At 36.7% G+C, this 1,153,433-nt stretch overlaps 6 protein-coding genes, 1 long non-coding RNA gene and 1 other non-coding gene across 10 annotated transcripts; 6 read left to right on the top strand and 2 right to left on the bottom strand.

The window, feature by feature from the left end:
- The first annotated feature begins 68,834 nt into the window (after window positions 1-68,834).
- Window positions 68,835-82,860, top strand: ARRDC3 (arrestin domain containing 3). 2 transcript variants are annotated; one of them, XM_045565696.1, is made up of 8 exons: window positions 68,835-69,376; window positions 73,121-73,202; window positions 75,130-75,277; window positions 76,280-76,382; window positions 76,740-76,996; window positions 77,316-77,478; window positions 77,752-77,906; window positions 80,132-82,860. In XM_045565696.1, exons 1-8 carry the CDS (start codon window positions 69,097-69,099, stop codon window positions 80,186-80,188), a joined length of 1,245 nt encoding a protein of 414 aa, XP_045421652.1. In that variant the 5' UTR covers window positions 68,835-69,096; the 3' UTR covers window positions 80,189-82,860. The 2 variants fall into 2 exon arrangements, with proteins under 2 accessions (XP_045421652.1, XP_045421653.1); XM_045565697.1 differs by lacking the exons at window positions 68,835-69,376; window positions 75,130-75,277 and having other exon boundaries at window positions 73,117-73,202.
- Window positions 82,861-155,530: 72,670 nt separating this feature from the next.
- Window positions 155,531-157,349, top strand: LOC123648249. The gene is made up of 3 exons (XR_006738539.1): window positions 155,531-155,602; window positions 155,891-155,941; window positions 156,135-157,349. It is a non-coding gene; the product is annotated as an uncharacterized LOC123648249 (long non-coding RNA).
- Window positions 157,350-238,769: 81,420 nt separating this feature from the next.
- Window positions 238,770-737,413, bottom strand: ADGRV1 (adhesion G protein-coupled receptor V1). Its single transcript, XM_045565724.1, has 90 exons — window positions 737,295-737,413; window positions 698,190-698,374; window positions 695,157-695,306; window positions 694,026-694,121; window positions 692,059-692,163; window positions 689,781-689,894; window positions 687,572-688,137; window positions 685,923-686,193; window positions 685,070-685,399; window positions 681,857-682,033; window positions 679,501-679,724; window positions 674,378-674,504; window positions 674,099-674,284; window positions 673,166-673,346; window positions 672,278-672,441; window positions 671,063-671,186; window positions 669,781-670,047; window positions 668,263-668,389; window positions 667,401-667,618; window positions 666,035-666,778; window positions 662,103-662,476; window positions 652,146-652,322; window positions 648,725-648,905; window positions 647,522-647,724; window positions 643,743-643,872; window positions 640,589-640,669; window positions 639,077-639,216; window positions 636,831-637,440; window positions 632,556-632,771; window positions 630,913-631,128; window positions 629,953-630,197; window positions 628,520-628,701; window positions 626,641-627,452; window positions 624,218-624,427; window positions 617,586-617,716; window positions 616,900-616,999; window positions 616,092-616,271; window positions 615,299-615,462; window positions 612,933-613,026; window positions 610,888-610,966; window positions 610,640-610,778; window positions 609,842-609,983; window positions 605,879-606,141; window positions 603,841-604,016; window positions 602,914-603,038; window positions 600,024-600,181; window positions 599,784-599,927; window positions 599,367-599,474; window positions 596,790-597,054; window positions 595,955-596,077; window positions 587,153-587,375; window positions 586,609-586,813; window positions 581,523-581,669; window positions 578,957-579,212; window positions 577,331-577,533; window positions 575,881-576,057; window positions 575,321-575,503; window positions 572,224-572,403; window positions 568,714-568,878; window positions 560,441-560,558; window positions 558,453-558,576; window positions 557,381-557,519; window positions 557,015-557,197; window positions 556,412-556,644; window positions 554,196-554,344; window positions 552,424-552,625; window positions 551,682-551,901; window positions 549,377-549,616; window positions 547,813-547,962; window positions 546,300-546,773; window positions 541,436-541,579; window positions 540,345-540,519; window positions 538,108-538,243; window positions 535,957-537,062; window positions 534,719-534,836; window positions 533,643-533,814; window positions 525,216-525,458; window positions 521,829-522,236; window positions 515,930-516,114; window positions 511,233-511,482; window positions 510,566-510,705; window positions 508,873-509,033; window positions 501,092-501,192; window positions 401,342-401,458; window positions 391,885-392,063; window positions 315,706-315,863; window positions 288,682-288,803; window positions 253,786-253,977; window positions 250,852-251,029; window positions 238,770-239,206 (listed from the first exon to the last, which is right to left on the bottom strand). The coding sequence occupies exons 1-90, from the start codon at window positions 737,314-737,316 to the stop codon at window positions 239,088-239,090; spliced, it is 18,921 nt and encodes a 6,306-aa protein (XP_045421680.1). The 5' UTR covers window positions 737,317-737,413; the 3' UTR covers window positions 238,770-239,087.
- A 25,049-nt stretch (window positions 737,414-762,462) lies between these two features.
- LYSMD3 (LysM domain containing 3) lies at window positions 762,463-774,035 on the top strand. 2 transcript variants are annotated; one of them, XM_045566028.1, is made up of 4 exons: window positions 762,463-762,654; window positions 763,353-763,432; window positions 764,980-765,245; window positions 770,127-774,035. In XM_045566028.1, exons 3-4 carry the CDS (start codon window positions 764,991-764,993, stop codon window positions 770,790-770,792), a joined length of 921 nt encoding a protein of 306 aa, XP_045421984.1. In that variant the 5' UTR covers window positions 762,463-762,654; window positions 763,353-763,432; window positions 764,980-764,990; the 3' UTR covers window positions 770,793-774,035. The 2 variants fall into 2 exon arrangements, with proteins under 2 accessions (XP_045421984.1, XP_045421983.1); XM_045566027.1 differs by lacking the exon at window positions 763,353-763,432.
- Window positions 774,036-775,271: 1,236 nt separating this feature from the next.
- POLR3G (RNA polymerase III subunit G) lies at window positions 775,272-795,415 on the bottom strand. Its single transcript, XM_045566133.1, has 7 exons — window positions 795,270-795,415; window positions 792,877-793,006; window positions 790,066-790,122; window positions 788,421-788,471; window positions 784,852-784,934; window positions 780,824-780,970; window positions 775,272-777,601 (listed from the first exon to the last, which is right to left on the bottom strand). The coding sequence occupies exons 1-7, from the start codon at window positions 795,384-795,386 to the stop codon at window positions 777,515-777,517; spliced, it is 672 nt and encodes a 223-aa protein (XP_045422089.1). The 5' UTR covers window positions 795,387-795,415; the 3' UTR covers window positions 775,272-777,514.
- Window positions 795,416-804,015: 8,600 nt separating this feature from the next.
- Window positions 804,016-818,615, top strand: MBLAC2 (metallo-beta-lactamase domain containing 2). Its single transcript, XM_045566037.1, has 2 exons — window positions 804,016-804,830; window positions 815,255-818,615. Exons 1-2 carry the CDS (start codon window positions 804,377-804,379, stop codon window positions 815,638-815,640), a joined length of 840 nt encoding a protein of 279 aa, XP_045421993.1. The 5' UTR covers window positions 804,016-804,376; the 3' UTR covers window positions 815,641-818,615.
- A 28,222-nt stretch (window positions 818,616-846,837) lies between these two features.
- Window positions 846,838-861,691, top strand: CETN3 (centrin 3). The gene is made up of 5 exons (XM_045565822.1): window positions 846,838-846,980; window positions 848,818-848,953; window positions 850,726-850,840; window positions 856,172-856,363; window positions 861,300-861,691. The coding sequence occupies exons 1-5, from the start codon at window positions 846,964-846,966 to the stop codon at window positions 861,341-861,343; spliced, it is 504 nt and encodes a 167-aa protein (XP_045421778.1). The 5' UTR covers window positions 846,838-846,963; the 3' UTR covers window positions 861,344-861,691.
- A 25,242-nt stretch (window positions 861,692-886,933) lies between these two features.
- On the top strand, window positions 886,934-887,040 carry LOC123648676. Its single transcript, XR_006738704.1, has one exon. It is a non-coding gene; the product is annotated as a U6 spliceosomal RNA (small nuclear RNA).
- Window positions 887,041-1,153,433: the final 266,393 nt, after the last annotated feature.

The following is a 1,153,433-nucleotide window of genomic DNA, read 5'->3' as shown; positions in this document are numbered from 1 at the left end:
TCCATTAAAATAACATAAGCTACCCATTGGCTATATATTGTATTTTATATCACAAATTCCAGGAACAGGAAGATAATGGATGAAGCAGCTAGTCAGAAACAAAATACCTGTAAACAATTGCCACAGTCATGGAGGGAGGGTGACTAAAGTCCCATACTCATGTCTCTCAGGGCCTGATAAATTTTGCAGAGCTCAGACTGCTATGAGCTATTTTTTTTGTCAGTGTATAGGGACTGGTATGGTTTACCATGGTTCAACTTTACTTTTTGAAAATCTCTCCAACTCAACTGATAGAGAGTTAATGACTTATTTCAATGGATTCATAATATATAAGCCCTTACTATTATTGGAATTTATATCTCGTACATGATAAAAGCAATGAAAGGTCCATTCTTACTTTCTTCCAAATGAATAACGAGTTGTGTTAACACTATTTATTAAATAAAAAGTTTGTTCCCATACAATTGCCATATATTAAATCCCTTGTACACTGACTTGAGTGCTCTATTTTATTCTTCCAATATATATTTTTGATACTTTACTAATACCATATTATTTATTAATAATTAATTTTTAATGTCTATAAAGACAAACTTATTCCCATTGTTCATCTTTTCCTAATTCTTTGGCTACACTTTCAGAATTGGCTTTGTTATTATGGTTTTGAATCTCTCCCAATGCTGGTTTTTCTCCCCTCCCGTGGGGTGGGGCCACAGCCCTTGCTGATGAAGACAACATTCCACATTTACCCCTACCAACATGAAGTACAGTAGCACTATCACCTCTCTCTTTCTTTATACCATATCTTTAAAGCAGTTACAAATTATACTAGCATTTTTAGCAGCCTCTTCATGCTGTTGACTTATGAGTTATCTTTCTGTAAATAATCTTTTAATATTTATTACATTCAAAGCTTATCAAAATACTTAATTTAAAAAAAAAGGCATCTACTTGGTGACTCTAAGAATGAACCCACCAAAATCATTTTTCCTCTACCCCAGAATACATGAATCAGAACATCCTGAAGAGTAACTATATATCTATTTTAACTGCTTCAATTAAAAGTTGTTCCAAAAAAAGCATTTTTATACTTCCCAATTTAATTAACATGTACATGACTGTGAGAAGCATCTTTTATACCAATGTTTAATTCACACATCAGTAAGCACTAATGATAAGTGTATTACCCTATCATCTTCTAGCAGTTAGGTATATCAGTGACATGCATCAGAGAATTAAATAGATAACTAATATTCAAAGGTACTGCAATAAGAAATTACTGTGGTAATTACCAATGTCGAAAGTAAAGAGTTGTAATCAAATCACTTTCTTGGGTTCCTATATTTTCATCTAAAAACAACTTTGAGAAATCACAGAGAAGGTTGCTGCTTTCAACATCGAATACAAGTCTAATTAGTGCCTTTTTACTATGATTAATAACTGTTACATTCAGCTGATTTTTTAAATCAGTATAAATATACTTTCCATTGCTTCTCTCTCCTCACCTCACTCCTAGACTCCTGTGTTTCTTACTAATGTTTGGCAACAGAAAAGAGTGTTTACTTTGCTTGGAGAAAATAAGTGCCATTACTAGTGTCCAGGAGACACGCTCATGGCTAGACAGAGCAGATATTTAAAGAGACTTCCAATTCGCCTACTGCTTATGCTGTGGCTTTTAACCAATTCTGAAAGATGCCATCAGTTTTATAGGATAGTATCTCAAAGTGTAAGCACAAATTCTGCTCTCCTTCAGTCCTCTATTTATTTAATAATATAAATTTCCTTTTGGCCTCCAATTGAAATTGGATTTTCAGAAACAAATGGTTTTCTCTGAATGGTACTTCACAATTTTCTGGCTGCATTTATATCTTCTGGTATTTGCTAAGGGTGATAATTCAATATTACATGAGTGTTAAATCAACATGCACTTAATTAACCAAGATGATAAAGAAGAACTGTTACTCAAGTCCTAATACCTCAAAATAGTATAGTGGTAAAATAGAAACAGCAGTGGACTAGAAATCAGAAAAATTGAGTTTGAATTTTGATGTTTCCATTTATTTTACCAGCTGTGGGATCTTGTACACATTACTTGAACTCTCTAAGCCTCAGTTTCTTTGTTTACAAAATGGCGGTGAGTCATTATAAAAGAATGATATGAGGATTTGAAGAAATAATATATTAAAACCCACCTTTAAAATGATTCATTCTAAGATCTCAATAACATTATCTTGATAGTAGAAGATCTTGTTACTATGAAATAAAAAAACATAGATAATTTCACAATGAATACATCTTTTAAAATGTGTTCTACTATGATTAATTCTTTGCTTATATACTTAAGTCTTTGCAAATATAATTGGTTTCTTAAAAGTAATGTTATTTCTGAGGTTTTCTCTTTTTGCTCAAGTTTTATGAAAATTTATCTCTTTTTGGTATAAATCAAATAAATGTAGGCTATACTTACAAACCCTCTTATAATCTTTTTTAAACCAATTTTTGGAATAAGGGGAAGGGTGGAAAGAGCCTTATGGCTCTTATGAGGAAATAAAAAAGTTTTTAAACTCTTATAAGGAAATAAAAATGAATAGTCATTAAAAGCTTTTTGCTTTATGATAAGAGAAGCTTCCTGTGTGCAGAGGCATGATCCGACCTATATACAGACAAAAGTTTAGTGGCGTTGAATTTTGCTAAGTCCTCTTGTGGTTGTAAAAACTCACAGTATCTAGTCCATCAAAAATATTCGACCATGGAAAGGTTTTCACAACATAAGAAAGATATCCTGTAAAAGAACTCGGAAAAAGCAACAGACTGTAGGAATTGACATACTCTCTACAACTTGTTATGTCTATTAAGTGAGCTCCTCAATATACGATAGAGATCAAGTATAAAATGGTGTTATTAGTGGGAACTTGCCATCAAAGTAGACCATGAACAAGGTCCAGGAGTATGCTATTTCAGTGCCTCTTTTGTTAAGATGAAATTCCATAAAGATCCTGGCCTGGAACCATCTGGCCAACCTAGCACCATGGACCCCTTCTCTGACTCGCTCCAAAATGTGCCTATAGAAAATCCTTCAAAGTAAATCCTCCAGCTTGGGTTGCAAAGTAGGGGATGGCTGAGACTGCTACAGGTACCTTTAAGATGTTAAGACAAGCCATTAAATCATTTATTTATACAACACACATATATGCTTTGTGCCTGGCACATTCTAGATCCTGTAAGCTGAAAGAGTGAACATGACAAAATCCGTTACCTATTGGAGTTACAGTTCTAGTAAAGGGGACTGACAGTAAGCAAGTAAAAATATAAATGTAAATTATATTATCAGGTAATGGAAAGTTCCACAGTGAAAATTTAAGCAAGCAGGATAAAGTATCAGGGAAAATCAAGAGGAAAGGACTCCCTTAAGGTAACATTTACATAGCCAAGAAATGAGATGATAAAGAAAGATCTGGGGGTCCGGGCGCAGTGGCTCACGCCTATAATCCTAGCACTCTGAGAGGCCAAGACCGGAGGATCACTCGAGGTCAGGAGTTTGAGACCAGCCTGAGCAAGAGCGAGACCTCATCTCTACTAAAAAATAGAAAGAAATTAGCTGGACAACTAAAAATATATAGAAAAAATTAGCCAGGCATGGTGGCGCATCCCTGTAGTCCCAGCTACTCGGGAGGCTGAGGCAGGAGGATTGCTTGAGCCCAGGAGTTGGAGGTTGCTGTGAGCTAGGCTGATGCCATGGCACTCTAGCCTGGGCAACAGAGTGAGATTCTGTCTCAAAAAAAAAAAAAGAGAAAAACAAAAGAAAGATCTGAGGGAAGAGGGCCCAGGGCAGAGGGAATAAATGGAAAATCTCTGAGGCCAGATAAGTTTGACATGTTCTAGCATGTAGTAAGGACGGGATGTGTAGAACAACGTGAAGAAGGGGAAGAGTTGGAGAAGATGGGCTCAAAGAGGGAGCACCTCATGGGCCACTGTGAGAGCTCTGGCTTTTCCCAAGCATGAGGGCGGAGCCGTTGGATGGTAGGAGTGGCGTGGCTTATTCTGCCTGCCACGCAGGAAGGAGACAATAGCAGCGGTTCTCCAACATTTTAATCTCAGGGTCACTTTACACTTAAGAATTATTGAGGACCCCAAAGAGCTTTTATTTAAGTGGGTTATATCTCAGGATTTTTACTATCTAATAATTCATTTTAAAATTATAATGGCCCATTACAAAATAATATAAATAACATTCTTTGAAAAATAAGTATATTTTCAAGCTAGAAAAATGTGGTAGAAGAGTAGCATTGCATTACACTTTTGCAAATTTTAATAATGTCAGGCCTAATAGAAGACAACTGAAGTTTCATATCTTCTACATTTAATTTGTTGCTATATGATATTTTGGTTAAAGTACATTTAAGAAAATCCAGCCTTGCACAAGAATTTAATTGGAAAAGGAAAGGGTGTTTTACTAATTCAGACAATTTTGTATATTCTTCTTTGATATTACACCAAAACTTAACAAGTAGTAGTTTCTTAAAGGTTATTTTCAATGTGGAATTAGAAACCATGTTAATAAACTTTGCCTACTCTTTTACAAAAAGATTTATTGGTCTATTCTGTACTTTGTTTTCTTTTGTTTGGTTAATTGTTTTGAGACAGGGTCTCTCTGTGTTGCCCAGGCTGGTCTCAAGCTCCTGAGTTTAAGCGATCCTCCCACCTTGGCCTCCCAAATAGCTGGTACTACAGCCACACACCACTGTGCCCAGCAGTGCTGTACATTGAATGGATATTTTACCAATATATAATTTCTTAACATGATGCATTGGCCATTTGAAAAAATCTTGATTCACTGAATTATGCACATCCTCCAAATTTCATACATTTCATTATATAATATCAAAAATCACATTCATTAATAGTACTTTTTTTTTTGAGACAGAGTCTTGCTATGTCACCCTAAGTAGAGTGCCATGGCATCATCATAGCTCACTGCAGCCTCATACTCCTGGACTGAAGTGATCCTCCTGCCTCAGCTTCCCGAGTAGCTGGGACTACAGGTGCACACCATGTCACCTGGCTAATTTTTCTATTTTTAGTAAAGACAGGGTCTTGCTCTTGCTCAAGCTGGTCATTAATAGCACTTTTAATGTCAATTTAAAAAGTTCTTAGGCATTGAAACTCTCAAGCTCACAGTAGCCCATACAAGTTTTCCAAAATTCTAATTTTCATTTAAAAACTTTATCATTAGCAACAATAACTATCGATTGTTTTCCATAAACGATAAGGCTTGAAAAGTTGTATTCTCAAGAGTAAAGAGAACAAATCACAGTATAACAGTTTTTGCTACTTTATCGAGGACATTTAATAGTTTTTGCTAATTTATAAAAGTCATTCTTAAGTGAAATTGCCTTTTTTTGGTGCATTGCTAATGTGTATATTTTGACTACTAGTAGTTTGGTGCCATTGCCTTAATTCATGATAGTGTACTAGCAATTTACCCACCATTGCTTCTGCATCAATACTACAACAGCATAACAGTGAAAAGCACCAATATATCCTCACATAATTAAGTAATTAGTTTTGACCTCATGAACCCCCCGAAGAAGTCTTGGAGGCCTCCAGAGATCCATGGGCCACATTGTGAGAGCCACTGAACTATAAGGAGCACAGTAGAGTGTAGGGAGCCAAGTTAGAAGGCCACTGCCATTATCCAGGCAAGGAATGTGAGAGGACTTAGCCTAGGTGATAGCAGTGAAATGAATAAGAAGTGGTCAGATTTTGGAGCCAGAAGGAATTTCAGCTACATTGAATACAGCATGTCAGGGAAAACAGGGGACCATGAATGATTAAGAGATTTAAGGCCTAAGCAAATTAAAGGATAATTTTGCTATTTACTGAGATGAGAAAGATGGCAGGTAAATAAGTATTTTTGTTTTCCTGCAGGAAAAAAACTGAGGATTTGTTTTTTGGACATGTTAAATTTGAAATATCTATAATATATTCAAGCAAAGATAACAAACAGGCAGTTGAATATACAAGTCTAGAGTTCAAAGAAAATGTCTTAACTAAAGATAGGACGATGCTAGGTGCATAAGTTGACCACAGAACATTCTAACCTGAAGACTGTTGCGTGTCCTGACTGTAGAAAATCTTCTGCTCCAGTCCTTTATGAAGATTGCTTGTGCAGTTTAGTGGGCACCACAGTCATCAAGCAGACTTCAAAACATCTTATCATGTGTAATGCAGCAATCTCCTAAGATGATTTGTGTATTCTTCTTGCTTCTTTACATACCCAAAGGAATGAGAGATACTGGCCTCTTCTTGCCACAAGAGAGCAAACTAACCTTAAAGTCCTGGAGGCCTGGGGGCTGTATTGCCAAAGTTAACAGGGCTCCATTTGAAAAGGCCTCAGCTTCCAGAAGCCATAGAGTCCAGAGAGGAGCAGAGGGTTGATGGATGGAGAGTGGCCCTACCTGGGAGAAAGAGGGTAACTTCCATGAGACTAAATGAGGGAGATGGTTTTGGAGTAGGCCTTGGGAGAGGAGTCAGTGGGGTCTTCACTCTGGCTAGAATGCTCTTCCCCTAAATATCCACATGGTTAGTTTCACAGTTCATCTAAGCCTCCGTTCACATGTCACAAGCTCCTAGAGGCCTTTCCTGACCACTGTGTCTCAAATACCCACCTCGAACCCTCCACCATCACTTTCTATATCCTTTCATTTTTATTATTTCCTAATTCATTTTTCTGATGTGGTTGATCATGTCTTCATAAGATAATTGGCTATTCATGTGGTTTCATAAAAATTTTTCACCATACCAGAGAAGGGGTGATAAAGTGATTCCAGGCTGTTCAAAGTTTCCTGTCCTGACTTGGCTTAGAATGAATGGAGCCCTAAACCTCCCAAAGGGGCCATCAAGGTTTGTATCATGAGCATTATCATGACGGCAAAAGTAGTAAACTGATGACCAAAATCCCTTCCCTAATTTTTTCCAAGTGTTTAGGCCAGCTGGGCTTCCTGTATCACACCAAAAAAGAGGGGAACAACAAACAAATTATAACTAATATTGACTAGCTAGACAAACTAAGGTCGATAATGAATACATCCATTTTATTTGATTTAGAAATATACAACAATATTCTATTGCTTTCACAGGATAATTTGTGCCCAAAATATGTGTGGTAAGTAGTTTGGTCTTGAAAGGTAAAGCAAATCTAGAGGCAGTTAGAGACTGAAAATGAAGTGCCATAGCTGGCCCTCTCATCCTTTGAAGCTGCTGTAATTATGTCTTGGAAAAGGGGTTGGGCTCTATGAGGATAATGACAAAGTCTCCATGAAATTGCTGCATCAGCTGTGTGATCTCTTAAAACAGTGACATTTCACTAATGCAAGAACCTTCTGCCAAAGTACCATGACTGACAGGAATAAGACATGATTTTAACCTTGATCAATGTTTCTGTGGCTTTTACATTCTATTAAATCATTCATTCAAGATCTTTCTACAACTTTGGCATATAATAACAATTTTTGTTGCTTGCTTTCATGATGCCCTGTTTGTAAGAAGAATTTCTCTAGCACTGTTTACAGTGCATTATTCATAAATATTTTGGTATCTAAGTAATGAAGGTGGGACCAGGCAGGGTGGCTAACACCTGTAATCCTAGCACTCTGGGAGGCTGAGGCGGGAGGATTGCCTGAGCTCAGGAGTTCAAGAACAGCCTGAGCAAGAGGGAGACCCCATCTCTACTAAAAAATAAATTTTAAAAAATTTTTAAAGTTTTTAAAAAAGTAATGAAGGTAGAGCCAGTGGGGGAGCTGGAGTAGGAGAATAAAAGGAACTTGGCAATTAGATCTGTTATTTTTTAAATCATAGAATCTCTCCATTCAATATGATTTACAAAAAATGAATAATGATATATAAATTATTGTCAGAAACTTGAAAACAGTTTTGTAGCTATCTTTTTTTATATTTGTTGAATAACTAAATATAGTAACTACAAATATGATAAATATGCTGGGGCTATATAGCTTAGTAATTAAGAGCTCAATAGCTGAGAGCACAGTTTCTGAAACTAGAAACTTTGAAATCCAAGCCTGTCATAGGATTATCCTATACAGGAAGATTTATAGTCAGAGGTTCTAGAAATATTTATGTCAAAGTCTTTCAAAAAGTCTCTCAGCATTGACTGCCATAACCGGGCTTGCACAAACCACTCAGAATGAGCTTGCTCTTGGATAAAATATAATTTAAGTGACTTGGGGAAAAAAACATCCAGTTCCAAAATATTTCCTAACTCCTTGTTGCAATTCCTGAAATTCCACCATTAGACCCTATATATATATAAGGCCTTGAAATTTTTCAACAAGTGGACGCTACATATTTATCTTTTAAAAGCAATTTTTTTCAGAATATGTGACTCAAAAATAATATAATGGATGAGAAAGCAATAAAGGGAAAAAGCCACATCATCTAACAGAGGGGTAAGTTCATATAATTACACCCTTACACCCCTGCCAAATTGATTGAGGAAGTATGAAGAAATCAAAGGCAAGATGTACCTTCTTTGTAGCCCACCCTGCTTATTACTACTACGGAGTCATATCCCCAGCAGCCCTTCTTCCACGTGCATAGCCAAGTGGTGGATGGTTTGCTCTCCACTGCTGCATCTTAAGACTCCTAGTGGAGCCCAGCCAACATCTGACCATTCATTCCCCAAACCATGAAGTTGGAGTATCTGGCCTGTGTGTTCTAGTTTGCAGGAAATCTTATGCTGTTTCACTTACTGAATACAGCAAATGTTTTTTGTCTAGTATTTTGCTATTTTAAAAATATAAACAATTTATAAATGGAAAATGAAATCTGAAGAACTAGTTAAGAATTAGAAAAACGGCCAGGCGCAGTGGCTCATCTCTGCAATCTTAGCACTCTGGGAGGCCAAGGCAGGAGGATCACTTGAGGTCAGGAGTTGGAGACCAGCAGGAGCAAAAGCAAGACCCCGTCTCTATAAAAATAGAAAAAATTAGCCAGGTATGGTGGCACATACCTGTAGTCCCAGCTACTAGGCTGAGGCAGGAGGATCGCTTGAGCCCAGGAGTTAGAGGTTACTGTGAGCTAGGCTGACACCAGGACTCAATAGAGCAAGACTCTGTCTCAAAAAAAAAAAAAAAAAAAAAAGAATTAGAAAACCGTTTTTGTGCTTAAAACCTAAATTACTATTAATGCTGAAAATCTTGGGAATTTTAATGAATAATATACACAGAATGTATTATTTTGTAGTTTTTATATGCAGCAAATATATTTAAATTTAAAGAGATAAATCCAAAGTCACATAAAGCAATAGGCAAACATAAGGACAAGTGGCAAATCTCTATGAACACAGAATCTTAGAAACCTATGCCTGGAAAGGAAACCCATTTCTCTTAAGATGGGCTTCATACAAATCAGTCCTCAATAACGTTGTGTGGAAGAAATATTCATGTTATACAAGGCAGGAGGATTGTGAAGCTATTATTATCTGTAGTTATACGTACAGAGATGTGTGCACACACATAGAAAAATAAATGTCCCCTTATGGAGGGAAAAGATAAATTAAACAATTTGTATTTTAAAAAACTGAAAGAACCAACAAAATAACATACATAGGATGAACACTAAAAAAAAAAGAAAAAAGGATTTGTCATAAATCTAACAAGCCATACAGCAGAGAGAGGTCTGGGTTGGTTTTAGTAAACACAGGGTGGTTTTTCAGTGGAAAGTAAATAAGTGAACTGAGGTACTGTACTAATCACATTTGTTCTAACATTGACCTTATAATAATTAAAAATTGATGCTTGCAACATAATACAGCTGTGCAATCATATTTAAACCTAATCATTTCATAGAGAGAGGAAAGTTGTACAAAAAGGTCAAAAACACTTTAATTTCATGACAGTAAATTTACTCTTTATTCCCAAAGTGAAAATGTCTCATTTCTAAAAGAGCAAACCAATAATTACTTATTATAAAGCTATTTTAGTCAATACTTAATTTTGCTATATTGATTAGTGTTTAGACATTTAAAATGTACCCTACAGCAAGAATATGTGTTTACAATACTATTCTCCCTACTGATGTTTGTAAGTATTACAGGCATTGATTTAAGACATGTCTCAAAAATGCCAAACTTAATAGTAATCATATAAAAAAAACTTGATTCTTAAAACTGGAATTAAATTTAAAATATTTGAATATTTGCTTCCTTAAAGATCTCTTTGTATCATGATCACTATTTCTGCCATTAAATACTTAAATGATGAGCACTCAGTTAAACCGCTTTATAAATTCTACCCCATCCCAAATGTAACAAAGAAAGAAAATATAAAAATGATCAAGTCTACCACTCACAACTGGAACAAAATGTTTTCTCTTTATTTTATGTACTTCTGATTGTAAAATAAAGACTGGGATGTTATTCCCCCCTTAACTTGCATTCTGTGTAACATAGAGCTCTTTGCAATAAAACGAAATGATGCTTCATCAGGATGTTACTGGGAGTACCAAAGCAATTTATAAACTTTCTATCATTAAGTCTGAGAACATCACTGTGAGGCAAGTATTAATATAACACTTCTCTCTTGAGGAGTTCAATGCACTTTACATAACGTTACTTTATTAACTCCTCCTTGAGCTGGGCAAAAAGGCTAAGCTATCTAATCATGTAGCTCATTCACATGCATGCATAAAAAGAATAGAAAAGACGATTCTATACCACATATTTTCATTCACTTTAACTTCCAATCTGAAAATTATGACTTAAGATAAGGCCAATTGGGTCCCTCCATATATTTGGTTTCTATTAATATTGATCTTTTAAATAGGTTCCAATTTTATAAATATGAGATTTAAAATGTAATTAATCCCAGTAATTCTTAAGTAATAATTGTTTTTGAAGGTGGAAGACATTTGAGAGTAACGATTTTCCTTTTATTATAATATACTATTAGAAAAACTCGAAAACCAGATTATGATCCCGTGGAGAAGAATCACAACATCCTTAAGTAAATCTATGCATTTCTTAGCAAGAGTACAACTATGCACACATGGGGACAGCCAGAAGAGATGTATAATGTGAAGGACATAGAAATACTAATAATATCAAATGGTGCTTACCAAGTGTCGGCCACTCTACCACTGTTTTAAGGAATCTACATGTATTAGCTCATTTAATCTTCAAAACAATTCTATAAGATGGATAATATTACCATCATTGTATAGAATCATTGTATAGATGAGGAAATCGAGGCTCAGAAAGTTGAGCAAGCCCTATGTCACAGAGTTACTAAGTGGGATACAAATATAGGAAATATGTTCCAGAGTTCATGCACTTAATCAATGTCCTAGAAAGGAAGAGAAAGCTGTTCCCAGATGTCCTTGATCCAAGATATATCCCATTGTGTAATTTCAAATCCATAATTATAATTTTTTCCACCCCAAGTGCAACGTTTTCCACCTCTCAGTCATTATAGAATAACTACTTGAATTTATGTGTTATACTTTCAAAATGTGACACCTGTATTTAGAAGATGGTCACAGGGAGGCAGCATACTGTAGTTAGGAGCACAGACCTCAGCCTCAGACAGACCCAACAGGCTATCACTAGCCAAGTTGTTCTATTTCTACCCAACCTGTATAAAATAGAGATAGTACAACCTATTATATCTCCTGATGCTATAGTGAGAATTAAACAGTAAACATTAAGTGTTTCACATAGTGCCTTATACAAAGTAAGAACTTAATAAGGAGTTGCTCTTAATATTATAATAAATTAGTATAAAATTATTCAAGCCATTCTCAAAACTCTGAAATTCAGAATTAGCACTGAATGTAGCACATCTCAATGCTGGTGTCAAATGGAACCAAACTGATATTTTCATCAAAGATATGTTCTGGGCGCTATGCATGATCTCACTGAATCCTCAGAACACACCTATAATTTGTGTTGTTATCCCCAGTTTTAAATAGCAAAATAAGCTTTGAGACTGTAAGTAACTCATCCATAATCATGCCAGTAGTAATTAGATGATTAATCAATTAACTAGATGGATCCCACAAAGCAGGATAAAAAGTAACAAACAAGCAAGGAAATTACTAGAAAAACTCTTCTCTAACCCTCATAAAATTATGCAACTGAAAAGTTCCTAGATCGAAGTTCACCTTGTTTAGCCTTTGCTATAATTAGAGCAAAGCTGCATCCAGAGAAAGCAGTTAGAACAGAGATGATAAAGAGAACAAATGTCACCCGAAAATATACCCACCATGTCCAGCACATGCCAAGTGCTTCTGTTACTTCCACCTTCAGAGACACCAAGAAAACAGCAAGGGTCAGGGGCAGTGTTAGAGGGGAAGCTGCACTCAGGTACTAGGGCTTCAGCCAGAGTGAGGTACGGGATTGTGGTTCTATAAAGCAGACTTGCCTCAAATCATCTCACCCAAACAACCTGTAGAGGTCTTCTTCTGGTCTATTTGTAGAAAATCTACAGAAAAAGAAAAAATACATCACATTAGTCTTTTAAGTGACTTCTTCCTTGACCCTCGAATGACTGCCATTCCCTAAATTGGAAATGTCTTACTTATGCAAAACAAGCATATCTCCTGCGGAATTAGGACACTGTTTCATCTTTCTATTTAATGCAAAAGAAACATTTTTGTCCTTTGCATAATAGTTTGTTGCATGTAAGATGACACTTATTTATTATTCTCACTTAAAAATTAATTTGGAACTGATTATGATACATAATAATCATGTGGAAACATTACTGCAAATACATTCTAAGTGAAAGAATGGAATTTCCATTTTCATTAGCCCACATACAAGCTTATATGGAGGAGGTGGCAGATGAAAGATAATCCTATATAAAGAAGGACACAAGCTCAATGGGAAGGGTTCTGCTTACACAGGTGTGGAAAGTAGTGGAAAATAATTTTTAGCTCATATATCATAAGGCATATAATTGAAAATATATTCATAGTACCCTAAGAACATATAAGATCTTGTGTTCCATTATCAATTGGCAGGCAGGACCCAACCTAATCATTTCTTCCATGTTTAGAACCTACAGTCTCTCTCAATAACTCATCCAACTTTTAATAATTGTCATATAAAGGTAAGCCTTGCTTTTATCTAACTTTGATTGCTTATATTATATAATGTGATTGAAACATCTAGAATAATGCTCCACACATACAAGGCACTCCATAAACCCTCGTTGATGGAATGGTGATCTCAGTTTATTTCCCTTTTCTCTGACCTCAGTGGAGACAAGAGAAATGCTTAGACAGAAGTGTTGGTGAAATGGTTAGAGATAAGAGGAAGTTGATTAGGGACAAACAGAACAGAACTGAGGAAGACAACAACGTGGAATGACTCACTAGGACAGTATGATCTGTTTTAGAAGACACAGCCAGCCACCAACAAAATGTAAATTATAAAACAGAACATGCCAGAGCATAACTCAGAAGATCTACTGCTTTTACTGCTTTTCCACTCACTTTCACACACAGAATTCCCGAATCAATCAACCCGTCTCTCTCTCTGACCCTGATCTCTGTCCAGAGTCCCAGGTTTACTTACACAGATGTAAACTTGTGTGGGTGGATAGGACATTCTTTCCCATAACTCACACTGTCCTTCCTCCACAGCCTTACTGCTGGTATGGAAAGCATCTTGGATAAGACCTAGTGGAGAGAACCATAATGACCCATTGACATTTTAGTGTGAAAAGCAATCAATATTAACAAGGGAAAACAGATTCTCCAGTGTCTTAAATCCAAAAGTATACAGAAAAAAACCTGATACTACCCATCCAAGAAGGAAACAGAGAACCCTGGGGGAGAGGGTAGGAAACCCACTGGGAAAATTAAGATAGGTTGATTGGTCAGCTGCCGAACTCTTTCTGGTAATAGAATGGACTTGCCTCTTATCCTCCACAATAAGACTCAATAAAGGGATTAAATTTGGATATCCTGGCAGCAACTCAAACTTAAAATTTCTAAAATTAAACTTCCCCAAGAACCAGTTTCTGCTGACTTCCTTGTTTGTTAAGGGTACACTTGTTCTCTCTGGCTCCAAATATGAGTCATCTTGCTTTATTCCTCACCCACCCCCACCATATCTAATTAAACACCATGTTGCATCTATTTTTTTCTTCAGCACTTTTTTGCAACTCTCTGCTGCTTTCTTTTCCCATTGCTTCATCTCTATTTTGGTTGTGACCTCACGCTGGGCTCCCTGACTGTAGCCCCGTAATTCTTACAAACAATCCATCTGGCAGGTAGTTTCCATTTTGAGTTTGAGTCTGCCTTGATTGGGTCACTCCTTACCAAAAAGATTCTGTGATTTCCTCTTGTCTGCTGAACAAAGATGTTCCAAGCCAATTCCAAATGCACCCCAGACTGGCTTTCAGTCTTACCTTCTCCTATCTCCCTGGGCATCAGCCAAGCTAGCTATAATCCTACTCCCCACTGCACTGTACTGCCTTAATTCCTACCATTTCCTTCTCCTGTAACACGATCTTTGCACCCCCAGAAATACTAAGCATGCTCCTACGTGCACATCTTCCATATTTTGTCATCAGCTCAGATGTCCTTTAAGTCTCATGTCACCATCACACAGATCCCCCAGCAGAAGTGTTTCCTACTCTCTCATAGAGCCTTCATTTTACAGCAAGACATTGCTTTGTGTCATAGTCATCATTTTCATTCAAGGCTCTTACTTTCCCTACTAGGCCCTATGCCCTGGAAAGGAACAACTAGGTCTTATTTATCTTTTTATGCCAATCAGTGCCAGGCACATGCCCCTCACAGACTGAGTGCTATTTTGTGTGAACAAAGGCAGAAAGCAACATAACTCTTCCACATATACTGTTTTCAAAACAGGGCTTTTCAAGTTTGAGAATGCCGCAAATTCACCTGTGATTCTTGTTCAGATATTCTGACTCAAAAGGTCTGGTCTGAGACCCAAGAATATGTATTTTAAATGCTTTTCAAACTAAGACTCCATGAGTTTCCATGAAAAAAAGGGTGTTACGAACACCAGCTCATAGTCTGAGATATTGAAATACGTTCTGAGAAATGTGTCGTTAGGTGATCTCACCATTGTGTGAACATCATCGAGTGTACTTACAGAAACCTAGGTGGTATAGCCTACTGCACACCTAGGCCGTATGGTATTGCCTTTTGCTCCTAGGCTACAAACCTGTACAGCATGTTACTGTACTGAATACTAGAGGCAGTTGTAACACAATGGTAAGTATTTGCATATCTAAACATAGAAAAGATACAGTAAAAATATGATAGTATAGTCTTAAGGGCCACCATTATATTAATACATGCAGTCTCTCATTGATCAAAACATTATGTGGTGCATGACTATGTAGTATACTTGTAATATTTTACAACACGCATCTAATCAAGGAAAATAAACACTAGAAAGATATTCACCAAAATGTTAATCATGGTTGTTTATGGCTTTGAGGATATTGTGGATTTTTTATTTTATCTTTAATACTTTATTTTAAACATTATCTATAATGAACATAAATATTTTAGCAACCAAAACAAAAAGAAAAAAATGCCTGGATTCTAGTGATAGCTAGGTCACTTTGAGCAAGTTGCTTAAGCTCACTCAGCCATAGGTATTTCATCTAAAAATGTGGGGCAGTAATTGTACCAACCTTATAGAGTTGAATAATAATTAAACTAAGTGACATAATTCACATAAAATTCTAAGCACTGGTACATGAGCAAATGGAAGTTTGAAAAGAACAGCTATAGGAGCTGTACAGGAATTTCAAGTTTTCCCTTCTTCTTTTATTCTTCCTCATTTTAACCACCTACAATTTAGCTAGTCTACCCTTGAGTTCAATCTGTGCTAAATCAAATCATTGTTTCACTAACTCATGAAGATTTGTTGAGCCAAAGAATGCAACTATGGCTATGGCCCAAGTTGATATTTCCACCAGCTGTACTACATATTGGTGGTTTCAATAAATGACCATAATGGCTAACAGGGGGAAAAAAAGAATGATCTTCTTAATCTACACTCTTTGGGAATTCTAAAAAGGAAACACATAATTGCTAGAATTTGGCTGCCATATTGAACCTGGCATGTGAAGAAAAGTAGTGGGACTTTTAATGATGGAAAATGGCCCAGACCTCAGATTTGTGTGTCATCAAACAAAAATCAATCCTTTAAGCAAAGTACTCAAATCAAGAAATGTTTTACTTCTGGGTATATTTCAGTCATTTTAATTGGAAAAATAAATTGTTATTCTGCATAATTTTTATATTTTCAATTTTCTTGGATGTATATGTCAGTGTTAATCAGGTAAACATCTGATTGAAGACATTCACAAGTTCAGAGATCTACTTATCCCTTCCTCCATTCGTGCACCCAACAAATATTTATTGATCACTTAACATGTGCCATTCACTGTGTAGGACTGAGGGTACAAGGAAGGTGTCTTCTCATGAGGCATAGGGCATAGTGGGAAAATTACTCAAATGAGAACACAAATAAAACACAATTGATGCTACAAAGGGGAGGTAGTACAGTACTAGGTGAGGAGTGGAGGGTGTGGAATTACAAGCATAAAGCTTTTAAAATGCCGAGAGTTTGCCATTATGAGATAGTGCATTCTCTCTCTCTCCCCCCCCTTCTTCTCCCCGCAACGTGTGTGTGTGTGTATGTGTGTGTGTGAGAGAGAGAGAGAAAGAGAGAATACATGCATGTGTTTTTGCTTGTGAATGCCCATCATGGCATATCCACACCCATGTTTGATTCTAGTGAGTTGGAAACGTTAGGAGTGTGCACTAGTTTGCTAGGGCTGCCATAACAAAATAGCACAGACTGAGTGGCTTAAGCAGCAGAAATTTATTTTCTCACAGTTCTAGAGACTGGAAGTCCAAGACCGAGATGCAGCAGCACTGATTTCATCTCAGGCCTCTCCTTGACTTGCAGACGGCCACCTCCTCCTGCCACTTCACACAGCCCGTGGTCATCCTGCCATGCACATGTGCCCCTGGCCTATCTTCCTATTCGTATAAAGACACCGGTCATATTGGATTAGGGTTCCACCCTAATGGCTTCATTTTAACTTAATCACCTCTTTTAAAATGTTATCTCAAAACTTGGTTACATTCTGAGGTATTGGAGGTTGGGACTTTGACACGTGAACTTGTAGGGGGACACAATTCTGCCCGTAACAGGTTGCTAAGGATTAAGGATGTTAGAGGGCAGAGTTACCACATGTGGTTGTATCGGTTATACATTGCACATGCTACAGAATGTGTCACTCACATCACAGTTAGGATCAATTTTTGTGTTTTTTAATGAAAATTTTCCTGCAGAAAGTGTCCGGAGGAAGGTTTGCTTTTTCTGATTTTCCCAAGGGACCATTTGGGGTAGCAGTGTCCCTTTATGGTAGGAAACACTTCTCCCTAATCTGATATTTCCTTCCATATGGAAGGAGCTCCCCTAGAGTAACACTACTGGCCTCTCTTTGCCCCTCCCCCCACCCAACTTGCCCTTGAAGAGTGATTTCTTCTGAATGACTAATTTGGAAGGAGCTCCCTGAAGGTCCTACGTCCACACCCACACACTGACACAACAGAGGCAGAGTGGGGTAGGGTTAAACACATAGCTTCTGGAATCAGATGAGCTGGGCTTAAATCCAGTTCTACCACTATGTGACCATAGGCCTTATTTAACACCTGCATGCCTAAGATTTCTGGCCTATAAAATAGAAATGATTAATATCACTACCTTTTAGTGTTGTAAGAATTCAAAAAGATTATAGAGGGCTACACTAATTATTATTTAAATGCAGCTCCTTGAGGGCTGTGAAAACACTTCACTACATACATACCAAATACCTGGCAGAGCTCTTGCCATGGAGAAGATATTCTAGACTTGCTGAATGAGTGAGTTTACTAAAGGAATTAAGGCCAGACTGCAGAATTCCAGTCGACACTTGAGAGTGGAGTTTTTTTATCTCATGAGTCTGTATGTTCTCTAAACTGCCTAGTAGGATATCTTGTTGCCAGTAGGCACCAAAATATTTATTGAGTCACTATCAGGTTAAATAAACATAAAATATACTAATATAATTTTTACCATTGCTCTGTCTTTCCTGGCTGATTTTCCTTGAGAGACAAAGGGCTCCTTGATTTTTGAGAAGTGTTACATGATTTTTTTTTTTTTTGGAGACAGAGTCTTGTTCTGTTGCCCGGGCTAGAATGCCATCACATCGGTCTAGCTCACAACAACCTCAAACTCCCAGGCTCAAGCGATCTTCCTGCATCAGCCTCCCAAGGATCTGGGACTATAGGCATGTGCCACACACCCGGCTAATTATTTTTCTGTTTTTCGTTGCCTGGTTAATTTCTCTCCATTTTTCTTTCTTTCTTTTTTTGGTAGAGATGGGGTCTTCCCCTCGCTCAGGCTGGTCTCGAACTCCTGACCTCAAGGGATCCTCCCTCCTCAGCCTCCCAGACTGCTAGGATTACAGGCATGAGCCACCATGCCCAGCCATGTTGCATGATTTTAAATGCCCCTTCTGGAGTTCTGGAAACAGATGATGGTGATGGTTATATGACAGTGAGGGTATACTTAATGCAGCCCACTGAACTGTATATTTAATAATTAAATGGCTGTATATTAATAATTAAAATGGTTAATTTCATATTGTGTATATTTTACTACAATAAAAAAATTGTCTTCTGAGGGGCTATGGTGAGAAGAAAGGGGAGTTGTGCTGATTGTTTGGAAAATCGAGTAAGACACCCAAGTGCCTGACACATATCAGAAGCTCAAAAAAAATTAGTTCCCTTTCCAATAGTTCTAGATCACCACTGCCCTGACGGTGACAAGTCATGAAGCATGATCCCTGTAGTTCCTATTGCCAGATAAAGAGTTTCCTCTGAGGGAGAAAAAAATCTTCAACCTTTGTAATGCTTCATGTCCAGATACTGTGGATGGCAGCAATAACGCCCCTGGAAGAAATTTTAAATCTTGGTCTCTATTATAATCAATTCTAATATCATGACTTACAAAGTATCAAAGGAAATGCTTGAAACTATTAAAAGAAGACATGCCATCTACTATCCATTTTGGATAGGCATCTGTAACATTTGTTTCAAGATAACATAGTTTTTTTTTTTTTCAATTAGAGAGCTCCACTGAATTTATGTGCCTCATTATAAAGTAATTCTGGAGGAGTGGAGGGATTAGAAAGTAGAGCCATTAACTCTTTCTTCGGAGGAAAACCACAATAATCTACAAAGGAAGAATGAAAGATATAAATTATCATCTTGTATTTTATACCCAGTCAACATTTTAGTGTAAAAGATATGTTCCTATTCTACTCATCAATCTCCTTGAATTTGACTGTTTTTTAAAAATCAAGGCTTTCTTGATTGTCTGAGTTTAAATAAATCATGACATGATCCTGAGAACTTGGCAAGAACATCAATGATTTTACATCTGGCATCACACACCAGCTGCATGTTGAGGGAATGGAAAGCTTTTCTGTTTCTTTACCTTGCTTCATTAGTGAGTATGTGGGGATGCATGCATTACCGCGCGCAGGCTCAGCACCCCATATGGAGAGGCAGCCAGCAATGTCACAGAATCCATGCATCATTTACTGTGAAGCTGAATCTTCAAAAAATAATAAGATGATATTTTTACTAAAATATTTTATCTGCAAATGGATATATGGGAAGGTTTTTTTTTCAGTCAGTAGAGCTATATGTTTAATGTATATAGGTAGAACCTGTTGCAAAAGTCTCTAATGGAGAAATAAGTTTAGTTGTCACAGCTGAACATATGCACAGTATGGTATCCATCTTCAAGTCATCATACGGTAAAAAAAAAAAAAAAACAATGATTTCCTTGCCAAATCTATGTCCAACACATTTTCTACTTAGTTCTTGACAACTATACTACTTAGTTCTTGACAACTATACTGCTTACTGGGAAAATATCTGTGCTGTGAGCTTTACAGTTATCTAATTAAAGAAATCTCTATGGTATCCACAGTCTCATCGTAGTTATTTGCCTTATATTTGAATTTTGTAAGTTTAGCAAATATCTCTTTATGCTAACTCTCTGTCGTTGTGTAACAAATTACCCCAAAATTTAGCAGCTGAAAATAATAATAATAATTTATTATCGCATGGCTTCTGGGAGTCAGGAAATCAGGAGTGACTTGGCTGGGCAGTTATGGCTCAGGATCTCTCATGAGGTCACAGCTTAGGTGCCAGGGCTGCAGTCACCTTAAGATTTAACTGTGGCTGCAAGATCTGCTTCCAAGATGGCTCACTCACGTTACTGGTATACTGTTTCTGAAAGAGGTCTCAGCCCTTTTCCTGGGAAACTCTCTAGACAGCTCCTTGAATGTCCATATGACATGGCAGCTTAATTCCCCCAGGGTGTTTGATCCAAGACAGCAAAGTAGAGGAGGCACTGCACCGCCTTTTAGGACCCAGCCACGGAAGTCACACACCATCACTGTCACCATAATCTATTGGTCACACAGACCAACCCTGGTACACTGTGGAAGCGGACTACAAAAAGAGCTTGAAAATTGGAGGTGAGGATCATTGAGGGACTTCTTTAGGGCTGGCTACCACACTCTAAAATAAATTTATTTTCGAATGTACAGGCTTCCATTGTACATATACTTTTATTTGCCTGAATTCTGATTTTTGCACATCACTTTTCTGTCATGGCTGAGCATTAAAATAGCAGCATAAAAGTAAAAATAGAGGTTCTCAACATAATAATTTAATCAATCTAAAAATTACAAACATGTCCACACTCAACTAAAGAAAAAAATGTATCTGATCTAATAGCAACAGCTACTTGTAATCCATCAGAAGCACTTAACTAATAATGGAAACTAAAATCACCTTAAGTTACTGGTTAAAATTACAGATTGGGAAACTAATTATTTGGAAATATTTTATCGTTTCATCTTATTCAATATTCTGAGGTAATAGCAATCATTAATCTCAAACTATTTTTAAATAAAGAAATAAAGCCCGGGCATGGTGGCTCATGCCTGTAACCTAGCACTTGAGAGGCCAAGGCAGGCGGATTGTTTGAGCTCAGGAGTTCGAGACCAGCCGGAGTAAAAGCAAGACCTCGTCTCTACTAAAAAAAAAATAATAAAAAAAAAAATAGAAAGAAATTATCCGGACGACTAAAAATATATAGAAAAAATTAGCCGGGCATAGTGGCGCATGTCTGCAGTCCCAGCTACTCGGGAGGCTGAGACAGAAGGATCACTTGAGCCCAGGAGTTTGAGGTTGCTGTGAGCTAGGCTGACGCCACAGCACTCTAGCCCAGGCAACAGAGTGAGACTCTGTCTCAAAAAAAGAGAAATAAAAGCTTCATCATCTGTTTGATCTTCTGAAAGCTTTTATTAATGATATGTGAAGAGAAAAGAATAATATTTATGGGTTTTTTTGAGCAATGAAAAGAAATATTCATGTAGAGCTTACCACTAAACTATTCATAGAATCTGTAACTGCATACTCAACCATATTCATCTGACAAATATGTCTGAGCACCTGTTGCTTTGAGATACTCTAGGGAAATAAAGAAAACTAAGCCAAGAACTTGTGCTCAAGGAACTTATACCTGGTTGGCTTGATGAGGCAGGTTAACACATGCTTAAGTACGAACCGTTGTGCAATAAGTTTCTAAGAGAAGGGAGAAGTGCAATATGAGTTAAAGAAGAAAGAAATCAATTCTAATTGACAAACCCAGCAAAGCATTATGGAATATTGGCATTTGAGCTGACTCTTTAAGGATGAGTAGATTTGAACAGTGGGAGATGATAGAGTGGTTATTACAATAAAAGAATCAGCAAAAGCTGAGTGTGAATTCAGGAAATCACAAGGTTATTTAGACACATCATGCTTTCCTCAGTGTAGGCACATTTTCCCACCACCTCCATATTTCAGGGTGAGAAGCCAGATAGATTCTGCTTCTCTGACAATTCTCCTCTTCCATCCTCCCACCAGTCCCACGTTGTCATTATCTTCTACTGGCTTTTTGGTTTGCATTTTTGGAGGCTAATTTTCCTGCCATTCCATCAGTTCTATAGTTACACAGTATGTTTCCAGTCAGTTCTCTCTTTTTGTTGTTCATAATTCAATGAACCGGTGAAGGTTTCTATATAGGATTTTAAATTTACTTTTTTAATTTTTTTAATTGACACAGTAATTATACACATTCATGGGGTACATAGTGATGTTTCAATGCATACAGTGTACAGTGATCAGATCAGGGTAATTCCACATATCCATTATCTCAAACATTTATCATTTCTTTGTGTTGGGAATGTTCAATGCCCTCTCTTTGAGCCATTTGAAAATACATATAATATATCATTGTTAACTATAGACGTCCTACAGTGCTATAATTTAAACTATTCTGATAAAGCTGTTGTACCAGATTGTATTTTCCAACATGGCCACTCTCACCGTACATTTTCTTCTTACAATGTGACCCTTCCCCCATCCTGAGATGTGGTCCACATTCTCTTTCTTTGAATCTGGGTGAGACTATGACTAAGCCAAAAGTAACACTATATGACTTCAGAGGCTGGGTTATAGATGGTGAGAGAGCTTCTTTTAGGACCACCGAGATGCTCTCTTGGAACCCAGTCATCATGCCATGAGGAAGCAGAGAGACCACCCCAAGACAGAGGGTCCATGGGTAGCAAGTGTCATAGCCAATAGCCAGAGCTGAAGTCCCAGCCCCAGGCACCATCTGACTGCCACCACTGATCTCAAATGAGAAATGCCTAGCTGAGCCCAAGCAATGCCAGAACCGTGAGAGGTAATCATGAACTGACTGCTGTGTTAAGCTGTAATGCCTTGGAGGCTGTTCTGACATGTCAGATTTCATGGTTAGTAGTATTCATTTCCTTGCTGTCAGACAGAGACCACCCTTACTTCCCTGCCGCATGGCCCTTTCTATGTGGCAGCTCACGACATGGCAGCTGGCTTCTTCAAAGCCAGCAAGAGAGAGAGTGTTTTAGCAAGATGGACATTATAATCTTAAGTAATGTAATCACGTACATGTAGTTATGTGCATCCCATCACCTGTATCTTATTCAATTGGTTAGAAGCAAGTCACAGGTCTTGCCCATACTAAAGGTGAAGGGATGATGCAAGGGTGTGAATACCAGGAAACAGAAATCATGGGACCATCTTAGAGTCTGTGTGCCAAAACTAGGCATAAATCTCCAGGGGACATACCCAAGGAACCACATTCAAGGAGCCTCACCTGTACCTGGGCCTGATATCAGTGACAAAATCCTGGACTTTGAGCAAATGAAATGAGATTTGACAGAAGGGGAAAGAATAAGTATATTTTGCGCATAAGAGGGATGTGAATGTAAATTGTTAGAGACAAAGGGTGGACTGTGACAGATACAGCTTTCCAACATGACCGCAAGAAGAGCTCCCATTCTAGATTGTTTTTGGCAATGCAACCTTGACACTTCTCCTACAGACCCCTCCCTGGTCCAGAAGCTCCAATTCTCTCCTGAAGAATTTCTACCTCTTCTCAAATAAGTCCCATACCACTGTCCTTTTTTGCATATTCTGAACTTTGATGCCTCAAGTCTCAGCTGATTTTATTTTTTTTCTTTCAGTCTGATTTTAATGCTCATTTTTCTGCTCCAGTTTCTGCCTTCTCCAAAAGGGAAGGAGTGGACTTTAATCCCATGAGATCAAGAAATAAAGTAGGTGCCAAGATTCCATATCAATCTTTCTACCAACAATAGTTGCAATACAATCCCTTTTAAATTGTCTAAAGGCAAACACACCACCCCCCAACACCAAGTATATTAGTTTCCCAGGGTTCTCAAACAACAGAAATTTATTATTTCACTGTTCTTAAGGCTAAAAGTCTAAATTTAAGATGTCAGTAGGGCCATGCTCTTTCTGAAACCTGTAGGAGAGAATCCTCTGCTTCTTTCTAGGTTCCTGTGGTTTCAATCCTTGGCATTCCTTGGCTTGTAGATGTATCACTCCAATTTCTGCCTCCACAGTCACATGGCATTCTGCTTGTGTCTGCCTGTGTCCCAATTTCACTCTTATAAGGAAACCAGTCACTAACTTAGATCCCACCTAATCCAGTATGACCTCATCTTAACTCGATTATGCCTGCATAGACCTGACTTCCAAATAAAGTCACATTCACAGGTCCTGGGTTAGGACTTGAACATATCTTTTGGGGGCACATGATTCAACCCACATACTACCAATTATTAATTTTCTGCCACAGGAAATACAATATAGTTTACCTGAGGAGAGTATATGCCTATCAGTATGACTTGGACCCAACACTCAACAAAATAATAATCCTGATTAATGATGCTACAAAAAGTATCCCTTTTACAGGCTCTGAAGTATCTTTTTAGGCTGGGTGAGATGGTTCACCCTGTAATCCTAGCACTCTGGGAGATTGAGGCAGGAACATCGCTTGAGATTAGGAGTTCAAGACCAGCCTGAGCAAGAGTGAAACTCTCATCTCTACTAAAAATAGAAAAAGTTAGCTGGGCATAGTGGCATGCGCCTGTAATCCCAGCTACTGGGGAGGCTGAGGCAGGAAGAATGCTTGAGCCCAGGAGTTTGAGGTTGGTGTGAGCTAGGCTGACACAAGGGCACTCTAGCTCAGGCAACAGAGCAAGACTCTGTCTCCAAAAAAAAAAAAAAAAAGGTATTTTTTTATTTGTTTGTTTGTAACTATCTAGCTGTCTATAGCATCTGAGTTTGCAACTTCTTGGATAGAGTACAGTTTTGTAGGCCTGGAGAAACTTACACTTGTAAGGTGAGTATGTACCTATCTGCAATGTCCCAGTACAGTGGCAAGGTCACGATAGCTGACTGTAACCTCAAACTACTCCTGGGATATCCTCCTGTCTCAGGCTCCCAAGAAGCTGGGACTACAGGCACACACCACCATGCCTGGCTAATTTTTCTATGTTTGTAGAGACAGGATCTCGCTTTTGCTTAGGCTAGTCTCAAACTCCTGGCCTCGTGCAATCCTCCTGCCTCAGCCACCCAAAGTGCTAGGATTACCAGCTTGAGCCACCGCACCTAGCCCTCTGCTCTTTTTTGATTAGATCTCATGAAGAAAAGCGGCCACATGGCTAGATCAGAGGGAATTTTACCTTCACTGAGCTCCATCCTTGAGAACAAAAGCCAAGAGCAAACCCACTGAGACATCCAACTACCATTTTAAAGGGAGTTCCAAACTATGGATCAGAGGTCACTGCTGGGAGAACTTGCAAATATTACAACCTTCTTAAGCGTATTTATCTTGTTATTCTCTTTTTTCCAAAATGGTTACTTGAAACCCCATAAAGAGAAAAGAACCTGGGTGCTTGCCTTTGGGCACAGTAAAGAAAAAGGAAGTTACTCTTTTTAACAACCTGGCTTCGTGGGGAGAATCACGAGGCCCTTTAATTGCAATGGTTTAGTGGCCAAGCCCTGTAGCAAAAAAAGAAAGAACTTCAGGTGACTGGGAGCTGCTTAGGGCTTTTCTCAATAAGCAGTATAACGTTTCACTGCCTCCCCTGGGACACAGAGATGACTGATTATTGTCCACAAGACAGGCACTCAGAGCTATACTATAAAAGTGGTTCTCAAAATGTGGATTCCAGCCCAGTAACATCATCGTGACCTGAAAACTCATTTGATATGCAAATTATCCAGCCCCACTCCTGACCTCCTGAATCAAAACCTCTAGGGACAAGGCCCAGCAATCTGTATTTTATTAATAACAAGCCTCCAGGTGATGCTGATGTACACTAAAGATCACAAACTATTGCACTAGGGAATAGAATCTGGCTCATTGTAGCACTTCGCCTCAGGAGGCACTATTCCCCTATAAAAAGGTGAAAACAAAAACAAGTTGATTAGAAAGTAACTACATTGGGAAAGCTAGAGAAAATTATTCATTTCTTCAATATTTGCCAACAAAAAAAAAGGCACAAAAGAAGCAAGGCAAACAATCCATTGAATGATCATGAGTCACCACTCTCAGTAGTATCTATCTTCTATGTATAATGCTGTATAATCCACATTTGTTTGCCAACAGTTATACTTGTTAACCTAAACCAAGAATACTCACTTTAAATGATACAACAACAGGGCTTAAAATAAGTGAAACTTCCCATATCAGATAGTAACGAATTTGGCTGAAAACAACAAATGTCTAAGATAAACACATATTCATTCTAGTCAAGCACTTTAAAGAAAAAATTAAATTAAAAAAAAATCCAGATTCTTGTTATCAATGAAATATAAGGCACTGATGTCCTAAAATGAAAAATTTATTATTCAAATATATTCACTAACATGTTTAAAATATGACAAGTCCTACTATCCTTAATACATTGGTAAATGTTTACACATTCTCATGAGTTGCAAAAATGAAGAAAAAGAATATACAACATGACCAAACCCATCTGAAGCCAGGATGTTTTGTTTCCCAGATTTCAATACATTACTTTCTAAATTTGTATTTTCTCCTAACAAACAACCAATGTCTTTATCATCATACCATATAAAATCTATTTTCGATGTTGTTTCTTCTCTTCAAAGATTGAGTATATCAAAACAGAAACATTTTTAAACCAACACCTTTGCTGAAGAAAAAGAAACTCAAGGCCTCTCCCCATTAGCAGAAGATAATCCCACAGCGTGGCACGAAGCAAGGTAGCTAAGCCACAGATGAAAGCAGACTCCCTGCTACGGAACATTATACAAACACCGATGATGATAGAGTGATACCAAAACCCCTCAGTGCAAGAGGCTGGGAACATGAGTCAGAAAGGCTTACACAGTGAAAGGGAAGAAAAAGCAGTCCTGGAATTCTATCCACCATAGCTATGGTAGGTGACAGCAGAGGTTTCTAATCTTCAAGTGCTTAGATTTTTCTTTATTAAAACAATGATAACCAGAGAAGATAACTGACGTATGAACACTACAGCAGAAAATCATTTCAATTTAGTTCAGAGAGTTCTCTTTTCAACCTTGCTATGTTCAGAGACACCTAATAATATCACCATATGCTTTGAAAAGAACATTTCTTCACTGCATTTAAACAAGCATATGGTGAAATATTTTTTAGTGTGATCTTTTAAACGAAGTGAAGAAGAACGGATAGAGTCTATAATACTTTTAATATACATAGAAGGAGCTTAAAGACCTTTGAGATACATCAGAATAGGTGGATTAATAATTTTCTTGACATATTTTTACATGTTTGATTAATTAATCGGTGTCTTGAGACTATGTCATTTTATATCAAGATTTGAGTGTACATGGGTTAATTTAGTAATGGATATCATTTTAATTGGATTCAAAATTAGGGTACATGTCCCCAGGGATCTTTAACTGGTCAGGGTAGTCAAAAGTATTAATTAATGCACTTCAGAATATTAACTTATTTTCTGAGTGCCTTATGGTCCACTTGAGTTCATAGAGTTGTGAAAGTTTTCCTCTTAGCACTAACTTGTGCCCACCCATTTGAGTTTTATAAAAGATGAGTCAAATGTAAAATTATCAAAAAAAACTTTAAAAATCTTATCACAGGCCTTCTGTTACTGATTTTTAAATTAGTTTACTGAAAATATGCGTGTAGTGTCTAGGAAAATTTCTGTTTTGTGTTTCTTGACAGCCTACAGGTACTTTCTATCAAATAGAAACGTATTGGCTAGTGTTATCATATTAAGTCATTTAAACAAAGAATTTTTGTCAATCTGTTTTGGAAATAATGTGGGTCAAAATACTTATTAAGTAGGTTGAAGGTCAGAAAACATGAGAATTAGTTATGGCTCTTCCATTAACTGTGCAACCCTGGCCCAGTTAACCTGTCTTTTGTGTTTGGTGCCCTTATTTGTAAAATGATGCTATACTCTAACAATGCCATGGTTCGTTGAAGTCTGGGTTTCTGAAGGCTGCAGAGAGAAGAGAGGGTATCTATTTGCTAACGGTGCTGTGTTTATTGAGTTACCTACCAATCACTCAAGGACACCAGATATAAGGTATTGCACATTCTGTAGCTTACAGACATGATTTTTTGAGAAATTCTTAAGCAACCTTAGGCCTAACAAGAAGAACCTGACTCCATAGTGCTCCAGTGCACATCATGTGGATCCCAATATATTCCCCAAAATCTCTTGAGGTAAGACATGTGGCCTAGGAGTACCTTCCAGAAATCACCTACATAAGAGATCCTGTACTCATTACCTTCCCATCATGAGTCCTGGCCCAAGAGAAAACAAAGCCAAGGACTACATAAATTGTCCCGTCTTTTATTCTCAAGTGCCATCTAGAGCCAGAGAAAGGCAAAGCCTCATGAGTACCTGACATGGCCTCCAAGGCCCTGCATGATTTGGTCACCTGCCTACCTCCGTAGCATCATCTACCTTGGCTAGCAGTGGGGCCCCTCTTTACCATCCACACTCTGGTTAGAGTAGGCATCTTGCCTCCTGCCTGTGGGTCTTGTCACCTGCAGATTCCTTCAGAAGACTCCAGTTGCATCCCCCATAGGCCCACACACATTCTCAACCTACTTCAGTCATTCGTATCACTGTCAATGTGTCACTTTCTCTGGGAAACTTTCAGTGAAACACACCCCGCCACCCGTCTACGTCAGGTTCCTTTCTGACGAACTCTAAAGGATTGTGATCTGTTCCTTCACTTACCTACATTTGCAATTATACATTCATTGATGGGATTATTTGAATAATATCTGTCTCCCCAACTCAATAATAAAGTCCATAATTATGTATTTTGAGTCTTTTTGATCATTAATTCTATCATTCAACTTCACAGTTATGAGCAACAGAAACCAATTCTTACAAGCCAGGGTAGATGGTGGTTAAACACCTAGGTTTGGTATCAAGCTGCCTGGGTTTGGATCCTGACTCTGCCACTTATTAGTTCTGCCACCTTGGACAGGTTCCTTAACCTCTCTGTGCCTTAGCTTCTCATATATAACATGGGGATTATTAGAGGATCTACCTGTTAGAACTGTAATGAGGATTAAGTGAGTTTATTCATGTGAAGTACTTAGTAAGAAACGAATAAAGCAAATATTATACATCCAATAAATCTTAGCTATTATTATTTAAGCAGAAAATAATTGTAATAATATTTGTTTAAAATACTATTGATATTATAATAATAAAATATTATTAAGAGGTTCTTAGATAATATTCTATGATTCTGGAAAATGGAAAACTACAGAGATAGAAAACAGATCTATCTTGGGGTTGGGGACAGGTGAGAGTGGACCACCAAGGAGAAGCGTGAGGGAATTTGAGGCATATTGGGACTGTTCTATATCATGACTGTGGTAGGTACATGACTTTACATATTATCAAAATCCATAGAGCTGCACATCACATGGAGAGAATTTATTGTATGTACATTTTTTTAATTAAAGCTTGAGAGCTCATAGAATCACTGATATCTGGAGAACTAGGCCTAGAAACTGAGCAGGGGTAAAGAAGGCTAGTCAACAGCCAAGGCCACAGCCCACATCAGTTCAGTGGGGACCAAGCATCACAACTGCCGGGTGCCGGAGACTGCACCCCGCCCCCACCACCCCCCCACGGCACGGAACGTGAGAAGCTGCCCTTTAAGGGCTTCACTGCCACCGTTGTCCCTACTGCCCCTGGAGACTGGATGTGGACCCTTTTATGGCAACCACCTGCTACCAGAGAGGATTTTCTGCCCCTACTTCTTGGGCCACTAGCTACCAATCCAAAGCCTCTGGTGGGTGCAAACGATTAGCCAACCTAGATCACGTACGTACATCTTAACTGCAAAGGAACCTGGAAAGGTAAGTGTCTGTTTCAGCTTGACAATGTTAGGCAATTGCTGGCCCCAATAACATTAATAAGGGAGGGAATTATCTTTTCTAATTTTGTATTTTTTATTATTACGGGTACATAATTGTATATATTTATACAACACATGTGATGTTTTAATACAGGCATACAATGTGTAATAATCAAGTCAGGGTAATTGGAGTATCCATCACCTCAAGCACTTATTATTTCTTTACATTAGGGACCTTCCAATTATATCTTAAATATAGGGATGGGTTCAGATGCTAGGAATCAAAATATAAAATAAACATGTCAAAAATAGTTTTCAACAAATTACTGAATCAGATTTACATCAGAGAGCTAAAATAAGGACTTTCAGAAAAAGAGTTTTTATTAACAAGTGACATTAACAGGAGCTAACTATTCGTGTTTAATGTAAATATAAACTGCATTTAACAGAAGCAGTTATGTTATCATGAAAAGAAAACTGAACCAGGCGCCCAGAGATCTTGAATTCATAGACAAATCTCTTGTCCCCCTTAAGGCTTTACTCTCATATCTATGAAACAAGACCTATACAAAGTTGTCGTGAGACTGAAAGGAGGTGAAAATTATGACAGAGTTTTTAGAACTCTAAAATCCTACATAAATGTAAGTTATGGAATAAGAGAACACTTTTAAATCATTTAGATTACTATGTACTGAAATGGTAAGATCTCCAAGATATGTTTTCTGGAGAAGAAATTTCTATGCTTCTGCCTTATATTTCCATGTCAGCTCATTGGGAGGCCATAATACCACCTATACTCCCAGGCCAGCTCTCCATCCACTTTCCAGCTACTCTTCTGCCTCCTATGAGAGGAAGAATTGCTAATGTCAGCCTCATTTTTGGATCAATTTTACTAGCAGCAGAGGTTTACTTAAGAACAGGTAGTATGCCCCAGTGGAATTGTAACGGCTACCTGCTACTTTTCTTGTCCTACAGCCCTTTCACTTTATTCTTGCAACAGTACCGTACTCTTCCAGTGGGCTTCTACTCCATGGAGCCCTGATGGGTTTGCCAACCAGAGGGTAACCACGTGATCAAGACCATGAAGATTCCTACATTTGATCTAGGGGAGATAAGATTGTAAGCTAGCCCAAACTTACAGTCAGCCTCTTTCTCTTAGAATCTGAAACCTGAGTAGAATCACACAGGATAGAAGGAATTTGGAACTAAGGCACTTCAAGCCTGGTGTCCCATAAAGGATTCTCCTTGAGTGATCACCATAGAGATCCCTGGACCCACCCTGGGTGTTGACCATTCCAAAGGCTTTGAATTTTCAACTCTTCCTCTGCTTCTCAACCTGTGAAGTATACTTCCAATTCATTCCCTTTTTTCGGCCTGAACACCCTAGACACAGTGTCTATTCCTTGCAGCCAAAAACACCTAAGTGACACACATTTTATTTTGGATTAGCCAAGTTCCTCCCAGGATTATGTCTTAATAAATGAGTTAATTGTATATTCTTGGGCCCTGTAAGGAAAAAAAATGTCTGAAATTGCCTTGCAAAATAAAATGCTACATGACACCTAACTAGTGGAGGTAGGTGACAATACCGTTTCACCGATGAAAAAGGTCGAAGAACAGATGCTAACATATAAACAGATTTTGCAACACATCTAATAGAACTTACTAGGAAAATTAGGGGCAAGAGAAAACAGGACATAGAAAATTTGACTTGCAGAAGTATAGGATTTGTTCAACAACCAGGTTGGAGTTTGTACCTGCAGTGCACCATAGCATGCAGCTAACATGGAGCTAAAGAGTGACTAAGTGCAGGGATTTTGCAATCATGCCTTTGCCCTACTGAACTATCACACGGCAAAATCAGATGGTTGCTACAAAGAAAATCTACCTTATTACCAATGTGACTTCACATCATAACTTGGTGAAAGAATTTTAAAATCATTTTCAATGTAATGGTTTCTCATTTTCCTGCAAGTCATATGCAAAGTTCTGTCTGTGCCAAAACAGTGATTTCCCACAATGGAAATTACTTATTCTGTATCTATTATTTATATCACTGGCACATTGCTGGTATCAAATTTATAAAAATATATTTTCCCATTCCCTTATCAGTCACAATTTTAAAAATCACCTAGAGCCAGAATTAAATCTCAGAATTAACATAACCTTTTTCTGCTTAAATTTTAAAACAATACAGCTTACATTTATTATTCCATCCTTCTTCAATCTTTTTTTTTATTTTGTATTTAATTTCTTTTTTTTTTCTTTTTCTTTTTTTTTATTTCAGCTCCTTATGGGGGCACAAAAGTTCAGGTTCTATATATTGCCCATGCCCCCCATCCCCCCCCCCCCCGAGTCTGAGCTTCAAGCGTGTCCATTCCCCAGACAGTGTGCATCGAATTCATCATGTAGGTATACACCCACCCACCCCCACCCCCCACCTCAGTCTGATACCCAATTGGTGTCATTCCCAAATGTGCACTTAGGTGATGATCAGGGAAACCAATTTGCTGGTGAGTACATGTGGTGCTTATTTTTCCATTCTTGGGATACTTCACTTAATAGAATGGGTTCCAACTCTCTCCAGGAGAACAAAAGAGATGCCATATCACCGTTATTTCTTATAGCTGAGTAATACTCCATGGTATACCAATCAATTCTATTAACTTTTTTCTAATATCTGGGAGCTTTTTACTTGTGGTTTCTGCTTTTTCTTTTTTAACCCATGAAAAAACTGCTCCAACAGTTTTCAAAAGCTTTATCCGCCACAATCTAAACTGATTTGATCATTCATAAAACTGGCATCATTCACGCTGCCAGCTGCTACCTTAATTAGTAAGTGTTAGGATTGACCTTTTACATCCCAGTGAAGTAAATCACCTCCTGAAACAGGTTAACCAATGAGGATCAGCAGGGAAGCCTTATTATCACCTCCAAAACCTAAGGAAGTTCGCAAGTGTCCCCATTACCAGCCATAAAGCTAATACTTATTTTACCCAACTATATATCTAGAAATCAAAATCTCCCCTTTTCACTCCTGTTCCCTTCCACTTGCCTCTCCTCCTGCCTCTCCATCTGTTTCTGAATATTTCCATTTCGGTGTTCGATATCAATTAATGCCAACTCAACAAATTAGCTCCCAAATAGAAACAAACAAAAAGAGAAGATAATTGTGACTTAGGAGATGCTAAAAACTTTCATGGTGCTTTTGTAACAGTTAACATTGCTCCAAAATTTCCATCACTGATAACCACAAGAGAAGTTAAGTCCTCTAGTGTCTCTAGAACAACTCTTAAAATGCAACAGCCGTGGTAATAGCCATTCACATGTTAGGGGTTCATGTGCTAGCAATGAAAAACCCAGGCAGTAAGTATCTCTGATATGATCAGTCATTAGTAGAATTAGTAGATTTAAAGGCAAAAATGAAGAGATGAGATGACATAAAAAGTTATGATCTAGAAGGTGAAAAGGAAAAGTCTGTACAGTAAAGTGAATTTCTTCAATGATAATGTGGGTTGCAGACCCCTGTTTGTGTTCAATGTGAAGTTACAAATTTAAAAATTGGGGATAAAAGTGAATATTTATTTAGAATGAGAAAAAATATAATGAATTGCTAAAGTATGTTTATAACAGCACAATTAACAATTACAAAGATATGGAAACAACCCAAGTGCCCATCAATACATGAGTGGAATAATAAAATGTGGTATGTGTATACCATGTAGTTCTACTCAGCCACAAAAAACAATGGTGATCTAGAACCTCTTATATTGTCCTGATTAGAGCTGGAGCCCATTTTACCAAGTGAAGTATCGCCAGAATGGAAAAACAAGCACCACATGTACTCACCATCAAATTGGTATTAACCGATCAACACTTATGTGTGCGTATAGTAGTAACATTCATCAGGTGTCAGGCAGGTGAGAGGAGGGAGGGGATGGGGATATTCATATTTAATGGATGCAGTGTGCACCGTCTGGGGGATGGCCATGCTTGAAGCTCTGACTCAGGTGGGGCAAAGGCAATATATGTAACTTAAACTTTTGTACCCCTGTAATATGCTGAAATAAGAAAAATAAAATATTAAAAAAGAGAGTATCAGGCAAATCTATACTCACTTTTAATTGTATATTAAATAGTGTAACCCACATGAATTTGCCAATAATTTGCTCCTTAACAGGGCAGTTGCTTCTTGTGATTTGGCTTTCTTCCAGGCCTTTTTAGATAACTGTGCTGACCAAATTATCTGGTTATTCAGAAAACTCAGTGAAACATTGATCATGTTTATTTTTTATAATTAAATTCATATCCAGGTGCTGAACAAGAAAAGTATTCCGTCTTACACAGACCAAAATCAGTTTTAAAAAGACATTGCTCAGAAAAAGTGAACATAATGAGCCAGTATATTCTACATTTTAAATTACACATAGCAACGTAGGCAGCTGAGGATGTATTCATTTGCAGGATATAGGGGGAAGTTTTACCATTCATATTATTCTATTCTTATAAAATGTTATGTTCCACCAGAAACTACACAGTGCACTAAAGAACTGATAATAGTTCCCAAAGTGTGTAATATAGAAGCTAGATTTTAAAACCACAAAATAAAAACAATATTTCCATTGCGTTAATTGAAAGCATCTATTCACACTATTCTTACAATGGCTATAAAGTTTCTGATTTGTGTCCCAATGATTTTATAAAATTAAAAAGCTCCATAGGCATTCTTCACTCTGAATTTAACAGCTTACTAAAAACTGTTACATGAAGACCTAAAAAATACTTCTTTATCACTCATTTGGTCCTTTAGAAAATTCCTTTGGAAAATAATGTTTAGAAGTTGAAGACAAAATAAATATGTGTTAAAAAACTGATTACAAACAATAGTAAAATATGACTTAAAGGCAGCTGTTCTCAATCCTGGATGCATATTAGAATCACCTGGGGAGCATTTACAAGCCCTACTGTCCACATCACACCTCAAACAAATTAGTAAGAAATCCTGTGTTTAAGACCAGGCATGAGTGTTTTTAAAGGTCCCAAGTGATTCCAATGTGTGTTCGAATCTAGGAACAATTGTTTTACAGTGTATTTGCAATCAGCCGCAGGCAAGAGCAGACAAGAATACATTTGAGAAAGTACAGAAGAAAGCACTTTAATTTGATATGATTTAATTCAGAGGGAAAAGCTATACAAAGTTCCAAAGTTGGGGAAAGGGGTCATTCTAGAAATAAGGAATGGTCTGATTTGACTACAGTAAGGAAGCTTGCAAGGGAGGCGAGGCCCAAATACTATGAAGAGTGTCCTAAAGTGGGAACCCTCATACTGATGGGGCAGGTGGGGTTGGTGAGAAAGAGATTCAATTCTTTCACTTTTCTGTTCACAATGAGATGACAGTGCCAGTGTCCTTTCAGAACCTCCCTTCAACTTCCTGCTTTTGAACAATAAGAGAGCCAGCCTTGGGCTCAGAGTATCAAATGCAAATTTAATAATTTTTGTTATATATTTTAGCAGGTGTTTTATAATCATGGAAAGTGTTGGTTTTCCATTTATGGAAAGGGTGTACATTTTTCTTCTCTAATAAAATTGTTTTAAGTTTTTTAATGAGTCTTTTTTTAATACAGGAAGTAAGTGTACAAGTAGAGTACATATAGAATTTTAAGTCATAAAAATGGGAAATAATTGTTTGAAAATTGAGGTCCAAGCTGTCTGAAAGTTATGGCCACAAAAGTCATGTTCACTAATCTTTAGACCCAGTCCCAACATTACCCATTTATGAATGGCCATATGTAAAGATGCAATATGGATTTATATAGTTAACATTGAAAAACTTGTTTATATCAATTTTTAATAAACTGCAGTTATGACTTGCTGGAGGGCCATGAAGACAAGGTAGTAGGTCTTACCAGTATACAGTTTTTAAATAGAATATATTTAAAAATATCAAAGTGTATTATTATCATACTTAACGAGTATAAGTATTATTTTGTGATACTTTTGTTTCAATCAGTGTATACATATACTATAAAATACATTTCTTACTGTGAGTCAGATATTTGAAGAACACTGCTTTGTGTATATTAACTGTTTGAACTGTTCAGGTAATCCTATAAGGGTATTCTTATTATTCTCTGCAGACAAGATTGAATTGAGGCTTAAAAAAAAAAAAAAAAAAAGTAGTGCATTTGCCCCAGGTCACATGAGAAAATGGAACAGCCAGATAGGGACTCAGGCAGAGTGACTCTGATAGTTCCTGCACTTATGACTGTTCTCTAATTCCATGAGCGTCTTTGCTTCCTTCTCATACCTTTGCTAATTCAGAGTTCCGTAGCAGGAGGCCCGCCCTCAACCATCTATGAAGGAATATCCAAAAAAAATTTGTTTTGTTTGATGACATGACTCAAATCAATCTAGTTCTTTATAAGAGGCTTAAGGACTTCTTAGCATTATAATCACACTTCAAAAACATTGAAAAGCATAATAGTTTGTAGTATAATAAAGATAACTATCAATTCTTTGCTACTCCTGTCTCTGAGAGATAGAGTCAACATCCCCTCTACTTGAATCTGGGAAGGCTATGACTGACTGCTTTAACCAAAAGAGTATGGCATAAGTGATGCTATGTGGCACCCAAGGATGGGTTACACAAGGCCACACAGCTTCTTTAATCATTGGAACACTTGTTCTTGAAGCCCTGAACCTCCATGTAAGTTCTACTACCCTGGGGCTTCCACGCAGAAGGGAGGTACACTCACTCAGGTAGACAACACCAGCTATGTACTGCCTCCCAGCCACCCCAGCTAAGACCCCAGACATGTGTGTGAAGTTAAGTGTGGACCCCGAAGACCAGCTCATTTACTGGATACCATCAAGAGACTTCTAGCAATGCCATGTAAAATGGAATAATGGTCCAATTAAGCCCTGTCCAAGATTTGGATCCTCAGAATGTGAGCTATGAAAGTTTCAAGCCACTGAGGTTTGGGGTGGTTGGTTATGCAGCAACAGCTAACTGGACCAGAACTTGGTACTTGGGAGTGGGGGTGCTTTTCACAGAAACCTAAAATATAGTGTTGACTTTGGGACTGGATGGGGCCAGGAACTGATAGGGCCTTAAGCAAAAGCTGGAAGGCCCTTGAGGAAACCATTAGTAAATACTGGACAGGCCTCAAAAAGTTTGGTCCAGTTTGGAATTCAGGGAATTGTTATTGGAAGCTGGGAAAAGGTGAGTTTTTTAATGCAGTAGCAGCAAGTTTGGCAACACTGTTACCTATGAGGAACAGGTAGATCTGACCAACAAGATTTTTCAGGCAGAGTGTTGAAAGTACCAAGTAGTTTCTTTTAGCCATGTATGATAAGATATGAATACAGAAAGATGAACTGAGAAAGAACTATTCAGTCCTTAAGCAAAATCTAGAGGAAATACAAAGAAACCAGGCCTTGCTAGGTTTGAAAATATAGTTCTTTCTCATTCCCAGCTTCTCCAGAGGATGAAAGGCTCTCAAAGTTAGAAGCAGCTCCAGAGTTAAGATTATTTTAAGGATGTGGCTAAATGACTTTTTATTGACCCCCTCCAGCAGACAGACAGGCTTCCACATCTAATAGGGTCTTTGTCTCAGAGTACCTTGACCATCAGCCCCAGCCGGAGAGGGACCTCTATTGAAAAGATTTGAGGGTGTGGCTTTTGTCTAATGGAGTAAAATCCCAACAAGATTCATAAAAAGCCCACAAGGCTTTTAAGAAAATGTACTAACAGAAGCACCATTGGCTTAGACTGAAGGGAACAAGGAAGTTAAAAAGAAGAGACCAATGTTCTACGGAGGGTGGAAAGTAGCTTGAGAAACCTGCTCCACTGACAACGTGGAGCACAGCAAAGCGTGGCATCTGCTACCATAACAGATTTCCACACACTTAGTGGATTCAAACAACATAGATTTTTGACCTTATAATTCTCTAGATTAGAAGTCATATACCTGTTTCACCAGACTAAAACAAAGACATAGGGAGGGCTGCATTCCTTTCTGGAGTCTCTAAGGGAGAAACCATTTCCTACTCATTCTGGTGGTTGGTAGAATTCAGTACCTTGAGATTATAGGATCAAGTTCCCCATTTTCTTGCTGGCTGTAAAATGAGGGCCATTTCTAGCTTCCAGAGGTTATCACATCCCCTTGGCTCACAGCCTTTTTTCTCTGTCTTCAAAGTCAGCAGCAGCCTCTGTCTGACTCACTGTCCTGCTTCCTCTACTGTTACAGAGCCAGGTGACTAGATTTGGCCCACTTGGGCAATCCAGAACACCCAATCTCAGGTTTTTAACCTTAATCACATCGCAAAGCCCCTTTTGCCATGTAAGGTAACAGAGTCCCGGGTTCTAGTGATTGGGACCTGGACATCTTTCAGAAGCCTTTCTCTCCCTGCCGTAATTCCTGCATAGTTACCTGCCATCTACATCACCTACATAAGAACCTACCCTCTACAAAAGTCAGGGCAGAGGATTACTTTAAATATTAACCATTTTACATGACCATATGACCATTTATTGGAGAACTATTATATGCCAGGCAGATGCTAAGTGCTTTTATATATGTACCATAATTGTATTTTATAACTATTATATGAAATAAATACTACTAACTCTGCTTTATAGATGAGAATAGAAAGCTTAAGTCATGTGAGCATAATAACCACATAGCTAGTAAGTGGCATAGCCGGTGTTCAAATCTGCGTCCCTCTAACACCAGTAGTCTTCCCACTTGCTTTCTTCCTTCTTCTGTTTATTTCTTTTTAACTTCCTTCATATGACTAGTCATAAGACAAACACAAATAGTGCAAAAGACTCTACCGTCAAAAGTGCAGTTCCCAGTTCCCCTCCTCAAAGAAAAGCACTGCTATGAGTTTCCTGTGCTTCGTGCTAAATATATCCTGTGTATGTGGGTGTATATATGGGTATATCCTGTTTTACACAAATGGTAGTATTTTAAACAGTTATTCAACTTTTTTTCACATAACTAGATGTCCCTAAAGTTTTTAAACAATATATACTACTTGTCCATAAGCTCCCCCCCAAAAAAGGAGTTTAAAAACTTGAAAATCTGATAGTAATTTGAGGCAGTCTATTTGTTTAAACAATAAACATTAATGTGACCAAAACAAATCAAATATTTTATTTCCCCAGAATTTTTTTCAATTAAATCTCTTAAATATCCGTTCTACTTCTTATAATAGTTAAAGGACATTGAGACTAGGTTCATTAAGCAGATGGAAAAAAATGTATGATGTAACTTAAGTAGTAATATATTAAAGTTGTATTCAGGGTGTAGACACCTATAGACCCTTGAACAAAGGATAAATGACAAAGGTGTAGGTCTGATACTATTTAACTGATTTTTAACAAATCACTGTGGAAAAAAACTATGTGGGGTACAAAAAGAAGAAATATGGACATTTTTCCACAGAGTTCTGAAATACTTCTTTTTAAACATTCTGAATGTATAGCTAATTATCATAAAAAATTACTTAGGCTACCTCTTATATAGGCTTGCTTCCATCTATTATTGATGCAAAATAAAATTTGAGCAAGAGTTTTCTGAAGAGGTGGCAGAAAAGTTTTATTAGTATAAAACAAGAAAATACAAATTTTACAAAGGATGAAAGGAATATTTTGCAATATGAAAGATTAATTCAATACTTCAAGAATTGCTCTTTCGGAATAGGCATTTATGTTCAAAAATATGAGAAATTATCAAACTGCATCTTTCAGGATAAATTTGGCCAATAAATGTCATAAAAAATAAAACTAGCAATTAATAAAACCTGTCTTTCCTTCGGTAGTAAGAAAAAGATGGCCCAAATGTTTGGTTATAAATTTTTCATCACACCTGGGTAGATTATACATCAAAGTAACACCATAAATAAAATATATGCGAATAACTCACATTTGTCTTGGTTGAGATTTCCCCCAGCAGCCTACTCTGCAGCCGGGATTCTAGTGCAAGGAGTTGATTTGGGAGATCCCAGGAGACACTGTCGTGGAGCCGGAAGTCAGTGAAGGATGTTTTATCAACTGTGGGCAATCAGACTTGTGTCAAAGGGGGTCTCTGACAGTTGATGTAGAATATGCCCAACCTGGGGTCAAGACAGCTGGGGTTTATATCCACCAGCTCTCATTGGCCGAGAGCTGCTTCCCAAACATGTTCATTTGTGGACGCTTTCAACACGCTGGGAACACAGGCAGAGAGAAAGCCCTCAGGTAGTGGCCAAGATCTTTGCACTATAGGGGTAGGACCTGAGGAGACATGGACAGTCTCTAACATAATATTTTAGACCATAGGTAGGCAAATATTTTCTGTAAAGGACCAGAGAGTAAATATTTCAGGCTTTGCAAGCCTGTCACAGCTACTCAACTGTGGAGTTGTACCACAAAAGCAGCCATAGACAATACATAAAAATAAATGTGGTTATATCTCAATAACACTTTATTTATGGACACTAAAATTTGAATTTCATATAATTTTCATGTGTTATGAAATGTTATTCTTCCGATTTTTTTTTCCATCGTTTAAAAATGCAGAGGCTCTTCTTAGTTTGCAGCCATACAAAAACAGGTGGGAGGTCTTCAGGCCATAGTTTCCCAACCCTTGTTTTAGACTATGAAGATGGTTACCAAACATTTATAAAATCTCATGGGAGATAGCATTCAATTTGCAAGAATATCACATGATAACATTTAACAGCCAATTGAACACAAAAATGGCCCTAGTCTTTTGAAAACTAATTTGTTTCCATGTTAGTCTATTGCTCTATGCTGGAGTTACTAATGAGTTATTAAATGAAGTGAACATATATATGAAAATCCAAGTGATAAAAATTATCTCAGACTTGTTTAAAAGCTATTAGCGTTCATCTCATTAACCTGTTCTTTTAAGTCAGAGTAATTTTGTATCTAATGACTACTAAAAAAAATGAATTATTGTATCACAGTTTTTCGAGTGCATTGTGCTAATTTGCATATTGGAATTAACTGTGAAGTCTTAGTAATGCAATCTGAAAAGGCAAGTACGGAATGTCATTTTATAAAGCGATATAGGTCAACTGGTTGGAAGGTGGGATTTTTGTCTTGGGCTATTTGCATAACAAGCACTTTTCTTCAGATTGTAAATTTACTTGGAATTGTTTTATAGGATGAAAGGAAGAATTGTTGTAGATTATAGAAGGGCATAAAGTCTCCTCCTTAAAGCATCCCTTTATGCCAACACTACAGCAGGCAAAAGAGTCAGAGAACCAGAGAATCTAAGCTCAAATCTTCCACAAAGAGGCATGTTACCATGGGAGGACCTGCCTGACCTCTCCAACCATCATTTGTTTTCATTACTAAAATAGTCATTGAACATCAACTATGCAAAAAGCGCCTTTCTAGATGCTAGAGATAGTAACACAAAAAAATTTTCCTGATTGTAAAATGGATGTTATTGTGCATCTTAGAGCAAGCATTCTGAATACACAGATAGACTTTAAGACATTCTGCTGAAAATTAATTTCTCGATTAAACCAATATTTATCAAATACTTTCTACATACCAAGCCCTGTGCCAGGTCATAAGTTTGCAGCAAAGAACCAAATATACAAATCTGATGGACTTGTAGAACTTGCAGTCTCTGGAGGGGACAGACATTTAATGAATAAACAAAGAAGTAAAACAAATACAGACTTTTCTAAGTACTAAGAAGAGAATGAATAGACTGCTATGATGAGAATAACATGGGATCTACTTAGAAAATTGGGTTTTTTTTGTTTTTTATTATTTTTTAGTTATAATTTGATAGGAACAAATTTTTCTGAGGAGGTTTCCTTTAAGCGGAGATCTGAGAGAAAAGACAGAGGAAGGGTTCCAAAAAAATGATAGCAAGTGCAAAATCCCTTTGTGAGAAAGAGCTAGATCTGCTTTCACAACTGCGGGATGTCTGCATGACCAACCAGCAGATACAAAGCAAGACAGAAATGCAGGTGGAGATGGAAGCAGGGCCCAGATCATGTGAATCCTTGAAAAGTGAACATAGAATTTGAGAGTTAAAAGAAAGGAGTTGAGACTGACCCCCAATTTTCTTATTTCAATTGGATTGATGGGTTGTAATTTGCAGAGAAAATGGGTACTAGGAAAAGGACAAATTTGGAGCTAAAATCTACAATTTTATTTGTATATATAAGGTTCAGATATGTACAGATCCCTCAATCAGGAATGTCAAAAAGACATGTAAAAGGTCAGCACAGTGGCCCACACTTGTAATCCCAACATTTTGGGAGGCCAAGGTGAAAAGATTGCTTTAGGCCAGGAATTGAGACCAACCTGGACAACATAGCAAGACCCTGTCTCTACAAAAAATTGTTTTTAATTAGCTGGACATAGTGGTGTCTGCCCTATAGTTCAGCTACTCAGGAGGGTGGAACAGGAGGATTGCTTGAGCCCAGGAGTTTGAGGTTACATTCAGCTATGATCACACAACTGCGCTCCAGCCCATGCAACAGAGTGCAACCCTATCTCAAAAAAAAAGACGTGTAGGTATATGAAATATGAATCTAGAGTTCAGAGGAGAGGTTTTGACTGAAAAATACTCTGGGTGATTAATTAGTCTATAGCAATAATTTGGGAGACTATCTTGCCTATGACATTGTAAAGTCTGAGAGAAAATTAGATTGTCTGAAAAAGGTGCTACAGTGTTCAATGACTGATTTTTTTTAACTCTCTTTTATTATTATTTCAAAACATTATGGGGTTACAAATGGTCACATGGATCATTTTTGTTATGCTTCAGTCAGGATTAAAAGTGTGCCCATCACTCAGATAGTGTTCATTGTACCCATTAGGTAGGTTTTCACCCATCTTCTTCTTCTCCCCTCCCCCTGCTTGATTCCCACTGAGTTTTACTTCCCTGTGTGCACATGTGTGCTCATCAGTTCCAATGTAATAGTGGTGTTTGTTTTCCCATTCTTTAGACACTAGACTTAGGATAATGGTCTCCAATTCCATCCAAATTGTTGCAAAAAGACTTAATTCATCCTTTTTCATAGCTGCATAGTGTTCCATAGTATACATATACCACATTGTGTTAATCCATTCATAAATTGATGGGCACTTGGGTTGATTCCACATCTTTACAATTGTGAATTGCACTGCAGTAAATTAATTAGAGTGCAGGTGTCTTTTTGATGAAATGACTTCTTTTACTTTGTGTAAATACCCAGTAGTAAGATTGCTAGATCGAATGGTAGGTCTACTTTTAGTTCTTTGAGGAATCTCCATACTGTTTCCATAGAGGTTGTACTAATTTGTAGTGCTACTAACAGTGTATAAGCATTCCTTTCTCTCTGAATCCACACCAACATCTATTGTTTTTGGACTTTTAATAAAAGCCGTTCTAACTGGGGTAAGGTGATATCTCTTTGTGGTTTTAATTTGCATTTCCCTGATGATTAGTGACTAGATGTATAGCTTGCGAATATCTTCTCCCATTCTGTAGGTTATCTATTTGTTCTGTTGATTATTTCCTTACCTGTGTAGAATCTTTTTAAATTAATTAAGTCCCATTTATTTGTTTTTGTTGTTGCTGTGATTACCATTGGGGACTTCCTCATAAATTCAAATACAAATATCAAAGAACTCACCCAAGATTGAAACTCCATCACATAATTACAGGTAGCTTATATTACACGGAAATCTTTGGTTTTTTGTTCACAAGTTCCTGAAATTAACATTTTAAATAATTTTACTTATTTACTTAATGGTGTTTATTAGAAAGTGTAGTCATTCATATTATTTCTTGAAAAAAGTCCTTAAAGGGACTCGAAAAAGTTGACATTTGGCCAGCAGATGGCGCCAAGTTTCCAAAAATTTTTGTGCCAGGCATACAAAACAGCATTCAAAAGTGACTTTACAGCTAGAGGTTAGTCATTTGTTTATTGGCTTTTATGCTTATATGCACAACCATCTTGAAGAATCATAGGAAAGTATTTTATTATTAAAGGATCAAGACTCTTTTACATATTCCTACCAGATTCCCAGATTCTTGCTTTGCTGTTTATATCTTAATCTATCCAGTTGAAAAAGTACTTTTCACCACCAGACCCTTACCACATAAGCTCATTGAATAATTTGTTCATTAAATGTTAAACCATGAATGACGAAAAAGTGTTAAATAAAATTTCTCCCAGCCCTCAAATTTTAGTTATTTTTAAATCCAAAGTAACACTGTAAAAACTGATTCAAGCCAACTTTCTCAGGATTAAGGTTTGGAATAGAAAGCAGAAATATTTCAGAGGTATTAATGAGAAATTTCACTCTTAAGGACTGTACATAGCTGCTTCTTTTCAAAGGAGTTTAGCCTTCAAATGTGTTTCCTTTTCAACTTGCCAATTTCAGTATTGTGTATTTTTAAATCTGTTCTACATGTTTTTGGATGATACTATAAGATTTTGAGTCTTCATTGATCTCATTCTAATGATTCAGTTTTCAACATTCTATTCTTTATTTTTAAATATAAGAAATAGAATATATTGAAATTATAGATATTTGACATTTTAAATGAATGACATTAAAAATGATCAAAAAGGAAAATTAGAAATATTATCATTTGTTAAGAATTAAAGTTTATATCTGTATCAATAAGTTACATTATTATAATCTAACCTCCAAAATCTCAGCGAATTCAGAAACAAAGGTTTATTTCTCGCTCACACTCAAAGTCCACTGCAGGTTGTAAAGGGCTCTCCACCACATCCTACTCATTCTAGGGACCAAACTAAGGGGTCAAACACCAACTGGAATATTCCTAGTCTCCACTGCACATGGGGCAAGATGTATTAAATATACACTTGCCCAAAAAACTTCCATCAGGAAGTGATACATCACTTTCACTCACATTTCATTGGCCCAAACCAGTCATATGGATACAGCAAACACCACATGACATGGAAAGCCAAAAGCTGAAAACATGTGATGAAGAGTCATTATAACTCATAAATATTAAATCACTGGCTGGGTGCAGGGGCTCATGACTGTAATCCTAGCACTCTAGGAGGCCAAGGTGGGAAGGTGGCTTGAAGTCTGGAGTTCAAGACCACACTGAGAAAGAGCGACGATGCCCCACCCACAATCTCTACTAAAAATAGAAAAAATTAGCCAGGCATCGTGGTAGGTGCCTGTAGTCCCAGCTACTCAGGAGGATGAGGCAGGAAAATCGCTTGAGCCTGGGAGTTTGAGGTTGCTGTGAGCTAGGCTGACACCATGGCACTCTAGCCCAGGTAACAGAGTGAGACTCTGTCTCTAAATAAATAAATCATTACACCCATATATAACACAGTTTGAGGGCTACCATAATACAAAACAATTTATACAAGTTTTTGTGTCCTTACCAAATCTTTGTATTTCCAATCTACGTAGGGTAAAAGATTAGAGAAAATGCAAAAATTCTTTCTTTTATGGGCATTAAAACTGGTTGGAGAGAAAAGACACACTTGAAAAATAAAATTCTTATGACAACCAATGCTGGAGTTTTGATAAATATGCTCATAAGTGCTAAGGAGAATGGATGAGGAGGCATAAGGTTTTAAACAAGAAAGAAATTTAAAAGAGGAGAGGAGATCTGATCTGGGTGTTAGAGGAAGTGTAGAATTGGTATTAAAGTAGCAGAAAGATTGGAAACAACAGGAATAACTATAAGAAAAGATAGAGAGGTGGGAATAAACAAGATCATTGGGTGTGAAATTTGCAAGATGTCTGACTGAGATCATTAAGTTTTCCTGACCAGCAAGCAATGAGAGAGAGAGAGAAGGGGGGAGAAGAAGGAGGGGTGGTATGATGGGGAGAAGGCAACCCTCAAAGTTGCCAACTCATATTTTTCCCAAAAAAGATCTTTTTTGAATTCTGCCATCAGCTATCATCACCATTTTATGAATAAAGAACATTTTATCACAAAAAAAATTCAAAAAACAATCTCAGAATTTTAAATTTAAATAAATGTACCTTTATACAACTGTAAATACATATCCATGCTTTTATCATTTTACTGGAGGCCAGTGAAAATTTTGTCCCAAGCCAGCTTTTGTGCGTAATTGAGCTGAAGTGGAGAGTCCAAATGGAGATTAATGAGAAAGTTAGAAAGTCTTCAAAACAAAGCTGAGTAATTTCATCCGGATGGCAAGCAATAGCTACTATACATTTTTACGTAAAGAGCTGACTGGAATAGGGGGGTGGAGGTGGAAGAAGGAACCTAAAAAAGAACAGAACTTCCAGAATGACCCTGTAGCCACCTAGAAAGTTATGAGGACCTAGATGAGGATCCAGACAAGAGGAAAAGGAGAGAGGCATTTTAGACAAAAAACCAAATAGAGACCTTAAAAATAACCCTGTTTTTCCACTGGAGGAAAGGTTTGTTTTTGGTTTGGTTTTAATGGTTTGTATAACAAACAGAGTTCTTAAATGTCTAACACATAAAAATGTTCCATAGATCTTGAAAAAAATGCTACATAAACAAAGCTATAATCCAGCAATGAGAAAGAAGAGTATTTCGACATCCTCCCTTGGTTGGGGGCTATCGCTTAAACCTTCTTCTGGTAGACTTGACCCCTGGGGAATGCAGCAACGGATCTTGTGTATGTAACTCTAATCTCACTTGTGTTTTTACTTTTATCGTGACCCATTCAACCACACAGTTATTTGAAAAAGATACTACTACTTAAGCACTAAATGATTAGTTATTTGTAACTCTAACTCTGGAGAAGGAAAGCATTACTTAGATTAGACTACAAGTATTTGTCAAGAGTTACTGAAACTAAGAGCATAGTTTATCTCCAAGTAGCATTAACCTAACTAAATCACAGTGCTTTTCTTTGACGTAAAATATACTTTATTTTCCTGGGGGAAAGGAAAAGCCCCTTGCATTAACTTTTAAACATATTTCTTTATACAGGGCGTTTTTCTCCACTGCAAATAAATCAACAGATGGCATCATTTTTTTAAGATGACTTAAAATCCAACATCCAATCAAGTTCATTATAATGTTATACATCCTTTTGAAAAATGCCTACCACCATATGTTTTTGAACAATAACAATAGTAAATTTTCCCCATGTTTTAAGTGGAAAATATTTCAGGCTTACCAAAACATACAGAAAATATGGAACTATCTAAGTACCCACCATGAGCTTAAAACAGAAAACAGAAAATGAAACAGCCTGTACACCTCCACACACACACTAATCTCATCCTCCTTTTGCCCATCCTGGAGAAAAACACGATCTCAGTTCAATGTTTATCATTATTATTTGCATGTTGCTGTATCTTTATCCATATGTAAGAATCCATATGTCTAATATACAATATTGTTTGGCACATTTTAAAACTTTATATACATGATATGCTGATGGGTGTGAAATTGTGTTTCATAGACGTTTTAATTTAATTTTTCCTGATTACACGTGAGGGTAAGCCTCTTTGCTTGTGTTCATAATGGCCATTCAGTTCTTCTCTTCTGTGAAATGCCTCTTCATATCTTTGCCTGTTTCTCTATAGGATTGTTAATTTCTTTCTTTCTGATTTTGTAGGTGTCTTTGTGTATTTGGAATGTCATTCCTTTAAAAGTCAGTAATAAGCACTGTAAATATCTTCTCTCAATCTGTGGCTCATAGATTCAGTTTTCAATGCTTGTTTCTAATGCACATGAAGTAACATTAGGAATGCCCATGTACGTACCCAATATGCGGCTTTATCTCTTGCTTTACAGTTTGTGTTTTTATTATCTTGTGTCTTATTTTTTTAAAAAAATATCACTATTCTGAGGGCATAAAGATATTATTTCTTTATGTTTTCTTCTAGAAATTTTAAAGTTTTTCTTTTACGTTAAAGTCTATAATGCACCAAAACTATATTTTTGAGTATGATGTTAGGTAAGAATCTAATTTTATTTCTTTTCCATGTGGGTGAAGAATTGTCCTGGCATCATTTATTGAATAAAGCATCCTTTTTTTTCCCTTGATTTTTATAACACCTGTGTCATAGGTCACATTTCTAATATGTGTGGATCAGTTTCTAAGCTATCTATTCTTTTATAGCAGCAGGGAATTTAAAAAAGAGCAAAGCTTTATCTCATCCTTATCACTCATTATCTGAATTTTTTTCTACAGGTGAAATCTAAATCACAAGAAACTTTACATCGGTAAAAAGATTGAGAAATAAGCTTGATAAATCAGTCTTGCTTTATCTTCACCAACTTGGCGGCATAAGTTTCAATACAAAGTTCTGACTCCCTAAGAAATGTTTCACATTCTTACGATCATTTGAGGTTAAAACAATCGATTCAAGATTTTGCCTTTTCCCTCTCCACCTGGGGTGTCAGTCCTTGAGATGAACCGCTGTCCAGGATGGTAAAGACAGGAGGGGGAAGAGCACACAAGCACACCACGGTTCCAGTCCGTTGTCCACCTTCCTTTCTTCTCTCTTCTGGTTCTTCTGTTGTTTGTTAGACTTTCCCCCCACGTGTCTTCCTCAGCTGCGATACCCTATGTGAGAGGCTGACTGAGTGATGATAAAATGTGGCGCCTCTGGAGCCAGATCAGTTTTGTCAAGTCCTGACTGTCACTGTCTAGCTGTGAGACCTTGGGCTTATTACTTAACCTTTCTGTACCTCAGTCTCCTCACTGGTAAAAATGCAGATAAAAATGCTACCTACCTTATAGGGGTGTTGTGAGGAATGAATGAACATAGCAGATATATCTAAGGCACTGAGAAGTACCGTAAGTGCCAATAGATGCCACTCCACTGTCTTCTGGCTGCCGGTGTGGTAAAAGAAGGGCTCTGATACTCATCTGAGACTGTTTCCTTTTGTAAGACCCGTTCTTTCTGCCTGAAGTCTTATAACATTTCCTATTAATGGTTGGAGCTCAGGGATTTTACCATGATATACTAAATATGTTTTTCTTCATCTCTCCAGCCTGGAATTTGGTGAGCTATTACAATCTGCAAGCTCATTTTTTTTTCTTCATCTTATGGAAACTGTCTTGCATATTTGTTTAATTATTGTCTGGTTTCCTTTTTCCTCTTGTGGAACTACCATTACTCACATGTTAGGCCTCCTGGACATATTTCCTAAGTAACCACTTCCCCTGATTTCCATCTTTTTATATTTTTACTCTGTACTTCAACCAATGTCTTGGCCCTGATTTCCAGACAATTATTTCAGACTTCAACAGTAATCATAGCATCCCCTCCCTCAGTTCCTCTATTAAATTATGTGGAATTTTTTTTTCACTTCAGAAAGCCTCTTTTGTGCTACATTTTTATTTCCTTGGGTGCTTTTATTATTTTTGAATTCAGAATTTCCTTTTTCTCCTCCCAAAAGCTCTATTTCAGTGCTTGTTCTGCCAGATCATCCCCTCTCTGGCTTCTGGGCCCTTTTGGATAGGATGTTATTTTTCTTTTGGCTCACCGGATTCAATTCTGGTTTCTAGAGAACGCTTTGAGGCAGCAGTCCTGCAGGATGCAAGGCGACCAGGTGGAGTAGGCACACTGCCATTGCCCTACTGTGGGACCTGAACGAAGTCTCTTCAAGGGCAAGGAAGATTCAGCCAACCCAGTCAACTCCTTCTTGACCTTCTGGAAGCAAAGGTGACTGGGTTTACCCATGCTGAGACTGTGCTGACCTTCTCCCTCAGGCGGCCAAAGTCTCCCTGGATCCAGGGCTTTCTCCTTCTCCTCTGCCTTTTCAGCCAAATGGTCTCTCGCCTCACGCCTTGCCTGTACTCCACTTTCTGAATTCAGTTCAAGAGAACCATACTCCACGTAAGCTGGAATTGGGAATGGAAGTGAATGAGAAAATCTTCTGGTCACCATCTTCCCAGTAGTACCCCTTATGCAATTTTAAAAAAATGAAAGGAAAAATAACTAAAAGAAAATGTATTTACAAAGTCAGATGCAGTGGTACACACCTGTAGTCCCAGCTACTTGAGAAGCTGAGGCAGGAGGATCACTTGAGCTTAAGAGTTTAAGACCAGCCTGGGCAACATAAGGAGACCCTATTCCTAAACAAAAACAGGGCGGGGAGAGGTTGGTGGCTCACGCCTCTAATCCTAGTACTCTGGGAGGCCGAGGTGGGAGGATTGCTTGAGCTCAGGAATTGGAGATCAGCCTGAGCAAGATCTGTCTCTACTAAAAATAGAAAAAAAAAAAATTAGCCAGGCATTGTGGCACGCGCCTATAGCCCACCAGCTATTTGGAAGGGTGAGGCAAGAAGATCACTTGAGCCTAGGTGTTTGAGGTTGCAGTGAGCTATGATGAAGGCCCTGCACTCTAGCCACAGTGATAGAGTGAGACTTTGTATAAAAATATATATATAAACAAAAACAAAAAACAAAAATACTACTCACGGAAGTGAGGCATGGGTGGGGCATTTTTATTATTTTTACTATTTTATTATTATTTCAAAATATTCTAAAATATATATAATTTTAATACATAAAAAAGTAATGTGATATTATTCAATTTAAAGCCAACAGTTGTCTGTTCTTACACCGTTTTAAAAGCCTAAGCTTAATATTGGCCAAAACATGTCACATGCTTTAAATTATAAATGCTACTATTATGATATATTTTCATTTAGTGAGAATAAATTTCTAATCGAAATTCCTAAATTAAACATTAGGATTAAAAGGAAATTCAACAAATATTTCTTCACAATATGATACGTTAAATTGTTATAAATCATGATTGATTACAGATAATTTTACATATATTCCGGGTTCAGTCATACATACTGAAATTGCTAAAAATTCTGTTAGCAATAGCTCACTTCTGTAATTTACTAAGGGAAATTTCCTATTTCGATAGGTGAAACACTACTGTGGAAAAATGTCTAACCTAAATGGATATTAACGTCTATATATTCTTAACTTTGAACTCACTCTTTTCAATCATAAAATACATATGCATGATTTAAAAATTCAGACAGTACAAAAAGGTACACAATGAAAAATAGGCTTATCTCCCACCCACACTCTCAGGCTCCCTCGCAGACAGCAACAGTTTCTTGAGTATCACTCCATATATGCATTTAAATATCCTTTGTAAAAGTGCAAATATACAGTACACACTGTTCTGCACCTTGCTTTTTTTAAAGTAAAATGTATCTTAGATATTGTTCCATATTTTTGAATGGCTGTATAGTGTTCCATTTCTGCAAAATCATTAAATGGGTTTTACATGTCCCTGACCACCCACAAAGTTAATTTTTTTTAAATAACCAGATCTAACGCTTGCATAGCACTTACTATATACCAGGGAGCTTCCATAGGTAAGGATTGTTATTAATATTTTTATTACCCCCATTTTCCCTTTCTTCCCCATATAAAGGGTCCAGCAACCTAGTCCCTAACTCTTCTTCCTGGTGTTCCACAGAATCTCACATTCCATTCTCCTCATAGAATACCCAACAACACAGCCCTGTGCTATGAACAAAACAAAAGCCCCTACTTGAAAGGCAATTTGCCCAGATTGGTTGGGGACTGTTGGGGAAACAACCCCCAAGCAGTTTAGCAAAGTATTTGTTTCTAAATACAATACATACAGTCTTTACCCAAGAGAAATTCTGATGAATGAGATTTGTTCCACCTCAATGAAACACTCATTTACTCATGGGTGGTGCCCCTCTGTCCACACACAGCATTATCCACCCCGACGTCCCCTCCTGCCTTTCATTCTGATAGGTCCTGGTACATACGTACCCCCAGCCCGCTTATCTAATGCTCAACTGAGCTGCATCTAAGTCTTCTAAATAGGCCAAAGGCTCTGCCCAAATTTGGAGAAACATTTAAGAACTAGTCAAAACTGAGGATTTTTGGCTCAAACTCAAGATGAGAAGGATAAACAAACCCTGCCCAAATGGAATCTAGTTTGATATATTTTCCTGCCTGTCTAATTAAAGCCAAATGTCTGAATATTTCCCATATTACCTCTGATGAAATTTGCTGTACCATTTTGTCTTATAAAAGCAAACAAACTTATATTTACACTGTTAATATATTTATTTTAATGCATGCTAGTTTTTCCGTTTATTTACCATGGGGCGTCAGGAATCTCCACCATGTGCTAACTAATACATCTGCTCCCTGGGCCACCCATGTACCAGAGAATTGGTACATGGAAGTCAGAAGTGGTCGGAATACAATCTCTCACAATTTGTTGCCATTATTTTTCTCCCTGCCAAGAATACAGAGGAGCCAGGGAAAAGGATCCAGGATATTAGGGATCAGTTAACATCCAAAGTGGAAAGTGAAGTCTTCTGACTTGATCATATTTGAAAATAATGGTAATACTGACGATCCTAAACATTTAACAGTACATTTCAGAATCCACTGTAGGTTTTATCCCATTTGATTTCCACAATTTGAGATGGGTATAATTATCCTCATTCCATAAGTCAAGAAATGAAGAATCAGAGATGATAACTGAATTTCTCCAAATCACACAATGAAGAAGCAGCAAGCCTGCATGGTGCCTAAATTACGCTTATCTTCAATGATCTAAGTAAATCTTTGTGATTATTAAGTTTAATAATTCTATTAGTAATGGATATTTCCAAGTTCAAATGAGTTTAAAATTTTATAAGGCTATCTAATGCCTGGAGAACATTGTCTGTGGAGGCTGGGAATTCCAGAAAATGGGAGCTAAAAAGGTTAATTTATTCTGACAGAAGGATGATTAACACTAGGTAAGATTACCTATCTCTAATTAACCTAGTCCATTATTGAGTTCTTAACAAGAAGGATATGGATAGCAAAAACGTCACTCAGAAAAAATTCAGATGAGACAGTTTGAAGACAGTACTGCCCTGGGAATGATAATCACTATATTTATTAGCCATTGGGAATGCTTAAAGTCATCTTCCTATTTAAGCCAGAACCTAAAATACTTCTTTGGTCAAACCTCTGTTAAGGGAACTATGAGGCTTAAGATTAACATGTACATTTTAGCATTCACTTAAATTTTAAATGTCTTTCAATGCTCTGGTTTCTTTCTCTTCAGATCATATAAATCTTTTGCCTTTTAAAAAGTCTTTCAAAAGTCTTAAAGGAAATCTGTTTATGTTTTTAAATTAACCCCAAATCTACTTATATACAAAGGCCTTCTAGCAAAAAAGTTACACATTTTTACTGAGTTATGTTCTTGACCAGTGATTTAATGACAGGTCTCACTCCCCTTCCTCATTCTGACACCTTGTACCCACCATGTTCCAACAGGAACTCAAACTAAACAACTATATTATTCATAAGTAGTACTTCTGATGACCTTGAAAAGTTAATGCTGCTTTAAAGTTGCCTAACTTAAAATCTTAGGCATTGAAAGGACCTGGTTTATCATATACTGTGAGTTAGAGTTTGTTTTTTTCCTTTCATTGTAGACTGCAATATCAAATAAGAATGCAGGGTATCATTTAGTTTAGTTTTATGCTATAATAATAGAATGTTGAATGGAATTTTTCCTGTTGTCTTGGAATTGCTATTATGACTAGAAAAATGATGAAAAAAAGGCATAAGGATTCCATGCTTTTAAAAGTCTCTCCAACCATGGGGCCAAAAGCCTCCCTGAGGACTTATTCAGAGGCAGAGGAACCATCTCTGCTATTCCTGATCAACATCTCAGCCCTGGGTGGGCAGGAAAATATTTCCCCTCCACCCACTAGAAGCCAAGTGAAGGGGTAGTTTGAAGGGAATACAGTATAGAATGGCGGCAAAGAGGAAAGAGTGACCAACCATAACCTAGATGAACACTGTTTACAGAGTCCGGAACCTGGGGTCTAAGCCCAAGCCTGCCTTCAAAGTTCACTGAGCCAAATCAGAGAATCTGTAGGAGAAACTGACTTGTGTCTTTTGGAATTTAGGAGCATATCTGAACCCCAAGAATTTTGCCTGCTTCTTTCCTGGAGATTTTGGAGAAGGCAGACTTGCTGGCAGATCCCAGGAAAGTGGGATAAAAAGAGACCACATTGAGGAGACCTTAAAACGAAGGTAGAGGAAATCTCCAACCCATTCTAGGTTTCCTCATTGTTATGGACTGGATGTTTGTATCGCCCCCACAAAGTCCCTATGTTGAAATCCTAATCCCTGAGGTGATGGTACTAGGAGGTGGAGCTTCTGGGAGGTAATTAGGTCTTGAGAGCAGAACCCTCATGAATGGCATTAGTGCTCTTACTGTCTCTGCTCTCCAACATGGGAAAACACAGCAAGAAGACAACCATCTGCACACGAAGAAGAGTACTCCCACCAGACACCAGATCTGCAGACATCTTGATCTCAGAAGTCTCAGCCTCCAGACCTGTGAGAAATAAAATTTACTGTTTAAACCACCTAGTTGAAGGTTTTCTGTTATTGCAGCCTAAACTACAACACTCATCTATCATCGGGTACAGAGGAGGGCTTTGATGTTTAACTCAATATGAAGAAATACAGGGAAGAGAGGAGAAAAGCTAAAGCCAGGGGTTATCTAAAAGCTGCTTCTTAAGGGGGTTGGGATGGGGACCAAAGACAAAACTAGAGACATGGTGCCCCTCTCTGCAGGCATCCTCAGTGACATAGTGAACTAAGATGAAGCTAAATCATCTGAAAATTGCACAAAGTTATATAGAGACCATTAGCAGCAATAAAATCATGCAAAGTCTTGGGGGAAAGGACATTTCCTCATCTCCAATAAGCAACCCCACCATCTGTAATATTCCTCCTCCTTGACAAAGGAGTTAGATCCTCATAGAGGGGGTTGAGGGGATTATTTAAATCAAATTTGAGATTGGATTTTTACACTGGAGTAAAACTAGTTTGGTTTTGCTTTGTGTGTTTAATAACTGCAAGTGATGAGAAAGTTGTGGAATGTGACCAAGAAATTGGTTTGGGAGATTCTGCAAAACACTATTGGGAATTGTGATTGGAGAAAAATAAACATTATTGTGTTACTATCCACCAAGTAGAGTCTACTCCATAAAACTGGTTACAATAAAATGTTGATTTTCTAAAGTAGGTTGGGAGGGGTGGTTTGGGAGGATAGGAGTTACACATTATCTTGATAATAGTCAATGAAAAAAACAACAACAAATAAATGAATTCTTAAACGTAGAGATTATGGAAGGAGATTTTAAAAGAATAAAAATTAATAATATTTGATTTTATTATATAAGTTGAAGACACATAATTATCTATGTCTATTCTAAAAGGAGACATTTTTAGAAATATAAACCTTGAATGTGTCTACAATCTTACTTTTCAATGCACTGTTTTATACTTTAATTTACAAGCAAGAGAACAAACTCTCATCATTCACTTTCATATCCACACTGCACATGACATAATCTGGACCACAGAAAATGTTCAAACAGTGATTTTCAAATCAATCTATCACATTCTATCTACTTTTCCCTTTTACTGTCATCTATAGCAACATTTTGATCATTAATCCACATCCATTGAAGATTGAGAGGAGGAGGATAGTTTTAATTATTTTTACAATGTACGTGTATTATTTTTGAAATTAAGAAAAATTAAACTAAAAAGGATTAGCGTTTTATTCACTGTCTTCCTCTTCAGACCAATTTGGGCTTTAATTTGCATAAATTCAATACCCGCACACAAAATCTACCAATGCTGAACATCTGTTGGTTTTGCCAGCATTGCTTCAATTTCCCTTCTCCTATGAAAAGCACCTCTATTTTCCTTTAAGGAACTACCAAACTCCATTTCACACAGTCACGGTAGAACCTTAAGTCAATCTCCTGGCCAAGGGGGTGTGCAGAAGACCCAAGCAAGGCCATTTAAACTTTAACCTTTCTTTTCAGTATTTGAGTCCAAGCAGTAATACAAGAATGGGCAATAGTAGAACTAATGTTTCCAGACAGTGATAATCTGAAGAAGGTGCCCATTAGTTTCTAATAACTTGGACACCAAAGCTGCAATAATTTCTGTATTTCTGAGGCATGATTGTTCAGCCTTTTAAATCTATGAACTACCCAATATACTTACAATAAATTCTCTCCCTTACCCCTCACTGGCCCCCCTCACCCTTAAGTTAGGCAGTTAAGATTTTTGATTGTTTGGGACCAAACCACACAAGGACCTTGGGATAGGCCATGATCCATCTACTGTCCTTCCAGATTCCTCCTTTCTTCCTTTACTTTTCTAATAGTTTAAAGAACTATTTATGTCAACATTTCAACATTCATTTTCTTCATTTCAACCTCTCTCTAGTCAATATCTTCAACTCACTTGTCCCACGTCTTTCTACCTGTTTGCCTGATGAAAACCACCTATTCCTGCTGGGGGCTGAAAACTCTACAATCATTTGGGATGGTGTCTCAATTCATTTCCAGTTTCTATTCTCAGGTCTTCCATATTGATCAGAAATCTCTCTGGGTTTTGCTCCTTTCACTTTCTCGTTCTCCACACTGATTTCAGAACTTTCTCTACTCTCCTCAAATCTCCAACAAGATCACTCCTTCCCAGCAATGTCTGCACAGAGCAAATAAAAGCCAGAGGGTGGAAATTTACTCTTCCGTCCAGGAAACTCTCACATCAACTTGTATTCAACCGCTTCTTTACTCCCCCTCTCATTTAAGCAGGAATGTGGTCTTCCCTGGCGCTTAAGACCAATCAGGATTGTGCTCTAGATCCTATCCCTTTCCACCTCCTGAGAGAAGTGACTTTAACAATTACTTCTGTCTCTTTTATATCTTTAACCTCACCCTCTAGATTGGCTCCAAGGTGATTGCAGGTAAACATGCTGAAGGCTATCCTTTTCCATCAAAAACAATGCTTTCTGGAAGGAGTCTCCTTTTAGCTCTGGCCTTACCTTTCTCTTCTCATTCACAACTAAATTAAAACATTAATAGTTGTATATCTGCCCTGCTTGTAGAGGGTAAGGGATAGAAGGAGGAGGAGTGGGAGCAGGCTGTGAGTCAGAGCCCATCTGATACAGGGTTCAGAGGCATCACACAAAGATCAGTCCAGCAGGGAGAGGTCGAGCCTCAGTAGGGTGGGGATACATCCCTGTAGTGGGGCAGTCTGAAGCAGGGTGGCAAAGCCTGAGCAAAGGAAGAGGGCATCTCCATAGGAGAGTGGATGGCAGTGCAGAGGGGAGAATGATTACATGCAGAGGAATTGAGCAAATAAGTAAATGTCACAAGCCCAACTGGAGCCAGGTTTCTGAAAAAAGGTGTTGACATATACGGAAAGGGAGAAAAATCAGAACAAACTCTGAGGTACTAGATTAAAATTGATGGTACCAGTATACACTGATGGTTTTATAGATAGATAGGTAGATAATAGATAAATAGATATAGAAATACATACAGATGCAACTGTGTGCATATATATTCACATGTACATACATATATATCATAGTTCTCTCCACTGGGACATCCTTAAAGTACCATACTCCAACAGCAAGAAGCATACCTAGTGCTCCTAAAAAGATTCAGGGCTAACTTGAAGAAATGGCTTATTCCAGGGCTGGGGCAGGAAAAGTACCAGAAGAGCTTGTTATTATCATGTGCCAGGGAAAAAGAAAGTCATCAAAATATGGAGACATGTCAAAAGCCACCTCGAAAAGGCCTCCACTAGCTAAACTGGGGATAGTTGAAGATCGAGATAGATAGTGACAGTAATAAATTGAGGCCCATATTAATCAATGGTACTATAAACAAACAAAAAATTAAATAGATTGAAAGTCTGATGAGGAATGGGATACTTGCAGAGTCTCAAAAAACTTCCCCACAAAATACTTACTAATTACCAAAGGAGAAAAAAACTAAATTAATAATTGAGAATTCTGACAGACACATTCTTAATCAAACAGCCATCAGTAATGGGACAAATCAAAATTGTGTATCCTATGATAGGAATCAGTGGGAAGAAAATAGCATCACTTTTGAAGTGTTCCTGTGAAAATCAAATCATTCCTCCTTTCTTAACTGAACCAAGGACACAAGAACTATTTTCTCAAGTCTTTCAAGAATGGTACATGATTAATGCCATTCTAGGTGTATTAAGTTAATGTTTTCATCTAATAGATGCCATGATAGTCACTTTTATGTGTCAACTGGACTGGGCCACAGGATGCCCATATATCTAATTAAACATTACTTCTGGTTGTGTCTATAAGGGTGCTCCTGAAAGAGATTAGCTTTTTTTTTTTTCTGAGACAGGGTCTTGCTCTGTCACCCCAGCTAGAGTGCAGTGGCATCATCATAGCTCACTGCAACCTCAAACTCCTGGGCTTAAGCCATCCTCCTGCCTCAGTGTCCTGAGTAGCTGGGGCTACAGGCATGCACCACCATGCTCAGCTAATTTTTCTATTTTTTGTAGAGACAGGGTTTCGCTCTTGCCAAGGCTGGTCTGTAACGCCTGCCTTCCAGGAATCCTCCAGCCTCCGCCTCCCAGAGTACTAGGATTACAGGTGTGAGCCACAGCACTTGGCCTAGATTAGGATTTCAATTGGTGGACCAGGTAAAGCAGATAGGCCTCCCCAGTGTGGGTGGGAATAACTCAATCTGGTGAGGGCCTAATGGAACAAAAAGATGGAGGAAGGTTCCATTCATTCTCTGCCTGACTGTTTGCACTGGTCCATGAGTCTCCTCCTGCCCTCAGCATTCCTGGATCTCAGGACTTATTCTGAATTCCAACTTGTACTGAATTATATCACCAGCTCTTCTGGGTCTTCAACTTGAAGAGAGCAGAGCATGGGATTTCTCAGTCTCCATAATGTTGTGAGCCAATATCTTATAATAAATAAATACAAACAATAAATATATAATATGTAATATATAATACATAATCATTATAACACATATATGTATTATAGATTATTTGTGTGTGTGTGTGTGTGTGTATATATATATATATAAACACACAGATATAAACACACTTTCTGTTTTTCTTGGAAACTCGTGACTAAAACAAATTTCTTAAGGTGTTAGAGCTTAATTCTCCCCCAGAACCCTGGTGGACAAAGGCCCAGAGGCACATTCTGCAAAATAACTGATCTGGACCCTTTGAAAGCATCAAGGTCAGTAAAGTCCAGGAAAGACCTTATCTCAACAAAGGGAGATTTAAAAGGCATGAAAACTATATGCAACAGTTGATTCTGAATTGGATCTTTTTGTTCTAAAGGAGAGTATTGAGACAACTGACAAAACTCAATTGGGATTTGAGTATTAGATGGTAGTAATGTCTCATGTCAATGATTTTATTTTCCTGGTTGTATTATGGCTGTGAAGGCAAATGTTCTAATTTGTAGGAAATACACAGTAAAGTACTTGGGATTGATGGGTATCATACTGGCAAATTATTTTCAGATGGTCCAGGAAAAAAGTCTATGTACTATGCCTGCAAACTTTCTGTATATTTTTTATTATTTCAAAATTGTTAAAATTAAAAAAATGAAAAATGAACAAAACTGAAATTCATCATCTTCCTTACTCCTTCCATGTTCCTCATCTCAGTGAGGAACTCCATCATTCATCAAGTTGCCTAAGCCAGAAATCCAGTGTCATCCTTGATTCTCCTTCCCTCCGCTACAATATGCACCCAATTACCATGTCTCCCTCGATGCCCATATGCAATCACACACCAAGATCTGGTGATTCTACCTAATTCCTTCTTTTTTTTTTTTTTTTTTTGAGATGAGGGCTGGTCTGAAACTCCTCAGCTCAAGTTATCCTCCTGCCTCAGCCTTGCAAGTAGCTGGGATTGTAGGCACACACCATCGTGCCCCGCTCATTTTAAAATTTTTAATTAATTAATTAATTTTGAACATCATGTACAATTTAGACTTCATAGTATATTTCAATAATAGCAAATACAAATATTTTGTGTGTATATATATATACACATATATGAGCGTGTGTGGGTATATATCACATTTTTTTCTTTTTGAGACAGTCTTGCTCTGTCACCAAGGCTGGCCTGATCATAGCTCACTGTAATCTTGAACTCCTGGGCTCAAGCAAGCCTCCAGCCTCAGCCTTCCAAGTAGCTAGGAGTACAGGCATGCACCACTACACCCGGCTTATTTTTATATTTTTTTGTAGAGATAGGGGTCTGGCTATGTTTCCCAGGCTGGTCTCAAAATGGCCTCAAACTGGCCTCAAATGATCCTTTAGCCTCAGTTTCCCAAAGTGCTGGAATTATAGGTGTGAGCAACCCTGCCCAGCCCACACTACAATTTAAAACTATCTCTTAAAACTTTCTTCATGGTAGTGTTGACCTAAAAGGAAGAAACTGGGGCAAAATTAATACAGAGTTTATTTGGTCCATGGTTGAGGACTACAGCCCAGTACATTTCCAAGTTGCCTTGAGGAATACTCCCTATTTCATTATTTTTAAAAATAATTTTAAAAATTAAAAAATAGGCTAGGCATGGTGGCTCACTCCTATAATCGTAGCACTCTGGGAGATCAAGGCAGGAGGATCACTTGAGGTCAGGAGTTTGAGACCAGCCTGAACAAGAGCAAGATCCCATCTCTACAAAAACTAGAAAAGTTAGCCAGGTGTGGTGGTGCGTGCCTATAGTCCCAGCTACTAAGGAGGCTGAGGCAGGAGGATGGCTTGAGTCCAGGAGCCTGAGGTTGCAGTGAGCTATGATGACACTGCAGTCTAGCCAGGGTGACAGAGCAAGACCCTGTCTCAAAAAACAAACAAAAATAATTTAATATATGTAAAATCATTTTTAAATAATATATATTTTTAATGACTAGGGTTTTGCATACCCAATCATTGAATTTACCAAACCTGTGAATAAAGAAGAGCCTCTACACAGAAATGTTTTTAGAGATTTTAATTTCTAAGAGGACATTACATATATATAATCTCAATATATACAACAAATAAAATATCATATAATCAAGACTTTTGAAATAAACCTTTCTATTATCTACTTGCAAATCTGTTCAGAATATTTGAAATGCCAGCTATGTTCTATGTTAAAAATACAGATAAACAATATTACAAGTTTTGGCTGGCTTCCCTGCAGATACTTTGCTCTTTGCCACGGCACACAATTGCATTTTTCATAAGGTCCAATTAACAGCAGGCTGAAAGACTCCTTATTCATCAGTTTTAAATAATATACCAAGTGTAATACAAGGACAAAAATACTAAAAGAGAATGTATGTATTTTTAACATTGCTTTTTAACCATAAAACTTTACTTTAGCAAAGGCCAGTGATCCTTATTTCCTTTAACTGGAATTGGATACATCATGATGGTGACCCTGTGGCATTCAGCATACATTTATAAAAATGCCGGTTTGAACTTCAAGTCTTTTTTTTTTTTTTTTTTTTGAGGCAGGGTCTCGCTGTGTCACTGGGGCTAGAGTGCAGTGGCGTCATCATAACTCACTCTAACCTCAAACTCCTGGGCTCAAGTGATCCTCCTGCCTCAGCCTCCTGAGTAGCTGGGACTACAGGTGTGAGCCACAACACCCAGCTTTAAGACTTATTTTTAATTCGTCAGTCTCATGTGATTTCGTGTGATTATTTGGAAAAACTTCCCATAAGATTCTACAATCTTACAATGAAAAATTGCTTAAAGATAACTTTCCATTATCAATCTATCGCACATCAATAAACATTTATTGAATGTGTATTATGTGCCAGGCACTATGCTAAGTAGTGCAGATATAAAATAATTAACATTTGGGCACTAGATAAGACAAGGAAAGTGCCCTTGAGAGGCTTGGAATATGGAAGAGATAATAAATGTACAAACTACACATGAAATTGTTAAGGAATAGGGTTTGACAAGGTGCTGTGCACAAAGAACAGAAACACATAATCCAAACTAAGAGAGGAAGGGATAGTTACAGAAGCCTTGTGGAAGAGGTAACATTTTATTGATAAATAATCCTACTGTACGTGTTTGCAGTATAGGCTAAGAATCAAGAACACAAGTTCAAATCCTAGCACCACCATTTACTAGCTATTTGAATTTGCACAATTTACTTAATCTTTCTAAGCCTGTTTCTTTGTCTATAGGATGAACATAATAGTATTTACCTCATAGAATTGTTAAGAGGACCAAATCAGATAATGAGTAAAAACGCAGTGCCTGACATAAAATATGTTATTATTGCGGATGTTACAATGAACACAATCTCTTTATCTCTCTCTCACATTCACACCCCAGTCAGCATACAACCTCATGGTTTTGGATTTCTTGGCCAATGTATCCATGTCCTATATGTCTATAAACGAAAAAAACTTTTTCATTCCACCACCCCCACCCTCCCCTCCTTCTCCTACCATCTTCTATTGTCAGCCAAGCTTTCTAATCCCCTGAAAAGTTTTCTTGACTTCCTGTTATTACAAGACGTGCCTGCCCCATGCACACTCTTTGACATGAGTCTAACCACCTGAGGAGTCTCTAGACTGTCTACCACAAATTTCTTCTCATTCTTTTCTGTCCCTACACCCACCAAGGGACATATCTCTTCACCCTCATACTACTCCCCTGTTGGGTCTTCCTTAATGATGTTTTGGTGGTTTTTACCAGCTCACTTAACCAGCGTTGCCATTTATTGGCCACCATGGTCTCCTAGCCAGTGGCCAACATTTCATTTCATTTGGGGTGAACAGCAAATTTTTAATAACCTGAATTACATAAAAAATGAACACATGACAAGAAAAACATTTACAAAATAAACTCAAGGATCACTGCAGAGACAGGCCCAGAAAAAAAGTAATATAATTAAAACACAAAATCATTGAGGTTTGTGAAGATGAGAAAGGACAGTGCTAGGAGCAGAAAAACAGTATGGCCTTCTGTCTGTTCTTGCCCATACTATCCTCGTAAGGATCATGAATGTAGTTTGCCATCAGTCTTTGCCCTACAACTGTCTCCCATTGGCCACTTGTCTGTGAAGTGACTCTTTCTTAAAGGTTCTTCCCTCCTTCTTCATTCATTTGCAGGAAGACCCAATAGAGGAGCCAAACTCATTTTCTTACGCATTCACCTTTCTGAAGGCTTCTACCAAGTTTTACCAAAACAGACCCAAATAATAGCAAAACAATAAGAAATGAAAAATTAAGTTAAAGCTAAAAGACTTCTCTCTATTCAAGTGGCCTACTGGCAGAAATAAAGTATCCCTTATTTCTAAGTGTAAAAGATATGATTTGAGCACTAGAACTATTAGGTAAAATGATATCTACTCTAGCTTTCAAATTTTGTTTTTAACCACACCTTACAAAAAAATTTTGGCTTTATCAAAGCATTGCTCCTACTTTCTGAGGACCAGGACTGAATACATTATTTTCATTTGTAAATTATTCATGGTTTAATTCTGTTCCTCACTTTGGATACTTTGTTATGTGCATCTTTACAAGAGCATATGTATTCCCATCACCATAAAATCCTTAATACATGTTTCAAAGCCCAAAATAATAAAGCATTAAATTCCTTTCTGTCAGATTCTCTGTAGCAAAATAATTTAAAATTCATACCTGACTACAAAATGTTCTGTCAATTTTGAGCAGAAAATTTCAACTGCCTGATGTTTCCACTAAAATGTATTGATTTAAGTACTTTATACAAGAACCAAAAAGATATTTATGTTACAAAAACAATACATATAAAACCAACTGCTGATTATCCATGGGCTATCACTAGGTCATAGATTAAATGTGTGATTTTAAGATTTAGCTATCACCTAACCTGTCTCCCCACCCTGAAACAAAAGGTCATTTGAAACACTTAGAATTCTGAAGGCAGTGAGTCCTCGGCCAATGCCCAACATTTAAACTTAAATTTCCCTTCTTCCTCACAGCTTTGCCCTGGCAAACACTTCCTTTATCATAGCTACTTCTTCGAGTAAAATTCCCCAACAACAGGAAAGATAGTAACATTAAGAGTGAGTTGATTAAGGATGAATAAAATTATAATTCTCTTATAATTTTTAAATTATGATAACACAAAGATAATAATTAACAACAGTACATAGTCTTAGGTGGAAGACTCTTGGAAAATGCTTCCATTAAACAGTACTGAGAAGACAGTGGCAGTAAATAACAAGTTTTGGGGTTTTTTAACCATTTATAATAATGATCCCCTTCATCAACAGAGAAAATGTAGATGACTGGAAGAGCAACATTACCGAAGTAAGATATAGAATATGAAATTCCAGTTAGCCATATATGAATTTGATATTAAAAAACAAGGAACTGGTTCCCTTCAATTGTACTTTGTCACTAAAACTCAATATCTATCAAGAAAATATTTTATTATAATAAAAAAAATTTTACCCTCATTATATAAAGTTGTGCCTGGTCAAAATTCATAAAATAGTTCAAAAAAGAAAGTCAGCATTCCTAATTCTTCTCGTAGACTAGATGCCATTTGAGCCTGGATGAATAAATTTTACCAACTCATCTTCTACATGATAATATGCATTGTCATAGCTTCATTGACAATACTTTTTTTAGTTGTAGATCTAGATGGAAATGTACCAAAATGTTAACAGTGTTGTCTCTGGATGGATAGTAGAACTACGGATGATTTTCTTTTAATCAAGAAATCAAAAAAAAAAAAATTAAATGGTGTTCATATAACACAAATTACACTCTTTCTTAATGAGGGAGAACAGAAACCAAATTTGATACTGAATTTTATCACAAAATTCATATCATATTTAAAAATATGTTTAATATGAAGAACATAACAAACATAACATGAAATTAACTCTCAAATATATATATTAAAAAAACTTACTCATTTTGCTAACAATATAGCACATCTTCCCTCTAGTCTCCATACCACACCAAAGTCAAATTTGCTACATTTTGAGGATGTTGAAGGGTTAAGTTGGAGTTATGAAATTTTGAAATACAGAATTAAGACTTAAAAAAAAAATCCAAAATCCCCCTTCCTCATACATCATTTAAGCCTAGCAGGTGCTACTTAAAATTAAGAAATTAAGATAAATTGTGGATTTCCTTTTTGTTTGTTTGTTTGAGACAAGGTCTTTCTCTCTCAGCCACGCTAGAGTGCAGTGGCAGCATCATAGTTCACTGCAACCTCAAACACCTGGGATCAATTAATCCTCCTGCCTCAGCTTCCAGAGTAACTGGGACTACACGTGCAGTCCATCACACCTGGGTAATTTTTTGTAGACCTTGGCTAATTTTTTAAGTTTTTTGGAGACAGGGTCTCACTATGTTGTCCAGGCTGGCCTTGAACTCCTGGCCTCAAGCAATCCTTCCACCTCAGCACTGTGCCTGGACTAAGCACGGATTTAATATTTTTCTTTTTGAAACAAATTCTCACTACTGGTATGGTTTTTCCAACAACCAAACACCAAAACTTTCAGTTGAGCTGGCTTGCTTTTTTAATGTAATAATATTGAGCCTTTTGAATTAATATGTAAAAAAACTCCAGACTCGGCAGTAATTTTGACATATCTCCTCAATATCATATAAGTTGATAGCAATTATCATTTGTCAGTTTGTGACAGAGTTCTTGACTTGGGTTTCAAACTTTTATACATTAAGGCAGAACAGCCCTTTGATTCAAAATCCAAGAAACAAATACCATGAAAAGAGATTCCTACTTAATCTCTGAAGAAGCTATGAAAGGGGGAAGGGGAGCCAGTCATTCTGCCTAGCAGGAATTTTATTCAGTCATGCAAGCTGATCCAGTGGAGGGGTTAGAAGAAGGGAAAGGAGATAACATAGTAGTGGGATGTTGTCCTGGACACAGACAGCGGCGTGTAACTGCACATTGGCAACACTGAGACAAGCTATCAAAGGGGACAGAAGATGTACTTGACAGGAGTATAGAGAGTCAGTGGATGAGTAGGAGGAGATGGCATATGAGACGTAGGCTGGGGTGCAGTAGGCAAGAGCCTTGGTGGTAAAGATGAATAGTCTAAATTTAACACAAAATACAATAAGGGCCCAGTGAAGCAAGCCAAGAAGCCCAAGATAATGGCTACTGTACAGCATTTCAAACTGTCTAAATGGTAGATATTTAGACAGGGAGTCTGGAAAAGGGGAGGTTATGAAAGTTATAAGAGAAAATATTCAAAATTTGGTACAAGGGTTTTTTTTATTTGTTTTGTGTTTTGGCTTTTTTTTTAAGAAATTAAATGATTAAGATAGGCCGGGCTCGGTGGCTCATGCCTGTAACCCTAGCACTCTAGGAGGCTGAGGTGGGAGGATTGCTCAAGGTCAAGAGTTTGAGACCAGCCTGAGCAAGAGTGAGACCCTGTCTCTACTAAAAATATAAAGAAATTAGCCAAACAACTAGAAATAGAAAAAATTAGCTGGGCATGGTGGCACATGCCTGTAGTCCCAGCTACTTGGGAGGCTGAGGCAGAATGATTGCTTGAGCCCAGGAGTTTGAGGTTGCTGCGAGCTAGGCTAACACCACGGCACTCTAGCCCGGGCAACAGACCGAGAGTCTGTCTCCAAAAAAAAAAAAAGAGAAAAAATCTTTTATTTAAAAAAAAAAAAGAAAAGAAATTAAAAGATAAAGAGAGATTTAGAGGTATCAGTTATTTCTAGTGTTTTCATTGTTTGAATAAATAATAGGAGGAAAACAAAATGTAGCAAATAAACTCAAGTTTAGACACTTGAGAAATAGTCATGTAATCAAATCTAAAGAGAAGAAAGGGAATAACAAGGGTAAGTGAATAAAATCTATAATAAAAATAATAGCAAATAAGAATTTCTTGGAAACTTACCAGTTAATAGAGTATTTAGGAAGACACAGCAAAAAGAAAATAAAGAAAAATTGCACAATAAATAATAAAGACAATTCAAAAGATCCTAAAGCTTCAAACACAAGCAACAGTGTACTATGCAATGACAGAAATAAAACATTTAATGTCTTAAAACAATTTTCTAAACCACAAACAAATTTCCTAGCATTCTTTTTTATTAAATGCAATTCTGATGTATTTAAATGGCTAATTCTTATTTTTTCAGAAACAATTTATATCCCAATTGGAGAAATTTTACTAAAAATTCCAAAAACTTCAGCTGTTGTTAAATAGCCTATAAATATTTTAAACATAAATTTATAATGAATTTATGTATTTATTGTGTACTGCACTTTTAAATCTGTTCCTTGCTAAATGTTTTTTTAAAATGATTAATAAATATCATTGACCTTATGTTGAGGAAGTTTGACATTCTAGCAAATTCACCACTTTTACCACTAGGTGGAGAAAAAACACAAGTAGTATCTGTTACCAACGCCAGTACAAGGTCTCAGGTACTTTACCTAAAATTTCCACCAGGTGTCAACCAAGAGGGAGGGGAAAAAACAGGAATATTTTTCCCACTCAAATACACAAATTCATAATTTTAAGAATAACAATCTAAATTCTGAGATAAATGTCCTGCCCATTAATTGTTCAAATAGTTTGCATATATATTCATACTCTCTTTATATTGCTGTTGAGTCCAAGATACTGCCTTATCAACCAAAATCCAACTAAATAAAATTTAGTTTCTTCCAAAATAAAGAAAACAGCAAGATCAATGAGTTTAGCTTCTTGTGACTCACAGGCTCAATCTATCCAAATACACTATGCAAAAGAACCTAAAGTGTTTAGACATGGGCAGCCAAAAATCTTCCGAAGTATTTTTGTTCATGCACATATAGTTCCAGATTCCTATTTTTTTCTCTCTGTATTTCTCTTATAAGCAGTTCTGTTGATTGCCAATAATCTAGATGAGTTTATGCTATTATGCTCTGAATCCCAGTGTATATGCCGAAAGCACTGCTATTTTTTACCAAAACATTCAAAATAAAGAGAAATGTACCTACTATGTTGAATGGTCCAAGGCTCTCAGCCAAAAATTAAAATTAAAGCTTCACAGAATTAAGCCTTTTTTATGTACCAAATCATGCTTTTCAAAAAAATCATCTTACGTGCTTCACTAATTTCTAACAAAGATACTCAACCCTGTTGTAAACAAAATGTCAGCTAAACCACCATGTCATACTGCCCTTTATAAGATGGTACTTTTTTAGGCCGAACTCTATTCTTACTTCTCTGGACACAGGAGTTGTGATCATGTCATACCCTGCAAATCTAGCCGTAGGTGGTGTCTTTAAAAAGGGCTTTATCATCCTTCGAGGAAGTGGTCAAGCCCCCCCCAGACACACACACCCCGTGTCATCATGGAAACAACTTGGTTGGTCTTCGGTGCCATCTAATTAAGACATGGAGGAAAAAGCAAAGTCTACTGATTAAATTACGCTTGCTTCTCTTGCTTGCTCTTTAGAGTGTCTCTTTTAAGGTTCCTTTGACCTCGATAGAGTTCATTTCCACCCTGCCTACAAAGTACTGGTTTAAAAAAAAAAAATCCACACCAAGCACGCTCTTGTCTATGAACGATATTTCTTGTCCGGTTTTTATTACGTTTTCTTTTGAAATTCGTTAGATTATGCTCAGCAACCAGCCGCTTGCCCAACCGGTTTCTCCCCTTCCCCCATCTCTCTCCACACTTTTTCCTCCTTCCATCCAGGCAGTTGGCAAAACCCCGCAGGGCTCGGGACGCACGCTTCGGGCCGGCCCTCGGCAGTTCACCCTTACTGGGCTTTGCAAACAGCCCCCCACCCAGCCCTTGCCCCCTCGCGGCCCCCTGCCATTATCTTTCTAATAGAGTGTGCTCGGTAAGGGGCTCCAGATAGCTCGTCGAGGGTTTACGGTAGCCTGCCTACCAATAGGAACCCACAATGAAGAGAAGTCAGGCTCAGCCTCCCGGCCGCGCCGGAGCCTTGCTCCCCTCGCTCTACACCTACTGTACCCGCGAGCGGGCGAGCCAGGGAGCGAGCCGGGCGCGGGAGGGGGCGCGCCGGGAGGGCGGACCGCAGCCGCGGCGTGCGCGTGCGCACTGGGGTTGTTTTTCACAAAGCTGCTCTTAAAGTGAGCTGGCAGGCTCCAGCCGCCCGTCTTTGTAAGGAGACCACTGAGACGAGCAGGAGCGCGGAGCGGCTGCCTCTGCTGCCCTGACTTCTTAAGAAATCTCAATGAACTGTTTGTAGAGAATCACTGATCCTGCCTGCAAGCGTTTTGCACGGCAAAAACATCGATCAGTGTTCAGTGAAGATCACATTTTATATGCGATCTTGACTTTTTTTGTCTTACATTATATTTTTATAGATTTTGTTATAAACATGGTGCTGGGAAAGGTGAAGAGTTTGACAATAAGCTTTGACTGTCTTAATGACAGCAATGTCCCTGTGTATTCTAGTGGGGATACCGTCTCAGGAAGGGTGAATTTAGAAGTTACTGGGGAAATCAGAGTAAAATCTCTTAAAATTCATGCAAGAGGACATGCGAAAGTACGCTGGACTGAATCTCGAAACGCCGGCTCCAATACTGCCTATACACAGAATTACACTGAAGAAGTAGAATATTTCAACCATAAAGACATCTTAATTGGGCATGAAAGAGGTAAGTTTTCATATTATTCAGAAGTCATTAGACTCATTTTCTTTGGAAAAGTACCTTTTCAGTTTTCTGAATTAACTTCATTGTACTCCTAGCATAATGCAGCAGATGATAAAGGTTAGCAAAGTTAGAAGATTTGGATTCTCCTTGACGTTCGTTGTGGGTTAAGTCGTAGTGCATGCAGGCATCTGCAAAGTGTCTGCAAACTGCACTTAGTCAACTACCTCTATACCCAGCTTGATCTGTGCCTCACGCACTTGTAATTTGCACCTTACTTATAAATTCTGCTGAAATCCAATAATTTTACTAATATATTTTCAGATTTATTGCTAAAAGCTGCAATCTCGTGTTAGATTTTTTTTCCTTTTACTTTGCAACCTTAGATCCAAAAACTGAGCTGAATGAAGAAATGAAATAACATTTTTAAGAGGCTTAATGGGTGTATTGCATTTTTAATACTGAAACGCAAAAGACTTCTAAAGAACTGATCATTGTTCTTTGATAAAGGGTTTCCGTGGCTTATTTTGACATATGGTATCAACACCCCACGTGTTTTTCCCTATTCTTCCCAATTCCTTTAGAAATTTACATCAAGCATTCTTTATTTTAAAGGACAGTATCTATCATTATGGTATATATCAAGTCAGTTTTAGAAGCCATGTGGGGCCAGTAATTTTCTTTTCCGAGCATCATGTCTAACTTTGGAACGTGCATTCAATGAAACCCATGCCAGTCAAATGGAATTGAAAAGTATACGGCACACTGGATTTGATTTTTGGTTAGAAAAGGGAGGCAAAGGATTGTCAAAAGGAGAAGGGGTCTTGAGATTTTCAATCCATTGTTTAATGGTTACATTGTGAAAATATAGGAGACTCTAAGCTTGTTTTTCTAAGTTTCCACCCTTTGTTAGAAGCGGTTCAATCCTGTTTCGGACCAGTTCTGGGGGGTGGTGAGGAGGGGCGCTTGTTCTGCTCTCAGCAGATTGGTTACACGCGTCAGGTGGTGGCGATGACTTAATTCCTAGCCCAAGAAGAATATAATGTTAAAACTGGTTATGTAATTTTTGTGCTTCTCCTTTTTAATGCAGTATTTAGTTCAGATGTTGGCGATTTTTCAGAAAGAATAGAGGCATAATTTTACCTTCTTTTTAATATTAAAAATATACATCCTGGGGAAGTGCTAATTGAACTAAGGCAAATGAGAAATGAAGGATGCTTTGAGGTACGGTACAGTATTAATGCATTATTTTTGAAAATATTAAGGCGAAATCAGTTCTTTAGTAGGGTTTTCACAGTTACACACAGGTACTTTGCATTCTGAAATAATTTCTGATTAACCCCTACAAGCGTTAACACTGATAGAAAATGCAAATACCTAATGACAGTCCTGGTATTTGTTGAAAAGCAGACACATGACTGTGTACCTTTCTGGACATTGCAACCTTTTATAAAATGGGTGAGAAGAAACAAAAGGTTTTTCTTTAAGGAGTTGAGACTTGCAATGGAGGAAAAGTGAAACAATGAGTTGTAGGGACAAACATAATTTCATTAGTTGCACTATGATTTCATGGTAGAGAAAACTAAGTGCCCCACACCCCACGAGATGCCCCCCAGCCCCTGCAACGCGTGGACAATCTTTTAGCCTGGAAGAGTTTCAATGACTTAAAACTGAGAGCTCTCAAACTAGCCTGGTAACCGAGGCCCCGCCCCGGGCGGCTGGCGATAGGCGGAGCCGGGTTTGTTAGCCTGTTGCTAAGGCGATGGCAGGCGCTGATTGGATTGGGCGCGGGCGGATGGGGAGAGTGGGCTCGCGCCGGCTGGGGCGAGGCTTAGGAACCGGCGTGCGCCGGTAAAGGTCCCTCCAGAGCGGCCGCCCCCGCCCCTACTCGCGTCGGTTCCCGAGCTTCCGCGGGCGTTCTGTCGCCCCTCACTTTCGGCCTGCTAGGGGCCACCAAAAGAAACGACTTGAGATTTTAACTGAGTAGAGGGCAAAAGCTCCTGCCGGCCTTACAGGTGCCGAATGGGCGCAACTTTAGCTAAAACCTTATGGAGAGGGAACCTGGGTGAGGACGGTTAGCAGGACCTCAGTTTTCCTGTTTTCCGGGTGGAGGGTATCCGGGGACTCCCGCAAACGCTTGTTTTCCACTTAGCTGAAACAAAGCGTGTTTCCCTACCTGTCCAGTCGCCAAACTGGCTACCTTGATTTGACCTGAGGGGCGAGACGGCAGGGACTAGCCCGGAGAAGTAAAAGTGATTCTACTATCGAGATCTGGGTGGGGGCCTCCGCAAGTATTCCCTGCCCCCTCCCCCATTGTTTCCTGTAGTCTGCGAGCCCGCCCCACCCGCCTTCTTTGCCCCAGTTTCCCTCGCCGCAACTGTAAAGGTGTCTGGGTGGCCCGAGCCAGATCGAACCGGTCACCGGCTGGGGCGTGTATAGCGGAAGCGCAGCGGCGCGCTGGCCCCGCCCCCTGGGCAGCAGGCTAGGCTGCGCGGGCGCGGGCGCGAGCTCCGCGCGACGTATGCCGTATGTATAGCCGGGCGCGCGGGCGGCGGCGGCGCGCGGGCGGGCCGGCTGGGATCTGCTCGCGCCGGTTTAGGCCGGTCCTCTCCTGCTCCGGTCTAGTTCTTGATTGACAGCCCGGCACTTGTTTACCACGGCGCGGCCGCCGCCGCTGCTCGCCTGAATGAGACTGCTGAGCTGGCACAAAAAGGGAGCGAGAAAGGAAGAAAGGGAGAGGAAGGCAAACTTTGGGCGCCTTCGAGGGGAGTGGATTTAAATGGCCCCCGACTCACCAGCTAACAGTTTCAGCTGCTGACATCCGTCCAGGGGGGTTGCCCAAGGGACAGGGAAAGCAATGTTGAGACATAGACGAGTCACCCCTTTTAGAAATAAAAGTATGGCCATGTAGGGGCTTTTTAAAAATCTTGTTTGCTGTAAGGGAAGAAGCATCACGTTTCTGGTGTATATTCAATACTTTTGTAAGGGAAAGTTAAATGGCAATATCGGTTTTTGTTAGTGGTGGCTAATTGTGAAGGTTTCTACACCGAGCAAACCGAGTAGGACATTTGGGTAGTTACGTTATCTAGTCAGAACGCTAAATAAACCATTTTAATAATCTAGAAACCCTCCCACATTTCCGATAATATTTTTCTTTATTTTCATGCCGCTTACAAAAGTAATGTATTTGGCCGAAAGAAATGGGTTATTCAGTTTTCCATGAGGATTTTTTTTTTAAGCTATGAAATTGACATTAAAGTCAATGTTGCTTTTTTTTTTTTTTTTTTTAACTCCATCTATTTGACAGGAAGTTTCCTAGTGGTTTTGGAATTGTAACATGTCTATTCCGTTCACATTTTCAGTATTCCCCTCAAAACTGACATTTTTTAAAACGTTTACATGACCAGTTTTTGTGTTATAAGTTACAGTCTTAAAGTCTTGACCCTTTTGTTGAGTATATACTATGTTAGACACAGATGGCTTTACAGTTTGGGTCATTTGCCATTAAAGAAAAAAAAAACATGGTTTAAAAGTATTCATTGTCCCCATTTTACAGATAAGGCAGCAGAGGACTCTGGATTTTTACTTATAAAGAGGAAATGATGAAGTTAAAATTAGAACTCTGCTCTCTGAGACTCCAAAGCTTGAGGCCTTAAATTATTATACAAACATCTTTAAAGTTATGCCATCATGAGGAGTATGTAAATGTTTAATAACAAGTGTTTTGTTTTCTTTTTCTGTTTGTTTTAGATGATGATAATTCCGAAGAAGGCTTCAACACTATTCATTCAGGAAGGCATGAATATGCATTCAGCTTCGAGCTTCCACAGACGTAAGTATTACAAGTAATGGACATTTTTCATAGATACCTATAATCAAAGCATTGTTTTAAAAATCAAACATTTTAAATTTAAATATTTTTCAGTTTAAAAAAAAACCCTTTCATTACTGAAACTTGCTAGAGGAAAACAATATATTAAACACAAGAAGCTATTTTTTGTTCTCTTGTGGCAAAATTATAGAAAGCAAGCTCAATTTCTAGTATTCTGTCCTAAAGTAGATGGGGTTTTTATCAAATACTGTTCCATTTAACATGAGTGAATTGGAGAGTGCTAGTCAAATAGTAAGCGCTTTATAAATACTTAGTTTATTATCAGTTATTATTATCAGAAAAGATAGAACTTATCAATCGTCTCAGTAGTTTTAGTTCAGTTTATAAAAGTTCCATGTTCTGCTTTTCTGCTAATACTAACAATAGCAGTAAGCTTAGAAAGTAAAAATAATTAGGAATATCCTAATGATATTCTTCTGATATCAATTTAATAGCTTCTGTGCAAAGAGCTATTGGGAAAGTCACACAAGGTATTAATTACCTGGACTTAAAGGGAAATGTCTATCAGGATACCTCAGTATAAACTTTGGAATCTAATATGAAAGGAAGAAAGAAAATGGCATATTCTTAAGCTAATAACAGATTGTTGGGAGAGATTATACAAACTTTACTTTAAAAATAATGCTTTTTAACAGGTATTAAAACTTGCAAAATGGCCCTTTTGCTGATTGGTCTGGAGGATGAACTTAGGTTACGCAAGAATTTATCAAGTGCCAAATGTAGACAATTCTGTATTTGTTCATTGTAGCACTTGAGATGTTCTATGTACATAAAGATCATAAATAGTATTTTTCAGAATATTTTATTTACTGTAGCAATTGAGAACTTCATTTTGAATATAATGCCCTAGTACTTTCTAAGAAAAATAATAAAGTCTGTGGATAGAATAAGGCTAATATTGGGCCTGAATATTTTCAAGGGTCATTTAATATTTTTTTAAGTTATATCTATAAACAAAAGTCATTTAAGGTAAACTGTAGAAGACTAGTATAAAACTTAAGATTTTGTTTCTCTGTGCTAATAAACAAGTTAATGTGGACATCTAAATGCAAAAAATATTTATTAAAAAGTGCTTCTCATACTACTCTAAGCTAGCACTCGATGAATGAACAATGAGTATTTTTCTAATGAAATTATGAAAAAGACTAAACTCGCTGAGTTTAGACAAGTAAAATCTGACAAGAGTTCAAAAATAGTTCTGATTCTCTTGACATAGATCAAGAGGAAGATTTCTTTTTCTCTTTAAGCCTGTAAAGTTAGAAAACATAGCCAAAAAAAAAAGAATTAAACCATGAGTAAACTGGAAAGTGTAAAAGCAGTTTTCCAGAGGTTCGGTGGACTTTATGAAATATGAAATTTTTGAAACCACAATGACTATTCTAGGCCTTTTCTAGACCTTAATTAGTTGCTATAAAAAGAGATAATAATTCCTAACTAATGAGAAGTGGAACACTGTAGGGAATTTAGTCTGAATGTTTAACCAGTGTCTAGAATTTCTCAATAGAAATTGTTAAATCATTCTTAACTTTGTTTTTAAATTAAATTCTTGACCTTTTCAAAAATTGTTCATTAAACTTTCATAATTTTGCCACCAGCATTAAAAGTAGCCTCTTCTTAGTTTAAAGGGATTGTATTCTTCTGGCTTGTTAAAGCAAAATTTTTATGATATTTAACTATTGTCTGTTGTTATTTGGAAAAGAAGGTTTTTTTTCCCCAATGACTTATCCCTTTGGAAGTTTTTTAAATTATATACTTGATACCTCTCTGGTATATAAAGAGCAAAATATATCAAAACTTATTCTGCCCTACTGTATAATTCTTAGAAAGAGGTATAAGATTAATATATTGACCTTTATATTCTGCGCAGACCACTTGCTACCTCATTCGAAGGCCGACATGGCAGTGTGCGCTATTGGGTGAAAGCCGAATTGCACAGGCCTTGGCTTCTACCAGTAAAATTAAAGAAGGAATTTACAGTCTTTGAGCATATAGATATCAACACTCCTTCATTACTGGTAAGAATTGACTGAATTCTTCATTCTTTGTTTTTGGCATATAAATACTAAAGAGTAATCACCTAAATTATGCAATCTTCATAATTTTAAAATAGTGGTTTTAACATTTAATAAATACATATATTTTAATACAGTTAAGAGCACACAAATTAATGAAGAATATGCTCACACTTTTGATACTGTAGTGACTTTAAGTAATTTAAAAGACCAGTGTGTGGTATGAAATATCTCTTACTCAGAATATGACAGCAATAACAAAAAAATAGATCTGGTCCCTAATGATTTGAGTGGAAGAGGAACAATTGTATCATTTGTTATAAGACAACATCACTTAACTTGAAAATATCATAATCTAAGATTCGTATTACATTTCATTATTCCAATATAGGGATAGTTGTCAAATAATGGGGAATCATTAGTTTCATGAAAAAACTTAATTCCTTTTTTAAAGGAATTTTTTTAATTGCTTTTTTTAATAAGAGTAATTGAAATTTGACTTCAAAACTTTGGTTTAAACAAATGATAACATCTTTAAATAAGAATTAACCTTAAAAATGAGCAGTTTTCCTGTCTTGTATACTGATTTTTACATTCTCAAAGAAAGATGTTAACATTTGGGATTATATAACCAAGTTGCTTTCTGTGCTGCCCTTTTTTAAGGCAGTGAAAATGTAATGTGGAAAGGGTTTTTTTGTTTGTTTGGTTTGTTTTTAATTACTGTATTTGTAAGTAATGTGGGCCAAAAAACTATGGTATAGGGTATTAAGCCCTTTACCCTTTTTTCTTTAACTATATGGAAATTTATATGAAGACAAAAGTAATGGTATAATTCAGAAACCATTGGTTAGTTTTTTTAAAAAAAGTATATTTGGGTACAGAAAAAAAAATGCAGCACTACGTTTAATTTAAATTCTCCTAGAATTTAGGATTATATTTTGAAATATTCTGGTATTGTACCAGTTCTTATGCATTGATCTTTTTCTCTAAATTTTTTTTTTACAGTCACCCCAAGCAGGCACAAAAGAAAAGACACTCTGTTGCTGGTTCTGTACCTCAGGCCCAATATCCTTAAGTGCCAAAATTGAGAGGAAGGGCTATACCCCAGGTATGTATGAGGTGGATTCTCATAAAATACAAATTTTCTTTAGTTAGCTTTTATGTATAAATTTAAAATATTGCTGCTAAATATAAACCTAGTATAGTAGTCTTTGGTAAAAAATAACGTAAATGGTGCTTATCCAGTTTCTTGTCACAAACTGGAATGTAGTCTCCTTTTTTAAATAGCTACTATAAATGAAGTAGTTCATTTTTGTGACACTTAAGTTACTTGCGGCTCCTAAGGCAGCTTTTTATCCATGTAGTTAGTTGAACTTTCTAACTTTAGTTTTAAGAATCTACAATTTGTTTGGTTGTTGTTCTCAACAGTAGATATATGTATCTACATGTTTTTCCCCCTCTCTAGGTGAATCAATTCAGATATTTGCTGAGATTGAGAACTGCTCTTCCCGAATGGTGGTGCCAAAGGCAGCCATTTACCAAACACAGGCCTTCTATGCCAAAGGGAAAATGAAGGAAGTAAAACAGCTTGTGGCTAATTTGCGTGGGGAATCCTTATCATCTGGAAAGACAGAGACGTGGAATGGCAAGTTGCTGAAAATTCCACCAGTTTCTCCCTCTATCCTCGACTGTAGTATAATCCGTGTGGAATATTCACTAATGGTATGTATAGGTTTAAGAGTTTTTTGTAAAGTATTAAAGTTTTGAGGGTATCATTTTGTCTTACATTCAAGGTCTGATTTTTATATTCCATATATAATGAAATATACAAATACACATAAACATTTATATAGTTTGAGTTGTAATGTCCCCTTATGTAAATGCACTGTGCAGTATTGAAAATAAGAAAGAAACTTTTCATGTATATAAGTAAAAATTAAAGTAAATGGGGGCCTCAGATAACATTTAAATTGGGGTATTAGTTTTTCAAAAGGAAATCATACTTGACATTCTAAACTTAGTATCTCTTCTTAATGTTTAGGTATATGTGGATATTCCTGGAGCTATGGATTTATTTCTTAATTTGCCACTCGTCATTGGTACCATTCCTCTACATCCATTTGGTAGCAGAACCTCAAGTGTAAGCAGTCAGTGTAGCATGAATATGAACTGGCTTGGTTTACCCCTTCCTGAAAGACCTGAAGGTAATTTGATAGTGCATATCTTAGCTTAATTCTTCATTATTATTAAGAACAGTATTTTGTTTTTGATATTTTATGGCACTAGATAAACTTTTATCTTTCTCTAAAGAAAGTAGATATGTCCCTAATGTTAAATTTTGATTGTATGTCTTCTTAATTTTAATCACCAAATAATTATTATTTTACTTTGACATTCCTTTTTAATACCTACTATTCTGTGTATTTTGACATGCATAAGAACATGCTGTTCGAATTGCGTGTATCTTTTTCCTTCAGCACCACCCAGCTATGCAGAAGTGGTAACAGAGGAACAAAGGCGGAACAATCTTGCACCGGTGAGTGCTTGTGATGACTTTGAAAGAGCGCTTCAAGGACCACTGTTTGCATATATCCAGGAGTTTCGGTTCTTGCCTCCACCTCTTTATTCAGAGGTAAGCACCAGCTCCTCAAGTATGAAATGAGCCGGCTTTCTTGGGAAACAGCTTTGCAAACTTATTTTGTAAAATACAATTAGATCTCTATTATCACGATAATAACAAAAGAACAAATAACTTAGAACAACAGATTAAAAGTTAAGATTATGGTTGTCAATATTTACCAAGTTTGAAACAGAGCTAGGACTGTTTACTTATTATTGGAGAATTAAGATAGTGATCTAACACCTCATGTTGAATTATTTACATTTTTTGAAGGAAGAATTTTATATATTCAAGCATCTATAGGAAGAGCTGGCATTTCGCCTACTTCGGTGGCTCATGCCTATGATCCCAGTGTAAGGACTGGTTGAGGCCAGGAGTTGAAGTCTGCAGTGAGCCACTGTACTCCAATCTAGGAAATAGAGGGATACCCAGTCTCTGAAAGGAAAAAAAAAAAAAAGAACTAGCATTTATTTTGCAAGCACTGATTAAATAGCTAGAATTTTATTTTATTCATGATTCTTTTCCAATGCTTATATATTTTAACATTCTCTGTCATGGGGAAATAGCATATTTGCAATAACATCTTAAACAATATTCCTGCATTGTTAAGACCATCCTATTGATGACAGCTAAGCACTTAATGTGAATAAAGCATGGCTCTTACTTAGGGGAAGCTCACAGACTAGTGAGAAAAACAAACTAAAGCAAAATATTACATAACAGTGTGATGGGCATGCTCAGCTCATTTGAGGAATGGTTTATTGGACCTTAGGAATCAGGTGGGGTTTCTTGAAAAAGTAATTAAGCTGAATCTTAAAGAATGAGTAGTCCTCAAAAGGCAGGAATAATATGTAAAGATAGAGAGTTGTGGGGGAGGGATCCAGCAATGTCAGAGTATTTCAGAGTGACTTGAGCCTATAGTACACATTTTTGAGGGGTTTTGAAGTTGGCCTTGATACCAAAATAATACCAAAATAATTTTGAAATTAATAGAATCAGCTTTTTCTTAATACCATAACTAGGAAAGGCAGTTTTCCTTTGGATGTGATACGAGATCCTCTTCATTCATTGATTATAGAATATTCAGAAACTGTTCTTGCAAATTCTTGATTAGACATAATTTTTCCTATCTCATTTTCTAATTCATAAAAATTTCTATTAGATGCTAAACATTTTTTGTTCTGCCACTTGTTACAGATTTTGTTATTACATTTTTATTTGGACATTTCTGTCTTGCTTATTCAGTCAGTCGTTCCTGGCTTAATTTGAGGCCATTTTCTGGCTGTCCAAAGAAGGCATTTTAAAAGAATAGCAACCTAAGTATAATTCACTTTTAAGCAATTTGTCATGAAATTCTGCCTTCTTTTAAAATGAACTAAAGATGATTAAGATAACTTAAAATTTTTAAAACCCTAAAACAGGTTCAGGGTGTACTAACTAAAAATTTTTCGGCTTTTTTCCTTCAAAAATGTGTTTTACCCTAAAGCTTCTGGGGCAATTTGGGTTGATCCACATTTAAATACAAGTGGATGGATCTTATCCAAAAGATCTTTCAGTAAAAGAAATATATTAAACCCAACAATTTGTCTTTCTGCATCCATTTCTCTGTGTACCTGAGAAGCAACTCTCATTAATGTATGTGCATAGGAAAGTCACTCCAGAGGTAAAGAAGGTGGTACGAAGTCTTGGTTGAGTGTTTTGGGTTCAGCATTGCCATTTCCTGATACATGCTGTATTTTAGGCCTTGTCTGGGGTTTTATACCCGTAAGTTATTACTTCACGTAAATAGCAAGAGCATTGTTTACACAATTTCATTCTTCTCAGAGCCTAGGGAAGAGATGAGTTAGCTTTTTTGTAGAAGGATGAAAGGGATACTTTCCAAACAGAGATTATTACTATAAAGATGTTCTCCACTGTGCATTTGAGTCTTAAGTACTACTAATTACTGAGTAAAAATCTGTACCATTAACTTTTTTGAAAAAGGGGACTATTCAGGCATATCTTTAAAAATCTTATTGTTAATCTAGTAATTGGATATCAGGTACTTTATATAATAACCAGCACCCTTTCCTCCCTAACAGCATTTCAGATATGAAAAGGGAATAATTGGATATAGTTTGCTAACAAGCTGTGTATGTTCTTTCTGATTGCATTTTTGACTAGCATTCAAAATCATAGTCATTTGTTGCATTGTAGGATGTCATCAAATAACTTTGTAAATTTTTATTTCTTTCTAGATTGATCCAAATCCTGATCAGTCATCAGATGATAGACCATCCTGCCCCTCTCGTTGAAGGAAGAGTTGGTTGAATCAAGTTGATTGGGTTCCGAACTGTATCTCTTCCGGCTGAGGACAGAGAAGTATCTTGGAGACACGTTTTCAGAGGAAGTGGAATTGCTTTTGCCCAGAAAAATGGCAGATACATGAAACAACCAGTGATCATGCTTTAGAAGCCTATAGCAACATTCTGGGACTGCTCCAACATGCTTGAAGATCTAAGCTTTTCTCCTTTAAAACTGGCACATACTAAGAGCAGTCTTCTTAGCCTATGGTCATACGTGTCAGGACACCACGTTGTAAAGAAGGATAATTTCCTTCTTTTGATTTGAAAATTTTGCACATGCTCAATGCTTACATTGTGCGATTTCGATGTCACTACAGCTTTTTTTTTTTTTTCCATTTATGCCAGACTCTTGATACTCTTTTAAAACTTGTTTGTGGTCAGCACAACAAGGAACAAAAGAAAGCTTTGAAAAACTTTAACGTGAAAAAAACGCACTGACTTTTTTTTTAATTTAATATAGCCTGGACTTTACCTGCATATGCACATGCTCAAAATTGTCCTACTAGGCTGACCATGTATCACCTCTTCAGCTTGGATCCTATTGTGGATTTATTTACAAACATCAAATGCCTTCAAGCCAATCCTTTTTGCTGTATGTTTTGCAGCCTACTGTAGTAGATACGCAACAGATAATGTGGGGAAAAAAGAGATAAGAGGAGGAAGCTAATAAGAGACTTGGTCAAGATTGTATACCTTCTTGGTTTCTTTTAAGAATTTGTTGCCTTTCTACTATTACAGCAAAGCAGCATTTTGTTACTGACTGCCTAAAATCACTTAATCTCAGGTGAACGCATCACTTGCCAAACTGTTGGAATGCTATTTGTGTTTTGTTGCACTGTTGAGTTACTTTTTTGTTTATTTGGTTGGCTTTTTGGAGAGGGAAATTTGGAAATGGGACATACACAAAAGTGATAACCCACCCACATTCCCTTTTTATCATTACATACAAGAAGATACTAGCAGAACTAAGAATGAAGTAAAAGAAAGGCAGTATGGCAGGCACCAGCAAAGAGTTAAGGGCTGTTGCTCTTGAAAGTTATTTTTATTATTATTTTAAAAGTATGGAATTTTTCCAGTCACTGGGGAAAGGAGGGGAAAGTGCATTTATTTTTATACAGAGTTACTTAATTACCTCCAAAACACATATGTTGGAAATCGTTTTTGCTGGTGCAAAGTATTTTAATGGGCAGGAGTGCATATATTGAGGTTATGACTAAAGAGCTCAACTTACACATTTGCTATCTTGCGAAAGCTTGACGTAGCATGAAAACCCAAGTTTAATCCAAAAGTGTGTAACTTCAAAATTGCAAATACTAGAAAGTTTGCTGTGATAATTGTTTTGTATTTTGTGGGGGTTTTTTAAATGAAAATATTTTTTCCATTACCTGAAACACAATTTACTAAACATGAGAAATCGCTTACTTTTAGTATAGCTAAGATAGGAAGAATGATCACATCAGTAAATTATAGTTTATATTGAAGATAATTTACAGTTGGTTCATAACAAATATACCAGCATTCATTATAACATCTCAGCATTTTCCAAGGTACCAAGTGTACTGATTTTTTTTTCTTAATTTTAGGAGGAATTTAGCTGATGTTTTTAATGAAAACCAGCATCTCTGATGTTGCAACATACGTGTGAAATGGGTGTTACATCTATCCTGCCATTTAACCCCGCAGTTTAATAAAGTGGCTGAAAATAATAGTAACTCTGGCTTGGTGCTTGACCTGGTTACATACTGTCTTAAAGTTTCATACAGAACAAATAGGCTTTTCCATAAGTGGCCTTTAAGAAAACATGGAAGACAATTCATGTTTGAAAAATGCTGACAGGGTGAAGAAAGCCCAGTGTAAAAATGAATCACGTTTTAAGTGATTCAGTTAAAGGGTTTGGGCTCCCGTAGCAAACTAATACTAGATAATAAGGAAATGGGGGTGAAATATTTTTTTATTGTTGTTAAATCATTTTGTGAATGTCCCCCTCAAAAGAAGCTAATGGAGTATTTGGCATAAAGGGCATTTGGTGGTTTTATTTTTGTTTGGGGGGGATTGTCAGAAAATCCCTTTTCTTTTCTCTCTTCTTACGTCTAACTGACTAGGGAACAATTGTTGATATGCATAGCATTGGAATACTTATCTCCATATACTCTTACAAATAACATGAAGCGAGAATGACCAATATTCTGATAATTGGCACTGGGTCACAAAATGTGATAAAACTTCAAATTTATAAAACTTTATCTAATAAAGTTTTATTTTCCCCATTAAAGTATTTCTTTACTCTCTTATTTAGAGGCATTATTTTTCTTAAATATTGGTCAATTCCTGACATAAGATGTGAGGTTCACAGTTGTATTCCAGTATTCAAGATAGATTCCTGATTTTTCAATTAGGAAAAGTAAAATCCAAAATGTTAGCAAAACAAAGTGCAATATTAAATGTTTGCTTTATAGATTATATTCTATGGCTGTTTGTAATTTCTTTTTTTTTTTTTCCTGTTTTATTTGGTGCTGAATATGTCTTTGTAGGCTCTGTTTTAAGAAAACAATATGTGGGAAATGATTTAATTTTTCCTATTGCTCTTCCTTGTGGAAAATAAAGTGTTTGTTTTTTTTTTTCTTTTTTGTATAATTGTTTGGAGATTTATTTGAATCTTGATCATGTTAGCAACTCAACATAGATGCAAACACTATTAACACTACAGCTCAACTCTAAGCCATTCTGGATAAGAATTGTTTCTAGATCTGTGCTAAGGAAAATTACTGAAGACTTAAAGGAATTTTTTATACTAATTATTTTTCTTAATAATTTGCTATTATGGCCAGCCTGAGAAAGAGTGAGACCCTATCTCTATTAAAAATAGAAAAAATTAGAGCAGCACAGTGGTGGTCAGCGAGGTAGCTATAGTCCCGGCTACTCAAGAGGCTAAGGCAGAAGAATCACTTGAGCCCAGAAGTTGGAGGTTGCAGTGAGCTATGAGGACGCCACTGCACTCTAGCTGGGGTAACAGCGAGACCTTGTCTTAAAAAAATAATCATTTACTGTTAATATTATGGATTCTTTTTATGAAACTTCTAAGTTAGATGCATTAATAAATTTTAGTTGTAAGTATAAACCATCTTAACCAGGTAGAATAATTTCACTTTCAGGTACCAATTCACTCTCATTGTGATGTGTGTTACCAGTATTTCAAGAGGGCGTGAAAGTTATCTCTTATTCATTATTCTAATCTTAGAAAAACACGCATTAATTTTTCTAAATTTAAAAAACAATGTTTTTCTTTAAAGAATCTCTGAATATTATAGTGATTAATAACTTTAGAAGTACTTCTGGAATCACATTTAGAATTCTTCTTTCAGTGCTTACATATTAATGCATGAGTTATCAAGTTGTATGTGCCTTATTATATGATTCTCCAGTATTTATTCCCAAATATGTATTCACATATAATGTATGTTACAAAGAGACATATTTTGTATACATTTATAATTAGTTTTACAGAGTTAACTGTCATCCTTTTCACCCAACTAAGAGTCAGCAATACATTAGAGAATAAAAATGACTGTGGAAGAAGGAATTATAGGATCGGAAGGGAAGACCTAGGTTCTGGGTTCTGTAACTTTAGCTGTGGCATTGGACAAGATGTGCAAGTTGATTTCCTCATCTGTAAAGTGGAAAAGTAGCTTTCCAAGGTCCTTTTCACCAGTGAAGGTGTGAGTTTATGCATCTTTTAAGTTAGGAAATAATATTCTAAATCAATTACATTGGATATCTATCACTTGCTTTTAAGTTTATATTAGAATACTTGTAGACCTTGAGTTCAGTAGATATTTCTTAGGTTACATAAGTTATCTTGTTCCACTTTTTGCATTAACTCAACTATACTTATCAAATTCCCCCATCATTAATTATATTTTATTGAATGCCTGAACTTGATATATTTATCAGGACTTTTGATTGTAGGACAGTGAGATACTCAGACTACCTTAAGTAAAAAATTGAATGTATTAACTAGTAAGTCCAGGGATGAAATATATTAAATACATCTGGATCTAGGAATACAAATAATGCCCCAAGGACATATTCATTTTTTATGGTAGATGGACCGGGAAAGATGACCCCAGCTTTTATTTCTCACAGATGGAATACCGTCTGGAGTCCCCAAACCACTTCGTAAGTGATTTTGTGCTTGACCAATACCTGGGTCATGTTTCACACCACACAAAATGGGGTGGTGGATTCCCAACAGAAAGAGTTCTGTTTCCAGAAAGGAGAAAAAGGTCACTACATTCTTGCCATTTCAAGTGGTGTTCAAACTAGCAGCAATAGCATCATATGGAAGCCCATTTAAAAAGTAGAATATCAAGATCTGCCCCAGAATATTGACCCAGAATCTACCTGTTCACATGGTTCCCAGGGATATTTTTGAGGTAAAACTTTGTAACTGCTGAGATAGTTGGCAAGTAAATGTTTGGAATTTCTAAGTCAACAATTAACATTTCTCAAAATTTCCATGACTGAATGATGACATGTTTTGCGTTTTCATTTCTTGATTTCAAAACCAATACAGAAGGGAGACAAATGTTTCCAACTCAAGGAAAATGTTACTGATATAGTTTATTTTGACTTTTGAGGAATGTAACGTGCAATTTTTTTTAACAACAACAACAAAAAAAAAAGATGAGGAAAATAACAAGGAAATGTAGTAAATGAGTGAACATGGAAGGGTTATTCAAGGGTCATTGAAATCCAAGACAGCTAGTGGTTTGAAAATCCAAAAGCATGCCTAACTGGGAATGGAACCAGTATCACTGAATTTGACTGTTGGACAGCATAAAGTTAAACTTAAGAAAAAAATATTTTTTTTTTTTCAAACCAGCTTCATAGATACCAACTTAGACAAATGATCTCAATATAGTATATAGAGCAAAAAAGCAGTAAAACTGCTTTGGAATAGTTTCTAGCACTTATATGTTAAAAGTATATAGCCTAATGTTATTCAGGGAAATAAATGGTTATAACATTTATATTAAAAACTTCTGATACAGCATGACTAACTCCAACTGGAAATGGATTTCTGCTATTTCTAAATTCCCAAGATTTACATAAGCTATCACGTAAATTTCCTATCCAAACAGAATTATTATTTCTGGCATTGGTAGGGCTCTGGGAACATTAATAAAGTTAAAACAGTGAGTTAGAACATCACTTTGTGTAACTTAGAGTCTACTTACTAGTTACGCAAAACAGTCTTACCAATGAACAGAAGGATGTGAGAGATCCAAATACACTATCTTAATTTTTAACTTTATAAAATGACATTAACTTCACCAACTCATAGATCTAACAGTGATGATACAACTAATGAAAGCCAAAGTATTGACTATTTTAGATAATATGAATTTTTGTCAAAGGATAAGCTGTCTGATCTTTTTTGAATATAGCAATTTGTACTTAGGTAAATTTTGTCAAATGAATTAACAACTTAAATAGTAATAGAAATGCAAATTGTTAGAATAAGCAGTCTATTTCTGGTTTATTTGCTTTTTTTTTTTTTTTTTTTTTTTTAAGAAAATCAACCTTATAGGTTTCTAGTTGACTTTCCATCTTCTAGTTCAAGACACAACACACTGTTATAATCTAGACAGCTTGCCAGGTCTGAATCCCAAGGAATAGTATTCAAGATGTTTAGAAAAATAGGAAAATAACAGGAAACTAAGAAACAGCACATGTATTATGCAAGTTAATAGTATGCTGGTAGTTTATAAAAGCATACCCAGAACATACAACAACAAAATCACACGTGCTTTCTTCTCTAGTTTGTTAACACCGAAATGACAAGAGCAGACGAGAAAAATGTTCTCTCTTTCATTATTCTTCCTCCCATTTGAAGCCAATTCTAAAAAACCTTTGTGAGGGAACAGCCATAGGAATACATGCTATGTAGGCAAGCTGGGGACAAATGCCTCAGGCTGAGCAGCTTTCATAAGCCTTGAGCAGACTGATCAGGAGAATCCCAATAAATTCTCTCATTCCATCGCCCCCTATATTAGTTTCCTGTGGCTGCTGTAAAAAAGTACCACAAACTGGGTGGTTAAAAATAACAGAAATTTATTCTCCCACAGTTCTGGAGACTAGAGGTGCAAAATCAAGGTGTTGGCAAGGCCATAATGTCTCTGAAGAACAGAGGGGGAAAACCTCTGCTTGCCTCTTCTAGCTTCTGGTTGTGGCTGGCAATCTTTGGCATTCCTTGGTTTGTAGATGCATCACTTCAATGTCCGCTCCCATTGTCTTGTGGCCATCTTCTGATATACTGGGGTTTAGGGCTTCACTGTATCTTTTTGGAGGACACAATTCAATCCATAACCCACCCGTCTCTGTCCCTCCCCAAGAGAAAACGTGATAACAGTGTAGTACCCATAAGGAAAAGCTACCTATTTTAAGGTAAATACAGTTAGCTATCCCTCACTTTATAGAGCAGATTCAATCCTCAACTGCAAAATCAATAGAAGGAAACTTGTGTCCTGATGCAGGTACCATGGTGGGTGAGCATTTAAAATGAGAGATAAGAAAACTAAGTTCTGGTCCACATCCACTCAGAGGCTCAGTGAACTTGAACAAGTCATTTAAGTTCTCTGGGGCCCCAATTCCTGTTTCTTCATCTATAAAACAAAGGTCTTTGGGGGCTCTTTCAACAATACCTTTCTACTTACAGTGCCTGATATAGTTGGGTTAAAATACCACAGCCCTGTGTACAGGCTCTGGTCTTTAAGATTTCATATTATTGTAGAAGTTATAATTTTTCTATATTTTAACCAATACTTAGCTTAAATTTTATACAATTTAATTTCACTCTAGGAAGGAGTTTATAATATTATGTAGGCCACTACCTTATTTCAAAGCAGTTGAAATTCACCCTGTTCTTTTAAAATGAGCCACAAGGCTGGGTGTGGTGGCTCACATCTCTAATCCCAGCACTGTGTGAGGCCAAAGTGGGAGGATCTCTTGAGGCCAGGCGTTGGAGACCAGCCTGGGAAACATATCCCCTAGTACCCTACTACAAAAACATTTTTAAAAAATTAGCCAGGATGTGGCCCATGCCAGCTACTTGGGAGGCTGAGGTAGGAGGAACCCTTGAGCCCAGGAGGTTGAGGCTGCAGTGACCTATGATCTTGATACTGTACTCTAGCCTAGATGACAGAGTGAGACCCTGTCTCAAATTAAAAACAAACAAACAAACAAAAAACCAGCCTGGGATGAGTGGCTCATGCCTGTAATCCTAGCACTTTGGGAGGCTGAGGTGGCAGAATTGCTTGAGGCCAGGAGTTGGTGAACAGCCTGAGCAAGAGTGAGACCCCACCTCTACAAAAAAAATAATAATAATAATAGAAAAATTAGCCAGGCCTGGTGGCACACACCTACTCCCAGCTACTCAGGAGGCTGAGGCAGGAGGATAGCTTGAGCCCAGGAGTTTGAGGTTGCAGTGAGCTATGATGATGCCACTGCACTCTAGCCCAGGCGACAGATCAAGACCCTGTCTCCAAAAATAATAAATAAATAAAGTGAAACTTTGCCATGACTTTTGAAAATTTTTCTAGCTAAGTATTCTAATTGTTTTCAATGGAAATGAAATTCAGAAAGGACCCTTCTTTCAGAATGCCACCAACTATGTAATTTGTGGTTAGTTTGGTTACTTAGGTATAATTCCCCTTACTTAAAGTAATAAAAATCTTCCTAATTCTAACATGAAGATATGTATTTTTACAAGGTATTAAGCAATTTTAATATATACTCTTAAAGCCAACATATAGATTATAAAACTTCCAGGACATGACTAGCATATAGGGAATATATTTGGTTTTATAAAATTTGTGACAGGAAATATTAATTCATAGAAAGAGCATTTGAGTTTTAGTTGGTATAAGAGTCAGGAGAGACTAAAACTTCTGGAGATGAGCTGGCTAGTACTCAGGAGCCACTGCAAAGTCACTTGCCTGCTTCTTTATGATAAGGGTAGTAGTGACTCTGGGTTACAGAAATGGAGGAAGGGAAACAGGGAGGAAGACAGTCACGTGAATTGAAATGGTCCTTGAAAAGGAGTTTGAATATTTCTTTGTTCATCTTACTGTCACTCACTTCCATGATAATCTCCAATTTAGTGTTAATGTTAGATTCTTACAAGAGGAAAAAGAGAGCCTGGGATGTCTTCATTTGGGACAATGCTACTAAAGTACAGAGAAGAAAAAACTGAAGACAAATCACAGCATAACATCTCTGCTACCAATCCCTCCTTATTACAGAGTGAGATTTCCTTCCAACACACCCTTGGCTCAGTTCTAATGGAATACAACATAATAGAGTTTTGTTACTTTGGGATATTACCTACACCATTCTATGTCTCTTTGACAGCTTTTTTGAGTCAAGAAATTGGAGAAAAAAATTGCTCCAATTTATGGAAAACCTATTAACTCGTTTAGTTCTCTAAGGTACTATTCTTTAGTACACTGAAGCACTAGCTTACAAAATATCATAGAAATCAAAAAGCTCTGACCAGGTAGCACTTGGAATATATATTCTTAAATTAGAGAAAAGATTGTATGTCTGTCTTTCTTAATCTCTTTCCTAAGTACATGTACAGTGATTTGGGAAGTGTAAAAATGGCACACATATTTTTCTCAGCCAGTTATATAAATACTGATCTATCAATCTCCTACAATATGTCAGGTACTGTACAAGATCTCTTTATGTACATTATCTTATTGTTCTTTACAATAACTTTCAAAGATTGGTATTAGATCTATTTTTTTTTATTTAGGTCATTAAATATGAAATGTCTGATATAGAATAAAAAGTATAGTTAGTTATATCTCAAACAAGAAGCAGTACAATTAATCAAAGTATGAGCCTAAACTGTCAACACAGTTTTGCCACCTTAATGGTAGCTTGTTTATACCAGCAGCGAAGAAGCCTGGAGACACAATGGCAATGAAATCACAAAAGGCATTTTCCACAACTTGTTGAGAATGGAATATTTTTCCTTGCAAGAAGTGGTCCAAAGCCTGGAAGAAGTGGTACTCAGTTCATGCAAGGTCTGGTGAATATGGTGGATGACAGAGAATTTCCAAGTCCAACTTTTGTAGTTTAAGCAGCATTGTTTGCGCTACATGTGATCAAGCATTGTCTTGCAAGAGGATTGGCCTATCTCTATGGACCAATCTTGGCCGCTTAATCGCAAGCATCCTCATCATTTCGTCCAACTGGTTGCAGTAGACATCCACTGTAATCAATTGACGAGGTTTCATGAAGCTGCAGTGGATAATACCAGAGCTGGACCACCAATTAGACATCATTAACTTCTTTTGATGAAAATTCAGTTTTGGACTGTGTTTTGGCACTTTATTCAACCATTGTGCTAAACACTTGCTAGTGTCAAAAAGAATCCATTTTTTATCACACGTAACAATATGGCATAGAAATGATTTGCCTTTGTGTCATGACAGCAAAGAAAGGCAAGCTTGGAGACAATTTCTCTTCTGATGATCATTTATTTCACGCAGTACCCAACTATCCAGCTTCCTTACCTTGCCGATTTGTTTCAAACGGTCCAATATTGTTGGAACAGTAATGTCAAACCTTGCTGCTAATTCACATATAGGTTGAGTTGGATTCGCTTCCACTACAGCTTTCAGCTCATCATTATCCACCTTGGTCTCAGATTGCCCATGTGGCTCAGTTTCAAGACTAAAATCACCAGAACGAAACTACTCAAACCATCAGTGTACTGTGTGTTCCTTAGCCATATCCTTCCTAAACATTGCATTGGTTCCATGATGGAATTCATACTCAAAAATAACAAGAATTTTTGACTTATCCATAGTTTCACAAAAATTGTTCTAAAAAAATTTGAAAGATAATAACAAGCCAAATCATGTGTATGAAAGAATGACGATGTACCTTCACAATAAAAATAAAACAAGAAGTGTCAAAGTGAAATGTCAGAGATATCAACTGTCAAACTTAGTACTTAAGGAAATTGAACATTTCATACTTAAAACCTTAACAGCTGGGGAAACCATGTTCAAAAAAAGTTGAGCAACTGTCTCAAATCACTCACCTGTCTGATTAAAAGTGATTCACATCCAGGAGTGTCTGAATTTAAAGTTCTTGCATTTTACTATAACAGTACATATATTATTAATTAACCTCTTAGCTGACCCAAGGCTTTATCTTCAGAAAGCCCCCTGTTAGCATAACAGTCATGCACAAGCAAGACCCCACAAGAACTAGACACCAGAATGGTAAATATTGCCAGTTGGAGAGGAGAGAATGTTGGAGGATCTAAAATACTGGGTTCAAATATGAGCAGCCCTGAACAACTAAGGGAGGTCCAAATGGGAGTGGAAAATTTAAAGGCAGACGACTACACATTGTTTTCAAAGAGGTAACTAAGGCTAGACTGGCAGCAGCAGCTGCTGGTACAGAGATAAAGGTCAGTGAGAGTGGACCTCCCAAGAGGTAGGAGCAGCCAAGGTAGACCTAGGAGACAGGACTGGATTCCAAGGGGAAACTAGGTCGCGGCGCAGCTCTTTCCCAGGCTCCTTGCCCACTGGAAATGCCTCAGTGAATGTACCTGGACTGTCTGACAGTCAGATGACGCTTCTGAAAAGTATACTAGTTAACCCGATCCTGAGATGGGAGAATCACTTCAACTCATTTCTTTCTTCAGTGTATGAGTAATAAATAATGCTCAAAATACTCAATTAAATGGAAGTGGGAAAGCTAGTTTGAATTCAAAACATCCCTCTTGCACAGTAGGCATTTTGGATTTTTAATTCTAACCTTTCTCCATTCAGTAATCAAGCCAACCAATAAACATTCATTCTGCATAACATTCAATGCTGTGTATACACCGAGGAACTCAGAACTGAATCCATTACCTTTATTTTTCTCTTCTTGCACAATTTTCCTACATTACATTTTCAATAGTCTTACACTGTTACGACATTAGATATTGCTGGTTCCTTCAGGGTGATTGTGATCCATACTAAGCCCTTTTCTTCTGTATATCACTCCTCATATTTTCTCAAAAAGACCCTTGATTCCTTCAGCTTCAATCATTTTCTTCAGTTCTTTTTCTCATCTCTTTACTCTTATTATCAATGACGTTGCATATATTTTACTTGATCAATTCTCCAGTATCTCAAAACAAATGTTTCTAAAATGAACTCCTTTTCCCTCTTTGTGTACCTAACCACACTCTCACACCTTCCCTTCTGGAATTTCTGATTTCTGTCAAAGGAACGTCTCTCCTCACCCACTCACTCAATTGTCTCTGTTAGGAAGGTCTCCTGTTCTCTGTCACAGCACTGTGGTACCTGGCCCTTCCCCTCCACTCCCACTGCCGCCCTCTGGGCTAGGTTTCTGTCCCGTCGCACACTCCTTACTCCCTTCCACCCACTCTACAATCGCAACTGAAGTGTCAACTCCTCCACATAAAGTTTTTGGACCATTCCAACCCTCATTGATCCCTGTCCCTCTGGATTTCCCTCAGCTTTTACTCCACCTCACAGCATTTGTTCTAATTTACGATCTATTGGTCTTGCCTCCCCAGTGAGATCATAAGCTTCTGAAGGCAGGGACTGAATTTGTCACTTCTTTTGTATTTTGTCCCACCCCACCCACCCCCAACTTTCACAATGCATGGTCCAAGCTGAGTACAAACACATGCTCAAAAAATGCTTGGGCAATTATTAACATTTGGGCATGGCTATGGACTGAATTGTGTGCCCCCAAAATTCGTATGTTGAAGCCTTAACCCCTAATGTGACAGTATCTGCAGGTAGAGTCTTTAGGAGGTAATTATATTTAAGTGAGGTCATGAGAGTGAGACCCTAATCTAATAGGACTGTGGACTTACTAGAAGAGGAACAGAGGGAAAGAGATCTCTCTCTCCTGTCTGTCATATGAGGACACAGCAAGAAGCGGTCATCTGCAAGCCAGGAAGAGGACCCTCACTAGGGAACTGAGTCAGCCAGCACCTTGAACTGTAAGAAAATGAATTTCTGCTGTTTAAGCCATCTAGTCTATGGCATTTTGTTAATAGCAGCCCAAGCTGATTAAGATAGGCACTTAGAGGCCACACATAGTAGCTCATGCCTGTAATCCTAGTACTTTGGGAGGCCAAGGAGGGAGGATTGCATGAGGTCAGGAGTTCGAGACCAGCTTAAGCAAGAGCAAGACCCCATCTCTACAAAAAATAGAAAAATTAGTTGGATGTAGTGGCACATGGCTGTAGTCCCAGCTACTTTGTAGGCTGAGGCAGGAGGGTCACTGGAGTCCAGGAGTTTGAGATTGCAGTGATCTATGGTGACACTACTGAGCTCTAGCTGGGGCAACAGAGTGAGACTCTGTCTCAAAAAAAAAAAAAAAAGACAGGCACTTAAAGAAGTTGGTATCACCGATACTGCTTTTCTTATCCTTTTATTAATACTATTAAGGTTTCATCCTTATGAAGAAGAGAGAAGGACTCCAAAGTATTTTTTTCTATATATGAAATAGCAACTAAGAGGATTACCATATTAATGAAGGTTCTTCTTGGCTATAGAAATTGTAAAGAAGGTGTCTCTGTCCAGTTTTACACCCCTCCTTCATGATAATAGATAATAGTTTTCCCTACCCCACAACTTTTAGCCATGAAGTGTCTATGAGCTAATAGTGAGCCTTGATTAGCTTAATCTTGTTACTTTGACCACAGTGAATCGTTCAAGGATGGGCAAATGACCCAGTGCTGACCAGAGGGATATAAGAAGAATTTGGTAAGGACTTCTGGGAAACTTCCTTGCTCTTGCCAAAGAGTTGTCAGGACAGATGTTCTCTCTTCCTCTGGAAGTTGTTGTGTGTGGAACTACTTTAGCTGTTATTTATTGTAAAGGAAGCCAGGCTAAAAGTGAAACAGACACAGACAGGAGCAGAGCTGAGAGACTTCAGAGAGAAGTAGAACTGAACCCTTGATCTGATTATACCTGAAACCTGACCTCCTCTGCACTTTTTAGTTCTCTGAGCTATTCTAGTAAACTTCCTTCATTGCCTAAATCAGTTTGAGTCTGGCCTTCGATGACTTGCAGCCAACAACATCCTCCTTGTAGAAGGGAAGGCTGAGCCCATCACAATGAGAAAACTCAGACCTCCTCACTCTTTGTGTCTCCACCTGACCCAATTCGACCCCAAATACTTTGTCAGGACATTCGTACATACTCTCCAGTACTATGTGTCTGCTAATCACTGTCCATCTCAAAGCCTGAGGCACTTTACCTTGAACTACGTTAAATTGAAATGTACATTAACTTGTCCTCTCCAATCAACAAATCTGAGACTAAAGTTTCTCACAGACAGACTAAATGGAACAACAGGATGAAGGTGTGAAGAGGCAATGCAAGGAAGTATACTCAGGAAGACCAAAACTCCCCTAAGGGCCGGCGCAGTGGTGACTCACGCCTGTAATCCTAGCACTCTGAGAGGCTGAGGTAGGAGGATCGCTTGAGGTCAGGAGTTTGAGACCAGCCTGAGTGAGAGTGAGACCCCGTCTCTACTAAAAGAGAAAAATTAGCCAGGTGCGGTGGTGTGTGCATGTAGTCCCAGCTACTCGGGAGGCTGAAGCAGGAGGATTGCTTGAGCCCATGAGTTTGAAGTTGCTGTGAGCTATGATCATACCACTGTTCTCATATTCTCAGGCAACAAAGCGAGACCTTATGTCCAAGAAAAAAAGGAAATTGAACCCTGCCTCCTCACACATCTCCCTTCATAAACAAATAAACAAGCAAACAAAATCCCCAAAACTGTAATAAGAGGAGTTGAGGAGTAAAAAGTCCTTAGAAGCAGAATGGGAACTAGCAATATAATAACTGGAAGTCAATTACAAGCAGCAGGAAGCCCAGAGCGATGTATTTTTTTTAGCTGAACTCTTGCTGAGTCAGGGGTCAGGAGACTTTTTGTTTTTAAGAGATGCCATCTGTGCTGCCCCGGCTGGAGTGCAGCGGCCATTCACACGTGCGAACAGAGCACCGTAAAGCCTCCTGCCTCAGCCTCCCAAGCAGCTGACAATACAGAAAAGCCTATTTTAAAAAAAAAAAAAAAATCATTTTGAGTGGGAAAGTCTAAAGAGGATCTAATGACTGCCGATTAAGATCTATGAGGAAAAGTTTAAAACCAGGATGATGTAGCCCAGAGGTCATAAACACAAGTGCCTTCAGTGACCAGGCAGGTTCCCTGAGTGACCTGTGTGCACTGGGAAGTGGAGAGAACAGGGATTTGTGCTCTGTCCGAAGTGCACAGGGGCTGCTCCACCCCAGCTGATGAGTGCTCTCTGCAAACATCAGCTAGATTTTTTGATTTTTGTCAAAAGAAGCTGGAAAGGTTCCAGCTCTTAGGGAAATTGGTTAAAAAAAAAAAAAGCTGGAAATGTGTGTGTGTGGTGATGTGAGATTTTGGGGTCTGTAATGTCGGTTCTTGGTGCACTCATTGCTGCAGAATGACCAGACTCACCAAAGTAAGGCAAGCATGACAATGAGAATTGAGGCTTACTGAGGAGAAAAAGATAGGATTATAGAGCAAGAGTGAGATATAGGTTTACAGAGCATGATACAAATGCCACAGATGACGACCGGACCCACTGTCGTAGCAAAAGGGAGATAGCAAAAAAAAAAAAAAAAAAGGGCTTGGTTATAGTCTCGGTCCTGTTTTATAGTATCCAGATTGGGACCTCCCTCGTGGCTCAGATGTCACCCTGGAAACACTTTGATTGGACAGCTGGGAGTTATATGACCTGAGTTTTAGTATGCATGAGGATCTCCCATGAACCTCTCTGGAAGCTGGTTGTTCTAGGTCAGTTTCCAGACTCTATGTATCTATGCTGCTTGGGCTATGGGGTAGAGAGTCCTCTGCATTCTTTTGCAGCTGGCACGGTAAGTTCTGATTGGCAGATTCATAGGGTATTCCCTCCTCCCCCAGGTATGGCAGTCACTCACTCAGGACAGGATTAAGGTGGGGTGGCACCAGGATGGGGGCCCACTTTCATCCCTGGGAGACTCGGAATCCCTCGCTATCTAGCTATCTACCTACTAGTGGGGCGGGGGGTAGGGGATGGAAATAGTGTAAAGGTAGGAGAGAGAAATCAACTAATCAGGGGGAAAAAGTCATTGTTCAGGACAAAAAAGGAAAGAAGGATAAAGGAAGTCAGTGAGCCAGTGAGCCATGTTCCTCAAGTTAGCCTTTAGAAAAGTTATCTTAAAGATGCTGAGGATCGGATAGATCACCTGAACATCATTTTCTACCTACATTCACTTCTTCTTCTCTGCTCCCAGAACCATGAGAACACCCTGTGCAGGGCATATGGAATGCAACAGACAATGACAGTCCTAGAGCACAATTTCTCTACCTTCATCGTGCAAAGGAAAACCACCTGAGGATCTTGTTAAAATGCAGACTCTGACTCAAACAGATCTCAGGGAGAGCCTGAGATTTGCATTTCTAATGAGCTCCCATGTCTAATACTGCTGGTTCACATTTTGAGCAGCAAGATTTTAGAACAGGTTCCTTAAATTTTTGACCACAACTGCATTTTACGTGGCAATGTAGAATACATGGAAACAGAAATTTCACAAGACAAAACTTATCTTTCTTATATGGGATGTACCTTCATATTTTTATTCCATTTGTCAACCTGAAATAATCATAGAGTCAGAATGTAATTTAAACAGAGTTTACTGAAGTGCAAAGGTTGAGGACTGCATCCCTGGACACGCTTCCGAGTCGCCTTGGGCAGTGCTCCGGAGAACAGGAGAGAGGCTCGAGGATTTTTAAAGAAAAAAGGAAGAATTAGGAGAAGGGGGAGATGACAAAAGTTGTTTGTCAGGAATTCTCATTAGTTTATGGAATTACCACTGTTAGTGATTGGCTATACATTGTTGAACTATAGGATGCATGGCATTTTATGGCCACTTGGTCTCAGCAAGTGGCTTCAAGAGGTGATTAGGTCAGGAGAAAGTGACTGCTATTATATTTTAAATGCTTCTCTTGGCCTGATCATTTGAAGGGGCTCACATTCTTCAGATAAAAGTGTAAGGCTGGTGGCCGGCACCTCTCCCCTCCCTAATGAAAAACAGAAGAAGCCCACAGCTAAGTTAAAGAATAGCCACACCTGGATGGATTACCCTGATGAGCGTCTCAGTTCCTGAAATCCATACATACCACCAGCCCCTCCTAGTTCTCAATACCCACCCTAAAACCGTAACGGAACCGAAAGACCGCCATCCCCCAGCTCTAAAACATATATAAGCCCACACAAGACTTCTGGGCGGTGCGACTTCTCAGGCCCCTCTCCCCTGGGACCTCAGAACCTCACCCGGGTCCCTCTCTTGGGACTCGTTACCCTCACCCAGGAGTGCTCCAATAAAGCCTCGTTGCTTACCCCTTTCTACTCTGCTCGTCTTTCTTTCTCTGGCACCGACCATCCAAAAACCTTACAAAAAGGTGTTTTTCTTTCCCACATTCCACTGTTTTATTCTATTTGTTATGCTGTACTTTATTTTTAAAACACTGGTCATGACTCACTACATTTCATGGCCCACTAATAAGCTTATGATATACATTTTGCAAAACATTTTTATTAATGTTTGTCATCAATAAACAGTTTGTCTTGTGCTGCTGTAACAGGATACCCCAGACTAGATAATTTATAAAGAACAGAAACTTACTTTCTCACAGTTCCGGGATCTGGGAAATACAAGATAAAGGCATTGGCAGATTCAGTCGTCTGGTGAGGGCTGCTTTCTGCTTCTGAGATGGCGCCTGGTGCTGTATTCTCTGGAGGGGGGAATGTCGTGCCCTCACTGGCGTCCTGCGAAAGGACAGGCGAGAGCTGTGTGCAGCCGTATTCCCATTCAGGAGGGAGGCGCTCTCATGGCCTAATCACCCCTTAAAGGCTTCACCTCTTAGTACCGTCACATTGGCCATTAGGTTTCAACATCTGAATTTTTGAGGGGACACTTTCAAACCATACAATTAGGAGTGTGGTTAAGCACGTTTGTTCCAGGACCAGAACATGGGTTAAGTGCGTAGCTCCCAGAGACAGATTATCTGGGTTCTAATCCCAGTTTAGTCACTTACAAACTGCAAATACTTGGACAAGTTACTTAACCTGCCTGTGTCCCAGTTTCCACATCTGCAAAACTGAGATAACAGTAACACACACACAGCCAACAGGGCTTTTGTAAGGACTGCTGTATGCGTAAAGCTGTATATGTTCAGGACAATGTATTGCACACAGCAGAGGCCATTGTCGTTATTATAGTGCTAGCTACTTCATAGAATGTGTGTCATTCAGTTTTCTAACAACCTACGAGATAGGATAGCAGAACAATCGAGTGGCCCAGTTTACAATCATTTTTACCTGCTTCTCTACCGATGGAATTCCTATTTTATTCAGAGCATCCATCCCTCACGAGTGACTTCAGGGTGAATCCTGGTTAATAAGGAGATCACAATAAACCTCTCCCCTTGCCAGTGACTGCTTAGGGAAGGGCATATGAACTGGTCTGGCCAATGAGGCATCTGGAAAACGTTTCCTCTCCCTTTAAGTAAAACAGAAGGAAAAAACAGCCTATCTTCTTGTACTGGATGTTGCTTTGTCTACATGTGATGCCAGAAACTGCAGCAGACATTCGGCATAAGGGAGGCCAGTGGAGAGCAAAGTGACTCCCCGACACGGGTAGGTGGAATTACCATCTTCACTACAGAGGGAAAGGTAAGGCCTAAACAGGTACAGCAAATTTCCCAAAGTCACACTCCGGGAGTCGCCTATTCTTTATCCACTATGCTATAATAGCTATGTTTTTTAAAGAACAGATAATCACTCCCTAAAATGCCCTGAGGATATGAATTGATAGACATGGAAAACATTCCAGAACCAGTTGTCCATTTCAAGACCATTCACGTCAGTTCCAATAGTCATTTGTTGGAGGTAGGTAGATTGTGATCCTGTTAGCATGTACAGCATTGATGTATTTAATTTGTGCCATACTCTGTCACTAGTACATGTCCATTACTTTGTAATTATTATCTTATTACATGTGTATGGATTAGTTTCTCTCTACCTAGGCTGTAGATTCCATAATTATTCCAATAACCTTAATCAAAGGTGTTACTGACTAGCCAAAGATTAACACATTCCTTTTTCCAGACTATCTATGTTTTTAACATACATCTTACCTCAAAGAATTTAAATAGGATGAAATTTCAGAGACTCTGGCAGGGATATAAGAAATACTTGAGGGCAAGGTGACCACTTTAACACCCCTAAAAATAACACCCCTTTAAAGAGCTGCCTTAGACTTTGGAGTCTGACATTTTTCTTCAAAAACATACAAGGCACAATATTCTCCATGGCAACCCCTCTTATTATTCCAGTGAACAAAGGAATAGCTAAATTAAAAAGTGTTATATATGTATTATGTTTAAAATTAACAAAGTTACTTTAAAAACTCACAACCCCATTTAATTTTTTAATCAATGTTTTGATTCTAAGAAACACACTTTTATTTCACATTTTAGCACCTATGAAATCAGATAGTATCTTGCAGTATTTTTTAGCCAGGCAGCAATCATGATGCAGTTGCTGTTGACTGTATATACACAATTTTTTAGTTATTTCTGGTGGCAAGAGTGAAAACTATACCCCCTGCCATGTTAGGACTACTCGAGTTATGGTTGTTGTCTAAACACCTTTTGTTGATACTTTTTGATAAAATGAAGAAAACTGTAACATCAGAACTTGTGAGTAGATGTCAGAAACTCCAGGAGAAAATGTAATGATAGCAGCAAAGCAGTCTTTTTGAAATGCTGCAACAGCATCCAAAGGCATTGCTAAATCTGATTCAAAAAGTGAGTCTGAAAAGCTAGACTCCCAAGAAATTTTAGGAATACCTCAACTAATTATTTTGCTTCTTTTTTCTTTTTTCTATATACAAGTGCAATATGAAAGAAGTCTATGTCTAAGTTAAAAAGAACTCTCAACTAGCAAAAGAAAAAGAAAGAAAGTTCTCAGTATTAAAAAGTATTGTGTCCTAATCCAATCATCATCATTTCTTTTTTCTTTCTTAATGGTACCTAAAATAATGGTGCATCTTCCAGTCAATGGCGTCTTGAGGATTATGGAATATGGTATTATTTATAACAGAGCAAACAGGATCAGAAATGCTAAAATGACTTACATATACACTTTCCGTAGGACTAGAAGAGAGATCTTTGCACTGCAATATTTTGCCTTTCTTTTGGTGAGTATCAGCATGAACCAGTTTCCCAGGAGTCCCTCTATTATGGATTCCATTTGGAGATAGTATTTGCCATCCATGGAAAGTTATATATATATATTTTTCTTTAAAACACAGTACATATGAAATATAAAATGATATGGCAAGGATAAGTGTTTTCACTTAATATATTAATAAGTCACCGTGAAGGAAAAAGTTGACGGTCCAGATTTTAGGCAGGGACTGCAGTCATGTAAGACGCAGATTGTACATATTAGAGGAAAAGACACACTGTGCATATGTGCTCTGTCTGCTTATGACAGCTACGTTCCATCAGAGCCTGTCAGCCCCTGGAAGGAGTCGTGTGCATTGGCTAGGCGGACCTGCAAACACACCGTGCCAAATGTTCTAAATCATCATAGTTCTTGTTTTTTTGCTCCTGTAGTCTACACTCAGAATGCAACACTTTAATTTAAAAACAAAAGCTGCTTTAAACTCCAGTTATCTGTCAATAATGATCTGGAAACTAAAGCACAGATCATCCAGATGATCAGGGCTATGGAAGGGAAAGGATAAAATCCAAGAGAACTTTTCCTGCCACGAGGCCTTTGAGAGCAGTCTGCCAAACTGACGGTTTCTGGGTGGTACTGACTAGGGCTTGTGAGGAGGGGTTGGGGTTGAGGATGGAAGTTGGGGGGCAGAGACAAGAAAAAGTCTTCTGTGCTATCAAAATGCTAAGAGAACTGCTCTTGGTCAGACCAAAGATATTAAAATCCTTATACTGATTTAATTCTCCCTTTTCCTTTTTAAAAGCAAGTTATGACTACTTAGAAAACTAATTTAAGGCCAGATTTTTTTCCCCAATGTGATCTGAACAGTGAGTCAAATTTAGAGATTTTCACACAGTAATTTCTTCAACACAATTTTTTGCTAGTCCTAAATAATAAAGTATTAAGTAAAGTCTGTAATGGCCTTAAACCTGAATTATTTTTTGTGTAAATCTAAAATATCCAGGCCCTATGTTCAAGAAGAGGAAAAAACAATCATCAGCCAGAGCTCTTCTGAGTTATTCTCCATGTCTGTGCTTGCCATGTGGCCGCTTCCTCTTAAGGACGTGTTATGTAAATAATCAGGAGTACATCTTGGTCATTCTGGGAGATCATGTTGGAGTTAAAAGAAGAAAACCTTGAGGAATATCGTTTTATAAAGGTTTAGGCCAAAAAAGCGGTTTTTTTATCTGGTATATTTTTTTCTTAAAATGATAGAAGGCTTGCAGAAAACCTACTTTGAAATAATAAAACATAAAATGTGATAAATGGACAAAAACTCCCTTTTCCAAATCAGTTTTCTTTTTTTCTTATTACCCATACTCATTAAAATTTTATTCTAGAATGCTTCCAAAAATATTCCATCTTGCTGTCATTTTCATCTGAATTATTTTCAGAGAAGCCAGTTTGGAAATTTTTCAGATTTCTCTGATTACTTCCAACAAATGAAGATCTGTATTCCAATAGAACAGTTATTCTCAAGAGGGACAGTTTTGCTCTCCCCACCCCCTGACCCCCAGCCCCAAGGAACATTTGGCAATGTCTGGGTACATTTTCAGTTGTCACAACTGAAGGGGACAGGGTGTGCTGTGGGCATCTTATGGGCAGAGGTCAGGGAAGCTGCTAAACATCCTATAGTACACAACACAGCACCCTAAGGCGGAGAATTATCTTATCCAAAATGTCAATAATACCAAGGTTAAAAAACCTTGATATAGAAATATCTTTATTTCTCTATAATTTGAAATGTGCGATGTGCCCCAAAGGCCCTTGGGTCATAATTTAGTGCAGAGAGAGAGAAAACAATTTTGCACGAACCCTTTCTGCCATGAGCACAACTAGCTCCCTCAACCCTGAGGCGGTGAATTCTTGCCTGGACTTCTCCAATAGCTTTTCCACGAGTCTCCCTGTTTGTACTTCTGCGCCCTCTATTCTCCCCTGGAACAGCTAGAGTGGTGGTTTCCCATAGCTGTAGGTCATGTGAAGGTTCCTGTCCTTTGAGACCTACAGGATTTCCCCTGTGCCTCCCTCTGGAGCCTCCCACCGCACAGCCTGGAGCCACACTGGCTTTCTCTGGGTTGCTCCTAAGGCTTTGCCGGCCCCTCTCTATTGCTGCTTATCTTTCACATCTAACCTCAGTTCCAGGAAGGCTTCTTCAACCCATCTTCACCAGGTGAGGTCAATCTTCTATGAGCTCTCATAGCTCCTGTATTTTTCTCTTCATACTCTTTACAGTTTTCATTAATTATACACTTGTGTATTTTTTTTTATAACATCTCTCTCTCTGCCAGCTCACCATAAATTTTATGAGGGCAGGGTCCCTACCTAAATTGCTTATTGTTGCCTCTCCAAGACCCAGCACAGTACCTGGTATAGTAGCTCAATTGATGGTATTGAATGAATGGATCCATATTTTGCCTTCTAGGATAAGTTAACGCAACTGATAAGGTCTGGGATAAATGCCTTACGTGTATCAATTTGCCTTAATAAATCTGCTTGCTACGAAAGGGGAAATACTGAAAAGCATGGGTTAGGTAGGAAGAATTTAAAGTGTTAAACTGCTTTGCATAATGAAATAAGAATTAAAGGCTTGAGAATGGGAGGTGACTGGGGGAAGAGAGACCTGAGGCCTCAAAATTATAACAGGAAGCCATATATTAAGGAGTTATAAAATTCTCTATGACAAAGACTAGATTCTAGGACAGCCATGCTAATGACTTCAAAGTTGTTTCCTGTACTGTGCAGCTCCCTAACCCTTTATTGTTCATATAAATTCCCATAAAACTTGCACACTCTACCTCATATTAGTAATGTTTTATGAAATGGGAGTAACCCAGGTTGTGTCCAATGTTGGGAACAGGATGGAAAAAAGACATCAAGGAGGGGCAGAGCCTGAGATATCAACAGGTAACAGCAAATTGGAGTAGAATGACTAGAAATATAAGCCCCTGGAGAATTACTAAGATGCTAGGTTTTCATTACATTATAAAAAGGGCTTGAGTCAAATCTTATTTAAATAGCTAAAAGTCTAATTGCTCCCAAGTAGGTGACAGGCGCTAGCATCTAGATTACATAACAATGTAAAATGAGTAAAGGAAGGGTTAAGTGACATGACATCTAAGGTCTCTTTTTTGCAATTTCCCTCCTTTATTCATTCTAACACCATTAAAAGCTGAAGCACGAATCTGAGAATAATTGCTTTTAATTTTTTAATATTTCGATGGTGTACATTTCCTCTGGTTTGCCCAAGTGTTTTTTCTTTTGTTCCTTTCACACTCATCTGACAGATAGGGAAAACTGTACTTACCTTTTATTCTGAAGTTCCCAGAAGGGTTTACAACTTCCTAACCAAAAGTTACCAAGTGACTCATTATGGAACATGAGAAAAGGGAAATATCAACTCTAATAGGATACAGGTAAAAGAGTTTTAACCTCTTCACGGCTACTATTTAAATCGCACTGTTAGCTAACATATTAATATGTAAGGTTCTGTTTTTAAGTGCTTTCACATATCAGTTCTCTGAATCTTACCAACTCCATGAGGTAGGTAATATCATTATCACCATTTCAAAGAAATGCACAGAGAGGTTAAATAACTTGCTCGAGGTCACACAGCTAATAAGTAGTGAGCCAGGACTAAAACCCAGGCAATCTTTCTCTGGAGGCTACCTACTCCGGAGGCTAACAGATGTTCGTTCATGCCTCAATTTGATTACGTTCCTACTTTCTGGTTGGCTTTGGAATACGGTGCAGTGGTAGGTAAAAAACAGGATGACCTCTCAGCTAATGCCACCTCTCCACTTTGTTTGCTCAATCCAGAGAAACATCCTTGAATTCTGTCTTTCTCTTACATCTCACATTCAACTTGTCAGGAAGCTTCCATCGTTCTGCTTTCAGAATATACCCAGAGCCCAACCATTTCTCACCATCTTCGCTACCACCATCCTGGTCTAAGTCACTGTCACCTCACTGCTGGGCTATTGCACTGACTCCCAAACACTTTCTCTGCTTCCACCCTTGCCCCTTCAACAATTTACTCAAACAGCAGCCAGAGAGATCCTTTAAAATGAAAAGCCAGATCAAGTCATTTGCTTTCCGAAAGCCATTCAGAGTGAAAGCCAAATTTGTTACAGTGATCTACAAAGCCCTCTACTCTCTGGGCCTTGTCCCCTGTCATTATCACTGTGGTGACCTCCTCTCCTAACACTCTCTCACACACACAGCGTTCTACCCACACCTGACTACTGGCCCTTTTTCGAATATTCCACACATGTTTTCTGCCTTAGAGCAATGTACTGGGCATTGCCTCTGCTTGAAATTCTGCATGGCAATCTCCTCAGTGCTTACGAATCTTCATTCAAATCACAGGCCTATCCTAAAGCCTTATTTTAAATTATAAACTGCTACTACCCCAGTCCATCTGAAACTCATTTCTTTCTTCTCTCTCTCTCTCTCTCTCCCATAGCACTTAACACTTTCTAATATGCTATTTAATTTACTACTTATTTATTATATTTAGTGTCTGTCTTTCGTTAGAATTTAAGCTTGTGAACACTAACGTATATCAGGTGCCATGCATATTTATTGAATACATGCAAGAAAGTATAAAGGGTCATAGTGACCCGAAGGAATGAGTGCAGCAGGTTTTTTAAGTCAGGAAATTCTTCATAAAATTAAATGGACTCTATTACTATTGGGCACCTCCATTCTTTGGTATGCAGATATAAGCATTTGGAATTTTAAGGACTTAATTGTTTTTCTCTGCAAATCACTAAAATTAAAATATAAATTTAGAAGCAATGATTATCACCACATTAATTGTGGAAAGTCTCATCCCAGCACAATACCTACATACCACCTTTACATTCACCTCTAGGCCCCCAAAAGGAACAGGAACAGGGAAAATTTATACATGGATGAATTTTGTTTTCAGGACCTGTTATCCTTTCAGTGTGCTTAGCACATCCTTGTAAGTCTTTTTCTCTCAGAGAATCACTCCATTTATGCATTATATCCTCAAAATAATGCCTAGGAATGGAGGGACCCCATTAGCAGGTGCCCCAGATCCTGGGAGTTGGCTGCTCATCCCATCAGGGCCTCGAAGTGTGGTCCAGAGTCTTCAAAGTGTGTGCATCAGGGTTCCCTGGGCACTTGTAAAAGTGCAGATTTCTGGAACTCTAGCTATTCCTATTGAGTGAGAATGCCTGAAGATGGGGCTGGTCATTGGCATTTTAGCTTGATCTTGGTATGATTTTTAAATCCCACTGACATTTAAGAACTACTGTTCCAGTCCAGACTTTTTCTCACAGATCCAAATTCACCTAATTCTCACATCCTTGGACCCAATTCTCTGCCAAGGTTAATCTTTCAAGAGATGTTTAGGCAATAATTATGGATAGTGTTTTCATGTCTTTGCTCCCAAGATCTCCTCTCCATAATGGCACTCAATAGCTTTACACAAACTGATAACCAATGGCAGGAACTACCCACGTACGTGCAGGCTCATAGGAAGAGAATTTGGGAAAGACTCTCTCCCTTTGAAGACAATTCTTCCTCTGTAATGTCCTGTGCTGGCGGTGAGTTTGACTCAGGGGAAAAATGCTTCTCTTTAAGGAACAAAATTCCTTCTTTCCAAAATATCTTCCTCTTTCAAGTGATATATTTGGAAATGAAAACTATGTTCTTGTACATTAAGTTTACATTTTATTTCACTGCCTAGCAGGCTGACCTAGACAAAGCCAAGAGCACCTTAGTTAGAGTAGCATAAATTAGACTTGTCCTTGAACCTTAATATTTGCTGGGTTATAGGTCAAATATTAACATAAGCAGGAATTTCTGATACTAATAAGAATAAAATTATTCTGAGAATTCCAATGTTCTTGCTTGTATAAAATTCCACTACAGAGCAAATGTTTTTAAAGCAAGGCTCCAATGTAAATTTAGCTAATTGTCATTATTTGTGGCAGTTATGTTCTACAAAGTCTCCATGAACATTCAGTTAGTGAATACTGAACCACTGCTGCTAGGGAAAATACAGGATTAGGTTCCTACAAACCTCTGGCACAACATTTACTCAACTGATCAGGACATAACCTTGTTTTATGTGTTTTTATGTGCAAAGACAACTTAATATACATGTAGCAAGAGCACTATAATTTATGCCTGAATGAAGCTTATCTAAGGCATGTATTTTTCTGTAAGATACATCACAGGCCTCTTGCATTTAGGTACACTACACAGCACTCAGGCACTGCACTCGAAATCATTTTAAAAAGTGAAATAAATCCCCAACGAAAAGCTCAAAAATGCAAAAAAACATGGCACTGAACAGACTGTGAAAAGGACATTTGTTTACAGTATGAGAACTGAAACAAGAAGACAGAGCATGGCTTTGTTCAACCTCAGCTGGCAACGTGTGCGTGTCTGTGAAGTGCAAAGTATTGAGTCTGGGGTTACAAATAAATTTTTACAAGTAGGCAAATTCACAAATACAGAATCCTGGAATAATGGGGATAAACTTTATTCAACATTAATAATAATACAGTAATAATAAGAATAATATAGCTACCATTTATTGCAGGCTAATATGCACAGCATGTTCAATAGCTCACTTAAAATAATCCTAGAGATAAATACATTACCCCACATTGGTGGCTGAAGAAATTAAAATTTAGCAAAGTTATTAATTTGCTCAAGATCACAGAACTCCAAATGTTAAAACGGGGATTCAAGGATTCAAGATTTAAGACAACTTAAATACCCTCCTAAGACATGCAAAGGGTTTGTTTTGGTTTTTCTGTTAAAACTTTAACTCACATAACATTAACTAGAAGTTAACAGCAGGAATTTCTCTGATATTTCTTTCTATCAATGGGAAAACCAAAGCACAACACATTAAATTACTATCCACTCTCACAAATTCAATTTGTAAAGACCAGGAGTTTCAACATCCAATGGTATGGCCCAGGCACAAAGACAATCATTCTCTAGAGGCAAACAGAATATTACTTCTGCTAAAAAAAGAAGGGTCATGTCATTTAAATTTGAGCTTACCAAACTCTAACATCTTATTAGATTGGTAATTCTTTTCTTAGGATATTTGAAGGAGTATTGTAATCACAGCAGAACATAAGCTTCACAATTTAGCAATTTTACTATATTAAAATATTATATAATATATAATTGAGTATTAACTCAATAGTTCATTAAATGTCTCAGAACCAATTCCTTTCTCCATGTTGTTCCCATAGCAATTTGCCCCAATCTCGATTTTACCACATACTACATGATACCATAATTATATGCTCTTACATCTTACTGTCCCACCAGAATATGAGCACCTCAAGGGCTAGGATTCTATTTTACCCATTTTTATATTGTCTAGTATAGTGCCCGACTATGTACTCGGTAAAAGTTGTTGAATGAATTTATGAATGAATGCATGGATGATGATGGATAGATGGATGGATGGATGGATCAATGATTGACTAAAAGAAGCTTGCCTATCATATTAACATTTGAGGACTTCAAGAGCAAGAGTGAGTCAAATGTTTCTAATTTCCACTTTGTTCATTATTTAAAACATATTTCTTGAACACTTGCTATGTGCCAGGCACCTCGCTAGGCACAGGAGATAAGACAGTGCAAAAGATAAAAAAAAAAAGGTCCTTGTTTTATCAAACTTAATATTTTTAGTGGGGGAAAGGGTAAATAAACACATGTATGACTCCAAATGCTATGGAGGAGGGGAAAGAGGGTCACGTAGGTAAAGTGACTGGGCTGGAGGTGAGGGGGATCCTTGAATAAGTCACATTTGACCCAAGGCATGAATGGTGATGGAGAATGAGTCATGCAAACATCAGAGGGGCCAGTGTCTCAGCCCAGAAGTGACATACCTTACTCAGGCTCACATTTCATTGGCTAGCACGGGTCACATGGCCTTGACCTACTACAAGCTGGCTAGGAAGCAGTCTCCTGTATGCCCAAGAAACAGAGGAAAACAGATCGTGATCAGCAGCAATATCTCCCCAATAGCTCAAAGAAAAGGGGATGACAAAACAATAACTTTCCTGTTTGATAATACTATTTGTATTTACACAATAATAAATTTAGCATAGATGAAAAAATAAAAATCAGAGAAGCGATTGTTCCAGGCAGAGAGAGCAGCAAGTTTTGGCACATCAAAGAAATAAGACCAGGACCAATTCATGGCTGGGATACAGTAAATGAAAAACAATGTAGCAGGAGAGGAGGAGCCAGAGGGTGTATCACACTTGGGCCACGCCAAGGAGTAAGGATGTTACTCTCAGCGCGAAGGGATGCCTTCGTGAGGATTCAACGAGGGGGGTCAGATGATTTGGTTAAAATTTCAAAATACCTCTTCGCCTATTGTGTGCACAATAGAATAACAGAGAAAAGAGTAAAGGTGGGAGGATAGTCAGGAAGCTCCAGTCCAGGTGAGAGAGAATTGAAACTGGTCTGAGAGGCAGCACAAGGGGGATGAAAGGTAGATCTTTAATGTAGAATAGATAGGAGTTCATGGTAGATTTCATGTGAGAGCGTGGAAAATAGAGAAATCACCTCACCCATAAATCATGCTGGCCACTTGTTTTTCTTTCGGGTCCTTATCTTCAGCCATAAACTTGAGGATACTAGCATATATGATACACTGCACAAAATTTTTATGAACTGGATTAATAAAGTTGATGAGACGTAATGAAGACAACAGCAACTAATCTTAAGCTTTAAAAGTGAAATAGACTTAGTGATTTTCTGGCCAAGCTCACTCTTGTCTTTTAAAAAATTTTGAGACTATTCTTGAGTTTAGAACTGAAAATACACCTTATCATTGAGATTTGGTGTGCACAAGTGCAAACTGTGAATTTGTATTAAAAGTTCTGTAGAGGTTAGTTTATGACAGCGTGATGTGGTCAGAGTATTGGAGTAGCAACTGAATTTTATAAACCTCTGCATTTATTGTCAGTGCCAATTATATGCTGCAAATGCAATTTCCTAACTTGCTACAATCCTTTGTAGCTTTTAATTACATTGCAAGTTGGATGTTCCTAATTTTATTTTTAGAAATGTTAAGTACAGTTTTTTATTCTTTTACATTCTGTATAGAAACATAGAGATGATTTTTACATAATGTTTTTTAAACATTCACAGCTTTTAATGAATGGAGATATAGGAAAAATGAAATACAAGGATTAGCTCTTCAGGTATATTGAGGTTTACATTTGTGTTACATTCTAGGCAGGGTTGATGCACCAGAAAATGGGCTATTTGGCAAATGAAACGAAAATTTACAAGACAACTGAAATACAGACATTGGGAATATCTATTTATTTTGCCGTGTGAGGTGACCAGATGTGTTTAAAATGCAACAGAAGCTGAGTCATGCCTTACGTAAGGCTGGGCACTAGTGAGAAGCATCTGTATCTTGTGATCACAATATGAGGCTGCTCACGATATTTTATCTATTAATCCATATTTTAAACAGGGAGTCCTCCAGCTCCACTCTGTTGTATGCTTTTTCTGAAGCATAGCATGCACAACTTTCTTATCAGATGTGGAAACTGTTCCAGGAAGATAGAGCAGGTCTCCGACTGATCTATAGACCTAGTGACCTGTCTTTTGCTGCTTGCTTGTAAGAGGGAATCATTCTGTTAGAGGGACAGATTACTCCCATGGCTGCCTAGCTCATGTGGGTGAGACTAGACTGGTTTCAGTAACATAGCCTAAGGAAGAAACTTTTAATTTTTTTAATCTAAGGGTATTTACCAGCATGAAAGAAGCCCTGGAGAGAGCTATGGAATGCCAACATTGAAGAGGAAAGGAAGGCTAGGGAAAAGGGACATTCCAAGTTTGAGGGGTTTTTTCTGCTGTTTGATTTTTGGTTTTTTGAGAAGTGATATTTTGGGGGAAATTTCATGTCTTCCTCTTTTTTAGGTTTGGGATGTATCTTTCTGGGAGGGAAGAAGGAGTTACTGTAAATGCATAAGTCTATTTCACTTCTTTTTGCTAAGAAAATTACCATTAAACATGCTGCTGCTGCTCCCTTATTTTGTACCAAGTGAATGTTTAAATATTTTAAATAAACATGTTTCAGCTGACTGCTAGGGAGATTCATTACGGCCAAGAGGAACTCAGTGCAACTGTTCAAGGAGATCTGGTTAATATCCCCATGATTTATGCTTGCGGTAGAAACTACACTAATATTTACACGAAGGGCATGGTTTAGGGGCAATGGCAAAGCTCGATTGAAGTGGGAATTTGCACAGTCAATGCCCACTAATGAAAATAGCTACAGTTCAGTGCCCTTTCCAAAAGTATAATTAGGCCCTTCAAATGACATGTTATTTTCACATTTTTACTCTTAAGTTGCAAACTTTTCTTGCCATCCAGTGCCTGCATTGAGGTGATTGCTTTGCAAAAATAATTAAGCAAGATAATACTAGGCTCCTGGGTAACGTCTAAAAAAATGTATGTTAGCTGTTCTTTTATAGGCTTTATTAATTAAAAACCAAAAAAGTCATGATTTTCTTGACGGTTATATTGAAAAAATTAATGCTCTACGACTTATCGTTATAGTGTCTGAGAAACATTGTAGAACTGCCGTTCTTGGCACTCTAAACATTTGAATGAGTTCCACTTGGGTGGAGAAGAAACTTTAGACCAAAAGTTGCACTGCAAATACAGCTCTACTGAAGCCCTTGTGGGAAGGCATTTAAGTGATGAAGGAGCCAGTGGGAAATCTCTAATACTTGGTTTGCCAGGTTTTTACTTTTTCTTTGTTTTTGCTTTCCTAATTCAATAGTTCTCTAACTTGTTCAGGAAGCAGAACATCCTGGAATTGAAGGTGCTCTTTGTGTCAGACAATAAAATATAGATGTATTTATTTCAATCCAAAACACTCTGAATTAGTAAAAAAAGACATATATATGTATCTAAATCTAGATGCAGATATCTAGATAGATAAACAAATATTTATGCATTTATTTAATTGATATTCCAAGAGTATTCAGTGTTGGTGTTATAAATTACACTCCCTTGATCTTATATTTATAAATAAAACATGGCTGCTTCCTGATTTCCAACTAGGGCTGTTTCCATCTTTTCCTGTTAGTATTTGCTACTTGGTCACTCACTCACTTTTGTACCCAGCAGATAAGATGCAGTAGCTGATGTTTTAAGAAAAATACATGGGAGAAAAACCTAAAATTAAAAAAAAAATATTTATCCACTTGTTTGATATTTTTTTCTGAAAGTTGGGAAAGTTCCATTATTTAATTTTAGCACTGAATGCATTACTCCTGCTCAGAGTCCAGCAATCGTACATTTGATAGATTTGAGCATAGCTTGAGAACTACTCTTCAAATTTAAAGTTGAGAACCTATTACAACATCTAATTGCTGTTCAGAAGATAAAGAGAGAGGGTATTAATACAGCCCAAGGTTAACTGGAAGGCAGGTATGGACAGGTTTGCCAACCCCACTCTACCCCCACTGCCCTGCACCTTTATTTTTTTAAACTTTTATTGAGCACCGACTATGTGCCAGGCACTAACTTAAACCCATTTACATGTATTACTATTTTTCATCTTGAAAATAACTCTAAGAAGCAGATAATATTCTTCCATTTATTAATTCATTGATACTAAGTGTCAGGCACTATTCTATGCCCTTGGGGGTAGAACATAAACAAGACAAAGTCCTTGTTTTGCCACAGTTTATAATTCTCATCAGGGGTACAATCTGTCTGTGTTTAAATCTCTGCTCCACCCCTTACCAGCTCTGTGACCTTGGGTATATTACGTAACCTCTATGTGCCTCAGCTTCTTTATCTGTAAAGTACGGATGATAACAGTTCCTACCTTAGAAGGTTGATATGAAGTGATATGATATGATGTTAATGAGTTAATCATTGTAAAATACTTAGAACAGTGCCTGGCAGACACTAAGCATGATACAAGTATGTATTCATCATCCTGATCATTGTCAGCATAGCAAACACGCAAAGCTCTTCCCTTGTGTTAGGCACAGAGGAACACGGAACACATACACGTGGATGTGGTGGTGATAATTGATACGAAAAAAATAAAAATGAGGAAGAGAAATAGAGAGAGACTAGAGATGGGTATAGGGGGGTCATTTTACATAGGTGGATGGGAAACGCCGTGCTGTGACACTGACGTTTGAACAGATACGCGACAGGAGTGAGGCACCGTGTGGCTCTGCAGAGGAAGAGGGACCCAGGCAGAGGTAACAGCATGTGTTAAAGACACAGGAGGGTGTGCGTACGTTTGGCGTGTTCCCAGAGCAGCAAGGAGGCCAACATGACCGAGAAAGGCAGCATGGTGGGAGATGAGGACAGACGGAGCAGGGACATTGTATCAGGAAGAGCTTTGTAGGCTATGAGAACTTTCTATTAATATTTCAATCAGAATGTTACTGTGAACAAAGTTGAAGGTCTCAGAAGACATCGCCAATAAATTGTGCCCCCTTTCCCCACCCAGATTTTAAATAATTGGTAAAATAAAGCAAAGGACTTTTATCTGTTTTTCTTTTTCTTCCCCTCACTGATGTACCCAGAAGCAGCAGAATAGTACCTGGCACATAGTAGGCTCTCGAAAAGTGCTTGGTGACTGAATGAAAGAAGTTCTGTTTCAAAGTAAAGATGGAAGCCAACATACTAGCTTTGTGACAGATAGAGGCTCAGTTGTTAGATGCTGCTTTAGGCTTGTTAGCCAAGCAGACTAGCCCCCAATACCAACCCCCCAATATCAGACAGAAAGAAGCACTGATCAGACAGGGACCCAGGCACCCCGAGGAAGGCTTGCCTGAAGGCAGAGCAGAGGGGAGCGGCTGCTTTCTGCTGGCTACCTCTCCCCCAAGAGGGTGAAGAACCGTGCCTGGTTTTCCACCCCATATTTATCAATCGGTTAAGTCTATCCGTCTTCCCAGAAGCCCAGAGTGTCTGGAGACAAAGAGGCCAGCAGTGTGCTTAGGAATAATCCCTCTTTAGGAAAACTAAAGAGGAGAACCCCTGTAACCACCGAGAAGGGCACACATCTAGAAAAGGAAAGGCATTTCTCTGTGCCCCCGGGTGAGGGGGAGAGGGGTTTGTACTGTAAGAAGGAAATCAAAGCGCTGGGATCTGTGGTCTGGGTGTTCCCAGCCTGGATTCCCTCAACCACTTGCTATGCTCTGTGTATTTCGTATTCCTATTCCTTGTGTATTTCCCTCAAACCTGTCCTTACCTTTGTAAATTGTGCCTTTATTAACCTCTCTTCAAATTACCCGGGTTGTGTATACCCTCTCTTTCGTGCCCACACCCTAACTGAGAAATATAGTTGATTTAGTGTTTTGGGGGGAAAAGATTACGGGGGGGGGGGGAGGAGTGTGTGCGGGGTGGGGGCAGGGGGGTGGGAAAGGAGGCTAGTACAAAAGCAGGCCAGTGGGAATGGACTGCAGCCACCCAGGTGAGGATGATGGCGCTGTGCACCCCAGGGGTACCCACAGAGGCGGCAGAGAAGGCTGGAGTCGGGGTTCAATGGAAGGTAGAGCCAACAGGACTTGCTGATGCATTGGATATGGGTTACAAGAGAGAAGAGTGTCAGAAACACTTCTCGTTTTGCAAATCTGGAACGGAAAGGTGCTGTTTAGAGGTCTGACAGAGACAGACGGAATTGACTGTGGCTTTTTTTCAGAGGCGGCAGGATATCCTCCAAGAATTCGCAATATTGCTTTAGCAAGTTTTTTTCTTATAGGTAGTGTTCATCTCCACACTGTAATTCCTAGCGCCTATGCTGTGGTCTCATGTGGTTTCTCCAGTGATTTCTAGAATGTTGCAAATATTTCCACCCAAGGGGATGAATTTTAACCTACTTTAATTAAAAAACAAACCCCCTACATATGCCACACAGCCTTTTTAGGAGGAGGGAAAAGGAATAGTTTACACCAAATTATGGAGAAATGTTGCAAGTGCTACACTTTTGGTAACTAACTACTGGTCCACAAAATAAAACCCTACATTTGTGAGCCCTTGTTACAGCAAGTGTTACAGCGCCTGGTCCTGAGTTCAAACTGAGCCGCACACGGAGAGTCGGAGAGTTGGAGAATCAAGGTTTGTTCGCCAGCGGGCTCAGAGGGGTCTCACCACCAAATTCTGAGCTCCATCTAAACAATTTTTCCCACTTTTATTAAGTTGGGGTGGTCCAAGGGATGGGGTCTCAGGTGACTAACGCCCGACAGGTAATAGGTTAGTTGATGTCAGGTAATAGGTTAGTATTATGTTGATGCACCAGGTAACAGGTTTAGTGTTATGCTGATGCCCAAGGTAATAGATTAGTTGATGGGCCAGGTGTTAGGTTAGTATTATGCTGATGCAGGTCTTCCATGAGGGGTGGGGGTCTCAGGTGGCTGCTGTGCCAAGTAATAGATGGGGGTTTTCCTTATCACCCTGAGTCTCCTCACTGGATCCACTGGCCATACAAATTGTTGATGGTCACTGCTGTGTGCGTGTGCTGATCGAGTTTGCATGGTATGTTCAGTAGTGTAAATGTGTGTGTGCAATGAAACAAAACCTGAAAAGATAAAAAGATAAAAGAAATAAAATAACTAGGATTAACAAAGGATTAATAAACGTTCATTGTCTCTTTAAACTTGTCCACATATAGAGTTTTCTGAAATAAATATTAATAGGTATTAGTTTTAGAAACACTTTTCATCCTCACACTGGGCTTCCCTGACCATCTATCTAAAATAACAATACCCCACCCCCACGTCAGTTTCACAGAAATGTAGACACATACTGCTTTACTCTTCTCCACTGCATGTCACATCACTGCAGATATCACAGCCTGAAATATAATTTGTTCATTGCACAATTCCATCCATAAGATTTAAGTTCTCTGAAACAGGGTCCTTGCTCACCTTGTTCACTCTTCCAGTGCCTAGAACAGTGCCTGGCACTTTGGGGTGCTCAATAAATGTTTGCTAATTCACACACACACACACACACACACACACACGGACGCACACACGCACGCATACACACTCTATTTTGAAGGTATTTGCCAACAGAGACAGATTATCATGGTGATTCTTAAAACTCTACATCACTCATAGGAGTACAAAGTGATACAAATTTTTCTGAGGAGAAATTTTACCATCTATTATTACAACAAAAAAAGCTTCAGACAAATTATGAGCTTCAATTCAGAAAGTTTACCTGTAGGGGCTGAATACAAGATTCAGACAAATTTTTACAAAGGGGTCCTTGTAGCATTATATAATAGCTGGAAAAATAAGATTTGGTTAAAAATATTGGGAAGAAGCCATAAAATAATAAATCATTATAACCATTACATTGCTGTAGAAAGAGATGTATCATTTATTATTACATTTAAAAAGTAGGTAACAAACTAGCATGTTCAGCGTAATTCCTTATACAGGGTAAAACTCTGTGAAGCGTGTACTCCAGAACATTAACCATAGTAATTTCGGGGTTCTGAGATTGTGGATATTTCCGAGTTTCTTCTGTGTGCTTATCTACATAGTTTTAAATACCTATAATAAATGAATGAAACAAGGTGTTCTTTTATTTGTTTCATTTTTAAATAGGGTTAAAAATTATTATAAGCAATCCAAAGTGGATTTTCTAAGGATTCACAACTACTGAATATCTCAAAGAAGTAGTTTGCAAGTGAATTAGAGTCACACACACACAAAAATCTGAATATTTTCTCTCTTTATTTCTGTTACACAAACATTTGTCTCAAGTGGAAACAGCATTTCTCTCTGAGCTTCAAAAGGGATTTGTAAAATTACCACTGTCTGCCAAAAGAAATTAATATTGCAAATAATAATTAGCTTAACAATGAAAACCCTGGGGGGTAAATAAAAAAGCCACAATTCACCATTATCCTTGAGTAGAATCTGCAGAGGTTGGAGGCAAGTGGAGAGGTCCTCTTTCAAAGTCAAATGAAATCAATGGTGTTAAGCACCACTTCCTGTGCAGGACCCACTGAACTAAGCTCTGATGAAACACAAAGTGTGTGACCCAAGGTCCTTGCCCACCAGAACTGATGCAGCCGAGGAAATTCTCATTAGGAGAACGGTTTGGAGTGAATAGGGAAGATGGTATTAGAGGTGAAAAGTGGGGTTGTGGATGGTGTGTGTGAGTTGTTCCTCCCTTAATCAGAAGGGGAACAAAGGATTACAGAAATGTAATTTGAAAGTTGAATCAGCCCTGTGGGCATGTTAAGCACTTACAGTGCTTAAAAATATGTTGGAAACCTTATTTAGTTCATTTCAGGTATAGCACTGAACAGCTAGTCCGATTCACAAATTTAAGCTATCTGTTCCTGCAGGTATAGTTTTGGATCCTTGTATCTGAGCTGTCCTTGGATCCCTACTCGAAAGTTGACCAGCATTTGTCAAATAAAAAAATCCAGAGAATGCTGCTCTTTAATGACTGATATGAAAGTGTTGGGATACTAAATTTTAATAATGGTAACTTCCGTAATTCTCAGGCAGTCGCTACTAGATAGGATTTCCTCCCAGGCCTCTTTCTTAAAGCTTTGTCTTGCTACCATTTATCAGCCAGGGACAAAAACAAAGACGTGAACAGAAGCAAGCTTCTATCAAGGGAAAACAACAAAACAAAACAAGTTTGAGTCTATGATGCTGGGAAGGTAGGTGTAGATCAGCTCCTGCAGAACCCTAATTGCCAGCATATTGAATTTGCACCTTATCCTGAAGATAATCAGGAGTCCTTGATATGGAGATAGACTAGAAACTTAAAATCAGCCTCTAAACTTTAGAAACAAAATCTATTGATAAGAGTTCACTTTAAAGATGAATCTCAGTTGGCACCGTGGCTCAGGCCTGTAATCCTAGCACTCTGGGAGGCCGGGGCAGAAGAATCTCTTGAGCTCAAGAGCTCGAGACCAGCCTGAGCAACAGCAAGACCCCTCTCTACAAAAAACAGAAAAATTAGCCAGGCATGGTGGCGTGTGCCTGTAGTCCCAACTACTCAGGAGGCTGAGGCAGGAGGATTGCTTGAGCCCAGGAATTTGGCTTGCAGTGAGTTATGACGATGCAACTGCACTCTAGCCCAGAGCAATAGAGTGAGACTCTGTCTCAAAAAAAAAAAAAAAAGGTGAATCTCCACACTTAGAGCATGAGATCATGCCTGTCAAGCCATGTCTGTCAGTCTCCAGATTAGTAATGGGTGACTTGCCATCCTGGCTGATGGGCTGACAAGAAAGGAGCGTGTTTCATATCAGAGAATGCCACAGACACCAGGGGCAATGTGATTTGTCACTTAATGAGGAAGGCAGCCCAAGAGCATCCCATCCTCCAGCTGCTGAGTCATCCTGCTCTGGTAGCTATTTAAACAGAAGCCTTCGGGAGACACACAGTCAACACTCCACTCAGACAATGCCCAGACCTTCAGAAATCATGTATCCAGCTTGAATCGCCCAAGACAAATGCAATTTTAAAACAATTTGCATTCTCTTCTTCCCATATTGTCCCACTATGAGTTCTGACTTCTGGCTTCTTTTCTCAAAACAAGCCCGTCCAGCCAGCACTCCTATGGGACCTTAATGCCATAGCCACCAATTTCTCTTTCAAGTTTTCTCACAGCAACGATGGGTCTTTCTGACCTGATGTTCTTGTATTTCTCTAATGTCAGCAAACATTGCTTGAGCACCTACTGTGGGCTATGCATTAAGCTACAGGTAAGTAAGTGTTGGTTAAAGGACGAATAAGACACTTCCCTTGTCTTTAGGAGCTCACTGTCTTGCAGAAGGAAGAAGCTCTCAGGTCATCAGACATCCACATCTACAATGTGATGGTTTTAAGACAGGTAAGTATAAGCTGATGTTATGGACCTTAATTTTTTTTGGGGGGGGAGGAGGTACCAATATTCTTGTGTAAAAGCCATCACCCTCTGCATATGGTATCTGGGAGGAAGGGAAGGGATGTCGGAGGCATCAACGGGATATGGGAGGGTGGACTTCTTAGAAGGGCTTTTCAAACCTGATGATCTATTCGCATTTCTGCCTGTCTACCAGCCCTTGCCCGGTCTGACCTGGGGCCTCACTGCTGGTCTGTCTGGCTGTGAGTGCTGTTGATGGCTGATGGCCCTTTTCCCTGCCCGTCCTCTAGGTGCTCTCAATATGTCAGATGAGGACTCCCTTTCACATTTGGCTGTCATCTATTAGCCACAACTGTCCTGCCCAGAAGAGCTGGCACTGGCTTTACAGCCTGCGTCCTGGCTGGCCTTCTTTGCCACTCCATTAAGGAACCCGCCTTGCCATTTGGAATCACATGTGCTGCAGGTGCTGTTGATGAAACTGCTAAAGCAGCCGAATGGGACTGACGTCTTTGGGAAGGACGAGACCTGGCGTGCCCATGCAGCTGTGTCAAATACTGTTCTTATCTCCCAATGGAAAGGTATTGTAAATAAAGAGAAAGGTCAGTAGCTTATTTTAAACCCCAAATATGACCTAGGTGCCGCCCTAGATAGTATGTAAAAGCTTTATTTAGTTCTCACAGTAATATTGTCCTTATGTTAGACTTCTGTTTTATAGACTGAAGAATTATGGCTCAGAGAGGTTAAGAGACTTACCCAAGGTCACACAGCTATACCAATTTTTGTTTAGCTGGAATCTCAAAATAGGTCTATATGACTTTGAATTTTGTATTCTTTAAACTATTGGAATATTTCAAAGAAGGAGCAATGGAATGTTAACATGGCAATACAATTTCTGGTTCCAGTCTGATTACCAGTCTTCCAAGAGTGATATAAATATACGACATATAGCCTGAGTTTCTGAAGCTTTGTTTGGAAACATGCCACCAACCTGAACAAACTGGTGTGGAAGGCAGCAATAAACAAACTAAACTCTAGTTCATCAGATGCAAATACGGTTCAATATATTTACATTATCAGAAATTTTAATAATAAAGAAGAAGAAAACAAATTGGGAGAAAGATGAGGAGAAAATATGCCTGTTTTTATGACTTGTTGACATCTACGGGGTTTTTCCTTAAGCCACAAAACAATTCACGGCATTGCCAGCAGCATTCAGTACATTCAGAACAGGATCGGTTCACCCACAGCTGAAGCAGGGCCATGCCGGGGACAGCGCTGAGAACGGCCTTCCGGCAGACACGCGGAGAGCAAGCCAGGGCCAGGGAGCGAAGAGAAACACGGTTTATGTAAGTGTGATCTAATTGCTTCCACTGGAAATGGGTCAGATTGGAGCCGAGAGAACCCGGGGCCTGCGTGACCCCAGCAAAATCAAGACTCTGGCTTTTCTTTCAGTCTCCTCTGAGAATATGGCCCTGTGACAAAATAATGACGTTTGGATTTATTTCAATCTGCCGTGTTTCCCACTCCCTTTTTGCTTCCTCGTAGTTGATTAGTATGGTTTTTTTTTTTTCCATTTTGGTTAAACACGCTAAACTAAACAGGATACATTAGATGACCGACTGTGATAAATTTACTACTGGGAATAGGGAAAAAGTATGGGATAAAGAAATAGGTCTTTTTCACCTCTCACAGCTGTGATTCAGTTCTGACTCAAAAGGAAGTGTGCCACCTACTGAATCATGGAAACCACTTCCTGTGGCTGTGTGGTTTACTCTGGAGGAGCAGCAAGCCAAGGGACTGCCTTGCCCTGACCCTGCCTGTGGCTCTTCAGAGCCAAGGCGCTCCCAGCTTGAGGTGGTTTGGCCTCCGATTCTTGAGAACACTACATATTAAATTACAAGTGTTTCGTTTCCCTGGCAAGGAGTCTTTAGCAACATGAAAACGAACATGTGTTATTTGCAAACCCAGTGTATCATTACTCAACCTGAATATCCTTACTTTCTCATAAGGTATGTATTCCGGTCGGCCACGCTTAAGATCTGAATGTACACTGGTTCTGTTTTTCCTGAGGGCAACTTGGGCAGTCTGTAGGGTGGCATTAGATGAGGCTTCAAGTGTACCCTTTAATCAGTGAAGCAACTAGACTTGTATTCATGCATTCGACATATTTTTTGAGCATGTACTTATTGTCAGGTACTGTGCTAGGCAGGGGTATTGGATACTGTGGCAAATAAGACCCTGCAGCTGCTGACCTCATGGTGCTTACGCTCTATACTGGGTGGGAATTACACTCTGTCCCCCTGGAGGTAGGGGCCCTCCTTTGTTCACCATGCCGTGCCAGCATCTAGCACCCCGCCTTGTATAAAGGAGCCTCTAAGTACTTGTTTGCTGAATAGACACAGGAAGGGAGAAAAGGAAGGAAGGAAGGAAGGAAGGAGGGAAGGAAGGAAGGAAGGAAGGAAGGAAGGAAGGAAGGAAGGAAGGAAGGAAGGAAGGAAGGAAGGAGCGAGCAACGGCTGGGAAAGAAGTTAACTCACCATGATTTTTTGTTGTGTTTGCCAGTGAAGATGAAAGCAACAAGGTTTTTGGGTTTTTTTGGAATGAAATTTCCAAATAGATTAAAGGTTTCTGCACTTAGGTGGGTCTGGAGATTCTACAGCGTCTCAGGACAACTGTGGTCTCTCAACCACCACAGCTCCAGAACTAAGGAGGCCCATTCTGTGACCAGGTCAACAGTAGAAGTCCTGAGTATTGCTTCTGAGAGTAAAAGATTCTTTGTTCTCCTGAGAATGGATCAGAACCCCTAATGATAGAGCATCTATTTCCTCTAGTGGTCCATGCCCAACCAAGGTGTCAAAGAATGGCTGCAAATCTGTGTAACATTGAGCAAGTAATTTATCCACCTCATAGGAGAGTTGTGAGAATTCAATGACGCATTGTCTATAATAGAATGATACTTGGCACGCAGTAGGCTTCCTATAAGTCATCACTACTCCTATTTCTTTTATTATCATTACCATTACTACTTCCACTACTGTAACTTATAACTGCACCTGATAAGGCCAGGAGTTTTCCCAAGGTGTGACCATATGTTTAATGATAGAATTCTACACCTCAGTGTGTCTCAACCTTTCTAAACCCATGTCCTTCTTTTGACAATCTTAAAAATCTTAAATTGACCTCAGTTGAAATCCCTTGTCAAGGAGATATTGTCTAGGTTCCTAAAATGTGCTTACAAAGTGCATCACAAATTTAATTTAAGAGAACAATATGTTTTTCCTAAACATAAAATTATATCATAAATTGAAGGTTGTTAAAAATGATATATAATTCAAATATGATGAGGTTGTCTTGCCCCTGCCCTAAGACTATTCTCTACACATCTGACATAAAGAAGAAGAAAAAAAAGACAAGAGGAGGAGTTAGAGGAGGATGAGGAATAGGTAGGGAAGCAAAAAGGAAAAAAGATCCCCACCAAAAATCTGAAGAGTGTTAAAGGTTTTATTGGAATTTTTTTAAAGTACTGCATAGGCATTTACACTGTACCTCACAGTGTAAGGTACAGTGTAAATATTTAGGTACAAATATAACTTAATATCATGTTTAAACCTTGATCACTTGCCCTCAGAGTTCCACTTTCTGTAGAAATTCCAATATTTCTCTTCACATAGATTCTTCCTCACTTGAATGACACTTTTCTTCCCCTGTATCCTCCAAGTCACCCCAGAGTCAGCTCCTCTGTGTTCTTTCTTTTCTTTTCTTTTCCTTTTTTTTTTTTTTTTATTTTGGAGACAGCATCTCTGTAGCACAGGCTAGAGTGCAGTGGCATCATCATAGCTCACTGCAGCCTCAAACTCCTGGGCTCAAGTGATCCTCCTGCCTCAGCCTCCCAAGTAGCTGAGACTACAGGTGCACACCACCATGCCTGGCTAATTTTTCTGCTTTTTGTAGAGATGGGGGTCTCACCATTTCCCAGGCTGGTCTCGAAGTTCTGGCCTCCAGTGATCCTCCTCCCTGGGGTTCCCAAAGTGCTGGGATTACAGGCCGGAGCCACCATCCCAGCCATCCCCCTGTTTTCATAAAGATCAATGTGAACCCCTTCTAAGTTCTCCCAGTTCTCTTCACCTGTCATATCATTTGGCCAAACAAAGGACAGGAAACTAGATCCTAACTGACGTTTTCAAAACTGAGGCATTATAACAGCTGTTTAGCCAACAATTATGATAGCAAAAACAGCAAGAAAATAAATTGGTTCACAACAGTCTCAGAAGCCCAACAATATTTTAAATCCTCATCTGCATGTATAAGTTTGTTACTGGTTTTGTTTTGCTCATTATTGTATCTCAAGCATCTATACCTGGCATATAGTACCAGGCATAGAGTAGATGCTTAATAAATATTTATTGAATAAATAAATTAGTTTAAGAGTTAACATTTCAACTAAGCCAAAATACCATTAAATTAATTCTCTTTTTTTTAATTTTTTTCTTTTCATTATTCTATGTGAGGCAAATAGTCACACATACATCAACAGAAGAGGACAGAATTTTCCATCATTAATTTTTTATTATGTTACTTTAGGGCAAATGTCACAGAAAATTATATTGAACTCTTGACCAATCTATCTATTTTTTCCATTGGAATATTGGCCCAAATAAGAAATAACATCAAGGAAAAATTATTTTTTGGCAGAAAAATGTTCTGTCTTAAATTCTTGTGTGTTTTGTTTTGATTTTGCCTTAGTGACTGGAGACTAGTTTCAATCCACTGAAGCACAGATTCCAAATTTTCAATCTGGTTTTCTTGAGTACTGACTGAGTGCCAGGTGTGAGGCAATGACACAACATTGTCACCACCAAGACACTCCCCCTCACAAACACACACACACACACACACACACACACACATACCAGAGTCCAGGCCATATTCTGGTGACTTGAAAGTTTCTCCCCCTCTAATATTTACTCTTAAAATCATGGTTGGTGTTTGTTTTTTTTTTTAATTTCAAATGAATCCATTCCCTATATCATAAACTTTTTGACTAATATATTGGTCAGTGTGTTCCAGACCCTTAGAGATACCATGATGAAAGTATCTTTTGACTAAATATAATCAGTATCCTCTACTTATCCTTTCTTTCTTTTAAACTTTAATTTTGATATGTTTGGGAGTGAAGCATGACTCTAAATGCAAAGTAATTATTGAAGAAACAATAATTTCCTGTTAGCCTAGTGGAACAAAAAAGGAACTCAATATTTTTTGGCAGCCCCAAATGCATCACATGTTCAATGTAGTAGAAGAGCAGTGCCCTGAAGGAAAGGTGGCCTGCCGGACAGCCAAAAGAACAGACGTCCACTGCAAGTAACATGAGCACTAGGTTTGGATGACACCCATCTCTGCTGTGAGACTTGGAGCAATTCACTTAATCTTAGCCTTAGTTTCTTCCACTGCGGACTAGCAATATCAATACCTGCTACTTATTTTGTGAATTGCTTTTCTAAAGTTAACTCTATCTCTTGTTCCATGATTCCATAAATCCCAGAACAATCTTTTCCTGTTATAGCCAAGTTGTCCATCATTGACAGCGATATTCACCTGCTTGTTCTGGCTTCGTTAATCCTGCTGGTGAGAACACCTCCAAGGGAACTTTCGGTCGGGAGCTCACAATGGCATTTAAGGTCACTTGTGCTCTTGGGCCCAGTTGGGCCTAGGCACTTCCCTGATAGTGATATTAGCTCACATTTGGTAAGTCCATATTACGTGCCATGAGCTCTTTAGGCATTACCTCATTTACTTTGTATACTAATCCTTTGTGATAGGGTATCAGTTAGAGTGTTTGACTATAAATTACAGGAAGAAAACTCCAACTGACTTAAACAATAGGGGCATTTGTTGGTTCACATAACTAGGAGTCTAGAGGGAGGGTAGTTTCAGCATTGGTCAGTGAATCCAGTGTCTCCACACTGTCCCCAGCTCCACACATTCCGTCTCTGTCCTGACACCCACTATTGTAGTCCTCCTAATACCAATTCCCCTCTGGCCGTCAGCAGGAAAACTGCTTCCTTATTTATATCTAGCAAAGGGGAGAGAGTGCCTCTACGAATAATCAAAAATGTGAAAAGATTCCTTTTCCTACTTATAATTTAGTTAGGCTACCTTTAGTCAGTTGCTTATATATAAAACGTAAGTACTGGAAGATGGGAAGACATACTATTGTTTAATTAACTAAGGCTCATGTTTCCGAATCCAGAGGATCAGGATTATCTTGATTGATTTGGATGAACTGGAATTTACTCCTGGAGCTGGGGCAATTCCCTGAACCACATGGCCTGCTATACATTCAATTTTGGAGAGCCAACTACGCTATGTACTACATGTAAATACTACTTACTGATTCCCAATTTATTGGTGAGAAAATTGAGGCATGAGGTGGAGAGGGTTAAGTAATGTCCTCAAGATCACAATTGAATCTAGGCCTATCTCCAGTCTAACAATTTAACGATCTCCTACATACATTTCTTGAGAACTTATGATATATAAGAGGAACTCCAAGACAAGGAGCGGGTTTGCTAAGGGAAAGAACATAGCACTAGGCATCGAGAGATGGAGATTTCAATCTTGTCTGTTCCACTTACTAGCTTTGTGACTTCTTCAAAAATAGGAATAATAAAACCTACTTACTGGAGTTGTAGCAAATATTAAAATTTAAACCATGTAGAAGACTTTTTCAAAATGGCATCACCTGGGAACTTATTAGAAATGCAAATGATTGTTTCCATCCCTGACCTGCTGACTCTGGGTGTGGGACCCAGCAATCTGTAGGTTAATAACCCCCCAGGGAATTCTAATGCTTGCTAAAGTTTGAGAACCAGTGGTCTAACACATTGCCAGGTACACAAGCTTTTATTTGTTATTGTTCTGAGGAGTTCGCAACCAGAACTAGGTAAAGAAAGACAAAAGTTCTTTAATACAAGACCATACTGATTGTTAAGTGCCCCAGTATAGGTTAAATGTGCTTTGAAAATTTATAAGGGGTGAATTTATTTCCAACAAGATGACTCTTAGAAGGCTTTATAAATTAGACAAGAAATGGAAGGGGAAAAATTGTTATGAACTATTAAGCAGTACAAACTTTCAGGAGTTACCACCAAGTTATGTGTGTGTGTATATATATAAAGTTACCTTAAAATATATCAATACAAACTAATAAATTAGAGACCTAATATTGTACAGGAACAAAAAACCCATCAGAATATGTCAGAAGATAAAAATTTTAGTCATGATGCTGCACTTACCAGCTGGCCCGCCATGTTGTATTTCATAAAGAAGGAAAGAGGTTGGTCTTGATCCCTGGTTCTTAACCAGGGGGAAACAAGGTGGCCCAGGGCACGTGTAGACTTAGAGATCCCACAGGAGAGTGTATGCACACCCTGCTTAAGGAACACTGGACTGAATGGCCTTTGATCTGTGACTATAGACTGAAGAATAATCAAATGTAAACACATTAAGGAAGCATGTAAATGATATTAAAATCTATGTGGCTATCTCTGGTTTTTTTGGTTTTTTTTTTTTGCTCCACATATCAAAGTACTCTATTAACTGAACACCTGATTAATGAAAGGGAAACATCTGTAATATGTAGCAACTAAAATGTCACCTTCTCTGTGTGGATCACAAAGTGCTTGGCAATCCCTTCCAGAGCAGACTAGCGAGTATTGTTCTCCTTTTCCAGATGGATAAACAGAGACAACCCGAGGATAAAGGCCTTGCTCAGTACCACACAGTTCAGTCACTGAAAGAGACACAATGGATGCCAGTCTCCTCATCCCTTCCACAGAGCTCTTGAAGTCAACAAGAATTTTGGAACCATTACATTGGCTGAAAAGGCATAAATACACATAATAGACGCCATCCACAAACAGGAGGAAAATTAACTGAAGCTGAGAGTCACCTCACTGACTCAAAGCAGCAGAGATAGAAGAAAAGGAAAGTTTTAGCAAAAAAGAGTCTGAAAGAAAATAAATTAAATATGGCTAGTTATCAGGTGCTGTTTTTACCCAGTAAAACAAGGGCAAAATTACTCTCCTCTCAGTAGTAATTCTTATCTCTTGATTAATTGATTAAGTCATTCATTCATTCATTTAATAAATACTGATTGTCTTCTAGTAATATGTATCAAGCACTAATTTCTGTACTGGAAATATATTAATGACTAAAGTTATAAAAATAATAATAGCTAATATAGCAGGTACTAATCATTATTTGTGGTGTACAATGTCAGAACTCACTGTGAACTAGCATTCCTTTTGCGGCTGCATCCATTGATTACAACACAGCTAATCTACCTGAAATTCTCCAGCTTTGGGGCTCTCTAACAGAAGACGCTGTCGTTGAGCCCATTTCTGGTTGGTGATGCATCCACCAGTGAGAATGGATTTATGCTCACTGTTCCTGTAAAAGCAACCAGAACTGGCAGCAATGTGACTTTTTTTTTTTTTTTTACTGTAGTAATTATAAGTTACTAGAACCAACTCTTCTAACTTTACTTCCTTGTTTCCCACTTACTCAAATACTGGAACCAATATGTAAACTAAAAGAAATGCCATCTAAATTTTTTTTTTTTTTTTTTTGAGACAGGGTCTCACTCTGTTGTACTGGGTAGGATGCATAATAGCTCACTGCAACCTCAAACTTCCGGGCTCAAGCGATCCTACTGCCTCAGCCTCCTGAGTAGCTGGGAAATACAGGCACGCACCACCACACCTGGCGAATTTTTCTAATTTTTTTGTAGAGACGGGGTCTCACTCTTGCTCAGGCTGGTTAATATTGCTTTAATGACAAAACAACAGTGTTCCTTTCCCTTGTGCTTGAAGTGGAACAAGACGCAAATGTATTTGAGATTAACTTTCAGCGGTAAATTCATTTTATATATGATTTTTAAAGGTAAATGCTTTGAGGGCTTTAAAAAAACATTTCAGTCTTTTTAAATGTAGCTTACACTGACAGTGCTCTCAGAAGTTAGGAAATCTGGCTGGGCACGGTAGCTCGCACCTGTAATCCTAGCACTCTGGGAGGCTGAGGTGGGAGCATCCCTTGAGCCTCAGGAGTTCAAAACCAGCCTGAGCAAGAGCAAGCCCAGGAATTTGAGGTTGCTGTGAGCGAGGCTGACACCATGGCACTCTAGCCCGGCAACAGAGTGAAACTCTGTCTTAAAAAAAATAAAGAAGTTAGGAAATCTTCTGAAATGCAAAGCAGGAGGTGGGTGTGGAGGCAGGGAGTACAGTGAGGCAATATTTCTAAGTGTCGTCGTGGTGTGATTTCACAATTTGTTTTTCAGTCTACTTGGACTTCCAGAAAGGAAGACTCTCATATGTCAATAAGCACATGAACTGAAGCTTAAGATATGAGAAACAAAACAGTAGAGTTTCAAATATATGTACATATATGTTGTCATATTCTTTGATGGGATGCTAGTGGGCATTAATGTTCGATCTCGTGAGAAAGGTAAATTTTTCTCTGACAGATTTACTAGCTTGCTTTACCTGAACACATGAGCATAAACAATGCCTAATAAGAAAACTTTATGTCTTCTCCAAAGTTAAATTTGGAACACATGAAGGGCAATTCAGTTTTCTTTACCCAACAGTGCTCATCATTCCCCGTAGTTAGTATGCTCATGAAGATCGCAAACCTCTTATAGCTGGTAAAAAGATGCAGCAAATTTGCAGAACTAAAAGATAAACTGACTAGATTGGAAAGATGTAAAATTAAAATTATTAACCTCTTTCAGTCCAAGATTAAAAGTTTATACTCTATGCTCTCATGTTATGAAAAGGTCAATATAATTATGAACACTAAAACAGATTCCTGTTCTTTTATGTTCCACCAGCCAGAGCACCAATGAGAGTCTCTGCCGGTACTTGCCAGTTAACCCATTCATTGTTTCCAAGATTCTGTGTGTTTTCCATCCTCTGTTGAGCATTTTTGGTATAGTGTAGACATCTCATGATAATAGGTAAGGAAAAAAGAAAAAAATTAAAGCTCTGAAATGGCATTAAAAATAGCATCAATAAAATCTAATTGTCTGGAAATGACTGCCTTGGAGGTAGATTGTTCAAATAAAATGTGTACTTGGTTTAGTGTTAGGAGATGGTTAGAATTTGTCTCTCTTGGGCATTTATTTGGTAAATATTAGCGAGTTAACTTTCCTGTGACTCTTGATTTTGTTGGTCAATGAGTACAAAACTACAGTTAGATGAGAGGAATAAGGTCTGGTGTTCTATTGCACGGTAGAGGGACAATAGTTAATAAGAATGTATTACATATTTCAAAATAGCTAAAACAGAAAATTTTAAGTGTTCTCATCATAAAAAAATGACAAATATATGAGGTGATAGATATGCTAATTAGCCATATTTCATCATTCCACAATGTATACATGTTTGAAAACGTCACATTGTACTCCATAAATATACACCTGTACAATTATTATTTTGTCAGTTAGAAATAAAACGATCTTAAAAGTAAATTTGTCAATTAAATACAAAGTAGCCTGAGTAGATTATATGGAAATAAAACCCAAATTAAGTGTTTTATTGCCAGTTCCAGAAGCAAGGCTTTGAGATAGTCGTCATTATCGAAGAACTCTTCACTATATACTCTCTCAGTATTCTTAGATTTTTCTCATCTTTTCTATACGATGTTGTGTTAATGAGTACCACAAATAGGTTTATGTACTTCAAATCATAGTCAACTTTTCCATATGGATTAAGAATTATTCTATCATTCAGCTGTGGCCTTATCGCAGCATATTAAATCCTGTGTGCCTAACACTGCTGTGTAGAAAAAGAACACCACCACACTAGAACTGCGATGATGTTATGATGAATCACATGTCACTAGCAACTTATATGAAGTTTGAAACTTGTTAGAGCAGATATAGTACTAAAAATAAAATTCCACCTCCCCTAAAGCTCTTCTAGTCCCCAAGGCCGTTATTTTTTCATAAATACTGCATATATTTCTTCCATATCTTGCTAGTCTAAAAGTATTAATACACTTTGCAAAGTGCACAGCTCATTGCCAGGTAGTAACTTAAGCAAAGGAAGAAATCTGGCTGGATCAGTGATTTGTCAGCAAGCTCTGAATCACAGGAGGTTGGTCTCTGGTATATCCTCTTGGTCCAGAAAGTAGGAGGCGGGGGTCCAGTGAGCCAGGAATTGCCTGGCGGCATCAGCATCCTGGCTGTTGCTCTGGATAGGTTGCATTTTTTGGCTTTTGCTCTTGAACCAAAAGTTCAAGTGTGAAAACCAGGACTGAAGTCTCTCCTCTGCTGGAGCCAGGATACCCCCAGTTCAGCCAGAAGTTAGTTTGAGGGTGGAGTGGCCCAGCATTCCAGGAGTGGCACATGTCAGCAGGAGCTATGCCAGGGCTGTGTCCCAACCGCAGAGCTGGGCTTGCCACACATCCTTCACTTCGTTAATATACTGGATTTCTGGGCGAATGGGCAGAGACACTGTTGAGACAGAATCAAGATGTGACTTACATGCTGAATCTATTATCTCAGCTTTGGGAGGCACATACTGGATAAAAGTCAGGCTGTGGCCTGTGGATTTCAGACCTCCCTCTCCACAGCGTACCTGAAAGTGTCTCCTGTACCCTTTTGTTTCATCTTTCTTAACACATTGACTGACTGCCACACTAGAAAAACAAATTTTTTTCCTTGGGGCCACCGTGTTTTATTATAAAAATAGAATAAAAACTTCTAAAACAAAATGATCCTTTCTAATTTAATGAAACATGAAATTTATTGATTTCTATTCATTTAATCCACGTTTTTAGAATTAATTTGTCAATATTAATTGCAACAACAAGAACATCAACAAGTTAAGATTTTCACGAACCAACTGCAAGGTTTTGCCAAAGTTTTGCTTCAGGAGGCCCGGGGCTCAAAAGGAGCTTGAGCCAAATACAACTCACATGGCAGTTAATGTGTTAAGAATAAAGAGCTCATGTTTCTCCTTTTGCTTCTTTTGCATAACCGAATGTTTCTCCTGTTACGGCAAGTGTTACAGCGAGTGGTCCCGAGGACAAACCGAGCGGCACACGGAGAGTCGGAGAATCAAGGTTTATTCACCGGCGAGCTCAGAGGGGTCTCGCCACCAAATTCTGAGCCCCATCCACCTAATTTTTCCCATTTTTATTACGTTGGAGTGATCCAAGGAGAGGGGGTCTCAGGTGACAATGCCCGACAAGTAATAAGTTTAGTGTCTGCACTAGGCAATAGGATTAGTGTTATGCTGATGTGCCAGGTGTTAGGTTAGTGATATGTTAATGTACTAGGTGTTAGGTTAGTGTCTTGCACCAGGTAATTAGGTTTAGTGTTATGCTGATGTGCTAGATGTTAGGTTAGTGGTATGCTAATGTGCCAAGTGTTAGGTTAGTAATATGTTAATGTGGGTCTTCCGTGAGGGGTAGGGGTCTCAGGTGGCCGCTGTGCCAAGTAATAGATGGGGGTTTTCCTTATCACTACAGGAGGGGTTCCCAAACCGAATCTGCCCTTCTCACATATCCCCTTATATTGCTGGCATTTAATAAAAATAGATGCTGTTTTTCCTTTTAAAAACCACTCTCTACTCTCACACTCCACACAGAGCATTTGTGTGACCAGATGTGTGGGTTTTTCCCACACACACCAAGCAATTCTCCAGCGCATACCAACTGAATGTCCTGTCATTCAATGCAATTATGACACTATCTACCTGGAGATTGTGTTGGATCCCACAGTTTAAGGTCTCTGTCTCACAAGGCTGCCCCCCATTTCAGATGCTAATCACAAGTCCCGGGATGTGACCCGTGCTTCTGACCTACTGGCTATAAATCGGGGTTCCCAGAACTCCTCTCTTTGGGTTGACTAATTAGCAAGGATGACTCAGAAAACTCAGGGAAAGACTTCACTTAAGTTTTCCAGTTTACTATAAAGGCCTTTACAAAGGATATAGATGAATAGCCAGATGAGGAAGTGGGTAGGTCGAGGTACGGAGTTTCCATGCCCTCTCTGCACACATCACTATCCCAGCACCTCCACGTGCTCAGCAACCCAGACGCTCATCAAATCTTCTTCAACAATTATTATAGAACTTTATCTCTAGTCCCTCCCCACTTTCCCAAAGGTATGTGGGTGGGGCTAGAAGTTCCAAGCCGCTAATCACTTGGCCCTTCAGGTGACTGGCTGCATCCTGAGGCTATGTAGGTGATAGAGTTTGGATATCTGACCCCTTCAAATCTCAGGTTGCAATTTGACCCCCTGTGCTGGAGGTGGGGCCCGGTGGGAGGTGTTTAGATTGTGGGGGTGGATTCCTCATGAATGGCTTGGTGCCCTTCTCTGGGGAGTAAGTTCTCACTCTCAGTTCCCCTGAGAACTGCTTGTCGAAAAGAGCCTGGCACCTCCTGCGCTTTCTCGTTTGCTTCCTTCCTCTTGCCATGTAATGCTGCTCTCCTTCCCCTCCTACCGTGGGGGAAACTTCCTGAGGCCCCCACCAGAAGCAGACGCTGGCCCCAGGGTCTTGTACAGCCTGTGGGACTGTGAGCCAGCCAATTAAACCTCTTTTCAAGTTACCCAGCCTCAGGGATTCCTTTATAGCAACACAAACAGAATTAAGGGCCCCACCTAAGTCACCGCATTAGCCTAAACTCAGGTGTTATCAAAGCTGTGAACTATCAAAGCTGTGAACTATGACTAACAAAAAGACACTGCTATCACTCAGGAAATTCCCAGTGTTGGAGGAGATTTGTGACAGGAACCAGGGACAAAGACCAGATATATTTCATATTATATCACAGTAGACCATACTCATGGGGGGAAAAAAATCAGAACAGCACCTAGTCGTAAAAATTGAAGGCAAAGTCCACCTCACCAACTGTCCTCACCCTCACTGTCTTGAGGTAATTACTGTGAACATTATGATGTGTTTTTCTGGATCTTTTCTAAATACATGTAAATATTATATATGTAGTTGTGTCTGTGAGGCTTGTGGGGGGGGGTTTGGTTTTGTTTTGATTTTACAAAAATGGGATTTCAATTTCATCTGTCAGCATGTGTGTGCAGATGGCAGTTGCAGGAGGTCCCTGATGTCATCTGCCTCCCTCCCCTCCCTGTAAAGCCTGCCCCGAGCTCTGGCTCCCTGTAACGTCATGACAGAGGAGAGCTTTCTCCTGTGGCATTCAGAACCCAGGCCATGCAGCGAGGGTGTGCCCATGGACACAAAGAACTTCTGGTTTTCAAATACAAATCATACAGCCAAGACTCGGGTGCTTGTGTTTCAGGGCCTAGCATAGTCCAACGTCAGACTGATTTTTAACCAGCTAGTGGGAACGAGTGGATAAATTTGTGATACATGATTCAGCTGAAGATTTCAATGATTTAACTGCAATGAAATTGGAATGAAACTTACCAGTGGCTAAAATTTTATGGTTCATATTTGCACTGGTGTTAGCATAAAAGGCAATTATAATGTGTGTGAGAAATGGTAGCCTGGTTCGTAGTTCCCACACACACAAGAGTGCTTTTCACACATCTTAATTGCTTTTCTGCTCAAGGAAATGGTAACTGCAAATCATAAAAGTATAATGTCCTCCTACATATTAATTCTTTTTTTTCTTGAGAATTTTATGTGTATAATTGAAAAGACCTTTATAAGTATAAAATAAAACAGAAGAGTCATTTAGGATAAAAATGATATGTTTGAAATGTGTTACTTTTTCAGAAAGGTTAAACAGAAACAAAGTCAAAATCAATTAGAGACTAAATAATGAATTAAAATTAATTTTATAAGAGGATAATTGATTTTAAAGAATACTCCAACAAAGCAAAACTCACAAAAATGGCCAAATTATTTAAAACAGAAACAAATATTGACTAAAACTAAAAGTTATTAAACCCATTTATAATCTAAAATTTGTGATGAGATATGGATTACAAGTCCATTTAGGCAATTTCACTAATGAATGTGCAGTAAAAATCTTCCTAATATATTTGTGAGGGTGTCGATGTGAAAGAGAATTTTTAAAATTTTATTTTTCTTTTTAATTTTTTTATTTCAGAATATTATGGGGGTACAAATGTTTTAGTTACATGGATTGCTTTTGTACTGCTTGAGTCAAAGTTGTAAGTGTGCCCATCACCCAAATAGTATTAATTCCATTTCATCAGCAGATGATATGTCCTGAATATTGGTGAAAAGTGATTAAAAGACTCATACTGATGGGGAAAGTTGGGGTTAAGACACTGCTCTCATAGAAGACGATTATAAAAAATTACAGTTCACGCAAATACCCACATCTCTGTATAGAAATATTGCAAATTACTATTTTGAGATAATGTCTGAGGTTTTCCTTTCTTACATTTCTCGTTTACCCACAGTGACCAGTAGGTTAGTGGATGTGGCCTTAGAAAGAGGAAGGATACAGACTAAAGAAGTATATTACCTAATAGCTTTTCTGAAGGCTAAAATAGAGAAAATCATCTTGAAAGCCAACGTTTACAAAACGAAGAAAGGGTTTTTAAGCTGCATAAGACTAAGAACCTGAAGCAGCCAGAACACTAGAGTTTCTGTCATAAAAAAAAGAGTGGGTAAAATGGTTAGTTTTTCCTCCACTAACGAGGGAGAGAATCAATGAGACCTGATTAGTGCCTACATGCTGCCTGGGCCCCTGAGCGGGGACGATAGAAATCCCCCAGAGCTTTAAGGAGACTGGAGATGGAGAATGGCAGGAATGTTGCCTCGGTTCTCAGAGTGTCGTCAGAGGGACCTCAGAGTGTAGTCAGAGAAGTGCCTTGTCCAGCAGGGCACCAGAGCACAGCAGATGAAGAAGGATCCGAGTGGGTGGGTGGGTCTGAGAGGAGCCTCACCCCTGTGCAGGAGGGCAGCCATCAGATCCCACTGTTCTTAAGAGAAGCATCAGGGTAGCTGAGAGTAGCTAAAGGACCCCAGGAGGAAGATGCAGAGTGCCTGGACCGGACACCTGTGTCTGCAGTGTGTGGTCTCTGAGTATGAGCACCAGAGAGGCAAAGAGTGTTGGGAGCGGTCTCTGATTACGGGTGAGCACATAGCCAATAGAATCATTGCTGGGAGCCTTGTCAGGGCCCTCTACCAATCACTTCCCGCCACGACTACCTGCAATGGTATATAAGCCCACGGTCCTTCGTGTTCGGGGTCTCTCGCCATGTAACTAGACTAGATGCCTCATTAAACTGCTGTTGGAAGAACTCCAGTTTGTTGCGTCGTCCTTGCAGGCGAGTGCGGCGCGACAAGTGGTGCCGAAACCCGGGAACTTCTCGCACCGGCGGAGACGACCTCTTTGGAGGTGAGTTCAGAACCACAGCAGCTGGGGCGGCTTTATTTTGGACCCCTGCCCTCTTCTGACGCCGGCACCGGGTGCTTGTGACCTACCCCATGGGGAACTCTCCTAGTTGTCACCTGTTGCGGGCCCTGCGGGGTCTTCTGGCCGCCCGGGAGCTTCGTATCCCTGACCGTGTCCTGCGCCATTTTGTGCAGGACGTGGACCGGGTGGCCCCATGGTTTCTCCACTCGGGGTCTTTAACGATTCCGAGTTGGGATAAGCTAGAGCAGGACCTTCGCCGTGCCCGAGAGTCTGGTCCCCTTTGGGAGTGTGTTCTCCCTGTGTGGGCACTGGTGCGCTCCTGTTTAGAGGACGACCGTTGCAGCGGTCCGGTCCGGGAAGGTCAGCAAGTACTCAGTGATTATCAAGATAGTATGTCTGAGAGAGGCAAAGTGGGTCCGGCTCGGCCGGGGCGGCCGAGGAAAAGGCCGGAAAGGAAACGTAAGTCCGCGGGTAAACAGGAACGGCGGGGACGCCCGCCGCCTGAAAGGGACATGGAGGAGGTGGCTCTCAAAATGGCCTCCCTCCACATGTCGGTTTCCTCTTCTTCCTCTCGTCCTTCTTCTTCCTGTTCTTCTTCATTGTCTCGCTCTTCTTCCCGTTCGCGTTCTCGCGAGGCGGAGGAGGGGCTGTCTCCGCAGGAGAAGGCAGAGCTGGAGGAGGCGGCGGCTAGATATGAGGCGGAGCGTAATCGCCCGCCCCCCGTACGCTACTGTCCCTCCTTTTCCCGTTGCGGGATCCGCCCCTCTAAATATGGAGGGCGGAACCTCGTTTGTGCCTCCCCGAGCTAGAAAGAAGATACAGAGGGAGTTTGCTTTCCCTGTCTTTGAGGACGCTAATCAACATCGCTTTCACGAACACCTAGATTACAAGCAACTAAAAGCTTTGGCTGAAGCTGTCAAGGCTTATGGGTGCAATGCCGCTTACACCCGTGGCCTACTGGAACGGCTAAGTGCACATGCCATGACCCCCAGTGATTGGGCTGGTACCGCGCGGGCCTGTCTATCCATGGGGCAATATTTAGATTGGAAATCCATATATCAAGAAGCCTGTATTAATCAAGCTCGGCAGAACGCGCAGCAGGGCCAGCCTGCCTGGGATGCCGATATGCTCTTAGGACAGGGTCGTTGGCAGAATAATCAGCTTAATTTTCCCATTCAGGTCTATGGCCAGATTAATCAATTGGCTATAAGAGCCTGGCAACAACTGCCTAATCGCGGGGAAGTTGCAGGTAATTTAACCAAGGTCATCCAAGGCCCTGCAGAACCGTTTTCTGACTTTGTGGCTCGGATGGTGGAATGCGCTGCAAGGATTTTCGGCGATGCCGACTCGGCTATGCCATTAGTGGAACAGTTGGTTTTCGAGCAGTGCACGAGAGAGTGTCGTCATGCTATAGCCCCTTGGAAGGGAAAGGGCCTCAGTGCATGGTTAAAAGCTTGCAGAGAAATTGGAGGCCCTCCCACCAATGCGGGCTTGGCGGCTGCCATCCTCGCCGCTAAGGACACTTCCGAAGTGACTTGTTTTAAGTGTGGCCAACAAGGACACATTCGGAGACAGTGCAAAAGCCAAAATATCTGCCATCGGTGTGGTAAGGGCCGTCATCGAGCCTCCGAGTGTCGGTCAGTCAAGGGCCTTCATGGACGCTGGCTGCAGCCTTTAACCTCCACACCTGGTGCTCGTTCTAAAACATTTAACCAGCCAAAAAACGGGAGGAGGGGCCCTCGACCCCAGGGCCCACGAATGTATGGGGGTCTTCCAGCAGCCACCGGTCCAACAGCCACTGGTGCCCCCGCAGATGCAGCTGCCGTCCCTGGTGCCCCCAGGGTCCGGAGAGCCACTGCGGGTTCCGCAGGACTGGACCTCTGTGCCACCACCCACTCAGTATTAACCCCCGGGATGGGATGTCAGCCCATCCCTTCTGATTTTCGCGGTCCTCTCCCGTCGGGATCGGTGGGGTTAGTGCTAGGTCGTTCCTCCTCTACACTGCGAGGCTTAGTTATTTACCCAGGAGTTATAGATTCAGATTTCACAGGCACTGTTCAGATTTTAGCCTCGGCCCACAGAGGTGTAGTATCTATCTGCCCTGGTGACAGGATTGCTCAGCTGTTAGTATTACCCAGTCTTCATTCTCATTTTCCCAGTGCTCCCTGTCCTCGGGGGGAGGGGAGCTTTGGTTCCTCGGGGGGTGTAGGGGCATATGTAACCCTTGACAGGTGAAAAGGTAAGTCATGTCATCACCCACTGCTTAGAGGCTTGGGCTGCCTGGGGTAAACCTCAGGTTATCAAAACTGACAATGGCCCTGCCTATACCTCACAAGCTTTTCGTCAATTCTGCACATGCCTAGGCGTGGAGCACCGCACGGGCCTTCCCTACAACCCCCAGGCCCAGGGTATCATAGAGCGTGCCCATAGCACCTTAAAGGCCTATCTCAAAAAACAAAAGGGGGAGACGGGGACGAGCCCTTTGGGCTTACGTACCCCTAAGCCTGTGCTCTCTCTCACCTTGTTCACTTTAAATTTTCTTTTGCTGGATGATCAGGGGCGCTCTGCTGCGGACCGCCACGCCAACCCCGGTTCCCCTTTATCAGAGCAGGTCTTGTGGAAGGATGTCCTGCTTAACAAATGGAAAGGCCCGGATCCAGTTGTGAGCCGGTCCAGGGGAGCTGTCTGTGTTTTCCCGCAGGACACTCCTGATCCAGTGAGGGTCCCGGCACGCTTAACGCGGCGAGTGCAGCGGTTGGCGGATGTGGAGGATGCAGATGATGGGGCGTCTGCTGCCGGGGATGCTGCTGCTCCTGACCTTTCTGCTGCTGGCCGCATTGGTGACGACGGACCGGCGCTGGGCCATCCTGTCGGTGTTCCCGAGACCGATGCCGGTGACCCATGATGCCCAGATCTTCCCCCGGCTGTTCGCTACTAATGCCTCTTTGGGCCTTGCCAATCTTACATGGAACTCCTCCTCAACATTTGAGACGTCGGTCCACGCTATTCAGCAGCGTAATCTGTCTTTCCCCTCCACACCTGTTTGCCTCTGGCCCCCTTTTATCTGGATCACTGCTACTTCCTCTGGTCCTGGTGTTCTCAATTGCTCCACGGCAAACTGCTCCTATGCCCGTTGCTGGAATGCCTCCAGCCAGTCCATGGCAATTGTTGCCCGTATGCCTCGGCATATTCCTTGGCCGGTGGAGGCTCCTAGCTTCTTGACCCTTTTCCGACAGCGAAGAGATTTTGGCGTTACTGCAGCTGTAATTTCCACATTGGCAGTGACTGCCGCACTGGCAGCCGCTACGGCTGCAGCGGTAGGCTCTGTTCAGACAGCACAGATGCTGAACAACCTATCGGCATCTGTGGCTACAGCTCTGGACACACAATCCGCCGTCAACGCGCACCTGAAGGGTGGTATCATGATACTGAACCAACGTGTGGACTTGGTCCAGGAGCAAATAGATGCCTTATGGCAGCTGGCACAGCTGGGCTGCGAATGGCGTTTCACAGGACTATGCATTACCGCGGTACCGTTTGATAATGCTTCCGCCGCGGCCAACAAGTCTCGTCAATTATCTGCTATGTTGACAGGACACTGGTCTAGTTAATTTACCGCCTTGACCCGGCAGTTGCAATTGGAGATCACCCACATTAACTCCACACGCCTGGACTTGACAGTGACCAATGGTCTCTTTCCTACATTTCAGTCAATAGTCCGAGGACTTCGGGACTGGGCTGGCCTGGGGTCCCTAGGGTTCATGGGGATCCTGGGAGCAGGTTTCGTGATCTGGGGGTTCCTGCGCGTTCGTGCACAGCGCCGCAGGGACCGAGTGGTGGTTACCCAAGCCCTAGCCGCCCTCGAGTGTGGTCAATCCCCTGGCATCTGGCTACAAATGTTACGCTCCGAAGGTCAAGACCGCCTCCCCTCTCGCACAGCGTGACATGGCCCATGCACTCTGAGGGGTTTCCCCATTGCACCAGATTGTGGCGTGTGACCCCCTTACCAGCCGTTGCACCTCCCAGAGTCTCTGCTCATTGCACGGGAGACGGTGGCCTTTGCACCTGCTTCAGGGACTCCACCCCCTGGATCCGGACCTTGAGGTTGGAGTCCCCAAAGCTTGTGTTGCAAAACAAAAGGGGGAGCTGTTGGGAGCGGTCTCTGATTACGGGTGAGCACATAGCCAATAGAATCATTGCTGGGAGCCTTGTCAGGGCCCTCTACCAATCACTTCCCGCCACGACTACCTGCAATGGTGTATAAGCCCACGGTCCTTCCTGTTCGGGGTCTCTCGCCATGTAACTAGACTAGATGCCTCATTAAACTGCTGTTGGAAGAACTCCAGTTTGTTGCGTCGTCCTTGCAGGCGAGTGCGGCGCGACAAAAGAGGGCCAGGTGGGTTTGGTTCTACTCCAACAGAGACCAGCAGGGATGGAGAAGGATGGGAGACCACGGGCCCCATTCCCACCTCACATCGGGATGATAGAGACACACACACACACACACACACACACACACACACACACACACACGCCTGCTTTCCTCTTCCCCTGCCATCCCATCCCCCAGAAAGGGGATGGGAGAAAGCAGAGAAAGAGTAATCCTGAGTTAAGTGAGAATTGTCCAAAAAAGATTGACTTTTGAATCAATAAAATGCAGTTTTTCACTGGCAGGAAAAATTGGGCTCTTGGGCTAGGCTAAGGACAGTGATAGAGAAACAAAGCTACATGCTAGCATACCTGAGTCTGTGTCTGGAATTTTCATGCCGATTGTGTATGTGCGTACAGGTATATGTACAACTAAGTGTTTATGTCTGTGTCTTTTTTAATAATATCATAAGCCCTGAAGGTAAACAGACCTGGGCTTGAATCTTAGTTCAGCCACTTAATTGCTGGATGACTTTGGGCAAATTTCTTGATCCAAGATTCTGCTTTTGTAAACTGGTAATGAGAATAGTGCCTCGCAGGACTGTTGCAAGGATCAAATGAGATACAGAGCTTACTCTAAGACCTGGCACATAGGAAGCACTTGTCGTGATCATAATCATCATAATTATAATTATAATTGTATAATACTAAATAATTATTATTATCATTATGTAGTTGCTTATTTTGACTGGCAGGATATAATTACCTGTTGTGCCTATAGCATGTCACACATATCCAGCTACCAATATTGTATGTGTTTAGAGGCTAAGGGGACATTCACACACAGGGTTTAAGGTGTATTTCCTTTTATATATTTTTTTATTGTTGTTTTAATTTTCATTTTGGTATTATTCATGAGTTTAACACATTAACTGCCATGTGAGTTGTACTTAAGTCACGCTAGTTTTGAGCCTCCTTTTATATTTTTATTTATGTATTTGTTTATTTTTGAGAATTTGCTCTCAGGGAGGGGTACACACTTCTAGATTTGGGGAAATTTGAGGTAAAATTTCTTTTGAGCCAAGATAGAAATTTAAATTTTAAGTGAGGAAAGTCTGTCCCCACCAGCCTCGCCCCTCAGCACTGCGAGGGAAGTATGATGGGTGGCCTAAAGGAGGTTTCTACTTTGCCAAGCTCTTCCCACTCGAGCCCTAGCCTGGTACTCACTGAAGAGCACTACTTCTTCCAGGGCTTCCAGCCAAAGCTCTGGTAGGAGATTCAGTCATGAGGTGAGTTTATTAATGCAACAGCCCTTGTAGAGTAACCAAGTATTTATTATATCTCAACATTTCTGATATGGGAGCAATGTCTACAGCAAGGTCTCTGGGGCAGCCTTCTGATTGGAGAAATTCACTAGACAAAGCACCCAAGATACTTCTGGCCTAAGCATCCTACATCACATCTCTTATCCAAGGGTGGTTGGGCAATCCTGGTTCCACCCTGTATACTTTCAAAGTGCAAAGCCTGCAAGAATCCCTGTCCCCAGGTAATAAAACTCAGTCATAGGCTCCAGTGGTCTGTGCTGTATTTGGGAGAAGAGGCATAAGGTCTACCTGATCTCTGGGTGGCTTCAAAGAAGCATTTAATATTTTGACTCAGTTAATTTATCTGTAAAAGGGGGATAATGATATTGTGCCAGTTTGCCTCAACCAGGTATTATGTAAAGCTAGAGATTACATGTTGAATCTTTATGCAAATGATGTGATTATCATTAATGGTTAACTGATAATGGTAAACTGATTCACCATATGAATAAACCATTAGCTGGTTTGTTTATTGTTTACTACAGCCATTTCCTATATTAATGTCAAGCGTAGATAGCAGCATTTTAACAATGGGCTTCTAGATTTTTTTTTTAATTTCAAAATATTAAGGAGCTACAAACATTTTAGTTACATGGGTACCTTTTATAATGCTTAAGTTGGGGCTTTTAGTGCATCCATCACCAGAATAGTGTTCATTGTACCCAGTAGGTAGGCTTTTACCCCTTCCCTCCTTTCCCCTCTCCCCTTCTTTATTTCCTATGACCTTTATATCTTTTTGTGCTCATGTGTGCCCACTGATTAACTCCCAATTATTACAAAGTACATGTGGTGTTTGTTTTTCCAATCCTGAGATACTTCACTTAGGATAATGGTCTCCAATTCCATCCACGTTGCTGCAAAAGGCATTATTTCATTCCTTTTTATGGCTGAATAGTACTCCATGGTGTATATATTACCACACTTTGTTAACTCATTCATGAATTGATGGGCACTCAGGTTGATTCCACATCTTTGCAATTGTGAATTCTGCTGCAATAAACATTGGAGTGCAGGTGTCTTTTTTATAAAATTACTTCTTTTCTTTTGGATAGATGAGGGTCACTATGCTCAGGGTCACTAATCATCAGGGAAATGAAAATTAAAACTACAATGAGATATATCACCTTACCCCTGTCAGAATGGCCATTATTAAAAAGTCAAAAAACAATGGATGCTGGAGTGGATACAGAAAGAAAGGAACGTTTATACACTGTTGGTGGGACTGCAAATTAATACAACCTCTATGGAAAACAGTATGAAGAATCCTCAAAGAAATAGATGTAGACTTACCATTTGACCTGGGCTGCTAGATTTTTTCTTTTCTTTTTCTTTTCTTTTATGTTGCCCAGGCTGGAATGCAGTGGCTGTTCACAGATGCAATCCCACTACTCATCAGCATGGGAAGTTTGACCTGCCTGCACCCAACCTGGGCCGGTTCTTCCCTCCTTAGGCAACCTGGCGGTCCCCCTGTTCCCGGGAGGTCACCATACTGAAGCCAAATTTAGTGTGACACCCAATTGGCATAGCACACTATAGCCCAGAACTCTTGGCCTCACAGGGTCCTTCTGCCTCAGCTTCCGGAGTAGTAACTGGGACTATAGGCATGTGCCAGAGGCCCAGTAGCTTCTAGATTCTATTCAAAATAGATCTTTAACTCATTTGGGTCTCTAAGTATTTCACCACTAGATCCTGAAAAAAAAATCCTCGTTTTCCATTAGAAAGGACGTTCTCTCCTACAAGGTATGCAGTTTAGAGGCAGGTATAGACTTGGCCAGATGAAAAAGGACAGATGGACATGGCCAGATGTCGGCTGAATTAGGCTTGCCCCAATTCACACAGATCTTTCACTTCATCTGATTATCTTGTTGAAAAGAAAAGCTGTATGTAGATCAACATTTGGCAAGTATTTTAATAAGCAGAACAATGTTATCTTATAATTATCAATAAGAATAAAAGTCCCTTGGCATACATATATGGTATTAAGCGTACCCACAAGTTCCTGTATTCCTCAGAACTCCTCTAGAAATGTTAGTGAATCACTCTCTAGTCACACTTACCAAAACATTATGTACACTTGTTGAGTAAATACATACAAGGTTGTAAATGTAAATGGTCACTTTTAACTTTAAGGTCAACTCTCTGACATTTGAAGCCATGGGAAAGAGTCTGGGTTTTGTTTCTTGTTTGTTTGTTTTTGCTATTACTGAAATTTCCTCAGGGTCCCTGGAATTGCTCAGGAGACTGGAAACACATTTTCATCTACTGTGATGAATGCCAGCTTTATAGTTTGGTCTGGCTGTGGAAAATCCAGAGTAGATCTAGGAATATCTTGATTGGGGGACAAGTGATGAGATCATCAGCATCATCATCCTACCATATCATTTATTTCCCACAGAGGGCTACTGGGAAGGCCCTCATCACCTAATGGGTCAAGGGTTGCCTGGCTCCACAAGGCACCCACCAAGGACATTTCCTGGGGCTTATTCAAGGATAGAGCATAGTCTGAGATTGTCCTGCTGGGCCCTAGAATTCCTCTCTTGACTTTGCTTCTTAAAGCAGAAAACTTACTCCTGTAGGTAGGAGTTCATGGCTATTCTTTTATGTATTTCATAGCCTATACCTTCAGAGATTCTCATTCTCTGAGGAAAAGTGGGTTCTGAGAAGATTTGAGTCATAATTTGAACTCAGGGCAGGGAGCCCTATTTATTCTTCCTTGGAGATAGTGATGATGTGGATCATGTCATTATTTCTTATTGATTTGACTAAGAAGGAGTATATTTTATAGTTTTCTGTTTTTCAATAAACTGCCTACAAAGGCTGGATCATAAAAAAAAAGTCAATTATATCTTTAAACTAAATTTGTTGGCTAGGCATGCTGGCTCACACCTGTAATCCTAGCACTTTGGGAGGCTGAGGTGGGAGGATCACTTGAGGTCAAGAGTTTGAGACCAACCTGAGCAACATAGCAAGACCCCATCTCTACAAAAAATAGAAAAATTATCTGGGTGTAGTGGTGCATGCCTATAGTCTCAGCTACTGGGGAGGCTGAGACAGAAGGATTGCTTGAGCTCAGGAGTTTGAGGTTGTGGCGAGCTGGCCACTGGCCTCATGCCTGGGCAACTAAGTAAGACCCTGTCTCCCCCCCAAAAAATCACTTAAATATGTTGTAATTTTATCTTTTAACCACCCACAAAATTCATATGATGAAGCCCTAACACCCAGCCCTACCACCCTGCATATGCACAAAGAAGAGGTCATTTGAGCACACTGCAAGACAGAAGCCACTTCCAAGCCAAGAGAAGAGGCTTCAGAATGAAACCTACCTTGCTGACACTTTGATCTTGGCCTTCCCAGCCTCCTGAACTGTGAGAAGTAAATTTCTGTTGTTTAAGCCACATAGTCTGTGGTATTCTGTTATTGTAGCCTGAGCTGACTAAGTCAAATACTTATTATTTCAAAAGAATGACTGTTGTCCCTTATGAGCTACTTGGAGGAGTTGATGGGAGATTGGTCACTAACCTCCATCAGTAGCTAAGCTCATCAGCCCTACACCTGGAAAGAACCAAATTTCTGTCTCAGCAAAATAATGAATTACTGTATATCAAGGGAATTGATCTATAATTTAAATGGCAAAGCTTATATCCTCTTTACCAAGTGACTGCTATGCTACTCTGTCAAGGAGCTCTCCCTCAGCATGAGAGAAAAGGGCTCTTGCCTGGCTGTTTTGCATCACTTAGCACTTTTCTGGCCAAATGATGATTGTAGGGGGACAGTCTCTTGATTTAGACTTCCCTTATTTCTTTCAGCTCTCCTCTCGTAATCAAAGAACATTAAATACTCACCCAGGTGTTTCGGAATCTTGTTCAAGGATCTTGCCCAAGGTCACTGAACCACCATGTTTGTAATGTACATTCCCAAAGCTTTTACTAGTTCTATGATCTGGACGAAGTATCTGTACTTCCTCTTTGTGACCTAATTAATAGTTGAATCAAGTTCAATAATAATGACATCACGACACAAGCTTCATTTACTGAGTTTTTTTTTTTTTAATGTGCCTGGCATTGTTCTAAACCTTTTATAGGCATCATCTCATTTAATCTTGCCTACAAACTGGTGAAATGGTGATTATAATCTCCTTTTTACAGAGAGGAAAACAGGCTTAGAGAACCTAAAGAACTAGCCCAAGTTCACACTGTTATAAAGTGAACTTGGGTTTCAAAGTGAAGTTTTGGTCCGACTCTGTAAGTACAGGCAGTATTAATATAGATAAGCTAAGAATAGTGAGTCAGAATCAGGCACAGTTTTTAAACATCAAATGATGTACATATACTTACTTAAATTTTAAAATATTTTACGCAAGAATAGCTTTTTTTTTAAAAGGCTAGCACATTAAGTACACTTCCTGTTACAAACAGTTCAAGTAGATGAGATTTGTGTCTGGTCCATACTATTCATTTTGCTTTTCTGGGCTCTTATCATCTCCCATGTTTTTATGTTTCCTTATTTTCTCTCAGTTTGGTAGCTTTTCCCTCCTTTAAAAAATTGGGTAGTCACGCTTCTCTATAACCTTGGTGAGTCATTTCAGTCTCTAATTACTTCAGTCTCCTTCCCTGCAAGAAAAGCATTCAAATTACAAGAACACTCATGTTTTGCATCATCTCACACGCACACAGGGATAAGGAGGGATATAATTCTCCCAAAGAAGCAGAACAACCGGCAACAGCTGGCACAACTTCTAAAGACCCAGTCTGACTGTCTTGAAAACAGCCTCAAAACTGACCCTGAATTATAATGACCCCACCTGTATCAGGGCTGGCTCACTGACACTTAACGACATAATACGTGCTATCGACTTTCAGCAGACATGTAAACATGCCATATTATTTTTAAAGACCACACAGTATCATTTGTACATTAGGACAACAGGATGTTAGTTAAGGTACAGAGCACACAAAGGCATGACTACCCTGTTCTTTGGTAACTCCACATCAAATTATTATCAAGTATGTCTCCAGTCTTTAGAATAATTTAGTTATTATAAAGGTGATTGGACAAACAGCAAAGATTTGCTTTTCATTAACAAACAGCAAATCAGAACAGAGTTAATAACTCCCCCCCCAGTTACCCAACACTCAAAGCTCCGCCTGTAGCCACATTACAGTAATTTTAGACCCCAAAGCAGTGTGACGATTTGATGCATAACTTTCAACACGTTTTATTAATTCAATCTGCTTGGGCTTCATTTAAAATATTGGAAACTATAAAAAGATCAGCGTGTTAATCCCTTGCCAGGAAAAAGAAAAAAACAAAAAAACACACAAAAAGAACAAGTTAGAAACCAAACGACACGAAAAAAGCAAGAGCCATTGGAATCTCGGTTTTCAGGAAACACATGGGATGAAAGCATCCGCCCGAGCTCTAACCAAGTTGTCACATGTGACTCTTCCCCCTCAGCGGTGGTGAATCCTGCATGTCGCCGGGCTGGAGCGAGAAGGCCGTGCGTGCAGGCGAGTGTGTGACAGCGGGGGCCTCGGCGGGGCCGGGAGGCGACGCCGCCCCCCCGGCGCGAGGAGGGAGGGGGTCTTCCAGGAAGCCGCGGACCTCGGCTGACTTAGCGGCCGCCGCCTGGGGCCGCGGCCGCGGGGGCCGGCACGTAGCGCCGGGCGTGACTCAGCGCCGAGTCACCGGCCCCGCTGCCCGCGGGTTTCCCCGGCCGGCGGCTCCGAGGCTGCGCAGGCGCACGCGGCCCGAGTCCCCTCCCGCGCCGCCGACGGGCCCGGTGGCTCTGAACAGAGCAGGACGGATTTTAGTGCTTTTGAATCCCGCCCAGGCAGGGAATTGCCCTGCTTTGTTTTCTTTGCCTTTTGAGAGCCGAACGGTCCCCAAATCAAAGTCTTTCATCAAAAGCTTGTTGGGACAAATCCCTGACATCGTCCTTCCGTAGTGACTTAGAGATGACCTCCGGCCAGTTTTTACTTCTGTCGTACCAAGCGCTCGACTTATTTTTGTCCCACAGTTGGCGGAGTTATCTTTTTCGTACCTTTGATAACTAACCTTGGCCCCCACCCGCAACAGCGGTGACGCAGATCACGTTGGAACTTGGCACCGTGCGCGGGCGTTGAGGGACTTACTGTAAAAACTGGGGCCTTCATAAAGACGTTATTATCTGCCATCGAAGTCGCTGATTAGATGCCACGCCCATTTGCAGTCTGTCACTACCCTTGAAAGTTCCTGAGATGGGTTTAGGCTGACTTCTAAGATCTGTATTCATGGGTGGTCATGCCCATTTCATCCTCCCCAGGGTTCAATATGGACCACAGCAGTGGGGCAGCATTTCTCCCCCTGGAGCCCGCGGACCACCTGCATCGGGAAGTGCTGTGGATATTAGGCAAAAATACAGATTGTTAGACCCCACTTCAAACTACAGACTCGAAATGTCCTGGGATGGGGCCCAGAAATCTATCTTATTAACCAACCTGTTGGTGATTCCTAGGTACACTTAGGTTTGAAAACTACTAGCAAGAGGATGAGGATGTGAGACATTATACTGTGTAGACTCTAGGGGAAAGCCTTACGCTCTAGAACACTTTGTTCTAAAGTTGGTTTTGAAGTTCTGATGGGAAGAAAACATTTCTAAATTTGGTTTTAGGAATTATATTGTGTTGCTTTAACTGTATATCAGTATAGGCAGATTTCTTTCTTTTTAATTAGAACTTTGTGTATCAAATCAAATCAAGGGCCTTCCTATAGAGTAAATTTTCTTTATTTCAGAGTAATATTTCCCAAACCTGACTTTGAATCAGAATTACCCACAGAGCTTTAGAAAAACTCTAATTCCTGGGCCAGACCCCAGGCCTCATGAAACATTATCTCTGAAGGTGAAGCCCCAAAATAGACATTTTTGAAAAGCTTCCAGAGTTAGTCTATGAACCTTTTCTAACCACAACTATGTCCAAGCATAATAGTACCTTGATTAACTCCAGGGTAGGTGGCCTTTATCGGTCCATTATGGTGCTCACTCATCTCTCAGTCTGCAGTGTTTCTTTTTGAAGTCACCACTTAAAAAATAACATTAAAAGTGGCCATGTAAAATAATCAACTTACTATTAGACTCATAAACTCACTTCTTTAGAAAGCAAGTTTGAAATCTTTGTATTCTAAATCTTTTTGTGTACGTGTGGAGGGATGGTGTTTGGAGAGTAATCTGTGAGTCTGTTTTGAAATTTTCCTTATTTTTTCCCCCTTGAATAGTTTGTTTAATCATTTTCTTTTCATCTCACTGGATAAGTTTTTCCACTTCATCTCTGCTAGTGTTGTGGCAAAAAGCCTAGATCTGACATATTCCTAACAAAGGCATCTCCTTGCTGACTCTCTTAGACCCTTGCTTCTCCAAGTGTGGCCCTTGGTCCAGCAGCATGGGCATCACCTGGGAGCTTGTGAGAAATGCAGCCTCTCAGACCCTGAACATAACTATCAAATCAGAATCTGCACTTTGGCAAGATGCTGGGTGATCCATGTGTGTATTAAAATTTGGGAACCAGTGTCTTATAGTAATGGTAAGAGTTATTATATGTGTGTGTGCGTGTATATATATATATTTTTTTCTTTTTTTTTTGAGACAGTCTCTCACTCTGTCACCTGGGATAGAGTGCCGTGGCATCAGCTTAGCTCACAGCAACCTCAAACTCCTGAGTCCAAGTGATCCTCCTGCCTCAGCCTCTCAAGTAGCTAGGACTACAGGAGTGTGCCACCACAGCTGGCTAATTTTTCTATTTTTAGTAGAGACGGGGTCTCGCTCTTGCTCAGGCTGGTCTCAAACTCCTGACCTCAAGCAATCCTCCTGCCTCAGCTTCCCAGAGTGCTTATGAGATATCATGCCCAGCTGTTAAGAGTTACTATACTTATTCCATGTGGGACTGGTAGTGGAGGAAAAGAGAAAAAATCGGATCCAGTGGGGCGTGTATTAGTTTCCTAGAGCTGCTATAACAAAATACCCCAAACTGATTAGAATAATGGAAATTTATTCTCTCACAGTTCTGGAGACTAGAAGTCCAAAATCAAGGTATCAACAAGGCAATTCTCCCTCTGTGACTCTGGGAGGAATCCTGCCTTGCTTCTTCCTAGCTTTCAGGGGTGGACAGGATCCTTGGAGTTCCTTGGTTTGTAGCTATGTTACTCCAATCTTTGCCTCTGTGGTCACATGGCATTCTCCCTGTGTGTCTGTCTTTACATGGCCTTTGTTAAGGATACCATTCATGACAGGTAGCTAAGAAAAAAATAAAAATAAGAAAGTGAGGACACCAGACATACTGGATTAGGGTTCACCATAATGAACTCAAATTGATTATATCTGCAAAGACCCTATTTCCAAATAAGATCACATTCATAGGTCCTAGGGGGTAGGATTTCAACATATCTCTTTGGGGGACACAATTCAACCCATAATAGGGAAATCTGGAGATTTATCAATAAGTAGAAATGCATGATGTAAAAAATAATATTAAAAATAAGCATTATTAGCCAGGCATGGTGGCTCACACCTATAATCCTAGCACTCTGGGAGGCTGACGCAGGAGGATTGCTTGAACTCAGGAGTTTGAGACCAGTCTGAGACCCCATCTCCAGTAAAAATAGAAAAAATTAGCCAGGCATGGTGGCATGCACCTGTAGTCCCAGCTACTTGGGAGGCTGAGGCAGGAGGATTGCTTGAGCCTAGGAGTTTGAGGTTGCTGGGAGCTAGGCTAATGTCATGGCATTCTAGCCTGTGTGACAGAGCAAGACTGTCTCAAAAAACAAAACAAAACAAAACAAAACCAAAAAAAGCATTATTTTAAAATAACTTGATTTTATTTTATAAAATAATCATATATCATTCTCTTTCATTGAGTGTTATTTCACAGTTTTTATCTTGTATTCTCTCAGGCTAGATAGTGAACTCTTTCCAAAGGCAATTTACATCCCTTATAATATGATGCTAAGTTGATAGGAAGAACTCGACAGCTATTAATGATGATAATGAAAGCTATGGCATACTACTGGACATGTATTCAAAAATCTCACATGTTTAGGTAGTGTACAGGGCAAGACAGAACTCTACCACAGTGAAATTAGTTTGACCGTAAAAAGTAAGCTCTAAAAATAAAGGAAAAAACATAATTATAGCTAAAACCATAACCACATTGACAGACAAACTGGAAATATCTTAGGATCAGGATGAGAAAGTAAAGGGAATCCTTATAACGTCAGGAAAGGGTAAGAATAGGACCAGAGAGGCAGCTGCAAGGTAGTGATGTGTTTTTAAAAGCCCTTGACAATCTGTAGTGGGCATCTGTTTTTGTCTGCCCAGCATTCATTCTTCCTCTTTCCTTTGAGAAGCCTCCAGGCGTCCTGGCCGAGGTTTCCGTGTTGGCCAGCCACAGCGCTCCCCTTCCTCTCGCCCCTCCCCTCAAGGGTGAAACACAGGGCTCTTTATTTTTTCTCCCGGGCATCTAAATATGGAGCAGAGTCTCAAAAATGCAGAAGGTGGTTGAAGCTGAGTCATTTCACCAGTCATGCTCAAAGACATCAACCAGGTGTTTTGTTTGTTTTACCACTGGGAATCCCAGAGCAACCCTAGTTACTGTCCTCCCCAAGTCCTGATTGTTTCACTCTTCCTTTTGTTCTAAAACCTTCCTAGGATCTTAACAAATATTATCTTATTTAAAAATTTTGAATTTCAGTGTTTATTTTTAACTTATTTTTATGTTGTTATTTTAAATTCATTATAAGTTATGTTTAGTTGTTTTTAATGGGGCCAAGAGTTAGCCTCAGTTGCTTTCTATTGCTTACAAAGAAACCTAACCACTATAAAAATATTGATGGGGAGAACACATAATGCCTACAGCCATCCCACTAAGACAACCTGAACTAGTAGTCTGTATTCAGGATAAGTAAAATATGTACTCCTGAAATATAACAAAGCTCTTTTCAATTTATTTCTACTGATTTACCAGCTATCATTATTGCCATACATATGTATGTGTGTGTATATATATATTTTTCTTTTCTTTTCTTTTTTTTAATGAGACAGGGTCTTGCTCTGCTGCCCTGGGTAGAATGCAGTGGCGTCATCATAACTCACTGCAACCTCAGACTCCTGGGCTCAAGCGATTTTCCTGCCTCAACCTCCCGAGTATCTGGACTACAGGCAAGGGCCTTAATGCCCAGCTAATTTTTCTATTTTTAGTAGAGATGGGGTCTCACTCTTGCTCAGGGTGGTCTCAAACTCCTGGACTCAAGCGATCCTCCTGCCTCGGCTTCTGAGAATGCTAGGATTACAGGTATGAGCCACCACACCCGGCTTCCTTATATATTTTTAAAAATTTTTATTTATTTATTTATTTATTTTAGAAACAAGGTCTCCCTATGTTGCCCAGGCTGGAGTGCAATACTATTCACAGGTGCAATCATAATACACTACAGTCTTGACCTCCTGCACTCAAGCAATTTTCCCACCTCAGCCTGTCCAGTAGCTGGGACTATAGGTGCACACCCTAGCCCTATATTTCAAGCTGAGTCATTCTTTCCTTTCTAAAACCCAAATTGCCAGGGGGTGCAAATGAGGCAATCTCTCTTATTATACTACTTGTAGACACCACTAATCTTCTTTACGTTGTCTTCAATTCCTCATTGAGGTTTTCATGGTATTTGTAATATTAAGGAGATTAAAGGAAAGTGCTCCAAAGTTTCTCATTAGAGCTATTTTACCAAGGAGCTAATTGACATAATACAAGAAACAGAGTCATTGTATGTGATCTCTTCTCTTCAAGCAAAAAAAATATTAGCCTAAAGCTTTCATATTGGCCAACACTAAATTTGTGTCTTTTGAGTTTTCCTGATACAATTTAATTTGACCACGGTATATATCAGCTTCTCAAAACTCCTTACTCTTATTTTTTTTACTTAAAAAATTTTTTTTACCTAGACACATTTCTCAGAATTTATAAAAATCCTTACTCTTTACTCTTATAAATCTGCCTCTCTTCACATGCTTGTGCTGATGGTTGCATGGTGGCTATGGTTTCATTTGACTGGAGTGTAGGGGGGCACAGGGAACATGAATCCAAAATGCTAACTGTTTTGAAATAACAGTGATTCTTGGATATCATGGTAAGGATTCTGTACTGAAACATAATTCTTTAATGGATTTTGATCAAAATAAAGGAATGGCATTTTCGAGGGCATATCATGTGCTCGGAACTACATTATTCATTGATATCCTGCTTATGATAGGTGAGGATTTAGGTCTCTTACATCACCTATGACATTAAGCCTAAAAAGATTTTTTATCAGTGACAGACAATATGAATACCTACTTTGTTAGAAGAGGGTATATGGATCGCATCTTTCTCTCTTCTCTTTGTACCTGTTAAGTTCTGTCCTTTTACCTTATTGTGATTGATAACATTTACGTAATTAACTGTTCTGGGGTTTGTCTATAGGTTGACAGTGAAAGTAAAAAAATCTTAAACAACATTTGCATTGTTAAGACTATATGAATATTCTTCATAGCAGAGAAAATAGTGTAGTATTGTGTGGAAAAAGCACACACTATTTCTTCTTTGCTGTCACACCACAACAATCAACACTGAAGACTTCCGTGACCAAATGTGTGTGAGGGTGGGGGATTTCCCCATATACCCAACAAGCAATCCGATCTGCAGTGGGCGCCAGCTGGGTGTCCTCTAATTCAATTCCAGCACTATCTGCCTGGAGATAGCATCAGATCCCACAGTGAGGGGACTGCTCCTCTCCCACTTCTGATGCCAATCGCAAGCCTGAGGTGGTTTTACCTGTGCTTCTGACTGGCTATAAATCGAGGATCCCTTGACCCCCTCTATGGGTTCAATTCATTTCCTAGAGCAACTCATAGAACTCAGGGAAACACTTGTTTACATTGTTTACGGTTTATTATAAAGGATATTACAAAGGCTACAGATGAAGAGATGCACAGGGCAAGGCATTTGAGAAGGGGCAAGGAGCTTCCATGCCCTCCCCAAGCCACCACCCTCTGGGAACCTCCACATGTTCAACTCTCCAGAAGCTCTCGAAACCCCGTCCTCTTGGGCCTTTTGTGGAAAATTCATTGGATAGGCATGATTGACAACTATGTCGAAATGGGATGAGACAAAAAGGGTATGATCTGCTACTAATAGACTGAGTGGGGAAACCCAGCCAGGCCTGTCTGTTCAGATTCTTCTCCCCCTCTCTGTGCATTTCTTCCTCCAGGGTATGGGCAGGACCCCTTCTGAAAGGCAGAGCAAGATTAGAGTCCTGTCTTGGGGAGAAAAAGAAGAGCAGGAGAACAGAAAGAGAGATTCTGTTTTCTGAGGCCTGCAGCACCCCGAATTATAACAGAAGACTGTAACAAGAGCTGTGGGAGTTATAAGCCAGGAACCATGGAAGAAAACCAGTATATGCATATCGTAATATCACAAGTGTGATTACATGTCCTTTTCTACAATCTATTGTTTTTCCTAGAGTTTTTAATTAAAATTTTTTTTTGCATTATTTCCCATAATTTCTTTTAAAATTCTCAAAGGTACTGCTTGGTTTTATAAAAACTTCTTTTTCTAGGAGACCTCCAGCCTCTGGTATCCCTCAGCTCTTCGAATTGATTGCTTTCCAGGTCTGTTGCACACACGTCCGTGCATTGCAATACGAGGTTGGAGCCGCTGTTTTCTACATACCGTATCTTTGTTCCTTGACTCATTCTCTCCACTCTCAAGTTTCTTTAAGGAGATAAACTGGGAGATAAACTTATTAATAATTCTTGCATATCTAGAAATGTTTTTCTCCTATCTTTACATTTAATTGATATTTAAACTGTATAGAATTCTTGGTTGAAAAATCATATTCTTTCAAAAACTTTGACTGTATTGCTCCATTGTCTGTTAACAGTATTGCAGATGAGAGATCAGATGAAAGCCTGAATTTCAATCCTTTATTCTTTCCACTCCAACCTTTGAATCTCTTCTTTTATTCTTTATTCTTAGCTTTCTGTCATTTCATGGTGTTGTCTCTACTTATGGGCATTTTCCCATTTATTCTGCTCACCACTTAGCAGAAATTTTCAGTTTGAAAACTTAAGGCTTCCTTTAGCTCTTTAATACTTCCTGTTTCCATTTTCTGTCTTCTCTTTCTGGAACTACCATTAATTAGATCTTGGGTATATAGGTCAATTCTCTATTTTTCTTATAATTTTTCTTATTTTTTTTTTGATTTGTTGTTACATATATTTGGAGGAATTTCCTTGATTTTGTCTTCTAATCTTACTTATATTTTCATTCTGGCAATTATATTTTTAATTTACCAGAATTCTTACTTACTGTCTGATTGCTCTTTTATTATTACATCTTATTTGCTTGAATTTCTTTGATAAACTTATTAGAGTTTGTTTTTTTTTTAAGTTTTTTGTTCTCTGAATTATTTCTTGTGCCAGGTTTTCTATTAATACATTTCTTTGATTTGGCAGGTTTTCTTCAAATGTCTAGGGATACTTGGTTTTGTTTTTGTATTTAAAAAGAGGGAACAGAGAGGCATCAATTTAGGATAAATAAGCCCCTAAATTTTGAAATTCCAGAATGATTTCACTATAGGGCATCAACACCCAGAGTGCTACCAGCTGCCATAGTTTCCTCCAGACAGTGTTTTCAATGCCTCTAGATGAGAATATTCAGGTTTTTTGGGATTGAGACAAATGCTCAGTATTCAAACATTTTAAACTGGGTAGCTGGAAGTAGGGGGAATGAGGAACATGGTTTGTTGCTGCTCTCTTTAACACCTCCACTTCTATTTATTTTTTATTTTCTGTTTTAGAGACAGGATCTTACTCTATTGCCTGGGCTGAAGTGCAGTGGTGTGATCACAGCTCGCTGTAGTCTCGAACTCCTGGGTTCAAGTCATCCTCCTGCCTCAGCCTCCCAAGTAGCTGGGACTAAAGGTGAGCACTACCCAGCCTGGCTAATTTCTTATTTTATTTTTTTGTAGAGACAGAGTCTTGCAATGTTGCTCAGGAACTCCTGGGTTCAAGTGATCCTCCTGCCTCAGCCTCCCAAAGTGCTGGGGTTACAGGCATGCACCACTGCACCTGGCTAAAACTTTCCATTTATGTGGATGATCTTGTTCCACTTCTCACTGAACATCTCTCAGTCTCCGAGAAGGGAGGCTCTTTGGGCACTACAAACTGGCAGCCTTTTACATTTTCCTAGGAAGCTCTCAAAAAGTGCAGATTCCTATGCCCTCCCTAAAGATCCTGATTCAGCACCTCTGGGATGGGGCCTAGATATCTCGATATATTTTTACTACCTCCTCTGGCTCATACATGCATCCAGGTTTGGGCACCACCAAAACATCATCAGTGCCTTGGGGAAGAGGTGATTCTACCAGACAAAGCAGAGGTAGGAGCTTCATGTCTTGGCAAATGATTTGATATGGGGAGAAGGAGGAGGAATGAATCAAAAATGTCTACCAAGTTTCAAGCTGGAGTGACTCCAAGAATGGTAGTGCCATTAGCATAAATAGGAAAGTGATAGGGAGAAATAGGTTTTACTTCTTTCTCGATTTTTTCTACCAGATACTGTACTAAATGCCATCCCTATGAAATATTGCTAAAATTCTCCTTTTGTAGAAAGATCTCCAGTAAGCATGAGGTTAGATTACAATAAAGTGAGGAATAGATGTATAAATATATTTTCAGGTTGGAAAACTGGAATTAATAAGGTGCAAACTAAATAATCTATCTACTTTTAACAATTTATAAAGGTAATTAAAAGCCATGCATAAGGTATTCCAAAACTAAATGTGGTAATCTACTGGTGAAAAATTTTTGGTTTTCTTTCAATCAAATGTCCTAATTTCTTAAATGTGTCAGAGTAAACTTTCAGATATATAACTCTCATTCTTACTGCATCTGAGCACAGATGTAAAAAAAGACAATGGTATCAACAATTCTTCATAAGGTTTATACCCTTAATAAAATATTGTGGTTCATGCAGTTCACTTTCTATTAATAGAACATTCTGATGACTCATTTTGTACATTTAGAGTCTAATGAGGATTTCCAGATCTGCCATACCCATAGTGAACATTAATATCTCCTTCACATTAAAACACATTTTTTGGGGGAAATAGTTCTCTGAAATGTTAATTTTTTTTTAAAAAGGTATAATTTATATGCAGTCATTTTTACCCTTTTTAGTGAGTGCACAGTTCTAGAAGTTTTGCCCAATGCATGCAGTCATGTAACCGTGTACCACAATCAAAGTACAGAGCAATTCCTTCACTCCTCAAAGTACCTCCTGTGCTCAACCCCAGACTCTTTTGAAGTTAAACCCTTCTGTCCCCCGCAGCATGTAGAAATCACTCATCTCTTTTTTTTTTCATTTTTTTTTTCATTTTTGGAAATGACTCATCTATTTTCTTTCTATACAGTTTTGCCTCTTGTAGAATGCCATGTAAATATTATCAGACAGTATGTAACCTTTTGAATTTGGCTTCTTTCATTTCGAGTAATATATTTGAGTTTCATCCATTTTCCTGCATGTGTCAGTAGTTTGTTTCTTTTTATTGTTGGTGATATTGGATTGTGTGAATATGCCACAGTTAGTTTATCCAAATATTGATATTTAACCATTTACCAACGACTATATAGGCAAGGTTAGTTTCATGACTATGAAATTATGCATTTACTAAGAAGGAAAAAAAATAAGGTAAGTTCCCTTTATGACTTGAATTCTTGAGTTACTTTAGATTTATTTGACAATATATTAGGTATAACTATTTCAAAAAATGTATTTTTCATATAACATGGAAAACAATATATATTTATTCAACTCTCTAATTGTGGGTATGCATTTGAAATGTGTGTCATGATTCAAAAAGTTTTCTCTACCTAGAAGGGGAGTACAACACATAGGACCATTATTGCTGATGACACCAGATACTCTTTTGCTTGAATTTCTGAAGGTAAGTGTTCTGTGAAGACCCCACTCAACCCAGACCTTTGAAATGGCTCACTTCCCATTTAAACCTTATTAATCTTTTACCCCATGCAGGCAACAGGTGGTTTAAGAAAATAGCCAATAGAAAGATAATTCTTGTCCTTCAGGATCTGTGCCAATGGAAAAAAGTGACCTGAAATACAGATCTCAGGCCTGACATGATGAAAATCTAATGCCACAGCTGTTGTCTCTCTGAACTGTCACTCATCATGTTTTAATTTCACAGTTTTGATTTAATCTCTTCTAAATACAGCACTGGATAAATGCAGCACAAGATAACAAGAGTTCCCAGCAAAGGAGGCAGGTTGGTATTCACACCATCCCCCTTTGACCTCCTCCCCAGCCTTTTGGGTTTTATTTTCTGTGATGATTGCATCTCCAGACACTACTTTTTATGTTCCTGAGGGCCAGGGCTTCTTTGCTAGCTCACAAGCCTAATAAGAATCTTAGTGGTTTGACTTCAGTGACTTATTTACCTTTCTTATCCTGCCAACCAGGATGCCTTCACCAGCCATTTTAACTTGCAACACACAGTGGAGAGTTGGATTTGAAGAAAAGAAAAAAATCAGGTTTTTCGATGATGTACCTTAAGAACCTCTCTTTTCTAAGATCTATAGTTAAAAACACCATTGTCAGCCATGGATCAGTTCTTTTTCTCATGAAGCCACCTTTTAAAAAAACTACATTAAGTTATAATTTACATGCAATAAAATGCACCCATTATAAGTAGGACTGTGAGGAATGTGTATACTTGAGTGAACAACCACTACAAGATCTAGAGCACCCTCCTCCTCCCCAGAAAACATGGCTAAGGCCCCTTTTTAGTCAGTCCTGCCTCCACCCCAACCACAGGCCACTGCTTTGCTTTCTATCGTGATAGATTAATTTTGCTTTTCCAGATCATTCCATAAACAGTATGTATTGTTTTTGGCCTGGATTTTTAACTTAGCATAAACTTTTTGAGATTCATCAGTGTTGTTGCTTGTATCTGTAACTTGTTTTTTTTCTTTTTTTCCCCTTCTGAGTTTTATTGCATTTTATGAATATACCACAATTTGTTTATCCATTTGCCTGTTGGTGGATGGTTGGATTGTATTCACTTAGGGCTATTATGAGTATGGCTGCTATGGACATTTGTGTATAGGTCTTCGTGTAGTATTCATTTCTCTTGGGCAAATATTAATATCTAGGAGGAAATGGCTGGGTTGTATGATTAAGTGTGTGCGTAACCTTTTAAGAAACTGCCAAGGTGTTTTCCAGAGTGTTTCTGTCATTTTAAATTCCCACCAGTGACGGATGAGCATTCAAGTGGCTCCACATTCCCAGCACCACTTGGGTTTGTCAGCTTTTTAAAATAATTTTAGTCATTCTAGAGGTTTGTAGAGGTATATCATTGTGATTTTAATTTGCAGTTTCCTGAAGACTAAGGACAATGAGCAGTTTTTTTATGTGTTTTTTGGCCATTTGGATAGCTTTTTTATTTTTTGTAAAATGTCTGTTTAAATCTTTTGCCAGTATTGTTTTAGGTTGTTATCTCCTAATTACTGAGTTGTAAGAGTTCCTTATATATTTGGAATACTAGTCCTTTAGCAGATGTATATGTATTACAAATATTTTCTCCCACCTTGTGGCTTGCCATGTCATTTTCTTATTGGTGTCTTTCAAAGAGCAAAAGTTTTTAATTTTGAGAGTCCAATTTATCAATTTATTTTATAATTTGTATTTCTTTTTAATTTGTATGCTTTGTGCCCTAAGAAATCATTGCCTATCCTAAAGTTGCAATGATTTTCTTTTCTTTCTTTCTTTCTTTTTTTTTTTCTTTTAAGAAACTTATGGTTTCAGCTCTAAATTTAGGTCTCTAGTCAATATCCAATTATTTTTGTTTACAGTGGGGTTGAGGTTTATATAGAGGTTGAGGTTTTTTTTTTTTTTTTTCCATTTTAATATGCAGTTCTAGTAGCAGTTGGTTAAATAACAAACTTTGTTGAAAATCAGCTGAAGATATGTTATATTTTTGATTTATTGTTCTATTCTATTGGTCTATATGTGTACATTGATGTAAATAACAGACTATCTGAATCACTCCAGCTCTATAATAAACCTTGAAATCAGTCAATAGAAGTCTTAAAGTGTTTTCTAGCTCATTTGCAATCTCATGGAAATTTTATAATTGATTTGTCAATTTCTACAAAAGCCTGCTCAGGTATTGACTGAGATTGCATTGAATCAATTTGGGAAGAATTTCCATCTTAACAATATGTAAACCATCAATCTATGAATCTAATATATCTCTCTGTTTATTTAAACCTTTTTAAACTTCTCTCATTAGCATTTTGAAATTTTTAGTGTGTAGGTATTACAGATATTTTGTTAATTTAGCCCTAATTATCTCATATTTTTTGGTGCTGTTGTAAATGTAATTGTTTCTTTAATTTCATTACCAATGCATCATGGCTAGTATAAATACAATTGATGTTTTAATATTAACGTTGTATTCTATAACTTTGCTAAGCTCACTTATTTGTCCCAATAGTTTATTTGTGTATTCCTTAAAATATTATATGTATAATCATGCTGTTTTTGAGTAAATACAGTTTTACTTCTTCCTTTCCAACCTTGCTTTTTATTTTTTTCTTGTCTTATTTCAATGCTTAAGATCTCCAGCACAATGTTGAATATATGTAATAAAAGCAGACTGTCTCTTGGTCTTTGGGGAGGAAATACTCAATATTTCAATATTAAGTAGATGTTAGCTATAGGTTTTTCATAATCACCCTTTATCAGATTGAGAATGCTCCTTTCTATCCTGTTTGCTGGGAGTTTTATCATGAATTGGTGCTGAATTTCTGTATGTATTGAAATGATCATATGGTTTTTCTCATTTATTCTATTAATATGGTGAGTTACATTGACTGATTTTGAATATTAAATCAACCTTGAAATCTTGGGATTAATAGTACGTGGTCCTGGTTATGATTTATTATGTCATATTTTCATGTATTGCAGGATTGATTCACTAATAGTTGAAGGATTTTTTTTCCTTTGGTCTATATTCATGAGAGATCAATCTGCAATTTTCTTTCTCATAATGTCTTTGTCTGGTTTCAGTACTGATATAATACTGGTTTTGTTAAATGAGTTAAAAATTGTTCACCTCCTCTTTTATTTTCTCATGTAGTTTGTATAGAATTGGTATTATTTCTTTATTGAATGCTTGATACAATTCACTAGTAAAACTATGCCTAGAGTTTTGTGTGTGTGTGTGTGTGTGTGTGTGGCACACACACACATGTATGTAGGAAAGTTTTTAATTTTGAATTTAATTTCTCTAATACATATTTGACTATTCAGATTTTTTATTTTTCTTTTAACATTTGGTAATTTGTGTCTTTCGATGAATTTTTATTTCATCTAACTATTGAATTCATTGGCATAAGGATGTTTTAAATATTCCCTTATTATCATTTTAATGTTTATGGGACCTGTAGTGCTGTTCTTTTCTTTCTCATATTAGTAAAAAAGTGTCGTAATATTTGCATTAAGCTATTTATGTGTCTTTTAAATAAATTAAGTGAAAAAATATATGTGTGTACAATATATTATGTATCTATTTACCCATATATTTACCATTTTCAGCATTTTTCCTTCCTACCTATAGATTGCAGTTATGATCAGTGTAGTTTAGTGGTTTGCCAAAGACTTGGATGAAATTTTTAATCAAATTTGGGGCTCACACTGTCTGTAGTTCCCTTGATTTCAGAGCTACCCCCTCTCAGTCTCCCCCAATTTTCAGCTACTCCTCTGACATCTCAGGCCAATAAGCCTTCAGTGTTCTGCTTCCTGAACTGTGTTCAGATTGAGAATGCATTCAGGCCAGGCATGGTGGCTCACGCCTATAACCTTAGCACTTTGGGATGAGAGGCCAAGGCGGGTGGATTGCTTGAGCTCAGGAGTTCAAGACTAGTCTGAGCAAGAGCGAGACCCTGTCTCTACTAAAATTAGAAAAAATTAGCCAGGTGTGGTGGCGCATGCCTGTAGTCCCAGCTACTTGGGAGGCTGAGGCAAGAGAATAGCTTGAGCCCAGGAGTTTGAGGTTGCTGTGAGCTGGGCTGATGCCGTGGCACTCTAGCTTGGGCAACAAAGCAAGACTCTGTATCATTAAAAAAAAAAAAAAGAGGGAGAGAGAGAGAATAAATTCAGTCAAAGAGCAGCAAAGTCACAGATCTTGCCTAATATAGTTCTATGAAAGGTCAATTATTCTCTCTTTTTCACCTACCTTTTGCTGTCCCCATGTGGTCTTTTCTGCTTATCCCTAGTTTAGCAATCAGCTAGGAATTTGGGTGGAGTTTGTATTTAGAGTTTGGGTCTCACCCTATTTCTGATTCTCTTGCTTCCAGGATTTCCTCCTAAAATTCCAGCTGCTTTGGCAGCTTTGTACTCTGTCTTCTGCCACCAGTAAGCCTGCAGTTTTCTGTCACAGGGGCTTTGCGTGTTGCAAACTCTCCTCAGGCAAAGAAGCCATGAATTGTGATTTTTACCTGCTGCTGTTTTAATCTTCTCAGAATAAACTATGTGTAGTTTCTGGTCTCTTTCCAGAGTCTTCAAAGTATTGTTTTTTAAAATAAATATTTTATCCAGTTTGTGTTATGATTGTCTGCAGAAGAGTTCACCTGACCACGTCATACAGCCATAACCAGAAGCCTGACCCTTGACTTTTTGCCTTTGGCTTTATAATCACATACTAAAATTGTTTCCCATATGTGTGTTTTCCACAGATTGTTTAGACCATTTTTTTCCTAAAGGGATTAGGAATAATACTTTTCTTTCTGAGTGCTTCAAATGCTTAATTTCATTCCACATACATTTATTGAATATTTGCTTGAGTTGCATACAAAAGTAAGTAAAGCATGGCTTTAAGGGCTTGCATAATGAGGGAAAATGATAAATAATGGAGTAAGTATAATGAATTATGATTGGTATTATGCTAGAAGTCGTTCCCGGGGACCATGAACTACAATGGATACCAGGACAAGACTCTCAGAGGGCTAGAGAGAGTCTTTCCAAGAATATGCAATACTTCAGCCAAGTTTTAGAAAATGATTAGATGTTGGCCTACCTTTTTGAGATTTTGGTGAAATTTCTTTTCTTATCATAAATTTCTCCATAAATATAGTCTCTGAGTTAAGTAGCCATTTTCAGAGTTTGTATTACAGAATAAATCATGGTGAATTGAAAGGAAGTAATTATTTATTAAATGCTATGACATAAGAATTGTGCTGTAAAGATTTTACATATTTAATTTTATTAATATTTAAGTATCTCAATAATTGTGTGTTATGAATTATTAGCCCCACTGGAGAGGTAAGAAAAAACTGATTTTCAATTTGCCCAGTGTCAAGCAACTAGTGAGTTATTTGTATGCATTAATTCGTTCACCAGATATTTTTTGAGCACTTATTATGTGCCAGGCAGACACTGTTTTAGGTGCTGAGTATACATACACAGGTCATGCTAACATGCAACAAAGTCCTTGGCCTTATGGAATTTAGAAATCACATTACAAACTAATAAACAAATAAATATATAATGTTTTCATTGGAAGTAAGTGCTACAGAGAACATTTAAAAAGGCAAGGAAGTGGTATGTTACTATTAATATTTGTAGAGAATGTTCAGAAAAGGCTTCCTAGATAAGGAGACAATTGAGGCAAGACCTGGAGGAAGTAAGGAGAATGCCATGAAAATATCCGGGGGGACAGCATTCAGAAGGCAAAAAGGACAGCATGTGCAAAAGTGTATTCCTTGGTGTGTTTGAGGACTATCAAAAAGACCAATGGGTCTGCAGTGGAGTAAGAGAGAGGGACAATGGTAGGAGATGAGGTCAGAAAGGCAGGAGAGCCCAGCTCATGTAGGGCTTTGTAGGTCAATGAACTTTGGAATAGATTAAATGAATGAAGTGGGAGTCATGTTTTGAACATTGGAGAGACATATTGGGTCTTGTATTTTAGAAGGATCACTCTGGTGTGGGAAATAGACTACAGCAGGGACCAGGGTGGAAGCATGTAGACCAGTTAGGAGGTTATCACAATTGCTTAGGTGGGAGATTGGACCAGTATGGTAGCAGTGAGGCTGGAGAGAAATATTGAGACTCTGGACAAATTCATACTCTGAAGGTAAAGCTGACAATATTCCTAGGGGATTAAAAGTGTCCTGTAAAAGAGGAGTCAAACTCAGGTCAGTCTAATCCCAAACCCACACTTCCTCTAAGTCCAGGGAGAAAAAAATCTATTTAAATAAGAAAAGCAGAGGAAAAATGAACAATTTGTGTGGTTAAATTGGAAAGAAACTAAGATAAAACCTGTCATTGGCAAATCCAAACCATTTTCATCACCCAAAATGTCTTCAAACTAAATTGCTCGATGTGTCAGCCTGAAGTAAATTCAGTGTTATGAAAACACGTAATATACAGATTGTATGCCAATCGGTGAACACGTTGGAACTTTGAGCACAAAAAAATGCTTCACTCTAAGTTTGGAAAATAACTAAAAGTAAAATGAGAATCATGGCCATCCTATGAAATATGAGATGAACAACTATTAGTCCTAATATTCCATAGATTATAAACTTAAAGTCCAGACAACTGTATGGATCCTTTGGTCAAATCCAGTGAACCAGGACTAGGATTGGGGGTCTACGGATTCTAAATCTGGCTCAGATATACCCTTTGACCAATTGTTAACTCTTACTGAAAGTTGCCTACCTTTTCAGCCTATTTTAATTAAAAGCATCAAGTATTAACACTTTTGATACCAAAGACAAACATTTCAAGACACCCATAGGTGACTGTAAGAAGATCCTACACAATGTTAGCAGATTTAGTAAGCTAATAGAATTTCTATTTTTATCATTAAAAATAGAATGGGGAATGTATGGAAAATATAGTTTTTAGGGTTTGCTATAATGCCACAACAAACCAATTTAATAGATACAGAAAAATATTTTGGTGACAAATAGATGAATGAATATATTAGCCCATGTTACTGAAACAATCTCCTATTGAATTCAAAATGTGAAGGAAATTATGTGTAGAACAAGTCAGTTTTAGGACCTAGAGAATGGGAGAGAAGCTTTTTCTGAGTCAATTTAATCAGCAATTCATAAATTGCTATAAAAGTTAATAATAGCTTAGTAAAATTTTGAGAACCAAATAGGAGTTTTCATGGTTTGCCTCAATCTGCTTAATCTAAATATTAGTAAGTTTGAAAGATATCTACCTTTGGGCATTTCATATAATTCTAATACCTACAGCTTCTAGGGTGCTTGGTGTAATTGCTAAAATAATGAAAAATAGAGTAGACTTCTAGGTAAAGATAAAGGATCAAATACATGTATTTGTGTTTCCTTTCTCTCTACAATCTCATGGAAATGACAGGAAAGTGATTTAAAAAGAGGAACAAACCCATAAAGAGGACAGAAGAGCAGTCAATACAAAAAAATTTTTGGAAACTGAAAAGCAAACACAGAAGCAGTAACTACCTTTAAAATTTTAGAAAGCAACTGTAGGGAAAGTTGAGAAGCAAATTCATTTTATTTCAGATTTCCTAAAGGCTCAAAATTGTTGGCACTGGGTGCTTTTGGACTGTGGTAAATGTGAAGCTGTGGTGAGTAGGAGAACAAGCTGAAGGTATTTCTAAGATGCAGCTGATGTCTCCCCGCCCCAGAGCTCTTCCCCTACTCTGTACAATGGGTCCATGGTGCATCCCCAACTAGGACAGAGGATTGCAGGATTATTCTAGAGAGGGCATTGGGAATGGAAGACACTAAGGAAAATTGAATCTAAGGGTTCCACACTAAGAACGGTGGAATGAAGTGAGCTTTAACATACATTGTAAGAATAATCATCTTGCCTTCCTACCTTCGGTTGCCAGAATGCTCACTTCCCAGCTCACTTCCCATACCCTCTAGGCTGAGGAGCGGAAAAGTCACCACTGAGGAATCTGATCAGCCAAGAAGACCTACAGATCCTGATATCAGGGTTCTTTCAATGAAATGGGCCTCCCAGATCACCCACAAAAAGCAACCTCCCAATATACTGCTCCTAAAAGATGCTCTGAGCTCGCATCAGCTTTCTAGTCCCCCACTCTTAGAAAATCCAAGGTCATTCAACATCTGAGAGGATTCTTTGCTGTGAAAGATAGAGATGGAAACAAGCAGATTAAAGCAACATTAAAGATATGGATATAGGCAGGGGAAGAAAATGGAAATACTAGTCAGGTGCAGTGGCTCATGCCTAAAATCCCAGCACTTTGGGAGGCCAAGGGGGGAGGATCGCTCGAGGCCAGGAGTTTGAGACCTGCCTGAGCAACAGCCTGGGAGATTGAAATTCCATCTGTACAAAAATAGAAAAATCAGTGGGGCATGGTGGTGTGCTCCTGTAGTCCCTGCTACTCGGGAGGCTGAGGCAGGAGGATTGCTTGAGCCCAGGAGTTTGAGGTTGCAGTGAGCTATCATGACACCACTGCATTCTAGCCCAGGCAATAGAGCAAGCCCCTGTCTGGAAAAAAAAAAAAGAAAGAAAAAAAAAGAGGAAATACTTTCACATAGCTGATAGATTAGAGAGAATATTATATTCTTTTTTTTTTTTTTTTTGAGACAGAGTGTCACTTTGTTACCCTGGCTAGAGTGAGTGCTGTGGCGTCAGCCTAGCTCACAGCAACCTCAAACTCCTGGGCTTAAGTGATCCTCCTGCCTCAGCCTCCCGAGTAGCTGGGACTACAGGCATGCACCACCATGCCCAGCTATATATTTTAGTTGGCCAGATAATTTCTTTCTATTGGTAGTAGAGACGGGGTCCCGCTCTTGCTCAGGCTGGTCTTGAACTCCTGACCTCGAGCAATCCACCCGCCTCGGCCTCCCAGAGTGCTAGGATTACAGGTGTGAGCCACCGCACCCGGCCATATCACAATTCTTTATGGAATAGGGAGGTCTTCTCAGTGACTTTCTTCAAAGCTGCGACTTGGTATCCTGGGCTCCTACATTGCAGAGCTCGACCACCTAGAACACTTGGCTCTCAAAGCTATCCCAGAAATGCCTATAGGAAGGGTCATAAGATCAAGAAGGATGTTTTCAAGACCATACTGCTACTCATGTTTCATTGCCAGATTGTAGTCCCAAGTTAAATTCATAGGAAGCCAAGAATTACAGTCTTCCTATGTCCAAGGAAAAGGAATTGGTGAATACATAGCATTATCTATTGTCACTGAGAAGCACTGTGGGACTCTATTGAATCTAAAAAATATAAATTTGTGAAATGAAATGAAAAATATTGAAATCACTTTCATTCATGAAATAATTTCATTAGTGAAAAAATTTGTAACCCATCTAATGCATTTGAGTTTAGAATATGTCAAATATGATTCAAACCAAGAAAGTTGGTGCCCAGGTCCCCTGAGCTTCCCTGCTCCAAGGCTGTTTTATGTTAACGACATGAAGTGAGCTAGGGAACCAGTGCGGTCATGCTTTAAGAATTATCAGGACAGGAATAAGATGAATTTTCTGGATTTACATTTCTGGGAGCTGTCAACAGATGTGGTTAAGCATTAAAACTCTGTCCCCTACTATTCTTCTATGCTTTTTCAGGGAACCTATTAGCCTGACCCCCAAACATATGGTGCTCAATCTCTCACCTTTTAATCTGTACATTGCTTGTTCTCCATACTTAGAATTCCTTAGTATTGTTTCCCCTCTGATAAACTTGTAATCACTGTAAGTTTACATGTGTTATCTTTTCTCAAAAGTCTTCTTGAAGCCCCCTAAAAAGAATTGCTTGTGTTTCATCTCTATTTCAAATATTTTTGTTGGTGTTACTTGTTTATATAGTTGTGGTCCTCATCACATCCCCTTTTCTCTAAAACACAAACATACTCATAATTAGGGTGTGAACATATTGAAAGTAAAGATTGTATCTTGTTGTGCTCAATATCCATAATTTAGGACAGTCCCAGACACATAGAAGGTGCTCAATAAATGTGTGTGGCTAAGTCCTAACTCTAGCTTAACAGAGTTCTCCACGCACATGGTAAAATCATTCGGTTCAGCCAGCTGAGGAGATGAACCAACTCCTGGTTCTGCATCACAGCTTTGCTGCATAGCCCACATTATTGTGAGTCAGATCACTTAAGTTCTAAGGGAAGAAGAGGATATGATCTCTATTCTTACCAACTTCATCTCTAAAAAGAGATACAAAGTACATCCAAATACACACACAGATATACAAAGAAGTTACAATTAAGTTTAAATATATGAGTGCTTATTAAGCAGAAAGAAGAGAAAGATGGAGCTGATTGGAGGAAAAAGAAGACCTATGATGTGAGGTGAACATGCACAGGCAACTGTGGCAGAGAAGCCAGCCTGGCTGTCCTCATTCACCCCTCAGCTGCATGCTGAGGAAACATTCACTCCCTCTGTTTGGCAGCTAAAATATTTTTAGCTGGCTTGGAGTGCAGACATAAACACATTTGGCTTCTCAATGCTGCTTCTGATTGACAGTCCCTATGATGGAAGTCTCTGGAAATTTGATCATATATGACTGTGGTCTCCAACCCCTCGTCAGTGGCCTATTAGGAACCCAGCGACACTGCAGGAGGTGAGCAGTGGGTGAGTGAGCAAAACTTCATTTATTTACGTTCACTCCCCATCTCTGGCATCACCACATAAGCTCGCCTCCTGTCAGATCAGCCGCGGCATTAGATTCTCATAGGAGCTCAAACCCTACTGGTAAACTATATACACGAGGGATCTAGGTTGTGTGCCCCGTGAGAGAATCTAATACCTCATGCTCTAAGGTGGAGCTGGGGCAGTGATGCTAGCTCTGGGGAGTGGCTGCAAATACAGATTATCATTAACCAAGAGGTTTGACTGCAGCAATAAATGTAATGTGCTTCAATCATCCTGAAACCATCTCTCCCCAGCCCTCCACCCAAGATACATGGAAAATTTGTCTTCCATGAAACCAGTCCCTAGCACCAAAAAGGTTGGGGACCACTAATGAGTCTAATGTCTCATCAGAAAGAATTAAAAAAACAAAGTGTATTGGTCCTTTTTCCCACCAGTATCATTAGTTGCATTCCTCTATCATTGCATGGTACTAAGCATGGATTTTTCCTCTGAATGAGGAAATCCTAACTCTAACATTAGTCTCTTTCTCATGACCCCAAATGATAAGTAACAGCATCACCATCTTTGGAGACATAGTGGTGGAGTTAGCTACTACAGTGAAACAACTTTATCTATAGAGGACTTGAACTTGGAGAAAAAAAGGGCATCTATTTTTTGTTTTTCTTCCTTTTTCCTGATACAACTTAGCAGAGTTAGTAGCACAAGTTTGTAGGTGTGGATCAACCACTGAACCTGACACATATCCCACAAAATTCCCCAATCTCTCTTTCCATTCTTCTTCACCAGGCACCTCTTTCCACCTCCATTCCAATCCTGTCAGTTTCAACCAACTCTTTTACTGCTAATCTCTGGGGTCTTCTGCTGAATGCCTTGGCTAGAATCCTGAAGAGTAATCATACCAGTTGTTGCTGTTGTAGTGGTAGTCGTATGTGCATGTGGCTTGGGTAGTGGGGCAAGTAATGTAACATGGCAGCTTGTCTCCACTCCATGTTCTTCAATGATTACTAGACATCAGAATTTGGTATCTGGAGATTTAAGGAAAAAAAAATGAGTAATATGGATGTCCATTTCCAGTAGTGGCATACTACTGAGTTTTAATAGAAAAAATGGTGGGGGGTGGGGGGGGATCTTCTTGAAAGTATCTGAAAGCTAAAGAATTAGTCCAAGATTTGGAAAAAAATAAAAATCCAGAGACTTGTCCCCTATGCTTGAGGCTGCTTTTCTCCTAGAGGAATTTGAAAACTCTAGAAAAAGAATCTAGGGTATAAGTCCTTCCCAAGTGAAGGCTTATTAAACACTTTGCATATAAGGTTGGAAATCCAGAGAGAAATGGCCAGAAACAAGGGTGAAGTAGAAGCCAAATGGGTCTGTCAAAGACTGTAGCCAGTTCCAAATTATTTTTATCACTGAAATTGTATTAAGTGTTTCCAGATTATTAGATATTTCAAATTCCCCAAATGCCAACTTTTTCTGGAGAAAGTTAACATTATATTAGACCTCAAATTATATGAACACATTATTTTTAAAATACAAAGTGAGATGCATAATAGAAAGTAACCAAGACAAAACTTCATGAAAAATAAATAAAAACTCTCACAAGGACTTCAGAAATTGGGGTCATCAAATGTATATTTTACAGTCTATGATTTCTACATTCAAAGAGATAAAGGACAAGATTTAGAATTACAGCTGAGAATTGAAAACTATTAAACCATGGCGTGTTAAAAAAGGAGCAGATAAAAAAGCTAATGTTAGAAAATGCAGTAACTGAAATTAAGAACTCAATGGATAGATTTAACAGCAGACTAAACACAATTGAAGAGAATCTATGATCTGAATAAGAGAACAAAATAAAATATGCAGACTAAATCATAAATCAGAATAAATGCCAGACAAAAGGAAGAACAAAAATGCAGATATTTCAGTGAGAAAGTATGGTATACATATGGAATCTAGGAAGCAGAGGAGAGTGAAATGGGACAGAAACAATATTTGAGGAAATACTGGTTGAGAATCTTCCAAAGTTTATAAAGAACAATAACCCTAGATCCAGTAATTCCTAAAGATAAATAAAAAGAAATCTATACCCAGTCTAATCATAGTAAAACTGATGTAAATAATAATAATAAGGCAAACCTTAAAAGCAGCTAAAGGAAAAAAGACAGATTACTTTCAAGGAAAACAATTAAATTGACATATTACTTTTCAAAAGAAACAATGAAAGCCAGAAAACAATGGAATGACATCTTCAAAGTACCAACAATAAAATAAAATAAACCCTATCATTTATACCCAGTGAAAATATCTTTCAAGAATGAAAATGAAATAATGATATTTGTTTTTCAAACCAAAAATTGTAGAATTCATCTCCAGAAGACCTACAATAAAGAAAATATTTCTTCAGGCAGAAGGAAAATCATTCCTGATGAAAGACCAAATAAGAAAGAAAGAAAGAACAATGAGAAAGGTAAATATGTGGGTATATCTAAATGAATGTTGAGTAAATAAAATAATAGTGATCACATCTTGTGAAGTTTAGATATTGTTGGGAGACAATTCTACATGGAGTCTCTCACATTTCTGCACGTTTTGTGAACAGAGGCAAAGACAGTTTTGTTTCAGACTATCTTTAATGAATGTGTAGCAAGGAGCCTTAGGATAGATATAGTGCCTCCTTCCAAAAAAGAGGCAGATTTGTTTACTGTCCAATAAAATAAAGAAAAATTTGCCCTCTGGGACAATGGCCAGGCAGGTTTTTGTGCTCAGGATTTCTCAGTTATGATGCAGCTCCACTGTGTGCCCAGTATCTATCTGGGTCATGCAATGTCACTCCAATAAGGTTGGGGCAGGGGAAGGAGAATTGACATGACCATAAAGTTCATGCTTCTTCCTGTGCCATGAGTAATAATGTTACTTGTCTCTGACTCAGGAATGTTGTATCTTCTACCTATATCCCTGAAATTGTGGTAGGCTAACTTGTTAGCTTGCAAGTAGAGTAAAATCTCAGATCTTTTACGGTTCTGGACGAATATGTATGTAGAATTACAATATACAACAACGGTGTGTAAGCATATATATTACATCCAAATGGGGTTAAGTAAAAATTAATGCAAGGTGACTTAACTTTTGAGAATCAAGCAATGTAATTCACCATATTTGCAGAATAAAAGAGAAAAATGATACGATAATCTCAAACAATGCAGAAATATCATTTAATAATTTCAGCACCCATATAGGATGTAAGTGCAACTTTTAGCAAATCAGAAATAGATAGGAACTTTCCTAATCTGAAAAAGGTATAGAAAATGACCCAGACCAAACATCAATTGTGTTTATGTATCAGCAACAGTTAGGAAATAAAAGTTTAGAAATACACAATTTGCAACAGCATGAAAACTTGAACATGAAATGCCTAGAAACAAACAAGATGTGTAAGATCCTATGCATAAATCTACAAAACCTCATGGAAAGAAATTTTTATAGGTCTAAATTAATAGAGTGATATGCCATACCCATGAACTGAAAGACTCAATACTGTAAAAATATTGTTTTCTCCACATTGATTTATAGATTTCATAAAATCTTCATCAAAATCCCAGAAGCCCTTGTGTGTGTGTGTATGTGTGCATATGTATGTAACTTACCAAGTTATGTGTGGTCAAAGGCCACTGTCAACTATATACTCTCTCCCAGGCTTATACAGGAACTGCAATTAAAAGGTCATAGATAGTATACCTGTGCAATGGCAAAAAATTGTTTATATGATTTCATGTGTAATTCACAATCATGAGATGGAATTTAATGTAATGTGTAATATTTTGGAGGTTTAAAATGTTGCTATTTCCAAACTTTGTTGGGATTGTTTAAAAACCTGTTGGGGGTTTTGTGTAAAATTTCAAAATAGTTCATTTTGTGTCATCTTCAAGAAAAAGACAATTTTCTCTTTTAACAATAAAAATAATCCAAAGTCATTATAGTTAAACATTGCTATGTTTATATTACTTTTATATGAATCATATGCTGGCCAGCTAATAGCAAACTGGCTAGTATTTCTATATAGAAATGCCAAGAATAAAATTTCATAAGGCTTTTATTTTTCAATGAAAAATAATAGTTTATTATCAATTTAGAATGTATTTGGGGGAATTTAAATATTAAGAATTATAATTTAAGTAAAACTAGTTCTTTCCTTTGAGGTATAAAATTATCATCAATAATCATTATAGGCCGGGCGCGGTGGCTCACGCCTGTAATCCTAGCTCTGGGAGGCCGAGGCGGGTGGATCGCTCGAGGTCAGGAGTTCGAGACCAGCCTGAGCAAGAGTGAGACCCCGTCTCTACTAAAAAATAGAAAGAAATTATCTGGCCAACCAAAAATATATAAACAAAAAAATTAGCCGGGCATGGTGGCTCATGCCTGTAGTCCCGGCTACTCGGGAGGCTGAGGCAGTAGGATCGCTTAAGCCCAGGAGTCTGAGGTTGCTGTGAGCTAGGCTGATGCCACGGCACTCACTCTAGCCCGGGCAACAAAGTGAGACTCTGTCTCAAAAAAAAAAAAAAAAAAAAAAAAAAAATAATCATTATAATTAACATTAAATTTAGAAGACTTGGCAGTTGTCTTGTTTATAAACTAGATTCCAGATCCAATTATTTTTATGTCCAATGTTCTCAACTACAACCCAAAAAGCTGTCTTAAACAGTTAAAGAAAACTTTTTCACAAGTTTTTGTTTCTAGGTCAAATTCTGCGTGCGTTGCAGTGGGATGCAAAGAGGTATGTGACATCAATGTTGTAACCAATTGTGAGCATGTCTTTCCAACTCCACATACAGTGACATTATATTGATAGTTTGAAATCAGCCATAGTGGAAGTAGTTATACCACAGAAATCAGCAAAAACTGTAAATCAGTCTTTTTATCCTAGAGAGCTGGCTATTAAACATTTACCAGCATGCCACTAGGTTAGGTGAAGAAAAAAAGAAAAGGAAACATAAACATGGATGTGGTTTTAGTTATAGCAAGGCTATTGAATTGGAAAAAACAGAGTTCAAAATGACTAGATTTAGGATTGGAAAATATTCAAAGTCTCATGTATTTAAATAATATTTTCCTCATTTGGGGGCTCAATTAGTTTTGGAAAGTTTGGAAGCAGCCTACAAGGAATTTTAAGTTCTGTGAAGTCCTCAGGAATCTAGTGTGTTTATCAAAGGGACATGCAATGTGATCAAATGAGTATTTAACCAAGTATTTTGGTTGTCGTCTTTTCCAGCTTAATTTGAAACAAGAACAGCCTTCCCTAGAACCTCAGCAAAACCTAATATGAAGGGTCAAAAGATCCTCCAATGTAGGGTGTAGGCTGGTGTACTCTGGGAAGTAAACACATACACATAGACAGGGACGAGTTTATGATATTCTCTACTTTACTGGCAACAAAAGCCAGCTTTTACCCAGGAACAATGAAAACAGACAAGCTTCTAAGACATTATTTGACTCCACATGAGTTCTACAATGGAACTTTACAAAGAAAAATTCATTCTTACTGTTACTATGGTTTATCTGCAATATGTCATTTGATTGATCATATACAAAATATAGAATGCTCGTTTACAATTACTAAGGATTAAAAATTCTAGTTAACATATGCATTTAAAACTACTAGAAATAAGGGAAATTTTGTACACTAGGTTATAAGAAAAAGATGAAGATTATTTTTGAAGAAAATAATTTTGTCTAGTTTGGAGGTTATTTGAGGGTTGTTTCAAAATACAGATTTAGGAAGGAAATATAAACAAGGCAGGAAAGTATAATAGGAGAAAGATAGCTTTCTTGTTTTATCAAGATAATTTTCTGTGGCTCATGCTATCTTTTTTAGGTCTTTGATTACTTAAAAAACCTAGGTAAAGAGTTAAGGATTTTTTTTTCACAAATATGTAACTTCTTTTGAAGTCTTTTAATTATCACTTTGATTAAATGAATGACTATTATTTCCATGGTAACCTATGATCTTATTTTTGATCAAGTATTTTAAAACTTTATTTTTACAAACTTCCCAAAATCAAATATCAAATTCTAAAGTTAAGTCTTTTTAATCTTGAACTAACATTGAGATGTTCCAGAGCAATCCAGATCTTCTCAAAAGATACATAAAAGAGAGGTATTAAACCAAAGTAGGTTTATTTTCTATGTTAAATTACATGATAAATATTGTCAAATAGGAAATGATGTTTAACCTTCTTTGAGTTATATTTTTATTGATATGTTACTATGGATAAGTTACTAATATGCTCCAAAATTATATGATATTCCTAAAAATCTCCTGGGTTATCAGTCATAACTTTGGTTATTACATTAAAATGTTGTATGCTGCAGAAATAATCAAATTTCCTCCTTGTGAATTGTGTCATTATGGACTCACATTAGATTTTTAACCATGGCCATTTTAAATCTTGTTGTGCACAGTTAATTGCTTATTCCAATGTCTTTCTGAAAGCTTTTTGCAAGCAAATACAATCCTAAAGCATTGTGTTTTCAAGGAAGCTTGATGAAAAGGATGGAAAGAATTCTGACAAGTTCAGATTTCTGATAACTTTGAGATATCACTGGACTGGGTAAGAATTTCTAAAACTCTTGGGAAGAAACTGATGGGTTTGTGAAACTGCTAACCAAGATCAAACAGAGCAAGAATTAATTACTTGAGACTGAATAAAATAATGAAGAAAAATGGGATTTCATGACTTTTAAAAATTTGTACCGCCGCTGGTTCTTTTAATGTTTGGTTTTCAGATTTAAGAAAACTTTTTTTTTTCTTTTAAGCTATCCAAAGGTTTCAGTAATTTGTTATTCTTTTCTAAACAAAAATTAAAACATTAGCTTTTCCTCCTTACCTGATCCCTCCAAAATTCAGAAACTATTCATAAGTGTTGTTGTTCTTATGACAATATGATTATTTGCATAAGTTCAATAAGAATCTATTCTCTTTAACAGGATACAATTGAAACATTGGTTATATTACCAAGGCTTTGACTGAAATGCCATATTTGAAAATGTGCATAGAATACCTGGCTTTTGGGGTTCCCAGCCTTACAGAGAGTGAGTTAAAAGTTGTCACTTCCTGGCAGGCCCGGGGAACCTCAAGATATTAGATACTGCAGGCAAAGTCTGATGCCTGCCTTGGTTTGACTTCCTAGTGCCAAGAGGTTTTTAAAAGTCCAATCTGAGATTCCTTGTTAAAATTTCCAGTAAAGCACATTTAAAAGGAGCAAGCCTATGTGGTTATTTTTGCTGCACTTATGTAAGTAATCGGGCCAACTTTGAAGCTAAACTTATTTTACAAACAAATTGGTCTTACAGTGATTATCTTAGGTAGAAACGGGGGTGACTGTAGAGAGAAACATTATGTTTCAGAAAAAAAGTGCAGTACGTCTGTTACTAGATTGTAGGCCTGTTTATTGCTTTTGAATTTTTATGACCTATCTGTAGAATGGACTGAATTCTGAATTCTTCTAGTTTTCTATAAAATCTGGCTACGACTCTCCAACTGAGCATGAGAATTGTTCTGTTCCTGAAGCCCTATCTGCAAGGCCAGACAACTCGATGTGCATTTCAAGTGAAAAGTCTCATGCCCGATGTGTGAGCCACACAGAGGGTTTGTCTGTTGCCACCACCAGAGACATTCAAACTGCAAACCAGGAAGAGAAGTTGCGGACTTCATGTTACGGGCAGCTTTTCCTAAAAACCATAGGACTTCTTAATTCATAACCCTTCTTAATTTTTCCTTACTTATGCCTACCTCTTTCACTTGGCAAGATAATGCTGTTGTTAGGATTTCACAATCGGTAGTTATTGTAACTTGATGAAGCATTGGATCTGTCATGTCAAGCCAAATCTTTACAGGACCTAAGAGATCCTTTAGTCTCTTACTAATAGGTAACTTTAGCAACATCCCTAATGCAATTGTTTTTTCAAATTGTACTAGTGGTCTCTTTTAATGAGTTAGCACTCTCTGTTTTAATTTAACCTGTTTCTGGGATGCTAGATGATAGAATTGCTACCTACTAACTGAACAGGCAGGAATCTGTACAGTTGATAACACTTGTTGCATGTAGATAAACACATCAGGTATTGCACAATCTCAGTTGCAAAATGTTAAGAGACTACTTCGTTAAAATGAGCAGATTCCTCATCTGACTCATTCTTTGATCTACGCAATTTTAGTTAGTTCCACTCATGGAGACACTGGCTAAGAAACATACTTCAAACTCTTGGTAATATCCTCCTGATAATTATAATAGTAGTCTCCCTGGTGTACTTTATCCTCTCAAAAAGTTTTAACTGTTTTCATACAGCCATCTATCAAATGTCAAATAGTTTTTCCTCAGCTCAAAAACATGCATGATCATGAGGACACTATAATCTACCCATGTTGTGTTAAGACTGGAAACCCAGAGTGATGGTAACTGAGAGTAGCGCTAACACTGTTAGTTTTGATCACACTCTCATCTGGGTGAGAACCTCACCAAAAGGAGGCAATTGTTAAACAAGTTATAGGAGACCATGTTTTGGACTAAACTGCTGCACTAGACCTCAACAAACTGAATTAAAAACCCCAAACAGAGTCACCCATGCTCACCAGACAAAATCTGAGTTGTTATCTGGTCTTCCAAGAAATCAAGAGAGATAACAGTCTAATTTCCCAAACAGAAGCTGAGATTATAGTGGTTTATGCCTGTAATCCCAGCACACTGGGATGTCAAGAAGGGAGAATAGCTTGAGGGCAGAGGTTTGAGGCTGCAGTGAGCAATAATGGAGCCACTGCACTCCAGCCTGGGCAACAGAGCGAGACCCTGTCTCTAACAGAGAAACCCAAACAATGAAAACAAACAATTTCCCAAACACATCAGTTTCAATCTTCAATATGAAAATGAAGTTCCTTCTGTTTTTATCTTTACAACAAAGAGTGACCTAAAGAAATAACTTAATGTCAATCAGTCATCTATTATTCTATTTACCTGTCCCCACCTTAGAAGGAAAGTAACTTTGAAATGACCAATCTGCTTTTGTTCTCTGTTCCTGCTTTTTTCGGCCCTTTTTCTGTCCATAAAGCCAAGTTTCTCATTGGAACATTTATTCTATTTTATGGAATAAAGTATTTCCTGATTCTAGAATCATAATAAAGCCAATTGATATCTTGAAGCCAAATTTGTTGTAATTTTGCCTTTTGACACTACTTATTATTCCGTTTATAGGCACACTGATTTCATGAATGTTTTCTGTATGTGATTACTTATTTGCTTATTGCTATGTCTAGCATATAGATATTATCTCTACGCAAGTAGTTTCAGGAATTTTAGTTTTTTCACTCATATAGTCCCGTCAGGAAGTTTATTTCCAGTGTGTTCTCCATTTCTCTTCTTCATTGATCTTCCTTTGGTCTTTGTTTGCTCTTGAGAGGAATGTAGACTCTGGAGCCAGCAAAGGAAATAGAAATGTACAAATAGTATTTCTAATACAAGAGTCCATGTGACCTTTAAGACGAGTCCAAGCTCAATTGGCTGAAAAGTTTTCTGTGGGAAAAGCATTTTCCCAAGGTCAGGAGAGTTCAAAGAACACAGTAAACTTTGTGGAGCATGCCAATGAATTTTGTAAAAGTTGTTTTTGTGTGTGTGCAAAGACATGGGGCTTGGCTGGTCATTCTGGTCTCCAGATGGTCACAGGATGCAGCCAGTAATGATCATGGAACATCCTGAAACAGATTATTAATTTAATCAAATGACATAGTCTCATTTGTTTGCTTGTAAGAGAGAATTTGTCAAAAATTTTGACTATGTTCTCCCTCATCTCTACTACTACCCCAGGCTACGTGACTATTATTTTAAGGCTGGATTATTATAATGACTTCCCCACTAGTCATCACTTTAACAATCTTGTTTCTCTGGAATCTATTCACTCTGCAGCTGGAGAGATTATTTTAAAACCTAAATTGGATTTTGTCACTCCCAGCCTTAGAAATGTCCTTGGCTTCCCATTGTAGTTAGAACAGAATGCAAAAATCCTTAGCATGGCCTACAAAACCCTGCCTGATTGGGACCACCTCCCTTCTCCAGTTGTTTCATAAGCCACTGTGCCTTGGACCCAGTGCCCCAGCCACAGAGCTTCTTGTGGTCCCTCAAAAGCCCCAAACTCCTTCTTATCATAGGGTTTTCCCTATGTTCTTCACTCTCCCTAGAACATGTTTCTCCTTCATAATTCAGTGCTTCATATACTGTTTTAGATATACTTTAAGGGTATTAGCAGGCAGCCAGCAGTGATTACTTTTACCTGGCCAGGATGGTAATGCTTCATGAAAGGGGTGATTCTCGAATTTGAAGCTGAGTAAGCATTCATAGGCAGACAAAAGTATAATCTCAGCAGAGGAAAAGAACAAATAAAAATACAGAAGGCCAGAAACCATTTGGTATAAAAATGTGATGACATTTGTTAAAATAAGGAAAATAGACTAAGGAGGAAGTATTGAGAGAAAGATGAACTCTGCTTAGAACCTGTTGAGTCTGATTTATCTGGGACTGCAAGAGGGAGGCAGAGAATAGGGAACTGGATATGTGGGGAGGGATATAGGCTGGGCATATAAAAGGCAAGGAAGGATATATTGATCAAAAAGTTATTAGCACAGTTTCTCAGGAAAACATTTTAGAGTAATAAAAAGAAACACCTACATTTAAATAGCAGGCATCATTAAAGATGACAAAGAAGGAACTGTCAGAGAAGTAGATGTCTGGAAAAAAAGAAAACAAGAGCTTCAAGAAGGAAGTTGTCCACAGCAAAAACGTAGCAGGTAATTAACTAAGGTGAGAGCTAAAAGGACCTTAAGGGATTTGGCAATAGAAAAGTCTTGGAGGGATTTTGTCAGGGAAATGTGAGAAACTGTGATGTAAGGAAAGTAGCTGGAGATTGAGGAGAAACTGGGATGTAAGGAAATGTAGCTAGAGATTGAAGACCATTCTTTTGTCAAGCTTGACTGTGAAAGAGAGGAGAGGGGCAGAGGGTTGGCTATGAAGTAGGTGCAGAGTTGAGGAAGAGTGTTTTGTTTATATATTTTATAGTAGATGAAGCTAAATCTGTTTTATAGGGAGGAGGAAGGGAAGATTGAATTACAGTATTTGAGGAAACAATTTATGGAACAAAATATTGCAAGAGAGAGTAGGGGATCTGCTTTTGTACCAAGAAGAATTTGACTTTCAGTAGAGGAGCAAACCCTGAGATCGGAAGAAAATAGAAAGGCGTCATGGCTTGGTTATACATCTGTTGATGACAGTTTTCCTCTCTGAGGTGATTGCTAAGAGGCTAGAAGACGTGTCTCCCTCATCTCAGTAACTTAGTTCAGATATCTGATGGTGTCAAACCACAGTGGTTTTATATGTCAAGGGTTCATGGTGATGAGGACTGGGCTCAAACATAAACTATTTAAGCTGTGACATTTCCTCAGATATGTGCATGTGGCCTGGATCTGGTCTCTCCTGGCCCAGGAACAGGGATGCAAGGCCAAAGGAGAAGATTTGAAAATCAAGGATGTAAAAGTAGCTGAGAGCCTCTCTGAGTGTAAATGTCAGACCCCCAGTGACTTACTTTTTTGTCACAGGCCTTGACACCACCTTCTTCTTGCCAGTAGCATTTAGGAATCAGCCACAGTTCTAGGAACTATCTGATAACGCTTGACTGGACCTCATATTTGAGCTATTAAACAATTTCAAATAACTTTTTTGAGAGGAGTAAGAACTTTTTTTGTGGGGAGTGGTGTATTTAATTTTCTCTTGTTATAATAAATGGCCGTGCGGTCCCTATAGTTCTCACTGGGAAATAACAATTAAAGCATGAGTTTTAAAAAATATTTACCCAATGTACTTAGCATATATTTAATTAGTATATTTTGTTTAAATAAATAGATTTTATTTAGATGGAGATGACTGTTCACTTCATATATCTGTGAACATATAATTATCTCTTCCTTGCAGTGGTACTAAGACTCTCTTCAGTGTGGCATAGTTTTTAATCTCAGTTTTTGTTACTTTGCCTTTTTTCCTTTGCCTCTAACTTTTTGCCTTTGCTTGTATTATCCTCCTGAGTTTAGCAGTGTTCCAGACACAAAGTAAGCACTAGATAAATACCTGTTGATTGACTGACCCGAATCCCAAAGCAGGATGCTCTAGTCACAGAGTCAAATTGGGACAATGATGTTGCCAATTTAAACCTGCCTTCCTGGTTGCTTCAAGCCACCCATTCATGACTAAGTCGCATGTGTGACAACCGCCTTACGGCATTGCTCAAAGCGGGCATGCTGTTGTGTTAGGAGAGTAGGAGGGAAAATTTACTAAAGTATAGAAATCTCTAGGCTGGGTTTTCTTTGTCTCCAGCTGCTAATCATAATTAGACTGCCAACCTAAAGGATCACAGGTACATACCATTTTTATTTTATTTTTTAACTGTAGATTCATTATCAGTAACAAAAATCCTTGGGACGACGCCAGTGGATTAAAGGTATAACATAGGAAGAGAAATTGTTCAGGGAAACTATATTTAAACATCTATTTTTTATAGCCCATTAAAAAGAATTTTGTAGGTGTTTTTATTATTAGTAGTGAGCTGAGGTCTTTCTCTTTCTACGTGTTTCTCACAAAGCCATGCTAGCTAGTACTCTGCCATATTGTATTTTGAGCACTGTTTGATTTACAATTTCATAGATTTTGCCTAAAAATTTTTATTATTTTGTTTAATATGTAATTTTAAAACCTTTTCCTACTGTTTCATGTGAAAAGGTTTTTTGAACCAAGTTTGGCTTTTTAAAAAAAATATCTGGAGGACCATAATTTTCCGTAGGAGTTTGTCTATAATACAATGGCACACAGGACAGAGGAGGTCCTTGTCCTCAGGGAATTTATCTTCCAGTGGAAAATATATTTTTAAAAAACCAAGTAAAATGGTAAATATAAGATAATTTTAGGTGGGGATAAGAAGAAGAAACAGAATAAGAGGACAGAGTGAGGGGGGCATGAGCAAGGGTGGGAGTTACTGTTTTAGACAAGGTTCTCAGGGAAGACCTTTGTCAAGAGAGGATTTTATGCAGAGATCAGAGCGAAGTGGGGCCGAGGCATGAGAAGACCTGGTGAAGCACACCCAACAGAGGGGAAAGCAAGTTCACAGCCCTTGAGGTGAGAACGCACTGGGCACAGAGCGCTGAAGGACCATCAAGAGGGCCAGTGTGCCTGGTGCTAAGTGAGTGAGGGAAAGGATGGTCACAGGGAAGTTAGGACCATATTGGGCCCTTTAGGCAACAGTGAGAATTCTGGATTTTATTCTACGTATGAAAGTGAGGAGTTGTATTAGTCTGTGCAGGCTGCCATAACAAAATACCACAGAGTAGGTGGCTTAAATAACAGAAAATTATTTTCCTTACTGTTCTGGAGATTGGAAGTTGGGGATCAGGGTGCCAGCCTGGCTGGTTTCTGGTGAGGGCTCCTTTCCTTGCTGGCAGACGGTTGCCTTCTTGTTACGTTCATATCGCCTTTCCTCAACCCCTATGCAAGGAGAGAGTAAATTTTGTGGTATGTCTGATAATGTCTTCTCATGAGGACACTAATCCTATTGGATCAGGGCTCCCTCCCTTATGCCCTCATTTAACTTTAATTACTTCCTTAGAGGCCTCATCCCCTAATACTGTCACTCTGAGGTTAACATTTTAACAAATGAATTTTTTGGGGGGGAGCCCAAAACTTCAGTCCATAACATTAGTAGTATGATATGACTTAAGTTTTTAAAAGATTATCTTGATCACTGTGTGCTGAATACACCATATGGGAGAAGGAGTGAAAACAGGGAGATTCATTATAAGTCTAAAGTAATGGTCCAGGAGAGAGATGATAAAGGCTCTGAATAGGGTGACAGAGGTGGAAATCAAGATGATACATGGGTTTGGGTCACATTTTGAAAGCACAGTGGCAAGGATTTCCTAGATGTGGGTGGATAAAGGAATGATAGGAAGTTAGGAAGAAAAGAACAAGGGTTTTTTGTTTTTTGTTTTTTTTTTTGAGACAGAGTCTCGCTCTGTTGCCCAGGCTAGAGTGAGTGCCGTGGCATCAGCCTAGCTCACAGCAACCTCAAACTCCTGGGCTAAAGCGATCCTACTGCCTCAGCCTCCCGAGTAGCTGGGACTACAGGCATGTGCCACCATGCCCGGCTAATTTTTTCTATATATATTTTTAGTTGTCCAGATAATTTTTTTTTCATTTGTACTTTTTAGTAGAGACGAGGTCTCACTCAGGCTGGTCTCAAACTCCTGACCTCGAGCTATCCACCCGCCTCGGCCTCCCAGAGTGCTAGGATTACAGGTGTGAGCCACTGCACCCGGCCAAGAACAAGGTTTTGAATCTGAGCAACAGGGTGCATGGTGACATAAACCAAGAGAGAGGACGGGGGAAGAAAGGGATCTGGTGGGAAAGTCAAGAGTTGTATTTTGGACATGTGAAGATCAAGATGCTTGTTAGACAGGCATGTGTTGAGTGGAATAAATAGTTAGATGAATACTCAATTTATGGAATGTTGATTCACAACCAACTTTTATAAAAGCATCTATTTCAGGAAGGTTACTTATTACTTAGTTGTAAGCACTTGAAATTAATTTCAGTATGGTAGCACCACATTGGGTAGCTCACAGAATCATTGGGAGAACTGAATGAACCAGAATTCGGGCTAAGTAATCAAGGAAATCTCCCCCAAAACATCCCAAACCAGAACTGACTCTAAGGAGAAAACTGCTAAATAAATTTTCGGATGATATTGTCCCCAGCTGGGCTTGAACTACCCAACAATTTAGTTTCCATACTGTCTGGAGATCAGCCACCTGTTAATTATGTTGGACTCCTTCCATTATGGGAAGTGCAATTATTTGGAAATAGATGGTTATTTTAGTCAGGGTTCTCCAGAGAGACAAAACTGATGTGTGTGTGTGTGTGTGCGTGTGTGTGTGTGTGTGTCCTATCTATCTATTTATGTCTATGGGGGGGGAAGGGGGGAAGAGAGAGAGAGATAGGAGAGATGACAAGGGATTTATTAATTGAATTGGATCATTCAATTATGAAGGCTGAGAAGTCTCATGATAGGCTGTCTTCAAGCTGGGGAACCAACAAAGCTAGCTGGTAGGGTGACTCAGTCCAAGTCCAAAGGCCTTAGAACCAAGGAAGGTTATGGTGTAACTCTTACTCTGAAGCATAAGGTTTGAGAGCTTCAAGGGTACTAGTCTCAAGTTTGCAAATCTCAGAGTCCAAAGGCTGGAGAATCTGGAGTTCCAATGTCCAAGAGCAGAAGAAGAAAGGAAACCTGGCTCTGAAAGAGAGAGCCTGAGCTCTCCTTTCCTCTGCATTTTTGTTCCATCCAGGCGCCTAGCTGATTGGATGGTGCCTACTCCAATTGAAGGTGAATGTTCTCCACTCAGTCCACTGACTCAAACATCAGTCTCCTTTGGGAACACCCTCACAGACACACCTGGGGCAGCCCAAACATTCTAACCAAATGCTAAACACCTGTATTTCCCTTTTAGTAGAAGAGGAACCGGATCAGTGCCTACTGAAGCATTGAGAATAGTCAATACTCTACCAGCTATCTGGATATCTCTTAATCAAGTTGACTCTCAAAATCAACCATCATAGTAATTAGATGATTATTCTGTATTTGCACAGTAGTGCATCCTTATCTAAAGGGGATACATTCCAAGACCCCCAGTGGATGTCTGAAGTGGCAGATAGTGCTGAACTCTTTATCCAATATGTTTTTTCCTACGGAGTAACAGGCAGCTAGCATATACAGCATAGACACACTGGACAAAGGGATGATTCACGTCCCAGGCAGGACAGAGCAGGATGATGCAAGATTTCATCACACTATCAGAATGGCATGAAATTTAAAACCTGTGAATTGTTTATTTCTAGAATTTTCCACTTAATAATTTTGGACCATGGTTGACTGGGAATAACTGAACCTGTGGAAAGCAAAACTACAGGTAAAGGGAGACTACTGTATTTGCTTTTTCTGCTGCCATGTTTTTGCCAGCATCACCATTCATATACTTACCAAACGTATTCTCCATCACAAAGTACCATACAATATATTAATAACTTCTGATCGAGAAACTTATTTTATGGTGAAAGAAATAAGAAAATGGATTAATGTTCATGGGATCACTGGCTGTACCATGTATGCAATTCTCCAGTAGCAGTCTGCCTTACAAAATTTTGAAATGGCACAACAGATATTCAATTTTGCTTCCTGCCAGGAGACAACACTTTGTGAAGTTGGGGTGCTAGGCTGTAAGCTATGGTAGGTGCTCTGAAGCAGTGACCAGTTTATGTTCCTGATACTTCCATACGCTGAATGCATGAATCTGGTAATTATGGGGCAGAACTGAAGAGACACCTTTCATGAAGTCACCTAATGGCTCACTCACAAAAATTTTGCATCCCACTTCAGCCCCCTTAGGCTCCACTGGTTTAGAAGTCTTAGGAGGCAAAGGAGGCCTGATTCCACAGGATATCTAGTAAAAACTGACTTAATTGGCTGGAAGCCCAGGTTGCTACTTCTCCATTTCCGATTCTGAAACCACAGGATGAATAGTCAAAACAAAGATTATGTTAGGACAGGAATGATTGATCCTAGCTATCAAGGGAAATAGTGCTGCTGTTACACAATGGGATCAGGATGTGTTGATGGAACCCCAGTGATCCTCTAGGGTGCCTCTTATACTGCCACGTCCAGCGTGTCAAAAGTTAAAGGAAATTCAAAGCAACCCAAGATGGAAAGGATGGTCCAGGGGCAGCTTTCTCAGGATAAAGGTGTGGGTAAACCTTTGGCTGAGGGCAAAAGAAACTTGAAATTGACTGTAGAGACACAAGTCATCCATACAAATATAGCACCGAGATGAATTGCAGAAATATGGCTGTAGCATCTACCCATATTTTCTTTCGTGTATATATCCTAACAGGTTTTCCTACATTTTATCTCCATTTGTTCTCTTATTCATACAGTGTACTTTAGCAGTGGCTAATTTTACATCTTAGTCCATAGTTTATAGTATATTGAGACAAGAGCATGGCACAATTCCAGGAGAAGTGGACATCTTCCAGAAAGCCTGAATTTCAGTCTGGTTAAGACTTCAGCTTGTTCCTTTTACATGAGGAGGAACAGTTACTTTAGGTTAAGTGGGAGCATTTTTTCTTTTCTGGAACTTTAAGCATGGGGAGAAGACTTGTAAATTGATGTTGGGCTGCCAAAGATTTGGGTTATAGTGAACATTTGTGATTCATTTTGGCTACATAGCAACAAAGTCCCTCTCTATATTGTGTTTGGGGAATTCCCACTTATGAGTCTTGTTGTGGGGTAAAGAGAGTTTATAGTTATAGAAGCTTTCTAAGACTATTAGCAGTTTCCTTTGAAGACGGAACACTCTCTTGAGACTTAGGTTCAGAGCTGAACTTTGACCAAGGGTTAGTGATGCAAGAAACCAGGAACAGGGGTCTTTTCCCTTGTGACTACGGCAAAGACAATTATTTCTTTATGAAAAATGAGGCTGAGACTTAGTTTGAAACTTTTTCTTTGGATTCGTAGCCTGAAATTAGGCTTTCCAGCCCTCCCAATGAGTCTACAAACTATTCAATACCCTTTTGATAAACTCCTTTTCTACTTAACTCTAGCTGGAGTTGCTAGAAAACCATGAAGCCCAACTTATATAGCATTTGTTGAGGTAATTAATTTCTAACATGTTACCACTGCTCTGAATTCCTTTTTAAATATTTCCTTTGAAACAACCTCTTTTTAAAAATTTGTTTGTAAAAGTCAGCCATGACCTCCTATTTTAAAATATTTTAATATTAAGCAGAATGCATTTATTAATATCACTACTTCTAGGAGCTCCAAGTTGAGGAGCACCAGGATGAGAAAAACAAATGAGGTTTTATTAAACCTCATTTATTCAAATGAAATGGGAAGAAGGACTGTCTAGATCAATGTAAAATACTAACTTTTAAAGCAACAAAGTTTTATTATCTCCAAGTACTTATAGCAAGTAACTGCATCTAAATACCATCAAAGAATTACTAGGAATGCTAGAAACCTACTGGAAATGACTAGAAATCTGTCAAGTTAGATATATAGACTACATGTTAATACCATCAAGTTTCATTTTGTTGGAAGGGACCTATATTATTCAGGATTCTTTCTGTCTTAAATAATAAACACTCAATTCAAACTGGCTTAAATATAAAATAGAATGTGTTGACAGACAGAATTTTAAAATCCAAGGTTAATCTGGCTTCAGACATTGCTAGATGTATGGGCTAAAAAAAAGTGCCAGGACCCCGTCCACCTCTCCCCACTGCTTGGCCATGCTTTCCTCTGTGTTGGTTTCATTCTCAAGCAAGCTCTCCTCTATTGTTAGCAAGCTGGCTGCCAAAAGTTCTGGGCCTACATCTAATCCTTTCAGCAGTCCTGTGATGAAAAGGATTTCTTTTCTCCCAAAATTTCTAAAAAGAAAAGTCTTAGGACTGACTCAAGTTTTCCCCACATGGACCATGTGCCCTTTCTTGGCCAATGAGATAGAAACCACTGAAGGGATCACATGTCCACTGCTGGAACCTGAGGATGACTTTAGCTCTACCAAACCTCATAACAGTGAGGGAGAGGTGGTTCAACAAAGAACATTGGGATGCTATTACTGGAAGAAGGAGGAATAAGATGCTGGCCGGGTAGAAACACTCATTTCGCTAGAGAACCTTAAGTTCCCAACACTGCTTGGTACGTCCAAACTCCTCTGTAATACCACTGATTGCTACTGAGCTTCTACTTGTATGCTTCTGCGTCAATATATTTTCTGTCCTACTTGGCAACCTATTCTGCTGCCAATAAGTGTTAAAGTTCTTCTTATGTTGAATTAAAATTTGCTTCCTTGGATTTTAAAAACATCTATCTGTCTATGCTCTGCTCTTTCTGGAGTACAGCATCTGCCCCTTCCCACTTAAAAATGATACTCCTTACAGTGTTTGCACTCAGATATTATGCAAATCGTGTTTCCCATCTAGTATTCTTGTTTTTTTAGGCATTTATCAGATGACATTTTTTTTCAGAACCTTCACTGTCTTGGACATTTTTCCTCAAGCCATTTTCTTACTCATCTATGTTGCCCATCTAGGGTGGCATAAAATATACTTCTATAAAAGAATGCCTTTGGAAGATAAATAAAACAACAAGGAAACAAGGTTTTACCATGAAATGCAGACTATCATTTTGTTAACTGTGAACTATCTTTCTACGAGCAGTCCAGTTTGGTTAGAATACCAATCCTTGGATTTAGAGGTAAATAAAATGCAATGAGCTGTTGTTATTATTACTATTATTATTTTAGTCATGGATAGAGTGACTACAGTCTGGTTTGCCTAGCACAGTCTCAAATTGTGCCTTTTGGGCTAGTGTATTATGGTACGTTCAAAATCTTATTTTGGTCATGCTAGTCTTGAACCACTATGTGCATAAGTATGTCCATAATTTGAAATAAATTGCAATACAAATTTTGGCTATGTGCCAGATGAAACAAAACATATAGCCTGTCCATTTGGATTTCACTCAGGTGGAATGTGCTGGTTGAGCCAAATTGATTCCCTGTTGGACGAATACGTCCTTTTGGTTGTTCAATGCTAGGTAGTAAAGCTCCCAAACTTTTTCTATCTATTCTAGTTATTCAGAGCACAGTGTAACATTTGTAACATTGCCAAATGGAACAAGTTCAAGGGAAAAGATAACTATGAAGCCACAATAAACACACACTATTACCTTGTGCCTGAAGGACCTGAGGGATTCTATTTTGTCATCATGTTGTTAATCCATTGGCCATACAATTACTGTAGTTCATTTATGCCCAGGGTAGTTATTGATATATTTAGGTTTATGTCTAACAGTTTACTATTTGCTTTCTATTTATTTGAGCTGTTCTATGTTTCTTTACATGTCCTTTCTTGCCTTCTTTTAGATTGATTTTTTTAAAAATTTAAGTCTTCTATTAGTTTGATAAGCATACATTCTTTTACTATTATTTCGGTAGTTTCTCTAGAGGTTGCAACATATGCATCCTTGACTTATCAAACTTTAATATAAATTAGCACTGTTATCACTTCCTAGATGATAAAAGGAACTTAAAATATTAGGAATACATTTAACCCTTTCCAATTTACAGCTTATTTTATACACACACACACACACACACACACACACACACAAGTGTATCTTCCCAAGAGATATTACTATTTAATATGGTCAGTGGTCAATGTCGGTATCAGTGGTGAAGTTAGATTTCACCTCATATTTAGCATTTACCATTTCTGGTGTTATCCATTTCTTTCTGCATCTTCTAGCCTTCATCTGGGATCATTTTCCTTCAAGGGTTAATTTGAATTAGCTGGTCCACCTTTCCTGGAAGCAGGAGTCTCTCTACACAATGGCTTAACTTCACGAGTCCATTTCACTGCTGCCTCTGGACTCAAGCTCCTCCCCATCCCCTCTTCCCCACTCTCTCCGCCCTCCCCCGCCCCCCGAAAGAAATGTAGAAATGCTCAAATTGCACTTTTGTCATTTTTCTGAATATTGTAATTAACCTAAGTGATATGAAGTCTACAGTATAAAATATAAGTAGGGTTATGCATCTTGACAGACACCTAGGTGATTTTTAAACATATTGATTTGCAATTCAACTTTCTCATTGAAAATTTGTGGTTGGTGCCCAGTAGGATGAGCACAGTATTTCCCTGGGGCTCTGCCCAGAATTCAGTGAGATATCTATGCTTTTATTCTCACTTCTGAATACTGAACTTTTATTTAGCATTTTATAATAATATTTTACCTTTTCAGTTATTATATTCATGGTTGGCTACTATAAACCTCAAACTTAACTAACATCCACAGGCCTTTTTTCACTTATCTCCTGGTGTGCCAGGTATCTCACAGGTATACAGGTGCACTAGGGTGTGAACTACTTGAGAGACTTTGTTTCATTTGACTTTGTATTCTTGGAGCTTATCACAGTTCCGAGTACATAGAGGATATTTTAAAACATATTTATTGAGTAATAGGGTGGATAAATCCAATCACTTTTTATTTTAAATTTAAACAGAATTTTGCACTTGTACTTAAAAAGTACACCTATAACTGGCAGATAGATGCTTTAAAACAAGCAATATGTTTCCATGCTCAAAAATAATTCTCTAAGTATTTTTCAGAATAACTCTAATGTTTTCTAGACAGTGCTACTGACAATGCAAAATGGCTAAATAAGTGCAATTTAACTGCAAAAAGTCACCCAATAGAGTATCCATGTGCCTACCACAGAGTTGTGCAGATGGTAAGTATTTTTAAAAATTGGTAGAATCAAGACTATTTAAAAAATATTTAATTATCACATGCATAGATTACGATGGTAAAGTAGATGCTGAATACAGTGAATTCAACAAATTTGGTCTTAGTTTATCTATGAGCTTAGTTTAATACAGACAGTGCAGAAGTATAGAATCAGCAAGTAGCAATCCAGACTTCAAAAAGATGATAGTGACCACTTAGTTCAATTCACTCTTTGCATAGGAGAAAACTTGGATCAGAAAGCATAAACTTCTTGGCCAAGGTCAGGTAGCTGGTCATTAGCAGAAACGAATAAAGAACGCAGGTGTTCAGTCAGGAAGTGCAGGGCTTCTTACTTTTGGGTAATAGAATTTTCTATCTTAATGAAGTTCATCAGAAAAACATTTTTTAAATCTTTGTCATTGCATTTGCAAAGAAGACTTGATAACTGATTTTAGGTTACTAAGGATGAAATGTCCGATCTCCTTAAGTACTAAGTTTGATAGTTGGTATCTCTGACATTTCACTTTGACACTTCTTGTTTTATTTTTATTGTGAAGGTACATTCTTAGTCTTTCAAACACAGGTTTTGGCTTCTGATTATCTTTCAAATATTTTTAGAGCAATTTTTGTGAAACCATGGATAAGTAAAAAATTCATGTTATTTTCAAATATGCGTTCCATCTTGGAAGCTATGCAGCGAGCGCAGACTTCAATATCAATGAAGTGTTTGGGAAGGCCGTGGCTAATGAATGCACAGTATGTCAATGGTTTGAGAAGTTCCATTCTGGTGAGTTTAATCTTGAAAATGAGCCACGTGGGCAACCTGAGACCAAAGTGGATAATGATGAGCTGAAAGCTGTAGTGGAAGCGAATCCATCTCAACCTATGTGTGAATTAGCAGCAAGGGTTGTCGTTACTATTTCAACAATTTTGGACCATTTAAAACAAATGGGCAAGGTAAAGAGGCTGGATAGATGGGTTCTGCATGAATTAAAGGAGCATCAGAAGAGAAATCATCTTGAAACTTGCCTTTCTTTGCTGTCACAACATAAAGGCCATTTTGTTGGCCGTATTGTTACATGTGATGAAAATGGATTCTTTTTGACAATTGCAAGAATTCAGCACAATGGTTTGATAAAGATGAAATGCAGAAATACAGTCCAAAACCGAATATTCATCAAAAAAAGCTAATGGTGGCTGTTTGGTGGTCCAGCACTGATTTTATCCACTGCAGCAACATGAAACCCGGTCACTAGATTACAGCAGATGTCTACTGCAACCAGTTGGATGAAATGATGAGGATCGCTGTGATTAAGCAGCTGAGATTGGTCCATAGAGATAGGCCAATCCTTTTGCAAGACAACACTCAACCACACGTTGCACAAACAACACTGCTCAAACTACAGAAGCTGTACTTGTAAACTCCCATCATCCACGTATTCACCAGACCTTGCACCAACTAACTACCACTTCTTCCAGGCTTTGAACCACTTTTTGCAAGGAAAAATATTCAATTCTCAACAAGCTGTGGAAAATGCCTTTCGTGATTTCATCATCATTGGCTCTCCAGGCTTCTTCACTACTGGCAGAAACAAGCTACCATTAAGATGGCAAAACTGTGTCTATAGTTTAGGCTTATGCTTTCATTAATTGTACTGCTTCTTGTTTGAGAGATAACAAGCTAAACTTTTGATTAGATATCGGACATTTCATATCTAATGACCTTAATGTATTTCTATGGCCTGATTTTCCTGAATAATTACAGCAATTTTCTAAATATAAAGAGACCACAATCTAATCATGGTGTATCCCTATGGTAGTTGCAGAGGAAAGGCAGATTGAGTGAGCTATGTGTGAGGGTGACAAGATAATTTATAACCCAAGTGGAAACATTTTTGAGAGAGGGTGCTATTAATAATTAATAATTATAGGAGTAAATGAGGACTGGGCAATTGAGGATGTATAGTGACTCTAGACAAATGTGTACTTGTTTTGTAAATTGTTTTCTATTAGGGAGCTGTGAGCAAGAACTCTGATAATGGAAGTTGGGGGTGGGGCCTTGTTGAATTTGCTGTTTTAAGCATGTAGCTTTAATAATAAACATGCCCCATGATTTGGATTTAGTCCGAGCACATCAAACCTCTAGAATTTACACATCCAGAAATTATACCTCTACTATATTTTGGGGGCATCAGCATTAGTAACTATAACATGAATCAGGTCTCAAATAGTTTGGGAAAAGTACTAGTTGTTTTGAGACACCTCAACCCCTTTCTAGTCCCATTACTAATCATGAAAGCAATGCAAATGTTTTCTGTTTTCTTCTTGACTTGGGTCACATTCCATTGTGGGGTGATGTAAGAATTTTAACCAAGCATAGAATAGTAATGAGCAATTTGGGAGATCCAGTTCTAAAACCTTGCCTTTGGTCAGATACATCCAGTACTTAGACTCTAAGAACATGGGACCATTTGATTTGCAAGGTTAATTGTACACCTGTTTACTTTCGGCATATTTTCTAAAAGGTTAAACTGGAAAAGCCAAGAGTAGGTCATGGTCCACTTATTCAAGGAAAAAAATATAAGCCCATGAGTCTTCTAGTATTTTTCCTATCACAGTGGAAATAACAAGTTGGCCACCAAAGAGCTGAGGCCTCTTGACTTCTGTTTCGAGCCAGTAGTTTCCAGCTCGGATGCACATTGGAATCATCTGAAGGGACTTTTAAAAATCCTGATGCATAGGCCACACCTCAGCTTAATTAAATTATTTCTGGTGGCAGAACCTGAGTGTCAATATTTTTAAACACTGCAGATAATTCCAATGTGCAGGGAAGGCTGAGAACCATTATTGTGGTTTTAGCTCCAGCCCCAACTCTGGAGTCATTTAAGAGCTGATTTGAGGAGTTCTAGCCTAGTGCTCCAAGATGTCTGAAGAATTCAAAATCAAGTTACCAGTTCAAGTAACTGAGCTTTTGAGACTTGCAGGCTGAAGTAAAAAAAAAAGAAAAAAAAAAAAAAAAGGCCAGATAATTAGCTTTGGATTTAGGTAGATTTTATTTTTCAACCAGGATCTGGAATTTAAATTAACCAGTATGGCCTTTATTTTCACTGAGCCTCAGCTTTCTGATCTGTAAAATGGACAAAGAACACTTGCTGTATTGCTATTGTTGTTTGCCTTGTTAATGAAACCTAACTTCCTCTCCCATTTAACCTAGTTTTGGAAGCTCCCACTTCTAGAAGTATCTGTATTCATATCTTGGTAATTTTATATTCTAGAACTTGGCCTCTGCCCTGTTCATGTGGATGACTTCTCAACGACTATAATCTTTTTCTGAAATCCATCCAATGGTTGGGATTCTGCTACCTGCTGACAGATTTTCCTAATCTTATCTTTCCATGCATACGTACATTTGTGTGTTGTCCCTTCTGGATCTCCTGTTTTGGGGCTCCTGCCTCCTGACCAATGGCATGCTCCAGAACTTCCTTCTGAATATCACTGACACGCGTTGCCTGGAAGCACACATACTGTGCACCACGTTCCATCAGCTTGGCTAGACTTCCTCCTATCACCTCTAATTGTACTATAACTCGAATTCTGCCCTAATCGTAGGAAATGCATTTGTTATATTCCTTCAACCAATGTTTATTGAGCATTTATCGAACCCAAGCACTTTGGTTCTGCCACACAGAAAATTTATACTACGGTGGAGGAAGACAAACAACAAAAGGTATAATAAATACAGTGACAGGGACAGTTCTGCACCTTGATCTTCCCTATATCCTCTTTTCTTATCGAAACTTAATACTTTTATATTTGTTTACTTCAGAACATGGGATCGTTGTTAAAGAAAAATTATTATTACTTTTTTTAGAGATAGGATCTCACTGTGTTGCCCACGCTGGCCTCAAACTCTTGGGCTCAAGTGATCCTCCCACCTCAGCCTCCTGAGTAGCTGGGACTACAGAGGCACAGCACCACACCTGCTAGAAAAGTTATTTTAATGTTTTTTAGGGGAGAATCATCAAGCAAAATGGTTATTGGCTATATAAGTTATATTGGATACTCATGTTTTGCTCTACGTAATCATTGATTGTTAATTTTGTTTTGATACTTTTTCAAAGCTCATTTCCTACTCCTTAGCATACAGCAAGCACACCCTCAAGTCTGTTTTGGGGTCATTTTTGTGTACCTAGAGTAAACTCTGTGCTTCTCCTCAGGAACAATTTAATATGCTCTGTGGATGAGGTGTCCTCTGGCTCTCTACGAGCGAACTGATTTGGCTCCCTCTGTCAATTTTTATAAATATTTTACAGGTATGCGAACAAACCAGTGTCAGAGAGAAAAGGAATTCAGTGTCCATTCCAGCAATCTGCATTATGGAAATCAGTGAGGATGTTATCTTAGCTGCCTTTTTACCACCACCCTAGGCTTCTGCTTATCAGTCCCACTCCTCTCTGTGCCTTTCTAATAACCTTTCTCTGTGCTTTCTGTGGCCGCCAGCTCCTCTATGTTACCTGCTGGAGGGATGAAAGCGATTGATTCTACCAGAGGCAATTGAGAGTTGTTTATGACTCTTTGGGGTGATGGTGATTATGACGATGATGATAATGATTGTTTGGGCACTTTGAGAATTCGGAGTCATTTGCTGCCTCCTGGGCACTCTACTCATGATCAGTTAACCTTAATGTTGTCCAGTTTGATCTGTGGTGATCGGGGCTGGCATAGTAAAAATTATAAAGGAGAAAAGGTCTAAATTTAGTAAATCTGTCTCTATTTTATACTAGTCTCCTCCTGCTGGTTTCCTAGGGTGCCCTCTGCTGGGCCCAGCCAGGTCTTCTGGTTCTGGGCAGTAGCCCAAGAAACTCGTGCATCAATTCATAAAAACTTACCATTTTATGTCACATGCCAATCGAAATCCTAGTATCCACTTCCCAGGGTGGCAGTTAATCCAGGTTGACTAATTCATGTCAGTGTGTTAATGTTTGACTGCAAAAGTGGGGAGAAAGCCCAGGACCCCCTCCTAGATCATCTAAGTGTACATTTGCACAGTGACTTTGTGGACAGACTACTTCTACTTAGTATCTAACTCCTTTGTGACTAATGGTGGGAATGGAGGCCAGGAATCTGGGGAAGGCTAAATTCTGAGAAATCAAAGGGGAAAATATTTGCCAACAGGCAGGACCTTGTGGCTCCCCCCAAATTACGCTGTGTGGGCAGCTGTCTACTCTAGCTATCTATACAGCCAACCCCCACAGAGGTAATTTTCACCCTGCCAGCCAAAAAAGAATGAACATCATTGTTTAGTTTTAAGTTTTTATGAAGAATGCCTTGAGCTCTTTGGATTGTATTATCTGAATCTTAATAATAAGTGTGTGGCATTGTTTTAGGGATTAGTTTATCCATGAAGATGTGTATAGAGTGTGCAGTCCTTGGCATGACCTCCGCTGGCCTGTGTACTTTCTTGTCTACTGAAATCAGTTGGGCAATTCCTGTCTGTAAGCACATTTCCCAAGAACTGGTTAGAGCCAGTCTTCAGAGGAGGAACCTATTATGAAACCAGCTCCAGAGGATATTTACTTTGCTGAAGATCTGCTGAAAGATACATTGACTTGAAAATAAAATTGCGTTCTTTTGGCTCCCCCCAGCCCCTTGAAAATCAGAGACCCCTGAGGCTCTGTTAGAATCAGATAGAAAGGGGAGATGCTATGCTAGGCCCTATCTGCATTTTTGTGTAAGCTTTTCTCACAGTTTAAATGGTATTTGCATAGCTGTTGAATGTGTGTGTTTCAAGCAGATCAGCTAAACTTGATATTATAAGTAAACAGTGTGCCCAAGATTGGGAACTTGAAGGACATAGCACAAATTTTTGGAAGGTGTACCCTTTTTCTTAAAATTTAATGTGAATTTTGTATCTTTCTCTTTAATATATCCATGTTTAAGACAAAAATAACTTTTTTAATAGCTTTCCAGTTAAGTTATGAAATCTCCCCTATCTAAATTCTCAGTTAAATAAATGCTTCAGTCAGAAACATTATCTTTATCTTATAGCTCCTGATCTAAAATTGTGTATCCCTAGGGGACTTATGTATCCAGATTTGAGAAGCACAAGCTGGGAGGAATAGAGAGGGAGAGGCTGTAGTCAGAGACAAGGAGTGTGCATTAGTGATCAATCAGTAGTTAAGGAGGACTAGCATGCGTTTTGTCATGACTTTCACAGGCGACCAGGAGTGGCATTTGATGATGAGATCTAGGGCATAGTTGTATTGAGATAGGGATGTTAAGATTATCTAGATAGGGCTGGAAATGAAGAAAAAATGAACTCCGAATACAGAGTCATCAAGATGGATACAAAGGAAGTAGTAATGTGATTAAAAACTAATGCCGATTTCTTGGGTGCCATAGAGACATACAGTAATAGTGGATACGCAAAGTAAATGGTAAGGCATATAAATAAAGAGAATTTTGTATATTAATTTTTGCATGATAGCATCTTCTCTTTCCTTTTGGGAATTTTTAAATGAATACACTTTTAATCTTGAGAATGCTATATACTTTTTATCATTAGGTTTTTATAATTATTATCTGGAATATATTTATTTCAGAAGTTAGTTGGTCGAAAGTTTATTTAAAACTCAGGGGAAGTTTTCCAATAGACAAAGTCTTCTTAGCACTAAGTTTTTCAAGCCAGTCCTCAAAATGTCTTTAACACAGAAAGTGTCTGGAATAGGTCTGCAGTAAGGGCCTAGGTCTCTGAATTTTTTTCATAAACACACTTTGATGCAAGTGATCTGAACAACGCTGTGAGAAACACTATTATGAGGGGTCAAAGATTGTTGTGATTAGGGCTGGGGACTGAGCACCCCAGTCGAGAGCTCAGGACAGGGTTACAAGGCGGTGTGTAGAAATACATTAAGTTTCTTGTGAAGCCCACGATTCCCCTCTCTGTGACCTGGTACCTCTCCCCACTCCCCAGTAAGAGTAGTTACCTTGGCGATTAGATAGAACTAATTGACCAGAAGTAATGGAACCATGGTGGCCACCTGACCTAAGCTAGGCTAGCTACCTATTTTAACTTGAGAGTTTGGAACTGGGAACAGGCACACTAGTTAACCACTGCTGGCTGTTTGAAAGGAAGAGATTCCCAGGAGCCACAGAAAGCTTGGTCTGCCGAGTGAATGGACAAGCAGAGGGCAGTATAGAAAAAGGGTGGAAAGCACACAGAGAGGAGAAGAAATGAGGAATCAAGCGTGGGAGGTGGGAGGGACGGGGAGAAACAGCAGGAGGAGGAGGAAGAAATGGAGAAAGACAAGAAAACCAGAGGCTTCCCTGGAGCCTATCAATTTGCTGCTACAGATGCCAGTCCCTCCTGTGGTCTGACTGTGCTTTCTGCAAGATATTTTTGTATCCTTCCAATAAATTCCTTTTTTTCACTGAAGCATGTTTGGATGTGTTCTTGGGTGGGAGGGTAACCAAGAGTTTGGGAGACGCAAAGACATAGTGAGCTGCATCTTGTTCTCTTTACTGCCTCTGCCCTCTAGTCTGTCTTCTCTGTTCTCTGCTTCTCCCTTTCCCTTTTCTGTTTCTTTCCATGTGGGTTGCCTTGACCCAGGATTATTAGGGGAGTGAAGAAATGGTTTTCTTTCTCTCCAATTCTTTGATCCTCTTACTTTTCTATTTTTAACTCGCTCCTCTCCCTGCTTCTCTCTTCGTCCCCACCATCTCTGCCCTAAGACGAGTGGCCGGAGTGCAGGGGAAAGGACAGGGACATTCCCAGGACCACCCGGACACATACAAGAAAACAATTGCTTATATTAAAATATAACATGGTGAGTATATTTATTTAAAATAGCCCATTTGTTAAATACAGTGAATTTTAAGAAGTAGCTTCAGGCTGGCTCGAGAGCATTCGTATATGGCAAATGTTTATTACTCCCTTTGAAATTTAGCCATATGTAGTATTTTACTTGATAAAACACTTCTCGAGTTTGATCAGCTTCAGTTGTGCTAACCGGACCTTTAAAAATAAAGAGCTCATCACTGAACTGAGAGAAAAGAATTGCAGGTGAGGAATAAAGGTCTAGATTTATTATTCACTTGAAATATCATAGGCCATACATAAGAGTGACATCTTTTTTTTTTTTTTTTTTTTGAGACAGAGTCTCACTCTGTTGCTGGGGCTACAGTGCCATGGCGTCAGCCTAGCTCACAGCAACCTCAAACTCCTGGGCTCAAGCAATCCTCCTGCCTCAGCCTCCCGAGTAGCTGGGACTACAGGCATGTGCCACCATGCCCGGCTAATTTTTTCTATATATTTTTAGCTGTCCAGATCATGTCTTTCTATTTTTAGTAGAGATGGGGTCTCACTCTTGCTCAGGCTGGTCTCGAACTCCTGACCTCGAGCGATCCACCCACCTCGGCCTCCCAGAGTGCTAGGATTACAGGCGTGAGCCACCGTGCCCAGCCAAGAGTGACATCTTTATGTCATAAATATCTTTGTTATGTTGAGAGGGCTGAGAGTTAAAAATGCTCCAATGAAGGCTTGGGTTATTTTTACGAAGACATGCATTGAGTCACGGTAAACTCACCAGATCAAGGTAGACAACACAGTTGCCTTAAAAGGACGTTTGGTGGGTTTTCCTTCTTGCATTTGTATGAGAATCAGAGAAACGTAGCTTAATAGGAACTGACAGACGAAGACAACTTGGATTCTAGCTCAGCTCTGCTGCTCACTTGGCTAGCTATGTAAGTTTCAATAAGTCATGATTTCTCTGGGTCTAAATTTTCTGTCTTACAAAACGTGAAATCCTTTAGATGCAAGGAGACTGCACAGATCCGGTTGGGCTGGGGGTGAGCCGACAGAATCCCTCTGCTCCTGCTCCCCTTCCCATCGCCCCACTCCTCTGCCCACCCCACCCTCCCCGCCCCACCTGCCTCCACCCCTTGGGACTTCCAAGAACTCTCAGGGCTTTGCTGAGCACACCTGGATATCCCTAGACCGGACAATCTCCACAACTGCTTCAAGCTCATTAATTCTATGAGGTTTGTAATGCAAACGCTACAGAAGAAGAAAAAATATGTCATTTGCTCTACTTAATGTTTACCAAGGCTCTCTGATGACTATGATTTTTATGACTGAAGGGGCAGATGATGAGGGAAATCAGATTATTTTTGAAGCTGCCATTGTAATTGCTAGAAACCACTTCATATATCTGTTTGTTCAAGTGAGAAGATCTTACATTTCCCACATGTCTATATTTGCATTTTGATGGAACTTCAGGGAAGAGGAATATACTCATAAAAAAACAGTTGAAACTGACTTTTTAGTTAAAGCATTCTAACTTGGTTTACAAATATGTCTCTTCTTCTAAGAGTTCAGTGTCAGGAAGACAAATTCTTACTGTCACTGTTGTTTTAAGCGGGGCCGTGCACTGGGCACCAGGGCTGCCTTCCCCCCCATCCTTCCTCCTCAGGTACCAACAGCCGTGGGAGTCAGAATTCTGCTCTTTAACAGAAAAGAATCTGATCAGGATGGCGAGATCCTTTTTAAACTTTGCCTCAGAGTAAGGACAAATGGGGAGGCTAACACATCTGAACATCATAAATCCCACTGTTGTAGGTTGAATTGTGTCCCTCAAAAATTCGTACATTGATGTCCTAGTCCCCAGTACCTCAGAATGTGGCCTTATTTGGAAATAGGGTCGTTGCAGATGTAATTAGTTAAGATGAGGTCATACCGGAGTAGGGTTGGCCCTGATCCAACGTGACTTCTGTCCTTATAAAAGGGAGAAATTTAGACGCAGACGCACACTTAGGGAGAACACTGTGTGACGATGAAGGTAGAGATGAGGGTGATGCCAAAGGAATGCCAAGGACTGCCAGCAAGCCCTGGTCCCCCCAGACCAAGTTTGTCTCTTGATTATATTCTTAGTTCTCTGTACTTCTCCCTAGCGTTTGTCATAATTCCAATTAAACAACGGAGGATCTAGTTTCATAAACATCTCTCCTGCTCGAATTTAAGCTCCATGAAGGGAGGTACTGTAGCTGCCTTGTTTTCTACGTTATTCCCTGTACTGAGCATGGTATATGCCATAAGTACTTAAAGATATGTTTCAGGAATGATCTATATGTACATGTGGCTAGAATTTATAGTGATTTTCTTTACTTCAGCCCTTTTATTCCTCCCATTATTGTGTTATAAGGTAAAATTTTCTTTAAATAAAGCAAATATTTTAAAAGCAATATCAGTCTGTTACAAGTTTCCTTTTAGCCTTTCCTATAAAGCATATACAGTATAAAGAAGTTTTAATCCACATTCCCCTGACAAACTTTTATCAGTCTACTGCAATTTGAAAGAAATAGCCAGGAATATAATTGAAAAGATATTAGCATATAAAAAATTCCTTTGATTTACCTGAGTAACAATTTCTTGGCAATATACTTCTAATTGTTGCAAGGCACTGATTATTTTTAAGGTTTTGCTTAAATTAATGAGTGAACATCAGTAGAAATAAACAAGTAAATTTAATTACTTAGGTTTTTCTCTGGCCAGTGGTTGATATAATTAATTTTACATTATAACTAAAGCAAGTACGTGGCTGTAATTGAAATGTTTGATTTTTGCATTGTAAGTAAATTGCATGTGTGACCAGCTCCCCAGTCTAGCACAGCCTGACTTACTGAAGATTTACTTGCCTGTAGTTCTTTTAACAATTCAGATATAAAATTTCAGATCTTTAAAACTGGAGACAATGGAAGAAACAATGGTATAGAAAACAAGAAATTTTTACAAAAAAATGTAAAAAGTAAGTGTGTAAAGTTAGCTTTGGAATGAGATAATAGTTTATTTCATTCCAAAGCAACTTTGGAATGAACAACTCTACCTCATGCAAGAGACATTCTTTAGCACACAAAGAACCCATTTTCTCAATGTAATAGTTTTTTCTTTGTGAAAGTGAGAATCAAGTCAAACATGCTATGTAATATTCTTATGGTTATTTTATGATTCTGTTTACAAGATCAGCATTCATGGGGACTATTTTTCTCATGCTAAGTATTTTACCCACAAATTAGCTTGGGCGACCAGATTAATGCAAATTTTTAAAAATGCATATGATAATAATCTGTAAGTGTATAAGACAGTCAAATAAGGGCCCTGGACCCGTGCCAAGAACTTTGTATAAATGATTCATCTTACTCTCCAACCAACCATTTACAATGCAGTGGGTCAGTATATGTGAAGTTGCCTTATTACACCTTCATTATCCTCATTTCCTGAAATTTAGAGAGATTAAATAACTTTCCTGAAGCCACACATTTATTATGTTAGGATCAGGAAGCAAACTCAATTTTATCTGATTTCAAAACCTTGTTTGTAACCACAATGCTGTAATGCTCATATATGAAATTCTTTTGTTGCTTAGAATTTAGGTACATAGGATTTACAAACATGATACCTTTGGATTTACTCAGTTTTATACTTGTTAGGATTACATAGCTTGTGCCAGAACTGGCAGAAGAACCAGGTGTCCTGATTTCCATCCCAATGTTTTTCTCATTGTACTATGCTCCTTCCAAGTACAGAGTTTATTCACATATATTTTATTTGTGAGATAAACTAAAACAATATTATTGGACTCTATGTTTAAAGAGGGTATATATACCAGAAATTTTGAAAAATATGTCCAAAGTTAAAGTTTGGTGTCTTTCTCTTGCATATTTACTTGTCGTTAACATGGTTAACATGTGGCCAATTTTAAAAAGAGTGCTTCTTTCTAAAACCCTGACCGTGATCATGGAAGACACCTTCTGGGACTAACATCCCAACCTCACAATTTTAGACCAACCAAGTATCAAGTACTCTTAATTTTATTATTATTATTGTTCTCCAACTCTTTCATATCAGAGAGTGAACTGCTAGGGAGAATAGAATCACACAAAAATTCTACCCTCGCTCCATATGCCTAACTCCCCTGTTCTTCATTGCACGTGGTAAAAGTAAGCAGGAAAAGACATCATTACATAGCATCTAGAGTGAATTCCTCTATCACATTTTATTTTTTTATCTTAAAAGTTAACTTCCTTTTCTACAACTGAAAAAAAGATAAATCTCTTCCTGCCTGGCATTTTCACAGATCCAGAGACCAGGTGTCACTTGAGATTTACTTATCATGGTCTCATTGAGCAAATCTCATTTTTTAAAAATTTAAATTAAAAAAATCAAGTTATCACAGGCACTATTTCCTGTTAGAAATTTTAGTTGTACCGAAAGAAAAAAAACTTAACAACCAATAAGTAAAATTTAGTGGTAAAGTATAATATTTGAAGTATTTTTATTAGAATTTGATAACTTTTAAAAGCATGAGTTTTTTCCTCAAGCTATTTTATTCTGTGAAGAACAATCTAGAATTTTTAACCATTCCACAGACAGAGACCTAATTTCCAATTCCTTAATAATCTCTTCTGGTTCTCCTCTGAATCTGTCTAGGTTCTTCACGGGCTTCCATTTTATGAGTTATCCTGCTAGTCTGCTCAGTGCTGAGAATTATAAAATCCATTGCTTTCCATTCACTCATTCATTCAACAGTTATGGGTCAGATCCGTGATAGGCTTTGGTGACAGAGAAAAGGCAGAGCCTAGTTCTAGCAGAGTCCAGATGATTGTACACTGAACCATTTCCTCTTCTTCCTAGGTGCACAGCTTGTCTACTTTTCCCGTCCCTTTTATAATTGGGTGTGGCCATGTGCCTGAGGCCAGTGACTTGTGGGCAGAGGTCATGTGTGGCACCAGCAGGCTTGGCCTGTAAAACGTCCTTCTTTTTCAAAATGAACATGTATTGTAACTGGCTGAGCCACAGGATGGAATTTAGGACCCTGACTCATGCTTGGAGTTGAGCCACTTGACAATTAGGAACATCTGTTTTGTACTTCTTTTGGGAAAGAAAGAAATCTCTATTGTACTGAGCTCCTCAGATGCAGGAGTTTATCTCCTACAGTAGGCAACATTGCCTTAAATAATACTGCACTCAAAATCAAATAGCAAAATAGATTTTTAAAAACCACTGTACAGTACAGTGCTCTGAAAGTGGTCAGGCATACTCTGATATAAGAATAGAAGAGGTGATATCTAAACTGAATTTTGAGGGTTAGGTGAGTGTCAAGGCAAACTAAGCAGGGAGGGACTGTTCAAGACAGAGAGAATTGTGTGCACAAAGGCCCCTAGGCAAGAAAGAGCAATTTCAAAGGATTAAAAGAAGTTTGGGAAGGGTTCCATGCTGACTTACTTTGAGGACAATGGTAAGACATGATCCTAGAGAGATGAGGAGGAGCTAAATAATAAAGGATGAATAGACATCTGACAACCAAAGAATGGGTAGGGAGAGGGCATTCTGGGCAGAAAAAAATTGAATGCACAAAGCCCAGAGTTATTAAAGAGTATAGTGATCTCTGGAAATTAAACAAACCTAAATTAGCATAGCTGGAATGAGGCAGGAGTAGAAGATAAGGTAGGTAGGAAGATGAGGCTGAGTGGAAGACCCTTGTTCTCCTTGTCTTGATTCTGAACACAACAAAGGGCTATTAAGAAGTTTTAAGCAGGGGAGTAATGGAACGTTTTTTTTCACCTTGGAAATATTCCTCTGGCTAGAAGTCACCATATAGATGACAGATTAGGGTTTATGTAGTCTCGACATATAAGTGTTTGTTTTTTTCCTTCCATACCATGTTAGTTATGTAATGTTTTCCATTGAAGTCTACCTTATCACTGATAAGAGATAACAGTTCTCTGGATAACAAGGATGTATTTGATTAGGAAAGATGGGAAATGGGGGGACATGTTAGTTGCTACCAGTATTGTCCAGAACATTGATGGTGCTAGTCTGAGCTAGGGCAGAGTCAGAGGAAAGAGAGAAGAGGGGATGAATCTTAGAAACAGACTAAACAACTCAAAGAGGGGGCTTAGGAGGGAGCAAACATCAGAGATGGCTTAAATTCTTTGTTTTGGCTGAATAAGGAGATGGTGATGCTATGTACCCAAGAAGGGCCTAACACATAGGAGGAAGGAAAATTTACAGAAAACAGAAAAGTTTGGTTTTTGAAATGCTAATTCTGAGGCATATCCTAGTGCAAATATTGAGCTTTCCTTTGGGAAAACATGCAGGCTCAGGCTCTCAAAGATTAGAAAAGGGGAGGAGAAATTGTGTAATGTCATCAGTATAGAGAGGTCCCAGGAGAAGCCTGAATGAAAGCCAAGAGAGATTACCCAGGTTGAGTATAAGAAGAAGAGCATCTAGTGTGGAAGCTTGGGGGCCACTTATATTTCAGCACCCAACCAAATAAAAGGAGAGACTAAAGTAGGAGGAAAATAACACCGAAGCAAGGCTCTGAATCCAGAGCAGTGCAGTCATGGCATGCACTTTAAATGCTGCAATGGTGAGGACCCAAAGAAGCTTCCATACTTGCTGATATAGAAGTCCTTGGAGACCTTTTTGGAAAAGTCTAGCAGAGGAAGAGAGTGGAAGCCAGATTATGGTGAATGAGAGAAGGTGCAGATATGGAAACATCAAATGTTACTCTTCTTTCTAAATGGCTGGAGATTCTCTTAGGAAGAAGAAACATTTGAGAATGTCTATCAGGATTGGGGATGGGTACAATTAAGGGGAAGGCATTTGAGATGGAAAAGCCTGGGGATAATGGTGAGGCAAACTCATTAATAAGCCATGAAGTCCAAATGAGGACTCTTTTTCCATTGCTCAGAATCATTTTGGCAGCTTCCAGTCCTTTGGCTCCGAAGTGCATCCATTTCTAACCGAGGGTTCCACAGAGAAAGTCGCTTCTGTGCTAATCATTCTGTGAGTTTGGAGCCAATAGGACCACTGTCATAAAACAGAGAGGAAGCACTTTGAGCAAGAAACGAGTAGACTTGACACATGCATTTAAAATTGATTTGTTGAATACACTCTACTCATCTGACGAGGAACACAATTTCAAAAATTCAAAGTTAAAAGAGCTTAATGTGGGGAAATTAATGTCAAAAGGACTGTTCTAGAAGCCAAAAATCACATTTTCTTTAACTCTATGACAATCCTCAAAGATATGTGTCTGAGGTATAAACCAAGTATATTTTTATTTGCTTCTTTGTTTTGTAAATTAATGGTGAAGAAAGTAAAGCATTTCTTATGGGAAAAAACAATTCTTTTTAGACTATTTGTGAATATGTTACTTCATGCCTACTTGTTAACTGGTTCTCTAACAACTTTTTGTTTTTAAAATTCAAAATTTAAAGAAAATAAAATATTTTGTCCTTTAATACCACTATTTTTTGTGTGTCATTTTAGTTAAGTCAATAAAAATCTATTTTTTTTTTTTCTGTTTTGTCTCTACTTCTTTATTTTTAAAATAGGTTATCTGGGGGTGGAGAAGGGAAATTTTTTTTAAATTAAAAAAAAAAAGATAAAATAGGTTATCTACTACCTACTTGCTTTCCTGGAGTAGACACTCAATAAGATGAGTTTATTCTAGTTTTAAATGTTTCAAAGAAGCAAGAGGCAACAAGAGATCTAGAGTAAGAAAACTCAAGTGTGTGTCCCAGCTTTATCTTATACTAGAATATAGTTTCCCTATTTGTATCATAGGAATAATAACTATACCTCCTTACTGGACTCTTATAAGAAAATATCTGTAAAAAAGGCCTGTGCAAATATTAGTTAATTTAGATTTCTACAGTCCTAAAAAAAAGGAATGGGATAATAGCCTTAATTGACCTCAAATAATCTCATTTTTGCAGACAACATATACAGTCATCCACCACATAATGACGTTTCAGTCAGCGATGCACTGCACTTACAACAGTGGTCCCCCAAGATTATAATAGACCTGAAAAATTACCGTCACCTAGTGCTGTCATAGCCATCATAAGTTGCAGCACAACACATTACTCATGTGTTTGTGGCAATGCTGGTGTAAACAAACCTACTGTGCTGCTGTCATGTAAAAGTATAGCACATACAGTTACGTACAGTACATGATACTTGATAATAATTAATGACTATGTTACTGGTTTAGGTATTTACTATACCATACCTTTATCATTATTTTAGAGTATACTCATACTTACCAAAAAACAATGTTAACTGTAAAACAGCGTCAGGCAGGTAGGTATTGGCACACCTCTTTTTATTGTGCTTTGCTTTATTGTGCTTCAAAGATATTGCATTTTTTTACAAATTGAAAGTCTGTGGCAACCCTACATCAAGCAAGTCTATTGGTACCACTTTTCCAACAGCATGTGTTCATTTCATGTCTCTTTGTCACATTTTGGTAATACTTGCAATATTTCAAACTTTTTATTATTATTATATTTCTTATGGTGATCTGTGATCAATGATCTTTGATGTTACTATTGTCATTGTTTTGGAGTGCCATGAACTGTGCCCACAGGAGATGGTGAACTTAACTGATAAATGTGTGTGTTCTGACGGCTCCATCAACCAGCCATTCTCCCACCTGTCTCCATCTCGTGGGGCCTCCCTATTTCCTGAGACACAGCAATATTGAAATTAGGCAAACTAATAACCCTACAATGGCCTCTAAGTGTTCAAGTGAAAGGAAGAGTCTCCTGGCTCTCACTCTAAACTGAAGCTAGAAATGATTAAACTTAGTGAGAAAGGCATTTGGAAAGCTGATATAGGCCTCTTGTGCCAAACAGCCAAGGAATGAATACAAAGGAAAAGTTCTTGAAGGAAATTAAAAATGCTACTCTAGTGAATACATGAATAATAAGAAAGAAAAACAGCCTTATTACTGATGTGGAGAAAGTTTTAGTGGCCTGCATAGAAAATCAAACCAGCCACAACATTTCCTTAAACCAAGATCTAAGCCAGAGCAAGGTCCTACCTCTCTTCAATTCTACCAAGTCTGAGAGAGGTGAGGAAGCTGCAGAAGAAAAGCTGGAAGCTAGCAGAGGTTGGTTCATGAGGTTTAAGGAAAGAGGCCATCTCCATTACATAAAAGTGCAAGGTGAAGGAGCAAGTGCTGCAGAAGCTGCAGCAAGTTATCGAGCAGATCTAGCTAAGATCATTGATGAATGTGGCTACACTAAACATCAGATTTTCAATGTAGACAAAACAGCCTCCTACCGGAAGAAGATGCCCTCTGGGACATTCATAGCTAGAGAGGAGATGTCAAAGGCCCGACTTCAAAGCTTCAAAAGACAGGCTGATTCTCCTGTTAGGGGTAATGCAGCTGGTGACTTTAAGTTGAAGCCAATACTCACTAACCATTCTGAAAATCCTGGGGCCCCTAAGAATTATCTACAGATCTACTCTGCCTGTGCTCTATAAATGGAAAAACAAAGCCTGGATGACAGCACATCTGTTTATAGCACGTTTCATAGAATATTTTCAGCCCACTATTGAAAGCTACTGCTCAGAAAAAAAAAGATTCTTTTCAAAGTATTACTGCTTATTGACAATGCACCTGGCCACCCAAGGTCTCTGATGAAGATATACAAGGAGATTAATGTTGTTTTCATGCCTATTAACAAAATATCCATTCTGAAGCCTATGGATCAAGGAGCAGTTTCAAATTTCAAATCTTCTTATTTAACAAATACATTTCATAAGACTATAGCTGCCATAGATAGTGATTTCTAAGATGGATCTGGGCAAAGTAAACTGAAAACCTTCTGGAAATGATTCACCATTCTAGATGCCATTAAGGACATTCAGGATTCATGGGAAAAGGTCAAAATATCACCATCGCAGGAGTTTGGAAGAAGTTGATTCCAACCCTCAGGGCTGACTTTGAGGGGTTTCAGACTTCAGTGGAGGAAGTAACTGCCGATGTGGTGAAAACAGGAAGAGAACTAGAATTAGAAGTGGAGCCTGAAGGTGTAACTGAATTGCTGCAATCTCATGCTAAAACTTGAACGGGTGAGAACTTGCTTCTTACGGATGAGCAAAGAAAGTGGTTTCTTGAGATAGAATCTACTCCTGGTGAAAAGACTGTGAACATTGTTGTGTTGATAATAAAGGATTTAGACTTTTATATAAATTTAGCTGATAAAACAGTGGTTTTGAGAGGATTGACTCTAAATTTGAAAGAAGTTCTACTGTGGTTTATCTAATAACATCACACATTACAGAGAAATCTTTTGTGAAAGGAAGAGTCAATTGATGTGGCAAACTTCATTGTTGTCTTCAATTTGAAGAAATTGCCACAGCCACCCCAGCCTTCAGCAACCAGCACCCTGATCAGTCAGCAGCCATCAACTGCCACCAAGGCAAGACCCTCCACCAGCAAAAAGATACAACTCACTAAAGGCTGATAATGATTAGCATTTTTTAGCAATAAAAATTTTTTAAATTAAGGTATGTACATTGGGTTTTTTTTTTTTTTTAGACATGATGCTATTGCACACTTAGTAGACTACAGTATAGTGTAAACATAAGTTTTACATGCACTGGGGAACACAAAAATGTGGCTCATTTTCTTGTGATATTGGTTTTATTGTGATACTGGCTTTATTGCAGTGGTCTGGAACTGAACCTGCAATATCTCTGATGTAGTCTGTATTCCAGAAGAAGGCATTGTCATCGTAGGAGATGACAGTTCCAGGTGTGTTATTGCCCCTGAAGATCTTCCAGTGGGACAACATGTGGAGATAGAAGACAGTAATATTGGTGATCCTAACCCTGTGTAGGTTTAGGCTAAAGTGAATATTTGTGTCTTATTTTTTAACAAAAAAGTTTAAAAAGTAAAAAAAAAAAAAAAATTTAATAGCAAAAAATCTTATAGATTAACGATATAAAGAAAGAAAATATTTGTGTACAGCTGTACAATGTGTTTATATTTTAAGTAAAAAGTTATGAGTCAAAAATTTTTAAAAATTAAAAAGTTTATAAAGTAAAAAAGTTACAGTAAGCTAAGGTTAATTTATTATTAATCAAAGAAAAATGTTTTCATAAATTTAGTGCAGCTTAAGTGTACAGTGTTTATAAAATCTACAGTAATGTCCTAAGCCTTCACATTTGCTCACCACTCACTCACTGACTCACCCAGAGCAACTTCCACTCCTGCAAGCTCCCTTCATGGTTAGTACCCCGTACAGGTGTACCATTTTTTTTTATCTTTTATACCATATTTTCCTGTACCTTTTCTATGTTTGGATATGTTTAGATACACACATACTTACCATTGTGTTACCCCTGCCTGCAGTATTCAGTACAGGAACACGCTGTACAGGTTTGCAGCCTAGGTGTGTAGTAGGCTCTATGCTCTCGGTTTGTGTAAGTTCATGCCATAATGCTTGCACAATCATGAGATTGCCTAATGATGCATTTCTCAGAATGTATGCCTGCTGTTAGGTGACACATGAACACATTTCACTAGCTAAACAACAAAAATCAACCAGCAAAGGTAAGTGAGTTTCAAGAAAACGTCTTCTGATGTTCACTGTGGGGAACTGACTTATTAAAAAAAGTATAATTTGGGCAAACTTCTGTCCTTCAGGGTGAAATATTGACTCCGATGAGGATTTAAAACATAAAGATAAAAACAAGACACCTTGATCCAAAGAAATTAAGCATCTTTGTGGATTGGCTTTTTATATTTTTATGTAAATATTTTTTACATAAATGATCATTTAACTTTCATCCTACTTTTTTTTTTCATCCTACTTTTATTCCTTATTTTATCCCCACATAAACCCAACACTTGGCTCTTACAAGTTCACTTAAACTTTAATCTTTGAACCATGTGTGTGCCTAATCTCACCTAATTATCACCTGCTTATTGTCTATTTATTCTTTTCACTGCCGATAGTGTTTTTATTTTCTCAGAGGGCAAGGCAACATCTGTGTCTTAAGCAGTGTGACATGTATTATAGAGCCTTAAAAAACACCTTGTGATCAATTTTATTTGCTCTTTTAGAAAAGTTTACATTCACTGCTCAGTTTATGATGATTCTGATTATTACTATAAAATTAGAACAGTACATAAGCAGCTCTTCAGGTTTACATGTTTTGGAACAATCTATTCTTAAACTAAAATGAGCTCATACTGACACACATTCCTGATATGGGGCTTTCCTACACTTTTGATGTACTTACTCGATTTTTTTTTTAAACAGACCTGTATTTATTCCAAAAGCTTGCTCAAGTTTCCCTGGAAACCTGGATTTTTATTGGAGTAATCATTAGTGTACTTCACCTTTTCCAATCCGTACCACACATTATAGTCATATTCATCTTCCTGAACTGGTCTGCCTGTGAGCTTTTCCAAAGGGGTCTCTCATACAGTGTTTGTGTGATAAGGAAAACTCCCATCTATTACTTGGCACAGCAGCCGCCTGAGACCCCCACCCCCCACGGAGGACCCACATTAGCATATCACTAACCTAACACCTGGTACATTAACATATCACTAAGCTAACATTTGGCACATCAGCATAACACTAATCCTATTGCCTAGTGCAGACACTAAACTTATTACTTGGCGGGCATTGTCACCTGAGGCCCCTCTCCCCTTGGATCACCCCAACTTAATAAAAATGGGAAAAATTAGGTAGACGGGGCTCAGAATTTGGTGGCGAGACCCCTCTGAGCCCGCCGGCGAATAAACCTTGATTCTCCGACTCTCCGTGCGCCTCGGTTTGTCCTCGGGACCACTCGCTGTAACACTTGCCGTAACATGTGTTTCTTCTGACTTATTGTTAGTATTATGCTCTTTTTAAGTTAAAAGTTACGTGCTGTTTGTGCATTTTTATCCTCGAGAACTTGTGTTATGAAGTAAGGCTGTTTGATTGAGGGGTAGGCTTTTGATTTTTAAAACAACTATAAGCCACTCTAAGACCTCAAAGCCATGTGGGAAGATGATGAGCCTTATGGTTATCAGCTTTGAAAATGTGCCCAATACGACTTGATACAAACAGAAACACCTTCTTTTTAATCACTTGGCTATTTACTGTTTTCATTGTTTTGTTTTGTTTGGGACTATGCCTTTGGCTAGTTACTTGGACTTGAATTTGAAATAGGCAATAAATCTTTTCTGGAGTATTTTTTTTTCTTTTCTTTAAACTGTGATAAAATATATATAACATAAAACTAACTGCTTCAACCATTGTACGTGTACAGCTGTCATTCCCGATACCTGCAGGGAAGGTATTCTCCCTACTCTCTTGCAAATGTTTAATGCTCATTCTCCCCATGTGCTTTAGTTCAATCAGATAATATCACATAGACTGTTGTCTCTCTTTTCTGTGCTTGGAGAAATTTTTTGCCTGCATTAGTTTGCTAGGGCTACCATAACAAAGCCCTACAGACTGGGTGGCAGGGTTAGTTTTTTCTGAGGCCTCTCAGCTTGGCTTTTTTTTTTGGAAGGAGCCATCTTCTCCCTATGTTTTCACATGATCTTCTCTCTGTGTGTGTCTATGTCCTAATTCCTTCTTCTTATAAGGACATCGGTCATATTGGATTAATGACCTAATTTAAACTAAATACCTTTTTAAATGTCCTATTTCCAAATACAGTCACAGTTGGAGGTACTGGAGGGGAGGCCTTCAACATAGGAATTTGTAGGGGTCAATTCTGCCTGTCAAGTTGCCTGACCCCCAAAGCCCTCCCTCTATACCTGAAGAATCCTCAGATAAGTCCAGCCCACATTGGTCTTCCCATATTTTGAATTTCTTTATACCAACGATTATGTAACTGCTTTAATCTGAAAATGCTCCTTGCCTCTCACAGCATCTCCTTGAATATAGTACTTTTTTGGTGCTTCCCATAATTTTCAGCTCACTGCTTTATACATATAGTCAGTAATACATAATGCATTTAACTCTAAGCATTTAACTGAGTTTTCCCTGCTATTAGTCCAAGCCTTGAGATTATTACTACTTGAACATGTTAAAGATGGTTGCTTCTGGGACTTTAACATCATTGATCCAATTGGCCAAACTACAAGGCATGGCGCCTGATGACCAATTCAGTGAGGCCGCCAGAAGACAGTCTATATTAATCAGGATTGTCAGTGCTGGCGGGGACAACACACAGACTCCTAGAGTCTCAGTGGTTTCATACAACAAAGTTACATATGCTTCTCCCTCTCATTCCAGACTGGTACAGATCTGGTGGCTTCCACCATCGTGGAGCTACACAATCAGACCAGTTGTCTCCAAGCGGGAAGGCAGGGGAAGATTTGGCGGGTGGGGTGTCCCGAGGGGCCAGACCTGGGCGTAACCGTGCTCCTTCTGCCCTTATCCTAGTTGCAGAACTAGTCACGTGGCCCTGATACCGCCCTACAAGAGGCTGCGAATGTGGAAAGCACGTGGATATTTGCTGGGCACTAATAGTCTCTGTCCTTTAATTCAAATCACATCCTGTTTTTAAAAAAACTAGTATTTGGGAAAACCTTAGCAACTTTCCCACGATAGCTCCTGTGAGACTGAGCAGCATTAGGAAAGGCCACTTTCCCTCCCAGTGGGTTCCCTGAGCAACAGGTATGAGAGACAATAGCGACAGCGTGGCGTGAGGGTACAATCATGGGTTCGGGACTGCACAGGTCCCCTCTGGGGCTGCGAGTTTTAAGCCTCGAGGTGTTGGGGAGATTGTGCTAGGACTGCCAAGGCTGAGATAGAATCCTAGATTTAGGGGCTACTTGTCGGCTTCTCAGCAATCCCAGAGCGAGCATCAGTTGGCCAAGGAGTCTGGGCTGCAGGTTTGATAACCTCTCCCTTCTGAGGTCAAAGGGGACACTTTGACTCAGCCCTGGGAAAGTTATTAGAAATCGGTGTCATTCACTTAAGGTGGTGAGGGGAGGGCACTGTTCTGTAGGGACTTGGGTTGTGAGATAAGACTGGACAGGTACAAGGAGCCAGAAAAAAGCAAGATGTTTTTCAGGCTTGTTCATTTCTCAGAAGGAAAACTAGATACTGCATGCACTGCTGTGAAACAGGTGCCCTAGGAATAGTCTAGAATATTAATATATATCTATGCCTCACTGCAGCTTCATTTCAGCCAGTCCCCTAAAGTACGGTCACAAAATTAAACCGGGTAAGTCAGCCTACTTCCAATTCCGCTTGGTTGGAAAATTTAAATAATTTAAAATTAACCAATTTCATTTTCAGATTGATTTGGACTCACTCTGCTACGTAGTCCAGCACAGGACAGGCAGTTGGCACGTGTCTGTGTAATCGCTCCCCAAGCAGTAATAATTGTCACATTATTACCTTTCATTCACAGCAGGTGTCTCGGAGGAGCTCCAGTGCCAGACTCACTGGGCGGGTGGAATCCGGGCCTTTAATGCGCTCAGTGCATTGAGGAACAGTTGAAACATAACCTTGATGAGGGGGAACCGTTTTATGACATGGCTATCACATTATCTATTGTCGCGATGCTTATCATCAGCTACCACTCAGCAATAGGTTTTTATGGCACAGACTGGGCTAATAAATAGCAGCAGATGGAGTTTGAGTCTCTGGAGAACTGACAAATCCTACAACCTGTGGAACTGCTCTCTTTAGGTTTTTGCCTTGGCCTTTTTTCAGAGACAGCAAACGCATCTGACAGGGAAACTGACAGGAAGGAAGCAGGCTGCCAGGGCTCAGCAGCTATTCTTATGCTTGTGCTGTTCAGGAGCTGAATCGTCTTCGATTCCATAGTCGTCTTTTTTTTCTCCTTGCCAAGCAGAGTCACTACTTTTGCTCACATTGGCAGTTAGAACCCTGCACAGTGCTCAGACGAGCTAATGAAGTAAGGGGGTATTTCTGGTCCCTACCACACTCCACGGATCTTTTTTTTGAGACAGAGTCTCACTCTGTTGCCCGGGCTAGAGTGCCATGGTGTCAGCCTAGCTCACAGCAACCTCAAACTCCTGGGCTCAAGCAATCCTCCTGCCTCAGCCTCCCGAGTAGCTGGGACTACAGGCATGCGCCACCATGCCCCGCTAATTTTTCCTATTTTTAGTTGTTTGGCTAATTTCCTTCTCTTTTTAGTAGAGACGGGGTCTCGCTCTTGCTCAGGCTGGTCTCGAACTCCTGAGCTCAAGCCATCCTCCCACCTCAGCCTCCCAGAGTGCTAGGATTACAGGCGTGAGCCACCGCGCCCGGCCCACAGATCTTTTTTATTCTTTCTTTCTAATTGTATTGGTCTGCTCAGGCCACCATCATAAAATACCATAACTGGGTGGCTTAAACAAGAGAGATTTATTTTCTCAGAGTTTTGGAGACCTGAAGTTTGAGATCAGAGTGCCAGCATAGGCAGGTTCTGGTGAGGACTTTTCTTCCTGGCTTGCAGATAGATTTTTAAAAATATATAAAGCAGATGACATCATTCCCATGTTCAAAATCTTCCAATGACTTCCCATCACACCATGAAAATATACCAGAAACTGCAAGGACCCATGTGATTCAGACTTTCCTCCTGGGTCCCTGCACTCCTGCCACGCCTGCCCTCTGCTATTCCTCAGGCACAGCAAGGGCACCTCACCCTTAGGGCCTTTGCCACTCCCACCCCCTTGATCTGGAGCACGCTTTTCTGGATCTTAATGGCTCGCTCTCTGAGTCCATTTTCACGTTCTTAATTGTCAAATTCTGGAGATGTTCCTTTTCCACAAATCCTTTCTAAAATCTAACCATATGTTCTGATTAATGTAACAATCTTGAAAGGACTTCATATATCAAACATCATTGCTTTTTTTTCTCTCTATATTCCTAGTGACTGGAACAGTGACTGATACATGGTATGTACAAAATTAGTATTTATTACACACAAAAATGAAGTACTGTAGACATGCCATGACTCTCACATTTGTATTTCTATCCTACTCCTCTCTTCCGATGTCCAGGTCTGTGTACTCCACTGTCTGCTTGGCTGTCCCCAGTTTACTATTTCATAGACATCTCAGACAAAAAGTTTTCAGAATTGATTAATCTATCCCATGAAACCTGTATTTTCTCTCATGTTCCCATTCACATAGCAGTTTAAGTGAAATCTGGGAATCACTTTTAATTTTTCCCTCTTCCACTTCTTTACAATAGCCAAATCCTATTTTCTTTTTTCTTTTCTTTTCTCTCTTTTTTTTTTTTCTGAGACAGGATCTCGCTGTGTTAACTGGGCTAGAGTGCAGTGGCGTCATCATAGCTCACTGCAAGCTCAGACTCCCGGGCTAAAGCGATCCTCCTGCCTCAGCCTCCTGAGTAGCTGGCACATGACACTATGCCTGCTAATTTTTCTAATTTTTGTATTTGTAGTAGAGATGGGGTCTTGCTCTTGCTCAAGCTGATCTCAAATTCCTGGCCTCAAGCGATCCTCCTGCCTTAGCCTCCCAAAGTGCTAGGATTATAAGCATGGGCCACTGGGCCTAGCCAAATCCTATTAATTCTGTCTCTAAAATACATCATGACTGTCTTCTTCGCCCCATCTCTACCACCACTCTTGTCTGAAATACCACCCTCTCTTGCCTGGAGCACAGCAACATCTTCCAACAGGTCTTCCTACTTTCATTCTTTGCTTGCCTGTTTTCTACGCAGTAGCCAGAGTGATACTAGGTATTTATTTTAATAGCAATAGTGAATGTTATTGGGTTCTACTATGTGCCAGTACTCTGTTGGTACTTGAACATGACCAAACCAAATGTGAGTTTTGATCTCCTTAGAGATTAAAAGTGCAAATCTGTTCATGTAACTACCCTATAAAAAATCCGTAAAAATTAGTTCTCATTGCCCTTAAAATAAAACCCAACCTCCTTCACCTGGTCACCAGGCCCAGGTCATATGGACGTGGCCTACTTCTTTGGTCTCAGCTTGTGCCGCTCTCCTCCCACCTCTCGAGTGCTGGTTGCAATGGTTCAGTCTGGGAAGATACTTCCTCCACTCTTGTCCTGAGTAATTCCTGCTTCTTTTAGGCCTTAGCTGAAATGTTACTCCTCAAAGATGACTCTCATGAAACACCTAGTTAAAAACCGAGTCCCCCAGTACGCTCTTCATCGCACTCACATTTGATTTTATCACAGTTGGTAATTACTGATTTATCTGTAACTGCCTAACAGCTGCCTCTGCTGTTATCTGCTTACAATCTTGTAAGTACTGTAAGTTCAGAAGTCGTGGTTTGTATTTTTTTTTTTGAGACTGTCTTGCTCTGTGGCCCAGGCTAAAGTGCCGTGGCGTCAACCTAGCTCACAACAACTTCAAACTCCTGGACTGAATCGATCCTCCTGCCTCAGCCTCCCTACCAACACGCCCAGCTAATTTTTTTTCTTTTTAGTAAAGACCCAGTCTCCTAATGCCTGAGCACAAGCAATCCTCCTGCCTCCGCTTCTCAGAGTGCTAGTATTACAGGCATGAGCCACCGGCCCAGCCCACGGCCGGGCCCCTGGTTTGTGTATTCAGTATATGTGCTGCCGAAGTTAGCACAATGGTTTGTATTTTTAACTGCCGTATCTTCAAGGGCTGAGCCAGTACTAGGTATACAGTAGATACTAAATAAATATTTATTTATTATTATAGCCCAAATGAGTGGAACACTCTCCCCTACCCCAAAAAAGTTACCCAATAGGATTTTAACTCTGGTCCCTTGAGCAGCTTAAAATAGAAAGCTCCAACCAACATGTTACTACAAAATGTACAATATGCCAAGTAGCTGAGAAAAGGGAGGCTTGTTTTAACCATGGCTTTCCTTGAAATTGTTTAGTTTTCTGTTCAGGAACAAGTCTGTAAATAACAAGAAAGAATCATGTTTTCCTCTGAGGAATTTATCTTCATTTGATAATTATTTGTCATCAGTTGTTCATTTGCAAAGCACATCTTTTAAAAATGTATTCCTTGGGATAAACTTACTTTATTAATGGAACTATTGAGATTTCATTATCAAAGTGAAATGCTGCTACATAAAGAGGTGTGAAGGTATAAATGTTCTATCCTGTTATTTGGTTATTATCAGCCAAAACTACTTTGCCGTATTTAACCAGGACCTTGACATAGATTTTTAAAGCCCCCAATACTGTTTTGTTTTAACAACAGTTATTATTACCAACAATCACAGAAGGCCTTGGCTTTAAATCCAGGTATTTTTAATCAAAATACAAACAATGAAGTAGCCAATCATAATAGGGTCTATTTTGGAACCAAGCCTGAGGCAGTTGGTTATAGTTGATCAACCAAGTTGAGGGTCAAAACAAAGAATTTATCAGTTTAGATGGGAGAGGGGTCAGCAATCTAAACAGGCCCCCAAAGGCCAAACTGGCCAGTCTGCTGTTTTGTTGTAGAGACCATGAGCTAAGAATAGTTTTACATTTTTAAATGGCTGAGAAGCAATGAATAGAAAATATTTTGTGATGTGTAAAAATCATAGGAAGTACAAATTTCACACAGCCAAGCCCACTCATTTACATATTGTCTGTGTCTATTTTTGTACAATAGCACAGTTAAGTGGTTGCAATAGACTTTCAAAGTTTTTTGACTGGAATCCTCAGTATATAGTTTACATTGAGAGCTTTCTATCCCGCAGATACGGAACTGAAATGTTTCACAAAACAACACTCACTTATGCTATTATAATGTGCTCTGCTGCCTTCTGCTCTATTTTATTTCATTTAAACAATATTTTAAATGTTATTTCTGATGCTGATCCACTAATGATTGCTGCTCACGGTCTGAAAAACATTCATCTGGATTTGTTTTCTTAATCCTGGTTGCATAATAAATCACCCAGGAACTTCTTTAAAAATATGAGGCCCCACTCCAGACCAATCAAATCAAAATGTCTGGACACCTGGGTATTAGTCTTAAAAAACAAAACAAACAATCAGCCTCTCAGGGTGATTTTACTGAGCAGCCGAAGTTGAAAACTCATCCCCTGACTGCTCAAAGCCTGGTCCTCGGAGCAGCAGGACCTACCTCATTTGGGAGTTGGTTAGACCCAGGATCCCAGGCCCCAGTGCAGACCTGCGGGTATCAGACCCTGCTTCTCAGTAAGATCTCCAGGGTTATTTATATGTACATCCATTAAAGTGGCACTGATCTAAACCAAATAAAAGTTTGATTAGGTACTGTAGCCTTAGGTATGCCTCTTTGTTGGGGAAAGGAACATTCACATACTTGCCTCTGGTTAGAATTGGCTTTGGACCTGCAAGGGCAAAATGTCAACGGGCAAAGGATAAAATGCATCCAGAGCTGAAAGCTTCCGTCTGTCAGTTTCTACCTGTAGGAGTCCGTCCAACTCTAAAAAGGGGGAATCTGACGGAACTGGATTTTGGGAACGAAGCAGGCGTGACTTTCCAGCGCCAAGCCATCCCGGACGTCTGAGCGGGCTCTAAGGGCCTGCGAGCCTTTCCTCCCTCTCTCCCACTGCTCCAGTGGGACCCATTACACAGCCTTTGCTAATCGCGACCTTCCCACCTGCGCCAGGACCAGACTGACTTCTAGGAATCTGAGTATGGGCTCTCAACTGTCTATTCGATCAGAAACATCCGTGTTTTAGAAAACTCTCTGGAGCTTTTTCATCCTGGCGAGACCAAAGGCAGAGTTTCTGAGTTTTCTTTGGTGGCCGAGCCGGAGGCTTCTCGGGGACACAGTGAGTCACAGAGTGGAGCCACTGAGGGGCGAGATCTCCAGCAACCTACACAAACTCCTTGGCAACTGGAACCTTGGATGGAAAGTTTTCCCTCTGTAATTTCCTTCAACCTCTTCTAGAGTTGAAACAATATTTGAGTTCTCACAGCATTTCCAAAGGCTGTTTTTACCCTCTACTGACTTGAGCGATTCTATTTGACGCTGTTAGCTTTTGAAGTGCTGGTAAGAGACCACAACGTTAAGTTTAGATTTTTGCTTTGTTTTGTTTTTGTTTTTGGCAGTGGGAAAGGATTCCAGAGTAGAGGTACTGGATTTAGAAGCAGGCACTGATAGAAATTTAAATGAATGACACTAGATCTAGACAACAATGTTAGAAGCCATCTCTCTTTTTTTCTTCACAGCCTCCCTCCAAACCAATAAACAAATGATAAGAAAATAAGAAAACCAGATCTAACTTTAAATCACCACATCTTAACCTGTCTAGAGAAGTTTCCACAACTTCTCTTGGATGTTATTGTTCTGGAAATCTCACTGGTTGAGAAAGCATGCGTCCTAGAGCAGTGGTTCTCAAAGTGTGGTACCCTGGCTAGGAGAATCTCTTTCACCTGGAAACTTGTTAGAAATGCACATTCTCAGAGTCCATCTCAGATCTACGAAATCAGAAACTCTGGGGACGGGACCCAGCTCTCTAGGTGATTCTGAGTTACACTAAAATTTGAAGACCTTTGTTCTAGTCACACCAGGTATGATTTAAACTGGTCTCAAAGACAATTGACTCATGGGGTGGGGGCTGGAGATTAAGTCAGTTTATGACATCTGATAATAAACAGATAAAAATGGCTAATATATGTGGATATTCGAAGCTTTTCTAAAAGGTGAATCTATTGTTCTACTAAAACTTGGGGAATTTTTGGGAAAAACTGACACTTCCAAAATAAACTTCAAAGTTGTTCAAAATAAAACTACATGTGTTTGAATAAATGTTGAAAAAGTGGGAAGGACCGTAGGTATTTTAAAATAATCTTCTGGAGGATTCACAGGAATTTAGATATGTGGAGATATACCTCAATTTCACAGAAATAAAATATATGTTGAGGTTTGAAACAGATTAGCTGAGACTTGGAATATAGAATTATTTTTCAAGAAAATGGAACAAATTTACTTCTCAGTATAAAAAAGAAAGTGAAAAATATCCTTGCTATACTCTGATGTAATTTCAAAAACTATGAAAAACAGAGAAAAACTGTTTCAAATATTCACTTATGGGTGAGTTGGCCACATGTCCCTGGAATGTCCATGTTACAAGTGTTGTCCTGGTGAGATTGTTTCTAGTGCGCTCTTTTGCTCTTAAAGTGCTTTGGTTTAAATGATAAATTATATGTATGTATGTAAAATTAGATGAAAATTCTACATGTTCACTGATTAAAATTGTCTGATTTGCAAAATTAGAGCTCTAACAGAAACTACCTGCTTCAGTTGGAAATAAGCCAAATTATTTTGCTAAATGGGTATTGCTTCTAGGAGGTGGGAGGGCTTCTCAACCTTCTTTTACGTATAATGATCAAAATGCTGCCTGGATCAGAAATTCCAGTGTTTGGTAGGAATTATCATTTCATTCTTTCCATTTGACAAACCACCTCTCAATGACCTCCAGGAAGGGCTAGGACTTCTGGCAGGAACACAGGGCAGCTCAGAGCAGAAGCTAAACAAAATTCTATGAGGAGTCAGGATTAAACAGAGTGTATTAATCTCATGCAAGTTCTCTTGACAAAGCCTGGAGAGACCAATATAATCATAGGTCACAAACCAACTGTGAAGATTCATGAAATCCTTAGGTTAATTCTCCCAATTCACTTCCCCAATTTTCCATAAAAGGAAAAGTCATTCCCAGTCCTTGTAACTTTAAGCTCTTTCCCATTCAGCTCTCTAGAAAAGCAATAGAGACTTCTGGGATGTTCCAGGAAGCCAATAGAGTTCAAGACTTCAGTGGAGTATCGCCAACTTACAAATATTAAGAGGAAACTACCCATGACTCTTTAGACAGATGTCTCCAGAGATAGCTTTGGTTCGCACCACCAAGTTTCCCTGTGGTTTTTTTCCCATGAAACTGCATTAGAAAACTATTAAAATGGACAATGATGGGTTTTTTGTTCCTTTTTTTGTTTGTTTGTTTTTTGAGACAGAGTCTTGCTCTGTCCAGCTCCAGTTAGAGTACAGTGGCGTCATCACAGCTCACTGCAACCTCCAGCTCCTGGGCTCAAGTGATCCACCTGCCTCAGCCTTCCAGGTAGCTGGGACTGCAGGTGCATGCCACAATACCCGGCTAATTTTTTCTATCTTCAGGAGAGACTGGGTCTCACACTTGCTCAGGCTGGTCTGGAACTCCTCACTTCAAGCGATCCTCCCACCCTGGCCTCCCAGTGTGCTAGGATTACAGGAGTGAGCCACTGAACCCAGCTTGATGGTATGATTTTTTTTAACTCACAGTCTCAAGGTAATTTAGGGGAACATCATCCTCACTTTTATGTTAGACCTCACATACATTTTAATGAATGAGATAAATGATTATATGAGATGACACATGAGAACATTCTTTGTAAAAGGGTTATACAAATGGAAGGCATTATTATTACGGTTAAAATTTCACAGGTCTGAATCCTCCGGATTGCGCGGGGTGGTTGGATAGTACAGTGCTGAGAGCTGAATTGCAACTAGACCATTTGGAGTACCAGCGTTGAAGCTTACTAACCTCCTCTACAAGTAAGTGGGTGGGAGGTGGGGTGAATGTTGTTGCAAGGCTGATGTGTTCATTTCTTCTTCCTTCTCAAACTTGTTTTGGCAGTCAGGTGAGCCAGCCAACTGTTCTGAAACAGTAGGTGGGTAGAGGGGTTGGGTCAGGAGTAAATCCTTGTTCTGGCTTTTTTTCCCTCTACGAACAGCAATTTCAAGTTGACTCAGGTTGTACTTGTCTTTTCTTGAGTTCAACATTTATGCTACTAAGACTTTGAACTTCTTGTTCGTGAGGCTCAAGGAGGCAAATGAAAGAGAAAGAAAAATAAAGGAAAAAAAAGTAGAGAAAAATGAAGGTGGACCAGAAAGCAAGCTAGAAAAGAAGCAAGAGGAAAGAGAGGAAAAGATTAAAGTGTAAATTGTTATTGGGCAAAGATCTTATCTTTTTCTTGGTTTTAGTTTCCCTTTCTGTAACACAGGGATAATCATAGTAAATACTTTTAGGAAAGTTAGTGGGATGATTCTGTAATACAAAGTGTGTAAAAGGACATGAAACAGTGCTTGACATATTATTAGTGATTAAAAATTACATTATTAGCCAGATGCAGTGGCCTGATCTTGCTTGGGAGGCTGAGGCAGGAGTATCACTTAAGCCCAGGGGTTCAAGTCCAGCCTGGGCAACATAGCAAGATCCTATCTCTAAAAAAAAAAAATTATTATTATTGTTATTATATCATGTTATTGTAACAAGAGACTAAACAGGGCAATAGGTGTATAAGGAATATTTTTTAAAAGTCATAATTGCATCAACTTTTAACCAAAGATAGCTCCAATTTTTAATTTTTTTTTTTTTTAAATGAGAAACAAACTATAATCCCTGCTCTTTCTTGGAGGGTCACTTCCGAAGACCCAAGTATGCAGTGACTATGTACGTACTTGCTTCCTCTAGATCCCAATTATAAACCTGTGATTCTTGCATGTGTGGCCACACATCTGTTGTCACCCTTGGTTTACTTTTCAATAAAAATGACATGATTCATCAAATAACTCAGTACCTTTTGCAATGGAAATAATTAGAAAGTAGCCAGAGATGTCTCACACGTTAGGCCTGAGCTCACTGAGGGTCACGCCCTGAGTCCCACGGTTGTCTGGTTGGTGCCAAGCCTGAGCAGCTGCTACCTGGGTTCTGGATTCAGCTGGTTTGATTTTGGATAGCGTAAGCAGCAAGAAACAGAAAAAGATAGATCATAAAAGCCTTAAGAAATCCTTTTCAATTATAGGTGCGGTGTTTTCAAAATTACCCTGTTTTTCACTGAGCTGGGCTCCGCCCAGAGGCCAGAGAAGTTGGTAGCCAGCTGCAGAGAAATGACTTTGGTGAAGGAAGCTCCGCATATGGAAATGAGGAAGAAGGCAGCTGGGGGAGGAAGCTGATACTTCTATCTTTACCCTGGGGTGGGGTGTTTGTAGGAAGCAGGCAACCAGCTACTCTTAAGCTCAGCTAGCAAACTCGAAGAAAGCTTGTATCCCAGGCGTACCGGGTCCCAACTTTTGACAAATCTCTGAGAAGTCCTCTCTTGTCTGTTGAATTCCTTTTCCCACCCTAGCTGAAACTCTATGTCCCATTTCCTTACAATCTTAGCCACAATCTAGCTATAGAAGCAGATAGAAGTGGTATCCAGGGCATTCTCTCTGTCAGTCACGGAAAAGAGTTAGCAATTGGGAATACAATTTCCATATACACAAACATCTAAACATACACCGTGTGCCAGGGAATCAAGAAACACATAGTTTTTTTCCTAGACTGTCTCCTGGACCTTTTTGGGTACAAGATACATCTATTATTGTGTAGGTCCTGCATAGGGGAACCACTGTATGTCAGAAGACCATCATGGAAGAGAACAAGTCATGGAAAAGACATCCAAAATTCAGAATTCAGAAGTCGGTGATTCTTGTCACTTGCTCTGTATTAGAATCATCTGCAGAATTGTACAAAATACCAGTATCAAGCCCTACTCTCCAAGAGATTCAGATTTAATTGGGGTTGAGCAAAAACATTTAAAAACTTTCTCTGGGGTGATTCGAATGTATAATAAGAACAGAGACTGTATTAATTTATTTGTGCCCCTTTACTATTTAAACAGCATCTAACATATAATAAAGCTCAAATAATGATTATTAGAGGAAAGGATAAAAGTATTAATTAATTGATTAATATGTACATTAAACCCTTTTCTAGAAAGTTGGAAACAAAAGCAAATATTTTGAGGTAGGAGCTTTATTTGCTCCTATACTTCACTTTGGTGAAATTTTTCAGTATTGTACAATGTAATGAATCAAAAAAATAAAAATTGAGTACTGGCTCACAGGCTCAAAGACTCTGAAGATGTCATTAAAAAGATGTGGTAGTTTTAAAAACACATCCACAAATTTTTTGATATTCCTCTGCTCGAGAGGTAGAGTCTAATTTCCCTTACTCTGAGTGACGGTTGGATTTAATGACTTGCTTCTAATCCATAGAATAAAGTAGAAGCTGTGGTATGTGACTTTGAAGACTAAGTCATAAAAAGGCACTGTGGTGCACGCTCTCTTTCTCTGATCACTTGCTCTGGGAAAAGCAGCTGACAAACTGTGAGGACACTCAGGTAGCCCATCTTGGGGTGAACGGAGGCTTCCTGCCAAGAGCAATCTGATGAGCCGTCTTGGAAGTGGATCCTGTAGGTGGGGTCAAGCCGTCGGATGACTTCTCACAAAACTATGGCTCTGGCTGACAGCTTGATCCAGCCAAGCTACTCCCAGATTCCTGACACTCAGAAGTTGTGTGACATAATAAACATTTGTTTGAAATTGTGTGAAGTAATAAATGTGTGTTCTAAGCTGCTAAATTTTGGTGTAATTTGTTATGCAGCAATAGGTAATTTATACAGTATTCCATCCTCCCTGGCCTCCGCAAATTTGCAATGTAGTTGGAGAAGTGGGTTACATGCGCAAAAAAAATAAGAAATTTTGAAAGGCTCTAAATGTTTTATCACTACAGTTCCCAATCCCTGGGAAGCAGACTGGTACCACTCTGGGGCCTGTTAGGAACCAGGCGCAGAGTTCCACTGAGCTCCCTCCTCGTCTGTGGAAAAATTATCTTCCGTGAGCAAGCAAAACTTCATCTGTATTTACGGCCGCTCCCCATCACTCGCATCACTGCCTGAACTCCATCTCCACCCTGCCCCCACTCCCACCCCCCTGCCCCCCAGCCATGGAAAAATTGTGTTCCATGAAACCAGTCCCTGGTGTCAAAAAGGTTGGGGACCACTGTCTATCAGATGAACAGGATGGTGGGTAGTAGAACTCCAGGGATGACAGCCATACCATGGTCTTTATGAATTGAATGCCCTGAAGCTGAGCAACTTACAGCCTGTGTGGCAGTGCAGAATGGTGGATGATTTATATATATACACCGCTCCCCCTGCCAAGAAAAAAAAAAATAGCACTTTGGATTTGGTAACAAGTAGTAATTTAAAGGAAGAAATCAGTTATAAAAGCTTGAAGAATGGATAAGATTTGGGTAGGTAGAAACAGAAGACTATACAAGTCTTAAGATATGTCTTTGGAAATCTTCCTCATAGTTGTGAGATGTCCGCGGAAGGCAGTGCTGGAACTAGTCCATTAACCTGGATCTTTAAGTAGCTCATCGAGAGTGCACGTAACATGCTACCAAAGTGGGCAGTTAATCCGCTAGATCAATAAAAAGTTGTAGTTGGTTAATCATTGTGCAAGCTTACTGTTCTTGGCTTTAATGTCAACATTGTTCTTGCTATTTTTTATTGCTGAATGTTGTGTTTTCTTTGAACTGTACCAGCAGTGAGCCTCCAATCACCATTTGTATGAAATGACCCAGCACTGTCAAAGTTGATTGGATTAGAGGTTGAAAGCCTGATTCAGTCTGGAACAACCTGAGATTCATTTGCAGGAATTTATGTACTTAGATGGAGTACTCTCTTAAATGGAGGGTATGTTGGTATATGTTGTCAGCCATTTTCTTCCATATCAACTGGGACAGAGAGAGAGACAGAGAGAGAGAAAGAGAGAAAAGAAGGAGAGATTTCTATAGCTTCCATAAATATTCCTGGAATTTTATAATAAAATTTTAATTGCCCCTTATTACTGAAGCTGATTAAATTTGGATCTTCCTGCAACCAAAAGACTCCAACTATAACACCATTCATGATTTCACAGCTTGGACTATTAACATTAAAATGATTTGAACTTTGTCCTTTGCATATTATAATAAGGTCCTAATGGCAAAGCATTGTTTCTTTTGCACTTTAAATGGTTTTCTTTTTCCTAACTTCCCAAAGAAATGACACAAAAGAATTTATAAACAACATCTGTTAGCTGATGTTATTGGTTATTTGTGTGAAAATTTATCTTATTACTCACACAAGATTTTACTTACCCTTTGGAAAAGAATAATCTATGATTTTCTAAAAGTAAAAACAAAGGGGACATTTTTTATTCTGGTTTAAGTTGCTTCTTTGCTTTTAATTATTACACCTACGATTACCCCATGCAGCCAGAAAAATCTGGCCTGCTATAAAGCTTTAGAATAATTTTGATTAAAAAAAAGTTTCAATAGTAACAATAGGGTAATTTAAATCAAAGGTACTATCATACTCCCAAAAGAGATATAGATGAAGGAGTTATATAAACCTTTAAAAAGTTTGAAAAACTATAACATACTCTATAAACATAATGTATCATTATTATTATTATTAAGTCAAATAGGAACAGCTAATTTTACTGTATATGATTAATTGGACAGGTACAAGCAAAGACTAAGAAATCCAGCAACACTTCCCTTTATTTTTGCCCCCAGCAGTGTTTTGGATGATTCTGAATTCCAGAAGAAGCAGTGAGATCTTTTCACTGTGGGTTTTCCTTTTATTTCTGGGGAAGGATAATATCTGGTTTAGTGATGTCTAGTATAAGAGGTTGTTTTTAAGAACATTTTAATTCATCTTTTGGGGTCACTGATCTCAGGTCTGAAAATGCAAGACGTTTCCCCACGCAGCTTGTTCTTTGGAGCACTCTTCTTTCATAATTCTAGTTACGAAACCAGTAACTCAGGCTATCTGTCCCGGTGCAGAGGATTTATCTTCTTATCTCAGGGAATTTTGAAGGATTTTGAACATGTGTCAGAGTATCAAAAATTATTGTATTACTCTTTTATGAAAAAAATGTAAGTTCTTTTTTCTGCTTCTATCTCCACTGGAATTTTCTTTATCACAGCCGTTTGTATTGTTTCTTACACGTGGTATGAGTGGTTTCTTATGAGAGCTAGTGATGATTCTATCGGCTTGTTTCCCCCTCCATCTTTAGTCATCACAAGGATTGAGGGATGAACATAATCTGAGGCAAGGATTTAGCTTTAGAAGCATTTGATTCCTACCTGGAACTCTAGGTAAGAGTAAGGGGAGTTAGCAGGGACTGTGGGAAGGACAGCTCTCGGTGAGTTGAAATGACGATGCTATTAGATGCCAGAGAGGGGAGGCAGAGAGGGCGGCAGGGTGGCCGGGGTGGTAAGAGGAGTGTGTGCGTGAAAACATGCACTGGATCAGGGGGGTTCACCTGGATGCTGTGATTGTGGAAAGAATTGAGAGAGGCTCTCTGTATGGCAGAGGGTTGGTATCCACCTGCATCTGCTCTGTCCCGACACACAGGGCCATAATACATTTCCTAGCCCTCCAGCATCTATTACAGACAGAGTCATGAGACTCAGTGCTGGCCAAGGAACTTCTAGTTCTGATCACAACATATTCCACGAAAGCATAAATTCTCTCACGCCTTCCCAGTCCATCGTGCTAGAAATAAAGGATCCTGAGGGCCTAAAGGATGCGCCAGCACAGATGAAAGGAACAGCGATTGCTGAGCCTTTGCTTGGAGAAGGGGAATATAGGACGTGGCATAAGTAAGAAATAACTTGATATTATGTTAAGCCGCTGAAAATTGGTTTTGTTTATGACAATAGCTAGTATTGAGTATCCTGACTAACACAGTATCTCTTTGGCTCTGCTGCGGTCTTTGACATTGTCGCAGGAAAAGGATAAAGAAAGGAATACAGAAACACTCCTGCGGGAGAGGGCACAGGGGTGGGGGCCAGAGAAGGCAGCTGGCAGTGGGCATGGACCGCCTCATGAGGCACGAAACATTCTGTGGACATGCGGGCATAATTTTAGAACTGAGCAGGGTGCCTCTAAATGTGCCTTGATTCATGTAAAAGCACAGTGACATATTTTGACAACTACTATTAAAAGGATATGGTAGCCTCTATTTTACACAAGTATACATGGAGGCACAATAAATTAAGTTTATTGGAGAATATAAAATAGGAAAAATCAGATATCAAATATCAAGTTCATATATAGAGAGACTTTTTTTAAAATGCTGAACTACGCTATATGGGGAGAAATAGGAAAGGCCTAATGCCCTGAGCGGGCTGGGGAGGGGACTGCTGTGAGTGGGGCGCTGGCTGTGGGGAATGTTTGGATTGTGTGCAATTAAATACGGAGCATGCTGGGCCCGGGAGCCCAGAGAAAGTGGCAGGAGAGGACCAGACTTTCCCTCTGCCTTTTAGTACTTAAATAGAGTGACTTAAGTCTCTACTCAACAAAAGAAAAATTTAGTGATTGGATTCAGGACAGTTATTTGAAATTACAGAATATTTGAAGGGTAAAAATTTGAAGCTAAACTTTCCTTTGAAATACAGCCTAGTTTTTTTCTTCTGCAACATGGAACAAATCCAAAAATCTAAAATATTAGTAATACCCAACTCTTCCATAAATGATTGTTTGTGACCACCAAATACATGTCATTATCTCTTAAATATGCTAACATTGTGGCACCCGTTGATTAGGATAAAAGCACTCCTTTGTTCTTTCTATAAGCTGTCAGTGACAGACATTTCCTTTGGCTTAGAGTTTCCCTTTCTTTTCCTATGTTCAATACCCAAATCAGGTATTTCCCTGGACTGAGAAGACGTCTACGAGTTTATGAATAGAGGCCCCACAGACTCTAGTACCCACGGCTCCAGTGGTTCTGAGGTTCACGACGCACAGATTGTTATGGCCTCCTAATATCACCTACGAAGCCCATTATACAAGTGTGTCATTTCTACCGGAAACAGGAAGCCCATGGTCATCAGACTTTGAAAAAAGCTCACCTGCTATAATAGAGACTAGATGTCTTAAACACACCACTTTTGCTAAACCCAGGCCCTAAATAATTTCCAAGAAACAATATATACTTTTTCATGATTTCAAAGATAACGCACATTCTATGTAGAAAACCTCAAAAATACAGAAAAGCCAAAGATGAAATTGAAAATCTCTGTAATTACACTATTAACAACTTGTCATATACATGTATGTGTGTATCTGTGTGTGTGGTGAGTATAAATATAATCTTAAATGTAATATTTAAATGTAAATGGTATATATTTCTATAAATGTGTACTTTTTATATTCACATTATATATTTATGTATTAATGTATAATGTATATATAATTAGAATTTTATTATATACTTTTTTTAGCTATATACTTTGGGTGGTATTATAAAAGTTATCTCATTTAATTGCTAATATGTTTTAAAACCTCTAAAAATATTCTTTTCCAAGTGATTATATGAGAGCTTTCTTCCTACATTTATTTCATTCTCCAAAAAACTGATACCATGGACAAGTGTGTGTATTGCATAATCTTATCTTACCACTGCTACAATTTCCTTTTTCCTTTTTTTGCTATCCCTATTATTTTTAATACATTTTTCTTTAAAACATACGATAGTCTCTCCTTTGAAATAAAGTTTCAGCGTTATTAAGGAGAACTGCAAACTATAACTCATCGACATCATCAAAAGGAGGCTTATTAAATCTAAAACACTTGGATCGTACATACTTCTTTGCATGCCATGAACATATGTACAGCCATTGAGGGTGACTGTAGAAACTATATTTTAAAAAGTCTCCCCAGTTTGGTAATGAATTTAATAGTTTTGGGCATTGTCTATGATTTTTTTTTGCAGTCCTTGAAGGGTCAGTTACTGCTTGAGGTGAATCAGTGGTCTTTCTGTTTTTCCCAAAATGACAAATGAGAAACCATTTTAACGGTTTGCTATTTCATTGGAAACCTTGGCACTCTCCAAATCTATTTATAAGGAACACTCACATAAGTCACTTGTAGGTATGTGATGGCGTGCTGAGCTTAATTTTTACTTTGCCTTGAGGCAGGCAGTGTGAGCAATTCTTCTCTGCGTCATTTTACACAGTTTAGATCTAAACCAGAAAGCAACTATTGTTTATTCCAAGAGCCTTGGGTTCCACACATTTTGCCACAAGACACCAGGAACCAAGTTGATGAAGTGCAGTATATTTCTTATTGGTATCTATCTACTTTGAAGGCCTGGGTGTTCAGCAGCCATACTTAGGAGAAGGTGTGATGCCAAGAGAAGTACAAATCACTGAAGTTAAAAGTCTTGTCATCTTTTAAATAGTTTCTAAATTGTGGTCACAGTTTTATTTATTACAATCTAAATCCTGTGAAGAATGGTTGTTCTCCAAATAGAAGAAAACTGGTCAAATAATTAAAATGCTGAAAAAATGAAAGAATCTTACAATTCCAAATGGACAACCTTGCACTGTATAGATAGTATTTGAACTAAATATAAAATCCACCGTAGAAATCTACAGGCAAAGTTAGATGTAGTTTGGATGAAATAGAACCATATAATCACCAGTATCCAGAAACCAAGAAAAGTATATAGTAGTATGCATTTTGTTAATAGACAACATAAGGTACTCTCTTCGTAGCAATGGAGCAATATTTTAGCTTGCTTACATAGAATCATGGCATGCAAAATTTAATGTATTTTTAGAAAAATGTTGGGTGCTTGCAAAGGAAGCCTTCCAGAGTAATCATTTAGTGAATAATTCTGTCTCTCAGTAAAAATCACCTCTCAATAAACTAGGTAGACATTAATCTAGAGTTGTATTACAATTTTCTAATCTCTTAGTAATTCTTTTGTGTTCCAAGTTTGTCAAGTATTTTATAATGCTTGTGTCCTTCCCTCCTTGACTTAAATATTTGTATTACCAAACAAGTCCAATTTATCTTTTGTTTTTAAGGCTTATCCAATTCCTGCTTTTTTTCTAATAACAGCATGTACCTATAACACTTCAAAAAAGAATTTCTCAACCCAGCTGGGTGCAGGGGCTTGGGCCTATAATTCCACACTTTGGGAGGCTGAAGCAGGGAGATTGCTTGAGGCCAGGAGTTCAAGACCAGCCTGGGCAACATAGTGAGACCTCATCTCTCCAGAAATTTTTAAAAATTAGCTGGGCAGGATGGCATACACCTGTAGTCTCAACTACTCAAGAGGCTGAGGCAGGAAGATCGCTTGAGCCCAGGGGTTTGAGGTTGCTGTGAGCTATGATGATGTCACTGTACTCTAGCCCAGGAACCAGATGCTGTCTCAAAAAAAAAAAAAAAAAAAAAGTTTGTCAACCTGAATAGTTTTATTTCTTTTATTATTTGCTGTTATTAGACCCATTATAAAAATCTGTTATATGTTTTATACATTTTTCTTTAGTTGTGGAGTACAGAATTGGTCATATCTATTTGTATAAGTTCCTTTGTTTCATATCCAGGAAAGTAATTCACGTTATAAAATTTCCTAGCTATAGCAGGCATAGTCCACTCATCTGAATTTCAAAGGAAATTGAGCATATGTAAATAAAATGAATTATTATTAAGCCTATCATGGATCATTGTTTGCACTTGTTAACTCCTAACAACTACTTCAGACTGCTTAACGTTTTTATGAGAGAGAGGGAGAGATCCCACAATCCTCCTGAGCTGAGGAAACAGGAAAAAGATTCATCTCATCCTGCTTCTGCCTCTGTCTTACATCAAAATAATTCACCTGTGTACAGAAAACAGCCTTCCCCTGCCTCTGCCACAAATACAATTGTTTTGAGAACACTTACAGGTGAGTGTCTTTCTATAATCACACATCTATGATGAAAATGTATTTACTTTTTTGGTGAAAATCCTAGAAGGCAGAGAATGCCAACTGCTCTCCATCTCTCTTAAGTCAGGAACAGAGCTGGTGTTTATTAAATGATTTTCTAAAAATCCACCATTGAATATATATCCCATGTCTGAAACACTTAATAAAGATGATATAGGAGGAAAGTGCATGAGAAAAAAAATAATCTGGTATTTTCAGCTCAAAAGTGGAAGGGTTGCATTTAATAACTACGTCTACGAGGTGAGAAGAATATGCTAATCATTGTGGTTTTTTACTAATATTCTGATCAGGGTCAGGACTCTGAAGTGAGACTTCCGAACCCCCAAGAGCCTGAGGCAGAAATGCAGGTGGGGGTGGGGGCGGGGCTGGAGCCAGGAGCGAGGTCCTAGTTCTCTGTGGTGGATCTGCAAACCCAGAGTGGTCTCTGGGGACAGAGGACCATACCCTTCATGAATATTTTATTGCTACTGAACACGGTAACAGTGCCTCCACTCCAGTGGCTAATCCAATCTCGGTGTCAACATCTCTGGGTTAAAGAGTAACTAAAACATTTTACAACTGCTATCAGTCTTAGAGACAAACCCTGGGTAATGAGATTAAAAATAGAAAAAGAAACTTTTTTCGTTGCTCGGCTTGCCCTTCCCCCTCGTCTAGTCACTAACCCACGCCTTGGCACCTGAGTTTACATGTCATCGCCAGCAGCTAAATCATTATTGGGGGTGGGGGGGGTGACTTAGGCCCTAGGGAGAACTGGCTAAAACATCATTCATCTCAATTTTTTTAAATTTCCTTTTTTTCCCTCTGATGAGCAGACAGATGCACTTCATCTTCATATAAATCAATCTTTCATTAGGATCCTTATTTATAATGTTACATAAAATTTATGGGAGGCCATTATTTTGAACAAAGCTTCTGCACTAGGCCCCAACAGAACAAACCAAAATGGAGTCACGTGTGTTAGGTGCCACGTAATCAAACTGAAATTTTGAAAAGCAGGAAAATCCCTCAGTGACCCAGTTTTTCTAAAAAAACAGGAAATTCACAGCAACCAGTGAAAAAGAGCCCAGACAAACTGAGCTGGCATGCTATGCCCCTTTGCTTTAACACTTACGAAGAAAGTAACCTGATGGGAACCAATCTGCTTTTTCGCATTATGCTGCTTCCTTGTTCCTGCTCAAGCTTCCTTACAAAAACCAAGGGCTCTGCCATGCTCAATGGACCTTCCTTTGTTTTGTAGATGGAATGCTGTCCAATTCATGAATCGCTAATAAAAGCCAATTGTTGAAATTTTGCTTTTTTTAAAACAATAATCAGATGTCCTCTCATGTTGTAAAAAATATAATATACTTTATTTTAAAATATAATTTTAATATATTTTTCAAAAATTCTTTCCTCTATAAAATAAGTATGCTTGCCTGAGAAAAAGAGGAAAGGGTAAGTAGGAAGATAAAGAGCAAAGATCCAAAACTTTGTTTATTATGTGAATAGTCTTCCCAAGGAAATTTTGTAGGATAAAAAAATACTTTTTCTGTCTTTCAAAATAGCCTGTACTGTTCTAGTGTACAGAGGCTTTGAAAACCTGGATTGAAGACAAATTCAAATAAAGTTTGTTCATTTTTTTGTTCATTCGTTCTATTTTTGAATTCTGTTGTACTTGCTATAGAGTCTACATTGGTAAATTGTGATTTTTGTGCATTTGATCAAAACAATTTTTTGATTGCTTTAAAATTTTTATTCTTTAGAAAATTATTTTCTTTTTCAAATATATTTTTTATGCTCTGACAGAAAAAAGATCTACTTTTCACAGTTTAGTCTTTAGCTTGGTGATGGGGAAGAAGCAATGCCTTTTGACTCATAATCCTTTGGGTTGTCTTGAGAAATCAGGATGTGGCTGGATATGGGAAGGTCTTGACTCTCACCAGTAGTTAGTTGCTAACAGCATGGAATAGTAATTGATCAGTTATGAAGATAGTAGTGTGTTCTTCTGAACCTTGGACAATAATAATCTGATAACGTTTCTTACATTCAGAGTACACGTAGTCTTATTCCCTTAGTTTACTAAGATTTGAAGTTACATGTTATATTGGGTTGAGTATCACAGTGCAGACTGTTATTTCAAACATATTTAGCACAGGCACAATGAATCAACCATGCAGTGACAAACACACAGTCCTTTGACTTCCTACTGTGGAACCGGGTGAGCAGGAGAGAAAGATTATAGATTATAACCATTTGGTTACAAAATATTCATGCATATATATTTTCCAAATTAAGTCCTATGACTAACATGTCTTGAAACAGGAATGAGATATGAAGAATATATATTACCTTTTCTTGTCCATTTACTCTCAGTTTGGCCTCCGCCCTACCCCTTAAAAAACTACTCTAGGCTGGTCCGAAGGTAGTGAGTTATCTCACTTGATTGTTAACAGTCAGTTACAGATTGAACTCCTCGTTCTACTGCTTTCCCCCTCCTCACTACTACACTTGACTAGTCTTAAAAAATAAATAAATAAAAATAAAAAACTACTCTAGTTTGAAGCCTGTTATATAGATTATGGCTAAAATGAAAATAACAAGTTTTTCTTAGGTCCTTAGTGGTTTTAAGACTCCTTGGATAACTAGGAAGCAGAATGAATTATAGATATAATTCAACAAATTATAGCTTTGAAAATGAAAGCTGTTTGGTAACATGAAGATGACATGGCATCTCATTTGTTCAATAATTGCTATCTGTTTGGGTTTTTTAAGGCAAAACATCTGTAACTAAATCTATAAAAAAATCAAGAAAAATGATGCTCTAATTTAGTTATTAGGATAAAGATGACTTTTTGCAGTTCGACAAATATTTATTTGGCATCAGTTCTGTTCCAGGCACTGTGCTAGGTGCTTAGAATATCAAAACAAAGGAGACATAGACATATCAGAGTGGGAACACTCTTAAGGAGCTTACAGTCTAGCGCAGGTTGCTTAATTGGGGATCTGCACATGTCATTAGGAATTCTGTGAGAGGTTACTAGCGGTTCCAGAAGAGATTGGAAAACATTTTAGGCTGAAGCAGGAGGATTGCTTGAGCCCAGGAGTTTGAGGTTGCAATGAGCTATGATGACACCACTGTACTCTAGCCTACATGACAGAGTCAGTCATTGTCTCAAGAAAAAAAAAAGAGAGAGAGAGAGATTGGAAAACATTATAAAAAAAATTTGAACTTCCTTCTCCATGCAGTGCCAGTATGGTGATTAATAGTGATCAGGCTGCTCTGTTAGCAATTAAAAAAAAATATTTTATTGTGGTAAAAACAATTAACATGGGCTCTACACTCTTAAAATTTTAAACATACAATACATTATTGTTGACTATAGGTACTCTACTGTATAACAAATGTATACAACTTCTTCCTCTTGCTTAATTGAAACTTTATGCCTGTTGATTAGTAACTCTTAATTTTCCCTCCCTCATCCCCTGGCAACCACTATTTCACTCTGTTTCTATGAATTTGACTATTTTAGATACTGCATATAAGTGGAATTATGTCACATTTGTCTTTCTGTAATTGGCTTATTTCACTTATCAACAGAGTGAAAAGGCAACCTATGGAATGGGAGAAAATATTTGCAAACCATGTCTGATAAAGGGTTAATCTCCAAAATATATAAGGAACTCCTACAACTCAATTGCAGAAACCCCAACTAATAACCCAATTAAAAATGGGCTAAGGACTTGACATTTTTCCAAAGAAGACATACATATGGCCAACAGGTAAAAAAATACTCAACATCACTAATCATCAGGGAAATGCAAATCAAAACCACAATAAGATATCACCTTACACTTGTCAGGATGGCTATTATCAACAAAACAAAAGACAAGTGTTTGTGAGGGTGTGGAAAACTGGAACCCTTGCACATTGGTGGTGGGAATGCAAAATGGTGTGGCCACTATGGAAAACAGTGTGGAGGTTCCTCAAAAAATTAAAAATAGAACTACCATAAGATCCAGCAATCCTACTTCTGGGTATGTATCTAAAAGAATTCAAATCAGAATCTCAAAGAGGTATTAGTATTCCTATATTCATTATATTAATAGCACTATCACAATAGCCAAGATGTGGAAATAACCCAAATGTCCATTGACTTATGAATAAAGAAAATGTGTTATATACATACAATGGAATACAATTCAGCCTTAGAAAAAGAGAAAATTCTGCAGTATGTGACAGCACAGATGAAACTTGAGAACAAAAGATGACCTTTTTAAAGGGGAAACCATCCATTTACTGCATGATACCTGTGCGTCATTTGATAGAACATTCAGGAAAAGAATCATGGTGACCTAGATAGTTTGTGAGCACTTTTCTAGTTTGTGTTAGTTTTCTTATACGCTCTTTTGCTTCTTTCATTAAATGACTACTACCTCCCTCCTGTAAGGTACAAACATCTTCAGAATGATTTTGATGACTGTTCAGGGTAAGGATATATAATACGGGGCAGGCTGACGGACAGGTTCATACACTTCGCAAATCAGCTTTTCAAAAATATCTTTTAATGATGTATTACAAACTGTAATGGAAATTATTATTATCATGATTTTCCTTGCTTTTCTTGCTCTGAATTTCCAGAACTACTTTTTTCAGTCTCTCTCTCTCTCTCTCTCTCTCTCTCTCTCTCTCTCTCACACACACACACACACACACACACACACACACACACACGCGCACCCCTTTGAAATATACTCATTCTCCAAACCCAAAATGTGTGATGTTGAAATGATTTGCATTGTCTCTTTCCATCATTACTGTTCCAAAACAAATGGTAGCAGTACAATCCTAAATTAAAAAAAAAAATCAAAGTTGTATTTTCTCATAAACTCATAACAGTTTATCATGGGCAAAAAGTATAGTTTAACCCTGCTGAAATTTAAATTATTTGATCTATTAGAAAATAGTGATTACTTATGTTTTCTCATGGAACTAAAATACTACTTCAAGTACTAAAATTGTTCATAATTTTCTTGAGCTGTGTCATTTTTAGGGACTTTAGCTGCAACCTAGTTTTGCATAGCTAGAACCAGCAACGGAGTCCCCTGCAGGGGCTAGGCTGGGAACAGAACCGAGGCATCCCATAGCATGCTCAGAAACCACAACAACATGATAATGGCATCCCATTGTCATAAATGATAGGAAACACAGTTATTATCCATTTACTTTTTCTCATGAAACCATATGATTTACTTTGGTAGAAGATAAATCAAATCAACGATACTGAAGCACTAGTAAATATCTGGGTTGTTTCTGAATACATCCTTTGTGAAAGCCTTTTATCTCCAGTGTAGTAAATTCCTAGTTAAGGTAGTTGCCTAATTTGTCAAGGTAATTTGAACAGTTACAGGCCACAATGAAAATAATATTTTTTTCCTTAGGAATATTCTGCATGTATTCACTGTGCTAGCTAGTATGTGCTATAGTTTAATAAAACATCTGGGGTTTTCTAATTTTTTGTGAAGGTAAGTGTGTTTTTCTACTACAGGGTTGAAAATTTTATGGGGTAAAAATTTGGGTAGGGGAAAAAAGAATAAAATCAATATATAGGTCATTAAATATGAAATGTCTGATTTCAAATCAAAAGTATAGTTTATTATATCTCAAACAAGAAGCAGTACAAATAATGAAAGTATGTGCCTAAAATATTGAGACAGTTTTGCCATCTTAACAGTAGCTGGTTTATGCCAGCAGCGAAGAAGCCTGGAGAGCGATGGGTGATGAAATCACTAAAGGCATTTTCCACAGCTTGTTGAGAATCGAATATTTTTCCTAGCAAGACGTGATCCAAAGCCTGGAAGAAGTGGCAGTTAGTTGTTTCAAGGTCTGCTGAATATAGTGGATGACAGAGAGTTTCTAAGTCCAGTTTCTGTAGTGTGAGCAGCATTGTTTGTGCAACATGTGATCGAGCATTGTCTTGCAAGAGGATTGGCCTTTTCTCTATTGACCAATCTCGGCCACTTAATTGAAAGTATCCTCATCATTTCATCCAATTGGTTGCAGTACACATCTGCTGTAATTGATTGACCAGGTTTCATGAAGCTGTAGTGGATAATACCAGCGCTGGACCACCAAACAGACACCATTAGCTTTTTTTGATGAATATTCAGTTTTGGACTGTATTTCTTCACTTCATCTTTATCCAACCATTGTGCCGAATGCTTGCAATTGTCAAAAATAATCCGTTTTTCATCACACGTAACAATACAGGGCTGAAATTGTTCTCCTTTATGTCGTGATAGCAAAGAAAGGCAAACTTTGAGATGATTTCTCTTTTTCATGCTCATTTAATTCATGCAGAACCCATCTATCCAGCTTCTTTACCTTGCCCATTTGTTTCAAATGGTCCAATATTGTTGGAATAGTAATGTCAAACCTTGCTGCTAATTCACATACAGGTTGAGTTGGATTCGCTTCCACTACAGCTGTCAGCTCATCATTATCCACCTTGGTGTCAGGTCGCCCATGTGGCTCTTTCTCAAGATGCAAATCACCAGAATGGAACTTCCCAAACCATTGGCTTACTGTGCATTCATTAGCCACATCCTTCCCAAACACTTTGTTGATATTTCAAGCTGTCTGTGCTGCATTGGTTCCGTGACAGAACTCATATTTGAAAATATATGACTTATCCATGGTATCACAAAAATTGTTCTAAAAAAAAAATTTGAAAGATAATCACAAGTCACAATGTGCGTTTGAAAGACTAAGGATGTACCTTCACAATAAAAATAAAATAAGACATGTCAAAGTGAAATGTCAGAGATATCAACTATCAAACTTAATACTTATGGAAATTAGACATTCTATACTTACTATATTTTACCAATAAGAATATTACTCATCTGAGTTGTAGTTTATTTCACTAGTCAGTCAAGAAGCCTAGAAGAGATTCAAGATAAGGGAAGAGTTTCCTAGCCTCAGTCATTTGGTCCATTCTCTAAATTATACTCCTAGACGATGTGGTCCTTTGATTTGCATCCTGCAAGAGAAGCATTGGGAACACTGAGTCTATGACATTAACAATTAAATTTTGTTCCTGCCAAGGTCAGAGTGTGTAGAGGAGATCCTTTCTGGCATCCAGCCACTTTGGGAAGGTCAGCACCTCTTACTTATCTGACTGAGATTTACCTTCAACAGATCTACCCAGAAGCCTTAAGGCTGAGCTCCAGGAGGACTTAAGAACTGGTAAACACAAAGTGAAGTTGTTTGGGAGCTCCCTTTCTGAATGCATTTTTCCCCCCAGTCATACCTGTGTTTACGAATTTAAACTTCTCTGATCAGATTTGGGAGGCATGGGAAATATTGATTAAATCTTACAATGCCTCAAGAGATTGAACACCAACTCAAAGCTAAAGTTCCAGAATGAAATGCTTTTTGGGTTTTGCTTACTGAGATTTTCAATTGCCTGGTATTTCCTGTCTTGTTAGTAGGAATTCCACTGGTTGTATCACCATTCCATCCCTCATTTGCATATCCCTGTGCACTTGAGTCCAAATTACAAAAAAGTTTTTTCTTCCATTTTTAACACCCTAAAATTAAAAAGTTAGAAAAAATTAAAACATAAAATAAAAACAAATACAAGAAGGAAATCATACAAATACAGAAGCATAGACATTGCCAAGCAAATGTTAGGTGACTCATGACAAAGAAAGAAAATGTGGCGGAGATTGGGAATACAGAGTGTCTATTTGGGGGGCTGAAACATTTTGGAAATGGATAGAGGTGATGGTTACACAACATTGTCAATGCAATTAATCCCACTGAATTGTACTCTTAAAAATGGTTAAAATGGCAATGGCAAATTTTATATGTATTTTACCACAATTAAAAAACTCTAATAATATAATATATCAAATACCATTGAATTGTACATTTTAAATGGGTGAATGTGAATTATATCTCCATAAAGCTGTTAAAGAAATGTCATAGAGAAGAAGAGGATGAAGTCTACTGAAAGAGAAAGACCACAGGCAACGTGTTAGAGTCCTAGATTTTCAGTTTTCATTTTTGAGAATTTGATTTGATTTGCTTCTTCCTACATAGTCCTATACTTCCCTGGCAGCTGTCTCATTTTAATTTATATTGGGAGAAAACAGGATGGCTAACTATTGTTGCTGTTGGCACATGAATCTTACTTGCTTTTAGCTTTGTGGCTTCTAGACACTTTGACTTTTCCTTCCAATATTTACAAGAATCGTGCTGATCAGCGGCAGGTGATCCTTTTGATTCCTTATGAAGATGGCAATTTGGACAGCATTAGAAATCCAGTAAGAAAGGTGCCCCGGATTGGTCATGTTTTTTACCAGGTTTTCCCAAATCCTGACAACATGTAGAAAAGAAAACAGCTATTGACGATTAATTGCCTTTGTTAGAGAATTAGATGTCCAGTTATCTGCTAAAAATGTTACCAGTGATTATGACTTATGAATCCCACACAATCAAATCTCATATTTCTGCAATCATTACCTAAGCTTCAAATTCATTAAAATCCATTAACAATTATAGAATGCTTACCAATTTCAAAATTTCCACCTCCCATTTTATATATTATAACCAATTTCATCAATTGCTTCTACCCTATCCTAGAACAAACTATAGTTAAAGCCATAGGCTAGAAGAGACAACTTGTCACTTAAGGTAAATTCAATCTTATTAAATCTCTGAAGTTCCTAAAAAGAGGATTGTGACTCCACCAAAGATGAAGGCTTTGTTTTTTATGCTGTTTGTTTTGCAGCTTTTGTTTTCTACTTACGACAATCTACTAATCAAAACTCAATGTTATAAGAGGGAAGAGATGGAGGAGGAGAGAACTCACAGGAAGAGGAGAAGAGAGTCATATTATAATTTATCAAGATAAATAATACCACCTCAGGTTTTATAACAAATAAAACCATGCTTAATAGTAATGATAGAGCACTTGGATTTGTTATTGTTGCTGTTGTAAAGAGCTTAGAAGCACTTGGATGTTTTAATTATGGCTCCAGAGGAAATTATTAACAGAACAAAATTTTCTCTTGATTTTTAATTTTAATTTTTCCTGAGATGACACTGATTTTCTCAGAAATACTTAAGAATTCTAAAATAAAAGGTCAAAATGCCTTCCTCAGGACAAGCCCATTCTCTTCCTAATGATTCTTCTGGATCCCCAGTCAATGAAATCATCAGAACACAACAGTGTTTGTTCTGGGATAGACTTTTTGATTTCTCATTCCAAGACAAAGAAAGACTGAAAAGTCCAAACCAAGAAATTTTTCTCCAAAACAAATTCTGTATTGTTTGAATGATCCTCTTAGCTGCGTGAAAATGCTTGATGGAGTTACTTTTAACTGGGGACAGAACATTCATTCTGAAAAGTGTTCAGATCCTAATTTTATAATGAGTAGAAATATGTACTGTTGATGAAAGACTATGCCAACCTCAGTATCCCTGTCAACACTTAGGTGCAGGATCATCAGCACACAATCAATTTTATGGTTTTCAGGAATTAAAGTCTTCTAGTTGCAGTGAAGTCTCGACTGTGGATCACCTATACCAATGCTACATGACTCAAGGTGCTTGACAACATTTAGATATAGATACTTTTTGCCCATGTCCAATGTTTCTTTATAAATAATGAGCCTGGATGATACTAAATGGATTCTATTGCTTTTATTGATTATTACTTTTATTAAACAATGTTAGCCATGTAGAATGATTAAAAAACAACTAATAATCTTTGAATATGTACATCCTATTAACTGATATAAACTGATCCAGTATTTCATTATAGCAGTGAGTTTTCAGGTTGCACAAGATAAGTAATTTATATTCCAAATACAACAATCACTTCTGTGTTTATCATCCAGTTCAATTCACAGATTGCTACTACATAGCTGCATGTACTTATAGAATTTTAGCCAACACAAAAACCAATACAAATAGGAGGTATGCTCAGTCTAAGGGTTAGTGGGGCACTAGAGGTGGGTGTCGGCGATGGGTATTCTCCGGAGCTCTACGATCTGGGAGTCGGTCAAGGTGCCTCCCTCCTGGCTGCCTTGGCCAGATTCATTGTCACTGACACTGAGACCAGCACCTGCAGCAGAAACAGAATAAACACAAGACCCCAAAGTATTAGTGCAGTGAATTCTTAAGGATCAAGTTACAGTATTCCAAACATGTTTGTCTATTATATTAGTGAAATATGAGCTATACATTTAGAATAGATATTATCAATACCTAACAATTATGGAACGATATTTTACATTTCCTTTGGTAGTTTTTTTAAAGTAGAAATTAATTTCTAAAGACATACATTTTGGGTTCTCACTCTTTGTTGGTTAGTTTCCACATGTTGGACAGGTGTAACCTACTACCAAAAACAGCATTTGTCAATCGAGGGCTTATCAAAACAGAAAATCAGGCAGGTTATTAGACTTTTTCAGCAAGGGGGTAGGATTTGCTGTTACAAAACATATAACCTCCTACCCCACGTGTACTGAGTCTAGTAGGTCCGTCACTGAGATTCAGTGTTAGGCAGTGATCTGAGAACACCTGGAGTCGTATCAGATGACACTGGCTCTGAATGATTCAGGTCTGATCTCAAGATAAAATTAATTGCGTAACACAGTGTCAAACCGGATCCATACAGGGATCCCACGATGCTCACTGCTGTTAACTGCAGACAGCGCCCAGAATCTCTGTTTTGAGGAAGCTTCACTGTTCGTTACTTTTTCACAACTCAGAATTCAGAAAACTTAAAACTATGCTAGAGTGACATCTTGTTTTCTTCTGCAGTAATGTGCAGAGGAACACATAAACTCTTATGCTCACTCCTGTTGTGTGTGTGTGTGTGTGTGTGTGAGAGAGAGAGAGAGAGAGAGAGAACGTGGATGTGGTCACAGGGCCCGCAAGATGAATCACCAGAGGTTACAGCTCCCAGCTCCTCCCACTCTGCCGGCCACTAGACTCTACAAACAGGAGGAAAATGAAAAACCCGTTGCCTGGGCAGCTGAGACTTCCCTTTCTGTCTGAGCCTGAGAAAGGGCGATTCTGCAGAGTTGGCAGCTATGGGAAGATGCTGAATTAGTTTCATTTTAGCCTATTTGGAGATGCAAGCTGGAGCCCACTAACGACCTCCTTCTAGCCAAGCCCTCCCTCTTCTGGGCCACTGCCCTTCAACATCCTCTCTGTTAAAGGCTGCTGTTGCAAATCCATTTTTTCCCTTTGCTTCTGTGACACAAAACTTGCCCATCTCAACCTCTGATCTGCTGGCTCTTTCCAGAGCTCTTCGGCTTTTTCTTGCATCTCCTCCTGCTGTCTCGCCCCTGGGAGCCTTGTCTTCAGCCCTGCCTCAAGGCCTACAGAATCTGTTCCACCCTTGACTGAGCTCCAGCCTAAAATCTCACTAGTATTTATTTCCAAGCTCAGGACACAGAGCCACTGGTCACTCCCTTTTCACACCACATAACACCATCCCTGGCGCCTCTGCTTGGGATTCCCCTCTCATTTCTCAACCCTTTAATCTGTCTGTCCCCATTCTTCCTACAAATATCTACTCAGATACCACCTCTCCTACCCATGGAAACATGGTCATTCTCTTTTAACAACTCCAACTGCCCCAGTGGATTGTCTTTCCTGTCTTCCTATTTCCCAGCTCACAGGACAGTGCCCAGTACACTGTGGGTGTTCAGTAAATGTTTGTTGAATGTATTAACAAACTATGCTCTGTATCCTAGTGTGTGAAAATGCCTCTTCCATCCTGGCACTCATTTTGTTCCTCTGGTCCATTGTGCATGCCACTGCCCTTTCCTTCTCAAGAGCAAATATCAGTTCCTATTGCCAGTTGCATCAAAACACCCCGTGATCTGGCTCTACCCTACCGAATAGATGTATTCCAACCTGTGCCCATTGGAGAGATTTCTCTGACACTGATCAGGTCTCCTGACTGGTCCTGGATGTACCATGTTAATTCCAGCCTGCGTGTCTTCCTGTCAATCCATCAAGGCCCATCTCCACACCCTTTTACAGACACTTCTTTTACCATTTCTTCAAAACAGGGAGCTGGAGGATGTAGTATTTGAAAAGAAAAGTCCTTATATCTGACAAAATTATTAATTGCATCCCTTTTACTCTCTCAAATGGCCCTGGTTTGGATGATAAATTTAATCATACTCCTATATAAAATATAGTATTTGTGAAGTTGTGAAGCAAAGGTTTAACAAACACCTGTGAACTCTTTCCTCAGGTTAAGAACTAGAATATTTCCAATGACAATGTTTTTCTAAAAACTTAGTAAGTTGCTAAAATTTAAAAATTAAATGCATTTAACATTTAAAAAAAATCAGATTTCTGGTTTCTCTTGAAAAACAAGCAAACAAACAAAACCAGGCAACACTGGGCCTGCATTTCTGCATTGTAAAAACAAAAAAAGAGCAAAAACTTGGACCAGGTGCTCCCCTCCGGTTTTCACCCAGCCCTCTTGAATCTCTACGATATTTGCCTGGTCCCTGAAGGTAATGTTTGCATCTACCTCTAGGCCTTAAAAGGACAACGGGCCTATGGTCTCTGCCAGGAGAACAGGGGAACAATACAATTTGCAAGAACCTCAGTGAATAGGTAAGATAGTGGCCGCTCCATAAGGAGAAGGCGAGTGAGGCCCCGAGCCCTGTAGTAGCAGATCCAGGCAGGGACGGGCTCAAGGGCTAAGTAACAGAGTTGTCTGATATGGAGCAACTAGGGAGAAACAGAGAGGACCCCACCATCAGCCCTGGGGCAGAGTGGGGTTGACTGATTTAACTAGTACCAACTCCCCATGAGTTCAGCCTCTGCCAGCTCTACATCTCACTAGGGATGCCATAATAAAGCATTTGGTGACCATGGAGACAAAGCGCACTAGAAAGACAAGTTCTGTACTGAGAGCATGCTGAGCTTGCGTAGCAGCCCAAGGCTCTGAGAGATGCAAGCAAGTCCTAGACCCAGCCCCCTCTTGAGTCACTGCATCTGCCTGACCTGCCTCATCCTCCTTCCCAATTTCTTCCCTGTTCAAAGAAACGCACAAATACCCAAATGCTGAGACTCGGAAAGGGCAGATACTACACATAAGTATCACATTGCACGCAAGTATAACATGGTGGAACGGGGAGCACAGACCAGGGCTCCCATCTCTTTGCAATTCTTTATATGGTCTCAAAGGGTACTTTGCAGTGAGTATCCTGACTTTCTGAAAGGTATTTTCATGCTTGAATTTTAAGCCAGAAATTCAAGAAAATTCAAGCCAAAAATTCAACCGTGATAACGGTGACTCTTTCCTTTTGGGCAGAATACGCAATCGCAAAGGAACTAAAAGTAATAATTTATTAATACATTCATCATGGGCCTCCCCTTTTCTCCACATTTTAACATGCTTTGGTTAGGAAAAGGGTGCTTATTAGTCCTGTTTCACAGGTGCAGGGACTGCAAGAGAATCAGAGGTGTTCCTCGAGTTGCCCACATCACACGGCAGGGAAGTTCAAAGAAAGAAGATACCAACTTGGCTCTGATCCCAAATGTAGGGTGTTTTCTTCTACATCATATTGCTTCTTTGCTGGCAGTTCTAATCCTGTTACTTCCTTATCCTCAAGGTTTCAAGTGTTCAACTTTGTCTACAGAATAAGTTTTCAGCTCTTCCCAACTCCCACTAGCCCCGGCACCATCCTACCTCCCTCAACAGCCACGGCACAGCGAACACCATGTGTTACAGAACATATGATGAACATTTAAAATTGTTTTTAAGCATAGCCATGCATTGAACCCAACAAATAATTCATACCATGTACTGAACCTAAACTCTGCTATATACTATGATAGATAGATGCTTTCTGTAGACAATCTGCGAGCCTCATGAACGCTTACAAGCTGATTATAATAAGCCTTATTTGGTAGGTGAGGAAATGGAAAGGCGGAGTCCCATGGTGAAGTCACCCAGTCAGTAGGTTGCAGGACTGGGACACCAGTGCAGGGATACTCTGACCCTCTGGTCCGTTCTTAGTTTATGGCCTTTTACAACGTGACAATGACATAAGGGTCATACTCCTTCTTTTTCTTAGAAAAAAAATTCAAAGTTCCACTTTTCCACTTTGATTCCTTCCTAGCTTTGTTTAGCACACTGGGCTTCAGAAGTTCTTGAAGTTAAACAAGTCATCGTGTTTGCTGTGATGTCTCTCAAAGAGAAATTTATGGATGAGTTCTTTGAAGAGTTTGAGTATTCGGGGCCTTGATTCTGAATGTTTTCATTTGTGTCCAAGGACTTCTAATTTATTTTCTTCTAACTGAAAAATAAATCATTTCTAGGTTTCTGATAGGGAAATGTTCACCATGACATTTGTGTCATTGGCCTGAGGTAAAACCAGGAAGCCAAGGGACAGGGGGTGGTGGGGAATCAGGTTGTCACTCTGGGAGAAGCGCCTGTGAAGAAAGACCCTGTTTCTGAGCCCAGTATGCTCCAAGCTGGACATTTTGAGGAATCTTGTCAGCTTTGGATCAACATTTTAATAAAAATGCCAATATCAAGACACTTCTTGTTAGGAATGTATTTAGCAAATAAGAGTGCATTCCCTTCATCCTGCCCTCATCCTCCGTGTAGACTGAGTCTCTGTTCTAGTTAGCTGGGTACCTTCTTTTCCCTAAAACAGAGGCTGTCCCAGGATGACTGTTCTCATTCTCCTAAAGTCCTGGTTGGAGACACTGACAATACATTAGACAGTTCTATTAAAAAAAAACAAAACAAAACTAATAATAGCCATGACACCACTAGTCTAGAACTGAGTGTCTCATTTGCCTGTGGAAAGGCTAATGCACTTCAGGAACAATTAATTTAAGGGCATTATGTCCTCTTTTTTTCATAGTGAAATGTGGATTTCTCATAGAAAGACAAATTATTGGGCCAGGCGCGGTGGCTCACACCTGTAATCCTAGCACTCTGGGAGGCCGAGGCGGGTGGATTGCTCAAGGCCAGGAGTTTGAGACCAGCCTGAGCAAGAGCGAGACCCTGTCTCTACTAAAAATAGAAAGAAATTATCTGGCCAACTAAAATATATACAGAAAAAATTAGCCGGGCATGGTGGCGCATGCCTGTAGTCCCAGCTACTCGGGAGGCTGAGGCAGTAGGATTGCTTAAGCCCAGGAGTTTGAGGTTGCTGTGAGCTAGGCTGATGCCACGGCACTCACTCTAGCCAGGGCAACAAAGTGACACTCTGTCTCAAAAGAAAAAAAAAAAAAAAGACAAATTATTTTTAAAAAATTAAAAATATCAATAGTGTTTTCATTTTCTTTTTAAAAACAATTCAATATGGTTAAAGCTCAGATGGAAAAAGAAGTCCATGACGGGCTTTGAGGCCAGGGCTTCTATTTAAAGTCAAACTATTTTAATATATTTGCCTTTAAGATAATTTGAAAGTATGCAAAAAAGGGTACACTAACACATGGGTCTCAACAACATTGTCTTGCTCACTTCAGAATTCAATTGTAGCTGCTAAACATGAACTTGGAGCCTGCTGACACCTTTGTTTTCTAATTTGGAAAGTGGGTACCTGAGCTTTCCCTCTTAGAGGCCTAGTCTTTCTCACAGTTAACGTAAGAAAGAGAATGTCTTTGCTAGTTAGTGTGTTAGGTCTCCTGCTTGGTTCTTAGAGCAATGGCATTCTGACGCTAAATTCCCTCTGCTACATCCAGTAAAGGCATCCTACCTACTGACTTAATGTGAGTATTCTAGCGTGTGCTTGCAGATCTCAACAGTATTCCTAGTTGAAAGACGATGTGTTCTAAGAGAGATTCACAGGGCACAGGAAATGGTATCAAGGCTATTGAAAAGGCCTACTTAAGTCAGTCCCCCTTCCTGAAACCAATCCATCCATCCATCTATCCATCTATCCTACATGGAGCATTAACTGAGATAGCCAGCACTGTTACATCTCCAGAGTTACTGAGATGAATCCTAATCTCATAAGCTTTGGCCCAGGACTGTGCCTAATTCTTATTTCAACATATGCATCTGGCCACCCTTTCTGCTGCTAAGAGAAATTTGTGCTTAGATGGATCACACTTCCTACTCTTGTAACCTACCTGCTTACTTGTGACTTAGTAACCTCTGTCTTGACTATTATATATATTCTCTGACACATATTTTAGTACAGGAATTAGGGGAAGGGAAGTACATAGGACAAACTTGATTAACAGGTGGTATAATTCAAAAAGGACAAACAAATCTCTTCCCATCTGATCCTACTATAGTGCCTGAAGTCCCAAATAAAGGATGCATTTTTTTTCCCACCTTGAACATTTTGGTCCTTAAGAGTTTTCTATTAAAATATAAAAAGCACAGTAAAAGCTTTTATCTTGCATCTGTGTTTATAGAATACTTTATTATGAACCATTCTAAAGCTAAGAAAGGAGAAGGTTAAAAAGAATGGCTGTTGAAGGCTAAAGGCCCATTTTTGCCTTAAATGTTCAATGTTCTCTGAGGTCAGACGCAGATCTAAGGAAAGGCTGGGAGGCCTGCCAGAAAGCCCGGAACACAGGGAGACATCGATGGCAGACTAGTAATCTCAAGTGGAAAGTTCTCAGGTATCCTATTGAAACTGTTAATTGAGAATAAGAAAATCTTTGCAATGTAGGATTTTTGAGGTAGAAGGGAAAATAGGAGTTTGTTAACCCAGTTATTATAGGTGAGAAAATGTGGTTAATGATTTGGCTATAGTCAGTGCTAAATCTGGGAGCTGCCTGTCCCACCTCATATTCTTACCTTACACGTTGTTCCAGGTCAGTGCCTCCGGGGTACCAAAAGCACCGGAAGCAGAAGGCTGCAAGCTGGGTTTCCTTTAACCTGTGGTACATGATGCCTTTTCAAGGAGCACAGGGTATGACGGGGAGGCTAGCTTTAAGGGAATACCTTCCTAGATCTTTAACTTCCATATGCATTCTTCTGATGAGAGTCATTTTCCTTTTTGATAATCATTTATCAAAACACTTAATGTTTTTGTTATTCATGTTGATTTGTTGAACCATAGAGTAATAATAATTGTAATAACAGTATAAAAGAAATTTTGGACTCTTTAGAGTCTCATGGTCACAGAAAATATTTAAGTTTAAATTTATAAACATGTTTTGTTGGAGACAAGTATGAGTAGGTGAAGATTAAATGAATTTCAAGCATAAAATATTTTACAGGAGGATAAAATTCTGTAGAGAAAGTGGAATGGAAATATAAGTTCAAGGAGAAAAGAGAACAATGTAAAATTTCCAACTGTAAAAGAAAAGCCTGTTCATATATTTTTAAAATGAATAACAGTGGTTATCAAATTGCTAAAGTATTGAGTTTAGTTTAAGGATTAGTTTAAAAGAATAACATTTTTATTTAAAAATATCAAAATTTATAATATAGTGAAAATGACACTATTTGAGACTATTTAAATTTATTATGAAAAACTTGAGATTTTTATTTAAATACATGCAAAGGACTACTACATAGCTTTTGAAAATTGTTTAGGGGTTCAAATAAAAAAGACTTGGAAGACCCACTGTTCTTAGTACATGACTTGGAGAGGCCCATAGTGAAGGTGGCTCTCAGAGCAAGGTTTGCAAGCTCAAATGGCACAGAGGCCAGGGAGGCTTGGATGAACCAGTGACATGGGTCTAGTCAGGGTATTGGACAAACTGAACAACTCATGTCTGAAGGGCAGCCGGTACTCTGTTCCAAACAAATCAAGTCTGCTGTGCTAGGCTTCAAGTGCTTTGTTGTTAGATTTTTCTAGAAATTCTAGATTTTTATGGGATATCTCTAAATTTTCAATATTGGCTCCAAAATGTAAAAATGTTATGTGCGTCAAACAAAGCACCTTATTGGGCTGCATCTGGCCTGTGGGTCAACTGTAAGTGCTATGGATGGAATGGCATGTGGACTGCTCCTTTATTTGACCACATTCTATGATGGAAAATGTCCAGGGGGTGGTGCTTGATTATTATAGTACTTTTTCTAAAAATATAGGGAGCCAATGTTAGAGATTGTTATTTTGGTCTTTTAAAGTATTTATTTCCTAATGAGTTTAGGGAACTCTAAAGAATGCTAAACTAAATCTATAAGTAAGCAAGTCATTCCACACATTCCTAAACTGAATGCATTTAATAGTTGTTATATATATACTATACAGATCTAATTTAATTATCCTCCAACAATTCATTTTATGTTTCCAGTGCTATAACATCAACAACCGATGACACTAGTACTGAGAACATAAAATACCCTGAGAATTATTTGCAGTCTGAAAGCCCCTTTCCAGCTCTGGCTCTAAGGAGTGTTTTATGCAGCTGATCATTCCCCCCTGACTGAAACTCTCTACCCTGTTTAGTTTTCTTTCTGAACTTACTACAGTTTCTCTGTGGGACCCTCTTCTAATACCCTCTTGAAACATAGCCATTATCTAGGATGTTCTTGTTTCCCTTCCCTCTGCTCCCCTCCCTTCCTTCTCTCTTTTCTCTTCTTCTCTTCTCTCTCCCTTCATTTTCCCGGATCAAACATACTCATCCCCGTGGCTTCAATTACCATCTCTGTGCTGACGCATTTCAAATCGTTACCTCCCACCTTAGTCCCTCACCCAAGATCCAAACCTGAATATTTAGGAGCTACCAGGCCTAATGTCCAAATCTGAACTCATCAATTCCCCCTGCAAACAAATAAACAAACGCATGTTCTATACACTATTCCTTCCTTCCGTCATCCTGGTGAGCAGCAGGAGCTTTTGCCAATTGTCCTCTTGCTCTCGATTCTTCCTCAGCGTTGCTCCTATGTTTACCTTCTCATTTTTATTTCCACTCTCCATATTTGAGGCCTTACCCTCAATCTTTCAAACCACTGTAATAACCTCCCAGCCTTTCTGATCTTGCTTCTAAATTTCTTCTTCACACTTCCGTAAGAATTATCTTGCCTCAAAAATCAATGGGACATATCCTCTCTTCAGAAACCTCCATGGTTCACTCTGTAAAAATCCCACTCCTTACCATGACATCCAAACAACATTTTAATATCATGCAAAATATCAGCAAATGTTCTGCTCTCCCACAATGCATCTATCGCTGTTCCGGAAACAGCAGGTTAAATTAAAGAAAGTGGATTTCCTTGCTCTGAGACTTTTTAGAGCTGCTAAAATGCCAATATGAATAGTGAATCTCTGTAATTTTCCGAATATATTTGGTCAGGGGATCCTCCCCTTGAGGAATGACTGGGAACCACCGATTACTGACGATGCAGGTAAACTACCTGTCAGGCCTTCCTCCTGCTGCCCCAGCAAGACTGCAGTGCTGGTTCTCCCCAAACAGGCCATACACCGTTAAGCCTCTGGGCTTGGGCTAATTCTATTCCCTCAGTCTATAATGTCCTTTCCTTCATTCTTTACCTGTTGAAAACCTATACATTCTTCAAGAATCAACAGAGAGGTTTTTTTCCTCCCTTGATCTCCTCAGTAATTTATTATAACTCTTCCCATTACTTATTTTATTCATATGTCATGTTTGTGTGAATGTCTGTTCCTCCCAGCAAACTCAAGTTTCATTGTTTCCTCCATCCATGCATTAATTCATTATTCAACAATATCTACCAAAGGTTTATTAAACACTAAGCATTATTCTGAATGTAAGATTGAGTTCATATTCATTTCAGCAGATTTGCCATACCTAATAAAGTACTTGCGAGGCTGTATGGCATATTGGCTGAGAGCACAGACTCAGGAGCCAGGAGGCCTTGAGTTGCTTCGTGCCACCACCATTTCTTCACAATGTGATCTTGGGCAAGTGGTAAAACATGAAATATGAAAGTGTGACTTTATTCCTAGAAATTTTGGAGTAATCCTTAAGATACAACATAAAGTGTTTACTTTATAATGATCGAAAATTGTTTTAGCAAAGCAATATGCTTTATAGCCAGACAAGCTGTGATACAGTAAAATGCACTTTTGAATAAATATTTCAATAACTTCATTTGGGCATGGACATATCTTCTTGTGTAGATATCTAGAAATGAAAAGCTCTCCGGAATTTTTATAACAGTGATAGTTCAAAGTCCTTCTGAGGAAAAAAAAATTTTTTAAACTGCATATTTGACTTGAAAACAAGTAAAATTACTTTGTGGTTATCTTTTTTTTTTTCCAGCATATTACAGGGGTACAAATGTTTACGTTACATATGTTGCCTTTGCCTCACCCGAGTCAGAGCTTCACGCGTGTCCATCCCCCAGACAGTGCACACCGCATCCATAGGTGTGTATATACCCATCACCTCCACCCCCTTCCCACCTGCCCAACACCTGATGAATGTTACTACTATATGTGCACTTAAGTGTCGATCAGTCAATACCAATTTGATGGTGAGTACATGTTGTGCTTGTTTTTCCATTCTCCTGATTACTTAGTAGAATGGGCTCCAGCTCTATCCAGGATAATACAGGAGGTGCTAGATCACCATTGTTTTTTGTGGCTAAGTAGAATTCCATGTTCTGCCACGAGCCTACTGGAATTGATAAACAAATGCAGCAAAGTCTCAGGTTACAAAATCAATGTACAGAAATCAGTAGCATTCTTATGTGCCAACAGTCAAACTGAGAACCAAATCAAAGACTAAATACCCTTCATGATAGCAACAAAGAAATAAAACACCTAGGAATATATTTATTTAACTAAGGAGGTAAAAGACCTCTACAGGGAGAACTACAAAACACTGAGGAAGGAAATAGCAGAGGACATAAACAGGTTGAAAAGCATATCATGCACATGGGTCGGTAGACTCAACATTATTAAAATGTCCATACTACCCAAAGTGATCTATAGACTCAAAGAAATCCCTATTAAAATAATATCATTTTTTTACAGATCTAGAAAAAAAAATTCTGCACTTTATATGGAACCAGAGAAGACCCCATAGAGCAAAAGCAATCTTAAGCAAAAAGAACAAATTGGGAGATATCAATTTACCAGACTTCAAGCTGTGGTTATCTTTTAATGTTCAAAATAGCATTTATGACAAATAAAATATGCACTGTATACTATGAATGTAGATATCATTTACACACACTAGAAAGAATGATATCCATTAACTGTTTCCCCCGGGGGTATGTGACCTTCAATCAGGGAGTTACATGGTTTTTTATGTGCCTTAGCATATTTCCAGCATCATATGCTGCTGAACTAAGGCCTTTAGGACTGTATTCCTCTCATTTTGGGTCACAAATTGAGTGAGACTAAATATAGAGGAAGGGTCAGTGAAATATTGTATGTGATGGCACTTTGGAAATTATAAAACTGTACAATGTTCATTATGTTGCCTTTGAAAGTTTTTGCTTCAAAGATACTCCATTTGAAGGGCCCTTTGGCAGGTCAGAGGCAAAACTCCCTCAGTGATATCCCTACCAACTCTCTTGTAATGAACTGGTCTTAATAGTATCTCGGTGTTCTAGCAAGATTCCAGGACAGGAATATTTACATTTGGTTAGATTGTGCCTTCTTATTAAAAGCAAATTGTAAATTATTTTTAGGTTGTGTTATATTTGGTGCCAAGAACAAAATATCCTTGAGTTTGGCTGAGATTGGGAATGGGTCATAAGAATTAGGATGTGTTAAGGGCGACTGATTGTACTTCTGCAACTTCATGGGAAGAAGATATAAACTGTAGCACAGCAAGAGTGCCTACTTGTAATGTGGACTGTGGGTGCATACGTACCAGTTTTTAATGCAAATATCAAGTCATCAAACTCCTGGGACTCCTCATCAGCTATCAGCGACCCCTGGCCGTATCCACCAGAGGAAGGGAAGGTGGCGCCATTTTGTGGACTTGGCTTCAAATCAGGGCTGGCCTGACTGGCTTGTTGGAAGGATGCTCGCTCCCAGTCAGGTGGCACCTTTTTGGGTTGGGGTAGGAGGAAAAGGAAATCATAGTATGAATGCATACACATGCATGATGAAATCCATATGAATAATTTATCTTCACATTTCATTACAAAGACTAGGAAATGAATGTTGAATTGTTTTTAAATTAAGACCTTTAATTTTATCTTTGTTTCTTCGAAAATTATGTCGCTCTCTGAGCCAATCTAATCTGGTGATTCTAAAGAATTTATTTATTATAATTACTGTAGATTTCTATGCTGTCATGTGTGGGGATGGAAAACTATTCTTTTTTTAACCCAGTGAATACATTTTATTGTTTGGTAAGATGTGTGCAAATAAAACTGTTACAAAAAAATATAAGAACTGAAGAAGAATCCTCCTAATCCTTAATCTAAAATACTACCTGGAATTTTAAATATAGTAGGTATGTATAACGACATACTAAATTGAAAAAATACTTTCATAGCATTGTAAATCCCTCCTTATTTTTGATTGATTAAAAAGATAGTTCTTGCCTGAAACAATTGTATGTATTCACTTCCCTCTGAGTTGCTGGTAAACAACTCCTTAATCCTTCCTTTCCTATGCCTTTCCTTCTCCGCATGGTTTTTAAGAATGTGTCTGACAGTCCTCACTGACAGCTGAATCAAGGCCAATTCCAAGCCTCTGAGGAATGCAGAGCACACTTTAGGCTTTGGCATTGTGCAACGCCCCAAATGAACACTCAAGTAGGGGCTCAGGCCCAGTAATTGAACCGTTACAGCTGCTGTCTACCACTATAAGGTTTTCTGAGAGGGAGCAAAGACATCTCACACTGAGAAAAGTGACCTAAGGGCTTTGGAAATAAACTTGAGAGGAGAAGATGAAACCTGAAGAAATTTCACTAAGTAGAATATCTAGACCACCACTGTCCAATACAACTTTCTGTGATGATACAAATGTTTTATATCTGTGTTCTACCAAACACATGTGGCTGCTGAGTACTTAAAATGTAGCCAGGGTGAGTGATAAACCGAATCTTTAATGTTACTTAAGTTCAGTTAGTTTAAATTTAAATAGCCACATGTAGCTAATGGTTATTGCATTGGACCTAAACAAATGCTAGATTAGGTAGAAATTCAAAACACAATTTTTTAAAGATTCATTTCTGAATTGATGATCCTAAAAATATCCCTGTTTCTACAGGTAACTTTTGTGATAAAATAATTCAGTTTTAAGAACTTTTGGGATATAGAAATGTTATTTCCGAACATTTAAGGGCACTAAAGAAATATCCCAATTTTTAAATATTGTACTTGAATTTATTTGTCTTATAACTGAAATTTTGTACGTTTGACCAAAATTCCTCAGCCCCTGACAACCACCTTTCTACTCTCTTTTGCCCATTATCAGTTAATAAACCATTATATTAAATTGTACCTCTCCAAATAAAAAATACCTATAGTACTTGATTTGTGATCTTTTACCTTAATTTTAATCTGACATAAATAAAGTTACTTTCTATATTCTCAGGAAGGACAAGGAAATCTCTTTGGGCAGGTAGGTTATCTATCTGTCTGTTGTCTACCTATCTATAAACTATTGCCTTTTCATACAAATGTACCTTGATTTCCTGCCATTTTTCAGGATGCAAACACAAATATCGTTCCCCTTGGTTTCTTAATACAGAGAGGGGCAATATAAGCTCATAAAAAATGGTAGTCAAGCACATCTCAGGCACTGCAGAAATTGTCAGGGTCCTCAGTTACCATCTCTTTCTGGCCAAATGTATTCAGGGATGTTTAAAAATCTCAGCCATGGCCCCAGTGCTAGGGGCAGCATTACTGACAAGTTGGTGGCAATGTGATTCATACACAGGAAATCAAAATGATGTGGACAGAATGTAGAGAGCAGTGGGAGGTCGATTTTACAGAGGAAATCCTGGCTAGATTTTCCAGTAGTGCTGCAGAAACACTCTTCTGAACTTTTGTTCTAAAATATTTGCTGGTATTTAAATTGAAAGGAGTTTCAACTTATTTTCTTTTCACTGAGTGTTTGCTGGGATTGAAGTAGTGAGTTGGGATGGGTGAAGGAGAAAGCTGTGAAAGTATTTTTAGGAGGAATAGTATTTTAAAAACCATTTCTTAGGCAGATCCAGCCACTGCCATGTCAAATTAGGAAGATTTTGAAAAAAGAGATGTCAAATTATACTCTCTGATTTCTCAATACAAACAGCTGGTAAGTATAGCTCACAGTGCAGGGAAGAAAAAGAGTTAGAAACAGGTATGATACTACTCAGTAAGGAGATCAGTTATGATAAATCAGAAGATGTCAGTGTGTAAAGTCACCTAATGTCATGTATCTTGCACTTTTTTTTTTTTTTTTTTTGAGACAGAGTCCTGCTTTGTTGCCCAGGCTAGAGTGAGTGCTGTGGCGTTAGCCTAGCTCACAGCAACCACAAACTCCTGGGCTCAAGCAATCCTCCTGCCTCAGCCTCCCAAGTAGCTGGGACTACAGGCGTGTGCCACCATGCCCGGCTAATATTTTCTATATATTTTTAGTTATCCAGCTAATTTCTTTCTATTTTTAGTAGAGACAGGGGTCTCACTCCTGCTCAGGCTGGTCTCGAACTCCTGACCTCAAGTGATCCTCCTGCCTCAGCCTCCCAGAGTGCTAGGATTACAGGTGTGAGCCACCGTGCCTGGCCGATCTTGCACTCTTTATGAGATGGAGAGGCTGTCAATGAGAGAGAGACAGAGACAGAGAGAGGCAGGGCAAAGGCAGGTACCTCCTCCATAGCACTGATAAGATTCTGGGTGGACTTGCTGATTTCCCCTCCAGCAGGAGGCATTCCGCTCCCGGGCGTGAAAAAGGCTGTGCTGGGTCCTGGATGTCCATTCATTTCCACTGTGTAGCTGGCCTTCATAGGGCAGCACATCTGGTTGTGCAAAATGAAATAAACCACAAAAACGTAAAGTCCCTGCAAAAGAAGAACACCAGCACGTCAAAGGAAGTCCTGCTACCGTAGTCGAAGATAAACATGGTTGTAACCGTAGCTGATTTTCTACAAGTGTTCTCCAAATTCTACAGACAGCTGAGAATTACAGAACATGTTAGGAGTCTAGCAAGAGACCAAGGCAAATTTCAAATGTCATATAAAATTTGTTGGTCAATGTCATTTAGGAAAACTGACCTCTCAGTAGCAAATCATTTTTTTTCTTGGTTAAATCTTAAGTAACTCTGAAATCTAGGCTTACTAAAACATGAATACAGAATTGCAGAAGTATATCTGATTAGCTGCGTATATTTTGTTTTAGAAAGCAAACCTCTTGCTTTCAATTACTATCTCATTTATTCTCATTTTTTTTTCCTTAGCAAAATGGTTGAAGTGAGGCACTAATGCTCCATTCATGGTGTAAATTTCTGGAAGGGCAGCATTAACCAAGCCACTTGATTTCATTTATGTATCTCCCCTACTTGTCTCTTTTGGAAATAGAATCACTGGGTAGGGCCTCAGAGGAATTCTGTGGATTGCTTAATATTTGGCATGCCTTGCTTCTCAGTAAATGTTACATAAGAACAATAAAGCTATCTTGTGTATTCTTAAAAGTGCTGCTGGCCCTTTAAATTCCTTTGCAACCTAGTCAAACTCTTGACAATTGCTCTGCTTCCATCACAGATAGCAACTCAAAATCTGCATTTGTGTTTTGGACATTGCCTACACTGGCTCTCATTTATGATTTCTACAAGGGATCTACTGTATACTTCTTCTGGTGCTTCTATAAAGCTTGGTAATTTTGACCTTTCTACTCAGCCAATAAACCATGTTAAATTGTGCCTTTTGTATCTGTTTATCCTGGTGTTTAAGTTTTGGTAGAAAATAAGAATCTCAATTAAATACTTACAAAAATTCTTAATCCACAAAAATAAAAGACACTTAGCTTATTAAAAAAGAAACACAACTAAGTATCTTCATTTTGGGAAATTTGTATTCTCCCACAGTTCCTAACATTTCTAGGAGAATAGAAGCAATAATATATTTGTGGGCCTGAAACTTATATCTGCTGATATAATTGTAAAAAGTCTACTAGAAAATACCCAAGGTCTAAGAATTACAAGCAGCTTTTATATAAAATGAAATTAGAAGGCAGTATGCAAGGTATGTATGCTAGCATTTGATCTCTGCTGCCATTTCTGGTATACTGTTATAATTTAGGTCTTTCTCCTCTTTCTGCTAGAATGATCCCTTATCTATTCTGTGTAATTAAAAAATGTGTTTTAAAATCAGTGGTTTACCTGCTAAAAATATTTTTAAATGTAATTGGTCTAGCCCTAATATAAAAGTAAACAGAAAAATCTATTTCCTTTTGAATTAGAGTTGTTTGTTTTTTCGGAAACAATGTAAAATTCTAAATTGTGTCGGGTAAGTGAATTAGTTTGATGTGCAAATGATATTGTGAACACTAGCAGAAACAAATCTCATCCAAAATTTTTCTTGTATCACTAACTTTTCACATGAGTATGACCTAATTACATTGGCCACAGCAATAGACAAAACAGGAAAAAAATAAAACTGTCAACCTTAAAAATTGTGTAAATGTCACTGATTTATTTCAGGATTTCTCTAAGTGTTGTGAAGTGATAGGATAAAAGCTCGATCAGGAAACAAAACCCACGCTTTAAAATCCATCTCCGAGGACCCATTTGTTAAAACAGCACATTCTCTCTCTTGTTTGTTTTTATATCTAGCCTTTTGTGCTTCAGGAAAGGAACTGCCTGCTGAAAATAACTTGCATGTGAAAATTGCATGTTTTTTTTTTTTCTTAAAAGCATAGAAATATACAGTAAATATTGTGAATCTTTTAGATGTGCCCTAGGACATATGAACACTGTTAAAATGGAAAGGAAAGAATGTTTAAACGCAGATTGTATGACATTTGCCTGTGTCCAACCCAGGCTGGCAAATATAGAAAAGGGACCTTCATTATCCAAAGTACTCAGCTGTGGAGGTTTCTGACCTCAGAGTAAAAACAAGTCCCCATTCCAAACACTGCATGCTAAATCGCAGGCTCCCTTTTGTACGCCAGTCTGTAACAGAAATTTAAGACAGACTCCGGATTCTCAATTATTCAAGCCAATATTGCTGATCGCCCACTATGTGCGTGGCCAGGCACTGAGATGCAGGGATAAAACATTCAGCTCCTACTCTCAAGTTGCTCACAAGTACAACAATAATCTAATACAAAATAACAGGTTAGTTGTTTTAGAAGCAGGACATATATAATCCATCTGTTCTTCCTATTCTTTACCTAGCAAAGGCTTACAGGGACATGACTCCTTTCGGCGCGTTGCTATTTGTGATTATTTTGTTAGATCTACTCCAATCCTGAAAAATGCTTTCAAAAGTCTTTAGTTCGATTATGTCTGGATTGACCATACCCACTATGACCAATTCTGTATTCCTTTTGATTCAGGAATTTAAACTTATTAGCAAACATTCAGTGAGACAGAAATGAAATCATAATAGTCTAAAGGAGTTAGCCTGCTATCCTCTTAACATCACCAGAGAGTAAAGTAAGGACAGGAGATTTTGGTTGCTTCCTGCCAACATTTCTATCAGTTCCATATGAGATAGCAAAGCATATTAGCATTTCACAAACTTAACTAAGAAGGAGTGGCAGGAGACGTGGTTAAAACAAAAGGTGATAAGCTGGGTTTTACACTCTCCTGAGATCTTTTGACAAGTTCTCCAAGGCTTAACAGCTCCTAGTTGAGGGACACCCTCAGGTTTCAGATGAGTTTTCCAAATCAATGTGAAACCCTGAGGCTTCACTTCCTTCAGAGAGTGCAGGGAATGAAATCTCTGTTAAAATTAGGGTTTCTTCATCTCAAAAATTACAAATTTAGGATTAAAAAAAAAATAACTTCCATTAAGCAATAACTTCCTAGAAAGAGACAAGGACTTTTTGCTTATAGTGTGGTCCCTGGCATGCACGGGGAGCTTCAGAAATATTTGTTAAATAAGAGACTATGGTTTTTAAATTTCACCAGAGGGAGATGGGAGCAGACTTGAGTCTGAGGCCTGTGTTGGTTTTAGTTCTCTAACTCTCACAACTAGAGGGAGGTACTTCAGTAGATATTCAACACAATTTTGTCTCAGCTTAGTTTTTCTGTTTCACAGGTCACATGTGCCAAGACTCTTAATGGGAGAATGAAGCATCCACTCCAGGCTGGGTCTCTGCTCTTCTGGGTGGGTGTTTCCTGGCAGAGGTGGCTTTTTGCTGGGCTCCTAGGTGACTTCCCGGATATTGCCGGCTTGTCTTTTGGTCTGGCTCTGCCTACTACTGCTGCAGCTCCTTCTTGTGAAAGATCTTCTCCTTAAAGGTCTTTCTGCTTTGCTCGCCCCTTGGCAGACACCCCTGGGAAGTCTCCCTGCTCTTTTGTTTCTGGCTTCAAACTGCTCTTGGGCTGCTGACCTGCTTTTTTGCATCACCAGTGACTTAGCAGCAAAGACATTGGATTTCATGCCAATGACAGAATTGGAAAGACAAATATGCACAGTATTTCTGCATTTGTGTTATTTTTTTTCAGATGTGAGAAAAGTAGGAATTTCATCTTTAATGACTTCATTTTTTTAAGCTGTTCTTATTTTTTACATTTGAAGTTGCTTTTGTTAATGATTTTATTTATAGTAAGAATCCATCGTCTACCTGTGCACTAAATATACAGAGAAAGGAAACAAGTGAGTACATCTTGATAGCTATAGGTTAGTCAGCACAATTGAAATATTTAGAAATTATTTTGAGTAATTATTGTTCAAATGTTTTTTAAACTATTTGGATTGAATAAGGAATAACCTAGTATTCACCATGGGTTTGTTCAGTTCTCCTAAAATTTCTTACTAATTTAAGGGACATAGTTTTTGTAGCATCCTTTGTTCAAAACTAGTAGAGTCAATAAAAGCAGTCTGTTAGCTTCAGACATGTCTGTGACTAAATATCTGGGTAGCAGCAAGCCTTCAGTTTTCATGTTTAGGCAGATGTCCATTCTAAATTTTGTAATTCCTAGGAACAACAATTTTATAATTTTTTAAATCATAAATATCCAGCGTACAGACAAGTATTCTTCCTTTACACAGCCAAGGTTTCTATCTGCAATTGAAGGACATATTTCCCTGTAAGTCACTTACAGACATAAGAAACATTAGGTCGGAGTCTCTTTGTGATAAACACTCAAAAGATAATTATTGGGACGTGCTTCAGCAATCTCATCTCCAGATGGTATAATCCCCATTTAGACTTTCCCTTTGAGCCTTATTTTACAGCCTTTCGTCTCGGAGACTGTCGATGCCCTTCACGTTTCTGCTCAGTTTCAAAGCGTGGACCACTAATCAGTCATGATATACTTATCAGGAGCCAGACTATCTCTGACAAGGTAAAACGAACTGCAAAGTAAGTTTGTTTGTTTTTTTTAATTACAAGATTACAAACCCCTTGACCCCACTAATCCTGCTTTGGGAGTTTCTAGATTAAAACATTTTCCAAAGTACAAATCAAGTTGGGTAGTAGGATCGAGGCGTAGAGAAGATTGGAGGTGGTCAAACAGTACTGAGATGGGATGAAATAAAATAGGTTTGGAATATGAGGATAATTTTTCAAGGTATTAATAAAATAAGGGAGAGAAGAATTGAGTTGGTGTGAGCTTTGAATGAGAAGAATATTTATTTATTTAAAACTTATTAAAATACCAAATTGTACTGCGATTATTTAAATCTTGTTGTAAGTAGTTTTAAACATGGTTTTCGTCAGCATCTTTTAAATTGCTTTTTTGAAAACAAGGCCTTAAAAATTTAGCATTCAGATATCTTACTCAATCATTCTATGGACTGAGCTTAATTGTGTGGGCAGTGATAGGTGACCGAAGCACAGTGTTGATGATGAAGAAAGGGGAAAATTGGATGACTCAGTGCCAATTGAAATAAGGGAGGAGAAGGAATCACTTTGCAGTGGAAGTTAAATTAAATTTCATACAAGTTTGAAGTAAAAATATGTGAGATATTTTAAGTATCAGACTGGCGAGGAGGAGAGAAGGCAAGGTCAGAGATACAAGTTACTATAGCTGTGTAGTGGTGAAAGCTGAAGCCATATGGGTGCATGAGCTTTTTAAGGAAGACACAGTATAGAGAAAAAAGCTGAGTGCCCAGGATTAAACACAGCTGGGGGACAGGAACAGGACGAAGAACAGTGAAGTAAACAAGGAACAACTGACCAGTCAGGCAAGTCAGACAAAAGGTCAGCACAACTGTCTCAGGGAAGCCAAGAGAAGATTCTAATCCAGAAGCATGAGGTGGTCCCCACTGTCAAAAACAGACATCAAGGAGAAAGAGAAAGAGGCATTTGTTCATTTCATATGTAACTGATGTCTTTGGGGGGGGAAAAAAAAAACCACAATTATGAATACAATAGAGAGAGTGGGGAGAATAGACTGAACCCTGTTATCTATAGTGGTGTCAACACAAAGGTATCCTTAGGTTAGGGGATTAATCTGACTCATTCCGTGAGCTCAGCCAGTTTGATAACTGTATGTTAACACTGAATGGGAGTATTTTACTCCTACGACCCCACCCACTTCAATCATTATTTTTCTTATTCAGAGCAAAAGACTATATAGCACAGAGTTAAATTCCTTTAAACTACAAAGTGAACCAGGTGTTCCATCTGAAGACAAATACTGAACTCACGTTGCACATTTCACGTTCTCTGCAATACCAAACTAGTGTGGTTGTGCCTTCCTCTAACTGAGACGTCTTACCTGACACTAGCGTCCCTTCTGGAGATGCCCAATTTTTGTATTCCTGATTTATTCCTGCCCCATAAGTTGTTGAAGGGAGTCAGTCAGCTAAAGACACATATATACTGGGCTTCTAAATCGTTTATATTACTTTCAAAAAGAAAAATATCTTATAAACTTTAAGAAACTATTGATTTCATCATAATGTAGTTATTAATAATTAAATACCAAAGGTGACATAAATGGCCTTGTTTTAGAAATATTCTCACATGACTCAATTCCAAAACAACAATACAGTCCACATAGACTTTTATGGAAATGTGGAACCCCACATAGTATGTTTTGCTCTCCTTAAATAAACAGGTATAAATTATACCATGAGGAGATAAGAAGTTTATCAATACAACTGGCAAAACTAGTAAATTCTGGGAAGTCTCATCAGCAGATAAATAATTCCTTGAGGTATCATACTTCATGGAATTTTTGCATTTATAGATTTGAGATAATATAGCATCTAAACAGAAATAAATATTGTAATAATTCAAGATATTAAGAATCAGAATATATTAATATATTGTCAAAATATTTGTCATTCTGTTCTTTGTTTATACTTTTTATTGTATTTTTTAATTCACACATAATAATTATACCTATTTAGGGGGTACATAGTGAAGTTTTGATACATATAATGCATAGTGATCAGACTGGGTTAATTGGCATATCTATCATCTCAAACATTTATCATTTCTTTGTGTTGGGACATTCAACATCCCCCTTCTAGTTATTTGAAACTATACAACATATTGTTGTTAACCATAGTCATCCTACAGTGCTATAGAATACTGGTACTTATTCCTCCTATCAAGTTGTTATTATTTTCAAATACTCTTTTCTGATGACTAAACATCTATTTAGTAGGAATAGGTCCTTTAATATCTTTCTGTTGCAATTTCCTTATCAGTGAAACAAGGATACCAGTACTTCTCTGGGGATGCTCTATGGAATGATTAATGTACCAGCAAAACTCTAAAAATCTACAGATATTTTAATTTTAAAAAGTAAAAATTTAAAAGCAAACCGAGTTCATATTTATTACAGAAGGCGAAAAAAGAAAGAAAACACAGAGAAGTCCTACCAAAATTTATACCAAATCTTAACACTCAGAAGTAAGCACTCAGTTTTGGATATAAACTTTCTTAAAACTACAATTTCTCGAGCAGTTTTTTTTCTCCCAACCCGTTAATTATGTAAGGACATGTTTTCCTATGTAAGCACTTTTTTGGAATAAGAGCTGAAGGTTGGATTTAGAGTTGGGCAACCGCTAGGGTAACCTCAGACCTTGATTTGCCTGTAACAGTCCTGGTTTGCTTGGGATTTTTGGTTTAGCCTGTTGTCTCAGCGTTTTTATTAACATCACGTGCTTTCACTCAACTGGCAATGACAGTGAATTATTCGGCAAACTAGGAATTGTTCGCCAAAGGCCCAGCATCATGGAGGCCATCTTTCTTATTCGATACAGCAGAGCTATCAACTTTATCCTTATAAAAATCCGGATTGTAACCAGCCCTCTTAACATGACGATTGTCTGCAATTTAATTTCTCTCCTAACCATCTTGGATTCACTGAGTTAATTCATAATAGCTGAGTGTCCACCTGGTCGTGCACGGTAGGCTCCACACAGGCAGTGACAGAAAAGGCTTGGTCCTAACATGGTCTAATGCTTTGAGTTCTGCCAATTCTTCTGCTCCCCGAATCTCAGACCACTGCTTAAAGGGAAAAATCAGCAAAGTGGAGGATGGGTCCAGTGAAGGCCTTACCTAAATTTAGTGAAGCCCTTCCAAATATTTTATCTTTCTTCAAGAAAATAATGTTGTATATTATCCTTTAGAAAGTCTTCAAGTGTCTACTACGTGGGAAACTCTGTGACTCAAAAAATGATGTAAAAGATATGATACCTGCTTCAAAGAGCTTACACTGAAGTTAAAAACACGAGGCATATGAATACAATTAATTCCTGTGGCTTAGAATGCCTACCATGATGTGGGTCTGCACTTTCAAATTACTTCTCATCAGAAATTTTCAATTTTGCCAAGATGGGTAGATTTCATGTGGGCTTGTATCACCCATGTTGTGACGGAAGTCAAAAGGAAAACAAGATTTAATTTTATGTGTGTATTTATTACATTGCCAATTTTTCAGAACTCAATTTTTCTATATATTATACTGGTAGTGAATGATATTTAATAAAATTTCTGGTAGTGCCACTTTTAATTACCATGAACTCAAATCAATTGTTTTCCCTTTTTTTTTTTAAAAAAAAGTTTTTTTAAGTAGAGCACTTCTTTTCCTTAGACTAAAACAAACATAAAATCAGCAACATGGCCATTCTATTATTTTATATTTGGAGTCCAAAGACACTACTCATTATCTTCTATTCTTTAAAGAAATGTAATGATCAATTCTTATAATTGATAATTTAACAAAAATCTAAATAAGGATTTTAGTCTATCCCTAAACTTAATTTTCTTCATTGAAAATAGCCAGTATCTAATAAAGAATAGTATTTAAATATTATTATGTTGAGCTATACTTTATTTATATGAACCTCAGGTTTTTGGTCAATGGGAATTTCAATATCAATTAATGGATTTTTACGAGGCTCAAAGAAAATAAATGTACTATATATATTTGTAAGCTGTAGATCTGTTTTATAAAGATAAGGTGATATTGTTTCTACTGCTAAAGGAATTTGCACAAGGCTGATCTCATCCTTAACCTGGCTGATTTATTCCTTTGTATAGACAGCACATTCCTACCAGCTGAGGTGGCCTGCCACAAGGTTGTCTTCCGAGAAATAATGTAACATCACAAGGCCAAGCAAGATCCTCATGGTTGAATATTTTACATGGCTGAGGACCACTTCCTTCCCAGAACTGGTAGAGAATGCAAACCAAGGTGCTGTTCTGCCTTAAGTGTGAGTGTACATGCAATTCTTGATCATTTTCCTTCAGGCATTGGCAGCTCTTTTGCTTCATCAGTAGAGTTTATTTTTTATTGAGTCATTTCACCAAATGATGGGGGACAGGGAGGGAGGCATTAGTGCCTCAGTGGTTCCCTAATATCTTCAGAGTAGAGAACGCAGTTCTGTAAGCCTTCTGTGGTTTGGTTCTCATCAGTCACCACTCCCTGCTTCAGACTCGACCAGGCAGCTTGAAGTGCCCCACACTCTCAATTCCTCAAAATGTGCTGTGGCTTTTTCTCGGGTTTGTCCTGTGGGCTTGCTGTGCCCTCTGCTGTTCTTCCTCCCTAGCCCAGCTAGACCTACACACTAGTTAGGTATCAGCTTCCTCCAGGATGTGGAAATAGTTCTTGGGCCACCCCACCACCCCAGACTGGACAGTCTGCCACCCCATAGTATGCCCCACACAGCCCCCTTTACAGCACTTACCATGCTCTATCCTAACTGCCAGTGTTCTAGTTGGAAAACTGCGTTTCTGCACTGTCATAGCCCAGCAGAGTGCTCTTCAAATAGCAAGCTCTTCATAAATAATTGTTGGGTAGATGGGTGAATATCCAAAAAAGCCCATATTACCTGGGGCCTAGAAAACTAAGGGCAAGAAAAACCAAGTTCCTTATATGAACAGCTTCTATGCCTTGAAAGCTCACTTTTAACTATGAAATGGGGTCAAGTTGTATCATATATGCCATTTCTCTAATATATCTTCCTAGAAATTTTGGAAGACTTAAATTGGGGTGTTCTCTTTGTAAGCTGCTCCCATGACTCAGATCCCAAGTAAGTAAGGGTATGAAGTATGTAATCACAGATTCTTATAGGCTGTTAAGTTGAACCAAAAAACACCTATAGTTGGAGGCATGTTATAGGAAAGGCAATAAAAGCTGAACTTTCTGTGTATGTGTGTGTCTGTGTATACGTGTATGTGTACATGTTTAAAGCCCTTGGGAGTATATGCAAAAGCATGCCACATTTTACTATTTTATTTGTTTAAAAACAATTTTAATTTTAGTATATGGGGAAATATCTATGTCTAAAAAGAAAATTTTCTATTATAAAATTAAGGAACTAAACCCCAAGCCCCCAATTTTGCTTTTTTTTTTAAAGGTAGTTTTGCAACTCTTTCCGAGAGTGATTTATACCTTGACTTTAGCTTTTATCACCCTTATAAAAGAATGCATATTTTACAAAATGATTCTCATGTAGGTTGTAAATTTTAGAACAAATAAAAATGTGGGATTTATAAGACAAAGAAACAAAATTCCCGTATTCCTTAAAAAAAGTACTCTTAAAAATGTAAGAAAACATTCTAGGTTTCTATGAGGAAATGTTTGTATATTAATAATTAAAACAATATATTCATATTATATATATTATTCGTGAAAATGGTGAATGTATATATTCTGCCCCATGGCAAAAGGACGATTGTAATCCTTTATATGATTTGTCAATAATAGCAAAGTGTGGACACAAAGAAATAGCAAGGCATTCCTTTAAGATATGTGGCACAGAGAAAAACAGATTCTCTGTGATCCTACTTTATCCCCCCTGAAGAATCGCAGACACTTATCTTTCTAGTTTACGTACTGTTTCCTCTTCCCTACAGATTTTATGCATGTATGAAATTAGTAGGCTTGAAATATTATTAGTTGGGTTTTTTCATTTTATTAAGTCATTAATATATGAAGCTGAAGTCAGTGGCGCACTGAGCAGATACCTTTTTTTTTAAGGGTAGCTACACTTTTGGAAAGGGGAACCCTCTTGGCACTACAAGCGGAGTTATTGCTTAATCGACTATAGGCAAATACCTTTAACATGCTGTGTGACTGAGTAACCTCTGTACAGAAACCTGACAAATCGAGTGCCAAAAGAAAACCATACTCACTTATTGTAGTAATGAATCAAAGTCAGTCCTAAAAGTTTAAGATACAAGAAACGGCACATGGAAGACGAAAGGTAATTTTTATCTCATTGCATTTCTCTATGTGCCATACACTATTAATACATCAGGGTCTTTGAAAATATTGCTGTTCAAATCTTCCAAAGAGCCTATGAAATAGGTATTATAATCCTTCATCCTATGAGCCTTCAGAGGGGGTCAGTAATTTCCTCAACTACAAGGTTCACCTAAGCAGGCTCAGAAACCTGGCCGAGAAGTGGCTGGAAGCACAGAGACGTTTGTGCTTTCCTTCTAGTAGGTCAGTGAAGTAGTTTAGGGTAATGGCAAAGTCCAGGGTGGGACCAGGGGTGTGGGTGGCATTAGTGGAGCTGAGGAGCAACAAGATGGATCACCTACACATACTGATGTCACCAGTATGGCCTAGGACACCTGGGATGATCCCTTCTATGTCTTCCTCCAGCCTCAAGTCCAACCCATCAATTTCACCTCCAAAATACCTCTCGAACCTTCAACTTCTTTTCAAATCCACTGTTAACTAGTCAAAATCATCACAATCTCATACCCTCACCCAGACAAAAATCTCCCTAACTGCTCACTCCCTATTTGCTTCCCCTCCTCTCCTGCAATAATTCTCCATAACAGAAGATGTAACGTCACTACTTATAACTCTTTGATGGTTACTACTACTTTTAAGATAAAGGCCAACATCTGAACCTGTCTTACAGGCCTGTGCATGACCTGGATTCTGTGCACTTTCTCAAGGTGATCACTGTCACTCTTTATCCACTGTCCACATCCAGTTAATCTAACTTCAAGTCCCCCACCTCAACACCTTTGCACACTCATTTACTCAACTATTCCACAAATGTTTATCACGCAGGCAAGATGGCCAGGCACAGGTCTAGGTGCTGCTCCCTCTGGCTGGAACATTCTTCTAGAACAGGTAATCCTTCCCAGGCCTGGTGCCACTCAGTCAACCTTCTAATTTCACTTCCTCAGGAATCTCCCCGACTAGATGGCATTCTTCTGTTTACTTGTCCACAGTACCCCACGTTGTTCTCTTGTAGAACTTATCACAGTTTCTGACAATATTTGTATGATTGTTTTATTTTATTAAAATCTGTCCTCCCACAGGAGAATGTAGCCTCTGTGATTTTATACACTCTGTTTGGGACCATTCCTGCTTGGTTCTCCACTGTGCCCTCAGGACCTAAAGTGATTACCTACTTAACGAATACCTTTGGATGGAAAAATCATGAGAAAAGCTACCTGTTGAAATCTTTTCAGAAATCACCTAAGATATGATTTGTAAATGTATTACGGATGCAGGTAACAACAAAACTCAAATTTATCAGAAATTCCAAAGGGCCTTGTAATTAAAGCCACATTGATTTTCAATGTAAATACTTAAATTCAACAATTTGTTCTACAAAGAAAAAAAATCTAGAAAACAATGGCAAAAATGATCATTTAGGTAGCCAGTGAGCATCAAGAATCTGAGATTCTCCTTCACTAACCAGTGATCCAGATGCTTTATCTCTTGATGTCCAATTCCGATTTTAATTTGGAAATACACCTGTCTCCCCTCCCCCACGTGGAGAGAAAGGGGCTTTATCATATGAATTCAGCTTAATGGAAATATTCCTTTTGAGCATTTTTTCCCTGTTTAATTTTATGGTCACTAAAGAATCTGGATCATCTCTAGTTCCAACTTCTAACCACCAATCCCCCTCCAAGACCAGGGAGGAAGCAGGGGTTGGGAAGGGCATATAGATCTTCATCCAGGAGACCTGGATTCTAGTCTCAGCTCTGCCACCAAACAGTGCTGAAAACTTAGGGTCCCAATTTCCTCACTTGCAAAACCAAGGTGTGTTGTAGACTGGATCATATCAAGAAAAGTCTTCTAGAATTAAAGTTTGTTTTTTTAATAGCTGAAGAACATAACAGATTTGCAGAACTTACATTTTGTCTTCTCTTGGGGCTTATCACAAAGAAGGTTATGCCTATGAATTTTACTTTCTGTAGACAACTGGTTCATTTCCTCAGCCACGTACAAATCCCATTGTAAATTAACACATCATGAATACCTAAATAGTGAATCAGCTTTCTGGAGCCTTGTCAAAATTGAGTTGTTTTTGAGCCTGCAAAGCTAAGGATCAAACTTTGATCTATGATGTCCCCAAAGATAAAGGCAACCTGTAAAGTATACTTGAAAGAAAACAAACAGCACCATAGCCTACCCCTCAATAAAATAGTGGCGAATACAACAAGGACAAGTAATTACAGAACTCATAGGCAGGAGAGAATGCTATCTTTTCCAAAATGCTTTCTAATTCAGCCTGGCTCATGGCCTGCATGACAGAGAAGAGTAGTGGGGAGAAAATTAAGAAATAGACCTTTAATGATTTTTGCTCTGCTTGCTATAAACCTCAAGATTATATGTGTTAGAGAAGAACAAGCACCTCTCATTAATGTCAACCATATTTGTTTACAAAGAAAGGAAATGAATTTCAGAGATAGTTCTAACCCATAAATGCAACATCAAAACATTCTAAATCATTTTGATCTTAAAACACCCACAACAGTCTGCATCAATTTCTTAGTCCAGAGAAAATTAAGTATTTTAAGCCCAGGCTTTCCTATTTCAGGCTGATTTTCCCTTGTCTATACCATGGCTTCTCGTTTTGATTACAGAAGTCTTGTTTTGTTCTTCCAACATTAAAGAATCCTTGCCTCACTGTTTTTATAATAATCCTCCAAGAACTTAAAGAGAACATCTATTTGCCAGTGAATCCTGTCCTTTCCTATTTGCCTGAAACTGAACAGTGATAATGATTCAAGTGCTAAATATTACAAACACAGGTTACACCACTCTAGAATCAGTGTGGCCATTATTAGCCTGCTGCAAGAACGGTAGAATTAGCCTCCATGTTTTGACTATTTTTTCTGGGGTAGGTGTGGGGGTGTGGTGGTGGTGATGAACAAGAGCCATTTGAATTTAGGATATGCCAACATAAGTCAACACGTTGGAAAGGTACAATAAGCCTTTCTTTATTCTTAGCATTCATTCAAGTATTTATTCATTCATGGATCCATACATTCATTCAACATTTACCGAGAATAGGCATTGTTCGGGTTTGGAACACAGAGATAAAACACCTAGCACCTGTCTTCAAATGGCTAGCAGGTCAGTGAGAGAAAGACAAAAATAATCATATTACAGTACAGATGCTCTTCGACTTACAATGAGTCTGAATCCCAGTAAACCCATTATAAAGTTGTAAGTTGAACCATCATAAGTTGGGGACTGTCTATATATAAACGCCATGATAAGGAGAAAAATCATATTGCCAGAGCTCAGAGAAAATAGATTTAAGTGTGGTTGGGGCCTGACAGAAAAGACCCCTTGAAAGATTTGACTTCTAGGTGAGCTCTAAAAAGAGGAATAAAAAGCCAGGTTGTAGGGAGGAGGAGGGAGGAAAGGGCAGCGGAGAAGGTTTTCAAGTGGACCAACATGTCCAAAGACTTATTTTCTTTCATTTATTTTTTGTCGGAAATCCTGTTGATTGTTCAAATTTATTATACTAAGCAGTGTGATTAGATTTCAGATAAAGTTGCACAGTAATACCCAGGGAGCATAAGGAACTATGAAGACTTATAAAGCTAGCATACTTCTACTCAGTTCAAGAATCAGAGTAACTTTAGGAAAGAGTGAATAAGGTCACGTAGGTTGTGAATCAATAGCACTGTTGGTCTTCTGAATTTGACAGCATCCCAAATTTGTATTATGAAAACAGAAGAGAATCAAAATGGTTCAGGGCAAGTTACTGGTGTCTCCTATGAAGTCAGCTTCCTAATTTCTTACCCTGGATTCAAGCTGTCAATTAAGATCTTGGTTTTGCTTTGTCTACGAAGTGACTGTATGGACTGTTTATCCAGCTGAAGAGATATTTTTCTAAGACATAAAGTCTTTCAGTGATCCTTGTTGCAGTAACTCAAATCTCTCATAAGATTTTTATCATTTAAAAAACACGAAGTCTCAACTGTTTTACACAATGCCTGCAGAGTATTCACAGGATAATAAATAGCCCCGACTGGGGATGAGCTTCCATGCTGGTCATGGCTAGGTTTTCTTTGACCTGAGAGAGTTTACACAAAGAGTCCAACTACCGCACCTACAGGTAAGAGCAAAGGTGCCCTTTGTTCAGGTTATTGGTACATGCAATCAGGTGATCTGTATTATCTGGTTACTGTAATTCTGGAAACAAGGAACTGTAATCTATAGAACAGACACCTGGCTGTTCTGCAAGGTTGGATGCCTGCCTTCAGATATTAGGACATCAAAAAAAATTATAATATGGGCATTCTGCTTGCTGCCTTGGAGAGAGGCACATCCATTCAAACACCAGGCATTTTTGCTGTGGCTTCCACCCTCCTTCCACCCCACAGCCTCCCTCCAGAAGTGGTCCAGAAATGACAGAGCCAAGTCACAGAACAAATCCTGTTTCCAGTTCAATGCTGCAAACATAGATTAAGTCATATCTTGGAATTCTTCCACCAGAGAAAACTTACAAGAAGCAAAGCAACTTTTCAAAGCATAGCAAAATAAACATTTGCTCCATGACTTACTGAGTTTGGCACATGGAAAATATGTGCTTCCAGTAAAATTAGTGAGTTAACTGAGGCACCGACTTCACCTTCCTGGTTGCTCAAGGCCACCAGACTGCTCTGGGGGACTGACCTCATTTCTACTCCTAACCCCACCACTAAGTCTATTATTTGAGGCAAAGCATGTAACCTTTAGCTATTTTAGCTCCTCTAAGTGGGACAATGCTGCTGGCTTTCACCACAGTTCTTAGGAAAAATGTTGGATAATGTTCTTTTAATATAAACATTGTTTTGGTAGTACACACTGGAAAACTATGAAGCATCTCAATAATTTGAAAATGTCCATTTGGGATGAGGTGCTAACACTTGTTAGTCATTTTAAGAGATTTCCCTAAATTGAGGGGATTTGTGAGAGAGGAGAGTGGAGGCATTGGAAATTTCAAATAAGAGATTTAATTCTACAAGAATTTACCGAGGAGCTTGTGCCAGCCCTATAATTAAGCTTTACGGGCAGTACAAAAGAACCCAGAGAGTGGTTCTTCAGGGAACTGGTAAGGGAATAGCCCCAGGCTGCATAGGACGAGGTGCCAAATGAGGGAAAACAGGGACTACGAGATGGGGGGGCCGGCGCAGAAGAGATTACCGTAAACTAGTGAGGGCACAGAGGCTTCAAGGAAGTTGTACCTTAAAGCTGGATTCTCAAGAAAGGTAAGGTTTGGAAACATTTTTAAAAGGGAAACAGAATTGTAGATGGACCTAACAGCATGGTAGAAGGGAAATGGGAATGAAACAACATCCCTCTGTATTGTACATGAGCGCATCACTGTATGTGTTCATTCCAGCCAATGTACCCACCCCCCAATATTGCTTTGCACGCTTTGCTGATCTGGTTGCCACACAAAGCTCTGGCATAAAATGCACCCACTCAAAATAAATTTGGAGAATTATTTAAGGCTATGCAGCTCTTCTTTTCTTTCTTCTTTTTTTTTTTTTAAGTAACAAAGCTACCCCTTATTGAGTGTTTACTCTGTAAGCTCTGGGCTAAGTATGTTATGCGTTATGTCATTTACTGGGATTTAAGTAAGGATGGCGCTGTACCTGGAATTCAAACTTAGGTCTGTCTGATTCCAAATCTTTAACTTTCCGACGTGATTTACCAAGACTAGTGTTGCCTGGATTGTCTCTGGGCCTTAGGGATTTTCAATGCATTCTTGTGGATCAGGCAATCACCCCACTAGCTGTGCTGTAATGCACCGTATCTTCTAACTGAACTCCTGGTCCCCTCAAGGAGGTATATTAACAGCTACTTTTTGGGCAAATGGTATTATAATGCATGACTCGCCCAAAGTGAAGACCAGTGTTTTTGTATGTCAGCAGCCCATAGTTTAAAAGACTCTCCTACAAGTCTACGGGACATCAAGGGCTGTGCTTCTCTACATGGGGGAGATGAGTCCTGAGTGTTGAGGATACACACAAAAGGAAGTAGAAAGAAAAGTAGCGTGTGACTTCCCCCTTGTCTACTCTGCTGGTTTTATTCTAGATAGTTCTGTAGACCTCGGACTGAACCTGGCCACTCGGAGGTCTGCCCTGGCCACCGGCACAGCTGCTGAAACCCCATGTCCCCGAGGGGCTGTTTCCAGCTCTCTCTCTCCTCCCTTCTCCTCTGTCTCTCACACATAGGGACAGAAGAGTCCTAGAGATTGGTAAACCTCACTTTTGAAGTGATAGCTCATTCTAGTATTAAATAATTAAAATATGTCTTTAGAAACTATTAAATAATTAGAAAACCTTGTACAAACTCAAATGTAAGACAGCATTACAGAAAATTTTACAGTTACATATTTTCATGTAATTTCTCCGAACTAAACCAATCTAAAATTTTTCTTCCTGACCCTGTAACTCAAAAATGCCAAAGTTTGTTATGAATGGGTTTTTTGAGGAATACTTCCACAGTTTGCCATGAAGGTTGTTTTTGTCCCCTCTGTCATCTTTCCTAGCCTTCATTAAATTAATTCGGGTATCTTCACTAGAGGGTTGAAAGTTTTTTCCACAGTCATGATAAAGTCACCACCAGGACTCTCCAATCTCCAGATCATGTATTTTTATCCTATTTTGGCTCACATGACACCTCCTTTGGTAAGAAATGTTAGGCAAGTAAATTTTAACTTCCTTTTGACACACCAATACCAGACTGGGGAAAATTTAAAATGAAACCTTACCCAATGAACTTAATATTAACCCCATTTAACTGTGAGAGAAAAACAAGACAGACTTTTAAAATTTAATTTTGTGGTGATTTTGGGAGAGGTAAACTCAGAATATACTAGAAAATAAATGCAAGAGAAAATGTTAGGATAAAGGCTAAAAACAGACCAAAAGATCTAGTCTAAGAGATGTTATCTTTGGGATACTAATAATGTAATGGAACTCACTGACAGTTATTCAGAAATAACACATACAAAAAATTCTACTCAGGAAAAAAATTTAAAAAATAAATATGTGAATCAGGGAAGTAAAAGCAACTGCCCCTCATGCTCCTGAACTCGGCACTTAGGACCTTCTAACACACCACATACTGTGCTTATGTTTATTTGTATTATCTATCTATTCTCTTCACCTCACCCACCTCCCACTCCTTGATAGGATATAAGTTTCTTGAGGGCAGGCATTTTTGTATGTTTTGTAAACAGACAAATATTTTGTCTGCTTCATGATTTATCTGAAGCATATACAACAGTTCCCAGAAGAGTAGGTTAATAAATTAATTAATTAAAATTAAGCATCTTCTGGCTCTAACTACAGTAAATATATAGCTCAGGGAATGGAGGAGTTAATTCAGAAAATGAGATTTATTAAACAGGGATAGTAACATTGGGGATTGCCATGGTCTGAGTGTTTGTGCCCCCTCCAAATTCATGTTGAAACCTAATCCTCATTGTGGTAGTGTTAAGAGATGGAGCCTTTAGGAGAAGATTAGGTTATGAGGTCTCCACACTTCTAAGTGGGATTAGTGCCCTTATAAAAGATACCTGAGGGAGCCTGTTATCCCCCTTTCCCTTTGCCCTTCTGCCATCTGAGGACACATAGAAGGCACCATCTTTGCGGAACAGGCTCTCACTAGATACCAAATTTGCTGGCACTTTGATCTTGGACCTCCCAGCCTCCAGAACTGTGAGCAATAAATTTCTGTTGTTTATAAATCACTCAGTCTAAGATACTTTTGTTATAGTAGCCTGAATGGATTAAGACAAAAATAACAGTGTGTTACTTTGTTTCATGTTGCTATAAAGCAATACCTGAGACTGGGTAACTTATTAAAAAAAAGAGGTTTATTTGGCTTATGGAGCAAGAGAGAGCAGGGACGCCCACGCTCTTTCAAACAACCAGCTCTCACGTGAACTAATAGAGCAAGAACTCACTCATTACCGCAGGGAGGGGACCAACCCGTGCATGAGGGATCTGTCCCCATGACCAAAACACCTCCCACTCAGCCCCAGCTCCAACATTGGAGATTGATTATCAAGATGAGATTTGGAGGGGACAAACATCCAACCTATATCAAACAGTAATAATTAACATTTATTGAGTGCTCATTATATATAGCCAGCTGTTTACATGGTTTTCATGTATTGTCTCATTCAGTTCCAAACAACCCTGTGAGATAGATAATCATTATCTTTCTCACTTTACAGATGAGGAAACTGAGGCACAGGGAGGTTAAGTAACTCATCCACCATCACAGGACTAGCAAGTGGCAGAGCCAGGATTTGAACTCAGGAAGTGTGGGGCAGATCTTGTGCTTGCCATTCCCAGAACCCGGAAGGTGGATGACCAAGGAAAATGGGTTATGGCACGTTCACTTTCTCTCTAGGAGTAGGAGAAACAGGCAGACAGTCTGGGAGTCCCTCTTTAAAATGCCAATAGTTTGGCAAGAGGCATATCTGAAACTAGCACTGTGAAATCTTTAGCAGGGATTAACTGAGCGTGAGCCAAGCTCAGCAAAAGAACACAGTTAGGGAGCAGTGGGGAGGGGGCAAGAGAAGGAAAAAGACACGAGTAGCTGGGTGTGAGCTCTAAAGATAAACTTCTGCATATTCTATTTTGAAAATGTCACTAGTATGTGTTCTGTCAGTGACAATAATCATCGTTTCCTAGCCTGCATTTTGCCAGACTGCTCTCAGCCTTTGTAGCAGGATTAGAGGATGCAGTTCAATAGAAATTTATGGTTTCACACTGTTAAATAATGCTATTTTATTATTTTCACTTTTTTTTTTTTTTAGAAAAGAGGCATAAGATAGTAATGTGCTATAACTAGAGCAAACAGTGATAAAAATCACAATGGTTATTAGGAAATAACTTTGAACAAACAGGACTTTCTGCTTTGCTTACTCTGTGTGTGTGTGTGTGTGTGCACGTTCATCATCAGTTATAAAAAGGAGATGACTTTTGTGCTGGAAGAGTAAGTCCCTGGTTACCATGTGGTAAACGCCACTGTGAAATGTATTCATTAAAGGAATTTTATTCCCACAGCTATATTCTGTTCAAGAACATATACGAGCAGAAAAGCATAAGGGAAAGATTATGACAGCCCACCCATTGAACATGGCAATTCATACTCCACATATATGTACACATATAGAGTAACTGTAAGTAACTTTCGCTGTCAAACTAGTTTTCTCCGTTTTGTTTTTTACTAAAAGGCCCAGAAAGAAGAGGAAAGTAACAGAAAGTCACTAATTTTTTTGCAATCTAGCCTATCTTGTTTCAGAGCCACCAAAACATTTTTAGATTTAATTTTACTGGTGAATAAAACACTTCTGAAGTTGAATAACAAGTTAATGGTCCAAGTTTGGGTCTTTTTTTTTTTTCCTTTTTAGACTATTCTGACCTTTATACACGCAAAAGAACAACATTTGACATTTCGCAGAAAATAAAGAAACATAATTTAGCAATTTTTAACCAGTTGCCGCACGCTACAGCTTTAGAGTTGCTCAACTCTTTCCAGACACAAATGTCTCCCAAGCATGCTTCATATTCTTTTTAAAATTACAAGCAAATAAACAAAAAATTTAATTAGTTGAGCCTGTATCTCATATTTGACTGATGTCATACTCTCCTCTCTGGAAAAAAAGATATTCATTAGAAAAAGAAAGAAAGGAAAAAAAAAAAAACAACACAAGACCCAGATGACACTGGACATGCAGAAGTCGTCATTGTTCCAAATGTTGCACACATCCCTGAACTGCAGTTTGGATCAAGCCCAAACTGCAGGTCCTAACTTGGTTATTCAGGCTTCTGGCCCGACTCTCACACCATAAAGAAGAAACACACCCATCAGCTCGGCGCTGACATTTCTTTTGACTTGGCCCTTGTGTTTATCTGCTCTAGTCTTCCTCTTGGAACAAAAGCAGTCTGTTGTCTCCGTCCCAGCCACTGGACCACTGGCATTGCCTCTATTTTTGGCGAAGGTTTCTAATAGCCTAGTGTAGGGATGGGCACGTTCATTGAACAAGTTAGAAAGGAACACTGAGCATCTCCTGCGGTCTGGTTATTTGGCGCCTCTACTTTGGATTTCCATGGCTTTCTCTTACTTAGAACTGAGGAACAGTAATAAATAGTGTTCCCTGCTGTCCTCCCCATTCTATGGTTCCTTTATCTCCTCTGTCTCCCACAGCATCTCATTCCTTTCTGCACAGACACCCCGCACATGGCCAAGCACAGCTGAAGAGGTTCTGGCTGGACTTAGGCCTGGCATGTTCCTTTGCTCCACGTACCAAGGATCAGTGGATTTGCGCCTGCTCTGGGGCTGTGGCTCTGAGTGAGGTGGAGCCCCGTGTTTTGCACTAGTCCAGAACAGGCCCACAGTGTCCGGCCTCTCCTTCCTCTCCCCTCAGACCCATGGATTTGAGGTCACTTGAGGGGATGGATCATTCTGAGGCCACCCCGGGTGCCGGGGTTTGTTCCAGACTACGTTCAGAAAAGGGGTCCAAAAGCTCTAAACACAACTCTGATTTTTTTTTTTAAGAAAATGTTCAGTGCAGAAAATTTGTAAAAGACAGACAAAGCTGGAAAAGTTTCCTTTCCCTGGTCCACACGGACTATGAGGGAATGCCTGCTAGGTGAGCCAGGGGCTACAAACTGGCAGCTTGAATACTGCCTGCCAACAGGTTTTGATTGGCCCATGCGGTGTTTAAAGGTTGTCTTTCAATACTTGCCAACATTCACAAATTAGGAGCTTTCACATAAAAATCTTGTTTCTGGCTTCTCTAGAAAAATCAGAAGGTCTGGCTGACACTGAATCTGCTTCCTGTCTAGCAAATGTTTAATCGGAGCCAAGTAGCTGCTGCCCCCCTTAGTCGAGGCACACTCGCCCTCGCCCCCAGGCCCCAGGCCCGTGGGCTTCCAGCCCCTGCAGACAGGGGAGTTTGCAGCTTCTGGGGTCATCACCCTAAGTACCTAGGTGAGTACCTGGGGTAAGCACCGTGTTCTTGTCAGTAGCTGCTTGGCAGGATTTGGTTCTTGCCATTCACTCACCTTTTCTCCCCTCTTTCTGCTTGTCTCTGAGCTGCCCTGGGGCTGGATAGGCACTCACTAGTAAGAACCATATTTCTTTGCCAAAAGGGTCAGAAAGGCCAAGCAAAGCCGAAGTGTCACAGCTCTCTGCTGTCCTTGTGTCTGTGAATCCAAGTGCTGCCTTGGCTGGAAAAGACTTTTGTTAGTGAGGAAGATATATAACTCATATAATCGAGCCAAGTATGTGCCACTAAAAAGATATAAAGTCATCCCAATGAAGAGAGTTCCAAGGGCTAAAGGAGAAGTGGGTGTGTGTGGTTTTATTTTACTGTTAACGCCAGCCTAAAAGTCGGCGGCAAAGTTGACAAAGACGAGGCACGATGCCCGAAGTCAGGAAAACAAGAGTTCTAAAACATTTTCTTTGCTTCCATCTGAAACTGTGGAGATCACCTTTCGTCTCCATCTTCAGGACAGTTGCCAGCTCGCTGCTTACAAAACAGCAGAGGCCAGCTTTTGGTGACACGCAGCATGAAGGCCACTGCAGGGCGAGGCGATAAGTTGGGAACACAGAGGCAAAAGACAATTAGGGAGGATTTTCAAAGAGCTTCGGGGCCTGCAGCTGTAAGACTCCCGTGGACTGCACAGCAGTGGTGTGCCTACATTTCTCTTCTTCACACCGCTCTAAAAATACAAGCAATCAACTCTTGGATGACTTCAGGAATCCAATTGCCTATCTCTGCTTCCTCACAGCACCTGGCATTGTTAACGGCGACGAGGAGCGAGCACCGGCGTTCTGAAATGGCACAAAGCTGGATGTGCTATTATTTCTTTTTGCCCTTACTGAATTGGAAAATTCACCATGTCTTCTAAAACAAAAAAAATTCCCTGCTGAACACTATGAGGTGCCTTTTTTGGTTTGGTTTGATTTTCTTTAATGTCGAGGTGCGTCCTTGTGTGTTGAAGGCTTGCTCTCTCAGAGAACAAGTCATATGTAGCTGCCTTTAGGATTACGAACAGAGTTGCAAATGTGTGAGAACGATCAAGATAGATAAAAAATGAAAACAATGGAATGCAATAGAAAACAGATGTTGAAAGGAAAAGAAAATGATAAGAAATTCCAGCTGATGAAATAGAGGTGGAGATGGGAAAAGAAAGAAGAAAATTGCCTGTGATTTTAGACAGATAAGAACGGAGCCACATGCAGAGGGCCCCTCACGGGTACCATTCGCCATGTCTTAAGGATTAGATAAGGTTCTTTCACTTCAATGACGATTTGTGCAGCGTCCTCAACTGCAAATGCTCCATGAATTCAATTCAGTAGGCTCTCGGCACTGTGCACGGTGCTATGATCATGAGGTGTGTGGCCCCTGGCTTCTCCATATGTAAAATGGCAAGAATAATAGTCCCTACCTTGCAGGGTTGTTGCAAGGATTAAATGAAATAAATACAATTCCACATAATAAACACTTCATATAACATTAGAGTTCTTGTTATGATTTTTATTGCAATATTTAGTGAGGACACACATTCTGGATAGATTGCTGTTCTTGAATACTGAATAAATGAACAGGAGACTGCCAGTGTTATGATGTTGGCTCAAACAATAAACTATATATAATCTACTTCATATTTTTTATATTACACATTTTCTAAATAAAATTTTTATTATAAAATTTTATAATAAATTATACAATGAGGAATATTCTAATTAACTCAAATTCTTTTTTTCCCTTAAATGCCCAGATATAAGATTTTTTTCTTGCAAACTTTTTCAAATGACCACCTTAATATCCTACTTTACACATTTTACCTACTGTTGTTTAGAATCTTAGCAGTTATTTTTATTCCTGCAATAGATGATACTATATAGTACTCTCCCTCTCTGTGAATGCCCTATTCTAACAATCAACATGGAAACAAAAATCTCCTGAAAAATATTTATGAAGGTAATGAGCTGCTCATGATTTTATCAATTATCTTTCTAAGTTTCACATGTCAAATTAAATATTATCTACCTAGGGAAGTGGCCCCCTTTTCAAAATGCTCGACTATACTATCAACTTATACTTAGAGTTTCCAATACTGAGGCTGTGATATTGCCCCCAAATATTCCAAAACATTATTTATAGGACAAAGGACAAAATATAACTGATATATTTTATGTCTACATCACATTTACATAGTGTCTATATATTGAGGTCATGTTGCCAAATAAGATAATTGAGTTGGTAGCTCGGTGAATGCAGCCTGTGACATCATTTGGCTTCTGAACAGATTGAATAATTAGCGATTACAGAAACACTGCTAACTGATTTCAGTGATATACTATGAAGATCTAAAGCTATTTGTGTGAAATAACCTTAAATTACATGCATATGCAATTATGGTTTGTTTTGTTTTGTTTATTTGACAGGGTCTCTCTCTGTTGCCCGGGGTAGAGTGCAGTGGTGTCATCATAGCTCCATGTAACCTCAAACTCCTCGGCTCAAGGGATCCTCATGCCTCAGCCTCGAAGTAGTTGGGACTATAGGTGTGTGCCACCATGTCTGGCTAATTTTCCTTAGTTTTTATATAGATGGGGTCTTGCTATGTTGCTCAGGCGGGTCACAAACACTTGGGCGCAAGTGATCCTCCAGCCTTGGCCTCCCAAAGTGCTTGGATTACAGGCATGAGCTACCATGCCAGGCCAATTATGGTATCATTCCAGGGGAAGACCCGTGGTGCAAGAGAAGATTCAAAGACTAAGTTTACAATCTCATCTCTTTGGCCTCCTGTTTTTCTTTATATAGCTTCCGAGACAAAAATTTCTTTTTGTTCATTTATTCATTTATAATACTTTGCATTTGTAAAACATTGCATAGGTTACAAATTTTATTTATATACATATATTTTTATATAATCCTTAGGACAAAATTTAGGGCCAGAATTAGCACCTCTGTAAAATAGAGAACTCCAATTGCTTGGCAGAATAGAGGTTGTTGGACACTTAACTGCATGCTCATTCTACTGAACCTGACAGCCCAACATTAAAGAATGTTACTGTAAAATATGTATATAAAAGTATTTATAAAAAATGTATTCTTCCCCCCACCCCCAACATTTGAGTAAATGCAAGAGATAAGAATAAACTTTGACCCTTGCAAAAATGATAAATTAACATTAAGGCAAAGAATCTACATGATCAGGTAAAAACAAGTCTCAAATGTTACTGTTTACCTTGCTCTCCCAAAACTGTTTTGAAAAGGAGGTAGGCATCTTGCTTACTTTAAATCTTATAGGCTTCCTATTTCAAGTGTCTATTGCTATGTTTTTTCTCAGATACAGTAAAGGCCCACAGAGCCTAAAGTAAAGGCACAGTACATGGTTAAAAATGCAATAAATGTGGTCATAGAGGGCCCAGGAAAAAACTCTGAAATGGCAAACAAACAAACAAACAAACAAAAAAACGGGAAGAAACTAAAAGACAGGATAGATCACGGCAGGAGAAATGGAGGCACCTGTTTTGGAAGGATGGCGCCAGAGGCAAAAAGGACTACTGTGCAAGACCCCCATTACTAAAACTGTATTCATGGAAGATGTTTACTGGCAGATCAGATCCTGACACTTTTAATTACAGAACCCAGATCAAACAAAAGTGAAAATCCTGTGGTCAGTCTGAGGAGGCAATATTAGACACTGCCACTCATTGTCAAATGGAGTTAAGAAGTTTATTGCTCAAAAACACAGAGATGCTTCACTAGCCCAGATGCTACCGAACAGGGTAGAGTGGCATGACCTGATCAAGAAAATTTAAGTACACCTTCTTGTCTCAGCTTCTGTATATTTATTTGTGAAGTTATAGAAATTTTCCAGGAATGTTTTGAAGAGCACATGAGGCATTCATTAGTCTCTCTTGAGTCTCACTCTACAAAACAAATGTAGTGATTTTTTTTTCACTAAACTTGACATGGCTCTGGGACGAATCAGTGATAGAGTCCCAACCTCCCCTGGCTTCTACATGTTTATTCCAGGGTTTTCTGGGAAGATTGCTTTTCCACTCTTCATGAATAGTTCATGTGCTAGTCTCCAGTGGAAACAAAGTGACATTTCTTATTACTGTTGGCTGTTGGAAAGCAATTGCAAAGGGAGTGCCTTGAAACAATTAGTCCTCTGTAACTGATTATTTAACAATGTGTATTTCCCAAGAGCTGTTTATCCTCAAAAGGAAGCAGCCAAGACTAAATATACACCGTATCTAAGCAGACACCCGCACTGAACCCCTCTGGGTGCTGAGTGGGAGTGCTCACACAAGAAAATTAAAGAAGGATTATTAATTTGCTTCTATATTCCATTTGGGAGGGGATCTGTATTTTTTTCATGAGCAAAAGAGCAAAGAAATATGTTCCATTTCTTATGATACCTCAAAGACTATTTTTATTTGGGAAGATCTCTTCATAAAAGATGGCTTTAGTTTTAAAGCTGAAATTTAACATATACCCACAAGAAATACATGGAAAGCAAGGAAAAAGAGAGTAAAAGGGAGGGAGGAAGCAACAGAGAGAGAGAGCCAGAGAGAGAAAGAGAGAAAGAAAACACTATGTTTTTGTAGAAAAATGCTTTATGTGTTCAAGGCACTCTAATGGCCACCAAGGAACAATAAAAAAATAAGTAGAAGACACTGTTCCCACCTTTGAGTCAGTTATTGACCAGCCATTTAGCAGTTTAAGATACGGGGCTAGAACTGAAAATGATTTTAACCAACTGATACTTAAGTCTGAATATGGGCTATATATTTTTAGCTACAAATTCCATGTTGTAACTCCCTTCTCTGAAATAGGGGATGATTCAAAAACTGCCAGGGAATAGCTCAAGACCAGATGCTTGCACAAATGAACATGTATAAGTCAGTTACAGAGAGACAGTCAGAAAGGACTCCGGAGAATGCAGTCTCATCACATACTGAGATGTATCATATCCCAACACTATGCGAAGTTCTGCTTCCTTGCCAGCTTATGCATTCCAAGAAGAATGCATTTCAGCTTTTGGAAAGCTGCTTCTATGTACATGAGCGTTCTCCAAAAACGTAATTTCTAGCAGCTCCAGTAAGCTCATGCCTGTTATCTTACATGGGATTCTCTACATGTAGGAAAATTGTCAGTCAGTTAAATTCTGACATAGTAAATGTGAGAAACTCCTAAAAGAAAACCTGAAATAAATGCTATATGTCAGTCTGAATCTGACTGGTTCAGGTTAAAAATAGAGAAATATTTTATCACATAATTACAGCTAGGAGTGATATGCAAAATATTTAATAATGAGTGTGGTGTAGGCATTGCCCAATCAGAGTGGCTGCAGATCTAGCGTTGGAGTAGCATCCTGGAGGCCCCCCATCTGGCCAAGTGTGAGACTTTTAGCTGCTGGAAGTCTGGGAATGCTTCTAACTTTAATGGCTGGAAGCCTGGGACACATGCAAGGGATTTGACAGTAGCAATTTTCAATATTTTAACAATTGATAGGGTTCTACCAGTGTTTACCAGCTGAGTATCAGCCTAGCAATTACTCTCATATGAATTTATATAAGTTCAAACAGTTTAAGAAACTTGGATAAACCGTTTAAGAAACTTATGATCTATAGGTATTAGCATGGATACACTTAGAAATAACAAACTAAACCCTTTTTTTTATAAATAGAGGTGAATGGATTAATGGAACAGGGAATTAAGAAAACATTAAACAAAGTGTCTTATGAATTTCTTGTGGGCAACATATAGACATTTGGTTATATGATGGCTCACAAGTATGCACATAATAAACTAATGTCAACTGATGATGTTTCCCAGTTTTTCGACAATAGCTGTTTTTGCCTTGTCCAATGAATGAAAAAATTTAGAAAGTACGTACAGTGGACAGCTGTTACTTTGGCCTGCCTGACACTGTTGCCCTCCTCTGCTGGGAAAGAAGTCCTTTCTTCTGGTGGGAATTCCATTCCATGTGGTTTTTATGAGATCAACTCCACTCCTTCAGCTACTGGGCTCTATTTATGACCCAGACCTGGCTAGAGTACCTGTCACCAAGTAATTGGTTCCTGGATGAAATGTGACCCAGGGTGGGGCCATTCAGTCTTTCATAGGACTTTCTGATTGAGAAATAAGGTCTTTCCTGCTGAAGCTGGAAAACTGGGAGGAGGTGAGTCTTGCACTGTGGCAGCCACCATGCTCTGTGCACTCAAAGCCCATTTAACCAAAAAGAAAGACAGAGCCCTGTGGCCTTTGCTTTGGGAATTTAGGCTCACTAGCCAAGTCAATATAAAACAACATCCGTCTTTCTTTTTTGAAGTTCAGACTCCCTCTTTTGATATGAAATAAAGCATGATGAAAATTAGGACTTCTTCACCTTACATCAAACATATCGTGGGGAAGTAGCAAAAACATAATTACCATGATCATGCTGTCATGTTATTAATATCTAGTAGCTACTAGAATTAAGAAAGAATTCTCAGGGAATAACTTAAAGAGGATTTTCACCTTCATTCTCCATGTTCTGCTCACCCTCAATATCCATAGTTTAATTTTTTAAAAAACAATCAAGAAGATGTTAATAATAAGGATAGACCAATAAGAATTTGAGGGAAAGTTCAGTTCCTGGGAGGAAAAAGTCTTTAGGGTTCAAGGAAAATTATTAAACAATAAAATTAATGGTAAACATTTAGAATGATGATATTTTTACTTAATTTTTGCATCTGTATCCATCATGGTTTACAAAATACTTTATACACATTTTCTTAAATGCTCAAATGTACTAGAAGTTTGGTAGCTCAACCCTGATCTTTCAGGAAGTAATAAATAAATTTCAGGTAGTGATAAATAAATATAAAATATTTCAAGTGATCAAGATTTCCAAAGTGCACCAAATACTAAATATCAAAAAGTCAGAATACTATAGAAATATGCCTTGCATTCATCAATCTCAGAACATCTGTGACATTATAACAATCTGGATAAAAAGTGAGTCAGTAATCTCCTCTGAGCAAAATATAATAGGCAAGCATAAAACACATCATATTCTTTTGTGGTCACAGATGTTGACAAAAGCAAGTCAAGGAATACAAAGGCCAGTGGAAAAAAAATACAACCAAGCCTGCATGGAACATACTTTCAAATCTTACGATTCTAGAGCCATATTTCATGGAAATACCTAAATTGAAGACCTGAGGCAATCTATAAATTGTTAACCCAAATGAACCCTAGAGAAATGATATTGTCCAAGCCTCTGTTAATAGGCATTACATTTAGGACTGATTCACTGAGCACTAGAACCAGGAACGTGCCCGTGTGCTAGGTTCTAAGCCACAGTGATACAAACAGTCACGGCTGCTTCCATTCCTCATAGGAAGGGATCAAATTTCTTTTGTATCTCCCAATAAAATATAACATAATACTCAACAGTCTCCCTTTATTTTCAAACCTCCATAATAAATTTTTCCCGTGTATGTGGTTTGATAGGTTACCCAAGCTACCATTATAATCTTAGGGCTTACATTTATTTAATCACTGCTGACTGGGTCAATTACAGATTTAAGTTGTCCAACCTCCATTGAGTCCCACTGATTTCTCTCTAAGCAATGTGTTTCTTGACCATCTTCCAGCATAGTTTATTTACTTTCTGCCCAGAAACTGCTCCATACCTTTTATAATTTTTACATCAAGCTTTCAACCCGTTACTCTGAATAAATGACCTTGCTTCCTGCCTTTAAGAGAAAAGAGAGGGCATTGCTAACTTGCAAGCGTGCAAATGCCAACTTCCCACACTTCCAGCTCCAGAGTAGTTTTTCATATCCACCAATCATTCCTTCTTTCCCCAGCCTCAGAAAAAGAAACATCGCTACTCTTCCCTCAGAGAAGCCCTTTCTTCCTGCCTCATCCATGATCTTGCCACGACAATGAATCTTTCCTCCATTTGTCAGTTTCTCCTTTTTTGGTTCTTGTCACAAGAAAAGAAAACAAAAGCAAAAAAAATGTACTTTGAACCAACCAACCTCCTTTCCTAAGCTATTTCTTTCTTTCTCTTTGCATTCTCCATTTCACTTCTTTTTTCTCAAACTGTGGTCCCTAGACCAGCTAACTCTGCATTAGCTGGAAACTTGTTAGAAATGCAAATTATCAGATTCCACCCAGACTTGCTGTATCAGAAACTCTGGGTGTGGGGCCTAACAATCTATGTTTTAATAAGCCCTCTATGGAATTCTGATGTACCCTACGGTTTGGGAACTACTGCATTAGACCTCATTGCTCCTCAGTTCTCATCCTTTTGACTATTCTAGTACACTTGACAGAGTTAGGCATTGCTTCCTTTTGAAGCTTTCTTTTCTACATGCAACTGCGAACACTATTCTGGTTGTCTTCCTAGCTCTCTGATCACTCATTAATAATCTCTTTCACTAGCCCTATCCCTATATCCAGTTACTAAAACATTGGTATACAGTATTTACCAATGTCCCCCAAATCTCACCAACTTCATTGCATATTAAGACCTTGCTGTTTATGTGATCTCTATTTTGACTAAAGTTATCAGTGTCGAGCCATTCACTCAAGCCAGAAATTTCTAAGTGATGTTCCTCTCTTGTACAATTCCTACATTTAATTGGCTAACCAAATTTCATTAATATTAATCTCATGCTCATGGATAGAAAGAATTAATATTATTAAGATGACAATATTACCCAAAGCAATCTACCGGTTCAAAGCAATTCCTATCAAAATACCAATGATGTTTTTCACAGAAATGGAAAAAAAAATCATAAAATTTGTATGGAATCATAAAAAACTTTGAATGGCTAAAGCAATCCTGAGCAAAAAGAACAAATCTGGGAGCCAGGCATATGCCTATAGTCCCAGCTACTTGGGAGGCTAAGGTGGGAGAATCGCTTGAGCCTAGGAGTTTGAGGACAGGCTGGGCAACATAGGATACTCTGTCTGAAGGAAAAAAAAAAAAAAGAAAAGAAAAAGAAAGAAAAGAACAAAGCTCAAAGCACACACTACCAGACTTCAAAATATACTGCAAAGCTATGGTAGTATAGTACCACCAAAACAGCATGGTACTGGCATAAAAACAGAAACACAGATCAGCGGAACAGAACAGAGAACCCAGAAATTAATCCAAATATCTGCAGCCAAATGATTTTTGACAAAGACACCAAGAACACTCATTGGGGAAAGGGCAATCTCTTCAATAAATGGTGCTGGGAAATCTGTATATCCATATGCAGAAGAATGAAACCAGACCCCCACCTCTTACCTATACAAAAATCAACTCAAAATGGATCAAAGACCTAAATGTAATACTCAAAACTGTAAAACTACTATAAACAAACATAGCTGAAATGCTTCAGGACATTGGCCTAAGAAAAAATTTTATGAATAAGACCTCAAAAGTATAGGCAACAAAAGCAAAAATAAACAAATGGGATTATGTCAAACTAAAAAGCTTCTGCACAGCAAGGGAAACAATCAACAGAGAGAAAAGGACAACTTACAGAATGGGAGAAAATATTTTCAAACTATTTATCCAACAGGTGATTAAAATCCACAATATACAAGAAACTCAAATATCTGAACAGCAAAAAATAATTTGATTAAAAAATGGACAAATGGTCTGGACAGACATTTCTCTAAAGAAGATACACAAATGGCTAAAAAAATATTTTAAAAATGCTCCATATATCACTAATCATCAAGGAAATGCAAATCAAACACACAATGAGCTATCATCTCACCCCAGTTAGGATGCTTTTTATCAAAAAGATAAAACAAATCCTGGCAAGGATGCACATAAAAGGGAACTCATACACTGTTGGTGGAAATGTAAACTGGTAAAGCCACTGTTGAGAACAGTATGGAGGTTCCTCAAAAAACTACAAATAGCACTCCCATGTGATCTGGCAATGCCACTACTGGGCATTTATCCAAGGAAAGAAAATTAGTCTATTGAGGAGACATCTGCACCCCCGTTTATTGCAGCACTATTGACAATAGCCAACATATGGAATCAACATAGGTTTCCAACAACAGATGAATAGGTAAAGGAAATGTGGTATATATACACAATGGAATACTATTCAGTCACAAAAAGAATAAAATCCTGTCATTCATGGCAACATAGATGGAACTGGAGGACATTATGTTAAGTGATATAAGCAAGGGACAGAAAGTTAAACACTGTATGTGCTCACTCATGCATGAAAACCAAAAAAAAATTCATCTCACACAAGTAAAAGTAGAACAGAAGCTACTAGAGGCTGGGAAGGCTAGCGAGGATAGGGAAAGATTTGTTAAAGGATACAAAAGTATAGCTAGAAAGAATAAGTTCTAGTGTGCTATAGGATGTCTATAGCTAACAATAATATACTACAAAGTTTCAAATAGATAGGAGGAAAATATTGAATGCTCCCAACACAAAGAAATGATAAATGTTTGAGATGATAGATATGCTAATTACCTTGATCAGATCACTACACAATATATGTATCAAAACATCACTGTGTACCCCACAAATACGTGTCAATTAAAACAAAAAAAAATTTATCTCTATAACAACTATCAAACCTGTCATGTGCTCTTTATTTCCAGGCACATTGCCAGAATACCTATAGTCTAGAATAGGATAACAGACTACCCTCCCAGAGCTGCTCTCTTTTTTTTTTTCCAATATCCCCTCCTAAACATTTCCAGTTATCCTTCTAGAGAGTAGATACAAGCATGTCATCCTAATTCAAGATAAAAAAATTAAAAATTGACAAAATTTTAAAAAACAAATCAGAACAAAACAAACAAGAAGCACAGCTTTGATGGCTTTCCATTGCTTAAAGGCTGAAGTTTAGCATTCTGAGCATGGAAAGTTGGCATTTAAGCCAAACTACCCTCTCTGTCTCCTTTCCTACCACTTCTTTTCTAATTGCAAAACCTTTCTCCTTCCCTCCCAAGCCTTTGCTTAATCTAGGCAAGGTCAATCACTTTCCCTTTTTGCAGCCTTGGCTAACTGAAATACCCATCTCTACACAAAATACCCATCTGTAACTGTACACTCATTTATTTAATAAACATGGAAGGTCACAAACTCAGGGGCAGGTAAAATGAATGAACTAAGCATATCAGGTCTGCTCAGGGCTTGAAAATTGCTGCCATGCAAGTATTGCCTTCAAAGAAAAGTCAGAAATTCAGGTTTTTAATGTGAACTTTTTCAATTTTAAAAGTCTGCAGCAACTATTTGGAAATCTAAAACCCTCTTTTGTGTACCATTGTGTGTCTGCCAAATAAAATACACTTGTAGGCTGTCTGTCTGAACCTTGATCTTAGTTCCACTAAAGCCCTAGGGATCCAAAGGTGACCAAGATGGGGCTTATGGCCTGATGGCTCACCTCTGGGCTCAGCTCAAATGCTGGGCTCAGCTCAAATGCAGGAGTAAACAGGCCCTTACTCACTCTCATAATGCTTTGTTTACATGGCACCTGCCATAGAGCTAATTGTTTACTCTTTAAATCATCAGATTCTAGAGGGGCAGGGCTGTCTTCTTCACTCTGGTATCGGCAGTGCTAGCATACTGCCAGTAGGTGCTCAGTTATAACCATATCCATAGAGAGATGTCTATATATCAGTTTGTATCAACTTGATTCTAAACCTTTAGCTATTTTGTATTTTTCCCTTCCTAAATTGATAATGTGCTTTGATTAGGCACCATCATGTAATCTATGATTTAACTAAAGAACGTCTTCTAAAATAATGGTCTCCAACCTTTTAGGCACCAGGGAGCGGTTTCATGGAAGACAATGTTTCCACCACAGATAGGGGGCAGGCAAGGATAGCTTTCAAATGGTTCCGCAGTGATTTGAGTGATGGGGCGTGGCTGTAAATACAGATGAAGCTTCGCTCACCTCCTGCTGTGTGGCCCGGTGCCTAACAGGCCACACACTGGTATTCGTCTGTGGCCCACGGGTGGAAGACTGCAGTTCTAAAATGTAAACCTAAAAATGCTGTGGGTCATACTTCAATTGTATGTTACAATCCTAAATATATGTATGTATGTATTAATATACACACACATACATACACACATGTGTATGTTTTATACACATGCTCCTTGTAAGATGATAGTCAAAATAAGGACTATTTATCGATACTTTTGGTAAACTTAAGAAATTATTGTAGTCTAGGGCAGATCTTTTCACTTTTGAAAATAAGGAAAATGTGTTCATTTGTTCCATTTGTTAATTTCAGGGTGCAACGTTTTTCCATTTAACAAAAGCACTAAAAAAGTCAGCTTTAATTTTTGCTACAGTTATATAATTTCTAGTTATGCTCTCCAACCATGCTCACAAAACTAATTTAAGCTGGGCACTGCTGGACTTGGGAGATGTCAATCATTTTCAGTGAATCAAACACTCTCATTTCACTAAGCATCAGGCTTAAGAGGGGATTGCTTGAACACTGATATCTATTTCACTCCTCAATTGATCTCATTTCTAGATACAGCCATGGCCCAAATATGTGCATAGATCGCACATGTCTGCTTTCTGAAAATTTTGTAAACATCAATCCTGCTGAAAAAAATTATGGTTTTGTAGTTACGTGGATATTTGTTGTCAAAATGAAGGTGAGTAAACATTTTGTCTTCCCTATCCGTATAATGAGCAAGTCCGAATCTCAGCCATATTTCAAGTGTTAAAGATTTAGCCCCCTGTCATTTTATTTTACAACTCTGCATGATGTGATATTATTTTGTGCACGAATGCACCTATGTGCGGATGCTTGACTCTTTAATATTGAAATTCCGTGCTTTGTACTCATTAGGATAAATGTGCATTGTCATAACCAAACTGTCAGGCTTACCTGCAGACTGTTGAAAATGACAAAGAGAACCAGCATCCAGAAGTGTCTGTATGCCATGTGCAGTCCTCCCCAAAGCCATGTCATAGAAATCAGGGCAAAGAGATATAAAATCAGTGGAATTTCTAGAAATTAAAAAAAAAAAGAAAAAATTTTGAGCTTCAGAATACTGCATAGTCACAAATTATTTTTGGCTCCTTTCTGTGATACTCTATATGCCTAAGTACCCATTTTGAGAGAACAACCTTGGAAATTACATTCTTATGCCAGCGAAGAGAAGGCACATTGCTGAGTCCATATTCTTTCTGTTTTGCAAATGGAGCTGCTGATAGGCCTGGGATGGGGACGGATAACTGTTCCTCTCCTAGACTGCCACCTGCTGGACTGTTCAGAGAGTTCCACAAACAATTATGGAGTTGCATAAATCTTGAGAAAATGGTAGGCAGCAGTGTGCTCCAGATATTAGTGTATTTTGACCAGGCACTTAAAAATAGAAATTGTATAAAATTTGTGTGTGATGGAAAAGCATGCACTCACCTCCCTTTTCTGACTAAGACACCAAAATTTATTGCTAAGGTTAAGAGCAAAGAGGAAGTGAGTGACTGACTTCCATCAACCAAGCTTATTCTATCCATAATGTTCTCATGTGATTTGTTTTCAACAGATTTCTTTAGGGTCAAGGGACTTCATTACCCTTTTCGCTTGTCTATTTTGAATTTTCTTTGCTATTAGGGTTTCAGAATAATAACCTTATAGAAAGGATTTTAATACTTAAATGACAAGTTACATAAGATTTAGAAAGTGAATCAGATCTTCACAGCTACAAATTTTCAAGCTATTGAAAGACATCAGGATAGAATTCAATTGTCCCATTAGTGAAGATGCTCAGTTTGGTCACTTGATTAAGATAGTAGCTGCACAGATCCTGCTTGTAAAGTTAGCCTTTTTCCTTTTGTCATTATTAAGTATCTTGTGTGGCATTACTTTGAAACTATGTAACTATGTAAATATGTTTTCCTTAACAAATAGTTGATTTATCCATTTGTTTTCTTTTATAATATGGACTTATAGATTCCTACTTTATCTAGTGGATTATTATCCATTCCTATCATTATTTATTTAGATGCCCAAATTGTCCCCAGTGGGAGCCCCTTCAAGATGGTTTCTGTGCCTTTGTTATGTCCTCATTGTTCTGTTAGCACTTGCTTGCTTTTTGGCTCAAGATATTTCAAACTTTCCCCGCCTCAGTCCTGGTTTCTTTTAGAGCAGACTGATATTAAGAAAGCAGATCTGGGGCTAGGTACAGGCATTGCTCTTGCTGCTCCTAAGCTCTCCCCATAGGTAGAGCTAGAGGATATAAGTGTTTGTGCACACACACATGCACACACAAACACACATCCATTTTTCTATATCTCTCTCTATAAAATGAGATCACTAGTTCACACCAATACTTCTAATTCTACCCCAACACCACAGGGTTAGTTCTAGTTTTTTCCCTTTCCATATGTGTAACCCTTCTCTGTTGGTGAGAAATCTATTTCTCATTATTCCTAACGTACTTACCTATGTAATCACATCCCATTGCTGTCATCCGTTCCCTCACCCAGATGGCTGCCCAAACTCACTCAGCTCTGACACCTCATGCTGGGCTGCAGCCCACTCCCCACAGCGCCTGGGTTCAGACAGCCCATGCTTGGACACCTTCCCGCGGTAGCCTACATGGCCCTGTACCAACTAATGGCTTTAGGATGGAATTGTTTGGGAAGGGAAAGGAAAAGAAAAAAGAGAAAGGAAAGAGGGAGAAAGAAAAAGGGGAAGGAAAACTGGGAACCTGAACATTTTTTTGAGAAGAAAGAAGGCTTTAGAAGGGGATTGTGTTGATATTTTGCTCAGATATACCCTTCATCGCAATATATACAAATTGTCTGACTTGTTATTATGATCACATGGGGAAAATAATAATAATATAAGAAATAATAATCTTATAAATAATATAAGAAAAGGTTTATATAGATGAATAATTCCTTTGTCATTAATGCCCTGCAGTAGGACAGGAGAGAATGTATTAAAATTCATTTAGTTGCTATAAAATTTCATTTTTGTTTAATGAAATCATACAATTAGATAAAGGGCCAAGAGGCTAATTTTTACTTGTGATAAGACACCCTAATATTTAGGAAACTGCCTCAGCTATGTTCAAAAATTTTTCAAAGATTAGGTATCAACTCTGGCAATTGCGTTCTTTGCTTCTACTGCGTAAGAACAAAATTCTATTTATGGCTCTGTGCAGAGTACAAAGGGACCTGCACATTTCCTATGAATAACTAGGAACCGAATTTTCAAAACTTGGCCTGCATGTTCCTCTAAGTGCCTAGAGCAAAGCAAATGCTATGTGGACAGAGCTTAGTGGAGAAGCCAAAGGAACATACCAGGGCTGACTAGAAACACCCATGGCCCATGTTTTTCTGAAATTATGCAGAAAAGTGTGGTAGCTTGGCACCCCAGACCAGAAACTCTGCAAGGAAAAAAGCTAGTCATAAATAACTAAGTGTACTTAACAATAGATCCCAGGCTCGTTTTCCAGCAGTGGAGCGATTAACATGATTTCAGATGGAAGAAACATATCCAGAGACACATCCGGATTTTATGGGCCTGAAGCTTATAAAACTTGGAGAGGTTTCTTTACAAAACACAAATCGCAAAACCATAATCAGGTACAGGATCTTGGAAGGGAGCCATGCAGGTGAGAGGCCTGAAACTTATGCTTCATCAGCTTTATGGCTAATCTACCTCTGAGGAAGCACCTTTCACCCCCTTTGGGTCCTGAGCAAAAAGAGAAGGAGAGGATGATGATGATGAGAGTTGGTTGGGGCAGCATGCTGTTGTTAAACAGCTACTATGAATATCATTTGGCAAATCAAAAATCAATGTTCGTTTAATGAAAATCACTTTAGTTTTATATTTCCTAAGCTGTCATTTCACATTTGGTGAACTACTACTAACTTCTCTGTTGTCTATAATTGAATATTGACTGAAGAAGGCATTTATAATTGGTAATGTTGGAAATGACTTATGTTTAGGGGTGAATTAGTTAACATAAAAGAGTCAATTCAATGTTTTCACAGTATTGGGCCTAAGGAATAAGGGTATCTCCATAAAAGACTGTGCTGTCCAGAATAAACAAAGAACTCTTACAACTCAACAACCCAAAATCCAAACAATCTGGTTCAAAAATAGGCAAAGGACTTGGAATGCCATTTCTCTAAAAAAGATATACAAATGGCCAATAAGCACATGAAAAGATGCTCTACATCACTGGTCATCAGGGAAATGAAAATCAAAACCACAATGAGATACCACTTCATACCCGTTACAATGGCTATTATCAAAAAAACAGGAAATAGTAAATACTGGTAAGGATGTGGAGAAAGCGGACCCCTTGTGCATTACTGGTGGGGATGTAAAATGGCACACCTGCTGTGGAAAACAGTTTGGTGGAACCTCAAAAAGTTAAGCATAGAATCACTATATGATGCAACAATTCTATTCTTAAGTATATATCCCAAACCACTGAAAGCAGGGACTCAAACAGATAGTGCACATCAATGTTCACAGCACCATTTTTCACACTAGCCAAAAGGTGTAAACAACTCAAATGTTCATCAACAGATGAATGGATAAATAAAATATGGTATTCACATACAATGTGATATGACTCAGTGCTATGTTCTGAATGTTTGTGTCCCCCCAGACTTCATATGTTGAAACCTAATCACCAATGCAATAGTAGTAGGAGGTGGGGCAAGGTGATTAGGTACGAGAGCAAAGCCCTCATGAATGTCTTATCGACCTTATACAAGGGGCCCCAGAGAGCTGTCTTGCCCCTTCCACCATTTGAGGACACAGTGAGAAGGTATCATCTATGAACCAGAAAGCAGGGCCTTCACCAGACACTGAATCTGCTGGCACCTTGATCTTGGACTTCTCAGCCTCCCTAACCGTGAGAAATAAATTCCTGTTGTTTATAAGTTAGCCAGTCTGGGATATTTTGTTATAGCAGCCTGAATGGACTGAGACACTCAGGCTTAAAAAAGAATGAAATTCTGATATAAGTGCCAACATAGATGACCTTTGAAAACATTGTTACATGAAATACGTCAGGCATGAAAAGCACAAATATTGTATAATTCCACTAGAATAGTGCCTAGAATAGTCAAATTCAGAGACAGAAAGCAGAATAGAAGGTACCAGGGGCTGGGAGGAAGAGAGAATAGTGAATTATTATTGTTTAGTGGATATAGAGTTTCCATTTGAGATGAGGAAAAAGTTCTGGAAATATTGAGAGTGGTGATGGTTGTCCATTGTGAATGTACTTAATGACATTGAACTGTACACTTAAAAGGGTCAGAATGTTAAATTTTATGTTGTATCTATTTTACTACAATTAAGAAAAAAGAGAAGAGATTGCTAAGTCAGTCAGGCTTGTGTCAAGATGAAGTTCCACTATAGGGAGGGAAAAAAATCAAATTGAAGTACTTAATTTACATGCTTAAATTAACAAGGAGTCACTAATGTGAAAAACAAAGTAGTTTGAAAAGGTTTTAGTGAAAGAAATTACTTGTGTAAAGGAAAAAGAAACATCAACTTGATACATCAGTTAGTACTAGTATCATTAAGAAAGTCGACTCATGGGAGTTAGATTCTGCTGTGAATATACCACATCTCTTTATTTTTTAGTGGAAAATATGATTTCAATGGATTTAACTGCTATTTTTAAGAAAGTTGACTGCTGTATTATCTGTTTTCTTTGTAATTGCAGCCTTGGCTTTATTGCTATGCACCAGTGACAACAATAATGGCTTTATTATGGAAATCACACCCCATTTACATGACACTGAAATGTATTCTGTGTTTACAATCTTCTAAAGTACTTGTTTTAATTTTACCTCACTGACCTTCTGATTCTAACAATTTGGGATTCGCTACTAAAACAAACTCATCAATGTAAACCAAGGAACATGACTGTGAAATAATGTGCATTTAAGATATCTATGGGTTTATTTCCAACAGTAGGCACACATTATTTTTAAATCAGAAAAAAGATAAATTGAAAAAAAAAAGGAATAAAAAGGTCTTATTTCTAAAACATGGGCCTGTATTCTGAAGTTGACAGACACCCAGAGAGGCAAAGAGATTTCAGCGATCTGAATATTTTCTTGGTGAGAAAACATTGATGTGTTTTTGAGCTTTCTTAACAAGAGTTAACACTAATTCCACCATGCATGGTCACCCACAGTGTTCTCGGCAAATATACCTAGAGTCATATGATAAGACAACAAGGCTCATATCTTAGAGAACTGCCAAATCAGTGTTAGGCTACTGTGGGTGGAACAGGTAATGACAAGGCTTAAGGATTGGGTTTCCAAATTGTTCAGCGAAACACTCTACCCCTCATTTGGGCACCTGCATTCCTAACCTTAGGTCACTATTTTCATACTTGGATCCTATTTTGGAATTTCCTTTTCTCTTTGGTACTTCTTCAACACATTCCCTACAGAGCTCTTGAAATTCAGAGAACAGGGCATTCATTCTTAGTCCTGCGGCTGCTGTCTCCAGATATAGTTACAAATGTTTGTTGCAGCAAGTGAGACTGAGTCTATAATACACTTGATTATGTCCTGGGTTTTTCATTTTATTTACACATCCTTCCTAAATTCATAATCTCTATTGTCACCTTCTTTCAAGCACTTTAGGGCTAACAGTTTCCAAATCTGTATCTCCAACTCTCCTGAGCTCCAGGCCTCGAGATTCCCAAAGATTCTGAAACTCAGTTTGTCCAAAGTTGAATTTAGTATCCTTTCTCTAAAACTTTCTTTTCCTTCTGACTACTATTAACAGTACCACCATCCACACAGATTTACCCTGATACGCAACACCAAATAGGTCAACAAACCTTGACTACTTTATCTTCTAAATTGCTATCAGATTTGTTCTCTACAATCCTTCCCAGGATACTGCCTTCGTTGAGGACTCCACCTCTTTTGGTGAGCCTATTTTGACATCTTCGTAGGTAGAGAGCTCTCTGCTCCAATTCATCCCCTACTCTAGCCAGAGATATATTTTAAAAATATTTGTGTACATGTATATATGTGTGTGTATATACACATATGTGTGTTGATATGTATTTTCATATATAATCATGACATTTAAGGGCTAAAAATCCTTCAACTGGCTTCCATACGGTATAAGTTAACTTCACCACCTGTCCTCTGCCCACCTTCCAGCAAATGCTCTCTATGCTTCCAGGCACCCTGAACACACTGTATTCCTTCATGCATTTGGATCTTCGTTACTACTTGCAATATGCCTATCACTTTCATTAGAGGGTATTAAGTGCACTGACTCCAATCTATCTTTATCTTTATATCCCCAGTGCCTAGCACATGGTCTGGCATAAGTAAGGCCATTAATTAATGTTTGTTCAATAAAAGAATTGTTGATGCGACCAGTAGCCCCTTGCTTTTACTGCTGCTCTTTTTGTCTGAAGGTTTGGATTTCTCTTTAAAGAAGCCCTCGGCATGGAAAATCCACAAGTGAAGAGAATGCATTTCAGGAAAAAGATAATTTGCCTTATAGCGGTCTGTCTAAGGTATGCTAGTTCTTTAAGATATGATCCCTGGAGGAAAATAAGTGCCATGTGGCAATATTCTGAATGAGGCTGAGCTTGAGCATTAGATCTGTGCCCAGCTTCCAGTTCCATCACTTTTGAGCCTTGTGGGTGACCTTAGCTAAACTCCTTACCCTCTGTGGGCTGTAATTCCTGATAAAAGTGAAGAATAATTGTGGAAACTTAATAAGATAATTCATGCATCAATTTGACAAGTATTACTTGATGTTGGTGGGACAAAGGCTGTGTTCCTATTGAACACCTACTGGGTGGAAGTAAAGAGGTGAGCCACAGCACAGGGACTTTCACTCATGGAGATCTGCAGTCCAGGGAGGGAAACCAGCACACAACGCACCTGGCACAGAGCCTGGCACAATACACATGCTCAGTAGGCATTAACTGCCATCATCCGCATCCTCATCACCATCATGAGTTTTACCCTCATTAGGAAAAGAGCACATGGCTATCGATAACCAACCCCACACATATCTGAAGTTCTAAAATATCACATAGTAAAGAAATATGTTTAAGTTGTTTTTTAAATACCAGAATCTCCCAAACTTATTCGGCTATAGAACCTGTCTTTTATCCTGATGTAATGTGCAGATCACTGTCTGAGGGGGATTGCTTTCAACGTGCAGACTCAAAATTCTATCACATTCAAACTATCACTGAAAGTGTCCTGACCAACCCACTTAAAATGGACCTCTCAGCATCTTCTATTTCCCTCCTCCTCCCTCTTTTCTGTCTTAGTTTCTTCACAGCACTTATCAGCATCTAACTTACTGTATAATTTATGGGGTAGTTAATTTCACATGTCAACTTAACTGGCCTAAGGGATGCCCAGATATCTGATTAAACCTTATTTCCAAATGTGTTTATGAGGGTATTTCCCAAAGGGATTAGCATTTGAGTTGGTGGACTGAGTAAAGCAGATGGGCCTCCCCACTGTGGGTGGGTATCACCCAACCCCTTGAGGAGGTGAATGGAACAAAAATGTGGAGGAAGGTTGGCTTCACCTTCCCTCTGCCTGACTGCCTGGGCTGGAACATGAATATTCTCCTGCCCTCAGCATTCCTGGTTTTCAGGCCATCAGAGCTGTACTGGAATCTACACCTTTCATCCTCTGGCTCTCCAGCCTTTGCACTATGCCACCAACCTTCCTGGGTCTCCAGTCTGGAGGTAGCAGATCATGGGACTTCTCAGCCTCCCTAATCATATGAGCCAATAACTTATAGTAAGTCTCTCTCTCTTACCTTCCTCTCTCAATTTCTCTCTCTTTCTCTCTGTACTCCCTCTATATCTATATCTGTATCTATCTCTATCATCTATATCTATATCTATAGATACATCTCCTACTGGTTGTGTTTCTCTGGAAAACCCTCATACAGTTTACATGTTTGTTCATTGTTTGATACTCTGCTAGAATGTGAGCACAGGAAAGCATTATCCCAAGCACACAGAATCAAGCTTTGCCATCATAGTACAGGCTCAATAAATTAGTTGAATGAATAAATAAAAGGCAAATTCTTGTTCATGTCCTTAGGGGACTGGCTAAGAGCATATGCTACAGTTAAAAGTAAAATTAAAAGGAAAGTGTACCCCTATTATCTCCTTTACTCTCTAAAGAGCAAGGAAGTTGTAGGGAGAGATGTGGATTTCACAGCGGGGAGAGAATGGTTGCTAGGCTACAAGGACTTGATAAAAAATTTAGGTTTGTGGCTTATAAGCAAAGCTGCCTATGAGCGACATTCCCACAAAGATACTTCATTGGGATTGTTTTTTAATGAGGGAAAAAAGGAGAGGGAGAAAAAGTGTAATGGAAGTACTGAGCATTTCCCAGAAACAACCCACTAAGATTTCCACCGCCAAATGTCAATTCCAGGGCTACTGAGGAGTCAGGTCTACTGTAGAATACTGACTTTCAATCCCTCTGACAACAAACGACAGTAAGAAATGCATTTTACATGTGAACTACAGTATCTTAAAAAAAGTTTTACAAAATTTAATATACAACACATTTTGATGTATTCTATTCTATCCACTCTATCCCATCCCATTCCACTTAAAATATGTTGGCAATGGGACTCAATAATGTACTGTGGTCCACAATTTCTAAACTTCTGCTCTGGAAGGTAATTTAAGTGGCTTGTAGTGTATCTTAGATGTAAAGGTAGGCACAGCAAACGTATCCACAGTGGAGGCCTACACCTACCACCTTCTGACATGGATGTATCCTGACCTTTACTAATACATATATGAAAGATGCAAGCCTAATGATCTCTGCAGGTGACATACCAGATCTGCAGGCAGAGAAGAGGGTCAATGTTGGCTTAAAGTATATTTTCCAGGGATAACGAGGAAGAATTTGAGCAAATTCTCAGTGGACTCTCAAGGTCTGCTGAGAATCCAGATAGCAACACTTAGTTGATGGCTGGCTTAGGGCTCTCCCAGAAGCTAAAGGACAGTCCAGTGTCAGACCTACTTTGAGTGTGATTTATTGGGATTGAAAAAAAAAAATAGTGCGAGCCTAGAATTATGGTCTTGCCTTGCAAAAGCTATATATAATTTTCAATTTGCAGGCTATAATTTTGAATCTAAGGAGAATAACCAAGTTAGATGAGACATACCCACATGGACCTTGCAAGAACTATTATTAGAGTAATTCTATTTGAACCATGTACTTCAAAGTTGCCAGATAATATTCTGCCGATGGGGGTTAGATAGGTTTGTGATTCTTAAGGAAAAAGTTAAATGTTCTGTTTGCTTTTTGTTAGTAAAAAAATGCCTTGAAACTAAGGGAAGGGGAATCATCATTTGGGTTCACAGCCATCATAGTAATTTTCTATACACTTCATAAATATTTCATAAGTTGAAATTATGAGAAAAGTTTCTGGAAGATTAGAGTTATAAAACAAACATGAAGTCAGCTAACTACTGAAGACTGGCTTAACTTAGTTTTCTAACTATATACCAGTTACTCAACCATTAAAGAGCTCAAAACTCATCTATAGGCATGCTCAGGCACCCAACAGCAATTTTCCACCAAACTTAACTTTTGTAATACAATGAAAATGCACGAAACATCCTTAAACCTGCCTCCATCTGTATTTTGAATCTTACCAGATTTAAAATGGACTGATAATTTTTGGAAATTAGCTTACTTTGTATTCGGCCATGAATAGCCAGTTATGTTTTATAGATAGTTTGATAGGACATCATAGAGTACTCATTAAGATTTATTAGGTTCAAATTCAATGTCGAAGTCTTGAGTCAAACCTGACACAATGTCTTGGAAAAACTAACCCTAAAGAGAACTCTAATTGTGCAAGAATATATTTTATGGTGTGTCATATATGTCAGCTCTCAGAACTGTTTTCTGGGAGACACTAGATCTGAATAAATGCCAGTTTACTTCAAAGCTGACTTCCTTTCTTTAATTTGGTTTTCTAACCAGCACAACATGAAACTGTAACACAAATTTTAAGACATTTTATTTTATTTTATTTTATTTTACTTCCTTTGCCATGTCACTATTCTATAAGGTCTACTTGAGTTAAATCCTTTGGTTCTCTGTCAATGTGATTAATTGCATCTCTTCTCCTAAAAGCTATCAGATTATCAGGGCATTGTCTGGTCTTAGAAATAATTACACTTCCGAAAACCTTGGGGCATATTACATACTCTCTATTGTTAACTAACTATATTTTTAAATCAAGAAAATGAATACCAAACCCACACACAGAGCTGTTTTCAGGTATATACAGCAAGAACTGACCACAAAGCAGTATGATATCTGTGTTACATAAAGGCTTGTCATTATCCATTTAAATAATGGCACAGTACCCACAGGTGTGGCAGGGATTTTTATGCGAATGGGAGTGAACTAATATCTTATTGCTCATTCTTACTAACAACTTTGGACCAAGCCCTTACAAAGAAAAGAAAGGAAAATAAGAAAGAAAGAAAGTCAGATTGAATGCCATGTGTATAATCTAGGAAGAGGGAGGCTGTCCAAAAAAAATTAAAAACCACCTATTTGACAATACTTGTATATTAGTGTAATTTGATCAAAGTGATTTGTATACAATGATAGACCATTAAAATTTTCTTTCTGTATTTGTTTGTCAATTTGTATGTAGACCTTAATTTTTGTGAGATTTTAATTCCATCTTTTTTTCTCTTTTTCTCCTTTTTCATGTGGAATTCAAATTGTTAAGGGTTAAACTGGTGCACAGGTTCCTGCTGTTATTAGCATATGTAAGGTAGATGCTACAACTTTTGCCCTTGGCTCAAAATTTTATGTTTGTACTTTTTTTGGTCATTTTTTTTTTAAGAGTGGGAACATTAAGATTTTATTTAACTCTAGGTACTATGGGCTTGACATTAATAGATTAAGACTAATGAATGAACAGTCATACAATTTTTTGGTCACTGTGCTTCCTAAGCTCCCCAAATGGAGCTATTTTAACTGTTACATTCCATCGTTAATAAGCTAGACAGATCCTGCTGCATTTTTTTTTGTTTCCATCCACTTTTTTTTTTTTTACTTGGTGGAGTTTATCCAGTTATAAAATTTGTGAAACATAATTGTAACAAACAATTTTTTTTTCATGGTGCCAAAGCAGCTTTAATATAACCACAGATTAAGAATTTATTTGCAAATACTCTGGCATTAGGGGGAAAAAAGATGGGAAGAGAGAAACCACACTTCTTGGTGATTGTATAATTAAATGAATGTATCAAATATTGTTACTTATTAATTTATAACCATACTGATTTACATTGTCTTTATAAAACTGTACAACAGAGCTTTAAACAACTGTACAACACCTTTAGTCTTTCCTATAAGCCAATTTATACTTCTTTCTTGAAGTTGATGCATCTTAATTGCAAATCACAGTGTTTCATTTCGTGAAGGTTATTTTTACTAAAGCTTATAATTTGCTTCTGTCAAATTCAATTAAAAGAAAAAGATATCTTTGAATATGAGCCCTCAAACAATTAAATTTTAAAAAACAAACATGCATTGAAGTTGAAAAATATGAATGGGTAGAATTTATTCATAAAAAAGGCAGAATAGTAGAGTGGTTACAAGCATATACTCTGGAATCAGATTACTCAAGGGCCTTTACTAGCCGTGTGGCCTTAAGTCACTTCACTGCTCTGAGACTCAATTTCCTAATCTGTAAATTGAATATAATATTAATTCCTCCTAAATAAAGTTTTGTGGATTGTGAGAATTTAGTGGTTGAAAAGCAGAACACTTAGAACAGTTCCAGATAAACTATGGCTATTGTTTGTTATTCAAGAAATATATTCTTTTAACATCAGTATGTATTAGATAAAATGTGATACATAAAAGGTTGAATTACATATGGATCCACTTTCAAGGATTATGTATATTAACATATAGTTGTATATATTATACCGTGTGTATATATATATCTAATATATATATCCTATAAGAAAAGGTAGGAGATAAGTATTAGGAGAGACGAGGTTATATATAAGTTCAAGGAAAGAAGAAAGTTCTTCTTGTTGATAGCACCAGGGATGTCTTTGTGAACAAGAAGGAATTTCAGCTGGGCCTTGAAGATGAGCCATATTTGAACATGCAGATATTGAGGTAAAGGTAGTGAGAATAGCATAAAGAGGCAAAAAGGCAAAAGCATAAGTAATGTAAATTGTTCCTTTTGGCTGGGGTTAAAGGTCCATGAAAGTGAGTAATGAGAAAATGCTTATAGCACTAGGTCAAACATGGATCTTGAGGGCCAATTTAAACAATACAGAATTATTCAATAGAAAATAGAAAGCCATTTAAAATCTCTAAGAAGAAGTGTGGCATGATTCAAAAAGAGATTGAGCCCGTAGGAAAGAAAACAGATTGACAGAGAGAATGCTGGAAGCAGGCACACTGGGCAGGTAAGTACTGCAGTGGTCTAAGTGCATGATAATGAAGGCCTGAGGCCAGGGGATGGCAATATGAACAAGGGGATGGGCAGAGCCATGTTATAGAGATAAAATCCATAGTACCCTCAAATCAGAAGGCAATGAGCACCTTTAAAAATATACAGATGGTGGGAATTCATCACCAGAGATTCTAATTCACTAAGTCTGTACGGAGATTCATTAAACCCCAATTTTTGAAAGCATAAGTGATTTTGGTGATAGTTTTGACACTCAGTGATCTGGAAAATCCTATGACTACGGAGTCAAAAAATCATATTGGGATGTGAAGGTGATCTGGCTGCAACATCTGTCACTCCGTTGATCGCCAGGGTTGATTCGGCTGATGTGGGCTGATGTGGCTGGGTAGGCAGGTGTCCCCTTCCTCCCTCACTGCTCCATGTGCGTCCCTCTCGAAGCTGCGTGCCATGTTGAAGAGGATGACCTTCCCCGATAGAGGAGGACCATTCTTTGGCCAAGGGTATACAAGTAGCTGCACTCCCTTATTAGAACCTCCAAACAAGCTCTCAAGAAATCACACTGGCTTCTAGGTTTGCAACATAAGAAAAAGATTAAGAGGAAGAAGGGAAGGAAGGGGGTGAAAGAACAACACTGAAATCAGAGCAATTAGGGCACGGCAGACGAGCAAAATTGATGGCAATTTTTGTACTTCTTGAGGGCAAGGTATCAGAAAGAAACCCAAGTGGTTGTGTCCAAAAGGCATTTGAAAATCTGAGCCTATATGTGGAGAGAGAAGTTGGGCTCAAGTTGATAGTTTGACAGTTATCACCATGACATAAGAAAGGCAAAGGTAATCCCTGGGAAAATACATACACTTCAGAGTTATGAGTCACAAGAGGAAAGAGCCGGAAATTAGCAGCAAAATACCTGTAAAAGAAAGAGTATTATGAAAACCAAGGGAGATGGACTTTTCAAGAAAGAGTGGTCCTCAGTACCGATTTATACAGAAAAATTTTAAGGATAAGCACATGAGAAGAGTGGTCAGTGGATTTGGTGTCCAAGGTTATGGATGATGAATGAAAGCGAATAAGCAATGTACTCTGGAGGCTTAGCAGTGAAGAGAAGGCAATGAGTATAGACAGCTCATACGAACTACTCTTTAAGAAGTTTGTTGGTGAAAGAAAGGAGAGAGGCAGGGCAGAAACTTGATAAAGCAGCAACATTATGAGCAAGCTCTTTTAGGCAGTGTAAAGTGATGCGTGTCATCCAGGGATCTTAAGGGCCAGGTTAAACAATACAGAATTATTTCACAGAAAATGGAGAGCCATTTAAAACTCATTATAGATGGAGTGGAAAGACTCAGAGGAGAAAGAAATACTTAAGATATGAAGCAATTGTGGAAAATTCAATGAAACAATTTCCAAGAGAAGGAAAAATAGATGAAAGGCACAATTGGGATGGTTGGCTTTGATGAGAATGAGCTACTCACTTTCTCATCTGAGATGAAAGACATAGTGGCAAAGAAGAGAGGCAACAAAGAGAGATGATCAGATGAAGATTAGGAAAGTTGAGTGAGATAACATCACGTTTCCGTGTCATCTATAGAGTGAGAATAGTTTGTCTAAAACGCAAGACTTCAGGGATATGGGATCTGTCTTAAAGGTTACTTAGGAATCAATTAAAGATAATCCAGAGGATTTCTGAGAAGAAGAGATGGTTCAGTTAAGGGCACTTAGAATAAATTAGTATTCATTAAGAGTGGCACTAATTGGCTGATAAAAGAAGAGAACTGTGTGGCACAGATTGGACTGGTGATTGGCAACATCACTTGAAGAGGAAGCCAAGCTGGTGAGGAAATCAAGGAAGCAAGGGAAAAAATTCTTAAAATCTCCAATCTGAGCTTCCAGATTGGATTCTGTAAGAACAATGAAGGGTTGAGGGAAGGGAGGTCACCACAAGGAGAGATAACAAGTAGGAGTAAGAACTGGAGGAAGAGGACAGAGAGAGGTGTTCAGAGGGATATGGAGAGGACCGTGGTGACCTGGGAAAGGGAGAATATCATGAAAAATTGTAGCCACAGTAACATGATTAGGAAAATGGTGGTATAAGCAGAAAGCAGAGATTTATTTAATAAAAATAAAAAAATATTATTTTTAACAAGTATTTATTTATTTATTTTGGAGATAGGGTCTCACTGTGTTGCCCAGTCTGGCGTGCAGTGGCTATTCACAGGTGCTATAATTGAGCACCACAGCCTGGAATGGTTGTATTCCAGAAGTGATCTTCTCCCCTCAGCCTCCTGAGTAGCTGGAACTATAGGTGTGTGCTATCATGCCTGGCAGGAAAAATTATTAAGCAGGGACATAGTGGCCTTGAAGTACAGGAAAGAACAAATATATTTTTAATATCCTATTAGTTGGAAGGAGTGCCCTTTCGCAATTGGTTTCAAGGGAAGTGATATTTTATGAGGAGAACTATTTGAGTTATGATAAAGCAACTGATAGAGTACTTTTGTGAGGATGAAAGTTTATTACTGCCTTTTGGCCCAATGCCATTCACACTTCACCTTTAATATGGTATACTTTTCTTCTGAAAGAAAACAACATATTGTAAATGCCATTTCCCTCTATTTGCCTTTCTGAGTTTTACAATATGTAGTCTATTAAGTATGACATTATCATCATAGGTATTGTGCCAACCATACTTTTTTAATATATACATATTTTTAATTTCAGAATATTACGGGGGTACAAATGTTTAGATTACATGTATTGTCTTTGTCCCGCCTGAGTCAGAGCTACAAGCGTGTCCATCCCCCAGACGGTGTACACCACACTCATGAGGTGTGAATATACCCATCCCCTCCTCCCTCTTCTCACTTGAAATTTATGATTCAATTGCTAATTCCCCAGATTACCTGTCTCCACTTCTTGTTTCTCTAGTACAAGCAACTCTATTTTCCTTTATTTCTGGATCTTCTCTTTAATACTGTATCGGCTGATTAATTCAATTAAAGTGTGATCATACAAGCTATTATTTTGTAGCCTATCTGTTTCTTTAAAGAACTGTGTACTCATTGAATCATAAATTGGAAATACCTTTAAGTAATGAAAATGGCAATAAATAATATATGGCCAGAGTTGCAAACCAAAAATGGAATTTACACCTAAGAACCTGGGGTTTGGCAGACCAGAGAGAGCCATGGTGTATGTTTTAGGATCATCAAGTTGATGCCAACTGATGTGGCTCATAGAACAGGTCAAGGGGGAAACATAGTGTTTTCAACGACATAAATATTCCAAAATAAAATGGTCTTAAAAAACTGATTTTTCTACTCTTAATTGAGTTTTATATATACTCTTTGGCAATGGTCTGAATACAAATTCTAGACAGACACATTAAAAAAAATCAGAAACTGCATTTTCATTAGCCAAGAGTTGAATGGAAGACTTCAATCATCCATTAAAAAGAAGTGCTCTTAAATCAAAGCAATAAACATGAATAATTGTTTTATGTAGCTTTCAAAGGAGCAGAAAGTAATGACTAATTGGTAATTTTTTCAGGATAAATAAAGAAGGACTTGAGGGTAAGTTCCTTAAAAAAGTGGGTTATGCTAGGAGAATTAAAATCTAAACTTTTTATTAATTTGGAGAAAAATGGCAAAGAAATATATGGGAAAATCACTTAGCCTAGGTACAAAAATTATAAACAATTAGAATGTTTTCATTAATAGCTGGGTCAAACATGGTGTGACATGGCAATAATATGCATGTATTTACAAGAGATGGAAACTACATTAAGGGTGAAAGAGTGTTTAACGTGCCTGAACAACAATGCCACTTTTTAGATATCGGCTTTAAATGTATATCACATGGAGCATATCTTCCACTAATACCTGCCTGAAGCCTATTTATGATGGGGATCAAGTTGGAAATTAGTTTCAATTCCACCTTCTCTCTTCTCCAACCACCATAAATGATGAACTCAGAAAGTGAGAGTGAATTCAGTTGTGTTACGTCCAGACTTAGAAGTCGTGTCATTTTTAGGCAGTAGTGCTAGTTAAGTATGGCTAGGGCACATAGAGATTTTATGTGGGGAAGTAGTGGAATTTTACTTTTATTCTATAGCCTAACTATAATTGGATGACTTTAATGACATAATCAATTTTATCTTTTAGGATGCTTCAGTGTAGAATGGGGATAGATAGATAAGAATCAGGAAATATCAGTCTCCAGACAGTTGTAATAGTCTGAGATGAGGAATATAACCCAGGTGCTATGGAGTGAATTGCATCTCCCATCCCTCAAGGTCATGTGTTGAAGCCCTAACTCCCAATGCAATGGTATTTGGAAATGGAGCCTTCAGGAGGTAATTAGGTCATGAGGGTGGAGCCCTTATGATGGGATTAGTGCCCTTATAAGAAGAGACACAAGAGGAATCTTTCTCTCTCTCTCAAAAAGAAAGCCATGCAAGCCAGCAAAAGGCCCCTTACCAGGACCCAAACCAGCTAACACCTTGATCTTGGACTTGTAACCTCCAGAACTATGAGAAATAAATGTCTGTCATTTAGGACACCCAGTCTATGGTATTTTGTATGGCAGCCTGAGCTGACTTAATGCACCAGGAGAAATCATGAAGAAAGGGAGAGGGATATTTGAGAGACATTAAGGAAGTATACAGAAGTAAGAAGTTATTTATCTGCCTGTATTCTGCACCAATTACATAGTGAAAGGGTTGTTAGGCTAATAAAAATACCAGCACTTATTGAATTGTTATTAATAGTATGTTCCAGGGAGTATACTAACTACTTTATGTGAACTAACATTTCATCCTTTAAGCAACCCTATAAAGTTAAGTAGTATTAGCATACCTGCATTGCATACGAGAATAGCGAGGAAAACTAGGGATGTTTCAGTACCATGGGGGTAGAGGGGTGTGTGTGTGGGGTAGTCTTTCTTGGAAATCAGAAGATGAAGTAGAAGACAAAGGAGTAATTTTCTGATCATTTCAGCCCTGATCGCTTCAAATTCCTTTCAGAGAATGACGTCTAATAATTATTTTTATGGAATTAGAGTTCTCTAAGTTTAATTATTTAATGTTTACATGTTATTATTATCAATGAGAGTTTATGGTAACAAAATGGTAAGGGTTGAATTATTGTTGCTAGCAGCAGTGGAAGCTACGGAGAGCTGTGTTTCATCTGCAGCTCTACTCCCAACTCCACATGTAACAGCTTTGTAAACAGGGACACTTTTCTAAGCCTCTCATTTCCTTGATTTTCTTGTCTGATGATAGGCATAATAATACCTGCTTCATAGACTTCATGTAAAAATTGAGATGAAATGTTCAATAGCAGAGTAGGGTGACTATAGTGAACAACAATGTGTTGTATATTTCAAAATAGCCAGAAGACAGGACTTGAAATGATCCTGACACATGGAAATGATAAATACTTGAGGTGATGGACACCCCAAATATCCCGACTTGATCATTACACAGTCTATCCGTGTAACAAAATATCACATGTACCCCACAAATGTGTACAGATATTATGTATCAATAAAAAAATTTAAAAATCAAGATAAAAATATACAAAATTCTTAATATAATGCCTGAAGTACTGTAAATTTTAATGGGTAATGGTGATAATGATGATGACAATGACGTGGAACACCAAGGCCCAAGGCAACTCACACCTGCCACTTACATGCAATTTCAGCCCTTTCCTCTTTCAATCCTACTGTGTCCGTGCTCTATGCCCTCTGCCCACCTAGAAGACAAATGTAAATTAAACTTAATGTTTACTATTGCAATAGCCTGAATAGGGAACTACCTTTGTCTTCACTAGTATCCAACTGAGACCTGGGAAAGGGCGGCTCACTCAAGTAAGAGATCCAGGAAACCTGTGGTCTATAAAGACCCAGGTCTTCTGCAAATGATCAGCCCCTTTCCTTCTTTGGTTACATGTACAAATCAGGGGTGTTTCAACAGAAATTTAAACTTTCTCTTAGACGTACAATTTTATTTTTTACTTTTCATGTGGATGTTCAAAGCCTTAGAAAACTCCCGATGTTATTGTTCTAGGAGTTTTTAGTGAGCAATATTAAATCCCAAATGTTTCTAAAAACAATAATGAAGAAAATAAACAAACATTGAATGATTACACATCATCCTTCAGGCTCAAAGATTTCTGATCTGCATCTTTGAAGATTGAAGTGACAGATACAAATCTAAGCAGAGGATGAGCATGCGTAATTTTTTTTTTTTATATTTGAGACTTTCCACACCACTATTGGCAAAATGTGGGAAGACTGAACTGTGCTCACAAAGATTTTTCAAGCTTGAGTGGAAGAATCTGTTCACCGTATAGTGAGAAGCTCTGAAGTTTTCCTTAGGTCCCTAGGCATTTTTTTTTATTTTCTTTTCAGTGATGCGACTGGGAGTAGAGTGCAAACAAGCAGCTTACTGCCAAGGACATGTGAAACCTGTTATGTTGGTCATTCTGGATCCTATTCAAGCACATACTGTTACTGAGTAAGATCACTTTTACTTTCCTTTAGCAGAATCCCTAATTTGTTTTAGGAAAAAAATATCATATCATATTTTTCCATTTTTATTTATAAATCATGAAGGTCTCTGCAGGCAATAACGTTTAAAATGACAATGATGTACTTATAATTTCAATGTGAGAATAATGAGAACACTTGAACCAGAGTGCTTCAGCTATTGATTGCTATGTGATAATCTAGCACAAAACTTAGTGGCTTAAAATAATTTATTATTTCTCACAATTCTGCAATCTGGGATAGGCAGTTTTTCGATGCTGTGTGATGTCTACTGGGGCTGGAACCTATAAGAAGGCTGCTTCACTTACATGTCTGAAATCAAAGATGGGATGCCTGAAACAATAGGAAGCTGGCTGAGCTCATCCCTCCTCATGTCCACTCCACGTGACTAGCTTGGGCTTTCTACCACCAGGGTGGTCACACGGTACCTGGACTTAACATGGTGGCTGGCTTCCAAGAGAAAGGAAGCTGAAACTGCTAGTCCTCTTAAAGGCTAGATCCATTATGGGAAAGCATCATTTCCATCACATTATATTGATCTAAGCAAGTCCAAAGTCAACCTAGAAGTAAAAAAAAAAGGGAAGTAGAATTCCTGCCTTGATGTGAGGAGTAGCAGCCACATAAAAGGAGAAAAGTAATGGACGGCAGCCATCTTTGGAGACTACAACACAGAATGTATTTCATTTACCAGGAGTTCTTTCTTTTTCCTCTTTATCCTTTGGATTTCGTTGAATTGCTTTGAACTCTACTTGAAATTTTTTAAATTTCAGGAGTAAAAATGTCACTCAACTTTAGGATGTAAGGGATGAAACTCTGTAATGTTCATTATAACAAGATTTTAACAATTTTCATAATAACCATGGAATCCTGATTTATATTACTATTGTTGTTCACTCTAAGGATGAGGAAATGGAGCCTCACAAGAAATGAGAGCATTCCTTCTCAAATAATGCTCCCAGGTAAGAGAAGTGGCCATCACAGTACCAAGAGATTCCAAATCCCTCAGGTTCACATTACATGGCTAGCTGGATCAAGCTACCTTTCCATTTTTATATTGAAATCAATGTGTGGGATTTTTATAAGAAAGGGATTTGTAATTGTCTATTTCCTTTTTTTATTCAAATTAATTTTCTCCTGGTCCATGAATCATGCCTCATACAAGAACTGGATGATGAATCAGAAAGGAGTCAGTAAATTCTAATGAGTCTAAAAGGAGAGACAAGCTTATCATTGCCAGAGATCAACACCAAACCTGAAAATTACAGGCTTTGTTTAAAATGCTGTTTGAGAAACTGAAATTTAGTTGAGGGGCATACCTTTATCATGACTCATTCTCACAGCACCCCCACCACACGGAATGGAGGAGGAGGCTAGTGGATTGCATTAGGAGCCACTGACCTTTGAAAGTTTGGTTCAGAGTAGTTAAAGAGCCACAAAAGGCAAGTGGCCATTCTGCCCAGGCCATGCTCAGGGAGGGAAGGGGTTGACAGTGGCCATCTATGGCACTGAGTGTATTTCATTTGCTAGGAGTTCTTTCTTTGTTCTCTCCTTTTCTTTGGGTTTCATTGAGTTTGTTTGAACTCTGTTTGAAATTAAGGGATGTCACGAGCAAAAAAGTCACTCAAAATGTAGGGTGTAAAGCATTGACAGTTGTATTCATTATAACCAACAAACAAATGTTGATGTAAAGTTGCTCCTGTTGTCAGGCACACTTAATCTGCAAAGAGAATGACCGGTTCTATAGAAATCACGGAAGACTGTGGGCCTAATGAAATGATTGATGCAAGCTCCTCAGTTATTCAAACATGTCTGATGCTGGTGTTAACTAATTGTATCTGCTCACCAAATCTAAAACTCTAAGGTAAATAAATAATCACAATCATCCTGTTTTTTTTTTTTAAAAGCCCAGCTTGGCTATAAAGAGACTAAAAGTTGAACTTTCCTTCTCCTAATGCATCTTATTTATCCTTAAAAGTGATTTATAAGCAAATAAAATCCTTGACAATATTTAAACATACTCAAAATTTAGCATAATTTGTAACCAGGAAATTGCATTTTTGTAGAAAAGGAGATTTATTTTCTACTCTTGATTTAATTTATTACTTCAGAATATATTTCTCATAATGCTATCTAATATTCTAAAAATGCTCATCTAGTTAAAAAATGCAGGGAAAATATAAGTAAAGTATAAACCATCTAAGGTGCCTTAGGAGAAAGAGCTGCTTTTGCATGTTTGGAACTGCACAGAGCTAAGCCGGATCTTCTTGAGAATAGTTAGAACCACGTTCCTTCTCAGGAATTAAGGGTACATGGGAGTGTAAAAAGGTCAGCTTTCTCAGAGGAATGAGGTGAAGAGGCTGGGAACCAGCCCGTGTGTTGCCTTTGAGGCTTGGGTTTTCCGAGAACGTAGCTGCATCTACTTGCATGGTGGAATCTGAACACTTGGCGTGGGGCTTGTGCAACTTACAGTAAAAATCTAGGCTATTAGAAGCAAAGTAAAGTTGCTCACTATCCAGGTTTTCAGAAATACAGACATAGGAACTTTCAAAACATACTTAATATTTTCTTAATGTACTATACTTTTCAGCACCTGCCCCTTTTAAAAATGTAGATATTTATTTTATGTGTAGGTATTTTATTTTTTCTTTAATTCTGGAAAATTTTCAACCATTACCTCTTCAAATCTTACTTTTCGTCCATTCCTCCCTTTTTCTTCTTCTGGCAACCAATCTGTTCTCATACGTCTTAGGTTTGTTTTCATGTTTTCTTTCTTTTTTTTCTACGGTTCCTTTGTGAATTCCTCAATCCTAGCTTCAGAATCTAATTCATTAATTCTTCCTCCTCTGTGCTTATTTCAGGGTTTATCTCAAATATTGAGGTATTTAAAAATTTCAACTAGCATATTTTTCATTGTATAATTTATGAAATTATTTCACATTCATATTTGCCTTTATTTTATTTGCTTATATTTATTTTTTATGTTTAAGCGCTTTTAATGGCTATATCATCTTTTATAGCAGGGGTCGGTTGTCAAACTTTTTCTGCAAAGGTTCCGATACTAGATATGTCAGGCTTTGCAGGCCACATGGTCTCTTGTGGCTACGTGCACTCAAGTCTGCATTGTGAAACAGCCATAGACAATATGTAAACAAATGGGTGTGGCTGGTTTCCAAAATAACTCAATTTACAAAAAAAGGCCACTGCAGCCACTTTGGAAAAACAGTTTGGCAGTTCTTCAAAACATAAAACATAGAGTTACTATATGTCCCAGCAATTCTCCTCCTAGACACATACCCAAAAGACATGAAAATATATGTCAGTACAAAAACTTGTACATAAATATCCATAGCAGCATCATTCATAATGGCCAAAAGATGAAAACAACCCAAATGCCCACCAACCAATGAATGGATAAGCAAAGTGAAATGTATCCATCCATACGGTGCACTATCATTTGGCAATAAAAAGGAACTATGTTACAATACGGAAGAACCTTGAAAACATTTGCCAAGTGAAACAAGCCAGACACAAAAGTCCCCATAGTTTATTACTCTATTATATGAAATTTCCAGAATAGACAAATCTACAGAGACAGAAAGTTGATTCGTGGTTACCTGGGGCTCAAGGGAGTGATTGCCAGTGAGTTCCAGGCTTCTTTTTGGGATGATGAAAATGTTGTAAATTTAGATTCTGATGATAGTTACACAACTATATAAATATAATAAAAACCATTGAACTGTACAGTTTAAATAGACAAACTTTATGGTATTTATATTATATCTCCATAAAGCTGTTAAAAAATAAATAGATAAAATGGAGAAACAAACAGGTGAGTGGTCTGTGGGGCCATAGTTTATTCTTTCCTTTATATTTTCCAGGTTCCTATCATATTTGTTCAAAGTTATTAACAATCACTCTATTTTTTAAAAAATTTCCAGATTAAATTTCTTTTTTTAATTGTGGGTTTTAAAGTCTGTCTTTGTTAGTTTTCTTTCTGCTTTTGGTACGTATATATTGCAACTCATCTTGAGTAGAAAGCATTTATTTCTTTGCTTGTTCTCTTTGTCTATCTCTCTCTGGCTACTTTTTCCTTTAAAATGGCTTTGTACTCAGCTCCCCTGTGGCTCTCAATCCAAAAAGAGGACTATTTTGATGTCTTAGGTCTTCCGTCCCCATGGTGACATATGGTAGAGACGGTCTGCGAACTCTAAAGAGCTTGGCCCAGGTACTTAATGAGATGTACTGTTTGCCTTCCCCTTGGGCTCCCAGATGGCTTAAGCCAAAGCCCGAGCTACTATAACAGCTCTTTTTCAGACTCCTCTCATGCAGGGCTGATCACTCTAGTCTACCTGCCTTGGGTTAGGACCGTTTAGTTCCCAATTCACCACAACAGCTGAGATACTCCTACAACCACCTGCTTCTGGACCTAGGAAACATCGGGTCCATGGCTTCGGCCCAGCTTACCCATTTTGTGTTTCTGCTCTATTTATGATCTACAGAGATATTCATTGTCTTTTTAATATTCTTTTGTTATATATTCTCCTTAACTGCTCTGTATATGGAGTACAGCAGAGGACAAAATATGAATTTGCAGTGCCATCTTGACTGGATATTTTACAGGGCAGTGTAATGGAATCTTAGCAGAAAGATTCAAATAAAGTGTCAAATGGTCCTTGGTAGAGTAAATAAAATTTTTTTTTCTAGCAATGTTGAATTTGAGGTAAATGGGGCATATTCAAGAGGAGGTGAGTTACAATAGGTTGCAAATATAACTATAAAAGATTAGGGCAAGGTCAAAGCTGAACATGTAGCTTTAAGAATTATAGAAATCAAGGAAAAAGAAAAAATATACTCCTAATAATAATAACTTTCAAAGGGACACCTACAAACAGAAACAAAGTAAATCATTTAACTTCTACTTTTGATAATTTTACAGTTCCGTTCTTCTTAATGCTATATTTAGCTTGGGTATCCATTTCTACAATTACAGGACTTTGTGGTACATTGATGATTATTAATTTATTCAACAAATATTAATTATGCTCCTGCTATCCACTGAGCACTTTACAAAGCCCTGGGGATATAGAGATGAATATTAAATGGTTCTTGTCCCCAAGGAATTAACAATGTAGTAAGGAAATCAACCAGCCACACAGACCAAAAAAGTCATTCTAAGATAAGTACTACAATGACTATAGGGACAGTGCTTTAAAGGCATAGATGAGGGAAGATGAGTAATTCTTATTTGGTGTGATTATGTAAAGAGGCAACTCCAAAGGCTTTACAGAAGGGGTAGAATATTGGGAGCTTCCAGAATTTCTGTGAAGGAGTAAAGTGAGGTCTAGAGAAATTAACTTGTGTTTATCAAGCGCATCATTTTTACTTAGATTAGGGCATTATTTTGGACAGCTTTGGGGGGCTGATGAAGATTATGGGAGAGTCACAGGCCCCTTCCACCTCTTTCTCACTCACCCACATTTTCCCACATCATTTACTGAGCACATGGGTTTTATCGACTAATGATGAGGAACTCAAAGTTGAGGTTTCCTTACATGAGCAAGGGTGGCAGTATCAGGCGATTTTAGGGAAGTGTAAATAAATTGGCATGGTCAGAATGCAAGACAAATAATAACTTACTTGGGAATGGACAGAAAGCCCAGGGTGGACTGTGGGGACTCTTGTAATCTATAGACACTGGATTTTTCTTTTGGACAATGAGAGAGAACTTGAACAACTATAACGCTGTAGAATGAGGGAATCCACTTTACATTTTTGAAATAGAGACATCTGAGATAATGAAAAGGAGAAGAAAAAACTAGAACCAGAGAGATTAATCAGGAAGATGCTGCAAGAGTCCAAGTATGAGATAATAACTGAATTGTCATGGGAATAGGGGAATTAGAAATACCATAAATATATTTTTTATTTGAAAAGCTACAATAGAGCAATGCTTCTATTAATATTTTGTTGCACAAGAGAGCTCCCTAGTTGAGATACAACTGTGCTGGAACTTTTGCATTACATTCTGCTTGAGGGCTATGTTTTTCAGATAATTGGAGTACTGTTTTATCTACTGTATCAGTGATGGAAAATATCCAAGAGGTATACAGGGTGATTTAGGCATTCAAAAGAATACCTCACTATGTTAGACCCTAATGTTATCCCTACTGAAAATATGCAAACACTGATACTTTTACATAATATATGAAACAAACAAACAAAAAAACAGTTAGGGAAAGAAACAAACTTTCCTCCAAAAAAGAATATGCATTTTGATAAAATGAATCCCAAGCTGATTAAAAGCATAGCTTCTGGATAAATTTTATGTCCCATGAAAAAGCAGGATTTCTACATTGAATATTATTGTTTTATTAAAGAATTTAAGATTAATCATAGTTTTTAAATAATATTTTTTCCAATGCAATAATTGCATGCTACATGAAAGAGAATAGAGAAGAGCTGGCTAGATACTGCCATCCTATAAACCAGGATACTGCTATCCTATCCTACAAAAGAGGCTCTTCTCTTTTACTTTTTTAATTTTTTTAAATGTAGAGTTATTTCATTAGTTTTATTCATAGGTTTTTTTTTTTTTTTTTTTTGAGACAGAGTCTCACTCTGTTGCCCGGGCTAGAGTGCCGTGGAGTCAGCCTAGCTCACAGCAACCTCAGACTCCTGGGCTCAAGCAATCTTTCTGCCTCAGCCTCCCAAGTAGCTGGGACTACAGGCATGCACCACCACGCCCGGCTGATTTTTTCTTTTTAGTAGAGACAGGGTCTCTTGCTCAGGCTAGTCTCAAACTCCTGAGCTCAAGCAATCCTCCTGCCTCAGCCTCCCAGAGTGCTGGGATTACAGGCATGAGCCACCGTGCCCGGCCAGTTTCTTCTCTATTTGGGTCTTCCCTGATAAAGTCCAGGAACTAGAAGGCTTTTATTACATTAGAGTGTCATTTTTTAAATGACAATATCTATTGCACCCCTAATAATGTATTAGAAACTATTCTAGGAATGTCATATATATATTATCTTGCTTAAACTCTGACAGACACTATAAATGTGCAGAATTCCTCTAAGACTGACATTCATTTTATTTTAGATTTGTAAAAGGTTAGGGAAGAGAAGACTTCTCTTCTTCATTGGCTTAAAGGGGATCCTCCACCCCAGCTCGTAGGATTCTCCCTAATATCCCAGACACTCACACAACATTTTAGAGAGAGTTTTCTGTATGTAGGTATGTGGTTATTGCTCCAAGTTAAGAAAATTCCTAAGAGACTCTAATCTAACAACAATAATAAAAAGAATCAGATCACAAAAACCTGTGCTGAGTATGATTCAAAGGGAAAAAATGAGCTGTAGTCAAAGCCAACTTGAGCTGGAAAGACTTGCACTCTTAAGTAACCAGACATGTGTAGCCACTTATGAAGCTGTCTGATTACACGTTTTTCAACATCTGTCAGCACAATCAGAACACCACATGCAAAATATAGCACTCATGAGCATTGTGGAGGTTGGTTTGACTGTGAAGAGGTCTCCAAAGCAGAGAGAAATGAACCGATTTCACAGGTTGAACACAGATTATTGTTGCTTGAGTTGGTGAAAGCTTGGGAGGCGGCTCCCAAAGGCTGTGACTCATTTACTTGGACATCAATATCTTAAGGAAAAAACTTGAATCAGCAATAAAACCTACAGAGCCCCGAAGAAAGATAGATGTCAGAAAGAACCAAGAAGCAGGAAAAACTGGAGAGCTACAGCTTCCCTTATTGCTTCAGAACTAAAAGCCGAGCCTAACTTCATCCTGGATTTTTTTTTGATAAAAAATTCAGTGACATTTTCCCACCATTAAAAAGTTCCCATCTCCCAAGGGCAAATAGAGTTCCTTTCAAACCTGCAGCATTTGTTCTTCCTCTGAAGACGTCATCATAGGCTTTCCACTGTGGCTTCACCTGGTAGGCGTGGATGAACACCACAAACACCACCACGAGGCACATCAAGGGAACAAGAGCTGCGGTGAACAAAGCTGCATAGATGTTTGGGATGAAGCATCTGAAAGAGAGAAGAGAAGAGAGAACTCAGATAACTTCAATACAAATATTTCTAAATTTAGACTATATCACATCGCCACTTTATGCTAGCTCTTTGTATCTAGCTGCTGACAAAAGCAGATTTTTGGTTGGCCAAATGGAAGCTTTGTTTGAGTAGAGGCTATATGACTAAATCGAGCCCACTGCTTCACCAAGCAGGTTCCCTGGAACATCCATCTCTTGGGAAGTTCAGAAAACTTCAAAGAAGGCTGTGACCAAGAAATCCAAGAAATTAACACCATATGCATCTCTTAGAGATTCAGGGTACTTATCTGTCGTTTAAAAAGGTGACAGAAAGTCATGGAGTCAATAAATCTGGGCTCTGGAATCAGACTGGCATTGAATCTCAGAAGCACATCTTAAAAATTAGTGACTTTAGGTATATTTCTTAACCTCTCTGAACCTTCCTTCATCTTTAAAGTAAGTATTAATTATAATAGTATCAGCAACAAAAGTTAGTTGTGAAGGTTAATTGAAATAATTCACATAAAGCACCTCAAAAATTTTGTTTGACCCACCATTTCCAGACTTAAATCACAATTGGACCCCTCTCCTTTTTCACATACACACACAGACACACAGACACAGGGTCATGTTATAGGGCTAATGTTCTCTAGAACATATTTTAGGAATCACCAATCTAGTCATGTCCAGCATATGTTTCAAACTAGTTGGTGGATTCCAGGGTGAGTCCAAGGCTTCTTTCTATTTCATTCCTCTTTTTAACCTCAAAAGAAGGAGAATGCCATCAAGGTTTATGGTCATGAGGCTGACGGTGGAGTCACTGTGTCCTGTCAATGATTGCTCACACCTGCATGGACCTCTCCTGAGCTCTCTGGATCCTCAACGTGAAGGGTAACAAGGGCTGTTGTGCTACTGCATAGAAGGAGGCCAAGCCAGCCCCCTCCCCTTCGCTCCCTCTCCTCTCTCTCCCTCCCTCTCTCTCCATCTGGAGTTTTCTTGCTGGGATGAGCCTAACAGAGGAAATATAGGATGAGGGATCATGTAACAATTATGGAGCTAATAACAGAGCATGACTTTGCCTTGCTTTTCCAGCTCTATCTTCTTGGCCTAAACATTCCTTGGGGACCACATGAAAGGAGGTATTGCTTCAAGGCAAATCTAAGGATTCTCAGGGCTCCATTCTGTCATCTCTGCAATCTTGTTTTTTGAGTGGATGACAATTTTCATTCCTAAACTATACATGTCTCTTGAAAATGCAGATAATTTTCCACTTAGAAGCTATGCTGTACAATTGTATATATTTTTACTGGAGTTTATAACGATCAATGGGGTCCAAGATAAACTCACTTTTTGTATGTATCTGTATATGTACGTATGTAACACTGAAGTTACTAGGAAAATGGTTTTAGAGATATAACTGGAAATTTTTACTCATTGTTCATAATGTCCACTTGTTCTCTACATAAAATCTTCCACAAAAATCTCAAAATGTCCTTTGCCTACTTTTTGATAGCGTTGTTTGATTTTTTCTTGCTGATAGATTCTAGTTATCAGCCCTTAATTAGATGTGTAGCATGCTAATATTTTCTACCATTCTGTAGGTTGTCTGTTTGCTCTTGTGATAGTTTCCTTGGCTGTGCAGAAGCTTTTTAATTTGATCAGGTCCCATTTACTTATTTTTGTTGCTGCTGTGATTGCCTTTGGGGGTCTTCTTCATAAATTCTTTGCCTAGGCCAATGTCTATAAGAGTTTTTCCAACATTTTCTTCTAGGATTCTTATAGTTTCATGCTACAGAAACTTTTCAAAAGAAGATAGACTAATGTTCAAGAAACATATGAAAAATGCTCAACATCTCTAATCATCAGGGACATGCAAATCAAAACCACAATGAGATATCACTTATCTCTAGTGAGAATAGCCTTTATCAAAAAGTCCCAAAACAACAAATGTTGGCGTGGATGTGGAGAGATAGGAACACTCATACATTGCTGGTGGGACTGCAAACTAGTACAACCTCTGTGGAAAGTAATACAGAGATATCTCAAAGAGCTACAAGTAGAACTACCATTTGATCCAGCAATCCCATTACTGGGCATCTACCCAAAAGAATAAAAGGGATTTTATTAAAAAGACATCTGCACTCGAATGTTTATAGCAGCACAATTCACAATTGCAAAGATGTGGAAACAACCCAAGTGCCTATCAATACATGAGTGGATTAATAAAATGTGGTGTATGTATACCATAGAGTTCCACTCAGCCCCCCAAAACAATGGTGATCTAGCATCTCTTGTATTATCCTGTATAGAACTGGAGCCCATTCTACTAAGTGAAGTATCACAAGAGTGGAAAAACAAGCACCACATGTACTCACCATCAAATTGGTATTAACAGATCAACACTTAAGTGCACATATAGTAGTAACATTCATTGGGTGTCGGGCAGGTGGGAGGGCGGAGGAGGGGATGGGTATGTACACACCTAATGGGTGTGGTGCACACTGTCTGGGGGATGGACACATTTGAAGCTCTGACTCAGGTGGGGCAAAGGCAATATATGTAACCTAAACATTTGTACCCCCATAATATGCAGAAACTTAAAAAATTAAAAAAGAAAAGAAAAAAAAATTCAAAATGGAGGGCTGTTAAATAGGTTCTCAGTATCTAAAACTATGCTTTTGAAGTATTCTTATAAAGGACATACCTTCTACAAGTTATAAGACTACTTTTAATTACAAGAACTCTAAATAGTAAGAAGTGTCTTTTTTCAAATATTTTTCCCAACTTCTCTATTTTTTAAAATATAATATCTGTAAGTTTAGATTAATAATACCACCATAAATAGTGGACTTTGAAGAAAACTCAAGGGAAAAAGCATATAAGCTGTTTACAAGGAAACTTTAAAATTCACAATATAGGTATTCAGGGAAAACACTCTTGGAATTTGGGAAAATAGCGCCTCAATTTTATGTTAAAGACAGATACATTATTAAAGGCCTTACTCAGATAGTATTTCTAATTAACATGACCTGCAAAATGTATTCCTCATGTAAACAAGACACTTTTCAAGAGATATTTCAACACACACTCTGCATCTGCAAAGGGATGTCAGAATGATGAATTTCCTGGCTTTTAGAATTTAATTTGGATAGTGCAAAGCCTGACTCCTTCCCTGGACACTCATCTGTATGCAATAAGACCTGTTTCTTCCAGGTAAAAGAAATATGATTAAATAAAACAGGCAAACACTAATGGCCTTGATATTGAATATATTTCTGCACTAAAAATAGTGGTCATGTTGGCTACTCATTATTATGTACATTGGCTTCAAATGGTTACTTAATTTTTTCGTCTAACTTATGGGTCCACTGATACAAAGTGGCCTAAAGGTGCTTAGACAAATTCAGATACTGATGAAGGAACAGAAATAGGTTTCACAGCCTTATTTTTGTGTTGAAAAAGGTAATCACAGTTCAATTTGGAGCTGTAAAATAGGGATAATTACTGAATCTGTTGTGAGTTGCTCTAGGAGTAAAAGAGTATGACTGTCCAACACCCACACTCTCCTGTGGCTATCTTTGGTGCTCACCCCTTAATTTGAAGAACTTTCCTAAATCTCTCCTTTACTTAACAGTCTTTGCAAGCTGACCCCCAGCTAATGGTGCACCATCTCCGCTAAAGAATAAAACAGCCAAAGTGAAACTCCCTGAGGTTAGAAGTACCCAGCCATGTCCACAGTGCCTCTCAGGAAGAAAAGGGAATTCTCTAAGTGCTATTGCTCTTAAAAATCTCCTTTGCAATTCCCCCTACTTGTGTGAAGACTTGGCCATGATGGCTCACTCTTTCAGAAGAAGGGGCAAGAAAATTACCCAATCCTGAAGCTACTCCCTTTTCTCCTTTTCTTCAGAGGCCCACAAGTCATGATCTCTCTTAAGTACTGGGTCCCCCCGAGAGGACCTACCCTACATTTACCCTCCACATGGTCAATGCGGAGCCAGATCTTTAAGGAGCAGGACCTGCTCCCATAGCAGAGTTGTTAGTATTGACAGTTCATCCCGCCTGCTTCTGTACCTAAGGCATTGCAGCACTGAAGGGTCCTCCTCTTGCCCATTTCTGTCTAGCCGTGCCTTCATCCCAGTCTCCCTTGCACAAAAACTGCCTGCCTATGTATTACCTCTTCACGATACAGAGTGAGACAACACTTTTGAAACACTCGCATTTGCAAATGAGGTAGGGCTCCAAGAGTAACCCACCGTGCAGATCACAGACAGGGCTCCCACTGCTGTTTTTGTCCATGGAGAGTAGGTGGGACAGGCTATGTCATTTCACATCCCCAAATTATGCCTCATATACTTAACCCCTTCTAGTTTTAAATCCTCATTTAACTTTTCCTTTAAAGCTAATAGATATTCTAATTTTCTGAGCAATATTGTCTGAATGGGACTTTTACTGGTATATAGTAAAATTACCCCTATCTCTTTAAAAGTGCCCAAGATAAATGAATTATATTCTACCCATGAAAGGAAAAAAAAAAAAAAGAAAGAAGCCTCACAAACCAGAATTTCCTCCAGTCCAACCAAGTAAGAGGTACAGTAAGTACCTCCAGGTAGTTTGAGGATTAGATCACATGAAAGTGATGTGGGGTGTTAGGAAACTGTGACTATCATGTTAGAATAGTTTCTGAAATAAGGCTGGGAACAAATTCTTGGAAAAACTGAATATAACGTAAGAAATGAGCAGACAGAAGGTTCTGCACACACCAGGGCTGTGGAAATAGTTGATTAACGTGCCGGCAGCTATTACTTCAAGAACAGATCTGGCAGATACCAAAAGGCCACGCGGATTTGCTTCCTTAAAAAGGGTGAGGAAAGTGTGTTCCTTGTAATTACCAGCTCATGCAGCTGCAAGGGTCTCTGGCGACCTTTCTCACTTTGGATGCTGAATACCCTTTTGGGTTCTTGCAATCATATGACTAACTTTTACTGTTCCCCTTTAAACTTTCGTGGGTAAATTTTTTTTATTATAAACCACAGACATCCTAATTTATTTCAAAATCTTGTCAGGACTTCATTCTTTTCTCTATTTTTAGCCAGATGAAACAAGTAGATGCTGTTTCATTACCTTCAGTTTTTCCTCTTCCAAGTCTATCCTTGGAGCATTCACAGTGCCTTATGTCACTTTCTAATTTAGTAAGATTATTACCTCTCCTGGGTAGCACTTTATACTTATTGAAATGTTTTCACTTGAATTACCTAACTTGATTTCAAAAAAATTTGTGTGGGTGGCATGGGGTATTTCAGTCTCCTTATTCCTGTCTGAAATCTGCATAAGAAGGAGCTCAGAAGCAGAGAGTTCTGGGAGAGACAGAAATTCCAGTTACAAACACTGAAAATACTGGTGTGGATGCTGGGAACTCCCTGTGCATGAGATTGTGATTTGAGTCCATTTAAATTAGATCTTAAGGAACGAGTTGACCCTGGCAAGCTGGAAGACCTGAAGAAATCCAAGCAACTGACATCTGGGTTACATCTGGGTTACACAGGTAATGAAAAGGGACTTAGATAAAAGCAATAAAATTTTGTTTCCAAGGTCGTCTTTGTAAGTACTTCTCAATAAGACAATGATGTTAGTTGTGATTCACAGGCTCATGTGCAAATCTTCCCTGGGTAGGTCTCCTGAGTATTTCTGTTTTTTTCCTTTTTTTTCTTTCAGCATATTATGGGGCACAAATGTTTAGGTTACATATATTGCCCCACCCAAGCCACTAGCATCTATATAGAATTAAGGAAAATCAGCAAGAAAAAATGAAACAACCCCATTAAAAAGTGGACAAAGGACATGAAATGGGTATTTTTTTAATGATGCCATCTACATCAAAAGCTACATTTGCTGCATCAACCAACTTTTTCTTCTCCACGTGGAAATTCATACTGATGCTCTAGTATATCTGGGGAGGAAAGAAGATGGTCTGTGTATGATCCATCAAGAGTTGTTCATCATTTATTGCAAATTGGTTTCTACTTTGTATAGACAGTAAAATATATCTGTTATATCTGTTTATTGACTTAAGTAGTTGAAATACAGATGTTATTCATTATGTAGATGCTTATCATTTATAAGTAAGATCTAAGCCAATACTTATGATTTCAATATTCCTTTCCTGTGTGTCCAATTTAGTTTCTTTCCAAAGATGATGCTCTTATTTAACACATATTTTTATTCACCTGTGAATTTATATATGTATGTTTGCATGTATTGTGTGCATATGTATGTATTTCCTAGTTTATCCAAAATGGATGGAGACATTTAGGGAAACATGTTAAGCACGTTAATTTTTTTTTAAAGAAATGAATTTATGAAGACGTTGGAGAAAAGGGGAAATACAGTTTGAGTTTAACCAGCTGCAAGGTAGGAAAATATATTCCTCTTTCTGTCTTTCTGTTGTAGAGCATACAGCAGTTTTCATGCCAAGGGGAATCAAATAAATTCTAAAATGCATTTTTTCTTTAAGTTTACACTTTAAACAGAAATAATATTCACATCAAATTGCAGATAAGCCCTACAAAGTGAAATGGAGCATTAATATAGTAGTAACATATGGACTTGGAGAGTGGAACAAAATATTTTTTTAAACTGAATTAACTGATAATTAAGACTATTTTCAATATTACTACTACCACTACTGCTACTACGTCTGGCAATCATTTACCATGTGCCAGGCATGAAACTCAATCCTTTTATGCATTATCACACATAAATAACAATAATCCCATTGGCTTTATTGTATATATGGGGACAATGACATAAATTATAGAAGACCAAATTGCTAGTATCATAAAAAAGCTAATTTGCCTTCACTGCTACCTCTACACTTCTAAATAATTTCCATAATTCCAGTAAGGGCATATGAGTGGTAAACAGGCCAGTGTTCTCTTTGAGGACAGGGACCGTTACCCGTTTTCTTTGTATTTCTTCAAGAGCTTACACAATCAGAGCTTTAAGAAATGTTTATTGATTTAACTTGCTTTTAGCAGTTTTTGAAAACTGCTCACTTTAAAAAAAATGGCATAGAAAATCCTGTATTTCATGTGTGCTCAACTCAATCAGAATCCAGCCAACATTTAAATATCAATCACTTACCAGGTGCAATGCTGAACACGGAAGGGCATATAAAGATGCCTAAGGCATGTTCCCTCCCATCGAGGAGATCATATTTACACTAAGTACACAGTAGTTCTGAATGTGTCTTCTACTGGAATTTGTGTTGTTCATCCCTCAGCACCACGTGGGAGCTTGTTAAACATGCAGAAGCTCATACCTCACCACAGAGTTCCTGAACCTGCATTTTCACAAGACCCCCAGGTGTTTCAAATGCACATTAAAAGTTTGAGAAACACTCTTCTAGCACTCTCTTTACACATAAAGTACCTTAATGTAATTAACAAATTAATTTATCTTTATAGCTCTTTGGCAGTAAAGCCAAGTGGCTGTGTAGCCCCAAGGAGAATCAGACCCCGGATTTCACAGCATGCTGTGGTCACAGCAGCCTACAGAACCAGGGAGAAAGAAAAACATCAGGAAGCAAAAGGGATAGAGAAAGAGAATCTGCGATATTTAGAACCCTGGGATAAGCAATCTGAGCATTCTGATTGCAGAAAAGGACAGCTAGTAATAGAGTGAGGACACCAGAGATCACAGACTGGTGGAAAGAAACCAGAAGGGGACTGCTAGGGTGTGGTGGGTGCGGTTAGGAGGTAAATATTCAGTTCTGCCGCATCTAAACAATACTTGAAGAAATAAGGTTTCTGTGAGTGTGTGTGCAAGAGACATGTTCCACAATTACCTGTATTGCTCAACGTTTCTGGAAAGGGTGATCCCTCATGCCATGTACCTCTGTCCCCACACCCCAGCCACAGATGACTAGCACTGAGATGGGTACCTGACACAAAGACAGCTATTATTCTCGCTTGCCTCTGACTTAGAACTTGGTGACTCTGCTCCAAAAGTTGAGCTGAGCCAGTTTTCTGCTTTTGAGAATTTGACCTGGATAGCTGCAAGTTAGCGGTGGGCACTAGAGCTGATGTCAGGGCAAATGGCCATGTTGGAGTAAATAGCTACACAGAAGAAATAGACAGAGAAAGCAGGGGGTGGGGTCGAGGAGAGGCGGGGAGAGGAGGAGAATACTCACAGCAGAGGCTCACTACACACAGAAATGAGAGACTCCGTGGTTCCTGAGGGACAAAGGGTGTGGCATTGGTTTCCAGCAGGCGAATTCCAGGTCCTCTGAGGTCCAACTGTACCTGATGTCCTGCTTTTGAACACCCATGCGAATATCTGTAGTATACTTCTATAACTACCATCATCTTCCCTTTACTGGAAGTAACTTTGGTGTGTTTTTACACGCAACTATAATGGGGATAGTTACAACGTAGCTAGTGAGCAAATAATAAAGAGAGAAAAAGGGAGTGAACATTCAACTCTTACTTTAAAAAACATTGCTCTTGAAAATGCAGTAGGATATCACGACCGTGTCTCCCTGCTTTAGAGCACACTCTACACGGTGGTTAGTGTTGCTAACTCTGTGGACTGACAAATGCCCCAGAAAGAAGCCAAAGGACCAAAGAAAAAGAATCAGGTTCATTTTTAAATACTTAAAATGTACTCATATGTTTATATATATATATTTTTTTAATTTTTTGTTTTTACTTGTCACTGACCTGAAGCTCAGTCAAATGCTTATAGTCCTTGAGAAGACTGAGGAAAGAAAAACGGAAATATCAGAGCAATATTGTTTCATCTATTTCAAAAAGATCAGATATTTTAATTCATTTAATATTCAATTGTCTAAAATTTTGAAGTAGTCAGATATACTGTATACATTAAAATACCACCTTATAGTGTATATAATCAGCTGTTGGTGAATAAGACAGTTGACTACATCCTGTCTCATTAAAAAAGTAAAATATTTTTGCAGATAATTCCAAATATAAATAATGGACTCAAAGTATGAATAGGTTAGAGATAGTCAGTGAAAACAGTTTGACAATCATGGGACTACAAATGACACGTTTCTGTTGCTTTTTCCAAGAAACTAAAGTCTGAGCAGTCTGTTCCCTGAACAACTTGGTGATACTGTTAGAATCAATCTATTGGGTAGTGCTTGCCAACTTCACTACAAGTAGGTTCCAGTGAATCAAGCCCTGCCCAAGTATCATCAGATTAAGGTCAAGCTGACTTGTTATTTTTTGTACGTTCTTGTGTTCTATGTTCTCTCATAAAGCAAAATTGTTTGGTACTGGAAAATGTCACTGTCCCGGAGCATTCACAAGTGTCCTGCCCTTACTTCTTGCTAACCAAACCTATGAATGGATGGCTAGAAAGTTTTTTCTGACTAGTCTTATCACCTTCTTGTACCTGAGAATAATACAATTGAAAGTCTTTCTAATTTTATACAAAATAGGTTTACAGAGGTGGCCACAGGAATAAAAGATTAATGTTCAAAAATATATTGATGTCCAAAAAAAAAAAAAAAAACCTCAAAACATTTAGTAATAGCTTAGAAGAAACTGCAGACCATGCAACATGTTAGTAAAAATTTAAGTTTGTAGGCTTTGAAGTGTTCATTTCCGAGGACTCTTATAATACCTTTGTATATGTTTCATTTATAGCCCATGTAAAATGAGAGAAAGGAAGTGTAGGTCTATGCCTACGAGAGTGTCACTCCTGGCCACTCTATTAATGATGTAGATATCTGAGTGGCAAAAAATCCTCACAGCAATGGTGACAATTTCTCCAAGGGGCAAAAATCATTTTGTAGAAGGATAATTCCACTTTTAATTATCTACCACCTTTTACCAGAACAATGGCCACATTACAACGACCTGGAAATTAGGCCCATATGTGGCTTTATGTGATAGTTGCAAATGCTCCAGGAAAAAACTCACAGAGCATTCCCTACAGAAGCGAACACTCAGTCACACCTTTACCTTATGCCACCTATAGTCGTGTTAACATTTACAGCACATTGCAGTAACTACTGGTGATTCTACGTGATGACTTAACTTATTAAGAAATCATTGACTGAAGTTAGTCATACTCTTTAAAATATACTTTATACTTTCTCGTACTACTATTAAAATTTTGATGGTAACATTCTGGAAATAATGGTAATATTTAACTACTAAGAAAACAGTGATACTGTGCATATATGGGGTTATATGTCCATCACTTTAAGATCATTATCTCAAGTTGCAGATAATATAGTTATGTCTCAACTCGAACACTCAGCTTTGTTGCAGAGCCTATTTCAATCCTGACATCCTAAATTTCTTATTGAACAAGTATGTAAGGATGTTGGTCTTCACTGAATAATAGGTTAGCACACCAAAAATGTGTTCTAAGATGTCTAAAAACTTGTAATATGCTCATATTAAGTGTTTGCTACAGTTGATCTGATACTACTATTAATTAATATTTATCATTTTTACATGCCCTGCAATGTTGCAGTTAAAGCTGGAAACTTAAGAAATATAAAAGGTGTAACCACTTCCTTGAAGGATCTTGGAGAAAGAAAAGTACATTGTAACAGTAAGAGAACATTATAAAATCCCATAATACACTGCCAACATATGAGGAAAGCTAATAAATGTTAAAAAGGTTAACAAATGTGGGCCACAAAATCTGGAGTAAATTTGAGATAGAGGTCATGGATTAACTTCAAAAGAGGAAAGGAAAACTAGAAGTAAAGGAGACAGAGGCCAACATTCTACCCTCTTCATTGGAAATTCCCAATATTGAGGGAGAAATGACCCTTTCATTTTGCCTGAAGCTTTGAAATCCTAAGGATTGGATCATACAGACATAGAAGCAACTTCTTTTTTCTCTTCACTTTTTTCCACTTTTTACAATTCTCATAGATTTAGGGGGTACAAGTTGAATTCTGTTACATGTATATATAGTGGTGGAGTCTGGGTTTTTGGTATACCCCTCACCTGAGTTGTGTCCACTGTATTCCATAGGTAATTTTTCACCCCTCACCCCTAGAAGCAACATTTTATAAGTTCCAAGTTGGACAGCCCTAATCTAGACACCAGATAGATAGATAGATATCAAGTGATCTCGTTTATGATTTATGCAAAGAAGTTTCTTAAAAGAGGGTATAATATGGAGGGAGGGACAGAATGGAGAGAAGGCTTTTAATGATGGAGTTGGATACTTCTGCTTACCAAAAAATACTGCTATGAATGAAGGCTCCGGGGCCAGACTATTTGGAATAATCCCAGGTACACCTCTTATTGACTTTGTGACTTTGGCCAGTATTTAGCTTGTCTATACCTCAGTCTCCCCCAAAATAAAGTGGGGTGTACAATAACATCTACCTCATGGGAGTGCAGTTAGAACCAAATGAGTCAATATTTGTAGAGATCTTGGACCAGAGTCTGGCATGCTCTAGGTAATAAAAGATAACTATGCTGATTATTATCATCTATAACTAAACCCCTTACGTATACAGAATACAAGACAATAAGTATTCAAAGAAAAAGAAGATACCAAGTAGTACAGAAGGAAGTGTGAACATTCATCACATTTCTTTATGTGTCAGGGAAAAGTGCTAAGCAGTATAAGCTCAATGAAAGAAAAAAAATCTTTCAACAGGGGTAAGTCAGGAAAGACTGTGGAAGAGGTGAGTGAAACCAGGTTTTCCCCTCTTGAATTCCTTAACAATCAGCAGATGTTTAAGGTGACTCATTCACGCAATTATGATTATCTGCCTGTGTCCACACACCTCTGCATGCGGGGAAGGAGGAAAACTTTCCCTTTGCTGCTTTTCCCCATGACTCATATGTGTTTCTGAAAAACCAGTGTTGAAATCTGGCTCCAGTTTGAAAAGCCAAGGTAATTATGGGCCATTCACAAAGAGGCAGGTAATGCTCAAGGAAGTCCAGCATGGCATGATCACACCACCCATGGCTGGAAAGCCTGTCTGGCCCAAGGGTGTCAGCAGGAAGGGACTGGGCCGTCAGTTTAGGGGCTGCTCCAGTGATCGGAACTTAGAGTTTCTCAACTGCCATACTCCTGTCCCTCCTCTCTTCCCCCGAACTCCAAAACCTCCTAAAAGGCGGGCAGAGGGTGTCTGCAAGGAAGAGGCTGATTACCTAATGGTTTTCTAGAAGAGGGAGTGTTTCTAGCCTTTCAGAACCTGCATTCTGGATGGGGTGACTGCTGTCTGTTAGAAAGCCAGCCACTGTGAATATCCCTACCGTTCTGAGCTGCCCGCTAGAAAGATGACAGCACTTTCTCCTTTCATTGAGAAAAAAATTTCTTCATAGAATCTTAGAATCAGAAGGAATAGCAGAAGTCATCTCCTCTTCCCTCCAGCTTTATGGGTGAAAAAGCCTAGTAAAGCGCCTGGCTTTCTAAGCTTCTTGGTCAGGGTTCTAATGGGACTCTGAACCATAAGTCAGACAATGGGAAAATAACCTAAAACGTTTTCAGGGACCACATTCTGCTAATAATCTAAAATTTCTTTTTAAGTAAGTGTCCCAAGTGTTTTATTTTACTTTGCACATGCATCCCCAGGGGTTAGGGACTATTGAATAAATCAAGTGTTTAGTGACTATAACACTCAATATGCACAATTCTGAGTATAATACTCACTAGTAATACCCAGGCAGCTTAAACATACTTATTTCTTCCATGAAGCGGTTTTTAGAGCCAGGAGTGGTAGCCCATGCTTATAATCCCAGGGCTTTGGGAAGCTAAGGTGGGAGGATCTCTTGAGACCAGGAGTTTGAGAACAGCCTGGACAACATAGTGAAACCCTGTCTCTACAAAAAATTTAAAAAATTAACCAGGTGCAGTGGCCCATGCCTCTAGTCCTAGCTATTCAGGAGGCTGAGGGGGGAGGATCACTTCAGTCCAGGAATTTGAGCTTACAGTGAGCTATGATTGTATCTCTGCACACTCTAGCCTGGGTGACAGAGTGAGACCCTGTCGAAAGAGAAAGAAAAGAAAGAAAGAGAGAGAGAGAGAGAGAGAGAGAGAGAGAGAGAGAGAGAGAGAGAGAGAGAGAGAAAGGGAGAAAGAAAGGAAAGAAGGAAAGAAGGAAAGAAAGAAAAGAAAGTTTTTAATGATACCACATATTAACATACAAAATAATAGAATTCATTCACTTAGAGATACAGCAAAGATAAAAGGTACAAGCAATGAATCCAAACTGACATTCTGTCACTCATAAACCCCTCACCCACGGAGGCCCTTCCCGCCTCCAAAAAAAATTGGCTTCAGTTGAACAATATTTTATCGTGAGAAATTTATTTTTGTCAACAGGATGTTCCTGTTATTTTTCAGTCCTGTAGTTTCAACAACAGGATTTCAGGGCAGTGAAATAAAATGGGAACAGTAGAGCAATACTAATTTCTGAGCATACTCATGAATGTATAAGAAAAATCCAAGTAGTCCAAAATTTGCTTTAAAAAATTAAGACTGTCTCTTTCTGAACTTTCTAAATTTCTTCTCACTAAAAAAAAATCATGCTCTAATAGTCAGTAAATACTTTTGACTGATATTCTTAATTTCTTAATTGTAAGCTAATTTAATTGAAGCTAATGTCTTCAGAAACTTCCCTTTATGATGGTATACTAGTATGTTCTTTTCTTTATTTCCTTTTCTCTCTTTCTTCAAATAAAGGTTGCATGTGCCACAAAAGGGAAATAATTTCTAAAACCTGCTGGAAATTCAAGAGTGTGATATGTAAGCCATCTGGAAAGTATCATGTATTTCTAAATGACAAAAATTTTTCCAAATGTTAGGCTGCTCTTCCTGACTCATATGGGGGCCTAGTAGCTAGGTGTAAGCAGAGGAGTCAGGAGAAATTATCTCTAAATCAAAGACTTGCTTGGAGATTCTGCTGCCTGCTCTCCCCAAGATAGAGACTAATCTAACAGGGTTTGATTATGTGTGGAAATACACCAAAACCCACCACTGTCTGGGACATTCTGAATTGAAGACAGGAAGAACATGATGATTTCACAAAACAGTGAGAAAGTGAAGTGCTTACAGATGTGGGCTCTGAATCAGATAGCCCTGGCTTTGAACATTGGCACTATTAATTAACAGCTGTGTGACTATGGGTGAATGAAGTCACCTCTCTGAGCCTCAGTAGACTTGTTTGTAAACTATGAATAAAATCTGTTTTTTTCCCATAAATTTGTTGTGAGGGATAAATGAGGTAATTAAATGAAAGTGCTTACTCAGCACAGCGCCTAGCATGTGGTAAGGGCTCAATAAAGGACAGCCATTATTAACAATAACTTTAGCATGTGAATCAGTTCACTTTGCTGAAACCCTGTAATGTTTACTCCTGTACAGAAATCATACATGGCATTTTACTGTATTCATATTCCAGTTCATATGACACTCAAATATTTGGTTAATATCTTCTTTTTTACAACAGCAAGCTTATCAGAGGTTTTAATCACAAAGTCATCATCACCACTAACCCAGTGTCTAATACCATCTCTCAGAAGAGCAAACACACAATCTTTATAAAATATAAATCTCTATTTGGTTTTGCCAAGGTAATTCAAAATTGTCTACAGTAAACTGTAGACTTAAAATCACAGACAGGTGATGTGGTGAGTGGCTCTTCATGTTGGGATCTAGATTACTCAGCTACCGAGAGGCGCGTTCTCTCTGGTTGCTGCTTTGAAGGCCAGGGAGCACACACAGTCTCAGTGGCCTCCTCTACTGCGACCAAGCTGATATTCTCACAGCTGTGTTGCTCTACTTGGAATTCTGAAGGCCTTTCCTTTGGAGATGAGGCAGCTTTGTTAAAGGTTCTGCTATGGTCTGAATGTTTGTATCTTCCCAAAATTCAAACATTGAAATCCTAACCCACAAGGTGACGATGGAGTATTAGGAGGAGGGACTTTGGGGAGGTGACTGGGTCATGAAGAGAGAGCCCTCATGAATGGGATTAGAGGCCTTAGAAAAGAGGCCCCAGAGAGACCCTCGCTCTTTCTGCCACGTGAGGTTATAGCAAGAAGACAGCTGTCTATAAACTAAGAAAGAGGCCTTCACCAGACAACTAATCTGCTCGTACCTTGATCTGGGACTTTCCAGACTCCAGAACTGTGAGAAATAAGTTCCTGTTGTTTATAAACTACCCGGGCTCTGGCATTTTGTTATAGCAGCCCAAATGGACTAAGACAGGTTCCTACCATGTTACTCCAATATCTGCAGTAAATAGCATCCTCATGATTTTCCCCCATACTTTCCTCCATAGCGAAAAGGTACTGCATCTTTCTTGTGCTTCTTTATTATTTTTGTAAAGTACTGAAATTAAACTTATGTTCCTAAATGGTTTTAAGTTGCTTATAAAAACATATACTTAACATAACACAATAAATTAAAAATGAGAGAAACAAGGCAAAGAAAAAATAAGCTAAGATTGCACTAGGAGTGTGGTAGCAAAATACTATTTGCTAATAACAGGCTATACATTCATCCCAGTTTGTTCTGTTTAACAGCTGTTACAGAGTTTCTGTTTCGGTCTCTGTCTCTCAGATACACACACATACAAACACATAGCAGTTCAAGAGAAGCACAACTCTTTCCAATATGAGAGCAGAACGGTTATTGTGTCATGTAATAGACGTAGTTCTTAATCTTATAGTAATGGAAAACCCAGTGCTGACTTTCACATGACTGCCATTCATTCATTTTACACGCATTTATTAAGCAACAACTATGTGGCATGCTATTGCTATGCTCTGGACATACAGTGATGCATAAGATACAGCTGCTGACCTGGAGAAAATCAGAGTCTAGTATGGAGGAGAAGCTCACGCTATGTAGTAAACTTAGTGCAGTGTGTTAAACGTGATAGCAAAACCACCTGGAGTGTGGCGGGAGCACAAGAGAAGTGAGTTTTTATGTGCAGGGAAGTTAGATGGTGAAATAATGTTTGCCAAGAACAAAATGAGATTAGAACAAAGAAGGACATTTGTTACTTTAACAACCTGATGTGAAAATGAATTGGACAGTTTCAGGAGAGTCATATTCCCTTTCCTGGGCAATGGCAAAGAAAAGCAATGCTCAAAAATTTTTCAACTTTGTTTCCTGTTGGTTCAGGAATCATCTGTGCACTTAAAAAGGGAAGCAGGGCTTGAGATTTTCAGGAAGATAACATAATTATGATTAATCTTTGTTCCTCTGGGGCCATAAAACTGTCAAGGCCAAGGATTTGTGTATGGGCCCTCATTTTGGGGGGCAGGGACAAGAATTAATAAACACATAGAATTAAAATGCAGGCTTGATTGGTTCAAGGATACAAGGACTGTGTATTTTACTAATATTAGAAAAAGGGCCTAGACACACACACACACACACACACACACACACACACACACATCACTTTATAACCCCTCCAATATAGACTGTGTGAAGGATTATGGTAGAGGAAAGCCCAAGAGAGCTACCATATAAGAATTTCAAAAGAACACCAGACAATCTAGAAATCAGAGCTACAGCAGGAATGAAGCAGTTACTAAACCAGTGTTCCCTTCTCAGGACCCTTCAACCCAATGAAATGTACAAGATATGAACCATAAGATCAAAGCTGAGTGGAGGGGCGTTGGTATGTACAGTAGAGGTAAAATAATTCACCACCCCCTAAAAAGTTCCACCTTCCTTTCTTAGCCTGTAATCAACCAAAACTTAATAACTTAAGAAAGCACTAATATTGGATATAGGAGTAAACTGAAGAATATTGAAGAAAAATATTTCTGGGGGGAGAAGAGGCCTTTGATACTGCTTTTGCCTGTCTTTTCCATCTAAATTTGTCCTTTCTTGATGAATAAAAGTTTCTGTTAAACCATAACTGGAGTCTGACATAGACATCTTTAACAAGACACAATATACTTACAATGCTAGGTCTAAAAGCCGGATCCCCTGACAGCCCTACAGCAGTGTAGCCATCAGCACGTAGATATCTTGTAAGGAATTATGGCAAAGTTTCTCTTTTTTTTTTCAATGCTATCAACAAAACGGACCACAAAACACTACAACCCATTCAATAAAAAAATGCATCGTATTTAGGAGAAATGTTCAAGAAAATATAGAGGCCATCAGGCTAAAGTCAGATGTGTTATGCTTTGTAACTTCCTTTCTTCAATCCTTATAAATACTTACTGCAGAGATATTGATGTTAACATTTGTATTTGTTTCAAGTTCTAAGCAGAGCACTGCCTCTGGCCTTCCTGGAGATTAATTTTAAAGAAGAAAAGCCAGTAAGTTCATTCTATAGTTTGGGTATAATTATTATCAAATAAATAATGCCAAGGTACTGATAAAATAAAGTCACTAGTAGTCTTCAGGCTATGATTAGGTAAAATGTTTAGGATATTCTTCCATCTTTTAAATGAAAGAAGTTTTTATAAACCAAACATAAGGCCAATTGTTAATGAAATCAAAATAAGGTTCTCATCATTGTAAAAAAGTTCACTTGTAAAAACAAAGATGGTGGATACAGATGCTTACTGAGATATAACTCTATGATAAGTAGAAAATATCATAAGTTCAAATGCATTTAATACATCTAACCTACCAAACATCATAGCTTGGCCTACCCTACCTTAAATGTGCTCAGAACACTTACATTAGCCTACAGCTGGGCAAAATCATCTAATACAAAGCCTATTTAAAAAAAAAGGTGTTTAATATCTCATGTAATTTATTGAATACTATACTGAAAGTGAAAGACAGAATGGCTATATGGGTATTCAATGTATAGTTTCTACAGAATATATATCGCTTTTGCACCATCGTAAAATCTAAAACTTGTAAGTTTAACCATTATAAGTCGGAGACCATTTGTATAATTTTTAGAAGTTGACTATATTTAAAACATCCATGTAATCACTATCTCTCAGTTTATGGGTTGGAGTTCATATATTTAAAAGTCAAGTTTGGCACTTCAGTTGCCCCATGGGGCCTTTCAGGGTTTTGGGATTCTATATCTCATGCTGGATCTTGTGTTAGGTTTGCATGCAATCTTTAGTTTAATCCTCATGATAAATCCATAGGACAAGCATTATAATCTTCATTCTTTCATTTAATGAATACTTCTTGAGCACCTTTACAGGCCAGGGGGTGTTCAAGGGTTAGGGCAGTGAAAAACCACAGCAACAAAAAGTCCTTGCCCTCCTGGAGTTTACATTCTAGTGGATACTACTTTTTAAAAATTCTTTTTAATCTAACTTTGTCCTGAGCCAAGTTATTATGGAGACTTTAAAAAATAAAAATTTCCTTTTAAGGAACAGCTGGACTCTGACACAGATACCTGAGAGACAGAAAATATGAAAAAGCATACGAATAAATACACACTACACCTGATGTTGATGATGCCATGATGGAAAACAAAATAGGATAGGTTATTACAAAGTGCTGGGAATTGCTGATGTTATGTGAGAGGGTCAGAGAGGTATAAAGTCCCCTATTTAGAAGCCAAACACATTTGAGATTTTCTACTACTGAGTCAGTGAACTAGATTACAGATGTCTCTTTCAGCACAACAGAAAAAGATATACCAAATTAATATTCCAGTGTTCTTAGCAACATGCCTTTGTTCCAAACAAATTACTGCTAGTTCTCAAAAGGCAGCACAACACCCAAGGAATACCTCACCCAACGGGGAAAAAAGCCCTATCACTTTATTTCTAAAACATATAGAGCCTCATTGTCAACACAACTACCCAAATTGGTATGGTTAATTATTTTTATAATTCTTTATCTGCAGGATCTGGAGGAGGACATCTAGAATTCTCCTCATGTCAGAGGAATAGTTACATCAAATAACTGATAACTCTGCAAAATTTTATAAGGTATGTCTAAACTTCATATACAGTTGTCTTTATGTGTCCGTGGGAGATTGGTTCTAGGACTCCACACAGATACCAAAATCCAAAATGCTCAAATTCCAAAGTCAGCCCTGTGGAACTCGCTATACTGTACTGTTATTCTAACTTACATCCAGTTTGTTTCTTTTACCTAAAGCACCCTCCCTTCAAAAATAATCAAGAGATATTTGTGATTTGAACTTTAAATTTGCCTAAGGTTGACTTTTTCCTTATTAAAATCCATTTCATTTGATTATAGTCATCCCTTAAATCCTAGTGTTTTCCTAAACACAAGCTATCCAGTAATTATGTTGAATGATAATATTTGTTTCAATTCTTTATTAATGTACAGTGCAACAAGTGTCCATGTGTGGCCATTTAGTGTAGTATGCATGTATTTACTTAAGTATTCATTTTACTAATCCAAATGGGCTACATTGTTCGAAGTACACCACCATAAGGAAAGTTTAAAAATAAGAGTTTTAAAAAAATGCTGGAATAATTTGCTGTCATCCTAAGTGTGAAAAGTCCACTCAGCCTAGACTTCATAATTTTTTCAAAAGAATGGCGGAAACATCCTGGATCATTGGACAATGCCTTTAAATAGAGAGTTGGCCTCACAAATCCATAAATAAACACATCAATTTTGAGTCACACTCACGAAACACTGAGCATGTGGAAATATATCAGTTGGAAGAAAATTTTAAGTCCTAAGCACTTCACTTCCTAGAAAAATCCAACTTTCATCTCCACTGCCATTATAAGTGATGGATCACCATCATCTCAAAAAGTCATCTTGGTGGAGCAGAGGTGCATGTCTATAGTTCCAGCTACTTGGAAGGCTGACGCAGGAGGATTGCTTGATCTCAGGAGTTTGAAACCAGCCTGGGCAACATAGTGAGACCCCACCACCAAAAAAAAAAAAAAAAAAGTCATCTTGGGATAAATAATAAATAGAAATTAACTACACACTATCCATTATTACTAATTTTGAAATCACAACAAATCATTAATCTTTCCTTTATTTAGAATGCCATCTGAATTATTTTATAAATATTAAAAATAAAAAAACTTCTTACAAGATCTTTTAAAGATCAGCTTATGCTTTTCCAACCCAGTTTGCCTCTTACATTCTTCAACATTTCACTGCCAATTATTCTAATAGTTTGGTAAAGGGAGTTGCAGTATTATCACGTGCTTTCAAATAGACAGAAAGTTGAGAATAACCTAATTACTAGGTGACCAGTGTTGTGTCATGTAAACTCTATGGTAAGGGAAAAAGGTTTAATGGTCTACCTAGAAATTATTCCTAAATCTTTAAACCATGTCACTTTTTAAAATGTATTTGTTAACATGGATAATTATCAATTGATTCAGCTCAGTGGACTTGGTCTACTATTAATTTTTTTTAATGGACAAACAGAATGTACTGCAAGTATAGGCTGGAATTTGAAAGCTGCACCAACAAACCTGGATTTTCAAATGACTTGGTCAAAATACAGTTACAATTTTCCATCTGCAGTGGTTTCATGGAATTGCAGGCAAAATAACTAGAGTAAAATAAACTTCTGTTAGTCTTGGCTAACCACTGAAGACACAAAGAAGCTCTAATTTTTTGGGTGATTTTCACTTTTTAAAATCATTTTAACAAAAGTAGATAGAACTTGCTGAAATGGAAGTTTTGGTCAAGACCCTAAGGTATCAGATATCAAAGTAAGTCGGAAGACAGAAAGCACTGTAGAAACTTGTGAAACTACATGGTGGAGAACAGGCTTATCTCTTAAAGCCTTCATGTGTCAAGGGTATTAAACAGAGAAAGAGAGAAACGAAGAAGTTTAGAAAAGGGACAGTATTTATTTATCTATTTATTTGTTTGTTTGTTTGTTTTTGCATGCACATGCACAAGAAAGAGAAAGAGAGAGAGAGCTCTACAGCTGTGCTGTGTAGGGCTAACTATGTGCCCCCTAGAGCTGGAAGGCAGGGATGAAGTGTTCTGGTGCTGACCCACATTTGGAAAATCTAAAAGGTGCAACACAAGCTGGCTTGCTACTCTAGCAGCAGGCTAGAAGAAGAGGTGGTTAGTTTGGGTAAACTTGAGCTTCAAAAATTTCTGGGTCAATGCACATATGTTTCTGGTGCATCGTGCAAGAGAGAACTGGAATGAGATGATTCTAGCTCTTGTCCGATGGAACTTCCTAGAAGGGCCAGTAGGCTTTAGCAGAGAGAGGCTGAAGGTATGGAGCTGCTAGAAACTGTGAAAATAATAAGCAACTGTCTAGGGGATAGCAGCCAACTTCTGACAGTACCGATTAAATAAATATGTCAATATTTTCCTGCCTCCCTTCCCTATTCTCCCTCCCCATGTTCCAACCCTGGAGAGGTACAAATAAAGATTAGTTAGCAGAAGTGAAAAGAGGCAGAGAAACAGAAGCTAACCATACCCTTTTCCTTATCGGCAAGCTTTATGTCTTAATAAGTCCCTGCTGTTGGAAGGACAGTAGTCCTAACTGAGTAAAATTAGCAACATGGACAATTCCATGGGACTAGACTTTTAAATAATTGAATCAAGATAGTCTTTGTGACTGACTTTCTATTTACCAAGAATGATTAGAAGTTTCAAAAGGGTTGCCAAGGTTTTATCCAGGGGCAGAAGTCATCATCTTCTTCTTCTTTTTTTTTTTTGAGACAGGGTTTTACTTTGTTGCCCAGGCATGAGGGCAGTGGCATGACCATATCTCACTGCAACCTCAAACTCCTGAGCTCAAGTGATCCTCCTGCCTCAGTCTCCCAAGTAGCTCAGACTACAGGCGTGTGCCAGGCAAATTTTTCTACTTTTTGTAGAGACAGGTTCTCACTATGTTTCTCAGGCTGGTCTTGAACTCCTGACTTCAAGCAATCCTCCCACCTTGCCCTCCCAAAGTGGTAGCATTACAAGCATAAGCCACTGCACCCACCTGAAAACTTCTCGTATTGAATGATTTATAAAGAAACAATGAGTGGCAAAATAGTATTGCTGTATGATTAGACAGCATGAATCTTAACACATTAGTTGCATGTAAAGAGTGAAAAAAAAGATCTTGATTGCAGATATTATTATTCCTTTTATAACAACAGGGAGCTGTTTGGCTAAGGAATTTGCTCACAGTTAGTAGGTGTGGAAATCAGAGCTGAAATCCAGATCTCTGAACTCCCAGATCAGTACTATTTTGCTCTCTGGTCACCAAATTTTGACTGATGAGGTCTAATATGGGTTTTTCTCATGCTGAATTTTACTAAAAGTGATTTGGCCACAGACCTATCTGTATTTTGATTGATTGCCTTTGATTTCCATGAGACCCTTGGTGCATCTTTTACAAGAGTAACTCTTTTTACAAATTTAGCTTGGATGGATTTCTTTTATTTCTGATCAAAAGACCCCTAACTAAATATGACTAGAAATATACTGTATTTTTCAAAAATTAAATATTTTCCAACTTACTAAAGTGCATATCTAGTATTCATCAGAAAACTTCAATAGACAGGTATAGGGATCCAGTCAGAGAAAGGTGGTACTTACATTTGTAAGGTTATCAATAACCTGGCACAATATGTTCTGGTCATTGGATGATCCCTACTTCAAACCACCTGCTCTGGCTTTTGGGTCATGCTAATTTGCCAATTTTATCTTTGTTCAGGTTGTATTTCATGAATGCAATGTCCTTCCCTCCTTCCAGACTACCTAGTATAATAAAATGCTTTTCATCCTTTAACGCTTGGCTAAAGCATCCCTCTCTCCTCAAGCTCTTCTTTGACTTTAGCCACCTACAATGATCTTTCCTTCATCTGAATCTCTTTAGAAACTAATGATTTACTGATACATATTGATCTCTTATGATTTTTGTGTCTTGTTGCTCCAAACAGACTATAAGCCTTTCAAAAACAGGACTTTAGCTTATGCATTTTTGTATCCTGCTCAATGCTAGACATATTGGTACATGATAAAGGTTCAAGAAAGAAGAAACATTTGTTCTTTTATCTTTAAGGTACTGCCAGCCTGTATTTAGATAAAATTTCAAAAGCCAAAGTCAATTTATTTTTCTTTGACAATACCAAAATCACAATATCAAAGCAAGTGCAATTCTGATGTGGGTTAGGAGGTCTTCCATTTTTCTGACATTCTGCATTTTTGCTTAACCTGCTTAGATTAAAGAGTCTTTGGCTAGTTTACCCTGTGATATGTTCCAAAGCAAAACAACAGCTCTAACAACAGTTCATTGCTGAATGACTCAAAATTGAAAATGAGAAAGTAATTTTTAATAGTAATACTGAAAAAATGCATACTAAGTTATTACTACTTAAAAAACTGACTTTTTCTTTACCAGTGATAGAAAGTATTACCATCTTTGTGAAGAAATGTCTTACATCTTTTAAATTTATACCATTTTCTTTTCTGGTTTCAAGTGTATATTTAATTTCATTTATATTGAAAACAAAACTGACTTTGAGAAGTCAAACTAAAAGATGAGGCTTATGTTATGAATCACTATAGACACTCATAAGTGGTACATAAGAGCTTGGTGTTCTTCAGCACACTGTAAACATAGTTTAACCCAGGATCTAATTCATTTTGGAGTAACTGTGATTATTTTGTGCTCTACAGAGTTCTAATAGGAAGATCCATGCATCTATAGAAATGCATTCAAATGTAAATACTTCTTGAGCAACCTATGATGTATTTATATACCAGACACTGCTCTAGACTTGGGGATTCAGTCCTACACAAAAGACCTCACTAAGACTACATTATTTTTCAAGAAATAAAGTGTTAGAAATATGAAATAGATATAAAATATAATATTGGGTAGTGATCAGGGCTTAACAGAAAATAAAACCGCAAATAGGACTAGAGAGTGAAAAAGAAGGCCTCTCTGAGGAGTGACATTTGGAGAGGGCATGCCACGTGAATATCTGAAAGAACATTCCAGATAGAAGAGACAGCAAATGCAAAACCTTGAGATAGGAACAGCTATAAAATATCTAACATGTAAGTACTGCTTACTAAGTACTCTTCTCAGTAATCACTTAGAATAACTCATTTAATCCTCATCATAATCCTAAGTGATAATTACTAATATTATCATCCCCATTTTACAATTGGGTGAACCGAGGGAAAGAGAGGTTATTTAACCTCTCATGGTTAAATCCTAGGAGGAAGCAGAAACAGAGTTTGAACCCACACAGCCCGTTTGGCTCCAGAGTCCCTTCTGAAACCACTGCACACATTTCCTCTCTAAACAAGGAGGCTGCTGGGGCTGGGCTCTGAGCAATGCCTCCTTACAAAAGTTGTAGCAAGAACTTCTACAGCCTCAAAGAGTACCACCATCAAGCTATAAGGATATTAGCTTTTAAAAAAATTAAGGTTAATCAGCTTGAACCAATGTAATACTTAATAGAACTACATCTGGAATAAAAATTCCTCTAGAAGAAATTGAACACAAATGGATGTGTCCAGACAATGGACACCTCTACTGTATTACAGCCAATAACATGCTATAGATTTACTTCTTTGATTACATCTGAAATAATGAAGTAGGAGATGGAACTTTGGTGCCTCTTCTCATAAGAGCTACATCTGGCTTTCCCAGATGGTGAACAGGAAATTGCAGATACACACTGAGCTGTGGACAAAGCAACTGTACAAAGCTCAGACTGTTGCTGAGCAAACATTAATAAAAAGGCTTGGGGTAACTGTTGACTCAAACTATAGCTTGTTTGTTCTCTTGGGAAGGAAAAATCCCCCAGAAATCAAGTTTTAAGGATCTCAATAAAGAGTTGGAGCAAAACAGTGAGCCCTTTCAGCACTTGAATCCCATGTAAAACTGTCATGGGGGCTGCTGTCTACGGTGCCTCCCACTTATGGGTCTACAAGCACAAGTTTGTTAAAGCCCTGACATACATAATTTTACAGCTACATAGAGGAAACAGGACAGAGATTGTTTGCTAATGTGTAAGGTATTATTTTTTAAAGACTGCTATATTTTCTAATGCTGAAATTTTTTTCAGATTAAACTATCCTGATTTAATATTTAAAGGTGGCTCTCTGCAATGTGATTGGCTAAAACTCAGAATTTATCCTGCTTAAGCAATGTAACATTTCTTTGAATATCCAAGGAGGTAGGCATGTTTCCTCATGTCAAAGTGGACAGTTCGGGCCCTAATGTGAGGGGTAGCTATAAGAAACGCATGATTTTTAATATGTTGACCACACTGTGATACTTACTATAATTCATTATCATTATGGTGACTCCCAACAGTATGACTTCTTGATTATTTTTATTATTTAAAATAAAAAAATATTCTCTGTAGTAAAGCACAATCCTTTCATAATACTTTGACTACTTGACTGATTTCAGAGAAGTTCAGGCTGGGCTTGGGAGATCTTTTAACTGAATGAGCATATGTCTTCCTGGGTCAGTGGTGTATGGATTAGAGTAAGTAGATCACAGGCAAATCAGTAAAATTAAGAGCCTCAATCTTAAAACATATGTAAAGAAGTTAAAAAACTTCCAAATTTCTTCAGCCTTAAAACTAATTCCAAATGGAGACCTCATTTTTGTCACATTGCCTAAGTTTTCCTCAAATCGAATACTTTCCTTACATATAAAGACAAGGGAAAGCAAACATACTAAGCATGTGTTTAATGTCATGTTGAATTTGTTCTCAGAACATCATGAAAATGACTAATCAATTGAGTCTCACAATGGAATGAAGGTAGAGATTACACTGATCAATCAAACTTCATATTTATGTTAAGATATGACCTCGGAAAACTTTCCTCTATCTTCAGGAAGTTTTCTTCTTTCAAGTAGCTTCTAGTCTGGTTTCTGCCGTACAGACGCTATTTCACATTGGGCAAATCACTTAACATAGATAGGCCTCAGCCTCATTATCACTTAAATAATGAAATGACTCGAGAAGAGAATATTGGGTAGAAGATGGGACTTAAATGTCTTTGCTGAACCCAAATCTTATTGCTCAGTTTCATTTTGACCTGGATTCAATATTGAGTCTATTCATAAATGTGCTATGACAATGTGCTTTATATTCAGTATAACTTATAATATTAATAAACCCTATCTTTCATAATTATTGCTAAAATGAACTCTTGGTTAATGAAAATAGATGGAGACAATGGATCAGACAATCCAAAATTGCAGATAACTTAAAACTATGCCAGTATCAAATTGTCATTGTCTTTTACTTAGATTCATAGCACACCTAGCTTCTATTCAATGAAACACAGTAGCTAGAAAGTCCGGGCATCTGCTACATGTATGATGACAACACCAGTATACATATAATATTTGTTTGGTAGATCCACAAAACAGGTTCCATACACAGATAATTAACAACTGAGTGAATTATTTTAGAGTCTATTATGCTTTAGCCCCTAGGATGCAAATTTGCACAACATGTGATTATTGCCCTCATGAAGCTGATATTCACCTAACTGGTTACCTGCCTTTGAGCAGTACGGCGTCCCACAGCTAAACATATGAGAAGGAACTTTATTTTAAAAGATCCCAGAGAAGGTCTGAAATTTATTTCAAACTCATTAACTCCTAGTTAAGAAAAAATTTCTTTATCTCTGATATAAATGATTCATGTGTCATCCTGAACTTCTTTTATTCTGTTTTATCTTGAGTATAAATGCAAAAAGAAAAATAGCCACTTTTTTTTCCAGAATTAGAACCATATATGTAAAAGCATTATATTTTTCTTTTACTACTGCAATAATTTTATATCTTTTATCCTCCTTAAAAGGCTTTATTTTGCATAGACAAAGCACCCCATACATATTTAACAATTTTTAAATTTTATTTTCTACCCATTACTCATGTTCATAGAACTCTTCTGGATCCTTTCAAGTTGTTTTCAGTCTTTTTCTTTAGTTGAGGAGTCCCACTTTAGATACAACGATCTAATTTAAGGATAGTAAATTAGCAAAATTAAATCATCATTCCCATAGTCTATACACAGTTTTTATTCATCCTTGTATTTCCTTATTTTTAAAACTTTGACACCTACTGATTCACAAAAAAAAATACTACAGTCTTTCCATCTTTTCATGTGTATTATTTTTAAATTATCTTTTATTTATCTTATACTTGTATACCTTGTTTTAATCTTCCAGGTCTGCAATTCTATATTTGCCCTTATTGAAATCATTCTGATATAAAGTTTCAGCACTTGCCCAATTTATTTATCTGAAGTGGACATTTACTGTTTGTTTGTTAGGTTGCATATCCACCTATCTTTCCTTCCCCCTATTCTGGCACAATATCCTCTCTAGGGGAGAACAGAGTAGAGCCAGAACCAAATATGTTTGGGTTAAACTGGTAAAGGCAAACAGGTGACCCAGGTTGGACAATCATAGCTTCAACTTCCTGGCCATGGTTCAGCGATGAGTACATGACTCAAAGAGTCTTCTCATTTTCATGGTGGGAAAGCAACACACTTCTCCACTGGGAAATCAGATGAACCATGTAGGCCCAGAGCTACCAATGGCTTCTTTTTTTGCTCCCTGGAGAAAGTCTATCCCAAAATGAAAGTAACAAAGGACTCCAAAAGGGAGTCATGGAGCAAGACAGCACCCTGATGACACCTTTTGTATCCAGAGCTGCCTGAATCCTACCCTGCTCTGAAGGTTTTTACCTGCATGAGGTATACATTTTCTTCTGCTAGCCTGAGTTAGATTTCTGTCCACTGCATTTTAAATACTCCAAGAAGATGCTTCTAATAGCTCCTTAATCCTAAGGAATAACTTACATATTGGAAACATCAGGCTCAATATTTGATATGGTTGAATATCAATTAAAATTCAGAATGTCTGTAGGCAGAAAGACAGTATGAGTAAAGGACATAAAGCTCACTGGAATCAACAGATGGAGCATCAATGATGACTTTATCCCCTACTTTCTTTTTTTTTGAGACAGAGTCTCACTCTGTTGCCCTGGCTAGAGTGAGTGCCATGGTGTCAGCCTAGCTCACAGCAACCTCAAACTCCTGGGCTTAAGCGATCCTACTGCCTTAGCCTCCCGAGTAGCTGGGACTACAGGCATGCGCCACCATGCCCGGCTAATTTTTTCTATATATATATATTTTAGTTGGCCAGATAATTTCTTTCTATTTTTAGTAGAGACGGGGTCTCGCTCTTGCTCAGGCTGGTCGCGAACTCCTGACCTCGAGCGATCCACCCGCCTCGGCCTCCCAGAGTGCTAGGATTACAGGCGTGAACCACCGCGCCCGGCCGTATCCCCTACTTTCAATTATACAGTTTGAAACGGATCATACTGGTAGGAAAATGAGAGGTGTAATTTTTAACAAACTGATAGCACAAAAACATTCTTTCTTTTGTGAATTCAAGCAAAAAAGACCCCTGTATATTTGAGGCTAGAAGGTACGTGTGACATCTTAATTCCCTACAGCTCATCTTTCATCTGCACCAAGTTAGTTCTTAGGGCTCTGGAGAGAATCAGGTTCCCTATGTGTGTATATCTAAAATGCTTGCTGGCACTGAAATAGAAGTGAATTTATGGTATAAATCCCCAAGAGGATAGTTAATTCTTTCTAGGCACTCTGCCTGCACAGTTGCCCATGCCAGAAATCTGAGTATCATCCACCACTTTCTTTTTCTCCCTCTAAATCAAATCAATCACCCAGGTCTGACAACTATGCTTTATAAAAATATTTTTTGAATCCATTCATTTCTCTTCGTCTACAATGCCACTGTTTATAGCCCAATCACTATCACCTCTTGCCTAGTTTAGAGCAATAAGCTCTCTACTGTCTGCACTTTTACCCATTCCCCTATAACCTATCCCTTACACAACAATGGGGAGAGGTGTTTAAAAATGCAAATATATTGAGGTCATTCTCTTTCTTAACCCTTCAGTGTGTTTGCATTGCCATCACATGATCAAATCACCAATGCAATCTGGCTCCTGCTTATCTTACTCTGCTCTAGGAATCCTGGCCTTCTTATAGCGCCTTCAACAATACAGGGTTCCTTCATTCAATCGGGTCATCCTCCTACCCAGAAAATTGAATTACCTATTTTAACCTGATAATTCCAACTACAGGTTGAGTATCCCTTAGGCAAAATGCTTTGAATGTTTCAGATTTTGGATTTTTGCGAATTTTGGAATATTGCATATACATAAATGAAATATCTTGGGGATGGGACCCAAGTCTAAACATGAGATACATCTATGTTTCTCATATATACTTTATTACATATAACCTGAAGGTGATTTTATACAATATTTTAAGTAATTTTGTGCATGAAACAAAGTTTGACTGTATTCGACTGTGACCTGTCACATAAGATCAGGTGTGGAATTTTCTTCTTATGGAAGTTTCAAATTTTGGAGCATTTCAGATTTTGGATTTTCAGATTAGTGATGTTTAGCCTGTACTCTGATAGGCCTTGTTTTCAATGTCACTTCCTTAGGTATGCTGTCTTTGACATCAAAACCTAGATCAAGTCTCCTAATACATAGTAATAATTTCATAAATCGGTTTCATCTCCTTTGGTAGAATTTATCCAAATTGCATTTCATCGTTTTAACGCTTATCTGTTTAAAGCCTGTCACTATCACTAGACTGTAAGCTTTCTGATGGCAAGTTCTATGTATATCTTATTCCTTTCTTTTTCCTTTGATTATAGTGAAGAGATCATTAATTATCTATCCATCCACACAACTAACTTTATCTCCCCTGCACCAACTAAGATATGAAAATATTTTTCTTCCCTGACCTGGTGGGGCAAATGTTGAGAGACAACTCTCCATGAGTCTCTTTTGTTTCTGAATGGCTTGGAAAGCAGAGGTACGGGCAGCTTTTGTTCTGGACTATCTTTTCAAGACTATATAAATCACTTTGGAAGATAGAGACAGTGCTTCCTTTTAGAGCAGAGGGCAGATTTGTTTACTCTCTAGTATAAAAAACAGGTGTCCTTCCAGTGCAAAGATCAAGCTGGTTTGCTTGTACCTGTTATAAAAGACTGGGGATTCTGAGCTGTGATGTAAATCACTGTGTGCGCAGTATTCACCAGGGCCGCTTTGTGCTGCTCCCTCTGGGTCTTGGGGACAAGGAGAACTGATGTGAACATGGAGCTGTGCTGCTTGCTGTGCCATGAGTAATATAATCAATCGCTTTGTCTCTGACCCTGTATTCTCATATCTGCCAGTCTCCATGAAACTGTGCTCACTCGTTAGCCAGCAAGTAGGGTAAAATTTCAGATCCGTCAGAGTCCCTGACAACAAGGAGGTCATCTATGGTTTGTAGTCCTTAACATTTAGAAATATTTTAATTTTTCTCACCTAATTTCCTACCAGAAACTCTTAAAACAGGGATTCTTAATCTGAGGTACAAGGATGGGCTTCATAGGCATTGTGAATCCCCCACAGAAGCACTATTTTAACACCATTCTCGAAATGAGTAAATTGCTTTCATCAGATTTTCAAGGAGTCAGGAAAAAAATACTAAGAGCCATCTAAGGGTACACACCTCACCTCCTTACAAATATTGCAAATTTATGTAAGGTATATTAGAGTATGTTTAAACACAGTGATTCCTTCATTAAGTATATTTTAATGTCAGATATCTACAATACTTAATCTAAAATCCTAATCTGTCAGCCTCCTTTATCTCATATTTTTGCTCTAACTCTTCAAGATAATGTGTGTGGTGTAAGTATGTGAATCTTAGCTCACTCACCTCACCCTCCCACACACATACATAGTGCCTATTAGCTGCCAAGCATTGTTCTAAGAGTTTCACATGTATTAACTCATTTATTACTTACAGCATCCATATGATGTAGGAATTATTATTAGTTATTATTATTATTGAATGTTACAGATGAGAAAATTGAAGAACAGAGATATTAAATAACTTGTGTAAGGTCACAGAGCTAGTAAGTGAAGGAGGAGGATTTAAAACTAGGCAGGCAAGTAATGAACTATGATACGATATTGATGTTGATATAACATCTATGATATTGATGCCCAAGCTATTATTGGCTTCTCAAGTGGATTAAAAATTCAAGGTTGTTTTGAGATTCCTTTTACAGTTACACATTGGCCTAGGTGTGCTACTTGATTTGATTTAACTAAATTGGGCTAGTAAATAATATAAAATAACAATATAATTATAAATATAAAATAATATAAATAATATAAATATAAATTAGCTGGGTGTGGTGGCATGCATCTGTAGTCCCAGCTACTCTGGAGGCTGAGGTAGGAAGATCCTTCAGCCCAGGAGTCTGAGGCTCCAGTGAGCTATGATGACACCACTGCATTCTGGTCCAGGCAACAGAAAGTGACACTTTCTCAAAAAAAAAAAAAAGAAAGAAAGAAAGAAAGAAAAAGAAAAAGAGAAAGATAGCCTCAAAATATATAAAGCAAGCATTGATATAAAGTAACATTTACAAATCCACAAATCCACAATCATAATGGGAGATTTTGCCTCTTTCAGAAACTGATAGATCAAATTGACAAAAACAAATACTTAGTAAGACAATGAAAGAATAAACTACCTAATTGAAAGATTTAATCAACTACATTTAATTATCATTAATAGGACAAAAAAGATAAGCAAAGTGATTAACTATTCAAGTACAGAAAGTAGGAAGAAGACAATAATAAAGATACAAGCCAACATTGGTGAAACAAAAACAAATAAACAAAAACAGCAGAGATAGATGACTCTAAGTTCACCTATACCCCTTTACTTTCACCTTGATCCAAGCGACTATCATTTTTGCCTCCACTATTGCAATATCCTCCTGACTTTTCTACCCTGCTTCCATTGACATTTGAAACTATAAATCAGATTATGTCTTTCCTCCCATAGTCCTCTAAGTGTAAACTCAGAGTTATTATACTAAACTACTTTTTTGAGTTCTCCTTTCTTTTCCTCTCACTCACCCTACTTGGGCCACACTGGCATCTTTGCAATCCCCAGACATGCCCGGAGTGCTCCTGCCTTACGGCCTCTGCACTGGCTTTTCCCCTTGCCAAGAACATTACTTCCTGAATACTCACATGGCTAACTTCCCTGCCTTCTTTAAATCTTTGCTCAAATCTCATCTTCTCAATGATATTTCTCCCGTCCACCTTCTTTAAAATTGCAACCCACATGCCCCTCCCACCTTGCAGCGCTTCTAATCCTACTCACCCTGCTCTACTTTCTTTATAGCTTATTAATATCTCATATAATTATTTTTGTTTGTTTTTTAAATTTATCTCTGCCTCATAAACTCCACAAAATCAAGGATCTAAGATCTGTTTATTTTTCACTGTTTTGTGCGGTTTTTTTTTTTTTTTCCTAAAATCTCAATCAGTTAAAACTGAGTCTGGTATATAGCAGACTCAGTAATAAATGAGTAAAATTTGTTGATTATATAAATGAAATATAATTGTTCAAATAGCTACTTCTTTGAAAAGATGCTAACAATCTTTAGCATTATTATTATTTTTAAGTCAGAGTCTTGCTCTGTCGTCTGGGCTAGAGTGCCACGATGTCAGCCTAGCTTACAGCAACCTCAAACCCCTAGGCTCAAGTGATCCTCCTGCCTCAGCCTCCTGAATAGCTGGGACTATAGGTGTGTATACCCTCCTGGCTAATTTTTCTATTTTTTTTTTTTTTTTTTTTTTCAGTAGAGACCAGGTCTCACTCTTGCTCAGGCTGGTCTCAAACTCCTGACCTCAAACAATCCTCCCAGCTCAGCCTCCCATGGTGCTAGGATTATAGGCATGAGCCACCAAGCCCAGCCAATCTTTGGCATTATTGATCATTAAAAAGAAAGAATCCCTTCCTGAAGGCAGAGCCCTCATGATCCAGTTACCTCTTAAAGAGTCCACTTCTCAATACTGCCACATTGGGGATTAAGTTTTAACATGAGTTTTAGAGGGGACAAATGTTCAAACCATAGTACTGCCTATCTAAAAGAGCCCACCATGTCCTAGTCAAACTTGATCCTATTATTTGACTTGATTTTCTTCATATAACCTATCCCTATCTGATAAGAACCTATCCCTACCTGATAATTTTGCGTTTGTCTGTCTTCCCCTAATCAGTATCTTGTTCACTGTTGTCTCCCTAACAATTAGAACAGTGGCCAGTAAACACTTCCTAAGTGAGTAAATAAGCTTAATAAACAACAACAAAAGAATGAAAGCAAGCAAGCAACCAAGAAAGGGCACAAAAACAACAGTAAGAACAAAAAGGGGAAAATAACCTTAGATATAAGGAAATATGAATCATTTTATGTCAATACATTTCAGCACTTAGATAAAATAAACTATTTTCTAGAAAAAAATCTCAAAAGTGACTCCAAGGTCGATAAGGTTTTGCAGGCCAATGTTACATCTTTATGCGATTGCTAACCCAATCTGATACAAATTGTACTAGTTCTCACCATCTCATTTTTTGATGCTACTATAATTTGGATATCAAAAGACCAAAAATATATGAGAAAAAAATCACTACACATCAGTCTTGCTTAAGAATATAAATTCAAAAAATCTGAATTAAATATTAATTATTTGAATCCAAGAGTGGACTAAAATAAAGAAGAGTTTATCCAAGGATTTCAAAGGTTATTTAACATTTGGATATCTATCAATATAATCTCATCATTAAAAGATTAAAGGAGAAATAACATACAGCCATTAAAAGAGTATGGTGTTGGTGCGGGATAAGCAACTGGAACAGAGAGAGCCTACCCACACATGAATGGGAATTTTAGTACATGACAAATAAATAGGGAAAGAAAATATTACCCAATAAATGCTATTGAGACAATTGGTTGTCATTAAAAAAAATAGATCCTCATTGACACCATTCACAAAATACATTCCAGATGCATATAATATCTAAGTGAAAAAGTAAAACTTTAAATATTTTAAATATTTAAGAGATTATGATATTGAAGTGCTGCAGATGATTTCTTAATCAAGGGTTAAAGGAAAATATTGGTTAATATGACTGTATCAAACTTGAATACTTTATTTGATACACAGAATTTAAAAGACAAGGAAGACTAAAAGTAGATATTTATAACATATTTAATTAATAAATGATTATATTCATGAAAAAAGTTGTAAAAAACTACAAATCAATAAGAAAAAATAAACAATCTATTAGAGAAATGGCAACTATTTGAAAAGGCAAGGCAATGTGTGTTGGTAAAGCTGTGGGGACGTGCTCCAACATGGCCGGTGGGGTCTATACTGTTGCAAAAATTTTTAGAGTAATTTGTTAATGTCTACTAATATTTAAGATATATCTACATGAGGTATAGATATATCTTACTTCTAGTAAGTACAAATTACTTACTAGAAGTGAAGTAATTTCATTTCTAGGTACATGTTCCTGAGAAACTTTTGCATACATGCATATGGAAATATATGCACTGAACCACTGTTTATAACAACAAAAAATTCAGGAAAATCTACATGTCTATCTATTGACAAATTGGAGAAACAAATTATATTATATTCACACCTTGGCATAAAGAAGAACAGTTTAAGTGAGTGAACTAAAGGTATGTGTATCATTTGGAATAACCTCTAAAACATTATATAGATTAAACAAGCAAATTGCAGAAGGATAGGTACATTTATATAAATTAATACTCTGTACAGTTCATGAAGAATATAAAAATAGGAATGGAAAGACTGTATTCCAGTTTTTATAAAGGAAGGATTAGAATGGGGAGTTGAATTGTACGTATAGTATATTTCTTTTAAAAAAAACTAAAGAAAAAAAGTCTAATTTTTTCACTTGTTCGACTTTGGCTCAGTTATGTTTGGTGACACAGTGAGTCCTCCCAGAACAGGTTGTGTTTAAAGAGGCTGGTCCTTGAAGGTAGAGATATCTTAAACTGGACCAGGGCAAGACATCACAGGATGATTAAGGTAGATCTAGTGTGTTAGATAAGTCTGGTCATATATAAATAGGCGCCATTACTGGGAAAATAAGCTTAGAGGCAGGGTGTCCATTGAGCCAGCCAGACAAAGAGCAAAATGAAAGGATACCAAGACCAACTTTAAGGATATCCAATATAGCCATGAGTAAATAAGAAATCAATCAAGAAGGAACTGTGAAGCAGACAAATATAATTTTCTTGCACAAACCAGGGCCACCCTTGGTTCTATGGAGTCAGGTCCTCTATCTGGGTTTACGCAGATAGCTGGATATGAGAGAGAGAAGGGAAGAGTGGAATTGGTTCACAGTTTCAGGGATTTGGGTAGCAATCTTTCCCTAAATCATTACCTAGGTGGCCTCATAGGAGATTCAGAAGCAGGGATGTATAGCTCTATTCTTTACTCACAAATCTATCTTCTCTACTTCTTTTGCAAGAAACAAAAGCAGAGAAAAATGGAAATTCAGCCATTCATTGGTTTAAAGAACTAAAAGTAAAAACAGAACAAAACAAAGCTGGACCTAAGTAGCCAGTGGGTCACTTGTGTCCTCCAGCATTCAAAGCCTGCTATTAAAAAAACCCTGATTTAGAAAACAAATTCCATTAGCAACAAAACAAAGTCTGCTGGTTGGCTTGGTAAAGCTTAGAAGCCAGCAAACCCTTTTAAAAAAGTTCATTGTAAGATTCAGTGTTTACACCACCAACGATATTGTCAATAAATTATACTTACTATTGTACAACACAGGAAAAAGCAACGTTCCTTGTTTATCTTTGGCTGCTGTTTACTTTTAGTTGTGCTGTGGGAAAGAGAACTCAAACAATGCTAAGCTCTTCCTTAATGAGATCCTGATTAGACAGGCTGGACCAATGCATAGAACACAGAATGCTGAAGCTGGAGAGCAAAATTAAACTCTTCATCATCCCCTCCCCTGCAAGCAAACTTGTCAACTCAATCCAGTTTTTTCAGTGCAGAGCAGAACCTTCTCTTCAATGACTTCCCTCTTTCCACTGAGTGCCTGTGCTAACTAGCCCAATAGTCTCCTCGATCCTCTGTCTCATGCTGTTCCCACATCTTTCAATGTTCTGTGCTGGCCTTGCCATGCTCCCAAAGAAGAAAACGGACCCACCGTATCTCAACTTCTCAGCATTACAAATGAACAGAATTACCAGAGTAGGTATTGCAAAGAATTCCAGGGATTTTATCTACAGGTTTTTAACCTGGGTTCTATGATGAGGTTTAGAGGTCTAAGAACTAACTCCATGGAATTTATGCCTGCATATTTATCAAGGGAAAGATTTTGAGCTTTTCTTAGATTATCAAAGGGATTAGCAGCCGTTATTTATTCCATTAACTGTTTTATTGATTGGAAAATAAAGAACTGAGAGATCGTTCCTTTCCTCCAGTTAGACAGCTCATTAATGGCAGAGCGAGAACTAGTTTCTGGTTCTGTGGGCTTCTGGTCGCATCCTCACCACACTAAAAGAGCTGAGGTTAGCTTGTCTTTATGAAGCATTAATTTTTACTTATATCGTACATATCCTGAGACTTTCAGTTTGACCTTCTTTCTTATCTGCCAGGTCCTTTTCACACTCCTCCAAAATCCACTCACAGCACAAATGGCTGTGTCGCCTATGAGTTCAGGAATGCTCCTGTTCAAAGTGCTATTAAGCCTCCCTAAAAGCTTCCACATTGAACATTTTCCTTCCATAACTGAACTCCAAAGAGGTACAATCCAAAGTCATGCCTAGTTAATAGTGTGAACTTATTTCCCTCTATTCCTCAAGATCAAGAACAGAGGTTTAATTTTGAATTTTTCCATTTTTCAGGACTTGTGTTGGAATGAGGGAAAAGAGAATTGTATCAAGATAGAAAAATATATATCATTTCAAAATTAAATGATAGTATTTTAAAATAGATGTTTAATTAATATTTACAAAGCAACAAAGCAATCCAAATGATCTTTGACTGATTTATTTTTTTAAAAGGATTATTTTATACCCTGCACAAATGAAATATTTCATTTGTTGGCATTACACTATTCTGCTTTAAATAATTTGCAAATATTTAATCTTGTTTGTAAGGCACAGAAGTTTCATAAAGGTTAACGGAACCATAGGCTAATGGTTTAAAGCACTGGCCCTGGAGCAAGTTCAAATCCCAGCTAAGCCACTTACCAGCTGTGCGACTTTGCACAAATTTTATGTAATTACTTTATACCTCAGTTTTCTCACTTCTAAAATGGAGGTGGTGATAACAATAGTACTATCTACTTCACGGTAGCACTTAGCAAGTGCTTAAGTATTATTGCTATTATTATTAGATGGCGTTTTCTTGGTTATTATCTCATCAATATATTGTGCTTAACTCTTCAAATTTGTCACCTCTGCCTTGTCGAGAATTGAAGTCCTTTTACCTGTTGAAGCTAACCTGCCAAGCTTTTCTATGTACTGTGCCTTATTCTTAACAGCACGTCCATAGTTTCTGGACTGATAACAGTGGAAAAACAATAATTGCTTTGTTTTAACTTCCTGATTGAGTTATCAGTGAAGGAAACTAGAATAGATGCAAGGCAAATGAACATCTGTAGGTTTTGTGGTCTCTTTTCACTGTTGCTGATTGGTAATGCTCCTGGTTCCCAGGTTGCAATTTTGAACGTGTAGCAGAAAGGTAGGGGAGAGAGTACACTACGGGCTATGTCTTTTGCCTGTGGCAGCCTATGGAGACATCAGCTGAAACAAACCACCTTATCTGACAGCTTGCCCTTCCTCAATGTCTCTCACAACAGAAAAAAAGAGATCCTACATATTACAAAGTAATTATATCCACTGTTTCAACTCTATGTCCACAAAGGTCACAGATTTTTACACTAAATCCCATATTCTTTTTGTCATCTATACATCCATTTTCATAATTTGTATTTAACTGCTTAACTATCTGGCCTAGGTAAGACACGGTCTAAAAATCTTCTGCCTCTAGGAAATATTATTGCTTCTGTAATTCGTTGTCTCCTGACTTTGCCCCTAATTGTGTGATTTTTATGCAAGTTATTTTCTGCATGGGGGAGGTAATAGGAAAACTATGAATGGGAGAATGGGTAAATGGAAAAAGAGAACAGAGAGAAAAGCAGAGCAATGTTAAAGAGAGAGGGAATTATGCAGAATAGGAGTTACATTAATGTGTAATAGGACTTCTACAGTGATGGCTCAGGAATTGTCTCAAGGCTGCCAGTGTTGGTTAGAAAAGCTTGCTATAGGCAATCAAATTTCCTAGTCTAATGAAAGCTCAAAAAGCTGCAGTTTATAACCAAGAAGTAGCAATGGAAACTCTAAGCCTTTTATCTTGGCACAATTCCCAGGGAAGTGGATGGGGAGACCCACTGGCTATGAACACCATTCTGCGCAATTTGATGCTTTTCATTTGGTAGAATTTCGTTGCCAAGGCTATTGCATCCAGTTACAGAAATCTTAGTGGATGTAAATTGTCTCATCTGTCACTTAGTCTGGCAAGAAATTGAAAGGGCATGTCTACTACTGAAAGGAAAGATTTAACATATTATGCAATAACCAGCATTCTAAACCTATGGAAAATGCTCCTGTTGTAGTCTGTGTCTGGGAGAACAACTCAATTATTTTTTTTAACCAAAGAGGAAAAGTTTTGGTGGAGTCTATTACCCTTCATTATGAAACACGCACACATTCAGAGGCATTTTCTAGGGATTAGGATTTTTACTTTATATCTTTTAATCATTTTGTGTAGTTTAGGTTTTTAAAATATGTGTGCAAATCAGCACTGCTTTTAGCTAAATCCCAGGGGATAAACAAATCAATGCTGATTTATAGAGGATATAAACAAGGGTTTAATGTTTTCAAATCCTAAATGTTGGCAGAATAAGGAGAACAGTTAATAGAGCAATACCTTGGGGTTTATTAACCTACTGAAATAATTCAGGAACATAACGGTTACTTCCCTTTCTAAAACAGGACATTATTAACATGCACTTCCTTTCTTCCTTCAGCCTGAGAATGCTCAAATCTTCAATTTTTTTGCCATTCTTCTCTGTCTTAAAATTGTCCAACACTAGGCAAGGCAGCTATACAATGAAAGAAATGGCTAAGATCACTAAGATATTAATAATCGACTGAGGCAGAGAGATGTTACAGGCCTGAGTATCTAGAAAGGCGGAACGCAGTCCTGCTGCACAATAGGGTCAGCTGGGGAGTTATAAGAACTACTCATGCCTGACCCTTAGGCCCCAGGTACACAAATTGGTTTAGGGTTGGGCATCAGTACTAGTTTTAAAAAGCTTTCCAAGCGATTCTAATATGTAGTCAAGGTTGAGTACTGGCTATACGAGACGAAAAACATGAAGAGATAAACTTGAATTTGCAAAGTTCTGTTATGGGTAGTTATTAGTGACTATATATTATTACATTTAGGTCCTAAAAATAAACAAAATAATATTTTTAATGCATTTTTGTGATCTTGCTTGTTTTTACATTCTATCTCTGTCAGCACAGCCATTTGAATCTTCAGGAAAGGAAATGTAGCTCTTACAGCCTTGCTCATGGCTTCAGGAGAAAGCACTGCTAGGATCCTGGGTCTCCTGCCCATCAAGCCAACCATGGAGCATGGGGTGGCCCAGGATCCTTTTGGCATTATGAGGTAGAAACCATGGTTGGGCATATGACTTATATTTCTAAACCAGATACCAAGTGTCTTTTACCCAGTATTTTGGCAACTAAATCTGAAACAATTCAGTAAAATTATCCCTAACTCAAAAACCAAACAAAAGACAGAATAGAGGACACATATGCTTTTTAATTACATAATATAGGGGCAATAGCTGTCTCTCTGGTATCAGGTCTTTGCTTTCCATTCCATTTCCACTTTATCACCTCCCCTTTATCCCTTTCTTACATTGTCACAAGGATTTCCTTTCTTTTCACCTGAGCTCTGGTATCTCACTCCCAATTCAGCTTGTGAACAGTTAGAGATTAATCTTCAGGATCAGAGTACATAGTGCTTGTATTAAACTCATTGTTTAGCCACATATTATGATGTTTATTAACTGCAATACTTCAATGTAAGTTTGATTATAAAGAAAGATTTCTGGGGCCAGCTGTGGTGGCACACCTCTATAGTCCCAGCTACTTGGGAGGCTGAGGCAGGAGGATCGCTTGGGCCCAGGAGTTCGAGGTTGCAGTGAGCTATGATTGCACCACTGCACTCCAGCCTGGAGGACAGAGTGAGACCCTGTCTCAAATAAATAAATAAATAAATAAATAAATAAATAAATAAATAAATAAATAAATAAATAAATAAAAATTAAAATCGTTAGTTCTTAAGTTTATCTGGAAGATCTTAAATAGGGAAATATTGATCATTTCTGTTTTAACCCACCAAAAAAAGGAAGTAAGACTGGAGACAACTGGGGGCTTAAAAATTATAGAAATATCCGTAGGATCCCCAATTTCCTTTCACAGCTAAATTTACTTATTTTTAGCTCTTGTGTCTCCTTTAAATGTGACATTTTAAGATAGCAACACGGAAAGTTGTAGGCTAAAACTATAACCTGCAAACTTGTTGGAACAAATTCATCCCTCACATTAAGGCAAACTAAATTACTGTATTCATCTCCCAAAAACTGTTTCCCCACAAGTAATCAAGCTTATCTGTGACCCAATTTTAGCTGCTCCTGAGTGGGGGTGGGGTTCCACAAACCCACACAGTAGAAACACTTGAAGGATTTATGAACCTGTAAATGGCTGTTAGCCATTTCAAGTAAATACAGGCCAAGCCAAACTCTTAGCTGTCTGTAGTTAGCCTTGATTACAGGCGTTATGCAAATAAGAATACAAATGTCTCTAGGACTTAGAAAATTGCTTAGAGGCTTTTTTCCTCATAAATGTTAATCACAGGGGTAACCTATATTGAGCCTCTGAATCAAATCTTCAAGTCAAATATTTTTTACTGCCTATTTTCGTGGTAGCAAAAAGCCATAGAGAATTTTTGTAGCTCAGTTATTTAACTCTTCCTGATGGTAAATTTAGTGATTTCCCCGCCTGGGCCCTGGGGACACTATGAGCAGCTGGATGTACCTGAGCCTAAATTCAGATTGAGCACAAATATTATGTTTATTTGGTTATACATTCTACTCATAAAGATCTGTCATCATAGAGCCAAGATTGCATTGATATATATATATATATACTGGATAGCATCTGCTATGATTGAATCAGGCAGATAAGGCTAGAAAAAAGATAATGATTAGGCTACTTTAGTTCAAAATGGAATTGTTTTGAGGGCTGTGATTACTGTATCAACTATTCCAGTGCTTTTTTTCAATTTCAAAAAGTTTTTGAGTTGCATGCCATATCGGCTGTTTGCATGATTTTAGAATTCCTGTCACTATAAGTACACTAATAATGGTGCTGACCCATTCTTACAGGTGAGCGATCATTTAAAAATTGAGCTTCACTGGCTGTTACATGGATGGACAATATCTCTGCTCCAATGAAACGGCTAAATCTGAATTCCAAAGGTTTCAGCTATTTCAGATGCAGATACTATTATCTCTTCTACTCAGACACTATTCTTCTTTTAAAATAAAATTCATATCTGCTTGGGTATGTTCTGAGAAGCCAGGATCACCATCGGTCTGTGTACACCAGATTCAATGACTTGGGGGTGCAACCACACTGTACCTATCTGCTGCCATCCTTTCAGGAGAGCCAGAGTGATTTACTTCTATTTGCACCTCCTTGGTAAAGATTCACATGAAAGCTGATGAGATAGGACAGGACTATTTCACTCAGGAAACGTGGAAGATAAGCAGTCTCTAACTTGGTTCTCTTTGTGGGCTTAATTAGGTCTCATTCTTTTATGGGCACAAAAATTATTAGTCTCAGCTTTGATTTCTCCACCTAATATAAATAAAGCTGAGTTCATTAAACCATTTGATCTGCTTCCAGTCTCTCAAATTGGATTTTTTATACTTAACTTTGTAAATACAACATGGTGAGGAAACAGAGAAAAATAATACCACCAAGGGAAAAATATTAATAGTAGGTCTCAGAATTCAAGTCATATCTTACTTGTTGATAAGTGAAACTGACGTTATGCCATTTTACATTATAGCTCTTCAAAAATATCAGTTGTGACAGTTGTTATTGACATTCTTGAAAGAAGACAAAAATAAAGTTAGATAAAATATTTTCCTCTTGCAATTCAAAGTCCCAACAATAAGTTAACTTATTTTTAATAATTGCTCTTAGTGATCTAAACCATTGATTTGTATCTGTTTCTGATATGGAAATATATGCTTTAAGTTTCCATTGAAATTTAAAAAAGTATAAAAAGGGTTTAAAAGAAAAAGCAAACTCTCCTCTACATACTAGTAAACTGGGGATAAATAAGCTTCAAAGTATTCTAAGATAAGCATATTTCAAAGGACGTGACATTCAATGAAAATATTTCTTTTATTTGAATTGTGATAGAAGTAATGCAAGAACTTATAAAGTCAGTATGTCTTAAATAATATTTCAGAGATTTAGATGTCAAGGCAGTAGCATTTGGTAGTTTAATATCCTTTAAAATGTCTCCTACTGGTTCATTCCCCTTCTCAGTGTCTTCCCAGTATCTCAATTTCTGTCAAGCTCCCATGCCTTCCATCTGAGACGCTCGCACATTCCTCAGCCTTACAGCCTTCGTGATGGACGTGCATGATGGCAATGATCTTTCACATTTGCTTAGCTCTGTCTCACAGTCTGCAAATGCTGGAATGGATTCCAAGCAATGGTGTGATGGAAAGAACACAGACTCAGTCCAGAGTTGAAGACCTGACTCTGTCATTTCTTAGTTATATAACCTGGTAGAAGTCATTAAGGCCCCCAAGCTCTATTCTTTACCTGCAAATTTGGGATAATAAAACTTCATCTATTGAGAGAATCAAGTGGTATAATGTACATGAAAGTACTATCTAAAATGGAAAGTCACATACAAATAGAAGCTCTCTAGAAAGTTCTTTTTTTCTGTGATCAGCTGATTAAATAATGCAGGCCAGTGAGTATGTCAGTACTAAGAAAGTTACACAGTTTAGAGGGCTGAGAAAGGGAACTGGACACATATTAGGATCAAGGCCAGCTTACAAAAGCATACACCAGTGGTAGCCTGACAAGAACAATTACTGGGAGTTTCCCAGAAACAATGTAAACCAGACAACTTTACATAGACAGGAACATTATTTGCCATCTTTGGGGAAGAAATCATAGCCATCCTGCCATAACTATAAGCCATAAAAATTACAGTTAGAAACATTATCATATTTCTTCTAAAACTTTCTTGAACATGACTCACTTTGATCACCAAGGCTTAGACAGGCTCAATTATTTGGTGAGAATTTTAATGTTCCAGCTGCTCAAATGATAATTACACAGGGAGAAAGCATCAGAGAACTGGGGGTGGAAGAGGGACGAAGAGTAGGAAATAGCTAGACAAATGAAGAATGCTCAGTGCCAGAAGAACTGGATTTCTCCCTGCACATATTTAAAAAGTCAGCGAATCTAAAGAGTTTATAATATGTGAAGAACTAAAAAATGTTCATTTTTTAAGGGCTATGTGCTTAGATAACATTATTTTCACCAACAACCAATTTGTTTGAATGACATCTATCACTGGCAATCCCAGAATATAATGATTAAAAAATAATCATAAAATAGTTTCCTAATCCTAAGACTCCTTTAAAACAAGAAGGAACCAAATGGCGCCATATGCAATTTTCCCCCACAGAAGAGAATGACATAGGTAAATTAATGGTATAGTGATGCTCAAGCTACTATACTTGTTACTGTTAGTCAAGGGCATAGAAAAGCTGTCTTAATATTGGTGTTATTTTGCACTAAAATGTAACACACTTATCAAATAGTATAAGGCAAGAAGAGGTGGTTAAAAGTGTTCTAGCTAATAGTGGTCATCCATATCAGAACAAAGTAGATAGCAACTGGAAGGGTGGATGCCAAAAAACCCACTGCTACTTTCCTTACTATTTTCTTATTATGGTGTTTCTGTGTAACAGGCAGAGATGCTAGTTGCCTGTGCAGAATTTGTTCCCTCTTCTGGTAACAGGACTTCAGACTCTCCTTTGAGATCCATGTGATTTGACCTAAGCTGACCTTGTTCTTCCTTGCTCTTGCTCTAGGGATGGGCATATGACCTGGAAAATCAATGTTATCTGCTCTCCTATCCAGAGCAATAAATTTAAGGATGAATATTGACTCCAAGAAGCCAATGAGACTACTATTTAGAACTTTTGTTGGAACTCTTGAAAAGAGAAAATCCCTTTCATCTGGACTGGCAGGCTGAAAGGATGATAGTTTGAAGCCACCAAGCATCGTGTTGCCACCTTGAAGAAAGTATCTTGCAGTGATAAAATGATTGATTTCTATGACATTGGCTCAACATCTGGATGGTGAAAGTAAGAATGCTGTGACATCTTGAACCTCTGAATTCAGCAATGGCTGAAGCTGGACAATCGTCATTCACAGACAATTAACTTTAAGGCTTAAGCTATGTCAGTCTGCATTGAATTTCTGTCATGTGCATTAGCATGAATTCTCAGTAATATAATTTTGCTTCATAAAATGTGGGAATATGTATCGAAGCAGCATACATGTGTTTTAGTAGACTGCTTTGTAAGGGAAGCTCAATGTGACAATTTCATAAAAAGATTTAAAATTAACTTTATTTGTATGAATGTGCAGTTGCATTTTCCCTGTTAGCTGATTTAGAGCAAATATGATGTGCAAGACTTATTTCTTCTTTTGTACAAGGGCAAAAGTTGCCTTTCACACCTACGAATCCAAAGCAAACACTACTTGAGGTCAAGACTGTGAGTAACATAAATCTCAACTTTTATTTCAACACCTTTCTTGAAGAGACTGCCAAAAACTCTGTCCTACTCTGCTGCTATGTAAACCTCCCATATCCATTTTACTGATGGCATCTCCCATGGAATCTCTGGCCAGATCCTGGGACAGCAGAGGGACTGTTTGAGAAACTCAGCTGGAGCTGAGCTGTCTGGAGGTTCAGTTAACTCCAAGTATTTAAGGGCAAAGAGAATTGCATTCCAGGGAGCCCACCTGGGACCTCTTCCAGGATATGCAGCTGTCGGAACAGACAAGGTCAGAAAAGAAAGGAGATGCTCAGAGGCTTGCAGAAAAGGTTTTCCTTTCCCTTTCAGACAGACTCTTTATTAGGTCTTTATTTAGTGTTTTCTTTTTCTAAGTGGATATGAAAGACCCAGTATGTACTTGGTAAAAACTTGGTAGGGCAGATTATGAATACTCTTGATATAATACATTGGTTTTACGTTGTCTTTCAGTGTATCATACATATTCTGTACTTTTGAACATGTAATAGTTATAGTTTTAATTCTATTAAAAATTTAGTTAGATTGACGGAGAGAAGATTTTTTTCTTTCTAGGTCCATAGGTTTAAACTCCAATCTGGATTAGAATTGTCTGAGGATTTGTTCAAAGCACTGACACCCAGGGCCCACCCCAGACCTGAGAAATCAGAATCTCTGTAGGAGGAGCCTAGAAGTCAGAATTTTCAGGTGATACAAGTCACCTGAAAACTACAAACTGCTAAAAATTATCCTGGGGGTAAATTCATATCCTAGGGCACACATCCATTTGTACTTCATAACAACAATTCACATCACTGGTGACATGTCTATATCTTGATGCTTTTGTCATAAAATCCTATTTATCAAGAGCCACAGAGTTAAAAAGAATATGTAATAATTGCTCTGACTGTTTGTTTTGTCTGCAATCATCTTCTGTATTCATGCCATGGGAGGATAAACTGTTCCTGACTCACTGCTGAAGCGGCAGCACAATATAAACAAACGGCTTGAGCTCTCCTTCAGATAGCAGACCCATAGACTCCTATGCCCACTGACACATTTTAATTTGAAAATTTATCATGTTTTTGGGGGGTGCTTATTTTTTACTCTAATTTTAAGCATGGAATGATCTGATGTATTTATCCTTTATATTAGAACACAATCTGCCAATTGTGCTCTCAGTGCATTCACATGGTTTGGTAGCTGGTCAACCAGCATTGCAAGGGAGAACACTTCTCAATGGGAAAAAATATATGTGTCAAAATTGGAAGTTTAGTGACGGCAGATACAACAAGGCTTTTCATGAGTCACCTATCCATCTTGAAAGTCATACTTGTAGTACATATGTTTCATGTTTGAAATGCATATCAATTTTTGCAGTACTGTTGAGTGCAATGGAACAATAATTTCATAAATGGTTCTCCTATTGGAACTCCTCAACTCACATCCTGAATAGCCTTAGGTTTTACAATCATATTACAGTCTAGATTAACGTCAAACTTCTCATCTCTGCTCCTATCTTCTCTCATTAGCTTTCCCTTTTCATCCCTGTACTTTCTCTTTTTACTATCACTGGGAATTAATGCCTGGGATAACTTTTTTTTTAAATTAAAATTAAAATTTTTTTAGAGATGGGATCTCGCTCTGTCGGCTCTGTCGCCTAGGCTGGGGTGCAGTGGTGTGATCATAGCTCACTGCAGCCTCAAACTCCTGGCCTCAAGCAATTCTCCTACTTCAGCCTTGGAGTGGTTGGGAGCAGGAGGGTGAGCCACCGTGCAGGGCTCAGTATTACTTTTATTAGCCTATCTCCAGTGTCTGCTAGGGAGCCTGGCATACAGAAAGCACTTAATAAATATTTATGAATGAACGAATGAATAAATGAACTAAGTGGTTTTTTTTTTCTTTGGTCACATTATTTTTTATTCCATTTTAACTTTGTTCAGTCTATCTACTCAAGCTCAAGTGGGTAAGAGCAATCTCTCATTTTCACTATTTGCCACAGGATACCTAAAATTCATCAACCTGGCCTTTGGAAGGTTTATTGAATTACAGGTCTTTTTCTTCTACTAATGATCCAGAGGACTAACAATGGTTTTTCTTGAATATTGGCTTGCATTTCCTTTCCCTCCAAAGCCCAGAGGTTTTCTTTTCTTTAATCAATGATCAAATTAAGAGAATTAAGATAGAAAAAGAGACCAAGAAAAAGACCTGAGTCACAAACGTGGTGATTTTTCTCTGTGCTTATGCGTGTAGGTGTATGTGAAGCTTGCAGCGGCTGGGAGCTAGGGTGGGGGCTGGAGTGTATAAGAACAAGGGCCCTCCAGGGTCTGGTAATTTCTGAAGAACTTCCCATCACACAATGCCTGAAACAGGATAGATAATCAATAAATCTCAGAATAAATAAAAGATTTTTGTTGTTATTGGCAAGGCATGGCCCAAATCAGCCAATTAAAGGCTAATTAAGAATTCTTATGAATTTAAAAAAATTAAAACCATATATAATTATGTATTTTAAACATCTATGAATATACATTACCACAGACCCTGTCTCAATCTGAAGCCAATTGCTTGTTTTCCATTATTACCTCAGCACTGAGCACACTATATGACATATAGGAAGTGAATACAGTGATAAGGAGAGAAAAGCTACATAAATGATGATATAAGGAAATACGCAGTAACTATTGTAAGAGTGTTTAAATAAATAGGTGTTCACAGGGGAGAGAGCCCACCTATGAGGAAAATGAAGCAAAGTTTCTAGAAGGTCATGGGATTTAACCCCAAAGAATACGTAAGATTTTAATAGACAAGTGGAAGAAAGGAGGACTTAAGGCAATTTATTCAAACAAATGGTATAAACAAATGGGTAGAGAAAGGAAAGTGTAAGTTGCTCAAAGGGGGATAGTAATAAGTATTCCAACTAGGCTGGAACAAATGGAATGTCTAACAGTTATAGACCAAGCTGAAAGGTATCCAGGGACCTTGAAAGTTAGTTTAAGGGAAATCAAATTTTATTTCAGAGTAAGTAGCAAACCAGTTACCGGGTGGAATGGTAACAGGGGAAGGCAGACCAACCTGGCCCCAGTGTAAAGAACAATTGAGGGGGGTTAGAAAGCTATTGAAGTTGTTTGTATTCCAATATTCAGGTCCTAGATTTAAGTGGCAGTAGTGGGAATGGAAAGTAAAGGTCAGATGTAAGATATATTGTGATGGAAGAATCAAAAAGAAGGGAGCATTTTATTAGATGTGAAGAATGGAGGGTGGGGAATGGAGTCCAGGTAAGTTTAGACCCCTGGGAGAAGTCTCAGTGCTGAAGGAGATTGTGGCTCATTTCCCAGGAAGGAAAGTGTTTTAGTGGAAATGGATAAATCAGCTAATTGCTACTACTATCAATGAAGTGCAATTCCAAGCTAATAAAGTAGCTTTACTAACTACAAAACCATTTCTGTTAGCACTGCCTTTGATTCTTCTAGTCTTACCAAATCTAAACAGGAAAAGCCTTTGTGAATGAAAAGCATAAGCCATGTTGTAAACAGATAATAAGAATGAGGCTAGTGAGAGAAGAATAGAGAAATTTTAAATTCACCATTTTCTACTTTTACAGATTAAGAATATAAATATATGGACAATATACTAAAATGCCAGTACATACAGCAGTACAGATAGAAGGTCTTCAAAAGTAAATATTCTCAACATAATAGTGTTCTAAATGGATGAGGTAAACTGTGGAATGACATTTCCTAGAATCTACGCAGTAGTGTTTTTTTTTTTGTCACTTATTACGGTGATGACGACTAAATAAGGAGACTGATAACTCTGGAAGAAAGAGAAACAGGCACAGAACTGTGAAGAGAAGATGAATTAAAAAAATCAGAAAAGAACCAGAAATGACACGTTCTTAATGATAAAAATATTCAAATCCCATTTATCTTCCTCAGAAAACAGGATAAGTGGTAATATTTAGTGAAGACTTCATCATAAATGTAACTAAAAGTTAGATATTTGCCAAATTATACCACACTTTAAGGTGCCATTTTGGGGGGCCTTAAACATTTTTATTATGAGAGTAGTAAAGTTTGTGAACACAATCCAAAGAATCCAAAGCAGAAAGTAAAATCCTCTTGACATACCTTCCTCATCTCATTCCCTAAAGAAAATTAGTTAGCAGTTTGATGTATTAATATATTGTTCCAGATTTTTCCTATGCATATTAATATTTCTAACATAAATTGAATTCAGTAAAACATGCTGTTATCTCTAAAAAATCATTCATTCATTCATCAAATAGTGAGTATAAGTACCCTATGCTGAAAATCCAAAGTCAAATAATGTCTGACTCTTATTTTCAGGGAACTTATAGTCTAGCAGGAAAGAGAAAGAAGTAAATCAATTATTACAGTACAGCACATAGCACTATGAGAGTCATTCCTCTAATGATTATTAAATGATTTTAAAATTTTCAGAAATTAAGACTATTGTAGTATAACTAAATGAAAAGAATTCCTAGGATGCAAATATCAATTGACTTATAGAAGATTTATAGAAGGTTTCCAATACCAGTAGGACATGAGTTAACCAGGCATTTTCAGATGTCAGACAAAGTTTCTTTGTATTATGAGTGACCATCATTTAAAGTATTCATTTTCCAGTGTTTTAATATCTGAAAATATCTTTGGCCTAAAATCTTTCATTTTATTTTTAGCATGCCAAAAATCCATTTGAACAAATGTGAACTAGATAGCTCTATTTCAAATAATTTAGGACTGAGAGAAAAACTAAGCTTCTCCTACATTCATAAACATATCTGCACAGGCTAAACAAGAGTCAATCAAAAATGCCTCAAAAATCATCTGATTTCTGGGAACAACACTGGTGTTTCAACGCAGCCTTTGTGTACAGTCAAGCATTTCCCCTCCTTTCAGAAGATGGATAGTTGAGTGTTCTTATTTAGGTGGTTCTTTTGATCTACCCCAGGAACTACGTATGAAACTACCGCTTCTCAGAAATGGTGAATGAGATCATTATTCATTACTTAGGAAGCCGGTGTGTCATGTTGTACTTAGCTTTTATGCATCTCCATTCATTTTGCTCCCCTGCTAACACTGCCTTCCTAACCCAGCTAGTTTTCAGTAACTCACATTTAAAGACTATTTTGTTTGTGATCTACCATAGGCCAATCTTTATGAATGAGATGCTAAGATGATGACAGTATTACTAGGGTGACCCCAATCTAGTCAACATTCTTTTGTTTCTGCAATTCCTTAATGGAACTTAGAAATTAAAGCAACTTGTATTTTAGAAACACATGAAATATGTACTTATAATTTTTATAACTATCCTTAGTTTACAGAAACATATTTAAATGTATGTTCTTGATTTTCTGATGCTTTTAGTCTCTCTTCCTCCTTGACTCTAAATACCTGAAGGGCTGGGATAAAGTGTTTTGATATCCACCCAATTTAGTGTGGTATGGACTGTAGCACAATTTTACAAACACATATTATATAATTTTGGTTCATGAGATGACTAATTAGCCTCTCTTCTGCAATTGCAAAATGGAAAAAAAAGCTTAAATGGAAATCTTTTATTAAAATTATACTCAAAAGGTAGCTTTTACAAAAGAAAATTTCCAATTATTTTTTATTATCTGGTTCTAATTATCTGTCACAGACAAATATTTATTGTATGACAGAGCAAACATTAGAGGTATGAACATTTAGAGTAGAAAATAAAATTCATTCTGAAACCTCTCGGGAATATCTAATTCCATGTCAGGGGAATGATAACAGTAAGTCATCCTTGGGACATACCGGAACTGTATGATTTGCCTTATTTTATTTCAGTTCTGTCCAATAAGACCAGGAAGTATAATCTGAGAACTTGTGGCAGAATTGCAATGATGGACTAGTAAAAACCTTATCAGAGGAAATCCTGACAGTTCTGGATACTACATCTCTCCTCTTCAACATCTCCTTGAGGAAAGATCATTTTTGCAGAGATTCTGGGAGTGGAAATTCATGGTTGCTCCTTTTCACCTCGTATCTATACAAGGAGAAAAGTCACGTTTGAAGGGAACTCCGGGAATGGTCAGTAGTCTTTGTGTTACTCTGTGATTTGCTCCTATGGAGTACACATTTTGAGGATTTTTACAAATTGAAGAGATAGCGAGTTGCATACAAATGCAACAAATTATCTGAGGGTAGCATCACTATCAATTTAAGGGTATTAGTGTCCCTACTCCACTACAAGTACAACTTTTTCCCCTAGAATCCCCTGAAAATGACTGTTACGATCTGGAATATTCACTTCCAAGGAGCCACAAACAATGCTGTGCTGTGGCTCATGTGAAATAACTGTTAAATTTGCAAGAACTTGGTTAACCAGTTGTTAAGCACAGCCATTATTAAACAGGAAATTATACAGACTTATAATTAGGTTAATTATATTAAAAGCAAAGGTAATAAATACTCAGAATTCACTACTTCTTAATTATTTTACATTTTATTATTACCCATGCATCTACTGTATCTCTCTGGTGGAAAAGCCCTAGAATGGTGTGCTGTTATGCATGTCTTTCCAATTCTGTGTTCAGTGATTCCACATTGGTAGCCTGAAACTGGCCATGGTGAGAGCTTTTACAAGATGGAAATTAACTAATGCTACAAATCAGTTGTCTCCTGTCCCCAGGAATCAGCTTTTAAACATTTACCAGCACAACACTGGCAGGGTAGGTTCTGGAATTACAAAGAAAAATAAGACATTGCTGTTACAAAAATTATGATCTAATTGGGAGACAGGTAAATATTTGACTATAGGACATCATATAAAAGATAAAGTAGGGGTTAAAAGTGTTACAAAAGAAGAGACACAATTAATTTTGCCTGAAGTATTCTGAAGTCTCTTAGAATAAATGACCTTTGAACTAGACTTTGAAAGTTGAGTAACAATTCATTTGGCAGAGAAGGGAAATGCTCTTCTAAAAAAGAGCAAAGGATGAAGTATAAAATAATACTAATTGTTATTAGTATAATTGAATATGTCTAAAGCAGTGTTTCTCAAACTCTTCCACTTAGAAAAGTGGCAAAGAATGAATTCTGGTGATATGAAGTTGCAGCTTGAAAAGGCTCACTGCTAAGATGGAATTTCTTTAATTTATTCTATTTCATCCTAAAAATTTATTGGAATTTTCCATTATCCTTGTTATGTATTTTCACCTGGAATAAGGTCTCATTCTCTTGTTCATCTCAACCTCTCCCTAAGGCGGGTGGGAAAGGTCTTCCACCACGTCAAAGTATTTAAAGCTATGAGGGAAAATCAATATTATCAAGAAAAATATTTGTATTTCTTATATATGCTCTGCAGATAGAGGGATCCATCAGTAACCTTCTAGATGCACAGAGAAACGGGCATCTTTGGTCACTACCACAAGAGGCAGTAGCAGGATGGAGCAGGGCCAGGAAGTGGATAGGGAGGTCAAGGGAGGAAAAACTTGAAATGACTCTATGTACTGAAGGCTACATTATGGGTATAGATTAAAAAACGTTTTGTATTCATGACCAGGTACCAGTGAAGTGTGGTCTTTCTCATAAGTAACTAGAGGTAGATGTACCATGAAGCTAATGTAGCTTATGCTTCAGGACCACTCACTTGCGTAGCCCCATCCAAGGCCCTGGGAATAGCCCCACAATATATTCCACTGGTCACAAGTTTTTGTTAAATTTATAAAACTAAGATATTTTAATTACAACCAATTAAGGCCACTGTCTTTTCAATCCCAACTTCCCTTCTGTCACACTTTCTTTTGCATTAGGTGTTGCTGGAATGACAGGTATTAATAATTTGGGATGTGGTTAAGAGGAAGTTCAGACAGGGATTAATTTTGCTGGAGTGTCTGGGACATACGCATTTGGCATACAGTCACTCCTGTCTATTGTGATGTCATTGTTAGCCATCACTCATTGTACCACCTCCCGAGGACAGGCAGGGTCAGAGGTTATACAGCAATATCAAAGTGTCCAACTGAGTCCAGCCACAAAACAACACGGAGGAAAAACAAGGTTTAAAGTGTACATAGCCAGAAGCTGATCTGTGAAAAAGGCTCCCAGTTATCAGATCACTATTTCTCTTCTGTCAGGAAAGTATCCAATGTATAAAAGTATAAATGTTTAATATATTTATTTTTAACAAAAAATTACATGAAGTAGAATTTATAATAATTCTGTCTTTGTTGTGCAAAAATCTATAGCAATACTAAAAACCGTGAGAACATGTATGGGAACAAATTTCAATTGACTGTGCTGGAGAAAATGGTCATCTATCATTCAAGTTTCCCTAAAGAACATATTGCTAACTGATACCATGTGAAGAGCTGATCAAAAAGTATAGAGATAAAAATTATGTGAAAAATTATAGATCTATGCCTGACAACTAATTATAAAGTTGTATTATTTCTGGATTTTGTATGTTTATGATATTTGTTGGATTTTTAAATACAAAATGTGTTGTGATTTTTTTCTCTTTACAAATAAATATTCACTTTTGTACCTAATTTTGGATTTGCAATTTTGTATACTTTTTCTTATGATTGGTCCTCCAAATCATAGGAGCTTCAGTCCCCTTAAAACTTAGATCTGCCCCTGTAAGGCTCTATAGATGTATTCCCATTCAAGTGTCATAGGGCATAATATTATGGATTTAGTATAAAGAATAACATTTCAACTTATTTACTAGCTAAACTATAATACTTTTTAAAAATCTTAGATATTTAAATACAGCGAAACTTCCAGGAAGATGAGCAATGTCTATCCTGTGTCTATCCAATGTCTATCCTGTAGCCTCTATCTTAGTTTGAAAAGTATAGACCCAGGGCTTGGCAGGCATGAGTGGCTCTTAAGGGCTGGAAAAATATAGGTTGGGGCCAATGAATGAAGGCATTGCCTACTTTGTACAGAGTTTGGATTTTTTTCAGGGATTTTAAAATCCCTGAAGGGTTTTAAGTAGATGTATGTTTTAGAAAGAACTTTAGTGATTGTATGGGGAAAGATTACAATGCCTATTATAGTCCCCTATGTTGGTGTACCCCTTATACAGGAAATTGGTCTAATAGCATATGTGATCTTTTAGTTTATCACCATTTTCTTTTTTTAAGTGCTTTTAAGGAATCAACTTAGTAAGATACCTTAGGAATTTCTTTTCAGGACCAGGACAATTCAGAATCCAATTTATGAAACTGGGGACAATATTTGCTTATTTTTCATTTTTCTGTATTACCAAACTGTCCTCTATTCCACATTCCTTAATATCATTTTATCAATTTCTCTCGTATTTGAATATTATCATTCATGCAGAGAGAGAAATATAGTTATTTAGAATACCTACATACTTTCTCCATTAGTTCACTTCTCTGAGATTTCAAGTCTTATACAGGTAGCCTTCCGCCTGCCCCCCAAAGATTCTTTCTGTTTGACAGAGAAGATTAAAGCAAAATAGGACAAAGCATCATTTCTTTTTCTAATACTATAATGCCTTCTTCTAGTAGAAATTTTCTCCCCTGTTGTGTGCATTTTTAATCCAAACATAAATTTTAAATGACCTCCTCTTTCTTCCAGTTATCATTTTATCACTTTCAGCAAGTCTCTCTTCATTTTAGGTTTAGGCTTCCCTTTTCTTACATTTGCTGTTCTTTTCAAATTAATTATATTTTTCTACTTTCTTTCATTATACCTGTCCTTCTTATATCTGAGTCCACCAGAAAGAACACATGCACCAAGCCATATGGATTTTGATGACTGCTGCCCCTTTTCTTTCTCTTTAAAATCATTTCCAACCATTCCATTTGAATTTAATTTTTGAAACGTTCATCCCTCTGGTACTTTTTCCTTTCAGAGCCTCTGTTCATGAAATATTGTCCATTTTTTTTCTGAGTGGTTCCAAACTGATCTTCCTAAATTTTAATGTGCACACATATCTAATTATGTACGGGATTTTCCTCCCTGTTTCTGAAGGACTCCATGTGGTGAGGGCTGTCTTCTCCTGGGACTTGTCATTTCTATTTCTAGAATTGAACAGAATTATGTCAAGTAGTTTGACTTACTGCTTCCTCTACCTTATGAAAAACTGTCAGATATTCACATAAAATATCATCAGTTACTCTGTTTTAAGGAGAACACGATTTCCAGTGTGTGTCTGAGAACAGCTATGGATCTGTGGAAAAGTCGGACACACTGGGTTTAATTCTAGCTGTGCTGCCTATGATTATTCTGTGTACCTCTTTACACCTTAATTTTCCATGAAGAAACAAGCTACCTAATGCTTTACTTAGTGTTCACTCGATTAAAAGGGCCAGGATCTTTATCAACTAGAAAGCCGGGCAGCTCAAAGAATTCCTTTGTGAGACAGCCAGAGCACTTTTCCCTCTGCTAGCAGTCTATCCCTTCCAATTACCTTTATACTTTGTTTTAGAGGCTGTAGCTTGCCAAATCCATAGGAGTGGCAGGAATAAAAAGGACTGCGTTAGGGTGTGGTTCCCTGGGAGGTATGGTCACAAGGAAAGATATAATACATAGGCACAGCGATGGGAAAAATGCTGGTAGCAGTGTCTATTGGGGGCTGATGTTTTTCATGTATTCCACTGGGTTTTAAAGTATCAGACAATGAGGCTGTGTAGGTAATGGTAGGTAAAGGCTACTTCTGTCCTATAGATCTGCAGCAGATGAATACTTACTAATTACTGTAAATTGGACTGTTATGAGGTATGTCTTAAATCACGCTCTATATTTGAAAATGGAGATTCTAACCAAGAACAAAGTGAGCAGAGCCAATATAACTTCATGTATTGGACAACACAAGGTTCTGTAAAGATCCCATTCTAGAATGAGTAAATAAATTTAACAAGAAGTACAATATGAATACATGAAAAGAAAAAGTGAAGCCCCCCAAAATTCAGGGAAAAAAATAATAATTTTGAAAATTATTACAGGGTCCAGAAAAAATTTAGAAAACTGCTTAGAACTTTAGGATATAAGAAGACAAAGCCTAACAAAAAGAAGCAAAATTAGGCCCAGATAAAAGTTATCTGAGAGACCTAACAACCGAGCAAAAGGAATGGGGAAGAACACAACAACAGCTGATATCTGTGCGGGAAGCAGTAATGAGCAGAACAGCAATGCAGAAACCCAAATGACTGACGTGGCAGTCAAATCAGAGAAGCTGTGACAGAAGCATGGGAAAAAATCAAAAGGTTGAAAACTGATTTAAAAAGCCTGATTATTATGAACATGAAAGACAAAGTACTCACAATACTTTGGTGGTAAGTATTCACAATACTTGGGTATCTCTGATTCCAGAACAATGGGAAGATAGCAAATAAAATGTGGAAGATGAGAAAACTGAAATGAGCAGAACCTATCCTGTCTGTGGACTTATGAGCCTACCATGAACTAGACAAGTTTAAAGAAAAAAATAGCTATAATTACATACATACAGCCCAAGTATTTACATTATAGAAATAAAATTTTAAAGATCTACAAGCACCCAAGAAGGTAAAGGAAAAATTCACCTAAATGGAAGAATAGTATCAGGCTAATCTCTGTAACACAAAATGCCATATTTCTTGAGTTCTGATGTGGAAAATAATCTCAAGCAAAAATAATTAATTATTTAATATCATAAGAAATAAAATAAACATAGCTTGCAATGGAATTAGCAACAATAGAGAGAAAAAAACCACAAGTGGAAAAGAAATTAGGGAGAATATAATGCAAATGTGGAAGATGGTAAGAAGACAGAATAAGTTAATGGGTATTTGAAATAAAGTATCCTCCAAAATGAAAAGGCATAAAAAGGCATTTAAAGACATAATTAAAGAAAAAATTTCTAAAATATACAAATAATATAAATATAAGAAAAATAAGGGAAAAGATGGATAGATTTTACTACAGTTTAAAAATGTAAATCACAAATCATGGGAAATATTTTAATCAAATACTACAACAGTATCTTTAATAGGAACAAAGCTCTGACAAATCAATAACCAAACAAAAAAATGAACAAAGAATATGAATAATTTATAAGAGAAGTACAAATGGCCAATATATAAAAGTACGTTCAAACTCCCTGGTCTCATTAAAGAAATAGCAACAAGACAACAAATAACAGTAATTAAAGATGTGATGATAAATTTTATGTGTCAACTTGAAATATGACATAGCACATTCACTGCAGAAAATTAAAAATAGGGGCAAGGGAGAACCTAACTGGACAGATATTAGGTTAAATATTATTCCAAGTGTTTCTGTGAGCATGTTTCTGGGTGAAATTAACATCTGAATTGGCAGACTGAGTAAAGCAGATTGTTCTACCTAATGTGGGTGGGCCTCATCCAATCAGGTGAAGGCCTAATTAGACCAAAAAGGCTGATCCTTCCCTAAGTTAGAGAGAATTTTTCCTGCTTGATGGCCTTTGAACTGGGACATCATTTTTTTTTCCTGCCTTTGGATTTAAACTGAAATATTTGCTCTCCTGGATCTACAGCTTGCTGAGACCTGCAGATCTTGAGAATTGCTGGCCTCCATAATTGTATGAGCCAATTCCTTACAATAAATCTTTATACACACATACACACACACACACACACACACACACACACACCCCTACCTTGTAAGTTCTGTTTCTTTGGAGAACCTTGATTAATATACCACATTTACTATCAAAATCATAAAACTAATTAAACTACCAATCAAGACTGGCTCTGGTGCTTTCAAAACATGTTGCTAAGACTGCTTTTTACTCTTTCTAGAGGACAGTTTGACAATTTCAGTATTTCTAAAAATTTCATATCTTTAATCCAGTAATTTCATTTCAAGGTATTTGTGAAGTAGAAATATGACATAGCACATTCACTGCAGACTTTTCAAATATTAAAAATGAAGGCAGGGAAGAACCTAAATGTTCAATGCTGGGGAATGGTAAACATGTTTGATAAATTCTATCATGAGATAGACATTGTGAATCCATTTAAAAACGCTGAGGAATACTTAATGACATAAGAAATTCTAATGCTATAAAGTGAAATAAGCAGGAGATAAAACTGTGATAATTTCATATTAGAAAGACAAAAATTTATAAATCTAGACATAAACAGAAACACAAGTGCTTTTGTTGAATGAGAATATCTCTGATTTTATTTTTAAAATTATGTTTGCTCTCCACAATTTTTAAAATAAATATTGATTAATTCATTTCATAAGAAAGAAAATAATATTGTTTAAGGAAAAAGAAATAGCAGGCAGATCCTTGCTGCTAAGAAGCTACAAAGTAAACAATACAACTGCAAAATCAACTACCAGAAAATCTTTTGGGGCCAAAAATGGTTTTCTTAAGTAGTACTAAGAATACCGTTTGACAAACTGTTTATATTTGTGGGTATTTTTTTTTCATTAGATATGTTTACAATAGAACTTTCTCTAAATAACTGATTTCTTTCCTGAATAATACACAATTGATTGTCTGCAGTTGTATGAGCTTTTTCAGTTTCTAAATGGAAGTCTTTCAGAGACGGCAAAATACTTTGTAAAATAGGGCTTCCAAAAATGAAAGGTGCTTAAGTTTTTCATTTTATCCCTAAAATTTTTAAAGAAAATAAGTGAAATGAAATGCAATCTTGCAAACATCTCTATCATTATAATTCCACCACCTGCAGTTTTATAATTACCAATTTCCTAATACTTTATTCCGTTTGATATTTCAAATGCCTAAATTCTTAGCATTTTGCATTAAAAAGTAATCACTAATCTTCCTGATTCTGCCTCTAGTTAATAAATTAGGATGAACATAGACTGAAGTTCTTGTGGCAACATATGTTTTGACCATTTTGACCCTGAATAAATCATTTTAAATGTTTTCAACATGTTAACTGTACTATCATTGTAGTTGAAAATTTTAATTGGCACACAAAATACTTAAAATAATTATCTGAAATTATTTAATATCACACATAAGCTCATCTCATATATTAAAATGCAAATTTTCTTAAAATAGATAGGAAAAAGATGAGTTAATAGAGAAATAAAAATTCAAGAGAGACAAAAGTTAATAACCTTGATATAGCCCACCTTACATCCAAAAGAAGGAAAAGAGAAAAGAAAAGAACAAAGAACTCTACAGATCATTGAAAAACATGAGAAAGCAAACAATCATATAAATTAATGCAGGGAGATGAACAAGTAATTTAAAAAAGAAACAAAAAATGCTAAATAAATCTATGCAAAGATATTCCAACTCATAGGGTTGCATAAGAATAACTGAGACAATGCATTTAGTATAGTGTCTAGTACATGATAAATAAATCTATTAAGACCTTTATCAAAAAGTCCCAAAGCAATAAATGTTGGCATGGATGTGGAGAGACAGAAACACACTCATACACTCCTGGTGGGACTGCAAACTAGAACAACCTCTGTGCAAAGGCATATGCAGATACATCAAAGAGCTACAAGTAGAACTACCATGGGATCCAGCAATCCCATTACTGGGCATCTACTCAAAGGAAAAAAAGACATTCTATAAAAAAGATATCTGCACTAGAATGTTTATAGCAGCACAATTCACAATTGCAAAGATGTGGAATCAACCCAAGTGTCCATCAATACATGAGTAGATTAATAAAATGTGGTATATGTATACCATAGAGTTCTACTCAGCCACAAGAAACGATGGTGACCTCTTGTATTATCCTGGATAGAGCTGGAGCCCATTCTACTAAGTGAAGCATCACAAGAGTGGAAAAACAAGTAACAAGTACCACATGTACTCACCATCAAATTGGTATTAACTGATCAACACTTAAGTGCACATATAGTAGTAACATTCATCGGGTGTTGGGCAGGTGGGAGGGCGGAGGAGGGGATGGATATATACACACCTAATGTGTGCGGTGTGCACCACCTGGGGGATGGACATGCTTGAAACTCTGACTCAGGTGGGGCAAAGGCAATATATGTAATGTAAACATTTGTATACCTGTAATATGCTGAAATAAAAAAAAATAACTAATAATTAAAGAAACACAAATTTAATTATATATATGTATATATACAAACACATATATACATATATCCAGACTAACAAAAATTTAAAAAATTTTATGATGCCCAGAGTTGGCAAGAATGTGGTGAAACAAGTTCTGTCAGAATTTGTAGCTTGAGTGTAAAAGATGTGTCCTTTCTGGAAAACCTTTGACAATATCTTCTAAAGTAAAAAATTACATATATATCTTTGAGCCATTCCACTGACCAAAATTTTCCCTGTAGACAATTAACACACGTGTACAAAGATACCTATATATGAATACTCATTACAACTATGCTATAAAGAAAAACTGGAAATAGTCCAGTTGATTAAATAAGCACAATAGAATAATAGAAAATGTGATGAATATGCACACTGATACAGAAAACTTTCTAGTAAATAAAAAGCAAATTTTAAAATAGTGCAAATGGCATCTCATTTTTGTTGTGATTGTGTGTAAAAAAATACACATTTGTTGTTTAAGGCATGTAGTCTATGGTACTCTGTTACAACAGCCTAACTGATTATACCATAGAAGATTACAAGCTTTAGAAGCATCTTTTTTCATTTACGATGACTACAAAAGAAGCTCCTAAATTAGGTTGATAGAAGCTTCTGAGTTTCAGAAATATTAAAAAGTGTATTGTTTGCAATCCTAATGTCAAAGATGAGTGCAAAAGAAAACGATAGAAATGATTGAAATAAAAGTTTCAGAACAACTGGAGGTAGTAAACTGGTGAGTGACTTCAGGATTTATAGGGTCAATAATGCTTAACTGGGCTTGTCTGATAGGTTACATGTAACTAGTACTTCACACGAGACACACATTCACAGACTGACACATGTGCTCTCACTTACTGTTCCCTCCTCTGTGCCGTGCACTGTACGTGCACCTTCCCTACATGCATCATCTTGCTTAAACCACATCACAATCCTATGACACAGGTTCCACGACGCTCCTTCCACAGATGGGGAACTTCAAGCTGACAGAGGGTAAGTAACTTGCTCAGAGTCAACTATCAAGAACATGGCTGGGCCAGTATTAGACTCCTTGTCTATCTACCGTCAAAGCCCCTGATCTTCCACTGTATTCCAATCAAGGACAATTTTAGAGGCACATCTCAAGATATATTTTTGCTAAAGTATACTTTTAGGACTCTGTATTTCATACCTGGGTGTTCTAAATACATGAAGCACATTTACTTAAGAGTGGGAGCTTTTGTGTACTAGAAATTAGAGGGAGTTGCAGGCTTACATCTGGCCATGGGTGCTTATTTACAAATGTCATCTGGCTAGGACGATTGAATAAATATTCATTCTATTAAATGATGCTACTTGATGATGCTTTCTCTTTTACATAGAAAGATATATGAGGTGGAGTTTGAATGAGTGTTAAATAATGTATAATTTTTACCCAAGTAAAGGACATTGTGGTATTGGTTTATCTGACATCCCATATAAAAAGTGTTCAATGAATGCTTTATGGAGAGAACAGCCAGGGAAGTTATATCTAGGAATTTCTTTAGTAATTATGGCAGGTAAAATGACCCTAGAGCTTCCTCCCCCGCCCCCCAAGACAAGGAAGGTCTCACTCTGTTGCCCAGGCTAGAGTGCACGCCACCACACATGGCTAATTTTTCTATTTTTTGTAGAGACAGAGTTTCCGTCTTGCTCAAGCTGATTTCATCCTGGCCTTAAGCGATCCTCCTGCTTCTGCCTCCCAAAGTGCTAGGATCACAGGCGTGAGCCACTGTTCCTGGCCTGACCCAAGACTCTTGTAGTGGTCCCCAACTTTTTTGACACCAGGGACCGGTTTCGTGGAAGACAGTTTTCCCTCCATGCCAGATCATCAGAGTTTGGATTCTTATGGGGAGCAGCAACCCTCGCATGCGCAGTTTGCAGGGATTCGTGCTCCAGTGAGGGTCTGATGCCCCAGCTGATGTGCCAGGGCGGGGGCGGGGACTAAGGCGGTGATGCGAGCGATGGGGAGCGGCTGCGGGTGCAGATGGGCTTCATTCCTTCGCTGGCCGCTCACCTCCTGCTGTGGGGGCCAGTTCCTGGTGGCCACGGACGGCTGTGGGTCAGGGTCGGGGATTGGGGACCGCAGCCCTAGAGCTTTTTAAACCTAGAATGAGCTGCCTGTAGTCTTAGCTACTGAGACCGCTGAGACAGGGGGATCGCTTGAGGCCAGGAGTTTGAGATCAGGCTGGGTGACAGAGTGAGACCTCCATCTCTCAATCAATCAATCAATCAATAAAATTGAAAAAAATTAGCTGGGCCTGGCGGCATGCACTGTATTCCCAGCTACTCAGGAGGCTGAGGTGGAATGACCATTTGGGCCCAGGAGTTTGAGGTTGCAGTGAGCTGATGGTGCCACTGCACTCCAGCTTGGGTGACAGAGTGAGACCCCCATCTCTTAAAACAAAAACAAAAAAACCCCTACAAAACCTAGAATGTTAAATTGATCACAGAAAGTTTGCATCTTTCTCTTAAGTTGAATGTTTTGCTAGTGTGTTTTAAGTATTACACTACCATGAGAACATGGCTACGGAATACAAAGAGCCTTATAATTATTAAAACTGAATACTGACAAATATATAATTTTGAGGCTATTACATCCTTCAATTCATTATTCACAGCTACAAGCGGCTAATAAGGAACATTGTCATGCTGTTTTGACATTGGTCAAACCAGGTCACTCTGGTGAGATCACTTGTGGAGAACAGAATTTCCTGTTTGTGGGTATGTCATAAAGAAATGACAATTTTTAGCCCTCTGTGCAAATGAATTTGAAAACCTTTGTGACACAGATAAATTCCTGGGTAAATACAGACTAACAAAATTGTTTCTATTCAATTTAGAAAGCTTGAACAAACCAATTCTCATAGAAGAAGTAGAGAAAGTTATTAAGAAACCACTCCACAAAAAAAGCAGCAGGCCCAGATGGTTTCACAGGGGAATTCTGTAAAAGTTTCAAAGATCAAATTGTCTGATGCTCTATAAAAGGGAAGAAAAACTTCCTAATTAATTTTGTAAAGCAAGTAAACACTGCTTCTTAAACTAAATAAAGACAATACAAAGAAAGAAAACTATGGACCAACATAATTCATAAATACTGATGCAATAATACTAAATGAAATATAAATAAAGAGAATCCAACTTCATGCTAAGAAAATAATACAATGATGAAGAAGAATTTCTTCCAGGAATGCCATGTTGGTTCCATTCAATAATATCATCTACTCTAATAATATATCAGAAAAATCATATGATTGCCTTCAAAGATGCTGAAAAGGCTTTGACAAAATTCAATACCCATTCACAATAAAAACACTCAAGGAAATAGGAATGAAGAGGTATTTTTTAATTGCATTAAAATATGTATATCTTAATCCTAAGGCCAGTATCTTATTTAATAGGCAAGCAATAAAGAGATATCCACTAACTCAGATATAAGGTAAGGATGCCCACTATCTCCACTACTATTCAATATTGTACTAGAGGTATTAGCCAATGAAATTATATAAGAGAAATGGCATAAGAATAGGTTAAAAAAAGTAAAGCTATGTCTATATGAAGAGAATATTATAGCACCACTGGAAATTCCCAGAAAAATCAATGATAAAACTAACCCAATAAAATAACTCAGTAAAGTAGAAGGAGAAATAATTTGCATATAAAAATCAATAGCCTTTTTCTTACAATAAACAGAGGATATAATAGTTAGAAAAATCCTACTTATAATAACAACAAAGAAGACTAAATAAGTAATTAATAAGAAATGTTCAAAATCTATACAATGAAAATTGTAAAACACTCCTAAAAGATAAAAAATTAGGCTTGAACAAATGAAAATATATCCCTTATTCTTGGATAGAGTGTCCTAACATTATACAGATGGTAGTTCTAAATTAAATTATAAATTTAATGCAAGCTCAATAAAAATACTAAGAACTATTTTATGGAGTTAGAAAACTTAGACATAACATTTATTTTAAAAAGGTCAGCATACAAGAATATCCAGGAAAACACTGAAATGAAAACAATGCCATAAGGGTGAAGGGAAACTAGCCTTACTAGACATTAAAATATACTAAAAAGCCTCAATAATTAAAACCATGAAACTGATACATTAATGGACAAAAAGATGTGTAAAATAAAGTAGAAAGTCCAGCTGTTGATCCAAGTACATTTGGAAATTTAGTATATGATAATCACTGGTGTAAAGGTGAGCTTTTAAATAAATGTTTTAAATAAATGGTAACAGTCAAGTAGGTAGCCACTTGAAAAAAAATAAAATATTCATGTATCATACCAGAGACAAGAATAAACTCTAAATACATTAGAGATTTCAATTCAAAAAAAATTAAACCTTACAAGTACTAGAAGAAAGCATGGATGAATTCCTCTTTAGCTTTTGTGTTATGAAAGGTTCTTTAACTATGACTAAAAATCTAGAGGAAATAAAAGAGAAATTAATAAATTTGACTACATTAAAAAAGTTGCCTGGCATAAAACAACATAAATAAAGTATTATAAAAATATTTTTAACTTATACCATGGATAAAGCATGATATCTATACTAAATATAAAGAACTCTTAAACATTGAGGGACAGGGTTAACAGTTGAAAACAGCAAAATTAGGACCTCTGAAAATTCTCTGCTCCATATATGCAATGAGAAGGCTGGCAAAATTTTTTAGAATCAAATTTTTCAGAACTCTGGCAATTAATCAACAGTTTGCCACAAGCTTAGGAACATATATTTTTAAAAAAGAAAGAAAGAAAAAGAAAAAGAGGCTTAATATTGTATAAGAACAGTAAGCTTTGTGGCGGTTTAACTTGCCCTAGTCTCATACCCTGTTCTCCAGATTCACGTAGCCACCCACCAGGGAGGGGGATTGTGGGAAGCGAAGGGAGCTGGAGCTCTTTCAAAGTTTCATTCCCAAAGAAAACTCCAACTTGCAAGGCCTTCTGGATTTGACCTGTCTCAGAGTTCAGCCAGTGTAAAAATGTCCCCAAATGCACACAGAGCCCCTTGTCAAAGACTGGAAGATTTCTTGGTTCTAGGCATTTAAGGAATTCTCTGTCCAATTATTAGCTGACCATTAAGCTAACAGAATAGAGACTTCAATGGCCATACATGACAAAGCATACAGATTTACAGAATTAAACCTGTAAATTTACAAAAGTCAATAAACAAATAACTGCTATAGTAAACAGAAACAACAAATCCTGAGAGAAAGAAACTTATGATTTCAAAGTTTTCTACATTATTTAGAATGTCCAGTTTTCAACAAAAAAATCACAAGACATGCAAAGAAACAAGAAAGCATGACCCATAGATAAGAAGAGAAAAGCAATAGACAGAAACTATCCCTGAGGAAACCCAGATGTTAGACTTACTGAATAGACTTTAAATTAGCTTTCTAAATTATGTTTAAAACATAAGTGAAACCATGCCTAAAGAACTAAATGAATGTATGAGAATGCTGTCTAACTAAATAGAGAATACCCATAAAAGAGATAGAACTCATAAAAAAGAAATTCTTGAAATGAAAAGTACAATAACTAAAATAAAAATTTCACTAAAGGAGGTGAACAGCAGTTTTGAGCAGTAAAAAGAAAAAATCAGTAAATGTGAAGACAGGTCAATCGAGATGATCAAATCTGAGGAAAAGAAAGAAAAAAGAATGAAGAAAAATGAACAGATCCTTAGAGCTTTGTGGGACACCATCAAGTATACTAATATACATATAATAAAAGTTCCAGAAGGAGAGGAGGGAAAGATTCAGAAACAATATTCAATGAAACAAGGGCCCAAAACTTGTCAAATTGATGAAAAACATTAATCTGCACATCTAAGAAGCTTAACAAACTTCAGTTAAGATAAACTCAGACAGATAACACACCTAGACATGTAATTGTTGAAAGACAAAAACAGAGACAATCTTGAAAGCAAGTTAACTCAACAACTCTATTAGACATATACTCAAGAGAATCGAAAACATATGTTCATATGAAAAAACTTGTAATTTAACACTCTGTGTCATTCTAGCCCAAAATGTATAACCTCTGTCTAATCATGAGAAAACTTTTTAAAAACCCAAGTTTGGAGACGTTCTATAAAATAATTGCCCATTACTTATCAAAAGTAAAAAACAAGGGAAAACAGAGAAATTGTCAGATTAAAGGAAACCAAGAACACACAAACACTGAAAGCAATGTGACACACTGCATTGGATTTCAGAATAGAAAAAGGACATCAGGGGAAAAACTGGTAAAATTTGAACAAGGTCTGTAGTTTAGTTAATAGTATTTTATCATTGTTAATTTCCTCGTCTTGATCATTGTACTATTGTCATATTAAGTATGATGTACTCTGAATAAAGCATATTTGTGAACTCTCTGTATAATTTTTGCAACTTTCCTATATGCTTAAAATTCTTTTAAAATAAAATGTAAAAAAAAGAAGAAGAATTGACATAGAACAAGTTTAGATGAGAGCTACCAAAATCATGGAAAGATTAACCATATGAGAAATTATTTGAACAAATCAGAAGTGTTTAGCTTGGAAAAAAGAATTAGAACAAATACTTAAAGGATTATCATGTAGAAAATATTATGTTGTTTTGTTTGTTGCTATGAACCTAGCAATTAGATATTAAGCAAGAACCTAAAAGAGATAGCTTTCTACTCTGTATGATGAAGTCGTAGTAGGAAATATGTTCTTTCTCATGGAGGAGTTCAAACATAAAGGGGATGAACATTTGTCAGCAATGCCGTGAAGGTTACTCAAGGGCTGTATGAAGACTGAATTCAACACTTGATAAAGTTCTCCTTTTGTCTAGATTACACCTTGTGTGCGAAGAGGAGGATCCTGGAACTAAGAGAAGCTATGAGGGATGTAACTCAAAATGCTAGTTGGAATTTTTCTCAGAGAGATACAGCAGTAGTCAGAAAAGCTGAGGTTGTTGCTAAGAAAGATGATACCGTAAACCAAGATAAGGGAAAAAGGTGAATGTTTGCAAAAGGAGTTGTGTAATCAGTAGGCATAAAAAGTCACATAAACTGAGTATGTTTAGAATAAGAAGTTCAAGAAGCTAACAAGGCTTTGAACAGGAATTTGAATCATGATAAGCTTTTGAGGATGTGCCTGAAACTTTATTAAAGAAAGCTAGAAATTTTCCAACCCTTAGATTTCAGCCCTTAGATTCTATAAGATTCTAAGACCTTATGGGGAAGCATGCTTTCGAGATTTTTTTTTTTTTTTTTTTGAGACAGAGTCTTGCTCTGTTGCCCAGGCTAGAGTGCCGTGGCATCAGCCTAGCTCACAGCAACCTCAAACTCCTGGGCTCAAGCCATCCTTCTGCCTCAGTCTCCCAAGTAGCTGGGACTACAGGCATGCGCCACCAAGCCTGGCTAATTTTTTTCTATATATTTTTTTAGTTGTCCAGCTAATTTCTTTCTATTTTTTCAGTAGAGACAGAGTCTTGCTCTTGCTCAGGCTGGTCTTGAACTTCTGAGCTCAAACAATCCGCCTGCCTCGGCCTCCCAGAGTGTTAGGATTACAGGCGTGAGCCACCGCGCCCGGCCTTCAAGGTTTCTTTATGTGAGGTCTGAATAGATGGAAAATGGTAGTCTAAAGTTGCTATTTATGTATGCATGTATTTCTCTCCCTGTGTGCCCATGCATACCCACAAGCAATAATACGCTCCCCAACCGAGCAAATCCATGAAGAGATCCTGGCAACATTCCTCTTCCATAGATGTATGGCAACTTTCTTCACCTCTCAGACAATGGCTGAGCAAGCACTCTGTACTCATAAACATTTTTTTTATGATTCTCTTTTAAAGTAATTTAATGAAAATAACGATTCTCTCATGTATCATATTTCCCATATAGTACAATAACTTCCACTTAGTTCCAATTTAGAATACAGAGATTTGTCCTCCATATTAATAACATTTCTCCTAATATAGCTTGCAAAATTAGATTGTTTTTAGAGGACTTGGAAAAATTGATAATTCATTTCAGGAGCAGGATAATCAGAGTAGGTTATATAATAAAGATTTGTTCAGAGTATCTAAAGTAAAACATGACGCTGAAATCCTAAGAAACTGAAATACTGAAAAACTAATCAATTTTAAAATTAATTTAAGAAGTTATGCAATTTTTTCATTATGATCAAACAAATTTTAGGCTTAAATAGACAAAAGAGAATTCACTTTGTCCTTTGCATGTAGTCATTCTCCAATAAGTGTTGATTTTTCTTAAGTTTAAATTCATATGAACTAGCAAGAAAGAGAAAAAAGCAAGCATTTTGGAAGTGCAAAACAACCTATCATCATTATATCATTTTTACTGTTATTGACATTTATTAATGTGTTGGCTTCTCGCTGCTTAGAAGTAAGAATATTGAGATCCAGATAAGTCATGTCTTTACTGTCCTCACCTCCACATGGCATGGCTCTGACACTTACTCCAATTACTCTATCAATATTCACAAAATGGGGTCCCAGATTAATGACATATTCTCTATTTAGGTCCTCAGGACCACATTCTCTTTACTTTTACCCTGGCTCTTGACTCAGTACTATATTTTCTTTCCCCTGTACTTTTCATGATAAGGTCTCTCTTAGCTTGTTTTCTTACCTAAAGCAGCCAAGAAGCCAACCCAGGAAAAATAGGTGTCTACTTCCAAAGACATGCAATATAAACTACTCAACAGAGACTACTTCTGGGTACTCTCAATAGAGTTACTTCTGGTAATGAATGGCAATCACTCAAAGCAATCACTCATTTACTTTTGCCTTTATTTTATTACAGCTAAGCACTGTTCAATTATAAGATAAAAAGAAAGTTGGAAGCATTTCTAGTGCTAATTTCAAAAGCTGATGAATATATCTTTTAGAAAAGTTTGAAGGTATAGGGGCCTTCTTTTATCAACTTTGAGTAGAGTATGATTCCTCATAGGATCATAGGATCCTCATAGGATCCTCTGGCTCAGTGAAAAGGAAACAATAATAAGTCTACATCAAGTTTTCTACTTTAAGAAAAAAGTACATTTTTAAATTTTATAGGCTCTTTAGGACTTTCTTCAAATCAGATTGTGTAATTTAAATCTAGATGCAAAGATCCATTGGTGTTGGTAAATTAGAATTTGATCTTTTATGTATATATAAGAAAATTTATTTCTTATATGATTTGGCATGCCTCATGTGGTATTTAAAATAGTGAAGCATTTATTATTATTTGGTGACCCCTAGGTACATTAGATTTTTTTTATAATCATATTATTGTATGAAATCTTTATTTATGTGTGTGTGTATATGTGTGTATTGTATGTATGTCATTGGATAGAGAAAATATGAAAGTATTCCCTAAACTCTCATTTGTGTAAGCTTATACTCGATTAGCAAGGCCTTCCTTTTTTCTACTTCAGATATTTCTACTAAGGGATAAATTAAGCCCCACATCCTTCATAAACTTATTAATTCTCACCATATAATCTGTAATTAATCACCGATCTCCAGTCCGAATTTCAAGTTATATGGTTGACATAAACAAATATTTTCAATAAAGTATAACTGGTACAATCATAGGCTTTATGAAAGTTTACGAATTTTCCAAGGCTATATACAAGAGGTAGTATTTTAATCTGAAAATAGCTATTTTACAAAGCTGACATTTAGCTTGATACTTAGAGGAAAAATAGGGATTTTCTCGGCAGAGATAATGAAAGAAAGGCATTTGGGACCTAAACGATATATTCAAAGGGATAGGCATAAGAGACCACAGAAACGTCAAGCAATTCAGTTACAGGGGGTAACATGAAAGGATGGGTGAGAGGAATGATAAAAGAAGCTGGTTCAGCACTTCAGCATCAAACCATGGATGTCCCATTCAGCCATGACCTTGAAGGTAATTAAGAAGCAACAGTTGGGTTTCAAGCAACAGAGTGATATGTCCATTTCCATATTTCAGAATTGAATGGATGGATTATAAAATGAAGAAATTAGAGATAGGGACATAAGTTAGGAGGCAACCCAAAAGACCAAAACTGACAGAGACTGAACTGAAGAGATGCTGATGAAATAATAGATGAAGATTAAAATGAGAAAGTGTAGGAAGATGTTTAGGAGTTAGACTAGAAAATAATTTGTGATTATAGGATGCTAAGTGTAAGGGAAAGAAGAGGAAAATAACTCTCCAGTTTACAGCTTGTGTACTTGGGTGGCTGGTGGACCTTTCACAGGTTAAAGCTTTTTAGGAGATCAATTTTAAATGTGCTAAATATGAGATAGCTGCATCATTCTGGTAAAGATGTTTATTAGACATCTGAATATATGACATAGGTAAGGAGCTCAGAAAAGGGTTTTACGCTAGAGACAATTTCGGGGGTTACAGTGCAGAAAATGGTAACCCACGATAGACAAAAACATAGGGAAGAGAAGTAGACCAAAGTCAGCATTTAGAGAACACCAATATGTATTTTCACTGCTATTCACTGTTATTATTTTCCATAAAAAATTTAACCCCAGATAATATAAATTATTTGGTAAAATTTTTGACTTTGTACTTAATCGTTACACTAATCCAGTATGCTACTATTCATACAGATATGCACACTATCTATAAAATCCATCTTAAAAATGCTGAAATAGATTTAATCAAATAGCTTGTGCAAAAGGTACGTTCCCAACTAGAATAGCTAGAAACAACAAATAAAATTAAAGCAAAAACAAACAAACAAAAGTATTTATCTGAAGGCACTGGGAAGCTGTGGAGGCAGTCAAAGTTTGAGAGACCACGCTTGGAAAGAAGAGAAGCTCATTGAGATAAGCCGTACGTTTTGCCCACCGCTTTTCCCTCCAGGGTATTTGCCAATTCTTGGAGAAGAAATAGAGACTGAAACTCCAGGAAGAGGAGAGATGCTGAGAGTCAGAGAAACAAGCAGAGTGTTTGGCAATCTCAAAGAGCTAAGGAGACAAAAATTAGACTTCAGGGCTGCCAGGGAAGGGAACTTGAGAGAACACATTCCAGGAAAAAGTAAACAAGATACTTAGAGATTTTCCTCTTGAGGCATTTTCTGATTCTTAGCTTCATAGAAGAGCCTAACAAGACAAACAAAACAAATCTAAAAAGAAATATGGTTTTGGCATCCAAACAGGAGGAGAGGTCCTAGTTAACACCTCAGTTCTCATTTTGGGTCCTGGGTGGTATAAACCCTATGAGTGATGGCGAAACAGAAATAGACAAAGCCATACAAAGGTGTAACCCAGTCAGCTCAAGTAAGCTTATTCAATTAATTCCCCTTGCCGGAGGATATAACATCATCCAATGCCACTCTAATTTCTTACATATACAATGTTCACCATTCACTACACAAGTACTACACATATCAATAAATAGGAAACAGAGAAAATCATATGGTACAAATAAACCCCAAAATGAGTCATACATGGAGATCAAGATAATCATGACTAATATTTTCAATAAAATCGATGACTACATGACTTTTACCAGAGAACTGATTAAAAAAACAAACAATTAGAATTCTACAATTTAAAAATATAATACTTGAATTTAAAAAGTCAAGAGAGAGGTTTATGAGGACTCTGGGAAAGGTTGAAAAAAAGATTAGTATACTGGAGAATAAGTCAATAGGGAAAAAAATCTAGATTATATAATGGAGAGGAAAATATGGTTGAGAGGATTAAAAAACCTATTAAGACATATATAAAATGGTGAAATTATCATTTAAACAGAATTATAAAAAGGGAGGAAAGAAGGTTGAGGTAGTATTTAGAAATAATCACTAAGAATTTTCTAAAACTAATGAAAGACATCAAGCCACAAATTCATGAAGCTCTATAAATCTTCAGTATGACACAGGAAACTGTATCATGTAGACTGTGTGAAATCAAAAACAAAGAAAATACCTTGATAGCAGCCAGGATAAAAGAGGATACATTACTTTCAAAGGAGTAACAATGACAGCTAAAAGGAACAGTGAAAACCGGAAGACAAGAATAATATATTTTTAAATGAAACAATCTACTGTCAAATACAATTCTAAATCCAGCAAAAATACCTTTCATAAGTGAAAGAGGGGAGGAGCAAGATGGCCAAATATAACCCTGCAGTGATCAGCCCCCAGCAGGAACATCAAACTGAACTACTTATCCAAGAAAGTATCTTCATAAGAACTAAAAAATCAGGTAAGAGATCACAGTACCTGGTTTTAGCATAATAAGAAGAAAAGTGAAGGCAAAATAAAGATATTTCTAGACGAACAAAAATTGAAAGAATTTGTCATAAGGAGATTCACATTAAAAGGGAATATTTCAGAAAGAAAAAATATGGTCTCATATAAAAACAAAAATACTGGATGAAATAGAGGGACAAAATAGTGTAAATCTAAATGAATATTTATGGTACAAAAAGTAATAACAATACTTTGTGGTATTTAAAATACATGCAGAATAAATGCATGATAATAGAAAGAAAGGGAGTAATTAAAGCATTTTAGGTTCTTATCATTGTTTGGGAACTAAGAAAAGTACTATAAGTCATAAATATATTCAAATGAAGAAAAGAATATGGGAAAATAAAATATATAGCAAGAACACAGAGAAAACAAATAGAAAGCTGTAACTATACACCCAAATATACTAACAATTTAGTAATTTCATTGAACTGTAAATTGGCTCAATGCTCCAATTAAAGTCTAAGATTATCTGACTAGATTTTAAAAAAACAACTACAATTATATGCTTTTTACAAGAAACCCCACTTCAATGTATAGAATGTCTGAAAATACAGAGATGGCAAATATATCATACAAACACTAACCAAAAGAAAGATGGTGTAGCTATATCAATATCAGACAAAATAGACTTTAAGGCAAGAGGAATTACTAGAGATTAAAAAAGTACCCTTTTATAATAACTAGTTCAACCAATAAGGAAGATACATCAATTCTAAATTTGTATGTTCTAAAAAGATAGCTTCAAAATACGTAATGAGGCCCTTTTGTTACGATAGAGGGGTCCCTTCGTTGTCCTGTGGCCAATGTATCTTGCTCTTACTCTGTAAACCTATATCTTGCTCTTGTTCTGTAAATCTATCTTGTCTTTTCTCAGTAAACTTCGTTTCATGCTTAAAAAAATACATAATGAAAAAAGAAGTAATAGAAATCCACATGCACACCTCTCAGTAACTGATAGAACAAATGATACAAAGCACTGGAGTTACAAAAGCTCTAAGCAGCAGTCAATAAACTTGACCAACATATACAGACTACTGAATAGAACAAGTGCAGAAGTTTTTAAATGAGCACGGAACGTATGCCAATATTAACCATATGCTGGGCCAAAAAGCAAGTCTTAACAAATTTCAAAGGCTGAAATCATACAGACAATGTGCTCTGACAATTTTACTAAACTAAAATTAATCAGAATTAATAACAAAAGAGAAATTAAAAATTCAAAAATATTTGAAAATTAAATAATATATTTCTACATAACCCATGAGTCAAAGAAGAAATCACAATGAAAATTAAAAAAATATTTTTAACAGAATAATCATGAAAATATTGTATTTCAAAACTTGCAAGATATAGCTGAAGGAGTAATTATAGGCTGCTACATATTAGAAAAGGCCGGAAATCAATTATTTAAGTCTCTATTTCAAAAAATTAGAAAAATAAATGAAACTCAGACAGTGAAAGCAATAATTAAAAAGCTAAATGTAGAAACTGATGAAATTGAAACAAAAATGACAATAGAGAACATCAATAAGTATAAAGTTAGTTCTGGGAAAAAATGATAAGCCCCCAGCAAGACTGATCAAGAGACAGAAAAAAAGTGAGAGAACACACATATTATCAATATTAAGAATGAAAAAGGAAACATCACTATTGATCTTACAAACATTAAAAAATCTGAATAGATAAAATGAAAAAATTCACAGAAAAAAACTTATAAAATTGACAAAGAACGAGAAACAGAAAATATGAATAGTTTTATATGTTTTAAAGAAAATGAACTTGTAATTAAAAGCCGTCTTGCAAAGAAACCTCCTTACACCTACCTAGCTTCATGTGCAGTCTTCCAAAATACTAAGGAAAAAAATAACTTGCAAATGTTTTCAGCTAATAGAAAAAGAGGGATCACGACCTAACTCTTTTTATGAAATTAGCATAACCTTGGTTCCAAATTTGACAAAAACATTTTAAACATAACAATTTGTGTATATTAATGCATTTGAGATCTACTTAGAGAAAACTCTTCACTGAAACGAAATATAACTTAAGAAGTAACCACTGCACAACAGGTGAGCTATTATTTCATACAACCATAAATCCTATCATCATCTCTAGAGAAATGGCATGTTTTAAAATGATGATATAGGTATACAATATTTTAATGTAAATAACACATCAATCTATATCCTTATATTGAGATTGAAATGATATAAAAACAGAATTTTTAAAAACTGGAATTAATTCTCATGGGGATGATTTAGGAGTATTCTATGTGAATTAAGGAGAGAAGTCACCTACAATACAAAGGTTAGTCATTCTGGTCTAATAATTCCATCATATTAAAACCAGGTAGAAGTGAATATAATATATTTTACATTTTGCTTATTATAATTTAGCTGGTCATAGAGAATGTTTTGCAAAAGCTTAAGAAGTTCATTTGGACATTCTTTTGTAACAGTTTATTTCTCCCTTTAAAAATCCTTTTAGAAGCATCAATAGAGAATTTCTTCTAAGTAACATTACTTTCATCAGGTACCACTTATTAAGGCTAGACAGGTGTACATGTAATGCTCAAACTGCCACCAAATAAATCCTATCTTACCAGGGGGAAAGAATGGGATGTTGGCTACCAGGGCTTGCTTCATGGTTACTTTGTATTTAACAAAGAACAGCGCAGAATTTTCTGAAATTAATCCTGGCAGTCCAGGATTTAAATTAATGCTAGGGGTAGTAAAATGTGAAAAGCCATAATATAATTCTGAAGAGACACAATAGTTCCTTTCTAGAAGATTATAGTATGTTAGGATTTTATATGTACAAACTATATTACAATACTATAATCAGTATGAGGGAATCTTCTTGAATCTCAATAAAAAGAGAAAATGATTATACATAGTATATGTGTGTGTGTTCACATGTTTGAGCATGTGTGTCACATAGCTGGTCTTTGGGTGAATGTGGTGCAAGTTATGTGTCTGTGATTGTCCATGTGTGAAATACATTTGTATACATCAATAACAAATATTTTTTAAGTATATAATTGATCAGAAGCAATAATGCCATTAAAATGACTTCTGTTTATATAGTACTTTCAAAGATTTTTCTTGTCTATTAACTAGTTTTTATCTTCACAATAGCCTGTGAGATAATTAGGTTAATATTATCCTCATAATACCATGAAGACTGTGAAGAGGCTATTCTTTCTTATTTAGAATTTTACTTGTTCTCTTATCTTCATTTTGACTAAGGGAGCTGGTTAAGCTTTATTATAACAAAGGGTTTTTTTCCTCCCCCTGCATGGGGTGTTAATTAAAGGGGCTGAATGGTCCTCAAAGCTACAACCTATTAGATTTAGGATTAAATCATGTATCTATGTGTGTGTATTTAACAAGAATATCTAAGAAGGACAAAGTTCACCTTGTTTCATTCCCATGCACTTTTGTAGACACTGTTTATTCACTCTGATACAATCTTTTGGTATTTTGGGATCTTATGGGTGATGGTACCCGCCACCTCCTACTCCTACCAAAAATATACTCCTTAGATAATGTGCCACACTCCAATTTGTTTCACTTTTTCTTTGTTAATGCCCTTATTTCACTAGACATAATAATTTGTCTTTATCTAATAAACTAAATTATGCTAAGGTACAAACTACTGTGAATTGTTTGATATACCTACTTGAGAAAATTGCATCTATCAGAGGAACTTGAGAGGCAATAGTTTGTTATTTAAAGGCATAATTAGAGGAAGTAGAGCTTCACACAGTCTGGTAGGAAAGCTAAGACCTTCCTGTCACTCCTTCAATCATATCTCTTAGGCACCTGCTTCCACTGTCTACTAATATAACTGCTTAGGGACAAGAAAGCTAAGAAGGCAACATGTTGCCTGGATGTACTTACAGGTCACCGTGAATGAGTCCGTATATCTGTGGCATGCTCTGATGATAGATTCCTCTCAAAATAACTATGAGGAGAATCACCACAAAAGCTGGAAGTCCCCAACTCAGAAGGAAAAATAGCAGATATCGCCTCTCTGTGTGTTCATCATTCATCACCAGCACGTACCAGAAATTCACAGACTAAGGAAGGAAACAACCACATAAAATGAACAGGTTCTGGTTTAATGGCAAAGAATACAAATTCACCTGGCTTAAGCATTCAGAGTTACTGACCAACAAAGGGCTAGGATCTACTTAATAATTACAAAATTTTGATTAGATTTTTTAGTTGATTCACACATCTGAGAAATTCAGGATACCTCAAAAGTCTGGGAACACAGGGAAATATTTAGTTTATCGTATTTTTTATTTTCCTTAATTTGCTCTGATTTAATCTCAGTTATAATCTTCTGTGATTGTTCTGTAAATGACTTTTTGAAGAAACATACACCGATATTCAAACTTACTTCCCGCATGAACAACTTCCAGATGATAATCAAGTCAATAGCCCTAAGTTTTCAGATTTTCTGACAATTTTTATTTATTAAGAGTCTATCATATGGCAGGACTAGATATTGTTCCAGTGAGGGGGGATATAATTGTGATAACAACTCCAGTCTCAGTCCCCAGTGGGAGATACAGACAAATAAACAGAAAATGACTGCACAAAGGGAAAACTACCATAATGGGGTAGGTCTTCTGGCCCCTTTTTCTTTTTCAGGTTATACTCTCTCCTTTTTGTTCATTCACTTCACAGATGTTTATTGAGTGCTTTTGAAATTTCAGAGACTAGTCTAGGCATTGGGGGTACAGCAGAGATGAAGGAGGGGGGTATTTAGTTTCTTGATCATAATGGGGGAGGAAGGAGGTATTTATTTTCTTGAATGTTAGTTTCCAAACAAATGGGAAATAAATAAGGGCAATATTTATTTTATATTGTATTTGTATCATATCTTACATCTGTTATTTCTTATCTTATATATTAAGGTAAAAATAAAAGGGACAAGTGTATAGAGAGTGAGTGGGGACAAGAGGGCACGTTAGATAAATGGAGTAAGAAAACTGAAGCCAGTAAATATTATTGTCAGCAAATCCCACACCTAGCTTGTATCTAAGCCAAATCTAGAAATTATATGTTCTTCTAGTGTTCTCTTTCCATGATCAATGCTAATATTTAATTATCATTTAGTACAGTAACAACATTGAATGTCACATCATACATACTTCAAACAACAATACCTATTGACTGGATAAGTCCCCCTTGTCAATTTCATATGGGAGAAAGAGTGTGAGTATAAATAAATTTTACATATATAATTTTATACATTAGGGGATAATCTTGGGAAGAACATTTTCAGAGCGTCAGTTTGCCCATGTATACAATGAAGGTTCTTATAAAGATTAAATGAGATATTACATGTAAAGTGCTGAGCACACACATAGTCACCACTGGAAAATGTGACCACCTCCCTTTAATCTCCTATTAGGATGTCAGACAGTGTGAAAGACAAAAGATAAATAGCTTCACTTTTCTATGTGAAAAATAAGCATGCCTAATATTCGTGGGAAGGCTTTCAGATCCTGTTTACTGAGCCTTCTGAGTAAGACTGTATCTGGACCAAATTAGCCTTGAGGGATTAGTATTAGACTAAACCAGGGAAAGACAAAAATGTTTGGTTACTTAGAGATTTTTGTCTCTGAATTTTATTGCCTGTCAGCACTCTGTATCTTTATATACATCTGCTTATATCTGTAATTATGAAGCATGTTTAGAGTTGTAGCTTATGTAAATTTGTTCTAACTCTTAAAAAATTATTAGGTTAAAAAGTTTTTTTCCTCTTTCTATAATTAGTCTAGGGATGTGGACTCAAATAAATGCGGTTGTGTCAAGTGTCTGATGCTTGACAAGATAGAAAGTGGATTTAGAAAAAAAAAATTTCTGATGCTGAGGTAATCAACATGGCCTTTTACAGAACAAAATTCACACAAGGTATGGATCTTTGATTAATCCATCTTAAAATAATAGTAATTATTTCTATTAAATGGATGTCTGTATGCAGCCATGTATCATGGTAACTCAGTGGTACAGTCGGTAGAAGAGTCAGGAAGGAGAGTGCAGATTGGTAAATGACTTCTAGGCTGATTCATCACGACGAAGATGGGGACATTTTCAAAATGTCTGCTTTTACACAGATGGACATTAGTTCCATCAGTTAGAGTCACGGAACCTTTCGAAACTGTCTGACCATTACCACAGACTCAGATAAGACCGAGACAAGTGTAATCATTACATTTATACATGCAAGGCTTCTGCTCCAAAGAGCTCAAGACACAGTGTTGCTGAATTCTAATTCTTGAATACTTAGTTAAGCAAAATGAGCTCCAAATATTGTAAACTTTGGTTGATTTAAATTTTTTTTAAAAAATTCTAATTCCTTCTTAAAAGAATCCAATCACTGAAAGACACTCTAAGGACAGTACTTCCCAGTATATATAATTTTTAAAGCTATGGAATGGAAAGACTATATCATGAAACAACATTTAATTATTCTAGAAAGAAACAACAGCATGTGGGCCAAGAATAATATTCATGTTGACTAGCTCGTTTCAAGTTTTACTTGAATTTTATTTTAATATAGTACAGGAGGCACACTTTGGGATACATGCCCAGCTCACGTGCTTCGCTTTTCTAAACACCGCCCCTCCAACCTTCCCCTCCACATGCAGAGTGGGCTCAGCTGCAGCTCTGTGTGGTCCAGGACCCTGCGCCCCTGGCCACAGCTGCCCCGATGCAGGGACGCCTGGCCTGGGCTGAGCCAATCATCTATCACTGAATTCCTTGAAATTCCATGATAGGCTAAGCCAGTCAACCAAAATAAGAGGGCATAGGAATTTTAGCGGTGGGGATAGCCACGAGCACAGTGAGGAAAGTGTTATTTGTAGAGAAGAGGAATGGCCGATGCCTTCCATTCTTGCTCATAGTCTTTGCAAGGTCCAACTGTACTGACAGCTCTCAGGTTCAATGAGTTATATCGTATATGCTTATTATTCCTTTTATGATTTCAATGTTTGTTTAAATTAGCTCCACTTAGCTTTTCCTTTCTTGTTGCAAAAAATAATTGACTGAGATATATATAGCTACCCTGAAGCAGTGGAGTGAAAGTCTCCAGTTACTGCCATTCTTTCAACAAAAAGATAACAGCGGAGCATTTGACTGTAGGGTAAGTCCTCACTTAACCTTGTTGAAAGGTTCTTGGAAACTGGTACTATAAGCAAAACATGTATAACAAAACCAATCTTACCATAAATGAATTGAAATAAAAAAAGTTAAGTTCCTACGGCTTATTTCTGGTTATAAAAACATCACCAAACTTCTAAATAAAAACTCAAACACTTCTAATATTAAACACTGAAATAAGTGTGGGCTATGCATATGTTTAAGAATGATAAAAACAAGTAAGAGAATTATTTACCCAAATTTTGGTAAATCTGTGAGTGACAGTGGTTGTCACAGTGGTGGGATAAATCGAGGAATAAACGTTTGAAAACCAAACATTGTCAGCTGCACCTTCTGCCACCATGCAGTTCAAAAACTAACAGTAACAAACATGGCATGCTCGCTGAGCACTTTCTCACAGCATCGCGTATTGTCGTGCACTTGTATGATTATTGTAGACTTTATGAATGTTTATTTTACAATAATTTTATTCACACATTCATTTATTTTCCAACCCACTTATTCCAGTTCAGGGTCGTGGGTGGCCAGAGCCCATCCTGGCAGATCAGGGTGCCAGTCAGGAACTCACCTTGGCCAGGACACCATCCCATTGCTGGGCACCCCCACCCCCCCGCCCCACACTCACTCACACTAGGACAATCTAGACACACCAGTTCACCTAACATGCACATCTTTGGCATGTGGGGGGAAACCGGAGTTCCCAGAGGAAACCCACACAGACATGAGAGAATGTGCTATTTGAAATCCATAAACTTTCATGGTATGTGAAATAAAGATTGGTATCCAGGCTGTTGTTTAATATTTGATTATTAATTGTGTCACCAGAATCCTTGAACTGATTTATGGCATCAAGTTTAATCAGAGATCACGGATGCTATTAATTCTGTCCATTATGTTCTTAATTATTTATTTCAGATGAGAGTTTAAGAAATGTTAGCACATGTCCTTGTCCCAGTTCTCCTGCCCTCTTTCTTAACATTTATTGCATGAAATAACTTGCAAGACTTTTTGAGGACTGGAGAATTTGGTATTTCCTGGGTATGTCATTTTTATCTTGGTAATTACCAGTCTGTTGTCCTTAATACTTTTGATGTCCCCCCAAATTAAATCAATGATGAAGGGAAAACAGGGCTAATTTTAGCATTTCTCTTCCTGTTTTGATATGCTCTGGCACTAAGTAGCCTTTCTACCAAGGAATAAATACGTACATTTGCTTCTTTATAACTTGGTTATATGGAGAAATTAAGGCACAAGATGTGAATGCTCAAGTACAATTGTAAATTAATTTCTAACCTATTCTACCATTTAAAAATATGTTCTTAAATAAGTTTTAGTTTCAAAATAAAATATTATATTTCAAATTAAGCTGTGTCTCTAGGCATGTGATGAATAGACTGCAAGAACAATCCAAGGTTTGGGTATTTTTCACAATTGAAGCAGATTTCTGTGCAATGATTTAATTTGGTGACAGAAAGTGATCATAAAACTGGGCCAAATGAATATACAGGCAAAAATTATGTTTATGTTTACCTATATTGTATACTAATATCTGAAATAATTTACTTGGGATTTATTTTCCTACTTGGATTAACTCATGGTCTGGTAATCCAATGGGGAGAGTGTTTCCTGTAGACATTAATAGCAAAGACATAACTTCTAGGAATTTATTCTATGGTTATGCCATAAGTAAACAAATATTTACATAGTGCAAGGATGTTCAAGGACACATTGCTTTCAATAGGAAAAAATAACTGGCAATAACCAGAATTTAATCAACTGGAAACCAGAAAAATAAACTATGAAATAACCACATTACGGAATAGAAAAACAACAAAGTTATCTATACATGGTAAGCTTAAAGATGTCTAAATTTCTATATAAAAATATATACATACATATATAGAAATATATATACTATATATACATATACAAGAACACATATGTGTGTTTGTTTATATGTTTATAAATATTTGTCTATTCATAGAATATTTTGGGAGGGATACACAGGAAACCATTAGCAGTGGTTACCTTTGGGGGTTGAGGGTAGAGCAGAGAAAGGAGAGTGTGTGAAATAGTGAGGAGGAGATATACTTTTCATTTTATATTTCTCTGTAGTATTTGATTATGTTTCACACCATTGATAAATGCTATCTCTAAAATGAAAGCAAATCAAAACAGAAATTGGAAATGAAAATAGAACAACTAGCAAAATAAAGATATTACAAGATTCTAAATTCTCCCTGTCAATCTTTCTTAAAGTAGACATGACCCTGCTGTCTTTAGGAAGTGAGAGATGATTTCAGTAATTCCACTGATTGATTTTACATGAAGCACAAACAGAAGGATAATTCAATATCCATGGCCGAAAAGAGAATTTGTGAGTTGTCTGCTTTAAAAAAATAAGCAAAATAATTTGTTACTATATTACCACCTTGCGCTATATGACTTCCCTGTCAAACAAAAGGGAAGCCTGAAGGCACAGAGTCAAGGCTATCAGTTAGGGAGCCTGCTTTGAGCCATGCATCTACTTTAATAAAGAGGTTAGTTAGAGGTGATCCAGCTTGTTAAGGCTTTGCAGCTAGTTAGTGTCCACCTCACTCAAGTCAGCCCTCTCTTTCCACAATATCAAGTTCCTTTGGTTAAAAAAAAAGGTGTAAATTATATTGGAAAAGCAGAGTATTCAAAATGTTTTGAAATCAATGAAGTTTTAGGCACAACACATTAACTTAACAAGTAATATGGGTAAATATGTACAGAATGTACAGTTTGTGCCAGACACTATTCCAAGCTCTTTCCATATATTAATCTATTTTATTTTTCCACAGTCCACAAAGAAAGGTACTGTTATTACAACCTGATTTTTCAGATAAGAAAACCTATGCTCAGAGAGGTTGTGTAACTTGTTCATCAATAAAAATTTTCTTTAGCTTTACTTTAAAACATAATCCAACTTTATTATAATGTATTAAAAGTATATGATGTAAAAATAAAATAACTTTTCAAAATATAGTCATTTAAATGCATTTATTCTACGATCGAAGATATGCAGATCAAAATAAACATTAACAATGCTAACATGCTTAGTTCAATGATTACAAATTAATGATTAATTTATTGTCATTATAAGCTATGCACATACCATAGTATCACGTTCACCTGTACTGCTAAAAAATAGGGAGTAGAATTGTTAAAATGAAAAATTATTTCAGTTTTTCAACCCAGTTTGACTAACATGGTTGAACAAACAGTAGTCTTGCCTTCTACATAATGTCTTAAAAATGGATTCTAGTTTAAAAAAAAGATTTTAGCAGACAGTATTTTATAAATAGGAAAACGTAGGTTGGTGAAGTGACCACCTCTGACCACAAAGTAACACATTAGAAGTAACCTACCTAGAATTTAGAAGTTATTGAATTTTTCCCTTGTGGTCACACCACAAACCATGAAAAATGTGTGGTGTACCATCTGAAATACATTAAACTTCACTAGTACTTAAAATAGTTTTCCTAAACCATCAGCCATACACAAATCTAATTAGTTTACTAAATGTGCACTGGCCACAATCATATTTACTTAAGACTCGAAGAAAAGTACAGAATACACTGAACTCCATTAAATTGGGTGAAATCTTATACGCCATCTTGTCTAATGCTCCTTCGAAGCAGGAAATCCATCTAAAACATATCATAAAGTTGGTCATTTCCCTCCGAGTATATTTCAGTGATTGGATTCACTCTACTTTTAGAAATAGCCTTTTCATCTTTGACAGTTTTACTGACTATGGAAATTCTTAACCTGAATCAAAATTTGCTTCTTAATTTTTTACCCATTTGTTTTGGTTTTGCCAAATGGAGCTATATGGTCCACCTTTATTTTTTTTTTTCTCTATAGTAGCCTTTCCTTTATTTGTAGACAGCCATCACATCTCCCTAAATTCTTTCCAGATTAGTTGTCTCCAATTGCCTCAAAGTTTCTTATAGGACTGTTTTTCGCCTTTTTGTTGTATGGTTAATGTTTCTGCTGTAACATAATCCATGAAAGTGGTTACTGTGTCCCAAAACAGTCTGAACATTGTAGATTTCAATGTAACCACGGCTGCCTCCATACTGTTATTAATGCAATAGGTCTGTGTTGTTTTTGTAGTTTCTATACACGTTTAATTGCTACTGAATTTATGTTAAATTACAATTTCAAATTGTTTACATTAACTTCCATTGGATTATGTCTTTCACTCTAGTTTTCAATCTATCACAGTGAATTTTCTCTACATTGGCTCTACACATAATCTTAATGCAGGCAGGTGGCTGTTGTAGCTATCCTTTCAGCTCCGTATCATGTGCATATCTAATAAATGGTTTCCTGTGTTTTCATTGAAGTCATGAATCAAAAACTCTGAATAGGTCAGGGACATGGACAAAGACCTTCAGCACACCACTGGAGACTTCAGTCCAGGCAAGAAGATACTAATATACATAGGGTAAATACTAAAAAGTTCAGCTTAAACTGCTAAAGAATTTTTTAACCAGAAAATCTAGCAAATGTCATTCTAATTTCAGCAGATGTTTATGTTTTATGTTATATGGTTTAGATTTACTTTTAATTTTTAATTGCTTTTTGGGGGGAGGGAGTTTGAAAACATAAATTTTCCATGATTAGAGCTGCTCAAAGAACTACAAAATAATAATTCTATCATTAGGGATTATTATCCCCATATGCAGATTTAGAAACAAATCTTAGAGAGTCAATAACTTGATTATACCTACACAGATATTAGCAGAGCCAAAATTCAAACCCAGACCCATGAATACACTTGTTTTAAATAGGTCTGTTAACTAAATTCAGTTCTCTTCTTCATCCTCCATCACTATCATATCATACCAGGGAAAATATTCCTTCCTTGAGCCTGTGTGGTATTCTATCATAATACTACCATCTCAGTTTCTTTCTGCTTTTACTATCATTTCAACATTGTTACACAATCAAGTCCCACATCCTTCTCATTCAACAAGAAAAAAGATACTCAAGTGTCTGAATGCACATTTACATAAAACAGCTCACAACATTCTTAGAGACACATATGAAACTATTTCTATCACATGAAAAATTTAACAATATTATTGTGTAGAATGCATTATCAAAAGCAGCATTTTAGTTGAGTCATTTAATTAGTGACATTAACACTGTTGACAGTACAACTCTCACTTTAGCCTCTTTATCAAGCAAATAAGCATAGGATAATCGAGAGAATTTGGAATTTTAGTCAGAAAAAAAAGAGTTAAAATTTATCCCCCAACATTTACTAGTTTCTTAGGAGAGTATGCTAGGACTTTCTGGTCTCACCCTATACTTTCTCCCCAAGTGATCTCTTCCAAAGCAATGGATCCATTTTCCAAATCCAAGTCAATAACTTTCTAATGCATTTCTCAGGCTTCCCTGTTGACCTTCAGTTCTGTGTACCCCACTTCCCTAAAAATTGCCACTGGAGTTCTCTCACAAGCATGTCCCATTTGGCATGTCCCAAACTAAACTTGCCATCTTTCCCCCCAGTTCTCCAGTGACCACAGTTTTGGTCAACACTGTCCACCAGATACCCACACCAGAAACCTGGGAAATGTCCTGGGTTCGACCTGCTGCACTCCTTACAACCAATCTCAGCAGCCTGTGGTTCTACTTAAAAATAAATCTCCAAAGCTGTCCACTTCCCTTTTGCTTCCACTGCTACCTCTCTAGTTCACACTACCTTGTTTTTCCCCTGAATACAGCTAACATTACTTAATTGGCATTTCCATCCACTCTTTCCTATCTTTGATTCACTATAAACAGGGAGATATTTCTAAAATCCAAACTTATCATGTCACTCTCTTGCTTAAATTCATTCTATTACTTCCCCTAGAAAAAAATTTCAAATTTCTTATTGTGCTTTATAAGGCCCACATTGCAAGCCTTATCTCCAACCACTCTCTTATTTCCAACTCTTCTAGATTTCTCTCATTTCTTCAAACTCACCATGCTCTCTAATGTCGTACAGTTTATAGAGTCTTTCTGACATTTATATCCAGAATGCAGTGATGGATATATGGAATTACTTCCACTTAGTTTAAAGAACATCAGATACTGAGACCACTCCATCCAGATTCATTAAAGGGTTGAAGGGGCCAGGGGAAGGGAATGAGATACCAACCTGAATGAGCATCCAACTAAACTGGCAAAGATACAGGTAATGTGTGACAGCAGCCACGGCTGAACAGCTCTCCTCAGCAAGTTGAGGACTTACATATGCAGATGCCAGAAACACAATCTGTAAGAAACAGATAATTCCATTTTTAAAGCATGCTCAAATCAATGAAGAATATTAAGAAAATAAACTGCTTTCTTATCTAAATCTATAATTCAAAGGGAAAATAAGTTGATTTGTTGCCCAAACTGATACACTGAGTCATTCTAAAATAGCAATATGTGGATTTTTATATTTCTAAGAAACAATGAATGACATGAAATTATGCTGCATGTTGCTCTAGGCTCTTAAGAGGAAATTCTCAAAGTAAACCTTGTTCTTATCACTGATAGACAAAAATCCTAAGAAATACATTTACTTTAGCTGAGTAGAAAAGAGAAAATACAGTGGAAACACCATTCCTTATGTAACTCAAAGATAATGAGAGAGAAGTAACGTTTTTGATTTTACGAAAATGGACTTAAGATTAAGTTTAAAATTTCAAATCCTATGATTATACTAATCTTTGGATTCCTTTTCAACTGCCTTCAAGTCTTTGTTCAAAAATGCAGCACCTTTTACAATAGCCTCAAAGAAAATTAAATATCTAGGAATATATTTAACAAAAGAGGTGAGAGACATGTACAAGAAAAACTATGAAACACTAACACAAGTCACCTTTATAATAAGGCCTCTCTTGACTACATTATTTAAAATTTCACCCTCCTCTTTTCTTTCCTTCCCATAAATGTGATTCCTCTGACTCTACTTTTCTTTTTTTAACCAGCACACATCACCTTCTAACATGCTTTGTCATTCACATATTTATTATGTTTTTTGGTTACTGTTAGTCTTACCCACTAGAATGTAATCCCTACCGAGACAATATCATTGACTGTTTTATACACTATTGTATCCCAGGCACCTAGCTCACTGTCTGGCACATGCAGGTACTCAAAAAGTACTTGTTGAATAAATGAGCAAATGAAGTGAAATACTCTTTGTGATTTCTACCTATCATTTTATATTTTCTCTAATAAATGACTACTGTGTCAAATATCTCACTGAAGAGTGTAGATGGCAAGGGAAAATTTGGAATAATAATATGGTACTATAACCTCTCAATGAATTCTCTCTCTCCTCCTTAAATACAGGAATCAAGTTTTTTACTATATTTCAGAGGCTACCCACTGCACCTGGAATATAGAGGTGATCAGTAAATGTTTATTAAAAGCATGAATGAACGATTCTAAAAAGACATAGGGGTGTTACAAGGAGAAAACTAGCTGACTTATGCCTCAACCCCCCCTCAACTTTTTTTAAAACAAAACACGGGCTGGGCCTAGTGGCTCATGTCTATGATCCTAGTACTTTAGGGGGCTGAGGCAGAAGGATCGCTTGAGGCTCGGAGTTCAAGGTTACAGTGAGCTATGGTTGTGCCACTGCACTCCAGCACAGGTGACAGACTGTGATCCTATCTCTAAATAAATAAAAAAATAAACAAATTAATTAATTAATACATGAATGCCTTTGATGCTGTTTGAATTTCTTTTAAGAAAAGAATAATGTACTCAAAACCAAATCAGATCAATGGCATAAAATATTGTTTTAATTTTTAAATGAAATATATCCCTCTCCAATCCTCTTGTGCCAAGAGTGTGTCCATCAACTCCCCTTTAACATTTCTGCTGGGGGGGAGTCCTCCAGGGCAGCATCCTTGTGGTGACTTTGTCAGGATCTGTGGTGAGGCCTTGCATGTTCCTAACATCTCAATTTCACAATGAAAGACACACCTTAACCCACACCTTAGTCAATTATATAAGTCCCAACATGCTAATTAATAATAAATTTACAATTTACTAGGAATTATAATTACTCATAATTTATTATTAATTATTTATTAGAAATTAATAAATTTACAATGATATGCATTTCATTCTATGCTGAAGTGACTCTTACTTCTTGGGAATTATTTATTGAGTACTTCCTGCACCTGATCAGGTATAGAAGAAGAAAAAAGATCCTTTTTTTTTTTTAAGAAGCTTTGGACACTGAACAAGTCAGTTTACATTTCTGGGCCTAATTCCCTCATAAGCAGTAGCAGGAAGTAGGAAAAGATAAATTCCAAAGTCCCTTTCTACTCCAACTCTAAGATTCCAAAATTATTTTTATAATAGAAGTATTTTTGATTCAACTTTCTGTTTATTTAGTCCTGGATTTGGAGCATTTGTAATAAAATTAAAAAGGACAAGTGTCAGAGTTTGAAGCAGAAACTAGAAATTTATGTCTCTGTTTCCTAACAATCTGGTATAAATAAGTTCCTTAAAAAAATAAAGTCAACAGATTCACCTTTCTAGAACACACCACAAAATAGCTCTTGAATTATTACAGCTTATTTTTAAAACATGCTTAGATTTCTTAGACTTTAGCATCTAAGTTTATTATTTATTCTGACCTTTATTATAGCTCACAAATTTAACCTTCCTAAATCTCTACAATTATTCCTTGAACACCTTGTATGGACTAAGCACTGAAACTATGACCTAAAAGACCTTAGAAGCATAGAACTATGTGGTTCAGCCAAAAAAAAAAAAATTAATCATTTTAACATTTTATGTTCTTTTTTTTTACAAAGTGGCATCTATTTCTATCAAGTCTCTATAGATGTACTTATAATAAATTCAAGCCTCTGTAATTCAGATTCAATGATATGGATTCTGTTGAAATTTATTTGCTAGTTTTGTTCTAGTCAACCTAAACAGTTTATGTAAAATAATAGCATAATACAAATTGTAATTGAATACATTGAGATTTTTTTAAATTTGTGAATTCAATCATTTGTCTCTGTATGAATACATTTAGCTTTAAGCAGTCTATGAAACTATATATAAATTATATGCTAACTTAATGCTTTTTTTCAATATTTTTTTCTTTGAAACAATTAAATCAGTATTGGTTATTGTTTAAAATTGTATTTACTTTACTTTCAGAAAACTTTACAGTTTTAACACCCAAAATTCCATTCTTAAGGTATGACTTCATATTCTATTATAGTCTAATCTCCTTTTTGAAATTTAAAGACCAGTTACAAATCTACTTTTGTAAACCATAAATGTTGTTCCAGAATATTGTCTGAGTTATGAGAATTACTTTATCTGGATGGGAGAAGATTAGTCAGCAAGAGGAGGCTGAGCTGTCACAGAGCATGCTGCTATAAAAGGGATGAGATCAGAATACTTGAACAACCAGGTATTACGTGTGACCAGGCCTATCCAAAATTAAATTAATTTAAATTAAGACAGATATAAAACGAAATGAAATGAAATCAAGTGAAACAAAATAAAATCTCCTGGCATACTTAGCTCACTTATTTTTAAAGTTACTAACCTAAAAATGGATGGAATTTTACTATTGTTCTTTTACTCAAATACATACATATTGTCAGGAAAAAGGTTATTTTCACAGTCAGTTCTCTGAGAGCATTAATTTGAATACCACAACAGAAAAAAAGGAATTTTTCAAAGGTTCTCACTTGCTCATATGTTGAGTCATTCATTCAGTGTTTGAGTGCCTACTATTTACAAAGCATTATGCTAGGCAAGATGAAGTATATGATGGGAGAAAACTATTGCGTCCCAGCAAGGTGCTACTTGCCTTCCGTGTGTGTGTGTGTGTGTGTGTGTGTGTGTGTGTGTGTGTGTGTGTGTGTGTGTGTGTGTTTAACTCAATTTTAATGATTTGAAGCCTTACTGTTTTTATCCCAATTTAACAAATAATGAAAAGGGTTCTGATAGGGTAGATAACATGTTTAAAGGTCATTAATTAAGTTTTAAGTTTTAAATTGGGATTCAGATTCTGGTGTTCTGATTTGTAAGACGAGCATTCTTTCTAGAACACCATGCTGCTGCCTACAAAGTTAAATCAAGCACAAGTCCTCTCTCAAAGTGCTGAAATTCTAGTTCGCTGGTTCTCGATCCTTTTTAATCCGTACCCCTCACATGTTCAAAATGGCGATAGAATATAATGCTAATAGCAAATATAATACTATTCTTAATTCCATATTGATATAACATTCATACATCTTAACTAAATATTAATAGAAAACATATGTATATATTTCCCCCCAAAAGAGTATTTGAGATATTCTCTTTTTTTCAAATGTAGTAACTTATAAAATTCTCTGCTTCTCTTGTTGCTTAGAGTTCTACTATGCCGGCCAATGAAGAAATGTAGAGTAAATACCCCTTTTTTTTTTTTTTTTTCACTTTAAATATATAGCATATGTCTCTGCTTGCTGGGGCTAAATAATAACTATTAATAATAATAAAGATTGTTTTTCCTATATACTCCTTAACATATGCTCCTTCCTCCCCTACTTTATTATGGACACTCTCACTCCTCTCTCTTTAAACTTATTTTTGGAAATGACCTTCTCTGTACTCTCCATCTTATCCAAAACCTACTCAGCTTTTACAGGACCAGTCCAAATTCCACCTGCCTACTCTAATCATGGCTGATTCCTAGACTTTCCTATTTTTTAAAGTGGGACATCTCCTGTTTCTGAGCATTTATAATGGGCCAAATCCTGTCCTTTCTAATAGAAGGGTGCCTAACGGTGAAGCCAGACACATACATGATGTAATAAAATATGACAAGTGTTCTAACAGGGTATGGAGTAAAACAGGGGAATGCAGAGTTGAAAGTGCTTAGCTCTGCTTGTGGGAGTCAAAGGAATTTTCAGAGGAAACAACAGTTCCATCTGCTACAGCTTCTTTTCCTAAGTTTATTTTCCACAAGACTCTTTGTAAGCTAAACATTACTCCAAATGCATTATTGCTGTTCATCATCTCTCATTGTTGCCTGTGTTCTTCCTCTTCCTTTTATCTAGAATTTCTCTTTCTCATCTTCCTAGTTTGAAATTATGTCCATCTTTCAAAACATAGTTGAAATGTCACCTCTGTCAGGAATACGTTGCTATTTCTTTCAACCATAAACAACCTTTTCCTCCTCTGAATTTTTAGAACAGGATTTTATTAAGATAAAGATTCATTTTCCTACAAATCTCAGTTCTCTCAATTCTTAGATAAAATCAATCTTAATCTCTTAGAAAACTGTCAACTTCTTAAAGGCAACAATTTGATCTTATTAACTGTTATAATTATTTTGAAATACATTTTTTTTTTAAAAAAGAGAACATGGTATTTACTGTCATGCACAGACCCTATCATGGGTTTATCATAGGTGTTTTTTTAATCAGCTCTATTGAGGTATGATTGAAAGACAGTATAAGGCACACATTTAAAGTGCGTGCTCTAATAAGTTTTGTACCTGTGAAACCATCATCACAATAAAAATAATGAACATATGTGAATACATTATCCCCGGAGTTTCCTCATGCCCTTCATGGTACCTCCCCACATCACCTCCTGTCACTGCATCCCCAGGCATACATCAATCTGTTTTTCATCACTATATGTTAGTTTGAGTTTACTAAATTTTATGTAAATAGAATCATATGTACCCTTTTGTGTTTAGTCTATTTCATTCAGCATAATTATTTTGAGATTTACCCAAAATAATGTATCAATATTTCATTTTCTTTTTATAGCCAAGTCATTTTCTATTTACCTATCCATTAACCTGCTGAAAAATATTTGGATTTTTTCTAGTTTTTGGCTGTTACAAATAAAGGTACTATGAACATCTGTGTAGAAGCATCTGTATGGTTTCAGAGGTATACACTCCCATTTCTCTTGAGTAAATACAAATTCCTAGGAGCATAATGGCTGGATCATATGATAATTATGCACTTAGCATTTTGGGAAATTGCTAAATTATTTTCCAAAGTGATTTTACATTACCAGAAATGTTATGAGAGTTTAAAAATATTTGCCATTCTAATATATACATATTAGTTTCTCACTGTGGTTTTAATCTGCATTTTCCTAGTCACTAATGATGTTGATCATCTTTTCATAAGCTTATTTGCAATCCATATCTTTTATTTGGAAAAGTGCCTGTTTAACTGTTTTGACTATTTAAAAAAATTAGATTATTTTTTTCTGTCTTGCAGAGGCAAGACATTTCTGTGTACTGTACCCAATTGCTTATGAATCTCAAGGTTTTTCATTCTAACGGTTATGAACAGGCACTACTCTCAGTGTTGTATAAACACCTAACACTGTTCCTTCTCACCCTTTTGGGTGATTCCTTCTCCAGCCTTGGGTAGTTTCCCCACACACTTGCTAATCAATACCCAGCTGAATGCTGGGGATCCTCTGATGATCTATGGGGCTTTTTGTGCGAGCAGCTCTTTCTTTCCTTCCTCAGGCTCTCACCTTGTCTCCTCAATTTCGTGGGTCTGTAAGGCTCCACCTGGGTTCCTCCTCCTTGTGCCACGTCTTTGACAATCTTACAAGGCACTATTCCAGGGAAGTTGTTAAGCGTACCTTGTTTATTTCCCATTGTACCTCAGGAATCACTATCCTTCATTTCTTGATGTCTAATGTCATATATTTTTCCATTTTGTGTTTCAAGTCACAAGCCAAATCTAGTCCCTTGTGTATCATCTAGGTTTCAAGCAGAAATCTCATAGATGTTTGATATGTTTTGGACCTTGTTACTATCACTCTATATTTTTCTTTAATTAAAAAATTTACTGGTTCAGCGCGGTGGCTCACACCTGTAATCCTAGCACTCTGGAGGCCGACGCAGGCGGATTGTTTGAGCTCAGGAGTTCGAGACCAGCCTGAGCAAGAGCGAGACCCCTCTCTACTAAAAATAGAAATAAATTATATGGACAGCTAAAAATATATATAGAAAAAATTAGCTGGGCATGGTGGCACATGCCTGTAGTCCCAGCTATTCGGGAGGCTGAGGCAGGAGGATTGCTTGAGCCCAGGAGTTTGAGGTTGCTGTGAGCTAGGATGATGCCATGGCACTCACTCTAGCCTGGGCAACAGAGTGAGACTCTGTCTCAAAAAAAAAAAAAAAAAAAAAAAAATTTACCATTGTCATGGTGCTCTGTTTGAGAAAAAAAAAATCACTCAAATCTAGATTATCTATATACTCACTAATTATTTTGTGAATTTTTGTAGCTTACATTTTCTAAAGCACTTGGCTTCTCTTGACTGCAAAAGGTTTTATATTCTCTTCTTTCAAATAGTTGATGAGTAAGTTATTTAGGTATTTGTAGCAATGATAAAAACAAGATATTTTAAGTTTAAATAAATCACAAACTGCTGAGCTCTAAATTATCTTTGCTACTTGTAAATCATTTATGTCTGCAATATCCCTTTCAGTAGAAAATTGTGTGCAACTTTAATCTGATGCTAAAGACAAAAAGACCTTTACATGCTGATGATTCATTGGCCAATGTCACATTGCCAGTGATCATGGTATTCACAAGCGTAATGACATTTCCATGACACTAATGTATTCCATGGTGACAGATTCCCTCTTGTTTAACTTTTTAATCAGCATTTTATGTGTGCAACTTTTAAAACCATTTGACGAAACATCACACACTATCTAAAGACCTTTAACAAAATATTAAACATAAAACATCAATAGCACTAAGTGACAATCTTTAATTCTCCATGTAATAGGGTAGAAGCTAGAAATGGAAAAGTAAGGAAAGGCTACTAATTTTTTTTTGGCTTAACTGTGCTCAGTATAGATACCCTGGAACATGTTCCACTTGGAATAATGTACTTAATTTCTTGTATAATGTATCTTGTATCTTTTCTTCATTATCTTATGATCACATAGGATGTTTACTACCATTTTTTTTTTCTGGGCTACCATCTTTTTCATTAATGTTATCTACTTCATCCTCTAAAAGAATATTTAAGTATCAGGAATAGTCTGTCAACACAAAATCTTAACTTTCACTATTGTTGATAGATCTTCCTTAACAATATAGCTATTTCCACCGATTTCACACAGCTATTTATTTTTTCCCACATTGGCTAGAAGACTTTAAATTGGCTAGTCCTACTATGGTCTTCACGTCAGGGAGTATAAAATCTTTTGTGCTCATTTTAATTTCCTTCCTTCCTTCCTTCTCAATCAAATCCCAACTTCCTATATTTTATACTTGGGCTGTTATGTAAAATGTAGGGAATCAAAGGGAAAGACCTTTGAATGGTAAGTTTAAAATGTCTCTGAATATCTTAGGTGTGTCAAGGAGCTGTTTTATGCAAAGCAGTAGTTATTGGCAACTACTAAATGGCAGAAACTCATCTGAACAGGTTTTTATAATTTTTTAAATAATTGCCATGTGAAAATACAGTACAAAAATCAAGCAGCATATTTGTAGTTTTCAAATGGCACATCCTATACATGTCCTGTCCTTAGTGTATCCTTGTCCCTACTGTTGTAAATAACATAAGGCACAGATCTTCTCATGCTAAACATTACTGTTACATCATTAGGAATGTTACTTGTTTTCTTACTACATATAATGGTTAAAATATGCAAACACACACTATTAAGTAAATCAGTGGCTATAACTCAGAGCCAGAGGCAGGTAGGGATTGCGAATGTTCCCTAAGATAGTACATGCACACAGTCAGATTAAGGTATTGGTTTTAGTATATGCCTTAAAATGAGTCACTTGATCAAATGTTGTCATTTATCATTAAAAACAAAACACAACAACACTATGGCTTGTTTATACACATCTAAATTTCTTCATAGCTCATTTTTGGTAAGGTAGAGTATTTGGGATATCTATCACCCACAGATAAAGACATTTTAAAAGGCTATTTTGTAAAAGACAGCATTTGAATTTACCAAAAGAACCAAAAAAAAAAAAAAACCCAAAACAAAACAAAAAATGGTCTTAGCCCCTACTTCAGAATTTTTACAAAGGTTATTTTATTATGTTTTTATTTTCTCTCTTTTCTTTAAAAAGTCATTTTCTGAGAAACAGATCGTTATGAGTCATTCATTAACACTCACTAGTCTCTTTCATCTAGTACATAGGCAAAGAAGTACGAATTTATTTACTTTTCTAAGAAATAATAACAACAGTAACAATAATTACCATTTAATGAATGATTATTTGTGCCAGGTACTGTGCTGAAGGCCCTATAGACATTATTTCATCTTATCCTTAAATAACTTAAGCAATTTAGAGATCAATGCTTCCATTTATAGAGGAGGAAACTGAGGCTTAATAAAAGTAAATACATTTTCTAAGGTCACAGACCTAAGATAACAGCAGACCAAGGACTTGAGCCAAGTCTGTTGACTCCAGAGCCTATGTTCCTAACTATTTACAACACTTAAAACAACCACTTAAAATAATGCTAGCATATACCCTAAAAATCACTATGACCACATACTTTCTGTTTATATAGGAGGTTATCTAGAAGTGCATTAAATCCCTTCATTTGAAGGAAGAACAACAAATGCAAAGGCTGGCTGAAATATCAAGCTGAAATGTAAAGATCATTTGAATATCACAAAGGTTGAATTAAATGTTTAGAGTTTAGACTTAGATTTTTGAAGTCACATTTCTTAGTTCTTTAATAATGGTTTAGAAATTCTGTGGAAACAAAAAATTTTCTATATCTAGAGTGAACATAATACATTTTTTACATAGACAAAGTACACTGAAGTTTGCATTCTATTATTTTCCTGATGGTATTAATACCAGGTCATTATTTAGAAAATTCAGACTATGGATGATTTTTTTTTGTTATTGTTGCTGAATGACTGATTTGGAATAAAACCAGTCTCATTTTTTCATTTTATTTTGGCAGTGAATACATGACCAGAATCTGGTGTATAATCAACACGATTCAGACAGCTAGCACTTCAGAATTTTTGTACAAGTTTATTTAAAATATATAGTGAGGAATTGCTGTTTTTGCTTCATAAGTTATCAGTTGAAAATATTTTGATTCAACTTCTCATCGAATTCCTTGGACATAAAATAAGCATGGATATAAGCTGGAAAGGCAATCTTATTGGATGGAATTTAAGAGAAACTGGGCAATTCTAATAAAATTCTACACAAATCTAACTATATTGTTCATTAACTCAAACATCAGAGCTTAAACTTGCTGTAAAACTTCAAAGTTTATACTTTCTCTGCCTGACAACATAAAAGAAATCAGTATGTTTTCTCCAAGTGGAGTGATATTAGATGTTATAAATTAAAAAAAAATTGTTGGATGGGCGCAGTGGCTCACGCCTGTAATCCTAGCACTGTGGGAGGCCAAGGCGGGTGGATCGTTTGAGCTCAGGAGTTCGAGACCAGCCTGAGCAAGAGCGAGACCCCGTCTCAATTTAAAAAAAAAAAAAAATTGTTACTCCTTCACATTTTACATTAAAGATATGATTGTTTGTCTTTAATTATTGAGAGAGTTTCCATTTCCTTTCTATGTATGCCCATATCTCTAATTACAATATAGAATTCCCAACTATTTTATCCAACGTAGAGCTGACAGAGAAGGCAACATCAAAGACAACTTTCATAGTACAATTGCTTTAGTTAGAATGTGTTCCCAAGTACAAAAGTGTTGCAGTGATCTATAAAAAGATAAAAAAGAAGGGGAAAGTATTTGAATATAAGAGCATTTTAAAATCAGAATCTCATTTTCATTCCTTCATTTAATAATTAATTTATTCAGTCAACAGATACATTCTATGTGCCTGCCACATGCCTGATTCCAGAGCCAAGCTTCTGTTTTCAGGTTAGAGGTTATTTTGAGAAGGCCTGGGAGGTGTGAATAAACAAACATATACAGGTCTCTCTGCTTTGGGGCAGCAGGCAACAACTATAAACAATAAAACATATAGGTCTTTGGAACATAAAATAGAGAAATGCACTGTTTCCAGATAGAAAGCACAAAAAATATCCTTTCAGTTAGTTTATTTACTCTTGAATTGGGAAGAAATGTTTCTGAGTCAGTTCAGGCTGCTATAATAAATATACCATAGACTGGGTAGCTTAAACAACAAACATTTATTTATCACAGTTCTAGAAGCTGGGAAGTCTAAGATCAAAATGCCAGCAGATCTGGTGTATAGTAAGGACCCCCTTCCTGGTTTGCAGATGGCCATCTTCTCGTCGTTGTATCCTCACATGGTAGAGAACAGAGAGAGCAATCTCTCTCAGGTTTCTTCTCTTTTTTTGAGACAGAGTCTCATTCTGTCACCTGGGCTAGAGTGCCGTGGGGTCAGCCTAGCTCACAGCAACCTCAAACTCCTTGGCTCAAGCGATCCTCCTGCCTCAGCCTCCCAAGTAGCTGGGACTATAGGCATGCACCATCATGCCTGGCTAATTTTTTCTGTTTTTAGTTGTCTGGCTAATTTCTTTCTATTTTTAGTAAAGACAGGGTCTCGCTCTTGCTGAGGCTGGTCTCGAACTCCGACCTCAATCGATCCTCCCATCTCGGCCTCCCAGAGTGCTAGGATTAGGCATGAGCCACCACGCCCGGCCTCAGGTTTCTTCTTATCAGGGCACAAATCTTATACTTGAGAGCTTCACCCTCATGACCTAATTAACTCCTAAACAAAGGCCCCACCTCCAAATACCATCACATTGGGGATTAGGCTTCAACATATGAAAGTTGGCAACTACTGAAAGGCAGAAACAATGTTTGGGAGACACAGGCATTCAGTCCACAGCAAAGTGGAACATAGAGCAGCCACTGTGTGGCATGAATTAACTGTAATTACTCTATCTCCCAAGCCACAAAGCTACATTAAGTAAATATGCTAGTAGGTAAAGCATTATACATCACATAAATAATACACTTGCTTACAAGTCTCAAGACGATTTATGGAAATATATAATCGTGATTAAACTTTATACTTTGGCCTAAATTAAATTATATAAAAATAGAAATGACCATATAAACAATGCCTCAAATGTTTATAATTTTTAAACTTTTAAATATGTTTAAATGTAGTGCATCATATTCATGATTTGGGCAGTATGAAAAAGAAGGTGAAAATATAAAAAAGCAGTTATATTTCTCATAAACTGATTTCTTTTACATATATCTTTAGGATTTTGTTTGCATGTTTTCATGTATAATGTTCAGCTTGATCTTCTGTCTTGGTTTAATAACATAACATGTCTAAAATGAAGCAATTACTAAGTCACCAGTTCTGTCTTTTCATATCTCTTTCAACTATTAAAAAAGGTGAATTAGTATTTTCTCATCCTTAATAGCAGAATATTCTGCTAATTTACATAGACCCAACATTAATTGTGCACATACATACAAATCAAGGCATTAGGCAAGTTGCTTTAAGGGATACTATATTTTTAATCCTCTCTCTCACCCACAGGCTTTTTATCTTTATAAATAGGACATAAAAAAAAAGAGGCCAGAAAAAGAAGCCCTATGTTTGACATAGGGTTTTAAATAATATGTGGATATTTAGTATATTCTGTTATCACTAAAAAGCCATTTTAGCTTCACTACCTCTTATTACTTCTTGTTTATTTAAATACAAAAGTACTTTTTAATTATCATTGGTAATTATTTGATCAGTCCATTGGCATGGTTTAAAATTAAAGGAGTATAGCAGAAATATGAGTCACAATTAGAAAAACAAAACACAAGTCTATAGGTTTTTAAAGAAAAAAGTTTTTATCTTTTATCTATATTTTTAAGGAATAAAAAATGAAATAAATTTGCTACAACTAGTACCATACTTTCTCTCTTATGTTACTCTTTGTACTATTTGCCCTTTAAGAATTATGTAAAAAATTGTAACAATTATTATGAAGGAATACCACACATTAGTTTCATGGTTAATTATTTTGAATTCATACTTTTATTTTAAATTAAATCAAATAACTACATTTTTATAGACTTTTTACTTTTCATTTGAAATATTTTTCTTCAAGAGTTGGGCAAGTTGCACTGACTTTATAATTTCACACAAGTCATTAGACTCATCAGTAGCAAAACAGATGCATCTTGAAGGCTAAGAGAAACAGTAGTGTATCTGGAAAGTTATAAAATTGAATCAATTCTGGTAAGACAGCTAAAATAAATGAAGTATGCTACACATATAGAAGCATCTAGCATGTTTCTTTCCCTGGAAGAAATTGGGCACATATGATCTTGAGTGGAGGCCCACAAGAACTAAAGTAATTAGTTGCCCATATGGAACTTAAGAAGTTTAATATAATATCAACAAGCTGAGCTATTTTGTCAGACATTATAAATCTATGATGGAAATAAAAACCAAGATAAGACATTTTACTTAAATCAAGAGAGAAAGTGGGTGTACCTAGATTTCGCTGTGTCACCCATCCAACAAGGCCGTGCTCTGGATACTGAAAGCAAAGCTTATTGCATGATGGAATGAAGGAAAGGGCCAGAGATGTAGAATTTAGGCTAGCATATTTTACCATTTCCAGGTGACAAGACCTTTGGAAGAAACTGAAGTCACAAAAGCCGATTTCATCTCAGTGTTGTCAGATGCCTAGATCATGAGAACTGCTAGAGACATTTATTATTTGAAATTAAAGGGCTCTGAGTCTCAGCTTTTCAAATTCCCTAGTCACTTCACCCAACTTCCCCAATAAAAAACAAAAAACAATATGGTATAGTGATTAAGATCATAAGCTCTGGAGCCAGAATGCTTAATTAATTAATTTATTTATTAATTTTTGAGATGGGGTCTTGCTATATGGCCCAGGCTGGTCTCAAACTCGTAGACTGAAGCCATCTTCCAGTCTCAGCCTCACAAGTAGCTGGGACTACAGGCAGAATGCTTAATTTAGATCTTGGCTCCATTATTTATTAGTTGTATGAACTTTAGAAAATTACTTAATCTCTCTGTGCCTCTCCTTCCTCAGTCATAAAATATAGATGACAATTATAGTGTATATCTCACAGAGTTATTGTGAAGATTAAAGGTATTAATAAGTGTAAATTTTTAGGTCAGTGTCTGTCATAAAGTAAGCATGGATAATTTGTTGAAATAGGTGCTATTATTTACATGGAACTGTATAGGTGAATGAACAGCTGTCAACTGAAGATTACACTTGTTTCCAACTGGTAAATAACTTGGAGGTCAATAAAAATCACATTTTAAAGGAATAGAGGCTTCTATGGTATGAATGAAGTCACTGTTTCCTGTAAGCTTCTCACATTTTGATCAGTTAGAGTTGTGTTTTAATTTTATGTAACTGTTCTTGGAGAAGAAACATCAGGACATTTATGAATTGTTGAAAGAAACAAACAAAAAACCCCAAAACTGCACTAAAAATAAACTAGGTCCTTCTAGAACTAGGATATAAATAAACTAGGAAAATCCAATATTCCTGGAATTGGAGAAATAAGTATATGAATTTCAGAAATGTCCTAAAATATTGAGTATTGTGGGCACATCAGGCAATATTTGGACTCAGCTAAATGGGGAGGCAAGTAATCAACATTTATGGGGTTTCTTACAGTGTGGTAGGCTTTCTTTCTGTGGTTTCTATAGATAGGTAGTTTCATTTTAGTCCTCAAAATAGTCCTAATGGTTATTATCCCTAAGTGATAGCTGAGAAAACAGAAACTCAAAGGTCTTAAAGCTAACCAATGACATAGCTTGGATTGGGGTTAACTAACCCCAACTTGATCTCTTTTTGCTATTCTTTGCTTCTTTTATGCTATTTTATGAAAACTACTGAACATCAGGCAAGGGATGCCAATAGATCTTTGAATGCAAATACAGAATTTAGATTCTTCACATGGCTTTCAGAAACATTTCTGTTAATACCAGTGTTCCCACATACTTGGTCAAAGCTAACTCATGACCCTCAGTAGTGATTAAAACTGTGCTCTTTTCAATGAATAAATGCTATTAAATTGGTTTTCAATTTCTTTTAGGTGAACACTAAAATTTATATTCTTGAACTGATAAAATAGGTAACACAATAATTATCAATAGAAAATTCAAGTGGATCTTTTAAAAAAATAAATAATAAAAAATTCTGCTACAGACAATTTACCAGCATATAGGAAACAAAATAAAGGAGAGCTGTGTACAAGAAAATAAGGCAAGTCAACAAAAACAGGTCAAAATCCACTCCTGAATCCAAATAGTAGAAATTTTAGGGGATATTTGGGCACTTTCCCCTTATTACTATCTATATAGAGAGCTCCCCTGAGTTCATATCCCAAAGGTCAAAATTTGATTCTCTTAAGTCATAAATACTGTCTGGAGTAAGACAAAAACTTGTGGAAGCTCAACTGTACTTTGATCATATTACATACCTTGAATGTCTACAGATACAGAATGTTCTGGACCTCAAAGTAGCCCATCCTTTCACACACCCCAATCTTTATCATGGCTCCTCCCTCCCTCACAAATGTGTTTTAACACAAAGGTACCACCCTTGAACAGCAAGTAGTAATGAAAACAAAAGGGCGCAAAGATAACAAAGGGTATTCCCATCATTGGCTGATCGTAACGTCCATAAACAATCAGTTATTTTGAACGACAGTGAAGATTCTCTGGAGAAGTGGCAGAAATCAAAGGAAAGTCAGAAAGAAAATATGGAGGTGGAGGTGGTAGCAGCAAGGAACAGAGATTACAAATGGAGGCACCATCTTGGCAATGGTGACAGCCAGTACTAAGGAGAGAGACATGATTTTTAACAGTTCAACACAGACTATAGGCAGACAGGAATTATTAGTATAATAGAGTTTTGCATAGCCACATACAATGTTCATTAATTTTAAATTTGTGTAGAAATTTCAATCTTCAATCTTTAGAGAAAATTTCTACTTCAATATTTACAAATAGCTGAGCTTTATCAGTATGGCCATTGATTTCCATGAGAATATTACAGCAATTTAGCTATTGTCTAGAAAAATTAACATAGCTTCATATACAATTTATATTCTTAAAAATAGCTCCAACTCCATGTAACTTGTATGTCATAAATTCTAAGTTCAGATTTTAAACACTTTGAAGATAGGGATCCTGTCTTATTTATGGACATATCCCTTATACTTAGTATATTGGCTAAGATCTAGAGAGAATTTAATAAATAGCTGTTGAACAAACATTTGTTATAGGCAGGATACCAACTCATTTGGACATGTTTACAAATCTATGATTTAAGTTTGGAGATTTTGGAGACCTGTTCACTTTATTGCTAGTCACATTAAAAGCTATTTTCTTTTAAAAATACATTATTAACTATAGTATATGTCAATTACTCATAGATTTAGCTTCTAATAAAATAGAAATTTCATTAACTGAAATGCTAATTTTTATGAGTCAACAGTGACAAACATAAAATAAAATTTTAGATTCTAGGTCCTAGGTTCTATTTCAGATAAGTAATGATCAGATGGTATGAAATTTAAACCTTAATATTGCAAGGAAATGATTAAAATCTTATTGTCTATTTTCAAGGATCCACAATAATTATAGGAATCTTATTATTTCCTCAATAAAGCAAGAGGTATAAATGTTTATCAAAACTTTTTGTCACTTTAAAAATAATCCAGAATTCTGACTTTTCCCCAATTCAATGTTAGAAAACAAGCTTTCTCATTACCTCTTTACAATCTGATTAAACTAGTTCTTATCTAGTAGGCAGAGACTACCTACCACTAAGGTGGGCTCTGTGGAAGACATTAAGGAGCAGAAGAAATGTTTCCTACTTGGGAATAGTGGACCATTTAGATGCAAAGATGAGTAGATACCATATCAAGGTATGAGTTACACACCAGCTTCCTTCTCTCCTATTGTTTTTATATTTTAATCACAAACTTTACAACGTGATTATTGCTTTTTCTGCAAGTTGAGCATGAGGATATAAAAGAAGAGTGAGGCCTGTCTCTGTTTATGTCAGAAATGTGAAATATTCAGCATTAATTTTTTTTTCAATTAGCCATATCATTTATAGGAAGAAAGAGAGATACAGCTAACAGAAGAACATTATTCATAACATAATTAATTATTTATGATTATGTGAATTGATAGGAGATACATACTCAAGCATAAACACTCCCTACAAGTCTCCAAGCTGAAATTTTGTTCTCTTCATCTAAAGTACTCCCAATATTCCAGTGCTCTTTGAATCATTCAATGTCTCAAGTTGCTCAAGCTCTTGACTCCTTTTTTTCATTTTATGCAATTAGTTCTCAAATTTTATCGGGTATACTTTTTAAATATCTTCGGATTATGTCAATTTCTCTCCCCTTTGCACTATAATCTCTCACCTGGACTACTTCCTCTCCATGGTGAACAGTGTGGAGTAATTATCTTAATATACAGATTATATATATATATATCTCCACATTTTATATATGTATATATACACATACATACACACACACATACACACACACAAAGAGATATATTACTAATATATCTTAAAGGTAGGAATGATAAGATGTTCCTTTTGATGTGGGAGATAAACACAGTTTAAAATGCAGCACAGGACTCTTTAATCTATTCATTACAGCATTTTTCATTGAAATGGCTACCACACTTTAATGAATATATCACCAGATCTCCTACGTTCAGAAACATTCAACTGTTAACATGTTGATAGGGATCATGGACTGATCATTGTACAAAATTCGCGTTTAACAATGCATTATTCTGGAAATGATTAATGACACTTCAGCAAAGGCATCCCTCCTTTGTCAAAGAAACTCCACATCAGAGCACCCTGTACTCTACTGAGTCACTTCCAAACAGTCAGTGGAATTCAATCCATTTTAAAATGAGAGGGCTGGGCTGGATGAAAGGTAGTGTACCTTACCATACAGCTCTCAAATTCTATGATGATTTTGCTTCCTTCTGGCTTATCATTCAAAAGTATCTCAGAACACTTGGGTCAGACTCTCATCAAATCCAGCCATTATATGCAAGGGAACCCTGCTGTGCAGAGAACCCCTAGAGAGTTTCCCTGTAACAGGGGAAGTGATGTCCTCTCTCTTTTTTCCACCACGTGTGCTCATGACTTCATCATCCCTATTCTGGTAATCTATACTGGAACTCTGCTGTCCCATTTAGTATCTCTGCATCTGTGTCTATAATGCTTCTTACTAATTTCCCATTCATTTTTTATTTGATTTTTATATTCATCAAAAGGAATATATGCACTAGATGGCTTTTAAGATCAAGTGGTTTTATAAGGTTGTAACAGACCGATTTCTAAAGCCAGCTGCGCAGTTGTCATCTGGGATTTCCCTTCACCATTATCTTAAGGATTTGTTGTGTCTCTCTCCTAGGCTGTCCATATCCATATGTTTCCTGGTTTCCACATCTTTCCCTACCATTCACCCTTCTTTTAGTGAAGCACATGTATTTTAGCTATCTCAGATAAGAGTTCAGGGGAGGTAATCTTTTGAGGCCTTGCATGACTGAAAATGTTTTACCAGGAAAAAGAATTCTGGGATAGAAATAATTTATGGTCAGAATTCTGAAGTCAGTATTTTATTGACCTCCAGTATAGCTGTTAAGAAGCCTGACACTCTTCTGATTCCTGAAATGTGACATTTTGGTGTATGTGGGGGGAGGTCCTCTGGAAACTCTTAGATCTTCTTTTTATTCAGAGTGTTCCAAAATGTCATGGCAACAATGTGCCTTGTTTTGTTTTGTTAAGCATTTGACGGGCTTTTATGAGTCATATCCTTTAATCCCGGGAAATTTTATGGTATTATTTCTATAATAATTTCTTCCCTTCTAGTTTCTATTTTTTCTTTTCTTACATTCTATATCTTCTATTATCCAAATGTTGCATCTCCTGGGCTTGATTCTTTCATTTTAAAACTATATCTCCTTTTTTATTTATTATCTCCTAGTTCTTCATCCTAGGATACCTAAGAAAATGTTAATTTTAAATTTTTTAAATTGAAGTCTAACATACCTACAGGTGCAATAATCTTAAATTATAGTTAGAATTTTGCATACATATGGACCTATGTAACCATGACCAAGATCAAGGTATAGAACATTTCTAACACCTTATAAGGTTCACTTGTGAGCTTTCCCAGTCAGTAACCTGTAGCATAAAGTAATTATCATATATACTTGTATCACCATCAGTTAGTTTTGTCTGTTCTTAAACTTTACATAAATGGAAACATATAGTATGTACTATTTCGTGTCTGGTTTATGTCTCTTAATAAGTATCTGTGAGATTCACCTATGTTGTTGCAGGTAGCAATATTTCACTCTTTTTTCATTGTTTTGCAGTATTACATTAAACAAATATATAAAAATGTATTCATTTTACTTCTGATGGACATTTGGGTAATCTATTGGGGCTAGTATTTAAAAAGCTGCAATAAATAGTTCATGTACAGATGGTCCCTGACTTACAATTTTTTGACTTCATGATGGTGCGAAAGCAATGCACATTCAGTAGAAACTGTAATTTGAATACTCAAACAACCATTTTGCTTTTCACTTTCAGTACAATATTCAATAAATTACATGAGATAGTCAACACTGTATTATAAAACAGGCTTTGTATTAGATGATTTTGCCCAACTGTAGGCTAATGTAAATGTTCTGAACTTGTTTAAGGAAGGCGAGGCTAAGCTATGATGTTCAATAGGTTAAGTATATTAAATGCATTTTAAACTTACAATGGGTTTATTGGGACATAATCCAATTGGAAGCTGAGGACCATCTCTACTTGTCTTCTATGGGACACTTCTCTTGGGTATATATCTAGGAATAAAACCGATGGGTCATAGGACAGCATGTGTTTATGTGTTCAGCAAATGTTCCCACTGGCAACACTTGGTATTATATGTTGCTTGTTTTTCCTAATTTTAGTCATTCTGTTTGGTGAACAGTTGTATATAATGGTGGCTGAGATTCATATTTCAATGTTCTTTAATTTTGGTTCCATGGTCACCAAAGGCCACATGCCAACATTACAGTCCTCATCCTACTTGCACTGTTTGACATTTTATATTATTAAGCATGTCCTCTGTCTTTACACTTACTTGCTCCTAGCTTATTGCCTTATAAAATATAAAGATTCCAGCCTTTGGAACCAAAGAGTCGTGGATTCAAATTCTAATATCATCCAGTAACTAACAGAATGACGTCAGGGAAATTACTTAACTTTCTGAACTTGAGTATCTATGGCTTTAAAATCAAGCTAATCATATTTACCTCTGTCATAGCATCATCTAAATCACACTCTGCCCGTTATTCACTCTGCTGCAGCCCTGTAGTCTCTTTTCCGTTTCTTGAGTAAACCAAGCCTTTTCTTGTTTTAGGTCCTTTGCACATGTTATTACCTTTTTCTGAAATATTCTCCTTCTGGGTGGCTCTTTTCCATCTTCTATGTCTCAGTTCAAATGTCATCTTCTCAGGAAGACCATCCTTGACTATACTCCTAGTATCGCTTTATATTGTACCAGTCTACTAGTTTCCCTCTTGGCCTTTGCCATAATCTGAAGCTATCGTATTTGTTTATGGTGACCTCAGTACCTAGCACAACAACTGCATCAGAATAGTTGCTCAATAAATATCTGTGGGATGAAAGTGTTAAATATCACCCACTGCCTTCTTTCTCATCTAGCACCCTTCCTAGGAGGGGTTTAATTTTTGTCTTTTGGACCCAAGCCTAGTATCTGCTATGCTGAAAGCCAGCCACGGGTTGGCCAGTGCCCTCCCATGGAGGTCTCTCACCAATGCCTCAGTGTTGGCCAGGTCCATGTGATGGAGCAATGCTTAGAAAGCCAGGGCCCCTGCTGGCTCTGAAGCCCAGCCTTGAACTGTATAGTCCACTTGATTGGAAAGGTGGGAAATAAATGGTCATGAGGCTGACATCCAGCTCTGATCCTGGCTCCTAGCTGCTGGGGGCTCAATCTTCCTGTCTCCTTACTGGAGTGATCAGTTTAGAATATTAAAGAGAAAAAAAAAGAAAAACATGTTTTGAGACTGGTAAGAAATTCAGTTTATTGGCCAGGAAGTGCCCTGTACTGTTTTGCTTTTTTAGCCTCAGCATTTAAACAGAGCCTGGATCTAAAAATATTTGTTGAATTGAACTGAAGGCATCTGATTTTTAATCAACACTATAACCATGTCTGCGTTGGTGATATTTCTAGCAAGATAACAGATGTTTATGAACAAGTTTTATGCTTACCAAGAGCAATAGTCTAGAAAATATTAATAGGCAGTTATTCCTCATTTTGAACACAGAGTCATCTTTCCCTTTTAATAAGTGCTTAAGAATTTTGAAATTTCATCTTAAAAATAAACATGCTTGAATTTAATGCAAACAAAATCATGTTTTAATTAAATGGACTGTCCATGTTCTCAGTAGTAGAATTTAATGGATTTTTTTTTTCTTGGCAGCATTTAAAGGCCCTAAAGAGGATGCTTCAGAAACATTGCATAGTTAAAAGTGTCAAAACTGATGACAAATTTCCAACAGTTTGTCAGTGAAATCATTCAAGCTGATAAATTAACTTCCATGAGAAATAATTGTCCCACATCTTCTTAAATTAAAAAGAAATGAGTTATATGCCAATGAAAAAAGTTGTTCATAATAAAAAAGGGGCATCAGTCACTTCTTGGGCATCAGTCACTCTGAACATAAAAGTAAAAACTACTTGAGGTACATGTAGGTTTGGAGTCCAGTTTTCATAATACCTAGTGCATTTACTGTACAAAATGAGTGTTATTACATTAAAGCAATCAGAATCTTTGAATTCGGTTCTTTTTTTTTTTAACAAATCTTTCTTCAACATCAGGCAAACTAATTGTTATTTCAGTGTCATGTGTTCGCTTTTTTTTCCTTTTTCTTGAAGCAGAACAGTACAATCAAAATTTTTTAAAAAACACCTTACACATGCAAATGCCTCCTGCATTGATTCATAGACCAACCTGGGGTCACTGAGCATCCAGAGAAAACACAGAATCACATATTATTATTAGCAGAACTGTGAAATACCTTAAAGACCAGTGATTCCAACCTCATTATTTCACCAACGAAGAAAATTAGCCCAGAAGAAAAAAATGATTATTCAATGCACTGAATACTTTTTGATTTGTTTCTAGATATCAAAAACTATCCAGGCATTGACTACATAGAAATAAATAAAATAGACTTAAAGCTTAACTTCATAGAATTTCCATGTTAAAAAGATAAACCAACAATTTAATATATAACCACAAATACAGTAAATACAATGAAGAATAGAATTAAATATGGAGTTTATACTGGGTTGAATAGTGTCCCCTTATAATTCACGTCCACCTGGAACCTCAGAAGTTAACTTTATTGGGATATAGAATCTTTGCAGATGTCATTAGTTAAGATGAGGTCACACTGGATTAGGGTGGGCTCTAAATCCAATAACTGGTGTCCTTGGATAAGATGGTCATGTGAAGAGGCACAGACACACACACACAGGGAAGAAGGCCATGTGATGACAAAGGCAGAGATTGGAGTGCTACAGCTGCCAGCAAGGGACACTAAAGATTGCCGGTAACCACCAGAAGCTAGAAAGAGGCAAGGAAGGCTTCTTCCCTAGTCTTTAGAGGGAGGATGGCTCTGGAATCATCTTGAATTTGGACATTTAGCCACCCAGGTTGTGGTTATTTGTTACAGCACCCTTAGGAACCGATAAAGCCTCCATTTTAGATAAGAAGTTCCATTTTCTGGGCAATCAAAAGTGAAGTGTGTCTAGAGGCAGGTGATACAGATATTGCTGATAAGAAAGACAGGAGGAAGCTAGCTCGAAAGAGCTATCTTCTGTATCCCTAGCCAAAGCACGCTAAAGAAACACACATGAGGGCGAGTTTAATAAGTTGCCAAGTCTTACTGATTATTTATTTGAACATTTCCCCAGCTCCTAATTGAAGAAGGGGCAGGGAAGTCTTCCTGGACTCCGTCGGTTGGGTCTATAGGTCTTTCCCATTCAAAATCACCCATATGCAATCATTGTGACAATCTTCCTAAAATATTCTCATGGTCTGACTAAAAAGCTCCAAGGCTTCCTTTTCTTACACAATTGTAGCAATAGTGTCATGGGCTAAAAATCAGCCTCAGACAGGCTTTGTTTGATCTGTTTGGTGTTTTAAAAATCCAGGTATTTTATACTACAGTTCAGATGAGCAACTCTCTTGAAAACTAAGAAGTCCTTGCCATAGGGAACGACCAGTTGGCATTGAATATTGGCTTCTTCTTAGAAAGGGCACATATTCATTCACCTGCTACCACCACTCCTACCAGTCCCTAGAGACTCAGTGAAATAGCTTGTCTGGCCTCTTGCACGCATTTGGGTTTCTGAGACCTGACCTATAAGAGATTAACTTTACAATCTTCAACCTAACCTTACTGTGTCTGTCCCCTCAAACTTCTCAGTAGTCTCAAACTCAGAACTCACTGTTGAGCCCAAGAAACTCCTCAGTCTTCCATAAATATTTCATATTATTCCCTCTTCTCTCCCCTTTTAGCCAATTCTACCCCTTCTCTAGGGAACAACTGGCCCACTATTTTTCTAAAACTCATTCCCTTTACCAAATATACCTGGTCCACTATTTTTCCAGAACTTGCTGCTTATTGTGTCTGCTGCTTAAGAGTTGTCTTAATTGAATACCGTCTGGCATTGTTAGTTGATTATCTAGTACATACACTTCACCAAAGATTATAGGATCACCATAAACTTATTTGCTATCATCACACATGATTAACTTTCATAAAATCCCCAATGAATGTTGTCAAAGAGTCATCACCAAAGGAAAAGTGGCTAGTGTATAATTCTAATTATTCACTTTTGGATTAGATTAGGTAGGCTTTTTGCTTCACCCTTTTATTTCTCGGCAGTTCCTTACTTGAGAGGTATCTACCAAAGAATGGGGAGAATAAGGAAGGATATGGTTTTCTTGTGAATTACTCTAATATAAGGCTTCACAAGAAGAAAGTTTGAAGCCAACAGTTAAAATAAGATTATTATATTATTCAGACTTTTTGTGATCACAATTACCATGGAAAATCTAAAATCAATTGCATCATCACATTTTGACTTCTAATGTCATTATAATATTTTCAGTTAAGTCTAGATGGCTTCTACTAAATGAAATGTCAAGATACAATATGCTAAGTTAGCTACTGGCTTTATTTCATGTGCACCTGAATTTAAATTACCCCTGTTCTGGATAGAGTCTCACCCAAAGTTGCTGAATCTTTAAATTCCTAAGGATATCTGTATGGCAGTGTTTGGGTTAGACATTTCTCCAAATTTTGTCTCTAATCCCTGTATTTTTAATTGGAGGACTGGGTTGGCAGTGACTCCTAGAGTGGAAACCACCTAGCAGGTTTTAAATGGTTTTGGATTGCTTCCTAGCAGTAGTAAAACCCAAAGTGAATGAGACAGAACTGACTTGAGAACAATGAGTTTGAGGCATACCAGAAGCTCTTGCCCACTCAATTTAACTCATCCCTGAAAGTCATTCTCAGTTTTAAAAATGGCTAATTGTATTGTAAATTTTCCCAAGACTGATCATATAATGTCAACCAATTCATTTCCTTGAGAAAACCTTTTGTAACTTTAATCCTTACAAAGGGTTATAAGCAAAGTCCTGTCTCTGTTGATTTAGAGCAGTTTCCTTCATGCACATTCTATGATATTGCAACAAGACATCATTCTGAAGTAAAGTTTTATTTGCTTTTGACAGTGATGTCTTCTTAGACTATTTAAGAGATGTGCTTTTACTTGGCATGATCTTATTAGGAATTCTCTAGAAGCAGATTTTGTTATTTTTTCTTAGAAAATGTCCAAAACGAAGGATGCTGTTTTATCAGGATCCACATTCTATTCTAAAGGGGAAGGAAAAGGAGGCAAATCCCAGGGGGGAAAATGCAGAAAGCCCTGCTGGAGCACAAACAGCTCTTTCTGTGTCTCTTTCATAGAAGAATAAGAAGTTTGTGAGAACATTAGGCCCGTAACCATGCATTCAAATGAGAGCCTCTAAACGGCCTTTACAGTGAACCTTGGAAACGAGGCACTGGTTGAATGTAATTCTCGTCTCAATCTGAGTGCTCCTCCTTTCTGCTGGTCCCACCTCTCCTCTCCCTGTCATTACTAACTAGTGCCGGTTGAAACTGGCTGGCTCCGGTCTTTGCAGCATCCTTCCTCTCTTTCCCTGGGCTTTTGTTCTTGTTAGAACAGAACACGGCTTTTTTGCTTCCATGCAGCTTGTGCAAAATTAATCCCTAAACTGAAAAACATCACAGCATTATCATTCAATCACCTATTATTGACCTAGTTCTCTGGAAGGATAATATTAATCTAAAGCAAATATAACTGCATCTTTACTATTTATTATCATATATATTTGTATTTCATCTATTCTCCTAGTTCTGCTAGTTCAATAGCTTTTATCCTTTGGCTAACTGTAAGTCATTCTGTATCAAAGTTCTGCTTGCTGTTTATGAGGTCCTACAGAAATAATTATATACATAAAGAATGTGAAAAGACTCCAAGGAAAGTTCATTCAAATATCCTAACTTTTTATGTTTTTTTCCACTGGACAGACAGGAAGAGTAAACAGAATAGTCTTTAGTCATCCAACAAAAGGAAAACTGGAGAGTGTCACTGATAAAGTGGCATTAAAGTAATACATTTGTTTTAGAATTATTTCAAGCACTGAATATGCCCCTTCTGTGACAGTACCTGCGGGAAGGGAAACTATTCCAAAGCAGCTTTTGTTTTCAGAATAGGCATATGTTATTTATTACCAAAGTACAAAGGAAATGAAATTAATTTAAATCATAGTAATATTATATTCTGATGAAATAAAAGTGATTTAGTCAAACCAAACTGCCTATCATATTAACTGCAGTTTGCCTTCTAGTATTAGAGACTAAAATGACAACCTGTTGTGAGTAGAGTTTTGGCCTCTGATTTCTGTATGTCTAGGCATGCAGAGAGAGACAGAGAGAGAGACAGAGAGATTATTTGTGTATGTCGGAGAAGGTAAAAGAGGAACAGACAAAAGATAAGAGCAATGTGATAGGGTAGGTGACACTTTTTTAGTCAAGGATTTAGAACCCTCTTATACGCTGACAAACAGCTAACAGATCTAATGGGCCCTACCAAACTAAACCAGCTGAGAGAACTGGACTTGGCCTAACAGTAGGTGTCATATCCTGGAAAGTGAACTTTTGCCTATGCATGTGTTTTGTTTGGTCAGTACAGTGTTTGTAATAATTTAACTGTGAATGCCCTTAGGTAGGGCATTCACACCTCATGTTGCCACCATCACCACTCCCCACTGTCTCACACTTGTCTTCATTTATGGTGTGACTAGTCCCTGAAGGCCTTTGAGTTTGCCACTCCCACTTCAGAGCCTCAAGTGAGTCCTGGGACCCAACACCTCAACTGGCTACATCCTAAAGCCTGCTTCCAAGCTCTTGATACATGTTTTCCTCTCTATTTTAGGAATTCTGTCTTAGAAACAAATTTACTGTGGCCATAAACATGGCAGTGTATATAAAATACCAACCTATCTTTACCCAGTATGAATGTGTTTACAATTAAACAGAGCATTATACTGAAACACAGCCAACTCACCTGTGTATTGTCCCTTTGCCAGCGATCCCCAAGCTTGCAATAAAAAGTAGCATCATCAAAATCATCGATGACTCATAAATTCAAAGTAAATGCCAACTACACCCTGTCTTTTGACTTAGTTTGGATTCTTGAAGAAACTAGAAAATGACACAGATAATGCCAGATGATGCATTTTCTCTTTGTGGAATAGTTTGAACACTGAGTGTGTTCTTGTATTTCAAAAATCAAAGCAATTCATATTTTGGATAAGACAGAATCAGATTTACATCTAAGTCCTTAAAAGACAGTCAGTGAGAGGTGGTAGATTCTTAGCCTATTTACATTCCTTCCCTGAAACAATTGCAGTTCCCTTAAGGTTCTGCTAGTCTACAGCAAGAAATGCTAGGAGCTATTTACAGGAACAGGTCTTAAGGAGAAAACAAGCAAACAATGGCACTTTGAAGGCCTAAGGAAAATAAGAACACCAAGTTGTATGGCTGGGAAACATTATTTCTGAATTGCGTGAAGAGGTGAGGTGAGGTGAGAATGACAGGATCTCCTGCTTGCATGGAGGACTCTAAAATGGCATCAGCTTTGAAGAATAAGACAAATGTGTCTAATATCTCTTAAGCTCTCTAGGAAAAGATTATTGTCTGCTTTTCGTGAGGCCATACAGAAATGGTCCAATGACTTCTGGGGCTTTTGTAAGGTTCACATGACTAGAATGAAAAAGTGCTTAAAAATCTGGAAACCACTATTCAAGTGTCAGGTATTAATGCTATTGTTTTAAAATCAAGTGAAAGAAAAGGCAATTCTGCCACCTGCACAGTAGCTGCATTTCCACTGAAAAGTTATTTATGAATTCTAAATATTATTCCCAGGCGAACAAGAGAATTTTCTCCCTAAATTATCATTTCTTCCCACATTTACTTTCATAGTAATTTATATCCTTGTCATTTAGAGCATTTCATTCACAATAACACTAATCCACAAATATCCCCACAATGCAGAATTCCAATCGCATGGAAAGTAAGCAGTAAACCTAGAATGGGATCCACATTTTCTGACCTTCAGTTTAGTGTTCCATCTGTTAGGCCTTGGTATTTGAATAATGAACTCAAATTAACCTAATCGTCATTGCTCAAAAATTCATTAATCACAGCAACAGATCAGAACAAAATGAGTAAGTCAATGAAAATGAATACCCTAAAACTGCTTTTAAGATTCATTCCTCACACAGCTACCTAATTAATGAGAGAAACTCTAATCTACATCTTGTACCTGATTAAAAATGGGCCCTTTATTATGTTTTAAAATGTAATTCTGAGGTTCAAATTCTGACAGTATGCTTTTCTTTTATTACTTTAGTTTGATTTTGTTTTCCAGGCCAAAAGATTTGAATGGATTTGCTAAAACTGGCACTTTTGATAGATAAAACAGGTTATCAAACTTCTTCTGGATTTATTTTATTTTTAATTTCATAACTATAGCCTTCTACCAGTGTAGATTTAGTACAGAGAATAGAGAGAGAAACACTAGCAAATACATATATGGTTAGTATTATATTTCTTGTGACAGTTTTCTAGGCATGTGACAAGAATAATAAAAGTGAGTTCCTCTGGGTACAGTTCCTGGGTTGAAAGAAAACAAAAGTGGATCCTAGAATCACCACTTCACTTCTCCTACTGATACTATGCATAGTAAACAATCCCAGAATTATAACTTACTTCTGTGTTTCAATTATTAATAAAACCCTATCTTATCAAAGGTATTATTAACAATAAAATGGAATGTAGGCCCCAAGAGAGTAGAGATTTGATGCGATTTGTCTGCTATCATTATATCCTGTGCACCAAATGTGCCTGGCATATAATAGGTGTTTAATAAAATATTTGTTGAGTGACAGGGAGTGGGAAATTAAGCAGAGGCTTTGGCTAAGAGAGCAAGGTGGTATCCAGAGTAAATCACAGAAAGCTTTAAAAGAAGTATCCAGTGGGGAAGTCTTTAATTAATATCTCTTTTAACACTAAAACATAATCACCCACACTATTATATTTTCCCTCCAAAAAGTATACTCTTCAGTACTTATGGTAGTGTATTGCATCAGGAAATAAATGACAAGTCAAACTCAAACAATTCTAAAGTTGGGGCAATCTAAATAAGAATAATTTCAAGTTAATCAATGTGAATTTTTCAGGGTAATTAAGTACCTCAATTGGAACGGATATAAGGAAAGAAAAAGTTGCTTTGCCCTAATTGACATTAAAAAGTATTGAATGACAGCTCCAATAAAATTATTTTTTATTTCTCACTCTTACTCAACCAAGCTGTTTGAGACTCTCAGTTGAAGATGCACAATGGGTTCACACAGGAAAGTCCACTCTAAATACATACCAATGATGGATGTAAAAAAAAAAAAAAAGGGTTGGGGAGTAAAAATGACAGCCAAGGTAAAATACAATGAAACATTTTTGTAAAGCAGAAATGGAACAAAAATCAAGACACTTGGCAGGTACAAATAAAAGGCAATCAATAAAATCAACAATTTGAACATAAAGGCACTCAGGATGAAATTAATTTCATGAAATAATCTGGCAAAGATATTAAAAATAAAATATTCTAACAATGGCCAGAGATAAATGTAGACAAAATTGTCAATAAAAAGGATGAGTCTATAAAATATACACAGTCAGAAGGTAAATATTGGTGGATGTGGAAGATGGCTGACTAGAGACATCACTTGTCAGACTGGCCTGGCTGGAAGGTGGGAAATCAGACTGAGGAGAGTGGAGAAGAGTGGCTGCTCAGGAGTGGAGCACAGAGAGAGATGGCAGAGACGACTGGGGACCCCATGGAGAAAAGCTGTGAAGCTGAGAAGGAAGAGGATAAAGAGGAAAAGGTACCAGCAAGGATCAAACCCAGAGAGGCTGGGAGCCCAGTGAAAGGGTAAGGAGGGATTCCCCTCCCCCTCGTCCATGCCTTCAGTAAACACTGGGACACTAGTTTATTGCAGGCTTTTCCACCCTCCACGAGCCAGGCATGGTGGCTAATAAGGAATAGGCGGGTGAATTAGCGAGGCCCCAGGTGTTTGGGAAGCCCGTGAGGGGTTCCCTCCGGGAAAGTGCCACAAGAGGCTGGAGTGCCAGCTTTCTTCCATCTAAATACTTCTTCCCCTGCACCTCCCATAACCACAGCAACCAAGAAAGCAGTCTGAACTCAGGCTGACTGGGGGCTGCAGCCCCTCCCCGACAACCCATTACAGCTGCGAGAGAAGTCTGAGCCAAGAAGCTCATGAACGGCCGCTTCTACCCGGCAGGTGCGCACTAGAGGCTGAAGTCTCCACTGAAAGCGGGGCCCACCCCTCTTCCCTTGAGGGCTTGTGGTGGAACAGGGGGGCACAATTTGGGATCATCCTGCCCACCGGCATTTCCTGGGATCAGACGCCGGTGGCTCAGATAAGCAAGCTGGTCCTGGACATGATACGGGTGCAGGGAGATGCAGGGCAAGTCCGGGAGCGGGACTTGGGTGGCAAGGAAGCCCGTGCGGACATATCCGATGGGAGAGTGTGGTGGGGTGCTGAGAAATGGGGATCTGGGAGCACGCCCACCCCTCTGGTCAACCTGCACATTGGATAAGGGTGCAGCATTCAGCATTTGGAGAGGAATAGCCTAGCCGCTGGTTCCATGACAACCAAATGCCTCCCACTCAGGCTCACCGGCTGACTGGGCGCTGAGGCCCCTTCCCTGACTCATTAAAACACGGAGAGCAGTTTGAGCAGAGAAGTTCATGAGTGGCTTCTTCTCTCCAGTGGGAGCATGCTCCTGGCTGAGGTCCCACGGATGGAGGAGCCCACTCCTCTTCATTTGAGAACTTGTAGTGAAACAGGAATGTACAATTTGGGCACTCCCTGCCCACCAGCATTGCCTGGAGATGCATGCTAGTGGGTCAGACACACAGGTGGGGGGGTGGAGGGGGAGTTTTGAGAGATGGACTTGGGTGGTGAGGGAACATACATGGACTGAACTGACAGGAGTGTGCTGTGGGGGTCCATGGAGTGGTGATTTGGGAGAGTGCTAACCCCTCCCTACAGAAAAACTGGGCTACTGGACAAGGTCTCAGGCCAGGACCTTAGCACTCAAGCATATAGGCCCGTCCCCTGTGAACAGTCTTTCCGGTTTGGAGAGCTTGTCCTGAACCTCCCATCAGCTACTCCCACTAGTGGCAGGAAATGCCCACTGAGGCTTTGCAAAGACTTTCAGGCTCCTGCAACCTAGCCATGAACTGCCTTGCTCCTCCCCTCACCTCAGTAGGAATAGAGATCAAGCAACACCCTGGGAGCTACAGGGTCCCTCCTAAAGCTTGGGGCACTAAAGTTCCCCACTCAGGGGACCAGAGCTTACCAAAGGCACAAAAGAACATCTTGGCAGCTGGTTCTTTCACACAAACATTAACCAATGATAGGGAGAACAATTCTATACCTCATCATAGCACCTTTCAACTCAAGCAAACAGGGCATGGCTGATTTCTACTCACAAATGCTACCTGCTATCTCAGAGATTAAGCTGGGGCACCCAACACAATTCACACTGCTAGGAAGAGGCAAAGACAGCAAGTCAGAGGCAACCTAAGAGAATCATCAAACCTTCTTGAACACCCGATAGGCAACTCAGGACCAGCACTCCTCTCCCAGGCACAATGAAGGACTGATTTTCAGGGACCCAGAGACAGGCCCGCAAGCCAGGCCTCACACACACACAGGACTTGATTGAGAGACCAGATGGGAAGGAATCAGTGAAAGAACTCTGGAAATTTGAAAAATCAGAGCAAAAGGATATCCCTAAAAGAAAACAAAAACTCTTTACCAATGGATATCAACCAAAACGAAAAGACTGAAATGACAGATAAAGAATTTCAAATATGGATTATAAGGAAGCTCAATGAAATACAAGAGAAAATGGAAAACCAACACAAAAAAACCACGAACACAATATAGTAAATGAATCAAAAATTCACTAAAGAGGTCAAATTATTAAAAAACATCAAATAGAACTTCTGGACATAAAAAAATTCATTCAAGGAAATACAAAACACAGTAGAAAATTTTAAGAACAGACTACACCAGGCAGAAGGAAGAATCCCAGACAACACCTTCGAATTAAACAAGTCAAAGATAAAGAACAGAGAAATAAGCGGAATGAACAAAGCCTACAAGAAATATGGGATTATATAATGTAAAGAAGCCAAACATAAGAATCGTAGGCATCCCTGAGGGTGAAGAAGAAAACAGACAAGGGCTGGAAAACCTAACTGAGGTAATAATTGAGAAAAACTTCCTGGTTTTGATAGATATTTAGATATTCAGGTACAAGAAGTCAACAAATACCTGAGAGATTCATCACAAAGAGGCAATTACCATGATACACAGTCATCAGACTAGCCAAAGTTAACATGAAGGAGGAACTCCTGCAAGCCTCAAGATGAAAACATCAGGTAACTTACAAAGGAAAACCTATTGGACTAACTGCAAACTTCTCAACTGAGACCACACAAACCAGAAGGGATTGGGGCCTCATTATCAGACTTCTTAAACAGAATAGTGGCCAGCCTAGAATTCTGTATCCTGCAAAACTAAATTTCTTATATCAGGGAGAAATAAAGACTTTCTCAGACAAGCAAACACTGAGGGAATTTATCAAGACCAGACTTGCCCTGTAGGAAGTACTCAGAACTGCATTATGCATTGATCAGCACAATAGACACCACCGGTGTAAAATCACCCAAAAGCTAAAGTTTAGAGCCCATATGTCATAATGGCTCAAGAAATAAAACAAAGCAATAAGGTCTACCCAACAGGATGAACAGAAATGCATTCCACTTATCAATTTTTTCAATAAACGTTAACAGATTAAATTTCTCACTCAAGAGACTAATGGATAAAAAAATACAAGCCAAGTATCTGCTTGGCATCTAACACACAAGGACTCACTCAGACTCAAAGAGAAGGGATGGAAAACAATATTCCATGCAAATGGAAACCAAAAAATATAAGCCAAGTATCTGCTTGTGCATCTAACCCACAAGGACTCACTCAGACTCAAAGAGAAGCGATGGAAAACAATATTCCATGCAAATGGAAACCAAAAGAAAGCTGGTGTAGCCATTCTCATATCAGATAACATAGACTTCAAATCAACAATAGTGAAGAAAGACAATGATGATCATTATATAATGGTAAAAGGAGCAATTCAACAAGAAGATATAATAATGCTAGATATTTATGCACCTAATATATGTGCACTGAGATTCATAAAGCAAACCCTACTAGATCTAAACAAAGTGATAAGAAGCAACATTCTAATAGCCAGGGACTTCAGCACCCCACTTACAGAATGGGACAGATCCTCCAAACAGAAAATGAACAAAGAAACACTAGACTTAAACAAGAATCTAGAACAAATGGGCCCAACGGACATTCACAGAACATTATACTGTAAAACCACTTAATATACATTCTCTTCAGCACATGGAACATTCTCTAAGACTGATCAGATCATAGGCCACCAATCACGTTTCAACAAATTCAAAAAAACAGAAATTATACCATGTATCTTTTCAGACCACAGAATAAAATTGGAAATCAACTTCAACAGAAACACTCAATTCTACACAAAGTCCTGGAAATTAAACAACCTACTGCTGAATGATTAATGAGTCAAGGAGGAAATTAAGATGGGAATCAAAAGATTCCTCAAACTAAATGACAAAGGGGACACAAGTAATCAAAATCTGTGGGATTCAGCAAAAGTAGTCCCAAGGGGAAATTTCATAGACTTAACTGCCTACATCCCAAAGACAGAAAGATCACAAATCAACAATCTAATCAATCATGTCAAGGAATTAGGAAAGGAAGAGCAAACCAAACCCAAACCCAGCAGAAGAAAAGAAATAATGAAGGTCAGAAGGCAACTAACGAAATCAAAAACAAAAGAATTATACAGAAGATTAATGAAACAATAAGTTTGTTCTTTGAAAAGATAAACAAAATTGATAGACCTCTCACTAAATTAACCAGAAATAGAAAAGGAAGGACCCTAATAGCTCAATCAGAAGTGAAAAAGGAGATATTACAGTTGATATCACAGAAATATAAAAAATATTATCTGAATACTATAAAATTTCTTCACACATAAACTTGAAAATGGTGAGGAAGAGGACAATTCCTGGAAACACACAACTCTCAAGGCTCAATCAAGATGAACTAGAACTCCTAAACAGACCAATTATGAGCAATGAAATTGAAACAATAAAAAAATCTTCCAACAAAAAATATGCCCTGGATCAGATAGTTTTGCAGCTGAGTTTTATCTGACCTACAAAGAACTGGTACCTGTACTGCAGAAAATATTTCATAACATCAAGAAAGAAGGAATCCTCCCCAACTTGTTCTAAGAAGCCAGTATCACCTTGATACTGAAGCCAGGAAAGGACACAACAAAAAAAATTATAGACCAATAGCCCTTATGAATATATATGTAAAAATTCTCAATAATAAAATTCTAGCAAACCAAATTCAGGAGCACATCAAAAAAATAATCTATCACAACCAAGTGGGATTCATCCCAGGGATACAAGGATAGTTCAACATATGTTAAGTCCATAAATGTGATTCACCACAGAAACAGAAGCAAAAACAAAGATCATATGATCATCTCAATAGATGCAGAAAAAGCATTCAACAAAATTCTGCACCCTTTTATGATAAGAACTCTTAAGAAAATAGGCATAGATGGAACATACCATAAAATTGTAAAAGCCATATATATCAAGCCCACAGCCAATATCACACTGAATGGGGAAAAGTTGAAAGCATTTCCATTTAGAACTGGAACAAGACAAGGATGCTCACTGTCACCACTTTTATTCAACATAGTGCTGGAAGTCCTAGCCAGAACAATAAGGCAAGAGAAGGCAATCAAGAATATCCAAATGGGGAAAGAGGTCAAACTATCACTCTTTGCTGATGATATGGTCTTTTATCTAGAAAACCCCAAAGATTCTGCCAGGAGACTCCTAGAATTGATAAATAATTCCGCAAAGTTTCAGGTTACAAAATCAAGGATAGGTAAATATTAAAAAACCCCCACAACTTTAAAACTTAAAAATATATTTATTGCAAGTAAAAAATGCAATAAATGTGATAACTGTAAACTGCGATCAAAGAGTAAATTAATGTAAGGGTAGTGAATACTGAGGAACTCACTCAGAATGTAGAACAGAAAGAAAAGGCTAAAAATTAAATATAATATTCATGATAAAGGAAAGTATCCCAAGAAACCTTCCAGAAAAAGAGAATGGAGGAAATGGTAAAAAAAATATGAAAAGTAATTGATGAGAATTTTCTAGAATAAAAGAAAAATATTGCTTTAGGTTGAAAGTACAATCAAACTTCTAAGGAGAAAAAATAAGGATAGAATATATAAGGATAAATCTAGGTCTAGATATATTATAATGAAACCAGAGAACCTTAAAAACTACCAAAGGGAAAAAATACAAATTATCTACATTAGAATGATAGCTATACTGACAATAGACTTCTCACTGGCTACAACAGATGACAAGAAATAATGAAGTGTATTTTCAAAGTGCTGAGGAAATGTAAATATTCACCCATAATTTTATATCCTGCCAAACTACTATGCAAGATTGAAGGCAAAATAAAGACATTTAAAAACATTTTTTTTTATTCTCAAGGTTTGCTTACAAAGGTTTTTTTTTCACTTGTGCAATTTAAGCGGTACACGTGCAATTCTTTTCCATGTATATATTGTATAGTGGTAAAGTCTGAGCTTTTAGTGTAATCATTACCTGACTGATGTACATTGTACCCATTAAGTAATTTCTCATCCCTCAGTTCCTTGTCACTCTCCCACTCTTCCAAGTCTCCAATGTGTTATTATTCCACACTCTATGTTCATGTGTTCACAAGAGCAAAGACATTTTAGATATACAAAGACTATGATAGCTAGCACCAATGTGCACATCAAAACCCATTAAAGTAAATTCTTCTGGAGAAAGAAAATTAAATCCAGCAGGAAGAAATAATATATAAGAAATTACATTAAGCTATGTACATCAACACTTTTATCTATTTATTAATAAGGGTAATAAATTTTCATTGAAAAAATCTATAAACAACAAAAACAAAATTGGCAAGATCCTTGTTACAGTTAGGAGGAAGATAAAAATAATGAATAAATACAGAGTTTTTTAAAAATTTGAATATATATATTAAAGTTCATGAGTAAACATCAATATATTCCACAATTTCCAGGCTATCATAGAAAAATAAGAAGCTAAAACAATTATCAGTTCAACAGAGCATAGGGAAGGAGAAAAATGAAGAAAAAGAAAAAGATGATCAACAGAAAACACAAAATAATGTAGACATCCATCAGTTATCACAATAAATGTCCACAGATTTAACTCACTTATAAAAAGATAGAGAGGAAACCTGATTAAATAAGGTTTCCAAAAGCAAAAACAAAATTAAGCTATAAATTGCTTATAAGAGAGTCATATCTAAAACAAAAACATACGGAGGCTGAAAATAAAGTATGAAAAAGATATACCATACAAATATACTAAAAACAGCAACAAAAGGATGCCTTAGCAATAAGAATATCAGGCCAAATATAATTTAAAAGAAAAAAGCATTAAAAGGATATAAAAGATACTTTATAATAGAAAAAAATCTATCAAAAATATATGAAAAATATCAGTGTAACATTAAAACATATTTGGCAAAATCTTACAGAAGTAAAAGGAGATAGTGACAAATACCTAATGAAAACAGAAGATTTGACACACCCCCATCACATACTCATTGATCAAGAAGATAACGCATATAGTAAGGATATAAATGGTCTGAACAAACAAGTTTGAGAAATTGCAGGAAATATTTATAGAAATTTCCTATGCACTAGACCCCTCCTAAAATTCCAATATTTAAAAAGCTGACATCAGGCACACTATTTTTTTTACGCATGCATACTTAAGTCACATGAGTGTGCATGGGAGAGTCTGTGGTGCTCCCAGACTTAATAACCAAACAACACAACAAAAGTACTGTTAGAAAATTATCTGCTCATTTTGCAGACTTTTTTCCCCTGTTGAATGACTATGAATTTCCATAAGTTTCAAGAGCATAATCAATTTCTCCTCTCTATATCAGAGAGCAAAACTTACCCAAATAGGTTATAGCTATTCCCCTCAACCAGCTGCTACCAGTCAGGATCCGGGGGGTGCAGAAGTTGGGACTGAGGGCAGCAGGGAGATACAAAGCCCCAGAACTACTCACCCCTCACCCTGAGCAGCCTCATGGCCAACAAATATCATTTTCTGGATTTCTTACGACATAAAAAAGGCTGAAAAGCAAAACTATGGAGTGTGTGAAATCATTAATTTCTGATTTGATAAGAATTAGAGATGAAATGTCTAATTTCTGGTTGGAGGGCCTTGAACCTATTGACAAGAATAGGAAAGCTTTCTTGTCCAGGTAAATATGCTTAATGTTTTCACTGGCTGAGTATTTATTGCTCTCCAATATAACTGACATAATCATAAACTCCAGAGATTAAAACAAAGGAAAACAAAATTGTTATTGATTGAACGTTTATGTTCCCCCAAAATGCATATGTTGAAGTCCTGACCTCCCATGTGATGATGTTTGGAGATGGGGCCTTTGAGAGGTAATTAAAGTTAGACGAGGTCGTAAGGGTGGTGTCCTCACGGTGGGATTAGTGCCCTTATAAGACAACACACCAGCGAGCTTGCTCTTTCTCCATCTCTAAGTGCACATACATGTGAGCATGTAGTGAGATGGCAGCCGCCTATAAGCCAATAGAGGAGGCATCAGAATGAAACCTACCTTGCATGCACCCTGATCTTGAACTTCCAAGCCTCCAGAATTGCGAGAAATAAATTTCTGTTGTTTAATCTACACAGTCTGGTATTTTGTTATGGCAGCCCAAACAGACTACGATAAAACAAAACGAAACTAAACTAAACACCCCTATACAAGTAGTGGTCCCTGTGATCTCAAAGACCCAACAATCAAAAGACTGGAATGATTCCAACTGATAAGAGTCAGATTAGAGGATGCATACAAAATGCCCCACGGGCGGGCGCACCAGAGGAAGCACTTATCTCATGTGATATGAGACACAAGGAGCTGTGGACAGGCTGCTAAGAAGAGTTGATATACGAGATGGGCCTGAATAGACAAGTAGGATTTTTATCAGATTTAGAAGGGTATGTGGCAGAATAGTGTTCTGAAATAACCAAGGTTTTTTCCCCTCTGAATTTCCTTGTCAGCTCCTCTCATCCCCAAGCATTCAAGCAATAGCAAGATTGAACAGCATTAACTGCCCAGAGAAGGCATTGATCATAATGTAGAATGGAGGTAAGAGATCCAAGGAATGGAGCAATATTGAATGAGAGAAAAACCTCACATCTAGACTGGATCAGATCTACAGACCTGTAGAGTGGGCAGGGGAGAGATGGAGAGGAAGCAAAGAGAGTGAAGAAATGAGGAGAGGCTATGCCAGCTCCCAGGGGGAAGAACAGACAAAAATTACCAACAGGTTTGGGGATCTAAGGTCAGTGGGAACCAATTGCAATGCAATGGCTACTTTTTTGGATATACTTTCTGGAGTGGAAAAGGCTACAGTCTTTGTGTAGGCAGTTCAGTTGTGCCTGTGACAGGTCCCCTGCCTACCTCATCCAGATGGCTCACTATTGTAAGAGTCCCCAAGAACCTAAATGCAGCCACAGGAAAAGGCCAAAGGAGACCAGAGTTGAGAGGTTGTTTCTGTCACCCAGCAGAACGGGGCTCAATTCAGCTCTGATCAAATAGAGTCATACTCCCTACATATCTGTATGCATGGACTGAGATCCACACCCTCTGCAAGAAAGGGGGCATTCCAGGCAACAAGGACCGAAATAAAACAAAACAGGATTGGAGATCAGGGCATTTTCAGGGAGAAACAAACAGAGGCCTAACAGTGAAGGCTTTCAAATACCACATTCAAAAGTTCTGACTTTAAGCCAAAGGGAACCATCACAGGTTTGTAAACTGGGGTCAGGTGTGCAGGCAAAGAAATACATACTCATAAATGTGTGGAGAAAAATAACTAATGTGGAAAATATATTTGACAGAGAAGACAGGAGACTCAGAGAATAGTTAAGTAGACTGACTCTTGCAATAATCAAAGCCATGATTTTGACTGAGTGAAATATATCATATATATGATCTTCTGAATGAATTAGCTCCACAAAGCTTTGGCCAAATGGACCCGGCATGTTCTGTCATTTAATCCTCAAAACAAGTTCATATACAGACCTCATTATCCCCACATTAAGACGAAGAAACACCCTCCACAAAGGAAGTCCCTCAGGTCTATGCAGAACCATCAACTCTTGCTTAGACAATTGCAAAACTACTTAAACTGGTCTTTCTACTTTCATCCCAGCCTCATACAGTCTAGAGTTAACTCAGAAATTACAGTGATGCTCTGAGAAGTTAAGTCCAGTTAGCCTACTCTTCTGCACAAAGCACACCGCTGACTTCCTATCTCGTTTGGAGAGAAATCCTACTAGGTCCTCGCACATCTCACCAACTTCACCTCCCACAACTCTCCCTCACGTTCCAGAAGACTGCCTTACTGATCCTAGAATAAACCTCAAGACTGCACTTGCTTTTCCGCTTATCTGAAATATTCTCCTCCAGTTATATGCATAGCCTTCTTATTTTCTTCAGATCTCTGCTAAAATAATACCTTCTCAGAGAGATTTTCCTTGGCCTCTCTATCTATATCGAATAGCTCTGCTTCTGACACTCTTAATCCTTTTACAACATTAACCCTTTTTCATTGCGTTTAATCCTAACCTGGTGTGCACCCTTGCCCTGCCACCACCAGCACCAAATAGAAACACCACAAGTAAAGGAATTTTGTTTGTATGTTCACTGCCATAGACAAAATATGGAACAGTGCCGGACACATGGCAGGCACTCAACGAGTGAACGAACTGATGGGGCTAGGTCTCAAACATTGATAAAAAATCACGTTTTTTTAAGTAAATAACCAACCAATTTCAACTGAAGTGCATTTTAGATGCTCAGAGTGTGATTATTTCTGGTATATTAAACAAATAACTCTAGCTTAATTTAATATTCATAATAATATACATGAGGTCTGTATATCACCATGTGACCAGCAATGATGAGACTGACTTTCACATGCCACTGAGCAAGTGTCCTCTTTGTAGCCCTGTCATCGCCATCTCTGTGTGTGTTTGTATGTATGTGTATATATATACCCCCCCCCCCCAAAACACAGAGCAGTCCTGCAGCCTCTACTTTTTTAACCTGAAAGCTCTTCCTGACACAAATCACTTTTTTTTGCATTCTATTGTGACTTAATAGTCTCAGCTGCTCACAACTGAGATATACTTAGGGATCTATATGTTTTTACATATGAGATAAAAAAAATATCAGGGAGAAAATTAGTATTTTAAAAGTAATAGAACTTTTAGTGAGTATTGATATCAAATACATGTGCTTTTCTAACAATTAAAACATCTCTCCACAAAATAGTACATTAAAAAGTTAAGTACCAATCAAACCACTTGGAAGTTGTTTTTGTTTGCTTGTTTCCAAACAACAAAAAAAAGTCATCTCCGCTAGCAAATAGAGAATGGGCACAAAAACCTTTAGCTTAGAAACAAAAACACAAAAGATGAATAAATGTTCGCAAGATTTATTGAGGACAGTCATCTGGGCCCACTGGGAAAGAGCTTGGAAAGAGTGCCTCCTAGTGGGCAGACTTACTCAGTGTAGACATGACGAGATGGAAAAGTACCTTTGAAACGAAAATGACATGGGATATTTGGGAAATCATACCACTAATGAAAAAAAATTCACAGCCTTGCAAACTCATTTCCTAGCAAGTTACCATTTCCTTGAATTCTCTCACCTGTTAAAATGATTACATACGGATTTATCCACGAGGAAAATAAGCTAAACTGTCCTGCAATGCTTGAGAAATCTCTTCTAGCAAGTGGAAAATTTATAACAATTTATGTGGGGAAGGAAAATAAAACAAAGTGAGTAAAAACCTAAAGCTAGATTTCTTCATGATTCCCTTTGTTGTTTCAATTTTGTGCCTCTGTTCCTACATAACATTTCTTTTATGTCCACTAAATAATTAAGTTTTAAGATTTTAGGTGCCCAAATTTATATAAGCAGCAAGTTGACATTAATTTTTCTCTGAGTCAAGATACAGCAAGGGATTTTTAAGCATCTGTCTGTGCAGAGAGAGTGATTTTATTTCTGTCCATCAACTAGGAAACATGCCTAATTATGGACTAATAGGTGAAGACCAAATGAACAATTACTAAAACATTTCACTTAAGAAAATGTTGTCAATTTTAATTGTATGTTCGTTGAATCATACTCTACTTTCCATACTTCAGTCTAACTGTTTACATAAAACTTAGCACGCGAGCAAAAAGTTATTTTTTCTTACAATTTGTGATTTTAAAAAAATTGCCAATTTCTAAGTAGAATTATATTACTTTGAAAAAAAGCAAACATTTTTTTCCTAGTGAAATTTATCAATTTAGGGAACAATGGAAGAAGTGAGCTAAGAAAAGAAATAGGATTTAGAGAAACTATATCTAGCTGGATATATTCTTGGATAAGTGACTAACTATTTGGATAACTGATCCCTTCCATATCACTCTTCTGCTCTAATTGTCACTGTCTCCCCAGCAATGATAAAACTGCAAGCTTCTTTGATGCCTGGACCTTGCTCATGTAGCTCCTGCTTACCGGTCCAACCTCATCTCCCAGTACTGGCCAATTTTGCTTTACCCTCCAGTCACCTGAAACTGCTGTTGGATTCTTTTTCTCTATCCACACATGACTTTCTACCAGAGCTGCCTTCCTTTACCAATGCTACTTGCTGTACCTTCCAGCAAGGACCTCCTCTCCCCTCCTTTCTCTCTTACCTTCCAAAAACCTATGAATCAATCCTTCAGTATTCAGCTTGAGTGTCATCTATTCCAAGTCACCTTGGGATGAACAAAGTGGCCTCTTCTCTGAGCTCTCATAGCAAAACTTCTTAAGTTTTGTCTTAGCTTTGACACCCCGTAGTAAAATGTTCTGTTTAGGTTTCTCCTTTTCAAAGTCAGACACTGGTCATCTTTAGCTCTCAGCGCAGACAGGGGATCCTCTGCAAGTGTTTACTGAGTTGCTTAGTCTATATTGTACATGTTCTCAGATTGTGAGAGCTATTTCATTAAAACCCAGGTAAAATTATTGTTACTAGACTTGAAACCACAATATTTCCTCATTTTCACTAAATACAGTAATTTATAACACTGCAAGATCAAGTTGATTAGGGCAATAAAAAATTATCATGTAAGCAAAGGAGAATTATATTTCCTACTTAGAAATCTGGACTTCTAAATGTAAATTTAGAAATAATTTTCTAATATTTAAAAATTAAAATTTTGGCTAACATCAACATTTGGTCCCTTTTTATTTGGTTAAAAAAAACTTAAAACATTTGGATACAAAACAATACTATTTCATTTATAAGAATTCATACATTGAATAGTGAATTATGAGACTCTATGTAGAAAACTGCCCAGGCAATAAAAGGGCATTACCATTTGGTCATTAGGAACTTTAGAAGATGTATAGAAATGTTCCTGGCCAATTAAGTCCATAATGAAAATAATTTTTTAAAAGTTGGTGTTCTCATTCACTATATCTGTTCATTTTTATTCAGAGTTTGCCAAAAGGACCCATGACATGCCACTGGCAACATATTCATTTTGTTAGACTAGACTGAAAGTAAATATTGGCATCAGTACTTTTAATGAGAAAGTTGAACATCTGACCTTATAGCTCAGGAAGCTGTTGCAGCAAAAATCATACTATGATCTGTCCTTAAAATAGTACTGTTAAGATACACATTTCTTTACCAAAGATTTGCTAGAGAAACCATATTTTTTTAAAAAACAAACAAACAAAATAAGATGTTTACTGGTTAGGCCATTCAAATGGAAAGCTAACACCCCTAGCTAAAATTAACGCATATTTTAGATTGGCCTTTTTAAATTCACCTGTTATAAAACAGAATATGGATGAACAAATAAACTAAAATATAAACAAAAATACTAAATTCCTTGAAAATAATTTACAGTTCTTGTAGTCCACAGTCATCAACTTATTTTCCTTAACACTGTACAGAAAAAAAATACACATATATCTATATATTAGTCAGCAAATATATTCAATGTAGTATAATCCATATTGGACCAACAAAAGATCAAAAGTTATTTAGAGAAGATCTGCCTAATCATAAATAGCAACACAAAAAGAACAGCACTAACAGCTTTTAACTTCTAAGCTATTTTATGTATACATTCTGGTATTTATTTATTTATTTCAGAATATTAGAGGGGTACAAATGTTTAGGTTACATATATTGCCTTTACCCCACCAGAGTCAGAGCTTCAAGCATGTCCACACATATATTTAAAATTTAGGTTTATATTCTATTACATATTTAAATCTTTACATACTCTTTTTAAAAAATAATTATTTTAAAATTGATTTCATAGAAAATCCCTAAATTTTGATAGAATTTTATAATACATATTGAAAATTAGAAGCAGTTTCTGTAGTTAAAAAGATACATTATCCCTTACATACAATAGGTTAGACCTTACCATAACATTTGTTTATGAAAATATCCTTTTAGCTAATGATTCCTTCATAGGCATAACAAAAACTTAGATCATAAATTGCAATAATTCTATACAACTTATGTGACACATGCATGTAATGCTTACAAGTTTAAAAGGACATGGTCTGGAAAGGACAAAAATGCTTCTATTTGTCATAAATAATTTGGTTGGTTAGTGCTAAAAACATCCCAATTCCAAGCATGACTTCTTTTAAGACCGTTTATGTCCAGAGAAGACAAGACAAAATGTAAATCAGGTCACTCAGTATAAATGTATCGAGAGCCACTATGTAGCAGATACTCTGTGGACTGTTTTGAGGACTCCAAATTGAACAAGATAACAGTTCCTGCATGAGAAACTTAAGGACTACAAGACACAATGCATTCAGAACCAACTATTGTTAACATGATAAATGCTATTTCTAAAGCCTGGGCATCGGCAGTGTCAGATCACATGGGAACTACCTACAAATGCAGAGGCTGATTCAGTAGGTCAGGCTGGGCCCAGTATTCTGTATTTCTAACATATTCCAAGTGAGGCCAGTGCTGCTGGTCTACAGATCACATTCTGAGCAGTGAAAGTTTAAATAAGTGGCAACACAGGTAAAGCAGCAATTAATTCTGTTTTTGTGGAAGGTTGTCTAGGAAAGCTACTGATAGGTGACAATGGTAGCTGGTAGGGGGAGAAATAGCTCTCCAGAAACGGGAAACTCCAGAAGTAAAGACGTACAGCTATGAAAATACATGACATGGTGAAGTGGCAGTGAGCTAACAAATGTGTTCAAAGTATAGAGTTTGTGGAATGAGTGACAGAAGTCAAGGCCAGATAAGTAATCTGAGGCCAGGTTCTGACTGTTCTATGTATCTATTGTATGTCATAGTTTATCCCATCAACACTTCAGAGACCCTAGAGAGATACTAGACTTTTTAAAAATTTTCCTAAAGGGAAATAACAGAACACTGATATTTTAGAAAAATAATTCTGACATTAGTAAGGTGACTAGATTGGAAGAAGTAAATGTAACCAGGCCAAAGGTTATTTGAAATAGTTTAAGCAAGAGATGTTGACACTGTGACCTACAGCTGTGACAGTTAAATGAGATAAGGAAGGAAAGGCCCCGAAAGACATATACAAAGTGACGTGTGGCACAGACATGAACTTTCCACCAAAGTCCCTTCTCCTGTCCTTTCATGATACAGAGTTTGGATAGGCGGTGGCTGCTCACTTAGGGACTGTGTTTCTCTGACCCCTTGCACCCAGTAGAATGTGAATGAATTGATTCGAACAACTTAGGCCTTGTTTACGAGTCCATTTTTGACCCTGGACTCACACTCTCCCCTCTCCCACCGGCTAGAAGGATGATGTGGGGAGTTATATTTTGAAGATAGAAGAGCTGTGATGTAGTCTGAGTCATTAACGTGTTGCATGGAGTAGAGCTGTCCCTTGACCTGGGGCACTCATCTCAGGCTCTTGTAGGAGAAAAAACAGAACAAGACAAAGCTTCACTGGTTTAAGTCTTAATTATTATATGTATAATTATACACATACATGATTATTATATATATGAATTATTATATGTCTTGTTCCAGCAGCTTAGTTTTTACTTTTAGCCTCTAGAGGATTTAGTATTTAAGTAGCTGTGAAGGGTAAAGAACGCTGGGGATTTCAGAATGACTAAATTTAACAGCATAGACTGCAGAGTTGATGGTGTTGCCATTATTTGAGTTAAAGAAAAAGCAAAAGAAATTGCAGGTCTGGGAGACTAATGAAGTCACATTTTGAAGGAGGAAGTTTATGATACTTACAGGATATTCTCCTGGAGATAGTAGGTTTTTAGACAAACAGGTCTGGATTTTAGGAGAATATGAAAAGTTTGTAGAAGCCACAGGAGGTGGGGAATGCACAGAGAGAGGTTGTACAATTAGAAGAGAAGGCTGTCAATTACAGGATCCCAAAGAACCAAGAAAAAAGAAAAAGGGTAGGGGGAGGAAGAAGTTCATAAAACAAAATCTAATGAAAAAGGCCGGGCACGGTGGCTCACGCTTATAATCCTAGCACTCTGGGAGGCCGAGGCGGGTGGATCGCTTGAGGTCAGGAGTTCAAGACCAGCCTCAGCAAGAGTGAGATCCCGTCTCTACTAAAAACAGAAAGAAATTATCTGGCCAACTAAAATATATATATAGAAAAAAATTAGCCGGGCATGGTCGCGCATGCCTGTAGTCCCAGCTACTCAGGAGGCTGAGGCAGTAGGATCGCTTAAGCCCAGGAGTTTGAGGTTGCTGTGAGCTAGGCTGATGCCACGGCACTCACTCTAGCCCAGGCAACAAAGCGAGACTCTGTCTCAAAAAAAAAAAAAAGACAAAAATAGGTACTAAAAAACACACACATTCATACACAATGATATCATTTACATAAAGGTTAAAAGCATACAAAATATGACATATAATATACAACCTAGGGGTATACATATATTTAGTAAAGGTATATTTAAAAATATACAGGAATTATAATTACCCAATTTTGAATGGTGGATACACTTCCAGTTGGGCAGGAAGGAACATACGAGCAGGAGGAACACATAGGAAGCTTGAACTCTGTTGACAGTGTTTTACTTATTGAAGTGAAAGGGGCACAAGAGTGCTCACTTTTTAAATAGTCTACATAGTTTCATAATAAAAAGTTGAAACTAATTAAAATGCTAAAAAGAAAGAGAGAAAGTTTCACAAAGTAGGATGCGGTAAATAATATCAAATGGAGATGAGGAATAGGAAATGACAATTGGATTTGGCAGCCAGCAGTTTATTAATAACATTTATAAGAGAAATTTTAGTAAGTACAGGGGAACTTGAGTTAGGTTTTTAAAAAATTGAAGGTGTAAAATTCCACATTTACATTCTAAACATTACACTATTTTTGTTGAGCTATTCACTCTCTAGGAAATTGCTTTATAATGAAGAAAAATAAATAAATTCTGTATTCTGTAGTAATTAAAGATCCTAATGAGATTATAAGTGCTCTAATTCATATAATAAAATATATATTTCTTGATTGATTTAGGAATAAACTATAATATGTTAATCATTCCCCACTAGCATATTAAAAATAAATCTGATAAATTTATATCAATTTGAGTGGGTACCTGAATTTAGAATAATGAAACTTAAAAGCTGACTTTGAAGAGAAAAAAGACATTTTTTTAATTTAAGTAGCCAACAAACCATTTCAAAAGAATATTTGCTATGATCTGAATTTATGTTTGTTGAAACCCTCACCCCCAAGTGATAGTATTAGGAGGTGGAGTTTGGGGAGGGTGATTAGATCATGAGGGCTCCTCCTTCGTGAAGGGGATTAGTACCCTTATCAAAGAGCCTGAGAGAGCTCCCTTGCTCCCTGAGCCATGTGAAGACACAGTGAAAAGACGTTTATAAACCAGGAAGTGGGCCCTGACAAGACACTGAATCTGTTGGCAATTTTATCTAGGACTTCGCAGTCTCCAAAACTGAGAGAAATAAATGTTCATTGTTTATAAGACACACAGTCTATGTTATTTTGTTATAGAAATACCTGAATAGACTAAGACAATATTGCAAAATATTCCTCTTTCAAAATATTGTTCTTATTTATTCTAGCAATGAAAAACCTAATGAGATCTCAAGCTATTGTCTACATTTCCATTAATGGAACTACACTCAAAGCTTAAACTAAACCTCACCTGAATTGCAGATAAATACATTAAATAGCTACAGTATATTTTAGCAAGAAAAGATATTACTATAAGGAACAATTTTAACTTTTCAAACTCCACTTGTTTTTCTTTTTATTTAAAATAATAATCATCACTGCAAGATCCCAGTAAAATAAATCTGAATTTGTAGTATTTGAAGAAAACCCTTGTGGCTGGTGTATATTTGTTCCACTAACTAAGAAGTGAAGAGAGGGAGGCCTTGACTGTATTTCCATTTGTAATTTGTAATTTCCATTTGTAATTTAAATGGAATTTCAATAATCATTGGTTTAAATAATGGTTTAAATAATCATTGTGGAGTGAAAAATACCAGGGGTGAGAGCCTACCATATGCCACATACTGTATAAAATATTTATATACAGATATCTGATTTACTCTCCATACCATCCCTCAAACGTGTTATTATTATATACATTCTAAAGACAAGAAAACTGAGGCACACAGACATTAAGAAACTTAGCATCTAAAGTTATAACAATAACAACTAGTGTGGTTGGGTTTCAAACTCAGATATATCTACGTTCAAAAATCTATAATTGTTCCACTAATCTTTGCTACCTACCTCTCATACCAAACGCGGTGACTCATGGATATGGAAAATGCAAGAAATAAATTCATTGAAAATAGCCTGAAGATTGAAACCTAATGATGTTATTAATAAAATAAATCTGGCTACTGGGAAATAGATGGTTAGATCATTTCTCTCAGGATCTGGGCTTTCACTTAGTCTAGCAGATGTGGCCTATCATAAAACAAGTGCAGGCTTCCCGAAAGTCAAGGAAGGCTTCCTGTGAGATCATCACAACCAGAGCTGGTCTCAACACTGAGACCACTTCCTACAAGAATGAGCACCTTCCACAGCCACCAAATTGGACTGATCCAGGACTCCGAACTGATCAGAACTGTGAGAGCCAAACAGCCTTAGCAAGCCTACTCACCCTGGGATCTGACAGGCCTCAGCCAAATTTCAGCTTCTGCTCTTATTGGCTGTGTAAACTTGAATTAGGTATTTATCTCCTCCAAGCTCAGTTTCCTCATTTGGAAAATGGAATAGTGAAATATATCTCCCTATGAGGTATTATCAATAAAGATTAAATAAGGCAGGTAAAATACTCAGCAAAATCAGCACTTTACAAATGCTTCTTTTACAGAAATGATGGTGGCGATGATGATGATGGTGATACAAATGAAAAAGGAAGAGGAGGAGGAAGAGAAGAAAGAATGCAATTTTAAAACTCAGAGAGATTCTTTGAACACTGGATTTCTTGGTATTTGTTAGCTAATAGCCTGCTTTCTGCTTGGTAGCATGCTTTTTATAGTAAGAGAAAATAAACAACACAAAATGAGACTCTCTGGCTGGTTTATTCTTTGAAGGAAAGAAGTTGGTTCTCTCAATAATAGAGCTTATTTCTCAATTATGGAGGAAAAATATCCTCAGAAGTATGTCAGATTCAAAGCTTTATATACACTTGAAGAATGTGAAGCAGGTTACATCTGTTGATTTTGTTTTGATTCACTGAATTTTTGTTGGCTTATTTTGAGTATTCTAACTACTAGCACATCAGGCACAGGTGATAGTAGTTAATTTTTATCCATTCTTGGTTTTTATAGGTAATTTGCATTTTAAAAAATTTTGTAGGTAATGATTTAGAAAGTCACTTAAATTAGAATAACCTACTTGGGTGTAATTATAGGCACAATGCTATATACATCTCTCTGCTTCCAGGGAATTGCCCAAGGCTCCATTTATAAATGGAGCTATTTGTAGCATTTCCCCTCACTTCTTATTTTTGCAGTCTGGAAAATAATGAAGACTTAAAATTTGTTTAATAAATGATAATTCCCAATTCCAGGAAAGTTGTGGTGAAATAAGCACTCATAGCTGATAGTATTGTGATTGCTACATCCCTTATGAAAGCAATGTGGCAACTAGGAATAGCAAGATTTGTTCATTCTCTTTGATTTAGTCTGAAAATGATTCAGGAGAAATTCAATGACATTATACCAGTGTTTTCTACTGACTTACAAATGAAATGTTGAACATTATATGAAGGATTTAATAAATTAGGATACACAAATACACAGATGTTCCAATGAAAAATTTATGAATTATGAGAAAATGTTGAAAATATTTGCTATGCAATTAAGTAAAATAGAATATATAAGTTTAACATAAAATACTATGTACACTGTGGTTGAAAGCATATAAAACACTGGTTCTTTACCTAGGGTGCACACAAGATCACCAGCAGAGCTTCCTAAAAATTCAAATGCTCAGGCCTCACCAAAAAAGAGACCTAATCAATTGATCTGCAAATGTCTCTCAGTATTGGTGATGGAATTGTTGAAAAGTTAAATTTCTTTCATATTTTAAAAATGTTTCAATGATGTTACCAATTAAAAACTATCTTAATATACTTAAGTGTTAAGTCACATAGTTATTAAAGTGCCATCTCAAATGAAATGAAAATTGCTATATTAAATCCATGTTTTTAAAAACTGCCATTGCCTTACTAAATATAATCCTTCTTCCAAATAACTCACTGGAATGGGGGTCTAGAAAAAATACCATAAAAATATAATTAAGGCTAGATTATAGCTACACTGAATACTCAGTGGGAGGCCAATGGCTTCCTGCATCCAAATGTCCCTTCCATATCTCTCCAACTCCCCAAGCCCTGGCACTAGTCCACACCCAAAGAAAACCTCCCAGAAGTGCTATAGAGAGTCCAAGATTCTCTGCCCACACCCATCTAAACCAAAACCTGTCATCCCTAATATAAGAGGATCAAAAACTTCCAAGGGCTTGAAAGTATGAACAAATAATTCTGTTAAGTATGGCCAGAGGCCTTACTATTAGACTCTAAATGTTTACACATATGAATTATGAAATGCTGAACTATTAAATATGTGCATATTTATAAGGAAAACCAATCAACCTGCCCTTTTGAAGTTATTCATCTTGGCACTTTGTCTAAGAATAAAGCATGCCCACTTAGTACACTACATAAGGGCAGAGCCTGTGATGGGAGGCTGGACTCCTCCTCCCCAGAGGATGCCCGGTGGGGGAGGAGTAGGGGGAGGCAGGGTCCTCGCAACACAGACGGGCCAACAGCCCCCACTTAGCAGCACTTTGATCACAGTGGTTAATTTTAGAACTCGATGTGTATTTTTTAGTTTGTTCCCACCCCCTTTTCTACCAATCTCACAGTCAACCTTAACTTTGGCAGAATGCTTTAGCATTTTTAAAAGGGTTTACCCTTCAGTCACAATGGAAAAACAAACAAACAAGTCTGTGGACCTAGTCATGCTCAGTTCATGTGACTCTTCCCAAATTCCTGACCAAAGGGCACAGAGATTAATAAGTAATACTAAAGTCAGGGGGATTAAACAGCCACTGAATTCTGAAGCCAAAATCCATAGTCACTCCACACAGCAAATCTCAAAATAATTATTTCAGCATCAAGGTCCTCTAAACTAGATACTTGATTATTTTCAATTTTTTACTTGCTATTTTAAAATGATAAATTATGCCCTATACAAATGATAATTTAGAATAAGTTATCCTAAACTACATTTGAATATACTACCTTTTCTATGATTACTTTGAAAATGCTGTTTTGACAAGTTTGCATTTTCTAAGTAATAACTGCCACAAATTAATAATAATGACTATTACAAAGAAATTTCTGTTTGCAATATTTTGTCAGCAAAACAATTGAAAGAAAATACAACAACGAAAATATTTTATTCTGGAGATATTTGTTATATTCTTTGTAATTTTCTATAACTGTTAAATTTCTCAAAGTTATAAAAAAGAAAAAGAAAAAAGTTATGAACATCATAAATCATTTGGTTTTGAGGGGAGTACATAGGCAGAGACTATAAAATCTTTTTGTTCATAAATATTCCAATGATTACTTAAAGAATTAGCCTTTTAAGAGATCTTGACAGTAACTAAAATATATTCCACTGTGATCATATAACAATTGTTAATTAGAAAAGGATTCTTGAAAAACAGGTTGTTTTTGTTTTTGTTGTTGTTAATAAATAAACTTACCTGGTAGATTTAAACTTATGTTCAAAGATTATTAACTACTTGAACTTCATGAAAAGTATGTTGTAGCTGCTGGTAAGGGAAAATCAATCAGAAATGGGAGAAACATTTCTGTTATTAAAGGTTGTTAGATAAAATAATAATATCTATAAAATTTTGACTTACATAGTTTTTAGTAACACACTTGTCATATGGTTACATTTTACTCAGTATAATATTCAAACTTTGGTCTGCTGGTAAGGACAAAGCAATTTATCTCCACTTAACAGTTCTGTGATCTTAGAAACTTAAACTCTCAGTTTTATTTAAACCCAGTTTTATCATTTTTTAAATAGGGACAATAAGAATATCTCATTTGAAGATTTGGTTGTGAGGTTTAAACGAGCCAGTCTCCAGGAAAGGTTTAGCACCATGGCTCACACAAAGTAAAGCTTCGATTGAAAATAGTTTTGGGTTGAGTATTCCTAATCAAAAAATCTGCAATCCGATATGCTCCAAAAATCCAAAACTTTTTGAGCACCTACATCTCAAAGGAAATGCTCATTGGAGCATTTCAAATTTTCAGATTAGAGATACTCAACGCATAAGTACAATGCAAATATTCCAAAATCTGAAAAAAATCCCAAATTTGAAACGCTTCTGGTCCCAAGCATTTCAGATAAGGGATACTCAATCTATATTATTCAGCTAAACCTGGATTCATTATGTTAGTCCCACTTATGACCTCACATATTGAATCAAGGATTCCATTTTAACTGTTAAAGTAACCATACTAAGAAGGTCTTATTAAATATTGAAATTTCATGGCATGGTGACAAAACACTAAAGCATGATAGTCACGTGCAAAGGTTTATGATGCCAAGGCAGGACAAAAATATCATGTATCTATGAGTAATTAATTATAAATATTTTCAAAGAAAATGAACATATGCCTCTTGAAAGTGCCTTTTGGTTGGCTTGGTTTTCCCTATAAACACTCACATGGAACTCATTCCAAAATGAGGTTTTATAGAAAGGAAGCTCATACTTTGTGATTATATTTAGAAAACCACTCTGCAATGGGAAGAGATGCATGAGCTGTGATAAATGGGGCTCATAACTTTAAATGGAAGATCCCTTGATTTCCTCATCAAATTTAAACTTTGTGCAATCAAGAAAAAATAAAAATGCAAAAACATTTCTTAAAGTTTTATTTAATTTTACTATACTCTTAATGTAATTGCAAAAGCCATTTTACAATTCCATATATTTATCAATCATTAAATCTAAAATTATTTTTATGCTACTACTTTTAAAAGTAAAACTTCTACTAAAACTAATTGGTTAGATAACTTCTACTAAATCATCAAAATAAGACTTCTCACTAAGAAAATGGGAGATATTTATATAACAGGATAATTATAGGAAAAAGTCTGGGCTTATACTTTCGGCCAGGAGTGAAATTCACAAAAGTATTGATTTCCTAATTGTTGGTCTGATTGCTGCTACTGTAAGTAAGAGGTGACACTTGAAAAGTTGTACTGGAATAAATACACAGCACTGCTTCCACCCTGCCCACAGTACTAATGAATTGCTGAGAAGGCACTGGCTACATTTCTGCAATCTATAATGCACATAATTTGGCTGGGGCCTGGAATTACCCATGGGAACACAAAACTTCTGGCTAAGCATGGCATAAGCATTTATACATTGAGCCTTTTGATGATTAGAAACATATCTGTATTTTATTAACATAGAATAGAGGTGAAGAGAGGTTGACATGAGATAGCAGTTTAGGCATGGGGTCCGGGGCAGAACTACCTGGTTAGCAGCTTATCAGGTATTTGAGTTTAGGAAAATTATTAAGTATGAAATGTCCTATTTCCTTAACTACTAAGTTGGACAGCTGCTCTCTCTGACATTTCACTTTGACACTTCTTGTTTTATTGTGAAGGTACATCCTCATTCTTTCAAACACATGGTTTGGCTTGTGAATATCTTTCAAATTTTTTTTTCTAGAGCAATTTTTGTGAAACCATAGAGAAGTCAAAAATTCCTGTTATTTTCAAACATGAGTTCTATCATGGAACCAATGCAGTGCACACAGCTTGAAATATCAATGAAGTGTTTGGGAAGGATGTGGCTAATGAACACACAGTACGTCTATGGTTTGAAAAGTTCCCTACTGGTGATTTTAGTCTTGAAAATAAGCCACGTGGGTGACCTGAGACCAAGGTGGAAAATGATGAGTTGACAGCTGTAGTGGAAGCGAATCCATTTCAACCTAGGTGTGATTTAGCAGCAAAGTTTGACATTACTATTCCAACAATACTGGACCATTTGAAACAAACGGGCAAGGTAAAGAAGCTGGATAGGTGGATTCTGCATGAATTAAACAGGTGTCAGAAGAGAAATTGTCTGGAAGCTTGCCTTTCTTTGCTGTCACGACATAGAGAACCGTTTCTACATAGTGTTGTTACATGTGACAAAAAGGGGAATCTTTTTGACAATTGCAAGTGTTCAGCACAACGGTTGGATAAAGATGAAGTGCTGAAACACAGTCCAAAACAGAATATTCATCAAAAAAACCTAATGGTGTCTGTTTCATGGTCCATCGCTGGTATTATCCACTACAGCTTCATGAAACCTGGTCTATCAATTACAGTGGATGTCTACTGCAACCAAATGGGTGAAATGACGAGGATGCTTGCAATTAAAGCAGCCAAGATTGGTCAGTAGAGACAGGCCAATCCTCTTACAAGACCACATGTTGCATAAACGACGCTGCTCAAACTACAGAGGCTGGACTTGGAAACTCTCTGTCACCCACCCATATTCACCATACCTTGCACCAACTGACTATCACTTCTTCCAGGCTTTGGAACACTTCTTGCAAAGCAAAATATTCAATTCTCAACAAGCTGTGGAAAATGCCTTTTGAGATTTTATCGCCACTTGCTCTTCAGGCTTCTTTGCTGCTAGCATAAGCAAGCTACCATTGAGATGGCAAAACTGTGTTGACAGTTTAGGCACATACTTTGCTTAATTGTACTGCTTCTTGTTTGAGATATAATAAACTACACTTTTGATTCAAAATGGGACATTTCATATTTAATGACCTAAATATTTGTTGTGCCTCGTGTCTTCATCTATAAAAGTGCCACAATAACTAGTTACTTATAAGGGTAGCTGTGAGAATTAAAATAAGTTAATATACAGTACATATAAAGGGCTTTGAACAGTGCCTTATTAATAAACTATTAAAATGTGCTTCTAATGATACATTGGTGAATATTCTGATTTTTTCCAGCAAATGTAAGAATGGCCCCCTTTGATTTTAGGGTTTGCTTCTGAATATTTATTCTCATTCAGTTCAATCTAGAAAATAGTTATTAAAGACTTACAATGTTTATCTAGTCTTGTTTTTTATGTGGCATATACCAGAAGGAGAATGAAAATAAATTTCAAGTGCCAACATCAAAATCCAAAATCTCTATGACAGAGAAATAAAGGTGGAAAATAGAGGTTTGAGAAGTGGACTTAATTAACTTTGAGCCAAAGGTGATGCTGGCAGGGGGTCAACAGAACTGTTTAGGACTGACATTTAAGCCGACTCAGGTCCTCCTATCCAGCAGCTTCTTGTCTCCTTTTCCCTCCCGTTTCCCTCATTCCAAGGGGACTTGGCATCCACACTGCAGCAGGCTTTCTGCTTTCACCACTGGTCTTTTCCAAGAAGTTACTTATCTCCTTCAACACCCCTGTTAACAAGGTTCTCCATGTAATCATAATGACAATAATAACAGCTTGTATTTGTGAAGTACCTACCACGCATCAGGCACCTCGTTAGGAAACTTACATGCTTTTTCACATTTTATGCTCATGACAACTCCAGGAGATTGACTCATTAAGTCAACTGCCCACACCATAAAACTTAGAATTGGTGGGGCCAAGATTTGAACCCGGGTCTGCAAACTCGACATGCTGATTATGATGCTGCTGCTGATCATGTCCTCTATATAATCTGTCCTCAGTCTGAGCTGCGGGAAGAAACTGTGGGACCGAGACAGTTCCCATTTTAATTAACTTCCTGGGAGGACAAAGGAAAAAAGTCTGTGACATTGTTTCTGATTCCAAAAGCTTATAATTTTTTTAAAGATTCAGGAAGATAAGATAGCAGAGGCCAACATCAACATATAAATAAAGGAGGAATGAATAAATTTAAAAAATCCAAAATTACATGTTTAAAGTTTAAAATTCCTTATTTTAAATTCAACTGCAATAGTATTAAAACACCCATGTGAAGAAATGAGAAATTTCAAGGTCAACTTTTGTGTGACTCATTTTATATGTTTTACATTAATAAAAATTACCATAAACTAAAATAAACTTTATTTTCCTTTCAGGTAAACCAGTATGTAATACAATATTGTAGACTGACTTTTTTAGTTTCCATGGAAACATTAAGAGAATAAATCTAAATCACATCCTTAGCAAACTTTGAACTTTTAATGAAAGTAAATGAACATGTGAGGTCTGGATAAGTGTTTGGATAACGAGACACATTGGTGCTTCCTAATGTTTGCAGAATAAGAAAGAGTTCAAAAGTTAACATGCCTACTTGTCTAAAAAAGTCACAGCACTGTCAATACATGAAAAGCTGACCTAAGTTAAAAATAGAATTCTCATTATGCTGCTTATCCGCTTTTCCTGAAGAACTTCACTTGAAAGTAGAGCCACACTGATTTTACAGCCATAATTACTTTCCTTGGTAAACCTAGCAAATGTGTTTAAGATGTTAACGTTCTCTGTACTAGGTTTATTTGTAGAATGGACAGAAAACACATTAATTAAGCTCATTTTTCAGTATTAGATATGGCCACTACTTAGCTAATATAAGAACCATTTCAGACTAGGTTAATGTCATCTTCCTTTTTCTTTTGAGTTGCAAAGTTCAAATATAATAAGCAAAATTGTAATAGGAATAGATAGGAACACTGATAAAGGAACTTGTCATCACCACTGGCAAAAAAGATTTAGTTGCATGTACCAGGTTGGTAAGAAGTAATACCTCTGAAAATCTCTAAGAATAAATTCCCATAAAAGATTAGATTTTCAGTCAGTAGTTTCCTGTTATTAAAGAAACCACCCCTCACTGGGAGGACCTGTGATCTCCAAAAATTTTCAATCATATGACCACAGAAAACCCCAACCACCAAAAACTTTTTGATAATGTGCCCCAAATATAAATATTTATGTATAAAATATATAGACTTATTCTCAAAATTAAATATGTACATGCGTGGGGGGTATATATTTAATTAAACATGAGCAAAAGTGAAAATTTTAAAGGCTGAGCATAAAAATGAAATAAACACTATTTTTAAATGGCTAATCATAAAAGTACCATATACATAGTGCTTATTATCTCAAAGTAGAATATACCTTAGGGTGAGGTTCTTTCTCAAAGACATTTGTAGGCATTCACTTTTTTTTTTTTTTTTTTTTGAGACAGAGTCTTCGCTCTGCCCGGGCTAGAGTGAGTGCCGTGGCGTCAGCCTAGCTCACAGCAACCTCAAACTCCTGGGCTTAAGCGATCCTACTGCCTCAGCCTCCCGAGTAGCTGGGACTACAGCTATGTGCCATCATGCCTGGCTAATTTTTTCTATATTTTTTTAGTTGGCCAGATAATTTCTTTCTATTTTTAGTAGAGATAGGGTCTCGCTCTTGCTCAGGCTGGTCTCAAACTCCTGAGCTCAAACGATCCCCCGCCTCGGCCTCCCAGAGGGCTAGGATTACAGGCGTGAGCCACCGCGCCCGGCCAGACATTCACTTTTCTAATAGTCTTCTTAGAAATTATCAGGTTTTGGTGGTAGAATTTAAGTTACATCTGATTAAAACACAACTGATTTTTGCTCCAAGGGTGGTTGAGAAAGAGCTGGTGTTAGGAGCAGAAGGAGTGGAAGCATCAGCTCTACCATGTGATTGCATTGTGCGTAGGAGCTTCAGTGTGCATCTTCTTGGCAGGGATCTTTTAAAGGCACTTGACCACTTTGTGAGTATTATATTGGTTAAAGCTAGAAACACAGTCTGCAAATCTAGGCACACACAAACTGCAATACCTCAAACATGCTGAAAGTGAATAAATAAGGTCCACTGTCAACCCCTCCAGGCTGCTGAGTTCATATTCCTCCCTCCAGAAGTCTGCTGCCAAAGTTGATATGTGACCATCTGGCATATGGAGTGACCTGGGTCATTCCGTAATTTAAACATTTGTGTTTTTGATTTATTTTGTATTTTAAATGCTTTTTCATTTCTTTTGTATTTTAAATAAGTATATTTCTTTAAATTTTTTTAAAGATAGAAACACATTGGACCAGTTAGTATAATAATTTCTTTCCACACCCTATGGATCATCCTACCTACTTCTGAGGTGCAAACCTCCTACTTTGAAGATCACTGGCCTAGGGAATGAAATATGAACTTCAGCCTGTCTTGCAAATCCTTTCACAGCCAAGCTTTATGCCCCACCTTTTTTTGTATTCCCACAATTTTTCAGTATTCCCACAAGTGAACTCTTCGTACCAAGCAAGCTGATTGTTGTGATAGAGCAAGAAGCTGGGCAGGAGACTGGGCCTCCAATATTCTCTGGTTGGAAATGTCACCTACGCAGTAGGTCAGAAGACAGGTAGTAGGCCAGCTATGCTAACAAGCCAAGAGTCTGAGTGGACCAGCAAGTTTGGAACCTCGGCCAGGCAGAAATTAGAACATATGGGTCATATGAGTTCAGACACCAAACGTAGAAGAGAAATCAAGCAGGCAGAGGAGAGCCCTAAGATGTGATGGCAAGGTTTTTGGGAATGGTCAAAAGGTCAAGGAGTCAGGAATCAGGAGATCCACTTTAACTAGAACAGGGGTTGGTAAAAGGACGAGGAAACAGATGTGAGGCCCAAGCAACAAAGCAATTTGATACTACAGCAATTTTGTGTTATGGCCAGGAAGTTTCTTACACGTTTCCTACTGGATCCTTTCCCAGAACTGGCTAGTGTGACCCTGTGCGAGGTAGCAGGCAAATGGCAGTGTCTGGAGAAAAGGCAAAGTGAGAAGGGATCAGGGAAATATTCCTTACTCTGAAGAACAAGGCTCTCTCATAGCCTGTACCTCTGCTGTGATGCTCTCATCCTCCTGGAGTATCCTCCTCTTCTATTCATCCTTAAAATAACGCTCAAATCCTACCTCTTCCCCCCGTTCTTAACAATCTCAACACACCATTCTCTGAATCCTATAGTGATTATTTTGTCCCCTGAGCATTTTCACACAACTGTGTACGGGCTTGCATTTTTGTTTGTTTCATGCGTCAGCTTCCCCAAAGAGATTCCAAACACCTGGAGAGCCGTGAATTTATGTTACATTTTGTTTTTTCAGTAGTCAATGCTTCTTAAATGTTCCTGAGTCCCTTGAGTAATATGATATCTATCACTCCTTACCCAGAAAAATGCACAGAAGGGCATGTACACAGTATTTAGTATATAATTATATAAGATCAGGTAGTTTACCTTAGATTATTGTAATAAAATTCTACACTGAATTCAAAGTAAAAATGAGCAAATAAAAGGCTTCTGTACCAAAATACAATAGGTAGAGATTTCTTTATTTGTGTGACATATGAAGACTTTAAATAGGCAATATTAGACACTAGGCATTAAGACTAATTATTATATATCCATGGATGGATTGCCATAACATTCATTTATTGATTTACTGAAAAATTCCATAAATACCCATAACATGCCTACTATAGAACACCTAGCAGACACTGTGGTGGTACTAGATGAAGTGAGGGATGCAGATATGAATAACGCACCATCTCTGCCTTAGAAAACTTCAGCGGATATAAAATACTTCAGTACTACCTAATCAAGCCCAGGAAGGCTGCTCAGCTGTTTGAGGTTGGGCATGAAAGATGAATAATAATCCAGCAGGTAAAGACAGAGGAGAAGTTGCAGCTGGCAGAGGGGGCAAAATTTGGATTGTAGAATCCACAGGGCAGAAGACATGAGACAATTTCAGTATGGAGATGGGGCAGCAGGGAGGTCTAAGAAAGGGAAGGATGGAAGGCAGAGCTGAAATGCAGCCTGGTGCCAAAGCGCACCTCGTGTTAAGGAGTTTAGATTTCATCATGGAGGCACTGGTGAGCCATGGCCAATTTTTAAGAAGCAAATTGGTAGATTTTCCCTGGGTTGATGGACAAAAATTAATATTTATTAATTTAAGTGGTTATTTAATTGTAGAATGTTATTAAGACAATATGTGAATCCAACCAAAGTGATACATAACATTTCCAAACTATCTTTGAGAATAATACAAAATATGCACACCATTAGGTTGAAAAGAGAAATGTCAACAATGGCACCATTTAATATATTAATGGTGCACAAGATAACTAATATGCTGGCTAATTTAATTTAGACTATTCCCTAGTTATATTTTACAAATGTATCTAAACTTTGAAAAAGTTGGCCATTAAGTGCTAGGTTTATTATCTTCTGGGAATCATGGCCCACAAGCAGAAGTCACTTTCTGAGAGGCGTGGCAGGTCTAGATGTGCATATCCAAACTATTTATGAGGATATATATTACTTATATCATTGTTCAAGTTATTCATGTCCCCATGGATCATAAGTCTACCAGTTCTGCCTTTTCTTATATTAAAACAATGGAAAAAAAAAAATCCTGAAGCCTGATCTGCTTGCCTGTTGGTTAAGATCCATTCTAATGTCTTTCTAAACTATATCTGAGAAATAAATAATCCATAGTCCATAGTACGTTCCAAACAAAATATTACTGTTCCAAAAATAATAGTGAAAGTTACTCAAATAAAAGAAAATACTGCTATCATTTAAACTTGTAGAGAACTAGTATAATTGTCCCATTTTAAAGAGATAAACATTGCTCAATATTTAAAAAAAATGAACTTTGGTGTGTATTATAAAACAAACATAAGGAATTTATCTCCATCTGAAATTATGATATTATAATTTCATGGAAATATTTTAGAGTAACAACTTTCAAATGAATACAGGAAGAATGTTATTAAAAAGAACAAAGATTAGGAAATATACTGTCGTGCATGATCCTGCAGTGGGGAGGGGAACAGTCTCTTATGATCTAATAGGATTTTTCCATTCTTAAGTTGGTTAATCTTAGACACAAAGCAAATAAATCATTCTTAGTTTCTAAAAGGCCATGGTGATACTCAAAGGAAATTAATTCCCTTTACTACACATGGGACATAAAAACATATTATTGAAGTCAACTCAATGAAAATTCTAGATTTATTCCTACAATAGGATGTCAATTTTTCTTAAAATAAGGGATTTTTCCATCCTTTTCCAAACAATTTTGAATGCAAAAGTGACTTTCCAGTATTGGGAAATATGTGGTTCATGTGAGAATGGCCAAGGTCTGATGCTGGCATGATGGAGAGGTGGTAAACTCAATGTGGTAAAGAGGCTAACACTTGAAAACCCAAACCAGAGTGCTTCCTTCTGAAAAACCCAGGTGTATTAAAAGATACCATATCATCATGTTGAATATGAGCGGGAAAGAGCCTGATTACCGGTGAAAATGTGATTGAAACTCTTATGAAATATAGCCTCTGCACTGGAATAAAAATATTATCATTATTTTAAAAATATTTACTTAGAACCTATTAATAATTGCATAGGTAAGGCACAATTGCCCTGTAGGTGCTAAAAGTCAAAGACAGGCACTTAGATAAATGCACAGATATTGAAACATAGAATTAAGACTTGCAGAGCAAATATATGAATGGAAACTGAGGCATTATTATTTCTTGAATAAAAGGTTAAGTGCACTGTAGCAAGAAAGCAACATATGCAACTGGGTTGAGGACAGAACAGCTATGGAAACTCATCTTTCCAACTGAATAAACTATGTGGAAATAGTCTGGTCTTTGATCAATCAGAGGCTTTTGATGAAAAAGCCAGGATTTCAAAATCTGTTAGAAAGTTCAGGAAACAGGTATAAATTGTAAACTTCCAGAGGTGGGTGGTGACAAAAAAGACAGGAATGGCAAGCGACTGAGTAATGGAGAATGGTTCAAAGTTGATGTCTTAAAGGTATAAATAATTTGGATAATTGGTTTATTGAGGGAAAGGGATCAATACAGATTGAATGACTCAAACCAGGGCTCTTCCATGACTCTTCCCTTTCCCTTACACACAGCATGCAATCCATGCAATCAAAGCAGCAAATCCCGTTAGCTTTATAGGGCGAAGCTGAAACCTCTTCTCCTTACTACTAATCCCCTAGGTCAAACTACCACCATCTTTTACCTGGACTTCTGCAAAGACTCTTAATTAACTGTTCTCTCTGCTTCTACTATTCCCAGCATCCACTATTCACTCCAGTCTATCCTTCTCCCAGCAGCCAAAATTTTATAATGACTTATCGCCCTTAGAATAAAACCCAAACTGGTTATCACAAGCTAATGGGCCTTGCGCTATCTGGCCCCCACTTCTCTAAATTCATTTCCTGTAGGCGAATACATTCCTTCTGAAGTGTGAGATGTGTTCACCAACACTGCATATGTGGGGGAAAAATAGGAGAGAATGGTAGGAAAGGAGACACAGGGAGAGAGATATGTTATAGTGGCCAAAATGTGCCAAATGTACCACGTGGAGGTGTGGTTCACAGAGAGCTCGAGCCTGAATCCTGGGGTGTGAACAGGGTCCCACTGGCATGAATGATTGCCACATACACCCTTACCACCATGCCCAGGGGTATACCTAGCAACTTTGCATTCTTTCCTAACATGTATATATATCACAGAGTACACTTTCAAAAAAAACATGATATAAAATAGATTGTAAGGCTTCCAGAATAGGCCACAGAATCCTATTTAATACATGATATCGCTGGGATAATGCATTTTTTTTAATTTAAAAAGATGATTGGGTATACAACCTATTTCCATGACTCCGAACTGGAAATCTGGGATAAATTTTTAATTAATTTTATTTTATTTATTTGTTCTGTAGAGATAGTGTCTCACTATGTTGCCCAGACTGGACTTGAACTCCTGGGCTTAAGTGATCCTCCCACCTCAGCCTCCTGAATAGCTGAGACCACAGGTGCATGCCACTGTGTCCAGCTTATAGTACACATTTTTAGTAAGGAAGAAACTGACATCAATTGAACACCAATTATTAATATACACCAAACTGCTGAGCTCTATGTTTTATCTTGTTGAATAATAACTTTTTTATATATATGTATATGTCATGGCTGTACTATGGATTAAATTCTTTTGGCAGCAAAGGAGCCTAAATGCTAATTAAAAAAAAATTATTTGCACCTGAGTATGACTGAACTGGTAGCATGTGCAGCAATTATAAACCAGAAGTTGATAATTATGTAAGTAGTCTGAGCAAAAGTCAAATGGATTCACACTCAATCCTAAGGGGAGGGCTCTTGAGTGCAAAGGTCTGGGGGCAACAGAGGTGACCTGGGACTGGGGATATACCAAACAAGAGGGCAGCTGAATTTCCCAACTTTGGTCCAAATGAATCCTTGATTGTATTCACTTCTCACTTCCATTGGCTTGAAGCTGGCCTCAGACACCTCCCTAACCAAGTAAGTTCAAGACTAAGATGAATCCAACTGCCTTGAAATGCTCCCCATTTATGAATAGCTACAAATCAACCTGCGAAAGGACTTAGAGCTGAGTCTTTGACCCATTTAAACTACTATGAAATCAACTGACAAGCAGTTTTTTACTCGGGCCTGGTGGCCAGAGAGAAGCCTGACTGGAACCATGAGAGTCCATGATTTGGGGAAAGTCTAATGCCCTAGTCACAAAGTGACTGGAATTCACAAAATTGGGATTATTACGTCTCCTGAGGAAAAAGGTAGTAAGATCTTTAAGACTAGGGGGGACTTATTGAGGAGAAATTAACTCCTGAATATACAAATAAAATTCTACAGTATAAAAAGTGATATTAGTCAGGGGGGAAAAGTCCTGAAAGCCAATATGCCAAAATATTAACATCGATTTATTCTGGTGGTGGTAATGTGGAAGACTGTTATTTTATTCTTTCTATTTTGCAGAGGAATGCTTTAATTTCTTTTAAAAGAAAAATGTTGTTGGGTGGAAATCTATGCCTTTACCTTTTTGGTTCCAACCATTCCTCTCTTTTTAAGACAAATTACAAACTCAAATGCCTTTGAAGCCCAGGCAGCTAATGTAAGTGAGCGATGAACTGTGTCAAACCAGCAAGCACATTCCTATGTCAAGAGACAGCTGCTCCTCAGCACAGAATATAGTTGCTGCAAAGAAATGCAAGTAGCATTGTTGCCAGATCTTAAAAATTTTTGACACTGGAAATCTGTTTGAAATTTTCTGATTTTTAAATCGTGGCAAATGATTTAAAGTTTAAAAAAAAGTAAAAAAACAAAACAAACAAAAAAGCACTGTGAGGTGCCAAACAAAATGTAAGTGATTTTCAAGGGTGCTTTTGCCCATAAAGTACAAGGTACATTATTTTTTTACTTGTTTTGCTATACAAGCCCATATACACATAAACATTTCAGAAACACAGATCTAGATGATAACAATAATAATAATACTTATAGTCCATATGCAGAAGTCTGGGCATCTAAATAACACCTTTAAGAGAACTATTAACTCCCTATCTAAATGAAGAATGGGTAAAAATTCTAAAATATTACTTTTTGCTAGTAAAATTTATTCCATTCTATTAAGTCTCTATTGCATGTTAACATATTTAGAAAGATAGTGGAGTGACATCTAAAACAGGGTATAATTAATATAACTTTACTAAAGTAGTAAATAAAATAAGTATGTGCTTTTTTCCTATATTGTATATCCAACATGAAATTTTTGGTGAGAAAAAAATATAAAGACTAAGTGAGTCAAAGAAAGGAAATCAGAGGGATCAGTTGGGACAAATCTATAGTGAGACAGTAGAGAATTCTCTCTCCTAAAGAACTAGAGGCCTGGGGCGTCTCATCCCAGGTGGACAGGAGACAAGGCTGCCCAGGCCTGGCAGTTGGTGGAGAAATGTTAACTCTAAAACCCCATCAGGCTCAGGTGGAAGATATTTGCTCTTGCTATCCGAGTGTTGAGCTGAGGTAGAACAAATTGCGGCGGCGGGGGCGGGGAATAGTGGGGAGCGAGAGTCTGGAAGGTGTAGTAGGTTGGCAAGCAAGGCCTAGGGAAAACCAACAAGCACATTTCAGCAAAGGTGAAAAACAAAAGTGTCTGGAGAATAAAGGTTAGTGGTAGGATACAAAGAAGGTGGGATGAGGCAGAGAGAGGAAAGTCCAAATTCATTTATTAGACAGGTGCTGAGGTCAAGGCCAACAAAGGATGGTGGCCTGAAGTCAGACCCCGGGAAACAAGCTGGAACGCAGGCTCTAAGTCAGGAAGAGGCAGACTAACCAGGTTTCCAGATTTGGCCAAGTTTTCCAACTTTGTTGATTTTGGTCAGGTAGGGGATGTTTACCTATTAAGGGCCAGATAGGGTAAAGAACATAACCCCGGAGAGGTATGTAGACTGATCTGTTCCCTGAGTAGACTGGAGGCCACAAATACTGTCCCTTAGGTCTGAGACTGAACTGAGACCCAGGAATATATCTTCATTTCAGGTGGGCAAAGCTGTGATTCATCTGCCAGTGAGTTTGCTATCTGATATATTTCTACTGAAACTAATCATCCAGGAAGTTCAACTGTTTCATTTATTTTGCCAACAGTATATGGTTATGAAACCATTTAAAGAAAGACTTTTTTTAAAGTTTTGCAGAAGCTAAGTCATTTTGTTTTCTATGTTATGTGTGGCCCTTGGACTTCATGTTTACATAAGAAAGACAGGCAGCAGCAGTCTGTTTTAATCTTTAACCATAACTGATTTCCAAGAATCAGTCACACTATCTTCAGTTCCTCCTGTTCGGTTACTTTCAACCAGTCCCTAGCACTTAAACTTATTCAAGCATGCTTGAAAATCAACCATGTTGAAAAACTAACCTATATTAAGCTGTGAAACTTCTTATTCAGAAAGAAAGTATGACAGTATAACAAATCCCAATAATCATGCCTGCTATCAAAGTGAGGATAGAGCAATGACTCAAGACTGAATAAGGAATTCAGCCTGAAACTTTCTGCTTATCAAGCCTCAAAAACTAATCTCTACGACCAAATTTAAAATGTAGGAGCTACACTAAAATATGTTAACTGTGTAAGGCAATGGTGTGATCACTGAAGACAAAAAAAAAAAAAAAATTAGATGATTGAATTGCCAAGATCCTCTACTTTTTGGCCTAAACGTAGTAATTAAAGTCATTGGAGACTCATGTGCTGGTTCTGCACAGAAAGTGTTATCCATTATGTTTTCTTTCTGTGCAAAACATCTTGAGCACTAAAGAGTCAAACATGATAGAAAGAAATGAACTTGAAATTCACATTACACTTTACAATGTCTTCAGGGATTAATACATATAAATGTACCTAGGTGAGAATGAAACTTGAAACACTTTCAAGAGTAGTACTACACAGGCTTACCCAAAGGAAGAGTGCTTCTTAGGGGATACATCAAGCAATTCTGTTCACTAGAAAATCTCTACCTTACTTTTAAGACCCTTCTGGGCCTTGAGGGAACTGGATAAGGCCAAAGGCAATCAAACCTGGAAAAGTGAGGTTAAAGTCAGCAAGGTCTAGGTGGATAGGGCATGATACCCTCTAACCTTATCTACCTGCTACTGTTACAGGGCTTGGTAAGTTATGGGGAGTCACTGAATCTGCGATTCCCTCTTCTATGCTGTGAGGCTACATAAGCATTTTGTTCCCACCTACACCTACTTTAAAGGAACAGCAAAAGGGAAACATTTTCTTTCCTTCTTACTTTAAACAAACACAAGCCAAAGAAGGCCTCACAGGCAAAACAATAGCCCTCATAAAAGGAATATATGGGCATACAGATGTAAACACTTATTTTCAAGTTGATTTAGTTGATATCAAAATACTAAAATGCAAAATGTCCAACAGCTTTTGGAGGACACAAAAAAAGTGAAAACCTTATTATTAATGATATTAATATTTATTGACTGCTGCTGTTTTGTTAGGCACTGTGCTAAAGCTTGTAGTACTTCATGGACTCCTCATATAATAAATTTAATTCTATAATATATGTACATTATATAATATATATACCTATATCTACACTTTACTATTCCAAATACTTAACACTATATTTTTTAACATTTTTAATTTATATTTATTTATTTATTTTTGAGACAGGATCTTGCTCTGTTGCCCTGGGTAGAGTGCAGTGGCATCATCATAGCTCACTGCAATCTCAAACTCCTGGGCTCAAGCGATCCTCCTGCCCCAGCCTCCCAAGTAGCTGGGACTACAGGCACATGCTACCATGTCTGGCCAATTTTTTCTATTTTTGGTAGAGACGGGGTCTCTCTCTTGCTCAGGCTGGTTTTTCAAATTTTATAGCTGGCGAAACAAGCACAAAATTAACCAGTGGCAGGTAAGGGTATAAAATCTAGAGTGCCTGAATTCCATATAAATATTGACTATGTATCATTATCCTGCCTTCCTTCAAGAAGTTAGTTTTTATTTGGACTAAATTAGTTTACAAAATTAAAATTTAATTAATATATATTATAAATGTTTATATATTTATATATAAGTATGTAGTCAATGTGTTACACTTTGTGCTAGCTCAATGAGCTCAACTCTACTTCTCTAAGGTAAGACATTTTTCTCTTTAAAACATGTACAAACCACAAACAGTAAGGAATCTTAATAATAAGTGATTATTTCAGAGCAAATACATATGAAAGAACTCCTTAAAGAAAATTTCGTAGTCTGTCCATACGTTAGGTCAGTGCTTGGTGGGACTTCACAGTCCACACTCCGTGTTGGTCAGCTCGCCACCAAGATCCTGCCATCAGGAGCACCTCATCTGGCCACGGTGGGCTCCTCTGTGCCCATTTAAGGCTGTTTCGTGCAGGTGGAGTAACAAGGAGTTCATGACAAGGCTGCATTTTTAATAGTTTTTTTCCATGAGAAATCACTGTGCTTACTTTTTCACTTACATGAAATATTTATTTTCCTATGTTAGTTTCACTTCCAATACACATATATTTAAACTGTGACTAAAACACAGCAGTCAGGGACCATACCCATTGAATGGTGTCTACTTGTCTGATGCATTACCTACAGCAATGCAAACTGTTATCTACTCAATCCTTAGGAAAGAACCCCAATACTTATATAATGCATAACAAATGATTCACTGCAATATCAGATCTATTTATTTTTAAATTGGATCACTTCAGGCTAAATTTACAAGACCAATAAACATAAAGAGATATAACTTTCTTTCTTTAGATTTTGAAATTTCTGAGAAAGGAACTTCAGATCTATTGCATTTAAACTAATTTATCATAGTTAAAAAAAATAACCGTTATATGGTCCAACAATTTACATTTTCAACTGCAGTAAAATCCAGTCAGTTTGATCATTTTGATAGTCAACCACCTCTGAGACTAGAGTTCAAGGACTTATCTGCACTCCCATTGGCACTGCTAAGCTTAGACAGAAGAGAGCACATCTTATTCTAACAAATGACACAAACTTACTGACAAAACAACTTTCAGTTCAACTATTCATACAAAATTAACAGATGCAATTTTCAATTAAAACAAAGCGTGGAGACTATATTTTTTTGATAGGCTACTCCTGACTACTTCCTTACAAATGTCATGTAAGATCTTGGCTACACTCTCCCTGTTACTGTACGTATCCCAAACTGAAAACATCAACAAATTAAAAGTTATTTCCACTCTTCAGTAGCCAAAATAATGGTATTCTCAACAGCTAGCTTTCTATCTTGAAATTTTCTATCTGAAAAAGAGGCAATATTCTATGTATTTACTAAACTGAGAAAAAGAGAAAAGGAATATTAAGTTTTAAATATATGCCATGCCAAGACCTATCCACTTCCAGACCCCATTTTCTAAGACTCCTCATCTTGTTCCCTAAGCTCCAGCTACAATGTCCATCATGCTGCTCAAGCATGCCAAGCTTTTTCTAGCCTGTAGGCCTTTGCACTTGCGGTTTTCCCAGCCTATACTGTTCTTATTTCAGATCTTTGCATTTCCTCCCATTTCACGTCACCTCCATAGTGATGCCTTCTCTGACTCCACATCCCTCCAATTACTCTTCAATTTTCACTGTTACGCTTACTACTGTCTGAAGTATGTTTGTTTACCCCTTCATGTCTGTCTCAAATGCTGGGTATATATTCCCAGACAGTAGAGACCTTGCCCCTTTTTCTTTACCTCTGTGAACATGGTTGCCTGGCCCATATTAGAAACTCAATACATACTGGTTAATTCAAAGAATGACTGAAATTGACTTGACAAGAGCATTTTGACTTAGGGACCAGACTTAGAAAATAAGACATTGTTCCTTCATATTGACATTCCTCATTGAATCAAAATTTACCAGATTGCACATTCATTCCTAGAAATAGATACACAATGCCCTATGCACTGCTATTTGTTGTGTACATGCTTGGGTTTATCTGTGCCAGTCAATCTCAGGGAACCCACCGGAATCTGGGAAGACACTTTGCAGAGGCAGTCACTGCTGTGCTCTTAACAAGGTCATGAAATATCAGCTGAATAAAGAGTTATCTTAGGAGCAAAACAGTCAAAATTTTACCAAGCTGCTCAGTTTTTCTAGCTAGCAGACAAATTCAGCCTCTACCCCCGTGCCCCCCGCCCCTCCACCAGCCATCCCCACAGCTCACTAAGCAAAGGCAAGCTATTAATATTTCACCTACTCATTTTATATGCTGCTCTGGTTTTGGGTGCAATTAAAATTACATCAAATTATACAGGTAGTCCTAATGTTTCATAAAGTGATCAGTAAGAGCCAGCAGATGAGAAAGCAGGGTATGGGTATAAAAATCATAATGAAATTGAATACAGATCTGGAAGTTTGAAGGAGGTTTGAGAATGATGAAAACCTTTGCCAAAACTTCAGCTTTAGAACTTGCTGCTCTACCCTGGGAACAGCATGTGCTACAGGGAGGGGCACAATGATTTTACTGCCAGGTTTTTTTGATGCTGTGCTCAATTTAGTTTTCATTGTCTGCATTTGGGGGCTTATTTTGAGTCACTTACTTTATTAATGTTAATATGTGAGAACATCTATTAATATTTTGAGTCTTTATTAGAGTTTAGTTACAAGCTATAATTTAGTTTTAGATGATTTTTTAAAAGCACATTGAATGTCTAAGTGGGATTTAATTTTCAACCAAATCCTTCTCTTTATGCCTCCCATGCAAGTTTTTAAAGCAACATTAATTTAAAAAAATACATTTACACCTAAAATATTGGAAATACACTGAACAGTGTGAACAAAATAATAGCAGCCTTCAAAATGAACAACTTTTTGCTGTAGTAGGGCTTGGGAAAAATAAATATTGAATTAGCTAATCTTTCTTAATTTAATGTTTGTTATTAATTCTTATGAGTAACCCTTATGAGTAAATCATAGAATAAGATTCCGTTTATAATGTTGAAGGTTTAACCAATAAAGATGGTTCTCTTTTGTTCTGAAAGTCTCATAAGTATTTAAATAGATACTAAAAAGAAAGTACAGAGGGATGAGGTACAACAGATTTAACAAAAACATTCTTGAAATATAGAGTACAGTTAAAGGAAATGCAATAAGGTCATTTTCAGTTGCTGGCAGGAAGGTATTAAATAAATGTGTGCTTTTAAAAATTATTATTAAATAAGTTATAAAATGGTTGTGTAATCAGCCTATAAATTATACACAAATGGATTCTGGTAAAGTGGATTTTATGAGCTAATTACACAAGAGTCTTAAAACTTGTTGACTAGTTTGACTTTATATAGCTAAACAGATTTGTGGTAGCCAGCTTTCACGATGACCCCAGCAAGCCCACCTTCTGGTACACTCCTGTGTGGTCCTCTCCCTCAGTGGACTAGGGTTGTTCTGTGCGACCAGTAGAACATGGGAGAAGAGATGGTATGTGACTTCTAAGACTAGGGTATCAAACAAAATGTGGCTTTTATCTTGGCCATGCTCATTCTCTCTCTTGTAGAATTCACTCTGGGAAAAGCTTGATACTATGTTGAACAGTCTTATAAAAAGGCCACAGGGAGACAAGCTGAGGCCTTCTGACAGTAGGGCCAGCGAGGAGCTGGAGCCTTCAGCCAATGGTCATACGAATAATCCATTTTGGAAACAGAATTTTGATCCTTAGTCGAGCATTCAGGTAACTGCAGCCCTTACCGATAGCGTGACTGCAACCTCATGAGACCACATAGGCCCAAATCACCCAGCTAAGATACTCCTAGATTCCTGACTCTCAGAAATTTCATGAAATAATAAATATTTGTTGTTTAAGCTGCTAAGTTTTGGTATAATTGTTATGCAGCGATAAATAACTAATATACACACCCTCTTGCAAGCCACCTGCCCCTGTTACCCCATCTTGGGCAGAGCCAAAGTCAATTAGGTAAGGCTAGTCTCAAGGACATTATTTAGAATTAGTATATCACGTTTTACAAACTGAGTTTGAGTTTGCCTTTACAGTATTAAATGAATATACTTAATAAACAACAACTATACACACACACACACACACACACACACACACATTTCTAGAAAATAAAATCTTTTTTTTTTTTTTTTTTTTTTTTTGAGACAGAGTCTCGCTTTGTTGCCTGGGCTAGAGTGAGAGTGAGTGCTGTGGCGTCAGCCTAGCTCACAGCAAGCTCAAACTCCTGGGCTCAAGTGATCCTCTTGCCTCAGCCTCCCGAGCAGCTGGGACTACAGGCATGTGCCACCATGCCTGGCTAATTTTTTCTATATATTTCTATTTGGCCAGATAATTTCTTTCTAGTTTTAGTAGAGACGAGGTCTTGCTCTTGCTCAGGCTGGTCTTGAACTCGTGAGCTCAAACAATCCGCCCGCCTCGGCCTCCCAGAGTGCTAGGATTACAGGCATGAGCCACTGCGCCCAGCCAAAAACTCATCTTTTGTGAGAGAAAGCAGATCACTGGTTGACTGGAGATGGGGGAGTGGGGTGTGAAGGATTACAAAGGGGTGAGAGAAGACTTCTGGGGGTGATGGGTATGTTCATTACCTTGATAATGCTAATGATTTCTACAGGCATATACATATGTCAAAACTTATCAAATTGTATACTTTCAATGTGTCTACTTTGTTTTCTATTATACTTCAATAAAGCCGTTTTTAAAAATATAACTGATGACTACATCCATAATTTACCTAATTTTCAAATTGCTATGACTTTCAAATTACCAGGTTTGAATGATGTTAGACTTTGTCACTTTGTGATCTGGGAAATTAAAAGAACAATACTTTTATAAAATATTATTCTTTCTTTATATCACTGAAACAGTCTCATAAACTAACTTCAACACTGTATTGGAAAATTTGAATCAAAAAATACTAGAACAGTCAAATTACAAATCTTCTCAAAATAAAAAAATTTTATTATATGAAACATGCTAAGAAATATGATGGAAAGGTGATTTCACATTCACATGGAGTCTTGTAATATTGACAGACGTGAGTAATTCAAAGCAAAAGAAGTAGACAAATCTATGACTAATGAATTTTTAAGTCTACCAAAGATTCCATGACACTCCCCCTCAAAACTACAAACTAGAGTTTCTAGAGAAACTCACTTTTTCAGGAGAATTCACACTTTAGCGTTTAAATCTCAATGGATAAAATTTAAGTTGCATTTTCTACTCTGAACTCATAACTTTTCAATATAGACTAAGGAAAAATTACCTTGAGGAACGTCCCATATATAATTTGTCCATGTTAGCATCAAAGTTTCCATATTAATTACATTAATTAAATATTACAAATATATTACTGCTTGCCCAAATTAAATATTACATATATACATAGATAAGCAAGTAAGTTAATATTTGCTTCCTTTCACTGCAAATAACATTTAATCTATTTTAATATTACCTAAAACAGAAATCATTCTAAAAGTAAAAGCAACATACTTTTATACTAAATCCATATAAAGTTTTATTCATATAACTAATTTTAGTAACGTATTTAGTAAACTATTTTAAATATAATATTTTAGAGAATATTTTATTGTTTTATCACACCACAATCAACTTCTATTGTCAGTAAACTGGTGAATTTTCTCTTTTGTTGCTTCTTCTATTGCTCTCTTAAATATACTTCCCATGTTTTTTCTCGTAAATTATCACTATTATTATTTTTTCATTTTATCATTTATACTTTTATAATTAAGATTTTACCATGATTTGTTTCTCTGCACATACTAATTTTCTTAATCAATGATATTTAGAATATTGCTGTCACTTATCAGTTATCCATAGGAAGGTGATATCATACAAAAGGCTATTCTAAGATATTATCTTTCAGTTTATGTTACACAACACGGTATGGCTGCCCCATACATGCATCCATTGCTAACTACTCTTGAAATGCTAAGAAAACCAATGCAAACAAAAAATAAAAAAACTGAGAAATCTAACCAAAGTCTAGGCTAGGTGTGGTGGCTCACACCTGTAATCCCAGCACTCTGGAAGGCCGAGGAGGAAAGATCACTTGAGACCAGTTTTTGAGACCAGCCTGAACAACAAAGGGAGACCCTATCTCTACAAAACACAGAAAAATTAGCAGGGCATGGTCATGGGCATCTGTAGTTCCAGCTACACGGGAGGCTGAGGCAGGAGGATTGCTTGAGCCCCGGAGTTTGAGGCTGCAGCAAGAGATGAAGACACCACTGCACTCCAGCCCGGATGACAGAGTTAAGACTCTGTCTCAAAAAAAAAAAAATTAAAAAAAATAAAAATAAAAAAAGTCGTATAAATCTTGGCTTAATGATAAAACCTAAATTGATTTCTTCTTTAAAATTATGAAATATTGAAAATACTATGAAAAGGATAAAATAATACAAAATATAACCAGCTACTCATCACCCAGATTTAACCAATGAAAAATTTCCAAATTTTCTTCAAATTTTTGCTGTTTAAAGAAACAAAATGTTACAGATACAGACAAGCCCTGTTCTCCCATTCCATTCTTGTGCCTTTCTCCTAGAGGTAAAAAGTGAGTTTATCCACATTTTAATTTCATATGTTCATATCCAGTATTATACATTTTATTTTGAGCAAAGTACATTAATTGGTAACTCCAAGAAAGGCCAATTAAAAAAAAATTTTCAACTTCACTGTTTATCAGGGAATGCAAATTAAAATAACACAGAGATACCTATTACCAAACAGACTGAAGAAAAAATTAAAAGTCTGAAAACACAAAGTGTTGGTGAAGATGAGGATGAACAGTAATTTATACGCCACTGGCAGAAGTGTAAGTCAGTGCAATGTCTTTAGAGAACAATTTAACAATTGCATGGTAAAACTGAAGAAATCCCTATGCTGTGGCCCAGAAATTACTGCTCTAGGAATTTATTCATGAAAATGTGTCACATTTATATAAGAAGAGGCATGTAAAAGAGTCATGTCAATACATGGAATAATTAACACACAGTGCTTCTTACATGACAGGTACCATTTAAGTCCTTCATGTTTTTACTTGTAATAGAGTAAAAACATAACATGCCTGCCTCATAGGAAACACATCCCATTTTACAGGTGGGTAAACTGAGGCACATGGCACATGTACGCAGTCTCGCAAATAAGAGAATAAATCTGTTTACGTACAAGAAAGGAACATGGTCTCCATCGTCTGTCTCTTTGTCCATAGGCTTCCTATCAAGTATGTTGGCACGCACTTATGAAAGGGCTTATCTTTTTGGCTTAGGACAATTGTCTCCACATGAAACATTAACAAATAGTATTACAACTTAACTTTATGTACATTAGATAGGGTTTTCTCAAGTACATGAAAGGGTATTAATACCAAATTATGCACAAACAAATGTTCACAGAAAACTATGTCAGAATTTAGAAATCTGGCTATTTTTACCTGATCAAGAAAAGGTCAACAAACAATGAAAAAATAAAATTGCATAGTTTTTATACTGTACTGTCTTAGATGATAGGTCTACCAAGAAAGTTCCCTCCTATTGAAATACAGTATCAACAAAAATGTACAGTATTCTGTTTAAAAATACATACTTAAGTGGATGTTCTAGTACCGAAAACAAGGTTCTGTGCAAGGTAATACCATTGAGCTCTTCCTCATTCCCCACATAAGCCTTCTCACCACAGTGCTGGTATCGGTTCATCTAGATCAGTGGCCTCCACAGAGTAGGATTACTTTTTACCGAAAATCAGTTAATATTAAAAAAAAAAGTCTCCGTTGAGAAAAGACAACTCTAATAAAGACAAATCTTTGACAGATCAAGAGGTTAAAATGAGACTGACACACATGGCTAAAATGTTAGTTTTCATGGAAACATAAAAGACAAATAGGTGAGGGTATATTAAATGTTAATTACTCTTAATCTTAGCTGTTGAAAAAAGTGCTTTAGTTTGGGTGTGGCAACTCCTTTTCAAAAACTTGTTGGCACTCCAGTGTAGACCTTGCTATGATTTCTTTCCAACATTGGACACACCTTGCTCAAAAGACAAATGACTCATAGGAGGCCACAATCCAAGATGCGATAGTCAGCATTTAATGTACTAATGATATCCCAAACGTAGCCACAGCTTCTACCATGAGAAAAATAGTAGACAGAGGATTAAATACTATGGCTCCTATATTTCACTAGAGTCAGTTTTGCAGGAATAGTAAAAATACAATGAAAGGAATGTCAGATAAGGTAATGAGAAAGGCCACAGAGTGGTTTTGAAAAGTGTGCCAACATCAACAGATGTTACTCAATATTTGTACCTCTTAACCAAAATAAGCCAAGCATGGAAGGTGAAATGGCTCGATAAGAAAGGAGAAAACAAAGGCAACTAATATAAAGGTTGACTGAGCAAATCTGTACTGCAATGATAAAAACACCAACTGATACATGATATCCAACATCAAATACCTTATTCATTTGCAAAGAACAAAGGCCAGCTAGAGCCACTTCTTCCCCAAAGTCCATAAGCACATTTATGCATGTGGCAATGTATCATTCCAGTTTTTGCCAAGAATATATTATTTTGTTTTTTAACACTTTCACCAGCCATAAGACACTGCTATACTATTCTATATTTGATTTAGTTGCCCATTTTTTCAATATATTTTATGAATACCTGTGATTTTATGTGTTAATGATGCAAATGTAAGAGGAACTTTTTTGCTCTTTAAGAGCTCACAGTACAGTAATGAGGCAGAAATCTACACAAATATTTCTGTTTAACAATGAAATTATGCTATCACAGAGATATATGGGGGTCGCTTTTCACTTGAAGTTCACTCTTCCTTTCAGAGAGAATAAAATGATTATAATGCTATCCAGTTCCACTAGTCAATATAAACGTGACACAACAGATCTCATGCACATTATAGCTTGATAATGTAATGACATTTTCATGCAAATATGATGTTAACAGAACTCCAGGGAGAGGACGATACTCAAAATGGTGAAATTTTGGGCACAAAAATCAGGAGTTAAAGCATACTTTTTAGCTTTATTTGCTTTTATAACCTCCCTCAAGTCAGATTATGTAGGGAAATGCCTACTTTATCTCTGCATCTAAGGTCAACTCTGTGTTGTTCTTTTTCCACATTATAAAAAAAATTATTTACAGTGTCTGGAATGCTGAATTTTTTTTAAAAAATTGTGGTACAAAAATCGTATGGTGACTTATACAACTAAAGGAAGTAAGCATTGGCTAGCCAATGTTGTTAAAGATAGATAATCTACAAAAGCATGATAGAGGAAGGATGAGAATCCCATGTGAGGTTTTAGTTTTTAAGTTTACACTTCCAATATCAAATTTGCTATTTTTTAAAATCTCACCCAAATTCTATTTTCCCATCTAATGCTTCTTGGCCCTACATTAAAGGCAAACAAAACCTAAACCTTAATGAATTCATTCAGTAAATACGCACTTGGTGCTCACCACCAGCCAGGCACTTGGTGTTCAGTGAGTGTACAGCAGTGATGAAAACAGCCATGGTTCCTGCCCTTGTGGAGTGTATCATGTCATGAGGGAGGCAGAAATGAACTAACCACAGCATGCTGAGTACTACAGAGGACAGGGAAAATGGACTGAGAGAATACTGTGTGCTGGGGAGAAGGAAGGACTAAACAGAGTGATGAAGAAGGCCTCTCTAAAATGGTGACATTTAATCTGATCCTTGAAGTGACAGAAGGAATCTGCAAGGGACCTTCAGGGAACCAAGGCGAGGCCAGAGTGGCTCAGTGAGCAAGGGTGGGCAAGGGTAGAGTGTTTTTGTAGCGGGTGGTAGATTGGTGAGGAGACTGGAGCTGGCTATGCACAATCTTACCAGCCATATTGCGGTATGAAATTGAATTCGAGGGGCAGTGGGAAGCTATTACAGGGTTTCAATAGAGGACATGCATAGCATTTTTAAAAGATGACACTGGCTCCTAAATAGAGAATAAATTGGTAGGAAGAAAAGGTGAAGCAAGCAGATCAATTAGAAGACTATTGGTAGGTTTAGCAAAAGATAGTAGATAGATTTGGATAAAAGTAGATGAAGTCATGGCATAATCTTGAGGTAGAATCAATAGAACTTGCTGGTAGACTTGATAAAGTCTTGCTGGTAGACTGGACATACACAGAGGAAGGAAAGAATAATGCTTGAAAAACTCCATGAATGATGGTCCCAACTACTGAGATACAAGAAACTTGGGGGAATGGGTTTCAAGGGGATATTCAACATTTTGTTTGGACGTGTTAAGTCTGATACCAGTGAGACATCCAAGAGAAGTTATCAAGCGGCAGCAAAGTATGTAAGAGCAGAGCTTCAAAGAGTGGCTTATAGTGAAGATATAAATTTGTGAGTCATGAAACATACAAAAATAGTTAAAGCTTGAAGCTATGGCTAATGATGAGATCACTTATGGAGAGAGTATGGAGTAACGTTTCTATAATTTTAGTATGCAGAGAATTTTCCTGGGGAGATTCTGATTCAGTAAGTTTGGGGTAGAGACTTTGTGCATTTTTATTAAACTCTCCAGGCAAGTCTCATCCCAGTACCATTTTGCTAAATACTTTCATAGAGACAGAAAATAAGTGAGCCCAGTAGTGAGCTGACAACCTCTGGCAGTTGGTAGCTGGCCAAAAGAGGAAGAGTTTGAGAAGCTGAAGCCAGAGACTAACCAGGGGAGAGTGATCTATGCAACTTGAACTATCTTCAAAGGGAAAATAAAGGTACCTGACTATTAGGCATTAATAGTAAGAATTGGATCAGAGTTCCTTTGAGCAAGTCCCTATAAAACAGTGCCAAGAACAGACCTTCAGAAAAATAGTTTGGTGCAAGTGCTCGATGACGTTCAATGAATTTGTGCATTGTCACTAGACGAAAAAATATGCAGAATACCAGCAACGAGATTGTTGGTGCCTTCTAAGTACAACTACTTATATTGTGATACTAAAATCAGGAGCAAGCATGATGATATTAGTACTGGCTATGTTAGAGTCAGTAGAGAGTACATTTTGATCAACCCACTTCAGTATTACTGAGGATGGGGAATGAGCAACACCACCACTTTTTCTCCCTTTTTCCTTCATGTTATATGCAGCAGCCTCAACACCTGAGTATTAAGTAGCTCCTTAAAACCATAGGCTAAGAAAAGAAGGGACAAATTAGGAGGCAGATTCATTTCTATCTTTTCTTTAAACTTACTAATATATTTTGCTATTGCCCTTTCCCAGTATTCCTTATCTCCATTCTATTCTAACTGCTTAGAACTGTCACCATTCAGTCCTCACACTGTGCCACACAAATCAAGCTTCAGAGTCCCTTCCGTCTCCTCTCAAAGCTTGTCACAGTTCACCTAGGCTTAGGCTTGTGTAATAACGATTTGTCCATAAAGTTACTATCTCCCACAGATTTGCATTTTATTAGGAGTTTTTGTAGAGACAAACTTTAATTTGAAGGCATTAAGGTAATGTTAGAACATCCCTCCACCTTCATGAAGAAGATATACTAAGTATGGAGAAGATAATTTTGACAATCCTTAATCAACGCCCCAGAGATTGCTATCTATTTTAACCTGTAAAGTCCCAACAGACAGTTTAAGAAGACTTTGAATGAATCACCTGGAAGCACGCAAACCTTTAAACATGACTGCCAAGAGATTATTAGCTGCTTCAGAAAGCTGATTTCATGTTATGGTGATACTCGAAGGAAATCTTGAGCAACCGGTACATCTATGAGTCTGCCTTGTGAAAAATCTATACAGAGCTACAGATTTTCTTCACCCACCAAATAAAGCTGGAAGTAGTTCTTAAATGAAGGGTTGCAAATCAAGGACCATGAGGAACAAGGCAATTAACATAAATGTGTGGAGGGGCCAGATATAAAACAACATAGGGTTGGGAGGCCCACAGTAAGCATTCAAATTCAGGTTTTGGAAAATACTGTGAGACCACACATATCACAACTGTGGGCCCTACTCAACCCACAGGACTTCAGTGCCCCTGCCCTAAATTCCCCATGCCATCGTAGAACCGAACTTAGAGCAGGCCTAAGTTGCTCTGATTGCCAAGGAAACAAAGAATATATCACTTAGGGTTTTCAACTGTCTGGGATTGTCCAAGACTGAAGGATTACTGGGATGTGGAACTTTCAATGCTTAAACCAGGACAGACCTGGAAAAATAGGGCCAACTTGTTATCTCAAATCAAGACAATTATTGTGCTGTGCTTCGGGTTAGGGGAACAAAATATATTAAGTGGGTTCTAGTTTTAACAAAAACTTGAAATTCATAGTTTGGTTTGAGAAAAATAGTCAGGAAGCACATAAGGAATAAGGGAGAGTGATTACCAACATAGTCTTCAAAGAGTAGTTAGAGTGATAAGGAAATTAATTGTTCATAGGCATCCAGTATATACTACTAACACTATCTTTTCAATCTCTCACGCAAAAACAATACTGCAAAAATGTATTAGCTGCTTTTGAAGAGACCATGATATGAAACAAAAGGAGTCAGAGGCAATTTAATGACCCAGTTGTGTTAAAATCAAAGGAGATAACTGTCTCCTTTAAAAATTAAAATTAAAAACAACAGGATACATGTCATAAAGTGTGCAGGAAAAAAAATGATGAAAAGAATAGATTGCTTGTCTAGAGTAGTGGTTCTTGCCTGGAGGTGATTTTGGCCCCTAGGAGACATTTGATAACATATGGAGACATTTTTAGTTTTCATAATTGGGGGAAATGTGCTACTGGCATTTAAAGGGTATTAGGCTAGGGATGCTGCTAACATTCTCCAATGCCCAGGACAGCGACCCACAACAAGTTATCTGACCCAAAACGTCAACAGTGCTGAAGTTGAAAAACCCTAGTCTAGGGCCATAAGACTTTTTATAAAAACCGCATGGCTAAGGCCAGTGAGGTTAAAGTGCATGAAAGTAATTTCATTCTATGGGTGTGATTCCTAGGTTGACATAGGACAAGAAAAAGAGACAAGGAAGGGAGCAATAAGGAATCAGCATGCTAAGGACGATGCACAAAATAAGGGCTCCACACAAGGAGGAGAAGGGGCTCCCCTAGCACACCACAACCTTCCAGCTCATTATGGCCTGACCCCCACCAACACCTGCAGAAGCCTGGAACTCAGTCCATGCAGGAGTGCAGCATTCCAGTCACTACAACTCACCTCCCCATGCCATAGCCCTGTGAGTGGAAGGATAAAGTGCACAAGGACATATCTTATAGCTACCCAATGTGGGATAAAAGTGATGGCCTTGAGGTGGGGAGTTTTGAAATGGGGTGTGAGATGGTGAAATGCTACAGGGAAGTAGCAGTTAGGAGGTATATTCTGCATATATGGAGATACATTTGGGACCTGGGAGAGAAAGCTAGCATTGAACCAGTATTTTTCCCAGTCACATTCAGCAGCTGTGAAAGAGAAATATGTATCACAGGAATGACCACCTTGTAAGGAGATTATTTAAAAAGAAAATATTCAAAGTACTAACTAGGGGTCTGAAGACCAGCATTGTCTGCATACCTCAATACTGGACTTCATAGCTATCAAAATAATAGGAAGGAGAGAAAAAATTAGATAGTTATTTAAGAATCAATAAATATTTGCTGCCTCTCCAGCATAGAATCCTCTTCAACAGCCTGAAATACCATGTAGGTATCCTAGAGTCTTTGTTCTGATTCCCAAAGATGAATGTGTAACTTTTAGTATATCTCTACATGAAAGATCTGTTATGGTCCATCTGAAAATATATGAGAAAGAATGATGATTCTTCACAATCATATATTTGGACAAACAAAATCAATTAAGAAATAATTGAGGCCAAGTTCTATAGATAAATCCACTAAGATTATGTTCAAAGCCTAAACTTGCAAGCTAGAGATTGAGTTTATTTTTCCTTACTGCACTGCAATTTTGATAGAAATATTACTACCAAAAAAATCTATCTTAATTTAGAAATCTCTAATTACTAAGAGCATAATAGATAATATGGTCACAGATATTTTGTAAAGTGAGACTTTTTAATCCAACACTATTTTAAAGACATTTCTATAATTTTTGGAATTTTGAAATCAATTCATGCTAAAAATTCATGTTTAAAATCATTTATTTATATATCAAGTATAGACTTTTCAATTGATTAATAATTTCCTTAAAATATCTGTGAATTTTTGGATGTTGTCACTCATCTTCTACAACCTTAATTCATATAGCCAAGTTCTTTTAGAAAAAGAAAAGGCCTTCATTTTCTAGATGTGAAAAACAAACACAACAAGCACTTTATCATGTTTAAGCAGGGAAGAAGTGAGTGCACCCAAAGGCCTGTCAGGGCACAAGATGGAGCTTCTCCAACAAGAACAACTGTTTTCTTGAAATTTTTAAATAGGAACTATCACAGAGAAGAGTATTTAAAAGTCTGTAAGAAAAAAATATAGGCATCATACAGTAGAAAAAAGAGGCTTTGAAATAATCTGGATGTAGGTTATATTTACAGCTCCATCAATTACTAGGCAGGAAACTGTGGGAAAGTTTATTTGTCACCACATCCATAAAATGGGGATTAAAAAGGTGAAATACATGTTTCTCAACAGAGTATTCAATAATATTTCTTTTCTTTCTCTCCAAAGTTAATGAAAAAGATACAAAAAGAAGCACTGAAAATCTTTTTGACAACTACTTTCAGAAAGGAGAAAAGTCTGTCTTTTAAAATAATTATACTAAAGCAAAATATCAAATTCAATCTTCAAATCTATACATAATTTTTTATTTGAAGGTGAGTATATTAATGTAAAAGGCAATCTCTTTACATAGTGAGGATATTTTCAGTTTTCCACCATACATGAAATTTAGAAGTTTTTCCATTGGGTTAGTCCTTAGAATAAAAGTTGGTTTATCTACAAAAGTTAAAGATGAAAATAACCCACATTTTATACTCGATGCCTCTTCTTTCCAATCTCTAATCATTTTTCTAAATTTATTTTCCAATATTTACATTAGTGCTGCAGAGACAGCTGGGAACTATTATAAATTCTGAGCATCCCTCACAGACAGCACCCAAGGTTCATCCTTTGCTGTGACCCACTGGCCAAAGTCCACCTCTCCTGAGTTACTCAATAGTATGAACTCATGGAAAAATACCAGATTAAAAAAAAATAAGAAAGACACCTTTCTAAGACTTTTAATGAAGATTTGTGATCAGACAAGCCTATTAGATTGTAGCACATTTAATGAGTACTTAACTGATATTATTAGCAGCTCAATAATTAGACCCCTTTACCACACACACAAAAAAATGTCAAACTAACAGGGTCATCATTTCTGGTAACACTGGTTACAGGTGCTCTGGTCTTAGTTGTTTTTCATTCTTCCCCTTTTAACTCGATTAAGCCAAAAATAATGAGCAAATGTGAACCCTTCCTGGAAGGCATCATTTAATTTCTTTTCAAAAATTGCACAGGTGGAATCCAGCAGTTTCTTGGCAATGTACTGAGGTAGGATCGAAGAATACAAAATATTCCATCAATTATCAACTAAGGATGAGATGCACAATGAAGCTTCTCACATTGGTATTTACCCTCATGGTCTGATTTTGTTAAAATGCAGCCCAAAACATTGTCCAGCTATTTAGCTATGAAGAAAAGGATGCATCACTGATCAGACAGAGGCTGAATTTCTCCAAAGAGTGAAAGCAGAGGTGTTACAACACTAAGGATACCAGACAGAACCGTGGAGCCTGTAAAGCAGTCATTGATCAGAAATGGACTGAATAGGAAAGGGCATAGCTAAAATCTGTACCCTACTTAGTGCACGCTTCCTTATAAGGGTGAGAGAGTACTAAGGACTGAGAAATTTGAGATTATTAACATATCCTGACATATAGAAGATCGTCTCTAGAAAACTGACATATTGGATGGTGGCTGTTGATAAAACGAGTTAACAAATTATGCACGTTACTAATTCCACAATGTTTAGAGAAGCTGAGCTGAGAAATGGTTCCAGGATGAACCTTCTGATGTTACTTCTCTGATACAAACCTTCTAAAGCCCCAACTTCTAAATCAAGCTTTCCCGGTTGCCCATAAGCTGATCTGAATCTGCTTTTTCAAGCTTTTCTTCCAACTTCTCATTCAAAGACAAGGCATGTCAGTCACAATGTCCTGCTCTGGGGTATTTTTAAACGTGTCCTGTACTTGCCTAAACCCAAAGTGTATTGCTGACAATATTTTCTTTGCTCAAAATGCTTTCTCCCCACTAACAGGCACCCTCCAACTGTGATTACTCAAATTCAATCTATCTTATTAAAATCTCTGTCATTTCCAGGAAAGGGAAACCGTAGATGTTCTACATGACACCCATCCAAGTACATCTGATGTGCATATGCACACACACATTTATACATACAGGAATCCTTGTAATTTAGAGGTCAAGAGAGAGTCAGACACACATGGGTTCAAATCTTAGTCCTGCTTCCTCATTACAGGACTTTGGACAGATTTAATCATTACAGGACCTTGAGCAGATTTAATATGTTCTGTCAGACTCAGTTTACTCAACTATAAAATGAAGATGATTTACGTACGTAGAACCATCCTTGCATCCCTGGTAGGAAGCCCACTTGGTCATGGTGGATTTTTTTTTTTTTTTGATATGTTGCTGAATTTGGTTTGTTAGTATTTTATTGAAGATTTTTGCATCTATAAGAGATATTGGTCTGTAGTTTTCTTTTTTTGTTGTGTCCTTTCCTAGCTTTGGTATCAAGGTGATACTGGCTTCATAAAATGAGTTGGGGAGGATTCCCTCCTTCTTGTTGTTATGGAATAATTTCTGCAGAATGGGTACCAACTCTTCTTTGTAGGTCTGATAAAATTCAGCTGTGAATCCATCTGATCTGGGGCTTTTTTTTCTTTGGAAGATTTTTTTATTGCTGCTTTAATCTCTTTGTTTATTATTGGTCTATTCAGGAGTTCTGTTTCTTCCTGATTGAATCTAGGGAGGTTGTGTGTTTCCAGAAATCTGTTCATTTCCTCTACATTTTTGAGTTTATGTGCATAGAGATTTTCATAGTATTTACAGATGATACTCTGTATTTCTGTTATCAGTTGTAATATCTCCTTTTTCATTTCTGATTGAGCTTATTTTAGTCCTTTCTCTTCTAGTCCTGGTTAATCTAAAAAGAGGTCTATCAATTTGGTTTATCTTTTCACAGATGATAATGCCTGTCAATGGCACTATTATGAGAATAAAATGAAGCAGCATACTTAAAGTCTCTGGACTATAAAAGGAGCTCAAAAAGAATATTATTAATAATACCACTACCTCTCTGAGAATTATAGAAATAAAATTAAAAAATTAAAAAACCTGAAAATAACTTCATAAAAGAATTAAAATTTAAAATTAAATATATGCCCCTTACCATTTGGAAAAATGAAAGGATAAAATCAAACAAATCAGAGCAGCATAATTAAGAAGAAAATTGAAATTCTGAGAAACTCAGAAGGAACTTGGAAAAGGCCAGTCTTGCTTTGATGACAGGAATCAGTGCTTCCCATAATCAAAATAACTTTATATCCCAAATTTTAAAAGTTAAAAGAATATTTTTAAACCTAAACAAACAAAATATCTTAACTGATTTACTCCCATAACATCCTTTCTTTGTTTTTGTGAATGAATACCATTCCTTCTTTTCTTTTCAAATCTCCTTTCAAGTTTATATCTCATCTTTTTTATTGATACTTTGTTTTCAAAATGTGCACATGGCTCACTTTTCAAATGGATATGATTACTGGGTTTACTTGTGAGTTTAAAGACCTTTCTCTTCCATGTATCTCAAAATAATTTCTGGAAACATGGTGTTAGGTGGGAATCTTGGGTTCTATTCCTGTGTAGAGGACCATGGAAGTGAGGTTGAAGTCATCATCCAGTTTTGATAGTAGATGCTTCCCTCCCTTCCTTTTGCATGCAGACCCAGAGAACAGGAACAAAAGCCTTGTTTCAAATATGTCTGAGACTCTGGGACCTTACTTCCACAACACCTTCCTCAAGCCATTCTCCACTTAAAAGCTCAAGTAGCCATATCCTAGAGAAAGAATGACTCATGTGTAGCTGGTCAATGGTTTCTCCTCCCATTTGTTCCAGTCTGTCTATAGAAGGAGATTTAATAAACAAATATGGTTAAAGCTCTTACCGTCAAGTAAATTATAATCTGTAATTGGGAAAGAGTATAAATGTACAACAACAACGACAGTATGATAACTATACTACACTATATAGCCAATGTCATACTTCCCTTACTTGCTCTCAGTTCATATCTATATAAATCTCCCCAGCACTCCTTAGATTATAATCTCATTGAGGACCCCATCATGACTACATTGGGATTTGTTAGTCAGTTTGTTTATTTGTTTAATCTCACATGGAATTTACAAATGATTGTGAATATAGAGGTATTTTTAAAAATCAACATCTTTGACTTTGTGTAATTATCTTAGAAGAAGTGATAAGGAAGATGCCCTTCTGAATGATCTTAATTAACATTTAGGACTAGATGGTAAGTAACTCTTTTGGGAATCATGAGCTCATACAAAACAACATTCCAATGGTGTTCTAAACCTTTTTACTTTAGCCTTCTAATTTCATGTTAAACTTAAGTGGTAAACAGTCTTTTCTTCAAGTTGCTTCCTCTCTCATGGCCACCACTGACGCAGACATCAGCTGCAAAGGAGGCCTCCAAGGATTAGGCAGTGTGCGTTATATGTAACTTGGCAGCCACTCGTAAACTCCTAAGAAAGTAAATCAAATATCAGTGACCGATTGTGAAGCTGAATTGCTTCCTCTTTTCCAGTTTCTCACAAAACTGGTTGAATTCAGCTTCCCCTCTCCCTAACAGCAGCCAATTCTGACGGAAGTCTATTCTCTCAAACTTGCTTCTATTTAGGAGAAATTGCTTATATTGTTTTTCCCAAGCCTATTAATAACTAAGAAAAGAGTTACACATGCTCAATTTTAAACAACACAAATATTTTCCTGTGTTTCCTATTTTCCCTGTATTTTCCTATGGTCTGAATTCTATCTTTACATCAAGAATATGAATTCAATAGTAAATTCACAAAGGATAATATCATGGAAAATGTACATGGAATACATTTTTGACAGTTATACAGTGGGAGTTTTCACAATTTCATTGTATTTTTTTCCTTGAATTTCAGCCTTAGGGCTTACATAAAGAGCATATAAAAAATAGCATCAAATTAATATTTTTATATAAATTTAAATATTACAATAGATTAAATTTTATTGATTTATGCCTTTATGGGTCTTTCACATATGATCTTAATAACAGTAGATTGTATTTTAAGTAACATTGAAAAAATATACTTTATACCTGATAAGCTTTTTTTTTCCTATTTTTTTTTTTTCACTTGAACTTATAGAAAAGGGTTCATTGGGGCTACTGTGAGGAATTAATGAAGCAGCTTTTTATCGCAATGCTTAATGAATGGTTCTATTTCAGAGAATCATTACCTCAGTGCATCAATTAAAAAAAAAACAAAAATTCTGCCTGGTGAAGACATCTTATCTTTCAAGACAGCTAAGCATTTTCATCTCTATAAAGATTTTCCTGACCCAGCCTTCAACCTGGAGAGAATTAATAACTCTCCCTTTTTTTCTCTTCCCACTGTGTACTGTACAGACTGCTATCGTATGCTCATACCATCTATTGTATTCATCTATTTACTTGTTTATTGCCTTGCTAGTAGACTATATATTACTTGAGGATCTAAACTATGTCTTCTTACTATGTCATTACTATATATTACATAATATGATGTTACTGTGTCATATTACATATGACACTAAATATCTGGAGAATGGGAATAATGAATGACTATTGTATACATGAGATAAATTTAAATTGTGCTTCCACAAAAATTTCAGAAAAGGTCTTCTTTTTGTTAACTAGAGAATAAATAGATTTTTCTGCTACTCTGACTAAGACCCAAACAGGAGGTGGTAGGCAGACTGGCTTGACCTCATCTGACTTTTCTATGTTCACACAACAGTCTTCAATAATTAACCCTGACAAAGGTTCTGAAAAAAGCAATTCCTAATCCATGGAGTGAAAGGTAGCTCAAGTGTGGATTGTTTGGATGATATAAGGTCATTTTTTAATGGGGTCTCACGAGTATTTGGTAAGTTAACAGTAATGATAACCACAACTTGAGTTAAAAAACAAGCATTTCAGCTACTCTGACTCTCTGGGGTTAATTTCTTAGACTCCCACAGCCTTTGTACCGCTGTGGACTGAAGAAACTGTTTGCAGTGCCTACACGCCTATATTTATATAATTGTAAATGCTTATATTACCCTTCTAAAATAAATATCTATTGAACGCTTCTCAAGGAAGATTCAAAGTAGCAAAAAAAAAAATTAAACTAATATTTTTACTTTTTATCTAAAGGTTTCCAAGGTACAAAACCACATTCCTTAAATGCAAAGATTTTAATTTTAAAAAATATTTTTTGGTAGGAGAGTGGGGATTTGTGATTGTTGTACCTTATTAACCCATTTGTTTTCAAACTACCAGGCATTTTAAAGAATGCTCTCAGCTACTCATAGGTTAAAAGGTTTTCGGAGTGTGGTATTAGATACAATAAACTAAGATTATAAACATGAACTAAGCATGACAGGATTGCTCATTATGTCTAGACATATTGCAGTATGTTGGAGTATTTCATCTCAGTTCCAATTCCAACATACTACAAATGTGACAACCCTGTTACTTATACCCTTATTTTAATGGCTCATATTAATTACTTTAGCACTATAGACATTTACTAGTTAACTATTTTTTAGAATTAGCTACTACAATTAGTTTTTATTTATCTTGCAGCATCTATACTCAATCTTAACACAAAATTGTATTCCTATGGAATATAGAAGATCTCACTTAGGAAAACCTTTTCTGTATAGTTCAATAGTTCTCTTGTCTCTAATCTTACTTCTCAATAAGAAGCTGCTATAAGAGCCAAATCTCTATGCACACTCTATGTCCACAAGCTTCAGAAACCTTAACATTTGCTGTCCAGCGCCCTTGCAAAAGCACCTACCTGAACCCAGGCAGCTGATTTCCCGAAGTCTGCCTCTGACCCTTCCATCTCACTTCCCCCTCCCACTACCCTGTGTGCTTCTGCTTCCATGGACTTTTGAAGGACAAAGAGCCATATAGCAGAGGTTCTGGGAGCAGTAAGCGTTTTCTTAAAGTTCCCAATCAGAAAGCAGAATGTGTTTTAACATGAAGAAAAGTTACAAAGTACAATTAGGATCCACAATAGTCAGAAAAACTGAGTTAAATAAGCTTTGGTGGTTGGCTTGGGTTCTTAATTTCTTATTATAAACTATTTTTTTTTCCTGGAAAAACTAATTATGAATAATTGAACACATTTAATTTATAAACCAAGATTTACAATACAATTTGTTTATGAGATGTAGATCACTACAACATTAAACATAAGAATATGAATAATCTCTTTTTAAAACAATTCTGGTTTTGTTTTGCTTTAAGGAACTGAAAATATAGGAAGTGCTTGTTTTCATGAAAATGTAGTGACAGGTTAGCTTCAGATTGCCAAAGAATGTTCTTTAGGAGAAAGCCTACAATTTACCTTAGTCTCATTTTTTTTCTCATTTATTTAACCGGTTTTTATCAAAAATCTAGTATGTTCCAAAAAGCTTTTCATGGGTGCTAGAAACAGCAATGAACAAGACAGGCAACTGCTGATCTAATGAGTTGACGTTCTAGGAGGTGGGAAGCAGGGAAATGGAAAGGGGTTAGAACACAATGCATGAAGAAGAAAATTCAGACATTCATAGTGATATTAGTGACCAAGACAATAATGTGACATGGTGCAGTTGGGGAGCTACTCAGGGAGTTCACTCTGAAGTGGTAACATATGTGCTGAGGGTGAATGAAGGATGTATGAATGGAAATGAGAATGATTGAAACACTGGGACAGACTCTCCAGGCTTTGGTGTTAACTATAATAGAACACAGGACCTCGGACAAGAAGGAGCTGGGCGTATTCAAGGAACTGTGTCCGCTGTGACTGGTGCTGGGTGAATGGGGGAGGTGGTAGAAGAGGAGATCCAAGAATAGGCAGAGACTGAACTTGCATTGGATGGAGGTCACAGTTCCTCTGTTATGTGCAATAGGAAGTCACTGAATGATTTGAGTCGATTTATTCTTTAAATAAACCATTCCAGCTACTGAGAAGAGAACAGATTATAACGAAAGGGGCCAGAGTAAAACCATGGGGAATCATTCAGAGGTTATAATAGAAGAGAGGTGGTTTAGGTGAGCATAATAATGGTGAAGATTGAGAGAAAGGGCCACAAACCTGTATACTCTGGAAGCAGAGACAAAAAAATATGTGTTTAATTTCCAAATATGGTTAACTCTCCTCTGAGTACTTTTTTAAAAAAGAAATCCATGCTAAAAAGTTTTAAACTATGAAGAAATTGAGAATTTGTACTCAGACTTTCATTCAACCTTTCATTCAACCTTGATCTTTAACATGGAGGAGGGGTGAGAAAATAAATGAAGGAGAGGCCTAAAGGTGAGCTCTGTGGTTGCTGTAGAATTTCTCACAGTTTCCATGCCAAACCCTACAAAAATCACTTGTACACACCATCTTTTGCAGATGAAATTTGACTACAAAACCCACTTGGTTGTTGATATGTGACATGTAAATGTTTTAGTCTGGCAATAACAACCACCCTTACAACCAAAACGCAATGTCTGAAACCAAGTTCCTTTCCACCCCTGGCAGAACACGGAGTGTATGTTCCTAGAAGATGGTGTTCAAATGGGGCTCTGCCAGAAAGGCAGTTCTAGACGGCACACGATTATCGAGCCTATAGGAAAGGCTGCTTTATTTTTGTGATGGTTGTTATTTTGGTCTCTTCCCTTAGGAACTTAAAGATCAGCTGGACAGATAGGCAACTGCGTATAAGACACTCTGTTGGTAAAGCAAGCAGCTCAGAAAACACAACCTCCTAGGGCTCAGACCAATGTAAATCTAAAAACCAATTTTGCAAGATTGGAAAAGCTTCAAAAAAGGAAGCAAGATTTCAGAGTTAAGAAGGAGATTAAAGAGAAGCCTACTAACATGATTAGCATAGGAGGAAATATCTGCAAGAAGATCATGCTATTAAGCTCCACGGAAGTGGAGGAAAAAGCAATGCTGAAGGCTCTGAGGGCTCCTCTGCAGAGCAGTGGTGAGAGAGGTGTGGAAAAGGGCTTTGGAGTTGATAGACTTACTTGATTTGGGACCTAGGGCAAGTAACATAACCTTTTAGTGTGTCACATTTCTCACATGCAATGAAGAGCCAATAACACTAATACTGACCACTGATTACCTCATAGAGTGTTATATAGATTCTATGGAATTATGCATATCAAGTGCTTATCATATTCCTTCCCAGTACTGTTTCATTAGATAAATGTCTCTGTATTTTTCAAATATATGCCTATTTCAAATTTCAAATGTATGTACATATACACAAGCTCACACCATATATATATATACATACTTTTTTTCAAATAAGCATGTATATCATATATAACTAATTTTAGTTTCTAACAATTCTATATAGGCAGTAAAAACACAAATACTTGGAGAATATTCAGATTAGGGAAAAAAAATCTCACTGAAAAATATAAACACAGCAAAATTACTGATAGTGTCTACTATAGATAATATAAACAAACAGAAAAGCCTTCATGGGACAGTATAGCAAGAGGTGTGGTAACAAGCTTGGTAAAGCCGACTATTTAAAAAGGGTGGGGCTCTAAAATTGTCCCCTCCCTTGCGGTTGATTTAAGAAAACCTCAAGCACAGAAAACAAGGCTCAGGTTCTCCAGAGGGATTCAGAGTGTTCAATTCAGGGCAGAACCTAAAGGGCCTGTGTGTGTTGTGTGGCCTGAGTCATCATCCTTGTCCCCATCCTTTGAGCTCTCCTTGCCCAGGCCTTTCATGCCTTTTGAGCATGATCTGTTATCTACTTTCTCCACAACACTTCAAGGCAGGCCTTATTATTATTTTTCCAGTGAGTTTTTCCAATGTAGCTCAGGATGTTACCCCACTTGTTTTTCTTATTCCAAAACTGGGACTCTTCTCCATATACTCCATAGTTGTTAAAGTTCTTTAGAGCTATCATTAAATATTCATAAAAACAATTTTTCTCAGACGCCGATTTTCCCTAGTTGGAGACATCAAAGGAAGTCTTTTAAAAGTCAAGGATAGTTTATGATTCTGAGGCTGTCATAGAAGATTCCAAACTGGTATTTTCTGGTAAAGTCTGCATTTGCCTCACAAATTTTCCTAGTAACAAAAGCCATGTTGCAAACATGATAATGTCACTGTAGCCTCATTCAGAATATTACTCACTCTTTCTGTTGCTTTGCTACTTCAGCACTTGGGAAAGTTTGAATTTCCCAGCAGTGTGACCGTGATACTATTTTTGTATCATCAGTGTCCACTTATTTTCATTTTAGTAAGAACAGTCTATTTGAGCTGAATTTTGAAAGCTTGCTGAGGAAAAAAAGCTGGAGTATATTATTAAAATAATTTAGGAAAGACAAATTTGATATATAAAGCAAAATGTACACTCAAGAAGCAATATATATTTTTTTTACTTTTTTACTTTTTTTTTTTTTTCTTGAGACAGAGTCTCACTTTGTTGCCCGGGCTAGAGTGAGTGCCGTGGCGTCAGCCTAGCTCACAGCAACCTCAAACTCCTGGGCTTAAGCGATCCTACTGCCTCAGCCTCCCGAGTAGCTGGGACTACAGGCATGTGCCACCATGCCCAGCTAATTTTTTCTATATATATTTTTAGTTGTCCAGATAATTTATTTCTATTTTTTTTAGTAGAGACGGGGTCTCGCTCAGGCTGGTCTCGAACTCCTGACCTCAAGTGATCCACCTGCCTCGGCCTCCCAGAGGGCTAGGATTACAGGCGTGAGCCACCGCGCCCGGCCAAGAAGCAATATAAAATACATTTTTTATGGAATGCAATACTTTGACCAACAGTAAAGTTTCACACCACTTTCCATACCAAAATCATCTTAATATCCCAAAGCACATACTTGTGAATAGCATAATATTAATATTTTTGGTTGTAGAAGGAATTATAAAATTATTTGAAAATTACTAGTTACAAATTTGTTTCATGATTGATTGCAAGTTCACATGAAGTTCAATAATAATAATAATAATAATACCAAAAATATAAGGCCACAGAAATTTGGATTTAAGAAATGGGGAGGGAGAAGCTCAAACTAGAGCTCTAGTTTTCTCCTAGATATTAATGTAACATGATTAGTTTAGGCACACTGGGGGGTGGGAATCATTTGCATTAGACATAAAAAATTTCAAAGTAATCAAAATGTATTGACAACATGTACTGAAGAAAAATTTACTAATTCCTATTACCCTTTGATTGAACTTCTATAGGAAGGAAAATACTAATGGAGGAGAATGGGGACTGGAGGGCTGCCCTTTTGGGGGCAGCCCCAGGGGCCGGCCTCCCTCCAGCAAACCTTCTGTGACCAGAGCCAGGAGAGCTGCACCGTCTTCTGTGTCCCAATTGCCTTCTTCTTTCACTGCCAGATTTCTCACCCATGTGGTTTGAGAGCCTCTTCCATTTTCTTCCTACCCATTTACTCTTTAACCTTTCTTAATTTTCATCATCTCTCTCCAAGTTTCCCGGGACCTTGTTCTTGCTGAATTTGAGGTCTTTATGAATTTGAGGACTCATCTCCCACTAATGCCAAATCCTTCCATTTGAAACATTTTTTCCTTCCTTGGCTTCAAAAACTTTAACCTGCTTTAATTCTCTTCTAATGATCCTTCTCATTCCACAAAGCACAGTGTTTAAATACATGGGTTTTGGAGTCACACAGACTTAGCTTAGACTCCTTCTTCCCTCAATGTTCTACCTATGAGGGTTAGGGCAGGTAACTGCATCTCTCTTAGTCTCATTGTTTTTTTCTCCATCAATGAAATAGGGATGATCACAGTACCCACCTCATCTGGTTGTTATAAGGAGCAAGTAAGAAAATAACACATGTAAATCACTTAGTTCAGGGCCATGAAGACCAGCCCATAATGCCATTAGCTATGTGTAATCTATATTCACAGGTTCTCTACACAATCTATCTCAGAGAACCTATTTTACAGTGTCAAGAGCTCTACCTTTGAGGAGACAACATTTAAATCACTAGCTTAAATGTGCTATGGAAACTTTAAGCTCCTCATGCCCAGAATTGGATGTATCCCTCTCCAGCTATTAAATCTTTCAGCCTTTCCTATTTAAGTCAAAGGAAAACATCAGTTTCACAATCACCTTAAAATCTTCTACCTCCTTTGGTGATAGAGTAATTTCATAATTCCTCATTTATGAGACAATATAACACAGTGGTTTAAAGCAAGGACTGGAGGTCAGCTGTGTTCAAATACCAGTTCTGTTGCCACTACGTGACCTAAGGCAGGTAATTAAACTCTTTATGTCGCAATTTCTTCATTTGTAAAAAAGGAATAATATTTCTAACTACCTCATATAATATTTAGCATTACATTAATGTTTATTAAATAAAATTTGTAATGTGGCCTTTTCATTGATTTAAAGACAAGAAACATAAAACTGCAAAATTTTCATAAAGCAAAATAGGATATTTTTATTAGTTCTTATTCCTTCCTTTGAATTCTCATTGCCTTTACCATTGTCCACAACCCATCATAAACTATGGTGAAAGCAGTCCACCCTACCTCTCTAAACTAATCTCCCTGAGTCTAGCCTCTCACCTGTCTTAATTCATTTTTCAGTTAATTGCTCATTGCCGGATTAATCCTTAAAAACACTCCTTTCATATTGTGTCTTTTTGGACTGACTCCATCGATGACTCTGTAACTCCCCACGGTTCTCAGACAACATAGAACTGGCTCACCTGTAGTCAAGATTTATCTGTTGTTCCGTGGGATCTGCAAGCCTTACCCAAGTGAAACCAGCCAGGTTCACTATAACCTCCATGCCTTTATTCTTGTTCTCTTCCCTGTCTAGAATGTGCCACATTCTAAATCTCCAAATCTCATACATCCTTCAACAACCAGGTCAGATTCCATTTCCTTCACAGAGTCTTTTCAAGCTGAGGCCCATTATCCTAAGCCTATGTAACACTTCATAGTACACGATAGAAGAAGCAATATTCTCCTCTGTATAGACTTGGATCTTACCATGAGGTCACTGTTTGAGATTATTATTTATATGCTTCGTGTATGCATATCTTGGTATTTCTCATTGCACAATCTTAATACTATGCATGAGGTTGATGACATGGAAGTGGTCAAGTTGATGGATGAATGACAATACTGACTTGGAATAAGGGTTTGCTCAATTGTTTAAGTTTTAATTTCACTACTGGATGATTGAATGGGCACTCATAGTAATGAATGTGATTACTATTTTCTACATACTGACGAGTATACCTACATTAAGAGCCAAATAGTTCAATAAATTCAACTTAAATGTATATTGATATCTGTGTGCCGAAAGCTCTGTATTGATGTTCACCAAACTAATCTCTACATGAATAAAAGATATAGTTAAATACCTCAGAAATGCTTTGTACAAAAAACAAAAGGCTTATACTCAATACTACTAAAATGGGGGCGGGCACATGAAGCTCTTTATAGGAAGCTCTTCATAGGAAAGAACTTGGGAGTGGGTAACTACTGGTTATACGTTCTTTCTACTGGCTTATTTTATGTCCAAAAAATAATACTGAGAAGTTCTGCAAAGTGTGAAAATGCTATGAGAAAGACCAAAATAAAACCCTGTTTATACTCTGAATTGTACATTAGCTTGCTAAAGACTTCTCCCTTTCTTAGCCTAGGGGGAGGAAAAAAAAGAAAGAAAACCATAAGGAAGTAGCAGTAGCAGTCTTTCCCTAAGGAGGGAAAGATAAATGTCTGTAAGTAGTTTTAAAGGCAATGACATTTTAAATGAAAGTAAAAAATTAATTAATGGGATTTCTTAAACAAAAAAATTTGGGGTTTAGTAATAATAACATTAACAGCAACAGCAGCGGCAACAATAACCAGAGATATTCTTGAGTCATAAGATAGTCTAATCTCTCAATAAGCAGGATCTGAAAACTCACCCCAGACTTGCTGATCCAGGACCTGAATTTTAACAAGATGCCTACATTGAAGTTTAGGAAACACCTTCCTGATCCATTTGCTTATGCATCAACATATAATCATAAATGTTCTACTGAATAATGACCCTGTGTGCGTCTCAAGGTTCCAAATATTCAAAGCAAGGTCCAATTTTGATCCTTGTACCTAAAGTCCTAAATACTTTTCTTTTTTAACAAAAGTAGAACCAACAAAGGATACTCTGGTTAATAAGTGATTAACCCAAACTTCCAACTAAGGAAAATTTTGTTCTGATTAATGAACATTTTACAATGTTTATCTCAGTCTGCTTCAAATGGTAAAAATATGCTTGTTAGATATGTTTTCAGGTCGTAATCACACAAGGACCTGAACTGGTAGTCTCAACAAAACAGCATAGGCCAGGTGTGGTGGCTCATGTCTGTAATCCTAGCACTCTGGGAGGCTGAGGCAGGAAGATCGCTTGAGCTCAGGAGTTCAAGAACAGCCTGAGCAAGAGTGAGACCCGTCTGTACTAAAAATAGAAAAATTAGCTGGCTGTCGTGGTGCAGGCCTGTAGTCCCAGCTACTTGGGAAGCTGAGGCAGGAGGATTGCTTGAACCCAGGAGTTTGAGGCTGCAGTGAGCTAGGCTGACGCCAAGGCACTCTACTCTGAGCAACAGAGTGAGACTTTGCCTCAAATAAAAACAAAAGAAACAGCACAAGCTGCTGGAACAGAAACCAGGGCCTATAGTATCTAGATGGAGCAGGCCTTTGGGAGGTCACACGCAGCTTCTGGCTTCAGTCATGTAGTCAATGATCCTCAAAGATTCCCAAAGGTGCTAGATACTCAAAGCTAGAATGACATAAACTCCAGATTAAAGCAGAATCTTTCAGCAGGGGTCTCCGAGCAGGATCCCCTCCGGGAAACAAGAACTTGCAAAATGACATCCCAAAATGCTGCAGAGTGAGAAAATGGACAAAAGACACTGAGGGTCCACCTTTAAAAGTCAAATTCCAGAGAGCAGTCCTCTGAATTTTAATGCAATTCCCTTCTTGAGGAGAGAAACTATGTAGCTAAAATCCCTGCACACCTAAATTCTCCAATATTCACATTGTCATCTGAGTTCAGACAATGTATATGTACATGTATTTTTTTAGACAAATTTGCTCTTCAGTTTCAGAAAATGTGTTTAAGTCATATGAACAAAAAAGCAGAGATAAAAACAAGTATTTCCCCTTTGTTAAGTATTATTAGTCAGAATAAATGCAGTTCTATCTTATCATCATGTTTTCTATGAGGAAACTTCTTTTTTTAGATTTGGAGAATTGTTTTTCCTGACAGAACCCCCAAAACTGAGAACCCTGAACTGCAAACTTGTCCTTTGTCCTAGTTGTTTACCAGCCTTATCAGGGCACACATGGGTTGGCAATGTGATTCTAAGATAAAAATCCTGAAGATATAATTAGATGTTTTCCCAGAAATATAACCCAATGTCATGAAAATGTGTTTGATGTTTTTCACATTACACTTGAAGGGAATGGTCCCACGCTTTCTTGCCATTTAACCATTTTCTTTTAGATAACTGAGAAAAAATTACTTTGGCATTAGAGAAAAATACATACTTTTGGATAAACTGAAAATACAGACCTTATTTCAAAACTTCTGTGACATTCCAACAAACACATTTTTTTAATCAATGACACACTTCTTAATGTTCATAAACACAATGATTAAAATCAATTGTATACCCCTAAATTTAAATCTAAATAATAAATGGCAGGAAGAAAAATCAAAAGCCAGTGATGTACAAGCTTTCTTATGGTATCTTACTAATGCATTTAATTAAATTCTGAATGAAGGGCATAAAAAGACAAAGATAGGAAACCACAAACATGTATTTGTTATGTTGCAGACAAACACTCTCTAGGTCAGTCAAAGAAATACTAGGAAAGCATCTCTCAAGGTTTTTGCTGAACTCCACTACTAAAGAGAGACTGACGAATTTTGCAAGAAAACAAAATAAAATTAATAAAATTAAAAAAAAGCTTCTACTGCCACCTGCTGGTATGTCATAATCAATGACTGTCAAAGGTGCTAGAATGACAAACTCCAGATTAAAGCAGAATCTTTTGACTTTTAAAGCAGAAGTAATCTTTGGATTCTGATCTATCTTTCTCCAGTTATGGAGATATATATATACACACACACACAATAAATTATATAATACATTATGTATATAATATTCCATATATTTCTGGAAGTAGCAAGTAGAGCGAGACGAGCATATTTTCCTCACTGTCTGATTCATGGACCTATTATACCACATTGCTCCAAAAGGAAGTAAAGAACTATCACATTTCCATGTTTTCCTTCCCCATAAAAGCCATTGTACTTATTCCTAGTTCAGTAATAAAGAATTGAATCTGATTGGTCTTGGCAGACCTGTCTGCAAAGTATTTACAACAGCTCAAACACTCTAGGTCAGCTATAGAAGTTTCACTCTCTTGGCCAAAGAACCATAGGCCAAGCCTGTATTTTAAAAGACTTCTCTTTAGTAAATTTAAACTCCAAGGATGTCAACATAACATTGATGTAGGATCCCAAATGAGATATCCAAGGCTAGAACTGTAATAACACCCATTGGCAAGATTCTGTAGCTGAAGCTATAAACATGACTTTAAAATTTAGAAAGGGTGGGGGCCCAAGTTCCTGCAGTCAGTTTCATTTCTTGTTTTGGAGGGTCTAAGAGTTTTAAAAAGCCTTAGCTAAATGGCTTTAAGGGATATAATTCTCTTGAACTTAGGAGGTATTTTAAAAATCAAAGTAAAGAAATAAACCATTTTGAGAAAACAGCACTTTTTATCAATAATATACCAATTCTTACTGCTATGAAAATAATTTTTTAGTTATTTCATGTCTCCAGTCATACACTATACTGTTTTTCATGCTACATTGCTTCATCTATTCTAAACAAATACTGAAAAACATGAATTTGACTAACCTTTTTTTCCAAAATCAATGTTAAGTACAATATGAATCAAAAGGCAATGCCCCAACATATAAATCCTGGGTCTTTCCTTTACTCCCTAGACATGAGCAAATTTGTCTGCTAGGACACTGAAGAGTTGTCTGTAATTCTACAGTGCTATAATTAAGTCTTGTACAAATTCTGCTGCCAAAAAATCACCAGAGTGGGTGGTGAATAGAGCCAAGTAAACTCTAATTATGGAAGGCGGGTTTTCTAAGATCTTACATACAAGAAGCAAAGGCAAGATCAGACAGCTAAGGCTGGTTACGAAGGCAATATAAATAGCCTTGTCAAATTCAAGGTAAGCCCCCTTTTAGTAACCACTGCTGCTTCTCATTGTTCATAAATACTTTAAAAACACAATCTGGGACCCTCTGCTTAAAATATAGCACTTAATTGTTCCTTGAAAAATAGAGTTATGAAATTTACAGGTCATTTTCACTCTTGGGACAAAAGATTTCAATTTCCCAGATAATTTTCCATTTTATATTTTAGCTACTCCACTAATGCTATTTTTTCAAGTTCTGTTCAGTGTTCAATACAATTCACTTAAGCATTCTAAAAAACAGTGTGTAAATCATAATACAGCACAATAAATTTCACAAATTGAATTTGTACATATAACCAGCAACAATCAAGAAACAGAGAACTGCCTGCATTCTACAAGTGTTTCCCCCACATTCAGAAAAGCAGGATTTTTTATTTTATAAAATAATGTTAAAAAGTTCTCTCTCAATAAGAACATTAAATAGCATATTCTTACTATCTGGATCTGTAATTTCAGCCTTAATGTAGAAGTCATTATGCTTTTTAATCTTTTGCCTAAAAAAAGGTCTAAGCCCTTCTTACTCCTTATTAAAAAACTGCACAAACTTTTACTCACACGAATGTCAGCTCAAATATCACCTCCTCTAGGAAGACTTCCTTGATCTTCACAGAAAAATGAATTAAGTTCTCATCTATATTCACAGAGTAGTTTGCAAATAGTCCATGTTCGCACATCACACTGAATTGTAGTTACTTCTATGTATATCTACTTATCTAGACTGTGAGCACCTCATGGATAGAAAAGGCATTTAATTTCATCTTTTAACTTCTGTGCTTTATACTGTGCTTTAAATTGCATGCTAATGAATAATTCAATGGTCTTTACACTATTTCTTCCACCATAGACAACTGAACAATTTTTTAAAAGAGAATGTTCTACCAAATTGTATTCTATTACATTAAATGAAACATGATTATTATCCAGATGTTTTAAAGTGCATATCATCTTAGTACCATCCACATAAAAGAATTTATAATATACCATATTTTATTCAGATTAAATAAAATATATTAATTTTAATATACATGTAAATGAATAATATATTTAACATATATTAGTTGACAATAGGATGCTTTGTGATAAGAAGCTATTTTCTTATAAGTGGTAATATTATGATACTTTTCTGTAAAAAGAAGTTCACAAAGTATGCATTTTAGGCCTCATACTCTCATTTCCTTACAACACTCATTCTCCCCCACTACAAAACTAAACAAGCTTATTTCAACTAAGGTGAGATTAAACTTCACTCACACACTCAGTTCAAGGAAGAAGAAACATGAACATCTCATTATAAATCAGAAACGCCAGACCTCTCCTACCTGTGTACCTAAGCTGGCTGCCATCATGTGAGTCAGAAGTTTAGCTGCAAACATGGAGTACCTGGCACAGAAGATGTGGGAAAGTACAGCCAAGCAAAGACCTGTAAGAATAAAAAGGTCCATATATGGTTTTATAATCCATGAAGAGACAAACAGTACTGTAGCGAAAATCTTTGGACAGTTAAGTACACAAAGCCTGTTGCCTGTGTATGCACAATACTTCTGGAAATGATTACTTTGCAATTTTAATCTGCTACATTTTGCACAATATATAGAATCTTCATTCACACTTATCAATTAAGCCCAAAGGGTAACTTCAATTTTGAAATATCTATATGTTCACTTCTCTGCTAAAAAGATCACAAATTGAGCAGAATAATAATTTTATTAAGCAGTTGGTTTTCTATGTTTACATTAATCAAGTTTTACTGTTTAGGAGAGAATCAAATTCCAATTTAATTTTCTAAAAACAGGTGGCTTGGCAAAATAGAGATGCTAGAGAAGTGAAAAGGATTTTTCAGGCATAAAATTGTGAATGGTACTACCAAAATTCAGGTTTGGTAATTACCCCTTTTTATCTACTAAAAATAGTTATGCAATTACAACAGTGGTAATTATGAATTTTAGAGGCAACCTTATGCTACTGGGTGCCAAAACCAGGAACAAAATATGTTCTTTCCCCCACAGTGACTTTTAACCTAAATTTATAAATCCCTAAATGGTGTGAACAAAATTATTCTTATTATCTTTAAGTCTATTTGAATTCACCTATTTACACTACAAGGAGACGGTTAGACCCTCAGCACTAATCCAACAAATCTCTATCTTGCAAATTTTCTTTTGATGCTAGATTCTAAAGGCAGAATATATACATATTTCAAAAGTATTTTCTGCCTTTTAAAATTTAAATGTGCTGCATATGATAACTCATTTGCATTTTCAGTTAAGCCTTTTACTCCACTCTTATCCTCAGTAGGGCTATTTTGTCTAACAATTGGCATGTGTATACTGCTTTGCCATGTATTTGCACACATTACTTCATTTAATTATATCAATGCCTCCTTGACAAACAGGAGACACTGTACCCAATTAACATTTTGTTTTCTTCTGAAGCTATGGAACAAACTTAGAGTGTACCACATGCTGGCATAAATAAACTGGGCGTTGGCAAAATGCCCAGTGGGGTCTTATGACTCATTTTCTGTTCAGAAATGACTCTCCTAATTTGGGGGGAAAGTTTTTAATTATATTTTTACATTTTAATAAGGTAAACAAAGCTCCCCACAATAAGGGAGGTTTTGCATTAGTCAAGGGTTTCAGCTTAGAAATTTGGCCAAGAAATCTGGAGCAATCTGTTTTTAGGAAGGCTGCCATGGGGTGTTCTAGAACAGGTGTGCAGGTCCTGGGGCTGCCTCCAAAATCCACCCACATAGGTACACAGTGTATCTTTAGAAACTGCAGAGTTGTGCCTGATATTGCACCTTTACTTAGGTAGTCTTTACTATTGGAGCCGATGCTCAGAACTCAATTAATATATACTTTGAATCCCCTAGGATGATCAAAACCAGCTTAAATTCAAGGTTTAAGTTGAGTGTGTGAATATGTGTGCATGTGTATGTGCATGTGTGATATACTGACTTTAAAGCAGGCCCTTGCAAGTTGTTTTTCATTATAAGCCACATGATCACAAATGTGTGCTTTACTGTAAATTTATTGTGGTCGATTACAATGTGAGGTGAGGGGATTAGTGCTGAGCAAGGGAGAAATATACAAGCCAACTGTTTTTTCTTGTTCACAAGAAGAGCTTATTCATACCCTTTCCCTTTAACTTGGTAATGCCCCATTATACTCCTGTTTAATGGTATAAATTTGACCAGCTTAGAAATATTTAATTAAATACATTAAACCTCAATTAAAATGCCAGTATGACACCTGGTGGCAGCCCAAGATTCAAAGCTTGTGGCAGGAAAATGGCTAGATTCTATTAACCTGTAACTATAATGTGTCATGGTTATCTGGATGTATTTTTTTTATTTATGGGAGAAGAATGTTGCTAACAACCTCAAGCAGGCTAAGTCCTAGCCGAGGGAAACTCATCTGCTTTGGTCAGGATGTTGAATACCTAAGATTTAAAGAAATAAATACTTCAGTTACCAGGTTTCTCAAACACTGTATACTATTTATCTTTTATTTCTTTCTCTGAAATTAAATAGTTGTATTTAGCATATATGCTTTAAATTTACAAGTCAGTTTTTAAAAAAAAATTGTAGAAATTTTTTGGTCTAAATTTCTTAATATAAATATGCACAAAGCATAAAATGTTATAACTATAAATAAAATGATTTAAAAAAATAAAGCATAACAATTCCAGGTATTACCTCAAGGTGTACTCTAAATAGTGTTTTGAAACTTGACTTCTTGGCAGTTATATAGACAAAACAAGCAGCTAATTGAATAATTTTCCTTCACTTTTTTTTCTAGCACTATGTGGATTAAAGTTAGAAAAGTTCATTTAATTACTTCATTGATACAAATCACTTTTCCACATGATTCAAAAGGGAGGAGGAAGATAAGTAACCCTCAACAAAATGATAACATTGATAATGTTTGATGTGGATATGAAAAACTCTAAAGAACAGTTTAATTCTTTGTTGTTTTCACACTTGACTAATGAGCCTATCTACAATATTTGAATGTTTGCATGCATACAAACATATATAATGTTTGTATATGAATATGAATATCCAGTAAACATCTATGTTATTTGGCATCACTTAAGAATGAGGTATACTTTCCAAATAATTGAAGTTTACCCCTTCATAGGTCAAGTATTACTACATTTTCCCATGAAATTTTCTTTAAAATATTTATAAATTGTGTATCTATCACTTATCTATTTGCCTTCTCTACAGATAAATCCAAATAAGAGCAAATTATCATTATGTCATTATTAAATCAGCTATTAGCTTTGTAGCTTAGTTTGTTTTTCTATTTTCCCACCTAATGTTAGCTGTACTTGTCACTTTTTCTACTTTTTGTTGCTCTTCTCTCTTGATTCCCTTGTTCCTGAAACTCTCTCCTCAGCACAATGCCTTTTGGTTACTGCTCCTAATAAACCAAGGGCAGAAAAAGAAACTGGCCAACCCTGAAAAGATTTCTAGTATGAACAAAAAGTCAGTATGAAGCATCTTTGAGTGCACAAGTTCTGTGTATTAGGGGAAAAGATTTATTCTAGAGGGATGAGGTTGCCAGGAGACCAGCCTCCAGATAAACAGGGTGTTAAAGCTATTCAGTACAACAGCCACTGGTCACAGTGGCTATTTAAATTTAAATTTTCATTAATTAAAAGGAAATAGAATTAAAAATTCAGTTCTCAGTTGTATCAGCCATATTTCAAGGGCTGAAGAACCACCTGTGGCTAGAGGCTACCATACTGGACCATGCAAAACATTTCCATTATCACAGAAAGCTCTATTGGAGAGAGCTATGTTAAAATAATCTGAGAGAAAGCAAGAAAGAGTATGTCATATTTCAAAAGAATTTTTATTAAAAATAGCTAAAATGATATGATTTGGCACTGGAAGGTATGAATTTGACACACAGCCAAAAAATACATCTCATTATTGGAGGATATCAGATCAACACTGTACATTCATTTATTTATCCATTTAACAAATAGCTGTTAAAACTATGATATGTCTGTTTTGGGCAATGTTCAAAAAGATACATACTGCTCTCTCGTCTCTGTTTCTATCTGGCTGCTCTCCCACACAGACTAGTTTATGAAAGGTCACAGAACACAGTTCTGGTCAAAAAGATGTGAGGAGAAACATTCTGGGTGGCTTTCAGGAAAGTTCTCATTGTGCTTAAAACTGGACCCAAATAAGTGCTTTTCCTTGGCAAGCCTGGACATCATTAGTGCTATGCTTACAGCTGCTGCAGCCAACTCAAGACCATGTACGGACAAGACTGAGGGAAAAACAATCTTTGAGGATAAAATGAGAAGAGGCTGAGCTTCTGCTGACACCATTAAGGTGCTGAATTAATCAGCCTGGAAACTAAATCTGTTTGTTTAAGATATCTTTGAGTGGTCTTCTGTTACTTGCAGCCAATTTCTTCCTAAATAATACACCTCTATATACATATCTAGAGAAATCAACATCTTTGTGCCAAGTCGGAATTAAAACTAAGCTCTCTGACTTCATTATCATCTGCAGTTATCCCTTTACATGTTCTTTTTAAAGCTCTAAACACGTTTTTTTCCTATTCTTCTTAGGAAGAACTCCCCATTTGATAGAACGAAGCTGCTTTGATATATCCACTTCAACAATCATAATGGCTATCTTAAGACAACAATTACAGTGAATATGAACTTTGACATTTTTGGAAGAACTGGACACAAAATTTTAGAAAATATCTTATTTTTGAAAGTAATTTTGAAATGAGTGGTTAGCATCTGACAAAGTTAATTGTTTTTCTGGAAAACTATCAGAATCTCAGCTTGTGAAACGCAAAAGGTACAACTTGTATATTCTTCCAGTTTAATAAACACTGAACAAAAACTGATCATGCTTCAAAGGACTCTAGATTGTATTAATTTACTTAACCTGTAAGCCTTATGATTTAGCAATTTATAAACAATTATTTACGGTTACTTATTTTTAAACTGACAATATTTTGGCCTTTATACACTTAGCAATCTATAAAAAGTAAATAAAACTATTAGTCATTTAAAACGGAAAGCTTTAGTTTGATTAATGCATTAAAGGATTTCTCTACCATAAAAGAACAAAAAATAAGTGAAACAGATGTGGGTTCTGTGGCCCAGCTCTAACCTCAGCTTAAACCCACTCCAGAAAGAGGAGACTCACCTACAAGTGCCCATCACACATAATCTAATTCATTTATTGATGCTAAAACTAAAATGGAATATGGACAGTTATTGGGTCTCATTCAGATTACAAGACTCTAGGACTTGTATTCAGAGTCAAACTCAGGATAAATGCAATCCAATAGTCTATCTTTGATGTATAATATCAAAAGAGTTATAAGCAGAGTAGGCTTCTTTTACATCCTCCAAATAGTAATGTGTACCTCAAACCATGCTGAAAGTCCTTAATAATTATACTACAAAATTATGGCATTATCACCTAAAGTGATTTTAAGTTATATTTCTCCCAAGTCATCATTGGAGTGAGTTCTATAATGCCATATTCTGGTGCATACAGCAACGTTTTACCTGTCGTCTCTTTTTATCTTTTTAAGCTCAATGAATGACCTTAGTTTAATTTTATAGACTTGGGTAAACTGGTTTACAATTTTAAGCCAGAGGTATAAACGCTCTTCTTTTATATATATATATTTGTTGTTGTTGTTGTTTGTTTGTTTGTTTTGTTTTTTTGAGACAGAGTCTCACTTTGTTGCCCGGGCTAGAGTGAGTGCCATGGCGTCAGCCTAGCTCACAGCAACTTTAAACTCCTGGGCTTAAGCGATCCTACTGCCTCAGCCTCCCGAGTAGCTGGGACTACAGGCATGCGCCATCATGCCCGGCTTATTTTTTCTATATATATTTTTAGTTGTCCAGATAATTTTTATTTCTATTTTTAGTAGAGACGGGATCTCGCTCTTGCTCAGGCTGGTCTCGAACTCCTGACCTCGAGCGATCCACCCGCCTCGGCCTCCCAGAGGGCTAGGATTACATCTTCTTTTATATTTTTAAGCTAAGAATTAGTAAACTTTTTTGGCCTCTATACCTACCTCACACACTTTGATAATTTTGGTTGCTCTGCTCTAGTATAGTAAACAGAACTGCAGACTAGAAAATTGATACAGATATATTGTGATCTACTCTAATAAAAAATTAAATTCCTGTCTAATTGTATATTATCACATTTTATGAAAAGAGCTAGGCAACTGCTCTCAAATTCAGAGGGATATTCTGTGTGACCTGATCTAAATTCTAGCACATGTATGGAGGATACATAAAACTCTCTTTTCTGGTTCCTGGGGTTCCATGAGAGGGATAAGCATTCATCTAGCTCTGAGGGACAGGCTGAAACTGAGGTACAAAGGTAGGACTTTATGTCTCCTTATCAACAGAACATGCAATTACATAACAGTGACATGGGCAGAGGGGGAAAAAACCATTATTAATTTCAAATATGACTCCAAGTCAAAAGTAATGCAAGCAGATACTGACATTTAGGTGTCAATTCTCAAATACATGAGCAAATCTATGTAGCCTTTTATAGAGTAAGTTACAAAAAAAGATATACAGGCATTTATTAATGATTCTCCCAGGGAACACTTTATAGTCCTGTTAGTTTTTTATAAAATCAGGATAACATTCTCTCTTTAGTTCTTAAAACTCTTTGTTTTTATATTCAGTATTTGGAACAAGCAAGGGATTTTCTGTGGGTCTCAGCAACACTCAAATTTATGTCCGTATGGAAACATACAAAATGACGTCTAGATTTTATTTCAATGTTGTACCTTTTGGCTTTATTTCATCATTCTGTGAAATTTATTTGCTCTTTAAATATATTAGAATTAAAGTAAAATAGCATGTCTGCATCTGATTTTGGAACTATATGAACCTAGAATATTCTATTAAGAAATGTCATCCCTTATGAAAGATAGATTACTAAGAATAAGTAATTTTTAACTGTTGCTATTGAATCTAAGCTGGGTTCAGAATTAAGATATATTAAGAAATATTTATATCTGTATAAAATAAAGTTATATTGGAAAGATTTTAGCAACCAGAACAAAGAACAGTAATTAATTACTTGCTTCTATCTCCAGAAAAACTTCCTAACAGATAGGGGACTGTTTTCATACCAAATAAAAAAGATATACCTTCAATGATAATCATATTTACAGAGAAAACATCCTATTAAAGCAGAATATTAGAAATGTCTGAGTTGATATATCTACTACCCTGTTAGGTAGATACAATTTATAATCATATATTATGAATGGGGAAAATGAGATATCGAGAAACTAAGTAATTTGATCCAGGTCCCACAACTAGCTAGTGGCAGAACCAGGATTTGAACTCAGTAGTCTGGCTCCAGACCTTGTGTTTTTAACCATTACCCTATACCAAGTTCTCTGTATAACACCTTGTTCATAGAAATAGTTGTGGGGCTGTAAAAGGTGAATCGTGGCACAGAATGGGTAGAGATCGGGGATAGAAATATAGTTTAAGGAATTCTCAGATACTCAACCATATAATTAATACAGCAAATGAGAATAATTCTATAGTTAAGTTGTAGGTAAATAGTTTGACAGACATTAGTACAATTTAAGTTCCTATTATTGCCAAAGATGGAACCTACATGAGGAATGTGACAGATGATTTTTTTTAACACGGCGGTTGGCATATTTAAAACTCCTAAGTTGTAGAAAATACAAAATTCTTTGTATGTGTTATCTCACACAGTCCTGACATTCTAACTGCAGAACCTGTTCTCCAAACCACAGCACTGTAAACTTATAGCCTTTCCTTTCCTGTTACAGCTTCTATCATACACTGTACTACGTGTTCCTTATGGGCTAGAACCATGTCTTGTTCTTTACTGTCATCTCAGTACAGATTTGGCCCTCCATTAATATCTGTTGTATGAATTAATGATTAAGAGAATGGGAAAGTTTATTTTCTCCTAGTGCTGATGAATTACAGTATATTTACATCTTACATATACAAAAGGATTATGGAAAAACAGACTTTCATTCTCATAAATATTTAAAGTTATTGACTCAAAAATACTGTCACTGACCTGAGATACACATAAATCCAGAAGAGAAAAACGCTTCATTGTATGAAGACAAGTTGTCAGTCTGGGCATAGACAGCATACACGGACATGTGTGAACAGGCACATTCCACATAGTCTGAAGTGTCCTCGACCACTTTGCAAAACTGACTGTCAGACAACCAGCTAGGACAAAAACACAGTAGTCACTATCCCTCTTTCATAGATACTTACGGTGTTGAGATGACTTTTGAAGAAAAAGAATAACTTGATGAACTTAAGGGGTCTTTACTCAAGACTTAAGTAGACCACATTTTCAAGAAGAAATACAGAAGGGAACATGTTGTCCAGGCCATGGTATAACAGATTCCACAAGACATCTTAAGAAGCAGTCTAAATACCAACCAAACCTGCCAAAGCATCCCCAGTACTAAAGAAGCTGGTCCTCTCAACAGAGCAGCACCTAAAGTCCCTACCTAACCTAAAAGGTTTCACCCAAGGTTTTCAATGGAAGGCACACTTCTCTAGCATTCAAAACTCCCAAAAGATCAACATAGCCATGATATATGTAGTGTTCACTCTTCACTTTTTTTCCTAAGTCCTTGTGTTTTGAACCATGGAACTTACTTGTTTGCTTTTCTGAGATTCCCTCCTCATCTTTTTTCTACTTTGGAGTCACTTATATATATGTTTTCCAAGATTATTTCAAGTGTTTCCATCTATAAAGTCTGGCTAATTTAGCACCAAAACTTTGTCATGATTTTAGCAAATGCAGTGTCACATGCCAAGCCTTCTGAGTATTCCTCAGTGACAACTGGTTGTGCCTCTTCTCATTTAGTGCCTCTTGATTTCTTTACTTTTCTGAGGACATTAAAACTTCCTAACCCAAAATGCATATTCAAGCTTGAAACATTGATTATTAATTATACCTTGAGGATTACAGAGTATCTATGTATTAGGTTTAAGATTTGTCATTAGGCATTAGGAATTCAATTGAATTTTTTTTCACAGAGAAAGAGACTAATCAGAATTTTAGTGTTTTGGATGACAGCTGATTACCCAACTAAGCTATTAAACCTATTTCAAATTTTAGCTTATGCAGCTGAAAGTCAGTAATAAATGACTATCATGGACCCTAGACCCTCTCAGCCAGCACAGCCTGACCCTGCAGCATTGATTGAGCTCTGAGTGACAGCAGCTGCCCAGAAACTTGAGGTCTTAGGCTGAGGAGCTTCAAAGAAATAATCACTCTCTTCCTCTCATTCCCATGCGTGGCTTTAGTCCCAAAATGTACTCCAAGTCATTTGTGAACCAGAATTAAAAATCTCTGTTGATCTCTTTAAACACAAAGCATCAGCTCCAGACCACAAACCTAGATGGAAGGGGAAAAAAGGAGGAATTTCCTTTCCTACCCCACAGATTAAGTGACAACCTCAGGAAGGTTATTTGAATTGAGCAGAACTCATGCTACATCCCACGAAAGTCTTAATAATAAAGATGTAAATAATGTGCTACACACATATTTAAACTGTCGGTGCATTTGCCATCTGTGAAACGCTGGACCATTTTCTATGCTGCTTCATCTTATTCATTGCAGAGGTTATTCTCCAGACTAACATCTCACCTGAGGCCACCAGTGATGCTCAGTATAAACCAGCAGGCTCAGTGATACTGGAATGGGGAAGGACCAAATTCTGACTTTAAAAATTAGTATGTACCTTGAAGCAGCCTGATTCCAAAGGAGACACAGAGATGTCTGAGGAACAATTCTAGACTCGGTAGAATAAATCCTGTAGCGAACCTCATTGTTGTTAGTCAGGAGTTGTGAACTCTGACCTTTCACACTCAAAGATAATACCTATAAGGTCAAAAGGAACAGAAAATTCAATGACATTTTCCAATAGTATAATAGCTGAGTCTCCCATTCTGAATTTGACTTCATTTTTCTGGTAACTGTAGCCACTTGTTTTCTCCCACTGTTAGTTGTGAGCTTACTTATGAATGCAGGGCGTCTGATTGGTTTTCCATTGTGCACTTTCTACCTCCATGTTAGCCACTCAGCAGTCTTCAGCTGATAACTCACTTTAACTATACTTGGCTGACTTCCTCAGGAGTTGAGCATATAATAAGACACTGTATTAGTGAAAGCTATGTTTTTTCACTTTCCCCACATTTATATATATTTTACTCAATAAAACATGAAGAAAATATTTCCAACTCCTTTTGAAACTAAATTCTCTATAAATAGCTCATAAAGATGGAACCCATTTCATATTAGTTCACCATGTGTAGCACTTACCAAAAATCTGATCAAGCAAATGCACTGAGTGTGTCTGCTAAAGAAAAAATCAGATTCCAACCACAAATTTTTAAATGGTAGATTACCTTATTTTTCAGTGCAGGAAGATTGTTTCCAGTTATAAACCACTGCTGGCTGCTATACTCTGTGAACTGGACTAATTTACATGTACTTTTCTCAGCCATTATTTCTGCATCTGGGACATCCAATAATCTCTCTGGAACTCGAATATAATCTCCTTCCTTTCCTTCAAACTTGTGCCCGTTGATTTGCTGAGGATACCAGTGAAGAGCCAGTATTGACAAATATGGGCAACTGTCAAGGATGGTTTTGCTTCTGCAACAGAAAAGCAGAGGGTCTGCTAAAATGGCATGTGTTTGCACACGTTTATCCATGTATATTTGTTAAAATGCATTATACTGGGACTTCATTCTTTATGTACAACAATGACTCTACCAACACAGAAGCAGTAAATAAAATGTGCCTTCAGTTCCTTTATGGTTAACTGTCAGGATTTTTTGCATAGAACTTTCTGCATCTTCTTGCCTAATCCTCCTTGTAGCATAAAACATGGGCTTTTGAAAGCTGTTTTATGGATCTCAACATACAATCTATAGCTATAAGATGTACTTTTCTGTGTTAGTCACATATGCATTGGAGGAACAGGTTGAGGAAAGGGTGTCCTCACTGAACTGAAACCTTGTGTTTTACTTAATAACACTGTAAGCCTATGTATCCAGAGCCGTGTTTTCATCCAGAGTTACCTTACGTCTTTCTAACCCATCAGAGCACTGCTAACCATTTAATGTAACAAAAACAGCCCTGAATAGTGATCTTTATTCATTTAACAATTCTGTTTTGAAGCTCTCCTAGGCATAATAAGTCCCTGTGCTCAGTGAAATTGCTTCCAAACTTAACTGTGTGTGTGTTGAAATCACTTGGAAGCCGTTTTAAAGTATGTATTTCTAGATCATACCCCAGACTGACTAAATCAGATTCCTTACCCAGGGAGGGGGCTGGAGGTCCTAGGAATTTATATTTGTAACCAGTCTCCCAGAGAATCTGATGCAACCTTTTTATGGACTCATCATGTTTGCAAACGATGAGGCCAGACATAGATAAATTGGATCTGAAACCTGCCTGGAAAAGTGTAGAGAATATTAAATTACCAGGATAAGGTGTATGCACTAAATGTTAAAAGTTATATGGGCCACAATAGATGTAGAGTATATATAATTAGATCATGGATCTAAATGATGCCTTGTCAAGAGCCCCCAACCTAGGAAATGGAGTAGAGAATTTTAATTTGAGCAAGGAAAAGAAAGGGTAATGGCCAACTTTTTCCTCTATCTATATGTCCTAAAAAATATATCTTCTGTAACTTTAACTACCACATTTGAATTGATGCCTTCAAAGATCTATTTTTAATCTATCCACTCCCCCAGGGCTCAAGGTCCCTGTGTTCAAGCCTCCTGTTGAATCATTTCAATTTATATTGGCCGCACACATCTCCGTAACAGCTTGTCAAAACTCATCTTTTAATCTCCCCCTTCCCGCCAGACTCCCAGGTCTTCACTAAAAGCTGCCACTGCAGAGCTCCTGGCCAGGCAAAATCTGCTGACACCAGTGACCCTCGGCCACATGGCTCCACACCCCTTTTCCATCCTGCCACCCGGAATCTACTGAGATTCAGTCCATTCAGTGCCATCACAGACTCCGCTGTCTTGGCAAACTGAGACCAATACCACATGCACAGTGACTCTACCCATCCTTGACATGAGTGTGCCAAGTTCCTGGTCCTTCTTTCTTGCTGATAACCACACTTTCCTTGACACCTTAACCTCCTATATGTATGTCCTTCAAATGCACTCACCGGGATCAATCCCACAATCTGCTTTCCATCTAGTCTGAAGTGAGGGGAGAGAAAACCCCCACATTAACATATAGACCGGCACCACAACAAATCCACAGTGACCAACCTCAGTTGGACCCTCAATGACACTTGGCATTGTTTTTGCTTGACTTCCAAGCGACTTTTCTAGATTCCATCATTCTCCTCAGTATCCTTGCTCAATTCTCAGACACTTCACTTTTAGCAGATGTCCTTGGTACTGCTTAAGACAATGTATAAATAATGCATATCAGAATGCTCAACATCTTTAGAGTTTCCTCAGTAGACAAACTAGTCTTGATCTCGTTCTTATTTTCTATGTTCAATTTGTCACTGCCATGTTAATTCTACCACCTAATTATCTTCAAGGTGCCAGCCTTCTATGTCTCTGCCTCAGTTTCAGCCTTCATCTTCTCTTACCCGAGCAATTATCCCCTATATAGTCTTCTTACTTCTTGCTTTACTCTATTCTTTGAACTTTCATACTTTCCTCAATGTCTCTAAAATCCTAAGTCTGATTCTTTCCCAAACACACATATACACACACCGTACCTAGTTTACTCTATGTTCAACCTTTGAAAAACTGATCATCTCCCCAAACACATCATGCTTTTTCTTGCCTGATTGCCATCATACATGCTTTCCTTTTCCTGGACAACTCAAAGGTAAATGACAACCATTTAAAGGAAGCACAAGACAGAAAACATACTGATTCATTTATTCATTCTATCCATGCATTATAGTGTAACTACTGAGAATCTACCATGTACCAGACACTGTTCCAGGCCCTGGGAACACATTAGGAAACAAGACAGAAAAGGCCTCTCTTTTTGTGCATCTTATACACTCTTGAGTTTTCACTGGGCCTTTGAGGGCACAGATATGGGACTCAACACACACAGTGGGGTAGATCGTTCACCTCTAAGACAACCTTGATACACTGGCAATCTTGCAGAAATATGGGGAAAACAAATGAAAAAGAATGGGATTATGGGAAATGCAGTGCTATCAAACAACATAGTTGAACACAGTTCAAGAGAGAAAAATAACAACAGGTATTAAATACACACACACACACACACACACACACTGTGGCTTCAGTGCAAAACTTACTTGAAGTAAAGAAATGACTCATTTCAAAAGTTTCAGAAAACGACATTAGAGACATTTATAAAAGGCATTCAGGAGCTGAACTGCTAATTATTGGTCTCAGATGGACATTAGAAGCCGTGGTGAGGATCAGAGAAGGGGCCTCCTGAAAGGGGGTTCCTGCGAGGCTCTTCTGATGCTTTGCTGATTTTCCACACTAAGAAAACTTCAATTCCCAGGACTCACTTATCAGGGTTAAAGGAAGAGTACGGTGTAAGGAGATGTTGATTCTGTACCTTAACCTCAAGTCACACCCTAGCACTGAGCTGGGCTGAAAGTCTGGGGCACTTTGGAGCCACAGGGCTGGAGGGGGAGGTTTTGAGACAAAGCAGGCGGTCACAATCTATTCTGACCACACAGTGTGGTGGCCAGCAGGGGCTATGGAGTCAAGTAGGCCTGGATTGAGGCCAGCCAGGCCTCACCGTGCACTGTGTGATCCTTGGCTAGCTGTGTAAGGCTCCTAGCCTCAGTTTCTACATCTGTAACAGAAATACTAACAGCCCTAACTCTAACCTTGAATAGCTACTTAAAATGGTCTTTTGTAAGGACAAAATAATATGTACAACTTTTAGCAAGGATTAGGTTGAATCATATGAAATTTTCAATGTTATACTGTTTTTACCTAGAAAAAAGGCAATTCATGTTATTCAATTTAATACAACGTTAGGACTACAGCAGAGGTATAGTTAATTTCATTTATATTATTATTATTATTATTTTATCCCTTGTTCTCTCTTGTTACCCCTCTAGATCTCTTTAAACTTCACGTGTCTTGTGACCTAAGAACTAACATTAAAAGTTTCACACAGCTAACTGATTTTTTTTAATGAACCTGTCAGAGTTCATAAAAAGCCCCATATAAAGAGATGATTTAAATTATTATACAAGATTTTTTTAAATGTAATCTTTAAAATGTTCCTGAATTTCAGTGCTATTTTATGAATACTGATGACAGCATTCATGGAAAATAAATAATAAAACTTATAGTTTTATATAATAGTCTTAACTAGACATAACCCATTAAATAATAGTCATTGTTTTTATGATAACATACAGTATTTTGTGAGAATTGAAAGAGATCTCAATTTCAATGTTCCATTATCAGCCATTTTTATGTTAAATCAAATAGAAATAAAATATTTATAGATCTTTGTACTACCATGATCCAATTTACATTATGAATATAATTTATAATACCATAGCATCTAAAGCATGTTAACATATTATAAAATTAATTATATAATTAATAATGAGCCACATTTTATTTTTCCCTTTTCCTCTTGCTAGCTTTCCTCCATAAAACTCCAGCCATGAAACAAAGAATCTGAAGCTCAACAACATTCTGCAAACTGTCACCAAATGGATGAAAACCATCTTAACTCTAGGAGAAGCACAACTAACAGCACATCAAGACTCACCCAAAGATTGGAATCATCTTCGTTTTTTTTTTTCTATTTGGAATATATCGTCAACTCATTAAATAAATAAAAGAGGGAAGTAAGACTTTTAATATTTTACAACACTTCAAAATACCAGAAATGTATTGTTGACAGTGTAAATTTATTTTTCTTGATGTAGCCACTATGTTTTCTTCAAATAACTTCATTTGCCCAATAGGCACAATGCATTGAACATATAATTCTTAGTTACATCACCTATATATCCATTTGCATTACATATTGCTTTGTAAACAGCAGGAAAAAATACACAAAAGTTTCTGCTAATATATTAAAAGATACTTACTTTTCACCAGGAGAGCCACAGGCAACATCAGTCAGCAGAGAAAAGGCAAAATTCTCAGTCACTTCTGTAAAGTGACTGAATCCCCTAGTGTCCTTGCGTTTTGGGTTAATAAGAGCACAAAGAATCTCATAGAAAAGAGTTCGGCTTTCAACACTGAAAGCTTGATTTTTTCCTTTAGCAGTTATCTGGAAAAAATATCCAAGTATGAAAATATGTCTTCAAAATAAACTTCTTCAAATATATGTAATTTATATATAACATATGTTCTTTATTAATAGTTATTTACATTAATAAGATAAGGATGAACCTATTGAGAATTTAAGAAAAATAGATATCAAAATTACATTTCAAATACATCCATTTGCACTTTAAAAGGCATAAATAAGCATTTATAAAGAAAAGATATAATCACCAAAATATTGTCTATCTAATCATTATATAAAGCCCCAAATGGCTGCATGGATCACTCAGTTTTAACTATGATAATTAACATCATGAGTTAAAATCAATCCCACTTTTACATGTACCCCGGGGAGTCTTATTCATTTGATCAACAAATAAGGAAATAAATACCTCAAGAATATTTGTTTATAACAGAAGCAAGATTATTCTTAATTATCTGTTTTTCAGTGAATAGAAGCTACCATATATCACTAAATGTCTAAAGCACCAAACGAGAAAATCCTTTCCAAGAGTAGTTAAGAGCTCCCGGCACTCTTGTCTTTTACAGTAAGTGTGACCCTTCCTACTTTAAAAAACTGGGTTATTTGTTGTTTGAGAGACCAGGAAACAAAATAGGAGGAAAAATAGTCTTCATGATTTTTCCTTGCCAGAATGAAGGGGCCCACATCTTTACTGTCTGACTAAGCATGGGTGTGAAGCCATTGACTTATTAATCCCTTACATTCTAATATATTTGATAAGTCCCTATTACTTCTTCAAACTTTAACTCATCACTTTCTATACGATTCTTACAATGTGCCCCACTTGCCACCATACATTATCACTCTCTTTGTAACTTGCATGTCTCTTTATTAATGAACTTATGACAACCTTGAAATGGTTTGTCTGTTTCTCCCACTAAATGAGCTCATTGTATAAGTGGTTCATGTTCTCCATTTTTTTCATAATTTGGTAATCTAGCAGAGATCCAAGTTCATAGAAGAACTCAAAATCTGAATTAATAAGATTCACTATCTCAAAGAGAGTAAGGCAGAATGGAGAATAATACACAGGGAAAATATGGTAAAAGGTATAGAATACAAATTTAAGAATGCAAAAATTGCAAACTGAGGCAGAGAACAGCCCACTTGATACTGAAACAAGCAAACTGAATGTGATAAATGAAAAATAAACTCAAAAAAATCCCAGAACTCAGATAAAAAATAACAGACAGGTAGGACAAATCTTAGTACAAATTTCTAAGATATAAGCATATAAAAAAGCAGGTAGGAAAAAAATAACACAATTCCTTAATAAGTTAAAGAAATATTCATGTCTAAAAATGCAGAGATTGCTTTATATAGGGAAAGTTAGAAAAAGAGACAATATCACATGTGTCTGGGTGATTTTTTTAAAAAGATTATTTCAAGAATTTAAAAAATTATGCCAGAAACCTAGGGAAAAAATTACTAACAGAAAAACAAAACTTCAGTTTGACATCAGAGTTTTCTGAAAATGAAATGCCAGAAGCCAGCAGAGCAGCATGTGCAGAATTTTAAGAATTAATGGTTGTGATCCAAGAATTCTGGTGTTACCAAACTTTCATTCATATTCAAGGAAAATAGAAAGTTTCTCTCAGTAAAGTGCGCAAAAATGAAAGAAAAAGACCATTTCTATAACACTTAGTATGGGCACTTTGTAGTGTTCAGCAGTTTCCACTGACTTCTTTAATTTTCACACAATCTAGGAGAAAGGTCCTATTGTTATCTCTGTTTTGTTTCCAGTTAAGGAAACTGAGGCAGGAAGAGGATGACTAATTTGTCCTAGAGCACAAAATTGGTGACTGGCCAAGCCCAGGAGGTGCTCCTGACAGCCATCTCGCACTGAGTCGCAACATTCCCCACTTCCTTGTTCAAAAATAACAACACAGATTGACTCAGTTCACAGACAAGTCAGTCAAAACTATTGCAAGAATGAAATATAAAACCAGCCAGTAAAACATAGAGTTAAGTCTACATCCTTGTTAGTATGGTTATAAGATGAATCAAATATAAAAAATAATTCTTAAAATATGAGACATGTAATATTAAAAAGCATATAATAAAAAGAAATAGTCTGGCTCTAAAGGATCATTTACACAAACAACAACAAAAGAACCCCCCAAATTATCAAAATTGGCTTCCAAACAAGTAGAAGACCTGAATCAACCATGGGGAAAAAAATTAAAAGCTGTCAGTATAGAAAACCAAAACAGAGACCTTTGGAGGTGGGGGATAGTCTAGGAAACTTCCACAGACAAATCATTCCTGTGCTCTTTCAGTGTTGCAGAACACAGATTGAGAGGCAACACCTCCACCTGCTGACTCGTGTTTGACTAAACTTCAGTAACCAGGAACCCCAAAACCTGACAAAATTAAGAAGTAATGTATCAAATTCAGCAGGGTTTTAAAAGACTGCTATTGTTATTTAAGCAGCTGATAGCTTTTAAAATAATTTTTATTGCACCATACCTGGGAAAATCAGGGGATAGAATATTATGTCATGGCAAAAATTTATAGTGAGTCATTTAAAGCTGTTGCTCTTTTTAGTACAATATTTGTATCATCTGAACATAAATAAGTAGTTAGTGTGTGTAACAACAATTATCGAAGATTTATTGAGATCTTACTAAAAAGAAATATATCCTATAGAGCAGATTCTGTTTCAAAGAACTTAGAATGTAGAGGCAAATAAAACTTACAAGTACGAAACAATTTCACTTAAAATACAAGACCCTATAGAATGAAGTTCTATCTATTACTTGGAAGTTCCAGTCTGTATTTTTAATATTTGAGGTTATTTTAGAGTGTATAGCAAATTCGTATGGTATATACGAATGGTTGCTAGATAAAGTACAGGTGACTCAATTTGTATTTCAGATAATCAGACAATGACTTTTTGGTAAAACTACGTCCCAAATAAGTATTTGTGATATACTAAAAAACTTATTTGCTGTTTATCTGAAATTCAAACTTAATTGGGCATCTTTTATTTTTATTTGCTAATTTTTGCAACCTTATCTATACATGATAATCTACATTTTAAGTCCTTGTTCCATTATTCTCTTATTCTCATTGTTATATGTCTAAAACATGAAATATGTATTTTTGGCATTTTATAGATATACCTGAATTTATTTAACCAAGCCTCCCTTAATGGCTATTATTTTTACCAGTTTTTGTTATTATAGTAAGTAATGCTAAAATAAACACTGTTGTCATATTTGCAAAAATGTTCCCCACACCCATTAGTTGTCTTTTGACTTTTCTTGTGGTATTAATATATACAAAGAGAAATTTCATTTAAAGTGTATGTGGTCAAATTATCAATCATTTCCTTTATGGCTTCCGGGTTTTGTCAGATTCTTTATAAAAACCTTCTTCATTCTAAACTAAAACGATAAAGTGATTCATTCATGTTTTCTACTACTTTCATGGTTTCAATCTTAAAATCTTTGAAATCTTTGATCTGTCTAGAATTTATTTGGCGGTAGAGTTTAGGATAGGGATCAGCTCCATTTCACTTTCAAATGGTTAAGTCATCTGTTTCAACACCATTTACTGAATAATAATTTTTGACCCATTGATTTAAAATGTCACCTTTGTCATATAGAAAATTTTCATATGTGCTTGGGTTTATTTTTGCACTCTTTATTCTATTTCATTGATCTGAACGTCTATGCCTGCACCAGTGCCACTCAATATTTTAATAACTGTAACTTCATAATATATTTCAAGTATATTTTCTTATCTGGTGGGGCAAGGCCCCTCTCATTTTTCTTCTTTTTCAGAAAATTTTTGCCTATTCTCACATGTTTAATCTTCTAGATAAATTTTAGTATCATTTTGTCAAGGTAAAAAAACCTCCAAAATAATTTATTGATATTTTGATAGGGATTAAATTGCATTTATTAATACAAATTAATTTATAGAAAACTATTGTTTCCATAATATTGAGTCTTCTTATTGCAGAACAAGGTGTGGATTTCTGTTTTATTCAAGTCTTTTACACTATTCAGTAGAATTTTGAAGTTTTCTTTACATATTTTCTATATACACACATATATATTACTATTATTATTAAATAAGTCAGTTATTGAAATCACCAAATTTCTGTGTTAATGTACATAAAAAAGGTGTACCATATTTTTTTTAATGTTAGTGACAATAACCTGATTTTAAAATAATCAGAGCAAAGAGGATTTCAGCTGGAATAAAATGCTAATCATTTTCCTTTAAGAATTCAAATGATATTTTTCTATTTGATTTTATAATATTTTTATAACATTTCAAATATATTTTATTCCCCTAATTATTCCCAGGTTATTTATGTCATATGTTACCTTAATATATGAGAAAATTGTACTGTGTGTTAATGGTTAGTCAAAAAAAGTTAATTACATTTTTCCATAGTAGCTGTTTTCATAATTCAGTTTTATTATTCATGACAAAACTAGTAAATAATCAAGATATACTACCTGACAAACTTACCGAAGTATTGATTCTTGATCAATAATATATAGCTTTCTTATATAACTTAATGAGGAAAAGAAGTAGCAGAATTTCCATATATCTTCTCTAATTCATATGAAATGAGGTTTTCTTTTCTTTTCTTTTACTATACATTCTTTCTTTCCTTCTGGACAAAAAAACCTTGCCATTGCCCTATCCCATTTTGTCATTAGAAAATTTAAATAACAATATTTCTTAGAGTGAATTCTTATTTCTAGAACTTTCTCTGCATGAAATAGAAGTCACTTCTCTTTGCTTTACAAGCTGGTAAGCATGGTGTCCTCTTCTCACCTCTGCACTTTATCATTTTATTTTCTACCATTCAAGCCTTGTATTTTAAGAGATACCACAGGAAACAAAATGGGTGTGATAATCTAAAAGCCCACTATAGACATTTAAGCATTTAAAGATCACTATGTAAGAAATATAGTATCTATAAATTAATATGTATATGCTCAAAACTTTTAATTCTTGTACATAAATATGTTGATAAAAATATCTTGATAAGAAAGTCCAAAATAAATCCCCACAGGAGTCTTTTCCTTTAGTAATAATTCTTTTTAGATATCTTTTTTCATTTATATTCTTGGGATATTACATTTCCATTTAATTCCATCATTGGCAGAAGTATAAATAAATAAATAGTTTTAAAATAAAATCTAGTTGGTCCAAGTCCATACCAAATTAAATGCCTAAAATCATCTGTTCATTCTTTAGTTCTCCTATTCTGTGAAAGTTTTCAGGGCCCAGGAGCAACAGAGAACAAGCAGAGGGCAATAGTTCCTGCTCCACGGCATTTAAAGTGGAAGAACTATGTAGATAATCTAGTCCAAGTCCTCCTTTTAGGGACTCAAAAAACTGAGGCTCAAACTTCCAAGATAATTGGCCAGTTTCTGGAGAATCACTGAGTGCCTGTAGCTTTTGATCTCTGGAGCCTCTTTTCTGACATTGGGCTGCCCTTACTACTTAACTAGATTACTTGCCATTCTCCAAGCCTAAGACTGAGGTTTGCCAACAGGTATCAGTCACATCCAAGCCAAAGGACGAAATCAGGCATGATGCATTCCATTCTCATTTTCAGAAATTTAACTTTATCATTATTTCATGCTAACTGATGTTAGAATGTGATTTTTGTCTTGTTTGGGTTTTTTGATTTATGAAATTTTACTCAACCAAGTGCTTCTTACCTTTTCTACTAAATGCATCACGGCACTGAGCTGTTCATCTGTGTTCTCTGTGGCCACTTTCATGTTGATGTTGTGGAGCACCCTGTTGAGAATGTCGTCACCCAGGGGCTGGTGCAGCTGATCCGCAAGCCCCCAAATGGCCTGCGACTCTGCGTCTGAGACAAGGGTGATGTTTGCCGTCCCATATACTTTATCAATTCTGGCTCCACCTTTTGGGTCAAAAAGCACAATCTGGAAGCGTTTAGGAAATGGATTTAAAGACCCTGTCTCTGGTGTTAGGACGACATCCAATATAGTGTTTCTTTGGCCAGGTTCAAAGACCAATGTGCCTTCAGTTCTCACAAAATCCTTCCCAGAAATAGCTGGAGATATAAGAGTGCGACCAATTGTTTCAGCACTCCTCAACTCCTGGAAATTAAACAATACAATTTAAGTGAAGCTATAACACCTCTGATCTTGTCCTAAACAAATTCTTATTTCTTGAACAAATTCTACTTCTCTTAAACAAACTTGAGGGCAATGACTGCAAGAGTACTACTAAAACATAGGGTTTTATACTTTTTCTAATCTTCTAAGATAAGTTAGAGCAATAAGTACACGTCATACAGTAATGAGGCTAGAAAAGAGATATCTTAGAATGGATCGAAGAAGAGAAGTAGGACAGAAAAGTCACTATTGCCTCACAGAATTTCTCCAATTGTGAACACAATGAAAATTGCACTTTAAATAACACATGCTGCAAAATGTAAGTATGGAAGAAAAGAGGAAATATTTACATTTTCATTCTCACCTAGAATTTCTGGGGTGCTGGTGGGGAGAGTACAGAGGTAGAAGGGAGGAAAGAGGAAGAAGAAATTGGTTTCATGTTAGATATGGAAATATCCTAAGGAATAAGGTCCTGGACATATATATCTCTGATTTTCTTTGAATTATGGTTATTAAAAAGATTTTTTTGGAAAACATATTTTGGAAAAGGAAGTATTAACACTTAGTCAAGGAAGAATCAATGGAATGTGCATTGATTTACTGCTGAACCAACAGCTATTAAACTCCCAGTATGTGCCAAGTGGCATACCACGGATGCAGATTTGAACAGCAGAATACCTGCACTCATGGAACTACTATTCTAGCAGTTATAGATTGTATGAGGGCCATGGAGTTAACGAAGGCACTGCCACAAATACTCTTTACTAAGTCTATAATAGCAAACTATTAATAGTATGGGTATTAGTCAGAACTGATAGGATGTGTGTGTGCATATATATGTATGTGTATATATACGTGTGTGTGTGTGTATATATATCCGTGTTTGTGTATATACATAGAGAGAGATTTATTATAAGATAAGGAATTAGCTCATGCAGTTATGGAGGCTGAGAAGTCTTAAGATCTGCAGGGTGAGTTGTCAAGCTGGAGACCAAAGAAAGTCAAAGATTTAGTTCTAATCCAAGTCTGAAGGCCTGAGAACCAGGAGAGCCGATGGTGTAGTTCCAGTCTGAAGACTAGCAGGCTTAAAACCCAGGAAAAGCCAATATTTTGGCTCGAGTCCAAAGGCAAGAAGAAGCCAGTGTCCCAATTCAAAAGCCACCATGCAGGAAGAATTCTCTCTTACTTGAGGGAGGGTTGCTCCTTTTGTTCTACTCAGGCCTTCAACTGATTGGATGAGCCCCACTCACATTAGGAGGGCCATCTGCTTCATTTCATCTACTGATTTATAAGTTAATCCCATCCAAAAACATCCTCACAGAATCACTCAGAATAATGTTTGATCAGATACATGAGTATCCCATGGTCCAATCAAGTTGACAAATAAAACTTACCATCATAGTAGGGAAAACTAGAAATTCATAAAAATATATTGTTTCATCAGTAAATGTCCCTTATGAGTTACACAATAGTGATAGCATGTGCTTTGGAAAGAATCACTTATAAAGAATCTAGAAAAAATGTAAATGAATAACATAGAGATGGTGGCATTAAGATTCATCTTTTGGCAACTTTAATTCCTCTCTCATCAGAGTATATGGATTGGTTTAAAATGTGTCTCAAATCTCTTTATCAGCTGTTCTTTATCTCCAGTTCCCCTTCTTCCACTCTACAAAGTAGTGAGCATGTGATGATATATATTTCACGGGAGAAGAGAAAGAATGAAGCACATACTTTTTCTCATTTCTCTTCCTATCTTACACCCTCTCAACAAAAATGCTAAAATCTCCTTGCCCTGAATCAAAGTACTTCTAAACTTTGTGTTCATACCACTTTAAGACTATTTAGAATGCAGTTTATTTTTGGGTTTCATATAATAGAGTTTTGTCTTCTTGTTTGCTGCTGTGGACTCTGTCATTAAGATTAAGTTTTTCTGCCTGGCCAACTTCCAGGACAACTTGTTACCCACAGCTCTAGACTTACTGTCATATCTCTGATTCACATGATTGCTACAACATACTGGCCATACATATATTGTATTTTGTGCACAGAATGTTCTATTTTTTTAGCCACCCAGTAGTGACACAACTAAGCACATACTAAACTGGACTTATTTAATAACACTTTGTAAACTTGAGGCTTAAAGAGTCACAAGGTTTGGAATCGTGAAACAGCGGAAATGGCAGCACTGTCCAGAATGGTGGTTTTCAAACTGTGAGTTTCCCGAAGTTATATGAGTTGAGGGGGAAAAAAGAGAGGTCTAAGGTGGGCAAGCTACAATCTTCACAACTGTGCTTTAAACAGAGACACATTGTTTTACTATACTAGAGTTTCACTGCCAAAGCAAAGTAAAAAATAATACTGAAAAGGTATATGGTGGTGTTTGGGCCAAGCCCAGTATCTGGCCACTTAGTGTTATGTAGCATTGCACTTCTGAGTCCCCACACACCCACCTGCTCCCTGTCTTTTATGTGATGTCACCTAACAGGATGGATGTGAAAAAGTGGCAGTAAGGCCTGATGAACTCATAGATTTGAGGGAACATAAAGATCAGTTAGTGTTAGAGGTTCTGAAGAAGAAAATTTTCAACTAGTTCAGATAGATGTAAACCAAAACTAGACCCTTACTTTTTTTGCTTCTGGTCTTATACAGCTACATTCTGAAGACATTTTAATTCCCTAAAGATTTCATAGGACAGATTTATGTGAGATTATATAATCAACCTGTTAAAAGAAAGAAAAATAGAAAAGTCTATCATTTTAAAACATGATCTACCCATTACTGATGAGTGAAAAACTGAGCTATTTGAAGGATAAAGATTAATGTAATAAATAAGATGTGAATTATGATGGTATCCTCCGAAAATAATGTATGGATTATTCTCTGTTTCATTACACTCACGTGTAATGTATACGTGTATGTATACATCTTAACGTGTATGTATACGTATTCCATACTGACCTGGGTACTAAAGTTAACAGACATCATTAGTCCTGTCCCAGAATCTCTGGCCACCTCCAAACTGATTAAAGTGGCCTTCTTATGAGCCACTGCCAGCCGAGAGCCCACAGAGAAATACATGAGGCTTTGAGGTTCATCACGCTGCGAGATTTTAATCTGTGCAAATCTGGCACTATTGTTTATTGCTGCTCCAGCAGTTACTTCATATAGTTCCACAAAAAAAGGCATTTCAACTTGAGGTATCTGACAATGAGAAAAACAAAAAAAAAAGTTACTACTAGTATATTTCTATTTTTAGATAGTCTGATATTAAATAGTATAATTCATATACATCATTACAGAAATAAATATACATCTATAGACACATTCTGTATAATTACAGAATTAAATTCTTATGTGAGATTACCATAGGATTTATTTTTTGGTCTTTCTTTAAAAATACATACACTTTCTCTGCGTGAATTAATTTCTGGAACATCAATGTCAGAAGACAACCTATGTATACTTCAATAAACAAAAGGATAAATAAAATGTATTCATATAGTGAAATATTATAAAGGGGTTAAAAGTAATGAACTAGTTCAATATTTCTTAACATAGGTGGATCTCGAAATGTGATAATGAGTGAAAATATCAAGTTGCACAATGATATGTATAGCATGATACCATAAATGTAAAGCTAAAAATTACAGAAATATTGTTAATGGATACATATTTATGTAAAGATTTAAAAAAACCCACCACACCATGACAGCAGTTGCCTTGGGTAGAGGGGTTGGATGAGGGACAGAACAGGGTGTAGAGCTCGAGAATAACACTGGACAGAAGGAAAAAGGGGAGTTTCAACATTGCCTGGAAGGTTTCAATTTTATTTCTTTTATTTTTAAAGGGTTTTAAATAAATATTGATAATAGTTCTGTAAATTTGTACATTTTTCAAAATTTCCCAAAATTCAGTATCAAGTGGATCTAAATTTAGTCTGCTGGTTACAGTTTGCTCAGGTTTCCCCTTGGTTCTTTCTCAACAATCTCAAATAATTTATTTTCTAAAGCCTGAATTCAATTTTATAACATGCTGTCAGTCATCTGTTTTTACTAATGATTCACTCTTACACAATAATCTAAAAATCTTAACAATAGGGTTAGTTTCTTGGCATAGCCCAAAGGAGCTAAGCTGACGCATTTTTCAACTTCATGTGTCATTCTCTAATTTGATATAATACATCATTTTTATTTATCAGTAAGAGTCTTATTCATCATGTGTTTTGTGATCATTTTAATGATAATCATTATTTTATGACACGATACAACAGACTTTTTCATATTATTCAAAAATAAGCCATAGCTTAGTAACACAATAAATAAACAATCTTCTTGTGTTGTCAGAAGAAATATGTTTAGCTTTCCTAAGGCCCATATCGTTCTTTACTTTTGCTGATCAACTGTCAGTAAATACTGAAATATGGAAATAACTGTACTCTCACTTTTGAGAAAGTAAATTTGGCAAATGCAGTAAACTAAAGCACTAGTATGGGTAACTGTAGTCAAGAGCTATTATTCCCTAGTGGCCAAGTGAACTTGAATTCACAATAGTTTCTTTGAACTAAGAATTTCAGCATATTACATTCCACCAGAGACTCTTATCTTTATTTTCCAGTAAAATATTCTTTTTCATTTGTGATGATGATTAGAACATTACTTGCAACCACTTACAAGTGAAAGAATATGTTTTAATCTAAGTGAAGAACCATCTAAAACTGAACAGTGTACAGATGAGTGCCGACACATCATTGGACTAGAGATAAAAGGAATCTTCTAGACTTACAAAGAAATATTCCAGTCCAACATATTCCTCAAGTCTGTTAAGAAACCAAGATGCACAGATCAAATCTGAATCTCTCTAAGCTCCTAACCATGACAGGAGACCTCACAAGAACCCATTCCATGGTGTAGCTGCCAGCAGGTTCCTTTCCTAGATAGGTCAGAAGCATTCCAGGAAGATCTTTTGCCCCAACTGGTATAAAATGACCTTTTCTGGGCCCAGAACTGCTCAGAAACAGAAAACTAAAGTAATAATTACACAATATCATACTCACTTAAATATTTTTTCAAACATTTACAACAAATGTTTAAATGCTGATTAAACAGATTTTGTGGGTTAAGAGTATGCTTCCTAAGGCAATTATTACCTTATACATTTTGCTAATATAGAACCATAAGATAAATTGTCAGGTAAAGGGGAAGTGGACTGCAACTCCAGAGACAGGTTCTAATCTTGTCCCAGTAATTGAATGAGCAGGTTACTTAAATTCTTCATAACTTGAAAATGAAAGTATCAAATAGCTATGGAGATGATAATTAGAAATAAGATAAAGTAGAAAAATGTTAAGTTGAGGGGCAGGAGACTGGACTGAGGTGAGGAGACAGCACTATTAATCAATGGTGTAATTTCTGTGGATGCCTTTGTCGTGTTTGCGGCATCTGTAAGCCCTCTACCACTAGTGTTGGTGTAATTACTACTCGAGTCACTGAATTCCCTAGATCTCCATTCCCATAGATTCTGAATAACAGCAATACCAGCTCTTACTTAGGAAGAGCCAACTCCTTACCAAGAGCTATGCTAAGAATCTCTCATGCATTATCTCATTTAATCCATCTCACAGCCCTATTATTAACCCCATTAAATCTAGGAGGCTGAGGAAGGCAAAGCAACTTGTTCAATGTCACCTGGAAAATTAGTAAAATAGCTGAGATTTGAATCAAGGTCTTCCATCACCAGAGCCCAAACTCTTAAGCCTTATCATGACTCCAAAATAAATTCAGTATAACTGATGCTCTTCCTTTGATAAAAAATGAAGATGGTTCTTAGATCAAAAGTCTAGTAATAATTGTGTTGTTCTGCTACCACCTCCAAATAATCTCTTAAGGCCCACTAGAGAATAAGGTCACAGAACCGTGTATCAAACATATCAGTTTATCAGACATAAAAAGAAGAGTTTGAACTAGATGAGCACTAAGATCCCTTCTAGTCATAAAATATAAGATGTTAAAATATCTATTAGGAGTTAATAGTATTTTTTAAAAAACATTTTTTCATTTTTGTAAAAACATAATCTTTTTCCTTCTCTCTTTTTAAATTTCCTCTTAATGAAGCTAGAATGTATATTATCCTTGCTATACCTTGCCTTTCAACAGCTGGAAAGACAATGAGAGCAAAATGCCTTGAAAATTAGCTGCTTCTCCATACTACTCAAAGTGATTTACAGATTCAATGCAATCCCCATCAAAATACCAACATCATATTTCACAGATCTAGAAAGTATAATTCTATGCTTCATTTGGAACCAGAAAAGAGCCAGAATAGCCAAAGCAATCTTAAGCAAAAGGAGCAAATCTGGAGGCATCACATTACCAGAGTTCAAACTATACTACAAGGCTATCATAACCAAAACAGCATGTTTGTTATTAGCACAAAAACAGAGACAAAGACCAATGGAACAGAAAAGAAAACCATCCACATATAGCCAACTGATCTTTGACAAAGCAGACAACAATATACACTGGAGAAAAGAAACCCTATTCAATAAATGGTGCTGGGAAAACTGGACAGCCACACGCAGCAGAATGAAACAGAATTGGTATCTCTCACCACTTACAAAAATTAATTCAAGATGGATAAAATACTTAAATGTAAGATATGAAACCATAAGAACTCTAGAAGATAATGTTGGAAAAATTCTTCTACATATTGGCCTAGGCAAAGAATTTACGACTAAGATGCCAACAACAATCACAGCAAAAATAAAAATAAATAAATGGAATTTGATTAAACTAAAAAGCTTCTATACAGCTAAGGAAATAATCACCAGAGCAAACAGACAACCTACAGAATGGGAGAAAATATCGACAAGCTATACATCTGATAAAGGGCTAAAATATAGAATCTACAAAGAACTCAAGCAAATCAGCAATAAAAAAAAACATTAAAAAGTGGGCAAAAGACATGAATAGAAGCTTTTCAAAAGAAGATAGACAAATGGCTAATAAATATATGAAAAAATGCACAATGTCACTAATCATCAGGGAAATGTAAATTAAAACCACAAAGAGATATCACCTCACCCCTGTTGGAATGGCTTTTATTAAAAAGTTCAAAAATAGTAGATGCTGGTGTGGATGCAGAGAGAAAGGAAAACTTATACACTGTTGGTGGGATTGCAACCTCTATGGAAAACAGTATGGAGATTCCTCAAAGAACTAAAAGTAGACCTACCATTTGATCCAGCAATCCCACTACTGGGTATTTAGCCAAAGGAAAAGAAGTCATTTCATCAAAAAGACGCTTACACTTGAGTGTTTATTGCAGCAAAATTCACAATTACAAAGATGTGGAATCAACCAAAATGCCCATCAATTCATGGGCTGATTAACAAAATGTGTTATATGTATACCATGAAGTACTAATCAGCCAGGAAGAAGGATACCTTTTGCAACAATATGGATGAAACTGGAGACCATTATCCTAAGTGAAGTATCTAAAGAATGGAAAAACAAACAATACATGTACTCACTAATCGATGAGCACACACGTGCACTCAATGGAAATCAATCAGTGGGGGGGCAGAGAAGGAGGGAGTTGGCAAAAACCTACTTAATGGGTACAATGCACACTATCTGGGTAAGCGCATGCTTATAACTCTAACTCACACATTTCAAAAGTGATTCTTGTATCCAAAAATATTCGTACCCCTGTAATACTTTGAAATTAAAAAAAGAAGAAAATTAGCTGCTTCTCAGAATGTAGAAGAAAACTCAACTCCATGATTTGAACATTACATTTGAAAGAGAAATTAAAGGTGAAACTAAATTCTTTCTCTTATCTAAAGAAACTATTTGATGATAGGCTCCGTAGCATTTCTCTAGCTAGGAAAAAGTATTTATACAGTTAGCATCCTATGTATTGGCTACAACATTCTCTTACACCTTAATTATAACATCTCTAGTATCTAGGAATTAATTCCCTTAGTGCTGTCTTGCAGGAGGGCAAACATAGAGGAAGCATTCTCTTCCCAACCCCATCTATACTCTAACTTTCCTACTTCCCTTCCTTTCAGCTTGCCCAAGACCATTCCTGTTGAATCTTCTCTCTCTGCTGCAGGTAGCATTCCCTTCAATCTCTATTAAAGCACAACTTCTCCATATTTCAGAATCTCTAGCTACTTTGCCTGGCTGCTGTCACCAACAAGGTAGTTTCCACTCTGTGAAAATTGTTTTCATTTCTTTTAACAAACAAGTCTCACTTTACCAGAATCAAATCAGCTAAAGACTGATAAAGACATTTATCCCAATAACAATGTACACGTGAACTGACTGATCTCACGTACTCTACTTACAATTATAAGGTTAACATCTATTGCATGAGACACATATTTAAAGTCTAGTGAGATCTTTCCAGGATTCTAATTCACCAAAAATCCTATTCAAGATAAAATGCATGATAGAATTTTTAGTAACTCATGTATGCAACACATATTTATGGAGGATGGTGGGAAGGATGCAAAGAAGAAAAAAAACCATGTTCTAATTTTTGAGCAGCTAAGAGTCTAATAATCTAGATAAAATATGTATAATAATGTATAAGTGTGCACATAACTGATAACTTCCATAAGTTCCATAAGTTCTTTTCCATAAGAAAGGTACAGATAATGTTTTGTAAATTTAGAAGATTAAGAATTCTATTATAAATGGAGATTTCATAGGAGGAATCATGGAGGGAGTGGTATTTTGATTAATTGTTAAGGGACAGCAACAGTTAGGAAATGCAGGATTGAGAAGGTATAAAAATATTTGGAACATATGCATAGAGAAGGATTTAAATGTGTTCAAGTAGAATACAGTAAATCCTCGCTTAACATCATCATGGACAGGTTCTTGGAAACTGTGACTTTCAGCAAAACGATACACTGTGTTATAGAAACTTAATGCTTGTTTACATCAATCAGACTATGGTAAAATTGGGTTAGTTATAAGCATGTCATTTTGCTTAAAGTTGCAGTTTCCCAGAACTTATGGGCGATGTTAAGAGAGAATTTACTGTGATATAATCTAATATTTTGAATATTGAAGTATCAGTTCCTCACTGTCAGTATGATGAAAAATTTTAGTAGCAGATGAAAACTCCATGCAAGAAAAGCAAAATACAATAATATGATATATTAAACTAAAAAAAAATGGGGATTTAAAACTTTAAAGAAAAAAACATATTTTCTATCTCTAGCAATATGGAGGCAGCCACAACAGCAGCACATTTGCCTACTATCAATTCTTATACACCTCTAATACATAGACACCGATATCTAAAACACTCTCTGACCAAAGAAATCAAGTCCTTTGACAGGAGTTGATTAGATGTCTCAGATTAGGAAAAATCACAACAGCTCCAGAATATGTTACTGCTATAAAGCAAACACACTTCCAGAGATCTTTAAAAGCAATACTGAAAAGACAAAGACCAGCTTAGTGAGACTGTCAGTGGCCTTGATATATGACTATGTGAGTACCAAAAAGAAAATAATTTAGTAAGTGATTAAAATTAGTTGAATTTGAATCCCTAATGACACTAAAAGGAGAAAAGTTATTTTAGTATAAAAAAACAGTAGTAATAATGCAATATATGTGTGAATATAATAGTGTACACTTAATATTTTATTAATTTTAATGTGTAGGAGAGTGTTAACATATCAAGACACTTGTATCTTTTATTAAGCATGTGTTCATTTATTAAGTAATAATAAACATTTTTCTGTGTGTGTGTAAGAAAGAAGGAGTTAATAAAAAGAATTGTGAATAAGACAAAGATTTCTAGAAAAAGTAAAAATTGTACCAAGAATAGGAATAAACAATTTGTAGCTGGGAAACACATACAAACAAAGCAGAAAGCACGTCTGGGAGTTAAAGAGCACTGGTGCTCACACACAAGGTGAAAGATGATTCAGTTGTACTTTTTTTCAAATGTGATAGAACAAACGGGCTGAAGAGGCCCACAAAAGGTACAGATTTAATCTCATCTCTTAGGAGATGAAGCCTCTAGGTTGCCCTCATAACTAGGACAAGACGTTAACAAAGCAGGCATATATTTCCAGTAGCCCTAGCAGACTGGCTCAACGTTCAATAGTGATAGGGAAACAGTTAATGTAAAGCTGGCATTGCAAAATTTAAAGAACAAGTCATTCTGCGGAAAACACATGGTATTTAAAAAATTAACCTGAAAAGTAAGAATTTACAAAGCATATTGATCTAACAAGTGAAGTCATAAAATGGATTCCAATCAGATATCCAGCACTTCTTTGCAACAGCTTGGACAAGAACCGGAACCCATGGCCACAACGAAGAACAAAGAGGTGATAACTAAGATCCTGTAATCTTTGGTGATCTGAGACAAGTATTCTTTCTCTTTTAAAAGCAGAAAAATTATTAAAATCCCAGGGAGATATGAAAATATATATTACTATAACCTTAGAAAAGATCAATGTAACTATTACAGTAATTCTCAGAAAGTGAAAAACAAGTAAAGAAAAAAAGAAAAACAGTTAACCCTACCGGGTTGTTATTTTAGAATAGGTTTAGGTATAGTTATATGTTTTGAAGTAATTGTATTTGTGCATGCTTTCTCTGCTGTTTACAAAGAATCCTTTATACTTTTGAACAGTCATAATATGGTGGCTAGTTTTGTATTAAATATTTGAGTTTAATATATAAATAAGTAGCAGACACAGAACAAATACTATTGAGTGCTCCTTGGGCATTAAAGTATTAAAGCATCACAGATAGTCATTTTTAAAAAGTCAGACATAACTATTAAATGCTCTGCAAAGCTCTGTTAGGTCATCAGTGATCAATACTATTTGAATAATACAGATTCCTTGAAGACAGGGAATTCCTAGTGCCATGTGCAATGTGAACCAATAGAAATTTATCCAAAGGCTCACCAAGCAAGGCCTACGTGCCTTTTTGATAATCAAAACTGAACTCCCTAACTATACATGAACAGAGAATAAAAGATCTTTCAAATTCATGGGTATAATAAAAACAAAAAACTAAACATTCAGAGTAATCAGAGGCTCTAATCTGGCTGAAAATGACTCAAGGGGTCATTCACACAGTGGGCAGCTGAGCCAGGAGGAATCTTGAAAAGGGCAAGAAACAAAAAAGAAGAAAACCAACAAGCTTATTTACAAAAATTCATAATATAATAAATTCTAAGTCTAAAGTCTATTGTCCAGTAAAGAGATTTAGACATTATAGCTAGGCAAGACACAAAGAATCGCCACATAAATAATGTATAAGTTTAAATAAAGTGGCTTTAAAATGATTAATTCCAAAGAAATATAATTAGAAGTTAACAATATTGTGCCTCTTCATTTCTTACCTTCTCTGGTTTGAGTTCAATGCTGATAAAGCATTTTGTCTGACCCGTTGTACATGTCGTGGTCCCTGACACAGACAGGAGTTCATCCATCAGGTTTACCCCATCTTTCTGGAGCACAGTAGCTGTTTTATTCAGTGTGACTCGCCAAAAGACCTGGACATCCTCAAAGGCCCTGTGAACAAAGAAAACCCATGTAAACGCAGTAACAGAGGGTGTTATTCTTCCTTGTCTCCAATAGAGTATGTTCTCACTGTGTCTAATTGTACCTCTTCATCCAAAGAATAGCTCTTACTTAACCACTGCTAATGCTGAAATGACCAATTCTCCTCATTATAGATAAGAAACTTAAGGCTCAGGGTTTACACAGTATCATTCTTTGACTACACTCTATTCAATAATGAATAAGGATTTATTGAACTACTATATATCAGGAATGTGAAAACAAATAATAATTTTCTGCCTACTACATACCAAAAAAATGTGAAAATAAAAGTTATAGATGACCCCTGCCTTCAAGTAAATGCTCCTCATTTGTCTTTTAACAAGAATTGTTCTAAAGGAAAAACACTTGGACTAAAAACAGTTGTTATCATAAAAATAAAGGGCAAAAGGTGACCTACATTTTCACAGAATATTTAGGCCCCAGATGGAAAATGTAATATATATAAATGAGCATGTGTGCATACTAAGTACACATATGTAATGAGTATTCAAAAGATGGTACTATAAGTTACAAGCAAAATTCTGGTACTCCAGATCTCCCTCACAGTAAAATGGCTATACATGTAGAGTGAGCAGATAATAGTAAATGTGATAAAGTGATGACCTATATAATCTGTCTTCTGTATGATACTTTATGATGCATAAATGTTCAAAGTATCCCTAAGTTATAATAATAAACCAAGTGTGTTAAATCATAAATTAAGAACTAGAACATCTGAACAGACATATCAAATTCCACATTTTCTTCTATCAACATTTCATCCCGCCTCTATCACTGTATGACTTCAGATTAGACACTGTACAGACATCCAGGATGTTACGTCTCCCACATACTGTTATATTTGTACATGTACCTGTTGGGCTGCCTTGTAACAGTCAGACTCAGTCTTCTCATATCAGCTCCTTCCCAGAGTTCTAGTCTACTCTGGGACTCCTCACTGAATCCTATGATGCCATTGTGAAGATCACTCCCTGAAAATAAAAATGAAGGGCTATAATATATTTAATAATTTAAAAAGATCTCCAATGCTTCACTAATCTTGCCAGCTCAGATGGCATACAAGTGAGCAATTTACAAGTGAGTGGGAGGGGGAGCCCAAATTTTTAAAGATCTTTACAAAAAATAGACTAAAAATGATAACATCCAGGTGGCTGACGGACAACAGAAGAGCAGAAGAAAGAAAACGTCAAACTCACTCCCTACCCTGACACACACATACTCATCTCTCTCTGTTGAGATACTACTTTATATTTGATAGCACTTGATAGTTTATACGTGTTTATCTGTTTAGAGTCTGTATATCCCCACAGAATGTAAGTTCTACCAGAGCAGCAACTGTTTTATTTACTGCTGTACCCACAGTATGAAAAACAGTGCTGAGCATATGGTATTTATTAACAATAAGTAGTTCCTGAATAAATGAACTTCATTTAACTAATTTATCTTCATATAAGAGGGTTGACCAAAAGACCGTTTATGTTATGCATGCAGTTATTTGCCCCAGATTATAATGGAACTATTAAGGAATTCCTGGGCATTTCGCAATATCAGAATCTCCTGTGAACAACACTTGAGATTACAGATACCATCACACTAAAAATATCTGTTTAAACTGGAACAAACCAGTACAATGGATAGATCAACTGCACTGGGTCAAAAGCAAAACAAAAGGAAATAGTTTTAATCTATTTCACAACAGACACGGTATTTCCTGACAATGAGATCTTTGACTTTAGGATAGATTATTGAAACCAGTTGGCAAATTTAGAATGAGGTTTCCAAACAGAATAGGCAATCATGTATCCGGATGATTAAATTAAGTATGTTCCCTATACTGTGAAAGTATAGATTTATAGATTGTCTATCTGGCTCTGATCTAAGGGACATTTACAGTCCGTTAAATTGAAGCCTGGCACTTCAGAACAACACCATGAGTTCATGTCATGGGTCCGTGCTATGGAAACACAATGTTTTAACGAATTACCATCAGTGACTTCAATAATCTGCCCTCTTAAATTAAGCTAAATTGATGTTAATACAAATTCTGTATCACAAAAATACATGTTTGTCTCCATCACTTCAAAGATATACCTGCAATTACGACCGTGGCAAAAGCTGCAAATCCAGTGTCATCCTTTCCCTTCACAATCTGTGCTCCCCCTCGAGGGTCTGTGAGAAGCACGTAGAAGAATTCCTGCCCCTCAGGCTCATCATCATCCAAAATCTGAACTGATACTCTCTGTTCTCTTTCTCCATCTAGAAATGTAAGGATAAGAGTTTGTTCTTCAAAGTCTTCTTCTTCAACTGCCCACGTTAGGTTGGAAATTTCATAGGTATCACGAAAGAGCAATGCATTTGGCTCCTTCTGAGCACATCTTTCACCAAAAGTTTTAACTGTTATGCTGACATTGCCAGTAAACCCACCAGTTCTTCGGATAAGAACTTCTGCTGTATTGAATGTGCCATTCTTTGTCTCCTCTTCAACATAAACAATTGGTGGCCCGAGACTAAACGTTCCATGAACGGAAACATTGGCAGGTACAGTGGCCGCATCAGGCTTTTCAGACGTGGCAGGTGTACCATGAAGGGTGACAAGTTTCTCAGGGACAGCAGATACACCAACTTCCTCAGTAACAGTGGTAACCATATCAGTTGGCTGTAGAATGGCAGTCGTCTTGCTTGTGCCAGGGTGTGTGGTGGAGTCAGTTTCTACAGAAAGGAGAGTTGTGTCAACTGCTATGTGCATAGTTGTCACTGGGAAAGAAACATCCATTCCTGCCGGGTCATCACTATCCAATATTTTGATCACTGCAACACTGAAATCTAGATTCAGGCGTGGTCTCCAGGTAGCATCAAGCTCTTGTAATCCTCTGCTTTCTACTGAAGTAAGGTTAATGTAGAAAATTTCTTCTGTCTCGGGAAGGTGATCATTAATAATGATTATTTCAAAATCAACCTCAGCTTGGAATTTCTGAAAATAAAGTTCCCCATTCTGAACAGGCTCAAAGTCTTCCAGTGGCTCCGCGCTGCCTGCAGTTGTCTGATAGGAAACTCTGATAAGATCGCTGTGGAACCCAAACAGTCTTTGCACATGTAATTTGATCATCTGTGTATCCTCTGACACGATGATATTTCTTGAACTAGGTGAAAACTGGAAGACTCCCATTGGTTCAATTTCAGCAATGGTGAAACCTGGTCTGGAAAAAAATATTAAACTATGAGGGAATTGGTAAGAAATAGAAATACCACTGTAGACATTCATCTTTCACGGATTTAAGATGCTGCTCATGGAAGCAGCATCTTAACAATGACAGGCCCTTTGGAATTCCATAAAACCCTACCTACTGCTTAGTAAGTGAGAGCACAAGAAATGTCAGAAGAAGAGCTGCAATAGCAGGGACGAGACCTAACGAGCTTGAGCTAAAGGAAGAGCTCAGAGGTCTCAGGCCATGACCTCTAACTTGAGAGTGGTGGCCTGGGGCAGCATGCTTGGTCAGAACCATGGTGGCAGTTCACCTATTTTTAAAGGGAGCTGTCTTCTGAGAAGCAGCTGAAAATACCTGATTTGCCCAGGAGATTAAGAGTAAGGCATTACAGTGGGTAATGTTACGTGTTTACATCAGTGGCTCTTTTGAGTTTAATTTTATTTAATTTTGGTATTTATCTATAACAATTGTTTATATGCACCCAGCATATTTGTTGATAAATAGGTTCTAGCCACAAGCGATTTACTTTCCCCCCACCTGGGATGGCCTTGACCAGAGCAGCAGAGGGTGGACTTGAGAGCCAGACTTAGGGATTTAGTCCTGGCTCTGCCACTTACCTGCTCTGCCACTTTGGGAAAGTTGCTGGATATTTTTGTTCTTTAGTTTACTTTTTTATAAAATGAGGAAAACGTGTGGGCCAAAGTAGTGTGTGTTCAGGTATGTTTATGTGTTGGGATATCTGTCGGCACAACCAAATATGGCTTTAGATTATACGTATGCCACTTGAAAAATGTTTGTCCGGAGAACATATTTCAGAGTTACAAATTCAAACATGATGAACTCCCTTCAAGGCGAGCAGTGGGAGAGGACTCTCCTGAAAGTCAGCCTCCCTCGTGGTACCGTTACACGTAAGCCACGTGCTCACCGTCTGCATCTGCTTCAAGGAGGGCAATTCTTACGGCTTTTTGTGTTTAGACTGATAAATTCCAAATTATTCCTCAGAGAACTTCCTGGCTGAGAGCCAGTTTGGTCTTACCGAAGCTGAGCCCCCCCAGGAGCACTGCTCTGCACTCCTGAAAGGTGAATAACGAAGGCCTCCAGCCGACCAGGGCTGGGAAATGTCCGCAGTAAAACTTCTTTCCTTTGTTCACCATGGGAGAATGAAAGGCTCCCTGAAAGGAAACATGAAAAGGATAGTAGGGTATCATTTCTTAGTTCTTAAATTGGGATTTGACTCTTAAAGATGTAGTAAAATATTTTCTTTTCCAAAATTTGATTACAGTCCACAAAAAGTAAAATATTTTAAAAAGCAGGGAGGCACTGGGTGTGGCGGCTCGTGCCTATAATCCTAGCATTTTGGGAGGCTGAGGCAGCAGGATCATTTGAGGCCAGGAGTTTGGGACCAACCTGGCCAATCTAGTAAGACCCTATCTCTAAAAATATCTTTTAAAAAATTAGCCGTGTGTGGTGGTGTACATGTGTAGACCCAGCTACCAGCTACTAGGGAGGGAGGTTCAGGTGGGAGAATTGTTTGTGCCTAGGGGTTCCAGGGTACAGTGAACTATCATCGTGCCACTGGACTCCAGCCTGGGCAACAGAGCAAGACCTTGTCTCTTAGAAAAAGGTGGGGGAGAAAGATAAATTAATTTATAAGAAACTCCCTAGATCACATAAACCTTGCTTTCAATCCCTGTCTACTCTTCTCGTTTATCTCTTTTTCTTTCCTGGCTCAATTACAAAATCTAGCAGTGAAAAGAGAATGGTGTTAGGCAGGCTTCGATGTGTATTTGGTGTTAGGCTTTGGTTTGAATTCTGACCCCAGCATATTTTCAGAGTTGCATATTGAAGTATTTTGGAATTAAATGACATAATCTATGTATTTTACTTTAAATCCCTTCAGAAATGTCACAAACACAGTGGAATGTAACAACCACTAAATCTAGTCAGTGAGTTTATGAGTGTTCGTCGTACTTTACTTTTTCATTGTGTTTGAAAATTTATTATAAAAGATCAAAAATTTAAACAAACCTGTTTGGCAATATAGATCTATTATCTGAGAACTGGTTTTTTAGCTTAATCATGTTATGATAAATTCACAAAAGCTTTTGAGGATTAATTTTATATGTAAGCACAAAGTCATACACACACCCTCAATAAACAATATTGCTACACATAACATCTTTTTGTACCTAGTAAGTCGTTACTCATACAAAAAGCAAAAAGAAACCCACTAAAGTATATGGAGCTGTGCATTATCACCCAAAATGAAGGAAGGGAAGTAAAGGATAAGGGTTTCTGCCAGAAAAAAAAGGGCTAGAAAATAAACAAGAAATACAATTAAATATCTTTCACTTAGGGCACACGCCAAAAGGAAATAAAGAGGAGTCAGTATTTGATACGTTAGATCAGGGGTACCTACTCAGTGGCTAAAGAAACTCCAGTACCCAAGGCAGTTCTCGTGCTATGGTAGCTCTCAATCAAGCATCTGAATTCTCTCTTCGTATTTACTGGGACTGCTATTGGAGCAGAAGCTGGCATGACAATGTTGTCACTTTCACTGTCCCTAGCCCCTCACCCCCATCTTCTAAAGGAGTTTGGTTTACAGTCCTTCTTATCTCCCAGTGATGCCAAGACCTTGGGCAAATGAAAACCATTCCATCCTCACTGAGAGACGGAGGATCTCAGTCCATATGCAGCATTCATTAGATTTATTACTGAGGGTAAATGGTATTTGTCTGGTGACCAGCAGGATACTGTGAATAAAGGAGGGGGAGTCACAAAGATTCTGAGCCCTCTGGTGAGTCCTTTATCCACTGTCATCATGTAAATTTGCAACGAGCTTTCTAACATTTGCATCTCACTCTCAAAGAACTAACGGTATAATTAAAAAAATTAAATTTTTGAAGTAACAACTACCTACTGTCAGAAATATTCAGGTGAACATGTAAATGGGCACAAAGTTATATCCTTTTTAGTACCGTATGTGCCAAAGTAGGTTTTTAGAAGTACTTTTAACAAATTCCTAATGTATGGACAGATTAGTCTGCTTAGTGACCACTATTTTGGAGTGAGGTAAGAAGCCTTTAGTTTGACTGAAAAAAGTTTCTCTTTTCTCACCAAGCAGCCTGAACAACTCTGATCATTTAAATATGGAAGCACTATATTAGAAAACTAAGAATTTAGTGTTCAGAGTAAGGATGACCCAAGAAAATTAGTGGCCAATTACACACCTTCATGTTCTACAGGGCTGATCTCAGAAAAACTACAACTCACCCAGTGTTGGGGTCATGTTGCCAACAACAATGAATTCAGGGATTTCTGACCCAGGAGCATATCCAGTAGTCCAGGCAACCGAGAGAGACCCGTACGTGCCTCTCCTAGAGATCATGACGTGGCTTGTGCCAGCAGAGATGTCCGTGAGTTGAAAAGCAGTGGATTCAAATCCAACCTGAGGAAAACATGCTTATTTTATTTCTTTTTAAAGTGTCCTGTTTTCTGAAGAGTGGGTTAAATGTCACCTTTCCCTTTGTTTATACAATATATTTCCTTGTCTTATATTCAATTAAAAATAAGTGCTTAAGAAATGACATCTCAGATTCGAAAATTTATTCTACTTTATAATTCAGATTATAGTCTGTGACTTTCTCTTTTTATCAAAATATAATCCTTTGAAAGATAGAATTATATCTCATAATGGCTTCAAAAATGCACACGTTACCACAGTTGTAGACAATAGCCTTGTCTCTTTCTTTTACTGGTAGAATCAGCCTAAAAGTAGATATAAAGCCCTCAAGTTGTTCTTTGTTCTCATGTGAATTTATGAAGTGACTGGGAAACGATCTTTCCTACAGTGAACTCAGATAGACCTGCAACCATGTCATAGGACCTGACCACTAGCATTTATCTACGTACGTCACCACAAGCTTGCCGCAGCGAACCAAAGTCCAAATACGAAAGACAAATATTCACAATATTAGTAAATGAAAAAATATGCAATATTAATTAGTGTTTCATTATGATTTTAATTAGTTAGCATAAATACCTCAATATTAAATGTTCAATATCCAGAAAAGACTTGAAAATTTTGACTTCAAGTGACTGTCATTTTAAAAATCCTTACACTTAAATTCCACAAGATAAAAGCTTGCTAAAACTCCAAAAAGGAACCATATCTTTCTAACTAATGTTGAAAATCGACAAATTATTTTAACGTAATGCATTCATTATGTCTCCTTTGTTATTCAGGGGATGAGATTAAAGAAAATAGTTAATCTTAAAAAATTCTATCTGGAAGAATGTCAGTCATTTCTAGAAAATCTGCCCTCTAGTGGTTCGCTGAGAGTACCACACCCAAGGCCAATTACCTCAGAATTGGCAGCTTTCTCAGGAACAGGAAGGACAGCCGATTTTGCTTCCTGGAGAATTGTTGGCATTCCATAGAAACGTCCACCAACAAGCATCACAGTCACTAGTTGCAAGGTGAAATTGGAGCCCAGTGACAGGAAGACCTATAAACAAACAATATCAATGATTTAGAGATAATTTCCCAAGAAAAATACTGACCTTTGACCTGAGCCATTAGCACACTGCCTCAGGCTCCTTTTGTGGCAAACAGTTTCATCAATATATGCCCTTTCCTCCTTGTCATAAAACAAGCCACCAGTATTTAGAGTGTGGGGTGAGGAGTGGTAGCTGCAGAGTACAAAAAATACATACTTGCAAAGTGTTCATGTGTGTCCAAATGGCCTCAAGAGTGACAGGAGTCACAGAAGCAGCATTCGTGATGGAATCGTGTGTCAAGAGCACGCTGGCACAAGCGTCAGCTCCTAAAAACCGGCAAAACTTACTTTCTTCCTCATCATTGAGTAATAACTAATAACTCTAATGATACTTACTCAAAGTGGATAACTATTTCAGTGTACTGATTATTTGAATATTTTGGATAAATAAGAATTACTAATACCATGTATTAAAGATTTTCAATATTTTAGAGTCTAATAAAATAGGGGAAATCCTGAACTTATAATTAGTGTTAGGCTAAAGCTATTTTTGAAAGTTACAATACATTTTCCCACAGGAATACTGGTATTGGTAATAATACCAGTATTAACCCCCAAGTTATCCCATAACTTGGACTATTCCTAAAAACTCTGTACAACTTTATTGAATGTAGAAAGCAACCATTTCTGCGGCATCTCCATTTAAATATAATGAATTTAAACATATATCACACCCTCATATGTAGAAAAAATATGCCATAGTGATTTCAAATGTTGGGCAACATGAGGGTAACAGATGTTTTATTCATTCAAAATTACATTTACTGAAAATTAATCATAGGCCAAGTGCTAAGGAAACAAATAAATCATAGTATCATAACTCCAATTGTGTGCATCCCGTCTCTCCTGTAAGAGTGCACCCCTTACCCATGCAGGCCACTGGCTGGGCAGCTAATGATTTTTTATCCCTATTTCCTAAAGAATGAAGGGCCAGATGTCAGCTTAAAGCACCCAGTCGTCTGTGCCTTCCCACCCAGTTCCTGTGCTGATGGGCCCATCCCGTACACAGACTTGGGTATTGCAACAGATCCTCAGGGTGCAGAAATTAAACAGTAAAGTTGAACGTGAGTAATAGTGGATTTGAGGAAAAGCTGGTTTACCTATAGAAGAAAAGTGGTTAGATTAATTTGAAAAGAAATTGAAAAGTTTTTAGCAGTTGATCATGTTCTCCAGCATGCCCTTCTATTTCCTTGATCCAGGACTGCCTCACCAATACTGTGTTATATATTGCTCATCATTCTTGATGGCATTTGGGCACAAATAGAATTTATGGTCCCACAATATCCCGTGCACATCTCCAACATTGTTTGTCCATATGCTTTTATAACTGGCAGTTAATGGGTTTCTCCTAACCAGGGAGCAACATAATGACAGGAATCATGTCTCAGTCATCCTTGTATCTGCTGAGCTTTTCACAATAATTGGCACATAGTAAATACACAATAAATAACCCAACCACAAATGTAAAATTCTCTTTGCATTCTGACTTACACTCCCTAAACTTAGATTTGTTCCTTTAATGTGTCAATGATTCTTATTGTCAGTGTATGCCTCATAAAAGAAGTCAGTTGTTAACCAGGCGTTAACTTACCAGGTGTTAACAGTTTACATTCCAAAGTCCTAGTGTTAAACAAACAAGAGTCTATTATTTTTAGAGCCCAATGGAAAGTTACCCTCTTCAGAGACCCACTTGAAAGCTAGAAGGCACAGCACAGGTGGTTGGGTACATTGCGGCCTTTGGTGTTCTTCTCTGGAGCTGACCTGTCCAAAGTCCTAATTTTACCCAGGAGGGTGGAGCAGAGAAAACTGTAAACACTTGTAACTAATATTTCAAACTTCAAAGAGCAATGTATTACATCCAGGATGAGAGGGAAGAAGGGACCAGTGAAAAAATCGTAACGTTGCTTTATGTGCATGTCACATCTTGCCCCAAAGAGTGACCTTGGAAGACTAACTGACCAATAGCTACTAATTTATGTGACTATGTGTAGTCTTATACCATACTTAATGTATCCTTAATGGAATGTGAGAGAGAGCAGGAAGCCATTCAGTTTGAAATTGGTTACTGAAAGACCTTAAGGTAAGCAAAAAAAGAGGACGCTTTTATGCATGCATAAGCTAACAAACTGTTGATATCTTTATTGAAAACAGAAATCATAAAAATAATTTAAATGGGCTCAAAGAAGATAGTAAGAAATTCGTAGATGATAATTCATTTATAGCATTAGAAAAGATAAGTATTTTTATAAACTATACTGCTAAGCTTTCAAAGTGAAATGAAAAGTGAACTATTATCCTTCAAAATGTTCCCGTCGCCAAGAGAAACAACCTAAGAGCTAGTCTAGGATCTGAGTCCATGAAATATATATCACATATTTTGGCTTTCCCATCCACAGTCTGAGAGCAATTTTGTATTGCACACACTGCTTAATAAAATAATAGCATAATCTAATCTTCTTTGTGGCAAGTCTTATTGTCAAATGAAATATTATTATAAAATGATACAAAGTTATTCCTAGAAAAGTTAGAGGAATGCTCCCTAGTGTTCATTAGCCGATTATAACTTGAATATGTTCAGAGAGTAATGCTATGAATGTATGGGAAAATATTTCAAGTTACATAATTTAAGCACACTGTATTTTTTAAAACTTTCTATCTCATAAATAAAACTGAATATGATATTCTTATATCGTATATCATGGTTAACTTAATCCATCTCTCATTTTCCCAGCTTTGTGCTTTTTATTCCAGGCTTGAGAATTTCTGGATATAGGAAATGGAGGTTAGAAATTGATAAGGCAAGGCCATGACACTGAATCAGTTTCCCAAAGAACTACAGCAGGTCCTCCAATAATGTCATTTCGTTTTACGTCATTTCGTTATAATGTCGATAAGAATAAAGAGCAACTCTCGGCCCGGGCCACTGTCTGTGTGGAGTTTGCACGTTCTCCCCAGGTCTGCCTGGGTTTTCTCTGGGTACTCCGGTTTCCCCCTACATCTCCAAGGTGTGCACATTAGGGGAGCGGGTGTGTCTACAAGGTCCCGGTGTGAGTGAGCGTGGCTGTGTGTGAGTGTGCCCTGCGATGGAATGGTGCCCTGTCCAGAGCTGTTCCCACCCTGCACCCTGAGCTGCCGGGATGGGCTCCGGCCACCCACAACCCTGAACTGGAATAAGAGGGTAAATAATTATCTTACTTGTTTTTATTAATCTTTCTTAAAATGTATGTATAGCTCACATTTATTTCAATGTTTAATACTTAAGTGTTTGGTCTTTATTTAGAAGTCTGGTGATGTGTCTGTAACTAGATATATACCACAGCAACTTAACTCTTGTCTATATCAATTAGCTTATGGTAAAATTGGTTTTGTTATAAGTCCTTTTGCTTAAAGTTGCAGTTTTCAAGAACCTGTGAATGATGTTAAGTGAGGACTTATTGTACTGGAATGTAAGAATAACTATGAAATCTATGTCTCGTTACTCTGCCTCTATTTTTTCCTTTATTAACAACAAAAGTAAAGACCCAGGTACATAAAGACCAAAAGGTTGCATAGTGAGTATAACTTAGTGTAATAAGCTTTTGGCTTATTCTGAATGATAGCCTATTTTCTACTCATCATAAGTTTATATGAAACTAAGATAAAACAAATAGAAAACTGCTTTATTTTTTTCCTGTTGGTGTTTTGTCAGGTTTCTTTCCACTACTGTTTAACAATGACGTGGGTGGATCTCAAAGCTTTTTGTCACTTCCAGGAATGTAAAAGCCCAGACCTATATAAATCAAAACTTCAACTTGGCATTCAGTTAAAGCTTCCCTATTTATCCTAGTTCTTGCTTGATCTATGGCTGCGGATCTATAGTGGGAAAGGGGTTATGCTATGATTTTTCAATAGTCCTTCAATCCCCTCTTGGACCTTTCCATCAATTTTCTGGCACTTCCAGGTTTGGGGCAATGGATACCATACACATTCAACATAAACTGATGAAATAAATTAACTTCTCTCCTACGTACAGAGGATATACCATCCTTGGGAGGATTAAGAATAGTCACTCAAATCACTTTCTGTGGTTCAGATTGAGAAAGACTGCTGAGATGTCTACTTGACTCATAGGAATCCATGCATTCTTAGCACTCACCCCAAATGTTGGCAGAGCAGTCTGCTACCCTTTCTCCTCGTTACCATCGCAGAAAATCATAGCCAATTTCCTAAGTTCCAAATTTGTAAAGAGAGAAGCAGGTCCCAGTCTCTGTATTCACGTAGCCCTTCAAGCCCCAAGGAGCAGACATCTGCCTCTCTCACTGCTCTTCCCTTTGGTGGGAGCACAAGGAGGCCTACAAATGTCTCCCCCATAAGAGTGTGTGTGTGCATGTGTGCATAGGTGAGTGTGTGAGTGTATATATGCACCACTCGGAACAATTCCTAGAACTTTATGGGTACTAAATAAGTGTCTGCTACAATCTAGACGAAAATACGTTATTCCCAAATAGGAATATACTTATTTATTTATAATCTATAAACGTATTATCCAATAATTATGCATTCTCTAAGGCATTTTTCATGGTTACCTTTAAATATCTGAATAACTCTTTAAACTGATCATGACGTACGCAAGGGCTCTCCCGAAGGAGTTTTGCTGGAATGATGAGGAAACTGAAGAAACCCCACAAACCTGATTCTTTATTGGCACTGTGTCCACTTTATATCTGGCACCATCTTTGATCACCAGCTGCCTCGCCGCATTCTCAGCAACAATCGGCTGCTCTTTATGATCAGACGAAATTCGAAAGCCAACAGCCACATCTCCAAATGTTCCAGCAAGCCGGGTTATGTTAATTTGTATGGATCTAATTAGGTTCTGCCCAATAAGTATTGACTGGTGATCTGAATACAGGGCAAATACTCCATGAGGGTCATCATTTGCATAAACAGAGAACCATGCGATGCATTTCTCCGGATCGAGTTCTGCTCCCCCCTCTGCAGACACAAGCTGGATGAAATAGTCTTCCTCTACCTCAGGCATATCATCTGGGAGCAAATGGACATCAAAGCTAGCTTCACTCTCTCCATCAGCAATGGTGAAAAATCCAGTTGTGGAAGAAAAGTCATCAGTAATATCAAACTCACTATTTAATTCCCAGTAAACCTGTAAAACCCAGTAAAAATAAAAGGGAAAAAATCCAACAAAATTATATAATTGAGTATATTGAACCAAAATCCTTTAAATTATGTTTTCCTCTATAATGCGCAAAAAAGAAATTTTAACTGTGCATCATTATATCCAAAGCCAAACTCTCCAATATATGTTAGTGTGGAAAGGATATTAACTCTTTCAGGCTGTCATATGAAATTTGCAGGACAAGATTATAAAATCTCATGATTTCACCTGCTTCTAAAATAATAGCATAATTTGAAGATATAAAGAGAAGGAACTGAACTTTAAACTGACAGTTCCACAAATACATTACTAAACCATACGCAATATTTGAAGGTAAAAAGTAGGTAGGTAATTTAAAAATTCACATCAGAATTTGTTATTGTTTTTTATTAAAAGCGAGTATCTAGAAGATATCAAGAATTTATCATTATTTTCCAAGAATTCTTGGCCTCCAAACCATGAATTTCAACTGAAGAAGTACCAATGAATCTCCAATATAGGAGGAGGAAAGGTAAGTATGCAGAGAAATTAAAAAAAAAAAAAAGTTTTTCTAGCACACAAATTACCTTGATCTGTTAGCCAAATATCATGAGGATTATAAGGGCATCCCCAACATCTTCTATCAATGCACACACACAAATGCAACCTCTTAAAAAACAGTGGCTAAATGGAAAAAATTACATTGAGAAATAAAGCCCCGAAGAATATTATTAAGAATTCATAAAAATCATTAAGAGGCTTAAGTGGGAAAGACTTCCTATTAGAGCAAATGATAAAATATAAAATATTTCAGTCCTTCATGATGAAGTGTGAGGAAGATCTTTCTAAACTAATCGTCACCAAATTTAATTCAGGGAGATAGCTAGAGGTTGATGCTGGCTGGAGAGCTTCAATGAAGCCTCTCAGTTTCTCTGAAAACTCACGTAACTTCAGTTTCTCAAAAACTTTAACAGTTTCTCTGTCCCTCTTAACAATATTTGTTAGGCAAATTGGTACTCTACTTGGAAAATTAAATGAAATCTGATACCGTAATCTCTCCAAAGGTGCCCTTGACTCTACTGACAAAGAAAGTGATGAGGAGGGGCCCTTCCAAAGCTGGTGGCTCTGAGTAAGTCTTCTTAGATAGAGATTCAGGAGCAAACTGGACAACTCCATTTGGATCACCAAACTTTTGTATCTAAAAAACATACACAGAGAGCAGAGTAATTCATATACAGTATGGAAGAAATTATAGTATCCAACATGTTAATACATGGATAAAGTGAAGAAAGAAACATAGAAATGACACTTGAATATAACCTACCTAACTACCTCATTTTTTAAAAACTTCTTTACCACACTGACTGGTGTCTAGAATAAGTAGGTTCTTATTCCCCAAATATAATGGGAATAAGTATCCAGACGTCTACAATTTGTAGAATCCAAAAGGATAGTAATTTGATGCCTGAGTTTTGCCTTATTCATCTCATATTTACTACATTTAACCAGTTAATTTTAGCTAATTCCCGACTACTAGCTATGATATAACATGGAGAGAGGCAAAAAAGCCCTGTGATGGTTAATTAGATGCAAACTGGCAAGGCTATGGTGCCCAGTTGTTTGGTCAAACACTAGTCTAGGTGTTGCTGTGAAGGTATTTTGTAGACATGATTAACATTTATCATCAGTTGACTCTAAGTAAAGGAGATTACGCCCGACAATGTGGTGGGCCTCATCTAAACAGTTGTAGGCCTTAAGAGCTAAAACAGAGGCTTCCTGGAGAAAAAGGAATTTTACCTCAACACTGTAACTTAGGAATCCTGCTTGAGTTTCTAGCCTATTTGACAGCTCCACAAAATTCAAACTCAAGACCACAACTTCAACTCCCCTGAGTTTCCTTCTTGATAGCCTACACCGTGGATTTGGACTTGCCAGGCCCCACAATCATGTGAGTCAATTTCTTAAATTCTTTCTTTCTCTTAAATTCTGTTCTCTCTCTCTGTGTGTCTGTATCCTATTAATTCTGTTTCTCTGGAAAACTCTGACTGCCATAGACTCCAAACAAGAGTATTTTCCAAACGTAAAAATGCTGTGTCATCCCTCTGCTTTGTCTTCAGTAGCCTTGGTCCCCAAAACTTTCTGCCCCAATGGACTGGGTAGTTCATGTCAAATACACTGAATTCAGGTCTGATCCACCCACATCATCGTGCTATTTGAACAAATAATAATTTTCCTTCAAATAATCTGACTTACAACTAGTTAGTAATTTTTATGTGTTTTGATGACAAAGACACCCAGTGGTTAGGATGATGTAACAATTACCTCCCCTCTCAAAGTGCCAAATAGTCTAAAAACACCAAGTCTTCTCAAAGATTGTAAAATAAATATTTTTCACTATATTAAAAATTTTTTTTAAATATTACCAATAATCAGGCCATGTAATGAACTAACAGAAAAACAAGAAAGTTTGGTCTATCAGAATTATTATGACTTCATTTGGCTTTATAATTTTCAATTCATCATGAGCACATAGAATTTCGGCAAATGTAAATGTATTTTCTGATAAATCCACTAAATCTAAAATTTTGTGAGAAACATAAAGCCAGACTTACTGTTAATGTAACATCTTTAGCTCTGGAGTCTAATTTAGCTTCTCCTTTCACAAGTTTAAGTTTAATAATGAAAGTCTCTTCAACTTCAATTTCTTCATGAGGATAGATTGTCAGAATAATAGTTCTTACTCCACCTTCTCCTTCTCCAAAATAAAAGAACCCACTCACTGGGTCTGCAATGTCTCTGTTCTGTGGTGCTAAGGCTTCCTGAGAATTGGGTCCTACTATCTCCCAGCTCACCTGCAAGGTAAAGGTGTTTTTGTTTTTTATCTTTTTTTAATAGAAATGATCAGTTTTAAGCAAACAATCATGCAGAGCATGTAGTATTAAGAATATATATATATGAAAACTATTCTAGATATCTCCAGCAAATCCTTGTTTGATAAACTCATTTTTAAAAAAAAAACAATATTTACAAATATAAACTACATTCCCATAGACTGTCAGTTTCAATAGATAAAATTGTCTAACAAGAGAAGAAAAATATTAATACCTAGTCATTTGTTAATACCTCACAGGACAATAAAAATGTAAAAATATATCCTAAAAATAAATAGAGAAATATAAACATTTTAAAATATGAGTACAACACTGTCCTGCTGTATACACAGGTTCTGCCAATCAAACATTATATAAACAAGACAACAAAACCATGTGAAACTCTGCTCGGTGTGCAGGCTCTTCTAAATATACTTAAATGCCTGGTGTAAAACGAACAGAAATCTTTATAAGTTGTTATAAGAAAGAAATTTTAGTATTTTAATATTATATAGGTATTTTAAGTCTCTCTAATTTAAAATTGTATCCCTCTTGTATCGTCACTCTTATATCACCATGAAGAAAGAAAACTGAGCACTTTATTTAGCTTCTTACTTGATTTTTCATCCGCATTGGACCCAGCTGACCACTTCCGTCTTGAAACACTGTCCTGTCTTTCTTGGCTTACATAATACTTATATGATATATGCTTTCCCAGTTTTCCTCCTCCTTTACTTCTCTGTCTTCTTTACTGGCTTCCCCTCCTCTGATCCCCAAATGCCGGGAGCCCTCAGCTCTGCATCCTCACATCTCTATCCATACTCCTTGGGTCCCACAGTTTCAGAGGCTTTCCCACATGACAACACCTTCCCTATCTGTGTCTGCAACCCTGGCCACCCCACAACACGCACTCGCACATTCCCCTGCCTACTTGACTCCTCCACTGGGATGTCTAGCAGTACCTCAAATGCACGTGGCCAAAACAGAACTCTTGAATTCCCCCCAAGCTTCTGCATCTCAGCAAAATAGCCCTACAATTTATCCAGCTGCTCAAATAATTCTATGAGTTACCTTTGATTCCTCTTTTCCTTAGTCTCCACTTAGCCTGGTTAATTTTTCCTCCAAAACACACTCAGTGTCTGCCCACTTCTCACCATCTCTATCTCCACCACCCTGCCTGAGTCACCGTCAGCTTTGACCCGCACGGCAGAAGGCAGCAGCCTCCTAACCATCCTCCCTGCGCCCATGCTGCTGGCAGTGGATTCTCCACAATCCATTTTCTTCAAAGCAGACACAAATGAGCTGCTTTAAATGACAATCTGGTGACATTATTCCCCAGCTTACAACTCTCTAATAGCATCCTATTTGAACTTAGAATGAAATCTTTAAACTGGCTTAGGAGGTTCTATGTGGTCAAACCCCTATTGAGCCCTCTGCTCTGTCCCATACTGTCATCCCCTCACCTCAAGGCCCTGACCACACGGGCCTCTCCACACCTCGACCATGACATTCTTAATGCTAACCCCTCTAACCGCTTTCTCAAAAGTCAGCTTCCAGCTTAAAGCTCACACCCTCAACACCCACCAGACCACTCGCAATTGTGTCTCCCAATTTTACAAGCAGAGCCCTTGTTATCAGATAATTTTCTCTGTACTTATTTAACTGTTTATTGTTCAACTCTGCTCACTAAAATGAAAACTCTATGAAAACAGAGATGAGGTCTGTCTAGTACCCCAGTGCGTCCTCAGTATTTAGAACAGGGTCTGGCACATAGGAAGCACTCAACAAATACTTCTTGAATTGATGAATTTTATCAGAATCATTCACCTGATTTATAACATGCCCTTAAGAGTTCCCTGAAGTCATATGTATGCCTTGCACATTTTGATGTACTTCACTGGACTCAGAAGCTGCTTTACACTTACAAAGTAATTAATAAATATTTATCGATTGTGAAGAAATAAACATATTTGGGGACTAAGAAAATCCAACACCATACTCAGTCTATCAAAAATTATTTTTAAAATCATGGGAAAAATAACTCTACCTGAATGTCTCCCAAGAGTCCTCCAGTCCGCTCCAGCACCAAGGGTAAAATCATTGTGGAATTGGGGTTAGGGACAGAAATTTTGCTTTGATTGAGAAATCTTACAACTCCAAAAGGAGAGTCATTCTTGGCAATCGTGATTATGCTCACTAGGTGGCGCCCAAGGACCGCTCCTCCAGTAGCGCCAGTGAGCAGAATTTCAATGGGCTCCTCAAATTCACTGCATAGCAAGAAGGAGCAATTCTGTTAGTCTAAACATATTAAAGTGCTTGTAAAATCCAAATAACTAGTCATTTTCCAAATTGGTCATACATATTCAAGGCACAGTAGTCACACACCAAGTGGTAAGAAGAGGGTGCTCAGCTAAAAGCATGAATGATCAACGTCAATATTATATAACCTAGGGCAGTTATTAGACTTTCCTGCCCTCTTTCTAACTGCTTAGAGCATTTAAGGAAATGAATTGAAGGATGATTCCACATTCTGGTTAGAATTTTTAAGTCTAGAGAAACAGAAACTATTATTTCCTCTATTTGAAATGAAGTGACATATACAACCACCATGGTCTCCCAGCCCTTTTCCCTACCCCACTACCCCCAACCGTCTCTCATCCATTGTTTCTCAGTGGGCACATGTATTACCTAGAGTTCTGTTGTCAGTGCAAAACACATGTAAGGTCAAAACACAAGAACATAATATTCATGATTTTTGTATGCCCACATTATTTTCCTATATTACTAACCTTTCATTGTCATCAATGATGGAGATATTTATAAAACTTAAGTTCTGTCCATGCTGAAAGGTGACTGAACTGCCGTGTAGTATATAATCGACACCTCCAGGAAGGGCAGAGGAGCTCTGGGAGATGAAATCAGCTGTCACGTGGCCATAAGTTCCATGGAGCCTCACTACTGGAATCATGATCATCCCAACATCTTCCTCCACTGTAATGAGAATTTAGAATTAACTGGTAAACCACATAAAGCAACTAACTTTTATAAGATTCAGCCAAATTAAATCTGGCAATTAAATATAATGGTACAATGTAAGGACTCAATTTTTTCATTATTCATTTATCATTTTAAAAAGTGGTTAGTGAAAAGCTTATGACATTTTTTAAGGAGGAATATAGTTTATCAGATGTTGAAAGTTATAGTCAACTGTAAAAGTTACAATTTAAGTAATCTATTTAATCATTAGCATAAGCATTCTTCCTCTGTGTGCTACATACAAATAAATGACCCTTGCTTTCTAAGACAATGTTAGATGAATACACACACACACACACAAAAAAAAAAAACCCACTTAAAATATTGTACTAAAAGGAAACCATTCTGGATTGCTTCTACACATTTAGTTGAAGTATAAATACAGTAATATAAGTAAATGAGGTTTATGTTATTTTTATCATACAAATGTTTTAAAAGTCAAGATATAAATACAATTCTATTACATTTTTAGTTCCTGTGAAATCTCCTTGAGAATCTGAAAATGGATCCTCAATGTTTAATTTCAACTTAATTCTTTTCAAAAATAACTTTATTTCTTCTTAAGCTATGCTAACTTCTGCATATTAAAATATCATTTAATAGGGTTTACATTAGCTATAGCTAAATAACATTGAACTTACATTCTAACAGTAAATATGCACTGATCAAAATTCCCCAAAGATAGTGAATCAGAACAGTAAACAAAAGAAATTCAAAGTCTCATTTATTTCTTGATGCAAAAATGCAACAGGACTTTTACTAGCTATAGATTGAAGTTCACAAACTAGAGAGTGATGTCTTCCTGATAAAGTCATTATACATCAACTCCTAAAGGAATTTTTGATAAACTTTAAAAATAGCTAGATAATTAGAGAATTTTGATAGAGGCAATGAAGCCAACAAGTTAATTGTAGCAACAAGATATTAATAACATGTTTATTTTTAAGTTTTATTCATATTCTGCCTTGAATAAAGTCATTTCCTAGAAACGAAGCCCTGTCTTCCTACCCAAGAAGGAATAAAACCATGTATTCTGTATTTTGCTTCTATGGGAGGGGAGAATTGGCAATATTAACTAAGCTCCTACTAGGAACTGTTTTGAGAAAGCAAGATCAAAGATTCAGACACAACCTGCATCATTCCAAAGATGATTATTCATCAGAAAGTAAATGTTCACTGATTTCTAATCATATAGGATATTAAATATGCATAAATTAGAAAGATTTTCATTAAAATGCTTGAAACAGAAAGATTTTGATAATCTTAAAGTTAAACAAAATTTTTCTAGATTGCTTTGACCCTAAATCATTTAGCTTTGCCATACACAGCAGGTTCAAGACTACCTAAAGGTAACCAAAAATATATTTTCAAAATAAGTAAATTAATAAATATAAAGGTATATATGTGTGTAAACACACACACATCACAAACCAAGAAAATTTACATATGAGAATTCAAACTGAATGTCATGCTCAGGTACTTTGTAATTCATAAACTTACTTAGAAGTAGGCTAATTGAACATACCTTCAAAGGCAGTATACTTTGGGTCAAATTCAATGATGCCCTCTGCATTATCATTTTTCATTATTACGATTCGAACAATGGAGATGTTCCCTATTTCAGGAGGTTGATCTATCTGAAGTCCATTTTCTCGGATGGTAAAATCATACCCTCTTGCAAAGTCATACAAAATAAAATAAAATAAAATACAACAAAGAAATACATAATTGCTTAGCATGAATTGAAAGGTCCTCTTAGCTCCTATAACTTAGTTCTATTAAGCATTTAATACTTTTAAAGATCCCCAACACTAAAATACTCTTTTTTTTCCCAGAAATGATGTTTTGAAACAGATTTCTGTGCTGCTCTTAATTATCAGGACTTGCATGAAACCAAAACTAATACAAAGTTACTAAACTCGGACAATGGGATAGGAAATTGGGAAGAAGCTACCATAAAAGGAGCTTTTGGGGATGACAGCTGAACAAATACTCAGTACTGGGCCTAGTGCACTCAGAGATAGTAAATCAGCTGGGCTTTAGATTTACAGTGTTAGGTTAAGAGGGTTACTCTAAGGAAATAGCGAGTGTCATGCCACTAAAATTTCAAGCTAAATCATCTAGATTCAAGAAAATATTTTAATTTTCTGTGGAAACCAATTATAAGCAATGCCTCTATTTTTAGTCGATTGCAGTTTATATTTGTAATGACACATTTATGCACAAGCAGTTTTTGTAGATTAATATTATTCCCGTCAAACAAAAATTTTGACTTCCAGGGCTTTAAATGACTTTTAATTCCTGACGCTAAAAAGTGACATTGCACCATTTTAGTCTTTCCTTCAATTCCCAAATTACATGGACCTGGTATTTATATCCCACCTAGTGTTGAAAGATAGAAATCTGGTTAATTATGTATAAGACAAAATTAGAAAGTTGAGGATTGATATATTAAATGATGAGAGTAACTGTTTTCAGTAGTCTGAGATAGGTTGTAGATCAGCTGGTCACCATAACTGAACACCAGAACAGTATGTTTTCTAGCAACTAGGGAAAAAGGGAACCACATTGAGTTATACTACTTCCCTTTGCAGATCAAAAGAAGCCTAGAAATTTATCTGGAAGGCAAAATTTGTTTTCTCAGAATTAAACTTAAATAGAAACTTGTTTTGTTTTTTTTTTTAAAGTAGCTAAGAGGCAAAATCTCCAAGCGCTAGTTAGTCAATAACACATATATGATCTCACATTTAATGAGCTACTTTTACCAAATTGCACTTATTTAATTAAAATAGTCAGTGACCAGCCCAAATATTAACATATTTACTATGAGTGCAAATTCATTACCATCACCAGCCACAGGAGCATTTTTGAGAATTTTAAAATTTGAAGTGTATGTGAGCCCACAATATTTTTTTCCTAGACAGGATGATATACACACTATCTAAGTCACTGAGTGAAATATTTTACTTTTAAAAAGTTTTTAAAGCATGATATTTATAATACAAATGCAAAAATATTTTCATGCACCAGAAAAAAATGTAAGATTCTATAAATGCAAACTTTATTCTAGTTGAAAGTCCCACCTATCTGCTATTTGTGCAGAGGTACCTGTACAGCTGTTCCACCTGTGGGTATTTAAGCATGCTAAAGGTGTTTTCCACCTCATCAAATCTGACCCACTAAATCAGGGAATAAAAGGGACTCACTATGGTTAATTCCTGATCTTCATTGAAAGCATGGTGCACATTAATGGCCAAATATCTTTGACTCAACTTTCTCCCCCACTTTAAAACTGCTATTGGGCAAGTATCCACCTCATTTACCCAGAGAAGACAATACATACAGCCTTCAGATACACCAAGGAAAGGAATCCTTTGTTCCAGCCCTTTCACAGGTATAGAAAAAAGGAGAAGCAAACTCTGCCACACCAGCTGGGAGAACAGTTAGGCTATTGCCTCACCGAATTATTAGAAACCCATATCATGTGCCCTGGGGGCCCAGAGTGAATCCACACAACAGCAAGATGCTTTCAACTTTCAGGAGAAGAACTTATATTTTAGAAAATTGCAAAAAATAACAGTCTTTGTCATAATTTCCCTTCTATGCCCTGTCTTAATGTCACCCAAATCAGGAGGAAAGCAGGGAAAGAACTTTTACAGCTTGGTATTAATGTCTACACAATGTAGTTCGTTCTCTCTCTCTCTCTCATTTTCTTTTTCCTAATTTCCTTTTTTCCTTTACCTTCCCTGGAGTTCCACCTTTGTAATTGTGACAGAAAATTCCTCAGGGCCTTCAGGACGGTCATCATTAAGGATTTCAACATGCAGACTCTTCCCCATCTCCCCTGCTTCAAAGAGGAGCTCCCCGGCGGCAGAAACAAAATCCAAGCCTGCTTCTGCTGTTCCGCTCACAGTCTCGTACCACAGTCTCACCAGGCCAAAATAGCCACCGGAACGGATGATTGTGATGTTAACCTATGCAAAGAAAAGTATCTTCTTACTTGATCTTGAACTCCTGGCCTCAAGCGATCCTCCCGCCTCAGCCTCCCCAAATGCTGCATTACAGGTATGAGCCACCATGCCCAGACAACAAGTTTTCTCATTCGATTTAGATGTTTAATCTATTAGACTATACTGTCTCTAATTAAAGATCCTATATACCAGGATTATGTTCAAATTATATATAAATTTAAAAATTATATGGATTATATGTTAAAATAATGATGCTAGAAGCAAATTAATCAGTTTGTGAAAAGCTGAAATAGAAACAAGGAAACATTTTAAAGATCACTCATAATATCAAAAACAAAAATGATATTAAAATTTTAAGTATTTCACACTATACCCTCTGTGCTTCCTCTGACACTCGAATTTGCTCATGTGAAAAGGCAAACTGGCCATAAGGAGAATCACTGGCCACCATGGTGATGTTGGCACTGCTGGACTCACTCAGAACCCCTCCCTCGCTGACTGCGGTGAGCTGAAACACGTAGAAACACCTTTCTTCAGGGACATCATCATTCAAAGCCTAGAAAAAGACAAAAAGAGCCATTAAAAGTAGAATCTGTAAAATCTAAAGAAAAACACCTATCACCTAACCAACAACAACAAACTCTGTAATATTAACCTCCACCCCACCCCGCTCCCCACCCCCCAACCCCCCCCCACACACACAGCAAGGGGCACAATAGAACCCAGCCAACAGCGATACCTGTATTACTACAATGGCTGCAGACTGTCCATCTCGCATTGTCAGTTTTCCTGATGTTTCAGCAAATTCCCCCACGGAAGGAGGGAATATTTCCCAGAACACTGTGATCTCCCCCAAAATCCCTGGGCCACGAACAAGGCTACAACAACACAAATGTATATTCAATACATTTTCACTGAAGGTACTTTTCCTAAACAATTGTTGTGTTTTTCCATAATAACCATTAATTTTTCATTATTTTCATTCATTTCAAGAATATTATGCTTTTAAATAACCTCATCTACCAACTATAAACTGAAAGAAAGTCTTAAAACCCTAAGATAGTAACTGGAAGTACTGAGCTAGTATAAATCTATCTTGGTAAGAATACTGGCGAAAACTGATCACTAAAAGCATAAGGTTTAAAGGAATAAAAATAAGTATTTGTAGGTTTTTCACTTAACACATAAGGTACAAAGTATAAACAGCCTAACAAAGTTTCTTAAAGAACAGAAAACATTTCATACATGCACATGCTAATGGAAAAGGATAAAGTATTACTTTTGGGTAAAGGATAAAGTATTAATTAAGTCAAATCCAGCTACTTCATTGACAGCTGCTTCCCATTCCTCATAAGAAAATTTGAGAAAAACAAATTTGTATGTGATCATACTAATTTAGTTATATGATGGGCCCTGATTTTAGAACACTTAGAAGCAAAATGTTTGACCTTGATGATTTTCTAAGGAACGGTTTTATAGCTAAGGCACACGAGCTTACAGAGAAGAAGTAACTCTCTCAAATCACATGTTTAGTGACAAAACAGGGTTGAAAACATGGATCTTCTGATCTCAACCCCCTGTGCTTTCCTCGGCACAGGTTGTGCAAATCACCTAAGAATCAGAAACCTCCTCATCATCTAACTTCAAGATACGAAGAGATTATCAGTTTCCATACTCCACCAGGATGTTAGTACATAAAATGATAATGCTTGCAGACTATATATGTATTGAGAATGATGTATTTAAGACTAATTATTTAAATAAAACTTCATAACCCCCACATAGGCAAAGAAAAATCATGAAGCCCTTACCTGATGATAGCAGTACCATTATATTTTGCTGAGGGTTCCCCAATGAGGACATGCCTAGATGATGGAGCGACCCCAACTTCTCCTGACGCTCCCTTGTCTCCTCGAATGATTATTGATGCACTACCTAAGTTGAAGACGATACACACCACTTTGTAGCAAACACGTGTAGGCACTTAGTACATGCCTGGCAACGTTCTATGTGCTTCACACATACTAACCTAGTTAATTCCCATGTAAGTTAGATACTAATATTCTTATTTTACGTACGAGGACACTGAAGCACATTGAGGTGTTGAAGACATTGAGGCAAATAACTTGCCCAATGTCACACTTTAATGAAAGGGGCAGGAGGAAGTGGGCAATAATTTCACTATCACTCCGATGATAAGCAGTGGTCCTCTACCATTTGCATTAATTTGCTGCTACAATAACCGTTTTGCAGCTCACTGCAATTGGCTATGTGGCTATGTCAACTGGCTATATGGCAAAAGCAAGTATTCTTGGGGGCACTTATTATTTTTAATTTTCTGACTACCACTTGATTATAAGTACTTACAAAACTGTATTGAATATTTCTAAAAAAAAGGGAGTTAAAAACTATATCAAGCAACTTGAGTATCCATATTATAATTTAAAAGTAACTTGAAGAAAATTGTTTCCAGAAGCACACATTAGGGTTTCATGAAACAAAGAACTAGATTGCTACACTCTCACTTTCTTTGGCAATGGATTAATGGAGCCAAGCGTGGTTTGTCATATGCAACTATGTCACAGTTAGACAGAAATATTAACATTTTTATACTGATAAATGATTTACCCTGATACAATGATATATTCTCCGTGTGTCTAGGTAGCCTATGTCACATCAACCCTGTCATTTTAATGTGATGCAGACAACTGAGCTAATACAAGACTTCTGGAAGAATATGCTGCAATGATATGATTCATTGACAGCCTTGTTGGAAAATACTCTAGATAATTATGCAGAAAGCATAACTATTCTAAGTACATTCAGTGATTCTGTCTACAATGTTGAGAATTTCCTTGACCATGGAAACTGCTGTTAGCCACAGACGCTTGCATGAGATCAAATTCTTGATGGAAAAAAAAGAAATGTAACAACCACCAAGCTTTCATACCAAAGTTTCTGAACCACTTTTACGGTTATTATTGTTTATAGCACAATAAAAGCATTTTAAAATCTTTATTCTTTTCTCTATAGACCCAAGAAATAAATCATCATATGGACCTTAAGCAAATGAGAATTATGATGCTTGTTTCTGAAATGTGAAAATATCTAAATAACTACTTTCAGATGAAAATAGGTATAGATAGGCTGTAATATCAAATGTAATAATATGTTAAGTTTTAAAACAATGTTTTTTAAAAAATGTAATATGTGATCATTGTAAATATTAATATGTTTAGAAAATATGGGTAATCAAAAACCACTATTAGCATTACATGTAAATAATTCCAAACTCATGTAAGACTTATAATGACAAAAATGGGATTATATTGAGCATATTGTTGTGAAGCCTGTTATATTAACATAACAATTATCCATGTAATTAAATATTCCTAATTTTTAATGTAACTAAGGATTTTTCTGCTACATCATTTAGAAGGGTTACATAGTATTCTTGTCATTCTTAAACAGTCTCCTACTGTTGGACCATTTAGGAAGCTTCTATACTTTATATTTTATAAACATTGCTACAATGAACATCTTTGTTTAAAAAAAAATCACAGCTTAGTAGCAGGGAATCTTTAACCTATGACCTTATTAATATTGGGTATTAAAATCTTAATTTTAAAGATTTATTACCTTTAACACAGGTGGAAAATGATATCTTTATGTTTTAGCAAACATTTTAGGAATGATATTAATAAATCCTAACATTGTCTATCTTTGTAACTATTGACTATTCAGTTGCATTTTGGTAAGGACCTACTTTTTAAATTCCAAAGACATTAATTTTTCTTACCTTTTACTGGAGATATTTCTACCTCATCAATTGATATCAGCTGAATGGTGAAACTCCTGTCCTCCTCCAACAGGGTGTCTTGAAGTGCATGCAATACAATGGTCTTCTGGGATTCAGTCTACATCAAATGAGAGGAACAATAAATTTTCCAGATTTGGCCAAAACCAAATTTTGAATTATCTCATTTGCAGAATAATGTCCATAAGCATTTTTTAAGCATGTCCTTTTTTGTTGCCTAGAATTTTGGGTTGCATCTACGGAGAATAACAATATAAAAATCACATGACTATAAGTTCCATGTAGGGTCTTTATGGGAAAAATGAAAAGAAAATTTAATACAACCCCTAAATTTACTACAAAATTTTAATCATTGAAAAGAGAATCTTTTAAAGAGAGCTAAATGGTCACACCATGATGTAAACAGACAAAGATCACAGGTTTAATCCTTGTAAGGACCAGTTAGCTCCATTTAAAGGAGAAAACAAAGTATGGATGACACTGAATCACAGTTGTAGGTGCAATCAACAGTCCTGAGATGCCTGGTGCTGTTTATCATCACTGTACATCTAACTCATGGCATGTTTTGCCAATATTAAGTTAGCAATGGCACCTTCTAGGTAACAAAAGTATCTGAAGGCAGCAATTCATAAGAAAATTTAGTGTTTCCATCCAGGAACCTGTTTTGTTGTATATACATTTCAGTTTTCTATTACGTTCACCTTTAAGATGAACCTTTGTTTTCGTTGTTTTCATATAGGCCCAACTTATTTCTTGCTGAATTTATTTCTAGTTATTTTATATTTTTTTCCCATTGTGTATTTTTCCTCATTACTGCTAAAACAAAGAAATGTTATTGATTTTATTTTTCATTAAAATTTTTTTTCTTGGATCTCAAGTGCATAGTTTGAATTGATCTTACTCCTGAATGTGGCAATGTCTCCATTGGACAATAGATGGTCTTCTATTTTTATTTACTCTTTTTGTTCCCTTTATCTGCCCATTTCTTCTTTTTAAATTTTTCTTCTTTTTTTAATTTTTAAAAAATTTTTCTTAGTCCATCAGTAAGCTGGAATATCTGCCTATTTCAATCCCATTATTCAAAAGTCTTTCCTTCTTGTCTTTCACTCTTAAATGCATTGTGTCTGCTTCTTAATTTTTCCTTTAATAAACACTATTGAGGTTATCCATGTTTCTGTATGAAGATTGAATTTATTTTTTTCAATGCTGTGGGGATTCCATGGTTTGCATTTATACTATTTGCAATATTTGTCTAACAATGGTTATTAACTATTACAAATAATATTGTCATAAACATTTTGTACATACTTCTTTGTATATACAGTAATCTCTCCAAGGTGCTATTGATTTTACATATACTTGATTCTCATTATTCTTGGATTCCCTATTTGTGAATTTGTCTACCTACCAAAATTTAACTGTAACCCCAAAATCAATACTCAGGTACTTTTGTGGTCATTTGTAGAGTTGTGCATACTGGCAAAAACTTGGAATCTAACATGTTTTTCATGTTATATAACCACTATAACTCATGCCTGAATGAAGCTTATCTAACATACAGATTTTCTCCTTATGGTACATCATAGCTTTCTTGAGCTTAAGAATATGAGATTTTAGTGTTATACTTGGGGGCCATTTTAAATAGTGAAATCACCAGCAAAAAGCACAAAAATGAAAAAACTAACACTAAATAGACTCTAAAAAGTATGTTTGTTTACAGTATGAGAGCCGAAACAAAATGTCAAGGTGTTGCCTGGTTCACTCTCAGCTGGGAATGTTCAAATTCGGTGAATCAAATTTTTCACCACTCTTCATATATCCCTGAGTGACCATGAAAATACCGGGAATATTTTTGTTTTTGTTTTTGAAACAGGGTCTTGCTCTGTCACCCAGGCTGGAATGCAGTGGTGCGATTGTAGCGCACTGTAACCTCAAATTCCTGGGCTCAAGCCATCCTTCCTGCCTCAACCCCCCAAGTAGCTAAGACTACAGGCACATGTCACTATGCCTGGTTAATTTTTTAATTTTTATTTCTTGTAGAGACAGATCTTTCTAGGGTGCCCAGGCTGGTCTTGAACTCCTGGCCTCAAGTAATCCTCCTGCCTCGACCTCCCAAAGTGTTAGGATTACAAGTGTGAGTCACCCCTCCTGGCCAAGGAATATTGAGTTTTAGAGGTTACAAATACATTTTAGTGAGTAGGCAAATTGACAAATGTGGAATCGAGAATGATAAGGATTGACTGTACCATGAATCACAAGAATCAACTGCATTTTATATATTTATATTGTCCTCTTACTACTGTATGTAAGATAGCAGTTCATATCATATGATCTCCATTTCTAAAAGAAATCTACTACCCGTAATGGGGGAAAAAGGGGTGATTACAGGTGGAAATTCCTTGTTAATGCTTACAAAAGATAGTAATAAATGATCTGGGATTAAAAGGTGATGGGAAAGTTTCATGGGAGAATAAATTCAGAAAATTTCTTCTGTTAGAGATTCAAAATGGACTTAAATATATTAAAGTTTCTAAAAAATTCCTCTACAGTAAGAGCCTATTTAGTTCAATGAAGGTTTTACCGAATCTATTTGAACATGGAATCCTTTTTTCTTTAAAATTAGAACAATTATTAGTATTCTGCTGAATAGCACTTCAGAGCAGCAATTTAGGAAATGTCACTACAGGCTATCTCAGGAAAACAGAACTACAAACTGTTTCTTAGCTTTTTGAAATTCAAAGCCCTTAAGTTTTTAATCATACAATGTAGAGAAGGAGTTGAGTTTCACTGTCTTAAGTTAAGGTAGCAACCTGCTATTTCATTAGAGTTTTTCTAAACGATAGCTACTGTATAATGCACTTTCTAAGTGACAGGATGTCTATTAGTTTCTTCACAAACATCATTTCATGTAATCTTCAAAGCCCTTGATCAGGTTAAGCAATATTATCCTCATTTTGCAACTAGGAAACCAAATGTGAGACAAATTAATTAATTTTCCTAAAGTCACACAGCATGAAATGGCAGAGTGAAGATGTGAATTAAGGTCTAGCTAGCTATAAAATCTATATCCTTTTTATTTTTCAGTGGCTACTTCCAGTATCACCAGAGAAGCATTACTGGGAAGAAAGTAAAGTAGATAAAAAATGATGCAAATATAGGTGACAGCAGTCTGCAACAGTGTATAAACACTCCAGAAAGAGTGTTCTGGAGCTATAGAGAACGGTTCATTAAGCAAAAAATGTGAACCCCAGAAACAGAGATAAGAAATGTCAGAACTATAAAAACCATATTGAAACAGGGTGCTTAGGAAGAAATGAAGATGGTATCAAACACCGAGGAGAATCTTTGCAATGGAAAATATGTAACCAATTTTTTAATGCAGTGGATTTGGGCTAGTATGAAAAATAAATGTTTAAGATAAATTGTAAAGTAAAATGAGCAAGTTACTGAACAGATTGCAGAGTAAAATTCCACTTGTGTAAGAATAAGATACATATACTTGAATATGCATAGGAAATTTTTGGAAAGATGTAAAATAAACTGTCAATTGTGGTTACCTCTAGGAAGTAGAAATACAGGATCCAGGGGAATTTTACTTATTTTTTTTACATCTCTTTGTATTGTCTGAATTTTTTGTTTTATTTACCCTGAACACATATATGTTTATAGTAAATTAACACATAAAGATGGAGGCAGAGACTTCTGAGTTAAATTAGCAGTCGACTAGTTGTATGGATTTTGCCTTCTTGAAATGCACATGTAGACACCACAAAGGGCCTGGACCGACAACAAAAGAAACTAAAGATAAAAAAAAAGTTCCTAAAATTTAGGCAGAATTTTCACTAGTGGAAGAATCACGTTGCATAGACTATATAACACATACCCATTCCACACCATGAACCAAAATAACAGGGAGAACCACAGAGTGGGTGAGACCCACTTCCTCACTTCTCTGAACTCCAGAGAACACACTGACCAGGAATAACCGGCTGCCACTCAACACAGAGCCATTGCGTTCCCACTGTCATCAGCTCTTCCCTCTTTATATCCATTCTGAGCCTCTAATTCACAATATGCAGAGAGAAAAAGGAATGGGAGTGAGGCATTACAGAATTATAGATTTTTCATGAGTACATTTAATAAGGTCTCAGGCAGGAAGTACACATTTTCCTAGAAGCCCTTACAAATTTTTTTTTTTAATGCAGATATTGTAAAATAGCAATAGGGAACTACGAAAAGAGAATAGCTTGAGTGAAGAGTTTAAAATAACACTATTTAATAAGAAAAATCTCAAAGAAAAAATGCACTTGGAAAGCTATTGTTTTATGAGAAACAATAAACAGCAGAAACCAAACTGTAGAAAATTTAATCAGTGATACATAGAACAAATTGGAGTTGCCTCAGAATGCAGAAGAAAAGGTAGAGATAAAAATGATATGTGTCATGATTATGTCTTAAAGTATGAATGTAGCTGTTCTTTGTATATTTCCTTCTCTCTATTTTTTCTCTCCCTAAGGGCCATTTCACTTCTACCAGCCTACCCTGGAAACTTAGTTTCTAAGAAATTCCTGAGCTAAGGGAAAGGTGAGACAAGAAAGAAATAATAATAAATACTCTTGGGATCAACATCTGTGGATAGGATAGGAAAGAAAGTAGGAATGGGTAGAGGGCAAGGAGTCAAAGTGGGTAGTAGAAAGATAATGTTTAATCAGGAAAAATCAACAGAAAGAATGGAAGAGACTCTCAGAGCAAGGTTGTCTTGTGCATGGCCCTGCCCTAGATTTCTGTGGTAGATCCTCTGATGTTCACTAAGATCCCTCTTCAGGAAAGGACACATTACCCTGTCTCATTGGCATGTTTCCAGCTTACAGCTCTCATCTGCCAGGCCCCTTTTGAAATTGCCTTATCTGAAGAAAGTCCCTTCCTGTAGGGTCAAATGCTCTTTCTGGAATGGTCCACATCCAGTGAATTCTTAACACGTGATTATAAAAGTCACCCTTACTCCAATTCAGACAGCTCTGAAGAGTTAGTCTCTCTCCAAAACAAACTGTAGAGTACTATAGTGTCAGTTTAAACTGCATCATGGCTTGCCTGCATCCCTGCCAGTCCTGCTTCTTTCACTTCCACACTGTTGATCTCACCGGCACTCCCTAAAAAGCCTTTGGACACTAATCTCCATCTTATAATCTTCTCCACAAGGAAGATAAATAGCAACATTTCCACTGATTTATCACCGATAGACTATTCCACAGGTCCAGGAGACTTGCACATCTCTATAAGAGAGAGTATGAAGCTTAGATGTCCTGCATGCAAATAGAAATACAAAAAGAACTTCAGCTTCAAGGTAGGATTGAACAGAACTATTGTGAGAATTTCCCTGTGAGTGGGGCAATGGTAACCCCTCACTCACTGTCCTATTTTGAGGCAGGCCAGAAACTATTATACAGTAAATCTTGGTACAACCTGTGATGTATCCTATATATAGTAACTTCTGTAGACTAGTAACTCAATAGAGCACTAAGTTGCTATAGAATAATTTGCGGGAGCAGAGATCCCCCTGTGCAGCATTGCTAGAAAGGCTACCACTAGCCATGAGCAAGACTGGGAGAAGACTAAAGGCATCACGAAAACCAAATTAGAAACTGTGGAGATGTGGGTACTTCAGACCTGGATATACAAAAACAGTGGAACTGTGATTCAGTTGTACATGAAATATATTAGGTTCATGACCAAACACATAGATGGAAAGGGTGGGATCCAGAGACAAACCCATCCCTCCTGATGCAGTACACTAAAGAAGTATGACCTTATTTGCTGGGGGGAAAATATCAGACTATTTGCCATTTTGGTGTAGATTTTGTATACTCAAGACCAGAAAATCTTTCTAATTACCTGGCAAGTGGATCTAGCAATGAGAATCTGGTAATTCGGAAATTATTACTCACAATTAATGAGAAACATCTTTATTGAAATTTAAGACTAATTTCTAAGTTCAAAATTCTTCTCATGCCAGCTGAGAGGTTTTCATATCATGGCTAGGGCATACAAACTAGATGTTTCTTCAGTTATCATGTATCAGAATCTGAGAAATAAGTGGATGGTACATCTACAATATCTGGCTTAAGATTTAATGCCATCAGAGTAACCAACACTTCAAGAATGGTGGCAGAATGACTAAGTAAGCAAACAGATTGCCAGAGGGCATCACTAATTAATTTCTTAAGCACATATTGAAAAACTTAAAGAAAAAAAAATTATTTCCTTTTGTACTGTCCAGTCTTGAAAGCTCTGAAGAAAGGTCAATAGGCTTCCCCCTCCCCCGCCCAAAATAGACGTGGACCATGTAGCATTATGATTAGCTGATCTTTAAATGTTTGGTAGAATTCCTTTGGAAAATCACCTAGGGAGCTTCTACTCCTTATTCAGTTTGTTTTCCATTCATTTGTGGAAATTCTTATGTTTACACTTCCTATATCTGCTACATATCTACTAGAGCCAATTTCAAATAGGTTTTTAAATGTATTTGCTTAGATCTGTATAAAGTAGTCTCATAATTTTCAATATTTTCTCTCTTTTAACTGTTATTTCCTTCTTGTCAATTCTTATTTTGTAAGGTTATTTTTTGTTGTTTTTTAAAACTTATTCATCAGTTCTACTTTTTTGTTTTTTAACTAATTACCTTCTGCTTTCATCTTTATTAATTTAGGAAAGATGTTTAGAATTAAACATGATTCTAAAAGCAAAAACTATAAAAAAATTGACAAATCTGGACTCTCTATTTTCTTCTCTTTGGTCCATTTGTCTATCCCAGAGCCAATATTATACTGTCTTGTTTACCTCAGATGCATATTATCTTACATACTGGTTACATACTTACTTACATACTGGTTAAGTAAGACCACCCTCCATGTTCTTTGTGAGTTTCTGGCTATCCTTGGCCTTTTGCATTTCTATGTATATTTTAGAATGTTTGTTAGTTCTCTTTACCTCCTTATGCTCTTCCCTTCCAGAAAAAGAGTTGGGAGTTTGATTGGTAAATATTGCTTTGCTGTGGTTAGATTGGAATTATTCATAATAAACCTATGTGTTCAACTTAATTGGGGATCAGATGCTGCTTTCCCTGACTCCTTTCGGTCATTAAAGCTGGCCAAAGAAGGGAAAGAAGAGAAAGAAACTGAGTGAACATAGGAAAACAGCAAAATCACATCCTGGAAAGGGCTAACTGCTTCTCTAACCAAGGTTCTCATGGCCAGTGTTTATAAGGACATAAACTAATATAGCATCTGCAAATGCTCTACAGGACTTTGGAAAGAGGCGTCATTCTCAGAAGCTGTAGAAACCAATTACACGGGCAAAGACATCTTGGTCCTCCCTCAAAGTAGAGAGGAACTTTTGCCCTCACTTGTTATCACTGTGGGAGGCTGGGGCACATACAGGTAGATTTTAATGTGCTTGCCATTCTTAAATTATTTATTGTGATTCTGTTTTTTGATTGGCTGAAATACTTCCTCAATTATTTCTTTTCAAAGATTACATGTGTGTTAAGAATTATGAGTCTGTAAGTTTGAGATTGTATTTATGTTACTATGGTTCACAATCAATATTTTCAATCAGTATGGAAGTTCTATATAGTCAGAATAGTCAAAAAACGTATTTAAAAGGGAAAATTGACCAGACTTGGAGATCGAATACATGTAAGGGTTACAAAAAGAGTGGGGCTGCAGATGACACCCAGACATCCAGCCTCATTGGCTGACTTTTCCCTCAGTCAGAAGAGAAAATGTGAGAGAAGGATAATTTTGATGGTGAAATGGAGCAGAGTCTGAATTAAAGAATCAGACTATAGTTAGAATTAATGTATTGGAGATTTCAAATAGCTGGCAAAGAATAATTCAAATGTTCCTAGTATAAAGAAAAGATAAATATTTAAGCTGATGAATATTCCAATTGCCCTAATTTGATTATGGTTGCATTAATTTATTATTTGTGCCCCCAAAATACATACATCTATAACATATAAATTTTAAAAGTTTTAAGAAAGAAACATTTCAAAAAAATAAAAAGAATTTGATTTCAGATATCTCATGTTTTGTGTGGGGGCGGATGTGTATGATTTTTTTCCCACAATGCATATGGATTTCTCAAAAATTCCAGGCATATTAAATACTATCACATGAATTTATAAGTAATACTTTGCAAAAGAAAATCAAAGACAACTTAGAGAAAAATCACAGCTGTCTTGATGCTGACTATACCTCATCAAAATGAAGTGTCCCATTCAGAGGACTGAGTTGATGTTTAGCCTTCTCATCTACAGCCCACTGAAGTCGAACAGCTCCTTTTCCTCCTGGAGACCGGACAACTGTCAACGTCACATAAGAATCAGGGTCATCAGACAAAAGGGATTCATCAACCATTACCTGAAAGAAAGAAAATTCAGTAAGGCACACACACGCACACACACAATGAGCAGGATAAGCTAACATAATCTTATTTCTGTTTACAATGACTGCAGCTTTTGAATTTAGAATTCTATTCATACCATGTTACAATCATGTGGCAGAAAAAAATGTTTTATCAAACCCCATTTTTTCTTTTTCCTGGATATGCAACTACTTAGCATTTCCTATCCTCTCTTTCAATGAAGTGGAACATGGGCCTGAATTCTGGCCAATAGAATAGAAGCAGAGGTGATAAATGCTGCTAATACTCTGGACATAAATTTCCATAATATCCCACATTCTCTCTTTTCCCATTTATCAGGTGAATAGAGAACAGAGAGGATGCCCAGGACCTAGAAGAGGAGAGAGCCACAGATGGAAGAAGTCTGGAAGGAGTCTTCAACCAGTTGAAGAAGAGGTATCCATAAGAGTCAGCCAGCTAGGAACTCTGGTGCAGTATTCTTGCATGAAGAAGAAATAAACACTATGTGAAGGAACTGAGATTTGGGGGTTCTTTGTTATAGCAATCAGGCTCCTCACATAATACAGAGCTAAATTGTCTCTGAATTAACTGCAGTTTACCAACTTTAGTGAGTCTAAGTTTAAAAGAGGTTTTATTAACCTGATATTAAGAGAGAAGGAGATTCAATATGTTAATGTACCAGTACTATTTATTTTTTATACAAGTCCTTATTAAACTACCTGGTTCACGCAAATTACATATGTTGACTCTGTGAAGCAACGTCCAAATTGAACCTATATCATCCATCTGTTATGGAAATACAAAATATAACACAATGCTTTCCATTTTCAAGACAGATAGAAGCTTAACAAACATGCAATACAATGTTGTTTTCTTTTTTTCATGAGATTGTGCATATACCACGAGCAGAGATTTGGAGTCAACAGACATTTATTGAGCTTCTATTATGTGTCAGTTCTTACATATACTTTATCTTATTGAAACCTCAAAGAAATTCTTAGAAATCTGAGGACCAGATAGTTACATATATTTGGAGATGAGGAGCCTGGAATCTAATTCAAATGTTTTGACTTGATGCCCAGTGCTATTCATACCACTCCTCAGAGAACAAGAGATATTTAATAAGAAAGAAAAATTTAAAAAAAATCCATTATAAACAAACTGCACATATAATTATTTTTTATTCCATAGATATAGCATTTTAGTTTAGGCTTCATAAGTACATTTCTATGGGTCTCTGCTATTTCCAGTACTTTGATACACCCACCACGTTGCCTTTGTGAGCAGCTTATTACTTTCAACATATTTATAGTAACCATCTTTTCTCAATGTTCTTCAGTTCTGAGTCTAAATCTGTATCACCAAATAATTCTAATAGAATGTTCACTCTGTGCACAATATTGTATATCTTATATACATGTTAAAAGATAAACTCCATGCTATCAAGACACTGTTGTGGTAAGACAGGATATAAGGAAAGCAGCCACAAAGGGCTGAGCAAAAGCTACTGCTAATACTACAGACAATAAAAATAGCAATTGATACCTAGTGAGTGTAAAGCCTAGGTATTAGTGCTTAACATTTATCAATGTGTTTACTGCTCATAACATGGATTATGAGGATTAACACACTAGGAATTGGGCACCCTACTTCTTACTTTTACACTCTTGAGACAAATCAGAAATTTGAGGCTATTACAATAAGACATTATTTCCCAGACCAAGCATGCTTAAACTAGCATTAGAGCACTAAAGTTTATGGCAGCAGGTAAGATAAAATGAATAAACATAAATTGTTTATGAATAGAAGTGTAGCTCTTCCTTTTCCTTAACAGTAGGAGAAACTTGTAAACACATTTTCCAATGCTCAAGTTCAAAAGTGTGATGAAGTTAAAAGCAAAAGCACTATTATGAAGTTTCATCAATGGAAGATTTAAACACTAAACCCTGAACTTTTCATCTAAACTCAGAAGCTAATAGAGAAATTTTACAAAAATTAAATTACATTTTCATATGTATTAAAATTTTTCTTTGCATATACACAAAGAAAGAAAGCCTGGTTGGAAACATAACAAAAGGTTAACTGATGTCTATCTCAGAGTACTAATATCATGGATACTTTTATTCTCCTTTCATACATTTTTTTGCATTTCCCAGACTTTTTATGCTGCCTGGGAGATATTCACAGCTAGTCTTTTGCCAATCCACCACTCCATACAAAATCTTCTGCTAATTTCTTTCCCAAGGAAGAAAAATAGTCTCATTGGGGTACAGCAAACATATGTTGTCTCTCTTATAGTTCTTATTTTCTTATGATATAGAAATTTCAATGACCAAATAAATAGGCAATTACTAGGTTATATTTAAATTTTGGAGCAGGGAAGGAAAGCCCAGCCCTGATAGTCAAGTTGTAGGTCTAGCCCTGCATCATAGGTCAGAAGACAATGGGCATTACAGCAATTGGTTTATTAATTAAAAATGATTTATGGTGAATTACTGATTTTCTATAAGTGATTAAATAAAGGATAGGGTGACAAGGGGAGCCAGAAAAGTTGCTGAGTATATGGGAATTATCTAAATATTTTTGTGATTATTTCATCTTGGAATTTCCTTCGAAAGGGAAAGTCATAATAATTATGATATAATCACCATGTGATAATTATGATAGAATTTATAGTGCTTTATATTTAATATATTATGATAATTGAGTACTAATCACCAAACCTAGCTGTACAAATATTTCATTCTCATGATTAATTAAGGTTTTTTTTCCTCCCTCAGTTGTTGAACCAATAATAATTGGGTTCCCTCCTTCAGGCTTTGGAAGTAAACATTCAATGAAAATTCAGAGGGAAGAAATAAAGAGAAACACATAAATTTCAGGTGACTGTAGTGTTTTGTTCAATATAGGTCATCATAGAGTACCATAGCAGAAAGTGATATAAATCCCTCACCAACAAAACCCATTCTGAGAAGTAACACCCAGACCCAAGACAGAATCCTGCCTGTGACCAGGATGGTGGTCTGGCAATAGGGCAGGCAGAGAATAGAAGATATGGACAAAAAGTACATGCTGGGCTTCCACACCCAATAAATAGGAATCTCTTCCTCTTTGTATTAATAACTGCCCAATGTTAAGAGCTCTTTCATTACTATCAAATTGTGCGCATCGGTTGGAGGATTGGCCTGATTCAATAACCCGCTCAAAAGATCCTTGAGAAGAGATTCCTAAGTGAAGGGCAATGAAGAGTTTCAAAACAAAAATGAAAGACATCTTTCTACTCAAAATTACATGAAAAATTAGCCTTGGGGCAAGGCACTCCCCTGATATATTTAACTTACATTCTTTTTTTCAAATCCAAATACTCCAAATGGAGAATCATTTTGTGGAACAACAACAGTTACCACAACATCATCACCAAGTCTGCCACCTCCAGCCACACTGACTAAGGAAATATTGAATGTCTCCATGGCTTCAAATTCAGCATCATCAGTTATGGTGATTTCTATCACTGCAGTAACCTGTGAAAGAAAAGAAGAAAGGAAGGAAGAGAGGGAGGGATGGAGGGAGAGAGGGAAAGGGAAATAAATAATGTAATAATAATTTTTGCTTGTATATATTTTACTTTTTTGGTTGAAATTTAGAAACATGGTTCCAAAAAAAGTAGACTTTTGCCTGTTACATTCATAATACAGATAGTCCCTGGGTTTACAGATGAGATACGTTCCTGAGAATGTCTTTAGGTCGGATTTGTCTGTAACTCGGATCCCTGATGAACAGCTCATATATGATAATAATAACAATACTATAATAACTCATATGTGGTCATAATAATACAGTATAATACTGTAATAACAACCCTGTACTATAGTAAGTTACAGAAACTGTTGTGCTCTTTCTTTTAATTCAAGCAAATAGAACATAAAAACAAATTCAGACAAAAAGTTTAGATAGGAGATAGGAGACATTTCAAAAAAGAACATTAAAGGTTAACACTCCCTAATGTTGTATCAACACTAGGCTAATAGGAATGTCACACTTATTTTGATCTTCTAAACAAATCAATAATAACCTTTCCATTTGAATAATTAATCCACTCTGCTAGTTAGTAATAATTGATGCTTTCATTGAAGCACTGGCTTTCACATGTTCTATTATTCTCACTTTATCCTTTATAACTATTCCAATAATGGAGCAACTAAAGCCTAATGCTTTCTCAATGAATGATGGCATCTGACCTTTCTTTGAATGCTTAATTATTCCTACTTTTGTTTCCATTGTAATCACCTTTCTCTTCACTGCAGACTCACCTGGACTTGCAGTGGACTTTCATTTTGAGGGCACAGTCATAAAGGTAAACATAAACTCACAAAATCAAATAAAAAAGTTAAGATGAAACTGATGCTGTGCGTAAGCGACCGTATAAATAATCAGACTAGCCACTAGTGTAAAGATGCTGTGCCAATGAGCCACGGGTTTGTTTACATGCCCTGAAAAAACTAGTTCCTGAATTATTAATTTAATTAATTCATTATGAATTATCTCTATGGGGAGCATTGGGACCCCATTCGTAATTATGGAACACCTTGAGTCAGGTCATCTGTAACCTGGGGACTGCCTGTACTTTTAAAATCATATATGTTTATGGCATTTCAAAGAAAGAAATTTACAAAGTCTATTATTTTCAAGATAAAGAAAATTATTTATGCAATAAAATACAGTATTATTAATAGGTAGAAAAACAATGAATCCTTATTCTTGAACAAAAATTTTATAAATGCCATGTGGCCTCTAACAATAATTACACAAACAAACGTAGTATGCTTGGTATTAATATTTAATACGATATAAAATGAAACCATAAAATTATCAGTCTTTTGCAATTAAAATAAATCCCACTGATTTCAAATATTGTTCTTTTAATGTAGGCAAAAAGAAAGGCAGGAAGAAAAGCCAAATTTAGTTCATTTGTCTGGGTTTATGTTAAAAATTTTTATAAATTTATAAATAAATAAAACTTGGTCCAGCTTGTGATTTCACTATTGGTCATAAGAATATCCCAGGTACATCTCCATATTTAAAATCTTTTTCTGTATCCAAGAAAGAAATTTCAGTACTTTGACACATTCATCAGAACATGACGTTTTTCTACCTAAATCCACCTAAAATCTTTAACAATGGGGAAAAGTGAAAAATGCGGACATTACACTCAGACAGGTAGAAACTTGTATAAAATCAAATGCTAAAATGGAAACTTACTAAAATGTCTGCACCTCAAATCTGTACTGTAGAATACAGAGTACTTTCCCTACAGGGTGTGAATTTTAATAATCATCATGATTCTAAGGATGCTGACAAATGATGAGACTTCGATTTCATGCACAGAATAAAGTGCTGATAGTATAACTAAAGTTGGAAGGCTGCTTCAATGAAAAATCAATTTATTTATTTCTGCTTTTAACATAAAAATCTCATTTTTGCATTTCCTCTTTTTAATAGGAAATGTTTCAAAGTTCTAAATCTATTAAAAAGTCATGATTATTAACAATAATAGGCCTCTCTGTGTAGGAAAATCTAGATCTGTGTGCTTATGTTTTAGCAGCATTTACCGGCTCCCATGGGCAACTAGTAAGTTGACATACACAGTACAAATTTGTCTAAGGAAAATCAGGCAACCTATAGATATTCATAGATGCTTCTATTTGAAGTTACTAACATTTTCATGGCTGTTGATTTCCCTTTTCCACTTAGTGATAAAAAAATTTATGAAAACACCTTATTCTTACATTTCACAAAATGCCCAGTTTACAAAATTTAACAACTCTTGAGGAATACTTTATAATTTTTAAGATTGGTTGGTCTAAATACAGAATATTGGGCTTTCTGTTTGTTTGCATTTATATCTCTAATTCTTTTTATTTTGTCATAAGTTCCTATTTAGGGAAAAGTTGCAAGAATTGTATAAATAATTTTTCAACTTTTACTTATTTTGTTCCTTTTCTGTCACTTTTTAAATTATAAAGGGTGTCTTGAATATTAAGTAAAACATACACACTTTTAGTGCAAATTCTAAATAAATATTAGTGCATTAAGAAATAAGTAGAATAAAAGACAAAAGAAACTAAAGTTCAAGGGAATATCCTAGCTCTTCAGGCAATTTGTTATATATGCTTAGGCACCTCTAAGCCAATTACTATTCTGTTTTGTAACTTCCATTTTAAATAGCATCAGGTGAGGTAGTTTAGAAAGGATGAGAGTCTTGTCTCTTAATGTCCTCTTCCTATGCCCATTAATAATTTATACCTTAATAATATTTCTGTTTTTTGACATAGGAACATTTAGAGTATAATATACTTAGCAAGTACTAATGTACATTCATTTGATGAATGCCTATAAAATGTTTGACCAAAAATGCTAATATGTTTACGATTAGCATACTTGTCCATCTGCAAATTCAAGAATCCCATGGGATGGCTTAAAGTCTTCCAGGCCAGCACTGTCTGGTGTTGCTTTCCAAGAAATGTTCACTGCCCCAAAGTTCCCAGCCAGCCGGACGACAGGAACTTGAAGAACATTCAAGGGTGGAGGCGCCTCATAGGCAGTAATAACTCTACCAACATCCTTTAAGCAAAGAATAGAAGTTGAAAGGCAAGACAACCGTGGTAGCTCTCCTAAGTCATCACTTTCTAAATGTATTGTTTCTGCTTAACTTCTTACACCTCTCCCTTCAAAGTACAAATTAACAGTTGGATATAAGTATGCATAATAGGTCTTCAGAACCCCTACATTTAAATTTAATGAAAATAAACTTGCTTAATCCTTTGTTCTAGCTCAAAGAAAATTGAGAATTAGTTCATAAGACAAATTTGGTTACTTATCAATTTTTAAATATCTACACGCAAAGCCAAATATTTTGCAGAAAATGTATCATAAAACACTGGCCAAATCAGCAGCGATAAGCTTCTCTATTACTATAAATATATGAAAGTTCATCTCACTCTGGTAACATGAAACATAAAGATTCCTCTGGGATCATCATTTTCTTCGATCATTATCTCGGCTATTTCCATTCCAGGCCTCCGCACACTTGGCTGTCCTGCAGAGAAGCCGGAGTTCACCATGCTCACCTCGGTGATAGTGACAATAAATCCTTCCTCCAACTCCGGAACATCATCCTGGGGGGTGAGGGAAAGAGATGGTGTTTTATTTTTTAAAAGATATTTAATTTGCATTGGAAACTTGATATTTTTCAGTAAGAAATAAATTACTTTCTCCACAGGAATGGGCAGCTCTATTATACGTAAAAAAGATTTCTTGTTATATTTTAATACATTCCCACTGACAACTTTAGGATTTTTGGGATATTCAAGCTTAGTGGTGATGTTTCAATGGAACCCACCTACTCATCAGCAAATAAAATAATTTTCAAAAATATGTCCTGTAATTTCGACCACATTCTATTGAACATGTTTTACACATATAAAATCCTAAAAGAAATTTAGGAGAAACTGGTAAATGATATGTATATTTTAAAAGTGAAACCCTGAACTTATAAATCTAGATGTAATCCTATATTTTAGTTAATTTTTAAAAATGTTTACTTTATTTTTGAATAGGTAATAAAAAATTTCCAAAGATAAAAAAGAATACACATGGAAAAGGAAAGGAATATTCCTTTCTTTTCCATTTTTTTTGTCTTTCCTAGATTGTTCTGTCTAGAAGACATTCTTACCTAATGTGACTATTAATAACACTAATATTATATAAATTTATATATTTTAATAATTTATAATATATTTTATAGTATTATACATATATAATTTATTAATATTGTGTTATATATGTAAACACAATATTTGATAATTATTATTTTATAATATTATTAATAAGACTAATACTACTATTACCACTTACAGTTTCTTATGCATCATTATAGATATATCTACATATTTTCTCCCTCTTTCTCTCCTTTTCTCTATCTAATAGATACAGATAGATATAAATATAGATAGCTAAAATTAGATCTAAACCATCTGAAGACTAATTTTGCTTCAAGTATTCATAACATGAAATGAAAACACTGTCCTATAAAACCAATAATTAAAATGACCAGATTGATTTGGGTATTTCATTCATTCAGCCATTAGTTTAAAGCAACTAACCAACCAATATAACAGTGGATCTATTCAGACATATAATCAACATAAATTCAATGCTTTGAAGTTCACTCAAATAATATTCCAGGTCAAAAACAAATACAAATAATTAATACTTTTGTCATTTTTGCCAGCCAGTTATAAAGTATGTATTCATCATTAAATATTTAGGTGGGTGGGAAAATTAGAGTACTTACATTTTTATGTTTAAAAAATCCTTTTTAAAAATAGTTTTTACCTATAAGAGCATTTTCTCTTATTTTATATCATATTCATTGCAGCCTAGACTCACCGGCAAAATGGCAACTTTAACATGACCTTCTTTTATGTTTTCTTTCATTATTATCATTGCTTCTTGCAGCACATAATCTTCACTCTCAGTAGCTTGATTATTGACATGCAGTGAGAAATTGGGTTTAGCTATCAAGTGAATGGCAACGTCCCCAAGGAGTCCTTTATCTCGAACTATTTGTAACTGAAGAATGGTGATGTTCTCTGTGAGAGAAACATGTCTCAAGTAAATAAGCTTTTCTATTTGCTGTCAATTGCTGTTCCAAGAACTTGGGGTGGAATGTTCTGCTCTATCCCTTTTGGACAGTTAAGGAAAGAGAAGTAAAACAAAGACAATGTATTATTCTGTGCTTTGTTTCCCTTGTCCCCAAAGTTGAGCTGATAATCACCGTCTACTCCTAGCATTACATCCCAGTTTTAATCCCTCACTTCTGATTCTCTAATGCACCCTCCTGTGTTGCACATGTCATACACTTTAACAGAAATTGCTGAAAAGTCTTAGGGAAGTGCATATACGCAGGATGAGCAGACATGATAATTACAAACGCAAAAAGATTCTTCAAAAACCACAAAGTCATCATTTAATGACTTCTAATGACCAATCATCAGAAGAATAACAAAGTTCTTATAGTGATGTGCCTAACAAGGCTCAAAGTGTTTCACAGTACTTATTTTTTATTTCATTTCTTAGACTTTTAAAAATTTAATTTGCCATATAAAATGAAAAAAATAAAGCCTGCCAATCTCCCCCACTGGTCTGTGAGTTCCTGATAACCAAATATTATGTCTTTGTTCCCAGAACACACAGTGCAATTCCTGACACTTACTAGGTGCTTCAAAAATGTTTGTTGAACGAAAAAAGAAACAGATCATTTTGTTTGCTTCTGTTTCTATTCATATGGATACATAAAGGCCCAGGAAAATAACTACGTGTCATTTTTTTTAATTGGCTGTTTAAATGAAAGGTACTTTAAAGATGGATGTCCCTGCTATTATCTGAAAAATTTAGAACCTTCACATACTATATTCTAAATAAAAACATACTATATATAATCTTTTATTTAAATAAGTCAAGTGACCTTTATCTACAAAAATATTTATCCAACAGCTGATATGAACAATTATTTAGATGAAGATTTCAACACTCAAAGGAAATAGAAACTGACTACTGTCCACTGTACAGGATAAAATAATTCTAATTACTGTTTTGGGTTAAATAATTAATACCTTCAGTATCATATGAATTTCCCTGTGTTGCCCCTTGTTCCCTGTAACTATTGAAACTCTATAGAGGGGAACTCTGAGTGAGGAAAGAGAAAAGATAAAAGAAGAATGAAAAAGATAAAGTAAAATAAAAATCAGCCACCTCTACAGCACTGGCTTAACTAAAATATTAATATTTCTATTATAGTTATGTCTTTAAAAAGCAAAAGCATTTCCTATAGCATTTTTGCTAGGTGATTACATGATCACAACATTTAATAACAATAAAAAAAAGGACTGAGTATGAACTATCAAACTCAAAAAGTCACAGGAAAAGAGAAATTCACATTCCTTATAAATATTAGAATTAAATTACCCAATGAAACGTCTTATTACAACCTGAAAAATATTTAGTAGGATTTACCTCTGGGCTCTGCTACTTTAACGAAGAGAGACTCAGCATGCCAGCCCACCAAGCCATAGGGTGAGTCACTGGGCAGAACAGTAATGACAGACTTGTTTCTTTTCTGATCAATAGTAGCACCTTTTGATGGGTTCTCAACCCCTTCTGTGGTGATACGGGTGAGTGTTACAATCACGACCTCTGATAACTCTGGTATATCATCAGCAAGAACAGTCAAAGTGATCGTTGACAATGCCTGGCCTTCAGTAAATGAAATCTAGAATTTTAAAGAAAGAAAATTTTATTTATTTTGTAACTGTCACTGTGCAGTAAAAATATCAAAAAGTTTTATTTTCTTTTAATATGGTCACAACTTAAATGACATATGTCAGCAACATGATATGATTCCACAAATCAAATGCCTTCCATATTCAAAGTAGATGATTCTTAGGAAAAAGGAAAAAGTTAGCCATTTCTAAAACTTAAGCTAATAAAACACGTAGCCAAACTGTCATATCCTGAAGCTTGCATTCCATTATAACACAGAGTACATAGTCTCTCTGGGAATCTAAGTCCTAAATACCACATACAAAGATCTATAAAAGTAAAAGAAGATGACTTACTAGTTTAAACATTTTTCTCTACAAAACTTTTGTAGAGGATTGTTATTTCCTTTGGCTAAACTCTCAATAAATATATCACTTAATAAATCAGCCAAGATAGAGGTAGACAGAGAAAGATAGGGAGAGATGCAAATCATAGTCTCTCTTTTCTTTTCATGCCTCTATTGTCTAAAGAGTCAAATCCAAATTTGCTAAAAGACATCGGAAGTCCTTGCTGATAGGGCTTCTGTCTGCTTCTTGAATGTCATTTCCCACTGTTCCCTACCTCACATCCCACCTTCCAGTAGTTATTCACAATGACAACTGTAATTATTTACAATTATTCAAACTAGTACCATAGGCCCATGCCTCTACCTTTGCCGATGCTCATCTCTTCACCTAGTTAGGCACTGGAGGATACAAATTCAAGAGCTTTATTAATAAAATCAGGGGTCAGAAAACTGCCCACTGGCCAAATCCATTCTTCATAAATGAAGTTTTATTGGAACATAGCCAAACTCATTCAATTGCACATTCTCTGGCACTGCCTATGTTGTCTGCTTATATTGCTTGTATTGTCTGGCACAATTGTGGTACAAGTACAGGCAGAGTAGTTGTGAGAGACCATATGGCTCGCAAAGCCTAAAATATTTACTATGTACATGGCCCTTTACAGAAAAAATTTACTGACCCCCTGCATAAAATAATTAATTCTCCCAAAATATAGTCTACATTTAAGGTACTACTGTACATTTAAATTAGAAATAATTTTAATCATGTTCTTTGTTAATTGGGGAAATATAATTGAGAACATACAAAACCTGAGAGATACGACTTACAGTTTTAGTAGTTTGGATAAAATAAATATTAAATGCAATAGAATTTGCTGTAACAGTCTTAATATGTGAAAGTTCCAATGACCTTTCAAATGATACACGAAGCTAGAAATGATGAGCCATGATATATACCCGTTCTTTTTTTGAGATATCTCCATGGGAGTTCTTTTAAAAGACCTTTTCAGAGAAGCAACTGGACAAAATACACAGAGCCAAAGAGACAACCCATCTTTCAACTAGGAACAAAAGACTCCCCAAACCTTTTTGTGAGTCATCTACTTCTTTGGTCTATTCTGATTTCATTTTGAATCTGAACTCTAAGTATATGCCATCCTCCAGTAGCGGATAATGTGATCCTCTACCCAGATCCCTTGCTGGGGCTGAGGTACCCATCCCTCAGCTGCTGGAAACAACAGCTTCTGGGTTCTTCATTGGGAAACGTCCTCAGCTGCAGCAAATGGTCTCACCCACGGTCATGCCCCACCCAGAGGGTGGCTGGAAGTCAAGGACTGCTAAAATGGGGATGGCAACGGCTCAGCCCTAAACTGGGAACAATTCCAAAGGACTGGCTCAGCTCCAGACCTCTCCCACAGGATCGAGCTCCGTTGCAACTGCCTGGGGATCAACTTCTCCCTCTGCACATTCTTGCCCTCCTCACATCCTCATAGATGTATCTCCCTAGAAAACCTTCTGCCCACAACTCTTAATCTCAAAGTCTATTTACAGGAAACCCACACCATATCAGTCCACAACTCTGATCTACTTTTTCATAAATCTGCCTACTTCATACAGACTTGTTCCCTATTTACTGCTTTCATTTTACCTAAATCCTGAAACCACGTTTTGATGCCCAGTTAGATGGGTTTTATTTTTCTGACAATGTAATACACCCACAATTTGGCCAACTGATGTACTGAACTTCAAAAAGGACAACATTTTTACAGGTAATTTTGGTTTTATAGAAAAAAAGAACAATAACCACAAGAATAAAACTAACCTTTAAATTGTATCCCTCTCTACGGTGATTAGTAGGAATCCATGTTGACATGGTCAAACCCACACACTTCATCCATCACGCAGGGTTCGGTCCCATATTTCAACGGTAACCATAATTTAAAAGTATATTCTATAATTTTTTAAATTACATACCACTCCTGAGGTAGGAAATATATCACTAATACTTCCATCAGCTTCCCACACTACAGTTATACGGCCATATGTTCCTTTTAAGCGCTCAACATTCAAGGTTACTAGGCTATCTTGCTCCATTTCTTCTACTTGCTTATATAATGAATTCTAAAAAATACACAGAAAGTCACAAAACATTACATGAAACAGACTTTTCTTTATTTCATGTTGTTATGTGTTTGCAAACTTCACAGTACTAAGCAACATACTATAGTAAGTGAAAAAGTTATTAATAAAAAACAATAACATAGGATTATCATGATTTAAAACACATGTTTGAATAAGTAAAAGATCAAGTTGAAGTAAACAAAAATATTCATTTTTGTAGGATAACTTTTACCTTTGTTTTCCTGTTTCTACATTTTTCAAATTTTACTCAATGAACATATATTACTTTTACGCTCAGAAAGCATATATTTTTTAGAAAGTATTCATAGCATGTAAAAAGTTTGTAGAACAGAAAAGATACAGAGTCAGGAGAGCAGGGAAGCCTTCGCCCACTGTGTAACCTCTCACAGTCCCTCTAGGTATTCGCTTCCTAGTTGTAAAATAAGAGTTTGACCTACATGGTCTCTCCAATGTCCTTTCCAAGTGTAATGATGTCATGAGAATTAGAACGCTCTTCCTGAGCATTTGCAAATGTCTCTTATCCTTAAATGCATATCCTCTGAAATGTTCTGTAGGCTATGCTCGTTTCACCCTTAGCTCATGGTCTTTACAACTGTTTTTCTGCCAGAAATATCCCTTTCCGTTATGGTAGAATTCCTTACGTTCTTCTTCTTCTCTCCTATGCTTCTTAGCCTACTTCCTTTGTTCCAAACTACTTTCTACCTCTGTGTGACTACAACATTCTTCACCAAACGCATCCAACGTCTCTTGCCAGTCATTTAATTAACTGTTCCTCAAAATGAATATGTCAAAAGAATCCCTCCTTACAATATCCCTGGTCTTTCAATAGGCAATAAAGCAAGCATCTGGAGTATAAAGATTTTTTAAAATCTTTCCATCAAGATTTTTCTTGTCTTTTTAGTATGGTAATCTGGAAAGAGATCCCCCCATTAATTTCTTAAAGCTCATGAAAGCTTCTATGTAGAATGCTAATTTAAGTAGAGATCCTATCCTATAGCGATATTTTACACAGCATTTTAACACATTGTTACAGATGTTACATAGTAATAAAATCTTGCTCAAGGCAATCAAACATTCCTGAGTAAAATGCCTTGATTTTAAAATATGCATATAATTTATTCACAAAAGACAATGCCTTTAAAAAAAGAAGCCTCTCTCTGGCTCCATGCCCTCCATTAATGAGGGTTAGTAAAATGAAGACTTAATGCAGCCAGAAATATTCAAGAAATTCTCATTATCCACTAAACCCCATCTCGGAATGTGATTGTCCAGACACAAAAGACCTGTATTGAGGAATTCTACTGAAAGAATTGAAGGAATCCAGGATACTATCTATTGGCAAGGATTAAACCTCAGTGATTTTATGTTTCTAGAACAATTTTGGAACAATCTTCCTAAAGAGAAATCTACCACGCTTAAACAGCTGAGGAACGGAGTGTGCTCTCCATCTGCAGCAAGGCTTCAAGGTGAGCAGACGGAATCAAGCAGCAAAGCATGTTGCTTCTCACCCAGGAACCCGGGCTCTGCCTTACATACTGGGACAAGGCCTGGAGAAGGCCATGTGAGTGTTCTGTTTCCTTTCCTGTGTAATGACAGGTTCATACCAAGCACCTACTGTGTGTGCGCCAGGCACTTTTCTGGGTGCAGGGACAAAGCTGTGAGTAAAGCAGTACCTGGCTCTCACGCTCTTCAATGCTAGCAACAAGAAACTGACAATATACAAATCAGGCAATTACAAGTGCCATAAAGAAGAACAAGCAGGATAAGAAGGCACAGAATGATGGTGGAGAGTTGCAATGTCTAATCAGGGAAGGCCTTTCTGATAAGGTGCCATTTCAGCAGAGATATGAAGAAAGTGAGGAAACAGGTAAGTACCTGGTGGGGATAGGGGTCCTCTTCTTTCTTTTTAACTGTCCCTGTCCCAGTTCATGTCTTAGAGCTACACTGTCCTGCACAGTAGCCAATGGCCACACGTGGCTAGTGAGCACTTGAAATGTAGCTAGTCTGTAAGTGTCAAATGCACACTGGAGTTTGAAGACAAAGTATGAAAAAAATATAAAATATTTCATCAATAATAATTGATTATATGTATTGGATATATTGGGTTAAATAAAATATAATATTGAAATTAATTTGACCTTCTTCTTACTTTTTTTTAATGGGGCTGCTATAAAACTTCAAATTACATACGTAGCTCACATTAAATCTCTCTTCAGCAGAGCTGCCCTTAGCTCCAGTGATGGGCCAGATTAGGTAACAGGGTGATATTCTGAACCTTGCATGCAACCAGCTCACATTAGTATGTCCCTAACTCCTCATCTTATCCCCCAAACCTGCTCCTCCCATAGTCCTCCATATCTCAATGAATAACAACAAATTCATGCATCCTACAGCTCTCTCATTTATTGCTGTGATACTGTAGTATTCTCCTAACTGGCCTATTTCATCCTTGCCTACTTACAATCTATTCTCAATACTATGGCCGGAGTGTTCCTTTAAAAATGTGAGTCAAATCATGTCACTCTTCTACCCCATCTTCTTCAAAGGCTCCCCAATTCCCTCAGAGGTCAAATTCATTAAGATGCTAAGGGGCTTTGCAGCAAGAAAGTGTTAATGTATCAGGCCTTACTACTATCCTTAAAAAGGCCTTCTAGCTAGGTTGGCCCTTGGCTAGCATCTGGGAACTTGGATTTCAGGAGTGTTCCCGCCGTTCCCTGAACTGCTAAGTGGCTCCCTGTCTAAACTGTACAAAAAATGTGATTTATGCTGAACATTTGTTTTCCTTCTGAAAGTCTAAAATTTTGGTATGTGCCTGGCAGAGGGTACCTATGTGATCAGCCTCCAATTAAAACCCTGGGCACTGAGTTTCTAGTGAGCTTCCTTGATTGGCAACATTTCACCTGTGTTGCGACACCTCGATGCTGGGGGGATTAAGCATGTCCTGTGTTACTCCACTGGGAGAGGACTCCTGGAAGCCTGCACCTGGCCTCCTCTGGACTTCACTCATGAGCTTAGATGATTTTGTCTTGTATTTTTATTTTTTTTGGAAAATTTATTTTTTATTTATTTTTCTTTTCTTTTTTATTTCAAAAAATTCATGGGGTACAAATGTTTTTCGTTATGTGGATAAATTTTATCATGCTAAAGTCAGGGCTTTTGGTGTACTCATCCCCAGAATAGTGTTCATTATACTTAACAGGTAGATTTTTATTCTGCACCATTCTCCCACAGTAATGGACATTGTTTTGTATTCTTCACTGTGATAAATTACAGCTGTGGGTATGACAAAATGCTGAGTCCTATGAGTCCCCTGAGTGAATCACTGAAACTGTAGGTGGTCATGTGGGTCCCAGACACAGAAGCCCGGCCTTTCACCTGTTGGACCCCAGCTCCTCCTTGTACACTGACTTCAGCCACAGTGGCCCCCTTGTTGCTCCACATGGGGACGGGCAAGGCTTCACTGCAGGGCCTCTGCCCTTGAGGATCGGCCCTCTGCCTTAAATGCTCCTACCCCAGGTAGGCACAAAACTCACTCTCTCATCCCCTGCAGGCTTCTGCCCTGCTGTCACTTACTCCATACAGCCCTCCCTGATCATCCTGTTTTCAGTTTCCTCGCATACAACCTCCACTCCTTCCCTTGCTCTCTCCATCTGCCTTCCCTGCCTGCTGTTTCTCCATGGCATTTACCACCATCAGGAGTAGGACATATTTTCTTATGTCTTTGTTTATTGTCTGCATCCCCTTGCCCTTTAAAATATTTAAAGACCACGAGAATAAAGACTTTTACTGTTTTATTTTCTAACATGACTCTAGCATCTGAAATAGTATCTGGTACATAGTAGGTATTTATTAAGTATCTGATGCATCAATTAATGAATGAATTAATGAGTAAGTGGGCTTGTTACCCAGTTCTGGCCAATGAGACAGAAGGCATTTTCTAGAAGATTTTTGGAAATTTCTTCCTTACTTTGAGAGTCACGCAAAGCATCTCTCTCCCACTGGACATGAACAAGAAAACAGTAGTCCTAACAATAACATCAGCTTTCAAACAACCAAATGAAGGATGAGTTTTGTGTTGGCAAAGTGGAGAGGTGAAAAGAATGTGGGCCATGGTGACAGGGTAGAGTATCCAACCAACCCCAACGCCCACCTTCTCTGTGGACATGCTTAGTATGTAAGCCAATTTGAGTTAGGTTTCCTTTACATGCAAAATATTTCAGAGAAAGGTACAAAATAAGCTGCAACTATAACTGCAGTTAAGAAGTCAGAATACATTTTGCAGATAGTACTAAACGGTGTAAATAAATGGATGTCTTTTGCTTGTCGATAAAGAAATATTAAGTCTGGGCATGCGACTGACCTGGGAAGATTTGCATGGTTCTCCTTCCTCGAGAAAAACCGTCTACATGTGTACAATGCACATATGGTTACAAATCTCTCTCCCAAATCCCCCTTTTCTCTCTCTCTTCCTCGCCCCTCTCCATCTCTACAGTAGTAACAAAGGCATAATAGCGCAGTAATATATTTACATGTGATGTGTGTGACACCACATAGTACAATGTATTTAGAATCTACTTCATTATCGCCCTCAGCTAACAGGGCTAATAGCAGAGCCAAACTCCTGGAACAAGACCAAGTGGTAACATTTCAAATTCAATTCTATAAAAGGAATCAGAACCAAAAAGAAAAAAGATTAGGACAAGTTGACTCAGAGAGTCTGATGGGTAAAACTGTAAATTATAAGATGTCAGTAAAATTTACCTTGGGATGAAGAGTAGCAGGTGAGGCAGGGGAAAGGAAAGAGAGAAAGGCTGAACATACTCAAACTATGACTCACTAAGTGCTAATAACAGCTAATATACAACTAGAATAAATAAATAATTTTGACTTGTAAGTGTGGGATCTTCAGCATCATTACCTGAGCAAAGGCAACAACTCCATAGCCATCATCATTAGACAGAATAGTTATTGTTACAGAACCATTAATACCAATCTCTGCTCCTCCTTTGGGATTTTTAAGCTGAACTTTAAAGGATTCTTCTTCCTCTGGAACTATATCATCAAGGATATTTACCACTATTGTAGCTTCTTTGTCACCAGGTTCAAATATCAGCTCACCTGAACTAGCATAAGAAGTATATAAAATAAGTCAACTATGACAAATTCAAGATATATACGTAGTAGATTACTCATAAAATTATCATTACATTGATCAATACTAAAGGTTTAGATGAATCACATTTCATATTATTTATTAATACCTTTTAATACAAAATATTCATATGATAGTGATTACCTTGGTGGAATAGATATCAGAAATACACATAATAACCAAATTTCTGGCTGATAAATAGCTCTTATATTTTGTATATTTTTCAGTCACTAAATAAAAACTTAGAAATTAGGTGCCATACAAAATTATGGTGAGCATAAAGACATATAGCATAAATTGTTGAACCTACCTGGGAATAAAATCAGACTGGCTGGAGATGTAGACTAGCTCATATATATGCGAGTGGGTAGTTCCCACTAGAGCAATTAAATTCTTGCTTGAATTAAGGGACTTTACTGTAACAGAAGCTGCATCATAAGCAGAAGGTGCTTCCAGAACAAAAGAGAATTGATTGAGTTCTGAATTCCAGCAATAAAGAGCAGACATGTCTTGGCCAATGAGAAGTACATGAACTGAAGGAAGGAAAGAAAAGGCAACCCAAGTCAAATGTAAACTGTCACCTTCCACACTCCCTGTATTGGTTTCAAAGCAAAACCTTTCTAACTCTCAAAGTTCCATTTTGATTTGAGGTAACCAAATATGATTCAATTTCTGAAATAACAGAATGTAAATAATAACTTTTAAATGCTGTGGGATGATCAAACCAGCCTGACAATGTATGCACAGCCATTTACTAAAAAAAGAAATCAGGCCGGGCGCGGTGGCTCACGCCTGTAATCCTAGCACTCTGGGAGGCCGTGGCGGGTGGATCGCTCGAGGTCAGGAGTTCAAGACCAGCCTGAGCAAGAGTGAGACCCTGTCTCTACTAAAAATAGAAAGAAATTATCTGGCCAACTAAAAATATATATAGAAAAAATTAGCCAGGCATGGTGGTGCATGCCTGTAGTCCCAGCTACTCAGGAGGCTGAGGCAGTAGGATCGCTTAAGCCCAGGAGTTTGAGGTTGCTGTGAGCTAGGCTGATGCCACAGCACTCACTCTAGCCCAGGCAACAAAGCGAGACTCTGTCTCAAAAAAAAAAAAAAAGAAATCACTAGCTGGTAAAACCCTCACAGATTTTGTCATCTCAGTATTTATTTATTGAATAACATAGTAGGATATTTTTTAAAGTGAAAAATAACCATAATCCCACCATTAAATGTTTCACTTTTATATTTTCCTTTGCAATTATAATCCATATCAATTCACAATTGACAGTTATAAACAATGTAAAAATACAAAAAAAATCTTAACAATCTTATACTGTATTTATAGTATTATATAGTCTTATATGTTGCTTCATGGCATTGAAGTTTACAACTTAGTGCATAGACAATAACCTATAGGGTTGATCTCCAAAGTATATTGAATAATTTCCTTACATTGGATATTTGTTGTTTTATATTTAATTTTTCAATAGTAAGTAGAGACAGAATTATTCATACTAATTATCTTCACTTGATTAATTTTTCAAAGTAATTAGGAAAAAGGATAATCAAACAAATTTATGGCTCAGGTATATTCTGCCAACCCCTATTTGAAATGTTACCAGGAAATCATTCCACAGGTTAGGAAGGAAGGGGTTTACTATGTTGTATATATTACTAAAGAATCTTAGGCCGGGCGCGGTGGCTCACACCTGTAATCCTAGCACTCTGGGAGGCCGAGGCGGGTGGATGGCTCGAGGTCAGGAGTTCGAGACCAGCCGGAGCAAAAGCGAGACCCCGTCTCTACTAAAAATAGAAAGAAATGATCTGGCCAACTAAAATATATATAGAAAAAATTAGCCGGGCATGGTGGCGCATGCCTGTAGTCCCAGCTACTCGGGAGGCTGAGGCAGTAGGATCGCTTAAGCCCAGGAGTTTGAGGTTGCTGTGAGCTAGGCTGACGCCACAGCACTCACTCTAGCCAGGGCTCTGTCTCAAAAAAAAAAAAATAATAATCTTGAGACTTAAACCTGTGGGGAAATAAGAAATCATAGAGAATGTGAACATATTCCAATATTTGCAGAAACAAATTGGAATAGATATCAAGACTGATTAAATATTAAAATAGCACAAAGAACAATAAAGCATCAGTCTATTCTAAAATTTTAGCCCATACATTATAATGAGAAACCCCCTATCCTTACTCTTACATATTAAGAACTACTGATCATGTTTATTTATAATAATTAATTTAAGTGCTAGTGAAGTTTAGTAAATGTTACATAAAAGGTAAAGATCATCAAGAAAAGTGCTATTAATAGGCTTGAATTTTAAATGGCCACATATTTTTCATAAAGATTTGTAAAACTGGAGACCCACAGTAAAGAACAAACTCAGGTGGATTTCAACATCCCTCAAGTTTAGCTGATTCTACCATCTCAACCAAGATCATCTCTGCTTATAGTGAAATGACCTTTTGCACGTATGAACTTCCAATGTATTTCAACAGTCTTGGATTCTCTTCTAAGCTACAACCAGTAACAGTTACTCTGGACATGAATGACTCAAATTTAATGTATCCCAACCAAACTCATTATCTCTGTCCTAAAAATCCTGGTCCTCCTCCAACAATCACCATAATAGTTATAGGACTACCATCCATCTACTAATTGTAAGAAATTAGGGCTCATCTTTGACATCCTCTCTCTCACCTCCCCCATATCTAATCTATCAACTCCTGTGGATTTTACTTGTGAGACATCTTCTGAATCAATCTACTTCTCTGATTTTTCACCTGCATTACCTACCCCTTTCCAAGCTCCATCATTCAGCATCTCTAGTCTAAAGTATGAGCCTCCAGCTTGTTTTCAGACATCTTGTCTTACCAACTTCTAAGTTTTTTTTTACCCTGGCAGCAAAAGCTCCCTTTTTAAAACACCCTTACAGACACACACACATACACAAACAGAGCCTCTCTGTCTCCCTACCCCTGGAGCTCTCTATCTCCATTTCCTCATCACCTTCTCATAGATAAAGACCATGATCCTTTAAGTCCCTATCTGATTTATCTGATTATATATTTGGTTACACTCAGTACCACTGTTTCCTCACTGCCTGTGTTTGGGCCACAATGGCCCGTTTCTGATCCTTCCCTAAGAGCTCACCATCATCACCTGACCTCTTTGCACATGGTCTTCCCTTTGCCTAGAGCCTGCCCCATGCTCAATTCTTTGCCTCATTAACTCCTACTCCACCTTGAGTTCTCAATTAAATGATTCTTCCTCAAGAAAGCTTTCTGGGCATCTCTTAGACCATGGCAAGTCCTCTCATTTTGTGTTATGAGAATATTTTATTCCATTTTCTCATGGCAGTTATCTGTTTATAGCTAGAAACTTACTTGTGTGATTATATGTAATGTCTCTCTTCCCTACGACATCTTAAACTTCTTCAGGGTAGAGACTATATGTACTTTTGCTTACCTTTGTTTCCCCAGGGCTTACTACTGTGCTTGGCACATAATTGGTACTTAAAAATATCTATTAACTAATAAAAGAGAGAAGGGCGAAGGGGAAGATAAGTTTACATGTCCTTGTAGTCTTTGTCATATTCATTCTTCCTCTTCCATTTAAAGAATTCAGTCACCACCTAACAATCTCTGTCAAGTCATTAACCAGAATAAATACGTGATCCTCATAGTCATAGCTCCAATCTATTACTTTTAATAAAATATTTGACACATTCAAAATAAGAAAGTCCTCGAACATTATTTAATGCATAATTTCAGCTTTCAGGGGATCTATAATAAGCCATTCTAAATAACTACCTACAATCTTTTCATACTTCTACAACCTCAAGTCACAGAAACAAAAGAAATAAAAAGACCTCACAATGGGTCCCTTAACAAGCCTCTGGCAGAATTTTCCACAAATTCTTTTAGAAAGTATGCCTATTATATTTTTTAAAAATCTTTTAAGGGAATTCTATAACTTTAATTAATGGCGCATTCAGGCAGCACTCATCATCCTTAAAAACATTCATTAGGCAACTATTTTGAATAATAATAAGTGACTCAAGGAGATACAATTAGTCCACTTGAAAACTTGAGGTATAAGAGAAGTAAAAATAATAAAGGCAAAAAATTAAAGGACATATAGACAAAAACTAAACAAATACAGTATGAAAGACACGGAATTTATTCAGTAAATCATTTATTGGGCGAATGTAAGAAAGTCACCCAAGTTGTACATCAAAGGATAGCATCACAGATTCATGACCTGAGTGTTGCTGATGTAAAGAAAAGTTATTTAAGAAAGGATGAGCAGAACAGTGACACGTACAGGACCCTGATGGCAAAAGGAAGAAAGTGTGGAGGCCAGAAAATAATGTAATAGGCCCAATGGGAAGTGTCCTAGGGATAAGGAGAATGTGGTATGGACATTCCACAGGGCTGAGGGAGGAGGAAAGAGTAGAAAACGTGGAAACAAAGTACAATGAGATAAATCATCTATAAAAAAATGAAAGGTAAATCGAATAACATCAGCAAGATGGTGGAATAGGAATTGTCTAGCTCCACTGTTTCCCACAGAAATCCAACTAGCAACTATCCATAGACAAGAATACCCTCATGAATATTTCAGATGCGGGGGTGGTGCTGAGATGTCCCCTTGGACCACAGACTAAAAACAGCTGCACACGAAGGGTAAGATGAAACTGTTCATCTTACCCTTTCCTCCCACCTTCCCCCAAGCCAGCACAGCACTACATAAAGAGTATCCCCCAGGATCCATAGCTTTTACAGAGGGAGGAGAGAGTTGGAGGTAGACATTCAGCTTCCCCCTCATTCCAGGACCTTTAACACTCTCTCAGCTTGCCCCATGAAAAACATTGGTGGTATCAGCAGGGGTAGACCACCTGGGGTCAGTTAAAAACAAAGAGCAGGGGTGGGGTTCACAGTGGTCAATGTGCAGATCTTGGTGATGGCACTGCGTTCTGGACAGTGGAGGTACACCAGCAAAGAGGCTAGCCCACAGTATTGCTCTGCAAGGAGCACAGTCAACAGGTCTCCCAGGTTTGAATCCCTGGCCAGCTTCCACACCCAGCCCCAGTGCAGTGCTGTCCCTGAAACTTCTTCAGGCCAGGAGATGGGACATGTCAACAATTATCTGCTGAGCTCTGCCCAGGCCCACTGGCTGAGCTGCAACTCAGCCAAGCCCCAGTGCACTTCTTAGCCCTTCTCCAGGCCAGAAGGAAAGGGCAAGTTGGTGATTATGCATGGAGGGATTATCTGGCCCCACCTGGACCCAGCTACAGAGCTGTGACCCAGACATGCTCCGATGCTCTCCTTAACCCTCTAGCCCACATTGAGAGGCAAGGGTAGGTCAGTGATTATCTACAAAGGGAACAGCAGACCAAGCTACCAAGCTGCAACTCAGACAAGCATTAGTGCTCTCCTTAACCCCATGCCCCAGGCCTGGAGGCAGGAACAGCAATTCAGGAATTATCCACAGTGGGAGCATCAGGCCCTGCCAGGACTCAACTGCAGAGCATCAACCCAGGCAAGCCCTGAGGCTCTCCTTAAGCCCTCACCAGTTCAGGAGGCAATAGGTCAACAAGTATCTTCTGAGGGGAGACTCTGACCTCGCTCAACCCCAGCAGCTGAGCAGCTATTTCACCAAGCCTCAGTGCTCTGCTTAAGGCTAACCTAGGACATGTCCATGCATATCTGTGCAGCTTAGTCTCTAACCCTGCCTATCCTGAGTGGTTGAGTAGTGGTCTCAGAGACCTCACCCAGCTGCAGAGCCCAGCATGTGGCCTGCCCTGGTATACAGATCCCAAACTGTAGTACTAGCCAGCCAGGAAAGATGACCTATAACAAACACTGTCTGATCAGAAGCAATAACAGAGCCCAATCAACAGCTCTGCCTTAACGCAGGCTTCAGCCAGAGGTCTCACTGGACCTCAGAGCACAACCAACAGTTCCACTCAACCCCAGAGCAACTTTAAAAAGTTGAGTTCCTAGAAGTAGAAAGTAGAATGATGGTTGTCAGAGGGGGTAAGAGCAAAAGAATGGGGAGTTGCTGGTTAAAGGGTACCAACTTTTGGCTAGACAGGAGGAATAAGTTTTGAGATCTATTGCATAGCAGGATGACCATGGTCAATAACAACATGTTGTATATTCAAAAATAACTAAGAAGGTAAATTTTGAATGTATCATCACAAAAATGTGAAGTGAGTGAAGTGATGGATATGTTGATTAGCTTGATTTAATCATTCCACATTGAATACATATATCAAAACATATACTCCATAAGTATAATATAATTATGATTTATAAATTTAAAATAGTAATTAGAAAATCAGACATAAATAACCTCTGATTCCTGGTAGCGGCTGAGGTGACTTAAGGTAGCAGTGCCTAAAGGTTACAATGCCTAATAGAGAAAAGGCAGCAGTCAAGCACCTAGGGGAAAATCGTAAAACTAGTCTCCTGTATTTGTTCCAAATCCTCTAGTCATCTCAGTCATTACCATTTACTTTGCACATTTTAACTTTGGTGAATTCAACTATCCTAATGTATCAGTGTTTCTGAAATATAAGCCTCTACCTCTGACTTCCTTCCGATTTCAGTTCTACATCTCTAACCACCCACAGGTGCTTCTGCATCACCTTGAACTAAAGACGCCTATAATCAAGCTTATCACATTTCCTACTAAAGATATTTTTCCTAATTTCAATACTAATCTTTCCTCCCAATTGCCAAGGTGTGATAACTTTTCTTCCAGACATTTGAAAAGTCATCAAGTGCTGTTGTATCTTCATTTCTAATTTCTCACCCCAGCTCAGGACCCTCTTCAACTTTTGTCTGGGCAGTTGCAAGTTACTCCATCCAGCATATTCCATACACCAAAGCTAGGAAGAGTAATAAAACATGTCTTCAATCATCGCTGGCCTTCAAGAGTTTATCTACCTCATTAGTGCTCTGAGTGTGGTCCAGGGACCCCTAAGAGTGTTTAAAAAACTTTTAGAGGCTCTCTGAGGTCCAAACTATTTTCATAATAATACTAAGAGATTATATGTCTACTTCACTCTCATTCTTTCATTAGTGTACAAAATTTTCCAGAGGCCATACGACTGATAATATTGCAATAGACTGAATGCAGATGCAGATATGAGAATTCAGACTTAGAAAGACAACTACTGCATCATCTCACTTATTCATGGAATCTAAAAAAAAGTCAAACTCACAGAACAGAGTTTAGAACGGTGTTTGCCAGAGGCTGGGGGATGGGGGAAATTAGAGATGTTGGTCAAGAGTACAAACTTTCAGTTATAAGATGGGTGAGTTCTGCAGATCTAATCCACAGCATGGTAACTATGGTTAATAATAATGTGTTATATACTTGGAATTTACTAAGACAGTAGCTTTTGCCAAAAAAAAAAAAAAAAGGTAAATATGTGAAGTGATGGATAGGTTAATTAGCTTGATTGAGAGAATCATTTCACAATACATACAGATACAAAAACATCAGATGGTACACCTTAAATATAGATAATGTTTATCTGTAAATCATACCTCAGGAAAGTTGGAAAAGATAAGTTAATTAATCATTTTTAAAAAGGGAATCCAGATATCATATATTAAACCAGACATTAAAGAAATGTGTAAAAATTGGAAAAAAAATGCTACTCTTCCCACAGAGGTTTTTGTTTTGGAAAATATAGCTTTTTTTAAAAAAACATGTTATTTATATTTACACATAATGAGTATATTATCATTTTAAATAAATTAGAAAAATCTTTTAAATTTCTCAGTTTTAATTTCTAATACAAAAAACATCAATAGATATAATGGATACAAACCGAAGTTCTTTGAGGTCCTCAAAACTTTTGAAAGGGAGAAAAATCCCTAAGACTAACGTGTGTGAGAGTTGCTGGGTGATCTGAGGCACAGGCAAATGCTGGGCCTGCCATCCCAGGTCCTCTTCTGCAGACTCCAGTATGTGCCAGCACCACGACATTCCCATCAAATGGGAATTCCCATTCCCATCAAATCCTCGGTCCCCAGCACGCCTGTCTGCCAATGGTGCCCTCAGCGCAATAAACACTTCTGTCTTTCTCTTTTGCTCAGATCACTCTCCCTGCCCAAAATATTTCCTGCCAATTCACCCAGACATAGCTCAAGCTCCTTCTTAGATCTCTTAACCACTCCAATTCTATCCCTCACAGAGCAAACGGTATTGGTACTCTACCTTGAATTAGCATCTTAATATTTTTTCTTGTTTCTCCAACCAAATAGTAAGCCTTTTAACATAATATCTAATTGATAACTGTGTGCTGTTTAATTCATAGAATTATCATGTCTCAATTTAAGAGCAAGGCTGTGGTTCATCCAAACACTCAGGTTTGGGTTCCTCTAGCCACCTCTACAGGAGACATGATGATCCACTAACCGTGTCCCCATCCCACACTGCTGATACTCGGCCTGTGTGGCAGCTTGACAATCGCATATGCCAGCTGGCCTATGCTGCTGCTTCTTTTACCACTGGCCCACCCAAGTGATTCCTTGCCAACCCTGAAATAATCCTACAGCCTCCAGACCTTGGGTTCTTATGAACAGACTTTGTTTCTGGAACCACAGTGATTGAAAATATCGCTTATGTTTCTGATGTGTGGGTTACAGTGGAAAAGACCAGAAAAGGATTTCAGACTGTGGAAGAGGCTGGTAGAGTAAACGAGGATGGCAAAGTTCTCATAGTCATTTTCTGACTTAAAAAAAGAATTCTTAATGCAAAAAGTTACTATCGTCATATGCATACTTTCATATTTTAAAAATATATATTTAATGTCACTATTCTTTTTGCTAGACAAAAGAAATATACTATCTTGAGTCTTCACTAATATTTTCCTCCATATTTTAACCATTCTGGTTACTCTCATACACAATGCCCATAGAATTTCAAAAAATTCTAAGACTTCTGGAAGAATTATTATAAAGATCTTGATTTTGCATTCTGATTAAAATACTCAGTGTCTGGCAACGTGACAATTAATCTAATTCAATGAGATTAAAATCATTCTGGCTTTCCACACTGCCTTTAGGACTGGTGAGCAGTTGAAAAGCCCTTACCTATTCCCGAGGCTGGTGTGAAAGAGTGGATCCTGTTAACAGAAGTAAAATTCAAGGATTGAAAATATCTGAAAGAAGACTGTCCTGTCTCCCAGATGAAAATATCAATTGAATTCTGATCTCCTACAATAATAGAATAAAAGTCAAATCTTAAAGCAAATGTTACAAGAAAAAAACGACAAAATTGCACAGTAAAACTACAATAAAAATATTAAATTTAATTTAAAAACAAATTTCCTCAGACTCTATTTAGTTTAACAAAAATACAACTTAGTAAGAAGAGTTTCAAAAGTGCATTCAACACTTGAAGTAAATACATGGTTAGCCATTAACTATGATCTAATGCTAAAGAAAGAACATGGATGATATTATTTTTTTTAGGAATGTTGGAATTTTATAAAAGTTCCCCTAAGCAAAATAAAGAAAATTTCTATTCATAGAGTATTTTGAACCATCCTCAAAAGTTATTAAACATCATTTATTAATACTATAAAATAGTCATGGCACCCTAAGTGTATTCATATAAAATTATTTACTTTCACTTGGGGTATAAAATCTTTATGGATCTTTCAACTTTACCTACCCACTTCCAATTTTATTTTAATCTAACTTTAAAGTAGTAGTCAGAACACCACAAAATTTTGGGCATAGGGCTTAAATTTTTTTCCCAAAAGACATTTATAGCTGACAGTTAATACTTATCATCTATCAAGGAACATTCTATTGATTAGCTAAAAAATTATTACAACGGCATTTTCATATAAAACATACCATCTGAATGCTAAATTATTTTCATAATAACTATGTATGCTTTACAAATACTGTATCTTCTCACCTAGAAAGGTATTTTTGGCAAAGATTAAGTAAATATCATTGCCTGCAGACAAAGTCTCGACTTGTGTTGTCCCACTGACTGGCACCTCTTGAAAGTTATTAAAGCCACTGCCAGACCATCTGAATAAAAGGGAATTTAGCCTGGCATTAACCTGGGAAATGGCTAAGAACACAGAGCCTCCTCTGTTGAACATGGCCATGCTCAGCACTCCTCGGACAGGGAGTGTTTGATGCAACACAAAGCTTCCTCCATTCCACCTGAAGACCTGTAGAAAATGTTAAAATACAAAACTCTTTATATGACTAGGAATTTAGCCTTGTGAGAATTTAACCAATATCATGTGTTTACTCTTTTGGACCCTTTCATTTACTTAGGAGGATACTTTCATAAATGAGAAAATATCAAAACTGATGCTCCCTCACTGCTCTCTCCTTTTTATCTGTGTGTGTGCACACAAGAGCACACACATGCAGAATGAATGCAAGAGAAGTTATTTGAAAAGAAATCAGTATCAAATATACATCTGGCCAGGGGTTGGTGACAGAAAGGAAAGGGAAGGCCAAAACAGAAGAGAATTAAATTAAATATGAAAAATTTGAAACCGGATAAGAAACTTTCTATGCTGTAATATCATTACCAACTATTTAAGCAAGAGAATACAGAGAAATACCTAAACCTTTCTTGTCCCCATGGTGGCAGTCAATGCACACAATGCATATATTTTCAGGCCAAGTATTCATATATTTAAAATTAAAAGGAAATTCAAACCCTACCTGGTTTCTTATACAAGTTAGTCAATTTCACAAAGAATTATATTTATTCAGTCAATAATTAGGAACTTTGAGCCAGACATTACAACTAACTTGATTTCCCTAATACTTTCATACTTCTCTATCAGACCACCCTAATTGTCATCTTCAGTACTTGTCTCATTTTATAATCATGCATTTATTCAATTACTGATGTTTATTGTTTACCTTTTCCTAATAGTTAATAAGATCCACAAAGGGAGGAATCACTTGGGTGGGCCAGTGATACAGTACAGCCTTTATGGAAAACAGTATGGAGATTCCTCAAAGAACTAAAAGTAGACCGACCACTTGATCCAGCAATCCCACTACTGGGTATTTACCCAAAGGAACAAAAGTCGTTTTATCAAAAATGCACCTGCACTCCAATGTTTATTGCAGCACAATTCACAACTGCACAGATGTGGAATAAACCAAAGTGCCCACTGATTCATGAGTAGATTAACAAAATATGGTATATGTATACTACAGAGTACTACTCAGCCACAAAGAAGGATGACTTAATGCCTTTTGCAACATGTTGGATGGAACCGGAGACCATTATCCTAAGTGAGGTACCACAAGAATGGAAAAACAAACACCACATGTACTCACTATTAAACTGGAACTAACCAATGAGCACATCTGTATACAGAGGAATGTAAAACTTAGTGGAAATCAAGCAGGGGGAAGTGGGATGATGGGAGGGGCAAAAACCTACCAAATGGGAACAGTGAACACTATTTGGGTGATTGGCACACTTAGAGCCATTACAAAAGCAATACATGTAACCAAAACATTTATACTCCTTTAATACATTCAAATAAAAAAATAAAAGTAAATAAATTTGAGAATGAGGTGAGTGTCACATGCTGATGGCATATATGATAATAACAGGAAAACATCCACTGAATTTGGCCACCTAGTTGTCATTAGTGAGCACAAGTAAGTAAAGACAAAGCAAAGAGATCATTCTATCAAAACATCTTACTATAGAGGGGAAAAAAGACATGAAACAAAAACTAAAAGGGGATGAGATCAGGGAGGAATTTTTTTCTAAGCTGGGTGATCCTAGAATGTTTATACTGATTGTAACAGTCAAGAGAGAGAGGGAGAAAGATGCCAGAGATGAAGGGAATAACTAAACCTTATGAAGACAAGAGGGACACCGATGTGAGATGTCTGGCTTTTACAGAAGGGACACGTCCTCCATTCTAACAGAAACAAGGAATAAGTTTCAAGTGGGTTTTCGAATTTGGTGTTGGGAAGATGCATGATCTTCCTTCTAGTCACTTTCATTTCAACAAGACTGTTAGCTGAAAATGAGGAGATGAGAAGCACGTACAGAAGTTTGAGGAGTGACGAAAATGATCTAATAAGCATTACCAGGATTACAAGACCTAGTTTACTACAGAAATGTGAGATTTCTGCAGTGATGTTGAGTGTCCACGTGGCAATGTTAATCATGAATTTTTACTGATACCATCTGTCTGGTTGTATGATTTTTCTCCATAATGTTTTCCAACTTAGTTAAATTCTAATTAAATGTTCCTCCTTATTGTTACATTTGCTTTGGGTCTTAAAGACAATATAATATTTATAACTCTATTATTTAAAAATTAGTTGTAACCAATTAATATTCACATTCTATTTAATACTTAACCATTTTACCACAATCAAATCATGGTTTTCTTTTATTCTAAAGCTATAGACCATATCTTTGATAAATTTCAATTATGGTATTAAAAAGAAAAGGAAAAAAAAAAACTTCATTTTAAAAGATTCATACCTGAGTTAATTCAGAGTCATCTCTTTGACTTGCAATAATTAAATAATCTTGACTGTCTGAAGTAAAATATCTTACTTGAGAACTTTGCAAAATAATGATTGTTTGTACCTGCAAGGAAGACAGAAGAGTGGGCATAAAGATTTAAAGGAGACTTTAAGAAAGGCATTGAATATACTAATAGTATGAGTTTGTATTTGAAGTTCAAGACTTGAAAATTCTGATCCCTAGGTATGCATGTTAAATGTCATTTCAAAAGACAAAAATGTACCTGGATTAAGATACTTTGCTAAAATGTATATATCAACTTGCAAAAAGTGCTTTTTCATATTAACATACAGTATACATTATCTTCCATTTTCACCAATCTTACAAATCTAAATTAAGCAATCTATTAAAAATTAAAGATTTTTTTTTTACCAGGAATAATTTAAATCCAGATGTGAATGTATATATACTGTTAACAGAAGGCTTTTCTTCTCTTTCTTCATGAGTAATCACAAAGTAGGGAGAAAGACCAATATTAAAGGCCTCACAAGTTTTAGGATTTTCTATATTTAAATCCTAGGAAAAGAGAAATAAGAATAACAGTAATTCATGTTACACCCAAAACTTATCTGTACATTTTGTTTTGTGCACTATAAAATAAGTGATGTTTACCTCAACTGGAATAAAAATTCCTTGCCATCGGTAAACAGTAAAAGATGATTTTCTTAACATTATACCATATATTGAATTTTCCAAAGTAAAAAAACACCAGCCAGAAACTGATTCATCCAAAAAAGTTTGAAATATGGAAAACACAAGATCCATTCCCCCTGAAAAACATAAATCATGATTTACTAGTGTATAATCCCATCCAAACCTTATCTATTCTAATTGATTGTTCAAATGGGGAGACTAGTGAGTTTGTTACTTCAAATGAAGATTCTTTCTTGATGTGTGTACATGTGTGTGTGTGTGTGTGTGTGTACGAGAAAGAGAAGAGACAAGCAAGGGAATTTAAAATAGCTACAAATGAAGATTTAAAAAAAATAAGAAAAATTATTAATTATCTATACCCACGTAGACTTTTCCAAGGTGTATTTAAAAATAAATACTATATATATAATTTAAAGGGAAATATGCTGAACATGGTTTTTATCAACTTTTATAAAGATGATGAAAATGTAACTGAGAAACTTTAAAATAATATCATTTATAGAAACATGCTAAATGTTAGGTTTTAAAATTTACACTATTAATTTGAAATTATGCTCATCTAATTTCTCACTTTACATTTTATAGAAGAATGCCAACACAGACTCACATACTCCAGATGGCTGTCAAGATTTTATCAAACTACTATAACATGTCCTAAAATTCTGTACTACCAAAGAAAATAAAAAAAGAAAAAAAGAAAAAACACATAAAACTCTTCTCTAATGAAGAATAACTACAAAAAAGGTGTCTATGATCTATGAACACAACCGTTTCCCCAAGAAAGTATTTTTTTGAACTTTGGCTAATGGTGTGCACATGACACAGCAACAACAGATATCAAGGTTGAAACCCAAATTCCCTAAAAATGATTGATCATTTTGAGATTACCAGTTCAAGAGGATATAATGTCAATGCCGTATATGTAATATCCGTTAGCAATTTCCTTTCCTAAAAATCCAACATTTTAAATTTCTATTTTGCTATCTTTTAAAGGTGTGCCACAGATTTTCATTAAGAGTCCTGAATGGTCCTAATGTGGAAAAATGCTTCCCTACAACAATTCAAGAAGAGAATGAATGAAGAATAAGCAATGACTGCAGAAATTTAAAAATCGCCAACATATACTCTCACAAGTACTTCTAAAACACACATGCAAAGCCTAAACAATAGTGAGAAGACTCTGAATTAGAAACTGTAATCTTTCTCTTTTTTTGCATCCCATCTCTACCTGTCTTCTAGGCAATCACACCACTATTAATTATCTTTATCTCTGCTAAATAGTCAACCTTTCTAGGTCTTTCCTTTGCCTACTAGGCCTTTCCCATCCAAGTTAACACACACTTAGTTCTCTCCAAACTAAACAAACAAAAAACCTTCTGAATCCTACACCACATCACTATCTTTTCTAGGTCCTATCTTCTCAGCCAAACTTCTTGAAATAAATTTGAGGTCTCTATTCTTTTACCTCCACTCAAAATGTTATTCAATTTCCATCCCTCTATATAAATAGCTCTTGCAATGGTCACACCAATGCCTTCTATGCCTTTTATGCCTTCTATGGTCACTAATTGCTAACTACGATGTTTATTTTTCACGTTCTCATTTTACTGGACATCTCACCAGCAGCTGACACAGTTTACTTCTCTTTCCATTTAAAAGCACTTCTTCTGGTGTCTGCCATCCTTTATCTTCCTAGATTTCTCACCAGGTCTTCTAAGTCTCCTTTGCCAGGTCATCGTCTATCCCTGGCCATTCAGTTTGAGTCTTCTTGGAGTTCAGTCTGGGTCCTTTTCCCTTCTCTATCTTCAGCCTTTCTATTCAGATTATGATATCAATTTCCATAACTTTAAATACAATATACATAGCTAAAGATCCCCACATTTTTCTCTCCAGCAGATGGATATCTTCCTTTGAGTCTAGAGAAATTTATTTTCAAAAGTAACTCAAACTCAAAATGTGTTAAACCACATTTACTTTACTCCTCTTGCCAAAATAATACAACACTTATTCCTTTTTTCAGAATTCCTGTTCTTAGTGAATAGCATGATCCCCTCACCCAATTGCACAAGGCAGAAACCTAAGAGTCAGCCCTGGTACCTCCCTCTCCCACACCCTCACATCCAATCCATCACCTTCTCTTCTGTACCAACCCATTCTTTACATGGCACTGTGAATAACAATTTCAAAATCCAAATGTGATAATACCATATCACACATCCTCATGGTAACCCTCTCCCATGCCAAAATCACCCAAAGGCTTTCCATTAACTCTAGGATAGTGAATGACAAACAAAAAATATTCTTTATGTTCTTGAATGATCTGGTCATGTTGAGCTATGCAAGCTCAACTTCTCCTTATTTCTAAGCCTATTATCTACTTGTAAATGCTTCACTTATGATATTTTTTTTATGCCTCAGGTTTCTGCCTTGACAGGTCCCCACTCTCACCTTCATGTTCCTCTAAATCAGTGCTTTGCATAATCAACCTCCGCTCAACATTCAATTTTAGTTCAAAGATCCATACACCTTGGAAGCACTCTCCTGTGTTCTTTCAACACTTAGAATCTTCCCTTTAAAACATTTATTACAGTTTAAACTACACATAGATTTTTACTCATTTGATTTATTTCTGTCACCCACTAAATTCTAAGTTCCATGAGCTCAGTGCCACGCCTACCCGGCACATGACCAGCACTCAATAAATATTTGTAGATGCAATAAAAGAATTAGATATCTGTTCTCCATTTTCAATAGATCCATAAGATACAATTCATGGAAAAAATGTAAATCTTACACATGCAATATTTCTTGGTTACAGAATTTTTTTCTCATAAGAAATGAAACGTACTCATGCCAAAGGCTGTTTCAGAGACTGTTTCCCACTGCACACTCACAGCCAAATCAATGCCATTAGTGCGTGACACATTTAAATACACAGTCCTGTTGGATTCTTCGATGTCTATGGAGGTGGCTCTAAAGGAAACAAATGGATTGTGGAAAGCAGAGAGTATAATTTTTACATATTTGAAATATATATCACATTGCTAGCATATACTTAATGCACTTTTAAATTTGCATGACCCAAGGTGAGATCCACAAATTTTATACATCAAGAAGACTAGACTCTAAATCTCAAAAATATTCATTTTTGAAGACATTTTTTTGAAAAGCACAAATGCAACACTCTGATACTATGATCATAAGAAAATATTGAGAATCATTAACTTCACACTGTGTATTCTGAAAAAAGAAATAAAGCTGTCATTCCTAAATTTCTTCATACATATATCAAAAATATTTTATAGGGAAAAAAATGAATCAGGAAATTCTTATCATGTTAATAAAACTAGTCCTATTAAAATATTTTAGGATATAAAAAATAAATATTTGTCAGCTTCCAGAGGAAATTTCAAAACTACAATCATGTTAATATATGTTTGAAGAGTCATTCATTTGGTTTGAGCAGCTAAGTATATTTTATATTATTTCTTGCTTTTTTTAAATTTAAAAAACACAAAATAGTGTAGGCCTTCACTTGAAAGTGTGAACTCTGAGAAAATAGGAATTCTAATAACACCATTATACAGGACATATTTAGGTTTTTAATGCTACCTGTTCTGAGAGAGCAAATGGCCTCTCTGGATCTACCTTCTAGAGTTCATTTTAAAAGTTCTTTGAAAATATCAGAGATCAATTTCCTTCTGCATTTTCTTATGTCAAAAAATATTCCCTACTTAGCTTCAGAAGTGATAATTTCCTTATGAATAAACTATACCTATTTTCAACTGCAGAGATACTGAATAGCCCCAGAGGGGCCTGGTTTTGCAAAACTGTAATCAGGGTTTGAACATGCACCCCTAGTCTAGCACCTCCAGTTGGATTAAACAAGGTGCAAACAAAATGCTCATCCATTTCTGGTTCCGTGTCTAATATGGCAGATATGTGTAGGGCCTGAAAACAAAATCAAAAGATAAAGTTACTAGAATACAGTATTTTTGCAACACACATATAGAGAAATTTACTAAACATTTTTGATGACAAAATAATAACTTTTGGAAAATAATCACCTCTTTTTATTTAATATTGATCCCCATAATATGATGGTTATAACTGTTTCAAGTTACTACTTTTGGGATTTTCAATATGGTGACATATTGCACTGAAATGTCTAAAAATAAATATTTATGACATTTAAAAATCACACTGATTAAAAAATTAAATTTATGTCTTCAGTTTTGCTAACTTTTTATCCTGTCCTGGATACATAACTTTCTTAATCTCATTCTAGTCCAGGATTCTCTGTTAAAAAACACTTATGGTCGTAGCAGGCACAAATTAGAAACAACCCAAATGTTCATCAGCAGGAGAACAGACAAACAAATAATGGTCTACTCAATAAATCACTACTCAGTGATTAAAAGAAAGAACTAATTATATACGTGCAACTACACAGATCTCAAAAAGTATGTTGAGTGCAAGAAGCCAGACACAAAAGAGTACACACTGTATGATCCTATTTGTACGAAGCTCAAGAACCAGCAAAATGAGTCTTCAATGACAAAAATCAGAAAGTAGTTTCCTCTGGGAAGAGCAAAAGGCAAGAGGAAATCTTCTGGATGACAGTAATGTTAAATATCTTAATCTGAATGGTAATTACATGTGAACATATATATTTTTAAAGTCATTAAGCCACACACTTATGATTTGTGTATTGTACTGTTTATACTTCTAAATGAAAACATGTGGAAAAAAAGCAGTTATGTGAGTTAAAAAAAATTTTTAATCCAGTTTGCTCTAACATTTAATTTGTCTAATGAATAAAAACGTCTTTAAATGTATTGTGAAAGGAGTCTTTTAAGAAAAAAGCCATAATGAAAAAATATAAAATGTACAAAAAAGAAAATATCTTAAAAGATAAAATGAATAAAGCAATGGCAATTGATAAAATACTTCAAATTTGGATTTTTTAAATATCTGTTTCAAGATTTAATTGTAAGTGTCCTTGAGCAAATCAATTAAAGACTTTAAATTTCTAAAACATGAAAAAATTGGACATGAAAATGAATATGTATTCACAAATGTGCTGAAGTTTATTTATACAAACTGGTTATTAAGAAAATTAATTATTGGATGGACCGTTTTAGATAAAATAGCATTAAATATATTATTTTAGAATTATTACAGTTTATGTAGTTGGCTTGAAAAAATGTCTAAAGCTATTGCGATTAGCTATTTTAAACTTAAATTGTGTTTTAAAATTAAAGTTTAGTGGCAGGAACTGGAAATTACTAATACATAGAAAAAGAGGTTTTTGGAAGGTAAACTGTGAGTATAGATCACATTTGTAATTAATCTCAAACCCAGAATTTTTTCACCAATAAGCTATTCCTGTTCTCAAATAAGCAGTTTGAATGAAGTAAGCAATTAAATATGGTTCAACATGTGGCAAAAGGAAAATGATTGGCTGGGGCTTAGTGTTTATAAAGAATGGCTTGGAGTTTCTTTTAGTTTATGGTTTATAGACAACATAAAATGAAGTATACCATTTAAATGTGCTTAAAATTTAAAACAGCAGTATGTATATTTTTTTTATTATTTGTATATTCCTGTACAGCAAATTTCTCCAGTTGCACTCTATATGAACCACATAGCACTATAGCACTTGTCCCATAGTAATCTAGTCATGTCTTTACCTATCACCTAAGCTGGGAGTATTGTTTTTCTTTCTAGGACTTAGGGTGCTCCTCTAAGGGAAAATTATTTTGTAAATATTAAGGATAATCTTCCATTCTCATTAAAGGTTCTTAATGTACCTTGAATCGAACACCTTCTTCTAAAACAATATAGCCTTTGGAAGGGGTCAAATCTTTAGATTCTGTTGAAGAATTCATTTCTGTCACGATGAACTGAACGGTCACAGTTCCAAACAGTCCTTGTGTAGGTTCCCGAACAATGTACAATACTGCAACACTCTCCTGGACATAGAGAGCGGTTGGTTCTCTTAGGAAAAAGTGTTCACTGTTGTTAAATGATAGAATTCCAGGGCCATCATCATTAGCAAGGACAATAATTAAGGCTGTTGAAATAAAAATATTCAATCAATAAATGAAAATAGAATGGGTTATAAATGCTGAAAAGAGTGTGGATGTTTGGTTGGAAACTAGGTCAACTCTTTACCTAAGGTGATCATTTTAAGATCACCTTAAAGATAAGAGAAAAATTTTAAAGCATTTAATAAAATTCCGTATTCACTCATGATATAAAAATACTCAGTAATCCTGGGATAAGAGGCAACTTCTTCAACATGATAAAGTGATACCTCTCAGAAGCCAACAGCAAATATCAAACAGTGTTGAAACATTAGAAGCATCCCCACTAAAAAACAGAAACAAAACAATAACAGCTGTCTTCACTGCTACTGTTCGAGATTGCTCTGGGGCTATCAGCCAGGTAACATGCGTAAGTAAAAGTAATGGAAAGAAAGAGTCAGAGCGTCGCTATCTTCTAGATGACATGATTATCTAAGCAGAAAATGCAAGAGAAAAAATGACTACAGCTATGAGAACAGTTCAAAATATAAGCTGAGCAACATTCAAAATTCAAGAGCTTTCTATTTTCTACTGTCACTAATAATATTCATAATAACTGCAATAACTGATACTATTAAGAACTCAATTGTTTAACCTATATTAACTCATTTAATTATCATAGTAACCCTACAAAGTTGATTCTATTATTATTCCCATTTTGCAGAACCTATTATTCAAGCACAGACAGGTAATTCGAAGAAGTTGAAAGCTAGGAAAAGGTAGACCCAGTGCACAAAACCAGGAAGTCTGCTTTAGAGCATGCATTCTTAAAAACTTACAATATCTCTCTACATCAGCAATCACTATTGGAAAAATGTAACTGAAAAGGGACCTCATTCACAATAGCAACAATTCTTAGGCATTAACCCAACAGAAAAACTATAAGGCCTATGTGAAGAAAAATCACACAATTTTACTTTGTGACTGTGGCAGATGTTGTGGGCGCCTCACCTAAATCCCCTTGTAATCTCCAATGACCTGCAGCAGTTTCTTTTTTTTTTTTTTTTTTGAGACAGAGTCTCACTTTGTTGCCCGGGCTAGAGTGAGTGCCGTGGCATCAGCCTAGCTCACAGCAACCTCAGACTCCTGGGCTTAAGTGATCCTACTACCTCAGCCTCCCGAGTATCTGGGACTACAGGCATGAGCCACCATGCCCGGCTAATTTTTTTTGTATATATATTTTTAGTTGGCCAGATAATTTCTTTCTATTTTTAGTAGAGATGGGGGGGTCTCACTCTTGCTCAGGCTGGTCTCGAACTCCTGACCTCGAGCGATCCACCCGCCTCGGCCTCCCAGAGTGCTAGGATTACAGGCGTGAGCCACCGCGCCCGGCCGACCTGCAGCAGTTTCTATTTGCCTTATGGTCTCTACCTGCGGACAGTATCAGCCCAGCAGGAGTCAGGCCGGAACTCCTGAAGACATAATACCCAAGAGTGACCCTCAAATGATTAAGGATAGGAGCTGGTGAATGAATAGCCCAGATTTCCTTCCCTCTTTCTTCCCTGGGACAGCCCTGAGCTTCATTCAACTCAGCGTCTGGGAAGGACACAGCAGCACTGAGTCTCAATTTCCCACAGCAGTATCACTCATTACCACATCTTCTATCAACTTTCTGTCTCGCCTCACCTTGTCTCCAGAGATCACCTCTCAAATAAACCACTTCCATCAAATCCTTTTCTTGAATTTACTTTTGATATAACAGAAGATCTAAATTAATGGAAAAGCACATCATATTTCTAAATGGCAAAACTCAATATTATAATGATGTCCAGTCCATCTAAATTGATCTAAAATTTCAATTCAACCCCAATCAAAATAGTTTTTCTAGGGAACTCAATTTGTTGATCCTGAAGTTTATATGGAATAGACCATTTGAATGAATAAATGAGATAATTTAGAGAAAGAAAAAGTATTTGGCCTAAGAAATAGCAAAACATACTTTAAAGTTATGATTAAAAAAAACAGTATACTATTAGCACATGAATAGGCAAATAGAACAGAACAGAATCCAGGAAAAGACAGATAGATGGATGAAAGGAAGAGAGGAAGGAAGGAAAGAAGGAAGGGAGGGAAGGAGGTGAGCAGAGAGGGAAAGGAAAGAAGATAGAAATTTCACATTGAAAATTAATGACTAATGGATGTCTCATTCTCTATATGATATTAGGATATTGATTTATACATTTTAGGAGAAAAATGAAATCGTACCCTTGCCTCACATACTACCAATGAATAAATTCCTTGTATGTTAAATAATTAAATATAAATTAAAACTATGAAAATAGAAAAATATACTAAAATGTTTTATAGCATCTGGGTGAAAAAGACCTAAATAAATATAAACATATTAAGAATATTTGATATTTAAATTTTTTTAAAATTTATAATAATAATGCACCATAATAAACTTGAAAGATAAATTATAGACTAGGATAAATATCTGCAATACATTTAAGATGCAAAGGATTCAGAATATATGAATATTCCTACAAACCAATAAAAGCACACACCACAGGAAAGCGCATAAGGTATAAAAAAACAGAATCATACAAAGTAAAAAACAACTAACCAGTGTCAAACTCACTAATAAACAGGAAAATGAAAATCAATAAATTACCTTTGTTTAAATATGTTTGAATTGGGTTTTCTGTCATTTATACATAGATGATTTTTTTGGTCACTCTTCCCGCTTCATGAAATATACATAGGTGATTCTTAACCAACACATGGTGTCTATTCCTACAACTTTTTACATACAACTCAGCATGCTTTACAAGAAAACGATTTCACCTCAAATGTTCACTCTTTAAATTGAAACAATGATCATAGACTCAAATAAAAGGTTTCTGGAGACTTAAAAATACCAATTTGTTTTATTAATATAGCAATAAAAGTAAAAACTAGTCCTTGGGTTACTCAAAATTCTTTCACATTTTTCACTACAAATCATATTTTTCCATAAAGACCAATAATTTAGGAATACATATGTTAATTAAATTAAAAATCCCAAAGAACATTCAACCACTAGTTAAAATAGGAGTCTGAAGAGTCAGTAAACATTCAGTCCTTGAAACCTACTTGGCTTATCCATCATCAGAAGGAAATGAAGTGACTTTTTAAGAGCGCTTTCTCAACTCTAAAGTTCTGTGTGTTCCTGAGGTTTTCTCCTTTTGCTCTTTCTTCCCTTCTTTAAACAGTCAGCAAATAATGAAACAGGATGACTTAGAGTAACAATATCAAACTGTTCCAACCAAAGAATTATGGCTCCTGTAATTTGTATGAGGTACCACTACATCTCAACTGTATGCAGGAATATTACAGCAGTTAGATGACACTAAAAGAGCTACCTTTGTCATTCCTTCTATTGCCAAGCAGGAAACCAGAGCCGAACTCAAATTACAAAGGAAAGACATCTACAAAGGAAATAAAACCTACAATACCTGAGGAAATCATTTAAATTATCTTTAGTACCAACCTACTTCTTTGTTTTTTACATACACACACATACGTTAACACACACAGGCTAAAGGCACTGTTATCCTGACACAGAAATTCTGAAATGCTTTAACTTAAAATATTTTTCATTCTAAGCATAGAAAACCACCAAGATGCTCTAATCCCTTTAAATCTGCCCCATATTGGAGAAACCAGCATGAGGGAGAGGAAACTATATAGGAAATTATCAATTACCTATTGTATTTTCCCCAAGCTCTAGTCCAGGGGAAGGATTTGTTAAAATCAGCTGAAATTTTTCATCTCCTTCTGGAATGCCATCATCAAGAATCATGATGTCAACATTTTTATGCTTTTCTCCATCAGCAAAATGAAGAATCTGGTCAAAAAGATAAAAGTCGACTGTATTATATTTAAATAACTGTGAGTTTTTATTGAACTCACTGTTTGGAAAGAAATACAATATAGTTATGAATGTGAAGAATAAGTTTCTTTACAGGAGATTTTCCTCTTTATTTTTTGCATGATTTCTTTTTCTCTAAATTGGCAATATTAAGTTAAAAAAGTAAAAGTTATGAGGAAAAGAAGAAAGTAAACATTTGGTTACAAAATAAAAGGCATGAAGAGAGAAAGTAAAAAGGATTTTAAAACACTAAAGGTGTCACAGAAAGTTAAACCAAAGAAAAGAGTTAAAATTTTCAAGAAACATAAGATACACTCTGGGAAGGTCCTCTAATGATAAAAATTCTTTAACACAATAGCTTATGTTCTCCAGTATCAAATATTGAAATAAAATAGTTAATGAATAAAGAATAGTATTAGAATAGTACTAAAAATTCACTTTTTATTATTTTCTAAAGTAGTGAAGGGAACTATTTCGTCATGTGGAAATCTGCTTTAATTCACTGTAAAATATACAATTTTTATTAAGATTAACTTATGTATACAGGACCTAAATCACTGTAATTCTCAATAAATAAATAATGACTACAAATTAATTTGTACAAGTCATCTTTGATAGCGTTTGAGACTCACCATTGGGGTGAAGATGTAATCCAGCCCCATTTGTGCTTCCAAATTCTGAGCATACACAAACAAGGAAACATGGCCAAGAGCCTGTCTGCTCCTCTGCGCTACCAATGTTAAACTTCCATGAGATTCATGTACTTCAAACCTATAATATAGTAAAGAGAATACATTCATTTTTCCCTTATAAGCTTTTATTTGGTGGATAGTAAAGAATCCAGAACTCAGAAAGGGCCCTCATGCAAGTTTGGCCTTACCTGTTATGTTGCCATTCGATGACACCTCGGGCACCATCATTAGCATCAATAATAATTTGCGCAGTCAAGCCTTCTGAATCTGAAAACACGTAAAAACATATTTTAAAATAAATATAAATGATTACAAAGCACTTTTTGATATAAAATTTAAAGATGGTCCTTTCAAGATTATATAATTCCTAATGCATAGGTATTGTCAATATTACTCAAAAGATGGTTAAGAAAATAAAGACAAAAATGTTTGTAACATCTGAATAAGGACACTGTTTGCTAACAAGAATCACTGATTTATAGAAACTTAATCAACTGAGTACAGTATGAAATAATAAGCAACTGAGGCTATGGTTTTGCTTCTATTATTTTAATCAATTAAAATATATTTGGCGCCGCTATTCTACAACATCATCTATTCAGGAGGAAAGCAATATGGGGACAGCTGGAAGGAGTAGAAAGAGCAAGAAAAGAAGAAAAAGAAATGGGAAGAGAAAAGTAGGGAATAATGCAGAGAAAATACAGGTGTGAAAAAGAGACACGAAAAGAGACAGGGATACAAACAAATGCTGAGACAAGTGGGAAAATGGGGAAAAGGTTTGGTGAAATAAAGGGAGATTACTATTGATGTAAACATATTCCTTTTTATTTTGTATTCTGAGCACCAAGTTCAGTATGTTACCAATACCTCCTAGTCAGTCTTGAAATATTAACTAACTCTTTTACTGGTTTGTTTGTTTGTTTTAATACTTTGTCTTTATCTTTTAAATTTCAGAGATCTAGGAAACTCAGGACAGCTTCCTGGGTGAAAAAAGGGGAATGGGGAGTATAATTCTCTCTAGAGTGAAAAGAACAACACTGTCCAGGAAAAGAATATAAAATCAGGGTTTGTGCCCATCAGACTCAAGGCTAAAAAGCAGAGATTCTAAAATCAAGCCATGCCATTGAAGCCAGGTCTACGACCTCCTAATTGTGTGATTTAAGGCATGTTACTTAGCTTCCCTTAGCCTCAGCTACCACATTTGTAAAATGGGAAGATCTAAGTAATATAGTACTAACATATAGAGCATTTTAAACAGGGGCATTAAAAAGCCTCAGCAAAAGTCAACTATTCAAATTACCTTTAATGTGAATATGAAAGAATGATGAAGTATTTGGTTAGTTTTCTTAGCATGAACAACAATTATGCTGTGATCATACTTGATGTAAGCAGCCTCGTCATTGGAATCATCTATTTCTTTTGCAAAAGAACTGAAACTTTTCAAACCATAATATGTCAGGAACTGATTATTTCCTTTCAGTATTTTCACAGTTGTCACATGGAGCCTCAGAAGTGAATGAGGAATGCCTGCTCCTCGGGCCACTGCTCTTGGCCAAGCTTCTCCTCCTTTAACTCAGATTAATCCCCCTCTCAAGCACACCTTCTAACGAACTCACCACCACCCTCCACTGGGCTACCACACCTAAAAGCTTCGGACAAAATTTCCCAGTAATGAATGTCTAAATCGCATACAGGAGTTTGCGTTTAAACATAGGAATACATCTTTTTAAAGGAATCTACATAAATTTGTACCAAGGTTCAAGTTTTACCTTTTAGTCTGTAATGAATTAACTGAGTCTTTTCTAAAAGCATGAAAAGAAAAAGATAACAGGTCAAAAAAGAAGCATAGAACACAACAACCAAAGGAACAAACTAAAAGAAAACAAAATCATCTGATAGTTTAGAGATCTAATGAAAATAGCTAATATTAAAAGAAAATGAAAGGAATATGCCTACCAAAGAACAAAACCTATTGTGAGGATACAAATTTGGTTATAACACAATTGTAAAATGTAAAGAGCATCACACAATAATTTTTAGTGTCTTCATACTGTCTAATGTAAAAATTGCAATATATGATAGTCTCTAAATAAAAATAAATCTAAAAGCCCATCATATTTTGACACATAGCCGAGATTAACAAAATGATCACTTTTGGTTAAAAAATAAAGTCCCTTTACTTAATTTGAAGTGAATAGAAACAAACAAATAAACAATAAAACCCCCATCATACCTAGTCTGGGAGGAAAGGAAGTGAAAGGAGCCATGATAAGTTCAACATAAGTTAAATTCACCAGGAAATATTCTTCCAGCTCTGGTATATCATCCTGCAAAATTTACACCCATTAAATTCCTTTAATTATGCTCTCAAAGTAATTACCGCTTCATAAGTGTTTTTTTAAATTATCTCATAAATGTATATGCTTAAACAGTATACAGAAAATATAAAAATGCAACCATAAAATAAAAAAGATTTAACTTAGGAAAAGTAAACATAAAAGTATTGAACTTATACCTGGTTATGTAGAAAGGTATTAGGTTGAACCATATGAAATCACTTAAATATTATATATAACATTTTAATCTAGACTTACATAATATGCCAACCAATTATATAAATATGCAAACCTAATTATTTTAAATATAATACGAGCAAAAGATTTTCAGTTACTTTAATACCCCATGTTTAGAATGAGGAATAGAATGATACCATGAAAACAAAAGGGGGGGGCTTTGGAGTCAAAGAGATCTAGTACCAAATTCTGTAATTTTAGGTGAGTTACTTAAATTTTAGGACTTCAAGTCTACCATCTCTATAATGGGAAAAATAGTAGCTACTTTTTTGGGTGGGAGGTTGTAATAATGATTAAAAATAATGTGTGTAGATTGCCTGGCCTAGAGAGAATGCTTTAATAATGATAGCAATTATTATTAATCACTAGTCCTCATAATAGCAATGAAAACAAGGCAAGTGTCCAAAACATGAGGGTCAGCAAAACCCACGCAAAACCCATGTCAGGCCTTACCAGCTGGCCACCAATATTTACACAGAAACCCAATGTGTGCGTACATATATATATCAGTACATACCCACCAGCACATACTTTTCTCTTCATTTTATTTAATGGAGATATGTTTCCAGTGAAAAAATAAGAAAGTGAAGATCATGGTCTCTAGACTATCTTATGTAATATATGGACGCATGTGAGTCACAGAACTGTGATATAGAAGGACTGCCCCCACCTATCCCTCTGTCCCCCACCCCCATTCAACTACTCCCTCCTTACCACTCCCCAGGGTGGCTTACTTGTGTACATACAAGCCTGCAGTCCCTTAATCTAGGGCTACTCAGAAAGGATTTCAAAGTGCTAGGGAGAAAGAAAGGTGGAACTGAAAACCCCATGTTCAAAAAATTAGATTCTGTAATGAAGAGAAGGGTGACTATATATTTTCTGCTTTAGAAACTACTGTAGCTAAGGAATCAATCCATTTATTTATATTCAGTCACATTAATAGATTACACATTTGAAAGATGACTTACCTGCAAGTTTAAATCTTGCATTATATGCCACACACTGACATAATATTACCTTTTATTTTATGGCTTTTGAGTTCTCATAATATTATATTAGGTCACAGTGCCATGGTAATCAACAAAATAAGAGTTATTGAATTCAGATGGTGGATGGCTTGCACTACTTCTAATTTTGTAGAAGTAAAAGCCTCCAGGATAATAAAAACGTTTTAAAAGTAAACTCCCAAAATACATAGTAATTGAAAAATATTTTTTCAAATTCGATATTCATTCTCTCTTTCTCTTTCCCTCCTTCCATCCCCACATACCACCTCCTACTCCCTGCATATGTATGATTTTTATAAACCTCTTGGAAATGTATTTAGGTAGCTGAAACACTAAGTCCCCAAACAGCACAAGATCCCACAATATGAAAAATTATTTAAAATGAGATTTCAGTCACCAATGATTACTTTAAGCTTGACCATAACCACATTTTAGGCCATCAGTCTCTAGTGAGTTTTCCATTATCTCTAATTACCAGTCCTACTAACAAAGATTCTGACCTACATGGATTTGCTGGTCCAGTGAATCCTTTGGAGTAATCAAAACACTCCTTTGAAATCTCTTAGGCCAATGCCATCTTAAAAGGGACTGCACTAAAGAAATTCTCTTTATCACAGGATATCTCTATAATAAAATATACAACAGTAGGCCACTCTATCTAAATAGAAACAGAAAACCATCTGTGATTTTAAAAAATAATAACAAAAAGCAATAGTAAGCTGATTTAAAGGTACCAGCAGGGGAAACCAATCAAAAATGAATTCACTATATTTCTGGACATTATAGTTGCAGAGTATACAAACCTTATATTAAAGGCTGAGTAATATTTTTTTACAAATAGAACCATCAGGTACATTTAGTCTTCATGAAGCTTGGTGTCTTGAAACACAAAGTTATTAGAAGTCTCTTACTAAATGTGACTACCTCTATGTGATAGACAGAATATTCTATCAATTTCTACTTTCTATGTGGTTACTTCAGGTTTCATACATAACAGGAAAATAACATAAGAGTTTTACCTCAAGTATAGTGATGTTGATGGCTGCTGCTGTTTCCCCTTCTTCTAAAATCAGAAAGCCAATGACAGGGACAAAATCAACTTCTGGCTCTGCTAGGTTTCCTTCTGTTTGGTTCTTCAGACTTAACATTCCAGGAACCGTAGCATATGTGACATTGATAGCTCCTAAATAAGTTGGTTGCAAAAAGATTTTATAATTATTTAAACTTTTAAAATAATGCCTCATTGTGAACTTTTTGCCTTTTCTAAAAGCACCTTTAGTAGCTAGTATTTGGGCCCCAATCCCTCACCCCTTCCTATATCCATGATCTTTACCATGTGATGACTCACTGATGTCCCAATGTGGGAAAAGCATACTTCCTGCCTCTGGACTTTGAGTTTGGTGATATAACTTGTTTGGGCCAATAGAACAAGGTAAAAGTGATGATGTGCTAGTTCTGAGCCTAGACCTCAAGGGGCCTTATATGTTTTCGCTTGTTCTCTTGTGACTCTACTGGTTCTAGCAGAAGAATAACACACCAATGGAGCAGAGCCACCGCTGCCAAGCCCAGCCTACATTAGCAGACCCACAACCAGCCTATTACTGTACGCTGCTGAGATTTTATGATTGTTTGTTACACGGCATTTCTGTAAAAAGAGATGCTTTTTAAAATATTTTCAAAAATAAAGTTTGGCCCTGAATTAAGAAATACTCATTTTCTCCCATCCCTGATTTATTTTAGCAACTTTTATCCACACAGGGTGAATATTAAAACGCTCTCGCCTGGCAAGCTCATTCATAGAGTAACACAAACCTAGAGATCCAAATTCTCTGTTGATGAAAAGCTGAATTGTTATGTTAGCCTCTTGTAGTAGAACAAATCTTGATGAAAGAGCAAAATTTAAAACTCCATGTGGTTCATCACTGGCTTCCACTGTCAGGATAGCTGCATATCCTTGAGTATCAAGCAGAGCGATTCCTGCTGGCGGAACTCCTAAAAATGTCAGGGACCACATCGAGACATTTAACAGTGATTTGGCATTAACTTTTAAATACTTAAAATACAAGCCCACTCTCTGAAATATATTAAAGTAACCAAAAATTGCTCCATTTCGTTCACTTCTCTAACAGAAATCTTCAGGTAAAGAGAACCCACATCCCATTTTTCTTCCAGACAGAAAATCATGAGTATTTTAACTTCCTATATTGTCATTATTGGCTATATTGGTTATCTGAATTACAGAAATTGAGTAAAAACTGAGGTACCTAGATAATTTGCTCCAAAAGGACTAAATTTAAATTGTCCATATAATTGGTCCAAAATCCAAATGGATCTGTCAGTATAAAATTAAATTCAAAAAATTCCTCCTTTAGAAATGTAACTTATTCCATAAGTAACTATTTTGCAAAACTTTCCAGAGATTTTTCTTGATTCCATAAAGATAAGTATTCCCATACTGTGCTAATATTTTTTGGATCTAACATTTCTATGGGACAGACAATATTTAAAGTAATATTTTAAAAATTAGTATGTATCTAATTGTTAAATGCAGAGATAGCAATTATTGCTTCTTTCTTTCTGAAAATAATATTAAAAAAATTAAAATTGAATTCTAAATTACCTTGTGTCATGATATCATACAGAATGACTTGGTATACTTCTTTCTCCTCAGGAATGTTGTCATCCAACAAATGCACAAATATTGTTTTATTCAATGACCCCTATGTCAAACAGAAAGAAATTCATCCCTCTATTGCTACTGAACACAAACTATCTCCTGCTTTTATTGGCCTTATAAATTGTGCACCCAAACATATTTTCATTTAAACAAAGAGTTCTATGGCTTAAAAAAAAAATAAATAAAAACCATTGATTCATGGGAACCCAGGCTTAAAGCAGATAAGGGCTAATTGTGGAAGATCCTGAATGCTGAGCTAATGAATGTAAATCTTATTCAATAAGCAATGTAGTGCTATTGAAAATCTCAGACAGAGCAAAACGTTGGAGAGATTTCTACAACACTGGTGAATAGGAAAAACCGGAGCAGGGAAAAGAAGGCCAGTGTTGCAGGGACACTAGTTATTAGAAAGCCAGCATAATAAGGGCTTGGCATAATATTGAGGCACTGGAAAGGAAGACAAAAATAATTAAATACATCATCAAGGAAGAATTTATAGCAAGTAGGTGTGGAGAAGAGAGAAAGATAATAACTATAAGATAGTGGTGCTGATTTTTCTATCTCATTTTCCTCAAAATACACTTTTCTCCCCTAGATATTCATTGTAAAGCTTTTCTTTGTGGTATTACCTCAGGAAAGAAGAGTTGTCCACTAAAGTTAGCAAAATTGAGTTCTAGATTTTGCCCAATAATTTTCCAGTTAACAGTAACATTTCCTCGACCAGGGGATGTCCTTATCACATAGAATTGCAAAATTTCTCCTGCAAGTAAAATGTACAGATTGATAAATACTTAATGGAAAATAAACTTCACATTTGAACTCAACAAAACCCAAACCCTAAGCATGCAACTATTACAGCACCTTTTCCAAGAACATTACAAAGCTGTTGTGTTTTGAATTTTCTAGAAGCTTTATACATGCTTATTGTTTATTAACAAAGGGATCCCACTTCTAAATACTTCCATTTAGTAGAACTTCAGGAAATTCAGTATGTAAAGGTTAACAAAAGCACATGCTAAAATGGGAAACACAAACTTTTATACACTCCAAAACATGCACCAGAACATGAGTGTTCTGTAAATTAAAGAAAAGTATAAAGTCTTCATGGTCAAAACTAGTAATAACACAAGTAAATTCTTCCTTCATTTCTCAAAAGGACACAAATTCCTTACACTGATATGCAATGTGATTTTACACAATGCATGCATAAAAATGCTTGCAAATACCTGAAAATCACATTTCTTTAGACTGTAACTTACATATACCACCAATGAATTTGTTTTATAAAAAGAAATACAAAGGAAAGGTGTCAAATCTGTACATCAACATCTGTAACTTCACCAAAGTTACAGTTATCCTTCCTAGATAATTGAGATATTTGGGCAATTTTTCATGCCTGGCTTTTGTCCCCATGTAATACTTTGTAAAATTGAAGAAAATCATGATAGTCATTTCTTTCAAATTGCTAAAAATGGAAGGTGAGCTGCTGGGGAGTATGCTGATGGCCATGTGGCTTGTTGAAAATGTGCTCCATTCACTAGTTTTATATGATGGTGAACACAAATTAAGAAATACCAATGAACTATATCACTGAAAAATTATGAAAAGATAAACACAGTGATGTTTAAAAAGCTTTAAAAGGACATGTCCTTATTCAAACTGTGTAACATAGACATATAGTTGAAATCCACAAATATTCACGTAAAAATTTAGTCATCCAAATAACTTTCTTCCAACACTTTTTAAATGAGAGTAGAAATAAAACAATAAAATATAAACATCCTTTTCAAATATTTTTTAAACTGCCACTTTTTTTTATTTTTGAAGAGAATACACCTAAACAAATATTTTAATAGGAAGTTTTCTTCAATAAAAATATGAATTAAATAATTTAGAGACTACCTTAATTTTAATTTAAAAACACAAAATAAATATTTCATACTAAATTTAAACACACATAACTTTAGTACAATGAGTTATTTTGGGAGAGTGGAGAATATAAGATGGCAAAAGCATTAGAAAGACTTTTTAAATACATTTTCAAGTGTTTCAATACAAAAATACTTAGTCTCCATTACATTAGTAGTCTATGTTTTTTATTTATTTTTTAAAACACATAGGAACTGCTAGATAGACTGTCCAAGGATTATGATATAACTGAAGACATACACAATCTGCCATAATTGCTCACAAACCATTTAAAATTTGTATACCTGTAAAACTCATATGAACAAAATATAGACAAAACTATAAAATCCCAAGGTCTCTCTATTGTACAACATACAGAATTTCTTATAGAACCAGTCTGTACTACGGATAAACAGGAGTTTATTACTGAAAAGCATAGAGAGATCTTTGAAGTTATTAAGCTTTTTCACCTATACTATTTTCTGGTGACACAAATAAAAAGGTTTAGTATGATTTTCAAATTTTTTAAAATCACAAAACCTGGTAATAGTTCAAAAAGAAAATTGTGGGAGTTTGATCAGATACTAAAAGTGTAAGGAGAACACAAATGGCAAAAAAACCAAAATGTAGGTAAATAAAGATCCATGTTGAAGGGGAACCTATAGTCATAATAGAATTATGGTCGCAAGTTTGTACATAAAGACTTGGGAATAAATACGCTATAAGGTAAAAACAAAAACGGAATAGTGAAGAGAGAAAAAAGTAAAATCTTCTGACAAACTTAGTACATGTAAAAATACTCAGAGTCTAATATTACTCAATAAATATCACCTCTGAAAATTTAACAAGTTATCATGGAAGTAATCTGCAAGAAAATCTTGCAAAAATTATAATTTGAAGCATGATAAACACACACAAAGAAGCACACATAAATAAAAGGTAAACAATAACACTATCTTGTAAGTCTATTACAAATTTATTATGTTAACAGAAAAATAGCGTGAAAATTTTTCTAAGCAATAGTCAAAGTGGAAGTATTGATTCTGCCCCTTTACAGCAGACACTCTCACGAGGCAGGTCCATTTAAAACGCCTCCTGGAAAAAAGGACTGGATAGAAGAGAAAGCTACCTTCTACCAGGGTGAAGAGTCAAAGAACAGTCACAAGAAAAAGAAAAAAATCAGAAGCAAGTGCTTAGTCTTTTAAATCTAAGGGAAAGGACAAAAGAAAGTCTTGGAGAAAGTATGTTCTAATTTTCAGATGACAAATATTTTACTAGGTAGTAAACTGCTTTCTAGTTTTTGCCCAGGATGAAAGACCTCGCCTACCAAAGTGTCTGACTGCATTACTAAAGACCATCTTGATATAAAATCCACACAGTCCAACAAAAGTTGGTGACACATTTTCACTCTAAAGCAGATCAATCATATAATATCTAGGCCCGTTTAATAACCCTAAGTTTTTTATCCACTTATTCCCCAAACCAGAATTTTTTTAACAAAGGTAAACAGTTACAGATACCAACTACAATGTGTATAAAGATAATGGAAAACCAAAATACATAAAACATATTTTAATAGACACATACATACATGTCATACATATACTATACAAATTGATCGTTTCCTATCATAGCAAAAATAAAATGGGTTAAAACAATTATAGGAATATGAATAATGTGAAGCACAGACTGTCAATATGAACAGTTAAAAAAGTTGAGTGTTTCTAATATAGCAGTTCCATGTATTTTTTTAAAGAATCACATTTCTTGTTCAAATCTTTGTGTAGAAAAGATTCATACTATCTCTAAGAAAAGGAAAAATTGCAAATCCATTGAACATGACATGATTATGATGCTGCTGAGTTGGGTGACTGAGTGAAACATCTAGCACAGACTTATATAAAGCACATTTATACCCAATGTGCAGCCACAGTAAAATCCCTTGTCCCATATTTCTAAATTCTGTCCATTACATTTGAAAGAAAGTAATATTTACCACTAGGCATCTCTCCAATTGCATTAGGAAAAAATGTAGAAATAGGATTCTACAGAATTCAATACATTGTTAAAGACTAAGGCAATTCCTCCCCATGAATCAAAAATGCATTCTAGATCCAGAAGTTCAGCATATTCCACGTTTTAAATCTAATAACATAAATGAAACTCCAACACTAGGCCAAAAGCAATGTTAACACTGTTAAAAGCCCACATGGCATGATTACTTTTATCCCATTTGTTTAGCAGTTATCTTTGAAGAGTCACCATGAAGTTTTCATTAATGCACTTTGGTAAACTCATCATGATATATATTTCTGTATGTAATTTTCATGGTAATATAAAGAATACATACACAAAATACTGAATTCTTGAGGTTCAATATGTTTTTGAAAAAGAAAATTAATTTAGACTCCAGAGAAAGGCTTAGGAATAAAGGAAAAGTAAGTAAAAAGTAGAAATTCCCCCAATTTTTATTAAGAAAATGTAAAAAAATCTAGAGAGCATTTATGCTAGCAATACAATCAATTTGGTGTTTTATTTCCTGTATCAAATTCATGCTCATAGACTGATATGCTAAAGCAGATTTTTAACCAATAACACACTTGGACCATTTGATTTAATCACTAATCCTTTTTTCCTCTTTGCATCTCCTGCAGATATTTAAGCTATTTGAAACTGAAGAGGCCACAATGTGGTTTTCAGGTGAAGTTCGTCCAGGACAAAAAGAATGTGGGTACTTGTGTCTGTAGTTTCTCCAGAATGCTGTGGTATCCAGCAGGAGGGCATTGGTGCCTTCAGAGCCCTCCAACCCACCACTACCACCATCCAAACTCTCATAGGCTGCACTCTCATGACACTAGTTGCCTTACAATTAAAATCTCTTTAAATTGATCCTGGACATCCAGATTCTTTTGTATTCTTTAAAAAAGAAGTTCCATAATATTGCTGAAAAGCACATGCCTAGTCTATCTCTAAGTTCCTCCTTAAATCTCATCTAACCTTTCCTGATCTCTGATCTTATTTATATCCTCCACACCACTAACACTTGGATTCTCTTTCTTCTCCATGATTTCCCTTCTTGTATTTCTTCAGCAAAACAAAAACAAATCCAAAATACTTCTCTTTCATCTAATGTTTCTCCTTTCCTTGCTGTCATATACAATGAGCAGTGCTTCTCGAAATGTTTTGCCCTGAACACAGGGCTTTTTGTTTGTTTTGTTTTGTTTGTCTTAATCCATCGTAGACTGACTTTCTTGTAAAACATAATAAAACAAATGACCAGACAAGTTAAATAGCAAAAAGAATACATACAGAACAGAAGCCCAGAGATACTGCTTTTGGATATCGCAGCAAGGTGAAATTGTTATAAAAGCTTCTAATCTTCCTGTCACAGATCAGTAGCAAACGCTTTGTGCATGGGCAGCCTCCTGAGGACCACACGCTGAAAAGCCTCTTAGTCCTTCTGTCATCCCTAGATATTTGCTTCCCATTCCTAATTCTCCTTCAGAGTTCCTCTACCGTTGCTACTGTTTCCTCTGGCCCCTTTGGGACTCTAATCCCACTTATTGGCCTTGTTGGTATGAGACACATTGATTCCCTGCTTCTGGTAACTGATGAAAATGCACTCTCACCTCCATCTCTCCCCACCTCTCTGACAGAGGATTCTTTTTCTCCTCTCAGGTCTTTTTCCTTTCCCAGCACTTTAGCCTAGTGTTCCAGATGGCTTGCTCTTAATAAGTTGCTTTTCCTCTTCTGTCCACAAAGATCATATTCATTTTCCTGATTTCAATTATTGTCTCTGAAAATCCAATTTCCATCTTTATCCTGAGATAGAGTCAGGTTCTCTCACTAATTTCCTTCTCTCACACAGACATTGCTACTCAAATTCATTGTTCTTCCAACTCAAATCATTTCAAATATTTCCCAAAAGTTCCTTGTCAGGAAAAGTTCAAAAGTACAAAAGTCCCAAAAGTACATTGTCAGGTTCTGCAGCAGATACAAGTTTAAGCAAAACAAACTCTCTTCACAATGTGCTCTGGAGCTTGGGCTGTGGATTCAACACAGCTGGATCTAAGCCCCACCACTGAATAACTACGTGCTATTTAGTCTCTCTCAAATTCAGTTTCCTCATGTGAAAATCTGGTGTATACTATTATACCCACTCCATAGGACTGCTGCTAAAAGTAAGTGAAATAATGGATGTGGAGTGTCTGGACACAGAAAACACTCCATAAATGTTGTTATTGTTGTCATTATTATGAAGATTAACTACTCCAGCAGTGAGTTTTTATTTCTACTATGTTACAAATAATTTTTTGATAGCTGATGATCTGTCTTTATGTTAGACTTACGGCAATTTGTTAGTCACTTTGACTCATTACTGCTATGACAATATGCGATTCTAAACCACTAATAAAAGTAAACAGTGTTGAAAAATGTCTCAAATATTTGCATTGATAAGTTAAATAAACTTGCAAGTTGGGAGTACAGTAAGGGGAAAGACAATACACACTAAAATACATTTAGTTTCCAGCACGGCTATTAACAGCCTGACCTTGTCTTTTAATCTGTATTTCAGTGTTGTTTTCTCATCTGTAAAATAGAGGTCAAAATACATGACCTATATCCTTTTCATTTCTTAACTCTTAAAGGTAAAATTATTTTTTTAAATTCCAAGGACAAACTCTGTGGTAAAATATGGGCTATAAATACCTGTTTCATCTGAAAATAGGCTTATTCAAAGACAGAAAATACTGTCATAAGTTTTAAACACATAAAAATTAGCCTATATATGCAAAACCCTACATATGATGTGAAATATAAAGATTCAATTTTTAACAATTGACATTTTATAAGATTTTCTAGTTTGGCACTTCGTTCATAAAATATACAAACAAAATATAAAATCCAGGCTAAAATATTCAGTGATTAAAAACTATTAATTGTTTGTTTTTAATAGGGTGCCAGTGTTTCACTGTTTAATATCAACAGCTACCATTGAGCACATTCTACACTTATCTTTTCACTTAATCCTCACAAAGGAACCTACGAAATAAGTAATATTTTTCTGTCATGTAACAGATGAGAAAGCAAAGCATCTCAGGTTTGACTAACTTCCTTAAAAATGACACCCATGGAGAGTGGCAAGCTAGAACACACTATCAGTCTGCACAGCTCCTAAATCTAGTTAAACAGTTCACTGTATAGTCCTCTCCCAGAGAAGTTCTATGGAGATTAATACACACAGCTCAGCAAAATAATGAAAGGAAAAAAAGTCAGAAGCTTTAAAAGACTAGACAAAAAATGACATCCACAGAAAAGACAATGAATATGCTTGACAAAAAATGGAACCTACCTTCATGACCTATGACAGACCTGGAAGCTGTTTGAAAGCTAACAATTCCTGCCACATTGTCATTGGCCAAAATGTTCACTCTAACAGTGTCAGAGCTGGGCAAAATTCTGCTTCCACCTTCAGTGTACACCAAACTAACTATGATACTTTCATCATCCTCTGGTTCAAAATCATCCAAGATGGTTAAAATGGCTGTCTTTTTGGTTTCACCTATAGAAAATCAATGGAATAGGAAAAAGTAACAAAATCATCAACATAGAGAACTCAGAAAAGCCCAAAATAACTTATATTTTAAAAGTTAAGTAAAAATATGTGAGTGAATTGTAATAGTTTCAAATTGTGAGCAATAGTAGTACCACTGTAAGCAAATCAAATTTTGTATATTAATCTATATATCCTTTCATATTCAAAACACTATAAAATTTCATTAACGTAGACCGATTGTGGGGAATGACTTTTGAATTATGGAAAAGTTAAAGGGTAGAATTATTTCAAAAAAAATCATAGCTTTCTTTCCTGGTCTTTAGCCAAGAACAATGACTTAGCTAGGCAAAGAGCTTTGAGAGAGCATCTTCTGTTTAGAAATAGCACATTCAGTAGAATGTAGTCTTATTCTCTGGCACTACTATGAATAATTTAAATCAGTTATTCAGCCCTGAAAAATAGGAATACTCAGGGAATGGTGGTCAAAATAAGGAACAGAAAAAGGATGGCAAATTCTGAGCAAAAGAACTAGCCTGAATGAAATGAGTCCTGGATAATTAGATGAGATGATGGCATCAAGTATCAGTTTACAGGATGTAATGCCATGAAGGAAGGAGGCAAAAAAAGGAATTCGAAGGGACCAGTGACAGCCACAAGGGCCAAGCAATCTACTTTGCAATTTGATCTAGGACCCCACTAGTACATAGGGCACCACAAAATGTCCCTAAACCCAACACTATTTCTGCTTGTTCAGTGTATGGTGTCTCCTATTTAATTTCTCCCTACTTTCAGGAAAGAGGATGAAAGAGAAAAGGAAGGAAAAATGAGAAAAGAAATTAAATGCATATTCTCTCTTTCATGATCCTGGTACATTTTGCTTAATACAGTAGTGTCAAGATTGCCTCAAGAGAGTATGCATTATCTAAGAATCTTGGTTAGCTATAAAATACAGTCCATTTGTGTGATGCTAAAATTACAATCCATGGTAATAATCTATATAACGAACGCTATTACTTTATATGATAACTTTCTTTGTAGTTCCCAAAGCCATTGGAAAACTTTTCATCTTTACTCCCTCCTCACTACATTTTCATTATTCCCTTTGAAATAGAAGGAAATGTTACCAATTACCCACCTGTCCCCCTCTTCCATCAAGCATATCATATGCCACTACTCCACTATTCCCCAAATCATTAACTAGGAAATAAACATTATAAAAATTTACTGTAAAACATAATGCTTATTAGATGTTTTCAAATATACTATATATGTACCCTAACTCCTAATTAGTTTCCCCCAAAAGTGTGTGCATTAAAAAGTTAAACAGATATAATAGATTGCTCTAAGATATGAATAACATTTATTCATGTCCTTCATTTTGTATATATCCTGAGTATACATTACTTTTCAATTAGAAAACCAGTTAAAAAAATTTTGTGAAATCTATAAATGCAGAACTCAAAATTTAAACAATGATTTCAGTAAAGCTATCTTTCCCACACCCAAAGAAAACTATTTTAAATATATGAACTTTTCCAGTTTTAAATATCATAGGATTCGACCAGTTCTGAAAAAGAATCAGTGAATCTGATCACAATTTTAATTTGTTGGCCATTATATTAATATTGTTTATGAAAATTTATAATGGTGATCCTATTCAAGTCTAAGAACAGTATTATAAATTGATCTATCACTAGGATTAATTTAATATAAATGCAGTCAACAAAGTTTATACTATTTTTACTTACAAATTATTTTCATTAAAGATATATTTTGCTGTGTCTAGTGCATATGAAAATGCTTACCAATTAATACCCATTTTCCTAGCTACCACTGCTTCTTACTCACATGTTTGGTTGTAGGTACATGTCTCATTTTTATAATTTCATTTACAAAATTAGGACTTACGTTATAGTTGCCTCGATGTTTCCTTAAAGGCACTTGCTATCACACATAAAGATGTACACAATTCACATATTCCCAGAAAATCTTTATTTTTAATAAACTAAAAAGATATACATGTAGGGTCACATCAGCATATATATGTCATGGTAACCATTCACAAGCCAACTAACTTATATTTTTTCCAAAGCCACACTACACTTTACATACTAGCAAGAATGTACATAGTAAGAGCTTATGAACTTTATCATAAAAATTGACTATAATAACTTTTTCGGGGGGGAGGGGACTGAAATTCATTTAGAACCATCGCTTACCTTCAGCAAAAGTCAGAATGTCTCCAGCACCTATAAAATCTAAACCTTCAGTAGCTGTTCCACCAACGACACGCCATTCGACTGTCACCTGACCTAAGCTGCCCCCTGTCCTGTGAATCACCAGCTCCACCAGGGTTTGGGGCTGCTCCTGAACTTCAACAAATAAGCCATCTTCTGAGGTATTGGGACTAATACTGTAGATCACGAACACTCCAAAGGCATCACCATTTAGTGCTATGACAACTGTAGAAGTATTTGGCTGTCCTATGGTTGGCTGATTTTTAAAACTGGCTGTGATGTTCATGAGGTGAACTTCAAGGAGAGAAATTAGGAAACTCTCATCCATCTCTGGGAAGTCATCAGGAAGAATAGAAACTGTGAGATTTGCAAATTCATCACCTTCCAGCATTATGGCCCATTGCCTTGTCACAGGCTCGTAGTCACTCCCAGCCATAGCCTGACTGCTAAAAAGAGATGCTACCCTGGTCATGTTTTTCCTGTAGGTCCAGAAGTCTGAAGTGTTGACATTTGGGCTGCTCCACAATGTCATCCAAAAACACTGGGGACCCTCAGAAGCACTGGAAAATGAAAACGCTGAGCAAGCATGTTCTTTGAGGCACAAAGTGGCACAGGTGTACTGGGGTTCCCCCACTGCAGAGACATTCACCCACATTCTCCAAAGTGGGTCAGGCACCCCTTGTATTGGCGATTCATAGTAGGACAGTAAATCTTGACCTTCCTCGATTGCAAGAGCCACTACATCAATATCGGAAGTACTGTAGAACAACAACAGCCGACCAAACAGCCCTCCGCTAAAATGTGGAGTGACAATTAAAAGACAGGTTAAGCACTCAAAGTTACTGCATTTGGAGAATAGGAATGCTGATTGTGGCTTTCAGATTTTTTTTTTTAAATATTAAAATACTAGTAGAAACACAGCCGTGTTTCTTAATTACAATTGGCTTTCAACGTTTTGTTTTCTCATGTAAGGAAACCTTGCTAGTTTTCAATCAAACAATACTTATTTTTAGCCAAGTGATGAAAATATCTTCCAAGGTATACAAATTCAGAATTTCCAAACAAAATTACAAAATTAATTTTCATTACTAAATTGCACTGAAACAAAGTAACAATGATAACAGTATGAGTATATTTTGAGGAAATGTAATTACAGTTGGCCCTCCATATCTATAGAATCCACACCTGTGGATTCAACCAACCACAGATGGAAATTATTTGGAAAAAAAAGTAAAAAATCACAATACAACAATAAAAGATAATACATTGCATTTACATTGTATTAAGTAGTATAAGTAATCTAGAGATGATTTAAAGTATACGAGAGGATGTACGTAGGTTATAGGCACATTTATTTTATGCCATTTTACATGGGGACTTGAGCATCCAAGGATTTTGATATCCCTGGGGGCCCCCTGGAACCAATCCCCCATCAACATCGGAGGGACAACTGTATTTACCACAAGGTCTCAAGACCCTGTGTTTTCTACTTCTGAAAGAGCTCAGTGAATACTATTCTGCCTCACAAAAGAAATGCAAAAAAACAAAACTTGAAAATCAACCAACTTCAAACAGCATGTGAGTATTCTTTAATTTAGAAACTAGTTATATTTACATTCAAACAAATCACAGGTTAAAGCAATAAATTTCTGGGATTCGAAAGTACAATGATGTACAATCTATTGCCCATTTCACTAACATACGTATGATAACTCTGACAGGCTCTTTATATTAATAAGTGTGATTTAATTAATACATTATAATAACCTATAAAAGGAAAAACCACCAAACCTAAATTGTTTAATTGTTCAAGTGATCCTTTCCCACCACTCCCACAGATGCAAGCAGCCATCTCATATACCTTCTCCTGACAGTTATGTTAGCACAGGAACTTCTTTCCAGAGGCTCTTGAACTCGATAAACCGTCTGAACAAAGGCTACTGTACCATAAGGATTATCATTGGCAGGAATAATAATATTTGCCACTCGATCTAACCCAATAGTACCTCCATCAGAGGCATCAGTTAGTTGCACTTGGATAACCTAAAAATACAGTGAAAACTTCCTTAACAGCATCACAGTTCTGAAATTAGAATAAGAATGATACAGGGAAAAAAATCAAACATATACATACAAGTACATGAACAAAATGGAATGAAATATAAATGATCTCAAAGAAACTCCCCCAATTACATTTACAAACCCAGCATGTCATAGAATAATCTATCATCAACTTTTAATAATGGAGAGTGATTATACATAAGAAATATAGGCTATTTAAATTCCTTAATATTCAGTTATATAATCATGTGAATCAATTCTAAGATTCCTATTTATGTTTACCATTTCAATAATATGACCTTTGTGTCTTATGCATTTTTTATTTAGGGAAAATATTGCATGTACTCTTTAATGGATAATTAATATATTATGCTTTATTTTCCACATTATCTTAAAAAGAAAATTTTCTGACAATCTAAAACAGAAAACATCATAATGTATTGCCACTTAAATTTAGAGAAAAGGAAAGAGAAATATTTTATATGTATCAATAAAAATCTAATATTTTAGAAGTGAAAAAAATGACACAATTAGCATTCAAAAAATTTTTATGGACTTTTCTATAAAAATTTGATAATATTAAGGAATAAATGCTGTTAAAAGTAATTTTATGAGATTTAGACTTTAATGATACTTGAATTTCATAAAATAAAATTATCTTCAGCCAATATATGTTGGTGATGAATCAAGTTTCCCACTGAGACTCTATTTTTATTTTCTACCTTGCTTCTTCATTGTAAAAAAAAAATATCAGGAAGATGTATTTAGCATGGTATTAGTCATACGCTAAATTCTCAACAATGGTTGAAGAATAAGTGAATGAATGGAAAACCAAAATCTACACTTAAGATTGACTTACTCACATCCAAGCCAAAAGGGAGTAAGACATAAATTAAGAGTTTATATGGAACAAATGTAGTATAATTATTATGACAGATGTAGACATTAAATATATTTAACCACTTAACCAAAACATTGAGTAATACAATGTAACTGTACCAAACAAAACTTACACTATATAGCAAACTGGCAAATGTACATGATCTATTTCTAGAATATTCTTGCTTTTGTCAACTGTAAGAACCACTTTCATACTACCACAGTTTGAACATTCTTACAGAAATAATTTATTTGACATCCTCCCCAAAGTGTCACAACAACAGCCATCTGTTCTAGTCACTATAAGACAAGGTACGATTTACAGTGTCATTCTATACTAGCCATTCCTCTCACCTCTTCAATCTCCGGAACGTCGTCAGCCAGGACCTCTAACAACAAGGTTTGAATGGTTTCCCCAGGGGCAAAGGTCACATTACCTGAGACAACTCGCAGGTCGCCAGTAGCAAGCTGTCCATTAATGGTGGCAACCCACTGAACAGTAACATTGCCGAGTGTCCCAGAATTTCGAATTATTGGCAGGTTTACCTTCACTGAGTTAAACTCAGGTTCCTCTACAATAAGTTTAGTAATCTGAAAACCTGAGGGGTAAACAGAGCAGAGTTAATTTCAAGCACAAAGTGAAACTAAGTTAACATAGAGCTAATCAAACGCCATCCTATAGTGGATTCTTTTCCCCCCTAAGCAATCTAAGTAGCTATATCCCACAAAACCACAGTAACATGTGTGATACAAATTGCTCAGGCCAGCCAAATTTCTGAATTATTTTTCTCTGTGATAGAAGCAGAACTCATAAACTCAGATGCTCCCAGATGTCAGGTATATACCCGACATAAGTAAAGTAGACCCAGGAGCACTGTGGCTAACTGCATAGTGCAAGCCTGGTCCACAGGGGCAGTTGTTATTTTACTCCTAGGACTGATGCAATTCAGGAGGGAGCTCTGTGTTGTCAGATTTTCCTATTTATCAAGAAAGCCCAAAAATCCAAATTTTTGTGTAAATTTCTGTAATTTAAATTAATGTTTTAAAGAATTGTCTAAAACTTACAAAACACATTAGAATTCAGATCTGATCCAAAAGCCAATAGTTTGTACTTTCCATATATATGCTAAAAGGCTGATTTGCTTTTTTTAAAAATAATCACTGCTAGTGACTCTACACAGGTGTCCCATATATCAGTAACAGCAGGTTAAAAAGAAAGCATGATCAAATCAATTCTGAGTCTCTACAAATAAAGAAAAGGTCATTAGCTATGATCTATACAGACAAGTAAAAGATGCAAACTAGTCTGAATACCAAATAATCCATAGGGGTCATCAGAGGCCTCAATAATAATGATTGCCTCTGTTAAAGCCCCTAGTTTGGCTCCTCCTGTTGTCTCATTCAGCAGTTGCACGAGAAAAGATTCTTCCAGCTCAGGGTAGATGTCATTAATGATATATATTGGCACAGCTTTACTGGTTTCCCCTTCTAGCAAGACCACATCTGATGAAGCTATACTGTAATCTTCACCTGCAGGGACAAAGGGCAAAATGCTAAGACTTATTCCAAACTATAATGATAAACATTCCATATACAAGGGAAACACTCTTAGGTATCAAACTATATGGATATCCTTGGAAATAATTTTCCGAGGATATTGACTTTTTTTCTAAACAGAAATATTTTTGCCTCTCTCACCAGAAAAAATGGTTTGATAATATCACAACATCCTTAGGATGTTCAAGTTCATTCTTTCACTTTCAGAAAGATGTGTACATTATTTGGTCCATTTATACATATATATACAGAGAGAGAGAGAGAGAGAAAGATATTCATTACCACAAAATGGCCCCTTATTTACAAAAAAATGTATGTAATACTTCTAGAACAAAGAACAGAACAAGAATTCTAATCTCACTGGAGACACAAATTATGCTGTTGCACATAAATGGGCATGTTAGCATCATCAGTGATGCAGCTAGAAATGAAAGACTTTCCTACCAAATTGGATTAAAAGCTGCTACTGAGTACTGCTCAGGGTGACAGGAGCTTTGTTTCTAGTGAGACAGTGGGTGGGGAAAGCAGGTTGCTTTCTATGGAGACCAAGGGCTAATTTTTTAGATCACCAACCAATTCCCACATTCTGTCAAGGTGTGAGGCCCCCTAGAGGCAGGCAGGCATTCCTAGGGGTTACCCCAGCCCCCCAAATGGTCATGCACATGTTTGCGCACATGCACACACACATCCCATGTCAGTAGTAGATGAGCCTGGTTTAGAATTTTCAAGCATTAAATCCAAATGATTTATTTTTATTAGGCATAGTATCCCATCCATTCACACTCCTGTTCCTTTGAATGTACACTAAAAAGATTCTAACTGAATATCACTTAGGCAAATCTCCCTCTAGATGCTCGAACTGTACTATCAAAGTAAGCAGGCTCCTAATGTCTGCATTTGGTAATAAAATCCTTTTGCTTACACATAAAATAGTTAATGCTGCCCATTGCCTCTTCTGTGTTCTTCATAAATAAATAAACAAGCATACTAAAGGGGTCCAGAGATAATGCTGTTGCCAAGCACTGAAAGCATATGGATGCTCTTTTTTTCTTGAATTCCTCAGTAGTCATTTACACATGAATCCCTTTCAAAAATGGAAAGTACACACAGAGAAATCCAATGTTTTCCTTAGTCTACTTTTCATTGGTTTGTGCATAGTCTGGTCAACATAGCATTTGAATTCACATCTAATTTTGCCAATGGTTTTCACAAATTCTATAAATTCAGTGTCATAAATATATAAGAGCTCTAGATTTGTGCCTTTAAAAGATACAAGGATATTTCTAGTTTTCTAGTTGATTTTTCTAATTCCATCTTTGGGTAGCTTTGTTAATCAAGGATACATTTCCTCTGGATGTATGTCCATCTGTATGTACTGCTCCTTAGATATTTTTTCTTACCAGCTATTGCAGTTATTGGCACAGCTTTAAACTTCACAGAAACATCTGCAAATGCTCCTCCTGTTCTAGTCACATTAATAATGGGTCCAACATGATTTTCTGCCACTCGAACAATTGGTGCTGAGAGCTGAAGAGTTCCAAATGCATCATCATTGGCAAAGATAATTAGATGGGCAATAGTTTCTATCTTAGGCCCTAGACGTGGAGAATTTGGAACTGAAAGGTAAAAGATCCAAATAGAACACAGAAAGTTAATATATCGAAATTCTAAGAACTGGCCAAAAGCCATCAAGTAGCAAGCCTCAGCAAGATTACATCAGCCAAATAAGATTCTCATTTGGTGTTTTCTCTCTACTATTTATATTTAAAGATATTTATTGGTTAATATGTACCAACACTAATCTAGACATTGGGGATACAAAAATAAATTAAACAGAAAGTCCCTGCTCTCTTATAGCTTACATTCTAGGGAGATTTTTTAAAATAGAATCCATAGCAAAGAAACAGTTACCCTAAAAGAATATTTTATTAAATAATATGTACTGGGAATTTATGAAAAGGGAAAAATGATTAGAGTATAATTAATCATCACTTTACATAATATTACAACAGATAGGGATGATACCTACAGAAGTATGCTCTTCTAATCAGTTCACCACCATGCCATTAAAAGAAAACAGCATTTCAATTACAAAATTGAGTAGAAAAGTAATTTAGTTCCTCAACCTCAAAGATCAGATACAAATCATCATACACTAAATCAGTGGTCCACAGCTCCCAGGCTGAGGACTGGTACTGGTTCCTGGCCTGTTAGGAACCTGTTAGCACAGCAGGATGTGAACGGTGGCCGAGGGAGCAAAGCTTCATCTGTGTTTACAGCCACTCCCCATTGCTCCACATAAGCTCTGTCTCCTGTCAGCTCAACAGCGACATCAGACTCTCACAGGAGCGTGAACACTATTGTAAACAGCTCACGTGAGGGATCTAGGTTGCACACTCCTTCAGAGAATCTAATGCCTGATGATCTGAAGTGGAGCTGAGGCAGTGATGCTAGTGCTAGGGAGCAGCTGCAAATACAGATTATCAGCAGAGAGGTTTGATTGCACAATAAATGTAATGTACTTGAATCATCCCGAAACCATCCCTCTCTACTCCCAGTCCATGGAAAAATTGTCTTCCATGAAGCCGTTCCCTGGTGCCAAAAACATTGGGAACCACTGCTCTAAATCATTGCCTCTCTAAATGCTTTGCTGTCTTCCCTGACAAACCTGTCCTCTTTGCCCAATGTAGGTTAATAGTCACTAAACTACTTTGTTGCTATGGTCTGAATGTTTGTGTTCCACCAAAATTCATGTGTTGAAATCCCAAGCCCCAGGATGACAGTATTAAGAGGTAGAGCCTTTGGGAGGTGATCAGGTTATGGGAGGAAATTAGTGCCCATATAAAAGAGGCTTGAGACAGAGAGGCCCCTTACTCTTTCCACCATGTAAGGACACAGCAAGAAGGCACTATCTGTGAACCAGGAAGCTGGCCCTCACCAGACACCAAATCTGCCAGTACCTTAATCTTGACACTTCCCAGCCAACACAAGTGTCAAAAATAAATTTCTGTTGTTTATAAACTACGCAGTTTATGGTAGTTTGCTACAGCCCCAATGGACTAATACTCTCATCTGGAAATCAGTCCACCTCAATGCTGCATCAACCCTGCTATAATAGAGTATGCTCTATAATTTTAAAGTTCCCTTCTTACTTTCTACTCATTTCAAAGAAAGCAACACTTATTTTGAAAGCATTTAGGGTCCTCCATAAACTCTCCCTAACTTATTTTCTCAGTTTAATTCCAACCAGCACCCTTGCCAAAACAATATAAAAAGTAACCTTTTAACACAAATGAAGCATAAACAAACTCCTATCAGAGGTAAAAAAAGTTTGAGCTCATACTTAAAATACTCTCTAACAATTGTGGTATTTGGAGGTATGTGATTATGAATAAAATTTAACATTTTCTGAAAATTTAACCTAAACACCATAATAACACCATTTAATTTCAATATGGGCCCAGACTATCCCAAATTATATCATAGCTAAAATCATAAATTATAAATCAATAAAATATAATTAAATTCAAGTAAATTAGAAAAAACTGGCAATAACATAGACAGTTGTAGCAGCAGATGACATTTTTGAGTGTGGACTAGAAGCCAGGCAGAGTTCTAAGCACTTTTTGTGCATTAGTCATTTAATTCCCTCACCATCTCCATGCGGTAGGGAAAACTGACTATAAATGAGGAATAAGTGGCTCAAAGAAATTGCAGAAGTTACTAAGTTCTTATATGGTACATGCTGGACACAATCAAGAGGCATCCTATGAGTGTTTGCCTAATCTCCTACTCCCCATCTACAATTCCTCCCCAAACCAGGTATAGAACCTTTGGTTATCTACGCCTGTTCATCTGCCCTATCCCTTCACCCAGGTGCTAATGGCCAGTCTTCTCACATTGTTCTCCTTAATCATGAAAATTGATGATTCCACTCCGAGTAACAGACCCTATCAGGTCCTATACCGATTTTGCCTATTAAAATTTGAGTCAATATCACACAGATTTGCCCTTAATTGTTCTTTAATTATCCCATGGTAGTTTTATGCCTATTCTGAATTGCCCCAACTCTGTTGCATAGTTCCAGGAACATACAAGCATAAAATACACGTTGATTGTTTCTTCCATCCCACAACACATAGATATTTTGCATATACAGCTTTATTAATAATAATTGCTCACATCTATTGACTGTTTACCACATGCCAGATACTGTATGTAAACTTTGTAATTCTATAATACCGTAAGTGTAATTTTTTGTATACAGTATTACCATGTTTAATCCCCATAATATTTATATATTAATATTATAGATAAGGCAACTGGGGTTTAAAAAGATTGTATCCAATAGTTTATTACTACACATTGAAATAGAAGTTATCTGATACCAACAATCACAGCTCCTAGCCACAGTTACATGTGATATTCTCTCATGGTTTTATATCTCAATAAATTAAGAGTTCCTTGAAAACCAGGCTGTGCTTTATAATTCTTACTTAATGGGACTAATTATTGGGCTTTATTTTAATTTCTTTGTTATTACAACTGATCCTAAATCTTGTTTTAAAAAGAAGTGAAGGGGTATTGTGTGATAATTTTTACTCTTCACTGTAATCTGAAGATTTAATGTTAGTAATTGCCCTATAAAGTAAATTTCCTTCAATAACCCTGGACTACAATTATTTACATTATGGGCAAGAATGTTGCTCACTCTATACTGTATGTTCATCCAGGTGTTACAGCAAGGTGGAGAAACTTACTTGTAAAAAGCCTTAATCCACATGGCAGAACATAGTCAACATGCAGGTCTTGGAATCTTACATTTTAAGCTGTGTAATTCTAGTTTCCTAAATAAGGTTTTACTTGTTTTCCTAAACATATTGTCTTAAAATTGACATTAAATTAATACCACCCATAGTGCTTCATTTATTTGTTCCCTTATTCTAGGAAATCTAGATTCTTCTCTTTATTTAAAAACACCTTTCTGGAGTTATATATCTTCTTAGAAAAATGTAAATAATGAACAAGCTATAATACAATAGCTGCTTTCAGCTCCACGAGCCCAAGTCCTGCTCCCTACCTGTACCCAATCCACTCCTTTGGCCACTACTTTCCAGCAGAAGCTGCTGTACCAGATCCTCTGCCCAATATCAGTCACTCCTCATTCCTTATTCTTAATGCAATCAGTACCTTTTTCTCAAACCTCACAAATTTTCATGATTTCTTACTGCTTCACAGCTCTGACCCCCTTCCCTCACACACTTGCCAGATCCACATACAAAGAGCTTCTGTTGGTTGGGGGATCTTCCAGAAGTAAATCAAGATGAGAGAGCCCCAGGCTCTTGCTACTAGGACTATCCTTGGACTTTCTAGATGGATTCCAGAATGTTTTGAAAGCTACAATTTATAGTGCAATAGTACTAGAGGTCAGTTATACATGGACTACATACAAGCTTCTAAAATTTAGTATGGAAATATAAATAACTTTTAAAACATGATTTCTAAGAAAAAATGTCGTGCTTTCAGTTGCCTTTACAGATATACTTTTGTTAGATGATGATTTCAAAGTTAGATTTTACTGTTTTTATAGAATTTTCTATTATACCCAATTCTAAATTTATTATTTTGAAATTCTTATTGCTAATGATAATAAAAACACACTCATGGGTACTTACTTGGGCGATCTTGTACTTTCTCTATTAAAGTGGAGTTGAGTAGTTCAATAAACACAGACTCTGACCTTTCTGGTTCATCATCATCCAAAATTGAAATAACAATTGTTGCTTCGCTCTGATTAGCTCCAAAAAGAACAAATCCAGAAGCTGATACATAGTCTTTTCCTTGAGTGGCTCTGGCTAAATTAGGTGGAAAATAAGGTGGTTTTTCCATATCATCCAGAGTTGCATATGAGACTATGACTTTTCCAATGAGGCCTTTCAACCTTATTATTGACAGCGTGACGTTCTGGGTTGCTTCCTCAACTTGAATAGGTCTGTTTTTCTCAGAAAAGATGAATACCCCATGAGGGTCATCACTAGCCAAAACTGTTAATGTGGCATTGGTGTGAACTCCCAGAGAACCACGGGAGACAAAGAGGATTGACACAGAGAATGTCTTATCCAGTTCTGGATCTTCATCAGGCAGTATTTCCAAGGTGATGTTGGCACTCGTCTGCCCAATCTCAAATGTGATGTTGCCAGAGGTAAAGGCGAGATCATCATCAGGATCAGAGTCTATGTTCCAATACAAAGTCACTTGAGATAGAGCTCCATGACGTCTCATAACCTATAAAATATTTAATACTAAAATGTATTAAAAGAGATACTGAAACCAATGACTTAGAGTTTTATAAATATATAATGATAGCAGCATAATAAATACTAATTTTATTTTATATAAGTTGTTCTCAAGATTATAGGCTTATTACAGGCAGGGTCCATATACTACCCTGTTTGAAGACCCTCAGAGAATCTTACAAATAGGGGCTATTTAAAAAGTGATTGTTGTATGAAAATGATGGAAAATTTTTAGCTTCTAACTAAATTATAGCTGTATCTTTTGTACAATTATTATAACAGTAATAAATCAAATGTAATTAACAATATATTATACCTAAGCATCATGAAAATTTTTACATTCACTGCAAAAATGGTGTATACGTCATTATAAGAAATAGATAAATGATATTTTTCTGAAAAGTTAGCCATAAAACTCATTTTGAAAGTAAACCGTATTTCCTTTTATCTTTGAAAATATAAGATGATAAAGAAAAGTCATCAAAAATTGTATTTGACCCAAGGTAAAATAAAGTATATTTAAGGAGGAAGAAATGCCTTTGTCAACAGTATATTAAGAAGAATAAGATACTTAAAAATTACTCCAAAGAAGTCCCAACTAAGAGTAATTTTTATTTGTTGTTAAATGTGAATTCAAGATAAAATTAGAGACAGTTATTTTATATAACTTGATCCTTTCCCTTAATTCTTTTTTTTTTTCTTTCCTGAGTAATGAGTTATTTTTTCTAAAGTTGTTCAATTTATTCCACAACAGTTTATTGAAGATCTGCCATCATAGTACAGAAGGATAGGCTTGAGTGGTCTTTCCTTATCACTTGTATAAAATCTGAAGAAGCTGAGCAAGCTTCTAGCTCCTCTGAGTCAATGAGCAACAGAATCCTTCTTAATTTCTACTGTAACAAAGCAGAGTAACACACACACACACACACATACATCATATAAAGGTGTTATTATTATTGCTGTTCCCGAATGCTTTTTATTTTCTTTCCTTCTGGGATAGACAGGATAGGATTGCATTTCACCTATTGACATTAGGCATGGCCACGAGACTTGCTTTGATCAAGAAAGTATAAGTGAAAATCACATAAAGACATAAGAGCCAGAAGGAAGCCATTAATATAAGAGCCAATATGCAGTTCTCCACATCCACATTTCTCCCCCACCCCATGAAGATAAAAGGACTTTTTGTGATATAGCCTTTCTAATCTTTGGGTCCTTAAAGCGGTTAGTGATCAGAGCCCCTTGCCAACTTAAGTTGGACATACACCATGAGTGAAAAACAAATCTTTGTTAAGTCACTGATATTTTGGAGATGTTTGTTACCACAGCCTATTTGAACTAATAAAAAAAAACTATGTAAGATAAATTCTTGTAGTACAGCTCCATTATATTCCTTAAAAGGAAATTCTCAGAATAATAAAATGCATCCATATGCAAAACTAAACACAAAGACAAATGCCAAATCACTATTTGATCATCAATTTATTTGTATTGTCTGTGCCAATAGGCTCATTCCCCTCCAACTACACAGAAAAAAGAAAACATAAAACATACTTTCATAGTACAATAAAACAGTTTTTAAAAGAACAAAAAGTGTCTAGGAATTAAGGAAAAATGGTACTCACATTGAATATAACAGTGCTGTATCCATCTTCTGGTTCAGTTCCACTGACAAAGAGTGACTCAGGGCTAAATTCAAATACTCCATGAGCATGGTCAGAGGCTGCAATTGTCACTAGAATCTGAGAAGCCACTCCTAGACTGGCTGCATGAACAAGTTCCAACAAATAGCAAAAAAAAAAAAAAAAAAAATGTTAATCAGTAATTTACAAACCAAAGGAAAAGCCAAGGAAAAACTTTTTGAAAAGAGTCCTTCCATTCATTGAGTACATTCTAATTTGTTTTAGAAAGAAAGGCAGACACAAATGGTTGCCACACATATTCATGCTTTTATGACCTTTCTCTACTTTGGCACCAACATGATGTACAAGTGCTGCATAAGCACTTGGAGATGAATAAGGAAAACTTGTTTTTCTTTTTCCTCTTTATGAAAGGAACATTCTTCCACACATAGTATATGAAAAAGGTCTCCCACGACCTTTGCTGACCTCAAAAGAACAGGAGCCAAGATGACTCTTACCTTCATGAAATAGTAAGTAGTTTCCCTATGATTTTAGTCAATCTAGGCCTATTTTTTCATCATGTTTTGATATTATAGATCTGTCTCTCCCAATCCAAAATAGTCTAATCCTGTATCTAAAAAGATGCTAAGAATTAAAGATGCATTTAATTTTTCAAAAGAAGTATGTTCAATTTTTATGTTACATTAATGTCTTCAGACAAGAAAATGAACAATCCTAATAGTAACAGAGTCATTAAATACAGAGGTTATATAAGGGATTGATGGAAATTAGGAATGAGGGAGTGGGAACATGAGTTCTGGTACTAAAATATAAAACCTGACATTGTGAAAAAGGATATTTGAGGATTAGAAAGTGTTCTTCTTCAAGAAATAGGTATTCTAAGTATTTTCTCCACATAGGAAAAAATGTTTCACATAAAAAGAGGAATCATGTTTGTATATGAATCCACTTCAAAAGACATCCTCTTTTCAATATTCCCCCCATTAATTGCCAATTATTCTCCCCATTTATTTTCTTTCTTATTTCTTTTTCCTATATATTTTGATTAAATACTACATATAAAAACTTATGGTTCTCTGTGTACAGAAAATAAGCATGATACGTTTAACATGAAAATACAAAAGTTCTATTTATCTTATTTCAGGTATTCAAAGGTATGTAAAATGGTTTTCAACAATCATGTGTATAAATGACATTCAAGCAAAATTTCTATCACAATTATAATTAGGAAACGGAATTAGGTTCCTATTTAGAAGGAGGAGAGCTGGAGTTTCAGAGGCAGACAGGGATGTAATTTTGAGTTGATCACTTTCTAGCTGGGTGACTATAACATGGAGCAAATAATACTTCATAAAGTTGCTGTGATAGCTAATGAGATGAAACATGTAAAGGACCTACACATAGTAGGTGTCAATAAGTGTCATTGTTGTCTCTAAAAAGTAAAGTTAAAATAAAAATGTATAATAGTAAAAGGACCTTGGAACAGCTGCTTACCATGTTTATGAATAGTTGGAAGGAAGAATTCCATGTCCCCATCACCACTACCACTGCCATCAAACCTAAAGAGCTCAGCTACTTCGTAAGGAGACACACAGAGACACAATCCACACAATACACATTGACACAATGAGAAAATTGAGAGCTCGTAAAACATACCAAGCAAAGAGGAAAATGCAGTAATATTCACTCAATGACATACATTCTTCCTTAAGCAACAGATCATTTTAAATGGAAAAATGATAACACCAGTCAAGCTATCAGATTGCCAAAATTTCATTCATATTGTCAGGAAATACTCCATGTAAATTGTAATTGGTATTTCCCATTTCCACCAATTTAATATTATTTTTAAATTTTCACTTATTTACAGCAATGAAAATTGTTTTCTAAAATTTTAGATATTTAAAACATGTTTATGTGTGTACATACAATCTACAATCATACACTTAGACCAATAGCCTGTGATAGTCACCTTACCACTCACAACAACCACTGAAAATTAGAAAAATGCATGTCACATTTCCTTCATCACACATTCAAATCCTGACCATATTTACCCTTTTCAAACTTGATCACCTTCTTGCCCCCTACATTGTGCAAAGAGCCTAGACAAGCAGTCTAAGAATTCTGCTTCAGCCTTGGCAGATACCACCTGTAAAACCTTCACTAAGTCACTAAACCTCTTGGTATCTCAGTTTTCACACCTATAAAAGGTGCTGCCTTTTCTAGAAAAGTTGTTGCTATGGTTTGAATGTGTCCCCCAAAGTTCACATGTTGGAAATTTAATCTCCAATGCAACAGTGTTGAGAGGAGGGAACTTTAAGAAATGACAGGGTCATGAGAGCTCTGCCCTCATGAATGAATTAATGTTGTTATCTTGGGCATAGGTTTGTTATTGTGAGAGTGGGTTTCTTATAAAACTGAGTTCAGCCCTCTATTACTCTCTTGCACACACTCTCCCACCATGTGAAGCCTTATACCATGTTATGACATAGCAAAAAGCACCCTCACCAGATGCAGCCCGTCAGTCATGGCCTTTCCAGCCTCAATACGTGAGCCAAATAAACTTGTATTGCTTCTAAATTACCTAGTCTGTGGTACTCTATTACAGCAGCACAAAATGGACTAAGAGAATTGTAAAGATCAAATAAAATAACGGAAAATAAATAATACTATAAAAATAAAAAGTACCTTGAGAATATACAAGGACTATAATAAACAGAAAGTGGTTTATACCTCCCACTCCAATACATCTTACATGCCAACCATTATTTTACCAAATGTTTGCAAATGAGGAAGATAGGAAGGGCACTGGTGATAGCAATGGAAAAACAGGAGAGAAAAATAAGCAAAGCCACACCTATACATATGTGTGTCTACCAATATCCTTCATTGAATGCTAGTTTAAGATCTGCCCTGCTCTTCTGTTTTTCCCCTCAAAAGGACTGGGCTATCTCAGACATGAGAATTTATGGCACACAGAACCTGAAATCATCTTAGAGACTTAAGAGTCAAAATGGATATCCAGCAAATATCCAGCACATGGCTTTGCTCCCATATTATCCAGAAGTCACCAGAAAGAGGTATAAAGTTTAACACCATGTATACTTTGGCTAGCATAAAATATCTATTCAGATTGTGGCTAACTTATGTAGAATCAGTTTTATAGAAAAAACAGTAGGGAATAACAGGGGCTCCCTTGACCTGCAACAGAATTTAGCTCTACAAGATATTTTATGTATTAGGCAATACTGATGTGTGAGTCCAGGAGTGGAGGTTACTGTCTAGATTCCTTTCCCTCCCGTCCCAACTCAATGGGGGAAAAATCAGATTCTTTGCCACTATTGCATCCTAAGAAACTGTAAGACTGGTTTTGAAATGAGTACTCGTACAGAATTGATATATAACAATGCATATTCTAGATATATGGGGAAAAGTTTTTAAATAAAATCACCAGTATTGCTATTATCACAAGGGATCATATGATCACAAGTATCACTATCATCTTAAGAATATTTGATGTTCCTTTATTAATCAATATTAAGTAATCACTAACATTTTCTCTTTCTATTACATAAGTGTTTTTAGCTATAAGAGATACAAGGGCAACTTTTCAAATATTTTATAAGTAACCTTTTTATTAATGAAAGTACTATCATGAAAATGATGATTTGGAGATGTGAGGACTTGTCTCTGGAGGACAAGCAAAGCTGGCATTATTACATGCCACCTGCCAAACAGGTCATCCAGCATATTTTGGCTGTTTTTTTACATTCAACCAAGTTGGGTCACTGTTGAATCATTTCCATGCTCCCAAACTCTGGCTTGGTCTCCTTTGCTTTCACCTGAGCTTGGAACACAGGAAAGGAAAATTTTGCATATTTACCCCAAAGTCTCACTTAATATAAAAAGATAATTTTAATATTTCTCACCAATTTATCTTTTGGATGGCTTATACACTATGACTTTCTTCAGCAAAATGATAAAGATGGTAATAGTAAAGATAATAACAGGTTTTGTAATGGAAGGGGCTGTCCTGATGAATACCATACTGACTCTCAATTTCTTATAAAGGTGATATAGTACATTCCACAGAAGCTAGAAAAGGAGGAAAAAGGAGGTGATTTGAGGGGCGCCTACTAGGAATGACAACTATAATTTGGTGATATAGTGTAAGTGTACTATTTCATTCTAAAAGCATGTCTACTTTAGGAAAAGATCAGTGGGTAATAAAAGAGGGGGAAAAAGCACAATAGGTAGCATCAATACAATAAGCAAAGATATTACTCAAAATTAACCAAACTTCACACAGCAAAAGTTTATCTAAATAAAACTATGAGTTGAATATTAATTTATAAAACTAACATCTAAAATTTATGTAGAGAGATGGGGTTTTCTTCTTACCAAGAAAGGGACTATCAATCAGAAGTGATTGGCATATATTATATTACCATATATATAATAATATACATTATCATATATATAAAGCAATTATTAATCTTTAGGCTGCTCTCTCCAAAAACTAGTAATTCATTCATTTTTTTAAAAGTATGATTAATTCAATGGAACATACTTCCCTAATAGAATCTACTGTCATCACGGTGGGTGGACAAGTCAATATTTGATATTTTTGAATCACCAGTCTTACCTCCTCCTTCCAAGTTTAACAATTCAACTTTAAAAGATTTTTCCAGTTCAGGGATAGAATTGTCAGTGATGTTGACAGAAATATATTTATATCTTTCTCCTGGTTGAAATTCTAATGTGCCAGCAACACTCTGAAATACAAATAAAATATTTACTCATTAGATTTTAATTATTCTATATGTGAATTCATACAATGAGAATCTTTGTTGTGTCCCAAACTGTTAAAAATACTGGAACAGAAGAACATAAGTAAAATACAAAACTGAAAACAATTTGGTGGACATGAATAGTGTTCAAGGTAACTTCTAAATACATATTCTCCAACTAAATGAAGTAAATGGTTTATTTTTCTTATTTGATCATTCATCAAAAAAGTAGTCAAGGCAAATGAGACACCTTACTGAGTGACCTTCACAAACTCCTAAAGAATTAATTCAATGAGATGCCAGCAATTCTCTTGACCAAGGATATTAAAATTATATCCTTGGGAAATTTAAACATTTGGTGTTTAATAATAATGGCATTTTCATTCTGAGACTCTCTCCAAGCATTAATACATATCAGTCCATTTGGCATTAATTTTCCCTTGGTTATACTTGTAGTTGCAATTCATAATATAGCTCTCCCTTCAGAAAAGTTCACATAATTAAGAAAATCAAAGTTATTCAAAATTAAAGTCTTAAGACTATTTTTCTTCCATTATTTCATATAAGCATTTTCCCCTCAAGTTATGAGAATAAATTTTAAACTTGTTTAAATTTTTCTACTGTTAGCTTGTGTGGGCAACTATATTTCATCTTGTGGTACTATTAATGATCTTAAAACTAAATTGAGAAATCCAAATACCAATTCACTTGATCACTCATTTATTCACTTTTTCAATATTTATCAAGCACACAGCATGTATCTGGCATCATTTTAAATGTTTGGCACTCAAAAATAGACAAGACAAATATTTGACTCCATAGAGAACATTCTAGGAGTTTCAACCATGTAATAAAACAATTTAAATATAATAATAGTTGCTGTAAAAGGCACATAGTTAGCTCAAAGAGGAAGTAACTAACTTTGCCTAGACTTCAGTAGTCAGTGGAGTAATCCTGCAAGTCTTAACAATGAATTTAGGAAACCATCTTACTTGAACTCAGCAATATACAATCGGCCAATTCCTCTTCTAGAAACACATTCTTCCCTGGTATTCCATGATAGCATACTCTCCTGTTTTTCCTAGTTCATCCTTTTCAGTGTTTACCAATCTTAACATTCTTCTTATGACCTTTAAAAACTATTGCTGTTCATCAGACTCTCTCTAGACTTTCTGTCTAGACAAGTCTATCGTACCCTAGACTTTTAATACTATTTGTATGCTCCCCACTCCCAAATTTATATCTTTAACCTCTGATATCCAGACTTAAATCTTAATACCCATTTGAATTTTTTCTTAATAATTTTTGCCAGAATCTTAAATTCATGATCTTCCCTTAAAAACTATGCCTTATGCAAACCTTTCCACAGAACTAAATTTTAGAGTAGAAGTTGCTCATGCTAGGAGCTCAGGAGTCATTCTTGACACTCTTTTCTGGTTTATCCTTCACACTGAATAATCCTCAGATCCTGCCATTTTAACTCTTAAACATTTCTTGAGCCCACTTACTTCTTTTCATCTATATTGTCATCAGCCTAGTCCAAGATACTATCCCCTCTTGCCTTGTTCCACAAAATAGACTCCTTACTCGTCTTTCTGCATGTAGTGTCTATATCTTCTAATCCATTCTCCATAGTTTAGCCTAGTGATCTTTTATAAATGCATAACACCCTTCAATTACTTCTTCTTGTTTATTTTTTTAAAAAATCCAAAAGTGTAGCATGATCTCTAAGGCCTTAAATGATCCAGTCTCTGCATACCTTATCTTTCATCAGCATACCTAGCTCTCCACATTCCAGAAACACTGACCTTCCTTCAGTTTCTCTGACAGCCTGTGCTCTCCCTTGCAGGAGACCCTTTACTCACACCATTTTACCAGTCCCAAACAGTTCTTCCCCACTTTATCTACTTTTTCCTCCTTAAACATTAAAGCCCAGCATAAAGGCAAGAAAGCCCTCTGACTACCCCACCTACATCAACACCCACCTCTCTCCTAGATCACCCACTTTGAACATTTCCCACAACTCATTAACTCAGTAATTAGTTGTTTAATATCACCCTAAACAGCTGGAATGTAAGCACCTGGATGGTGGGGGTCGCCTTTATCTTTGTCCATGAGAGTAAGGTTGAGAACAGTGAGATCTGATACCCAGTTTTCTCCTCTTCTGTGCATGATCCTTCCTGGTTGCTCCTCTCCCCTCCCCAACGTCTGCATACTCACATACTCATACAAGGCCTAATAAATCCTACTTTTATGCTAACAGATCTGAGAGAGCTGAAATGTCTGAGAAGCGGTGAAGGCAAAAGTTATCAGGTTATCAAAGACAAAAAGTGGTGAAAAGTAACAACCAGGACATCTAAGCACCCCTGAAAATCCACAGAAATGTCTCCAAGGGTATGAGCTTTCTGATAGTTATAAAGGATGCGGGCACCGGGTTTTTGTTTTGTTTTGTTTTAGTTACTAAAGAAAATGATAATCCAACTGGATGCTGGACATATTCAGACTACCTAGAAATCGAAGCCCATGAATATGAGGACTAAAGTATTTTCTTGAAGAGACCACAGAGAAGACAACATTAAGACAAGGTGAGATGTTTTGTGGAATATGTTATATACCAACTTCATCGAAGATACAATAAATGTCAATGGTAAGGAAAATACAACTTGCTCAAGAAAGAGTCTGAGAAAGAAGAAATCCAGGAAAACTTAGCTAACTGGTCTACAGCCAAAATTAATTAAATTCAATTAGCTAGCTTTTCTGGGGTGTGGGAGGAAAAGTTTGTACAAATTATTGAACACTGTACTGTGTGTGTGGGTCTTTTTAGAAAGAAGGGGGAAAATAGGAAAACCGATATTAAATTTAAAGAAATAAAGATTCTTTGGGAAAACAGAAATGTTAGCTGTAAAACTTTTCTTAAAAAGAATTGATGGGAAGAAATCACAAGCATTTGCTTCAGTACTGGTGATAATAAGAATAGGTAGCAGTTACTGAGTGCCATTATATATGTGCCATGTTCACTACAAGACACAAAATGTTTCCATCAGTCCTTACATAGATCCTGCTCAGATGTTATCGCTCTTTTGCAGATAAGAAAACTGAGGTCAGGAAAGATTAAGCAAGTCTCCCAAGTTCACACATCTGGAAGACTGGTTAAAACTAAGTTCTGTCCAGTTCCAAATCCCTTGCTTCCCCCTCCCACCCCCGCCGCCAGTACCACACTGCTTCTCACTTGGGAAAAAAAGCAATTTAAATTTGAAAAGACATGGACACTTAATTTCTTTGCAATTTCGGTTTCAGTTAATGGATGTAGGTAATAGGATTTAAAATCTGTAAGAAACATAATTTCAATATATCTGATCAAAACCTATAACATTAAAGCAAATAATACAAGGGAAGGCTATGACAAGTATAAGCTACAAAGGAAAGCCGTATAGTAGCTACTTAAATATCAGGTTTCAATGTACAAAGCCACATTAATTTACATAAATTTAAAAGGCAAGAAAGCCATCAGTGCTTATTTTCCTTGTTCAGTGTGTTCCAGGTACAGTGCAAGTCCCTTCCAATCCTCCAAGAGAATGATTATGTATCTATTTCACAAGTGCAAACACTGCTTCAAAAGGATTAAGTGACTTACCTGGTAGTCCTCAGGACTGAATGCTGACAAAGACACTGTTCTAAATTGTGCAGTCACCCTCCCCAGGAGTCCTTGTGCACGGACAATCAATAACCTGACTTCTCCATCTTCCTCCTGCACAGTGACGTGCGGAACGCTGCTTGCGGGCAGAGTCATCGTGTCCTCGGGCTGAGGAGGCAGCCCCGTGGAGAACTGCAGCAAGCCTAGCGGAGACAAAGGGGAAGGACAGGGCATTCTTATCCCAATTATCTGTGGAAGAATGTCTTACTCATTTGAAGCAATCTTGCACAATTATTTTCATCACCAGGCTAAAATTCTGAGGGCCTTCATTTAGAAAAGACTTCAGTGAAGATTTGATTAACATATTTTTGACATGGAATATGTTTATAACTTTCAGAATGTTAAAAGTTAAATTGTTAATTTTCCTTGTCTTTACTCAAAGAAAGCTTTATTATTTCTTACAGAAGCATCAATAAAAGAAATACTGATGAAATTTTAAAATATGCATTTTTAAACATTTATGCATATATTACTAGAGTCTCCAGAAATCATTCTTGAACTAACAGTAGAATAGGATTAATGGCACTCCAAAGGATTTGGAACACATTTTTTAAAAAATGTAACTATGAAAACCAGAGTTGAAGAGACTCTCAGGTTTTCTATCCAGACCTTTTAACAGATGTTCTTTATTTATTCCCACAGAAAAAAATATACATTTCAATACAGAAAACATTTCCAATTTATTAGTACAGATATCTATGATAGTTCCTCAATTAAGAAAATTACCATTTTAGCATAAGACAAAAAGAAATTAATATAAGTAGAAAGTGATAACTTCATTTCTTGAAACTTAATAAAGTATAAATTACAAAGTACTTCAATTACTTAGGTGTTAACAAATCATCATAGAATAATTTTTAAATTAAAGAAATTTTGATAGCCATAAATGGAAATATTTTTCCATTTTAAATAATTCTGAAAAAACTTTCCAAAATATATTATTCAAGTTCAGAAATTGATCTTTATATTTTCTTTCATAAACAATGTCCCTCAAAATGGCAGCTTAGAAGTTAAAGAGTTTAAAAGTTAGAGGGTCTGAAGGAGTTCCACTTCAATCATTTTCAAAAGTTCCGTAAGGAGTTCTTAACAAAACTAAGCACACCCAGAGAAGAGAGGATTATTCTTCCAAAAGGAGTTGGTTACCATATGGATGATCACTAGCTTTGATGGTGATATCTGTTGTTTCCTTTTCAGGATCTATGCTTGCGCCACTTGTGGGAGTTGAACCTAGCTTCCCATCTCCAGGAATTGCAGAAACCAGTGTCACACGGAAATACTCATTAAGTTCAGGAATATCATCATCAAGAACATATAGATTTAGGACCTATAAATGTAAAAATCCAGAGGCACTAAGCAAAGAGGCATGTAGAAATTACTTACCAGAGGAAAATTAAATTATATTTAAATGAAGTTACTCTTTAACATAACTTATTTCAACACAAATTGAAACCTTAAAACGTATGTATGTGTGTGTATGTATGTGTGTGTGTATACAAACATAGAAAGAAAGAAAGAGAAATCTAAGGAGATGAATTCCTTAAACAATAATGGGTGCTGCTTTGGTCTGAATGTCTGTGTCCTCCAAAATTCATATGTGGAAATCCACGCCCCAAGGTGATGATATTAAGAGGCGCGGTTTGGGGGAGGTGATTTGGGCAGAGCCCTCATGAATGGGATCAGCGCTGAGGGAGCTTGTTTGCCCCTTCACCCTGTGAGGACACATTGAGAAGGCACTGTATCTATGAAGCAGAGTGGAATCTACAGGTGCCTTGATATTGGACTTCCCAGCCTCCAGAACTGTGAGCAATAACTTTCTGTCCTTTATAAATTATCCAGGCTAAGGTATTTTGTTATAGCAGTCCAAACAATTGAAGCACATGCTGAGTAGCAACATTTTTGGTCTAAAGGTATCCTGCATATTCACTAATATCATATCATAGATGATATATTGATATAACATAACAATATAATATCACTATTCTTTGTACTAAAGACCATGGTATTACCAACTTCAGGGTAGAGACTTCACAATTAAGGAACTGCATATTCTCTGTGATGTGACAGAGTAGTAAGAAAGGGCAATGTACACATATCTAGTGCCTGCCTAAGGAAAGCCTGACATATTCAGTAAAAGTATTTTAGAAAGTAGATGGACCTTCAAAGTCTGGCATAAACAATGAGTCCAAAAACACTTATGAAGTGAAGTAGCAATACTCAGTCATGCTCTATAAAATGTAAGTCAAAATTTAAAGTCAAAGTTAAAAAAAAAACCACAATTTCTTCTTTCTTTATTAATAGAACAACCATGTTTTGACATATACAATGTGCTAGCCCCAATCCTTAAGACAGTCTATTGTAGGAGAAAGACCTATAGGAAAACATTTTAAATGCAATGTAAAAATGTCCTAATAGAGTTGTGTACAAAAGAAAGTGATGAAGAAACAACTAAATCTCCCTGAAAAAAGTTTTACAACAGACATGTTTGAGGAAGGTTCTAATGGATTAGCTACAGTTGCAAATAACAACAGGGAAGCACATTATAAGCAAAGGACAAAACACTGCAAGGGCATAGAGACATGAAAGAATAGAGCATACAGGGAACTGCAGTTAGATCACTAAAGCTGGCGGAAGAGATAGGGCTGAAAGAATATTCAGGAGTCAGATTATGCAGCATTACATGCTATCATAAAAATTTTGGATTTCATTCCATAGAGAGTGGAGATAAATTGAAGATTCATAAGTGGGGAATTGACAAAATTAGAATTCTGTTTTAGAGTAAGTACCATGGCAGAATGTGAACGGAGTAGACAGAGCAAGAAAGACTGCAAGAGGACGAGTTGGGAGGTGACAGACCAGAAACAATGGAATTCTGAACTAATACAGTACAAAAGATATAAGGAAAAATGGATGCATTTGAGATTTGTCTGGAGATAGAAGATGAAGGCCTGATGACTCACTTAACGTGGAGACTGAGTGAGAGAGAGGAGGGAAGGGTGACTTCCCGACTTGTCCCAGAAAGGAGAGTGATGACAGTCTGAAACAAACTCTAAATCCAAATGCAGTCCCCAAAACAAGGATCATTGGGCCTAAAAGCACCTAGAGAACTTGTTTTTAAACATGTAGTTTTTCAAGAGGTTTTGATTCAGTAAGTCTGAGGTAGAATCTAAATTTGGTTTTTAACATTAATTTTAATCATATTTTAAGTTAAGGAGTAATATACAGCATGGCAGATGTGCAAAAATGACACCTATAACCCAAATCATGTCATAATTCTTATGTAAATTCTTAAGTAAAAAGAAAAATAAATTTAAAAATTAGGCAAGAAAATATTTTAAATAATTCTTCACTGGAACCATTACAAGTGTTTTACCTACCAAATTTGATTAATTCTTATTTCTTTCAAGATGCATATGAATCTACTTTATAAAATAATTGTTTCCAGTTATAGTTTTATTTCATAGATGTTAAATTTTGCAGGATAAAATCTGGGGTATCCAGTCTGTTTTGCCAAGTAGGAGCATTAAAAACTTATCACATACTATCACAATTATTTGATAAAAGAAAGAACACTTTAAATCCAAGAAAGCATCAGAATAAAATACAGTCTTATAAATGGAATAAGTTTAGTTTTATGAAAAGTTACTAGTTGTCCTAATTTTTCTCATTTCTGCATTTTCCTCATTTTACCAAATATTAGTAAAACATTTATTATGGGCCTGTCTGCAGACTACTTATCAAGGAAATTTTGTTGTACTTTTTTTGTACAGTTTTGTTGTACTTTGTTTCCTTCTTCCCCCAAATTATAGAGATTTGATCACTCTTCCTTAGTTTTTATTTTTTGAATCTTAGGAATATTTTAAACCTTCCCTCAATTTTATGTTTTCCAACCAATTAACTCCTAAATCCCTCAAAAATTTCCTCAAAGATTATTTATCATTATTTGCAAACCTAAGTTAATTTACTAGGTATCCCTGATGACTTATAAGCTATTTACATTTTAATGTAAAAATTATACTGATATGAATATTCTGACATGATCAATATTTAAATATTCCGATATAGGAGGAAGCCTCATTCCAATTTCATTTACGGGAAGTGTCATTTATTTATGGAGCATCTATTCAGATGAAATTATGTTTCAAGGAAAGCTTTTGATGAAACTGGAGGTCACTTGTACTTTTTAAATACAGAAAAATTACCACATTTCTCCAAATTTAATGCAAATAAAATGAAATTATAAGAATTTCTCACTGGCTGACTGGAAAAGTACCATTAAGAATTCTGTAGTTTCCCATTGTATCAGCAATAACAAAAACCCACAGCGATATATCATTTTTATTATGTTGGGATTAAAGAACAGATAAAACTATTAGCACATATGAGTCAAAATTATTATTTTTTCTTTTACATACACAAATAAAAATATTTTATACCAAGATATATATCTAATCTCCTAAATATTTTAAATTGCTTACCTAGCAAGAAGCTGGAAAGAAATTACAGAACAAACACATCAGGAAAAGCTTTCTACAGGCTTTGAAAGAAACAAAGAAGGCAGGTTTACCTCTGATCTCTGCCAAGGGAGAAATGTGATAGTTCCACTGGCATTAGCAAAATCATCAACAAGGTAATTAATGCCGTCAGATTCTATCTGTGAGATGGTGTAAAAAACATGCACATAATCCAGAGCTCCTCTGGTTCTCTCCACCACACAAGAAACGGTGGATCCCTCCTCTGCAATCTGAAATTGGACAGAAATTATTTATAGGTATATACTGATCCACATCAGTGATACAATTACAAAGCTTCATGAAATACTCTTACTGTAAAGTTAATTCTATAACTTTCTTTCTACCTCTCTTTTAGAGAGATGGACTAAGGAGGCCTCTACATTTCCCCAGATATATCTTTGACTACTAATAAGCATTTACAATTATTTGTTTTCTCCCATTCCCTTATAGGGATTAATAAAGCAAGAAGAATTATAATCTCTTAACTGTACATGTAATTCATTCATTGATACCTCCCATGTGCCAGCTACTGTAATAGATGATATGTTTACAAAAGATTTAAAAAAAATGCATAGTCCTTTCTCTGGATAAGCATAAATCTAAAGAAGAAAACAAACTTGCAATTTTATTATGGGTTCACCACAGACAGATCAAATGGGGGCAGGGGTTAGGATAGAGGGCAAAATATGAAATCAGAGAGAATTTTTAAGGTATGGACATAAGAAGCAATATAGCATATTTGGTGATATCATTTTGGGGGTGGTATAAAGTACCTAGTGGGGAGAGCCTTGAGAAATGCCTAGTATGGGAACAACAGTCAGATCAAAGGGGTCATTTATGTCATACTTAATATCTTTTTGGTATTTTTGTCAAATATATACAGGTATATACACACGTGCGTATGTGTATGTATGTGTTTTTTTTCAAGTGGGAAATATTTTGATCTAAACACTCTGAGATAATGCTTAAAAACTATATGAGGCCACAAGATGGAATATCCTTTAGAATAAGGTCTTCATACTATCAAATTCTAAGTTTCTCAATTCAATTTTATTTTTATATTAGCAAATATATAATTCAGAGGAAAAAACTAAAACTGAATAAAGGTAAAAATACAGATCTTAAGATATACAATGTCATGCTCTATTTTTCATATGTCTCATAAACATCTCCAATCAGCATTAGATAGAGCCCTTTGGGTGCTGATGTTAGGGATGGAGAGAACAGATTTGGCATCTGTCTACGAATAGGCAATAGTCAAATCAGTTACCCATGAATATTGAATCACCAGATGTTCCAGCAAATCCTGTGAGTTTCACTGAGCATCACCAACCCTGGTGCCCCCATGGTAAATAGGATGGAGCACACCTGGGGCAATATTCTAACTCTTTTATTTGCCCTCTGGTCCATGGGCATGAGAAGCCCAAAACAACCAAGCAGTAGTTCAGTGGAGCCCTCAGTATGTCTCCTGGCGGGCACATTCTGCCCCCGGCCCCATTGCCTGGACCAGAACTTCTAATCCAGTAGAGCCTAAAGCAGGAAACAAATTCAGGCAATGGGTCACCAAAAGTAATGAAGATAGGGGTCAGTCTCACTTCTACCTCTTGCTTCCTGAGCCTGTGTGTTGCAATTACTGGGGACACAACTAGCTCTCAGCCACTGATGCACATTCTGCATCCTGGAGGACAACATTCCAACCCTGCAAGAAGCTGTCCCTGATCTGGCACCCTGGCTGAGTCTTCATGAATAGGCCATTCACCTGTCATAATAGGCCAGCTGCTTCAGGTAATGTGGTATATAGCAAAGCCTATGACATTGTGTCCACTGTCACACTTTCTTCACATGAGTCCCTTTGAGGCCATGTGATGCAGGTTTCCATGTGTGAAAGCAGGCATTCTTTAAGCCTTCAGATGATGGTGTTAGGAAAGGTACTTGGAAGGTAAAGCATTAGCTAAAGTAAGTATTAATTCCAATAGGAGTGAATTGCTGCCTCCTCTGGAGTGAAAAGTCTGGTTGGGATCAATCTACCACTTTCATTGAAAAGTGCTTAGCTGTGTTCCCTGCTGAGTGTTGTTTGGACATTCAGCAGCAGCAGTTGCTAGATCTGTCTTGGCAAGAGGGAGCTCATGCTGTCAGACCCATGCATAACCTGATTCCCACCATCTTGCTGTTAATAGCACCATGGTGACAGAAGAGAGTCTGGCGGATATGTAATGGAGCCTCACCCTGACTTCCTGGTTTTGAGAGCCTTTTGGAAAATGCCCCCTCATACTTAGTGCTGACTCCCAGTCTTCTATTTACACGACTCTTCCCCAAACGTGCTTGTCTCTAGTCTCGACTCTTCCAAGGCCCTGACCAATCAGCTACACCATTAGCACTGCTCAGGGGTGAATGTACCTTCACACTTCAGGCCACTTCTCCCTCCACATGAGATGAATGGCTAAGTGTATTGTGCATAGCTCTGCCCACCATCCATCACAGTCACCCCTGAACAGGGCACTAGAGAGGCAGCAGCCTGCTTTCAGCAACTAGCAACATAACAAGCAGAGTCATCTATGAAGCGAACTTGAGTTTTTCCTCATCTATCAGTTAGTCATAGGTTTGCGATAAAGAACAAGAGTTTAAAGTATGTCCAGTTTGAAATGTCTATTAAATATCCTAAAAATGTTGCAACTGGAGAAATGAGTCTGGAATTTTAGAGAGAGGCCAGGATTAATGTCATTAATTTAGAAGTCATCAATATATAAATGGTATTTAAGGCCAAATACAAATAGTGAATAAATATATAATTATACAAATTGTATTTAAAGACTGGTTGAGACAACAAGGGAAATGAGTATAAATGGAAGAGAGAAGAGGACCACGTACATTTAATTCTGCTTATTCTGAAATCATGAAATTGTTCCAATGCAGTTGATACTACATTAGAGAACAATATAAATATAACCCTTTTGCATTGACTTGTAAGTGTGATTTTATCCTCAGGAAACATGGTGAACACAGAAATTTGTATTCACCTTAAACAAACCACATAGGAATACACACACACCTCAAACAACTTCCAGCTACCTCAGTTCAATGTGTGTTACTAGCCACACTTACCCACACCTAGTGTTACAACTTTTCCTCTGATTTTAGATAATCCTCATTCTATCACTTCAAAATAACACACAAGCTGCAACTCTCCAGATGCCCACTTCTACAAGTAACCTTAATGTCTTTCTCAAGGTACTATGTCATATTTACTATAGTATATAAGTAATTAACATTTAATGTGTGAAACGTTTTTTATTAAGTCCCTATCTTTCTAAGTGTCACTGACCAAGTTTATGAACAATGTTCTGCTTGCCCCATCTTCCCCCTAAGTTCTGTGTTTCTCATTATGCAATTTGGCATAGTGTGATGATTTTTAGGAACCTATCCATCATGTTGTGGCAGAACTCACTGTTCTGAAGGTCGGGCCCTCCAACTTTAAGGGAAGAAAGCAGCAAAGAGAAATATAGCACCTGATTTAATTTCCACTTAGGTATCTGCATCAGTATCTTCATGCTAGCAGAATGGTACATGGGTAAATGTATGGTAGAAAGTGTATGGCTTTAATGTCAAACAGTCCTGAGCTTCCTCACTCTACCATTTATCAAGCATTCTCAGCCTCTTCTGAAAACGGGGATCATATGCCTCATGGATTTTGGTGGACATTAAACAAGCACCTCAATATCTAGTAATATATAAAGGGCTAGAAATTATTTTTCCTGTTAAAATATAGACACACATACACAATAATAAATACTGCTATATAAAAATATTACCTTATATAAAGAAATATATATTTAAAAAGCAAACTGATTCCCATGTATTCTCAGGTGATCGCCTGTCACAATGAGGGTAGATTTGCTCCTTTTTTCTATCCCAAATTTAATCAGAATGAATATTTTGACTGAGTTAAATTAATAAACTATTAATATCAATATGTAAATTCCCTTTACAGCAAAAAGCATGGATTAAATAGACCCAAAGATATACTCAGGAATGTGTGATGATTCCTTACAAACTTAAGTTTCTATCAAGTCAATGAGCATTACTACACAGCATCTGGGACTAAGAGAAGCTTTTTGTTTGCAGAAGTCACATGGGGAAAAGTTATGTCACTACTCTTTCATTTAGTAAAACCTTCATCAAAATGTACAGCTTCCTGAATATTTTTAGTTTTAAAAAGCAAAAAAAAAAAAAAATACTCTCAATAGCCAATAAAAGTATGCACAGATATATGCTATATAACAAAATTTTATAGAGAATTTAATGAATTAATATTTTGTTCAATAAAGTAAACTTTGTAAAGTCCCAATTAGGGAAGAGCCTTCATATGTCAAGGATCCATAAAAAAGTCACTTAGGATGCTTGGTATAAATCCACCTTTAATAATCTGAATTTGCAGAGAAATAACATAATGGCTGAGGTTTGCTTTAAAAAATACTTAAGCCAAAAAAATGAAACAAGATTGGCAAAAGGCTGGTAATTATTGAAGCTCAGTGATGATTATCCTAGGATCCATTCCTTTATTGTCTCTATTGTTGTGTATACCCTGTATATAAAAATTTTCATTTAACAAGATTTTTAAATTCAGCTTTTTGTGTCCTCCCTCCCCCAGCCAGAGATTATGATCCAGGAATGGAGTCTTGAATGAGGAATGATGTCCAGTAATATGCATTAGATATTTCTGACTAGGTCACCCAAGGACAAGACTTTGAGAAATATTGGACTACAGGATGAAATTTTTAATACAGAAGGTGATAGAGAATAAATACTTAAAAACTTTTTTCTAATATTAAAATATTCATCTAATTGGCTTTAGAATCATGATACAAACAAATATTTAGGCCAGCGTATAAAGGGGCATAACACCAACAATAATCATCAAAACCATCCTTATTCGGTTTTTTACTAGAAACAGTAGTACTCACTACTGTTTTCTCCTTTGAGTCAGGCATTTTCCAAATCTTCAGATCAGCAGAAGAGTAACAATAAAGGTTAACAATAAGAACAGTTTTTGAAATCTATTTTCCTAGAAAAAACAACGCACTATTCTGAGCCATGAATTGGCCTTCTCTACTGAAATAGAAGATTAAAGCTAAACAATTACAAATCCAATTAATTTTTAATTTTGTTTCATGCTTGGGTAATGATCTGTGATATCAGATTATATCAATATCACCTATATCTAAAGGAATCTATTCACACAGCATATGGCAGGCACCTAAAAACAAACAGTCCAAGTTGAAACAATATTCTTCTTTTCACAAAGATCTTCCAAAATGGTCTCTAAATTGATTCTTAAGTCATGATTTTATAAATATAAAACATAATCCAAATATTATCTATAAAAGTAAAATAATGAGACTAGCAAGTTCTATGAATCACTATGAAAAACAATCTCATTAATTTATAATTATGTGGTGTACAATTTTGCAATACATACAAAATAAGATAGAGAGAAAAAACATAGTATACATAAAAACATAATATAAAGAGGCAGTATGAGAATGTGGTTACTGAGCTATAGATCTTACAAAATCTGTGATCTGTTCAATAGAGATCCCACTTGGAATCCAAAGCACTATTTGGCTTGCCTAATCAGGGTTCTAAACTGCACACAGGTTTAGTCATTCTTTCAATTACAATTTATTAAACACCTGCTATTTGGCAGGACATACTATACTTGGTTAGTAGGAAACAAATCATGAAATAATTATCATCTTTTTCAAATGCCAAGTAACAGACTATGTCATATTCTATACATTTTCATTATTTGTTTAAGGTGTAATTATTCTATCATTTTAACCATAATATTACTTTGTCATATGAATCTATGAAAAAAGTAAGGCATAACTTAAATCTTTAAAGGTTCTCTATTGTCTTCAGAAATTTTGAAGGAATTTTTTAAAAGTTCAATTGTGAATGTCATTGCAACAACATAATGGAAAAGTATCTATGGAAGTGACTGTGGTTTTTATTTCTGAAAATGAAGCAAGAGACCATAAAATTTAAACTCTAAAGACAAATCCAGGCATAAAGTAAACCAGCAGTTCTCAAATGTTTTAGTTGCAGGACCCCCAAAAACTCATAAAAATTATTGAGAACCCCGAAGAGCATTTTGTTTATTATGAAGCCTGTTGACATTTACCATAGTACAAATGAAAAATGAAAAAAATTAAATATTGATAATATTTAAAATAATATCATTTTAAAATAGTAACAGTAAACCCATTACATGTTAAAATAAGCAACATATTTTATGAGAAATAACTATTTTTTCAAAATAAAAAACTAGTGATAAGGGGGCATTGCTTTGTATTTTTACAAAACTCTTTAATGTCTGGCTTAATAGAAGACTGCAGAATTCTCCCATTTCCTTTTGCAACCCATTTGTTTGTTTCTATCTGTTATTTTGGTTGAAGTGTATAAAGAAATTCCAGCCTCACATAGACATATAACCAGAAAAGAAAGAGGATTTTGATAGTCTTTTCAGATAATTGTGGGTAAACTTCCTTGATATTATACCAAAATTTGACAAGTGGCAATTTCTTAGAGTTTAGTTGCAATGTGGAAGCATACCCTAGTACATTGAAATCCATTGGTCTACCTTACACTTTGAATCAATCTTTCACACGTGCATGATTTTGCAACATTATGCATTGATTATTTGGAAAATATTGGTTTACTGAGCTATATATTAATAGATCTTTCAAACATTGACACATTTTACAAAATCACCACACTGGTTAGTATCACTATCAATCTTATCTGAAAAGTCTTCAAATATTGGGAAACAGTCAAGCTCACTTTGACAGATAAAAATGTTCCAAACTTAAAATTTTTTTTCATGTGAAAGACTGAATTTTTATTATCGGAAAGAACTGTCTTTGTTTTCCTTGCAATCACCAGCTCACTCCATTCATTTTCATTAAAGTGTCTGCCAAATACCTAAGTTCCAATAACCAAAACTGTCATTTTTTCAAGTAAAAATGGTGTTCTATGAGCCACTAGATCAATTCACAACTTAAAATCTGCACATGCACTTTTCTTCAATACAACAATTTTGGTAATGCAACAGAAGTACTTTATCTGATTTTGTGACATGGAATTAAAAAGATAAGTATTCAAGGGTTGAGCTTTTATAAAATTAATATTTTTTACTGTTTCATCAAAGACATTCTTATATGAAATTAGCACTTTTTAAACTATGGGTATGTGGTAGTGAATGATAACTGGTACAGGTTGGTACCACTACCTTGATTCGTGCGAAGATACTAGCAGCTAACAGTTTGGGGCACCATTGTTTTTGTAGTGCAAATATCAATAAAATGAAAAAGGCAAGCAATGTATTGTTATTTTTATAAGATTAGGTTTGATCTAGTAGACACCCTGGACAGGATCTCAGGAAACCCCAGGGGTCTTTGGGCTACTCTTTGAAAATGACTTCAATAAGTAATCAACAAATATTGTTGTTGACGATTACAACAATAAAAATATTTTAAGACTCCTATCTTCAAATCACATCAAGATAAAAGTAGGAGTTCTATGCTTCTATTTTTAACATTTTCAGAAATGCAAATTCTATAATCTTCCTGGCAAGCAAATTTCAATGTTTAATCTTTTATGCTCAACAACAGTTTTCCTATACGTTTAGACATTTCTCTTTCCAATACATTATATTTCTCTCTCATATAGGTTTGGAAAACAATCAGTTGTGTTTTCTTTTTCTGTCCAGCAATTCTACTAATTCAGGTGCTGTGGCCTATGTGGGGAAGTTCTGTCTTCTGCAATCAAAAGCTTGACTGTCCCTGTTCAAATTCAGAGATTTCCAGGATGATGGAAAGTTGCACAATCAGGTGGAGCTAAACCAACAACAACCATAATCTATCAATGGAACTTGAGAGAGAAGCCATCACTGAGGACTTAACAATAATGGCCCAGAAAACCAGAGAAACACTAAAAAAACTATTATTCATTTTACGCAGGTTTTTAAAATGCGTTTTTTTTTTTTCAGTTTGGATGTTTTTGCAGTTTATCTAAATCTAAATACGTTTGATATCTGAACTGTTATATGTATTTTAATGTCTGGATATTAAAATATATTCATAAGTTTCAACATAAGTTTACTGAGTACTTACTATGCTCTATTCTTGGTGTTATAGATTCAATAATGAACAATAATACCTTATTGTTCTTTTATATTTGTGGTGAAGAGGGATGGCCAGTAAACAGACTCATGAATACTAAAAGGAATTTGGGAGTGTGACCAATGCTACAAAAAAATTAAAACTAGGCAAATGGCTATAGAGTGACAAATTGGGAGAAGGAGATCAGTTACTTTAAATATGAAAGTTCTCACTGAGATGTCTTTGGAGCTTAGACTTAAATGACTAAATATGAAGACTTAGAATAACAGTGCTTCAAATAAAGAGGCCAGTAAGTGCAGATGCCATGAAATTGGAACTGAAACAAGGCAAACTGGACTAAAACATACTGACCGAAAGGGAGAATGACACAAGATGAGCTCAGAGTTATAGGCAGGGGCTGGATCTTGAAGAGAACTGAAGGAATCCGACTTTACATGGCACCACAATGGTTCTCACAACTTAATAAAAGCCAACTGTCTTTTTAAAAATAGAAATGATGATATTAAAGATATAAAGGGAAGGATAACAGGTTAGAAGTCCCAAGACATGGGTTCAAATTCTACTTCTTCCTATTGTATATTAGCAGTAAAACAAAATGGAAAATTAATATTCATTAAGCACTAGTCACTGCCAACCTCTGAATCAGGCATTCAATTTGATCTTGTTTCATTAATTCAATTTGGGTTATTTTCTCAGACCTCTAAACCTCAGTTTCTAACCCTATAGTAAGAGAGAGTAATAATTAATACCTGTTGCACCTATATTATGGATTATCAGAAAGGTTCATATAATTTAATATGTAAAAGTTCTTTGATGGCTGAATATCTATTAATATTTAAAGGTGTAGGTAAACATATTTATTATCATTATAAGTAAACATATTTCTTTTTTAAGTTGTAAATTTGTGTGACGTTTGTCCTTCCTAGTCTAGGATATTCTGATGTACAAAAAGACTATCATTTGAAGATCTCATATAACTGTCACCAAACCAAAGACCTAAAGGGGCACTACGTCACTCCAGAGAGCCAGGCATCCCAATTTAAGATACAATAAGCCTATGACTGAGATGTTTTTCCAAGCTCTACCCACTCATTTTTTTTAATCATTTCAATTTACACATACACCTTTCTAAGCCTATTAGAATCAACTTGCAAAGGGAAAGTCTCTCTTGTTCCTTGGCGTCCTTTCATGCACACTGAGCTGTTGCTGTCACACACACCTGTGAAGTACTTTCAAGAGATCTCACATTACCACGTAGGAAACCAAGATGATTACGAATCTTTGAAAACTTGGAAAGAACTGATAAGCACAGTAAAACAGCCTAATGAATTAAGCTGGCCAGGATGGTTGATAAGAAAGGCAATTACACCCAACATGGAAGAATATTGTAAAAACTATTTAAGTACATCTCACACATGATAAAAATACAAAAAAATCATATTTTAATACAGTTGCAATTCCAGTTATTCATATAAGCTTTCAATATGTATTATTTAATTCACTTATATGGTACCCAAACAGTAGCCAAAAGTAAATTATATGTGGAGGATAATTTCATATTCTTTGAAGAGTATGAATTTTAAAACTAATTGCTAAAGTTTCATTGGCTAACTTGTTATTACTTCTATCAGCTCATTAAGCTGATTCAAACTGTGCACTCAGAAGAGCAGGAAGCTTGTAATTTACATTTGCAACCACTGGCCCCAGCATACTTCTGGACTTGGAGTAGATGTTCAGGCAATCTTACCAAATGAAAGAAAACCCAGTCCAAAAAAAATCCACCTGCCATGAATTTTTTTAACTCTAAAATTCTCTAAGCTCACTACTTACCTCTGGTATACAAGCTCCTGTGAAACCGAACAGGCCATTGGCATTGTCACTTTTTTGTATTACTAATCTTGCTGTAGTGTTTTTTTCAGAAATACGGGCTCCTCCATATACAGAGACCAGTTTTAGAATAAATAATTCTTCTCCTTCGTCTTCATTGTCATCTCTTGCAGAAACAATGAATGACTTGTTAGTTTCTCCCTGTCTGAACTCCAGATATCCAGAAATGGGGTGTAAATCACTCTTTGCAGGCATGGTATGAAGTTCATAAATTTCTTCAATGGTCAGTCTCCTCTCATAGGACCTCACATCCTGCATCAGCCCTGTAAATCTGTCATTGCCATTTACTCCTGCCCCGATTCGCAGTGTTCCAGGACCTGAAATTAGAGATGGTTTAAATGCTACAATATCCACAACTATCCTGTCCTAAACTACAAGTGTGATTCAGAAAGTAAAACAATTTTATTTAAAGTATTTTTGAGTAAATAAAACTTTTGCATAACTAGTATTCAGTGAAATAAAGGTTATCTTCTATGATGATAAAAAATGAGTCCATAATCATTGGGATTTATGATATTTCATATTAAAGGAATTGGTAAATAATATTGGATTAAATCCTTAAAAGTAACTTCTATCAGTCTGTCAAATAACGTTTCCGAACAGAAAAATAACTAAATATATACATACAAAGACACATATACATGTATGTATGTGCATGTATGTATATTTGGATGAAAATTTCTTCTATTTAAAATTTTATTTTGCATATTTAAAACTGGAATAGTTCGATTTAATCACAATTTTAAAACTTCAGTTTTACTATTCTTCGAGAACTTCAAGGCTTGACGTGTTAAAACTTGCCTTGAGTTAAAGTTTTGAGCATGCAGGTAAAAAGTTTCTCCAGGCCAAATATATCTCTTCATCCAAACAACTAATGGAAAAGATATAGAAATAGAAGTATTTCTTTCCAGAAACAACATTATATGCAAATCTTAGGGACTTTTTTTATAATAACATGCAGCTCAACTATGTCACTATATCTCAATAACAACCCTTTTCAGAATTTCACCAGCTTTCATTTCTTTATTGTTCCTTCTCTAATAACTAGGATGCTTATGTAAGATGAGATCTTAGCAGTGATTCTGGGGGGAAAAAAAGTACAAGTAATATTTCTTGTCAATAGCCACAATACAGGCTATTTTACAAATCTCTACCCAGATGGCTCTTTTAGAGTAATCACCACTATTTGGCCCATTACTGTCATGACTGCTCCCAGGCCTACTATAGAGATTACCTTCCTGCCCAGCAAACCAGAACCACTTTTTCACAGGAGCTCCAGATTGGGTGGGAAATCTTATGATGTTGTCCCTCCTATTGAATTATCTGGCAACTGTAAAGATATAAGTTCCCCTGGTCCTCACAAAATCACGTCAGGGTCTCACCAGCTAGGAGACTATCTAGACTCAAAGATACAGAAATGATTATATCTTCTTTAGTTCTGTTTCTATGATATACTGAAAGGAATACTGACCTAGCAGTTAAAGGCTTATTTTCAACTCTTGGCTCCTCTATTTCCGAACTGTGTGATGCTGGCTAATTTATTTACTAATTCTGACCTCTATTTCCTTATCTATAAAATACTTAACATATTGAATTTATTGTGAAGTACAAATTAGGCAATGTTTTGAAAATGCCTTATAAATGTAAAGCACTATCTCATTTGAGGATTCTAAGTGCTTTGCTTCTATGAATAATTCTCTGGAACAAACATGATCATTATATCTCTAATTTTAGTATTGACTATTTAAATTACAATGCTAAATCATTCAGAATCAAAAAGTTATAAAGATGCCAATACATTACAGTGGTTCCTTCAGAATAGAGGTAATATAGTAACTTTCACTTTGCATCTTAATACTATCCTACACTTTTCAAATTTTATGGAATACCTGTGTATTACATTGACAATAAAAGAGAAAAGTAGTGAAGTATATATATTGTATATATAAAATTTTAATAGTACACTTAATGTTTACAGTGGCTATCTCTGAATGATAGAATTTGAGTAATTTTTATTTTTGTTTTATATGTATACTTTTCAATTTTTCTGTATTGACCATATAATTATTTCTTTACAAATATATCTTTTTGAAACCATAAGATACCACTATAAACCTACCAAAATGATTACAATTAAAGATTTAAAAAGCCAACCATTAGTGAAATAGAAATCTCATACACCAGAGGTGAGAGTGTAAATAGGTTCAACTATTTTGGAAAACTGTTAGACAGTACTTATTAAAACTGAATATATGCACACACTGTAATTCAGCAATCCATCCCTAGGAATGTACTCAACAGAAATGCATACAGCAAACATGTTCATCAAAAACATGCAGAAGAATATACGTAGAAATACTATATATAATAGCCAAAAACTGAAAAAAGAACAAACAGAAATTATAAACAACATGAATAAATTCTTATAGTTACATAATAGAACCCTTATTGTAACAAGCATGAAATATCTACAAGGCAAAAATACAAATAAACTTCCTAAACAATACTGAGCAAAAGAAATCAGACACTGAAGTGTTCATACCTCTCAATTCTATTTACATAAATTAAAATAGGAAAAGCTAATCTTAAGCTCTTAAAAATGCCAATAGTATGTAGGCAGAGTGGTAAGTTAGTGATTGGAGAAGAGCCAAAGGGGGCTTCTGGAATACTCTGATTCTTGGTACAGGGGCTGGTTACATGGATGCTAAAACTGATGAATTTTAAGTTTAAAAAAATTTATCTGTACACTTATGATATACATGCTTTTATATGTTTTATAATATAGAAGGTGCCATATTTCATCAATAAATTAAAAAATATACATTTAAAATTTTCTTTCCAAGTTACAAATTACAAAAATAACATGTTATTTGCAGTAAGCCTAAGAGAGAAAAGAAACACCAGCTCTCACTTCCCCCAATCTTTTCCATTCTCATTCCACCACCATTACCATCACCAAAGGAATCAAGGTTAACACATAACACGTATGTATTCATGCAATCAAAAGGTGAATAATTTAATGCCACAAAGTGCTGTAAGCACAATCCTTGGCATTGAAATTGGTGCATCTTGTTTCTTTTGCCCATCTTTTTTTCTTCTGGAAAAAAATACAACCAAATATCTAAGGCACCAGATTCAGAAGGGAAATATTCCATTAAGCTACAGCCATATAAGCTCTGCTCTGTCTTCTGCTAAACACAAAACAGAATTAAATCACAAGATGGAGGTACCAGGAGCAAATGTTGACTATAAGGGTGATAACCAATATTGGTATGCACATATACACATAAATGTGCTTCTCAAGGAAGCAGCACACAATCTAGCTTGAAGACAACAAAGATTATCTCTTCAAAGCACGCCACAGAATTCACCAATTTACGTTCTGATACTATAAACCCCATAATAATTTTTAATGTGATTTTTTGCTCCTGATTTCTTTTCAACCTTATGCCCACCACCCTCCACCTCCAGCAATATTGAACCAGCAGCAGTTCCCCAAATACAATACTCCATTTCACATTTCTATATATTTACTCATTCCTCTGCCTGCAATGTCATTTTCCACCCCTCCTACTACCCACAAGAGGGATAAATGTTCCTCCTTCATTTTTTTCTTTCTTCCTACAATGTATTGTAATGATCTATTGTACATCTCTCTCCAAGAGCCTATTTCAGGTTCCTCAAGGGCTAAATTTTGCCTGATTCATTTCTGCATCACTCAGAATTTACCATGGTTTTGGTACACATGTAGTTTTATTTAGAGAAATTCAACCACTACAAAAGCAGAATTTTTAAATACCTGTTAGCATTTTTTAAAATTCAATATTTCCAAAACTTCAAATTTCAGTTGTCCTAGTTGTGATGATAACACTCACCATCAGTAATGGCTTCTCCTTTCAGGCTCTTGATTCCTTTGGGCATTCCATTTCCATCCAGGTAAAATTCAATTATACCATCATCCAGGATAATTAGTAGATGAAGCCAAACACTTTCTTCTAAATATTTCATGACTGTTGTCTTGGCAATGTACGTAGCATTGGAACCCAAAGTTTTGTAATGAAGGGAAAGTGTCACATGGGACTCATTTGTTTGAATTTTTATCCCGTAGTAGATGCTTCCATTACCATCATCCTTTGCTATAACAAATCCATTCGTATTGGCATTAGGCATTACCCAAGCTGAGAATGTAAAGTTGGCAATTGTGTTATTCCTGGTGGTGTGGTATTTTGGATTAACAGTCCCAAATGCACCCTCTACTCCAGTGAAGTACAAAGCATCTGTTCCGCTATGGTGACGTCGCATGTGTGGCTGTAAATGCACGGTGCTGGGGAAAATTCCAACCAGTAAAAAATCTATCATTGGTGGCAAACCAGAAGTGAACTCACTGGACAGTATTTCCCAGCCTACTCGTACATCACCAAAGACACCTTGTTGCCTCAAAATGGTGAAGTTAGTAATATAAGACATATCATCTTCTGAAAGGACATCTTCTGCCACTTCTCTCTCTAAACACTCTGGATCCAAGATGAAAATTCCAAATGGGTCATCGTTGAATGGAATCATTACTGTCACCTGGAGGTTGGTTTCTGTTAGTTGGCCTCCAGGACCCGGAGATCCACCTGTAATAGAAAATTTATAATGAGTTAGAAACCAGAATTGCAAGTATTTCTAGCATAATGTGAAAAAAGTAATTTGTTTAGCAAACAAACTTCTGGTTAAATAATTTACTCATCAATGAACAACAGTATCACTATATGGCTTTTGCCACATTTTTAAGGGCATGATCCCAGAAACATTGGTTCAGAATAATTTTATTAATAATCAGTCAAGCCTGAAAAAAGAATATAATCTAGAGAGGTTTAATTCCTGTGCTTAAAATCAAAAGTGATGGGGAAATTTATTGTTTAAATTATGACACTTAGACCAAGCTTTAAGCCACCATGAATCTGTACTTCCTAATTTCCATTAATGCTTTGTTGGAGACGCTGTATTTGGTATAGGAAAGGTCTATCTATAAGTTTGATGATGAATATAAGCCTCCATTCATAAAACTGAACCAAGCTAAGACCACAAAAAAATAAATGTTAAAAATAGCACTTAATCAAGAAGGGTATTTTGACATTTAAAATCAGATAATCAAGATACACTTACTTCTTCAACAATTGCATTTTCTATACAACTCTAATTATTTAAGTATAAAATATAAAATTTTGGTGGCAAAGAATTGGAAAAACACAGCACCTGAAATGTTTACAAGCTTTAGAATATAAAATTCATTGAATTCAGGAATTGCATCAGGAAAAGCATGGAGAATTATTGGTTTTGCTACTTCTCCATCCATGAAGTTAACAGTCCCTGAAGTTTCATAGAACTCTTGTCCAGGTTGCAAAGCAGAATCATTCTGAAACAGCTGCCAAGCCACAGAAACGTGGCCAAAGTGTCCTCGGTTCCTCAGAATCCTATAAACAAATTTTAAAAACTTAATATTTAAGAAAAACTTATAAGTAGTGAATCTAACACTAAGGAGAGTTTTCTATGTTATCTTAGAAATATACTTTTTCTATTTATCTTTAAATAAACCAGCCAGCCAGATGCACTGAGCAACTATCAAGAATCTAATGGAAAGGGAAGAATGAGGTAGAACTTTAATAAAGAGAAGCACTTTTAAAAGTCTTGTCTTCAAAGTCCAAACTGAAAGACAAATTCTAAGATCAATCAAAAAATATTTAGATGATAACTGGCAAAGGGTTTTTTAAAGCAAAGCACAGGGTGAGAGTCATCACATATCATCTAAGAGAAGAATTCCTGAAGACCTTGGATAATTCAAGTTTCTCAGTCCTGACAAAGGACTGAAGTTTGGGTGAGGACAGTGGGGAGAATAATTTCAGCTTGCCAGCTGAAGTGGTCAGTTTTTTGTAAAAATAAGTGGCAACAGCATAAACAGATTTTACCATTCACTCAGACTGCCAACTTTAAAATTGGTCAATTCTTGGCCAATTATTTTAATTTTGAAAAATTAACAGTATTTCAAATTTTTACATGATTTTAATGATTTTATTTTATTTCACTCAATTTTGAATTTGTCATATCCAAATATGCTTACCAAAACGCATTAGTCTTTCCTTCTTCCACTGCTTTGTCTATGGGCTCCAGAGAAAAAATGCCATTTGGATCATCATTAGCTTCTATTATCACAGTAGCTATTCCATGTTGATATACTACTGTATCACCTAAATTAAAAATGGAAATGTCAAAATAACAAAAAAGTATTAATATTAAATTTATATTTTTAATTAAGAAAGCTTATAATTAGGTCCAAATTTTCAGCAAGAATTTTCTCACTGAAGGTCATATAATAAACGCAAAATACTGCTCCATTTCTCCAAAGATATTTATGCATACCTGTATTATACCGGTATACACACACTTAAATGCACATATATATATATACACACACACACATACAGAGAAAGAGAGAGAGAGAGATGACTAAGTTCAATGTGAAATAGTTCCTATTTTGTTTTCTGAGAAAACGGTAAGGAGGAACTCCTTTATTGAAAAGCAAAAAAAGACACTTCTTCACAATAGGAATATTGTTTCAAAAGCTTAGTAAGACATCAAAAACACAGTTTCTCTAAAATCAAATTTTTGAAGTAGAGTCTTTTGTTTCATAAAAATAGTGAAAGATTATTCCATAACATAAAAATACTACTGTCCATGTTCATTGGAATCACCGGCTCAATAGTTTCCCTTTAGATCTCTGCTTCAGGCAGCAAAGTTCGATCTGCTTGTACACAAAACTAGGCAGTCTCCGCGGTGTTGAACTTGATTCCTCTCTACTCCACTTCTTACCACAGCATGTCAGCACTGTGACCACCTAGACATTAAGTCTCTTTTCATCGCTGCCCTGAGGTCCCTATGACTTCATCTTTACTCCAGCTGTTCCCTCTGGGAACAAAGTCCTTTCATTTTCACTCACCTGACTAACTATCTTCACTCCCAAGAACCCAACTCAGGCAACAACTCTTCCAGGAATTCTTCCTTGAATTCCTAGGTTAAGCCAAGTGCCCACTGCACTTAGCACTTTGTGAACCCATCATAATAATGATCACATCATATTGGTACACACAGACACACACGTACGCAATTTTACTGTAAGCTACTTGGACAAATGATTCTTATTCAAATTCATGCCTGAGAAAAACAGGTGCTCAGTAATTGGTGCATAGAAGTTATTTACCACTGAAGTGATGCACAGAATGCTGACCCCTTAAGTCGTCAGGTGACTAAGCCAGGCCTAAGGAAGCCATATTCCCAAGGCCTGTTACTTTTAGCTTAAGATTTCTCTTCCTTATATGATATCAGAATTTTCTATTTGTGCCATATTGTGAAGAAACGGTTAAAAATAATGCCACAGAGTGTATCAGGTACATGAAGTTTCAACACCTGTATTCTTTTCACTGCATTGCTCAAGAGAGCAGTGAAACAGACAATTTTGTTCTTGAACAGTCACAGAAGACAGTTAAGCACTACTTTTCACCCCTATTGGACAGTAGTGCTTAATGTCAACTTCATAGAGCATTGAAATGACAAATCTGCCATAACAGTATCGTATATTTACCTGTTGAATTAAAGAGGATTATGTAGAAAGGCTCATCTGTTTCTGGGATACCATCTTCATTCACAAATACAGATATGCTCTTCTCTCTACTTCCAACCTCAAAAACAAGTGTTTCTCCTTTTTCAACAGGAACAAAGTCTCCGTCTCTTGCAGTAGCCTTCCCATCCAAGGTAGCATATTGGACGGTGCAGGTAACATCAACAGATCCATTTCTGAGAACTGTAAAGTTAGCAGTCTCACCCTCTTGAACCCTCACTACACGAGGTTCTGAAATATCCATAAAGAAGAAACATGTGAGCTTTTCTGATTCCATTCACATATTTTCAGATCACATTATGTTTCTCCCCGCCCTCCACAAGCAATGCTCTCTACTGTGTCTTTGTTTAAAGAATCAGCTCTGTTCCCAACTCTGACACAAGGCCCCTCTAATTACTTCAACAGTTAATGGCCTTCCTCTTGCCTTAATTCCTGCAGGATCCATTATCTTTGACACCTAATTTGTCAGTAAATTACACATTTGAAATCCTCTATCTATTGTTTCATATACTTCAGGTCCAAGTTGAGGCCATAAGTTCCTTGAGAACAGGAGTAGATATCTTATGTTTTATGTCTGCCAGAGCAATTAGCAGAAAGCTGAGCATAAGATTAATTCATTAACTACATATTAACTGAAGGTTACCAATACAAATCAATAAAATTCAATAGGTTTAAAAGATTCCTGCATAGGTATTAATAAATTGACCCCAATATAAAGTTCACAAAAAGGATTCAACAAAGAATTAGAAATCTATTAAGTCTCATAAATAAAACTAAAAGATGCCTCAGGTAGCAAAAGACAGTTCTAAAGAATGCAGAAAGGTGGCAAAAATGCAGACAGCTTAATTAATATTTCCATTAGATATTAGTTATTATAATAACTAGCCATCAATTATATACAATAACCAGGCCCTCCCTGAGCCAGCTAGACTGTGCATTGGAAGAAATCACATGGAGGAGTGTTCTTTTCTGCACAAAGGAAACAAAATACCTCAGAATTTGAAAGGAGGAAGTGAAGCTAACAAAACAGTATTTATTTTATTTTCTTTCTGTTTCAGAAGATCTTTAAAATTATTTGTTAAAACTTTAAACAGATAAAATATTAGTCATTGAACAAATCATGAAATCATATTAAAACTAGCATCAATCGTGCTTTATTGAAAATGTTCAGTTAAGAATATTATTAAAATATATACACACTGTTTAAGAAAGATGAAAACTCACAAAAATAAGACAGCAATACCACCTGCAAAATAAATGGGGTCATCGTTTCTTCTAATCCTCAGAATTGCAGTTGTTTTGTTTCCCACTTTAGCTCCTCCAGTGGCATTAAGTAAGAAAATGGTAAATTCTTCCATTTCCTCTGGAATCTTTTGGAAAATGTTACACGTTTGAGTCAGGTAATTTATACATATATTATGCAGTCCTAAATTATTGTTTCTTTTTTTAAAAAGCTCTATGAATAATACTAATATTCATTTCTATTTATGAGGCAGAACTTCCCTAAGGTATTCAGATGAGACTCAGACACCCCCAAAATTATTTTAATGTGCATTCATCCAAAGAGCCACTACATTTTGACTAACTATAAAATTTAATGGAATTAGGGACATTTTGCCTTATATAAGCTAAAACTAGATATACTACAGAGCTCATATTATTTCTGTAAGAAAATGGGAAATGTGTGTATTAAAAAGTGGAACAGAAAAATAACTTTTAGACACATTTAGAACAGCGTTCATAAATAGCAACTAAAGCTCTGCTAGCTCTCAAAGGCTTCTTACAAACTGTACTGAAATTTCACCTGAGTGGGTCATAAAGACCTCAACTCTGTGTCCTAACAAGATGAGATTCCCCGTATCTTTGAGCCTAAATAAATCCCCAGGTGGACACTGTTCCTCTTTCCCATCATCCATGTTAACTGATGCTCTCCTCCCCCAAATATAAAAAGACGTTGGAATTTTGTCTCTGAAGGGATGGGTCTGATGGAAAAAGGACAGGGCTCCACAGCTGCTCCAAGTGCAGCTCCCCTCAGAGAGGTTCACTCGCCATTGTTACTCAGTTCTTTCTCTTTATTATCAATAAGAAGAAACCATGTTGGATCCATGACCCAGGTGGTCGAGGGTCCTGACTCTAAAAGTGCACCATAGAATACCCAGTAGAAAGCCCTGCCTTCAAAGGGCCTAAGTACAAGCCAAGGGCTCACCTCCCTGGCAACTGAGAATCCCTGGTATCTGACACATGAGCAGAGTCACTGCCCACTGTCAGTTCTAGTTCAACATGCCTTCAGGGGAACCCCAAAGCAATACTGCTCTCTTGGCTTATAGTCAGACATTATCATACTTGAGTTCTTTATCACATATTTCATCACAAAATATATTACCAATGTTTAACTATTTAATAAAAAAATTATTGATCAACTACAACAAGTAAAGCAGAGAGTTACATATCCAACATTTACCTCATCTGGAAGGGAGTAAATGGTGATATTCTTTGAAAATTCATGATCTCCAAAGAAAATAGTCCCTTGCACAGGAAATACATCTTGTGTAATGTCTGGACTAACCACCCATGATACACTAACATCACCAAAGTTGCCGCGATTTCTTATTACACCATAAACAGCTGTGAAATACAAACGTATATAATACATACGAATACATACTAAACAATTTTAAAACAATGAGTAAAGAAATTGCTCAAATAAACAAAAGTAAAAATAACACCGGTTTTTAATAAGAACAATTATTTGCTTAGCACAGCCTCCAAGGCACATATCAAAATATATTAGCATCTTCCTCCCTCTGTAGGTATACAATTAATAAAATAAATGGACTCAATCACAGTTCGGGATTTTAAAAGTCATTCAGCATAGGAAACAAAATGATGATTAATTAGATACACCTATCATAAAGTCCTATAAGGATATCTGCAAAAGGCGGTTAAAGGAAGCTGCATACTCAAGAGTGATTTTTCTGACCCAGAAAGACACTGCTCTAAAAATAAAATATTTCTTATCTCCTGCTACTGCAATAGTTCCCTAGCAGTAATTTTTAGTTTTAAAATTTTCCCTATTTGACTTGACTCATTCTTAAGTGTCTGAGCTGCACGGCATATGGTTAATTGAAATCAAAATATAAATAAAGTCACCAGTATCATCACAATACTATGTAAGAAATAAAAATAGTGATATTAAATATGATTTTTAAAAAGACAAATCTCTGCACTACATGTAATTTCTAAGGCATAATGGGCAACTGAAAACTAGTTACTAAAGAAATAAACTAAAAAATGGTAATATTTCTTCTTCAATAAGCAGAAATACAATATAAGAAACAGAATAAATTACCACTATAGATATCATCTCCTTTGCTTTCATTTATCATCAGAATTAGATCATCAGAAACAAATTCTATAATCCCATGAGGATCATCATTTTTTAGAATTGTTATGTTGACAACTGTAACACTTCCCAACTTGCTTTCCCGTTCACCATGGCTGCTGAGGACCACCCAATAGTGTTCATCCAACTAAAATGAACATGTAAAATTAGGAAAAATGTAAAGTTGACATTTTCACAGCAAATAAAAACTATAAATATTCAAGAATATTAATATATTCAATTTTTCCGAAATATGAAACTCATTGAAAGTACAAAAAATATTTTGAAGTTCTAACAATTAAGAGAGATACCAGATACATGTATACATTACCCAAAACGGAAATGATAAACAATGACACTACTCTAAAATGGCAAGAAGACTAGATGTTATCGTTACATTGATGATTGATCTGGTCATTTAAACTTACAAGAGTACATAAAACAAAATTAATTTAAAAGCAAAATATGTATTGGTGAGTAAACACAAAGGAACTATACCTGGCTCCATTAATATAGAACTTCAATTTATTTCCTTAAAAAAATACTTTTTTAGCAAAACTTCAGTTCAAAACCACATCATTAAAGGTTCAGTCAACACAAATTACATAAAATTAGGCTTAACATAAATAAAGCTAAAAGGAGATGAAAACTGATCACACACTGAAGTCTCAGGTTGTTTGGTATTGCCTTACATAGAACAAAAATACATCATTCTAATTTAAATGAGTATTTTTTAAGCTTGTTTTTTTTTTTTAATTTTCCAAACCTATGTACTTATCAATCCTTCCTTGCCCACTTCTTTTCTATGTCTCCTTGCCAATGTTCAAAATATTTAGATCTTTAGTATACCAGATACTAACAACCTTCCAAAAAGACTACAAGGAAAAAAAAATCCCATACCTCTGGTATCCCATCCAATCTTGCTAGCAAGGTGATCACTATCTCCCTTTCTCCAGGTTTAAATTCAAGTACCCCAGTGTTTCCATAGAATTCATTGCTATCTCTTGGCTCTACTCGGTAGTGTAGAAACTGCTTAACAAGAGCTCCCCTGGATCGGATGATGTGGAGCTCTACAGATTCTCCTTCCTTTAGAAAAAAATTCACAGAAGTTCAAATCCTTCAAGATCATTCTTCTGAAGTTGCGAGCACAGAATAAATTGAAGTTTCTTTCATACTTACTTTTATAACATAGGGTCCTCTGGAAGCAGAAGAAAATTCAAAAACTCCCCCGGGATCATCATTTTCTAAAATAATTAGGTCACGGCTAGTATATCCAGATTTCAGCACTTGATTTTCCACATTAACCCTGGAGAAATCAAAGGAAAAAAGGCACCCACTACTTGTAGTCTTACTTTTGAATTTTGCAGGCTTCTAAGGCAATATTTACAACTCTTCCAGATAATGAAAAGGAAGGTTATTAGACCTTAAAGTGAATTTATATGTATTCAAATAATTTAAGATCAAAACAGTTTTACTCATAACAGTTATGGAGAACTTCTATTTCTGAATTTATTACATCATTTTCTTATTTCACTGAAACCAAACACTGCAATATATATACCAAGAATACAGTACCCAGTGGTTGTAAATATAGTTTATGTAAAGTATCAAAATGTACAGATTTGATTCCAATTTTAGAAAAATTTAACTTGTAACATGCAGTTAGAAAATATATTAAAACAAAATTGTGTTTTAATTTTACATACACTTAAATTTCTTTAAAAAAAACTCATTACATAAGATTATACTAACTAAATAAGGGTACATAAAAGTTGGACAACTACATGGACTAAAGTAAGCTACACTGATTAAAAATAAACACAATTATAATTATATTTAGGAATAATCTGTGGCTTCAAATGCTTTCTATTCACCTTAATTTTAACCTCATGCCGTCTTTTTCTTTTAGTATAAAAGAAAATGTACGACATATAAGAAAAAAAGGAAAAGAATGGATCTAAGATGGATGAAATGTTATAACAATTCCTATATAGTTCACAAAAGAACATATTAAAATAAAAAATTTTTATTTCTGGTTTTAATATTCAGTGTATAATGAGAATAATCAAAGGGACTTGGACTGCAAGCCTTTGGGAGTTTAAAAGCCAGCAGGCTCTTAAGAATTCTCAATCCTGAGAGCTGCTTTAAACTTTTCCAAATGCCACTTCCTATTAAACCTAAAAGTATTCACTATCAGAGCTCAATATCACAATGAAACCAAGATTAAAATATAGAAACATGTAGAAAAGACAGTTCACTTCCTATGTAATAGAGAATTTGAATTAACATCCTTCTCTAGCTTTTGGAAATCTGACAATCAATACCTAGCATGCTAGTAGCCACAGAAGAGAGAGTCCAAATAATAGAAGGGTTATTTATTATATTCTTAATACAGTCATATGATTTTCATAGCAAATTTGCCCATCATGTATATCAATATTTTCATTAATTAAAATTTCCTATGTCCACATAAACTAGGAGACAAGAAAACTGGATCAGAATGCAAAATACAAACATCCATTCTGAGCATTAGACAAATGAATTTATTTTTAAACTTTCTTAAAATGTGCTAGCTTTATGTAAAATGCAAATTCTGAAAAGTTCTGTATACAACACTGAGATATAAGCAAGAAATTACCTAGATGCACTCAGAAAACCAATGGAAGAGTTAAGATTATTGATTGCTAACTCTCTGTTAAACAAGCTGTAAGATTCATAAATAGATGTTGGGTAAGAATTTCATAAGCACAGCACAACAATTGTTCTCTAGGTTATGTGTAAGCTATATGGAAAGTTAAAAATTTTAAGTACTTCAACCATGATTATACTAATTCTCAAACTTTTAAACAAATATTTGAAATGCATTCATAAATTAAAACTCTTAGGACCAAAAATAAACAAACAACTTCATATAAGCTTCCCTTATCATTAGAAAATGAAACTACACACGAAGCATGCACAGCCAGGTGGACAAGCAAAATTTCTCAAGACCTGTGATCATGCAGAACAGTGGCCTTGTCCAAAAACAGTCACTTGCAAAACAAAATGTGGAATCACTAAAAACAAGGCATTATTTTGTATACTTACCCAAAATACACGACAAACCTTTTGGTTTCTACCCTGTCAACATAGAAAGAAGTGTGGGAGGGGGGAAAAAGAGGCAGAGCACCATTTGCCCAAAATCTCACTAATACTGCTAGAAACTTAGAATGGCCGGGGGAAAAAATAAAGCTAAAGAAAGCCTTTCTTTTTTCCCCAAGAACTAGTAATGTTCACTTTATGGGAACTCCACATCCTGGGCTCTTTGCTATTGACAAATGCTAGCAAGAGGTTCGGTGGTTCCCACTTATGGAAGATGACCCCATGGCTAGCCAGCATGTCAAGACCCATTCAAGACATTGCTTTCCAGGCCTCCTCCAAGGCACTTGTGTCTGCCAAGCACTGTACATGCTCACAAACCGCAGCAGCTGAGCAAATTTCATTCAGCCCTACTTATAATTACTTAGTAGCTTTAATTAGTTTTTTTAAAAAAATAAAGACTTCCATCCTCAGATCCAAAGCCAGTTGTTCTTTGAGTTAGAAAAAACAAAACTCTATAAGCACCTTTCATCATTTGCATAGGAATATACTCAAGAATCCCTATCATTATATCTTTTAATTATGCCAGATATTACTTAAACACCACTTTATATTGGGAAACCTAAACACTTTTCCAGATCCCCAATGTATTTCATTTTCAGTCTTGGCAAGCACATGTCAAAATGTACAGCCCTTGAGCTTCATTTTTAAAGTCAAAAATACACCACTTATAAATATTTGGTTACATATAAACACACATATCAAAATTTTTCTGAAGAATACTGGCATAATGAAATTGTTTTTGAGTTGAGGAAAATTAAACAAAAGAATATTTTTAACTAGTACAGTATTTGAAAGCACAATAAATTGTTTAGTGCCAGGATATCTTTTGTATATATTTAGTTGAAACATAGAGAATTTGAATTTGGATTTGACATTAAGGGAAAATTATAAACTGTATCACAATAAAGTGTTAATTATTTTTGTTATGCTATTGTATTGTGACTCACTGTAATCACACTTACTAGCATTCATTCATTCTTTCACTTAAGTTTTGTCAAAAATTTTCAAAATTGAGAGAGGTTTTGATACAATATACTATTTCAAATTATACATTTTATTTTCATGTTTATTCAACTACACATGTCTTTGAATATTCAAATGTAATTTGTTCATTATTGTTCATGAACAATGGAGATAATACAAGTATGAACTAGTTACTAATAGAATTAAAACATTTTAATATACATCTGAACTAATTTTCTCTATTTGAAAAGCACCAATAATTTCTAAAATTTTCTACCCTATGATTTGTACTTCCTTATTTTTTAGACATAGGAGAGGAGGAAAAAAAACTTTAAAAATTATACTTAATTTCAAATGTTTACATGGTAAGATTAGAAATTACTATTTTGAAAGAACATAAAGAATAGTCACTATGAATTTGCAGAGAGACAATCAAAATCATTCTTTAAATATTTATTTGGAGTGCATAAACTCTCAGCAGAGCTAACAAAGTTTCTATGGATTGTTGCAGCTTAAGTTTATAATCATTGTTCATTTTTCTTTAGTCTTTTTCAAGGTTGCCTACTGATTTAATAGGTACTCAAAACTAATTTAAAGAAAAAAAGGACATAAGTGAAAAAAATGATAATTTGCAATTTACATTTCATTACATTTTATGGATTTTGTTCATCATATGAAATACCTTTCCTTAAGACTGAATCTAAAATATATATTAAAACTATAAGTTATCTAGACTCTGTGTCTGTTTGTGTGTGTGTGTGTGTGTGTGTGTGTGTTGTATTTGGTTTTTGCTTTTTAGTTTTTATTATATGTTTGCTTGGTATTTTGGTTACTGTTTCATTTCACTTTTTATGTAAGAAAGGAAATAAACAAAATGTGGTTCTGAAAGCAAACAAAAGGAACAGTGGACATTCAATAGATTTGTTTCTATATTTTATATTTTTCTTTCATGTAAAAATAAAAAATGACTCATCAGGTTTTTTAAAATGTGTTTAGACAAAACACCTACAAAGAAAAACCTACAAGAGGCTGATAATAAAATAGAGAGAGGTCCAGGGATTATATAAAATAATTTTTACTAATTCAGTCCTGAATGATATTTTACAAAAATGTCTCTTGAATTTACCTATGAAATCTACTACTTCTAAATATGAATTGTGCAAAGCCTCAAGTCACAGTAACCATCTCTAACATGTATCAACTTTCATATAGAGACCTGGAGTAGATAGGTTGTTTTTAATTTTTAACACACTGACTGCCATGTGAATTGTATTTAACTCACGCTAGTTTTGAGCCTGGGGCTTTGTGAAATATATAAAGACCCAATTCTCCGAAACAAATTCAGTATGTCATGAGTCACATACAACTCAATTGGCATGCAGTGTAAAAACCGATTCTAGGACTGAGTGAGTTGAATATAAATCGTGCACAGAAAACAATAAAAAATAACAAATGTTTCATTAAATTAGAAAGGATTGTTTTGTTTTTGAGGTTTTTATTATATTTTTGTGATAAAACACCATAGCCCCAGATAAAATTTTTTTTCTAGTGTGGCAGTCAATGTATATTTATTTTTAGAAAGGATTTTCTGAATTACTGAAGAAAAACTCTTTGGGACATTGTGATATTTTCTTAATATAAATTACCCACTGAGACATGCTAACTAAATTCTTATCATTACTGAAAAGGTACCTCTTAAATGTGTGTAATTTTTGATTCTTTGGAAAATAAGTATTACTTAACGTTTAAATTCCATGTAAAAAAGAAAATTTCATTATGTGAAGATTAATGCTTTCTTTTTACTCACTGAAAAAAAAAAGCTCTAATCCTCTGCCCTATTGAAAATGAAGCCAGCAGAGCTGTTTTCTTAACCTAACATTTTAGATTTGTTGCTGCCTATTTTTTTAATATAGCAACATATTGGCTATGCTTCAGATTTATTTGATACTTCCCATGAATTTTCTATGTAATGCTTCTTCACAATGAACAGCAGGGTAAAAGTTCACTAAAAGATATAATCATATCAATGGTCTAACCAGAAGCCATCAACAAATAACAATAAAGTCAGAAGGCCAGCATAATACTACTTACTTGATTTCTTTTTATTTTATATGAACTAAAGAGTTAAAATAAAAATCAAAATTATTTAATAGAACTCAAACATAATGTTACTAACCATTACCTAATTGGGTTATTACCTGTCTAGAGAAAGCGTTACAGTTTCATTCATTTCCGGTATGTCATCACCTTTGACAGTAATGTTGATTGTTGTGTCACTTTGCCCAGATAAAAACAAAACAGAGCCATTAAAGGGACCTATATCGTCCAGGGTCACTGCTTCTGAATTAAAGCCAGAGGGCTTCAAACTCCAATAGACAGTAGCCTGGCCATCAGTTCCATCTCTATATAAGGGAATGTAAACCTTAGAAAAAGAAAAAACAGAACAATTTCTTCTAAAATACATGTTCACAAATGATATAAGTATTGCTGTTAATGTGTACACATATTAGTATGTGAATATATGTATTCTATACAGGGAAGTGAACTATTAAATGACATTAAAAACACAATTGAACAAGCATACTTTTTTTAAGCATGAAAATAATGTTAGATATAACTATTTTATTAGGTTTTGCTAATCCACTTTACAAAGTTACAAGAAATGTACAAAATTACTCCCACCTAACAATGTGTCTAACCTGACATTTGTCTTAATAAAAGATGAATATTTTTAAAACCAAAGAATTATAAAAAACATAGAACAATCTTTCTAAAGAATAAATTTCCATCAGTAATTATCTAAAAACAGAATCAATTTAATATCACAATGTAAACTGAAAAATAAACTATGTTATGTAAAATGCATCCTAAGTGACAGGGGCAAAATAAAAAAAAAATGCAATAAATGCAGTAGAAATAAAATCAGATACTCATGACTCTGGGTTACCTTGGGCAAGTTACCTAACCTCTCTGATCTCAATTTTTCTCATGTGAAATAAAGCTAATGATTCCGTATTTTGCAAGTGTACGGTGAGGATTACAGATTGTTTTAAGTAAAGCATCTAGACAATGCCTCTCCATCTATAAGCTAAATAAATGGAATCTGTTATAATAATTCTAAAATAAATTATATTTGTAGTTTTTTCAAGTGCAGCACACTTTGAATATACATAATAATATGATCACTACATATCATGATGAAGTTTTTTCAAACAAAGAATCTAAAGGAATAATTAATGGTGGATTATGCTATTCTTTTATGCTCCTAAAAGAGGAGTATCCTCTTTTTTCGTTGTCCTTTAAGATAGCTCATCTTGAAAAAAAACAGAAGATATTTTCACCATTAACCGTGCCGCTAGTTTGGCTGGCAGTGGTCAGAACTCAAGACTAGTGAGCAAAATGAGATTCTCAGGGAAGACAAAAAAAGTAACAGAGAGCTGGGCCCCTAAATCACCCTGAGGAATTGGGTATTGCCTGGGCTATACATGGCTCAAAGAGAACAAAGGGAAACTTCTTTTTTTTCCCAAGAGGAGAAGAATGCAGGTCCAAGGAGCCCAAAATTTTTCCTAAAAGCTAATTTCTCTCAGGGGAAAAATATGAAATAGTAAATTTACAGCTTTATAAGAAAACAAATAAAAGCAATCTACTTTTTAAGAACAAACTAAATGCTTCTCGGTTTTTAGAAGGAAAGAGTGTATTAAGAAAGATATGAAAAATCAAAACCATCTTGAAAAATGAAGCTTCTCTGCCCACTTACAGAAGCTAAAATACAAACAAAGGAAATTATGATCACTATATTTTGACATGAGGCTTTGATAACAAAAACAATTCTCTTCATTCCTGATCTAAACCCCACCGCAATTCAAATCAAAGTGTGAAGGACTTGGAGAGGGTCTCAGGGACAGACTGTGGCTCAGGGAATGGTAAGGCTGAAGGACAGAGCTGTCCCTAAATACAGACTTAGGAAAAATTAAAGCACGAAATGTGTGGGTGGCAGGGTGGGGCGCAAAATGGGTACTGTGTACATGAATATGCTTTTATGTGTGTGTTTATGCAAAAATTTGTATATGCCATATATATAACATTTTAAAATTCCTAAGATTTAGCATTCTATAACTTTATCACCACCACTTCCACCATCAAGCATAGGATCCAAGGCTGCCACTTCAGTCCTACTCAGGCTCATGCAGTGTTCAGAGATGGAGCAGGTCAAGGACACCTGAGGTACCATGACTTGGCCATTAAAAAAAAAAAAAAAGTTTATGTTTGGCTATCTCTGTGTCAAATGTCATAGCACCATCTCAAAGCAGTCATACCAAAATATCCTACTTCTACTGCGAGCAATTAATTCTAATTATTCTATCCACCATAGCAAAAGATGATGGGAAAATCACACACTCATCAGTTAAGTCAAATTACTTATTGAAGGCTTGATGTAAATGGTGACATCTTTTAAGGCCTGTTGACTCTATATGCTAATCCTATGTAAAAAAATAGTGCCTGTGCCTTACCTCAAACTCATTAGGTCCCATCAATAAGAAAAAGTCTACTTACCACTTCAGCAGCAGAATCTTCTGGTTCATGCAAAATGACTGGAAGATTGCTAAGAAAGCCAATTTCCCCATTTGCAATGGCTGGAGTAACCAGTAATGAAATATTTCGGATTTCCCCAAATCTAGGACTTATGGATGGGATTGGGGGAATTATGTTCACCAACTTCACAGATTCCAACTGTAATAAACAAATAAAAAATAATACAAATTGTAGAACAGAAAAATTTTTTTAAGTCTTAACAGCATGGGGCAAAAAAGCAAACATGCATTAACAGTCACTCAGCCACTTCATTCTCCACCTCCCTCATTCACCACCCCTTTTCAATCTCCTCCTCCTCAATTATTATCATTCCCCAGGGGTCTTCCTAAACCCTTTATCTTATAATTTTATGCCCTCTCCCTAATAATCTCTGGATCTCTCCTCCAAATTCCTAATCATTAAATCAATTGCCACTGGACATCACATAAATGTCATACAAACACCTTACAGATAGAATGTTTGAAACAGAAATCACTGTCTCTGTTCCATGTGACTACTCACCACTACCATGACCAGCATCACCACCTGCTCTTCCTTCTAGTTGCCTATATTCAACTACCTTGACCTTAAAGCCAAACATCAAAGAGCTGTCCACATCTCCTTCCCCTCCTCCACTGACCCAGACTTCCAATCACCCACTTCCCTTCTCTTCCAGAAAAAACACATCTGAAGACTACTCAGAACTCCATTTATAACTTGATGCATCTTTATGTTTAAAGAAATGCAATACATATATTACATACATATAGTGTCCCTGTAGTTAATGAATATGACCACCAGAGTAATTTTTCATGATATTCTTGTCACCTACAATGCCCTTCCTTCATAATCTCACAAGTCCAAAATGTACTCACTTTTTAAAACCAGCTAAAGTTCCCTTCTCTCCCATGAAGATTTTTCTTGGATTCTCCAGTCCTCTTTATTCTACCTCTTTTTGGACTTCTACTGCTACCCTCATTAACCTTAGAACTTAATTATAAATTTCACATATTGCTTGTTTATCATCATTTTGTGTGTTCCAGACTCTTACTTCACAACAGGCCCATAGAGCTCTTGGGGGTCTGTGTTCAAATAAGCATTTTTTCAGTACATGACACACTTGAAACTACAGCAGCTATACAATAAACACTAATTCAACCCTCCAACACAAGCTGAGCTCTAATAGGAATTCTGACATATCTCAAACCTTCAACATCTTAAATATTCTAACTTTTCAAAATCTATCTTATCATTCCACACAATGTTCACTTGAGGACTGTAGGAATAGATAATCATGACAGTATTGCAAAAGACATAGCAATTTTAAGTTAAAATGCAATTTAAAACTCAATGAGACATGTATCTCCCACTCTTCAGAGCCTTCTGTTAGGCTTTGTGATGTTGAAATGATGCCACTAAGTAACCACCAATAGAGTTGTGATTTAAGTTGATTTTCCACGAGTGGACAGGAATGGTACTGATCTCCCTCACATTTTGTGATGAAAGTATACATTTTAAAGGGCAAAATTAAATGCCTTTTTTAAATGTCACACATTTTGCTTTGAAACTCATATACAGGAGAAGACATTTAAAATTCCATTTCTGGTAAACATTCATCTGAGTAAAAGAAAAAAGAAATTAGACTGATCAGTTTTGTCAAGTATCGGTATGACAGCCAAGTCAAATAAAACATGATTCTTTAGTATACTGCATATACTTTACAAAATGAATAAAATATAAAGATAAAATGAAGCAGGTCATCCCACCAAGTGCTGAGCAAGGTGTGACAGTTCTGTGAAATTCAGAACACCAAGGAGCAGTTGCAAAAAGTTTTCATAAATAAAGAGCAAGTTAATCATTTCCTTCTCATCAAATTTCTCATCAGCAACTCTAGAAGCTGAAAGGCAATACCTCACAAGTTCTGAAGAAGAAATTATTTTAGTCTAGAAATTTCTACCAAGTCAAAATGTCAATGTGAGTATGAAATTTCACATTTTTCAGTTGCTTAAAGCCTCAAAAAGTTTACCTTGCCTATACCCTACCTGCAGATGCGTTTAAGGACAGATACACTATAACAGAACTATAAGAGAACTCAAGAAGACAAAGGCAAGAGGCCAAGAAAATCCAGGAGTTCAGTAAAAACCACTCCAAACAACAGGTGTAAAACAAGCATAGAAAGCAGTTAGTACGACTAAATTCAACATTCAACATATGTGGTAAGACAGCTGGAAGATTTCAATAATGAAGTGAAGGTGACAATTATTAATGGAAACTTCAGATAAAGCAATAATAAATCACAAAACAAAGTCTAGGCAAAAATATGAAGCAAATTTAAATGTGGCATGATTTAAAGATATTAATGGAATATGATATTTCATATGATATATACGTCAGCTGGCAAAATGTATGGTGACATAAGATTTTAGTTCTTTCTTTACTGATCCATTCACACTACCTGATTCTGTATTAAATTTATTTATATAATTAAAATTTTATAAGCACCCTTTATTGCATTCTAATTTTCAGAAGCAACCAATCAACAAATGGAAAATAATAATGGCATCATTAACGAGTGCAGATATTTTAAACTTTGACAATAAAAATAATGTTTTGGCTAACAGAAGGTAAGAAATAAAAGATATAAGATGGAAGGATATGCTATGGGGTCCTTACTTCTTCTCATTAAATAGTTGAAAATTCTGAAATTCTATCTATAGTTAATAAGCAATATATCAATTTTGAGTCTATTATTTAAAAGCATCTATAAAATCTTTTTCATGCTACTTTTTTTTAATCTCTGAAATGTTCTCCCTGCAATGCCCATTGTGAAAAACATACTTATTCTACAAATCCCATTCTTATGTCAAATTTTCCCAAATCAACTCAAAAGAATGTTGAATCTCTCTCTTTCCAACCCTCCCTCATAACAGTTTGTAAATTATTCCATTATGTTATCCATTACAGTCTAACTTGCATTTCATGTCTAGTGTACTTTTAGTATCACCTGATTAAAATACTAACTTTGGTAGAACCCTTGTCTTATTTATCATTACATGACTTGGGAGCAGACATAGTTTCTCTCTGGACTCCCAAAATAGCTTTTAGTAACAAATAGTAGAATCCAAAATATAATTGAGGGCAAAATAACAGTTAACTCTCTCACCAAAATTGCTATTGTTTTAATCATTAAAGTACCTGTACTAGAAAGTGGGCTCCATTTTGAAGGAATGCATCATTTCTTATTGGTAATTTTGTAGTGACTTGAGTTTTTTGTTCTGGCAAAATGAGGCCATTTCTCCTGGATATATTTAAGATGCCATCTTTTGCTCGCAAGGGGTCCAGAGCTCCAGAAGGAATATAAAGTGCGGAATAAAGCATCCTCACATCTCCTTTAGTTCCTCCTAGTCTTGCAAAACTCAAGGATAAATATCGTTCACCTGGGCTGCTTTCAATCTTCTGGTTTTCCATAGGAAAAAACGTTATTAGGCCATAAACATCATCACTATCCTGAATGTAGAACAAAAGCTGCAGATAAAGAATAAAATATTAAAGTACAGAATTTTCACACCTGAGATTATCAAACTTTATATTGTCCGTGCTGTTATGATTTTAATATTTATTTATATATCATGTATAAAAATGATGATTTCTTGTATATAATAGAGTAAAAGATGCACAAAAACAGACTTGAAATTTTTCTTAAATCATAGTTTTTGGAATTTTTTAGAGAGTAAAATATTTATTTGCAGAAGGAACAACATTGAGCAAGAAAACCTACATTTCCTGTCACATCAACTAAAACATAAATTTGATATGTATGATCAAGGTCTTTGGCTCTTCTATAGCACAGAAATATTCACACACAAAAAAGCCAGGCATGAAGGCTGGCACCTGTAATCCCAGCTACTCAGGAGGCTGAGTTGGAAGGATCTCTTGTGGCCAGGAGTTTGAGATCTGCCTGGAAAACATAATGAGACTCTCATCTCTAAAAAAATAAAATAAAATAAAAAGAAATATTCACAGGAGTAATGAATGAAAAGAGATTTACCTCTGCTGGTTCGCTCACTTCTGCACCTCCTCGTATCGTATGAGGCAGAAGTTGAAGTACATAAGCTTCTGCCTCCTCTGGAATATCATCATTAATGACAGTGAGAGGAATTGATGTCAACATCTGCCCTTGTGCAAAATGCAGAACTCCAGAACTTGGTCCGATGTCTGCTGTTACTGGCGAGGGATCACTGCTATTCCGTGTCAACACCCAGTTCACAGAGACATTCCCATGGGTGCCACCGTTTCTAACCACTGTAATTTCTTCAAATCTAGAATTTTTAAAAAGAAATATATATTGTTACATAATACACTCTACTTTCCTTAGATAGGCTTCCCCAATGTCAAGTTGGCCATCAGACACTGGTAAAAGCAGAACCCTATTGCAATAAATAACTTTTTAATATGAAGGAGTATACATGTGAATGTGTCCTATAAAACCACCATAATGTGAATTCACTTGTATGACTAAATCACATTCAAAATAAGAAAAAGTAAATCAGGGCTCACGCCTGTAATCCTAGCACTCTGGGAGGCCGAGGCGGGTGGATTGTTTGAGCTCAGGAGTTTGAGACCAGCCTGAGCAAGAGCAAGACCCCGTCTCTACTAAACATAGAAAGATTAGCTGGACAACTAAAAAAATATATAGAAAAAATTAGCTGGGCATGGTGGCGCATGCCTGTAGTCCCAGCTACTCGGGAGGCTGAGGCAGAAGGATCACTTGAGCCCAGGAGTTTGAGGTTGCTGTGAGCTAAGTTCATGCCACAGTACTCTAGCCTGGGCAACAGAGACTTTGTCTCAAAAAAAAAAAAAAAACGGAAATCAGGTGTCAGGCGGGTGGGAGGGGGAGGAGGGGATGGGCATATTCATACCTAATGGGGGCAGTGCGACCATCTAGGGGATAGACATGCTTGTAGCTCTGACTCAGGCAGGGCAAAGGCAATATATGTAACCTAAACATTTGTACCCCATAATATTATGAAACAAAAAAAGAAGTAAAAAAGAAAAAATAACCAAGGGACAGGATAGATAAGAAAAGCAGAGGACTAAAAATTTAGATCTGCTCTGTCCAATATGACAGCCAGTAGCCATATGTGGCTATCGAGCACTTGAAATATAGCTAGTGTGACTGAGGTACTGAATTTTTAATTTCATTTAATTTTAATTAATTTGAATACTGATACTCCATTCAGTTATTGGAAAACTTTTGTGTGTGGAAGAACTTGGATTTGTGAATCTATTTTTTCAAACTTTACGGAAATGTATGGAATCTAAATACAGATCAAGTATTTCTGATGAAAATTTGCCATCTGAATTGAGACACGCTATCAACAAGAAACACACTAGATTTTGAAGACTTAGTATGAAAAAAGAATATAATATCTCATTAATATTTTATATTGTTTTTATGATTTGATTTTATACGATTATATTTTATGTTGATTTTACATGTCAAAATAATAATATTTTGAAAATATTGGGCTAAATAAAATACATTATTAAAGTTTAAAAAAAAAGAGAAAGTAAAGCCATGGTAGAGAAAAATCACACATATTCTAACAGTTCATCGTTGTGCCCAACACCACAAAAATTAAATCTTGGAATAATATATTAAAATAATGGTAGCAACAGCTTTAAAATAAATCATACCTTGATACTGTGTCTTCATCAATTATAACTGCTCTTTCAAACAAGATACTGTTGAATGAGAGGACTCCATAGGGTTTGTCATTTGCCTTAATGATGACTTGCACAGTAGAAGGGCTTATTAGCACAGCATCTCCCTGTAAGGTATCTTTTAGTAACATGACATGAAATGATTCAGCAATTTCTGGTATGGTGTCATCAACGATTTGAAATTTCAGATGAGATTCATGAATGAAAGGAGGAAAAACAATAGTTGTATTTGGCTGAAGATCAATGAAGTCCAAATTTTGTTGGGCATGTGCTGTGGAATTCCCAGTCACAACAGCATAACTGATTGAAACTTCATATTCATCAGATCCAATCAGATTTCCATTATTGTCCTTTCCACGAACCATGGGAATTATGAGTATGTGGTCTTCCTCGGGGACCAAATAAACATTCTGCATGAATCTCACAGGACTATCATTTTTCTTAATGATGATCTCAACTGAATTCCTAGAGGTGTTGATCTCAGCTCCCCCTTCTACACTTTTCAGTTGAATCAAAAATATTTCATCATTTTCTGGTACCTGTCAAAACAGCAGGAAAACATCAATAGCCAAAATATCTGCAAAGACACTACAGTGTAACAAGTCACTATATTTCAATACAATTACATAGAAATAAATATTCTTTAACTCAGGAAGCAAATAGAGAGGCTTGTTTAGTCTCCAATTACTAAAATATTTTCCAAAGGTAAATAATTTATTTTAGATATGAAAGGAAAAGTTAACAAAGCAATAGTATGTCGAGGTAATGAAGTATAGGTAAAATGTCTTTCAACCTTAATCAGTCTTCAGATAAATCCAAAGATTAAACAGTAAACAAAATAGTAAAAATAGACATAAATTCTTTCAGTTTCATCAGTTTGATAGGGTCAAAGCAGTATTTAAGGTATAACAATATCTAGGAATCTGGAAAGTATATTAAACATCATATAAAAATTGTTAGTTTTCAACCATATGAATTATTCTTGTTTCTCTCTAACATGTTTCTAATTCAGGAATTAAACATGTGGCTCCACCACTATGATTTCCAAAACACACATCATGCCTCTCTGGAACAAGCTGTAAGAGCCACTACTAGGCAGAGTGTGGTGGCTTGGGCCTGTAATCCTAGCACTTCAGAAGGCTAATGTGGGAGAAGTTCAAGACCAGCCTGAGCAACATAGGAAGACCTCTCAAAAAATATCTTTACAAAAAATTTTAAAAATTAGCTGGGCATGGTGGTGCATGCCCCAGTAGTCCTAGCTACTGGGGAGGCTGAGGCAGGAAGATTGCTTGACTATACTCTAGCCTGGGCAACAGAGTGAGGCTGCATTTCAAAAAAAAATAAAAAAAATTGAGTCACTACTAGCAAAATTTTGACATTGTTAAAGTGAATTTTTTTTTTTGTAGCTGCACGGAAATCCTGGGGTTAATCTTCACTGTGCTGTCTGAGCTTTTCTTTCACCATAAATTCTATCTTAAAATTAAAGTAAAAAAAAAATCTTTTTATCTCCACCAATAAAGAGCAATATAAAAAGTAAATCTTACCTCAAAAACAAAAATGCTATTATTTGACTGATGATCTTTTTAATTTATAATAAAAATGTATAATTAATCACCTCCCCAAATAATAGCTTTTCCAATGTTCTGTGATCTTAAAAATTCTTGCAGGTTTCCAGAACCAGAGAAACTAGAGTTATCAATACTACCAAATATTTCATTTTTTCAAGAGAAATACTATTTTCTAATAATGTTTTCTAATGCATTTTTTTTTTCTTCTCTTAGGGTTTCTTTTGATTTCATTTCAGAAATTTTGTAGGAGGGAGGGTTAGTACTGTTCTTGCTCAAAATTGAAATCACTAACAAAAATCAATCATCAGGGTACACAAAATGCTTAAATTTTTGTATTATGTGTGGTTGCCAGCTATGTTCAGGTTCATCAGTTTTTAGATGTATTATAATATTTAATGTAAATTAAGTAAGGTAAATAATAAAAAGATGTATTCCAAAATAGCTATTTATAAGTAAAGTATGATTGGTCACAATATGCTAACTTTGCATAGGACTATATGTCCTGGAATAATCTAAAATACTGAACACAATTTAATACTTGACATAAAGTTCTCTAACATGTCTGCAACACAGACAAAATCCTTGTTACATTTAAGCATTTAACATTAACCCACCTCATCATCAAGTACTGTCAAGTTATAAAGTACTGTTGCTCTGCCAGGGAGAAAGGTGATATTTCCTTTAACTGGACTTAAATCTTCTTCAGGGGGATTTGGCCCATCGTCTACCTGCAAAGAAACACACGATTCCGTCAATAAATACAAAATATTTCACAATATTGATAAAGCATTCTTGTGACGTCAGCTGACAAAAATCTGAAGTTTACTTAAAGAAGTTTTGCAAGAATTATACTAACCTGTACCTAAAATTTGCCCTTCTAATTAACTGAGCCTATAATGTAATTATAAATATTGACTATAATTGTATTAAACTATGTGGCTTCTAAGAGCTCTCTATTTTTTCTCAACCATTATATTAAACATGCGGAAAAAAACTCTATAAATATTTCTTTTTGGAAGAAAAATCCAAGATTAGTAAATTCCCTCAAGTAATGGAATCAAAATACCAGTATTTTCTACTTCACAGACAGGATGTGAAGATGTGAAGAATGTACAGAATCATTTATTTTTGAAAGTATTGAGTATTCCATGCCTGACCTCTTTTAGGATCTAAGGATATAGCAGTGACCAAATCAAACTCCCTTCCACATAGGCCTGATATTTAATAGAAAGGAACAAATGATAATTAAACATAGGCTTATGTGTCAGATGATAATTATCATAGAGAAAAAATTAAGAAGAGCATGAGAGAGGCTGAGTGCTGGGGAGAGGTGCTATTTATATGCAACAATAATCAGCATAAACCACTACAACAGAATATGGCAATGTTAAGTTCCCCACAAATGTTAACCATAGTTATTTAAATAAGAAAAAGTCTACAGACCCAATCAAATACTTTAGACATCCATATATAAGGTGAAAACACTATAACGTGGGTGGCTTAACCTTTCTACAGCCAATTATTTTCTAATCTTTCCCATATTTGTTATCAGAAATATTTTCAAAAACTTATTATCTAAACTCATATTGCTAAGTACATGAAAAATCACTGAAGTCTTCCTGTGTAGAACTTGCAAGACTACTGCATATTTAGTTAGTGTTTACTATGGTTTTTAATGCATTATTGATTTACACTATTTTATGTTCTTATGTAATTAATATAACCACCATCTGATGTAGGTACCTACGAGCATAAACAAAACTCTTCTATGTTTCAATAGAATTGCATTACATAAATCCAGTATCCATTTCATTGGTATTACAATTCATAATTAAGATAGAAACTGGTATCAGAAATTTCTAATACTCTAATATTTGATAATAGTATATGATCATGTTCTGGATCTCACAAAATTCAAAAATTAGTTGAATATTTAAATGTGTATCTCACAGAACAGCAATGTGGTGCCACAATGGTAGGCACATGATCAGTAAGCAATCAAATAAAATGATTACAGCCAGCACCTGAGAAATGCAACTCACTCACAGCCTATCTTATTCATGCCACACCTATGGATCTCTATGGAGTGCAATGGCTGTTAACACCATCCATTCAGTGTACTGAAAAAAACAGGGGAAGGCTTCATATTAAATAATTTTATATTAGCCTAAGAAATTTATGGGTATTTTTAAAATTTATATCCTTGAAAAGGTTTATCATAAAGGTTCTATACATTTTATAGAATTAACATTATTATTATTCTATTTTGTGATTCAGATTACCAAATATCTAAAATAATATTCTTTTTTTTTATTTCAGCTCATTATGGGGGTACAAAAGTTCTGGTTATATATATTGCCCATCCCCCTCCATCCCCCTGAGTCTGAGCTTCAAGCGTGAACATTCCCTAGACAGTGCTCATTGCACTCATCACGTAGGTATGCACCCATCCCCTCCCCCCTTCCCCCCCAGTCAGAACTTCAAGCGTGTCCATTCCCCAGACAGTGCGCATCACACTCATCAAGTAGGTATACGCCCATCCCTTCCCCCCAGCCCCCACCTCTGTCTGACACCCAATTGGTGTTATTCCCAAATGTGCACTTAGGTGATGATCAGGGAAACCAGTTTGCTGGTGAGTACATGTGGTGGTTATTTTTCCATTTTTGGGATACTTCACTAAAATAATATTCTGTGTTTCATGCAAGCATTGTAAGTAAGCAATAAGAAAAACATTTTTATATTAGTCATGAAATTTATCAGATAACAAAAAGATTGATCTTTATTCCTATTACATTATGTTTATTATACAAGGGACCTTGATTTTTAAAATTGTAGCTATCTGGTAAGTACCCCAAGGTGTTACCATTTAAAATGATTTCAGAATAAACTTACCTCAAAAGTCACAGTGACCATTCCATAGGTTCCTTTCTCCCTGATGAGAGTAAGAGGCACAGACTCATTTCTGCCCCTGGGCTCACTCACTGTGACTGGGGAAGGCTATTGGGAAGAGCAAACACAATCAGGCGTTGGGCAATCAGAAGTAGAAGGTGGTAAAAACTGTCACCTTAGAAATACGAAATTGCCACAGACAAATCAGTCCACACTGTACTATAAGAATGTGCTATTTCCTAGCATCAATTAGCAAATAAAAATGCTGAAAAGGTTAAAAATAATAGTGTAAAGGGAACATAAAACTACTCAGGCAAAAGATGTGGGTTTTTATCCTGGTTCTACCATCAACTAGCTGTTTTGTTGAGGAATTTTAAAGGTTATGTAGTTGAAAGATGACAAACTCAAATGCTCACAGAGGCCCAGGAGGTCACGGAAATGAGTTAAGCCTCCACTTGGCCTTGCTCCCAACCACTCTTCCCTCCTCATCAGCCAGTTTGTCACTGAAAATCAGACACTGCTAATGACTTTCAGGACATGATCACCGCAGGAGAAAGAGCAAGGACTTCAAATGAAATGCGCTGGTTTGGCTGCCTGAAACTCAGGGTAGAAGAGGAGGAGCAGAAACACAAACAGCCAAGTGCACACTTGCTTGAGCAGCAGTGACCACCTCTCAGGGTGACACTGGCAGCACTGAGATCCCACCACTCCAAGACTTAGGACCGATGCCAGAGACAAGGATTCATTCCCAGAAGCTAAGATGTATAATATCAGAAAAGAAAAAAAACCTTTTAAATTAGTCACTATGAGGTCAGGGTGACAAGTTGGGAGTGAATGTATCGGGAAACCTATTGAGAGAGAAATTAAGCAACTAATAGAGCCTGCTTCATAATTAATAATAATTCCCTATTCTTCAAACATCAATGATTGATTGATTAATTTAATTGATGTTTACAAATGACAGTATAATGGGGGTTATCAAATATCTACTAAATTGTGGTTAGTCAATCAAATACCCTTTTAATGAAGATACTGCAACTATAAAGATCATATTTACCTATAGTCCCCACTTGTTTCAAAGATAAGTTACTAAGTTACCTTATGACATACAATGTAACCAACTGTAGTAGCAATCTAAAAATTTTTGAAAGTTGGGAAGTATTGCATCATACCTTATTAATGATAATTAGTGACACGATTCAAGAAGACTCCAAATCAAGAGAGTTATTGTAGTCTAAAATTTAGTGGACAAATCCAATTGTATTGGAGATAAATTTTGTTTTATTTTAAGAGCTGGAAACAATTTCTCCCAGGGAGGGACCTGTCTTGTGTATTTGTTTCTAAAGATAAAACCCTCTGAACACAGAATTAGCCAGAGCCATAGGAATTTGGTGTTAAGGGAGAGAAAATACACTGCTGAGTAAAATTGAGGGGGATGAGATGGAATTTCAACCTTCAGGAAATATTAATTAATGGGGAGATCCCAGGTTTGGGATTGACTGCAGAATTTTGAAGAGCTGTGATATCTGTTATTCAATTTTAAGTTTCCTATAGGTGTTTTCAGTATTCTTTCAATATGGTTTCTCATCTCCCAGTCACTCCAAACTTTCAGAGGAGTCTAACAAACAGAAAATGCTTTCTTTATGTGGCATTTGGGGAAATCAAGCAAAAGGCACTGGGTTGCATGTCTGAGTTAGAGACTAGCCAAGGAAGGTAACTAAGGAGTCAGGCGAAATGATCAGCTGAAAGAGATTAGGAAAGAGATGACTATGGTCATATAAGCCTCCTCAAGTTACAAAAATCTTAGGTAGAACAAATGGACAATCTACAGAACATGGAACAAGGAGCAAATTTTATTTTAATATCAAAAGGCAGGATGACACTAGCTATTATAACATCATGAAAAATAACCCCAAAATTTAATAAACTATTATCTAGCAACCACAAGAATCACCAAATTGTAACCATACCATATTAAATGAAATAATTCCAAATGCATTGTCATTTGATAATATTGTCACAGTAACAGTCCTTGGCCATCCAAGTTTCACATTTGCTGAAGGTTTCTAAAATAAAAACCCAAAAATAAAATGATAAATGAAAAATTAAAGGAAAAAATAATCATTTTAATAGAATGTCTTCAAGCGGTTATTCAAAATATGAATAAAAATACATATATACTTTTAGGGTACAGATTAAGAAAACATTTTCAAATTAATTCAACCTGGTCAGGAAGTTTCAAATGAAAACTTTTCAAAAAAGTTTTGAAAACCATTAACCACTATTAATATGTATTATAATTATAAGTAATCACTGGGTAGTAATACAATATGGAAGATTATATTATAATCAGTATCTTATTACTAATATAACAGGGAATTAAGTATATATAATACTGTAAAATTCTATTCAAACAGGATTTTTATTATGTTATAAAAGGTACTGAAACTTAAGAATTAGTTATTCTATAAATCATAGAGCCAAATTAAAGATAAAATATTAAAGCAATTTTTTTATAAAAATGGAAAGAGTTTCCTGCAACATTTCTATTGATAACAACAGCATAAAGGAATATGGAAAAAAGAGTAATTTACAAAAGCAAAATATAACTGTTTCAAGTATCATTTCCACAAACATTTTAATCATACTGACACAATTATCTTAATTCTTAATGCTCTTCAGAAAAATTAACTAGAATGGTATTAGGAGTCATTGCCTCTACCTAGTTGATAAAGCTGTAAATTTCAATTAAATCTTAGGTTATTCAAGTTTTTTTCCCAGGGCGACTCTACATTTATTCTAAGGCACAGGGACCTCCCACTTCCATGGCTGCTGTTTTTATCCTGCTCCTTTGAACTCAGAAGTCACAGTCATTTTTTGTGCATCTGATAGCTGGGGAGGAATAAGAGAAAAAAGAGCCAAAGGGAAGACAAGGTTTTCTGGAGCATCTGTAATGGCAATTTCTAAGTAAGCTGAATATATGATTGTCAAAGGAATAAACAGACTGTGGAATTGTCAAAGAGATTGTCAGTTCTGGCGTCTACGGAAATAAGAGTTTTAAGTGTTGCAAGATTAAGGTTAAGGGAGGAAGAAGGACTTACCTGCAATGTTAAGTGAAAAATGAAAGTTTCATCAGGTTCTGGTAACTCATCATCACATACTGCTATGTACACTGTTCTATTTGTTTCTCCAGCAGGTATAAAAGTAGCAGCATATGTGTCAAAAAAGTCACCAGTATCTTCTCCATACAACTACCAAATGCAAAATATAGATCATTCTTACTTAACACAATATTAGAACAAGTAAAACTGATGCTTATTGGAGCAATCAAGAGTAAAAGCATAAACCAAGCAGCCTTGACATTTATAGATAGGATGTACAAAAACATAAATTATAAATATTTATTAGGTTATTAAGTACGAAATGTCCGATTTCCTTAAGTACTAAGTTTGACAGTTGCTATCTCTGATATTTCACTTTGACACTTACTGTTTTATTTTTATTGTGAAGGTACACCCTCATTCTTTCAGACTCACATTGTGGCTTGTGACTATCTTTCAAAAATTTTTTAGAGCAATTTTTGTGAAACCATGGGTAAGTCAAAAACTCATGTTATTTTCTAATATGAGTTCCATTGTGGAACCAATGCAGCTCAGACAGCTCAAAATGTCAACAGTGTTTGGGAAGGATGTGGCTAATGAATGCACAGTATATCGATGGTTTGAGACGCTCTGTTCTGGTAATTTTAATCTTGAAAATAAGCCACTGAAAGCTGTAGCGGAAGTGAATCCATCTCAACCTATGCATGAATTAGCAGCAGCAAGATTTGACGTGACTGTTCCAACAATATTGGATCCTTTGAAACAAATCGGCAAGGTAAAGAAGCTGGATAAATGGGTACTACAACTGGTAAAACTGGTAAAAATCATCTTTAGAAATAAACATAAAAAATTATTCTATACAAGAGCTTTTGTTTATGCTATGGAAGGAAAAGCAGTATTACATAACAAAGTAATAATTACTCAGGAAAGTAATGATATGAAGTTTTTTTTACTCTGCCTCTTGATTGATCTGTTGTGGACTAACAAGAAGACAAATTGTAGCCAAAATTCTCACAAAAATGTGGCATATTAACACAATGGAATATTACTCAGCCATAAAAAAGAATGAAATCCTGTCATTTGCAGCAACATGGATGGAAGTGGAGGACATTATGTCAAGTGAGATAAGCCAGGTATAGAAAGACAAATGTCGCACATTCTCATTCACATGTGGGAACTGAAAAAGTGGATCTCATGGAAGAGTAGAATGGTGGTTACCAGAGTCTTGGAAGGGAAGGAGGGGGAAATGAAGAGAAGTTGGTTAGTGGATACAAAAATACATTTAGATAGAAGGAATAAGTTCTGCAGTCAATGGTACACTATGGAACTTACAGTTAACATGAATTTATTGTATATTTCAAAATAGCTAGAATATATTAATTGTAATGTTCCCAACACAAAGGAAAGATAAATGTTTGAGGTGACGGATATCCCAATTACCTTGGTTTGACCATTGCACCTTGTATACAGGTATCAAAATATCATATGTACCCCAAAATGTGCAACTACTGCAGATCAATAAAAAAAGAAAGAGAGGAGAAAAAGAGATAAGTGGTCTGCCAAAAACTGAGTTTTACTTCCAATTATTTTCAGTTATTCCAGTTATTTTCCTTATCAGTTTCAAAGAAACTACTCTTTCCAAAATTTTCAACTTGAAGTTAATATTTATGTTCTCCAACAATTCCAATAAAGACTTAATTCTTTTAGCATTCCAAACTTTTTATTCATTATAAACTTTTCTTTAACTTTTTAAGATATTATTCTGTAAAACAGCATCGTTAATAAGATTCTTGGGGCCCAAATGAGATCTCTTTTAGCAAACAGTGCAAAATGAATAATTTAACTACTAAAAAAGTATATATGATTTAGTACAAAAGAAAACACATGCTTAAGGGAATTTTAGTCAATTTCTAGTTCTCATTTATAAAAATAAATTAAGTTTTAAATACTCGAGAAATCCAAGTAAGTTGTCAAGGGTGTTGGAAAACTTATACCTTCCTGAAGAAAATGGCATATAGACTTTTGGAAAGCATTATCAAGAGCCACTGAAACAAATAAAAACAAAAAGTAATGCAACCTATGAAAATCATTTAAAATGCAAAATATGCAAAAATTGACATAAGCAGTTGAGGAATGATTAGGAAGTAATACCAATACCACCAAGAAAAGTTATGAAAATGATAGACCAACCAGAAAAAACTGTTAGGGTACAATCAAAATTATATGAAAATTAATATCAAATATAATGTATACTCACACTAAAAATAAATTCAATAAATATATGTCATTAATTCAATAAAATCTAAAAGTAATGCACAAAATTATAATATTAGATTTGTTTCATAGGTAGTTTTTCTTCATTTTCTGTTTTCATAATGCTTCGTAATATAATTTAACCTATTGCTTAAAATTTCATTTTTGCAGACAAAAATTTCAAGTACTCTGAGCCTCAAATATAGCAATATCTTTAGTAGTAGTCATATGACATTACTTTCTTGTTAAAAATAGACTCATATACATGCACACACAATCCATCCAATAACTAAACTATATGCAAAACAGATCAAGTTTAACAAATTCAACCTAACTCCTACTTAAGTTAATATACTTAATTTCTCCCACAAAAAGAGCTCTCTAACATACCTAAGGTTTTTCTAATTCCTATTACCATTTTTCTACTTTTAAATATTCCATATATTTTCTCTATATCACCCTACAATAGATAATATGTCTGAGCAGAGATACTCTATAGTGCAAATTACCAAAAAGAAAATATTCTTGTTTTGAAATAAATGTATGAGCACTTAAAAATAATCAGGCTATATCTTTAAGATTCTATTGTCAAATGCATGTGGCTACCTTGGAGCACTATATAAACCCATAACAGACATAAATGCAAGACTGTAATCCGCAAATCATTTATCATAATGAAACTACTCAAAATCTCAGATGGTGAAAAACAAAATCCGTGCCATTGAAACTAAGAAATTTCATATCTATTTCAGTAAAAATAGAACTACAATCATTTCTTACCGAGACAATTGCAGTAACATTTGCTGGTTCTCCTATCCTTTCGATGACAAGACGAATAACTGTTGTACTTGTTTCATTAACAACAAATTCTGTTTGTCCAGCAAATCTTATTTCTGTTTCTCCAAATACAAAAGAGATAAGAAAAACTGAAAGAAGATTTACTGCTAAAGATGCAGAGGGCATCCCTAAAGGAAAAAAGAAAAAAAATTATTCACAAAACATATCTAACATGTTTTCATTAGATTATGTTGTCTACAGATATAAATACAATGTGGAAAGTTAGGAAGTAAATAACTAAGACCTAAATACATCAATTATTAAGCCATCCAACTCAAATGTGTGATAACAGAAGTTATTGACAAAAATCACAATCTATTCTTATGGTTCTCTTTTTACTATTTGTAATTACTTTTTGTTCTTTAGCTTCTATGCCAAGGTAATAGTTATAAATTAAACTTATTTATTAAATTTAGTTTATAAAAAAATGTATTGACATCCACCCTTTAAGAAAAACACAGGCATCAACACGGAAATTCAATTAAAGCCCATCTTTCCCCAAATGAAACTACAAAGTACCAGCCAAAACTAAAACAGTTGAAGCTAAAGCTTTAGTAATAAATCAATTTCTTGGTCGGTGTCTACTTTTTCCTTAAATTTGTCCTATTTGAGAATTTTTTTAATTTTTAGTTATTGCATGGAAATACTAATCCTTTCAAAGAAGAGGTACATTTTAGGGACTTCAATTTCTTTCATTGCATTAGCTAAAATACTAATACCACTTCTTAGAAAATGTCCACATTGCTTTAAATTAAAATTTGGCAAAGTGTGTATTTCCTTATTTCCCATAACGTCTACTGTTTTCTTCTTACTACAATATGTATGTTTGTGAGTCACCAATATTGTTCCCACTTTCAGCACTGTGGGATTCAAGTGCTTTCAAAAGCACAACAGTGCAATGGTCTCTTGAAAGCGCTGCTGCTGTTTTGTAATGTAGATGTACCTCTAAAAATGTGAACAATTTCTCTCACGGATCATTAAGATTCCAATGGATCTATGTGATCAGTCACACGAACATAACAAGTTCATGTGTTTTAAAAGAGAGTTGCATTACATACTCCATGAGCCAAAATGCTTCCTATTAATCTTTACCTTGGCCAAGAAGTAATAAAATTTTCATGTATGTGGTATTTCCACATGGCTACACATGGTTTTATATTTAGGAATCACCAAATACATGAGTTCTTGATATAGTTTAAAGTTTAAATGCAATTATCTCAGTCAAGTATATTCAAACAATGCCGTCTGAAATTGCTCAATAACATCTCACATGCTTCAGACTGCAAAATCCACAAATAGGGATGTAGAATTCAAATGCAGTCCAGGAAAGGGACATAGGCCAAGAGAGACAGAGACGCTGAAGGACCACTGGACACATTTGCACCTACTCCTTCTCTCCATGTTTTCTTGCCAGAAGGCTAAGGAACTTGGAAAAAGAAATAGAAGAGCTTTCCTTCACCAACTGCATACTCTTCCCTGAATTCTATCCAGGAATGTCATAGAAAGAAAGGAAATGGAAAAGATGAGAGAAAGGGAAGGTAAAAAGCAAAGCATGAGTGAGACAGAAAACTGGGAGCAGTTCTGAGCTAAACCAGAGCCAACTAAAGAAGATCTTTTGTGGAATCAAAGCCAGAATGATTTCACACCCCACTTATGACAAACGGTGGGAAAGAAATGAACTACAGACAATGAAGAGAGTACAGAATAAAGGAATGAAAAGGTAGCAACCTAGGCCTTGAATGTGAAAGAAAAAGATCAACTTTGGTCTATTGTGATTTTGAAAGAAAAATCTCAAGACCCTGAACAGGAGATGTGATAGAACCTGGAGTTGAGAGAAATAAGAAGATATCTAAAGTTCAGAGTGTTAGTAAAAGTGAGATTATAGCATGAGAAGAAGGAATCATGAAAAACTAAGAACAGTTCTCAAAATTTGTTCTGCATAAGAATAACCTCTGGCATTTGTTAAAATGCCAATTCCCACTCTCAGAATTTCTGATCCAGTGGGTCTTGGGAAAGGCCCAGGAATACGCATTTAACAAGCAGCACTATTGATTCTGTTGCAACTGATGCTTGGAATACACTTTGAAAAATACTGTCCTAGAGTGTGAGGAACAGTGTGAGAAGTGTGTCCCAGAGTGGACATAAAAAAGGCCACATTTGTGTTATAAGTTAACTACTGAATTTTTTAACACTATATGTACGAACTTCCCCGTATGTTTTTCTACATATTCTCATATTGCTTTTTAACATTCCATGCAGTCTAAAGAAAAACTGTAATGGCCTTTAGAAAGTAATCATAACACCAAATGCTTCTATAGAGCTGTTTTAAGTACTTTCTACACATTAACACATTTAATCCTCACAATATCTCTATGAGCAAAGTGGGAGTATCATTAACGCCATTTTATAGTTGAGTAAACTAAGGCACAGACAGGTTAGTTAACACAACCAGTGTTATTGAGTTAAGTGGCTAGGCAGGATTTGAATCTAGCTCCAGAATTTCTGGAGTCTAGCTCCAGAATTTCTACACAATAACCACATTATACGACCTCTTACATTTTATTCCTACAAATCACAAACCTCCATCTTGAATAATATAATAGATCATTTATACTACATGTTTCCAAGGATTCAAATATTTTAAACTCATGCAGAATAACCAAAACTGCCATCAAACTGCATAATTATGAGCCTCCTGAAAGTTTGCACCTGATTATTCTGATAAACATTACATTAATTTAAATGACACTACAGTCCTCCTGACTACTTTAAATATTTAACAGCATCTTTTAATGTCAGGACCAATGAGTTCAAATGCTGCATTCTTACAGTTTCCCAGGCAATTAGAGTTCCAAGATCTTGTTTAAGTCAGTAAATTCATTTTAAATTGGTCCACATCAGTGAGTTTTGAGATTATGCAAAATGAACAAACAAGCATGATTGGAAATGCCTCAAATTCTGTGACATCATTGATAATTGTATCTCCTTGGCTTTCATCTTTTCACACTGTAAGAAAAGTTGTTGGGGCAAAGTTGGCATTCAATAGAAATTAAAAGATGAAAAAAAGCTTTGAAAATGAAGTTCCCATTAGAAGACAGGCATAATTACACAATAGTGCTGAATAGTTTCTTTTTTATCGTAACTAGGTACACTTTCCTCTACCGTACTAAAAATCTAGTCTTTGGAATTCCCTTCATTTTTTTAAATTAAACTTAGAAGATGAGGCATTAGTAATTGACATAACACATAAATCCTAAATCTATTTCAGGTAACTTTTTCTCTTATGAGATTTAATAAAAATTTTACATGCCCCATCAGACCACTTATTTTAAACCTCTCTGTAAAATGAACTTCAAACAACATATGTTTAAAGATCATAATGTGCATAATTCATACTCTGTCACCATTGTGAAAGAACAACTTTAGCATCACCGACATCCTTCCTCCTCTCTGTAATGGCATGATATTCCAGTACTCAATTCCTCTCATTTCCAACTATCATCCATGTTCTCCTCACACCTCCCACACTCACTCAGTATGATTCAAAGGAAATTAAAACTGTTTCTGCCAATAGGTCTCTTGTCTCTTAATACATTTCTTATCATGTTAAGATGATACGTGATTTAGGTTACTTTCTTGCTTCTCATTTCCTGAATTATATTAAAGTTTTGAGAGAGTCCTGGTAACATATAGGCGTAAAGTCTCAGGTCCTTAAATTCTAGTAATCATATTAAATCTATACTACAAGCCAGCTAATTCTGTAAAAGAAATTTCAGAATTAAAATCTGGAATATACTAGAGCAGCTCTTATAATGCAAACTGGTTTCTTTCAGAGGAAAAGCTTACGGTTTGGTATAACACTTGTATATTAAGCACCCACTATACATCATACAACACCTTGTGCTAATATCTGAGGACACAAAGATACTTAAAATATAATTCTTGTTTCCAAGACACTCACAGGGATGGGCACATAATTCAGATCAGGCCAATCAAAGCCAGGAAGACACAACTTTGAGACTTTTGCTTATACACAGGGATGTAGATTCGCTCTACCACTGGATTGAGGATTGTGATGATTAGGGCCAATTCCCTCCACAATATGGAAATGAAGCCAACATAGTGGAAGATAGAGACAAGAGGTGGAAAGGGGTCCCATCTTGACAATCAAGCTTAAGTTTCTGAATCCAGCTTTACCTTGGATTTTTCAGTTACAGAGACAATAAATTATATTTTGTGCTTTATCTGGTTTGGGTTGGATTTTCTGTCACTTTCAACATCAATATTTATCCACCAATCTCTAATCTTTTACACTGTGACCTCATGTTAAGATACACCAAGTGGAAGGTCCCCCTGCCCCACTCTAACATTAAATAGTATTAGTCTTCTGGTAGCATTTGTGAAAGGATGCCACACTAGCTATGTTTCCTGTTGTCATGCAATTATTACCACCATGTGTACTCAGTCTAATATTTTTCTCTCTACCTCAAACCTGGCAATGACTAGTAAGGAATTTTAAGACACATACACAAACCAAGGATGGTTACAAAATAGAACACTCACTGTCCTAAAAAAGTTAATGCCCTTCTAGTTGTCACCAAAGAATTCCAATATCACTCTCCTTAAAATTAATCTGGCACTAATTGCTTTCTGTTGCTCTTTTCCAGGATGCCGCTTTCTTCCCTTTTGAAAACCTACTGGTATTTCCCAACTTTATTCCTTCCTTGGATTACTTAGCCCATAAACACATTAAATGTTATGAAACGACACTCATCAACAACAATATGTCATAACAACCACTGAATTCTAAATCCTTCCTCCCATCTTGCCTCATATTAATGGGACCCTTAGGACATGTAGCAAGTATAGCATATTCTGAGTAAATAGGAATAGTTTTCTACTTTAGGTCTCAACAACTATGTAGAAGCAGAGTAGAATAACGAACAGAGTAAATTTAATAAATGAGAATCAGGACCCAAAAGATGAAAATATAAATAAAAATTAGTGCGGAAGGGATGCATTGACCTTTCAGCTCAGCTTTTTCCTTGTCAGTGCTATAGCAGGCATATTCCCACGGTGTGATCACCAGGTAATTAATACGGAAAATATGATCCTAATGGAGCAGGGTTTTCAAGTTTAGAATTACTTTAATTCTATTACATTTACTAAAGGGTATTCTAAAACTATAGAATTACTCCTGTGGAACAAGAGAAGTTTCATCATTCATATCATCAATTATTCAGCCTCTAAGAATTCTTAATCTGTGTTATTTGTATTTGGCAAGTACTACAAAAAAAATCGACCTCTCCCTTCTTCCATAACAAAACAGAATTTAAATTTGCAACTTTCAAGAAAAACAAAGTAAGCTAAAGTTACAAATAGAAGAAATGCTAAATATTTTCTGAATAATAAAGGAGACAGTCTTCATATTCAGACTATAGGTAATGTTATTATTTTTATTTGTATTTATTTATTTTTAATTTTAAAGAATACATTTTATTTTATACATCTTTAAATAGCTTATATATGCATATGGCATAATATTAAAAAGGAACAAAAAGGTAAACAGTGAAAAGTAAATCTCCCTCACAGCAACACCCACCAGCCATCTGCTGCTCCTGCCCAGAGGCAATCCCAGATAGCAACTTCATCTGTACCTCTCAAGAGATAGTCTGTGTATATACATATATAGATGTATATGTATGCCTACAGAGGAAAATTCCTGGGACAGGTTTTGTTTTCTTCTGCACACAGACTAGAGGAATCAGCACATCTTCCCAAGATGTTGGTTAACAGAGGGATACCAACTTCTTGTAGACATTCATGTTGGGAACATGGTTATTATCTCAGATACACATCATCATCATTGTAGATCTCATCAATAAAATGATGGCTTCCATTGACTTTCACTACACCTATCAATTCACTCTCTAGGGAAGGGTTAGACACAAATATGGTAACATGCACTTTCCTAGACCCCATGCTGTCAAGCTCACATCAATCAAAAGTGGTTGCTCTCTATGTCTGGAAGCCAATAGTCATCCTGGGATTCCCTCTGATTCTTCCCTGTGTTTGACCTCCTATTTGCTGATCCCATGTTTTCTGCTTTCTTGGTTTACTTTGTTTTTTCCCTTGTTTTGATGGAGTACATGCTTCTGTAAACATCCTGAGAAAGGATGTGTAGAAATAAATGATTTAGGCCTTGTATGTTAGAAATTCTCATAATATTATTCCACTTCACTAACAGTTTCATTGGGTATAGAATTTTAGATAAAAATAATTTTCTTTCAGAATTTTGAAAACCTGAATCCATTGTCTTCAAGCTTCCAGTGTTGCTGCTAAGAAATCCAAAATTATTTTGATTCTGAAGTGTTGTATGTGACCTTATTTGTGTTGTCCCCCTCTCGAAGGTGGTTCTTATTGTACCCAAGTGATCTGAAATTCCACAAGGATATATCTTGGAATTAGTTTATTTTTGTCTATTTGGCTGAACACTCAGTAAGTTCCCTTCAATCTGACACTCATATCCTTCAGACCAAGAAAATTTTCTTATAATATTATTTCACAATGAGTTCTACCCCCACTCTATTTTCACTGATCTCTTACCTAGAACTCTTATTATTTGGTACTGATATTCTTAGACTGGTTTTCTAATTTTCTTATCTTTTATTCTCTCTGATCTCAAATACTTTGATTTTTGCTCTACTTTCTGAGAATTTAATTCATCACTAAATTTCAATTCTCCTATCAATTTTTTTCATTTATGCTATCATGTTTTCCATTCTTAAGAATTTAACATATTTGCATGCTATACATCCAATAAACAGCTGATAACTAGAATCTATAAAAAACTTAGGCAAATCAGCAAGAAAAAAAATCAAACACCCCATTAAAAAGTGGGCAAAGGACATTAACAGTAACTTTTCAAAAGAAGATAGACTAATGGCTAACAAACATGAAAAAACAGTGTTTCGAATCATCAGGGAAATGCAAATCAAAACCGCAATGAGATATCACTTAACTCCAGTGAGAACTGCTTTTATCAAAAAGTCTCAAAAAAACAAATGTTGTCATGGATGTGGAGAAAGAGGAACACTCATACACTGCTGGTGGGACTGCAAACTAGTACAACCTCTGTGCAAAATAATATGGAGATACCTGAAAGAACTAAAAGTAGAACTATCATTTGATCCAGCAATCCCATTACTGGGCATCTACCCAAAGGGGAAAAAAAAACATTATATAAAAAGACATCTGCACTCAAATGTTTATAGCAGCACATCTGACAATTGCAAAGATGTGGAAACAACCCAAGTGCCCATCAATACATGAGTGGATTAATAAAATATGGTATATGTACATATACCATGAAGTACTACTCAGTCATAAAAAAAAATGGTGAACTACCTCTTGTATTACCCTGGGTGAAGATGAAGCCCATTCTTCTAAGTGAAATATCATAAGAATGGAAAAACAAGCACCACATGTACTCACCATTAAATTGGTACTCTTATGTGCACATATGGAAGTAACATTCATCAGGTGTCGGGTAGGTGGCAGAGAGGAGGAGGGGATGGGTAAACTCACACCTAAGAGGGAGGGGAGCAGTACGCGCTGTCTGGGGGATTGCAGCTTTGACTCAGCAGTGCAAAAGCAGTTTATGTGACCAAAGCATTTGTACCCCCGTAATATTCTGAAATTTAAAAAAAAAAGAATTTTAACAGTTTCTTGTTCTTTTTCCATTAATCTAACACCATTTTTAATCTCTGATTCTTTTTAAGTTTTCTTTTCTCTTTGTAGTCTCTGTTATCTCTAAATTGCTTTGTTATTTATTCTGGAATCTATCTTCTATATTAGATTTCTTTAGATATCTGGTAACTCTTGGTCATCTGCATACGTTTAAAAGTAGGAGACTAAAATGATGACTGTATGCTCTGAATATAAGGATCTCCATATCTGCATATGATTAAGAATAAAAGACCAAAATGATAATTAGAAGTTCTGAGCATATGTAGGAGGGTGTGGCTTGTCAACTTTTGGTGAAATGGGTGAGCTATTTATTAGAAAGTCCCAATTTTAGTACATTTAGAAAGAACTTCATCCTTAGGTTGATCAGGTTCCCCAGAGAATCTTCCATTCTCCCCTCTAGAGGGTACAGATATAATTACCAAGACTTCTGGGACCCAACAGCAGGAAAAAAACTGGAGTCTCAGTCATCATATGGTCACTTAATCCCCTGTTTTCTCTAGGGATCCTTATCATTAATCTTGAATCATATCATCAGGCAAGAGACAATGTTTTATCTTTTCTGAAGAATGAACACTAGACCTGGAAGGGTAAGGAGGGAGTGTGTAGCAGCACAGGATGGAATGGGCGATAATTCTAAGGATCTCCTGGAGCAGCTTCTCCCCACCTAGTTTCTCAGCCACCACCAAAGTTACAGAGGTACCCAGTACTATCATTTCCTGTGTCTCTTGAGGATTCTTCTGTATAAATATGGCTATTTCCCAGCCTGCTAGCTTAGTGTTAAGCTTTCTTTAGTCTGCTAAGACAATTTCTATTCATCCATCTGCCTTTCTGGCTACAAAATGTGTTGCTACTGTTTCCTCTCTTCTTCCCTCTATCCTTTTGGGTTTATATAATTTAAAAAAAACTTTTCTATAAAGTGTTCTATTAAAGGTATACATCTAAAGTTAGTACTTAAAAGTCTATATTCAATGAAACTATTAGTTGAGTGGAGGATAATATCACAATAATTTCTAACATACAATGCGGATAACATTTATCTCTACATAACCTTTCTCAGGATGTTACTGGAAGACATTCTCCATAAAAACAAGGGAATAAACCAAGTAAGCAATAAAGAAGAAAATATGGAATCAGCTAACAAGAGATCAAACACAGGAAAGAATCAAAGGGGATCCTAAGATGATATAAAGGAGGATCCCAGGATGACTGCTGACCCCCAGGCATAAAGGGCAAACCACTTTTGACTGATATAGATTTAACAGTATGTAGTCTAGGAAAGGCAAGTTACCATATTTGTGTCTACCATTCCCTGAAGAGTGAATTGATAGGTGTAATGAAAGTCAATGGAAGCCATCATTTTATTGATGAGATCTATAATAATGATGGTGTGTATCTAAGACAATAACCACATTCCCAACATGAATATCTGCTTGGAAGCCTCATATCCCTCTGTTAACCAACAGCCTTTCATTTCTCTCATTTCACTTATCACATTTTACATTTGTTACTCTCCTTAGGACAAAAACAACTTCAAGACAATGACCTTGCCCATCTTGAATACCTGTACCCACTCAGCACCTAGCACAGTCCTTGATATATGATAGGCCCTCAAGACATGCTTATTTAATGAGAAAATTGTGAAGAAGTAAATTAACCTATCTTCCCTGGAGTAATGGGAAGGTAGGTAAAGCATGGAGTAGGAAAAGAAAGCAAGAGACTCTTCATACTCCCTTGCCTTAGTTAGTTTTGTCAGGGCCAAACACAATTGTCTTGCTCAGTACTTTGATTCCAATAGCATGGGCATAGACATGAGGCTTACAGATATAGATCATTTTAAGAAAACTTATCCAAAACTTGAATATAGGCAAAAAATAGTGTGTCATGAACTTTCAACATCATACAGGGCACAGACTCACCCAAGATTAGAGAAAAGTACTTTGTTCAATCAATAATTGTTTACTACTGATAAAAGATCTCAGACTTAGTGAAGTTACATGTAAATTGAAAAATTTTGCCCTGTATAGATGCAAGTAATTTTTGTCCAGCGAAACAGACAATCCATAGGTAACAGCTTTATTGCCCAGCAGGACATTAACCAGTTTTATCTCTAATCCAGAATTCTTATTTTACCATTCCTTTATTAATTTTCCCATGAATATTTTGTTCCCTAAATGCTCTTTCAACCACTATTAACACTCTGTTAATTTCCTCATTAAGCAATGGGTTGAATAAAATCTTCGCTATGTTCATTTTATATTTGTAAACTTTCACAAAGTATACTTGAACACAATAATCTTTTTTTTCCCAAAAGAGTACCCGCAATATGACAAATCACGCTGGTACATACCTAGGACTTTGGTTCTACAACAGCCATTTCAGTGAACAATTATGCAGTATGGATGAATACTTCAAAAAAAAAAAAAGTAAAATTTCATATAACACAAACAGAGCAAGTAAACACTTGATCCAGTACATAAAAGTCATTTAACTTGTATTAGTGGATTTCTGATTTCTATCTTCTTTCCAGAATGTTTAAACTTGACATTTCCCATGAGACCATGTACTCCCATTTACATGAATCACCAAGAAACAGATCACAAAAGCCATTTGAGCTGCTCCTATTTGGACTACATATGTCCACCAAGGAAACAGAAAGAACATCATACAGAAGCTTCAATTCTAGAGCTCTGTGAGGCTCTAGAAGATTATAGGTTTTGATTTCACTTTCTCTATTCCACTTTTGCAAAGCACGAAATGAAAGTCTCACTACTCTAAATCTTTTGAGGCCAATTCACAAGCAATAAATTAAGTTATGATCTGTGCCCATAGCTGATAAATCTTAGCATGTGACAGTGTCTCTGTCAAGGAGTAGTAAGACACACTTGTCTTTTTGTTCCTTTGAAAAATAAGGATTATATATTTAACTTTTCTTGAACCACCAATAGATGGCACCCCTCCATCTACAAAAACAAATCACAAGCAACAATTTCTCGAATTATGAAAAGAGGTCTTAAGAATTTAAAGAGATTTTTCACTACCTATAACTCTCCACAAACAAATATAATTTCATAATTCTACACAGATTGCAAAGAGAAAAATCACAAAAAGCAATATTCTTGAAATTAAGATCTCACTGAAAACAGTTTGAATTAGTTCCGGTCAAACAAAATTTCTTTATTTTCCTCTGAGAGTCAATATTATCTAAAAATAGAAAAAATGGTTTCTTTCAAACACTTTCTGTGAGTTTCTTTCTCTTCTCTTCTGTGCCTACTTATTGAAGATAGTCTAATTTTACTGGAGAATCTAGATCCCTGTGTTTTCTAAATGACTTATTTGCACTTATAGCAGGTAAGGAAGACAGCAAAAGGGAAAGTTTCATGTTGTAAATCCAGAGGCCTACAGACATGTGTTTTTTAGTTCAAAATATTTACAAAATAATACTAAATTATCATTTTTGCCAAGATTTAAAACTTGAAGACTTTACATTTTAAAAAATGGATTTCTTGATTATTTTTAAAAATTACCATAACTGACAAATCTGGGTCCACATTTCTCCATGGCATCAACTGGCTGGAAGTAAGCAGCAGCTGTTATTTAGACAGAGAATTTGCTGTTTCATACCCTCCCAATGTCTCCTCAGACTAAGGTCAAAGAGGAAAGTAAATTATTTCTTACATCCATGTTATTCAAAGGTGGAAAATCAGGCACAAGTGTGCACATGCACACGCATGCACCTGTGCACACACTGAAACGACCTTACAGGCTCCATTACAGGACAATGAGAAGCATTCCTGGCAGTGCCTATGTGGGGATCCTACCGCAGATGCCATGAAGCCTCTAACTGCACACTCCAAGTTCCCCCTGGAGTGTCGAGCCCTCAGTCACCTCCAAAACAGGAGGCAGTGTTGGCCCAGAGTCAGCCTTGGACTCTAATCTAGTCTCTGCCATCTTCCCAGCTGTGTCAGTTTAGACATGTCACTTCACTTCTCACAGCTTTGAATTCACTCAACCATTAAAAGGAAGTTAAAAGGACAGCTACAGCATTCAGGTAGTTGTGAGCATGGGGAGGGAATTCATCCCTGTACACTGTAAAATGCCACGTTCTGGGCTTCAGACCTTCGATTTCCACATGGTCAAGAGACCAAGGGAAACAGCATTGGGTGTCCTGGACTGTTCCATATTTGGACCACCCACCCACTTCCTGCCTCTCCACCCCTTACAGTAGCAATATTTGAGTGAAGGAATGTTTGAGGTAGATGGAAACATTGACAACCCGGGAAAATTTGAAAAAAGCAATGAAAACCAATCATAGAATTTAAGGTCAGAAGGGGAATGAATTGCAACATTCTATTTGAAAGAACAAAATGGTGGACTCCTGATGTTCCCAGATGTCCTTCAAAACTATCAGCCACCTCTACACACTATAGCTGGCACAGGAAGCACAGGTAGAAGAGAGGTCAGCAAACTTTGCAGATGCCCACCCTCCCAGCTGCACCTATCATCCGAGAAAGGGAGAACAGTACTTTTCAGAGTTAGAAAAAGAAGTTCGTATTCTATCTGCAATAAGGTATGGTTCCTCCAGGTTAAAAAAAAAAAGTGTAGAAAAACAAAAGATAGACCAAGAGGCCCTGAAAGTGTTTTAAGATGGAAACTACTGCCATAACCACTCTCTGCCCAAGCCCAGTACCATCTTCAGACTTAAACAACACAAGTCTTTTAACCACCCATCTTCTGCTTTAGCCATCACATAACTTTATATCTAGATTTTTTTAAATAAGTGTTTATTAATCATTTTCATAATAAAACAGAAAAACAAAACACATAATACAATTTGACTAATTAAAGTCAAAACTTTATTACAATTTTCTTCCTTTTTTAACCTAATGTTTGCTGTCCCAGGATCTCATTTATTTGTCATGTTTCCTTAGGCTCCTCTTGGCTGTGACAGTTTCTCAGACTTTTCTTATATTTGATGACCTTGGCACTTTTGAGGAATACTGGCCAGGTATTTTTCACCATGTCCCTCAATTGGGATTTGTCAGATGACTTTCTCATAATTAGACTGGGGTTGTGGCTTTTGGAGAAGACCAAAGAGGCAAAGTGACATTCTCATCTCATCACATCAAAGATACATGCTATCAACATGACTTATCACCATTAATGTTGTGCTTGATCACCTATCTGAGGTAATACTTGTCAGGGTTCTCCACTGCCAAGTTATTCTTTTCCCCTCTTTTCTGTACCATACTCTTTGGAGGGAAGTCACTATGTGCAGCACCCCTCCCCCAGACATCCCACACACACTCTTTTTATAGAGCCGTACTGCTTTCTTGTCAATCAATCAAGCTCACTTTCATCCATCTACCCACTTATTGAAAACTGTACCAGGCATCAAAACATTGTCTAGATATTGTATTGTAAATCTGTATAACTTGGTAGTGGAATCTAATTGGAAGATGAAGGAACTACACATATGGGAGTCTAATAGAATTAATGGAATGCAGGTCATTATAACATAATTATGGAGATGTGCTGCCAAAGGTTAATTAGCAATTTCAGATTTTGCTCTTCAAATCATATCTGTCTACTAAGCTCATTATTTCTTCTGTTAGAGAAGCTCTTGATCATAATGTTCCAGGTTGTGCTGATGCTTGTACACACTTATTGCCCAAGCCTCCAGCAACTCCCAAGTGAATGCAGATTTTTATTATATTTCCTCAGTTTCTTCAAGCAGTTGTAAAATCTCCAGCAATATCACCTACAAATCATTTTCTAGTCATTAAGAGTCTAAACTGTTCACCAGAATTCAAACTAATGGAGCAGTTGGGCAGTCCAATTTTCACGCTGAAGAAAATACAGTAGGACTTCTCAGGTGTGCTTTCACAGTACTCTGACACCAGTGGGGCAACTTTGGGCAGTCACTTAACTTCATGAGTCTACTTCTTTATCCATAAGATAAAGTCCTACGACGACTAACTGTATCTAATTATTTTGATATTAGATTTACTTATCAAGTCCATAATTTACCTGTTTTCTAATTCATTACTTTCTTCTTTAATCCTTAAATTCTCTATCCTGATTGGTCTATTGTGGTATTTTTTTTAAGATCCATATATTGAAAACCAATTTAGTTTTTATTACTCCTTAGGCCCTAGAGATATAATTTTGCTTTAAGTATAGCTTTGGTTGCATCTCAGGTCTTGATAAGCTAAACTCCTAAATTCTAAAAAGTCTGTTGCTACAGATACTAGTTCCTATTTAACATAAGGATTATTTAAAAGAGTTGAGTTTTCCCTTGTTTCTAAGGGGAAGGGAATTTTGGGCTTTCTTAAATTTATCATTGTTTTCTATTTTTGTTTTTAAAAGAAGTAGGCTTTTATTTAATTTTGTTCATAACATGCTGTTTTCTGGTCCTCACTTTCATTTATTAACTTTGACACAAAACAGAATAATTGAGTGAGCTTAACAATGATATGGAAAAAAATAAATCTTTTGTTCTTTGGTCTTTCCTGCATTTTAAGGTAAAGTGGCTTCTTTAAAGGGGCCACAATAGCTAAATATGTGGTGTTCAAATGAATTAGGGAAAGCCCCGGAAGATCACTTATGACCTAGCTAATATCTCTTTCCCATTCACAAGGTATTTGTGTGTCGTATTATCTATTGTCACTGCCAGGAGCCATTTTTCTAACTTAAATAAAATACTTTTTAGATACTCAATCCTTTCAACTAATAATTTTCAAATTTTCCACAGGGCCTCAAGGACTGCACAAAATTCCATTAAAATAAGAGCTATAATTTGAAACCAAAATATCTGAACTTGTTCTAATCTTCCTCCAACTTCTACAATCCTCAAATATGAAACTTGTAAAACCTAAGCCTGAATTACAAACATTTCCATCTCATGAAGTTTGAAGCCAATGACCTTCCAGTATTAATTTATATCTCCATCTGTCTCACACACACTGAGCTTGTGAGAAATGGATTTCGTGTCATCTCAGTATGCTATGATGTTTTGTCAATATGCTTTTATCTATTAAAAAAATCTCATATTGGGCTTCTCTGCCTTCCTAATTACAGAGTGGTTTATAAATTAAAAAATGCTGATAAAGTCTAAGATCCATTTTTCATGAATTTCTATAATGCTTGATAAGATTACAAAAGTATCTATCACTCAGGTAGAAATCTTCCAAAGGTTAAAATACTCTTCACTGGACCCATTAAAGATTGTTAAGCACCCTCTGGAAGTGACACTAACTCCAGAGTAAACTCATTTCAGACTGTTTTTTTACTGATAAAATGTTAATAACATCTGTCAGAACATTAAAAAATTCTATGTCAAAGTATGGAATTTTCCAGTTCAGCGAATGCCTACGAGTTTTTCAATAACAGCTCACTGAGATGGATCTGAGCTATATAAAACATTTTGTAAGATTTCTGATTTTTAATTTTACATAGGTATCTATCAGGTTTGATTTAGATTAATCTTTACAGAGAAGCAAATGCCTAATACTATATTGACTTTACTCTTTCTGGCTTTCATGAACACGTTCTGTAAATATATCTGTGCTTTTCTCAGAGCGTTCACTCTAACTTACTCATTTTTTTTTTCTTTTCTTACCTTAAACTTCTACTGTTTTGGTTTTTGTTTTTTTTTTTGTGATCACAATCCACTGCCTACCAATATTCCAAAATTAAATGTTTCTTTTCTTTTCTTACTATTAAAGGACATAGTGTTTGTTTTCTGTGAAGTGCTGTTTTAAATGCAGCCCAAACCCTGTTTCAGAACTATGTTGGAGACTGGGGGAATGACGGGGTTAGATTTGATTAAAATTTTCTTACAGCTATGATGTGACAAAGATTATTAATTCCTTGGAATCCCTAGTATGTAACAAGTGTGAACTGGTCCACAACACCCATGGTGCAAATGTGTTACCACTCTATTATTCCTTCAAATTAAATTAAATCCTGCTCAAGACACCATGCACCATGCTGACAGGAAATCCATTTTTACCTCTTGGAGCTCCCCACTTGTATGCTCCAAGAATTCCAGTGGCTTATGCATTCCTCAAGGAGGTCTGGTGTCTCCCAGGCTACAGTGCTCCAGCTGCCACTGAGCTTCAGTACCCAACACCCCGTCCGAAGCTGGTCCTCCTCCATCTGCTCAGGCCTGCTGCTTCAGGCCTTGTGCCTCACTGGCCCCAGCTCCTGGCACAGATTCTTCAGAGGAGGGCCACTCCACTGCCTATGCCACTTCTTTAGTGCTCTCTTTAGCCCACAAGGTCCCTAAGCAGCTCCCTTCAGCTACAGAGCTTGGTGCCAAGTCCTTTCAAGAGCTTAGTCTTTTTGTTCATGCCCACAAGTTTTAAAAAGCTTAAAGGAAACCCATGTGTGGCATGTGGACACTATTGATGTGCTGTGGCTGTGTCTAACATTCATTCATCACTCAATGGCATTCAAAACATACTTACTGTGTCTCTACTATCTGCCAGGCATTGTCTAAGGCCTGGGTACACAGCAGTAAACATGATTAGTCAAGACATTTAAATAGAATTCCATCTTGAGTGAGTTTTTTCCTAAGTAAAGAAAAGGTAAATCCTCTTTAGATTGGTTTTTACCTCCCAACTCTACCCTCCACACTATTGTGTGAACAGTTACTAGAAAATGAATTATGTATCTTAATACATTTGCAATAAGGATAATGTTTATTCTTTGCTTTCATTATAGCATCAGAATCCCCATCAATGTTAACTGCCCAGCCTTAAACTTTTGTAATAGTTCAAACACTTAAGGAATTTTATTTGCTTTCTCTCAAAATTCTCTCTCTTCCTCCATCTCCATAGACTGTCTCCAGAAATGGAACACCCACACTCCTAAGAACAATCCACCATCTATGCCTCTGACCTCATTCTTTCAGGTTTCTTTAATACTTTACTCCTATTAATCTATCTTCCTCTTCTCTTCCTCCTCTCTTCTCTTGTCTTCTCCCTCCCTCCATCCCTCTCTCCTTCACTCCCTGTCCCCCAAATGCACTCTTCTTACCTGCAAACAACTCCCCATCCTCAGCCTGGATTCCTCTTCAATCTTCCACCTCAACTCTCTCCTTCCCTTTCAATATGAGATTTAAACCTTTCCTCTGCTAAGTCTCAGCTTTGCCTCATCCCTGAAAATGTCTCCTAATTCAACTTTTAACTTTCCACATAATCTCCAGCCAATATTGCCCAAAGTGTGGTCTATGCAATGCTATGCCCACATTTTGATCAGACTAAAGAATTCTGCTAGAAATACATTTAGGACATGAATTTGTACAGATACTAAATAACCCTCTTAAATATTCAAAATACTTAAAGCATATAACAAGCTCTAAGAAAGCCTAAAGGAACACAGACTTTATTTAGTCCATCATTTCCAAAATCTATTATGACCAAAGAACAGCTTTCCCCTATTGATGCTTATTTACATCCTGCAGAACTAGACTCATACTGTCAGCTGCCAAGACACTCCCATAGAGCCACCTCACAGTTTTTGGTAAGCTATTTTGATTACAGTAAGCAATAATTCTTGTTAAATATTTTGATTATTTTAGGTAATAATTCTTGTTAAATAAACAAATTCTCCTTAAATTCTACACATTGAGCTCAAGACTCACACTTTCAACTGACTGCCATGCATCTCCATACAGATGTCCTACCATTCCCTCAAACATGTTTCAAACCAAAACTGAGCATTACACCTCCTAACCTACCCTCTGCCTCTATTGTCTGCCTCTGCATCCCCACAGCAAAGATGACTTGAACATCTCTCTTTTAAATCACCTATAATAGTATTCCTTGTCATATAACTACATATATCATCCACTACAGTTTGGGTTCCTTAAGAAGGGCGTGGGGGTCATGTTTTATTTATCTTTGCATTCTCCTCTGCCCTGTGCCTAGTGTGCACCGTCTGGGGAATGGACACGCTTGAAGCTCTGACTCGGGGGAATGGGTGAGACATGGGCAATATATATAACCTGAACTTTTGTACCCCCATAATAAGCTGAAATAAAAAATATATATACTTTTAATTAAAACATTTTATTCATGCATAACAGTTATACATATTTATGGTGTACATGTGATATTTTGATACATGCATACAATGTATAATGCTCAAATAAAGGTACTTCGAAGGGGAAAAAAAAACAAAAAAAAATGTGTAAGAAATGTTACATTCTGGGTCTTCTGAGGCTAAGTCATAATAAGTTATGAAGCTTCTGCCCAGTCTTCTGGAATGCTTGCCCCAGCAGAAGCCACCACAGTGTAAGAAATCTGACTACCTAAGAGTGCCGTGCTTTCAAGAAGCCCAAATTAGTCAACATGGGGAGGCTATATGAAAAGTCCTGTCCATGTGCTGTGGCGTGACACCACAACCCAGACTTCAGACATACGAGTGATTAAGCAGTCAGATGACTTCAGCCTCAACCATTATCTAGCCACAACTCTATGATGGATCCCACACAAGAAAAGCCCAGCTAAGTCCTTAAGACCCCAGAACTGTGAGAGAACATCATAAATTAATGTAAGCCACTCAGTTTGGGGGTGGTCCATTATGTAGCAATAGGTAACTAAAGCATCTCTGTTTCCGATCTTGCTGTTTTAGTATACATTAATTCTCCAAATCAAATACAATATAATGTGTCATTTTAATTCTTATTACACATTATTTAAAATAATGAGGAAAGTCATACTATGAAATAGGATAGATATATTTTAAATAAATTTTATGATGTAATATGTTAATCTATAATAAAATATTGTGTATTAAAATATATACATATGCATTTATGCATGCCAGTGAGTATATACATAGAAAACTACTGGAAGAACAGTGGGAAACCTTAAGTAAAGATGTTTCAAATGATTTTGGTGGTTGGTTGTGCTTTTTCTATGTTTTCCATAGATTCTGTATTGAATATGTTTTACTTTGGTCATTTCTGACACTGTTTTTGAAAAGCAAAATACTAAGAATTACAACTCTGAACCAAAATCTTAAAAGTAAGATCATTTAACACCCCTATTTTAACACTTTAATTATAGGTATAAACCCCCAGGGCTTAATTACAACCATATAGTTACAATTAAATGAATGTATTTTCAACCCATAAGCAAAACAGATAAATTCTTAGTATGTTTTATACACAAGTGTTTTCATGAAATAAAAAGGCAGAAATATCATTTAATCAAAATAGGAATATAGACATGAGAACAAATCTTGGATCATCCATTGTATTTTTCCCAAGCTGTTTTCTTGCTCTATTTTCTTTCTCAGCTGCAAAACATTACTTGAGGAGAGAAGCCAGTTTCTCTCCACACAGATGTATTTCACATCCTTCTGTGAAATCCTTTGTACCTAAAACTTACCTTTGAAGAAAATTCACAAGCGAAAAGGAAGGCTTTAATAGAATTCATTGAGTGCATCAACTATGATATCTTTCATCTCTTGACTTAGCCTTGGGAACTCTGGTGCCACAGATTGAAATACAAGGAGTCTTTTCTAATGATGTAATGACTCCCTCAGATTTGCTTCTTTTATTATTTTGCCTTTGATCAATGTGTCCAGAGTACAGAACACTTTGAAGTTATACCACGCACTCTGCCCTCACTTTCTAACATGGTAATTGTCACTTTCTTCAATCGTAAAATTTAGGCTAATCAATGGGCTTTAAAAAAAAAAAGAAAATATCTTTATTTTTCTCTTTGTTTCTTATAATTCATGAAAGATAATACTTGTTTCTTATTATTACAACCTAAATTTTAATTTGATCCTCTTTTAATTTTAGAGTTCTATTTACATTTACAAAGTCAACTGAGAATGTTGAGGTTATAAGAAGGTAGTTAGGTTAAGAGTGAAAGTCTTACATGAATTGGCTTCCTTGAATTTCTCTTCTAACTTGGACTCACTTTCCCCTTATCAGAGTCATCCTCTCTCCCTCTAAGTATCTCCTGCTTGCCTCACTTCAGCTACCTCCTATAACTCTTTAAATATTCACTTGCAGCTAAGGATATACAGAAGGATAACACTACAAAAAGTGACTGAAAGAGCAGGTGGTCACTTCCTCCTTCTTAAGTCACTTTTTCATGGGCTTCCTGATGCCACACTCCTCTGGTTTTCCGCCTTATCTCACTAGGTGTCCCTCATCCTTCTTCACTGGATCCTTGCCTTCTTCCTGACTTCTACATGATAGAACATCCCAGCTCCAAGACCCAGACCTCTTCTCTATCTATATTCACTCTTCCTGTGGTCTCATTCATCCCCCTGTTTTAAACACCATCTCGCAAATTTATATCTCCAGTCTAACTTCTCCCCCAAATTCCAAACTCGTATGTCCAATGGTCTATTTGATATCTCCAGCTGAAAATTTGTTAATCTAATTTTATTTTCTGAATATATAGCACATTTATATGAATCCAAGGTTGAACCTATATAACATGATATATTCGGAGAATTCTCACTTCCATTCACCTAGTCCCTTCTTCCCTCTATAGATAACCATTTCTACTAGATTTTGATTTAGGTAGACAATGTTTATTTTAGAAATATAAGCATATATATGGGTAAACAAATAAAGCAACAGTGATAGAATCCACAGACAAAAAATTCTTTCTAGTAACTTTAGAATATAGTATTTTGACTCCTTATCCTCAGTAGAATAAATTCTAAGGACAAATTCAGCTACAAAGAAAGCTAATTCTTAATTCAATATTCTTAGTGGTAATATCAGTATTATTATGTTGAAATTAAATTTTTATGTTGTAGACTATATTACTATAGAATACATATTTTGAAATTACATATGTTGTAGGATATAGCAAATAATAATTACATAAGAAAGAAATGACAATAAAATCAATCAATAAAATTATATACAGCCTCTGTAAGGTTATGCATAAATTGGAAATATCAGTATCACCTCACGAAATTTTTTTCTTTGTAAAAATATATATTTCCTGAGTTTGCCCATTAAAAAAAGCTTATGAGTAATTACAACTCAGTAACAACAGCATCACCAGGACCCAGATTTTTAGCTCTACACATCATTCTTGACTACAAGGAATCAGGGCTCTTTAGAGGAATGACAGGTGTCCGGGGAGGGAAATGAGCCTGAATATCTTATACTGGCAAGGAAGCTACAGAAGAGCAATGGGATCAAGTCAAGAGTACACAGGAGGAACATGAAAGTGTTCCCACTGGCCAAAGATGAAAATTTTTGAGTATCCAAAAGGATAATGACTGAAGTTGTTCAAAACACATTGATTATATAAATTCATAAGTTCACAAGGATACCAAGAAAGAAATAAAGGTGGGTGGGGAGGAAGGAAGGGTTAGTTCAATGACCATCACTGAAGGTAACTAGGGCACCATCTCCTTACTCTGAAATTAACATTTAAAGAGGAAGAATTAAACATTTATCCTATCTATCCTAGGTAAACTCCTTTTCAGTGTAACCAAATAGCCTAGTTGTCCCAGGCTATTTTTCCTTACACAAAAATTCCAGCTAATGTGCAAGAATGACAGACTTACAAATGCACCTGTTTGTAGCTCCTAATAAAATAATTAATCAAGGAAGTAAACACTGGTAGATGAAACAATCAGACAAAAAGTTGATGGTTCCTGCAGATCATATTGGGCAGGTTGAAAAAAAAAAAAAAGAAAAATTGATGGGAAGCCTGACAATAGAAGAATCAGGCTGTCACCACTTGAACCCACTGCTGAATTCTACTGTCACTGAAGTGACACAGCCAGACATGGCGTCCTTCCTGATGTGATGCAACATGAAGTTCATAGCACCACCCATGTAGCATTCTTGCCCAAAAAGCAGAACCTGAATCTGAGGCTTTACAGCTAACTTCCAGTTTATAAGGATAATGAAGCATGCTAAGTGATCCAAAAGTAAGGGAACAAATATTCAGAATATGGACATTCTATGGGACAAATTGTCAAGTTTCTTCAACAACTCACTGGTATGGGGAAGGGAGAAGGAGATGCAAGGAGACTTAAAAAGACTGTCAGATGAAATATCTAGAACTTCTTTATATCCTAATTAGAAGAAACCAACTATAAAAAGATATTTTCAAGATAATCAAGGAAATCTGAATATGAACTATTTTCATTATTGAATGCTACCATGGAATTATTGTTAATTTTGTTATGTAGGATAATAGTATGTGGCTATGTAAGAAAATATCCATATATTTTGTGTGTGTGTGTGTGTGTGTGTGTGTGTGTGTGTGTGTGTGTGTAAGTGATATGTAACAATACATGAAACAAGTATGGAAAGTCTTTTTTTTTTCCCTTGAGACAGAGTCTCGCTCTGTCACCCAGGCTAGAGTGCCATTCTGTCAGCCTAGCTCACAGCTACCTCAAACTCCTGGGCTCAAGTGATCCTACTGCCTCAGCCTCCCGAGTAGCTGGGACTACAGGCATGCACCACCATGCCTGGCTAACTTTTTCTATTTTTAGTAAAGACGGGGTCTTGCTCTTGCCTCAGGCTTGTCTTGAACTCCTGACCTCAAGCATCCTCCTGCCTCAGCCTCCCAGAATGCTAGGATGACAGGCATGAGCCACTGTGCCTGGTCAGCAAATCTTAATTGTTAATTCTAGGTCATGGATATAAAGTGGTTAATTTTACTATTCTCTCTGCTTCTATAATATGTTTGAAAGCTTTCATAATGAAAAATATTTAATGGCAATCTCCACATAATAATCAAAGCTCTAACCTGAATTTAGTATCAACTCTTCATCTGCAGGCTGGTGTTTACTGTTAAGAAAGGATTACTATTCTTTTCTCTTTGCCTATCTATAGTTCTCTTCCTCCCTCAGCTGGCCAACTGGTTTCCCATCTCCACTAAGAGAGGAGCAAGGTGGGGGTTGGGTAAGGTCAGGATGGAAGAGAGGTAAAGGGGTTAGAAGGCTTCTTGCTTGACTGGAATGCACATGTTTTGTTCTCTGTGGCCCTGGCTGAGTTGTTCTCAGGGATAATTATGAAGTATCCACAAAGGCTTCACTGCCAGGGCCCATCAACTTCAATCCCCAACATGCAGGCTACGCTTCTCTTTCAGCTGCCTGATCCAGATCCTCCCTCAGCTTCTTCCCCAGGCAATATACCCATAGCAAATTACTACTGGGCTCCACTGCCCAACAGGCTGCCCTCTTGGGAAAGATCCCTTTATGATGACCTCAGCCTAACACCCTTACCTACTGTGGGATTCACAGCCAGCCCCTGGGACTCACTTCCATTTCCCCAGCTGTGGGAAGTTGGTACAGTTCATTCCGGGCTCCTCTCTCCATCCTGCTGCCACACACCACCCCAACCCTCCCAGAAATTAATCAGGACTTTTTGTTTGCTGTCATCCTCAAGCACAAATCAAACTCTCCAAGGAGTTTTTTTGAAGCCCTCTCACCGCACTTAACGTGATACACAGAAACACATGAGGGACAAAGGGACAGGAGATACTCACAGCACTTCTACAGTTCTCCCAATAAATTCTTCTCTGAAAATCCTCTATCAGATTTTACTTTTGAATTTTTTATATGCTCTTGAATTTTTTATATACTCAATGTAAGTGAGGGGATTCAAAAGTTATGTAATTGGTTTTCTGTTATAGTCTTTGAAGTTCTGTGTCTTGATAATTTCTCACAGTTCATTTTGATATCTGTTATATATAGATTTGGCATCTCAGTTGAAACTTCCAATTTAAGAAAATATGAGAGTATATCATCATCAGGAGGTCAAAGTGACTTTTTCCCTTTTTAAAGTAACCCAGTAACCACCCTCTGCCAAACTGTTACATTTCAACAAAGTAGCCCATGATAGCTACTTTGCTTGCTATTATTTTTATTAATAGCAACAGCAGTGTGGTAGTTTTAAAACATGGCCCCACAATTTCTTTTCACATTTCTCCATTAAGAGGTGAGCTATATGTCCCCTCTTCTTAAATCTAGGTTCTATGGTCATTTGACAAAAAGAATACAGTAGAAATAAATACTGTGCTAGCTTCTAGGCCCATATATTTAAAAACTGGCAGCTTTCATTTGCTTTCTCTTGCAATGCTTGCTCAATGATTCTCACGAAACCTAATCACCATGCTGTGAGGAAGCTCAAGTCACCCCAGAGAGCGGCTCACATGGAGAGGAACTGACAGCTGGCATCAATTTGCCAGCCATCTTGAGTGAGACATTTTGGAAGAGGGTCTTCCAGCCCCAGGTGGGCTGTGCCAGTGGACACTGTGTGGAGCAGAGACATGCTGTCCCCACCAAGCCCTACCCAAATTGCAGATTCATGAGCAAAATAAGTGGTTATTTTAAGCCATTAACTTTTAGAGTGGTTGATTATACCCGAAGCATATACATAAATTTGGGACTTCTGTTCAAATGGAGAGTAAAAATTAAATTAAATACAGAATTGTTAAGGACTGAAGCTTGAGCTCCAGCAGATTCAAGGTAAAGTTAAATCCTTTTCGGGAATCTAGAAGAGGAAAAAAGAAACTAAGGAAGAAGGTATCCTTTAGGTACCATAATCATCAATAATTTGAATTTTCTGTGTCACAATATTAGCTAATAGTGTCTAACTCTACTAAGTGCTGGTTCTAACTGTTTTACATATGTTAACTCAGTTGATCCTCATAGAAACCAGCTGAAATACGGTATAAGATAGGTACTATCACTATGACCATTTTTAGATGAGGAACCTGAAATACAGAGAGATTAAATATATTTGCCAAATTATACCTTGGAAATGCAAAGCAAGGATACAAACCCAAGCCATCAAAGTCCAGATCTCATAGTCTTAACTAAATTCTAAATTTATATTCTTTATTAACAAAAGAATCTTACTAATAGTCATACAGGGAAGATAATTTTAAAGGTCACTGTATGTTAAGCACCTATCATTTTAAAAAATCATTAAATGAAAAGCACACGTTATTCTCTTCTCTCTAGAATCAAACTCAGTCTCCTAACAGCAGCATAGTCTGTTATTTCTAATGATAATGAACAGAAGAGCCATTACACCTAATGCTTAGCTATGTAATAGGAATGGTCATATTCTGTACAATTTCAAACCCACAATGATTTGCCATTTTCAAGGTAATTAGTTGTAGGCATAAATGTTATTTGTGACTGTTGTGAGTGATACTTTAATAGACCAAAAGCAAATGAAAGAAGGCAAGTATGGCACCCTGGTTCTATCCATGGTCACATTCATCTCCTATGATGAAAGAAGTGCACCTGGGGAGGGGGAAAGAGGGTAGGGTGGCTAGAAGAGTAGGAATAGGATTTCCACTGTGTACGGTGCCATGAAATCATAAGGGTGTTAAAACATCACTAAAAATCATTGTAAAATCTGAACAAGTTTTGAGGGCAGTAGCTATAATAAAGTGTGAAAGTAGAAATCACCAGCTTAAATGATGTGCTTTACAAGCCCATGTTAGAGTACCTCAATAAACAAGGAATGAATTAATGATCAACCCCTAATATAATATCACTCATGAATATCAGTGAGAAATAAAAAAGGGATGAAGTAAAATAACTTGCAAACTAAAATAGCTTCAGGAAAGTCTATCAGTCAGATACTACTCTAAGGTCTCAACTAGTAGGTCTACTACTGACTAGAGGCTAGGGTATTCTAGTCACCTAAAGACATGAACAATTTTCAGAGTTTCCTGACTTTCTTAAATACCATGTAAAACTGTCACACAAAGATCAAATGGCTTTACGATGATATTCAAAGATTGTTTCCAATTATCTATAATTTGATAACAAATGTTCAAAACAAGTGAATTCCTGAATGATGTTTGGAAATATTGTTATTATACTGATGTTTTCAATGTAACACTACCCAATGAAAAGGTCGAATAAAGATTTACTTATATTTACATATTTATTTATGTTAGGAATTTAAGAAGTGAATTCATTTTAAAGTTAATAAAAATATCTCTGTGAGACATCAAAATAACAAAATATTACATTATGATCATTAATGTGATTATTATCAATGAGTAGACAACTTTTGGACACTGAAGACCTGAGTTTGCTATTGTTTTTAATTAATCTTTCTGAATTTTATGAATTTTAATTTCTTCATCTATAAAGTAAAATCAGTTAATAACTTATAATCATTTGGTTATTCATATTACATAATTTATGTGAACGTATGTTGCATATCATAAGGCACTAAGTAAATACATGTTTATAGTTTTTTTTTAAAGTTTAAAATATTTTGGTTCCACCAAAATTAAACAAATTGGCAAAATGACAATTTGCTTTATAAAGTACATCAAATGAATTCAGAAAATTAAAGTCTCACATAAATAAATACACAAATGCACCCAAATACACACACACACACACACACACATACACACACACACACACACACATGAATTAACATCTGAGAAACATATTGTATAAGATATTGACAAACAATATCTGATAATACATTAGTGAACTGGACTTATTTTTTACTTAAAGCCCAGTTTTCAATCAAGTGATTTATTGAATTTCTCTCATTAAAAAATAATATTTGAAATTTTCAGGAATTTGTCTTAGAAGACAAAGTAATTATTTCTCATTTTGGCAGTTCATCCAATATATAGTTATGCACTGCATAATGATGTTTCAAGTCAACAGTGGAACGCATATTCAAAGGTGGTCCCATAAGATTATAATAGGGTATTTTTACTGTACCTTTTCTATGTTTAGATACACAAATACTTACCATTGTGTTACAACTGCCTGCAGTATTCATTACAGTAAGATGCTGTACTGGTTTGTAGACTTGGAGCAATAAGCTATACTATATAGCCTAGGTGTGTAGTAGGCTATACATCTAGGTTTGTGTAAGTACACTCTGTGATGTTTGCACAAGGACGAAAGCACCTAACACATTTCTCAGAAGATATTCTCATTGTTAAGTGATGCATGACTGTAGTTTAGATAAGTCCCTACCAAAAACACAGAAGCCATCAGGGAATTGGATTTAGTAGGCATCAGATAATATCCAATCACATTTCTAACTTTAACATATCCTGGATAGGTCAATCATTGTGCCCACCACTACCATACTTCCCTTCTTAGGAATACCTACTGCAGGAGAAGTTGTGGGTTGGAAAGTGTTATATTATTTTGTGTTCTCATAATTTGGTAGCCTTAAATTTCTTAGTTAATTGGCAGAGATCTACGTAAGGAGAGTTCTAAGTGATAAACCTTCAGGCCATATGTGATGCATTCGCCCCATAACTTGACCCCGAGTTTAACAGAATATATAGAAGAAAACGGATAGATTCCTTCTAAATGCCTACTGTCTGTTTTGTCCACTCTCCCTGGTGGGTTAGGAGGGAAATGGATAGATTGATTCTCTGATGCATCATCCCTCCTATTCAGTCCCTTCTTCTTCCACTTTCTCTCAATTACTTTCTTTTCTCCTCTCTCAAAGTACAAAAGACCCTTCCCTTTTCCAAGGCTAGTCCCAAAATATACACCAGATGGTCCAGATGGTCTCAATTTTTTTTACTTTGAGAATTGTTCACTCTTGTTCCTAACATCCAGTACAGCAGCCCACATATATTTGGTGAATGAATGGATAATTGGATGGCTGGCATATTCTTCAGAAGAACTTCCCTTCATATTATTTTACAGACATTCAGCCTGCTTAAACAAAGAAGTTATGCAAAAGGTCACTAATTACTGCCAATACCTTCTTTAAGTGCCTCACTTATCCCTCATTTTACTTTGTTTTGTTTCTACCCAAAACAAGACCTTATCACCATACACCCATTGTTATTGTCTTTGTGAATCTGCTCTCTTCTGCCCATTCCAATCAACCTCCCATATACCACCAAGAGAATAATCTTCTAGACTTTTTGTGTCAATCTATTGTTTAAAAACTGACAGTGATCCCCTAACGTCTAGTAAGAGGGGGAAAAAAGCCTTGATCCTTGCTCCTGAAAATGCAAACCAGTACAAATCCAAGGATAAGGACCTCCTAAAATCATCTTCTCCATAAAAATAATGAGAACACTGGCAAAATTGTCAGAATCAATGTTTGCATAACTTTAGAAATTAACCAAAGGCTTATAGAATTCCAAGGAGCATTTATTAAAAAAAAAAAAATAGTTGAATCTCCTGAAGAACAGTGGACTTTGTTGTATTTAAACTTGATCGAATCCACACAACCCTCCTGGGCTCTGAGGTTGCCTTAAAAACCAACAGCCTGCAATCACAGTGAAATCCAGGAGCCAGGCAGCCAGTGAAGGCAACAGGATTGAGTAGAAAATCCATCAAAGCCTTACTCACAGAGAACTGTCATTGTTTGATCTATCTGATGGTTCCTTGGAAGACCCTACTCACAGGGTATCTTTACTTGGCCTGACTCAAAGTTTGCCCAGTGTAGAAAAGGCTTTCCCTTGGTGTGCTTTTCAAAAATATTTAAAGGCAATTATTTAACCTAGCAGCTGCCAGAGATAGTAGATAATAGCTGGGGCAAATATTAATAATAAGCTAGCTAAAAGTTTAAAAGGAAAAGCTGGGCAATGAAAAGTCCACAGGGGATTTTAAAAGTTCTGACATATTCCTGGAATCTAGAAGATGACACACAGGTGTAGGGCTGTGCACATGCTCATGAAAAACCTGTGAAAGCCCTGCATTCTCACCTCTTGCTGACTTTGAGGCCGTGTCAAAGTGAAAGTGAAGGGTAAGGCAGAGTTGAAAACTTCCTGGCTGAGTGCTGAAGACATGCTCCAACATGCATATGGAGCTCCTCAGCAAAAACTAGGAAACTTACTACTTCCCAGGATTTAAGAAAATCTCTGTCCAATCATTAGCTGACCACTAAACTAACCAAGCAGAGACTACAGTGGCTATACATCACAGAGAATAATACATACTTTAAAAATTACTTCAGAAAAATTACAAAATAAACACATATCAACAAAAGCAGGGGCAACAACAACAATCTCTGGGAAGTGGGAAAATCTGATTTTCAAAGCAATGTAGTATATTACTTAAAATGACTAGTTTTAATAAAAAATATACAATTACCAAACATGCAAAGAAACAATAGAGTATGGTCAATACACAGGAAAAAAGCATTCAATAGAAATTGTCCTGGGAGAACATACCAGATGTTGGACTCATTAGACAAAGACGCATTTGTTGTTGTAAATATTTTCAAAGAACTTAGGGAAACCATGTCTATATAGATAAAAATAAAAAGCATAAAAATGATTTCTCACCAAATGGACAATATGAATAAAAAGATAGAAATTGTTTTTTTTAAAAAATAGAAATTCTGGAGTTGAGAAGTACATTAACTATACTGAAAAATTCATTAGAGAAACTCAACAGCTGATTTGAGCAGGCAGAAGAGTGAATCAGTGAACTCGAAGAAAATTGAAATTATTCAGTCTGAAGAACAAACAGACAAAAGAAGAAAGAAAAAATGAACAGAGCCTCAGAGTCCTATTGGACACCATCAAATATAATAACATATGCATAGTGGAAGTCCCAAAAAAGAGGAGTGAGAGAAAAGGGCTTAAGAAATATTTGAAGAAATAATGTCTGAATGATTCTCAAATTTGATGAAAAACCTTAATATACATATCTAAAAAGCTCAATAAACTTTAAGTAAGGTAAACTCAGAGATCCGTATCTAGATACATATGTCAAAAGCAAAAGACAGAGAGTCTTGAAAGAGGAAGGGAGAAGCAAGCAATCACATAAAAGTGAATGTGATTAACATTTAATTTCCCATGATAAACCAAGCAGACTAGACGGTTGCGGAATGATGAACTTAAAGTGCTAATAGAAAAAGAGAATATCAACCAAGAATACTACATATAGCAAAATTATCATTTGAAAGAGAAATTAAGACATTCCCAGATAAACAAAAACTGAGGCAATTTGTTGCTAGGAACTCTCCCTTCAAGAAATCCAAAAAAAAGTCTTTCAGGGTGAAATGAAAGGATATTGGAGAGTAACTCAAATCCACATGAAAAAAATTTAAAGCACTAGAAAAGGTTACATGAAGAATAAATATAAAAAATGAGATAAATGTATTTTTGTTAAAGGTCTTTTTTACCCTAACTGATTTAAAAGACAACTGCATAAAGCAATAGTAATAGAGTGGTATTAAAGAGCACACAATGTATAAGGATGTAATTTGTACAATAATAACAGTTCAAGGGAAGAGAAGATATAGAATTATGTAGGAGCAAAGTTTTTGCATATTATTAAAATTAAGTTGGTATTAATCTGAACTAGATTGTTGTAGGTTACAATGCTAATTGTAATCCTGATGGTAATCAATAAAAAATTAAGGAAAAGTATTATAAGAAACAACCATCAAATTAAAATAATACATTAGAAACCATCTGTTTAAAATAAAAGGCAGAAAAGGAGGAATAGAGGGGGAAAAAAATAGACATGAAAAACAAATAGGAAAATGGCAGACATCAGTCTTCCAATTAGAAGGCAGAAGTTGGCAGAATGAATTTTAAAAATGACCCAATTATATGCTCTTTACAAGTGATGCACTTTAAATTCAAAGCCACACAAAGGCTGAAAATAAAAGGATAGAAAAACATACCATGCAAACAGTAAGCAAAAGAAAGCTGAAGTGACTATATTAATTGCTGTGGTTTGAATGTCCCCTCCAAAACTCATACTGAACTTTAGTTGCCATTATAACAGTGTTGAGAGGTAGGACCTTTAAGAAGTGAGTAGGTCATGAAGGCTCTGCCCTCATGAATGGATTAATGCCATTATTGGGGGAGTGGGTTAGTTATCACAGGAGGGTAAAAGGATGAGTTTGACCTGATTTCTTTCTTTCTCATGTGTTCACTTGCCCTCTCTCCTGCCATGGAATAACATAGCACAAAAGCCATTGCCAGATGCCAGAGCTTCTATTGTTTATAAATTACCCGACCTCTGGTATTCTATTACAGCAGCAGAAAACAAACTAAGACACTAATATTAGACAAAATAGATTTTACGGCTGAAAATGTTACAAGAAACAAAGAAGGATATTTTATAATGATAAAAGTTTCAATTTATCAGAAATATATAACAATTATAAACATATATGCACATAGCAAGAGAATCCCAAAACACATGAATCAAAAACTGATCAAACTGAAGGAAGGAACAAACAATTCAACAATAGTAGTTAGTGACTTCAATATCCCATGTTCAGTAATGGATAAGACAACTAAGCAGAAGATTAACAAGAATGAGAAGAGTTAAACAATACTATAAACTAGACTTAACACACATCTATAGAACACTTTGCCCCACAACAGTAGAATATACCTCACATCAAGTGCACATGAAACAATCTCCAAAACAGACCACATGTAAGGCCATAAAACAAGTCTCAATAAATTTAACAGATTTAAATCATACAAGGTGTGTCTCCAATCACAAGAGAATGAGATTAAAATTAATAACAGGGAAAAATGTGGGAAATATACAAATATGTGGAAGTGAAACAACACACTCCTAAATGACCAATGGTTCAAAAATTAAATCATAAAGTAAATTAGAAAATAATTTCAGATGAATGAAAACAAAAACACAACATACCAGAACTTACAGGATGCAGCTAAAGTAATGCCTGGAGGAAAATTTATAGGGATAAATGTACATTTTAAAAAAGAAGAATGAGGCCGGGCGCGGTGGCTCACGCCTGTAATCCTAGCTCTGGGAGGCCGAGGCGGGTGGATCGCTCGAGGTCAGGAGTTCGAGACCAGCCTGAGCAAGAGTGAGACCCCCGTCTCTACTAAAAATAGAAAGAAATTATCTGGCCAACTAAAAATATATATACAAAAAAATTAGCCGGGCATGGTGGCTCATGCCTGTAGTCCCAGCTACTCGGGAGGCTGAGGCAGTAGGATCGCTTAAGCCCAGGAGTCTGAGGTTGCTGTGAGCTAGGCTGATGCCACGGCACTCACTCTAGCCCGGGCAACAAAGTGAGACTCTGTCTCAAAAAAATAAAAATAAAAAAAATAAAAAAAAAATAAAAAATAAAAAAAAATAAAAAAGAAGAATGATCTCAAATAATGTATTCTTCCACCTTTAAAAAGGTATAAAAAAGAGCAAACTAAACCCAAATCAAGCAGATGTAAAGATATAATAAATATTTCAGTGGAAATAAACAAAACAGAGAATAGAATTACAATAGAGAAAATCAAGAAAACCAAAAGTTGGTTCTTTGAAAAAAATCAACAAAAGTGACAAACTTTCAGCTAGACTGGCTAAGAAATAAAGAAGATTCAAATTACTAAAATGAGAAACTCAAGAAGGGTCATTACTACCAACTCAAACATTTATTGTCAATTGATTTTTGACAATGATGCTAAACCAATTCAATGAGAAAAGATAATTACTTCAACAAATGGGGCCTGGAGAACTAAACAACACCCTGAAAATGAAGGAAGTTGGACTCCTAATTCACATAACATAAAAAAAATTAACACAAAATGTTATAAAAACCTAAAAGTAAAAGCCAAAACTATAAAATCCTAAGAAGAAAGCAAAGGTGTAAATCTTTGTGATCTTGGATTAGGCAATGGTTTCTTAGACATGACACCAAAAGCACAAGCAACCAAAGAAAAATTAAATAAATTAATTCATCAAAATTAAAACTTTTTCCCTTCAAAGGACACCATCAAGAAAGTCAAAAGACAACCTGAACAATGAAAGAAAATATTTGCAAATAATATATCTGATAAAGGATTAGCATCTGAAATATACAAAGAACTCTTATAACTCAATAAAAAACAAATATCTATTTAAGTCCCTTGCACAATTTAAAAATGGGCAAAGGACTTGAATAGACATGTCTCGAAAGAAGATACACAAATGGAAAGCAAGCAAAATGAAAAGATGCTCAACATCACTAATTATGGTAATAGAAATCAAAACCCAAATGAGATACTCCTTCACACCTACTAGGATGGCTAGAATCAAAAAGACAGACCAATAACAAGTGTCGGTGAGGATATGAGGAATTGGATCACTCATACATAGCTGGTGGGGATATACAATGTACATATATTTTGGAAAACAGTTGGTAATTCTTCAAAAAGTGAAACATAGAGTGACCATATGACCCAGCAATTCCACTCCCAGATATATAAAGAAGAGAACTAAAAACACGTCTGTACAAAAACTTATTCACAAATGTTCACAGCAGCATTATTCATAATAGTCAAAAAGTAGAACCAATCCAAATATCTACCAATTAATAAATGGATATATGAAATGTGGTATATCCATTATAGTGGAATATTATTTGGCAATAAAGAAAGGATTGAAGTACTGATACATGGTACAATATGGATGAATCTTAAAAACATTATGCTAAGTAAAAGAAGACAGACACAAAAGGCCACAAATCATGTCATTCCATTTATGTGAAATGTTCAGAAGAGGCACATCTATGAGCCAGAAAATAGATGACTGGTTGATGGGGACTAGGGGGTGGTGGAGGAGAGTGGGATGGGGAGTGAAAGATAATGGGTTCAGGGTTTCTTCTCAAGGTTATTAAAATGTTCTGGAATAGACAGTGGTGATGTTTTAATAACTTTGTGACTATATTAAATACCACTAAATTGTATCCTTTGAAAGGTGAGGGTTTTCTTCATATGTGAATTTTATCTCAATTATTTCTTTAAAAAATCCAACCTGCTTCCAGCCATCTCTTTCTCTTCCTTCAACAGTTCCAATCAGGTTAATCTAAAAAGTGTCTGAGACAAGACACCTGGTTTATTCTTGCCTCTATACCTTTGATCTAAACTACTCCCCAGGCTATTCTTTCTACCTCTCCCTTATCCCTTTCCTCCATCATTTTTCAAAGTCCAGATCAAGTCTTACGTTTTCCAGAACATTTTTCAATCTTAGTCTGCAGAGAACCAGTGAGCCCTCTTCATTTTATTCCTGCTCTTCAACACCATTGAATTTAGTTGAATAAATGCTAATGACTTTAACTGCAGATAGGGCTTTATACTTCCAGATTGAAAATACAGAAGATAATCAATTATTTCATATATGCTGTCAAAATTATACTGATACCTTGCAAGGCTTGTATGTAAAACACTTTTTCCTATTATGCCTTCCTTGAGTTAAACATTATTTGAAGAATGAGAAATGTATTATTTTACTTCCAAAGATTTACATAAGTACAACTATGCAAAAACACTGTTGCGTTAAAAGATGAGCTACAGTAAATTACTGCCCCATGACATAGATTATGGGATAATATCATTCCAATTATCCTAACAAAAGGATTATCATAACATACAGTGGTCCTTCAGAGGCATATGAGTGTATACATGAAGTATATTAATATTACCTAATTACCAAAATTCATGACTAAAGAAGCCAACAAAATCTTATTTTAAATTAGCACAGATATAAAACCTTGAATTATTTCTACAATATGCCTCAGAGCACTTGTTCATTTATTATAACATTTGAGAATCTTTTCTCTTTTACACTTACAGAATTCTTTTTGCATAAACAAAGTCAATATAAATAATTAAGAATTGCTCCTCTGTTAATTTTAAATCATGTTAACTCAATTAATGCCTATACATATGTATATCCTATGTTTATTGTGTATACTGCATGCAGAAACAAACTATTAATAATGCCACATAATGCCTCTTTGGAGTTGCATTTTACTTGAAGCTATTCTGTATCTTTTATCCTGTGCCACATTTCAATAATGACTATTTATAATTACAATCACCCCCTTATTCGCTTGGTATTTCATTTTCCTTGCCCTGTGGCACCCTACAGTTGAAGGCAAGGAAAACGCTCTGTTGATTAGTTATTTAAGGCCAGCAACAATAACTATGCTGGAGAGAAGGCTACTTGGAGAGGATTACATAAGACCTAGCACTCAACAGCCTCAGACAGAGAGCAGCAAATTATAAACCCAAGTACTTCATTGCATGTAACCAAATTGGCTAGTTGAAATGCTAATTGCTTTTCAGCAAAACTAAAGACAGACAGGGGACCTTGTGCTTCAAAGAATGAAATGCATTTTTACTCCACTTCTGCACCATTGTCTTGCTGAGAATCATTTGAAATCTATTCATAAAGGTAGCTCTTTCCCTAACCTTTAAATGTGGGAAATTTACTTAGCCCCTACCAGCACCTCCAATGTGCTGACGTGCCAAGATGCGAACAGATGGTTGGATTAAAGCCATGTTAAGCCCCTAATAAAGTAAAGCATGAAAGAAGTCTATGCTCAAATGTATAGCATAAACCAAGAAAATATGCCTAAGAAAAAGGAGTTTTGAATAACAAATAAATTTATGAAATTAAAATAATCAAATAACATAACCTGTAAAACAAATATTTTCAACGTAATTACATTCAAATGCATATAGAAAGAGCTCTCTCAAAGAGACCCCCCCAGCCTTTCTTTATATCTAATAATTTTGCAAGTATTATTTCAAAACTCATTTATGGACAATTATTCTAACAGCCAGTGTTTCTCCTTTATATGAAAGAGAATCCATTCTAGGTTTTCAGAATCCTGAATAAATGAAAGAGAAATGCCCTATCAGCATCCTGCCCTCATTCTGAGGTAAAGCCAGACTTACGCCTGACTGCACCAGAAAGGGCCCCATGACCACCTGCCCAGCAGCTGGGGGAAGGACTTGGTCTGGTACATTTTAAAGTGTATAGTGTGTCGCAGTGGAGTCAAGAAACATAGCCTTTGTATCACCACTGCCTCCTGTGCCTCAGCCCCACCCTTCTCCTCCTCTGCCACACCTCTATCGGGGCAACAGAGCTGGGGTGCTGTGGCTTCCTGTGTGGCCTGACATCATGTCACATTGGGGAACCTTCCATACATGGAAAAATGCCGCCTGTGCCCCCAAGCCTGCCTTGTGAAAGAAGAAAATTAGGCATGCAATGTGGGAAAATCAACTTTCTATACTACTTCATTCGCATGGAGTGGTCTGGTTTATTAGTGATATGTTTATCTTCATTTCTCAACAAACATCTTTACATAAAGTCTGAACTGCCTGAGAGTGACAGAACACTAAGACTAAATAGGGCTTTAAACCATAAGCGGTTTTAATAAATAATTCAGCTCTCACCCTGATTCAACAGGAGTTAAGGGAAGAAAGACATTTCTCTGGCTGGATATTCACCAAAACCTTTAGACTGAGGGGTTTTCTGGTGATTTTTTTTGCTTACTTCTATACTGTTTGAATTTCCTACGTGACTTTGTATTATCTTTACAATCAGAAAAAGAAAGTTATTTCCAAATCAAAAAGGAAAAAAGAGAGAGAGAGAAAGAAGGGAGGGAGAAAGGGAGTGGGGACATTGGTTGATTAACTAACTTTGCATGATATGTAGCTGTGTGATTTTACCAAGGAAAATCAAGGAAATATCCATCCAAATCTCCCCATGGTAACACATCATATTTTATAACCAAATTAAACCATTACCTAAGGAAATAAATACACTTTATAGGAATCTGTAAATTGTCTAGTTGTCCTCTACGTGAAGTAGAAATGGTGATGGCACAGTGCTTCCACTGTGCAGATTTTGGACCCAGTGCAAAAAATAATGACTTGTCACAGACAAATAGGTAACAAAGCCACTTATTCAATAGATTAACCACTCTGTTAAACCCCTACAGATACTAGAGAAATATATAATACAGTTACTGTCCTCAAAGATTTTGTATTTTATTTGGAGCAACCTTGAAATTTTCAATAAAAATGGGGCAGCAATATAAGAAAGGGCAGGAGGTGGCATTTGGTTGAGTGGCAATAACTAAAACAATTAATGACCAAGTTAACCTGTTAGGATACTTCTCACTTAGTTTACAAGAATATACAAGTGGCTAAAGTCAAAATTAGAAAAACAGAATATGTGACCTTAAGTGAGTCTCTTAACTTTTCTAGGTCTCGGTTTCCTCAAATATAAAATAAAGAAGTTGGTCTAATTTGGCTCCAAGTCTCCTCCTAGTGCTTCAGGATTTCATGTTGTGTTCACAGCCTGTGAATTTCAGAACAATAAAGGATCACACGCTTAATCTAAGATAAAAGGTGTTTTCTTTGTGGGTCCTCCCAGAGCATAGATGTTTCTGCCTCAGTTTCTTCATCAGCAAATCAGATTAATACTATTCAATTCACAGTTTAATATAAAGTTACTCTACTGAAGAGCTTAAGATAATTTCTGGTATATAGTGTACATTCAAGAATTGTGGCATACCATTATCAAATGATACGAGAATATGAACAAAAGAGTTTAGTCACACCTAATTTTGCTCTGAATACCTTTTCGCCTTGGGTATAGCATTATTGCCTTGAGCATGGACACTTTCAAGTAAAAAGACATCTAACATACTTTTCTGCCCTCCCATATTGTTTCTAATAGTTAATTTTATTACCATAAAAGCACTTGTGTTCCAAACATACCTCATATTATCATTTTCTGATAAGGAATACAATTGGCATTCAATGTACTAAACATAAGAGTATATAAACCTGCAATCGTTAAAATGTAATAAATGTTGACTAATACATCATGTCTATATCTAATGGCATCAAGACTCATTATGGACTCACTGTAGTCTAAGATTACCTCAATTTATAGGCAGTTTTAGATTTAACTCATCACATTCAGTCTAGCATAGATGCTAAGAGCATTCCAGAAAAATCTTTGATCTAGATTTTTACTAACTGGGGAACTTTGGACAAGGAGTTTAAACCTTCCATGCCTCAGTAGCATATCTGTAAATTTGTATAATACTATTCAATTAATGGGAGTGTTGTGTTAAATAAGACAATCTATATAAAGGGCTTCTCAGAATTCACTACACAGGCAGTCAATAAGGAGTGACTGCTATTTTCATTCATCATGGATATAAGAATTTGAAAGTAAGATGCAGTCACACTCTTTTTAAGTGTACATTTTTGGTTGCTCTAAAAGTGTACATATCATATAAGAGTTATATACTATATAAAAGTTATAATATTGAGATATAATTATACATTTTTTCAACTGAACTAAGTCTTTGCAATCACTTAATCCAATCTCTTGATTTTATAAATGAACAAACTAAAGCCCAGAAGGATGGGTGAATGTCCAAGGTCATTGTAAGCTAATGGTAGAGCCAGGATGTTATACTTGATAACATATATTTAATATATTTTATTATAACACAGTTCAGAGTGTATTTGGCCTACATTTTTCTCACATTATATAGACTTAAGAGTTTGCCACTTAGCCTAGGAAGTTATCCAAAAATAAATTACTGGTATTCATTTGTAAACTGACTAAAACATCTATTTTTCTTTTCTTTAAAATCTATTTTTTGGGGAGGTGCTCTAGTTCTTTTGATAAGTGACACACAAGGGGAGGAGAAAGCATTTTCATAATTTAAGGTAATCATAACTTCAGCAAGAACTTTTTAATAATGCTGTATTAGTTAAGGTATTTGACCTTTATCCTAACTCTCAGTAATTATGCATCCTTAAAATTTTATAGCAGTTTCTAAAAGAATGTTTAGCATACTGGATTTCGTGAAATATGAAAAGTTGGTTTAAAACAAAAGTTACATGGAAGTTAACACTGCATCTTAAAGTCAGTTTTCCCCCGATGAACACTGTCAGAGTTTCTTAGTACTAGCTTTATGAAAAAATCAATTTAAGATATAATAGTTTACGACAATGTATAAGATAAATATATACATATATACACATATACATACATATGTATACAAATAAAATTCTACAGCTCCAGGCTAATCCCAAACTCCCTAAAATCAATATATTTCACTGAAATTCTTTCCCCCAATGGTAATTTTGGAACATAAACAAGACTCCACAAATTTATCTCAACCTTCCCATTATCAATTATTACCTATGGCGCGCCGTTCTTGACCGGTTGGTTATTTCCCAGACAGACCTTTAAAATTAAAGCTAGGGTTTGAGTTTCACACGGGCAGAAAGAGAAGAAAGGAAACTTTTCGCTCAGCTCACTCACTTCTCACCTTCTCTGAGGTCAGGCAGCTTTGGAGAAGGCGGCGGGCGTGAGGGGAGCAGGCACCCAAGGCGCGCGCAAAGCCTCGGCCCTGGGCGGGCGGACGGGGCAGCTGCGCCCGGTTACCCGCGGCCTCCCGGCGCCCGCCCTCCGCGCCGCCCTCGCCGCCCGCCTGCCGCAACAGGTGCCGGCGCCGAGGCGCTGCCCCGAGGCGGCGGGATGCTCGCGGCACCGCCCCGCAGCCCGGCCTACCTGGCCCCGGGAGCACCGACATCCGCGCGCGCCCTGCGGTCCCCGCCGGTCTTCCCTCCACACGCTCTGCCTCTCGCTCCAGTGCCCGCGCCTCGCCCGGGCTGTGGACTCTTTCTCCCGCTATCCGGTCAGGAGGAGGGTCCCATCCTCCTCCTCCTTCGCTCCCTCCCTTTCCTCCTCCCCCTCCCTCCCCCTCCTGCTCCGATAGGGCCCGCGGCTCCCGGGGCTGCGCTCACCGGAGCGGCGGGGCGGGGGTGGCCGCCCGCGGCAGCGCGCCCAGCTCGGCACCCCGGGCAATCGGGGCCGCGCTCCGGCGTCGGGAACACCCTGCCTCGGCCGTTCCCGATGGACTCTTCCAGCCCCAGGGCGCCTACGCTGGCCTGCCGGGGCTCCCGGGGGCGCCGGTCCTGCCTCTCCCCGCGAGTCCCGGCGTAAGGGAGCGGTCGGCGCTTTGCATCGTCCTCTCCGGCCAAACTTCCTATCTAGCTGCCTCCCCTGGGAGGAACTCCCCGTGTAGACGGCGGGGCACTCCGCCCTGGGTACTCCACTGTTCCTAGTTTTCCCTCCGGAGAGAAAACCTATTTACTGAGTCTTCTTCTGTTCCTAAAAGGGTGTTTCTTTTGACGTTGACTGAACCACTCCGTGAGGTGCCCCCCGCCCCGAAAATTTGAGCATACATTCATGAAGTATGAGAAATAAAGGATTTGCCCCCACCTACACTTACAAAGCAAGGATTGAGGTGAACATCTGAGATAAATTATCGGTCTCCTCATTTATAAAATAGGATTATTAATTCCTACCCCATACATCTGTTAGAAGGATTAGATGAATGAGGTGGTGTGTGAAGTGCAACTCCTTACGGTATGTTTGGCACGTGGCAAACTCTCAAAAAAAACGTTGCTTTTTTTTTTCAGGGCTTAAAAGTCAAGTCCCCAATGTCAGACCATAACATCAGCAATGTGCAAATCCCTGTCCGCACCAGAGATTTTCAAAGCAAATGCAGCATTATTAAAATCACAGAAGTTTCAAACCAGGTGGGAGGTTCAAGATTAGCAATCCAATACCACCTCACCACTTTTTATGAGAAAAAAAAAAAAAACGAACTAACTAAAATAAGAGCTGATTGAGTGGGTTAAAGGCAGAGGCAAGACTGGGTCCTTGGTCTCCTAATTCTAAATGCAGCACACATAGGTGCCCTTCCTAATGAATCAGAATAGGAATAACTAGAATAAGGGGTGGGGAACCTGCTGCCTCAAGGCCACATGTAGCTCTCCAGATCCCCTAGTGCAGCCTCTCCACGGAATCCAAACTTCACAGAACAAATCCCTTTATTAAAAGGATTTGTTCTGTAAAATTTGGATTCAGTCAAAAGGCTGCACTCAAGGACCCAGAAGGCCACATATGGCCCAAAGGCTCCAGGTTCCAGGTGAGAAAATGTAAATGCTACACTTTAAGGCACTGCAAAAGGTAGTGCAACTTAGATGATCAGGGAGATTGAACAGCTTTCCTATGAGGCCAAACTACAAGCTTGGACCTAGGTCTAGAAGCTGTAAATCTGTCGAGCATATTAACAGAGTAGACACAGACAGACATGCTTACGAAATCCTGTGGTATATGAACTGAAACTTCAAGAAAATTTAAAGTCAAAACAGTGAATCAATTATCCATGCAATCATAATGTGAAACAAAAAACAGTAAGAGACATTTAAAATAAAATGTATAATAAAATATATATTCAACCCACAGTTTTATTGTTTTATTAGCATGCATAAAGGCTTTATTTGTGGCTAAATGTTACTTTATTAAGACCCTGACAAAGTCAATGTCATCAACCAAATATTCCATCTTAATCCTTGTTTCACCAAATCTCACAATTAAACACATTCCCCACAACTGGACTTAGCATTTATATTCACTCTGTGTATGACATTGCCCTAGGACTGTGATGAGTTGAAATGAAAATTTAACCCCCACCCCCAATCTATCTCAAGGAACTAAGTAATTCAGTAATAATTATTACTGAATGTTTAGGAAGCAGAAGACCCTGGAAGACACTGTAAGAAAAACAGTGATCTCTAAAACAACCCTAAGTTTACAGAGCTTTCACTCTTTCTGAGGTGAAAGTTTAATTAACCAAAACTCAGACTGTGCCAAGCAAAAATTGGGCAGGCCAGAGAGTGCTAGAAAGGCTATAAGAGGAAGAGATTGTATCCATTGGTGAAGGTTTCTCCAAAGAGCTAACATAACAGTCTTTGCTTCGAAGAATAAAACCACAGGAAATAGTATAGCTGATATTTTTAGCACATGTACTTGACATAGTGTAGATGGTATCAAATACTGAAATTATTCAACCAATGCTCATTTAACTTAAATCCAAACTGCTTGCATGGACCAAAACACCTTACAGGATTCTCTCCCTCTTGTCCTCTCCATCCTCATCTTGTACCACTCTCCCCCTATTTCACTGTGGTTCCTGTCACACTGACCTTTCTTTGGCTCAAACATAGCAAAATCATTCCTGCCTCAGGGCCTTTGCACAAGCTTTTCCTTCTGCCTGGCACACTGTTCCTGGAGATCTTCATATAGCTGGCTCCTGTCATATCCCTCATTTAAGGGGTACCTCGACTATCTCTTCCTCCGAGCTGCCTGTCCTGATAACTTCCACAGCCACTCTTAGCCGTTACCCTGTTCTATTTAATTTATATAATATAACCCTAATAAATATTTATTATTTAGGTGTTTTTATCTGCTGATAAGAATGAAAGCCCCATGGGGGTAGGTTCCACGTCTCTCTCATTCACTGCTCTATACCCAGCAGATAGAATAGGCTCTAGGACACAGCATAAACTTACTACATATGGAAGGAAGTAGGGGAGGAAGGAAGGAAGGAAGGAAGGAAAGAAGGGAAGGAGGGAGGGAAGGGAGGCCTGCCTATGTATTAATAACAAGATTCTGTGAAGAATCTGGAAGGCTGTCATATCAAAAAGTTTCCCAGAACTCATTTCTTTATATTTCACAATCCAACCTTAGAAAACATAAGAATCGATCCCGTGTAAAATACAAATACACGTGAATCAGAGATATTTTAAACCTCATTCATCATTTATGGGTTAGAGAGACTTTGTTCTTCAGATCATGCCTTGATAAGGAAAACAGAAAGGAAAAGGATTACTAGGCACCTAGAGGTGGGAGATGGCAGGTGCCACTGGGAGAGAAGGGTGTTGAAAGAAAAGCTGAAGGTTCTGAAGACAGTTAGCCCAATTCCCAATCCTAATTAAATGCAACATCAATGGAGTGTAAGCCTTTTCCCCTATAATACTTCTCATCAAATCAATTCGATAACTTGAAATTTTACACAGTATAGAGTAATTAATTTTCTTAAACCCAGTAAGAAAAGTGCTGATGCCCTACAGTTTTCCTCCCTACTCCAAGTTAATTAGTCTCACATACTAAGTAAACCTTACAAATCTTCTCAAAAGATCTTTTTAGTCCTTTCAAAAAGCTATTTTTTTAAATTTGAGGTTTCACATATCTAAGTTTAGGCAAGCTTAAAGGAATTTCACCAAAGCAGCAAAACCAAGCTTAGGCACTATGTATGCACTCTTACCCCACCAAAAGTAGAGATAAGGTGTTACTTCAAGAGCATCCAGGCTAGGTGCAGTGGCTCACACTTGTAATCCTAGGACTTTGGGATGCCAAGGCAGGAGGATTGCTTGAGGCCAGGAGTTTGAGACCAGCCTGGGCAATGGCCAGAGACACCTGTCTCTACAAAAAAAGTAAAAATAAAAATTAGCCAGGTGTGGTGGTACATTCCTATAGTCCCAGCTATTTGGAAGGCTGAGGAAGGAGGATCACTTGAGCCTAGGAGTTTAAGGTTGCAATGAGCTATGATGACACCAATACACTTTAGCCTGGGTGACAGAGCAAGACCCTATCTCAAAAAAAAAAAAAGAAAAAGAAAAGAAAAGAAAAAAGAGGCCCAAATCTGTGTCCCAAAGCCTTGCTGAGGAAGGAGGATTGCTTGAGCTGAGGAATTTGATGTTCCAGTGAGCTATGATGATGCCACTACACTCTAGCCTGGGCAACAGAACAAGTCTGTGTCTCAAAAAAAAAAAAAAAAGAGTGCTAAATCTGTCTGCCAAAGGTGGCTTCTGTTTGGGCCTCGAGTTTCAGATAGGAAATATAACAGTTATTGTCAGGAGTTTGCCACAAACTTGGACCCCTCTCTGTCTCCCCACTGCCAGGTTCCGACCAACCTGGAATCTAAAAATAAGGCACCCAGTATAGCCTCAACACCCCTGCCCACTTGCACACCAATATGTAGTAATGTTCTCAATAAATTTTAGTATTTATCATTTTAGAACTTCATAATTGTCTTTTTTTTTTTTTTTTTTTTTTGAGACAGAGTCTCACTTTGTTGCCCGGGCTAGAGTGAGTGCCGTGGCGTCAGCCTAGCTCACAGCAACCTCAGACTCCTGGGCTTAAGCGATCCTACTGCCTCAGCCTCCCGAGTAGCTGGGACTACAGGCATGCGCCACCATGCCCGGCTAATTTTTTTGTATATATATTTTTAGTTGGCCAGATCATTTCTTTCTATTTTTGGTAGAGACGGGGTCTCACTCTTGCTCAGGCTGGTCTCGAACTCCTGACCTCGAGCGATCCACCCGCCTCGGCCTCCCAGAGCTAGGATTACAGGCGTGAGCCACCGCGCCCGGCCTCATAATTGTCTTAATCCATGTTGTGTTGCTATAAAGGGATACCTGAGGCTGAGTAATTTACAAAGAAAAGCGATTTATTTGGCTCACGGTTCTGCAGACTGTATAAGAAGCATGGTGCCAGCATTGGCTTCCAGTGAGGTCTCAGGCTGCTTCCGCTGAAGGCAGAAGGCCAAGCAGAACCAGCATATGCAGAGATCTCATGACAAGAGAGGAAGCAAGAGAGAAAGAGGCAAGAGGTGTGTCAGGCTCTTTTTAACAACCAGCTCTCATGGGTACTAATGAACAGAGAACTCACTCACTACTGAGAGGACAGCACCAAACCATTCATGAGGGATCCACCCCTAAGATCCAAACATTTCCCATTAGGCCCTACCTCCCACAGTGGGGATCAACTTTCAACATGAAGTTTGGGGGGGTTATATATTCAAACCATATCAATAATTAAAAACAAACAGAGCTTAAATCCAAGTTCTCAAAGAGCCAGGCACATAGTAATAGCTCATTAAACATTTGTTCCATGAGTGATGTGACTGGACAGATAAGTGAGAAGGAAGCCCCACTGTCAGACCCAGAATCAGAATTTGTGAGCCATAGGAAGTAATTTCCTGTCCCAAAATAATCAGAGAATCCATATAACAACAGAGAGTACTTAAAGCCTGAGAATCTGCTCCTGGGTCAGAAAAAGACCCAATATTGTGGACCCTTTTGGAAATAAAAATCATCAGAAAATCTGAGCAAGTTCCTAAGCAGTCTTTCACACAGAGCTACCTCTTGGTGCTAACACTTCAAACACTGTGCCCTAAACTGCTTTTCATTTAACTGATATTTTGCTTAATAATGCTTAAAAGCCTACTGCCTCTGAGCTGCCAGATCTTGCTTTTCTTCTTCTTCTGATAGTACCATAATCCTGCTAGCTGCAATGCATACTTTAAACGAGCACTTATTTATTCACAGGCATCGCTAGACACTCCAAGTATGAACATGGGCAAAATGTGGTCTTTGCCCTCCTCTAGCCCACACTGAGTAAGAGAAAGAACATATAAATCCAAAGTACAATGCGACCAGTGCAGTCAGAGAGATATAAAGAAAGATGGTTCAGAGACAGGAGGAAAGAGATTACTCATTTGAATCAAGATAGCGTTCCTCATGGCTTAGACAGAACTCTCACACCCATCCTGCTTCGCTCCAGGACTTGCTGTTATCCTTCTGACAGGACAGCCAGGTGCTCCCAATCTCCTCTGCCCAGAGGACCTGGGTTAGCCATGTTGTGACTGAGTCACCAGGAAACATACCTAAAAACAATTTTAACACCTCTATGCCAAGGGTCAGAAAACTTTATTATAAAGGGTGATACAGTAAATATTTCAGGCTCATCAGCCATGCAGTCTCTGGCCCAACTATTCAGCTCTGCCACAGTGGTATGAATGCACCCAAAGACAATATGAAAACAGATGAACATGGCTGTGTGCAACTAAAACTTACCTACAAAAACAGGTGGAAGCCAGAAACGGCCCAAGGGCCATAGTGTACCAACCCTTGCTCTATGCAGAAACAAAAATTACTTAATTATGAAGTTCTTTTTTAAAAAAAATTTCTCCAAAGATTGTTGGGGGTCAAGTTCTTTTTCGATGCTGGTGTCCTAAATTGATTAATTCAGTCGACAAACATTTATTGGGTGCCAATGATTATGATGGCTCAGAGATGTAAAGATAAATAAGGATATTGTCCCTGCCCTCAAGAAGCATTCTGTGGCAGAATGTGTTGTCTTTTCCCACAAGGGCACTCTTTGTATTATATGTTATATATATTCTAGCCCTAGTTCTTTTCAAGAAATATAGACTACTCCCTGTCCTGGTCTTTGTTTTTGTAATCTGCTTTTTCTTTTGTCTCTGCCTAGTTTCTGATCAATATCTTCATCTGACTGTCACAACTGCTATATGTCTAGATTCTGGCTAACTTCTTGCTTGCTTTGATCTAAAATTCTGACCCTTCACAGACTTGCCTCAAGTTCCTCATTCTCAACCTCTTAAAAAAATTCTAACAACTATTATCAACATCTGCACCAACTGGTGCTTCTTGTCCACCTGCTGTGGACATTGTACAATAATATAAACCGATGTACTGAATGGGCCATTTTCTGCTCCCCTGGAAGTGGTGATTAGGCACAAGCTGGGACTAAAGAAAACAACAAACACATGACTTCTAAAGAAAGCTGCCAATCATCTGGACCAGACTCTGCTTCCAGGGCTTTTTAAGAGGTGGAAGGACTGAATAGAGGACAATCACCTGCCTCCATCCTCACTCCAAGGTGGAGGGGAAAAGGAAAGAAGCAGCCATAAGTGGTTAGCCTAGTGGGGAGATTCTGGCTCTTCTCTCTCATCCAGAAGAATTGTGGTAGAGATTGGAGACCATGGTAGAGAGGGAGGAATGGCAGCTCATTACCCTGTTGGATGTCAATAATTTATTGATCTACTCTGACCCTGACCCTATTGATCTACCACTAAGGGGAAAGAGAAGTGGGAAAGAAAGATGGCAAAACAGAAGGAGTGCAAGGGAGCAGCCTCACACCTACCTTGGTATAAGAATGTATAGATGCCCTATGGATTGTTGTGATACCATGGAAGCTGCTCATGAGCTAACTCTTGCCAATATCTGACCCAAGAGAACAGCCTATGCTGTGGGGAGATCCCAGGAACAAGAGGCTGTCTAATTCTGGGCAATAGCTGAAGGAGGTGGTTAAGGAAGAACCCATTTCAAGGAATCATGCTATGGGGTGGGCTCACAGAACCCACCAGAACTTACCCATGTGCCTTTAAGAAAGTCATTATGCCAGTCACACAGAGGAGAGCTACTCCATGTTACCCAGAGAAGCAACAACTGTAAAGAGGGCACTATACCTATAAGCATATTAAACAAACGGATGTTTGTCTTTCTGTTATTTTCTCTTCCAGCTCTGAGCATCCAGAACAGTTAGGCTTTGAAAAGGAACAGGTAGAAAAGAGAGGTATCCTAAAACCAGAATCACCATGCACACAGACACACACACACACACACACACAGACACACACACTACACACTTCAAATTGATCTATCCAGTTGTAAAGAGGAGGAAACTTCAAATATGATTTGAGATTGGTGTTTTAAACTATATTGCAGTTATGGAATCTGCCCAAGAGATTTGCTACCCTGTGGAAAGAATGACTGGAGACAGTAATGCTGATTCATGCTTGAACCGTACTGAATTAAAATCCCTCAGTAAACCAGTTATCTAAGCATTTCTAAAAATGTTACTATGGATTTCAGTTCCCCAATCTTGTAAAGGATGAAAGCCTCAATAATCAAACCACAAATGTGGGAAACATTCTTAGAAAATCACTAAAATAATAGTTGAATAAAAATTTAATAAAATATTAAAAGATCTGAGTACTTTAGTAAATAAACCAGTTTAAATTTGTTTAAGTCACTATTTCATAAATTTATTTGATCACAGAACCTCTTATTCTATCTAATTCATAGCAATATTCAAAACACACTTTTGGAAATGCAGTTTTAAAGGAATATTAACATCTGACTGTGGGTCTAAAATCAAAGTGATATGAATTCCAGTGTGGTAGTTAATGGAAAGAGACCAAGTTTCCTTGGGGTTTGGAATTCTTATGGTTTGGGGCCATGCCTGTCTGTGTCAATTGCTTCAGAGCTACAGAAGTTATACAACTCTTGGCAATGCCACTTACATGGAAATCTACATGAGTGATGCCCCTGGAGTTTTCCCACCAATGAGGAGCACATGAGAAAACATGTACTTTATGAGGAGGCTGAAAAGCTGGGGAATGTCTTAGAAAATTGAGAAGAGTAAATCCTTCTGGGGAGTATAAAGCTTCTATCAGAGAACAACTTAAAGCTGGAAGCCTGGAAGGATTGGAAGGTTATCAAGATGGCTACATGTACGATTGTGTGAGGGGAAAGCCTGGACAAAGGAGAATGGCTGAAAGGACTCAAGACACAGCTCTAGCTAGAGATGGCTTCATATCATCCCAAAAAGGAGTTAAAATATGAGGAGTGTCTCAAGCCCTGGTTGGTTCTGTTTGGGAAAATTGGGGCCACTGAAAGCTGCTTCTCAGAAAGCTGTGGGAAAAGCAATAGGGAAGAGGTTGAAGAGCTCCCAGGAGTCTGGTCTCCATATTTTCCTGTCTTGCCAAACCCTTCGATCTTATCTATACTAGGTAGGTTATCTAGAGGTGAACAATTTATCATGACTTATCACGACTATTTTTAAACCTCTAATGTATTGTGTCCAAACCTTCTCTGTAAATGATTTGGTCCCTACATAGATGAAGTATACAAAGAGTAGTTCATCTTTAATTTAAGACTGAGATGTTTGGCAAGCTAGCAGTCAAGCAATCACAGACTATAGAAGTTGAGTTGGCATTTTAGAATTTCAAACCAGAAATGTGATGACAACAAACCAACCCAACAAAAAAGCCTTTTCTGTCTTGCTTTTTCATCTGGAATTAATACTTCACTTTTTTTGTGTACTTGGCTATGTCTCTTTTTTCTATTAATAAATTTTTGTACTCTCAATTTTTAATTTTTCTAAAACTAATAAGTACAAAGTAAATGATAAATTATGATTTTTATGTTCTACTGCAAATATTTTAAATTTTTATCTTTCTAAGATAAAAATGTTTTTACTCAAGAAGTCTATTTCTAGAACATGATGTCTGAGATTGTATAAGATCAGTCAGTAGTACAGTTTCTATTTCCAAAGACATAAAAGAGCAAATATAAAAGCATCATCTGGTTAGGTCTAGATGATGTCAAGAGATAGTATAAAGTAGATAGGTTGAACAAACTTAGATAAATTTATTAATCTTTCACACTTTAGTTTCTTAATCTGCAAAATGGAGAGTCTTATAATACCTACTGTATAGCCTTTGTGTATAGATTCAATGAGATAATGAAGTTTTCTACATAGTAAGGCTTCAATAACTGACAAACAGAAAAACATTGAAATAAAATAAAAATGCTGATTTCCTAGTCTAGCTGTATTTTAGACGCAATTGAGAAAGTTTTTCTTCTGTGTTAATCAATCCAAGATTGAAAACACTGTAGTTTAATTATACATAAATAAATTTAACAAACTCATAATCACATATTTAAAAGCATTTTCCCATGAAAAATTTTAAAATAACATGTTTTAATTGATATGAATTGCATCTGCCTTTAATATATCTACATATGTTTTATACTAATAAAGAAAAGAACATTTGGTTCTAAGTACCTCCACCAAATGACTATTAAGATCAAGTAATAGGCAAGTGTACATATTGCTTTCTAACAAATAGTCTCATCCCCTTACAAATCTAAATTTATACAGTAGCAGTATTTGATTACATATTTGTATTTTATTTGTATTACTGGCCATGTGCAAAATTTTATTACATTATTTAGTGCAAGATGAATTGAGTACACTTTAATGTCCTGTGGAAAATGTTTTAAATATTTATCTTCCCAAGCTAAAAATATTTTATTCTCAAAGATCTGTTTATAAAACATTAGCAGACAATGCTGTGTGAGGCTTTTTAAAATCAATAATAATTTCTATTTCTTAGCAAGAAGCATGTCTCAGGACAGTTTTTCTCATATTTTAAAAGGATTTCCTCATAAATCAGACACAAATGTATGCGGAATTTTTAATTCTTTGAGAACAGCTAATTAAATCTTTTTTTCTTCCCCAGTTGCCTCTGGTTTAGGCACGCTGTGTGTGGCACTTCCCATGGTTTGTCATTTTGCTTTAATGGCAGGGGGAGGAAGCCAGCAAGGCTCAGGAACCACACTGCATATCAGAATGTCACCATGGCAGCGTTTGTCCACTTGTCAGAGTCCTTCTGAAATGACTCAGCCATTCATTTTGTTGAATCAATATTGAAGCTTTTGAGATTTATTACTTGAGGTTTGTGAGGAGACAAGGCAAACAAATCCTTCATTCCCAACATCAAGTGCTAGTTGAGCCAAGATTATGATTTCTGTGTACATTTTATTTATGAGAGTAGCCTATAAAGTTTCCAGTCCTTGCATAATTATCTTGTAATAAGCTTCCATTTGCATTCCTGATAATACAGTGAAAAAGAATTTAAAGTTTCCAAAAACATCCTGTATTCTGTAGTAAGCTTATGAAATGCTGAATTCAAATAGCTAATTTCCTGGGAGGTATGAGGGAGGGGGTGTGGAAGTGGGAAACAATATAAATCTTTCTATATAAAATCTTTAAATTTTCAGTATAAAATTCTTTAAATTCCATTTTAGTAACCCCATTTTGAAGCATAATTAATAAGAATTGGGATGAGCTTGTTACCCACCAAATCTTTTTAATCACTTTCATGGATTAATACCTTCCCCATTCAACAAATTTAAAATTATAACACTGATATTTTCTATTTCAAAATACTGAGATTTCTTCAAAGACTGTATAATCACGTAAGTTTCCAGTGGATTGGGTCACAAAATGAGTCTGATTTCTCAGTCCAAGCATGTCTGTGTACATTTTCAGTTATCACTGGGCTAAGTTCAGCACAGAGCTCATCAATACTGCCCAAAGATGAAATTATGAGAAATTTTCCTGACTATAGATCTGCCTGACAAGACTCTAAGTACCTTTGATGCTTCACTGACATATAGGGCCAGGCTAACGTAAAAGAGGGCAAGTTTCTCTTCAATATTCCTCCCTCAGATCCCTTCTCAGGGGTGAGGAGTCTCTCAGTTAACATCCAGTCCTATGAGGATCTGCACAGGATGCTGCAATCCAATTATCCTAAATGGGACGAGTCTACATCAGATAACCTGATGAAGTCATCTGTGTTGTGTTATAGGAAGAGCTCTCCCAGGACCCCCAAGCTCTACCAAGGACTTCTTCAATCTGAGGTAATGTTTATTTTACCAGTGGCTGCAAGCAAACAAAGACACTGCAAACAAAGCTCCCACTGTCTATTCCCACATGGGTGGGAAAATCAAGCCCAGTGGGAAGAGAGGGTTGACTGATGGTATGTTTGGAGATCACACAGGGTCTTGTAAAGTTTGTATCTTATATGTGGGTGCCTGGTTCACTTAAGACAGACATCTCTGCCAGCAGTTTCAGATTTTAAGTTTGGAGTGCTCTACCTTTCAAATCATATCCCAATGCGTATGAGTACTCTACAGAAAGCTTTAATGCTTAGTCTGTAGCTGGTATATAAGGCAGATCATATAAAAAAACTTACACTGGAATTGTCTCACTTTTCAGAAAATAAAAACTCTCTTAAATTTTCTTTTTTGTAGAGTTCTTGGAAAGTAAAAGTTTGTTAAGATTGTGCTTGAAAGAGTACCAGGCAGACAAATACAGCTTTAGCATTGCATTAGAGCATCCCACATGGAATATTCCCAAGCAAAATGGAGTTCTCTAATACTCCTTAGTTCTTTCCTTTTCTTTTCTTTTCTTTTTTCTTCTTCTTTTCATTTCTTCTAAAAGCGAGGAAGTGAATTGTGAATATTTCTTACAAGAAATGCTGAGCTAGTTAATTTCTGATAATTATAAAATCACGGGTGGCCACTAGTTCAAAGAAAATCTTTCCCAAATAAAACCAATTATAAGCAGAGACTTTAACTGTGTCCCTTTATCCACTGCCAAAATGCAATATCAATAGAACAGAATGTGAAAGCTGCAGCTTTGATATCAAAGGTACTGAAAGTATTCATCTTTTGGTAGTTGTTCTGCCACCATATGGAATGGAATAAAAGGAAAAAGAATTATGCACCATCAAGTTGAATTATGCAACTGGAAAACAAGAAAGGCAAATCATAACCATATGCATACATGCCTACATTTTCTTTCTTAATTTTCATTGATATCACCAGGCAGCCAACGCACTCTACTGGCAGTGTGAAGCAATTGAAAATAACGTAAAAGAAAAATTTAGACTAACATATATTATGATTAAAATGGAAAAGCATTTACAAGAAGGAAACACTGTCAGAATTGTCTTTAAAACATCAATATTAGGCTGAACCACATAAAATTGATATTTTCTTATGTTAAAATGCTCAAGTATTGGCAAAATGGTTGAATAATTACAATTTCATATGGTTCAACCTAATACATAATTTTCTTCCTAATTTAAAATGGCAGCCTGTACTGTTCTTTGTCATGATCACTCAATAGGATAAAAGACATTTATTTTATTTTATTTTACTTTATTTAATTATGTTATTTAACTTTTTAGCCATCTCATATGGAATTCCATAAACACATGAATCAATTAATGTTCTTTTTTCCCCACACTTAATTAAGAAAGATATTTTTAAGTTGCATATACCAAAATGTCTCATTCCTCAGTCTGTTTGGGTCTACTTTCAGCTGTCATGAGGTACTTCTCTATCTGTGATGATAAAAGGAAGATACTCTTCCCCATTTAAAGAACCAGATCAACTCTGCTCTATGCCCCTTCTACAAGAGGCAGACTTAAGCAAAGTGCCAGGCTTCCTCCCTTTGGTCATTGTGGGGCCCAGAGGCAGATACTATAGGCATATTGAGGGGATTGGAAGACCTGAGAGGGAAGACCAGGAGCTTCTGGAGTGGAGTTGAGTGAGGCTTTGTACTGATGGAACTAGAGGGCAAGGGCAAACCCTATCTATGATGATCATCCCAGCTGTAATCAGATACACAACATCTCCTCCAGATTCTAGAGACAAAGCTTAGTGCTGGAAATCGAAGGTAAAGTTGAAAGGTTAGATGCTGGCTTATCTTAGGAACAGAGGAGAAGAAAGGATGGGGAAAAGGGGCAGAATGGGATTGAGCTGAAAGAGAAAAAGAACTTTGCTACTGAGAGCTGCCTGTACAACTGAATTTAAAGACATAGCACTGTGTGGGGCAGGGCGGGGGAGGACAGGCAATAACCATATTCTAGAGCTCAGCAGCCAGGGCAAAATCAATATCCAAACAAATATTTGGCCTATGCTCAGACAACAGAGGTTGGCAGTTGGCTGTCATTGTAGGGGCAGAATTTAGGTGGCATTCCTGAAAAATATTTCATGTTGCCAGTGGTAATCTACTCCACCCAACAACTGGAAGAGTTCTACTTGCAGTTCACACAAAAGTAATACAGCACACAATTCTGGACAATTTCCCAATGGAAGAATAACCTTTAAACAACTCCTCCCAAAGTAGAGTCAAAGGTGAGGGACAGCCTGGCAGTTATTGAGAAAATAGTTCTTTTGCAGAGTTCAGTATCAGACTAACCTGAGGAGGAAATACTGGAAAAGTGATCAATAGCTAAATAGCCAATTTATTGCATTAACTCGATTCTATTCCTTCTTACCACTGACTCATTAAACCTTCACTGTTAATCATTCTTTTCTGTCCCAGGATGAAACCTTGAGTATATCCCATGTTTTACATTCACTTTCAATTAACAAGTAGTCTCATTTCTCAAATTGTACAAGGCAAAGTTTAACCTCTGTTTAAGCACTGAGCATTAGATCTTGCCTGCTCGAACCTGACCCAGGTTATAAAGCCACCTACAGTGGGGAAAGAGAGCATGGTTATTCGTTTTCTTGATACCTTCCAATTCTCATACTTCTCCCTTTTCACTATGTCTTTTTTCACTCCTTCAGGGTTGGAAAGCAAAAAAATAAAAGCTCAGAGAGGTAAAGAAATGTTCTTTCCCAAATGAATTCTTTGGCGACGTCATCTGTGGGGATATCAGACATGGGATACATCTTCCTGGGCAGGCCACTTGCAGTTACCCTCCCAGACCTTCCCTCCTGGCAGTTCATCACAGGTGCTCTCCACAGGGGTGCATTCATCCCTCCTGATAGGTCTTGTGGGTGGAGTACCTTCGGAAATTTAGACCCACTTGTCCTGTCCACAGCTAGCCCTCAGAACACTGCACTATCTCCTGCCATTATTCTGCCTGCAGGGCAGGTCAAACTCACCGTTTGACTTTTTCAGGATGAGTCAGGTTCTTCAAACTCCACAGTAAGTTCTCCCAGTGATCCTCTGACACTCCACTACTTTTGCCTGGGGGTGGTGGAGGTGGAATGCACAACACAGTGACAGTTCTCTCTAAAGGAATTCTTACTACGGGCTTCAAGATCAATATCCTGGCCTCCTCTTATATACTCTGGAGGTAGGTGATGAGCTAAGAATCACAGAATCAGTTATCAATTTCTTCACAATGTAGTTATTGGCTAATTTTGCAGATTCTGGAACAACTAGCTGAGTTCAGAATGCTGCTCTGTGACCTTAGACAAGGTATTTAATCTCTCAGTGTCCTTTACTGAATTCTATAAGAAACAAAAGCAATAGCTACAGCATAAGGTTGTTTTAAAAATTAAATGCGTATAGTACTTAGAAGAATGCCTAGTCATCAATGATGAGGCAGCTGTGCCTTATGATATCATGTGCTGAGAAATATCCAACATCACCAATAGGATTCTTGTGAAAAACCATTTAGCCTGAATCTAATCATGAGGAAACAATCAAGCAAATCCAAATTGAGGTTACAGTCTACAAAACACTACAGCCTAGATTTGTTGAAAATACCAAGGTCGTGTCAGACCAAAAAATTGAGATGGAGGAAGGGGAGCTGGGGATTAACACTGGATTAAAAGTAATTAAAGAAGTATGACAATCAAATGCAATGCGTATTTCTTGATTAAATCCTGGACCTCATCTTAAAATAAATAAATAACAGAAAAAGAAAACCATGAAGGAAAAGTAAATGTAAAAAACAAGAAAAAAAAAAAAGAAAACCAGATAAAGGACATAATCAGGGCAATCTTGGATATTTAAATATAAACTGACTATTAGAGAGTAATATTACATCATTGTATTTCTTGAGCGATAATTATGTTGTGGTTATGTAGAATGTCCTTGTTCTTAGGAGACATCTGCTGAAATATTAAGGGTGAAGTGTCACAATGTCTGTAACTTACTCTCAAATCATTCCTCAAAATATTGTAGTAAAGATAACAAGAATCGTGCCATACACATAATAGATCTCTTAGAATGATACTTGACACATAATAAATATTCAGTAAGCATAAGCTATGTATTATTAGCATAGATACCTAGACAATAGAAAAAAAATCACATTTAAAAATATTACATGTATGTCAAATTTAAAATTATTATACATATGTCAAATTGAATTAATGTACTGAATCATGGATTTCTTAGGCCAACACCCTCTTTAACCACCACTCACCGTTGCCAACCACCAAACCCCTACCCCAGGACTTTAGTGGCTGACACTGCCTGTGCTCCTAAACCTTTCTTCCTTTGTCCTAATGGGTGCCATAAGTATTCTCTCTGTGGCCACCTTCCGTCCACCTGCAGAGATAGAACCCACTCTGCTTCCTTTAATCCCCTGCCTTACCATTCTTCAGCTTCTCCACTCCTCCTTTCAGACCATGCCTCGCACTAATAATATAGTTTCTAACCTTCTAATTGACATTTTAGTAAGCGATATGATCAGAAGAATATGTTTTCGAATTCTGCTTTTTAATGTGCCACATTTAGATACACCATTGACTTACATTAGAAAGTCTTTTGAACCTTACAACTCACACACTAACTTGGCTTAGATAACTTTGAGGCTACATCTTACAGTATGGCTTAGTGGTTCTCAAACTTTTTAGTCAGGACTCTTTTCATCTCTTAAAAATTGAGGACCTATGCTTTTGATTATGTGAGCAATAGTTATCAATATTTACAATATTAAAATTAAAACTAAGAACAATTTAAAACGTGTATTTATTAATTCAAGTAAAGAACCCATTTCATGTTAATATATTTTTATGGAAATATATTTTCCAAAATAAAAATATTTAGTGAGATCAGTGACACCGTTTATCATTTTACAAATCTCTTTAATGTCTGGCTTAATAGAAGATAGGTGGATTCTTTTCTTTAAAATTGTGGTAAAATGTATACAACATAAAATTTACCATTTTAACCATTTTAAAGTGTACAATTCAGTGTCATTTAGTACATTCACAATATCGTGCAACCATCATCACTACCTAGTTCCAGAACATTTCCAGCATCCCCACAGGAAAACCTACAACCATTAAGCAGTTTCTTCCTATTTCTCCCTCCCCATTCCACATGGCAACAACTAATCTGCTTTCTGTCTCATGGATTTGCCTATGATGAATATTACATATAAATAGAATCATACAATATTTGACCTTTTATGTCTGGCTTCTTTCACTTAACACAATCTTTTCAAGGTTCACCCATGATGTATCATATAGCAGCACTTCTTTCCTTTTTATGGCTGAACAATATTCAAATTGTATGTGCATACCACATTTTGTTTATCCATTCATCTGTTGATGGACATTTGAGTTGTTTCTACCTTTTGGGTATTATGAATAGTGCTGCAGTGAATATTCATGTACGAGTTTTTGTTTGAACACCTGTTTTCAATTCTCTTGGGCATATACCTAGCAGTAGAATGCTAGGTCATATGGTAATTTCATTTTTTAGTTTTTGAAGAACTGCCAAACTGTTTTTCACAGCAGCTGTATCATTTTACATTACCACTAGCAATGTCTGAGTGTTCCAATTTCTCACATCCTCACTAACATTTGTTATCATCTGTCTTTTTTATTGTAACCATACTACTGGGTATGAAGTGGTATCCAATTCAGGTTTTGATTTGCATTTCCCTAATAACTAATGATGTTGAGCATCTTTTCAAATGTTTGTTGGACATTTGTATACCTTCTTTGGAAAAATGCCTATTCAAGTCCTTGGCCCATTTTTCGATTGAGTCATTTGTCTTTTCATTGTTGAGTTGTAAGTGTTCTTTATATTAACCAGACCAGATATATGATTTACAAATATTTTTTTTCCCATTCTGCAGGGTTTTTTTTCACTCTCTTGATAGTGTTCTTGATGCCCCATCTTGAATTCTGCAACTTTGCTAATGACAGGTGGAGTCTTGTATTTTTTCTGCATTGAGTCTGTTGTTACATGTTGTTTTGGCTGAAGTATATGAAAAAAATCTCGCCTCACTTATATATGTATTTGTAATAAGGAAAAGGATTTTAATAACATTTTCAGATAATTGTGAATATTCTATTCTTTTTTGATTCCATACCAAGACTCAATAAATGATAGTTTCTTAAAGGTTAGTTGCAATGTAGCATCTGAAAGTATATCAATAAAATTTTTATACATAATCATATTAAAATCCATTGGCCTTACACTTTAAATGTATTTTTTTATGTATGCATGATTTTGTAGCATTGTACATTACCTTTCTGGAAAATGGTGATTCACTGAGCTATGCAGATTTTCAAAGTGTTGACAAATTTCATTATATGATACTTGAAAACTCTTGTTATTAATATCGTCATAAAATTCTTTTTTTTTTTTTTTTTTTTTGAGACAGAGTCTCACTCTGTTGCCCGGGCTAGAGTGCTGTGGCATCAGCCTAGCTCACAGCAACCTCAAACTCCTGGGCTCAAGCAATCCTTCTGCCTCAGCCTCCCGAGTAACTGAGACTACAGGCATGTGCCACCATGCCCAGCTAACTTTTTCTACATATTTTTAGTTGTCCAGCTAATTTCTTTCTATTTTTAGTAGAGACAGGATCTCGCTCTTGCTCAGGCTGGTCTCGAACTCCTGAGCTCAAACGATCCAACCGCCTCAGCCTCCCAGAGTGCTAGGATTATAGGCGTGAACCACCGCACCCGGCCACAAAATTCTTTTAGTTTTGGGAAGCTGTCAACCACACAGAGGCAATAAAAGTTTTCTAAAAGTCTAATTACTGCGTGGGAACTTGATTTTTATCAAGGGTAGCAACTACTGTCTTGTTTTCCTTGAAGTAACTGGCATACTTTGTTCATTTTCAAGAAAATGTCCACCAAATATCCAAGCTTAATTAACCATAGTTTTTGTCAGTCATTCTTTCTACTGTAAATGGTGCCCTCTGATAAAAATGAATTGTTCAGTTCCCACTCAAACACCAGAGCTTTTCCTCTAGACAACCATTGTTCTTTGATAAGTAGTAGAAGGGCTTTATGCATATTTCCAGTTTCATCAGAAAGAATAATAAAAAAGCCATGTACTCAAGGGTTAATATTTAATACAATGAATACTTTTTACTGCTTAATCAAGGAACATTTTTAAGTAAGCTTTTTTTTTTTTTTTTAATGAGTGTGTAGCAGTGGAGAATGCTATGACTACTAATATAGTTTGGTGCCACAGCCTCAATTCATGCTAAGGGTTCACTGTGAATGCAAGTGATAACACAGTGAACAAGGTCAATAACTTTCTTAGGATTATCGTGAAAATACTTGAGGGCTCTATGAAGAAATCTTGAGGATTGGCAGGGGTCTGCAGATCACACTTTGAGAACAGCTGGGAAGAGGTAGATGTTACCATTTTCGTAGTCTCTTTGCTGAAGTTTTCCAGCCCCTTAGCAATGCATTTAGGTGCTCTCATTATACACATACAACTAGCAACAACAGTCTCTACTTCTAGTTTTTATGAAACTAGAATTTTAATGAGTAAAGGGCAAATATTGAGAGAAAGGTGAACATGGCTCATGGACAGTAGCACAGGGCAAGACAAAGACTTCACTGTAAATTCTTTTGTATAGTCTCACCGTATTCACTTCCAAACACTATCTTATCCAAACCAAATAAAGTAGATGGGATAGCATATCAATTTTACTAGAATAGATTATGTTAAGGGTTTTATAGCTTTGCCTTATGACCACCCATAATATTTGCATACAAAAAAATCATTCTTTCTTAAGCTAATGCCTTCTTTTGCATCCCCATTAATTATAAAGTCTATACAAATTATCTTTTACAAAGCCAAGAACACACAAGAAATTTTCTTTAGAAATTTGGTGTAAAATATTTATCTTTCAGTGAAATGACAAACAATAGGGTTTAGAAATCTTTATAAACCAAGTATTTATATTGTGTTATGGTATCTATAACCAAATATGTAATATAATCTTAAGGACATGATAAGAAAAGGGAAGTTAATCATGTTTCAATGAATACAAATTGACTTTCCTACAAAATTAACAGATTAGACTTAAAATGGAAAAATACTGCAAAGCAATGTAAGTACTTTTCAAAACAATAAAGAAATGAGTTTCAGGATGTTTCTTCTTAACAGATTGCTCATTGATCAGCATATATCATTGCCAAAGACATTATTCTGCATGGAAAGGATGGAAGGTTCCACTACTCTTTGCTAGATCCCCCACTGAGTAAGTCCAAGTGTGAAATACTCTTTGAAGTCAGCAGGCATTCTTTGCTTCAAATAATTCTGAAGAGATTTAGAAGCCAGATAGGATTAAAGCTTGGGAAGAAGGGGAAAAATTTCAGCTCAATCTTAACTGTAAATAAAAGAAAACATGGGGAGAAGGAAGAAGGGAAACTTTACTCAGATCCCACAATTGTAATAGTGGTAAATCTGGCTTATTTAGAATTAATGGGAAAAAGAGACCCTAAGTGTAGAGTCATTAATCAAAGCATACAAGAAAGAACTGGTGAAAAATATCTTTAAAACCAGAACAGAGCATCTTCATGGAATTGGGGGCTTTGAAAAAATATTTTTGAATCAATATTTTTAATCTAAATCAATGTGATATTTGGTGTTCCTCTCTGATTCAAGCCACCTCCCTCTTGCCTGAGTTACTTCAATAGCCTCCTAACTAATCTGCCTACTTCTACCCTAATCTTCCTACGGGATCCTTTGGAAAGGTAGATGGCATCCTCCTCTGCTTAGTGCCCTCCAGTGGTTTCCCATCTTGCTTGGAGTGAAAGCCCTAGTCCTTGCAATGGCCTACAATATCCTGTCCAGTTTGGCTCCCTCTGTGTATGATCTGCTCCAGCCATGCTGGCATCCCTGCTGGTATCTCTGCTGTTCCTCCAATACTCTAGGCACAACTCCACCCTCACAGAGGGAGAATTTTCACAGGGTGGGGATCCTCCCCCAACCCAAAACCATCTGGCCTCCTTCCCTCCTTAATTTTCCTCCATTCACTTACCACCATCTAACATATTAATGTTTCATTTATTTATTTTGTTTTTATCTATTTTCTACCACAAGTATATAAGCTCCCTGGGGCCAAGGATTTGGCCTACTTGTTCACTGCATATCTCCAGTGCTTCAAGTAGGGCTTGAAACACAGTAGCTGCTTAATTAATATTTGTTGAATGTATAGATGTAATTTCTGTTTATGTTTTGTCAGGTAAGTACTGCCTTCACTTTAGGTAGTATACCTCACTACTCTATTGTTCTTTATATGAGTACGGAAGTTTTGCTTTTGAACTTCTTGCTTGGGTTTTCAGATACTATTGGTTAAGCTGATGATTGTCAACTGGTCTCTCTCTGGAAAGACCTAGTCTAGAATGAGAAAATGCTACTGCCTCTTCCATTCTCTTTTTATGTTTCCCTAACCTTTCTGACTTTGGGAATGCACTAGTGAACACCTAAGAAGTCTAACTGGATGTCCACAGTCTGGACTCCATTTTCATTTGCTCTCCACCTCTGGGTGATAACCATCTACCCTCACCCAATTCCATAGACTGGATCATGCCTAATGTTTTCCTTTCAGACTTAACTGAATTCTGTCTGACCATCTTAGGTCTTTGGAGGAGTAGGCACAAAAACAAGCAGGTTCCAGGTTCCAGGGATATTTACCTACACTGATTTGCCTATGTGGTTCATAGTGATTGTAAAACCATGGGAAACAAAGCATTTCAAGTTATATTCTACTTAATTATAACCATGTAACTATTCCTTTCTACATGTACCAACTACCTAGCTGAAGAGTTTAAGAATAGTATTTGTGCAGTTAGTTGAATAATGTCTGCATGAAGGAAGACATTGGTGATGGTTATTTTCAAGTCATATTTTATATCCATGAATTACTTACTAGCATTTATGAGCACCTCCAGATTCCTGAAGTATACATGACTCTTCTTTTACCATATTATGGCATAGCTGTAATTATAATAATCACGATGTTTAAAAATCACAGGGTAAAAGGCAACTGTGGAGGTTATCTGGTACATCTGCACCAGAACATATCTAAATCATGAAGTCTGGTTATTTTTCAAGATTTCTAGAGACGAGACACAATAATTTTCTCTATATATAGATTGTTTGAAGATCAGAAGCGAGGGAAGTTTTTGAAAGTTTCACCCCATAATCCAATTTTAAATTCACTTGAGATTAAGTATTTCCTTATGGTACAACAGTTCTTCCCAATTTTGCTTCTGGAAAATAGAATTAGAAAGAAAAGGCTGATGAGAGAATATAGGAAGGAGCAGAGTGTGAAAGAGCAGGGCTGAAAGAAATCAGACAGGAATATCAAGAAGAAATGTAAAAAGAATTGAAAGTTTTGTTACCTTTGGTTTTTTTTGATTTGTAAGAGAATTGATCTGGTTCTTTTCTCCAGGCATTTGCCACTTGAATACAAAGTACAAACAGACTCAGGAATAAGGGATGGATGATTAACTATAGGTAAATGCTAGAAAAAACAAGTCCAGCTATTAGGCAAAGTCTCCTGCCTACTTGCCTGCCACATCTAGTCCTTTTCAACCACTGTTAAAATTTCCTTGAATAATTTTCCAGAAAAAAAACCCTAAATGCGTCTCCCTGCATGTAAATATAAATGTGTGTTGGAGGGCAGGTGTTGGGGGGTGGAGTGGGAGATGTACATTTAAAATTTTATTTCAAAGGTATAATAGCATACCTTCTATATAGGAATTTACTTTTTTCTCTTTAAAATACATTTTGGAGATCTTTCTACATGGTTACAGTCATGCAAAATCCATGACTAAGTGGATTTTGTCTTTTTAAGCACTGTATCTCCAACGCCTAGAACAAAGGTCTTACACATACTTCTCCTTCAACAAAAATTTCTTAGGTAAATGAATGCATAAATCAGCATATACAAATTAACCTCATTCTTTTGATCCAAAGTATAACATTACATTGTTTTAATGTACCAGAAGCATCAGTCAGCTACTAAAGAAGATTTATAATATTTTCAGATTTTGGCTATTACTGTAGTAAACATTCTTGAACAAATCTATTAAATATTATACATATGTATCTGTGAGTAAACTAAGGTAATTACCTAGCCATGTAATAGTTCAGCCAATTGCATTTCTAATTTTGGTAGATATTGCCAAGTGACACTCCTAATAGGTTGCATCAATTTATATTCTCATTACAATTTTTACTCTGGAGTAACTCACAAAACCTAAACATTAGTGACAAAAACACATATTCCTAGAAACTACATATTCTTTCATTTACAGCCTTTTGATGGAAACTGTGTCAGACGAGATTTCAAAACACTAAAAATTCTTTTGGCTTTGCTGAGCACTGGGGACATCCTTTTTCTCAAAGACAAAGTACTTGCTCCTACTGGCCAGCTTTTTTGGAACTCAGCCAAAATTCATGGCTAACTGCTTCTTTTGTGTATTCTAATAATAAAGTATAATTCTATTATTGCTTTTTTGTAAAACATTTAATTACCGCATCTTTGTTAAACACAAATAATGATTCAAGAACATGCAGATATCATTGAGAAAGTATTTATACAGAGAACACAGGTAGCGGTCCTATAGAAGTGCTTGAAATTCTATCACTTTGGCTCTCACATGGATTCCACTGCCTATTGACATTAAAATAAGAAAAGTAACCTATATGCAGAAAGAAGGTTGTATTCCCATTAACATTCATGAGAGCTAAGCAGCTGAAGCTCTACATATCAAGTAGGGAATATATCCTTTGTCTACTGATGAGAAAATGTCTCAGTGATAAATGGTTACAGACAGGGGTGTCACAAGGGCAACAGCACACAGAACAACCCCAACAGAATTTTTAAAATTTTTATTTTATTAAGTCTTCGTCTGCAGTTCTTTTTGTAGCATTGTGGAGGGCAGTGCCTATTCCCTCAAACAAAAGCGTAATATTGCAATGCAGAATTTCCAACCTTTGCTGAGGCACTTACCAGAAAACCAAAACATACCCTTTGAAAACAATTTAAAATAAAGCTTCAAAGGCTTCATGATGTGTAAATATTTCAGACATTTTGAAAAGAAGTGCTCTGCGCACTGCACCCCGCTTTTGTACGTAAAATGAACATTGTCATAGAGTTAGCATGGTCGTCAAAGTGCAACGTCTCGTCTCCAATGTCGACACTAAGGGACGTCAGACACGTCATTAAATACTTAACGTTCATTTACATAAACACAAACACATTATCATACTCATTCAGTACATTTGTGACAAAAATCACACAGGGAAGTCATTAATTTAACAAACTAATGTGTCATAGAGCCTATAGGTGAGTACCAACGATTTTCGGTTAATTTTCAAACCAAATAGTTAGGTTACACTCTGCTGACAGCCTTGACTGCTTGACCCTGAGAAGGAGGTTCCAGGGCAAACGTTTCCCGGGGCCTGACTCTAGGTGGCTCACTTTCCTTACCGATAAACAAAAGCCGAAGCAACACCCTCTTATCACCCTAAGGGTTTCTCTCTTGTATTTTGGCCCTGCAGCAGTCTGGAAGCTTCAGCATGAAAAGGGTAATCAGCACAGCACAATTTTCTTTTTTTTTTTTTTTTTTTTGAGACAGAGTCTCACTTTGTTGCCCCGGCTAGAGTGAGTGTCGTGGCATCAGCCTAGCTCACAGCAACCTCAACCCCCTGGGCTTGAGTGATCCTACTGCCTCAGCCTCCCAAGTAGCTGGGACTACAGGCATGCGCCACCATGCCCGGCTAATTTTTTTGTATATATATATTTTTAGTTGGCCAGATAATTTCTTTCTATTTTTAGTAGAGACGGGGTCTCACTCTTGCTCAGGCTGGTCTCGAACTCCTGACCTCGAGCGATCCACCCGCCTCGGCCTCCCAGAGCTAGGATTACAGGCGTGAGCCACCGCGCCCGGCCCTGCACAGCACAATTTTCCGAAACAGATGTGTCAACACCGTGCTTTTGAGGTGTCCTTCCCCACCCTAAAGAAAACTGCAGATACACAGCAAGAAAAAATACACGACAGCTCCTCGACAAATCCTCAGCCCCGCCCGTTCCTCAGTGTGTTCGGCACAGTGTCTGCCACCGCCGCGTGGCCGCTGATGGACAGGAGCGCAGCTAGGAAGTGGCCCGGGCTCTCACTGCCCGCCCGCGGCCTTGACCGCAGAGCTACTCCATAAGAAGTGAGCACGCAGGGCCGAAGGGGAGGAGTCAGGACTGGAGCTGGGAATCGGACCCCGCCCCCTGTCCGGGTGGCGCCTTTGCGCCTGCGTGCCGGGCGCGGGCTTGTGGTTGGACGCCCCGGGTTCGGGGCTCGCCCTCGGGCCCCGCCCCCTGCCTCCTCCCCCGCCCCCTCCCACCTCCTCCCACTTGACGCGATGACGCACCGCAGGTTTGCGGACGTGGCGGCGGCTCACGGCCCGGAAGGCAAAGGCGTTGGCGGCGGCGTTGGTGGTGGTGGTAACGGACAGAGACAGCCGGAAACGGAGGCTCGGCCATGAACTTGCCGGGGACATCATCGGTGGCGGCAGACCTGGGAGCTGTCTCCTTGCTGCGCGCCCCCTGCTAAGGGGACAGGTAAAGATGGCGGCGGGAAGGGAGGGTGCGCGGCCCCGGCGGGCGGGCTCGGGCCCCGGCGGCGCCTTCGCTGGGGGCGACGCGGAGCCTTCGGCCGCAGGTGTGGCGGGGCAGGCGGGCGGGGTTCGGGCCCCAGCCCGCGTGGAGGACGCCTCTGAGACGGGGAAGACCCTCGAGACCAGACCCGCCAAGGCCCCTGGTCACACTGTCGGCGAAACAGAGGCTCCGAGGAAGGACTCCTGCCTGCCGGATTGCCCACCCACACACACTGCATTTCTCCCGCAACTTTGTGTTGGCGTTATTAGCTGACGGCGTCTCGCCACATCGTCCAGGGGTGATGCTGTGACAGAAAAATCTGAGCTTTAATTCCCGCTGGGGATAATAGGGAAAGAACAACTGGACGTGTGGAATGCAGAGGGAAGGAAGTTAGGTTAGGTTTGGAAAAACAAAATTGGCCCTGTTGGGTACCATTCCTGTGATTCTGCCCCAATGCGAAATTAGGTTGTGCCCTGCCCGCTTTTATTTCTCCCTGCTTAATCAAGGAGGGTCAACGCGAAACAGCCACCACTAGCAACAGCTGTCGTACAGTAGGCAGGTGTTTGGGAAACCATTTTCAGTTAGTGACTGAGCCTGAATCTTTTAACACTGTATCCATTGGTAATTATTATACTTTTTGTGGTCTCTTGTAATCTGTATAGCATGGAGGCTTGTTCAGAAGAGGGGATGCCTGGCTTTTTCCTGCCCTAAGAGAACTGAGAGGCGAAAAGAATCGAGCCAGGTGACTTGAATATTATGTAATTTGTAATCTCTAGGTAGTTGGCTTAGGTAATTACCTGAGCCAGAGTCGAGCTTTTCATTTCGATTAGAGACACAACCAATTCTTGATTATTTTGAATACCTACTTTGTGGTGCAGTATTCTGCTGCTTGGATTTCATTCCAAAGGAGGGTGAAGAGATAGTAAGACAGGTGAAGTTCTGGTCTTTCTGTTACTATTATTTATATTATTTAGCAATATATCATGAAGAGAGGTTGATATAAATATTTAAAATGGCTTTGGGGCATTGCTCAGTGAATTTCAGTTAACTGTGCTAAGCCAATTTTGAGGTTCTGAGAACAAACTGTCAGGGAGAAAAAGTCTAATGGGACAGCATAACTGGGTCAGTATAGCCACATATCTCCCTAGAAAAATGTACATATTCCTACAAATTTGCCTGCAGATCCACAGGGCTCATATTTTCTAGGTTAAAGACACAGGATAAAAAAGACTTGGTTAAGTAAGTGGAAATAAAACTGCCTTAGAGGAATAGGTGTGATGCTTACCTTCTCTTTCTTCCTGTCTGAGCCACATTACATCCAAAGTATTTTATCTCCAAAATGCCTCTTATTGCCACTCTCCATCTTTCACAACAGTGACTAAAAGCAGTCTATCCTTTCTTATGTGAATAATTAATATGAAGTCAAAACTGTGAATGTGTAGTTAGTTTTTTAGGTTCTTGTTTGCTTTTTTAATGAGAATAGATGAACTTGATGGTGAGTCAAGAGTGAGTATGCAAGTAAACGAAAAGTATTCATTGATGTATATTTTTGACTTAGGTCAGCTCTCCATCAGCCTTACAATGTTTTCTTCTGAAGCATAAATGAACAAAGTGACCTAAAATTTGTTCACAGTCTTTATGGACCATAAATTGAATTTGATGAAGACTCTAAAGCTTCCAGGGAAGAAAAGTCCCTGGTTAAGAGCAAAATTATAACCTCTATAGAAGGCACATACTATAATATAAATACCGAAGTTAGCATGATCCAGAAGTTAGTAGTGCCAAAGATATTTCAATCCCTCATGAACTTAAAATGAAGAACAAGCCAGAAAGTTTTGAATTCATAAAAGTGTTGTGTGTATATAAAACATAATTTGATTCCATTAGAACTATAGTTGTATATACCGTCACAAATTTTTAAGACATAACACAAAATTATTTCCCTGATTTTCTTCACATAACTCAGAATAAGGGAAACTTAATTTTTTTACCTAAAAAAATTGTTGCAATTTACCTTTGTTAAAATGCAGTTACTCTCACATGTTTTGTGATATGTGGTCTATTAAGAGTAGATTCTCTCTTCTTCACATGCCATTGTCTCCCTGCCAAATATTGTACTTCAACAGTTATAAAAGTTGAGCCTAAATTTTCAAATAACTAAAACCATTCTTTAAAAAACAAAAAAGATTAAGTGCCCCAAATGTAAGATGCATGTAAGTCAGTCAGATGGATCAGCTACATTCCAAAGTTTTCTCTGGTTTGTTTTTTGTTTGTTTTTTTCCTTTCCAGATTTTAACACGATGGCAGGAAGGCATCAGAATCGTAGTTTTCCTCTTCCAGGAGTTCAGTCGAGTGGTCAAATACATGCATTTGGAAATTGTACAGACAGTGATACATTGGAGGAGGATGCTGAAGTGTATGAGCTTCGATCCAGAGGAAAAGAGAAAGTCCGAAGAAGTACATCAAGAGATAGACTTGATGACATTATAGTATTAACAAAAGATATACAAGAAGGAGATACTTTAAATGCAATAGCCCTTCAGTACTGTTGTACGGTGAGTTTTAATTTTACATAATGCAGTCCAGAATAAATTATTTACTAGCCCAGCCCACATTGAAATAAATTCCATGTCCTTTTATCTTGTTTATTCCTTTCTTCCCTTTTTTGCTGTTTTTCTCTTCTTTGCATAGAAATCTGTGTCATGTTGGTAGATGGTTACTTTTTAAAATTTGAAGTGAATACTTGAATTTTTGTTTATGTCCAAATCCATAATTCTGTCTTCAGTACTGAAAAAATCCAAATATGTTATCTTCTTCTTACTCAAATAGTAAGAGAATATAGAAATTTGTAAGGGAAAGTTTTTCCCTGCCTCAATTTCCTTTGATGACCAGTGTTAACACTTGGATGTGTTTTTTTCTGTATCGTTTTTTGTACTTAGAGATACGTATTTTTTTGTTTTTGTGTAGGAGGCTGGTAATCTTTGTGTTTTTAAAATTGGTCTCTATTATGCATATTACCCTGCAGCTTGCATTTTCCATTTCATTAGCATATCGTGGACATCCCTCATGACTATCTCTTGTAGCCTTACAGATCTAACTCATTATTTTAAATGACTGTATAATGTCCATAGTATGGATGTACCAGTGTTACTAAGCCGTTCCCTACTCATGAATAGTCAGGATTTTCTTGGTGTTTTACATTGTGTAACGAATATCATCACAACTATATCTTTAAATGATGGTGCCTATATATCTGTCGGATAAACACCCAAAAGTCAGATTGCTAGATAAAAGGAAAGGTGCATTTTTAATTTTAAAAGATACTAAATTCTGCTTGCTTGAACCCATTTTATATATCTGTTATTATATCCATCTTGCATCATTAGCAGAATATGTTTTCATGTAAACACATTGATATGAAAACTGGTTAGAACATTGGTTTTCGAACTTTTTGTTCTCATACTCCCGATAGGATTTGGAACTATATGTACTGTGTACCTCCTTGCATATTTTTACGTGAAAAATACTTCTAATGACCTAAAATAGTTACAAAGGATATAATTTCCAGAATGTTGTCAGTATTGACATTTAAATAAGACTGTTAGGGTATTCATTAAATGCATGTACAGAATTCTTAATACCACTAGGATTTGTTACCTGAAGTCTTTATTAAAAAAATATATATATGTGTATTAGAGCTCTTTTTAACACTATGAAATTTTGTGTCATTCCTTCTTCTCCTTGATTAATATTTTCATCCTCCCCCAAAGTTTTTCATAATGTAAAACATTTTTATACTTGAAAACCTTTTATGACTGCCTGTCATACTTCTCTGCAATAGGTACACATACATGTTTATAAGTTTATATAAATGTCTATATATTTAAAATTTAAGTTGAGTTTTTCAAAAAATTTTCTGTGGCCATATGGTTCTATGCATTATTTTTTTCTGGGTAAAGTAATTATTACAATTATTCACAATTCATCAAAAATATACTATAAATCTTGTTTTAAAAATTTAATAAAACATTTTATTGATGTTCATTTTTTGATGGAGTAAGAAGAGCTACAGGTACTTTCCCCCCCAAAATTACTAATATATGGTAACATCATTCCTGTCCTTATTAAATCAGAAAATATTTAATTTCATTTTTAATGCAAATATGTGAATACGTGTTTTTGTAGAGAAATAAGATCACTGAGAAATAAATTACAAAATGTGTCTTAGAAGGTCAGTAATGGAATTAAGGCTTCAAAATGAGAGGCAAGGCTAAAAATATCAAGGTAGAGATTCAAGAGAAGCGTGTGGTTCAGCAGCTTTATTAGAGAAGACATTAACTTTCCTCTAAAATGAATCTGGAAAATTCTCTAAGCAGGGAAATTTGAAATGCCATCTGAATGATTAAAAATAGGTTATATTTGCAATGTAATGAAAAGAAGAATGTGTTTCGGGTGTGTGACAGTAGTGTGAAGATTTCAAGGAGGAAATAAGGTGAACAACAAAGGGAGTTTTAATAGGTGTTTCAGAAATGAGAAGCTCTTTGAGACAGCTGAGGAACGGTTTGATCGATACAGTAAGAGAACACCATTATTGGAAGGTTTTAACAGGAGTGATATGAAATGGTGGAGTAGCCTGCTGGTGAGTTGGAGGGGATCCAATAAAGAGATTATTGGAATAATTCAAATGAAGATTAGCAGAGCTGTCTGCTAATATTTTTCATAAGAATACAGAAGAAGCTGATAGAAAAATATATTTGGGTGGAAATCTCCGATGTATCAGTTGATTCCTTTTTGAGTTGAAGAATGACGACAAGTGATTAGCTTAGCATTAGAGGAGACATGGCATTGGCCACAGTAGTGGGAAAGTTGATACAACAGAATTAGGGAGTTAAAATAAGCAGTGCTCCCTTTTGATGGGTGCCCAACTAGCAAAAAAACAACCTTACAAAAGGGTTTACCATCATTTTAAAATACAGTAAATATTTAGTGCTGTATTCCACCTATAAATAGTCTGAAGAGTTATCAAAAATATACCTGTTACAAAATAGTGATGAGACAAATGAAAAGTCCAAGGTTGGAATATTGAATGTAACCAGGGAAGTTAGCATAACATAGAACATTATACGGATATTTAGAGAGAGAACCTAGGTAGATACTAAACCTTGGGAGCCTAGTACAGAAACAGTATTGAGTAGTTATTAGTAAGAATATACAATACCAAGCAAAAGAGCATTCAGAGAGTGGGTTCAAGCTTTGGGGCTTGTCAGTGAGTCTTCATTTGCTTTAAGACAAAACAGTGTCAAGGTAGTAAGGTGACAAAGCGCCCTTTATCTTTGCTGTTTCATCTTGTTATTCTTTAATCCTTTCCTCCTAATCTCCCCACATAAACACTCCAAGGGAATTTTTTCCCGTTCTGATCTCTTTCAGTCTTCGTTGTACTTGATCACTAATCTACAGTTGATTCTGTTCACTACTCCCTCCTAAAAACCCTCTTTTGCCAGGCGCGGTGGCTCACGCCTGTAATCCTAACACTCTGGGAGGCCGAGGTGGGAGGATCGCTTGAGGTCAGGAGTTTGAGACCAGCCTGTGCAAGAGTGAGACCCCCTTTCTACTAAAAATAGAAATTAGCTGGACAACTAAAAATATATAGAAAAAAACTTAGCTGGGCATGGTGGCACATGCCTGTAGTCCCAGCTACTCAGGAGGCTGAGGCAGAAGGATTGCTTGAGCCCAGGAGTTGGAGGTTGCTGTGAGCTAGGTGGATGCTACAGCACTCTAGCCTGGGCAACAGAGCGAGACTCTGTCTCAAAAAACAAAACAAAACCAAAAAAAAACCCTCTTTGCTTGACCTTGACTCTGCAGGTTTCTGGTTTTCCTATTATTATTTAATAACGACATTTATATAACATACTGTGTATCACTGTTGTAAGTGTTCTACATACATTTTAATTGCTTAATCCCATCTTATAAGGTAGGTAGTTTTATTATGGCCACTTTATAGATGTGGAAACTGAAGGGCAGAGATAAACAGCTTGCCCCAGATCATACAGCTAGAAGGTGTCAGAGCTGTGCTTCAAACCCAGATATCCATGCTTTTAACCACCATCCTATATTGCTTCCCTGACTACTCTTTCTTAATCTCTTTTGTGGGTTTCTCTTTCAACATACCCCCTCAAATGTTGACATTCCTCTGGGATCTTGTCACCTTTTTCTCCTGCTCTTTTTCTAATAAATCTGTCTATTCTGTGACTTCATTTTCACTGATAATCCACAAATCTGTATCTCTAGCCAAGATCATACTTCTGAGTTTCAGACATACACCTACAACTGCCTACTGAATATCTTCCACTTATGTATCTCAAGTACTTCAAAGCCAACATGTCTAACATCTGCATTTATCCTCTTCTCAACCTCCATAGTGTTCCATGTCTCAGTGAATGGTATGATCATCCATGGAGTTGACCAAACCAGAAATCTAACTTTCATCCTAGATGCAATTAACCCGTCTGATGTCAGTCAGGTGGTACATGATTAGAAAGGGCTTTGATTTTAAAGCATTAATGGAAATGATGAATGGGACTAATAAAAATGGTGGGAGAGCCTGACTGATCGGTAACCTGAGAAATACTCCCCTCTTCTCCCATCAAAATGACATAGGATGTACAGACAAGTATGTCCTACAGTGGATAGGATATGCAAACAGGTTGAAGAATATATCATATGTATTGGGAAAGCTTATAAAAATGACTGATCTTGAAGGTATTTGAATAATGTATTTACACTGAGAAGTTTGGGGAAAAAATACCTTCAGAAGACAAGTCGGGGATAAATTGTCATATTTTACTTGAAAGGATATGATTTTCCATGCATTTTCATATCTTTGAAATTAAATAGTGGCATCTTCAATATATTTGGTGGTGTTTTGGTTTTTTTTTCTCTTAGAGATACATAAAATAATGATGTATCTCAGAGTCGATAGCATCTTAGTTTTGATAAAATGTGGTTATTTTAGTTGGATAAGTTAACATTTGCCTATGTTCCAATTGTCAAATTGGAATAAAGAACATAAGTATCTGTAATCCTTCCTTCACAAATTGTTTACAAGCAGCAGAACTGTAGTATTTGTGTGTGATGCACGAAAGGAAACAGCAAAGAGGATCCTAGAATCTATTATACTTAAATGGCTAGCATTAGTGTTATTAATATATGGCTGATAGTAAAAAGTAGTTGGTGATTTCCTAAGATTGGTAGATCAAAAGTGGTGTAGAATTCTCATCTACAAATAAAATTAAAATCTCTCTGGGTGTGGTAGCTTAATCCAACTAATAATTAAGCTTAACTTTTCTTCAGAAGTAACTGAGATGAATGAGTATTGCTGTATTTTAATTTAGAATTCAGTTGAATGTTGCTTTTTGTTGTTTTTTTTTTTCACACAGGTAGCAGATATCAAGAGGGTTAACAATCTCATCAGCGATCAAGACTTTTTTGCCCTTAGGTCTATCAAAATTCCAGTAAAAAAGTTTAGTTCCTTGACTGAAACACTTTGTCCTCCAAAAGGAAGACAGGCTTCACGTCATTCATCTGTTCAGTACTCTACAGAACAACAGGAAATTTCGTCAGCTAACGATTCTCTTTCTTCCACTGAGTCAGCTGGTAGCTTTTTAAAAGAAGTAGACCGAGACATAGAACAAATAGTAAAGTGTACAGACAACAAGAGAGAGAACCTTAATGAGGTAGTATCTGCTTTAACAGCACAACAAATACGTTTTGAACCTGATAACAAAAACACTCAACGTAAGGATCCCTATTATGGAGCAGACTGGGGAATAGGGTGGTGGACAGCTGTAGTGATAATGTTGATAGTAGGTATAATAACGCCAGTGTTTTATTTGCTGTATTATGAAATTTTAGCTAGAGTTGATGTTAGTCACCATTCAACAGTGGACTCTTCACATTTGCATTCAGGAATCACACCCCCATCACAGCAGAGAGAAATGGAAAATGGAATCGCTCCAACTAAAGGGATACACTTTGGCCAACAAGATGATCATAAGCTGCATAGTCAAGATTCTCAATCACCTGCTCCTCAACACAAAACATAGCAATTAACTCATGATCACAGTGTTAGTGATCACATGTGTATCTGGAATGTGGTGAATCAGTTATATTCAATAACCACTTCAAAGGCAGAATTTAGGGAGATTGAAGATGCTTTTTTACCTTTTGAAAAGTTTGAGCCATTTACAGGTGGATTGTGTATAAAATCTCTACAGTTCTGGTTGTTGATGTTGAGAGCAGTCATTCCATAAATCTGGTGTATCAGTGCTTAAAGCAGAAATGAATTTAAATGTGTGCTTAGGAAGTTCTTGGAAGATGTGTCATTTTTCTTACTCAAGACTTAGTTATATTTAAATTTTATTTTTTTAAGCATTTTTAGTTTAAGGTTATTAATATTAAATTTATGAAGCAGGATGATAGTATCAGATGTCTACAACTGAAAAAAATTTACTACTGTGAACCACCAAAATATTTAGTTGCAAAAAAATTTGATTGTAAAATTATTTATGATAGCACATACTTAACACACCATTTTGAAACCTTAAAAACACATGTAGCACGTGCTATGAAAGCCTAAGTAGAAACAGAAATTGGAACATAATGTATAATTTCTGTAACAGAGGCTAAGAAATAGATTGTTTTAAGCCCCCAAAATAATGTGTTATGGTTGGGAAATTGCCATCTAGTCATTAGAACACCGGAGTAGGTCAAGACCTAAAGGTAATTTTTGTCTCTTAAAGAGTGCTTTCTTTAAGATAGACCCTTTTTTAACCTCACCTCTGCTTCTGTTTTTAAAGCGATTATATTTGCCTCTGATATTTGAAAGCACTTTTGCAGTTTGATAAAAAGTGTTATACATGTACAGATTAGCATTATTTAGGAAATAATTCCTTACATACTGTGATAAATCCTTGCTGTGTTACATACAGTAACATGCCTTAATTATATTCAATGCCTTATATTACTTTTTGTAAGTAAATATAAGTTTTGAAATTAAAATTCCACATTATTTCAGATGGCCCAATCGGATTCATTACATAGGCTATATAAATTCATCTTCACTATCAAGCACAAGTTAATTGGGTCAAAAGAAATCTTTATTGTCTGCTTCTGAGGTCTGTTGAAGAAAATGGTTCATTAAGCAAAAACAAGAGAGGCCTTTTGCATTAGCCATAGCAGACAAATTGCTTTATTTATTGATGCCTTAACCTCTGTTTTTCAGAGAGTATGTCCACCTTAGACTTCTTTTTTTCCCTGTTAATAGCATCAAATTGGGGAACAGAGGCCAAGAGGGTGTGGATTGGTTGAAAGGTCTTGATAGCACCACTTTTTAAGATCTGCTATGAATCAGCCATGCTCTGGCTAAATAAGAAGCATTTGCATACTGATTCCATTGTTTAATTTTTAAAAGTACGTGTTTTTAAAATGTAACCAAAGTGATTCAATAGAAATGAGATTTGGTGGAGTCTGGATTGCCTGTTTTGTATATAATAAAGTATATACCTTAAGATATATAATACCACCTCATTTTCTGGGCATTATTTCCTAATTTTTAATGTTTCAGCCTTTTAATCAGTCATTTTATATTTCAAGTTCCAATCTTGATACAAAGTGGTGTGAATAAATATTTATGATAAATGGGGTTTTATGTACTTTGAGGAGAAAAGCATTATTCAAAGGACAAAGAAGTCAAACGTTAAAGTCCTTGAATGTATGAGAGGACCTTAGACAATTACCACAAAATGTTTAATAGGGAAGTTGCAATTTGGTTCTTTTAGTAAATTTCTTAAACATTTAAAAATTTATTTTAATGGGCCTAGGGCATCTTGAAAAGTGTATGATGTAACTTAGGCTCAGTGTTAACTGGTCACTTTACATTGTATTTATTAAGCCTACTGAAAATCAAGTTTCAAGGAGGAAAATACAGACTTATTTTAGGGTAGAACAGGCTAGGTTTCCTTTGAAGAAATTTGTTTACATCAAATTGATGAAATTACAGTCAGTGATTCCTTTTTCTAGTTGAACTTTGAAATTGAAATGGAGGTTTCTGATTTCCAAAGTAGGTAACTTAATTTTTAAAGTAATGAGACGTACTGTGTACTTGCTGATTAAAAATCATTTCTGTATTGCACAGAGTATCCTTTTTGAAGGAAATATAAAACATCCTTATGACACAATCAGGCAGTTTCCTTTTTCTGTTTGAATTATATATTTTTGAATTAACTGAATATAATTTAAATTATATAATTCTATATATAGAATTATAGATCTAATCTTTGTTGAAAAGAATTTCCTAAGCATTTAATACATTTAGAATAATTTTAGCTTTTAAAAAGTACTAATATACATTAAATTTATAGCAAATGCAAATTATTTTATGTAACTAAATAACAAGCAGTTATTGTTTGACATTGTTTTGTGTTGAAACCCCTATTTTGAATTTACTCTGAGGCTTTACATTTTTGTGTGTGTGCACATATGCAAAGGTAAAAGTAATTGAGAATCACTGCATTTGGTTCACTTAAAAATTTGGAGTTGCAAGTAAAGAAAAATCTGCTATTTTTAGGGCAGATTCTGTTTTTTCCTTTTTAAGTCTGGGTAGACATGGTTAACTAATAGATGCCATTTAAATTTGCCATCTTCTAGAAAATTACAAGATTCACGTCTTCAAAAGACACATTAAGATGGCTTACAGTCTGCCGTCCATATTAAGAATTAGAAGACTGTAATGTTATCTCCTCCAGAGGACTTTTTTACAGCTTTCCCTTTGCTGGATTCTACCTGCTTGTTCAGTGGCCTGAAGAGTTCTTTAAATGAACCACTACTTAGTAATTAGTTATGTGTAATATCTATTTGTAAAATTACCTGGTTGGAAATATGAAGAATACAGTTTGTTTTAGAAATACCATGAAGCAAGGATCCAATCAGAGTGTTACAGGGTAAAGGTGGAGTTTTTAAAAGTCTTTATTTAAATGATACATTATGATAGTCATTTTTGTTTTGAATTACAACAGTGTTGCTCAGGAAATCAGTATTTTTCTTCCAAGTATGTGCATATTGCACTGATAGATCATAGAAATATCTGAATGCTTTAATTCTTTTTATGTATGCAAAACCTGTAAATCTTTTGTATAATGTATTTTATACAAATGCTAAATGTAACTGTAGAACATTATGTTAGCATGTGCATCTGTAAAATTGTCTTTTAAAACGTTTGCCCCTTATTTTTCAAATTTTAAAAGACCTGCAAAATGTAATAAAGTTTCTATTTTAATATTCAACCTAAAGTGGAAGCCCGTGAATTTAATTGAATATACTTTCAAACTATTTGATACAGAGATAGTATGTAAAATAGAGCACATTTACAATTCGGATTTGCCAATTCAGATTTCCGACTTGTTACACTGAAACAAAATCCACTGGATTATTTGTTGGACATAAATAAAACAAATTTTAGATATATGTAGTTTGGGGGATTTTCCTCCGAGAAGACCTGGTAAGGAATGGTCCAGGAAATGCTATGAAGTAGTGGATCAATCACATAATCTGCTTTATTTATATGTAAATTTTAAGTTATAAAATAATCTTTGTACCTCAAGGATATTAGTTTTTTTTTTTTTTTGAGACAGAGTCTCACTCTGTTGCCCTGGCTAGAGTGAGTGCCGTGGCGTCAGCCTAGCTCACAACAACCTCAAACTCCTGGGCTTAAGCGATCCTCCTGCCTCAGCCTCCCGAGTAGCTGGGACTACAGGCATGTGCCACCATGCCTGGCTAATTTTTTTTTTCTATATATATTTTTAGTTGGCCAGATAATTTCTTTTCTATTTTTAGTAGAGACGGGGTCTCGCTCTTGCTCAGGCTGGTCTCGAACTCCTGACCTCGAGCGATCCACCCGCTTCAGCCTCCCAGAGTGCCAGGATTACAGGCGTGAGCCACCGCACCCGGCCAAGGATATTAGTTTTAAAAAATCATGAATAGCAGAAATAATTGAGAAAGTCCTTTTATTTAATGGAAGAATGTGCAGTATAATCTTTGTTTTTTCCATTTTTAAAAGCATCTTGATCTTAAAATTGTGTTTACAACTTTTTTTATAAAAAGGAAATTTTTACCACAGAGATTTTAACCATGTTAAAATAAAGCTATTGACACTGTACATTTGAGGGTGCTGAGGGAAGGAAAGGTTAACAAGACTCCTCTGAACTTAGTGTTCTTTGGTGTCCAGTATGTCTAAGACGCCAATGATCATACTGATATTATACTGTCGGCCAAATCTTGTTCGTTGTCACAACTTTTTTCATAATCACATACCTAGAGTTTTGTTCGTGGTGGTAGTTTGTTCAAGAAAATTTGATACAGGCATCCCTGCTAAATAAATACTAGGTAAAATCTGTTAACAAATTAGTTTTCTCTACCAAATAAATATATGTAAGTTCAAAATAAAACATCTTAATATAAAACACAAGCACACAATTTTGTTTTGTAAGAATTTAATGTGTAAACAAATACAGAAAAATAAGCATTATAGCAACCAAACAAGTTTTGCTTGTTAAAATTTTCAAGATACTTCAAGTACATTTATATATAATATATACATATATATATGAATATATGAGGCTATCTCTGCAAAGTAACATTTTCCTTCCTGTAGAAGAACTTCACAGTCTCAGATTTTAAGCCAGGAAAATAAGATTCATGCTGGTAAAGCAATCTTTAGATACTGCCTGGTGTCACAATTAGTATACTTTAAAATTGTAAAAACGTCTTCCAAAGGGGGAGAGAATGTGCTTAAAGGAGATGGCTGGGGCTTCCCAGAGTAAATCCTTGCCCAAAGGGGCTGCCCTACTATCTGCAGGATTAAAATGGTCAAGACAAATTGAAAGCTAGGAAAAGAAATACCTTTACCTTCAGTGTATTTGCCTGATTTAAGTGGTTATCTCCAAAGTAAGTAGAACAGTAGAGAGAAGATTTCTAAGAACTAAATGGTATTTATTTGCCTTTGGTACTAAAGTGAGAGAATAAAACATCTACGGTTAATTATCGATCTCAAATGACAACTTTATATGAGGTTTCTATTCTAAGTATAGTAGATTGATTCTTTAAAGTAGATTTATTCATGTATAAGATGGATTCTCATGCTCATCTTGAATTATTTGAGGAAGTATTGCCACTGAAAGTGATCTTTTTCCTGAGAAAGTCATGTTACAAAATGGCACAAGACAATACAGATTTTCTCCAATTTTCTCCACAAATACAAGATGGGAAAATCAGATTATAATACATTTTGTGAGGAAAACATGTTTGTTTCTCAAAACTGTATTTTCAGTTACTTTCCAAACCAGAGTTTTTTAGTTTGGAAAGTTTTTTTAATTTAAATTAAGAAACTATTATTTCTGTAAGAGAATGAATACATACGGTAAATTTTGGTTGGTGTTTAAACAATTTTTATAGGCAACTGTTTACAAGTGGAGAAACTAAGGCACAGAAACTTAATCAAGTTCAGTTTCAAGGCTGAGTTTAATAGTACAGGTAGAAATAGAGTCTAGGACTCTGATTCCCAGGCTAGAGGGTCATGAGCGAAATCTTCCCAAAGGGGAAAAAATAAAATTCCTTTATTTCTTCTGGTGGGTAATATTAACAAATAATTTTTGAAATATATAATATGAATTTCCTTGAAAATCTTTGGCATTTGTGAGAGTCTTTGTAGGCTAAGGTTTTTAGGTATTTTTCCCCCAAAATATAAAAAGGCAGGGGAGCTAGCTTTTAAGTTAAACAAAAAAGATTACTCTTAATTTCAAAATGACCTGAGTTCATTCTACATGATTATATAAATCAATTGTACAGCTTATGAGTACTCTGAAAGAGGCTGCTACACCTCAGAGTTCACACACGTGTTCTGCAGTGATATTTACGTGACCAGAACCTATTCCACTTATTCCACACTTATGTGAAGCACAAAAATAAGATGTCTCAGCCTAATTTTTCATAAGCCCAACTATCTGAAGAACTCAAACTTACTACAGTGGGATGATTAACTCATGTATTATGTGGTACTAAGTTAGCCCCAAATTCAAGTATTTATATTCATCCCACATGAATGTTTCTTTGTACTGGCTGAGATGTGAGCTGTCAAATTTATATAGCTCAGATAGGCCTTCTTCCCTGTATGTTTTTGATCACAAAACCTCTAATTTCACAAATTTGTACTTCTAAGAGCTCAAGTAGGTTTATGTAGTCATAATGTAGTAGTATAGGATATACCACGTAAAAGTAAAAAATAAAATTATTTTCAAGTTTTTTTTGCTTTTAAAGTGCTCCATGTGCTGTATTAAATCAACTTTCAGATTATAGAAATCCATGACTAACTATGACTAGTAATAGTTTTACAAAAGATCAGCAGTTAAGGAAGAATGATTTCTTCAAGTGTGAATGTATAGACTGAGATGCAAAAATTCTTTAGGCACATTCAAATCCAAATAGTACAAAAAAAACAAAACAAAACAAACAAACAAAAAAAAAACAACCACTAAAGTACCTAAGAGGGATAGCAGAGGTGTTTAGAAGGAATGTCAGAGTGTCAGAGACTAATTTGTAAGGTAACTAGTATGTAAACTCAAAGTGGTTCTGAATGTTTTGGTAACAAATATTTGTCCAACAAAATAGGAACAAAAATAAAATACTCATTCCGTATCAGAAATAAAATAGAAAATAAGTCTGTCCAAATGCTCATAAGTTGCATCATAGAAATATTTTTTGGGAAATTTCATGCCTAATAGGTTGCTTCATCCATGTTGTCATCACTGTCTGCGCCAAAATCATCTCCGTCTTCAAAGTATGAGTTAATGTAGTCATTTGCCTAAACAAAATGATGTATTTCTCCATAAACATTAAAATGAATGATTAAAAGCAAATATACCAGGCTTAAAAGAAAAGTCTCTGCTTTTTGACCTGCTTAAAAAACACAATAGTTTTCATTCATGTCTACCTATGCCACTTTCTTCCTCAGGACCGCCACCTATTCTTGTCAGGCACCAACTAGCTAACAGAACACGAAGGGCTGCTCATTCCGTCTTGGCAGGAAGATACATCTACTACCACATTACACCTTAGTGGGATGATACGTAGTATATTTCGCTAAACCATTAAACACTTACTCTACCAAATGCAGGGGATACTCAAGTAACAAAGCATTTACATTAACATTCATTACACTACACCAGAACTGAGGCTTTCAGTCACAAAGCATAATCGAGTATAAGCAGAGGGACTTTTGCATTCTATCAAAAAAAGACTTCATGATACCAAACCAAATCTAGAGAATGCCCATATTATTAAAACATCCTGTCTGGGGACTCTCACTCAGTTTCTTTTTCTCATGGCTAAGACTTTCAGCCATGTGAATGCCTCAGAAGATATCTGTGCTTTCTACCAAGAACTCAAAAACCCCCTTCTGGATATAAATTAAATTTAAGAGTTATTAACCAGTTGCAGCATATGGATTGTATTTGGATTCTGATTGGAAAAAATAAACTTACTTGAGACAATCATGAAAATTTTAACACTGGCTTGATAGTTGATGATATTAAGGAATTTTATTTCATTGCATGAGGTATAATAATGATACTGTGATGTTGTTAAAGAGTCCTTATTTTTGACTCCATGGATGAAATGATATGATGCCTAGGATTTGCCTTAGAATAATCCAAGGCAGATGGAGGGTAGAGGTGGGGGGTCATGCAGGAATTGGGTGGATGAATCAGCGGTTGAAAGATTGGCTATGAATCAATCATTGTTAAAGCTAGGTGATAAGTCCATTAGTCTTTATTTTACTAGTCACTACATTTTTGTACATGATTGAGATCTGCCATAATAAGAAATTAATCCTCACATCTCTACTGTCTACAGTAAAAAATAAAGACTACTCTAAAAAGAAAGTCTCCTGAATATCATCCTTATTATTTTCCTCAACGTTTTCTTTTTTTAATATCTAGATGGTGAGATTTTATAAACAAATACATATAAATAATGCAAGAAAGATAATGTACATTATTCAGATAGTATTTCATTACTCTGTCTTCCCTAAATACTGTAAGTTTCTGTATCCAGATAAGACCCTTCCCAGCTCCAGAGAGTTGGCCTGGCTTCCATGGTGCTAGGAATTCCAGCAATGTCTAGAAACCTGGCTGAGGCCAGGGGCTCGGGAGAGGTGGCATGGTTGAGAGTTCAAATGAGGCCACCTTATAAGTGAAACCTTGGCAAGGACACTCGTGTGGAAATATAAGCAAGCCAATCTGTATATAAAAGTGGAAATGAATAAAGAAGGGATACTCTAGCATTTTAAATCAAGCATATGCCACTTGGGTTTTAGACATGAACATCTCCTCCAAGTATATTCAAATACGATGAAGGAGATTCCTTCCACTGATAAAAAAGAAAAGCAGAGAGGACAGTGAGTTTGAAGGCAGAGGACATGAAATTAAAGGGGTTTCCTTGTGATGGCTTCGTTTTCCGTATGAAGGTGCTATCATCTGCTAAAATGAAAGAAAAGGTAGTAAAGAAAGGGGATTAAGAAGAAAGAAGACGATCTAAAATAATTGCTGTAGAAAACTAACTTAACAAGAGAAACAGAAAACATGTTAGCCAGCAAAATGCGGCTGGTGCTTTTTTAGTGGCATCACTTTCGGTGATTCCTCAGAAATGTTCAGATTGGCAGGTCTGAAGGGAAAAAGAGGCAGACAGTAGAACCGATCAAATGTTTCTTTGGTCTAGAGTGTGCTGGGAGGACAAGAGTAATGGCAAGAATGAGCATGAAGGGTGTACAAGGGTCTAGGTTCCTTAGAAAAGGAAAATAAGACACGGACCCAATAAAATGGAAACAGAGGATCAGAAGTACTGACAGTCTCAATCATGTCAGAAAGCAATGGGAATAAAAAAAGAATGGTCTGAAAAGAAAGTTGGAGACAAATGTGATATATTTAATTTTAAATATTTAGACTTAAAATTTGTCTGGAAGAATAAACAGAGAATACTCAGGAAAATTCTGAAAAAGAAGGGTAGCAGAGAAGACATGCCCTGCAAAAATGAATAATCAGAAGCTTCTGTTAATTGGAATAGCTTAGTGTTGGTTCAGAAATAAATCAATGGAACAGAGTCCAGAAATACATCTTAAGTAGATATGGGAATCTCATAGCTGATAAAGGAAAAATTTCAAATTATAAGGAAAGCAAATTATTTAACAAATGAAGTTGGCACCTGGCTAGCCATTTGGAAACAGACAAAAAAATCAATCTCTCTCCCTTTATATCAATGTAAATTTCAAAAGAATACAACATTTAGTGCAAAATAATTAAAGAACATAATAAAAATTTCCTAGTTGAATGAAGCAGTTTCAGGAGAAGCGAAGATTCAGAGTGCAGTATAAGAAGCTGGAATGGAGTGAAGACAAAAGTCACCAGAACAGAGAAGAAACTGTCAGCCTAGGGTCACGGTGTTAGGTGTCTACAAAGTCCCAAACGGGCTGTGACCACCAAAGTTATCCTGCTCAAAAATATCTTGGTTGACTCCAGGTTATTTTGAAATGCACCGTGTTTTTAAAAGTTGGAAATCCCAAATCCAAAACAGAGTCCTGACTCAGCCAGATACCTGAGGTTAAGTTATCAGTGTTCTCTGATAGTGTCCACATGCACTCTGGAATTGGGAACAGGATGGCATTGCAGGGATTCCTCTCCAGATCTATAGGACTAAGCCCTCCGTCATCTTAATTGTGGACCTAAACTTTTATGTTGATAAATCTTAATTGCATTAATCTGATCAATTTCCTTAAGTTGTAGACTTCTACATACAAAGTTGCCTATCAAGTTACTTTTATCTCCTATATTTAACGTGGCAACATTATAATTTCAATCCTATAATAATTCTCTTGATACCAAGGAATTGATGCCAGTGGTAATAATATACTTCTGGTTCCCATCAACTTTGTTTTAGTTTGGTGATTTTAATTATATACTATATATCTGACTCCTTATTAGATAATCCTTTGGCTTAATAACTTTGTTACCCTCCCCCAATGGACCATTACCTCCTCTTGCTCTTCTTCATCATAGTCCTCCTGCTCTGCAGCATCATCATCGTCATCGTCATCGCCTTCTTTACTTTTCTCTTTGCTTCCTTCTTTCTCTTCATTTTCCTCATCTGATTTTTCACCATCACCTCGCTTTTCCAATTCCTGGTATGAGTAAGTTTCGTATAAGTAATTTATATGGAAACCACTAGCCTTTAACCTTCCTTCCCAGCCTTAAAAGAATCCAGTTACCTATCACCTTACTCTAATCCCCCCTTACCACCACCTCCAGGCTACCCCCTAGGAACTAGAAGTCAACCCCAAAAAGTAGGAATTCACTGTGTTATCATCACACTAGTATTTTCTTTGATTGTGTTACTTAATAACTGGGTCTCAGATAATACTGGGGTTATCAGCTCTAATGCACAATGTTTTATTTTTATAATTTCTCTCTTACCTCCTTCTAAAATGTTTGATGTGATTTAGTTTATGGAGAACTTTCAGTGTAATATTCTAACATAAAAGGAGAAAAAAGAATGTAACAGTAACATTTCAAGATGTCTATGTTTTAGTTTATAAGTAAGATCATTTAAAACTATTAATATCAAGTCATCCTGGGATAAATTATCCTAGTTGCAGAATATCCATGTCTTTATCTCTTTTCTTACTTATTATTTACTTTTCATTACCAGAAATTTTTGCTTCTTAATATGTCTGGCAGGTTGGGAAGAAAGAAAGAAATTAAAATTCAAATCACAATCAACACTATTAGAAACTCTAAAAGAGGAGGCAAAGGAGAAATGCAGAGTTAGAAAAACTTTGGTTTCATGATGAGTCCACTTATCCACCCTGTTAAAATCATTATGACACCATCTCATAGTGTATAGCTACATCTTTGTATTTCTATTATGACTACTAACAATTTTTTCATTTGACAAAAAGTGATCTACTTTCATTACTGTCATTATCTGTTCACTAAATTGCACTATGCTCAATGTTCATAAATGAGAGAATTTCAAAAGATTTTCTAGGAGGTGGGTACAGTAATAATCTCACATGTTAATACTCATAATTAAGGCATACTATTACTTTAGCTAAGATGTGATTATTCCTAAACAGTAATCAGAACACTAATTCATGAATCTGCAAATACTCTATTATATTTGCTTTGTAGATTACATATGGGGAGAAAACATTTTGTATCTGTAGTAGCTATAACTTAGCTAATCCTTTATTAGTTCTTAAACATTTATCTTTAAAAATCCTTTTAATTACATTCAAATTTGAATTTAAGGAAATCAAAGGCAATAGAGAGCCTACATCAGATAGACTCAATTTCTCATCAAAATTCAAACTCCACGTTTCCTGTCTGCTTAACCCACTGAGGCAGAACATAGTCGTGAGCTGATTTATATTAATGTTGCCTTATATGAGTTATTACTACAATATAATGTGTGCAATTTTTCCAACTGGAAATCCCTTTGGAAAACAAGTAAACAAATAGTGTTCATAGATCTTTTGAAGTATCTATAATTAGATAGACACACACTTCTATGATGCTATGTTAATGTTAATATGTGGTATTTTTTCTTTTCTATTATACTCAGACAATGAAAAGACCTGCAACCCATAAGTTTGTGTAGTTGAAAGGGAATTGTGGTACTATATGTTTTTAACTCTGTGCAAGAGAGTTGTATCTGAAAAATCACACTATTAACTATTATTTCATAATTGACAACAGAATTATTTAAACCAGTTAAGTAAAAATATTTTTTAGATGTGGAATTCATTCAGTGCTACATTGGGACTAGGAAGTCTACATTTCTGTTACTGCCACCTCAAATATCTTTAAATAAATAACCCCATCTTTATTTCTACCACACAGACCTAAATCAAACTCATAAACTACTTAAATAGGTGGAGGAATAGCAGATTTATGCAACTTTCTTATAAAAAATGATCTCAAAGCCACAAACACTGTCTCATTATCTCATTCCTTTTGTGTTAAAAGCTACTAGTTTCTGCTCTTCTACTTAGCAGTCTCCATTTTCTCTTCTGTGAGACGAAATTTATCTAACCTTACTACTTTACAGATTTGTTTTCAGAATAAAATAAATAATATCACACTTTGGAAACAGTTCATTTATGTACAGAGAACAGTTCTTCTAGTTTAAATATTATACAGTCACCATATAGTGCCTCCTGTATGTCATGCAGAAATGTCAAGCTCAAATATTAGTTTACTGCTGATTATTGACACATTAAGCATGAGATTTGACCATATGTCACTCCCTCTCCATCCACAGATGTTCTATTACAATAAAAATTGTAACTGCCTTTGCTGAAGAAATGAATGACAACAGAGTCATCTGGAAAGAACTTTGGAAACAACTTTTGCTCTATTAAAACTGCTAACTCCTTGGGAATTCTAGATATAAAATTCCCGTTCTAATAGTGTGTATCCTGAAAAAGGTGTTTAAATGTAGGGAATAAGGAAACACAACTTGTTCTGAGGAGAAACCACACCCAGAGGTCCAGGTCAATCTTCCTGACAGCACATGTCATCTTAGCAACTTTTCTCCAGGAAGCTTTAAGAACAGCCAGAACGTGTGTTCAAGCCATACAAGTTGGCTAGTCCTGCAGTCCAGCGCAGTTAAACCTCACAGTTACCACTACGCCTTCATCAATCCTCTGGCCTTAATTTTCAGATATGTTATCTCCAGCTCAAGTGCCAGCCAAAAAATAAAATAACAAAAATATGAATTTCTGCCATCAAGTAGCTGTGTCAACTTGGCCAGGCAAGTATTAATAAAAGTTTTAAAGCCTTGACTTCCTCATCTATAAGTAAGGAATAATCCCTACCTCTCTTTGTTGTTATGAACTCTTAAGGACATAATGGATATAAACAGCTCAACAAAAAGCTTGGCACAGAATAAATAAGTGCTGGCTGCTATCATGATCATGGTCATTATCATCATCAATGCAAGATGATACGTTCATTGATAGTGAGAGTAAATTGGTATTGCCTTCATAGAGAGCAATGTAGCAATAGTTATCCATAACTTAACAGTACACATAACAACTGACCCAACAAATACTTCTAGAAATCTACCCTACACATGTAAAATGACATAATTAACATGCATTTATTGCAGCATCATTTATAATAGTGAAACACTAGATAAAATATAATGTCCATTGGTAGGGCACTAATTAAATACAGTTCATTCTTATAGTGCAGCCAAAAAAAGAATGAGGTAACTCTATTCACACTGATATGGAACCATCTCCAAGATAATTTGTTAAGTGACAAAATAAAACACATAAGAGTGTAACATGCTAACTTTTGTCATTAAAAAAGAAAAAACCCAAATCTGTATTTTCTATGCACGAAATATTTCTGAAAAGATATATAAGAAACTGGTAACATTGGTTGTCTACAGGAAAGAAACTAGATGACTGGAGACAGGAATGGGAGGACGAATTTTCAGTGTCTTAACCTTCTGAATTTTGTATCTTCTTATTTTCGGAATATTTAAATAAGGAAAGATACAAAAATGAGTCCTATAGGATACAATTTTCCCTCAATTGAGTCTTCTATATGTAACATAAGACACGGGGGGGGGGGGGGAAGCATTAAATAAATACATATATAATGCATACACCAACAGAAGGAAGGAGAGGTTTTTAAAAGAATTACATATGTAATTCTTTTAAAAGAGTTATGTAAAACAGTTTTTCATGTTTTCTTCCCCCTGCATAATTCAAATACAAGAGGAATGGGATACAGTGGAAAAGAAAGCAGGTGGCAGAAGGTGAGGCAAGTTGCCAGGTGAGTGGTAAAGAAGGACAGGATGGAACCTCCACCTCTCCCAGCTAACAAAGTTCAACCCTTCCCAGTTACCTTCTGGACTAGGCTCTTCTGCCAAACCCACATGTTCTTAAAGAATGAGAGAAGGCTGAGAGGTTGAAATAAGAAGGCAAAAGGAGGTATGACCTTTTACATTTTGTCAGTTCACTTTTGTAGTAAGAATTGAAAACCTTACCTCGATTTTTTTCAGCACATCTGCAGTGTTAGTGAGTGGAGTGCCTTTGCCTGTATCTTTGGCCTGTTTGGATTTTGGGCCTGCTGAAGTAAAACTACCGGTTAACACATTTTTCTGTAATAGCAACTGTGTGTTGCTTGTCTTTTTCATACGCTGTCTAACATAGTGGTATGTTAAAGTAGTCCGTCACATAATTTCTAGAGCAAATTGATTTTCTCAAAGAATAAACAAAACAAATCGTTACACGTCACCAATTTCCCAATGATGAGGAACAAATGACAATCACTTACTAGGATATTTTGTGAGATGGCAACCAGATATATTTTTACCAGTATTGAAAATTTGTACTGGCGATTAATATTAGGGCCAAAATTGCTAAAATGCTACCTCAGGTTAGAAGCGCTAGAGTACAGGGAAAGGTTCCCACAAATCTATCTGCATTCATTTTCTAGTCATTGGTGAGTGTACTTCACTTTAAGTAAAGCAATTTTACCAGGTTTGGAAAACAAACAAAAAAAAAAGCGCAGGAGAAATATGCACTTGCCAATGGTGAAAGAGATGAGAAGTCATATTCAGTGCAACACAGAACTGTCTTTGAAATGATTAAAATAGTTAACCCAAACACACCCATCACATGAATCTGAAAACTCAAAGCAAATAAATGAAATACAATGTTTTAAATAGCTTTGGGATATGTGATTTTTTTTAACTCATATAAAAAATACTGCATTTTGAGGCTCTTCTGAAACTGCAGAGTCTACAGAAACTGCAGGTCTTATTTCACATATAGCTTCCGCCAGTGAGTTACCAAAGCATTATGATATGCTACAAAATTGTCCCATTGTGATCAGAAAGTATTACAGTTCTTCTCCCAAATCAAACTAAATACCTAGAAATTACTTGGTAAGAGGAAGATACGGCTCAGAAAGATGTAATTTTGTTAAAGATTAACATTTAACCTACGGAAGAAGAAATTTTTAGATTGTGGTGGATGACCCAGAACTGATGGAATTACAATTTACTGTGTTATACCAGATTGCCCCTTGGAGAGTCACTGAGCTTAGAGCTTCCAAACATATAGATTAGTGAGGTTTTGCTCAAACAAAAGTAACCGTTAGACTTAATGATGGTAACTTTCTCTGACCCCCACCCCCAAGGGCAAAGACTGTTTAATGTGAACTGTAGCACATAAAATAAAGCATCATACATGAACAGGATCTCACTAAATATTGTAATATCGATGCCAAAAACAGTACTGAAGAATGTATTTTATTTACATCATGAAATTTTTTTGTCTGTGGACCTTTTATCAAGTTATTTAATTTCATAACACATAAGTCTGTTAAATGGATACTATAGAATATGGTCAGGTAAATAAACTTACTAAAAATTACTAAATTTTTAGCTAAAAAGGTCAGTTGAAGACTCAGGTCCACTCAGTATTCTTTGCTACGTATCATTCTGGTTTTATATATTGTCTATCCTTATATGCATAATTAGGGTAGAAGTGTCAAATTATCAAAACTGATGAGAGATGTTTTAACCTTAAAATTTTAAGATGCATTTTTTTCATCTTTAGCCAAATATTTGTATACATTTTAATTTTTTGTTTGTTTCTTTCAACACCTGCCTACAAGCTGGTTCTTCAAGAAACAACCAGTTTCCAACCTTTGACTCTTGGTATTGTTTACTTTCATATAAATCAATGGAGCCCATCTTAAAAGAGAGAGAACAAGCTTATCAGAAACAAAACACAAAAATTACACAACATACAATAAAAAATATTAGGGCAGAATGGAAAAAGAAAGTTCTGTTGTTGTTTTGTTTCTAACAAATGGCAATCCTGACGCACTGGAAGCTTTTACTAATGATTAATGTGTGGATGAGTGGTACATGGGATATATTTGAAAACATAATTCTTCTAAAATGAATACGTTCTTTTTAGCTTTAAAGTCAGCTACAGATCTCTGATCCCCTAGGATATAACCAATATCATTCATGTACATGCATTTTATTATGAAAATAATGTATCTGCCCAATACAAACCAAGGATACAAAAGAGATAAACTGTCATATCTCAAAATATTCTATATTCAAGCTAAATATTACTATATACTATAACTTTAAAATAGAATAAAAATACTTCCACGTTAAATATATATGTACAAACTTAAATTGTGTGTGTACTTCAAATATGTGCATTTTACTGTGTACCAATTATACCTCAATAAAGCTGTTAAAAGGGGGAGTGGGAATTTTTTCTTGCTAACCCCATTGTTCTTAACCTCTCTGGATACTTCCCCTTTTCTCTCTTCATCCTTCACATCAAAATTCTCTAAAGACTTATCTATGCTAGCCGTCTCCATTTCCTAAGCTTCCATTTACCGTTTAACCCATTCCAATCTGGATTCTACTTCTGCAAATCTTTTTAAAAGCTCTCACTGAGGTCACCAATTATCAACATGACAAAAATTAGTTAACATTTTTCAATTTTCACCTTACTTGACCTCTCCGCAGCACTGCTGACCGCCTTCCCAAATACTCTTCCCTTCTGAACACTCCTGCTTCTGTAACTCCACTCTCCTGGTTCTCCTCCTCCCTCTCTTAATACTTCCTTTCTTTGCTGATTCAGTCTCCTTCCTGTACCAGCCCATTAAATACTGGCATTCTTCCAAGCTCAGGCTGGGGCCCTCCTTCCTTCTAATTCTCTAATTCCACCCTAGACAGTCTCACCCTTTCTCACGGCTTCAGTGATCACATCTCTGCTGATGACTACCATCTCCATTTTGAGGTCCTTTCCCAGTATCCAACAACATAGTCAACATTTTTATTTGTAAATCTCAAAGGAATCCTAAATATCTTTAAACTGAACTCATGATTTTCCCCGACAAACCTGGTCTTTCTTTAATTTCCCTCATCCCACCTCATTTTAATAAATTCTTAGTAAACCTCCAATCTCAACTCTAATTCCAGTCCTCAAAGACCCCCTTCTAGACCTCCCAATAAGGACAGTTGTGTTTTTGCTTAATGTTTATACTGCATGTGGCTGCAAGCTCCCTGAGAGCAAGGATTATTCCCACTTTGCTGCTTTATTCCTCTCAGCATGGTGTCTGGCAATAGTAGACACTCAACTATTTACTGAATGGAATTACTAAAGAAAAACAAAATGTAAACATTCACTTTGCTATTTTTCTATACAATATAAAGCTCTATTTTACCAGTTTCCCAATTTTAAAATGTTTTAATTAAAAACTTAGAATGTGGCAAGTATAATCATAAAAAATTTGCAGATATGCAAATAAAAAGATCTACATAATTGAAAAGTCTTTCCTAGCACATCTGCAATTCCATAATTAAAGAAAGGACAACAACTAAACAAGCAAACAAAAGACCCAAAAAAATCAACAACAAAAAACCCCCAAGCTTCAGCAAAATAATCAAAATGCCAAAATATTGTAAGGAAAAGCATTCACAACAGTGAGCATAACTACAGGTTGCCAATTCCATATTAATAGAATGTAAGCAATAACCTTTTCCTACCTGAATTACTATTACATTAGTCAATGTACCTTTTTTGCATTTTTTCCTTGGCATCAACTCTCTTGGAAGTCTTCTCCAATCTACATGTGTAAAGGAAAAATATAAAATATTGCAGTTTCCTCTGGGAATCAGTGGCACTGGATATAACTATTTAAAGAGCACAAAGACAGTTGTCCAGGCAAAGACAATAAAATTTCTGAGTATCTGACTGTATACATTCATCCTGAAATATAACAAAATAAAATATAACAGTGATATATTTTCTCTTATAAAGAAAATTAGTTCATTAAAGTAGCTTTGAAATAGTGCTATAAAATTTGTTGGGAACAAAATCTTACAGTAATTCTTCACGGGTGTTAGGATTATAACTGTTTTTCTTAATTATTTATTTATTTGACTACTTTGTATTTTTTAAGTTTTCTATAGTTGGTATGTATTTCTTTTGTAATAAAGAATTTTTTTTCACAAGTAAAGGAATGGGACCTCAATCCCAACCCATGCAAAATGAAACGAACATTTCTAAAAAATATTAGGGCAGAAAATTTTACAATTAAAAATATAAATAGCTGTAGAGAAATCAATTCCCTCTAATAAATGATTTTGCCTGTATTACCTAAAGAATTCCTCTAACTTTTCACTTTCTTCCAACTTTTAAGCAGTTAAGCAGAAAATTGAAGGAATATGCAATTAGATTAAAAAATACTACCTGCTCAATAAAGAAATTTCAGTGCATTTATACAAAACATTTAAATCTCCAGTTATTTTACCTGAACTAATAAATTTTATTTTGAGTATATTTTAGTTTTTAGAAATTACTCATTGAAGAGTATGGAAGATTATGAGAGAGTATGTAAAGAGAATCATTTGGGAGATTAATGAAGTGGGAAAAAATGAGAGGACCAAGAGTGTTCCCAGGTGTTCCCAAACTTATCAATGATCAACAATGAAAAGACAGAGTACTACAACCTGTGAAAGGAGAATGCTGTTACTGCCATTTATGCTTTTACATAAGGGCAGTTTCTGTAAAACACCAAAGACAAAAACATAAAAGGAAAGTTAATTAAAAAATGAGGAGACCTGGGTTCTAATATGACTACTGTTTTTACTTACAAAATGAATAACCTGGATGAGGTCTCTATAGCCCCTTCCACCTTGTCTATATCCAAGGTAAAATGCTGAAAACACAACTCTCTTTGGTATGGTTCTGTTAAAAAGGCATCTTAAGAACTAAAAATAGTCCATGTCTGTTTGAAAGAAAGGAAGATCCATGAGCTTGGCTTAAGATATCCTTAAAACTAGATTTTTTTACTTTCTCCTCAGAAGCTCTAAAATCACTCAGGAGCAAAGAAGCAAGTGCTTTTTGGTACTACCAATTAAAATCGTGACGGTAGCTAACGAAACTGAAAAGCTTTATTAAAAGGGTTCACCAAGTCCTATTTCTATAAAAAACCTAATTTTAAGAACTTCCACAAAAACACCTCAACTCTTCCTTGTTACAGTGTAAAAATCGTTTCATCTTTGTTTCCCAAAGATTTACATTACTAATTAATTACTAGAGAAGAAACAGACTTGGTTTTCCTACATTGAAAATATAATAGAAAACTTACCCTAAAAAAATATGGGGTAGGGTGACAACCTTTAAAAAGTATTTTAATATTGTCTTTTTGTAATTACCTGGCATCCATTCTTCTTTGTAGACCTTCATATATCTTTTACTATACCTTTCAATATCTAGAAGAAAGAAAGAATAAAGAATTCGTTAGGAAAATCAAGAAGAAACTTGAACTGAAGCTATTCCTTTAAGATAACTGAAACATCTTTTGTTTCACACACAGGTAGTTTCCTACATTTGTACATCATGTGTTCCTGAGAACATCCTGAAAAATTCAATGAGAATGACATGCTTAAGAAGGTGGCAAGAAGCAGCTGGTGTGATGGGCTGGGGGTGAGCAAAGATGTAAACCCTGATTATGGTTCTCAGAACCCAACAATCTGACTCACCTGTGAGAATATTCACAAAAGCCCAGAGCCAGATCAGGAAGCCACTTGCATACAAGGGCAGGGAGGTACAAATAGTAAGAACTGCTCAAAAAGAAACTCAAAAATTAAAATTAAAACTGGGTCTCATGGACTCTGATGGTCTATAGAGAGAATTAACAAGCCAAACTCCATTTATTCAATAACAGACCTTGTGGCCAAACTGCAGGTAAATGTATAATTTCCATTAAGCTTCTGAAGTTCCAAAACTGGCCTAGAGAACCATCACCACTCTCACCACCATGTGTCTACCTTGGAGGATCCTGTCAGGAATCTGCGCTGGAAACTCTATATTCTCTACATGATCTCTGTATTCTCTTGTGGCTAAAATTCATTAAGGTAACATTCACAGGTGTTTTTCCTTCGTTATAAAATAAAAGTCATTACAAAGAAAAGATTCATAATATTATGTCTATAATTCTACCTGAAAATATTATAAACAAACTTTGAAGACATCACCACGTGAAATACGTTTATTCCATGACAGATCTCAATGCCCTGAGCCACCACCCACTTGACTATCAGGAAGCCTTGACATCTCCCACCCTAGTTCTTCAGTAATCCACAAATCTCTCTTTCCTAAAGCACACAGGTGACACGTGATAGAAGAAGGCTGGTGAAGGTGCAGTCACGCAACAAACACCTCTATTTGGAATATGGTTCCCTCTGATTTTGGGATACTTCTGTTCAGTATGGACAACTGTTTTTCATTCACAGTATGTATATTGTATAAATATGTATGTGTGTATATATACATACACACATCATATAAACCTATATACACATATATAAATGTATATATTTTATTAAAAACCTGTATTTTCAACATTAGTTTTTTTTTTTAATACACTGCTTCAGGAAAGAGAGGTAAAAATGAAGATATCAAGGAAAATTTATTTGTATCATTTAGAGAATTCTACACAAGAATTTTCTCCTGAAAGAAACAAAAGCAAAAGATCTCTTATATTTCTAAATACTTTATTGCATAGTTATCAAAGATTAAGGGGGTACCCTTAATCCAAGTACAAGCCAGCTACTCCCACAGATCAACAACAAAATTATGTTCTTAATGTCACTGTCTAAAAGACTCACATAAATGCTTTAATGACTTGATATACTTTTAAATTAGACATGTGCTTTAATAACAGCCCATTCAGATAAGTAAATCTGTCCTATATTCTAGAGAAAAGACCAATTTTAAAAGTATACCCTGCACTATTATTTTTTCTACTGAGAGTATTTATTAGTTCATTTGATCTTTTTAAAAATCTTTAAAATGACAGCTTTAATTTCATTTTTGAACTCAAATAGATGAAAGCATGCAACATAATGAAAATTTTAAAATTCAGTATTTTTGAGATAAAATATCTCTCATCAAACCATTATATAATTTTAAGCATCTATGTTTGTAAAATTAAATGAACTGGTATAAAATGCTTCTTATAATCATAACATGTAAGATCATGATATGACTTCCTTTTTTGACTCTGCCAATTCTAAGTCTTTTAGAGAGAGAAAAATGGAATGCCTTTTTAGTACTAATGGAATGAGATGATACTATATGAATTTCTCATGTTTTAATGATGTTGTTTTGAGAACTCAAAGATGATATTGATCTCTTTAATTTCAACACTCAAGGGCAGAAACTGAAAATCAATATAGTTCTACTGCTCTAAACAGCTACTTAGGAATAGTTTCCCTTCCTATAAAACCACTTCCCACTTCCAGTCTGAGACTATCAAGCCTTCTCCAACTATAATTTCTCCTCAATACATATATTATATTTATATATATCACCAATGAATATATATATTTCATATCATATCAAATACATATATGGTAAATCAAAAAAGTTAAGGTTTTAAAAAATTTTAACCTAAATATTAAACAGAGACATATATAAAGATGTATGTATAATGATAGTAATCACAACATTATATATATGAGCAAAAATCAGCCTAACAGCAGAGAATTAGTTACAATCAATGTTATATCCATACAATGAAACACCAGAATTATTAAAACTTGTATTTTCCAAGCATAATGATATGTGAAAATCCTAATATGCCATAGAGAAAAAAATGAAGACACAAAATAATATGAATTCAATTTTGTGAAGAGAATATACACAAAGGAGAAAAAATCTAGAATATACAATAAAATATTAGTCATTCTTTAGACACAGTATAAGTAATTTTTACTTTTTAAAAATATTCCTGTTTTTAATAATTTTCATTGAACATATAAAACTTCTATTATGAAAGCCAGTTTTAAAAATAAAATATCACAAAATTTAAAGTATTTTTTCTATTAAATCAACATAAATATGTTTTTTAAGATAGTTGATAAATTCTGATTGGATAAAATCAATCAGCATTCAATGATCACGTACTTATGCTTAAACATCTGAATAAATTAAACCACATAATCAAAGAGTCCAATACACACCTTGTTTTTCTTCAGGAGTTTCAAGAAAATTAGGCATTCTTTTCATGGTTTCTCTCAATTCCTGTTTCAAGGCAAGCATGTAATCTTCACCTTCTCCTGTTTTCAGTGGTACTGGCTTATAATCTGTATCCTGTTTAAATTAGAGACAAACATTCTTTTAAATAAATTAAATATTTTAATATCCCTTTCATCTGCATTCTAGAAAATGTCATTTTATTGAAATACTACGTTTTACAGGCATGAAATTTTACAGTCAACTTAAAAGATGTTGAGCTTCTGTAATCTGTAAATTTTAGCCCATTTCCTGCTTTGCTCTTATTTTAGAGGTAGAAAATATGCATAATTTTCCTATTGGCCCTAAAAATTACACTAATTATCATTTTGCCATATAGTCTGTTGACTAATGTAATTCCATATGGTCTCACTTTTAAGATATTTTTAAAAATCAAGGCACGCACATGAGAGCAACTGCTTTAGTTTCCTATTAACCTCAACTAGTGTTGGTGTTATTGGTAGGAGCAGTAGCATTAAAAAAAAATAGCAGCAGCTATGATTTAGCGAGTGACTACTATGACCAGGATGTACTAAATATTCAACATCCACTATCTCATTTAAAGTACTACCAATATTTCTCCTTTTAAAGTGAATAAATTGAGAAGTAAACAATTTGTAATTCTATATGAGTAAATAGTAAAGCAAGAACTTGAAGCTGCATTTCAATTTTTAAAAATTATACACATGCATGTACATATAAACAGTATATTATTAAAAAGTGGTTCTCCAGGGCACATGGTAAAGATATGACTGGTTTCAGAGGATAAGGGACATTTTAAAATTTGACTCAGAATATAACTGTTCATGCCACAACAATTTATTGATTTATTGAGTACCTACTATAACCCAGACATGGTTAGGTAACAGGAGATTGTCACGATGAAACAGTTAAAGTCCCTGCCTGCATGGATCTTAATTTCTAGGGGACAAACACACAATAAATAAGTAAACAAATGAGGTGATATATAATTTCAGGTAGTTATTAGTGACGTCGAGAAAACAAAAGCAGGTAGAGGAAGAGTGACTGACAGTGCCCGGAGGATGGAGGTGCCCGAGCTACACAGGGTAGGCATGTGTAGCCTTTTGAGGACGTCACATTTAAGCAGAGATCTGGATAAAATCAGGAAGCCATCCATGCAGATGGAGAACAGATGGTTCCAGCTGGGAACCAGCAGGGGCAAAGGTCTGAGGGAACAAGGAGGCCAGCATAGCTGGGGAATGAGAAGGACAGTCGAAGGAGAAGGGTCGGAGAGGCAACAGAAGAAAGGCCAGATCAGATAGAGCCTCTGAGCCAAGAGTATGGAATTTTAATTTTATTCCAAGTATTAAAAAAACACTATGTACTAACATTTCCAGCAGTTAGAAGTAATCGCCTCACACATAGAGGTGTTTTAAAAGAAATCACTGTAAAGTAACAGTATGCTTATACCTGAGATACGTCTTTGTTTTTAGGCTATACCAAATATCACAAAGGTGAAATGCCCAGAGCAAAGGGCAGAGACTCCTGAGTGACATGCTAGATGCACAGATACATTTGTCCAGGGCCCTCTTCTGACATAATCCTTCAACAAAGGACTTTTCCTTTTGAAATGGGGAAAGGATTCCTGAAGGGAAGGGTATCTGGTTATTCATGATTTTTCATTTTTTATACTGTAGCACATACACATCTGGAAATGTAAGCTTACATTTTAAGTTAAATATAAAGCAAAAACATTAAATATCCTGTCAATTATGCTTGCAGTATACTCATTAAATTTAAAATAACACTACATGTAATATGAACACTTATAATATTTTGAGAAACAGTAACAAAATTCAAAATGATGTTGATAAAATAAGGAAATAAGCAAAAAAAAAAAAAAGTTCAGTGGGAAGAAAGACCAAGTGGTATATACTAAGGAGCAAAATTAAATTCTATAGCTAAAAGATGAGAAAAAATCATTAACTGAAGGATGGTGGAGTGGGAACTCAGAACCATTGTAAAACCTAACTTGACTTTTGAAAATGTAATTTTGATATTGGAATACATCAATAACTGCAATAGAAGATGCAAGAATTGAAAACGAATTCTTTCTTGGTTCACACAGTACTGAGTATATTCATGGAAGGGCATACACACTTTTGTTTTCTGTATTTTAAGAAGGCAGTCTAAAAATCAGGAAAATTTCAGGGAAGAACAGTGGGAATATTTAAATTAAAGGTAAGTGAAACACACTCTTTTACTTTCTATACTTGAGGATATCATAATGATATTACATATTCAAGTCCTATATAGAATTTTAATTTTCTCTGATACATGAAAAAACACACTGTGAGAATTCAGATGTCAATGTACTTACGGGAAACAGTGGGGGTGGTTTCAATACAACATCAGGTAATTTATCTCCTCTGCTAAATCCAACAGCCTCAATATTGAAGGTATAAGCAGCACGTCCTCTTCCTTTATTTCCAGCCATTGGAACTAGTTACACGAGAAGAGCAGGCAAATGCTGAAAGACAGTATTAATGATTAAGATTTATTGAATCATATAAAAAAGGAAACCAACATTTTCAAGCAAAATATAAAACTTCACCCCTTAAGTAGGATCACTGATTTAAAATACTTCTGGAAAGCAAAACACGTAAAGAAATAAACATGTGACAACTATTTGCTGAAGCCCTCACATCCAGCCACATTTGACAGGGAGGATGAGGGTGTCCTGTACGCCCTCACCCAGGTCCTGGGGGGAGGGCTGACCCTGGGGCTCCTTTGAGATGCTGCCCTGGCCGCCGCACAGCCAACTGATGCAATTCTCTCTACCTCTCTGTGGTTTGGCAACAGGATCTCAGATGCACGTAAAGTGTGTGGACAAGAAAAGACTGGCAGATGGGGAAAGAACATCTTGCTTTTTCATCTCAAATTGAAAACTATTAGTCATATATACTGTAAAACTTTATTTATCCTAGGATGTGAGTGTTAGAAAGGATCCTTGAGATCTAGTCCAATGTCCTTCTCCTAGAAATGGGAATGGGATCAGTAAGACGGAAAAGGTCTGTGCCCAAGCAAAAAAAAAAAAAAAAAAAAAAAATTCAGTGAAAAACAACTGAAATAGTTAAATTAAAGGTAAGGTACACCTGTCCTCCAACTTTGGGGACAGTATCACATGCCCAAGTCTTGTACTGAACGTCTGAATGGTCTGAAACATGATTACACTATAACATGAGAGCTGAGCTGGCAGTGTTTTAACAGGGATCCCTACACTAGGATTCTTTCAGTAGAACTCTGCGTTCAACTGCAGTGATGATTAATTATAATGCACCTTCTTTACATCTCTTTTCCAGCTGGTAGTATTGAGCCTCATTTAACCCTGTGAGCCCGACAGAGCAATGATGTATCCTCTGGACCACTGCAGCAGTCAGAGGAATGCTTTTGATTTCAGCCCCCTCAGCTCAGTCTCATTTCTCAATCTACTCACTTGCCCTCCCTTCAGAATTACGCAGCCACAGGACTTCACACCGCTGCCGTGCTCTTCACCAGGGTTTCTTGCCGGGATAAAAAGGTCACTAGTGTTACTCTTCTCGACTTTGCCACATTAATGGTGAAGGAACATGTCCTAGGAACAAGGGGCTACTTCTGTGGATTTTTCTGACTGTACAATTTTAATATATACAGTACTAAAATAAAAAAACCTGAAAAATCCCAGCTCACTTTGTCACAGGGCCAAAACTGTAAAGCAAGCAGTTCTCACCTCTTGGCTGTCATGAGAATCACTTGGGTAGCTTAAAAAACTATAGTGGTTCTCAAAGCGTGGTTCTGAAAGTGTGGTTCTCAAAGAGTGCTATCTGCTACTCGGGAGACTGAGATGGGAGGATCATTTGAGGCCAGGAGTTCGAGACTAGCCTGGGCAACATATGGAGGAGACACTACTGCTTTAAAACAAAATGAAAAAAATTAGCTGGGCAATGCCTGTCTTCAGTCCTAGCTACTTGGGAGGCTGAGGGAGGAGGATCACTTGAACCCAGAAATTCAAGGCTGCAGTGAGCTATGACAGTGCCACTGCACTCTAGCATGGGTGACAGGGAAGGAAGGAAGAGAGGAAGGAAGGAAGAGAGGAAGAGAGGAAGAGAGGAAGAGAGGAAGAGAGGGAGGGAGGAAAAGAGCGTTGTCTGCAGCAGCATCACCTGGAACTTGGTAGAATGCAAATTGTTGGGCCCCACCACAGACCTAAAGAAACATAAACTCTGGGAGTAGGCCCAGCAATTTGTGTTTTAACACACTGACTGCCATGTAAGTTGTATTTAACTCAGGCTAGTTTTGAGCCCCGGGGCCGAGTGAAGCAAAACCCTTCTGTAGGTTTATGAAAATCTTACTTGTTGATATTCTTATTGTTACAATTAATATTGACAATTTAATTCTAAAAATGTGGATTGCATCGCCTATAACTCATGGCACAGAAAACAACAAAAAATAACAAATTAGGAAGGACCGTTTTGTTTTAATAAAACAGCATTGCCCGAGGGAAAAAAATTTTTTTTTCTAGTGTGGCAGTTAATGTGTTAAGAAGCCCTGCAGGTAATTCTGATGCATGCTAAAGTTTGTGAATCACTGAACTGAACCAAACAAACTGTCAAACTGAGATCTCTTGGGGCGAGGATTGGGTAAGAGTCCTTTTAAAAACTTCCCAGGTGATTCTAACAGGCAGCAAAGTGTTCAGAGTATTGGGAGACCTGCTCTGGTGGAAGTCTTAGCTACAAAGTAGTAGTTGGGTTAAAATACACATGGAGAATCAGGGGCTTCATAAATCCCATCTTTGGAGTTTGAAATTATACAAATTATCCTCAGTGATTTAAAGAAATTTACCTCAAAGGTGAGATGACTGTAACTGCTGTAAATCTATGTCACACTCAGGATGTGACAGTCCGAGCTCTAACTCGTTTGCATGGAAGAGCAGTGCCACTCTTGGCGGTCCAATGACTGGCAATTTTAATGGCCTTCCACATTTAAGGCTCCAGTTACACACACAGAATCAAATCATATATTCAACATTCCTCTGTAATGGAATATTGTTTCCTCTTTTCTGTGAATTACTCAAGTAGGATGGCATTTGATTTGATGTAACAGCTATGAAACTGAGAATATTTTCTTTTTTTTTTTTGAGACAGAGTCTCACTCTGTTGCCCGGGCTAGAGTGAGTGCCGTGGCGTCAGCCTAGCTCACAGCAACCTCAAACTCCTGGGCTCAAGCAATCCTCCTGTCTCAGCCTCCCCAGTAGCTGGGACTACAGGCGTGTGCCACCACGCCCGGCTAATTTTTTCTATATATATTTTAGTTGGCCAGCTAATTTCTTTCTATTTTTAGTACAGACGGGGTCTCGCTCTTGCTCAGGCTGGTCTTGAACTCCTGAGCTCAAACGATCCGCCCACCTCGGCCTCCCAGAGTGCTAGGATTACAGGTGTGAGCCAGCGCATCTGGCCTGAGAATATTTTCTGATATGATTTTTACATTATACATTTTGTAAATTCGTCCTTACGTGCCTCCATATTTGAAAATTTTCCTTCATAACTGCTTGAACATTAAAAGTTGATTTTATTATCTTTAATGCTGCCATTTTAAACTACAACTCTATGCCTTTTTTTCTTATACATAGGTAGACAGTGAGGGATTCCAGGTCTCCTAGGGATGAAAGTGGGTGCTGTTGCTCCCGTCTTGATCCTGCCCAACCCTGATTCTCCATACCTGGGGGAGAAGGGAATACCCTATGAATCTGCCAATCAGAACTTGTTGCACCAGCTGCAAAAGAATGCAGAGACTCTCTAGCCCACAGGCCAAGCAGCATGAGTACCATAAAGTCTGGCAAGTGACCTAGAACCCATATGTGTAGTTAAGGCTCAGGTCATGTGACTCCCAACTGTCTAATGAAAGTGGTTCCATGGTGATCTCTGAACCACAAGGGAGGTCTCTATCCGGACACTATAATATAGGATGCAGACCATAGCCAAGCTCTCTCTTTTTGTCCTTCCTTTTGCCTGCCCTGCTGAGACAATGGGTCCGGTCGTCATCGTGGCGTATGTACCATGCTTTGTAAACCTACATCTTGCTTGTGCCTATAATCATCTTTCTCTCCTCAATAAACCTCATATTCATGCCTTGCCTAACTCTGGTGTGTCAGGTCATTCTTCAGCTGTAAGTGCACCAAGAACTGACAGTTTCAGACTGAAACCTAACACTTACATTTACTATACTTAATACATAAAAAAGTAGAAAGAACAATATAATAAACCCCCATGTACCCAGCACTCAGTTTCAACAATTATCAATATGTCACTAATCCTACTTTATGTATACTCTCCCACTCCCATGCTTCAGGTTATTTTAACTCAGTATGTATCTTCACCAAGAGTTAAGGACTTTAAAAAAAAAAAAATAACATTACATCTAAAATTTTAAAAATTCTTTACTATCATCTTAATATCCAGTGTTTGAATTTCCTCAGTTATCACATAAGTGTTTTTAGAGTGAGTTTGTTCAAGTTAATATACAAAAAAACCCACAAATGACATTTGAGTGACATGTCTTTTAAACTTCTTTTAAACTGTAGTAGTTCCCCCTCCCTTTTTTTCGAACTATTTGTTGAATAAACTAGGTCACTGTCCTGTAGGATGCTTCCCAAATTTTAAGGTACAGTGAATTACCTAGAAATGTTGCTAAAATGCAGATTCTGATTCAGTTGTCCTTTGGTGGGGCCTGAAAATCTGCATTTCTATCAAGCTCTCAGGAGATAACTGAAGCTCCTGCTTTGCACACCACACTTTGAGTAGCAAGGTTGTACAATCTCCCATATTCTGGATTTGAATGACTATACCTGAGATGTGGTTCAATATATTCCTCTATTCACTAAATGTAATTCCAATAAATAGGTGGACTAGAGGCTTACTCAGATTTGGGTTTGAGTTTTTTGCAAGAATACTAAAAGAGGATGCTCTTTTTTCTACTGCATCACATCAAGATGCACATGAAGTCTCCCTCTTGGTGATCAGGCTGGTCAGTGTGTTCAGGTACTATCAGTCTGTTTCATTTAGCATAAAGTGCCCCTCAATTTTCACTTAATGATTTTAGCAGTCAATGATTGTTGCCTAGATCCATTATTCCATCATGGATTATAAAATGGTGATATATAAATTTTACCATTCTTTCTGTTTTATTAACTGGAATTCTACCAGTGATCAATTTCCCTCATCCACTAGTTACCTACAGGAATGGTACTTATTTTAATACCCAAGCTTATTCCATCTATCCACACTAAAAGAGAGGGAAAATATCCAAATGGCCTAATTTCAATTGCTGAGTCACTAAGCATATGTTGAGCTCAGAGAAAGCCGGTCTCCCAAGTATGAAAACTGCTGAGCAGAACGGTTCACACCTTCACTCCAAGAAACAACTGCAGGAGCCCAGTAGGCACAGACAAGACCACTGGGGTGCATTCCAGTTCCAGGATTTGCCATTAACTAAAACTTAAGAACAATTGTAGGTAAAGCAGACTTGCCTGATCATGAGAATTAACTAGAAGACTCATTAAACATGGATTCCCAAGCATTCCTCAAGCCCTCAAACCTACAACAGAATCTTTGCAGGTGGACCTGGGAAAGTTTTGAAAACTCACCCTAAAAAGAGAGTATATCAGCTAGCATTGCTTGATGGAATACCCGTTGAGAAAGATCAAACTCTGCTGACTCTAAATTTCCATTTTCATCAGCAATCTATGGGTGTATAAATTGTTATTAGCGAATGTATTGACCCTGGCAGAATCCTAGCTCCTGAGACACCCTTAATAATTACATGGCATTGTAGCCTACAAACCTAAACTCTTTTAAGTTTGGTTATCATGACCATACTCCCCTGTACTCAAAGAGGAGGAGTTTCACTTATGTTTTTGTTTGTTGGTTTTTTAACTATGTTAACAGTAGATATTCATATCCCCCACTGCCTAGAATAGTGCTTTCTATATAGCAGTGGCTCCACAATTAACACATTAACTGCCACGTGAGTTGTATTTAACTCACCCTAGTTTTGAGACCGAAGCCTCATGAAGCATATGTAACTGATATGTCTTTTGGCCTTGGGAGCCACATGAAGTATTTTTCAAGTTGCATATAACTCATACACAGAAAACAATAAAAAATAACAAGTTTCTAATTAAATTAGAAAGGATCATTTTGTTTTCAGTTTTTATTCTATTTTTGTAATAAAACACCATGGTCCCAAAGAAAACATTTTTATTCCTAGTGTGGCAGTCGATGTGTTAATGTTAAGCTTTCCCTATTTATTTATGTATGCATTGTGAATTGATGAGCAAATCTACCCACAGAGGTACAATTCAGTCAGCCTGCTATCAAAGTTTTTTTGTGTTTTTTTTGAACTTCCTGAACTATAAAATTTAAGACATGGCTGCATATCAGAATCATCAGGAGAGCTTTAAAAAAAACAAACAAACCCAGGTTTCACCCCAGAGCAACAAGGGAGGCAGTGAAAGTCAGGTCATGGTATCTTCCCTGATCCTAACTCCTAAGTTGCCCCAATCAGGAGCCTAAAAATCATTCTGACCCATCTCTGTATCCTTTGATCCCATAGCTAGCAGTAAAAGACTACCAATTCTGTTCTCTCTCCGTGGTCCCCTTCCTTCCCCTCTGCTTCAGTTCAGACCTTCACATCTGTCACCTGGACCTCTGAAATAGAAAAAATAAACTTCCTATGGCCAGAGTCCCCCTTTCAATCCACCCCCCAGTCATCTTTCTAGAATATAAACCTTGACACGTCACTCTTCTTAACTAATAGAGCTTTGGAGTCTAACTTTCTGCCTCACACCACATGCATCCTATACTGTAGCCACACTTGCCCTTGCAATGCATTGTTCCTTCTGCCTGAAGTGCCCTTCTTGCCACATTCACCTAAGCAAGCCCTAGTATCTTTTAAGACACCATGCAAATGACATTTTCTCCATGACCATGTCTTCTACCCTACATGGAGGTAGGCCTCTCCCTTTTCTGTGTTTCCTAAGTACCAGATTGCTTTTACGGATTTTTTTTATGATCATGTTGTAACACTTAGCTCTTCTCTGTCTCCCCAGGGAGGCTCTTCAATCATCCATTCAAGTATTTATTAAGCACCCTCTGTGCCAGGTCATCTTCTATGCATTGGGAATACAGTAATGAGCAAAACAAAATCTCTCCTCTCATATAGCTCATAGTCTACCATGGGAAATGGAAAAAACATACGTCATAGAAAACGTCAGGAAGTGGTAGGTGACATGCACAACAATAAGGCAGGTGCTATTGTGGAAGGGATGGTTGAAGAAGTCCTCTTTTATTCAGTAATATTCGTGTACAAATCTGACAAAAGTGAGGGAAAGAGCCAGGTAGAGAAGTGGAAAAAAATACACAGGGGATGTGGATTACAGGCAGAGGGACCTGTAAGTGTGAAGGCCTCCTTGGAGACTTATTCACCTTTTTATGCCCCATCACTAACCAGAGCCTGGCAAAAGTCCAATGATCAATGGGTGAATTATTGCTGAGCTCACGGCCTAGTAAGGATATCACTCCATTTTACCTCTAGTGGTTCTCTTCTGCCTAGAGGAAAAATACCCAAACTACAGAGAACACTCTATTTCTCTGCTGAGCCTGCCCTACAAGTGGTCTTTAAAGGCCAGCTCAAAGGCCACAAATCCCTTCCATCTGTATTCTTATTGTACATGGCTTTTACTTCCTCTGTGGTATATATATCCCATATAGCTATATGGTGCAAGTGTTTGCATACTTTTATCCCTCAAACTCTTGAGGATCAAAATCATGACTTTTTTACACAATTCTGTTTTTCACACACCATCTAGCTCGGAGGACTTGTGAATAAGGATAGCCCCCAACGGAGTAACTGAATAACCTCTACTTAGATTAGCAAAATATTCAGAGAGGCCACATCCCCATCAAAGACTTTAGGAGGATGGAGAAGAGTCTATTTCTCCTTCCATGAAGACTTATTAGTAGTTGTCAAAATAAGGGTTTTCATAATTATCTTTTACAATGCTGTCTCATGGGTCTCTTTATAATTTTTTGTGGCCAAGTAGGGAGGTTAGTCAAGTTCTCAAGGGAATTTCTAAAACCCAAATAGATCCTTCCATAGCTGGGAAGTGGGGAGTAGGGACAGGGATCCGATGGTGCTAAAGGTGGGGATGAGTTACGTGGCTGGTGGGGCCACACCCAGTCATTATTCACTTTTCCCATCCTCCTCACAAGATGCTCCACCTTTCCTTAGTTGAGCCTTTCTGCCAACTTTCTTCTTTACCCTCTTCCAAGAGTGGACAAACTAACCAAAAAAATGGAAGACAGATATAGAATTTTATTTGTTAGAAAAAAGCCAAACCATATTAACAAACCCCTTCCCTACCATACAAAGTGTCAACAACAGTCAAGAAAACGGGTACTGAATGGTCTGCTCTTCGCTGCAATATGCGGCAATGATTAGCGCCTAAACAAATCATACAGTCACCGCATTTGGTAACTCACCTACTATCGGCAAGAGCATAAATTCGCTTCTAACTCACTGCAAACAGTCCCAGAAAGTAGAAACCAGGATCTGGAAACGAATATTTCAACAGATTTTAAAGGGAGCAGAAGGGGAGGTAAAGTTATCTCCCAACGCCCCTAAATCCAGAGACGCTAATGAATCTCTACCCCTGACTTCCCCCCACTTTCTCCACGTGCCCCTTTAACTCCTCTCTACCCTCTCCACCCCCTCCCAAGTCCTGGGTTGCTTCCTCTGTTACCTGCTCACTTAGTCTCGTGGCTTGGGCAAAGCTGTGCAGCCCACGTGCCGCCCGGCAAGGAAGGAGTGCTGGCAGAGGACGCCGCACTCCGGCGCAGCCGGTTCCACCTCGGGAGAAGCGCGCGCCGCCCTCCACGCGGCTCCGGAGCCGCGTTCCGATCCGCACTAGCGAGCCCCGCCCCGTCCCCGGCCAGGCCCCGCCCCCTCGGCAAAGAGCTTTTTAGCCCTTGGCAGGCGCCGTAGTCTCCGTCCGACTGGCTCGGGCGACTCTTTCCGCGCCGGCTGGGAGCGCGCGTCGCGGCGAGCCAGCGGGTGGGCGGGCCTAGCGCTCCCCACTCCTCGATACCGGCCTCTGCAGTCAGACCCCCGGGGTGCGGAGAGTGTCGCCTTCTGGGTCTCCATTCTGCCGCAGTGGCCCCGCCGTGCTGCGGCTGCAGAGGCTGCGATACTCCAGGCCGCTCCAGGCAGCGCCTGTACGCGTCCTTCCTCCTCCAGGTCCCCCCGCGCCTCCCCGCGTCCTCCGCCCCCTCCTCGCTCCGCGCCGCCTCCCGGGCTGCGGGCAGACCGCTCCGCACCGCCGCAGCGCCCGGTGTCTGGACAGCCTGTGGGAGACGCCCACGCCCAGCCCGCCCGGCCGCACCCCTGCCCGGCATGTCGGCGCTCGAGTGGTACGCCCACAAGTCTCTGGGCGATGGCATCTTCTGGATTCAAGAACGATTCTACGAGTCGGGCAACCGCGCCAACATCTGGCTGGTGCGCGGTTCGGAGCAGGACGTGGTGATTGATACGGGCCTGGGGCTGCGCAGCCTGCCGGAGTACCTCTACTCCTCCGGCCTCTTGCAGGACTGCGGGGCCAAAGAGGATGCGGCGCGCCGGCCGCTGCTGGCCGTGGCCACCCACGTGCACTTCGACCACTCCGGCGGCCTCTACCAGTTCGACCGGGTCGCCGTGCACCACGCCGAGGCCGAGGCGCTGGCTCGCGGGGACAACTTTGAGACCGTGACCTGGCTGTCCGATAGCGAGGTGGTGCGGGCCCCCAGCCCGGGCTGGAGGGCCAGGCAGTTCCGGGTACAGGCGGTGCAGCCCACCCTCATCCTGCAGGATGGTAATGGGCCCCCGCGGGCGCGCGCGCTCTGCTGAGGGAGGGGACTGGGAAGAGACAGTCCGAGTGCTGCATGTTGCAGACCTGCGTGGCCATAAGGGGGATTATTTTGGCATCTCGCAGAACTACTTCTGTTTCACCCTTCCCTTAGTAAAAGGCCACTCGACCAGAGCCAAGGCCATCGCAGCCTTCTCTGTCAGAGAGCACTCTGGCACTGCGTAGCCATTCTGAGTACTCCTTTGAAAGCCCTGCACCGCCCCCGCAGTCAGTTTCCTGCGTCTGTTATAGTAGTAACGCCGCCGAGACTTGTGACTAGAGATTGCCCGTTCTATACCCGCGTGCCTGACATTTCCAGGCGCTTTAGTAGCGAGTAGACTCTTAAGGAAGGGCGCCTCACGGAGAGTGCATGCCCTGCTGTGTGCTTTTGAGAGCTGCGGACATCAGCTCCCTTACCACGGGGCAAAGTAATTCCCACCTGTAGGCTTGGAAAGCCATAGCAGAGCAGTGGTTCCGGTCTCTCGTGCATCCCTATCTTTCAGATAGGTTTCTGTCCTTGATGTCGCCTCACGAGAGAAAAAGCTTCATAGTAAACATAAAAGGAGAATATGTCTTAGTCTTTCTTTAATGATACATGGTCTGAGTGAAAGCAAGGCCTGAGATAGATTAATACGGTTATTTTCGGTGGAGATAAATTATGTGGACCAATACATAGGTAGCCTTGGTCCTTTGACTCTGTGAACGAGAGGATGGGGGTCAGAGAGAAATTCATGGAATAAAACAATATAGAATAGGCCCTTAGCCCATTGTCCCCACGCAGGCACTTAAATAATTAGCCACAGCCCCAATATTTGGTATATTAATTTTCTATTTTCTTTTTAGAATACTTTTGATTTCACTTTATCCTCACAACACTGACCCCCAATTATATGACTTGCCTAGAGTCCACTGCGCAAGATGATGGTAAAAGCTAGGATTTGAATGAAGGCACAATAAATCAAAGCATGCAAAACATACATAAATCTTACTCCATAAATATATTATGTTAATTCTGGGTAGAATGTGAAAGCCCCCTTGTTTCTTTTCTATCTTGAAATCATTTTAATTTCCAACTTAGTTTATTAAAACATCCCTCTCTAAGGTAGAAAAATGGAGTTGCTGCAGTACAATGGGCTCACTTTTTATGACCAAACAATACAGCAAATAATGAAATATTTTACAAAAATCAGTTTATCTTACAGATGAGATCTTGATCAGTTGACATATTAAAAAATGCAAGATTTTATACTTCACCCCTCCCCACCCAATAAGGCTCTTCATTAAAGTTTTCAATCTAAAGGTTAAAAAATTCTGATTTAGGTGGTAGTCTTGCATTATCTGACAACTTGAAATGAAAGAAAAGTACATTTACATTAAATTTTAATTAACGTTAAATTGAAAGTACATTTACTTTTAAGCACTGTATTTCTTGATAAAAAATAATACTTTTAGAGGTAAGATTTCAGTGCAGTTGATGGGTATTTAGCCCAAATTCTGGCACCCAAATCAAAGAATGTTTATATTAGTATTAAAATATATTTAAATTGTTTAAAAGAATAAATTACTTTTGATTTTGATTCTGTGAGAGCAAGGGGAAATCAAGAGTGAAAGAATGGTTGGGATGATTTATAGACGAAGAAAGGATCCATGCCATCCTGAATATCATGCCTGAGGTCATACAGCCAGTTTGGGAAATAGCTGGGACTAGAACCCAGGTTTCCTGAATCCTAGTTGGTGGTAGAATCCTAGCATTTTTGGAGCTGCACAAGGCCTGCAAATTACCTGTGTGGTGCTTTAAGTCTTTAAAAGGTGTGAAAAGAAAGCTTAATATTTACCAAACACTTTGAAGGTGATAGTACTGTGTTATCCAAAGTTCTTTTTCATTAGGAGCTGACTGCTTCACCTTTTCAAGTAGTATATAATTTCCTCTCTTCTCAGGAATAGTAATTTCCTGTATCTTCTGAATGATGTGGCCTGGTAACTTGATATTAACATAATCTAGATGCCTGAGAGGAGATATAAAATATTTATATTAAAACTTCATATACAGTTACACACATGAACAGCACGTGTCCAAACAGCATAGTCTTCATTGTTTTGGTTAGAACACAAGGAAGCTGAAATCATTTGTATCTTACATTTCATTTAGTGAATTGATCATCATCTGTCATGGAGAAGGATAAATCTGTGTACTATGTCTCTAACCAAAAAGCTGACCTTGTATATGAGGGACAAGGAGGACAAGGAGAGAATAGCCATATCATCCAGTGCATTATCTTTGAAAGAAAAACAGCTTACCCTGCTAATAGTGAAATAGTATCTTCCTATAAGATAGCAATAGACCTTAAATTGACAGAGCACATACTCTTGAATGGGCACACATCATTTTGCTTATATTTCACAATATTCAAGTAATATGAAGTTCTGGCATTTTTAGCTATCGCTATTAGACATATTTAAACAGTTTGCCCAGAATCATTGCAGTATTATCTCAAAGGAGTAGTTTCAGGTAGACTTAAGTCGTTTGGGGAGGTTTAAACAAAAAAATACAGATTCTAGACAGGTAGCAGACTGAACAGACACATCCCAAAGCCCCACCAATGCTACTGTAAAGAGGACCGTGATTTGTTTAAGTATAAATCCTCATTGGCTGGGGGAACTGCACTGATGAAGTTGGTCAAAAGGCTCAGGAATTAGCAATAGGTGGTACCTCACTGGTGGCAAAGGTAAGAATGTTAGAACAAATAAAATTGGTTAAAACCTTTTCAGAAGTAGTTAAAACTCTAGAACCCTTCTCCGTAAGTAAATCCCCTCCCCTCAATCCAATCAGTTTATTCTCTGGGGATAGTAAATAAAAGGAGTTTCTTGATTAAAGGATGCCAAACACTATTGAGCTATTGAGCTCAGGGGTTTAGGAGGAACAGTGTGTGTGTGTGTGTGTGTGTGTGTGTATCTCCTACGATTTTCCCAGAAGGATGAGAGCCAGACCTTTACTTCTCTGGTTGGAAATTAGAAAAATTTTATCCAAAGTTTCTGCACCCTAGAGGAAAGACTTTAAGATGCCAAGGTAGAAAAACCCCTGAGAAATCCCTGGTCTATCTCTGTCAAGCCAAGGTCACTAGAACCCATGCATATGCTTCAAGAAGCTTCTTTGTCCCCATTCTTTATTGATGTAAATGTTTATGGAGTACAGGTGATATTTGGTACATGCATACAATGTATAATAATCAAATCATTAGGATATCTATTACCTCAAACATTTATCATTTTTTGTGTGTGTTGGGAACATTCCTGATCTTCTCTTCTAGCTATTTTGAACTATACAGTAAATTGTTAACTATAGTTGCCCTACTATGCTATTGAACACTGTAACTTACTCCCTCTAACTTTATCCATTAACCAACCTTTCTTCATCCCTTCCTTTCTTTCCCAGCCTCTAGTAACAATTCTAACTTTTTTAGCTCCCACATATGAGTGAGAACATTAAATATTTGCATTTCCGTGCCTGACTTATTTCACATAGCATAATGTCCTCTAGTTCCATCCATGTCGCTACAAAAGACAGGCTTCCATTCCTTTTTATTGGTGAATAATATTCCATTGTGTCTATATAGCATGTTTTCTTCATTCATCTGTTGATGGGCACTTAGGGTGATTCCATATATTGGCTATTATGAATAGTGCTGCAGTAAACATGGGAGTACAGATATCTCTTTGGTGTGCTGATTTCTTTTGGATATATACCAGTAAGATTGCTGGGTCATATGGAATTTCTATCTTTAGTTTTTTGAGGAACCTCCATTCTCTTTTCCATAGTTGCTGTGCTAATTAATTTTCCTGCCAACAGTGTATGATCATTCCCCTTTCTCTGCAGATAATAGCCATTTTAACTGGTGCCTCCCACTCTTAAACAGGCAACCAAGCATTATGAAAAATCTGAGAAAATCTTCTAACATGAGTTCAAATATTAAAACAAACAGCATAAAGCAACGTGAAAGTGGGAGACTGTCATCATCGGGGGATAAGACATGCTATTGCATTCAAGAGATCCAGGAGATGATAAGGATGGTTTAAAAATACACAACAGAATAATATCCGCCAAAAAAAAAGAGCTCTTGGAATTTAAAACATCAGAATTTACTTAGTAGAAGTCTGAAAGGTAAAGATGAAAAACTTAGAGCATATAGGCAAAATGAAAAGAAGGAGAGAAAAAGACCACATAAGTAGAGGACCAATTTGGAAAATCCAGCCCTGGAATAATACGTACAGACAGGACAGAGAAAATGAGAGACAAGAAATAGAAGTAATCCAAGAATAGTAAAGGTAATCCAAGAATATATCCTACAATTAAAGGGTACAATTTCCAGATTGAAAGGGCCCACTGAGTTTTCAGCACAATGGATGAAAACATCCAAACCAAACCACATTACCGTAAAACTTCAGAACATTAGGATCAAAGAAGATTCTACAAGCTTCCAGAAATTTAAACAAAAGGGTCATATATTTAGATCAGAATGGCTTTGAAACTAGAAAAGAAGAAAATTTGCCTTCAAATTTGAATGAAAATATTTCCAACCAATAATTCTGCATCCATCCCACTTCTTAATTAAATTATTTCCCACTTAGGAAGGTGCTAGGATATTCGCCTTCAAAATAAGGGAGTAAAGCAAGAAGGAGGAAGATATTGAATACAGTAAACAGGAAATCTAATGCAAAGGAAAGTCAAAAGAAAACATCAGGATGATGCAAGGGATGGCGCTCTGACAATGATAGTACCTGGGTACAGAGGGCTCCAGATTGGAGCAGTTGAATCTTAATTCTTTTGCCATGGTGGAGGCAAAGGGTGAGAGGATGAGAAATGTATACATGTGTAATGATGGTGTGTGGAGAGTGGGGAGTAATGCAAGCTAAAAATCCTGTCTTACAGTGTAGTCAACAAGTAACAAAATTTTAAGACCAAGAAATAACACATGCATGAAATCAACAAAATATATCTAATTGGTAAATCAAGAAATAGAGTATAAACATTTAGGGATAACTGTATCTGGTAGAGGTAACTACTAGAAGAAATAGCTAAAGTTGTTAGAAGTGGTTGCCTCTTCATAACAAGATTGGAGATAGAGCAAAAATGGGGCAAAGACATTTTTCTTACATTTTAAACGCTTCTGAAATATTTCATTTAAACCATGTACATATATTTGAGTAAAAACAAAAATGAAGAATGGCAATACGGGAAAGGGCATTTGAGAAACCAAGAGAAGTCTAGTATGATTAGAATCTGGACAACTAGATCAGGGTGAGGCTTGGAAGAATTATGGGCATGTGTTCCCGAGCGCCTGTGTGTGTGCACACGCTTATGCTACATTTCACAGACATTTCTGGTTCTTGTAAGAGAGGTTTCATTAAATTCTATATTTGAGCATTATTAGCACATGGGAAGCATTTTTTAAGCCACAGGATAATGGCAGAACTAAATATATTCAGCCTTCTGAGTTGTTTATGGTTGCTATCTGTTTTGATGGGTGGGTACCCATGTTTTATCTGTTGCTAAAGAGTTTGAATACCACCTGGATATAACCAAAGATCAATGAGACCCTATCCCTGAATTGGTAATTCTCTATAGCTTTTGAGAATTAAACTTCTCTTACATGCAACCCTTCTGTACATTTATTAAATAATTGGTCTCCAGCAGCTCTAGTATTAATCAACTTAGCAATAATTTCTTTGCCTTACCTGCCAATCATACAGTAAATGCCAGTGGTTTGTAATCCCTGGAGGTGCCTTAAATCTGGAATAATTATCTGTAAAGGATTTCTGGCCCCTTGTGATTGAAATTTGGGAGTGTCTGATACCATCTTAATGTCGTTGCTGGATTTCAAGGCAAGACCAGATATGAAGATGAAGCAGCAAATGAGACTTCTTTGGGGGTCAGTTTCAAGCCCTGAAATATATTTCCACTACCTAGGACAGATGCCAGGGCTGTGGCTTCTTGCTCTTCTGTCCTGGGAGTACAGTCAGGACTAAAATTCTTTCAGGGACTTTACCCCTGTGGTTACACAGTGCTTGGCAGCATGTGTTAGAAAAGTCATTTAGGCCTAATGACAGTGGTTCTAGAACTTTGGTGTGCAAAAGAACCATTTGGGGAGCATGTTAAAAATGGCGATTTCTAGGCACTAATACGCTAAACTTTGGGTGCTATAAGACTGCATCCTTTGTGTAGGACAAAGGAATCTTTATTTTTAACAGAATCCCCAGGTGATTCTTATGCAGTGAGTCTGCATACCACAGTTTGAAAGCTATGATATTATTTTATAGAAATACATTGCATAGAATTGTGCAGTACAGTTGTGTAGCGATATTTCCACTTCATCCTTCTTCACATGTTGTCATCACTGAAGAGGCAATAGTTCCTATGCGGTAGTTCTCAAAAGGTAGTCTTGGACCAGCACTCTCAGTATTGCCTGGGAACTTGTTAGAAATGCAGATTCTTGGGCACTACCCTAGATCTATCCAATCAGAAACTTGAGGTGGGGTCCTGCAGTCTGTGTTTTAACAAGCTCTGCCTGTGATTCTGATGCACATGGTAATGTGACAACTGCTGATATAGTTCATTGCTCCCCAGACTTGAGACTTGCCTGATAATGAGAATCACCTTGGTTCCTTGATCAGCATCCAGATTCCAGAGACTCTTGCCTAGAAGAGTGAATAAGAAACTAGAGTGAATCTAGGAACGTGTATATTTAATAAGCATTACAGGTGATTTTTATCATCAGGCAAATTATAGAAACCTGGATTTGATTTGCTTTTCAATATGCATAAAAAACACCTGGAAAGCTACCGCTACTGCTGTTGGTCTTACTGGTCCCCAGATGACACTTGAGTTACAGTGTTGTAGAGACAGATCAGTTAACAGTAAACAAAGGGAAGTGGCACAGTGACACAGATGGTACTTCAAAAGCAAAGAATTAGAAATTCAAAGTTTTAAGAAAGGATCTTGGGAAAATCAATGAGCCGTTGAATGTTTTTGTGCAAAGGGCCTTCTATGTGAGAAGAAAATATCACTTTACATGGCATGATATTATTAAATTTAATCTTACCTGGAATTGTGGGCAAAGTTGACTAGTAAACTAGCAAAAAGATTGTTTACTGGTAAGATTAAATTTAGTAATTCTTTAAAATGAAATCCCAACCAAACTGTTTCCCACTATTTACTATAAAATTTTAGTCCCTTCTACTAAAAAAAAATGTTTTAGTCCCAATTTTAGTTCATCTTTTTTTATTTTTAGTACTAATGATGCTCAAATAACAAAGAATTTCTTTACTCCTAAATTCAGAAGAGAAAGAATGTGAATCCCTGGGTTTGTAAAGAAGAATCTAGAAGTACCCAGCATATTCAGAAAATGCATTTGAAGTACTATGTTTATCTTTAAAATTCTTGCATTCCATCATATTATATCCCTTTTTGACAGCTTTATATGGATGAGATATAATCAATATTGAAAGGGATAAAAATCTCAGGACTACCCCCCCAATTCCTTATGCAAAAGGGAAGGAAGCTGAGTCATGCAACAGCCCCTTCCAGATGAATAGCTGTGACTTTAATAACATTATGCATCAGCCAGATTCCCACGGAAAGATAAAGGCCTCAGGCACCTGTGAAGGGCTGCCCCTACAGATCATTCATAAGGAAATTCTTTGCTGGCCTCCCATAAACAAGGACATGCAAATTGTAACTTTGGGTCTGTAGGCTAAGACTAGCTCCTAAAACTAAAGTCTGTTCCATTCCACACTAATGATGCTGATTATAGGTTTATGTTCCAGGTGCAGAACAGAGACAAGACAAGATAAAACATTCTTCCACCTACCCAAGGCCATCTGCATAATTGATGCTTCCTTCACTCCCTTTTTCTCTTCTAACATTTGCCTTATTTTATGTACATGTAGATTTCCTGAGTCTCACAGGAATGGAAAGATTTTGTCTCACTCCCCACTCCCCTCTTCTTTGTTCCTTTCTGTATGCCCTATCCCCTTTAAAACCTGCATTCCTGCATGTCACTCCAGAAAAACAGCCACAGATTTGTCTGTCGTTTGTGTTTTTCCTGGGTGTGTCCTCAAACTTTGGCTTAATAAACCTCCATTGATTGAGGTCTTTGTCTGAGTCACTTACCATAATATACCATAAAATTGTTTATATCAATATACCACAAAATTCACCCATTTAATGTGTACAATTCATTGGTTTTTCATATATTCACAAAGTAGTATATGTATCACAACCAATTTTAGAACGCTTCATACCACCAGAAGAAACCCCATGTTCCTTAGCCATCACCACCCCCCTAAATTCTCTAGCCATGCCCCCACACCGAGATGTATCTGTTCTTAATATTTCATATAAATGGAACAACACATGTGTGGACCTCTGTGCCTGGCTTCTTTTACTTAGTATAATGATTTCAAAGTTTATCCATGTTGAAGCATTGATCAGTACTTCATTTATTTTTATTACCAAATAATATTCCACTTTATGAATACATACATTTTATTTAGCCATTCATCTCTTGATGTACATTTGGATTGTTTTTACTTATTATATACATTCCCAAGTGCAGTGAAAGTGTTCCGTTTTCTCCACAACTTTGTTAACACATGGTTTTGTCAGTTGTTTTTTTTTGATTGAACCAACCAAATCAGCCTTTTAGAATTTAGCCATTCTAGTGTTGTAGAATTTCATTGTGATTTAATTTGTGTTTCAGTGACTAATATGTTAAGCATATTTTCAGGTTCTTATTTACTAATTAAATGCTCTCACTGTCAAATAGTATACTAAAATCTTTTCTCCTTTTTAAAAATTGAGTTTTTTTCTTATTATTGACTTATAAGAGTTCTTTATATATCCTGAATACAAGTTCTTTATCAGATACACATTTTGCGAATATTTTCCCCCAATATGTGGCCTTTTTGCAAATATTTTTTTCCCATGGGGTGGCCTGCCTTTTCATTTTCTTAATGGTATCTTTTTAAGCAAGAACATTTATAACTTGGATAAAGTCCAATTACTCATTTTTCCCTCATATTTTATGCTTATTGTGTCATATTTAGGAGTTCTATGACTAGCCTAAGATCACTAAGATTTTCTTCTTTTTTTCCAGAAGTTCCCACATTTAGATTTATGACCTATTTTGAGTTAGCTTTTGTGAATATTGTGAAGAGGGTTGAGAGGTTCTTGTTTGTTTGTTTGCATATGGATATCCAACGTGTCCCATTCCAGTTTCTTGAATAGACTTTTACCCATTGAATTACCTTGGTTGACCTTTGTCAGATATCCATTGACAATATTGTAGTGTTTACTTCTGGACTCTCTGTTCTCTTCTATTGATGATGTTTATCATTTAGCCAGTAACACAATGTCTTGATTATTGTAGCTTTATTGTAATTCTTGAAATTAGGTAGTATAAGTCATCCAACTTTGGTCCTCTTTTTCATAATTGAGGTTGTTTGCATTTCCATGTAAATTTTAGAATCAGATTTTAAACTTCTTCAAAAAACTGTCAAGATTTTAATTGAGATTGTGCTGAATCTGCACTGACCATTACAGTAACACTTCAAGTTAATACTGATATAATTTCAGTGGAACACAGCAGTTTTGCACCAATATAGCTCTATTTTCTCCTCATTGTCAATAACTGTGAAAAATCTGAGATTTGACCCTACTTGCAAGTTAGCAAGTTAGCCAGCATAATAGATTGTGACAGAAGATGTAAGTTTCCTAGGTCGGAGATAAAGAACGGTTTAATACTCAACAGCAATAGCTTTAGCTAGGGCATCATCATTTGTACCAATTCCCCAAGTCTGAATTCCAACAAGGTGACACAACAAGGAGCAAAATATAATACAATTCACTAGAACAATATTAATGAATTGTGTAAACAGGATACTGATAACATGGACGTTCTGAAAAGTAAAAGCTTCATGGTCAGAAAAGTTTGAGAAATTGTACAACTATATCTACTGTGTGTATATCCACAATATATGCTAGTATATTAAAAGCTTTAGAAGTCTTGAGGAAAAGAAAGCTGCTTATGAAGGGAGAGTTCCTCAGATTATTTGACCACAGAATCATCTTCTTTTCTTTCATGTATCATAATAACCTGCAGAAGTAGTGTTCCACATTGCCTGCTTTGCCAAACACGGGTCTAACGAACAATAAGAATGAAATATAGGTGCTTATTTTTAAATGATCATTAAGAAATACAGTATTTATGAAATAAAAGTAAAATAAGCATCATCTTTCCCAATTTTTCTGAAACCATTTCATGTTCTTCTGTTCTTCAAATGATTGAAGTCGAGTGTACAACATGTTTATCTGTAGACTTTGTTTTCATTTGTAGGGGATGTGATCAACCTTGGTGACAGACAGCTCACGGTTATGCACATGCCAGGTCACTCCAGGGGCAGTATTTGCTTGCATGACAAGGACCGAAAGATTCTCTTCAGTGGAGACGTCGTGTATGATGGATCATTTATTGACTGGCTCCCATACAGCAGGATAAATGACTACGTTGGAACCTGTGAACGTCTGATAGAATTAGTGGACAGAGGTCTGGTAGAAAAGGTGCTTCCTGGGCACTTCAATACCTTTGGTGCTGAAAGGCTTTTTCGATTGGCTTCTAACTATATTTCAAAAGCTGGGATATGTCACAAGGTTTCAACTTTTGCCATGAGATCTCTTGCAAGCTTAGCTCTACGTGTAACAAATTCTAGGACCTCACCCTAGTATCTATACTGATAATCTATTTTGATTAATTATATAAATTAATCCAATTCATTCTGTGCTATTTAAATGGTTAATAGTGAGCATTTCAAGGAGTGCTTTTCTACCACTATTGTATAAAGAAAGATTGAGAAAAGATTGAGAATGAATAGGCCAAAAAGGAAATTCTTAGCTTAAATTGTTTTCTTTCTTCCAAGTAAGAAACCACTTAAGTAAGCTTATAATTTGCCAAAGCTGTCATCTTGTAATATTTGCTCTAGAAATGACATAGAAGTATATGGGAAAGCAAGGAGATATTTTGCAGCAAGAGAAAGGACTGTCCTTGCCTCCCATTTGTTTTATTTTATTTCCTAGATGACCTAGGAAAAAAAGGCATATAGAGTTTTATGTTTGTATTCCAAAATTGATATTTTTTAGAATATTATTTGAAGATAAAGATTCTTGGGTTTAAAATACATTAGAACTTAATACAGACATATAAACTAACATTTAGAATGACAGCTAAAATATTCCATTGTTATGGTCATGAATTTTTTATGCTTCCTTTTATTTATTGTTTATGTAATTATAGCGCATATGATATGTTTGTAATTTAGCTTATGAAAAGTACAATGAATTTGGTTTTATTGCAGAGCTTTAAATATAAATTGCACAGTGTTTCAGTAAAAAGCTACTATATATTGTTGTTTGTTATTATGTAAGTAATATTTTCAATCATAAAAGTGAATTTCAGATGTCTGTAATCTAAGTGCAAATTGTCAGATTTCTCAAAAGGACACTGTCAGGCAAATTTGAAAATATACACATTGAGAATAATTTTTTATTATATCCTATTTTAATATTAACAGCTATTATAAGCAAAACTTTTCTTGTTAAATAGCAATTTCAGTATTATGTTATATTTTACAGTATCAAAGCAATTATAGAGATCTACAATATCCTGATATAAACTGTTCTTTTATTTAACATACCATACATATGTACTACAGAAGGATTTTCAAATTAATTGCAAAATGTGTATTAGATATTGACTTAGAGTGAATTGCCTTTTTAAATCCTGATTCACAACACCTATTCCTGTTCAGTATTCTTTGTCTTAAATACAGAAGTCTACATTCATGAAGTCATAGGAAAGGTTATACCACTATTTGGTAAAATGTTTTGGTTTGGTGCTCTTAATAATAATTTCTTAAAAAGCCTTTTGGAATTTTCATAAAGGTTTTTTAAACATTTTTTTCCATTGCCTTTTTATTATTGACGTGTCTAAAACTAAACTGAGATAGCTTTGGAAATCATATTTTTTAGTATTAGGAAGGCCCAGCAATTTTGATTTCTGAAAAATTATGAAACTTTTTCTACCCTACAGAACCCAGGTTCTTTAGTTATTTCTTTATTCAACACATAGACACACACATACAGCCCCACATGGATACACACACAGTCACATATATGCATGCACAGCACTGCGCTAAACACTGTGGAAACTTAAAAAGTTAGACAACATTATAGCTGGAAGTTGAAAGCACACGAAACAAATAATTATATATGCAAGTTGAAATTAATATAAATTATGCATGAGTGTAAGGTATGTAAATGAAAGGGTATAAAATTTTGTTAGGGAACGTTTCCTTAAGGAGGCATTTTTGAGTCAGATTTGGAAGGATGATTTGTTAGATGGTCAGAGTGGGAAACAAGAAGATACAAGGATAAGGTCATAAGCATTGCTGTCTAGAATAGTCTATTTCTTGTGACAATATAAATTTAATTTTCAGGAATCCCATATCTTCCCAACACCATGTATTTAGCATGAGAAAAATGGACTTGTATCGTGTATATGAGTCATCCTTAATGAAAGATGAGCTGAACTGCCACATGCCAGCAAATGAACCTTTACTTAGAATCAGAAAGGAGGCCATGATTGGTTCAAATATAGAATATCAGAGAAGTTTCTCTATGATGCTCATTCAAGGCAGTAGGTCTGTTTCAAATGAGTATAACATCAAGAATATAGATTAGGTTCAGGGCAACTACAATCATTTAATAAGCCTTAAATATAGCCATTATTTTTATATCAGTAGCACAAAGGAAAACCAAAAGTCCTTAACCATTTACCATTTTTATCATGTTAGGCCTTTTTTTTTTTTAAATCAGGGTTTAGTAGGCACTATGTTTTGTTAGAAAATAATTAAACCTCCTGAAGGATTTCCATATTTATTAAAAGTGCAATTTTTTAAAACACATTGATGTTATTTTTTAATTTCCCATTTTTTTCAGTTTTTCAAATTGTACCACCATATAAGACTGTGATATTTTGCTATTGCTTCAATGTGAATAAATTGGGGTAAGGATATCATTTATTGAGTGCCCCTGATGTACATTTTAAATATGCATTTTTAAATTTAATCATAGCCCCAGCACCAAGAGGTAATTGACCAGCACCAAACAACACAATTTTGGGTAAAGCTGGTCAGTGAACACAGGTCTGTCTGCCCCTAAACTGGTCTTTTGTACCTGCACAATAACATAAGATTGGCAAAGTGTATTTTTACTTTCTGAGATGCCACATGTGCCAAGAATAAATCAAATGATGCATAATAACATATCTTTTTAAAGCTTTTAAAAAATATATTTTCACCCTGACAGTGACCCTTGTAATTTATGATTTTTGGAAATATAAGTATGTAAGTATAATTCAAAGTTGTTCAAATGTAAGGCATTTAGAAGTAATTTTTGTTTTATTGTTAATACTTAATCTTTGGAAATTCATTTTCCTTACTTGATGTTTCCTTCTAACTGAGAAACCTAAAACAAACAAAAACCGTGTATGTTATCCTGATATAGTTGAATAAATGACTGTGTATTTGTTCCTATATAGATAGTAATATGAATGTGACATGCACAAATTGTCCTCTTATGACTTTCAGATAAATGTAAGTAAACATTTGTGTAATAAATATTAAAGTGGACATTTTATTTCAGTCTGTAATTGTTATTTTTATAACATTAGCAAATTTCCATTTAATTTCTTGCAAGAATATTTCTTATATGAAGTGCAGTTTTGAAAAGCACATGGTGAAAAAGATGTCAAATTTGTAGGAAAAAATGGAGAACCCAGAAACAGAAAAATACTAGTATAATCCTTTAGTAGTTAATAAATAGGGCATTTCAAATCAATGGATAAAAGACTATTCGGTAAATGTTAAAATTGTTGATGTAAGAAAAATGGCCCCTGCCATTATAAAAATAAATTCCAAATGGGGTAAAAGACGCAAATATGGAAACCAGAACCACACGTGTATTAAAAGAAAATTTAAGTCATGTTTAACACCTTAGGATAGAGAAGCTCTACTTTTATGCAGGAACAAAAAGCAAAATTAAATCAAAATTTTAAATGTCTTAGAATTTAGATGCCATAATGAAAGTTAGAGAAACATTAGAAGAAAATAGTCACAAGTTGTATAATAGAAAAAATTTTTTAGCCAGTATAAAGAATGCTTGCAAATCAATAAAAAAAAAAAAAGGTAAACTATTGTAAAGGAGGAAAGACTTTTCTTCTATCCTCTTTAGTTCTGTGGCCAGACCTGAGAATTAAACTGACAAAAGACAGATTAACAGAAGAAAAACAGACAAATTTTAATTGATGTTAATATTTTTACATGTACACAGAGGCCTTCATACATAAGAAATGAAGACCCATACAAGCTGACAGGCCTGAGAGTCTATATCCCTTTTAAGAAAGAATGATAGGCCTGGTGTGGTGGCTCATGCCTTAATCCTAACATTCTGGGAGGCCAAGGCAGGAGGATTGCTTGAGGTCAGGAATTTGAGACCAGCATGAGTAAGAGGGATACCCCATCTCTACTAAAAATAGAAAAAATTAGCTGGGCATGGTGGTGCTTGCCTGTAGTCCCAGCTACTTGGGAGGCTGAAGCAGGAAGATTGCTTGAGCCCAGGAGTTTGAAGTTGCTGTGAGCTATTATGATGCCACTGCACTCCAGCCTGGGTGATAAAGAGAGACTCTGTGTCAAAAAAAAAAAAAAGAAAAGAAAAGAAAAGAAAGAAAGAGAGAGAGAGAGAGAGAGAGAGAGAGAGAGAGAGAGAGACAAAAGAAAGGAAAGGAAGGAAGGAAGGAAGGAAGGAAGGAAGGAAGGAAGGAAGGAAGGAAGGAAGGAAGGAAGAAAAGAAGGAAGGAGGGGGGAGGGAGGGAGGGAAAGAAACATAGATCATGGAGATGTGACAAGACAAAGGAAAAAGAATTTTGACTAAAGGTGGTAAATTGTAGGAAAGTGACTAGAAAAAAATATATGGGAGAAACTAATGGAAGATAAGAGTTACTTTAGGAGATTTGCTTGTATTGATTTACCTTGTCATTGACTCCCCATCTCTAGTGATAAGAATGTTCCCTTCATGATATTGTGAAAGAGGGCACCTTTCTCATGGGAAGTTGTATGCCCTGCTGTTAGGCAGCAAGTGGGAGGCCAGAGAGGCCTTCCTGCATCTGCTTTTTTTTTAGTTGCTTTCAGCTTAAAATAGTCAACATGCCAAAGTGGCATATTTGGGAGTAGCAACAGATTATTCATAGAAGAGGAAACACGGAGGACCAATAAACATATAAAATAATGCTGAACCTCACTAGTAATCAGGGAAATGAAAATTAAAATAGATAATTTAGCCAGACTGGGAATTTTTGAGAATATGGAGTATTGGTAAGGATAAGTGGCTATTTCACACTGTACTGCTAAGTGTGTTTTAAAGTGCTCCAATCATTTTGTGGGGCAATTTTGGGCTGCGTTTTGGCACATTCAGACTTTGGGTTAAGAATGACAGTTTGAGTGTACACCTTACCCTCTACTGTTTTCTGAAACTCTCAATAAAATGGCAGGAAAGGCATTTTTTTAAATGGAATAAACTCAGGAACAAAAAGAACGGTAAAGGAGCAAGAATATTTTTGGATACTGAAAAGCTGATGGATGAATGAAAACTGATTTGACAAACCCAAGAAAGCTGAAAACTGGGCAAGGAAGGAAGAAGGCCAAGAAGTGATCCTACTATAGCACAACCCCTGCTAAAACACTTGGAAATTGGTGGTGCAAGGTGACTCTAGGAATCAGGGTGAAGGTCTTTTTGATTCAGTTTGCCATTTAGCCCATCAAAGTCCTCCCTAACTCTACACTATTAGGCAATTTTCAATCCCCAATTTCAGGGAAGATTGGAGGCTAATTTAGGTTTACCATGAAGTAAAGCAATCTTTGGTTCCATGGGCCCCTTTCAAGGCCCTGGGAGGGGCCTGAGATATGTGTTCAAATGTTCTTTTTTAACTTGCAAGAGTAAATTATCACTATTATTTGCTGCACTTACATCCTTAATTCCTTACTCCCAAAAGGCATCAACTTTTGATTCCTTTAACTTTCAAATCTTTTGATATAATTGTCTATTTTTGTACTGCTATTTTTTGATTTTTTACGTGCAGTGAAAATTTATATTCTAAATGTTAAGACTCCCTCACACACACTCCCCTGTTTTATCATCTTGAAAAAGTTTCTCCTAGAGCCTTTTGATCTGCTCCAATATGGATGGTTTTGTTGCTAGATTTCTGTGGTTTGAGGAACTTTCTCAACATTGTCTTGCTTTGTGTTGAAACCATGTGCCTTAAGTCATATTTCTTCACCTTTTAGTAGTTTACTTTCTTATTTCAACAGAAGGCAGCCACAGTATATGAATATGTTTCTATTCTACCTTCACATTTGACTGATAGTTCGGCTGAGTATAAAATTAAAATTCAAGATTGGAAGGCCTCAAAATTTTTAAAAGCATTCCTCATTTGTCTTCTAGCATCCAGAGTAAATTTTAAGGACTCAAGTCATTCTTATCTTTTATATGTGGTCTAACCACACAAGCTCTCCCCCAAATGAGGAGGGGGGTGGTTCTTCTATTGGTACCTAGTATTCTTAAAATTCATGACTTGTATCTTGGTGTGGATCTATCTTCATTTGTTAAGCAGTCCTTTCAGTCTAAAAATTAACATTCTTTACTTTCATAAGTGTTTTTGAATCATTTCATTAATCATATCCTCCCATTTGTTTTCTCTTGTCTTGTTTTTTGGAATACTTATTATCCAAATCATGGGACTCCTGGCCCATGCTCTAATTTTCTTATCATCTTTCTGCTGTTTCCATTCATTTGGTTTACTCTTGAGATTTTTTTCAACAATATCATCCAAAATATCTGTGAAGTTTCTGCTACATATTTTTAAGAGCTAATTTTTTTCTTCTTGCTAATTATCTATATATCATCCAGTTCTTATTTTATCCATACAAAATAATGACTTATCTCTGAGCATATTAATAAAGACTTACTAAAGCATTCCTTGTTATGAAGAATTTTAAATATATACGAAAGTATAATAGCATAATGAAATCACATTGGTCCATCACCCAGCTTCAAATATTATCAACTCATAATCTTGTTTCATCTATACGCCCAATCCTTCCCTCTCCCCTCTCCCCTTTGGATTATTTTGAAGTAAATTCAGACTAGATATTTCATTGTTTTTGGTTTGAATGTCTACAAATAAGGACTATTTATATACAGCCACAATACCATTATCTCACCTAGAAATAAGAATTCCTTTTCATTTTCATCAAAGTAATATTCAATTAAAACTTCAAATAGTATTACAAGACTAATAACAATGACAAAAACAAAAAACAGAAAAGCCAGCAGTTTTATCTTATTTTGCCTACCCCTAAATCTTCTCTCCAGAGAAAACCAATTTAGGATTCTTTAAGACATTTCTTCATATTTTAAAATAGTTACTTATCTTGCAATTTATGGTTTATGTTTTTAAGAGAAAACAAAGGGCTTTTAAAATATTTGAGGACTTCCAACTTTTAATTTCTTGCCACTCCGCTCTACAGAATTCTAAAGTCCACCACTGATAAGTTTAAATACATAATACCAAAAGCCATACTGAGAAGAGATTTACATTCCTGAAGGATATTTGTATGATAAAATTAGTGACAAATACATAAAACACTAAGAAAATTAAAAAATATATATTAACTTAAGGAATAACTAAAAGATTTTAGGAAAGGAAAAGTTGTTAACAAATCCAGGGAAATTGGGAAATGGGAAGTATGTGTCCGTAGTGGGGAGAGAGGGAATAGTGATTGAAAAATAGTTAAACACTTATCTTCCATAGTGGGAAATCAATAGATAATGGCAAACTAAAAAAAAAAAAAAAAATCAAGAAATAGCAGTATGAAAGTAGACAATTGTATAATACCAAAAGATTTGAAACTAATCAAAAGTTGATGCCTTTGGGAAAAGGAATTAAGGATGTAAGTGTAGTAAATAGCAATGGTTTTTAAAGATCCAGTCTGAAATTTCTTATGAAAATTTATAGACAGAAATTAATTTTGTAATTATTCAATATGCCTCTAGATTTTGTGAAGCAAGCTTTAAAAAGACCTGTATGGTAATTCACATTTTGTCTGTACCTATGTAAATAATCAGACCAAGCCCACTGAGATCAGCCTTATTTTGTGCTCGAGAATAATATTTGTTTGACATTATTTTGATGAAAAGAGCAGAGACTGTAGGGAAAAATTTATGCTTCAAGGGAAAGCCATGCATTGTGTATACAGTATACCCTTTCAGGTTATCTGATTGTATGGAGATTCTGTACTTTTCATTGTTTTTGAGCTATTTTACCACTCTATAAGTAAGCAGTAGTTAGATGACAGAAACGCATAAAATTCTTGTCTGTAGATAACATGCAAATAAATCCTGTTTGGTAGAAGGACAACAGGACACCCTCACACCAAAAAGCCAGTTTCTGTCCCCCTGCAAATTCATTTCAACATTGCTATCTATAGATACTGCTGTTCTTTGACTTTTCCTCTGAACCAGTTATAACATCTGGCGGATCCCTTCTCACCTCAGCATTTCCAGCTTCCACTTCAATTTCTTGACTGACAACCTTATGATAGTTAATAACAATGAAGATTCTGTGTTATCAAGAAAAGATTCAACTATAATCAATAAACTTCTTACGAAAACAAGAAGTCTATAAAACAATCCAGAACAATTTGCATCCCACATGGTCAAAGCTGGTTTTGAAAATTAAAGGAAGGATCATGAAGCTATCCAGAAAAGTACTACCCAGAATGCTGTACTTCCCAAAGTGTCCATGTAGCTGAACTTTTATTGCATGAATTAGTGGCCTTCCCAGCACTGCATGGGAGTCCATTCACCATTATCAAATAAAATCCTGCTGTTCTTCACCCTGGAACATGCTATGCCACGTAAGACTTATTTAAAACTGTGTGAAGCAGCTCATCACAGATTGATGTTTGCAGTTCACATATTGTTCAGCAAATGACTGCCAGTCTTTCTCAGGTAATCCCGGGATCTCCCAAAAGGGAATTACCAGTATGCCATCAACTCCAAAATTTATGTCAGACTCTCCCAGACCTTCTTAACTATAGTCACGCTGTACATTAGATCTCCAAAGCTTATTTACCTCACAACTGCAAGTTTGTCCACTTTGACCATCATTTTCCCATGTCCCCCACCCCATGACCGCTGGTAACCACCCTTCTACTCTCTGTTTCCGTGAGTTGACATTTTTTAGATTCCATATATAAGTGAAATCCTACAGTATTTGTCTTTCTGTGTCTGACTTAATCCACTCAGCATAATGTCTTTCAGGTTTATCCATGTTGTCACAAATGGCACAATTTTCTTCTTTATTAAGGCTGAATAATATTCCATTCTATATGTATGCCACATTTTCTTTATCCATTCATCTGCTGACAGACACTTAAGTTCTTTCAGTATCTTGGCTATTGTGAATAATACTACAACGAACATGGAAGTGCAGATACTTCTTCAACACACTGATTTTATTTTCTTTGGCTATATACCCAGAAGTTGGATTGCTTGGTCATAGGGTAGGTTTACTTTTAATTTTTTTGAGAAACCTCTATACACTTTTCCATAATGATTGTACCAGTTTACATTCCGACCAACAATGTATAAGGGTTCTCTTTCTCCAGATTCTTGCCAACACTTATTATCCTTTGACTTTTTGATAATAGCCATCCTAACAGATGGGAGGCGATACCTCACTGTGGTTTTGATTTGCATTTCTTTGATGATTAGTGATATGAGCCCCTTTCCACATACTTGTTGGCCATTTGTATGTCTTCTTTGGAAAAATGTCTATTCAGATCTTTTGCCCATTTGTACATTTTTTAATCTGGTTGTTTTGTTACTATTGAGTTTTACGAGTTCCTTATATATTCCGGATATTAACCCCTTATTGTTTATTGATTTGCAAATATTTTCTCCTGTTCAATTGTTTGCATTTTTTTCTTGTTGATTGTTTCCTTTGCTGTGCAGAAACTTTTTAGTTTGATGAAGTCCCACTTGTTCATTCTTGCTTTTGTTGCCTGTGCTTTTGGTATCATATCCAAAAAATTATTCCCAAGACCAATGTCATGGAATTTTCCCCCTATGTTTCTGGTTGTTCCCAGTTCGTTCATAGATATAAAGTCTATACATTCTTACTGGTTGCCTGTTCTTCACTGCTGCTCAATTCTTGCCTCTACTTCTCCAATTATACTCTTATGCTTCAGAACTTGCCCCTTCAACAAACTTCAAATGGAAGAGGACTTCTAGAAAATTTTCTTAGACAAATTTTTTTTTGGAAAGAAGGGAAGCCACATAGTTGTTTGCTTGGCAGGTTGGGTTTTTTTCGGTTAAATGGCCAGCAAATAAAAAAAAAAAAAATAAGGAGAATGCACATAATTTGGTTTTCTTGTTTCTCTTGAAAATATGAAAATCTGGCATTTTGGGGTCTGTATCTCCACTTATCATCAATTGTCTGGACCTGAATAGTTATTTCTCTCTTTAAATGGGGCATGAGCTTCCCAAGTTGTCATGGTTTGCATACTGTGTGATACATCATATCCACCCTGCTTTACTAACATTTTATTTATCCACCTTGGTCATGTAGCCATTTGTGTTTGCAAACCTTGACTTTTCTTAGTTCATGGATGTGTTGTGTTCTCTTAATTTTTTTTTCCCAAATCTAGTGTCTGGAGAAATTGGGACACCTCTCCAGATTTGAGAAGGTTGAGTGGTACCACATCACCCTTAAAATAATGAGCCAAGTCAGAAGCAATTCATTTCTATTCTCTTTTAATTTCGGGACAATTCTTTGCTTACCTTCTACGACATCTACTACCAGAGTGAAGAAAACCCATTATCTGCTTAATTTGTTCTAAAGCTTACTGACAGTGTCCCTGATTTAATCATTGGTTGCATTCACCATTTGTGTAGGAAATCTACTGCAAAAAAATGTCTCCTTATGGTTTGCCCTAATATTGCAGCATATGAAATAGGCTCTTTTGTATCTCACTCATTCCACCAACACAATTATGTTTTTAAAATGGTAATGTTAGAGAAAATTGTCTACCACTTGGAAATGGGCAAAAGAGATTACTGAGTTTAGCAAACATTCTGGAGATTATCTGATTATATAAGGTTGTATACCTTTGACCCACTTTCGAATAAGGAGGCTATTTTACAGCTCAATATGGGCAGACGTTAACTTGCACAAAACTAATAGTAATGCAAGTAATACTTATACGTAGCAATGCAAGTTAATTAATTTTGTCTGGTAGAAATACAATTGATGTCTGCCTTGTAGAAAAGATGACCACAAACATTACATGTCATTGCCATATAGAATATTAGCCAATTTTGCATCTATTAGCAAGTTTTCTCAGCATTCCTGACTGTGTGTGTATGTATATGTGTTTTTGAAATTCTCCTTTAAACTGATTCCCTCATTAATTAGTGAATTGAATGAAATTTTTCATATTATGTTCATTTTATATTTGCATGAGAACAAAAATTGCATATATGTTTTTACTTTTTGAACATTACAATTTAGTAGTAAAATGCCTAATGTTTTAATGATCATATTTTAGTAGGTTCAATTCAAAAAGAAACTCAGACAGGTTACTAAATATGTAAACCTAAATTACACAAAAATTTGTAGTAGATATCCTGAGGTCGAAAGAGCATTTTGGGTATAGTGACTATAGTTTTTCCTTGCAGTGTGTAAAATTATGTGTGGTATAGGAATCTCCATCACAATACTTATCTGCTCTCAAAACTTTCTTTCTACCCTTGGCTGTGGTTTTTAATCCACAAGAAGAAAAAGAAATTTTAGAGAAGGTGAAATTAAGTGAGAAAGGAAAAGTATTAGTTGAAAGAAATGAAGACAGATTCAAGAATACTGGTTTAGCTCTGTCTGTTGTAAGAAGTCTCCTTACAGACCTAAAATCTTGGAAGTTTACGTGTTTCAAAGTGCAGCCATTTATTTTCCACTTCAGTGACCCAGTGACTTCTCTGATTACTAAGGAAGGACATTAATTTACTACAACTCAAACACAATGAAATACTCTTTAATTGTCCTAAAGTTTTCTCCTCTTAGTTTTCTTTCTTTACAACTGAGGAACAGCAATTTGGTGGCTGAGATAAGAGCTTTTAAAAAAGTGTGTTTTTTTCAAGAGCCATTTGTCTAGTTGATTCACAAAGAAACAAAGATATTGCCATCTAGTGGTTCAATTGAAGAAATTCAGTAAAGTAATTTTTCTCATGAGGTTTCACGTTGTTTTCTATATTATGTGGCTTTGATTTTAAAAATATTTATTTTTAGAAAGCAATTATTAATACTCTTTTTCAAATTGGGGTTTCATACTTGGCTACTCATCTTTTTATTTCCAGGTTATATTCTCTATCTATTAAGCTCAGTAGGATGTGAATTAGAACACACAAAAACCTTTTCAGAATTGAAGAAAATATTAATAAAAGATGAAGTTTTGAAGAAATTGTCAGATGTTAAGCAGCCTAAACCAAATAATAAAATTAAATTAATGACCAAATTGATAGTTTCTAACAAATTTCAGAAAGGAATTATATAAAATACATGAGTATATATTATATACAGTTATATAGCAATGTTTTCTAAAGTATAGTCTAAAGCTAGGGTCTCTTACTTTTATTAAATAGCTCCATTACAACAAAATTGGCTACAAAGGAATATTTCATTCAATTAAATATTAATTTGTCATTGACTTTTATTATAAAATAAAAATGTACTTCTATAAAACTCTACAATCCAAAAAATGTTGACATTTAGGCTTATAAAAATTACATCTATAATTCCAGAAAAATTTTATTTATAGGTAAACTCAGAAAATTCACAAGTATCATTTACTTTCTGTATGGGTATAATTTTTTGTAGTCTTGTGTAAAACAGAATCACTCTATTCTACTAGGGGACCATTTTATCTCTAATAACAGCGTGAGAGACAAAAGCTCCTGTAGATATTCTGACTCTATCTGACCATGATAGGGATTTTCCCAGATTCCCCTTGGATGTTTCAGATCAGCATGAGCCCCGGTGTCATCAAGAGGAAACTATTTTCTTTTTCAATTCCCGAGTATTCTGATTCCACTTTTAAAGCAAACTTTACACTTTTGGGGCCATGATAGCTTAAACTGAATTAAGCAGAATAGAGCTCCATTCTCACCCCTGCTCTGGAGAGTACCATGACGGGATACATCCATGCTGGGACAGAGAAGATGCTTAGTCTTTCATGATACCTTCTAGGGTAGACATAAAAATCTAGAGGGAAGATAAAAGCTAAACAGAGGGACAGACAAGTTCAGTTTATGGTCCCTGTGTAAAATTATAAAACCTGCTACTCTGAAAATGGTCCCTGGAGAGAGACTACCAAGGCGCCCCTGTATGGTTTATGAGGAGGAGGAGGAGGAAGGTATACACTTGTCCTCATCCTACAGCCCCTTTAATTGTCATTGGTGTTTGGGTAGCTATAGATCCCGCTGTGGTTGCTGTGAAAAATAAGAACAGACTCAAGGTTTGGAGTAAGGTTTGATTCTGTCACCTGCTAAGAAGGCTACCTGCAGGAGGGAAGGCAGGTGGGCATACACAAGTCAAAGCTGCATGGCCACAGTCCCAATTTCTTGGCTGACTTTGGTAAGTATGCAACCTGCCTTTATAACTACCAGGAGAGAAGAAAAAAATATCAGAGAATGGATCTTCTTCAGGTTCACTAAGTTGCTGGGCAAGCCAGTAAAGGCATAATACTGTAACACTGCTAAATTTCTAGAGCCATTTGTAAAGTGTGCTGATAATCTCTTTTGAAACAGGTCATAGCATTTGTCTAGAGGAAATAAAACATAAGGGCATATCCGTTTGTAGAAATGTCATCCTTTTCTCTAAACTGTCTATATGATATGTAGAGCTGTTTATTATAGGGGATGATTTCTTCTTCAAGATACTATTGAAAATACAGAGACTTGCCCCTCTCTTCTCAGATAATGAATTAGAATCTTTGGGACTGGGGCACAGACATCTCTATTTTTAACAAGCTCTCCGGGTCATTCTGACACACCTGAGTTTGAGAGCCGGTCTTCTAGATTCCATTAACAAAACCAATAAGACTAAATACTTTTCATGGAAAAGATTTTAAGGCAATCAAGGGTGAAAAAATAGAACAACCAGTCAAGTTTAATAGACACTTAGCTGGAGGACAGGCAGATCAACAATGAGATGCCCAATCTGCAATGCATCTGTACAGGAAACCATTTTTTAATTATTACCACAGGTGGCAACCTGATAAAATCTCCATGAAAGAGTAGAAATATTCAAAACTTAAATGATGTTATTTATTAATTCAAGTATTACCGTTGAGCAGCAAGCTAGGAACTATGTTAGGTGCTAGAATTACAAAGAAAAATATTCTTTCCTTTAAGAAGTTCTTAGTATAATGAAAAGATTTTTAGACTTCAGTGTGGATAAAAATCACCTTGAATACTTGTTAAGAATGCAGATGCTCAGTGTCTGCTAATGAAGAATGATGGTCTAATTAGCAAGACAAATTAAACAGACATCTATAATACACATGGTGAGTTTTAAGAGATATACAGACATGCCATTTGATCACTGATCCAGACAACGAGGCAAGGGAAAATATCAGGGATAGTTTTTCATAGGAGATGATACCAACTTGAATTCCCGAATAAAAATTTGGAGTTTTCTAGATGAAGAAAGGTGAGAAAGAGTTAGGCAATAGCACTGAATGATGAGAAAGTATGGCATATATTAGGCACTAAATCTTATGTCTGGGATTTAGGAGTTGACAGTAAGGGACAAGAGAGATGAGATTGGATAAATAAGCAGGACTAGGTTATGAGGAGTCCTGTATCCAAAGCCAAAGAGTTTTACTTTCACCCAGAAATAAGTGGTGAATCACTGAACTATTTGAAATAGAGGGTGACCTCATCAGAATTGGATTTTAGAAAAAGCATTCTGATAGTACTGAATGAATGGGTTGGGTGAAGCAAGAAAGAATGACAGGAAGGCCAGGTAGGTTGATATGATATTTAAAATGAAAAATGTGAAATGTCTCCTTTGAGGTAGTGTTGCTGGGGTGAAGAAGAGAGAAGGGAGAGATGTTAAAGTGACCAAATTGATGGGACGGAGAAAAAGGTGGGAGTTGGGGGATGTAGAGAAGATGGCAGAGTGAAGGATGACTTCCAGGTTTCTGGCTTGATTCCATTCATCTCACCTCCTTAGTAATAGTGTTTCCTCTTTTTTAATTGGGAAGACTTTCCCTTCGCCATCTTGGTGTTGAGTACTTTGTACTTTCAGCAGCTATATCACTTGTTGAGTGCTCACTATGTTCCAGGCACTAGTATGATAAACCCATGATCTCACTATAGGAGATGCTGTCAGTGCTCTGCCCATAGCCCCTTGGCCCCCTCTAGAAGTCACATGCAGCCTTGGTGGACAGTTCCTGTAAAACACCAAAAGCATTCTACCTCAAGCTCTGGATCTTTCTGGTGGAGGACTTTCGCTGTGCTCTGGATTGTTCCTGACCTGTGCTCAGGGGAGGCCAGAAGTATCTGGAGTTAACACCCCAGGAGCAACCCTCAACCAGTGAGGAATGTGAGGTTGAGGATCACTACCCTTCCTAGCTTCCTAGCGCTGTGATGAAGGATAGATCCCTGGTGGGACTGTGCTCCTTCTGCTTGCCTCAGTGATGCACGTGTTAACGTGGCCATTATTGGCTTTTCTCCCTTCCCTGTCTCCTTTCATCACACTCTCACCATGTTTCCTGGGATCACTTCTCAAATAAACTACTTGCACCCAAATCCTATTTTCAGAGTGTGCTTTGGAGAAAAGCTAAATTAAGGTACTCAATCCTCATGATAACTCAGCAAGGATGGTAGGAACTATTCCTGTTACCATTTATATGTGTAAACTGATGATGGAGAGGTTAAATCCTTATCACTTAGCTGGCAAATGCTAAAATGCATATTCAAATCCAGAGCCTACGACCTTAACACTATGCTATATTGCTAGTCCTCAATTCCAAGAGGCAAACTAGGCATCACCCACGGTGGGGTGAAAGCCAGAGGAAGCCTGTCAGTGCCTTTTAGGCAACACTGAAACTCACTACCATTTTCAGATTGCTATTCTTATTATTATAAATGCTGAGCCTGAGACATGCCTGCCAGCACATCTTCCTTTCCTCCTGCCCACTTTAGATGGTTGAAAATTGATTATGTAGCTTCTTTCGCTTACTGAGCTTGGTAGTAATATAGAATTTAGAACCAGAGCAAATCATTTCTGAAGGAGGTCAAATGGAATCACATAATGGCAGAAAGTGGTATGATGTATCAACTATTCTTAACCCTTCACTCCACTTGTCAGATTTTCCCCCAGCACGTTCTTGGTTTGGTTCCTGGTTAAGAATATGAGTGAAATTGAGTGATGAAAGAAAAAGGACAGCTGCTACTTGGGATCAAGAAAAATAATGTGTCCAGAACTCAGCAGCAGCTCAGATTTTTCTCTCCTTGTGTGTAATGTAAATGACCCACGTTGAAGGTAAGTACGGAGGGAAACAGTGGGAAGCAGAAGATCCACTCTCAATTCCTCATCAACTAACTGTGTGACATTAAGCAAATCACCTAATCTTTAAAGATCTTGGTTGTCATCTGTAAAAAGAGTTTCAGATACACATGATCTGTAAGTTCTTTTCTAGTTTTCACATTTCTGTGGTTCTATTGAGATCTGAGTGAGAGTTATTTGGGTGAAGGGGCCTCAGCTTCAAATACACAAGCCCTCTTTCCATTCCCTGCATGTGTTTACACTTTCCTACGTTCATGCTTTTTCCTTTGATTTTCTTTCCATCTGGAATGCTTTCTCTTCTCTTATAAAATTACGATCCAACTTTTAAAATTCTTTGTCTTAATGATTGCAGAAATAATTGTGCCCTCCTCTGAATCCCTAAGCATTTATTATCACACCACTCATTCCTATGGCACTTAGCATTTAGAGCGCAAGGAAACTCTCTGCAAGAGACATTACAGTAGGCATAGAGTACGGGATTAATTGCTAGAGAAGTGGTTTGGAGCGTAGTTCTCAACATGTGGTGGACAAATCACATTGAATTTCTAAGACTCTACTCCTTTCTCTCTCACTGATCAGACCCACGCTAGCAAGTCATAACACTCCAGGCTGAATATAATTAGTATACAAATGAATTCAAATACCTGTGTGGGCCATAATGCACTAAGTCAAGCAGCACATTTGCAGTAATGGGTGAAGGGACTCTGGCAAGCAGGAGCGTGTAAGTCCCACCCAAAGGGGGCAGCAGTGCCTTGTCTGTGAGGGGGTGTTACGGCACCTGTGCTGCAAGTCTTCGGTTCTTCAAGAAAAGTCAGAAGTCGAAAGTCTTTGTTCTTTGTTCCTAATTTTTAAAAGTTAGCAACAAAATCAAACATTTTAAACATGCTTTTTGTGTGTCTTATTTAGCTTGTAGGTGATCTCTAGTCTAAGGTCATCTCTTCCTCAGTACCTTGCAGCCTGGCGTTTCCAGTTAGATTGCTCCCCTAAAAGGTATCCCATACTGGCTTTGTGCCCCTAGGCAAATAATTTAACTCGCCTGAGTATCAGGTTTTTTTTTTTTTTTTTTTTTTTTTTTTGCCTAGGCTATCAACCTCACAGGATACATATAAGCAGTAAATGAGAAAATACCTTTAAAACACAACACACAGAAATTAGCACAAAGTACTCCATGAATGTTTATCCTGCTGTGCTTCAACCATGCTGCAGTGTGGCATTCTGAGTCAACGTGGCACACCTTTAAATTCCGTTGTGCCATCTCTCCTGCCAACGAACATTCTTCTCCTCTCATCCTCTGAGTTTTAACTCCTTAGGTAATGTGCCTTTTCAAGTAGTGTGTAAGTTTCTTAATGGTAGAGACTACCCTTGTTTCCTCCCCACACTCAAAAACCTTTTTATTCTGGAAAATTTCAATCACATACAAGTGTAGAAAGAATAACAAGTGTAGGCCAATTTTGTTTCATCTACTAACGACTTCCCCCACACACTGGATTATTTTTGAAGATAGTCAAAGACATCATGTCATCTCATTTGTAAATATTTCAATAGTTACACAGTTTTCTAAGGAATGTATGAGAAACAAAATAAATTTTTGGAAAGACTATTAGTGATGATGGGGAGGGGAGGGTAAACAGACTAGTAATATGTATCCCTAAAAAAGGAGGGGTCTTTTCTTTCTAAGATTTAAAATTTTAGAAATTCTGTATCAGCAAACACTATACAGCTTAAACAAAATATATGGGCAAAATCTGGTCATAAGGCTGTAAGTCTGCAAGCTTTGCTATAAATTATAAATGGGGAAAGGGGCAAGCAGGAAGGGACAGACTCATAATAGAGTCAGTTTAAAGGAAGAAATCTTTCTCCAGTTACCAGGTAAACCTGTGAGTTTAAGATGGATTCCACTCTATAATTCTCATTATTAGAAAAAATTTTCAAAATTTGTTTAGCATAAATCTTCACTGACAACAGAAATGCTGTGATTATTTTTAACTCATCCAATCTGGCTTCCAATACCAACATTCCACTAAAAGTGCTTTTGTTGAGGTTACCAATGTTGCCAAGTCCAACTGAATAGACCATTTCCTCTTATTTGGTTTCCAGCACACCTTTTTCTCCTGTTTTCTTTCTATTACATTGGTCATACCAATGGGGGGCTGGAGAAATCAACACACTGGAAATGCCAATGGGTACAAACTAAAAAAGCCTTGAGCCAAAGGACCAGAAAAAGGGCAGGCTAGCAAGAAAGAAAACTTCGTAGAAAACAACCAATTTATTGCTAAATAGTACAGAAAGAAAAATATGGCCCCCATCCCCACTTGTGCTTTAGATAAGCTGAGCAATTCATATGTGTAAAGGTATTTGTAGATCTTTTTATGTGAGCTGTCTTCCCAAAAGGTTGTAGTATAGAAATATGTATATAATACATTAAATAATTAATGCATAATACATAATATAAATATGTATATTGATATAAATATATGTATAAAATATAAATATATAATAATATGTAATTTTTGTATCTTCTTATTTTACACAGTATCTTATATTCTATTGAACTTTACTTGCAGGGTTTATTACATAGTTTGGAAATATACATTTCCTTAGCCTATCTTTTGCAACCTACTGCTATGATTCATGGCTTCTTTTATCTACATTCACAAAGTTTATCTTTACTTTAACATTCTGATAGTGACTGGTTTAAGTCCTACACATATTTTTTCAATGTTTCCTTTCCCTTTTGGTTACCAGTTTCCACATTCTACTCTTCAGTAAAAATACTTGTTTCTTCTTTTAATGTGTGTGTGTGTGTGTGTGTGTGTGTGTGTGTGTGTTGTGGCCTAATTCTCTCTCCCTCCCATCCTCACTTTCATCCCCTTTCCTTCTCGCTCCTTCCATTCTTCCCCCCACTCCTCCTCTTTCTCCTCATATCTAAGGTGTTGTCACAGTAATCACTTATACAATTAGATGTTCCAATTTGAGGAGGAAAGAGAAGAATTTTTCAGGAACATTATGGTTTATTAAACTAAAAGAACCATTATTTCCCTCCTGCTCTTGATGTTGTCTTGATGCTGCAAGTAGGTGGTAGCTAAAAATAACCCTATTAATATTCTCCTCTATATTGTATTCACTAGCATGTTTAGTGCCTCATTACTAATGAGAATTCATCAAAAAATAATGCAAAATTCTGTTTTTGACTGCTGTAATAAGAACACCATTTGAGTTCAAAGACATCCTGTGAATCTACAAATATGCATATCTAAATACAACTTGCTTGATTTTAAGAAATATAAATCCAGACAAAGAAGAGACGGTATGAAATTTCCTTTTCTTTAGCCAAGGCTCACAAAGCAGGTTCCAGACTACTGCTACTACGAATTATAATTTGAACAATTTACCTGAGATTAAGAAATAATTATCAGTTTTATGCAATGCTTCATAGGGAAGCTTTCAATTCATCAAGATAACTGAAAAGGCTAGGTGCTTACTTTTTAAGTAGAAAAGAGCCTCTTAATGATTTCAAGGTTCCATTTAATTTTCATTATGTCTTTTAAGCAAATTCTGTTCTTAAGCCTTTTACTCTTTCTAGTCAATATACTAGAGTCTACTTGCAGCAGACTACTTACTGTGAGAACCAGAAGTGTGAATAATCCTAGAACCAAATGTGACTAGCTATTAGGTTATTAAGTATGACATGTCTGATTTCATTGAGTTTGACAGTTGATATCTCTGACATTTGACGTTGACACTTCTTTTATTTTTATTGTGAAGATACATCCTCATTCTTTCAAACACTAAGTTTGGCTTGTGGATTATCTTTCAAAGTTTTTTAGGAGCAATTTTTGTGGAACCATGGATAAGTCAAAAATTCATGTTATATTTGTTTATATGAGTTCCGTTGTGGAATAAATACAACACAGACAGCTCAAAATATCAACGAAGTGTTTGGGAAGGACGTGGCTAATGAACACACAGTATGTTGATGGTTTGAAAACTCCATTCTGGTGATTTTAATCTTGAAAAGGAGCCACGTGGGTGACCTGAGACCAAGGCAGATAATGATGAGCTGAAAATTGTAGTGGAAGTGAATCCATCTCAACTTACGTGTGAGTTAGCAGCAAGGTTTGACGTTACTATTCCAACAATATAGGACCATTTGAAACAACTGGGCAAGGTAAACAAGCTGGGTAGATGAGTGCTGCATGAATTAAATGAGCACCAGAGGAGAAATCATTTCGAAGCTTGCCTTTCTTTGCTGTCACAACATAAAGGTGAACCATTTTTTACTGTATTGTTATGTGTGATGAAAAATGGATTCTTTTTCATAATTGCAAGCATTCAGCACAATAGTTGGGTAAAGATGAAGTGCTAAAACACAGTCCCAAACCAAATATTCATCAATAAAAGCTAACAGTGTCTGTTTGGTGGTCCAACGCTGGTATTATCCACTACATCTTCATGAGACCTGTTCAGCTGAGATCACAGCGGATTTCTGCTGCAACTAATTGGATAAAATGATGAGGATACTTGCAATTAAGCAGCTGAAATTGGTCAATAGGGACAGGCCAATCCTCTTGTAAGACAACACCCCATCACATGTAGCACAAATAATGCTGCTCAAACTACAGAGGCTGGACTTGGAGACTCTCTGTCATCCACCGTATTCACCAGACCTTGCACCAACTGAGCACCACTTCTTCCAGGCTTTGGACCACTTCTTGCAAGGAAAAATATTCAATTCTCAACAAGCTGCTGTGGAAAATGCCTTTTGCGAATTCATCGCCACTCACTCTTCAGGCTTCTTTGCTGCTGGCATAAAAAAGCTACCGTTAAGATGGAAAAACTGTGTCCACAGTTTAGGCATATATTTTGAATATTTGTACTGCTTCTTGTTTGAGATATAATAAATGAAACTTTTGTTTAGAAATTGGACATTTCATATTTAATGACCTAATACATTGCCCTTACTTCCGGGCATGAGGGGACCCTCCTCAAGGCCCCATGCTTTGGAACCCACTCTGGCCCTTCTTCAGCTGCGCCCCTCCACAGGAAGTGAGGAGCCTCAGGGGCATAAAGCCCACACTGCCCCCTTCTGGAGGAAGCTCCTACTACTTGGAACCTCAGGATTTTCTGCCCAAATGGCTCTGAACCTGCCTTGAAGGGCTCTGTGTGGCAAAGATGATGCCATAGGAGTGTACAACCCTAAGCCCAAGGGTGACCAAGGGGACCAATGGTGAGTACAGAGTTTGAATTTGCAGGCTGGAGTATCCACACGTAAACACTGGAGGCCCCCCGTAGTGTGGGACAGAGGTGGAAGAAGGAGGAGAAGGCAGGGTTGGTCTGGCTTTCCTACATCACCAAGACTCAGTGTGAAACTCTGAGGAATCAGAGAATTCTAACTTTAAAACCGGACTTTAGGTCTTTACAAGCTATATTTATTAAAGCAGGAGAATTGAACATATTTTATTTAATAATTTTCTAACTTGATTTATACCTTTTAAATATTTAGACATAAGCTATTTTGGCCCTCATTTGCACTAGCTCCCACAAATGTTAGGGAAGTGCTTTGCACTAGATTCCTTATCCTCTGTCGGATCTTTTATCCAGACTCCAGATAATTACATTGTTTTCACCACACTATTCCTGAGGGATAATTTTCAGCAGCTCTGGCCCTTTTTAAAGGGGAACTAGCATTTGCCTTATATGGACACTTTAAATACATTAACTTACTAAATCTTCACAGCAACTCTGTGAGGTGGGTGTAATTTTCATCATAGTGGTGAGGAAACTCAAAAAGAAAAATAGCATGCCTAAGGTTCCACAGCTAATGAGACAGCTAATTGACTTCATCAAGCGCTCCACCTCCAGTCACCTTTCCCCCAACATCTGACTTTTAGTGAATGTCCTCATATTTACCTAAGGTGAAGGCTAGGTACAGTGAAGTCTCACAGTTTCTGAGTTTCCTCACCTACCTCTCTTTCTTTGCTCTGATTTATGAAGTAGATCTCTTCCTTCTCTTTATTTAGATAGAATAAACAAAGCTTATCAACTTTCCCTTCTCCTCCTCCACTCCCCTCTTCAACCTATACCTCTCTACTGGGTACTTCTCCCTGATAAATCATTCCTGATTTTAAAGGAATTTTAAAAGTAACTTTGACTTGTTGCTATCTTTATTTCTTCCTTAATTTTCTCCTTCTTTTCAAGTCAAATTTCTTGAAAGTTAATTTTTACTGCCTCATTATTCCTTAACCCTGTATATTCTATTTTCCCTAATCCTACAAAAATTGCAACCAAAGGCACCATGACTAACTAATATTTTTTGATGATAACATATATAGTAAAATGCATAAAGTGTACTAATGTTAAGTGGACAGTAAGACGATTGTTACATGTGTATACACCCAGGTAACCACCGTGTAGATCAAGGTATAAAACATTTCCGAGACCCCATAAAGCTCTTTTGTGCTGTTTTTCAGAACGTACCACCACTATTACCTCCATCCTTGCCTGCTGATAGGTAACTACTATTCTGATTTCTATAACATTTCTATAAAATTATTTCTGCCTGTTGTTGGACTTTATATAAATGGAATCATATACTACATACTCATTTGTGTATAGTCTTTTATATCTGACACATTTCACTCAAAACAATAGCCATGAGTGTCAACCTTGTTGTAGACTAAAAACAGTTTTTCTTTTTTCTTTTCTCACCGGTAGTATTCCATCACATGAATATGCTACAATTTGTTTGTTCTTTTACCTGTTAATGGACATTTGGGTTGTTTCCAGTCTAGGATTATTGTGAATAAAGCTGCAACGAACAGTCTTGTGAAAGTTTTTTGTGGAACATACCAGTTCTCTTGTGTATATGCCTAGGAATGAAATTGTTGTGTCATAAGGTAAGTGAATGTTTAACATTAGTAGAGACAGTTTTACAAAGTGGTTGTATCATTTTACCCTCATAACAGCAATGTTTGAGAGTTGATCCACATTCTTGCCATCATTTGATATTGTTAATCTTTAAATTTTTTTAAATTTAATTTTAGCCATTTTGGTGCATACATAATGATATTCATTGTGGTTTTACCTTGTATTTTCCTGATAACTATTGATGTTAAATACTTTTTCATATGTTTATTGGTCATTTAGATATCCATTTTTGCAAAGTGCCTATTCAAATCTTTTATTCATTATTCTTACTGAGTTTTTAGATTTTTTATAACTGATTTGTAATGCTTTGTCAGATATGTGTATTGTAATTTTTTTCTCCCAGGCTGTGACTTGCCATTTCACTTTTCTAATGAGGTCTTTGATGAGCAGAAATTTTTAATTTTGATAATGTCTAATTTATCAATTTTTAATTTTATGGTGTTTTTTCAAGTCTTGCTTTAAGAAAAAAGAAAAGAACTGTTTTTAGTCTACATCTGCCCCAAAGTTATGAAGATAGTCTCTTATTGTTTTTCCAGAAGCTTTATACTGTTTTCTTTCACATATAGCTCTATGATCCATCTCAAGTTAATTTTTGCATATGGTAAGAGGTAAGAATCAAGGTTCATTTCTTGATTGTGTGATATCTAGTTGCTGAAGCACTATTTACTGCAAAGACCTTCTTTCTCCTCATTGAATTGTATTAGTGTTCAATGCCATACTCTTTTAATTATTGTGACCTACTAATTTTGAAAAGCAGAGGCCTTTTCTCAGTCCTTGCTTCTGCTCATCTTCTGTGTGCTGCCTGAATTTGCCAACCACTCATATTCTTTGTGGGGAAAAACATAGGCATTGAAGTCAGGCAGATTTATCTTTAAAATATAGCTCCATTACCACATAATTGTGTTTTAGGATCAAGGGCAAGTATGAGAAAAAAATATCCAAAACTTGGAAATGGATGGCCAAAGGATGACTGTATGTTTGTTACACTGGAGCATTGCTTAATAAATCTAACCAATGATTATTTAATTCTCTAGGTGATATACCTTTGTTTGACTTGTTATTTGCCATTGATTAGGGCTAAGATAGTATAAAATATTAATCTGTACATTTTGGGCCCATAGAGATGCAAACCATTTTTGTCTAGCAGAGAAGATAGCTCCAAAGATTAGTTTATTTTGACCTATAGAACATAAACTTGTAGGCCATTGTAAATTAGCAAACTTATTTCAGCATATGTTTTGTGACTAGCTATATATACCCAGTTTCTCTGATTTTTCTGTAAACCAGCTTTACCATCTTGCTTGTTTCCTCATTAAAGAGATTGATATTGCAAATATACTCATCCTATATTTGTATAAGTCATATCTTTAAATTTTGAAAATTATACTTTGACCATTAGTGAAGAGTTAAGTGTTATTTCAAGGAGTTATGCGAACCAGGTGACTGGTGATGCCATTATCCAAGATAGACAATACATAAAAAGGATTTTTAAAAAAGGTAATTATTTTTGTTTTGGTATAGTATCCTCCAGAGGCAGAAATGTGTGACTCACTGATGAAAATCTAGGTTTAAAGAGTGAGACTACAGGGCTAGAGGTAAAAAAAAAAAGAAAAAAAAAAAGAAAAAAAAAAGGATAAATTTTGGAGTCATCAGCATGTTGGTGAAATTTAGGAGGTGAGAGTGCCTACAGATAGCATGAAAGTATTAAGGACATAATTCTGAATAAAACATTTCATTTTGGATAAAACTAAATGGATGGATTTTTTAAAAGCCATCCAAAGAAACTAGGAAGGAGTAGTGAAAAGCAGTGGTGAGAGCAATTGTAAGGAGTGAGTGGTTAATGTGCACAGCCAGGGGACAGCCAGGATGGGAATTGAAAAGAAGCAATTGAACTTAGCAATTAATAAGTCTCTGGTAACCTAGTGAAAACATTTCTAGTAGAGAGGTAAGAATGTAAGTCAGATTTGCTGTGGGTTGGGAGAAGGTGAAATATGAAGAAATGGATGGTAAAAATACAGATTACCCTTCCAGGAAGTTTGAATCTAAAACCTAAATCAGATCATGATAATTCATGGCTTAAACCTGCTGAGGGATTTCTGTTACACTTGGAACAAAAGTTAGCCCCTCATCATGGTCTGTTAGGCTCCATATGATTAGGACTCTGCTTTTCAATCTGACTTCTTATACCATTTTGCTACTCTCATTATGCTTCAAACTTAAATTCTTGGTCTTTCTCAAATATGCTAACCTTTTTCCTATCTTAGGGCCTTACCTTTGCATTTTCATCCTCTTGATATGTTCTCCCTCCAGAGCTTTGCAGGGCAGGAGGGACAGCGGCGAAGGCGGACTGCTCAGATCTCTCTTCGAGAGAACCTGCCATGAGGAGCGGAGTCACTCTCCTCCCGTGGCTGTGCCTTCAGATCCACCTCAGGATTCATGCTGAGCCTGCACCTGACCGTGGGCTGCACCAGCCAATGACTGGGCACAGTCATTGGGGATGGGCAGTGGAGATACGAGAGCTGGGCCACTCCTGCCCAACACAGGAGTCCTCTAAAGTTCCGGTCCCCAACGCCCAGGCTGCAGACTGGTATTGGCCCATGGCCTGTTAGGAACAAGGCCGCACAGCAGAAGGTGAGCACCAGGCAAGCTAGCAAAGCTTCATCTGTCATTACGGCCACTCCCCATCACTGGCATCACCACCTGAGCCCTGACTCCGCCTGCCCTTTCCCCGTGGAAAAATTTTCTTCCACGTCCCTGGTGCCAAAGAAATTGGGGACCGCTGCTAAAGGGCAATTTTTGCTCTGGGGCTCCTCATTGGCCTGAGATTTTCTCACAACTGTGCTGCACTCTGAAGCTCTTCCTACCCAACCCCCCTTCCTTGCAGCTCTCCTTTCTTAGGTGTGAGAACCACACTGTGATCTGAAGATTCTCCTAAGTGTTCTCCTGCTTGCCACACCTTTATCCTTCACAGGTGCTTCCTATCCTCTTTTAAAACTAATCATATCTTGTCATGCAAACCTTAGAGGACCTGAACTGACATAGCTGGCAATCATTTAATATCTCAGCTCAGTTGTCACTTTCTCAGAGATCTTCCCAAATCCACAGTACTCAACCCTGGTCATCTCCTATTTCATTCTCCCATCTTATTTCCTTTATAGAATTTATCATTGTACCTCTTAATATTTTAATTATTTTTTGTATACAGACCATTTTGAAGTAAATTATAGACATTTTGAACATTTCACCTCTAAACACTTCAGTTTGCATCTGTAAAAAAAGAGGACACTTTCATATATGGACAAATATTATTAGAATGCCTGGCAAAATTATTAATAATTTTTTATATAATCTAATTCCCTATTCATATTCAAATTTCTTCAGTTGTTTCCATAATGCCTTTTACAGCTACTTTGTCCAAACCAGTATTATCTACTCTAGGACAAGACATTCTATCTAGCTGTAATATCTTTAAATCCCTTTTAATCTAGGTTAGTGCCTTTCTTCATCCAATGGCTTATTGAAGAAAATGGCCAGTTCCTACAGAATGTTTTACTTTCTGAATTTGATTGTTTCCTTACAGGGTCTCTTTTGTTTTGAAAGTGGTTCCTCTATGTCCTATATTTTCATAATCTCAAACTGAAACTTGGTATCCATTAAGCAGTAACTCCCCACTCCTTCTTCTCTCAGCCCCTGGTAACCACCACTCTATTATTAATACTTTCTGTCTCTATGAATTTGCCTATTCTAGGTACCTCATATAAGTGGCCTCATACAATATTTGTCCTTTTGTGTCTGACTTATTTCACTTAGCATAATGTTTTCAAGATTCATCCATGTTGAAGCATGTTATTAGGATTTCATTCCTTTTAAAGGCTGAATAATATGCCATTACATATGCCATGTTTTGTTTATTCATTCATCTATCAATAGACATTTGGGTTGTTTCTACCTTTTGGCTATTGTGAATAATGCTGCTGCAAAGATGGGTGTGCAACTATCTGCTGGAGTCCCTGTTTTCATTTCTTTTGGGTATATACCTAGAAGTGGAATTGCTGGATCACATGTATTTTTTGAGGAACCACCGTTTTGTTTTCCACAACAGCTGTACCATTTTACATTCCCACCTGCAATGCACAAGGGTTCCAATTTCTCCACATCTTCACCAACACTGGTATTTTCAAATTTTCTTTGTTTGTTTTTATGGGTGTGGAGTGTGAAGTGGTATTTCATGGTGGTTTTGATTTGCGTTTCCCTAGTGATTAGTGATGTTGAGCATCTTTTTCATGTCCTTATTGGTCATATGTGTATCTTCCTTGGATAAATGTCTATTTAAGTCCTTTGCCTATTTTTTAATTGGGTTGCTTGTTATTTTGTTGTTCTTTATATATTCCAAATATTATCAGTCCTTTATCAGATATATAATTTGCAAATATTTTCTCCCATTCTCCCATGTGGGTTGCCTTTTCAATTTTGGTGCCCCCCCCAAGGTTTTAGTTTTGATGAAATCCAATTTATCTATTTTTTTCTTTTGTTGCCTGTGCTTTTAGTGTCATAATTAAGAAATCATTGCCACTGAAGGTCTTTACTGATCTCTTACCCAATTCCCATTGTTCTCTCCAGAGTCAACCACTGGTTATCTAGTTTGGTATGTATTTTATTTAAAAACATAAAAATTCTACATTTTCGTGTAATCAAATCTATCATTCTTTTGTGGGTTCTGATTTTGGTAATTATGCTAAGGAAATCTTTTTAAAGTCCAAGATAGAAAAATAATTATATGCTCTTTTAATAATTTATTTTCTTACAGTTAAACTTTTAGCTTGTCTTGAATATATTTTGATACAAAATCTGAAATGTGGATCTAACTTTATTTTCCCAATGGATGGTAGAATAAATTTTGTTCAAATACATTTTTTCTTCCACTTTGCATTCTTATCAAAGTAATTCATAGACATAGTATATTAAATATAGTTCAGGAGGAAAATAGTCACCTGCCTCATTCATTTCCATTTTTCATTTCAACTGTGAAAACAATTATGAGAACAAAATAAGTAATTCCGAAAGTTCCCCTGTCATATATCATTTCTGAGTTTCCTGAGGATATACTCCAGCAAAGCAAGAGTGAAACATAATAACAGGATGAAGATGTAAAGTATGAGAAATGGTGAGTTTAACCTAGGAATCCAATGAAGAGTTACAGTAACTATTGTTTAACAGGCCTAAAAAGCAACAGACCTCAATTGGAATAGGAAATCAGTGTCCCATTTCCCAGAGGTAACCAATTTTAAATACTCTAACATTTTCTCTTTTTTAAAAAAATAGACTTTATTTTTTAGAACAGTTTTAGATTCACAGCAAAATTGGGCAGAAAGTTCAGGGAGCACATGTACCCCCTGCTCTTACACATGTACAGCCTCTCCTACTATCAACATCTTGCACGAGAGGTACATTTATTACAATTGACAAACCTACATTGATGAATTATATCATCCAAAGTCCATAGTTTACATTAAGATTCACTCTTGGTGTTGTACGTCCCTTGGCTTTTGACAAATGTATAATGACATCTATCTACCATTATAGTCTAATAGTTGCATTGCCTTAAAAATCTCATGTTCTATTTATCACTCCCTAACCCCTGGCAACTACTGATCTTTTTACTGCCTCCATAGTTTTTGCCTTTTCTGGAATGTCATATAGTTGGAATCATACAGTACGTGGCCTTTTCAGATTGGCTTCTTTCACTTAGTAATATGCATTTAAGTTTCCTTCATGTCTTTTTATGGCTTGATAGCTCTTTTCTTTTTAGAATTGAGTAATATTCCATTGTCTGGATGTACCACTCTTTATCCATTCACCTACTGGAGGACTTCTTGGTTGTTTCCAAGTTTTGGCAATTATGAATAAAGCTGCTCTAAACATCTGTGGTCTTTTAAATCTTTCATCTTTCTAAAAAGTTCACTCATTTTCTTCAAAAATAAGTTCTCTATTTCACATTTAAAATCTCCCTAGTCTATAGCCATACCACCCTGAATGTGCCCGATCTCGTCTGACCTTGAAAGTTAAGCAGGGTCAGGCCTGGTTAGTACTTGGACGGGGGATCTCCTCTAACCTAGCATTGTATTTAATACAGATTTCCATTTTGAATTATCTTTGCATATTAAAAATAAACTATTTAGTTATAGATAAATGCTCCTTAAGACAATATTAAATTGATTTTGCTAACATCTAGGAGTTTTGCACATATATTCACAAATGAACATCAGATATGAGCCAGGCAGTCGGGATACCATGGTAAGCAACATGCAGACTCTGTCACCATTGAGATTACATTGAGTGATTCTGAATGTTTTTAGGATCCTGAGGGTTGTTCTAGCTTCAAAAATTAAGCTAAGAAGCTCTCCAAATTAGCTCTTCAAGAATTTTTAAAGCTCATTCATAAATCTGAGTGGGCTGGATGTTTTTTTGAGGGTACAGAACTTTGGTATCTTTTTTTTTTTTTCAGTACTGTCTAGTTATTGACTCAATTCAGTTTTTCATCTTTTTTGCATTCTTTGTTTTCCTTAAAATGTGACTATTTCATTTTGCATTAATGTTTATTGGCAGCATGAAGTTGTGTAAAGTATTTTAATAATTTTTAAACCTTTTAAACTACCAAAGTTATCAGTGGCACTATTATTCCCTTTGTTACACTTCCCATAAATCTGAGAATTTTACTGCTATTGCCAAGAATGAGCTTCACACTCAATTATGAGAGTGTTTAATTTTATCAATTTCCTTTAAAAATTTTTTCTATTTATTTTGTTGTTGCTTTTTTATCATAGGTAATTTCTTCCTCATAATTTCAAGTAGTTTATTTTGTTCTTTATTTCTAACATCTTCAAATAAATGGTTTGTTCTCATTCTAATTTAATTTAAATGACTTTCTCCTATAGCTTGGTCTATATCTTAAATTAACACTTTAACATACAGCTTTTGGAATGTCTTTAAGTTCTAGTGTGTAACTGTAATTTTTCTTTCCTTTTAGACTTAAAGGTCATTTATAAAGGTACTTTAAAATTTAAAGTTTTCTACTTTTGTTTTTTGGGAGTGCTATCCCTTAGTTATTAGTTTTTAGCTTTATTCTATCATACTATCTTATCTAAATTTAGCTTATCCTTCTATGCCTCACATATACGCCACCTGCTTTAAGAAGCCCTCTACGTGGCCGCGTTCTTTTCCTTCTCTAAACCTTCATATACATCCCTGATACATACAGCGTTTACATATCCTCTCCCTCCCCTTGACACTCCCGCCTTCAGGCTATCTTATTCCTGTTTATGAGATCCGCAGCTTAGTTCAGTACTTTGTGACTTTTCATGGCAAGATTCCATTCAATGCAACAAATATTTATTGAGCACCTGTGCACCAGTCATTTTACTAGGCACAAGGAATAGCGTTAAATGGAAGATACAAACCTGGCCTTCAAGAAATTCAGCCTAGTAAGAGACAAGCAAACATATTAGCTCTCCAAGTTAGTATGTTGAGCGAGCTTCAGGTGACCTGGTTTAGCAGCGAAAATATGTGAATAAACAGGTTGTAGCACTGTAAAATAAGGGACGGAAGCAAACAAATCGGTTCTGAACAGTTCAAAGGAGGAAAAGGGGAGGGAAGGGCGGTTTAGATACAGCTTCCCTGTGAACAGCCTAATAACCTAACCCAGTGATAATCCAAGTATAATCCACACAGCACCTTATTCAGAATCACTTGGACCGCTTGTAAGGGGGGAAAAGATGCAGATTCACATTTACTGAAATTAAAATGGAGAAAGGGACATTTTATTTGTGTTTTAAATAAATTCCCCGAGTACACAGGCCACCCAAAGTTTTAGAACACAGCGGGGCCCAGTTTTCCAGACCTCGTTCCCCAGCTACTTGCTCCTTCTAGCCAGAGGATAGTCTGCGGCTGTCCTTCCCCATCCCACCCTTGGAGCTGCCCGCCTAGTCTCCGGATGACAGTCGCAGGCCCACACACGCGAGACGACCTTCAGGACCCTCCTGCACCGCTACGGAGGGACTCAGAGACCGTCCCGCAAAGGATTGGGGGAAAAGGCATCCGGCCAATCCAAAGGGCGGGAGCGGCAGCAGGAAAGGAGGGCAGAAAAATTTCCTTGATTGACGCAAAGTCTACCCAATGAAAACAGAGGACTGGCGAAGCTTCCGCCTTACTGGGCAGAACTTCAGCGATTTTTCAACCAATCCAGCTCATCAGTGCCTATCATGTGGGCGGCCCTTGCGGCCACGGAGGTCGTTTGTGTCTGTTGAACGGCCTGGGCAAGTCTTGCTGCCTTGGGCGGGGGTTAAAAATTGTTCTTGAGAAGAACGTCTTTGTCCGAAGAGAAAATGAGTTTAGCTCTGAGGTCGGTAATAAGGAGGCGGCAATGCTCTCCATACCCCGGAGCGGGACCCAGCGCGGGTGTGTGTGGAAGGGAGGCCGTTGGGGGCCGAGGCAAGGCAGGGGGTGCAGTTTGGGTCCAGGGAAATGGGCCTAGGGCAGCCTGCGCGGATCCTCCTCCGCGGGGGCTCTGGCGCGCGGCAGGTGACGAGCCCAGGACACCTCGGCTGAGGTGGTCGTTCAGCGCGTTGGGCTTTGGACCACCAAAGAGGGCTTAGATGTGAGCGAGGTGGAAGTGAAATATCGCGAGGTTTCTACTCTGTGCTAGTGTGTAAATCAGGCCGCGTAGCATCCTTTCATTCAGCTCTTCGTGCCTGGACTAGGGCCTTGCCTCAGCTGCACCGGTGCTAATGCGATCACTCACCTGTTAATTTGGGAAATAACACAGAACTTTTCCGTGCACTTCTCCAAGGGCCCTGCTTTACGGTATAAACGGAGACCTGTTTTAGTGACTTCAACTGGCCCTCTCTTGGATTTCCTGTTGCTCGAATTTCTTTACCTTTCATTCACTTCTAACCTCTACCCTCTGTCGCCCCTTCCCCCTGTGTAGACGTTGTACCTTAAAAATATCTATGTAGTTACTGCACTCTAACAAAAAGTTCCGTGTTCTGCTGAGGGATGATCGTGGTACCCATTGGATAGGGTCAGTTGGTCGGTTCCAAACTTGGCCTGAGTCTTGGGAAGGGAAGGAATGACTGGGAATACCCAAGTTTGTGTTAAGTCAGGTCTCTTGTGAAAAAAAGGTGTTCCTCGGATTTATTATACCTCACCTGCTGGTCACTTTATAGCCTTTTTTTTTTTTTTTGGTAGATTCAGAGACCCAAACACTTTGAGACTTTCAAACGCAAATAGATAACTTGTGATTTAATACAGGCAACTGGTTTTTACGTATAAAAGTTTTTACAGGAGTCTGTGTTTCAAACTCGTTCATATACAAGTGTTGCACCCCCATTTAAAAATTTGGAGCACTTTTAGATAGTCAGCTTTTAAGGAAGACATTTCTGGCTCTAAAATAATTTTTTGCTTATTTTCTTTAAGCTTTTCCAGAGTTTGTTATGAGTTTGTTATGTAATTTACATGTTGAGACTTATGAGACTCTTGACGTTATTATATAGAATTAAGTACAAATATGTACTATTTGTGGCATTTAATATTCATGATATCTTATGTTTACACTCATCAGTATTTTGGATGATTTGTTAATATCAGTAGAGGAGATTAAAAACAAAGTGCCAAACTGTTAGAAACATGTAATCTGAAACCATTTCGAAGCTACAATGTGAAGATACTTTATAATATAGTTAATAAATTATGATTCCTTTTTTGTAGTAATTTTAAGAATTTAATTATAAGGACTATCAAAAGTAAACCAAATATATAGTGATCAATTATGAATTCTATGAATTCATTTGGAGGGTTTATTTTTACACTCTTGTAGAATGATATGAATAATGAATGCTTTATTTTTTGGTTGAGGTTTCTGACATAAAAGTAATATTTTTTATTCATAGTACTTGTTTCTTCCACAGTAATTAGTGGGAATAAATAAAAAGCTGGGAAGAGGAAAAGTTTGATCAGCATTTCTTTTAATAATAACGTATAACACTTCAGTTTTGGGAAGTGCAAATATATAGCAGTTTAGATTATGGAATGAGCAGGGCATTGACTCATATGGGGAAAGTTTCTTTATCTTTTTCTAAAATACTTCCTTGTTTGAAATTTAGAAGATTATTCATTGGCTAATTTGTATAAGAGATTAGAATTAAAGTGGACTAATGTATTTTTTTCTTTACATTCCATAGAAGCGAGCTTGTAGTAGACAAAAATAAGAGGAAAAAAAGAAGAGAACTCACTGAGGAACAGAAACAAGAAATTAAAGATGCTTTTGAATTATTTGATACAGACAAAGATGAAGCAATAGATTATCATGAATTAAAGGTAATATAATTTGGAATATGTATTTCTCTGTTTAAATGATTTGCATTTTGACAGTTGCTTTAAATAATTATTTTAGCTAAATTGGTTTTGGAACTGTGAAGCCATTTTAAGCATTCACAGTTAGATGCTATAATCAAACAGAATAGAACCCCTAACATAGCTTTTAGAAAATCTTTTTCACATGGTAAAATGAATAGTATTTTAAATGTAAAAATACATTCTTATGGAAGGTGCTTATTTTTCATTCACATAATGAAAGGATTTCAAACTATGGAATTTAAACTGTTGTTACCATATTCTTCCCACTGTTGTTTTTGTTTTTGTGTGGTGACTCATACTTTTTCCAGATTGGGAGATGGTTATTTGTCTTTAAATGTTTTAATTTGAACAAGTTAGTAAGACAGCTTCAATCTACTTTCTCTGGTGCAAACAACATGAGTGCTGTCTGATGTCGACACATGCTAATGGGTAAAAATGTCAACTTTAAGGCCTAGAATTACTTATAAAGAAGATATAAGGAAAAATTGGTATTTAGGGTTGTATAGGTCTTCGATTCAGTACAGTGGGAAAGATAGCATTTTGAGATTTTTAGTAGCCTTAATGGATAGGTGAATGCAAATATTTATTTGATAGTTTGAATTTTGGTGACTTTATAAGGGACTTTATGCATAAGAATTCCTAGTAAGAACTATACAATGACAGAATGGAATGTGTAAAAACAATAATAGGCCTGTAAGTTTAGCTTTCTCAATCTTGCAGTCTTCTTTAGTGCTCTTTTCCCACTGTTTTTTTAGTTACCAGATTTGATCAGTTCTTCCTTTATGATGTCTCTTCCATTTGTTACCATTGGCTATATTGGTTTGGGACCTTATTTGATACCTGGAGCTTCCTAAATGGTTTCTCCACCTCTAGTTCACCTTGTACACTACCATTAGATTTAGATCTTTTTAAAATTCTTTCACCATATTGTTCATTGCTCATAAATCTTTACTGACTCCTCATTGCATACTACATAAAGTTCAGTTTCCTTTGCTTTCTGTTGAATGCTTTCTGCACTTTCGTTATCATCTCCTTTTTTTCATTTGCTAATTGCTTTCTTCTACCTGTACTCTTCCCATTCAGATGAGGTAAACTGCTCTGTTCAATGTCCCTCAAATCTATTCTTTGTTTCAGTATCTGTTTGAATACCCATCATCCTTTCTGAATGCCCTATTACTCCTCTTCCTCTATCCATGGGGAACAAGGTGAATCTCTCCAAATAAGGCTTCTTTAACCAGTTACATGTCTCTCCTTCCCTGTTACTAGTAACAAGATCTCTTTTTTCTCTAAGGATCCTTAGACTACTTACTTGATAACTAATCATTTAGGGTCTTATTTTAGTAGTTTTTATTTTAATGTTTCTATTTCTTCTATCAATAAACGCTTTAATATTTATGCCATGCCTTTTTCCTATTGTGGTTATTAATCCCTTGAGAACAAATAGCTTGTTTAAATTATCTGTGCATTAAGTCAATGCATTATAGTGTATTCTGTAAACACTTGTTGATTATTTTGTCCTATAAAAATATCTAAATGAAAAAATTTTTATTTAATTGCAATAGTGAAGAAAAATTACACTATTGCTTTGTTATTTTAGAGATGTAAAACATGCAAAAATTATATTTTTAATATTAAGGTGTTGTCATCTCATAAAATATAAAAACTTAAGAACTAGAAATCACTTCTTTCATACAGAGTGCTTTATAATTTGCTTTTCCCTTTTAATCCAAAAGGTGGCAATGAGAGCCTTGGGGTTTGATGTAAAAAAGGCTGATGTACTGAAGATTCTTAAAGATTATGACAGAGAAGCCACAGGGAAAATCACCTTTGAAGATTTTAATGAAGTTGGTGTGTATTTTAATGGTCTTTGTAATCAGCAGTTGTTAGGAAATTTATCTGGTTAATATCAGTTATTTTTTTTAATTCTCTGGGTTATGGGATTTTGTTATCGAATATTGGTGTATAATGTGGCTCTTATTCAGGCTTTTTTGGTATTCTTTTTTTCCTGATTTTCAAAGAAAAAATAATAGCTTTGTTGTCAGATATATAGTTTTGTCTTTGTTTTGTCCTGAAGATTTCAACCAAGGAACTATTGTGTAGCTTTTTATGGAAAGATGGGTTTCCAAGTTATGTGTATTTATATTATGTGATAAAACTAGAAAGGTGATAAAAAAATTATTTTCGTTTAGTAAAACAGAGAATTTGGTATCCTGCTGTTAGGAAAATATTTTCCAAGACCTTTCTGGTATGTGATTTTTGTTGGCAAAGTGGGAGAGGAGGAACTGGTAGCTGTTAGTATCTTTGGCTATAGATGAAACACATGCCTTCAGGTTGACAAAGTTTATGAGGGGCTGCATACTCTGGATGACCTTGATCTGAGTGAATAAAGTCATCTGTTTAAGAGTGGGGCAGGGCTGTAGTGAAGGAAGCAGGAGCAAAAATTTTAGAACCACCAGCTGAACATGTATCATAGGCTTAATATGGTTAAATTTTTGTACAGTTGATTTTAGGGAATTATTTATAGCATATATAGAGGAGGCTTTTTCAGAATAGGGGATTCTGGAAGGCAAGGATTTTGGTATTATAACTTAAACATGTTGCCTACAATTTTATATACAAAATGTATAAATATTCAGGTTTATTTCCATTAAGTTATTTTTCTAAACCCATGGGTCATAATATAAGCATATCATATAATTATTTTAAGTTATTTAAAAAATTTGGAAACAAATTCAATTATATATAAACAAACCCCTTATTTTAAATATTCAATAAGAAGCAATATGGGAAGCAAAAAGAAATGGCAATTAGTAGACAGAGGAAAATTATATTCATATCATCAGTCATTGTGTGTTTTTGTTTTAATTTGAAAGCGCACATCAAAAGCAGAGGATATGGAAAGTAAATGATAAACCTAAGAGAAAGAAACCACAGCATAGAAGATCCCCAACTTAGGAACTAATAGATTACTGTTTAGAAAGGCAACTTGTCTCTTTTGGGAGCATATTCTTTTTTTCCTCTAATTTGTAGAATTATTATGAGAGGGAGAGATACACCTTTATTCTCCCAGTATGGATGCTCTCTTGGAATTTATGATCATAATATTTCAAGTTTCAATTTAGATTGTTTATTTATAGAAATACAGTGTTAGAATATAGTGGAAATGATACTATTAGGAAAGAACTATAATTAAGGTGCACTAGTTCACTGTGTAGTGGTTTAGCATGGACTACGTTGGTCAAGTCCCTGGATTCAGATCTTGTTTTTGCCACTTTATTTCAGTGTATCTTGGTCATTTTACTTCTCTGTGCCTCATTTTCAAGTATAAAATGGGGATAGTTTTACTCTCTATCAGGGTACTTGTGAGGATTAAATAAATGATATGTAAAGTGCTTAGAAAAGGGCCTACCATATTGTAAGTGCTACTGAGTGTTTGCTATTATTTATTACTTTAAAAAATAGTATTTGTTTCATTTGTTTCAGTGAATGGAAATAATTATGTACATTACTAGGACATAAAAAGTATTCTCTGTATATTTTTCTCATTGTCTTTTTTTCATAGTTAAAGGCTATGTTAAACGCTGTATCATCAATAATTTTACAAAGTAAATTATTTCATCTTAGATGAGTACAATTTTCAAACTATGATTTTTATTAGCAGAGATCAGAGTACCATATGCCACCTAAACTATGTATTCCCCTATTTGTTGATTATTGTTAATCAATAACTGACCACAGATTAATATATATTTTATACTTTGGGACAGGTGACTCATTTGAGTCTTAGCTTTATGTACCATCTATTATTGCCTAAGGATACTGTCCTACATATATGTCTGGGTGAAGTTTGTCACTTAACTAGATTCTTCCCAATAGTAGAAAAGAGCATTAAGATAAACTTTATGTAAGTTCAGAGTTAAGATAGGCTGAGGCTAATGAGTAACATAGGTGTTTTAGGAATTACTGCCTTAAAGACAGACCAAGATAAGTCAAATGTTTGTATTCCATCTATTTTTATCATGTACTACTTATTTAATTGCCTATATAGAATATTGTATTATTTTCTTCATTTTGCTTATTTATATAAGAAACACTGAATTTTTTGGCATTAGGTACTGTGCTGCGTGAGAAAGGGGAATTAATTAAAAGTTACTAAGGTTTTTCTTTCAAAGAGCTTACAATTTAAATATAGGTGACAACATGCAGTGGTACTATGTGATAAATTGTAATTTTGTCTACAGCCAGGAGTCAGCAAACTGTAGCCTTGGGCCAAATTTGGCTGCTGGCAGTTTACCACCCTACCCATTCTTTTATGCTGATTTTGTGCTACTATGGCAGAGTGAGTTTAGATAAAGACCTTATGGCCCTCTGTAAAGCCTAAAATATTTACTTTCTGACCTTTTACAGGAAAGATTTGTTAATCCCTGATCTAGAGGAATTGAAGAACACTTTACAGAGGAGATTTTAAATTAAGGCCTTTGGGAATAGGATATCATTCTAAGGAGAAATTACAGGAGTAGAGAAAAGGCATTCCAGGTGTAGAAAACAGCAACAACAAAGGATGGTACTAGAAGTGTAGCATGTTTGGGAAACTTCAGGTAGTCCCTTGGGCTAGAGGATAGGGAAATGACTGGAAAGGTAACATTGGGCCAGATTGGTAAAATCTTGCATAATTTATAGAGTTTTGATTTTAGGAGAGGATCATTGACAATTTTTGAGGAAGGGGATGTGTTATGTTTCAGAAAGATAACTAATGAGAGTATTGAAGGTGGGTGGAGGGGAGAGAGACTGCCAACAAAAAATACTAGATTTTTTATGCTGAGGATGGTGATGATGAAAAGAAAAAGACTACATTTAAGAATTTTAGAAAAGACAGTATTCTCAGTACTATAGGACCTAATTACTGATTAGGTTTATGGGATTGAGAATGATTCATATTTTTCAAATATGGGATACTAGCTGTTAATCATGCTGTTATCTTTTGGGGATGAAGGTGGAAGAGGCAGCTATAGCTATTATGGTGATAGTGGAAGTAATTTGTATTCCAACATGTTGAGTTTAAAGTAATTGTGGTATGTTTGGATACAAATTTCCAAAAGGCAGTGAGAAAGGTATTAAATAGTTGAAGCTATACTTCTAGCATCACCTTTAAAGATTTTTAATTTAGTTTTAATGCAATGTTTTTGAATTTTCTATCTTAAGGAATTTTTATATGTGAAAGGTCCCATGAAATACATTTCTGATAGTACAGTTAAATCATTTGAAAATAAAGTTACATGGACAGAAATTTGGAGTTTTGTGAATTAGATGAACCCACCTTAACTGCCTCTATGTCAATCGACTTATTTTTGTTGAAAATAAATATGTTTCTTAAAATTAAATTCTACTTTGTAGAACCTGATAGAACATGAAGGCATGGAGAAGAGTCATCATAAAGTTATAAACTAGTTAATGTTTTAGCTGTCCAGAATGATGAACACTTATAATTCCCAATAAAAGCTGCATTTTAACAGAGAGTATTGATAAAAGATTATATAGACACATATATCTGAAATAACTAACACAAAGCACCAGTGGGATAAGAATTTATACATCTTGGAGCCCCATCTGTTCCCCAGATCACCCTGTTGCTTCTTTAAGTACATTAATACTTTCAGCAAGCTGCTTTTTTGGTTCACCTGTCATGTAAATTATTTAATTGGTGAAGAAAATTTCTTAACACTTTTTTTCCCTGTCCTGCTTTTTTGTTGGGACTAAATTCAAAATGAGTTGAGTATGAGCCATAGAGTTAAGTGTGGTATTTTATTTTGGTGTTATGGCTGTAGATATGCCAGCTCCTTTTTGACTGAATATTTATGAGCCTTGGTGATTTGCATACGTATAGTAATATACTTCAATTAGTTACTTGGAAGACTTTCTGGATAAAATTAATGGATAAAAGAAAACTGTTGAATATATGAGTCGATGGTCTAATATTAGCTTGAATAGGTGGTGCTTATTCAACCAAATATGGAAGAAACAGCAGCAAAACAATAACTTGTTGGAGACTTGGATTGTATTTTTTTTCATTCTGCGTTCATTAAACATTCCAGTACTTTCCATCTATAAGCAGTTGCTATTTTGTAATGATTCTGTAACCCTTTACAGGACTGAGTTATTTTTAATGGCAGAGTGAAAGTAACAAATACCTTTTCTTGTAGTGGTAGATAGCATGTAATATTACTTCAGAGGTATTTATTTAGATAGCTTAAGAGTTTTATCTAGTAAGTTAAAAAATCTTATACCATGGATTTTTACTTCAGTCTTTGTTGTGGCTATTGATTAAAGACTGGTGAAATCAAAAATATTTAAGTTTACTATTAATATATTGTTATATATTTATTATATTAAAATATAAATTCAAATACATTACTAATGAGGTTTGAAATTACTCACATTTATTTGTAGTTAGTGGTCTGAAAGTTATCTTTCTGCACAAAATAGTGAGACTTGTCCAGAATTGTGATTTTCTTTTTTTTCTTTTGACTTTATTACTATAATCAGATGCAAGCCTTTTTACTACTTTCCACATTTTGGAAAACCAAGAGGTTCTTCTAATCTTGAAGATATCAGTGGAATTTTCATCTACTGTCTGAGATTGTGCCTGTATCAGTGATGGCAGTATTTTTTTGTTAAATTCTCAGCTTTTGTGGTTTTTGTTGTTTAAGTTGCATTAAATTTGAGGAAGAATCAGTGTTAGTATTAAGTTTAACCAGCAAACAGCATTTATCTAGTTAGCTTTAATTATTTTGTTGGTATATCTCTCTACAAGTAGGTTATACACTCCTAGACTTGTGTGCTTAATGTCAGTAGAGCCTAGTACAATTCTTGATAGTAACATCCCTTAAGTAAATATGGTATTAAATATGGTCCTTTTTTTTTGCTTCTATGTGATATAGTTTTGCTTACTGTTATATAAAAGACAAATCATTGATAATAAAGAGGTTACAATTTAAAATATGGATTTGGCTTTTCTAATTTCTTTGGGTTTGGGGGATCTAATTTGACATTTTATTGTTGGACTAAATGTTGACAGATTGATAGCTTTAATTCTCATCTAGTATTTAGTTAATTTCATAAATACATGCCTTTGTGATTATGCATGCAGGTTTACTTTTTAAATTTTTTTTTTAACTGTAGTGACAGACTGGATATTGGAAAGAGATCCACATGAAGAAATACTGAAGGCATTTAAACTATTTGATGATGATGATTCAGGTAAAATAAGCTTGAGGAATTTGCGGCGTGTTGCCAGAGAACTGGGTGAAAACATGAGTGATGAAGAACTCCGAGCTATGATAGAAGAATTTGATAAAGATGGTGATGGAGAAAGTAAGTTCTGAGTAAAACATATTTTCTAAGTATTCCTGATGCTACACATATAATAAATTTTTCTAAAACCAAAGAACTTTCAAGACCCTTTGTAAACTTATCACTTCTTGTAATGGGCTTTTTGCATAAATATTTTATATATTCAATTTAGAGGTAGATGTTTAAAACCAATTATACATATTATAGTATGAGGTTTTGTACTTCAAGAAGGTACTTTACTTTTTCTCTAAAGATAAAAACATCACCAAACATTCAGCCACTCAGTAGAATTTCAGTTTTTAGTGCCTTCTCTTCAACCTGCATGTCCTTCTAAACTATTACTAAATTCTGTTGATCCTTCAAATATTTCGAATCTTTTTTTTTTTTTTTTTGTCCATTGTGGCTATCTTAGTTCAAGCCCTGATTTCTAATTAGGAATGTTATAATGGCCTCATTTATCTTTTCCTTGGCTGCCTACTGGGTGCAGGGTCCTGTGTGCTGACTTGTTCTACATAATGAAAAAGGCAGATGTGGTTCCTACCTTCACTTTGCAATCTCTCGTAGCCTCCTAATTACCCTCTAAGCATGTAAGTCTCTAATCTCTTTCTTCTTCCGTCTACTGATGGCATTCTTTTCCTAAAATACAGATTTTATGATGTCATTTCTGTGTTTAAACACTTAGAATGATTCTTCACTGCCTACCCAGAAAAAGTTCAAAGTCTTCTATGATCTGTCCCACCCCAAATAATTTCCTATTGTATTCCACTTTTCTACCTTGACCCTCACTTCCCATATTTATATACTTTGACAAAATTCTCTATCCTGAGAACACATTTTTTATGCTGTGCTTTTTGTCATCCAGTTCCTTAATCTTAGAATGCTCTAATTGCCAATTTCTGTCTGGCAAAATGTTATTCATTCTCCCAGGTACATCTTAAACATCTTTTTCTCAAAAGCCTCCTCTAAAGGTATTTGGATGAATTATGAGACTTCCATGTAGGGCCCATGACATTTAAAGGAACAAATTGTTTTGATAGTTTCATACACATAATATGTATTCTTTTGGCTGAAAACCAAATTTTGTTTAGAGATATATACTTCTTTCCTTGTATGTTAAATTGCTAAAGATTATACATTGTGCCTTTTTTGTGGAATTTAGTAATTCTTCTGTCTTTGTGGTCATGCTTTTCAGTATCTTAAGAGCAATGAAAATGTTTTATTATTTTATTATATGTATAGAATATAAACATGGTGTATGTAGAGGTAAATATACTACAAGGTAGGCATAAAGTGGTAATGATAGAAAGTATCACCCTCTCCCCCAAGATACATAAAATAAAATAGTTTGTCTTTTTGGAAAAATGAAAACATTTAAAATACCAAAGTGGATCATCTTTTAAATAGTGGTGAAGATTGTTAACATTTATTTAATAGTTACTGTATGTTGGGTATGTGCTTATTAGCATGTTACATTGTGAATTATGTCACTTAATTTTCATAACTTTTGTAAATTGGAGAAAGTATTGTACCTATACAAGCATAGGATAGATGCATACAAAGATGAGGAAACTAAAGCTTTGAGAGATTAGTAACCTGCCCAGAGTTATCACAAAGCTAATACTGTACATGGCAAAGTCAGAACTCAAACTCAGACCTCCATAATGACAAAGAACATGCTTTTAAATATGCTGTGTTGCCTCTTGGGCTATAAAGTAAAATATTAACTAGGCTTGTATGTTTATGGAGTTTTAAAAATTACATACTATTATAGGAAGCAGTGTATTAGCCACCCATTCACCTGACACTTCCAGTGCTAAAATTTGTTTTCCCTTTCAAAGCAAGATGGTCTCTAAGGTACTTAATCTACTTAATTCTCTAAAATTATTATTGTTAGCAACTTGTATTAAGATTTTCCCTACGAAATGATTAATTTATGAAAATTTTTTTTAAAGCAATGTAGAGAGAAATCATATTTGAATCAATAAATGTTTTATCAAATGTTTATTTGAGCTAGACATTGGGCTAGATTTATTAGATACAGGAACTTGATGTAAGGTATTGTTGATAGAGAAGATTATAAATCAAATGTACAAAGGTATCATAGATTCTCTTTTAATTGTCCGAAAGGCTCTCTGGTAGTAAAGTAGCTAATTTCCTTAGCTACTTTCTGCTTTCTAAATATTATGTTTTTAGGTATGAAATTATGGAATAGAGTTGTCCCTGGGTATCCATGGGAGATTGGTTCCAGGAGCTCCCAAGGATACTAAAATCCATGGATGCTCAAGTCCTGTATATAAAATGGTGTGGTGTTTGTTTTCATATAACCTATGCACATCCTCCCATATAGTTTAAATCATCTCTAGATTACTTATGATACCAAATACAATGTAAATGCTGTGAAAGTAGTTATGCTATATTGTTTTATTTGTATTACTTTTATTCTGTTGTTATTTTTTATTATTTTTCCCCCAAATTTTTTTGATCTGCAGTTGGTTGAATCCATGGATGTGGAACCCATAGATAGTGAGGGCTGACTGTAGTTTAAGAGACTTTTGAAGTGCTATTATACTTTAAAATGTGTACATATAATAAAACTAATAAATTGTTTTGTGGCTTTTGAACTTCTGTGTGAAGTTTAATTGAAATTCAAGTATTGAAGTTTTACAGATTGAGAAAAAGTTCGAAATCTTTAAGTAACAAAACATAAAGTACTTTTCAGATTTTGAATATTTTCATCATGGCTCTGTTATACTATTGAAATGATTTCTAGTCAGATCAGTCTAAGGCTATTTTCATTATGTTCTTTTTCTTAAGAACACACTATTGCTTCCTATTTTGGTCTAGTTGCCTCAGTTTAGATTGCCTGAATTGAGGTTCTTAAATGAAGGTATACATTTGTTAAATTGTTTAAAAATTTTATATATTTTGAGTCTTATTTTTTATTGAGGGAGGAGAGGGATTATAGCTTTATAGATTTTGTGGTATGTTCTCACCGCATCTGTTATAGTGTGTTATAGATGTTTAATACTGGATTCATTGTCTTCTGTATGCTACTGGACAGCTCATTTTTCTTAACTCATAGCTTATTTTTGCTGGGCATACACTATTCTCTTTCTGTGACTGTTTCTGATGGTATTCTCCCACCCCAGCTCTCTTTCTACGTCCTTTCCAAATCCTGTATATCTAATTTAGAGTCCAAGTCATGATTTACTTTTACCTGAATTTTTGTCGTAAGTAGTGATTTTTCCTATTATGATGGATTTTTTTCCAACACTAATATTTGGTTTTTAGTAATAGATCATTTTGTGTTATATAATATTTTCTGTTTCAGGTATAAAACCTGACTAACATAATTATTGAAACTGGTTTTCTATGTGGTTTCTGGAACGAGTACAGTATATTCTTTTCATTCTTGATGAAAATGTTTTATCTTCTCAACCTTTTTTAATTGGTTAAGTTTTTAGAGCTTTTCATTATGAACAGTCTCAAATGTAGAGAAAAATTATTAGACTAGTACACTGAACACCATTGTACCTTCTACTTAAAATCAGTAATTAATATTTTATTGTATTTGCTTTATCTATGGTTTGTATATTGTTTTCTGAACCATTTGAAAATTTCCATATGTCAAGAACTTGATCTCCTAATATTTTAGTATATATCTACTAAGAATAAGAATTTATCTTTTATAACTATGATACCATTGTTACACCTAAGAAAATTGACAATAATTTTATAATATCATCTACTATCTTCCTCACTTCAATTTTAACATATTCTAGAAGAGGAAACCTGGTGTCTGTTTTGATATATTACCCAACACCTAGTATGGTGTTGGCACTCACTAGGCACTTACAAATGATTGATTCAATGAAGTATTTTCATATATTACTATTTAGGGCATATAAGAGTTAGAAATAACCTAAAACATCATCTCATTGAGTGTTTTTCAGATGCAGAAATGAGATGCAGAGCTGTGACTAAAATCCAGGTCTCTTATGTCTCGGTGTAGTGTTCTTTTACCATTATCAAAATTATCATTCATAACTTTTGCCTTGTTAAGGTGTGTATTAAGTCTTAGAGCCCATTAACTCACCTGTTTATAAAGAGGAAGTGTTTTCTGAACATGTTTATTAATTGGTGTGTGTATGTGTATTGGGTTTTCAAATTATATTTAATAAGATTATCTGATTTTCTCTTTATTTCTAGGTTACTGTCTTAAACATTATGCTTTATATATTGAAGGTTCTTACTGAATTTTACTTATAATTTTAGTAAACTAACAATTAGACCTTATCAGTGATTACTTTCTGCATTTACAACTATTTTGTAGTTGCTGTATTACCTTGGTAATTAAGATTAAGTCTGTACCTTTTCAAATTGCCATTTCTGTTGATACTTTTAAAGTGTAGTGGCCTGGTTTCAATTAATTTTCTTCTTTAAAATAGGTTTTTAAATTTGTGAAAGTTAAAAAAAATTTAAATTTCTTTTCTAGTTTTAATATTTTCATTTTTTAGAATTGTAATTTATACATATAATATGTTCAAGCATACTTATGAAGGATTTGCTAAATGAACTAGTAGAATAAAGAGTATAAAGAGAGTTGTTTAAGAAATTTAAAATGTTAAGCTTTAAAAACTGTTGTAGCAAGTATATACAAATGTTATGACTATGACTGACTTTTTTGGTAACTTATATCTTTTCCCCAGTTAATATTATCGAGTACTAATTTATAATGTTTATCACATTTTATTTTGTATTCAGGAAATTCTGTTTAATAAACTTGTTCAGCTTCCTAGCAAAGAAGTAAAAGCAAAAGGCTATGTCTTGATTTATTAAGAATTTTATATAATATAAAATTTCAGAAATTCTTAGTATAATATGGTAGTTGTATTTTCTGAAAACGTAAGATACTTGTATTTCTGACTGTTTTCATTTTTTTTCTTTTTTACTACAGTAAATCAAGAGGAGTTCATTGCCATTATGACTGGTGACATTTAAAGAATTGCAAGGATAAACACTAAGAATGTTGCAGTTACCATCTTATATTCTATTTTTGTGCCTGGAGCCATGTAAAAAAAGAAAATAACTTAGTTGTTTTTTCCAAAAGGGCCAAAAATAAGTGTCTTGTGTATTTGTATTTTACTACTGTTAAGTTTCTTTGTATGAACGTGTTATTAGTACTCAAATAGTTTAGCTTTGTATTTATAATGCAGGTTTTATATAAAGTTTTAAAAAAATTGAATCATGTGATGTGCGTTCTTTAAAGATTTGTTTTTAACTTTTAACATTAGTAAGTTTTATTTTGGTGCACACATTTTTCAGACTTTCATAAATAAAGTGTTTATTAGGTATTTTATAGTTTGGTAAATTTTTATTTTGATTCCTGATATTTGTTAACCCTCGAGCATATTTCTTAAATCTCTTTTCTTTACACTTTTACTAGTTTCTTAAACAAAAACTGAAATACAAGCAACAATAGAGTAGCATGTTTTTCCATTACCTAAAATTTCATCAAGTTTTATATTCTATGTTTCAATACAGGATGACTCGATGTGGGCCTAATTCCTTTCTTGAGTCATGTCTTTTAGTTTGGAGGGAATAAATACTGTGCAGATAAACCCATTTATCCTCATGTATTATATTCTTTAACTCTTGGTATCTTAACATACAAGTACGACAGTTTGAATATTTCCTTCTTTAACTGAATGAATATAGTTTGAATCATTTAGCTTCTTGACTAAGTGAAAGATTTAAATTTTGGATTTTGATCTGTTAAGATAATTATCACTCAATTCAACATCACAATGATGAAAATAGAAATCTAAACCATAGTAATGATTTAAGCCTGTTTTACTTATATAAAGGAACATTCTGTGATTCACCAGGCAACAGCAGAGACAGGCTTTGCAGGTATTGATGGGCTTTTCTGCCTTGTAGAAGTGTCTGTTAGGGAGAACCAAGTGGTTATGGAGATGGGTCATAGAAAAATGGTACCTAACAGATCCTTCACTCCCAATCTGGTCCCTGTTTGTTATGGGCTCTCTCAGGGAAAAAGTTGTCTATTTCAATCTTTCCTTAGACTTGTTTTAAATTTAAAGTACAGTATAATTTGAGGCACTTAAAATTTTGTCACCCTTCCTGAAGAGTTGCCTCTGTCTTGATCATGAAATATATTGATTTCAAGGAATGTGAAGACTAAAACATAAAAACAAATCTAGGTTTGCTAGTCTTCTACCACTTTATTGGGAAAATAAGCTACATTTTTGCCACAGAGATACCTTCTTTGTTCTTAATATGTTCTTAATGCTTCCTCCTTGGTATACTAGTACTTTTGTTTCTTCTACATTTACTGTGGATCAGGGAAGAGTGCTCACCTCAGCTCTTGATGTTTGTGAAAGCTTTGTCTTATAGTAGGATATGAATTACTTTCAAGTTTCTTCTAATCAGTAACTGTTGAGCTGGAAGGCCAAAAAAATTGGCTTAGTAGAGGTGGCAATATGAAGAAAGTGAATTTTCTGTTAAGAGGGAGGTGGATATTTGTCATATTTATCATTATATTGATCAAGCAATGACATTTCATGATGTGAGAAGATATATTTTCTGTGAAAGTTTCCTAGTTCCTTGATGCTCTGGTGTCCTGATGAGCTTTCTTAGGTTGAGGTTTGTAAACTAATGTCTTTTCCTTCACCTTTGTTATAAGCCAGTAGAGCCTGCTTTCTAAAGAAGCTATGTGCCTATTAGCAGCTCTTAGACCAGAAGACTGGTGGGTAGGTAGTTGGGATTGGGGAGGAAATTGAAAACACATTTGTTAAACTATGAGTAAGTGGTATTGTAATAGATAAGAAAAACCAAAGTGTTCTTCCTACTCTCCTACGCAGTCACTCAACACTTCTGACTGACACCAGGTTTTCCAGCGTAAAATTAACAGGGTGTTCTGTAATTCAATTTAATTCTGTCGCTGTCTACCTAGAGATAATGTGAGATCCCACAAGGTAAGGGCTCAGTCCCACAAGGCTGCCCCCACCCCTTCAGATGCCAATCACAAGCCCCAAGTGACCTGTGCTCCTGACCAACCTACTATAAATTGGGAGTTCCTGCTACCCCTCAGGCTTGATTGATTTGCTAGGATGGCTTGCAAAACTCAGGGAGACACATTTACTGGTTTATTATAAAGGATATTACAAAGGATACAGATGAAGAGATGCATTAGGGCAAGGTATGGGGAAAGGGCTGCAGAGCTTCCATGTCTCTCTCCAGGAGTGCCACCTGCCAGCCTCCTTCACGTGTTCAGCAATTGAAAGCTCTCCAAACCCAGTCCTTTCAGGTTTTTATGGAGGACTCATTACGTAGCCATGATGGATTACTACTTAACCTTCACCCCTCACCCCTCCCTAGAGGGGCGAAAATTCCAACCCTAATCACATGGGTGGTTCTCCTGGCAACCAGCCCCTCCCCTCCTTCCAGAAGCTATCTGGAACCCCCAGCTACCAATCATCTCATTGACATACAAAAAGACATCACCTGGAGATGCTAGAGCGTTGGTAGCTGTGTGCCAGGAACCAAGGGCAGAGACCAAATATTTCTTACATCACAATATCACAGGTAGGTACTGTGGTTGCCTTATTTAATCCTTTATTGCCAGAAATTTATACACCACTTCTAATGGGAGACTTTCAAATTTATTAATAGTTGATATGCCAGTGTTAATGACCTGACATTAGCAAGCAGCCCGTGGAGAGGAGACAATGGCTATGGCCTCAGCTCCACAAGCCATCTCATGCTGGTCTCTGGAAGTAATTTCTCTTGGGGATTTAATAGTGATGTGTTCTTTAAGGGTTATTTACAATGTTCTGAAGACCGATATGAAGAAGGAAAATAATTTTGAAAACCACAATATGTAATTAAATATGAATTACATAGGTAATACATAAAAACATTCTATAAAGTAAAAAGCAAAAGTTCTCCCTCTCTTCTCCCCAATCCCATTCCTCTCTGAATAGTATCAGTATCAGGGTCCAGAAAGGAGGAAGAGCATAATTAAATATTCTAACAGAGTGTAATGTGAGGAATAGGTTAAATTTGGTACTGGAGAAGCAAAAAAAAAAAAAAAAAAAAAAAAGGCAGAAAGGGAACACTGAGGTAGTTAACTTCAGGAAACAGCTACCTCTGGGCCTGGGGGAACAAGGGAGAGGTTGTGGTTACTAGCAACTAGGAGGAAGGGTTCAGAAGAGCAGAGACTGGTCGGTGGTACCAGTATTGATGGGGAACGATGAGGCTGGTGGGAATGCTGAGAAAAAGCTGGAGGCTGGAACCAAGTGCTGCTACTGGAATGAAGAGCTGTTGCTCCAGGGATTCTGGCAGGAGCAACAAGCCAACAGGAAACAGCAAAATTCCTTGCCCCTCCTGCCTGCCTGTCTCCATCTTCTAGTACTGTTAGTAGTGAGGCCTAACAAAAATTCAGCTGGCAAAGGAGAAAGGTAGTTTTTGCAGTCCCAGCCCTGGTATTACACAGATGAGTGCAGAATAGTAGTTTGGAGCTGTAGGGGAAAAAATAGTTCAATAACTAGCACAGCTGAGTATATATTTTATCATCTGAATGAGGTTACTTCTGAGAGTAAAGGAGCTTGGGGGGTGGTGAGGAGCAGTTATTTATGCTAGGATAGCAGGTGTAAATCAGAACTGTCTAGGCAAATCAGGTCATATGATCACCTGCTCTCTGGGAATAGTAATCACTGTTGTTTTAGAGAAGTTATATATTTTAATCTTAATAACCTTCTGGGGTGGATGCTGTTGGATTGTCTTTATTTCACAAACAAGATAACCAGAATTTGGAGGGCTTTAAGTAACATGTTTAAGGTTTAAGGTGATAAGTAGTAACTGAATTGGAATTTGATCCCAAACTCTTACTCTAGAGCCCACTCTCAACCACTCGGTGATTCTGTCTCCTTACTATGACTTTTCTATACTCTCAAGATGTAATGGATCAGACCTTTGAAATCACAAAACATAAAAGAGATAGAATTTGGGATTCAGAAGCTTAGCATAAAAACATTAAACATACTTCATCTAGTGTAGCATTATATTATGTGTTATACATTCCATGTGAATTAGTGTTTGGTGTCAGATCTCTGGAAGCTTATACTCTTAGATAGACTATATTTTTATAGTCATGAAGGCAATACATTAAAAAGTAGATGAGTTTGGAAAATAAATACATTAAAAATACAATGTTAAGCAAATACATATTGAGAAAGTGTACGTTATTGAGTAGTGAAGACTGATAAAAGGTTTTCATTTTGAGGGTAAGATTTAGGAAAACATTTTTTCCAATTAATCTTCATGGAGATTTTATCTTAGGGACTGCTTAAAATGAAAGGAACCGTGGGTTTAGAAGTATGGTGGATAAAAGAGTGTGGGAGAGGGTCTTTGAGGCATTAAGCGGGAGAGGAGGATGGATAAGGTTTATGAACCTGAACCTGATAGTCTAAAGCAAAGCTCTGGTAGGTAGGTCTCCGTGGAGGTGTATTAGTGGTGGTTGTGGGGTATAAATAAAGATCATATTAATTGTAGAATTATGAATTGTTCAGAATCTGTGTAAGCAGGAAATCTCAGAATGAAACATGACAGTCGGCAGTCACCTGGATGAAAGAAAGCTTAGTCGAACCTGAGAGATCATGGGTAAACAGCCTAGGCATACCCATACAATTGAAATGAGTTTTGAATTGGAATAGAAAATTTGTTTACATTTCCTCATTCTGAATTCTATAATACTATTGTTAAAGCATTCATTGAAAACTTAATCCTAGATGCTATGAATAATCTAAATTCTAAACTAATAAAACCAAGTCTCTGGTTTATCTGAGATATATGAAGGTATAAGTTACCTTCATGAGGTGTACTCTAAATATTAGGTATAATTATTAACAATCTTATCTAATTGTCTACAAAAATCCAAATGATCTTTTTCATTAGGACTTTAGAAACCTATACATCTTGTGCTATTCTGAGAATATGTAAAGTATTTTTTCATTATGTGATGATTCGGGGAAGATTACTGACATTTCATAGAGTCAAAGATCATCACACTTACCTCCATTTTATACTTAATTAAAATATTTTAAATAGGTTTTCTTTATCTCATAATAAAAGAAATCAGGGATACTTAATAGAATCCCTGGAGTCCAATATTTCTGATTTTAATATGCTTGTAACATTTGCCCAACACACCACCGTGCTCTCTGAAAAGAGCGATCGTTTTCACTCTATGGCATTACCACAGACTGCCTTTCCCCAGGGTCTTCCAAAAGGTCCATGTAAGTTTGACAGCAAGAAAACATGTACCGTTGTAGAACATAAATTCTGGTGACTTATTGATGAATGCCTACTTCTGATAGATGGCTCTTTAGAGTAAAAATCACTCAATATATATCAACTAAATGTTAAGTGATAAAAATATTTTCAAATAATATTTCCCACCATAACCATCGAGGATCTCCTTAAATTTAATAGCAGGTTAAAGGTTTGCCTACTGAGAAGCAATCTTTCTTTAGAAAATATGCATTTTGATTGTCTTGAAATTTTATGCATTTAAAGTTCCTGCCAAACAAGTAGAAGTAACCATACTTTAAGCAAGATCTACACTTCCCTTTTTCATTTTCTATTAAGATTAAAAATGTTCAATTAAATCTGAATAGCTGGCCAAAACTAAGCTTTCCAGGAGATCTTTTTCTATGTCTCACTTGCTGGGAGATAATTGTTGCTAATCTAAATCTTAGGGGATGGTGGGATGTGTTTCAACATTGGCAATAAAAACAAAACAACTCCCTCAAAGTGGGGGTGGGAGGGAGAAGCAAGATTTGGATTCTAAGAATTTTCTTTGTGGAAGTAAACTTTGTTCAAATCTAATTGGGTAGTTTCACTGCTGTGGCAAAGATTAAGAGAAAAAAAAGAACAAAACTGGGAAATATTTTAAAAAAACTAGAAAATTAAAAATCTTTTTACCTCGTTTGGTTTTGGAAAAAATAAATGAGATTATATTTGTGAAAATATTTTGTGAATTGCAAAGTTATATTAAAATATAAATTGTTGTAATGAGACTTGTTTTGTAGTTTGAATTGTTGGCCCATGGCCCTAAATGCCTGCAGTTCTACAATCAAATCCTGGAAGTTCTGGGGTCCTGGGGGCCTCCAAGGAACTCTTGGGTGTACCCAGACCCAGGTAGCTAGGATATTGCTTAGGGGTAAGTTCTAAACTCAGTTTAGTTTCTTCGGAGTATCCATAAACAAGTGAACAAGTCAGTGTTCTGTCTATCTGGAGGAAATATATTCTTAGGAAGCCTGGATAAATCATATGCTGTAACATTTGGTTGAAATCAGCTTAAAAATCATGATTTACATTTCTGCCTAAGTTATTAAGGTCAAAGGTTTTTAAAAAATTATTTTCAAAAAGGTAAACTTTATTCCTAGCAGCTATTTGGGTAAATTCATATGAAAGAGAGATATAAAAGTCAAATCTGTTTTTAAAGAGTTCTTAGTTTCTTTTTATTTATTATATATATATATATATCATCTTTTTTTCTAAAAAATAGAACGGATTTATAGCAAATTTTTCCGGCACAAATACAGAAAGATTATTAAAGTAGAAACAGTAGTTCAAAATCAGATAGAAAGAAGAGACAAATACAGTCAACGTCAGTTATTGGGGTCAGATGGGAGAATGTTCAGATTGATCATGATTAGACCCAGCAGAGACCTGGGACAAGGCTCATCTCCCAGTTAGTAATTGCCTCCTTTTACTTCTCCCCACTTCTTGTCTCCCATGGGATTAGAGAAGTGCTAAGTTAACCGAGAAGAGGCTCTGGTGGAAGTAGGGGTGGGAACCTAAAAGAGCCCCTCCCATCACTATAGAGAAGGACAAATGCTAGACCTCTGCTATGCCTTAGTATTGTGTAGAATAGAATGGATGTAGAAGTTTTCTGAAGTGTCAATTCACATATTCGTGATTAGCTCAATGACATACCCCATATATTAATTTCTAAAAAAAAATATCTAGAAACATGAAATTACAGGAATTAAGATTGGCATGGTGTTTGGCTATCTTAAAACATGGCTCTGGATGCTGATGAATTAAGCATTGAGGAATACCCTAACCATATTAACAGTTGCTCAGGGGCTCCTAAACCCCAAGGAAGCCAGAGGTTTAGGGTTGATGTGGGGAAAACTGGCAGGAATCACAGGGAAATGGTGAGTGGTGGTGGGAGATTGATGGCACAGAAAGGAACACTGAGTAGTTATTACCCTATGGGTTCAAGTGATTTCCAATTCTACAATCTGATCTTGGATGTTCTGGGATCTCCAGGACCTCTACTGTATGGGATACCGCTGAAAAAAGACACTATCCTCGAAATTTCAGTTTTTGTCCCAAGCTGCCACTGCTTGAACATTAGTTTTCAAAAGGTTAGGGAATGCAATCTGAGTTCCATACTGTTCCAAGGTGATTAAGCCTCTGAGTGGGAGCACATGGCTCTGGTTTCATTTCAATAACTTGTTTTATTCATGCATAGACGAAGTTGGCACACTTATTTCTTCTATTTTATATCACTTGTTTAGGTATCATCTCATGTAACCTAATAATGAAAAGTGTGTCTTTTGGTACTTCAATTTGTTAATTTTCTTTTGAGTTTTCAACAATGATTTTCCTCCCAGGGGAGGAGCCATTTGCCTTGTATGCATGAATAGATATAGACCAATAAAAGGACTCATTAGCTAGATTCTTGTAATCTATGAATCTGCTTTTTAAAAGCTTCATTATATTACATATTCAATTTTGTTAACCTCTATCAACTAAGATTTTATATTTTGAGGGGTGTACTTTTTAAGGGGAAGGGGTTTGATTTCTGCAGTTATGAATGTTATTAAATACAAATTCATAAGGAGATGTCAGTCAATCCGCAGTCTTCTAACCTCCTTCTTTAACCAGGAAGTTTTTCTCTTAAACCTTTCCCTATGCATTGTTCAAGAAAGAATGGTACTTATTCCAACTGCTCAAATTAAAACAGTAATTTGGAAAGACAGAAAAATAGGGTAAAATGTATCTTCAATCTCCACTAGGGGGACCTATTGCTGCAACTAAAAAACTGAATCTGAGGAAGCAGCACAGTTACACGATATTATAATTTTTATTTTTCGAAGTACATACACCTGTCTGAAAAAAACTTTTAAATTCCACATGATGGTATTTCTCGTGTTATTTTGTTTTTACAGTATTATATTGATTAATGTATAAAATTGGAGAAATAAGATGGGGTTTTCTTGATTTGTTGGAGTTAAGCTTTTTAAGTAGAATGACTATAAGATGAAAATATAAATGCAGTCTTTATTTGAGAACAATTTGTATTTAAAATATTCACAGGATTACCTACAGAAAGCAGGAAAAAATCTTTTTTTCATAAAAGACATCTTTCTAAAATGTACTAATTCAGTATATTTTATTCCCTACTCCACTGGCTTTTGTCTGAGATTTAAAGGCTTACAGTTTTTATTAAACATTTTTATACTATAATATTTAAAATCACAAAATGAGTAAATCTGTCTTTTTGCCTAACTTCTAGTTGGGAGGACATTCTACTTTGGGCTTTCAGATTATACACGCTTTCTTAGCATAAGGTACTATCCTATTTGTTTATATTCTTGTATCTCTTAATATTCTCTAATTTTTTATGGTTCAAATATTCTCTTTCTGAGAGCCCAATAATTTTCTATATTCTAAATGTTTTTACCTGACTCATATGACTACCTTCTTCTTGACTTTATTGATTAGAAATAATTAACATTAATGGTTCTCAGTGGTCAAAAGAGTTTGCAAACACTGTGGGACAGATATTACTATCCCTATTTTTTTAGATCAGGAAATTGAGGCTGAGAATGATTATATTACTTGGCTAATGTTATGTTCTCTGCCTTGTGATTCTAAGCCCAATATTCTTAAATATACAGTTAATTTTAACATATCCTAGTATGTTAAAATATCTATAACTTTTAATTTGAATGTTAGTGGACCTTCTATTCCAGACATGTTCTTCTGTATGAGAAATGGCTTGCTCTAGATAACCTATTTGAATAATTTCCATTGTCCTTAATAAATATCAACACATGGTATTTTAGATGTAGCAAGAGATTTTTTAAATATACCATAATTATAAATTTGGCTCAACAATGGTATGATGAATGCCTTTGAACTTCTGATTACATGTACACACACATACACACACAGACAGACACATAAACACACACACTACTTTTCTTTCCAAAGAAAAGGATTAACTCTACATTATAAAGAATGGAAAGCAACTTGAGCATAATGAAATGAAAACGTATCTTAGACATATGAAAAGTTTCACTCCTACTAAGAGAAATGCAAACTTAGGGTACACTGAGGTACCACTTTTGCTTATTCAATTATTTTTATAATACACTCTGTTAAATGCTAGGAGGTAGGGAAAATAAATAAGCCAGACACTCTTCAACTCTTGCAGTTAAAAATTGGTACAACCCTCATGAAGGGCAATTGGCAATATTTGTCATTATTATAAATGTATACACTACTTGACTCAACATATTTCTTGGACTTTAGCCCATGGGTATACTTGCATGCATGCAAAATTATTTATGTTTTGGATAATTAATTACAGGTTTGTTATAGCAAAAATCAGAAACAAATCTAATGTCCCTTGATAGGAGGTTGATTAATTGGAATAGTATATAGCTGTTAAAAAGAATGAACAAAAGCTCTATACTGTTATGCAAAGAGCTTTAAGCAGTATTAAATGAATACTGTAAAGTGTAAAACAGTCTTATAGTAAGCTATTTCATGTAAAGAGGAGGTAAATAAGAATACATATTTATATTTCCTTTTATATACATAAGGAAACTCTTGATGGTTACACAAAGGACTAATAAAAATGATTACCTGCTTGGGATGGGAGGCAAAAGAGACAACTGGGTGTCTGAGAGATAGGAGTTGGTGAGGCACTTAATTTCTTTCGTTAGAATGGTCTACCTGTTTTTAAAAATGTATGGGAGAGACAGAAAGAGTGAGAAAGAAGGAAAGAGAGAATATGAAAATCAGAGTTTAAGTAGACGCATACACTTTTGCTCCCAAAAATGACAGTAAAGGGATATTTTTAAAAGGCATACACCCACAAGGACAAAAAGAATGGAAGAGGAAGAAATAGCAAAATTTTGGAAGCTAGAAAGCAGATGAATGAATGGTACTGACTCAGCAGACCTAGAAAGCCCAATTCTTTGCTGATGGTGGGAAAAGCTGAGAGGCTCTTACACTGCAGAATATCCAAAATGTTCAGGGACTGGCATTTCCAGGTACCTCTGGAAATGAGATTGAAGGTGGGGCTAAAAATAGGAGGAGTGGTTGAAAGCCTCTTTAAGAAGCAGTTAAATAAATCCTCAATTGCATAGACAGGCAACTTCCCTTCCCCAACTTGACAGAATATTTGAGGTTTAGTCTCCAAAGCACATACAACAAAACAAAACAAACAAAACAAAACCTCTCTGGATTGAGATGTGGGCACGGGTAGGGGAACGGGAGTAACTTGCTGAAAAAAAGTGATTAATTGAGCATTCGTATGCTGAATATCCAGACCCTCCCTCTAAACTCTCTTTCCCCACTTGGCTCCCAGAATGTTAATAATCCAATCTAGGCAGAAGATGCTTTTTTATGAAATCTGACCAGTCAAGAGAAAAGAAAACTGGAGAAACCAATGAAATGACCAACCAGAATACCCTATACTGGAGATCACAGGGGACAGTAGCCAGCTTGTACCCAGAGCTTCTAAACAACTTCTTAGTACTTCACTCTTAAATATTGCTCTTATATATGAAAAAGATCACCAAGTAACTGGGGAAACCTTTTAATGTAGAAGATAAAGACTGTAGCGGATGCTGTGTTGCACTGCTAAGATTTACCGTGCAATGATGGAGGCATTGTTTCCCCCAGGGGCTGGTAGGTTGACTGCCACGGCCTCACAGCTGAGTGGCTAAAGGTGTTATCTTGCCCAAAGTCCCTCCCCCAGAACAGGCCATATTCAAAGCCTGGTTGAGATGTGGGGTGCAGGTTGGGGGCATGAAGACCTGGTCCTCTTGCCTTAATTGGGAAGAACTCTAAAGAAAGCTTCATTCCAGCTCCAGAGCTCACTTTGAGACTGGCTGTTGTGACTGCATCACAGTTAACTTTTCAGTTGGCCCAGTCCTGCTTCCTTCATTTGCTTAAAGGTGTTGTTCTCAAAGGCACTTCCCAATTAACCACCTGCCCCTAATTTTGGTCTCAGGAAATCATAGCTATGACAGAACCCAAAACAAATAAATAGGACAAAATTGGGAAGCAAAAAATTAAAAACCTCAGATAACTATGAGAGGGTATTCATCCATGATACAAAGCAAGACATCATAAGTAAAAAAAAAAAAAAAAAAAAAAAACACTGAAAGAACATAAAAGAGCTTCTGGAAATTAAAAGAAATATGATAGCAGAAATGAAAAATCCTAATAGGCAAGTTCAAAGATAAAATGGAGGAGATCTCAGAAAATAGAGCAATAACATGAAGGAAAGAAATGGTATTTAGAAGGTCAGACTAAATATCTGGCATCTGAATAAAAGACGTTTCAGAAAGAACAGAAAAATGCATGTCATGGGGGAGGACAAGGCTAGCAATTATCAGCAAAATAATCCAATAACATTTCTCGGAATGTAAGGATATGGGTTTTCAGGTTGACTGCTTGGCCTAGTTGTGAATGTAGAACACCCCGTAGCAAAATTTCAGGATACTGGGGGGCAAAAAGAAGAATCTACAAGCTTCTAGACAGGATAGATGGGTCATGTATAAAGCACTGGGAATCAGAATGACTTCTTAACACCACAGGGGAGGCCCTCTACTGTCACTTCCTTGCACTTTCTCAGGAAGAGGAGAAGGGGAAAGAAAGTGAAAAACTGTCCTGGCAGGGACTTCGAACTTTGCATTGGCTAAGTATTTACAATTTTTGATTGCAATTAGACTGAATTCAATTTAACTGGTAAGCCTCTGTCATCTCCTGGTCTGGGGCTCCAGAATAGATCAGCCACAAAGAAAAATTACCATTTTCCCGTACCTCAAAGTATATGAATTTTGGCCTTGCTATATCTTACATATTTCAGTATTATCTTCTTTGTCACCTTTTGTGGAAACATTGTGGGAAAGTGGAAAAGAAAAGAAGAAATGTGAAGATAGAAGTATTATACATCTGGCCCTTTTGAGAAATGGCTAATGGTAGATTTACATGTGTCCAGAGAACATCAAATAGGATTATGCAAACATAATGTAAAATTATTTAGCTAACCACTTTTTTCCTAAAAAGTTAGTATGGTTAATAAAAATGTTTTTAGTATAAATAAACCAAATATGATCTCATCTAAGCGAGTGTTTAAAACTGCATGCATTAAAATGTTTATTATTATATAATGATAACCATGATTTAGTACAGAAACAAGTTACTAGGTTACTTATATTTATTTTGTTTGCATTATGTTTTCTCTTTACTACATATGTTGAGCCAGGTGGAAAACAACAGAAAGTTTCCATTTTTTAAAATAAATATAACCTGGTCAGGAATCAAATTTACATTCTAATTGCATTATAATAAATCAGGAATGTTTATGGTCACATCTAGCACCCAGTTAAAACTCAACACATGTATAACAATAATAACAAAATTTGTTCGCCAAAATATTGTAATAGCTACTAAAAATACATGAATAAATTTTAATACTCAGACAGGAAACAACAGACATGCAGTGTGTATTTGAGGCACATGTATCATTTGAACAGGTGCCAGAGTTATGGAGCTAGAGATTAAAGTGTGATTTAGAGATATATTCCACTCCGTATGCACGTGCGTCGCCTCCATTAGCATTAATAGAATTTACATGCACGTAGTCAGAGGAGAGAACTGAAATTTGTTGAAAGGCAAAGGAGGAATGATTTTTAACTTTGTCTATAATTCCAGGAGCGTGGGACTGTATTATTAAAAGCTCTGTGAAAGGCCTTAATTTAGGAACTGAGATATAGAAGCACTATATCAAACTACTACGTGTATACTTGGTTGTATTATTAGAGAAAAGTGGGCCAGAAAAGCTAAAGGATTTGTCAAAGGCTGTTCTGGGATTATGGTACTGTGTAGAAATGGGAAACAATATATGCATTTTGTATGTGGATTAATTTGAGGACTAGGAACAATTCTTAATCTTGGAGAAAATGTAACTGATGTTATTGTGGCCATTAGCAGAGATGCACACACACATGTACTTATATTACTTATACTTATCTATAAGTGTCTATTCTCTACCCAGTCTTTAGGAAAATACAATTATATTTAGCCTATTAAGTGTATTTCTTTTTCTTGGTGCAAGATTATCAAATAAATTATTGAATCCTAAAGTCTCAAGGCAAAGTTTTGGGGAATTGGAGAGAAAAGTAATTGTGTCCTCCTATATACTACCTCCCAGGAACCAGCTCCTGCTAAATACACGTATTCCTTTAGTGAGCGTCAGGAAGAAATAAAGCAGCTAAATAATGAATCAAAACAAGATGGCAACAAGTGATAGACAACTTTCTGTGGGAATAGTTGTATTTCAAAGTACTATTTATTTTGGAAAGCCCTTGGGAAATGTATTCATTAACTTTCTGTGGGAATAGTTGTATTTCAAAGTACTATTTATTTTGGAAAGCCCTTGGGAAATGTATTCATTCATTAATTTAGTACATTCTTAGTGAATGTCTGCTCTATGCCGATCACTTTTCTGATTCCACTGACTCAGAGGCAAATAAAATAAAGTTCCTGACCTCAGGGTTCTTACAAGAGGGCAATATGCATTAAGAACTTTGAAATGTCCATGCTTTTTGACTTAATTATATTTTTATTAATATAATTTGATAAATACTTGGCTATATACATAAAGATTGATATACGCAAATTTCCATTAAATCACTACCTATAATGCAGCAAAACTGTAATCTTAAATACACAAGAGTAGGAGAATTCCTTGTAACAGATTCCTAAACATTTTTCCATACACAGTTGACTCTTGAATAACTCAGGTTTGAATTTCACGGGTCCACTTACATGTGAATTTGTTTCAATAAATATACTGGAAAATTTTGGGGAGGTCTGCAACAATTTGAAAAAACTTGCAGATGAACCACAGGCTCTAGAAACATAAAAAAAAATTAGAAAAAGTAAGGTATGTCACAAATGCATAAAATATATGTAGATATTAGTCCATTTTATCATTTACTACCATAGAATAGGCACAAATCTATTATAAAAAGTTAAAATTTATCAAAATTTATGCACACACTTACAGACCATCTATGGCACCATTGGTGGTCCAGGAAAATGTAGACCTAAAGATGCATGTAAACAGACATAAAGATGCAATATTAAATCATAACTGCATAAATTTAACTGCAGTAATACTGCACTACTTTGATGATTTCGTAGTCACCTCCTGTTGCTATGGCAGTGAGCTCAAGTGTTATGAGTATCCACTTAAAACACCATGTGATGCTAATCATCTCAGAGTGAGCAGTTTGTTCCTCCAGTAAATTGTGTATTGCAGTAAAAGTGATCTCTCATGGTTCTTGCTTATTTTTCATCATGTTTGGTGAAATACTGTAAACCTTGACTAACACCATTAGACCCATACCAAGCACCACTAGTGATGCTGAAAGTGTTCCCAAGAAGCAGAGAAAAGTCCTGACATTACAAGAAAAAGCTGAATTGTTTGATATGTACCATAGACCGAGTTCTGCAGCTGTAGTTGCCTGTGATTTCAAGATAAATGAATACAGAATAAAGACCACTGTAAAAAAAGAGAGGGAAATTCATGAAGCTGTTGCTGCAGCTATGCCAGCAGGTGCAAAAACTTTACACTTAACTGCAAAATACCTTTTCATCTTGTATTGAAAACGCAGCTTTTATGTGGGTGCAGGATTGTTACAAGAAAGGCATACCTATAGACTCTAATATGATTTGAGAAAAAGCAAAGTTATTATACCACAACTTGAAGCAAAAGAAAGGTGAAGGATATAAAGCTGGAAAATTTGATGCCAGCGAAGGATGGTTTGATAATTTGAGAAAGAGGTTTGGCTTAAAAATGTCAAGATAACAGGAGAAGAAGCTTCTGCCAACCAAGAGGCAACAGACAAGTTCCCAGATGCCAACAATTTAAGAAAATTATTCAAGAGAAAGTATATATACCTGAACAGATTTTATTTTTTATTTCAAAGTATTATGGGGTACAAATATTTTTGATTACATGGATCACTTTTGTAATGCTTGAGTCAGGGTTAAAAGTGTGCCCGTCATCCAGATAGTGTACACTGTACCCATTTGGTAGGTTTTCACCAATTCCTCCTCCCCCTTCCTCTTGTTTGATTTCCAATGAATTATACTCCCCACATGTGTGCTCATTGGTTAGTTTCAATTTAATAGTAAGTACATGTGGTGTTTGTTTTTCCATTCTTTGATACGTAGGATAATAGTCTCCAATATCATCTATATTGTTGCAAAAGGCATTAAGTCATCCTTCTTCATGGCTGAGTAGTATTCCATGGTACACATATATCACATTTTGTTAATCTACTCATGAATTGATGGGCATTTGGGTTGATTCCACATCTATGCAATTGTGAATTAGTGCAGGTATCTTTTTGATGAAATGACTTCTTTTCCTTTGGGTAAATACTCAGTACTGGGATTGCTGCATTGAATAGTAGATCTACTTTTAGCTCTCTGAGGAATCTCCACACTGCTCTCCACAGAGGCTGCACTAACCTGCAGTCTCACCAACAGTGTATAAGCATTCCCCTGTCTCCACATCCAAGCCAGCACCTATTGTTTTTGGACTTTTTAACAAAGGCCATTCTAAATGGGGTAAGGAGACATATTATTGCTTTAATTTGCATTTCCCTGATGGTTAGTGACATTGAGCATTTTTTCTATGTTTATTGGCCATTTGTCTATCTTCTTTTGAAAAGCTTCTGTTCTTGTCTTTTGCCCACTTTTTGATGGCATTGTTGTTTTTTTCTTGCTGAACACTAAAACTAAGGCAGGAAAGGATGGGCTAACTCTACTGCTTTGTGCAAATGCAGTCAGCTGTAAGACCAGGGCTGCTCTTATCTATAAAGCTGCTAATCCCCAAGCCTTGAAGGAACAAGGTAACCACCAGCTGCTAGTTTTTTGGTTGTACAACAAGAATGCTTGGACAATGAGAACCCTTTTTTTGGATTGGTTCCACTGATGCTTTCTCTCTGAAGTTGGGAAATACCTTGCTAGTAAGGGAGTGCCTACTAAAGTTCTTTTGATATTGGACAATACCCCTGGCTGCTCAGAACCCCATGAGTTCAACCTCTAAGGCACCGAAGTGCTCTCTACTTGCCCGCAAACACAACATCTGTAAGTCAGTCTCTACATGAGGGGGACCTTCAAACCCTCTATATAGGACCTTCAAAGTTCATTACACATGGTACTCTAAGGAAAGGATTGTTAATGCTATGGAAGAAACCCCTGATAGAGAGAACATCAGGAAAGTCTGGAAGGATTACACCATTGAATGTGCAATCATTCTTATAGAAAAAGCCACGAAAGCCATCAAGCCTGAAACAATAAATTCCTGGAGAAAACTATGTCCAGATATTGTGCATGACTTCACAGGATTTATGACAAAGCTAATCAAAGAAAGCATGAAAGATATTGTGAATATGGCAAGAAGGTAGGGGGTAAGGGGTTTCAAGAAATGGATCTTGGTGAAATTTAAGAACTAATAGATACCACACCAGAGGAATAAACAGAAGATGACTTGGTGGAGATAAGTGCTATTTAATAAGAGAAGAAGACATAGAAGAAGCAGTTCCAGAAAACAAGTTGACATTAGACAAGCTAGCAGAAAGTTCTGATTATTCAAGACCACTTTTGACTTCTTCTATGACATGACCCTCTATGATATGGGCACTGAAACTGGAGCAAATGGTAGAAAGAGAATTGGTACTATATAAAACATTTTTAGAGAAATGAAAAAGCAAAAAAGTCAGACAGAAATTATGATGTATTTCCATAAAGTTACACTGAATGTCCCTGCCTCTTCTGCCTCCCCTTGTACCTCCTCCACCTCTTTCCCTTCTACCATTGCTGAGACATCAAGACCAAACCCTCTTACTCCTCCTCAGCCTACTCAACATGAGGATGAGGAAGATGAAGACCTTTGTGATGATGCAATTCCACTTAATAAAGTTTAAATACATTACTTCTTCCTTATGATTTTCTTAATAAAGTTTTCTTTTCTCTAGCTTGCTTTATTGTAAGAACATAGCATATAATATATGTAACATAAAACATGTATTAATCAACTGTTTATGTTATTGGTAAGGCTTTTGGTCAACAATGGGCTATTAGTTAATTTTTGGGGGAGTCAAAAGTTATATGTTTGTTTTTGACTGCTGAAGGGAGGGGTATCCTTAACCCCTCTGATTGTTCAAGGGTCAACTGTATTTATAAATTCTCTATAACAAGAGAGATTTTATCTTGATGATTTTTGTCTTTTCTGAAATTTCTGAGCACGCATTTTTTTTATTAAAATGTTTTTAGGGTACCTTTAATCTAAAACTATGCAATTGATAGACTTTGGTGGTAGAAGATATTTGTGAAAAGCAAGGAGTCACTATTTCCCTTGCTAATGCAAATTGTCTTCCCTTCATAACTGAAAGGTTGCCAGTTCCTGTGCCAGAATGCCTTGGTGTATTCTTCTATGTCAGACATGCTGGCTGTGTTTGGGCCATACTTGAGCCTTAAATGAGATGAGACTATGACGAGAGAGTGGGAGTGCTTTCTTACTTCTTACCAAGAAGTGTGAATTGTTGGGTGCTCAAGTGCAAAATGTATCCACGAGTGTTCCATTCTACTTCTAGGCATGGGGAGGATTGAACTCCCACCCTCTCTGAAGTTAGGTAGACTGTGTCACATGTTTTGAATAATGAAATTTGAGCAGAAGTGCTATGTGTCAACCAGAGGTGGGAGTGAGTAGGAAGAGCTTGTGTGTAGTCTCTCAAGTTCTCTTGCTGTGATCATGAAGCCACGTGTTAAGATGGAGGTTTCACAGCCTGGATTTCTTAATGATTTCGTATTGAAATCTTCTGTGATCCACCTTTACTATTTAGCATGAAGAGAATTAAATTAGTTGTGTTAAGCTGGTGTGTTTTGGAGGTTTTTTATTACCACATCATAGCCTAGTCTTGTTGAACCAATACAAAAAAAAGCAAAAATTATGATTTTTAGGTATTATAACAGCACAAATTTTCATTCACAAATCATTCGCTGACTAGTTGATCTTTCAAATGAACAGTTTTTTTTTTTTGAAACTCAAACGGTTATCATACATTAAGAAGTCAGGAAGAGTTGCTAATCTTTAAAATCTCAGATATCAAATAGTTTATACTTTCAATATCCACCCCTTGTAGGGCAGAGGATGTCTTTAAGTTAGCTTTTTCTGTGGGCCATATCAGTCTTATAACCGTTCACAAGACAGTGGAAGCCATTTCAGCAGGACCCATTGTCTATACTCAGAGCTGCCAATAGGGGGACAAAGAGCAGCTTGTGAGCTCTTTTGTGACTCAGCCACAAAAACCATCTACAAAAAGGGCCATTGCTTTAGAAGTTGGTAAAGAATCTTTGAAACCTTGATCTTGAAGACTGGAGAATGCTTGGTGTTTTTATTTATTTGTTTACTTATTTTTATTTTATTTTATTTACTTATGTTAAACTAGAAGTTTTGAAATATGAATCTATGGCTTACAGTTTACCTCCTATTTTATAACTCTTCTATTGTATTTCAAGTATGTTATGACAAACTGAGGGGATTTTCTTTATTAATGTATAAAACGTCTATTATAAAGAAATGCCATGCTCTCATACAAAGATAATTATGAAGCACCTTTCTAAGACCATGCACACATTCCTTGATGTGTCTGATTTACTGTTTTTCTCTGAAGATCAACTTTTTTCTTTTCCATGTAAATAGTCATTCCAAAATTCCAGAATTTATATGACATCAGTTTTTTCCTTATGATGACAGTTTTATTGTAGTAAAAGGATACAAATCAGAATCAGCCAAAAGAAGCAATACATAGGGTGAGGTCTGAGAGGCTCCCAGACGGGAAGCTTTTGGTGTCTTCTCCCCATGGAGTAAGGATATATCACCCTCCTGGCATATCAATGTGTATTAATATACAGAGTGTCACCAGCCAGGGAAGCTCATTCAAGCTTCGATGTCCAGAGTTTTTATTAGGGTTTCATTATATAGGCACAATGGATTGAATCATTGGCCCTGATTGAACTCAGTCTGCAGTCCTCCTTCCCTGTGTGGTCAAGGTGATACCATATGGCTCAAAGCCCCAACCCTCTGGCCACATGGTTGGTCTTTCTGGTGTAGCCAGCCGCATCCTAAGTCATTTGATTGGCATAAATTATCTAGAGGGCCACCATGAGTCACCTCATCTGCATAAACTATCAGAGTCCATCATGAATGACAAAGGCACTCCTGTCGCTTGGGAAATTTCCAGGACTACCTTCCAGGAGCAGGGAACAAAGACCAGCCAAATTCTTCATTATGCAGGATTAATGCACGCCCCTTCTCCCCTTTCACCAATATAATTTCTGATCTTAATTTTTTATAATTTCAATAACGTAGATTTTTTTTCAACATTTTGATTTTTTAGTTCTTTGAATTTGTCTCCTTCAGTGAATTTGCCTTCCAACTTGCCTTAATCATTAATTTCCGTAGTCATACCTTAGATCATGACTAATAACTATAATTCCTCTATAATTTTAGTTCCGTGTATCCACTCTCTGACCATTATATGATATGTTTACATCTTTTTTCCTTTGGTACCTCTTTACTCCAATAATTCTTTAACCTCATTAGGACTTTTAATCCATTGATTCTGCCACCTTTTCACTTCTCATCATTTTCATATATTCTCTCCCTTCCTTACTTAGCTTAATACATTGACTGCCACATTAGAAAAACATTTTTTTTTCCCCTGGGGCCATGGTGTTTTATTAAGACAAAATGATCCTTTCTAATTTACTTAGTATTTTTTTCTGTGTGTGAGTTATATGGGACACAATCCACATTTTTAGAATTAAGTTGTCAATATTAATTGTAACAATAAGAATATCAACAAGTTAGATTTTTGTGAACCAGCTGCAGGGTTCTGCTTCACAAGGCCCTGGGCTCAAAACCAGCCTGAGTTAAACAAAACTCACATGGCAGTCAATGTGTTAAATCAATTATGATTCTCGCTTGCACATACCCTTGCCATTATTTCCTCTTTCTTGATTCACTGCCTTTGCTGAACCCAAACCACATTCCTGGTTAAATTCAACTATCTACCTGTGCAGCATGCCTGCACCATGAAGCTGGATGTGTTTACTGAAAAACACACTACCTTACTGCTTGGTTTCATTTTAAATTCATGATAACAAACCTTAGGTAGGACCCTAATGCTTGCCAGGTAATCATGTTAAGTATCCTTGGTGTAGGAGGTGGGAGAATGAATGGATTATAATTTCACACTTTTCCCTCTCATATCATACTTCTAATACTTACCATCCTTTTTCTCAGCTAAAGACTTTTCTTCCTACTTTCCTGAAAAAGTTGACGAGAACTTCCATAGAATCCCATAGTTACATCTACCAGCATTTGCATTCATGGCCTCAGCTTTTACCACCATCAGAGACAAACTGGAGTTCCTTGATCAAAATTACAACTCCCTGGAAAGAAAATCTGATTGGACAAGCTTTGGTCTAGCATCCATACTTGGCCCAATTAATCGTGGCCTCTAGCACTGGGTCACTGAATAACATATGGCTTCCAGGACTCATCTCTGGAAGGAGTGGAATGTTTTTTCCCAGAGAAGGAGGTGATACTCTACAATGTGTATACTGCAGAAAGCAGTGGGAACACTGTATAGTGGGCTCTTTTCTTAATGCTTCCTTTGTCTTAGGCTCTCCTGAATCAAAATCCCTCCAGAGTTCTACCCCAGACATACATACTAAATTAGAGTAGAATTTCTTGAAGTGGAGCCTAAGAATCTGTACTGTAGCAAGTTTTCCAAGTGATTTTCTATACAATAAAATTTGCTCTGCTCAGTAAAACAGAGTTAGAAAGATTTCCAATGGCAACCTTGAATCTATAAAAAGGATGTTCTCATTCATGGTTAGTTAACCAAGGATTATATTAAAACAAACAATCTTCTAATTGTTCTGATTAATTGAAGCTTTGTCGTAATATGATTGGTTGATTGATTCTGTTTTAAACATTCCATTTGTACCTTTTAGTCAATGAGTGAGAATGAATATTTAATGACTATTTTTTATGAGTCAGGTGTTAAGAGTGGAGCAGTAATAGGGTGAACAATATAATCTAGAACCCAGGTCTCCTTACCTTTAGTCTAGTGCTATTTGTGCTGGTTTTGCCTTTGTAAGATTGTTTTTTGCCTTTTATGCTCTGTTCTTAGTTCTAATATGATTAAAACTTCATTCAACTTTTTTATTTTGTTGTTTACAGAATTTATTAAAGGTGTTTCTTTTTGTTGTATAGTAGAAAGATCATTAGCTTTGAGATCAAACTGAACGTGAATTCCATTTCTGCCACTTGCTATCTGAATGACTGAGCAAATTTAATAAGTTCACTGAGCCTCATACCTACTAAGTATCCTTGGTGTAGGAAGTGGGAGAATACATACGTCATGTATGTATATGCCTCAATTTTCTCATCTGCTAACTGGGGCTAATAATGCCTATATTATAAACTAATTGTAAGGCTAAAACAAATAGATGCTTACATGCCTGTTACCTTTTTTCTTATAGAATTTTTCGCTAATCTTTGTTCAGATTAATTTAACTTAACTAAAGCTATTTATCATTTTCACATTCCCATTTGTATTTACATTTTTCTAATAGGCAGTTTGAAGATGATTAAAGGTGTTTTTCTGATTAATTTGTTGTCCTTTCTATTCATAGTATGTGATATTGATCAAATCCTTAGTAAGAGAAATATGTATTAAAATTACAAGGTAATGAGCTCTTCTTACTCAAACTCTATCTCCTTGTTTAAGCAAGTGCTATGGTACATGCTTTAGGAGGTGCAAAGAAGAGAGTTGTAAGATATGAGCTTTGCTCTCAAGCAACTCAGATTCATTGGTCAAGGAGACATCATAAACAAATGAAAAGGTAAATGAAAACAGAAGATTTAAATAATATTCAAAGCCACTTTAGAGGAACTGCCCCAGATAGTAACTGAGTAATCATCAGGCTACCATTAGCAAGATTATGTGCTAAGAATGGCCAACTTTTATGTGAAATAAAGGCATCCATCTGAAGCTGATACTGGCAACCAGAATTACATTTCCCCCCTCTTGTTTCCAGGTAAGGAATGCTGTCTGTAGTTATGTACCAATCTCTATTGCAAAGTCATGAGAGGTAAAACTGGACCTTCCTTCTTAGTGTTGGAAATTATTCCTGAGAATATAATTGAAGTATGCAATATTTAATCTTTATTTGTAATCATCATATTAATAATAGGCAAAGAGAACAGGGATTGAAATAACGAAGCAGGAAGCAGGTGAAAGGATTCCATTTTCCAACTTATGGTAGTAGAGCACATGATATAAAATAATTACTTATGCTTTGATTCTATATACCCTTCAAAAATGGGTGGGGAAGCTGAATCTGTTTACATGGGCAAAGTAAAATCAAAAGTCAAATAAAATTTAAATTAATTATTTTTTTAGTTACCTAATTTGAATGTGAGGTATTTTTTTCTCCATGCTTTCTCTTGCCACCAGTGTTTTTTTTTTTTAATTTTATATATTTGCCATCTTGTTTATTTCACTTAGGTTCTGTGAGATTTATATATGTGTGTTTGTAAGAACTATATATCAGCATTCTCTACATAAGATCAGAGAAATGTGAGGAAGGGTTAAAAAGTGTTAACATTTATTAACACAATGGGGTAGGGTTTTCAGGAGGATGAGAGGGGAAGGAATTATTAACTTTAAATAAGGCTCTCTATTTTTAATTTGTTAAGAAAAGTACAGATGTTATGTGATTATTTTTAATTACATGAAAGAAAAAGTGAAAGACGGGGAACACAAAAACAAACAAAATAAACAAAATAATCTCACACAATAAGCAGGAGTCTTTCCAAAGGAGACATCCTTACTGGATTGAGTCTAGCCCCTTCTGGGTTGTAGTGGGTCCTGGGAGAGTGATATGAAAATGATCTTCAAAATTATCTCCAAGAAATTCTGACTCACATACACTTGCTACACTTTCCCACCCAGCATTCCTATTTCCACACCAAGTCATGAGCTACTATTTAGAGCAAATAAACCTCTTTGTTTATTGATTAATATACCCTACTCCTTTATAACTTAGAACTAATATTTTGTAGCTTACCATTTTTCTCTTAAATTAATCTGATGCTGGTCATTTATAGAAGAGGCATGTGATCATTGACATCAGATATTCTATTCTATTCTGTTTTTAATTCTATTCTTGGTGCCATATGTTTTTCATTCTAAAAATTTAACCTATATTTATAGTTGTACCTCTTCAAAAGTCTTGATTGAGTATTTGCTATGTGCTAGACTCTAAGAAAGAGTCATAGAAGTGAAGTATAAGGCTTTATGCCCTTACAATTGTCATGGGGAAATCAGATTTCAGTGCAAATCAGAAGATCGGGCTTTAATCCTGGATCCCCTATGATTAGCCATATGACTTTTTTTTCTAATTTCCAAAATGGATAAAATAATAGCTATACCACTTTAGTTTGTACATATTTAAATTTTAACTTTCAACAAAAAGTTTGAATAGTATACACAAATCACTTTGACACGTATCTACTTCCTCAACTCTTGAAATCTTATATAATCATAAGTATAATAATCAAAATCGAAAAATTTACATCAATAAAATACTAGTAACTAATATACAGGCCTTAGTAAAATCTCTCCAATTATCCCACTAATGTTCATTGGTATCCTATATTGTATTTAGTTATTGTGTCTCCAATTTAGGATACTTTCTTGGTCTTTCTTTGTCTTTCATGATTTTGTAACTTTTCAAAGACTATTGACCAGTTACTTTGTAGAATATCCCTCGATTTCAATTTGTTGGATGTTTTCTCATGATTAGATTGGGTTTTGGGTCTTTGGCAAAGATGTCATAGAAGTGATATCCTTATCAATGTATTGTATCAAGAGATACATGAAGTCCAGTATATCTCATTACACATACATTAACTTTGATCACTTGGTTAAGGTGGTGTCCACCAAGTTTTTTCATTGTAAAGTTACTATTTTTCCCTCTGTAATTAATAAGTATCTTGTAGGAGGTGCTCTAAGACTATGCAGATATTTTGTTTCTTGTCATGCTTTTAACTTAACAATTTTAGTATCCATTGATTGATTCTTACCTGAACAATTATTACTGTGGTATCTGCATAATGGTATTTCTACTCCTTCGGTATTTATTAGTTATTTATCATTACACGTTTTTTCTATTTTTATTATTGGACTTCTATTATAAGGAAGAGTTGTCCCATTTCCCTCATTTACTTATTTACTCATTTAATTATATCATAATGGAATCATGGATATTTATTTTACTCCATAGATTATAATCCTTACATAATTATTTATTTTTGCTGCTTAGATTGTCCCAGATTTGGCCACTGGGAGTGTCTTCAAGCTGGATCCTGTATACTTTCAACATGCTCCTAATCTTTTTTGAGCACATCCTTATTTTCTGGTTCCAACAGATTCTCCAGGCTCGTATTGGACTTTCTTTGCTCCAGCCCTGCAATCAGCCATTTCTCTAAGAAGTCCTAGTTCTTTTATCAATACCTTTGGAAACCAAGATCTGGGCATTAGGTGTGTTCGTTGCTACTGACATGTCATTGCTTCTAGGCCTTCTTACTGCACAGAGCAAGGACATATATAAATATACACACTCTGTCTCTGTCTCTCCTTCTTTGGGTGTGTGTTTAGTAAAAACCATGATTTAGTCCTTATATCTCCAGTTTCAATCCAACAACATAGGATCTATTCTAGCCTTCTCCTTAATAGTATTTGTACATCCTTTCTCTGCCGGGCGTGGTGGCTCACGCCTGTAATCCTAGCACTCTGGGAGGCCGAGGCGGGTGGATCGCTCGAGGTCAGGAGTTCAAGATCAGCCTGAGCAAGAGCGAGACCTCGTCTCTACTAAAAATAGAAAGAAATTATCTGGCCAACTAAAAAATATATATAGAAAAAATTAGCCAGGCATGGTGGCGCATGCCTGTAGTCCCAGCTACTCAGGAGGCTGAGGCAGTAGGATCGCTTAAGCCCAGGAGTTTGAGGTTGCTGTGAGCTAGGCTGACGCCACGGCACTCACTCTAGCCCGGGCAACAGAGTGAGACTCTGTCTCAAAAAAAAAAATATTTGTGTGCTCGCTTCGGCAGCACATATACTAAAATTGGAACGATACAGAGAAGATTAGCATGGCCCCTGCGCAAGGATGACACTCAAATTCGTGAAGCGTTCCATATTTTTAAGTGGGTTCACTAGATATAACAGGGATGTAAATGTTTCAGGTAATTTGGCCTCAAGTAGCACGTTGGAAAAGAAAATTGAAGATCTTGAAAAGGAAGTAGTAAGAGAAAGGCAAGAAAACCTAAGACTTGTGAGACTGATGCAAGATAAAGAGGAAATGATCGGAAAACTCAAAGAAGAAATTGACTTGTTAAACAGAGACCTAGATGACATAGAAGATGAAAATGAACAACTAAAGCAGGAAAATAAAACTCTTTTGAAAGTTGTTGGGCAGCTGACAAGGTAGAAGATTCAAGGCTCAGTGTGGAATAAATATTTTAAAACTAAAAAAAAAAAAAAAAAAAAATATTTGTACATCCTTTCTCCAATGGTAAGATAGATACCTGGCTCTCATTATCCACAAGATATCTATTTGCTCAATCCTGTAACATACTTACTTTTGTTATAGGACCACCAGGTTCTTTTGCTCACGGCGCAGTTTAAGACTAATACAATGAGACAGGAGGAGTCGCAGCAAAGAAAGAGTTTAATAGCCATTGGGCAGCTGAACAAGGAGACAGGAAGAACCCCTCAAATATGTCTCCTCAAAGAGTTCTGGGCTGAAGTTTTTAAAGGAATTTTGGTGGGCAGGGGCTAAGGAATTTGCATAACTGATTGGTTAGAATGGAGGAGTAAAATTATAGGGATGTATTAATAGTAGCTCCATTTTTGCACTGAGTCAGTTCCTTGGCAAGGGTCACAGGACCAGCTGGTATCAGTGGGCCTATTGGAATGCAAGGCCTGAAAACTATCTCTTTTTTTTTGAGACAGAGTCTCGCTTTTTTGCCCAGGCTAGAGTGAGTGCCGTGACGTCAGCCTAGCTCACAGCAACCTCAAACTCCTGGGCTCAAACAATCCTCCTGCCTCAGCCTCCCGAGTAGCTGGGACTACAGGCATGCGCCACCATGCCCGGCTAATTTTTTCTATATATAATTTTAGTTGGCCATATAATTTCTTTCTATTTTTAGTAGAGATGGGGTCTCGCTCTTGCTCAGGCTGGTCTTGAACTCCTGACCTTGAGCGGTCCACCCGCCTCGGCCTCCCAAAGTGTTAAGATTACAGGCGTGAGCCACCGTGCCCTGCCTGAAAAATATCTTATTATTTTATTTTATTATTTTTTTGTGCATAAAGGGTCTCACTCTGTTGCCTGGATTAGAGTGCAGTGGCATTTATCATAGCTCACTGCAGCCTCAAACTCCTGGGGTCAAGCTATCCTCCTGCCTCAGCCTTCCAAGTAGCTGGGACTACAGACATGTGCCATCACATCTGGGTAAATTTTTTTTTCCCCATTTTTAGTAGAGACGGGGTCTTGCTATGTTGTTCAGGCTGGTCTCGAACTCCTGGGCTCAAGCAATCCTCCTGCCTTGGCCCCCCAAAGTGCTAAGATTACAAGCATGAGCCTCTGTGCCCAGCCTGGAAAATATCATAGAAAACAGTCTTAAGTTTATCATTGAAGATGTTATCCATGAGAGAAATTAAGCAAAATTATAGGACTTTGTGACAAAAGGCTACGTGACTCTTAAGCAGTAAATAGCTATAAGGGAGTGGGCTATGGGGTAAGAGCTGGTTAATGTTTAGCTGTGCTTTTTCAAGACATTTGCCCATATTAAAATCCTAGCCATTTAGTTTTAATTAATTTTATAAGGACAGTTTCACTTTCAGTATAGTTTATTAATTAGCATATGCTTTTGTCTTTAGACTTAAAGTATACATTAAAAATGTTTTACAAAGTTACTTAGGTTTTTTTTTCTTCTTAGGTTTGTTTTTTTTCTTTTTTATCCCCTTAAATAGGGTTATGTTATTTATTTCTAATACAGTTAAATTCATTTATAGCTGTTTGTATTCCATTTTGAGTTTTCTCCAAGTTTTCGTTGATTTTAGCCATTTATTTATTTTTGGGGTATGTGGAAACAATGGCAGTGTTCTGAAAATCAGAATTATACAAAAAGGAATATGTAGAGATATTTCCTTCTTATCCCTTCTATTCTGTACCTGTTCCCCCATTCTTTCTATTCTTTTCCCATACCTTGTAGGTAGCACATTTCATTATTTTCTGGTTAATCCTTTCTATGTTCTTTTTTTGCCAAAATGAGTAGATTTATGTGTAGTTTCTTATAGTTCCCATTTTTTTCTTATATGAGTGGCAGAAACCATAAATGTTCTATTGCATTATGCTATTTTTACTTAACAATGCATCTGGAAATCACTTCGTGTCGGTTCATAGAGATCTTCCTTATTCTTTTTTTGCAGCTGCATATTTCTCCATTTGTGGATATACCATGGTTTATTCATCTACTGTTTTATTTATGGGAATTTAGAATGCTTCAAATATTTTGCAATTATAAGTAATGTTGCAATAAATAACCTTGTGCATATGTATTTTTATTTTGTTGTAAGTGTAGCTTCAGGTTAACTTCCTAGAAGTAGAATTGCTGGGTTGAAGGGTAAGTGCATAGGTAGTTTTGTTAGGTATTGCCAAATTCTTCTCCAAAAGGGTTGTACCAATAATGTACTTATTGTACTAACAAGAAAGTGCCTGCCTTCCCACAGCCTCACTAGCAGAATGTATTCTCATACATCTAAAGTTTTATTAATATGGTTTATGCAAATTTTAAGTTTAATTCTCTTAAATTTTATCGTTGATTTAGAAATAAAACTTTGAAAGTTTACTTTTTAGGATCCATCAGATAATTTATTTGACAGGCTGTCAAGTTTTATGACTTTTTGTCAGAATCTTAAGATTTTATTTATTCATTTACTCACTATCTATTTAAAAGATATATTTGAGTGATCTCTATTTCCCAGACAATATGCTTGCCCTCAAGGAACTTACTGACAGGAAGGATAAGTTAAGCAAATGAACAATTACAATACAGAGTAATGAGTACCTTATTATTGGGGGTGGAGTGGGATGATGGAAATAAGCATGAAGCATTAAGGGAGCTCAAAAGGGAATATTTCCTCCTATTTGCAAGGGGCTTCCTGGAGAAATTGATTTCTTAGCTGGAGGGATCTTTAACAGGAAAGAGGAAGGAGGGAGTGTTGGTGAGCTTTCCAGATAGACACAGCTTTGAATGTTCAAGACCCTCAAGTGAGGGAAGTATACAAGTATATTCTGGAATTGCAAAGAATTTTATGTGATTTGGGTATAGAATTCATGTATTCCTGCATATTTGGGGTGAAGTGAGAGAGGAGCAGAAGGAAATAGAATCTAAGAGGCATATTGCGAAGTTTAGATTTCATCCAGAGACCAAAGAAGACTTATTAACAAGATTTAAGCATAGTGTCATGATCAGGATTTTTACTGTGGGAGTAGCAATGAAGTATTTCCAAAGAATTTGAGGTTTGTCCTTAAATTGTTAAACTATGTTGTATACACAGAAATATGCTAAATCAAGTAAAAGACAGAAATGATCTCTAGGCTAAGAATCGACAGTGACATTTAAGAAGGTAGTCAGCGAGAATGACAAGATAGGAAGGACAGTGTCTTAAAGGAAGGCTTTACCTGCCTCAGTGGTCTAAAATGATTCCTCCTCTGAGAAAAGGAGCTGCTTTTGGTGTGCTTGGCTTTTCTGACTGAGTTTGAAGGACGCCAGTAGTGCATGTGTTGAGCTCCAAAGCTGTCTGTATCCATACAGCCTACAGTTTACATTAACATGAACTTCACTATTAAGATACTTCATTAATGTGACTTTGTTATTCCACTGTCTTCATCAACTTGATTTTATTATTTCAGACAGTTCTTGCCCAAGAAGGTAAAGTTGCTGAGAGTTGTTTATTTCAAAAAGTTCCTGAAATTCCATTTAAACATATATTAGACTGCTCAAATTCAAGCAGCATCAAACAGCTGTTTTCTCTTCAAGAATTGCTTTGAAATCCTTTTTTTCCCAAAACATCCCCTCTCTCTGTCTACCAATACTAGGCTAATGTATCACAAAGTTGCCCAAACATAATAAAGCCCTCACATCTCACACCAAATGATTCACCTTAATCCACCGCCCACAGATCTCATAAATATCCTATCTTTGCCTTTCCTCTTTTGAGACACTGCTAAGATTCTTCCAGTTAGTGGCCTCTCTTATGATGGCAAGCAATAAACTCAGGTTTGCTTTATCAATACATTATTTTGATGGTGTTTTCAGATAGTAAAATACTTGTAAGATTCATTTTTTTATTCCACTGACAAATGATGCATTTTGTATAAATGGTAACCTATAGTTTGAAAACATGGGCCTAAATTAACAGTCCAAGAATATCTCAGTTAACGTTCTAATTTATTCTCTTTCTTTCAGTCTGACACATGACATTTATAACAAGAGAGGCCTCAAGGAATGTCATTTGTGGGTCAGTCAAAATTATTGCTTTTCCGATTAGTGAATCTGGAAATGTATTATGGTTACAGGAATACGTAAGTGAACTATGTCTCCTAGCCAATCAGCCTACATCAACCAAGAAAGACTTTTGAAAAAAGCTATATAGATTTTATGTAAATTTGGTATTTATGAGCACCAAACTTTTAGCACTGACATCTGCCTGAGAAGATACTTCATTTACAGCAGTGGCAGAAATGAAGTTCACTGTGAACTAGTTTTGGATACCATATGCTTTAACAAGCTGAAGAGCAGGGGGAGAAGAGGCATTTTTAAAACAGCTTTTTCTCGCTCTCACTGTGGATGATGTTGCATGACAACATTGTGACATCATAACTTACGCGATTTTACTTGCTGTTGCACCAATATAGCATCCAGGAGTGTAGTGGCACCTTGGATATAGAGTGCTTTCCTCCCGTGGGACTTGAGGCACTTCACAGGCATTTTCTTTCTAAACCTCACAACATCTCCCTAAGGTATTGCCAAACTGGAGACAAATTTCACAGTTTAATCATGTGGAACACATTGGTAAATATAGATGTGCCTTTTAGAAAGTTGCCTCAAAGTGTATTTTGCAGCTCACGAGACGTTTCTCAGGGTGTAAAGCAGTGGTGTAATGTAAAGCTTGTGGCCCTCCCCCCGTGAGCCGGGAGGATAGACGTGCTTGGCAGAGCACTTGCAGTGGCGGGAGGAGGGGAGAGCAGGGCAGAGAAGGCAGGCTGACTGGGGTTAGGGTCCTCCCCTTTCCCTCCCTTCTCCGAGGCCCCATGGGGGTGCCTCCTGGTCTTCCATCTCCTTTCCTCTTCAGCATCAAAACAGAAAATGCTTACAAAATTTAACTTGTAATTAGGAGTGCAGTTAGATTTTTAGGGCAGAACAAAAAAGTCCATTAAGTCCATTTAACATAAATCGTCTGCTGACTATAATCTGGGCAATCTAACCAATATTTAAAAAATAGTTTTAATGGAAAACTTGTTCTTTTTATAAAATGGGAATGTGGTAGCTTTGCAGACATGCAGTTTCTTGCCCTAATCTCTCCAAATCCACAGTGAAAGGGAACGGGCTCATTCTCAGAATACTTCTCTCTCCCAAACCCACACTTTTCCTTCCAAGACCCCCATTTCTCCCAATTCCCCAGAAAAGATCACTTGATATTCAGTGGAGACCTAGATGTGAGTTCTGGTCGTGTCCTGTGATAGCTGCGGGAACTGTGAGCAGGTCCTTAAACCTCCCTGAACCTGCATTTCCCCATTTGTAACTTACAGATAGCACCAAATTCACAGGGTTGTTGTGAAGATTGAGTAAGATAATGTATGTTGTCAATTCTCAAGTGTTATCCAGAGGAAATGCATTGTTTTTCAGCACCAGAGAGCTGTCCAACAGATAAGAACAAGGCCAATCAGAAAGGTTTTGACGGTCCATTTTTCTGGGTGATTTACTTTACACTTTGGGTACCATCTAAACCAGGACACTTTTGAGAGTGAAGGAAGGAGTAATTAATGATTACTCCAGCATAACAGGCGTAAACTGGGACTGTCCCGGGCAAACCAGGATGTATGCTCGACCTACATATAGGGAGAAACCTTTGGTTGGGATATGCCTGTGCTTAATTCTACATGCTATTGTGGATAGGGATATTTGCATTTTATGGATAAATGCAATTTGCCAAAATGCCTACATTTATTGCCCACATACCACTTGAACCTGTAGTACATATCTCCTGTTTTCACAACTCTTGTATGGCTTATATTTCCAAAAATGTGGTATGTGGACAACTGGTGGTACATGAGACCATTTTAAGTGGTATTCAGCAAACATTATTTTTTTATCCATCATGTCAAAGCTCTAATATTGGAAGTGTAAGAGGTTTGTTTTAAAATAAATTTATTTAGGTAAAATTTTGAATTGATTTAAAGAAAAATATCAGACAAATGATACTATCTTGGCTTATAGATATATGAAGGTTGAACTGGAATTACTGATAGGTAGGAAGCATTGCTTGATAAGATACAGCCAGGATGAACATATACACTACTCAATATTTGAATAAACTATACAATAACATATCACTTTTCATTCAAGGAAAAGTGCTTTGCCTTGAAGGCAAAGTTGAAGATAATTATTTAATTGTGGCCCAAATGTGGGAAATAAAAATGGAGTAACTGCAGCTAGAGGTTAGCCTTGGATGCATTTCCTATTAAGTTCTGGGCCTCACCATCATTTTTGTATATTATTAATCTATGTATAAAGAATTGATAAAAACTGACAGAATTCTACACATGCTGATTGATTCTTTGAGAGACAGAGAATGAGCTGGTCTAGTCTTGAGAATTTCAGGAATAAAGACTCCTCAAACTCTTTGAGTAGTTCATCTAATTCCCTGGTAATAAAAAAAGGTCTTTATGATATCTGGCACCAATCCCTTCTTCTTTAAGTACAATCTCTACCTCTCCACATTTGGTTATGGGGACAATGACAGGAGTGGAAGTTCTAATCCTCACCTTGCTTCGTTTACACTCAATTTTCTTTTTGTGATTTCTGTCAATGGAAACAAAAATGCTTCTTACTGTTTTTGTTTGCTTAAAATGGAGATAATTTAGATAATGTATTAAGATACTTGGTATGAATGATCAGGAGTTAGTCATTAGCAATTATACCCTTTCCTAAAACAAATCAAAATATTTGAGAAATGGTCATTTACAGATATCTATGTGCACTAGAGCTCAGGGTTTGTAAAGGTTTACAAGTATTTATGTATGATTTTATGTGTATTTTCAGAGGTCTTTTTTTTCTTATGGAACTTTGAAAAATGAAGAGAATTAAGTTGTTTCTGAAAAGCCAAAGCAGCCTGCCATCTCTTTTTCTTTTCTGGGCTACGGTCCAATTTGCACAGCAGTTGCAAAGAAAAAGCAAACGCATCACTAGATTCAGCGAGAAATATTGTAACAGTATGTAATCTCTGTCAAGATAAAATTGCTTTGTGATTTACATTACAATAAATCCTGACCTTTAAGTGCTGCAGACTAAGCTAATCTGTGAAGTACTTTATTTCAACATTGAATCAGCGAGTGCAGCTCAACCACAGTGACTGTATTAGTCCCACCGTGGTGTGTTTAAAGAGCCTATATATATCGAAGCAGATTACAGAGCATTGTTCTATGTGTACTATAATAAGTAGAATAATTGAAATATTCAGTCTGTTTCATCATTGTGAAATAATAGAATTATTTTAACCTCCCTTTTGTTTGCCTATTATGGGAATTATAAGTAGCTACATTTAAATATCATTAGGCCCTGATTTAGATTGATTAGAACAAGGAAATTTAGAATTAAGGTTAAAATACCACATGACATTTCAGCCTTAATTCACTTCTTAGGGCTGTTATTTCTTTTCTTTTTCTTTCTCTTTTTTTTGGTAAAACAGTTAAGATGGCACATTGAATTTCCCAGTACTAGTTTTGAATTTTTGGCTTTTATCTGCCCAGGTCAAGGGTTAGGCTCATCAATCATTGGAGAGTGAAATGTTCTCAGAGATGATACAGATTTAAAAAATAACTAGAATTTATCAAATTTGGGAGATTTTTAGCTATTAATTCTTCAAATATTTTTCTCCTCCCTTCTCTCAGCTTTCCTCTGGATGTTGATTACACATGTATTAGACAGCTTGATAGTGTCCCAGCGGCCACCGATACCTTTTTCCTGTCTTTTTTCCCCTTTATGCTTCATTTTGGATAGTTTCTATTGCATGTCTTCAAATTCATTGATTTTTTTAAATTTTTTTTTCTGCAGTTCCTAATCTGTTAATCATGTCTAGCATATTTTTAATTTCAGGTATTAAGTTTTTCATCTTAGAAAATTTCCACTTAAAAAAATCTTCCATTTCTTTCCTTATTACATTCATATTCACTAATTCCATCATCTCTGTCATGTTGCCCATTCTTGTGCCTGGTGATTACAGGTTGGATGGTGGATATTGTGTTGTTTGTTTGTTTGTTTTTTTGAGTGCTGGATTTTTTTTTTTATTCCTTTAAATACTATTAGATCTTGTCCTGGCATGCAGTTCTTAGGAATCAGATTTTTTTATTTTTTGAAGCTTGTTTTTAAACTTTCTTAGGCATGTGCATGCAGAGCAGTGTTTAATCTAGGGCTAATTTGGCCTCAGTTCTAAGGTAGTACCCTTTTGAAGACCCTTCCAAATGCTCTGTATATTGAGGTCTTTCCACTCCGGCTGGTAGGGACAGGAACTCTTTCCAGCCCTGTAGGAGCTGTGGGAATTGATTGGCTTACTGCTTTCTGCTGCTTCCTTATTTGGCCAGAGTTACTTTCTTCTCTTGCATGTAAAGATCAGCATTCAGCCAAAGTTTTATTTATTTATTTATTTTTGAGATAGGGTCTCACTCTGTTGCCCCAGCTACAGTGTAGTGGGGCCATCAGAGTTCACTGCAACCTCAAACTCCTGGGCTAAAGTGATCCTCCTGCCTCTGCCTGCCTGTAGCTGGGACTACAGGTGCGTGCCACCACGCCTGGCTAATTTTTCTGTTTTTTGTACAGATGGGGTCTTGCTCTTGCTCAGGCTGGTCTCAAACTGAACCAATCCTCCTGCCTTGGCCTCCGAAAATGCTAGGATTATGGGCATGAGCTACCATGCTCGGATCAGTCAAAGATTTGAGGGGCTCTCTGCAGATCTTTGGAAGTTTCTGTGTAGCTTTATCCTCTCTAGTATTTTGACCACACATACTAGCTATCTTGGCCTCCCTGAATTCCAACGGGTCTCTTCTGCTCAGTGAGACCACAGGGCTCACTTTGGTTCCCTTTCCTTCCCTGAGGACTGGAAACTATCTCTAGGTAATGAAGGGGCAATGGTAGAGCTTAAATTGTGTGTTGCTCTTTTCTTAGGGATCACACTCCTGTGCCGCCGTTTATTGAACATCTGAAAATGATTGTTCCCAGTATTTTTATCAAGTTTTCTCATTGTTTAAGGTGGGAATCTCCCTGTTACTCTATCATGGCCTGGGCAGATATGTCAAATAACTAGAATTTAAAAGGTATTTAAGATTTTTATTTAACTATTTACTGAGCATTATTGCCAGGATATGTTTCTGGAGACAGCAAAGTAAGTATCAATAATTAGAAAGTTATTAAAATAAGCTCTGGACACAATTAACTGTAATAATCGTTAATGAATATTGTCCCACCACAAAGCAGTGTAATGATTGTAAAGTACATAGGGCACCATGACCACTTCATTTCCTTAATACCTGAATTTTTCACTTCATTCAGATAAGAAAGTGTTTTGTGGAGTGCTGGAGGCCTTTTCCATTGTTTCTCGTGGTAACTATAGTTCCTTACTCTATTTTAAAGTTACACCGAGTGAGGGGAATAATTTTAATTTTAGTAAGGTAAACTTTTTTATTATTTTGTGTTTTTCTATTTTAGATTTTTATAATAAATTTATAGGGTGCCTGGAGGGCAGCTCCATTTGCATTGTAGGGGGCTACCTAAGAAATCACCTGGGACAGACCACTCTGTTCTGCCTTGTGGCGCTGTGGCCCAGAACCAGATTTGTGCATGAGACACTTCACATTATAAATAGAGATATCCTTGGGGCACCATGTCAGTGCACACTGGAGGGTCTTCTTATGCATTTTGATGGGAAAACAGACTTTCGATGTCCCCAGGATGAGAGAAAGTATTCCTAATGCTAAGAGGATACCTGAGCACTTAGCTGAAAGATTAGTATTTTGAAAGGTCAATTTTATAGTTCCGAATATTTTTAAAACTAAAATACAGTGACTTTATAGAGTCATTTGCTTTAGTGCCAAAAAAAGAGTACGAAACTAACCATTTAAAGGAAAGATTATACAAAATTGTTGATCGATTGATACAGGTAAAGTTACATACACACATGCAAGGTCTTTAAGGCGGCTATTTATCTTACCAAGTTTTAAAATACTGGCAACTAATAGTTATAACCTGATGGTTTACTGATATTCAAATTTTCTGTAACCTAATCTTCAGATTGGGCGTAAGAACATCTCACCACTTTTGTGATATCAATTAAATCAACAAGTACCTGTAAAGCAGCACTTTTATTTTTATTAATAAGAAGACTTGTTTTACCCGAGAACACCTTCCAATGCTTTGGGTGCTTTGCTGTCCTCGGGTCTGTCAGGCCCGGGACCGCTTCCTTACACACAAATGCCAACCCAGCACAGCCTTGTAGCTGCTGACACTTTGTCCCCATATGCTGGATTTGGGGGTTCAATGAGATACCTCATTTGCCTATTTGGTTTTGGACGTTGGTGTGTGGGTTTTTAAGTGTCTTCTTTTTTTTATGTTGGAATTCTGGGAGACTCAAAACTGCTCTACTGCCACCACTATCTTCCCAGAATGTCCCCCTCCTTGACTTCTTAAAGGGCTTGTCTCCTCATCTGTTCAAATAAAGAGAACCAAATGATCTAATATCCCTTCCTACTCTAAGATCTGTATCTGAATAAAGTAACCCTCTTTGGACCTAACTAGGCTCAAAACTGTGGAGAAAGGAGTACATGAGGTATTACCTAGCCATCATGTTTTCAGACTATTGCCTGTGATGAAGTTGCTATGTGCTGTGATTATATTTTGTCCTCTGAGTCAATATTCATCCTAACATCCAGTCATCCCTCTATCCATCCATCCTAATAACAAACACTGAGCCTCTGCTGTACACTGGCTCTTTTTCTCCAGGTACATATTGGGTTTGCCATACTGTTTGAAACTATAAATAACCCCACTGAAAATGTCATTTCTGAGATACATGATCACCTAAGCAGAATTAATTGTTACTTGGAGGTGAAATGTGAGTGAGTCTTATGGGAATTTTTTTTTTTTTTATGAACTATTCCAGCTTTCTGACATAGAGGATTTCTTGCCTGCCGCCATAATTCTGAAGCACTTAGCATAATCAAACCAGGAATTAAGGTTTCTCTAGGATTTAATAATCAGCTAAAGAAAGCCAATTGACCTCACCATTTGGCTAGTAGCCAGACTCTATGAGCTTGGAAGAATCGAAAAAGTCCAGGTCTATGGTAGGTCACTGGGGAATATTATCTACAGACAAGTAATGTTTTCGTGTTATCAAATAGTCTTAAGTAGGCAGCTGCCACTCTGCTCTGTGGAGGGACAGTTCTGCTGAATGCTTCTCAGGAGAGACTCTAGCAAATGGGGGCAGAAGACACACTCAGGGAATATACCAGGCAATACTTCCTTCCTCCAGAAGGATCCTGGGCCCAGTGAATATAGATCACTTGCCTGCCTGTCACCACATGCTCTGAGGCCATATACTTAATAATTCATATAATAGACATTTATGGGCTACCTACCATGTGAAAGTTACTTTGTTAGAGATTTTCCTTACTTTTTTATTTTAAGGCAAATTTTTCTTATAAAAGTTATACCTGCACATGCTCAACAAATCAAATAATACATTCAAACTCATGAAAAAAAGCTGTCCCTGTTTTATTTCTCTCTTCTCCTAATTTCTTCTCTCCAGAGGCTACTGGCTTAAATTATTTTTAGCTGCTTATTCTAATATTTGCTTCCATATATCTAAATAATAGCTGTTATTGCTATTTCTTGATTTTTCAGTTTTAAATATTATTTATTGTACTTTCCACTATAGAAGACTGTGGTTTAGTTCTCTTGTATTCTTATTTCTTTAACACAGAAATATTTTCCCCTTCCTCAGCATTCTAAAATATTATTATTATTATTATTATTATTTTTTTTTTTGAGACAGAGTCTCACTTTGTTGCCCGGGCTAGAGTGAGTGCCGTGGCATCAGCCTAGCTCACAGCAACCTCAGACTCCTGGGCTTAAGCGATCCTACTGCCTCAGCCTCCCGAGTAGCTGGAACTACAGGCATGAGCCACCATGCCCGGCTAATTTTTTTTTGTATATATATTTTTAGTTGGCCAGATAATTTCTTTCTATTTTTAGTAGAGACAGGGTCTCACTCTTGCTCAGGCTGGTCTCGAACTCCTGACCTCAAGCGATCCACCCGCCTCGGCCTCCCAGAGCTAGGATTACAGGCGTGAGCCCCCGCGCCCGGCCTAAAATATTATTAATATGTAATCATTTTTATTTAAATTGATATTTATTTACATTGTTATGACCATATAACTATTATGCATAACTAGTGAACCATGATTTTATTTTTTTCCAGAGAGAATTTTTTTTCTCTGATAAGGAGTTAGGGGAAGGGTGGCTCACCTTGGTCCATTTGAAGAGAGTCTATTTCCAGTCTGTTCATACTCCTAGGGTATTTCTTTTTGGGAATCTAAGCTAAAAGTCTGGAGATGTTTACCAAGACCTCTTATCTTTTGTGGGCTTTGAACTCTTATTTTTGTCTTCTTAATGCTATAGTAAGTTGAAGACTGCTTCATTTTTAGTTTCTAACTGCAGATTTCTGCTTGGGTTCTTGGCTTATAACTCTGTGCAACTTAGGAACCTGCAAATGCCTTGATGGGGAAAAAGTGCTAAGAGATGTCAGATTGTATTAGTCAGGGTTCTCCAGAGAACAGGACCAATAGGATATATATATATATCTCCCATATAATAGATGAGAAAAGATCTACACCAATGTGTACCACCATGAAAATTTAGTATGATGACTATAAAGATAAAGAGAAGATATGAATTTTCTTGTGTGTGTACACACACACATACACACAACCATATATACATATATGAATGAGGAGATGAGATTTGTTTTGGGAATTGGCTCACATGATTAGGGAGAATTAGAAGTCCTATGATCTGCCCTCTGCAAGCTGGAGAACCAGGATTGCCGGTAGTGTAATTCAGTGTGAATCCAAAGGTTTGAAAACCAGGGGAGCTGATGGCATAACTCCCACTCCAAGGTTGGGAACCTGAGAGCTGCGGGCAGTGGGGGTATGATGGTGTAAGTCCTGGAGTCTGAAGGCCCAAGAACCAGGAGCTTTGATGTCCAAGGGCATGAGAAGATAAATATCCTAGTTCAAGCAGAGAGAAAATTCACCCTACCTCTGCCTTTTTATTCTATTCAGTTCCTCAATGGATTGGAAGATGCCTGCCCACATTGGTACGGGTGGATGTTCTTTACTCAGTCTACTGATTCAAATGCTAATCTCATTTGGAAACATATTCACAGACACACCCTGAAATAATGTTTTTCCAGCCATCTAGGCATCCCTTAGCCCAATCAGGTTGACACCTAGAATTAACTATCACACATGTGTACTACTGTATTGTCACCTTTTTTCAGGATATTGGCTCCTCAGATTTTGGAAGCCTAGGTATCCCTGACCTTGAATTTGGGTTTATTAAAGCAGTGGGAATGACACAAACTGTAGGCTACCCTTTTGGTTCAGTTTCAATGCCCCACAATGGAAATCGGCAAATTCTTTGAGGGGAAAAACCAGCCGTGAATGTAAGGCTCACTTCAACTCATGTCCCTTTCTTTTGTGCTCTTGCCTCTTCAAGTCTTGGCTGCCTCAGTTATTTCTAATGCCTTAGAAACTAATGCCTTAATAATTGAGGCTGTTTTTACCTAGGTTTTATAGTTGTAGGTCGAAGGCTTAGGTGGAGAGAGACATGCATGGAAGTGGACTCTAATTGTTACTTTGTATGTAATGGTTTTGTTTTTCCTTTTCCTGGAAACTATTACTATAATATCTTCTTTATCTTTATAATCAGTATGCTAAATTTTCATGGTGGTGCACCTTGGTGTAGGTCTTTTCTCATTTATTATGTGGGAAGCTCAATAGACCTTTTCATTTCAGAAACTCATGACTTACGGGATTTGAAAATTTTTCTCGTATTAGTTCTTTAATAATTTGTATCCCTCCTTTTTTTTCATCTTTCTGCAATTCATGGTAGTTGATGTAGGGCCTCCCACATGGATCCCTTAATTTTTTAACTTTTTTCTCTATCATTTCCATTTCTATGTCTTTTCCCCTGGGCCAGTTTATTCAGAGAAGAATCTTCCAATCTTATGTCCTGGGGGCTTAAGTATGGCTGTCAGTGTTCTGAGAGCCAGGTAGGGGATGGGGTGGGGGAAAGGTTACTCAGAATGTAGACTTCCACTCAGTGCCCCTGTGTTCAGCATGGTACCCTGACCATGTCTTCAGCTGTATCTTCTGTTCCTGAATACAGAGCTTTCCTGGTTCTTCCTCCCCAGAGAGTAAACCTCAGTCTTCAGCACAGATGGAGGAAGGAGATTTATCTAAAACTTTGTCTTCAGTCCCACTCCGCACCCAGACTTCAGAAAACTTGGCGCTGCCAGGTCTTGAGCCTTTCCAGGTTCTCTGGCACAACTAGATTGTACACTTAGGTTTCAGCTTCCTCTGATATGTCAAGACATTTAACCTTCATCCATTTGCTTTTTAAACATTAAAATCATCTTGTCATCTCTTATTTCCCACGTTCTTCTCTTCCAATTTTGTTGTTCTTGTGGATGTATGCCTAATTTTTTTTCTTTACTTTTTCTTTTTTTTTAAATCTAGAATTTTAGGGGAAGAAGCAGAGAACAGGTGTGTTCAATTCACCATACTTAACAGGAAATTTTAGGTGCTTTATATATATATCACAGCAGGTATTAATACAGATAAAGAAAATGCTGAAATAACATAGTAAATGACAAGGTTAGAATTAAAACTTGGTTTATGGCATCAAAGCCCTATTTTGGAATGGAGTTTTTTTTTTTTTTTTTTAGCTTTGAAATTTCCGAATTTTACTCACAACTATGAAGAAATCCAATACTTTCCAAAATCAAATGATTTATGAAATTAAGAATTTTTGCAATGGATCTTCACTTTCTCTACTTAGTAATAAATTCTTATATGCTTATTATACTATCATGAATTATAAAGTTTTGAAAATCTGTTATAATTTTACTAATATAATTTTCACTGTTGCTTTTGTTTTGTACTTGAAATTATTAAAACTAAGCTCTAGAAAAATTATTCTCTAATTGAAACCTTTCTGTAAGTCACAATTATGTTTCCCAGTGGATTACTTTTCTTTTCTAGAGAATAATGTTCATTATTTAACCTTTTAGTTATTTCTTGCTGACGTCTAAAAATTTATAGAAAATTTCTTATTCTATTTCCTTTTGGGCTATTCCAGATTTCCCTTTTGCTTTCCTTTCAGCATATCATTGGCCCTGTTTCTGGAGATCCTTGGTAAAATTTTCTCCGAATACTCACCACACAATTAATGATTTATACATTTACTGTTTCTTAAGGGAAAGAAGTAAAATCTGTGTGAAACTAGTAAGAGCTTTTTAAAAATACAATTTGAACATTTTGCAACAAATGGAACATAAAATGCTTGGAAAGTTTCTCTAAGAAATCTCCATCCAAAAATTGTGCCAGCTTGTACTTTCCCATTTCTACTAAAGGATGGAGAAGGCCTTGCTTAGGGGACAATTTCACATGAGGAAATGGAGTTATGATGGGCTGTCATCACTTCCAAACATTTTTGTTCCATGAGTCTTAAAGGAACATACTCTTCTTTTGAAGCTGTCACCTACTTTCAGGCAAAACCTCTTTGTCTGTATTTCCCTCCCTACTTTCAAGAGGTAATGTGGCTTATAGATATCTGCTAAACGTTTACAGGAGAAATATCCAGATCCTCAGAGAACTGAAGCCAATATGGAAGCATCTGCTTCTGTATAATATTGTTTGAATCAATCAAGAATAAATTAGACCTCCAATTATTTCATTGGTCTTTGAGTCTCTTGGCCTTCTGAAACCTACACATTATTTCCTGTTTTAAAAGAATCAAAGAAAACTTTCTTTTGTTAAATGCCTAATGGAGTTTTTAACTTATTTTTCAAATTTCTACTGCCTAGGAATTCTCTTTCACCCTATTAGATCAGAAACACTCTCTTACTCTGTTTTTCCTCTGAGTAATTTGTACATTGAGTTTACTCTATCTACTTTTCTCACAAACAAGTAGGTAGTTCATTTTTTGTGGTGATCCCTGAGCTGTTCCATGTAGTTCCATCTCATCCAGTTAGACTACAAATTCTTACAGTTAACAAAGGAATGCCATGTTGACATCACATGAAAATACACTCAAAACATGTTGTTCTCCTAAGTACAGAAAATGTATGTTTGTGTTTTAGTTTTATAATGTGTGCTTTTTAGTGAAGAAACTGATGAAAGATCTCTATGTCCACATGGGATCCTGTGGGGTTAGCCATGAGCAAAGAGACAGCAGGTGGCTCCATTTTGGAAGTCTTTTAGAGTAGGAGAGTGATATTTAGGATATTCTTGCTGAAGTCCTATTGATATATACAGACCAGATGAAGATAAAAATTAAATAAATAAAAGGAAACCATTTCAAAGTAGAGTACTCTAATCCTAGCTGATTAAGAGATCAATTAGCAGAAAGAAACAGATTGAGGAATTTTCTAAAACAAGTAAGCAAAGGGAAATCTAGAAATCACAAAAGAATACATGTGTGGATATGTTATAAATCATGGAGACCTTTTCTATAACAAGGGCAGTTTCCAACAGGCAACTCTGGATAAAAATTTAAAAATTGGTATTAAAACCAAGTGGAGAAAATTAAAAGCATAAGCAAGAATAGCTTCAAAACGACTCTGTTTCAAAACCTTTCGATGATAACAAAATAGTAGCAAAGAGGCATAAATCCCCGAAGGAAGAAAAGTACAAATAAAGATTAAAATTACAAATCTTAGAAAAAGAGAACCACAAATTAATGATGCAATTTTCCTCTAAGTGTAGAAGAAAAAGAGATTTAAATCATTTTGAGGAATTGACTCTCTCTGATGTAGAAATTAGTTTTCTTTTTTAAATACATAAGTTGTGCAGAAATACAGGTTCTTAGTCCAAACTTGGATCTTCCCTACCTTGCCTCATGTGTGTTTTCCTCATGTTCTTTCATTTGGTCTATAAGGAAAAAGCTTGTATGACCTGACATGCATGTGAGGACTCGCTGATATTTTAGCCCGGACTGGAGAGTGAGATATCAGACATTATGGGAACATAGAAAAATTGAGATATAGCACCTAATAACTCAGATGATTAGAATAAGGCATGGAGGGGTATGTATGGTACAAGCAAATGGTTACAAGTACCTCCTATATAGCAATGTCCAGTAAATGTTTGATGAAAAAAATGAAACAAATACAATTATTAATGGTAGAAGAAATTTCCCCAGAGTTGATTGGCATTATCAAAACACATAATATTAATAAAAACAGCTACCATTTATCAAATTCTTTCCACAGGCATTTTTATATCTTGTTTAATTCAGAAAACACCTTTAGAAGCTAAATATTTTCCACAATTTACTGATTAAAAAAACCAAGGCTCAAAGATATTAAGTGTCTAGCCCAAGATCTCTCAGCCAGTAACCAGTGGAACCAGGACTGGAATTCAAGTCCATCTAACTGCAGAGCCAGGTAGTAGGTAGTATGGTGCTGCCTCTTCTCCCTGAACAAAATGAGTAAGATCAGGACTTCCCTCCTGCTGCTTCTAGGATGAACTAGTTTCCACTACAGCATGTTATAGAGGTTTCATTTGTTAACTATCAGTGTTCTGTCTGCCTTGTGGACGTTCTATCTGCCTCATCTGGACTTCCCATAGGCCAGCAGTCCCCAACCTTTTTGGCACCAGGGACCGATTTCATGATTTCATAGAAGACCATTTTTCCACAGAAGGAGGGTGGGGGCGTGGGAGACGGAGCTCAGGTGGTGATAACAGACCACAGCCCAGTACGAGGCAGCAGCCGGGGGTTGGGGACCACAGCCATAGCCCATAGTCAATGATTAAAGAGCCTAAAGCTGAGCTCGTAGTCTTGCCAGCAAACCTGTCCTTTCTGCTGCTTTCCCTTTCTTTCACCTTCATTACAGTTAATGGCACCCTGGTCTGCTCAGGAACCTGTGAATTATTCTGCTCTCGCGGCCTCCACAGCCAATTTAGTCACTAAACCCTGAGTTTTCACCTCTGCAGTATCTCTGGAGTCTGAACAGTCTTTCTATTCCTGCTGCTGATGCCGTTGTCAGGTCCTCATTGTCCTCTTGTGCTACTTTCAGGAAACTTTTGATTTGTTTCGCTGTCTCCCATGGTTGCCACCTCCAACTCAGCCCCAGCAGTGCAGATGGAGTCATTGCCCTGGTTAAAAACCTGCTGCCCTGGGGGAGAAAGTAAGAATCTCTTTTGCTCCTATGACCTCATTCACCAGCTGTATGCTGATAAATCACAAGTTTATGTCTCTAGCCAGATTTCTCTTCAGAGTTTCCACACGACTGCTTCCAACTCAGTATCCATCACCTGCCCAATACCTCTGATTTTTTCACTCTAACATACAACAGTTATGAGTTCTGGCAGTTCTACTTCCTGAATAGCTCTCATTTCTGTCTATTGTCCTCGGTCCTAACTGCCAGTACTCGGTCCAGTCTTACACTTCTGCCACCGATGGAGCACCTAAGGCTGCCTTGAAGACATCGTTCTCACTAGCCACTCTGCACCCACAGTTTCCTACTTCTAATCTATTTTTCCACGCATGTTATATTTTATCAACTCTAGTACACACTTTTTATTTTGCACACTTTTAATTTCTCTGAAATCAGGATGTGTCATACAATTTATTTTGTATCCTAGTTTAATTAACAGCATTTGTTTTTTATAAGTCATATATAAGATGATGTTGCATTTTATAGTAAATGGAATCTGAGGTTTGATGAAATTTGATAATAGAAAAAAAGACATCTTTCTGGATATGCTACTGCCCTGTGTAGAACCTTCGATGATTTTCCCTTGTTTTTAGGATAAAGTTAAACATACTTGCATGTTGTGTGCCTTGGTCACCTCTGTAGAATCATTTTGTGCTACTGTTCTTGTTGTCTGTCTTTCAGCCACATTTACCCAACAAATATTTTTTGGGTGACTCCTGTGCACTATTATAGCACTATCATGACTTATCAGTGAATGAAAGAAATAGACATAGTTACTGTGTAGGTGTTGACTGTGTCGTAGAAGCCCTCCTGGCCTTGCTTGAATTCGCATGTTATTTCTCGCTTCAGGACGCTTAAATATGTTGGTCCCTTCCTCGGGAAGGGCCCCCTTCTTTGCCCCTCTTCCTAGCCAAACCTTGCCTCCTACTCACCCTTCAGCGCTTATTTACATAGCACTTTCCCCCAGCCACACTGTGAAATGCTCTCGCAGCTCCTGTACTTCTTTCCATGGTGCTCACAGCCTTGCTTTCTTGGATTCTGTCTTCATCTCTGAGCTGTAAGGTCCACGAAGGCTGGCACTGCATCTGTCCAACTCACAGCTTTCCCCCCAGCCCTTACTGCAATGCCTGGGCCACATTAGGGTCCCTAAATATTTATTGAATGACTACATAATGGAATTGGAAACATGAATTCAAAATGAACCACCCTGATGTACTCTGAATTTTCTACCGCTCGAATGTATTATTAAAATAAAACAAAACATAACCAAAAGAAAACCATCAACATATGGGGTTACATGAGAAGTTTTAGGTGGACAAGTGAAAAGAGAAGGAAAATATATTATCAATTTCAAGCTGAGATACACACAAGTTGATATTAAATATCATAAATATTTTCTTCCTTAAAATGAGTGCTATACCACTCTAGCATCATAATTTTCATTACAAATCAATATACTAACCAACATTTATACTGCAGTTTTTGTGTCTTGACAGATTAGGTCATATGCTTCTTCTGCTGGTTTTAAAGGCTTCCTTCTCCTTGGTCTACCCTTTTTATTGAAGATGGGCTGCCTTTGTGCTCAGTGGGTTATGTTTATGAACTATTTGTAGATTCAGTTCCAAGTCGTGAGTTAGCCTAGCACTCCAGACATAGCCTGCTGTTTTGCAAACATGAGTCCAGTTATATCCTAAGAAAGCAATTCAAAAAAAAGCTCACTGTGTCATCTTTTTAAATATAGCATGTTTTCATTAGAGTTCAAAGCAATCTTAACTGCTGTCTTTTCTTTGCCCTAAATATAAATTTTTCTTCAATTATATATACTCTAGTTCATTATGCAATTGTATGCTTCTTGTAATTGCCTCTACATTTGTATTAGCATAATCTTTCTTGTGCTACCAAAAGAAAATTTGAGAAATAGGAAAAAAAAAAAAAAAAAAAACCCTTTACCTTTAAAATGCTCCACAATAAGTAGAGAAAGAACCATAACTTTAGGCTTTCTAGTTATTGAAGTTTAACTTTCCTATTTTTAGTAACATCTCCCCAAATAAAAGATAAAAGGGCTATAAAATCTGAAGTACTATTATCACAACCTATAGCAACAAACTACCTCAACATAGGTATAATCAAAAGGAAAATTCTTATAACCACATTCATATTCAAAGATCTTGTGATATCAGCCAACCCCTGTAGGGGTATTATTTTCAAACATAACAGGTTGACATTATATAATTACACACTGCTGGATATTGAAATATCGAAAAAGGAAAAAGTGCTTATGGTAGTACTCACAGCACACTATTATGAGTATTCACATTTATCCACATATCTTTAGAGAATTATTTCTAGTTACATATTACAAAACTTAGCAAAGATTTAGTGATTTATTTAATATCAATATTAGGTTTTGACATTAATGTCTTAGCAAGCATAGGGAGACGTGATCCTAAGACTCAATTCCACTCAATAAAGGGGCTCCAAGGTGAACCTCTTCTCCGTTGTTCTGTGTTCAGTTTGTTAAATCGACATTCATGTATGTATATTTATGTAAATATTCAAAATTACATTAAATTATTCTTATAATGTGCATTTTCAATCTACTTAGTTTTCCCCTTTATTTTTCATTCCAAGTTTGATGATGGCATTGTTCCTTCCTAGGATAGATTCCTTTCTTCTGGTCCTACTTTACCATCCACTTCTGCTTTATGTGTCTTCTATAGAAGAGATGAGGATTTACCCAAACTTCTAATTTCTCAGATTCCTTTTTCACTATTCTCAGTGCTGCTTTCCTCCCATTTAATCTCTGGATTATAACCTACTTTTACCTCTCGCCCTTTCAGAGGTCAGGTTTCTACTTCTTTCATTTCTTTCCCTTTATATGGAATTTTTGGTCTATGTGGTGCACCAAGAAATACAGTTTCACAGACATTTAGGTCCCCAATGCCATTGTTCTTGGAGCATTATCTAGTAGTCTCTTTCTTAAATTGGTCAGTTTGATAATCTTAAATCTCTTCTTCCTACACTGTTATGTGAGCACAATTTATTGGCTACTTTTGGATTTCCTATCCATACTGTGTTTTTCTAAAATAGGTTACATATAATTATAGGGTGAATAATTTCATATTTAACATTCTTAGCAATTTTTTTCCTAAAGTTACTTACCTATAGAGAGGAAAGGAGAGACAGAGAGCTAGAGCAACAGACTGAGAAACAGTTAAAAATCTCTTTTGGGGAAAGCATTAAGGTGGCATACAAATAAATGGGACCTGATCAACTTAAAGAGCTTCTGCACAGCCAAAGAAACTATCTCTAGAGAGGATAGACAACCTACAGAAAGGGAGAAGATATTTTGCATGCCATACATCCTAGAAACGGCTGATAACTAGAATCTATAAAGAACTCAGGAAAATCAGTAAGAAAAAATCAAACAACCCCATTAAAAAGTGGGCAAAGGACATGAACAGAAACTTTTCAAAAGAAGATAGACTAATGGCCAAGAAACATATGAAAAAATGCTCAACATCTCTAATCGTCAGGGAAATGCAAATCAAAACCACAATGAGATATCGTTTAACTCCAGTGAGAATGGCTTATGTTAAAAAGTCCCAAAACAACAAATGTTGGCATGGATGCAGAGAGATAGGAACACTCATACACTGCTAGTGGGACTGCAAACTAGTGCAGTCTCTGTGGAAAGTGATATGGAGATACCTCAAAGAACTAAAAGTAGAACTACCATTTGATACAGCAATCCCATTACTGGGCATCTACCCAAAGGGAAAAAAGACATTCTATAAATAAAGACATCTGCACTTGAATGTTTATAGCACCACAATTCACAATTGCAAAGATGTGGAAACAACCCAAGTGCCCATCAATACATGAGTGGATTAATAAAATGTGGTATATGTATACCATGGAGTTCTACTTCAGCCACAGAAAACCAGTGGTGATATAGTATGTCTTGTATTATCCTGGATACAGCCGGAGCCCATTCTTAGAAGTGAAGTATCACAAGAATGGAAAAACAAGCACCACTTTACTCACCATCAGATTGGTACTAACTGATCAACACTTAAGTGCACATATGCAAATAGCATTCATCAGGTGTTTGGCAGGTGGGAGGGAGAGGAGGGAATGGGTAAATTCACACTTAATGGGCATGGTACACACTGTCTGAGGATGGGCATGTTTATAGCAAAGCAACCTCAACGTTTGTACCTCCATGATATTCATGATACTTTGAAAGAAAAAAAAAAGAAAAAAGGTGGCATACAAGAGCACCTACTATTTCAGAGTAAATACTCATAAAGCACTGGTAGCACATGTAGTGGTAGAGGGAATGGGGAAAAGACTTCCCCATCAACAAAAATCAACCAGCCATGCAATAAAAGAACAGGCTGTTCCAATTAAAGGAGCTCAGATTTAAGTCCTCAGTAAAGGTGAACCAAGATTTTTCAAGAAGGTTATGAAAGAATCAGAGAGGCCTAGGACTTTATCAGGCTAGCCTTGGTCACTAACTCTGTCCTCTGCTATCTTAGATCTCTCTTGCTCTTTCTTTCTGTTGGCACAAGCTAAGGCCCCAGATGCTAGGATACAAGACGAAAGTCTTAACTATCACTTCCTCAACCCTCTACCCTAGGGGCAGAGTCATAACCACATGGATTTTCAATAAAACTTTATAGATAGGTATGGTAACTTGCAAAAGAAATTCAGTCCACTTGGTTTGTTTGTTTGCTTTCTTCCAATAAATTATACTTGGGAATCCTTATTAGGGGCACCTTTACTGGCCTTTAAAAATTTTGGAGGTGTTATCTTGAGGTATACAACCGAAATCATTATCTTTCAACAGAAATAAAATTGGAAAATCTTGTTATCATCAGAACAGTAGAAATAAATGAAAATAGACATCAAATAAAAACCAAATGCAAACTCTGGAGATGCAGTGTGACTCTTCTGCTTTATCTCCCATTAAATATGCTCTCCATACCTTTTATGGCCTCTTTAGGGCATTGGTGTTCATGAATACGAATATTACTTTAAAAACAAAACAAAAATATCTTTGCTCCAATTAGGCAAAATGAAAGCCTTCTGCTACAATTTATATTATTAAAATTTTGACATTTTCTAATGGCATAAAACAAGTTTTATTTTTAACGAAGTCTTATATTAGAACAATGCTTGGAAAAGACTTCCAAGTTCTAGTGATGCTTAAGTTTTTGTAATTATTATTTGATACCAAAAATTATGGTGTAACAAAATGACTTTGGTAGTCCCTGATTCCATTTTAAGTAGTCATTGACCTCTAGAATGATATGGATCTAGAATAAAGCGATTGAAATTTTAAAAGATAATCATTATTAAAAGTTACATACATAATAGAAATTGTCATTTCCTGGCAACAGAATCTGGAATGTAAAGCATTCAAGCAGGACTTACCCATGTCCAAACTATTTGAAAGGATTCTTTAATCTGGGGCTTTATGAACAGCACAGAATTTTTGAGAATGACTGAAATGTGTTTAAGAATAACGCATATGTACACGCCTTATTTAAGACATAGGATGAGTTCTGATCTCCATCTTCAGTTGTTTCTCATTAAGGAACTGGTGATAACTCTTAGACAGTGGGGCAATGGTCACTCTATCTGCTTAAGCTCAGATTTTGTTTTCTTTCATAATTTACTGATTTAAAAAATCTTCAGGCCGGGCGCGGTGGCTCACGCCTGTAATCCTAGCTCTGGGAGGCCGAGGCGGGTGGATCGCTCGAGGTCAGGAGTTCGAGACCAGCCTGAGCAAGAGTGAGACCCCCCCGTCTCTACTAAAAATAGAAAGAAATTATCTGGCCAACTAAAAATATATATACAAAAAAAATTAGCCGGGCATGGTGGCGCATGCCTGTAGTCCCAGCTACTCGGGAGGCTGAGGCAGGAGGATCGCTTAAGCCCAGGAGTCTGAGGTTGCTGTGAGCTAGGCTGATGCCACGGCACTCACTCTAGCCCGGGCAACAAAGTGAGACTCTGTCTCAAAAAAAAAAAAATAAAAAAAAAATAAAAAATCTTCAGCATCTTTCCTAGCATATCTTTTTCTTGCATCAAGGCCTTTATTAAAATTTTTGAAATATGCAATTATGAATGCTCAAATTATACTTCACAAAAAATCTTTTTGGGAATTTTGCTTTTTCCAAAATATTTTCATTTAATTTTCTAAAAGAAATGGCTATTTTATGCTGCAACTCTGTCTCATTCAGTGCAAAGTATTCTGGACCTATGTTCATTCTGCAAATATTTATTGAGCACCTATGATCAGCAGGTATTGTGCCAAATACTATGGATGTAATGCTGAATTAGATACCATCCCAAGCCCAGTGTAACTTATATGCTAGTGGGGAATACAAAGAAACAAAAAAAGGTAATTGCCACATAGTAAAGTGCTGGGATTGGGGTGAATTGAAAATGCTGGGAACACATAGGAAGGGCATCTAGTCTGGTGTTCATGAGTCAAAAAGGGCTTCCCAGGAGAAGATGTGTGAAGTTGAACCCTGAAGGGTGAGTAGGAGTCAGCCAGATCAGGTAAAGAGGAAAAGTGTAAAGATTCTTCCAAGAAGATGAAATAGCACACATGCTCCTGAACAGACTAGGTGTTCTTTTCTGCATGAAAGAAGTGCTAAAACTGATACCTTCATATGGAGATGCATGGAGCTTTCTCATTGTTGACTGTCCCTCTGCTAACAGCAACTTGGACACACTGATGAACTAGTCACGTCCATACAGTATAATGAATGCAAACCTACATATGTGAGCTTGCTTATACCTACCAAACAAGTCTACTCATTAATAAACTGAATAAAATAAGGGAAAATTTGGAAGGAACATGGTTGATAACAGGATGGTTTTGGCTACAAGTAACAGCAACAACAAATCTAAAATGATTAAACAATTCTGACATTTATTTCACATAACTGTGGGGAATAAGGCAGATTTCTTGTCGTACAATTGCTAGTGTGAAGTCTTTCAAGACCCAAGTTCTTTCTGCCTCTATGCTCTGCTGTACTCAGCATCAGCTTCGTCCTATGTCTGTTTCCCTTTTACCATTACGGCCATCAGGGCTATATGAACTTTTTTCTTTCTTTTTAAAAAAATTTATTTTCTTTTTAATTGAAAAAATAATGATAAATTTATGGTGTACAATGTGACGTTTTGGTACATGTTTACACTGTGGAATGATTCAATCAAGCTACTTAACATATCCATCACCTCACGTATTTACCAAGTTTTTGTGGTGAGAACATTTAAAATCTAATGTTTAAACAATTTTGAAATATAAAATGCATTATTATTAATTATAGTCATCATTTCATGCAATCGACCACAAAAGCTTATTCCTCCTGTCTAGCTGAAACTTTGTGCCCTTGATCAACATTTCCCCTTTCCCCATCCACTCACTACTCCCCTGGCCTCTGATAACCACTGTTGGACTCTCCACTTGCATAAGTTTGGCTTTTTTAGATTGCACATATAAGTGAGATCATATTCCAATCCAACAGGAAGGAGTGAGATCCTCTACCTTGGTTTGGAATCCAGTTGTTCCCTTCAGTCTGATTGATATAACTTAGGTCATGGCCTACCGTGGACCAAAAGCAGTTTCAAGATTTACACAATGTTCTGTTTGCTATGTGGAGAGGTACACTTAGAGAGGCGAAGAGTCAGATTATCGTCCCCTGAGTCACAGAGAGAAGGCATAGTGAGCGAAGGAAGATCATTGTTCTCTTGGGAAGGAGGAAGGGAAAATGGATGCGTGGTGGGTAAATAACAGTGCAAGGCCAAGTTGTTTGCCACTTCTTCATATTTGTTAAATTCAAATGGAAAGCATCTCCTGACCCAGAAAAAAAAATACTTCCATATCACTGGGGAAAAAGGGCATGATTCTAATGGATTCTAACTCTTTGAACTATGTGTGGATGGGTAATTAGGGAGAGATGAAGTAAATGTTGAGTTGGGGAGACCACTGTTTTATCTTTCCTTTCCTTCACTTCCTGAATTATACTTATGAGTTTCTACATTGGTTTCTGTGGTCCACATTTACCATGGAGTAGAAAGAAATTGCAGGCATTTATTTTGCTGTAAAAGTATTTTTAGATGTTTTGTGGGCTGTGTATCAATTACCATATAACATAGAGTTAGGAAGGAATGTGCAAAATATATTTAGCAACTTTTGATAATATTTTAAGAGCATTTGATTCTGACACATGCTATATAATTTATAGAGATGGAGGTTACATCATTAAAAGGTTATATACAAAAAAAATCTTTAACAAAAATACCTTCTTGAAACACAGGCTGAAGAATATTCCCTCAAAGGGAAAATATGTGATGATTGCTTGGGTTTTTTTTTTTTCTCTTTAATATTATTATTAGTTATACTTCCTATGCAAGTATAGTTTTGTGGCTTTTCATCATGACAAATAGATGGCTGAGCCTGAAGAAGAGAATGTTGATTGAATGATTGACCCTTATTTTTTATTCAGGACTATTCTTTCCCTCTGGCTACACAAGGTGGAGTGATGTGCTTGCCAGAGGCTGGACAAAGATAAACATATTCCCCTATGGAAGTGGCAGAGTGCAACTGCATAAGCAAATGCAAAAGGTTTCCTTTTGCAAGTTTATTCAGGGCAACCTTTGATGGACAGAATAAAATGAATAGTTTCAATACTAGAAAATAATAATTTTTACCTAATATTTGCATAGTAACATATTTTCCAAAGTGTTTTGAATCCATTATTTCCTATGATGGAGTCATCCAGGGATGAGGGAAGGCTGGTAACAGTATAACCATTTTACAGATTAGGAAATCAAGATGTATAGAAGTTAGATGAACCAAAAGTAGAACCAGTAGGAACTCAAACTTTTTGTTTCTTTCCTGTGTGTGTTTGTTTACCACTAAAATATTTCTCTCCCTCCTTTTTGTTAAGAAAGAGAACAAAAATACAAAGAAAACAAAAGAAAAACTAATTGAACAACAAAAACAAAAAACCCTGTTAGGTTAAACGCACAAAGTAATCAATTTCTAAAGAATACCCATTTGCTGGATTATGAGCTCTTGCAAGGTAGCAATTGTGAATTTGTAGAAATTGAATGACTTAAAATATTTTTAAAAATACCCTTTGAAATATAGTATTTGCCCTTTTGCTCTTCATTTTCCTATCAGGCAGGGATCTCACATATCCAGTGATGGTCTGTGCAGTCTCCCTCAAATGCATCTCTTCTGTTTATGCTTTCATGCTCTTACCCCTCACCCCAACCTAAACTCCCCCCTCTGATGGGAGTATTTAGGACTCGTGTTCCTTGTGAAGCCCTACTCAAGGCATGGAGCACTGTTAATGGGCCCTTTTCCATTAAGTAGAGAGAAACTAGGAAAATACATTAAGGGGAAGAGGCATTGCCAGGAGTCTTTGGACTCATATTATATGTCACATGGTGGTTACCCATTCCTGGAATGCCCCCAGAAATAATCTCAAGAATTTGATGATTGACACATAGTTGGCCCTCAATAAACAACTATAGACAGCTATGGAGTTTGCTGCTGGAGTTGACTGTGTTATGTGATTTTGTGCTTTCTGAATGCAAAATAGCTCTTTGAGTGAGGTATGCTTTTTGACAGCTGCTGATAACATCTGAGAGACAATTTAATTCATCTGCAACTAAAGCAGCAGAAAATAAAAAAAGCAAACAGGCTACATCACTACCCCTGTTTATTGGATGAATATCAATAAATATGGATGAAACACCTGAAGGAGCACACGAGTGCCTAGTTAGCAAATTTGCCAAGTATGCAGACAATGGGTATACTGCATGATTATGTTTGCGTAAAATAAAAAAGAAAGACACATAAATAGGGCTAGTAAGAATGAACACTCAGTGACAGCATCGCATAATACTCATAAAATATCTTTCATCTGGGTAGTTGAAAGCATTTTAAAAGTGTCCTCATGACACCCTTCTTGTGCTAGTAGGTGGTAAAGAAATATCAATCCATTTAAATTAAAAAGGATCCTGAAAGGGGAGTTGAAAAGTTAAGTGAACTGCTTATTGTCTTGGTGGCACATAGGAGGCTGTGTCTATCTGTGACAAATGTATTGTGTCACTTGCCCCCAAACAATCTTTTTCTAGCTCTGTATAAATTATCTACCTGGCAAAAAGAAGACTGAAGCTGGGAGCAAAAATACACTTCTGTGGGTGTAATTGTATTCGTGGCCAAATAGAATTTGGACTTCCTCCATTAGCAGGAATGCCTGGTGGTAGTACTAACTTTAAAACCCTGAGTTGTCAACAAACAGAAGGAGCCTAGTTGAGCAGGATCAGAGAAGCAAAAATGGAGGGATGGGATAAATACATTGCCACTTCCAAGGATTTAACCTAAAATTTCCTAAAGGGAGATGGATTTGCAGGACGGAGCCTTTCCTCAGGGCTGGGCTCACGTTTTTCCTCCTCTTTCCCAACTACTATTCTTGCCCCCCTTTTGCTCCTTGGCTCCTCCAGAAGTACCAGAAGTCAGAGCTGGGAATGGCCAGGATCCAGAGCAAGTTTCTTCCCAGGAAGGGGTAGCAGTACTGAGGGTGTCCTTCCTCCTGTTGAGGACTTTGAACATTTTCCTGAAGCATCTTGCTGCTTCACACCTCTCTCATTTTATCTTTTACTTCTCTCATGTCTTGCTCACAACTGCTCCAGCCACATGGGTCCTTGCTCTTGCTCAAGTCAGCCAAGCATATTCCTGCTTCCGGATCTTTGCATTTACTGTTTCCTCTGCCAGGAATGTTCTTTTTACTCAAATAGTATCTTTGGGGTATGCCTTCTCTGGCCTCTCAATTAGACTTAGAGTGACCTGTTTTGCCTGTAACTGAGGATCCCTAGGACAGGAGACTTTCCTGGACAAATGAGGGTGCCTTCGTCTAAATGGCAACTCCTTCTACCTGGATTCCTTCCTTTATTTTTCCTCTTAGCATTTATCACCATTTACTATCCTTTATGCTTTATCTACCTATCTTGTTTATCTCTGTCCCTTTGCCTCCTCCCTCAGTGTTACCTTCATGAGGGTAGGGATGTTAAAGAATTTTAAGAATTTGTTTTATTCACTGTTGTGTCCCCAGTATCCAGCGAGGCTCAGAGCAGGATTTCAGTGCTGTTATTTCAATGAATTAATAAACGAATGAATGAGAACTTTAGAAAATACTAATCATACATGAAGAAATCATGTTGGGGATATTATTTCCTGATTATTAGATTAGATTATTGAATCTATAAAGTCTTGGTCAAATGTGATCTGACTCTCAAAATAAATGCATTATTTCCTAATGAGTGATGAATGTCTTGGGAAATTTGAACAATGGTTTTGTTCATATTTTAAAATCAAATAGTTATTTAATTTATCTTTAAAATAAGTTTTCAGAAAAATAGACTATTAATTAGAATGTAGTATTACACTTTAATATCACATTGGTTGATCATTTGTGTGGGTTTAGGTCAACTGATTTTAATCTACTGTAATGTTCTTACAAATGGAAATTCAGTTAGTTTTAATCCATGTAAGTCTCTTATTTGCCCCCATGAAAATGCAGGCATACATTTAATTAACAAGCACAATGCATTTTCTCTTAATAATCAGTTATTGTTCACTGAATGAATAGAGAGATGATTTCAGAAGGCAAATATACAGAAAACCATATGAATTATAATCTCTCTGCTGGACAAGAAATCAGAAGTCAGGGACTTCTACATACTTAGGGTAGCATTCTTGGGTATCTGCCTTTTCCATATCTAACTGGAAAGCCTGGCAGAGTTGTCCCCTTGCTCTGTTATTTGCAAGCATTTGCATTGTCTCTCACACATGCTGCTGCTGTGCTGCTGCGGGGAGAATGCTGGATCTGGGGGCAGAGCCCTGGGGCCACATCACTTCTCACAATTTACGTTTCCAAGTGGCCTTGGATGATCACTTAACCTCCTCCAACTTGCATCTCCTAATCTGTGAAATGAGGATGATAAAGGCTCACCTGCCTTACCAGATTGGTGTAAACTGAAAACAGGAGTGGAGATGCTTTGAACATTTCTAGCTTCTGTAATACTCAGGGCTCTCCAGAGAAACAGACCAATAGGATATACGTATAACATTCATGGGAGCCAATATATATAGTAATTGGCTAACACTATTATGGAGGCTGGACAAGTCCCATGCACTCATCATCCTCTGCCATGTGCAGGCTGAAGACCCAGGGAAACTGGGGGCATAATTCAGTCCTAATCTGAAGGCCTGAGAACCATGGGAGTCCATGGTGTAAATCCCAGTCCCAAGGCAGGAGAAGATGAGATGGGATGTACCAGCTCAAACAGTGAGGCAGGTAAAAGGAGTGAATTAATTCCTCCTTCCTCGGCCTTATGTTCTACAGGGGCCTTCAACAGATTTGCATCATGCCCACCCACATTGGGGAGGGCAAGATACTTCACTGAGGCTACAGATTCCAATGCTAATGTCATCTGGAAACACTCTCACAGACACACCCAGAAATAATGTTTAATCTGGGTGCTCTGCAGTCCAGTCAGGTCAACACATACAATGAACCGTCCCAGGTGCTGTGGGACAACGTAGGGGAGGTAAGATGAGGAGGGCAGGTGGCCTCCTGGATGCACGCATTGCAGGTGATTGAGCAGCCACCACCGGATGGTTCTGAGCTTGGTTCTTGGGGCATACCTACGCTCCACCTCACCAGAGAGGGTTCTCCTTCTCACCAGTGATGTTCAGGCAGCAACAGAGATGTGTTTTCCCTTCAGATATGGAGTCACTTTAATTTTGTTCTCAAAGTGTGTAATTAGAGAGCTATTCTCCTAGTGTCTTCTTAATAGTTTTAATTAATTTCACCTTTATAGAAGCAGAACACCCGGGGGTGGGATTTTGTTTTTTCCTTTTAAACAGGCATCAGTCCTTCATTTTCAAACTGGATTCTATCTTGATAACTTGGTGAATGACTACAAAGAGGCCAAATAATGTAGTGATTCAGAGACTCTAGAGCTAGGCTGTCTGTAATCAAATACTTACTCCGTTGTGTATCTCAGTCTTCACTACCTCACAGTGTATATGAGACTTAAAAGTGTTAATAACTCAAAGTTCTTAGAACAGCTTCTGATGCGTATGAAGTCCCATGTGATTCTCGGCTATTATTGTTACTCTCACTGGCCCGTCACTCAAATGGGGTGACCAAGGCTTTACTCTAGGTCTCGTTTCTGGTGCCTTTTTTGTAAGTACCTTCCAGGAGAACACTCACATGCTTCATTTCACTTCCACGACTTTCAGGGTATTTAATGCAAACTAAATGTCATCTGTAGGGAGTGGTCCCCTCCTGCCAGTCTCTACTTCCCACCTCCCAAAAAACCACTATGGTCTTCAGGTGTATTTTTTGATTATGTAGGACTAGCCAAGTGCTATACAATAGCCCAATCACAGTTCTTACCAATTTTTGCACCATCTAGAGGAGATGGCTCCGCTCGTAGGCAGCCCTCTGTTGAGAGAAAAGCCAAATTCAGTTTCTTAACCTGTATCTTGCTACGATGGCGTCGCCTTTCCCTGTCTTCGTGTCACAGCCTGTTCACTCAGGGACAGACAATTGCCTCAGTGCAGCTAGTCTACAGTTTGTCTGGTGAAGGGCCTCTGAGGTCATTTGCGTGAAAGTTCTATCAAAACACAGATGATGTCGATTATTTTGGACAACTCAGACATTCTATTTGGGGACATTTTAACGAAGATATAGGGAGAAAGGGAGGGTTATTTTATTAGCAACAGTAAGGCTGAGTGAGCTGAAGTAACGAGCAAGCAGAAGCTATGAGCAAGCAGAAATCCTGTGTAAGCGGAAGGCAAAAGACACACAGCACAGAATGTGAGAGAGCTGGCTGGGGAGTGGCTGGAGCAGAAGAAGTGGAGGAGGTGGCAACAGACGGGGGACTGCCACAGTCCGTCTGTTGAAGGAGGTCCAGGTTAACTAGCTCCCACACCTGCTTTGAGTGCTTCAGTTTTTTCTCTGTTCCAGATTCTAGAGGTCCCGCCCATGACTGTTTCTGGGTTTTCTTGCAATTAGATCAACATGCATGTTCGTAATATATTCTTATGACCTGAGGTAATTTGAATAGGCTTTGAGCCTTGCCAGCCAAAGAGCTTAAGGATCAGTCCAGATGCTATCATCTTTCCTTTTGTTGTAGATGGAAAAAAAAAAGAACTTTAAGACCCTTGACAACAGAAAATAAATTGCATTCATCATCACAAGTCCAAATTTTAAAATCAAATATACAAATATACTTACTTTTATTCAAAAAATTTAAATAAATAAGTGGAAAATGATCATTGCTAATTTTTCCTTTTTCTATATCGAGATATATTTCTCATACAATAAAATGCATATATTTTAAGTGTTTAGTTGATGAGTACTGATGATTGTGTTCATGTGTATAAGCATCACCACAATCAAGATATAAAATATTTCCATCATCCCCAAAAGTTCCCTTATATCCCTTTCTAGTCATTCTCTCCCACCTCTAAAGAAGTGATCACTTTCTGACATCTATCATCACAGATTACCTTTGCCTATTCTTGGACTTCAGATAAAAAGTACCATAGAATAGATGTGTCCTGTTTTATTTGGTCAACACAATGTTTCTGAGATTCATCCGTGTTGTATGTGCTTCAGAAATCATTCCTTTTTATTGCTGAGTAGTATTCCACTGTATGAATACATCATAATTTGTTTATTCTTTCTTCTATTGATAGATTTTTGGATTGTTTATCAGTTTTTGGCTATGAATATTCTTGTCTTTTTGTGGCCATATGCTTTAACTTTGTGGGGGTAAATACCCATGAGTGAAATTTCTGCATGAAAGTGTAGATGTATGTTTACCTGCATAAGAAACTCAATGCATTTCTCAAGATGGTTGTACTATTTACACCCCCATGAGTAAAGTATGAGAGTTTCAGTTACTCTATATCCTTGCCAACCTTTTACTTTGCCATTCTTTTTCACTTTGGTAATTTTAGTGTTTGGTTTTCATTTACATTTTCCTAAATATTAATAATGGTGAACACATTTTAAAACATTTTTATTGGCCATTTGTAAATCTCTTCTGTGAGATGTTTAAGCCTTTTGTTCACTTCTTATTAGATTGCTTATCTTTTTATTGTTTATTTGAAAGTTTTTATATATTCTAAGCCTTTTATCAGATGTATGTATTATAAATATTTTTTTTCCACAGTGTTCGGCTTGCTTATCTATTTTCTTAATGATGGGTTTTTGATGAGCAGAAATTTAAAATTTTGAGACTGTGAGCTTTCCTCAAAAAATGTTAGGACATTTTATTATATGAACCAAAGTAACTAGTTTTTAGGGATCTCTGGGTAAAATGTTTTCAGATACCACAGAGAATTCAGCTTTCTTGAAAATGCTTTACTTTTTTTTTTTTTTTTTGGAAGAGACAGATTAGTAGTTTGGGAAGATGAATTCTCTATGCAGTGTCTATATCTCCAGGTGATTTTGACACTAGTCAGAGGTGGCTGTTGCATACTGGTGGTTGTTAAAAATTCTCATTTTTTAGTTATAGGGCTATTTTCAAGGAAGCAAGATTTTATACCTTATATAGAACACAAATAAAAGCTCTCATATTAGCAAAAGGAACAGGTATGGTTCTTAGTTTATAGACATTTTATTTTTAATATTTGATTTCAGAAAGAAAGAAGATTAATTGGGTTTTCTGTTTAAAAGGTGGATCACATCAAATCATTGCCATCTTGAAGTAAACCAGTTATTTTCTCACTTAAGTAACTATCTTCCAGATTAGGAATTTTTACCCATTGGTTTCCAAAGTACCAGAGTAGTATTTCTTCTTAACATATATGTGCAAAGTAAAATTCCCCTGACCTGTTGGTTTGTGGCACATATGTAGTCTCATTAATATTGCTGCTCAAATTATGATGGCTTTGAGTACATGTTCCCAGAGACTAGAGAAAGCAGAGTTTTAAATTGAGAACACTTTAAAAGTCAACTCTTCTTTCTTTTCTTTTCTTTCTGTTTTTTTTTTTTTGAGACAGAGTCTCGATCTGTTGCCTGGGTTAGAGTGCCGGGGCATCAGCCTAGCTCACAGTAACCTCAAACTCCTGGACTCAAGCAAACCTCCTGCTTCAGCCTCCCGAGTAGCTGGGACTATACGCCTGGCTAATTTCTTTCTATTTTTAGTAGAGATAAGGTTTCACTGTTGCTCAGGCTGGTCTTCAACTCCTAACCTTAAGCAATTCTCCCACCTCGGCCTCCCAGAGTGCTAGGATTATAGGTGTGAGCCACCACACCTGGCAAAAGTCAAGTTTTCTTATCTTTTTCAAAATGATTGAAAAATATAGATAACATACTAGTTAAGAGTGTGGAATTTGGAGCAGATTGTTTGGGTTTGAATTCTAGCTCTACCATTCACTAACTATGTGATCTTTTAGCAAATTACTAATACTCTCTGTGCCTCAGTTTCCTTATCTGTAAAATAGGGATAAGAACGGTAAGTATCTCATAGTGTTGTTGTGAGAGACAAAAGGGTCAACATATGCAAAGTACTTAGGACGGTGCCTGGCCCATAGAAGGCTCTCTACGTTAGCTGTGGCTGTTATTATTTACCTGCACAAGAACCTGTGAGGGCCTGAGTGTGCCTGCTAGGTTCATAAATAACACATCCTGTATTATTTTCAGCTGTCTGTTTCCACATTGCAGATATATACTCTGAGTCTAATCTCCTTCCGTGCAGAGCGTTTTCTCTAGTCTCAGATGGCTGACCTCCCTCAGGCTGCTCAGGGCTCCTTCATACCTTCTATTTGATCTCACACATGGGCTTAGATGCTTCCCTTAGTTTTCTACAAACTGCCAGAGATCTGGCTATTAGTTTTATCAAACCATACTGAAAGTTCCTGGATAATACATGGTAAGAAAACAAAAATAATAACTTAAAATTAATGCTAGAGGAATTCCAGGTTATAGTAGAAACAACAAAAGCAATAACAAAAAATACAAGTCTCCACAGCCTTCAATAAAACTAGGATACCAAGAAAAATACAGAAACTAAATAAAATATAAGTCGGGGAAGAACATTTGAAACCAGAAGAGTAGCATGGCATGCCAAATAGTGTTGCAGGGTGGTAGGTGTGTGGGAAAGAACTGGGAGTGAGGTTTTTCTAGCAGAAGCAGAACACAAATAGTATCAGCAAATTCCCCCTCCACGCCCTGCCAAAGGAAGGAGCCCTACCTGAGTGAGAACTGCTGTGGGTAGAACTGAGAACAAGTAGGGCAGAGCATTAATGTTTGGAGAAGCAGAGAGAACAACTGTAGAAAGTGCCAAGGTAACAGAGTGGCGATGGTAGATATTAAAGAAAATACCTGTCACAGGGTGATACAATAGGAATATATTATATACTTGGTCTTCTTCCCATTTCTGGGCACATAGCTCCTAAAACCCTTGGAATCTCCAGAGTGATGAGTGTCATTTGTATGGAAATGAGATGATTGTTGGCTGGGGGCCCCTAGATAGCTTCAGGATCAAGGCTAGTCACCAGAAAGACCAAGCCATGATTTGAGGGTTGATCAATCATGGCTGCATGATGAAATCACAAAACCTGCCCCACCCCCAAATGACAGGGTTTGGAAAACTTCTGGGTTGGTGAACACATTGAGGTTCTGGGATGGTGGATTACCCAGAGAGGGCATGGAAGCTCCACACCCACCCATATCCTACATATTTGGTCCTATGCATCCCTTCCATTTGGCTTCCTAAGCCTTGACCAGTTCCTGAGTCTTATCCTTTATAATAAACTTATAAATGTTAGTGAAATGTTTTTCTGGGTTCTGTGAGCCTATGTAGCAAATTATTGAACCTGAGGAAGGGGTCATGGGTACCCCAAATTTATAGTTATTGGGTCAGATGTATAGGTAGCAACCTGGGACTTGTTACTGGCATCTTAAGTAGGGGCAATCTAATGGGACTGAGCCCTAAACCTGTGGGGTCTGTGGTAACTCTGGGTAGTTAGTGTCAGAATTGAATTGAACTGTAGACACCTAGTCTGTTCAGAGAACTGGATAATTAGTTGGTGTAAGGAAAAACCCCACACATTTGGTGTCAGAAGTGTCTGAGTAAAAACAGCTCAGACATAGTAACATCAGAAGTCAGATTCTTTGGGCCAAGAAACTGGGAAAGAACTTGTTATGGTTTTAATGTTTTTCTCTCCTCCAAAATTTATGTTGAAACTTAATTCTCAGTGCAACACTATTGGGAAATATGGCCTTTAGGTGATGATTGAGACATGAGGGTTTCACTCTCATGAATGGGATTAGATGGCCCTATGAAAGGGAGTGATGGAGTTTGCCCCATTTTGCCTGTCTGTTTTCCGCCAGGTGAGGACTCAGGGTTTCTCCCCATCAGAGAATGCAGCATTCAAGGCACCACTGGAGTGCCTTGATCTTGGACTTTCAAACCTCCAGAACCATGAGAAATAAATTTCTGTTCTTTATAAATTTCACAATTTCAAGTATTCTGTTGTCAATGGGAAAAAAGCTAAACTCTCTAAAGTAATTTAAAGAGGTTTATTCTGAGCCAAATTTGAGGACTATAGCCTGGAGCCATGCCCAAGGAGCCTTGAGCAAGTGGACTTACTGTGGCTGGGTTACAGTTTGGTTTTATACATTTCAGGGAGACAGGAATTACAGGTAAAATCATAACAATAAATACTTGGAAGGCATACATTGTTTTGGCCCCAAAAGGCAGGACATCTTGAAACAGAGCCTTTCAAGGCATAGGTGGGTTTATGTATTCTTTAGTTAACAACTGGCTGAAAGAGTAAGGCTTTGTCTGAAAGACCAGGAGTCAGTGGAAAGGAATGCTTGAGTTAAGATAAGGGTCTTCTATCTTCCATGTGATGCTGTACCAGAATCAGGTTGGGAAGTAAATCACATTATGTTGGGTTAACAAAACCTGTTTAGTGAGATTTATGATTTTTAAGCATGACTCATCAGGCCCCCTTAGAAAGGAATTTGAGTAAACGAAAGAGATCAGAGTTCAGTCCTCACTGTTACAGCAGCACAAGTGGATTAAAACACAACCCTTACCTCTCTTCTCCTATCTATTAGGTTCTTTTGATAATAGGTGAGCCAGGAAAAAGAAACTCATTCAACTATGAACAAAAAAGTAAAAATGCTGCATCCAAACAAAGATGGTATAAAAAAAGACAGAAAAATCAGAGCTCAGCAATGGAAGAAAATTATCCAGAAAAACACCACCACAATCAGAAGAAAATTGCAACAATGTTTTTATATTATAAAGAAAAGCTATTTATATAAAGCAGTCACAGCTATAAAAAAATCATGAAATAGAAATAAAGGAACTCAGAGAAAAGATGGCCAGATTATGGGAAGATGAAAATATGAATTGACAGAATTTAGGAAAGAAATGAAAGGAGAAGATAAAATTATTTCAGAAATGCAGATTAAATTACAAAAAACACCAGAGACACTAGATACAAAAACACAATAAGATTAGGGAGAAGAAAATGAGAAAAAGTGAAAAATAAGACAAAAATAAAAAAGAGACTAGAGAGAAAAAGGATAGATAAAGAAGACAAAGGAGATCCACAAAAATATAATTAAACTTCTCGAGGAAGGAAAACAAAATAAAGTAGCAAATATTTAAAAAATATACTTCAAGGAATATCTCTAACATAAGACTTGAATCTCATATTGAAAGAGCATATCACATACCTAAGACTGCCATGTGAGTTATATTTAACTCATGCTAGTTTTCAGTCTGGGGCCTCATGAAGCATATGTAACTCACACGTCTCTTCACCTTGAGAGTCATGAGAACTATTTTTGAAGTTACATATAACTCACACACAGAAAACAACAAAAAATAGCAAATTTTTCATTAAAATAGAAAGGATCATTTTTGTTTTCCAAGTTTTTATTCTATTTTCATAATAAAACACCATGGCCCCAAGGAAAAATTTTTTTTTCTAGTGTGGCAGTCAATATGTTAAGATACAGAGAAATAAACCAATAAAATGACTGGACTTTAAAGAATAAAAAAATTCTCTTGATAACTAGACAAGAAATCCAAGTCACTTACGAGGAAAAAAAAATCAAGTTGAATCATACTTTTCAATTGCAATATATATGCCTACAGAACATTGTAGAGGTCTGTACTCAAGAAAGAAAGTGTGAGCCCAGGGTTATATACCCAGCCAAAGTTTCCTCCAAGTGTAGAGGTTTCAGATAAGAAGTGTAGAATAGGTAAGATCTTGAAGATGCACTTCTCCCAGCCAAAAGCTGATTAAGGAAGGCAGTGGCAAAAGAACCAATAATAAGCGACACAGAGATTTAAATATAGTACCAACGGTAAAGCAAAAGTATAAAGGGATAAGAGTGATATGATAGAGTATGAATGTTATACACCTTGACAATGTAAGAATTGTGCACCTGAAAAAAAAAATGTGAGGAAAGAAAGAGATGGTAGAAATTAAAATGAACTTAATAGTTGTCTCATAAGTAATAACTGGAAGTCACATAATATCATTTTAAGATACCAAATCAAGTAATAGAAGTATGAGCACATACAAAATTCCAAAAATATGAACTATGAAATATAATTATTGATTAAAATTGGATGATGGAGAAAATGTTGGGGGAAGAGGTTAGAAGAAATAGAAAAATGGGTCTAAGTGCTATCCCTTAAAACATCACCATGGCCAGATGTTTTCTAAGGCTTATTTCTATAATATCCTTAAAAGGCAAATACTTTCAATGCTTTTAAAGCTGAATTCTTTTTTAAGCTGTTCCAGTTTAATAAAGAAAACATAGGAAAATGTCCAGATTTATTTTATGAAGTGAGTCTAACACTGATACCAAAACTATTAAAGTTCCATAAGGCATTTGACACAATTCAATCTCCATTTCTAATTTATTAAAAGAATAAAATGGGAATTGACAGATTATATATGTATAGATAAAAATATATACATAGATATTTACACATGTACACACATATATGTGCACGTTTGTGTGTGATCATCCCCAAAACAACATTTTACAAAATAAGTAAGCACTGCAGGCATTCACAATAAAAGTCAGGAATAGCAAAATGACACTCATTTTCAACACCACTATTTAAAATTATACTGGCAATGTTAGCTAGCACAATTGGATAAGAGCAAAACATTTTAAATTATAAGAATAGGAAAGAAAAAAGCAATCTATGAAAAAATAACTAGAAATTCCAGGAGAATCTATTAAAAAACTATTATAAAAATCTCAGAAAGGTAACACGATATGAAATTAACATACACAAATAAATTGCCTTAGTAAACACAAAACTTAACGGTTAGAAGATATAATTGAAGATAAGACCCTTTTTACAATAGTAAAAGAAAAATACAGTGCCTAGTTAAAACTTAAGACATATGCAAATCTTATAAGTTGTTCTATATATTTAAAGCAACCCGAGTCATTTGTTGTTAATAGAGAAAAATAAATAAGCAAGCAGTGTCCACAAAACCCAGTACTTTGTGTCTTGTTTCAGAAAAAAAACCTCAAAAACTATTTTTATTAAAATTGGATTAAATTCCTAAGTCAATTTAGGGACAGTGGTTAATTTTATGTGTCAATTTGACCCGGCTAAGAGATGCCCAAATAGTTGGTAAAACATTATTTCTGGGTGTGCTGGTGATGATGTTTCCAAAAGAGATTAGCATTTGAATATGTAGACTGAGCAAAGAAGAAGATCTGCCCTCACCAATGTGGGTGGGCACCATCCAATCCATTAAGGATCTGGACAGAACAAAAAGGCAGAGGGAGGGTGAGTTCTGTCTTTCTTTTCTTGAACTGGAATGTCCATCTTCTTCTGCCCTAGGACATCAGAGCTCCTGGTTCTCCAGCCTTTGGAATCTGGGACTTATACCAGTGGCTCCTCCAGTTCTCAGGCTTTCAGCCTTGGACTGGGACTTCCATTAGCTCCCCTGGTTCTCAGGCTTTAGACTTGGACTGAATTAATTACATCACTGGCCTTCTTGTCCTCCAGCTTGCAGACGTCAGATTGTGGGACTTCTCAACCTTCATAATCTCATAAGTCAATTTTCCCAAGAAATTTTATATAGCTATATCTTTATCTATATATTCTGCATATATATGTCTCATATATATGTATATATGTTTTCCTTCTCTGGAGAATCCTGATTAATATAGAAAGTTTATAAATCTTAGAAATCAAGGAGAAAAACACCAGTGACCCAAGAGAAAAAAGAGCAGAGAGCACGAACAGACACAACCCAGGAAAAGAAATACATGTGATCCTTAGACATATGAAAAGATGCTCGACCTCACTCATAACAAGTGAAAGGCCAGTTAAAATCACACCAACATGCTATCTTTCATCTATCAGAGTTGCAAAAGCCAAAACATTTGACAATACACCATATTGGTAAGCCTGTGAGAAATTTTCTTACACTGCTGTGGGAATGTAAAATGGTACAACTTCTATGGAGGGAATTTGCAATATCTAACAAAATAACAGGCAATTTTTCATTCTTACCTAGCAACAAGAATCTTACGGATAAATCTTTTGGTAGCTGTGGGAAAGTCCACTGTGCCAGCATATTCAGTCATGAGATTTGTCATTATATGGCACCAAAGTCATTAGCTTTTGTGAATTCTGTATGTTTTTGTTGCAACATGTGGTTGCAGTGCCCACACACAGATACCGTGTTGATACACTCTTCCACTTACGGAACTAGCCTCAACACTGAATGCAAGGTAACTTGCAAAAGCATCTCCCTTGTTTAGGTGAATCTGAAAATGGCAATAGCAATTGTTGTTTCAATATCTTTGCTTCCCTCAGGGCCTGGAGCACATGCAAGCATTTATAGTAGGTTTCATCTTGAGCTGCTATTGGAGAAGGCGTCCAATGCCGAGAGGTATCAGATACACCATTTCTGCTCCATTTGTTTGCAGCAGGGGCAAATTATGTTTTGAACAAGTGGGTCTTGTAGTATCTTAAATGGTACCTTACATTGGAACTAACTGATCAACACTTATGTGCATATATGGAAATAACATTCACTGGAAATGAAGCAGGTGGAGATGGGAGGAAGGGATGGTAAATTCGCACCTAACTGGTACAGTGCACACCACCTGGGGGATGGGCACAGTTATAACTTTGACTCCAACTACCGTTACACAGAAGCAATTTATGTAACCAAAACATTTGTACCCTTGTTATATTATGATATTAAAAAAAATAGAATGCTTTTCACATTGCAAGTTCAGAGCCAAATTTAGCAAATTTTGTGCACACTGCATGCACATTTAACCTACTTCTAATTGTAGGGTGTAGGTGAAGCTGTCAGTGCCTTGTCCATATTCCCTTGGCACCAACAGGCAGCTCCTGGTCTGCTTCCACAAATGTAGTTCAGTTCATCCTGCAGCCAAGAGCAGCTTCTAGTATGTCTTGGTGCTCCAAGGTCTTGAACACTGAACTGTAAGGTCCAGTGAATGCAGAGAAATTTTCACCACCCCAATCTCATATGTGTTGTCTCAGCCCACGTCTCTTGTCCCTGTGTCTTCCCATTTCCACTTCTTTCTTGGGAAACCCCAGTCTTAGAACATCATTGGCGTGTCTTTGCCCCAAACAATCACATCAAACATAATGGCCCAACAGCAGATTATTTTCAAAGTCTGGGTTATTTACTCTTAAATTATACCATGAGGGAGTTTCCTACAACACACTGTAGTAAAACGCTTGTCAAACCTGGCTGTGCTTCAGAAGCATGGTACTTCCTAAAAATATAGCTGTGGTGGCACCATCCCCAGAGAGTCTGACTCTGGTTCACTTTTATATCCTTGAAACCAGGGTAATATCAGGTTTCTTTTCAGTAGTTTTCAGTTCCTATTTGTGAGCAATAATTAGACTTATCACACATCCTCATCCACAAGGAAGGCAACAGTTGGCAGGTATGCTACAATGAAAATGCAGAGTTGAAAAGGAATTTTTCTTTAAAGGAAAGAGTCTACAGAGGTCAAACTCAGCCTTTTATATTATTTCAGTGAGCATTTTGGCTCTTTGGAGCCACAACCTCTCACATATCCTTACTTAATATTTGTACAATGAAGGGTCTCATTTTGGTATTTTTCCAAGGACAAAGGAAGAAGTGGCATATGATGTTCACATCTTAGAGGGCTTAACATTGCTTACAGTTTTGAAATGGCAGATTTTCCAGCTTCAAGGATCCAAGGAACTTAGAGCCAGTGTAGCTCAAGGTAACCATGCACTTTCCCTCCTTCCTAGCCATCCCTGGACCAAGGAAATGGCATGCTGAGATGATGGCGGGGGTGAAGTTAAGCCAACACAAAGAAACACCCTTCCTTGATACACAACTAGCATCTTACCAACTTTGCCCAAAGTGACTCAAAACAAAAATAGGAATGAATTTTTTTAATGCTTACAATCTTTAATAAGAGGGAGGAGGAGCAAGTAATATTGCCATTCAAATTTGTAGCTGGCAGACAGTGCAAGTTAAAAGAAGTCAGATGACTTTCTTAATGTCTAGGGAAAAGATCCAAGGAAAGAATGCACATTAATGAGAAATCTTATATAGGATAGACTATTTCTCAAAAATTGAGAACATTTAAAGAGGCTTTAAATGGCCTTATAACCTGAAATTAGAAATTTTAATGACAAGCAGATTTGCTTTGTCAAACCAAGTTCATCTTCACTTACATAATGTCATGGAAGGATTTTAGACCAATTCATCTCTACATAGTCTACTTGTACCATAATTGATGATTTCATATATGGTCATAGCAACTCAATGTGTGTGTGTGTGCGCGCGCGTGTGTGTGTGTGTGTGTGTGTGTGTGTGTGTGTGTGTGTGTAGAGAGACAGGGTCTCGCTGTATTGCCCAGGCTGGTCTTGAACCCTGTGCCTCAAATGATTCTCCTGCCTTAGCCTCCTAAAAGTGCTGGGATCACAGATGTGAGCCACCACATCCAGCTTCAATTTCTTTTTATCTGGAAATCTATTGATTTCAAGTTTATTTTTGTCCCTTGGAAAAAAGTGTTTTATGTTAGAATCATTTTTTATTATGGGAATTATTTTTAAATAATTGAAGAAATAATTTATATCATTTCTTACAATTTTAATTAAGCTTTACAAAATGTTGCAAGTAGACAGACCACTGTCTCTTAACTGGCTTGTTATGTCTCTGTGTTAGTATACTGACTGGATCGCAAGGATTTGTCTCTCTTATTTGAAAATTAACAATTTATTTGGAAAAAGTTGGTCCAGTCTATCCTAGAACTTATGTGAAAAATGTGGGTGGTGGCATCTCAAGTCATTGCTCTTTCCCAAGGCCTTTGTCTTCCTCTTCTTAATTTGTGTTCCCACTGTAAGCCACCTAAGGAAAGCATTTATGCCCTAATAGAGAGAGTTAACAAGACTGATTTCTTAACAAAGTTCTCCCTGCCTTCTTCTCCCTCCCTTCACCTATCTTTTCCTTATTCATTTGTTCATTTATTTGTTCACTGTAAATAGTATTATAACTAACGAATAGTACTTTACTGCTAGATCTTTCCTTCTATTTGACAGGAAGTTAGCAAATATTGACAGAAAGAGAAGCCGTTTAAAAACAAACACACGTAACATGGGATAACATTAATAAGATACATATTTAAAAGAAGGCTGTCTTCTCCAGAATATCTTATGTTTTAATACACTAGAGATAAAACTCATCTAAGAAGACATGCAGATTCCACTGGGACCAAGTAACCATACTAGATTTTTCTGTTTCTGCTTTCACTACTTTTAGTAATTTCATTAATGTCTAAGCTTTTAAAAAATTTCACGTTTGATAACAGTTGAATTCCAAATTCCAAGATCATTATGTGTGGAGCACTAATTTTGTGTGTGTCTGTGTGTGTGTGTGTGTGTGTGTGTGAAGAAATAAACTGGGACATAGTACATAGAAGTGTGGAATGTAATCTCTGGGTGGCAGCATGTATTCACCAGCAGAAAGTCCTTTGTAACTAACGCCATTTCCATTCCTTTATGGATTGCTGAATTGATGGGTCAGCATTATTGTATGGCATAGAGTGGCTTGCTTATTTGACAAGTGCTCTTCATATACTTTTTGAACAGGAGATAAAATGTGAAATTGGTGATAAAACAATTAACTGGATTTGCATGATTGTGCAACTAAATGCAAAGAAAATTAGTTGATTAATGTACAAATGTCAATTTTTAGGACTTTCTCTAGTGAAGTTTCATAACACTCTAGTGACCCTACGAAATATTCTTTTAACTGTCTTGGAAATAGAGCCCCAAATTATAAAAATTACAATTAATATAAATTTTGAGGTATAATAAGTGTGTATCAATACTCAATGAGGATCAATACTCACTGGAAAGAGGGACTAAAACCAATCAATTAAATGTTTCAGATATTAATGTAAAGACCTATGATTATTAAAAGCAATGTAGAAAGTCAGAAAGTACAACATTGAAAAGACCTTAGCATTATGGTTAGCCTTAAATCCACTATGAGATTAAAAAAAAGTGACGTGACTGTTAAGATATGCCATTTAAGCCTGCGTTAGGTGAACCATGTTGTTACCTACAATTAGATTACATCTGTGTTATATTCAGTTCTAGATGTCACACTCTAAGAGGGACATTAACATATGGGAATATCAAAGAAAAGCTGAGAAAGTATAGAGTCTAGAGAGCATGTGGTAACACTTGAAAGACGTGGGGAGCTTTGGTTTGGAACCAAAAAGACTTAGGTACACGCCAGCAGTGTTTGAATATTTGAAAGGCTGTCATGTTGGGGAAATAGATTATTTTTTTGTACTCTGAAATATTTGGTAGAAGGCATGGGGGCTAGTTGTTGAAACAAGAAAAACTTTTCCACTAACAATTAGAATTATTCAACACAGAAGGGCTGTTACTATAACTCCTTATCACTAAGAGTGCCCACCCAGTTATCCAGGTTGAATAATCATCTGTCAAGTGCTGCTATAGAAGAAATTCCCTCTATTACTAAAAGCCTCCTAGAGCCTTCTATTTTTTAAGAGATTTTACTTCTCCTCTCAGATATTTAGTGACAGATAAGCAAAATATCAAGAAGAGCGACTGCACTTTTACTTGTGCACTTGGATTTTTTTTTGTGGGGCTAGGGGATCACTGTAGGGCATACCCAAATTGTTAAAAGGGGTCTTTTATAATGTTTTTAAGTTGCAGTTACTGATAGTTTATACATAGTATAAAACTTAATGATGTTAGACAAATGAAATAATGTCATCTATGATATACTGTAGTCTGTATGTTAGGAAAGATTTAAAACAAAACTAAAAATCATGTATAGAAATAAATCATCTTAATAATAATTTGTTGAGACATCTTTCCTGCTTGTTTTTCAGCAGTTTTTCATGCCTCTGATACCTCACAAACACTTAGTTGAAATGACACTCAGATTATTAACTCACGTTTATGCTTCTGTGGCTTATTTGGAAAGACTCCAATCTTCCCAAGTGTGTTTTCCCTGATTTTAAAAAGTGACTTCATTTTCAAATGAAAGACTTTTATGTGAATCACAATGTGGGAATATTTATCGCTATAAGAAAATATGCCTATATTATATTGATTTACATTTATAATTAACATCTATAAATTAAATAGCAATATGATAATGTTAGCTTGTTTATTAGTTATGTTCATTGCATTGTTTAGCTTAATATTGGCTTATTTCTCATTTAGTCAACATTAAAAGGCAGTGGCCATTTTCTTAAATTTTTTTTTTTTTAATAAGGGGTAAAATGAAGGCAATGATGATACTTGAAGTTTTTGTTTTGTTTTGTTTTACAGTGAGGGAGAAGGACCCATATTGTCTTGACCGAGAACCTAATACAGGTTTTATTTCCCCAACTACTATAGGTGCTTATTTTCAAAACAATTGAGAAATAACAGAAAATAAAGATACAACAAAAGGTTTTAGGGATTAGGTTAAAACTTTGAATAGAGGCCTTTAGGCATTCATTCTTGGACTGGACTGCATTCTCAACAATTTATTTTAACCAGGGGCAATGGGTAGAACTGCCCTTCACGCCACCCTTTTATTTTCTGTGTAATAGGGCCTTTGGGTGAGGCCATCTATACATTCCATAAATATAACTGTTATTGACATAAGTAGAGTGGAACATATAAACTATCATTCTCTGTTGAAGATCTTATAGCGTTTGTCACTCAGCTAGACTTCTTGTTTACAGTCTCTGCGGACACGATCGGGGTTTTAGCATTAGTCTGACTGGATGTATTTTTATTCCTCTAAATTGTAGTCATTCCCCTGTGAATTCAGGTCTACCCCTGAGGTTACATCTTTCATTTTACATTAGCAACTCACCATTTCAAATATTTATATATTCAGGTTATCAGCTGTCTAGGGAAAAATAGTGTATTGTACATTTACCTCCTCTGTTTTTTTTTTTTTCAATCCATCAGGGCAGGGTAGCGTTGCCTTCCTTTTGCAATTCTTGGAAGAAGGTATTTTTAAAACATCTGAAAGATGAAATTTGTCCTGTTTAATTGATTTTAAGTTTTAATAAAGACTTAAAAGGGACTTAGTTAAAAACAGCTTTTTGACAGTCATGTGATTCAAAATGTGAAACTATGAAAATCCGTCCTCCAAGTCTCATCTTGCGCATGCTCAGTGCCCAGCCCTGGCAGGTACCCACTGTGAAGTTTTAAAATGTGCCCTTAACGGAGTTTCTTTATGCATAGACTTGCTCTAAATATAAACATATATCTTTTCTTTATTATAAAACTATCATTATGTTATAGGTGTTCTTCTGTATGTTTTATTTTAAACTTAGCAATATACCACTCAGATTTTTTCATGATTATACAGAGAACTTTTCACTCTTTTTGACAGCTACCTAATACTTCACTGTATTGATAGGCTTATGACTCAGCTGGCCCCTTATTGATGAATATTTGTTTCCAATTTTTCATTATTACAGTGCACAATGACTCACTTTATTTTTACATTTGTTTCACACTTGAATGATGATATCTATAGGATAAATTCCAAATAAGATTTTAAAACTGACAGCTTTTAAGAAACAGGCTACTATTACTTCTTAAAGATTCTAAAAGATTGACAGCAACACTTTCCCTCTTTTTTAAATTTAGACATGTAGAATTAAAAACTTTTCTGTCCCTTTTATAAATGCCTGCCCTAATCCTGAACATTTTTCTTTGTATCTGCATTACAGACTGTGGACCTCCCAAAGCAGAACCTGGCTGAGTCCAATTGACTTTCTACCACTTTGAAACTATCTTTCTTGTCCAGAAAAATACTTTTACAAACTGGCTGTCTGCTGCTACATGTCTCCTCGAATTACCATTTCATTGTTTAAGAACAGGTCTCTTCTAAGCATGAGAGGAGGAGTTCTTTATTCTTTTGCTAAATTGGTCAGCCAAAGAACAGCTTTTGGTGAATAAAAGATATTCTCATTTTAGCAAATGAAGGGGAAGTTCTATTCCCTCCAGTCCAATGCAAAATGTTGTTATTCCTTAAAAATGTTCTAAGTGCTCAAAGTGCTGGAAACCGTTCAGAACATACCACAGAACCCAGTTCCTCCCTACATTCAAAATGTTTACATTCTAAAAATGACAAGAGAGGGAAGGTTGGGAAGGTAGCTAGATCCGGAACAGATGGGCACATATGCCCTCTCTCCCTACCAAATGCAGTCCTATGGATGGCTCAACAGTTAATGTAGATTTCTCTTTACTAAGTTTTATAAGTAACTCTGCCGTGCACAGCCAAATGACTTGAAATGTGAAGATGTAATGCCTCTTTGCTGTGCCCTGCTGTTCAAATGTTCTCAGCTTTGACAATTTATCTTGCTGGAAAATGTCTTCAGAATGTCAGTCACTTCAGTTTTCATGCTTGCCATTTGCATGTTGCACACCTGCTGGTATCTCTGGTTGTGATCTATTGTTATTTTTCTGCGGGGGGTGGGGAAGGTACAATATTGCATTTGCAGACTTGGAGTTCAGTTTGTGTGCATTTTGGAAATGATTCTTGTGAGCCTGGCTATTCTTATCTGCAATAATATCACCTACGAATAAGTGTTTGCTGAGCGCATGGTGAAATTTTAGTGCTACATTAGCCACTTGGGGAGATAATGAGAAGTGAATAAAAAGACAAATTCCTTGTCCCAAAAGGATTAGGTCTCACATGAGAATACACACACATACATGGGCACACAGGCTCACAAAGGAGTCCTCACAGACAATATTGTCTAGACAAACATAGGTGCAGGTATTCCACTAACATTTAAATCAAAATATGTTAATGATGGTTGTCTCTGATAAGGAGATGGGCACATGAAGGGAAATAATCTGAGCCCTATATTCCTCTTTATTTTTTTTTCAGTAAGCATATAATAACTTGTTTCAATGAGTATGTAATGACTTATTTCATTAAAAACAAATAATTTAAAAAATAGCAATAAAATAATTTGATATAACATTTTATCAGTTAAGATAATTGTGGCTGCAAGTAACAGGAAACTCATTCTAAAATCAGATAAAATAAATAAAGCATTTGTTACTTGATATAGTAAAATCACAGAGTAAAATGATTTCAAGGCTGGCTAATCCACTAGCTCAATGATGTCATCAAGGACTGAATTTCCTTCTCTTTCTTTGCTCTGCCATAAGAAGAATTGTCCCTTCATGGTCATAGTAATGTTCGGAAGTTGGAAATGGGGAGAGGGTACACCATTTCTCATGTCCGATTTTCCCATGAGTCTAAAATCTTTCAATTTTAGAAAATTTCAAACCAGCTTCAACAATTACTGACATTTTGCCAATCTGTTTTCTACACTTTTTTTTTGCATGAGTATTCCTTCTCTACACTTTTTTTTTTTTGCATGAGTATCTTAAAGCAAGCATCATATAGTTTATCTATATATATTTCAGGATGCATTTTTAGCAACTACGGAATTTTTTAAACTTAACCACAATACTGTTATCACATATACAAATAATAACAATTCCTTAAACTAATTTACGTATTAATCTGAGCTCAATTTTCCTCAACTATCTAAATTTAAAAAAAAGAACTCAAATAAGGTTCATACAGTGCATTTGGGTGTTATGCTTCTCTAAATACCTTTTGATCTATTAACGTAACAATCACTTTTCCTTCTTTTTGTTGAAGAAACTAGTTTATCATGTAGACTATCTCATATTCTGGATTTAGCTGATTGCTTCCTTGTGACACATTTAACTTGATCATCTCTCCTCATAGTTCCAAACTAGATATTTAAATATAGAGACTTGAATAGATTTAGATTCATTTTTGTTTTGTAAGAATATTTCACAAGTGATACTATGTATACCCCAAAACCTCAAATCAGAGGACAGGTAATGCCTGCTTGTTCTACTTCTAGTGATAATAAGAATCACCTGTGGATTCAGAGGTTGTTAGTAAGACCTACCTGCTAGAAAGTTCCACATCAGCTTGTGCATAATATTTTAGCATCTATTAATGGTTGTTGCATAGCTTCATCATTCTCTTAAGAGAAGCATTTATTAGTTCAAATTTTTTAATAAAACTCTTCCTCATAAACTATTTGGTTACTCAAATTATAGGAAAGAGAATAAATGTTTGATTCTTCCTGTCCCCTATCATTTTCTTCTGGCCTTTTTAAAAAAATGACAAAATTTGGCCATCTTTCCATCCACAGATGTCTCCCCTTACTTATTATTAGTGAGTTTTGTGTCATATGGCCATTCCTAAAATAATCATTTGCAAAGGAAATGGAATTACTGTTAATATGATTGGCTTGGACCAAACAAGCTTAACTTCTTGGGGTAGAATAGAAGCAGTCTTTTGGGAAGAACATGGCTGACTGATATTTGAATGAATTAGGGTGCACTTAGTTATGAAGAAGCAGAGAAATTGCTAGGGAGTAAGCAACCAAAATGGATGGTAGAACATTACTGTCTATCTGGATGTGATTGTCACCTTGGTTTTTGATCATTACCAAATTAACTGAATTCACTAAAATAAACCCTGCCTTTTATCTGCACTCTGAGTACTCTTTAGTTTCTTTGAATCTTTATTTTTGCACCTTAGCCAGATCCATTGCAACTCTAATGGTACAGCTACCTCAATGTGTCACTTTCTTCTGCTTCAGTGGCCTCCCATTGCTTTATGATCTCTTGGCCTGACTTCTTCCTTGGGACCAACTTGAATACTGCATACCATTGAGCTCTTGCTACTCAAGATACTTGTTAGTGTTTGGAATTTCTTTGTGGGGTTTTAGCATAGAAGAATACTAGAAAGATAATTTTTAGCATGGACGAGTCAAATTTCCAGAATATAGAATTTCGTCCCAAGTTAGCTATATTCTAGCCTCAAAAGGCTGGTGGTTTCACTACCAACTTATGCCCTCCTAATTGCTTTGATATTTTTTTCTACACAGCGTGAGAGTTGTGTCTTGAATACCTAGGGTCATATTCTTCATTGGTTTGCTCACATACTTGAAGTCATAAAAGATCAGACTAAAAGACTGACTGTGTGGGCAAGAGGAAAATTGAAGGAAAGCTAAAATTATAGTCCTAAGAAACTGATATACATATATACAAGCCCAAAGGCTGAGAGGTGATTGCAATTACAGAATTTGTAACAGATGTACTGTAGAAGAGTTGGCAGAATAATATCTAGCTAATTTTTATTGAGTATTTATGATGTCCCAAGTCACATTCTAAGTACCCTACATGTATTAACTTATGCAATCATATTGTATATATCAGAAATATTATTCCCATTTTTTTTCAGATAAGAAAACTGGGATACACAGAGAATAGACTACTTGTCCAGGGTCATAAAGCTAGTAAGTAAATAGTGGAGCTAAGATTGTAACCTGAGCCTAGACCACTTATGCTATTTTAACTGTACTCAGAAAATGTGGGGTAGAACTTGGCAAAGGAAGCAGTTCAGGAAGCCAAGTCTCTTGACATTGTAGTGAGATAAAACTTACATGTAGACCTGGAGTTATGGAAGCCTCATAAAACATACTTTACCTGAAAGAACATCATCTGTTCAGAAAGTGCTTTTCCTGCTCTGGTTTCAAGTCTTAAGTGTGTATTTCCTACAGATCTGACTGGTAGAACTATGGTAATTGGTGAATGAATGCCCTCATCCTTCCTGGCTAGGATTATGGGCTCATTTTTCTCTATAGAAACATCTGACTCATCTCTCAGCTAAGAAGAACCTCTCCTCTTCATACATACAAACAGTAAGTGGCCCTGTGCTTTGAAGACTCATATTCTTACCATACTTTAGCTGGAAAAAAAATTGTAAGAATCATAAACAGCTATGAAAATGTTCTCTCACAGGGTTCAAAAACAGAAAAAAGTATCCATATTATGAAAATAAGTGTTTTTTTTTCTCTTTTTTTTGCTAGGTTATTCAACTTAGAGGACTCTCTTTTATTGTCACTTCAACACTAGACACAGACATACTCTGGAGGACCTCTCTTATTTCTGCTTCAGCTTTGGGAAGTTAACCTTACCTTGGGGGAACTCACTTCCCTAATTCCATCAGTCTTATTGGAACAGTCAGTCAACAAGCCCTAACAACAGCTTCCCTATAGTATAGTTCCAAGCAGCATCATTCCCACTGGTTCAGTCATTAACTAAATAGAAACTTGCCCTCTGGAGAGCCTATGTGGAACTTTGACCTAAACTAGGCCAGTCAGGCTCTACTTACACTTAGAATCTTGAAAGGCAAACACAGGAATAAAAAAATACAAAGCTTTGTCATTCTTTGGGAGCTTCCCAAGGATTCTGAACGTGAATTCTTGCCTTTAAGATCCATGGTTCTCCTACTTCTATGTCTTCCAAGAACTGATTTTTCAGATTTTTAAAAAATCCTATGAACTATCCTATGTTGTTCCATAAATTCCTTTTTATGTTTAAGTTAGCCAGAGTTGGCTTCTATTGCTTTCATCCAAAGAAGCTTAACTGCACATCCACACATACCTGCTCATGTTTTATGGCTTATTTTTGAAGTTTCCACACACTTTGAAAGTGGCTTTTCAATGTTACCAAAATGAGGTTATCTTCATTTTTCATAAGCTCAAAAAAGTAAAAACATTACAAGATATTTATAGTGATTGTAGATAGGCATACTGTCATAAACATATTATATATATTGTGTATATATAAATTTTCCCTACAAAATGGCAATTTCATATGGTTTAACTTATTACACATGAAAAAGAATCTACACTTTTCTTATTTGCATTTTGCTTTCTGTGTTCTCAGGGGCAATATATATAGGCAATAGAATAGGTGAAAGGGAATGCATGAAAATGATATTAAGAGGAAAGGATGAAGGTAGTAAGTAGGTAAGAAGACGCTAGAAATGCTTGAAGAAATAGCCAAAAGAAGGGGAAGGATGATGTGCTAAATTGAGAGAAAGGAAATGTGGAAGGTTCAGTGTCTACCCGGGTTCACCCGGCTTCTCTCTGCACTGCTTGCACACTGGTTATGTCTGGGATGTAGTTACCTCTTCTGATAATGTCCAGTTCTTAAAACTTGCCCATGGATATACAATTTCTAAGGGAAACACATTTTCAAGTAGCAATTGAAACACCTTTTTCCCTCTAAATCATTATCAGTCAAAATTCCAAAGCCCGTTATTGATAATAATACAGTTATATTTATTCCATTTACTGAGTGTCAACAGTGGGCTAAGCAACTCACTTAATCCTTCCAACAATCCAATATGATAGGTTTTATTATTCTAATTTTACAGATATGAAATCTGTAATTCAAAGAGTTTAAATAACTTTTCCAAATCTTCCTGCTGGTTAGTAGCTGAGTAGAACTGGAATCCAGGTCTTTGTTTCCACTCCCACCTCCCCCAGCAGGAGCTACCTGAACAGTTTTCTGTTCATCCTCTTTAAATTCTCTCCGTAACTGGCCCCTTAATGCCACATGTGTACAGGTTCTTTGCTTCTTCCTATTTGTCCCACACCCTTGTGATCTACTGACAATGAGTCTTAACTTTACCTGTGCAAGGGAGGGGGATGTCCAGACGGCAGTGCTAGAACTTTTGGAGTAAGGCAAAGAGGCTATGAGTTAATACATTAATGTTTGCTCCTATCATGTTTGCTTATGATTTTTTTTCATGATTCCAGTCTTTACTGTTTCAAACTAATGACGTGATCAGACATTTACCACTTTATTATTTGTACCTCGGTATCTATGTTTTTTCTATATTTTGGTCACTCTTTTCATTTTTTTACTTTAAAGTTGTAAATAAATACATTTCCATTCTGCATTTCACAACTTTTTTGTAACCCCATGATGCCTTTTGGTAACAGGCCATCCTGGAGCAAACAAGATTGTCAAGTATTTATTAAGTGCGAACAATAATGTGCTCACTCCTATAATAAGTGTTGGGAGAAGGTAGATGTCATAGAAGACTTGTTTCCTACTCTCTTGAAGCTTGCAATCTAGTTAGGCTTATAAAATCAATTAAGGGAAAACAGTTGCAAGCAGTGTGGGCCAATATATGCTGAAGTATGAGGTGGTGATTAGAAAAACTGTAAGAGTTTACAGAAGTGGGAGATTGATGGGATTTGGAGTTGTCAAGGGGAAGTGGAATTTCACTGGGGTCCTTAAGGACAGCATTGCTTGGATGAATGGAGAAGAGGCAAAACATTCAGACCAGGGCAACACGAGTGAAGGCAAAGAAGCAGAAATGCGTAATACCAGGGAATAACACTGAAGTGATAGATAGAAACCTGTCTGTTTCCATGCTTGTTGATTTAATATTTCACGTGGCCAACAATTGCCTTTTCAGGCCATGCACATTTTGGTATCTGGTAACCACAGTTCTGTTGCTTTTCATATGATCTTTCTTTTTTTTTTAATTTGTTTTGATGTTGTATGGGCTACATACTTTGGACTTTTTTATTTTACTTCATGGTAATGAAATAATAATATTTTTTGATTCATAAATTGTTTCATGTGTATATCCCAGCACTTAGCACAATTCTGGGCATACAACTGGTGCACAGCTAATGCTGTTGGTTGCATAGGAATATATGAGACATAATCATTTCTTTAAAAAACTGTTCTCTGAAGTCACCTCTTTTATGTAATCAGAGTGGTGTGAGACGAGACAGGCTCAGGTGTATGTCACCATCCCAGAGACTGTCAGAGTGGATTGAGATGTTTTCTCTCCTGTGCCTTTGAAGAAGAGGGAAGATGAGGGCAAGAAAACATTCCATCACTTTAGAGAAAACACTGGAGAGGATTCAAGTGTGAGAAGCTTTCCAAGAGACAGGAGGGCACCTGGCTTTACTCCCCCTGTGGTGACACTGCAGTGTTGCAACAGGATCCTAGACACCCTGGCAGACCCGTGGTGGCCTGCCTTGCCAGCACCTCAGAGATGTGCTCTCCTTGTACCAAGCCATGGTATCAAATTTTGTTTGGAAACTGACTGGTTTCTACATCTCTTTGAAAGTAAGTGTATCACAGGTATTTATTTCCAGCATGACAGCTTCATCGGCCATAGCTAATAAATCCTTTACATTGAGACCAACTTTACTAAGCACTGGCATGGAGAGGAAGTGCTCCTGGAGTGAAGACATTTCAAAGACATTTTAATACAGTGGCACCATGCGGAGGGCATTAATCTTTCTTGTGATTTCCTCTTATTGTAACAATGGAAAAGGCTTCTAATGTGCAAACCTCGTTAAATCAATCATCTTGGGAATTTAGATGCACAGTGTGATAAAAGCAACAACTTTCTCTACCTTTAGGCAATTTTCCATATGTTTTGAAGTTGGGATTTGGGGGAAATAAGCCCTTTGATGGATTTATGATTCAGCTTCAAATGTAATATTTGAATTTCACTTTATTAGCCAGAAGAAATAGAAAGCCTTAAATAGCTAATGAAGTATGTTTCATTTTTAGATACTGTTTATTGTTTACATGCTACTTTGGACGCTCCCTTTGTATCTTTAAGCTGTAACTACACTGACGGAATATAATATTAAATGTATTAATTTGGAGCAAGGAGCTGTTTATTCTGTTCTTTATTTACAGTTTCCCGCTATTTTTATTTCAGAATTTGACTACTGTTATTTGACAAAACAGTTTTATGAAGATTAAGAATGGTGAGAAAAATACTTAAGACAAAAAGTCCTTAGAGTTACAGATTTTGCCTTGATTTAACTTCTTCCTGTTTGTATATAGAAAAGTACATTGGAAAGGAACACTAACTTCCAGAATATTTTAAATTTGGACCTAAATGCACATAGGTTATGCCTACACAACTACAACATTAGCAGTGGCAGGTGGGAGTGACAAAATTGTAGGAGGCACTGTTTTAATGCTAGAATGGGATCGGTCAGAGGAAATGCACAATTAAAACATTTGCTTTAAATCACTCTCTGCTGCTATATTAGGGAAAGAGATTGATTCAAAATGTTAACTTTAACTTGCTTTTATTAAATGCCATCCATTCTTTACCTGGCAGCTGGAGCATGTCTGGGCATTTCACAGCCTGCTGGAATGGCATGGGCAGATCTAAGGGTACACAGGGGCACATTGGTACCATTGTTTGTGGACCTGTATCTAAACCGTCTTGGAGTTAATTTGGTCAAAGTTTATGTTGCTAGACTTCCAGTGAGCTCTGCCTGAACTATGTATTCCAGGAATACCTAGATTGGCTCTATAGATTAAGTGGGGAACTCTTGCTCTGACCTCAAGAATTCTACAAATCAATATCATATTGAACCATTTTTTTTTTTTCACTGCTTTCCCGTAGTCTCTGGATTGGTATTTTTGGAAGTTATATTAACTCTTTAAGAGACATAGATGCTATATCCATACGAGACAAGTGTTTTTTAATTGTATCATACTACCTTAGCTAGCTCTATTCCAGTTTGAATTGTACTCATCATGTGGCATTAAGGTGTTAAACACAGAAACCACAGAATTTACTGAAACAAAAGAACTGTATTATTCAAATCTAATCCATGCTTAGTATCAGAAAGTTTAAAATATCAAGCAATCCTATTTCAAAAGATATATGATACACCTGTTTGTATGTACATAAACATACATACACATACTGGAAATACTTTGCAAAACCAAGATTGTATTCTGCAGTCTCAGAAAGAGGAATGTAGTGTCATTTAAAAGTCCCAATTGTATTGTTTCACATCTTAAAGGATCACTGACTCCATAATCCTCAAACATTTGTCAAACACTTGTTTTCTCAAAAATCCATGGTTTGACTAAGCACCATAGCCTCAAAAAAGAAATAGTACATCTTAAGTATTTCTATGAGGCTGAAAGCTTACATGACATCTGGGTAAACTTACACTGTCTATGAGTTGACAACTTGGATCTCTCTGGCCCAGAGGAAAGTGCCAACCAGGGGAGTGAAGTAAGCTGGGAGATTAGTGGTTATCCAGGATCTAACGGAGCAGTGGCCATTTTCCACACCTATTTGGTTTGTAAAGATGATTTACATATAGTTGGTGTTATATGTATTTTCAAATAAAAAAATGTCATTTTCTTCTTGTTTTTCTTCCTCTTTTGCCCTTTCTGTCCCTCATCACCTTCTCCATCTTCATGTCTGTCTTCCTTCCTCCAGGTTTTGGCCTAAAGGTACTTCTAGTAGGCTATTCTCCGGCCTTCCTTTACACCAAATCTTAACTAAATTTTCTTTGGTGATTATCTATCTGCCTATGAACTTAAGCTGTTCACAATGCAGCCCGTCTTTCTTAGGAGCTGAATGAGAAGATCCATATTCTCTATTTACTTGGCCTCCGTATAATTTTTGAGACTTGAACATTTGAACTGATGTTTACCTGATCACATTCAGGAAACTGCACTAGGAGCTTTAGTCCTAGTAAGAAAGCTCTGGGAGACAATGAGATGGATTAGTAGAATGTGTCCCTGAACACTGATGCTCTGATAACAATGGGACTAAAAAACAAAAAGCAGCAGTCCCCTTGTGACGACAGGGATGGTTTCTTTTCTCAGTAGTGCAAAGAGCAGCCACAAAGCAAGACTTCCACTGGGTAGAGGGAAAAGTACTCTTATGTACAATCTGATTACGGACAAGGAGGAATGTGAACAGCTGAGAACTTGCCTAGGAGTGAAGGGAAGAGTGCAGGTGATTGGGTGAAGGCTTGGAAACAAATGTTATAGTATTGATTATTATATTATCCTATATATTTTATAGTCTTCATTATACAAAATATATTATGTACTATTAATTTTATACAATTAAATAAGAATTTTTCCAAAATGCATTATGATAAAATGTTATATAGATATAATGGTTGTATTATTATTGTATTATTATTCCTTCTTCCTGCTGCCAAATGTGCTCATTGTACGGGAAACATTCATATATAATATAGAACACACTTGCTCCAAGCATATAATTCTGGTTTAAAATAGGACCAGAACGAATTGTGTAAGAGTGTGTCAATCTACGACAATGGAATTCTAGATTTATTTTAAAAGCGGAACACAATCGTTAATAATATGATCTTATTTCCTTTCTTCCTCTCTGCTGTGAGAGCAAAGGCCTTGGCACTCTGTTCTCAGCTTAGTCAGTCAGTCCATCCGTTCTGCCTTTGTCGTCACACCACGTTGCTCTCGCCCACACCTCAGCTCCATGTAAGGAGAGGAATGCCTGCACTCCCACCCTGCTCTGTGTGCCTGGTCACCTTGGCGTATGTGTTCTGCTCACTGTTGCTTGTCTACTGTGATGCTTTCTTTAGTGACTGATGCTGGCTTTCACACCTTTGATCAGTATTTAAAATGTGTTCCAGGATTCTCATGAACTTAATTTGATGTCAGTACACTTTTTCCCACCTTTAATCTTCCATACCCTTTCCTTTATTAAGTTTTTCCATCTAGTTTTCAAATAAAATGAATTTAACCACCAGGTCTCCAGAAAAATGGCTTAGATTTGGAGCCCACCTTGTTTCTGCCATACTTGCTAGAATCCTGGGAGTGGCGTTTCCAAACTTAGCTCTTGAGAAAGTGGTACCTGCCCCTGAGATGTTAAGAAGTTAAAAGCTTTAATAGTGTTGAATGACTTTGGAAAGACTGATAAAGTAGGATGTCTACTGCAAATGAGGGGTGGGAGTGTTTGGCAGTTTTCCATGGAATGGTAGGCACTAGGAAGGACATAGAAGGAAACTTTGATAAAATTCAGGAATTGGTAGAAAGGTTATCAAACAGTGTTGACGCCTGAATAAGGTTGACACCTACCTGGAAGGAGCCAAGAAGAAGGAGCACCTGGTTAGGTATTAACTTCTGGGTAGGTGAAAGGAACAGGATAATATCTTTCAGTGGCTGCAATTGTATCTTTGAGTGTGGGAATCAAAGGTGACTAAGACCTATTGTCAAAGAGAAAATAGTGTTGTATTTTATACTGAATGAGCATCATTAAAGAAGCAAAGCCAAGTACAAATAACTACAGTTCAAAATATAGTTCAAGACCAAGTGGCCAGGCAAAAGAAGGAATCTGTGTAAGGAGCTAAGGTTATTAACAAACAGAATCATAATGAAGAATGCTGGAGGGGAGGGCTTATAGAAGGCTAGGGTAGAAATGACTCCAGAGAGCACAAGTGGACAGCTGTTGTTATTTATTCATTGACTGCAATCTTGGAAGTTAAAAGCAATTGGGGAAAAGTCACAAGGTAGAATTTTGTAGAAGCCAATCAACATGGCCATCTGACTTTTTTCAGAAGAAATAGAAGAAATAATTAGGAGTTTTAGGCTTTGGAATTGGCTTGACAGATAATTGGAGGGGTTGAGGTGGGGTGATTAAAGAGGTTATTGAACTAGAAAGACCATGGTTAAAAAAATGGGGTTCTGATTTACTAGGAGAGACTAATTGCTAGCAAATAATTGTCATGATGTAATATAGGCTTTCATAGTATAAATTCTTAAAAAAGTTTTGATGAGATATTACCTTTCTCTTATTTGGAATCAACCCTTCAAAAATTACATTCAAAATAACATGACTCTTTCCTTATATTTCAAAATTTTATTTCTTCCTTTATGTTGTAAAGGAGATTTGAAGCATTAACTTTTCATTTACCTTTACAGTGTAATATGGCTCTGTGAGAGGTTTGAAGATATGGCATGCATGAGAAATATACCTTCTACATTATTCATGTAATGATTATGAGCTAGATGAAATCTTATATTTTTGATACACAAAAAGCTGTATGAATACAACAAAAATGACTGGTCAGCCCAATTTGATACTAGCATGGTGATATCCTGGGGGAGTGCATGAGTGAGAACCTGGAAACCTAAGTTTATCACCATTCTGATATTAAGGTGAACCATAGCAAATCATATTTTTATGGTTTCATGTTCAATTCAATCACAGCACGTAGACATGGATTATTTCAAATACAAGTAAAAGAAAATGTGGCAGATCTGTAACCAGCTAATCTATGTGATTCAGAAATGCAATTTTAGGCTAAACTTGCTAAAAGTTGGTCTGTGTCAACTGAATAATTTCTGGATCCCTTCTCTACTTATTTCTCATAATTTAAACCACCAGTCTACATACAAATAGCATAATTATATTTGGATCAGAAAGCATGGTGCTCTTTGTTTGCCATAAGCTTTCACACGTGAATTTTAGAGCTACAAAACTGTCTTCTTGTTGTTCTCAAAATAAGTGTAAGCCATAAATAAATGGACAAACTGCGTGTCTAAAATGCCATTTTATGAACAAGTTTTAAAATTTACTGTCAGCAGCCTACATCTGAAGAGCAAATATTGCTTGTGAAAACAATGATCCCTGGAGGTCTTTTTTGGTCTCTACACACAGTAGACAAGAGTAATAGCCCTGAGGTTAGAAAGTGGTAAAGATGCCAACAGTTCAAGGTGGTCTTAAGTAGCAAAGAAGAAATTTGGACTAATGTCTGTTTGTGACTATTAAGAAATCCATGAGTTTGTTTCCTCACACTCACAGGAGCACAATTAGTGTCATCCAACTGAGAATGACTCCTCTCGTGTAACAAGCTCAATTCCTCTGGCTACCAGGTCTGTATTTTCTGCTTGATGCAGATATCTGGTAATTCCTTCCCAGGTGCCTGCTCTTTGTGTTTTCTACAGACTTCTCATCCTCAGTGGCCACCTGGTTTATACTCCTTTTGTTTGATTCTAGCTTCCATCTCCCTCAGTTCTGAATAGTTCTGTAGAGATCAGCATATTCTATTTCTTGCTGAATGCCTCCCTTTCTCTGAGTTACATTTTGGTTTTTTTGTACTCTCATTTAATCTTTTTCTTGCCTCTCTTCTAATTAACTCCATCGTTGCCTCCTTCATTATGCTTGTAATGAGGTCACTGAGGTGTTCTGAAATTTCTGCTTTTCCCATCTGCTTCAGGGTTCCAATTAGTTTTCTTCGGAAATCTGAAGTTTTTTTGCTTAGTAAAAGCTTCCAATAAAGCTAACTCTAGGATGGCCTCTTTTTCTTCATCAGTTCAGATGAAAACTTTCAGGATTATACATGCTCTCAATGGTGTAAAAGGCATCATTTTCTCTAGCATAGAAATGGAGTTAGAGACAACAACAGTTGAGCTACACAGAAAATTTAAATATCTTTTGAAAGAGTGTGAAGTCTGTTCTTCCAGATTGCAAGTAGATGCAGGTGAGAAATTTCAGAAAGACACTTTTATCCACACTTGGACGTGAAGGGTATGTAGCTAACACAACAAAATGAATTTTAAAGGAAATTTGCAAATAATATATTTTAAGGAAAAAGTATTTTAACTTTAATATCTTGCTCCTGGAGCATTATTTTCATATAGAATTTTGCAGTAGACCATTGTTTAGCTATTGCTATGTAAATTGTGTGCCCCTCAAATTCATATGTTGAACTCCTAATCCCTAATGTGACTGTATTTGGAGATGGGGCCTATAAGGAAGTAATAAATGTTAAATGAGGTTATAAAGGTAGGGCCTTAATCCGATAGAATTAATGTCTTCCTAAGAAGAGGAAGAGAGAACAGAGTGTTCTCTCTCTTCTCTCAGCATGTGCTCAGAGGAAAGGTTATCTGAGGACAAACCGGCCATCTGCAAGGCAGGAAGACAGCCCTCACCAGAAACCCAACCCTCCCAGAAACCTGATCTTGCACTTTCAGCTTCCAGAACTGTGAGAAAATAAAATTTCTGTTGTGTAAGCCACCGAATCTGTGGTATTTTGTTATGGCAGCCTGAGAAGACTAATACAGCCATTAAAAGTCATTGTTTCATTAAAGAGAGAGGCACTCGGGTAGTTTTGTAAAGCACAACAAAAACCTATATACAGTAGGGTCTTAATTTAAAAAGTATAGGAGAAATTGAAACCCTCATATGTTGCTGGTGGGAATATAAAATGATCTAGTCACTTTGAAAACGGTTTGGTATTTGCTCAACATGTTAAACCTAGAGTTACCATATGACCCAGCAATTCTACTCTTTGGTATATAACCAAGAGAAATGAAACATCCACGCAAAAACTTGTACGTGAGTGGTCATAGCAGCATTATTCCTAATAGCCAGATAGTGGAAACAAACCAAATGTCCATCAACTGATGAATGGATAAATAAAACGTGGTCCACCCACACAATGAAATAGTATTAGATATTTGACTATAAAAAGAAATGAAGAACTGGCACGTGCTACAACATGGATGAAGCTTGAAAACCTTATGGTGAGTGAAAGAAGCAGGGCATAGGGACTACATGTTGTATGATTCCATTTATATGAAGTGTACAGAATAGACAAATACATAGAGACAGTGGTTGCCTGGGACTGGGGAGAGAGCAGTTGGGGGATGATGGGGAGTGACTGCTAATGAAATAGTATGTAGAGTTTCTTTCTGGGAGGATAAAATGTTCTCAAATTTAGATTGTGGTGACTGTTGAATCACCCTGTGAACATACTAAAAAACCTGAATTGTATACTTTAAGTAGATGAATTGTATGATATATGAATTATATCTAAACAAAGCCATTTTTAATGGCTTTATTGAGATCTGTACATACATTGAAACACATTCATATGTCCATGGAAACATACTGTAAAGAAACACATCTAAATATTAATAAGTGTCTCATGTGTGTTTTTAGATGATTTTCTGCTCACTTTTTATGCTTTTCTATATATGACTTTTCTGTACTGAATATACTTTTCAATAACCAGAAAATAAAGAAATATTATAAAAAAGGTAAACGTTCTAGACTCCCATGCTCTAGGCAAGGTTGTTCTCAGAGGTTTCCCAATTAATGGCAATGACAAGAAAAACTACCATCCACCCCAACTCTCCTCTTTACTCGTTTACTATTTATTAGGTGCTAGGTTCTCTGCTACATGCTGGAAAGACAAGCTAAATCAAGTGTATAAACTTCTTGAGGACAGGTACTTTACACTACTGTAAAGAAAACCTTTCATTTAGCGAATGAATTAAAAAAGAAATGAATAAAGAAATCATTTTTTATTTTAGGTGCGTCACAATCTAGTGAGGCAAAAATTAAACAGGCAACGGTGCAACATGATAAGTGTAGAAATAGGGTGCGGTGGGAACATTTAAGAGGGACACAAAACCCAGGATAGGGCATTTCACACAGGCTTCTAGGGGAAGGTAATGTCTAAGCTGCATCTTGAAAGATGAGTTGGCAGGAAGGAGAGAAGAGATTCTGGGCAAAGAGCAGCCAATATACCAAGGCTGACAAGGGAGCTGGAGCATAGTCTATTCAAGATGTTTCGACAGCTGTGGTTAAAGTTTGGAGTGTTGACTGAGTTGTAATGAGAGGTGAGGTTGGAAGAATTGGAGAGGGTACAGATCATAAAGGCTCTTCTACGTGGAGTGCTTAGAACTGTGAATTGCATGGCAGCGGTGAGTCATTGGAAGGGTTTTATCCAGAAGGTGACTCCATTATATTTGTGCTTTGCTTCATTCTGAAGAGTCCTCCATTTAGGTTCTTTTGGTGCAGAAGGTATTAACTAGAGGCTAGACGGGTGTAAATTCAAAATAAAAAGAAGAGGCTTTGGGGACCTTTAATCAAAAGTTTTATTGCTTCCCTGTCTCCTCCTATCCTCACTTCTTACCCTGTTGGAGAGGAAGTTGGGGTCCTGGGTCAGCAAGAAAGGAAGACATTTGGGCTGGCAGGAATGGAGAGCTGGGATGCTCATGGAACTTCACTCTGGCGAGGTTTTACTGAAGGCCATACTTTGACGTGGCCAGAGACTCCAGCTGACATTTGTGGCCCTCCCTAGGTCTTCCACGGAGCAGATGTCTCATCTTTCCCACTCAGTGAAGCTTTTGGTGTATTGGAGATCCTACCTGAGCAGGAACTCATAGTTAAAATTATAATTAATTACTCTGGATGATGTCTTATAATAATTCCTCCTTATATTTTAAATGCCACCTTATATTTTTAAACTTATAATATTTTAATCATCTCCACCACTCTTGTAAGTGGTAATGACAGTGTATTTTCTATATATTCGATGGGTATAAATAACGCCTAGCTTTTAATCTTATAAACTTTGAACACCATAAACTATATGCAAAACCAACATTATATGCAAGTAACCAGAGGTGGAGTCATTAAATATTTTTATGTGGCAAGGAAAGAATTCAGTCTAGAGAATGGATTTGGAGGAAGATATTGCAGTGATCCATGTGAGGCATGGAGTACCTGACCTGACTCGATATCATGGCAAAAAAGAAAAAAATAGCTAACATATGCATAGCAGACATGGTAATGGAAATGATGATAAGAATAATAGGGAACACTTGCAAATGTCTTTATTTTGTGCCAGGCACTGTACTATGTGCCTTATCAACATTATCTCATTTACTTTCTTCAGTCTGCACACCAGACTTCGTGAGTTTGAACTCTATCATTGATTCAGTCATACCCTGACCCTGACTTGCATGATGCTCCAGCTCACCTTCTGAGCAATTTTGTTCATCATCATACTGGTTTTCTGTTAGTTCTGTCAACAGGCCTTGTTCTTCGTGGCTCAGGGCCTTTGTGGTGGTGTTATCTCTGTCTGGAATGCTCTGTGTACCCTGTCCTTCCAACCCCCAACTCATACACAATTACCTAGTTACTGTCTACTTGTAGATCTCAGTTAGATGCCCCCTTCTCAGAGAAGCCTTCCTGGATCCCCAAGTCCAGGTGAGGGTCCAATTATTATTATTATTATTACTTTTATTTGTACCAATTTATGGAGTGCATGTGAAATTTTGTTACATGTGTATAATATGTGGTGAGTAAGTCGCAGTATTTAGGGTGTCCATCACCTGAATGCATTTTTGTGAAGTATAGTCACCCTACTCTGCTATCAAATATTGAATTTACTACTTCTATCTTACCATATGTCGGTACCTTTTAACCCACTCCTACTACCACCCACCCTCTCCCTCAGCCTTCCTAATCTCTGTTATCTATATTTCCACTCTCTACTTCCATGTGCTCACATTTTTTAGCTCCCACATATAAGTGAGAACATGAAATATTTATCTTTTTGTGCCTGGCTTATTTCGCTTAAGATAATCACCTCCGGTTCCATCCAAGTTGCTGCAGATGACATGATTTTATCTTTCTTATGCCTGAATAGTATTCCATTGTGTACACATATAAATATATATATATATACACACACACCCCCACTTTTTTTTTGTTCATTGATCCATTGACGAACACTTAGGTTGATTCCATATCTTTGTTATTATGAATAGCGTTACAATAAACATACAAGTGCAGGAGTCATTTTGATACATTGATTTCTTTTCCTTTGCTTAGATACTCAGTAGTGGGACTGCTGGATCAAATAGCAGTTCTATTTTTAGTTTTTCGAGACTTCCCTGTACTGTTTCCCATGTGGCTGTAATAAATAGTTTGCATTCTCACCAACAGTGTATAAGAGTTCCCTTTTCTCAGCAACCTTGCAAATATCTGTTATTTTTGTCTTTTTAACAATAGCCATTCTGATTGGGGTAATAGGATATCTTATTGTGGTTTTGATTTGAATTTTTCTAATGATTAGTTATGTGGAGCATTTTTTCAAATACTTGTTGGCCATTTGTATGTCTTTTGAGAAATATCTATTCATGTCTTTTGCCCACTTTTTAATGGGATTATTTGTTTTTTTGCTGTTGGGTGTTTGAATTCCTTGTATATTCTGGATATTAGTTTCCTGTCAGATGAATAGTTTGCAAATATTTTCTCCTGTTCAACAGATTGTCTCTTAACTCTGTTGATTATTTCCTTGGATGTAAAAGCAGAAGGTTTTTCATTTAATTGAGTCCAATTTGTCTATTATTTTTGTTGTTGCCTGTGCTTTTGAGGTCTTAGCCACAAAATCTTTGCCTAGACCAATGTCCAGGAGAGTTTTTGCTAGGTTTTCTTCTAGTATTTTCAGAGTTTCAGGTCTTACACTTAAGTCTTTAATCCATTTTGATTTGCTTTGATTTGTTTTGAGACAGAGTTTTGCTCTGTCTGATTTGATTTTTGTGTATATTGAGATGTAAGGGTTTAGTTTCTTTCTTCTGCATATGGCTATCCAATTTTATCAGCACCATTTATTGAAGAGCATATTCTTTCCCCAATGTATGTTCTTGTCAACTTTGTCAAAGATCAGTTGGCTGTAAATATATGGCTTTATTTCTGTGTTTTCTATTCCGTTCCATTGGGCTATGTATCTATTTTTATACCAATACCATGCTGTTTTGGTTATTGTAGCATTGTGATATATTAGTATCTTGAAGTCAGGTAATGTGATGCCTCTAACAGTTTTCTTTTTGCTCAGGATTGCTTCCACTATTCAGGTTCTTTTTTGGTTCCATATGAATTTTAAGATTTTTTTTCTAATTCTTTGAAGAATGGAGTTGGTATTTTGATAGGGATTGTATTGAATCTGTAGATTGCTTTGGGCAATATGATCATTTTAATGATATTAATTATTGTGATCATGAACATGGAATGTTTTTCCATTTATGTCATCTTCAATTTCTTGCATCAGTGTTTTTTATTTTTCCTTGTAGAGATCTTTCTCCTCCTTGGTTAAATATATTCCCAGGTACTTTTATTTTTTTGTAGATATTGTAAATAAGATTGCTTTCTTGATTTCTTTCTTGGCTAGATTATTAGTGGTGTATAGCAATTCTACTAATTTTTATATGTGGACTTTGTATCCTTCAACTTTACTGAATTCATTTATCAAATCTAAGAATTTTTTTGGTGCAGTCTTTAGATTTTTGTAGATATAAGATCATATCATCAGCAAAGAGGGACAATTTGACTTTCTGTTTTCCAATTAGGATGCCTTTTATTTCTTTCTCTTCCCTGATTACTCCAGCCAAGTCTGCTAGTACTATGAGTAGGAGTGATGACAGTGGGCATCCTTGTCTTGTTCCAGTTCTTAGAGGAAAAGCCTTTCAGATTTTCCCAATTCAGTATGATGTGAGCTGTGGGTTTTTCATATATGGCCTTTATTATTTTGAGGTATCTTTCTCCTATTTGTAGTTCATTGAGAGCTTTTATCATGAAAAGATGTTGAATTTTATCAGATGCTTTTTCTGTGTCTGTTGAGATGATTGTATGGCTTTTATCCTTCATTCTATTGATGTGATGTGTCATCTTTATTGATTTATGTTGAACCATCCTTGTATCCCAGGTATAAATTCCACTTAATCATGGTGTATTATGTTTTTGATGTGCTGTTTAATTCAGTTGGCTAGTATTTTGTTGAGGATTTTCCCATCTATAGTCATAAAGGATATTGGCCTGTAGTTTTCTTTTTCTTTTGTGCCCTTATCTAGTTTTGGTATCAGGGTGATGCTGGCTTCATAGAATGAGTTAGGGAGAATTCCCTCCTCCTTGATTTTTGGGAACAGTTTCAGGAGCATAGGTATTAGTTCTTCTTTGTATGTTTGGTAGAATTCAGCTGTGAATCCATCTGGTCCTGGACTTTTTTTTGTTGGAAGACTTTTTTGTAGCTAATTAAATCTTGTTTCTCTTTATTGATCAGTTCACATTTTCTGTTTCTTCCTGATGCAATAATGGTGGGTTGTATATTTCAAGTATTTATCCATTTCCTCTAGTTTTTCCAATTTCTCAGCATATAGTTGTTAATAATAGTCTCTGATGATCTTATGTATTTCTGTGGTATCAGTTGTAATGTCTCCTTTTTCATTTCATTGATTCTGTTTATTTGGGTCTTCTCCCTTCTTTTTTGGTTAGTCTAGCTGGTGGTTTATCAATTTGTTTATATTTTTGAAGAAACAACTTTTTGTTTTGTTGATCTTTTGTAATTTTTTAGTGTCTATTTCATTTAGTACTGCTCTAATCTTTATTATTTCTTTTCTTATGCTAATTTTGGGTTTGAGCTTTCCCCCCTTACTTTTCTAGTTCCTTGAGGTGCATTGTTATATTGTTAATTTATAATCTTTCTACTTTTTTGGTACAAATTTATTGCTATAAACTTCTCTATTAACACTGCTTTGACTGTATCCCATAGGTTTTGGTACATTTGTGTTTCCATTTTCATTTATTTCAAGAAATATTTTGATTTCTATCTTAATTTCTTCATTGACCCAGTGGTCATTCGGAAGCATGTTGTTTCATTTCCATGTGTTTATATAGTTTCCAAAGTTCCTCTTTGTATTGATTTCCAGTTTTATTTCATTGTGGTCTGAGAAGATACTTGATATAATTTTGGTTTTTAAAAATTTGTCAAGACTTGTTTTGTGGCCTAACATATTGTCTATCCTGGAGAATATTCTACGTGCTTTATATTTGCTTTATAAATCTGGGTGCTTCAGTGTTGTGTGCATATATATTTAGAATTGTTATATCCTTTTGCTGGATTGATTCCTTAATCAGCATATAATGACCTTCTTTATCTTTTCTTACTTTTCTTGACTTAAATTCTCTTTTATCTGACATAAGTATAGCTACTTCTGCTTGCTTTTGGTTTCAGTTTGAATGGAATATCTTTTTCCATCCATTTACTTTCAGTTTTTATGTGACTTTACCAGTAAGGTGAGTGTCTTGTAAGCAGTATATAGTTGAATCATGTGTTTTTTTTTCTTTTTAATCCATTTAGTCATTCTATATTTTTTAAGTGGAGAATTTAATCTGTTTATGTTCAAGGTTATTATTGATATGAGGCTTTTTTCCTGCATATTGTTAATTGTTTTCTGGTTGTTTTATATATTTTTTGTTTCTTTTTCTCTTATTCTTTGTCATTTTGGTTTGGGGGATTTATGTAGTGTATCATTTGAGTCCTCTCCCTTCCTCCTTTGTGTGATTGCTTTACAAGTGAGTTTTATACTTCATGTGTTTTCATGACGGTAAATGTCATCCTTTTGCATTTAGCACTTCTTTGAGCATTTCTTGAAGGCTGATGTAGTGGTAACAAGTTTATTCAGCATTTGCTTGTCTGGGACAGACTATTATTTCTCCTTCATTTATGAAGGATAATTTTGCTGGATATAGTGTTCTTGGTTGACGGGTTTATTTTTTTTTCCCCCGAACGCTTTTAGTATATCATCCCATTCTCTTTGGGCCTGTAGGAATCTGCTGTTATTCTGATGGGTTTCTAAAAGTAGGTGACTAGATACTTTTATCTTGCTGTTTTTAGAATTTGCTTTTTATCTTTGACTATAGACAGTCTGTCTGATCATAATATGCTGTGGAGAAGATTTTTGCATTGTATCTGCCTGGGGATTTTTGAGCCTGCTGTATCTTAATGTCCAAATCTCTTTCTAGAGATTGGGAAATTTTCATCTATCATTTCATTAAACAGGTTTTCTAATCCTTTCTTTGTCTCTTCACCCTCAAGGATACTGATAATTCATAAACTCAGTTGTTATATGTTGTCCCAAATGTTGTGATGGCTTTGCTCATTCATTTTTATTTGTTTTTCCTTTATTTTCATCTGATTAGATTATTTCCCAAGACCTGTCTTTAAGTTCTGAGAGTCTTTCTTCTGCCTGATTAGTCTATTGTTGAAGCTTTCAAATGTATTTTTATTTCCATCAATGAATTCTTCACTTCCAGAATTTCTATTTGGCTCTTTAAAAAAAAATATATATCTATCTCTTTCATAAATTTCTCATTTTTATCCTGAGTTGTTTTTCTGTTTTATTTGTATTATTTTTTAGAATTTTCTTTTATCTCATTAGGCTTCTTTGATATCAATATTTTGAATTCTTTGGGATTTTGAAAATTTCTTTTTAATAAATATCTATTGCTGGAGAATTATTGTGTTCTTTGGAGATGTCATATTTCCTTGATTTTCACATTTTATGTATCCTTATATTGATATCTGTGCATATGGTTTAATAGTCACTTATTCCTATTTTTGAATTTATATTCATTGGGGAGGACATTTTCCTGAAGGTGTACGTATGGTGTTGTATGGGTAGGGTACTTTGGCTTTGATTCTGGGTGCATGAAGTAGTGTAGTCTCTGTATGATTTCCTTGGCTGTAAACAGTGTTAGTGGTATCTGTGATTTCCTCAGTTGGTTAGGGTACAGTTATTAGTGGGGCTGAAGTGAAGTTGTCTGGGGACTGGGATGCCAAGTGGGTCAGTCCTCAGGCCCCAGTATTGGTAGTGGTGGGCTGAATGTTTCTATTTTTGTTCCCCTAGATGGTGTACACAGACACCTGTGTTGGTGCTTACCAGCAGGCTTCCAGGTGGCTTGTTCACATGCTGGTAGTGGCAGCACTGGACTGAGTGGATGAGGGGGTTCTTGGGCTCCTGGGCAGCTGATGTGGCATGGCAGTGGCAAGATGATTCTCTGTGTCCTGAGTGGTGTGCATTGATGTTGGTGGGGCTACAGTTGGCTGCGCAGACCAGCTTCCAGGACTGCAGGTGGTGATTGCAGGGCTTGTTCTCAAGCCCCCCAGTGGTGAGAGCAGGCATCAGCCATGGTAGTGGGGACAGGGTGATCCTCAGGCACCAAGCGGAGTGCTCAAGAGAGGGGTGATAGAAGCCACACGGAGGCCATGCCACTGTAGAGAGTGGGGCTGTTCTTGGAAGCCACAGCCTGGGCTGGTGGGTGGGGAGTGTACATCCCTTTCACACTTCATTCCCAGTGAGGCTTGCCTACCCACCATGGCAGTAGCCTCTGCCTAGCTCACACCCCCACCCTGGCTTCACCAGCCCCTGCCCAGCTTATAACCAAGTGCCAGCCGCAGCTTGCACCCTGCTTATGTCCATATCTCAGACCTGGCAGTTCTTGCTTCTTGGCATTAGCAGCTGCAGCCCATATCTTTCTCACTCCTTATCCAGGCTGGGGAACCACTCTCAGCTTATGTCCCAGTACCTAGAGCAACAGTCCAAATTTCTGTAATGCCTCCCTCAGTCCTGGTCCCACTGGGCCCCAGGACACCATGCAGTCTTCCAAAAGCTAGTTTTGAAAATAGTGCCTTTGCTGTATCTGCTTAGACCTCAGAAAAGGGTATGGGACCAAGTGCAACCTCCCTCCCTGGAGCAGTCTGTCCTATGGTCTCCTGGCAGTTCCCTATGTTAGTTTCAGGGGTTGGGAGGCTTGAGGGGTTCTCTCATAGCCAGGATTGCACAACTCCATGGTGGGTGTATGGGTTGCTGGAAGTCTCTAGCTTCCCCATTCCCTATATTGGAAATTCACTCCTGGCTCCCAGATGATCCTGGCCAGAAAGGCTGCCTCTCTTCCTTCTCTTTCCCAGCTTTTGGTGTTTCCTGTCACTTCTCTGTTGAATTCCAGTGTTCTGGATAATGTATTTGAAGTGGGACTGTCTATGTACTATTCTGGTTCTTCTAAGTGGAGAAGGTGGGCATGAAATGCTTCTAGTCAGCCACCTTGAAGCCCTTCCCAATTATTTCATGATCTTGTAACACTGTACACATTTTTTCCAATGATAATATCAGCTGTGAATTTATGTGTATTTGTGTATTTTCAAAAAATTCATTGTTATTTCCTGTACTAGATTATAAATTTTATGGAGATAAGAACCACACCTATGTTTTAGTTTTATTTATTTATTTTTGATCATCATTATATTCCCACGCTTAACACACTGCATGGCATATAGTAGGCATTCAATTAGTATTGCTTGCATAGATTGTGAATTTGGAGACTTCAACTTTCCCCTATTTGCTAGTCAGAACCTATCAGTTTACAATGCTTCTCTTACTATACCTATGTTGTCCCTTCATAGCACTCAGAGTGGCCACGAGCACTCCAGTGACTTACGCCACTCTGGGTGTCTCCTGAACAATCGCAGTCATCGTGTTACTGTGCTTTCCAGCTTCCATTTGCTTCCAGGATTCACCCCTTTCCCTTTTACCAGCATGCTCCAAGGAGAACACAGACTTTTAATTTTGTAGATTCATGATCAAACACGGAGATTTGTGCTTTTGAATTGATCACTATTCAAGTCAAAACCTGGAGCAGTTATTTTGGAGACAAAAGGAAGGGAAATGATCAAAGGCTGGAAATTTTTAGAGTAAATATGGGTTGATTCATGCATTTTAAAGGCATGACATTCATATTATCAGAGTGCAAGATGAAATTGCTAATGCAGAGATTGCAGTACAAGAAGATAGTAAGGCTTTTGGCTTCAAAGGCAGGGGAGACCAGCAACTTGATCAATTCTCTCTGTCTGCTGGAGGAAAATTTAAAAGGGAGACAGAAAAGGAGACATCTCTGAATTGGGTTTTCAAAAAAGCAAGAAATTACAGAATTGAACCTACTTTAGGATTTTCATTATGTAAAAATTTGTATGTATATAGAAGGAAAATGACAAGATGAAATTTTTTTGAAGGAAACAAGATTATAGGTGAATTTTTTTCTCTATTTTGTTTTGATTTACATTCATATTGTCATATGTTATATACAACACAGTTTTTGAGGGGCTCCAAGTCTTCTGTAGTTTCATGATACAATTTACAATGTGACTTTACCATGTGTGAAGCTCTCTGTTACATAATTTTAGTTAATCCCAACAAAAAAACCTGAGAAGAGGAGATTAAACAGGTTAAAAGCAAAAGATAGAAATTTGTTTTAGCAGTCGAGCAAGTTAAAAAACAAAAAGAAAAAGAAATCTTGCTCTGTTGCCCAAATTGAAGAACAGTGGTGCAATCATAGCTCACTGTAACCTCAAACTCCTGGGCTGAAGTGATCCTCCTGCCCCAGCCTCCTGAGTAGCTTGGACTATAGGCACATATCACTATGGGCAGCTAATTTTTTAAAAAAATTTTTCAGAGACAGGGTCTTTATTGCCCAGGCTGGTCTTGAACTCCTGGTTTCAAGCAATCTTCCTGCCTCAGCCTCCTGAGTCCCTGGGAGGCACAAGCTAGAAATCTTTTTGTACCTTATCAGAGGTAGGAATGGGATTTGAACTCTGCTGGATCTGACTCCAAGCTTGATTTTGATTCATTATCCTACTCTACCGCCTTTCAGGGTAGCTTGACACAATCTTCTCAAAGAAGACTTTCCAAATTTTTGACACTGTTGAAAGTATTATATTTCTTCTGCTGCTGCTTTATTGCAATTAATTATGTCAATAAATCTTTATTAAATATTTGCTATATACCAGTAATTATTTTATTTTCTGGGTGAATAAGGATGAACACTATGGACAAGGTCCTTACTCTCAGGCTATTCTAGTAGAAGAAAGACAAACTCTCAAATTAGCAAATAAGAAAGCTATGAGATCACAGTAAGCATTACACGGAGAATGAATATTGGCTATCTAACAGGGACTAAATATTGGAGCCCAGAAGCTGCTTATTAAATAACATAACGGGAAAATCTTCTAAGGAGGAAACATTGAAGCTGAGACCTCAATGACAAGGATGATTCTAGCAGAAGAACTAGCTTTTACAAAGGTCCTGTGGGAGAAACCAGCATGGTATGTTTAAATAACAGAAAGAGAAGATCAGTGTCACCAGAACATAAAAGCAAAGAAGACAAATGTGGTTGGAAAAGTAGGAAGTATCCGGTTCACGTGGAGATGTGTAAGCCAGAGTAAGGACAGTGAATGTTAGTTTAACGGACATAGGAAGTCACTGGAGGATTTTCAGTAAAAAAATGCTGTCCCTGTTGCTATGTGTGAAATGGATTGTAGGGGAGCAAGAGTGGAATCAGGGAGATGAGTTGGAAGGTCATAATGATAGTCCCAGTGAGAGAGCTGACAGCGGTTTTGATGCGGGCAGTGGTTCTCAAACTGAAGTGTCCATCAGCATCACCTGCAGGGCCTGCTGAGACGCAGCACAACAGCCCTGCTTCTCCTCCCTGGGGTCTGATTCAGTACGTCTGGGATGGGGACCAAGTTTGCAGGTCCTGCTACTGCTGATTCTCCAAAGGACGAAGGTGTTAGCAATGGAGATAAAAGGGGAAAGATGCAGCATGTATTTTAAAGTTGGGGGTGATAGAACTTGATGATGGATTGAATTTAGGGAGGAGTGAAAGAGAAGACTCAACACTTGGAATTTTGGGGAAATAGCAGATGTGTTTTTTACTGAGATGAGGAGGTCTCAGGAAGGAGCAGTGTTTGGTGGGAGAGGAGTAGGGGAAGAACCAAGATTCAAGTAAATTAAGGGAAAATTATGAAGACATTACATTTTATACATTTGTACTGGATTGTATTAAATGTAATTGTATATACTTGATTAAGGTGATTCAACCCTTTCACTAGCTATGTGCAGAGGACATAGGTAGCTTGAGCAGATCCCAACTGAGTGATGGAGGACAGAACAGGGCTGGAGCTAAAGAGGGCACATGGGGGCTGCTGGAAGCCAGTGGAGTGATTCAGGCCAAGCGGAGGAGTAACTGAATTAAAATGATGCCAGGGATAAGTATGGAGGATTCTATAAAATGGCATCGGCTGGTGGTGTGTTTGTCTGGGACATATGGGCTGCAAAGTGATTTGCTGAACCCAGGTAGTTTACAGGATGAGGGGCAAGACATGAACCTGGTTACAATAATTACACATAATAGTGACAACTAACTTTTACTGAGGGCATACACTTGGTCAAGCATTGCCAAGTGCTTTACGTAGATTGTCTAATTTAACTCTCACCATACCCCATCAGATAAGTGTCATTAATTATCTCATTTTTATAGATCAGGAAGCTGAGTCTGAGAGTATAACTTGCCTGGAGTCATATAGCTAGAAAATGATAGAGCAGGGATTCATGCTTGGTGCTATTGAATTTTTATATATTTTAGAAGGTTTTAATCTGTACAAGTTTAAAACATACCTATTTGGGGGGGGGGTACTAAATAGCTTTTTTCTGCCTTGTCTATGAAATGTTTAATGTCAGGCTTTAGGCAAGATCATACACCTCCCTGACTTGGCCCCTTTATGACATTACTTATATTGAAAAGTTGAGATCCAGTAATTTCAATTGATAACTCATGCTCCAGGAACCTGGTTTATTACAAACTTGAAGATTATTTGCGTGGTCTGTGCCTGAAAACAGTGTCTTCCGCATAGAATTAGCCAGAGTTTATATCACTATAGTTTTTTAAGTGTTAATAAATTAATTATATGTATGAAGGTATTAAATTTCCTTAAGAGGATATTTTTTGCTTCCCAGAAAAGAGAAAATCCCCCCACCTCCTGGGATGTCACACTGTTTATCTGCTTCTCCTCCCATTCCCTTGTCTGGTGTCTTTCATCTTTTCTTCTGTTTCTCAGTCCTTCATCTTCCAAAATGATGTTTACTGGGAACATAGGAAGAGAACAAAAGGTGGCCCCATGTCACTCTCCTGAACCTTGGCTGCTGGCACCATCCCTACACAGACAAGTGGGGGAATGTGACAGGCTCGCTTGGGGGACCAGAGAGATAGGAAAGATACTTTCTCAACACTTTAAATTTCATGGTATTTTTTTTTTTTCTGCTCAGAGAAACTTTCTAGGGCTGTTCACTTGCTATTTTTCCTAAGTCTCCGAATGAGTTATTCATTTTGACAACTTCAGAAACTAAGTAAGGATAGGAATTCGGTTGAGGAACCCAAAAACTGAATATAGGCACTTTAAGGGCAAGGAGATAGCTCTTATTAAAGAAATAGATTATTTCGTAGTACTATACTGTGCTAGGTAGTCATTCAGTAAATATTATCCAGCTTTTTAAAACTTTGTAGAAACTACTTTGCAGACTGTGCAGCAATATATTTTAACCTCTGCTGGCTGGCCTTTATTTCTGTAGAAAGGACTTTCAAATATACTTTCATGTTTATAATTTAAAAAAAATGCTTTCAAAAATCAGACTTTATTGCATGAACTTTGTGCTTTGAAACAAAAGGTTATAAAAACATAAACATAAAGCAAAATGTGTTTTGATTGTGTATCGATTTGAATTAATTAGAAAAGCAAGAAAATCCTGAGCTGGCTAGGTAATAAAAATATATCATTGGGCGCAGGGAGGTACTTGGCAGAAGTTTCTGTTCCTAAATGTGTCTCTAATAGTACAGATAGATTCCCATTATGTTGCCATTAGCTGTAAGAAGTTGCTAATTTAAATGCAATCTCCTGGGAGCAACATTAAGCTGTCCCTAATTAACAACTGATATCGGAAATATTTGATATCTAGTTAAAATAATTGTTAATGAGAATGGGGTCCAGAGTAGGTGGCAGCTGGAATTGTAATGGGATGGAATGGAAGGCAGTTTCATGGACATAGTTTTTCATGGAGATGGACTGAAATGAGTGAGAGGAAAATATAATACAAAAGAAAAACTGCCCCAGGTAAGCGTACGTAATCTCCCATTCTGATACCTCCCTCCACCAAGGGATTTATTTATACCATAAATGTAAGTAGGAAATCTGGTAGGAATTTTTGGTTAAGGATTTTCTCTACATCCTACACTTCTCTTGGTGCTACTGGGTCCCTCTCGTTTCTGAAGTTTATCTTGCTTAAAACCTCTGCTGATAGGGAAGAGGGGATTTTAACTGTGTTACATGACTGGACTTTATTCTCTGGCCAAAAGAGTTTGTCTTGGTTGAGGAGATAGAAAAGGGATGATAAATCTGAAACAAGTGCAGCTGCTCCATAGAGATAAGATGAATTGGACCAATTAGATTCTCCTTTAATTACTGGAACTAAATTCATGGAAAAGAGTCGGAGCTGGAGCTGAAAGGATGCTATGATGTAAACGTGGCCCCAATGGTAAGCCATAAGGAAACCAAAATTTTGAGGGAGCACACACTTTGAATAAGCAAAGGAGGGCAGTAATTATGACCACCTAGCCCTGGGGAGGCTGATGCAATGAGTAAATTGTGGGTGATCTCACAATAAACTTCCCTTCTCCAAAGATGGCCAGTGTGGGCCTCTGTTGTAATCAAAGTAGCTCAGCTAAAGTACTGCCTGATTAACTTTTGCCTGAAATGAATTTGATGGTCAAATCCTGACTTTGATGCCCACTGTTATGCCACTAAATTTCTGGAAGTAAGAAATTTCTAGACGTAAGAAGTAAAAAGCAGAGAGTGCTATTTAAGAGGAATGCATTAAATTTGACCTGTTCAGTGAATCTGTTTTGAAAATCTCTCAGCCCATTTCAGGCTTCTCAGCCCACTTACATCTCTGATCTAATCTTGTATGAAGATAAGTTTTGAGACTATACCTAGGTTAACAACAACAAAAGGATGAATACCTTTTTTTTTTTTTAACCTAGAGAGATGTTCACAAGTATCTGGGGGGCATGGGGGACTATGAAATTATCTATGAGGCTTGAACCCAGAAAGTAGATGTGAGTGAAATCTTACCCAGATTTATTTCACACACTACCATTCAATAATACCAGCATCTACCCAAATTAAGTTTAAGACATTTTCTTTTTGGAAAATGCTATTTTTAAAAGTATGGCCTATGGAAAAATCTGCTATGGCATCATTTGACATGCCATGTATTCCTAACATTTTGGTTCCCACACATGATTTTCTCTACCATAGAGTATGAAGAATAAATAAGAGCAAAAGATTATAAAATGAGACCATGTGTCCAAACATGCTATGTATGTCTTGGCAAACAGAATGTGCATATTAAGACAAATCATATCTAGCTTGCCAGAGAACTGGATCAAAGCTGGCACAAATAAGATTCCTGTTGGATAGACCAGATAGGGAAGCTTAACAGTGCTCCCCTTGACGTAGGGAGACCATATAATTTATCATCCAGACTGGGACATTTTGAGAGTGGAAAGGACACTGTTAATAATTACACTAGGTTGATAAATATAAACTGAAAATCTTCCAGGAAACTAGGTGGATGGTTACCCTATAAAGAAGCTAAATGACCATTTCCTCTGTAAAATTTCTTTTATCCAATGGCCAAAGAGTTAAAAGGTGGAAAGTCCTGAACTTGAAAAGAAGAATGTTCTAAAAGCCAGGTCTCTTGAAAATACTTAATGTTAAAATGACTAATAAAAGTCAACATACTGGGGGTTTTTATCTTCAGGCCCCTTAACTGCCACATTTTAAAAAAGTAAATTTGGGCATTGAGGCATTGCTGCAGGAACTTTACCCGACTTAAAAACAATGCACCTTTTAGGAGGCTTACCTGCCAGGGTCCCTAGTTCACTTGAGCCAGGCCCACCAACCCTGCAGGCTTTCTGGGCCAGGTCACATGTGCTGTAATCAGTTTTTTTTTTTTACTTGAGGTAAAATTTACATATCATAACATTTACCGTTTTAACCATTCTAAAGTGTACACTCTAGTGTCTTTTAGTACATTCACAATATTATGCAACCATCAGCCCCAATGTAGGTATAGAACATTTTCATTACCTTAGAAAGAAACCTCATACCCATTAAGCAATCAGTTTCTATTTCCCCCTCTTCTCAGCTCTTGGCAACCACTAAGCTGCTTTCTGTATGTATGGATTTACCTGTTTTGGGTATTTCATATAAATGAAATTATATAATACGTGGCCTTCTACATCTGACTTTTTTCCCTTAGCATAATGTTTTCAGGATTTAGCTCTGTTGTTTATCAATATCTCATTACTTTTTATGGGTGAATGCTGTCCCATTGTGTGGATGTATCGCATCTTGTTTACCCATTCATCTGTTGAAGGGCCTTTGGGCTGTTTCCATCTTTCGGTCCTTTTGAATAGTGCTCTTTCAAGATTCATGTACAAATTTTTGTTTGAAAACCTGTTTTCAATTTTGGGGGGTATATATGTAGGAGTGGAATTGCTGGGTCATATGATACTTCTATGTCAAACTTTTTGAGGAACTGTGGAATTAGTTTTATAGGCAGGACAGCTTTAAGAGTATTCTCAAGGAGGGCATGAAGGAAAGGGAGTTGGGGATGTTCTATGTATAGAATTATTTCCTCCAAAGATTGCAGCCCAAAGGCATAGGTATGTCATTTCGTAACACTTAGGGTACATTTGTCTGTTTATTCTTAGATTAAGAGGACTCAAGAAGAAAACATTAACATCCAACCCATTATTCCACCAATGGATTTATTTATTCTATCTAAGTAGGAAATCTGGCAGGAATTTTCTCTGGGTCGTATCTTTCTCTTAGTGCTAGGGAGTCCCTCTCATTTCTGAAGTTTATATTGAGTTTCCCAATTTTCAAAATTTACAAAAGGAGACATCATTAAGTTTTTAAAAAGTTTTATTTGTCAAATACTACTATTCCTCTGAAACTGATTTTTCAATATTTTAAGAATAGGTTATTTCATTGTTTTTGATAAGAAGCTGTTAATATAAAAAGAAAAGACCTCAAGCGTATGATATGAGCACACTGCTTTTTTTTCTTTCTCTTCTTAGAAGCATTATTCTTATCTTTATGAAATTGTTTTTGTTTTTTCTCATGAAATAGTTTATTTACTGGAAATATATCCCTTCTTTGCATGGGAACAGAAGAACCACATGTCTTTGGAAAGCTAACAGATAGGAATCTATGATTCTAACTATTTTACCAATATTATTGCAGAAGTTTAAACAGAGGGTTGACTAGCTTCCAACATTAAATTGAGAGTACTGTAATTTGCTTTGGTTTCTTTTGGATGGAGGGTCCAAGAAGCAAGATGTGTCCTGGGTTTTCTTGTTTTTCAACTAATGAACATGCATGGAATACCTAGAGAAGTTATCCATGCTATTACCACCTGTTATAGTTAGATAGTGATTTTTAATTGTTTCTTAATTTCACGAAAACTGCCTCCACCTTTCAGAATGTTCACACCACAGATTTATTACTTATCAACAGAAAAGTTATTCTTTAGATGTGAATACTTTTGAGCTGATATGTGATCATTTCTTTGCTTAATTTAAAATAGCTTTTATGAAGGGGTTTGGATAGATACAAAATATTGGAACACATTAAAAACACAATTTATAATCATGACTATACAAAGGTCAATGATAATATTTCCATGCTCCTTTATTACAGGGCATCAGAGGAAAACATTCTTTACTCTGTCCTTTATTAAGAGAATTTTGAATATTTTTATCTTTCCAATATGGTGACATTTATTTTGCAAAAAAATTTAACTTCCCATTTGTGTTCCCAAGTGACTCACCTTTATTGATTAAATAAGAAATTTTGCTTCATTAATTTCAATATTTCCTGTGTTATAAAACTAGCATGGTTAAATAGTAATACGAAGTCATGAGCATAATTGATAAAATGATCATAGGTAGTGACAATGAGAGGAATGAACTAATGAGCAAGACTAGTGCAGGGAATATTTCATACAGAAGAAAATGTGTATCACACACTAGAAACCTTGCCTTGCAGGTCAGCACTTTGGTCAGATAATTTTTATCATTTCAGAGATCCAGAGTAGTATGATTGTGTGTGTGTGTGTGTGTGTATGTGTATTCATGTGTGTCTGTATATTTATCTAGAGAGTTTTTTATTCTACAGAATCAACAATAGGATGCAGATTGTAATTTATTCAAGTTTTTTGTTTTTCCAGTTTTGGTCAAACACTATCACCATAAACCTTGAGGTCTGAACATAATACTTTGGTGTTTGATGATGGAAAAAGCAAAGGAAAATCACCCTGACATACCAGATTCCTTTGACTGAGAAAGAAATTAAAAAATAAGCAGGAAGAGAGAACAGCAGCAGAGGGGTGGCATCTGTTTTATTTTTTTAGGAGCTGCATCTCATGGTCCCATTCATTAAAATCCCAATGTGCCTAATTGACTTCTGTGAAGCTGCTTTTTAACCCTGTTAGATTTGGAGTAGAGAGTGAAAGAGAGGGGAAACTGAGGGAGAGTGTCCCCATTACAAGTACTTCATCTTCTACTACATTGGATAATATCTACCATGGGGATTGTAAACTTTCAGGCATAGTGATATATTTTTGAACATCTGAGATACTACACACTGAAAACACCATGAAATAAAAATAATCTCTTCACACTTCCCAACTGGCTGTTTATCAACTTTTTCCTTTCCCACATTTGTGCATGAAGTGTCCCTTCGCAGCCAGAAACCCTGTGGTGTTTTTGGCTCTGATTTGGACAGTAACTTGCTTATTTTCAAAGTTAACAGCAGAAAGCAAAGAAAAATGTAGTCCATTAGTGTGTTACATTATGTAAAGAAAACAAGATTGCTAAATACTGCCATCCAGTATACTTTCCAAGCATTTATTTAAACCTTTTCATTTCAAATCAAACATCAAATTGAACAGTCCCCAAATATTAATATTATTATAGAATTGAAAAAAGTGAAGTCTCTAGAGGTCTTAGAGTGACTAACCATTTATTTAAACTTTCTGTAAACTTACCCTCTATCAGGCAATCTCCAAGGGGAAACATATATATATATATATATATATATATATATATATATATATATATATATATATATATACATATATATATATAAACACACACACATATATATATACTTAAATAACCACAGCAAATATAGAATATTGACTTTCCTGTTTTTCTTTCTTTTTTTCCCCTAAGGGAAGAACAGCGTAGGGTTTAATTTTCTCCATGACTGTGAGTATGACTGCGTGTGTGTGTGTGTGTGTGTGTGCGTGTGTTGCAAATGTAACAAACGATGACAATAAAAAATAAGTTAATAGGTTGCTGGACCAAAATGGTATGTGATCCTGAAACTTGCTTTTAAGGTTCATCGGGTACAAGTTTTATAATAGGATCTGAGTGTGAATAACATAGCTGTTTTGTAGATGAGCCTGACGCTAAATATACGCTGTCTCTCAATGGGCTGTAAAGGACATGATAAGGCTATAAAACAGATTTTTCCTCTTTAAGAAGGAGATGCTCCTGCTCACTTGCTATTTCAAAACAAAATTCAGTGCTAGCTTCCAGGCCAATAGTCCCAAGAAAATTTTTTATTTTGCTCAGAATAATTAAGTTATGCAATCTTAGAATTAAAAGATATCTTCTCTCTGTTCACATAAAGCCAAACAAACAATACTAAATTCTGATGCACTAATTATGTGTGTGTATATATATATATATATGTACATGCAAGTGTAAAGCAACTATGCACTTATTCTATATATCTTTGTAAGTACATAGGAAATAGTTTAGAATACACCAACAATTGGTAATAGTGCTTACCTTTGGGAGTTAATTTGGGTTTGGATTGGGGAGATCAATTGAGACTTTAGAATTCTTTATAATGTTTACTGTTTAATGCAAATTCATAAATGTCTCATTTGAGAAATTAAAAATCAGTAATTTTAAAATAAGTTATCTTTTCTGGGTTCTTGACCTGGAACAGAATATCTAAGCCATTCAAAATAGTGTGTTAGTTTTCTACTCAAAGTTTTTTTTTTTTCTTTCATTCCTAGTCACTCCAGTGTTTTCTAAACCCCAGGGTTGAATTTTTTAAATTTCTAAGCTAAATTAAGAGAGCATAAATGTCTCTAACATTTTCCTTAATTCTATTTTCTTTGTAAAAGATGAATATACGTGAAGAACGCTGGGCAACACTGGGAAACATATCAGGAAACAGTAAGGCATTGCTGAATATTTCTAAGAAGTAATAGCAGCATACAGAACAATTTGACCATGAGCATCCCTAATAACATGGATTTATTTGTGGAATAAAGTATAAGACCAAGAATATCAACAATATTAGGGGTTTTTTTGGAATAAAGCTTTTGGTGGTAAATATGTCATAATCTAAATGACTAGGTTTACAGGTAAAAAATGCAAAATGGATTGAGAGTTGTACAGTGAGGTTTTTAGTAGCAGTTACTTCCAGTAGTAGTATTGTTAAAACAGAAGAGACAGCAGCACAATATAGTATTTACATAGTTGGGATAAACCAATTCCCAGGCCCTGCATGCAAGGCCCGTCGCATAGCTTTTCCTCTGCTGCGTTAAATTAGGACTGGTTTAAGCCTCCACATGCCGGACTGGTCAGAAGTACAGTATTGGATACTTGGGCAGGGGGGCAACAAGTTTCCAGGACTGCCTAGGAATTTAAGGGATTATACAAACCTAAAGGAACAGTACTCCCAAGCATAGACGAGACCTGTGTCAGCTTTGTGTCTTGGCTGCCAGCAGTTTGTTTTTCACTGACATTTTCCGCTGCTGTTGAGCTCTGGCCTTCCTCCATCTGTTAGTCTATGCAGCAGCAGCAAACCTTCCTGGGCTCATTCGAGTGGTCTTTCAAAAGAGAATGCTTCCAGTGCCTCAAAGGCAGGCATAGTCCTGGGTGTTCCTCGGTGCCCAGTTCTTTTAATCACACACAGAGTTCTTCTCTTTGGAGGCTTTATTGCTGGGCCCAAAGCTGTTTTAGTGTGTACTTGTCGAGAATCCGACAATGACTTGTCTACCCTTCCCACTCATTACGCAAGGATATTTACCTTTCGCCCCAGGAGTTTACTTTCTGGGCCAGGCTTTGATTCCATTTTTTAAAGGCTCTTTTCTGTTCTCTTAACCTTTCCCCGGGTTCCCTCATGTTTAGCTGACAACTCTCCTTGTACCCCTAATTTCCATTTACTTCATTGTCTGCTTCTCTTACTGTCCAGGCTCCCTGACTACCTCTGCCCTTTGTCCAGAAGGGCACAAAATGACCTTTCTAATCTTTCTACTATATAAGTAAACTGTTTAACTTGATAAACCTCTTGAATTTCTAGTAATTGAGAATTGAAACAAATAATCTCAAAGAAGAATGAGATCATATTATTTAAATTGCATAACCAAATTCATAAAGAGTTTATTTATATTGAAAAGGGTTATGTATAAAAGCCCATTTTAAAAACCTTAATCTTTTCTGGTTGTAAATTTCTGAGCATATCAGTGGGAAAAAAAACCCATTTATTGCAAACCTAATTTATGCCACAAGAATCATTAATTGTGATATTAATGTGATCACATCATAGTATGAGTAGACCAGCACTTCCATACTTAGAAAGAAAGTACAATTGCAATTAAAAATATGTTGGAAAACCAAAGGCCATATTTTTGGTTTACATATTCTAACAATTTAACCCTGAAATAGCCATATCATTTTAGAAACTCTAATATGATAACTTCATAACAATTGAACATGTTAAGGAGAAACAATTTTGTGTATTTTGGAAATAACTTTTTCCAAGATATAATAACAGTCTTATTAAGAGAATATTAGCATCCACTTGGACTTGATAACATTCCTACCTCTTTGGCTATAGCTTTGTTTAGCTGGCTGGGGTTTGTCTAGATAGCAGTTAACACTCTCAGTTCAGAAAGCCTGATAAAGTTACTATCATCCCTAACAGCTATATTGTTTAGGCCATTGTTTTTGTCTGTAGATAGTAAATCCTCTTGTAAGGTTTAAAAATTAATCTAGGCTCCCCTTTATGCAGCCTCTGGGGCATCTTGGCTTGAATCTACACTCATAATGCTTTATTTGTGTCACAATATCCTATGACTCAAAATCTCTCTTGGAAAATCTGCAAAACCCAAGAAATAGGGGAAAATGGCAATTATTAGTTGGCAATGGTACATATTTTCCTTTACAGAACTTTGAATTATGCTTTTTTTTTTTAAGCAGACCTACGATCATGCAGGGCAGTAAGTCTTGCACAGCTGTGGTTTAACCTCAAGTACTTTTGTCACATTTTGTTTTTTTTATGAAACGTATTTCAATTCTGACATTTAGAAGATTGCAGCTTTGAAGAATTTGTGTGGACCTTCTGCAAGCATTTTATTTTGCTAATGAACTAAAATTGATCTCTGTAATTGAAAAATAATGATACTATTTGACTGTAATGACTAAATACCAAGAAAAATTCTGCACAAGTGAAATTCTACAGAACCATGGATATAATATGACTGCTTTATCTTAATTGTTAAATCATATTGTATATCTTTTCTAAATTGTTTAATTACTAAAGAAAAAAAACAGATGAAATGAGCAGGGGGAAGGATGCTGGACTGGGCATCTGCAGACTTGAGTTCTTGCAAAACCTCGGGTAAGTCCCTTAATTTCTTTGGTACTCAGTTCTTACCTATAGAGTTGGTAGAACAAGGTTATTTAAGGTCTCTTGCAGCTCTTCCATCTCTATGAATCTGAATTCCACCAAATTGATTTTTCATAGTCAGTAAAAAATCTGAACAAAGCTGAACTGTGAAATTTTTGACAAGCATTAACAGTATTGAACATGTTTTAGACGTTCGGTGTTCTGCAGGAGAAAAGAACAGTTAAGAACTACCCCCACCCCTACCCCACCCCCTATATAACTTGTATTTCTTTAAATTTGAAACAGTGTGCAATTGCCAGTTACTCTAAACTGATTTTGTACTTCTTGTGGTAAGGACAAATAGAGAATGCTCCAACCTGTAATTTCACAGGGTACGTTGTACTTTGTAAACTCAGTAACGAACGGTGGATTGGGTTGGAGATCTGAATCAGCTTAGGTGGTCCAGACTACACTAGATTTATCCTTGACATAGGGTCATGAATCTTACTGAGATTTTTTTCCCCTGGGGGGTAAAAAAAAAAAAAAAGAGAGAGAGAGAAAGAGAGACAGACAGAAAAGCAAAACTGCCTGAAATACCAGAGCACCTGCTTTATTAAATCTTCCCCAGGGAGGTTCATTATTAAGCTCTGAAATATAAGATCTTACTATAAATGACAGATAGAAACCTGTACTCTCTTCATTTGCAATATGCATATTTTACTAATTTCTTATTAAAATTAAATTTACCATTGACTCACACACAAAACCATAATTCTTTGTAGAATTTTATGGGTGGATACAGAATATTAAATCGTACAGAGAATGTTCACATATTCATTAATAAAGATTCTTCTGTGAGACAAAACATATACATTTGTATTGGCTTTGCATTTTTAGAGTCTGTGTAAGATAACTATCTTAAAAATATCAGAGAGAAGATTTTAGAAACAGGTAAAACAGATTTGCTTAATATACCAGAAAATATCTAGCTTTATTTTTACTCAGGGATAAGAATACTATATGTGTGTATATTTTCAAATGAAAAGGTATAAACAAAAATGCAGTTGTAGAGTAACTAACCTGAATTAATAATAATAGACTACTATTTATCTGCCTTAGTATTCACAGGAGGCTAGATTTTAACCATTTACATTAATATACTTTTGGCCAAATAACCTCTGAGTTATGATATCTGATCACACTTAATAATTTTTTTAATGGACAGAATTCAGGTTTTTTTTTTAAGAAATAGGTATTCTATTGTCTTATAAAGAAGAATCATATTCTCCTAGGCTTTTGTTCTTAATAAACTAATTTCGTGTTTGCCACACATGATTTTTTCATAACTATTATTGAAACACTAAATTCAGTTTACTTTAGACAGAGCAAAATGAAACTTTTGCTACAATTCAGAAATGTCAAGCCATTCAGGGATTCTGGTAGACAGAAGGTCTATCTTATCCAAAACTGAAGAACAAATGAGAAAGGAAGTGCCTAGAGTTGACAAAGATTTTAGGATTAAGTCTATTAATGGAAGGTTTAGGGGAAATAACGGTAAGCAAAAAGTGTTGGTTTAGCATGTAGTAAGCCCAGGAGTACCCTGCATGCACCTGTAATCACGACAAAGCCTATGTTATATGTTAGTGTTTCTCTGACTTGGTTGGCCTATCTGAAAAATGGGAATCATGGTATAAAACAGGGGTCCCCAACCTATGGTGAGCTGTATAATTATTTCATTATACATTACAATGTAAAAATAATAGAAATAAAGTGCACAATAAATGTAATGTGTTTGAATCATCCTGAAACCATCCCCCACTCCTTGGTCTGTGCAAAAATTGTCTTCCATGAAAATGGTCCCTGGTGCCAAAAAATTTGGGGACTGCTGGTATAAAACTAAAAGGCAAAAACACAGTAAAATCTGCCTGGAAACCATTTATATTTGAAAATTAGTTTAAAATGAAAAGGCTATTTTCTTTGGAAGTTTAAATAACATATTCAATTAGATTTTAACATAATAACTTACTAAAGAACCCCAGGAACAGGAGTATAATTTGGGGGGGGTCCTCTTAATATTCCAAAAAATGCCATTTTATTTATGGTATAAATTGCGATCAAGCCCATAGTGTGAAATCAAATTTCTCTAGAAAACTGATAAAAGACAATTTACTTTAAAATCTTATGTAAAGGAGGTAAATTATACTGTACTTCAATAAAAATGGAAAAAAAGAACACAAAACATCAAGGTTTATGTATATAATTAAAATATTTTTCCCCATCCATTCACTTTCATTTTCCAAACTGATGCTATTAAAACAAGTAAAAAAAAAAAATACTTTTTTTTTTTTCCTGTAATTTGGCCATTATCTTCATCACAGTCATTCTCCAAACCAGGGGAAAAAGGAAGTGATATTACAATTGTGCAACCAGGCAGCTGAACAGGTTTGTTGAATTCTGTGTGGTGGCTTAAAAAACAGCACGTGCCCTGGTGAAGTTCTTCCTGGACGTGCTCCTGTTCTTCTGAGCCAGTACTTCAATCACAGGTGAGTTCAAGTCCACTTTCACAGGGGTTCTTTCCTTCTGGATCTTAGCATCTCAATTTGTTAACACTATATAGGCAATGATGACTTGCACTTTGATTCATTAGGTCGGTGAATGCTATTTTATTTTAGAGACTGAAATGATAAACTTCTGTGTTGGTCTAAATGTTCACAGCTGGCGAGGGAAGACAGCAGAGGATAGGGCCATCTTCCCTATACTTGCCTTCTAACTAGATTCTGTTATGATTTAGAAAAACTGAAGCTCAGAGATTATTTTATTTTTAATGTCCTTAAACGCTTTAATCTAGGTGCATTGGTTTTTATTTTGTTGTTGTTGTTTCTCTGCACCTTTCCAGACTTTTCACATTGTAGGTGTTACCCCAATCCTTTATTAGAGAGATGATGACAAGGTGATGTGGTAAGTCTTAACTTGAGTTTGCTTTCCTCATCAAGAGAAAAGTTATTAGAAATAAAATATCAGCAGTTTTTCAAAAATTGGTTTAGAGACCAACAGTTCTGCAAGTGTGGTCTCTGGAGCAGCAAGAGCAGCATCACCTGGAACTTGTTAGAAATGCAAATCCCTGGCCCTACCTCAGACCTGCTGAACCTCGAACTCTGGACTTAGGCTCATCAATTTGTGTTTTAACAAGCCCTGTGGGCTGGTGTACTAAGGTTTGAGAAAGGATGTCTAGAGCCCAGGGTTCTTGTCTCAGTTCTGCCACTTTCCAGCTATTACATCTAGGAAAATTCGCTGAACTTTTCTGAGACTGTGGTTCTCGCATCTATAAAATGAGAGATGATCAACAATGGCCCTTCCAGCTCTAACAGTCTGTGAATCTGGGATTCTAATTACTTGATGAAAGAAAATTCATTAGGGAAAAGCAATGCCTAGACATCTGGCTGCAGTGATAAATTTGATATTGCTCAGTTACATATGACTTCCATGTGTTTAATGCACAGTAATCCTTCTCAGTCCTCATTAGCTCCGTATCTTTCTTACAGCAGCTAGTGTAAAATAAAATGAGTGTGTTAAATAACTCAAAACCAATTCAATTGCAAGTAAGTAGAATAGATTATAGTGATCTTACTTTTAACTGCTGAATATGACACAAAGCATCAATGATATCATAAAATGTATTTTAACAGTACACAGCTTTCACTGGGCCTTCCTCCCAAATTCATCCATAAGCTGAACGCTCAGAAAGTATGTAATTAAGTCCATAAGCAATAATAGAGTGATGAAACCACCTATTAAAATTATATAATTTATTTAAAGTTAAAAGTTGATAAACATAATTTTCCATAAAGATATGCTAAAGCATACTTCTAGGAGTCCGATGAAGATTGGTTAGCTTAAATGGCCAAAGGACTAATCTTTTACTTTTGGATTTTCTATTCTTGTCAAGGGTTTCAAATGGTAACATGCTTTTCAGTTTATTCAGAGGTGTGTTACGTGGTTTGGCAAGGTATATCTTCCACTGAAAAATGCTCTATGTATGTCTTTCTGAGTATTAGATGTGAACACGAGTATTTAGATCATATGCCTGCCGGTCTACTCTAAGAGGCTAGGGACCTTGGCTACCGAGAAGTGCAGGCCTTTACATTGTGTATATTTTGATAATGTTAATCTTACAGACAAGTTAACCTTCTTCATCCCACTATTGTACTAATCTGAGTCGTTATTTATATATATAAGGCATGCCAATTTTTAAAAGGCACAGCAGTGATAACTATGCTTTGACTAACTTGAAATAATTGGACAGAAGATTCCTTATGTTAAAGAGAAAAGTAGCCCTCCACACATGTGTCAAATGGGTATGATCCGACTTTCCTTGTCTGGGTCTGTTCATAATCTCATTCAACCGAGTTGAATACAACGGGCGCTTGGTTGCTTTGTTTAAAAGGCTCTGTATATGTATATGCTTGGTTTTTTTCTTTATACAATAGAATGCTAGTAATTGTAAGCTTGTTTATGATATTGTAAAAGCAATATGAATATGACAAACTTTTTACTATTTTATTGCTTACGTTCTTGGTATATATAAATCAGGCAATTATTTTTAAGAAAGGTACTTGCAAATGAGGTCTAGAAGACGCTTCATGCAAAATTACATAAGACCAATGTCAGTTGAGGGTGACTTTCCTGTATCTTGTAGAAAGTTATGCATTCACACTTACAACCGATGATTCCAAATTATTTTCTTTTGTTTTTTGGGTGGATACTGAAATTCTTTGCATCAAAACCTGTTAAAAATATAAAAAGCAGACAATATATGGCCAGGTTTTCTTTTAGAGTGGCAATGCCATTTTTCCAGAAGGGGGAGCTCTCAGTCCGCATGGAGTGGAGCAAAGCAGACAGTCTGGTATCTTATCTGCTGCTTGGAAATTGTCTGACAGGAAAATATCAACACAAACCATGCGATTTGCCGCTGGAGCACGCTGGACCTCATCTGCTTAAAAAGATGCACGGATATAGTCATCACAGTTCATAATTTAATAAACTGCTAAAAAAACCCACACATTTTCATTTTAGCGACTTTGGTCTCACAACTAAATTCACATTGCTACAAAGACATTTGAATTTTGCACTAATATGTCATGAGCACTGCACCCATTGCAAATTAATGAGTCTCTGAATAGCACTGTGCATTTGTCATTTGAATTTATGCTAATGCAATGAGGTCTCCTGGTGATGCTGATAGTCCATAGCAGCTGCTCGAGCCACGGAATATACCGGCACTTCCCTTCTACTTTATGTTGCTACCTCCTTTTTTGGCTTTTCTGGCCTGTCACTTAGGCAGCAATCCTGTAGCTGGTTATTGATAGGGCTGCTAATTATCTTTGACTTTACACTATTGGCCTGACCCCTAACACTGAGCAGAAGTAACGGATCAGTGTTGAGAGAATTATGTACATCACACAGTGACAGCCTCAGACCAGGAGGTCAGAAGGAGTTCACTGAGAACCAATGGTATTTATAAAGGATGTTGGGGTGGAAATTGGCAACATTTTTCAGGGATATTGTGTAATTTATATCAATAAGTCAGTCTAAGAAAGTGACTGTAATTTTTGCAACTGTAATGAACAGCATTTATATGTGTGCGCAAAAATCGAAGGGGATCTTTTCAGTTTTTTCCCTTTGCATTCACACTGCAAGCTAAGAAAATGGTTATGAAAGTGCTCTTGGGTTATCAGGGCATCCGAGTCTTCATTATGGTTGTACAGATTGTCTGTTGGTCAGAGATATGGTGACAATTGAATCTAGTGGTGAGATTGTTGGCATGCGGGTATATGTATAGGATGGAGACGAACAAATAACCATTTTTATGGGACATAAGTCAGCGACAAAAGGGTCCCAGTGTCTGTTGTTTTCTTTCCCCAAGTCTTATTTCTGAAATTAAAATTTTTTCTTAGGCTAGTGCTTCCTGCCATTTGATCTGCTTTTAGATGTAAGAATGAAGGTATGTAGAGTTTATTCTAATGGATTCAGAAAATCAGATTTGGTGTTTAGAAATGACATGGAAAAATTAAGCAGAAAATTAAAAGCTAAAAACATCGAGATTATACCTCTCTTGAAAATTGTTACTGATTTCAAAAAATGTTTCTTTTTTCCTCCGGGCCAAAGAAAAGCTGCTTCTTTCAAATAAAAGAAATATTTTTAAAAGGAATAAGCAAACAAATGTACAGTCTGGTTAAAATGTAGCATTGTTAAGCATTCATTTTCTAGACTGTAAATGAAGCTGAGGCAAGTAAGAGTCAATTCCTGAATTATCTCCAGGAGAAAACACATTCTGAGGCCGAGATGTATAATTGTTAGTTAAGTGATGTCAGGAAGTACAGAGTGTAGAAGTCAAAGTGACCTGTTTGTCTGCAGCGGTGCCCAAGAGCAAAAGGGCTCCTTTCTGAACAATGAAACTCATAAAAGGAAGAGGATTTTTATTTCGACTCTACAGCCTAGAAAGCTGCTCAGGGCACAAGCCCCAGGAGACGCAAACATTCTGTCTCTCTGCACCTGTTGGTACCAACCTAAGGGATCAAGGGCCACTCTAGAGAAAGAAACTTGACTGAGAAGGCAGCAGCAAATAGATTCTTTACTACAGCTCTCCTCCGTTTTCCATCAAGCAGAGGAGACGTTTTCACTCTTCTTGGAAAAACTTTAAAATGTAAACTGTTTCGATTGATGGCTCCTTCTGGCCCTGGCAACTCTTTTTGGTAGCTGGTGCTCTTTCTGTAATACTTGTTAAAAACGACTCCGTAGCAAAGATGTTGTTTTTTATGTGATTTTTTTTTTTTTTTTTTAAGTCAGCGCATGTGTAAGTACAGACAGGCTCTCATCTTGCACAGCGAAGACTGGCAGGTGAACACCTACTCCTGTTGCCCTTATTCATTTGCAATACTTTATAAGATTAGTCTCTTTGAAAGCTGTTTTCAGTCTAAACTGTCAATCCTCTTCGAATGTGGTCCCTCTCACTGGGAATGACTTCTTAGAACTTGTGAGAATGCTGTGGCCTGAAAGTCTCTTTCCTAGCCCGGAGATCCCTCATGTGTCACTGGTAACCTGTCCCTAAACCTTCTACAGTAATGCTGCCTGGGGACAGCTTTAAAGAGCCAGATATGTAGTTAAGCTATCATATGTTGCGAGCAGTATTTAAACGGCGTTACAACTTCCACCACCACCCACGTAATTTTAATTATTTTATCTTGTGATAGAAATTTCATTTTTAATCAGTCATCTATAAAATGACTGTGTGTATGTGATTTTTAACATTCTTCAACTGTATCCATATGGAAAGAATTTAGGTGGTGAAATTGATCAATCTGCTCAAATCAATTGATTTTGATAGTGAAATCACTCAAACTGTGAAAGCCAGTGTGAAAAATACCCATTTTAGTCTAATGTTGATTGCTTATATTGATCTGATGGACTTAACAATGGTTAAGTTATTTCTTTTTCCTGTGCTACATAGAGTCAGGTTCGTGAGTTACATACTATTTGTGGGGGACTTATGTTTCTTTGTCTGATCACACTGGATGCATTATACTACTCTTCTCTGTTTCGCTGCTATTGCCTCTCTCAGGGCTTGTACTCACTCGTATGTACCATAAAGAGGAAAGCCCTGCCGTGCCCTGTTTCCACGTGGAGCCACCTTCTCCACTCTGAGTTCTCCCACTTGCCGGCCACTATATCCACTAACAGCACCTTCTGAGATAGTGAGGCTGCAAATCAGTTGAGATTTGACTTAGCAAGTGTCAAGCCAGGCACTGATATGTATATGATATGTGTATGTATGTGATCTTAAGGGTAAGCAGCCCCGCTGGCTGTAATCTCTAGCCAAACGGCTGCTGAGGTGCTTAGAGGTGCTTCTTTCCCTCCATTCCTCTGTGTGTGTGTATATATATATACACATTCCTTCATATATATGCACACATATATGTATGTACACATACATATATGTGTGTGTATATATACACACAAAGTTAGACTGGAATTATCATACTTCAGTATTTTTAGTTTTTAAAATTACAGGTAAACAGGAAACACTTGTATAAAATTATCAAAGAAAATTCTCAATACATTTTCAAATTATTTACTGAAATATAGATACATTTAATCTCCCCTAAACAATATGAAACATTTGATTTCCTTCTATGGCATTAAAATTTTAAGTAATGATTAATTTTATTTCATCTTAACATTCAGTACACATGTCCTTGGTGCACTATGATTCCTATGAAGTATGTACAGGACTTGCATCAAGGTCTCTGCCTTCATGATGCTTATAATCAAGTATAAAAACAAGATTAGAAACACTATGAATAATGTAACATAACCAGAAATAAATATAAAAGGTATAGACAATATAAAATTTTTTTTGTATTAAAATGAAAAGTACTAGGTAGTCTTTACCTTTTAGAACCATGTTCTTGATTTCTTAGATACAATATTTGTATTCTTTGTTTTTCAGAATACGTGAAAAAAAATTCAAACCAGAAACTAAATGACAGAATGGCTTACAAGGTCAGTGCTTAGCTTGCTTCTCTTTCTCTCACCCTTTCTTTTTTCTTCTCCTTGGTTCTGTTGGGATGTAAGAGCTACCCTGAGATCCTGTCTCCATTGCCAAGGCCAATGTTTGGGCCAAGTGGAAACCGAATGATGAGGCCTCTTTTTAGACCCAGGTGAAGTCCCAGGATCACTGGCCTTTTTCAAAAACAATTCAGTTTTCAGTACATTTCCACCCTTAAAAAGCTTGCTTTCTTTATTATGGTGAGCTTAAGTTTACTGAAGAGAATTATGGCAATTCACTGTCAGTGAGGTCTTAATATTTGTAAAGTGCAGAAAAGTCTGTAAAACTTTGTAAACAATTGAATAATATCTAAGAACTCTTCCAAAGTAAAAATGCTCTTTTCTGTGCTTCCAAATGATAGCATCATGGAGTTTTTGACTGATTTGGGGGCCTGGAGACTAATGCATAGTTTAAAAAAAATCCCTAAAACATTTAACTTGAAATATGTTTTAAGTTTGATTAAAATATGGTGGAAAGAAAAATATCAGTTCAACCCAGTAAGATTTTTATTTTAGGATGTGAAGATATAGGTAAGGAAAAGATGAAGGAGGGTGGGAGAGAGAGGGAGGGAAGATAGGAGGGAGAGAGTGAGAGAGAAAGAGAGTGAATGAGAAATGTTTTAGGAGTGGAGGGGAGTGAGTAGAAGGAGAAAGGGAAGTTGAGCGTATAATTGCTTCTCTTAAGAGCCTCAGTGAATGTCTGGTATCATCTTCCAAGTTTTTTAGCTGAGTTCTCTTTTACCGAATCACTCACCTTTCTGCTACAGATGCAGGGACGTAAAATTAAAAAGTCTCTTGAACTCCAAAGGTACAGAATGAGTTTGCATCGTTCCATTTATGTGTACTGCATAAGGGGAGAAGCAAAGATATTTTAAAATCTTTGCACTTACCAGTGAACTGACAAGGAAGAAATTACTGAAGTGTGGAAATTTGAGATTATTATCTAGCATTTATTTAAGGTTGCTTGAGAGAGCTTTTAAAATCATAAACGAGAACGGAAAATATTAAAATGCTAAGAATATTATTTGAACAATGTCTGCATAATGTAATGATAGGGCATTTGTAGGGCTTGGTCCAATTCATGTGGGAACATTAGAGTAAATTGTGACACATTTTAAATTAAACCTAGGGACAGAGTGTTACATGTGAACAAAAGCCCTATAAGAGAATGCAATTGATCTTGAAAATATGATCCATCACCCTTAATTTTTGGTTAGGCGACTAGCAAACTTCAAATTCACAACTCTGCAAAACCCAGGACACTTTGCTTCCCTCCCAGTGTTCCCTGTAGGGCCCAATTTAAGGTATGGTCACAGCAGGGCAGGCACTTAGGAAGAACTTGCCAAGTGATTTCTTTTGCTAAAATATGATAATCGGCTTAGTAGGACTTGGTAGCTTAAAAAATCATAAATGATATTGAAAAGATGTCTACGTTTATGCATCTTTCAAAAAAAAAGCCTTTAGAAATCTTATCTGGCACTATGAAAATAGACTCCACAGAAGATCCTTCCCTTCCTCCTCCCACTCCCCAATTTAAATCAACTAATTAAGAAAGACTGTAACTAGAAGGGAATGATTAACTCATTAACTTAATCATTGTCATACTTGTGAATATGGACTTGTACCAGAGTTAAGAGGTTAATGAATTCAAATATACTGTCAAAATTGCCTATGGTTTTCAGAGGAGGATAGTATGTTCTATAGCCTATATACTTAAGAGGCAGAACTCAGCTGTGATAAAGTTTGACATCAAAATAAGTTAGTGAAATTGTGCAGCAAATGGTGAGTAGAAAACAAGAATTTCTCTTTATCACTGTTGCCAACATCACTGCTACCTTCAATGTCACTGCCACTGACACTACTATTATCTTTGCATAGATTTTTCTTTTTCATCTGGGTAGCTGGGAATTGACTTGCTTGGTCATAGGTTCTCCACCCATAGGGATTTCTGTAGAATTCTGACTTTGGCTATCTTTTCTTCTTACTATGAATGTTTTCTAGCAATTTCATCTGTCTACTACATGCTAAAAATTTCTAAAAATATGTCTCTAGCCAAGCTCTCACTGAACCTATAACCTATCCTGCTATCCATCAAATATAACAGGCACCATGATAGGTGCAAGGGACCCAGTGGTCAACAGAACAGACACTGCCCCTGTCCTAGCAATGCTTACAACCTGGGGAATTGCAGTCCATAAATAATACAAATAAATATCAAATTATGAATTGTGATTAATACACAGTAAAGCACAGGAGATAGTGAGAGATAACCACCTCTCATGATGGGACCTGATCAGGAAGCTTCTCTAAGCAAGTAGCAATTATATTACAAACTGAAGAATGAGCAAGAGTGGCTTGGTAGAAGATTGGGAGGAAGAGAATTCCAGACAAAGACAATAGCACATGCAAATGCCCTGAGACAGGGAAGAGCTGGGCAGACTGAAGAATGAAAGAAGGTGCCCGCAGGATAGTGAGAACAGTGGGTGACATGAGATGAAGCTGGAGAGGAACAGAGAAGAAGACCATGCAGAGACTTTGCTGGCCACAGGATTTAGGATTTTTCTTTAAGAGAAATAGAAAACCATTGGTGCGTTTTAAAAAGGGGTGAAATAATCAGAATTTTCTTTAAATGATATCACTCTGGTGCTTTATGGAAAATGTACTAGAGGAGTGAGTATAGTGAGGACATGAGAGCACTGGTCTAGCTGAGGGAGGATGGTGCTTCAGAATAGAAGGTGGAGACAGAGAGAAGGACATACATTCAAAATGCAATTTGGAAATAGAATTGATCCATCAGATGCCTGTTGAACAAGGTGTATTAGGGAAGGGTTTGGGAGGAAAGTCTCATTTGTCAGAGAATTCCCTCCCCACTAACTACTCACATGATTATGTAATAATTAGATAGTACAGAGTATTTGGAGGAGAGAGAATGTACAGAGCTGTCAGGTGGCACAACACCAGGGGACCATCACAACCTTTCCATGTGCTTGGTGTCCCCTGGAGTCGTTCAGTGCAATGGCCCTGGGGCTGTAGAATACTGAATGATCTTTGTTGTCCACAAAGATTGAAAAGTAGGACGTTGTGTTGTGGGCCACCGTGGATGGTTATTTTGGCTTGAAAAGCTGGCTGAGGACTGGGAAGTATACCCTGGTATGCAATCATGATAGTCCCTAGGAAGGGGACACCTTTCGCTAGTTGGTTTACCCCAAGCAGGACACTTATAATTCACTGTCCAAAGTATTGTTGTTGTACAATTAGGATTCCTGAAGGAGTGATCATCTTCTAATTATGTGCTGGCAGTGGTCCTCTTTCCATTAGTCAGATATCATACATGTATCACAAACTCACCTCACCAAATCTTACAAGGTGATGATAGGGCATTAACAAAATGCATTATTATAGACTGTTTTCACCTAGGATTTCTGGATCCAGTGTCCCCAGTATCCACTCATGGGTTCATAGCTCTGATCCTTTTTATCACCTATAAGAGAGTTCCTTTGCTAATAGGAAATAAACTAGTAGAGAGAGTGAGAGCAAACTCCGATTATTTTTCTCCCCCTTTCCTTGTTCTCCAAATCTAAAAGGGATGAAATTACGCAACAAATGCTATTGTTTCTACTCTTTTGCTTTCTGAGTTTGATTGACCTCTTAGTAAAAAGCTAAGAAATCTTGATTAGAGCTTTGAAATTCATAGTGATTCAAATCTTCAATTTAGATTCCAACAATCCAAAGTAGAATAGAACGTCTATTTTACCCCATAGTTGCTCCATTGATTGTCTTCATTATTGCGGTAAATGCGCCACCATCAACTTATTTGACTAAGCCGGAAACCTGGACATATTTGTATGTCCTCATCCCTCCTGCTGCCTCTCCTCACCCTCACTGGTCCCTAAGACCTACCTCTTGAATCCACCTTCTTTCTTCAATATCTGTTGCCCAATTAAGAACATTAGAATGATCTTTATTACATATATAATTGATCACTTCATTCCCCTGATTAAGATTCTTTAGTGACTTTTATTATTTTCAAATAAAAATCAAATTTATTGGCAAGTCAAAATTTTTTAAAAATTAATTATTTTTTTATTTCAGAATATTACAGGGGTACAAATGTTTAGGTTACATATATTGCCTTTGCACCCACCCGAGTAAGAGCTACAAGCATGCCCATCCCCCAGACAGTGCCCACCGCACCCATTAGGTATGAATATGCCCATCTCCTTCTCCCCACTCCCACCTGCCCAACATTGCATGAATGTTACTTCCATATGTGCATGTAAGTGCTGATCAATTAGTACCAATTTGATGGTGAGTACATGTGGTGCTTGTTTTTCCATTCTTGTGATACTTCACTTAGTAGAATGGGTTCCAGCTCTATCCAGGATAATACAAGAGGTGCTATAATCACCATTGTTTTTTGTGTTGAGTAGAACTCCATGGTATACATATACCACATTTTATTAATCCACTCATGTATTGCTGAACAGTTGGGTTGTTTCCACATCTTTGCAATTGTGAATTGTGCTGCTATAAACATTCGAGTGCAGATGTCTTTATTATAGAATGCCTTTTTTCCCTTTGGGTAGATATCCAGTAGTGGGATTCCTGGATCAAATGATACCTCAAAGAACTAAAAGTAGAACTACGATTTGATCTGGTAAGTCAAAGTTTTTAATAACAACTGATGCTTCCCCCCTACCTGTTTGTTTCCATCTCCCACTATTCCCATTTCAGCTACACTGAAATGTAGATTCTCATATACATCTTTCTCTTGCATGACTCTGTGATTTTTCCCATTCTTTTCCTTCTCCCTGGATCTCACCTTCATCTTCAATCTTCTGGCTAACTCCAAATCATTCCTTGTGACTCAGATCAAGCATTACCCCTCTTGATAAGTACTCCAATAATCCCTGTCCCTGACTCTGTTACCAGCTTCTCAGGTGGCATTAGGAGCTTTCACTTGCATTCTGTGCTTGCTTCTACCATAGGATTTTACTTTATTGTCTTTACTGGGTCACCTTTTTGTGTATTTAAAATATGGTTAAGAATGTGGGCTTTGATGTTATGCAGATCTATGGAATCAAATGTGTGACTAAGACAAGTTTTGGTTTCTGTGTCTATTATGACAGATTATTGATTAACAAGATATTTCAAGTAAAATGCATAATTATGGGTGGTGCATAGTAAGTGTGTAATAAATGTTGCTTCTTGTTTTTAGGGGTATTAGTAGAAATAGTATCTTTTATCCTTAGGAGATACTTAGTACATGGCTGATGGAATAAGGCTATATCAAGGAAAGTTGGCTTATAAAATCTTGAGGATAACTTGAATTTCATATGAGAAAGATATCTGAAATTCAAAGCAGTTTGGATTCCCAACCATTTTCACATTGTATTTCTAAGGATGTGAATATGGAATACTCTAGATTTCATTACAGTGACTTGATTTTCAGGATCAGGAAACAAAAACTCTAAGTGTTCATTTAATTTAAATTATTGGCATCCCCTGGTAAAATTCTAATATACCATATAATTATGAGTGATATAAAAAAGATTTCTGAGAAATGTTTTTTGTGGTGTGTTATGTACGGTTTTGCCATTAGATTGAAGGTTCCATATCATGAATTTTCAATTCTACAATTCCTATACAGAGCTTATTTATTTTCCTGTGTGAATCAGCTGATATTGAATGTTTGAAGGCTGTCTTTCTTTTCTCCCTAACTCTATATGTGTAATGATCATTACCATGCCTAGTTAGATAAGATTATACTTAGATGAAAATGTTTTCTTATTAATAATCGATATATTAATGATAAATATAATTAAGTTTGGTTATATACACCAATACAAATCAATAAAGCAGATTAGAAGTGTGAACAATTCCTTAAATATTTCTAATGAATATCAAGTATAAATATTTGGATGTAGAAAGAGTTTGAGCCCCACAATAAAGCTATTCTATAAACTGCAGATAGTACTGCAAGTGTGCAGAGACCTATGCCATGAACCACTGAGATTAAGCAAAGAGACTCAGAGAGTTTGAAGGGACCTCAAACATACTGAGTCTAACATTTCATGTAATGGATGATCCTCTCTGAGCTCTGCCCATGAGTCATCATCTAGTATCTTTTTGACTATTTCTCGTTATGGATACCTCTAGCTCATGAGACTTCAAATAGCTCTCCTGAATGTTTTGATTTCTTTTACTGCTTTCCTGTAATTTCCATCTATTTGTCTTAGTTCTTCTCTATGAATGTATTCAGAATATTGATTATATTTGATGAAAAGTCCCTTAAAACAAAGTCCCTTATCAAACATGGGTATTTTTTGGAGTAGAATATATTTCTACTAGAAATTCCAGGATTTCTAAGATAAAAATTAGGATTTCTGCAATGGGAGAAAAATTAAGCTATTCTCAAAGTTTTAATCACACTTCCTCTTTGGAAGAGAATTATTCTTTTCTTAGTAAATCAGATAATTGGGCCTTTTGAATGTGAAAAGGCAGGCCCCAGGATGTGGTCTGGGAGGTAAGGACTCTGCAGGAGAAAATACTTTTTCAACAGGTTTCTAAGAGGAAGAGAGTAAAGGAGAAAGTGATAGGTGAGAGACCAGTAGCTAGAAAGGCAGGAGGGGAGAGGTGAAATGAGGTGGCCAGAGGCCAAGGCCTGAAGAGAAAATGCACCCTGTGGAAAAAAGTCTGTATGATGGGGTTGGTGAAAGCACTCAAAGAGAAGGGATGTCTGGAACACATTTTTAGTTTTTTGGTTTGCATAATGCTTCCTTGCATTTCCTTCCATATTCAGAGATACTACATTTATCCTGTAGTTAAAATCTATTTCATGCACTGCCTTTTATCCAATAATGCCTTTTGTTATTGGTACTTTGGAGAGACTTGATGGAAACAGGGCTGCATTTCATAATTGGGTCAATGCGGTTAGCAGGAGAACAACGACACTACAGAGATCCTTGAGGATGTTTGGGGACGGGGTTGACATTGGATTTTCAGCTCGCCATTGTGTAAGATGAGATTAATTAAAAAAAGAAAACATTAAAAGTAGGGGAGCTAGGCCCAACAAAATTGCAATATTTGAGGATACACAGGATCATGCTTCAAAGAACTGAAATCTTAAGGTGGCAGTGGGCTACTCTGAACATGCTGGTTATGCTGTGGTGCGAAGTAGAGGGATTATCTGGCTTTCCTTTACTGTTAATATTTTCTATATTCTTTGGGTAGAAGCACTGCTTCTATTCTGTCAGTATGACTCTTGAATCGGTCTCTAGAACTGAGCATAACACTCTAATTTCTTCTTTTAAACAAAACAGAGTGGGCCATTGTCTCACTTATTTTGAACTGCTATACTTTAAACAATAAAGCATAAGATCTAAGTATTCCATTTTCTCTCTTTCCTCATGGCCTCATCTCTTGCATAGTTGCAAATCATTTGCCCGAATTGTGATCTTCTTGGTTGTTCTAGCTAAAGAAGTCCTGTGGTGTAGGGGAAACACACTAAACTTAGAATTGGAAGATCCTGCCTTGAATTTTAGCTCTGCCAGTCATAACTATATAAATGCTTGGAATGTCACATATTTTGAGTCTGAATTTCCTTATCTATAAAATTAGAATTAAAAAGATAACTTTCTTACATGACTTATAGAATTATGATTATAAAATGCCATTATATGAAAATACCTTATAAACCCTAACACTCCATACAAATATGAAATAATATCATATTCTAATCATTTAAGTAATGTTCTTTAAAGATATGTTAGAAGTCATGGGGCACTAAAAGCACACTAGAGACGTTTTTGAGAACTCTTGTTTAAAAAATAACCAGTTAGCATTGGTATTATCTTCCCGATAGTCATAATAGTAGTCTCCCTGGTATGGTATATTTTCTCAAAGGTTTTAAATGTTCGCATGCAGCCATCTGTAGCATATCAAATGATCGCTCTTTGACTGGAACAACAAAAACTCAAAAAAATGAGTGATCATGATCATAACCTATCAATGACATGCTGAGACTGGAAGCCCAATCCAACCCTAAAACTTAGGAGAGTAACTGAACTCTGGGGAAAGGGGAACACCCAGAGCTTTTGGGTGCTGGATCTGAGCTGACACTCATACCAGGGCAGCTCAAAAACATTCCTGGCTCTCCTCATAGAGTGGAGGTATACAGAAGCCAGTTGATAAATGCAGTCCTGGCCAAAACTTGTTTCACATTGGTTGCAGTGGGTCCACAAAACCACTGCAACCATCAGCTTGTGGTCATTTCCTTGACCCATGAGGACATAATCAGGATGGGTATTCTTAACTACTAAAAGAAACTCCATGTTAGTCTCCAGACCTGTACACTAGAGCCATTATGGTAGAAGAGACCAAGTGTAAGTCCCTAAAACTGCCTCAAACCCAGCCAAGAGAGTAAGTCACAAGTGGTGCCACATCCTGGGCAGAATGGTGGAGAGTGTGCCACTCGCTAACACTTAAAGGTGGTGGTCCCTATACATCCCCGTTTAATTCAGCAGCTAGGTCCCTGCAAAAATCAGATGGATTGTGTCAAATGATAGTGGACTACCATCACTTAAGCAAGAGGTAACTCCTATTTCAACTACCACGCTAGATGTAAAATCTTTACTAGAAGAGATCAACTCAGACTTTGGCAATTTTTATGCAGCTATTATCTGGCAAATGCCTTCTTTTCAGTGTTCATCTTTAAGAAGGATCAGAGTATTCCCTTGGTACTAACAGCAATTCACATTCAAGGAACTGCTCTAGGGCCGAGTTATCTTTTGTGCTTTCTCTCATGTTCTGAAGAGTCCTTGATCATCTTGTTATTGAGCAAAATATGATGCTGGTCCACTATATTGATAATATCATGTTCCTAGGTCCTGGGAAGGAGGAAGTGGCAAGGACTCTGAGTACCCTAGGGAAGGGGTCCTGAATAAACCACTGCGGAATAAAAATTATTTTGAGCTGAAGGCATTTGAATTCCTGAAATCTCTTACTTGCCTAAAAGCAGAGCCTCCCAAAAGAACGCAAAAGAACTCAATTGTTGTAAATCTTCTCCCCTGGAAAAACCAGGGAAGATTGACTCTGATCACCAGAGAGGAATAAGTCTCTACGCAGCACCTAAACAGACATTGTCACAAGCACTATCATATCTTCCAATCTATTCTCCGTTCATCTTTCCTAAAATCCATTATTTTCCTATAAGTGCCCTTCTGTTTTTCCTTTTGCACCTATTAAAATAGTAGTTAAGCCCCAAATTCTAACTTCCCCTTTAAGTCACATTTCTTTGTGAACTCCTATTATATACATATGATTAAAATCAATTTTTCTCTTAAAAAATAATAAAAAAACAACCAGTTGGGAGAAACAGAGATAATAGCCTTGACTTGTCAATAAAATCATCATTTTGCCTGTAGAACTTTGTAACTCTCTCTGATTTATTGAAGCATCCTGTTACCTCCCAAATGAAGGGGTTCATTTGCTTGGTGGGTATAGACATAATCAAGTCGGTTATAGCAAGGGGTTTTTATGACTTAGCACAAGTAAGGAGCACACTGGGGATGGCTCTCAAAGCAGTATGTACTCGAACAAGGCGGTTGGGCTGGTTTTATAGTCAGAGGGTAATGAGGCATGATCTGATTGGATCTTGCAATGAGTTGATGCCAGGAGGCATGATATGACTGGATCCTGCCACAGGGTGACACCAGGGCTCGAGCTGATTGGATTCTGGATCCTGCCATAAGGTATCTGCTTCTTAATTCCACACCCGCTCCTCAGTCTAAGCACTTAGATTCTGCCCATGGTTGCAAGCTTGGTTTATCTGGGGATACTCAGGTTATGTGACCTTCAGCCTGGGTGTTCATGGCAACTGAAATCCAATTCACACCTTGGTTACATAAAAGTTGAGCCAGATTGGTCTGGTGCAGTTATAATCCAAATGACTAATTTCCTGCACATTAATTCACATCTTCAGTACACTATGTTCTTCAGAGAAATTGAATGTCCCTTAAAAAAAATCGGTGGCTACGCTATACAATTTACTTAGTTTTGAGTAGCAAAGTAGCTACTCAAAGTGGTGGGTAACTTTTTTCCTATGAAGTACCAATAATCATTAGCCAAAAAAAGAAAAAAATTGCCCTCACCCCTCAAAAAAAACCCTGCAAGTAGTTTAATATGTTTTCTAGTGAGAAAAATGCATATAAATTTCATAAATCATACAAAAATACAATTTTACATGATGCACAGTTGAGGAATAAGAAACACACAGTGAAAAAGAGCCAGTAAGAAAGAAGAGTAAGGGGTAAAAGAAAACACTCTGAGAGAGGAGAGGATAAGAGAGAAAAGGGAAGAGTATATGGACAGGATTTGCATCCATTGTGTATTAAGTCCTTATATTTCTTTGCTGTACTGTCTAAGCCCCAACTTTCCTTTCTAAAAGCTCAGAAAAGCATCTGTCTTCTCAACTGATATTCAAATCCATGATCATTGTTTGGCCCCAAATATCTCTTTCTTAGCACTCTACTATTGTTACAACTCATGCCCCTGCCTCTCACCCCCCACCCCTGCTTAGCCCACCTTGGTCTGAAGGCCAAGATTCTCCCGGTGCCCGTAGGGGGAACATGGAATCCAGCACCTCCTTAAACCATCTCTCTCTGTGATGGAAGTCCTGTTGCTTTAGTAGTGTTCGTGTTTTCTTTTCACACCTAATCTTAACTGGTGAAACCAACTGAGTGGGAAATACCTGTGCCTTTTCTGAGAATCTCAGAATGAAATGTTGCACATGATAATTGTACAGTCTTCTACCGTACGATTAGAAGTCCATTTTGGACATTTGCACAGGTGGAGGAGCTTATCAGCATATTGTCAAGAAAGAGATGTTGAGTAGGCAATCAATAAGGAAGCTTGCCAGGGGCTTAATGAAATGAGGTTCATGACTGTTTCAGTTTATTGTCTGTCTTCCCCCCTCTTCTGCTGCCCCGCTCCCCCGTGGTCTATTGAGAGCTAGGGGAGAGAATTAAATATCCTGACTAATTTTCATGCTGGCCAGACCTTAAAGTGATTTCTTATCTTCTCTGGGCTTTAAAGTCCTCAGTAATATGACATGTACAGAATAGATGCCTAGATGAGGAACCATTTTCCCATGAGACTGAAGCTTCTAGAAAGCACAGGGGATGGCTTTTCACATTCTGTAATCTAGAGTGAACTTCAGATGATGCTACCACATTGGAGGGCTCATCGTGCCTTAGTTAGGCCCAAATCCCAGTGAAGGCCACGGGGCCAGCAAGTGTAGTCAGTGACTGCTGTTGACTGCCTCACCCAGGCTGCTGCTGGCAAAGCAGATTCTATTTGGAAATAAGCCAGACTCTGTGTCTCCTGGGACGCTCTAGCTAGAATTTTACACTATATATTTATATTTGTATAATCAGCACATTTTCTAATTAAGTGGGAGTTAGTGTGTTTTGCTAAGTATAGTTAAAATTATTGTGTTTAAATGTTGCACTAGAAGAAAGTAAAATAGGACTTCTAAAACTGTGTGTATTATTAATAATAATATATACATAGTGCTTACTGTGTATAAACATTATTTTAACTGCTTGACCTATATTAGTTCATTTAATCCTCACAACTCTGTGAGGTTAATTTTCTTTATTAACCTCAATTTACATATCTGAATATTAAGTCAAAAGGAGGGTAAGTGATTTGCCTAAATTATACAAAAATTCAGGTTATACAAAAGCATTTTTTTTTCCCCTGGGAGTGTCTGACATAAAATTCAACCGAACTCTATGTGGGCTGATGTTTACAGGTGTTTATGTAGGAACAGGCAAAAAATCAGGAGATAGGGGCTGGATTTAGAGATCCCTTGAGATGGGATTTAGTGTCCAGGAGAGAAGATTGATGGGCATTGTTGAGGACAGTATAGAAAGTATATGAGTGTCAAAAAATTAGAGATAGAAGAAATGTATCTCTTGTCATTTTATGAGAATAATCAGTATATAAAGCAGTGAGTAAAGATAAAAAAAATTGTGAGGAAAAGCAAGAAAAATTAATTCAAAGAACTTGTGTGGGCAGAATACAGTTCTGCTGCTGATTCATGCTTGAATTGTTCAAAAAAGACAATTTTGATGTTCTATAAAAGAAGTGATTAAAACCATGCTTGAAAAAGATTGGACTTCACTGGTGACCAAAGAGGTCCCATATGATTGGTTCTGTCCTTGTGTTTGGGGAAAAAAAGGGATGAACTGTTGAGAAATTTACTCATGAGATGTGTACAGCAGTCAGAAACTGCATGCATTAAGACGGGCTAGAAACATCACACATTTTAACTCATCTCTCAATTCAAATGAATTTGTCTAAAAATGGGGACACGATCAATTATATGCAAACATAATATCCGTTTTTAAAATGCCAACATTTTTAAATGCTTATAAGAATTTGATGGGCAACCATGGATTTTTTTTCCCTTCATAGCTGTACCTCAATCTTCTCAGGGCCAAAGTTTTCTTTATACAATATGTATTTGGTAATGTTATGTCTGCTTTCCTGAAATAAACTCCACAGATAACATAAAATTAATAATGCTAAAACTGGCATATAAAGGAAAACTAAATGAAAAGATTAATATTAAAGTGATACGTATTTACATATGTTAATTTTGTAGCAAAGAGATGCTAGAAGACATAATGAGACAGTCAGATGCATCTTCCTATTTGAAGAATTCTTGCAGATTTGATGCTACCAATGCGAACTGACACAGGTGTGCTATACCAGAGCCAAAATACCATGACTGGTGTTGCTGTCAGCGATGTGATTTTCCACAATGATGAACAACTGTGGGTAAAATGTCAAACAAAATAGAATGCAATTTTCTGTCACTTTCCATAGTACTTGCATTCTTGGAATGTCGTCGATATCAAAACTGCATAAAGCATACTTTGTGTTTATATGTAAAAGGGACTGAAGTTGTGGTCTCTATTTTTTTCACCTAATTGTATGTCTGGCATGATATTTGCAAGTCAAGAGGAATGCTGAATAATTTTTTGTGGTGCAAGGTGTCTAGCATTCCTGGGCCCCATCCACTAAATGGTAATAACGCCTTCCATCATCGTGGCAACAAAATAATTAAATGTCATATTCAGTCTTGAGTATTCATAGTCTTTAGTCTGTGAAAGCTTAAAAAAATCAGGCTTTGATGTGAGTAGTGTCTCAGGCTGATCAGAGTAACATTTTCAGCTGATCAGCACCTTGCCTAGGCCATGCAAAAGCTACACAATAAAATACCGTCAAAATGGAATGACTTAAGACAGTAATGATACGTTATTTCCCACAATTCTGTAGGTTGTTTGGGCAATTCATTCCTGTGAATGCCAGTTGAGCCTCCCCAGGCATGGTGACGGGCCATGGGGGTATTGTATACCCCCAAAACCATTTTTAAATTTCTACCTGGCTAACTTCTACTAACTCTTCAAATCTCAGTTTATATATTACTTTACCAAGGAGATTTTTCCTGATTCCATAAACTAAATCGAATTCTCCATGTAGTAGACTCCTACAGCATATATTTCCTAATGCTCACACCATTTTTAATTGCTCAGTAGGTATTTTCACTGGCATGCTGTAAGTGCTGTGAGGTCAGGTCTTGTGTTTTGCTTATCATTGTATCTGGTGACCTTGTCCCAAATAGTTAAAAAAATTATTTTTGGATTAAATTGCATTGAATCAATTTGAAATTGAGTTTATTGATCAAATGCTAAAAAATGGTGACCTAATAACTTTAGAAAGAGTTGGTGTATTATTTAAAAATGACATTGTATCATTTAAAAAATTTAAATTAAATGAAGTGGAAATTTTGATCAATAGAAAAAATACACAACATAATGTACATCCAATAATTTGTCACATCATCACATTCCCCACTATTCTCCTAGTAAGTGTGTAGATTCTTCTTTGGATATGCATCCTTACCTAGCTGCATTTCTAGTCACTTTCCATTTTATATTTCTTTGGTACACAAAAATCCTGAATATTTTTTCCTCCTAAGGATTTATCCTCAGTTTTGAATCATCCTTCAGTTTTACTGCAGGATTCCCATCCCTTAATAGTTGATCCTTGGCCCTACACTCGTATCATCATTCCTAGTCTATACCTGATCTGCACAGACATGAGCTCAGTCTTCACCTATGCATCTAAGCCTGTGTTTTGTTCTGAGCTCTAGGAGGACCAGTGACTCTCACGGAGTTGGTCTAAGGAATGAATCTAGAACATGACTCTCCGTATTTCCACTTTCCCAGTGTGGGCTCCTCAGGCAAATGATATTGGTTTATTCACATTAATAATCCTTTAAAATGGCTTCTTATCACCAATTTCTGAGCCCTCTCATGGTTCTAGAACCACAACTTTGGAATAATTTGTCCCTAGTTAATATAAAATCCATTTCTTCCCAATTTCCTAGGATTCAGGTCACACAGGCTTTGTTGTACTATGATGCTGGGATATGCAGTGCAATCCACTTGGACTAAGGATGGAGGTCTACATCTGAACAACAGGGGCTGGACTAGGTTATTTCTACAGTCCCTTGCAAACACAGTATCAGAAATTCTTAAAGTCCTTTCACATTACTTCTTTGTGTGCACTCCATAAAAATTCCCTGAATTGCTGATTTCTCTCTGCCTCTACTTGACACAATACCAATTCTTATACAAGAAACCGGGACCTGGATGAATGAGGTGAGATGTGAGTAAAATAAAAATTAAAAAAAAAATTAATTTTTTTATTTGCAGTCCCACATTACACATATGCTTAATCAGCCTTGTAGTTTGAAAAAGTAGTAGAAGCAATGCTATGTATTGAGCTATTTTGAGACATTGAAAACACTGTGTCTTTTTCAAAATTGGCCACATCTTTTTTTGATTCTCTTCCCACTCTGAACATAAAACAGGTGCACCAGTAATAGTTGGCACAAAGTGAAAAAGTTTTTGCATTGAAGACTGATCATTTCTTGTAGTTCACTTTATCTTAGTCATAAGTGTTGATTCAGAGATATTAAGTATGGTAATAACTTGAAGCCAAATTAGTCAAGATTTGGCCAGCGCTAACCAGGGTTTGCTTTAGCTGTGGGAGGAACTTGCAAAAGGCAATATTGATTATGTCTGGGATATGCCAATTATGATTTGACATTATGATTTCTGCTTTTTGTTTAACTTAGAAGCAGATTCTGCTTTGCTCTATTTGTGAAAGACAACTGGATGGGTGAAGATTACTACTTGCAATGAGACTAGCAATTTATCTGAAATTAGAGGCAGAAAGAAAACAGCATCTACTTTTTGCTTATTCTGACTCAAAATGGGTGGAGGTGAGGAATATTACTGAAAAACATTATCCAGGTAAAAAGAGAAAGATGAAAAAAGTAAGAAAGTCAAGAGTGATTCCTGAGTTGAAAATTAAAACAAAATATAATTAAGTACTTGGAAGATTTTAAATATGATTATAGTGATGAAAAAAGTGAAAAAATTATGTCAGTGTGAAAAAAATAATTGGGAACTAAAATGATAAGGAATGAGTTGATATATAGAAAATAGATATTTTAGAGAAGTAAGTTGCCACTTTGTGATGAATACAATCTACAACCCATAACAAAGATCATACTCTGTCTGAGGCAATTGCATTTTAATATGTATAACAGGATGCTAAACAGGACTCTTCTCTCAGTTTGGGCTGAGGCATGAAGACAGTGAGGGCTACATTCAAGAATGAATTATGAGACTGATCCCTTGTCTGAGAATGAGAGAAACAAATCTCAAACCTATATTGAGGATCAAGGAAATGAATGGGAAGAAAGCAGGACTTTTTTTTTTTTTTTTTTTGACACAGAGTCTCACTCTGTTGCCCAGGCTAGAGTGCCATGGCATCAGCCTAGCTCACAGGAACATCAAACTCTTGGGCTCAAGCAATCCTACTGCCTTAGCCTCCCGAGTAGGTGGGACTTCAGGCATGTGCCACCGTTCCTGGCTAATTTTTTCTACATATTTTTAGTTGTCCAGCTAATTTTTTTCTATTTTTAGTAGAGACAGGGTCTTGCTCTTGCTCAGGCTGGTCTTGAACTCCTGAGCTCAAACGATCCCCCCACCTCAGCTGCCCAGAGTGCTAGGATTACAGGCTTGAGCCACTGCGCCTGGCCAAAGCAGGACTTTTTCAAGGAGAGTTTTTGGAAAGAACTACAAGTGCTGTGGGTACCCACCCCTATAGGAAACACAGGAGTTATTGGAGAAGTATCTTTACCTCAAGTCTTGTGAGAGAGGTTCAGAAGCTCAGAGAACTTTCTGGGTGTTCATTACAAATGGGGAACAGAGTGGACTGATGTCTGATTCACATCTGAGTAAGTTAAAGCAGGCCTTAAGGGAAAAGGACTGTATCTGGAAAGGTTCTATGTGTGCCTCTGATAGGGACCAAAAGCACATGAATCATAATCATGGGAAAAAATTAGCAGGAATGTTAGCCTGGAGTCATTTAAACATGAGATCCTGCAAGAGAAGATGGTCTATCTTAACTGAGAACCCCAGAGTAAGTGGCTAAGTGGTATACCACAGAGGTCAGAGCAGAGTAAGGATTAGAACTGGCCAGCCATAGGTAGGCACTGCCTTAGTCAGGGGATTGCAGCTGGGTGCCTAGCATGAACATCCATAACATCTACCAAAGCACCCATGAGAGAATGAGTCCTTTTAATCATCTGCTGAGCCTGAAGAACATGGGACCTTGTCACAACAATTCAGTCAAGTAAGAACTTTATCTCTTTTCTCTTTTATCTCTCCTGACACCTGCCACACATTTGGTCCTGGAAGGTTAAGAAATAAGCAGCCATTGAGTAAGGGGGAAGGAAAAATCAAGTGAGGGATGGAAAGAAAAGAATAGACCAGGTCCTATTCCTGAAGGCAGGTTGTTCATCTGCTGCCAGCCTTAGCTAAAAGTAGTAAAACTTCTGTCTTCACTTAATCTGTGATGTCAACTGTGAAGAAAATAAATAAAAATGAAGATCATTTCTAAAAACAATAGAAATATATTGCAAGGCATATCTAGGGATTTAAAAAATTTTATCATCATCGTCATCATTGTAATTATTATTTAGCTACAACCGTTTACAAGGAAGATTATAATTTAATATTCTTGCATTTCATTTCTGTTTATAATTTCAGCAATGTGTTATAGATGAATGCAGACATTTCTTCTATATATTGCTTCTCAAACACTGAGAAGCAATTTTTACTGTATTTATTAATGAAGAAGATATACATCTAGTCAATAATAGAGTTGGATTTTGAACAGATACAGTTGATTTCCAGTTTTGGAAGTAGACACAAATGGGACAAAAACTCCTTAAACTATCACATGCAATACCCCAGGTTTTAACATTTTAACTTTGGTTGCTCACATTAGGCACACACTCTCACTAGCCTCAAATATATACAATAAAATTTATTTAAAAAATTTATTTAATCACTTATAATTGAATCATTAGAGATTTGATGATTAATTATAAACACATAATGCATTATTAGCATATTAGTAAATAACATTCAGTGTTTATTAATAAAGCAAAAAATCATAATTTCTTAAGACAACACATAATTTTCTCATAAAATTTAATCTAAAAGTATCATCTATAAGGAATTCTACACTTAACTGAAACAATCACTGTTACTGATTTTTTTTTCTGACCCTAAATGTTCCTATTTTCCAAGTTAATGAAAGGAAGTACAAGAATATGCTTTGGCCTTAGTCCCAAAGTGTAGACATGTAACTACAAAACTGGTTGTAAACCCTTTCCACACAACCTGCAGCAGTCTTGCTCTAGTCTCATCCTTCTAAAAGGTCAGCCAGTTGCTAAACTCCACACCAACCATTAGCCAATACCTATGCACTCCCAATCCAGCAATCAGCCAATCCCTGAACTCCATGCTTTCCCCTAACCCAGTACATGATGGAGTCTTTGCTTCGCGTGAGAGTGTGTTTTACACTGTATCAGCCTGCAATGATTTCATCTGTTTCAGGCATAGCTGAATGATGGTCTCTTCCCTCAATAGCTTTTTACTCTTTTACTAGGTGAGTGAAGCTCTCCTACTATCTGTCAGTAGATGTATTTGGTAAGGAACAAATGATAAAGAGGTTATCCAACAACATGGTGAAAACCTCCCTCTGTCCTTGCCTCCCACTTCTCATCCCTCTCCTGGGGAAATACAGGAGGACTTGCTGAAAAATAACTGAATAGAGTGACTAATTATAACTAAACCTCACAAACTAATAAATGTTAAATGTTCTTCCCCTGTCTTCTCTATCTCTTATGATTTCTCCAGTACCCACTGAGAATGGATCCAAGAGAATGCGAGTTGTCTCCTGACTTCAAAAAAGAATTTGTTAAAAATATGATTTATTTTATTACATAAAATATATAAAATTCATATAAACAAATGTTTGGTTATTGATTTAACACTAAATTTCATAGGGCCACATATCTGATCTCTTTTGCAATTTATGTTATAGAATATCCTTCTGCCTTGTATAATTCCTAAGGAGAAATTCTGGAATGTCATTCTAGCACCTTTCATTATAGGAATAGCCTTGCTCCTGCTTGATGGAGAGTGCCTTGTTCATTAAAAGTGATCTCTAAATGAATACCTGGGCATTGCAATTGTTCCCTCAGGCCGGCAAAATTCCCGGACCTGAAGAGCTAGGCCTAAAATCTGACATTTGGCACAGTATAATACCACAAAACCATGCCTGAATTAAAACGCCAAGTTAAAATTTATCTTAAGAATGAGATTGCTAATCCATGTTGATTCCTGTGAGAGTCTAGAAATGGTACAGGCAGCATAAAATAAAGGGTATAAAACTTGATTGGGGAGTTTCTCTTTCCCGTCATGTTTCCCCATGAAACGTACTCTCAATCTATTTTAGCATTTTTTAAAACATACTGATTACTTCTGTAGGATCATGCTTTTAGCACCTACACAGCAGTGAGTAGGTAAGATAACCTGGATACTAACAGGCAGTGCTGTGCTGAAGTCACCTCATATTGGCTCAGCAGAGGCGACAGTTACATTTTCGGGAATTTTGCTAGCTGGCTCACATTGCTTTGATAGTTTGAACTCTGCCACAATGGGAGTATTTATAACAGAAAGATTGACAAATACTAAAAATTAATGTGTCCCTGTGTCCTTTGTATTTGATTTTAGTTATCTTTGTTGGAAAGTACATTTTGACACCAGTTTTTTCTCTAGGAGGGTATAACAAAGACAGTATTCTTATTTCTGTGTGGAACAGGGATAACAGTGGACAGATGTGTTTTCTGACTAAGTTGAAGTAGAATTGTTTGCACACTCCCCGAAATGAGATTTTTAAAGAATTTAATCCTGATCCAGGCTGTTTTCCTTTTCCTCCTTGTTTTTGTGACTGTGCAGAAAAACTAGGTTTGTTGGTATCAGAGGTGAAGCCCTAATGATGGCATCTTGACCGACTCATTCTTTCCCTGCATATCCTAGAATCTTGGTAACTGTTATTAAAATGTGAAATTCTGGGTCCTTGAGCAAACAAAGGATTCCGTTAACTCAATTAATTGTGAAAAACTTAATTTTTCAGCAGAGACGATCTCTTTTTGTAGGCTAATCTCCTAGGAAGGGCTTCTAGCACTGTATTAGCATCTTGTAATAAATAAGCATGTGATTATTATCTCCTTTGTGTCTTGTGTAAGAAGGAAAAATAAACCTTAGTATTCTGTGGAAGGGGGTTTATGAGATTGTGGTGGGGCTGAAGAGTATGAGGAAGGAACTGACAGAATTTTGAAAGATTCATCTTCACAGAACATGCTTACGACTGCTCAATGTTAAACAAAGTTAAACGACCATTTGGATGATCAGGGGTAGATTTTTAAGGCTCTTTTATTTTTTGCTCTTTTTGGTTTATTACTATATTCTTTGAGTTATATTTTCTGACTCCTTGGAGTTATATATTTGGAATTACATCTCATTTGCCATTTTAGTTTTTTTTTTTTGTTGTTGTTGTTAGTATAGTACATCGATTCCCATCTCTGACTGCATATTAGAATCACCTGTGTAACTTAAAAAAAAAGTCCTGATGCCTGGCCCCTATCCCAGAATAATTAAATTTGAGAGCAATTGAGAACCACTGCTCTGGAATGTAAACTTCTATTGGGGTAAAGATTTAGTTTTGTGTCATCATTTAAGGAGTTAATTTATTTCCACAGTGATTATTTTTCTAGCTATCACATTTTCATATGGTTCTCCTAACTTTTTGTGTGTACGTGAAATATTTTTGATCAGATGACACCTACTGGATAAGCTGCTGTTTTGTCCAGGACATCAGTTTTACAAGTTGTAAATGTGCTAAACAGTTGTGTGTGCCTTGTTTCCCTGAATATAAAAAAGACATCAGCACATCTGCGGGAAAACATACTTTTGATATTTACATTGTTATTATTCAATTTGAATAAAAAGCTATCAAACTTGACATGGATCTTTAAAAAATAGAAATGAATCCTTGTGGGTAATTTCAAATCTGATTTTGAGGAGAAAGCCAATGAGGCAGAGAGCCTTAAGGAGTTTTCCTTATTGTCATTTTATCACAGGAAAGGACCTTTGAGGACATTAAAACTCGGCTCTTGTCTAGTGACCTCATGAGACATTCAGCTCTCGTTAAACACGGTGGTTGCTTTGTTTTCACTTTTGTCCTGTTGGCTTATGTAGCAGTTTGTTGATTAAAAAAAAAAAATCCTCAAGACATGAGGTAAAATGAATGCCATGCTCTGGTGACTGGTATATACCAAACTAGAGGCAAATTCACATGAGAAAAGTGCTCGACAAAAATATTTCATCTAAGATATTTTCCAGCTGAGTTGCCTTCACATTCTGTTCCCACCACATTCTCTGAATTGCATGGTGGAAAAGCTGAGACATTTAACTTATGCTCTGCAAAGTACTGGGAACTTGGGCATAGAAAAGCAGGTCATTTTTTTTATTGCTGCCTTTCTGCTAGGATTTAATTTTTTTAATATTGTTTATGCAAGGGAAGAACAAATTTAGGAAGAATTTACTTTCTTTAAGTACTGTCGACTACCCCAGTTTTATATTCCCACGCTGTATAACTTCCTACCTTGTTTTAATTGTCAAATTATATAGAACAAATGATAATAGGCTTTGTAGCCCTAATTTGGGTTTATACATATTACAAGTATAACAATATAGTAAGCCTAATATTGTAGCTAAGAAAATGTTTATTAATAGCATATGTGCCAAATCAACAGAGACAAATGTATTTTCTTAAGAACTCATTGCCTAAATTTTGGCTGTTATCAATATTGATTATTTGTTTCATGGCAACAATGAGTGCCGGTCTCTACAGTAAACATAAGGTTTCCTCCTTAAATACTTTCTGTCGAAATAAAGTATATAGTAATTGAGCAGGACAATCCAGGCTTGAAATGAACATGTTACTGGATTCCTCTGTGTTTATACATTCTGTCTTTCTTTCTAATTTGGACCATGAACTATTTGGCAAGAACCATGCCTAATCCTATCAGCACTTATAGAATAATAAGTGAAGTGCACCCTGGCCAATTTATTGAAGAATTCCCTTAGGAGAAACAAAGCAACTTTCTTTACTAAAGAGATTGTTAGGGTTTGAAGGAATCTGGAGACTTTCAGAAAATGACTGACATAGGAGAGTGTCCATTTATAAAGTATTATTGATCACTAATTATACGCAAGGCATCCTACTAGACTCTGATGAGGGGATATATATATATATATATATGTATAGTTTATATTTTTTTTACTTGTAAGGAACTCAGAGTCTAGTAGAGGAAACGAGATGAATACATATAACTAGAAGACAAGATAGTCTGACTAAGGCTAAGATTTAAACTTACTCCCGGTTCTACTAGTAACTAGTTATGTGACAGTAGGGAGATCAGGTAGCCTTTCTGGGACTCAGTTTCCACATCTGAAAAATGAGGGAATGGACTACTTTGTCACAGTACAGACTACAGGTCTGTGTTTCCAGCTCTTAAATAAGTATTATTAAAAAGAGAACACATTTAGGTGGTGTAGATTTTAATGCACTGAAAACAGTTATTCTTTAGTAAGAAATTATCATCAAAAACCTGATAAAAATTTAGTGCATTAGTAAGAGCTAGAAAAGGTGGGCACATGAATCAGAAGATGTCATGGGGGGGGCAGGGCAGGGAATCCCTGCTGTGGTTCTCTCCTGTCTTCCTCCTGGTCCAATCTTCCCTGCAGATCCTTTCCTGGCTCCCTCCCTATCCCCCAGGTCTCTGAAAACAGCTTATCTCTAGAAAGAAAACTTCCCTGAGCAACCTATCCGTAAGTCTCTCCTCTTACATCTCTCTATCCCCCACCTTGCTTATTTTTTCTCATAGTTCTTATTACTATTTGCCATTGAAGTATGTATTAGTTTGTATAATTATCTGCCTCTCCCATGAGGATATAAGCTCTATTATGAGGGAAATTTTATTTATGTGGTTCATTGTGGTTTCACCAGCATCTAGAACAGTGTCCGGCACATTGAAGGCACTCTATAAATATTTGTTGACAAAGAAAGTAAACTTCTTTATGACTCCAATTTTTGAACAATAGCCCTTTCTCTTTTTCTACAATTACTAATGTCTATTTACTCTCAGAAACCTTGCACAAACGAAATGTCTTGATAATTTGTGATAGCCTTTGTAGTAAGATTTTAGCTTCCTTCCTTTCTTTCTCCCTCCCTCACTCCCTTCATTCTTTTCTTCCTTCCTTTCCTCCTTTTCTGTTTTCCTTTCTTTTGAAATGTGGAAAGGAATTTTGAGTTAAGTATTAAAGAATGTGGAGCCTTTTCTTTTCCTTAAATATCAAACTAGAAACCTTATGAGACTGGACTTTCTCATGGGTTTTGTTATTTCCGACCTTTATCAAAACAGATATAAGAAACAGTTTTTACAGATTGTTTCCATCTTATTTTTAGGAAAGTTGAATGTACATAAATATTAAATATATATGATGTTAAAATTAGCTTTTTAAATTTTGTAAATTATTAATATTTGTGTCTGCTCAGGTCGGGACAACAGATTTTACTTTTATTTTTGATTAATTCAAAATAAAGCATCTGTACAGTGAAAAGCTGAACTGTAGCTAAATTTGGTTCCCATCACGAATCATTAGAATACTGAGACAGTCACATTGTCATCTGCTACAAAGTCGATGAGAGCAGTTGCATAGGATGAGTTAACTATAAGTAGAATCTCCTTGGAATTCTGTAGGTGAAAAATGGTTTATTTTGTAATTTTGGGGGAAATGCAGTTAAATTGCTTACATCAAACTTTCAATACCTCTAAATAAGGACAAAAGTATCCAAACCAAATAAGTTTGTTGCTTATATAAATCTAAATTATAAATTTATAGCAAAAACTTAAGTTATTTGAATGAAGTAAGGACAAAAGAGAAGCAATCATAATCATTTCACAAAATGTGTGTTGCTAGTATAATTGTCATCGATTTATAGCTTATTTTTTATTACTTCCAATTATATTTGTAAGTTTTTGCTTTTTATCAATTATCAATAGTATACCAAATTTACTACTGACTACATAGATACAGTTATAAACATGAGTTTAGGTATTTGCATTTTAATTTCATGAATTAATATGATTGTAAAAGAAAATACCTTAAACAGATTGGAATATTAGTTTTCATCTTTGGATGTAGGCTAATTCTAACCTGTGCTATTCTACACATGTGTTACTAGTCTCTGCTCAGAGGAGAGACTAGCCAGGGACAAAAGCACTCTGTGTACTTTGGTCCCATTTGCTGCTTGACTTGACTCCTCATTGTTTTAAAGTGGCTCCTGGCAATGGGAGGCTTTGTTGGGCTGTGTTCATGCTACCACTGGCTACTACTAACATGAGAGAAAATAAAGAACTCCGGTTGCAAATAATATGGGCTTCTTAATCTTCACAAGCACAGAAAAATCAATCAGAATATAATATTTGCTTTCGTCACTATTAAGCTTAGATATTGTCCTCCCAAAGCTGAGCAAATTGGATGTAAATCTAGGTAGTTAGGTTTATACAACCAAAGTAATCATGTTTGTGCCAGGCAATGACTGTATTTGTAGCTCTGTTCATTTCAAAACCAACTCATGGTTGAATTATCAATGGGACATTGGCCCAGAATTTGCAAAAGGAGAATTTTGGATCAGTGCCTCCTGGTTGCAGCAAAGGCAGATTTTGTCAGTTTTTGGACTATTGGTAAGCACAGTAGAGCAAGGATATTAAAGACTTTCATTTTACTAGCTAACAATATTTTGAGAATTTGTACTTGCATGGCTGAGACCAGAGCAGCTAGACTGTGCTGGATAGAGGCTGAGCCTAGGTTACCATCTGGCATGGCTACAGATTCCTCTGTGGGATAAATTCATATATATCCCTTCTCAAGACATCTGCCACACCCACCCGCTTGAGTTCCAAAGCATTATCTTTTTCAAAAGTAAAGTACCTCATAGTAATTTGATCCAAATTGTGCAAATTCATGCTTGGGCTCTATAAAAAAATGCATCTGGTTTATTGAGGAATTTCAGCCAAGTGGATTATTAGCATTTTAAAATCCTGCCTTCAAGCATACTGCCTTCAAGCAATCTTTCTGTCTAGATTGTGTAGACCTTAGACAATCCTAGGCAAATTCTATAACTTTCTGGGTTGATTCAGTTGAACTCTGTTAAAATCTTCAATTCATTGACTGATTTGAATTATATCTCCATCCTTTCTTTCAGAACAGGGCAGACCAGAAATAAGGAAGAGAGTGAAGTCTGTTTTTTCATTCTTCTTTCTCTAGCATGTTGGAATGAAGGGTCTCGCACCGTGTGTCTCGCATGTCTTGTCTTCCTCTTTATGCAGGGTCTAGCTCCTCTGGCCTTGTGAGAAAGAGAGAGGAGCGATGAGGGGAAAGGAGAAGTGTCCCTTAACTGGTTTCCAGTTTGTTATCACAGCTTCTCTGGCTTACATTTTAGTGCCCCAGCATGTAAGGTGTCTGAAGGCTGGTTCCTCTGAGGGCGTCTGTGCAAGTTCTTCAAAGAGCTCTGGGGCAGGGGGCTCCCTCTTTCATACTTGTGGGTTTGGGTTTGAATGGTGGCCCCCTCTTGGGTGGGATTCAGGTTAAGCAGCTCCACTCAGCTATCTGCAGTGATGACTTGAATCACAGAAGTCTGGTGTGAACCTGCCACTGTTTCCTCGCGTCTCCATCTCCCCATTTTGTTCTTTTTCTTTTGAAATAGCCACTGAGGCAAATGAGCAAGAAACTGCCATACTGGGGAGTGATACACCAGTCTGCTCCTTCATGTAGCCTCTTCTGAACTGCACAAGTGATTCTCTTGGATTCTTCCTTTTTCTAGCAGGGGGAAGGCACCTCTTTCCCTTCCCGCATGAGGAGGCAAGGGAATCTTTTCTCACCATGAACTCCGAATGTCTCATAAGGTTGATGATGCCAATACTCTTTCTTCTTCCTTTCTCCTGGCCATGGCCAATAGACAATGCACAGATAGTGGTAGGAGTTAATTAGGTAGGGTCCTTTCAGCTGACTCTAAGTAAGCCTTGAGGGAGGTGTCCTTTCCCCAATGGTTGGTTAATCACTTTAAAATTTGGAGGTATTGAGTTCCTCCTTTTGCTGAGCTTTGAGCCCTAGTTGCTCATTTTGGAATTACGGGAAACCCAAGATCTGTTAAAAATATCAGTAAAATCTCACATTATGTCCAGAGTTTAAAGTAATGACTCTTCTTGAATTACAAAAACAAAACAAAACAAAAAAAACCTGGTGGGTCAAGTAGACCAAGTATTGAAAATTGTATTTTCGTTTATTTCTGAGGTGACCTTTCAGCTATGAACAGTCATACTCCCATCCTTTGTAATTTGTGAATTATGTGAGTGTTGAATTAGGCAAGTTTCATTTATCCTGTACATAAAATGTGACCAATGCATATTTCTTAAGCATCAAATTAAAAATTGGGGTAAAGAGAAACAATATATTCTAGATGTCCCAGTTCCCTGCAATATTTTATATAACTAGATTCCACTGAAATGAGCATTTCAAATATAGTAATTCACAATTTGAATGGCCCTTATGATTCTCTGACTCTAGCTTCAAAATTAATACTGTTATTGGTATGAAATGCTAATTATTATCTACATATTTATTCATATAGTAATTTAGAAGAGAATTTATTAGTTATACTTGCTTACATTTTGTCTTTGTCCATGTCATTTCAGGGCTCTGAATAAAAACAGAGAAGTAATTTGACAAAGAAAATTAGATGCACTTGAATGAGATTTGTAAGAGCAGAATTATATGGGGATTATTTCTTACCCATGAGTAGAATATTTAAAAAAACTGGTTTCCCTGATCATCACCTAAATGCACATCGGGGAAGGATACCAATTGGATATCAGACTGGGATGGGGGGTGGGAGGAGGGGATGGGTGTATGCCTACATGACGAGTGCGTTGCACACCCTCTGGGGAATGGTCATGCTTGAAGGTGCAGACCCGGGGAGGTGGGGGGGGAGGGGATGGAGGTATGACTACATGATGAGTGCCAGGCGCACTGTCTGGAGAATGAGAACGGACGTGCTTGGGACTCTGACTCGGGGGGATGGGCGGGACATGGACAATGTATATGACCTGAACTTATGTACCCCCATGTTGAGCTGAAATTAAAAAAAAAAAAAAAAGTGGTAAAATATTGGTGTGTAATGAGTTTAGGAAACTGGCTTAGGAAGACAGGCAAATCAGTGATATACTGGCCAGTGATAAAAGGAAGAAGATAGGATATAGAACACACAATAGTCAAGACCTGTCATCTGAGTGTTGTCAGGTGGGAAGGAAATAGAACTCACATAAATCCTGAGTGCTGTCTGGGAATCTGCAGGGTGTCCCAAAAGTCTCCATACAAAGGAAAATTTTGTAAGATTTTGTAATAAATATTTTGCAAATAAAGTTACATTTAGCAACAATTTCCTATGTTCCCCTTTGTATTGTGACTTTTGGGACACCCTGTATAGAAAGGTATATATGTTGTTGAGAGGCGGAGAGTGTGAGAATAAAAATATCTTTACTGAAGAGAAAGGTTCCAGTGGGAACTATGATAAACCTCAAGAATCACCATGTGTATTTTATATATATATCATGTACATACACACATATGTATGTGTGCATGTATGAATGTGTTTTTCTATATTTTATAATCCTGATTATATTATGATTACTTGAAAGAACAGAATAACAAATGCGTGTGGTGTGAAGAAGAACATGTAGCTTGTACTCCCTGCTCAACCACTGTGGGAATTTGACTCCTTGTCTTACACTGTGTGTGAGAGAGAGGAGACTTGGAGCCTCATTGTTACCCTTAACCAGGCACTACCCATTCCTGTCTCCCAAGCAGTTTTCATCCTCCCTTCTAGGTCTTTATGATGCTAAAATTGTTAATTTAGAGGCCAGTAAAGTATCACAGCCACTTTGTCATAATTCCCCCTCTGTTATGAAAAGGCTATCTGGTTACAACTTCAGTTTCTCTCAACCTCATGTCCACGCAGCCTCACAGATGCCTAGAGACGTTAGCTCCTCTGTCTCTTCCTAAGAATGGAAGACTGATCACCTCTGACTTCCCACCGCCTGAACCCCGGAGATCAGCCCAGAGGCATCGTGGAGTCTCCAGAGGGCGGGAAGGGAAGGGCGTGGGCGAGACTGGGCTTTCTTTTGCCTGGCACCTGGCCCCAGGGTCAACCCAAAGGAGGGTGTAGAGGAACCTAGTCCGTGTGGGGGGACTGTGCCCACTGTGCTTGACCTGGGTTGGCATCAGTGTCTCTAAGTGCTCACAATGATCTTTATTGCTGGGTGGGATGCTCTGCTTCCAATGAGGTCTGATGGATTGGAGCAGGAGCCAGCCAGGATTTAGGAAAGGAGACACTACAGTCAGCCTGCTGATCCAGTAGGAGAAAAATGGGCCCAGGAAACCCAGGACAGTCTTATCTGCCAGGAGAGGAGGGGGAGATACTGGCAGTGCTGGGGCCTGTACTTCAAAGGAAACACCAATTTTTGGGACCTCTCTCAGGAACTTCTCACACCAAACTCAGGTCAGAAGGATTAGTATTTCTAGACTTCACTTCCCTGGTGAGGAACTGGTGCTAGAACACTGCCAAGCTTGGCCGGAACAGTCACTGAAGGGCAGTGAAGGTCATTAGCACAGTGACAGGCAGAGTGAGGGATGGCAGGAACCAGCTACACCCTTTGTTTTTGTTCATATACAGGCCTGAGGCATGTTTTGAAGGTGTAGTTTAGTTCTGTGTGTGTGTGTGTGTGTGTGTGTGTGTGTGTGTGTGTTTATCTAACTTAAAAACTAAGTTTTTAGGGTTTGTATGTGGGTTTTCTGACAACACATACAATGTTTCATGGAGGTTGGAATATGTAGGAAAATTCCACAGTACAGACTCTAACAAAGGTAAGAGATCTAACACCTTAAAGTTCAGAACTCAGTGTCTTTAAACAAAAAGCAGGAGTAAATTCAGAAGCATTCTCTGGTGGATTCTTTTTTCTTTTTTTCTTTTTTTTAAGGATGGTTTAGTCCTGCCTTAGAAATTTTAAAAAGTTCCAGAGGTTTGGATCTGTATTTTATTTATAGTTGGTATCTACACTTTTACCCTGAAATGCTTTGGCTCAGAGCTTGGGTAGAAGAAGATTTGCAATAAAAAATGTACAGAAGTGAAAGCTATAAAAAAAACTCATGACAAAGGCACAAGCATTTGCATTTCATGTTTGTAAATGACTCATAAAGTAATGAAACCCTTTATGGTATTTCCTCACATAAAACTGAAGTCAAAAGCTTCTAATCAGATTTGTTCTTAGCTCTCCAACCTACAAAAATTTCAAAGGAATTTTTGAATTTCTTAAAAGAGAGATGGAAGTATCTATTTGGATCAATTGTAATGGAAGGGAAAAATTAGTTAATTCTCTCTATAGTGGGTGAAAATTGGAGGCTGCTGTAAGGACAAACGCATGGAGTGGCATGCCAGGGCTGCTTGCAGAGAAACTCAGATGCTTGGGTTCAGTGTTTGGCCTCAGGCCAAAGGCTGCAACTAACAGGAAAGTGTCAGCATCTCAATATAATTGCATGTCCCGGAGCCTATTATTGCACTAATAAAAATGCTTTTCAATAAATCTAAGAAAGGAAGAGGGGAAAAAAAAAACACCAGGAAGAAAGAAATTGCCTGAAATATTTTATTATATTTAATAAAATTCTCATTAATGGAAAGAGTAGCTTTCTGCTAAATAAATGTGCTTTAATTTTATTTTCTGATTAATTTGATTTGAAGGAAAATGCAAGTAATACTTTTTTTTTTTCAATGTACTTTCTTAAAATAAGAGTAAAAGGCAAGTAGACATCACTGTGGGCGAATGTTTTCTCAAGGAGAGAAGGAGGTGGGAGGACCAGGGTACCAGAAGCCTAGGATTTAGTTAGTAATTATGTCACTGATGCACTGAGTGACCTTGGGGAAATGATTTAACCTCTCCATCCCCATATGTAAAATGTTAATGTTTAATGCTTACAAAAGTCTTTGAAATAGTAAGAATGTCAAAGGTATTTGACATGTGCACTATTATTTAAAATGGATGCAATAAAGATTACGTATATGTCCACTGACAACTATCTTGATCACACCCAGGAGCACATGTGAGATATTTTTCTCTTTTGGAATATTTTGTATTGATAATGAATATTTGTAACACCTTTGTGAAAAAAGCCAGCTGAGTATCTTCATAGGAATAAACCCTAATAATGCTAGTGTACGAATGTACTCCAGAAAAATGGTGCTTTCTGTAAAACAAAGAAACACAAAAAAGAAGAATAAGATAACTAAATTTGTTGCATGTTTACTCCAGACAGTGTTCACAGTCATAAAAAGAAGGAAAAGGAGAACTTACCCCATGAGCCAGATGCTCATATATATTACCTTTTTTCTTAATTTTAGGAAAATTTCTGACACATAGTAGGTACTCAACAAATATTTATTGGATGAACAGATGTTTCTTATTTCTTTTTTATTCTCAAAATAACCTTATAAAACAAACCTTATCTTCATTTCACAGGAGAGAGTAAGGTTGAAAAGTCCGCATATTTGATTAAGACCACACAATTCGCAAATGGCAGAGCCAAAATTTGAGCACTGATTTGTCTGACTTCAAAACTAATATTCACAATAAAAGGACTTTGGCAGCATTTTGATTAATGCAGATTATCATTCCAAAGTTTATTAATTATTATGATGGGTTTATTGGGTGAAAAAGAAGCTGAGATGATGAGATCACCTGCTTCGTTTAGACTCAAAGGGCCTGGTTAGCACCGTATGCATCCTTAGCGCTGCTTCTGCATGGAAGCCTGAGATGAAGGCAGGTGTTGAAGCCTCTCGCTAGTGAAGGAGCTAAGTGGCTGGCATGGCTTGGGTGGCTCTTGTGGGCAAGAGCTGAGCTACAAAGCATTTCTTTACACGTAGTCATGGATATGAGGAGCTGATGTGTGGAAAATGTCAGTCATGGAAGCAAGAAAGGCTCAAGTAGGCATGTGAGCTGGGAAAGCAAGGAAGATAACAGGAGAGAAGAGCAGGTGAGAGGAATGTGGTTTGAGAGACGCTGGAGGAAGGCTCCTGTCCCCCGTGGCTGAGGTTTTCTGTCCTGACCACTACTTGCTTTGGTAAATGGCCAGGGGAACACAACCTGTTCTGCCCAGTCTTGGTAGAATGCTGTCCAGGCCTTGCATGCGGGATACCAACTAATTGCCTCTCACTTCCCAGTCCACCCTTTTTTGCCCTGCTTTGTACGACTGTAGCTGGAACCAGTAAACATTTCTCTTCTGTCAGCTGGTGCCAAGTTAAGCTTTGTCGGTAGGAGGAGCTGGCAGGACACATTGCAGGAGGGAAGAGTTTCTCTTGGTCTTTCCAGTGTGTTTTTTTCTTCTTGTTCCTGTAGCACATGGGAGCCAGCAAGCACCAGGGATGATCCCTATCCTGGCTGTTTTGCCAACACCCCAGTGGGACAGTGTTTCAGCAAGTTTTCCAACACCCCAAAGGGTGGCTTCCTGGCCACTTTTGCCTGCAGGACTGGTGGTTTCCCAGAATCTCACCAGTACCCCAGGGCAGCGTCTCAACGAGTTTCAACAGCACCTTAGCAAGTGGTTTCCCAGCCAGTCTTGCTAGAACCTCGGAGGGCAGTTTCCTAGTGAGGTTTCTGGGCACTCAACAGGCAGTTTCCAGCTAGCTCCTCAGCCATTGGTGGCCACAGCCACACCCTCCCTAATGAGGTCTGACTCTGTCTTGCGGAGAGCCTCTTTCAAGTTCATTACCTCTTCGGACACTTTGTCTTAGCTCTAGATGTAGTAGCTGATTCTTTATCGGCTCTTCCCATGTTCTTTAAATTTCTCTTACCCTTTTGTAGTAAATCGTCTGTTACAAGTTAATAATTCCTTATATTACATCTTTTTCTGTTCAAATTAGTGGTGAGGTTTCTGTTTCTGGACTACACTCCGATCAATATACCGGATTGCCTTCAAAAGCAGAGCCTGAGACAAAGTCTTATTGGGAGCTGTTTGTTTGGGAATGTAATTTTGGGGAGCAGAAGATGAAGATGAGGGAGTGACACAGGAGGAAGGAAAAGCCAGTATAATAATGGGTTATCAGGTTGGTCACACCAAAGGGGAACTGGTTTTCAATCCTGTGGGACCTTCATGAGAAACCCTGTGAAATATATCTGAGAACCAACTGATAGGGGAAAGAATGGAGGAAGCATTGGCCCCCCTTGCTCACTAATTCAGGCAAGGTTCAGAGTGAGGGCCTGTCAGGGTGCAGCCCTGTGAAAGCGGTTGAAGCCTTCATAGAACGGGTCGGTGCAGCAGGGCTTTGGCATAAGAAGTGAAGCTGATAGAATGTGAACTGGTGCATAAGAAACATTTGGTGCATTACCAAAATATAATAAGAAATGGACATTAAAAAATCTTTTATCAAATGTCTTATTATAAAAATTTAGCTAAAATATCAGGGTCAGAAAATTAAGTTGGTAATTCAAAAATGTATGAGGTGCATCTCGGTTTCTTTATGTAGGGTGCCTAGATCTAGTAGGGGTAAGAGTGGGTGGGAGATTGTGCCTGTGCAAAACAAGCACTGAGCAGGGCAGCATGCAGTAGATGTTACATCATGGCATGTTACTACTGGAATTTACTAAAAGGAGACATTGCATCTTACTGGGGCAAGAGGCCCACTAGTTCAAGAAATGGCATAGTTTCTCTGCCAAAGCCAAGAGATCATAGATAACTATGGCAAGGAAGAGGGAACATTGTCAGAAATTCAGGAAATATCAAAAGGTAAGACAAGTTGCAAAAAATTTCAGGTGCAACTTAAAACACGTGTCCCAAGATTTTATTGTTCTGCAGGCCTGGCACTATGGATACGATTAGAGAGAGAAAACTGTAACTATGGGTGAATTCTGGTAGTGAATGGGGCAGTTGGGGAGAATATTAATATCCTATAGTCTGTTGCCCTCTCCTACAAACACCTTCCTGTCTCCTCATACCCACTGTGTACTTTCCATTTCAACTCAGTGGGAGAGGGGAGTTAGTATCTTCCTTGTACTTCCTTCATGCCACTTCCTGATCTCATGCCTGTAAATTTCTCCCATTTGACGCCCATGGTATTTGTTTCTATGGCTGGTTTTAGCTTATTATTTCCATTTTCTAACCTATGAGCAAAATTTACAAAGTATGACAGTTATTTTAAAAATGTAGTGTGTGTATATATATATGTATATATATATACATATATATATATACACATACATACCAATAGAATACTACTCAGCCATAAAAAGGAATGAAATACTGTCTTTTGAAGCAACTTGGATGCAATTGGCAAACATTGTCCTAAGTGAAGTATCTCAGGAATGGCAAAACAAATACCACATGTTTGCACTTATAAGTGGGAGCTAAACAATGGGTATATATGATCATAAAGTGGTGTAATGCACATTGGAAACTAAGAAGTGGGGTGGGTGGGGAGGGGTAAGGGATAAACAATTATCTATTGGGTACAATGTACACCATTCTGGGGGTATACTAAAAGCCCTGACTTCAACATTATACAATCCGTCCGTGTAACAAAAAACATTTATACCCCCTAAATCTACTGAAATTAAAAAAGTTATATTGTTTGATTTATAATTCTCGAAAAATATTTTTATTTTAGAGAAATATTTTAAAAGATTTAGTATTTTTGAATTCCAGGAAGCTAGAGGTTTATGTAAATTATAGGGAAAGAATATGCAAATTATGCAAAATGGTTAATTTTTTCCAAATAATGTAAAGGTTAGGAGTGGAAGGAAATTGGAAGCAAATTTTGGAAATGGAAATAAGAACATATATTGGTTGAGAGGTCAGGCTTTGTGCAAGTGCCCTTTCATTTTGTCTGCATAGAAATGCTGCCAGAAAGGTGTTGGAGTAGCTAATGTAAAGGGGTGCGAGTAACATGCTCTAAGTCAAACTGATCAGCCTTTCCTGGACTCCTGTGTCCACAATCACTTCTTTCTTCTCTGAAATCCTGCTGCATATTTTATATGTGATACTCCTTTGGCCCTTTTGACATCCAGACTTACACTGTCAAATGTTTTAGGCTCAGCCTCTTCAGTTAAAAAACAGGAACATTTCTTTAATGTCACTAGTGCCTAGAGATGCTAAAAGGACAATGAGCTCTGTGCACCATGGGGAGAAGAGGGTAGATTTGGGGGATTGATGCCACTTCTGTCTCTTGCCAGCTGGGGACTTTAGGAAAATCACTTAAACTTTCTATGCCTCAGCTTCCTTAATTTGTAAATGAGCATAATCCAACCTATCTGACAGGGTTGTTAGGATGCTTAAACTAGATGCTGTAGCTCAGCAGTTCCCAAAGTATGTTCTTTGGAATACCATTCCCCAAAGTTGTTCCCCAGCAAGAAACTTCTTGCTTAAATTATTTTGTGAAATGGAGTATACTGCATAAACCTTTTAATGAGTCACTGTGAAATTAGCACATTCAAGAATCTGAAAAGTCCAGCAAGGAAGAAGGCTGTTTACCTTTCTAACCACGTGTTTCTCATATGTGTTTGACCAACCGTTCTTTTACTTAACAAATATTAACATAGGTAGAAGATGCACTGAGAATTGTAGCTGAACATGAATAACATTTTGTGCCAGTGTCATGATAAACAGGTTTTAGGACGTGATCATTGCTTTGAAAAGATTATATGGCCTCTGGAATTAGATGGGAATTTATCCAAAATGTTAAGCAAAAAAAGCAAAAGGCAGAAATTCTTCCAGTTATGTTAAACAAGAAAGGATATATGTTCCTATATTGTATTGAAAATTTTGGACAGTATGCAATAAACTATTAGTGTTAGTTTCCTCTACAACAGTGTCCAGGGTAGAAGGGAATCATACATAGATATTTTTAACTTTTTGTACTGTTCTAGTTTTTTACTACAGGAATTATTTGGTTAAAAAATAGTTAAATGGAATAAAGAAGATAAACTAAAAATGTACCTTAATTTTGATGATTTGTAATAGATTAAAAACTGCAAACGTTTTTAAGACTTTTAAAAACTAAAATTTCTTAAAATCTTCTAAAGGAAGTTTTTGTAGTGTTAAATCACTTGTTAATCATTTTTGTAAAAAGGAATTTTATTATCTGGAAGCCAGTTTCTACATTTGTTATGTGAGCTTGGCCATTTGGTAATGCATGTGTATAACAGTTTTATACCTTGTTATGTGCAAGCTTCAACAAATATGTTGATATTCCAATTTGGAAGTCCACTTCCAGATCTCCTACACTACAGAAACCAATATTAGAGACTCTTAGTAATCTTTATCTATAGAATTAAGTTTCCCCTTGATTCTTTGATGCAGTTATCAACCTAATATGTAAATGCTGTCTTTGAGAATCTTAAAATACTTTGCAAATATTTTAGAAGTTTATAAAACTTGATACTTCCTGGCTTGCAAAGTTGAAACTACATGTAGGCTGAGACTCATCAGAAAGGTCACACTGTGACATCTTATGACTTCAAATCCAAAAGATTCAAAGTGTTATCAAATACATCCTACACATCAATTTCTAACAAGACTTTGGAGGTGGATTTGAATATGCAGTGATCGATAATATAAACAGGAAAGAAAGAAAAAGCTTCTGTTCTAATTCACAACATAAGGAAGGTAATTTGCAGTGTATTTCCAGTACATGAGGTACTTAAAGCACATTTGGCAACACTTAGCAGTAAGTGGCAAATCATTGTTATGTCTGTCAGTACCCTACACACCCTCATCCATCCGGGTGTTGGGGCATTAGAACAGTTTTGTGGCTATATCTGTTCTGTAGGTCTTGCCAGTGTTTTGATTTGAGTTTTGCCTCCAATCAACTGGTCTGTTTTTTAAAAGCTATGCCTTGGGCATAAATGGGAGCTACTAGTTTCATCACCAGTAGAGGGAAAAAGAAAGAGAAATGGCCCCTTGTTTTATAAGTATCCATCCATCCTTCCTTGGCCCAGCCCTGTGGTCCAGTCCTCATTACTGATTTCCCAGTGGGCTCCACCCTCTGATCTCTAGCTAGAAAACTCACCATTTCTTAGTGGAGTGGAATTTCCTGTTTGATATCCATCTAAAAATAAAGTCAGAAGGAAAGAAAGGAGAGGAAGTTAAGAAAGGTCAAAAGGAATGCTCTTGGGGATATTTCTTGTTCTCAGAAGTGGCAGATTAGCATTTAAACCAACAAGGGAGAAATCAGAAGAGCAATTTCTTCAGGTACCTTTCAGTCTTCTTTCTCGGGCAACAAAGAATGTTTTTACCAACCCCAAACCATCATTATCCAAGAATAATGTGCTAAAAGCACCCGACTGAGGATATCAGTGATAAAGTTAGTAGGTGGGAGCAATCTGCTTTTTATTTCCTATGGTTTGAACATTTTGAACATTTGTTGAACAATTATACATTTCTCCCAAGATTACAATAAATCTTGATTGATGTTTTAGATAATTTTAAAGATAATTTTAAACATTTTAGATAACTGTAAGGCATAGATATGATATAGATAAACTTTATTAATTTGTTTTACCATGTATAGGCATTATTGGAAGCATTTTACATTTAGCCATCATGTCAACTTAATGAGGTAGGTACTCTTAATATCATTTCCAGTTTAGATGAGGAAAATGAGACATAGAGAGGTCAAATAATTTACCCACAGTCTGACAGATAGTGAGTAGGAGATGGTAGACTAGGATTGGGTCCTAGGCAGTCTAGTTTTAGAATGAGTGCTCTTAATGATTATACAACACAACATAACCTCTTGAAGGGTATAAAAGAATTATAGATGCAAGGAAATATGACTTTAAATAATATTTGAATATTTTGCTTATTAATTTTATGTGTTATATCAAATAATCTTACAGAAAGAAGAATTTAGCAGGAAGGTGGTGATAAGAACTAGTATTAATTGAGTGCCTGCTAAGTACCAGGACATTTAAATGCATGAAGAGGTGAGGTGGAGAATGACTTACTTTCTACATCTGTTTGGATGCTTTGCTTGGCTGAGGGGTCAGCACACTTTTTCTGTAAAGGGCTGGATAGTATTTTAGGCTTTATGGGCCATGCATGCATGTATGTTGTTGCTGCTGCTGCTTCTGTTTCTTCTTCCTCTTATTCCTCTTCCTCTCCCTCTTCATCATCTTCTTCTCTTCCTATACCCTTTTTTTTTCATTTTTCAAATTGTGGAAAAGTACATATAACATAAAATTTACCATCTTAACCATTTTAAGTGTACAGTTTAGTGGTATTAAATACATTCAAAATGTTGTAAAACCATCACCACCACCCATCTTTATAACTCTTTTCATCTTGTAAAACTGAAACTCTATACCCATTAAATAATATACTCCTAATACTGAATAATATTTTATTGTATATACATACATAGTTTGCTTACCTACTCATCCATCAATGGACACTTTGGTTGCTTCCACATTTTAGCTATTGTGAATAATGCTGCTATAAACATGGTGCACAAATATCTCTTTGAGACCTTGCTTCCAATTCTTTTCTGTATATACCCATAAGTGGACTTGCTGCATCATATGGTAATTCTATTGTTAATTTTTTGAGGAACTGCCATACTATTTTCCATAGTTGTTGTTCCATTTGACATTTCCACCAACAATGCATAGGGTTACAATTTTTTCTACATCCTTGACTATGATTGCTGTTTCCTTTTCTTTTTTCTTTTTGGCAGTAGATATCCTAATGGGTGTGAATTAGTATCTCATTGTAGTTTCCACTTGTATTTCCTTAAAGATTAATGATGTTGAACATCTTTTCACGGGCTTATTGGCCATTTGTTTATCTTTTTTGGAGAAATATTTATTCAAGTCCTTTGTCCATTTTTGAATCAGGTGGTTTTTTTGTTGTTGAGTTTAAGAAAGAAATTCTGTAAATATTCTGGATATTAATCCCTTATCAGACATGTGATTTGAAAATATTTTCTCCCATTCGGTGGTTCACATTTTTACTGTGTTGATATTGTCTTTTGATGCGTGTATTTTTTAAAACTTTCATGGAGTCCAATTTGTATATTTTTTCTTTTATTGTTTGTGCCTTTGAGATCATATTTAAGAAATCACTGACAAATCCAACGTCATAAAGCTTTTGACCTTTGCTTTCTTCTAAGAGTTTTAAAGTTTAAGGTCTTACATTTAGCTCTTTAATCCATTTTAAGCTTAGTTGGCTAATTAACCAAAAATTAATATGGTGTTAGATAGGGTTTAATTTCATTCTTTTCATGTGAATATCCAGTTTCCCTGCACCATTTCTTGAAAAGACTGTTCTTTTCCTATTGAATGGTCCTGGCACCCTCATAAAAAAGCATTTGACTATGTGAGAGTTTATAGCTGGGCTTTCTATTCTATTCCCTTGGTTGATATGTTTGTCTTTAAGCCAGTGCCATACTGCTTTTATTACTCTAGCTAGGAATTAAGTTTTGAAATCAGGAAGTGTGAGTCCTTCAGCTTTGTTCTTCTTTTTCAAGATTGCTTGGACTATTTGAAATCCCTTGAGATTCCATATGAATTTTAGGATAAGTTTTTCTATTTCTGCAAAAACCATCAGTGAGATTTTATTAGGGATTACATTGACTCTGTAGATTGCTCGCATAGTATTGATATGTTAACAATGTTAAGTTCTCCAATCTATAACATGGCATATATACTTCCATTTATTTATGTCTTTTTTAGAATTATGTTTTTCTGTAGCTGTTTCAAATAATACAAGGACAATATATGGATTAGAAGGTGAGTTCCTTACCATCAGAATATGAATGATAGCTATTGCTAATGTTTTACATTAAGAGAATTTGTTCTTTACAATGGAGGAAGAGACTCTGGGAAGGGGGTGGAGTCAGATGGCTGAATAGAAACCTCCAGCAATCGTCCCTCCACAGGAACATCTAATTCAACAACTATTCACACAAGCAAGCACCTTCAGAAGAACCACAATAGAGGGAAAAAACTTTAGAGCTCCTAGGCCAATCCCAGAGAAAGGCAAAGACAGATGTGAGAGAGGAAGCCAGGAAGAGAGAGAAATATAAGCCACCTTATGTGATCACACTTTTACTTACAAATTCTTGTGCAAACTGAAGGAAGAAGGTTATTTCCATGTGGAGTGGGGTACAGGTAATATTTGAGGAAGACAGAGCCACAAAGGCAAAGGACACCAATGTACACAATTGCCTCAGGAATTATCAGAATTTCTGGAGATGGTAGGCAAAGGACTAGGGAGTTGTCAGAAATTTCATGGCCCAGTGAAAGCCACCCAACCTTTAACATTTTAGTTATATGTCGTATTTATTTATTACCCCAGTGACTGTGAGGTGGCAATTATTATCCATTTTAAAATTAGGACACCAATGCTCTGAGATATTAAAGAACCTGCCCAGAGTTTCATAGCGAGCAGGTTAGGGATTTGAACCCCAGCTCCTCTAACTATAAAACCCATATTCATTTGATTCTCCTAGTCATTTTTGAAAAAAATTTGAACAAAAGAACAAAACAAAACAAAACAAAAAACCTTAAAAAACACAAAATAGGTGGATCTAATAGTAGTGTTAGAATTTCTATATTGAAGAGATTTGGGTGCAGCAACCTGTATATTTTGGCTGAAGGACTTGCTTTGAGGCTGTGTTTGCATAGCAAGCATACTATTTCTACTTATATTGTATGTTTACTTGAGATTTTTGTTGAGGGAGTCAGTTAAAGCCATTTCACCCCATGTTTTCATGGTGTCCCTGTGTGTGACCTCAATATATATTAATAATAGAAATAAAATTCATTGTCTTTCTTGCTATCTCTGAAGCATTCTAAGAAACCTTAAAGTAAAAGCCACTGAAGTATTAATATGTACTTCTTGTTACTCTTAACTTTATAAATAAGAAAAGTGAAATCAAAGATTCAAAGTGAATTGTCCAAGGTAATATAGCAAGTTAGTAGCAGTTGCTAGTACTTCAAGGACTCTTCAATGCAAATGCTTACAGAGAGACCAATTTCTTCAATTTGTGTTTAAAGTACAAATAAAAAAAATTTGCCTCAAGTGTTGAAGTATTTTGAAGTTTGTGGAAGGTAAAATACTTGAGAATTAGAATTTACTTTTTCCACAGAAGCAGCATCATACGAGGCATATAAGATGTATTCTCAGAGTTTCTCTTAGTATAATATAGTTTTAAAATTTATTTTGATATTATAATGTTTTTGTTTATTACATTATTATTATAATTTTGAAGGTTTGGTTAATGTTTCATAAAAATATATTTTTAAATAGTTGACATTATATGAGTAACTACATTCTTAGTTATAACTAATACTACATAAAAAGGTCACATTTTTACCGTAAAAATATGTATATGAACTTAGATTAAAATCAGTGACAGGTCAAAAGAAATTGACTTTATATAAGAATGTTTTTCTCTTAATACATTACTTAAATCAAATGACACATATGTTATGTTATTTTGATATTATAGCTGTCAATTATATTGTTGTTGATAGCCAGTAGGTCCTTGTTATAAAAGTGTTTTTTAAAAAGTATTGAAGAATAAATTAATCCAAATTCAGTATTGACTCTGCCTCTTATTAGGCTTTTAGCCAAAATATGACTCAATAGGGTGAATACAGTAGCTGGAGAAATATAATAGTTTCACCCTTGGAAATCCTTTGGAGTAAAATGGTAACCACAAGGGCAAAGGGACACGTCTTGACAACAGTGCCTTTCATTGGTGCAGACGGTCAACTAAAGGACAACACACAATGTTACAGGCTAGATCTATAATTCTAATGGCTCAACTATTTGGCAGGAAGCATCATATACATAAAAAGTCATGAGACTAAAATAAGAAATATTCATGGTACCCCAAATCTTTGTTCTCTAGATAGAAAATAAAAGACTAAAGACTGATTGCAGGGGTGGGGTGTGGGGTGGGGGAGAGACAGAGAGAAAGAGAGAGAGAGGGAGTTAGTACCAGATTTGTGTTTCTGCAAGGTTGTTCCAAGTTACCTATTTTCCTCAGAGTTTAATTTGTTTCCTTGAGTTCTATTGCTATATACTTCCTCTTCCCCACAGTCATCACCAGAACAAGGACAATACTGATTCTATTGAGATGAAATGAAAACTCTTCTCCAGTACATCTTCTGACAAATATCCTTTGTTTTTCATTATTTGAAACTATAATAAATGAGAGGACTTCCTTGTCAGTAATAAGGTATTTACTTACAGAGTATAAGCACTTTGTATTTGAAAGTTTCATGTCCCAATATTTATCTCCTTAGTGATACAGGAACATAAATATAAGAGTATTTACTAAAGAGACAGTGAGTTAGTGAATCTCATGTGAAGAATGATGTGTGGTTTAGTAGTTTGGAGATCTGGGTTCTGTCTAATTCCTTCTGATGGATCAAGGAAACTGAGCAGTGTGAGTCTTGATGTTAAGGACAGGATTGGTATCCAAGAATATGGTGGTGGGGGGAGAAGTTTGAGGGGGAGAAGTTGTCCACAACTAGGGCATCTATTCAGGAAAGTGGAATCCAAGAAAAGGTGGGGAAAAGGAAGTTGATTGAGAAGTCAGGAGTTCTGAGAATGCAGAATAACAGAGTGGATGAGTGGGAGGGAGGCTTGACAAATGATGGAGAGAAAGAGTGGGAGTCTGGCTGGGACTGGTGTGCTGGCTTAAAACAACATGCTGTAGGCAGGAAGGACACATTCTAGTCCTGGTCTTGTTATGTCCTCTGTGAAGTTGACCACATTTCCCTTTTCATGAACATTTATCATTTCAATTCAATTCTCACCTCTGTCAAAACCAGATTACCAAACCCTTTTATAATTCCATTCAGAGATCCAAGATGATTTTTGACAGAAGGACTCCTTTTTCTTTCTAATTAACTTGAATCACAAGAGGAGGAAATTCTGAGCAGACAGAAATTCAGCAGGCCAACATTAGGTCTAATCTTGCTTAAAGGAAGATTCATGTCATGTTTCATTACGTTGATCAATATTTCCCAATGTGTGTCTAGAGTAACACATGTAGACAGTAAAAATTACTCATTGGGCATATGTATACTTTTTTAAAATTTAGGACTTCTTAGAACCATTATTGTGCTAAGATAATATTATTGTGTTCAGTATTGAAACAATTTGCTTTTTTATGTCATTCTTAGTTTGAAGTTTAACAGAGGCATTAGAATAATGTTAACCCAATATGGGATCAAGAGACTATAAGAAATTATTTTCTAAATGACTTTTGTCCTTCCTTTCCCCATATAATTATTTCTAGAAGGAAGCATCAGGAGGAGAATTCTAAGTGCTTACTGGCGCATTACCTTGGCTTCTACTGAGGTAATCACCATGTCACATCACTCTGTGGAGAGGGATAATCCCCTCTGATTGGACATCTGTGGAACTTTAAAGGCCATTTCGGACAGAAAGCTCCTGGGACTTTTAACGCCAGGGGTTCCCAAGTTTCCACCTCTTCGGGCCAACTTATCTTTCATTTTGGTTCAATCACTAGAGACATTGGAAATGAGAACCTTACCTCAGTTGCAGAGTTCCTTTTCCATTCTAATTCATTAAGGATCTTTGGATTTTCATCCTGCTGTATTAAATGGTTTTCCATCCCGGTAAGAGACAGACACTAAAACAGGAATGAAAAAGGAATTATTTTCTCCCCAAACTCACACCGCCAGTTGGCTGACAAAGAATCCGCTGCTTGAGCATTTCCTGGGGAAGGGCTATCCCACTGTGCTTTCCAAATACATTTTGCTCTGTGAACTAACACTGCTAGTTAACAAGAAGCTTTTTACCCCTCTGAGAACAATAAAGTAACACCTATTGATGGAATATAATTGGACACTTTTGTATTTAAAATATGATGAAACATTCCATTTTATACCTAATTTGATAAAGTCTAAATATTTGTTTATTGCTAGAATTTAATCTACAAATTATAAATATGTGTTTGTTGACATCCTAAAAGCATAATCACATACTACTTAAAAAAATCATATTTATTATTGGGGAAGAAAGGGAAACCTCTACTTTTCCTTGTTCTTTAAAAGTAAAGAATACTTTTAAAACCTTCTAACAGCTTTTCTTTTATTAGTAGCTGAAAGAAATCTCAAGGAGAAGTGGATACTTTAAAAATAAAAGGAGCAACATGAAAAGGTGCTCATCTCTCTGAAACCTCTATTGTTCAGTAACACCTAATGTTAGACATTAAAGGTTTGTGTGTTCATCATCATATTTTATTGAAGTTGGTAATAATTTACTTATTATCTGCAATGGGTTTCTGAAAAATATTTCTCTTTCCATTAAGGATTTCATTTTCAGCATTTGCTTGTCAGTTAAATCCTCACATCATTAATGTAACTTCTCATCATAGGCAGAATTGAATATTCATGCCTAGCTCAAATCACTGTTATTCTGGCCTGTTACTTTTTTTTTTCCCCCTGAAAGTGTAGATTGTTAACCCATCACTTTACTGCTGAGATTGTTACATTTTTCCAGACTGCCTCGGTTTGTAAATGTAACATGAATTTATACTTGGTCATTTTTTTAACATAGGTAGTAATTTCTGCTTTTGATCTTGACCAGCTCAGGCAGATCATTTAGCTGTTTGCTCTTTGTTAGCTACTATGTTAACTCTTTGGTAGTGTTCCAGATCCCAGTGCTATGCTATTTCAACCCTTCATACAGTGCCTTGCCTGCTTTTGTGCGTGGTGAATAAAAGTCTTTAATGATGATCACCCTCTCAAGTGTCTTACTTACACCCAGGGAATTAATTTTCTTGTCTGCAAGACACTTGAAGAACATTTTTAAATGGCCAACCGTAGACTAGATGATCTCTCGAGCCCTTTCAGAATAAGATGCTAAGATTCTGTGTTCGTCTGTGTTTTTATCTCACTTTATGTGAATCAACATTAATAAGGTTAGCCTTCAAATACATTTTTTTTTTCAGTTCCGGGACTACATTTTCCTTAATCTGTACTATGGCAGCATAGAGTCCCTCCAGGGCCCTGCCCTGTTTCTGAGTCCTGGCTTATACCCATCTGCCTTCCAAGGCCAGGTTCAAATTGAACTAGAACAACAGAAAGAGGCCTTTGATAATGCTGCCACAAAGGGAAAGAAGAGACAGACTCTTTTTGCATGACAACTCACAGGAGAACTGATGACCCTTGGCATTTTGAAAGTCTGATTGTCTTGTAAACTGCTTGATTCTAAAATATGATCGTTGAAGTCAGCTTTCCCTTCATCTCTTTCAGAAAAGAAAGAAAAGCAACTCTAAGGGGCAAATTAAGAAAACTTTCTAAAACTCAATGAAACATTGGCAACTAGTCTAAAGATGAGTAGGAGAAGGTAAAGGTAGGATGAGGGATAGGGTGGGAATTGGTGGGAAGCTAATGGGATTCAGGGACTATAGGAGCTGTCAGGGAGGAGCATGGCAAATGGTTCTGGGGAAATAGGAATCTGTATCTGTTTAGGATGAGGTGTGGCTGGACAGAGCTGAATATGGTATAGAAGTACCTAAAGCAGATGCTGTGTGCATTATATCGTATGACTTGAATATGAATATGCAACAGGAGATTTATGCAAGTTACTGCTTGGTTAGCAGTAAGATATTGTTTTGTCAATAGATTGTATAGTTTTGCTTTTCTATGGAGGCATGATAAGGGGTTTACATTGTTAATATGTAATTTTTTTCAAAGAAGGGGATATTAAAATGATATAATATATGAAATCACATAAGCAAGCATTTTAAAGTTTTTAGATGAATTATTTAATTTAATATTAGCCAGTGTTGGCAAGGCAACATCCGAAAGGACATTCCCAAGTTCTATGGAGGCTAGTTAGTATGCAATTAATATTTCTCTAGGAGGTGTTCATTCTAAAACTGGTTTTAGTGATGAACATCAGGCTTCAGAATGTAAGCTCCTGGAAGGTAAGCAGACAGAATATTCTGTAGGATGTTTATGAGACTCGGTTAATCCAATCCTCGTTTTGCATTGCTCCTTGATAGCACACATATCATTTCAGGCCACGCTTAGCCATTTAATGGTTGATTTACTATCAGAGAGTTACTTGGGAAAGCCACAGGGCAAGAGAGAAGCTAATTAATATTAAACATCAACAATAATTTGGGCTTGTTTTCATAAGTTGCCTGGTAAAGGAATATGCCAGCCCTGGGTTATCGGTATGAATTAATGGTGGCTTCTTGTGCTCCTGGCCAGAACTGTTATAGACTGTTTAGCATACAAATTATTATAGAAAATATTTTTCATATAGTCTAACTGAACTCATTCATTTCACTAATCTGCAGATCCAATAATTTTCAAACCAACCTCAGCAGTCTCTCCCTCCTCTCAGTAAAGTTTATTAATAGCAGAGTGCTGTCATGAAATCTCATACTGCAAAGACTTCATTACTTCTACAAAAGATGCTAGCATACAATTGTTAGTCTATTTATTACCAACTAATTTAATAAAAAATTAAAATGCGAATCTATTTATCAAGAAAAGCAGTGCACTTTTTTGTATTATGACATCATACCAGTTTGTCCTGCCCATATGCATAGAAAGTACTCACACTGGCTAATTTGTCTTGATCTTTATTAAGCTTCTTCATAAGTATGACAGTAAAACTTTAGAAGAACATTTAAGTACAAGAAGAATTCTGCATATTACTAGGAACATATAGCCAAAGTAGGCAGAATATTAAGTGTCTCAATGGGTGGAACAAGTGTAAGATTTTTACTTATGTGTCTAATTTTTGTGTACCCACCTTCCATAAAAATCCAATACAATATTCTACCAAATTTACAGTTCACATAACTGAATGGAATGAAGGAGAGTCTATAAATGGCAAATTGTAATAAATTTTCCATACAAATGTGGTTTAACTATCTGGGAGGAAAAAAGCAACAGGCCACAATAACAGTGATTTGAACTAGGCATGAATATTCAATTCTGCCTATGATGAGAAGTTACATTAGTGATGTGAGGATTTAACTGACAAGCAAATTCTGAAAATAAAATCCTTAATGGGAAGAGAAATATTTTTCAGAAACCCATTGCAGATAATAAGTAAATTATCACCAATTTCAATAACACATGATTACTGCATGCCAGCTAATTCATTATATGCTACCTGAGCTCTGGTCAAACAATAGTATTTCTGTGTAATTCAATTCAACTGTTCACAGTTTGAGTGCCTACTATGTGTATCCTATGTACGGATATCTTAGTTATGATTGAAAAGGAATTCAGTTCCATTCTAAGAGACCTCCATTTTGTTTTAATCAATTGAGGGAAAGGCTAAATAAATGCAATAATAATACCATATTAATTTAGCAAATACTTATGGAGTGCCCACTGAATTTGCCTCCATTGTAACTGTGTAACAAGATGTTAAGTTTGAAATTTTTACTCAGGTACCAAGATATGATAATATCATGTACTGGGGACACATACCACATGATTATGCATATTTTCAATCAAATTGATAGAGAACTGGATTTATGACTCATGAACCCATTGCTTATTTTGACAATGTCAAAAAGAGGTTTGAAAATTAGTGAGGATTTAGTGAATAGGATTTCTTTGGAAAAAGCTAAGCTGCAATTGCAATTCCTTTCTTTGCTTCTCCCCTGTGTCCTCCCCGCCGACCCCAACCAAGAGGGATGGGGGAAGTGCTTTACAAGTGTTCCTTGAAGCTGAGGGGACATAGTACAGTAGACCTTGCATCTGAGAAAAGTAAAAGAAGCCTTTGGCAACTAAACAGAGGCCATGTCTAGGGATCTTGATGTAGTAATGCTCTCTCCTCTATCATGGTCAAAAGAACTTAAATCCTATGGAACAGATGTGGAACTCTCAGTAGGAATGCTTGCTGGGTCATTTAAATAAAGATTTTGCCAAAGGGAAGCTCTTAGAATAAAAGAGTGTACTACCTGGAGTCTGTGGTTGAGTTGTGATTAGTAGCATCCAGCCGAAGGAGAGGTACTTTCTATGTCAAGGAAGTGATATTCAGAGGGGATTGGATGGAGAAACTCTGAAGAACCTGAGAAAGTACCTATAACAGAAAGGACTAACTTTAAATATCTACCAGTTCTAGAGAGTATGATGGCTTCTACCTTCCTTTCCTACCATGAAGAATTAAAAGGAAATCTAAATAAGCAGGTAGTTCTGGTGTGTTCATGGGTGGGGAGATTCAACATAGTAAAGATGTCAATTCTCTCCAAATTGACATATAGGTTTAATGCAATTCCTATCAAAATCCCAGCAAGATTTTTTACCTATATAGGCATGTTTCTTCTTAAATTTATGTAGAAAAGCAAAGGTACTATTAAAACTTAAACGGTATTGAAAAAGAAGAATAAAATGGGAGGAATCATTTTATCTGAGATCAAGAATCATTACAGATTATTCAAGACTGTATGACATAGGAAGAGGGATAGACTTCTGTATCAATAGAAAAGAATAGGTAGCTCAGAAATGGCCACACAAAAATCCAAAGGCCAGGTAATATTTGACACAGGTGCAAAAACAATTCAATAGAGGAAGGAAAATCTTTTTAACAAATAATGTTGGACCAATTGGCTATTGAAAGGAAAAAACAAAATGAACCTTGACCTAAACCTCACAGCTTACACAAAAATTAACTGAAAATGGATCACAGATTTTATTGTAAAATTTAGGGTTATAAAACTTTTAGATGATGAAATAGATGAATATTTTTAAGACCTTAGACTTGGTGAAGAATTTCTAGACATAATACCACAAAAATAATCAATAAAAGAAAAAATAATAAATTGAACTTCATAAAAATGAAAAGCTTTTGCTTTGTGAAAGACTCTGTTAAGAGGATAAAAAGACAGAGTACAAACAGAGAGATAATATTTACAAACCATATGTCTGACAAAGGATTAATATTTGGAACATGTGAAGAATTCTCAAAACTCAACAGTAAAAAAAGAAAAATCAAATAATCCAATTAGAAAATGGGAAGAAGACATGAACGGATATTTCACTGAAAAGGATAAATGAATTACAAATAAGTACATGAAAAAATATGCAACCTCTCTAGCCATTAGGGAAATGCAAATTGAGACCACTATGAGGTATCACCACACACCTATTAGAACAGAGGAAAGAAAACAGTATGACCACACCAAATGCTGTATAAGATGAAGAGAAACTGTATCTCTCATACATTCCTTGTGGGAATGTAAAATAGCACAGACATTTTGAAAGATAGTTGGCAGCTTCTTAACAAACTGGACATACATGCATTTACTATATGACCCAGCAATCCCAGAGAAATAAAAAAAAATAAAATAAAACTATGGCCACAGAAAATACTGCACATGACTGTTCATAGCAACTTTTTTTGGTCATGGTTAAAAACTGGAAACAACCAAAATGGCCCTCAGTGGGTGAATGCACTCAATTCAGACTCAAGACTTCCAGGAAATCTTCTCTGACCCTCTTAATCTAGGCCAGGCACCCACTTCTGTGTTTCCCAAATTGCTCTATGACTTTGTGCCTATGATATGTGGGGTCTTACTTTATAAGCAGAAAACATGGTTACATTATCTTAAAGTCTTTCAAGATTAGTTTTCTATGAACCTATAAGGCACACCTTCTGTCATCTGGCATCTCTCCTTTCTCATTCATTCAAATTAAATAAGCATTAGTGCTCGCTTCGGCAGCACATATACAAATTAAAAAAGCATTAGTTAATTGCTTCTGTGTAGGAATGATGTTAGGGACAAGAGATGTCAAGAGAAGTGAGTCATGCCTCTTGCCTTTCCTTATCTCAAAGTATACAAGGTGCCTTTTTATTTGTTGTCAAATGGAGAAAACAGAAAGACTGTCCTGAGTAAGTTAAAACCTGCTGAAGCTGTGTTAGCACGGAGATGAACCCTGGGAAGTGCTCTGTTGCTGAGTCATGCCACGGAAGGATCCAGATTTGCTGGTGCAGAGATTGCCTGTGGTCAACACATTCCCATCGCTTGTGTCTTTCAGAGGGGATGGAGCCACAGACTCTAGAGTCAGCCTGTGCCAGTTAATTCATCCAGTGCTCTTGAGCACGAACATCAGCTGCATGGTGAGGTCTTTGGAAATCTGATCTTTCTCAATGGCACTACCCACAGTGTAATAAAAGAGCGTTCTGAAGCTTGAGAAGGATTTATGGCGGTAGTAACGTGGTGAGGTAGGAACTTACAATGTTTTCTGTCATCAGAGGGTCACACGGCTAGTTTTCTAGCACCATTTTTCCTTTGTCCCATGTTGATTCTAAACATTACTCTGTTTTTATTGTTATTTTGGTTGTAAAGGATTAGTGAATGTTATAGTAAAATGTTGTAGGAACTATAGAAGACAGAAAGCTCTTGGTATGATGCCTGGTCCTTTGTAATATTAAACAATCAGTGTACAGAAACAAAAAAAAGGGTGTCTGTGCAATTTTGTTAGATATCAAAAGACCCTTTAGAAGACAAATTGGAGAATCAATGCTGCCTCTCTTTTTACAATATGACAAAGAGCTAATTCAGCTTCTTTAACAGAAACTCAAATAAGCACAACCCTTTCAAAAAGCCTTTATATTCAATGTAAAGGAAAATGTGTCTTCAAATCCTAAGAGTTCAGCTTCCAGTGGTTTCAATGGGAGCTGCACATTCAGAGCCAAGGGCTAATTTTGGTCTATGTGTTTCCCCAATACGTTCTCTTGGGTGATCATTTTAGCTTCAGCAAAGTGTTTCCTCTAGCTATTACAGCCTGTGTTTAAAAGTTTAAAGCAATGCGAATAGGCCAAAATCTAAATCAATATTCTGTAGAACAAATAAAGAGAAAAGAGATTTAGGCGGCAAGCACATGGTATGAGATCCAATTCCCTGGTAGGCAGATCAAGGCGGTTTCAACAAGAATTTAAAAATAAAAGGGCTTAAAAAATAAAAAAGAAATTAAAAAAGAAACACAGATGTTAACAAAACTATTCTCTCCTCCTCAGTGAGAAATGGCTGGCTAGGTTTTTAGATCAAGACATTGGGGTCATGAAGGGAAATGCCATTGTGTAGTGTCAAGTAAGAACTGGAGGGCATAAAAGATTCGGATCAATAGGCAGGAGCTTATTTTTCCTTCTCAATGCCAATTATTTTAACAGAGGTTGTACTGACTTTGATTAGCTTTTATGTATATTACTTTTGTTCATGTAGTAATTTATATGGAAGCTGCATGGTACAAGTGCTGTGCTTTGTCCTCCTCTCCACCTCCCCTTTCTACTTCAACTCCCCCTCAGAAGTCCTCTTGCAAATAACATTTGTGGGGAGGAAAGCTCGCCTGCCACCTCCAGGGCCCTGAAGATTACTCGTTATCTTTTGCCCTTTGAGAACCCTGAGTGATTCTAGCTTGAAGCTGATGACTGGAAGGAAATACTACATTGGAAGAACATCCAAAAGCAAGTTCATCACAGGCTCGGTTTACCGTAACCTTTTACTTTGCTATTACAGCAATTTGAGATGTCATGGTAGGAAAAACAAACTGTAGGAAGGCATAGGACCTTCCATATTTTTAAAAAAGAGGATCTAGTGTAAGATGGTTTAGTTGCTCAGATGCCAGATGCATTTTAGTATGAGAAAAATTTACCTTTTAAGAATATCCCGTAATAACTGCAGTGATAATAAAAATACCGGATTGGTAGGGTAATTTATATTCCAGAGCATATTTTTACATGTATTATCTCAAGAACCTCTAAAGCAGTTTATCAAAAGATTCCCAAGTGTTTTTTTTCCCCAAGATATGTTCCTAATAGGTAAGTACAAAAGTCCAAAGAAATAATTTTTTAAAAGAACTGAAAAAGGAATATCCAGTGAGGAAAAACTAGGGAGATCTGAATTAAAAAGTAACACCTCTTAATATATGCAGAAATTTTTATGTTACATATTTTGACACAATAAAAAAATTTTAAAAATGCAGTGATTTGACCTTACTTACAGAAAATATGCCATGGCAATATCTCAGGAGACGATATCTTGAATAAGTAAGGGTTTCTGAGTCATCACAAAGGTATTCTAGGTACCCTGCATCCCAGTTCCACGTCCTTTCTGTTTTCTTCTCCTGTGGAAACTGTGAGAATTTCCTGAGTTTCTTGACTCTATTTTGAGACATTGATACTTTGCTTAATGAGAAAATGCACATGAAAACGTTTAACAATGTGAGTTATTTTTTACTCTAGATGATATCTTGTACCATTCTTGTCGTGCAATTCTAGTAATTTTTGAAGCTTTTACTTTCTTCCCCTTTTTTCACCTCTTAGATTTGTGTATTGTGTTTGCAGTCGTGGAGGCTATACAAAAGTGTAAGATTCCATTCCCATCCTAGAGGAGTTTGTTGGTATGTCAGGGAGAAGAGACATACACACATGAAAAGTTAAATTACAAGATAGTATATGTTTGGAATGGCAAAAACTTAGCAAGAAAATCAGAGGAATTCTTCCTGTGGAGCTGGAGTAACTATCAAAGTCTAAACAGGGTGCTGGAAGACTTTGATAGAAGGAGAGGAGAAAGTTCTGATGCAGGGGTGGGCTGAGGGGGTGGAAGTGATAACACAGAAAGGAGGTAGAGACCACCACTTAAGGTATGAGGACAGCATTAATGAAGGTGAGCATGATAGACAGAGGTGGATTAACCCATCTGACTAGCTTGACAGGCGAGAAGGTTTGTACTAAGGGCTAGTGAGAACCAGGCTTGAAAAGAAGACTGGGGCTCATTTCTGGAAGACAGAACATTAACCTATGGTGTTTGAAAATTCTTTGGCAAGGGGAGCAACTATGGTTTCTGAGAAGGAATATGACTCTGAAAGACTCATTTTAGACAAATCTGTCAGGAGTCTCCTGAAAGAGGCATACAACTAGTATCAGCAATTAAGAGGTGGCCTCAGGAGCCCAGGCACCAGAAAAAAGCAGACTTTTTCCAGCTCTGTATAAAATCCACATCATTCTGTATCTCGGGAACACAAAATTCCCTAATGTTCCTTGAGAGTATGTCAGTCTTCATAGCTTTAAACCAAATGAGACACTTAGAAATTTGTCATAGGGATTGTGGATGGGTCTACATTGTTAACCCAGGAAATAAAGCTGTTATGGAGTCCAATTTAACTGGAAGTAGAGTTTCATAGACCTGTGATAGCAGATTTTGAATTTGTGTCATCCTTTTAGACTGTAAGTACAAATGACTCCCTCACCTAGGAAGGAAGAGATTTTTATTTCAGGCTTTTGGAGAGTGACAAGGCTTGCCTTGGTTGGATCCCCTTTGCTTTCCCTTGGGCCTTGGCTTTTCATGGATCAGTAGAGCATTCTTGTTGCCTGCCTCCCGAATTCCTTCAGGGGACTGCTTGTCCCTGAATGTGGGCTTCATGTTGCCTTTCTTGAGGAAGCAGAGGGGCAACCAATCAATGTCCCAGCATACCACTTGGTTAACTGGCAAGGCATTGCTTCTTGTTAACTTCCAGGGGGCTGGTTTTTTCAAGGAATTCTTATAGAACAGAGGAGTTTAACTAAATAGGAGCTATGGCTTTTCTAAATATTGGCAAAGTCAATTTCTACTGGACTTCAGGATTTGTAGTGATCTGGGTGTATTTTCATTTTGGTACACAGTATATTCTCTGCAGCTCTGTTTTTTTGTGGTACTTGCTGAATGTCCGAGGCAGACCATGACATTACATGCTGTATTACTCATTGTTTGGTCACTAGACTTCATATCTGTGGTAAAATAAAATGTGATGCCTCTCAGATTATTTCAATCCATTCAGTACTTTTGCGAATGGCTTCCTGTAATTGTGTAGCCCCTGTTAAGGAATGTATAAAAAAGATGAGGAGGAGGAGGAGGAGGAAGAGGAGGAGGAGGAGGAGGAGGAGGAGGAGGAGGAGGAGGAGGAGGAGGAGGAGGAGGAGGAGGAGAACAACAAAGAATAAGAACAAGAAGAACAAGAAGAAGAAGAAAATGTCATCACGACCATGAACTACATGACAAAATTTTTAGGAGCAGGCTGAATGGCACTTTGGTTCACAGACAAGTACAATGATTGCCTTAATAGCATTTTAAACATAAAGAGTTACTTTTCTTCCACAACAGCAGGTTTTCCTTCCCATTCTTTCATTTGGAAACAGTCATGTTTAGGTGTAGACATCACAGGTAGAAACCAGGCTGTAATTTTCCTCATTAAGATGGAGGAACCAATTTCTGGCCATGTTGGCTTCAACTTCACTTCACATATGTACCAGTAGGTGTTGCTATGCTAGCACTAATGTTGATGTTACAAAAAAATTAACTGGTCACTTTGTGGTGAGTGGGTCCCCAAACAATTCTAATTTGTGTATTCCTTTCCAAAGATCAAAGCACTTCCACCAAATTCTGAAGGCCCGATGGGATTATTCTGAATGCAAAATAAGTTTTTAAATAAAGAGGACCTTCTATTCTGCAGTGTCAACTCACAAGACTAGAAAATAATTTCAGTGACTTCCTAGTAGTTAGGATATTTTGGCCTTTGGAGGAGCAAGCCATGACCAATTTGTACAACCAGGAAAAAAAAAAAAAAAAAAAAAAAAAGAAAACAGAACATTTTTTCTCCTTCACTCTTCTTTTCATAATTTCTGCACTTCATTCATAATACATATTGTTATCACCCCCAAAATGAAGGTCTTTCTGACTGGTTTAAGCTTCCAGGCATAGATAACCTTTGAAACATTTTCTTGTTTGTCAGATAGACAAACAAGTGAATTGACACAGGACCCACAGTTTAATTCTTCACAACATACCTCAGCTTCTCAAGTGTGTTTACATTGAGAAGTGTTTTCATAATCCTATGTGTAGGCAGAAACAAATGATTTCTTTGTGTTAACCTCTGTATCCCTGCCGCCTGTACTAATTATTAGGCAGAAACAACAGACGCTACTACTTCTGTTTTCGACTTAAATTTACTAAGCAACTCCCCCCCCAAATCTAGAAGAGTGAAATATTTGTGATTTCTGTGTTCAAAGATGAGGGTCTTAAAATTAAAAAAAAAATTCTGATAATTGATTCTTAGGCAATGAGCCAACCACTTCAATGTGTGTTTGATGAAAAAAAAAAATAAATGCAGTTTGTGTACATTATATTAATTTTGCATCTCAAGTTGCCTTAGTGGTACCAAGCTTGTGAAGTTAAAATCCAAAACTGTCAGAGAGGCTTTTTTCTTTTTTATTTCCTAAACAACAGAAACCTATATGCTTCAGGATGAAAACTTGTGCTTTGATCTGAAAACACTGTTTCAAGGATGTGAATGTATATTCTAGTACACAGCGAAAGGAAAGACATTGGGTGAGGAAAGAAGAAAGAATAAAGCTCTAGAAGGAGATGAGAGGGAAGGCTGGGAGGAATGTGAAGGATGAAGGGAAATGCAAACTTGTTATATTTTTGTTTTCACAGTTGCAGCTACTCAATAATATGAAGCAATAACAATTTATTGAGCCTTTAACAGGTAGGGCTGAATTGTATGAGCTAAAGAGAACATGGATTTTTCTATAAATTGCTCAGTGCACATTTAAAAATAATCTTTAATAAAACAGTGAAGTATTTCTGCTGTAAAACTCTCTTAGCACTTTCTAAATAACAAAACAATAAAGCATCTTGAGGAGTAATGTTCAAAGCAAATAAACCTAAACATTTACCTGTTTTTATTTTATAATGAATTTTCATTGATTTTTATAGTCATATGATTTGCAGTCTGTATTCCCCCCCCCCCTCAGCTTTCTTCTTTCCCTCCTCCTTTCTTCATGCTTCTTTTATTCTGTATTTCTCAGTGGTGTCATTGGGGGGAAACTTCAGTATGTGTTAGATAGCTGAGTGAGATTACACAAGGTAAAGGAAAAACACCCGAACAGTTTTTCCCCCTGTCAGGTTTCATTATTGAAGTGCTCTGAAGTCATGGGTGGTGAGTGTGAAAATGTAGAGATGTAGATTGGTTGGTAATCAACTCAATGTTTGTAGTAACCAGAGATGCAGCAACCTAATCATTCCCTGTACCATCCCACGGAAGCTGGGTTTAATTCAGCTAAATGGCCCATGGTAGGAACTTCACTCCCCTTCAATTGGGTTTCTCCCCTCTGGCAAATTCTTAATCAGAATTTCCTACTATTTAGTCACTAAATTAAATCTGTAAATTGTCAGCAACTGCATATAATGCAATGATATATTCATAAGCATTGAAATTGCTTAGAGGATTCCGTGTAATGAACACTCTAACATAATAGTGAAACAGTTCAGCTTTGGTATGGTGATATAATCTTGTTATTTCACTAAATAACTTTCTTGTTGTTTACAGCAATAAAGCATAAAGGATCACTTATATTTATTGCTGAAGACAGATATAAAAGGTAGATGTTTTTTCCTCAAGAAAGTATTGATTTAAAAGCAGGTAAGTGTGAAATTCTCACTCAAATCATAAACAATTATATTTATGAACTGGTTGTTTAATATTTACCAGAGGTTTTGCTATGCTTTTTACATACCATATTTCATTTAATCTTCACAACAATTTAATGAGGTAGTTACTGCTATTACTCACTTTTTATGTATCAGAAAACTGAGAACCAGAAAAGTTAAGTAACTTGCCCAGGGTCAAACAACTGCCTGGTGCTGGGTCTAGGATTCAAATCCAGGTATGCCTGACTTCAGGACCCTATGGAAATAGAATCAGCTTCTATTTATACATAGTTTTATTTTTACTTTATTTTGTATGAAGTCTTCATCTTCAAATGTGATCAGATCAAAGAAATATTTGAAAGTGTGGCATATTTATTAAGTGGAAATTACTAAAATAGGTAGAAAAGTATAAAAATATTATAGAAGGTGAATAAATCTCTATCAGGAAAAAGTGCAAATATAGTAGCTCTGCATTTCTTAACAATGGTTGCCTCTAGAATCATCACCAACGCTTTAAAAAAGTAAAGGTGCTTAGGCCTCATCTTTGACTAATTATCTAAAAATCTTTGGTGGAGGGACTCAGCTAATGGTATTTCTTAAAAGCTCTCCAGGGAATTCTAATGTGCAGCCGGGGCTGAGAATCACTGATAAAGCTGTATTGGTGCATTTGTGTTGGGGTCAAGTAAGGAATAAAATTGAATGGGCAGTATGCAGCCACAAAAGACAGCAAGATTCTGATGCTAGTGGGTATAACTGGAGATTTCTGAGCAAGACAGGTCAATTCAATTCAATTCAGCTAACAAGAACGGAAGGTTTATGAGTAAGGTACTATAGAGGGACATGAAAAGATGAACAAAATCTGGTCTCTGCCTTTTAAAGTTTCATAAATATAGTAGGAGGTATATGGAGAGCCCTACTAAAGCACACCTATGTTAAAGACTGTAATAGAAAATCAGCAATGCTCCGAGATTACTTAGAGATGCTCTCTCTGGTTGGGCGGAGCTGAGGATTTCAAAAAGGATATAGCTAAGGTGAATTCTGACCAAAAGTAAAATGGGATTTTTGAGAGGGACGTGAGAAGAAGAGCATTCTTGGTATAGACAGTGATGGAGTTCAGAGGCTCAGAGTTTGTGTGGTGAGGGCAGGCTGGTGGGCAGTGGGAGGACCAGGTGAGAAGTAGAGAGAACAGAGAGGAAGAAAGGCTTGAGGTCAGAGCACTGAACGTCCACCTGAAGGTCTGGGGTGACCTACAACAGTCCGTGTAATGAACTTCATGTTCATCCTCAAACAGACTGCATATGCCGCTCCTAGAGGTGAAGTGCAGCTTGAGAGCAGGTGGTGGAGAAATAGCAAGCAAAGGAAGCCCCTACCGTAGCAGGATGTTAAAAGTACTAACCAGTGATGAATGAGAAACAGGTAGCTCTCCCTGCTGAAAGGGTTATGTTAAACCTGCCATGCATTCTCAGGACTGTTTGTGTTACTCTCTTCACCTTTCCAGCTACTGATATCTTACTACTCTTTTTTTTTTTTGTAACATAGAGCTTAAAAATTTATTTAGGGATATTTATAAACCATTGCAAGTTTAGGGAAGGAATGCTAAATAGTAGTATTTGAAGTTGTTAGAGAAGCCTAAAAATACTTAAACAATTTTTGAAAACTTCATATTAAGTTTCACAGTCTAGTACTTTTCATGTGAAAAATTGCTAAAAGTCTAGTTTTGAATGTTTTTTAAACAACCTGTCCCTTTAATTTATGGTCAAATTTTAGCGTGCAAGTAGCCGGAAACCTGTAGGGGTATCCAGGCTTGGCTTGATGCTCTTTGATCCTTGCAACTACAACCTGGGGACTAAATGCCCCCTCCTAGGTGTCAGTGACTGCCACGTTCTGAACAGAGATGCTGGTTTGAAATAAAAAGCAGCTGAAGATCAGCACACAGTCAGATTTTCATGGTATGCTAAGGCAGTCAAAAAAGCATGGAAAAAAAAATCAACCTTTGTTAAACCCAACTGTGAAAATGTAATGCTATACATCACAACCAATTATTAAAGAAAGGGAAGAAATTAGTGAGGTAGAGAAGACCTCAAGCACACATCAAGGAATCTATTTTCTCTTCTTTCTTGTCGTCAGGGCTGTGGGCTTCAATTACTGCTCTTTTAATTCCACTTCTGGGAAGCTTTCCTTTGAGCCCTTTTAGGGAGGACTTAATTTGGACTTTTCTTTTTACTATGATAGCACTCTCTTTAAAACGTGAGTTCCAGCATTTATTAAGTTTTGTTAGCATGTGTACCTCAAAGGCCACGAGGCCTGAACTTGGAGACTCTGTACACATTCTTTAAGAATCCTTTTGTGTCTGTTTGCATCTAAGAACCCTGAATGATAAAGAAAATAAGAAAAAGTCTTCATGTGTGAGATGAAGTATAGAATAAGATAAAAGTAAATCTCTTCATTTTTTTTTGAAACATGTAAACATATGTAAAAAGTAATCGAAGAAAAATAGGTCTCTGCCAAAAAGTGGAACCCAAAATAAAAGGACAATAGACAGGTAGGTTTAACAGCCACCATAGTCAAGAAAAGGAAAGGAAATATGTCACTTTCCGTTTTATAATATAACGTAAGAGGAAGGAACAAGGAGTGCTCATCTGATTTGGTTCTGAGCTAGACGGTGCTGAAGGATCACCCTGAGGAAAGTCTGTTCACTATTACAAGTGTAGAAAGGGAACAAAGGATGGAGGGATTTTTGTTGTTGTTTTTATAAATGTGTTCTTCTAAGCCTGAATATTTGAGAACTCTCAGGAGATTAAGCATATTACTTCTTCCTCAAACTCTTGTCAGGTTAACGTCCTTAGTACTTATGCAATTGCTTATTGACATTCCTTCACTTGTTCTCCCACCCACTTGGCACTGCGTGGAAGAAACCATGTTCTGAGAGAAGGTAAATGCTTGCTTTTACCACGAGTGAGTGAGCCTGAATTAAAGCAGCCAAGGAAATATGTTGCTTGGATTGGAACCTCTGTCTCTATCATCCAGGAAGGCTTGGCTAACCCAGAAAGAGAGAGAGACAAGAAAGTTTATGTACACATAAGGAGAAGAAGGTGTCAGGGGACTATATTAAGTGGAGTGTGGCAATGGGAGTATATGTAAGGAAAATGAATTTAGTTTAGTTTTGGACATGTTAGGATTTCATGGGTAGTGAAGCAATGAAGTATGATTGGGAATATGAAACTGAAGCTTAGGTGGAAGTTTTGCCTAGACAGATGAAAATCATTCACGAGAGATGACTATTCAAGTTGAGATAACCGATGCTATTTCAAATGCAGAGAGTGCAGAGTCAGAACAGAGGACCTGGAACCGAGCACTGGAAGAAACCTCTATTAAGAGGTATTGGGAGAGGAAGAACAGCCCAGACAGAGAATGGAATAATCAGAGAGTAGGATGAGAAGCAGAATGGCATTTTTCCACGGAAATCAAAAGAAGTTCAAGGAGATTCTTTAAAACAGCCCAGTGCTATAAAACTTTGAAAATCTTCAAGCACTGTTCTTTATATCCTAATATGTTTATTTCATAATACATGGGACAGGCTCAATAAATATTTGTTGAATGTATAAATAGCCTAGGAACGTAAGGATTGGGAAAATAGAGTGCTCTTTTGAGTGAAATTTTCATAGAGTGGGAGGAAGCAGACATATGTTTTTGGGAGTTGAGGAGAGAACAAGAAAGTAGGCATAGAGATGGTGGCCCTAGACCACACTGAGAAATTTGGGTAGAGAAAGGAATATATAAAACAAAAACCCATCAAAGGAGCAGCAGAATACAATGAAGGGATTTTACAAATTGTAATAGGCCTTTGAGTGACTAAAGGTGCAAGGGAACAAGCCAATGGACAGAGAGGAATTTTAAAATATTGTGAAGAAAGTATTATATTGGGGAAATACAATGTATCAAAAGTGGAAAAATATAGAGCCAGTATTGACAGATGCATCTCTTTTAATATAATGCCATGGAGTATATTTCAGATCCAATCTGATCTACTTCAAGTCATAGTCAAGTGTAGAACCTCAGGATTTTGAGACTTTAGCAGCCCTCATCCCCATCGTTTTGGGGACTAAGTTTGATATTAAAGATCGGTTTAGTTCAAGGACTGGCAAGAATGAGGATTAGTCTGAAGTTACATTCTCTTTGCTTTACTAATGAACTGAAAAATGCAAAAGATATACAGAGAATTAAGGGCACAATGAATAGATGCAACTTCTTGATGTCCTCTTTCCTTTTATTAATTGAGGTGTAGGCTAAGCTGCTATAACAAAGTGGGCCTAATCTGTAGTGTGTGAAGAGTGATAGAAGTTTATCTCTCTCATGGCAGAGCATGTAGATGGATGGTCCAGGGCTGTCAGGGAAGCTTTATCATCCAAAGTTGATATCATTATTTTACAGCCTGCAACAGAGGCACAGAGAGAATTCAAGGCAAAACATTTCTATGAAGATGACTCGGTAGTTGTACACATCTCTTCCACTCACGTCCCGTGGGCCCAAGCTTAGCCACATGACTACCTCTACCTATCAGAGAGGCTGGGAAATACAGTCTGTAGCTGGTAGCGTCCTTTACTGTCACTGGATTTTCATTCTTCACATTCTTGGATAAACATTGCTGCTTATAGCATTAGTTCAGCGGTTCCGATGGGAGAACTGAGGCAAGTGAAATGAATACTTAATGAGACATCACAACATACTGAATAAATACGAAAGAGGTTAAATACAAATTTACGGAGGTATCTATTTAAAATCACAATTCTATTTGGGTGCCTGTTTGAGTTTCTACCATGTGGCATTTTCAGCCAGTGTGTGTCTGTTGTCTCTAGGCAATTAAAATTATTCAGCATCAAATTCCTAGCTCTTGGACCAGAAAAAGGAATCTAAGAAGCATTCACTGATCGTCTGATTGAGAAAAACTGGTTTCCCTTTGGTTTATTCATGCATATTTCAATTGGCATTAATGTAAAGTACCAAGTGGGCTCTCTTCTACATGAAATCCTTGTTCTCAACTTGGCAGCAATTCTGGCACTAGGTTCTAAATGGTCATTCTGGGATGGTAAATCAGCAATCCTCAGTTGATGGGTCTAACAATGAGGAGATTGCTGGAGGCAGGTGGTGGTGTAAGGCCTAATTCTGTTGGCATTAAGTGACCATTCATATTTGCTGCAGGAGCAGTAAATTGCACTGTTTTAAAACAGGAAGTCTGAGTTAAAAGCTGTGTAAAACTGTTATACTGTAGCCAGCACTCCAGGCTCTTCTAATTAGGTCATTTGGAAAAAGATGACCTTTTAGTTTCTGTGCCTCTTTGCTGGGGACACATGTTTCTAATTATCATTTGTATTTTACTTCACCAAAGCTGTTGACAAGCTGAACCTTTTTTATGTGCATGTATGAGAGAGTGTGTGTGCACACACGCTCTATGAAGTTAATAACATTTTTGTGTTCTAGCATTCTGCAAACAGAAGAAAATGGAAACAATGTGTACAGTAATTTTAATGTCAGCCCAAACAAAAGGCATACGACTTGAGTGAAGAACATACTAATGGACATTTCTGATGTCCCTGGTGTTTTAGGCAAACTCGACTTTAACTTTGAAGTCTCTTTATCAACATTTATTTTGTTTTGGGCTGGCAAGTGTGTGTGTCAGATGCAAGAGAGAAATGAACTTTGGTACACACTCTCAGTGGAAAAATAACTGCTGGTCATACTTGAAATAATGTCCAGGACCAAGGCTAAAAATCTCGTGATGATCTTTTAAGGCTCACTTGTCCTTCTGCATGCTATTTTTGGAACATTTACAAATGCATATAAATACTGTGCTCTAATGACCACTTCTTCCAAAAGAAGTTTGGAAATAAAGGGACAACATGATTGTCTATGGTTCAGAATATATTCTATACTTTAGGAGATAGCTCAGGAAGTGAGGCACTCCCTAAGGCTGGCTTCTCCACTGACTTCCTTTTCTGTCTCAGGGAAAGTTTCTCAATGTGCTATCAGGTTCTTCCTCTGAAATCATAAAATCATTAAATCACAGAGCTGGCAGCCTTTGAGAAGGCTTCTAGCTCAGTCTGCCTTGAGGCCTTTCTGAACTTAAACTCTCCTGGAATATAATGGTCTACTCTTAACAATCTCTCACAAGGGAGAGTTGACAAGGAAGGATGGTACTATCTAAATGTTTAATATATAAATTACTCTGGCAGTTTGAAGAAAAAGTATGGAAGATGATTTGAAGTTTATTATGAAATTGCTAATAATTTATTCAACTCAATTTTCTCTTAGAAGTTCCATGGTGGGTAATGATGGGTATCTAACAGAGCAGTTCAAAGTCTAGAGAGGAGCCAGCAGTCATCGCATGACAGGTTGGCAACATGCCAAGGCACCCTGAGGTGTGGTTCTGAGTGGCATAGTGTGGGTCAGTCCCAGGAGAAGCTAGAACACAGATGAGGAGCTTCTGTGTTTGGGCACTCTCTGGAGTCTCTGGAGTGAGACAGTTTTCTGCTACTGCTCTGGTGATCCTAGAGGATGTGGCTTCTCCTTTTCGTTATTCTTGCTTTCAGTTGGTTGGCATCTATTTACTATTGGAAGGTTAATCAACAATTAAAGTATCTATTGACCTTCCTGTGGAAAGGGGAGCATATGAACAGATGGTAGGGTTGAAATTTGGGTCCAGGAGACGCTTCCTTTTACCAGCCAAATAGCTTGTTATGGTCATATTCATGAAGTAGCCAGAGGATGCACCTAGCAGACCTCAAAGTACAGGGACTGCAGTTGACCAAGGGCCCCAGCTTCTCTGCTCTGAAATCTATTGCTGTTTTCTCTGAGGGCACACTTCCCAAGGGCTCAGCCAGTGACTGAGCCAGGCAGGAATGCTAAGGCAGGCTCAGTCCCGGGAGACCCCCGATTCCTCTGACAGCCAACTTAGGCTCCAGAACCTCCCTGATGCCTTGCGGAACCTCCAGGCTCTTTGGTGCTCAAGGATGCTTCCACCCCACCTTGTGCCCCTCTGTGCCCCTCTCCCCTACATAGGGAGCTCACTGCTCCCCCTGTCTCCCCAGGCTCCCTCCACACTGTTACCTGCTTTCCTCTAATGAGATCCTTATTTCCCCAAACACAATGAACACGAGGCTCTGGTGCTTTATAAAACTCCGTTTGAAGGCTTGGGGGTATTATAACAGAATAGCAATGTAGAAAAGGAATATTTACAACTGGATCAAATCCTACCAATTCTAGATGCCATCTGTCATGCTTATCACAGGCGGCATCATTTTGACTGGCTTTTACTCAGTCTCTTGCCTACTGCAACATTGCTGGGGGTCATTTTATCTCCCTTAGAAGGGAATTCCCTCAAATCAGTCCTTTCTGGAAATCTGGGTCACTTCCTGCCTCTTTCCTCATTTCTCACCCAAAGAATTTAATAGGCAGTTGACGTCATACTAGTCTCTACAGAGATGCTGTTCACAAAGCTATCATTAGGCCTTAAAGTCTGAAATTACCTATTTCAGAATAAAAATCTGGCTTTTCTTTTGCATAAGTCAAAGGATCAGTAAAGCTATTTCCCCCAAATAAAAAGCATTCTTTTCTTGAAATTTTATGTTGCCTTTTCTTCTAGAGCAGAGTTTCTCAAACTTAACATTACTAATGTTTTGGACCTAATAATTCTTTTTTGTAGGAGATGGTTCACTGTAAGATGCTTAACAGAATGCCAGGAGCAATACCATCCCAGTCATGACAAACCAAAATGTCTCCAGACCTTGCCAAATGCTACCACACCCCCAACTGGGGGCGGGGGCATGGGGCAGGGCAGATTTGCCCTAGGTTGAGAACTCCTGTCCTAGAGCAATAGGCACAAACTGAAGGCAACTTATAAAAATAGGATTTTACTTCTATACTAATGAATACCTGCACCGCACATTAACTGCAATGTTAACCAAAAAAGTAAAGTCCAAGCAAGATTTTGTGTATGTGTGTGTGTGTGTGTGTGTGTGTGTGTGTATTTGCAGCAATCTACCTCTATTAATGCTAGGAAAAGTGAACTGATTTACCATCTAAATAATATTGTTGGCTAATACAGACAAAACACTGAAAAATCACCATTATACTAAACCCACCACTCTGTTAAAACATTTCAATGTGTCTAGAACATCCAAAGGCAACAGTGCTCTCCTGCTTTCATCCTTGATTTATTTATGGCGAGAAACTTGCTTATATGATATAAGCAAGTGCCTTTTCAAGACCTCATTCTTTGGATGTGTCAAATCCTTGACACAACCTGTGCCTGTGCTCTGTGGTCATTTTTGTGACATAGGCTATTTGCCTGTGGGTAGGTTATGCCTGGAGGGCCTGAGGGCAGCGTCTGCAGCTGATGGAGGCTGGGTGTTGATTTCCTCTGGTTATTCGTGACACATCACTGCTGTCTGCTGCTTTGTACAATTCCCACCACCCGGACTTGTCTGATGTTGCAGCCTTGCTGGTGAAGCAGTCTGTTTGCCAGAGTGTCTCATTGTGATTATCTGAGTTTTGGCCTTCATTTTAGTATGACTCCAAAAGGCAAACGATTTGGGGAATGTCTCTCGTGGTAGATGTGTAAAGATAAAGTTCTGTGTACCTGTTAGGCTTATCATAGATTAGACCCTGTGTTAGATCAGAACATTTCTGAAAGTTGATGATCTAAGAATTGGAAAAGATACAAATATCCTATTTGCTATGTTGGTATCTCCTGAAGCATTTCATTCTTTGGTTTACAAATGTTTCCTCCATTCCATGGCCTTTTGATCAAATTAAAGATCCAAGACATAATCAATGAAGCAATTACGTGATGATGTAAAGCAGAATACGGCTAAACATCAGAATGAATGGCAAGCACAGCAATTGCTGTAAAAATTCACAGAAGTGGGTTATTGCCAATGGGAAATTTAATATGGAAAGTGCTCTGGGTGGGCAGGATTTAGATGAGCAGACAAAAAAGTTTGTGCATCACTGACACTGGGTACATGTGTGTTTACATAGTGTGAGCAAAACCTTAGAGATAGAATTGGCTTGGGACATTGCTAGGGGGTGAACTTGACTGGGATGGAGGACTGTGGTGAGAGGAGTGGGGGACAAATTTGGACTAGTAGGATGGGGACCATTCTGGGGCATTTATATTGGGGTGGAAATTTCTTACAAACTTTTGTTCTGCAGCTGAAATATTAACAGAATCACCAAAATCTGATGTATGTGCAGCAGTCTACCTCCATTAATGCTAGGAAAAGTGAACTGATTTGCCATCTAAACAATACTGTTGACTAATGCATACAGAACACTGTTCTCAAAACAAGTTCCATCAAAAGGCATTACCGGGGAAGCCTGTTTACTGAGAGGACAAGAAGGAAACTAAAATGCACTTGGGAGTGCTTTGCCCTCTAAAAGTGAGCAGGGACTTGTACAAAAGCAAATGTAATTACTCTTTTGTGAGTGATGTAGATGAAAAATAAGTCAGCAATGTCCAGTGCTTATGGAAATTGCAGGACACGGACTTGACACGGCTCAGAGCCTCTCACAATCTGAGCGTTCGATAATGTCCACGTTAGAATTTGGCCACACTTACATGAGGTAGGACCTGACTATTGACTTTTACAAGCTATTGATCTTAAATTATCATAGGCTGATTTGACAGATACAAAGAATGTTGGCAAGGGTGCTTTTAGAGTTTCAGATTAAGTTATCTTAAATATATAAAATTAGCTCTGAAAGACTGTGAGGGTGAGTTACGATTTTTAAGTCCTTTTCTTTTTTTGCAAAAAAATCTGGTTGCTTTTCATCTGCTTTGAATTCTCCCACTTGAAAATTTAGGTTTATACAATTCCAAAAGAGTCTGAAAAAACTAAGTTCCAATTTAAAAAAGAAAACATAAATGTTACTTCCAAACTTTTACCTAAGATATTGCTTTTAAGAATGATCTGGCACTAAACTGACTGCAGAAGGTTATTTATTCAAACCCTGTCTTGTTCCAAAAGATAGCTATTAAGGGGTTGTTCAGCACTGGAGAAACTTCTCTGAGGTATGTACATATTTATATAGGTTTTCCAATGGTTTTATATTTAATGACCCCAACGTAAAGATAATTTGTTGGACTATAAAGATCAAAAGCTGGAAAATTTTGGAGGCATGTAGAGGTGGAAAGGCACATCTTCGTCTATTTTCTACCTTTCTGTGGTGGGGAGTTGAGAAAGAAAGGGAGGCAGAATGCTTATTAGATGTCTTTGTTTGTGAACGGTGATGGTTTGGCAGCGAGGTCGGCCACCTCCGGGCCACTGTCCTGAGGAGTCACCTGCGAGTGGAACGGAGCAGACGAGACGGCTGGTTCTTAAGCGAGGCTGGCTCTCTCCCCAGGGCCGTTGAAAGCACTAGGAGACTCACCAGCCCCCACACTTGAGCCCTCCAAATCTGTGCTTCTGAAATTCTTTGAAATATCCTATTTTGTCTTAAAAATGTATGAAATTTTGCACTCATTTGTGTATGTTTGTCTGAATATAAAAATAACATTTTAAATTAACACTGAGTCCAGCGGCTGCTTTAGTAATAGCCCCCTGGCACAGAACAGTGTAGCCCCAAAGGTTTACACTTTGAGGAGAGGGAGATTAACCATGGTGGGGTCATCCCTGATTTTGTCCATCAGGATAGGATGGGTTGAGAGTCTAAGATTTCAGTGGCTTAAAATAATGAAGGTGTTTTTGTTCCTCACGGTAAATGGCCCCACCGGTCAGCTGGAGAGCTCTGCTTGTCCTCACTGGCTCAGGGCTTAGGTGGAGGGAGTCTCCATCTCTTGTGACCCGTGCTGGGCAAGGCAGGACAGCGGCGATGTGGTGAATTGTTCTTTGGCTCTCCCTTCACTCCTATTTCACTGGCCAAAACAAGCCATGACGCCATACATGACTGCAAAGGAGAATGGGACAACACCAATCTACTCATCTAAAGCTCCAAAAGGCGGAGAGGCGGGAAAATTTGGTGAACACTCCTAATGACGAACCACATTAATCAAGATTAGTCAAGAATGGAGAAGAAAGAGGTGCTCAGGGGACGGGGTTGTTTTGGAGGTGTCACCCGAAGATGACCAGCTACCCTGGAGTCTCTTCACAAAGTGAGCTCACACAATGACCTCAGGCCTAATTGGTGTTTCCCTTTACTATTCGCACACCCTTTGCATCACGATGTCTTTTTCCAAAGAGTGTATGGGATTCTGAGGATGACATCACAATCACATTTTCATCCTGCTTCCCTGAGATTACTTCCAGAGATGGCCTTGATAGGAGTTCTGGATTTTTTAGGAGTTTTTGCCTACTCATGATAGTTTCCTGCTTGGCCTTCTCTCACAGCTGGTTAAGAATTGTGTCTGAATTTTACTAGTTTAAGTTTAAAAATCTGCCTTGTCTTTGAAGTTCTTAGAGGGCACTTCATTATCAAAAGAAGAGGGTATCCCCCATCTTTTGATACTGATGATGTTGTCAGGAAGAGGACAGGACAGCTCTACAGGAAAGCGGAAGCCGAAGACACACACGATCACCTGGTCACTGGCCCCACCTGTCTACCTCGGATCCTCTTCAGTTGCCCTGGGTCTCTCTTCCTTCTGCTTGTGTCCCAGCCAAGTGCCGTGACAGTTCTGTGCACCTTCCTTCCATCTGCAAAGTGTCTGTTGACCATTAGGGAACGTTTTCTGAGCATAGCTTTTGTTACATAGTGCCAGGCACTACAGAAAATCTGAGGTAAACCAAGCTATTTCTATTTTTTTTTTTTTAGGCTTCGGAGGTTTTAAAATAAAGTAATACCAAAAGAGCATCCTAGAAACCGATGAATTTGAAGTTGTTGGATGAAATGCTTCTTTTTAAAATTCTTGCCAGTATGTCTATGAGAGTCTAGGTATAACCTTATTTGGAGATATCATCAAAAAGCTAAATATGGGGCCTGTTTTGAATATGAAGCTTATGCCAAATGGTCCTCTTGGGTCCCCCATTCCCACTATCCCTGTGAAAGGCCCTGGAAGGAAGTAGAAGACGTTCTCTTTGCCCTCGAGACACTCCAGATCAATTTGGGGAGTCGGTATTAAAATATAATACAGAGACTAATACAGGTAAGTATATGGTAAAGTGCTAAGTTGGCAGCAGATGCTATATGTATTTTTAAGAGCTCAGAAAATGGAGGGATCATGGTGGCTAGTGGAGTCAAGGTTTCACGGAAGAGATGGGAGAGTTGATCTAGGATATGAGGATTTTAGGAACAATAACAATAACAAAAAGAAATTGACTTCCTTCTATAATTTACATTTAAATAAAACTGCCTCTATCTTTACCAGTCTTCAATTGTTGGTCCTGTTTCCATCCTCAGCCTGCATCATAACTTTTCTCAATCCTGTATACAATTTAAGCCCTGTGTTGCTATTCCTTTGAAGTATGTTAATACATGATTGACATCCACCAGGGATGCAGATTTGAGAGCAAACAATGAACTCTGCTCCCTCTTCCCTTTGAGGCCAGGAGGCAGTTAATAACTTTCCTTCTAGAGCACACAGAACCTGGAGGGGGATGAGCAGTATGGATGGCTGAGTTGATGCAGGCAAGCCTTCTGGAAGGGCTTCTAAAGCTTTTGGGTCTTTGAAGTGAGTGAGAATACCTCATGTGGAGCTATCCTGAGAATGGATAGGGCCAGACCCACAGAACTTCCTCGCTGTCGTGGGGCTCCGAGCATCCCCTACTGCCTCCCCTTTGGACGGCTGAAGCCTGGGCAGCACACCCCATGGAGTCACTGAGTCTGCAAGAGCAGGGGTGGGGCAACCACCATGCATTGAATCCTGCTCCTGCTGGGGTGCTGAGTGGAGGGGGGTTCTCATCACACTGAACTTTCTTCCCATCGGAGGGAATGCATATATGTTTTCCTCTTAAAACCAAAGTTAGAATATTTGTTTGAAAATGAATCCTTAGACTCTGCTTTTAGTTAGAAATTTCCATAGGGAACAATAGAACTATAGTACATTTCTAATTTAAAACTCTGCATTGTTGATGAAGTTTTGAAAATAATGGAACGAGGCAACCCAAACATCTGTTACTTTAATTCTTTTCTCCTTTGGCTCGCAGCACACTGTGGCACTAGCCTTAGAATGTGGGCGCTGTCTCTGATCAGTATTTTGGGGACTTTTGGAATGTACAAGAAAAAAATATAGATAAGATTCTTTGCTTAAAATTTATAATGCATTCCAGACTGCACTGTGGGTTTCTCAAACAACAAAAAATCCTGGTGGATTTTAAAGCAGTTTAGAGGAACAGCCCAGTTCTTTGAAGCAGGGTATTTAAATTAATGTTAGTCACAACATAAAGCTCAAGTTCAGAATTTGTGTCTCCCTCTGATTACCACACATTAAACTGCTTGAAATGAAGACAAAAATTGCATTTTTTCTGGGGGAAATGTGATGCTATTTTGATGATTAAATGTACTGGAAACAAAGGTTCTTGTTAGCCATGTTGGGTGTGGTCTGGGGAAGTTTCAGCCAACTTGGCCTTGGACCAGTGGGTGGTGGCTGAGAAGGGTGGCTGTTGCTATCAGCAACCTCTGGTCGGGAAGGCCAGGCCCAACTCCCAGCACTGACGGAGCTGGGGCATGGGACTACTAGCTGCCTGGGTAATGGCTTCTGAGTCCCTGAGAGCTGGCAGTGCAGTCTGTGTGGGCCCAGGAGAGCGGTAGCATGGCAGTTTATCTTTATCTAGAGAAAGTGTTGGTAAAAGATTTACCTCCTGGAACAAATGTTTATATGTCACATTATTGCTATCATTGTTACTTTCTGACAAAGACTTCTTAAAATGGATGTGACATTGAGATGCTTACTATTTAACCAAAGTACTTTTACAATATAACCTGCCAAGAATTTATCATCCTGATCAAAATATTAAAGGCCATTATCTTCCTCTTTTATAGTATCCTAACCCACTTATGTTGGGCAGGCTGTAGCCTGGCAGGGCTGGGGCTGGGGTAGGGGCTGGGAGGAGACCATGCCCAGGTAGTAGTAGTATTTGATATCTGCAATGGGGTCCTGGGCTGAACAAGGAGGGAATGAAGGATGATCAGGTAAGCAGCCTTGGTTTGGTGCTGTCTCTAAAGAGAGGAAATAGATATCTTAATATTTGTGTTCAGATGGTGTCTTGATCTGTTTTGTGTTGCTATAAAGGAATAACTGAGACTGGGTAATTTATAAAGAGAAGAGGTTTATTTGGCTCATGGTTCTGCAGGCTGTACGAGGCATGGGACAGGCATCTGCCAGGCTTCTGGTGAGGGCCTCGAGCTGCTTCCATTCATGGCAGAAGGCAAAGGGGAGCTGGCAAGTGCAGAGATCACATGGTGAAAGAGGAAGCAAGGCGGGGTGGGGTGGGGAGAGCCAGGCTCTTTTTTTTTTTTTTTTTTTTTTGAGACAGAGTCTCACTCTGTCACCTGGGCTACAGTGCCGTGGCGTCAGCCTAGCTCACAGCAACCTCAAACTCCTGGGCTCAAGTGATTCTCCTGCCTCAGCCTCCCAAGTAGCTAGGATTAGTGTGCACCACCACGCCTGGCTAATTTTTCTATTTTTAGTAGAAACAGGGTCTCTCTCTTACTCAGGCTGGTTTCGAACTCCTGACCTCAAGTGATCCTCCTGTCTTGGCCTCCCAGAGTGCTAGGATTACAGGTGTGAGCCACCATGATCCCAGGCTCTTTTTAACAACCAGCTCTTGAGGGAACTAATAGAGCAAGAACTCATTCAGCTCCCCTCATGCTAGGGCATTAATACATTCAGGAGGGATATGCCCACCCCTGTGACCCAAACATCTCCCATTAGGCCCTGCCTCTAATATCAGGCATCAAATTTTAACATGAGATTTGGAGGGGACAAGCATACAAACTACAGCAGATGGGTCTATGGAAACTCAGAGTCAGAGGTGGTGAAGCAGCTGCTTCCCAGCCTGTGTGTTCCTGCCAGATGCGTTTCTATGCTGACCAGGTTCCACTCCTTTTCAGTACTCTGCCCCTTGGGGAGATCTTTGGGTCTTAAGTAGTCATGTCTGCTTGGCTCCTTCAGCTTCACATTGGGCCTCTTATTAATATTTCCACAGTGAGCCATTTCATCTTTTTAAGGGGAGTGTTGGTCTCCCTGGGTGCAGCAAATGAAGAAATGTGTGTTCTAATAGGTTCTGCGTTTTTTCTTACATTCTACAAGATGCCACTCTTTCTACTTCAAAAAATGAACTTTTCCCTCTCAATTTCTAGGGCCCAGAGTTTTTTTTTCTATTTACTTTTTTTTTTTTTTTACAAAATAATAAGCTTCCAAGAGGTGTGCATCATATTTCTAAGCCAGAATTCAAAACAAGGTATGAGTTTGGAAGTGTAGGTTCTGGCTTTTATAATGACTAAGTTATTTTCATTTCTGAAGAAATTACTGTTAAGTATTCTGCCATAATTAATTTTCTTCAATTGTAATCTTACGATGGCTGCAGCCACCTACTAACCCCAGGCCTGCTACCTGGCCTGGCTACTAGAGCACTACTGTGTCAATATGATAAGTGATCCTTTCTCCCCAGTATCAAGGTGAATTGTCTTCCACATGAGCAGCATCTCATATCTAGATTGCTAATTTGGTAACTTTTTCATGCCCTTTGGCAGTTGAAATATAGGTTTGGCAGAGATTAAGAAGAAAAGTTAATGGTCAACCTCTATTTTCTATTATTTTCACCACTGTTAATTACAACCAAAACAACCACAAATTTAAGCTGCCTGCCAGACAACTTTAGGAACATTTTAAAATAATCAATTTCACTTTAAAATGTTGAATTGAAAGGTTTAGGAAGATGTTCCAGTCTTAGTACTTCCTCTCAATCAGTGATGTAACATAGTTTATCTTTTCTGACCTTCGCTTTATATCCTCTTCCATGAGCAGGGGCCTCCCCATCACTGCCCACCTGTGACGTTTTCCACGCCCTAGAAGAATACCCTTTAGGTCATCCTGAGCTCACCTTCAATTCCCGTTCTAATATTTGACATCAATATATACAACGTTTGTGTACATATAACCTGCTCCAGGGGATAATTTCTAGTGTCCTTAGGGGGTTGGGTGTCTCCTTACATGAAAATGTCCTTTTTGTCCTTAGGCCTTCCTCTTGACTTTGCTCTCACAGACATATTCACACACATGGATAGTTGCATAGTATGTACATGCCCATATACCTACAATTATACACAAATTAATGTCCATGGCACTCAACACAATTTTGTTAAATCAATTGATAAACATACAAACACACACACACACGTGTGTGTGCGTGTGTGTGTGTGTGTGTGTGTGTGTAAGGGGTGGTTTATTTTGCCTATGCATTATAGATGCAGGCACTGAGAAAAGTTTTCTTTTGTCCCTGAAGTTTTTATTGTGTAGCTTCAGAGATTTTCCTTTCTGGATAATTTTTTTTTTTTTTTCAAAAAGTCTGAAGAAAATTTGCACAGCAATTTTGACTTACCTGTGGGTGGAAAGAAGGATAATTTTTACACTTTACAGCAATTTTGGATTTTTTACACATGGATTATTTTCTGAGCCTTCAAAGTAAACATTTCAAAATTTTCTATTCTTTAGATTGAAATGGTTGAAAGTAATACTATAATGTTTGCACCTTGCTTTTCATAATTATTATTACAAATGCACATTTAGGTATTTATATAATCAACAGTACTATGAATTTATAATTGTTTAATTAGTTACTTACTTTATCACTGCATTTTTTAAAACTTTCTGAAGTCTATATATGTCCTATGCACAAAGACAATATTCATTCTCTTGTTGAATCTCTGGAAAATCCATTTATTTGCTTTTAGCAATGAGAAAAATTTTATATTTTATTCAAGTAAGCATTTCTCTTGAGTTGAAAAATAAAACATAAATTTTTCCCAAAAGTCCACTTTAATATCACCTTCAACTATGTGCTAGCAATGGAGACTGGGTCACTGTCTCCCTCACTCTATTCACTTTACCCCCGAATGGTTAGTATTTAGGCGGCGTTGGTCCTTTATGTAGGTGAAAGCATGTCCATGAAATTTACAATAGCTGTGAAGCCCTATGGAGGGGATTAAAAATTCCCTTTGAAAGTAGAATAATCTTTACCAACTGGTAAAACAAAAACAAAAACTCTTTTTTATTGGAAGTACTTCAGGAGCTCTGAAAACTAGGAGGAAAACATATTACACGGTCTGAGAATACTGTGTTTAGGAAGGTTTGGCAACAGAGGGGGCAAAAAGACTGTTGTAGGATTCTAAGGCTGAGAGGTAGCTGTCTTAGTGGAGCTCTTGAAATCTATCTAGAATGGCCTCTTTCTATTTCTTGAAGAACTAAATCAACTGTACGAAGGTACGATTTTCTATGATTTTCAAGCTGTAATAATAAAGATAGAATTTTAATTTATGAGGTCTTTCAGTAATACAAACTCAATTCTAACTCAATATTATTCCCAAGCTAAATATTAAATATTATTTTAGAGCATAGTGAATAAAAAATATAGTAAATGAGCAAAATATTGTTATTACATGAGCCTCATGTTTGACATTCCTCTACTTCTCTGTGCAGGATTTGCAACTGCAAACTTACTATAAGCAAGAGTACTATGTCTCTACCGCATCCCTGCATGTGCCCGTGTCCCCAGATTGTCTAAGATGGGTTGGCAAACTAGGACTGCAGACCAACCACTTATTTTGGTAAACAAAGTCTTATTGGACACCACCATACCCAGTTATTAAAGCCTTGTCCGAAGCTGCTTTTGTGTTAAACAGCATGGTTGAGTACAGTGCAAGGTTTGCAAAGCTAAAAATATTCTGGCCCTTGGAGGAAAAGTTTGCTGACCTCTGACCTAAGACATCAATTTTCTTCTCTTTTGTTTCACTGATTGTATCATAGACAACTCCCTTTAATGTATATATTTTTTATCCTGTGACTAATTCATTTCTTTTTGATAGAAAAAACTAAATGCACACCCAAAAGATCAAAAACTAGGGGGGGAAACCCCTCAAAAACAATAAGACCAAAAATTCTTATAAAATTCAAGAAGTACTGATAGGAATCCTGAAATAGACCCATTAAAATGGGCTGATGTTAATGAAAGATTTTATTCTTGCCAGGCAGCATATGGAGAAAAGAATACTTAGAAGACATGTTCTCGTTTCACTTTTGCCATTCTTTAACTCATGGGTCAGCCAATGTTTTTGGTAAAGGGCAAGATAGTAAATATTTTAGGCTTTGTAGACCGTATTTATTTTATTGTATACAAAACAAGCAGTGGGCTGGATTTGGTGTGCAGTCCTGTGCTTTGACAACCTCTACTGTGACTCAGTGCTCTTGCTAAGTCACGACCTACATGAACTGTATTTTCAGGACACTGAAATCAAAAATGCTTCTAGTTTTAATTTTTTTCTACATTGTTATGTGAATCAAAGCCCATGTTTATAAAATCCACTGCATTTTCCATGGATAATTTTCTTACCACGTGGAAAATAAAGTCAGAACAATACAGGGGAAGTGGCATGCGATGAGAAGCTCAGCTATTACATTTCTTGGTATGTAAGTTTCTAATGATGCGTAATAAATGACTTCCAAACACAGAAGTGTAAAACAACCACCATCTAGTTTTGTGGGTCAGAAATTCAGGAAGGGCTTGGTTGGGTGAGTTTCCTCTGGAGTTTCTCATTCAGGTGTAGTGGGATATCAGCGAGGGCTGTGGCTATCTATCTGAAGGCTGGACTGGGCTGGGCATCCCCCATGGCTGGCAGCCTGGAGCTCAGCTGGATTGTTGGCGGGAATGCCTTCACATCTCAGGGACGTCAGACTTCTTACATGGTGCTTGGCTTACCCCATCGTGTGCATCTCCAGAGAATGAGGTAGAAGCTGCATGACCAGTTCTGACCTAGCCCAGGAAGTCTGTACTCCGTTAGCTCAGCAGTCACAAGCTTGCCCAGATTCAAATGGAGATAGACGAGATAGACGCTCCCTCCCAATGTCAAAGACTGTCAAAGAATGTGAGGTCATATTTTAAAATCACCACAGCTCGCTTTGAGGATTTTAAGTTTATAACTCTAACATGAATTTAATAGAATTTTAAAATTCAATGTTATACAATTGTACCAGCTATCATGTAATTAACCAATGTTATTAAGGGCAAGGCATCATAATTAAGATCTCAGATCTGAAATGAAACTGATAAAAAGAGCAAATTAGATTGATTTTCTGAGAAAATAAAATAGTTGTAAGATTTTAAAAAGATTTGCTACAATGTTTTTGTCTTTATAGGGTCACCTATTTATCCCATATGACAGAATCACATGCATTCAGACTAATTGGATATAAATCAGATCTAAGTTAGTGAAAAATTTGAATTATGGAATATATTAAGAAAATGAAGTCATTAGTTTTACATAACTAAAATAGGCTATGAACGGCATTACTAAGCAGAAGAAGCCATCCATTTAATATATACTTACTGAGTATATATTATGTTATATAGTATATGCCAGGCACTATTCTCCATGTGGAGGATGCAGCAGTGAATAAAAGAGACAAAAATCCTTCCTTTTATAGAGAGACTAATCTATTGATAATCATATTCTAATTCCCATTCTGAGAAGTACTTATAAAGAAGAATAAAGTACTGCAAGGGGGATACAGAGTGGCTGGGAGATTAAGGATGAGGTGTTATTTTAAATAACTCAGGGAAGGTGACATTTGAACTGAGAATGGGCAGACAAGCCATGTGACTTCTGGTAGCAGTGCATTTCAGGTAGGTGCAGAGCTTGCATAAAATGCGTGAGGGAGGAATAGGAAGGAAGCCCACGTGAGTATGGTGGAAGGACCAACTGGGAGAGTGGGAAGAGACGGGGTTAGAGAAGTGATGGTGGTGGGGGTGGGGTGGAGGGAGCTCCTGTGGGCTTTGATAGCTGCGAGAAGGAGTTTGGATTTTATTGAATAATAGGACGTCATTAGAGAGTTTCCAGCAGAGGAGTGACATACTCACACTTAAATTAAAAAAAAAAAATTACTCTTCCCTCTGTATAAATAATAGCCCATATTTTTTGGGGGGTGAGATAGGTAAGAATGGAGGCAGGGAGGCCAATTAGGAGGCTTTTGTTTTATTTTAGGCACAAGATGTTTGTAGATTGGAATAGAGTGTTAGCAGTAGGGGTGATTAGAAAAAATAAAAATAGGTAAGAGCCTGCACCCATTTCACAGTTGAATAAACAGAGGCCTAGAGAGTTTAACCAACTCATCTGGAAGTGGCGAACTGGTATTCGAATCTAGATATAATTTCGCAGATCAACTTCAGTGATGTGGATTTTCACACATTTAAGCTTAATAAAGTCCAAATAAATACTATTGTACTGCAATTTCAGTGCATTGGGTTAAATTAAAAGTGATCAACCATGATCCTGTTTTTTAGACATTTCTGTGATCATACCTCTTCATTGTCTCCATGTAGAAAACATTTATAATTCAGTAAATTGGATGAAATTTAAATTACATCATCATTTTGTCATATGATTTCTATGGAAAAATGAGAAAATGACTGCAGATATAAAACCCATAGCTGTGTACAAACATTTGGCAAAATCCTGATGAACAAGGTTTAAAAGTCAACCTGAGAAAGTTTGTTATTGTCAGTTTGGGGAATTGATAAATAGTATATAAAAGACATTTTTTTTCCAGGTTCAGTAAGGATGGAAGAGAGTACTGACAGCTATGTTAGGAGTAATTTGGAAGCAAATCTAGTGAGTCCAAACTCTTCATTAGTAGGTGGACATTACTAGAACTATTCATTGTAGTACTTTAGGCAGGCTGGAGGGTCTTCCTTGCTTAGATCTTTCTTCCTTTGGACAAAGGGTGGGAGGGAGACTGTTTAGTTCTACTCTTGCTGCGGTACTTAAAAAATGTTTACTGGAGAAGGAATTGACTCTTTTATCATCATGTTCACAGAATCTTTTTGTATTTTCTTCACCACATTTACCTTCTTTATGAGCTCTCTGAGTTACTAACAAGGTGATTTACTTGTGGCTCTAAAACCTCTCTGTTCCTTGATTTTTAGATTACATTGTGTTTTTCCCTTCCATACGATTGGGATCTTCAAAGTAAGCATCTTTCAAAGTAACGACAAGCGAAATACAGCTGGAAGATCAGTAGCTCCCTGTTAAGCAGCTTTGCTTGCTGTCATTGTTGACTGCCAGGGGGTGGTGATCCATGTCAGTCACTAAAATGACACCTTGGCAAGACTACAGCCTGCTCCTGGAGGTTTTGTGTATGGGAACGCGTTTAAAGTAATGAGATTTTCATATGTTCCTAGCACCTCACACAGTGCCTGGAACATAGTAGGTACCCAACAAACATTTAATAATATTAATTATAAAGTTATATTTTGAACGTTGTGCTAACACAGGGTAGGTAGGTTTATTGCAGATTGGAACAATGCAAGAATTTCTTGTCAATCCTGGATAAAGTTTGTTAATAGTAGAATAAATAACCCTCCAAGTGGACAGAGTCTTTTAGTAAGACCTAATGAATTGATATAAACTTATATTTTTAAAGCCATCAAAGTAAGAAGAGGTTAAGACTAGCGTTTACTTATTAAGATAATTTCCTAATCATTCTTATAAGAACTTAATGAGTGACAAACTGACGCTGGATATAAATTTATGATTTCCCAAAATAACATTTGATTGGTTTGAGTGATGTCTTACATCAAGTAATCATAGTTAATTTTTGCTTCTGGAGAGATTTGACTTTACCAGTCTATCATGTCATCAGATGTATTTCAAGAATGATTTCTTTGTCTGTTGATAGAGAGTTAAAGAATTCCTATGGAGATTCTTGAATCTATAACTTGTATTTTTATCAGGGCAGATGGAACAAGTTCAGAATAGTGGAAAAAAACTACATCTTCATTTGAAGTATACGGCAAACACCTAAGGAATGATTTCATGTTTAAAAATATTTTTAGTCATATAAATCAAGGGCAAAAATTTGGATTTTCCCCATACATTTTTGACAATGGTGCAAGAAGCAATGGGTCACTTATTTTAAATTCAAATAAAGGTCAATAAATGCTGCAACCTCAATTCTGTTGTAAATATCAGCAGTTACAATGAGAGAACAGGAGTTATAAATTAAATATGCTGCTACAACAAATGTGAAAATTATTAAAATCAATGTTTTGTTATACTTCTTAAACATTCAATATCTATAATTAAGACTCATGTTTAATTGCAATTCACAGAATAAGCCAGGTCTGAAAGAAATTTCAGAGAGTAAAGAAAGGATGTATATGATGGAAAGGCTAAAATTGTTAGGTTTTATATTTCCAGATTCTTTTCTGAAGGATGAACCTTGAAAGATGGTATTTCTGTTTCTTTGGGCAATAAACCAATCACCCTCACAAACAATCAAAGTCCCAGCAACATCAACAACACAATCCTTTAAGGCAACTCAGGTAACATACAGCAATGGAGACTCAGCCTGGGTGGGGTAGAGAGTGTTCCCTGTATTGTTCCAGCACTTGCTTCCAGGGCTGACACAACAGTTCTGGGTCTGGCTGTCCCTTGACTCAGGTTACGGTTTTTCCCCTGGACTAGGCACATTGCAGTTTTTTCATGAGTCTCTGCCCCTCTTTGGAACAGCAGTGGGTGCTTATCCTAGGGGGTACTGTGGTTCCCTAACTTAGCCTTGCCCTTAGATCTGGTGGTTATGCCAGTGCACTGGTTCTCACACTCCAGCTGCACACTGGAAGCACCTGGGAGCTTTCCTAATCTACCCGTATCCTGGTTCCACCTCCAGAGATTCTGATTTAATTGGCCTGGGGGGCAGCTCAGGTTTTGGCATTTTTGGAAAGCTCCCCAGGTATTTCTAAGGCATATAACTAAAGTTGAGAACCACTGGCCTAATAAAGCTTGTAAGAAGGGAGAAAGTACAACCTTTGAAGTCTTGCCTTATAAGTTCTCATCCTCTATACTGTTTTCCTACAGGTTCCTCAAAGAGTCTCAAAAAACCCAGTGAACCCAGTCTCAGGTGAACCTTTGATTGTGATTCATGGTTCCTGACTCTTTCCAACACTGCTTTCTCGATTCTGTTTGCCCTTAATCTTTCCCAGGAAGGAAATGTAAAAGAGAGGTCTGAGAAAAATAGGAAATACTAGCATGATGGTTGCCATACGGTAGTAGATTGCTACCTGGCATCTTATTGTGAAACATGGAAAAAAGTCAATAAGTAAATTGGGCAGAATTGGGGAGTAACGGGTTGGCATATCAAAATGCATATACAAAAAATTAACCAAAGCAAACACTTAATTTTAATCCTAGTATCACAGTAAACAAGCATGAGTATGGGATTTAAAAAGTCTTAGATTCAAGTCCTGGCTCTGCCGTTTCTAGGCGTGTGATTTATATGATTTATCTACTTTCTGTGAAGTTTAGTTTCCTTATTCATGATATAGAAATAATATCTGCCGTACTTTCCTTCTGTGGTTATTGTAAGGATTAAATTTTAAGAGTGAAATAACATTTTATGTTATACATGATATACAAATATTATAATTGCTATGGGTTGAAGTGCTTTAATATGTATTTATATGAACATATTTTGTGGTTCACTTTTTCAATACAGGAACAATTCTGGGGGAACAATGGTTATAACAACATAATTAAATCAATATGTTACAGTTTTCAAGTAATCTGCTTGGGTGGCAAGTTTCTATGAAGTGAAGAATGCATCTTCTGTAAGCCTGATGTTTCAACTTTACATAGGAAATAATTGGTTACTAATTTTGAAAAACAAAGTTTCATACCATTTTTTCATCATTTAAACTTATATTTAAGGGTTTTATTCCAATATCTGTTGTGCCCCAAGTAACCATTAAAAGAAAAAAATAACAAAAGTATAGGAATAGAAATGTTTGGGATTCTGTGAAGTTGTGGAAGAAGCCTTAGTTTTGTCTTGAGCTGTGGTGTTTCAGTTTGAGCTGCTGTAAGACATGACCATAGACCAGGCGGCTTAAACAATGAAGATTTATTTATCACAGTTCTGAAGGCTGAGAAGTCCAAGATTAGGGTGTCACCATGGTTGGGTTCTGGTGAAAGTCCACTTTCAAGTTGCAGGCAGCCGACTTTCACTTGTATCTTACATGCCAGAAAGAGAGCAAGCTAGTTCTCTGTCTTATAAATGCACTGACGGCATTCATGAGGGCTCCACTCTCAGGATCCAATCACCTCCCCAAAACCCCACCTCCAAATACTACCACACTGGGGATTTCACCACATGAATTTTGGGGGAACATAAATATTCAGTCCATAGCAAGCGGCCACCAGAAATGGAGTGGTAGCTAATGACCATAACCTCCATTTACTGAGTCAACGCTATGTGCCAGGCCCCATGCTAAGTGTTTCAGATACTTCATTTCACTTAGGCCCCCCAAATTTCTGTGTGAATTAGGTTCTATTATTATGTCGATTGTTTCCCTGAAAAAAAAAAAACAAAACAAAAACCAAAACACATACCAAACACTGAGGCCCAGAGGGCTGTCATTTCCTCCTTAAACCTAAACAAGTTGACTCAGATCCTTTGCTGTCAGCCACTGAACTATGCTGTCTTGTGGTGTAGTTCCCCATATGGTACCTGTAGGCTGGAGTGCCTGAACAACAATAGCAGCAGAAATGATAATTAACATGTGCTCTTCTAAATGCTTTACTTACATACAATTATCTCAATCTCAAAGTAGTTCAATGAGCTGGAGAGCCAGGTAATATTAATACCTCCGTTTTACGATAAGGATCTTGGAGATAAACAACTTGCCCAAGTTCACACAAGTTAATCAATGCAAGGTGAGATTGAAATCACATTGTTCTGTCTGCAGAGCCCATACCATACATTACACTCGGTTTTTCTACAAAAAAGCTAGATGTGGAGAGTGTCATACACCTTTTGATTGGAGCTACCATGAGCATTGGAAGTGGATGAATATCATTCAGGCTAGAATGCCAAGAGCATGAACACCAGGTTTGGGGTAATTAATAAACAGGATAGAGCTGGGGCTCTTTGTTCACTGTTGCTCATAGTTCCTTGGACCGATCCTGTGACCTGTAGAAACTATAAGTAAAATTAATTACTCTCTAAATGCTGATTAGGTAAAAAAAAACCCAGCTTTGAATAAAGGGATTTTGACTGTTTGCTTTGCACTAGACAGGCCAGCATTGATCAGTGATTACACATTGCAATCACAAATATGTGTTGATCCCAAATATCAAAGTAGGTCTTTAATCTTCCTGGAGGACACCTTAATTAAGTTTTGGTTAGAAATATGAACAGTTTCTCCTTAATTATATAAAGGAGATAAATGTTGGAATATTGTGATTCAAATATTTACAAGCACTAAGAATGATATAGGGCAAATGGATTGAATGGTTTTATTAGAATCCTAAGTTACAACAACCCAGTACACCATGCCACGTCATCTATTCCAAGGACATATGGGGCCTGACTGACTTATCAGTCTCAGAAACTGTCTTCTGACAACCTCAGAGTCCAACTGACTCCCAGACACAGGCCTGGCCCAACATTCTGGCACTCAGCATGATCACCCATGCTGTCAGTTTATCTCTGATGCTAAGATCCAGTTGTCATCTGAAGTTTCCCCTCATTCTTGTGACTTGGTACAGCTCTGTCTTCTAGACCTGGTCCCTTAATACTGACATCTTCCTCAGTCCTGGCATGGTGATCTGCCCAGACTGCAGTCCCGTTTCTTTCATAACTCGAATCTGTTCCAAAACTCCAACCTGGTGACTGGGAATTCACTCAAATTTCTCTGTTTCTGTCTTTCTGTACAGATTCATGACCATCTTTAGCTTCTGGACATTGGGAGCCACATGCATGAAGGGGCCGCTTGTCATTGCAGTGGTTCTTAAACCTCAACTTTCATCAAAATCACTTGACCAACTTTTACAATTCAGAACTCTGGGCTCCACCCCAAGAGATTCTAATTCAGTCAGGCTGGGTTGGAGCCTAGGAATCTGCACATTTAGCAGCTCCCCAAGGTGGGATTCTGCAGGTGGGTGGAGGACCACACCTACATGGAGAAACACCACTACTCCAGGATGCCTTCTGTGGCCTCCTAAGACTGTTAGATGCCTCGTCTATGTGAAACGGTACCATGTCATCTTTATCTAATTGTATTTCTCTATTCACTTTTTTACATAGCTGGTAGACTTTGACCTCTGAGGGGAGGCTTATGTCTTGCTCACTTCCAAATCCTCACTGCATAGCATGGTACCAGGCACAGAGGAGGAGGTCAATTAAGTACTTATTGAATGCTCAAGTCTAAATGGGTTTTAGGTGGTGGCTGCATCCTAATCAACCTTATTCATCTGAGTCCACTAGGCTATTTAAAGGTTCCAATTTAGATTGTTTCAGGATGCTGGTCCAGACACATATCTGGGATGTGAAGGAGTTGAATTGATAAGGACACAGTCTAGCTCAGCCTGGCCAGTTGATTTTTAGACTATGGCAGGACTTCCAGCACTGTTTGTCAAGTAAGGATTTACTTCAGGCAAGGATAAGAAACCAAGCCCATGTGATTTCTTAGAACTCAGAATGTTCTAATTGTCACTGTGAGATTACACATTCTGAACACTGGGCATTTCAACCATTAGAGAAAGTGAGAAGCCCTCATTTTGACTTTGGGGTGGATACAATATTTTGAGATGGTTGATGATGAATTTCAGAAAGCAGCCACTTCCCATTTTAAAAAAAAGTCTCTTCTAATTGTAGTATTATAGATCTCTGATTCAATGTGAATGAAAGCCACAGAAGTCACTGAATACTAGTCCTGGAATGGACTTATGAAATGCTCCTTTTACATATGAGGAAAGTTGAGTCAAATATTTATTCAGTACAAACAGTGTGCAAGAAAACAAAACAAAACAAAAACAAAAATCATTCTCAGAGTCCATGACGTGCTCAGGCTCAGATATCTGCTTAGTTTTACATTTCAACTAGATCCCGGATTTCCTGATCTCCATGAAAATCCCTGCTCTGCCCGAAATGTCTATGCTGAAGTGGAATCGTGGACACCATGGTACGTACTGTCTGATCCAGCCCTGCTCTGCAGCTGTATTATTTCACTCTCCACTGGGTTTGCATGATTTCTTTTTATAATGCATTATTTTTTTCTCAAGGTCTTGTATTATTTTAATAGTTGTTCTATTGAATGTGTATACTTCAGGGCTAATTATCTTATTACTTATTTAAGACACATATCTGGAATTGGCAATGAGGGAACATTTAAGTGGCGCTTAAGAAGGAAATGGAGGGTAGTTGAGAATGGCCATACTTAGGCAGTTAGATGGTTTTTGGCTTATGTTTTATGGGCATAGATTTTATGTTTTTGTATATCTCCTAAAATATAATTAAACCATTGCCAACTGCTGCTGATTTTCTCTAATGGAAGAGAGCCGAGGTTTGGGTAATGTAAAAATGAAGGATAGTCCAAAAATTATTAATATTTGACATTTGAGTGGATTTCTGCTCTTTTTTTTTTTTTTTTAGCAAAACTTTGCTGAGCATCTGTTGTGTGTCAGGCACTGTGCTGGGCACTGAAGACATTTGTATTCATCTGAATATAAACATGGAAGTCTATATAAAAATTTATCTTAAATAAAATGTTAGAGGTATAATTTTAAAGAGTAGAGAATTTTGTCTTCCTATATTTCACTCCTCTCAGAAGTCTACCCTTGGTGGAAACTTGATTTTCTTTTAAGGTTAATATAAGATTTGTTTTCACTCCAATTGTTCCTGGAGGAATCCCCTTGGATTAGCTGGTACCCCTGAATGCATATTGCACAGAGGGACTTGAGGTGTCCACAGGGCTGTCATTATTATGTAGATTACATGTTAGTTGCTGATGTAATTTCTGAGATCTAACCTAAACAAGGATTTAGATAGAACAAGAGTTCACAGCCCACTAGGAGGCAAATTCTGCTTTTGTACAAGCCATACTGTCTAGTGAGCTGGTTAAGATTGACCTATATACCAATAAGGAGAAATCTCAGTAAGTGTGAATAAGATTTAATGATGCTAAATTAGTTAGTGCATATATAGAGTAAGAATGAAGTCACATACAAACCAATAAATGGTATTGGGTAATTTTCTTTTGGCTCTTAAAGCTAGTATTTCTAAATGTTTACATTAAGGATATAGGAATATTTCTAACACCTTAAATGATTGCAGTACTGATGTGGTTTGGTCGATTTTCTTGGAGATGGAAGCACAGAGCATCAAATATCCACCCGCTAAATAATAAATAGAATAACTAAAATGCAAAACAAATCTAAAATCTAAAAGTAAAGGCAAATGCAAAGGACCCATATATTGACGAAGGTTAAAGGTCAGTAAAAACCTAGAAAGTTAGTCTTAATTTAAAGGGATACACACACATGTACACACATTTAAGCTTCATTTCAATCTACCCAGTTTAACTTCTTCACTGGACAGACCCAATGATTAGGTAAAGCCTACAGTGGCCTAATGTCATTTAAGGGACATTTGCCAGACCCTCCTGCTTATCATATTATTCCTATCCCTATATTTGAACTAAGACATATTCTTTATAAGGTCTGTGTCAAAATATAAATAGGGGGGAAGGGTGACATGTAGGGTATACTAAAAGTATAACACAAAATCATTTCTCTGATGAACTCAGCATATAGGCAAAGACATGGGATTTTAGAAAGAGGAGGAAGTTTGGATGTGGGCTGAGGGGTGATGGCTAATGGAAAGCTTCTGTACATGGATGCAGCCCTAGAAGAGATAAGTGAGGGTGTTTGGTAGATGGGAGGAGACAGGAAGACTTGGGAAGGTGGCACTTCAGAGAGGCTGAACCACTGTGGATGATGGTCTGTCTGTAGGGAGCCAGGTCTTGGCCCAGGGGTCTGGGACCAGGCCTGATAGTGCCGTCACTGCATTCTCTCCCACTCTTAGTAAGTGGGGCATTTAAAATTGCAGAGCAGGTAGTTCTACCTGCCTTATGTAGCTGCTGTGAAGATTAATGGGGTAATGGTTAAAAAGTGCTGGGAATGAAAGGTTCAATATAAATGTTTGTGTATTCTGCCACGAAGAGTTCTCTTTCAGAGTTGGTGTTGTTAAAATAAAGGTAAACACCTAGTGTTTTTGGTGCCTTCGTCCTATGGTTAGAGAGCTACCACATTGGCAGCTGGACAAAACATTGGTATTTGACCCTCTTTGATGTTTTTTTCTCAACATTTTCCTGGGACATTCTCCACGGAGATGAGCCATGTCAAGTTGGGTCAGTCATTTCACATAGAGGTAAAGTCAGAGGACAAGTGTCCAATCCAGGAGCCAAAGGTGGAGCTAGATTGCACAGTGATGCTCAAGACCCCAGCACTTAGGATCCCAGCAAAACAAACCCACACACATACTGCGACACATTTGTAGATCTAGAAAGAACCTAAATTAATCATGGCATACATTTGAATTTGATGTAATTTTGAAAAATATAAAACAATCACTCATAGCATGATACTGGCTTTGTTTTGAATGATGTATTGGGGCTGGGGGTGAGGGACTGGTAGAGTTCTTAGGGCCTCTGAAAATCATAATCCTGCCCCGATCAGGAGAACTAGCAGCTGAGAACCACCGAATGGCTCTTCTTGTGACTGCAGGAAGAGGTGAGTGATTTTGAGTAGGGAAGACTTCCCAAGTGTAATCTGTAATTTTGTTCTTGCCGTTTTTCCTCCATGCCAAAAGCCTTTGCTTTATCTATAATCAGGTGCAAATCCTAAACTGAATCACCAGTTTGCATTTATTACATTTTATTCTGCAGCATGGCCCGATGGAACAGCAATGGCATAACTGGGGAATTGCAAGAGCAGCAACAACCTGCTAGAGAGAGTATATCAGATGGGAAACACCTAGATCATCTTCTTGGGGGTCTCCATTTCTACAAAACTGGGAAATAAAGGTGACATATTGTAAGAGGAAAGAAATAGGACCTCTAGTAAGAATAGTTAAAAGTTAGCAAATCTATTTTTTCTCTCCTCAAGGTGAGACCTGTTTTTTCTACCTCTTGCATTTCTCCTCCTAGAAGGGTGGCATACTGACATTTCAGTCAAGGATGAACCACATATAAAACAGTGATCCCATAAAATTATATTGGAGCTGAAAAATTCCGGTTGCCTAGTGATGTCGTAGACATCATAATGTCATTGCTCAACGCATCATCTTTTCTATGCTTAGATGTGTTTAGATACACAAATAATTGCCATTGTGTTACAATTGCCTACAGTATTCAGTACAATAAAATGATGTACAGGTTTGTAGCCTAGGAGCAATAGTATATACCATATAGCCTAGGCTACACCATCTAGGTTTGTATAAATATGCTCTCTGATGTTCACACAACAATGAAATCACCTAATGACTCATTTCTCAGCATGTATCCCTGTTGTCAAGGGACACATGACTGTATTGGACTTTGCACTTTAGAATAAATGCAAATAGAACGCTTAGAAATAAGATACCAGAAAAATTTCCAGAAAGAAATTTCTGTCCTTCTTTGCTTTTGTGGGATGCTAGACAATACATATATTTAAATATATTAGTAATAGTATACTAAAATTCCAAGACCTTGGGTTTCAGAATGGGATAAAGAATTCTTCAGAGAATAAAAGAAGATACAGAGGGAGGTTAAACATGGGAAAGGTCTTCTATACTGGGGTTCCTTGGAGAAGGAAAAGTGGATCGACAACTCTTCCAGGAAACAAAACCAGAAGCCCAGAACCACCTTTCCTTTTGTTCTTGCCAGTCTGGAAAAATCTGTGCTTGCCCACAGAAAGAAACTTGAAAACACTTGGGCCTATAAACACTGGCACACCAACTGTACTAAATCTCTGCCCGGCTATTTTGGGTAAGCTAGAGGAAAAATAGCAGACTGCATAGGAGGAAGATTGGGGACCCGCCAAGGCCGTGACGTACAGTTTTCCAAGCAAAGGTTATGGCTGAATTAGATGAAGCTTGTCTGAGTCAGGCTGGAATGCCAGGCCTCCTCTTCCAGACCTCCTCAGCTTATCTCATGGCAGAAGAGGCAGGAGTTCACAGAGACTCTCTGCCCCTCAGAGGTAATCCCATAGGCCATCCAGCCATATTAGCTGAAGTTTCACAAAACCTAGAAGGAGATGTTGGTGGAGGTGTTCTCTATTTTGTTTTCTTTTTATTTTGCTGTTTGGCCATCAGACGACTACCCTTTTTATTGAAGTCAAAGATTCCCAATGGAGAAATAATTAAAGCCACTGGTATTTTTCTAAAGCTGTTTGATGTTTCAACAGCCCTAGTGAGTCGCTGCCTGCAGTATTATTCACACTACCGATAGCAAGGAAAACAAAGAAACTTTTGAAAAAGAGTATTTTTCTTGTGTCAGGTTCTTCTTAGTTTCTGGATCGAATAGCTGAGGCGAGTGATTTATTTTTCTTTTATCAGATGTGGATGGAATTGGTAGCAGGGTCATCTTCTGGATGTTGAATAAAATAACTCAGAGAAAAAGGTCACCCCATTTCAAAGCCACATGTAAATAAATCTAAGGAACTCTTTCTCCTTTCTTCTTGTTTCTCATGGGAAGGATCCAGATCACATCTGTCAAAATCTCTATGCTTTTCAGAAAAATGATTTTCTATCTAAATGGCCAGGTAAATCTTGGACAAGTGATTTAAATAGTGAACAAGGTTTAAATATTAGTTTTTTTGTTTTTGTTTTTTTTTTAGAAATACATTTCTTTTTTGTCCAGGGCACATCTTAACCAAAGCTCAGTAAGTTCAAAATGTTCAGTAATGATGTGAATGCTCAACTTGAGCTCATACCACTAACATTTTAAAGCATGAAATTTTCACATAAAGAAGAGCCATATTTTTAAAATCAATTGTATTAGTCAGTTTTAGAGTGCCGTAACAAATACCAAAGATTTGGTGGCTTCAGGAATGGAAATTTATTTCTCATAGTTTGGGGCAAGGTGCCAACAATTTGGTGCCTTGGGAGGGCTCACTACCTCGCTTGAGGATGGTTGCCTTCCCTCTATGAGTTACATGGCAGAGACGGGGAGAGAGAGAGAGAGAGAGAGAGAGAGACAGATCTCTGGTGTCTTTTCTTCTTTTATAATTATACAAGTTCTCTCAGAGCAGGGCTTCACTTTTATGACTTTTTTTTAATCTTACCACCTCCTTAAAGACCTATCTTCACTGTAGTTACATGAGAGGTTTCGAAGTATGAATTTTGGTGGGACACAATTTAGTCCATAGCACCAATTGTGGATTGTAGGAAATCTTTTCACTTACCAGTAAGCCTGGACTTAAGAAACAGATCATTCAAGGACCACACAGAAGTAAAAAGCAACTTAGTTTTGATATTTTCTCTTGTAGGAAAAGAGACACAGATGCATAAAAGGGTGCCTCTTTTTCTCATACTGACTTGAAATTAAGGACAAGGGATATAAATAAAATAGAGTCACCATTTTAAGAACTTATCTGAACTGCATATTTAGTTTGATTTAGAAATGTGAGGGAGGGAGAAAGTAAGGGAGGGAAAGAGGGCTGAAAGAGAGAGAGAGAGAAGAAATGTTGAAAAGGAGGGAAACATAAATGGAGACAAAGACAGTGTTAGAAAACAAGGACACGAGAGAGAGGAGAGACCTGTGTAGAAGAAAAGATGATTAAGGAACACAGAAGGATTGATAAGTGACGGTGAGGTGGGGGGACGCGCCTGTGGCCCCTGTGGCAGTCTAGCACAGGGTTAGCAGAGGCTCTGGCAACAAGTATATGGGTTTGAAACTTGCCTGATGTCACCAGTCATTCACCGTGTGACCTTGAGCAAATTAGTGCATATTTCTGGCTCAATTTCATAATTGTAATACTTATGATATTATGGGAAGGATTAAATGAGATAATCTTTAGTGCCCAGCATAAAGTAAGAGCTCAGTAAATGTGAGCTACAATTATTACCACTTGTCCCTCCTTGACATATGCTATGTAGCCATCATTGATAACTCCTCACACAGGGATCATACGCAGGTTATTTTGCTCTGGGATCTGGGATTTGTTCCCCATGCTGGTTATGGGCTCTGAGTTATCTTGCACGTGATGTTACACTAGCCAGCTTGATTTGATGCAGACTTCCTCCCCCAGATTATAGCTATTATAAATAGTATCCTTGATGGCAAGATTTTGACTTTTCAAGCCTCATTATAGTTGAGGCTCAATAAAGATCTCTTAGTGGATACATGTCACTTCATATATCCATTCACATGTTTCAGAGAATGAAGATTTGGTTGTTGGGTTTGAATTCCTCTGAATGTATTTGTGTTAAACATGATTTGGACAAATTACAAATTTTCTCAAACCTAATTTTCCCCTTTATTAACAGGATCTTCAAAATGTTTATGAAATCTGATTTACCGAGTGAGTGGAAGCTCTAAAAGTGTTCTTGTTTATCTTCCTTTCTTGCCTTTTTATCCCAGGTTCCTGTGTTTCAGAGAGAGGCAGTTTCAGTTGAGATTTCATCTTGTGACCACAAGCAGGAAGTATCAGAAATCTTGTAAGTGACCTGCTTTTGAGAAATCAGCAGTTCAGTCGACAGATGATGGCGCTGGGAAAAGGGGCAGCTAAGATAGACTCAAGTGACCCCTGTGACTCTGCCTGGCATCCCTGAGACTGTGGCCCTGCATGCGTATCAGAATTTGGGAAAGGTGTATGGGCAACCGGGGGCCTAATGACAAAACCCTGGCTGTTTTATTCCCCCTTGTTCCTTCTTACTTTCTGCTCTCATTTTTATTTTCTCCTGTTTTCTCTTTCCTTTCTCTCTGCCTTCTCTTCTCCCACTTACTGCCACGTCTCAAAGAACTGAGAGGAGACGCGTAGCAGGTGGTGGAAGGAAGGTGTGCAGACCAGCAAAGCAATAAAAAGGAAGCTATCCCAGTGCTTATGAAACTCAAACTATGCTTTCTGGTTACTTTCTGCTTCTATTGAGTGTTCTTCTAGCAGACACTTTGTAGTTGTATTTTACATAATGATCTCCCTCTTTCTCTTTGACTTTTAAATCTTCTCCCTCTCTCTCTGCTATTGGCCCTGCTCAGGATTGCATATTCATACACTATTACCATGTCTGCATGAATAAACGGACTCCCAACCTCTGTTGTCTGAAACATTACACGGGGAATCTCAGGATCTGAATCTTCCCCGGGGGTGGTGGCCGTGGGCTGGAGGACCTAGGGGAAGGCAGGGGGGAAAGGTTGGATGGTGGAGCACTACTATTTCCCTCGAGAACGATTTATCCCCGTTATGGCTATTTGCATTCCCTGCAAAGCCCCCACGTCTCCCTTTCTGCCTTTCTCATTTTCTCAGCTGCTCTGCTGCTGGGAGTGGTCTGGCTGCAGATTTCTGGGTTGTCGTTCTGGGCCTGTGTGCGTCTTGCATGGAGTGCCTCCTTAGACTGACTGTGCAGCTCTTCACTCACGGATGTGGCTGGCACGCTTTCCTTCCTATTAGTATCCTGTTCAATTAGTGCTGTGTGACAGGCCGAGGTAGTGTCTACAGCCTCACTGGGGAGTGACAGCAGAAACCTGCTTTTTTGTCTGGTGACCCTACAGGGACTTCTCCATCAGGATTTGAATCTCTGGTGCACAACTCGCTGCATCTCATTCTCTGCTAATTTGCATCTTAAGCGAAGCATCTTACTTTCCAGTCATCCATATTTATGATCTATCAGAGTACATGGGTGACTCCTTTCAGTGCAATTTTCCAATGCCATTAGTCTCTGTATACCAAATTAGGGCCACCATGATAAATAGGCAAATAGTTTAGCAGACTTCAAACAGGGATTAGATAAACAGGGGTAAATAGGAATAAAATAATACTTGGAGCTAAGCCAACTTAGAGAAAAAAATTCAGATTTTATGTCAACATCTGATCACCTTAAATATATTACTAGTAGTACTAAAATGTACCTAATATTTATATAGTATTTTAAAATATACCAAACACATTCACATGCATTTTTTATGTGTTCCCATTTAAAAACCTGTGAAGTTGGCAGAATGGGAATATAGCTGAGAAGACTATTAGAGAGATAAGACTTATTAAAAAGTTCCAAAGCAGAAGTGAAACTCTAACCTCTGTGTCCTAGTCTTGTACTCTTGTCACTATAACATGTTGTCTGATAGAGTCATTTAAAATAGAGCAAAGGTTTAGACAACCCAGTTCAATTCAACAAACAATTATTGAAGCTCCAGGGGAGGAACTGTGTTAGGTTCCGGGGATACAAAGATGAATAAGAACTGAACCTTCCTGTTTCTCCAGCTTACTAGTGTCTGCCACAGATATACCTGCTCAGAGATCAGCCTGGGCTTGCATGGTCTGGGCACGTGACTTAGCATCACCTGTCTTCAACAGCATTCCAGGATGGCGCTAACTCCCATGCGGGAAGTGGGACTCCTCTTCTCTGCTAAACCAAGAGGATCTTGCATTATAGTCCACACTTGCTGCTCTTAGATTAATAGGAACAATTCTTTCCATATGTTCATGACCGTCAACTCTAAGGAGATCTGAAAGGCATTTTGGCCACCTTGGTGTCCTGTGTCATGTGTGTCAGGATGGATGCACTTAACCTGCTCATCTGTCTTGCCTCCACTAGAAAGTGTGGCTCTGGGAGGGCGATGAGAGTGTGTGTGAGAGTTTGGATGGGGTGCAGGTGGAGAGAGGTTAAAGGGATTTATGGTTTACGTTGACCTTAAGAGATACTATATGATTCTTTTTTTTCTTTCAGCATATTATGTGGATACAAATGTTTAGGTTACATATATTGCCCTTGCCCTACCCGAGTCAGAGCTTCAGGTGTGTCCATCCCCCAGACGGTGTGTACCACACCCAATAGGTATGTGTGTACCCATCCTCTCCTGCCGTCTCCCATCTGCCCAACACTCGATGAATGTTATTACTATATGTGCGCTTAAATGTTGATCAGTTAATACCAGTTTGATGGTGAGTACATGTGGTGCTTCTTTTTCCATTCTTGGGATACTTCACTTAGTAGATTGGGCTCCAGCTCTATCCAGGATAATACAAGAGGTGCTATATCACGTTTTTTGTGGCTGAGTAGAACTCCATGGTATACATATACCACATTTTATTAATCCACTCATGGATTGATGGGCACTTGGATTGTTTCCACATCTTCGCAATTGTGAGTTGTGCTGCTATAAACATTTGAGAGCAGGTGTCTTTTTAATAGAATGTCTTTTGTTCTTTTGGGTAGATGCCTAGTTCTTGATCATCTTCCATTGGAAGGTTCTCCCCTCCCCTACCTTGAAAAATACATTTCTTACCTTATTGTAGTGACTATCTGATCTCTCTCCTTTCTTGTTTGTATGATTGATCTATACGTCTAATTCCATTTTTTAACCCTCGATTCCTTTTTGTTAGCATAAAATATCGCTTTACTCTGCTCCTTCCTTACCTTCTCAAAGGTGTAAATGACCTAATCTCCCAAAAGAATACCAATTTTTTTCTCTTCTCATCTTCTTTGACCTCAACATAATAGCAGATAGAAATTACTAGACCCTCTTTCTTAAAACTATTCTTTTCTCTGGACTCAAAATTCTCTGTCTGACAAATTTTTCTTTCCTTTACCTCACCATTCTTATTCCTCTTGTGGGCCTCTATAATGTGGACACTGCTAGGTTCAATTCATTATACTGTCTGTCCTCTCACTGGATAATTATATTTCTGTCCATTAGTTCAATAATCTATATGATAAGGATTCACAGATGAGTAAAACCTGCTAAATTACTTGAGACAGATAATCAGCAACTTTCTCTAAAATATTTGTATTTTAAAAGTCCCCCAAATCCTCATACTAAAAAGTACCAAAAGCAAAAACACTGTTATCTTTCCCACCCCAAACCTTTTCTTGTTCCTGTATTCTCTATTTTGATGTCATCACCATCCAACCCAAGTTAGAAATGAGTCAGTTTTGACCCCTCTGTCATACTCCAAATAAAGATTTGGTCGTTGCAATTATTTACCAATAATAATCTAGTCCTTAGGTGTCTCTCAAAGACCCCTTCCTCATATCCAGTTTTACTGACCTTCTCTGGGCCTTTATCCCTTTTTCTTTAGAGTATTACAACAACCTCTAACTACCTCTAACTTATTTGTTACTTTTCACGTGGACATGACTTTGTTTACAAGTAGTTCGCATTCTTGTGAAAATATTTTGTGTTTCCTTATATGCCCTGTAATAATTAAGACAGTTCCTTGTACATTGTAGAGACTAAATAAATATTTGTTTATTGATTTTTTTTAACCCTAATTGGTTTTCCTTTAAGTGAGAATGGCCTAAATGCAAGCTGTATCTTTCCAGGAAGAATTCTGATTGAATTTTCTCTGTCTTCTGTTCTAGAGAGTCTTCTGGCATAGAATGCTAGACCTGCTCTTCGGTGTGGTGAGGAAAGGCTCATTTGCTGGGAATCACCAGTAGATGGTTAGCACTAACTTTTTGGGTTATGCTGTAACATTAAGCAGTAAATGTCAGGTTGCATTATAGATATATTCTACTTCTATGTGAAATCTGCTCTGAGATTTAGATATTCATAGTTACTGAGATTTCCATACTGAAATCAAGTTGCATTATGAGCATGTGATGCACTATGGGTATGTGATGCTTCCATATAGATATATATATTTAAATGTAATCTGTTTTGCACTGAAGAAAAATGGTTTTAGCACTACTGAGAGAACTAGGGTATCTGTGCAATAACAGGTGGCTGCAGTGAGTGTAGGTACAATGGAAACTTCTTTTACATGTGTGGATCAGGTTCTTAATTGAACAAGTGGGGCAAAACTTGCATGGGATCAAAAAACCACTACAGTTTCCCTAAAGTTGTTACCTAGGAGATAGACATAACCTGCTGTGTCACTGAGTCCAAAATATCCATATTTTACTCTTAGTGTTTTAGAAAATTGGTCTTTCCTTAGTTGAAAAACAAATGACTAGCTAGTTTTGCATGCAGGACACGCTAAACTGAAAATGCATCGTGTTCAACACCAGAACACGGTCAGCATGATGGGCTACTCAGAGGAGGCGTGAGTGAACCGTGGTAGCTGAGAGGACAGGGAGCCTCCTCTCCCCATTCCGTTACCCAAGTCTATCATGTGTGTCCACTGAGTGCAAAAGTGAGGGAAATCACCTGCCTTATTTATTTTTTAAATTGTCGAATGCATATTAATAATTTTGCATAAATCAAATGAACTTAGGGCACAAGTTATTGAACATACAATCATAAAATATATCTTGTGTCCTGTTACTTTTTTAGCGAAGCAATTAAATGCTATTCACTGCTTGAATTGTGTTCAGAACACTTCCGACACCTGAAAAGACCTTTTGACTTTTCATATTTACAAATAAGTCTTGAAGATGAGACAGAACATTTAGATTCTTCCATTAATTAAAGATCATGTGGTATTTATTTAATTTATTTATTTTTTAATACAGAGGGATGTGTTACAATACCCCATCAAGGTCTTGGTCACATTAACACAGTCTTATAATGTTACACTCTCTAAAATATTTCTACCTCTTCAGCTTTGAAAAGGTATAACTATTGAATTTACTTTCATCATACACCCCAATACCTTCTGGAATATTATAATTTCCTGTTAAATCATAGCTATATTTTGCCTCAGATTTCTGAATACATTTAAATAAGTTTGTGGGACTCCTACAGATGCAATGCTCTGTACTAAAAAATTGCTAATCCAAGATGAATTGTAATTATCTAAGTAACTTTTTAACCTGGTCAAAAATTTTTAAAATAAGTGGGCGTGAGGTTCAGCAGGATCAAAGGTAATTAATGTTTTCCAGCAGTAAGTGTGATAAATACTTGCTTGTTAAGTCAATTACATCCAGACAAAACTTGAATGTGAAGTAAGGGTGCACTATAAGTAAATTGCAAATAGCATTCATGTGACAGATCCACTAATTTGCCACTTGTTATTCCAGCAAGATTTGAAAAATTAGATAGCTGAAGTTGCTGTAAGGAACACAATTTACTGCAGAGATGCCCCATGAGAAAACTTTAGACCTCAGCTTTGCCTGTTGATTTTTGTCAAGTAGTCACCTGGGGTGTGTTTTGAAACAATCTCTGATCATTTACATAAAAGCAATAATTGTATAGAAAAATTAGAAACAATTAAACACTGTGCTTCTTGGTAATATAATGTTATTTGGTTAAGGTCTGGAAATACTTGCTGCAGAGGATCAGTGGTGTTGGCCTAAAATACAAGTATAATAGGAAAATCAGAAGAAGAAATGACAGCATTCCCCGTTGAACTGAAATTTAATGAGGATGGAGGAAAGATGTAATTGTGTATTCTATCTGACTCAATTTTTAATTTAACTGGAATCTGTAATATGTGCTCTAAAGTTATTGGTACTTAGCAAAATAAGTTACAATTCTTGCTTCTCCTCATTGACTTGAGCTTAAAAAAAAAAAGTAATTGAACCTAAATTGGAAAAATAAAAACTTTACTACCTGGTCCATAATTTTATATTCACATAGCCAGAAATTTTTAAGATGAGAGATTCAATTTATTTAAAAGTTTGTTATGGTCGATTTAATAATATTCAAGGATAAATAGTCACATAATTCATTATTTCATTGATGGTGAGTTGTCTTGACAGTGTAATGTAGAGTACTCTTATTTAGCATGCAGATGCCATGATTTTTCAGTCTGTGGGTATTTTCTACTTTTGACATTTATTGATGAAGAAATTGAAACTGTCTGTGGAAGACTAGAAAGTATCTATGATTATAAGTAGTTGAGTTTCATTTAAGTTTGATTTCCTGTCTTCAATGCTTAATTTTATTTACATATGTATGTATTTCTGCATTGTCTTACTGATTCACTTACTTAGTTACTTGCTTTTGGTGACTAGGCTTAATTTTTCAAAGTTAACCTAAGCTCCCTTTTCACCTGGGGACTGTTTAGAATAGGCTTTGTGCAATATTATAGTAGATTCCAGCATGAGTAGAATAATTTTCAACACTGAACCTCTTAGAAAAACACTCTAAAATGATGTATAGTTTTCAATGATTGAAACCAAACATTTCTGGAGGAATGGGTCTGTCTGTAATGAGAGAATGCTTGGACATCTCTGGCTTTTAAGTTAAAGACACTGTCTCGCAAACACCTTTGCTCTTCTGCTTCCTCCTGTTTCTCTACCCTTCTTCAAAGTTCCCAGTGTCACATGGTAGGTAAGACTCTGAACGAACATTAAATCGACCTGGCTTCAGGTCATGACTCTGTCCCCTACAAGTCAAAGACTCTGAGCAAGATACTCCCTCTCTCTGGTGAAAATGTAGGGGTGATGATAATAGCTCCAATTTTCCAGGGCTGTTGTGGGGATTAGAAGAGCTAATGTTGGTAAAGCATTTAGCACGAACAATGCATGTAGTAAAAGCATAATCATAATTCCTTCTAAGATCAGGATCAAGACTCTTGCTTATCTCGGCTGCATCATTTACACAGCCTTTATCTGTACCCCGGAAAGAATCAATTCCACATCTCTCAGTTTGCATAATGTAAGCAGAAAAAAACATATCTTCCACACATCGTTCTTTCATTTCCCCCTCAATATCGTATCTTTCATTTGAGCCTCAATTTTTCCTTGCCTAGTTGATCATGTTAAATAACAGAAAAGACAATGATGATAAGAGTGACTCACAGCTTTTTAAATCACTTATTATGTGCCAGGAACTATGTTAAACATATTACCTGAATGATCTTGATATAAAAATATTAATATGGTTATTTTATAAATGAATCATATTTAGAGGGATTAATAAGCAATCTTGTTATACTTTTTGTGAAAAAACTTTAGGCTCTGCAATATTGGGTACTACATAACACCGAGATTGGAAATGAAATTGGGATTCACATTTTTCTAAGACCAATCCCAGAAATCCATTTCTAAATAACAAGCACAGCACTAATAGCAGCAACTAACTTTATTCGGTGCTGTGTCGAGCACGGTATTAAAAACTTCATGTGTTAGCTTTTAATTCTAGGGATTAAAAATGACCCCCATTTTACATAGGAAGAAACTGCAGGTAAGAAAGTACCTTGCCAAAGGTTGTAGAGGGGGTAGGTAGGGGAGCCAGGTTGTGACCCTGGGTAATGTGATTTCCCTCTTAACCTCTGTTCTGCCCTGTCCCCAGCGGGTGTGCTGATACGGATATAGAAAGGGCTGCATATGTATTGTATATCTTCTTCTTAGCACTAAGCAAAATTTCAACAACTGTCAGAAAAATGTTTTTCCATTCCTTCCCTCTGAGCTTTTGCAATCCCTGTTCTCTATGATCAGTATAATTTCACACTCTTCTCAGCCAACCACACCTCTTTCATTCTTTCTTACACAGTTTGAAACTTGTTGACTTTATGTAGTCTTTCTGGACAGACCAGGAAAAGAATGACAGGGGTTGCAGCAACCATTACCAATTGCCCTGTGCCCAGATGCACAAACTGAAGTCTGCTTGTCTGTGATTTTTCACTTCTGTGCAAGGTCACGTGCAAAGCTGCTTCTTTGTCTACATGGCAACTTCTGTAAATTCTGAGTTCAACAAGGGATAGGAAACTTTTCTGTCTCTCTGACATGCATGCAGTGCATCCTGTAGGGGCTCAGTAAATAGTTTTTGATGGTTTTATTAATATAAACCTAAGAGGAACATAAATATAATGGAAACCGCCTTAACGATTTAAACCTATGTGGGCCCTCTGCATTTTGCCTGTGTACAATTCCGCATACTAAGTGTTAATTTTTAGATTCCATCTTACTCTGGAGGCATAGTAGAAATGATTAGGTTGAGAATCACAACCCTGATAATTAGCTTAGAGATTCTGAATCAGGATGTATGCTGCAAAAAAAAAGTGATTTTTTGGAACACTTGGCCCTAAGGGGCTGGATAACCAGCTGTCTCAGATTTTATACCTGCCAACATCTGGTTCGGTCAATAGGTACTAGGAAATGTAACAGAGCAGAAGGGAGTTCTTCTCCTAACTTTGTCCTGACCTCTGGAGAGTAGGACAAGGCTCTCATTCTCTTTTGGGAGCAGTTGGAAAAATATAGAATTTATTTATATTGTATAACATTTGCAAAGTGATTTGCAAGCATTTTTTTTTAAGCTCTTGCTCTCAGCTCTATTTGAAGTGAATTGGTATGTAATCCCCATTTTAGAGCATTTAATAAAGTGCAGAAAAATGTAATTTCTTTGCTTTGGTATCCAAATGAGTTAATAGCAGAACAGAACAAATACTCATATACTTTCAAGGGCCACTCTGTGTTTTCAGTTCTGTGTCATCTTATTTCAAAGGCAAGGTAGGAGAATGGAAAAGAAAAATAGTAGAGTGACCAAGGAGGAAAAGGTTAAAAAACAGAGAGGATTATTTATGTACTTCTCATCTTTTTGAATTTCAAATGTATATTGGTTCTGCAGTGGTTTTAAAATGTACCTATAGTTTACTTAAATGTCAAAGAAAACATTACTTCTTTATTATATAACTGGTATAATTTTTCTCGCTAATACCTTCCACATCCTGTCCTAAATATGCTAAGTAAAAGGGAAAAAAAATTCCTAATCTGTATCTTTAAACTTACAGCGTTTGGGGTACTTCAGACCTTCAATTTTTTGATTACTCCACAGACCTTTTCCCTCTCTCCCAAGGTAGCACCTGGGGGCAGGGGAAATGTTGACAATCCCAGGGCACTGGTGTGGGAGCGTTGTTTTTGGTTTTGTGCTGATGTTGGTTGCTGGGTAGCTGGTCTCTGCTGAGGTGTGGTAGGTTGACAGTTTATAGGGTATCCTGCTCTCTCACTTGCTGTAGTTCATAACTGGTACACCTTGTGGTCTGTTTTCATGGCCTGAGTTTTGTACTTATGAGGAGCTCACCCAACCCACTTTCTAACGTGTCCCATACTGGCTTCTCCTGGCTCTGAGGAATGCCTAGGGTGGGGCTGGGACGCCCATTTGCCCTATGCCTTTCCCATGCTATTGGCATGCTCCCCAACTGGACTCTCACTTATTTAATACTGTCCATGTTCACTTTAGGGCACAAGGGGATTTCTAAGTCCCTTCTGCACCATAGGAGAGGACAGCTTGGGAATGTTAACTCAGATCCTTCCTTGGCCCATCACCATTGTTCTGCGTTGGAAACTCCTAAGTCAAAGGTGGTGGTGGAATTGCTACAAAGCCATCTCTTCCTAGAGTTCCAAATGAGAACTGGGACAAAGTGTTTTTGCTTTAGGTGTTCCCCTCAAAATATCTAACAGATCTCCTTTCTCCAGGACTTGTGCCTAGAGTACTTAAGTCAAAACATAGGAGTTTCATCCTGTTCTTCTATCTGCTTCTTCTCACAATTTAACACCTAGAAGAGTCAATCTTTCCTCATTCTCTTTTTGGCAAGAAGTGTCTTTCTTCTACTCCAGCCTCATAATAATGAATAAAGAGAAATTTAAATCATAATGTATTATAAAGTACTTACTACTGGCCCAAGAAAAAGCAGCAATAGAGTTTCAAAGGTATTTAAAGACTGAGCACTTAATGACCGTGACCTGAAAATAAAAGATGCAAATCAAGTCTGATTTCCCCAGTTCACTCACTTGCTATTTGTGTTGTGATCGAGGATAAAAATTTCGTTGAGGAATCCATACATTGCTGGAAACATTTGTGCTTTGTGTATCTATAGAAATAGTACAGTCTTGCAGTTGTACCTGTGGATTCTAATCTTGATACTATGACTTGAAGCAACTTACTTAACCTAACATAATCTTGTTTTCTTCATTTCTAAAATGGAATAATGATTGTTCTTGTATATTTCATGGTTGCTGAGAAATTTAAGATATGACAATATATATCAAAATGCTCTGGAAGAAAACAGCTCCAGTAGAGGTAAAATGCTCGCGTATTATGACCACTTGGGCAAGTTGAGAGTAGAACTAAAGGTTTTAACACCAGTGATAACATTCTCTTTCTCACTCTTCTCGTATATTCATGTCTGAATCTGTTCAAGGTGGTTCCTTCATGATTTCTTCATTTATTTGCATCCATAACTAATTTGTGTCTCTTGAATGGAAAGATAGTAATGTTTCTTTAATTTGTAATTTTAAAAATGTAACCCTATGTATTCCTTGATGGGCATGGAAGGACACTGAAGAGTTCTAGGACACAATATCTGATCATTATTAATATGACATTTGTCAGCATCATAAACGAGTTAATGGGGAATGTGCTTTAAAAACTTTGATGGATTCTGATGTATGCCTTATAATGGAATATATATCCATAAAATATATTTACTCACACAAAATGCCATAACTACATTTATATATGTATACATAATTCATATACATGCATAAGATACAATAGCAAACACATTTATGTATATACAATTTGAAAAGCTGGCACAATATGAAAATCCAAGCTCATGAGTGCCCTAAGTTGTGCGTCTTTCTTCCTAAATAAGGGAAGTAGATAACTATATATAAACTTTGTTGGACCTTTTTCCCCCCTGCTGTGTCATTAAGGGGTCTTTATCATTCTCTAAGTCAGTTTTGATTTGGAGGATTGCCAAAATAAATTCCCACTAGCCACAAGAAACATTGTACTTAGCTGATCTTTGTAATACTAGCTTTGGAGGCTTTTAATTCTCAAACCAAAAGATTTTGCCTAACATTTTGCACATAGACTCACTTACTTTGTATAGTGGATAAGGAGAAATCAAAGAGAAAGACAGTTAAAGCTAGATTTCTATGATGATCTATATGATAGGATGCATAAACTTTTTTCCTTCTTAATGTTAATATTTGTTTCTACAAATCCCTGAAGATTATACTTGGGTCAACAGTAGTACTGTGAGAGAAATAGTTTAGTTAAATATCTTTTATAAAATAAAATCTACAGTATGCCTCTGAGTAGGCTTATTTTTAGTGAAGAAAAATGGTTGTAAAGTGAAAATTCTCTAAGATACATACATTCTCAATGGGTAGTATTTGAATTGAAGATTTTAATCTGGGCATTAATCTTGTAATTATACCTAATGAAATAACCTTCTATAATTTCTCTTATTTTGTGGGTATATTTCTCTAAAAAGAAGGACTATTTTACCCTAAGGGCAAGACAATGTTATAAGAAGTAAGAGAAAAACAATAAGATACCTTTTTAAAGAGTAAGCAAATTATACATATATTGTTATTATAAAAATAAAAGAGGTCACAATCATGAATATCAGACTAGAGATTTCTGGCATAGATCATTTTGAATTTATAGCAATTTGGCATTATATTGTGATGTAGGGGATTTGGTTTCAAATGACCTGAAAACCTTTTACACTAATCTTCTAAAAATGGATATTTCTGAGCAGGAAAAGAGCTTTACTTAATTTTGGAACCATCATGGAAGACAGAACGATAACATAATGCCCAAAATATATTACCAGCCTTAAAACTCAAAGTTTCTCTTTGAAATTGAATCCAAAGGGAAGTTATATGTTGGCTGCATAAATTTTACCTGGAGGAGTCCTTTAGGATTTGTTGCATCTCTGCACAAGCATAATTTCAAGATTTGAGATTAATAGTAAAAATAAATATTTACTGAGTGTTGGTAATGAGGGAGATGTTGAAATCTAGTACATATTAATATTTAGTTAAAGGGATCTCTTTTTCATCAGGGTAAGTTAGGCCTATTTCCTTTTACTGAGTGAGAAATATAGCAGCCTCATGGGTTGAACTGGGAAAAATGCCAGTTACACACATATGTATAGCTACCTTTGGGGCATTTTGCACATCTTGCAATCCTTCTTGGTTTCTTTTGGCCAGTTTCTTTTTTTGTTACCCAACTTCTTCCTTCCTTGATATTTTCTAACCTAAAAGATATGGATTTCTTATACCCATTCTTCTCAAATATTGGCCTAATTTTAAAGCTATATGAAGTATTCATAGAAAAAAATTATTCAGTTGTATAGCAGATAGTTCCTTAGGCAAAGATTCTTTCTCTTTCTTTCTCTCTGTCTCCACATTTGGATCTATTGCTCTTCCCACCTGTAATCCTCCCTCCTGCCATATTGAAGGTAGTAGATCTATATTTTATTATTAATATTTAAAAACTTGTTAGTTCTGCAATTCAAAATGTATCCACAAAAGATTTGAGAGATTTTTGTAATAATAAATGGGAAATCAAATGTTAAAAACATATTGTCTACCTATAAAAAGCAAAATACATTTAAAAAGATTTTCAACATTCTTTTGAATACTTTCTAGAGCACCATTAAATCATGTCCACATATTGTTCTGCTCTGGGGCAGGAGTGGATATTGCTTTCATCATATGCCTGAAACTTGTCAGCTGAGAAAGTAGTTAGATCAAGTTGACACACTGTGACTGTCTATAGTTTATGCATAGCAAAAATCTGAGCCTTTCACCTTGATTATTTCAGAAAACATACATTTAAAATAAAAATAGATTCAGTATACGTGCAAAAAATAATTTTATAGCTTATTATAGTTGTATAAATGGCTTCTACATTGGTGATTTAAGTCAACTTTCCCAACACTTCCCCACATCTATGCAGCCCTATCATATTTAACTTTAATAATATAGATAATTACATTGGAGAATTTCTGGCCTAGGAAAGTCATGAAATCAGCAACGATTCTCCTTTCTTCTACCTTCTATAAAATGTCACCTCATGAAATGTTAATTTCCAAGGAAATTTGATTTTTTTTAAACAGTAACAGAAACTTCAAAATAGAAGTAAGGCAGGATATGGGGCATTTTGGTGACTACTTTTACTGAAGCACACTAGTAGAGTACGAATAAGGGAGAAGAAGTTACAGAGTCTGCAAATAACATTATCATAAAAGACCTCATTTTGTCCTATGTGAAAGTGTTTGGACTTTCTTCTGAATGTCATGGAGATCTACTGGAGGATTTTAAGAAGGAAGGTAATGACACGATTGGATTTTCATTTTAGGAAGGTCCTTCTGGCTTCAGTTAAGAATGTGGCAGGGAGATCTCTTAGGAAGCTGTGTTGGTGATCTAGTTTAGAGGCAGTGATGGCCTGATCCAACGGGTGGCTGTGGGGAGGGAGTAAAGGGAAGCTATAATAATAAAGAAGTCAAGTCTCCAGGGCTTGGAATTGTGGTCCAATACCGGGGGATTGAGAGTGACATCACTTTTGCTATTAGTTTAAGCCTAGATGCACTCTCTAGTTCTAATATCTGGGTTGCTAACTTGTTTTAGAAGCCTAATCTCTAGCTTGTGTTCCAATTTTGGTATTGTGATATTATTGTATATGAATTTATGTGCGCCATCTAGCTCAGTTAATTTGAGCACAGTGCTAAAGAAACAAAGGGGAGAATTTATCATTTACAAGAACAAGCTTATTTGATACAGACCTAAATAGTGTTGTAGCCATAGACCAGGCTTCTAATCCTTAGAAGGCATTTCACAGAAACAAAACAAAAAACAAAAAACAACAAAAAAAAAACAACTAACATTCTATAGGCTATAGACTGGGCTGGGCAACAGATTTCCTGAGAGCTCAGTACAAATATATCACCATCATGGAAATAAATGAACTGAACTAAACTATTCCTTAAGTATTGGGGACTGATGAGAAGTGAGTAGCATCAATGGTCATTGCCCAAAACAGAACTTTCATGTACTCTGTATTTATATATTTGCACTGAAAATCTAGCTGCAGAACTCCACCCCAAAACAGATTTCTATGCAAATTAAATTCAATTAGAAAAGGGCAGATGGTGACAGTGCCTTATATTCTTTAAACTTCGCATAATTTCTTGAGCTATTTGGTAGTGTAGAACTGTCCAGAACATGGGAAAGTCAGAGACATTGTAGGATCTGGAGTCTAGTGGGTCTGGATCTAGTCAGACTTTACTATGGAGGAAATTCTTGTCTACCCTGTTTAGTATTGGAAAAGGCCTTCATAAGAACTAGCCCATGGTGCCTTGGCATTGATTTGGCTCCCTAATGGAGCAGACAATGTTCTTAGGACAGTACTTCAGCTTACTCAGTTAAGCTTCCCTCTCAGTCCTCTTCTGACCACGTCAGGGGCATTGTAGTGACTACTTACTAGGGAATGAAAAAGTTCAGGTCTCATTTGTCTAGTTGCTAGAATCAAGTGGTGAGAACATAGGTGGAAAAAATGGCACTGACATTGATTGGCCAAGATAAAAATGGTGGCATTGGTGTTGTTTTTGGCTGTGAAGCATTGATCAAGATGGTGTCAGGGGAGTAGAATTAATGAAGGAGAAAGTGGCTGTCTTGGAAGAAGCAGCAAAATAACTTTGGAGGAGCCCGAGTTCAAGAAAACATGTCTATGATGTTGCAAGCAGAGGCTGTAATGGCAAGGCAATGCAGGAGCTGGTGGATAGCTGGGGTGCCTTCAGCTGGTAGAGTAACATTTTATCTGACCAGAGCAATTCAGGCCATTGAGCATCAACAGAGACCATGAGAGCCAGAAAAGGTGATAACCCCATGAAATTGTATATTAACTCTAATTGCTCCAAGATTTTCTTTTACTACTATAATTTACCCTTAAATCTAAATGTAAACATTGGGGCAGCACTCATTGTCATGGTTTTGTTAGATTTATGAAATGCCCATAAAGTGCTTATATTCTAAGCTGGCTTTACTTTATGTGCTTTGAGTAGTAGGTAGAAGCAGGTTTTAAGCAAATCACTGGAAATTGCAGAAAAATATTGCAATATGTCAAGTGATTTAAGTTGTCAGTTAGGACCAGGAATTAGTTCAGTTACTGAATTTCATGCTTAGGTTTTTTTTGTTTTTTGCCAAATAATACTAGAAAACAAAGGTTAGCTATTATTTTTACTTTAATACTTTCCTTCTTGATTGAAAATGACATTTTTATGTGGGCCACAAAGAATACAATATATAGCCATATTCTTCTTTCTCTAAAAAAGATAACATCAGATAAAATTTATACTGTATGCCTGTCTCCATTTCTTTTACATCCTGATGCTGGCAATGAAGGGTCTGTACTGATTTTTTTTTTTTTTTTTTTTTTTGAGACAGAGTGTCACTTTGTTGCCCTGGCTAGAGTGAGTGCCATGGCGTCAGCCTAGCTCACAGCAACCTCAAACTCCTGGGCTTAAGCCTCAGCCTCCCGAGTAGCTGGGACTACAGGCATGCACCACCATGCCCGGCTAATTTTTTCTACATATATTTTAGTTGGCCAGATAATTTCTTTCTATTTTTTAGTAGAGACGGGGTCTCGCTCTTGCTCAGGCTGGTCTCGAACTCCTGACCTCGAGCAATCCACCCGCCTCGACCTCCCAGAGTGCTAGGATTACAGGCGTGAGCCACCGCGCCCGGCCCTGATTTTTTAAATAGAAGATAGTTTTAATAATGCCTCTTTAGCCTACTGGAATATATTCATTTCCTAATTATTTTTGAAAGGTTACTACATGCCAGGCACTGTCTTGGTGGGTCGGGATACATTACTGAATAAAAAAGACAAGGATCCCTGCTCTAGAATTTACATTCTTACTAGTAGTAGGAAGACAATGAATAGTCAAATAACAAATAAGTAAATTATAGTATGCTAGGTGATAGGTGCTATGGATTAAACAAGAGGACAGCAGCGTCACAGGTTTGGGGTTATAACTTTGAATCCAGATTTGGCTTCACTGAGATGACAGGGACAGCAGGGAGCCAAGTGTCTTGCAATGCCCAGCATGCCTTGTCAGCCATCTGACGATGTGGGGCGTCTCTTTCCTTCATTCAATAAATGCATGGTAAATAAATGCCTTCTCAGCCCCAAACACTCTGCTAGGCTTTTAAGAAAGTAAACATGTTTCCCGACTTCTCAGAGATTACAGTCTATTAGGGAAAGCATACGCTAAACACATAAAACTTTAATTATGACCACAAAAATTTTCCAAAAAATAAGGATCCCATGGAAAAATATGACAGGAGGATTTAACTAAACCTGATGCTCAGCATTCATTTTCTTGAGGAAATGACTTTGTGATGAGATGTGAAGAATGAAGGATTGAGTTGGGCCAAGGAATGAATATTGCCTTCCAGGGAGAGGAACTAGCACCTACAGGAGAGACTGAAGCAGTAAGGAGGCCAGGAGGTTTGGAACTAGAAAAAGTCCGTCCAGTGTTATTGGACATGGAGAATAGGAAAAGTGGCTTGAGCTGAGGCTGGGGCCAGACAAATGCAAATCCTTAGACCGCATTGAAAAATTTGGATAATATCTGCAGGGCACAATGAAGCCATTGAACGAGTTGTACAGGTGTGCTGGCAACGCAGAAAGCTCCTAACAGAATCCATAGACCCGGGTTCTAATGCTGGCTGTGATACTAATTTGCTGTGTTGCTCGGGTAGGTGAATAAAACCTCTCAGCCTCGATTATTTTATATATTCATGTGTATATTTATATCTATGTCTACATCTATATCCTTTTTCATATTCATTTTAGTATCTGTATCTATTTGTTAGATTGCTTTGTCTTTACGATATTATAATAGGTTGAATTGTATTCTCCAGAAAGATATGGTGAATTCCTAACCCACAGTACCTCAGAATGTGATCTTATTTGGAAATAGTGTCATTGCATATGTCATTGGTTACCATTAGGTCATATGGAGTAGGGTGGGCCCTTAATCCAATATACTGGTGTCCTTGTCAGGAGGAGGAGATTTGGAAACACAGGGAGGTAAGACAGCCAGGTAAAGGCAGAGGCAGAGATTGGAGAGATGCCGCCACAGGCTGAGGAATGCCGAGGATTGCCAGCTTAGCTAATTGCATCTTAAAGACACTTTCCAAATAAGGTCACATTCCCAGGTACCAGGGACTAGGGCTTGAACATATCTTTTTGAGGGACCCGATTCTACCCACTATACCTCCTATTGCTCCTATTCTCTAAAGAATTGCCTATATGCAACTGTTTTGGCTTTCTTACTACCCTATTTAATTCTGTATAATCTGGTTTCCACTTCTACCACTATAAACTAAATGCTATGACAGAAGTCACCAATGGTCCTAATTGCCACATCTTTTAGATAATGTCAATTTTCATACTTGACATCTAAGGGATGTTTGAATCTGTTGACCAATTCTTTCTTCTTAAAGCTTCCTCCTCTCTTAGTTTCAAACCAAAATTCATAATTTTCTTGTACTTATTTAAATTTTTAATTTTCTTCATGCTATTTTCTTCTTCTACCTGCCCTCAGTTTCCTGAGTGTCCTACATACTTTTTCTGGTTCATTCATCCATTCCTATGTCTTCATTCACTGTGTACAAGTTGATGACTCTCAAGTTTGCATCTTCACTCAAGCCCAGTTTGAGCTCCAGACTACAGTATCGAAATGCCTGTTGGACACCTCTGGCCAGCCATCTAAAAGTAAACTCATTGTTTGTATCTCCTAACCTATGGTGCTTCCTTTACTCTTTATACAGTGGAATAGTATTGCCTTCCACACATTTGTCTAACGTGGGTACCTGGAAGTTTAGTTTGATCCCTCTCCCCCGTCATTCCTCACAATCATTTAATCATCAATCTTCTCATCCTTTTTCATCCTCACTTCAGTGGCATTGGTTTGTGGAGCATAGATGGTCTCCCTGTTTCCAGCTGTGCACCTTCTTAGCCTTCCCACCACTTCACCATTGAAGGGAACTTTCTTAACAAGAACTTCATGATGTACATCTTCTGCCTAACCCTAACCCCCTGAGTTGTTTGAACTTTGTTCTCTAAGCAGCAAAAGACAATTCAAATGGTTAGGGTATCCCTGATCAGCCATCTGGCTACAGCCCAGCTTGTTTTTTACTGGCTATAGGTAGATGAAGCTTCCCTTGCACCCAGATGGCTGCAGTTCTCCGAACATGCCAGCTGGTTTTCACAGAGCTCTGCCTTTACTCATCCTCAGCTCCCTCCCTGAATCAGAGCACCCTTCTTCCTTCAAATCTAACGGCTAGCATTATATTTTCTATGATCTTTCTCTGACTGTCCCCTTTCCCCACTCAAACAGAGTAAACTTCTCCCTCCTTTATGTTGTTCTGTCATATCGTCTAGGACACTTTATGGATTTTAACACATTAACTGGCATGAGAATTGTATTTAACTCACTCTAGTTTTGACTCTGGGGCTGCATGAAGCATATATAAAATCTTACTTGTTGATGTTCTTATTGTTACAATTAATATTGACAATTTAATTCTAAAAATGTGGAATAAATGAATAGAAGTCAATGCAATTTTGTCTTTCTGTTTATGTTTACCTTTAAGTTACATCAAAGTTTTTATTCTATTTTTATAATAAAACACTGTGGCCCCAAGGAAAAGTTTCTGATTTTTTTGTGTGGCAGTCAATGTGTTAATGTTTATACATCTTTTTCTCCCTAAATGTTGCAAACACCTTGAGGAAGGAGACTGACTTTATTGATCTTGTCAGTTCCAGGGCATAGAACAGTGCCTTCCCATAACTAGTGCTTAACGAATGTTCATTGAAAGCATAACATATACAATTTTCAGTTACTTCATTTTTTTAAAAGAGCACAGTGATTTTAGGATTTTGATTTTTCTGTATCCCAGATTATTTCTCTGAATTATCCAAAAAGGGTCAATTTTGCAGAATATCTAGGGAAAAAAATATCCTGCTGAATACAAACACACTTCATAGAGTGGTAGATAATAAAATACTGTGTATTGAAATTTTGCCATGGTCTACATTCCAATATGCTTTGCGGTTAATCACTTTTGCTTTAAACATTCTAAATTGATCGAAAGGTCATCACTTCATTTTGTCAGTAGACACCTGAAGAGGGAAAGTATTTCTTTAAGTGAGCAATGGCTGGCGAATTTGTATCTATTGTCTCCCACAGAAAGGACTCAGTCAACTTTGCCTTATCATAGTGCAGGACAGAGGGAGAGGTGTCACTACTCAATAAGCAGTAAGACCCTCTTAAAGAGGGCATGTCAACAGAGGTTTCCCCCAAAGCATGGAAGCTGCTCCCAGCTCATTTTGAATACTTAGTGCTTTATTATGTTGTGTCTAGATGGCTTTTCCCTTTTCTTTCCTCACTCCTTGGGCCCCTCCTCTAGGGCTCAGTAACACGGTAAAGATGCTTTTTGACAGACAAGAGATAATCTTACACTTGACTTCCAATATCAAGGCATTTTAACTGGCACACTTTATATTGAATAATTCATGGGTATTCAAGCTTTACTTCACTCCACAAAGAAAGTGCTTTCTCTTAGCAGCCGCAGTAGATATGAGCAGCTAATTCATTATTTAAAGAGATTAAGTATTAGCAACTGGTACTGGCTCTTCAGAGCTCTCTTTATTCCCTTTGCTCGTGTTATCCCCAGCCTCTCAGCTGCCTAGAACAGTTTTTAGATTGATTTTACCATATTTAAGTCTTTTTTAAAAACAGATCTACCCAAAAACCTCACTATTTTCAGAACTGCTTTGTCCTATTTTAAAAACGCAAAGCAATGTCTGTTAGAACTCTGAATCTCTGCAGGCTCACGGGAATACATACAATTGCAACACGTTTTGCTTTCAGTTAAGAAAATGTGGCAGGTGGGAGGAATGTAAGAAATCCGAGTTTGCTCAAATTTACAGACCACTTGCTGCAATAGGCCAAGGAAAGCTTGGGTGTTTTAAACAGGTGGTAAAAGTAGAGGGAGCCTCAACTTTCAAGCATTGTTACACTGAAAGGAAAGGTCCCCATGGAGAACTGTCCTCTTTGTATTTTCAGAGAAAAAGAGGGGAGGAAGTGTTTGAAATGTCTATTTCTCTTTTGTCGACATATCCTCAGGTCGGATCTCATTCAACACAAATTTGCACTCTTTCATTTCCAGTTAAGAAGAAAGAAGAAAATTTGTCAAGAGGTTATGAGGTTTCACTTTCTGTAAACCTTGCCAGAGGGTAACATAAGAATGTAATCACTTCTGGAATGGTGAAATAGTGAGAAATAAGTATATATGAAACTTCTTGGAAAAAAGTGGCTGATTCTAAGGAAATATATTTCTAGGGTATGAGATGAAAGCAAACATTGGACATAATGTTGCTTAAAGTAGTAATAAATGCTCTTCTTAATTTATATCTTAGATTAAGTTTAGCCTTTTCTTTCTTTTCTTTTCTTTCCTTTTTTTTTTTTTTTTAAATATTTAGCCTCTTCTAGGAGTGTTTTAAAGCAGGTATTCCATTGGAGTGATAAAAAAAGTTGCTTCTCTTATTTCTACTCTATATGGTCTGAAAAATAGGATGCCGCTAGAACTAAGGGTCTGTTACCTTGTATAGATTTCTTTTTAGTCTGTTTAAATTATTACATGGTATGAATTACAAGTGAACTCTCTACATCTCTGGTATGATCTTGAATTTTGTGTACCCTTTACTTACTCACTCACTTCATAGGAAAAATATGTACAAACTTCATTCATTCAAAAATTTCTTGAATGAGGACATCAGAAAAGCATATATTAGTAGCAGGTGATCATAAAAATGCATTTATTGACTGATTAAGACACAACCTTAAATAAGCCCAGATCTGAATCATAAATCACTATAAAAGGCCTTGCTTTGAAAAGTAGAAAAAATGAGTGTGCATCGAACATCAATTGCCCTTTTACTGTGTAAAAGGTAAGGTCCTGTGTGATGAGAAATAACATACAGAAGTAAGATACTATTCTTGCCCGCATAAAACTTAGGGACTTAGTGTCTATGCTAGTCTTAGATCCATCAGAGAAGAGGGAGGCAACTCATAGGGGACTAGAGGACCACCAAAATTGTTTTTAATCTTGAGATCTTAGAAGCTCTTTCTTTGTCTAGTAGGCAACAAAGAACCCAAATTGAAGACATTTTCATGCAGAGAAGTACAAGATGGTTAGTAGTCTGGGTTTTGAAGTTCAAGTGGCCTGTGTTTAATACATAGTTTTACTATGTAATAGGTGTGTGACCTTAGATAAATGGCTTCATCTCCCTAAGCCTTCTTTTCTCATCTGTAAAATGAGGATTTTAATAATATCTACCTCATAGGTGTGAGAATTAAATTAGATAATGTATGAAAATTGCTTAGCATAATGCTGCGCACATAAGCTAAACCTCTTTTCCGTAGAGTGATTTTAGAAAATTAACCTGGTGTTGACATTGAAATGTAATTCACAATTGAGATTGTAGAAGTTTAGGAAATGCTGTTTTGCACAAAATTGGGAATTTTATAGAATGCTACTGTGTTTTTCCATAATTTCAATAGGCATTCCAGATCAGTTGAGCCAAAAAGAAGAGAAAAAATTTTATACTACTCTTGGACATAATTATCTGTATTGTCATAAGAGACCTGTTCAATATGATCTAGTAGCTTCTGCCTACGTCGGGGTGCTTTTACATACTTTGAAGTAAAATACGTTTTAAAAATGTAGGTTTATTCATTTTGCAAAGTTTTGCCAACATTTTGAAGTATCTGTGAAAGTTTGGTGAATTAATGCTATGTATTGATTATTTTAGGCATTCAATTGAGATAGAGAAGGAATTTGAAAATTTTATTTCTTGAATGGGGAAAAGGATAGGAGAATAAGGCCCCATTTATTAAAATTTCAGGGTTTTAAAAGTTATTTTGCAAATCTGAATTGCATGAAGTTGGGATACCCTGGTTGGAAATGAAATCTGTTTCTCAAGAATAAGGATTTAAACTGTGAATCCCAAGTTTTAAGATTTACCCATCATGTCATTCATCATGTAGAATCAACATCTTCCTCCTACCGCATTTCTTCTGGAGACATTTTAGATAATGCTACCTTTTACTAGCATGTACACATTTACAAACACAAAACTTTCAAAGGTAAACAGCCAAGCCTACTTCCGGTACACTGATGAAATCTCAATAAAGACGAGACAAAATGTGAAAGACCAAAATATCACATATTTATAAAAAATTTATAAATCATTCCAAAACTTTAAGAAAGTAAGCTATTTTGTTTTCCTTTGTAAGCATGCTTACTTTACTATGGATTAAAAGTGCTGACAGCCAGTCTGGAGGAAAAAAACTGTGTTTGACAGGTCTCATTTGCAATTAGCTAAGGGAGACTTCTTCAATGGTAGAGTTGCCTAACAGAGGTTGAGCTGAGTTCCACCCACAATTATTGAATGCTGACAGTGTGCCCTCCTTATGTCATAAGCTGGGGATATGAATAGGAACCAATGCTGGAAACTCCAGGAGCCAACAGTCCCATGACAATGCTCTCAATTGAGGGCAGATACAGTATATCTCTATAGATTTGAGGCATGTAGCAATACTTGATTGCTAATAATAATCAAATATATAAAGTTCGGGAATGACAATTTTTCATCTAAGAGGATTCAGGTTAATTCCTATAATGAAATCACTTGCACTCAATATGTATTATGACATGTTTTTGAGAGGGGTGAGTAAAGTTACAGACAGAGCCTGAACTGCACAGATTCATTATCCTCCAGTTAGTAGCCATTACTGCCACGACGTTAACAATCGTGTACTTAAGGGTGTTTTGCAGAACTTGTGAATTTCGACATTACAGTTACTTCCATTATCTTTTTGATTTTATCCATGAATAAACTTTTAATTAGAAGAAGGTGAAACTAGATGAAGTAAGGTTGCTTACAATTTTATATGTCTTACTGAGAAGGATGCTCTTTCTCTAAAAGTGTGTTGGAGCCTGCACATTCTATATATCGTAATAAAATTATATTTATTTATGAATATCCTTTAGTATTACAGTTGCTCAACTTACTAATATCTGTTGAGTTGAATTCTAGAAAGTTGAAAATTCATATTTAAGAAACAAAATTTAATATTACAGTAAATTTTAGCCACATTTATTTTTCTTTATAACAAACATTGTTGAGATCTTTAAAAGTATAATTTAATTCTCATGCCTTTAAATTACAGTATTTTTCTGATTTTTCTTTTCTCCTCTTTTTAATCCTATTCTTAAAATATTTCCACCAAATTTCTGTGGCTCTTACAAGCATCATCTGACATGTGGATGGAATACAATGGGGAAAAAAAGTTGAGACATACTGGCGTAGTGGAGTTCAAATACAACTTTTCTCAAAATGTGTAATTGTCATATAAACACTACTGCAATGGTGCCCGAGATTCATTCATTTTTCTATACTTTGTCTACAGATCTTGCTCCTGATACTAACAATCTGTCCATTTTCTGAACCTCAAATTGCCTGATGATAGTCATACTTCTTTTTAGGTTAAAGTTACCCACTTCTCTGAGATACTAATATTAAGGTTAATAAACTCTTTCTAATTATTGACCAGTTCTTCAGACAAGGTAATGAGGCCTCTTCTCAAATACTCTTTGGAAAGAAAAAGGTGTAGTATTTAGAGACAAAGATTTGATTTATTAGTCTTATTTCAGTTGACTGCCTTACTGTATAAATTCCACATTTACAAGAAACAGAATTAGCATACATGGGGTGACTCAAGACTGTTAGGATATTCCAAAATTTCTACAATAAACCGGTGTGTTTTGATATAATGTGAGGCTAACACAGCTAAGAAAGCTGAATGTATCTAGTACCAAACAGACCCATAAGAATATAAAGATATAATACTGCTGGCCAACTTTGGCACCAAGATTGTGAATTTTGAAAGTTAAGTACCAAGCTAAACATGATGAAACCTTAGAAATTATGTTTTAAGTGAAGAAAAGTGAGAGAAATAAATGAACCACTTAAATTCTTTTGGTAATTTTTGAGGTATTAAACTATTTCCCTCTCTAAAGACCAAAATAATGAACAGACAACAAATAACAATCGGTGATAGGCTTCTAGTGTCTTTAGGGCAACTCATCTTTATGACTTTTGGTATTCTAGCATTGGTTGTCCCACTGACACTTAGATGATTTGGGTTTGAAAAGTGTTCCTTTCCCTTTAAAAACTTATGTGGACTTTTGCCACAACTGTAGACAATTTTCAAACCCCCCCCCAATTGAACCCATTTTTGTTTACCATCCCACGGGTATTGTATTTTAAATAGAAGTTCTAACCATGAATTTCAAGCACTTGGGTCAACACAGCGCAGAATGTGGTATGCTCAAGTTTTGTCTCCAAAGGCTATGCTATTTTACTCATGAACTTAAGTTAATGTAGATAAGTTTTTGGCATTTTATAACTGTTATGTATTATTAAACACAGTAAAAATGTCTGAGAAAGCTGAATTAGAATTACTTCAGAGTTTCACAATTTTTATGGCTGTTGTGTTAGTCAACTGTATTTTTTAAAAGTTAAATCAATTCTATTATCTTGTCAGGGATAAGTAACGTAGATAATGTGGAACACAGATATGTAAAATATGGTTATAATATACTTCGTAAACTTCAGGTGGATTTCTGTTGTTGATTATCTCTCTCTATCTATTTATCCATCTATCCATCTTCTATCTAAAATTTCCTTTGCATTTAGATTAAATTTTCTGTCTGATTACCAGAGAGGAAACAATACAGGACATGATTAAAATCTGGCCATGTACAACCCCAAGGTAAATAATTCTTTAAGTGGGAAATCCAAAATGATTCCTTGGATGAGTCTGATATATGACACACAGGGAGAATTTTGTCAGAACCTAGGCAGCCACGCTACTAGAGTCAAAGTATAAAACATACAGAGGGTTCAGATTATAAGAGAAGAAGCACTGAGCCTTCCAAAAACATTTGTATATGGCAAATATGGCAAATGGAGACATATGTAAGATAAGAAAGTAAGGGATTTAACACTTGAATTCTTCTCTTTATTTTGTTCTAGTTCCTGAGAATGACAGAATACATCTTGAAATTGCCTACTCACAAAAGCCTATCTACCTACATTTCTATCATCTATGTATCTACTAAAGAAACTTTAAATGGATATAAATATTAATACAAATTAAGTGGTATTGTCAGGATATACACTATTTCGTAAAAACACATAAATGACTTTTCCATATAAAGAAAGAATAGAGTTAGAAAATGCTTTAGCTCCTAACACACTGAAGCTTGCAAGGACCCCACAGATATTTTGTCTCCACTCTGAGGAGTTCACAGGGCTATGCACTGGGGCATTTGTATGTCTTCTTTTATACTTTATTCTGTTTCAGCCACACTCTCAGTGCTCATTGCTATCCATGGGCCTGTTTTTCAAAGGGTTCTCCTGTTGTTCTCCTCTTTTTTTCTTTGCCACGGTTTGCGTATTCTGTATTACCTTAGCCTGAGAGTCTTAGCTTAATAGAATTGTCTCTAAATATTGGCTTAAATAGGCTCCAAGGAAACTCCCAGGGAGCTATTTCTTGAATGTAGTATAGGGAATTGTATTAAGGGAATTGTTGGAGCAAGATAGTTTTGTTCTTTCTACTTCTTTCTTGTTTATATCCTATGGGAGAAGGAGTTGGTAATCTAATTGATTAAAGCACAGGCCATTTATTGGGTCACATTTTTAGGTAGGGAGTGTTACTATATCTCTAATGACATGACCCATCCCTTTTCATATTCTGTCCCTAGATGGGTAGGTCAACTATGTTTGGTCTATTCTGAGGCCCGAAATTTAGTTTTCTGGGGAAATGAGCGAGCAGGAATCCTTGTTGAGACCTAATGTCTAAACTTTTCTCTTATGAGAGAAGTTGTGTAGGGGCTGAATTAGGTTAGCAAAGAGAGACTAGTTTCCAAACTAATAAAGTATTCATTTCCCATTCTGTTGTTGTTTCTTTCATGAGTAGTTCCTTTACCAGATAAAACAGAGGGAAAGAATGCAAACTCCTCCCTCACCCATGACATATTAGACATATGCTTTGTTTACAGATTTTTTGACATCTATTTTGGCTTCTTGGAGACTTTTGGGTTCTTGTTTATGTTGTTGATAGGTAAGGTTTCTGCATAGTTGAGTTCTGGATATCTGAAGTGTTATTCTAATTATTTTAAGAGAATACATAATGCTTTAAAATCTTGAGACTTTAGCTTTATTTAATATGGAAAGTCTGTGGATGAAATGAGTGTTAAGTAGAATTAACTTTGTTATAGTGCTTTACCTACTCAAGTAAAATTTTGAGTCAGAGAATCAGTTGCAGACTTTCCAGGAAAGCTTAAACCAAATAATTTTCAATGAAATTTCTGTCAAATAACTATTAGCTCTTACACCTTCTATAAAAAGGAAAAATACCTGAGGTCAAAGCTAAAACCTAATTCAGATCACTTGTATTAAACTCCATTTAAGAGGTTCATAATTTTTTCATTAAAGGAAAAAGCTATTTTTTTCCATTCCATTCTGCAAAATACTCTCCTTGTTATGGAGATTTTGGTCTAATTTGTATAGCTGGAGCCAAATTGAATTGACATTTTTGAGCCAAATTTGTGATTGACTGAATTGAACCATTATTACTGGAAGGAGCAAAGAGTATTTTGCTGAAGCCGTTGAGGTGTTGAAGACATAATGTCTGCAGGCAGGCAAAAAAAAAGAAAAGCATAACTATTTTTATGTGTAATGATATGACTGGACACTTATCTCAGAAACTGTTTTGATCAGAGTCCAAAAAATCAAGTATATGTAAGTGAGGTTTGAGCCCTTCCATGGTGAAAAGGGCAAATAGTTTACACTTTGCTTTGTTAATGTTCCTGAGAAGACAGTGCTTACGATGGGGCAGGTAGGGTGGGATTTGAGTTGCTAAAACTATAGGGATCTTTTACTTTGCCTAACGTGCAGTCATGAGAGACACAGAGGTTCTTTTTTGAATTACTAAGCTATTACTTTTAATTTCACGTGGTCAGATATCCCAGAGTTTCCATTTAGCATTTACTAAACCACTTACAGGATTTCCTTCTGGAACTAGCAGAACTCAGCTCTGGCAGGGACCTGATAAAGTTCTAGCTCTGGATGAGAGTAAGAAATAAAATCTCACTGCAATCCTGTCTTCCAAGGAGGATAGATAAACAAGTCCCATAAGAAACGTATGTCTATTACATTACTCTCTTTAGGAGGTCCCCTCCCCCCAATAGTATAATGCAGTTTGGAAACCTAATACCAGCTACTAAAGAGTTATGCTGTACTTAAAATAGAAGACATTTTAAGAAACTCAAATGGTAGTTAGCATTCTATGTGTTAGTTTAATTTGAAATTAATTTCAATCATATAAATATCTATAGAGCTCTTTTGAACAACTGGGTCATATCATTTTTATTAGACAATGCTCAAGGTATTGAAAGGCAAATACATCACTATGTTCAGTTATCGCTCTAAAATATCTTTGGCTTGAAATTACTAGCTGCTATGGCCAATTCAAATAAATGGCTGGAAAACTCAAGATGTCAAAACATGGCTCTTATTGCAGCATTTGTCTTGTTTTAGCTTCACAGGATACAATTATACTATTAACAACAGAAATATTCAGAGCTACTGTCTTATATAAGAGATTTCTATTATTTATTTAGTTAGCTTTTAATAAAAATATTATAGAATTACGGAATTTTAGATTTGTTAAGAATTTCAAAATTTACCTCCTGAAGTTAACTCTCTGCTTTTGAATAAGACAGATGTTTAGTCATTTGGGAAAACTGTACCTTTTCTTAAAATTTTCCTAAGAAATGTACTTTATTTCAGTAGTCTCCAGCCAACACATCAAGTTATACTGGTAGATTCTGCATATTTAGTGACTTGTTACTATTACAATTCCTTACCTTGTAGGCAGGGTTTTGGAAGGGGACCTGGCAGTGTGTTTGGGGAAAGTATTATCTTGCTTATAGTCTATTGCTTTTTTTTTTTTTTTTTGGCAGTATTTTCTTCAGCCCAACCTGGTACAATTCTAAGAAAATGAGAAGTTTTCCTTTTCTTAAAAATTAGAAAAATTGGGAGGCCCCTACTTTACTTTATCACTGCGCAATTTCACTTTCCTGTAGCTTGTGCACTCTAGGTACCTTTACAAATTTAGCCTAAATTCTTTGTGCTCCAACTTAGTCCTTGAGGAGTCCTCAGAAGAAACAGGGAGAAGCTGCTCCTGATTGCTGAGCCCACAGGTCTCCATGTCCTTGATGACTTTTGCTCCCTTTTTGCTTCTGGCTGATTGCTGTGACAGAAACAATGTGTGACTCATCAAGGGCTGCTGGTGAGTCAGCCAGTGATAAGACATCTGGCTGTATCTTTGAAAGACTCCTCAAGTCTGACACTCACACACACTGGCCCATGGAGCACAGGAATGAACAACCAAAGATGAATTCAGGAAAGGCTTTTTGTCCCTCTCTGAGTCTTCAGTTTGCTTTTGTTCCATTTAGACACCCAAATCTTAAGTTTCTAAAAGTTTGACCCACTTGCTTCCTGATCTGTGTAGGTGACTTCTAAGCAGTACTGGCTTTGCTCATCGAGGGAGAGGCAGTGCCACATGACGAGTGATGTGAGGCATGGCAGGAAGGCCCTTCCATCCATATCTAGTCACCAGAACCAGGAATTCTTTGGGAAGGAGCAGAGATTAGTGAAAAGTGTTTTAGAGACAGACAGCCCTAGACTTGAATTTCTGCTCTTCTATTTAAGAGCTGTTGAGAAAATGGGAAGAAAAAGGTAGGAGATAACAGAGCTGAGGGGGCTAAGGATTGTTTGGGGGACCCCATGTGCCAGCAAGGAAGGCCTTGGCCAATCTATATGTGTGTATATTGGGGAAAGTTGGGGTAACATGAGAGGATCATGGAAAAGGCGAGGCAAGATAGCATCAAAGACAATTACTAAATATTTTGTAATGATAATAAAATAAGAAATGAAAGAGAAAGGGAAGCTTAATCTGTCAATACTCAAATGCAGTTATTCTTTCTCTCTATCTTTCTGTATATATGTGCATATGCAGTTCTATACACATATACATATCTTCTATGAACTACTGTATACCAAGTCATATATTAGATACTGGGAATACAAAGATAAATAAGCAATTATTTTAATACCTTAAGTCTGCACATTGCTTTGTTATTTTCAAAATATTTTTGCATACATTGTCTCATTGTATGTTCTCAGCAAGTTATGGCAGAGAGGTATTAGTCGTGCCTAAGGTATTCCAGGGCATAAGAGTCTGCAGGGGAATGGTAACCTGATCTGGCACCTTTCCATGTGATTTTGGAAAAAAATGTAGAACTACAAAGTCTAGGGAAATCAGAACTACCACTGGTGAAGATTATCAGGTACTAGAAAGTATAAATTATGCAGCCTCCTGGGTGAGCGCTGAAGAAGAAGATATCTCCCTCTATCACTTTTCTGAAAAGTCTTTTGCCCTGGAAGAGGAATCCTGCTCCCTTAAGCAGTTGCCAGGCTAGCTGTGAGCCCATCAGCAGAATCATATTAGCCACATGTGTTCCCGGTTGGGGATTACATAGCAAACTCTCCCAAATAATTATGTGAGGTCCGCTTTCCTTCCAGGAGGTAAAAAAAGAATCTCTTAAAGCAGTTCTATGGACTAACGATAAGAGTTACAGGGAGAACCAGCATTTACATCCTTAAAACAAGCTACGTAGACAGACATTCAGGAAGGCATTTTTCCAAATGAAGGGGAAATGGAGAAACAAATTTTGAAAAAAAAAAGTCATCAGAGATATTATCCATTATCATTAAATATAGATACACAGTATAGACAGCAATTAATGTTATTTTTGATTCCTGGCAGAACTTGAGATGTTGGTTTGTCTGACTGCTACAGGACATCAGTGAGTGGACCTGGACCTCATTAGGGAGGTGAAGGGAAGAACAAACTCTGCCAACACAACAAATGGAGCCTCCTGGTGCAGACGGTTAATGCACTTTGTCATATTATAGAAGGATCCATATATCTCTGTGGTCGTGAGGAGGACAGAGGGAAAACAGGACACCCAGCTAGGATGTTTAAGGACATAAGTAGTTGTGAGTTTTATGAGAGCTCAGTAAGGAGTAATTTTTAAAAGGCAGCCATTAAAATTGAGTTCCACTTAGCATAAACAGATTCAAGCAATAAAGGTTGGTGAAATCTTTATTTCAAATGCATTATGGAAAATTTTAGAGCAAATCAAATTTAAATTAGCAGTATTTATTTAATTTAGTTTAGGAACTAAAAAAATATATCACATATAAGTAGGCCATCTAAATCTGGTATGCAAATCCCCTCTCTAACCCCCTTCTATGGCTTCTCAATGCTTTAAACAAAAAACTCTATTCTTTACCATGGCCTCTTCATTAGGCTTTGGCCATTCTGGTCTTGTTTCAGCTCCTTGACATGGCAAGCTCCTTCGGGCTTCAGAGGATAGTTTTCCCCAATCCCTTTTCAATCTGAGCTTTGCATCATTCTTCAAATTTTAGTTTAAATGTTATCTTTTCAGGGAAGTCTCTCTAGACCTGCAGTTCCCAATCCCTGGGCCACGGACTGGTACCAGTCTGTGGCCTGTTAGGAATTGGACGGCACAGCAGGAGATGAGTGGTGGGTGAGCAAGTGAAGCTTCATCTGTATTTACAGCTGTTCCCCATCACTCATATCACTGCATAAGCTCCTCCTCCTGTCAGATCAGAGGAGGCATTAGATTCTCCTAGGAGCACAAACCCTACTGTAAACTGCACATGCAAGGGACCTAGGTTGTGCACTCATTATGAGAATCTAATGCCTGATGATCTGAGGTGGAGCTGAAGTGGTGATGCTAGCACTGGGGAGCGGCTGCAAATACAGACTATCATTCTCAGAGAGGTCTGACTGCACAACAAATTTAACGAGCTTGGATCATCCTGAAACCATCCCCCCTGCCCACCTCTCCCCACTCCGTGGAAAAATTGTCTTCCATGAAACTGGTCCCTGGTGCCAAAAAGGCTGGGGACTGCTACTCTAGACTAAATTTGACCCCGCTTTACCTCCTCATCTCTTTCTGTTATTCTTATTTTAGCCCCATACTTTTCCTCCAGCACTTTTTACAAATTTCCTTGTAAATACTGTTACTTTGTGTTTTGCCTGTCTTCCATACCAGAGTATAAGACCCATGAGAGAAGATTCTGTGTTGGCTTTCCTCTTCAGTGTTTTTTCCAGTGTTTAGTAGAGTAACTGGTAAGAAGAGATATTCAACACAGTTTGGTGAAGAAAAGAATGAAAAATGCCAGTTATTCATATTTAAATTTACAGCATTGCAAGAATTTGTGGACTCAGGTTCTGAAATTTCTTCATTGAACATATTCAAAGCAGACACAGGGTTTGAGGAAGCAGGCTAGGACAAAAATAAATGCTCTGTGTACACAGTGATTAATATGGTGAGAGTATGCCTATTGAAATGTCTGATAAAGCTATGGTTACTAAAACTCTAGGGAGGTTTTGTGAGATAATTAAAAAAATAATGCTACTTTAGATCTATAGAATCTGTTAAAATAAATTACTTAAAGTCCAGAAAGAAACTGAGTTTGCTTGCTGCCTGTGTCTGGTTCACTGGAACACTGAGAAAGTGAGAAGAGTAATCCTTTGTGAAAAGCTCCTGGCCCAACTCCTAATTCTGCCTCATACGTTCTTTGATCCATGTGACAGGCATTGGTGATACAGTGCTGAAAAGAGACAGGATTCTTGACCTCACAGAGTTGATAGTCTCAATTTTTATCTGATTTTCCTTTTAAGCCTTTGTTATTTGCCCAAGGGCATCTACCCAAGAGACAGAAAGTTCTCTGTGAATGACTGTGGTCATTTCCCAGTGAATGTCTTCAGGCATTTCTAGCCTGATATTCCTCCAGACTTCTCAGCCTTTACCTTTGTTATCTAGTTCCAGTACTTCGAGTCTAGTACAATTTTAATTGAAAGTCAGTATTTGGGAAAAAATATACTTTGAAATAATAGAATTCTCATTACTGGCATTGTTATTTTTTTAATTGGAGAACTTGGATAACTACTTCTGTGACATTATATTTTGGGGAAAAAAAAGATTCTGGTACAATCTCCTTGCATGAGTCTGTCCCCCCGTATTGGTGTGAGACACCCGAAATTTAAACAATAGAGTGAAAATAAAACAAAAGCCACTTTGTTTTTTAGATGGAAAGCTTTCTCAAATACAGTATATATTCTTTAAATTAAACCTGTCAATCAACATAAGTATATAGAAATCACTCAGTATGAATTTATTTGCATCCTATGTTTAAAAGTAGAATACACTGAATATATCATTATAAGCATCAGTTATGTTTTTAAATTCATAATAGCTTCTAGGAATTTTGAGACATAAAGGGCATTTTTATTTCTTAACAATACTCCCATTTTTTATACTTATTTATATTATCATCCACTTTTCATGGTTTTTCTGCTTCTTTCCACATGTAAATTCTTATTTTCAATATAGTGCCAATATTGCCTACTAGAGTCCCTCTTTTTAACTCATTTTTGCTATTTCTAGTCTGTGATGATTTTGCTCTGAAAGTAAGAGAGCAAACTCTTGAATGAAGGCATAAGATTCTTCTGTACCTGAAGCATATGAACTTTAAGACATAGATTTTGTCACATTAATTTTGTTTCCTTAGAGACCTTTTATTTGCATACGTTTTCTGGTAAAGCCGTACTCTGGACAGTTCAGTTCATTAGATACATAAGTTCTACACAAGAGGCACAGAGAGGTCTATGCTTGTTTTTTGTTTCCAGTCATTTTGGCTCAAAATTAGTTCTAGCACTTTTATTTATATCTTATGTGAATTATTCCAAATGTCTGAAAAATGATTTATAAAACCAGAAATACACTCTCCTTAATGGTCCCCTAGAACTAAGCAAAGCATGTTTGCTTTGTATCTTTTGGGGGGTACATGAATAAAAGTGAAAAAAAAAAAAAAAAGGGAAACTAGTCTCCAGAACTTTTTAAACAAAGTGAATATACTTAATACTACTGAAATGCACACTTAAAAGTGATTATGATGGTAATTTAATGTCATGTATATTTTACTACAATTAAAAATTAAAAAAAAAAGGAAGGGAAAAGGAAAAGAAAGAAGAGAAAATAACTTGAAATATAGAATGATCTCATTTTAGGAAACAGTAAAGAAGACAAAAAACAAATACAAAAACAAAACAAAACAAAAAAACCCAGCACGTTCCAGGGATATGTCACATCATTGCCTCAGGAAGAAAAAAAATAAAGAAAAACAGAGCTAATAAGAAAAGTAGCAAGCAAGCAAGACAAGTCTAATTATTTAATTATTGAATTTAGAATAATGCTTTAACTACATTATTCTGAGTAGCTATCAAGACAGTAGCCATTATTTAACGACAATGTCCAGAATCAGATTATTATAGTATTTCAACGACGTTGGAAGTTTATAAGATGCCGTACAATACACAAAACTTTAGAAAAATAAATAAGACCTTTTATCTCCTATAAGTTTGATGGGAGAATAACATAATTCAAGTTTAGAAGAAAGATATTGGAAGAAATGGTGAGATTTTATTCCTCTTGCTACTGGTAAGGGCATTAATGCTATTACAAGGAAAGTCTTTTTAAAAAGATAAAATGATAATTAAATAGATAATTAGGAACAATTTTTAGAAGAGGGTTTGGGTGACATCAAAATAACATTTACTTGTTCTATGTTAAAACCTCTTTTTTCAACTTTTATTTTGAAATATTTCCAGACTTATAAAACACTTTCAAAAATGGTATAAAGAATTCCATAGTTTTAAATCCTGCTCTTTTCACTTTATATTATATTATAAGCATTTTCATTGTTACTAAATATTCTTCAAAAACATGATTTTCAGTGGCTGAAAATTATTCTAAGAAAATCGTAATTTATCTAGCTATTCTTCTAATGTTGGGGATTTAGGCAGTTTCCAATTTTTGTGCTCTTATAAAAAGAACTTCACTGAATGCTTTGCTCCTGCTATAAAACTTAAATGCAAACTTTGGTGATCTCCGGGTTAGTGTAATTAAAATGTAGTAAGCAAAATTAACAAGATGGCTAGGACCCCTTCAAAGAGAAAACAACTGATGAGACTTGTGAGAATCACTGGAAGAAAAATGAGGAAAGTGGATACGATAAATTCACACCAGATGCCAAGGAATATACAGTAAGTGTGTTCTGCATTGAGCAGATGGGTGGTAGAATGTGTTGACCCTTACTACAAAGTTTCTGTGAAAGGAATTTTTTTGGACCAGTTAGTTTTTACTGTTTAACAAACCACCTCAAAATTTAGTGGCTTAAAACATTACACTTATATTATTTTTTTCTCACAATTCTGTGCATTGGTAAGGTAATTCTCATCTGCGCTGACTTGGGCTTGGACTGGCTGGTCTAGGATGGCCTCAGTCACATGTCTGGTACTTCAGCCAGGACAGAGGAGGCTCTTCGTATATAGCTTCTAATACCTCAGTGAGGTGATCCTAAGCTTATTTACAGGGTGACAGAGGTTCCCTGCACAAGAGAAGGCAAGCTCTAATGAGCAAGCACTTTTTCAGACTCTGCTTTTATCATGTTTGCTGATGTCTCGTTGGCTACAGCAAATCACATGTGCAAGCCCAGATCTGAGGGGTACAGAAATAGACTCCACTTGATTTGCTAATGGGAACCATGGTGAAGTCTCATTGCCAAGGAGCATACATACAGGCAGGGAAGAATTACTGTAGCTATTTTTTTTTTCAAATAATGTACCACATTTAGTAGATATATTGGCAAGATAAGGGATATAGATTGTATGAGGAGACAGTCTAGTGGTATACAAGCAATTTCAGAGAGTATAAGGATAGCCTTTCAAGAGTTCACTAAGTTTTCAAGAGGGCTGTTTTTTTTCTTTTATTTCATTTCATCTTTAGTGATACAAATTTTGGTAGTTAGTAATTACTGATAGCTAAGTTTTCCCTTAAAATGTACATTATCTGTAGGCCATCTCTTTGGCTTTTTAGTTCATGGATATAGCTCCTTTCTACTGAAAGAATAAGCCTCATCAGCCACCTCAAATTCATGTCTACTCAACAACATTCAACATACATTATTATACACATTGAACATTTGAAAAATGAAGATAGAAAGGCATACTCCTTGCTCTCAAAAGCTCATGGTTTTGTAGGGTATGATAAGTAGAAAAATGGCTGCCAAAAGATGTCCTAATACCTGAAATTTGTGACTATGTTTCTTTCTTTACATGGCAAAAAAGACCTTGAAGATGCAATTAAGGTTAGAGACCTTGAGATTTTGAAGATTATTCTGGATTATCTGGGTGGGTCCAACCCAAAGAGATGATTTCTTAAAAGCTAAGAGTCTTTCCTAGCTAAAATCAGAATGAGAAGCAACATTGTAATCTTTGAAAATGGAGGAAGGGGCCATGAGACAAAGAAAGCAGGCACCCTGTAAAAGCTGGAAAACACAAGGAAATGGACTTTTTCCTAGAGCCTTCAAGAAGGAATGCAGCCCTGCCAACACCTTGATTTCAGCCCAGTGAAGCCCATGTCAGACTTGGTAATAATAATAAATTTGTTATTTAGCTAAGTTTGTGGCAATTTGTTACAGCAGCAATAGAAAACTAATGCATATGGAGACAAATATACAAATTAATAATGGCTGAAAAAAGTGTTTTAATAATTTGTCACCAATGAAACCTCCAGGTTCACCATAGGAGCTATCAGGATTCCTTAAGTCAAACTAGGGAAGATAGGAAAGAAGCAGCATCCATTGACACTTTTTTTTTTTTGAGACAGAGTCTCACTCTGTTGCCCTGGCTAGAGTGAGTGCCGTGGCGTCAGCCTAGCTCACAGCAACCTCAAACTCCTGGGCTTAAGTGATCCTACTGCCTCAGCCTCCCGAGTAGCTGGGACTACAGGCATGCGCCACCATGCCCAGCTATTTTTTTCTATATATATTTTCAGTTGTCCAGATAATTTATTTCTATTTTTAGTAGAGACGGGGTCTCGCTCAGGCTCGTCTTGAACTCCTGACCTCGAGCGATCCACCCGCCTCGGCATCCCAGAGGGCTAGGATTACAGGCGTGAGCCACCGCGCCCGGCCTCCATTGACACTTATAGCCAGCTTCTGAGTTTGCCAGAATTTTCAGACTTCTGTGAATTTTTGAACAGCTAGTTGACAGTGGTCACTGACACCTACCATGAAAGAATACTGGTTAGCATTTTTTCTTATTAACTTATTTTGTTTTTCTGTGGCTAGCTATGAGATGATCACCAGTAATTTTTAAGATGTGGGTTTACTAAAGAATCAAGAATAGGAAAACAAATCATAGAAATATTGACCATTACTTTGTTCAGTTCCATAGAGCCTTTGATAATTTACACATCACTCACTTCCCATTCAGCTTCTTATTTCCAGAGGTCTCCTGTGAATGTCTTCCTGTCCAAAGCTGAACTCATAATCTTCCAACCTCAACCTCCCCTGGCTCTCCGTTGAAACAATCCTGTTTCTGACAGTCCCTTTGAATTTCTCCCATAATGCCTATCAAAAGCAGGCAAAAGTAAATACTTAAATTGGTTGGTTATCAGTCTGTACATGAAATTGTTCCATTTCAGTTGTTTGCAGACTTTGGAGTGTATAAGAATTACATTTGGAGCTTGTTAAGAAAAATTCAGATGTGAACTTTAGGCCCAGAGGTTCAGATTCAGTAGGTTGCAGTGGCATCTAGGAATCTTATTCTAAACAAATGCTTTTAGGGTATTCTGATGTAGGTAAACTAGATTTTGAAAAAACTATTCCAGGTTATGACTCTGTATATTATAAAAGCATAAAGGAAATTCATGAAATATATATAGAGGATATGTACAAAGATTTAAAAATTGATATACTGCTTTGGGTTCGTTACATGCTTTTATTTAATAAAAAACAACTCTTTTCTTTCTCTTCTTTTGTTGTGTCTGGGACTTTCACAGCTGTAAGACAGGACAGACTGGGAAAGCCTGGAATCTAGAGAGTGAAAGAGTTTCAGAGTTGGGTGAAAACCAGGAGCAAGACCAAAGATCTGTTTGTTATTTTTGGGAAGAGAATATATACTATGAAACCAGAAAGACTATCTGAAACCAGGGAGTCATTCCCAGGTCAAAATACAAAAACCAGGCAAACAGACCCAAGGGGATGAAGGTACCACTGACAAAGGACTAACCAGGGTTCAAGATGTAGCATACAGAAACAGGATGGAAAGAATACATGCCAGATGGTTATCTAAGCATCAAAAATGCTAGATAAGGAAGATTTATAGGTAGATGTCAGGAATGCAGTTAGTAGGATATTAGTACTCAGAGTCAGAAAATCCAACAATTTGTGGAATGTAGTACAAGGTTGCAAAGAGTTATCCAGTTCTGGAATATCAAGGTCAGAATAGAATTAGAAAATAACAGTGGTTCTCAGCTCTGATCCAGAAAATTACTGCCATAGACCTTTTCATATCCTCCTCTCTTTTGACAAAAGGCTGACTTTCATGATTAGAGATGTGTGGGAAAGAAAACCACCAGGAAGGACATTCTCTGGATATTTCTCTAAGTTTTGTTTCAGGTGTATAACACTACTCACATAAGATATTAAGTCGGTCAAATATCACCTTTTCTTTTTTGATCACTACTTTTATTCATCCTTTCCCCATGTCAAGTAGGAACAGTTAACCATTTTATTTCTATTGTGGCTGTTAACATGGAATTATGGCCATTTTTCTGCATGACTTAGTTCAACTATTGGACTCTTCATTTCTTGAGTCCAGGAGCTATATTTCTCTTACTTTTTGTTGCATTTACATCATGCCTTGAACATAGGAGGTGTTCAACAAATGCTTTATGAATATGTGAAAGAAGATAGTAACTAATTTGAAGACGTAAACATTAAGCTTTTTAGACTGAAGTCTGCATTCTTTCTTATCACTATCAGAATGGGTGTGTTATTATAAATAAAGTATGAGGAAAGATCAAGCTCACAGGTAGCAGAACATTCAGCAATCAAGAGTATAGAAAGGAAGAAAGAAAAAAAGGAAGAAAAGAAATAAGGAAGAAAGGAAGGAAAGAAAAAAGGAAAGCTAAGAATAGGAAATGACTTTTTGGACTTTGAAGCCATTCAAGTTTTTCATTAACCACATCCTCAACCTCTTCCTACTTTGTCAAATATATATTTTTCTTATTTTTTTATATATATTTTAAATTTGATAGTGTCTTCTTGCAACTTTCATTTCCTTTGGGGAAATGTGTGTTACTTAATCTCTTTATTCATGACTAATTTCCAAGACTTGGCTTTATCCAATTAAAAAAAAATTTAAATTTCAAAATATCTGGGTAAGTAGAAGAATTCTTAAAGTTAATTTAACTTCCACTTTCATAGATGTGTGTGTGTATTTTTTAAATTTCAGGCTCTGATTTCATAGCTTTTCATACGTATATGCTTCCAGTAGTTAAATTCCTTCTTTCTTCCTCATACAAAAGCTACGATTGCTTTAAAACTGAGGTTTCTTCAGCAGATTGTTTCTCATACCCTGAATAACTCAGCAATATTTTATTATCAGAACTCAAAGGAAGTACATTTAAAGTGTATGAAGGCCGGGCGCGGTGGCTCACGCCTGTAATCCTAGCACTCTGGGAGGCCGAGGCAGGAGGATTGTTTGAGCTCAGGAGCTGGAGACCAGCCTGGGCAAGAGCAAGACCCCTGTCTCTATTAAAAATAGAAAGAAGTTATCTGGTCAACTAAAATATATATAGAAAAAATGAGCCAGGCATGGTGGCGCATGCCTGTAGTCCCAGCTACTCGGGAGGCTGAGGCAGCAGGATCGTGTAAGCCCAGGAGTTTGAGGTTGCTGTGAGCTAGGCTGACGCCACAGCACTCAGTCTAGCCTGGGCAACAAAGTGAGACTCTGTCTAAAAAAAAAAAAAAAAAAAAAAAAAAAATTAAAGTGCATGAAATGTCATTTGACTATTCTCTTTAGTAATAAGCCTCTTCAAATCTTTTGTCTATTTTTAAATTGAATCATCTGTCTTTTTCTTGTCGATTTGTATTTATATATACTAGGTACAAGTTCGTTGTCAGATATATGTATTGCCAATATACCCTAACATTCTTTGAATTGCTTTTTCCCCCATCTTTAGACACACAGGAGTATATATTGTATTATTCTGTCTTATGAACTTCAAAAAGTAGGCAAAACTTACCTAGAAGTCAGAATAGCATTTACCTTTGGTGAGGTTAAGGGGTATTGATAAGAACTGGGAGAATTCAAGAAGAGGCTTCAGTGGTGTTAATACTGTACATTTTTATCTAGATGGAAGTTCCATAGTCATATGCATTTCAAAAATTATTCATCCTTTACATTTAAGATTGGTGAAATTTATATACATTATATCTCAATAAAAAGTAAAAGAAAAAATAAGTTACATGCATGAAAGAGCCTTTTAAAACATCTACTTTGACAGGAGGGGATATCCAAATAGTCTGTTGAAGGGATTGCATCAGCCAAAGGGATGGTGCTTGTTGGACTCTGGTTTATGTGGTCTGTCTAGCCATATCACAGATCATGTGGTATAAGCAAACTTTCAGCCATTAAACTACTTCTTGTTAGCACTCTATAGGGAAGTCTTTTTTCCCCCTTTTTTACTTTAAATTGTGTTTAAAGCTCTCCTGTCTTTCTTGCATCCAACTTGCGGTCTCAAATGGAAATGTTATTTAGCATTTACTGTAACAATTTGTAGAAATCTTTACCTAAATGGAGGCTCTAGTTAGATTTCTTTTCTTGATGACTGTCCTTCTGTTTATTCAAAGGGAGAGAGATACATCTAGTTTTAAAGTGGTCATCATTTTTTTCTTGTGTGCTCTCTATGTATACCCTTACCAGATATTAAGATGTTGTCTAAAAGTTTTCCTTCTAATTTAAAGAGTTGTAGTTTATTGTAAATATTGCCATTATAAACTAAAACTATGGCATCACTCTTTTAAAAATATTCAGTGGAATCCAAATGGAATCTAAGTACCACAGTGATATCAAATCTAACATCATCCATTTAAAAAAAATGAAAAAAAAAGCCTTAATAGTTGGGAATTTTTTCTCTTTAAGCTCATAGTGCCATCCTATTTTTCCCATAGGACTTAACTAATATAATACATTTTGATGTTTGAAAATCTTTTATTGTATATCTTACCTTAATTCTTTGCAACAATAATATATTAATTAAAATTAAAATCTATTTCCATATGTGCACATAACTGTTATTTGATTAGTTTCAATTTAATGATGAGTACATGGTGTTTGTCCATTCTTGTCTAGTCTCTCCTTACTCTCCCACTATAAGCCTGACCCCACTGGCAGGGCAGTGGCATTGGCACGTTGTCCAGCACTATGAAATTCAATGGTTATTTGAGGATTTTCATCAGCAGCCCTGAGGCTGCAGCCCACCCAGGTCCCTGTGTCACTTGCTACAAAAAAAAAAAAAATTAAAATATATATATGACAGACCTACAGCTAGTATCATACTGATGGGGAAAAACTGGAACCTTTCCTCTAAGATCTGGAACAAGACAAGGATGCCCACTCTTACTACTGTTATTCAACACAATACTGGAAGTTCTAGTAGAGCAATCAGATAAGAGAAAGAAATAAAAGACATTCAATTTGGAAAGGAAGAAGTCAAATTATCCTTGTTTGTAGACAATATGATCTTATATCTAGAGAAACCTAAAGACTCCACAAAAAACTATTAGAACTGATAAACAAATTCAGTAAAGTTGCAGGATACAAATTCAACATATAAAAATCAGCAGCATTTCTGTATGCCAATAGTGAGCAATCCAAAAAAGAAACCAAGAAAGTAATCCCATTTACAATAGCCACAAATAAAATAAAATACCTAGGAATAAATTTCACCAAAGAAGTGAAAGATTTCTATAATACAATAAAAACTATAAAACATTGATGGAAGAAATTGAAGAGGACTGAAAAAATGGAAAGATATTCCATGCTCATGGATTGGAAAAATCAATATTGTTAAAATGTCCATATCACCCAAAGCAATCTACAGATTCAATGCAATCCCTATCAAAACACCAATGACATTCTTCACATAAATATAATAAAATAATCCTAAAATTTATATGGAATCATAAAAGACCCAGAATAGCCAAAGCCATCCTGAGCAAAAAGAGCAAACCTGAAGGAATCACATTACTTGACTTCAAATTATACTACAGAGCCATAATAACAGAAAGAGCATGGCACTGGCATGAAAACAGATATATAAACAAATGGAACAGAATAGAGAGCCCATAAATAAATTTACACTTCTATAGTGAACTCATTTTTGACAAAGGTGCCAAGAACATACACTGGGGAAAGGACAGTCTCTTCAGTAAATGGTGCTGGGAAAACTGGATATCCATATGCAGAAGAATGAAACTGGACCCCCTATTTCTCATCATATACAAAAATCAAATAAAAATGGATTAAAGACTTAAATCTAAGACCTGAAACTGTGAAACTACTAAAAGAAAACATTGATGAAATGCTTCAGGATATCTGTCTGGGCAAGGACTTCTCAAGTAGAATTTAGGTTGGGGCAAAAGTAATTGCAGTTTTAGCATTGCTGAAATTTGCTATTTGATACTGGAATACATTCTTAAGTAAATGTGGTTACGTTATACATAATTTAATGCATATTTATTGCTTTATGTTTTTTTGCTAATGACTTACTACTTGCTGTTTATTTTATATTTATTTTAGACTACAGAAATGATGTTAGACAAAAAGCGAATTCAAGTGATTTTCTTATTCAAGTTAAAAATGGATCATAAAGCAGGGGAGACAGCTCACAACATTAATAACACATCTGGCTCAGGAACTGCTAATGAATGTACAGTGCAGTGGTGGTTCTAGAAGTTTTGAGATGAGAGCCTGGAAGGTGAGGGGCACAGTGGCCAGCCATTGGAAGTTGACAATGACCAATTGAGAGCAATCATTGAAGCTGATCTTCTTACAACTACACAAGAAGTTGCCAAAGAACTCAGTGTTGACCATTCTACCATCATTTGGCATTTGAAGCAAATTAGAAACGTGAAAAAGCTCCATAAATGGGTGCCTCATGAGCTGACCAAAAATCAAAAAAATTGTCATTTTTGAAGTTATCTTTTCTTCTTGCATGCAACAACAATGAACCATTTCTCAATCCGATTATGACATGCGACAAAAAGTGGATTGTATACAACAACCAGCAAGGACCAGCTGAGTGGTTGGACTGAGAAGAAGCTCCAAAACACTTCCCAAAGGCCAAACTTGCACCAAAAAATGTCATGGTCACTGTTTTGGTGGTCTGCTGCCAGTCTGATCCACTATAGTTTTTTGAACCTTGGTGAAACCATTACATCTGAGAAGTATGCTTAGCAAATTGATGAGATGCACCAAAAACTGCAATGCCTGCAGCTGGCATTGGTCAACATGGCCCAATTTTTCTCAGTGACAACACCTGACTGCATGTTGCACAACCAGTGCTTCAAAAGTTGAATGAAAGAGGGTATGAAGTTTTGCCTCATCCACCATATTCACCTGACCTCTTACCAACCAACCACTTCAAGCATCTCTACAACTTTTGCAAGGAAAATGCTTCCATAACCAGCAGGATGTAGAAAGTGTTTTCCAAAAGTTCATTGAATCCCGAAGCATGGATTTTTATGCTACAGGAATAAACAAACTTATTTCTTGTTGGCAAAAATGTGTTGATTTTAATGGTTCCTATTTTGATTAATAAAGATGTGTTTGAGCCTAGCTATAATGACTTAAAATTTATGGGTCCAAAATCGCAATTACTTTTGCACCAACCTAAGTACCTCAAAAGCACAGGTAACCAAAGCAAAATTGGACAAATAGGATCACATCAAGCTAAAAGCTTCTTCACAGGAAAAGAAACAATTAACAAAGTGAAGAGAATGGGAGAAAATATTTGCAAACCACCCATCTGATAAAATGGGGATGGCTAATAAGTGCAAAAATATAGTTACATAGTTAGATAGAATGAACAAGATCTAATCTGATAGCACAACAAGGTGACTATAGTCAACAATAAGTTATTGTATACTTGACAATAATGAAAAGAGTATAATTGAAATGTTCTTAACACAAAAAAATAATAAATGCATGAGGTGATGTACACTCCAATTACCCTGACTTGATTTTTAACATTATATGCTTGTATAAAAACATCACATATACCCCATAAATATGCACAACTACTATATACCCACATAATTAAAAATAAAAAATGAAATAAATTTAAAACCTCTATTTCTTGTGACCATAAAGGTATAAATGTTAAAATTTTTGTCAGATTTGAATTATAATTGCAATTATTGTTAGTATATAATTGACCAGACTAATATGCAAATATTGTAAATTTTGAAAAACTATTAAATATTTAAAGTTTTTTTTTATTTGAAGGGTATCATGTATTCATGGATATATATATTATTTATTACTAGAATAAGACAAGTTTTACATCAATTTTCTTCTTCTTTTTGTTTTTATAGTTAAAAACACTGATAAATATCTTAACATAAGTAAGTAGATGGAAAGATTTTTTTACCTGAATACCTGAATGCCACTATTTTTAGTTATCAGTCATTTGCCAAAAATTACATAGTGATGTATTATTAAAATTATATTTAAACAGTCAACTAGATTGGAACCTCCTTCAATTTCATTGAAAGCAAAGAAATAAGTCATCTGACTTGTAGGAGGATTTTATCCCGTCATCAGTCATTAATTTTCTAAGCACCGTTAAGTCTTTCCTAAGTTTTTTCACGTGACAGTCATTCCTGTTCATTTTTCATGTAAAGGCACCTTGTTTAACTCAATATACTCAGAAAGACTTGGTAAAATAGAAATGTCATTTATTTCAATACATCTGTGCCAATACACATTTTTTATAAAGAGTTTTTATCTTATAAAGTATTTTATGCATATTTCCCTCAAAACTTTTAACTGTAGACGTACCTCTTTCAATTCCTGAAAAATGTTCGCCTTATAACCTAATTGGAAAAGTCAATTTTCATTGTCAAACGAATCAACCAAAACAGACTTACTTTCTACTCCAAAATGTATGGTTTCCCTTTTCAATCTTAATTAAAAAATGTTGATGTGTTTTCCCGTGATAACCACATCACTTCTGATTTCCAGAAGTGATTCTGATGGATAAATCAGAATTTGAGTCTTCACATGAGTTTGTCACTTGGATTCAGTAACGTACGTGGCTGTACCTTCAGTATTTTGTGCCTCAGCTCTCACAGGACATTCCCTGAGGAGCAGCGTCAGTAGGCAGCGGAGGGATGAGGCAGAGGAATTAACAGAAATTGTCTTCAATCTTTCTCCCATGCTCCACAGTGTATCTAAATTCAAAACATTCTAATGTGGGCTAAATTATCCGGTCTTTAATTCCACTCTTAGCCCTTGATGGAAATAGGTGTAATAAATGTTAAGGGTAGACACAAAGCAATATCATACCTTTCACTTAAATTTTTTGATTTATAAAACAAAGTCTTGGCTCCAATTACTTACTTCATGCTTGAATAGGGGGCAGGGAGGAGAAGAAAATACTGAAAGTAGATAAAAAAATATTTGTATAAAAACTTGACTTATTAATTGAAATACACAGTATTGCTTCTAAAAAGCATACATTTATGAAAGTAAGAGCCATCCAAATCCATTTTAAAGTTAGGATAAAGAAAAGCTAGATATCACTTATAATGACAACACTTAAAAGCTATCACATAATATTTTGTTCTAGTCACTTACCCATGGATGTGTATTTTCATGTAGTTGAAATCATATCGCATACAAAATGTGGCTTATGACACCTTTCACTTATTGTAATGTTTTATCATATAATGAAAAATTTTAGAAACCTTATGCTAATGACTGTATAGTGTTCCGTTATATAGATATGTCATAATTTAAGTCATTTCCAATGTTTGCTCTTATATTTCTGCTGAAATATCTTTCCTCCAAATTTCTGCTTTTTTTCTTAGGATATATTTTTAGAAATAGGATTTTAGAGCAAAAGAACTTGAGGTTTTAAAAGTTTGTACTGCTGAATTGTTTAATGGAAAGGATGATCAAATTGATATTTCTACCACCAGTATAAAAGAGATATCATTTCTTTGTATTCTCTCCAGCACTGAGTATTAGCTTTAATTTTTTTTTTTTGTAACTGGGTAGGTGAAAAAAGCATTTCATATTAAAATGCATATTATTACTAACTCATTAACTAATTCCTCTCTCTTCTCTCTGTCTGGTGTGTGTGGGGGTGTGCATTTAGATCATTTATGCTAAAGCAAAAGTTATTCACAAATGACATCATTGAAAAAATTGGTCAGGTTTTATAAACATTGATGGATATTATCTACAAAGGTATGGAGATTGAATAAACAAAAAAAAAATACCTAAAACATCCTAGATTTTTAGTGCAGATATAATGAAGATTTAATTGAAATAAGATTCTCTTTTGACCTACTATTAATTTTAGTAGTTTGATGCTGAAATTTCTTCATAGTTACTTTATTTATAATTTGTCCTTCAATGCATGCCATTATTAAATAGTATCGCTAAATGTCTTTTCATTGATAGACTTGTATTAATATTCCATTCTAATAGGCAGCATAATGGCCCCCAAATATGTCTATATCTCAATTCCTGTGACATGTGAATATGTTACTTTACATGGAAAAATGGAAATAAGGTTGCAGTAGGATTAAGGCTTCTCATCAGCTGACTTTATATTAGGGAGATTATCTTGTATTGTTTGGCGGGGTCTAATGTAAATATAGGAGTCCATCAAAATGCAAGAGGAAGACAGATGAGGTCAAAGTAATACAATTTGAGAAGAACTCAATCTGCAATTGCTGGCTTTGAATTTGAAGGAAGTGGGCCACAAGCCAAGTAATATAGCTAGCTTCTAGAAGCTGCAAAAGGCAAGGAAACACATTGTCACCTATAGCCTCCAGAAAGGAATATAGACCTGCCAACACCTTGATTTTTAGCTCAATGAGACCCATGTCAGACTTGTAACCTACAGAGATATGATAATAAATTTGTGTTGTTTTAACCCACTAAGTTTGACATAATTTGTTACAGTAGCAATAGCAAACTAATAGATATGTAAATCCTTTTTTGTGATTCAGTAAGGACCTGAAATATTAAAACCTTCCTTGATTCATAATATTTCTCATTTTATTATCATTCAAATTTCAAATGCTTTTTGTCAAAACACTAATTGATATATTTACTACAGTTGTATTTTCCTCAATTGACCTTAATAATATAAAACAGATGTTTACTTATTAATGTCACTTTGCATATTTTATGTACATGATTTATGATTTTCATTTTATGTGCTTATCAAAATCCACTATCTTTAGGACTTCAATCGCCATTTGTGGGATTGGTTCACAACCCTGGTTATATTCCCTTATGTTTTTACTAGACGGAATTGAAGATAATACCTCAAAATTATAAGATGTTACTCATTCTTCTCTCTACTAGTGAATCATCCAGTTTTCTGTTAAAATGTCCATGATGTTTGGACCTCTTCAGTGTTTGAATTTCTTTAAAATTCTGTGTTAATAGGTTTGTTCATTCAGTAAACATTTATTGAGAGCTACAATATGGTATGTTTTGTGTAAAATGCTGATAAAAGGCTAATTTCTCCTCTCAAGGAGGTCACAGTTTTATCAAGACAATGCACAAGAGGAGGATAATAGACTAGACTTATGGCCAACTTGCAAAAGAGACACGTAGGGAGCCCCCATGATCTTTCCTCTGAACTACTGGAGATTTTCTTAACTGATCGGCCAGCTTTCTTCCTGGCCTTAATGCAGTCTATTCTTGAGACAGAAACCAGAGTAATTCATTTCAACACAAGTCAGAGCATGACACTCCCAGGCACAACCCCCCAGTAGCTTCTCAATTCACTCAGTAAATGCTTGCTTGAGTCTGCACAGGTCCTGCAAGGTGAAAGGCCTACGACATCTGTCCCATTTCCCATCACCACTCTGTCCCATCACACAGCTCCAGGCACAAGGGCATCCTTTCTAGTTTCTGAGACACACTAAGCATATTCCTATTTCAGGCTTTAGCCAATGTCACAAAACTACAAAGCTGCAGAGCCACAATTTGAACCCAGATCCGCTGACTCCCAAGCACATATTCTACTATACACACTATTTTTACCTGAAAACACAAAATTACGTAGAAGAATTGCATAGTTTCTTATGCATATGTAAATATACCCAGTTGTTTGTTTTATTGGAACAATGGAGAACAAGACATTTTTTGTTCTGTTCTAATTGTGCACTTGGCTAAACTCAAATACGAAAATGTAGAAATTACTAACAATTCTCTGTATTTTTAATTATAGCTTGGGGGTAGGTGAAAGGTTTTAATAGTTTTATCAGACTTTTTCTTTCCCGGAGAAGTCAGAAAATCAAAGCTTTTTCCTTTTCCAAAGTGTATTTGCTTTCTTTGTTACTTTTATGTTGTTAAGAAATATTCCTTATTAAGAAATTTAATTTTTATAGTACTCTGGATTGTCATCTATCTTTTTAAGTAGGCCACTTTGTAAAAATTTGGCATTTAGAGAGGTGCATTAACTTTTTCAGGCCCCCATTTAGTGCCATGCTGGAGTAATTCATTGGTCTGCTGTGAATTTGGGAGTACTTTGTCGGCAAAGTGACGGTGTCATCTGTTAAAACTCCTGAGAATATGTTGTCTTCTGTAGAAGCGTAATAATTTATTTTAAAAAAACCAAAAAATAACTCTGGAGATTCTGTTGAAAATTTTGAATATAATCTTCAGTGTCTCTGTAAAAATCTCATATTTCTGAAATTCTTCAAAATTCAGTAAAATCTCATTAACTTGATGTTGGTATTTTAAAGCTCGTTCTAACTTGAAGAGTAATTCTCAAGTCACCTGAATTATATTATCTATACAAACATAAAACTTGGAAGCTTGGCCCCCGAGCAATGTGCGTCTAGAAACAGTTAATATCAAGCAACGGTTTTTAAAACACTGAAAATGGTCAGCATTAACTCACAATTTATAAAGCACCCAGCAAAAAGAAAGAGGATTAAAGCACTGTTTACATTTTATTTTTTTCTTCTGCTTCTTTTTTTCCCCTTAAATCCCTTGTCAAATAGCAATTTGTGTCAATAGCAAGCGGTTTGCCTGAAGGAACAATCTCATTATGTGCTTAGTTGGCTCACTTAAAATCAAATAATGGTGAATTTGTATGTCTTTAATTCAAAGGTGTTTCTTCTCAGTCTCTGTTATTTTTAACACTTAGGACTTTATAGGCCCGTCCGTAGTTTCCAAAGGTAGAGAGAGCTAAAATGTATTTATATGAATGGAAAACAAACTGCTGTGTTATTTCATAAACTCAAACTCTTTTTTTAAAAAACCAGGGTCTTCTCCTATCATTTTCTCTTGATAGCACTTGAATGAGCCAAGGAACTCAGACCCAAGGAACATCAGTCTTCTCTGAACATTGTCTCGTCCTCACTTTCCACTCCTATCTAATGAGTGGTTAAATCTGTCTTTTCTTTTGCAGAGCTTTTTTGTTATTTTCTATATTTGCATGGTTATTGCTACAAACCAACTTTGTATTCTTACTCTAATATCTAATACCTGAAAATATTGTAATGATGTTTCTGTTTGTACTTACCCCCAACTTCTATCTCTTCCGCATATTCCATCCAGGACACTGATTAATTTAAACTCCTGCTCAAGAACTTACTGTGATTCTCATCGAAAAACTCATATTTGAGTTCTTGGCACTCACTCGAAGGTCTTTCCAAGCTAACCCCAATCTTATCTTTCTAGAATTATTTCTAGTACTTCAAATGTTTGCTCTATGCTCTAGCAACACTGAGCAGTAATGTTCTTGGTAGATGATCAATATTTCCTATCTGGCCATATTTACTCATGATATTTTGAAAATGGTCCTAAAATAATTTTATATGGATCTGCCTATATAACTTAACTAAGTTTATGTAGATCTGGGATAAAAGCCTAAGGGCAGAGATCTTGCTTTTAACCACTGTGACCCCCCTTGCTTAAGGTCTTACAACCAGAAAGTAGTGGAACCAGAATTCAAAGGCAATCAGTTTGATACAAGGCAATCGCCATATGCCATAACTTTAATCACTAAGCATATTGCTCCTTTACAGTTAATATTAATGCTTACCTCTTGTCTTAGCTTGTTAGGGCTGCCATAAAATACCACAGCATGGATCGCTTGAGCAGTACACATTCATTTTCTCGCAGTTCTGGAGGCTAGAAGATCAAAGTGTCAGCAGGTTTAGTTTCTTCTGAGGCCTCTCCTTGGCTTTTGGGTAGCTGCCTTCTCTAGGGGTCTTCACATGGTCTTTCCATGGTGTGGGCACACCCTGGTGTCTCCTTGTTTGTTTAAATTTCCTCTTCTTTTAAGAACACCAGTTAGATTGGATTAGATCCCACCCAAACAATCTCATTTTAATTTAATCACCTCTTTGAAGAGCCTACCTCCAAATGCAGTCATGTTTTTAGTTACTGGGAGTAAGGCCTTCAACAGATGAATTTGGGAGGTCACAGTTCAGCCCGTAACACCTCTGTAACCTGTGATCCCAAAAGTCCATTCCTGGAATGTGCTGAATTAAAAAAAAGCCAAAACCAAAAACATGCTGCAGGCAAAAATTTCAATCTTTATTCATATATCTCTCAATTAGTGAGCATCCAGTGATTCTGTCAATACTAACACATTAAATCTCTTGTCCTTCCCTATTTTACACATTCTCAACTCTTGGGAATCTGTTGCTCTGTTCTCCTCCTCTAGCACCCACGTCTATGTCCTCTTGCCCCTTCTATTTTGCTCCCTTAATCCCTTCTGTTTTCAAAGAGTGGAGAGAAATTCTTAGATTTCATCATTCTCTTTTGGGAATTTTCCTACACTAACTGAGTCCTGTTTTCCCATACAGTTGCCCATTTATCTGGCAAAGAGTGAGAGGAAGGGATGTGGGCCTTCTATATTCATAGCCTCTAACCTGCCACATTAACTTTCTTTGAACTCTTACTGTGAACCAAGCACTGAGAAAGCATTTTACATCTATCATGCTCTTTTTCAATTTCACCTTAGTTTCACAAGTTAGCTCAAATTATTATCCTTATTTAAAGATGAGAAAACTAGTGTTTCAAGAAATTATATTATTTAGTAAGTATCACAGAGCTAGGAAATAGCAGAGTTGGGATTCACACTCCAGAACTTGGGTTCTTAACTATGGTTACATATAGTGGCCTGGGGTTTGACTATTTGACAAACTTCTCTCATTGTGTATCACATTGCTGAGCAGTTTCTCCCTATTTATGATGGTGGAATTGGTAGAAACTTATTTAAAAGAGGTTATTACAATCGAGTAAGTGTAACACTTTGATTCTCATGATTGCTAGATACTAAAGAGTTTGAAAATTAACAAAATGAATACATTTAAGTTGCAAAATGACTATATTGTTAAGCAATTCATATCCATATATAAAATGTCTTTTTAGAGCCCCTGGGCTGCATGCAGGTGCTAAACATAAATGGAACCCTGATAGGATCTGAGAAAAAGAATCCCGTGTTCCAAGTGTAAGTAGGAAAGCCAAATATTGCACTGATTCTGGCTCTGGGAAAAGTACATACTGTTATATTCCGGCACATCAGAATTTTCCAGGGATGTGCCTGGTGTCTTGGAGTAAAGCCAATGTGATTTTTCTGCCATCTAAGTCTTGTTTCTTTATAGGTCTCTTTGCCATGTTCATTATGTAAATCATAGCTTCCTGTCCCTGAATTGTAAGACTTTCCTTCTTCTTTATACAAATGGAAACACTCTCACCATTTCCCAGATATAACCATCATTCTGTTCCTTTCTGACGGTAGTCTAGACCTTATACAAGTGTTTGAAAAACAGAACTGATGAAGGGAAGTTGGACATATGCATCCATATCATTCATTAATTATTACTACTTTTATTTACTAATATTAATACTCAAATAAGGACTCATAGGTTGTTTATTTTTGACAGGTGGAGGAAGATTTTCTTTTTCTGTCGTTCTGCTTATACTTGGAAACTTAGGTCTAAGCTTTTAAAAAATTATGATGTTATAAGGTTTAATTTCAGATACATTTTACTACCACTCAATCTTAGTCTGGACTGGCAAATCCTTTTAGGATCTTTGAAATATTGTAATTGTCCGATTTAGAACAAGCAACAAACCCAGCATCGGCAACTCTTAAAAATAATAATTGATACCATTTAGAATCACTGAAGGCTACCTATGATACTATTAATAAAAACATTTAATTAGAATAATCAATATTGATTTATTTTCAGTGATTCTTGTACCTGAGTCTAAGTAAAGTAGTTTCTGAATACCTAACATTTATAAGTAAAATTAAAAGAGAAAATGATTTATATATGTTCAGAGAAGCATATATCCAGTCGAAATAAAGTCATTCAGAAAAATCCCAAGATTGCCTAAATAGCATAATAAAATGATGGCTTGCTCTCAGCTTTAGAGGGAGAGCAGAATATTTTTTAAGTTAATGATAATGGGCAAATTTTTTAATTCTCGTCTTAATGAAGATTTTTGGATATATTTAACATATCTTGAAATTCCCAAATCCCATTCTCTGTAAAGAGGATTTATATTATCTTATTTGTGATCACTCCCGAATCACTTCTAAATACACAAACTTATTCCCATTGGTTTTGATGACAGATCAAGCCTTGTGTCACCAAGTTGAGGAATATAGCCATACCACAAAGTGCAGAATATGGCAGAGAAGGGAATATGGCCAGGTCAACAGGCTTGGTGAAAATCAAAGAAGCTTGCAAAGTAGCTGGATGGGTCCCTATATCCTGATTAGAAATCCCACTGTAGATTAATGTGAACCTAATTGAAATAAATATATTTATTTCTCTTGAAATCTGGCATTAGGTTTTGTGTTGATGGTCCCTAAGACCACCCTCAGGCTTGATGATTCTTTAGGCTATAGGACTGAAAGACTCATAGGATTCAGAAAAGCTGTGATATTTACAGTTATGATTTATTACAATAAAAAGATAAAGATTAATATCATCAAGTAAAAAAGGCTTATGGGGTAAAGTCTAGGGAAAATCAGTTGCAAACTTCTAGGGCCCCCTCTCAGTGGAGTTGCATGGGGATGTTCTTAATTCTCCTGAATAACGTGTGACAAAATGTGCAAAGTGTTGCCAACCAGGAAAGCTACCCCAAGGCTTGGTGTCCATGGTTTTTATTGAAGTCATGCACCCACGCAGGTGCATGACTGACTCGAGCTACTCACACTCCAGCCTCCACACTGATCTAATGTAGCTCAAGGCCTCAGGCATACAAAAACACTCTTATCAGGCAGAACATACTGAGGGATCAGAAGGCCTCACCAAGGAGCCAGGCCAAGGACTAGTTCTGACTGCAGGCCTTTCTTTGGAATGTGCAGTGTTTGAGAAATCCAGCTATGATGAGTTAACCCTTTTCTGCACAGGTTTTTAGCTATAAAAATAGCAAATAAATAGGATATTTCATTACAGTTTTATTCCAGTTGTATTCTTAAAGTAATTAAGGAAGTTGTAGGGCCCATGTCAATGAAATTTCTAACTGTGGGAAAAACTACTGTTCCGGGTCTTTTATTAGTGGAGAATTGAGTAAATAATCCAGAGTTCTAGAAGGAAACCCATGTAACGCAGTATCCTTTAATAAAAGAAAGAGTACTTTTTCCCCTAAATCAGATATTTATATCTTTTCTTTTTATGGGAATTCATATTTCTTTGGAGGAGCCAGAAGAACAAGATATAGAACCCCAATAATTTCAAATAGGAATGTAATATTTTTTACAGGATTCACTCATTTATAAGCCCAACCCCCAGAGATGCAGCTGGGTTTATCATCCAGCTATAAATGTCTAAATGCATAATGGAATGCAAGGTCTAATTTCTAAAATGTGTTTGGATGATACATTACTCATAGAGAAACCCAGCTGATGCTAAAGAAAAGAGGTCAACTATTTTTTTAAAGGTTGGTCATACAATACATTATTAAAACTTTTAGATAAAAGGCAAAAGCATTATCTAATCTAGTATTATTTGGGAAAGATGGAGGCACATTTGGCCAATTTTATTTATTTGTTTACTTTCTTGGTTTCTGAAATTCTAATACTCCTCTTCAGTTTTGGAGCAAACATGTATCTAGTGGTGACAGAAGACCAGTATTGGAACCAGTTTGTCATGAGAAATATATATTATGATACTATTACCTTTTGTTAATAGCTCATCTTTGCACTAATTAGCTCTAACATGACAATAATAGAAGCCATGTATACCTCTTAATTTTATGCATACTTTTGAGATTCTAGTCTCCCACGAAAATGAATTGTTCAGCTAAATCTCAATCATGGCAGACCTAACACCCTTCATTATAAATACAGAGATATCTGTATATATTTTTAAAATAGAAAAATTACTTAAATTATTTCAAGAAACAGTAGATCTTGAGCAGATACAAAAGAATATGACTGGTTTTAATTAAATCCTAGCTGGAAGAGAAAATGTGATATGACTTTCTGACAAAGAGCAGAGTAGTTACATGCAAGGATAGTACTACATTCTACTTTATTATAGATTTAATGATAGGTATGGAATTGCCACAATTGCTACATTTCTTCAAATAACACTTTCCTAAGAAAAGACCGAGACTTGAGGCCAAAAGTTGAGTCCGGCACTCAGAGCTTAAATTCAAGAGAAGGATTGTTAAGTCTCAGTTTCAGGTAAGGAAATGAAGATGGGCATCAAAAGTGCCCCATGGAGCATTTCTTGCAGGCTCCATTTTCAAATGGTCATTTTAGTAGCTGCCCCTGTGGTTCTTATTACTTCTCCTTCTTTTAGTGGTTGTTTTTCTTATCCAACTTGACAATTCCAGATAGATGAATGACAACTTGACTGGCAGTTTGACGTTGCTAGATAAACCAATTCATTTTTGGAATGAATTCATTGTCCAGGCACTTAGAGGACTGCAGATTGAATATGTCAGAGATTTGTTCTTAGTTCCAATAAATGCTTCTATTTGTTTTAGTAATAATAATCGAGAGAGCTAGAACTGCTGAGAAGAGTTTTATGATAATTCCTTCTGACTGTTTCTTAAATTTGAGTGTTTTCTAAGTCTAGGGTCAGTGCAAACTCTCTGTTCTTAAGTAGTGCCTTCCGAAGTGATTTTCACTGGAAGATATCCCAATTTGCTTTTAAAGGAATTTGTACTTCCAAAAGCATCACTGGATAGTGATCTTATTTTTGAAATACAAATGTAATATCCATGTCAATTCAAATTCCAATGAAGTCTTGCTTTCTCAATGGAGAAGGAAGATTGATAAATAAAATTCATTACTTCATTGTCAGTATTCCTCAGATACAAGTATGACTCAAGTACATAATAAAGTTTTTGCCAAAACAATATGATCATAAAAAATGTAATAGCTACTGTGTAATGCTCCCAAATATGGAAGATTACCAAAACAAAACAAAAAATTCAGTTAAGTACAAGATATACTTATTGAGGTCTTACTTAATGGAAAATGTGGTATTATATCCTTTAAGGGATATCAGTAAAGCTAAAATCAGTGTTCCAATACAAAGGAGATTTAATGATTTTATCATAGCAAATATATATGACAGCAATTGTTGTTATATTTTAAATAGAGGCAATGAAGTGCTCCAGAATTTCTTACAAAGAAGAAGAAACTAGTGTGAGCTCTGGATACAATTCCATTAAGGAGGTGGTAAGAAAAACTGGCCTTAAATGATGGATACAGTTTGGACAAAGGGAGGGAAGAAAATAGGAAGGCTTTAAGAAAAAATATAAACCAAACAAGAGGGTTGGAATAAGCAAATGAGGACTACAATAATGTCTGTAGTATGCTTCCAAATTTTGCAGGCTTGAACTTGGCTGTATTGGATTAATAAAAAATTCTGTAAAGAAGTATAGTGTCTTTATACTTCCAATTTCCATAGAAACTCTGAGTATATTCCTCCTATATCTAGGCTCTCTGGTTTCTCCTTTTCAATGCACTTTCACCCTAAATATTTGGATGCCTAATGATGATTCCTATTAGCACAGGGATTTAGGGGAGCCTCCCTCAAAGGATATTTGAAGGAGTTTAAAATATCTATTTTTGATGTTGACATCCAAAAATTCCTAGGAATACTCAAAACCTGAGGAATACTGAAAGAAATGTGACAAGAGTGCTTACTGAAGGTGTCTTTTCCAGTCCTTTTCTGAAGCCTTTGAGCTGATTCAGGCTTTTCTTCCCAATGCTCCAACACAGCTGCTACAGTATCTCTGCACTGGTCTATTTTTATGTCCATGTGACATTTGTGATTGAGAGCCATAAGGTATTGATTCATTCTCAAATGTTTCCAAATGAAATACATCATATCTCTACTGGCAAGTTGTTTCCAAAGTAGTATTAACTAGGATTTGAGATTGGTATCTGGAAACACATTATGGTACAGGGAAGAGTGTACTAGGTAAATGGCTTGGCTTGTTTGTTTGTTTTTTGTTTGTTTATTTCTTCAACTTTAACTGCCTGGTAGCTTCAAGAATATGTAATAGATGCAAGTGGAAAAGTAGACTGTTTCAGAATTCATTAAGCTGGGGTGGAGGGGATGAGGGAGAAAAATGCAGATAAATCAGATAGGCAATACTCCCAAGTCTTCCCCATGGATGTCAAACTGCCACTTTGCAAACTGCATATAGTATAAGAATCTCTGGAGGAAACCGCCTGGATTTGACTCTTGATTTGACCATTACCTAATGGTAGCTTTAGGGCAAGTTATATAACTTTTTAATTGTAAAATTGGGAAAATACCAGTACATTCTTTAGAGTTGTTGTGAGGATTAACAGCTCTGAGGTTGGTACCAGTAGGTATTACTAGATATTTGAATAGTGCTTGGCTTATAGTAGGTGCTCAATAAATTCTAGGAATTATTACTAAATAGAGACAAGTGATTTGCAAAATAGCTTAGTGGACTTTATAATTGTAAAATATTTTTGGGTTTGGAATCATCACTGCCACTAATACTTTACAAGGTGCCATATTGGAAGCATCTTAACTATGTTTGCGTACCTAAATAATTTGCCATTTATAACAAAATATGGCAGTTGGTTCATGGAATATCAATCATCAAGGTATATTGCAATACAGATTTCTGCAGAAGGCAGAATAGACAGAATGGGTAGCAGGCAGGTCCATGGAAAGAAAGCTGCAATTGCTTGTGACATAGATCACTATAGCTAAGATTAACAAATGAGATAAATATATTTAGTTGAATATGCTAAAGGTTAATAAGAGATTAATAGTCATAGATTAATATGAATTAAACTGAAAGGTAAAAGTAAGAGATGTCAGAACTTCATTTATACTGTAATCAGTGGTAGCAGTTTAGCATCCCACTAATCATCAGTATACAATGTGGCAAATAGAGTATGCTTGCTATGAAAATTCACCTTAAAAATAAATCCTCTAGTTCTCACTTCCAGTGAAATTACTGTTCTTAAAAGTATTGTTATGCAGAAAGTCTAGAGACATTGCAAATTATGAGTGCCATGTTTTGTGCTGAAAGAGAACGTCTAATAACCCATTCACTCTTTGCTTTTTTGGTCTGTGTGAAGGAGACTTCTAGAACACTCAGTGTAGGGAGGGTAGATATTACAAGATTCAGACCATTAGGTTTTCTAAATGTGGGTATATGCCAACTGCCTCTACTAAGGAAGTACAGAGAAAGTAATGCAGTGTGACGTTGGAGGCTAAGTCATGACAGAACGTATGGCTTCTGTCTGTTTCTCTCTCAGGATATATGACAAAGGAAGCCAGAGTTGCCATGTAGGAAGTAGAGCTCCCTTGAAGCCACCATACAGATAGGTAGAGGCACCTCAATTGCTCCAGCTGTAGCTTTTCAAGTTTCAGCCCAGGCATCAGACATGAGTGAGACTCCAGTTCATTCTGGATCCCAGCCTTGAGCACCTCCAGCCAGCCTCAAGTTCCACCAGGTCCTGACAAGACTGCAGTTTCATGAGGAAAATAAATATTACTGTTAAGTCCATTTTTTAAAATTTAGTTTGTATTCAGATATTTTATTTGATTATATGATATTGATTATATTAAGATGTAGTTTATATGCCACAAAATTCATCATTTTAAAGTGTACAATCAGTAGTTTTTAGTATATTCACAAGGTTTAATCCCTGAATATCTTCATCACCTGAAAAATAAATCCATGTTATTAATAATCAGCAGTCACTCCCCATTCTTTCCTTCTCCCATTCCCTAGCAAACATTAATCTACTTTATCTCTCTATGGATTTGCTTATTCTGGTCATTTTATATAAATGGAATCATATAATGTATGGCCATTTCTTTCTGGTTTCTTCACTTCACACAATGCATTCAAGGTTAATGTGTATTGTTATCTCACTCATTTTCATGGCTGAATAATATTTCATTTTATGAATTCATCATTTTTTATCTACTGATGGACATTTGGGCTGTTTTCACTTCTTAGCTATTATGAACAATGCTGGTATGAACATTCATGTACAAGTTTTTGGTTGAGTGTATGTTTTCTATTCTTTTGGGTGTATACCTAGGAGCAGAATTGTTGAATCATATAGGAACCCTGTGTTTGACTTTTCAAGGAACTGCCAAGCTATTTTCAAGAGTGACTGTACAGTTTCACATTCCCACCAGCAATGTATGAGAGTTCAAATTTCTCTATATCCTAACCAATGCTTGCTATTGCATGTATTTTCATATTGTATCTATTTTTGATAACAGTAATCATAGTGGATGTAAAGTCAATAAGTTTTGGGGTCATTTGTTACATAGCCATGCTAACTGGAACATGGCATAAGTTCAGGTCTCACATCTGTAACTTGACTTTTGGCAAGTCATTTGCCTTCTTAGCCTCATCTTTTTCATTCATATGATGAAGCTATTTCTTCCAGTTCTTGTTATGTTTGAGCACGTTTTTCTTCTCTATACCTTTGAAGTCAAGACTTAGGTAAACTTTGCAATGGACATTTATATATATCATCAAAATGAACATGGATTAATTTCTTTTTTATCAGTTAAGCAGATATTGGTCCTATAATCAGTGACCAGTTACATGTAGTCTTGATCATAGAAAAGACTGATTTAATGGTAAATCTGCTCATCTTTAAAGCTGAGATGAAGGAGAATCATTGCATGGGGTTTTTGGACTTATTGGCTACTTGAAAAACTTGAGCAGTATAACCCCGTATAACACATGATATATAAATTGATTATAAAAAATTAAATTCCACTAGCTTATGCTGTCCTGGTGGATCCTGTCACCCTTAGAAAGAAACTTATGGAAACATTTTATGCTCCATGGTAAAAATGTATAGGACTTGTTGGACAAAAGTGGGTTTCCTTTGCAACTTTTAAATGATGTCAAGAATTTGAAGTTATATCCTGAGAAATCATTCAGTGTTTTCATTAAATATTTAAAACATAGTACATTAAAAAGAAATCTATTTTATTCCAGTTAATTCAGTTCAAGTCCTTAAGCATCATGGCACAGTATAACCTTCCTTTATTTTTTCATGATTTAAAACTTAAAAAGGAAGGTAGATCCAATGAATAACACTAGCCTAGAATTTTGATCTATTCACTTAATCTGCCCTATATTTGACTTTTCTTACACAATCATTCAGTCCAACTGAATATACTTTAAAGAAAAAGGTGTCAGGTAACAATATCTTTTAGCCAACATGATATAAAAGTTTTACTTTTCTTAATTTTTTTGATGTATAAAATAGATATGATATTTGTAACCTAATTCACCAGGAAAGAACTAATGAAAAAAAGAAGTACAATTGTACATGCAATATTCTTAAAGAATTTTGATGTGTGCTCCAGGAAGATTACCTTATTCTGTTTCATTTCACAGCACTTTGAACAGTACTGTACATGGAATAATTACTTTATAAATATTTGCTAAGTGATAAATGTTCTAATCTACATCTACAAAAGATTTGCCTATCCTACCTAGGTTGTGATGCAAAATATTTAGTTGTATATCTAGAGTTTTGTAAACTAGAGTTGGTAATTGTGCACTTGCTATTAGTTGTTAACTAAAACACCAATTATATATTGCTGGAATGATTAAAAAAGGTGAGGTGATCCTATAAATATGGCATATAATAATGGAATAGCATTGATATAAGAAGTTGCTGTCAGATGCCAAGCTTCTGTTTAAAATGTCTTTCTTGTGGCAAATATCTTGGTATTCAGAGATCCGGGTGGGTCAATTTGATTGAAATCTTAAATACTGACTCATACTTAATTTATATATTTTTAGAAAGAAAAAGAATAAAAAAAAAAAAGAGAACACAAGGAGTGACTCGGACATTCCAATTAGCTCTTACAACAGAATATGGGTAGCTGTATTTGGTTTTGGATTAGCAAAGCTACCTATAGCCAGGATGGTTTTTTAGTTTCTACTTTTTTTTTTTTTTCCGGTCATCCAGGGTTGCTCAGGTAACAAGACGTGTTACATTGTACTTCAGAAGACAAACTAATCATTAAGAATTTATCCTTTTTTTTTTAAACCGTGGAGCGATCCAAAATAGAATACACCTGCAGGGAAATGTAACTGAATTCCATTAAGCAATCACCTGCCAATATTTGAATTTTGAGAGGACGGTATTAAATGTCTTGCTAATTTAACTATGCTCATAATGCCAAGTTTTGAAATTCTGATGAAATAATATTAAAATAAATATGAAATAACTCAAACTAGCATCAGAGACACACTGAAATGTAAATGAAAAACAGCACATGAATCTATGTAGCCTGTGTATATCATCCCATATATTTAGATAAGGAAAAACAAACATAACCTTTTCAGCTATTTCTCACAAGGGAAAAAGAAATGAAACATTTGATTATAATTGTTTTAATGAGCTGTGATTCAAAATGATGAAGTTGTAATGGTTTGGGTAAAAAAATATTCTGTTAATGGGGTTTTATTTCTATTAAAACCTGCAAGATATAAAATTCTCCAAGGATAAAGTTTAGTGCCAAAGCACTGTTTACTTTCTGAAAATTAAAATCCCTAATATTTATCTGTTTTATTTTCAACATTTATTAATTATTGTTATTACCATAGAAAAGATATGTATTAAAAGAAAATGAAATTATACAATAGTAATAAAAATATGTTTATGTTACTGGTTTTGGGAGTTGCTTAGCCTTTATGATTTATATCTCTATTGTAATTGCAGGGACAAAGTAGTCAAAAAATTTGTTCCACATGAGACCGTAAAACCACCATGTCCATTTAAAGTTGAACATTGTAAACTGATGCTTGTTTTGTATATCCACTATCAGTTTCTCACAAATGAGTGTTTCCAAAATGAACACCATCTAAAGGTTAAATATATGGTGAGCAGATGTCTACCATTGATTGCATCTTTTTAACAAACCATTGTTGGAATTCACATTCAATCTTATTACAAATTACAAAAGATTAAATTTGGCCAGTTTAATTTATCTGCATATTAGAAGTCTAAGTAATTGTCAATGAGAAACAGAAAAGAAAGATACAATTGTGAGGGGTTAATGAAAAGGATTCTATTTTGGTGACATTCTAGGACTCAGGAAGTTTGGTTAAGGAATTGCCATTGAGGACCATTGATTTTTTAACTTCACTCTAACAGTGCAATCCCAAACTAAAGTTCACTCTCATCAGTGGAGAAAACAGCTTTACATTTTAAACTTCCACATAATCAATTATAATTTAACCTCTAAGTTTCAGCTGGCTAATGGCAATATCTATTTGGTATAACATACACATACACATATACTCCCACAATCAGTTTCAAACTCTGGCTTTATAGTATGAAATACAATTGGGAAACTGTTAAGAAGAAAAGGAGATCAATGCCTCAAAATTTATCTCCTTAACCTAGTAGCTTTTTCCATTCTATTTCCATTTCACAAACTTAGGCATGATATTGGACTCTTTGTTATTACATATATTTAGATATTGAAACAGTTTACTTATAAAGCTAGTGTATATTGCCAACTAGCTGGACATTAAGGCCATTTGATTCATTAATTTCTGTAGGTATATACATAATAATTCACATACCAAAAAAATTAGAAAATAGGCATCTATTTTTTAAAGGCCAGTTAAGAAATGGTAGCAATAATCATAATAATAGTTGCTAATAATTTTTTTTTTTGAGACAAAGTATCTGTTGCCTGGGCTAGGGTACAGTGGTGTCATCATAGCTCATGCAACCTCAAACTCCTGGGCTCAAGTGATCCTCCTGCCCCAGCCCTGAGTAACTGGGACTACAGGCACATGCCACCATACTTGGCTAATTTTTTGTTGTTGTAGAGACAAGGCAAGGTCTCACTATGTTGCTTAGGCTGGCCTCAGACTCCTGGCCTCAAGCAATGCTCTTGCATCAGCCTCTCAAAGTGCTAGGATTATGGGCGTGAACCACCACACCTGGCCTTACTAATAATTATTGATTGCTTACTTCATGCTACTCTGTTCTCAACACTGTATATATATTATCTAATTTTATCCTCATAAGAATCTTATGAAGTAATATTGTTTTAATCCTCACTGTAATAGTGAGGAGTCTGCGGCACTGAAGAATAACATGCCAAGAAGTAACATGCTAACTGTCAACAGCAAGTGTCAAATCAGAATGTCCTAATACAAGGAAAGATGAATTTGGAGCGTAGAGGGCAATGGAGTTAATCTTATAATTTCTTTATTGGGCTGAAAATGAGTTAACAAAATGATGTTCCAGTACATGCTTCTTAACTGTTTACTACATATATGAATCCATAAATATTATATAGTATATACTATAGTTCTAAACTTTACAAAATAATAATCATTATTTATTCATTTAACAAATGTTTATTGCATCATTATGAGCACCTGTCAGAAACTGTTCTAAGCACTGGGAATACAACAGTTACTGAAACAATGTCCTACACTAATTAATTTATATTCTAGCATTACCATATTGTACATATACAGCAACTTGTTTCTTTCAAAAATATCTTTTAGGATTAATCCTTACACACATGATTATTTTATGTTTTCAGTTGAAAACATTAAAATATACCACAACTGATCTCACTACTCAGAAACATTGAAATATTTTTCAATTTTCTATTTTATAATGGATGTCTCTGGGCACATCTCCTTGTGTGTATATGTGTGAGCACTTTTGTCTGGTGTGTATATTTATATATTAGTCAGGAGAAGCTAGTTTTGCTGTCATAAGCAGCAACCTCCAAATCACAGTGGCTAAAAACAAAAGAAGTTTGTCTCTTGCTCACATAAAATCTGTTAAGAGGTTCAGGTAACGCTCCAGGGCAGCTCTCCTCCCTGTGTGTGCCTCAGCATTTCACAGCCTGCCTTGATTTTCTGGCCCCTACACATTAGCACATGCTTCCAAGATCATCTTTGGAAGGCAATGTGGAGCTTGAGACTCTTAACACTGGCAGTTTTCTATCTAGCAACACTTAACATCTATTGTTTGCAAACCATTGGTCAGAACCAGCCCCACCCAAAGGCACATGGACCGGGAAGTTTAATTCTTCTATCTGTCCAGAAGGAGAAAAGTATGGCTTATTTTCTCAATCTAGCTGTGGAATTGCCCCATCATTGGGAAAACACATTCTACATTTACAAGATATTGGTAAATTCCTCCTCAAAGTGATACTTCCAAGTTTATATTCCCATTCTATGGATAAGAGGACTTCTGTTTTCTCACAGACTTATCAGAGCCTCACATTGCCAGGCTTTATAAACTTTGGGCAGTTGGATGTATGTACAACAGTATCTTGTGGTTTTAATCCCTGGTTACTGGTGAGGTTGAGTATTTATTTAAAGTTTCTGAAGTAGAAAATCCATCTACAGAGTTTGTCTTTAGGGAGGGAAAGAGTGAAATGGGAGTGGAGGTGAATATAGAAGACTTTAAGTTCATCTGTATTGCTTTATTTCTTAAAAGTATGATTTGAAAAAAGTACAGAAAAATATGGACAATCGTTACATTCAAATAAAAAAATATGTTGAAGTGGCCTTCCTCTTTTTGGTTACCTACCACATTAAAGCAAGTTTAAAATGTTTAATTGTTTTTAGACTCACTGTCTCTTACCTTCATGCTCAGTGCTGTGTTTTACTGTAACCCTGGCAACAAGACACACCCCCAGATTCCCAAGAACTGCTCTTGAGACTTATTACCTCTGTCCATCTTCACTTTAACTAACCCTCTTGGGATTGGGCCATCAGGAGAAATAATACACTTGTTTTAATTTGGGTGAAAGTGAAATTGTACATGAATGAGAAGCCATAAATGTGAGATCTTATGAGAAAGTAATACAGTGGGTCTCTCTGAAGTCATGGAGAGAGGAGGAGCACTTAGAGAGAACGCAGGTCACTACCTGAAAATATACACATAAAAAGATTTGAAATTTGGACTGTTTATTATTTTTAACATCTATTTGATTTACATCTGTGCTTTTAGAAGGAAAATATAACCACTTCGATTTTAACATTACAGGTAAATTCAGCTAATCGGGCTACTTCCCAGGTAAATATATTCTTTAGTCTTAATATCTTTGTCATGAGTTTGAAACTGAAATGTATCTGCTTCTTATATGTCCCAGAGAATTTTTGTTTTAGTATTAAATTTCTTCTGTGACATATAGTCATATACTGGCTGATTTTGAGACTTTTCTTCTGGTTTTACAGTAAAAAAATATACTATGAATTCTGTTTAAAAATATACTCTGAATTCTGTTTAAAAATATTTGCTTTTGTTTTCTTCTGGCTTTTTCTTTCTAGGGTTTCAGTGTGGGTTGTCCATATCTGGCCTGAAGAGCAAATTTGGCCTCACATCTCAGAGTTTTGGATAGTTAAAGGCACTGTGTTTTTGGAATTAAATTTTTCCTTCTTTTTTTCTTATCTGTGAACATTCTCAGAGTTTAATTCTTGGCCCTTTCTCTTTCTCTTTTGTATGCTTTGCCTGAATCAACTATGACTCATGGTTTTGACTTTCACTTCCATGTTGATAGCCCTTCTCTTTAGAGAATTTCTTCTATTTATACTTTGGTTAGGTTCCAAAAGGTTGGTTTAAGTCTGTTTGCAAAGTGACACTTAAAATGAGTAACTGCTAACACCCTCTGATGGAACCAGGCAAAGTTGATATTTTTTTCCCTTCCTTTGGCTCAGAGTTTTGTTTGAGTCATAAGGGAAACTTTTGTTTCATTTATCCCAGCTTCAGAGTTCCATATATCTCAACTGCTTTGGGGACTTACTCCCTTGGTGGACTATCTCCCCAAACTAAATACATTAAAATTTGAGATCACTTTCTTCCTAAATAAGCTATGCCTCTCTCTTTTTTGAAAAGTATACCATCGAAGTCACTGAAACTCTGAGTCTCCAAGATGCCTATACTTCTCCCATTATTTTCATTTTATATATTCATTTTCATCAAATCTTGTTCTTTTGGGGGCCTATACATTCTTTCCCATTATTGCCATGGATAAATTACTGTAGTTTCCAAACTAATCACCATGCGCTTTGAAGACTACAGCAGAGTGCACCTTCTCTCAGGCTTCTGTGGCTGTCTCTTGTCTACGTACTGCTACCATCCATCTTCCTAGAGGGCCAGTTTTACATGCCAGTCTTTCCCTAAAACGCCTTTTTGGATTCACAATTATTACTCAATAAAATTCAGACTGCAAAGATGGCATCAGATTGCTACAATAGTCTGGCTTCACAATAATAGCTAAAATTTATTTTTTATCTTTGCAAAGGGAATCCTGAATTTCACGAAATTATGACATCTGGTAACAGATGTAGCCTGTGCATTCCCTATTCTAAGCTTCACTCATTTTGGTACTCCCTAAATTGCCCTCTCCTCTTTCCCCAAATAAATCTCATCGTTATTGCAAGATCCAAGTAAAGTCTGATGTCTCTTGAAATCCATCTTCAACATCTTCAGTTTTCAATGATCCCTCATTTTAAAATCTTTTTATTAGAAATGCAATCAAAGTTAATATAGTAGATTTCAAAAGTCCGAGAAAGCTTCAAAAAGTGAAAACAAAGTCATATCATGATCTCACCCCATGCTGTCTGGTTTACTTTGACTTTCATCATTATTCTGATGACTTCATCATTTTACTGAGTTTCAGTTATGTCTTATTACCCGGTGTCAGTTTTATACCTTCAAGTGTATGCAGAATCTTCACACTGGCATGGCCATAATCTCAAACAACTATTACTATTTTGTCATATTTTCTTCTAGTCTTTTTTTATAAACATATTTTATGTTTTTAATGTTTTTATATCATATGTAAGTGAAGCTTTAAACAAAACTTTTAATGGCTATATATCACTCTAACATATAAATTTGCTTCACTATTCCAATATAATTAGATATTTTTAATTTTAAATGTTTATTATTTCCTCCTACATATGACACTGAAGAAAGCATTTTTACATATAAGTCTTTGTCTAATTTCAGATGATTTCTTTATGTTACTCTCCTAGAAATGGAATTATCTAGTTAAAGGTATAAAAATTTTAGATAAAAAAATTTATATTGCCAAATTGTTTTTTCAAGAGAGATCTTACAAATCCAAATCAATATCCTGAAAGAGTTCCTGTCTTTATTGTAACTAAACAGTTTGTTTTTCGCTATAAATTTTAAGTAGTTACAAGTGTCATCATTTTTGGAAAGCTATTTAATTTCTGCAGTCCTCAGGTTCCTTTGTAAAATGGAGATAATCATGGTACCAACCTCATAGGTTTGTTATGAAAATTTAGTATATATAAGATTTTTAACATACTGCCCAACACAAAATATATTAGTTAACAAATGATATAACTGCCTATGTATTACACATATATTATTCCATTTATATCTTTTACTTTACAGTTCATACATTTGCTAGCAAAAAAGACTTTCCCACATGGCTTATTTACATTAATGCTGAGAACTTTCACATATTAAAAACAATTTTAAATATAGATGCCCCAAACAGGAAAGCAGAGACCCCTTTAAATTATCAATATTACAGGTTTCGTCTCTCTATCTACAGCACTGTCTAGGCCACGTTCATTCTTTCCCTCATCTCCAAACCTCTAGCAGCACTCTCAGTTCCCCATTGCTCTTTTTACAATAGTTTCACACAAGAAATGTGCCATGTCTTAAAATGCCTCCACTAACCTTTAGTGGGAGATGATAGAGAAGACCGTCTAAGTTTTGTGGAGTCTACTGCTCATGCAATTTTAGAAGTATTTTTAAAAGAAAACAACTATAAATTAAAAATTGCTGGCATCCCTGCCAGGTTCTTGCAAAGGGATCTTTTTAGGGAGGAGCCTAAAGTTCCATTAGCTTGGTGTTAAATTAGCTACTGCTTTTTGGCATGCTTGCCACTCTATGCAAAGCCCCTTTCACATGATAGGTTCTCAATACACATTTGTTGACTTGAGTAGGAATTACAGAATTATCACAGATGCTTCAATATTTTACGTAAATAAAAGTGTCAGCCACAGTTCATAGTGATCCCCAGATAGCTGCGATGTAGGTGTACAAATCTGAGAGCATGTTAAATATCGAGCACAAAATCCACCCTTGATTTTTCTTCAGACACCCATTACAGCCCCTGATGTAGAGACAGTACCTGGCTAACAGAAAATCCACCTGGTAAACAGAATACACCTGGCTAACAGAACACGCCTGCCCAGTGAATACTTCATTCCTGCTAGCCTCACAACGTGAGATGTTCAGACACTGGGTTCTCGTTTCACGTTCTTACTCTCTGAAATTATTCTAGTGGAAATAGAGAAGTTGGCTTCCAGTTCATTGCTAGAATTAAAACTGATCATAGATTTTAGTCATGACTACCAGTATTGTAATGGTTAAAGAAAAGAGACTTGGCCTCCTCAATAAGAACCGTGTTTCAGACTCTTACACAATTTGGGAAAACAGAAGATTAAAAATCTTTGAGATCATTCCCAGCCAATTTAAGCCCTGTCACTAAAAATTACAAAAAAAAAAAAAAAGTTTCCGTGTACTATGAAATCCAGAAAGGTGAAATCCTATTGTCAAATTTGATTGCCAAAGAACAACAACAACAAAAGTTAGGTGAATAGTACTTTCTGGTACATGTCAAATGTGACTGTAACGATCAAACTCCTCTAAAATTGAGGAGGGTCTGTTTCTGTGTTTCTCCTGCTTTTTTCTCAGCGTAAAAGATTCTTACTTTGGAAACTTAGGTTTCAACAAGCTATTCCGCTACAGTCACCGTAGTCTTATGATTGCCCTTTCATCTCGTTTATTCCTTAACAGGAAGTACTTTGGGTTAGTGTATGTATCTGTACCTTTCACGGCTACTGAACCTCTTTTTTACTGGAACACCTTGTTGAGGACTATATTTAAGAGCCTGGCTTCATACTTCCTTTACAATAAAGAACAAAATGTTCCCGGCATGATAATTCTACTTAGGAATGGATAGAGTCTCACATGCTTAAATCCTGAAAGGTACATGAGATGGTCTGCTCTAAACGACAGGTTGCTATGGTTACACTCTTCTGTGGCTCAGATGGGGATAGGGGCCAATTATCAAGTTTTGTTTGGTTGATTTTAAGTAGTTTGTTACCTGGATACTCAACAAATAAGAAAACTGGGCGGTGGGGGGTGGGGGAGGACTTGTTTTCTTCTTCCCTAGAAAGGAAACAATCATGGTGGGAAAAAAAAAAATCCTTCAAATTTCAAACAGCATAGTAAATTACTTAGTTCAGATAAAGAGTTTCTAAGCTGTTGACTTTATTTAGAGACCAGCACAAGGCCTGTGAACTGAGATGGCTCTAATGCTAAAGAATTAGATTTTTTGTTAACTCTGTTGATCCTACACTACCTGCTTTAAATAATTCCCTTCCTCCTTTCTAGATGTGTCAGGTGCTTTCGAATTTCTGTATGTGTGTGTGTGTGTGTGTGTGTGTGTGTGTGTGTGTGTATTTAATAGTTACTCCTTTTGTGAGTTTTGCTGCTCGGCCTTTTTCCTCCCTCCTGTGGTGGAAGTGAGATTGTTAATTAATGATATTCCAGAGGCAATTTCTGGAGTGACTATTGGAAAACTCTTCTTAATTAACAAAATGACAAATTCCCCACTGCAGCAGTTCTGCAGCGAAGTTCATCTGTGTCATTCAAAATCCATGATTTTAAAACATTCTCCGACATTTTTGTGAGGACATTGGGCACTTTAAGTCTGGATCTTTTATCAAAGATTCCACAGCAAGCTAGAGAAGGAGAAATGAAAAGTGAAAAGGAGAAAGAACTGGGCAAATTTAAAATGCTCTTCTGTCATTGTAATAGTTCATATGGGCACTAACAGGAGAGCATTTTAATTTTTGTCCAGTGTGTCTGTTGCTCATTTATTCCATCTCCTTGTTATCGAAGTTTCAGATTAAATGTAAAGGTATGACTGTGTTGCCATAATAAATTTATAAGTGGATATTTAAAGAGCAAAGATTTGAATGACACAAATGAACCTCGGTGTAGCAGTAAAGCAGGTAGGATTTGCAGAAAGATGCCACAGAAGTCAGAAATGACTGCTGGAATCGCCTTAATTAAAAATAAAATAAAATAAAATAAAACTTGAGCTGCATGAGCCACCACAGAAGGTATCTAATATGAAATTAGGCTTACTTTACATTATTTATGCCACTTTAAAATAATGTAATAAAAGCTTTAGAAAATCTGATTAAACTGTATTATTCAAATGTAAGGCAAATACTTAGGCAATGGAAAGCTAAGCTGTTAAATGTGGGGGCATGGGGTAAGATTCCAGACAAAGTTAATGCAGCATGCTATTAAAATGTATGGGTTTCTTTATATGTATAAAATACAATTCATTTGTTGAAATTATATTTAGTTAAGTGAATAGTAATCCCAATGTAATGAGCTATAGAGACAACACTTTCTAAGGATGCCTTATTTTACTCCCCACAAGGGGCTCAGGATTTGTTTAGATGTCACAGGGAAACCACACAACCCAAGACCCTCCTGTGGGGTTTGCATAACGTCGATATTCATAATGAGAAGGAAGGCGATGCGAGGAGGCACACAGCTCCTATTACATGATGTGTGCTGAGGACCCAGCGTGCAGGGCTGAGAAGGAGCGGTGGGGAGTTAAAATGAGGACACGGGTATAAATTATTTGACATGATCCTGAGCAGACCTGACTTTTGTAATGACACTCAAACAGCAGATAACCCTGAAGGCAATCTGCAAAAGAAGAATCAGGTGGTCATACTAGCAGATATGAAAAGAGATGAGTAAGCTTTTCTGAAATGTCTGAACCACCATTGAAAATCATGTCCTTCCATTGTGACCACCACTTCTTTTTTCTTCTCATGGCTGCTGCCTTCCGGCTAATACAGTATAAGAATTCATTTTGCTTATCTGCTTTAACACAGGAGAACTCCAGTGAGGATAAAGTTATAAGGATTGTAAGGAAAAGGGTAGAAAAATGCATACTAAAATAGCCATGGAAGTTTCAGGATAATAGCATGAGAAGGACTTTGTTTAGGTTGGTTTTGTGATTTTATCCAAATAAATATTACTTTCAAAATAATATCTGCCTTGAATTTAAACAGAGAGGAAGGAAATGGTAAAGTTTTTCATAGAATCTGGAGATCCAGTGCTTTGTTTTCAGTTGAGTATAGATAGTAAACCTTAGGAGAAATTCAATTAGTATAATTTAAAAATTATAGGACTAATAAAATTTATGCTTTTAGTAGACAGGTTCAATAAGTTGGGGTGAGGAGAACGGGGCACTTTACCAAATGATCAACATCAACAGATTTGTCTAGTAAGTATCTTGTATATGGTAGATGCCCTATCAAACTTTTGAACAATTAAATTTGGTTTTATTATACAGTGAAGCTAAGAGTATGCATCTTTACTTCTTAAACTAGACTTTATCGGTTATATTAAAATAATTGCTCATACAAAGTGGGAAAACTCGTTATAATATATGGCACAGATCTTAGATGAATGATATATGAAATTGGATTTCCGGATTGTGGGTATGTAGCAGGGTCATAATTTCTAAATTGCAACGGAAGGGGACAGTCCATAAGTAACTAATCTAATCTTTCTCATGACCTCCCACAACACTGAGTAGTGTGCAGGGAGGGGTGGTAGGATGAAAACTTAACAATTAATGGTCTCCCAGCCTCTTCATATTTAAGATAATCTCTTTTGAAAAAAGATTAGTCCCTTGAATATTTCCTCTTTCACTCCCAGATAGCATTTGGGTAGATGGGTAGCAATGAAGATTATATGACTAGTCCCATCTGGCCTCTGTGGTTGGCATGAAGGCAACCACTACTGAAGTTCATCGTTCCAATTATTTGCATGCAAGTACCTTAAAAACTCACTAAAATTTCTTTATCCTGACTCCAGACCTCTGCTGTTTCACCAGTCCCCTCAGTAGTTCCACACTCCCTTACTGAGACATGCAAAAACTTCTTAGCCCCTATGCTGGGCTCTTGGGTTACTCAGAACACTGCTTCAGGCTCATGTCCCTAGCTACTTCCCTCTAACTGTGCTAAAATATCTGCCCTCCCCCCCTTCAGTCTCTCCCTTCTTCTCCTGCAAGATTATTCCTAGATGCTTGTAGCTTCTCTCAGGCTTTGGAAAAAGTGGGCCATTGCTTTAATGTTCCCAAATTTCCTCATAGGTATATAGAGTTTCTATAGGCCCCCGCTTCAAGTATGGCCCCTTTTTGCTCCACCTCTGACTCTCATCTTGATCCTCATTCCACTAGGGCCACGAGGGAGGGCCTTCTGCTTTCTCTTCCCATATGGAAAGAGTTTACTCTAAGTCTTGGGCGCCTTTTCAATTTCATTGCATTCTTTCTGTTTCATCTAACTCAAAATGCAATTCCCAAGTCTTGACAATCCCATCAAGCCCCATGGGAACTCATCCCCCACTACCTCTCTGACTTCACCTCCTACGAATTTTCCTCTTTCTCATTCTGCTGCAGGTACAAGAACTTCCCTATTCCTTGAAAATACCAATGGAGCTCTGACGTCAGTACCTTTCATTTATTTTTCTCTGTTTGGAATTCACATATACCAGATACCAACATTTTGCTCCCTCAATTTAATTTAGGTTTCTTGTTATATACCACCTTGCCCATTTTCTGTCCTTTCCTGTCTACCCTAAGTAAAATGGCAATTCTTCTCCCACTCTGCCCCACTCTCTATTCCCTTATCCTTTGTTATTTTTTCAGAGTACCTCCCATCTGAATATTATGTATTTATTATCAGTATTTCCCTACTAGAATGTAAGTTTTGAGAGTGGGATTTTGTTTTATTGAATAGTATATCCCCAGTCCTAGAATAGAACCTGCACATAGTAAGGAATAAACATACACACACACACACACACACACTCTTCAACATGTAGCTACATATGCATTTGTCAGATAAATAGATGAGTAATGTTGGATGCTATGCAGGAAGATAGAATGGCTTACTGAAAGGAAACGTGCATGGGGAGATATTTCCAAAAAGACCACTTCCAATACAGAGGTAGTTTATATTTCATATGCTAATGCTAGCATTGTTTCATTCTACATTTTAAAAAAATAATATATTTTAAAATTATTTGGAAATTTATTTAATGTATCAATCAATATAGTAAGCAAAGCCCATTGTGTATGTAAATATAGCTCCTGGTTAGTTCATTAAATTTTTTTTTTTGCCTTTCAATCAGTTATTTTGGAAAAAGGTTCTGAGATAAAATGTATGTTAAAAAAGGAGAACCATTTCAAAATGTTTTATATTCTAAAAAATGGTTCAAATAAATTTACCTTAATTATTGGATACCAACTATATTTTAGGCAATGACTTAGGTTATGGAATACAAAATTAATGCCATATATTCTATGAAGAATGATTTATAAAAATCATGGTTTATTCTTATTGTTTTGTATTTTACAAGACCCTTTTATATATATCTCATTTTATTCTCACAGCTATTTATGAAGTAGGTTGTTATCTCCATTTTTCAGAGATTTTAGAGATGAAGAGATGGGCCCAAAGCCTTGAAGCTTGCAAATAATAGAAACAGAATTTAAATTTAGGTTTTTACATGTCAAAACTACTTGCTTTCCTTATTGTGATTTATATTTTTAGGCAACTTCATGACTTAAAATATAGTTTTATATACATTATCTAACATAATGCTAAAAACATTTCTGTGGGCACATTTTGAAGACAAGGAAAGTGTGCTTTATAAAAATCCCACTAACTTGGTCAAACTTATATAACTGGCTTGTGACACAGTCAGTTCTTAAATTCATGATTTTTGACTCAAAAATCAGTGCCTTTTACATTGTCCATTTGACCAAAATGAAAAGTTTAGAAGTATAGTTAACTGTCATATTAAGAACAAATCAATATTAAATGAAAAGGAGTAAAAACTCTTTAATATTAGAATAAAAATTGAGAAATTTACCTGATTAAAAAAACCCAAATAGTTAATTAAGTAGCAGAAATACACCTACAGTTAGTAAATCTCAAAGTGTATATTTTTATCTTATAGGCTATTATTTATCCATTTACTATAGTTTATTTGAGATCTAAAGTTTATAAAGTTACATAAAATTAAACAAAAATGGCAAAATTTAAAAGTGGTCATGAAAGAAGAAAGGTAAACAAAAGTAATGAGGTAAAACTAAACCATGAATTATGTAGAAAAGGAAAAAGAAAAATGCACTGCATCGTGTAACCTGCACTGGTCAGACCAGGACCACTTTCATTCTAACTAAAAATGAAAGTGCAATCTATTCCACAATTCATTTTGTTCAAAATATAATGACAAACCAATAACTTAGAAAAAGCAAAAATTTCTCTGAAACAAGAGCAGAAAAAAATTTCTTCTGAGGATCATCATAAAATATCATTGTGTAATATCATGAACATTTTCAGCAGTAGTTCTTGTAGTTTTGTGAGCTTTTTACACAGTGTCCCTTAATAGAGGATGACCACATCACACTGCAACACAATTCAGTAAAAGAAATTTATTAGTGTTTATCAGGCAATTATGCTTCTAACAAACATCAAAATCATGAAGCTGGAGAAAGAGGCTTGCCGATGGAAGAGATCAAATATAGAGTAAATCCACAGGAGCCTATTTCTTCCCTTTGGGCTCCACAGTGTGGTGTAGATTTTTGTTTATAACAGAATTTGAGGGACCATGAGGTTTCTCCAAGAGCAATGTTTTTCGAATATGTCTACTGAAACATCTTCAGTAGTAACTACAGGTGATAGTGAAGAAATTTGTGGTGAAAAAGTAGAATGGAGGTAAGGGTTAGTGATAATAAAAAAACAACTCATGAAAATCTGTATGTGTTATATTGTCATAATTATGTGTATTTCCTTGATCCTTGAATAAAATGGATGTTCCTGGAAGATGTGGCTTGTTTATGATGTGCTTTGATTAGTCCCCAGCACAGTGCCATGTACACCCGGGATTACGAGTACCTCGGTTTGTAAGCATATGTACCCAAGGAGCATATTGAGACAGAGACAATTTATTTCCATGCTTTCTTTTGTAATTTTTAAAATTTTTATTTAAATTTTGAAGTTTAAAGAAAACATAAAGAAAATGATAAAAGGTAATACAATGAACTCTTATGTACTTACTAACCAAATTGTAAGCACTTTACTATTTTGTTGTTTTTGGCTTCAGATCTTTAATATGAATTGTAAATAAAATTGATGGCCTTTTTGCCATCCTTGAAGATGCTGTGTGTTTTTCTCTTCCCGCTCTTAAATAACCACTCTCCTGAAGTTGCTTTTTATCTTTTCTAAAAATGTTTTTCCTCCTTTTTCCCTTTACTATTTAATATATGCATCTATTCAATTATAGAATATTGTTTGTGTATTTAAATATTTTTATACATGGAATCATGCAATAAGTATCATTCAATAAATTCCTTAATTAAACATGTTTTCAAAATCAATCCATTTTAATACTCGTAGATTTAGTTTATTAATTTTAACCCTATATAGTATTCCATTTAGAAATGTATCATTTATCCGTATTATTCTACTGATGGTTATTAACTAGTTTTTAATTTTTCTCTATTACAAAAATATTGTTTAAGTCTCCTTGCTCACATATATTTAGATGTATTTCTAGTATATATGCCTAGCAGTGAAATTACTGGAGTTGATGTATACACATCTTTAACTTAATGAGATATTGCCAAATTGTTTTTCAAATTTATACTCTTATCCGCATTATATACTATATCTTCTCTACCACACTCTCACCAACTCTTAGTATCTCAAATTTTCCTTTGTCAATATTTTTGGGGTAAAATGTTATATAATTTCTAATTTGTATTGATTCAAGTGGGGGAGGTTGAGTATATGTTCATGTATTTATTGGGCTTTACCCATCTGAGCATGTTTATAATTTTTGCCCATTTTAAATTTGGGTAATTGCTATTTTTCTTGTCTGTTGTACTTTATACCTTCTGAATACTTTCTTTTTGTTTGTTGTATAACAAAGGATCCAATTATCTTTTCCAAGGATGTGTCTTGAAATAAATGAATGTGTCTTTTAACTAGGTTTATGGAATCTGTTGTAATAGCATAGTTTTAAACTTTAATACAGTCAATTTGCTTTTATCTGCTTTATGTTTGTTGTTTAAGACATATTCCTCTTTACCGAGGCCATAAAATATTCTCTAAAATTTTCTCCTAAATGTTGTCAAATATTATCCTCTTTATACTATTTTCTTAAGCTGTTTGGAATTGATTTTGTTTATGGTATGTGGAGGAATCCAATTTCCTTATTCTACTTGATTTTTTATCCATAGAGAAACAAATTGTTTTCCATAGAAATAGCAAAGTGACCCGGCACTTTGTATTAAATAATCTGTTCTTTGTTCACCGAAGTGTAAATATGTACCTGCATGTAAAGCTGCCATTCATGTGTAGGCACATTTTTAGGCTTTTAATGATATTCCATTGTCCAGTGAGCACACCACCTCCCCCATTCTTTCTTCTTTTCCTTTTTCTTCAAAATTGTCATAGCTATTCTTGGCTCTTTACTCATATATACAAATTTTAGAATTGGTTTTTTTCCCAAGTTTCATGAATAGTCTTGTCTGGTTTTGGAATCATACTTATGCTAACTTTGTGAAATGAGTTGGGTAGCTTTTCCTCTTTTCAAACCTCTTGAACAGATTTTATAAGATAGGAATTATCTGTTTATTGAAGGCTTTGTGGAATCATTTCTAAAATTGTCTCAGTTCATATCTTTTTCATGAGAACTGATTTTGGATTAATTATTTTTTAAAATATTCATAACCCTTTAATTTTCTACTTATTCATAGTCAATTTTGATAACATTTTTCTAGAAAAGTAATTTCTTTTTGAAATTAAAAAATGTCATTTATTTGTTTATAGTATTTTGATTTTAAAAATATCTACTCTTCCAGTGGTTGTATCTCTTTCTATTTTTTTAACTTCTAATACTTTCACTTTGTTCTCTCTCTTTCTCAGTCTGTCTTCTAAGTGTTTTTCTACTAGTTTTTCTATTATCCAAACATTTGTTCATAGTTTCTATATTTTTTTGTATTTTGTTAACTTTTACTTTCTTAACTATTTGTTACCTACTTCTTTCTTTGATTTTACTTTGCACTTTTGGAGTTTTCTGAGTGCTATGCTTAACAATTTAATGCTTTGAATCATTCTTATTTTTTTAACAAATCTATTTCAGGTTATAAACTTACCTGTTAATTTTGTAGTAGATGCATTCCACAAGTTTATTTTAAATATAATTCTTTCATTACTATCCAATTCTAAATGTTTTATAATTTCTCTTGCTTTTTTACCAATGCATTATTCAATGATTTACTCTTTATCATATGATTTACTTAGAGATTTATTCTTTACCTTATGAGCTATTTAGAGATGCGTTTTCAGTTTCCAAACATATACTGCACTTTATTTTTACTATTCATCTCTTATATAACTATGGTAAGAGAGGTCATGATTTTTTAAGTATTTGTTGCGAGTTCACTTGGGCAAAGTTTCTGCCTATGCTTAAAAAGGATGAATGTTTTATATTTTGGGGGTTACTGTCCTCTAAATGTATTGGACAAAGAATCATTTAAGTGTGTTGTTCAAGTTTTACTTTTTTGTCTGTTTTATCAGTTTCTGAAAGAAGAATGCTGGAATATTCCATTTTAATTGAGGGTTTGTCAGTATTTTTCTTGTTATTCTGTAAAGGTTTTCCTTTATCTATTCAAAACTATCTTTTTAGGTATATATAAGTTCAATTATAGATATATGCAAGTTCAATTATAATATCCTATTGGTGTATTGCTTTAATGTTATGTAGGTTCCCTTTTTATCTCTATTAATGCTATTTCCCCTTGGTTTTATTTTGTCCACTTTTGGTCTTGCTACACCAGCTTTATTTTGTTTAATATTTACTGTGAATTGATTAACAGTAGACCTTCTCTCTGAGAAACTGGCATATTTTCACATTTATTGAAACACTGGTGAAGGTTCTAATCCAAACTGAGCATATCACCCAGCATCATGACATTGCCAACTCTATGATTTCAAATATTGCCTCTTCCTGATGTCATGACTTCACCCTGGCTGTGAACTGTGTATTTGTCTCATTCAGAGTCAAGTTCTACATTTGGATTTGTTCCTAGTTTGGTCCTACATTCTTCTTATGGCTCACTGTGAAGGTTTCTGTATGGCTTATCATTGAGTCAGCTAGGTGTAACACAAGACTTTTAATTAAACATTCTGTACCAGATATCCATTTTCTCTCATTTGGAGTACAATCTCAAAGAATTGAACAATAATGCATGAAAGAACCTTATAATTTGTTATGTGACGTTTAAGGTGAAGGTTCCCTGAAGAATTTGGAAATGAGGGATATAGATTATTCCCAGAAATTTAAACTGTAAAATTTTTACATAACTATCAAAGCTTGGAAATGTTATAATAAACTGCTTCAAAGATACAGCATTGCCAACTTGGTCTCTATCCTAAATAAAGGTATTAAAGAAAGAATTTATCAAATAATCAGGGGAGTATTCAGCTATAAAGTACAGAGAAAGAAAGTTATTGAGGTAAACTTTGGATGTGCCCACTCATGCAACTTGCCCAAGGAAAGGGAGTCTTACTTAGCCAAAAGGGCTTTTGAACTGTGCAGTACCATTTACTAAACCATGCTTTCTGGAGAAAAACCTACAATGGATTGTAGCCGAAAACCTTGAACTATTCCAGTCCTAATTGAAAGACCATCACCATTTTCTGCAAATTAATACCCAAGACTCTTTTGTCCTGATGCTGTTAAACATTGATTCAGCTAACTAAATCCTCCTGTTCTAAGTCCATGCTCATAGAGCAATCTCTTGATTAGTATTTGGCTTCCCATATATTGGCTGGTCATCTGGACATGAGTATTCTGATTGCTGAAATAAATATATTTCTCACTGTAAATTAACATCTTAGTATTTTGATTATGATTTTATTTCCCATGTGTCCTTTATTTAAAGCCATACTGCATATAGTTTATAAATTCATAGACTTTTATTTGGAACATACAGTCATTTCTTAAGCAGTTAAGATGTAAAAATATAGTTTTACATTTTACTACACTTTAGGAAGCATGTGATTGATTTAGGTTGTTTGTTTTTCTACACAAACTATTCTATAAGCATCTCTTTTACATACTTTGTGAACAGGTGCAACAATGTCAGGAAGATAAATTCTAAGAAATTACGTCCCATGTTTCTTAATTTCAGAGAAAGAGTTCCCTATGATGTTCATGTGAATATTCTGGCACATATGAAGATGTATTTCATTGGAGTTTATATAACACTGTGTGTGTATATGTGTGTGTGTGTGAGTGAGAGATGTTCTATTACATTGGAGCTTATATAACAATGTTTTGACTGATTGAGTGGAGGAGTTAACAAGAGTCTCTCTTGAAGAGATGGCTTTGCTTTTGATTCTTGAAGAAATTAATTATTTGAGTCTGCAAGTCTAAGGAGCAAGGCTTTGATTAAGGAAAATTCTCCAAGACTATGTTTGAGAACCTGAGGCTTCCTGTGAGAACTTTCCTAGGTAATATTAGAATATTGCCATTTACTTTAACATGTGTACTATCCCTTCCATTATTTATTTAAGGAGTTGACAGAAAAATTTGTAAAACTTCCTAATTCCCCCCATTATAATTTTACTTCCAACACCCAGAGTCCAGGACAGCTTCCCGCCTTTCTGCCTAATCCAGAGGTAAAGAATCAGTCATATAATTCCCTCCTATCTTATTGCAATTGCTCCCTGGCTATATTTCTCATTCACATGGTCTTTGAAATCTGCCTGTTACACAACAACTCTGGTTGAACTTAACACCTGCTCCTTTTCTGAGAACTATTGTTCTCCTTCCGTCTACTTAGCAACAGGGCAATCATTTCATATCATGTGATTCTATTCACCGTGCCACAGTTGATTGGTCCAAAGTTAGATATCTTATTCATGCTAGGAAATTAATGTTTATCTGAGAATATAAACTTGTAAGTAATACAGTTTAGTTTCACTCTGACTGCTTTTTTATAAAATCAAGAATTTGAAGGAGTTTTTTAATTTCAAGTGACTTAGGCAGCAGAGAGGCTTGGTAGAGGACTGAGATCTCAACAAGAACAAATATTTGGGTGTAATAAGAGGTGTGGGTAATGAGAGATTAGGAGGGAAGACTTCCCAAATTACGTATGACTCCCTGGTCCTAGGTTTCAGTGTATTTCTTCCTGAAGCTCGTCTGTATCCCTGTTCTTGAGTTCTTTTATTCTTATATTAGATTTCCCTTTCTTCTCATTAAGTAGTTTGAAAGGTTTTCTAACAGGACTATACTAACAATCAAATGTTCCTTTGTGCCTACTTCCTATTATGTCATCTTGAATACAAAGCTGTGACTTTGAGTCGAAATTTTCCTCCAAAGTCTTCTAACCCACATACCAAAGAACCAAATTCAAGGTGGTTTATCACATGTAAAATTCCTCATGCTATTTATAAAGCAAATTCCTTGTGCTATTTATTTCATGAAAATAAGCTTAATTACCTTCACTAAAAATTAATTTCCATGTAAAATATTTTATGTGTTTTATACTCACATATTTTAAAGGAAAAGGTATACAATTATTAAATTACTTGGAATATTATATGTACACACACACACGTTTTCTCTACATACACATGCACACACACACACATACACATTTTCTATCCATAGGCTAGACTTTCAACCAATTCTGTGTGAATTTTAATGTTCGTAGCAAAAACGGAGGCTTTTTTCCACTTAAGGAGTTACATTCTTACCTTTTAAAATTTCCCAATAGAGTTTCACAGAATAAAAATGATTCTTTTATAGACAAAAAGATGTCTTTTCCCTTCATTTTTATCTGTACTATAAATGTCTATTTAGTTCCCATGGAAATGCAAACTCAAGTTTAGAATATCTGTGTGCATGTGTTTGTATGTGTATGAGAAAAAGGATGCTCTGATAAAACCTCCAGTCATGTGGGGCAAGCTCAAAGGGCTAGGGTTCGTGGAGCTGAAGCAGGGTAAGGGAAGGTTCTCCAGAAAACATGTGGCATGTCTGAATTATTTTGAAGGATTTTTCTGAGCTTTTCTTTCTGTGAAAAAAAAATATATGATTTCCTTCACTGAAAACCTCAAAAGCAAAAACATAAGGTAGAATAAGGCAGGGCCACACTGATGCCTGGCTTAGGCATCTAAAGACACAAGCTGAGTCCTGGACCCTGCTCAGATACCAGACCTCTGACATGAGGAGGTGTCCCAGCCCCAGTGGACTCACCATGATTGTTCTGCAATCTCTAAAAGCTCCCTGGATTCTGCAGCTATAGAATCCTGGCCTGGTTTCCTACCAGAATGCTAAGACTTAAAGAGTCTTCCCAGATAAAGTTCTATCTGTTATTTCTTTGACTTCTTTCAGAGACGAGTAGCACAGCTAAAATTAGACGTTAGGCTCCAGCCAGGGTCAAAAAGCAATTCATGTCATCAAGTAAAACACTGCAAGTGTTGACAAGAATGTCACTGATACAGACTTGGATGCTACTTTGTGTCTTGTTTTTGGTTCTATAGTACTTACATTAATCAAAATTCAGAGGTATTAATTTGACAAAATGTTCCAAGGAAGAAAACATGTAAGACTAATGTAATTGTTCTTGATACCTTCATGTTATTTTATTTTTGAGGTAACAAGCAGAATATTGATGCCTTGAAATTTTTAAAGACCAAAAAGATGATTGCTACAGGAATTTGCTTTGTATAAAAGCATAATATTTGATAAAATCATAAAAATATTAGAGATGGCAGGTCATATAATCCAAGCAATCTTTCTAAAATAGGTATATTTACCAAACTCCCTAATTAAGGACAATGAATTTAGAGTTTCCTACCTCCAATATCAGGGAATTTATTAAGTTGGAAAGCAGTCCATTCATGGATAACTAATTTTAACTAAGAATTTCTGCTTAGAGTGAGCTATCCTTATTTTCTGCATAATCAAGTATGTGTTTCTTTCACTTGACTATTATCACAAATTGTCACAACACCATCAATGAACCTAATCATCCCAGGTGCTTAAAAGCAGCCAAGCACTGTATTTTCAGGCCGAGAAATGAAAAAAAAAAAAAAAAATCAGCCTCTTGCTTTTGGTTAGCATTCTTATAAGTTTATACTTTGAGCACCAATGCAACCCAGCAGAAAGCTTCGATAGATAGATAGTAATTGATTATACCAAGTTTAGAAGACATTGTTTTTCCCCAAAGTAAGCACCCCAAGAAGCAGTGTGTGGCAAATGGTGTTGAAACCATGAGCTTATGGGTTCCAGGCCTCTCCAGAAAGATGGAAACAAACAAACAAAGGAAGGCAAAACCGTGGTCCTGTGCCAGGGAGGAAGAAAAAGGAGTCGAGCTCACTGATAAAGCTACCAGCTGGGACAGATTCTCCCTTCACCCATCTTGCCCTACCCCATGAAAGACAAGACAGGCAAGAAAAAAATGACCAAAACCCTGTTTATCTTCTAAGTTTCATCAAAGCTGAATTCTTCTTTGGCTTTTCATTTGCCTTACTGCCTCTACAGAATGTCCCACCCCCCTTTTTGTGTCCTACTCTAGTCTGCACAAATGTCCAGCATAGCACCTACAACAGGATTGGGTCTACTGGTCAAATAGTTTAGTGGCCTCAACCGGGTTGTGAGAGCTGCTTGATGATAGACCCTTTTTCTTATTCAACTCTAGACAGAATGTAGCATAGTTTCTGACACTGAAGAGGTAACCAATTTATATTTACTGGAAGAAGGAAGGAAAGAAGAGAGAATGTTCTCTCATTTCAAGATACTTAATTCCTCTTTACGGGAAGTAACTTTCTCCTGGATGGTCATTCACCTTGGTTAGCTTGAATTCTGCAGTTATTCCTGCTCCTCTGTTGCTGAAATTTTGTCTCTCAGAGCCCAACCCATGGCAATAAGAAATGTGAATCAGATTCAGTAAGTTGATGCATCCTAGAAGTAAGGAGAAATGCTTCATTATAGCTTGTTTTATGACTTTGCTTTATGGTTTATGGTGACAAAAAAGTGAAAAAATGATACAACACATGGTATATAACCATTACCACTGAAGCCATTTGAATTGCTTTCTGTGAGTACACTGTCACTAATCTGATTCTTACTAAATGTTAAGCAGGTTTCTGTACTAAAAATACATAGAGCTGAAACAGTGGATTAAGAAAGATGCTGTTCTAAATCCCATCTTGTAATTTTCATTTAATGGGTCTAAATTCCTTGAAGTCTCAGACTTTAAAATTGACTTGCAGAGATCTTAAGTTATGGCTCTGAATCCCTTTGGAGGAGGTGCTTATGAATATTAACTGTACCTTAGGATGCACTGTGTTGGTACAAGACTCATTTGAGCACAGAATTAGTGAGAGGTGAATGATGAATAATAGGTTCAGTGTGTGAAGTTTAAATATTCCAAAGAACAGACTCTGTATGGTATTGTAAAATGTCTTGTAGCTTCATTTCTGATTTTGAAATGTTACAGTGCTTGCTTATTGTCACAGCATGATCTTCAGCACAGTTGGGTAATGCTTTTTTAAAGTAATGCAAATGCATGAATGTCAGAAATACCTTCAAATATCGAGGACTGCATCTTTAAGGAGTGCATTTGGCATTAAGCAGCCTTTTCCAGCTAATGAATTTCTCAAGATACAAGAATAATGGCCTTTTTAATCTTAGCAAGAGTAATTAAACAGACATTTGTTATTAATGATGTTGTTAATGGCAGAAGATATTGAATTCTCACTTTAGATATTATATTGCTGGAAAGTGATTATTTTGAATATCAGACATGTGAGTGTATGATGGTTTTAAAAGTATAATATATCCTTAAGAGCACTGTAAAATAATAATTATTTAAAGTAGAGAAAACTGCCTTAAATTTTATTAATGCCAAGAAAACAAAATGTTTCCAAACTGAAGCAGAACTAATTTTTAGGGACAAAGAACAGTTGTTTGATTAATTCTACTCATCAATTGAAATGATGTTTTCTTCTATTGAGATAGATATCTGTGTATGAGTTAGGGCTTATCAAAGAAACAGAACCAATAGGATAATGTATTAATAGATATATGAGGAGTTTTATTATGGGAGTTGGCTCATGAGATTATGGAGGCTGACAAGTCCTACAATATTCCATCTGCAAGCTAGAGAACCAGGAAAGCCAGTGGTATAATTCTGTCCAACTACAAAGGCCTGAGAATCAGGGAAGCCATTGGTGTAAATCCTGGTCAGAGGCTGAGCCAGGAGTTCCATTCTCTGAAGGCAAGAGAAGTTGGATATCCCAGCTCAGAAAGGAGAGTGAATTCACACTGTGTCTGCCTTTTTGTTCTATTTGAGACCTCAGTGCATTGGATGACATCCACCCACATTGGTGAGAACAATCTTCCTTACCCGGTCTACTAATTCAAATGTTTCTTCTAGAAATACCCTAACAGACATCTACAAAAATGATGTTTTACCAGCTGTATGGGAATCCCTTCGCCCAGTCAAGTTGGCGCATAAA

Source organism: Lemur catta, chromosome 12 (assembly GCF_020740605.2).
Source record: "Lemur catta isolate mLemCat1 chromosome 12, mLemCat1.pri, whole genome shotgun sequence".
NCBI classification, from domain to species: domain Eukaryota; kingdom Metazoa; phylum Chordata; class Mammalia; order Primates; family Lemuridae; genus Lemur; species Lemur catta.
Note: the sequence above shows the minus strand (reverse complement) of the source record. Positions and strands in the feature narration are given on the sequence as shown.

Coding starts and splice junctions, on each gene's coding strand:
- ARRDC3 (XM_045565696.1), top strand. CDS start 69,097: ATGGTGCTGGGAAAGGTGAAGAGTTTGACAATAAGCTTTGACTGTCTT. Junction 76,997..77,315: donor GTGTGGAATATTCACTAATG/GTATGTATAGGT, acceptor CTTAATGTTTAG/GTATATGTGGATATTCCTGG. Junction 77,907..80,131: donor CTCCACCTCTTTATTCAGAG/GTAAGCACCAGC, acceptor ATTTCTTTCTAG/ATTGATCCAAATCCTGATCA.
- ADGRV1 (XM_045565724.1), bottom strand. CDS start 737,316: ATGTCGGTGCTCCCGGGGCCAG. Junction 581,670..586,608: donor GAGTTGTTGCCTTTGCTCAG/GTAATGATGCTG, acceptor TGTATTTTTTAG/AATTCATTATATAAGCAAGT. Junction 525,459..533,642: donor TTGAACTCAAACCAGAGAAG/GTAAGAAATGAA, acceptor TCTCATTGTCAG/ATACCTCAAGTTGAAATGCC.
- LYSMD3 (XM_045566027.1), top strand. CDS start 764,991: ATGGCAGGAAGGCATCAGAATCGTAGTTTTCCTCTTCCAGGAGTTCAG. Junction 765,246..770,126: donor CCCTTCAGTACTGTTGTACG/GTGAGTTTTAAT, acceptor TTTTTCACACAG/GTAGCAGATATCAAGAGGGT.
- POLR3G (XM_045566133.1), bottom strand. CDS start 795,386: ATGGCTGGAAATAAAGGAAGAGGACGTGCTGCTTATACCTTCAATATT. Junction 790,123..792,876: donor AACTCCTGAAGAAAAACAAG/GTGTGTATTGGA, acceptor TCTTTCTTCTAG/ATATTGAAAGGTATAGTAAA. Junction 788,472..790,065: donor CAAAGAAGAATGGATGCCAG/GTAATTACAAAA, acceptor TTACACATGTAG/ATTGGAGAAGACTTCCAAGA.
- MBLAC2 (XM_045566037.1), top strand. CDS start 804,377: ATGTCGGCGCTCGAGTGGTACGCCCACAAGTCTCTGGGCGATGGCATC. Junction 804,831..815,254: donor CACCCTCATCCTGCAGGATG/GTAATGGGCCCC, acceptor TTTCATTTGTAG/GGGATGTGATCAACCTTGGT.
- CETN3 (XM_045565822.1), top strand. Junction 848,954..850,725: donor TAGATTATCATGAATTAAAG/GTAATATAATTT, acceptor TTAATCCAAAAG/GTGGCAATGAGAGCCTTGGG. Junction 850,841..856,171: donor TGAAGATTTTAATGAAGTTG/GTGTGTATTTTA, acceptor TTTTAACTGTAG/TGACAGACTGGATATTGGAA.